We start from the raw sequence: 1119897 nt of genomic DNA on the forward strand, positions 1-1119897 counted from the left end.
ATATGACTTAATAAACCAGCTAGTATCCCATGGTATCAAACATGAGTTTCACTGGACAATCGCTTATTATTGGACATTTGAATTCTTTTCAAATTTTCCTTTTTTAAACAGCTTTGTACGAACAGCTTGGAACAAATTACTTGTTTGCTTTAAGATTATCTTCTGGGAATACATTCCCCAAAGTGAAATTACTAGGTCAAAGGAAAAAAAAACATTATATAGCTTTTTGTTACAAATAGCTTTGCAGAAAATTTGAATCAATTTACAATGGCATTTAAAATATATGCCTACCTTTTTACCGTAACCTGTCACCAATGGATTCTTATAGCTTTTGCTCATTTAATGGATATGTAATGATATCTTAACTTTTTCTTAAGGCAATTTTATTAATTCTGTGGATTTTTTAGTATGCTACTTTAATATCTTATTTTTGTATGTTCAACCTGTTTCTTTTACTCCTTTGGTATTTATTGACTACCATCTGAATTTTATGACTATGGAACCTACAGACAACCTTATGCTTTAGGGCAAATATTGTAACATATAATAACTGCTTCTTTAGGACAACTAGCAAGCTTTGTCATGTGACTCCCATCCTTCTCTGTCCCACCACTTCCCCTTGCCCATCCCACTCTCTGAGGTTGATAGAGCTTCATGGATCTTACATTTTTTTAGTACAAGAATGATACTACAGAATATCCAGTGCTTAAATCTCTGTTATGGCTGGCCAAGAGTGTTTGTGATGTCAAAATTTCTTTTAAAATCCAGAAGAGTCATGATCCCCAAACTTACATCAATAATTCACAACTATGGGTATGCTGTTAAATGAAACTCTGATAATTTAAACATTAACATGGAGAGGGACTACACTAAATTCTGTAAGATAATTCCAAAGGACTATCTATTTCCACATATTGTCAAGCTCTGCCTATGGTATGTTTTCCCCATTTCCGAGGCAACTTGACTTCTACCTGCCCTATTCTTTAGGAGCAATCCTGACTGTAGACAACAGGTTCCATTTCATAGCTAAGTTACTGGTCTTACTCATCCAGTCTTGATCTGTAATTTCAGTATTGATTATTAGTCTATCTGCCTGAAACCAAAAGATTAAGGGCCCCTATTTGCCCCTCTCAGGAATAGTTGACTATTCCTCAAAACTGAAGCGTATTAGTGGGGATAGTGTTGGTCTTTAACCTGTTGGCTGACTATAGATACTGACTTCCTAACTCTCTTAAGCCTTAGCAACTATGATGTTACCTTATTATTTACTAACAGATGAAAAGCTAGGTGAATCATAATCCAAAATCTGAGGCTCTACCATTGTTTTCCAGAGAAAAAAGTGTGTGTTATTTACATGGCACACAGAAAAGCTCTCTCTTGCCAAGGTGCACAAAATAAGGACTCTCATATGCATATGCACAGCTCAAATACTGCCTTCTTTAGGTTGGGGAAACATGCATGCTTTGTAAAGGAACAGGCATGTTAAGGACTGTATACTGAAAGAAAAGAGGCAAGAGAAAGAACAATGATGGTAATAACCAGCAATCATTTGCAGAAACACTTCACTAGATGTCACCCCGCACTGAAGTCAAGATTAATGTTTTTCTGACAGAACACTAGCAGGAAGGTGCTGTTTCCTGCCAAAGACTCTTACTTCTCTCTGAGCTTAAATTGGTGGAATATCTGTGTGCAGAAAATGATTCCAAGTCATAAAGCTAACTTTTGGCTTTAAGAAAAGGATTTCAATGTTCATGAAGTTTTGACATTTGAGCAATGATGTATTATGCTAAATTATTAAGTAATTTTATATAATGCATACTTATTATATAAAACTTTGAAAATGCAAATAGGCATAAGGAAATTTTTAAAAATTACCTTATCTCCATAAATAAAAATTTCAACATTTCAATATATTCTTCTAGAACTTTCTCTACACACACACACACACACACACACACACACACACAAACGTTAACTTATATGTACTCTTTCAATGTCAATAAATAGGTTTTTACTGTGAATATACAATGCCATTTACATGGCACAATAGTGTTCTAGTATTTGTTCACCAGTTTCATACAATTATTGATCCTAGAAGCTTGAGATTCTACTGTGTTGAAAAAAGATGTGAGCCTTAATGCACTTTACTCATGTGTTTTATATTGATGTGTATGGCATCATCAAGTCTTACTTCAACCATTTTAGCATTTTCCTTTGAAGTTATCATGCAGATCTTAAAAACAATCTGATAGTAAGCTGTCTATATCCACGTACTTAATTTAAAAAATCTCTTGTTTACTACTAAGATTTTAATTCTAGGGAAGAAAAATGCTTGCTTGGGGTGAGTGAGCATTCACTCTGAGGAAGCAAGATATGACCCTGGATCTTATCTGACTGTAGGTGGGATTGGTCAGTGGGGGAAATCTATGGACAGGTTTTGTGTGTATGTCTTTTACTGGGAAAAGACTCATTCTACATGGTTTTTCAAAGGGATTAGTGAAATATTTTTAAGAGCCAGATGTTTCTGTGTTAAATTCCTAATGGGGTTAATTCACACAAATTACCGAATTTCTCTGATCTCATTTTCCCACCTGTAAATGTGAGGTCGTAATACCTATCTTGAAGTGTCATTGGAATTAAATGAGCTCATGCCTTTAAAGTTCTTGTTCATAAATGCACCAGGAGTTTATTTCTTATTCTATAAATGCATCTTTCCCTTTTTCAGAAATATAATTCATGATCACTCCCATCAGTTGAGTGAATGAGTAAATAATACACGATTAACTCTGGAAAATGCTTAAACATATTTTATCTAACTGCACAGCAATGAGTAAACAATACTGCTGCTGTTATTTCTATGTGGCTTTTATCAATATGCTTTTGATCTGTTTGCTATAAGCACTATACATCCTTATGATTTTTCTCTTTCTCTGACATTTTTTCCCTCTGTCTTTTAATTCTTTCCTACTTGGCAACCTAATGAAATCATTAAGACCATCATGAAATAGGTCCTATTGGGTTATAAATATATCATTTCCATTTCTATTGATATTTGCCATGCGTTTGTGGAATCCGTTGTTTGGGTTTTGAAAGAAAATAATGAGGTGATCACTCTGACAGCTCACCCTCCACACTGTACGATTGCTTGAGTAACGATAGGAAAGTGGTTGCTTTTCTTTGACAAAGCTTTTTTTATTATCTGGCCCAGTTCAGCCTCATAGCTTTAGTTGCAACTACTCAGAAACTGAAGGAATAAAGTAAGAAAACTTCCTCTATCCCTTCTCACTAGAACACGCATACATCTTTTTAATATTTTCCCAGAGTGGATATTGTGTTTAAGGAATGCTGTATTGATCTTTTGTAGTATCTTTATCAGAAATAGTCTCTTTCGCAGGCATGCTATTAAATAGAAAACACACCACTGATCTTGACTTAGCACAGAAATAAATGAATAAAATGTGTGTGCTTGGGGATGGGGTATGTACATGTACTTGATTTTATGTATATAAAATTCAATTGCTTCTCAAAATTTATCCACCTTATAAAAATAATAAGGGAAAAAACTCGGCGAGGTGGGAATTGGCTAATCTCTATTTGCCAGCCTTGCTATTATACAATTCCTTCCTTCCTTCCTTCCTTCCTTCCTTCCTTCCTTCCTTTCCTTCCTTCCTTCCTTTCTTTCTTCCTTCTCCCCCACCCTCCCCCCATTCCTTTCTTTCCTTCTTTCTTACTTTTCCCCCCAGGTTGGTTTCTTTGAATGTTTCCAGAAGAAGTTATTAGGTGGCAACTTTCATCTAAGCCTTCAGTGCTCAGCATTTCTGCTTTTACCTTGGGCACTGTGCACATTGTGGCACCCAAGCTGTTGTACTATTTTAAGCTTTACTTGCTCAAACTGCTTTGCTGTTCACTACTGCTGCAACATCAAGACCTAAAAATTTTAAAGAGAGGTCAACACAACCACATTGTTCCTTTATTCGGTGTTGTTTATGGAGTGTTTAATATGCACCAGTTACTACTTTTGTGATGAAATGCTCATTTCTATTATTAAAGTCTTACTATTAAGTGTATTTATTCTCACTTCTGGAAGAAGAAAATCTTTTTTCATACTATAGTATTATATATTATATTTAATATATACCCTAAAATAAATTTTCTGCTCATTGCATCAGGCATGAAACAAACCATTACCACATGCTAACAATATTTCTACAGTGGAGGTGATACCAAGGACAGTAGCGGCAGAGGGAAAGGAGACCCTGAAGCTCAGTGTTTCTGAAAGAAAGGGGAAAGGCTTCAGAGTCCTATCTGAATTTCTGCAGCTAAGTGGAATTTTGCCAAGCTTTTCAGTGTAAAGGACTAGAAGAAAGAAAATGTATGAACACACGGGAGTGAGAGAGCATCACGTAATTACAAAGTAATAATGAGTTTAGAATTTCAGAAAACAAAGTTGTGGCAGGTGATAAGGCAGGGAAGGCATGCAGCTTTTGAGACATCCAGAGGGAAGTGCCTAGTTTGGCAATTTTTGAAAAGCAATCTAATTTCACAGAGGTAGATCAGATGACCCATCATAACCAACAGAGGAACCAGTCTGGGTTAAGTCATGTGACTATTTCTTAAGAATGGAAAGTTATTTGACTTTCATGTGAGAAATTACACAAAAATATTGTGATTGATATTGTTTAAGGGGAACGCACGTTGTTGAGACCATTCAAACTATTTTTATGGAAATTAGTAGTCAGGAAAAACACACAAAAAAGGAGATAATCAATATGTATGTACAGAGATTTGGCTCCAGATAAACACCCATATGATAACATCAGGTCTACTCAGCACATTAGTGAAATTTGGCAAGATTAATGATTTTCTTAGCAACCTCCCCAGGAAATGAAGTTTGGCTGATGCAGTGCCATCTTAGGAAAGGCCAGATCTGCATATTATTAACATTTGTGTTGGTGGGTTCCCAAAAGTGGGTGTAGTTTGACCCAAAATGAGTGTTAGAATAAAAACCCCACTTGCTATAAGAGTGTGAAACCATCTGAGGGAAGCCAAAAATTAGACATTTCTTCAAGCACAAATGGCTGGTGTCAAAACTAGTTGCAACAGTGCTATGTTCAGCAGCTGCGCCTGCACGGTAACTAGGGAGCTATCTGGCTATGAATGTTTGTTTCACACATCAGAATTTAAGGGAGAGGGTAGAATACACTGGGCAACACCTCATGAAAATAAGGTGGGGTTTTCTTTCTCTCTCCATAACTTGAGTCTGAAGACTTAAAACGGGAGCAAACCATGATATAATCGTGTTTTCATCTTTGGAAAAACACGTATTTTTCTATCCTACCAATGACATTTTAAAAAGAAACATGCCTATTTCGTCATTGCCCATTCCTACTTCATAGCTATCTTAGATTTCCTTTTTAAGCCATCTTTCCTAGAGACCAAGATTGGCCCAAGACCAATTTGTTTACTCTGTGCCAAAAAGTTATTTCTCATTTCTCGGGCCCAATTATCTAGAAAGCTTATAAAATGTCTACCTTGGAAAGCCCAAGAAATAAAAATTTTAAAAATAAAGTTTCTCAGAGGAACTCACAGAATGTTCAATCCAAGATTCTTTTCTGGTTGGAGAAGGGTGCACAGATAGGAATCATAAAAAAGAAAAATGAGGAGCATTGTCTGCTTTGCAACCCTAGGTGTATTTATTTTGTCAGTTCCCTCTTGGTGTGAGCCTGGTGTATTAAAAGGAAGAGATCTAGAGGCGAGGATCTCCTACAGCCTTCTTACACAACACCACCACAGTTATTTGGGTAACTTTAAGGAAAGGTCTAGAAGTTAGAGGCAGACCAAGGACTCCTTTTGCAGCTGCTTGAGCCAGATGAGTATGTCAAAAGCAAAGAGGACCAACAGGTGAGTCTGGGCTCCATATAAGGTGGAAGTCCAGGAGACTGGTAACCACTGAAGACTTAGCTTATTTATATGCCCAGCTATCAGACGAGGCATAGAATTGCTAACCTTCCTTTATGATTCCTATTCTCTTCCCTCATTATTGAGTGTTGTCTATCTGTAGGTATTTTCAAGTGACCTGGGCTCAAGTTAGACTTTGTAGAAATATTGAATAAGATTTATTTATCCTTTAACAGTTTGGAAATATCTCATATAGATAAACTTGCCATCCAGGCTCAAAGAAAAACCCAAGGCTTTTGCAAGCCAGGTAAAGACAACTTTGCTTTTGAGGCAAAAATCAGCTAAAACTAAATCATACAGAAACCCTAACAAAGCATGAGAGGAAAAATTTACCTTGGCAAAATTTTTATTTTCCCAGGTATAAATGCTTACCTATGCAATTGTGTACTTGGACCTGTAGATAAATACCCCACAACTCTGAAGGTCTGAAAGTGGAAACATAAGAGAGAGCTCTTGAACATCTCTTTCTGGGGCCAAAGCTGTGTTGCCAAAGAGAAAAAAAAAAACTTACAGGAAAATTATAGCGTTTGCATTTGATAGAATAGGAAAGAAGACAAAAAAAAAAGTAAGTGCCATATTACATCCATATTGCATGTGAAATATTTTAAAATACATAATTCTTTTCAACATGCTAAAAGGGATATTATCTAAAAGAATTTAATACACATATATTGTATTTTATGTATATGAACTGCCTATGAAAATAGTATATCTTCTTAGCAGCAGTTTCAGAAACTAAACTTAAATTATATATTGAAAAGCTGCAAATAAAATTAAAACATTTCAGAACTTTTAGTAGTTGCAGGAATTACTACCAGATCTAATTCCTAAATTTATCAATGTATTTTTTATAATAAATAGATTTTCATACATTTAGCAGTATTTTATTGTGTAAAAGACAGATTTGAGTTCAAACCTTGACTTTTTCTCATAAAAAATGGAGGTGCTAGTAAAAAATGAAGACATTTTACTGTTAAAGTAAAATTCTATAAATACTATAGGTAGATAGGTAGCTAAGTTCCTGGCAGAAACTTGGTATGCAATACAAGGAACTTATTGCTAGTACTAAACTTAGCATATAGTATGAAGGATTAGGGCATTGAGAAATGAATACAATTTCATTACTATCATCAGCATAAAATATAGGGTAACAGGCTTAAAATCTTGTCTTCTTGATGGGAAAAGGATAATATCATTTAACATATTAACAGCAATATTTATTATTATTATCATATCTTTTATATCTGTTTTGGTTATAAAATTATTTCTCATATTGTCTCTTAAGATCAAACTATTTTTCATATTGTCTCTTAAGATCATTTGCCTCTTGAGCCAAACTCTCAGTTCCAGACACAATGCAGTAGCTTGCAGCAGATGATGTATCTATCTCCTGAGAATAACCAGGAAGAAACAGTTTTTAAAAATTTCTTTTTTATTTTTTTTAGTTCTGAGGAAATTGGAGAGCTGTCAAGGCAGCCAGGACTTGTGGAACCAGATCCTGGAGAAAAGAGGAGACTGAATTGAGCTGCAATTGAGTTCAGCCCAACTTTCTATGCACCACTTCTCCCCTTGGGACATCTGCTGACTCTCAGCACAGGACAAGGATCTGGAAAGCCTGGCAGGAAACAGTTCTTAATCCACAAACCAAAGTTGCCAGAAAGAGATTTTAAAACCACGGTGACTAAGATGTACCTTAAAATAGATGAAAAGATAAAGAATTTTAATATAAAATTGCAACCTATAAAAGAAAAGCAAATAAAAATTTTAGAATTAAAAAAGCATACTAAGTTTGAAAACTCAATAAATGAGTTTAGTAACAGACTGGATATAGCTAAACAGAGAATTAATAGGGTGGAAGAAAAGTTAGAAGAAAATATCCAAACTAAAGTAAAGGGAAAAAATGATGGAAGATATACATAAGCAGAGAGTCAATACATATGACATAGTGAAATGGTCTAACATATACGAAACTGAAGCATCAAAAGTGGAAGACAGAAAATGAGAAGAGAGAGAATATTCAAAGACAAAGAACTTTCCAAAGCTGATGAAAGAAACCAAAGATTTGAGGAGCACTACAATCCCAAACAAGATAAATAGCACAAATTAATAAATAAAAAATAAATCACAGTAAAACTGCTTAAAATGAAAAATTAAGAATACTGAAAGAAAGGATACTAAATTTATCATCAGATGACCTGCACCCATAGAAATATCAAAGAAATTTCTTTAGGCAACAGGAAAATGATTTCATGCAATAACATAAAACTGAAAAAAGAACAATACAAATTATAAATATGTGCCTACACTAAATGGATATACACTGTTTAAAAAATAGTAAATTCCTATGAGGTTTAAATGTATGAAAAACTAAAATTAAAATCCATCACAACAGTAGGACAAAAAACTTAGAAAAAGATAAGTAATTCTTACATTTTTGGGAAAAGGATAAAAGTACTTATTTATATTAAACTTTAATAAATGTTGGCTGTAGACTAATCACTATTTAAGTGGTAAAAGAATGTGTAAAGGAGAAAATGGAATAATAAAAATGCTTGAGCCAGGCACAGTGGCTCATACCTATAATTCCAGCAATTTGGGAGGCCAAGGTGGGAGGATCACTGGAGCCCAGGAGTTCAAGATCTGCCTGGACAACATGACAAAACCCCATCTCCACAAAAAATACAAAAATTAGTTGGACATAGTGGTGCACGCCTGTAGTTCCAGTTACTCAGGAGGCTGAAGTGGGAGGATCATTTGAGCCCCAGCGGCAGAGGCTGCAGTGAGTTGAGATTGCAACACTGCACTCTAGGCTGGATGACAGAAAACATTTTTGTAATGTTTTATTTTTTTTTCCTGCCTCGGAAAAAAAAAAAAAAAAGCAAAACAACAAACACAAAAAAACAAAGGAAACAAAATATATCCTCCATCCAGTCTAATTAAAATCCTAGCATATATTTTACCTTTTTCAGGAAAACATCCACAACATACTCTGTTGTCAAGTTTGTGATGAAACAAATACCCTCAAACATGGTTGCTGGTGGTCATACGAAAGCACAGAACCTCGTAAATAAGGAATTAGTAAATTCCAACAAAATTGAGTATGCATATACTCTTTAGCCTATCGTATCTCATTCTTTCAAAAGTGGCGAAGAAAGGGAAAAATAAGATTTATTCTCTTTCCCCTATGAATTATTAACTCAGAATAAACAAAAAATGAACAAAGTTTCTCAATTTGCTATTAAATGTACAAGGAATAATAAGATTTGGTTATCATTAATTTTCAGCTTCAGATAAAATTATAGATGTGTTATGATTATGAATACCTAACATCATAAAAAGAAAATCAACCCAAACTTGTACTAACACTACATACACAATCTAGGAATAAAGTGTGAAGGTAACCAAACATCTAGATTTAAGTACCAGAGGAACATATTAAATAACACATTGGGAAAGCAATCAGCAAAATTGAGACCACGGAAAACTCTACAGAGTAAAGGCTATGGCTTCATCAACAAATAAATTACAGCAGGAGAGAAAGAGAGAGAGAAAGGGAGGTGGGTCAGGGCAACCTGTAGGTTAAAAGAGACCATTTGCAGTGTGCTATGTATGAATGGACTTTCTTTGGATGCTGATTTCAACAAAAATCTAGAAAACACTCATGAGACATTTGGAGAAATGTGAACACCAACTGTGTATTTTTTATATGGAATAAAGGTATTTTTAGAAGTTTCCTTGTCTTTTAGATAATTTTTAAAATTTTTTTCAGATTCAGGGGTATGTTTTTAGGCTTGTTATAAGGGTGTGTTGCATAATGCTGGAGTTTGGCTTCTATTGAACCCATTACCTGAATAGTGAAAATAGTGCCCTACCCAATATGTATTTTTTCAACCCCTTGCCCCTCTCCCTTTCTCCCCACTTTTGGAGTTCCCTGTATTTATTGATTCCATCTTAGTGCCCATATGTACCCATTGTTTAGTGCCCACTTTTAAATGAGAACATGTGGTAGTTGATTTTCTGTTTCCACATCAATTCACTTTAATTCACTTAGGATAATGGCCTCCAGCTGCATCCATGTTGCTGCAAAGGACATGATTTCATTCTTATTTATGGCTGCATAGTATTCCATGATGTATATCTACTGCATCTTCTTTATCCAATTTATGGTTGATGGGCACTTAGGTTAATTCCATGACTTTGCCATTGTGAATAGTGCTGCAATAAACATATGAGTATAGCTGTCTTTTTGATAGGACAATTTCTTTTCCTTTGGGTATATAGCCAGTAGTGGGATTGCTGGGTCAAATGGCAGTTCAATTCCAATTCTTTGAGAAATCTACATACTGTTTTTTTATAGGGATTGAACTAATTTACATTCCCACCAACAGTGTATAAGCATTCCCTTTTGTCTGCATCCTCACGAACATCTATTATTTTTTTACTTTTTAATAATAGCCATTCTGACTGGTGTGAGATAGTATCTCATTGTGGTTTTAGTGTGCATTTCTCTGAAGATTAGTGATAAGCATTTTCTCATGTTGGCCACTTGTATATCTTCTTTTAAGAAGTGTCTGTTTATGTCCTTTGCCCACTTTTTAGTGAGTTTTTTTCTTATTGATTTAAGTTCTTTATAGATTCTAGATAGTAGTCCTTTGTCAGATGCATAGTTTGAAAATATCTTCTCCCATTATGTAGGTTGTTTGTTTAATCTGTTGATTTTTTTTTTTTTTTTGCTATGCAGAATATCTTAAGTAAGTCTCAATTGTCAATTTTTGTTTTTGATGCATTTGCTTCTAAGGGCTTAGTCATAAATTTTTTGCCAAAATTCTTGCCCAAATTCTGGGCATTTCCAATGTCCAGAAGAGGTTTACTTCTAGAATTTTTTTTAACAGTCTGAGGCCTTAATTTAAGTCTTTAATCCATCTTGTTAATTTTTGTTTATGGTGAGAGGTAGAGGTACAGTTTCATTCTTCTGCATATGGCTAGCCAGCTTTCCCAGCACAATTTATTGAGTGGGGTGTCCTTTCCCCATTGTTTCTTTTTGTCAACTTTGTTGAAGATCAGTTGATTGTAGATGTGCAGCTTTATTTCTGTGTTCTCTATTCTGTTACATTGATCTCTGTGTCTATTTTTGTACTAGTACCATGCTGATTTGGTTACTACAGCCTTGTAGTATCGTTTAAAGTCAGGCAATGTAATACCTCTGGTTTTGTTCTTTTTGCTTAGGATTGCTTTGGCTATTTGGGCTTTTTCGTGGCTCCATGTGAATTTTAGAATACTTTTTTGTAACTCTGTGAAAGATGACATTGGTAATTTGATAGGAATTCCATTGAATCTGTAGATTGCTTTGGGCAGAACAGTCATTTTAATGACATTGATTCTTCTAATCTATGAATATGGAGTGTTTTTCCATTTGTTTGTGTTATCTATGATTTCTTTTATCAGTTATTTTTTCTGGTTCTTTTAAATAATGAATATTTATGGGTAAAATAATATGAAGCCCATAGTGTGCTTTAATATAATGGGGTAGAAGTGGATAGGGTCTGAAGGAAACAACAACAATCATGGGTTATTACTGAAACTTGGTGAAGTACACATGGAAATTATTGTATCTATTCTTTCTAAATTTGTATTTGTTTAAAATTATCATTAATAAACAGTTAAAATGTAATGTCCTTTACCTTATAAAAATACATATTTCTGAGACAGAAACTTCATGATTTTTATTTCGCGGGTGTGAGGTAAGAACCAGGAGTTTGATTTTAGCTGGGGTCCCAAATGTTTCTCATGTACATTATAAAAAATATATAGTTTTATGACTCTCCAGCACTTTAATTATAACATATGATTATATTATAAAATAATAATTGACATATTGATTTTTCATAATATTAAAGTGTATTTTTATCTTCACAATTAGACAATTGACCTTATGTTATTTTCTCTATTATTGCACTAGTACCAGTTCTTTACCATGATAGACATTCAAGCATTTATTTCTCTTGAAGTGAGTGTATATTTCTCAGTCCAGAAGAGTCTTCTCTGAAATCCACAAAACAAAGGTGAGATGCTAATTTTTCCTAAAACACACAAGACAAAGCTAATGATATATACCTCTCATAGATCAACTGCTGTTTTGCTTCAAACACTTAAATATCACAAAACACACCATATTTGTTTATTCATTTGTAAGCTTAAGAGCTTATTATTATTATCATTAGAGATAGAGTCTTGCCCTGTTGCCTGTTGCTCAGGCTGAAGTGCCTGTGCCACCATGCCTAAGTTTTTTTTGTTTTTGTTTTTGTTTTTGTTTTTTAGTAGAAACAAGGTCTCTCTATGTTGCCCAGCCTGGTCTCGAATTCCAAGGGATCCTTCTGCCTCTTCTTCCTGAAATGCTGTGATTACGGGTGTGAGCCACTATGCCTGGCCAAGAGTTTATCCCTAATCCTCTGCTTTAAATAAATTTACAACTGAAAACTGGACTTTATTAGAAAATAATAAATTAATTAATAATGGTAATGATAAATACCTCATAGCATCTGCTTTGGCAAGATCAGAACTTAAAATCTTGTTATTTTTTTTCCCCCAAATGAAGATAGGAAGAAAAACTAGTAGGATGAAAAGGCTTCAAAATATGCATGTAAGAGTGGTAAGAGAAGGACAGAAAAATCAGTCCAGACATTTCGTTACTCACCATGAATTGCTTTTTTTCTTACAGAGTCTCACTCAGTCATCCAGGCTGGAGTGCAGTGGCGCAATCTCGGCTCACTGCAAACTCTGCCTCCCGGGTTCAAGTGATTATTCTGCCTCGGCCTCCCAAGTAGCTGGGACTACAGGCGCGTGCCACCACACCAGGTGAATTTTTTTATTTTTAGCAGAGTTCGGGTTTCACCATGTTGGCCAGGCTGGCCTTGAACTCATGACCTCGAGTGATTCACCCTCCTTGGCTTTCTAAAGTGCTGGGATTACAGGCATGAGCCACTGTGCCTGGCCCATGGATTGCTTTAAGAAGTCAATTTGAGGTCTGCTGTGTACCAGAGCTACACCATAAACCACCTGCTGCTTTCCCTCACTTTAGGAAAGAGAAAAACTAAAAACCATTCTTCAGAATTTAATGAAACATAGAAATACCTATAAACTAATCAAGAGTGCTTTTAAAAATTATATTAGGATTCTTAGTTTTTAAGGCCATTTTGGTGGTTGTGAAGGAGAAAATTCACCTGAATAATTTTTACTTACCAAGTCCGTCAGAACACCTGCTTCCATTTCGAATATTTGAATTTTATAGACATCTTTGGCCAAACCTCACACTGTATACCATGGAAAAATTTTCCATGTTTTTTTTGCTGTTTTGCAAATAAAACTCTTCTGTTTGCAATGTGCAGCTGGATATACCATTTATTTTCTTCTTGTATGGATTAAACAGAACAAATAAGCTTAAATATTTCATTTATACAATAGCATTCTTAATTATGTTGTCATTTGTTTTATTTCCAAAAATTCTTATTTAAATATATTTTTATACATTCTTTGAAGTAAAGTATTTGACCTCACTTTTGTCTTTAATATAAATAAATTTAAATGGCTACAATTTCTTGCTATTATCATCCCAAATTTGTTACATAATTATCTATTTATTGAAAAGGAAAGAGTGCCTACCCATAATACTGTCTGGGAGAAATAGCTCCATAGGGGTTATGGCTCAGATCGACTTGGAGATAATGAAATGACGAAGCAGCTTTCATTTCTATCATTCACTCTGGGATGACTACAGAAGAACAGGATGTGTAGTCCTGTAGTACCCATCATAAAGATTTACACAAATTGTTCCTTTCTTCCAGAGTGCTGTTACTTTCCTCAGTGTTACATACTGTCATTAAATTCTCCACCCTCACTATTACAGCTTCCATTACCACCCACATGGCACTACGGCTTTATCCATGGGTGGCAGATGTTATCACCATATGTCATCCGATCAATTTTCCATTCAAGGGTAATGTAATGTTTGGGGGAAAGCCAACTCACACTTTAGTAAAGGCTGTCTCTGTAGTCTTCACCAGCCATAAATGCAAGCATCCTTTCAACTTATTGGCTCTGTTACCTAACCAAAAATCAGCAGGGATCTTAGAGGCTCATTGCATGTTTCCATGTTAGTTGGGCTCTCTCTCACTATCACCTGCCAAATTGTTTCCTATTAAGGAGTTTGGCATTATTTTGTTTTCCTCTACTTTTATTTATCTCAGAATATTCTGGACAGAGCATCATTAGATAGACGAGTACCAAAGGAAAGTATCAGTCTCAGGTCTGGTGTATGAGGCTGTTACTGCTTGTTTATTTCTAAGATCTATAGCTCATCTCCTTGCTCCAGGAGCTGGCATTACTCAGAGAGTTTGAAATTCTTATTCAATATAATTCTAAGAGGCAGCCAAAGTAAAGACAATATCAATTTATCTGTACAGTTCTGATTTACTCACGTGCTCTCTCTCTCTCTCTCAATCCTCTTTGCTTTCTTCTTTTCTCTCCATTTCCTTCCAACTCCATTCTTACTCTTGCTGTGGATTTGTATCTTTTTCCAGTAGATGTTATTGAACATCTATTATTTGCCAGTCCCTACCTTATGCTCTGCATATTTAAGTATTAAATAAAGTATAATTCATGTATGATTTCCAAACCTTGAAGATAAAACTGAAATTATTTTGAAACTAGTCTAGTCTAATCACTGCATTTCCTATCCATGTTGGGCAATTAAAATGTGGAATGTTAGGGAGATGAGAAAGTAGAAACAATTATGTATTTTTATTGTTTATGAGATTGCCTACGTTTCAAGTGCTCAAGCTGCCTGCAATTTGGTGAAGAAACTTCTGTTTACATTAGTAAAATTTAAATTTGCATTTAAATTTTTAAAACTTGGGTTGTGTCCTTTTTCCATTTTTGTCTTACCAGTTTCAAATCTAAATCTCATGGTCAAATTCATTCAAAACCCCTTAATTCCAATGATCACTTGGTTTGTCTTTCTTTAGAGGTTTTCCTGTCATTATGTATCTTTCTTGACATGTGATAACCAATAATTACTATGGCATTTCAGGTGTGGAAAATCTACATTTTTATATAAAATCAGCCTATTCCTATAAAATTTGCATTAATACCTTTCCAGAAGACAAGTTGGCTGGGGGGATATTTTTGGACAATTTGAAATAATGTGTTTACGAACCAGTCTAAAGTTAACCTTTTTCTGAGTTACAATTGATATTCAAACATCATCACAATTTAAAGTTTAAATTACTTATTCTTAACTTATAACTTTGTATCTAATGAAAATCACCTACTATTTTATTGTTCAGTCATGCTAACTTGAAAGCTATTCATAGGTTATTCTTGTTTACTTGTAAATGTAGTAGGATCAGAAAACTTAGATAATCTACTGTTCTCTGGGAGGACACTGGTGCCTGCAATGCCAGCTATTCTACAGGCTGAGGTGGAAGGACTGATGGTTCCCCAAGGTTCAAGTCCAGCCTAGGCAACAGGGTGAGACCTTGTCTCTTAAAAAAATTGTAAAAGAAGAGAACATTTTGTTAACATTGCTTAATTTTGTAAAATTAACAGCCTTATTTGCAGTAGTTTTTAGATTCCAGTTGTTGCTATGGTCCACGATCCTCCTCTTTGTTAAGCATTTTGTTGGCATGCGTCTCCAGGACAGGAAGTATGACTGCTGTTTAATTTGGTTCTCTACACATTGACCAATTCAGCACACTACTTCTATAGCATATATGTATATATTATACTGTATACATATGTTTTATGTATATTATTATTTAAAATATAATTTTCATTCATCAGAATGGTAGCTCCATAGAGTCAGAGACTTGGTCTTGTTTACTGCAGTACCTTAGTACCAAGAACAGTGTCTTCACATAAAAATGCTCAATAAACATCTCTGAATTCATACTTTAGAAGTGCATTGTTATTTTTATAGGCAACTAGTGAATAAATTCTTACTAATTTGCATCACTACATAAGTTATTTTATGAAATATCTTTGAGCATCTCTTACTGTCTGATTATCATGGTCTTTGCACATGGACATAGGCCACACTGGTGGTTTATTAGTCTCTCAACACCTCTGGGAATTTATAGCAGCATGTAAAATATTTTGGCCAGTTGTACCTAATTTTACCCTTGAGTTTCTGCAAACATTTGGATGGCTGCCACCAGGATTTGTTGATCTACTTATTCCTCTGTATTGATTAGGTCAAGAGTAGTCTTAGTGCTATTTATCATGTTTGGATTTGATACTTCTGAATCTCAATTTCAAAAACCAATTTAGGAATCAGTTAATGACTTCCTCAAAGAAGACTGGAATAAAAAATGATTTTTTTCTATTTTGTTTATATCCCTTGATATGTTATGAGACTGGAGATATTAAATAGTTCCACTGATCCTTCAGCTTATTTTTTTAGCAAATTTGAAGCTCTTAACTTTTATTACTTTGGTCTCTTACAAGAGTGTTCTCGATTCTGAGCTACATAATTTTTGATTCATCTGCACTACCACTCCTTAAGATCTTTTCAATTCCAATCACTTGACAAATTTCTGACTTTCAAAAATATAGGTTTTATTAAGATAGTCTCTTTGGACAGTTAGGTATGAAAAATTTTTATTTAATCATTTGATCTGTGCCAAGCCTCATCTATTTCCTTAGTGGTCATTATATTATCCCAAAACCTTACCTCTACAGCTCAATGGAAGAAACTTCACTTAATTAATACATAACATATTGAAATCCCTTCCTATTACAACCTGCTCTAATTTTGGACTTTCTTAAAAGTTGTCCATTATGTTACTCTTTAGGCTTATTTCTATTTTCAGCTTTTAAAGAATATTTTATTATTTAATTTAGGGTATTTTAACCTTTAGAAATTTTGTAATATTTCTCTTGTTATGAAAGATTTTTAAAGTCACTCAGACACACTCTCAGACGGTCTATTACCTTTGCTTCAGGCAAACAAGGCAACATGCAGCTGAGCTCCCGTGGCCATCAAAGGCCTGACTGTCACTGCTCCTTAGGAAAGCATCTCCCTCTATCAATATCAGCCTGTGATATTCCCATCATGTCACGCCTGTCTGATGAGTGGTGTAAGGTAGAGACCTGCAGCAGCAAGCAAGGCTCACTTTCTGCCTCTGCTCCTATTCTGTTTCTCTGAATTGAAAAGATGGTCTGGTGATGAGTGTGTTTGCTAGAAGACCCTTGTTCTGGGTGTATATAAAGCACTGTACTTGTCTCCATTTCTTTATCTTCCATCTGTTTTTCCAACCACCGCAGTCATCCTGCCCTACCCCAACCACTCCACTGAAACTGTTCACTGTCAGTTCACCAAGAACCAAATTGCAAATTTCATAGGTAACAACAATGTTTCTAAAATTTGAGTGTGCTTGTGGATCTTGTTACAATGCAGATTGTGATTCAGTTTACTGGGGTGGGGCCTGAGATTCTGCATTAGAACCAGCTCCCATGAGATGTCTAAGCTGGAATCAGTGGACTGCACTTTGAATAGCAAGGCATTAGCCCTCACCATAATCGTTCACCTTCCTGAAATTCTCTACTCCTTTGGGTTTTGCTACACCATTCTCTCCTGGCTTCCCTCCTCGCTAACTGTTCCTCCTAAGCATCTTTTCTTCATTCTGCTTTCTGCTTGTTCTTTAAAGGTAAGTAAATTCCCTGAGTTTCATTCTCAACTTATTTCTCCTCTTCCTAGAGTGATGATTCTCAAACTTTAGTGTACAAAGGAAGTCAGCTGAAAAATGTTATCAAAATGGAGCTCCCTAAGCTTCATTCCAAAGGTTCTGATTCAGTAGGTATGGGGTGGAGTCTCTTAGTCAGCATTTTTAATTCTGCTAAAGATGTTTTTCTTTTTTAAAAAATAAATGTATATAAATATGGCATACGTAACCTCATATTGTCTTAATTAAACACGATGTATGTCATAACCTCATATTATCTTAAACACAATATTTATATATATTTAATTAGTAAAAGTTTGCTATAGTGAAGCAAACTAACATATCCATCATTTCATATAGCTATACTTTTTTGTTGTTTTTGTGGTAAGAGTAGCTAACATCTACTTATTTTACATGAAACCCATAGTACAATTTCATTACCTGTAGTCCTCATGTTGTACATTAGATCTCTAGACTTGTTCATCATATATATATATATATACACACATATACACACACACATACATATATATATATATATATATGCTTCTTTGTATCCTCTGACCTACATCTTCCCATACCCCCAGTCCCTGCCTCTGGTAATCACTGTTTTGTTCTCTATCTCTATATATTTGATTTTTTTTTTTACAAAGATTCTGCATATAAGTGAGACCAGGCAATATTTCTGTGTCTGGATTATAGCACATAGCATAATGTCCTCCAGGCTCATCTACATAGTGGCAAAAAGCAAGATCTATTTTTTAGGACTGAATAATATTCCATTGTGTATTTGTACCACATTTTTATCCCCTTGTCCATCAATGAATGCTTAAGTTGTTTCCATATGTTGGCTATTGTGAATAATGCTGCAATGAACATGGTAATACAGATATCTTTACAAAGTTGTGATTCCACTTCTGAGTATATGCCCAGAAGAGAGATTGCTAGATCATATGGTAGTTCTATTTTTAATTTTTTTACAATCATCCATACTGTTTTTCATAATGCTGTAGCAGTTGACATTCCCACCAACAGTGTACAAGAGTACTCTTTTCTCTACACTCTCTCCAACATTTATCTGCAGACATTTTGATAACAGCCGTCCTAATAAATATGAGGTGGTATTTCTTAGTAATTTTGATTTACATTGCCCTGAGGATTGGTGATGCTGAGCATATTTTCATAAACCTGTTGTCCATTTTTATGTCTTCTTTGGAGAAATGTCTATTTGGGCCTTTTGTCCATTTTGTATTGGGTTTGTTTTTCCACTGTTAAGTTTTATGAGTTCTTTATAAAATTTTTATATTAAACCCTTAGGGTGCTCATTTATTTTCATTACTTTAACCGAACCCTAGATGCTGGGGGTTCCAAATTGAACCTACATCCCAGCCTTATTTATGAGTTTAACTGACTATTTAATATTTTAATCTGGATATCCAAAAAGTTCAAAACGTTCAAATTAATTTTGTTATTTTGTTCCCAAATCTCTAAATCTCTCTTTTTTTTTTTTTTCTGAGACAATGGCATCATCATCTAAACAGAAGAAATCTGGTTAGAATTTGTGCCCTGCAAATACTTGCCTACAAGTCTCTGTCTACAATCACACTTGACATATAAATCACCTGGGAGAGCTTGCTAAAAATGCTGAGTCAGAAACTCCTCAAATGCTTATTCATTAAATCTGGAGGAGGCCCATGAACCTGCATTTTTAATGAATCTTCCCCTAGTGGTTCTGATGAAGATGGCCCCGAACAACTATTTCTAAAAATGCTGTCTGTCCTAGGGATTCCTCCAGTTATTCCTAGCAATAGGACCACAAAGGCTTTGAAAGCATTTTTCACAACAGAGGACTTGGCGGTGGGAATAAGCGATAGTTTAGTCTTCCCCATAATCTTTAGCAGAGCCTCCCAAAGCTACTCTAAATAACAGTGCAAACTAAGCAAAATCAGTGCACTCCTATCTAAAGTTAGTATCAGTTTAAGTCACCAGCCATTCCTTTCCTAACAATATTGACACCCCAAGCCCTTCCTGTACAGATATTCCTGGACTAATGATTTGCCACCATGCCAGTAACTCTTAAAGAATGCTTGCTTGCCCTTCCCTCTAATTTTACTCCCTTTGGCCTTATTCCCATGAGGACACATTACTGATTTAAGAAATTGAAGAGCAAGGCTTATAAATACCTCAAGTAGCCAGTACATACCTCTATAGTGGTGATATCTACTGTATATGTCTTTCTAAGGAAATTTTTCAGACCACCTCCACTAGAGGAAGCTCAATTGAGAGAATTTTTATCATAAAGATCCCTGGTTTGTATTACAGTATTTTAAAAATTAAACTGTTTGAAACTGGATGAATTTGCTTTATTGCCTTAAAAAATCCTAATTTGGTGTTTTCTTTAACTGTCCTTTAATGCATGTTATGCCTCTAGGTTCAGAAGTGAAATGATTTTTGTTTAAGTTTATTAGAATAAAATTGGAGTTCAGCTGGTCACTTTGAGGCATGGCAACCAAGTGACTGATCTCTTTTTAATCTTTAATAAGTTCCATTATTCACAAATTGATGGCATTTAAGGAATCTGAAGTAATGCAAACCACATAACTGTGAAATATTTGAATATTCTAATGCTCAGAATGAAATATTTTTCATACTGATTAGGCCTCGAAACTGCGTTTGAATGAAAACATTGTCAAACAGAGGTTGTAGTGCAAATAATATAAAACATAAGTATAAAGGGTGTTGATTCATTTTAATTCTATCTCTTTGCAAACTGAATATGCAAAATGTCATCTTGATGTTCAGTCTCCCTCCTCTGTCTGCATATCAAAATGTATAATGAGGAGGTACACTTTTTTCACTGAGAAAAATCAGTGGGAACTAAAAAACAGGCAATTTACCTAGGTTTTACTATGAGCATTTTGCTTTGATTTCAGGTAGGTGAGGCATTGATTAACTTTATTTTTCTAAATCCAAAGCAAGACTTTTTACTTCAGCTGAGGTCATCTGCAGACATTTTCCATAGTTGGGAGCTATTTTTTGAAATATCTTGCATCTCTGCTTTTCTCTCCATATTTCTTTTCTCCACTCGCTTCCTCTCTCCCAGCTGCAGGGATTCGTCCTCTAAAAGAGTGGAGGTGGGAGGGAACAAGAAATGGAAGCAAAGCAGGGAGCATGAGCTAGAGAATGCCAGGATCTGGCTTTTGTTATTGGTTGGCTGCCGCCTGATGGATAGACGAGGGAGGAGTGTACTCTCTTCAGTGTGTTCTGACGGAGCCGAAGTACAGAAACCATATTTACAGGTAAGAGCGAAAAATAAAAAAAAAGAAAAGAGAATTCTTTTTTTCTTTAAAAGAGAATGCTTCTTAATTTTTACGGAAACAATTTTATAGTAGGAAAATTATTCTGAGGACATTTTCTGAAAGTGTGTCCCTTTTATTACTTGAGGAAGCTTTGCAATGAGCTTGCTGTTCTTTCTCTCTGCAAAATCCTTAGCTGATTAAAAACAAAACAAAACAATCACCAGAGGCATGTCTTATCCTAAATAACTTTCTATGCAAGTGTCACTGAAGCAAAATTAATAGATAAAATGAATCATCATGTGTCTCTTCAAAAATGTTTAATTCAAGCTTGTTACTAGGAATCGCAGGAAGGATGAGAAAACCTCGGTAAATTCCACAGGTCCTGAGAAAATGGAGCCTTCTGTGAATATACAATATAAAATTTCATGTGATGGCTTTTAATATTGACAATACAGTAAAAGGCTTAGGAAAACTATTTTTGCAGGTTGTAGACTCTTTTAGCATTAATTTAGAATGAATGATTTGTGTGCATTTAAGCCCTGTTATTTAACTTACTCCTCTTGATAAATCTCATGTTGTTCAATATTTGCATTATTTTATTCAGCAAACTTTAAGCTTATGTGATAATTAAACAATGGTTTGTCTCTACTTGTTAACTTACATGGAGCCATTTTTATTTTAAAGCACAGAAACCTAATTTTGAAAGATTAAACATTGCTGTAAAAAATAGCATCTTAACAGTCATGTTTCATGGGTAGTTTAATTTATCAGTCAAACACATCTAGATAAGAATTCCATCAGAGCATTTATATTGTTGATAATATCTCTAGGCAATTTTTTTTTAGCAACTTTACTAGGTGCTTGTATCTCCTAATATGGTCCTTTATATTGCCTTAGGGAAAAAAGGGACAAGTTCTAAGTATGTAGAATAAATAACACACTTGCAGTAAAAACATACAAAAAAACTGAACTCCCAGTCACTTAATTCTTTACTTTAATTCATAAATACAGGTCATTTAACGGTGGTAGAACCTCATTAAAATTGAACTTTCAAGAATTATGACTGACTTCAGTACACTGGCCATCGATTAATACCTGTTGATTATAATAATAAAATAAAAGTCTTTCAATGAGGTAAATAATTTGTTCCTACATATTTTAATACCTTTTTGAATGAATCAAAACTAATAGGAATGACTATATAATTTCTAAATATTTTTTGCTATTGTTTTTCTTTTTGTTTATTGTTTTTCAAATTTTTTTATTTATTGTACTTTTTTTGTTTGAGAGATTTTGTCTTTGAATAAACAGACACAAATATAATAGTTCTTGGAAAATTAAAATGAGTGAGAAAATTGCTGAATATTAGTATGGATTATCTAAATGAATTGAGAATTACCTTAAATTTCCTAAAAGTACTAAATATAGTTAATAACATGTTTATATGGTTAAGTGTCATAATGAACCAAGTAAATATTCTGGTATGGTTGATTTTGAACTGTTTCTGGATTTCAAAAATTATTACATAATACTGAAATTTTGGCATGTTTCTAATTATTGATGGATCTTTCCGATTTTGTTTTTTTAAGCAAAACAATGGTTGAAATTAATCCACCCCTCACCCCAAGATTGAAATTCAAGGTGATATATAAGACCAGATATTCATCTCCTAAAATGTATTAGAGGAAATAAATCAATGCAGCTATATTTTTTAGAAATTATAAATTCTGAGTAAAGCTACCTCCAGGAATGAAGGGGAATTGATGAAAATTAGAGAGCAGAGTTCCACATGGTTTTAAATTATTCTGTTTCCTTGGAAACCAGCTGCTGCAGATGCATTTTGCTTTCTTTGGCTAAAAATATCACCCTTTTAATAATCACTAAGGGAGAGGACTGAATAAAACCAGAGTATATTGTTGCTGCTTTTTATAATTTCCTTAATGGTTCACATATTTTGGATGAAAAGTAGATAAACCCTTTCTCAATCAGCATTTCCTATCAGCCACTGGCAGACGTCTGCAAGTCTTATAAAAATGAGACAACTGGGGTAGCTTTTACTGCAGAGTCCACAGGAAGAGATAGAGAGAGAGAGAGAATGTGTGCTGGAGTGGAGACAAGAGAGAAAAAAAAAGCATGAAAGAAAACAGTTAAGAGGTTACTGTCCAAGTGAAGGATGAAACAAGGCAAATGAAAACCATGTAAGGCTTTCAGTGAGAAATGGGAAGGCATCACCATTTTTTTTTCCTTTGGTACAAACATTTTTAAGATTTAAATGTAGGTTTTTAATGGAGCTCACTATATACAGCTTTGTCCCCTTTTCACAACACTCTTTCCTTTTTCTCTTTATGTTTGCAGTGGTTTGCAATATAATGAATAATACAATAAATTAAGAAGTATTTTTTAATGTATCAATCACTTTAATCATAAAGAGAGAAGCTTGGTATATGTCCAGGCTATGGATAGTGAGGAGCATTCAATACACATTTTGACATTAGAATAAGAATTTTTTAAACTTAACGTCCAAACCATGTTTCATTAATGCAATTATTTCCTTACCTTTGTAATCTATTTAATATGTATAAAAAATTACACATTCCAACAACCTAAAAGCTATTTGTGTTAATGTTAAGGTAATTAATTTAAAATTTAATATAAATCACTGTAAATGCACATATATCCTTTTTGCTTTATTTGAAACATTTTTGCTTTCTTTGAAAATAAACATTACTTTTATGTAGCTTTTCTCTATACAAAAAAAAATCACAATTATCATCATATTCTACCCTAGGCAATTCCTTAATTTAAAACATTTTTATTATAAAATTACATGCTTCAAAGGCAGCACTGTCATCCCATACACCATTTTTTTCAAATCTCTCAGCTATTTGTTAAGAGGAAAAATCATCATAAAGCTGTTAACAGCTTTCCTATTATTTTTGTTATAATTCAGATGAGATTCCTAACTCTTATTTTCTCTTTACAACTCATTTAAATATTTGTGACATATCATACTTTATTTTCATAATATTAACCTTAGTCTATTAGATTCAATGTTAGCAATGTAGCAAATAAAGCACCACATGCTTAAACTACGTGTTAAAATATTTAATATGTAGCCAACATATTATTTAAAGTTAAATTAATTTGGCATGTCAGTACGTTATTTTCAAAAAAAGCTAAGATGGTGGGAAGTATTTTGTTTTTATCAATTAACACGAGCAAAGCACTTCAGTGACAGCACTTTCAGCATAAACACTGATGACATTAAAAAGCAAGCTAACAACAAATCAGATAGACTAGTAAATGGATTATGTGACCTGTGTAGACAACCCCTATTTAAGGCACAACCAAAATTATCAATGCTTGTCAAGATCCTGAAGAGAATGCATTTCGTAGGCTTACTCTCAACTACAGATAATTTAAAAATACAGTTTGTTAGTCATTTCTACTTACTGCTTCATGCTTCTTTCTTTGCTAAACGTAGCTTGCCAGAATTGTGGGTGGGTTTTCATGGCCTCTTAAAGTCTCACAAAATATACTAAAGAAAACAAAATACTTAATTACTTCCCCTATAATATAAGTAGACAACTTTACATCTGTAATGGAAATATGCTAGTTTGGCAAATAACCTCTTATTGCTGGAAATGGAGGGGTGGCATTTACAAGAAATGGAAATAACATGAGAGTAAGAAAGCTTGGGTCAGATTTAATAATATTCAAATTGTGCTGTATACATAAACTAATCCAGTCAAATGAAAAAATTACATTAACATTTGTACTATAGTACATCACAACTCAAAGGTATTATTAATCAGATGTTATTTTTGACTAATATATTTAATACCTGATAGTTTAATACAGGGCTTATACAGATATTAAAAGGGGGTTGGTTCAAAGCAGCATTATTGCTTTTTAATTATGATTTGGTATGAAGAAGCAAGGAATGGATTTATCAAGCTAATTGTCACATTTGGATATTTCACATATCTCAATGAATCAGTTGGGCAGATCATTTGATTTCTCTGTCAATTGCTTAGATTTCAGATATTATAATGGCCTAAATTGTTTGAGCTGAAAACTGTTGAATATGCATGCCCTGAGAAAACACTCAATATAACTTGTAAGGTATTTAATTCAAGATTATAACGATCTAGATAAATATCAGTGCTATTTCTATGAACTACGTATAGTAAGGAAATCACTTTGATACGAGATCAACTTCATGATCAACTTCATGATCTCATATCATGGCCTGAAAAGAAGATAAGCATGCATGTGACTTATTTCCAATAAGCTCTTATACTTTACTTAGATCAAGAGCTTAATACATTATTTTCCAATACCACAAAGGGTGGTGCACACATTTCTCCTTATCTCCTGACTTGTGCACATTCATAAAAATGACATTATTTTAAACAAAAATCACCAACACTATCAAATGTAGTTTTTAAATTTATATTTTTTTATTTTATCATATTGTTTTATTTTATTTTATTTTATATTTTAGAGATAGGGCTTTTCTATGTTGCCAGGCTTGAGTGCAGCAGGCTATTCACAGGCAAGATTATAGTGTACTACAGCCTCAAACTCCTGGGCTCCAATGATTATTCTGCTGCAGCCTCCCAAGTGGCTGGGGGATTGCAGGCTTATACCACTGTCCCTGGCAAAAGTAATTTTTATGCAAATGTTTATGTCTTTAAACAATATTTACTATAAATTCCTTGGCCTATACTCATTTAATTCATGTATTACCTTTTCATATTTTAGTCTTTTATTGCCCTAGAAACATGGGACTGCCGTGTAGAGAGAATTTCTTCCTGGATTCTTCATTTTACCTATGACAAAATTAAGGCGCAGAGAGGACAATGATCATATTTAGTGGGAAACTAAGTATTTGCTTATGCAAAATTACAAAGCAAGACACTATGTGTTTGTATTAAATATTAGATATAGTGCATTAAACACTGGATGAAAGAAAAGCAGAACTTAGAAAGGCTTTGCATGGAGGTGAAAAAGCATGGTGTGGCCAGATGGTCTCTGATGCATAACAACACAGGGATTTTAGAGTTGCATAGAACTCTCCACTTCAGACCTGCCCCTGATATCCAGTGAGCCTAGTGGCTTTGACCTACTATCACAGTCTCCTTGACTTTTTTAGTTTGCTGTCACTGTCAAAATGCATTTCAGCTTTGTATTTTAGCAAGTGTGGATACAGTTAGTTGCTGTCATGTTGTGGATATATCACAATATATTTAATAATGAAACAAATAGTTTCCTAAACAGGAGCCCTGAATGTATTTACAAAGATTTTCATTTGCTTTTCTCTCCTCAGGTTAGGCTAGCCATGAAAAATCAATATTTGTCATCAGTCATTACCAGGTAATACTGGTTGTGATGGTGTCAGCGTTTTAAAGCAGAAAGATTCTGGAAAAGGGTTTCAAAAGTGATTTAAAAAAAAAAGACGTCTTTGTTCTGTCTAATTAAAATTCCCTTCTCGTTGCTCATGAAACTCATACTTAAAATTTTAAATGATTTGCCCCCTGTGCATCCAAATCAATAAGGGCCCCAAGGGGCTGCTCTCATGCTGCCCACTGAACTTACCTAGAGCTGAGTGTTAAATGGAAAACTGATCTTGGGGATGCCATTATAATCCATTTTCAGAGATCTTCCCACAACATACAGGCAGGGCCAAGGAGAGAAGCCGTGGGCCTGTCCTGTGCTCCCTGCCAGAGCTTCTTGGTGTGTGGTCATGACAGCCACTTTGTGATCTCTCAGTACCCTTTCGCTCACTATCTAAATTATAGCTCTTGATGACAAGGAGTTTCCTTCATCTCTGCATCAATGCCTAATACAATGCCTGATACACAGTATGTGCCCCCAGATTGTTTTGCCGATTGAATAATTAAGCAAATTGTCTTGTCAGATAGTCATCTAGCCTCCTCTTACATCCTCTCAATGGCAGACACTCCTTACATTCTAAGACGGTCTCTTCCTTCCATGTTCTTCTCTGTTAATGCTATTCAGTGTGACAATGTCCATGTCACCTAAATGTCATTAAGCCATGCAAGGTTTTGTCTTGCAGACTTTTTATTGTCCAAACGCTATCTGTGCTCTCCTACATTAACGGGATTTTATCTGCATGTAGTTCCCATTTCATGCTTCCCTGCTCTGTTTCATTATAATACTGCTTGGTTTCTGATACACACACACAGATTATCATATACTAAATCAATGGGTTAATTGTAAATTAATGTAATTAACTGTAATTGTTATATTAATATATAATACAAGTGTTAATTAATGTTTGTGTAAGAAAATATAGTAGTATATATTTAACCAATCTGAGTGCTATCATACATCCACTCTTAGTCAATGAATCCCCATTCTCCTGAGTTAAATTTGTTCAACAACATTTGATTAAAGTTAAAATTGTTTGGCAATATTTTTGTGCTGCTCTGGGCTCACTTTCTGCCATTTGTGGTCTGTTCTGGTGAACAATTCTAAGCCGTAATGCCTGGTAAGTGACAATGCTGCATAAGCTACAAAGAAAACAAGTGTGCATGCTTGCTTGCTGTGTGTCACTGGGGTTTACTATGCCTCAGGGTAAAGGTAAGCAGATAATATGGGACTGGTAGAAGTCCTTTGATATAAATATCACCACAACTAGGTAAAAATAACCAAAAGAATAACGAATGAAATATCCTGATGAATTTAAACTGAAGGAAAAGGAGTGCTTACCAATGTACTGTAAACGTGTTCATTTACATGGAGCTATACTGTGGTATACATATACCCCTTAAAGGTGTGATTCAGTCATGCAGGCAGCATGCCGGTTTCTAGAAATGCATCATTTGAGCTAATGGGGTACTGTGACTTTGGCTTATCTATCTATTCTTTAGGTAGTGCAGGATAATCATTGATGGGCTTTCCTAACTGATTGACTTTGCAATCAAACAGGCATAGCCTCTTATTGCCTGTGTAAATTTGGACCAGTTACTTAAACTATCTGAGCCTTAGTTTTCTTATCTGTAAAATTCAGTTATCTACCTGGGTAGTATTGTGAAGATTGGCAGGTGTACATAGAGGACTTTTCAGTGCAGAATTTGGCGTATAGTAAGCCATTGTGTGCAATTTTTAGTTGTTGTTGCTAGTCATGCTTTTCTGTTTATAAGCCAAGAATGGAAGGAGCAAAATAATCCTCAGTATTTGTAATGACTTCCTAAGTATTATTGCTTGCTAGTGGGTGAAAAAAAATCCCTCTTGACTGGCTTTTTTTCCATATTAACTACAATTAAATTGCTGGGCATCAGCTGGTAAATTTAGTATTGTATGAGAAAGTGCAATTGTGAAAACAAATCCTAGAATTATTAAAGAAGAGCAAAGATAGGACCTTCAAAATATTAATATCAAGCATTTTCAAAATTGGGGCATAGATCTCAGAAATATAATTGAAGATTTCATAAAAAATATTCTATGATTAAATAAATTTAAGGAAATTTAGAGGATATTTAAATAATATCCATTCCTGTTAAGTCTTTTCTATGCTAACGTACACTAAGACTTTTAACGAAGGGTATGTAATATTAAGAAATTGTAGGCCGGGTGCAGTGGTTCATGCCTGTAATCCCAGCACTTTGGGAGGCCGAGGCAGGCAGATCACATGAGGTCAGAAGTTCGAGACCAGCCTGACCAACATGGTGAAATCTCGTCCCTACTAAAAATACAAATATATATATATATGAAATATATATATATATAATACAAATATATATATATATATTAGCCAGGTGTGGTCGTGGGTACCTGTAATCCCAGCTACTCAGGAGGCTGAGGCAGGGGAATCGCTTGAACCCGGGAGGCGGAGGTTACAATCAGCCAAGATCATGCTACTGCACTCCAGCCTGGGCGACAGAGCCAGACTCCATCTCAAAAAAAAAAAAATTGTAGGCCGGTAGGCCAGGCATGGTGGCTCACACCTGTAATCCCAGCACTTTGGGAGGCCAAGGCAGGTGGATCACTTGAGGCCAAGAATTTGACACTAGCCTGGCCAATGTGGTGAAACCCCATCACTGCAAAAGATACAAAATTTAGCCAGGCGTGCTGGTGAGTGCCTTCAGTCCCAGCTACCTGGGAGGCCAAGGCAGGAGAATTGCTTGAACTTGCAAGGTGGAGGTTGCAGTGAGCCGAGGTCACCTCTTGGCACTCCAGCCTGGGTGACAGAGTGAGACCCTGTCAAAGAAAAGAAAGAAAGAAAGGAAAGAAGGAAGGAAGAAAGAAAGAAGAGAGAGAGGGAAAGGAAGGAAAGGAAGGAAAGGAAAGAAACGAAAGAAAGGTTAAAAAAAAGGACATTATTAGACCTACTTCATCATAGACCCCTTCCCAACACAAAAGTCTCCTACTAAAATCTTGCAGATTGTATTTTGTATATGCATGCTTCACTAAGCATTTTTAAGACAGATGTATATCTACTGTGTTATTAAAGAGCCTCTAACTCAAAGGCTGAAACATGGTCTACATTTTACAATTTTCAAACTATAAAAATAGCTCCAATGTTTCTAATACAAAAACACTTCCAAAATTATTCAATTACATATGTGTTCATTCTTCATCAGAGTAATATATTCAATTTTTAAAAATTTTCACTCTTTTTCTCTCCCCCATGTTGTGCTTTTAAACTTCAAAAAAGCAGCACGTGTACATATGTTTAAAAATATTTGCTGTCCAAAGAGGTTTTACTTCCAAAAGCATGATTCCATTTTGTTTAAACTTCTTCTCTATGAGGAAAATCTGGAAACTACTCCTTTACTCTCATGTCTTGTCTTCTATTTACCTTACTTTTCTTCTTCAAAAGTACCTGGTTATTTATTGAACATTTCTTGAATCTTTAAATAAGATCCCATTCTTCAGTTGCTCACAGTCTATTAAGAAATTGAGTAGGAAACCTATGCCAAGTTTTATATAGAAGGGGTGTAGCATGACCTTAAAGAGCACAGTCTACGGAGTCAGGCAAGGTGAGTTTTAATTCCAGCTCAGTTACTTAATTGCCTTTGTCAGTGTATGTAGGTTACTTCCATCCTAAGCTTCATGTTGCTCCATGATAAAAAGGGAAGCATAATGCTTAATTCAGAATCACTGTAAGGGCAAACAAGATAACATGTTCACAGAATTTAGTTTCTAACACCAAGTAAAAACTCAAGAACATTATTATCATCTGTTTATCCAAAAGCGAAGCTATTTATTAACTAAAGATAAACAGGACATTATGGACAATATGAAAAATATCCCAAAAAATTCTCATTAAACCCTGTGAAGGCACCTAGCTATAAAGAGTGTTCATAACCTACTTTTTCTGTAAAGATAATTGAAACATACCAAAAATCACAAATGAAATGTCTTTTTTATAGCTATTATGAATGTTTATAAACAATATTTATGTATATTTTACCAGGAAAAGGAAAATTAAGTAACGTAGGCACACACATACACACACAGAAACACATTAAGAATAAAAAGAAAGTATGTGGGAGAAAAAATGTAATTCTAAGTATTCAAAAACAAGACAAAACAATATCAAGCAGTGAGATATCAAAAGTCATGAAAGTCCGTGATGATAAAATTATGATTTCAAGTGCCCAAATGCCTGGGTTTGAATTCTGGCTCTAAAACTACCTGTGTGACCTTGGCCTCATCACCTAACCCCCATATGCTTCAGTTTTTAAGCTCTAAATGGTATTATTAATAATAATGCCTATCTTATATGGCTATGGAGATTAAATGAGTTGATATATATTATACTAATTTTCTATTAACATGTAACAAATTCCCATAAACTTAACAACTTAAAACCACATTTATTAATCAGCTTATATTACTGTAGGTTAGAAGTCCTGCATAGGCACTTTGGGAGGCCAAGGCAGGAGGTTTGCTTGAGCTCAGGAGTTCAAGATGCGCCTGGGCAACATAGTGAGACCCCATCCCTACTAAAAATCAAAAAAATTAGTCAGGCATGGTGGTACATGCCTATAGTCCTAGCTACTTGGAGGCTGAGGCAGGAGGATCACTTGAACCCATGGGGCTGAGGCTGCACTGAGTCATGGTCATGCCACTGCACTCCAGCCTGGGTGAGAGATGAGACCAGTCTCAAAAAAAAAAAAAAAATAGTCCTGCACGGTATGGCTAGGTTCTTTGTTCAGGGCCTCACAAGGCCAGAATAAAGGTGTCACTTGGCTGAACTCTTATCTGGTCACTCTGGGGGAAAATCTACTTCCAAGCTCATTCTTGTTTTTGGCAGAATTCTGCTCCTTGGGCTGATAGAACTGATGTTTCTGTTTCCTGCTGCCTGTCAGCCGGCTGAAGGCTGCTCTCAGCTCCTGGAAGCTGCACACATGTGCTGTCATGTGACCCTTTCCTACTTCACGTCAGCCACAGAGAATCTCTCTCTCATCGAATCCCTCTCATCCTTAGTATCTGACTTCTAGACCTTGATTTCAAGGGCTCATGTGATTAGGTCAAGCCCACCCGCATAATCTCCCTATCTGGTTTGGGTCTTTAATTCATGTGCAAAATCCTTTTTGCTATGTAACATAAACATAGCAACATAGACATAACACAATCGCAGGAGTGGTATCTCACAGTGTTCACATGTCTAGGGTTATACGGGCACAGGGTGTACACATTACATGGTAGGGAATCTTAAGGGCCTTTAGAATCCTACCTAGTACATATATGAAGTGCTAGAACAGTGCTTGGCACATAGTAAGCACTATATGTGTGTTGACTATAATTATTATCTTGAGTAGCTGACAAATTCATAAACAGTTTTAAAAAATAGCAATATTTTTTGCCACAGCATTGGCAAGAGTGAAGTAATATCCCAATGCACCCTTAAAGAAATATAAATTGGCAGAACCTTACTGGCAGAACCAAATTGGCAATGTGCATGGAAGACTCAATATTTCCACTTCTAGGAATTCATCGTTAAAGGTATAATAAGAGATATGCACAAGTATATATATTTTATATTATATAAAATTTTATATATTATATATATAATATATATAATATAAAAATATATGTAATATATATTATAATATATATTTTATATATGTATATAAAAATATAATGTTGGCTAGGTGCAGTGGCTCATACCTGTAATCTCTGCACTTTGAGAGGCTGAGGCAGGAAGATTGCTTGAGCCCAGGAATTCAAAACCAGTCTGGACAACATAGTGAGATCCTATGTCTATAAAAATATGAAAAAAAATTAAATAAAAAAGGAAATGCTAATTATACTGTGATTTATAATAACAAATACTTAAAAATAAACCAAACATGTCCCTTTAGAGGTTTGGTTAAATATCATGGCCTAGTTATTCAATGAAATACAATGTATTAGACACAAAACCCAAAATCAAATAAAAGCACATGGTATTGGAAAATATTGAATGAGAAGGTTATATGCTCACGTTAATAGTGGAGAAACTGCAGGTATAAAATTGCACATACTGAGTTAATCAATGCACACTTCTTCCTGTAGTGTGAGGTAGACTCTTGGCAAGATACGGTCACTTAATGAGGGAGGGAATATACCCTGACAAATCCCCTGAGATTACTGCAGTGCAAACCAGACTGCTGGTGACTACTCAGGGAGCACCAGCCTCTTTCCTGGAGTGTGGGGTGGGCTTTGACAAGACACAGGATCACTTAACAAGGGAGGCAACGTGCCCTGACACCAACTGATCACACCCACCCACCAAAAGAGCCAGGGCATCCTCAACAGGAAGACTTTGCACCATCTTTCCTAGTTCTCTGTGCTGCCTCTATTCATTCGTACCTCAAAGTAGAAACGGTGTGGTGTGAGCCCTCATTCCTGATTTATAGTTCTCCTTTATGCTACACTGGCTAGATTACACACCCAGAGAAGATTTTAGAGTATGATTTTTGTTTTTAGCTCTAATACAAGGCATCCTGGAATACAAAATATGTACCAGTGGGGTAGGGAGTATGGAAATTAGAACACCTACAACACACATTCTGGCATTATGAAATAGCTACGTGGAGGCCATTATCCTAAGCAAACTAACACAGGGACAGAAAACCAAATACCGCATGTTCTCACTTTTAAGTGGGAGCTAAATACTGAATACATATGGACACAAAGACGGGAACAATAGGTACTGGGGAGGGCTCGAGGAGACAGAGTGCGGGAAGGTGGACTGGAAGGCTACCTAGTGAGTACTATGCTCACTACCTTGGAGATGGGACCATGCATACACCAAGCCCCTGTGACATACAATTTACACATGCAACAAACCTGCACATGTACTCCCTGAACCTAAAATAAAAATAGAAGAAAAAAATAAAATAAAATAGCTACTATTAGCCCCATTTGACAGGTAAGAAAACTGAGACTGAGAGAAATTAAATAACTTGCTCAAGAGATCCTATTCAGGATTCACCATTTCCTAAATGGTGAAACTGGGTTTTGAAGCTCTAGCCTCTCAGATCTTAAATTTAAGAGATGTGCTTTTTTTTTTTTTCTTGAGATGGAGCCTTGCTCTGTTGCCCAGGCTGGAGTGCAGTGGAATGATCTTGAATCACCGCAACCTCCACCTCCTGAGTCCAAGCGATTCTTGTGCCTCAGCCTCCTGAGTAGCTGGGACTACAGGCACGCCCCACTACGCTGGGCCAGTTTTTGTATTTTTTTGTAGAGACCAGGTTTCACCATGTTGTCCAGGCTGGTCTCAAACTCGTGACCTCAAGTGATCTGCCCGCCTTGGCCTCCCAAAATGCTGGGATTACAGGTGTGAGCCACCATGCCCAGTCAACAGATGTGCTTTTGCCTGAGGGATACAGATATCACCACAAATTCAGATTGAAGCAATTCTTCCCATTTACCTTTCAGCCCAAAGGGAGATATACCAAAATTCCTAGTTTTTGAAACTATCGTCTACCCATAGACCTTACAACCCAGGCTGGTTTCTTCCACCTCTTGCTTGTCTATGAGTAAATTGATAAAAATCAATGTTCTCATTTAGGAGTTTCCCTCCAGCCTCTCAGAATTTTTCTACCGTGTCTCCAAATATACTTTCACCTTATATTCCCAGGACTGTTTAATCTACATTCACTTTTATTCTGCATCCATCTTTACCTTCAAGAAACTGTCCCCATTCTTGTTCTAGGTTTTGCCAGTTAACCTCCTGTAATCAACCTAAGCCCATGATTATATCCAAGCTATTTATTAAGTGTTCTTGCAGTGGCAGGAGAGGGAGAGAGAACATACGTATATGTGTGTGTGTGTGTATGTATATATATATGTATATAAAAATATAGATATAAATAAATAATGTATATATAAAAATATATAATACAGTTGTGGAGGTTTGCTATTCAGTATACCTAGGCTCTGGGCAGGGCATTCAGGTGCCCTTTTCCATAATCATAAAATCTCAACCATTGGATATAGTAGTCTGCAAAACTTGCCTGGTAACAACACACATTTAAGGCCGTTGCAGGGGATCCATCTAAGCTCTAAACCATCTGATTTTTAGAAAAATAACTTATATTTGTGGAAAAGTCAATGTAGTCAACATTCATTGTAGTTCTTCCTTCAAAATGGAGATTTTAGATTTTTACCTTTGTATTCTGTAAGTGATCTGTGCTGAGTCAGTTGCTAATACAGTTGTTTCTTGTAACAATAGCATAAAAATTAATAACTTACAATTTTCTACCATTACTTTTAAATGCTAATAATCTCCTTATATTCTTTTAAGTCTCTAGGTTTGTATAAAATTACTAAACTGTCATTTTGAATATTTTATTTCAAACTGTGATTATTCTATGTCTCAATCAGTTCTGGTTACCACAACAAAATATCATAGACTGGGAGAATTATAAACCACAGAAATTTATTTCCCACATTTCTGGAGGATGGAAGTCCAAGATCAAGGTGCTGATAGATACCGTGTCTGGTGAGGGACTGTTTTCTAGACAGCCATGTTTTTGCTGTAACCTCATGTGGCAGGAAGGCAAGGGATCTCTTCTGGGGTCCCTTATAAGGGCACTAATCCGCCTTCATGACTTACTTATGTCCCCAAAGCTCCAGCCCCTAATAACACCACCTTGGGGGTTAGAATTTCAACATATGAATTTTAGGGAGACCCTAGCATTCTATTGAATAAATATTCAGACCATAGCATTCTATTGAATAAATATTCAGACCATAGCATTCTATTGAATAAATATAGCAATTGTAACAATTCTTATCTTAGGAATGCTAGTAAGAAAATTGTATTTTATATATGTCTCAAAATGAATTATTGTATACGGAATCAGTAATAATGCAACAATTCCCATTAGAGCTATTTTATTTTATTTTATTATTTTTGAGACAGAGTCCCACTGTCACCCAGGCTATCTTGGCTCACTGCAGCCTCCACCTCCCAGGTTCAAGCAATTTTTCTTATGCCTCAGCCTCCCAAGTAGCTGGTGTTACAGGCATGCACCACCACATTCGGCTAATTTTTGTATTTTTAGTAGAGATGGGGTTTCACTGTGTTGGCCAGGCTGGTCTCAAACTCCTGGCCTCCAGTGATCCACCTGCCTAGGCCTCCCAAAGTCCTGGGATTACAGGAGATCTATTTTAAAAACCTAATAAGGTATCATCTTTTTGGACCAACAAAGGACTTGTGAGCGGATCTGGGAGTAGAATTGAGAAACTTCTGACTTCTAACGTACACAACAAATACAATTTTTCAGTGCTAGAAAATATAAATCAAGTCATCTGTACTTCCCCCTGTTTGCTGACAGTTTCTTCCAGCCATGTACTGTCAGAAAGAGCATTCTGTATTATAGGGTGTTTTTAAAATATTGTTTATGATCACTTTTGCTTGACTATGTGGATGGGACAAACTCAATAAAGAATGTTCATAATAACTGTCTTTTCCCGTAGTTTTCCTCCCTTCCCACCTATTACTGCAGACATCTGAAACGGAGTAGCATCCTATTCTCTCTCACAATTTAGCTTTCTCTGTATAATCCTGCTTCTATTGCCATGGAATCATTACAACATCGCAATTTTGGTAGTTCAACCAGAGTGTACTACAGAATTAGATTGGTGAAAACAAACTAGAATAAAACAATTCCTTTCTCTTTCACTCAATCTCTCTCTCTCTCACTTGCTCTCGCTCTTTCTTTCTCTTTCTGAGTCTCCTAAGCTTTGTTTAAAATTACTAAACTGTCATTTTGAATATTTTAATTCAAACTGATTATTCTGTGTCTTAATCAGTTCTGGTTACCACAACAAAATATCATAGATTGGGAGAATTATAAACAACAGAAATTTATTTCTCACAGTTCTGGAGGGTGGAAGTCCAAGATCAAGGTGCTGATAGATATTGTGTCTATCGGAAACTAAGGTGGAAAATATTTTTTTCCACCTTACTTTTGTGTTTGCTTAGATACATAATCATACAATTCAATCTTTCTCTAATGACTTTGTGCAAGTATTTTCAGAGCTTCCAAGGCATAGAAGTATAAATGTGAGCAAATATATCACCTTGACAGAAATTATTTACATTGATTTTATATTAGATAAAGAAATCAATTAAACACCTATATAGTGCAACAATTTCCAAATAGTCTCCTATAACTGATAAACATAAGGTACAACAACATTTTAAAAAATCAACAATAGCTTTCAGTCTTTCAGAACTTTCCTGCAATATTTCTAAAACTGTCAAACATCACTTCAAGACGAGCATCTCTCTAACCAAATAAAGGTTACGTTAGGTCTATAAGTGAGTTTTTAAGGTGCAGGCTACTTGGCTTTCAAACAGGGTCAACCCAGAGCCAGAGTCCTATAGTCCCTATTGTAGCAGGTAGTGGTGATTTGACTTTCAAAAATTTTGAATAAATAACTTTAGGGAGAATGGTAGATAAAATAGTTATTAAGTCCATGCCTCCATCTTCCTATTAATAAATAAATTCTTGAGAATGATCACCATCTACATATTGCCTTTTCTCTATTGAATTAAAAGAAATATTTCTTTAGAGTGATAAAAGAAAGCTTACATTTACATTTTTGTTGTTATTTTGCCACAGTAGCACCACAAGTGGTACAAGGTATCTGGATGATTCTTATTTTAAATCTAGTAGGTAAGGTGCCTCAGCCATCATCAAATAATTAACAAAGCTAGGAGGAGCCAAGATGGCCGAATAGGAACAGCTCTGGTCTACAGCTCCCAGCGTGAGCGACGCAGAAGACGGGTGATTTCTGCATTTCCATCTGAGGTACCGGGTTCATCTCACTAGGGAGTGCCAGACAGTGGGCGCAGGCCAGTGGGTGCGCGCACCGTGCGCGAGCCGAAGCAGGGCGAGGCATTGCCTCACCTGGGAAGCGCAAGGGGTCAGAGAGTTCCCTTTCCGAGTCAAATAAATGGGTGACGGACGCACCTGGAAAATCGGGTCACTCCCACCCGATTATTGCGCTTTTCAGACCGGCTTAAAAAACGGTGCACCACGAGACTATATCCCACACCTGGCTCGGAGGGTCCTACGCCCACAGAATCTCGCTGATTGCTAGCACAGCAGTCTGAGATCAAACTGCAAGGCGGCAGCGAGGCTGGGGGAGGGGCGCCCGCCATTGCCCAGGCTTGCTTAGGTAAACAAAGCAGCCAGGAAGCTCGAACTGGGTGGAGCCCACCACAGCTCAAGGAGGCCTGCCTGCCTCTGTAGGCTCCACCTCTGGGGGCAGGGCACAGACAAACAAAAAGACAGCAGTAACCTCTGCAGACTTAAATGTCCCTGTCTGACAGCTTTGAAGAGAGCAGTGGTTCTCCCAGCACGCAGCTGGAGATCTGAGAACGGGCAGACTGCCTCCTCAAGTGGGTCCCTGACCCCTGACCCCCGAGCAGCCTAACTGGGAGGCACCCCCCAGCAGGGGCACACTGACACCTCACACTGCAGGGTATTCCAACAGACCTGCAGCTGAGGGTCCTGTCTGTTAGAAGGAAAACTAACAAACAGAAAGGACATCCACACCGAAAACCCATCTGTACATCACCATCATCAAAGACCAAAAGTAGATAAAACCACAAAGATGGGGAAAAAACAGAACAGAAAAACTGGAAACTCTAAAACGCAGAGCGCCTCTCCTCCTCCAAAGGAACGCAGTTCCTCACCAGCAACGGAACAAAGCTGGATGGAGAATGATTTTGACGAGCTGAGAGAAGAAGGCTTCAGACGATCAGATTACTCTGAGCTACGGGAGGACATTCAAACCAAAGGCAAAGAAGTTGAAAACTTTGAAAAAAATTTAGAAGAATGTATAACTAGAATAACCAATACAGAGAAGTGCTTAAAGGAGCTGATGGAGCTGAAAACCAAGGCTCGAGAACTACGTGAAGAATGCAGAAGCCTCAGGAGCCGATGCGATCAACTGGAAGAAAGGGTATCAGCAATGGAAGATGAAATGAATGAAATGAAGCAAGAAGGGAAGTTTAGAGAAAAAAGAATAAAAAGAAAGGAGCAAAGCCTCCAAGAAATATGGGACTATGTGAAAAGACCAAATCTACGTCTGATTGGTGTACCTGAAAGTGATGGGGAGAATGGAACCAAGTTGGAAAACACTCTGCAGGATATTATCCAGGAGAACTTCCCCAATCTAGCAAGGCAGGCCAATGTTCAGATTCAGGAAATACAGAGAACGCCACAAAGATACTCCTCGAGAAGAGCAACTCCAAGACACATAATTGTCAGATTCACCAAAGTTGAAATGAAGGAAAAAATGTTAAGGGCAGCCAGAGAGAAGGGTCGGGTTACCCTCAAAGGGAAGCCCATCAGACTAACAGCGGATCTCTCGGCAGAAACCCTACAAGCCAGAAGAGAGTGGGGGCCAATATTCAACATTCTTAAAGAAAAGAATTTTCAACCCAGAATTTCATATCCAGCCAAGCTAAGCTTCATAAGTGAAGGAGAAATAAAATACTTTACAGACAAGCAAATGCTGAGAGATTTTGTCACCACCAGGCCTGCCCTAAAAGAACTCCTGAAGGAAGTGCTAAACATGGAAAGGAACAACCGGTACCAGCCGCTGCAAAATCATGCCAAAATGTAAAGAACATCGAGACTAGGAAGAAACTGCATCAACTAATGAGCAAAATCACCAGCTAACATCATAATGACAGGATCAAATTCACACATAACAATATTAACTTTAAATGTAAATGGACTAAATTCTCCAATTAAAAGACACAGACTGGCAAATTGGATAAAGAGTCAAGACCCATCAGTGTGCTGTATTCAGGAAACCCATCTCACGTGCAGAGACACACATAGGCTCAAAATAAAAGGATGGAGGAAGATCTACCAAGCAAATGGAAAACAAAAAAAGGCAGGGGTTGCAATCCTAGTCTCTGATAAAACAGACTTTAAACCAACAAAGATCAAAAGAGACAAAGAAGGCCATTACATGATGGTAAAGGGATCAATTCAACAAGAGGAGCTAACTATCCTAAATATATATGCACCCAATACAGGAGCACCCAGATTCATAAAGCAAGTCCTGAGTGACCTACAAAGAGACTTAGACTCCCACACATTAATAATGGGAGACTTTAACACCCCACTGTCAACATTAGACAGATCAACGAGACAGAAAGTCAACAAGGATACCCAGGAATTGAACTCAGCTCTGCACCAAGCAGACCTAATAGACATCTACAGAACTCTCCACCCCAAATCAACAGAATATACATTTTTTTCAGCACCACACCACACCTATTCCAAAATTGACCACATAGTTGGAAGTAAAACTCTCCTCAGCAAATGTAAAAGAACAGAAATTATAACAAACTATCTCTCAGACCACAGTGCAATGAAACTAGAACTCAGGATTAAGAATCTCACTCAAAGCCGCTCAACTACATGGAAACTGAACAACCTGCTCCTGAATGACTACTGGGTACATAACGAAATGAAGGCAGAAATAAAGATGTTCTTTGAAACCAATGAGAACAAAGACACAACATACCAGAATCTCTGGGACGCATTCAAAGCAGTGTGTAGAGGGAAATTTATAGCACTAAATGCCCACAAGAGAAAGCAGGAAAGATCCAAAATTGACACCCTAACATCACAATTAAAAGAACTAGAAAAGCAAGAGCAAACACATTCAAAAGCTAGCAGAAGGCAAGAAATAACTAAAATCAGAGCAGAACTGAAGGAAATAGAGACACAAAAAACCCTTCAAAAAATCAATGAATCCAGGAGCTGGTTTTTTGAAAGGATCAACAAAATTGATAGACCGCTAGCAAGACTAATAAAGAGAAAAAGAGAGAAGAATCAAATAGACACAATAAAAAATGATAAAGGGGATATCACCACTGATCCCACAGAAATACAAACTACCATCAGAGAATACTACAAACACCTCTACACAAATAAACTAGAAAATCTAGAAGAAATGAATACATTCCTCAACACATACACCCTCCCAAGACTAAACCAGGAAGAAGTTGAATCTCTGAATAGACCAATAACAGGAGCTGAAATTGTGGCAATAATCAATAGTTTACCAACCAAAAAGAGTCCAGGACCAGATGGATTCACAGCCGAATTCTACCAGAGGTACAAGGAGGAACTGGTACCATTCCTTCTGAAACTATTCCAATCAACAGAAAAAGAGGGAATCCTCCCTAACTCATTTTATGAGGCCAGCATCATTCTGATACCAAAGCCGGGCAGAGACACAACCAAAAAAGAGAATTTTAGACCAATATCCTTGATGAACATTGATGCAAAAATCCTCAATAAAATACTGGCAAACCGAATCCAGCAGCACATCCAAAAGCTTATCCACCATGATCAAGTGGGCTTCATCCCTGGGATGCAAGGCTGGTTCAATATACGCAAATCAATAAATGTAATCCAGCATATAAACAGAGCCAAAGACAAAAACCACATGATTATCTCAATAGATGCAGAAAAAGACTTTGACAAAATTCAACAACCCTTCATGCTAAAAACTCTCAATAAATTAGGTATTGATGGGACGTATTTCAAAATAATAAGAGCTATCTATGACAAACCCACAGCCAATATCATACTGAATGGGCAAAAACTGGAAGCATTCCCTTTGAAAACTGGCACAAGACAGGGATGCCCTCTCTCACCGCTCCTATTCAACATAGTGTTGGAAGTTCTGGCCAGGGCAATCAGGCAGGAGAAGAAAATAAAAGGTATTCAATTAGGAAAAGAGGAAGTCAAATTGTCCCTGTTTGCAGATGACATGATTGTTTATCTAGAAATCCCCATCGTCTCAGCCCAAAATCTCCTTAAGCTGATAAGCAACTTCAGCAAAGTCTCAGGATACAAAATCAATGTACAAAAATCACAAGCATTCTTATACACCAACAACAGACAAACAGAGAGCCAAATCATGAGTGAACTCCCATTCACAATTGCTTCAAAGAGAATAAAAAACCTAGGAATCCAACTTACAAGGGATGTGAAGGACCTCTTCAAGGAGAACTACAAACCACTGCTCAATGAAATAAAAGAGGATACAAACAAATGGAAGAAAATTCCATGCTCATGGGTAGGAAGAATCAATATCTTGAAAATGGCCATACTGCCCAAGGTAATTTACAGATTCAATGCCATCCCCATCAAGCTACCAATGACTTTCTTCACAGAATTGGAAAAAACTACTTTAAAGTTCATATGGAACCAAAAAAGAGCCCGCATCGCCAAGTCAATCCTAAGCCAAAAGAACAAAGCTGGAGGCATCACACTACCTGACTTCAAACTATACTACAAGGCTACAGTAACCAAAACAGCATGGTACTTGTACCAAAACAGAGATATAGATCAATGGAACAGAACAGAGCCCTCAGAAATAACGCCGCATACCTACAACTATCTGATCTTTGACAAACCTGAGAAAAACAAGCAATGGGGAAAGGATTCCCTATTTAATAAATGGTGCTGGGAAAACTGGCTAGCCATATGTAGAAAGCTGAAACTGGATCCCTTCCTTACACTTTATACAAAAATCAATTCAAGATGGATTAAAGATTTAAACGTTAGACCCAAAAGCATAAAAACCCTAGAAGAAAACCTAGGCATTACCATTCAGGACATAGGCGTGGGCAAGGACTTCATGTCCAAAACACCAAAACCAATGGCAACAAAAGCCAAAATTGACAAATGGGATCTATTTAAACTAAAGAGCTTCTGCACAGCAAAAGAAACTACCATCAGAGTGAACAGGCAACCTACAACATGGGAGAAAATTTTCGCAACCTACTCGTCTGACAAAGGGCTAATATCCAGAATCTACAATGAACTCAAACAAATTTACAAGAAAAAAACAAACAACCCCATCAAAAAGTGGGCGAAGGACATGAACAGACACTTCTCAAAAGAAGACATTTATGCAGCCAAAAAACACATGAAAAAATGCTCATCATCACTGGCCATCAGAGAAATGCAAATCAAAACCACTATGAGATATCATCTCACACCAGTTAGAATGGCAATCATTAAAAAGTCAGGAAACAACAGATGCTGGAGAGGATGTGGAGAAATAGGAACACTTTTACACTGTTGGTGGGACTGTAAACTAGTTCAACCATTGTGGAAGTCAGTGTGGCGATTCCTCAGGGATCTAGAACTAGAAATACCATTTGACCCAGCCATCCCATTACTGGGTATATACCCAAATGACTATAAATCATGCTGCTATAAAGACACATGCACACGTATGTTTATTGCGGCATTATTCACAATAGCAAAGACTTGGAACCAACCCAAATGTCCAACAATGATAGACTGGATTAAGAAAATGTGGCACATATACACCATGGAATACTATGCAGCCATAAAAAATGATGAGTTCATGTCCTTTGTAGGGACATGGATGAAACTGGAAACCATCATTCTCAGTAAACTATTGCAAGAACAAAAAACCAAACACCGCATATTCTCACTCATAGGTGGGAATTGAACAATGAGATCACATGGACACAGGAAGGGGAATATCACACTCTGGGGACTGTTGTGGGGTGGGGGGAGGGGGGAGGGATAGCATTGGGAGATATACCTAATGCTAGATGACGAGTTAGTGGGTGCAGCGCACCAGCATGGCACATGTATACATATGTAACTAACCTGCACAATGTACACATGTACCCTAAAACTTAAAGTATAATAAAAAAAAAAAAAAAAACAAAGCTAGAAACCAGAGATGGTCCTAGATGAAATTAAGTAACCAAATTCTTTTAGGAAATACCTTAACCTTCCCTCCACTTTGTCCTCTTTCTAAATTCTTATTCCCCAACTCCCACCCCAAAGGAACTATTGACCTCTTCAGCCCTGTGACTTGTCAGGTTTTCTGATTGTAACTGCTCATCGGAGCCACTGAATCCTCCCTACTAGGATTTTCCTTTTTCCCATCACTTCTACCTTCTTTATTGTAGACCCTCTGTTTTCTGATGAAATAGCAAGCTAATGAGTTGTCCCTTTAAAATGTAAGCTAGATCTTGGCACTATACTACTTAAATTCTATAGTTTTAAGTACCTGTAGTGGCTTTCATCTCACTTAGAGAAATAGCCAAAGTCCTTGAAGGCTCTACACAGTCTAGCCCTGAAGACTTGTCTGACCTTATCACCCACTGTGTCTCTCTTGGGCTTTGGCACACACCATTCCTTTGTCCTAGACTGCTTTTCCCTAAGAAGCCCAAATTGTTGGTTCCCTCACCTCCTCCATGTTATTACCTCTTGGTGGAGTGACATTAGTTCACTGAACAACTAAAAATTAAATGTTCTTGCTCAGTCAACCCTATAGTCACCATATCACTTAATGGCTTATTTTTCTCAATAGTATTTATCTCCATATGATGTTTATATATTTAATTTATATTTTCTTCTTATTATTTGTCTACTCCTTTCCCTAATAACACCCAGTAAGTAAGCACTATTAGAGTAAAAAAAAAAAAAAAAAAAAAGAACAAAACAAAACTTGCTGTCGATGTTGCTTCTTTGTCACTCCCCAGCATCTAAAATAGTCATTGAAACATAATAAAAGCTCAGTAGATGTTTACTGAATAATGAATGGCCCTTAAACAAATGACAGACAAATAGATCTCTTTCTATAGAACAGCATAAATGACCAAAGGATGATACTCAAATTCCCTAAAAAAAAAAAAAAAAAAGGAGTCACTGGTGTTCAGCGTAGAGGCCGACAGAATATGATGATACGATAAGGTAGAGGTAAGTCTGTTAGAAGCCAAAGCCATCTATAAGCTGGGGATATGAGGAAGCAGAAAATAAAGAAACAGAGGAAGCCAGTCAGCAGAAAGACCTGGAATAAATATGCCCCAAGGAATTTTAGCATCAAAATCAAAGGTGAGCATGATGTCCATGAGTGGCACAAGGAGGGTGGTCAGTCCCTAGTTTGCTACTTTATTAAAAAAAAAAAAGTCACTTCAGTTAGACTTGATTTTTACTACCAGAAAGTTATAGATAGGACCACCGTGCTGGTATTTGATGGCTTAAGATGTCACCTCTCCTTGGTATCATATATTGTGCAGGTGTCTTTTGTAAAATAAATTTGTTCCCCAAACTGATGCATCTCTAGTCAAGAGGGTTTCAGATAGTGTGTTGAGCTGATGGGGAAGAGACTGTTTTGATTCCCTAGTCTGTTAACCCTTCCAAGTTATCTATCCAAACCAATCTTGGGCTATCTTGTAGAGCCAGTTCAAGTTGGGATTTAAATTACAGTGCAGTCTAAAAATTGCTCCTTTGACTGTGTAAACAAAACTAATAAGAGAAAGAAAAATGCAGAATCTGAATATGAATGGAGCATTGGCCGGAGTTAGAGGAGATTAAATAAGGAAAGCATAGAGCAAAATGACCTGGACCCAAGTAACAGCTTCACCCTTTGGCCTGAGCATGCTTTCTCTGGCTCTCCACAGGTCACACTTCTTACTACCTACTGTCTCCTTGAATAAGAGGTCATTTACTATTGTACTTATGCTTTCATTTTCCTTCAGGTGAAATATTTCTTGGTATCCTTGTTGCAAATAACTATAGGCAAAAGAGAAGACTAAGATGACTATGGTTCTATTACATATGACCCAACTTACTTATCGAGGTTACCTACCAGTGTAGGAATTTTTGTTTGCAACCCATGATCACCTTCACTGTCTCTCTACATAGCTATGAAGAAATTACTACTCTCAGGTTTAGTGATTCATCTAAATTGATGTAAACAAATTTTAAGAAATGTATCAGGCTACATATGACTGGCTTTCACTGACCATGTTAATACAGAGAGTGAAGAGATTTAAATTAATATTTTATTCAACAAAAGATTTAAGGACTCTGGTTTACCATGTATAAAATCTATTCAGCCAATCTCCTTGACATAGGACTCAAGTATTCCCTGTAGCTCTGCTAAACTGACTGGAAACATGACAAAGCATCTAAATTCTGCAGGTATCGCCATTCCTAGCAACCAATTTGATTTTTGATGGACAAAGAGCCCCAGGAAAATAGATGCCCTTATACCTGAGAAAAAAGAAATCCCAAGCAAGATAGACATACTCTAATCAGTATGCTGTGGATATGACAGCATGCAAGTGAGTGATCTATTTTGTTCTGAACTCTGGCTCTGTCAATGACAACACACGATTTACTAGAACAAATCAAATAAGTGCATTTGACTCCCATTTTGACATTTCAAAACAGTTAAGCCATATCTCCTTATGCAGCAAATATATTCATATTTTTAATTTTTACTTTTTCTTATAAGACACTGTTGTCAGAATGAGAATGAAAATAACGACTTAGGGTAGAATAGTTTTCAATGCTTTCCAACATTATGGGGAGAATAATTTCTGCATGGATATGATAATGTGGTTCAAAAATTTACAGCCCCCCCAAATGACTTTGAGACTTTGACTATGCAATCAGCAGCCAAATATTTCAATGCTTCATTGCTCCTGTTCCTGTTACAGGTACATGTGACAGCGTTGCAGCTATGAGTGGAATTTTAAAGGGGAAGTTTGAAGAAGTCAACGGCTCCTCACCCTGCTCTTCAGTGCAGGAATCAGATGATGAAGTTTTCAGCTGTGACAGTACTGAGAGTGTTGATAGTGTCAATCGTTCAGTTTTAATGATTTTACCAGTGAGTATCTAAAACTCTGTTTCAGTTGTGCTCTAAATTGTGTTGCATGGGCCACTCTTGGGGGCTTTAGCTTAATTCACTGGCTTGTATCTGCTCTTAAATTCTTCCTCATATCAAAATATTTGTAAAACATGACATAATTTTGGTTAATTAAACTTCAGCAGTATACTTCTTCTCATTTCTATGGAGTGAGTATGTAGGAGGCAGAAATGAGTCCAATCGGAGGTAAGCAGACAGCAACTGGAAATAATTTAATGAGTGTCTTCAGCTTGCTGAAATAAATCTATCTTTTGAAATCTAATCAGTTAAGCCATTTTGAACGTCTATAGATTGGTCAATGAGTTACACAATATTTACAGTGCTGAGTGTAACACATTTACTTCCTAGATGAGAAAATGATGTTTCTTTTTTAAAAGATTGCTTATGTGAAATCAAGGCCTTGAAAGCCTTGAGATCCTATAGTTGTTTGGACACAGTTAAAACTCAGACTCAAGGCCAAGTTCATGCTCTTGAGTAAGGGCAGCTTTCTTCATGTATATACTTCTCCCAAGCAGTTCATGTGAATAATACCATCTAGCTTAGTATGATATGTTCTAACTTAAAAGTCTACTCATTTTCAAATGGCAATCCTTGTAAAAGATGCACATATGAAGGTTGTGAAATAGGTGATCCTTTTCCAACAGCTCTGTGCTTATTCAGCCTCAATTATTAAGGGAAAAGGAATCTCAAAATTATATTTCAGAAGAGTTAACATGCAAAGCAAAAGTAAATGAAGTGAAAGCCCCTTACCTTCACCCACCCCTCATGAGATGATAGGTGTAAACTTCCTTTTAACTTTGTATTCCACGAGTAAAGGTAAAAATTATTCAACATAAAAGAGTATCATTCAAGAGAGGCTGTTTTCACAATAGTTTTTTTCTAGCATTATTTTTCTGGGGTATTTGTATTTGGGGAGTTTAAACTCACCAAAACAGCCTTAATGGGTGTAGCAAGCCGATATGGCACATGTATACCTATGTAACAAACCTGCATGTCGTACACATTTACCCCAGAACTTAAAGTATAATTTTAAAAAAATTACACTAAAGTTCATCCCATGTAGTTCTGTGACCCGAGATCCTATTTTTAATCCTCCTCCCTCTCCCCCAGGATTCAAAATTTTATTTGGTATTCATAATTCTCCATCACTGTTAGAATAATTTTGAATAAAAATGTTTATCTCTTGACTGCAGTAGAACCTATTTTATTTGGAACTTTTAGAAAGTATTAAAAAAGTGAGGAGGAGATAAAAACACTTGCGAGAAGGGAAAACACAAGAGCTGTTCTGAGGATATGATTCTCCAGTTACGTGGAAAAGTTATGGCCAGAGAGTAGAATTTCAGAAGATAGGTTTTGTTTGGGATTTATCTAAAGCCTTTTCACACCTCCCTCCAAGTGACTGTAACCTTGTAGATGGCACTGATATTGCCTTTCCTACTGAGCCATTATCTAAAACGCCTAGAAGAGTACTGAGCACTGGATGATGCTTGCAGTTTTTTATTGAGTGAATGAATTATTTTCTGACAAATCTTAAAAGCTGGAGAGAATGAGTCCACTGGATATTCTTACCCTTAGACAAGCAATAGTACATATTTACATTCAAGACCCTTGGGAGCACTCTATTCATACCCTTTCTGTGTACTTGGGAGAGCTCTTCTTTTTCAAATCCTAGAGCACTGCAGGAGTTACCTACTATTTCTCAATCTTTTTTTTCCTTTAGCCGCTCCTAAAAATCATCATCAGTTTAAAACCCTATACCTTTGAGATGCTTCCTCATCTAGCAGTGCAGTGCAGTGTTTTCCACACCCCCGTGATTTTGTTTTTTTAAATCGCCAGCATGCTTACAACCTCCTAGGTGTCTATGACTTTCCTAAAGTTACAAATTGGCTCTCTCCTGGAAAAATCAATTGCAGGACTTCTCTATGCAAGACACTTATTGATTTCTATAGCTTGTAAGTTCACAAAGTACCTACAATGTTCATTTAAACACCATCAAGCCTTACAATTATGGCTCTAGATGCTTTCCAGATGAAAGTGATGTTCTGGTTGTTTAGGGAGGTTTGAAAAATTATAGGTCAGGCAGTTGTTCTGAGCACCTGAACAGTTTCCTGGAAGGTTAACAGTATAGTGGAGAGTGGTTTTATTTTTTAATAACTATTTTGACGTGTGGTTTTAACTGCTCCACTCCACCACCATTACTCTAGTCTGGAAAGGAGAAAACACATACATATCCACTGTGGTCAGAGGAGAATACTTAAGCTATTGAAGAAGGCAGCTGCAAAGTTGATGAGTTTTTTTCCCCCCTGTAGTGCTGTTGATGTACTTTTCTTTGTGAATTTTCAAGAGTTTTGAAGGAAACATTTGTTGATACTCCTCTGGAAGGGAATGGTGATAGGCATCATTGAACAACTTGTAATTGAGTGTGTAATCAGAACCATGACTTGAGATAAACAGTGGGGAGGAAGGATAAAGAATAAATGGCAATATGACCTACGGGAGACTATCTATCACTATGGGTTACTCTTAGCCTGATCACAAAGACAAATCTTTATTAATTATTTTATAAAGTTGGGCAAATTGAAGAAGAAAACCCATGTTAGTGTTTTTAAGAAGATCGAATGCTGTCTATATAACTGAGACAAAAACTAACAGTAAAGAGTCAAACCTCATTTTGAATTCAAAGACTATGAGAACTAGTAGGACCTTTGAGAGTGTCTAGGGTGACTCCCTTATTTTGCAGATGTGGAGACTAAGGTCTAGGAAGAGTAATTTGACAAGAATCAAAATGTGAGCTGGTGGCAGAGGACTTTAATGTAGATCCCTAGAGTCTACCTCTCTACCAGACCACACAGCTCTCTGATGGTTCAGTTACAAGCCTGGCTACTAAGTAGAGGGACACAAATCAAGTCAAAGATATGGCTGTAGCTTATATGCCAGCATCTCTTATAAATAGAATGAATCTATCTTTTGGTAAATGTAACTGGCTTCTCATTTCTTATTGCCTTTTTGTGGCTTTAGGGCAGTGCTAGTGATGAGTTTATGAACAAATTCAATGAGCTAAATGAAATAGTGGGCCGAGAATTCAATTTGAGTGTGAAAGAACATTTTACTTCCCCTTTCTGTAAGTAAGTGACAGGGCAGATTGTTGAGACTTTCCTTGTATGTCACTGACATTGATGGAAATATCTTACAGCAAACATGTTGTTTTACATTTACATGAAGGAAATCGGTTTGTCTTGGTGACATAATGCTGCTTGTGATAACGTGAAAATGTTACAATGAAAAGTAGGTGAGATGAAGTATGCAGTGTGAATCTTTAACAGCAGCTAACAAATCAAGGGTTAGTTCATTTACTTTAAAGGTAAAACCTTTGTATATTCCACTTTTGCCAGATGGATGCCTGGACTCCCTGAAAAAAAGATAATATCTTTCTATCTCTTGAACTCCAGGATCTTGCATTACTTGTTCAATAATTCAAGAATTCAGAAACCCACTTACCCTGCATTTCAATTTGACTCACTTAGTCGCAGCTTCTGACTAAATGGAGTAATTATATTCAACTTTACTGGCTAGGGACAGAGTTGGATTTTATATTTGCTTGTTTGTTTTAATTCCCAACAAACTTCATTTAAATTTGGCTTTAAACTCAAAAGCACAATTGGACCAAACTTCAAATAAAATTTTATTTATCTATAACAATGAATCTAGAAAAACAACAATCACTGTGGTTTTAACTCTCAAGTAGCTGTCATGAAAAACTAAATATAAAGTTAGTCCTGGTGATGTTAATGGTGCTGTCGCTCACATCGTTTGAAGGATATGGCTTTATTAGCATGAGATCCAAAATACATCATAGAAAACCTCCAAATTTCCCACATCTATTATTTACTCAGGATGTTCATAGGTGGAATTGATACTGTAGCTACATTTCATAAAGAGCACAAGAATTAAAGTTGCTATTAAATATTAAAGATACCATCTTCACATTAGTGATCAAAACATTTTCATCTGACAGTGTAATTTATTTACAAATAAATCTTAGAGTGTTCGTATTTTATAAACCTCTTGTTAGAGAATCACATCCTTACTTTGGGTCCATCTAGCAGTGGTCACAGGCAATACATAAATGATTGCCCAACTGTAAAATATCATGGCTTGAAAAATGCATCCAAACAAATTTAGGTAATTAAAATTCTACTAACCATCTTCAAAGTACCATCATCTTCTAGCTTTGGTTTGAATACCAGAGATTGACTTGCTTTATACTTGCTGTTTATGACGGTGATGATGAAATCTGCGCCTGAAGCAAATGTCCTTGTGTTTCTCAAAAGATTTTGAAATTCACTTTGCAGATCAGGCAGTCTGATGCTTTCTGACAGCTTGGGGGAAGAGTATTTGTGTGCAAGTGAATGCAGGAAGGAATTAAACATGGTTCTGCTTAAAAGAAAAAAAGAGAGAGAGACAGTTGGTGCGATTTCTAAATAGGCTGCAATAATATTTAATCCTTTCACTCTGGGAAGTGCATGTTTGTATATAAAAAGAAATCCTTCTTTTTTGTTTAAGGAATTTGTAAATACGCTGGGAATGTTTTAGGGCCACAGAATTATTGTACCATATGTTTTATATGTTCGGCTACAGTGATCTTGCAGGAACTAGAATAGTTAAGTAAGTCTCAAAAATACTGAATTCCATTGAGAACTGGACTAAGGTTAAAAGCATAGTTTTTAAATGTAAGGAAGAAAGAGCAATCAGAATAAATATAACAAAACCAAAAAGATAACTTGCTTTTCAACCAAAAACCAGCACATAAAAACTTGGAAAAACATCTTTTTAATGACATTTAATTTTCAGATAGAAAACTATTTGCAGTGAGTTAAAATTACAATGGACTCTCGGTTTGTTGCATTTGCCTTCATCTCACAAATATTATAATAAGGGAGTAGTAGTAAAGACTGAGTTATATAATTTACAGTTCTAGACATTTGAATAAAATTTTATGAAACTTGATTTATATAGTGAACTCTTAAGTCTCTTTACAATCCTTAATGTACAACTGCAACAGACTTAGCATCACCAAAAAAAAAAAAAACAGGAAAGAAAACACCAAAAACTCAAACTCAATTGAAACAATTTTCAAAAGCAACATGCAAGCTGGTAAAGATTGCTAGATAGAGTGCTAAAAGCACTAGATGTTTCCATGGTGAGACCCAGTCTGTGGTGGGTCCCATTAATTGTGTCATGTAGATATGCAAAATACGTAAACTGTTACATATTTTTATGCCATTGGATTATAATGTTGGTGGAAATATCATGTGAGATGGAAAATGCACATATTTTACTTACAATTCATATAAATAAGGAATATATACATATGTATATATGTATATGTATACATACATATATGTATATGCGTATATGTATATATGTATACATATATGTATACATATATATATACACACACACACACACACACGTGTATATATATATATATATATATTTTGAGACGGAGTCTCCCTCTGTCATTCAGGCTGGAGTGCAGTGGCACCATCTTGCATTCTTGGCTCACTGCAACCTCCACCTCCCGGGCTCAAGTGATTCTCCTGCCTCAGCCTTCTGAGTAGCTGGGATTACAGGCATGTGCCACTACGCCCGGCTAATTTTTGTATTTTTAGTATAGACGGGGTTTCACTATGTTAGCCAGGCTGGTCTTGAACTCCTGACCTCAGGTAATCCTCCCACCTAGGCCTCTCAAAGTGCGAGGATTACAGGCGTGAACCACCGTGCCTGGCCATTATTTATATTTGATCTTGAAATTTGTTCTAATGCCTACAACTCCCACATTTTTGAAAATGTATATACTTTAAATTTATCAGAGGCTAGGGTATTTAATTCCATCTTTGAGAACCTTGGTTTGGAATAAATCATGGAAAGTAATATTATATATAATTTTTCCAACATAGCCTGTCCTATTTTATGATTTCCTCCAAAGATGCTGTCCATTATCTTCTTGCTCTGTCAGATCCAACTTTCTGCTGTTTGCTGTTTCTATGACAACCATCATTTTGGCTTGGAGAGATTAGTACATATTCTGGATATATATACATTTATAGATATATATTTCAAGAACTCTTTACTTGCCAAAAGAATTGATTAGGCTTCCCATTATAGTGGTCATTAATCAGTTATAATGAAATGCTATGCTAAGATCATGGTTACATAAGACAGATGTCATACTTTTGGCTTAGATTTTTATAAATAGGCATAAAGCTAGAGAGGCTGCAAAAGGAAACCTAGGGAGTTAAGTTAACTGAGTAATTCATGAACATTAATAAGAAAAGTTATGTGTTTTTAAAATGCCCTTCAATGTCTGATAAACAAATGTTTCATTGAAAAATTGAAGAATGGAGTCCAAAAAGGATAAACACAGCCTACATTAACATTATCATTTTCAACAGAGTAGCTCTTCTGTAGTAGCTTTGTAGTGAGAGTATGGAAATGGTTGGAATTTATAATTACAATTATTTTAAGCTCCTTGATGGCAGGACCTTTGTCCTATATTTCCCCCACATTGCTGAATGGGAGTAATCAGAATAGCGAGTGTTATTGAGCAGTTTATGATTTGGCAGGCATTGTGCTGAATGCTTTAAACAAATTATCTCATTTAATTCTCCTTACTTTAGTTGCTAAATATGTTTATTTTTGATTGGTATGTTCATGACTTTTTACTAAAAAAGATTCAATTGATGAAATGTTTTCTTCATCTTAAGTATAACGTGAGTCAACTGAAATAGGCCAATTGTATAGCAATTATTAAGATTGTTAAATACAATTAGGGTCTCCTTCAACAGGTCCAGATTTATTGAAAAAAAGTTTTCATATCAGATGTTCATGAAGATTCCAATTTATGCATACACTATTGCCAGTCTGAACTAGGTAACTTCCCAAACTCCTCATATAGTTTCATTAACCTTTAAATTTATTACTAAATCAGAATTCAGCGTTCTCATTTATTAGTAAATTAGAACATTGAAATATTTAGAGCTGACGTATTTAATATTTCTTTGTTTCTTTAAAAAGCTGAAATGTAGAAAAAAGTTTTAGCTTTGAGGATGATTTTTACGGTATTTTTTCTTATGGTGAAAAAGTATACAGAACCTACATACTATGCAATTAGTTGAATAATCTTTGGAAAATCCACATAATTAATTATTATATAATCAACAAAAACAGCTGAACAAATGTATCTACTGACATAAAAATATATTCACATTTATAAAGAAGTTTGCAAAATTATATTAATTTCATCAATGTTTATAAAATCTTAAATACGTGGTATAATAAGATCCAGAAGGAAAAAGAAAAACACACATTTTCTATAGATGGTAATATTCAAAAAGTAGTAGAATTCTGGGTGTTTTTAAAAATCTCTATATATTTTCACAATTTGTATTTATATGCTTTATCCTAACTAGATCTATTTTGTTATTATAATTGTTTTCTAGAATTTTCCACCAATATGATTATTGCTGTTTATGACTTACTTGTAGATTAATCTTAGAGCAAATCTCTAAAGGTGGAAATCATAGTTAAAAGGGTATTGTTTTTAATTGCCCTCCAGAAGACTTTACCAATGTATATGCCCACTTCTAATAAGTGAGTGCATATTTCCTCAACACCTTACCAAACACCTTACCAAAACTAGTTAGGTATTTTCTCTCTGTCTGTCTTCTGTCTGTCTAAATCTCTCTCTCTCCCCCACCTGCCACCGGCTCCCTCTCTCTCTCTTCCCCTGTCTCTCTCTCTCTCTCTGTGTATATATAAATACGTTCATATATGCACACATTATAGACCCACACACATACATACATAGATTAATATGATTAGTGAAAACATGTACCAATGTTTGCACTTGAATTTCTCTGAATTGTAGGAAGCTAATTATTTATGTATTTAATCATTTGCCTTGTGTATGTGTGTGTGTGTATGTGTGTGAATTGCCTATCCAGGTTTTTTATTATGATAGTGATTTTCTTTTTCATTGTTTTATAATATTAAGGATTAGTTATTTGGTGAATGCATATACAATATCTTTCCTATTTTGTCATTTTTCTTCTAACTCTATGTTTGCTAGTGAAATATATTTGTACTGTCAAATATATTATGAATTTAGCTTTAGGAACTGTTTAGGCAAACTTCTACTGCCCAGATCAATTGTACACAAATAATTGCTCCTAGGATTTTCATAAATTTCTATATGTATTTAAATCTTTAGTCCATTTGAAAATTTTATTGGCATATTGTGTGAAATTTAGAGATAATTTTCCTGTTTTCCTAAAATCATATATTGAATAATATATTATTTGTTATTTATTTGTGATTCTGTTCCTATGCTAAATTATCACATATAGTGTGATCATTGTTTGTGGTTTTCTTTTTATTACATGCTCTGGTTATTTTAAAACCAACATTAGTGTTATATTATGGCTTTGTAGTAGATTTCATTATCTCAGATGAGAGTTCTCAATTTTTCCTAACCCACCACTATTAACAGAAAAACAGTACACTACCATACTCTTAAAGTTTAACATTATCTCACATGATTATTATTTAAATTTTAGAAGAATATTTTTAAGCTAATAAACAAACTTGTTATGCCATTGGAATTACATTAAATATGTAGATTAATTTAGGCAACACATTAGATATCTTTTTGTATTTAACTATTATTTTATGCACAGCAGAATTTTATGTTTTTCTTTTTGCAATGCCTATTCCCTGCTAAGTTTTTAACAATTGTTGTGTCTACTATGAAAGGGATTTTGTAATTATATGTTCTGAAAGGCTTTTTGGGTACTAGAAAGGGTATAGTGCTTTAAAAATGGAAATGCCTCCACCATTTCACCTTTAATTTAGTCATAGGATATACTTTGTCCTAAGTTAAGGAGATATTCTTCCATTAATTCTTTCTAATTAATAATGAATGTAAAGTTGTATCAGAATCTTAATAGTACATAGCAAGGTAATCCTATTTTGACCTATTAATATGATAAAATGAAAAATATTCTTCCTAATATAAAACTATAATTGCCTTTGACTCTATTTCATTGTAAATTAATTTATTTAATTTCACATGAGTATCTAATTAATCTGGCAATGTATGTGCATTAAGAGACCTTTAAAAATGTTCAAGATTATCTTAAAATACATTTTAAAAATACATTTCAAATTCACATAAAAAAGAGATAATAAGATGAAAGTTACACAAGACAGCACTACCAATAACCCTCTTGCGTCTGATCCTTCATTTTAATGCTGAATGTTTTTGAAACATATCATTTAATCCTCACAAAACAACATAAGAGGTGAGTAGGAATGGTAGTCCTAGCACAGTTTATTCTTGTGTGAAAGATAAGGAAACTGAGATGCAAAGGGGATAAGTAGCTTATCTAAGTCCACACAGCTTATAAACGCTGGCATTAAAAACTTAAAACCGGCTCAAACTCCAGTGCCCGCACTGTTAACCACTATAGTATGCTATACTTTCTATAAGAAAATAAAAATAATTTTTTCACTTCCATGCCATGTAACAAAACTGTTTTCAAAATCTTTAATTTAAAAAATTCTGCATTAAATACAAGCAGTCCTTTAGTTCTTATCTATAGTATTATTAATTAGAATAAAATGACGGTACCACTGGAAGTGCTAGAGATTGCAATTCTGATCGTTTAACCAACTATGCTGATTACCATTAAAATTAGTTTTGTAAAATGCTAAAACTCTCATGTCCCTGCTTTTGGTCCCTCACATGACTGAAGAAATACAAATTCTTTACATATCTCAAGAGTTTGTTAAAATTCTATTTATGCAAGGGCTAATGGAGCACACCACATGTTAAAGACCACACTGAAGACGTATTGCTGCATATGAGCAGACTGAAAAGGATGTTTCTGTCCTAAGGAACTTATACTCTACTTGAGAAGTTCAGACTAATAGACATGACATGTTTTAGCATGCAACCATGCTAAAAAATATAATCGTCAACTAGTACATTGTATGGATTAGAGAAAAATTAACTCTCATTTTCAGAAAACTTCAACCTGGAGACAGTACATCATTAAATGGAAGTAAATTTTATGGGATTGGGGTTATAAATTCATTCTTCAAACAAAATGTTTCTTGACAAGTAAGATCTGATTCTCAGTTTTGGGAAGTCAAAACGAAAAAACAAGCAAGCAAAAACTACTAACCAACTTTGGGTTTCCAGTGATTTCTGTCCTATAAAGGAAAACCCATTTATTTCTGTCTATTTTCCACTTAATTGGAGAATAATAAAAAGATAAAGGCATTGCTTGAAGTGGAAGAAGAAAAAACTCAAAACATTAGGTTTCAGGAGGCAAATAGATACAGAAGTTGACTGGGCCTCCTGTACCTTTTTTTTGCAAATGGGTTAAACAATAAATTATTCACTTTATTTAAAAAAATCTTCAATTATTGAAGTAGGATAAAATAGAACAACACTGCTCTGTTTAGCATCTCATATTCTATAGCTGCAGATGAACTTCAGATTCATTTTTGCTTCTTTGTAGTGAATTTTTGTTTTGATAGCCTTCATCTGGCATTAATCTGCATTCTTTTTGTCTGATTACCAGACATGAATCAAGGAATACAACTGGCTTCTCTATCTTAAAAGGCTGCGAGGAATTACTTTTCTAACTTCCGGAGGTTTTTTTAATTTAAATTATTTATTTAAGATAAAAGGGAGAGAATTCATTCAGTATTGTGGCAACAAGGCTTGTCAACATAACCACATTCATTTAATTTATCTTACTGGTAATACAAAACCACAAGCATTCTTTAATTTCATTTCTTTTACTGGTAATACATGACATTTGTCCTAGCATTTCTTTAAAATAGTCAAAGTTAATGATTACGGTTATATTAGTCAAGACTTTTTATTGCAAGTGACGAAAGCCCTATACTATCTATCTTAGATAAAACAGAGATATCCTAGCTCATGTAATCGAGATAGTCAGGAGTAGTCACATTAGGCCAAAATGGATTGGGGGTTCAAATGATACTCTCAATACCTACCCTGTCCATCATGACTTGGATCTCTCTTCACTGTGGGAAGGACTTATTTTCTCCTACCCATATATGGGATTACGGGTTCCCCAGATGATCTGCGGAAGATGTCTGTGTACTTATAGACATACATATTACTCTCTTCTTGAAGACAAGAAGGCATCTCTTCCACCCCTAGCTCCAACAGTTTAGATCTCCAGGATTATTTTAATATGTCAAGTATGTGTCCATTTGTGCTCAGATAGGATCTCTGTCAAATTGCATTTCCCAACTTCCATGCCTACTCCCTTCCAGATGGGTTCAGCAAATAAGATGCCTTGGTGGGAAAACGGAGGGCAGGGGTAAGGGATACACAAGAATATTCTCACCAACCCATCCGTGCCTCAGATGATATATCTAGTGGCTGCCACATCTTCTCATGATTCAGGCCTTGTTGCAATGGCCCAACTTTTATATTCATAGCCCCCATGCAACAACCTCTCCAGGGATTCGGCTCCCAGAAGGCAGCACCCACTCTTGATCTCTGGTGACTTACATCGCCTCTTCCTTTGGGCCTCCAGTCTGAGGGGTGGCGGCATCTACCCACTGTTGCTAATATCTGAGTTTCTTTTTCCTTTTTTATTTGGGGTCTCAGCTCCCTCAAAACCATTGTAACTACTTCCTTGTATGAAATTTCTTCACACAGGAATCATTAGACCACCCGTCACGAACTCTATTTTCTAAACTGGAACCTGACTGACAACCCTAGCCTGGGCCGCATACTCTTCACTGAATCAAACATTGTCACCAGTGGATGAGGTCCTTTGATTGACTGTCTCATTCATTTCTCCCTTGTAGTGGTAACAAGAAAGGAGACATGGAATATATTACTAGAAAAAATAGGAGGAAGAAAAATGTGTTGGGCCACCAATAACAATGGACCCCATATTAGTAATTCACTTTGATCTCGTAGTTCATAAACATGAAAAAAAGCTAAACTAAATATTTTTTCAAAACAACACTGCAATAAAATTATTTGTAAGTGAATAGTGGAAATTACTCATAGCCAATTGCTTATTAAATTTATAAATATTCTATCACATTCTGTTCCGTTTTTTAATTTTCTGGTTAATAAAAAGAACTAATATATTGAGGATATGTTGTAAGTCCCATGATATAAAAATAAGTAAAATGTTTTACTTATTTTCACTATATAGTATAAAATCAGAGTTCATATGCCCATATGAGAAATGAAGAGACTGATGTTAAGTAATTTGTTAAAAGTCACAGAGGTTAGAAATTTCCAAAATATGGCAACCTCTGTTTTTTGGTACCCCAGAACCTAAGCATCTTTTATTACATCATCATGCCACTAATATTTCTCTCTTGAACAGCATTGAATCTGCAGTTCTCTAATTATATTTTTAAAAAATCTTCATTTAGGGCTCCTCTGTATTCACCCTATGGTAAAATCACTTTATCATAAAGGCATCTATTGTGATGCCTATTTATACAAAGAGACTTCTGTGATAAAATTCCCTCATGTGATATCCAGAATGGATATCATACATTTTTTCCTTTATTTACACTTTATATTTCACATTGGCATTACGTACTCCATGTTGTTACAAACAGACCAATTTGGGGTCAGACTAATTACATGATTATATACCCTTCTGTCTGCCACAACATGCAATGCTTCTGGGGCGTAATGAAAGTACTTAAACATGTATAAATACTTATTAGGTGCTCAGCACTTTCTACAGGGGACTGTTTGGGATACTCCTAACATCTTATTGTGGCAGAAAAGATACGGACATATTATTGTTAGAAAGCCTGTGGTTTGTTCCACATTTTTTAAGAGAATAAAACTTGTCAGGGCAGCCCTAGCAACCATTCAAGAGCTTATTTGGGCATTCTTGTTCTCCAGGACAAAAATCGCATGGTTTCCATGCAGGAACATATCCATGATAACACTTAAGGTAGGTGCCATCGACTGCTTGATTAACTAAAAGTTGAGCTAACCAATTATGTAAAGGTCTCCGTCTTTTATTCCTATCAGTGGATGTCAGTTTTTCTTTTTTTAGAATCGATTTCTATTTTCTGCAGCTGAACATGAAAGTACACTGACTAACATAGTCTGCAGTTTAGCTGTGTTCCCAGGACCATCTGTAAGAATTTATGCATTTCCTGGGAATCTGATCAATTCTACCGGCAATTCTGTTTTCTTTGTAAGATTAAGTAACCCTGCAATTAATTTTATATTTAAAAGTTGATGTTTCTTTGAAAAAATTGTGAGCCCCATGTCCAAAAGACATTCTGTACTTTAAAATTGACTTCCCTGAATAAGTCTCTTTTATGCACACATACAAAGAATTTTATGTTAAAAGCATGGATATCATCATACCACAGACTTCGTTTAATATTTCTTCCTTTCTTTCTTCTTTTTTATTTTTTGGCTTGACTTCTCCATCTTCTTCCCCTCTGTCCTTCATTCACATCTCTTGCCCCTGCGAGTAACTCTTATTGACAACCTGGTTTATATTCTTTCATGTGTTTTTAAAATATTGAATAATCATAAACATTTACATATTCTAAGAGGAATTTTTAGTCAAAAAATGGATTATATTTTCTCTGAGGGTTTTCTGTCAAAAAAACAGATCATATCTATACATTTTTCTTCATCTTGGTTTTCTCATTGGACAGCACCTTATGGAAATTCCCCAAGTTATTTGTCATAGCTGTATTTTAGTAACTTTTATTTGTTTAATAATTTCATAATATTACAAGGTATGGACATTTAACAGTTTAGTCTGTCTTTCCCCTATGGGTGCTCATTTGTTTCGGGTTAGTTTTTATGTTACTATGAAAAAGGCTATAATATATATTCTTTAAAAAATATCCTTATAGACTTATACTTCACCTTTTATGAGACAGACATTTATGGACTAACACTGACTTAACAGATATTAGCATATTGCTTTTTCCAAATGGCAGTAAAATACATACTCCTATCAGCTTTGGATAAGATTATACTTTTTCCCATAAATACCAAGTAATAGGTGTTTATCCATTCAACAAGAGAAAGCCCCTCCCCTCATGATGTCTACATTAGTCATCAAGATGGATAATAACTAAATAGCTCTATAAAGTCACAAATGTGCTGTGAGGAAAAATAAAATAGGGTTAAGGAATAGGAATGGGGATAGCTATTTTAAATAAAGATGTTTATATAAGGCCACTCCAAAGAGAATATTTTGGGGGCTCAATGAAGTGAGGGAGTAGGCCATGTAATATGTGGGGTAGGAGGAGGCTTCCAGGAGAAATAATAACAAATGTAAGATGTCAGAAAAGAGCTTGACACTTGTGTGAAGACTGGATTCGAAGTTATTGTCAGGTAGTGGAAGTGAAAGATGTGGGGACTTGGCCTAAGGTGGTAGCTGTGGAGATGATGAGAAGTGGTCAGATTGAGGATGCATCTTGAAGGCAGAGCTGAAAGGCAATGCTGATTGTTTGGCTGTGGGGTGTGAGAGAAAGACATGAACATGAATTATTTATAGGCTTTTTACAATAAGCATTTTATTTTCAAATAATGTTAGAGTTTTGAAAAAGTTGCAAAAATATCACAGAGAGTTCCCATGCACCCTTTGCTCAGCTTCCCCCAGTGTTAACCTCTTACATAACAATAGCACACTTGTCAAAGTAAGAAATTACCACTCGGTATCATGCTATTAAACAAGGTACAGACTCTTCAGCTTTCACATTTTACCCATGAATATTCTTTTTTTGATACAGGATCCAATCAAGGATACCACATTGAATTCGGTCATCATGTCTCCTTAGTCTCACTGAGGTGTGACAGTGACTGTCTTTCCTTGTTTTTTATTATCCTGATTTTTTGAAGAGCTTGAGTCAAGTTATTTTAGAATGTTCCTCAATCTTAGTTTTCTCTGATGTTTTCTAATGATTAGACTTCGGGTAAGGGTTTTTGGGAAGAACACCAGAGAAGTAAAGTACTCTTCATATTGAATCATATCGGGGATATATAATATCAGCATAATGTATCACTGGTAATATTCACGTTAGTCAGTTGGTTGAGATAGTGTCTGCAAGATTTATCCACTGTAGCATTACTATTTTTATTTTTTCACGCTCTGTTTTTTTGAAATAACTAACCCAACCCAGGTCACACTCAAGGTCGATGGTGGTGATCAAGCTTTGCTTCTTAAATGGGGATGATCTGTATATGTTCTTTGGAAACTTTTTGTAAGGAACAGTTTTTCTCTTCTCTCTCATTTACTTGTTTACTCAGTCATTTATTTAGATCCATATAGACTCATATATATTTATTTTTTCTTGGGATTATAATATAATACTACCATTAATATTTGTTGCCTCAGCTATTTCAACTCTGACCATTGAGAGCTCTTTCAGGTTTGCTCTTGTATCCTTTTGACATGCCCTGGTCTATCCTATTTTTCTTCTTCCTTACTTTCTGGTATTTACACAATGTTTCAGGTTCATCTTGTATTTCCTCTTTCCTGGTCCTAAAATCAGCCATTTTCACTAAGGAGCTAGGTTTTAATTGAGCACTTTAGTAAATGATAATGCCATTTCCTGATATAAAGAAGCCCAGAGAGGGTAGAAGCCTGGATTATGTGTCTTCTGTCCTTTGTTCCTTATTACTTATTATTGTTATTTTTTGGACATACTATGTTTGAGAAGCCTATTGGCCATTCAAATGGAGTTGCAGAATAGAGTAAACAGTAGATATGAGTCTAAAGCTCAGAGAAGAGGTTCAGGTTAGAGATCTAAATTTTGGATTCATCAATAAATGGTGCTACTTAAAGACATGGGATTGGGTTTGATTTCCTTGGACAGTGTCAGAGAAGTCTCAGAACTGAATCTGCTAAAGGATGTAGAGTTCAGGAAGAATGGAAGAAATCAGGCAAAGGAGTTGAGAAAGAGCAGCAAATGAGGTAGGAAATAAACTAGGATTGTGTGGTATCCTAGAAGCCAAGTGAAGAAATACATCAAGAAAGGAAAAGTGATTATCAGAGTCAAGTTCTGTTGAGAGATTGAGGAAGATAATGACAGAACTTACCATTGGATTTGGCAATATTCAAGTTCACTGCTGACCTCGATAAGTGTTATTTCAGTAGAGCTGTGGAAATGAAGCCTAATTGAGAGGAATTCAATGTAGAATTGCAGCTGAGGAATGGAGAATGCACTCTTTAAAAAGGTTTGTTAAAAAACAGACCAGAGAATTAGGGTGATAGTGAGATGGGGAGCTGATGAAAAAGAAAATAACGATTTTAAGATGGGAGATATTATAACATATTTGCATACAAATGGGCATAATCTAGTAAAATGGAGAAAAATGATGATGTGGAAGACAGAGGGTATAATTGAAGTCGTGAAAACCTAAGTTGGTGAGAGGAAATGGAATCTAAGTCTTAAGAGAAGGGGTTGGCCTTAGGGAGGAGAAGGATGTTTCTTCATCATAACATGATTGAAGACAGACTACATGATCACAAATGCCAAGTGTATAGAGGATACAGTGATAGAAAAAAGGGAGGAAGTTTAACTGTGGCTCTTTCCATTTTCTTAGAAGCAGTATCATGAACTGAGAGTGAGGAGGTGGGAAGGAATGTGGGATGGTTGAAGAGGCAAAGGTGTCTCTTTGAGCGATATCATAGAGCCAAGCCATGAATTATCAAAGAAAGTGTGATAAGATTGCCAGGCACTACAGGGGACCCACTTATGTTTGTGGTCATATACCAAAAGTTATGTCTTGTTTTCATGTATCCTACATTTTCTCTAGTTGCAGTCATCTGTTTAGCTTCCAGGGGGCAGGTTCATAGCAGGAGGAGAACTGAATTTAATCAGGTGGGTTTTTTTGTCACACTAGTTTGAAGAAGAGAGAGAGAAAGGCCTTGGAGGTGAGTGTATGTGCAAGGGAAAGACTAGCATGATGAATAATGGTATTTAGTTAAACTCTAAATTCAGTAAGTGAGGAAGTGTGAGCATTTGTGGAATGAGTGAAAAATGTGTTCAGGTCAAGAAAATTTTTTATTAGTGAAGTATATCATTTAAGTAATGTGGAGACCTATGTTATAAAGCTTCTGTAAGGCTTTATACCCTGTTGATCTTATTTACCTTTTCCAGTGGTAGAACTTGAAACATGTTTTTCAATCCCTTCTGTGGTAATCTGTCTAGTCTAGTTTGTACCTCTTCTAGGGCCAGTCTCACCAATTTACAATTTTCTGGAAAATCATCTACTTCCTTAAGTTTTATAATTTTTACCTAAATTGTCACCTAGATTCTCTTATAATTCTAACAGATTTCCAGAAATTGTAATACCTCTTCCTATGCCTTTAAATAGAGAATTATTACCTGAACAATTTTAGAAAATTGTTTGCACATTTTTGAACACGGGTGATTGAATGGAAGAATCCATGGTGACCACCTCATCTATAAATAGTCTAAGATTAATTTGGTTATATAACTCTTGTGCACTTTACTGAAATAGAATGACTAAGTACTATTATTCTTTTGGAAACATTTTTTGTCATGTAATAATGTTTCTTATATTTCAACATATGTGAAAACAATGGAAATTCATTTTTGTTGTTTGGTAGACGAATTGATTATGGGCTGCAATATTTTTGTTAGCTGTACTTCAACATGTATGTGAAGGCACAAAATTGGAGTGGTATTGATATCTTAAAAAGAATTATAAATAGAATTAATATGACTGTCAGTGAAGTTTCTTCTCTTAAAAAGATAGGGTCAGCCGGGCATGGCGGCTCACGCCTGTAATCCCTGCCCTTTGGGAGGCCAAGGAGGGAGGATCACAAGGTCAGGAGATTGAGACAATCCTGGCTAACACGGTGAAACCCCATGTCTACTAAAAATACAAAAATATTAGCCGGGCGTGGTGGCACGCGCCTGTAGTCCCAGCTACTTGAGAGGCTGAGGCAGGAGAATCGCTTGAACCCAGGAGGCGGAGGTTGCAGTGAGCCGAGATCCCACCACTGCACTCCAGCCTGAGTGACAGAGCAAGACTCTGTCTCAAAAAGAAAAAAAAATAGGGTCAACTCTGCATAGAAGATTGCTGTCTCCTGCTAGATTTCTTTGCCCCAGGCCCTTTGCTCTGTCAGGAAACTGTCCTTCAGAGTAAATGATGCTTGTGCTGGTTGCAGGCATATTAATTATGCAATGCTGTATTTTGAGATGCAATTGCAGATGCAATTGAACTATTTCACTGAATTTACAAGTTTTATTATCACTTGAGAACACCAGACAATTACTCCACTTGTGTTCATAGACCATCATTCCCTTTTGACGTATTTGGGTTGTGATGTGTGCCAGGCTTCCAGACAAGCAGAAGTCGTCAACTTAGAGGTCTCAAATTCTGTGATTCCGACAGGAACAGATTTATTCTCAAAACCCCAGCATTGGCAAAAGAGATTTTTTTAAAGGCAGGAACAAGATGACAGCCTTTCAAACAAGTTCTATTTCTTTATAGCTTATCACCGAATCATCTATTAAAAATATTACAAGCTAATTTTATAGTTTAGTCAATGCTATCATTGGGATGTGACCTTCAGTGATCTCAGTGCTGGCTGGCTTGGCTGCTGACTGAAACATACCAGCAATAGCTATGTGCCTCACTGACCTACTGAAGATACCCTTTTAGAGAAAATGTTGAAAACATGGAAGAGTGCCTTGACCATTGCCAATCAAGATAGCAGCTGGGATTTGCAGGACAATTTGCAGTGATTTCCAAGGGCAACCAGGAAGCCAAAGAGGCTGGAACAAGGAGGTTGTCTTTACTTTCCCCATCAGCATTGCAATATTGAAGGAATTTCCACAAGTTAAAAAACTGGTTCTAGATGACTTTCTCAATTAAGCCCCAAATATTAGAAAGGAGCAGATGTGAATCATAAGAGTTAGATGCACATTTCTAAATGATGATATGGGTTTATGTCAGTTTTATTTTTCATTAAAGTTATATTCAGACATCTGACCCTGGGCTTCTTTAAATGAGCATAACAAAGTTGTTTGAAGACAAATGATGTTATATTTATATAAGTATACAGTTATCAGTCTTCTACAAGTTTTAAACTCCTCAAACATTTTTTATAATACCAGGAATGATTATATTTATCCTTGAATCAGCTGTAGAGGACATTTGTCCCTGCTAAGCCCAACCATAGGGCGTGGATCCCACTCACAGGTGGTATGAAAAGGCAGTGTTGAGGCTATCCAGTTTGGTTGTGATAACCTCATAAAGGCAAGATTCCAGGAAAAATGGCAGTTCCCGCTGATCTTCTGTGATGTGCCCAGGGGGGCCTGCAAAGGAAGAGTAGCTGCCCCTTAATCTTCCTGAGGTACATTACATCCCCGGATGATTCCTCTACAAAGTTGCCTCAGGGTGAGCGCTGTAGATCTTAGCACAACTTTTAAAATTCTGTCTCTCACATGTGTGCACACATACTTTGTTTTAACACAGTCTTACACAGTCAGTGTCCCCAGGTAACATCCACCCAGCACAGGTGCTAAACTGGAATGGTCACCTGCATCAACTACTGTGCATTGTGCACAGAACAGGCATTAAGCACCAGATCCCCAATACTTGGACCTTTGCATTGAATATGTCATTCTTCCCAACTCCTCCTCCTGCTCCTTCTCCTCCTGCTCCTCCTCCTCCTTAAACATTTTTTTAGAGGCTGGTCTCGGATTTCTGGTCTCAAGTGAACCTCCCATCTCAGCCTCCAGAGTAGCTGAGGTTACAAGGCTTGCACCACCACACACAGTAACTCCTTCTTCCTTTTCGGTAGACTTCACCCTAGTGGCTTCACTGGCCTTAGTTAGGGTCAGTTTTATGCATGAGATTTATTTTTATATCCTTGACTTTCAAACAGGTTAGAGTTTGAATTCCTTTCTTCTATAGGCCAGGGTACCTTTGCCTCTGTCTAAATTATAGGTTAGTTATAGATACGTGGCCAAGCGCTGTGGCTCACGCCTGTAATCCCAGCGCTTTGGGAGGCTGAGACGGGCGGATCATGAGGTCAGGAGTTTGAGACCAGCCTGGCCAACATGGTGAAACCCCGTCTCAACTAAAGATACAAAAAAAAAATATTAGCCAGGTGTGCTGGTGCACGCCTGTAGTCCCAGCTACTTGGGAGGCTGAGGCAGGAGAATCGCTTGAACTGGGAGGTGGAGGTTGCAGTGAGCCAGTTGCACCAGTGCACTCTAGCCTGGGTGACAGGGCAAGACTCCATCTCAAAAAAAAAAAAAATACATATATATATATATATATCTGTAAATTTAGATCACTAGATTTCTCAATATTTTTGCTTTCCTCAATAGAATATCTTAATGCCTAAAGAAAGACTTTTATTTATTTGGCTGTCAAATACAATTATGTTTTTGAATTTCAACTTTAATAATGGGTAGTCAAAAACACGTAATTTTTTTCTTTAGATTTAGTTACAGATCACAAATATAGTCAGTTTTCTTGTTTGTAAAATAGGCAGCTTGAACGAAATAGCATCCTCATTTTCTTTTTATGGCAGCAGAAACTTTTATTTCTAGGATGAAATTTTAAATGGTATCTTAATAAGAAATTACATTTAATAAGGAATTTATTTTCACTAACGAGAAAAGTTGACCTTAAATTATGAATGCTATTTATAGACATATGCAACTCAACATCTAATTTAATTATTTTGTTTTAATTGCAAATATCTTTTTCTTTTCCTTTCTTTTTTTTTTTTTTTTTTTTTTGAGACAGGGTCTTGCTCTGTCACTCAGGCTGGAGTTCAGTGGCACGAGCTTGGCTCACTGCAACCTCTGCATCCTGGATTCAAGAAATTCTTGTGCTTCAGCCACCCAAGTAGCTGGAATTACAGGCGTGCACCACCATGCCCAGCTAATTTTTACATTTTTAGTAGAGATGAGGTTTCACCATGTTGGCCAGGCTGCTCTCAAACTCCTGAGCTGAAATGATCTGCCCGCCTTGCCCTCCCAAAGTGCGGGGGTTACAGGCATGAGCCACTGTGCCCGGCCACAAATATTTTATAACTTTTTAAAGTCTATATTCAGTGGACACAAACAGAGATCTGTTTGTATGCTTGCTTGCTGCTTGCTTGTTGGTTTTTAATTTCTTGAACTGTAATCTCAGGATATTCATCTTTAACAGAGAAAACAGGAAAAGCTCCATTCTTAGATGTTGCTCAAAATAAGTGCAAAGGATGATTCAAGTTATATCTTCATTGGTCTTCAGTATGCCATCATTTGAATGTATAATGTTCTCAATAGAATTTTAAGATATTTAAAATTATACCTAAAATTGTACGGCAAGGTGACTATAGTTAATGATGCTATATTGTATTTTTGAAAAACGTACAGAGAGGTTGCTGTACACTCTCACCACAAAAATGATAACTATATGAGGTAGTATAATTTATTAATTAGCTAGAATTAACTATTCCATAATGCATATATACTTCAAAACATGTTGTAAATGATAAAAACATACAATGTTATCTGTCAATTTTTTAAAAACCTAAAAATCATTAAAAATAATAAAATTGAATTTTGATTGCATTTTTCTGAGGTTTCTTAAGTTCATCTACCAAATCTGGGGTTACTCAGAACCAAACTGACTCAATAACCTCTATTAGCTCTGTAATTCCAATCACAATTTGATATTTCTGTGCTATTGTTGTATCACAGTTAATCCAGTTTATTCCAATTCTTTATCTCAGCATATCTATGTAGATATTGATAAAGTTTAAAGGAAAAAAGAGAATCTTGGCGGCACAATTTGCCTGAGACAAATTTTTTTCTTAAAGATTTTGATATTTTGTTTGTTCAAATTACAGCAGCATAAGTTGCTTGTGTAGGGTATTTGTTCATTCAGGTAACATATTTGTAGAATTTCTACACTAGCTATTGTCATTGGCTATGATCAATGATAGCTCTGTTCTGCCTACTGTGGAAACATAATAAATGAACAAGCTTCTCTATCTCATTTTTAAAGAAAATTTTTACATTTTTATATGGACTTGGTAATATTACCTTGACATACAAGAGTAGAAAATTCATTAGTGGTTTAGAAAAAGTGATTATATACATTTTAGTCTGGGTAAATAAAAAGTATATATCATTACTGCCCGGGTTTCATCATCTGTCTAAATGGTTGCACTAATCACTTCTAATTACGGCACTGTAATTTTAAAGAACAACATTTTTGTTAATGTATGTCATTTTAAAGAATATTTTGTAAATTTTCTTAAGGCCTAAGTTATCTTAAATCATGAATATATAAATATTTGAGTTAATTTTATAATTAAATAGTTTCCTTTAAGCAAATCAAACAAATCAAGAACTCTAACAAATATTCATTGTGATTTTTATTGACTGTCAAAAGCTACAACATTTTGGTTGATTTCCCTGGATTTTTATGTGTTTTGAAGATATGAATCTCCTAAAGACTAGAAAGTTGCTTAAGTCTAGTGTAATGCTGGTTAATAAAATGGATATATCTTTAACTTATTGTCCCAAATAATATTTGTTGATTGAAAACCAGATAAATAAATGAGTTAAACTATGTATGGATCATTAGAAATTTACTACATTGTTCTAAGAAAAAATTTTCTTTGCTAAATTATATAGCATATGATTATTCAGTTCTGTATTTAATGCTTTACTTATAGTTTAAGATTTCTATTGATTTTCTCCTATGTAATCACGATGTTGGCACCTTTAGTAAGTTTGCTCTTTGAAAACATAACCTTACATAACATTCTGAAACGTATTTTCTTTTTTAAGGAAAAAATGAGGAAATATCAACAGACTGAAAATATGTTTTCAGAGGCATAGAATCTTCAGGAAAATACTGGAGTTCCTGAGATCTCAAGGTTAGCAGTTTATACATTATTATTCTCATGCTTTTACAGATTTGGGATATAATCTGTGCATCTGTTTCAAGTTTCTAATGTGTAATTGGAAATGGTCTTACTTAAAATATGTGTTTTAAACGAAGTCTCCTCAAGATTTTAAAAAATCCATTTATATCAGACATACAGTATTTAGTTTCATTAGGGACAATAAAAAGTTGTCTTAATAGAGAACTACTGGTTCTTATAATTTGCTTCATTTTAAAGGGTAGCACTATTAGCATAAAAATAAACATTTGACATTTCTATAAATTTTTCTTTCTGATTGTTAAATATAAACCTATTTAGTGACTTTTTCATTTCTTTTGTATCTTTGGCTGCAAAATGCACACATATACATGTAGTTTAGAAGGATAGCTAATCAGCAATCCTTCTGAAATTCCTTGAATTCTATTTCCTGACTTTTTTTAACTACAGCCAAATAAATAATGCTATCATTGGAAAGTGTGGCTTCGATAAAATGACAATTAATATGAAGGAACAGGAGGATCTTGGGAATCTTTTCTAAGTTGTTTAGGATGATATAACTGGAAAAGAAGAATAAGCCTACCCATTATTAAGCAGCTTATTATAATAACAAATTAATGTACAATATTCATTTAGAAGTTATAAATGTAGGTTAAAGTGGTTTAGTCTAATTGGATACCTTGAAAAAGTAGATGATTTTTGATGTGTTTATATTGTGGGACCCAATATCAACTATTCATAATTTTAAATGAAAAAAAATGTGATCTTTCATTTTGATTGTCTTGGTCAGGCATGTCTTCAGTATCTGTATCTATTTCTCATTCTTCCAAGGGTTTATTCATTTATTTAGGACTTAGCATATGCAAAGCAATGGGCTAAACACTTTGGTTCTTTCTAAGTGAATAAGATATGGTCCTTGTTCTCAAAAATTTCCCAAACAATATGTTACCTAGAAATTAATTTTACTATTAACTCAGGCAACATATAATTAAACAGACAAGCCAAATTTTATAAGGGCATGTAATTAATTCTAAAGCTAAATGGGAATTATTTGGGGATTATTTGTATTTTCACATTATAGCTTCTGTTAGCCTAGAATACTGGCAGCTTATACCAATGTGAATGTCGTTCCATTACAACCCACACCCAAATGATTTTTTTATTAAATTAGCTCTTGAAGTATAAAACAAGTAAGAAATATGAGATTCTAGGAATGAAAAGTCTCTTGACACAACTGCAAATTTAATGTCATAGAATATAGTTGTGCAATCACCTATGAAAAGAGCAAAGGTGGCATTGCCTACATTTTTTTTTTAATTCGAGTACATTGGATTTCCTTACTAAGCTCATCAGAGAATTAAATCGTCTCCCCAATGACCTAGAAAGACTTGTAGGTTTGAAAGGGATTGAATGCTATAAATCCATAAGGGATCATATGCAAATAGTAGGTAGGTGAGTACAGGGATTTGAAATGGGTGGGAATGCAGACTCAGCTTGAAGTGCGCAGCACTGTACTTCTCAAGAAAACCTTTTTAAAAGGGTAGTGACTTAAGAAGTTAATGCAAGTAAAGTAATTTAAAATAGTAAACTTCTTATTTGAAAAATCAGTGAAGAGATCCCTTGCCTCATTGTGCCATTAGAGAAGCAGCTAAATTAATTTATATAACAACCATAATCATTCAACAAATATTTGTCAAGTGCCTACTATGTGCATGGGGGTATAGGGTGGATTGCTGGGGAGTGACAGCAATGAATAAAATAAACCATTCTTGCCTGAGTGGAAATTACATTCTAGTGGATGGAAATAGGTAATAAAAAACAAAATTAATTATGTCTTATGTTTGATGCTTGTAAGTACCATGGAGAAAAGGGAAAAAAGAAAGGAAATGTAGAGTGTAAGCAGAGGTAGAATTTTTAAATAAATCTAATGACTTTGCACTACATAATTTACACAAAAGAGATAGATGTCACTTCTGTTCACATAGTACCCACTAAAAACAAGGATGATGAAATACAACACCTGATGGTAAGTTTTCTAAATCATTAGTAAGATATATGTTGTAAATGTATGTAAAATCAGTTTCAATTTCACCAGAAAGAAAAGATATTATTTTTTAGAAATGATGATACAGTTACTACAAGTATATGAAATCAGATAATATTAAAGGACATAGGTCTATCTATGTGCATTTTTATTAGAAAATATATAGAGTTGGAAATTAAATCAATTTTGTGCAATCATTAACAAATGAGTGATCAGGGTTTTTTTATGGTAATCTGGTTGGAATATTTTCATTCAATGTTTGGTTCTGAGCACAGGAGTCTGGAAATATGGAAGGCCCAAATACTCCTGCCTGTTTTCTTGCAATCCATCTATAGTTTAGAACTCATCATATAAAGTGCTGTTATTTTAAAAGTCATTCGGTCTTGACTTTACTGGCTGGAGTTGAGAGGTTTAGCCGATTTTGTATGCTGAAAAAGTAGTTGAGTCGTTTTGTTTTCATTGAGGATAAGTCAATGTGAATTAAATATCTGGCCATGCAAATAAACAAAACAAAATTTGGATTAAGAGATTTCAAAATCTATTAAGTATTGTGATTTTTTTTCAGTCTTCCAAAAGGCAGGTATTTTAAGCAGTATATCATCTAAAGGACATGTGTCCAATATTAGATTATTAAAAGAAACACAAAGTAAAGTTCACAATTATTTAGAGGCTCTCTCTGTATCTATCTATCTATCTATCTGTCTATCTATATTTATATATCTATTTTATAGATATATAAATAGATATATAGAAATATATTATATATATATATTATATATATATATATATATATATATATATATATATATATATATACATATTTTTTTTTCCTTTGAGACAAGGTCTCTCTCTGTTGCCCAGGCTGGAGCATAGTAGCAGGATCTCGGCTCACTGCAGCCTCAACCTCCTGGGCTCAAGTGATTCTTCTGAGCCTCCCAAGTAGCTGAGACTATAGGCATGCACTACCACACTTGGGTAATTTTTTTAAAAAATTTTTTGTAGAGACAAGGTCTTGCTTGTAGCTCAGGCTAGAAGAGGGCCTTTCTTAATTTAACCAAAGTAGAGAGTGTTTATTACATGCCGTATTGTGGAAAGAATTGATGGTCAGCTCTGTAAGTTTAACCACAAAGAGACAGCTTGTGTTGTCTGTTATGGGAAAGCCAAAAAAAAAAAGAAAAAGAAAATTAGAGATGCAGAGGGCTGGTTGAAGGTTATGGGGGAAACAAAGACTTCTCATGCAGTTTTTCTCTGTTAGGGATAGATTCTTCCCAAACCAATATTGAGCTTTGTTGTACTCATCTGGAAACGTCAATGGAAAGAACTAGAAACTCTGGTTGAGGACAACTGAAACTTGACTTTTCAAAAGCAGGTAGAAAATAGCATATGCTTTCTTTAAATTCCTTTGCTTTCATCCTCCCTTCATTTGCTTTACAAAATTGCCAACCCAGGAATCATTTGCAACTCTGTACCACAAATCCAGTTCCCTAGGAATTTTTCCAAATAATGATTCTTCCATTCTCTCACAAACCAACACCCACATGAATTTCACATTACCTGGTATGCCCATGCTCTAGGTGGCTCTTTCTTCTCTGACCCTGTCTTCAAATTCTCCAAGTAATTTCCTAGCATTCTTATTCTTCCATCGTTCTGGCAAATAATTTATCTAATCCAAGGTTTTTCAACTTCAGCACTATTGAGATTTGGATCCAGATAATTCTTTATTGGGGGAGGGGAGAGAGCTGTCCTTTGCAATGTAGGGCGTTTAGCAGCATTTCTGGTACTAGATGCCATTGGCACTTCATCTTTAGTTATGACAAACAAAAATGTCTTCAGGCATTGACCGATGTCCCCTCAGAGCAAAATTAGCCCAGATAGAGAAGCGTTAAGCCAGCCCTAACTTCTATAATCTCAGTAAACTTCCATCCACTCTACTACAACAACCACAAAACCTCCTTAGCACCTCCAGCATCTTGTTCTCAGTTAAAACAGCTCAACAAGGCCAGGCATGGTGGCTCGTGCCTGTAATCCCAGCACTTTGGGAGGTGGAGGTGGGTGAATCACTTGAGTCCAGGAGTTTGAGACCAGCCTGGGCAACATGGCAAAGCCCCATCTCTACAAAAAATACAAAAAATTAGCTGGGTGCAGTGGTGTGTGTCTGTAGTCCCAGCTATTCAAGTGGCTGAGGCATGAGAATCACTTGAACCTGGAAGGTGGAGGTTGTGGTGAGCTGAGATCATGCCACTGCACTCCAGCCCTCCAGCCTGGGTGACAGAGTGAGGCCTTGTCTCAAACAAACAAACAAACAAACAAAAAACCGCTTAACAGATACACTTTAAATATCAGTTTCCCTTGCTAAAGTGAAACTCACCTCTATTTGATCATCTGTATGTTTTTATTTTCCTTTTATTTGCTTATACTCGGCCTTGTATCTAAAACATGTTTTACAAAATAATACGACAATATAACATAAGTGGGAAAACAATGGTAAAGAAGAAATAAGGTAAAAGCAAGTGAAGTGAAAGGAAAAGAGTTTATTACATATGTAACCTGACTTCACCCCTAATGCAATCATTGGGGTGATTACATTGAGACTGAGCTAGCCCCTCAATGCCATTCACTAATGTAATCAGCGGGGTGAAGTTAGGTTACAAATGTAATAAACTCTTTTCCTTTCACTTCTTTTGCTTAGAATAAAATTAGACTTTTAGTGCCTTTAATAATTCCATGTTCTGCTAGCTGTGCTTGGAAGTTTGCTTGGAAACTAGCAGCTTACCTCCCACAGCTCTCCAGCCACTCCTTTCTTCCACAGTACATGCAGCCATGAACCCGAGCTATAGTGAATCCTTTCTTGTACTCACATTCATGAGTGCTACAGGAGCAATTATACCACTCTGCAGATTTATGGTGTTCTAATCTGAGGTAGCCCCTCAATAGCATTCACTAATCCTTTCATTCTGACTGTGGTCGGCCACTATTTCAAAAGTTCATTACCCCACTCAAGCCACACAATCTCTCCCTTTCACGATTAGTGCACCTGCTATTTTAACAAGAAAATTGAGGTCATTGTGTGGAAACTACTTGTGAATCTTTGCAATCCCCTCCAGCATCAAACCAACTAGGTCTATAAACATTTTTTCTTTCCTTCAATCTCTAAGAGGGCTCAGGAGTCCTTCCTGCTATTCAAGGCAAAGCCTATGTTTGATTTTACTTCCCATCACTGAGGCTGAGACCTTTTGCCATTAATTGTTTCTTTTTTGTCCTTTATTTCCAACTTTTTCTTCCTTGCTAGCCCTTTTCCTTCAGCCATTCGTGTTCTTCACACTCCTATCCAAAAAAGCAAATTGACAAACAAAAACAAACCAACCTCTTTCTTCACCACCATCCAATTTCTGTCCTCTTCAACTCATTCAAGCTCTCCAAGCAGTAGTCTACATTCATTATCTCCAACTTCTAAGATTCAGTTACTCCTCAGCACAGTGCAATCTGATTTCTAACCCCATTTAACAGAGCATGCACTTTCTAAAGGCACGGATGACCCACAGCCCTTATCTTGACTGATTCTCTCAGGGGTATTTGACATTGTTAACTACATTTTTCTTCTTTCACTGCTCCCTCTTGATTTCCCTCACATCTTGTGGATCTTTTTGTAAAGACCCCTCTCACTGGCTCTTCTGTCTCTATTCTTCCATCCAGAAAGTCACAAACCACAAACTCAAACCCCAATAGGTGGCTATAGGTAATATAAATGAGTGAAGTTGGCTAACTGAAAACAGTAAACACTACAGAGGTCAAACAACATGCCCACAAAAGTTCTTGATATTTTACTCCTATTCAAATGACAGTGCTCCCTGGAGATCCATCTTCATTCTATTGCTCTTTGGTTCTTCTTGTTCTTCCTAATCAAGCAAAGCTGTTATCATGACTTTGTTAATGACATAGAGGTCAATACCTCCAACCCTATTCTTCAGCTAAACTACAGAATTACAAGTTATGCGAAATGTCTATGGGGTGTCAATGTCTAACAGGGACACACACAAAAGCATACATCAGAGCAATAAAATAGAATAAAGAATCCAAAACCATACATGTGATCATAAAGTGCACTGCCAAAATAATCATAACTCAATGAAGAAGCTCTCCAAGGAAAGTCGATTAACAAACCCAGGTACACATAATTAGTGTCTGATAAAAGAGACAATTCAAATAGCAGGAGGAGGGAAGGACGATGGCTTATTGAGTAGATGGTACTAAAACAATTCTTTAACTACTTGGGGGAAAATAAGGTGTGATCTGTGCATTACACAATATTAAAGTAAAATTTAAATAAAGATTTAAAATAATATTTTAAAATATTATTGAACATTGAATAAATTCAATAGCTTATAGGTATTTATGTGACTTTGGCCTAGAAAAGTATTTAAGCAATGCAAGAAAGCCAAGTCATTTATTCGTTTTTAAACTTATAAACAGTAAAATTCACACTTCTTGGTGTACAGTTTTGTGAGTTTTGACAGTTGTACAGAGTCATGTAACTTTCGCAACAATCAAATTACAGAACATTTCCATTACTGTTCCCTGACCTTCCCCCTGTCAACTTATCCTTACCTTCATCCCTGGCAACTAATCTGCTCTAGGTCACTACAGTTTTGCCTTTTCTAGAATGTCTTATCAATGGAACACAGAGAATGTAATCTTTACCATCTGACCTCTTTCATAATGCATTGAGATTCATTCATGCTCTTGCATGTATCAATAATTATTTCCTTAGTATTGTTAAGTAGCATTTATTTGTATGACTGTACCATGGCTTGTTTATTCATCCATCCACTTAAAGATATTTAGGTTGTTTAGTTTTTGGTGGTTTGAATATGCTATAAATATCCACGTAGAAATTTGTGTGAGAACTGAAGTTTTTATTTATCATGGGCTAATACCCTAGAGGGATTATGTATCACATGATGAGTGTATGTTTAGCTTTCTCAGACTGCAAAATTGTTTCCCAAAATGACAAACCATCCTAAATTTCTACCAGCAAAGGATGAATATTCTCATTGCTCCATGCCTTCACTGACACTTGGTATTATCAGTTTTTATTTTACTTATTTTAACCATTCTAATTATCACTCTGGTTTTAATTTGCATATTCTTAATGGATAATAACATTGAACATGTTTTCTTCTGCTTATTCGCCATCTGTTTGTTTTCTTTTGTGAAGTGTTTGTTCATACATTTTGCCCAAATTATACTAAGTTGTTTTCTATTTTTGAGTTTTGAGAGTTCTTTATAAATATTCTGCATAAAAATCCTGTAGGAAATAGGTGATTTGCAAACATTTTCTCTCTGTCTGTGGCATGCTTTTTTGTTTTCTTGACCACATCCTTTTAGAGTTTTAAATTTGGTAAAGTCATGATATCAGTTTTTTTCTTCTGTGGATTATGATTTTGATGTTTATATATTTCTTTTTTTTCTTCTTCTTCTTTTTTTTTTTTTTTGGAGACAGAGTCTTGCTCTGTCGTCCAGGCTGGAGTGCAGTGGTGCGATCTAGGCTGACTGTAAACTCCACCTCCTGGGTTAAGTGATTCTCCTGCCTCAGCCTCCCAAAAAGCTGGGACTACAGGCGTGTGACACCACGCTCGGCTAATTTTTGTATTTTTAGTAGAGACGGGGTTTCATCATCTCGGCAAGGCTGGTCTTGAACTCCTGACCTCAAGTGGCCCACCTGCCTCAGCCTCCCAAAGTGCTGGGATTAACAGGCATGAACCACCACTCCCAGCCTGATGTTATATCTAAGAGGTCTTTGCTTAACCCAAGGTCACAATGATTTTCAACTATGTTTTCTTCTAAATGTATTATAATTTTATGTTTTGTATTTAGTCATATGATCTGTTTGGGGTTAATTTTTGCATGTTATGAAAGATTGAAGTTCACAATTTTACTTATGTGCTTACGGACATCCAATAGTTTCATCACTTTTTTATAAAAGACTATTTTTTATCCACTAAATTGACTTTGCATTTTTGTCAGAAAATCAATCACATTTGTGCAGGTATATTTCTAGTCTCTATTGTGTCCGACTGACGTATGTATTTATACTTTTTCTATTATCACACTGTCTTTATTACAGTAGCTTTACAGTAAGTCTTGAAATCATATAGTGTGAATCCTCTTCTTTTACAAAATTGCTTTGGTATTCTAATTCCTTTGTATTACACTGTGAATTTTAGAGTTAGCTTGTAGATATCTACAAAAAAGCCTGCTGAGATTTTGATCGGAAAATTTACCTATGCACATTAGAAAATTCTCTGAATTCTATTTCCAAAATAAAACACTTGAAAAAATATTCACTGCATATATGATACAAATGGCCAACATTATTAAAATATGGAGTATTACTAGATATCATTAAAAATAAATATGAATCTCATTAGGATAATTGGCAAAGGCTTGTGAGAGCTTTTCACACAAAAGTTCTGATGACCTCTAAACTTAAAAATTAAAAGACTCAACATAATTAGGAATCAAAAACATTTGCTCTATAATGGTCATTTGAAAATATAAAGCTTTGGGAAACAATATAGCATACTGAGAGAGCATCACTGTTAAGGTCTTATTGAACTTTGAGTATACCCCTACTGTCCAATTATCTGTGAGGACTTAGGCAAACTGCTGAAACTTTATTGATGTTCAGATACTTCATCAATAAAGTAGGCATAGAGTCTGGCACATTGTAAACACTCAATGTAGGCTATCATAAATACATTCAACACTGATGAGGATGTGGAGAAATGGACCATATCATACTACAGAGATGGGCCAGGAATTTGGTTCAACTTTTCTAGAAGACTGTTTGTCATTATGTATCATAAATCTTAAAAGTCTGCATGCTCTCTGACTTAGGAATTCCAAATATAAAAAAAGATTAAGGCAATAATTATAAACACAAAGCAATGTGTACAAAGAGGTTTGTTGAGATAATATTTAAAGTAATAAAATGGGAAACATTTGCATGTCCAAAAATGAGGAAGTCATTAAATAAATTATTAAATAGCTATGAAAAGTAAACCTTCTGAGGTATTAAATAAAGGTGTTTTCACAGCATATTTTATGATTAGGGAGCTATCTGAAATATACACATAAGTGAAAAATAAGTTTATGAAAACCACACTTAAAGTATGACGCTGTTTGTACTTTTTTTTTTTTTTTTTTTTTTTTTGAGACAGAGGCTCATTCTGTTGCCCTGGCTGGAGTGCAGTGGAGCTATCTTAGCTCACTGCAAGCTCTGCCTCCCAGGTTCACAGTATTCTCCTGCCTCAGCCTCCCGAGTAGCTGGGACTACAGGTGCCACCACCACGCCCAGCTAATTTTTTGTATTTTTAGTAGAGACGGCGTTTCACCATGTTAGCCAGGATGGTCTCGATCTCCTGACCTCGTGATCCGTCCTGCTCAGCCTCCTAAAGTGCTGAGATTACAAGCATAAGCCACCGTGCCCGGCCACTATTTGTACTCTTAAATGATGTATGTGCATGTAAGAAAGGATAATTATATATGTACACACATATAAATATCACACACACACATGCATAAATTAAATCGGTATGTCTGGATGGTTGGCTATGTATTAGATTTATTGCCTTCTTGGTATTTTTCAGTAGGCTCCAAATTTCCTGAAAACACATCTAATTATTATTTTTAAAAGTAGGTATAGAATATGAAGGGATGGACAATCATAAACAACATAAAGAGATAAATGGCCAACTACTTAAAGTATGTTTATTTCATAGATGACAGTGGAGTTTGAGTAGCCTTATTATTTAAAGACATCCACAAATTAATGAGAAGATCAACAAGACCCCAGTAGAAAAATGGGCTAAAAGAAAACAAAGGGCAATAGAAAGAAAGAGACAGGGAGACAGAGAGAGAGAGAGAAAGAGATATGAGAGAAAGAAAGAGAAAAAAGAGAGAGAGAGAGAAAGGAGAGGGAGAGGAGGAAGAGCTAATAAATAATAAAAACTTTATACTGAACAGTAGTCAAAGAAATAGAAATAAAATGATGTAATATTATGTCTATAAATTAGCAAAGTTTTTTTATTACATATTTGTTTCCCAGTCATATACTGTTGATAGAAATGTTGAGTCCTTTGCCTATCTTTTAATCAGGTTGTTTTTTAGCTATTGAGTTTTTTGAGTTCCTTACATATTTTGGATATTAACTCCCTATCAGATGTTTTGATTGCAAATATTTTATCCTAATTTGCATATTATTTCTTCATCCTATTAACTGCTTCCTTTGCTGTGCAAAACTTGTAAGTTTGATATAATTCCCTTTGTCTATTTTTGCTTTTGTTGCTTGATCTTTTAGAATCAAATCCAAAAAAATAATTGCCCAGACCAGTGTCATGTGGTGTTTTCCTATGCTTTCTTCTAGTGCAGTTACTGTTTCAGGTCTTAGGTTTAAGACTTTAATCCATTTTGAGTTGACTTTTGTAACGAATATGAGATAAAAGGATAAAGGTTGTTTCATGTTTCTGCATGTGGATATCCAGTTTTCTCAACACTCTTTATTAAAGAGACTGTCTATTCCCCATTGTGTGCTCTTGGCAGCTTTGTGAAATATTAATTGACCATGGATTTTTAAGTTCATTTCTGGTTTCTCTATTTTATTCTATTGGTCAATTTTTCCATTTTTATGTCAGTACCATACTGTTTTTACTATTATTTCTTTGTAATATACTTTGAAGTCAGGTAGTGATGGCAGCAGCAGGTCATCTGGAGTGGCCGCTGCTATCATGCCGGCTGCAGCAGGGAGGTGCAGCTGGGCCTGCATGCTCCATGGGTCTGGCAGGAGCTGGGGACAAGTGTGAGCCCCATTCCTTCCAAGCTGGGGCAGGAGCTCCCCGGGTGCCACTGTAGCCACCCAAGCCATAGCTGTGGACTTGGGCATCCCTGTGATCCTGGGGCCAGAGCAGGGGGGAGCCCTGCCCTCCTGGGTGCAGTTGCAGCTGCCCAAACCACGGCTTTGGACCCAGGGGTCCCTGCATTCTTGGGGGCCCAGGAAGGCCCCCCTGCCCTCACAGGCTCAGAAGTGCCTGCTCCCACTGCTTGGCTTCTGCCTGCAAACTAAAATCAGAATGAGATATTGCCTCACACCAGTCAGAATGGCTAATACTTTGGGGGAACTGTTGGGAAGGCATAATTGGTTTTGAAATGTGAGGACATGAGATTTGGGAGGGGCCAGGGGCGAAATGATGTGGTTTGGCTGTGTCTCCACCCAAATTTCATGTTGAATTCCCAAAGGGACCCTGTGGGAGTTAATTGTATCATGGCAGCAGGTCTTTCCTGTGCTGTTGTTATGATAGTGAATAAGTCTCATGAGATCTGGTGGTTTTAACAGCGGGAGTTTCCCTGCCCAAGCTCTCATTCCCTCTTGCCACCACCAGGTAAGAAGTGCCTTTTGCCTTCTGCCATGATTGTGAGGCCTCTCCAACCACGTGGAATTGTGTGTTCATTAAACCTATTTTTCTTCCCCTCTCAGGTATGTCTTTATTGGCAGCATGGATATGAACTAATTCACTTGTATACTAATACATGATGTTATGTATAAATACATATACACACATGCATAGGAGTGCATGCAGAAACTTCTCTTTTTTTCAAACCGGCGTGGATGTATGATTTAAAATTTAAAATGCTGGAAGACCATTGCTCTGAAGTTTTTCAAGGGCAAGAAATATGCCTTATTTATTCAGAACATATAGCATAGTGTTGGGCACACAGGTGACTTTGTTGAATTTAACCAAAATTAAAATTTTAGCAAACTCCTATTCCTGTCTATAAAGGTATTTGTGAAGTGTTTAAAGATTTGGATTAGGAGAGAAAATTATCTTGCCTACTAAACTTGATGTGTATGAGAGTTAGCGAGAATTTGAGAAAGAAATGGAAAGTAATAGAGAAGAAAATTAATGCTAAGAGAACTTTCATGATTGCAAATGTTTTTTAAAATCATGAGGAATGCAGTTTTAACAGATGTATCTTTGTAGTTTGCCAAATGTAGCTAAAATGCAACATTGTCATAGACTAGAAGATCTATGAGGATTTATAAAAGGGAGTAGTTATTTTTAAAGCAAATGAAATTTTGAAGGTAAAGTATGTTTGGTAACCTCAATTCTCCAAGCTCAGAACTACAAAAGTCCTTTCAAAATTCCCTTTACAAGGAGCTGCCCCAATTTATATAGTATTTATATATGCCTTGGGGTATCTGTCAATCAGTTTCAATTACTAATCTGAAAAAAGGGGCCAGAAGTCTAAACCAGAGAGAATTCCAGTGAAATAAGTGTGATTATCATATAGCAAATGGCTCTCCCAATTTTAATAAAATTGTAACTCCTGTTATTTACAATTCCAGATGAAGAATGCAGAAAAAATGTAAAGAAAAACCATCTTTATGATTTGTGTAAGGATGAATGGATACACAAATGAATAAAAGATTTACAAGCTATATGTATTTTAGCATTGTTTTCAGGGTAGAGTTGAATGTATGTATTTGCATATAACGTGAGATAGTTGGAAGGAATTTTTCCTCTCCTAATTAGTTTTTTAAAAAGTCTTCATGAACATGATGAATTTAGGAGCCTCTCTAGGATTTTTTTCCTTATAAAATATAATAGTCCTATCTTTTCTGCTGCTTCTCTATTTTTAGCACAGCTGATTCCAATTTAGTTGTTTCTTTAGATTTTTAACATCAAGCCAAAATAAATATCTACAAATTTGTGTTACTCTTGGACAATTCTTTCTTACTCTAAGGCATACATTTCCTGAAACAAAGTTATTTTTATATCACTCGTGATTATCTTTAAAAATCAAAAGAAGAAAATGTATAGTATGAGAGATTTCTCATTAAGAAAAAAATTAAAACTAAGGTATGGGACTGTAATTTAGAACACCTAAAATAACTCCATAAAATTCTTTTTTTTTTCAGTGATCATTTTAAAAGCTTTAATTAATATGCACATGAATAATATATTCTCTTCACAAAATACTATCCTAAGGGAAATTGACTAAAGATAATATTGGTACTCAGTTTCAATATCTAATTCCAGCTTAACACTTAATTTTTAGACAGCTATCTGTATGTATACTTATTGTCTACATACAAGAGAAAGGATACCAATAAATATTTATTTGACAGTAATTCTGAAATTCAGATAGAAGCCCTAAGGACCTTGGTTTCAGAGTCTATCCTTATCTTCCTACTCCACCCTCTTCCCATTACCATTTTGAATTATTAGGTTGTTCAATAAATAAGGCAAATGCTTGAAAGTTTGACACCAATCCATACTAATGACTGCGGTTGCACATTGGAATCCACTTGAATTGTTATTTCCTTTGTGTTGACACTACTCTACACAGCTTACAGGCTTGGCTGGTAAATTTTCAAGTAGGTCATTCTTCATCTGCATGTTTCAGATTCTCTATGAGTGAGAGAGAACATGCGGTGTTTGGTTTTTTGTCCTTGTGATATTTTGCTGAGAATGATGGTTTCCAGTTTCATCTATGTCCCTACAAAGGACATGAACTCATTATTTTTTATGGCTGCATAGTATTTCATGGTGTGACACCCTAACATCACAATTAAAAGAACTAGAAAAGCAAGAGCAAACACATTCAAAAGCTAGCAGAAGGCAAGAAATAACTAAGATCAGAGCATAACTGAAGGAAATAGAGACACAAAAAACCCTTCAAAAAATTAATGAATCCAGGAGCTGGTTTTTTGAAAAGATCAACAAAATTGATACACCGCTAGCAAGACTAATAAAGAAGAAAAGAGAGAAGACTCAAATAGACGCAATAAAAAATGATAAAGGGGATATCACCACCGATCCCACAGAAACACAAACTACCATCAGAGAATACTATAAACACCTCTACACAAATAAACTAGAAAATCTAGAAGAAGTGGATAAATTCCTCGACACATACATCCTCCCAAGACGAAACCAGGAAGAAGTTGAATCTCTGAATAGACCAATAACAGGCTCTGAAATTGAGGCAACAATCAATAGCTTACCAACCAAAAAAAGTCCAGGACCAGATGGATTCACAGCCGAATTCTACCAGAGGTACAAAGAGGAGCTGGTACCATTCCTTCTGAAACTATTCCAATCAAGAGAAAAAGAGGGAATCCTCCCTAACTCATTTTATGAGGCCAGCATCATCCTGATACCAAAGCCTGGCAGAGACACAACCAAAAAAGGGAATTTTAGACCAATATCCTTGATGAACATCGATGCAAAAATCCTCAATAAAATACTGGCAAACCGAATCCAGCAGCACATCAAAAAGCTTATCCACCATGATCAAGTGGGCTTCATCCCTGGGATGCAAGGCTGGTTCAACATATGCAAATCAATAAATGTAATCCAGCATATAAACAGAACCAAAGACAAAAACCACATGATTATCTCAATAGATGCAGAAAAGGCCTTTGACAAAATTCAACAACAATTCATGCTAAAAACTTTCAATAAATTAGGTATTGATGGGACGTATCTCAAAATAATAAGAGCTATCTATGACAAACCCACAGCCAATATCATACTGAATGGGCAAAAACTGGAAGGATTCCCTTTGAAAACTGGCACAAGACAGGGATGCCCTCTCTCACCGCTCCTATTCAACATAGTGTTGGAAGTTCTGGCCAGGGTGATCAGGCAGGAGAAGGAAATAAAGGATATTCAATTAGGAAAAGAGGAAGTCAAATTGTCCCTGTTTGCAGATGACATGATTGTATATCTAGAAAACCCCATCATCTCAGCCCAAAATCTCCTCAAGCTGATAAGCAACTTCAGCAAAGTCTCAGGATACAAAATCAATGTACAAAAATCACAAGCATTCTTATACACCAATAACAGACAAACAGAGAGCCAAATCATGAGTGAATTCCCATTCACAATTGCTTCAAAGAGAATAAAATACCTAGGAATCCAACTTACAAGGGATGTGAAAATTCTTATTTTCCCTAAAATGATTTTTCAAGGCAGGATAATATGGTATATTTTAAATGTGAACATTTCAGAAATTTTCTTCAACAGGGGTTTGATCTCCATTTGTCAACATTGTGTAACTTTCTTTTACATCCAGTAGAGTTGGTAGCTTCAACATTTCTGTTAAATAGAAATCATAAGTATTGAAAAAATGCCTACAGTTTTATGCCTCATTTTATGTGTAGGTGTTTTATTTTTTAAGTCACTGAAGAAAAAAATATGGCATGAATAACAGTTGTAAATACAAAAGTTCAATTAGAATAACTACTCATTTCCAAACTCACTTTCCTAATCGTTTTCACCCTCCAATCTCAAATTGATGGAGGAGCTATTCTGCTTTGAAAGCCAATCCTCCATTTACACTGTAGCAATGGGAATCCCTTACTTAGCCATCTTTACTGACAATCTCATAAGGTTAAAGGACATAACAAAGTGCTGAGAAGCCAAGCTGCTCCATGCTCACATTGTGTGCCCTGTGTTGAAACTTCCAGAGGTTTATTGATGCAGTGGGACTAGAAAAATGAGAGCAGAACCAATTTTCTCCCTGGCCTTCACCCTTTCTCACAGACCACAAGCTAACCACTGTTATTGAAAGGACACAAGAATTTTTCTCTTCTGTTTTTTGTCAAGCTAAAATAATGATATTTCTTTTTTTCTATTCAAGGATGCTTTGGTAGGTTCAATATAAACCTTAGCAGCATATTGCTTATGTTTAAGACAAGTAGTTTATTTTCTTATTTTTCTCTATTACTGATACGGGACTAGTAAGAGTATTAAAATAATCTTGTATGTGAGTTTGAAGGCTTTCTAGCAAGTTGATAAGTGTAAGAAAACTTTTTATAAATGGGGAAATATAAGACAATAAATGTTACTGTTTTCAACATATCTGTTACAGAAGATTTGCATTGATAAAAATTAATACAACATATAATGAATCCTGTCTAGGAAACAATGAATTCTTCTTATAACTGTAAATTTTGAAGCAAAAGTAAAGAAAGAAAATAAGGTAAAAATAAGATGTATCCAGTGAAATTTATCATCTCATCAAAGGTTGTATTGCTTTCTCAAGTAAAGGAAATTCTGTGCTTTATAAAATCAAAACTAGATGTATTCCATTAAGACAAGGGCTGAAAACTGGCAACCTGAGAACTGAAATATGTTTGTTTTGGCCCTCATAATATTTACTAAAATTAAATTTGCTGAATTTCTACTACTTCCCATTTTTTACTCTGTGCTGATGCACATTTTTTGGTATCTATCTGTTTCTGAAGTCATCTGAGTTTGTGACGTCTGCTTTAGAAAGTTGCTATTGAATGAGTTTAAAAAAACTGAAAAGTGTGTAGGACAGATTCTTTTATATATTACTGGTGAACATGTAAATTCTTTACAATACTTTTGGAATATGTTTAGAAATATTTGTTAAAACACTAATTCCTTTGAATCTTCCATATGTCTGCAGCCATTCTACAGAAGGACTCATACAGGTGCATAGAGAATGTTCACTGACACATTGGTTGTGAGTAAAAAATTGAAAAAACTTCTGAATATCTATCAATAAGGTGTTGATTTAATAAACTATCATAAATTCTTATAAAGAAATATTATATAGCTCTTTAATAAAAAAATAAAGTGGTTCTAATATACACTGACATGGAAAAACATCAAGTAAATATTAAGTGAAAAAAGAAAGTGGTGAAATATTTTCAAGTTTCTTTAAAAAACAATCCCATAATATTAAAATAATAATATCTTAGTACATTAATAATATTTATCAAACTGATAATAGAAGTTGTCCTTGATTGGATGGGATTATAGTGGGTTTCTTATATTCTAAACCTATATTTCTGTAACATTTAAATTATTAAAGCAAGTATATATAACACATAATAAAAAGTGTAAATGCAGATGTTTAAGTCACCAAAACTTTCTATAAAAAATTATCAGATGAGAAACCACTTTTCTATATTATACTTGAGACTTGGCTTGGCTATTGATACTGTAAGAATAATGGTATGTAATATAGTCCAAATTTAAATACTTGTTAGTTATGTTTACCAGCTTTTTGATGTTTGTTTTCTTATTTAAATAAAATGCATTTTTAGAGATATAGGTAAAATTGCTAAATATGACTCATCCTTAGGAGGAAGAAAAACACTTAAATATTTAGATACATATTTTTTGTAAACATAAGAAGAGAAATATTTGGAGCTTCATGAAAAGTAGTATGCTGGGGACTAGGTATATTCTAAATACTTTAGCTTGTTCTTTTTTTTTTTTTCTTTGACCTACATTTTAAAACTCTGTAATAACCTGTTCTGGGAGGAAAAAAAGAACATATTCCTTCTGCTGCTAGGAAGAAAACCTTGTCATCTCAGCCTTAATCACAAACTAGGCAGTGGGTTACAAATAAGCTTGGCAAAATTTAGATGCCCTTTCCTTGTAGACCATTTAGTCTACAAATGGACAGATGATATACAAGATGGCCTTCCGTCATCAAGGATAGAATCAAGAATGAGGCAAGCTTACTTGCAGGGAAAGGAATTTGTGTGCTGGCCTTGGCAAATTTTATGTCTGACGTGATCACAATGACAGGTTTATTGCTATGATGAGAGAGAATAAAAATCTTGCTGGCCTAGAGAGGAACTTGAAAATGAAGAGGGGAACACAGTCTGGAAAATGAGATCATGGCTTGGACTACTGTCATCATTATCAATAGCAAACATATTGAGAACCTGCTAGATGAAAGAAACTAAATTAAGTATGGTGAGGCTGATGTTATAAAATCCACATGGGAAGCTGACAGTATGATATATAGTTACACTGTTGATTTAATGCCATATTTAGTCATTCTAGAAACACCAGAATTATTAGGATTTGAAAATTTCTGTTTCCCACGAAACAATGACTTCTCTTCTCAGAAAAATGTACACAAAAGTTTGCAAGTAAAATCAGAGGTCATTCATCCATAGTTCCCTGGTTCTACTTTAAAATAATGTTCTTAACACTAGAGATATGAAGGACAGTCTGGTTTTGAACTCCAAGCTATATGCACATTTGTGTGCCAATAATATACTTCCAAAGCCATTGTAACTAAATCTCAACCAAATATTGTCAACACAACTGTTCTAAGCTTTTTTCAGTTTAAATATAATAGCGTCTTATGTATTCTATTTGTTATTAGTTCAGTACTGGCAGCCTCAGAGTTTGAAAATGCAGATTCATCTGACCTCAGATTACTCTTGTTAACCTAGTTATAAATATTAACCATGCTTAAACAAGTTTCTTCCAAGTGCATCTGATTATGGTTTTTATTTCTTTCCTAAGAGTTGATCTGACTAAGGTTTCCACAATGTTTCCATAAATTTCAGCTGAATATGGCTTTCACATGATTCTGCCTGTCAAAAAACATGCTAGTACTCAATGACAACATAAAAACCACACCTTACTATTTAAAGTATTGGTTTTGTCAGGTGACAAGTAAATAACGATGGTCTCTAAGATTTTTATATTCTTCTGGGTGTTTATTGACCTCACCTTTATAAAATTACTTTTAGGATTTCTAGAGCGTGTAATGTTAAGCATGTGTCAAGTTCTTCAACTCAATGCAGTGAATAGAAAATGTATGTAAGATTTTTTTGAATTCTGACTCTGCCATGGAGAGATACTTCTGGCAGAATCTGCTCATTCTTCCAAAAGTAATATTTAATCACAACCCACTATATGTAGTTCTTTCATGTGTGCCAGTTATTGAATACATTAAATGTTATATTGCAGGATAACAAGATTTTAAATTGTGTTTTCAATTAAATAGATGAATAAAATAATATGGATTAACATTAATTAATATATATTAAGATCTGCCATAAGACCACATGCTGCACTGGCTATAGTCATTGCTTCCGTATGTATCCTGTGTATGGTATTCTCCAAAGGGAAATTGAAACCAGGATACATAAAACAAACACTCAAACAGGAAACTCTGCCTTCCCTTTCCTCCCTTTATCTCTCCAAAAGAACCATCCACAGCAGTCCAGATCTCTTATTTTTTGCATCATTCTATTGTCTCTGCTGCCCAGGACAGAAGATAAGTCACCTTCTTTAAATGTCAGGAGCGAGGGATGGTGGCTAACAAACCCAACTGTTACTGACACATTCAACTTCATGCTTTTTTTTCCTGTTTATGGCACAGGGACAAAGGAAGGGTGAAAGAAGCTACTCACTGAATGCCAGTGGGTTTATGGATCCTGACCTGGTGAATACTGAGCTTTACAGATTTGTTGGTAAAGACATTCAGAGAGTGAACCACAGGGGACCTAAAAGCCCTTAACGCCAGGAACCTCACCTTGAATTTTCCAGATGAAAATATCCCTGCATCCTAGATATATAATGAAGGCTATTTATCTGATCTATCAAATCAATGTCATATTATAAGTAGCTCAAAGAAAAGGTTTTATTATCATCAATTAATGTGTCAGTTTTATAAGTGTAAATGGAAAAATTATTATTACCTTTACATTGATTTGTTAAGAATTATTAGCAATTATTCAGAGTGTAACACCTCCTGTCAGAGAGCTCACAATTTTTTTAAAAATTTCATTTATAGTACATCAAAGAAATATCATTATATTGTTCACTCCAAACTTTCTTTTCTGTAACTGTGTCCTTTTCAAGTTATCATACTTCTTTTCTCTTGCTTTTCCCTTTCTCTACACTCCCATTTCTATTTTCTTCTCTTTGTATTGATCTTAGAGTTTCTTTTCCTTACCTTAATTAAATTTATGACCTAGATTTACCACTTGCCTTCCATTTTCTTTTTGATTTGTTCAATTCAGAAACATTTATTGTCTACCATGTGCACAGGCACTGAGAATCTTAAATGAAGAAGAGGTAGCCCCTGTTTGATGAAACTACTGAGCTTTTTTTTTCCCTTCAGCTCCTGAGGACAGATGAGAAAAGTAAAACTAGAGTGTTTGTGGATAAAGAAAGAAAACAGAGTTGGCCTGTATCTTTAGCATTATTAGCAAGGACCCACTGCTCCAGCAGTACCTTCAGCAGTTCACTGGTGGCTACAATTCCTTAAAGAGGCAAGATTATTCATCCCACAACACAGGAATATCTGCATATAAAAATACCCCTGAGAGAAATCCAGTTAATTAAGCTTTTCTTATGTGCAATTCCCATGACACTTTGTATAATTCCTTTTATTATTATTAATTATTATTACTACTACATACCACCCTGTCTCTAATTGTGCTATTTTCCCCAAAACCAGTAGGAAAGTGGGACAGGCCATTTTGAGGCTGTGGGATTCTAATTTTCAGTGATACCTTCGTGATTCTCACTAGCTTTCTCCTTCTTTGAAGATTATATCTGCTGCCTCTCCTTTCCCGTATACTTCATGAACTAGCTAGGTGCGTATTCTATCCCATTTACCCAGTGTCCCCACTTCCATCCAGTCTCTCACAACTCATGGCGAAGAAAGGACATATCTCTTTCTTATTTCCATATGGACTGAAAGAGCCATTGTGTGGAATTGCTTTTGAAATGAATTATTGACATTTTCAATGGCATCTTCCCTAGTATCTTGCCTTGACATTTCTCCCATTTTTTTCATAGTCATCTCCAGTAATAGAAATAGATATTCTATTCCCTTACTTTCTGTTGAAGTGCCTCCTCCCCCTCTTAATTAAATAATGAAATTATTTATCTTTGCATTGAGTCTTGACATATTTTCTGGCATGTAGCAATACACTTGTGAACACTGTCTTAGAGATACACTTCTCACTTATGAAGCATCTTGCATTTTGCCATTCCTAGGTACCTGTTTTGCCAATTTTCAAGTAGTAAAAACTATGTTTAACAATTCTATCACCACAAATACAGAGAGAGTTTTCTATTTTCCACATTTGGAAAAGAAATACTCCTAACGATATCTCATGCTACAGGAAGCATGAGTTATTCTGGAATAGTGGATTGAAAAAGTACGATGTTATTTAAGCAACCAAGACAGGGTCAAAATTTTCATTAAGTCTTATCGTTTTCTTTAAAATTTATGCAACCCTTTGCATTCAACCTGATGGTATATTTATGTTTGTTGTAATACAAGATAATATTTTGATTACTTAAAGCATTTTCTCTAAGTATTTTTAGTAAAACTGACAGATCAATATGCACTGTTTTTACTCTGTGGCTTCATGTAAGTCCAATATGCCTCGTCTGATAGGGAAGCAGGAATAGACAAGAATTTGCTTTTTCTTTCACTCTGCCCAGCTAGTACACTGAATTTTCATGGCTAACCTACTTGATTTTCTTCCCAGTCATATACACACCTACTTTTCCCCTCACGCCAGAATGAGCTGACTTTTTACCTGACATATAAAAGCTTCCTTTATTGTTTTCCAATATTTGATTATTTTCCCCTAATGGCTATGTATTTTAAACATTTTTGCATAGCTCCTCTAGATGTTTTTGATTAACAACTTAAAGAGAACAAAGGCTTTAGTCTGTTCCATAATTTACAGTGTGTCTTGAACAGCTGATGTATAAAAAGATGCTTAATAAATGCATTTTGATGATGACTTTTTAATTCATTTTCCACTCCTCTCTTTCTGCGACCTTTTTATTTAAATCAACGTGAATTTATATTTGCACTCCAAGTGGCTGCCTGCTAGAGATACAGTTAACAATAAGCAAAAAGTCAGAAGTAAGAATAACAGTAATAATCGCTGGTATAAAAGTGGTGTAAATTTTCAGAATTAATTTAATTCTGTGCCTGAATTATTTTAATTTTCATGTAAGACTGATTTTTGCTAAGGGTGTTTGTTAGCAGCTATGCTGGAGCAAATTCTAAGAAACTAGAGGTCCTGGAAATCTGAATAAATCTACAGGTGAAGACTACTCCTTGAACTTGGGAAAACATCAGAATTGCTGTTAATGTACAAATAAACCCAAAGGATAAAATGCCAGTAGTGATTGACCTGTAGTCCATCCCCAATAAAATGACATGAAGTGACAAGACTCTCCAGCCCAAACCTCTAACCTATTACTATTCCTGGATAGCAGAGTGCATGTCTCACTGAGGCAAGGTGTTGGCAAGCAACCAGTTCTCCCTCTCTTTTGCTCTAAAATGCATTGAATAGGCTGTTGAACTTGTTTATATTATTTGCTCCAGTGGCTTGCCTTGGCAAATTACTCCCTGTCTTTATTGTTAAATTCAGTGTACTGGTAGTGTTTTAATTTTTGTTTGCAGCCCAGTGTTTGACATTTCCACTAGTGTAAACAATATTGGGTAAGTTGATATTCTCTCTGAGACAGAAGCTTATAAAGTTTCTCTTTTCCTCTATTTGGTAGTCTTTTACCCAGTAACTTGCAAGTCTTTATTTTTACCTTTAAAATTATCTTAATTCTATGAGAAACATAATTAATACCTGCGATCTTGTCTGTGCTCTACTGCTGGGCAAGGCAGTCTCCTCCTTATCTCCTTCGAAAGCTTAACTGTGAAGTCAGCTTCTCTTCACTATTCTCTGCACACTAAGCCCTGGAGACTCATGCAGACATTCCTTGTGTTCCACAACACACCACATTGATCTTTCCCATTTTATGGCACCAGTTCTTTTTTTTCCCCAGGAATCCCTGCTGGCTTGTCCCTGTAAGATTCTGGTTACATTCTGAATTACCAGTTTAGTCTAAATTTCTAAAGCCTGAACTCTGGGTTCTAGTGACCTAGAGGGGTAATTCACCTGCCTGGATGGCCCTGTCTGGAAGGGACCATCCATCTTCTGTACCTGGTAGTTTGGTAGTCCTTCTCTATTTATCTTTAATATAGTTTCTGGGTAATTTGTGTAATTTATGCATCTAGAAATAACTTCCCAGGAACATTTTGTATATATTTGTAAAAATCAAATATTTTTACATGGCGGGGTTTTCTCTGAAGAGTATGGCCTTCCAAAGAAAATTTTACATTATAACGTCTTGTATTGCCCCAACTGCTTGAGCTTAGAGTCAATATTTTATATACCACCAAACAATCAACCTATTTTATTTGAGTATTTACCTGAAGGGTCAGTTACTGTTTGTAGTTCGAATTCTAGCTCAATCCCCATCTAGAGTTTCTGCCCTTCTCTCTCTACCTGAATAGCTGCTATGTAATCATATCCTCTACACCAAATGCATTTTTTTTTTTTAGACAGTGAGGAAGGACTTCCAGGTTCTTTTTTAATTGGATAATTCACATATTGGATATTATACAAGTTCATAAAGGAAAGACCCTTTTGTTTTATTCTTTACTCGATCACTTTTCATATGGCTCCTAGAATTCTGTCCCTCAGTGGCTCCTGAGCACTACAGAGGTCGTCCCATAGGACACAGATTGTCCTAAGGCCTCTCTCCTCTGTCTTCAGCTACTTCAAAATGACTTGAAGCTGGAGGTCTCTCTACCACATAATGGGTGGTGCCTGCCTTCAAAGTTTTCTGCCCATTTATAGCACAGGTTCTTCTCTCTCCACTTTAGAGCCCTGAGGGACAGCCAACCCAGGTGACACACATCGTGGGATACAAAGGTGAATTAGATAATCTCTGCCTATAGAGAACACAAATCTAAATGCAATTATACAATATCTCCTAAACTCTCATGTGACCACTGTAGACCTCACACCCATGATCAGCTCATTCCACTGTTAGAACCTGGTGTCAAGATCTGAGCAGTTGTTTCTATCTCTCCTGTCATACACTTAATGAAGGCACAAGCCTTGATCACCCCAGTGTAGGGTGACTGCTCATACTTGCTAAGGTAATGGGGTATACAGCCAACAATTCCCTTCTACAGAGTTTATAGTTTTCTAATTATTTTTATCATGTCCTAAAAATAAGATCACATAGGTAGAGACCAAAATTGCCTTCTTATTAATGAGGAAACTAATCTTAGCCAGGTCTAGAAATTGAAACTCTGTTCACCACAGCACTGTCCATGCTGAACAGTAACTAAATGTACTGTCACAACCTTTGAGGAATCATTAGAATTTTCAAACATGGTTTTTCAAACTGTGCATTGACTTCCAGAACTTTTGATACTTCATCCTCACTTACCTAGCACATCCTAATATTCCTAGCATTTCCTTCTCTGGGAAACTAGTTTGCCTAATGCTGAATATCACTGATGGGACTGATCTGTGCCAGTAAATGGCATGGAGAAAGTCAAAAGCTTGAGAACCAGGCCTTTGAGAATTAGATGAAGCTTTCGAAAGAAAAATGCCCATACACAATTTTTTGCAGATTATTTCCTAGTGCTTAGGAATCACTTAAAACTCACTGTTTAGTGCATACCTTGTCAGCATTGGTGAAGATGCATGTCTGTACGTGTGTACGTATGAGTGTAAGCATATATGTACATAAACATATAATAAACAAAAGGGCTCCAACAATTCATAATATAATGTAAACTACTTTTTTAAGTTGTCAATAGTTTGTGAGCACCTTCACTATATCATGAAAATATCCAATGACCTCATAATTTTAATAGCTGCATAATATTATACTGTATGGATGTATCAAAATGTATGATCAATTCCTTATTACTGAATAGTAAGGTTTTTATATTTGCCCACTATTAATAGTGATCTGTAAAGTTAAATCTTTAAATACATGTATGATTATTCTCTCTGTATAAATTCCTAAAAATTAATTTTAAGACTTTTGATAAGAAATGCCAAATCAATGGAAATTCATCTTGTATATTCTACTTGCAAGTTATCATAGTATTCTCTCTTAGTGATAGAATTTTTACATTGGAATAGACACGATTATGTAGGAATATTCACAGCTCTCAAGATCTCTGATGTTAAGTCTGTATGAAATATGAAGTAGCAAATCCCAATTTTTTTCTGAATTTACTGAGAATCTGTGGTTGCGTAAGTAGCAGTAGACTCTCATTCTCCTCTGAGATAGATCAAGCAAGTAGTTGGCTCTTATTATCAGTTGAAATATGTCATGTGGCTGTGTCCTCTCCTGAGTAGACTGAGGGTGACAGTTAGCTGGCTTCCTGGGATGGCTGAAGTATCCATTGACTCACACTTAATTTGAGGCCTTGGGATTTTCTTCTACTTTACTAGACCAGGTTGCCTCATCTGTCTTCCTTAACTATACCAGACATCTATCTGGACTGCAGAGCTCTTCTCTAAGCTGTTCATGTATTTTTACATTGTTATTCTTTTATTAATGATATTTTAATCTAATTTGTTTACTTTTTTAATTAATAAAAGAAAATTTCTTGTAACCATGGCATGCAAATTAAAAATACATTTAGCTAGTAAAGACAGAAACATAAAAGTTAAACATATTTACCTACAATCTTATGAACATTTAAATGATATATTAATAAGATTTGAAACTGGATAAATAGTTATTACCACATTTCCAATATTATTTAGTTGAAGCTTTTAAAGTTCAAATACATTGTTTTCTATCTATTTTTAAAAATTTGGCATGGGAGATGAGGAATAAGACATCTCAATCATCAAACTAAATTCTTTTCTTTTTTTCAAGATTATGTTAATACTCTGCTAAGGAATGTAGAAGTTGGTTATAATACTAGGATTTAGCTTAGTTTTTCATTTTTAATTTTCATGGGCACATACTAATAGTAGGTGTATACATTTATAGGGTACATGAGATGTCTCAATACAGGCATACAATGCATAATAATAGCATCACGTAAAATGGGGTATCCATCTCCTCAAAGGATTTAGCTTATTTTGAAGTTGCAATAAAATCAGTGGTTTCCAGTCATTCAATAAATATGACTGAGCTTCAACTATATGCAAAGCACTTTTCTAGGGCCTTGAACACATCAATAAAAAAAGAGATCAAGACACTTGCCCTCCAGTATCTTAACTTTCTAGTGACGAGAGATAGACAAGGTTAATGAAATATTATATTATGTTTGTATATTTTATATATATATATACACACACAATGTTTGAATATAATATATATTCTGTATATGTAAAATATACAGAATATCATATAGTATGTTAGAAAGTGATATGGAATAAAATAAAACTGGAACTAAGTAAGTGGAATCTGAGGTACAGAGTAGAGGGGCAGAGTGACTGGACACATTAGGCTTTACTAAGAGAGGAAAAGAATTGAAAGAAATTGAGCAGGTAGCCAAGGAGTCATCTGGAGAAATAGTGCTCCAGGAAAAAGGAAGAATTAAAGCAATGGCTGTCAGGCAGGAGCAAGCCTCCTTCTTCACAGCACAGCAATGAGGCCATAGACAGCTAGAAATGGTGATTAAGGAGAGTGCTGTAGGTGATAAAGCCAGTGGACCTAGTTATATGGTTCTTTTGGCTAATGAAAGACTAATTATTACTCTGATTAAAAGGGAGAACCATTGGAGGGTTTTGAGAAGAGGATGACATGATCTGACTTAGATATTTAAAAGGATCTACCTGGCAACTGTGTTAAAAGTTGGCTGTAAAAGAGAAAAAATGTAGGAGATCTTTTCAGGAGGCTTGGACCAGAGTGAGAGAGTAGAGGAGAAGGAAATGGTTTGATTCTGAATATATTTTGAACGTAGATCCAACAGGATTTGCTGATAGCTTGTGAGATGCTAGAAAAGGGTGGAAAATTATAAGTTTACTTGAGAACATAATAAGTTTAAAATATCCATTGTACACTCAGGTGGAGATATCAAGGAAGTAGTTGTCCTGGGACATGCAGTTTAGGAGAATAGTCTGGAGAGAATATATAAGCTTGAGAGTCATCGTCATGAAAATGATGCCTAAAACCACAAGAGACTGTAAGATCACAAAAAAGGTAAATGTAAATAGAGAAAGGAACCAAGAATTGAGACTTAACCCTCTACAATTTAACGAAAAGGTTAGGAAGAAAAGGAGAACCAGCAAAAGAGAAAGAGAAGGACCAATCAGTGAAGTAGGAGGAAACCCAAAAGAATGGGTAGTATGGGCCACAAATAAAGAGTGTGCATCAATGAGAATAAAGCGACTGGTTGTGTCAAGTGTTTCTGATGGGTAATAAAAGGGGAACTGAGAATTGACCATTGCATTCAACACCATGGAGACCACTGGTGGTGTTGACAAGCATAGTTTCAGTGAGCTGGTGGTAGTAAAGGCTAATCTATATGGTTTTATGAGAGAATGGGTGGAGAAGATTTAGAGTGTGTATAAACAATTAATGCCAGGAGTTTTGCTGCAAAGGAGAGCAAAGAAAAGGGGCAGTCACTACAGGAGACATGGTGTGAGAAGGTTGTTAATATTATAAGTGGGAAAAATAACAGCATGCCTAGGTTGAGAATAATCCAGTAGAGAGTGAAAAATTAATGATGCAGGAAAGTAAAAGAATTGCTGGCCCAGTGTCCCCGAGCAGGCAAGTTAGGATTGGATTTGGCACAGAGGGGCAAGGAGCATATTAAATAAATTTGTAATATACATTGACCTTGACAGGGTCATTATGAACAGTTCAAAAAGTCCAAAATTCTGGTGGAGATGGAAAATATGTAGAGAGGTATCTGGGTTATTGTCACTTATTTCAAGGTTATGAATTCTTAACAGGGGCCATGGGGATGTGGGCCATATCTGTCTTATTTACTCTGTGTACCTGGTGCCTAGGATGAGTTCTGGCCCATTAAATAGATATTTAATAAATATTTGCTAACCGATTTGGTGATGGGAATATTTTATTTTCTTCCCTTTTATTTGTGTTTCTTAAATTTAGAAAAATGAATATGTATTACTTTTTAAATTAAATAATAAACATTGCTGATCTTAAAGAGAGAAATAGATCCAGGAAAATACAATTAGTCATTTCAAGTGAAATGTAATATTTGAATGATAATTTACCTCAGGTAATTTGCTAAACACTCTATAATGCAGAACCAAAATAAAAAATTGATACTAGATTGCCTATTATTTGTTATTATTTGTCTGCAGTACATAAAGTTAATTATGTGTTATTAGCCCCACTTTATAGATGAGGAAACCAAGGCTCATAAATGTTAAGTACCTTGCCTGAAATCATAACATGAAGTAGAAGACCTGGACTGCAGCTAGGTCTGTCTAACTCCATGCTCAATACCCTTCTTCACAAATATCTGTCTTCTGTTTGTTTGCTTTTGATTTTTTGTTTTGTTTTATTTTGTTTGAGACAGAGTCTCACTCTGTCGCCCAGGCTGGAGTGCAGTGGCGCAGTCTCGGCTCACTGCAACCTCTGTTCAATTGGGTTCAAGCGATTCTCCTGCCTTAGCCTCCCGAGTAGCTAGGATTACAGGCGCCCGCCACCAGGCCCAGCTAACTTTTGTATTTTTAGTATAGATGGGGTTTCACCATGTTGGCCAGGCTGGTCTTGAATTCCTGACCTTGTGATCCACCCGCCTAGGCCTCCCAAAGTGCTGGGATTACAGGCATGAGCCACCAAGCCTAGCCTCTCTGTCTTCTGTAACGCTGGTACTCTGCATACAAATGCTACCTAAAAGCTCAATGCTGTATTTTCTCCGAGTCAGATTCATTCTAAACAATTTCTTCACCACATAAATTCAGAACTATTTTCTGGGGGTTTTATTTTGACTTAAAGAGTGTTTTTAATTAGTAGTCTTCTAAGAAATGTAGAGCACATTTGAATGAGTTCAGAGAATTTTCCTCAAATGATGTAATGTATAACCAGGTTTTCAAAATAATAGATACATATCTTTATTACCTAGAAGAAAGGAGGGATTTAAACTATGAAAACCTATGTATAATTTGGGATCCTGGAAAATATTACAAATCAGAAAGTGAATTACTTATACTTTTTTCTAAAGATGGATTTACAACTGACTTAGAGAGAAGTGCAGAGTTTAAATCAATTTCAGCTATGTTCTGATTTTCTTTAATTGAAGTACATTAGTAAGCATTGTAAAAATATTTTCCAATTGTATTACATATATTAAGCAAAAAGTGAGTTTCCTTCATATCCTTCTCCAATTTACTCCCTTCTTAATTGATAACCACTGTCAATGTATTTTGTGCCTGTCTTTAAGTCTTTTTCTGTGGACAGTAAAAACTGCTCTCTTGGTATTCTTTCTGCTTTGAAACATACTGATGAACCTCATTCATTTTTATATCTGTAGACCATCCCTTATTATGATGTCACTACTCATTTAACTATTTCCATAAAGAAGGACACTTGAAATTATTTTCAAATTTTCAATATCACAAAGAATGCTACAATAAGCACCTGTGTAATTCTGGAGAATGTGTTTCTGGACATGGAATTATCAGTCAAAAGGTTTGTGCTTTGAAAAACTTTCACAGATAATGCCAAATTACTGAACAAAAATACTGTATCACCAATGATGTAGACAAGAGCCTGCTTCCCAGTCCCTTGCCAATACTGAATATTGTCAATGTTAATATCTGCCAGTCTGGAGTGTGTTTGTTTAATTGATATCTCTGGGTTTCAATTCACGTTTCCTTGATTATTAGAGAGATTGAGCATCTTTTCATACGTATATTGGCAGTTTGAATTTCTTTTTTTTTTATTAAGTACCTGCACAGAATGCAAAATGTGCCCAATTTCTCAATGATTTCTTCTTTTAGATTTTACTGAAATATTTCAGAGGATACTCTAATTCCACTAAGGAAATAAGAGTATATTTGTAGTTATCTTCAAACTGGAAATAATTTCTTTTTGCAGGATGTTTTTTCTTGACTACAAAATTAACCATACTAATGGTAAGAAAAAGGATTCAGATTTGCAGATAATTATAAATAAAAAAGTATTAAGAACACAATTGAGAAAATTCTGAAAACCACTTGCAATAATGACCTCAAGTTACCCACTGTTAAGGTTTGGGTACTTATACATCTATGCTTTACATGGGTTTTTAGTACATCATTTTACAAAGTTGACAGAGATTATATGTGTTGTTTTCAAACCTAATTTATTTTGCTTTTATTGTGAAAATAATGCAAGCTTCTAGTAAAGCATTGCAAATACTAAAAAAGTGTGATGTGAAATGCAAAAGTCTCTGCTCCACCCTTCCACTGTGAAAACTAATTTGTGGTTTGCTAAATTCCTTCTTCAAAAACTGTCTGCCCTTTTGGCATTCAGAACCATTTAGAAGGACTACTTAAGAAATAGTGAGGTGGAAATTCTCTCAAAATATTTGCTGGAAATAATCAGAATTTTGCATCTCCTAAAATATCATGGGATTGGGGGTCTTAACATGATTGGATTCCCATTTCTGCCACTTACTAATAGTAGGATCTTAACTATTATTTCATCTCTCCTCAGTCTTCTCAATTGTAAAATAAGATTAGTAACATATACCTCTCCAAGATACTCTGAGGATTAAATGGCAATACTACTATCTGACACATGGGAAAGTATCCAGTAAATATGATTTGAATTTGAATTGTCCAAACTACTCTATATAACTATATTTATCTTACAGCTAGGTTTATACAGGAAATATTATATTGACCTTATTTATTTATATCCAATAGTCTGTGTCTTCTCACAAAGATCGCAAACAAGATTTCTTTTTAAGTGTTGTGTATAACATAAACACTTCACTAGGTCATAACATTTTCTTTTCAAACAAAAGGAGTCTAAATTGTATGGAAATCATTATGTCCTAAAAATCAAAAGAAACATAACCCTAAAGAGCAAGTACCTAAAATCTACCAGGAACCAGTCTGTTCTTTTTAAGTGACTTATTTAATTCTGGGTATCTCACTGTTTCTATGATGAATCTGTTGTGGACTCGATAGTCTTTAAATAGCAGATTTAGCCAGAATTGTGTCAAAAATTAATATGATCCATATTCATGGCATTTTCAGAACTACTCCTTTAGGAATTTCTATTCTAGTCTGGATAAAAAGAATTAACAATTAAAAATATCTTCCCACTGCTTACCTTCCTTTTAACTTCTTTTTTTTTTTAATTGTTTTTCTGAGGTAATGTCTTTTTTTTTTTTAAGTAGTAAAGGTTATTATAGCTTATTTGAGGCAATCTGCTTTTGAATTCTTGAATGCTTTAAACCTGGCTACCTAATCTACTCTTAGCTATATTGAGATTACCCTGAAAAGCTGTAAAGGAATAATTTTGAGCTGGTGATTCATATTGTGAAGATGATTTTATTTATAATCTGTGATAATAGAGACGACCGTGTTAGGGAATCTATACCTCAGAACCCTGTGAAATATGGTAAGGGCCAGAAATAGTTGTCATGTTTTCTAGTATGAAAATATAAATGCTTTTCCAAGATTCACAACTGAAATCTAGACAGTTTGTTGGGAGAGTTGAAAGTCAGGGTAGTCTAATTTGAAAGTTTATACCTCTAGTCAGTTAATACAAGTTAATCGCAACTGGTTACTAAATTAGGCAGATATAGAGCTTGGTTTCTCCAGCATAGAAAACACAGGGGTCCAGTGTTTTACTCTTTTATACCTCTAAGTAACTTACCCAACCCTATTTAAGCCTAAATGTGGTAGCTCTCAATTATATATAACATTATTTTTCTCGATGAACTGTTTCATTTTTATCTATGTCATTTAAATCTTCACAAAATCACTGAAAGACACTTCTCTTCACTAACACTCAAACTGGGAAGAATTGAAGGGGTGGAAAATATGACACAATGTAGCATGGCAAGGAGATAAAGACCATATTTTTTCTACCCATTAAAACCTGCGACAAGGCCACAGAGGCCCTGGAGTAAAATGAAGATTCATTGTATGGCAGCCTACAGGAGCTTTGTTGTAGTCTATATGGTGCAGACAATGTGTCCTTTCACATTTGTATTGATGTCTAGAGATAATCATCAAAATGACCTTGAGAATGTGGAGATGAAAAACAGATATCAGTTCAGTCCTTGGTTTTTCTGTAGTCTGTTGCACCTCACTGAGGAATTATAACATTTTAGAGTGGGAAGCATTTTTTAAATCTTTAGCAATTAAATTGCCATTATACATGTAGGACCTTGAATATTCTAAGGTCTGGCTAAATATCCCTAGCCTTAGCAAGGAATTTCAGATGTAGTGAAATGTTAAACATTCCTCTCAGAACCATGCTGATCATTGTTAATGATTTGAGGACAAAAACAAGGACATTAATAAAAAATCCATCACATTTTTAAATGACAATGGCAATGCATGAACAAAAAGATTTTAAAAAGTACAGAGAAAGATATGGGTGCCAAATGAAAAGAGGCAAAATGTTACTTTGATATTGTAGAATATTATTATAAATAAGACTCTATTTTAGAGAGCATGTCAATGTATCAGTGAGCCTGTGGATAAATTATAATGTGGTCCTGTGGGAGAAAGAAAAATCAAGGGGAACAGAGTGGACAATTTATTTTGAATAGAGTGGGAATGGTATTAACAGCTCAATTAAGTGCCAACAGTTTAGAATTAGCTAAGAGTCATTGTCTTCCTGGGACAAATAAATTCTAGCTGTTCTAATTTGCTTTATGTTTCACATAAATGTGAACTAAAATATGCTTACGTTGTTCCTGTTGACAACAGAGCAAACCAAAAAAAGGCTTCATTTGCTGAGTAGAAATAAAGATTCATTCATCCTTGTTTTCCAGAACACCATCAAGGCACACTATTCTTCAGTTTCTATATTTAGAGCAATGTAGGTATATTTTCACCAGATAAATGTGGCACAATCCATCCTGAATCTTGTCCATTCCTTGCTGTCCTACTTTCTCCCTCTGTCACTTGCACATGCTTACTGGCTAGTCCTTGGGAGGCTACCATCCCTCCTTGGGCAAGGAATGCTTTCAGAGTCGATTGTTCTGTGCAAGAACAGCCATTTGGGAACATGATGGATATAAGCTTTTTCTCAAACATGGTTTCCTTGCAATTTTAGCTTTACCACATAACCTGCCCTTCTCCACCTCCCCTTCCAAAGAAGACTTACTTTTTTTTTTCAATTCTGAAATCAACTTCTTAGATCTACTTTTCCTTACCTTTTTCTATCATCTGCCTCCAGAACTGGACAGCTTTTATGCCTCCTTCTTACGCTATCATTCTTTGATTCCAAATATTCCCGAGCTTTAGATGTAATTCCAAGGTTGTTCCCACATGGAGTGTTGAAATTCCTGTTTCACCCCTGCTAACTCAAACTAATACCCCCAGTCATTTCATCTCAATTCAGAGCCCTAGGCTGACATACTGTCACGTGTTCTCCCAACCCCAATATGAGCTCTATAAAACAATGTTGAAACAGACACTGGAAAAGTTCCCACCAGGAGAAAATGAAGTTTCCTTCGCACCTTATTTCCATGATGTCTTATTTATTTTTCACAAAATCTTTTAGTCTCCCTCTATACCCAAGTGAATAGTGGGAACTCCTGCTGCCCTCTGTCTGCCACTGATCTTTCTTTCTCTGTTGTCCCTTGGTGCTAAATCACAAGTGGAGATGGAGAAATTTTAAGATAAAAACTCTCACATGTGTCTTATGTGTATCCAGTAACAGCAGCAGTCAGTTTCAAAAGCCCCTGCAGATCTTGCTAATAGCTATTCCTGTCTAATTCTAGCTGTTCGCTGCTAAAATAGAAAGCTGGGAGAACAAAGTTGTATTCCCAGAGGAATTTAAAACTGTGGCACTTCATAACAAGTAAAAATAAAGTATGTTTAATAAAGTGCTGATTTCCAAACTGTATGGCTATACCGTGAAACCTTGGATTACCACTCTGCTTCTTGTAGCAAAAAAGAATATACGAATTATTAAAAAAAAAAATCTCAGAACTCCAAACACATTTAGGCTGTGATGTCAACCTGTTTTCAAGTGAGCCAGATGCATAGAAGGAGAGCTTCAGAAAGCATTTTTAGAGTTGCAAAACAAATACATAAATTCAATAAATATGAAAAGTGTGAAAAAACATTCATATTTATTTTCATTGGGGAATCTAACCTATTAATTATTATGGCACAATGATAAATCATCAAGACAGCTATATTCCTTGCTTAAGAAAACTTTATGAAAAACTTTATCATCACAACATGGGGAACCCAGGCTGCTGAGCAGGCCAGTGTTCTGACACAGAATCTTGGATTACATTTCTCTCTCCACATCTTTCATTTATCAGCATGTTGGTCAGTGTGGCTCAAGTGGAAATTTAATTGAAAGAGAAGAAAGCTGTTAGTTTTTCTGCAAACATCTGAATAAAGATCTTACAGAATTCTCAATTAATGTAAATGTGTTATATAGTAAAATAGTCTCAAGACAGGATTCCACTTCCTGGTGCTCTTAAGCCACCCACTTGAGACCCTGCAGCTATCTCAGTAATCTGAACAGAAAACCGATCATGCTTTCCAGCACAAAGCTCATCCTCAGACAATCAGTATAGGGTGAGATATACTTTGGTTTTTGAAAAAGAAGTTAGGCGATTGTCAACTGTGGACGCAATAGGATAATAAAAGTTAAAATTTATTGAGTTCACCATGAACCAGGTATCTGATCATCACTTTGTAGTTACATCTCCTTTAATCCTCACCAACCTAAAAGGGGCAAATTATCATTATCTTCTTAAACAGTCATCCTGAGACCCTCTATCACCTTCTCCTTCCCTGAAAATGTTAGCTCTTGTCTCACTGTTTTTCTCTCTCTAATACCATACCTTCATAATTTATCTATTTTTTATTTTTTTATTTTTTTTTGAGATGGAGTCTCACTCTGTCATCCAGGCTGGAGTGTGCAATCTTGGCTCACTGCAACCTTCGCATCCTGGGTTCTAGCGATCCTTCTGCCTCAGCCTCCCAAGTAGCTGGGACTACAGGTGTGTGCCACCATGCCCGGCTAATTTTTGTATTTTAGTAGAGACAGGGTTTCACCATGTTGGCAAGGCTGGTCTTGAATGCCTGACCTCAGATGATATGCCTACCTCGGCCTCCCACAGTGCTGGGATTACAGGTGTGAGCCAATGTGCCTGGCCATACCTTCGTAATTATTTGTAATATCAACGTTCATGTAGATGATTCTTCCAGTGGTAGTTTTGTGATTATGTTCTCCAACCCTGTTACATTTCATTTTTTTCCTATGTATGTACCATAGACATTTTTATGACCAGTAACTGTAGTCTTTTAATTATCTCAATCTCAAGCAGTCATTGTCTAGCCTCTACCTCCTATCTTTCTAGCTCTCTTCTTCCAGTGATCAGAATCCTATAGCTCTTCGACCTCACTGGGACCTACCCTGCATTGATCCCACCACCTTTCCAAGTCCATCCTTCTTTACTAAAATAACCTAAATTTCATGCTCTATCATTGTAATCACTTCCTTAAGTTTACTTTCAATTCCCTTTGCCCATCTCTCTTGCTTTATAGTATATGCCTGGTATGACCCCATATTCTATACCTATTTTCATACAGCCAAACGTGGCTGGAGAAAGTGCACAACTGTGCTAAGGTATTTCCATTTAAATTCATAACCACTAATTTCAGCTGAATATAGGTGGTAGCCACCAATTCTTATTTCTCAGATCCACTCATTTCCTCCCTATCCAGAAGATTTCTTTCTTTTCTTACTGCAAAACTTCAGTTTCTCTCCGCCCTCATCTTCATGATCTTGTTTCCCATTTCACTGATAAAATAAAAGCAGAATAGAACTTCCATAGGCTTTCCCACAAAATTTCTACCTTCCATTTGTCATTATGGATGTTTATGTTTCTATCCAAAGCCAGCTATTCAACTGGTGCAGTAGGTCCCATTTCTTGGTGGCTACCCAAAGACACTGCAGCAGATGCCTCACTGTCCTACATCATCATCTCCTTCTACTATATCATTTCTATCAGCATATAAATATACTGGCTTTTAAAAAAATTTACAAATGAAAAGTTTCCTTCCCCCATGTTACCTTCCATCTACTGCCCCATTTCTTACCCATCTGCTTAGCAAAACTCCTTCAAAGAGCTATTTATCCTCTGATCAGGCATTGTCTTTACAACTTCATCAAAACTGCTTGTGAAGATCACAGTGCCTTTCGCGTTTCTAAGTCTAATTGTAAATTTTCAGCCATCCATTTACTTGACCCATCAGTAGTTGTAGAGAGTTGATCACTCCCTCATGCATGCTACACAATCCCCGCTACTCCTCATTTTTTTAAGATGCTCTTTGCTGCCAGGAAACCACACTCCTGTTTTTTCTCCTATCACATTTTCTGCCTCTTATATTCCTGTGCTGGTTCTTCCTCATTTCCTCAATCACTAAACATTGGAGTACACAGGACTTAGTCCTTAGACTGCCTCTTTTTCCTACCTGGGCTTTAAATATTATCTGTTCACTGGAAAATTTTTATCTTTAGCTTGAAATCCTTCCATGAACTTCAACTTTTATATAGAGAGATAGATAGAACTACCTATTTGACATCTCCACTTGAGTAATAGACATCTCAAAGTTAATTTGAACTAACCTGAACTCTTGTTCTTACCCATCATTCTGAAAATCTTTGAAGACTTTCCCAGAACAAACTGCTAACATCCTTATTGTAATTGGACAGGTGAGGATCCTTGGACTCAAGACTGTGTCCTCTCTTTTTCCTCACCCAAACATTTAGCAAATTCTTTTGGCTTTACTCCAACAAATATTCAGAATAAATCATTTTTTTACTACTGTGTGATCCAAGCCACCATCATCTATTATCCGGAAGTTTGGAATAGCCTCCTAATGAGGCCCCTGATTCCACCTTGCTCTCCTTTCAAACAGCCAGAGTCATCTTAAACCTCATGCAGATCATTTATTCCTCTGCTCAGGACTCTCCACTGACTCTATTTCACTCAGAGTAAAAGTCAAAATTCTTACAATTGCCTGCAAATTATAACACTGTCTGCTGATTTTCTCACTTCCCCGATCACATCACCCACATCTGACTTCATCTCCTCACTCCCTCACTTGCTCCTCGTCTCCAACACTCTGGCATCCTTGTTAGTCGTTGAACATCTCAGATCCTTTGCATTTGCTATTTCTTCTTTCTGGAATTCTCTCTACCCCAGATATTCTCTTGGCTTACCTCCTCACCTCCTTCAGGTCTTTGTTCAAATGTTGCTTCTCAATGCACCCTTCCCTAATCAGAAAAGAATTGCTTACCACCCCCTCCAACACAAGACTCTACTTCCTTCTCCAATGCACTTACCACTATCTGATATACTGTATACTTTAGTTAGTTTCTTTTTGCCTACTTATTTGCTTTGTCCCCTTTTTCTCCCACTTCCACCAGAATGAAAGCTCCTTGAGGGTAAGACTTTTTGTGTGCCTAGAATAATACCTGTAATATAGATAGCATGTGTTCAATAGATACTTTTTCACGAATGAATTGAGCTTTCATTTTACAGATGAGGAAACTGGATTCAAAAGTACAAGCCCAAAACCATAGAGCAAGTAAGCTGTGCCACTAAGAATGGAATGCGAGCAATATGACTCCTGTGGCATATTTTCTGACCCTTTTCTCCTAGAGGCCTCTAAATGGCTTGCCAAGTCATTCAGCCTCTTCTTTTGGGCCTGTTTGCCAGATACTGGACTAGGAGCTGGGTAGTCAATCACTAACCTGACATACTTTGCCTACTCATTGATGGTGAAGCTGGGATGGTTACATAGGTGAGAAGGACCACTATCAATACAATTGGGCAAATAAAATGGAAACAATGACAAAAGGCTCTTATCCCAGTTTTGTGAATTCAGAGGCTGAATCGTAATATGTGAGTAGGCATTAGTCAGATGAAGAAAAGAGGAGCTATTTCAGATAATATGAAGAGCATGTGCAATTTCATGAAGGCATGAGGTTGCATTTTATATTCAGCTTCTATTATTGGGGAATAAAAACAATATAGGATATGATCAAAGGTAAGACTGAGACGGGAAGTGGAGTCCAGATGGTGGAGGGACTTGGTGCCATGCCCAGTATCTTCACAGTGTGTCTCTCAGGAGTTTAGCAGGGGAGTTCCTTGGTTTAGATTTGTGTTTTAGATTGCCTACCTGGTAACACTGTGAAAAGGGGCACCAATGACTAGACCGGTGCCATGGTCTCTTTAGGGGAAGACAGCAGTAGCAGGGATGCTGCTGAAGGTGCGGAACTGAGAAACATTTGGAGGAAAAGTCAGTGATTATTAGTAACTAAATAAGTCAAATTAGGGGTAGGGAAGGAAAGCATTGAGGGTAATTCCAGGTTTCTTGGATTCAGCAACTGGGATAGTGTTATTGGACTAAGATAGGAGATGCAAGAGGAGAGGGATGTATGATGGCAATGACTATAGGTTCACTGTTTGACACACTGACTTTGCAATTTCTGAGGCAAATCCAAGTGGTGAAACAAGTTTGAAGGTCTAAAGAGATGTCAAGTTTAGAGACGTAGATACGGAGGTCATCTACAAAAAAATAAAAGTCAAACCCTGAGAATGGATTAGATTGCCAAGGCAAACAGAAGGGGAGCAGGAAGTAGTGGGTCAAGAACTTTGGGGACGTCCAAGTGGGAATGGTTGCAGGAGAGAAGGTTGGATGAAGAGGGACCTGCATGGCAACCAAGAATCAAAAGTCAGAGAGGTGGAAGAAAACTAGGAGAATGTAATGTGAGTGACAAAAATAGAACATTTCCAAAGGTCTGAGAAAAATAAGAAAAAGAAAATCTGTACTGAAAAGGTCAGTTTTAAAAGATCGGTGGGAGAAGATTTATTGAATCTGAGTGAGAGATGAGAAAGTAGAATAATTCTCAAAAATATTGGACAGAAAATGAGGGTGGAACAATATCAATATAGCAATGCAAGAAGAGCTTCTCTTGTTTTGGCTTTTGAATAAAATGAGAGGGTGTGATCTGAACTAATAGTTAGCCTGAACACACTGAAATTACCCAATAGTTGTTTACAGCTGGTACCAGCTCTAATTGACTAACTTATCTATTTGGATTGGTTAGAAACCAGAGTCATTGCTAAATATCTTTAATATTCTCCTCAGTGTGATTATAGGCTGAGCGGAAGTCGAAAAGGAAGGGTGGCAAAAGTGGCAATCTTGTATAGCAAGGGTCAGCAAACTATGGCCTGTTGTACAAATCTGCCTCACTACCCATTTGTATATGGCCTTTAAATAGTGGTTTAAATTTTTAAGTGATTGAAAAAAAGAAAGAAAAGAACACTTCATGACACATTAAAATTTTATTAAATTCAAATTTTAATGTCTACATATAAAGTTTTATTGGAACACAGACACATTCATTTGTTTACATACATTTATATATTTGTTTATCTACAGCTGCCTTCGCATTAAAACAACGGAGTTGAGTACTTGTGACGGCAACCATATGTTTTGCAAAAGCCTAAAATATTTACTGTGTGGCTTATTACAGAAAGAACTTGTTGACTCCTGGTTTATAGTATCATATCTGTGAAGAAAGAGGGAGAGGGAGTTGAGAGAGGGAGAAAATGGGATCGAGGGCATTTAAGGAAAGATTGGCCTTGAAAAGAATAAAAGCATACTTCATCTTGTAAAACTGGGGGAAAGGATGATAGGACTGTGCAAATATAGACCAGTTTGTTGGTGCTGGAGGAGAAAGAGGAGGGAGCTCCCCCCACAACCATATATACCCCACACTCTTAAGTTAAATGTTTTGGCTGCCGTTGATCATGACATTTTAGAGGACAAAAACTGTGTCGTATTCATCTCTGCCTCCCCCACAGCTTTCAGCACAGTGCCTTCCTTTCAGCCATTCTCACTAAATATTTAATTGAATCCCAGGTGAAACTCTATTATAAGCACATTCCTAGAAACCTCTGCCCTTAGGGGCTTGCATTTAATTCTCTTACTATGTAGCCTGCATTTATTAAAGTTTGATGTTATGTTTAGAGGTGTGAAGAAAATGGAATCCAGTTTCTTATTTAATTTTCACTTTGCTAAATGGAGTCAATATTGTTAGAGAGAGTTAATATTCTTATTAATGTTGGCCATTTTTCCCTTTTTTCAACCTGAATAGTTCCATAAGTTACTAAGGGAATTTTGAGAATAAACACTATACAAAGAGAAGGTATTCCTGCAGATTTTTTAAAAGCCACTAACAATGTAAAAAGAAAATCGGGACCACAGGGAGAGTTGAAAAATTAAGGGGGGGAAAAAACTATTGTAGAGTAGAGAATATGGCAACACTTGGTTATTTTATTTGGCCAGCATGGTGGAGTTTAACAGTCTGAATATCAATGTCCTTGGGTATACTCTACTCATTCACTGCCATTGTCACAGTTGCTGGTGTCTTATACCTGCTCATACAAATATACTGCCAGCCTGGATCTTAAAAGAATTTAAATGTATAATTGCTGATGAAGGGTTATCTGAAAGCACAAGAGCAGTCCACATGACCAGCTTGAGGTTTACCTTTTATCGTGGCATGTATATTTTCAAAGGTTTTACATAAGTTAGTGAGCAATTTTCTCTGCCTTTTGGGAGGACCATATCTGTATCATTTAAATTGCTGTTTCCATTTAAAAACCATTTGTAGAAAAGAAATCCATCATTCCACTGTTAAACAAGGGGAAAATGTTCAGGTAAGATAATAAGAGAGTTTGTAAGACACACACACACATTTACATGAATATACACATATTTACTCTGATTAGCCAAATCACCAGATTCCTCTTGTTTATTATGTAGCCGCAATAATTACAAATTAAAAAAATTAAAGTAAACAGCATGCATGTGAAAGTGTCAATGATTTTACGTATTACTCAATTTATAGTGAATGGGAAAATTAATTTTGCCAGCACTCAGTTATCTAATGTTCTTTAGTTCCCACAATCAATCTTTGCATCTCCAAAGGGAGCTGTACACGTGATGACCTATAATGACATTCATCTTGCCATGATTATTCTCATTATTAATCTTCCGATAGGCATAGATTGCTGAAAGGGATACTCTAATGTGACTGATGACAGTGGTATAGTTCCCAACTAACCAAATCTACAAACTCATCTAAATCATCTATGGTACAGCATAGACTAGAGGGCAGCATAGGCTTCAGTAAGGTGATGTGTCAGAGACTACTGAGAGAGAGAGAGAGAGAGACAGAAATATGCAAAGAAGAAAAAAGCAAATTAGTTTGCCTGTTAATCATATAGAAATTGGAATATAGGAGTTTTTATTTCTTCTGACTATTTTCATTATATTCAAAATTTTGGTTCATTGCTACTTTGCCACTTTTGTTAATAAATCTCTCTGGTACTAGAAAAAGAGCTTGGTCTGTGAAGGTGAGAAATACAAATAATACAGTCTCTCAACTGTTGATCTCTACTGCTGAAAGTGTCCCCTTTAAGATCACTTGTTCTACATGGTGTAATACTCCTCATAGATAAAGGCTAAGTGAAATAGGATATGGTCTTCAGTTGAACAAGCTTTTTACTATCTTAATTTTTAGCTTTCTAACTGATAAAACTTTAAATACACTAGACCAAGATAAATGCTAGGAAACTGATATTTTTTAAAAAATGAACAAAAAATAATTTATTAATAGACTTTATAGAAGGAGTCCCAGAGTCATTCACAAGTAAAAGAAAAGGGATGTGTAATGAAACTAATAGTGGTGCTAATGAGGAAAATCAAGCTCTATTTGTCACCATTTAGCTTTGACACATTAGAATGTAAAATAATACAATTAAGACAAGAGATCTATAAAAACAAATATTAAATGTATTGTGCACTTTAAGTATCTTCCTATTCTATTTGTCCCATATTATGAAATTACTCTGAATGTAATATTTTTCTTTCTTTCTTTTTTTTTTTTTTTTTTTTTGAGATGGAGTCTCACTCTGTCGCCCAGGCTGGAGTGCAGTGGCACGATCTCGGCTCACTGCAAGCTCTGCCTCCTGGGTTCATGCCATTCTCCTGTCTCAGCCTCCTGAGTAGCTGGGACTACAGGCGCCCGCCACCAAGCCCGACTAATTTTTTGCATTTTTAGTAGAGACGGGGTTTCACCAAGTTAGCCAGGATGGTCTCGATCTCCTGACCTTGTGATCCACCCACCTTGGCCTCCCAAAGTGTTGGGATTACAGACGTGAGCCAATATTTTTCTTAAACTGACAGATCATTTTGTACTCCTTATCCAAAGACAAAGATTACAATTAGGTTCTATTGCTTTCCTTAGGGAGCTCACAATGTTCTATTATTTTACCTGGAAATTTTCCCCTTGTTATATGGTGGAATGATGGACTTCTTTCCTAAAAATGTTTATTGAATGGGAATATCAATGTAAATAGTATAGATATAGCCATCCCTAGAAGCAGAAGAAATTACTCAGTGACTTTTGTAAAGCCGTTTTGAAAATTACCCATGTCATTAGCCTGTGTAGGAAGAGAATTGATTAGTTACTACCTTTTGCTAGCAATCACCTCAACCACAACTTTTATAACTATCATGAACAATCCTTATTCATCTTTCTCTTTTCCTGCATCCTCTTCTGTCGTGATACTCTGTAGCTAACCCAAGCTTTACACTATCTTTTCTCTCTGCCCTTAAGCCATCTGGTTCCCACTGAGTGAGTCTCTCTATTCCCTACAGCCATCTTATCTACTCTGATAGAGTCCACCTAAACCACAGGAAGCATAACTGCAGTTTTGTAGCATTTGCTACCAAATGGAGTTTGAGTTATTCAAATCATTCTGTTTTAGGTAGGAAGCAAAGCAGTTCAGTAATCAGGTGTACTCTCTAAAAGCAAAGCTCAAAATATCTATGTATAATTTTGTTAACTGCTCGATCAGATGTGAAATGCAGATCCTTATGGTAAACCAGACTTTTTCCGTTTATGTACTTGGCTTGCAGATCTAATCTTTTAGTGGTATGTCTTTAATCGCTTTAAACTGTTTGTTTCACTAGTGTTCATGATGTGATTTGGCTCAGTGGAGCTTACATTTGAGAAGCAAAAAAATGCTATTACTTTTATATTTAGTGATAGCTGTCCACTTTTGCATAGTGGATTTAGGGCCAGAAAACATGCCTTTAAATACTATCTGTCTTACATACAAAAGGAAGTACTTTAATTCCTTATATTAGTTAGTAAGGACTACTACTTGTCAAATTCTGCCTTTGAATAAAATTTAAATTTTTCTGCAGTTAAATAATAAAAAGTCAGAATACTTGAGTTGAAAAGAGCATTAGTTTAAACTAGGAAAGTGGCCACTTGAAATCTTTATGCCTTACATTTGCCGTCAGTAAAACTGGATAAAGTTACAAGTAAGTGGTCCTTCTACCTTTGATGTCTACCTAAAGATGAAAGCAAATGTTTAAAACTTCTCAGGAGAAAATTCGAGTCCATCAAAGGTTGAATATATTCAAGTTAGGACACACGAACCCCCTAAAAGACCATATGAAATTGAGCTCAAAAAATGAGAATGGTTGATTTTTTTTTCTCTTCTTCAAGAGTAATTTCTTACTTTTTCAATTCAGTAATGATTCTTCTGTTTGTTCTGGTTTCTTGATATTCTACAAAAAGTCATTTTAACATTGGTAATTTATTCACTGAATCCAAAATGGACTGCTCATTTGGATTGTATTCTCTCTGCAAATATTACATTTACTCCCTCTTCAGTGAATTTAATGCCAATGTTTACAAAATTGCTGCAATACAGTCCACATTGTAATTTCTTTTGTCTTAGGAAATTCTCCACAACAAGCTGAAATTTTAATATTTGCTACCCCACAGTATGTTCTTTCTCTTAAACGGAAAGAATAGACAGTTGTGATAGGCAAAAAGCCAGTAAGGAATTTCTATTTTGTAAGCTCTTTTTCTTTCTGGTCTGTTTGTTGTAGGTTTAACTGGGATGGGCAGGGGATTCTCATTATTAATCAATGTCTTAATAAGTATTTATTATGTTAAATACTAATAAAGTCCAGTGAAATTAATTCTGAATGAATATACATGAAAATTCCTTTTATATGTAATATTAATTAACACATGAACATTTTATTCTAACTTCGATTTTTATTTAACACATGCCCATGAGTTGACAGAAAGCTTTTGTTGACAGAAGTAGTATTATGTATTTGCTGATGTGTTGATCCAAAATGTAAAAATGTTTACAAAGGGCCATTAGAAAAGCCCGAACACCCCCTGATGTACAAGTGTCCCTATTTTAAAAGAAATCTACCTGTGACTCCAAAGAGACTATGTTAGATAACTGTGTGCAAAATCACAGAACTGGTCTTGGACAGACATGGAGAAAGGTTGAAGCACATCTCTTCTGCATTTGAAAGAAAAAGAGGGAAAGGAGAAAAGTCATTGACAATGGGGATGATAATGATGATTGGTGCTTGAGAGAAGGGCCCAAGAAGTTTTATCAGTAGGAGAAATTTTTAACAAGGCTGAAAATGTGTTACCAGCTGTGGAACAGCTGCAACTGGGGAAAAATTGCAAAACATTTTGTCTGATCCAATTCTCATAACCCTGTTGTTGGGGGAGAAAAAGTGTATGCAGTATCTCCAGCTTTTCATCTGGTTCATTTAGACAAGCTTGAAAAACACAAACTGGAAGTAAGTGTTAAACAATAATTCTGTCCTCTGAGCAATTTGAATCTTACCAGCACATTCTAAAGATAGCTGTCTCAAAGCTTGTGTCCACTTTATGTCTATATTCTAAAAGCACTTTCACAAAAACTTTTTCAATAGTGTTGAGCATTTCTCATGGTAAAGGTTTGTGGTGGACTCTAAAGATATAAATATGAATAAGACAAGGCCTTTGTTCTTGAGATTGTAGTTTATTAATATCTTTCTAGAAATACAAACACAGTAATAAGGCATAGTGTCATAAAATTTATAGTAGAGTAATAAAGAGACATGAAAGAGAGTGAAAGGGACAAGTTTTTTCACTCCATGTAAAAGGATATGGGAAGAGGCTCTAAAGAGGGGGCGCTTTAGAGCTGAGCCTTCAAGAGGGTGGGAGAGTTAACCTGATGAAGGAGAGAAGACAGTGTGAGAAGTCAGAGGATGATATGAACATTACTGCTGTGCTATAGACTGAAAATGTGCTTCTATACCAGACTCTCCTATTTGTAGCCAAAGATTTATTGGGCAATACAAATTAAAACTACCTCTCAAATTGTTGCCTGGGAAACACTATGTAATGACTGGTTCTCTTTTAGTACACAATTGTTAAAACAAACTAAATATGGCTGAGAAGGACCCCATACTTCTATATGTGAATCCTGGTGGAGGAGTGGATGGACTGTAACCTAGCTTAATAGTCAGACAAAATTGAAAACCTAACTTAGGAGTATGCACCTGTAACGATAACTGAGTCTTGGGCAACCCAGTGGCCATACTTCAATCACTAATAGACTGCTAAGTGTTCAAACTGTGTTCAAATAAGGTAAACGCCAACCTGTAACCAACCCAGCTGTTTCTGTACCTCATTTCCCTTTTTTTGTCTATAAATCTTATCCCACCATGTGGCTGCACTGGAGTCTCTGTGAATTTGCTGTGATTCTGGGGGCTGCCCAATTCGCGAATCATTCATTGCTCAATTAAACTCCTTTAAATTTAATTTGGCTGAAGTTTTTCTTTTATCACAATTAATAACCATAACAAAATTCAGTGACAATATGCTTAGGTTCAGAAAACTTCAGCACCAGGTCTCTCTGGGATAGCAAGAAAGCACGAGTTCAGCTGCTAGACTTTTGTCTTCCAGGCACTCTCTGAGCATAACAGAGACATAGTATTAAGACACTAATATTTTTCCAATTAGACACATGTGCCACAGGCCTTCTCTGATGTTTCTGCTGTTAAATTTCATGTGAAACTACATAATGCCCAGCTACAAATTTTTGTAGCTTCTGAAGATCTTCCTCCAACTTAAACAAGTACCACATCCCTGTAGTGCCCTTGTAATTTTTCATGAAAATAAAATCTCCCCCGCTCCCCCCAGACAAGTAAACTAATTTATCATCATGCAGGGTTTGGCAGCTGGCTCTGTGGTGTCACTCCCTGACACCTAAATGTGCCACCTCTAATCACCCCTTTTGGTCTATCGCCACCTAGGGAAAGAATGGAAATAGTTACGTGAACCCCCTTGTGGTACCTGGGAAGCAAATTTAGAAGAGCAGCATAGTGTGTGATTTCTTACAGAAAATTTTCAAAGAAATCTGTTCATCAATCAAAGCAATCAAGTCTTTAGGGATCCTAGTATGGTATCAAGTTTCAAATTCAGCCTATGGGTGGAGAGTGGTAGCAAAGATCAATTTCCTTGATATCTAAAAGCTTAAACATAACAGCAGTTGCAATTATTTAAACAATATTCTGTTAAAAAAATGCTTTTCTTCTTATTAAAATAACTTTAATACAACTAATTCCATCACAATAATAATTCTAATATTAAATTTGGCATTGTATTAATAACAGATAGATGGAAAATATAGAAAAAGCCAAAGTAGAAAATTAGAATGACCTATTTTGTAATTCTAAGAGATTTTATAATTTTGATTGCATTTTTCCTATTATTTTATGTTCATGTATATTTAAAACACTGAGATCACAGTGTGCATATTGTTTTATACTAGCACACAATCCCTTAAATTTTTTATATTTCTCCCTAGTCTTTTTCTATACCTATTAGGTGTCATCGTATTTGTTTGTATTTCTGGCCAATTTTTTCACTAATTATTATTTTGTAAACATTCTTATTGTTTTTACAAAATCATAATGACTGATTTTAATCGCTATCTGATATCCTACTATATATAGGAAATATGTATATATCCTACTATATATAAATATCTGTTAAATGTATTTGGGTGATTTAAAGCTTTAATTATTATAAATGTGGTTTCTTAAAATTTTTTTGTATTTAAAACTGCATTCTTCTTGTTGCTACCTGGTTCCACAGTGGCCATAGAATATAGTAAATTGGAGTGATGTAGCCATAGGCTTCCTAGGGCAAATAAATATTGTATAAATATGATGCAATGAATATATAGAGACAACTTTAAAGCACCTCACTGTGAGTGACTGGGAAACAGTAGCAGTATAACGCTCAATTTTGTCTCAGCTATCATAATTGCATGTTCCATAGGTAATCATCAGTAATTAAAGAGGCAAAGATGCAAATCATGCTATGGCCTACAAAGAGTAGTGGTTGCTGTAGTACCCACGGTTGTCAGCGAAAGTTATCAGGGGCCATAATATTCCAATAAAATGTGTTTATACTTCTCTCTGTTCTTAATACCACATACTTGGCTATTCACATAAGAAAGTCTTAGAATATCTAAGTAGAGTTTATTGAGACTGTTATCAAAATAACTTGTTTTTACTAGTTTGTTTACAAGGCTAAGGGCTTTTCTTGAATGAAATGTTGATGTTCTAAACTAATAAAGGTGTGAAAAGAATATCTGTCCTTTAGCAAGACCATGAGAATTAAGTGCCACTACCTTCTAATATGAAGGAACACGTGTACTATAACAACATGTGTATATAACAATCATACCCCAGTGTAAGAAGGCTGTATAATTCCCTTCCTTCCATAAATAAAAAACAGAGCCAAATATGTTTGGATCATGGTTTCATGTAATAGTGCTCTTTGATAAAAATAGACCTGAATAATGAATACTAAATAGGAAGCTGACTATATGAACAAGAAAGAAAATGCATGCCTCATATCAAGGAAGCCAGCCACTAGCATTAATAGCAAGCCATGGAATTAAGCTCATTAAAACATTTGCCTAAAGGAGAAATCTAATTTATTTCTTGTATTTATTCATGTTGTATGATTAATAGAAAGCATGGAGGTGGATTTCCTGATCAGGAGCATGATTTTAATCTGCACAGAATACTTTTATATAGTTTTCTTACATGAGCATTACAATTAAGTTCAATTGATGGTATTCAAGATTTGAACTTTTATTGTAAACAAAATAAGCACTCTTTGTTCTTTCTTAACCTTTAATCGGGCCACTGAGGGAAATTCTGTGCTTTTAAAAGTTAACTGTGACAGACAGAATCGTCTATCTGGGTTCATAGACAAAATCTATGAATCTCCCATCTTCCAAACCCTCTGTCAAATTCATTCTTTTAAGAGTCTCCTGAGTTATTTAATAAAACTCAGTCGTAATCAAACCAGTCAAATACCTTGTATGACTACAGACAGACTCTAAGATGCGTTTCAAACATTCCAGCATTACAAATGCACAATCCTATCGAGATAAAAAAAAATCTTAGCATTTTCAGAGGGATTTTTAGTTTCCTTCACACATACATTAGTCATGCCTCAATATCTGTGTACATTCTAGCCCTTCTGCCTAGAATACCCTTATTTTCCATAAAAGAACTCCTACTCATTCCTGAAGATTTATTTCCCATGTCAACTCTGCTGCAAAGCCCACCATGACTACCTTAGATAAGATGTCACAGTAGAGCCATAATGGGTTAAAACCACAGTACCTGGGTTGGATTACAGTCTCTATCTCGTGATGCCTCAATGGTTTCATCTGTAAAATGGAGATAGTAAAAGTAGCTACCTCATAGGCTTGTTGTGATGGTTTTACAAGTTAATTAATACATGCAGAGCCCTTTGGATTTTGTAAATTCTTGATAACTATTAGCTATTTTTAGATAGTATTGTGCACACCACCACATCCAACTAATTTTTAAATTTTTTTTTGTGGAGACGGGCTCATTGCATTGCCCAGGCTGTATATTCTTATATATTCTTCAATTATAGAACCGTTTCATTATGCTGTAACGTCTCTTTATATCTATCCCTGCCTCTAGATGGAGAGCCACTTAGCTTGCAGACTGCCATCTCCCTAACGTATCAGAACAATGAACTTGGTTCCAAGAGTATAGAACTCAGTGAATGTAAAATGGATGAATGTATGAATTAATGCATAAATCAATAAATGAACCCAGATGAATAATATGCCAAAGTTGTTTCTGTATATCTCTGTGATACAAATAAACATATGCTCATTCTATTAGCCAAGTATTTGTGGATTTGTATTGGTGAAATAAAATATAGAAAACTCTTTTTCTTATGCCTTGACCCCAAAAGCAGTGTCATAACCCTTTTACTTATGGTGCAACCAATAATAGGATTGATGGAAAAACCATCAGTCCTGTTTCCTTTTAAACCTGCTCAGTTCATATTTGACTTTAGCATATGCTATTTTACTCCATGTTTTATTTTGTCACAGGTTAGACATCTAATTCAGCATAAGAAGAAATCATTACAGTCAACATTTATGGTCACTAAGAAATAAATGTATCTTTTGTGTTCTCTGAGAGAAGGTTTGCTTCATTTATTCTTTTCTCTCGATAAATGCTGTTTTCTAATGCCTTTGTAATGATAGAGACTTAAGGATGGGGAAAAAATCTGGATACTTTCTTCTCTGTGTCACTTTGTATAAAGACTTCTTTACAGCCATGTTCAAATGATTTATGTACATATTGTAGATGCAGTAGCAGCAATTATAGAGCTATCCCTACCACTTAACCTGCAACATTCTGAATGGCCATTCACTGGCCACTTAAGCTAACATCTGCTGCTTTGGTAGTCTAATATCCAAATAGAATGAAAAACCGAAAGGGTAAAACTCCAGTAGGCTTGTTCACTTCAATAGGTAATGGTGGCATGTGTGTGTATGCATGTGTGTGTGTGTTTTAAGTCTTAGTTTGCATTATCCAAAATTATCTGTTTTTTATCTTTGCATAACTAAAACACATTTGTCTTTTCCACACTTTTTTTTTCCTAAATTGGAAATCAGACACAAGAAAAAAATATAAACACTGTCCACTGCGTACTTTATTTAAGGGAGGTCCTGTTGTTTTACAGTTACTCTCAGCCTCCCAAACATAACATTAACAATGTTTGATACTAATAATTTTTCACAATGCTGGAAAGTTTAACCAACTAAGGCAAATACAAATAAAAATACCTGTGAAATTACTGAATCTATGTAACAAAACTAGTTTCATTAATGCTCTTTTGGATCTAATTGGCAGCTTAATGATTGAACCATTGACTTTTAAGGCTATCAATAAGATCAGAGACCAGTTTATCTAAACAATTTTAAATATTTCATCATTCTTTCTGATGGATTCCTTTCTTCTCCTTCCTCTCTCACCGCCTTTATTTCATGCCCCCATTGTTTTTCCCTGATTCTTCATCAGATCTCAGCTGCTGCCCCAGTGCTCCACCAGGCTAGCCTCTCCTCAACTGCCAAAATTGTCTTCTTTACTCATTACTTTGCCCATACCTCTTATCTTATCCCCTGGTGACTTTACAATGTCCTGCATATTGCAAACATCTTCTCACACTCAGCTTCAGAAGGATCTAAGAGAGAGCACCAGACATCCTCCTTCAAAGTCTCAATACATGCCTAAATCTCCTGTCACCCAAGTCTCTTCAAAGTCCCTCTTATTATAGTTAGTAAAGCTCTTGTCTTTGTTTCTGGGCTTTTCCCAAAGTACCACTTACTACTAGGAACTCCCTTTTCTCCCAGAATGCCTATATGTGATTTCTCCAGCATGACAGCCTCAGGGCAGTGAATCCTCTTACATGGCAGCTCAGAGTTCTTGGACAGAGTGTTTCAAGAGGCTCAAGTGGAAGCCACAGGGTTTATTAGGACCTAGACTTGGACTTTCCAGAGCATCACTGCTGCAGCCTCTACTGGTTAAGCAAATCACTCAGACCAACTAAGAATAAAGGTGGAGGAAATTAGACTCTACTTCTGGCTGAAAAGAATTGCAAAGAATTTGTAGCCATTATTTTTATTTTATTTAAAATATCTTATTATTAAGATAAGTTTTGTCTCTTCTAAATTATAATATCCAAAAGTAACAGGATAAATTACAATTTGACATTTGATAAATTATTTTAAATTACAAAAATAATTTTTCTGATTTTAGCAGATATATTGAAAATAAATAAATGTATACATAAAATACATATTCACACAATAAAATATGCAAACTTTTGAAAAAGTACCATTTAATACTTTCACATAACATGCTCAGCACATTTTTTTAATTTTAAGCTAAAGAGACTATGATCTTCTTGAGAACAGTGTATATTTCATTTTTATATCCCTAGCAACTCTCTCAGAGCTTGGTACATGGTATCTTCTCAATAAATGTTTGTTAAATTGAATTGAATTAGTCCTGGATTTTGAGGTTGACGTAGCCAATTTATTGACTTCTCTGAATGTGTTGTGAAGGAGAAGAAAATATAGCAAGAAAATCCAGCCTCATCAAGGGAGAATCTAATAGTAGCAAGTGGTATACATACCAGTTAATATGGTTCCAGGAAACACAGGTGATGGTGTTAGTAAATCTTTCTTCATGCAGTAGAATGTTCAAGAGATCGTCCAGTTAACATAAGCTCATGTCTAAATTACTGCAAGAACTGGATAGCAAATATTTTGGATTACTTCTGATAAGGTTTGGTTATTTTGTAGGAAAGGGGAGTAAATAAAAGAATTCTATGAGGCCTATTTGTCTTTAGAGAAAAAACAAGCTAACAAAGAGTCAATTGTAAGAGTTGACATAATTTTTTTCCAATTCACAGCTTTTAATATGCCAAAGTAAATTAAAACATCCTTTTAATCTTGGATGGAATTTGCTTCTTAAAGCTATGATCTTGTGTTTCTTTGTTAATTTCATATTTAAAAAATTCTTGGCCCATAAACTTGTTTTATAAGCAGAGCCACCATTGTTCATTGTGTAATTTGAGAATCTCTGGGGCTATCCTCTTGCCATCTCACTGATTCCAGAGTTTTGATTAGAAGGGTGGGCATATTTTGTAATTTGTTTTTATCCTGAGGCAATTTTATGAGATTTCACATTATAGTACTTCTTAAGTTTAATTCTATTTTTTCTGCATGTATTAGAAAAAAAAAATCACCTCTTACTTCCAAAAATCCTATCTACTTATTATACTTGTTTGTCTGTGTTGTTAGAATAATTTATTTAAAAATTCTTTTAAGCAATCATTAGATTTTATATCATATCTTTCCATTTTATTAATATTAGTTGACAATACTTGGTTAAAGCCAATTTAAAGAACTGAAGTACAAATTATTGCTATAGGTTTCCATGACATACTTTCCAAAGACTTTTCTGTTCCTGGTGTGCAGACTTGAAAACTAAGGCATAAGATACTGGAATAACTCACCAAGGTCATCTATGAGAATAGCCGACCTGGAGAGATTATTACCATCCCGTGATTCATTCTATCTCTTTCTAGTTCTGATATCCACCTTTAAATATCTTTTTCAACATGAATAAATTGTCAGCTTCTTATATTTAAAACCATACACTATAGACTTCCCATTGGAGACTCACAATTTTACTGGCAATGTGTTTTAATTGCTAGCTATTTTCATATTCCTTGTATTTATTTTCTTATTGTTAAATTATTCCTTTGCATATATACACACAAATTTCACATATATGTGGATTTTTTTTCCCAATTTCTCAGCTCTTGTTCTCCCACTCTCACTTTCTAAAAACTTGCAAATAACTTAGTTTTCTGCTGATTCTTTCCTTCCATTGGGCAACCTTTTTATTTCAATGTTTTTGAAGTAATGCAGTAAAAAAAAAAAAAATGGCTGCCTTTTGTTTACTTCCTTGTACATTAGCATGGGTGACATGATCAAATATATTAACTAGGATGTACATATCTTAAGAACCCAGAAGTATACTATAAGCCCTTTTCTTTTAATGCCCCAAAGTTTTGCAGCTTTAGCATAGCTCTAATGCTGTGCTAAAAATGAACATGAACATTTTGGGACAAATGCATTAAAATGGTGGTATCTAAAACATATATGAATATTTCTTTCAATGTTAAGAAAAACCCATCAAAAGGTATTTATTTAAGTCATAAACATTTATTTAAGTCATAAACATTCTAGATCAATGCTAACCCTACAAATAATATCATAAAGAAAGGTATTAACTCATTGTATTTAAAAGCTAAGCTACTTAACCATACTTACCTATTCTGGTTTTAAATTATTTTTAAAACTTTCAATTGACACACAAAAAATTTTGAGTTATAATATTTTTTGCCCCAAAAGAATTTCTTACTAATGGAAGGCTTAAGCAAATATACATATATATGTATATTCACTTTTTAATTACTGAATTATTTATAAGTGCCGTTAAGTTACTATATATCTAACTACTCAGAAAATTTATTTTCTCATCTGTATTTATAGTGCTTCTGACTTTTCCTTCTGTGTGTGTTCTTTGTTGCACTTCGCATGTATTTGTCATAAGATTTTCACTGAGACTTAAAAGTAACAAGCTTTCAAACATCATTTTAATTTAGACAGTCATTAAAGAGATAAGAAATCGATGTTTTAAAATAAGTTCCAATAACTAAATAGTTCTGTATTTGGAAATCCAAATTCCATTTTCAGTTTTTAAGAAATAATTTTATATATTTAAAAAAATTTTTAGAAAGGCAATCTGACTACACACACATACACACACATATTTGTATATATATTAATGTAATATTTGTGTGGTGGAAAATTCCTGTAAATGTTGGATAGTTTTCCCTGAAACTACTTGTTAACATTGAAATCAGATAAGGTAAATCATATGTTTTATTGAGGTAAGCTGTCTAAAATAAGTTACCGCAATTTTAAAAATTAATAAAAACCATATGTCCTTTAGAACTTAAATTGAAATCTGCATTGTTCCTTTAAGTCAGCTGTTCTAGGAATGTGTCATCTTTTGAAAAGATAAATTAATCATCTACTTCATCTATATACATTAATAAAAAAGATTCACCTTCTCATCTACTTTATCAAAAGTAATTAGTATATCTATTTTTATTCACATATAGTATCTTTTAGTGATTGAGATTTTAATTGAGGATATTTTGAAGGAAACAGCAATTATCTTTTTACAAAAAACAAAACACCAAGAAAAAGAAATGCCAGCAATCTAATGGTTAAAACATATTGCCAAATCATTCAGTAGCGCAAGGCTCTTTAATAACATTTGTACAAAAGTACTTTCAGAAAATATGAGATAGGAAATGGCTTTTTGCAAGTTCTCCTTCCTTAAATTATTATTCAACCTCTTATTAAAATAAAATCTAGTTAACTTCTTTTGGAGCTTGCTCAAACATTTTCTATAATAAAAAAAAATCTTGTGAAGGGATTTCCATAAGTTGTGCTGCATTAATGACTTAGAGCAGCTTCCTTATCTGTTATTCCTTCCTCCTAGTAGACCTCAGATGATAAAAATATCCATAGACACAGTGAAGTCAGTGGCACGCCTGGCTCTCTCAGACAAAACTCCATGTGATCACATATAGGCAGCCTCAGTGAGGCTGATGCCGTGCAGCAAGCAGTAGGTAATGAGTCTTTGTGCAGAGTGAAGCTCTTGTTGCTGAACAATAAAGCATATGGTACAAGCAATAAAACACAGGGCTGGGAAATTTAAGAAGATTCCTCTGAACCAGGAAGAACTGTGTCTTCGGTGATGCTGACACATATGATAAAATGATCATTTATTTTGGATCCTAATGAATAAAGAGTGCAAGGACTAAGACTACAGTTATTTGAACAGGTTGGTGATTTTATAAATTACTCCAACACTTCCTTGTGTTTGACTGGATTTAAATTAGAATGGGCTGGTGTGTTTTGCCTTAAACAAAAACTTTGCAAGATATTTGTAGTGTATAATATTAAGGATGCACTTGAATTGACCCAATGCGATTAAATTGTCGATGTAGTCAGATGTGACAGAGAAATGTTGATATCATTATATTAAACTGAAAAGTTATTTAGTCTATTTTAAAAATTTATGGGTAAGAAATAAATTCATCCAATAATTTTTAATCTCCTGTGTATGCAGAAATAATATAAAAGAGAATACTACTGACAAATAGTTCACATAAAAAGCTTCAAAATTATTTTTCCAGTGTTAAAACAATCTGTATTGCAATAGTTTACATGTCTTATAAATTAGATAATATATCATTCAAAATTTGTTGATGTGTGTTAGTATACTGCAAAAGGAAGGTTTGGAATATTTAATTATTTGAATTAAAAAATTTAAAAACAAGGAAATTTTGAAATGTAAATAACACTATTAGAACAATGTATTTTATACTTTAGTAACACATATCTGTATTTATTTGTTGTGTGCTTTTAATTTTTCATGTTATATTTCTTTTGACACATGAAAAAGATTATTGCACAAAACCTTTTATTTTATAAATATTATTCATTGATATTTAGAGAAAAACAAATTTGCTTAATTTTTAAGAGAAGAGATTATTTGATGATGCATATTTTCATTGGCTTACCATTTAGAAAGATTATGTGTCTTTATGTATATTTATAAAATATGTACACACATGACTTTTTCTATGTAGAAAATAACCACTTCTTCCATTTATGAGCAATAGAGAAGTTTATGTTTCAAATAGAGAGATTGTTGTGTGTAGAAAAATAAGGGAAGAAATAACTAGCAAATAATAGCACAACACTGAATATCTTTGCCAAAGACAGACAAGCATTGCTGCTATATGAATCTTTAGATTTAAATACATAGTTTAACTTTGCTCTACATTTTGACTGCTGTATTGTTTTAAAGGCATCCTGGGACCTAAATTCTTTACAATTAATTTTTGGACACCACTTAGGATGATAGTCTCTAAGACACTTGGGCACATTTAACATTTTACAGAATTACTATAGTGACCTCATGTATTTGTGTAGTGACTAATATAAATTTACGCCTGTAAGATGCTGTTTAAACCACAGCAACAAAAAGAAATACCCCATGTGCCTGATTATACGTGCAATATGTATTTGAATTTAAAAAAAAAGCTGTGTTTCAAAAACAAGGGAAGTTAATGAAAATTTAAAATTGGCCTTCCACACGTATTTAAATGAAGCATTTGACTATTTGGGTTTCCTTGGTTACCATAGTCGCTGCTGACAGCTTCTCTTGGTGGGGAGGGAGTAAGCAGTGAGAATAGGACTCTAAAACAAAGCGTTAAAATCGTTTATCCATTAATAGACACAGGGAAATGTGATGCTGACAGCCCAGTAAAACCCGTGCCCACTCCCCATCCTGTATTCCTGCTCTCCCGTGATTCAGGTAGCCTGGCAGAACCGCAGTTCCACAATTCCTTACCCAGCATTCCGTTTCAGCTGCTGGAGGACTGCCTGAGCCTTATGCAAATGAGACCAGCTCGGAGGCTTTGACTGCAGAAGCGAGAGGAGGGGGCAGAAGGGAGTTCAAAGGTCACAGGGCTGGTGGAAAGCTGGATCAGTTGCCTGAAAAAAATGTACTGGGGTTCTCTGCAGCAGTGTTTTGCAGCAGTTAAATGAAGTGTGCTTTATTTCTGAGAGTGAAGATTTTACAGCGTGTGTGCCGTAGTCGTTATATAGTGCACGCAGGTATGGTGACATTTCATGATGCGCCTGATTTTATTTCTATTAAAGACACTGATGGGCATTGGCTATTTTAATTCATCGTGGCAATTGGCAGGGTGTTCCTGGTTTTCAGGATTCCCTTAACTAGTTTATTTTTTTAATTTTCTTCTTCGTATTTCTCTACTTGAAACATGGGTGTTTTGTTCCAATAGAATAATTTCATGTGAGAAAAAACTGGGTTTAGGCTTCTAAATAATTCCATTTCGGGGGTAAGTTCTTTATTGAAGAGAGATCTCTGAGCTGAAACATCTAGAAAAATATTGAGGCTTACAACTTTTAGAGGATTTTCACATTTTTTAAAGAAATGTATTTAAAATAAGATCCGAGTTCCTAGCCTAAGATTATTGTGATGTATCTGGTATTAAATAATGGAGTTCTTTTGTTCATATCTCACACAATCGCATAAGGACAATTTTAATAAGTATATTTTCATTCCATTTGAAGGGTTTTGGTTTTGAGGGTTTTTGTTCTATATTTTATTGCCAAATATCTTCTCAGAGCAATAATTTCTTCTATTGGGGCTAGATCCTTTAAACCTTTCTTTGATTTTTCTAATTGTTATAAATTCTCTTTGGGACTTTTTGGATAATGCTATTTGAATTTAACGTGTTCAACTTCCTATGACTTTTCCTTTCAGTTAAGTCTGCATTGTAAAGGGATCCTTATAAATGTCACAGACAGGACAAAAGTCTTCTTTCCATGCACGAAATATCACACTTTTGTAAAATGTGTGATTACATCATAGGAAAGTCTGTCCTGCACCAAATAAATGTGTACTCACTTTTATTGTTCATATTTTTTTATTTCTAAAACATATTTTCAAACAAACTTAATTAAAACAGTACAATCAAACTGTTTATTCCTATCATTAAAGCACTTAAGTATATCAATTCAGCAGTTACAATGTTGATTAAAAAATGTTATTTTCATTTGCATCAACTGTGCATCTGTCTATTACAGGTTGTATGTGTATGAAAATATGTTGGAAAAGATGAAGAGGCAAAAATAGCTTTTAGCCATGAAATGACTGCTTTATGTTTTTATATTTGCATAAGATATTTAAAAATGAATTTTATGAAGCTTACATACAAAGAGCTAGTACATATTTAGTTAAACTTAATTACTTTCTTTGCCCTGAAAAGAGGGAGTTAATTTTATTATAATGATTAAGATGAGGTATTTTGGCAACAATATGTTTTATTGTAAAATAGAGGGGGGATTGAGGAGGAACCACAACAGGAGGATAGCTATTTAAAACAGTGAAGGACAATTATTTCAAATATTTATGAAATTCACTTAGTGGTTATTCAGGGCCAGATTCTCACCCTTTATCACTCTATGGGGACATTATGACATTTATCCAGGATCCTGAGACTAATTTAGGAAAAGGAATTCATGTTTTGTATGAGCTTTTAAAAAATTCAAAAACTGACATTTTCTTCTAAAGTGTTTCTCTTTTGAAACTTTCAATAATGACTTTAGGTAAAAGGGTTATTTTTTAAATTAGCTATTTTCTTTTTATGTTGGTCAGAATATGCTGTCCTCTGGTCCAAACAATATTTATAGGCTTTGCTTTTATACCTATATATAGATATATAATTGTTTTTTATATATGTATAAAACAATAAATATATACATATAATTGTTTTATATATGCATAAAACAATATATATATACACACACATATGTGTAACAATATATGTATGTTATACATATTATTGCATATATTATGTATATACACACACACACACATATATATATTTCAAGCAGCCAAAGAAAATATTTTCAGTGGTAAATCATATTTAATTCAACAATTTTTTCTTAAAATGTTTAATTTTATATTTAATTCAGTAGCGCCTGTAGTTTGTGTCTACTAATCCCTGCGTGTGTTTTAGGCAGAGAGGGAGAAAAGAACCAAGTTTAACATTCATTTAGGTAGTCCAGTACTTTTAACTTTGTAAATGCAACTGCTACCACAGAGCATGTTCTGAATATGGAAATAAAAACAGTGTGGGCAAAGAAGGAAAGCCCATGAAGATTCTTGGAGAAAACGTGATAATAGACAAATGTGAAATAAAGAGAATTGTTGTGATTCTGTGAGCCACAAGAGAGCTATATATGTCCTGCAGCTAATTTATGGCTTTGAATATCCTGGATAATTTATGTCTCTATGCAGATTCACTCAAAACTTTGAAGTCTTTTGCAATAGCTCGAGCCATACTACTTCCATACAAATCTCAGCAGCATATACACAGTAAGTCTGTGGTCTGAATATCTAAACGTATATAGAAAAAATGCATTTGTGTAAATACAATTCAAATCAAATTTGAGAAGTAAAAGAATAAATAGAGTGATCTAAAAACAAATCTTTAGGGATATGTACTTAGTCTACTTAAAGAGATAGTGTTATATCAGACTTCAAAGGAATCTTTGAGGATTTTTCAAAAATGAATTTCCTGCTCTTTGATTACCAGTCTGTCTTTGTCATCACTTGAAACTAGAGACCATATTGTAGGCTTGGAAAAGATTTCAGGGCAAACATGTTCTACTCAGTCTAGCAGTGTGGAACATAGTCTAAAATCTACAAATAACTGTTGTCATCTCAAAATCACATGTGTAGGTTTTAAGTTTTATTATTGCTATATTTGTTCTCCTGAAATTCTGGAGCCTATGAAATAGAAAAAAAAAAACAAAACTAAATTACTGAAACATGTAGAAGGAAAATGCTCAAAATAATTGAGTATTCAAAACAATCACATTTCTCTATTTTAATATAATATTTTAAAAGAAAACAAAACAATTGTCTTTTTATTGCCTATTCTAGAATTTACATAAAATTCCATCAATTTTATTAAAAATTATAAGAACAATAAAATTGTAAAATGATTTTAAAGATCTTATTAGACCTATAGTAATGCTATAGTAATACCTTGTCTAGTAGAGTTGGAAAATAATCTGTATGATATAAACTGATTTTCCAAGTAGCTAAAGTTTATGACTATAAAGGCCAGTTCTTAAAAATGCCAATAGCTGTCATGAAACAAAAATATAGTACACATCATACTGCCTTATAGAGCAAGGTGAAAGTCAGTTTAGGTTTTTTTTCATGACATAATAATTATTAGTCCAACCATGATATTCACTTACTGCAAAAGACAAAACTATTCCCAACTGTTCTCCAACACCAAATAGCCTCTTACTATTATATACTTTTATATATAATTTTATATGCTTTTTATAATTTTATTGTCTTTTTTAAATGTTAATATGTATTATTTTTAACATAGTTAATAATTGTCCTTTGAGAGCAATTCAGAAATCAATTTTGAACTTTGCTTTACATTCAATTCTAAATCACTTTGACTTTCCTGGACAGAGAAAGAGAGAAACCTTTCTCCATATTTCTCGTACGTACTGAACTCCTGACAGATACATACATATAGTATAGGAACACACAAAATAAGCAAAATTTATTTTTAGTTTGTCTTGTGTTCAGAATGTTGAAAATCATTTGAATTCCAAATAAATGAAAATTTTCTTTTGTTAGTACAATGAGAATCTATAATATTAAACTATCAACAGAAATTTGAACTTACTTTATATCAAATAGGAAAATGAGGAGTCTCTAACAGGTATACAAAAGAAAACACAGAGACCAATTTTTTGGTTGCATTTGACTAATCATTGGTGCCATATACTTCTTGCCAATTTGGGGACTTGTGGTCCATCTCATTTTCAAATCCTGGCATTAAATTTACCATCTTTCACCACAATGCTAGATGGGAAGAATTTTTGCTTGCTCAATTCTTTATCTCCATGCAAGCTTATGAATCCACATATTCATTTAGAAATGCATTTAGCCACATGTGTTCATGCTCATGTCTTACACTCTCCCTAATCATAAATAAGGAAAGTAAGACAGCTGAATCGTCAACCACCATTTCTTTGAAATCTCACTAATATAATATGTTAAGATACACAAAGCAGCTAATACCATTTTAGTAGGTGTTCTCATATACTGTGAAGAACTTGATCTAAAGGACTGTTGGTTCCATGAACCTAGTATCAAAAGACTCTGTAAGAATGAGATCTAGTCCAACATATTTGGAGAATAGCTTATCATTCTGGTCCTCTTTTGCACACTAGCATATTAAAAGGCCTGAGGATTCTTACTTTAACAAACCTGGGTAACTTTATTTAATACAATAAAACCTTATAAATTTAGGTCAATTTATGAACAAAGGAAAAAAAAACAGAAAAATATTGTATATTGTTTTCTTGATAGAAAAAGCTTTTATTGTGTTGTATATTATATGTGATTTCAAGCTATATCGTGGAATGTGAAGAGGCTGAATAAGGGAATGGTTAAGAACTTAAGTTCAAGTCCCAACTCCGGAGTTGTTTACACAATGTACTCTGACATTTACAAGCCATGTAGCCTTGACATGGTACTTAAAACCTGTAAGCCTCATCTTCTTCATTGGGAAAGTGGTAATATTAGTCTCTATATCAAGGGATTTTTATGAAAGGGGAATGACATGATACATACCTGGCACATAATAGGAATATTATAGATGATAGCTAATATTAACATTTTTCAGCCCACACAAGTTGATTCCCTGGTGCTGATGAGGCAAGTTCAGCTTAAACTTATAGTTACAGAAAATCCTCATGGAACATCTTAGGTGTCAATGGATGAGGAAAAGATGTGTTTTCCAAAAATAGAAACCTGCCAGGATTTTATTGGAGGTTATCCTAGGTAATACTGAGCAGTTAATGGTTAGAATTTGAATGGGACAAGTAGAGAAAGCAATCAGCCTGGTCATCAAGGTTCAAACCATATGTGGCTAAATAGATATGTACCTTGAATCATTCCAACTAGAAGTACGGTCTCCACAAAATCCCCAGGTATGATGTGGCAATATGTGCTTTTCTGAGCTCCCTTTTTTTATATCCTTTAAGGCTTTTCAAATTTCCATCTTTGTACCTCTGCTCTACTATTTTTCCATTCTGACTTTATGCAATTAAGGCAGTAGTTATTCATCTCTGCTCCATCCAGAGTTTCTATCTCATCTATAGACTATAAGTTCTTCAATTACAAGGGGAGCCTGGCACATAGAAAGTGTCCAAGAAATGTTTGCTGAGCCAATGTTACTATGGGGCATAAAGCACCTAATTATACCTAATGACATAAAGGTGCTAATTTGTGTGAATCATGAAGTGATCACTTTGTTACAAATTAATTGCTATTTTAAACTTCCTGAATATCATATTGGTGTTTAGAAATATTGAATCAATTGATTTAGTCGCAACGTTTTCCAAAAGAAATTTAGAAAAATATATCTACATTTTTACTTAAAAATTATTTTAATAGTAGCATACCTAGAAGTGCTTTTTGGTAAATATACATTAGTAACCAGTTCAGAGTAGATTGCAGGAATATCATGACTCTACTTTTTTTTTTTTTTTTTTTTTTTTTGAGACAGAGTCTCACTCTGTCGCCCAGGCTGGAGTGCAATGGCGTAATCTCGGCTCACCGCAAGCTCCACCTCCCGGGTTCACGCCATTCTCCTGCCTCAGCCTCCTGAGTGGCTGGGACTACAGGCGCCTGCCACCACGCCTGGCTAATTTTTTGTATTTTTAGTAGAGACAGGGTTTCACCACGTTAGCCAGGATGGTCTCGATCTCCTGACCTCGTGATCCGCCTGACTCTACTTTTGTGAAACTTGTTTAAAGGGTGAATCTCCTCTAAACAGTGAATGTCCAAGTTTCAAAAGATTGTATGACTATGGTGCAACTTATTTCTATTGTGAACAAGTTTTACATTTCCGTAGAACATTTACTGAGACTTGAAAGTCCAGGTAATTTTACACTATATATTATTTTTTTACTAATTGCTGCTTAATGCAAAGTCAGCTTCAGGCTTAACAACTATTGTTGCCTGTCCCTGCCTTAAATAGTAAAAATCTATATTGTGCCTAAGGTGGTGATTTACTTTGAAGAATGTCCAAAGTATTTTTTTCTACTTGTTGTAATTTTAAAAATCTCCTTTATTTTTTGTGCAGTATCTTTGGCAGGATCCCAGTGCTTGGATGGGTATAGTTCTAAAGCTTGCCCATATTTTATTCTGATGTCTATTTTAATGTACTTTATGGGGAAAATGTTTTTTTAAAGTCCCTTTTCCTTCACACTATTCAGATGATTCCTCTAAAGGAAAAGGATATCATTATCTTAAATAGCCTTTGATTTACATTGCCTCATCTGTTTTGTTATTCAATCAGAAACTTTCTAAAGGACAAAGGGAAACTTTTTAAGTGCTAAGAAGAAACAAAAAATGCTATCTTCCAGTGATGCAATAATAATAATTTTTAATTCTTTTAGATCCATGTGTGTTTTGTTTTTTTTTTCCTCAATGTGGTAAGTCTTGCAAATTGTCCAAGGAATTAGGCTAAGTACTATTCTTTAGTCTTAATTGCAAGCATGTAAAATAAATTTTTCATTAACTTCACTTGGTACTTTTGTTGTTATGGAGGGAAAAGTAGGCTTACACTAGGCACTTGATCAAATTTCAACAGTTTTAAAAGCCGTATCGTGTTCTTGGTTGTTTCCTCTGTTTTTGATAACTAAAACACCATCTTAAAAGTTAACCTTAGGGAAGAACTTTTGACTTTCAAACTAGTGTATTCCACTATACCATTTTGCCAAATGCCAAATGATGATCAATGTTTAGGGCCAAGAGGCATTCAAAACCAAGTTCTGGCCATCTTGTATGAATACTAATCACAATGGCACACAAGTGCAGGTAACATGGAAAGCTTCCTGAGTACCTCCCAGCCAGAGAGAGTCATGGAAAACCTCTTTGTAATTATTAGTAAATGGAATAGCCGTCCCTCTCTTTGTCAGCAGGACATAAGTCAATTTAGCCATTGGGGTGAAGGAAGTGGGTATGAACAATTTAGAGGCATCAGTCTTTGCATAGAGGTCATGGCTTTTGTCATTTATTCTCAGATAGTGGGGTCTGCTTTGTATCAGAGCCTATGTTTTACTAGTTATGCCCTGCCCACCCCTCCCACCCCCACCTTTTTTTGAGACAGAGTCTCACTCTGTCACCCAGGCTGGAGTACAGTGGCGCTATCTCAGCTCACTGCAATCTCTGCCTCCTGGGTTCAAGCGAATCTCCTGCCTCAGCCTCCCGAGTAGCTGGGATTACAAGAATGCATCACCATGCCCAGCTAATTTTTGTATTTTTAGTAGAGATGGGGTTTCACCATGTTGGCCAGGCTGGTCTCGAACTACCGACCTCAGGCAATCCGCCCACCTCTGCCTCCCAAAGTGCTAGGATTACAGGCATGAGCCACTGCGCCTGGCCCCCTTCTTTTGATAGAAGTGCAAACTGAGACCCAGAGAAATAATCTTCCTACTTAAAATTATGCCACTTGTTAGTAGCTGGTCCAGGATTCAGACTCCAAATTTATGTCTATTCATTTACTGAGCAGGCACTGGAATACCTATTCAGTCTCCACAAAGTGTTTTATAATCAAGTTTGAGAAAAACATTGGGTTGAACGGGGATTATAATACAGTCTAATAAGTACTGATAAATGCATAGACCAGGTGGTGTTAATGCAGAGAAGCCACTTAACCACAGTGTGCTACTGGTCAAAGAATATTTTTCAGAGAAGGACTGGGTCAGCCATAAACCTTGAGCAAGTGATCTAGACTTCTGAAACTTCAGTTTCCTTTGTTAAAACTACCTTGTAGAATGTGGTGGAAGGTTACAGAGAACGGTTACAAAGCATCTGGCCCATAGTAGGTGCTCACTAAATGCTAACTGGAGTTATTATAAATGGAATGAGGCTATCTAACCACCTTTTAGGAAAGACAGGTACTGTCTAGGAAAGTGTACCTTAACCTAGAACCATTCCTGTCAAGTATTCCTCAAGCCACAAAGTTGCAGATGAGGCCAGTTTTGGGTGGTTTTTTGAGTAGTATGTGGCAGCCAAGACGACAGTGAAGAAATCCCCTGGAAATGTCTCCAGCAAATGCAGTAGGTCCTTTGGCACAAATGCCGGAAGAAACTGAAGGAGCTGGAAAGAGCCCTGTCCTAGGAAGTGGGTGACCCTGACGGTAAAAGGAATGTTGGCAACAGATTTATAAACTTCTTTTTTACTTTGAAATAATGTGTTCCCAGTGAATCATCTTTCCAAGTTCTGGATACCCACCAAAGCTGGGGAAATGGTACAATCACCAGAGCAGAGGTTTTTATCCTGGGAGTCCATAATAAATGGCATGCATTTCTGCTATGTGCACTTTTTTCTGGGGAAAGTGTTCATTTCTTAATCAAATTCTCAAACTGCAAATCATCAAACTGCGGAAATGTTGTGATCTACCGCATATAAAGTAACTCAGTCCTTTAATTCAAGGTCACAAACAATTCTGGCATAAAGAATTCATACATAATTTGGGAGCCCCACAATTATTATTTCTCCAACAAAAATATTTATTAGCCAGGAGTGCTCCCAGGGTTCTTGGCTTAAGCAGACACTTGGACAAGTGAAGTACATTTGGCCAACTTGTGCTTCTCACATTGGCAAGCCACCAGCAGCATTTTTCACATTGGTAGTGCCCCATGGAAACACCTTGTGGGATTTTACCTTGTAAACTCATTGCCAGATTCCTCCTGTTTTGGCGGCAGATATGCTAATTTCTTGCCAAATGGGTTTAGGCAGAAATGACTCTAGTATTGCAGAAATATATATCCTTTTTTTTCTTTTAGAAAAATGCATAACTATTCTCAAAATGTATGAAGTGATAAATGTTCAAGGCACTTTTTGCTTACTCAGGGGTAATTGTTTGAATGACCTAAAAGTCATGCCTTCCAACAAACAATTACATTCAATATGGCTTTGAAAGGAGCATCCCCCAACATGCATGTGCACTTTTTTAAAAGTTAAAAATATTATGCATTGTAGTTACCATCTGTGATTTGCTGGAAAAGACCCCAGTGGGAGGAAGCATAGTATAGATGTATTGACTTCTAATCCTGCTTGCTAAGAAACTTTGACAAAGTAGTTAATCTCTCTGCAACTTGGTTTCTTTAACTGTAAAATGAGGGTAACATGGCAAGATTGTTGTAAAGATTCAGTAAGATAAAGATTGTAAAGTAACTGGCACATAGTAGATCTATTTAAGTCCTCTTCCTCTTCCCATATCTCTTTACATAATGGTCTCCTGCCTTGCACTTCCCCGGTCTTCATGTTTTACACTAGTAAATAATAATAAGAAGAAGTATGTCATAAATGACAGTAAGTTAAACGTTGGGAACAAATAATAGAACAAATTAAACAAACACAAGCATGTACAACTGTTACAGGAAAGGGGTCCCTATCCAGACTCCAAGAGAGGGTTCTTGGATCTCACACAAGAAGGAATTCAGGGTGAGTCCACAGTGCAAAGCAAAAGAAAGTAAAGTGGTGAAAGAATAGCTACTCATAGACAGGGTAGGGCTTCCGAAAGTAAGAGGAGGAACGCGTCCACCTTAGGTACAATGCTTGTATAAATAGGATGAACAAAAAGATCATGGGGAGATGTGCTCTGTTACAAGGGTTTGTGATAAAGGATTAATTTTCTTAATTACTATGTTTTTCATGAATCAATATTATTATCTTTAAAGCAAAATTAGGAATGCTTTTGTTCTTAAGATGTCAGGATATTAGGACACTCCCAACTCTGAGTCTATTTAGTAAACATTATCAATCTGTTCCCTTAACTGTAAACACCTAGAGGCTACGAATACCTAGCTTTCTGGGAATGCAGCCCAGCAAGTCCCAGCCTCATTTTTCTAGCCCTCACTCAAGATGGGGTCGCTCTGCTTTGAACCCCTCCGACACAACTTCTCTGCTGGGTTTGAAGCACCCTTAGGGAAAGCAGCTGAGGCTAGGATCACATGACTGAAACAAAGAGCTAGGTAGTAGCAAAGAGAGGGCCTTCTAAATGACACTTGGAATTTATTTCCATTATGGGTGATGTCAGTGAAATATGATGTCACATAGTACTCAGCTTTGAAGAGATGGCCTTTTTCTTCTATCCCAACTCTACAGGCTCCTGTGCAAAGAATATGAGAGTGCAATGAGTAAGAAGAAAAAGAAAAGGAAGGAAGAGAATTTGCTTAAAGATTAAACAACAAAAAGCTTATAGAATGAGTCAAAAGCCTGCAAAAAATTCAGAGTTGCACTGATTTTATGAAACCTACTAAAGAAGTCATTTCTTTTAGAAGGGCAACTGCTTAAAATGATGATTAGTTTATTTAGCAAAGAGTTTAGACCAGGGATGTCCAATCTTTTGGCTTCCATGGGCCATATTAGAAAAGAAGAATTGTCTTGTGCCACACGTAAAATATACTAACACTAAGGATAGATGATGAGCTAAAACAAAAAACAAAAAAACTCATAATGTTTTAAGAAAGTTTACAAATTTGTGTTGGGCCGCATTCAAAGCTGTCCTGGGCCACATTACAGCCTATGGATCACAGGTTGGACAAGCTTGGTTTAGACTATATTCACTGTTTGATTAACATAATAGTATAAGGACAGAACATTATAGATTACTAAAAATCATGATTTTAAAAAGTTGGGAATGAAAAGGATTTAATTTAAACTAACAGTTAAACATTTGTTCAGGTATTTAGGAACATTTGGTTAACTAAAGCTATTTCTCAAAATTATAAAAGTATCATAGCATAATGTGTTTTTTTTTTTTTTTAACTGAGTTCTCTTTTCTTGAATATTGTAATAAAACCTATATACCATCAATTCAGCCACTGTCCTCTTCATCTTCTATCTGGCCCAGTAGACCATCTGGTTGATAATTTGACGTTGTGAATATTTTTACTTTTGCCAGCTAAGCTCTTCCGACCTGCTATCACAGATGAGCCACTCACAGGTATTATCATCAGCTTGTTTACAATGTCTCTCATGTCACCATTTGAATTTGGTGAAGCAATCAGAAGAAACAGCAAAATTACGTTCCTTTCTGAGTAAAGCTAAAGAAGAAAAGCTTTTCCTATGCAACTCAATCCAGACACTGGTGTTTCTTGGGCCCTCAGCCCATTGCTGATTGAAGCAAGCACCCTTACCTTATTAAGTTCATTAGAATAGAACTTTATCATAGTTTCTTGGTGTTTTGTGCTTGCTGGAAGAATTTACTGGAAGAATGCACAATAGATTATTTTGCACTTTCACAAATCACAAAAAATCCCTCCTCTCATGCCACCTTGTAATGCAAGTTGTTTAACATGCCTGTTGATCTAAAATCTTCCACCTTTGCCAAATTACAAAGGTGGAAGAATCTTTGTTAATGATCCTTGCAGTTAAAAGTTACTCTCACTTTGCTTAAATACAAAATCAGCAATGCAAAGGATAAACCGAATCTCCCAAGTAAAAGTGGACAGAGGGGCTCTTGATGCCTCCTATTGTTCCTGATAGAATACCCCCTAAGGCTCATGCACTACACAGTGTGATGGAATAAGGATCCTACGGATCAGATGAACCCAGGACTCACAGCTCACCTTCCTTTCATTTTCCGGCCAGGAAAGAAATAACATCTCATTAAAGTGAACATCTCATTACCATATAAGAAAATTATTGCCATGCCAGAGTTACTTCCTGTCAAGTTCATTTCTTCCTACATCAGTGGTAGGCAGGCCTGTGCTTAATCTATTAACCATCACTCAGCACTCAAACTTTTTCAGATTGTTTGGTAAATTCATGATTCACCTTTGGTAAATTCATGATTCACCCAAATGACTTTACATGTTTTATTTACTGGGTTTCAAGGGCAGGAATTTTCATGTACGTGGTTCTAATCCAGGTGGATTTTCCTATTTAGATGTTTTGGTTAATTGCACAGTCATTTACTTTCTCACCAAGAGAACGAATGAAGGTTGTCAGATTAACAAAAAACAACAAAAAAGTAGATTTCTCAGTTAAGGTTGAATTTCAGATAAATTTTAGTGTAAGTATGTCCCAAATGTCAATTTTTTTAATCTGAAATTTAAATTTAACTGGGTGTCCCATATTTTTATTTGCTAAATCTGACAACCCTAAGAGGTTCTTCTGCAAATCGTGTTACCTGCTCCTCAGACATGGGGATTTATGGTGTTCTTAAGACATATTTTCTGTGGTCATTTCCTTATGATAGATAACAGAACAGGAAATAGGGGCAAAATATAAGAAGAAAAAAGGATTAAACACTAGATGAATATCAGTGGGATAGTAAGAACTAAATGAGTTATCTATGAAAGCCATGGAATTTTTAGACTGTCAAAAAAGAGTAAAATAAACAAGATTTCAAGATATACCCAAAGGTTCATTTCAGCCATTCTTCCACAGGCATTAAAATGAATGTTTTTATCCGTCCTCTTGATTTGACATTTTTAATCAAACCCTCCACCTAATATGCTTCTGGCTTCTGATATTTTCCCTTTGAACTCACCATTAACTTTGCCTTCCCAATAGGACAGAAATATATTAAATGAAACAATTGTACTTATAATCACAGAAAATCTAGTGTTGTTTCTTTATTAGTTTTTTCTTGCAGACAGAGATGGAAACATTAACAGTTTTCTGCTACTTTTTCATAAATGTGCTCACAGGCTTCTGAGCAATGGTCATATCTAATGTAAATGCTAAACAAATCATATATGTTAGTGAAGAATAACAGATTTCTGAGATCATAACATGCTTATTTAATGTTTTAAAATAAAGTAGTTCTTATTTAAATTTTGCAATAGACAGGGAAGTGTGGGTGCAGGGAAAGGGAAATCCCTGAGAATGTGGCCAAGACGTGAATTCATGGATTATACTGATAAATGCACAAAAAAGATAAATTGGTGACAGATGAGGAAATGATACTGGCTTTGAAATGCAATTGAGTCTCTGGAGTAGTACCCAGCCAGGTGGCCCCCTGTTCACAATGTCTCCCTCTCGGCCTAATGGCCACGTAGTTGAATGATCAAGGGGCAGACACCTGACCCAAGATAGGTCAAAAAGTTGCTCAGCCTTTGGAACATTACAGTTGAACTGTGACACAGAGAGAAGTTGCTGGAGCTTAAATCTGGTAATTGCAGAGCTCCAGAGAAGGAATTTTTATAGCCATAATCCCAGAAGCTGCCCTAGTTCCTGTTTCCTGAGTTTTGGTTTCAAGCTGTATCGTAGATTGCATGAACTAGTCCAGTGTTTTCCCAACAGAAGTCTTTTGCTTAAGTTAGTCTAGAGTTGGCTTTTGTGTTGCTTGTGAGCAAAAAAAAATTGTATGATGCTTTGGGCTCAGTTTCATTTCTCATTTTCATTCTCATTCAACCAAATATGTTGTTAGGGGAGTTAGAGTGGTAAATGAGATGAATAGGATTTCTGACTTCATGGAGCTTTCAGTCTAGCAGAAAAAAACGGATATTAAATTATGGAAATTAAAGGCTTATATTAATTCACTGAACAAATATGTATTGAGGCACCTATTATATACAAGGCATTGTTCTAGGCACTTGAAACATTTGTAAAGAAACAAAGATCCCTGCTCTTGTATTTTTTTATCAGGAGATGAAAACAGTAAGTAATAAGCATAGAAATACATAAATAAATAATACGGATTTAGAAGGTGGTAAATGCTATGAAAATAAATTAAAAAGTAGATCAGAAGGAATGGTATATCAAATGTCCTAAAGACAGAGAGAAATTGCAAGTTGGAGTAACTGCAAGATTATTAGAGCTGAAATATCAATGACAAGGCCAGTGGCTCAAATGAGGATGAAGAGGTTAGACAAGCTAGATTGTTAAGGACTTTATAAGCCATCTTGAGGATTTTGAACTTTATCCTAAGGCAATCTGAAGCTACTTAAGAGTTTTAAGCCATAGACTGACATGATCAGATTTGCATTTTAAATTTATCATTCTGCCTGCAACCTTGAAAACGCATTGAAAGCTAGCAGCAGTGGATGCGAGAGAATAATTGGGAGGCCCTTGGCCTAGTCTAAGTGAGAAATGGTGGTGCCCTTGACTAGCATGTGTTTCATGAATTGGACAACGATAGCTGTGATAAAATGGCTGTTTTCTACACTTAGACTTTCAGCTCTTCATATTTAGAATAGATTAATGCCTGTCCAACTTTACCTCTGTTCTTTGGGCTTTGGTGCTATAAAAGCCAACTTTAGGGCCAGGCGTGGTGGCTGATGGCTGCAATCCCAGCACTCTGGGGGGTCGAGGTGAGAGGGTTGCTTGAGGCCAGGTGTTGGAGACCAGCCTGGGCAACATAGCAAGGCCCTATCTCTACAAAAAATTTTTTGAAAACTTAGGTGGGCATGGTGGTGGTGAATGCTTGTAGTTTCAGCTACTGGTGAGGCAGAGGTGGGAGGATCCCTTGAGCTCAGGAGGTTGAGGCTACAGTGAGCCATGATCATGCCACTGCACTCCAGACTAGGCGACAGAAACCCTGTCTCAAAACTAACAAATAAAAATAAATAAATTAAATAAAGCCAATTTGTAATGTTTGGCACATTTTCATTTGCTGTATACTACCAAGTTTAATTTGGCCTCATCTTTAGGAACAAAAATATAATATGTAGGTATTTAAGGAGTACAGCAGCTAAGGGATAGGTATTAATTATCCTCACCTGGCTCTGTATCTAGTCAGTCATACATTGCAATCCTCCAACACAGTATAAACAAATCGGGTATACAACACTTTATTAATAGGGCCTTCTCACTAAATCCTTATATTCTTTTCTTTCCTAGAAAGATAATGTAGGTGATATAGAAGAAAACCACATCTCCCTTTAACACTCCTCTATTAAGTCTAGATTAAGGGTTACATACTGGTAAACAATGGACCATTTGGCCTTCAAATTTTGTTGTGACATTTTGTTATAGTCACATAGGGAATATTTTTTAAAGGCAATGAAATTGGACAGGTATTCTACTTCATTGCTACACAAAGCAATTTTGTACTTAACAGGTGTTTCATGGGTGTAGGTGTATGTTAAGAATATGACTCCCAGTAATTATATGAATGTTTAATTGTTAGCTTAAATACTGATCACACTCTTAGCAAACAGTTCCTCACTTCCTTTGACCTGACTGTAGTTCAGTCTCTTTCAATTTTAAAGACCTAGACAGAACTTACATGAACCTATAACTCCATTTCTTCAGCTCTTGACATCCCCAAATTTAACTAAAAGGAAAAAAGAGGCTTTTTAATTATCTTATTATCTCTTCAAAAATTTTCCTTCTCATTCTTGGGGAGGTGAGAAAGGAAAAGAAGAGTACCAAGTACCACATTTTGTAATGTTGTGACATGCATCCCTGTAGCCCAATTAAGTGTCCTTGATTCTTGAGAAGTCTACCTTTCCTAAAGAAGCTGGGGGAGTATGGGGGGAAGAAGAACATGGTTTCTAACTGCTCCCATTGCAATATCTTATTATAAAAATGTACTTTTTAAACATAGGTTTCCATCTTGTATTACTTTGTGTCTTGGAGTCTCTCCCTTATGAATTACTTTGCATCTTGTTTGAAGTGAACCATTTTAAAATTTATATCCTGTCCTACTTTTATTTCAAGACTTTACTTAAAATATCTTTTTTCTCTTCGCCCTACTCAGATATGCATGAACATTTTATGCATTTCACACTCTTTAAGATGGAGAAAATAATATGCTAATCTGAATAGTGGTAAAATCAGAGTAGAAATAGAGATTTTATTTTCAAAAGAGTGGACAATGATGTATCTTCCTATTGCTGTCAGTTATCTCCATTGTTAATATAACATTCATGCAGAAAGACATGGATTAATAAAGCAATTGAGTAGAACATGAATTTGGGAGTATTCTTAATTTGATGGAGCCCAGCATAGTGAATGTTTGCTTCTTGAGGGCAGGTAACCATCTAACTTTCTTTTGTATCCCCTATTCCACTCAAGAAGTCAAACACATATACAATAGTTACTATTGTATTGAATGAAGTAAGTTGAAATTAGTAATAAATACTTATGAAACATCCAACACTGATATGGTTTGGCTGTGTTCCCACCCAAATCTCATCTTGAGTTGTAGTTCCCATAATCCCCACATGTCATGGGATGGACCCGGTGGGAGGTAATTGAATCATGGAGGCCGTTACCTTCATGCTGTTCTTGTGATAGTGAGTGAGTTCTCATGAGATCTGATGGTTTTATAAGGGGTTTTCCCCCTCTATTCGGCACTTTTCTCTTCTGCAGCCATGTGAAGAAGGACGTGTTTGCTTCCCCTTCTGCCATAATTGTAAGTTTCCTGAGGCCTACCCAGCCATGTGGAACTGTGAGTCAATTAAACCTCTTTTCTTTATAAATTTCCTAGTCTCAGGTATTTCTTCATAGCAGCATGAGACTAGACTAATACAGTAAATTGGTACCACAGGGAGTGGGGTGCTGCTATAAAGATACTGAAACTGTGGAAGTGACTTTGGGGCTGGGTAACAGGCAGAGGTTGCAACAGTTTGGAGGGCTCAGAAGAAGATAGGAAAATGTGAGAAAGTTTAGAACTTCCTAGAGACTTGGAGAGCTCAAAGACAGGAAGATATGGGAAAGTTTGGAACTTCCTAGAGACTTGTTGAACACTTTGACCAAAATGCTGATAGTGATATGGACAATGAAGCCCAGCCTCAGGAGGACTCTGATGGAGATGGGAACTTGTTGGGAAATGGAGTAAAGGTCACTCTTGCTATGCAAAGAGACTGGCAGCATTTTGTCACTGCCCCAGAGATCTGTGGAACTTTGAACTTGAGAGAGATGATTTAGGATATCTGGCAGAAGAAATTTCTGAGTGGCAAAGCATTCAAAAGGAAGTAGAGCATAAAGGTTGGAAAATTTGAAGTCTGATGATGTGATAGAAAAGAAAAACCCATTTACTGGGGAGAAATTCAAGCCTGGTGCAGAAATTTGCATAATTAATGAGGAGCTGAATGTTAATCACCAAGACAATGGGGAGAATGTCTCCAGGGCATGTCAGAGACCTTCAGGGAAGCTCCTCCCATCACAAGCCCAGAGGCCTAGGAGGAAAAAATGGTTTCCTGCGGTGGGCCCAGGGACCCCCTGTTCTGTGCAGCCTGGGAACATGGTCCCCTGTGTCCCAGCTGCTTCAGCTCCAGCCTTAGCTAAAAGCGGCCAAAGTACAGCTCAGGCCATTATTTTAGAAGGTGCAAGCCCAAAGCCATGGTGGTTTCCACATGGTGTTGAGCCTGTGGGTACCCAGAAGTCAAGAATTGAGGCTTGGGAACCTCTGCCTAGGGTTCGCAGGATGTATGGAAATGCCTCTATGTCCAGGCAGAAGTCTGTTGCTGGGGCAAAGCTCTCATGAATACCCTCTGTTAGGGCAGTGCAGAAGGGAAGTTTGGGGTTGGAGCCCCCACACAGAGTCCCCACTGGGGCACTGCCTAGTGGAACTGTGAGAAGAGGGCTGCTGTCCTCCAGAACCCAAAATGGAAGATCCACTGACAGCTTGCACCATGCACCTGGAAAAGCCACAAACACTCAATGTCAGCCCGTAAAAGCAGCCAGGAGGGGAGCTGTACCCTGCAAAGCCACAGGGGCAGAGTTGCCCAAGGCTGTGGGAGACCACCTCTTGCATCAGCATGCCCTGGATGTGAGACATGGAGTCAAATGAGATCATTTTGGAACTTTAAGGCTTAATGGCTACCCTATTGTAATTTGGACTTTAAGATTTAAGTACTGCCTTGATGGATTTCAGACTTGCATGGGCCTGTAGCCCCTTTGTTTTGGACAATTTCTCCCATTAGGAACAGGTGTGTTTACCCAATGCCTGTAGCCCCATTGTATTTTACAGGCTCATAAACAGAAGGAACTTGCCTTGCCTCAGATGAGACGTTGGACTTCGACTTTTGGGTTAATGCTGGAATGAGCCTAGACCTTAGGGGGGCCGTTGGAAAGCCATGATTGTGTTTTGAAATGTGAGGACATGAGATTTGGGAGGGGTCACAGGCAGAATGATTGTTTGGCTGTATTCCCACCCAAATCTCATCTTGAATTGTAGTTCCCATAATCCCCACATGACATGGGAGGGATGTGTTGGGGGGGTAATTGAATCATGGGGGCAGTTACCCTCATGCTGTTCTCCTGACAGTGAGTTCTCACAAGTTCTCTAATGGTTTTATAAGGGGCTTTTTCCCTTTTTCTTGGAACTTCTCTCTTCTGCCATGTGAAGAAGAATGTGTTTGCTTCCCCTTCTGCCATGATTGTAAGTTTCTTGAGGCCTCCCCAGCCATGTGTAACTGTGAGTCAATTAAACCTCTTTTCATTTTTTTTTTTTTTTTTGAGACGGAGTCTCGCTCTGTCGCCCAGGCTGGAGTGCAGTGGCGGGATCTCGGCTCACTGCAAGCTCCACCTCCCGGGTTCACGCCATTCTCCTGCCTCAGCCTCCCAAGTAGCTGGGACTACAGGCGCCCGCCACTACGCCCGGCTAATTTTTTGTATTTTTAGTAGAGACGGGGTTTCACCGTTTTAGCCGGGATGGTCTCGATCTCCTGACCTCGTGATCCGCCCGCCTCGGCCTCCCAAAGTGCTGGGATTACAGGCGTGAGCCACCGCGCCCGGCCTAAACCTCTTTTCTTTATAAATTACCCAGTCTTGGATGTTTCTTCATAGCAGCATGAGAACAGACTAATAAAATTCCTAAATTTTGCTAGGAATTACACCAGGAAAGGTCAAAGAAGAGATTTTTGACTAGGAATTCAGTGCTGGTTTATGTGACTATCTAGGGCTGGTATGTGACCACATCCAAGAAAGAGCCATGTTTATGAATGAAGAGGCTAAAAAGCATGCTAAATTACACAAGTGATCCTCAATTTTGAGTGTGTTGCAAAATCACCCAATTTGGGGCTTCACAAAGTAAAGAGTGCTGGGCCCTACTTCCTGGGAATTTCTGATTTGTAGATCTGGGATGGGAGCTGAGAATTTGCATTTCTAACCATCTCACTCCCAGGTAATGCTACTGCTGCTCATTCAGGTAGCACACTTTGCAAAATACTGACTTAGACCTTCCTTGGAGAGTTGGCCCAGCTCGGGGAATCTGAACACGCTGCTTGCTCTGTGATCTGCACAGAAAAGAAGTGATTTCAGAGATTTCCAAGAGCAGTACAGAGATAATATAACTAAGGGGGTCTCAGAATAGTGTTAAGGGTCTTGCTTCCCCCTGATTTATAGGATTGACTATACTCTGGCGGAAAAAGGAGACAATGTCTTCAATTCCTCAGGTGTGAGTTAGAATCAACTGAAATAAATTAAGTGGAATATAAAATGCATGGAATTGCCTTATTAATAAAGATTGGACATCCCTAATCTGAAAATCTGAAATCTAAAATGTTCTAAAATTCAAAACTTTTTGAGCACCTACATGATGCCACAAGTGAAAATTTTCATACCTGACCTTATCTGATGGGTCACAGTCAAAACAGAGTCAAAACTTTGTTTTGTTCACAAAATTATCAAAGATACTCTAGGAAATTGCCTTCAGGTTATATGAATAAGATATACATAAATGAATTTTGTCTTTAGACTTGGGTGCCATCCCCAAGGTACCTCATTATGTAGATACAAACATTTCAAAATCCAAAAAAAATTCAAAATTCAGAGCACTTCTTATCTTAACCATTTTGGATAATGGATATTTAACCTTTCAGTTAAATACTGTACTTTCAGTTAATGTAATTTAGCAATGTAAGATCACATACATGTATCTAAGATAATTTATAAAATGTTTATACCCTAAAATATCTTTCCTTCTGCAAAGAAAGTTTGTGCTCCTTACTTGACTGTGCCAGTTCATGGTAAAATGGAGAAGGTGGAGAAAGGTCAGCCCAGGGAAAGGGGAAAGTCCATTAACCCAAGATAAATTATTTAGAAGAAACCATATCCATTCTCTACCCATAGGCCTTTCAATTCAATTATTGCTATCTTCCAGGTAAATAGCCTTAGGAAATTTCTGAAAAAGTGGCCAGGGCTTCAGTAAGCAGGTAGCATGGGGATGCATGTCACCCATTGCAATACTGAAATGGAAACTACCTAAAATTTAGAACTGTTTTTACATGCTTCATTGTGCTCAGCTAATTGGGTTTCTTGAATTTTAGAACTTGAGTACAAAGGTCGTGCATACTTTTTTGTGTTCCAGCTGAATTTCATATAATGTTGTAATCAAGGACTTCAGGAGACATTGGCATTATTTTTCTTTACAGATTTTCTTGGACTCAGGTGGATTTTCTCAATTTGCCAATAAAAAGGAATAATGATATTACATTAAAATGAACTATGTCTCAAAATATAAAAACCTTTTGGTAATCAAATGGTTAAATACTCATATTTAATTTAATCTTATTTTTGTTAATTTGAAAATAGAAAAAAAAATCTGCTAAAGATCCTTTCAAGGGAAAGCTATAGCTCAGCTCATGTATAAAAAGCCACATAAAAATGACTCTGGAGACCTTGGCTACACGTTCAGCGGTCAAATATTTCAATGCTCTGTTGCTCTCCTTCCTGTTACAGGTACATGTGACAGCACTGCAGCGATGAGTGGAATTTTAAAGAGGAAGTTTGAAGAAGTTGACGGCTCCTCACCCTGCTCCTCTGTGAGGGAATCAGATGATGAAGTTTCCAGCAGTGAAAGTGCTGACAGTGGGGACAGTGTCAATCCATCCACTTCTAGTCATTTTACCCGTGAGTACTGAAATCAGAACCGAAGTCAATTGTCTGGTTCTACAGCAAAACTAATTGTGTCATTTTTATTTTTACCTTTCATGCTAGCTATATATATTTTCCCATCAACCAAATACAAAGAACACTTACCCAAAAATGAAATATTTTTCGGGTGACTCAGTAGATTCCTTTATTTAGAATACTTTTTTGCAGTGGATTATTTGATTGTATTAATTAACTAATTTAATTTAAAGATCACATTACATTATTAATACTTTCCCAAGTAAACACCTAGTACTCTGGGAATAGATGAGGGAAGACAAAGAATAAATCCAGTTTCAAAAAAAAAGTATCCTTTCATAATTGAAATGATGTTCTGGGAGAAAACATTTTAAAAGGCATTATTAAGGAATGGAGAGTCTAGATTATGATGAGAAGGAGTTTAGGCAGCCAGGGATTAAGCAGAAATGTGAAGGCAGCAAGTCTCCCCCAATTGTGCAAGTGTGTACAGTCTAATGGCTCTTTCCTAGTAATTCCTCTAGTCTCTCTTCTCCAGTATTTAAAGCCCAACAAGAAAAATAAAAATCTATGCTTTATTTATTGTATTTTTAAGGTTTTTGTTGAGATGGAGTCTCGCTCTGTCGCCCAGGCTGGAGTGCAGTGGCATGAACTTGGCTCACTGCAACCCCCTCCTCCCAAGTTCAAGTGATTCTCCTGTCTCAGCCTCCAGAGTAGCTGGGACTGCAGGTGCATGGCACCACACCCAACTAATTATTTTATTTTATTTTTTGTATTTTTTTGTATTTTTAGTATAGATGGCGTTTCACCATATTGGTCAGGCTGATCTCAAACTCCTGACCTCAGGTGATCCACCACCTCAGCCTCCCAAAGTGCTGGGATTACAGGCATGAGCCACTGCATCCAGCCTATGTTTTCTTTTTGATTTTTTTTTTTTTTTTTTTTGCCACATTGTAATGTCAGCCCTTCTGTCAGACAAGATAAAGGGAGGTTTGAAGGACTGATATGAAAAATTCTTAAGGTAATGTAATCTATAGTCTAAAGGAAACTGACTAGCATAGTTAAATAATCTTTTTAAAATTTATGTTCCTTAAACAAGAAGATTTTAATATGTCTTAATATCATGACAGATAACTGGTCTTGGTTTTTTACTTTCCAATTAGTTAATGTTATTAATATATGATTCTATAACAAAGAATTTACTTTGGCAATGTAGCAACTCAAACAACTAAATGATTTAAACATATTTTTAAGAGGTAATAAGGAACTCAATAGCTGTTGAACATGAAATAAATATAGTAAAATCAATAGCATTCCATTAAGCAAGCACAACTAATTAGACAATATGATGAAAAGATGATTATAATTATTATAGCAGAAAAATTTATAAAATATTCAGGGATAAAGTTATTGTGTGATGTAGGTGGTCTACAAATACATTTACACATATCATGATGGTATGAAATGAGCTTGTGCTTTTGACTCAGAAGAAGAGATGTATTTATGTTTTGGGTCTTAATACTAGTAGTGATAATAACATCATTATCTCACATGGTATTGCAAAGATCAGACAGAGCAAGTGAGTTAATACACATGAAAAAACGTTGTAAAATGTCAAGTACTAGGCACATGTTAAATTAAAAATTATGATCATAGCTTACATTTATTGGATACAGACTATGCTCCAATAGCTTTATAGACATTATCCATACTCCTTACAGCAATTCTGAAAGTAAGTAGTACTACCTCCAATTTACAAAGGAAACAACTGAGGCTCAGAGAGGCTAAGCGTCTGGCAAAAGATCACACAGGAGTTGAGCCTGGATATATATACATGTCCTACCACATAGCCTCTACCTTTTGCATGGTCTTATTCCGCCCCTTAATTATATAACATTGGACATATCTTTAAAATGTTATTTCTCATGAGTTATAAAGGAAGACTTAATTAGTGAAGAGGCAGATTATGTTTCTGGATATAAAGGTCTGGATATTAATGGTTTCAACATTAATTTCTAAATATAAGAGTAAAACCAAAACAAAATCTTCAACTGGCATTTCTAGGGCGCCCAGGCATTTCTAATGTGCCCTACCTAGGAATGCATAGAAAATCCCAACATGTTATATATGAAAATTTTATATATAAGAAGAAAACATTATAAGATAATGAGAAAGGGAAAGACTATTTAAGAAATGGTTATGGTCTTAGGAAATTTGAAAAAGAAGTGATTTAGACTCACGTCTCACAACATATGCCAAAATACCAGATAGATTACATGGACAATTTTTTTTAATAATGAGGAAAGTTACATTTTGCCAGACATTTAGTAGAATCACTATATGAACTTTGATATGAGAAGAAGAAATAATCACATTGGAAAATACTTAATATATTTAATGATGTAAAAGTATTAAACTTATTTGCTATTTAAAAAAAGCCCAAAGTGAAACAGTTTATATTGGAAAAAATATTTACATTATTTTCTGGATAGAGTATAGCAAAAGTACATGTAATTTCTTGAGATAAACACGAAGACACACATCTCCAAAGAAAATCCACATAGTAGGAAATATAATTAACAAATGTTTTAAAGCATTTAACAACAATAGTAACAAAGAGGCAGATTAAAAAATGCTAATGAGATTTCATTAGTATGAAATCACAGAGATTTCATCCCTTGAAATCGGTACTCATTTCTCCAATAAAAAATACTAATACCTAAGTGCTGGTGAAGGTTGCAGTACAGATTGTAGGCACACACATTGCTATGAATGGCAGTGATATTTAGAAAGCACTTCGGAAATACAAGAGCCATAAAAGCATTCATAAGTGTCTACTTCAGAGAATTTATCTGAAGAGAGAAATATTAAAAACAAGGTGAAAACTATATAAATGAAAATATTTGTGGTTGATAGTAGTCCCAAACAAGAGGGGTTGGGGAGGAGAGAGAGAAAGGTAACCTAAGAGTGAGGAAATGATCCATTAAGTTACGGTAACTCATTCAATTAATTTATTTTCATGATAGTTATGAAGACCTTTTGGCAATATGTACAATGTTTGTGAAATAATGATAAGTAAGAAAAGCAGAAGACAATATTTTATCTATACTGTCAGGCAAAGTCTAAGTCTGTACATGCACAAAGGTAAAGAATGGTAAGTTGTCCTAAAAATTGGAAACAATTTGATTTGTTGAGGAATTAAAATTATGGATGAATTTTTATATTTATTAATTTTTATTTCTGTTAATTTTATATGTATTCTCACAACAAGGTGTCCAACTTAAACTGCTAAAAATTATAACTGTAGTTTATCTTGTGTTTATGTTTGCAAAACAGCAGATTGAAATGGCCTGGTGAGCTAAGGTATATATTAGTCAGCAAATATAGACTTTGTTATAAGTTATGTTCAGCCGAGATTATTTTTTTCATTGAAGAAAGTAGACTTATTTTACGATGTCTAAGAAGTCATTGAAGTGTTTCAGCACATCATTTAATATCAGTGGTAGTGGCAATGGTTAGTTTACTAACATGCTGTTTTAGCTTTGTATTAAATATAATCTGGCAGAGATTTTTCTTGCTTTTTAAAAATAATTCAAGAAAAGATTTAATAAAAAGTGCCCTTTTAATTTAATAGTGCTTTTTTCACTATATTCACATTAGGAAGAGAGACATAAAGTGGGAAAAAATAGTAAAGACTCAAAAGACAAAATTTCTGCCTGGAATATTTCTTGTAGAAAAGATCTGAGAGGTTGGGCACAGTGGCTCATGACTATAATCCCAGCACTTTGGGAGGGTGAGGCAGGAGGATTGCTTGAGCCCAGGCATTTGAGACCACCATGGGTCTCAAATCCCCATCTCTAAAAAAATTAAAAAGAAAAATAGCCAAGTATGGTGGTGCATGCCTGTGGTCCCAGCTACTTGGGAGAATCACTTGAGCCCAGGAGGTTGAGGCTGCAGTGAGCCATGATTGCACCACTGCACTCAAGCCTGGGTGACAGAGCAAGACCCTGTCTCAAAGCAAAACAAAAACAAAAAACAAAAAGAAAGAAAGAAAAAGAAAGAAAGAGAGAGAGAGAAAGAAAGAAAGAAAGAAAGAAAGAAAGAAAGAAAGAAAGAAAGGAAAAGAAAAAAAGAAAGACGAAAGGAAGTAAAGATCTGAGGTTTTTTTGTTTGTTTGTTTTGAGACAGTGTCTCACTGTCATGCAGGTAGCTGGGACCACAGGTGCACACCACTGCACCAGGCCAATTCTTGTATTTTTTTGTAGAGATGGGGTTTCATCATGTAGCCCAGACTGGTCTCAAACTACTGGGCTCTGACAATGCCCCTGCCTCTGCCTCCCAAAGTGTCAGGATTACAGGCAAGAGCCACCATGCCCATCCTGTGATCTAAGCATTTTAGCCAGTGTGAGAGGAGTAGCTAAAAGAGTTTCTTGTTTCTAGAAATGTATTTCAGATTATTTGCTAGTCCAAAAATTGATATACAAATTTTTAGGACATTTATTATTTATTATGCTGTCTAGATTAAGGTATGGGCTTCTCTGCAATGGTTTTGTTGGATGTGAATCAATGTTTATAAACTTTCAGAAATATTATTATTGATAAGTCCTATTTCTTTACTTTTTTTTACTTAAAATGATTACTTGTCTTATAGTAAAGAAGGATTTTTGAAGACTATCAAATTTGTGTAGCATTAACAAACAATTTAATTTCACATTGGGATTCTTTTTTTTTTTTTATTATACTTTAAGTTTTAGGGTACATGTGCACAATGTGCAGGTTAGTTACATATGTATACATGTGCCATGCTGGTGTGCTGCACCCATTAACTCGTCATTTAGCATTAGGTATATCTCCTAAAGCTATCCCTCCCCGCTCCCCCCACCCCACAACAGTCCCCAGAGTGTGATGTTCCCCTTCCTGTGTCCATGTGTTCTCATTGTTCAGTTCCCACCTATGAGTGAGAATATGCGGTGTTTGGTTTTTTGTTCTTGCGATAGTTTACTGAGAATGATGATTTCCAATTTCATCCATGTCCCTACAAAGGACATGAACTCATCACTTTTTATGGCTTCATAGTATTCCATGGTGTATATGTGCCACATTTTCTTAATCCAGTCCATCATTGTTGGACATTTGGGTTGGTTCCAAGTCTTTGCTATTGTGAATAGTGCTGCAATAAACGTACGTGTGCATGTGTCTTTATAGCAGCATGATTTATAGTCCTTTGGGTACATACCCAGTAATGAGATGGCTGGGTCAAATGGTATTTCTAGTTCTAGATCCCTGAGGAATCACCACACTGACCTCCACAAGGATTGAACTAGTTTACAGTCCCACCAACAGTGTAAAAGTGTTCCTATTTCTCCACATCCTCTCCAGCACCTGTTGTTTCCTGACTTTTTAATGATTGCCATTCTAACTGGTGTGAGATGGTATCTCACTGTGATTTTGATTTGCATTTCTCTGATGGCCAGTGATGGTGAGCATTTTTTCATGTGTTTTTTGGCTGCATAAATGTCTTCTTTTGAGAAGTGTCTGTTCATGTCCTTCAGTGTGGTTGCCCTTATTTAAATCTCACTCATCATGGGCTAATCTTTCAAATTTAAAATATCTCATGTACCCAGTGTTTTATAAGCACTAACATATTGTGTAACATAACATTTTGTTGTCATTACAAATACAGAAATTGATAAGATTGTTTGGTATGTGTCAACAGCTATGGTAGTAGAAAATTCCATGCTATTGTAAGCTTTCTGTTAAAATATCCAATTTGTAGCACACCACATTATGGTAATAAAAGCTTCAAAATATAAATCAATAAGGTCATTATGGCTTTTTCCTTGGACTTCTGAATTTTGCTAGGCAACAAGCATACTTACCAGTCATCAACCAAGGTCATATCTTGTACTTCCCTTGAGATAGAAACAGCAGAGTCTGTATTGCTGTGAAACGCTTTGTTTCATCAAATCCCTATGGCTCTATAGCCAATCAGCCTGTACTTGAGCACTGTCAAGAGGAGAGCTACAGAGAAACTAGAGAGGAATGATTTTTTTTCTGCCCTCTCAAGGTTCTTGGCACTTCACATAAGTAATGAAAAGCTATGTGCTGAGCCATAGTCCCAAAAGGAACACATTATGTCTCTTGAAACAGAGTGTTTCTACAAATAAATGTATAGTATTTAAGAAGTGAAAATATCAGGAAGTAAAAGGATACACATTCTAAATTGCACATGAATGCAAGCAGTGGATGTCCTACAATAGAATTAAGATTTTTTTTAATTTATGAAACACTTTCACATTCTTGAGTTCATTTAATAGCCAAAAAGTGTTGTGTGATTAGGAGCCAATTATCATGCCCTTTTATAAAAGTAGAAATTAACATTCATAAATGTACTTATACTTTACCCAAGAGCTAAGATACAATCTGTTTGCTTCCTTCCTTCCTTCCTTCCTTGTCTCCCTCCCTCCCTTCTCTCCTTCCCTCCCTCCCTTTTCTCTCTGAATACACAAGGCATAAATATGCCATCATGTGCACCCAAAGTCAGTCTTTCCCCAGTGTGATTTCCCTACTACTGGCTCCACATTTCATAATGGGATTAGACATAAAGAATCAATAGAAAACAGATTTGACATTAAACTTTATTAGAAGTATGACTGGAACATGCCTGTTCTCTTTACTAAGCAGTTAAAATGCATTGAAGATTTAGATTTAATTTCAACAAACATGGTATCTTATGTTACAGGCTCTGAGCTAGGACCTTTCAAACCTGTCAAAGTGATATATTCCAAACAGTAAATACAACTTGGCGATACAGTGATAAATTATGTCTACCCAGCATTGTAGTATTAGTTTGAGAACTAACTTTAGCAAAGACATATGTCGCAATCTACCCTGACTCAATGCTTTTGTAAACAATGGAGGAGTGTTCAGGCCAAGCTGAACACAAGAGTTTTAGAAGAAGTCTTTGCTTAAGCAGGAGGTAGGACATCATGACGCTCAAAAGATCCTTTCTAGCCTGTAATAATATGCTTATAAGAAACAGGATCCAAAATAGGCATCATAAGTTAGAGTCAAGGCCAAGCAGGAAAGGAAGCAGCATAGATAAAGGTGCCTCTGAAAATCTACTATTAAATTAAGAGGTTCCCAGACTCTTCACACCCACTTATGCCTGGAAAACAACCAATTAGCTTTGGCTTGGGGTACACAATCTGGGACCAGCTGCAGATCATATGTAGAAACATGCAGATCATAAATAGGTCATGTTCAGACATGGACCAGTTGAATCATTAGGTGTTTATTGTTGGAGATAAAGGAGTTAAGTAAATTATGAGTGGAGGAAGATATTTATGAGCTAGTAGTCCTCTGGAAAATAGTCACTTGGATATGCAATAAGGCCTGTTGTCTGATACAATAGAATTGTTATCAGATCATCTGTCTGCAAGATTGTGGACTCCAGTAATTATAAATCAGAAATAGTTAACCACTGCTACTTCTTCTGGTCTTACTGAGACCATCCTTCAAACAGAAATATCTTTTTTTCCTCCCAATTTCTGACTAAGTTCTATACCTGCTACAAGGTTCATATCAAATATTTCTTTCTCCATAAAAACTTCACCAAGTCTCTCTCATTTGACACATCCTCTTCGCCATCTCCTCAGAATCTCCTGATGTTTCTTTATTTTTTTATTTTTTTTAATTTTTTTTGAGACAGAGTCTCGCTGTCGCCCAGGCTGGAGTGCAGTGGCGCAATCTCGGCTCACTGCAGGCTCTGCCCCACGGGGTTCACGCCATTCTCCTGCCTCAGCCTCATGAGTAGCTGGGACTACAGGCACCTGCCATCGTGCCCGGCTAATTTTTTGTAGTTTTAGTAGAGACGGGGCTTCACCGTGTTAGCCAGGATGGTCTTGATCTCCTGACCTCATGATCCGCCCGCCTCGGCCTCCCAAAGTGCTGGGATTACAGGCGTGAGCCACCGCGCCCGGCCTGAATCTCCTGATGTTTCACAAACATTCACAAACTTTGGCAATGGTTTTCCTTCTTCTTTCCATCCTAGTATTTTCCATCAAACTGAGTGATGTCAGTTAACTGTGTGATGGCTCATAGAACTGATCAGCTTTGTGTTTCCTTGAGCACTCTGACCTGGATTCCTTACTTCAATTCCATTCATGTCTTTTACCACCACTCCATTTAGCACCTAATGTCTGCAACCTCACCCACAAGACGTTTGCAAACCAGACCAATTCTCCTTCTGAAATACTCAATTCCAGTATTACAAATTCAGATCATAACCTCTTTTCCTTCCACTTCCTTCCTCTCCTCATCCACTTTTTTTTAACCTCATCTCTTGTTTTCCCCAGTGTAGCACTCACCGCTTGTCTTTATATAAGTTTCCATGCCACACCAATTGCCCCATTATTTCAGTATTTTATTTTATTTAAAGGCCAGGACTCTTCACCACTTTCCTGCCATGTTCTTCACTCTATATCCATTTTTTATTCAAAACACTTGAAAACTTCTTTAAAAGTTTTGGAGAAAATGACAAAACTGTGTTTTCAAACTCAGCTACTTGTTAATGCCACACAAGCATCCCACCAGGTAGATTTTCTGGCCATCTCAAAGCACACAATGTTCATGTCTCCTCCAATCACTTTTCCCTCACCTCCTATTTCATGTACAGCAGAGCTTGCTTTCTCATCGTCTTGCACCCTTCATTCATATTTGTTATTACCCACATGTCTTTACCCTAATAGGCAGGGCTCTCAAAATGAGTTTTGAAGGAATTAATGTAAGCTTATTAAAAGCAGGAATGTATGTTTATCATCTGATCAGTACATGATAAGTATTTATATCAATGAATGAGTGAATGGATATTTATTAGGTATTTGAAACTTACCATTCACTGCACTAGTATTAGGAGGTGGAAATATAAAAGTAAACAAGACATGATCCAGTTTCTGCAGAAACTCACGATCTAACAGTATTTTAGCATTTCTCTAACACTTACTGTATTCTATTTTACATTGGAATTATTTATGCACACATCTTATCTTTTCTTGGGATTTATAGAACTTAACTGTGTATACTTCTTGCTACCTGGTGCTGGTTCAATTACTGTTAAATGCTTAATAACATTTAGCTTTGTAAAGTCTTGTCTTCTTTAGTACAACTAAGCCTTATAAAGTAAAAAAGAAAAAAGAGATGCATTTATTAGAAGACTTCACAATGGTACAAACATTAGTGGAAATAAATACCAATTTACAAGCTAACTGTAATTTATAATTTTGATGAGTGTCATTGTGATGTATCAGGATCCTGATTTATTACTTATCATATCTGAATACATGTAATGATGAACTGTGTTTTAAATAGTGTCTCACTATAATTATGCATTCTTAACATGTACCTTTCTGGTTTCATTTGCTTATATATAGCTTTACCAGGCAGAAACATCACTGTTTAATTGGATGCTGTGCAGCTATTTATGCAGGAACTGTATAACACACTTGAGGGAGTCTGAGTTGTTTTCACCTTCACCATCCTTTGAATTGGCTAGGAAAAAAGGGCATTACTAAGTCAGGTCACTAACATCATATAAATACAGTTCATTTAGTTCTTGTTTGATTTGTTTTAAATTCAGGATCAGGACCTCACATTTAGCCTTAAAAATAGTAACATTTGATTTAGCTCTTTATTTCAGCCTACTGAGATTTTTAAAAATTATTTCTGTCTTCTTATATATTTGCTTTTTCTCCCACAGTCACGTCTTATATAAATGTATCTGAAATCTGTCTACTTATCTCCATTTGTTTTGTACCATATCACCATCCTCTTTCTCCTGGACTGCTGCAGGAAAGAGCCTTCCAGACGCCCTCTCTGCTTCCTCTCTTGTTCAAGCCTCAGCCTCTTCTCTATGCTGGCATCTTTCAATCATTTTCAATTCATCAATCACTTTCAATTGAACTCATTACTGTGGCTTCCAGAATCCTGTACTCCCTTCCTATGCTTGAGCCTTCACTCTCCTGCCTTCTCTCCATCTCCAAACTCCAGCCACATTGATCTTTACTCAGTTCTTTGAACATGACAAATTTCCTTACCCTAAAATTCTGCTTGGAACAATGTTCCCATGACTGACTCCTCATATTTCAGGTTTCAGCTTAAATACCATTTCTTTAGTATAGCCATCCCTGGTCACCTCCATCTAAAGTACGTAGGCCCAAAGTCCTCATCTCTTAGAGAAATACATGAAAGTTTTGACAGAAAAAAAATGATAGATATATTGAAGCTGCTTTCAAATAACCCAGAAAAATAGAGCGATAGATGAAATGAGACTGAAAAAATATTGAAGCTTGGGGCTTACTATTCTACTGTTTACATTCATATATAATTAAAGTTTTCCACAATACATTTTAAAAATATAGATGCATATGATTGCCACTGTGCTACAGCCTGGATGACAATGAGAATATGTCTCTAAATAAATAAAAATTTAAAAAATTTATAGGTCCAACTTATCCTAAAATTTTCTGAAAGAGCCAGAGAATATGGCCAAGTATATTATAGTATATATTATATGGCCAAGTACATTCAAAATTATTCTTCTGAAAAAGAATAAGGAAGAGGTGAGGAGTATGCTTAGCCTAACAGATCTCAATACTTGAAAAGCTGAAATAGTTTAAAACCCATGGAATTAGCTCAAGAGTCTGTGCATGGAACAAATAGGGAGCATAGAATCAGAACCACATTTAAATGGCAACATGGTATGTGACGGAGGAGACATTGCAAATGAGTTGAGAAGTAAGAGTCTGTTCCAGTAAATGGCTTTTTAACAAAAAAGATAAAATTAGATCCCTACCTCATGCCATATATGAAAATAAATTCCCAATGAACTAAAAATCTAAATATTTTTTAAAATTATAAAATATACAAAAAAATAGGAAAATATATGTATGTCAGAGTAACATACTGTAGCATGAACTGTGAAAATTATTATGTATTTGGGTACATTAAAATAAAACTGAATATATAACCAAATACCCCACCAAGAAAGTGAAAAGACAAGCTACAGACTAAAAGGAGATATTTGTAAATCATTAACTGACGAGGAATTAGTATCTGAATATAAAAGAACTGCAAAAATAAGGAAGAGCTAATGCAGCAAAAAAAAAAAAAAAAAAAGTAGACATAGAACCTGAGCAGATAATACACAGAAAAAAGGCTAACACAATTATGAACAGCTGTGTAACTCTATTAGGAACCAGGGAAATTAAAATTGAAAGAAGACATCATTTCACGTATGTCATATCATCAGATTAGCAAAATTTTAAGGGTTTGAAAATACCATGTATTGACAAGCATGTGCTGAAGGAGGAACTCTCCTAACACTGGCATGAGTGTCAGGTGATTGAATTACTAAGGAAACCCAGTAGTGAAAAGTGAAAACGTGGAATAATTGTCCATTTGAATAGGATTGCATAAGGTGCAGTTGGTTCATATTATGATAAATTGGAAAATAAGTTGAATTGAATAGCCGGATGTACATGTATATGCAGTTAAGTGAAATATACAAGTTTCAAAACTCTACAGTATGATAGTATTTATGTAATTAAAACACACACGCACAGAGAGTGGCACCATTTTTTATGGAAGTAAAAATATAACATAGGAAGGGATAATACACAAAAATGTGAGGCTTAGAACCTCTAGGGATGAAGAGTAGAATGGATGGGATTGCCTTAGCTACACTCTCTTAACTTTTTTTTACATATTAAGAAAACCAATCTGAAATAAATATAGCAAAATATTAGCGTCCATAAATATGAGTATTAAGCACGTGTTATTTTCTAGAAGCTTGAAATAGTTTATAGTTTTTAAATATGTTTTATATATATACAATTTCAATTGGGATGAAAGTCCATAGATTTCCTTACCACGCCTTCGTGCCATTATTTTATCTTTCAGTAACTCCCTCCTCTTTTTCCTTCATAGGACATATCACAATTTGCAACTATTTTATAGTATACTAGTTTTCTTTTGTGTATCTGTCTTATTTTGCATTCCTATTAGGAAAGGGCAGAAGAACCTTGTAGCACCATATTAGAAACTTCCAGGCCAAACTTGGCCATCAATTAGAACTAAATTTTAACAAATCCATTCAGAGCATTCATCGTGTTCACAGTGATAACCAAGTGACACTGTCACATATTTTCTTCAGATCCTTTCATACATATTTATTACCAAGTCTTAAAAGTAGGGACCCATATCTTCCCCAGGTGTTCAGCTCCAGTCCCCACAGTGACATTTAGAAAAATCACCCATGGAAATTGCTTCTGTGCTATAAATACACTATCACTGTCACACTGTATATACAGTTATATGTTCCACATAACATTCTTCTCCTGAGGTATTAAAACAGAATATTATTTCTTTAGTTGATCATCAGTAAAGTAGTTGTCTTGTGTTTGGGAACCATTGTGAAAGAAAAATATGTAGGTTTGCTCTGATGTTTCTTTCCCTAGTGCATCAGTTGAACTTGTGAGAATGGACTTCACTGCAAACTCATTCCATTTGTTGTAACGGAAAAAGCCACAGCCAAGGAGCCAGAATATTCTCACTCTAGGTTTAGTTCTGTTACAGTTTACTCTGACTTTGGTTAAATCATTTAACCTGTTTCTTCTTTCGCAAAATGTGAGAATAGATTGGGCTTCAAAGTATTATAATTTGCATCAGATTCTAGTAATCCCTCTTCCCTCCAAATATAGTATGCCACCAATAGTCCCTTCTGCTTGAGTTATTTATAGTGTTATATTTGATGACATCTTTGTGTTTTCAAAGTTTATGCTTGTGTGCTATTATTTACCCACGTATATATATATTATATATATATACATAAGTTTAATCGAATATTTTATTATGGCTTGTAGATCCCACAAAAATGAAAATCGTGAATTATTTTATTGGATTTTGTTTGGGGGCTGGCTTAATTAAACAGATAATGCACTCAAAGTATCGTACATTAGAACTGTGGAAAAGACAGTTTAAAAACTAGATCTTAGTAAAAATAGGAAATGATGGTTGGAAAAGGGAGTTGTATGTGTATGTTGTTCCACTGACAATGAAACAAAATTTATGTACTTAATGATTTTTAACAACTATCTTCAAAGCTGCCTTTCACTGGCATAAGTAAATGTTAACTTTGGAACGGTTCATGAACACAGAGGAATATTCTAACTGGAATTTTTAAAAGAAAGTAACAAAAGAATTAAGAGCTGGAAGGAATGATTTACCTGGAACATTTTTAAAAACAGATAGTCATCTGATATCACGAAATGTTATTTATAAACCTTAATATCTACATTTGTCTCATGTATGTGCTAATTGTGGTGAGCTTAACCCTACTTGTTAACAGAATATGCAGGCATATAAACAGTATATTTTAAAAGGTTTTACTGTCTTAAAATATCTTCTACCATATGACTGAAATTCCCACCATTAATGTGATCCCTTTGGGGTGGTTCCTTTGTGATGACTATTAAAATCCCCATATAGATAGCAGTCTGGTAGTTAAAAATGTAAAAAAATTAAAAAAAAAAAAAGTGCCTGGCCAGGTGCAGTGGCTCACGCCTGTAATCCCAGCACTTTGGGAGGCCGAGGAGGGCAGATCACGAGGTCAGGAGATCCAGACCATCCTGGCTAACACAGTGAAACCCCGTCTCTACTAAAAATACAAAAAAAAAAAAAAAAAAAAAAATTAGCTGGGCATGGTGGCGGGCGCCTGTAGTCCCAGCTACTTAGGAGGCTGAGGCAGGAGAATGGCGTGAACCTGGAAGGCAGAGCTTGCAGTGAGCTGAGATGGCGCCACTGCACTCCAGCCTGGGCGACAGAGCAAGACTCCGTCTCAAGAAAAAAAAAAAGTAGTGTCTGGAGTCAGATTACCTAAATTCTCATAAAAGATGTTCTACTTAGAGGCCAGGCGCAGTGGCTCACGCCTGTAATCTCAGCACTTTGGGAGGCCGAGGCAGGAGGATCACGAGGTCAGGAGATCGAGACCATCCTGGCTAACATGATGAAACCCCGTCTCTACTAAAAAAAAATACAAAAAATTAGCCGGGCACGGTGGCGGGCGCTTGTAGTCCCAGCTACTCGGGAGGCTGAGGCAGGAGAATGGCGTGAACTCGGGAGATGGAGCTGGCAATGGGCCGAGATGGCGCCACTGCACTCCAGCCTGGGCGACAGAGTGAGACTCCGTCTAAAAAAAGAAAAAAAAAAAAAAAAAAAAAAAGAGGCAAGTAATGTAATATCCCCCACCTTTGGTTTTCTTATCTATAAATACTGATAAAAAAAAAAGTACACTGTCTGCCTTATAAGCTAAAATGAGTGAATACAGGCAAAATGCCTTACATTTTACTTTACATTTACTAAGCACCCAGAAAATGTTAACTATGATGACAATTATGATGATGATGATATTGATATTTTCAAGGAGGGACATCGTACATTTTATTAATAGTTATTCAGAAATTCTAACTAAACAGGGAGTAGGTCTCCAGACAAAAGAGACATGTGACAGTTATGCGTTTGGAAGAGTGGGAGAGAAGCCTGGAAAAGATCGAGAAGAGAGATGCAAATATTAATATCTTTAGATGTAGGCAGATCATGTAACTATGAGAAGCAGCCAGGTGTATGACAAGAGGGATGAATCACAGCCGCTATGGAAGTAAGAGTTCCCAGTATTTATTCTTTCTATTCTTGCTGGCATTAGTCCTAAAATATCATGAGTCGAGAATAATAATCACAGCAGTAATAATTGGCATTTATCGAACTTTCATTAAACATTCAATGGGAGGGACTGCACTGACATTTTATGTGCATTATCTTACTTACTTAGCGCAATCTATGAGGCATCTGAAGCTTGGAAAGATTTTAAGTAGCTGCCTTTTTATGAAGCCAGTAAGCAGTCAGGCGAGCCTTTGATTCTACGTTAGTCTGACTGTGGGGTCTTGTGCTTTAATATCATTATATTGTATTGTTTCCCACAGTGAGTGTTGAAAACAGCATAATCAATCTTTCTTAATCTAGCATCTTTTCCAAATTTCCGCAAACATAACATTTTGCATCCAACTCAGAAAATATAGTAAGGTGTACTGCTAATTAATAAAACAGCACATAGACTCCATTTTAAATGAGATAAGCTCTACAAATATTAGACAGTCTGGGTTCAAACACCCTGTATTTGCTTACTAACTCTTTTATGCGTAAAACTTTTTGTACTGGCATCATGCATCTTTCTCTTCTGATGCCATGGCTAATAGTCAGAACTTTGGCCTCTTGGTTTTTTCTGAAACTGAACCACCTCAGTCTTCATTTGTATTTATTTATTTGAGTGGTATTTTCATTTCCTTTGAGTAAAAGGAGAAAGGAAGAAGAGTTGCTGACGCTGTCATGACTGAAGGGGTAAGATTAGGCATTGTGGCACCTCTCAGCCAGGGCTGCTTCCTTACAGGAAGTGCTTCAGAGCTGCGGAGATGGGAGTGATTTAGCAGCTGCCTCCCCCTTGATTGACCGCATCAGGCTTTAAAAATATCAATGGATTCATCAGCATCAACCCTTTGCAGAACTCTCTTGAAGACTATCGTAATGGAAACATGTGAGAGCTTTTATGAGTGCACTCCAAGATATGATTTATGGGAAATAGTCGCAACAAGTGTTTGCTTGAAGTCTGTTAGAGTCATTCCTCTGAACTCTAGGCACTATCAGAACATCAATAAAGCATGAATTTTGAGTAAAGACCAAGGCAGATAAATAAGTATTGGCGTTGGTATTTCTGGAAATTTTTCTGGAACATTTATCAAGGACAATTTGCTAGAAGAAATGGATAGTAACCTGATGCTTAAAAGTTGAAGAGGGAGGGAGGGAGGAGGGAAGGAAGAGATAATACATTTGACTAGATTGAAAATGTATATTTACATGCTCAGAATATGGGATTAGGAAAAGAAAAAGTGTAGTAAGCAAGGGGAAGTATTGCAGAATGGAGATTTGTGCTTGGCTCAGGCATGTAGACAGCAAGCAAGTGAGGGATAAATGAGAACACTGAAGATGATAACTATGTGAGGCAACACAATTGTTAATTAGCTAGATTTAACCATTTCACGATATATGTGTGTGTGTGTGTGTATATACATACATATATATATGTATATACTTTGAAACATTATGTTGTACATGATAAATACACACAATGTTGTCTGTCAAATTAAAAAAATAAAAGAATAAAAATTATAAAACCAATTTCTACTGTACCAGATATCACCTCTTAGTTTCTAGTTACTTTTCATTTCAACCTCATGATAAGGGTGGGTTTCCTTTCCAGTGGTAAAAAAAATGTGAGCTTTAAAAATGATGCTTACTCTTACACTTTACATAAATTAACATATTTTAGTTCTCACTGCAATTCTGTGAAATAGGTTCTATTTTTAATCTTAATTTTACAGATGATGAAACTGGAATGTCAAGAAGTTCAATAACTTTCCAAAGGATCTTACTGTTAGTAAAGTTGTGAAGCCAGATTCAAACCCAGACCAGTCTCAGTTCAGTGTTTGAACTCTTAATATAATGCCTGTCTGTAGACGCTTCAAAGTTTCTACTTAATTATATATAATTCTTAATCTAACTTGATTTTAACATATGCGGAATTCTCCATGGGTGTAGTTAATTTTCCAAGTATAAAATAAAATCTTTGTAATTTACTTAAAGTCTTTATCGTATAGCTTTATTTATAGTGCCCCAAAAGTAAAAACATTTATAATTTAACACATTTGCTCTTGCCTTTATCTTTTTTTCTATAAAAGTTACCTTTACATTGTCTAGGTAATATTTACAAAACCACAAGATGCTTGCAAAAGTACTAAATGCTTTTTGCTATATACAAAGATGTTCTTTGAAACGTTATTTTTGTTGCATTCTTGGAAGCCAATTAATTCTCTAATTTTCAAAATTGTATTATGTCTATAGTAACAAAATTGATTACCTTATAATTTCTGAATAATAAACTATGCATGTGTAAAGCAGTGTGCAAAAGAGTACTATATGACCTGCATTAATTTTACTAACATTTGGGGAAAAGTATCAGTTATAACCACCTAAATCAACATACAAATATCAGTAGTGTGTCTATACTTCAGTAATGGACTAGAAATGATCATTTCTCTGTGTTGTGAACATTCAAAATCCTCTCTTGTAGCTTTCTGAAAATATACACTAAATTATTGTTAGCCATTTTCACCCTACAGGGGCCACAGAACACTAGAATTTATTTCTCCCATCTAGCTATAACTTTTTATCTATTCATCAACGTCTTCCTGTCCTCCCTCTTCCCCTACAATTCCCAGCCTCTAATAATCACAGTTCTACTCTCTACTTTTATTAGCCCAAATTTTTTTTAGCTCTCACATATAAATGAGAACATGAGTGGTATTTGTCTTCCTGTGTCTGACTTATTTTATTTAACATAATGTCCTCCAGGTTCATTCATGTGGCCATGAATGACAGGATTTTATTATTTCATGGGTGAAAAGTATTCTATTGTGTATATATACCACATTTTCTTTATCCATTCATCTGTTGATGGACAATTAGGTTGATTCTGTATACTGGCTATTGTGAATAGCGCTGCAGTAAAGTTGGTATCTCTTCAATATACTGATTTCCTTTCTTTTGGATAAATATCCATTAGTGGGATTACTGGATCATGTGGTAGTTATATTTGTAGTTTTTTAAAAGATACCTCCATACTATATTCCATAATGGCTGTACTAATTTACATTCTTACCAACAGTGTATTCGTGTCACCTTTTCTCCACATTTTTTGCAGCACTTGTTATTTTTTTGTCTTTTTTATGAAAGCCATTCTAGTTGGAGTGACATGATGTCTGATTGTGGTTTTGATTTGCATTTCTTTGATGATTAGTGATGCCGAGCATTTTTTAATAATACTTGTTGGCTATTTATATGTCTTCTTTAGAAAAATAACTGTTCAGATCCTCTGACCATTTTTAATTGGATTGGTTTTTTGTTCTTGAGTTGTTTGAATTCCTCATATAGTCTGGATATTAGTCTCTTGTCAGATGAATAGTTTGAAAATATTTTCTTCACTCTGTTGATTGTTTCCTTTGTTGTGCACAAGCTTTTTATCCTGATATAGTCCCATGTATCTATTTTTGTTTCTGTTGCCTACATTTTTGAAGTCTTACCCATGAACTCTTTCCTTAGACCAATGAGATGAAGAATTTCCCCTGTGTTTTCTTCTGAGAGTTTTATGGTTTTGAGCCTTATGTTTAAGTCTTTAATTCATTTGGAATTGATTTTTGTATACAGTGAGAGATAGGAGTCTGGTTTACTTTTTCTGCATATAGATATTCAGTTCTCACCAAACCACTTATTGAAAAGACTTATCCTTCCCCCATTGTATGTTCTTGCCAGCTCTGTTGAAAACAGGTTGGCTGTAAATGCATGGATTTCTATTTGGGTCTTCTGTTCTGTTCCAGTGGTCTATGTGTGTGTTTTGATGCCAGTACCACACTATTTTGGTTACTACAGCTTTGTAGTGGATTTTGAAGTCAGGTAATGTGATGCCTCCAGCTTTGTTCTTTTTGCTGAGAATTGCTTTGGCTATTCAGGGTCTTTTGTAGTTCCATATGACTTTTAGAGTGTTTTTTTTTTTATTCTGTGAAGAATGTCATTGGTGTTTGATAGAGATTGCGTAGATTTGTAAATTGCTTTGAGTAGTATGGTCGTTTTAACAATATGAATTCTTCCAATCTGTGAGCATGGATGTCTTACTATTTTTTGTGTCCTCTTCAATGTCTTTCATCAGACATTTCTTCAATGTCTTTTCATCACACCACTATGCCTCGCTAAGGTTTGTAATGTTCATTGTAAGATCTTTCTTACAATGTGTTAGATTTATTCACAGGTTTTTTTTATTTGTAGCTGTTTTAAATTGATTTATCTCTTTCTTTTTCAACTAGTTCATTATCAAAGTATAGAAACACTACTGATATTTGTATGCTGATTATGTATCCTGCGACTTTACTCTTAATTTATTTATCAGTTCTAACATCTTTTTGGTGGACTCTTCAGGTTTTTCTACATATAAAATCATGTCATCTGCAAAGAAGGACAATTTGACTTACTTTTCCAATTTGGATGTCCTTTATTTCTCTTGCCCAATTGCTATGATCAAGACTTCTAGAACTATGTTGAATAAGAGTGGTGAAAGTGGGCATCCTTGTCTTTTTCCCGTTTTTAGAGTAAAGGCTTTCAGCTTTTCCCTATTCAGTATGATGTTAGCTGTGTGTTTGTCATATATGGCCTTTATTGTGTTGATCTATGTTCCTTCTATATCTAATTTCTTGACAGTTTTTAATCATGAAGGATTGTAAGATTTTATCAAATGCTTTTTCTACATCTATTAAGATAATAACGTGGTTTTGGCCTTTATTTTGTTGATGAGTTGTAACACATGTATTGATTTGTGTGTGTTGATGTGTTTACATTTTCATTCATTTCAATAACATTTTTTAAACTTCCATCTTTATTTCTTCACTGACCTAATAAATGGTTAGGAGCATGTTATTTAATGTTCATGTATTTTTATACTTTCTAAAGTTCTTCTTATTATTGATTTCTAGTTTCTTTTTCATTGTGGACTGAGAAGATACTTTACATGACTTTGATATTTTTCTATTTGTTAAGATTTGTTTTGTGGCCTAAAATATGGTCTATCCTGGAGAATATTCCATGTGCTGATGAAAAGAAAGTGTATTCTTCAGCCATTGGATTTAATGATCTGTAAATGTCTGTTATTGTCATTTGGTCTATACTGAAGTTAAGTTCTATGTTTCTTTGTTGACTTTTGTCTAAATCATCTTTCCAATGCTGAAATGTGGTGGTGAAGTCCTATTATTGCTTTTGTGTCTCTCTTTAATAATATTTGCTTTATATATCTGAATGCTCCAGTGTTAGTTGCTATATATACTTAGAATAGTTATATCCTTTGCCGGGTGTGGTGGCTTACCCCTGTAATCCCAGCACTTTGGGAGGCCGAGTCGGGCAGATCACAAGACCAGGAGATCAAGACCATCCTGGCTAACATGGTGAAACCCCATCTCTACTAAAAATACAAAAAATTAGCCGGGTGTGGTGGCGGGTGCTTGTAGTCTCAGATACTCAGGAGGTTGAGGCAGGAGAATGGTGTGAACCCGGGAGGCAGAGCTTGCAGTGAGCCAAGATTGCGCCACTGCACTCTAGCCTCGGTGACAGAGCAAGACTCCATCTAAAAAAAAAAAAAGAATTATAAAAGAATTGTTATATCCTCTTGCTGAATCAATCCCTTAATTATTATATATAATGCTTTTGTCTCTTTTCATTTTGTAACTTAAAATCTATTTTGTCTGATGTAATTATAGTTATTTCTGCATGCTTTTGTATTCTGTTTACATGGAATATCTTTTTTTCATCCCTTCACTTTTATTTATTTATTTTTTTTGAGACAGGGTCTCTCTCTGTCACCCAGGCTAAAGTGCACTGGTGCAATCACAGCTCACTGCAGCATCGACCTCCTGGGTTCCTGAGAATATGGCACTATAGGCACATACCACCATATCTGGCTAATGTTTGTGGGGTTTTTTTTTTTTTTTTTTTTTTTTTACAGATTGGGTCTCACTATGTTGCCCATGCTGGTCTTGAACTCCTGGGCTCAAGTGATCCTCCTGCCTCAGCCTTCTGAGTCACTGGGATTACAGGCATGAGCCATCATGCCCAGCTTCCATCCCTTCACTGTTATTCTTTGTGTATCTTTACAGATGAAGTGAGTTTCTTGTGGGCAACATATAATTGGGTTTTGTGTTTTTATCCATTCATCCAGTCTATATTTTTTAACTGAAAAATTTAAACTGTTTACATTTAAGGTTCTTATTTATAGGTGAGGACTTAATCCTATCATTTTGTAAATCAGTTTTTGATTGTTTTGTGTATACTTGGTTCCTTTCTTACTTTCTTATTGTACATATTTGTGTTTTGGTGGTTTTTCTGTAATGATAACATTTAATTTGTTTCTCATTTGTTTCTTTCTCATTTGTGTATCTGCTGTACCAGTACATTTTATACTTTTATGTATTTTTATGATGGTAGATATCATTTTTTACTTCCAGATGTTAGACTTCCTGAAGCATTTCCCGTAGGACCAGACTAATGGCAATTAATTCACTCAGGTTCACCTCTCTGGTAAATAATTTATTTCTCTTTCATTTTGAAGCATAGCTTTGCTGAGTTATTTTTAACTAACTTTTTATAAAAACACTTTGAATATATTATCCCCTTCTCTCCTGAACTGTAGATTTCTGCTCAGAAATCTGCTGTTAATGTGAGAGAGATTCCCTTTTATATGAATTGATGCTTTTCTGTTACTGTTTTAAAAATTACCTATCTTTGACTTTTGATGGTTTGACTATAATGTCTCTTGGAGAGAATCTTTTTGAATTAAATATATGTTGGATTGTTTCAGCTTCTTGTGTTTGGATGTCTAATATCTCTTCCAATATTTGGTCATTTGATGTTTTCCCACATTTTTCCATTCTTTAAATTTGTTTTTTTGTTTTTTGTTTTTTGGTCTGACTGGGTTATTTCAAAAGACCTATCTTCAAGTTTAGAAATTCTTACTTCTGCTTGAGCTAGCCTATTGTTGAAGCTCTCAGTTGTATTTCTTATTTTATTCATTGAATTCTTCAGTTCAAGGATCAGTTTGTTTCCTTTTTATATCTAATACTCTTGAATTTCCCATTCAGATCCTGAATGATTTTCTAATTTTTTTATTGTCTATCCGTATTCTCTTGTATCTCACTGAGTTTCTTTAAGACCATTATTTTGAATTACTTATCAGGCATTTCATGGGTTTCCTTTTCTGTGAGGTCTGTTGCTGGAGAATTACGGTTTTCGTTTGGAAGTGTCATGTTTCCGTGCTTTTTCATGTTTCTGTATCATTACATGATAGCTGCACATCTGGCATAATAATTGCTTCTTCCAGTTTTATGGAGGTAGCTTTCATATGGAAAGAATTTTTCTTGTAGATGCATCTATAGTGTAAATTGGATAGGGTACTTTAGTTTTGGTTTTGGGTGGGCATTGTAGCCTAGTGTCCATATGATTTCCTTGGCTGTAGTCAGTATCAGTAATGTCTACGTTCCTCAGTGGCTTAGGCAGCAGTTGTTTGTGGAGGCTGTGGTGAGGCTTTGCTGGAGACTGTGGTGCCAGGCAGGACAATCCTCAGGCCCCTAGGTGGCACATGTGTGGACACTGGCTGTGGTGATGATGGGCTGGGCAGGCTGGGCCTTGGATCCCTGGTTGGTGCATGCAGGCACTAGCAGTGGTTATAGCAACCCAGAAGGGCTGTATTTCCTCTCCGTAGATGATACGCATATGCAGGTGTGTGGTGGTCCCACAACTGGAGGGGATGGTCATAGCAATGGTAGTCCCAGGCATGTGGCCTTCAGGCTCTGTTAGCCCATTCTTCAGCTCCCTATGTCCTGTGCGTGGCCCACATAATGTGCTTGACCAATTGTTCCTAGGGGTGTAGGGCACTGCATAGGCTTGGGTGCTGGAGATGCAGCTGAAGCACTGGGTCCAGCTGGTGTCACAATGCCATAGCACTCTGAGTGGATGTGGAGAGATGTTGGCAGGACCCCAAGGATGTCAACATGCAGCGGTTATTGGGCCCCAGGGCAGGGTGTAGTCTGAATGTTGGCTCTGCTTTTAAAATGGTGCCATGCTGCAGCGGCTTGAGTCCTGGGGAGTGGGTAGGACCAAGCATGAATTTCCTCTCTAGAACAGTGTAGTAATGTGAACTACATGCAGCTGCCTGTACTTGGCTAGGGCCTGTGAGAAGCAAGAAGCTCTTCTGTAGCTAGGATTGCAGGTATCTATGATGGGAATATGGTTTACTGAGGATCTCTCACTTACATTTTTCTTGCAGTGGGGACTCCATCCTGGCTTTGAGCCAGTCCTGGCTGGCTGCTTTGCTTTCCTCTCTGTGCTGCCATCTCAAGTTTCTGTACTTCAGAGGGTCCCTGTCACTTCCCTGCTGAATTCCAGTGTTCTCCCTTAGACACTGTATTTGACATGTTAGCTACAAACAGTTTTGGTTCTTCTCTGCGAAGCATGTTATCTTATTAACATAGCTGTCATTGTCATCAATATTTGCTAATACAGACTACCCAAATAGTACTGTCATTTAATTGGGCTCTATGCATTTCATAAAGTTGGGCACCCTTGCTATTGAGGAGCAATAGCAACAGAAAGATCATATGAACCAAAAGCTAAACAAATTGAACATTTACACATATTACACAATTTCATAGAACTATGTAGCCAGCATTAGGAAATATTTGCTATCCATTCACCTCTTCCTCTTGTCCAGAGCCCACACAGAGCAAATCATATATGTGGAAGGATTATAGAGCGCTAGAAATAATAGCCTTCATGGGGATGAGAAATGCTCTAAGGTGAAATATGAAGACTGTATTAGGAGAAAATATTTTGAGTTGGTCTTAAAGGATGACTCAGTAATATACTAGAGGTTGGAGAAAGTAGTCTATACCAGTATTGTGCTAGATTATCCTTATGAAGGTTTTAATTATGTGGTGTGAATTTGAAAAGCTGTTCAAACATTCGGTAACATGCTAGGAATACACTTCTTTTCATTTAGACATACCCTTCCTTTTCTTTCTTTAGGGATGGTTAAATAGTTGATAGCACTTTAAAGTCATAAAACTGTCAGTCATGAATTAGTTAGTGTGAGTGCCTTTGTCTCTAAAGGAAGTTACATGAGGGTCCCAGTGTTGTGGGTATCTTATTATAGGAGAACTAAAGTAAAATAGAGAAAAAGAGCAACCAACAGTTAAACTAAAGCTAAATTTCTTAGGTAAATACTTTTACCTATGATTGTTCCTAGAAGACGACAGAGTAAATGGGGATTTAGTATAGGAAAATCTCTTCTTCTATGTCCTAATTTTTCATTTTTTGACTTGTAACATTTAAAAATTACAGGATATTTATCTTCCTACCTAAACTCCTTCTGATTCAAATTCATACAATCCGAAAACTACAACTATGGAGTCATATTGACTCTTTTTGCTACCAGAAAGTATTTTATTAGTGGTGAGGCTAAGGAACAAACAGTGTTTCTCAGGGGTTAGTTTGTTGGGGACCACCTATGAATTTTTTCATGCCCTATCGTACCTCATAGCTACTGGCAAAGTCAAGAAAGTGGCAGAAATCTCTAGAGAGAATATGTCATTTACAAAATCAATTATAAAGTTCTACACACATACAAACACACACACACACAAAATGGAAGACACTATCAAAAAGTGAAGAATTAGAGGCTCAAATTCTTGCCTGATATCCTAGCATTTATCCACTAACAAATATCCTAATATAAGGAGGTTTTAACCTGGTATATTTCCCTAGTAGTCAGTCTGACAAAGATAATGAATTAAATATATAACCACCTAAGTCAGAGGACTTTTTATCTTTAAGATTTCTAAACTTGAAATTCCAAGTATAAAAAGTTAAAAGCTTTCAAATGTATTAGGGCAGCCATTCATCTAGTTAATTAAGTTAAACTTGCTACTTAGGTTGGGGGTACATATTCTTAGTAAGAGCAAGACTTGGAAACAAAAGGAAAATTCTGAGACGAAGGGTCTAAATCTGAAGTGGACACCCAAAGAAAACGCATTTCTCCTCTTATTCCTAGGGAACTGATATATCACAGAAGCAAAAATACTTAGTTGCAATATTTTTAAAAAGTAGAAATAAAGTCAGTTTTCTAGTTAAAATTACTACATGGTTTTCCATAATTGTTGCAAGACAAAGCATATAAGCATGATAAATTTTTACACAGTTTTTCTTTGTGATCAATGTGATATATAGCCAGAGCTTATGTCCATATAAATCTTCCAAAAATTGTCCAAGAAATCTAATAATCTGCTGTGCAAAGAAAAAGGAAGAAAGAATCAAACATTGCCTGGAAAGTGAATAAATAATATGTTTAAGTGTATATATTTTTAAAATCTATGCGACTGATTTTATAATGAAATAAAACATATCCACTTAATTACAGGTCCAAAGTGGCTATTTTCCATTATTTTTCCAATTAAAAGATGATGTGAGGAATAATTTTGATATTAAAAAGGAACCTCAGTCTTGAAAATATTAAAAAACCATTGCCACCAGATACTAAAATGTGATTTACTTAGAAATAAGGAAATGTCTAACAGGGCTGGAAAGGTAGACTGTTCACATTTATTAGCATCTCACAGATGTCTCTTTCATTTACAAATAGCTTGATTTGTTAAAATCAACAGTACAAAAATGTTCATTTTGTGGCTGATTTTCCATTATATTCTATAATGTAAACCAATAGTAGGTCATATTAGTACTGGTAGCCCATAAATGCAGTGGCTGGTACCTTACATGTGGTATTTGTAAGGTGCCTCCTAATTTAGTGAATCCACACATATTTTCATAGAAGAAGTTTATCTGTAGGATATTATATTATAATTCCTTTACTACAACCAAAATGTCAATGTTGCCCATGGATTAAGAGGCCTCAAGTTTTCCTTTCCATCCCTGAATTACATTTTTATCCTTATATATTATAATATTATCATTGTGTTTTATCCTTTATATATAAAACTAATTATTTAACCCACTTTTTTCTAGTCTGCTTTTCTTCAAAATTACACTTTAGGAGAGAAATGACCATCATATAGGTAACCTGGCCTCTCTTATCTTATTTAATTTCTTTCCTGATTATGAAAGAACATAAATATATGATCACATTAAGATTTATCTTAAGCTCAAAGTCAGAATCCAAACTAAACAAATCCCAGTTCCTGGTTAGCAGTCGTGGGTCATTGTAGTCCCGGGCATTGTATTGAGTCCTGTCTGACCACAGATGTTCTTGGCAGCTTTTTCTGCAGGCGTCCTACCAAAATATTATTATTTGTTCTGCTTGCCTCCTTCAGTCCTTTTTTTTTTTTTTTTGAAATACCACTGATGCCAATTCTGGCTTTTCATCTCACTTTCCTCCCAGTGGACACAATTTTCCTCAAGTATTCTTCTATTTGATATGCTAAGAATGGAAGGTACAGAACAAAGAAATAAAATATGGCCTGGCCCTCAAGGAATTCCTAGTTTTACCGATGAGAAAAGGAGACATGATTTCCAGTGGAGCATAGAATGAGTCAGCAGAAGCAATAAAAAGTACGTGAAGTAGCACAGAAGCAGAATATTACTTTTTAAAAGGAGTGTGGACCAGGAATCTCTTACAGAGAAGAGTATGTTTAGCTGTTTTGTTTTGTTTTTGTAGAAAATAATATAGTTTTATTAAAGAGAATTTAGTTCAAGTTATCATTATCCCTTTCTATTTGTTGTTGTTGTACCACTGGAGGAAAAAAATGGTTTATTTTAAACACTTTTGTTACATTTTAGTCTTGATACCTGCAACACACAATTTACAAACATGCTTTATCTTCCTTTCTCTACTGCCCTGGTTTTATTTAGTCCTTACCTCTTATTATTTTGATTTTCCACTTGATATTTCTACCTATGTGTGCTATTAAGTGTTTCTACAGATGAGAATGTTTATTTTGTTCTTTAGAGCATTCAGCTTTACCACTTAGAGAATTTTCTTCAGATCATTTGACACATTTCCCTACTCTCACAAATGGCAGGCAGAGCTTTCTTCTTTGAGCTGGTCTCTTTATTCTATTTTGAAACATCTCCTTTCTAAAAGGCATCTTACTCTATTCTGCCATATATTTCACATTAAAAAAAATAACTTCTGAGATTACCATGACATTTGGAAAAGAGTATCTCTAAATTTGAACTTTTAAAGTTATTTTTCTTTACAGGTAAGTATTTTTAATTCTAGCAGCCTATTTCCCTTCTTTCATAAATGTATTGTTCATCATGCTATTAGGCAGCCAATTCTCTGTAATTTTCGTTTGGCTTTATACATCTTTTGATTGGTTAGTTCTTGATATATACATTTTTGTAGGCATCAAAATATTTGTGTTTCTAAAAATAATATACTAAAGAAGCCTACATTTAAATACCTTTTTTGATATCTATATATTAGTTTAACTGCTGCAACAAAATAATAATAGCTTTAGTTACATTGTATAGTTTATGTTTAAGCATATTATGTAGCTTAAACAAAATAGAAGTTTGTTTCTCTCCACTTAAAACTCTAATCATAAGTAGTCTACTGCTGCTGTGAAGGCTCAATGGGTTTGAGAACTCATGATTCTTCTATCTCGTTGATCCACCATATTTAACACTGTTTCTATCTTGTGTTTGAAGTTGGCTACATCAGATCCTGACACCATGTTCCCATTTCTCCAGTGGGAAGGAGATAAGAAAGAAATGGTAGAAAAGATACTCTTTTAAAAACAAAACCAAAGTTGCCATATACTGTTCTTACTCATACCCATTAGTCAGAAGTAAGTCACAGGATCCCACTTAACTGCAAGGAAGGCTGGATCACTAGCTTAAAATTCACTAGCTTAAAATTATATTACTAGAGAAGAAATAAAGATATTGGAGAAAGAGCTACTAGTCTCCATTACAGTCTATACTCACTCGTAACACTTTCTTCTCCTCCAACCCAGACATTATGTTTTTAGGAATTTGCACTGTACCTGTATGAGGCGTCTCCATACCTAGGCTTTTTGGTATGCAGTAGGCTCCCTGTATCTGCAGGTTCTGCAGCCACAGATTCGACCAGCCTTGGGTTGAAAATATTTAAAACATAAATAAATAAAATAAAAAAATGACAATTTTTGAAAGGATACAGTATAACAACTATTTACATGGTATTTATATTGTATTAGGTATTATAAGTAATCCACAGATGATTTAAAGCAGGGGTGCCCAACCCCTGGGCCATGGACTGGTACCTGTCTATGGCCTGTTAAGAAGTGGGCCGCACAGCAAGGAATGAGAGGCAGGCGAGCAAGCATAACCGCCTGAGCTACGCCTCTTGTCAGATCAGTGGGGGCATTAGATTCTCGTGGGAGCACAGATCCTATTGTGAACCGCTCATGCATGGGATCTAGGTTGCGTGCTCCTTATGAGAATCTAATGATAAACGTAATGCACTTGAATTATCCCGAAACCATCCCTCCCCAGTCCGTGGAAAAATTGTCTTGCACAAAACCAGTCCCTGGTGCCAAAAAGGTTGGGGACCACTGATATAAAATATATGGAAGGATGTGCATAGGTTCAATGCAAATACTACACCATTTTATATCAGGAACTTGAGCATTCATGGATTTTGGTAACAGTGGGGATCCTAGAACGAATCCCCCATGGATACTAAGGGAACACTGTAATCATGCTTTTGTGCTATATTTACATACTGACTTTTTAATACCCCTAGGCAGCAACATCTACAACCATAAGATATTTTAACAGTGTACAGTCACTGAGGACTCTCCCTCCTTCCTGAATTCCTACTTCTGAAACTTGGATTCTACTTATAGGTAGCTGTTGTCTAGGCTTTTTGTCTCCTACTGTTACTTTTTCTAACTCTCTTCCTTTCCCTTTTAGAGCAGCTGCAAGGGAGGCAACTGTTGCCTACCTTCTCTCCACAAAAGGGAGTATCTCCTTGTCTGGCTTTTCTTGTCATAGCAGCACATGGAGTCTATTAGCCTCATTTTTCCATTCGTCTTTGAAGTTTTCTCTTATCGCTCCCACTCCTACAACCAACAACAAAAGAGTCCTAGCCACCTTGAACTGTCTCTTGCTTAATTACCTTGTTTCTTCTTTCATCCTCGTCTGTAAAGCAGGTTCAGGGAGAGCATTCTAGAATTTTGAAAGGAAGGAAGGAAAAACAGTTTTTATTTTATATAATTTGGACTTTTTAATAAAATAATGTATTTAATATTTTTATTTATTTTAAGCTTTCTTATGTGCATTCTGAAGCTGAAGGTAAAATAGACTCAGACTTTAGATTCTGAATATATGCACCCCACACTGGTTACATGTGGCCTCCTGAAGGGAATGGATAAAGGCTTCATGCCTGCTCTATAGAATCGCCAAAGAGGGCTTCCGTCAGGCCAGTCCTTTTTTCTTCCTGAAACATTCTCTTAAGTCACTCTTTTTATTTTTCTTTGATTTAAGCTCACAATTTCCTCACTTTCGGGGATTTAAATTACTACAAATATCCTGTGGGTTTATCCATTTTGAGGTACCCTGGTACCTACACAGTCCCTTGCTGGCCAGCTGCTCTCATCCATTGTTATACTGGTGCCTCATAAATTTCCCCTGAGAGGTCCCTCTTCTACACAAAAGCTGCCTGGGTTTTCTTCTCTTAACTAAGAAGCCTTCTTTTCATCCTACAGCCCACGAAGAAAGCAAAGCACACTGAGGTTCTCACCCTTACTTCCCCTGCCTCTCCCTATTTCCTCCTCCTTCCCATCACCTCTTTCCTTTATTTATTCTTTCACTTCAGCAGTCTCAGCTGGCATGCATGAGGAGTCTGTTAGGTGCCACACATTGTATTGTTCATCTCTACAACCGGTGAGATGGGTTTTCTCATTTTACAAAGAGGAAACAGGCAGAGAGAGGGTAAGAAGCCCGCGGAAAGTGGGAAACTAAATAATGGCCTAGCCAGGATTGGAGTCCCAGTCTGACTGTGAAGCCGGCAACTGCATCACACTGCCCCTCAGATATATGTGCCACATTGTGTTTTTAGAGAAGTCATGCAGAACAACTGAAATAATGTGACAGTCCAAGAGATCTCATTTCAAATCGTGACTCCCATCATTTTGGTTGTGTCCTAGGCAGGTTACTAAATGAGCTCATTTCCTCATCTGCAAAATGGGACCAGTGAGCCTTTCTTTCATTCAGTAAGTATTTACTGAGCACTTCCTATGTGCCTGGCATACTTCTAGGTATTGGATATGGCAGGGAGTGAGACAGGCACTACCCGGTTCTCAAAGAACCAACATTTGGGTAAGGAGACAGGTAACAAATATACATAACATGTAGTTGTAAGTGCTCTTTAAAAAAAAAAGTGCCAGGCACGGTGGCTCATGCCTGTAATCCCAGCACTTTGGGAGGCCAAGGTGGGTGGATCATCTGAGGTCAGGAGTTCGAGACCAGCCTGGCAACATGGCAAAACCCTGTCTCTAATAAAAAAAAAAAAAAGGAAAAGTTAGCTGAGCGTGGCGGCAGGTGCTTGTAATCCCAGCTACTTGGGAAGCTGAGACAGGAGAATTGCTTGAACCTGGGAGGCAGAGGTTGCAGTGAGCTGAGATCATGCCACTGCACTCCCACCTCAGCAACAGAGTGAGATTCTGTCAAAAAAAAAGAAAAGAAAAAAGAAACGAAAAATATGAGGCCAGGCATGGTGACTCACACCTGCAATCCTAGCACTTTGGGAGGCTGAGGTCAGGAGTTCGAGACCATCCTGGCCAACATGGTAAAACCCTGTCTCTACTAAAAGTACAAAAATTAGCCTGGTGCAGAGGCGGGCACCTATAATCCCAGCTACTCGGCAGGCTGAGGCAGGAGAATCGCGTGAACTCGGGGCAGAGGTTGCAGTGAGCCGAGATCACACCACTGCACTCCAAAACTCCATCTCAAAAAAAAAAAAAGAAAAGAAAAAAATGACTGGGCACAGTGGCTCACACCTGTAATCCTAGCACTTTGGGAGGCTGAGGTGGGTGGATTGCCTGAGGTCAGGAGTTTGAGACCAGCCTGGCCAACCTGGTGAAACCCTGTCTCTCCTAAAAATACAAAAATTAGCCCAGCATGGTGGTGGGTGCCTATAATCCCAGCTACTTGGGAGGCTGAGGCAGGAGAATCGCTTGAACTCAGGGGGCGGAGGTTGCAGTGAGCCGAGATCATGCCACTTCACTCCAACCTGGGCAAAAGAGTGAAACTCCTTCTCAGAAAAAAAAAAAAGAGAAGAGAGAAGAGATAGTGAAAGAAATGAGGGTAAGAAAAGGCTTTGCCAGTAAGGTGAAACTTAAGCAGAGACTCAAATGAAGTAAGGGAAGGAGTGAGATGGACATCTAAGGTAAGAATATTCCAGGCAAAAGGGCAAATACAAATACAAAGGTCCAAAGGCTGGATTTAATAACTAGCTCAAAAGCTTGTAATAAGTTAATCCTTACCGTGTATATGGATTGGTGTACTGCAGGTACATAAACACCTTATTTCCCCCTTCAAAGTACTGCTAACATTCCGTATTTCCTTGTCCAAAGCATGAGATAAATATTTGAGAGCAGAGCATTTCTAAAAGCTTACTGTTTTGCTTCATTGCTATAACATGCAGTTTCTTTTGCCACTCTCCAAGCAGGTCAGTACAGACTGCCTGTTGCTGCTACCTCGTGTTCTGCCACCTTTCATGGCTGCTGCCCTCTCCTCTTGGTACCCAGTGGCCAAATGACTTCACCCCAGTGTGGACCACCCTTTCTCATAGGTGAAAGCTCTTGACTCTTCCATACTTTTAAATGTAAGGATAAAATTACTTATATTCTTCGCAAACCAAGAAATATCCACATGCCTACCTATGGTTTTCCGTACCCTCAATTACTTCTCATTTTCTCAAGAACACAATGAACAGATCCTTTTTCCTTTCTGTAGTTGAACCTCCTTCACCATCCTGTAGCCTTGTTGCTGGCCTCGTTTCTCATGGGATACACATTGCTTATTCCAGCTTTGTGCTTTTATTTACTTTAGAGAAGGTTAGTTCTTGATGGCTGCCTTTGAACTCCTTCACTCTCCATTTGATTGTTCTCTTTGGTCCCTGCTGGTTATCTTAGATTTTCTATTAATGCATCCCCTTTTCCCACTCAATATTTGACTACTATGGAAACCTTGTGGGGAGCTGCACAACTAAGCTTGTTGTCTCCGCTCAATATTCTTCTCCCTCTGGCCTGAGAATACCTTTACCTCTGAAGCATGCCTACTCATTTCCTCTTTATAGCAGGTACAGTAATTTTCCTGCCATTTTCTTGATTTCTCTATTGTCTCTGCTGGGTAGCTTGTTTTTCTTTGCCTTGTTCTTCTTTCCATTACCTGAAATCCTTTGCTATCTCCCCTGGAAGCTCTTTTGCACTGACTGCTCTTTCTATTATAGCCACAGGCAGCTTTTCTGAGTTCTTTTCTCTTTCGTTCTGGGCCCTTGAAGTAGGCATAGCTTACTTTTACTGGGAAATAATTCATGTCAGTCTGCTAGAGATAGCCTTTTCTGCCTCTTTAAAAGAACGCACTGATACTCTCTCGTCATTGCATCCATTCTTCTCCCCTCACATTGCACTGATTGCATGAGTCATATGCAAACCATGTTTCTGGTGCCCTCCACTACTAGATATAACTCACTTCTACCTAAACAAAACTCTCTGTCCACTGAATCACACTTCTTCCTCTTGTCACATGACCTTACTCTCACAATCGACTCCTCCCACCATTAGTAACTATGGTTGAAAAGATGTCCTTATTTGTTCTTCACCACCCAGAGACATGGTCAGAGCATGCATTTTTCTCATTCATGAATGAGGAACTATGCTCAGAGATGTTACACATGTTCCTCCCACAGTACACAGTCAATAAATGGAGAGCTGCCTCTTGAACCCATTCTTCAGTAGACTCGTTTTCTCTCCAGTGCCCTGCTATATATATCCCAGCAAATTGTACTGGAGCTGTTAATGCTTCGAAATGTTTGCTAAAACAAGCAAAAAATTCCCATGAAGCCATAGTTGAATTCCTGAAGAGAATGGTTAGTTTTTAGCCCCAGCCTGTCCAGCGGAATTGCCACAGAATTATCCTACCAGCCCTACTCTGGCATGATTTTATACCAAATCATATCCAAACCTTATATTTCATTGCTTACTCTTGTTTAGTATGTTCTTATTACAAATGAGCCCTGAGGGATAGGCTCCAGAGATTCCCCAACCCCTACTACAAACATACTCTTCTTTTAGATCTACTCTTTCTTGATACACCATTTTGTGCCTTTTTCCCCCTTTTCTACTTCTTGTGTCTTCTTTTGCAGACCAATGTATCACAGGTTTTCAATTGCTTTCTGTACTTATTATCTGCAACATTTCTCCTCATAGACTAGTGGTTCTCAAAGTATAGACCTGAAATAAAAACATCAGTATTGGCTGGGCACAGTGGTTCACACCTGTAATCCCAGCACTTTGGGAGGCCGAGGGGGGCAGATTACCTGAGGTCAGGAGTTCAAGACCAGCCTGGCCAACGTGGTGAAACCCCGTCTCTACTAAAAATACAAAAATTAGCTGGGCGTGGTGGTGGGCGCCTATAATCCCAGCTACTCCGGAGGCTGAGGCAGGAGAATCGCTTGAACCTGGGAGGCGGAGGTTGCAGTGAGGCGAGATGGCGCCATCACACTCCAGCCTGGACAATGAGAGCAAAACTCTGTCTCCAAAAAAAATAAATCAGTATCCTGTGGGAACCACCAAATCAGAAACACTAGGGATGAGGGGGCCGGGCACAGTGGCTCGTGCCTGTAATCCCAGCTTTTGGGAGGCCAAGGCGGGAGGATTACTTGAGCCCAGGAGTTTCAGACCAGCCTGGGCAACATAGTGAGATCCCATCTCTATTAAATAAAAATTCAAAGAAAGAAAAAGAAACACTAAGGATGGGGCCTAAAAGTCTGTGCTTTTAAACAAGTCTTTCAGGTGGTAGAATTTTGGAACCAGGTAGTACAGGCTCTTTATCTCCTCCCTAAATCTGTGGAAGAAAAATTGGTTACAGTGGGAATATTTACACTATGGAAATTGATAAACACTACAAATCAGGGTAAGAGCCATGTGTTAAACATTTTCCAGCATATGACTGCTGCCGGCAATTCTGATACAAAGTTTGAGAACATTTTCACAGATAATCTCTGAAACTCACCCTGCTCAAGGGAAATAGTCTGTGCTCCACTTCCACAGGCTCCCACCAAGTTGTTCTCCTGACATCACTCCCTCTTTCCTGCTTCAGGTTCTGCGTACAGATAGAGGACAAGAGTACACCCTCACTGTTTGCCTCTTTCTGCCTCATTATATAGTATTCAACAACAGCAGATTCTGCAGCCCTGGAACTCTCCTATAACCATGTCACTCGCAGTAGCTTTGCTTTCTTATGCTCCAGTTTGTGCATCTCATTCACGGAGGTAAAGCTCCCATGGTTTTTCTTCAAAACGCTATGAATCCAGGGGTACAGTTATGATGCCTTTTGTTGTTTTGTTTTGTTTTCTGTGAGGCAGCTGAGGCATCACAGGTATGCGACTTGTCCCAGGTCATTTGGTTACTTGTTGGACCAGAAGAGAGACCTAAATCAGAGGCAGAGTGAAATGTTTTCCCTCTAGGGTCATTCATGAAATATTCTACCAAGTGAGAAATGAAGATATCTCGATATGTTTGATTCAGAAATCAAATTAGTAAATGTTAAACCCCAGAACCATCAGTAAACTGTGAAAATCTGAAATGGTGGCCTAGCATTAATCCTATTTGATCTCCCTGCTTTTTTTCCCCTTTAAAAGTTTTCATCTTTATTTGTCTTCATTTTGCACTCTACCTTTCATTGATTCCCCTTTTATTTCTGGCTGCCCTGCCTGCTGCATTCAGCAAGCCATTCCTTCTCTCAGGTCTAGAGGACCCCAAGCTGATTTCCTGTGGTTCACTTCTAACCACTTAAAAGAAAGGTTGCAGCATTTTCTTTTGTACTCAGGTGAATTTGATTGTTTAAAACAAGCTTTCTTTCAAAGACTCTCAACAGACTGTACAAAAGCTTAATCATCCTATCTGTACGTAGACTAAAATAAAACCTAGGGTGCATCATCCAAGGCTGTCTATTCTTTGATTTTTGAAGACGTAAAAAAGCTCCTTTTTTGTCTCCTTTTCTGCCTGAAAAAATAAATTCTGGCGTTCTTAGGAAACAATGCATTAATCCTAAAAGTGTGTATGTGTATTTTGAATTAGTCTTTTCGTTTTCTACTAAGACAGCATTTAGAATAGCCATTTTTATTTCTTGTATACCTAAGACTGACTCCTCCTTTTCCTTCAAGATTTTATTTAGTCCCTCTGATTTATTGCCTTTCCCTCTTTTCCTGTGGTGTTACCCATTTATAATGCCTTCTCTTTGATCACTTTGAAATCCACCATATGTTTTCCTGTTTGCCATCTCCCGACTTCCCCATGGCATTAACTGCAGTGAGTGGTGGACTCCTTGTCGGGACCCATGAAGGATCTTTGTTTCTTCAGCTGGACAGCAACAACTCCTCCAGCCTGGGTCTCCAGGATCCTCTCCAGAACTGCTTTCAGTATCTCTTTCTCTCCCAGTTATCAAATGACAGACAAAGTAATCATTTTACATTTACTCCATACATGGATATATCTCTTACAGTGAATTTCAGCACCATTTTAGGAAACACTGTCCTTGTACAGCCACCCTGTAGTGGGAATTTTATCAGAAATTATTGTATTTCTCATGTAATAAAATTGATGATATTTGACGTGTTCAAAGTTAGTTCTTTGATTATTCAGAGTTAGTGGAGCAAAAGTCTATTGCCTTCATTTATTTAACAAACATTTATCAAAAGCCTACTAAGAGACATACAGAGATTTGTGAATGAATACCCCAGGGAGGCTAATTATTTGTTAACGTTTCTTATTAGGGCCAAGGTTTCTAATTATTTGTATAGCTTTTTCATTATGTTCAAAAATAAGAGATTTATTACCCACACTAAACATTATATAACATTATAACTTAATCATAATTGCCTTATTATTGCAATATTCTGAGCCAGATAACTTCCGAGGAGGTATATTAGAGGGTTTTAAATTTCAATGTTAACATAAATCACTGGTTCTTGGTAAACAGCAGTTATGCCATGCATTATACACATTCAGAATTTCGGCTCCCTGTGACTTATGACTTCAGGCAATTGACTAGGGGCTAGAGACAATGTGTGTGTGTATGTGTGGGTGCAGGAATTGGCTCTGCCTGTAAATTACAAGGGGCAGCTTGATGTGCAGGCCATGAGTGTCCTCAACAGAGATGAGTGGTGCCAATGAAGGCGTTTTTATATTCTCACTCTAGGGAGCTGTTTACTTTGGTGGGAACAAGACCGATATACAAGTTGCCTGTCTTCTGTGGAAATCTAATTTTACTGACACATATATTTTATTTATTCCATTGATATTCTGTAAGCTCTTATGGATGCCTTTATAGCAGCCAATGGCCAGCTCTCCTGCCTTTAATGTACTGTGGATATTAAGAAAAAGCATGATTTTCTCCATGCCTTAAAAGACCTCAGTCTATTAGAAGAGGCAGAAGTGGAAACAGATAAGTTACACAGATCAGTAAGTAAACAATCAGAACATGTCACTATGCTTAAATTATATTTTTATAGCCATACCTGTTCTATAAATCAGAAGTTAGCAAACTACAGCCTTGCAGGCCAAACCCACTCTTTCACCAGTTGTTATAAATAAAGTTTTATTGGAAAACAACTACTCTCACTCATCTACCTATTGTCTGTGGCTGCTTTTGCACTATAATGGCAGAGTCAACTAGTTTCAAGAGACTGAATGGCTCACAAAGCCAAATGGTTAATATCTGGCCCTTTAAAGAAAAGATTAATATCTGGCAATCAAATATGTGTGAACGTGTTTCAAAGGGATGGGTTTAAATACTATTAATATTTAGAGCATCAACCTAACTCAAGACTTGTTTGCAGAATTTTTACAGTTTCTGTGCTGCATGGCCAGGCCTAGAAATGATAACAAAATATGACTATCATCACACTAAAGTTAATAGAAAATTATTAAACATTTTATGAGTGCTTAGAATATAGCATAGGTATTAATTCTGAATTTAGTGTGAACATGTTCTTTTTATTCTTTTATCAATGTCACAGGGCTGTCATTGTATTAGGAAAATAAAGTGAAGTGCCAGGCATGGTAGTTCACACCTGTAATCCTACTACTTTGGGAGGCTGAGGCAGGAGGATTGCTTGAGGCCAGGAGTTCAAGACCAGCCTGGGCAACAGAGCAAGACACTGTCTTTACAGAAAATTTAAAAATTAGCATGTGTCTGTGGTCCCATCTACTTGAGAGGCTGAGATGGGAGAATTGCTTGAGCCCAGGAGTTTGAAGTTGTAGTGAGCTATAATCACAGCATTGCACTCCAGTCAGAGTGACAGAGCAAGACCCTGTCTCTTTAAAAAAAATAACAAAAATAAGGAAACCAAATGTTATTCTCTCTCCCCATGAATGTTCTATCCCTGCAATGGGACTTTACAGCTTTACAGTTACATTTTTAAAAGCTAAACCTAGAAATCAACAAATCTAACCATTTTATGTTTAAATAGAGTCTCCATGAGAATATTTTGATTCATAAAAAGGAACTTAAATGAGTATTTCTTTATGAGACATTTAAATAATTATGGCATGCCCCATGATTCACCCCATCTTTATTTCATTACTGTTTTATCAGAGCTTTGCATTATCAAGTTGAGTTGAAACAACATGGGCTACATGACTTACCAGCTATCAATTTTCGTTTCCTATCTGCAAAGTAGAAATCCGTTATATCATTTCTAAGGCTATTCCAGAAGGGAATAAAGCCTGAAAAACACTTAGCACTGTGGTAGACATGTGAAAAATATTATCTTCCTTACCTTCTTTTTGATATAATCTGTAATATTTGAACATTTTCTTATGTCATACTTTATGCAAATACAGTATTTCTGTCACGTTAAACTTAGCAAAAAACCACCTAAGTGAACTATACACTGATTGTGTAGTTAAGCTTGTTTAATATCTCTTAAAACATTCATCTCAGTTGTTACCTGAAAATACCGATTTAAGAGACTTAAGTCTAGTGATGCCCTATTCCAAAGGACTTAATAATGTAATGTTATTGCTAAAAGGAAGGCAGCCAAGATTGTCTTTTATTGTTTATTTCTATCACTTAAATCACCTACAACTATGTTGGCATAAGGATCACTAAAGTCCTAGAGTAAGCGGATTTATAGTCTCTGTCTTTAAGAAAGAAAGTAATGGCCTATTGTGAAGCCTCGAATTCTGGCATCGATAATATTTTGATTTTGTTATTTTTCTAGGATTTCTTATGAACCTGTGTGGAAAATATTTAGGTATGTTTTCATTACAAAACGAAAGCAATTTCTTCTGAAAATCGCAGCTTCTTTCGTCTTGCTTTGTTCAGCATTCTAATGCCTTTCTTTGTTTTCCACATAAGAACTTCAATCTCCCAGCTCACAAGCTTTCCAAGACTCCCCACTGAGCACAGAACAAAATCCAGTCCCCTGATCCTAAGATTTAAGCTTGAAACCATGCTAGCCTATTCAGCTATTACATGTTGAATACTAGGGCTGCATCTTACTGCTTTGCTCATTTCCTCCTTGCTGAGGACAATGCCTGGCACATAGTAGTTGCTCCATAAATTTCTGTTAAATATAACTAGTTACTAAAATATAGACAGAAGCTCCTCTGCAATCATTCACTATTTGTGGCTCCCTGAATGTGTTCTTCCCCTTACAACCTCTGGGTACTTTCCTGAACTGTTGAAATCCTGCCCACACTTCCAAGACCCTGCTGCACAAAGCCTCTCATGATCTTTCAGTAGTCAAAATTAATTTCTTCATTGGGTTTTCATAACACTCCTTATGTCTGTTACGCTATTAAACCAATTCATTTATTCTACAAATATTTATTCATAGACTATCTTTGTAAAACATTATTTGAGGTCCAGCCCCGTGGCTCACACCTGTAATCCCAACACTTTGGGAGGCCAAGGCAGGCGGATCTCTTGAGCCCAGGAGTTCGAGACCAGCCTGAGTCACATGGCAAAACCCCGTCTCTACTAAAAATACAAAAAATTAGCCAGGCATGATGGTGTGTGCCTGTAATCCCAGGTACTCAGGAGGCTGAGATGGAAGAATCATCTGAACCTGGGAAGTCAAGGCTGCAGTGAGCTGAGATCGCACCACTGCACTCCACCCTGGGCAATGGGAATGAGATCCTGTCCAAAAAAAGAAAAAAAACACACACAGAAAAACATTATTTGAAAAACATACAAAAAACACATATTGAGCACCTGTTCTGTCTGCCAGGAAATATTCTAGGAATGCAGCATACAGTTGTAAATAAGACCGGCGAAGGGCCCTGTTCTTACAAAGGTTACATTCTGGTGGTCAAGATGGATAAGAAACAGACATATGCATAACATCAAGTAGTGATACAGACTCCAGAAAAAATAAAACAGAGAAAGGAAATAAAGAAGATGGATGAGTAAATAGCTTACGGAAGTTAAGGAAAGGATCTCAGAGAAAGGGATATGAATAGCAACCTAGATTACATTAGGAAGTACCCAGGCCCTGTGCTAGGTGCTAATAATTTAAAGATCAGTGAAGCATGTTCTTTGCTTACAACCTGGTGAAGAAACCTACCTGGAGGTGACAACAATTACACTCTAGTGTCTAGAAAGTACTCCAGTACATCCTGCAGAGGAAAGTCATTCTCACACTGGTATGGTTGCCTTGCTATTTGATGTGCATCTGTGTGCCTTACTTTATTGTTATCTCGTCCAGGAAGGAGCCTGTGTTGTTCACTTTGGTATTTCCCCAGAGTGCTAACAGTCCCTGATGCATTCTAGGCCCAGCAGGCTATTGAATCCAGCCAGTGCAGTCCTGAGGGGAGTGTTCCCAGACTTACACTGCAGCTGGGGAGGAGCCAGCCTGGAGCTCCGGGCTTGGTGTTCTCAGCTGAGGGAGCTGATTGCTCTCCCTCTGTGAATTGCTGTACACACTGAGAAGCCCTGCAGCAGCAGATCTGATGAGTGGGAGAGCTGCCAAAGTGCGCAGCCAGGCTGGGCCCCTGGGGTGCCCGTGAGGGCATCCTCTTATTTTCTGTTTGAAAAGCTGACTGAGATCATAGTGGAGACAAGTGGGCAGAACCTAGACAAAACTCATTCTTTTCTCTGTATATTTATAAAAAATGTACCTCAACACCACATAGGACAATCTGATTCCTTTTGATGACAAGAGCCTGCCTCCATTTTACTCCTGGGAAAAGAAGGAGCTTTAAAGGAAAACTTTAAATTCAAAGTCATTGGAAACCCTTACCCTCCTTCCCAGAGGTACATTTGAGACTACAGTCTCTGGGCTAATCAGGTGCTTTAATAGAGGTTAGCGTTTGGAGAGGGCAAGTGAGACAGAAACAGGATTATTTGTGTTCAGGTAAGAACATGTTATCATAGGATGTTCATGCACACAGGACAAATAGAAATGTCGATACCCTATTTTATTTATTATATTGTTTTCATATGATATAATATTGCCTTGTCTAAAGGCAGTATCTTACCTGATGGTAAAACCAGTCTAGACTTGTTTAGTCTTTGTGTTAAAGGGACAGTAAGCTTACAGATGCTTTAGTCATAGGCCAGTACAGCTCACCAGGGTTGTAGGCCAGAACTACACAATTCTATAGGATTAAACATCTATTTGAGAGTTGCAGGTAGTCAGTGCATGACAAACATGCAACTTTCCCTCCATCTCTTTGGTGCTACCCTTCCTTGCTCCATACCCATTTTTTCTTTCCCTCCTCAATTGTTCCTCTGGAGAATTGTAGAGTCAACTCCCACCATGATGCAGAGCCCTTCACCTCCCCACCAGCTTCTGCTTCAAAGCTCACATATCCAAACACACCATGGGGAGTAAGAAATACACCCAAGGGTAAAGAAACTTGTTTATTGCTATAACCCAGTTTCTTAAACTTACGTAAATGAATGCTACTGTTTTAATAGTATTCCTATTAGTGTTAAGAGAAACAATCTCTTCCATTGGCTCAAATGACCTTTCTTGCTCTTATTAGCTATGGCAAGTGACACATTCATATGTAAGCAGATTGGTAACTTACACAGAAGCTACTTAGAAATTGCCTGGATTCTAGGTGCTTAATATATATTTATTCAGTGAATAAATAAATATGAATGCATGTGTGCATAATTGGATGAATGAATGGATAATTTAGGAGTTTATAGATAAGATTCTCTTTGAGTGAATAACATAGGAAGATGATCTGTATGTTTTCAGAGGCCTGTATATGAGGATAACTGTACTAACTCCATCAATAAGACACGTGTCTTGAGATATTTTCCCAGTAATATTGATATATTTGTGTTTTTCTGATCCATCTCCTCCCATTAAGTTCTCATAACCCATAGCATCAACATTCAAGATGGAACAAGTAATCATTATTGCCATGTCTAACTTTGGCTTCACTAGAACTAAATGAACAAATTAATCACATATACTTAACATAAGTAGGTGTGTAACTATAAAAACATACATATGTAATATTTGTATATGTAAGTCATATGCATATTTTAATTCTAGCAAAACTTAATTCTAACAAAAATATGGTTATTGTTTCCATCCATTCTAAAATTTCATCATGCTAATGCTACTACAATTTTATTATTTTTTAAATAATTAGAGTATTAAGCATTAATTAGTTCATTTACTAATTTTTTTTAATAATGCTAGAGCAAAACACATAGATTTGGTTCATGACTGGTGGCTAGGCAATGAGGGCAGTCACTAGGCAGTAGGGTTGACCTCTATGGAAGACAACCAGCATTCCTATTCACAATGTCCCAGGTGTCATGGCATACTCAGTTCTGATCCAGATAGGTTTGGTTGGCTTGTTTTGTTGTTTTGTTTTTGTTTTTAGCTAAAATTTCTGATAGAATAGCACAAAGTATGGCAGAAGGTATTGCTAGATCAAGGCAACAGGTGAGTCACAGAAATATGATTCTAGGTTGATTCAACAAGGCTATAGCCAGAACTCATAAAATAGCTTGAAATTAAAGGAACAAGTCAATGTCCTGAACAGAAGGAAAGACCTTAACATGACTAGGCCTGTCACTAGGAAAGCTTGAGTTCTAACAAGGAAATGGAACGTGAATCCAAAAGCAAGAATGAGGCTACAACTTAATTTGTCTGGGTCTTTATATAGAGATTTGGTGGAAACACTACTACCCAGTGGGTGTGAGTATGCCCTGTGATGCAGAAACAGATTAATTGTATACCTGGCATCACTAATGGAGATGGAGCTATTAGTGTATTTTCAGGCTCACTATCATTGGCTCAGAATTAGGTGGTATTAGTACTCATAGCTGGTCATGATTGGGATCGGAAAGGAGCGCCACATTCATGACCATTACTGAGTGGTTTCTGCTCTGCAACATACTTTATGGATCTCTATGAATAAGTATGAATAAGTACCAGTGCTTATGCTTAATGGAGTTTTGAAAATGTAAAACATATGATCATAAGTGCCAGAGTATAAGATGACTCATTTATAGCAATGCCATTTCATGAATGCATTAAACAATTTCATTGTCTTCAATTCAGAAAACTATAGTGGAAGTGTTTCTTAATGTACAAAATGGAGAATTTACAGTCTTTGTAAATCTACTTTTTGTGAATGTTCATTGTGTAAAAGTTGGAAAGTTCAAAACAGTGTACAGATACAGATTCATTACCCTAATACAACCAGTATTCGCATTGTATTAACCCAGTATTTTTTAAAATGTACTATTATATAGTTGCTACAAATTATTGTTAAACCTTTTTTAATGCCCCTTTTTCACTGAATACTATATCAGACATTTTCTAATATTATTGAAATATCTATAAAATCTTATTAATTTTATTGGCTACAAAAATATCCCAATATATATAGTACAAAAGACAGTCATTTTACTCAACCATTTCTATGAAGTCAGGCATTTAGGTGTTTTGTCAATATTTCATTATTATATTTAACTTAGTGATGAACACATTTTGACATAAATCATTTTCTAGGCTGGGAGTGGTGGCTCACGCCTATAATCCCAGCACTTTGGGAGGCCAAGGCAGGTGGATCGCTGGAGATCAGGATTTCAAGACCAGCCTGACCAACATGGTGAAACCCCGTCCCTACTAAAAATACAAAATAAACTGGGTATGGTGGCACATGCCTGTAGTCCCAGCTACTCAGGAGGCTGAGGCAGGAGAATTGCTTGAACCCAGGTGGCGGATATTGCAGTGAGCTGAGATCGTGCCATTGCACTCCAGCCTGGGCAACAAAAGTGAAACTCCATCTCAAAAAAAAAAAAATCATTTTCTAAATTTCTGATTATATCCTTACTACTGATTCCTATATTTAGAACTATTTATTTTATATTTTTTAAAAGATGAAGATGCTTTCTGAAAATGTTGTAAATCTTTAATATGCCAACAAGTAGTATAGAAAAGTACCTATCTCTTTGTACTCTTGCCACAACTGAAAATTTTTATAATTTTGCATTATTTGCTAGACAGCAAAAATATATTTTGTTATTTTGATTTTTATTTCTTTGTGACCACTGAAGTTGAACACTTTCTTAAATATATTTTTAATATTTGAATGTTATTTTTTGTCAGCTTTGTATTCTTAAATTTTGCTCATCAATTGTTGGGAAATGTCCTCTGACAGAGAAAAAGTACAGTTGATTCTCAATATTCATGATAGTTATGTTCTATAAGGTTTCAGGGAAGACTGACTTAGTAAATACAGAGCCGTTGCTCCTGGGGGAAATACAGGGTTAGGTACCTGTTGAGCCTCTGGTCATAACATTTTCATCCACCAATCAATACATAATCTTGTTTTGTTTGTTTCCGTTTAAAGACACCTTATTAAATATATGTTGTTGATTGATTAACATTAAACTTATGACCAACAACACCATAACTTATGCCTGAAAAAAACATGTCTTGTCACGTATTTTCTCTATATGACACATCGCTGCTTTCTTGCATTTAGGAATAGTAGACAGCACTGGTACTTGGGGGCCTTTTCAAACAGGAAAATTACCTACAAAAAGCACAAAACGTGCAAATAATGTGGCACTAAGCACCATATGAAGGACATTTGTTTACAGTAGGAGAGCTGAAATAGGAAGGCAAAAGTCACCTTGTTCAGCCTCAACTGGGAACATACACATGGGACAACTCAATTTTTCACTGTTCTGCGAGGTCTGTGAATGTGTATTGATTTGGAGTTACAAATAAATTCGGAATCTATAAATAATGAGAATCAACTGTTTATATCTTAGTGATCTGGCCACAAAGTGCATGGTTATATACACGGCTGAGTAAAGAAGTTAATGAGTGGATGGATAAATATAAATCTGTTCATTTTAAAGGGAACAAGTCAAAAGGTGTCCTTTAAATCCCGTGATTTTGAAATATACACAGGAGTTGCCATACCCAACAGCAAAGAAAGGACAAATCTGAGAATGACAAAGTCAGTGTTTTGACACCTGAGGAGATACAGCAGACAGGGAAATGGAAAGGGCATTGCTGTGAAGCCAGGCAGAGTTGGATGTGAGACTCATTTTCCAGGCTTATGACCTTGGAGGAGAGCCACTTGGAGCCTCTAATTCCTCCTTCAGAAAATCAAGATTAAAATATCCATCTTAGACTGTCTCTTACAGATACCTTTTGTCTCTCATTCATAATTATGACCCTAGGACTTAGCATTATTCCTGATATATTTGTCAATTATCTGTCAGAAATATATCAGTTATTCAGTGTCCATTACCTTTATGTGCCAAAACAAATATCAGACCCCAAAAAAGTATTTAAATTCCAGAATGCTATACATTTAAAGTACAGAACAGAGCATTTTAATTGTAAAACTCTTATCATGTGGGGCTGGTTGCCTCCAATGAATAGTTCATACATATTGATTCTCTGTGTCAGGCACTCTACTGCTTCATATAAATGATTTATGTGAATTCAAATTATATAAATGATTTTTGATTTCTTTACTTTTAACAAACACTTATACAGTACTTACTACGTGCCAAACTTTGTTTAATGTGTTACAAATATTTATTTAATCCTCATAACAGCACTATGTGATGAGTATTATTATTAAAACTATTTATACATGAGGTGAGCGAGACAGAAAGATTAATTTGTCCTAGCTCACCCAGCAAGTAAATGACAGAGCAGGATATGAACTAAGTGCTTTTTGTCCACTATTCATGTTTATACCATTACTTCACCACTGCCCTAGGAGATTCCAGATAAGGAATGGGTGCCATAGCTGACCTAAGGTGGCAATGAATCTACTGGTATGTTTCACTCCAAAGCCTGCATCATTAGGATTGATAGCTTCAGGCCACTAGCAGTCTGGTACTGCAGAGGCTTACAGGGGCTTACTACTTACGTTGCTTCTAGCTGCTTCTAACATGCAGGTAGCTTCCTCTCCCCATTTTCTGAATAATGTAGCTAGATTATTATTGCTTAATTCTAGAGTTTGGATCCTGGGAGCAGCTGTTCACAGGCTATAATAAGGAAGAAGAAAGAGTATGAGAGCATTCCAGAACTAATAAAGGAAGGCAATATAGTGTCAAGATTAACAGCTTGAGCTTGAGCTTGACACTGTCTGCATTCAAATCAGGCTTCTGTGTTACCAGCTGTAAGGTTTTGGTAAATTACTTCACCTCTGTGGACCTCAGTTTCATTTACAAAATTGGTATAGTTTTACCTATTTAAACTATGATCGTGCTGCTGAGGATTCAATGAATTCATACCTATAAAGCAATAAGAAAGGTCCTTGACACATGGTAAGCATACAAATAAAACATCACTAATAGAAGCAACACTTGAAAACAATCCATTTATCTTTTACATAGTTCCATCTCTTGTGTCCTAGTAGGTTTCCAAACTTGTGGTCACACACCACTATTATTAAAATGTTTAAACATGCATATCAATATCTTTATTTTATGTATAAATAATGGAAACCTATTGCTGTAGTAATCGATTGTGTGCAATTTTAAACCAGACCACAACAATGGTTCACCAGTTCTAGTTTATCTTTCTCTAATACCCTTGAGCTGCCCTAGGGCACCCCTGCATTGTCAGTGCTTAGACCTCCCATCCCTGAAGAGTTCTTTACTGAAAGCTATCTGTCACCTCCTCAAGTCTTTCTCAATTCCTAAGATTTACTAAAGACAAAAGGGTAACTTCTTCTGTTGAAGGAAAGTAATTAAATTCATTATCATCTGGGAACAGTAATAGTCCTTTAACTCTCCCAGGATTATTCACATACTCAAAAAATGTCCTGTGTTATCCTTACTGAATCGTTAATCAAAGGTCAGGAGTCTGGGAACCACAGCAGGCAAGTCTACCTTAAAAGAATTCTTCTTCTCACTTTTTCCTTTTTTCCAACTCTAAAGACCAAGAGACCCTTTGGGGAGTGAATTGGTCTCTGGTAGGGATCAGAGATGAAAATTTTGCTCATATAAATCACTTAAAAATTAAATTTAGAGTTATTGAAGCCTGTGTACCTGAGACAGAGGCCAGAGGAACTGGTTAGTAGATAATACTGAGAACCAAGGTTTGGAATTTTAGTTTGCTCCAAATGATAAAGGAAACATGGAAATTTTTTGAGAAGTGCTCTTTAAAGGTAAAAGAAGTTGGATCCTGCTTTTATAAAATGCAGTATAAGCATTCTTCTGCTCTTTTGTTTCTCTTCTATCCAAGGAAATATAAACTCTTAAAATGTAGAGGGGAAACAAACCTCTTTATACCTTCCTTTTTACAGTCCAAGTCTGAGGTTACGTTTGGCTTTGGAAAGAATATTTCTTGTAACAAATAGCCCATGTCATGAGAGTAGCACAGATAAAAGACAAACATAGACTCTTTGGGATGTTTCTATGCATCCAGTAGTACCTGAGAATACACACACACAAACACACACACACACACACACACACACACACACACACACACACACGGTATAATGTATGTATTGCCCTATGCACCCTGTAGATGTGAAAGCAGAGCTGTAGCTAATACCACTCTTTGGGGCTGCCAAAATGATTCCAAAGAGCTTTATACTGATTCTCTCCTCTGGCAAGATGCTTGCAAAGGGAAATATCTGTGAGTTCTGAGGAGACCTAGGGGAAAAATGTATTTCACAGGAATAAAAACACTTCATTAAGCATTCCTTAGGAAACCTTTCAGTTTTAGACTCTTCACAGGGAAAGATTGTTTCTTCAGGTGATTTGAATTTTGCTTTCACATACTATATGATAGCTATGATATATTTACTTGTGAGATTATTTTTTTGCAAGAATTGCAATGTCTAATAAGAGTAGACGTGGCATTGATAAAATTTCTGGGAAATCTAAAAATGATTATGCATATTCTTTTTTTTTTTTTTTTGAGATTTAGTTTTGCTCTTTGTTGCCCAGGCTGGAGTGCAATGGTGTGATCTCAGCTCACTGCGACCTCCGCCTCCCAGGTTCAAGAGATTCTCCTGCCTGAGACTCCCAAGTAGCTGGGATTACAGGCATGCGCCACCATGCCCGGCTAATTTTGTATTTTTAGTAGAGATGGGGTTTTGCCATGCTGGCCAGGCTGGTCTTGAACTCCTGACCTCAGGTGATCTGTCCATCTCAGCCTCCCAAAGTGCTGGGATTATAGACGTGAGCCACCACGCCCAGCTTGCATATTCTTTATGACTTTATTTTTCAAATTTGCTCTGTGCTGTATTCTGTCATTTAGAAACTCCGATAAAGATTGTTGGAGCTACATGCAGGAAAAAGAGAAGGGAGAAAGAGAGAAAGAAAGAGAGATAGAGAGAAGATTATAGAGTGATTCTATTCTTCCATGGGTATTTTAGAGGATTCTTTAATAACATAAAACTGCTAGATGATGCACTATGAGCTAAATTACAAAATTTTAACCTATAAACCCCACTCATTCATTTAACACATGTGTATTGAATATCTACTGTATCCCAGATGCTTGGAATCTATGAATGAAAAAATAAACCAAAACGCTGTTGGAAAACATTCCTCCATGTGTCTTATACTCTTCTACATCTTTCTGAGGATAAAAAGAATGTACTGCCCTGACCTGTCCTTACTTGGACCATTTCTCAATGTTGTGTTTGTAGCAAGCAAGCTTGAGGGATGAGAAAAAGTCTTCCTCTGGGACAAAGAACAGTCTTGCTTACTGCTTGCTAAAAACCAGTAGGTTACCAAGCTTACTGAGCCTTTGGTGCAGTACAAACCCACTATGTGCATAGCATCTGTTTGGCCCCTCCACATTGCCCCTGTAGAATTTGGGGATCAAGGAGTACCAACAGAAACATGATGCTCTTGCTGCTTCCTGTGCTGTGAATAATAAGGTTCTTTGTTTTTGACCCCGGAGTCTCATGTCTTTTGCCACCATCTGTGAACATTAATAGGATAACTTTGAATCAGTCCCAGACATGCCAAAACCCTGCCCTCATTCAACTTATATTCTAGACCATAATGTTTCAGTTCTATCATGATTTCATATTTTTATAAAATTTAAAATCGTCTTTGCTTATTTCTGCTCCTTCTCTCACGATCCATCAACTAGGCCTTCTACGTATGTCTCATCACCATTACCCCTACAACATTGAATTATCTATCTTAGAACACATGCCTGTATATTATAAAATTTCACAGGAAATTAATAAATCTTAAGCAATATGATTTTTTTATAGGAAAGTCACTCCTCTAAGGCACAGATGACAATTTAAGTACTAAGAGGCAGAATCATTTTGTAAAACCATCACTAATTGACTGCTAACGGCAGGAAATTCAGTCATGTGTTTTTGCTAGAGGTCAGTACCAATTAGTGATACATTATCAGCAGGATTTCTCTTTCAAAATCATTTATAATATTCAGGTAACTCTTCCCCCACCAGCTACTTGCTTTTTAGAGATGAGTTTACAAACTCATTATAGTTGGATTGTTTAGAGATTATGGAGCCAGGGTTAGTTTGTCATGTTAGGTCTTCTGATATGTAAAATATAGCATATTTCAAATGGTTTCTAATGCAAAAGTTATGTGTACCCTCAAGCCATGAAAGTCATGTATCCTTGCTTCAATACATAATTTTTTCTTTGAAAAATACCCCAGGAAAACAGGTAAAGTGACTAGAAATTATTGAAGAAGAAAGACATGTTGAGCATGAGGCTTCAGGGGAGAACTGTTGAATGTCATCTTATCATTCAGAATTAAAGAAAATATATTTAGGAAATATAAATGCTTATGTATTTAGCCCATTGTTTAATTATTCATTCATTCAGTTTAAACCAACATATATAAGTGAGTTTTAGTGCCCAGCAGTGTGCTGTACCCTGAGGGTTCCATAGTAAGATATAGTCCTTGCAACCCAAGGCCTGAGTAGAGGAGAGAGACACACACACGCTCACATTTTTATTATCAGTATCGAAGCAAGCATGCTTTGGAAATGTGTAGAAAGAACAGTTACTTCATCCTAGGGACTCTGTGGAAGGCTTCCTGGTGGTGACATTTGAGCTGAGTCTCAATTTTATTTTTCTGGTAGATATTGAGTGATAATTCTATGCCAGACATTGTGCTCAAGTAATTCTTCTATCCATAGTTTTGAAAATGATTAGATATTGACTTAGTCCATTTTGGCTGCTGTAACAAAATACCATAAACTGGGTAACTTATAAACAGCAGAAATTTATTTCTCATAGTTCTAGAAGCTGGGAAGTCCAAGTTCAAGGGCACCAGTAGATCTGGTGTCTGGTAAGGGTCCACTTCTCATAGATGGCACCTCCTTGCTGTGTCCTCATATGGTTGAAGGGGTCATGGTCTCTCTGGGGTCTCTTTATAAAAAGGGCACTAAGGCCAGGCACAGTGGCTCATACTTGTAATTACAGCACTTTAAGAGGCCCAGGCAGGTGGATCACTTGAGAGCAGAAGTTCAAGAACAGCCTGGTCAACATGGTGAAACCCCGTCAATACTAAAAATATAAGAATGAGCTGGGTGTGGTGGCATGCACCTGTAATCCCAGCTTCTTGGAAGGCTGAGGCATGAGAATTGCTTGAACCTGGTAAGTGGAGGCTGCAGTGAGCTGAGATCATGCCACTGCACTCCAGCCTGGGCGACAGAGTGAGACTCTGGTCTCAAAAAAATAAAAATAAATAAATAAATAAAAAGGGCACTAATCTCATTCATGAGAGTGCCACCCCCAAAACCTAACAACCTCCCAAATGCTCCACTATCTGATACCATCACCTTGGGGGTTAGAATTTCAACATATAAATTTTGGAAGAACACAAACATTCAGACCATAGCAGAAATTGAGAAGATTAAGAAAATTTGAAGTGCAAGCCCAATTTTAAAATGTGATCTATCTATAGAAAAATCACAGTTATAGTAAAATTTTCCCTTTGTTTTTGATATTTGCAACCCTCCCAAATCACTCACTGACAGCCAGCAAACAGAGGGTACACAAATAAACCCAACTGTCCCTCTCTTAGCTGCCCTTATGACCTCTGCTTTAATTCCAATTCTGCAGCCCTGTATCTCCATTTTATTTGTTTATTTATTTTTGAGACAGGGTTTTACTCCTTTCACCTAGGCTGGAGTGCAATGGCAAGATCTCTGCTCACTGCAACCTCTGCCTCCCAGGCTCAAGTGATTTTTCTGCCTCAGCCTTGTAGGTTTTTTTTGTTTTGTTTTGTTTTGTGTTTTTTTTGTTTTGTTTTGTTTTTTTGGAGAGACAGGGTTTCACCATATTCCCCAGGCTAGTCTCGAACTCCTGAACTCAAGTGATCCACCTGCATTGGCCTCCCAAAGTGCTGGGATAACAGGCATGAGCGATTGCACCCAGCCTGGATCTTTATTTTAAATGTAGAATTTCAGACATATGGATCCAGTAAAACAGCATAAATTAAATTCCTCCTTTGTTTTTTAATGACTTAGATTTTTATTCAGGATAAGTATAGTAAAGGCTTTTTTAGATTTAATGGCATTTCTGTTTTTTTAAGCATGCATCAAGATTTCATCCTTCCCAGCAAAGTTAAAAGTTCAAGTATGTGGTTTTGGGCCCAGTCTTGCTCTCCAGAATAATTTCTAAGAGATTTTAGAATTTTTTTGTTGCTCTTGTTGCTGTTGAGGATTTGTTTTGTTTTGTTTCTTTGTTGTTGTTTTTAAGTGATGTTCTGACCTGGATTATCATGATATATTAGGCTTGACAGGGTTGAATTGTTGGACCAGATGAAATACTGCTTGGGAAGTCACTGAGCAGGTGGAAAATGCTGTTTAATCCTTGTAACAGGAGAGGCTCATGGTGGTATTGAGAAAATGTAAAACGCAGCAAAACAGGTTAGTAGAGCTGAAGAATAGCAAATGTTTCCTTCTGTCATTGTGTCAGAATGCCTCATGCGGCTTTATTTTGCACTGAGATATTCCATGTCCCCAAAATATTTCTCCGATGGTGGTAATGAATTGCATTGCCCTCTTGGTTGCAACAGCGCGGGTATTCTGCTGAGGAGCCATATGGTTCCCATTTATTTTAATGTGTCTTTGACATCAGGAGAATTGCTGAGACAGCAGAGGGAAGTGCTTACACCTTGGACTGCAGCCAGAACTGTGATTATTTATGTTTAGTAACAACTACCTTTTTTTCCCAATAAAAAAAGATATAATATGAAGATGTTATTCATATTGAGATTTTAATAACACTAGAGTATAGGTTTATATATTTTGGAAATAACTGTTACTTTAGTGGCAGTGAAATTTGTTTCTTAAGCATGAAGTTTTAGTGTTTAATTGCACATATGAGAGATTAAGGAAACAAGCTGGGAAGTAGGTGGTACTTGTTTTCTCCCTGATAATAAAGGAACACACTTTTTATTTGGTTTAACGGCATCACCGAGATAGTACTCGGCATATGTAATGCTTTCCATCTGTGGTTCATAAGGATTTTTACAAATGTAATTATTTCTTATAATATTCCTGTGAGGTAGATAAACATAATTCTGAAAATATTAATGGAGGAACTAAGAAATGCAGATGCTCATTAATATAACTTGTATAATGGATTTTAGCAAGTATTAAAATTCAGACTTTAAATCGATTACATTATTTGACAACTTATTATTTTGCAGACATTGGGATAGGAAAATATTTTCTCTAATTCATTAGCAATATGACATGCTTACAATAAAAAAAACCAGCCTTTAAAAATGAAAAGGCAGATACCTCAATAATGTATGTTCCATATGTAAATGTTAATATTGGCTGTGTGGAAATCTTTAAAATTCCCTGGAAAATATTAATGTTATCTAAAATATATAGATAGTGTGGAGAGAGAAAGGAGCTGATAACATTGATCAAAATTCTTTAAAATGGTTCTCAACAGTAATGACGTCAGGTGATAGCTGAGTACAGATAGTCCCTGACTCCTTAATGCTGGTTGGACTTACATTTTTTGATTTTACAATGGTGAGAGAGCAGTAGGCATTCAGTAGAAACCGTACTTTGAGTACCCATACAACCATTCTGTTTTTCACTTTCAGTACAGTATTCAGTAAATTACATAAGATATTCAATGCTTTGTTATAAATAGGCTTTTCATTAGATGATTTGGGCCCCTGTAGGCTGATGTAAGGTATTCTGAGCATATGTAAGCTAGGCTAGGCTGTTACGATGTTCTGTAGGTTAGGTGTATTAAATGTATTTTGACTTAACAATATTTTCAACTTACAATGGGTTTCTTGGAAAGTAACCCCATTGAAAGTTAAAACGGAGCTTCTGTGTATTATATAGAACGGGGGGAAAATTCCTAATTTTTGGTCTGCTTTGGTTAGAGCTGAGCAAAATTCAGTGCCTATATTTAGCAAAACATTAATATTGCATTGTGTTTCCAATATTTTGCTCAAGGATTTTAATATATAATTTTTTTAAGTGATTTGTCGTGTAAGAACAAAATTGAAGCAAAAGGAAGACTGATTGTGAAATGTAGAACTGGAACACCAAAATTCATGATGCCTAGTTCTATAAATTTGATTGATTTATTGATGCAAAAGGAAAATCATATATCTAAATTAGAACAAAAATTAGTAGATCACTCAGTGGTACAATTTTACATATAATTTAATCTAAACTTTTAGTTTAACAATTCACCATCCCCAATATTAATTGCATTTTATGTTGATGGCTAGGGCATTCTGCAGTTACATTATATTTTCAGTGGGTTGTTAGTTCTACATAAGCAGGAGGATCAGTGCTAAGTCAATTAGATATAAAAATTATTTATAAAAGATAAAATAATTTTTTAAAAAGATTTTTTTGCTTTCTTGATCTGCAGTCCAATGCTCTACCTTTGAGCTGTACCCCCTCTTAAATTTTTGCTTTTTTAATTTCAAGTTTATAACTTTAAAATATGGTATGTCTTGCTTTTGTCCTAGCAAACAAAGTGCCGTTTTTTGTTGTTGTTTTTTGTAGATTACTCACAAGAATTAGTGGGGAAGAGGAGGGGGCGTCCTTAAAAAATAAAATGTGTGGATGAACAATTGCTAGTTTTGCAAAGTGATCATCTTTTGTGAGTTAATCATATTAATTATTTATGACATGAAGGCTGGAAGGTCAAAGTGTGTGTTAAATTTTCACATGCAGCTTTCAGAATTTACATCAAAATCTTGGGCAATAAACCTTACTTTTTTCCAACCTGAGAATTTTCAGTAGATGAGTATTCGATCAAACCAAACCAATGAAGTCAAATTCAGCTTACAGAGAGCTGAACAGCCTGGGCTGTGCCTGTCAAGAGAGACTGGGAGGAGAGCTGGTTCCCTTCATGCATATCTCTTGCTTGCTTGTGTGGACGTAACTGACAGACTGAATGGATGACGACGTGACATGCATGTTCATGATCCAAAACAAAGCTTTAGTCAATCAGCTTCAAGGGTCATCTTTTTATATTACTTCTGTTCTTGCTATTTTGTTCTTGTTGTTTAAATGCATACACAGTATTTGCACATATCTTGATAGAATACTTATTATGTCACTTAGTCTTATATGAGAGGGTTTTTTTCTTTGTAAACTAGCAATTTAAACAAAAGAGTCTTGTCTTGAATTATTTCACTCAGAAGCTGCAATGTGCAAAAGACATTATTAGTCTTGAGGGTAATCCATTGTGAATATTTTCAATTTCATATAGGAATGGGAAATATTTACAGCTAAATGGATATGCTACCTAATCCTATGTATGAATTATAAACCTAGTTCTCCTCTACCAAAGGAATGATATCAGAATGACAACTGGTTCTTATATGTGTCTATCATATTTTATATGGTCTAGTCTACTTGCTGCTTTACTAATACATAAGTTGGTTGGTTGGTTAGAAATAGAGAAGAGTGGTATTTAAGGACTGAGGAGAGACATGCACTACAATTTTAATAGCACTTAGAGCTATTAGTCGTAATACAGGGAACCGAATATATCAGCAAGAAATAGACTTGGACTAAAAATGATGAGCATCACCTAAGTGGAGGCTACTTTTTCTTGATTTTTATTTTTGAATGCTACTTTCATAGTAATAAGCAATAGTAAAAAAGGAAAAAAATAAGACCCCTGACTTGTTGTCCTTTAGGTACATTAAGATACTTTTTTACATTTACTGCCTGTGTTTCAGTTCTGATTATTCTTTTGGGAAGAAAAATAACTTAATTCCAAAACATTGGGTAATTAAAAATATTCCCCTACATCATGCCCATTGTTTAAGGTGGGTTTTTTTTCTTTTGTTTGTGATTGTTAGTATGTGTTTTAAACTCTTTATAACTGAATGTAAAATAACAGATCAGCTTATATTACATACTTAAGGTAATTTGGATTTTGTTCATGGTAAGAAAGAAAATAGTCCCAATTAGTCTTTATTTTCATTTTGCTTCTCATTCACCCACGATACTTCTTTAGTATAAGTCTTTTGGAGTTTTTTCCACTTAAACAATGTATTACTAAATACCTTATTTGAGCAAATTAAATTTAAAAAGACGACTGGGGCAAGTATATTCAGGAAACGAGAATGTGCCTGGAATAAAAAAGGACAATTAGAACAAGGAAAGATTGCTTTTAATACCAAACTAGACTTCATTTTCCAAGGAATTACTCCTATAGTTCTTAGTTGCTAGACCCATTTTTACTTGGTTAAGATGAGATCAGGTAGGTGACACAGTTATCAAGAGAAGCCAACCTTGGCTATCATGTCAAGTTGGAGAAGCTTTGAGCATATGATCACAGGAAATTTACAGAAGTCATTTGTAAATGTTAAGTTAATCTTAATAACTTCAATCATTGGAAATTGATTTACTATTCAATCTGTTATGCTAATTTCTATACAAAATAATTTCTGGTGAAACTGGATCTTCTGTTTTTAAGCTAAGCTTCCTGGTTTGATAACAGATTTAGTCTTGATTTGTTCTTCAAAAGGTAAGAAGCAACACACACAACTTCAGAGCCCCTGATCAATTTGGTCTGTATGATTTAAAAACACAAATTTTCATTGCCCAGGGCTTACCAAGAAAAACAAGTTGATTTCAGCAATCTCATTTCACTTCTACTAAGTTTCATCTAAATAAATAAATTCAAAACCATAGACTTGCAAATTATCTGGCATTTTCCTTTTGATCAGCTTAAGAGAGATAAGTTTATTATTGACTTTAGACCCAAATGGTAGAATTAATATCTTCCACAATTCTTCTCTCATTTAACATGAAACTAGACCATAAACTTTCAACCTCCATGTGCCAAAATACATAACTCTGTTTACTGCTTTCTGCCTTTCTAGCAGGACTTTGCTGATAGGTGTTGACATAAAAAACAACAAGTGTACTTAAAGAGGATGACCAGCTCATTGCTCAAGCATTCGCTCCAGAGTTGTTGCCCTGTGGTGGAATTGGTAGTCCAGAACCTGGTCTTCAATTTTACAGGCCCAGATATATGATTATCTGTGTGCATGCAGAGATGGCCAAACTCAAGTGGAATGATACACTAATAATGTTTACAAATGGCTAAAGCACAAATCAGAAAGCAAATTTGATTATTTTCAATAAGAAATAAAATTGACAAGTCAGGCAGATAATCTGGTAAACTTGAAGATTTATTCCATACTATATAAACAGATTGATTTGTGAGTGTGGAAAGAGAAAAATCAGTTGAATTTTCCTAGAGCCTAGTGTGAATCAGCTGTGATACTTGATATACTCATCCCCTGTAGGGATCAGAATATTCAGAATATTTATTTCACCAGAGTACTTGCTTCCCTGGATGATACTGCAAACATGCTGAATAATTCTTAGTTTTTGGTTTCCATTTTTAATCTGTTCTTTTCACGAGTTCGTTCTTTATATAATTTATAGTACAGATTATTTTATGTGCCTATATTCTTACCCTGGCATTGTGGATTAGTCAGTTTTCCAATTCTTTTCTCCATTCATTTTGAAAGCTTTTTTTTTTTTTTTTGAGACAGAGTTTTGCTCTGTCGCCCAGGCTGGAGGGCAAAGGCGTGATCTCAGCTCACTGCAACCTCTGCCTCCCGGGTTCAAGCGATTCTCCTGCCTCAGCCTCCCGAGTAGCTGGGATTACAGGCACCTACCACCAAGCCCGGCTAATTTTTGTATTTTTAGTAGAGACAGGATTTCACCATGCTGGCCAGGCTGGTGTTGAACTCCCAACCTCAGGTGATCCGCCTGCCTCGGCCTCTCAAAGTGCTGGGATTACAGGCGTGAGCCACTGCACCCGGCCTGAAAGCATTCTTTTAAGGATAGGTAGCTTCTGGAGATAGTGAATATCAGTAACTGTGTGTTTATTCATTTAATTTATAAAGATCAGTATTATCTCTACTATATGTGAACATTTTACAGTAACACCAATATGGCCAGATATGCTGAACATAATGGTGTTCCCAAGACCTGGGCAGTGTATATAGTAGTGTTGTATATAGACACTTTTGCTTCAGGCTGGTATTATGTTGGGATAAAAGAAAAGGAGCTGAAAGACACTTAAAAAATAGTGTCAAGGCTGGGCACGGTGGCTCACGCCTGTAATCCCAGCATTTTGGGAGGCTGAGGCAGGCGGATCATGCGGTCAGGAGATTGAGATCATCCTGGCCAACAAGGTGAAACCCCCTCTCTACTAAAATACAAAGTGTGGTGGTGTGCACCTGTAGTCCCAGCTACTCGGGAGGCTGAGGCAGGGGAATTGCTTGGACCCAGGAGGCGGAGGTTGCAGTGAGTTGAGATCGCACCACTGCACTCTAGCCTGGTAACAGAGCAAGACTCAATCTTAAAAAAAAAAAAATGGTATCAAGTATGAAAACAGACTAATTATTTTTATTCATTTGTTTATTTAAACTGGAGTCTCACTCTGTCACCCAGACTGGAGCGCAGTAGTGTAATCTCAGCTCCCCACAACCTCTGCCTCCTGGGCTCAAGTGATGATTGTGCCTCAGCCTCCCAACTAGCTGGGGCTACAGGCACACACCACCACACCTGGCTAAGTTTTTGTATTTTTGGCAGAGATGGGGTTTCGCCACGTTGCTCAGGCTGGTCTCGAACTCCTGAGCTCAAGGGATCCACCTGCCTCAGCCTCCCAAAATGCTGAGATTACAGGCGTGAGCCACCGCGCTGGCCAAAAACAGACTAATTAATTTTCAGAGCTCTCACGAAAGGCACATTCTCCTCCCTCCTTTTCTTGCTCTTGACCTTGCTATAGTAAAGCCAATACTGAACTCTGTAGAGACACAAAGTAGAGCTTAATCTTCTTGGAAAGGGCACAAATTACTAGGTAGGTATATCAGGGAGGTTTCAGATTCCCTACGGCAGATGTGCTGAGTGAATTTAGTCTGCTTCTCCCAGGCTCAAAGGGCAGAGACTCTTTTTTATGACTTCATTTTGTGATGTTAGTCAAATTAAGGCCTGGAGTCAGGAGATAGCCCATAAAGGCTCATGTTAGTCCTCTGATTGAATCATCAGAAGAGAGACTTGGGTGGCTCTTAACTTCAGGAAAGCCACACTTATAATATCCCCTGTAAGGCTGATCTTGTAGTATTTTGAAGACTTCCTTTTAAATAGATTCCATAGGCTTTTGAATCATTGTTCTCACAATGTTATGTATAATATGCAAATGCTAAAGTAAACACAAACACATGTTTGAATTATGAACCCTAATAGATAGGAGGAAGCACTATTCCTAATTCCTTTTGACAGTGTCAGCTCTGCCAGGGGCCCAGCTGAAGGCCTTCTGCTCCCTGACACTATTGTCGTCTTCAAGGCCTTAGAAAATCACTTCCAAACTCTAGCTTTTAGGGAAAAGGTAATTTGGCTTTTCTGGGAAAGCATGATGCAATAGATTCATCCAGAAGGGTGAAGAATTCTTATAATCTCAAACTGCAGGTGGAGATCTAAATACATTTAGAAAGGAAATTTGTTGAGAGTGCCACCAATTGTCTAAAAAGTAAGTACTAAAATTACCAGAGGTGGCTGGGCACAGTGGCTCACACCTATAATCCCAGAACTTTGGGAGGCCGAGGTGGGTGGATCACCTGAGGTCAGGAGTTCGAGAACAGCCTGGCCAACATGATGAAACCCTGTCTTTACTAAAAATACAAAAATTAGCTGGGCGTGGTGGCAGATACCTGTAATCCCAGCTACTCAGGAGGCTGAGGAAGGAGAATCATTTGAACCCAGGAGGCAGAGGTTGCAGTGAACCGAGATCATGCCACTGCACTCCAGTCTGGGCAACAAGAGCGAAGCTCTATCACAAAAAAAAAAAAAAAAAAAAAAAAAAAAAAAAAAAATTACCAGAGGTGTGTATAATAATGATTTTAAATGAGTACATTCAAACCTTTTTCCTTGTCTATAAATTTATGGCCTTGAATAATAATGCCTTTAGGGCATCATTTTTATGATATCAAGAGCAAAAAAGATAGAAAGTTATCATCACAAAACCAGAAGCTCTAGCCTGCTGTAAGGGGTAATGTATGAGATTGTTGGATTTGATAGCAGATTACTGGGCAGATTGTTAAATTTGCCTTCTCTGGTGATCTTTTACATTTCGACAAATTCTTCCTTGTTTTGAGATGATTTAAACATATGGTTATGAAATGGATCAGAACTTTTAAGTCAAAATTGAAAGTTTTCTTTACTGCCTGGAGTACAGGTGTGTTACAATGAATATATACATAAATAAATGGAAGATTATGCACAAGTTGGAAAGCATTCACTTTCTGGCAATATCTTCTGGAGAAGCAAAACAATGGAGAAGAGGAAAGTTGAGAAAGCCGAATTGCTGTGCTAAGGTCATAATTCTCTTACTCTCTAATCTTCTGAGTCTCTTCATTGTGTCAGAGTTTCTCATCACTGGAATGGAAGCTCCACACAGGCAGGGATCATCATCTGTGTATTTATTTTTTATTTATTTATTCTTTTTATTTTTTGAGATGCAGTGTCTCTCTGTTGCCCAGGCTGGAGTGCAGTGGTGTGATTTCGGCTCACTGCAACCTCCACCTCTCAGGTTCCAGCAATTCTCCTGCCTCAGCCTCCTGAGTAGCTGGGATTGCAGGCGTGAGCCACCCTGCCTGGTTACTTTTTGTATTTTTAGTAGAGACAGGATTTCACCATGTTAGCCAGGATGGTCTCGAATTTCTGACCTCAGGTGATCCGCCTGTCTTGGCCTCCCAAAGTGTTGGGATTACAGGCGTCAGCCTCACCCGGAATCATCTGTGTTTTTAACTGATGTATCCCAATCATCTAGAAAGTGGCTAGCACATAGTAGGCTCTCAATTTGTACTTACTGATTAAACAAATCCATAACATGATATTAATCATAGCAGCCTCTATATATTTGGCTTGAATGTTTCATGGGGGAAAAATGAGACAAAGGAGCTTGAACCTCCTTGGAAGAAGATTCTTACCTAAATCCAATTAGAGTCAATTTTTTTCATTGCTTACACAGCCTTCCAAATCAAAATCGTCTTGAAACCAGCAGCAGTTGACATCTTCCAGAGGTAGTATGATGCCAAATCTCAGCCTTGCTCACCTCCCTTAGTGTGGCCTCAGCTGCATGCTGAAATATGGTAGCGAAAAGACTGTGCTCTGAATAACAGATCCCAGTTTTTTCATTAGTTATAGGACCTTGGCCATGTTTTTTAACCGTTGATAATTTGGTTTCCTAACAATTGGGACATGAGTAATATCAACCAGGGAGTTCTAAGGATAAAATGAGATAATTCATGTAAAGTTCCCCGCATAGTACAGCACATGGGAAACACTCCATAAATGTTGAATTATAGCATTTTGCCATCAGAGGATTTCTTCTCAGTTCATTTTCTTCTGTTCATTTTTCTGCTTGAGCACTTGTATCAGTTTCCTTGGGCTCCCGTAAAAATGACGACAAACAAGATGACTTACTACAGCAGAAACTGCTCACTGTTCGGGAGGCTAGATGACCAAGGTGTTGGCAGGGCCCGGCTCCCTCTGAAACCTTTGGGAAAGGATCTTTCCTTGCACATTTCAGTTTCTGGTAGCCCCCGACATTCTTGGCTTGTGGTGGAGAATCTCCATCTCCATGTCAGTCTTCACACGGTGTTCTTTCTGTGTCTCTTCACATCATCTTCCCTCTACGCATGTCTGTGTCCAAATTTTAACTTTTATAAACACACCAGTCATCTTGGATAAGGGCCCACCCTAGTGACCTCATTTTAATTTGTTTACTTCTGTAAAGTCCCTATTTCCAAAAGAGACTACATTCCGAGGTACTCGGGATTAGGACTTTAGCATATTTGGTGGAGAGGGACAAAATTCAACCCCTAATAGAAAAGCAGATAGGAAAAAAATAATGAACTGAGAAGAAATCCTCAGCTAGCAAAATAATAGCATGATTCTTTCTTCTCAACTAAGTGTGTCCTTCCTTCCCCAGTGGGGGTGGATCGTATAATTTGGCAGCGAATTAGGAGCTTTTAGGTTTAGGCTTACCTGTCTCACTAACAGTCTACATCAAAAAAAGTCACTCAAATTCTACAGACCTGGGTTACTTCAATGTAAAATGAAGGGGCTGAACCAGATGATTCTACCATGGCTTCTAATTTCAAGAGGCCATGTTTACAAAGTGTGGCCCTCTTCTTCTCAACTACAGTCAGTGTCTACATCTCCTGGATTCTCCGTGCATCTTGATGTTCCTGTAACTAATAATAAAGGCTCCCATCATTACCACAAAAAAATCAATATGTGAGATAATTGATATGTTAATTAGTTTGATTGAGCATTTTCACAGCACATACATATATCAAAGCATCACACTGGGCATCATAAATATATATAATTTTTATTTGTCAATTAAAAAAATAAGAAGAAGAAAAAGTAGTTCTGATATATCTCAGGCAATTTCATTTGTCCCAATGTATACTTGCATTAGAATCCCATTGTTCATAATGCTATTTAATGAGAACACTGGTCTTTTCAAGTGAAAGTTTTATTAGATTTAGATTGATAAAATATCTAAATAGTGCCAGTGAGCCTTTTTGTGTGTGTTTTTATTGCTTTTTGAAATTTTCTAAAATTTGTTGACATTTGTTTTAATGTCAAACACCCTCCACATAGAAATAAGATCCGAGGTATGAGGGTTTGTACTATGTGTCTTTTTTGATTATAGTATAATACAACTCCTGTGAAAGTCATAAAACCAAAGTTCAAAGGATTAGAGGAAATGAGAAATTATAGTTGTCCCTGGTTATCTGCAGTTTTGATTTCCCCAGTTTCAGTTATCTGTGGTCAAGCACAATCCAAAAATATTAAATGAAAATATCCTGAAATAAACCATTTTTAGTTTTAAATTGCAGGCTGTTGGGAGTAGTGTGATGAAATCTCACACTGTCCCATTCCCATTCCCCAAGGATTTGAATCTTCTCTTTGTCCAGCACATCAGTGCTGTCTATGCTACTGGCCCATTAGTTACATAGTAGCCATCTCGGTTATCAGATCAACTGCCATGGGTATCCCAGTGCTTATGTTCAAGGAATCCTTATTTTACCTAATAATGGCCCCAAAGCACAAGACTAGTGATGTTCATATATTATTATAATTGCTTTATTTTACTGTTAGCTGTTGTAATTAATTTCTTACTGTGCCTTATCTTAGGTAGGTATGTATAGGAAAAAACATAGTATATACAGGGCTCAATACTGTCCGTGATTTCAGGCATCCACAGGAAGTCTGAGAACATATCCTCTAAAGATAAGGGGGGACTACTATAAATACTGCCACAGATTCACAGACTATTGACAACTTTACTGAAAGTTTGCTTAGATTATCATTATACTTAAAAGCACAGTCTACCATTATACTTAAAAGAAGTCTACTCTGCTGCAGCTAGAAGAAAATTTAAGAAAGAAAATTAGAACTCTATGCCAACTCTGGGATATAACAGTTTTAGAGTGCCCTAGCCAACAAGGGTTGGCCACAGATAGATTCAAGATCACCAAATGGCATTTTCTTGGCCTTGTCTGAAAACTGCTGCCCCAAGTGTTCACAGGATTGTTTCTTTCTCTTTCAGCTTCCTCCATTCTCAAAAGGGAGAAACGACTGAGGACAAAGAATGTACATTTTAGTTGTGTCACCGTGTACTACTTCACCAGGAGGCAAGGCTTCACAAGTGTGCCCAGTCAAGGGGGAAGCACCCTGGGGATGTCCAGCCGCCATAACAGCGTGCGCCAGTACACTCTTGGCGAGTTTGCAAGGGAGCAGGAGAGGCTCCACCGGGAGATGTTGAGAGAACACCTTAGGGAGGAAAAGCTGAACTCCTTAAAACTAAAGGTAAAAAACAAACTCATTTTCTGCAAAGTCTCATATCCTTACAGCAATTTGATTGAGTTAACCATTTTCATATTTATAATCACGAAACAAACTGGGCACTTTACATAACAGACTGCTTGCTGACATTTTTTTAAAGCAAAACGATATAGTCTGTTTGCTAAAAGCAATGTGGGAAACTTACCTGACATCATTTATTCATTCATTCCACCAATATTTACTATTGAATATTGTGAGATCATATGCCCTGTGCTTGGGCTAGGGCTAGTAGGAGACCAAAAATAGATGTGGTCCTCTCTCTATAGGAACTTATAGAATAGTAGAAAAGAAAAATATTAATAAAAGTGCTAAACAAAATAAAAGCACAACTTCATTGAGTGCAATGTAGAAGAGTTGCAAGGTATTATGAAAGTTTATAATAGGGAATTGATGTGGTCAAGGAGGTCAAGGAAAGCTTTCTCAAGGAAGTGAAATGAAAATCTGAAGAGGTGACTAGGCAAAGAGGATTGGCAAGAGCATTTCAGATATCAAGAAAAGCCAGAGCTACTGTATTAGTCTGTTTTCATGCTGCTGATAAAGACACACCCGGGACTAGGTAATTTATAAAGAAAAGGAGGTTTAATGAACTCAGTTCCATATGGCTGGAGAGGCCTCACAATCATGGCGGAGGGCAAAAGGCACTTATTACATGGCGGCAGCAAGAGGGAAAGTGAGAGCCAAGTGAAAAAGGAAACTCCTTATAAAACCATCAGATCTCATGAGACTTATCACTACCATGAGAACGCTATGGGGGAACTGCACCCATGATTCAATTATCCCCCACTGGGTCCCTGCCACAACACATGGGAATTATGGGAGTTACAATTCAAGATGAGATTTGGGTGAGGACACAGCCAAACCATATCAGCTACCTTGTGCCAGGAGGGAACACAGTGAGTCCACAATGGCTTGTGTGGCTGGAGCAGAGGCAAGAAGAATGAAGTAACGTGAAGGAGGCAGGAATGAGGCTTTGTAAACCATATTAAGGTATTTTTTCCTCTACTTCCTAAGGCCATCAAAAGTCGTCAAGAGTTTTAAGCTGAGTTGGAGTGGCAGAATATGATCCAGCTCACGAAATGGTGGGAGAAAAAGTTATGGGTAGGGTAAGTGGTGTTGAGACGGGATGGAATATATGAAGTTAGACCAGTTAGAAAGCTGTTACCACAGTCAGGGAGAGAGGTGACAGTAGGTTATATTAGACTGATGATGGTAGGGGAGTCGGAGAGAGATGAATAGAGGGAGAAATTTAGCAAACAAAATCAGCAGTGCTTAATGACAGGTTGGATTTAGGAGGAAGAGAAGGAGATTGTCAGGAATGACCCCTAAATTTCTGGCTTGCAAAACTGAATGGGTTGTAGGTGATAATACTGTTTTGCTATGACAAGGAACACAGGAAGGGGACAGGCTGGGGGTGGGATGTGGATAGTGAGATCATTTTTGGACATACTGAGTTTGAGGGGCTTTTGAGTTACCAAGAGATGTCAGGAAGGTATCCAAGTGGAAAAACTTATTTTTGTGCCACTTTAGAGATTAAATGGAGAGAATTATGACACTGAAAACATCTTTTGTCAACTAAAGACACTCTTCCGTTGGATTATCACCTTATCAATTGATAGGAAATATTTTTCCATCATTATTTAATGACAACGAAAATCTTTCTTAGGTAATCCAGCGTACTTAACATAAATGGTCGTTTGTTAAATACCTGAAGCACCATAAGCACAGCTGGGTTAGCATTACTTTTAGTTTTCAGAATAAAGTCAGTCAGCAGGGGTGTGATGTGTGTTTCAAAACATCTTGTTTTCATGTACTTTGCAATGTATGTACGTGCCATGTTCCCAATTTCATGGCAAAGCAGTCACTTAAATTAAGCTGGATACAAGCTAGCTTAGAGCATGTCTCTTACTTTGGCAGTATTTTTGGCAGGTTTCACTGAAAGTCTCGGGTCTCATTAAAAGTTTTGTCAGTAGCAATCCTCTATTATTGTTGTTGTTTTTTATGCTTGCTCTGCATGTAGCTTAATTTAGTAAAAATTCTCAGATTTGCTTCTCTTCTGAAATCCACCCTCTGCCTTTGTCACCCACGGCAAACCAACTCTACCCTCTACCCAAAGAGTGAAGTCGTTCTCCAAATTCAAGTATTGATAGCACAATAGTAATGGCTGCCAATTATTAAGTGATTTTATTTGCCAGGTACTTTATGAACATGATTTAATGTAATCCTCAGGAAGACCCAGTGGAATAGGTAAATTATTAGAACATGTTTACAACTGAGAAATAAAAGAAGCACAGAGATGTTAAGTTGGCTCATCCAAATAGAAAATGGATTCTATTATTACTTCCTATTCTTAAATTAATTGATTAGCTCCTATAGGCATTGAGAAAGACAGTCTTTGTACCTTTGGGGAGTCATCCTCTCTGGGGTCTGGTACTGTGTGCAGTGGTTTTTAACAGCTGGAGGACTGACACGCTGTCTGAGAACCAAAAGATTTATTGTGGTGAACTCCGAGACACGTGATACATGTGATGAATGTAAGGGGAAGTCACAAACCTACAGCAACCTTCTCCCATGTGCTATGTACTATAATTTGTATCCAGCTACTTCCATACATTTTTTAAATAAGCTGAATGAGAAAAGAAGGAGCCAAAAGACCACTCTATTACTAATTTGTTTTTTAAAATTCTGCTTATTGTTGGATGTTGGAGAGGCAATCATCTGAGCTAGTGTCAGGTATCAGTTTGTTATTGGTAATTGAAAACACAGTTTTCCCCTTTGGTGAAATGTAAACAAAAGGCATTTGGTTATAATCACTACTTCCAAATAAATACCAACCTAAAAGATAATGACATTTTGAGATGATCCAATCTTAACCTCACTGTGCTTAAAGTATTCAGAAACACATGTCACACAAAGCTAAAAGATCACAGCAATATGAACCAGCTTTTTAAAACTCTGAGGAGAATTAATGGAGAAAAACTTGTGTATATTTTCATTGTAATTCCTCTAGTATGTGAACTTTTATGATTTTTAAAATATTATTGACTGTGGTTTAGCTATCCAAAGCCAGCTACCCCAAAACATAGCTATTCAAAAATTTCACTCTGATACTTGAAATTTCACTTTTAATGTGGTATTTGTTTGAAATATAAACACCTCTGGTGTAAGTAACAAAATATAGATGCCCCTCAATTTGCAGTGGAATTATCTCCTGATAAACCCATCGTAAATTTAAAATATCATTAAGTTGAAAAATGCATTTAATACACCTAACGTACTGAACATTATGGCTTAACTTAGCCCACCTTAAACATGCTCAGAACACTTACATTGGCCTACCGGAGAGGAAGATCATCTGGCCACACAGTTTGCCATAAGGTAGCAGTTGTTCATCCTCATGATTGCATGGCTGACAGAGCTGTCCCAATACCCTGTATCATGCAAGGATATTGCTAGCCCAGCAAAAGATCAAAATTCAAAATTCAAAGCCTAGTTTCTACTGAATGTATATTGCTTTTGCACCATCATAAACTCATGAAAAGCCAAACCATCATAAACCAGGGACCTTTTGTAAATGTGGCTAAATTGATTTCATTATTTTGACTGGGGCAGCAGAAGGGTCATTGGTACGGAAAAGCATTCCAGAAAGAAAAGTAAGGATTGTTAAAGACAAACTTTGCTCACTGTGAGTTGGCCTGAGTTGGTCCTTTGTGAGTGACAGTGAATTGCCCGCTGAATAAGGAGTGAGGAAAGGCAGCATCTGACAAGAGAGACAGTTTCCAAACCCATCATTATGGAGACATGTAGTACACCATGGGAAACTCACCGAACTCAGAGCTAGATAGTTTTCCTTCTACTTCTTTGAGAACCAACAGCCCCAAAACAGGAAGAAGAAGTTCCTCTTTCCACTGTCCCTCTGTATCTTTCCAGGGTGTCTTTGCTGAGTTCCAAATAGAGAACACATTTATATAATGGCACCTCTCATAATGGGGCTTTAATAGAGAAATATGAGAAAAAGAAATACATGCATATACACTTCTAGATATTATAGTACATCTATAGATGTTATTTTGGAAACAAAATAAAGATGTTATTTTGAAAACAAAATAAAGATGTTATTTTGAAAACAAAATAAAAGTAGGAATGTATGTTTTGATCATAAAATTGCTCCTAATTTAGTAATTCATCTTCCAATCAAGTTATGATTTTAGATCTATCAAAAAATAATATGTATGTATTACCTTAGTAGAACAAATCCAATTCTATTTGGGGGAGTTCAAGTGTGTCTTTTTTTGTTAGTGGTGCTGGTCTTTCAAACATTGTCTATAAACAACTAATAGAGAAAACTGATTGAATAAAATGCATTTCTAGAAGAAATAAGTAGCTTTAGATTTCTAAATTACAGAGCACAGTTCTTCTTCTCTGTCAAGCCCATTCAAACATGTCATACTCTTCACAGTAATCAATGCAGTCATCTTAATACTATACACTTTTCCAAATTAAGTGCTTAGATTTCATCATCTGCACCACATTGTTGAACAATTACATTAGACTTTATTCCCAATTCACATGTATCTGTAAAGTGCATTAGGCAGCCATTTGTATGTTTTAAAGAACATTGGTGTTCCAATTGCCTCTGGGTTCTATCATACTGGATTCTACCACCTTGTTCTAAGAAATTTAATTTAGCTTTCACAGCTTTGGCTTGCCTTTTTATTTTTTCAACCCAAGTTGTTCCTCCTATTTCTGAGATCCAAGTGTCTATCTTCATTCTTGCTGCCATTTCTAATTGCTTTTCAGAATTATGTACTTTTCTCAAGTTTTCAGTCATATGTTCCTTGAGTAATGTGTGGCTGTTACTTGCCCTCCTTCCCTCATTTAAAAAACAAACAAAAAAAGTTGGCAGATGGTAACTCTTCCTTTAATGATTAACCTTTAAAAAAACTCTACATAAATTTTTTTCATCCCAAATCTCAGATTTATGACTGCTTTGCCCATTTAGTGACTTACCAATGCAATATTATAATTCTCCACTTTACCTCCAGCCCTGCCCTTTGTATCTCCTCAAAAGTCTTTTGATTTATCTTCCAGATAAGGGCCTTAAATGCCCTGATAGATAGAAGAGATTAGAGGCTTTTGAGAAACAGTTGAACTATATCAATCATCAACATTTTTGGATGTGTTATTAACTATTTCCCCATACTCTGATTCTTTATTAGATGTGTCAGAACCTGCTGGTCATGATATGTTTGAACTCCACTTATCCTTACAGAATTTCTGTTAGATTGTAGAGATTATGCCACAGCATACTTAGTGTCAGAGCTTCCGGAATGCATCCCCAAATGGAGGCCCACTTTAACATCAAATGGAAAACTTTGATGTGCTCAATACCTGCTCTGTCACATACACAACCTATTTTGACAGAAAATAAACCTAAACAAAATGATGGAGACTGAAAGGGTGGGCTGCAGCCCTGGGCAAATGCAATACATTTAAGAATATGTTCTTTCAAAATATTGTTGGTGTTTTAGTTTAAATGGAACAACTAAGCATATGTAATCAAATCTTTAGTTTCTTTCTCTGCAACAACCATTGGACTGTTAATTTAGGGAAGTCAATTGCACTGATTCTACTGATTAAAATGTGGGGTATATTCAGTGATGTGCTGGAGCCAGCTTGTTAAAGTTGCTCACTAAAGTGGATTGTGTACTTCTCTTCCCAATGGTAGCTTGAAATCAGCTATGATGGGTGTATTTAAACCATGAGATTTGGCAAACATGACAAATTAGATTTTTTTTTCCAGAGTGTCAGTTGTTAAATATTTACTAGCATTCTACTAGATCCGTCTGGCTTATTAGCTACCACTGAAAGAAGCGATGTTGGTCTAAATCAGAGGGTAGGAGAAAAAAATTTGAGAGGAAATTTTCATATGTCTTATATGTCGATACTATCATCATCCCTCCTGGTGACTGTGTGGTAATATGTATTCCAGGGTCCTATTGTGACTTCAGGTTGTTGAAATTCTCATAAGCTAACAAAACAACCAAACATTCCTAGTTCTTCGAGGGTATAATTAAATTGGTTCCAGTTTGCCACCTGCAATTAACAGCTAATGAGCTAAAGAACTATATTATAAGATGTGACTCAATATCCAAATGATATACATATTTTCCTTTAGTTTTCCAGAGACCTTACAGACTAGGTCACTGTCCAACTTGTACCACAAAACCAGGAATTTATTGTATTAAAAACATATCCTATGCTTTCTAGCCTCTTATTGAACAATTCTGGTGATCCAGAGCACACAGCTTTTTGAAATAGCGCATTTCATTTTGCAGCTTTAATTGTTAGAAAGCTCTTCCTAACATTGAGCAACCTGCTGCCATGTGACCCGAATTCTGCCCCATAAGTACACAGAGTAAATCTTCCCTATTTTCCGAATTCTGGCTGTTTGAAAGCAATGGTGATGGACATGCAAATATTTGAAGAAAGCTTATGGGCTCTATATGTTTCTGTTCTGCAGGATTAAACATCCTTGGTTCTTTCCACTGATCCTCCTGGGGCATGGCTTTTAGGCTCTTTGTTGCCCTGGTTTCCTTCCTCTGGATACAGGGCTATTTATGTCTCCTTTATAATATGGTACTTGACCTGGACATGGTGCTCCAGGAATATGTTACGTTATCTTCTCCCAAGTTCGGGATGTTCTTTCCATGGAATACACTAAGGATATAGTGGCTTTTGGACTGTGATCAATTTTTTTTTGTTCTTAGTAAGCTGGTGGTAAGCAAAAAACAAACAAACAATAAATAAGCTAAACTAAACAAAAAACAAGCAAACAAAACTCAGATCTTTTAAGCCAACTCTGCATTATGATATAAACCAAAATTTTGTAACATCTCCATGGCAAAAGCCCTCTTTAGTGCTAGACATGGCCTGTAGAGAGTGATCAATAAAGTTTTGTTACATTTAATTTCAATAAACTTGGTCTTGTCATCTGTAGATGTGATAAGCTTGCCTTTTAGGTCTTCATCCAGGTTATGGACTTAAAATTGCATTTAACAAAACAGGGCCAAGTTTAGGATATCCTCTCAAGGTAGCTATCCTCAAGAGTAAAAGGAGAAGCACCCCACCATGACCCCCAGGGAGAAACATTGCCAGGGTGCGCCACTGCTACTGATAGGATGTATAGATGCCGTTATCCTTCATTCCTGGCCTCCTTGTTGGTACAAAAGAGGCTGAGCATCACTGGTATTAGAGGCATTTTTACTGCTCAGCTAACTAAAAGTCATATATCCAACCATATTCTTATTAATCAGATTACATTCCATTTTCCACATGAAGAGCATAAGAAATTCTGTCAGAGTGAAAGAATGGGAAATTCTCAGAACTATATTCTTGTCTTAGAGACAAAATAAGAAATTCTCTGGCCGGGCAGGGTGGCTCGCACCTGTAATCCCAGCACTTTGGGAGGCAGAGGCTGGAGAATTGCTGGAGGCCGGGAGTTAAAGACCAGCCTGGGCAACATAGTGAGACCCCTTCTCTACAAAATAATTTAAAATTTAGCTGGGCAGTTGCATGTGCCTGTAGTCCCAGCTACTTGGAAGGTTGTGATGAGTGCATCACTTGGGCCCTGGAGTTCAAGGTTGCAGTGAGCTATGATTGTGCCATTGTACTGTAGCCTGGGTCCCAGGCGACAGAGTGAGATTCTGGGAAAAGAAAGAAAGAGAGAGAGAGAGAGAGAGAGAGAGAAAGAGAGAAAGAGAAAGGAAGGAAGGAAGAAAGGAAGCAAGGAAGGAAGGAAGGAAAGAGAGAGAGAAAGAAAGAGAGAGAGGAAGGAAGGAGGGAGGGAAGGAAGCAAAGAGAGAGAGGAAGAAAGAAAGAGAGAGGAAGGAAGGAAGGACGGAAGGAAAGAGAGAGGGGAAGAAAGAAAGAGAGAAAGGAAGGAAGGATAGAGAGGAAGAAAGAAAGAGAGAGAGAGGAAGGGAGGAAGGAAGGAAAGAGAGAGGAAGAAAGAAAGAGAGAGAGAGAAAGGAAGGAAGGAGAGAGAGGAAGAAAGAAAGAGAGAGAGAAAGGAAGGAAGGAAGGAAGGAAAGAGAGAGGAAGAAAGAGAGAGAGAGAAAGGAAGGAAGGAAGGGAGGAAAGAGAGAGAGGAAGAAAGAAAGACAGAGAGGAAGGAAGGGAGGAAAGAGAGAGAGGAAGAAAGAAAGACAGAGAGAGGAAGGAAGGAAAGGGAGAGAGGAAGAAAGAGAGAGGAAGGAAGGAAAGGGAGAGAGGAAGAAAGAAAGAGAGAGAGAAAGGAAGGAAGGAAGGAAAGAGAGAGGAAGAAAGAGAGAGAGAGAAAGGAAGGAAGGGAGGAAAGAGAGAGAGGAAGAAAGAAAGACAGAGAGGAAGGAAGGGAGGAAAGAGAGAGAGGAAGAAAGAAAGACAGAGAGGAAGGAAGGGAGGAAAGAGAGAGAGGAAGAAAGAAAGACAGAGAGAGGAAGGAAGGAAGGAAGGAAAGAGAGAGGAAGAAAGAGAGAGAGAGGAAGGAAGGAAGGGAGGATAGAGAGAGATGAAGAAAGAGAGAAAGGAAGGAAGTAAGGGAGGAAAGACAGAGAGGAAGAAAAGAGAGAGGAAGGAAGGAAAGAGAGAGTGGTGTTAAGAGAGAGAGAAAGGAAGGAAGGAAAGAGAGAGGAAAACAGAAAGAGAGAGGAAGGAAGGAGAGAGAGGAAGAAAGAAAGAGAAAGGAAGGCAGGAAGGAAAGAGAGAGAGGAAGAAAGAAAGAGAGAGAAAGGAAGGACGGAAGGAAGGAAGGGAGGAAAGAGAGAGAGTAAGAAAGAGAGAGAGGAAGAAGGAAAGAGAGAGAAAAAGGAAGGGCGGAAGGAAGGGAGGAAAGAGAGAAGAAGAAAGAAAGAGAGAGAGGAAGGAAGGAAGGAAGGAAAGAGAGAGAGGAAGAAAGAAAGAGAGAGAGAGGAAGGAAGGAAGGAAAGAGAGAGAGGAAGAAAGAAAGAGAGAGAGAAAGGAAGGAAGGAAGGAAAGAGAGAGAGAAAGAAAGAGAGAGAGAGAAAAGGAAGGAAGGAAGGAAAGAGAGAAAGAAAGAAAGAGAGAGAGAAAAGGAAGGAAGGAAGGAAGGAAGGAGAAAGAAATTTTCAGGACTAGAGCACTGGTTTTCCAACTGTAATCCATGGGGTCTGAGATTAGGGACCAGGGCAGAAAGCCCAAGATGCAGATCTCATTCTCACTTTTATCTTCCATATGTTAAGCTTCTGCGTGGAATTTTAATTGAAAAATGGACACATTCCCTGTAGTAAACTTAGGCAATAGTCTAATAATTACTGCTCTTTTTTGTCACATGTACAGAGACCATCTTTTTAAGTATTTTTTTCTAGAATATTGTTATTCAGAACTAGCTTTTTTTTAAAAAAAATTGTTCTCACTTTGATTATCTTGTAATTCTTTACTCCATGACTCTTCAAAACTGTTACACTGCACAACCATAACTTCAAGCTGTTTCATTGCCTCAAAACATAAATTGTCTGGGCCTGGAGATTCTTCCATAAAACAGCGGAGTCCTCTTTCGCTGTCTCCTCACCTCCCTTTTGCTTTAAATCCTTCCTGACATGCCTGTTCTCACATTTTTGGTTTGAAGGTTTTTCTTTTTGAAAAAGACTATGGAATCTGAATAGGAAGTAAATAATTCTGCTTTGTGACTTTGTACCTAGCCTTCCTTTTCATGTCTATTCTCTCTTCCACCCCACCACTTCAATAACTTGCACATATATTTTGTGCTCTTACAACATTATATCATATTTATTACACGGTCATCTCCCCCAGCAGACTGGAACCTCCTTATATGGCAGAACTGTTGTACATCTATAAAACTCCATACCTAGTACAGTGCTTGGCAATATGCCATAGTGATTAAGAATATTCACTTATTCATTTTAAAAATGTATTAATCAATTACTATGGGACTGGTAATTATCAAGGTGCAAAGGATACACTGGTAAACAAGACAGATGCCATCTCTGCTCTCAACATGCTCACAGTATGATAGGGGAGATAAACATTAAATCAATCACCAAAGCTAATATAGTCTTACAACACTAGACCACAGGCTATACAGATTTCTCAGGCCAGGATAAATAAGTTAAAAGTCAGCTGAGAAAATCAAAAGAGTAATACGTTAGCTCAACCAGCTTTATCTGATGTCCTCTCCATTAGAAAGGCCACCTCCACATGCCCAAAAAGTAGGACCCAAAGGAAATACTAACTGGTGAGATGTTGTATCTTTGGTTTGCTCTCTGTTTTCTTCTTTCCTGAGCTCTTGCTTTCTGTGTCTGAATCATATCCTTTCTTTCTTTCTTTCTTTTTTTTTTTTTTTTTTTTGAGACAGAGTCTCGCTGTCACCCAGGCTGGAGTGCAGTGGTGTGATCTCAGCTCACTGCAACCTCCACCTCCTGGATTCAAGCAATTCCCTTGCCTCAGCTTCCCAAATACCTGGGACTGCAGGTGCCTGCCATCAATCCTGGCTAGTTTTTGTATTTTTAGTAGAGACAGGGTTTCACCATGTTGGCCAGTCTGGTCTTGAACCCCTGAGCTCGTTATCTGCCTGCTTCAGCCTCCCAAAGTGCTGGGGTTACAGGTGTCAGCCACCACGCCCAGCCCATATCCTTTATTTCTGAGTGAGCTATTTCTAGGGAAGCTTATTCTGCTCTTTTATCTCTTGCCCCACAGCACTGAGATCAGCTCTTAGAGTGTACTGCCACGTTGTCTTTTTTTGTTTCCTTTTGTTCAGTTTTTCTACCATTGCTCTTAAGAATTTTTACTCCAACTGGTCTTGAAAGCATGGCTCAAGCTTTGGAGTCAAATAAACCTAAGTTTGATCTTCAACATCATCATTAATTGGCTATTTAGCTAGACTTTGGCAAATTATATTCTCCGAACTTCAATTTTCTCAACTACAAAAAAATTTTACTTTATAAGATTGTCATGCAAATTAGGTGAGATAATTTATATACAGTATGGAACTTAATGGCTAGTATTTACTATATGGCAGCTTAGGTCATTCTCAACATCATCATCCTTATTATAATATGCAGTAATCAGTGTCTGTGAAGTTGAATTAGTTTTTCACATTCTTGTTTCTGGAAATCACTCTCTTTTTCACACGTGTGAATAATTCAGTAATGACCAGAAAATTTTGTTAGTAAACATAGCTTTTAAGTGCTAAAAAGAAGTGTTTTTATTTTTGTTTTTTGTTTTATTTTGTTTTGCCCTGGCATTTTAGTCAATCTATACTTTTAGTATTGTTTCTCTCTTCTAATCATTTTATTAGTTGAATTGAATTAGGTGTTTGGGGGCCCTTGATGGCACCAAAAATTTCATCTCATTAAAATTTATGGAAGAACTCATTCACAACATGATATGGTAAAAACAAACAAAAAGTTGAGCCTTGATTTTTATTTGGGATCCCTATATTTGGCTCAAAGCTGTCTGGGTATCATTCCACTGATTCTGACAGTAATGTGTCCCATCCCTCAGGTATGTTTAGATGGGCAAAATGATTTATTTCTATAGGGCTTTGGGAATGGTTTTCTCACAGTTATCAGTGCATACGAATCTGCAAAATTAAGATGTTTGGTTTCCATCTGTCAAAAAAAAGTTATAGTGGTTTTATTTGTAGAGAGTCTGAACAAGTTTACACAGTGGCTTAAGAACTAAGTCCATCTTAAGTGTCATCATTGAAACCAAGCATACACACATGTGCATGCGTGCCCACTCACACATGCCCACCCCACACATACATACACACAGGGGCCTTGACCTGGAGATCCTAACAGTACAACATAGATACATGCATACAGAGATAGGATAAACATAAAATAAAGATGATTAAGTCAAATCATAAATTAAGTCAGTATTCATCACCTGTAAACTAGCTAAGCCAAATGGCAAAGAAGAATTTCTCTCTGGATAACTGCTATTTATCTACTTTTAGCTCTTCAATTATGGACCAAGACAGGGAGTGATCCCATGCAAGTTCAATCATCTGGATAATTTATAGGTCAATGACTGTATCATGCTCTGTCCTATCTCAGGCCTTTGAAACTATTGTTGCTCAGCATGGAATGCCTTCTGTCACCACTGTTCATTTAACTGCTACTCTATTTTCAGATTTGAATATTGAAGTCTTCCCACTTCACCCCACTGCCAGCCCCACTGCCACCCTCCTACATAACCCTCAAATGCCCCATGTTCACCCTAAGCTAGGAAATCCTTATGAACTAGGTTAAAATTACTAGACTCCTTGTCTCTTTACTCCAGTTCATTGGGATCAAGGGCTGTATGTTGTGCACCAGTACACCTAATGCCTGATTCCAAATAATCATAAAAGATTGTTCAGTACCTGTTAAGTGTATTAAAAGAATAGATATATGTAATTATTACTACTTTTAAGAGCACAAGCTGTAGAGTCACATAGTAGGGTCGTAACTTGATGCACATCCTCATTACTTGCAATCTTGGGCAAATTATTTAACATTCCTGTGCCTCATTTTCCTCATCAGTTAAATGAATACAATGATAGTATTTGCCTCATGAGATGTATATGATCCTAAATGAACTAATGCAGGTAAAGTGTTTAGAACAGTGCCTGGCACACAGATGCGAAAGCTGTTATTAATATTATGTCATATCTGCTTCTACCACTTCTTTAACCCCCACCTGCAATTTCTCTTTCTTTCACACTCAAGAAAACACAGAAATAAAAACAGATTTAAGAGTCAAGGCTATTTGGTAATCTCTTTAAATCACATTTTTTGCAGACTTGCTTTGAGCTCTTGGGGAGGCAACATTATTTTTTTGAAAAAAAAAGAAAAAGAAAACACTACAGGAGAAATGATTCAAGTCCCAGATTGGCAGTATCTACTTGAGAAGAGAGCATTCATTTGAAAGTGCTGGTTATCCTATCAACAGACTAGCTTTTAGACACATTGTGTTTAATTCCATGTTAAATTCCCAGCTTTGTCTTGAGTACCATAGAAAACTCATAATCTATCTGTGAGATATAAAGAAAAGCATACTGAAAGAGGAGTCAGGAAATTGGGCTCTGTAAGTATGTCTTAGAGAAGTTACAATTAATTTAAGCTTCATTAATGCATGAAATAAGGATGTTGCATTTGACTAACTAAAGTCTGAACATTTAATGATTCTATTTGAGATAGAAAAAAAGATTTTAAAGGTAGCATCATGTCAAGAGGAAAAAAATGGACAAAATGAATACCACTGTGAATGAAGATGGGTTGTATTAATAAAGAAAACGAGGTTTAATGGACTCACAGTTCCATTTGGCTGGGAGGCCTCTCAACCATGGCAGAAGGTCAAAGGCATATCTTACAAAGGCACATGGAAGCTGTCAAGGCTTGGGGCTTGCACCCTCTGAAGCCATGCCCCGAGCTGTAACTTCACCCCTTTTAGCCATGGCTGGAGCAGCTGAGACACAAGGCACCACATCCCTTGGCTGGACATAGCAGGGGGGCCCTGGGCCAGGCCCAGGAAACCATTTTTTCCTTCTAGGCCTCTGGGACTGTAATGGGAGGGGCTGCTGTGAAGGTCTCCAACATGCCCTGGAGACATTTTCCCCACTGTCTTGATGATTAACATTCAGCTCTTTGTTACTTATGCAAATTTCTGTGTCAGGCTTGATTTCTCCCCAGGAAATGGGTTTTTCTCTTCTATTGGATTGTCAGGCTGTGCATTTTTCAAACTTTTATGCTCTGCTTCCTCTTGAATGTTTTGCTGCTTTGAAATTTCTTCCACTAGATAACCCAAATCATCTCTCTCAAGTTCAAAGTTCCACATATCTCTAGAGCGGGGAAAAAATCCACCAGCCTCTTTGTTAAAGCACAGCAAGAGTCACCTTTGCTCCAGTTGCCAACAGGTTCCTCATCTTCATCTCAGCCCACCTCAGCCTGAACTTGATTGTCCATATCACTATCAGTATTTTGGTCAAAGCCATTCAACAAGTCTCTAGGAGATTCCAAACTTTCCCACATTTTCCTGTCTTCTGAGCCCTCTACATCTCTAGGAAGTTCTGAACTTTCCCACATTTTTTTCTCTTCTTCTGAGCTCTCCAAACTGTTCCAACCTCTGCCTATTACCCAGTTCCAAAGTTGCTTCCACATTTTCAGGTATCTTTACATCATCACCCTACTCCTGGTACCAGTTTACTGTATTAGTCTGTTCTCATGCTGTTGGCAAAGACATACCTGAGACTGGGTAATTTATAAAGAAAAAGAGGTTTAATGGACTCACAGTTCCACGTGGCTGGGGAGACCTCACAATCATGGCAGAAGATGAAAGGCACATCTTACATGGCAGCAGGTGAATAGGGAATGAGAACCAAGCTAAAAGGGTTTCCCCTTATGAAACCATCAGGTCTCATGAGACTTATTCACTATGGTGAGAAAAGTATGGGAAAAACCACCCCCATGATTCAATTATTTCCTACTGGGTCCCTCCCACAACATGCGGGAATTATGGGAGCTACATTTGGTTGGGGACACAGCCAGACCATATCATGCATCATGGAGGAAAGGAGTCAGCAAGAGTAAGTGAGGCAATCCTGGCTGACTGCCTCCATTTATTCACACTAGCTCTTGAGAGGGTAATTGATGTGAGTGGGTGGACAAAATTAGGGAGCTCATTGACTTTTTCCCCTAAAATGCATTTGGAAATAATCTATGTAGTGCTCTGATTTTAAAGAGCATTTGAACTCAGTAGTTTTGGCCTGGTTTTTAAAGAAGCAAATGGGCACAGACTGGAAGAAAAGACTGGGGAAGGACTTCAAGGGGATAGCAGGGAATAGGAATATGTCTCGAAGGCTACACACCAAACCAGAAACTGTGAGGAGGAGAGGATAGGCCAGTGACCAGCCTAAGCTAGAGTATCTCCAGTCTTTATTAGAAATGATAGAGATGATATTGAGATGATGAAGACAAAACCCTGCCAGCTCACTTCAATGTTAATGTCAGATTTTGAAAATCTAGATTAGAAAACTTATAGTTTATTGAGCAAGAGTGAAACAGTATGTAGCTCTTTTTTTTTTTTTTTTTTTTTTTTGAGACAGGGCATCACTCTGTCACTCAGGCTATATTATAATGGTGCAATATTGTCTCACTGCAACCTTTGCCTCCCAGGTTCAAGTGATTCTCGTGCCTCAGTCACATGAGTAGCTGTGATTACAGGTGTACCCCTCCATGCCTGGCTAATTTTTGTATTTTTAGCAGAGATGTGGTTTTGCCATGTTGCCCAGGCTGGTCTCGAACTCCTGACCTCAAGTGATCTGCCTGCCTCCGTCTACCAAAGTGCTGTGATTACAGGCATGAGCCACCACAGCTGGCCAGATTCTTAATTAAATTTTTATTTTGAAATGAAATTCCTTATTCTAATTTTAGTATGCAGGAATAAGAGATGCAAATTTTACTTCTAAGGGCACTTATATTTGGAGTAAACTGAATCTGCAGTTCATATGACATACAGTTGTTTGTTTTTTAATTCTTAGGCACGAATTGGTTATTCATGTTGCCCTAAAAATTTTGATGTTTTTAAATATTTGCTAAAATCTTACTACATGTTGACTTTTAGATTTCATATATTATCTGATAACAACCATTTTTTAAAAATTAGGCTGATAACCATTTTTAAAAAATAGAGGTGGCTCATGCATGTAATCCCAGCACTTTGGGAGGCCAAGGCAGGTGGATCACCTGAGGTCAGGAGTTCGAGACCAGCCTGACCAACAGGATGAAACCCCATCTCTACTAAAAATACAAAAATTAGCTGGGCATGGTGGCAGGCGCCTGTAATCCCAGCTACTCAGGAGGCTGAGGCAGGAGAATCACTTGAACCTGGGAGGCTGAGATTGCAGCTAGCCGAGATTGTGCCATTGCACTCCAGCCTGGGAAACAGAGCTAGACTCCATCTCAAAAAAAATAATAAATATAAAATAAAATAAAAATAAATCAATCTCTGTTGATATAAAATGGAGATTTTGTTGTTGTAATGTTACCAACTGCACAAGTAAGCATAAATATTACAGAACGTGGAGATTAAGTAGGAAGTATTAAAGGGAATCATGCTACCCAAGTCCTGGGTGTGCTACATGTGCTGAGGAGTCAGGACTTTGCTGAGGTTCACAGAGACAAGCCAAGAATTAATGAAAACAAACCAAAGTGCCATACAGTGGTAAGATGTAAAAGGGAACACTTCCTTTCTGTTACTACAGCTTTACCTATCACAGAGGATCGAGTGTATGTTAGGCAATTATAACTTGAATTCCTTAGAAAATCAGATCTTTACAGCTAAAAACATGCAGCTTGTTACAAATAACAATTAACAAAAACGACAAACACAACCAGTCAATGTGACATCCTACTAGTGGCTATCACAGTTTAAACAATACATATGTAAAGAAATGCCAAGGAAGGAAATAAATTTTAGATTATACCAAGAGACAAAACCCAATAAAGAGGAATGTGTACCTTTTCATGATCACAGATTTTAACTCTGAAACATATATATATATATAAATAAAATATATATATTTATACCTTATAAAGTATTCATATATATATAAATACTTCTGAATATATATATATATATATATATATATATATATAATTTGTTTATTTATTTAAATAGGGTCTCACTCTGTCACCCAGGCTGGAATGCAGTGGTGCAATCATGGCTCACTGCAGCCTGACCTCCCGGGCTCAAGTGATCCTTGCACCTCAGCCTCCCAAGCAGCTGGGACTACAGGCACCCACCACCATGCCCAGCTAATTTTTGTGAATTTTTGATAGAGATGGGGTTTCATCATGTTGCCCAGGCTGGTCTTGAACTCTTGGCCTCAAGCAATCTGCCCACCTTGGACTCCCAAAGTCCTGGGATTACAGGCACGAGCCACTGCACCTGGCCTTTGTGATATATTTAGTATATACACTTGCTAGTGTGTTATTTCCTCTATGAAAGTTTCTCTGCTTGAGGGCAAAGTCCAATCTTCTATTTGTTTTTTAATACATTCAGAGTTTTCCAGTTTGAGGATTTTTTCTAATAAAAATTCTTATCTGAATGTTAGACTTTTTCCTGTAAAGATGAGACAATGATGTCTGATGTTGCAAGTATTTTAAGTGTGTGATGGATGAACTGTTGTTAAGCTCACCAAGCATAGTAATAATTATAATTAATAAATTTTAGGAAGTGATAAATTTAAATATGAAAGAATTAAAATCCCTTCTGTATTTAGAACTTCCATGATTTTTCTCATGGAGTTTCTGCATTAATTCTATGCTGCTCCTCAGGGTAGATATCTTGCTCATATTCAGAGAAAACTTCTTTTTCTAAATGCTTTTTTATGAAGGAAACATAACGTGATACAATAGTAAGAAATGAAGTACTTATTCAGGGCTTACTGATGGATGAGATTAATTTAGAGAAGAAATATAAATAGAAGCAGACTAATCATGTGTATGTGAGACCGTTTCCACATGAGCTATTATGCAGAAGGTACCATTTTGGGTGAGGGTTTGTGTGAACTCCTCTGAGGGCAGAGTTTATTGTTTCAGCTGTTGGTTGCTGAGAGCTTGAGGGCCCTGCCCTCTGTTCTTTGTCTTACTAAGAGCATGCTGACCTGACTGATTACTTCATATCAAGCCCTCATTCTTGGAATGTTCTGTAGAATAATCATATTTGTAATCCCTGTAGCACAGTGCAGCACACCTTTATTTCCTGGTGTATGGTTTTGCTGGAACTCAAAAGACAGAGTTGTTATTTCAAGGACAACATATTTGCTGAGTTAGGTGGTGATGGCTTCCACAAGGATGCTATTATCTCTGAACAAGGACACATTTATTCCAACATTGGAGCTGCCTATCATGAAATGAGTCTAAAGATAGTTTTCACTGATGAGCATTTGTAACCTTTGGTGTTTTTCACATAGCACTCTCTAAAAGCTCCAACAACTGTAGCTCCTAACATTAGGAGTTTATGAGTTCCAATTAACAGTCTTCTGTTACCCGTACATTTAAAAGCCTAACATTTTGATGCCTTTATTTTTCTTTCTGTGATTTCTCCTAAAGATTAAAAAAATGATCTAACAAACACTTGTTGATTATGAGGACATGATGATATATAATAGTTCATTCTCACCCAGTACAAACATACAGATTTTGTACCCTGCCCTTAATGAGTCTCTTATTTGCTGCTTTGTGTTTTTAGATGACTAAGAATGGCACAGTAGAATCAGAAGAAGCCAGCACTCTTACACTGGATGACATTTCTGATGATGACATTGACCTGGACAACACAGAGGTAGATGAGTACTTCTTCCTACAACCTTTGCCAACAAAAAAACGAAGAGCTCTGCTGCGTGCCTCTGGAGTGAAAAAGATTGACGTGGAAGAAAAGCACGAACTCCGAGCCATCCGCCTCTCACGAGAGGACTGTGGCTGTGACTGCCGAGTGTTCTGTGATCCAGACACGTGCACCTGCAGCCTGGCTGGCATTAAGTGCCAGGTAAGGGTTGGGAATTCAGGGCATCCAAAGACAAGACATTGTCTACCACCCCCTAAGGAGGCAGTCATGGTACCTATAATGAAGCTTCCCACATGTAAAAGAAAATTTTTTGGCAAGGCAAGACATGTAATTCAGGAAGAAAGACATAATTCAGGAAGAGAGAAAGACTAATTTAAGGCCATTCATGGGAATACATAAAATGCTTATACATATAACATATAATCTGAAAGACAACCCAAGTAGCAGCTGAGTTAATTAAAATTATTTTATCTTGGATTCTTGTATTATATCACCTTATTTCAGCTTTTTACCAATGTTGAAGGAGATCATGACATCCCTAACACTGGAGTGTGTATTTTCTGATCCATCCATGGGATATAAAATGATGATTGATTAAAGGTGGTTGGATTAGTGGAAAAATTACTAGATTGAGACTGCAGAAAATGAAATTGTACTTCCATCTTTGCTGTTTGCCAACTATATGAAATTGGCAAGTCAGGCCCACTGGGTTACTTTCTTTATCTCTAAAATGAAGGAACCGAACTAGGTCAGGGGTTGGCACCCTATAAGTTCACAGGCCAAATCCGACCTTGCCACATGATTTTGTAAATAAAGTTTTATTGGATCACAGCCACATTTTTTTCTTTACATATTGCCTATGACTGCTTTCTTGCTCCTACAGCAGAATTGAGTATTGTGGTTGCCACAGAGCCCATATGGCCCACAAAGCATAAAATATTGACTCCTTTGACCTCTGCAAATAAAAAGTTTACCAACCCCTGATGACTGGCAATCAGATAATTTCCTGGTCCCCCTTCATTTATAATGTCATTGGTGCGCTATGATTAGTGTCACTATTTTATGCAGAAACTTGGCTTTTTCAATAAGGAAAGCAACTCAGGTAGTCAAAAGAAGAGGGCAGTGCCTATCTGCTGAACAGTTGCTTAAGATGGGTTCACAGAAAGATTCATGAGTAAAAAAAAAAAAAAAATACAGATACAAATTCTGGCTCTAATATCTGCTATACTTTTTACTGGGGCCAAGATGATTGTATTAGAATAGTCTGCCTTCTCTTCTTTAGCATAGGAAATTCCATGGCTGGATAAGGTGACAAGCAGAGCAAGTTTTTTTCTCTTGCCTATACTCTGGTCTGCATACAGATTAATCTGTGGAATCTGAGACAATTGGTAAATCTCTCATGAATACCCTTGGATTGTCCAGAACCCCACCTCTCACCTGAGTGAAGAGGTCAGTCCAACACTTGTTGAACCCAAACACTCTATCTTCGGTATCCAATCACCAAAATAGTTTTGGAATATTGATGAAACGTACATGCCCTTCCTTCAAGAAGATTGTATCTAATGGAATGGAGAGGGAAGGGGGGACTCAGGACCTAAACACATGAGTCCCCCAGTCATAGTCATGAATGTGCATATCCATTGCAGCGCTCCAGTACAGTACACACACATGCACCCATGTACCAAGCACCCCAAACAATAAGAAGGTAAGCAAATGAGAGCAAATTGTGAGGTTGCATGATGCTAAGTTGTGTAAGTCCATTTTATAATAAGCAAAGGGAAAAGCACCTTTATAATAAGCAAAAGCAAAAGGAAAAGTTAACATGGGGTACATCATATATGTTAGATTAATAGCATGTGGAGAGGAGTACAGTAAGTTTGCTTGTTTAAAATCAGGCACAAGAGCTGGGGTGCAGCAGAAAGAAAAGGAACTTGGGGGAAAGACAGGAGCATTCAAAACATGGGAGCAAAATTAAAGAAGTGGAGGGAAGGGAAAGTAGGGAATACAGAAAAAAGGGTAGAAAGCCATGGAGTGGGTCAGTGAACTGAAAATACACACTTATGCCCATAACCCATTTTTATTTTGAATATAGGTATAAAAAGCAGTTAACTCTTATGTTTTAAGCCCTCACTTTCCCCTTTTCATTTCTATTTGAAGTTTGGTTGTCATTTGCTCTGGCATATGTGGAATTAAGTGGATGGATTACTTAATTCAAAGAAGTTACTGAAAAGTTCTGGGCGTTTATTTGGTTTGTAATAGTTCCATGGTGCTAATCTGTGTTCTTCCTTCCAAGGTGGATCGTATGTCTTTCCCATGCGGCTGCACTAAAGAAGGATGTAGTAACACAGCAGGTAGAATTGAATTTAATCCTATCCGTGTTCGGACTCACTTTTTGCACACAATAATGAAACTTGAACTGGAGAAAAACCGAGAGCAGCAAATCCCCACGCTGAATGGCTGCCACAGTGAGATAAGTGCTCACAGTAGTTCTATGGGCCCTGTCGCTCACTCCGTAGAATATTCAATCGCAGACAGTTTTGAGATTGAAACTGAGCCCCAGGCTGCAGTGCTGCACCTGCAGTCGGCTGAAGAATTAGATTGCCAAGGAGAGGAGGAGGAAGAAGAGGAGGATGGGAGCAGCTTTTGCAGCGGAGTCACAGATTCTAGCACGCAAAGCTTGGCACCTAGTGAGTCAGACGAGGAGGAGGAGGAAGAAGAAGAGGAAGAGGAGGAGGAGGATGACGATGATGACAAAGGAGATGGCTTCGTGGAAGGTTTGGGCACCCATGCCGAAGTTGTCCCTCTTCCTTCAGTTCTTTGTTATTCTGATGGCACCGCCGTTCACGAAAGCCATGCAAAGAATGCTTCTTTTTATGCCAACTCTTCAACTCTGTATTACCAAATAGATAGCCACATTCCAGGAACTCCAAATCAGATCTCTGAGAACTATTCTGAAAGAGACACTGTCAAAAATGGTACCCTTTCGCTGGTGCCTTACACCATGACCCCGGAGCAATTCGTTGACTATGCCCGACAAGCAGAAGAGGCCTATGGTGCCTCCCACTACCCAGCTGCCAACCCCTCTGTAATCGTTTGCTGCTCCTCTTCCGAAAATGATAGCGGTGTGCCCTGCAATAGTTTATATCCTGAACACAGGTCCAATCACCCTCAAGTGGAATTTCACTCATACTTGAAAGGCCCCTCCCAAGAAGGGTTTGTCTCTGCATTGAATGGTGACAGTCACATTTCAGAGCATCCTGCTGAAAATTCTTTGAGCCTTGCAGAAAAGAGCATATTGCATGAAGAGTGCATCAAATCACCCGTGGTTGAGACAGTCCCTGTTTAGTAGCTTAAATTATTCTAGGACCAACTCTTCTCTTATTTAAGGCACTGTATTTAATTGGATTTCCTGGGCTCATCATTGTTTAAACTGAAGACCAAGAAAACTTGGACGGTGGTTAATCTTCCAGACTGTATTTTGTTTTTTCCTTTCTAGCCACATGACTGTGGCATTGCACAAATACAGTCTCTGTAGGGATTTTAAAAGATTTCAGACTGTTTTGATAGAAAAAGCTAAATTTTAAAATGCATATCTCACAGTTGCCTACCTGTCAAACTGTGTGAAACCTGCCAATCTGTGTAGATCAGAGCTCCAAATTTTGGATTATCGGGCCTGTGCAAGATTGTTAACTAAGGCTGGGAAATAATAAGATTTAGAGTCCTAATTTTCAATATATCTGAAGATAATGATGACTTTTTAATGTAAAAGTAATTATTGTAAGAAAAAGATTTAATTGTTCCATGTGTATTTTATTTATGGTAGTTTAGAAGACATGTTTTGATGAAAATGAACAGCCGCATGTTCATTCAAGCTGAAGATGCATAGCTAGTTCCACAGAGCATGCCCACATGGATTGCATCTGGAATCCATTCACATTTTTATGATCATGACTGATCAGATTTGCAAATTCTTAAGGGTGAAATAGGCCTATTTTTGCTATTTTGGACAAATAAATGATTCTATATGTGCAGGTCCTTACACAGTTTTCTCTAAAGTTAAGAGTTAGGACAATCCTCTGGGGAGAGTCTAGTTCACTGCCCTCCCTCAGCTGACTCCAGAGATGGAGGTAGAAGGAATTGCCTTTCTTTTTTAAACAGCATCATCTTGATTCTTAGCTTGGACAGCACCTTTAAGCTCTACCCCCTACATCAAAATGCACTTTAGTGCCCCTTCACGGTACCTCGTGTGGGGTGGGGACTGAGAACTCTTTGAGATGAAAAAATTTAAAAAAAAATTAAAAAGATCTTTAACTATTATAAGGTTCATATAATTAATATAGAGGAATCATCCAATGATACTTATGAAGGGAAAATGACCTATTTTCCTTCACCACTCTGAGGACCTAACTCAGTAAATGCAGAGGAGGCTGAGGAAACATGGAAGAGACACGACCTCAGCAACCAGCCTTTTCTCCAGCGTGATCAATCCATCTCTACAAAATCAGTGTATAATGAGATTTCCACTTAGTGACTAGCTGATTGAAGGGGGGCCTCTACCCAAATACTCAACTAGGCCTTTCTTTTCTGAAGCATTTTGATTTGTCTTGCCTGGGACAACTAGCAGAACAGTCCAGAATGCATTGCATACTTTCTAATTACCTCACATTCTCTTATTAAAGAGAACAGATAGAAATAAAACATGCACTCCCCACCTTTAGATTACCTGCACTTGGTTCGTCGGAGGACTTCTAGGATCCCGTTTCCCTGTAAATTAATTTAGGTAACTAAATAGTGTAATTCTGCCTTTTTTTTTCCAATGCAATATGACTATGCTAAACCTGTTTCATATTTTTGACCTTCTATTGTTATATCACTTCACATGTTTTATAACTATTTGAAATGCGGACATGACTTGCTATTCAGTGACTGCATCGCTACTTATTTTTTATGTCTTTTAGACTTGGGTGTTTAGAATTATGGATATAAATATATTGTAGATCTCAATTTCTAAAAAAAATATTTTATTTAATTGAACTTAAAAATGCTTGATCTAGAGAAAGTCCTCCAGTGGAAAAGTTTCTACTAAACTTTGTTTTGGGGAAAAAATGTTTACTTGGCAGCTCTTCCACTGTGCAGTTGGTTTCTGCCCCTTCTCTTCCCCCCTACATTGGGCCAAATTTATAACTCTTAATATTAACATTAAAAGAGCTTTGGGTTTGTCTTTATGTAGGTTGCAGTAATGAGAGCAGGGTTGTTCCTTTTGAATGATTGGCCCTTTGGGCTAATCAGAATGAGGATTTGTTGAAATCTCAAATATACATATATATATATATATATATATATATATATATATACACACACACACACACATACACATATATATACACATATATGTATGTGTGTGTGTGTGTGTGTGTGTGTGTATATATATATATCCCATGTTGTCTGCAAAGTGACAGTTTTTAGTGCTTAATCTCCAAAATTTTCCCCCTACTGATACAATCTAAAGAGCACAGGCCCAAAGAGAAAATGACAAGAGGCTATTGTTCCTTCATTCAAGCACATGAAAGGATCATGTGTACTGTATTTGCTGGACCATTACAAGCTCTTGAAGGATCTGCTTGTGAAGTACTCTGAGGTTATTCTTGGAACACAGAGTGTGGGAGAGTGGGGAAGAGCCAGCTCCAGCCTGAGCAAAGCTGAAGGGTAGAATGACAGTCCAGTTTCTGAAAAGAGATATTTTAATTTTAGTTCAGCTTTATTTTCCTAAGACGATATGAAGCCTACTTTTTTATTTTTGGCTAGGTCTTTGTTTTCTAGCTTTGTTTCCAAAAGGATGCTTAAGAAAACAGAGTTTTTTTCCCCTATCCATTTATCTAGGGTAGAAAGTCACTGCCCTGTGAGAAGAATTACCCTTCCAATCATGACAGCTTCTATTCCAACTTTTCATATACCTGACTAACCTGTAAACATATCCCACAAACCACATACACAGGCTACCTATTAAAACTCTCCCATATACCTAACACATACACATGCACACACATACAAAATATATACATATCACACACTTAGAGAATGACAGATTTCAGGCAATGGCCAATAGTCAGTATTGAGTTTTTCTAACCCCAGAATCTGGTTGGGCTTTATGATCTAAAAAAATGTGGTTTAGAAAAGAGGATAATTGGTAGAGCTGTAGTTTGAAAATATCAGGTCAAAGTTGCAAACATACTTATGATGGAATCATTTCATTTTTAGTTCCTTTCCCAGAAAAGCTGAGAGAGCACACTGTTCCAGCTGACTTTTTTTTCCATTAATAGCCGTTCTATTCAACAAAGAGCTGCCCACATGCCAGGAAAGTGCTACAGTCCTTCTAAGCTTTTAAAAATGGGGATCAAGCTACATGCAGCCAGTTGGAATACTTAAGATCTTTATGCCAAGACACAATAACCTGACCTGCAGCTGTTGTATTGCCTCCATAGTATATCTAGCCAAACTGTAGTCTTTGACACACAACTTTTTAGTCATTCACTATCAATTGCAAAGCTTCATGCTCCAGCCCTGGCTATTCTAGTACCAGTCCTATACCTTTAAATGGGACTTAATTCCCAGTTATAATCCTGGCCGAATTGATTTGAAAGTCAAGTGGCTGAAGCAGCTTGCATCTCCTTTGTCATTCCCAATTTCCTTTGGGAGAAGTCAATGAAAGAGATTTACTTAAGTTTTTCCTCCTTATCTCTTGATCATTAATTATTAAGACATGGGTAAAATTCATTTGTCTCATGTCTTTTGGTTGATTGAATAATATAGTTACTTTTTGAAAGCCCATCATTTCTTTGTGATAAAACCATTTTCTCAATGTGACAGCCACATGTAAAATGTGAAACTAATGTTTCTTAGTATGTTTAAAATCTTCACAATCATATATGGCCCTGCAATACTCCCTGAATTCCTTCCCTCCAAAAAAAAACTATGAGTTGCAAAAACACTAGTTACGAATTAATCAAGAAGCAAAGAGAGTATGTTAAGTGGCTATGTTCTTTAAAATTTTACATTCTAATAGATGACTTCTAGGCAAAATTTTGGTATGATTACCATTAAACAGGAAAACATACCATGATTTACTTTCTATAACTTGCTAATCACTGTTTCTTTTATTTCAATTTTTGATATTGTTGCACAAGTTTATGACTCTTTGGTCTTTATATTCAAAATTTATTAAGTATCAATTCTTTCTTTCAACAAATATGTACTGAACACATGCTGTGTTAGAACAACTGTCTTGGGTAGTAAAAAGAGGGGAACACTACAAATTATAATGGATAATATTAATGAAGGGTGGCATGAAATAATCAAGCTTTCTCAAATCCTCTTAATATGTGATTTTATCAAGTGACATTAGAAAAACTGACATCAGTTCTTGTCTAATTATATGTGAGCTGCAACTAAAAGATGCTTCCTTTACCTAAATTATAGAACTCACTGGATCGCCCTTCATCTCTCTCCCTCCATCTGAAATGTATGAATTAAATCAGGACTCAGCTAGGACTGAATCAAATGAAAAAGAAATTTTCGATTAATTGCTTCTTCAATGTTAGACCTATATAAGTGATGCTAAATTTACACCAGCAAACTCCTATCAGACAGTTTCAAGGAGGATTTGACTCATGCATAACCCAGGAAACATTTCAGGAAACTTTTAAGACAACAGTGTGGAACACAATCACTCTTACTTCTATTTATAAAAAGCCTATCAAAACAGCAAAATCCTGTTGCAAATTCCAAAGACATCACTTTGCAGCAGGTGGAAAACAGAGAGGTTGTTAGACTCCATCACTTTCAGCTGGAGTTACAAACCATCAAATTAGCAGGTGGAAAATTTATATTCTCAGAAGCCAACAGGAGACTGCCTTTTTAAAAGGTGTCATGAAGCCTTCTATTTCTCCAAACAACTCAATATTTCTCTTTAAAATGGCATCTCTGTTCCTTATTCTCTTGATGACAGTTTGCAGTGCCATTATAGCCAGTGTATTAAATACCAGGCTTTAATGGGAAGCACCTTTGTGCTTTCAAAGGCAAGACTTGTCTGTAATTTTAAATTAGAACTGTTGGTTGTATTCTTACCACAACCAAAACCCAAAGTTTAAAGGCTTGATTACTCTATATTAGGTCTAATATGAATTTTCACCTTCTGATTGCATTACTTTTTCTGAAATCTGCTAACTAGTGCTGGAATAACAAAAATGCCTAAGCCAAAATGCTGTAGCTCTGCACCAACAGCACAGCTCATCAGATGTTTTCTATAGTAGTAAAGAATTTGATTGACTTAATTGAATATCAGCAATTTTAATACCCACTAGAATTATGGAAGTATCAGAGTGGAAGTGAGGACGCAATAAAAGCTTAATAAGTGGTGGTGTCTTCTAGGAATTATGAAAAAAAAAGCTCAGCAGAGCTAAGCCAGATCTTATTACATCATAAAGACTAGAGTTACAAATGGCAGCCCCAAACCTAGAAGGGGCAGTTACAATGTGGACACCCTTTCAGCCCAGTTGGTGCTCACATCTGCTGACCAACATTCATATCAATTACATTTTTACAGTCTGTAAGTCATTTGATGCTTTAGAAAATAAAAACACACACCTACAGCATTCTAAAGAAACTATTTTGTTAAAAAATTTAAACACATTTTATATTAAAATAAGTGATCAATGACTTTCATGATTGTCAAAAGTAAAAAGTGCAGACATTTAAAAAAGCTCTTCTTTCACATTTTACCTACCAAATCTAGATATTCAACGTGAGTCCTTAAAACAGTCACTTCTAAATTTTATTTTGACTCCTTTCTTGGCTTTTTCAAACTGGACCATGAGACCCCCTTCCTAAACAATGCAGTTGTTTTGTTTTATTCTTTTTTTCCAGAAATTCAAGCTGAAACATTTGATATGACCTGTGTTTTACCTGGTGATCAGTTCTCAGGCTAGTCTAAGTCTGTGCTGTCTTGGCATGCCTTGGGTTTCCTATCCTGAGAGTGGTAATGCCAGTAGAATGATGGGAACCAGGAGAGTGAATACGACCAGATTCAAAGCCTAAAACAATATGTTTCAGTTTACTTTTATATGTAGATTTTTTAAATATTCACATCTAGCCTGGAATTTTAGTAAATACAGATACTTGTTGTATCCATGGGAAATGAGGTCATTTCAAAGATGTAAGTCACGTTGGTGACTACTTTCTTTTACTTGTGATAAATATATCACTATACAGGGTAATTGCTTTTATAAATTTGATCCTTTGCATTGGCTTATAATTCAAGAAATGTCAACTTCACTGTGTCACTTTATGTCATCTCTCATAAAAGTTTCTGGCAGGACTAAAGTTTCAAAGGAATGTGATAGAATTTATTTTGGATAACATTTGTATTCAGCATGCTAATGATGTAACTCCTCTCTTTATCATTACCACGGTGATAGTTAAGTTCATTCGTTAACTCATTTTAGTGACATGTGAGGCCATTTAAATATTTTTAAGATAATGTATATTGATTAGAAAGGGTTAGAAGGAGACAAATTTATGGTAGAAATTAGCCTTGCCATTGTCTAAGTTAATTTATGTGACCTGATTGAACAGTTTTAGTTGTAACTTTAGAGTAGCTTCTTTGTTAGAGGATCTCTTTCCTTTCTCTTTTGGTTTTCTCCCAATATTTTTATCTGTCTTGGGATTATCTTAAAAGGTATTTATTAATGAGTATTTGGAAGAAAATTGACCTAGAAAATGTCTCTTTTAAATTTATCTAGGTACTTGTATCACCAGAGACCTTCATCAAGTCCTACTGCCACACTGGATAAGGCCACTACCCCCGACCCTTCTTGTCAGGGACATGGCTTCCTAATAATGGTTTTGCTGTTGTCTCTACATAGGGGACCTATGGAAAAGGAGTTTGAAATTTCTACCTTTGTAGTACATTGTATCCAATTTTGTTTTGCTCCTCCTTTTCATGTGGTCACCAAGCTTTTTTCCTTAGCCATTAAAAAAGCCACCCCTCTTTAAAACAAATTTAAAGATCTATATACATTTTTGCAACTTTATTTAATAAAAAAGAGAAGAAAAAATAAAATCTAAATCTCAATTACCCTAAAGTGGAAAAACCTAAGTATCTAACCTAGGAACTTGTTGCCTGGTGGTGGTTGTTGTTGTTGTTGTTTTTTAATTTATTTAGTGTTGATCCTTGAGTTATTTAATGGTATCCAAATGATATCTGAAAGTGATTGATTTTAAGATGTAATAGTTGGCAAAGTCATTTCATTTGTGTCTCAAACAAATAAAGCCCACTGCCATGGGTTACCATCTGAACCCTGATTCATTAGGCACTAGTCATGCCAAATGGGGATCTCAGAATAGTTTAATCTTTTCAAAGATACTCACAATGGCCAACTGTGTGTGAATACTGGAAAGTTTGAGATTCTTCTATATTCTTCAAATTTATGGTCCTGAGACTAGGAGGGATCTCCAGAGGTCATATGGCTCATCGATCTACCACCAGGGAAGACTGTCACTTAGGCATGCCCAACAGGAGAGATCGCCATCTATTCTTAACATCTCTAGGGAAGGCAGTTTCCTTGGCAACACAATTCAGCTCTCTTAGGTTTTCTCACAATAAGAAAATATCTTGGCCAGTCTTTGAGGGTTAGGCACCTGGCAACAGTTGTGGTGATTTGGGCCATTGTACTAGGGGATTCAAGGGAAGTTGGGTTTCCCCCTACATTTGGTGATTATTACATTAATATATGATCATTCCATAAGTCTCCTAAGAAATCAGATTTTTAAAGAAAGACACGGATTCAGAGACAATGGTCTGTAACATGACCAACTTTTGACAAATATGGCTGTACTAGGTTTTCATTTTTGCTGTTGTTGTTGTTTGTTTTTGTGATTGCTCTTATGTCGGTAGGTAATGTCAGGAAAAGTGACTGTTTCAGATCCCCAGTACAAACATCAGAACTAGGATCAAATGACTTGACTTTTAAGCTGTTCCATTTTCTAAGAAGTTACAATTACAAAAAGTAAGCATTTTCTACATTCTTACTTCTAAGTAATGACCTTCTCATTAATCTTTCCTTGGCTTAAAATGACAAATAAGAATCCAAAGTTTTTCCACTCCTCCTGTGGGAGATAGGAATAGTTGTGAAGAGTCTGATGGAATAAAATGACTCCAGAGATTTACACAGCCACCATTTGATCCCAGCCTTTGTCCTTGTGTTATTTAAACAATGGCTTCCTGCTTTCTCAGGGGTCAGGAAAATGATTTAAAAATTTGTCTTCTTGACAAGGCCTGAAAACGAAGGGAGGTGTCGTGGAGAAATGGTGATTTTTCTGGTTACATCACTTGATTCAAGCACTCCCTGGAGCTTTCAAAGCCTTTTTTATCTGCTCAGAGTTGACACCCAACTCAGAGTCAGAACTCACCAGAAGATGAGGAACACCCCCGAAATCAATGTTTCCTTTCTCCATGGGATTTTTTTCAATCTTGGTACAGCTGCATATCTCCCAAACTCGGATGCTCTTGTGAAATGACAGCCACATCAGTGTGGTTACTCCCCACAAATAACACTAGGGGGAAATGACCTTTTTTATTTAAAAAAAAAAAAAAGGCTAATGCTATAGAATGATCATGTAAAGAATGTTGAATAAAATTTGGCCCATGTTTTAATTGACTCTAGGCACCTCTATTGAAATAAGTCTGAGGCATAGTTTGTGAAACATGTTTCAAAAGTGTTTGATGTATAATAAATGCTAGAAATTTACAGTACAGAAATAGTAAAAAAATAAAATAAAAATAAACCTGTAGATTACAGCTCTGTTCCTAAGAACCTCAGCCTTTATTGTGTCTTAGTAAAGTTGATCTGCTTTATTTTTAGTTTATTGAATTTCTGGTGTACTAGCCTCTTAAGATAGAACTTTTAATACATATGTACTGGTTAATGCCTGTTTACGCAGAAAATGGCACTTTGTTCTTTCAGTGTGTTTCCCTCAGTGTCACAGGGTATATCAATTTGATAGATCATTTGACATTTGTCAAAAATACGTTTCCCATTTTAAAAATATGTATAATTGGTTGCATAGACATATGTCACTTTTTGCAGTGTCTTCATCTTGATCATAGTTTTAGACATCAACTATGTCTCACTTTCCAACTGCCATAGAAATTTGGTACATTTGCAAATTCTGGTGGAATCTAGTGAGCTGAATGTATTGGTAGATCAAATGATCCAAAGGACTTGGGTGTTATCCTTCAGTCTGTGTTGAACCATTCAGATATTGGGAATGGTCCTTACACAAGGGAAGTCTTTTGAGAATATTTGTTCTCTTATTTTTTGTTTGTTTGTTGCTGGCAAAAAAAAAAGTAACTTTAAAAACTCAGAAAAGCCACTGAACTGTATTTTGTGACCTTATGATTAGTTTTATCTTTCAACTGATTTTTATTGTTACTTTTACTCAATATCAACAGTACTTCAATAGATATTTATTAGTTATGTTCAATCTAATGACTTAAAACAGTTGAAAAGGAGGAAAATCAACTCCAGTCCACACATACAGTCATGTTACATTAAGATGTCATGTTGTATGTCACACAGTTTCTAGATTGATTTCTCTTGTGTATAAGTTATAACATCAAAAATGCCAAAGGGTATATAAAATAAGCTACAATAATATTCAACAGAACTTAACCTGGACCTTATGTTGTAATAATTTATTCATATTAGCTGTAGTCTTCTGTATTTATATTTTCAGTATTTATTATGAATGACATGGAAATTCGTGTATTTATTGTGGCTTTTTATTGCAGTGTGTATATATATATAACAAATAAGCATTTTTAAGTCTTATCCTTAAGTTTCTTTTATTAGTGGCACTTGTATTATGCTGTACTTTTTATTACATATTGTACAATATCTTGTCCATTTGTTTGCAGCAGAGTAAAACCGGTTTCTAAGTTGTATCTACTGTTGCATTTCTGTTGCCTGTTGTGTAAAACCTTTGTTCTTACATCCTGAACTGCAATCCGTTACGCTGTCCCAGCACACACAAGGATACCTCCCTTCCACTGTGTAACAGATAATATTCTTGAAAAGTTGTGTGTGAAGTCAGTTCCTGTGAAATGGTTCATTACATTGTCATTTCAAATATGTGTTAACTTTATTGGGATTTATCCCTAAGTGAAGATGCTTATAGCACTTTACTTTCTCAGCTATTCAACCCCTTCATCAAGTGATGATGTGTAAACAAACACAAGGGCCAGAGGAGAACTCTTTATGTAAATGAAATTTGGAGGCTATTTTTACAAGGACAAATTCAATCTCTTGTAAGTAGTATCCTTTCACTTAACTGCTTAGTAGTATTTTTGTTTTGCTTTGCTTAAAGCAGAATCTGTGTGATTTGATGTTTAGAATATATGCGTGTGCATGGTACGTATATGTGCCCAACTGTTTAAAGCTACTGGCTTAAGGTAACTAAAACTTAACTTTTATTGGCAGTAGGATGAAGGAAAAAAAATTGCATTTTTTTAAATCTCCTATCATATCCAAGACACTTTCTTCCAACAACTTGTTTTATATTTAGAGACTGGATCTATATTTTTAAAAGCAAATAATAATATGTGATTTTGTGATCATCCTAAAACTCAAATTTGAACATGTTATTCACTGAATTAAACATATTTTGTGGTGTTCCCTCCTCACTGCCAACAAAACAAAATTCAGACTCCTTGGAATGCCTCACAAGGTCGCCTGAGATCTGGGTACAAGCTCTCCCTTTACTTCCCACGTCTTCTGCTGCCCACAAGAGCGGTTCCTTAGATTTCACCTGCTAGTCCATTTTCCCTGCTTCTGTTCAGCTTGTCTCTTCTGCCAAGAATATACACCCCATAAACCTATCCCGACAGCACAATTCTAGTGACCATCTATTTATTTATCAAGAGAAAACACAAATATTCTTTCCTTTATGTTGCCCTTCCAATACTCCTGAAAATCGTTTGCCTGTTGTTTTATGCAAAGCAGACATGTATTAGAGCCCCTTCGAGTCTCACTGCACTAGCTTATTTATGCATCTACTCCGCCTCAGTACTTCCTGAGAACAGAAAACACTTCTCATTACTCTGTCTTCTCAGCATTCAGTTTAGTGTTTAAAACATGGTAGAGACTTAAAATACATTTACTGATGTATGCAAAGTAAAAAATTGAGTGATGCAAAGTCCACTCCTGTATAGGAGTTCAGATGAGGGAAAGATGATTGGCTGAAACAGTGGAAAAGGTGTCAGATTCAGAGAGAGGGAGAATTTCAGCTAGCAGGGTTACCCCCATAGTCCACATTATGGAACAATTTGAGGAAAGGCTGATCAGAACAACATCACTCTTCTGGTGGGGGGCAGAAGGACCTGGTTAAGAACAGATAATTTACTATCAAGAACAAATGACAAATCAGGTTAGGAGAGTGCATTTAGACAGTGCAAAGCTTTGAAGACCAACCCAAGGAATCTGGCTCATATCCTTAGGGAAATAAGGATATTTCCTTCAGGAAATCCTGAAGATTTTAGAAAAGGAAAATCAATCAAATAAGAGTGATTTGCAGTATGGAATATCAGTGTGGCTACAGTGCACAGACAGTTTGGGAGGATGGAAATGCCAGAGGAAAAATCTTTGCAGTAGCTATTGCAGTCAGTATTCATTAGAAAAAATAAGAGTTAAGAACCTACTCTGATTTAGGATACTGTGCAAGAATGTGCTACAATGAGGAGGGTGTGGGGGAAAAGACAGGCAGAGTCCCTCTAGACAAGCAAGTAGAAAGATGTGGGTAATTACAGCAGAGAAAAAGTCAGCTATTTGAAAGCCTATTACGATGTGAGAGATTAAAGGTAACAAAATAATTATGAGCCTAAAATACCATAGGTGGAATATGGGGAAGGACATAAGAAGATAAATATCATCAACATAAATTAGAATGTTATAAGGAGGAAGAGATGTGTTCATTTTGGACAGCTTGAATTGATGCTGGGATACTCAGTGAAAATAACAAATGGACGGAAGGAAATGTAAGTCTAGAGCTTAGACAAAGACGTAAGATTTGGAGCGAATGAGAATTTTAAGAAGAGAATATACATATATATATATAGAAGGAACTAAATAACAGACAGGACTGAAGCTTTAGAAAGGCTAGTGTTTCAGGTTGTGTTTGCTGTAAGCACACAATTCTGAGATGGAGTTTAGCATGCAGGATTTCCATGAGGAATCAATTCTTGTGGGAGCTAGCGGGAGGAAGCAGATTAGGAAAAGACAGAAATCAGGCTGTGATGCGGACCGACCCCACTGGAGTGCTCTAGAGGATAAGGGATCCTCTGAGTCATCCCCTCGCGGGCTGAAATGGCTGGGCCTTTATAGCCACGCCACAGTCAGTCTCTGGATGTCTTCCACCCCAGAAAGGGAGTGCTCTCAGATGAGTTGGCACCCTGCAGTGAGGAGAAAGCCTGAAAAGAGCTGAGAGCTGGAGGATGTTTTTCTGACAGCGCTCTTAGGACCTGGGACAAGTCCTTCCTTGAAAGGGAATTTTTGAAGGTAAAACAGCTCTGTGTCTTCTACATCCATCCCTCAGGTCCTCAGATTCATGTCATCACTTAAATTTCAGGGAACAGCTCCTTCAGGATTCTGGTGGGCCTCTCTCCCTGGGGGAAAACTTAAAGGAGCAAGGTTAGTAAAATAAATTACAGTTCCTGCCACTCTGGCTGGTCCTAAAGCCACAACTAAAACTGACCATCTCCCTCTCTCACTATTAATTCTACATTCTTCTCAGCTTCATCAAACACAGTTGCTAGCCTCAATGGCTTACTTGGTGGTGTGACCCAGAGCCAAAAGGCACCTAAGTGAATATTACTTCCTGCTCCTATTATGAAACAGTAGGCCCATCTCTTCCTGAGGATCAAGGTCAAATACCTCTACCAAGATGGTGAGGTATTTTTTCTCCTTGCCTAAAAATCCTAGGATGTAGCAATAGCTTAAGTCCAATGGGACTCTTTAGTCCCCTGATAAAAATGTGACCTCTTTGGGGACTAGGACCTTTAAGACTGCAAAGACATTTAACCCTATAGAGTTGTGGAATAGGAAGCACAGTTTTCTCCAGTGGGTCATGTTAAGTAGAGACATTCCTGCTTCCACCCAGTAGAGTTTGCACCCATGTGTTCTTCCTATGGGGGACATATTATTATGTAAAGGTTTTTTATTCAATCTATATACTGGATCCTGGAGGATAGTAACGAATTCATGCGGAACATCATCTCCAAACTTGCACTTCAACTGCACCTTCTACAGGCCAGTCAACGCTCTGTCAGGCCGGGAGCTTTGAAGTCTATGATATGATCAGTGGGTCTCATGGTCATGTGCCCATGCTCTGATATGATGTTATGTGGGATCCCATGTGAGCAGATCAAATATACTGTTAGTCCTTGAATAACGGTGTTTGCCAAGGCCCTGCAGGTAAGAATGGCAAACTTATACTTGGAATATATGTCTATTTTTATTTAAAACAAACAACAAATAAAAACACAAAAAATCTCTGGCCCTTTTAAGATGGAAGGGGCCCAATGTAATCAATCTGCCAACAAGTGTCTGGTTAGGCTCCAGAAGAATAGTGCCATATGGAGGGCTCAGCATCAGTCTCTGTTGCTGGCAGACTGTACATTTGGCAGCAGCAGGAGCTTTATCAGTCTTGGTAAGTGGCAGGCCATGCTCATGGACCCAAGAAGAGCCTTCGTGGCTCCCACTGCCACCCAATCCATGTACCTATCACAGCAGCCCTGGAGTAGCCAATAACTGAGGCTGGCTGCTTGCTGCCAACCGGCCAAGTTATTCTGTCTATATCAATACTATCAAAAAATATATATAATGTGAGCTACAAATGTGAGCTGCATATGTAATTTTAAGTGTTCTCATAGCCAACTTAAAAAGAGTTAACAAAAAGATAAAATTAATTTAATGATATATTTCACTTAACCCAATATATAAAAAATTTCAACATGTAATCAATATAAAAATTATTAGTAATATTTTACATACTTTTTGGAAGACTAAGTCTTTGAAATCCAGTGTGTATTTTGCAATTACAGCACATTTCAATTTGGAGTAGCCACGTGTGGCTAGTGCATACAATATTGGACAACACAGGTCCACACCATTGTTTAATATGTCTTCTGCAGTGGGTGCTCTCTAGTTGATAGGTGTTAACATGTGACACAAAGATCTTCACACTTTGTGTCCACTCTCACATGTCATTCACATGCTTATACTCCAAGACTCCTATTCCCCAATCTTCTGATATCTCTGCTTTCAGCATCCTGAGCCAGGCTATTCACTTCTACCCACCAGTCCATATATATTCTAACAGAGCTCCTATTTATTCTTCCACACAAAGAGAATAACCGGGTGGACCTTAAAGCTCTACCTATTTTAAGGATTTTTCTCTAGCCCCATGAGCTACTCCTGAACAAGGCTGCAGTGTAGCTGCCATGCATTTTTGGCTTGTTTGGCATCCACCTACTAAACCAGCCCATCTATAAACCAAATCTGAAGGCTTTTTCCTCCTCCAGCAGTGAGCCATGTGGCATCCTCCATATGGAGTGAGGGATGAGCTGTGGAAGAGGTTCAGGGACAACAGTGGCAAATGACATGGAAGATGGGACTGTCTTGTCATGCAGCTTTTTTTGTGTCTTCCAGTCCTATTTATGCTCAACCCAAGTTTTCTACTTCTAGAATCCATCTCTTAAAGTTCTGCTAGCCCTGCCTTAAGATACGTGGTTCTACAGGTGCAGTGCCTTGGTGTCCCATAGCAGGCACATAATCTCCATGAGGCTTCAGTAATATATCAGGAGTTGTTTCTCAAAAGGCATACAAATAACTGCTACAGATGGCAAAGCTTTAATCCCATAGCCTATGTTGGGATTCTACCACTGGCACTTGACATAACCTCCACACAGCATCTTTTCCCACCACTGCTACCACTAATATCACGGTGTCTGCTGGCCTACATGACCCAACAACAGGGCTTGGTGGACTGCAACCAATACCTCCTACTGAGATTTTTCCTGCTCTACGTCTCACTCAAAGCTGGCAGCCTTTTACATTGCACAACATACGGGTCAGAGCAGTATTCCTGAATGAGAAATACGTTATCAAATCTAGAACCTGAAGAAGCTTACCAAGTGTTGTGCTTCTCTTTTCATGGTGGGAGTTGCAGCATGTAATAATGTATCTTTACTATGGAAGAGACAACCTGAACTCCCCACACCACAGAATCCCTGAAGACTATATTAGTGTGGCAGCCTCCGACCTCTTCAAAGGGTTTATCTCCTATCCTCCATTTTGTGTGTGTTTCACCAATGCCACCGGCATGCTGACAAGTTATTGCTCATCTGGCCTAATTAGCATAGTATCATAAAGGAGTGGTATTCTGTTGGAAATCTAGAGAGTTGAGATCTCTTTGTGCTATATTATGACAGAATACAAAACTAAATATATATTGTTGCCTATTCCACGCACATGCAAACAATTTCTGATCCTCTTTTTCTAATTGGAATAGAAAGAAAGACATTTGCCATTCACATGACCTCATCCATGTTACTGAGGTTGGTTAACCCACTCTAGCAAAGATACTACATCTGGCACAGCAACTGCAGTTGAGGCTACCAATTAATTGAATTTGCAATAATCTACTCTCATTTCCCAGGATCTCTGTGTTCTGCAAGAGCAAGTCACTGCATTAAGACAACTTAAGTGGGGATATGATAGCAACCACCACCCTTATATCTTTTAGGTTCCTAAAGGTACTAATAATTTCCACTATTCCCCATGCGATACAACTTGTATTTTATTTACTACCTTGATTTGGGTGGGGGATATGAACAGTTTCAGAAACATCCACTTGGCTCTCCCCACTTCTATAGCCTCTGTCCCACTCACTAAAGGTTCAGTGTTGGGATTGCATGTATTCCAAACATGAGAACTTCAATTACGTACTTGGAACCAGGGAAAATGACCACTGTGTGGGTCCTCAGACCTAGTGGACTTACTGCAAGCCAGATCTCTGCCAGGAGTCTGTTTTTTTACCTGGTTCTTATATGCTCCCACTTTAGAACAGGAGGGCCCCATGGTAAGGCTTCAGTTCTCCAGGTATCAATGTCCACTCAGACCCAGTGTCAAACAGTCCTAAAATGTTTTGAGTGTTTCCCTTTCCCTTGTACAAAGTCACCCAAGTAAACAGTTGTAGGTACTTTTAAAGATGGACTGGGGGAATCATCATCATAATACTTGCACTGTGTAGCTGGGTCTTTCTTCCTAGGGACCTGGCCATTTCTTTAGTCAGTGGGTCCTGGGTCTGAAAACTAACTCAGATCTGGAAAGTGGGCAAAAGACTACAACATCTTATTGGCATGACTGCCTTATTGGAGTGAGTTCCTTCAATAATTAGGGCTTCTAATTATTTACCCTAATTTCTCGTGATGGTATAAACCAAAGTATCCTTGTTGGCTGCCCATCTATTTAGTCCCTAGGGTTATGAGTTTCTATTAACCATCTCCATGACTGTCTGTGGGTCAGGCCCCATTGGCTGCCACTCTGGCTCTGCTGCTCATTATGATAATTGCATCCACCTGCTTTTCAGCAGTTATGTGGCACCTCCTGTTCTCTGTTGTTTCAGGGTCTTTTCATTTCCATTGGATTATTTGTGCCTCAGTACCATCAGTGATGGAGTTCACATTACTAGCCAAGTGACAAATGATAAAGCTTCAAAATTTATCTTATCAACTTCATTTTTGGACTATTCTGATACCAAATGTCAGATTGGGTTTTTAAAGACTCTAAAATGGAGTTGGACTTGCAAGATATTTATGAAGGTTCAACAGCTGTGGAAGCCAGGAGGAGGAAGCAATCAAACAGAGAGACAAGATGAATTATGAAGCAGGCGTGACAGAGCCTCAGCCCAACCCTCAGAGAACTCCAGAGCCATATGACCCTTTGGAGTTGTCCCCTAGTGAGCCAAAATTTTCAGATCTTTATATGTCCTCCATGGTCAGTCATTGGATATGGATAGCTAAGGAAGGTTGGGCTTTTGAACAAGGCATCACTCTGCAACTGAGGTCATCTCTGAAAAAGAAGTAACAAGTCAGCCCTGAAAGAAACCTGAGTGGTGCATCTCCATATCCATCACAGCCAGATTTGGGATTCAAAAGAAGAAAATAAAGACATGATTTTGTATCCAAGAGAATCCAGAGTAGGAGTTAAGAGAGCAATGGAAAGTCTTGAGCTCGGGTTTTAAAAAGGAACATGTGTATTTACCAGATCAGGAATTTTCCTTCCTGAAAATCAGATCACACATGGAATACCAAGTTCAATTATGGCTACTGCAGTTTAAAAGGAATATCCACTTACTGAAATGTGTTCAGAGGAGAATGATCAAAACAGTAAAGGAGCTAAAAAACACAACAAAGGGCTAGTTAAAGGAATGAATGCTTACACAGAATACAAGTTTTCTTTAGACAGCTAAAGGGGCTTGAAATTATTCCCTGTGGAATCAAGAGACAAAAGTCTAGGAAAACAGAAGTTAGAAGTCTAGGAAGACAGAATATAGGGAAGATAATTTTAATATTAAAACCAAAAGAAAAAGTACTGTAGATATAAATTAGCCAGATGAAGGGGAAAAGAGGCATTTTGGATCAAAGCAGCCATCACAGGCAACCGTGAAAAGTTCAGACTGGCCAAATATAAGACCAATAGAAAGTGGCCGGAAGGGAAAATGACTATGAAGTCAATGTCAGATCATCAAGTTCCTTGTATCTCATGCTTAGGACTTTGGCTATTATGCAGTGAAGTAGTGCCTGGCTTGGCACTTCAAAAGGTGAATCTGACAGCAAGGAAGATAATGGATTAGGGAGAGGCATGAGATAGAAAGCAGGTAAACCAATTAAGGGTAGCTATGATCAATAGAATTCATGTCTGTCTTTCTGCTCATTGTATTTGCAGTACCTGGCATTGAACCTTCATATAAAAGACCCTCAATAAATATCAAATAGATGAATGTTCGAGGAAAGTACCAACGGTTGTCTGAACTAAGCCAATGGCTATGGGAATACAGAGGGGTTAACATTCAAAAGATCTGTAGAAGGTGGAATGGAAATTAAAGGAGAGGAAGAAGTCAAGGATAATAGATTTGTTGATTTGTTCCTAGTGGCATACCTGCTGTGGACCTGAAATACTGAAGGAAAAGTGGTCGGTGGGCAGGTGAAGGGAAGGAAAAAAAGATTGCTAAAGGTCTCATTTATCATCTATGATTAGGCTCTATCTGTTGCTGAAATTTCTCAACAAAGTCTCTACTAATGTGCTTTCTCATCGATGTTTTCTATGCACAAGTTCCCCGTGATTACCAGCACCCTGTCAGTATAGAACAGCCTGTTTCTTTGCTTTTCTCTGGTAAAGCAAAGCAGCAAGCCAATTACTGAGATCATTCAGATGAAAATTTTACTTTTGCCTGAATTAGCCAGAGAATTGAAGCATAAATGGACCTTTTCACTTGACTGATTGAGATAATTGCCTCACTTTTCTAGGGGAGACCTATAGCTGGGAGGCTGTATTTGGTCACCAAAACATGTTTGTAATATACATTATTGACTTTCTTGAAACAACTCTGGTTGGCTAGGTGCCACACTCAAACACTTGCCCTCATCTTTTTAGGTATTTGAAACAATACAGAGAAATACCATGCCTCGGAAACTCAGTGTTGAATTATTTCATTCTTGGGCAGCCTTTAAACACATCAGCTCAGGCCTCCAGAAGAGGTAAAGTGGCACCTAGGGGAGTCTGGGAGAAGGCGGCAGGGCAGGAGCTTGGTTCAGTGGATAAAATGCAAGAAGTGAGAATTAGCTCCAGGTGCATGGGAACAAATGGCTTTTCCTGAAAGAATTGGGTAGGTAGACTTGAAAGAAACATGTAATTTACATTTACTATTGGGAGGGGTGAGAGGGGTTAATAAAGAGAGCTGAGTAGGGGCAGACAATTAAAGCAGCAGCAGGGCTCAGATCAGAGCCTTTTGGCCTGGATCTTGGGTAATAGAAGCATTTTCTAACAGCATGAGACATGGGAAAAGAAGGCTTCTAAAGAAACAGCACAGCATCTGAGCTTTTCTGCAGCTTTTGCTATCTGGTGGCCTGCTATGACAGCCTGGGTGTGTACAGACAATGTGTGGTCAGTACTGACCTACAAAATTCACTGAAAAGCAAGATGTGTATTAGAAAAACTCGTACAAACTTCAAGTCTATGAGGAAAGGTTGTCATGTAAATGTGTCTGTAATTACTTTGTGATGGCTCCCCTTACTGGCCAACGGGCAGAACGTCCTAGATCCTGAAGAGAAGTAGGAGGAGGTAACGCTGAGGCAACCTGGTTAATTTCTAAGTTTCCTGTATTAAAATATATATATATATATATATATATGTGTGTGTGTGTGTGTGTGTGTGTGTGTGTGTGTGTGTGTTGCTAAAATAAATTTTATTATAAACTTATTTTATTAAAATAAGTTTTATTTTCTGAGTATCAAATAAAAACAGAAATCCCAGCCATGATATTTATAAAATCCACCAGTATTATTTTTAAATTTTTTATATTTATTTATCTTCAGTGGGTGTTTAGAGTCTGCGTATGGTTTTGTGACTATAAAAAATATGCCTGCTTTAATTTTTCAATTTTTAAACTTTTATATTACATATAATTTCAAAAGCAATTTGAGGTGATGGATGAGACATACCCACACATCAGGATTGATATATCCAAACAAGCTGCATTTTGGGGAGAGATTATATGCTTACAATAAGGAGGTTTTCATTGTTTAAAGCAACCTTGATTTTTTTTGCATTGTTTCATTGTTTGGAATATTGCTTTAACTGTGGCAAATAGATATACATTAAAAGTATATTCAACATCTTGTAATATCCATAGATCATTCAGAATCAACTATGTTGAACTAGTTGAACTAGAAAAGTTAAAATGTTGTATCCAAAATAATAAAAATGATGCACCTATCTTCTAAACTTTTCCCCAGGATTCCCAAAGAATAATCTTAAAAATGTCAAATAATGTTCCCACAGGCTATGTATGTTGCTGTTTATTTAAATATAAGTACTGGGATATTTTATTTTAAAGATGTTTTGTTTGTTAATATCTCTTTATAGGTGTCATAAATATTTTTATGTATATAAAAATTGGTCTAAGAGGACCAATTGAATTGCTAGTATCAGACCAATTTTTTGCTTTAATATAAACCCAGACTGACATATCTTGTTTACAAACAAATAATATTGGCATGAAAAAAGTCACACCATTACACAGATTTTTTATTTAAGCTGATCCTGCAATAGATAGGATACTCTTGAAATTAGCACTTTACATTAAAATAATTAATTTTCTTCAGATTTTTAAAATTCTTTCTGTACTTTTTTTCATATATGCACAGTATTAGAAGATTCTAAATTTGTTGCTGTAGTAACAAAAACCCCTCCAAACCTCAATGGCTTAAAACATGGTTTCACTCCATGTCTGTCTTCAGTGGGTGAGGTACGCCATCATCCTTTTTCAGGTGCTAAGACTGATGGAGCCTCCACCATCTGCAACATTGCAGGCAGGGGGAGGAAATCAGCTTCTTGTGCCCTGCTTCTTAAAGGTTTCTAACTGGAAATAACACATGTCACTTCCGCTCACATTGCACTGGCCAAAATAAGTTACATGGACAGAAATAGAACTGCATTTTACTTCCTTTTGTCTTAATTGATCCCATCAAAGATGCTTTAATCTTTCAGAGAAAAAAAAAGAAATTTGGGTCATGCTGTCCTACAATGTGTTTGGAAGGAGAACAGAAACATTGCTGAACAGCACCAATAACTCCCACATTCACCCTAACTGAGGAACTTTATCTTAATGCCGGGAAAGGGGACAGTGCTTTCACAGCTGAGAATCCAAAATAGTGACAGGATGTAGGGAAACTTATATTTTGATTTCTTTTTTAACAGAAAGAGGCCTAACATTATATTTGCTGGTTAGGTTTAATGTCTGAACTTCTTTTCAAGTCTTACTTTTTACTACAATAAATTGTGCTTAAATTGAGCTCTCTGGGGATTCCACAGGGATTGATCGATTTGCCTGGTTAGGGCTTTTCAGGATGGATGTCAGGAGTGGGGCAATGGCATGAGAACAGCTGTTTTCAGGGCTCTGGCCTCAATCTTGAGCGTTGCCATAGTGACAGCTGCCCGCAGGAACCCACCGGGAGCCCAGTAGGAGAACTGGCTGCCAGAGCTTTGTATCAGTGTGCCATCCCCAGCCTTTCAGAAACAAGCGTAATGAACTCTTTAGCCAGGGTGTTTCTGCCTACTAACCTAAGGGACAGTTTATTCTTGCTTGAATTGTCAACTGCCAGATGTCAGTTCAGGCAAATCAACTCTATTCCCTCTTTCCTCCTGTACCCTTTCTCTCAGCTTATTTTCATATCAAATTCCACTTTTCCCCATTTTATAGCTACATAATTAACAGCTATTAATAGAGCAAATTCAATTCATAAATTTAGATATAACAAAAAAATCCAAAGATACAAAGTCCTCTAACACAGCACTGCCCAATAGAATTTTCTGTGATGATATAAATGTTTCATATCTATGCTGTTCAATACAGTAGCCACTGGTCACCAAGTGGCAACTCAGCATTTGAAATGTGGCCAGTGCAACTGAGTAACCAAATTATTTAACTGATTTAATTTGAGTTCATTTTAATTTTAAATAGCTACACGTGGCTAGGACTAATGTATTGAGCAACACGGTTCTAGAATCGTATTCAAATCCAGGGAGTGGTACCAGCTAGAGCTGGCCAGGGAGGAGTCACAGTTAGCAGCATTCTCTCATTCAAAGTAGCGTGTTTATTATCTGCTCTAGAGCATATTATTATTATTGCTGTATAAGGTGTGCCCTGGCCTGCCCTAACTGGCTGTTGTAAATTTAATTATGTAGCTAAAGAGGAGGAAACGGAGGCATGATTATCTGGGCCGTTACAGGCAATATCCTCTAGAAGCAAGATTGAAAGGGAAAAGGTGTTACTATTTCTGAATAATATATCAGCCACATTACAGTGATTCTACAAAAGAACTGGATTCTAACTGGAAGTCATCAATTCTAGTCCCAAATTTTATGCTAGTAAATTGTATTACTTAGGAAGGACACTCAGTGGGAGGCTTGTGTGTGTGTGTGTGTGTGTGTGTGTGTGTGTGTGTGGCTTTATTTATTTATTTTTGCCTAAATTCCTCCTCTGTATAAAAGGGAGCGTAATAATATTCTCTGTGTGCTTATTAATATGACAGGGGCTTTATGTAAGTCTCATTTATTCCTTTTAAGAAATCCATAAATTAGGGATTTGTATGCAGAGTATATAGATGAGGAAACTGAAGCTTAGCAGAGTTAAGTGCCTAAGATTTCCCAGCTAATAATTGGAAGAATCAAAATTCATTCAAACTCAAGTCTGTCTGTCTCTAAAACCCAATTTCTTTCTACTAAATCCCATTAGAATGTTTCTAAAATCCCTTCTAACTCTTAATCATCACTAAGTGAGTGCCATGTAATAAATATATTGAATGAGTTTTGCGTACAACCCAAAATAGGATTCTTAACTGTATTTCATTTTTTAAAACATAGTAACAACTGTAACTACTAGTTATTTCCTAACCTGGAACCACTTAGGATTTCCTAATCAGTGGCTTTCTCCCCTGGCTTTGCATTAGAATTATTTGGAGAGTTTTTTAAAAATACCGATACGAGGTATTCTTCTCAAATAACTTAAATCACAATCTGCACAATGGGGCCTAGAGACAGTTTTTTTCTTGGTTGTTTTTGGTTTGTTTGTTTTTGAGGAGTTTTTTGTTTTGTTTTGTTTTGTTTGAGACAGGGTCTCACTCCATCACCCAGGTTGGAGTGCAGTGGCATGATCATAGCTCACTGCAGCCTCAGCCTGCTGGGCTCAAGCAATCCTCCCATGTCAGCCTCCCGAGTAGCTAGGACTACAGGCATGCACCACCATGCTCAGCTAATTTTAAAATTTGCTAGCGATGGCTTCTCACTCTGCTGCTAAGGCTGGTCTCAAACTTCTGGCCTCCAGACATCCTTCCACCTTGGCTTCCCAAAGTCCTGGAATTACAAATGCGAGCCACCATATCCAGCCAGGATAATTTGTTTTTAAGTCTCTTATATGATCTCAAAGTGCAGGTTGTGCTGAGAACCGTTTCCCTAATGTAAGGTGTAGAAATCTACTTTTCCATTGAGCCACCTGCTAGGACTTCAGGACCTGGCCTCCAGGAGGAAGCCCCCTGATAGCTTGGTTGATTTTATCTTATCAGTTTATGTTAGGGGAAACTGCCAAATTGAAATAAGAAAGCCATCTCCCGCAAGCAAGCCTCTCCTCCTAAAGACTAATCATAATGCAAGAGAAATTTTCCATTTCTCTCAGGAATCAGAATCCTTTGCTACATGCACAACTGGAAGGAAAGTAGTACAAATAGGAGGATCCTTACCTGATGGGAGAAGGGAGATCTTGCCATTCAGGAGTTTGCTTTGAATCTCTTTCCACGTGCATGGGTGCTGTCACAGTACATGTGACAGGCTGCAACAGGGTTTGAGAGGGTTCCTTGCTGGAAGGCAATGTCATAGGAAAACAGGTTTTATGAAGCAGTGATTCCCCCAAGGAGCAAAGGAGTTGAATAAATAGGATAGTTCCTAGACTAGAAGAGCAGGCTTGCCTACACTCTCACACCCAAACCAACTGCCTTCTGTTGTTCTTTTTTTGACCCAAATTCTATGCAGAATCTTCTCTTATCAAAATAAATAAATAAATAAATAATGACTGCAAACAAAAAACTCAATAGCTCCTAGTATTACTTAACTTTTGCATGATTTTAACGTGTCAATGCTTATCTTAAAGCACTGTTTTACTAATTTCATTCCTATACTTATCCTAAAAGATCTTTAGTGACGTGCCTTTTCTCACAGCAGGACGCTTCAAACTTGGGGGAGTTTATTTAAAATGCCTTTTTCTGGACTCCATTCCTGGAGGTCTAGAATGGGATGCATTCATAATATATATGTTAAGTGTTCCAGGAAATCAATAGGTGATTGGGATAGGCTAAATAATGGTCCCCCAAAAATGTCCTCATTGCTGTCCCCAGAACCTGTGAACATGTTACCTTCAACGACAAAAGGGACTTTGCAGATGTGATGAAGGATCTTGAGAAGGAGGGTTATTTTGGTTATGCAGGTGGTCACAATGTTATCATAAGGACCCTTATGAGAGGGAAGCAAGAGGATCAAAATCAGAAAAAGATGTGATGACAAAGCCAGAGGTAAGACTGATGCACTTTGAAGATAGAGGAGAGAGCCATTAGTCAAAGGATGCAGGCAACATCTAGAAGATAGAAAAGCAAGGAGACAAATTCTCAGATGGTTTCTAACACCCTCAAAAAGAATGCTGCTCTGCAACATCTTGATTTTAGACTTCTGACCACCAGAACTATAAAATAATACATTTGTGTTGTTTTAAGTCACTAAGTTGGTGGTAATTTGTTACAGTAATAATTGGAAACTTGTATAGTTATTCACGAAAAGAGTATTACCCCAAATAAAACACTTTCTATAGACATCAACTTCAATATCTCTTATTATTGTAAAGGATCCTGGAGCACTAGGAGCGAAGTAAATTGTTCAACTTCACTGAGGGACTTAGGGAAAATCCAGGACAACAGTGGAATTATCTTAGTTTGGCTCTATCTCTTTATCCTGGCGTTCAAGGTATCTTCCCCTAGTCTAGGCCAACCTTTCCCACATTATCCCATTATTTCTATATCCTTACTTCTATAAGCAAGCAAAATAGTGGATATATTTTCCCCCTGAATAAGCCCCATTATTTCTGTTTCACTACCTTGATACATAGACTTCCCTCTTCCTGAAGTCCTTCCATTCTCGAATGTTAGGTTTCACTAAAGGTCGGGTCCTGCCTCTTCCTTAGCTATCCAGCATTAGGTGAGTACTGACCTTGGAACTCTTATGGTGTCAGCATGGTTGCTCTTTAAAGATCATGATGAAGAATCCCTAGTCTATTTCTTCCTCAGTGTGATGATCTGGTTGGCTCTGAGGCTTGTGGATACTTCCTAAAGCAATATTGAAGAAAGAATGAATGACTAAAGACCTTAATCCAAGTCAAGTGCCTAGATTTTCAAGTTCCCTCTCTTTATGAACTATATTTCACTTATTTCCACAAAGTTTTAAAAATAAATACCCAATGAACTTAAAAAAATTTGTAGAGATGAGTGTCTTGCTTTGTTGCCCAGGCTGGTCTTGAACTCATGGCTGCAATCCTCCCATCTCAGCCTCCCAAAGTGCTGGGATTATAGCCATAAGCCACCACGCCAGCTGCAAAAAATTTCAATTACATGTTCTGTTAGTATACATAGATATCTTCCTAGTTTAACAGTAAAAATCTTCTCAGTTACTTGACTGATAGATGACAACTCAATATTTACATCTCATTGGGGTAACACAACATTTTAAAACATATTTCTTATTGGCATATACTTCACATAACATAAAATTCAGTTTTAAAGTGTGGTATTCAGTGGTTTTTAGTATATTCACAGAGTTGTCTGACCATTACCATTATCTAATTCCAAATATTTTAATTACCCCCATAAAGAAACCTGTTAACCATTAGTAGACATTCACCATTCTCCCTCCTTTCTCTAAGCCACTGGCAACTACTAAGCCACTTTCTCACTCTATGGATTTTCCTTTTCTGAACACTTCATGTCAATTAATCATACAATAATCAAGTGGTCTTTTATGGCTGGCTTCTTTCACTTCACATAATGTTTTCAAGGTTCATTAATGTTGTAGTATGTATCAGAATCTCATTTCTTTTTACGGCTGAATAACATTACATTGAATGAATATACCACATTTGTAATCCCTTCATCATTGACAGACATTTGGGTTGTTTCCACCTTTTAGCTAATATGAATAACGTTATTTGTGCAACAATTTTTGCTTTCTGTTGGTATTTGTGAAAATATGTTTTCAATTCTATAAGGCATATATATCTCTAGGAGTAGAATTGTTAGGTCATAAATCATTTGTATAACTTTTTGAGGTACTGCCAGATTGCTTGCCACCTTTTCAGTGGCTGCATCATTTAACATTCCCACAAGTAATGTATAAGGATTGCAATTTCTCCACAACCTTGCCAACAGTTGTTATTTTCCATTTTTATTATAGTTATGCTTGTAGGCATAAAGTAAGATATCTCATTGTGGTTTTTCGTTTTCTAATGGATAATGATGCTTACCATCTTTATTGGCCATGTGCATATCTTTTTTGGAAAAAATGGCTATTTAAATCTTTTGCCCATTTTTTAATAGTTTTTTTTAAATTGTAGAGAACATAGCCTTTAAAATTAAAATAAGAGTCCAGAAGTTGGGCTATATTTCCTAGGTGTTAGCTAGTATCTTGTCCCCTTTTCATAGATTTATTTGTGTATCTCAGGTTATCAGTGCCACTATAGATCTCCTCCCTCACAGCAATCAAACTTAGGACTTCATCCAGAAATGGGTGGAGAGACCACTCTCCCAGCTCCAAAAATGCTTACCGGGATGGTCAATGACTGCCTCCTTCTTGTTGCTCAGCCCTCTGAGAGTCCTTGGCTGGCTGTGCAGTTTGCTGCACCCAGTTACTTTCTTTCTTTCTCTCTCTCTCTCTCTCTTTGTTTTTGAGACAGAATCTGATTCTGTCATCCAGGCTGGAGTACAGTGGCACAAACATGGCTCACTGTACCTTGGACCTCCCAGGCTCAAGCGACCCTCCCACCTTAGCCCCCCAAATAGCTGGGACTACAGGCGCATCACCACACGTGGCTAATTTTGGTATTTTGGAAGAGATGGAGTTTCACCATGTTGCCCAGGCTGGTCTTGAGCTCCTGAGCTCAAGAGATCCTCTGGCGTGGGCCTCCCAAAGTTCTGGGATTACAGGTGTTGGCCATGGCACCCGGCCCACTCTGTTACTTTCTATTGCATTGCCTGTTACCTTATTTTATAGCTTTCATAATACTCATCATCTGATATTTCTCATTTGTTTGTTTGCTGATTATCTCTTCCTTTTGGAAGCGTGAATTCCATGAGGCCAAGACATTGCCTGTTATGACTGACTGTGTGACTGATGCTGACACAGTGCCTGTCACATGGTAGACTGGGGCTGAGGTTCAGTTCCCAGGGGTCTGGCTCCTCAGGAAGTAGCATGTGTCAAGGGAAGATGTGTGACATGGGGAAGAACTTTCTAGAGGAGTTACCAGGTCCTCCAGTATTAGACTCCTTTATTTTACTTTTTAAAAATGTTTTGAAGAAAATCTGGCAAACTACAAGCATACTCATCTTAATAGTAATTATCAGAAGCAAGTCCAGATTCCGGAAACTAATTTAACTCAATGAATGTGTTAAACTAGTTCAAGATTAATCAGAAACGCTTAGATGTCTTTATTCTTTCTGCAATCCTAAATGAAACATAATAAACACTTTAGGCTAAATTTTTGCATAGTTTTAAGCTCATCATTTGCATAGTAGTCTCATTGCTACCACAGATAGAAAAGATAAGGTCTGAATCTGTATTGCTCCCCAGGAAACTACATTTTAGCAGCACTTACCGAGTAGTCACACCCATCTAAATTCAAATCCTAGCTCTGCCACCCACCTTCAGGAAAAACTTGGCCAAGATGTTTGACTTATCTGAGTCTGTCCCATGTCTCACTGAGGCTTTCCCAAGTGGGGAAAATGGAGCCAGTAATACAGGCCTACAGAGCTGTTTGAAGATTATAAACAAAACATTGCCCACAATAAGGGATCAATAAATGTTAGCTGATTTTTCTCTCTTTAAATTTCTGTTTCAGCTACAACTCTGTTATGGGTAGGTGTGAGGGAAAGAAATTAGGTAAAAAAAAATCTAAAGAAAAAAACATTGGGGAAAATAAAATAAGAATTCTCATTTAGTTTGTTTCATGCGCGTCCGTGTGAAGAGACCACCAAACAGGCTTTGTGTGAGCAATAAAGTTTTTAATCACCTGGGTGCAGGCGGGCTGAGTCCGAAAAGAGAGTCAGTGAAGGGAGATAAGCGTGGGGCCATTTTATAGGATTTGGGGAAGGTAAAGGAAAATTACAGTCAAAGAGGGTTTGTTCTCTGGCGGGCAGGAGTGGGGGTCTCAAGGTGCTCAGTGGGCAGGAGTGGGAGTCACAAGGTGCTCAGTGGGGGTGCTTTTTGAGCCAGGATGAGCCAGGAAAAGGACTTTCACAAGATAATGTCATCAGTTAAGGCAAGGACCGGCCATTTACACTTCTTTTGTGGTGGAATGTCATCAGTTAAGGTGGGGCAGGGCATATTCACTTCTTTTGTGATTCTTTAGTTACTTCAGGCCACCTGGGCATATACGTGCAGGTCACAGGGGATGCGATGGCTTGGCTTGGGCTCAGAGGCCTGACATTCCTGCCTTCTTAATAAGAAAAATAAAACAAAATAGTGTTGAAGTGTTGGGGCGGCAAAAATTTTTGGGGGGTGGTATGGAGAGAGAATGGACGATGTTTCTCAGGGCTGTTTCAAGCGGGATTAGGGGCGGTGTGGGAACCTAGAGCGGGAGAGATTAAGCTGAAGGGAGGTCTTGTGGTAAGGGGTGATATTGTGGGGATGTTAGAAGAAACATTTGTCGTATAGAATGATTGGTGATGGCCTGGATACGGTTTTGGATGAATTGAGAAACTAAACGGAAGATACAAGGTCCAAATAAAAGAAGGAGAAAAATGGGTATTAAAGGACTAACAATTGGGAGGACCCAGGACATCCAATTAGAGAGTGCCCAAGGGGGTTCAGCGTAATTACTTGCTTGGTTGGCAAGTTTTTGGGCTCTATCCTTGAGTTTTTTAATGTTGTCATACACCAGGCCAGATTGATTTAGGTAAAAACAACACTCCTCATTTAAGAATATGCAGAGTCCTCCTTTTTCAGCAGTGAGTAAGTCAAGGCCTCGGCGGTTTTGGAGGACAACTGCAGCTAAAGAGTCAACTTGGGCCTGGAGGACTGATAAAGTTTGTGATATGTCTGTGATGCTAGCAGAGAAGTCATTAGACAGGCTACGGAAGGTCATGACAGACGTTGAAATGCCTGCTATTCCAGTACCGAGAGCAACAGTGGAGGCAGAAAGTCCTAAACCGACCATCAAGGGAATTAGTGGAATAACTCTTTTTTGTTGTGTCGGTGTCATGAGGGGAACAGGGAGCTCTTCGGTCCCATTTGCAAATTGAATTTTGGGGGTAAGGAAGACTAGTGTACATGTGCCTGTCCAATTGGCAGGTAGGCACATGTAGGTAGAGGATCCACAGAGGAAGAAGAGACCTTGTGCGAGGCAAAACTGGAGATGTAAAGTAAAAAGGTGAGAAGGAGTGCTGAAAGGGGTGTCTTGTACCCAGACTCCTAGGGATCCAGCTAGGGCGGCAGCTGTCAGAGGTTGTAATGGGGACTGATGGGGTAACTGCGTAGAGGGGAAGGTTCGATTTTCATGGTGTATGAGAAAACGTCGAGTATCTACGAGCAATCTTTCACTGTTATTTTCGGGGCTGGGTATAAGTAAACAAGAAGAGGGCCTGGGAGGAGAGTCTGATGAGCAAGGGGAAGATAGCCAAGGATGGAGTGAAATACAGGGCAAGTGTCTTCCTAAGCAATAATTACTGCTAATGTTTTTAAGTTTGTCAGTATTGATAGAGGGCTTGTCTGTAATATGGAGCTGGAAGGCTCCAATTGTTTCATTGATGTTTGTAGTTGGACTTCGGAGATGAAGAGTAAAGGAACATCGAGAAGGTGAAAGATTACCTAGGGGAATTCCAGTGGGTCTTTGCCAAGAGATACACAAAGGAGCGGCCACAGGAATAGTAGTTTGTGTTGTGAGAGGTCCAAATATGGGGGGAGTAGAGTTGATATAAGGAGAAAGGTTTTTTAAATAAGTGCGAAGGAGGGCGGCAGCTTGCTGATGTGAAATGTCTGGGGAAGTCTTGCTGGACCTGTCTAGAAAGTAAATGAGTTCTTCAGGAGGGTAAAGGTGAGGGCTGTTAAAGGAAGTTCGGAGGTGTAGGGAGATGGGAGATGTTGCCCAGTCTGTCTGTAAGGCGGGGACAGCTGTGTAGGCACTGGAAGAAAGGGAAATGCAAAGCCAGCAGTTGTTCACTAAGGAGGGATTAGAAGCGGCTAGGAGAGAATGGGTAAGGTTGATAGTGTGGTGGAGATAGCTGGGGAGAGGTAGAGGATGACATAAGAATGGGAATGAGAATAAGAGTGAGTATAAAAGTAAAGAATAGAACTTCATCAGGGTGGAAGTATTGGAGGGTGCCTTGCCAGCAAAGATCATCTATCCACTCTAAGACGGAGTTAAGAGTGGCAGTTTGGGGATAGCACCAAGAGATATCAGCTGTGATGGCTTGAAGAAACAGTGTAAACCGGCGGTGTAAACAAGAGTAGGGCATTTATAAGTAGTTGAGAATGGAGAATAGGAGTATGACCGGACAGAAGATAATAGGGATGACTAGTTTTTTGGGGCTTGGCCTAAGTGGTGGGGTGACTTCGTAAAGCCCTGTTGCAAAAAGTAGGGTAAGGATGAACAGACCTAATAGAATGAAGGGATGTATTAGGCTCATAAGGGTTATTACTGTTCTTCAGAAATATGAGTGAGTTTAAGGGAAGTGGGGGAGAGTACTTGCGACTTCCAGGAGGAAGAGGAGGGATTAGGCTGGCTGTCCGATGGACACAGCTTTATTCTGGAATGGTGAACCCAGTGGGGAGGATTCTGCAGGCAGACGGCAGTCGGGGTACTATAGATGACTAAGTAGGGTCCGGTCCATCGAGGTTGTAGAGTTTGAGGGGTCAGATTCTTAACAAGAACTGATCGTCCAGCTAGGTTGTCTTCATATGGCTGGGGATCTGGAGTAGGCAAGAGAAGATTAGCAGCCTGGCGAATTTCCTGTCTAGCCTGCTGGAGTACTGGAAGATAGTCGCCTAGAGGGCTGGTGTCTGGGATGAGGTTGGGGCCAAGCAAGAAAGTGCGTCCATATAAAAGTTCAAATGGACTGTATCCTGTAGCATCTCGAGGACAGGCTCTGATTTTGAGAAGAGCAAGAGGTAAAAGTGCTGTCCAATCCTTTGTAAGTTGGAGGCTAAACTTGGTGAGGTGTGCCTTTAAAAGACCATTAGTCCGTTCCACCTTTCCTGAAGATTGAGGACGGTAAGGGGTATGAAGGTTCCACTGAATACCAAGAGCCTGAGAAACTACTTGGGTGATTTGGCTAGTAAAGGCTGGTCCGTTATCAGACTGTATAGAGGTGGGAAGGCCAAACCGAGGAATTATGTCTGACAGAAGGGAAGAAATGACCACAGTGGACTTCTCAGACCCTGTGGGGAAGGCCTCTACCCATCCAGTGAAAGTGTCTACCCAGACTAAGAGATATTTTAGTTTTCTGACTCGAGGCATGTGAGTAAAGTCAATTTGCCAGTCCTGGGCAGGGGCAAATCCCCGAGCTTGATGTGTAGGGAAGGGAGGAGGCCTGAACAATCCCTGAGGGGTAGTAGAATAGCAGATGGAACACTGAGAAGTGATCTCCTTGAGGATAGATTTCCATGATGGAAAGGAAATGAGAGGTTCTAAGAGACGGGCTAGCGGCTTGTAACCTACATAGAAGAGGTTATGAAATGATGACAGAATAGAATGGGCCTGTGAGGCTGGAAGAAGATATTTTCCTTGGTCTAAGAACCATTTGCCTTGTGTGGGAAGAGATTGATAGGTGGAAGTTTCAGTGGGGGAGTAGGTGGGAGTGACTGAAGTGAAGGAGAAAAACTGGCCGTGAGGGACAGAAGTTGGAGAGCTAGCTGCTTGTCTAGCCACTTTATCAACATAAGCATTGCCTAGAGCAATGGGATCTGATGCCTTTTGATGCCCCTTGCAGTGAATGACCCCAGCTTCTTTTGGAAGTAAAGCGGCTTTGAGCAGAGTTTTTATTAAAGAGGCATTAATGATGGAGGACCCTTGTGTAGTGAGGAAACCTCTTTCAGCCCATATGACTGCATGGTGGTGCAGGATATGGAAGGCATATTTAGAATCAGTATAGATATTGACGCATAGTCCTTTTGCAAGAGTGAGGGCTTGAGTTAAGGCAACTAGTTCAGCTTGCTGAGAGGTAGTGGAGGGAGGCAGAGCAGTAGCCTCAATGATAGATGTGGAAGATACTATAGCATAGCCTGCCTTCGCTGGTGAGTGGCGATTAGGCCTGGTGGAACTGCCATCAATAAACCAAGTGTGATCAGGGTGAGAAACAGGGAAGAAGGAAATGTGGGGAAATGGGGTGAATGTCAGGTGGATCAGAGAGATGCAGTCATGAGGGTCAGGTGTGGTATCCGGAATAATGTGGGAGGCCGGATTGAAGTCCGGGCCAGGAACAATGGTAATTGTGGGAGACTCAACAAAGTGTAAGTATAGCTGAAGGAGTCCGGGAGCAGAAAGTATATGTGTCAGGTGTGAGGAAGAAAATAGATTTTGGAAATTATGAGAGCTGTAGAGAGTGAGTTGAGCATAGTTTGTGATTTTGAGGGCCTCTAAAAGTATTAGGGCAGCAGCAGCGGCTGCACGGAGACATGATGGCCAGCCTAAAACAGTAAGATCAAGTTGTTTGGACAAAAAGGCTACAGGACGCGATCCTGGTCCTTGTGTAAGAATTCCGACTGCACAGCCCTGCACTTCGGCTGTGTGTAATGAAGCAGGTTGGGATGAGTCAGGGAGAGCTAGAGTGGGGGCAGTTTCTAAAGCTGTCTTCAAGGAACAGAAAGAGGAGTGGGGAAAGGATTTAGGATCTATGGGGTCAGCTAAGTTTCCTTTTGTGAGTTTATATAATGGTTTTGTTAGGATGGCAAAACCAGGTATCCAAAGGCGAAAGTATCCAACCATGCCCAGGAAGGAAAGGAGTTGTTGTTTTGTAGAAGGGGTTGGGGCTTGAGAGATTAGTCAGACACGATCGGCAGGGAGAGCACGTGTGTTCTTATGAAGAATTATGCCGAGGTAGGTAACGGATGGAGAAGAAATTTGAGCTTTGGAGGGGGATACCCGATATCCTTTGGAGAATAAATGCTGAAGGAGCAGAAGTGTGTCTTATTGAGAAGATTCAAAGGAGGGGCTACAAAGAAGAAGCTCATCAATATATTGAATAAGGTGAGAAGCGGAGGGGTGGAAGGAAAGTAGATCATGAGAAAGAGCTTGGCTGAAGTAACGAGGGCTGTCCCTGAAACCTTGCGGCAGCACAGTCCAGGTAAGCTGCTGGGACTGATGGGTGTCAGGGTCAGTCCAGGTGAAAGCAAAGAGAGGCTGGGACGAGGAGTGCAGGAGAATAGTGAAAAAACCATCTTTAAGATCAAGCACGGAATAGTGAGTTGTGGAGGAAGGTATTGAGGACAAAAGAGTGTACAGGTTGGGCACCACAGGGTGGATAGGCAAAACAATTTGGTTGATAAGACGCAGATTCTGAACTAGTCTGTAAGACTTATCCGGTTTTTGGACAGGTAAAATGGGGGAATTGAAAAGAGAGTTTATAGGTTCTAGAAGCCCATGCTGTAGCAGGCGAGTGATAACAGGCTTTAATCCTTTTAAAGCATGCTGTGGGATGGGATATTGGCATTGAGCAGGGTAAGGGTGATTAGGTTTTAATGGGATGGTAATGGGCATGTGATCAGTTGCCAGGGAAGGAGTAGAGATGTCCCATACTTGTGGGTTAAGGTGGGGGGATATGAGAGAAAGACGCGAAGGAGGCTTTGGGTTGGGGAGAAGGGCGGCAATGAGATGTGGCTGTAGTCCAGGAATAGTCAGGGAAGCAGATAATTTAGTTAAAGTGTCTCAGCCTAATAAGGGAACTGGGCAGGTGGGGATAACTAAAAAGGAGTGCTTAAAAGAGTATTGTCTAAGTTGGCACCAGAGTTGGGGAGTTTTAAGAGGTTTAGAAGCCTGGCCGTCAATACCCACAACAGTTATGGAGGCAAGGGAAACAGGCCCTTGAAAAGAAGGTAATGTGGAGTGAGTAGTCTCCGTATTGATTAAGAAGGGGATGGGCTTACCTTCCACTGTGAGAGTTACCTGAAGCTTGCCGTCCGTGATGGTCTAGGGGGCTTCCGAGGCGATCGGGCAGTGTCAGTCTTCAGCCGCTAAGCCAAGAAGGAGTCAGTCAGAGAGCCTTGGGCCAGAGTTCCAGGAGCTCTGGGAGTGGCTGCCAGGTGAGTTGAACAGTCTGATTTTCAGTGGGGTCCCGCACAGATGGGACGCAGCTTAGGAGGAATCCTGGGCTGCGTGAGTTCCTTGGCCCAGTGGCCAGATTTCCGGTATGTGTAGCAAGTTCCTGGGGGAGGAGGTTCTGGAGGAACGCCTGGCTGCTACAGTTCAGGCGTTTGGAAGTTCTTGTGTGCTGGAGATGTGGCTGGGGTTTGTCTCACAGTGGAGGCAAGGAATTGCAACTTTTTTCTGTTATTGCACACCTTGAAGGTGAGGTTAATTAAGTCCTGTTGTGTGATTTGAGGGCCAGATTTCAGTTTTTGGAGTTTTATTTAATGTCGGGAGCAGATTGGGTAATAAAATGTATATTGAGAATAAGATGGCCTTTTGACCTTTTAGGGTCTAGGGCTGTAAAGTGTCTCAGGGTTGCTGCCAAATGAGCCATGAACTGGGCTGGGTTTTTATATTTGATGAAAAAGAGCCTAAACGTTATCTGATTTGGGATAAAGAAAAAGGAGCATTAACCTTGACTATGCCTTTGGCTCCAGCCACCTTTTTAAGAGTAAATTGCTGGGCAGGTGGGGGCAGGCTAGTCATGGAATGAAACTGTAAGCCGGACCAGGTGTGAGGAGGGGAGGCGATAAAAAGATTATAGGGTGGAGGAGCGGAGGCTGAGGAAGAATTGGGACCTAGCTCGGCCTGGCGACGAGCAGCCTGGGGAGGAGGGGAAAGGTCAGATGGGTCTGTAGAAAAGGAAGACCGGAAAGACTCGGCGACGCTTGGGGTTGGGACTGAGGGGACAGGCGGGAGGGAAAGAAGGAGGATCTGGGAGGCATCGCATTGTGAACAGAGGCTAGGGAGGGAACGAAGTGTGAAAAATGCCTGGACATAAGGCACCTCAGACCATTTGCCCATTTTTCGACAAAAATTATTTAGGTCTTGTAGGATGGAAAAATCGAAAGTGCCATTTTCTGGCCATTTAGAGCCATTGTCAAGTTTGTATTGGGGCCAAGCAGTGTTGCAGAAGAAAATAAGGCATTTAGGTTTTAGGTCAGGTGTGAGTTGAAGAGGTTTTAAGTTCTTAAGGACACAGGCTAAAGGAGAAGAAGGAGGAATGGAGGGTGGAAGGTTACCCATAGTGAAGGAGGCAAGCCCAGAGAAAAGAGTAGAGACACAGAGAAGGGGTGGAGGGTTCTTGCCCTCCAGAAAAGCAGAGAAGGTGTTGGGGCACGGAAATAAGGGATTGGGGCACAGAGATAAGAGGTCAGGGTGCGTAAATAAGGGATTGGTGCACAGAGATAAGAGGTTGGGGTGTGGAAATAAGCAATTGGGGGGTTCTTGCCCCCTAGGAAAGCGGGACTTGCCACTAAGGGTGAAGGAGAAGGGGTTGAGGGGTACTTGCCCCTGCCCCAGGAAAGCGGGACTTGCCACTAAGGGTGAAGGACCAAGGCAGGCGTCCCTGCGTGGTCTGACACCCTTGAAACGTGAGTGTAGAATCAGAGAGGCGTCCCTGCAATGATGAAACACCAAGGGAAGGCTGCCTTCCCAGTCTGTGACCGGAGCCGGAGTTTTGGGTTCACGGATAAAACATGTCTCTTTTGTCTTTACCAGAAAATGAAAGGAATTGAAATTAAGAGAAGGGAGAGATTGAAGTGTGGCACCAAGATTGAAAGGAGAAAGAGGTTGAGGGATAGTGAGGGAGGTTGGAGAAGAGAGTAAAAAGAGGCCGCTTACCGGATTTGAAATTGGTGAGATGTTTCTTGGGCTGGTCGGTCTGAGGACCTGAGATCGTAGGTGGATCTTTCTCACGGAGCAAAGAGCAGGAGGATAGGGGATTGATCTCCCAAGGGAGGTCCCCTGATCCGAGTCATGGCACCAAATTTCATGCGTGTCTGTGCGAAGAGACCACCAAACAGGGTTTGTGTGAGCAATAAAGCTTTTAATCACCTGGGTGCAGGCGGGCTGAGTCCGAAAAGAGAGTCAGTGAAGGGAGATAAGCGTGGGGCCATTTTATAGGATTTGGGGAAGGTAAAGGAAAATTACAGTCAAAGAGAGTTTGTTCTCTGGCGGGCAGGAGTGGGGGTTGCAAGGTGCTCAGTGGGCAGGAGTGGGGGTCGCAAGGTGCTCAGTGGGGGTGCTTTTTGAGCCAGGATGAGCCAGGAAAAGGACTTTCACAAGGTAATGTCATCAGTTAAGGCAAGGACCGGCCATTTACACTTCTTTTATGGTGGAATGTCATCAGTTAAGGTGGGGCAGGGCATATTCACTTTTTTTGTGATTCTTTGGTTACTTCAGGCCATCTGAGCATATAAGTGCAGGTCACAGGGGATGTGATGTCTTGGCTTGGGCTCAGAGGCCTGACAGTTGGATAACAGTTCATGAAAGTTTTTCACTGCATTATTGACTTAAGGATTCAGCACCATTTGGGATTTCCTCTTGGCTAGAAGTTGGATTTCTATACAATTTCCTTTTTCTGTGGGCAGTGTTCCCCAAACTTAGCTGGATAAAGATGTTATTTGAGAATACAGATTCTGGAATGCACTTCAGATCTCCAGGTCAGAACCTTGGAAACTCGGTCTTCAAGGATCTTTGTGATTGCCCAAATATAGAAAAACAATGCTGTATTTTTTTTATTCTTTGCCAGAAATTAGGTAATTTTTTATTTCTTTTCTACGAAGACCAAAAAATGAACATGAAAGATAGTTAGAATATATTTGGCTTGACTACAGAGATAGAAATGATGCTAAATAATTTAACAGGAAACTTAGGACCGTAAGAATAAGCTACTAAAGAACATTATGTCAAGCACAAACAAGGTAAGGACTTGCTTGAGATACATTTGGTCAAATGCTGTAGGCGTATGAGAGATGAAACTTAAGATTCTCAATTTCCTCTTGTGTCAAGATCAACTTTCCTCTTGTACGGCTGTACCTAATTTAGTATGTGCACTACTGAAAGATGTGTTGATTCAAAGTGACATGTGCACAATGCATTTCTTAGTTTGCAGTCTTTGTTTATAAAATTATCTCTAAAGTAGTTGCTTAGAGCCATATAAATATATTCTAGGAGATGTAGTAAGTCGTTGAAATGGTTAATATGCTTTTAGATTTTTATGATATGATTTAAAAAATCCATTTGAAATAACAGCAGGACAGTTCAAATAGTCCTATCTTAAATTCTGGAAGTAGAGGCCAGGCTTGGTGGCTCACCCCTGTAATCCCAGCACGATGGGAGGCAGAGGTGGGCGGATCACGAAGTCAAGAGATGGAGACCATCCTGGCCAACATGGTGAAACCTCATCTCTACTAAAAATACAAAAATTAGCCGGGCATGGTGGCGGGCGCCTGTAGTCCCAGCTACTCGGGAGGCTGAGGCAGGAGAATGGCATGAACCCGGGAGGTGGAAGTTGCAGTGAGCCGAGATTGAGCCACTGCACTCCAGCTCAGTGACAGAGCAAGACTCCATCTTAAAAAACAAAAAATTCTGGGAATAGAAAGTCATGGGGAGAAGGAAGGAAGACTGCGCCAAAAGAAGAAACAAACGGGTCCTACATTTCCTGAGCGTAGAGCAGTCTAAGAAAAATGCTTTTGCACGTTTCATTGTCTTTTTTCCAACTCTCATTGTTTTTTCCATCCTTCTCCTCTGGACTATAGCACCCTCACAGATATAGTACAAGTAGGCCAGCCACACCCCAACCAAAACTCTCCTCCACTTAACAAATAAATCTTTTATTTCCTCAAAACAGTGCAAAAATCTCAACTAAGTTTAGAAAAAAGGTTGTATCTCACTCATAACTTTCTATCATCTCAATGATATCTATCTTATTTTATAATGGAAGCTATAACTCAAGACACATATAAAATTTAGGGAATGTTAGGCAGTATAAAAAAACTAAAGAACAAATCAAGCTATAGATAGGAATGCCAGAGACTCTAATATTATCCCACTTTTTAAAAGAACTTGAGGGGCACTACCTCTTACAGTATTCATGGTTGTCTGAAACGTGAAATTGAATATCAAGTCCTAAAAAATTCAAATTCCCTTTCTTCATGCAATCCCAATTCCCCTAAATAGGAAGCACTTAAAAATAATTTGTAACCAAAAAAATCTCAGTAATGCCCAGGTTTCAGTAATATGCCAGGTCAGAGAGAGGTGGATCCATTCCTTTATTTAAATTAAGTTGGTGTCATGATATCTTCATTATACTAAGGGAAAAGTAAGGTTTAAAAATAGAAATTCATGGTTGTTTTGTGTTGTTTTTAGTTGTAGCTGTTGTTTGCTCTCCATGTTTTATTTTTACGTACTTTCAAATTTACAGAAAAGTTGTAAGAGTGCTGTTATGGATGGGATGTTTGTATCCCTTCCAAATTCATATGTTGAAATCCTAATCCCCAATGTAATGTATTGGGGAGTAGGGATTTGGGGAGGCATTGAGGTCATCAGGGTGGAGCCCTCATAAGTAGGATTAGTGCAGTTATATATGGGACCCCAGAGAGCTCTCTTGACCTCTTTTGCCAAGTGAGGATACAATGAGAAGATGGCAGCCTGCGCCGTAGAAGAGGATGCTCGCCACAACCCAACCACGCTGGCACCCTGATCTTAAGCTCCCAGACTCCGTAACTGTAAGAAATACATTTCTATTATTCATAAGCCCCCTAATCTATGGTGTGTGTATATGTATTCTTTTAATATACTAGCCCAAACTGACTAAGTAGTACAGAAAATTTTCAAAAACCCTTCACTCAAATCCCCCAAATATTACATTTTACCTTGTTTGCTTTATCTTTCAAACATCTTTTTCCCTGAATCATTTAAGCCTATGGTCTGGAAATGATGCCCTTCACCACTAAATCCTCCAAATCACCATGGATCCAAAACCTGCTAGCTGGGTGAGTCTCCAGACCCTCTGAAGGATAAAGGCCCATAACATCTCTCCCTTGGCTTTCAGATCAACATTTGGTTCCAGTTTCTAATAGCTGGAACATCTCCTTAGAAATTTGGAGCAGCTTCTGGACTTCTCTGAAAGCAAGAACAGAGTAACTATTGTCCACTCTACCAGAGCCTTTGCTTTCTAATGCTTTTCAACATTTAAAGCCACTCCAGTATTTTAAAAAATACAGCTCTTCTTTTACCTTAGCTGCTGACCTAATTTAGCTGAACACATTTCATTAAATATTTATTAAACATCAGTTCGTGGAAGCACTGTATCAAATGGGTACACAAGGGCAATGCCCACTGGGCAGGTTTCCAGCTCATCAAAAAGCACAGCTCTGAATTAAGAGGGTGGCTGAGGCTCTGAAAGGAATAAGGGCAACAGTGAACTTGACTATTTGAAAAAATGTTCTGTGATAATAGTAGGAAATAAAAAAAGATGAGTTAAAGAAGCGGAACCAGGAACATGATAAGCACAGCATAAGATCAGCTATATTTCATCTTCCTGTGTAGGTACTGGAATATGATCTTTTCATTTAATTTGCAATTGCTCATTTTCTTGACAACAAAAGGCAGATCCAAGTGTTGTGGAGGCTGAAGATTATATAATTTGGGAGTTTCTCATTAAAAAAAAAATGAGAACACAAAATAAAGTGTAAAAATAAATACTTAAAATGATCATTTTATCTCAACAAATACATTTTGAAATCTGAAAAATGTCACAAAAGTTAATAAAAATAACAATTTGCCAGACACAGTGGCTCATGCTTATAATCCCATCACTTTGGTAGGCACAGGCAGGAGGATCACTTGAGCCCAGGAGTTCAAAACCAGCCTGGTCAACATAGTGAGACCCCATCTCTACAAAAATAAAGCAAAAATTAGCCAGGCATAGTGACATGTGCCTATAGTCCCAGATACTTGGGAGGCTGAGGCAGGAGGATTGCTAAAGCCCAGGAGGCCGAGGCTGCTGTGAGCCATGATTGCACCACTATACTTCAGCTTGGCCAACACAGCAAGATCCTGTCTCAAAAAATGTAATAGTAATTTTGTTAATTAACTGACATGTCTCTATAATATTTTTTTCTGCATTGTTTAGCTGGATGCTCTCTTCATATAACAAGTACTTTCCACACAGAGAATATAAAAAATAATTCCATCTTACCTCTAGCATAATTGGATACAATTTTTATCAATAATAAATAAATTGACTCCATCATTAGAGCCAATTTAAACAATTCTTTAAATTTCCCCCTATAATTATATCCTTGATCTTCTTGACAGTACAGGCAAAATTTTCCTGTAATTAACAATGAGAGGGTCAAGTCCCCTCTTGGAGGAATTTATCAGAGTCTTTCCAAACGTGGAACCTTTTGTTAGAGTGAGTGTAAAAAAAAAGAACAAGAGGACCTCAGGACATGGGAGAGAAAGAAGGACAATGAAAATAAACAATAGCCTTAAAAATAGAAGCGGAAAACAGAGCTAGGTGAGAAGATGCTGAAACTATCTTTACTGAACACCGACTCTTAAGGCTTTTGGTAACTTTTTCTCTTCTCCCATCACAAAATAAATATGAATGCCAAAGGGCAGGCACACTTCCACTGTTGAGAGAAACAGATCTAAAAATAAGTAGGAAGCAGACAAGAACGAGCAATGAACATGATGAGAACCATGGTGTCTACTTTTAGGTTAACTATGGAGGCATGTAGGCACAGATGGAGGAAGTTAGTTTATCTTTGCTGCTGCACTTAAAAAATAAAAACCAAAAATATAAATGCCATCAAAACATTGACTCTTCTCTAACCAAAATTTTTGGTTTTATATTTAAGGCCAAGCCCATTTAGAAGAAAAGCACATTCATTTGGGTTTTGTGGTTTGGAGAAAGGACTGCCAGAGAGGAGGTGAAAGCCACAGTGGAGCATTCCTGGACAATCCATTGCAGGCTTGGGAGATCACCATGCAGGCAGCTCCTGCTCCATAATAGCCAAAATAGCAACATGACCACAAATAATTCAAAGGCTGAAACATTTTGTTCCCACCAGTTCAAACTCTCCTGCTTCTGTCAAATGGCTGGTAATCCTATCTCCTCTACTAAGCCTTTCCTAAATGAAACAGTGGCAACTCCTTTTGAATTCTACTATTTATTACATAAACACACAATTCCCGTGGTTCCCTTATCACTCCATTAAATGCACTTGCCCTCTGATTGAAACACAATGCAAATCCTTTTATGCTACATTTGTTCAATGCTTGTTGCCTTGACTGTATATAGCCTTAATATCCGGTAGGTGCTTCTAACTTATTGTAAGTTCCACATCTAATTCACAAAGTATTTTGCTTAGCAATGCCTCTTATGATGCAAATAAACTAGTATTTATCACGAGTGCTTTAGGATACAGACAAGAAGACTATTTTAGAGAAAATAAGAATTAAATAATGGTAAGGAAAGCAAACCACCCCTGCGATGTGCATGCTCTCCACCACCACCCCTTTTCCCTCCCTGGATGGTGTCTCACTCTCCACCTCCTTTTTGTCACTTGTCCTTGGTCACACATCAATCTGCCCTCAGCCCTCCAGAGAAGACTTATTCTTCCTGCCTGAAATGTTATTTCTCCCTTGTTCATCTAACCTTGTTCCTTTTTATTAAGTGCTTTATATATACGGAAGACTACATAAATTATGTCTTCACGTTAAATAATAGTAATACAATGAACACCTGTGCATCCACTTTAAGAAATAGAATGTATCTTTGAAGTCTTTGTGTGTACTGTCATGCTCGTGTCCTTCCACATTCCAAGGTAACCATATTCCTAGTTTAGTGTTAATCACTGTCTTGTGGGTTAGTCCAAGTCTTGCTATTCTTTAGAGTTTTACTACCTATTTCTCCCTAACAATACATATATTTAGTTTGAAAAAAAACTCAGAGCAATCGCAAGCCTAGTGGAGTAAGAGAAAGATCAACATTGACACTAAGAGAGGACATGTCCCAGAAGATGAGCTAACAGAGGCTCTCCGTTACAGCATGGCTTCAGTTTCCCCAGGAGTTTACAAAAGTCATTTGCAGGGAAGTCAGAAGGAGAGAGACTGGGGATGTCGGGCTCTCTAAGACAGGGCATTGGGGTGGTCTGTGAATGTGAGTCTGGAGCTGGAGGTCTCCAACCATAAGGACATGAGAGGTGGCAGCTCTGCCTTCTCCACTTCTGAGTTCACCACAGCCCACCTCCTGCTCTTCAGAGTAGGTGGAAGATCACCCTCTTTTGCCCCATCTGAAGAAGAAACTCCAGATTACTAATGGGAAGCTGAAGGGCAGTCAGCCAGGCTGACTCTAAGTTGTCCTTCAAAATGTAGCTCAGGGTTTCCTCTTCCAGCAGAACTTTTCTGACACCCACATGCAATGACCAGGGTCAACCTTTTAACCCCCTGTGCACTCTGTGCTAACCCCTATCAACAGCTCTCCCTCCTACTGCTGTCCCTCTTCCTTATTAAACTGGATGTTCTTCGAGGGAATAAATTATCTTATCAATTTTACTAATAATAACAGTATCATCTGATATTTGCTTTATTTTATAAATGTGGACAAACCTCATTAACATTAAATACCAAGATTTAAAAATTGTAAGGCAGAATATGTGTTCTTGTTACTCCGAATTTATTGGAAATAAAGAATTTTGAGTGTCTCTTCTATTAAAGAAGTTCTGTGAGTGTTCCTTGCATTCTTCTTTCTTCAGGCATGCCTCATCTCATAACATTTCAGTTACTGTGTCATTTGCACAGTTGAGACCTTTCCACATGGATACACGTGAAATAAAGGTGTTACAAAAAGTAGTATTTTTCACTTTACTTTGTGCCTAAAAACAAATACACGTGTATGGTACTACATAAATTAAAAAATATGATTTAATTATCTTCTACTTTTTATAACACGCCTGGAAATTGTTTTTACTTTTATAATTAGGAGGTGAACAGCAGGTCTACAAAATATTAACAGAAAAAGCTAATACCTTTTAATTAAACTTTTCTAACTATAACTTTCAAGATAAGTACCTACACTGTTTTAAAGTAAGCTATAAAATTAAAGTTAGTAAAAAGAAAAAAAAGATATTAATATATCAGACATTACCTCACCATCCAGAATTAACCAGGTTATAATGCTGCATATCCTCCCTGATATCATGTATTTTTAAATAAAATCATTCTGAATATTCTGGTCTTTACCTGATTTATTTCATTCAACATATCCCGGTTATCTCCCCATTTCAATAAATGCACTTCTAAAGCCATAATGTTTAATGTCTGTATATGAATCTCTAAGCATGTAGTAAAATCATAATGCAAAATAAATAAAAATAAACACAAAATTCAGAAGACTGGGTGTTTTTTTAATGAGAGAATTGGATTTGTTAAGGGTTTAGCCATGATTCCAAACACACACATATTTTTCATTATTTGTATACCGTACATGTTTTATATCTAAAAATTTCCATATGAATATTATATTATTTCATAATATATGAAAAAAGCACTCATTCCAATAAGTGTTTGTATTTTTTCCCATCTTTCACTAAACAAACCCCTGACAAATATTCTTCTATTAAAATGTTGCAAATATCCTCTTTTTAATCCTAGGATAAATTTCTAGAAATAGAATTGCTGAGCAAAATGGTTTGTACAATTTTAAGGCCATTAATATATATTACTAAACTGCCACCCAGCAAAGTAATGTCAATTTCTATTCCCATCAGCAATGAATGAGAGTCATTTTCTCTCATTCTTTGCCAACACTGAACATAATGAAGAAGAAAAAAATCTCTGCCAATTTGATCAGTGAAAATTTGTGTTTCATATTTTCTCTAACTTGCATTTCTTTAACTACTAGTGTGATTAAACCTTTTTAAAGTTTTTACCCATTTTTTACTTTTTCTTCTATTAATTGCTTATTAATGGTTTTTATTCTGTTAGGGTATTATTATTCTTATGTATTTATAAGGTTATATAATTAAAGATTTCGAACTTTTGTCTGTCTAATTTGTGGTAGGCAGAATAAGGCTTCCCCCAAATGTCCACATCTTAGTCCTCAGAAAGCCTCCAAACATCTTATGTTACATGACAAAAGGGAATGGAGGTTATAGATGGAACTGAGGTTGCTAATCAACTGACCTAAAATAGGGAGATTATCTTGGATTATCCAGCGGACTAAATGGAATTACAAGGTTCTTAGAAGTAGGAGAGAGGTGGAGGAGGGATCAGAGTCAGAGAGAGGCTTGAAAGCGCTGTACTGCTGGCTTAAAGATGGAGGAATGGAGCCACAAACCAAGAAATGCTGGGGGGCTCTAGAAGCTGGAAATGGCAAAGAAATAGATGCGCTCTTGAAGCTTGCAGAAGAACACAGCTCTGCCAGCATCTTGATTTTTGTCAAATGAGACTCATTTCAGACTTCTGATCTCCAGAACTGTAAGATAAATAGATTTGTGTTGCTTTAAGCCACCTATTGTGTGATAATTTGTTGTAATGGAAATGGGAAACTGATTCACAAGTTGCAAATGTTTTCCCGATTTTTATATACATAATCTTTACAAAGCAATCAAAATGTCCCTTATATTTAGTACCATTTTAAAATGTATTCATTATACCTCTTCTATGTTCAACTACAGTGAAGCAGATAAAATTTGACCAAAAATACAATTTTTTTTTTCTTTAAAAAAGGAGGGGGTTTCCTCTTCACCCTTTCTTTCTCCTTTTCTTTTCCCTTTGCTTGGAGGTGGCTGGGAGCTGAGGAAGCTAGAAGAACAAGGAGAAAATGGCTGAGGAGATAGTCCTGGGGTCAGGAGCCAAAAAAAGCTGATGACATAGTCAGTAGATTGGTTATATGCAGGGGGATTAAGGAAATAAGCAAATATTGAAGATAGTGAGAGCCAGGTTTTTCACTGTCAGAGAAGGGATTTATAAAAATGCAAATGAGCCAGTGCTTTGGCTCATGCCTATAATCCCAGCACTTCGGGAGGGCAAGGCGGGTGGATCACTTGAGGTCAGGAGTTCGAGACCAGCCTGGCCAACATAGTGAAATGCCGTCTCTACTAAAAATACAAAAATTAGCCTAGTGTCATGGCACGTGCCTGTAATCCCAGCTACTCGGGAGGCTGAGGCAGGAAAATTGCTTAAACCCTGGAGGCAGAGGCTACAGTGAGCCGAGATCTCATTACTGCACTCCAGCCTGGGTGACAGAGCAAGACTGTCTCAGAAAAAAAAAAAAAAAAAAAAAAAAAAATATATATATATATATATATATATATGAAAATGGAGAAGGCTAAGGTATTACGTTGTCATTGAGAAAAAGAAGGAGGGAGGGAGAGAGGTACAGATGAAACAGATATATGTATATATATATACACACACTTTTATAATTAGATGGATATATATAGAGAGATAGATGATATATAAATACAGCTCTGTCGGCCTGGTAGTAATGAGTATACTAAGCACCCAGATCTGGATTTATAAATGCCTCTACCAAAAGGAACCAGACTGCAGAGAAAAATAGTTGATTCTAAGGTTGAGACATGGAAAGTACAAAATTAGCCCAAAAGTATGGAAATATTCTAAGAATGATGGAAACATGCAAAATAAACCCACGGAACTTAGCTTGAAGAGGCTCTCATGGCCAAATCTGAGACACATGAAGTATCAGAATAAATGTTGATAGTAACCAGATTATAACCCATTGAATAAAGTAGGAATCTATCAGACCATAATGAATGAATAAATGAATAAAAGGAAAAAATTCTTGCAGTATAATGCCAACAAACTAATGTGGAAAGAATGATGACACATATCAGAGAGGAAGTTGAATCAGGTAGGAGTCATCAGTGGATGCCAAAGCCAGTGGGTAGAAATTTGATGAATAATTATATATTTGCATAGTCTTGAGTATCTCCCCATGAAACACTTCCACTCACAAAGGGGAAAATGGTGGACCTATGGTCCAGGAACCTGGCAGACACCAACTTGAACAGGTTGTCAATGTTAACATCTCCAGGGTTCAGATGAATTAACATTGAAGGATTCCTCATATACTACTGGAAGTACAATATCATTTCAGTGCTATTCCTGATAAGAATGTATGGTGTGAGTGTGAACATGAGGAAATATTAGATGGTTCCAGGTTGATTGATGTGGTTTATACTCTAAAACTGCAAATTACATGAATGTCAAGGAAAAGACTGTCAAGCCGCTCCATGTTGAAGGACACTAAAATACATGACAACCAAATGCAATGCATGATCCTGGATTGAGTTCTAGAACAAGAAGGAGAAAGAAACATTATGGGAACAGGAATATTTGAATGAGATCTTTGGAATAATTGGCTGCTAGTATTATATCAATGTTTATTACTTGATTTTAGATAGTGGTATCTCTATTACGTGGTAGAGTGTTTTTTGTATGCAATGCACTATGGGGTGTTAGGAATCACGGGACATGCTGCCTACAACTCCTATGATCCCAAAATGATTCAGGAAAAAAAGAATGAAGTGTGCATGTGTGTGTATGTGTGTGTGTGTGTATGTGTGTGAACTTTCATGCCACAAATATTTATTCAAGCCTATAAGAGATGCTAATCACTGCAAACTAAATATTGATAATCCAAGAATTTAAAAAATGTAATAGTTAATACTTTATCTTAGTGGGCAATTAAAAATAGAAACAATGGCTAGAAAAATAGTTTTACACAAGAGGTAATTAAAATGGGCCTAGAAGACCATAGATTTCAAACATTAAGGAAAGTAATAAGCAATAGGCAAAATATGGTAGTGTAAAAGTGAATGGCATTTCAGGGAATAATGAGGTCAGTACGTTAGATGTAAGTGACGAGAAGGAATATAGCGAGGGGAAGAAATCCCTAAAAAAAAAGAAGAAAAGAAAAAAACCTAGAGGCCAAATTATGACACTAGAGCCTTTGGACAGTATCTGCCCGAAGATTAGAAGCCGCTGTAGCTGGGCATGGTGGCTCGTGTCTGTAATCCCAGCACCTTGTGGGCAAAGGCAAGAGGATTGCTTGAGACCAGGAGTTTGAGACCAGCCTGGGCCACATAGCGAGACCTCATCTCTAAAAAAAAAAAAAAAAAAAAAAAAAAAAAAATTAAAAATTAGCCAGATGTGATGGTGTGCACCTGTGGTCCCAGCTACTTGGGAAGCTGAGGTGGGAGGATGAGGCTGCAGTGAGCCGTGGTTGCATCCATGCACTCCAGCATGGATGACAGAGAAAAACTTTGTCTCAAAAAAGAGAAAGTCATTGTAGGCTTTTAGTGGGCAAATGAAGTATTCAAGTCTGTAAGTTATTAATCAAATGCAGTTTAAATATAAAAGCCCATATAAAAATATAGTTTAAGAAATAAGCACCAGAACAAACAATTTCTGAAACATTTTCAGTGGATTATTTCCAATGGAAATAGATAAAAATGTGTCCAATTAAAGAATCCATTATAAAAATAGGTTATAAGATAAAAATGTAAACATTCTTCATACTCAGCATCTCCAAGTACTCAAAGATCCCAGAGTCATAGCACTTTAAAACTAATGTGATTTTTATAAAGGAGTGGAAAATATGCTTAGCATGCAGCATAAAAAAGTAAAAATATTAATCTGTGCTTTTTAATATGGCAGGGAACATCTATTCTTTCATTTAAACTGGAGTCTCGCCTTCTCCACAAAGACACAGGGAGAGGAAAATAATTGACAAGAATAGGAAGTGAAGAATTTATGATTCTCAATAAAAGTATGTATTGAAACAAAATCAGTACTACACGTCTTCTAAAAATTGCTGCTGGATGGCCTAATAAAGTCTAGGTGCATGCAAGACAGCTGAAAAATGTACTTGTTACCACAAGAGGGAAGGTGTTTCTCCAAGTGCTTTGCAGCAATCTACCAAAGTTTTGAAGTTGGGGCAGTAGAGTTGACTGACATACCCTGAAGCCATCTCAGTATCAGTCTAGTGGTAGGGCAGGAAAGCTGAGAGAAGTCCCTCTGATATGCATTAGAACTTCACCAGCTGCCAACTGAAAGCTGAGTGAAAGGCCAAGAGAAGTATCCCAAGTTGCAGAAAAGTGGGGGCCATACTACAGAGAAAATATAACTCCCAAGTGACCTAAAGAGTTGGACAGTTTAGTTATAAAGCAGAAAGACCTCTTCCATGATTTGAAAAACAGGTGTCTGTGCCATAAAGTATAAAGAGATCTGAAATCTCACTGGTGTATAATCCTCAAGCTCTGCTGAAGACCCTAATTCTGCCCTCAGAATACTTTTATACAATAGTGAGCTGAATCTTATTAAAGTTATAATAAAATTCAAATGTTGCTTAAGAACAGATTAAATTGACCCAATTCCCAACTCCAGCAGCTTGACAGAGGAGCATGCCCTTTTCTGTAGATAAATATTGTCAGTCTCTACTGTTTTTTCATATACAATGCTCAGTATAAGACCAATAACAAAAAAGACAAGCAGGAAAGTGTTACCCCCATGACATGCAATTTACTCATGTAACAAATCTGCACATGTACCCACTGAATCTAAAACAAAAGTTGGAAAATAAAAACAACAATAGGATATTTAGAATATCCTCAAATTTGGAAATTAAGCAATACACTTGTAAAGAGTTCATGAGTTGAAAAGATAAACTGAAAAATAATTTGAGCTGAGTGATAATGAAAACACCATATATCATAATTTGTGGTGTGCAGCAGCTAAAGTATTACAGGAGAATTTATAGCTTTGAACAAGAAAAAGGGTTTAAAATCAATTACTCAAGCTTCCACCTTAAGGCACGCACCACCATGCCTGGCTAATTTTTGTGGGGATTTTTTTGAAGAGATGGAGTCCCACTATATTGTTGAGGCTGGTCTTGAACTCCTGGCCTCAAGTGATGCTCCTGCCCCAGCCTCCCAAAGTGTTGGGATTTCAGGCATGAACCACTGCATGAGCCATGAAATTATATTTATATTACACATTATCTTTCAGAAAATAAAGGTGGAGAAAACAACTTTCCAAATGGTTCTATGTCCAGCATAACCTTGATAATAAAACCTGACACATTATAAGAAAATTCCCAAATAATATCTTTCACAAACATAAACACAAAAATCCCCCACAAAATATTAACAAATTAAATCAATCAAAATATAGAAAGTATTTGTAATGCAGGTTGTAGTCAGGGCAACTAAGTGAGAACAGAAATAAAAGGTATCCAGATTAGAAAGAAAGAAGTAAAACGATTTCTACACACAGATAGCGTGATCTCGTATACAGAAAGCCCTAAGGAATCCACTAACTATAAAAACTAACAATTCAGCAAGGTTTCAGACTACAATATCAATATATAAAAATCAATTTTATGTCTATACACTTTCAATGAATTCAAAATAAACTCAAAAACAAAACTAAGAAAATTTATAATTGCAGCAAAAAGACAGGAATAAATTTAACAAAAGAAGTGCAAAATTAATAGTCTGCAAACTATAAAACATTATTGAAAGAAATTAGGTATTACAATAAATGGAAAAACATCCCATGTTCATGGATCAGAAGACTTAATATTGTTAAAATGGCAATCTCTATTAGAATCCCAGATATCATTGTGGAAATTGACAAGCTGATACTAAAGTTCATATAAAATCGCAAAGGGTACATAAGAGCTAAAACAATCTTGAAAACACAGAAAGCAAAGTAGAAAAAAATCACACCTCTCAATTTCAAAATTTACTCCAAAATGATGGCAACCAAAATAGTGTGGTGCTAGCACAAGGACAGAATATAGGTGAAAGGAACTGAATTGAGAGACCATGTTTCTATGGTCAACTGATTTTGACAAGAATGCCACAACCATTCAGTGAGGAGAAGAATAGTCTTTTCAACAAATGGGGCTGGAACTATTGGATATCCACATGCAAAATAATGAGGCTGAACCCTTACCTCATACCATATACAAAAATAAACTTAAAATGTATCAAAGACCTAAATTTAAAACGGAAAACCATAAAAACTCATTGAAGAAAACATAGACATAAATCTTCATGACCTCAGATTTGGCAAAGGATTCTTACATATGGCATGAAACGTATGAACAACAAAAGAAAAAAAATTGATAATTTGAACTTGATAAAAATTAAAACCTTGTCCTTCAAAGGAAACCACCAATAAAGTGAAATAACAATTTCACAGAATGGGAGAAAATATTTGCAAATCATATCTCTTATATGGGACTTTCCAAAATATATAAATAACACAACTTACTAAGAAAAAAGACAGCCCAAATTAAAAATAGGCAAACCACAATAAACATTTCTTCAAGGAAAATATACAAATGGCCAATAAGCACATGAAAGATGTTTAACGTAATTATTTATCAGAGAAATGCAAATAAAAACCCAAATGAGATACCAATTCAAACACACAAGGATGGCTAGAATCAAAAAGTTAGATAATAAAAAGTGTTGGTAAGGATGAGGAGAAATCAGAACCCTCATATGTTGCTGGTGGAGTTGTAAAATGGTGCAGCCACTTTGGAAAACAATAGGTAATTCCTAAAGTGATTAAACATAGAGAGACAATATGACCCAGCAATTCCACTCCTAGATATGTACTCAAGAGAATTAAAAACATGTTTTCAGTCAGATGTGGTAGCGCATGCCTATAATCCCAGTACTTTGGGAGGAAAGGCAGGTGGATTGCTTGAGCTCAGGCTTTAGAGACCAGCATGGACAACAAAGTGAGACTCCATCTCTAAACAAAATACAAAAATTAGCTGGGTGTGGTGGCATGTGCCTGTAGTCCCAGCTACTCAGGAGGCTAAGGAGGGAGAATGGCAAGGCTGCAGTGAGCCAAGACCATGCCACTGCACCCTAGACTGGGCAACAGAGCCACACCCTGTCTCAAAAAACAAAACAAAACAAAAACAGGCATTCAAACAAAAACTTATGCACAAATGTTTTTGTGTATACACAGCAGAATTATTCATAAAAGTCAGAAAGTGTCAAACGTCCAACAAGTGATGAATGAATAAACACATATGGCTTATCCATATAATGAAATATTATCTGGTCATAAGAAAAAATGCTGATACTTGCTGAAGTATGCATGAATCTTGAAAACATTGTGACTAAATTAAATAAGCCAGTCACAGAAAACCACATATTATATGACTCCATTTATACAAAATGTCAAGCATAGGAGTATCTCTACAGACAGACAAGTAGATTGTTCTTTTTTTAATCCTATGTTATAAAAGGAATACTTTGTTATGACCAAGTGTAGGTTATCCCAAGTATGCAACGTTGGTTTCACACATGAAAAGTACAACATGAGTAGGATAAAGGATAAGATCCTATCATGGACTCAATAGAAAACATATTTGACAAAATTTTACACTTATGCATGATAAAAACTCTCAAACTAGGAATAGAAGGAAATTTCCTGAATTTAATAAGTGCAAAATCTATAGCAAAGACCACACTTAAGGATAAAACAGTGAATATTTTCCTCTTAAGAACAGAAAAAAAATGCAAGGATGTTCATTATCACTTCTATTCAACATTGTATTACAAGTCCCAATAAATGTAATAAGGCAAGAAAAAGAACTACAAGGCATAAACATTGTGGGGGGAAAGTAAATTAACAAGTAGATTCCAAAATTTACAGAAAAAATGCAAATAATCTAAAATAGTCAAAATAATGTTGAAAACAGAATAAGTAGGACAATACACAATCTATAAAACTACAGTAATCAAGATAGTGTGTGTTGCCATAAGCAAAGACATGTAGACCAATAAAATAGAAGAGTGAGTTCAGAAATTGACACACACAAGCATAGCATCCATTGATTTTTTTTTTTTTACCATTATTATTTTTTCTTTTTTTTTTATTATTATACTTTAAGTTTTAGGGTACATGTGCACATTGTGCAGGTTAGTTACATATGTATACATGTGCGATGCTGGTGCGCTGCACCCACTAACTCGTCATCTAGCATTAGGTATATCTCCCAATGCTATCCCTCCCCCCTCCCCCCACCCCACCACAGTCCCCAGAGTGTGATATTCCCCTTCCTGTGTCCATGTGATCTCATTGTTCAATTCCCACCTATGAGTGAGAATATGCGGTGTTTGGTTTTTTGTTCTTGCAATAGTTTACTGAGAATGATGATTTCCAATTTCATCCATGTCCCTACAAAGGACATGAACTCATCATTTTTTATGGCTGCATAGTATTCCATGGTGTATATGTGCCACATTTTCTTAATCCAGTCTATCATTGTTGGACATTTGGGTTGGTTCCAAGTCTTTGCTATTGTGAATAATGCCGCAATAAACATACGTGTGCATGTGTCTTTATAGCAGCATGATTTATAGTCCTTTGGGTATATACCCAGTAATGGGATGGCTGGGTCAAATGGTATTTCTAGTTCTAGATCCCTGAGGAATCGCCACACTGACTTCCACAATGGTTGAACTAGTTTACAGTCCCACCAACAGTGTAAAAGTGTTCCTATTTCTCCACATCCTCTCCAGCACCTGTTGTTTCCTGACTTTTTAATGATTCCCATTCTAACTGGTGTGAGATGGTATCTCATTGTGGTTTTGATTTGCATTTCTCTGATGGCCAGTGATGATGAGCATTTTTTCATGTGTTTTTTGGCTGCATAAATGTCTTCTTTTGAGAAGTGTCTGTTCATGTCCTTCGCCCACTTTTTGATGGGGTTGTTTTTTTTTTCTTGTAAATTTGGTTGAGTTCATTGTAGATTCTGGATATTAGCCCTTTGTCAGATGAGTAGGTTGCAAAAATTTTCTCCCATGTTGTAGGTTGCCTGTTCACTCTGATGGTAGTTTCTCTTGCTGTGCAGAAGCTCTTTAGTTTAATTAGATCCCATTTGTCAATTTTGGCTTTTGTTGCCATTGCTTTTGGTGTTTTGGACATGAAGTCCTTGCCCATGCCTATGTCCTGAATGGTAATGCCTAGGTTTTCTTCTAGGGTTTTTATGGTTTTAGGTCTAACGTTTAAATCTTTAATCCATCTTGAATTGATTTTTGTATAAGGTGTAAGGAAGGGATCCAGTTTCAGCTTTCTACATATGGCTAGCCAGTTTTCCCAGCACCATTTATTAAATAGGGAATCCTTTCCCCATTTCTTGTTTTTCTCAGATTTGTCAAAGATCAGACAGTTGTAGGTATGTCGTGTTATTTCTGAGGGCTCTGTTCTGTTCCATTGATCTATATCTCTGTTTTGGTACCAGTACCATGCTGTTTTGGTTACTGTAGCCTTGTAGTAAAGTTTGAAGTCAGGTAGTGTGATGCCTCCAGCTTTGTTCTTTTGGCTTAGGATTGACTTGGCGATGCAGGCTCTTTTTTGGTTCCACATGAACTTTAAAGTAGTTTTTTCCAATTCTGTGAAGAAAGTCATTGGTAGCTTGATGGCGATGGCATTGAATCTGTAAATTACCTTGGGCAGTATGGCCATTTTCACGATATTGATTCTTCCTACCCATGAGCATGGAATGTTCTTCCATTTGTTTGTATCCTCTTTTATTTCCTTGAGCAGTGGTTTGTAGTTCTCCTCGAAGAGGTCCTTCACATCCCTTGTAAGTTGGATTCCTAGGTATTTTATTCTCTTTGAAGCAATTGTGAATGGGACTTCACTCATGATTTGGCTCTCTGTTTGTCTGTTGTTGGTGTATAAGAATGCTTGTGATTTTTGTACATTGATTTTATATCCTGAGACTTTGCTGAAGTTGCTTATCAGCTTAAGGAGATTTTGGGCTGAGACAATGGGGTTTTCTAGATATACAATCATGTCATCTGCAAACAGGGACAATTTGACTTCCTCTTTTCCTAATTGAATACCCTTTATTTCCTTCTCCTGCCTAATTGCCCTGGCCAGAACTTCCAACACTATGTTGAATAGGAGTGGTGAGAGAGGGCATCCCTGTCTTGTGCCAGTTTTCAAAGGGAATGCTTCCAGTTTTTGCCCATTCAGCATGATATTGGCTGTGGGTTTGTCATAGATAGCTCTTATTATTTTGAAATACGTCCCATCAATACCTAAGTTATTGAGAGTTTTTAGCATGAAGGGTTGTTGAATTTTGTCAAAGTCTTTTTCTGCATCTATTGAGATAATCATGTGGTTTTTGTCTTTGGCTCTGTTTATATGCTGGATTACATTTATTGATTTGCGTATATTGAACCAGCCTTGCATCCCAGGGATGAAGCCCACTTGATCATGGTGGATAAGCTTTTTGATGTGCTGCTGGATTTGGTTTGCCAGTATTTTATTGAGGATTTTTGCATCAATGTTCATCAAGGATATTGGTCTAAAATTCTCTTTTTTTGTTGTGTCTCTGCCTGGCTTTGGTATCAGAATGATGCTGGCCTCATAAAATGAGTTAGGGAGGATTCCCTCTTTTTCTATTGATTGGAATAGTTTCAGAAGGAATGGTACCAGTTCCTCCTTGTACCTCTGGTAGAATTCGGCTGTGAATCCATCTGGTCCTGGACTCTTTTTGGTTGGTAAGCTATTGATTATTGCCACAATTTCAGCTCCTGTTATTGGTCTATTAAGAGATTCAACTTCTTCCTGGTTTAGTCTTGGGAGAGTGTATGTGTCGAGGAATTTATCCATTTCTTCTAGATTTTCTAGTTTATTTGCATAGAGGTGTTTGTAGTATTCTCTGATGGTAGTTTGTATTTCTGTGGGATCGGTGGTGATATCCCCTTTATCATTTTTTATTGTGTCTATTTGATTCTTCTCTCTTTTTTTCTTTATTAGTCTTGCTAGCGGTCTATCAATTTTGTTGATCCTTTCAAAAAACCAGCTCCTGGATTCATTGATTTTTTGAAGGGTTTTTTGTGTCTCTATTTCCTTCAGTTCTGCTCTGATTTTAGTTATTTCTTGCCTTCTGCTAGCTTTTGAATGTGTTTGCTCTTGCTTTTCTAGTTCTTTTAATTGTGATGTTAGGGTGTCAATTTTGGATCTTTCCTGCTTTCTCTTGTGGGCATTTAGTGCTATAAATTTCCCTCTACACACTGCTTTGAATGCGTCCCAGAGATTCTGGTATGTTGTGTCTTTGTTCTTGTTGGTTTCAAAGAACATCTTTATTTCTGCCTTCATTTTGTTATGTACCCAGTAGTCATTCAGGAGCAGGTTGTTCAGTTTCCATGTAGTTGAGCGGCTTTGAGTGAGTTTCTTAATCCTGAGTTCTAGTTTCATTGCACTGTGGTCTGAGAGATAGTTTGTTATAATTTCTGTTCTTTTACATTTGCTGAGGAGAGCTTTACTTCCAACTACGTGGTCAATTTTGGAATAGGTGTGGTGTGGTGCTGAAAAAAATGTATATTCTGTTGATTTGGGGTGGAGAGTTCTGTAGATGTCTATTAGGTCCACTTGGTGCAGAGCTGAGTTCAATTCCTGGGTATCCTTGTTGACTTTCTGTCTCGTTGATCTGTCTAATGTTGACAGTGGGGTGTTAAAGTCTCCCATTATTATTGTGTGGGAGTCTAAGTCTCTTTGTAGGTCACTCAGGACTTGCTTTATGAATCTGGGTGCTCCTGTATTGGGTGCATATATATTTAGGATAGTTAGCTCTTCTTGTTGAATTGATCCCTTTACCATTATGTAATGGCCTTCTTTGTCTCTTTTGATCTTTGTTGGTTTAAAGTCTGTTTTATCAGAGACTAGGATTGCAACCCCTGCCTTTTTTTGTTTTCCATTTGCTTGGTAGATCTTCCTCCATCATTTTATTTTGAGCCTATGTGTGTCTCTGCACGTGAGATGGGTTTCCTGAATACAGCACACTGATGGGTCTTGACTCTTTATCCAATTTGCCAGTCTGTGTCTTTTAATTGGAGAATTTAGTCCATTTACATTTAAAGTTAATATTGTTATGTGTGAATTTGATCCTGTCATTATGATGTTAGCTGGTGATTTTGCTCGTTAGTTGATGCAGTTTCTTCCTAGTCTCGATGGTCTTTACATTTTGGCATGATTTTGCAGCAGCTGGTACTGGTTGTTCCTTTCCATGTTTAGCGCTTCCTTCAGGAGCTCTTTTAGGGCAGGCCTGGTGGTGACAAAATCTCTCAGCATTTGCTTTTCTGTAAAGTATTTTATTTCTCCTTCACTTATGAAGCTTAGCTTGGCTGGATATGAAATTCTGGGTTGAAAATTCTTTTCTTTAAGAATGTTGAATATTGGCCCCCACTCTCTTCTGGCTTGTAGGGTTTCTGCCGAGAGATCCGCTGTTAGTCTGATGGGCTTCCCTTTGAGGGTAACCCGACCTTTCTCTCTGGCTGCCCTTAACATTTTTTCCTTCATTTCAACTTTGGTGAATCTGACAATTATGTGTCTTGGAGTTGCTCTTCTCAAGGAGTATCTTTGTGGCGTTCTCTGTATTTCCTGAATCTGAACATTGGCCTGCCTTGCTAGATTGGGGAAGTTCTCCTGGATAATATCCTGCAGAGTGTTTTCCAACTTGGTTCCATTCTCCCCATCACTTTCAGGTACACCAATCAGAGGTAGATTTGGTCTTTTCACATAGTCCCATATTTCTTGGAGGCTTTGCTCATTTCTTTTTATTCTTTTTTCTCTAAACTTCCCTTCTCACTTCATTTCATTCATTTCATCTTCCATTGCTGACACCCTTTCTTCCAGTTGATCGCATCAGCTCCTGAGGCTTCTGCATTCTTCACGTAGTTCTCGAGCCTTGGTTTTCAGCTCCATCAGCTCCTTTAAGCACTTCTCTGTATTGGTTATTCTAGTTATACATTCTTCTAAATTTTTTTCGAAGTTTTCAACTTCTTTGCCTTTGGTTTGAATGTCCTCCCGTAGCTCAGAGTAATTTGATCGTCTGAAGCCTTCTTCTCTCAGCTCGTCAAAGTCATTCTCCATCCAGCTTTGTTCTGTTGCTGGTGAGGAGCTGCGTTCCTTTGGAGGAGGAGAGGCGCTCTGATTTTTAGAGCTTCCAGTTTTTCTGTTCTGTTTTTTCCCCATCTTTGTGGTTTTATCTACTTTTGGTCTTTGATGATGGTGATGTACAGATGGGTTTTTGGTGTGGATGTCCTTTCTGTTTGTTAGTTTTCCTTCTAACAGACAGGACCCTCAGCTGCAGGTCTGTTGGAATACCCTGCCATGTGAGGTGTCAGTGTGCCCCTGCTGGGGGGTGCCTCCCAGTTAGGCTGCTTGGGGGTCAGGGGTCAGGGACCCACTTGAAGAGGCAGTCTGCCGGTTCTCAGATCTCCAGCTGCGTGCTGGGAGAACCACTGCTCCCTTCAAAGCTGTCAGACAGGGACATTTAAGTCTGCAGAGGTTACTGCTGTCTTTTTGTTTGTCTGTGCCCTGCCCCCAGAGGTGGAGCCTACAGAGGCAGGCAGGCCTCCTTGAGCTGTGGTGGGCTCCACCCAGTTCGAGCTTCCTGGCTGCTTTGTTTACCTAAGCAAGCCTGGGCAATGGCGGGCGCCCCTCCCCCAGCCTCGCTGCCGCCTTGCAGTTTGATCTCAGACTGCTGTGCTAGCAATCAGCGAGATTCCGTGGGCGTAGGACCCTCCGAGCCAGGTGTGGGATATAGTCTCGTGGTGCGCCGTTTTTTAAGCCGGTCTGAAAAGCGCAATGTTCGGGTGGGAGTGACCCGATTTTCCAGGTGCGTCCATCACCCCTTTCTTTGACTCGGAAAGGGAACTCTCTGACCCCTTGCGCTTCCCAGGTGAGGCAATGCCTCGCCCTGCTTCGGCTCGCGCACGGTGCGCGCACCCACTGGCCTGCGCCCACTGTCTGGCACTCCCTAGTGAGATGAACCTGGTACCTCAGATGGAAATGCAGAAATCACCGGTCTTCTGCATCGGTCACGCTGGGAGCTGTAGACCGGAGCTGTTCCTATTCGGCCATCTTGGCTCCTCCCCCGCATCCATTGATTTTTTAACAAAGGTACCGACACAATTCCTGTATTAGTCCATTCTCACATTGCTATAAAGAACTGCCTGAGATTGGGTAATTTATAAAGGAAAGTAGTTCAATCGCATGGCAGAAGGGGAAGCAAAGGCATCTTTCTTCACATGATGACAGGTAGGAGAAGTGCAGAGCAACAGGGGAAAAAACCCCTTATAAAACCATCAGATCTCGTGAGAATGCACTCACTATCCCGAGAACAGGATGGAGGAAACTGCCCGCATGATTCAATTATCTCCAGGACATGTGGAGATTATGGGAACTCAAATTCAAGATGAGATTTGGGTAGGGACACAGCCAAACCATAACAATTCCTTTGGGAAAGCAAGTTCCCAAATGGTGTTTGAACAACGGAAAATTAAATTAGTAAATCTCAACCTCCTACATCACTCTATGTACAAAAATTATTTCAAGATTAATCATTGACTTAAAATAAAAGTTAGAAAAATAAAGCATCTAGAAAAAACATTGAAGTAGATCTTCATACGTTTGAGATAGGCAAAGATTTCTTTAGAGCATAAAAAGCACCAAACATAAAACAAAACTTGATAAATTACACAACATCAAAAATAAGAACTTCTGCACATTAAAAAATGTTATAAGAAATAAAATCAAGCTTCAGACTTGGAGAAAATATTTACAACACAATTATTTTACAATACAAATATCTAACAAAGGACTTGTATTTAGAATATATAACGACCTGCAAATCAATAATGAAGAAATCTACTCAATAAATATGCATATAATATGTAAACATTTTACCAAAAAAAATGACTGTTCAACATGAACATAAAAAGGTGCTTATCAGGGAAATAACAATTAAAACCACCACAAGATACATACTAGAATGTTTAAAATAAAAAGGACTGAAAATACCAAGTTTTGGCAAGGAAGTGAAACCACTGGGAACTCTCATATATTGCTGGTGGAAATGTGAAATATCACAACCATTTAAAAAAACCTGTGGCAGTACCTTTTAAAGTTGGATATACATGGTATCCATGAATCCATTCCTAGGTGTCTACCTTAAAAAAAAGTGAAAACATTTTTCACTGGAAAATGTTAAAGATGTTTCATTGTAGAACTTTTTCTCCAGTGAAAAAGTAAAACCTTTTAACTTTTTTTTTTTTTTTTTTTTTTGAGATGGAGTCTCGCTCTGTCACCCAGGCTGGAGTGCAGTGGCATGATCTCGGTTCACTGCAAGCTCTGCCTCTCGGATTCACCCCATTCTCCTGCCTCAGTCTCCCGAGTAGCTGGGACTACAGGAGCCCACCACCACGCCCGGCTAATTTTTTGTATTTTTAGCAGAGATGGGTTTTCATTGTGTTAGCCAGGATGGTCTCGATCTCCTGACCTCGTCCTCGTGACTTCCCTGCCTCGGCCTCCCAAAGTGCTGGAATTATAGGCATGAGCCCGGCCATGTTTTCACTTTTTTTAAAGATAAAAAGACTTGTATATGAATGATCATAGCCCCCTTATTCAAAATATTCAAAAATTTAAAATATCTCAAATGTCTGTCATGAAAGAATGGACAAAGAAATTGTGGTATATCTATACATGGAATAATACTCAGCAATTGAAAAGACAGTCTACAAATGGACAAAACCTCATGGATTCATATCAAAAAACATTATAATGAACAACCAAAAGCAGATACAAAAATATGTAATGTATTATTCCATTTAGATGAAACAAAAGAATAATTGATGCTAATGCATGCTGATAAAAATCAGGATGGTTGCTTTCAGGGTTGAAAGTTTGAGTTGAGGGAGATGCAAAGCACTTTCTGGTGTGAAGGAAATATTCTAGATCTTGTTTTGGGCGGCAGTTATAAGGATATCTACAAGTCAAAACTCATTAAACTGAACTCTTAAATTCTGTGCATTTTATTATATACAAATTATTTTGCAATAAGAATTAATTTTTAAAAAGCAATAAAAATTGCTGCTCGGCGAAAACAAATTATGAATATACTATCTAACACACTTTCTGGTGTGAAGGAAATATTCTAGATCTTGTTTTGTGTGGCAGTTACAAGGATATCTACAAGTCAAAACTCATTAAACTCAACTTTTAAATTCTGTGCATTTTATTACATATAAATTATTTTGCAAAAATAATTAATTAAAAAACAATAAAAATTACTGTTCTGAGAAAACAAATTATGAATATACCATCTAACTCTACAGAGTACAGAAATAAAAAATATAGTAATATCTTTGACCTATTTGAAAGTCAACAAAAGAAAAGCAAGAAAGTGCCTACAATATGATTAAGTGAATGGCATTTATATATATGTATAATCATTTAAATGTTTACAGTTTAAAGGAAAAAATAGTGAGGAAAAGAATGCTATGGTTTTCAAATCCTACGGTTTGTACTAAAGTTGTTTGTCTTTTTTTTTTTCTTAGCTACCTGGCATCTGAACTCCCTTTCTGTGCCTGTGAAATTTCCACCTTCAACTGCAGAAGCTGCAAAGCCAGATACTTGCTTTCATAGCCTCCATTACTTTGAGGGTAGGGCACATGAATAGGCTCAGTTACTCTGACTTCAGCTTGGATATTGACTTGGGAACTAGTGAGAAAAGAAGCACTCAGTGGAGAATTAGTTCTGGCAGCAATAGTAGCAGTTACCTCGAGGATCTGGTCACAGTTATAGCAGGGGGGTCATCCAGTAGCCAATGTCAGCAGCAAACAATGCCAATGCCAATGCTAGAGAAATGAGAGGTACAAACCATTCATCTAGCATTTGCTGGCATCAGAAAAAATATCCTCACTAGTCAAGTTCTGCAGCATAATTTTAGCTTCAAAGCTATGCACTTTGTTTTATCCTGCCTGCCCATTTTTTAAGCCTTTTCTCTAGTGTTCCAAATGACTCTGTGAACTACTCAATATCCTTTCAACAAACTTCTTTTCCACTTGAATCATCCAGAGTTAATTTCTATTGCTGGCAATACTAACTCTGATGGAAAAATAAAATAATAAATGCACTCTAACACAGAATAACAGAAATAATGCTCCACCTAGTTAACAAGGATTTTACAAACAAGTAGAAGTTATTTGGTCTTCTTTTTAAAAATACGTTCTTAAAAATAACATTTTTGACACCATGAATTCCACCTGTGTTTTCAAACTATTTTTCACTATTAACATTATGTTTTAAAGGAGATACGTTTTCAAAAGATCCACTGGAAAAAATTAGACTTCTCCTATAATAATTTACACAGTGAGTGGCTGAGATTCTAAAGGAATATCATAAAATTATGATAATATTAAATAAAAGCAAATACTCTCATAACTTTCAAGGAAACATGCGATGACTGATGTAGTATCAAAGGGATATGTTTTGGAAGATGCTCTCTTCTATGTGACTGAAAATATGGGGACATGCTATACATTCTATTTTTTCTTATTGATTGTGAATTTGTTAGTCATCAATTTTGCTGAGTCTATTCAAAATTTCCACTTACATAAACTCTTTGAGTAATGAGTTTCATAGATATATTGTGTGCTATGCGAACTAGTACCTCTATTTCTTGGTTCCATTATTCTTGTACTATAGGATATTGTAAATAAACCTATGTTTTCTGTAACATATCTTTTGAAAAAATAATGCATCTTCTCAGAAAACTTTTCCTATCAAGAATTTTTGTTGTTGCTCTTCATCAGTCTAAGAAAAAACTGTCTTTTTTGTCCTTTTTTATTTTTGCCCATATTTTCCTCTTCATCCTCCATTCCTATGCTCATAGCCCATCCTCACTGGCACCAATTCTGTGTTTAATGTAAACGTCCTTGAAAAATAGTGTTGTTTCATTTCGAGGATATACTGAAGTTACCTAAATTTGAACATGATATGGATTTCATTATTTCTTATCTTGCTTTTGTGAAGATGACATTTTATGGAGACAAAAGATAAGTTCACACATAAAATTTCAGGTAGTGGTAAATGTAACAAGGAAATAAACACGGTGATTCAGTAGTGATTGGGTTACTTTATAAAAGATGGTCTCTTCTCAGAATGTTTTATTTGAGCTGAGAATAGAAACATATAAAAGATACTGTTACTAGGGGCATCCAGACCAAGAAAATGTTGGCTCTAAAGCAAGAATCAGTTTGATACACGAGACAAATCCAGGAGGCAACTACTCTGTCTGAAGCACACTCAGCACAGAAAAGGTGGTCCTAGATGAGGCAGGAGAAATTGGCAAGGAGTGGGTCATATAGGGTCTTGCAGGCTACAACCAGAAGCAAGAATTTTACTCTAAGAACAATTTGAGAGCCATTGGAAGGTTACAAAGCAGAGGAGCAATGTTGTTTTTTATTTAAAAAGATAGGTTGCTGTGAAAAAATTGGAAATCATCGAAGAATTAATGGGATTTCTTGTCAAGAGTATCAGATTCTATCTTCATTTTCTTCTGCTGTCTTCCAAAATCCCATTAAAATGACAGTAAAGATATAGGGAAAAAAATATATATCCATGGGGAGAAGAGTAGGAGAAGTTTAATGACAACACTGTTTTGAAGCCTGGAAAGCAAATTAATTAGTAGTTAGTCCAAAGCTATCATTGGAGAAAGCAGAGTAGTAATGCATTTCATACTACAGAACCACAGAAAGAATCAAGAACTGGTGGAACCAAGCGCCTCCAAAAGTGAGAAAGATACAGTTGGGGAGGAGAAGTAGTTGACGCTCCATTTACCAATCATTTAGACTCCTCGTTCCTCTCCTACACCCAAACAGAAGCTTAGACATTCATTCACTGGAGAGGATAAGATAGAGTGTCTCTAGAACAGGGGCTACCAGCACAGTTAAGAATCTTATACTGAAAATTCATCCCCAGTCCTCTTCTCCCAATGATTCTCAGGTTTACACCTTCCAGGGTGATTGGAAGATTCTTCTCTGGGGATCTAACTTGTCATTTTGTTTTCCAGCACAATGGCCGCACTTGGGTCAGCCTACAGGAAAGACCATAGTCAATAAGCCCTCCTCAGACTCAAGAGCTTTTTAATAAGTATTCAATCCTCTGTTCAATATGAACAATTAAAAATCACCAGACTTTAGAGGAAAGCATCTGTTATGAAATGCAGAGAGTAAATAGGGGGAAAAAAAGCAGCTTGGAGGAAATAGACTATGCAAGTAGATGAAACCTTTAAAAAAAGAACTACCATTAATATTTTTATTGATAATCTCAGAAAGACAAAAGAAAAAAATCACATTCACAAAATAATAGTGGTATTCAAGAAAAATTCAGAGAACAAGAATGTGCTTTTGGAAATTACAAATGACAGAAAAGAAAAACTCAATAGAAGGCTTAAAGGAGTACATTAAGAATACATCCTGGATATGCAAAGATACGGAATATAGATCAGAAAAGCTGCCCTCCTATATAGACTAGAGAATCAATATGTTAATGGTCTGATATAATAAGATTCCCAGAGAGAAACTGAGAATACAAAGGATAAAATTAATAAATATTTGGAAAAGATTTCATAATTTAATTACGTGAGTATTTAAAGAGCACAGTAAAGCATACTGTAATATAAGACTTACAGTGAAATTTAACACATTGTGGCAAATAGGATATCTATAAGTATTCAGAGTGAAAATAATAAAATCACTAACAAAGAACCAAGAATCAAAAATAGACTGGAGTTATCAATACTGAAATTTAGAAAAACAAACAAACAAAACTTTTAAAATATTGAAAAAAAATCCATCCAAGAAATCTATACTCAGCTAACCTTCTAATTGTGAGGGTAGAATACAGGTATTTTGGATATAAGGGTCTCAAAAACTGTATGCATCCTAAACCGTTCCCCAGAATATTACTGTGTAATGTACTCCTCCAAAATGAGGAAGTTAACCAAGAAAGAGGAAGTTATAGTATACACAAAACAGGAGACCTAACATATGAAAGAGAGAGAGGATACAGGATTTCCCCAGAAAGATGGTGAATGTGCCCAGCCTGACAATTGTTTGGATGCAGAAGTAGTGGTAGCAAATATTTTGGTTTATCCAGGGTTTGGGGTTTTCTAGGTAAGCACGATGGAGAAACAGACACATGAATTGACAGTGAACTCTTTCACTGTCATTGTTACAATGAGGAAATATTAAAACCATTCTGGATAAGAATAAAAGTATAGACTAGAGGAGAATGATAGTGAACAAGTAGCAAAATCAATGGTTTAGAAGTCCTGAAGAGATAGAAAAAGTTTCTAGAGAGCAAGAACTAGCATAAATGAGCTAGGAAAGGAGGTGGTAGTCAGAGACGTTAAGGTGATCAAGATGTTAGAGAAGATATAGTTTCTAGTGATGACCAGGGAATGTGTGGTTGAGGGAAGGAAATGTGGTTGTCAAATACAGAGAGCTCAGAATGCTGGAGTTATCTGCACCAATAATGAAGTCACCCATAGGGTGACACAAGTAGAGGTATAAAGAAAGAAAGGCCAACAGGAACTAAAGTATTCAATTAATGCAGGGAATGAATTAAGATAAATGACCTATAAATTCATGGTTGACAGCAGCACGAAGGGGTAGAGCATAATATATCCACATGACACGGCTTCAAATAAGCTGGGGCATTTTTGAAGAAGGACACACCTATCCCAAATCCTAGCCTTGAAGTGCAAGAGGAATGATAGAAAACAAAAACAAAAAACAATAACCCTCACTAGAATTGGAAGATTTATCCTTAATTAATGTCCAGTTCAGTTAAGGCAAGACAATACGTAGAATTTTCAGAGACAAAATTGCTGATATAATAGAGTTTTCTAATCAAAGAAGTTTGCAGAGTAGAAGGTTATCAGAAGGTGGGGGATTTATCAACTTAGAGATATACAAAGGATGTAGGATCTGCCAGGGAAGAATAATGATGATAATGGTTGATAGAGAGGCATTGACTTCTGGTCGTACTAGAAGTAATTATGGATGTCAAGCATGGTCAAAGTCATCATGGTAGTCTCGAAGAACCCTGGGCATTGGTTCACTGGGTAGCCTTTCTATTCAAAGCGCGGTACCAGGGCCAGCCGCTTTGGTATCACCTGAAAGTTTGTCAGAAATACAAAATTACAAGCTCTACCCCAGGCTTAATCAATCAGAATCTTATTCAATCTGATTGATTCTTAATCAGAATCTTATTCAATCTGATTGATTCTTAATGAATCAAAATCTTATTCAAACTGATTGATTCTTAATCAATCAGAATCTTATTATTGTGTGTACAAAAAGGTTTAAGAAGCATTACTTCAATTATTTACCTCTAAAATATGGGGTGCCTGTTTTCTCCTCTAGCTCCTGTCAGTGGACTCACCAGAAGTTGAATATGTTGACTTCATCATGGGACTATTTCTCTTTAAAACATCATTATGAGACCACATTGGTGACCACATTACTAAACTATAACTTTCTCCGCCTTCAGATGGGGACTATTTTGTATATTATTAGTGCCTGGTGCCTAATAAAATCCCAAAAACAGACACAAAAAATTTCCTAGGTGTTGTGGAAGCCTAGAGAGCGAGAGGGACTAGGCGTGCAGGAGGAATCTCTTTTGCAGTTGGGCTGGTGATGTGGAAAAAGTAGGACTGTAGGACTGGAAAAGGGAAGATTGGGTAGGTTGATAATTTGGAAAAGGTAATTAAAATATAAATTCATAAAAAGATGTCAAATATTTTAATTTAAAATATACACACTACACACACACACATACACACTACACACACACACACACAATGCCACATTTGTATGTGTATTAATTCCTTCACAGATATTCTTTTGTAGGGCCCAAGGCCTTTTATCTGAGTATGAACTGGTTTCTGAGAGTTCTGCAAACATCTTCCTTGCACAAAGCATACTAAAAATGCATTGTCTAAAGATATTTATTTCTGCTGTCTTTAAAGTGAATTGTGAAGCAATCTGAGTACAGAATCTGCCTAGTTTTTTGTTTTCCCTATCTTTTACAATTCTCATCTACACATAACAGCATTTTAAAAATGATTTTTTTCTAGTCCTTCCGATAAAGTCAACCTTGTCCTTTTTGCACTTATATTTTGATGGTATATAAAGTACTTAACTAAATTGTCCAATACTAGTCTCTGGTAATATAGGGGCTTAAAAAATCCATCATCATTGGTTATAGTAATGGGCAATTTTAGTGTGTTGCTTATTTTCTCCTATAGTTAACTCTGTGATCCCCTCTCAGATTTCAGTGAACTTGCCCATCAGGTTAACCCTAGTGGATCTGGCAGTGCAGCTTACCAACCGAGAGTTCTTAGGACTTGGTGCTCTGGAATGAAGGCAGCATGCCAGGTCTTCTGTAGCAACCAGACCATTTGCCATGGCAGCTTCAAATTGAGCAAGAATTCCACAATTTCACACTTGAGTGCAGTTAAGTCTCAGGTGGATGGCAGCCAGGTTCCATAAATAACTCTCGGTTATCATTGTTCCAAAACTCAAGACTTTTAAAAGGCACTACCTACCCTAAAGGTCCAGTCCTTAATGACATGATTTGTATGACACTTGAGCAATAGCCTGAGGCTGCCAAATCAGGTAAGAAGGACTTTCCCATAATAATATCAACCTACTCTAAGTAGATTTCAGTTGGATCATGATATATCAACATATGAGTGATACATGCAGGGCACTCACTTTGGTTTTTTTGAAAATATGTTTAAGTTCATTTATGAAATATTTTTGAGAAATAATTTTGTGTTTAGAGATATAATAAGCTCTAAGAGAAATATATGCTCATAGATATTCATGCCTAGTGGTACTTACCTTCTACTTTAAAATTATTTGCCTTTCTTTCTGACCCATGAGACATAGCTCAAAAGTAATAACAAGTCTTACTCTGCCTACCATCACTTCTGATATGGTTTGGCTGTGTTCCCACCAAATGTCATCTTGAATTGTAGCTCCCATAAATCTCACGTGTTGTGAGAGGGGCCCAGTAGTAGATAATTGAATAATGGGGGTGGTTTTCCCCACACTGTTCTTGTGGTAGTGAGTAAGTCTCACGAGACCTAACGGTTTTATAAGGGGAAACCACTTTCACTTGGTTCTCATTCTGTCTTGTCTCCCTCCACGTAAGACATGCCTTTCACCTTCCGCCATGATTGTGAAGCCTCCCCAGCCACGCGGACCTGTGAGTCCATCGAACCTATTTTTCTTTATAAATTACCCAGTCTCAGGTATGTCTTTAACAGCAGTGTGAAAACGGGCTAATACAACTTCTGATAGAAAATTAGGCACATAATACACATTAGTTGAAATAATCAACTGGAGAATGTAGGCTTTTTTTTTTTTTTTTGAAAGAGTCTTGCTCAGTCACACAGACTGAAGTGCAGTGGTGTAATCATAGCTCACTGTAGCCTCGATCTCCCAAGCTCAAGCAATGCTTCTGCCTCACCTTCCTGTATAGCTGGAACTACAGATGCGTGCCACCACACCTAGGTAATTTTATTTTTAATTTCATTTTTTAATTTTTACTTTTTGTAGAGATGAGATTTTGCTATGTTGCCCAGGCTGGTCTGGAACTCCTGAGCTCAAATGATCCTCCCACCTTTGCCTACCAAAGTGCTGGGATTAGAAGCTGAGCCACCATGTCCAGCTCAGAATGCAGGCTTTTTAATACAAATTCAAACTTACAAACAAACAATGAGAAGATAGGGTCAATAACCAGTATATGCTCTTTTTCGTACAGCTGAGGCTCTGCCAGATTTAAAATATGAAACCGATCGTATTTTACTTCGGGAACAAGAATACAGGAGATCTAAATATAAAATGACGAAAAACAAAAAAAAAAAGTGGTAAATCTCCTAAGCAAGCGTCAAATTTTTTTAAAACATCATTCTATCAGATGCTTAAGGAACTTTATCAGAAATTAATACAAAATTTTCTAAATATTGAACACAGGAATTTTGCTATTCCTCATTTTTTGTGCCATAAGAAATATCTGATGGTTTTACAAACAATAGGCGCTTAGAAATTCAGCATACAAAATTCATTTTCCCCCACCTATTATCAATTACAGATTTTACCCAAAAGAGGAAAAAAACTTAACCAAATGATTACAATAGTGTTGAGGATTTTTTATTGTGTTTTCCACATAGATAAAAAAATAAGGCTTTTTGATGAAAAGAATCCATTACAAAGTCAAAAATCCATTACAATTATAATTGAATCAGTAACAAAATTTAGCTTTAAATGAGTCAAGTATTCTGCATTTGAAATTTAATATCACAAACATTCAAGATTAGTGAATTTTGGTAAGAAAAAAATACTAGAAGAAAGGAAAAGGACACCTTTTCAACAGATAGTAATTTATAAAAATTTTTTTAAAAGTGCTTTGGGAAAACACACAGTATCATTACTTAAGAAAAGTCATTTAAGGAAGACTTAAGTGCTTCAAGTGGAGTGTATTACAGACTAAAAAATGTTTTAAAATTTGCCAAGAAATTTAAGTGTTAAAAATACTCTTCTCCTTATTCAGTTTCATGTTTAAGGAAACATTTGACAGACAAGTAAACCAAACGCAAAAAAAAGTTCACCTGCATTTTAAACTAATAAATTCTGGATCTGTAAAAGCTCTTGGTTTGTACACAGAGGCCAATGCTGACATTTATTGATCTATTTTTATGTAGTTAAAAAAATACAGTAACAAATCTTTCTTCCTATCCCCCCAAAAAACTAGGGGAAATATTTTAAATTGTGAGTGTGTGAATGTAGCTATATATATATATCCCTAAGTGTACAAAACACACAAACATCACTTTACTTGGAAAATTATTTTCATCATACTGTAAACATCTCTTCCCCTACATCTGGACATTTTGAAATAGTCTTTGGTATTACTAGTTATTGTGCTTTGAAACAGAAACTTGCAGAATTTCTGTAGTAGTGCTACATAAAGATATAAATAAGAAAAATGCACTTGGAATAAGTTACATTTAGCTGCTTTTGCATAATTTTCAAAAACTACAGTGTATGCCTAGTCACAGTTTTATGAGAAAGAATATTTCCTTTTTCAACTTAATTTTAAGGAACACTTAATCATTTTGGCTAAGTATCCATTTTTGGAGTGGATCTGATGGGTTGCATGACACTAAACTTGGATGCTCTCCATTTGCTGAAAGGCACATTTTTAAGAATGGATTGTATAGAAGTTGATCCTAGAATAAAAGGAAACAACAGACATTAAATTCCAAGACTCATAGTTAAGTGACAAATATGAAAAAGATTTTATGGTTTCATTGAAGCAAACCTAATAGCAAATCTTTCTAAGGTGAGCCATGTCTGATAAACTCTTTTTGGCTTCTAGTGTAAATGCCACCTTTTAAGCTACTACTCTTCAATTAGTAAGATATTACATAATGAAGAGAGGCAGACAGAACAAGGTTTGAATCACATTTTCAAACAAGAAGTATTCCCTTGATATATCCATAAGTGACAAACTCTTAAAAACATCATAAATTATAAAAGCCAGTGTTAACGTTTTCTAGTACTGCACAAAACAATGTTCAGGTAAGAATTGCTATGATACAGCTAAGCCTTAAACATGTTTAAAAACAGAAGAGACCTGTTATGTATTCTCTCAATTCTAGGTTTGTGAAAAAGTGCTAAAACAGGGTAGAAAAAAATTAATCACTTCAAGTGAGAAGATATAATAATTTTTCTTCTCTCTGACAGAAAAAAAATATGACTGTTGCTAAAAGCATTATAAGAAACCCTAAATAGTAAAAAACAAGCGACTAATATTAATAATTCACAGAAGTGCTCATCTGCATATATCACGGTTCAACCAAGCAACTTAATTTTTTGTTACTAAGAGTACTTAATTCATAGATATATTCTCTTATCACATGGGTAGAAACACATAATAACAAAGTTAATAAAGGGAGAGAAATTCTGATAGATAATATTAATGTACCATGTTCCACTCATTTTCCCAGATAAGCAAGTAGAGCTAAGAAAAATAGTTAAATAGATGAATTAATTGCACTGAGGTACCTTCTGGATCTCCCATATCTGCTCTCCAGTGACAACTGTCTTGTGACCTTTGTAGGTACATGCCTTCAGCTGAACGAGACCTTGAGCAGCATGAAGACATAATTCCTTCTGGATGTTGTGCCGAATTTCATGTTGAGCAGAGTATTCAAAGTACTATGGAAGGAATAGCACTGTTACTGACAAAAGCAACCCATGTGCTCAGTTGCAAAATAAATAAATAAATCAGCAACTCGTTAAATAATAAAGTCATTTCTATTTCAACAAAATAATACAATAAAAATAGTTATTAGAAACATAAGCTGAGTTTTTGTGATAGACGATACAATAGCCTTCCTTCATCAACAGGTGGTTACTTCATTAACAAGGTGCTGTCTTCCTCCCCATACCAGAAGTTGGAAGTTATCAAGGAGAGTGGAGGCTATCCCAGGCATTCCTCAGAAAAGGGAATGAAGAGTTATAACAAGAACATTAATTGCCTCTCTCCCACAAGTGTTCCATCTCTCTTCTTCATCTCAATCAAAGGTGTTTTCACTAAACTAGGGACTTCAGGGTGTTCACCATGCCTCAGTTTTCTCACTAGAAAATGGGTAATTTAATAGTTCCTACCCCACAGGGTTATGAAGATAAGTGGGTTAATACGCATAATACATTTAGAACAATGACTGGCACACGGTGAGTTTTCATACATTTTAGCTATTGTTACTACTGATGCTTCTCTTTCTCCACATATCCAAGTAATTCGTCCCTTAGCTGCACTATTCCTCTCAGATGTTAACATCCCATCCATTCTCACTTCCGTGTACTCACTTCTGTTACTCAGACTCTCAGAATTTTTACTGAAACACCTACAGCTACTTCCAATTTCTGTTCCTATCATCCAGCAATCCAATCTGCTGCCAGATAGTCTTTTAAAGCATTGGTTTGATCCCTGACTGCCCTTGCTTAAGTGAATCACTACTGTTGCTAAGATAAAGTCCACACTCCTTAATTGGTACATGAAATCTTTCTTTTTGATCTTGCATCAATCATTGCCCCAGTTATATATTATGCTTCTTTCACACAATTCTACCAATCAGAACATATGTATCTATAACTCTAAGACTTTGCTTTACAGTCTGTCCTCTGCCTGGAATACACTTTTGACCCTTTTCTGCCTGGCTAACTCCTTTTTAATCCTTCAAGAGCCAACTCAAATACTACCTTCCTTCTTTGGCTTTGCCTGAATTTGCCCTGCTGCACAAAATTACAATCTTTTCAAGGTTCCCATAGTACATCAGAGATAACTTTTCTAGCACTCTATTAGAATTGTGTGTGGTGTGTAGACCTGGCTTCCCCATAGACTGAAGTCAGGCAATTTATCGAGTCATAACACCCATCACAAATCCAATATTTCATAATATTGACATTATAAAGATAAAATAAGTTAACATAATTGATTTTCAATAATGAAATAATTAGTAGGAGCACTAATATTTGTTAAGTCCTTATTACATGTTAGGCAGGCACTGTGTTAAACTCTTTATGTGTATTACAGTAGGCACTCTACAAACATTCGCTGAATTCACAGAGCCATATATCTTGAGTTTCCCTACTCTTAGTCTCATGCTTAATTTATCTCCGCCCACAAGCAAAACATCAGTCATTTTTAGAACTAGTAGTTCTTCAGATGGAAACACAGGAAGAAACTGAGTTTAGATGATGAAAATAGCATTCTAGCTATACTTGGCTAAGAAAGATAAGCCTTAAGATCTCAAAAATGGTAACAAAGGCTGTCGAGTATTTTACCCATTATTAAAAAGTCATTAAAATAAAAATTACAAAAAATGGAAAATATTGAAAGTACTTTGGTAACAAAAAAGAGCACATAATTGGATAACTGTGAATGTTGGAGAGACCCATTACTTAGAACGAGTAGAGAAGAGGCAAAGCAGTAAATATAATCAAGTTATAATGACTCAAACTGCATTACACTAGTAATATTGGCCAGCTTAGTCACATAACCAAAATATTTATTTTTATTTGGCATACATGAAGTTTTATGCTATAAAAATATTATCTGATCAAAAGTAGAAGGAAACATGAAAAAATGATCAAGTTATATAATATCTAAAAATTTTAGCACTCAGGGAACTAAAATTTGCAAAACGGTTTAAGTGCAATGCTTGATTAAAAATAAAATGTCAAGGAAATAAAGCAAAATAAAATCAATAGCTGTGTTAGGGTAACAAAAGCTGAAGTTTCTATTTAGTATATACACCAGATAATATTTATTCTTCTGCTCAAAACTCTTCAATTGTTTCTGTCAAAGTCAGAATTAAGTCCAAGTTTCTTAATGGGGCCAGTTAAGCCCTACATGATCAGGTCCCTATCAATGCCCCGACCTCATTTCCTAGTCCTCTTTGCTAGACCACTCTGCTCTAGGTACACTGGCTATCTGCTTTCTCCATGTATCTGCCTCTGGGCCTCCACTCTTGGAAATCCTTCCTCCAAGATGAGCATCTTCTCCTGGAACACTCTCTCACAGTATTCAGGCCTCCCTCTAAGATCGCTTTTCCAAAAAGGTCTTCCCTCACCTCTTAAAATAACCACCCTACCCCGAAACACACTATTCCCTTACCTGCTATATTTTTCTTCATGCCCAAAACTACATATTTTTTTCTTTGTTCCTGTGGAACATAAGCTCCACAAGATCAGGAGCTTTGTCTTTTTACTACGGTAACAGTCAGTACAAGCTACTTTATAGGTTCTAAACAAACACTTATTGAAAGAATATGTGAATGTTTTCCCATCCCCCAATTTCTAAAAGATAGCTATATTCTATTTAAAATGTAAACATATTTTTGATACAGAGCTATCATAAAGCTGTTATTATCTTTATGAAAATGATAACAGAAAAATGGAAAAAAGCAATGTGTACAATATATCTTCAGCTTTTAAGATAAAATAAATGTAATGCTAGAAGAAGCCTAAGAGAAATTTATAGGGATTTACATTTACTAGTAAGATTTTAACAAATGCAGAAATATTTCCCTTTGCTCAAAATCTTAATTTTTACAAGCATAGATCAGTGTTATTTCCAAAGAATGCAATTATTTATGTAACTATTTTTCTTCTAATATATGGAGGGTAAGAAAATTCTTAAAAAGATGCATATAGATTTATGCACATACACATATATGTACAGATATATATGTATATAGATATAGGTATAGATGTATGTCTGTCTATATGCATCCATATATATCTCCATCCTATTTCAGAATTACACCTTAACCATCCAGCAATAGATCCAGTTCACCAGCTCTGGCTTCTGGGCATCTGTATCATCTGCCCTCAGTAGATTGATTGGTTTAGGTTAATAAGGATTAGAACTAGATTAAGCTGAGCCTAATGGGTAGGAAGAAATATAGAAGAGGATGGACCAGGAGATAAACTGGCTCTTTTTTCCTAAAACTGACATCTCAAAGTTTCGTCCCATTAAAATAGGACATCATGGATATTAATTATTGCAAAAATCCTCCACACACATCTTGGACTCTACACCAAAATACCTGCAATGCCCAGAAGAGATACTCCAGGCTCTTCTCTTCATTTCACTTTCCTTCACACTCTTCTTATTCTGTTGCCATTCCCCACAGCCACCTCACTAGCTCCTACCTACTTTTTTTTTTTTTAATGTTTTCAAATATCATCTTTCTCAGGAAAATGTGTGGACACCCAGTCTCATTCAATGCCCTTTTCTATACCCCCAGAACACTCTGAATGCTTTATCCTAAGGAACTGCTAGTTTATAGATTTCCTAAAGGAGTTAGAGTCTAAATAGCTTGAACTCATCAGAGTATCTGGCATGCAGGGCTCACTCAATGAATTTGTTGAATGAACAAATGAGGGAAATAGTCTAATCTTTCCAGGAGTTAAGCTGCAAAAGGTAAGGAAAGGAAGCTTAAAAAAACAGAAACTTTGTATATAACATGTTCTCTACCCATAGGCAAGTAAATAGTAATATTTGACATGTGAATCTTAATCAGTAAAATAGTCAAAAGGTAGTAAAGCAGGTATGTCACTAATCAAGGAGAATCTTCCTCTTTTGTTGGAGAAGGAGGAACATATTGAAATAATATTGTGGCCCACAAAATTAATTTATAATGCTCTATTTTGTTATTAACACTTGATGTAATTTGTGATTCAATCCAGTTATATGTGGCCTTTATGTGTAAACTTGCAAAATCACCATGCCAATAGTCATGCAAAAGTTAAAGCATCAAAGAGCTACATAGAAGTTTCTTTTTAAAAAAAATTTCAAATGGCATTATTCTATTATTTTCTCATTTTCCTTTTTTTTTTTTTAATTTGTTTGTTTGTTTTTGAGACAGAGTCTCACTCTGTCACCCAGGCTGGACCGCAATTGTGTGATCTCGGCTCACTGCAACCTCCACCTCCGTGGTTCAAGCAATTCTCCAGCCTCAGCCTCCCAAGTAGCTGGGAACACAGGCATGCACCACCACGCCCGACAAATTTTTGTATTTTTAGTAGAGATGAGGTTTCACCATATTCGCCAGGCTGGCCTTGAACTCCCGGCCTCAAGTGATCCACCCACCTCAGCCTCCCAAAGTGCTGGGATTACAGGCGTGAGCCACTCAGCTCGGCCTCCTTTTTTTTTTTTTTTTTTTTTTTTTAATGGTTAAGCTACTCAAATTGTTTTCAGAGCCAGAGTAAAAACCAAAAAAAAATACTCATCAATATCAATTGCCAAACTCAGTCTGAAAACATTTCACACACAGCTTACCCAAGTATAAAGCTGCTGTGGGACTTCTGAAAAATAGGCAACATCTCACTTGTGCTTGTAAATGCTTTACAAGTGAAGGATTTTTAATGCAGTGCTCACCTGGTTTCCCCCAAGTCCATGACATGTATACATAATTAATGGTTTGCCTCCTTGATTGTTTTCTCCAACATCCAGACATAGAGGCTGACCAACGCTTTTAATCTAAAGGAAAATTTTCAAGTTATGAAAAGTTTTTTAATCCATGTGATTTATATATTTTTAAAATAATTTAGAAAGTAATGTTAATGATTATAATGTAAAATCTCAAAAGCAATAAAGAAAGTATTTCAGCAATTTTCTTAGAACCACATAAAGGTTGGTGGCAAGGAGTATATTAATTAAAAAAGGAACAGGAAAATACTCACGTATCCAGATATAACAGGATTAAGGTCTGGCACATACACCTCTGGATAAATGTTGTTCAGATACCATGTAAAATTTTTACACTGAAGGCGGTGTTTTATTTCAAATCTTTTTGAAAGATCACCAAATGCTTTCTGTAGAAACATGAGAAATGAAGGGAATGCTTAATTAAAACAACATTGATAAAGCACTTAAAATACTCTTATTTGTATTTCTATTTAGGTATTTTTAAAAATCCATGCTAAAAATTCAAGAGGCAATTCAACAGCCTTCATCATTCATTCAAGTAAAAACCATGCCTGCCTGTTCATTTCTGGCTTTAAAAGAGAGTCAACACCACTTCAGTGCTGATTAAAATACTAAAATGATGCTATTTTATTCTTCATTTGTGCCACAAACATTCCCTACAAGACAAAGATTTCTAGTAAAATGCTGTGGGCAAAGGAATGGTGGTAGGAGCATCCAAAATTGGTCCCAACTTTATACCTAAAAATGATCTGCAAAGTGAGGTGTCAGAAATCAGGTATAGACAAACAGTGCCAATACACAATGCAACTTCTATCTCTTCTCCATCAAGATCACAGAAAACCACCAGCAAGAAATAACCCACTGGGAGTAATTTTTCTAGTTTCAGGATGTTGCTTGTTCTTAACAATATCCCCAACTGAACCTTTAGTAGAAAAAGGCAATTTTCAAGTTAAATGAATTTTGCTTTCCTTCATTTTAACGTACTAAGAAAATAACTTTTTTAAAAAACCATTATTAAACTTCAAGGTATTTGACCTACAGGCAAAATATTAGAGAAAAAGTACATGTAATATCTAAATGTATGCAAAAGTAAATACTCAATCTTATCAGTTCAACTAAAGAAAATATTTTCTTATGCCAACTTTGATGTCTTGAACCCAGGCGTTTTAGCAAAAAGTATGAGTCTTTAGGACTTCTGGCTAGCTTATTACATTTACCATGTAGATCTATGTGTCCTGTGGTAACCAACAGGTATTTGCTGATTTATGTGCCCCTTTGTGGGGGACAAGCAGAGCATAAGCTTCATTTAGTGCCCACTTGCCTGCTTAGCCAAGTACTATTGTACAGTACACAATCTGCCCAATTTGTCTTCATGGCCTTGGGTAAAAAGATAGCAATCTAACTCAGTAGTGCTCTTAATTTGCATCCTAACAGGGAGATACTGGAGACCAGAGAAAAAGGGAAAGAGGTAACCAAATCGTTCTTCACCGCAACAGCCAAAATATTGATACCCTTGACTCCCAATAAATACTCCACCTTCCCTCACCCTGCAAATTAGCACTATCTATTTCCTACAAAGAGATGAGTACTATACACTGAAGCATGGTCTTAAACTATCTAGTTAATTTACCTTATCTAATATTATTAAGACTATTGGAACTCACTTCTAATATATTAGGTTTCATGATTCTGCAGAGCAGAATCTATTTATGGCAGGTTAATAACAAGAGTACCATATATTTGTTAGCACTTATCACTTTCTTATTTCACAGCTACTCTGGGAGAGAGACAGCATGCGTATTTCATCTCTTAAAACAGGGAAGGAGAGAAAAGAAATATGTTAAGCATGCACTCCATGTCCAGCCACCTTGCAGCCACTCTATGAAGTGTCTTCCCTATTTTACATTCTCAAAGGCTTTGCCAAAGTAACATCTCCAGTAAGTAGTGAAACTAGAGCTTGAAAAAAAAAGGCTTGGCACTCCTGGTTTATTCTCATGCCACATTAAGACACTGTCTCTATCTCCAGTGCAAAAAGTCACTTAGAACCTTTATTTAGGTGTTATATCTCCTAAAACCAGTAAAAACAGTTCTACTTAATTTTCTTCGAGTAAAATATTGAACCAGGGCAGCAACAAAAATGAACTATCTTTCATATTAAAAACATCAAGTAGAATTCCTGATTTTTAAAAAGCAGTTTACTTAGTTTTTTTCTTAAAAAAGGAAACTTGGATTCATAAGTCATGTACTTTAAGAGTTAAAAACCTACTTTCAAATTTTTTGATGTTTTGTACTTGAGATGAATCGACGCAAAAGGACGTGTGAACTTGTTATAGATTTTATTGCAATTTAACTACTTAGCTTTAACTTACTTGTTTAACAATTTTTGCTGCATCTGTATTTCTCCTATAAAATATTTCCTTGTATTCATCCATCCAGACTTCTGCAAGGCGAACTTGGTTTCTAGCAATCACCTGAGTGCCTTTTGGAAAGCTATGAGGGCTTTTGCTGCGAAAAACATGTCCAACAACAGAGCAAGGCATAATCTCCAACTGCCCACCACATTGCCATACCTGATAATTAATGATATTTGTTTAAATTTACAGTATTTTAGAAAAATCAAAGTGTTGCTTTTAAGTTCACCTTTAAGGTATTATGAAAAACAAAATTAGAGAAGAGATTACAATATTACAAATAGTCTCTGTCCCCTGCCATTTCAACTTAAGTTCTTAAGTGTAAGGAATTATTTTATTAAATGGCATAGACACTAAAGACAACAGAAGTGCATTTTCAGTAAGTTAACAAAATGGTGATTTCAGATTTTTCATAAAAATGAATTCCAGGCTTTTGTTTTTGCAAATAATTATGTAAGTTCTCTAATATGCACAGAAAACTAAAGGCTCTTATGCATTTGACTTCTGTCTGAACTACTGACATAGTCACTTCACTTAAACTAGAGTTTCTCTTCAAAGTTTGGATATAAGTGGACTCAGACCCTATTTATCTCTTGTATATTCAATTTTGTAACCAAGAAAACAATTCCAGATGGCTATTATTACCAATGATCATTCTACTGAACTTGCAAAGTAGAGGATGATTATTTAAAAATTCATGCCAATTTAGAGAGAAAACGTCAAAAAAAATCCTTATTGGCATTAATGCTAAATAAAATGGCAAATCATGAAATCAATGCCTTTTCACTTAAATATCTTAATAATTGACTCTGCCATAGTTACCAAGCAAAGAATCAGAAAATAAGTCATATTTAATACTATGTGCTTGTAGTAGAGCAAGTGATTACAAATCTCTTTCTCTCCTTTCTTTCTTGAACAAATGAGAAGACTCAGTGATATGTTCAATTCAACAAACTGTGCTTGTGACCCAACACGTGCTAGGGGTTGGAAATACTGAAATGAATAAACAAGACCCCGCCATAAGCAGTTCAAACTTGGCTAAGATCATCACTGCCAGTATGTGATGGAGCCAGAGCCAAAACTTAAATCTTCTAACTCCTAGTTCAGTTCTTTTTCCACTACATTCCAGCCTAAGAGATGAAAAATGAATGATAAAGTTACTGCAGAAAATGAAACTCATGAAATCAAATACATAAGGTACATACGGAGTCTACCCAAAGCCTTTTTTTATATTAACTTATAATATGTATAGAAAAAATCAAGCTCATTCATTCCAAACAGTTAAGTCCAATGTCCTTTAAAATTATTCATAAATGTTTTTCCATTCTAACTCCCTTGATGATCAACTCATTTCCTGAAGCACTAGATTTAATTATATTTATCTTGGCTGGAATTCAGTAGCTACAAGTGCATTAATTGGTGTTACTGCCTGGACACAGGAGTTTAACTGATTCCTCTTGTTACACTGGCGACAATGAATAAATATATTAAGTTACATATTAAAAGAAAATATTCTTATTCCAAAATTTCCAGCAATTAAGTTTCAGAAAGCACAAAAAGTAGAGTGCACACATCTGTAATCATATGTACCAGCCGATTAGAACACAATATATTTCATTGTTTAATATATCTGCTATATTTAATTTCCATAAACTTACTCTGAAAGACATTTCTATATTTTCACCTCCCCAGATTTCCATTTCTTCATCATAGCTTCCAATATACTCAAAATATTCTTTTGATATGGAAAAAAGTCCTCCTGCAAAAGTGGGTGTTCTGAAAAATAATCCATTGTCAAATTTTGTTATAAAAACTAAACAAGATAAAACAGCATATTTTAAGAACTGAAGTTAAAAAATTAAAGCCATATCACATTTTCAAAGCTTTTATTCAGATTAATAAAAACTAGAAATGCTATCTTCAAAGTCAAGATTTTTGGGGTCGGGGGGAGTACTTCGTGTCCTCTCCCATTGGAGTAAACTTAAATGTCTTCTCCTAACCATGCTTTACGATTTTTAAGTAATGATTGATGAGGAAGACATAAGAGCTCACTCACTGCTACCTCTTACTCAGCAACATCATGTATAAGCAAGTACACAAATGAATGACTTTTAGATTCTCTTTATATAGAATATGTGTGTTCTTTATCAATTACCTCAGAGGCAATTGCTATAAAGCAAACAGTGTGTACATATTCAATGTATGGTATAGGGTGTAAATATAAGACTCTGAGAGCAATCATCTTACTTAATTGGGTAGGTTTCATCTTTCCTTCTTTGCTTCTCATGATCAGGAAGCGACTCCCAGCCAAATGAAAGACTCCAGTCAAAATTTCCACGGTTATGGTTACTTCCATAAGGAGAAGGTTTGTTGAATTCAAACGTGTTCAGATCTATGGATGCAATATCTGGACTTACGACAGCCGTGTAGTTCTCAGCTATTCTGGCCAACAGAGGTTCTAGCCAACCATAGAAACACTCACCTGGAGGGAACAGAATTTTAATTAATTCAATAAAAACATTGAAGTTTTTTTCTTTAGTTATTTAGGTGAAGGTTTACAGAGAAATGAGAATAACAGAGTCAATTTGTGTTTTGAACATGTATATAATGGAGATTTCTTTCTTCCTCAGATTTATTGAGATATAACAAATAAAAATTCTATACATTTGCAGTGTATATCATAGTGTTTATATATGTATACATTGTAAAATGATTATTGCAATCAAGCTAATTAACATATCCATCACCTTATCGGCTTATGGAGCGGGTGGTAAGAACATCTAAGATCTACTCTTAGCAATTTTTGAGTAGACAATATATTATTATTAATTACAGTCACCACGTTGTACAATAGATCTCCAGAAGGGGAGATTTTTTAAAGGTTTATTGTGATGAGATGAGGGTAGGATGAAAAAGGTGAAAAAAGATTCACTACAGTTAGAAAAATTCCCCTACAGATGATGACCTTCTTTCTTCTACAAAAGATGCAAAATAACACCAGTGTATTTAAAGTTTAGATGATGTGTTAAAATGGCCTATGAGTCAAAGGTAGCTTTTTGCTGTTCCACATTACCTGGCCCTAAAAGTGTTCTGATTTATTTAAACTCGTATCTCCCTGAATAAGGTACAGTAATTGAAATTTTCATTTATCTGACTGGGTCTTAGGAGAAAATAAGGAGTCAGTATAAATTCCGATTTTAGCAACTGGAGAAGAAGGACCATTCAAAGCTGCCCCAGACCTAATATAAAGGGAGGGCCAAGGAGTTTCATGTCATGATAGGTCTAAGCCCTGGTCACAGGCCAGGCTGTTTTATGTAACACACAGCAAGTTCAGCCAATGCATGTGCTGTCCTATTCTGGGCTCCCCACAAAGCAGTATTTGGCAGTCATGGTCCGGGAGGACCGTCAGACATATCCACCCAGTGGGTAGTGGGTAAGAATGTCCAGTATGATCTTATTGTAATTTTGAACAACGAGAAGAAATACCAGAGGATGGTATTTTCCTTTTTAAAGCACCTCTCTAGCATTACCTTTAGTGTTCTCTTCATTTTCTAAATGTCTGGTATTAAAAGAGAACTGAATGTGATGGCTCTAAGCAACACAAGCACATCCAAAAGCCCTTCTGTAATAATCGGTGTGTGCTCAAAACTAGTAATTGGGTGAAACATAACCTAAGCACTGGCCAATTCAAAGCTAGACACTCATACAAAGTATAGCCCACTAAACTCAGAGCTCAAGGGACAAAATGACAGTTTAGTAATAACTAGCATGCATATGACACATTGACTCTAAAAATGCTTTCTAAATACTTCAAAAACTTTGACTCTGAAAATAATTAAAGTACAAAGAAAAACCAACAGCAGCAAAGTCAAACAAAAATTGACAATGTTTATGTAAGGGATACCAAAGAAGATGGGATGGGGCACCCCTAACCTGGCATAAAAAGTATATATATAAACATATTTTGGTTTTGTGGTTTTTATTGAAAATTCGCAGACTCCTTTTTATGCCAAGGAGTCTGCAAATTTAAAAAAAAAAACACACACACAAACTAAAATATAAAAAAAGCAGCAGTACTAGGACGAAGTTTAATGATAGGGTGGATTATATTCACTCACTCATTCATTCATTCATTCATTTTGAAACGGAGTGTCACTCTGCTGCCCAGGCTAGAGTGCAGTGGCACAATCTCAGCTCACTGCAACCTCTGCCTCCCAGGTTCAAGCGATTCCCATTCCTCAGTCTCCCTAGTAGCTGGAATTATAGGCACATGTCACCATGCCTGGCTAATTTTTGTATTTTTAGTAGAGACAGGGTTTCACCTTGTTGGCCAGGCTGATCTTGAACTCCTGACCTCAAATGATTCACCAACGCCGGCCTCCCAAAGTGCTGGGATTACAGGAATGAGCCACCACGCCCGGCTACATTTAAATAGTAAATAAGCTTTCATTCACTTTAAAGTGTGGGAATCAAGAAAACAAACAAACAAACAAACAAACACTTTTTTTTTTAACAGAAAAGAAACATGGAAAAAAAAAAAAGAGGCAAGGATAACTGGCTGGAACAGCTAGTAACTGGAGAACACTGAAGTTGAGGAAACTTAAACACAAAAGGAGATAAGAATTCTGCATAAGTGAAAGGAATTTTCTCCACAGAGCTGTTACCTGCTTGGGCTGTCATTGCTATAATCGCCAGTTGAAAACGCTGTTAAAGAAAATGCAATTAGGCATTTAGAAAAGAAAAGACTTCCTTACCTTTTAAATTAGAGGGAGAGGGAGGGAAAATGTTACAACCATATCCATACATATATACTTACAGTGAGCATCTAAAAATGTGAGCGTTTCAGCTGTTGCGACTGTTGCTCCTAGCAACCGAGCAGTGATCAGACCTTTTCTTTCTCTTTGTCTGACTATTTTTACTATAGAAAATTGTTTTACATATTCATCTAGTTTATCATGTAAGTACTCTGTAAGGAAAAAAAATCAGGGTTAATTCTTTCTAAATGCATTTTCATATATAGCTTATGAAAGCTAATGAAACCACAGAGCAATGATCCTTCCAAATTCATAATCTTAACAGTTGCATGTGTCCTTCCAGCAAAATGAAAATTTTATCTTTAACTCCTTACTGGGGAAAAAGGCTAGCTATGCAAATTATCACTACTGTAACACAAAACACTGTAATGCATACTTATTCTGTACACTTCCTATCAATAAATATAATGTGTTTGGAGGGAAGTGAGAAACTTCAAATGGAGTCAACCCTAGCCGTTCAAAAGACTCATTTAGAGGTCTGAGAAGACTGACTACAAGAGTGAAAGATATGGAATTTGGCCAAAAAGATATTCAATGCTTTGAAATTGGTATTTAAATCTGGAAATCTTAAAGAAAAATGTCAAATATCTAAAGACCTCTGATATTTAAGCAAGGATCAAAATAATTTAACACCAAAATGTTGAGCCACGTCAGAAAGTCCACAGCTATAGCAGTTTGGGACGATTCCTACACAGAGTCAGCAGAAAAATTTGCGAAAGCTTTGGAGTCTCCTGACAGTTTTATTTAGTAAAATATGAAACAGGCAAATTTTAGTATTGGGTATATACTTTAAGATATTCAATATACCAAATTGGATAAGGTTTGTAATAAGCAAAATTTGAGATCATAGGTTTTAAAAAAGTTATTAACAAATGTCAATCCAGTGTTGTTTTTTTGTCTGGTTTTGTTTTGAGACAAGGTCTTGCTCTGTCGCCCAGGGTGGAGTGCAGTGGCACAACTCACTGCAACCTCCGCCTCTGGGCTGCAAGCAGTTTTCCTCAGCTTCCCAAGTAGCTGGGACCACAGGCATGCTCCAACAGGCCCAGCTAATTTTTCTTTTCTTTTCTTTTTTTTTTTTTTTAGAGACGGGGTTTCATCATGTTGCCCAGGCTGGTCTGGAACTCCTGAACTCAAGCTATTTGCAGGCCTCAGCCTCCCAAAATGCTGGGATTACAGGTTGAGCCACTGCGCCCAGCTGTTCATATTCTGAAACAACTTCTTAAGCCTGTTTTTCTCAATTAAATTTTTGATTTCTTATTGAGTACAAAATGCAGTTCTTCAAGCAGCCTTCTTGGGCCCAAAACATAGCCTCAAAAAAATTTGGGAATGTTAAGAAAATCAATAAATGTCCTGGGGCAAAAGTTTGCTTCTGCCAGATTTTAGAAGGAAATGCAGATGACTTTGACTTTATCTGTGATAATATAACCTTTTTTTCAATTCTCCAGTGGTTCAGTTAAGAGAGCTGCTTATTTAAAGCTTAAACATTCATAAGAGAGGAAAGTGCAGGAACAACCCTTGTAGAAAAATAAATCTATCTAAACACTGTTGTCTCAGAGTAATAGATTAACTTTTTAACACCTTCTAACTACCTCAAAATAATTCTCAGATTAAGCTTTTAACACCTTCTAACTACCTCAGAAATAATTCTCAGAAAGACAAGCAGAATTGTAACTCATCTTAAATATATAATCATAAACATTTTCTGTTTTAAGAGGCTTGTAAAAATTTCAACATTCTTGGTTAGAATTATTTTAAATGGAGTTACTACAGATTGCTTCAATATACCCTCTCACTGTTGGAATTTGTTAAAAAAAAATTTACTTACCCACAACATATGAACTTCCCGTAAATTTATATCTGCACCCTAAATTTAGCTCCCATGCACACCCTTTATTTGGGAGGTTAAGAACAGAAAGCTACATGAAATCAGATGCCCTGATTTCACTTTATGGCACAATTACTTTTAGCTGTGTGACCTTGGGCAAGGAATTTTACCTTTTCTGCGCCTCAGTTTCTTTAAGATGAGGATAATCGGACTCACCATCACAAGACATTGCTGGGAGGATAAAATGAGATATCTGACCTTCAGGAATCTAACTCCAAACTTGGATTTATTAAGGAATAAATTTTGTAATCATTGAAATAATATGTATCTGTTTGACACAATATTTAAAATACTTATGATGTTTGAAAATTTACAAGTTAGAGTATTTGTTAAATTAGCCTTGTGATTCCAATTTAAAATGTGTAATTTAGTATTTGACTTCCAATTTTAAGTGGAAATGTACTAAAGAATTTGACTAACATTGTAAGTAATATTGGAATATTTAAGAACACCGAAATAAAATAGAACATGGTGACTCTTTTTAACTATTCATTTATATTATTTATTGATATTTATATTAACTCATTCAGTCTTTAAAACAACTCTAGAAATTATGTACTAGTTCTGTATTTCCTCAATTTTAAGCTACACAATTGGATTCTTCTTATAATCAATTTCTTATAATCAATGGCATGTTAAGTTTAATTAGCTGTGGGTTTTCTCTAGTGATTTATAAATTAACAACACATAATATATTTAATGAAATATGGCATTATTCCCATTTTGCTGATAAATCACAGCAGAGAGGTTGAGTAACTTGCCCAAGTCATATAGTTGGTTAGGAAAAGAGCTGGGATTCAAATCAAGGCAGCCTGACTCAAAGGCTCAAGTCTGTGCTCTTAACCTCTATGCCTTACTGTAACAGTCTCACATTGAGGACTACATAGTTATGAATAATGGTGTTTCATACATTTCTGCATTTGAAAATATTTGAATATGTCCATCCTTGGATTCTAATTTCATTCACCATACCCACTATCCAAACTATTATATTCAAGCTCTGAGATGGCATACAGAGAGTACCACATAACCAAGTAGACTGTAGATACCACAATATGGATTTGGGAAACAATCTAATTTGCATGTGCTTTCTTACCATCTACACTAGCATCATCCACCAAAATGATTTCCTTCAGCAGTATTGCAGGTGAAGAATAGAGCACACTGTGGACAGTTCTAAGCAACGTGGACCACGCTTCATTATGAAAAACTATTATGACACTGGTGGTGGGCAGGGGAGGGCAGCGCTTAAATTTTTGTTCAATACATCTAGAAGAAGTCAGAGAAGTAGAAAAACAATTACAAATTTTATTATTTTATTTCACAGCTATACCATTGCTAACATTATCATTATTGAATCTTTATCACTGAAAAAGGATAGTTTTCTTGTATGTGATATAATCTCAATGCTATATAAAATGTAAATAAATCAAAACAATTTTTTTACAAGCAAATCACTCACCCAGAGATGATGTCTACCAACAGAGATGACAACATATCAAGGATTACAACATGTTATTATAGCTTTCTCAACAATGTAATTTTAAATGCAAATAACATTTTAAATAATGAAAATAACCTACAATGAGGCAGCATGTAAAAATGACAAACCCTTATAATTGCTCAAATAAAAACCAAATTTTTCTTATTTCATGCAGAAATCATTCATTTTTCATATTTGCAACTTTAAAAATTGTACCACTTTATTAATTTTTTTTTTTTTATGGAGTCTCTCTCTGTCGCCCAGGCTGGAGTGCAGTGGCACGATCTCGGCTCACTGCAAGCTTCACCTCCCAGGTTCACGCATTTCTCCTGCCTCAGCTCCCGAGTAGCTGGGACTACAGGCGCCCACCACCACACCCGGCTAATTTTTGGTATTTTTAGTAGAGACGGGGTTTTACCATGTTAGCCAGGATGGTCTCGATCACCTGACCTTGTGATCCACCCGCCTAGGCCTCCCAAAGTGCTGGGATTACACACGTGTGCCACTGCGCCCACAATATTAAATCATTTTTATAAAGATTATCTTTAATTAGATATTTACCTAAGTATGTAATATAGGTTTCTTAAGTATTTCCTAGGTTTATTGAATCAATTTACTTAATCTATACACAGAATCAAAAGGGAAAAAATAGCTTTATTGTAAAACCTATGTTCTTCTTATTTTTATTTAAAATAGAGACAGTCTGTGATGTTGCCCAGGCTGGTCTTGAACTCCTGACCTCAAGCAATCTTCCTGCCTAAGCCTCCCATAGTGGTGGGATTATAGGGGTGAGCCATCATGTCCAGCCTAAACCTATCTTTTTATGATGTTCATCATTCAGCAAATACTTATTAAGTACTGCCATTTGCCATGTGTTAAAGATTTTGCTCCAATAATTTGATCTACTATCAAATAAGACTAGCGTTTAAAAAAACCCTTTAAAAATACGTAGAAATAAAGATCTAAATAAAGACCTAAATCCATGTTAAAAGTCCTGTGCTCATGTCACCATCTAAAACATTGATTGGGCACAGGGAGAGAGACCCTAAGTGCCCTTGACTGATTAGTGGTACTACTATCCATTAGTTAAAAACATTACTTATAAATTGATCTCAAATTCATTTGTATAGGAATGTCTTTCCTCAATGAAAAATATCTTCATATTAAGCCACTGGGGTGCAGGAGAGTCTGCATAGTCTCCAGCCTTTGAGGCTAGAGATGTAGAGATAACCACAGTGCCAAGCCTGCTGAATGGAGGTGAGGATTAAATGAAAGAACATATAGGAGAGGGCTTCAAGTCACTGGGACATAAAATAAAACTGTGTGAGGTTTATGGGAAAGATAAGCAAATAAAGCAACTATATCTTTAAGGTCACTTAAAAACCATAAATTGGAGATAAAAGCCCATCACCCTTCAGTTCCTCTGCCAGGGCCAATGGGGAAACTGTAGCCTCCAGTGTGATATTAGGGGCCTGAGAAAACTGCCCTAAAAAAAGATACACAAATTATCCCATTAATTACTTTCATAGTCATACCTCAATAGGAATGTCTCTGATACCCTTTTTTAACAGCAAGTCTTTAGAATGGATTATTTGTAGTGATTAAAAAAAGGAGTTGGATTGGGGTAAAATATCAAGAGAAGATGTCAACAACAGATTAGAAAAAGGAGAGGATGGATTCTGAGTGAAAGTGGCATTGCTCTTCAGTTTCTTCATGATTTCAAAGCATGATACAGGTGCATGGGCGGAAAAAATAAGCACCTTCTTCATCATTCATAAATAAAAACAAATTATTTATTCTAAATTGAATTTTGGATAAACTACCAATTAATAAAAAAGCTCAAACACAAACTATTAATATACACACTTGAACCACAACTACACAGAAATAAATGACTAAATATAAGCTTATATTTTGAACCCATAAAAGTTTATAACCAACATAAACTAGAAGTAAAAATTATGAAAAATTCCATATTGTGGTATTTTATTTTTAAAGAAAAAAAAAAGAGGAAACCTATGATTTGTTATAAGCATTTTGAGGAGAAAGTGAAATTCTGAGTATAAGATTTTTTTCCTACCTTTATTTGCTATGTGGTTAATTAATATAGTATTAATCGATAATTATAAAATGGTTTTGAAGATTTAAAGTATAAAATTTCACAAAAATTCATACTAGTAAAATGTTATCACTTTAATCTTGCAAGATTTTCCGTCAGTTTAAACTAGGATTTATTTGCTTAACTGATAATTACCAATATCAAGTACAAATGTCATATCAATACAAGTAATAAAATTTCACAATATAATTTCATAAACCCCATTCATTTTGAAACAACATGTTAAATGTATGCTTTGAAAATTGTTTTACATATTTAAAATAGTGCAATTAAAATAACTTGCCAAAGTGACTGTATCATTCCAGTCAAACCATTTGAAAAACCTGGCACATAGAAACATGCTTAAATTATCAGTCACATGACCATCTGGCTTTGGGAGAAACTAGGTCTATATTTCTAATGAGCATGGAAAACATTAGCAGTTCTTCAGAAAATGTGTTATTTGCTGATACTGGTTACATTCAAAGTAAAAAACAAATCTTTTTTTTTTTTTTTTTTTTTTTGAGACAGAGTCTTGCTCTGTCACCAGGCTGGAGTGCAATGGTGCAATCTCGGCTCACTGCAACCTCCGCTTCCCGGGTTCAAGTGATTCTCCTGCCTCAGCCTCCCAAGTAGCTGGGACTACAGGCGCACATCACCATGCCCACCTAATTTATGTATTTTTAGTAGAAATGAGGTTTCACCATGTTGGCCAGGCCAGGCACAGTAGCTCATGCCTTTAATCCCAGCACTTTGGGAGGCCAAGGCGGGCAGATCACGAAGTCAAAAAACAAATCTTTACCACCTGTACAAAACCCTGTCCAAAGTAAGAAATAATTAAATCTTCACTCCAACCAAAAAATGTTGTTAATGTGCTTACTTGTTTTTCACTTACTTAGCGATTAACATTATTGAAAATTATTGCAGCTTCTTAATGCTATATTGGGAGAAAAAAGCTCATTTTGAGCTGTCACTGATTGTCATGTCAAAAGAATAAAAATCATGATTATTGATTTTTAATGTAGATTACTTTTCAATCAAAACCTCTCTTCAAGTCAGTAAAGTGCAATACTGCATTCTAATCTATTACTGTATGAAAGGAACTATAATGTGCCTTGTTATATCAGCTAGAATATTTTATAGATATTAGTTTCTTTACACATTCATTTAAAAATTATGAGCAACCTAAACTTGAATCAATCAGATTAGAATAGCTCAACAGAAATCTAAGCTACACAGTTTCAATGTTAAGGGACTCATATACTTGGATCCAGTATTGATAATCCTAAATCTAGAAAAACCTGAGTGAAACAATAGACCAAAAGTTATCTTCAAGTTCACTGCCAAATGTAATTCTCTAATATCCAGAAAGCAAAGCAAAATACACAGGCATTGTTTGCTTCCAGTTTGCTTATCTTGTACTCTTTTTTTTTTTTTTTTTTGGAGATGGAGTTTCGTTCTTGTCGCCCAGGCTGGAGTGCAACGGCACAGATCTCCGCTCACTTCAACCTCTGCCCCCAGGTTCAAGCAATTCTCCAGCGTCAGGCTCCCCAGTAGCTGGGACTACAGGCACACGGCACCCTGTCCGGCTAATTTTTGTATTTTTAATAGAGACGGGGTTTCACCATGTTGGCCAGGCTGCTCTCAAACTCCTGACCTCAGCTGATCTGCCCTCCTCGGCCTCCCAAAGTGCTGGGATTACAGGTGTGAGCCACCAAACCTGGCCTATCTTGTACACTTAAAAACTTACTGAGGGGCTGGGTGCAGTGGCTCACGCCTGTAATCCCAGCACTTTGGGAGGCTGAGGTGGGCGGATCACTTGAGGTCAGGAGTTCGAGACCAGCCTGGCCAACATGGTGAAACCCTGTCTCTATTAAAAATACAAAAATTAGCCGGACGTGGTGCCACATGCCTGTAGTCCCAGCTGCTCGGGAGCCTGACACTGGAGAATCGCTTGAACCCAGGAGGCAGAGGTTGCAGTGAGCCGAGATCACACTACTGCACTCCAGCCTCAGTGAAAGAGAAAGACTCCATCTCAAAATAATAATAATAATAATAATAATAATAATAATAAATAAATAAATAAATAATCTGTTGAGGGTGGGCCAGGTGCAATGGCTCATGCCTGTACTCCCAGCACTTTGGGAGGCCAAGGCAGATGGATCACCTGAGGTCAGGAGTTCAAGACCAGCCTGGGCAACATGGTGAAACCCCGTTTCTACTAAAAATACACAAAATTAGCCAGCTGTGGTGGCGGGCGCCTGTAATCCCAGCTACTTGGGATTGTTTACAAAAAATAGGGCATTCTGAAATATAATTAGGTACTCAAAAACTTTGAGTCAAAGTAATCACAAAGTCTGTGAATTGCTTTACACATATATAAAATATTATCCAACAGTTCCAAAATCTTGGCATGTTTTTAAACATTTTTATTCTAAAGAAATACAGAGAAATGGAAACAATTCCTCTACCTTCTACTTCCTATACAAATTGTCCAATAATTCCCCCTAAATAGATGAGAAAACCACAGTATTTAGGAATAAAGAATTTCCTTGTGGATAGCAGTCAGATCTAGAATTCAGTTTTCTAATTTCCAAGCTAATAACTTTTCATATCTGCACTGCCTCACCAAGCATAAATAGGGATATGTAGCCTCAATCATTATAAGCAAAAAATAAATACAACAGGTTAAATAAACAGTATTTGCTGATTTTCTGCCTTAGAGTAGCTAAAAAACAGATAACTTCCTTAGCTCACCCCTCTCTCCCCTGCAAAGCCTGGTGATAAAGAATAAACAATAAATATTCTTCAACATACTCAGGAGGTCGAGTGTCTGGTCCAAGATCTCGGTGCAAAGAAATCCTGTCACTTGCGAAAGCATTAAAGCAGTGTTTAGCTTCCCCACGTTCCTTTTCCTTTTGCTCTTCAACACTTAAATTGGTTGTCTTGAATGCTTTACCAGAAGCACCAGGTGCATTTGAATCCTGAGGTGGACGGTCAAGGACAGGCTTCAATTCTGCTGCTGTATAATATCCTTGCAAACAAGGTCTCTCACCAGCATCAATGTTTTGCCTGACAGGTGCTCCTATTTGCATTTTTGGCATGGCATCCTTAATATTGTTTACAGCTTCTAGCATTAAATCCAACATCTTGTTTTTGTTTTTCATGTTCCTTTCCATCCTTGATTCCTCTTTGGAATATTGAACACTTACTTCTCTTTGCATTAAAACCAAAACTATTATAAAGAAAAAAATTACTGCACCAAGCTTCCAGAACTTTTTATGGTAATGTCTTTTAATGTGTAATTTTACTAGTCGCTTTAGGTGAGCCATTCTGACATTAAAAGCTTGTCACTTGACAAATAACAGTTATTTCTTCTTCTGTTACTTATATTTTTTATCATAGATTTGCTGAGAAGAAGGTATCTTTAATGGTAGTACCTATAAACAGAAATGATCGATGGTATTAGTAGCTATTCAGTCCTACAGGCATGGCTCAATTCATTCATTTAACCAACAACTGAACATAAGCTACCAATGTACTCTTATGGTTAATGAGAATACAAAGATATCTTGTCCTCAAGAAAATTACACTTTTGGAAGAAAATAATTGTTACAATTTACTACAATTTATTGGGGTTGCAAAAATATTGATATTCCTCTCCATTAAAAAATACATTCTTTTTAAACTCTAATATCCACTATATACTATGTATAAAATTAATTTTATAAATATATTTTGAGTTAAAAAAGAATATCTTCACTTGATAACCAAGGAATCAAAGGACCTCATTAAATAAATTACAAAAAAGAGAGCTCCATAAGGAAGTAAGGGTATACTGATAAGTACTATTAGGCATCCATCTAAAATAGTGGCCTTCATTTTATGTAGTTTACCCTCAAACTGTGATCTGCTCCAGCTTAATGAATGATAATACAGCAGTTTCATCAGTAAGTAAACTATTATTCTCCCAGATTTTCCAACCCAATAGTACTTGTGACTCCTGAAGGAACCCCTAAAAACAAGAAAATCAACAGCATTTAATTTGTTGTTATATAACAGCTAGTTTTAATAGCTCACAGAAATACAAGATCTAATAGTAAAAAGAGAATTCATTAGCTTTACTTGAAGTGTCTGTAGGGAGCCTATAGAAGTCATAAAGTTAAAAAAGCAGAATTTGGTTTGATAAAATATTGCTTGCAATTGACCCTAAGAACAGGACAGCAAGTTTATTAAACCCTAATATGGGACAACAGGAGCAAAGGAAAAGAAAAATAGGACTTTTTAGGAAACGATTACATACTATGAGCCGCGATAGCCAGTCAAGAAATTTGCAGGGACGAAGGGGAGGGAAAATGCCTGTTCTTCCTAAGGTCTAAACATATTTTAAAGAAAATATCATTTATAGCAATGAAAATTAACTTTTGACACCTTCTTTAACTTCTCTTCCAAAGTTCTCCCTAAATTTAAAATAAGAAAACCAGGTTCTAAGATGGATTCTCTGGCTTTTGGCAGGAAATTTTAAGCTGAATAAACAAAATAGGCAGAACTTAGTTCTATATACTATTTCTAATTGGAGTGCTCTATATTCTTTTCAGTATGGAGTGGATACTTCTGCTCCAAAAGATAACCCCAATTCTGACATATATTGCTCATAAAAGTGAGATTCCAATCTTTCTGAGGTTTGGTTGCTTTAAGAACTTCAGGTAAAAAATGAAATGACCTCTTAAGCTTTTGAAAAGAATATAAGAAGTTATAGAACCACACTATGACAGTTGTGTAATTAATTATGTGTCAAATGTTGTGGTAGGCTATGGTTAAGAAATTAAAGATAGCCCTTACCTTCAAGAAGCAGAATTGAAATATAGGAAGCCAGAGGACAGTCACAAAGCAGTGTGATATGTGCTACGACAGGAGACTAAGAAAGCTACACAGGCTTGGAACAGTGGCTCATGCCTATAATCCCAACACTTTAGGAAGCTGAGGCCAGAGGATCACTTGAGACCAGGAGTTCGAGACCAGCCTGGGCAACATAGCAAGACCCCATCCTACAAAAAAATACAAAAATTAGTCAAATGTGGTGGTGCACGCCTGTAGTCCCAGCTACTCAGGTGGCTGAGGTGGGAGGATGGCTTGAGCTCAAGAGGTTAAGGCTGCATTGGGCTATGATTGTGCCACTGCACTCCAGCCTGGGTAGCAGGACAAGACTCTGTCTCAAAAAAAAAAAAAAAAAAAAAAAAAGGGAAAACAATGTAGAAGGTCAGGAGAAATGTTAAGGAAAGTTTCCTAGAGATGACACTGTTGAGCAAAATCTTGAAATACAAGTACATTTTAGGCAGTTAGACAGGAGGGAAAATAGGGAATGTCAGATGCAAAACCATAAAAGCAAGAAAAGGCATGGTCAGTCCTTGAGTACAGCATAAGTGGAAGGCACAGGGAGAGAATGACAACTGATGTGGCTTGAAGGTCAGTTAAAGATCAGTTCATAAAAACCCTTGTGCATCTTTCAGTGAATTTGGAAATTACCAATTTTTTCCAAAATAGATGGAATGGAGAGGACTGTTTTTAAGAAAAGACCACAATCAAATTTATGTTTTAGAAAAATCACAAGTTTTTCAGCCCCAGTAAAGGTGATAGATATTAATGAGATGAGGTGGGTCAAAGGATGGAGTGGAATGATTTCAAGAGAGTCCAGGAAGTGGAATCAAACAACAGGACTTGGTGAGAGAAAGGGAAGAATGGGAGATGAATGGTGATATGGTTTGGCTGTGTCCCCACCCAACTCTCACCTTAAATTGTAATAATCCCCATGTGTCAAGGGCAGGGGCAGATGGAGATAATGAATCATGGGGGTGGTTTCCCCCATACTATTTTTCATGGTCATGGATAAGTCTCACGAGACCTGATGGTTTTATAAATGGGAGTTCCCCTGCACATGTTCTCTTGCCTGCCATCATGTAAGACGTGCCTTTGCTCTTCTTTCACCTTCTGCCATTATTGTGAGGTCTCCCCAGCCATGTTAAATTGTGAGTCCATTAAACCTCTTTTTCTTTATAAATTATCCAGTCTCTGGTAAGTCTTTATTAGCAGCATGAGAACAAACTAATACAAATGAGTAAAGTGATAACATTAACAAAGGCAAGAAACACAGGAAGGATAGATTCAGGGTAGGAATTAAGGAGATAATTTGTTCAGTTTTGGACATAGCAAATGTAATATGCTAATGGAACTTCCAAAGTGAGTTTCCAAGAGCAAAAAGATATATGGGACTGGAAATTAGGAAAAAGTTCTGCAGTAGAGATGAAAATTTGAGTCAGTCTTGGGGTAAATGTAAAACAAAGAGGATAGAGAAATACCTACATTTAAGAGTAGAAAAAAAGAGACTGACTGGAAAGTCCAATTTTTCCAATCCTATGAAGGAGGGGTGGTAAAAAAAAAAAAAAGACAAATGAAAACACAGATAAATTATCCACGTCAAGTGGAAGTAATTTTACAATCTTATCTCACTCTTGAGAGATGTTAAATGTGCAACAGTTGGTTGACCTTTAAAACTGAACTTCATTAGACCTGGCCTAATGGGCTTTAGTGAAAAATGAGAAGAGAACCTTGGCAGAGAGAGTAGTTGTAGTCATGCCTTCAAGATCCTAAGGCTTAGGATTCAGGGCACTTCCAGAATAATAGGGCAGCAACCTCACCTATGGGGTTCCGGAAGATAAGAATGGTCAAAATGTTGGGGTCTCACAGGAAAGTGGTTCCCAGTTGATGAACTACAACCTCATCCCCTCTAACTGTATCTTGACAAAAGGTAGATATTCATCAACCTGTGTTCACCTCCTTTCTGTTCCTGAGGGGACTACCAAAAATCCCCTTCCCCAGGGCTATCGAGTGACAGTCAATTTTTCTGCAGCTAGAAGTAGGCTAAATTAGGAATTTGAGAAGAATTGAGCTGGACTCCCTATTTTGACAGAACATGGAAAAAGAGTTCAGAGAAAGCACAGAATAGGAAGATATGACAGAACTAGATTCTTCTACAGTAGTGATAGTTTTCCCAAAACATTTTATGTCAGAAATCATACTTGTGGATAGGGTGGGAATTGAAAAGAAGGATAGAATTAATGACGCAGATAGAAGATAGTTCTTTTTAGAATAAATCATAAACTAGAGGAATTGTTCATCAGAATGACAGTAATCCTATCATTGTGAGTGCATGTGTATCTATGTAAAGACCCATTCAATTAGTAGGTTTTAGTTTGGGATGCTTCTGATAAAGGAGTCAAGGAAAGCTCATGAGAGACATGGATAGCATCTTATTCATGGCTGTTTTTCTGGCCCTTACCACAATGTTGATAACATAGTAGGCACCCAGAAAAATTTATTGACTGGAAAAAGGAAGAAAGAGGACCAAGATTTCATCAGAAACAACAACAAAAACAAAACTTAACTTGTGTTAAATGTTGACTAGGTCTCTGGTATTAAATAACATTTAATACATAAGTTCTCATTCTCCCAGCAATATTGTGAAGTATTCTTCTTCTTCTCTCTTTTTTTTTTTTTTTTTTTTTTGTAGAGATGAGGTCTCACTATGCTGCCCAGCCAGGCTGATCTTGAACTCCCAAACTCAAGGGATCCTCCTGTCTCAGCCTCCCAACGTGCTGGGATTACAGCCATGAGCTACTGCGCCTAGCCTTTGTAATTCCAATTTTACTGACAGACAGGGAGAGTCAAAGAGATTAAGTGGCTTGGCCATGCCAGTTCAGTTTAAGACCAGCATTTTTCTAACTCTGTTCAAACTCAAGTTCAATGTAAAATCCTGAGCTTTTAACTGAAATTATCTAAAATAAAATGTTTAAGAGTCAAGAACTGATATCCTAAATAAAAGGCGATAAGAAAAAAAACTGAGGAAAAACCATAAAAACTACAAATAGCTTCCTATCATTGGGTAATATTTTACAAATAAATGATTTTTAAAAACTTTTCAAAGCACCATTTCAGTAATAAAGATTGAAAATAAGATTGTAGATCTTAAAATGGAAGATTAAGAGGTTGAGAACCTTACAGAGGCAGAGCCTAGAAGTAGGAAGATGATGTTTTGATCTTTTCAGACTATTTCTGAAGGGATTAATCTTCTCTTATCAACCCTGATCACTTAAAGATTCCAACATTGATGGGATTTTCATTATGACTTTTCTGTACTTTGCTGTTAATGTGCAATATTAGGCTTCCATTAATGCTGAATGACACTCAACACTAAGCATCTCCATCAGCTGTCTTCAATTCTGGATATACATTAGTGAAAAGCTCTTAAAAAAATAAAGTGCCTTAGGCTTCACCTCTGATTTAATTGATGTGGGGGCAGGGCATATACTCTGCTTTTGTTGTTACTTTAAGCTCTCCAGATAATTCTAACAAGCAGCAAGGGTTAAGAATTACTTGTCTAGATCACAATATTTTGGGCAAATCAAAACTAGCATCTGATAAGGGTTGTATCTGTCCAAAGGCAACCACATTACTAATTTCTAATAAGCCAAAGATGGGTGTTTCAAAATAGATTCTTGATGTAAATGAATAGAAGTTATTTAGACATGGAGATACACGATAAAATCCAAGGCAAGAATGACCCACAGTTTTCCAAAAAGACTCAGGGATTTACGCTGATATAAATGAGGCACTGAGGTTTTACTGCAAATTATGTTTCTGTAAAATAATTTTATAAATATTTTATTCCAATCATAAAAATGGGAAAATTGATACCTGAACAATAAAAGACATAAGCCAAAAGATACACAATAAATAAATGAGTAAAATGAAACCAGGATTTTTAATGCCTTTTTCCGGGAATAATGCCATGTTCCTTGTCAGTACTACCTGCCAAATTGGAAGCCCTACGTAAAAACAGCTCGTGAAACAAAACAAATCTCTCCTACAGTCAACTTCCAGTTGGACTCAGAAGTTTGAGAATTGATAAGAAAAAAATCAGCACAACAGCAAACTCAGGATATAACATGTCATATTTGCACATTAGAAATGATTAGCAGATAAAGGGTTTGTTCTTCTTGTACTCTTTCTAAAACCTTTAAACACACCTATCCAAGATGGCTATTTGCTAATTACCAAAGATCAGATTCACAGAGGAAGAGAAGTCAAAAATCATGAAATAGTTTTTAAAAACTAAAAAAAAAGAAAAAAAAGAAAAGAAAAATTCAGAGATCTTCTAAATTCTAAATTCTTATGAATTCCTAAGAGTGAAATTCAGAGACCTGGTTTTAAAAAGTTATTAATCTGTAACCTGGTATATATGTAGCCATTGCAAAAAGTCATTAATAAAAATATTCATAAAGTGAAAAGCTAAAGCAATATACACAATTTTAACTGGTTGTGACACTCGCTATGTTAAAATCAATGGATTATTCTCAGGGGTAAAAATATGCTTCCATCTGAAATCTTACAAATTTAAAATAATCTAACTAACAAGTGGTAGCTTCCAGTTATCTAGACTACAGCTTCTCAAACTTTAAAGTGACTATGAATCACCTGGGGATCTTGTTTAAACACAAATTGAGAAGGGAAAATATCAAGGTAAGATCCATCATGATTGTCCCTCTAGGTGAAGAAGCATAGGTTGCAGAAATATTAGTTGTTCATTTAACCTAAAAATTCCAACTGTAGCAATTTTCTGAAGTAGTGGAAAGCAGAACATTATAATTTTACATGAAAGTAACATTTAATGAAATAAGAAGATAGTGGTTCCTCTCACTTCTTGTTTCCATGTTTGTGACAATAAACCATTACAACTCCAGAAGTTTAAAGTCTGGTTCCTGATGAATTTAATTGCTGTGATGTCTAATTTGGTATACAAAACTTCCTTACTACTGAGTTAAGGCATGCTGTAAAGAGTTAGGGGTAACCACACTAAGCAGAAAAAAAACAAAATTACATCCCAATATCCTAATATAGATTATAGATTAAGAAAAGTACACTATTGTGAATTATTATAAAACTCATTGGATCTTTGCCACACATTATCTATCATCTGTATTTCCTAATTGAATTCAAAACAAAACAAAGAAAAACAAAATTTAAAGACCTTGCCCTGATAATAAACCTTTAAGTGCTTGGGTAGAAGTTTTATTATGTGCCCCTCATCTACTGGTTAAAGTGTTAGGGAACAGAGGAGTGGCAGAAAGTCATTTCTGCTTGCATTTATTGGTGGGTCAAATCTCATGGTGTTTTGCTGCTGTAGTTTGTTAGTTTTGATTATGTTTAAGTTCATGTTTACATTCTTGGCAGCATTTCTTCTGAGCAGGAAGTGGCATGTGGATGTATGACAAGAGACAAACACTGATGCAAAGCAAACTGCATGAAGACAGCCACATTCTGTCTCAGAGGGGGCAGCAGTAGACATACCTCAAAGATCTCAGCTAAAGGCAAAGTAGAGTTACTCTGGGTGGCTGGGCAATGCCACCAGTGGATGACTAAACTACTTGCAATTGTTATAAACTAAGAACAGCTTTCTGAACCAAGATATCTGCAGGCTGTGAGACAAAAAGCTCAGTGACAGAGTTAACCATCAGCAACCGTGAGGCACAGGTTTCAATACTGAGAAGGACAGGGTCAGACATCCAACTTCTCAGCTACCCCTGGTCAGGTAGACATCTCCCTCATCGTCATCTCTGAATGTGAAAGGTTGCTGATAGAATCTTGATTTGTGAGCTAGCCAACTCTATCTTGACAGTTTGACACAAACAAGTAATTATGATACTACATTATCTGTCAAGGGAGTCACAAACTCAGGGGCTCACATGCTCTTTCCTGCCACATCTACACCTGTGAATGACTTTTACATTACATATGAAAGATATGCATTGATTACTTATGGCATACTACAGAGTAGAGGAATTCTGAGGAGTGATTTAGGTGGATCCAGAGATTATTCATGTAACTGGTATTCCCTGCCCCCCAGGTAGAGGCACTGCATTTTAAAACATTTGTCCATCTATTTACCTTGTAAACATAGTTGTTGGCTTTTGGATTAGTAAGGAGATAGAAACCACATGCTAATTTGAACAGAGAAAGTTTAATACAATCTGGTATTAAAAGAGGATTGGAGTAACAGGAAATTGCCTAGTGGGAGTTAAGGAGAATTCTAAAGAATACAGGAGTTGTAAATACAGTATAAGGGGCAACCACTCCCCCTATGGCTGAAATAAGTGTTCAAGGAAGGGCTCTCCTCTCACCAGGGCTGAGATCCAGAGATGTCTATGGAGATGCCCTAGCTTTGACTACCTGGTAAAAAGTCATAGAAGTACTTCATTCATGGGACTTACCAGAAATCTGCCCCTGAAGTTCCAGAAGAGGCCATTCACAGCCGGGGGACAGAACCCTAGAACTAGCTAGGTGCTGAGGAAAACTGCTGGCTGCTGAGGGAATCTGGAATCACAGAGGTTGTCCCCTGCAGGAGTTTAGTGAACTTTCATGTGCCACACAGGTAACAACGGCTCTGGGCTGGCTGCCTGGGACAAAGGTTGGGCAGCTGGCTCCCTAGACACCCAGTCTTGTGGGGCCCCGAGTTTGGCATGTGTGGATCTGAGGAGAGAGTTTGGGGAGCAGTGACTTAGGTGACAGAGCAGGTCCATGGTGTCTGTGTCTCAAGGGTACACCACTGCTGCCTAAATCAAGCTCTAAAGAAAGTGCAGTGTGTGGGGAACACCAACTCTAGAAAAAGCTGTGTTCTGCAGATACCTAGTACTGGAGAAAATCATACTGGGGAGTGAGCAGTGGAGGAAAACTATGCTCAAAAGGAGCTTAGCCAGTGAGCATCACAGAAACCAGAAAGAGAAGCCTCAGCCACTTCAGTGTCCCTCCAGTGCCCTCTACTGACAAGGCTTAACATTGTACGAGCCAGCAAAAAAGAAATTTACAAGGCCCAGCTCCATTATTACAGAGCAGGCTAATACAGTAAATTTGGAACTAAGAGACAGTAAACTGATAAGCAGCAAAGTCTACACTTTTCACTACTCAGCTTCCACATGCACCCTCTCCCACACACTGAAACTCCTGTACAATAACAACACAATTCTATATTTCACCTAACAAAGTCTAACTGTCCTTCTTTATAAGTGAAGAAGTTCTATCTCCTCAAAAACGAGAGACATAGAGTCCTAACAGCTATTGTAGTCATTGCTGTGACTCTGAGTTACTCCTTAAATTCTGTCACAGTCCCACTAAATATTCTGTTACCTAAATTGGAAAGTTGATCTCCAACGGCTTCTATTTAACATTTTTAAAATGAAAATGAGAGAAGAAAATTGTTAACATATACAAAAAAAACCTAGATATAAGAGGCAAAGAAAAAATGTGCATTGAACCTGAGAAAGCTGATTGAAAAAAAATTTTTAAAGAAAAAATACGCAAACCTACAATAATCCTCACTTACATAATTGGCTGCGAGGCCATAATGAATATCTATGGCTTCTTTCTTACACTAACTACTACTCTGTATTCACCATGCCCTTAAGCATTCTAGGAGTCCACAGATGTTGGTGATGTCAAGGAAGGGCAAATCCATATGTAGAATACTTGTCTATTCTAGTGAGGAGAAGTCTCTGCCCCCTCAATGAAGGAAGAAATCCAGTATAATGAACCTGCCACCCAGAGGCTGGCTGATCCCCGCAGGGGCTCAATGCTGGATTCTGCAGATTAGGAACTCAGCAGCAGCGCTATCCCAGTCAACTTTACAAAGGGGAAGCCATGTTGCTGAGCCCATGCATACACAGCTCCAGTCTTGCCACCAAGACTCCTGTTTATGGGCCCACTGAGACAGCTGGAGAGATAGGCTGACTGACATGCAGAATGTGTCATTTTGTCCACTTGATTATTAAGAGCCTCCTCTGCAATGGATGTGCTTTTGTGGGCACTCAGAGGGGATACAAATTCTTTCAGGGTCTTTTCATTTTGAAAGGTTCATTCACATACCTCTTCCTCAAACTAACTACCTTGTCACCAATCTTCCAATCCTGTTCCTTCCAACTCTGACCATAAAAACCATTAACAACTACCCATCGATGACCAATATAGATCTGTATTTCTAGGCATGTCTCATTCCCAACATGGTGGACAACCATATTTACTGTTCAAATCTCTGCCTACAGAAAAGTTTTCCTTATCCAGTATTATTCACAGTTACTCACGAGTAGGGCTATAGTGCTACACAGTCATTAATCTTGGGTAGTACTAGTGTTTTGTTCAGATTCATCTGCAAATCAGGTTTGAGGGGTTTTTTTGTTGTTGTTGTTGTTGTTGTTGTTGTTGTTTTTTCTTCTAACAAATGGACTAAGGGAATCGCCAAGAAGCCACAGGCATGAGTTGAAAGAGACAAGGCAATGCCATTAGAGTTGCTACCAAAGAAGTCTGAGTCCCTGGTTCATGCAACTTATTTGTCCTATCCAGATCTGCTCTAGTTCTGTCTCATGTACTATTTCCACTCAATGATATATTGCTGTTGTACATCGCTAACCTTATGGAAAGATAGGTCAGATTTTACCCAGATAATGATGGGAAACTTGGTCCACATGATAACCTGACACTCCATAATTATGCATTCAATATCTACCTAGTAGCAAGTCAGAAGGTGTTTATCAAAAAGTAAACAGTTATCTGAAGAAAATATTTATTTCAAAACCCTAGATGTCTGTATTGTGATTCTGCTATTGGCACTTTCCAGAGGCTCCATAGAGCATTCCTCTTTGGCACAGATACCAAGAGAGTCGTTGAGTTTGCTAGATCATAAAGCTGAAGTGGTAGCATAGCCTGTACTGCTGGGCTTGCTGCAGAGCCTTCTTCTACTTTGATCATCATTAAAAACTGGCAGCCTTATGAGTTACTCTGTAAACAGGTTGAGGTAGCATATTCAAATGTTGTAAATGTTGCCCCCAAATTCAAAAATGACTATTGAGGCTGGGTGCAGTGGCTCATGCCTGTAATTACAGCACTACTGAGGTAGGCGAATTGCTTGAGCCCAGGAGTGCAAGACCAGCCTGGGTAATATGGCAAAACCCCATCTCCACAAAAAAAATACATAAATTAGCCGGGTGTGGTGGAGCTCACCTATGGTCCCAGTTACTCAAGAGGCTGAGGTAAGAACATTGCTTGAGCCCAGGAGGCAGAGGTTGCAGTGACCCCCAGATCCCACCACTGCGTTCCATCCTGGGCAACAGAATGATACTCCCTCTCAAAAAAGAAAAAAAAAAAAAGCCTATCGAGCATAGTGGCTACTGAATGCCCAGAAGTTTTGCTGAATTTTTGTGGGGCTGATTTATCACCTTCTAATTCTTATATGCTCTACAAGGATATCTAAAGTATTTGCTACTTTCTTCTCATCAGAGACAATCAGCATATTATCATCAATGTAGTGGATCAGTGTGATGACTTGTGAAATGTTACGATGATTAAGATTAAGAATTGATCTAGCCCTGAGGCAAGACTGTGAAGCCATATTGTTGGCTCTGCTAGATAAAAACAAATTGTTTTTGGTGGTCCTTGTAAATTGGCAGAAAAAGATATTAACTAAGTCAATAGCTACATACCAAATGCCAGGGGCCATGTGGTTTGATAAAGATATTACATCTGGGTCAGCAACTACATTTGGAGTCACCCAATAATTAAGTTTAGGGGAGTCTACAGCCATTCTCTAAGATCCATTTAACTTCTGCCGAGGCAAAATAAGTGAGCTAAGTGGGGATGTGATAGATATCACAAGTCTTATTTCAAATCTTTGATAGTGACATCAATCTTGAGAGTTTCCTCAGGGATATGTTATTACTTCTGATTTACTATCTTTGAAGAAAGGGGAAATTCTAAAGCCTTCTACTCAGCTCTCCTATCACATGGTCCTCTCTCTATGGGTTAGCAGGGGTGTCCAATCTTTGGGTTTCCCTGGGCCACATTAGAAGAAGAAGGATTGTCTTGGGCCACACATAAAACACACTAACACGATAGCTGATGAGCTGGGGGAAAAAAAAGAATTACAAAAAAAAAAAAAATCTCATAATGTTTTAAGACAGTTTACAAATTTGCGTTGGGCCACATTCAAAGCCATCCAGGGTCGCATGTGGCCCATGGGCCACAGGTTAAACAAGCTTGGTTTAGAGAGTCAATATAGAGATTCTGCCAGTTACCCAGTATGTCTATTCCAATTATTCATTAAAGAACTGGGGAAATAAGCACAGGCTAGATCTGCTGACCCCCTGGACCCACTATGAGTACAACTGGAGCTAAGACTCCATTTGTTACCTGAGCACTTTTAAGTCTCCACTTTGAACAGTTGGCCACAGTATTTTTGGGTCCCCCTAGGAATTAGTATGAAAGGTCTGATTATTTCCTTTTCCCCAAAGCATAGTCTCTGGTAAATGGCTACAGGTCCCTTTGGGGAAAAGCTCTGGGAGTGTGAATTGACTTAGGTCTGAAAACTGAGTGAGATGCTGTGACTCTTGATTGCAGCAACTAAAGTTAACTTTTTTGCTACCAGAGCTAGAGATTTTCCTATTATATAGATGAAGGGATGCTATAGTACTGCTTACGTATTTCATTCATTAGCTACCACTAGGCATATACCAAAGACATTATCTCAGCTGTCAGAAACATCTGCAAGCCAATGTTTTCTGATACCTCTATGGCCCAGCTTTTCATTGTGGGAGATGTATATACTTTGTATTTGGTGTATAAGGGCTTACTGCCACTTGGCTTTTGCTACTATGGAATTTCATCATCTCCAGTAAAATCAGAGAGCCAATTTCAATGGTCTACAAAGGAGAGCAGGCACAGATTTTTTCATGGATGCAGGGAATCCCTTCACTAATGTACTTCTTAATACTTTAGTGAAAGGAGTGTCTACTGGGCCTTTTCATGGCATGTATTTGGAGGATGGGCAGGTTGCATTCAATTAATTCAACCAACCATTCCTTTTTTGAAGGAGTCCAAACACACACAAGCAGTAGGCAATTTCTCTCCATTCATTCTTCCTTTGAGGCCCCAAAAATATTAAGGAATAGGGGGTGAAGGAATAAAGAAGATTGCTTGCTCAATTGTTATCATTTTGCATTCACCTTTCTACAGGTTTACCAATGCTGATGTGATAGACACTCCTCCTCCATCTCTCAGCTTCCATTACCCTCTAGAAAAAGTGTCAACAAACTTTTTATAAAGGACTAGATAACAAATTTTTTTTTGCTTTGCTGGCCATATGGTCTCTACTGCAACTATTCAATTCTGTTGTAGTACAAAAAAGACAATTTGTAAATGAATAATCATAGCTGCATTCCAATTAAACTTTGTTTTCAAAAACAGGTAGTGGATCAAATTTGGTCTAAGAACTATAGTTTACTAACCCCTGCTCTAGAAATTCTAAAAGACTTCAATCTCAATATTTGTAAGTCTCCCCATATTTACCCCTTCCCCATTAGCTGCCACCTCCCCAGATATAAAACAGAATTTTTTTCAAGTCTTCCATAACATCATTTTTTATTATACATAAAATCTGTGTCTACCTTTAAGATTAGGCTATATATGTGCCTAATTTGAAGCGAACAATATCCCTCCACTTCTCCAACTACCATCTGAAATTCCTGCATTATCCACTCTTCATGGTTAAGGCACAAGAAAAGCTCCTTTAATGTAAAATTTGGGTTGGAAATAAACCGGTCTCAGCCTAAACTTTAATTCTTCTATCAACAGCTGGCCTCAAGTAGGGTAATTTTACCCAGAACCATGCATAGTCAATTACCATACACAGTGAGGCCTACTAAACACACACTGGATGCCAAGCTCCAAATAGGGGAGGGTGGGGTGCTTAATTCAGTGGGATTTATATTTAATTCTTTAGGCAAAGGGAGAGGCCCTGATGAGTTTTCAGCAAGGTGATGACCTAATGAGAACGGAAGTTTAGAATGATTGTCGTTGAAGTTGTGCTGAATATGGAATTTTTGGGGAGGTAGAAAAACCTGATAGGAGGCTAAAGGCAATTAGGATACCCTTAAAAGTAGTCCAGGCAAGAGATAAATATAAGGGGCATGGAAGCTTAGAAACAGATTTTGGAAGTAGAGTTAGCTGAACTCAGCAAATGAGTCAATGTGGAGGCTACAGAGGTTGTTAAGTTGTGACGGGTGTTAAGGATGTGTTCTGGACTTGTTGAAAGGTGCTAGCTAGCTAGGTGCTTGTAATCCCAGCTACTCGGGAGGCTGAGGCAAGAGGATTGCTTGAGCCCAGGAGTTCAAGACCAGCCTAGGAAACACATCAAGACCCCATCCTGAAAAAGAAAGGTGCTAGCAGATGGAATGCTCTCTCTTCTGCATTATCTTCAGTGGTAGACCTAGAACTCAAAAATATGAGACAAGAGGCCAGTGAAACTAACAGAGGCAATGATAGAGGGTAGAGTACAAGAAGGAGACTGAGGTAACAACAGAAACAAGTTTTATCCAGTTCAAAATGATGGGTCACATCTGAAAAAACAAAGGTCATGTTCAAAAAGCTCAAAGAAAACAATAATTTCTATGAGAAACCCTGTCTGCTTTATTAATTGTCCTCTAGAAATGAGCCCCCTCTGCCATTAAGTATTTACTATCAGGTGTTTTTCCCCCTTTCTCCTTATCTCATTTGACTCAGAATTATCAAACTTGCAGGGCTGCTTACTACTGTAGTCTCTATAAAAGCATCAATCAGATGTGGGGATGACTTCTAGAAATCCCATAGATACGCTAATGCACTAGTGAAATGGCACACCTGTAACTTGCACATTAAAGCATTGTTCTAATATCAAAGGGTTGAAACAACCGAGAACTCTACCAATAGGGAAAGAGATAAATTATGATGGAGTAATATGATTAAATATTATGCAAAGTAAAAAACAAGGCCAATTTATATGCTGATATGAAATGATCCCAATATAGTTAAATGGGAACAAAAAAAGCAAGAATTATTTGTATTTTAAAAAGAGGGAAAAAACATACATATTGTTTTTATATTTTTAAAAAATAGCATCGGTTACCTCTGGGGAAGAAAACTGGTGTCAGAGGGCAACAGTGAAAGGAAGATTTATCATATACCTCTCCTAACTTTTGAAAATTGTGAACTTCAAACAACTGGAGTTCACAAACAACTGCAACTACTAACACATTTTTAAGAATTAAATAAAACAGAAAGGAAAATGTATGAAGGTAGAATAAAGAGTTTTAGACATTCAATATCTCACATTTCTTCATTCCATGCACCATTTTCCAGCAAGCTAGTGGTGGATATGTGTTTCATCCAAATGAGGGGGTGAATAAAAAACAAAAGTCATAGTATCTAAGGAACAGAGGCTCTATCAGAGATGTCAGCAAAAAGAAATTCCGAACAACCACCACGGAACAGGCCTAGAGAGCAACAGTCCGAACAGGGGCAAGAGGACAGATTGCTCCAGTAAGGGACAAATAAATCTGTTATGTTAGACTACATGGAAAACCAAGCTGAAAAGATGTTAGAGTACATAGAAATTGTACTCCAATAGATATATGGAAACACTAAGCCAAGTGTTTTCTTAAATGAGTTCATTATTACTTCTAGGATTAAAAAAAAATTCTACAAGTAAGGAATCCTACTCGTAATATGCTTGCTTGACTCTGTAGTAAACAATATCTATGTAATCACAGTAAATAAATACTAAAATGCAAACAAACAATGTGAGAATTATGTTGGGAGGTCAAGGAGGGAGAGTAGAGGTGGCTGTGTATGAAAGAGCTAAATATTTATCTACCATAATAGGAAGTCAGTAGATATTGCCAAATATTGATACATTAAGAAACAGCAGTATAAGCATATTATTTGAAAAGGTAAGGGCTAGAAGAAACATTTAAATAAATGAAAGTAGTTGCTTTTAGGCAACAGGACTGGGGAGACGAGAAAGGAGGGGCAGAGTTGACTGGATTTTTATTGTTGTTGGAAGTCTTTTAATAACCCTATTTTACTTTATTTACATGTAAGTAGGATAAATGTACAGTCATGTCCTGGTATCTGCAGGAGATTGGTTCCACAACCCCTGTGGACACCAGCATCTGCAGATGTTCATGTCGCTTTTATAAAATGATGCAGTACTTGGATTTAACCTATGCACATCATCCCAATTACTTTAAATCATCTCTAGATTACTTTTAATGCCTAATTCAATGTAAATATTGTGTAAATAGTTGTTATACTGTGCTTTTTTATATTATTTTTTATTGTTGTGTTACTTTTTTCCTGAATATTTTCAATCTAAGGTTGTTTGAATCTATGGACACAGAACTCATGGAAACAGAAGGCGAACTGTGCAGGATTTGGAATTGTACTGCTTCGACTTGAGTCTTGGCTCTAATCTTTCACTAACCTTGTAAATAGAGGCAAAATACTTAATCTCTCAATTTTCCTATCTTTAAAATAGGGAGGAAAATAGTATGCACCTCATAGGGTTGCTTTGAAGACTAAATAAGTAAACTCATGTAAATTGCTTAAAATATGCCTGCCATGTAAGTGTTCAATAGTAAATAAGGACCAGTACTTATTATGAGAATAAATATAAACTATTATTACTTGATAAAAATATAAAGGCATTAATAACTAAAATCTATTTTTAAAAATATGGGCCATATATTAATGTCTGCCTCCTTCGTGGGGAAACTTTTGTTTTTATAAGTTAATGCTCCCAGGTACTAAATAGGACTTTATTTCTTTAGCCTACAGCCTTCACTCTAACCCATAGTTAGGGGGAAGGATGTGGTGAGACTGTTGAAAAATTCCAAGTTACAGTTAGTGATGAAAAAGTGGGAGCTCAAACTGGAATTTGAAGACTGCATGTTAAGTAGTTATGCCAAAATGGGAGGGAAGAGCCTTCCAGGCCAGGAAGCCCACTTGCAAAGACCTAGAGGCAGAAGGAACAGAGCAATATAAAAAGATTGGTGGAGCTGGAGCAATGATGAGTGTGCTATATGTTTGATGGGAGCCAAATCATGCCAGGCCTTTGGGCATGTTAAGGAGTTTGCCTTATCTTAAGGGCCATGAAGGGCTTTATGCAGGGTATAACATAACCACATATTTTGAAAAGATCACTCTGGGTGCAGGGTGAGGAACTAACAAGCAAGAAGCCAGAATGAGCTCAGATAGACAAACAGCGAGGCCATGGCAAAAGTCCAGGCAAGAGATGATGATAGAGATAGGAATGAATAAAAGTAGATGGATTTGAGGAATATTTAGAAGGTAAAACTTACAGAACTTGGCATAGGACTAGCCAAAAAGAGATGAAAGGACTGCTAATTCCAAGAAATCTTTTGCCTCATTTTATTTTTGTTTTTCTTTGTTTGGTCTAGTCTAACTCAATTATATTTTTTAAGTAAAGGCTGCTCCCTTTAAGCTCCTCAACAATAATAATATACTCAATTGTGGAATATGTATAAGCAAAAGCTGCAAGACATTTCAATTACAAAGTTAACTTTTCACTTTTAAATGATAAAACCCCAAGATCTTGGAACAGAACCAAAAGGTCCCAAAATAAAATAGAATTCAAAGTAAAAAGATAGAAGTAACAGCAATCCAAATTAAATAGACTAATTAAGTCAGTGAAACAAGTTCGCTACTCCCCAGTTTCTTTGGTTACTTCCCATTAAAAAGGCAGATTGGGCCAGGCGCGGTGGCTCACACCTATAATCCCAGCACTTTGGGAGGCCGAGGCGGGAGATTCACAAGGTCAGGAGATCAAGACCAACCTGGCTAACACGGTGAAACCCCGTCTCTATTAAAAATACAAAAAAATTAGCCAGGCACCTGTAGTCCCGGCTACTTGGGAGGCTGAGGCAGGAGAATGGCATGAACCTAGGAGGCAGAGCTTGCAGTGAGCCAAGATCACGCCACTGCACTCCAGCCTGGGCGATAGAGCAAGACATCACCTCAAAAAAAAAAAAAAAAAAAAAAGGCAGATTGACTTATATTGCCTGCCGATGCCTCTCCCCTTTCTGTGACATTTCTACCCCAAAATTTTTATTCCACAAAAGGCTTAATGGAAAGAGAAATTTTGCATGTTTTGCAAATAATCCAAAAGGGTGTGTGTGTGTGTGTGTGTGTGTGTGTGTGTGTGTGTGTATACAGACAAGAGCAAAAGCAGACTATATTTATATCGTATCAAGCAAATAATAGAAGTATACACAGGACACCTCACCCTGCTCAGGTATATGTGGAGGTGTGGGTGAGGGGACACAGTTTCCCAAATGAAGCAAGACCTTCTTTGAGTTTTAAGAGCCATTAAGAGCTATAGATAGATGTAAAGATAGAAGGAAAGGCACTCTCTGCAGTGGGAAGTGCAAAAGAAAAGCACACAAGAAAAAAAAAACAATAAGAAGTCTATTGCTGGGAAATAAAATTTCGGCTTATGGAGTATCACTCCAGAGTTAAGCAAGTCTCAGATCCCATGGGACCATTTTAAGGGCTGTGGGTTCTATCCGGTAAGCAACAGAAAATTGTTGAAGGATTTTAAGTGAGAGAGAGAATTTGCATTTCTAAAAAGATCATCCTCATCCTCCAGATGGTGGACTTGAGGTTGACAACACTATCTGCTGAGATACCAGGTAGGAGGCAGCTATGATACCTTGGTTGAGAGATGTTAAGACCTTAAACTAGATCAGTAGAAGTGAAAGAATTTATGGCTGGGAGAAAGGTATAAAATGTTAAGTGGATTCAGTGTTCTAATGGTTGTTGTCTTAGTTCATGCTATAACAAAATACCTTAGACTGGGTAATTTAAACAACACAAATATACCACTCACAGCCAGAAAGCTGGGAAGTCCAATATCAAGCTGCTGGCAGATTCAATGTCTGGCGAGGGCACATCCCTCATAGATGGCCTCCTAGGTATCCTCACATGGAGGAAGGGCAAAAGGCTAACAAGCTTTCTCAGTCCTCTTTTATAAGGACATTATCTTTTACAAAAACACACGAGGCCAAGGCCCTCGTGACCTGATGACCTCCCAAAGACCCTACTCCTAATACCAATACATTGGATTTGATTTCAACATATGAATTTTGGAAAAACACAAACATTCAGACCATAGCAGTTGTAGAGGCTAAGAAAAAGAGTTTAAAATTACCTCTGGATTTCTGGTATGGCACCTGGATGGTAGTACACATTTATGATTCACTCTCCCAAATCTCTGCAGCAAAATATATTTCAAAATTCAGGATTTGACAGCCTGTAGTCTCAGCTACTTGGAAGGCTGACATGGAAGGATCACTTGAGTCCAGGAGTTCAAGATCAGCCTGGGCAACATAGTGAGACCTTGTCTCATAAAAAAAAAAAAAAATCTGATTTTTTTGGATGTTAGAAAGGTGATATGGTTTACATAATCAATGTAAAAGTGTACCCCAGCAGGGCCTGGGCAGTATTATGTAATCAAACAGCACTATTTCTGCAGCTGGACATAATCCACTAAGTTGAATACACAATCACAATAGCCTCCTGACAGTTCACTCAGGCTTTGCTCCAACTGAGTTCAAGTTTTGCTAACAAATGAGTTAAATTTTGTTTTGCTTTGTTTTCAGAGGATGATTTTTGAATTATAGATAAGAAATGGTACAATGTACTACTATCTATAAATAGAATACAGAGAGTGAGCAGGTTGTTTGTTCATTTGTTTTTTGATGAGATGAAGGTTCTGGTTTGAACATATATAATCTCCAGTGATGAACAAATGTTAAAGATGTCCAATAGGCAATCATATAGAAAAGAAAATTAGTTTGGACAGTTTGAAACTGAAACAATTATAGGGAAAAGGTGTACTTGGGGGAATATTCTCTCTTTAGTGCCAAAAATAAGAGCCCAACTCTGAGAATGACCCAAGGAAGTGTCATATAATTGTCAGTAGTCTCTAATGACCTAGAATTCAGAGTCCTACTTGTCTTTGCTTTGCAATAAGTGAATGTACTTTTGTCTCTTGCCACTGCTGGAATTGATTTGAATTCAGTTTTCCCCCTTAGTGTACATGAGTTGTGTTAAATTTCACCCAAATTACATAGTATGAATTATTTTGATACTAACTAAATGCATAATTGAACAGCTAACTGAAAACACCTTCCTTTTCAATAGGATTTTATATCTATAAAGTATCTATCATTCCAAATGTATTTTTGCACTTGATGGACTAAAGAACTGAATACATGTGAAGATGATTCAGGCACTGATCATTTCTAAAATCCTAAATATGATAATATTTTCCTTAGGAGAAATATTTCACCCACCAAGAATGTAAAGGCAGGTTAAAATTGAAAGTGTCTACGGAAGGCTTAATTATCCAATCAGAGCTTCCAAGACTACATTCCTACAAATCATTGAGGGATCTATTTTAATCTCTCAATGTAGTCTTTTTGTGGAGAGGGGGAGTGTAATTCCTACAATTTGTCTCATACTTGTTTCATAGTAAAAAAGAAAAGCATTAAATATTAACAGAATATAAACCAAATAATAAACTGGCTATGTTTTCTCTAATAAATTTTCAGACTCCACCCAGAACTCTAACTCAGTCATAAAACTTTAAGAGTTCAGAATAGAGCTGGACAGAAGGTTTCTCCCTCAAAATTTCACTGAATTCTTATCATCAAAATCCCCTCAGAAAAAAATATTTCTAGTTTTTCCTGTTCCCAAATACACTACAGCATGATGAGAACCCATTTAACACAAAATATGTATAATGAACAAGGTTTCATGTAGTTCTTAATATTTGAAAGATTTAATCTAGCACCAAGGTCCTGGAGCCTCAAGCCCTACAATACATGTTTAATTAGGATTACAGTAAAGTTTTTAAGAAATAATTTATTTTCTTTCATGTGAGTGGGTGTGTGCCTGTGTGTGTGTGTGTGTGTGTGTGTATACGCATGTATGAGACAGAGAAAAAGAAAGCTGGTAGAAAAATCAGCCTTTAAAAGAACAAAAATTCAACAGAATAGTGCTATTTTCACATTGAGGGCTCCAGCACTTTCGTGGTCATAAAGCAGTCTAATTGTTTAGACCAACGTTTTTAAAAATAAAATAATAAAGAACATACATGTTGTAAGGTTAAGCACTGTTTTATATTAATAAAACTTGTTTCATTTATATACACTCACATTGGAGTTTACAGAGTTGAGGCAGAGAATAAATTAGTTATTGAGGATTGCAGTAAAAGGAAAAAAAAGTTTAAAGAAACTTAGTGTTAAGGAAGTGTGCTTGAAATAAAAAATCTGGAGTGTTGCAAATGGATGAAAGGCACTGGGTAGCTGCCTCATAAAATATATTTTAAGCCAATATAATAAAAAGATCAGAAGACTAAATAATGTTATCCACATTGACTTAAAAAATTAACTGTGGCTTGGAAATACCAAGAAGGAACTAAAAGTCTCAACTGACATGGCATCATCAATATGCATGCTATTCCACAATGAGAGGAGCATGATGCCTTCACTGGGTAGTTTCCACGAAGTCAGGCAATATTTGGACAAGTAGAAATGAGGGTAAATCAGAGTGAAGAAAGAGCAATGGACAATTCTGTAATTACAAAGGCCTTACAAATTATATGAAAGAAAAAAGATAAACATCTTATGGTAAGTGAGGATGTGGGTGGTGAAAAGTAAGATACAGGAGTCATGAGTCAAGCCACTGGAATGATCATGCCATCTCTGAGTGAAATGAAGTTAGAATACCTCTCTTGGCTTCAATTTTTCATAAATGGATGGTTTGAGTATTGAATCTCCAAAGTGAGAAAGGGATCTCGAGAATGCTAGGGCTGGAAGATACTCCTGATTGTTTTTAAGGTTTTGTTATCTTAATCTAGGAAAGTATTATTTTTCCTATTTAACAGATAGATTAAGTTACACTGTTACTCTAGCTAATGAAAACATGTTACATTTCTCACTAGAGGTTAAGAGGAAAGACAGTCTGGTAACATCTGCCTAGTAAGTAATGAAGACTAATATTCAAAATTCAGGGAACAACTCCTATATCTCATATTTAAACAGTATTTAGCACATTTGTTTCTCTGTATGGAGACAAGATTAAGAGGTCAGGTGAGATCCTTTTAAGAAATGTAGAAAAGTGGTGATTGAATTAATAATTACATCATGTTATGCTGTGGTTGGCTTTTAGATTTCCATCTAATCTTAAAAAGAAGAAGAAAAATAACCCCACTACATGTTGCATCAGGCATTTTAAGTAAAACGTGCAATTTAAAAAATATTTTTAAAATGTGTGGAGATAGAACAAAACAATGGAATTGTTATTATTATCAGAAACTTCTACGTAAAAATGTTGGTTAAAGCAATATATAAAGATTGATTCTCGGTACAAATTGCTTGGAAAGTTTAACATGTGCACTAGATTTCAGATATTAAAAGTTAAATTAAAAAAAAGAATCTAATGGCAGCGTGTGACTTTAACCTCATGGATTTTAGCCACAAACGCAAAGAAAAATATATACAATAAAAGAAGCAACAGATTTTCCCACAAGCAGAGATTTTCTAATTAAAATGCTGTCACTTTAATATTTTTTAGCTATAGAATTTGACTGTAAATGTCTTCATTATGTAGTGTAACTTCTATAGCAAGTTATGTTAACGTTTTCAAGAATCGGAAATATTGGTAACTCGATGGGGTTCTTAAAACAGAAATAGTTTCTTTGATGAGTTGGAAAGAGAAGGAAATAAAAGTCTAAGGTAAGCGCCAGTTTCACCCTCAATTCTTAGGCTTCAGAAAAGCCTAATTAGGCAGGGAAAGGAATCTGGGCCTGGCACACCCAAGCTTAGACGTGGCAGGATCCTGAAACAATGTTTTTTTGAACCTTTGAGTCATATGCCACAGGCAAACCATAGCCGCGATATGCAGGTCCTTAAGTCAACAGGTCCTCTAACGAGATGGTGAGTGGTTGGTGCGTGGCAGTTGGATTTCTTCCCGCCACGGAAGAAAAGAACTCTTCTCCATTGATCAGGAAAGTGGGCCCAACTCTGGCCTGGAGAGCGCACCCGGAAAAGTGCAGAGTCGAAACAGAGAGAGAGGGGTGTCCGCGTCCCGGCCACAGAGCCCTTTCCAAACCACTCGGAAACCATTTAAATGGCTCGGCGGCCGCGGTTTGCAGCCTAGAACTGTTTGGGGTCCCCGGCTAGGAAAGTTGCCTGGCAAAGCCATGTCTTTCGCTGTCGCGGGATGTCCTCTCGGGCAGAGAGGCTGGAGGAGACAGGCAACCTGCTAGCCGGAGTGGAAGCGCGCCCGCCTCCCGCCGGGCCCTCCCTCTCAGGGTCCCCACGCTGCGACCCTCCCAAGGGCAAGTCCGGGGCCACCAGGTCTTTGGTCTCCGTCCAGCTCCTCAGGGGCCGCCCCATAGGGACTGGCGGGGGCACCGTGGGCGAGAGGGTGTGACCGGGCTCCCCCCCGAGGCGCCACCTGCCCCTTGGCCCAGGGCGCCCCTTTCGGGATCTCTCCAGGGGCAACCGACACACTGCTCTCGAGACCGTCTCCAACCGGCCACCTGGACCGTAGCCCTGTCCCCAACACGTGAACCCCTGCGGCCGTCCTCCCGCCTGCTCTAACGCAGCCCAGGGGTACCGCGTCTCCCTCCGCCTGCCGCCGGCTTACCTGGCGGGTGGGCAGGGCAGGGTGGCGGGAAGCGGCGGCCGGGCAGGCGCTGGACGTGGGCTAGGCGCCAGGTGCAGGTGGCGGCGGCTGCGACTCCGGTTGCTGTCGCCACAGTTGCGGCTCAGTAGAGCTCCTCCTCCGCCGCCGCCTCCTGCCTTCCCGCTGGGCCTCCCGCGTTGCCTGGAGAGGCAGAACCGAGGCTCGGCTTCCACTTGGAGTCTCCCAGGTGAGCTCCAGCCTGCGACGTCGGCAGGGGCGAGGCCCCACTTCCGCGCCTGCGCGCCAGCCTCCCGCCCCGCCCCAGCCCTACCTGAGCGCTCCAGGTGAGAACCTTGGATCGCGCGCGCAGGGTGGGGGCGCCGTCCGGGCCAAGCCTGGCTGTCGCGCGGCTTCTCTCTGAGTGGTCGGCGAGGCTGCTGCTCCGCGCAAGTTGTGGCTCCCGGCCCATCTACATTGGAGGAATCCTGCACTGACCTGGTGGCAGTGATCACCTTGTAGCCAGAACACAGTCTGCTGGGTCCTTGGGGAACCAGAAGTTCTAGATTTCCCCCACACGGTTCCTCCCTTCCTCCTCGGTTCGCCAAAATGAAGGGGTGCGCTGCCTCCGAGGACCACTTCGGGAGGGCAGCAACTGCTGGCTCATGTGGTTTCTTCGGGCAGGGTTCAGCAGCTTCTGTCACCAGTTAGGTTTCGTGAGCTTCCTTCCCGTGTAGTCTTGATTTCATCACTTGACTCACTTCAGCGCAGCTAGTGGTTTCCGTTTCTGTACGCGGGCGCTCTGGTAGGGGCGCCTCACGTCCAAAGGAGGAGTCTTCTTCCAAAGAAGAGCCTTTGGTATTTGGCAGAGCCTCGCCAATTTGGGGCGCACCTCCCCTTCCTGGGATGCTCTCAGAAGGCAAACCAATTCCCAGAAGAGAGGGAAAAACAGCCACAACAGAGAGAACCTTTGCTGTCCCTGTTTGGAAAGAGATTGGGATTTCCTGGAGAGGGCTTGCTTCTACTGCAGGTTTGTTTAAAAGCTCAACATCTATTCTGGAAGAGAACAACGCAGACTCCAGGAAGATGGTGGGTTTTGCTGTTTTTAAGACAAAAAAAAATTGTTAAACAGTATTTGTTCCATTTATGACACAACTTTCTGTTTCAGCCTTCCTTCTGCTGCTGCAACAAACATTGACACACCCAAAACCAGGACTTAAAATGGCCTTTATACCTTTCTATGAACTCATTTCTTTGGCCCTATCCCAAAGATATCTAGGGATATAAATAGAAAACTAGCTAAAAACTTTTTGGTGTCGTGTTTAATCACATGGTGGTAGGTTTTACTATGAAGTTTAGTTGTGGCCTTCCTCCTACATTTTGACATGCTCTTATGGTGCTTATTCACTGTTTTATTAGTGCTATGCGTGACCTAAAAATAAGGTTTAAAATACAGTTTAGTATAGTATCAACAAGTGTATCTTTAGTATTTGACTACTCTAAGACATTGGTTTTAGCATCCATAGTGCTATTTTATACTAGGACATCTATGAGTTAGGGTTTAAGACTTTAGTAAACTAGGTAGTTCTTTGCTTGTTTTACATGTCATGGTTATTTTGCGAGCACCAAGGAACCTCCATGTATTTGCAACATTTTAATATCAGTACCTACAAGCAATTGCCAAGCTCCCTTTCCCTCCAAAAACAAACAAACAAAAAAATAGTTCAGGAGATACTTGTGTGTATTGATATACTAACTTGGCAGTGTTTTTCCTTAGGTCCAGGTCCAGAACTGAAAATACTAACTACTGAAATTCTCTTCTCCTTCTCCTTCTTCTTCGTTGTGCCACTTTGTCGTTTACCCCTAACCAGAGGTTAATGTTAGTCTTTGGAAAATTTGTAAGGTATCCTAAATGTATAACCAAGAAACCTGTACCCTTTTGCACGCACCACCCATCTCTGAATGAAGAGCCAAAGATTGTCAGAGTTTTGATGTCCCACCAGGCGAAGAGCAACACTTTTCACTGACAATCAGGACAGAGCAGATGGATATAGAATAACAATCTGGAATCCAAGGACTGAGATGCATTGACAGCAAGACTAGTAACGTCAAATAACAACTGAAAAGAGAAGCTAGGGTAGACCTATTAAAAGAGAGAGCCAGCAAACAGGACCAAAATGCTGGATGAGGAGTCTAAAAAGAACAGAAGAAACAAAAAAGATCAGGAGTTACTAAAATTTGACTGTCAGTTTTACAATGGAGACAGACAATTTAAAGAAGGAAGCAGTTTTTCTGAGTGTGGCATTACTTGTGCACGTTGAGTGTCATATATATAGAGAGAGAGAAAGAGAGAGAGTGAGAGAGAGTGAGAGAGAGAGAGAGAGAGATATCTTGGGGATGAGACCTGTCTAAACACAAAATTCATTTATGTTTCATATACACCTTATACACATAGCCTTAAGGTAATTTTATAAAACATTGTAAATAATTTTATGCATGAAACAAAGTTTGTGTAAAGTACTTATGTGTGGAATTTTCAACTTGTGGTGTCATGTTGGTGCTCAAAAAGTTTTGAATTTTGGAACATTTCAGATTTTGGATCTGTGGATTAGGGATGCTCCACCTGTACTATTTTACACAACGTTGCTTGTACTATTTCAAAGCATTCTGAAAGCAAAGTCTTAATATTAATAAAAAATTTTCTATGTGACAATAAAATTAAAATGCTGCAGGCCCAAGAAAAAAATATTATCATATTGAAATATTTAATGCCCCAAATCTAATCAGATGCAGGTTTTTGAAAGTACCATCCTATTCAAAATTATGAAATAAAGAATTTGTTTCATAAAGAGAAATTAGCATTTCATCATAAATAAAATCCAGGAACCTTAGTGTAGACATGCTTCAGAAATAAGCTAATTTTAATAGTATATGTTTGACATATAATGACAGTTAAGATAGAAAACTGGGCAGATTTTACACAGGAAGGAAACAAACATTCTCTCTCTCTCTCTCTCACACACACACACGTACTTATTACACACACACACACACACACACACACACACACACGACTAGCCACAAAATGCTCATTTGCATGGATTTGAAACAATACTCACTCCTTAATACTTTCTGTTAACATTTAAATTAATGCCAAGACCAGCACCTGGCACTTAGTAGGTACTTAATAAATATGTGTTAAATGAATAAATTGACCCATCAAGTACCATAAAAAAAATGCCTAGTGTCTTGAGCAATTTACAGGTCTAAAGAATGGTTTTACCCAACAGTAATGACAAATAATCCAAGGCAGATAAGAACACTAGACTGGTAATCTGAATTGCAAAGTTCTAAGAACAATAGCTACCAGCTTTCACATACCTACATTTCAAAAGACACTACGCAAAACAACTTACACTCCTACAAATTACTTTACATCTGGCTTAAATATTCTCTTCCACAAAACAAAATAGTGGTACAAGATGATCTACAGGCTTCTTTACATTCTGATTCATATAAACTCTATGCCAAGAGAATTGGGCAAATAAATAAATAAATAAATGAAACCTTCTGGATATAGCAATAATAATTAATGGGACAGCAAAGATGAAGAAACTGAAATTATTTAGCTGAGATCGAAATTTTAATTCATAAAAAATAGTTGTAATATATAATGTAACAAGTAAATGTGTAAAGTTACTAAGCCTAACTTTAAACTATTTTAGTTTGTTAATTGTTTAATTGTTGGTTACACAACTTTGCTTTGAAACATACTCTAGAAACAGTTTTGCCTCATGAGGGAACTAGAGCTTTTAGTGAGGATCTCAAAGTCAGACTGAGAGATTTGGCTCAAAGACTGAACAGACTGGAATAATTTCTTCTCAAAGCAGTAAAAGTGTTGAAATGCTATTGATTCAAGCAGAGAATAGAGGTGGTATCACAGTGAAGAGCCACAAACACGTGGGTATTTTTTAAATAATGATCCAACATAATTCTACATTGTGTTTAAAATATAGCAAGTTAAAACAGGGAAAATATAAATAGGTTATTTTAGTATGAACTTTTTTGGACATTGTTTTATATGATTCTTCCCCCTGTAGAATCTCAGAACAATCATCTCAGATTTTCAAAGTGGTTCACATACTATGAGGGGTTGACTTAGATTACAACAAAACTATGTCTTGCTAATCTTGTATTCTTAGTACTTGGCACATAGTAGGCACTCAATAAATATTTGATGAAATGTATTGAATAGAGTGCATTGTTTCAAGCTTTTAAGCATTAGCATAAGAGCAAAAAGAAATGTCATGCTGAGTCAGAATAATATTCAATCTAACTGGCTCTAAATTCTGACAGTGGCACCAAAGAATATTTTGTGGAAAACTATGGTGATAGTCTTGCATGATGTTGACCTCAGTGATGTACTCGAGTATCCCTCACTCACTCTTTTCCTAAATTGATTTCTCTTTTTCTGTAACATGTTTCTTTAAATTGAAAAGAAATTAATATTCATTACAGAGAAATCAGAAAATACACATAACTGCAAAGAAACTAGCTTTGAAATACTCAGAATTCCTTATACCAAGATGAATCAGTGCTATCAGACCCTTTCTATCATGTATCTTTGCAGATTTTTTTTATTGAAAAAGTTGGCAGGAGGCACGGCATGGAATGGGGAACATAGAGGGATACAGAGACAGGTTTGTAAAATAAAAACTAGATCATTCTGGGGACTTGTTTTGTAGCCAGAGTTTTCTACTTGACATATAATTAAATGTCAATAAATTTATTTTACAGTATTATTTTAATGGCTGCCTGATATCCCTTTGTAAGGATTTAATCTGTCAATTACTGTTGGACAATGAAGATTGCTCCCAAATTTTGCTATTGCAACCAGTGCTATAATGATCATACTCTTCATCTGTTGAAACATTTATTACGATTTTCTTCTAATTGACTTTTATTTTGTTTTTGTTTTATATAGAGATGGGGGTTTCACTATGTTGCCTAGGCTGCAATTGAACTCCTGAACTCAAGCAATCCTCCTGTCTCGGCCTCCCAAAGTGCTGGGATTACACGCATGAGCCACCAGGCCAGGGATATTTTTGTCTTTTGAGACAGGGTCTTGTTCTGTTGTCCAGGCTGGATCACAGTGGTGCAATCATGGCTCACTGCAGCCTCAACCTCCCAGGCTCAAGTGATCCTTCCACCTCAGCCTCCTGAATATCTCGGACTACAGGCATGTTTCATCATGTCTGGCTTTTATTTTATTTTATTTTATTTTTTGGAGAGATGAGGTCTTACTATGTTGCCTAGGCTGTTCTCGAACTCCTAGACTCAAGCAATCCTCCTTCTTCAGCCTACTGTAGTGCTGGGCTTATAGGCAGGAACCACCATGCCCAGCCCTGACTTTTATTAAGCCACATTGTGTCAATTATCCAGATCCTAAACTATGACAATGTCATTAGAGGCATCATATCACAAAAACAAGAGGTAGAATACCTATTAACAATTTACAATTTTCTATTGGTAAGAAAAATAATAAGAATATTAATTCTAGCTACCAGACCTTCATACAAAGAACGTTCTATTCAATGAACACCTTATAATTTTAGAAATATGGAAATAGAATACGTCACTTATTTTAAAAAAAAACTCAGATCTCTTATTTTCCTCTGATCATACCACAGTCAGTTTCCCACCTGTGAAAGTCTTTGTATCTTCTAATATGATTTTCTTCCCCCTCTCCAAATCCCCTCCAGCCCAACTGAAGACCCTAGTCTCCCATGGAGTCTTGATATGGTTTGGCGGTGTCCCCACCCAAATCTCACCTTGAATTATAATAATCCCCACATGTCAAGGATTGGACCAGGTGGAGATAATTGAATCATGGTGGTGGTTTTCCTCATACTGCTCTTGTGGTAGTGAATACGTCTCATGAGATCTGATGGTTTTATAAATTGGAGTTCCCCTACACAAGTTCTTCTTACCTGCCACCATGTAAGACGTGACTTTGCTCCTCATTCGCCTTCTGCTATAATTGTGAGGCCTCCCCAGCCATGTGGAACTGTGAGTCAATTAAACCTTTTTCCTTTATAAGTTACCCAGTCTTGGGTATGTCTTTATTAGCAGCATAAGAACAAGACTAATACAAGCCTCCTGGATCAGTTCAAATCACCTTGATATTTCTTAATTCCAATGCATTGGCATAAAGTAAATTTCCTTCCTCCCTTGGCCCTCACCTCTCTCTTGACTCCAATAAGGGAGAGTTGTGGAGAGATGGTACCTGGGTTTGATATAATTTGTTGCCAGATAAGTTATAATAATTTGTTAAGGAATTCAAGCCGTAGAGGATGAGGATGCTCTTTTAGCATATTAGGTTTGAGGTAACAGGCCAAAAGGAATAGCATTTGGTTATTAAGGTAAAAAGAGAAATAATTTTTATGCATGTTAGAAGGGGAATTTTGAAGGAAATTACACTTTTTCTGTATATTTATATATTTTACTTTTTATTTACCAGGAGAAAAGGCATTTGCTGCCCAAGGTAGAATCCCATCACCATACTCCTTTCCTACATCCAATCACAAAATCAGAATATGCCAATTCTCTATTCCCAAGTAAGTCAACAGACCCTAAGATTACATTCCCTTTCTCCCCTCTGCAAAGCTTCAGGGACAGGAGTCCCTGACAGGCAGCTGACATTTGGGGTTGCATACAAAAAGTCAAGTCATTGCAAGAGAAGGAAGTTTGTTTCTATTGGAAGAGTTAGTGTACAACATATAAAAACGGAGTGAGGATGGGGATATTGTAGTAGGGAGGGGGTTAAAGGGCTTAGAAAATGATTTTTTTAAAGGTGGACAGGGGAAGAGTAGAAGGCAAAAAAATGTCATCCATGTGGGACATCTTCTGAACGCCCAAGGAGAATCTTTGGGGATACATTCCCCCCAAGATTTAAAGAAGTGGCTTCACTCCTGAGAATGTACAGGGAGCGGAGAAGCTAAACCAGGAGCAACATCCAATTTCTTTGTCTCTCCTTCTCTTCTCACTGCAAACTCTGTACAGGTTTGGCATAACTATCTAAACTTTCTAGTAAAAATCATAGCCTTCATGAAGATCCATTGTGTATTTGATTCACAGAAAGTTGGTATTGAATTGTAAAACACGGCTACAAATTTCTCCCTCTCCAACAGGCGTGTCATTTTGGAATGTGTCTTGCTGCTCTTCTCATCAAAGGTAAAGTCCTCTTCTTCACCTTTTAACCTAGAGTAGCTGTGCAACTTTCTTTGACCAATCAAATATGGTGGAAGTGATGTTGCGTGACTTCCAGATATAAGTCTTAAAGAGATTTTTCACTTTCTGCTTTCACTCTCTTGGAATGTTGCCCTGAGATCACCACACCATGAAGAAGTCTGGGGCGAAAGGCCATGTGGAGTGAGAGGCTCAGCTTCCCAGATGATCTCACTGAGCACAGCCCCCAGCCACCTGCCAGCTCAATGCAACCTGGTGATGGACCCAAGCAAATACCAGCAGAAGAATCACCTGGTCAACCCACAGAATCATGAGAAATACTAATTTGTTGTTGTCTTAAGCCAGTAAGTTTTGAGAGAGTGTTTTAACTGTTTCACCTAAGTTTGGTCTCTTAACATGAACATAAGCACTTTTTTGCATTTGTACATCCTTTGTACTCTTCCTGTTCATACCGAGAAAGCTTTTGCAATGCAAAAGCTCAAATGTATTGGAATTTTAGAAGTTTAAGCCTTGAAGGACTCTGTACAAAACCATGCCAAAAACCATATATTTTGAAGAATATGTTCTCAGTCTGAGCCAGTTTTCTATTTCCACCTCAAATCTTGATTGGTGCAGACTGGAGAAAGGAGAAGAGAGTCAGGGGTAAGACCGTGGGTCGGAGGTGGATATCGACAATGTACCTGAGTAAAAGCCCTGTAGCCTCTCACCATGTTGGAATACCATATGGCACAACTACATGGACCGCCATTTACATAGAGTAGGATGTTTAGTACTGCGTCTTGACCTTTGAAACCAGACTGGTGAGAGGACTCACCAACAAAAGTGAAGCTAGGGTCATAGGCCCTACCTTGGAGATTGGTAAGACCCCAGAGTTATTCCTTGCCCAATGTTAAGTAAGAACAGAAAACATTTCTAAAGAGGGTCCTGAGGCAGACAGGTCTTAAGCAGTCCCACAGCCCTCATGTGCCCTAGAAAGATGCAGAGCGCCCAGAAGCGGTTTTTCAGTGCAGGTGAGAATGGTTTAGATCCACATGTTTTTGTAAATTAGTTTTTATTGGAAGAGAGGCAAACCCATACATTTACCTGTTGTCTATGGCTGCTTTGACACTACAATAGCAGAGTTGGGTAGTTGTGACAGAGATCATATGGTACACAAAGCCTAAAACATTTACTATCTGGTCCTTTATTTTTAAAAAGTCCTTATATTAGATGAAACACAAAGAACTGGTAAAACTTAAGCCTTGTGTAATAATACAAAACAAAAATATACCATGTAGACCATAATCAAAGGGCCCATTGTCTTCAGCCGCTGACATTGGGACCAGGGTGTAGTGTCAGAACATGAAAGCCTGGATACCTACAATGGCCTAATTTTCTCATACAAATGCATCCTACCACTCCCATCCCATACCTTATGCTAGATAGGATCCATGGAATTAGCTGCATCTCCAGTGAAACAGGAAAAGTCCCTGATTTTACTGAGATTTAGCTATTGTCACATGGTGTAACAGGGATTTAAGAGAAAAAATAACCTCAGGTATAGACATAGGAAAATAATGTTAGATTAAGTTTCTTATACACCTGGTTCTGTCTTCAGAAACTGGCACCCACTATAAAGCCTTCCATAGTGATAATTATCGCACAAAATCGATACAAAGGAAATACCTGCTGAATGTTCTGCCTCAGTAGGTTTTCCTTTGGTCTTTTACCTTAGAAAACTGCATGATAGCATTTTTCTATTATTTTGACATTTCATGTAGGAAGCATGTTATTCACAACTTATGTTTTATAAAATCTTTTTCTGATGATGATGATGATGACACTTGTTAATTTCCATCTCCTTCCTTCACTGTAAGTTTTTCTATTCCCTGAGACAACTATTTCTCTCACTTGTCCTAAACCCCAAGGATACAAGAGATGCATAGGAAAATATCTATGAAGTGTGTGGGAGGAGACAACAGGGCAGGGTTCCAGAGGTCTGTGGTTTATTGCACGTAAAACACTGGAAAGTGCTTTGGATGATAAGGAAGTAGCTTGTTGTCCTTTGCAATGGCCTGACATTCTTACACTGAGAAAATCTTACTCCCCACTTTGAGCTGGGATGTGGGAGCTGGGAGGACATTTACTGAGTATTAACTCTGTGCCAGGAATTATTCCTACATTATCTCATTTAGTCTCCGGAAAACCCTACGTAACAGGTGAGAAGACCTCAGTGACAAGCTCAAAGATGCATAGCTAAAGAGCTGAAATGTAAAAGCAGGTCTGCCAGACTCAAAAACCCATGCTCTATAAACTACATCATAGAAGTTGTAAAATAATTTTACCTTGAATCCAAGGGTGAATAATTTGTCATGGTTAGCTTGCCCTTTGGCATTCATAAACAATTTCTACTGTCCCAGTTTTTGTTCCATTCATATAGGAGTAACATGTGGAAGTATTAAGCAATAGAAGGCTTTGTTTTCATGTATAAATTTTTACGATATTTTCAAATATAATAAAGCCAAAATTGTTAATTTCACTTCATGTAGAGATTCCTTCAAATATAAGATGCTATGAAACAGTGTCATACCAAAAAGCAAACACACTGATTTCTATAATCAAAACATTGAGGAACACAGGAAACTCTAGATAACTCAGAGGAAAAAGGGAGTACAAAATCGGGTTGACACAATGCTTCATTTAAGAATAGGAACATTGTTTGTTCATTTGGGTACTTTATAACTTTAAGTATAATGAGGTTTCTTTAAAAAATTGTAACAATTTTGGTATAATTGTATAATAACTTGGTATGTGGTATTTTTATTTCTATTTATTTATTTATTTATTTTGAGACAGAGTCTCACTCTGTTGCCCAGGCTGGAGTGCAGTGATGTGATCTTGGCTCACAGCAACCTCTGCCTTCTGGGTTCAAGCAATTCTCCTGCCTCCCAAGTGGCCTCCACGCCCAGCTAATTTTTGTATTTTTAGTACAGACAGTGTTTCTACTAAATGTTGCCCAGGCTAGTCTCGAACTCCTGGACTCAAGCAATCTGCTGGCCTCGGCCTCCCAAAGTGCTGGAATTACATGCATGAGCCTATCACACTCAGCCGTAGGTGTTATTTTTAAAACATATCCAAAATGATTTGGATCATTTTTAAAATGATCCTAAGTAATTCTTTATAATATTAATAGTATAATTTGGTCCATTAAATTATAACTAGAAAAAAATAAATAAAATTCTTCCAAATTGATATATTGATGTAAAAATAAGGGTCTCTCCTTTAAGTCTCTCCATAAACTTTAGTTGAGAGTGAAAGACTTTTGGACCAATGATTCTTAACTAAAGCAATTTCTTGACAGAAGCAAAAGTGTGAAATGAGAAGATACAATAAATTTAACATCAAAACAAGAACTGTAAGTTTTATCATTTAATTGTATTGAAATACATACAAACCACTAGATATGTGGAATTTCAGAGGCATTTAAAGAGTCATTCTAAAAGTATATGAAATTATTTCATGAAAAGGTCGATCAAAATAAGAAGAGGATCCTCATAAATAAAAATGTTTTATAATATCTCGATTATAAAAGTAATTTCACAGTAACTTTTCCTTTCTGCATCTTGTGAAACACAATAGACCTGAGACAGCCTGTCAGTTTGCTTTATGGAATTTGACTTTTTGCAGCCTCACAGACCACGATGAACTGGTATTACCAGTTTTGCCATCTTATCTTTTTATTTAAACAGCAATTAAACACTGCCATAATATCATATAAATCATTAAATAATGTTCCAGACCACACACAAGTGGATGAGTTATGAAAGACTGAAGGATTATATTACTTTTAAAATATTTTGCTTAGATAGAATAATGGCAATAAATATTAGCACCCTTTGTTTTATACTTTTACCAAATATTGAGTAGTTTCAAAGGAACACTTACTAAATACATGCAATACATAAGGAATCATAATACAATAAACAACTATGTACCTACTACTTACTTAAAGAAAAATAATATTTTTGTATCTGTCATGGAACCCTCTCAGATCCTGTCCCCTCCTAATTTTGAATTTTGTGTTCAATCATTTCCTTGTTTTTCTTTAGAGGTTTACTGCATATGCCTAAACAAAACACTGGTTAATTTCATGGTTTTTACAGCTTTGAACATTAATGAAGTGTATCGATATTATTTTGCTACTTGATTTTTTTGCCCAAAATTGGATACATGAGATTCGTACATGTTGTTGCATGTAGCTGTAATCAATTAACTTTCACACCGTATTATGTTAATCCATTCTGCTCTTGATGAACATTTGAAAAATCTCCAGGTGCATGTTTATGTGTGAGAGAGATTACAAATAGTGCTGCTAAGAACATTTTTATACTACCCTGGTTAAAGAGCATGTGAAAGATCTTCTCTTGGAAAAATAACTAACAGTGAAATTGCTGGGTAGTAGCAAATTTACCAGATAATGCCAATTATTTTCCGAAGTGCTTATATAACACACCCTTATGGTTTTAATGGCATGCTTCTTTACTAATTTATCTCTCTCTCACACACACACAGGCACACACACATACACGATATAGAGATATATCCTTTTAATATACATTACTCCTTTTCTGAAAATGATTTTATATACTAAAAATCTAAATAATAGTATTAGTGCTGGCTTTTCAGAAAACCTAGAATTGTGAAAGATGTGGTTGATTGGGAATTTTTGTCATTTGTTGCCAGGAAACAAAATATTAAGGAAAAAATGGGAAGAATGTTTTAGTTGTATTTTTTTTTTTTTTTTTTTTTTTTTTTGGGACAGAGTCTCGCTCTGTAGCCCAGGCTGGAGTGCAGTGGCGTGATATCGGCTCACTGCAGGCTCCTCCTCCCGGGTTCACGCCATTCTCCTGCCTCAGCCTCCCGAGTAGCTGGGACTACAGGCGCCTGCCACCACGCCCGGCTAATTTTTTTGTATTTTTAGTACAGACGGGGTTTCACCGTGTTAGCCAGGATGGTCTCAATCTCCTGACCTCGTGATCCGCCCGTCTTGGCCTCCCAAAGTGCTGGGATTACAGGCGTGAGCCACCGCGCCTGGCCAGTTTTATCTTAACAGATGGAAAAACAAATGTATTTATCTTTCATATGCCTTCTATTACACTTCTGATGTCTTCATTTATAGGGCTAAAATATGCATTCACTCTATTTTCAATCTTGGTCTTTGGTCTTTTAAAGAAGCCCAAGGGCTGACTGGTGACATTCAAAATAATGTGTTATGCAAGAAACCAATTTTAGGGATGAACGATACTTCTTCAGCTATAACTCCTAAAAATCATCAGAATTGGAACACTGGAAAAGAATTTAAGATATTTTTGTCTACTCTGTAACTCTTTTTGTACATTTTTTCTCTTATAACAAGCATCTACTTTAAGTTGAAGAGGATCCGTTAACTATCCAACTAAGTATATTTCAAATGCTCTAAAAGTTCAGACTTGACTTAACTAAAATCCTCTAGGTACAATACTACCAGAAGCACATGCTTCTCATTTTTATCTAATAAAGTTTCTTTAATCAGTGAAGGCCTATAAGAATGTGATGTCCCTTAAAAGAAATGCATTGCAAAATTCCAAAAAATTATTTCTTTTATACTCTCTTTGTGTAAATATCCTACTTTTCAAAATTTACCAATGTTATAAGAACTCCAAATTATTTAAATTAGAATCAAGCAAATGGTAATATTATTTTAAAATGTTCCTAGAGTGGTACCCTCCCAGCTCTTGCACTCTGCTGTTTTTAATGTGTGGGCCCCTGATGGTCTTCCATGAGAACCAGAAATCTGTAAGACTCTATCTTGCATTTAAGATAAAGTGGTTTAGGTACTTCATTACGTGTTCATTTTAATGGTGCAGTGCACTCATTAATATGCTTTATCAACACTAAATAAGTAACCTAGTGTATGTATGAGCAATCATTGATATTAGCCTAATGAGAAATTACTGGGCAGTAAGTACTATGATAAGAAACATATCATAGGTTTATATTACAAATTAAATAGAGAATTGCAAAAATTTTCTGAGTTTTCTAAGCAAAATATATTGGGCCCTAAATTATTTGGCTATTGTTATTGCTTTGTTGATGGAGAAATACTCAGCACAGAGATGCTTTTCTAATCTATAATCCAGTATCACAAAGGAAGCATCCACCATTAAAAAAATCAAAAATCATACCTCAAATAATAATAAAAATATCAATGGAATATTAATGATTGCTTATTATATGTACCAATAATTTTACATACTCTAATTTGTACAAAAGCTTTTCAGGTAGGTAATATTATTATCATGTTGCAGATGAGGAGATTGAGTTTTAGAAGATTTGTGTGAATTACCCAAGGCAACAAAGCTAGTGAGCAGCAGAGTGAGGATTCAGTTCATGCCAGCTGATGTAGAAGCTATGTGCTTACTATACTATTCAACTCTAATAAGATATGTCTTTCATTAGTACCTTTCTTCTCATATGTATGAACTCTGATGGTCCAAACATATATAAGCACCAGGTACATACACTCATGCCTGAATGAAATGCCTGCTGTATACACTATGCCATGGGAAGTAAAGTAAGGACTCATTCACCCTTTCCTCAAGGAGCTTACAATGTAGATCGAGGGGATAAGACGTTAACAAAGATACGTATAATCACAAGCAAAATATGTCAATAGCCATAAGAAACATATTCTGGCAATGCACGGAAGAAAGAAATCCTGTTGGCTAAGTGGGACAAAAAGAGTCTTTATAAAGAAGGTAAGGTGAATCTTTTGGGGAACAGTGAAGTGGAAAATCAGGATTTTGCACAAAGCATGCTTTATGCCAAAAAGCTTAAGGTACGTTGTAGGCATGACTTGTTTTATTCTGGCTGGGCTGGGACAGGGCATGTATAAAAACTGCCTAGAGACTGGGCACTCTTTATACTCTTTGATGAATTTGTACCAAATTATTAAACAGTGGGAAACTATTGAAGTTTTTTTTTTTTTTTTTTTTTTTTTTTTTTTTTTTTTTTGAGACGGAGTCTCGCTCTGTCGCCCAGGCCGGACTGCGGACTGCAGTGGCGCAATCTCGGCTCACTGCAAGCTCCGCTTCCCGGCTTCACGCCATTCTCCTGCCTCAGCCTCCCGAGTAGCTGGGACTACAGGCGCCCGCCACCGCGCCTGGCTAATTTTTTGTATTTTTAGTAGAGACGGGGTTTCACCTTGTTAGCCAGGATGGTCTCGATCTCCTGACCTCATGATCCACCCGCCTCCGCCTCCCAAAGTGCTGGGATTACAGGCGTGAGCCACCGCGCCCGGCCACTATTGAAGTTTTGAAGTAAGGAATGATATCATTCATTCAAAAACTATTTGTGGGGTGTCAGTATGTGCCTGGCACTGTGACAGATGATGGGAATATTGAGGTGAACAAGACCAGTCCATTTCCTGCCCTCATAGATCCTACAAGTTGATGGGGAGAAAGAGGCTAATTTTCACTATGACTAAGAATGTGATGGCCCTGCATGAAACAGAAGCAAAGCCTCTGAGTAGAAAAAACTTTGATGGTTTGGTTTACATTTCCTCTACTACCTTTTCTTAAAGTAAATATTTTATTTTAGAATAATTTTAGATTCTATTACTATTAGAGTCTAATATCATTTAAAGGTAATTTAGAAAATTTATTTCAATTACTATTAAGGTTGCTATTTGATCATTTAATGCGTATCCTTCTATGTCATAACTCTGTGGGACAAATTTCAGAAAGACTAACACATTTAAACATCAGTTAGTTGCACAATCTAAACTGCTACTGCAACTAGGTAGATAAACATGTTAAAGAAATGTCTTTGGTACATCTGTACTTGGCTCTGATCCCTCTGAGCATAGCAAGTTACAAAGTGTTGAGTTGGAAAACTTTGTAATGACCAAAGAGGTATTACAAATACAGAAAGGCCAATTTTAAAAGAAGTCAACGAGAAAGGTATACAAACTGCCCAACTATAATCAAACACTTGCATGAAAAAAAAATTGTAGGTAAGACCTGCTTGTATTAAAGGTTTTTCACAGAAACATAAAACTCAGAGATTTATGAAACTAAAAAGTATGGAAGATTACTGAATTAATCCTGAGGTAAATAATGTCCCAGTAGAAATTAGCAGTAAGGTAAGCACTCCAAAACAATCAAATTAGCAGGGGGACATAAACTGATATGAGGGTAAAGGGACGACTAGTGAGAAATAAGAAATCAGACTACAGCCAAATTAAAAAAAAATTTAAATATATTGATGCTTAGTTTCCTTTAAGCATTGCAACATATGATATTGACAAATGTGGTGACAGCTGGTAAAAACTGTATATGTTAATTGCCAACATCACATAACTAATATTTACTATAAAAAGTGTCCCTAAAATAACTTTCTTTCATCATCAGATAGCCATATCCATCTAGCATTCCCTGTTTATGTTTTGAAATGTATGTATTACATTTTTTCTTCTCCTTTTAGGATTAAAATATAAAGTTTTATGTTCCCTAATATATCTACTTTAAGAATATTCTAAATATTGAAAATAAAAAATTTTTTAATAAAATACCACTGACAGCTGTTCTCTACTTATCATTTCTTAGCAGGGTGAAGACTATATTTGCTCACATAAATTGTGTCCTTATAACAGAAAAAGCTTCTTAGGGCTGGTGCGGTGGCTTATTCCTGTAATCCCAGCACTTTGGGAGGCGGACGCAAGCAGATCACTTGAGTTCAGGAGTTCTAGACCAGCCTGGCCTACATGGTGAAACCCCGTCTCCACTAAAAATACAAAAATTAGACAGGCATGGTGGTGCATGCCTGTAATCCCAGCTACCTGGAAGGCTGAGGCAGGAAAATTGCTTGAACTTGGGAGGCAGAGGCTGCAGCGAACCAAGATGGGACCACTACACTCCAAACTGGGTGACACAGTGAGACTCCATCTAAAAAACAAACAACAACAACAAAAGAAAAAGCATCTCAGAAAAACGTTCCCCTTTTTCATTGATTCCATGCAAATGATACTTCACCCTATTGTTTACTTGTCCTGAAATTTCAAAGCAGCAGAAATTCTGCTATACATTATCCTTTTATCTGGTATTTATTGAAAATGTATTTGGCTATGATTTGAAATATATAACATAGTGTCAGGTTTATTTTCTCATGTAACGAGTCAAGAAGTAGGTGGTTGCTGCCTTTCTTTCAGTTATTCAACACTATAATCAATCACTGTCTTGTCTTTTTATATTTCTGTTCGCTATCTTCTATGTGTTGGGTTTCCTTCCCGGTGGGTGTCATATCAGGGTCACAAAATGGCTGCTATTGCCCAGTAATACTCGAATGCTCGAGCGAGGGCAGGATGGAGGGAGGGGCTGCTAGCTGTATCTGTCTCCTTTTGTCAGAAAAGCAAAAGCTTTCCGGGAAGCTCTCCTAGCGGCGACTCCTTACATCTCAAGGCCACAAATTTCAAAGAGTGGAAAAGCAGAAAACAAGATTCTCATTTTTGGCACCATTGTGAGACATTGCCTAGGAAAGGCATATTGACAATTCAAACAAAATCTTAAATTCTAGTAGCAAAGGACACAGAGGAATGAATATTTGGTACGGGACAGAAAGGATCTGCCTAAATGCCCTAGTTCATTTGAATGTAAAATTCTTAAAGGCTGGGATTGTGCCTGTTCTCTTCTTTGTGTATAGGACTCAGATCATAAGAAAAATCTTTGACACTACAAATTCTATACACTAAGGCAGTATCCCCAAATTTCATTCAATTTTTCTAATATGGGGGTGCTACTGAGCACAAAACTAGAAAGAGATTATAAATATACATATTCTTGGTCAGTTTAGACTACTATAGCAAAATATGATGCACTAGGTGGTTTAAATGATCTCCTCTTAGGGCCCTTGCTGTGTCCTTGTATGGTGGAGAGACAGTTCTCTGGCCTCTCTTCTCTTCTTATAAGGCCACTAATTCCATCATGGGGACTTCACCCTCACGTCCTGATCTAAACCTGAGCACCCCCCAAAGGTTCCACATTCAAATACCATCACACTAGAGGTTAGGGCTTCAACATATAAATTTGGGGGAAGATAAGCGTTTAGACCATTATTTATTTATATGTTAAAAATAATATAGAATATTCCCAGAAGTCAATTTTTGCTCCATGTATTAGAATACTTATTAAACCTTCCTATGCCCAGCAAAATTGTAGACACTGAAAAAATACCAACAGAAAATGGTCCAGCTTTTAATGCATTTAAGCTGAAATAAGAAGTGGTGAACACAGATCCAAATTGAACTAAAATGTTATGTAATCTATAATAGCAACCTTTTATCTGGTGTCTATTATGTGATAATGGTATAACGTACTTTATCTAATCTTCACAACAACACTGCTAGGTAGTTATTAGCCTCATCTTAAGTGTTAGAAAACAGAGAACACTGAGAGGCTAAGAAATTCATTCAAGGCCACCCAGGGCATAAGCAGTGGAGCTGAAGTTTGGACAAGATTTCTTTTTCTCCCCAAGCCATGCTTGCACATAATGCACATACCACTACATGCTGATTAATTCATTTTATGAATAAAATCTTCCCTCTTATAATTCTGCTTTGTTTTTATGCTTTTTCATTCCTAGCTTTCTCACTGGTGACTTATGTGGATGAATCAATGGGAACAAGGTCAGATCATGGACAGATGAGAAAATAATGAGACATTAGATTATTAAGAGAGATGAAGTTAAGAGTGAGAGGTGAATGAAAGGGAAGAAGGGGTGAAAGCTCAGGATTATGAAGGGAATAAACAGGAAAGAGGAGAGAGAAGAAGAGAATGAATACTACCCAGATATTTCTCTGGGCACTGTGGATCTGATGGAATGGTGGTATCCCACCCTGTAACCCTGTCTTCTCTGATCTCTGGCCAAGTGTGTGGCTTGGCACTGCACAACTAACAGTTAGCAGCATTCTGGGGAGAGGCTCATGGTAGTGACCAAATTGCACTTTCCCTAGCTATTCTTGTGTTCTAATCCTCCCCTGAAGGTCTTTTATGGTTAATCTCAAACCATATAAATATTTAACTCTCCTTTTAGTTACATTGCAGAAGCCTGTTCTCAAACAAGTATAAGTTTCAGTAACCACAAATTGATACTAATCTACCCTAATGTCACTGTGTTCCTCTTCTTCAAGTGAGTTGAAAGCATGGATCCATACAATTTGTCTTGTTCAGTTTGTACCTACTTGTATCTTCCATTAACAGAGCATAGACTCTCAGGTATGGAGAACAGATTAAGATCCAATTACTCAGCCAAAATTTCAATCCACCTCTCTCCAGGACATTTTTTTGTTTTTGTTTTTGTTTTTCTTTAACATCCTCCAAACTGGTAGTATAGCTATATCGAGTACTTCCAGTCCATGGAACCTAACACTTCCTCAAGTAGTCCTTTCCATGCTTAGACAACTTCGACTTTAGAGTGTGGTTTCTTATTTCACCAGTCAGGATAGCTAAGCTGTTCTGCAGTAACAAACAGCCCTAAAGTGTCAGCTCTAATACAACAGAGGCTTTCTTTTTTTTTTTTTTTTTTTGGCTAACATTATGTGCCTATCAAATCAGCTTGGCTCTGGTATATATTGATATCCATCTGGGATCCTGGCTGAGGGAGAAGCCCCTCTCTGGGACATTTCTGATCTCATGGCAGAGGAAAAGAGGTCCTGGAGGATCGTATACTGGCCATTAGAGCTTCCACATGTCATTAGCCAACATGCATCACATGGAGTCATCCCACAGAGAAGGACAGGGCCAGGAGCAAGACAACCCAGAGAACAGCCGTAAATATCTGGAATAACAGTGCAATGTACCACATAGTTATTGAGTCAAATCCTTTTCCAAGTCATATCCCTCCTTCCCCATTGCCTTTTCTCTTTACCAGCTCTACAAATGTTAGGAATCCTTAGCCATGTTTTCTTCGAGCTGTCTTTCTTCTAGTCTAATTGGCTCCAATTCCTCCACTGACCTGTTCCCTGTATCTAGTGGTCTTATCTGACATTCTCTTGAGCCTTTTCAGCTGTCTCAAGTCAACTGGTGAGAGAATTGTTGGTCTATTCTCCAAAGGAAGTGGTCCCTTGACATACTTTCCTTTAGGATGATGGGTTTGGCGATGTGGCTGAGCCTTCTAGACAAAAAAAGCTTTCCTTAAACAATATCTCAACTAATCAGTCTCCAAATATTTTAGTAGCTTAAATCTTTAGGCTTTTCACAAATGCCCAGACACTTTGCCTGTTATATATTAGAATGTAGAGATGTTTGAGCACTTCCAGAGGGCAAATGTCACATCCCTGACTATACTTTAGGTAACTTAGCAATATATATACATGGTTGTATTGACAAAACTCCTCAAGCCTACTATTTTTTCATAGGACTGGCTCAGAATGTGGACTTTGGAAATAACCAGTCTTGGATCAAACCCTGATTCCACTCAGTACTACCTATACGACCTTTGACAAGTTAATTAATCCTGAGCTCTTATTTCCTCATCTAATGAGATACAGACAATAAGAGTTATCTTTCTCATGTGGCTGTTGAGAGGATTAAATGACAACAGTGGGGCTCAATCAGTGTCTTCTTTTGTTACCATACTGGGGTCCTAGCACTCAGAGCTATTTCTGGTCTTACTCAAGGACCAGGTCCTCTAGCATCCCTGGGTTTACCATGGTTATGCATAGCTCCCTCCTCTCTCCCAGGTGTCCTTCTCTCCTCCTGAAATGTTTCAGCCTCAAGTCAGCATCATCCGAGCTTGACCAGTATCTCTCAAGGTGTTGTCCAAGAACAAGCTGCACTGGAATCACCTGGAGGCCCACGTGGCTCCATTTCAGACTAACTGACAGAGTTAGAAGATGAAACTAGTAAATCTGTATTTTAACAAGCTTCCCCCAGCTAGAGGTGCCAGATAAATTATAGGACATCCAGTTAAATTTGAATTTCAGATAAACAATGAACAATTTTCAGTATAAGTATGTCTGTCCCATGCAATATTTGGAACATACTTATACTAAAAAAAAATTTATTATTTATCTGAAATTCAAATTAAATGGAGTATCCTGTACTTTTAATTGCTAAATCTGGCAAACAAATCTCAGGGATTCCAATTCTTACTAAATTTGAAGACCACTGGTTTAAGATATTTGGCAAAAATCTCAAATTCAACTTCATGAGCTTCCAAGGAGGGAGGGAGGGAAAGAACGAAGGAAGGAAGGAAGGAAACGAAAGGAAAGGGAAGGGAAGGAAGGAAGGAAGGAAGGAAATGAAAGGAAAGGGAAGGGAAGGGAAGGGAGGGAAGGGAGGGAAGGAAGGGAAGGGAGGGAAGGGAAGGAAGGGAAGGAAGGGAAGGAAGGGAAGGAAGGGAAGGAAGGGAAGGAGAGAAGGAGGGAGGAAGGAGAAGAGAGGAAAGAAAGAAAGGAAGAAAGAGACAAAGAGAGGAAAGAAAAGCAAAGCAAGCGAAGCTTATAGACGGAACACAGATGGCCCATGCATCCACAAAACAAATATGCACAAGACCAAGTAGGTTAGCATTTGTTTCAGCAGCCACAGTGGCAAACATAGACAATCCAGCAGCCAGAGAAAAATCCACTTCCTTGTTTCTCTAGTTTGGAATTGGGCTTTAGGTGTCTCTGTCTCCTTCTGCTGCTTTCTCCTTTTTTTTTTTTTTTTTTTTTTTTTTTTTTGTCTAAACATCTCCATGCTATGCTAGCCAACACCTACTCATCCTCATTTGGTATTTCCTCTTTTGCTTTTTTGCTTTCCTACAAAGCATCTTGGGCCCATCCTCCTCTGTCTGCCCCAAACATCAGAATACCTAATCAAATAGTCATATAGCCATCTTTCTCCCTCTAATATTAAGTGTGGACTCCCTCAATTTTAGTTTTCTGATGGGATTTTCCTAATTCTCAAACCATTCTGTCTTATGTGTACTAGAGTAATGCATTGTGTTTTTGGTTCGTGTACATTTACAGAGGCCTTAAAAGAGACATTAGCTGATTTTTCACAATAACCCCATAATCGAGGCAGATGAAAAACGGAGCCCTTTTATTCCTAGGCCAAGACCCTTCTTACTCAGCCATTGTCTCATCTCAGGTTATTATACTCACATCATTCATTTGTCATTTTAGAATAGTGATTAAAGCACAGCTGTGTGCCTTGGTTAGTTTTATTTTTTTCTTAACCAATCTAAGCTTCCATTTCCTCATTTGTAAACTTAGGTTAACAATAGTGCCTACATCATGAGCACTGGGTTTAGTCAGATGATCAAAGTCTTAGCACTGTGACTGCAAATTGTAAGCACTCAAAATATTAGCCATTATTAAAACTATCTTGTGGGCCAATTCTTTTCCAGGCCCAGCTTTTCTCTTGTTGTCTTTCAGCAAATAGAGATATAAAATGGAAAACTTAGACTAAAACCAGCAGAACAAGAAGTATCAATGGCTGCACAAGGAAGTAATGCAGACCTATGCTAAATTTTCTCTTGGTAAACACTTCCTTTTTCATACCCCTCTCCCTTGAACTTTTTCACCTCCACTCCTACAATTTTATGTTATGCAGAGTCAAAAATATAATCATCCTAAACTAGGCTCAGCAGTGTGGACAGTAACTGATTGAAATATGAGGTTCTTTAATTAGAAGCAGGAACTAGAGTATAGTACTAAGAATAATGGTAATATAATTATTTGCATCTTGTCTAACTTCCTCATTTACACTGGCCTTCTTCATTTCTATCTCATTCCCTGATAAATATGGTATCTCAAAGCCAAATGTTTGGGACTCCAATATTATCATTGTGTTCACCTTCTTTACCCATTAGGGCCTTTATATGATAATAAGTGTAATATGATATCCCCAATGAATGAGATAGAGTGGCCCATACAGGAGCGACCTCAAAGCACTTTTTCTGTACTGCAGATGCAGTGCAAAATTAGGAATATTAGGAAAATTACGACTGCTTTCTTCAGAAAATACTCAGGGCAATATTGTTGTGGATAATGGGAAATAACTGGTGGTTTTTGAACAAGGAAAGTGAATGTCGGTTATAGTATTGAATAGAATAGTGTTCTAGAAATAGACAATCTATGTAGACCAGTAAGTCTGAAGTCAGGGTCACTGTGCAGCAACAGAGGACATAATCTGAGAGGCTACCTTTTCATGACTGTGTCAGCAAATACACCACCATTGCTTTTCATCTTAGAGGCAGCACAAAACTATGCAAAAGAAAAATCAATCAAGAACATATTTAGGACACAGCAGGGAAGGCTCCTATAAACATTTTTTTGGGAAGAACATAGATATATGATGCTTTTTTAAAAAGTTATCAGTGGAAAAAATTGGAATTTCACAGGACTTTGTTATATTTGTTTTTGGCTTAGAGTTTGTTTTGTTTGGTTTCTTTGTTTAACTATATTTTTGGAAGGGTAGAAGGTGGATGGACATTGTAATCTTCTTTACTATTTAGAAACTCTAAATGTCTTAATCTGATTCAGTCCAGGACTGCATAGGAATTACTTGATTTTTGCCATCGACACAGGTATCATAATCCCTTTACTGCTCTATCCGGAGAATGTTGTGTTTTTTCCCCCCTTTAAGATGAGGAATCTGTCAGTATGGTTGCTCCCTTATGACTAACAGGTTAGATTATGCTTAAGTATTCTACGTGGTCCCTCCCATAAAAACTGCCTCAGAAACCTCCAGTGCCTCAAATACTCTTGTCCTTGAATGGTACAAGGAAGTAGAGGATTCCTGGGGCATATATGATACTTAATCTCTCTCTCTGCCTACTGACATTCTAACATTTTGGTGAGCCCCATTTTATTTGCTATGGAATTTGACAAACAGTTCAATCCCACAAACATCGAGTGAGCAAGTACCATGTGCAAGCAATTCATTCAATGAATATTTTCAACTCCTACTACGTATCATGCATAAGATTCACCCTAATGAAGGAGAAGAAGGAGGAGAAGAAGGAAGGAAGGAGGACAAGGAGGAAGTTGGGAGGAATCCCTGTTCTCAGGAGCTTCAAATCCTGCTGGCTAGAAGATATGTAAACATAAGGGCAATAGAAATCTTATGCTGCCTCTGTGGACTGAGAGTGACAGGGGATAGATCCTTGAAGAAATAGCAGTGTGCTTGGGGGAAACAGATGCTGGGCAGGCAAAAACTTCTCCTGAAAAATACAAACTGTGACTTGAGCCATGCCTGAGGGAGAAGTAGAACTTTGATTCCAGTTGAAGCATAGGCAGTAGAAAATGTATGGATTTGAGAGTTAAAAATAATTTTGAACCCATCTTCACCAATGAGCTGTGGTGACTGTGAATAAGTTATTTTGCTTCTCTAAGCCTCCACTCTAAAATAGGAATTGTGATGTTTAGCCCAAAGTGTTGAGGTATACATCTCCTCAGGCCTCAATGCAGTCTTGTATAATGACTTAGAGCATGGACTCTGAAGCCAAACTGCCTCAGTTTGAAGTCTGGTGCTAACACTTAGCTATTAAACTTGGGCAAATTATTGAATTTATCAGTACCTCAGTTTCCACATCTGAAAATAGAAATGATAATAGCAAACTGACCTCTCAGTAGTTGTAAATTAAACAGACAGGTTAATGATATAAAGTACTTTAATAAGTGACTACACATGGTAAGCCCTATAACCATTTGCTATTATTACCAAGTGTTTAGTGATACAATATAAGCCATTAAATTACCATATTACCTGGTTAGTAGATGCTATTTTTTATTATAGTGCACTGTGATAAACATTGTAAGAAATATAAATGTTCCTTGTATTTTTAGGGAAGACATGAAAGAAATTATAGCCTAGTCATAAGTGACACTCACAAGTAATCATAATAAAGATGGTATGTAATAAATATTGCAAGAAAGATCAGATATGTCCAACTGATAGTTCAGAAGAATAAGGGATCAGGAAGAAAAAAAAACTATAATAGAGACATGGCCTTCTCATCATGGCCTGGGCATGATAGCAAGACCCCATCTCTTCAAAAAATGAAGAGATATCCCCTAGGAGCATGCAATCCTAGAGGAAGGCATGGGTGTACCTTCCAGATTGGAAGGAGAGGTAATGATTGTTGAGTCAGCAATGCAAGATTAGGTAGACTATTGCTGGGTGGATTAGTGCAGGGAATGCCTTCCCTGATGAAACCAACAATGGTTGCAAAGGCATAGAAGCATGAAAGGGCAAAAAGTGTGTGTGTGTGTGCATGTTACAGAAAAAGCAAAGCAGTCAAGAGAGATGGAAGATGTGTACTTGGGGACATCACATGAGCGATGGAGACACAAAGATGAATAAGACATGAAGGAAATATTTTTGGATGATGCATGCTGGAGACTGTTTTTGTTTTTTGTGTCCTTTTGTCCTTAACTTCCTCCTTCCTTTTTTCCTTCAAAATACATTTACTGATACCTACAATGTGCTAGAGAAATATGACTTTCCTTATATCACCTGTTATATAACAGAGTTTTGTCCCATGATAAGTGATATAATAGAAATCGCCTCATATGAAACAAAGTTATGTTATATCAGAAATGTGATAAATAATTTTCCAAGTTACACCGAAACTAGGCCCCAAATAGGGCTCTTTCATTAAACTCTTTGTTCAGTTGCTTTCTCTCACTCCCATGTCCCTAAAGTACATGGATAGTAGAGAATCCTTTTTTTTTTTTTCAGTTTATGTGGGCTTAGCAAAGAGTGGGCAGGCAATAGAGACTTGCAGATCTCAACTGAATTACTGGAGAATTTAATTTTAAATGCTCTAGAAGGTTATCTTCTTCACAACTTGGTGGCAAATTCTTTCAGGAACTGAAAGTTGCATGTGTTTTAAAGGGGCATAAGCTTGTGGAGAACCTTTCTCTTTGGTTTAGCTGCATCGATATGCTGATTTTTTAAAATGCACTGAACATGCAAAAATGAGTATATTATTGACCTCAAATCAATGCCCATCACTGTTTCTATCTTATACAGTGAGCTTCTTGGCTTTTTAATATTTTCATTGTGAAGTTATTCCAATGAAGACAAAATTTTGTCAAATTTATTACCCAGGGAGCTTTCAAAATGAAGCAGAGAGACTTTGACCGAGCAATTTCACTTCTGGAATTTTATTCTACTTATGCATACTTATACATATGTGCAAAGACATATATATCTGAAAGTTTATTATTTTTTCGAAGCATTGTTTATAGGGAGAAAAAGCAGGTAACAGCCCAACTGTCCTTCAAAAGAGAACTAGTTAATTTATGATATATCCATATAATTAATATTATTCAGTCATTAAAAAGAATAATATAGATCTATGTGAGCTTATTTGGAATGATCTCCAGGACATGTTTTTAAATTAAATCACAAATACAAACAAAAGAAAGAGAGAAAGAAAAGTACAGAATAGGTATAAGGAAGATTTCCATTTGTGAGACATAAATATTTATCTGTGCTTTGTATATTTATTTAGTACACATGAATGCTATGTAGGCATGGAACATTTCTGAAAAGATCAGCAAGAAAGTACAAATAGTGATTATTTCTGGATGGGAATCTGGACTACGCAGCAGGCACACTTTTCATTGCCTGTCCTTTGTATTATGTGATTTTTACCATGCTAATATATTTTTATTAAAAATTAATTAAAGAAAGAATAACTACTGGAGATAAGCCATTTTTGGTCAATTCCATAGTGGCTAGTTAGAGGCTAAGTAATATGCAATCATGAAATTAATGCTCAAATTAATAAAACAGTATTTCCCAATCTTGATTTTATTACAAGTTCATTTCTGAGTAGTTCAAGAACTTGTAGAATTATTTTAAAGATCTCAAAATAAAAGAAAGTGGTAATCTAATTTTGAAAGGAAATATGTTTCACACAGTTTGGGAAAGAGAGAAGTATTGTTTTCAAATAGGGAGCAGTGCCTTAGTGAGTAATTTCATTTGCATTCCTGTGTATCTTTAAGCTGAGTACAAACTAAGAAAAACTGTTCTTGCAGAATACACTGTAAAATTACTTTAATCAGTAATTACTTTGACCTTTCCCTATCAAAGGTCAAAACACCGGACAGCCTGTTGCTCTTAACATCAGCTCTTCTGCGTAATATTTCTCTTTGCTCTGGAACACAATTAGCTCTTGGGAAAAGAGGCCAACTTTTCAGTTTCTGCCTTTCATGGTTTCTGTCTTCCCCTCTGCTTCAGTGCAGGTCAGTCACACAGATAAGCATTATGCCCAGAATAAAACTGGCTCTGTTTATCTGGACTAATAAATGAATGGAACCAGTTATTTTCATTGGCTTGGTCTGGAAGGAAACCAAACTAATTTCCACAGACCTTAAATTGGACCTAATCCAAGCTACTTGTCCTCACTAATAAGAGCAATAACAATTAGTATAAAAGCAAAAATTTTTACAAAAGCAATCCATATTTACTGCTGGGCAAGAAAATTGGATAAAACTAGGAACTAACATGAGGGACTCTGAAAGCTCTGAGAAATCCACTTCATTTGTATTTCAATGAGTCTGAGCTTTGCAGGTGAATACAACCTTTCTTTAGGTTCTAGATACTCCAGTTTCTCTCTGGTCAATTTTTCTAATCAAGTTGTGCTAACTTCCGCTGATGAGCAGAAAGTATGTGTATGGTACAGTCAAAACTTTTGCACTTTTGTCTTACTTAAGAAACTTAAAACTCACATTTGTATTCCTAGGGTTTCTGACAAGTCGGCATACTTTATTTCACAATGTGTTCATGGAACAGTGAGATTTTGACTTCCATTGTGCACATGTAATAAAATGTTCTCATTAGTGATATTCACTCAGTGTATGAAAGCAGTTACTGCCTCTGCCCAAAAGGCATTGCTGTTTCCATTTAAGATTTATGGTTGGCCTTTTAATTATACTCCCAACACTGCCCCTAAATATATCCCCATGGAAAAATATATAAAAGTATTTCACTTAATTATTATCTTGCTCAAAGATCAGGGCAATATCTTGGAGCTGCTTCCAAGACTATTGCTTTATGATTTGAAAGCTGTTTAGCTATTTTTACCAAATAATTAATTCAGATATATCAAGAATAGGGTAAACTCTTTATTGAAACGATTTGTAGGGAACTTAAAGAGTAATTAATTTTCCATATGTATTTTTAAATGAAAATAACTTATTCTTTCTTTCTGATTTAAAAAAATGCCTACTTGTAGCAAAACAAAATAGGGGAATTCATTAAAAAATTGTTTAAACCCAATGCAACCCACCTATATTTCTAGGTACCAAGAATACCACTATGAAAATGTTCATGAACATCCTTTCAGACATTTATATGGATAGACATTAGGCATACACATTTTTTAAAACAAATGAGATAATACTGAAGGAGTTCAGGACATTCCACCCCAAAATATGTCCCTTTGGCGTATTGATTATTTTGATTTAAAGACACCTGGGGCTGGGCATGGTGGTTCACACCTTTAATCCCAGCACTCTGGGAGGCCAAGATAGGCGATGACTTGAGGTCAGGAGTTCAGATCAGCCTGACTAACATGGTGAAACCCCATCTCTACCAAAAAAATACAAAAATTGGCCAGGAGTGGTGGCACTCACCTGTAGTCCCAGCTACTTGGGAGGCTGAGGCTGGAGAATTGCTTGAACCCAGGAGGTGGAGGCTCCAGTGAACTAAGATTACACCTCTGCACTCCAGCCTGGGTGACAGAGTGAGATCCTGTCTCAAAAAAAAAAAAAAAAAAGACACTTAGAAGACAATAGGTATTAGAAGGGCTTTCTGACCACCCCTTTTCTATTTAAAAACAGTCCATAAAATTTCCTATGAAAAAGCTGCCTTCCTTGTATCAAAAAGTGAAGAACATCCTTATCAGCAGAGACTGGGAATCAACACTAAAATGAATCCATATACACAAATTTACTAAAATAACTCTTATTGTCCACCAGTTTTCCCCACTTAATGTTTTATCACTTCCCCGCAATTAACTGCCCCTAGCCCAAACCACTTTGTCTTGTCATTTCTTCACAAATTCATCACTTCTTTGTCCAAAAGGTACATATGCTTTCTGCTCTGGTCCTTTCTTCATGGTTTCATTTTCCTGTGAGGATTCCCATGCACATGTGCCATTCTAATAAAACATATGTGCTTTTCTCCTGTTCATCTATCTATGTCAATTTGACTTTTAGGTCCAGTCAGAGACCACAAGAACGCAGAAGACACATTTTATTTCCTCTATAATACCATACTGTTTTAAAATTAACAATATATTCTTTAAAATATGTAAATATAAGTAGATGATTAGATAGAGAGATCTCCAACTCACCACTTAAAGTGCTGCATCATATTAGATTCTGTTTTCATATTTTACCAATCCACTATTGATGAACATTTAAGTAATTTCAATTCAATTTTAAATAACACTATAGCAAATACCAATGTGTGTTTTTCTGATTATCTTTCTAGGTTTTATTCCCAAAGGTTACTGACTATGGATATTTAAAATGTTTGAAATGTATTCTTAACTTCCCCTTCAACAATGTTAAAACCAATGGTTTTAATATCCTTAAAGGTAGTTTCTACTTTACACAAAAGTTATTTGGAAGGAGATTTGGGGTAAAGGAAGTGATTAGGAGGAATAGAGGATTAAGAGATGAGGATGATACTGGATATATTTCTTAAAAAAGTCTATGAGAAGATAGAAAAATGAGTACAGCTTAGAGATGCTGAAATATCATAACAGTAAAAAAGGTATGTGTTACATGAAGTTAGGCACCAATCCAAAGAAGTTGCTGAGAGAACAATCTTGTGAACCTACAAGTTAATTGTAGGAGAGAAACTCAGAAGTTTTAGTATGAATGAGCTGGAAGGTTACTGTTTCACTCAGGAGATTAGAAAGATAACAAGAGACATTGCTTAAATCTATTTTCAAATATAATGCTAATAATTTTTTCAGTAGGCTATAAAAACAAGTCTTCCCTTTCCTACTGCAGTTAAAAAAAATGCATTGTCCTTTTCCCCCCTCACACTTTGTTTGTATCAGGACCTTCTTGTTTAGATCAGGTTACTAAATATCTTTAGAAGACACTACATTTAGAAAAAGAAATTATTGTTTTGAAGTTTTTCCAAAGCAAATAAAGATAATTCTTATACTTCTATAGATATTTAAATCCAAATGTGTCTGTTCAATGGATAAAACCATAGAGGTCTTTAATTTTGCAAAACAAGCCCATGGCAAACCCATGAAATAGAAAAATGTATTATTTTGAATACTACTATCCAATCTTCCCCCACGCTTTCTCTGGTGCCCAGTTTTTCCAGGTGACACTGCTATACCTCAGCCTGAAGCCTCTACCCCTCTTGTTCAGCTCTGTCCCTGCAGACAGAACTTCTAGGTGGGTCCCCAAGGACCAGATTTGCCTCACTCTATACCCTCTGAATGCTTTAGCCTTTGACTTGTTTCCTCAAGGCACTCCTAAATGATGCTCTTTTAACTGATGAACTATTTTGAAAATTAGTGACTGAGGGTAGACCAGTGTGTTACTACTCCAAGTAACAAGAGCAATTTAAAAGTGTCCTTCAGTGCTTCAGTGGAAAGAAATCTGTTCCATAAAGGGAATTCAGGCTTCCTGCAACAGGATGTTTTCTGTTCAATCCATAGTCATACCAAGCAGGGCAACAGCTCTTAGTTTCTAGTCACAATCATAGATACAGGTAGGAGATACTGATAAATATTTGATAAATATTATTTCATTGGAGCTTCAATTCTATTTAATTTTTAATTTTATCAGAGTAATGCACAGATACATGCTTTTATAAAGTAAAATAGCACTTAGAGAGCTTTTAATAAAATTAGCTTGCCTGCCGCATTGCCCCACTTCAAAAGCAGGATCTTCCACACTTGATTTGTTTATGTGTACTTCTGAATTTCTAAACTACCTGCCCACTTTATTGACTTTTCAATTTTAGATATCATTATTGAATGATATCCCTGTAAGAGAAATGAAGATTAAGCAGTCTGATGCACGCTTCTCACCACACACCACAAATACATGTCCCTCCTTCCATCTTCTTATTCTGTAACAGACTTTGGGGTTAAATTAATATTTAATATTTCCATTGATGTCACTGTGTCTATCACTCACATCTGAAAGATGCCATGTTTTGTAATTTACATTTCTTTTCTCATATTAATTTTCATTATTCCTAAACTTTAAAATAGCCATGCACTGTTTTGTTTTCTTCATTTCCTATGTGCCTATCATTTACGCAATCTCAAATTTTCTGATACTGCTGCTAAACTCTCAGTAAAATCAGACACATTAGGTGAACTATCAGTAGTACTTCTCCTTTCATGGAGACATTACTCCTGGGGCTGTCTGTCCTTTTGCTTCTCTGGTCTATTGCAGATAATCTGTTATTCCTAACTGTATCTCTTCATTCAAATGACAATAAAGCTCAATATTTAGTGAAGAGCAATCTTGACATGTGATTCGAAGACATAACTTTATTTTCATTTTGATTATTTTTCCTATGTCTCAAATAAGGTTTCTTGTGTGAGTGAGGGATAACCAGGAATGAGCAAATGTTTCTGTGTTTTGCCTATAAAACAGACACAGAGTCCCAAGACTGTCTCTCTAGAAGAATTTTTCCAGAGATTCCTTAGTTCATCCTACTCTCAAATGGCTAATTTTATTCCCCTTGCAAGTCTTTACCAAAAATGATTTTGTAGCCTGAACTGCTGTGGTACTAGAAATTTCATCTGCTTTTTTCTGAGTATTCCCATTCCTTCTCATTTTTAATCAGCCCTGTATAGTTTAGATTTCATGTCCTCCTCTTTTTTATTTACCCTCTCATTTTGAAGAAGCAAATAGTTCAACAGCCTCTTGAGAAGGAGGACTTGAGAGGTAAATATATTGAGGTATTGCATGTCAACAATATCTTTATTCTGTTCTCATGCTTGATTGTGGCTTGGCACAGTGCCAAACTCAAGGTTGGAAATCATTTTCCCTCAGAATGTTGAAGGCAGTGCTCCGACTGGAATGGAGCCCATGCTGCTGTTGAGAGGTTCAGTGGAATCTGATCCGGATTCTGAATCCTTGTAATGAGAACTGATTTTTCTCTCTGGGAGACTTTTAAGGTCTTTTCTTTATCTCTGGCTTCCTGATGATAAGCCTTGCTTCATGTGGGTCTTTCTTCATTCATTGTGTTAGGTTCTTAATCAGACTTTTCAATCTGAGAATGTGTCCTTCAGTACCAAAAATGTTTATTCTATGATTTCCTTGATAATGCTATCCCCTCTGTTATATCTCTTTCCTGTTTGTGAAACTCCTATTAATCCATTTATGCCTAGTGTTCCATTATTGGAACACTAAGCTTGTGAGAGTTATTTATATCTTACTGCCCAAGGTCATCACCAAGGTCTGATTTTTCACACAAAAAAATTTGCAACCTCCTGCATAAATGGGTTAATTGGATGTGAAACCTCTGATTCTTGTCTTTTCTATACTGTTTTTCATCTCTTTGATTTTTATTTCAGTTTCTGATTTTCTCAAATTTTGTGTTTAAATTCTTCTGTTTTTATTTGTGCTACTGTATTTTTTTTTAATTTAAAGAGCTTTTAAAAAATTTATTTCTTTTAGATAGCATTCTGTTCTTTTTCATGGGTGCAAAATCTACTTTTGTTTCTGGGGATATTGCTTACAGAAACTTTTCCTGTTACTCCATGAATGGTTTCCAGTATATGGTGTACTGGCTGGAAATTTAGACTCTGCATCCAGCTTAAATGTCAATCAACACCACCATTGACTGTGCCTATGACCTTGGGCAAGTTATCTAAACTCTGCTCATCAGTTGTCTCAGTAAAATAGAAACAATAAGAGTATACAGTAACGCATGGCATTATTGTGAGGTACAAATGAGAGCAAAATGTATTCGGCACTCAGAACAGTAACTGGAAAAGAGGAAGCCCATATGATATGTTATTATATCCATTTCCTCCAAGTTCCTTTTTTTCCTGTTTTATTTTACTCTTTATCATTTGTGTTAGACATTTTTCTCAAATGCCTGATGATCCTTGGCTGTGTGTTCATATTTAATAATGAGGAACTAAGAAGTAAATTGGAAACCTTCTGTGTGCCTTTGAACTCCTGAAGAGCCATGTGGGAATATAACACCCCACAGCTTCAGTGCTGGAAAGACCTCATGATAGAGAGTGGTGATCAAGGAGCACCAGATGTTGCAATCACTGCCTGCAGCCATATCAGATACCCCAATAAGAACCGCCTCGCTGAGTCCAGTCAGCACCCAAAACCATGAGAAGTCATAATAACAACAAGTGATTGCTGTTGATTTGTTCCACCAAGTCATGTAACAATAGACAAATGATGCAGAGAAGAATAGGCCCTAGAATGAGCAAGAGCCCCACCTAGTATCAGATCTTGTGACTTGAAAGTTTCCCTTCCCATCTAGGAACAGCCTCTCAATCTCTATTCCTCTAAAATCTACTAGACAATATCCTTGTTTGATTCTCTATAGATATTTTAGTGTTAATCTTTCCTTGAAGTTTAAGACAGGTCATCCAAACACAGCTGAAGGTAAATCGGAGTGTTGGAGATGATGCCACTCTAAGGCATAGTAAGCCAGTTTTCTAAGAGTTGAGATAACACATAATGATAAATTACCTACGACAAACACAATATAACTGTTACTTGGATTAATAACCCTCTTTTTCTCTTCACATCTCATCAGTTCCCTCTGTCATCTAAATACATTCCTATGCCAGGAATAGAATTTCAGAAAACAGTTTACTTTGCAAATTCAAAAGTATCTCAAATTTAGGGAAAAGAAAGTGAGATGAAAGTTTCAGTGAAGTCTTCTCCAAAGCTAAAACAATCATTTGAAAATAGATGCCCACAAATGTTGCAGCTTGATTTATAGAGGCAAATAATTCAGCATTAAATGAGGAGCAACATGATTGCTAAGAGTATATATGTTTAAACTGTGTCAACAGCTATTACACTGTGAAGAGGGATTTGGATTTTGAACATCTTGTCAAGTCAAGAGACGTTGTTTACATTTCACTGCTCACTTTATTTCTGCTACCGAGAATGAGATTTGACTTCTTCCAAAGAACTCATTGCTACAAGGAAGGGTAAATACAGAGAGTAGTCAAGGTGATCTCACAGGGGAGAAGGTAACTAAGCATCCAAATTGAAACACTTAAATTTAAACAGCTGTAAAACATGTAATCAGCCATTCAAAATGTAATTGTCAAAACTGGCTACACTTACCGAACATTTCACTCTGCATTTGTTTGAAATGTTTTGAAACTCTAAGTTTAGGTTGAACATTATATTTGGTTAGCAGGGAAAATTTTGCCTATTCTGATTTACAGTGAACTACAGGAAGCTAATAAGTTGCCTGGGAGATACTGACTGAAACTATGATCTGCATAGGTCACTTAGTTACTAATTGGTTATGGGAAAGGCATGGCTAAGCCTACTGCACTGAAGATTTGAAACTATGAACACCACACACAGGAGGAACCTTAACCCTTAGCAGTCAAATGCTGCATGTAATAATATGCAGAAGAGGAAAATCTATCCTTTAAGTTTGTTAAGAACCAGCAGTTTTAGGAGGAATCATTTGCCATTCTCTGACAGTTTACATGTGTTTCCCTGAAAAATGAGATAAAGTAAAATAAAACAAAAATAAGCACAAGTTTACTCAGAGATGATGAAACCCCAAACTAGATTGGTGGTTGAGAAACATGATATTCATGGCCTTCATAGTAAAAGCATTGTTGTTAAGCACTCTACTCTCATTACCTCTTTTAGCCCTTGTAACTGCTGTGATGGATATGTCTATATCTCCCCCTCTATATTTGAGGAAACTGATGCTTAAAGAGACTAAGAAATAGGTTCAGCAACCATCCTGATTTGCCCGAGACTGAGAGGTTTCCCAGGTTGCAGAATTTTCACTCTTAACACCAGGAGACTCCTGGGCAAACCAGAATGGTTGGTCACCTTATGCAGCAGCAGGTCACTTACTTACTAACTGGTTATGGAAAAGGCATGGCTAGGCCTACTGCACTAAAGCTTTGAAAGCAACTCCACATGGCAGCAAGCATTTCTTTCTGTGTTATAGGGTATCTTACTTTTTTGGAGACAGGGTCTTGCTCTGTCACCCAGGCTGGAGTGCAGTGATACAACTATAGCTCACTGCAGCTTCGAACTCCCGGGCTCAAAGGAGCCTCCCACCTTAGCCTCCCAAGTAGCTAGGATGACAGGTGCCTGCCACCATGTCTGGCTAATTTTTTAATTTAAAAAATTTTAAATTTTGGGGTCTCACTATGTTTCCAGGGTGATCTCAAACTCCTGGACTCAGGCGACCCTCCTTCCTCACCTTCCCAAAGTGCTGGGATTACAGGCATGAGTTGCCATGTCCAGCCTTATAGGGTATTTTTCATTGTACTGATTTAGATATTCAACCCTCTCCACTCATCCTTAGACCTGAGAGATACTCACTCCATATGATCTGCTAAACCATCCAAATGTGAACATCCTCCCGTGCCCCTGAGGCTGAAATGGCAGCATTCACATGTATCTGATACAAAATCTTATTTTTATGATAGAGAAAACTAAAGCTCAGAGAGGTTTAAGTAGTTAACCAAGGTGCCATTTAACTTGACTTCTGTAAATCACCTTGAGACTTAAAGGAACAAATTGTTTTTCCTTTAAATTAGAAATCTTTAATACCTGGATTAGGTTCAAAGGGTAAACTGTCAAGGGTAAATTTCAAGAGAGATAATATTTCAAATTGGTGGTATCGAATGATAAAAATACATAATCTGTAATGTGTATTTGCAAGTAATTAATTCGGCTGTAGAAGGCAAGAAAACAAACAGGATGGGTGAAGCTCAGAAGATGCATTAAGCATAGATAAGTAAATTAGTAATCTGTAAGACGTGTTCAATATAAATAAGGTAAGTGGAGCATATGCGTGTGAAAATAGAAATGGTTGAAAGGACGAAGTGACTTTAACTATTCATGATATACTAATTATATATCAAGCATGTGTGTTCCCAACTAGTCACATTACATGAAGTATGTAATGTAACGTGTAAGTACTCAGAAGAGGAACTCTTGAACTATATATGAAAGGTAAGTTTTCTAGAAGAGGTGATACCTAAACCAAATTCTTAAGGCTCTGAGAAGGTAAGGGTGGGCTGGGGAGGGGCATTCAGATGGAGACAACCATAGGTAGTTGGGTATATGGATGGATACAGGGTAAGGAATCACTGTAGGTTAATTCTATGAAAATGATTGAAGTCAAAACGGAAGCACAGTCTAAAAAGTATGCAGGATGGAACTCAAGGAGCTCACAGACTGTCAAGGAAAGAGGACGATATGTAGCATCTGACTTACTTATATTGCAAATAACTCAAAGCATGTATTAATATCTTTAGTAATAATAGATCCAGGTTGGGCCTTGGGAATAGGTATAGATTTGGACTTATCATGTCAAAAGACATTAATGTTCAAAAATTTTATTACCATGTCATCAAAAATGTCTTTACTTAGGAACCTAAGAGGTTTTCTTTTAATACTAATACAGCAACTGAAAAGAGTAAAACCTTGACATGCATCTGTTAAAGTCCCATCTATAGTCATCATTATCATCATTGTTACCTTTATTATTTAAGTAAATCTAGACTGTGTTAAATAACCACCACACATTATCTTACTTAATATGTAATACTATAAAGTACTATACAATATGCTATACTAATATTATAAAATAGGTACAATAGTCCCCCACTTATCCATGGGGGATAAGTTCCAAGACCCCAGTGGATACCTGAAACCTAGAAGAGTACCACACCTGATGGCCATCAATTGGAATACACTTCTGTTCATGTCTTCCATTCACAAGTTTAATGCCTTTTCCATTTAACCAAGCACTTAGCATGCACTGTGGCTGTAATTTCTGCAATTTGCGATGTGACAACCAAACTGGCAGAAATTTCTTTTCCTTCTTCACAATTTCACAGATAGAACATCTTAGCAATCTCAGCATATGATTCTTTTCCTTCCTAAAGTTGACAACTTTTATCTTTCACTTAAAGGAAGCAACTGACAGCTTCTTTTTGGCATATTCAAATTGCTAGTATCCTTCCTCTTGCACTTTGGAGCCATTATTAAGTAAAATAAAGGTTACATGAGTCCAAGCGCTGGGCTGCCAGGACAGTCAATCTGATAACCAAGACAGATACTAAGTGACTAATAGGTGAGTAGTGTGTACAGCGTGCAGGCTCTGGACAAAGGGAGGATTCATGTCTCAGGGAGGACAGAGCAGGACAGCACGAGATTTCATCATGCTACTCAGAAGGGTACAAAATTTAAAACTTAAGAATTGTTTATTTCTGGAATTTTCCATTTAATATTATCAGGTTGACCAGGGCTAACTGAAACTGCAGATTGTGAAACTGTGGATAATGGGAGACTACTCTTGACTTAAATAGACTTTAACTGAAAATGAGGCTCTGAGAGTTGAAGTTTATACAATCAAGAAGTGGCAAAGTTGGCCTAAAAAGCCTAATGTATATGATTCCAAAACAATAAGGTTTGTATCTAGAATCAGATACATTAGGCTTCTTAGGCCAACTTTGCCACTTCTTGATTGCATAAACATTATCAGAAATACATTCTGATAATAAATATTTTAACAATTAGACTTTAGTTAACATAACTCAAGTCAGTACAAATTTCAACAAAGCTGATAGTACCAGGAGTCGTTCCAAGTGCTTTTCATGATTATATAACACTTTTCTATTCTTCCATAGCCATGAGCAAAAAGCAAGAAGCACAATCTGAGTGCCAACCCTGCCCACAATGTTCAGTAGACAAAAATTTCCCATGATACTCAAAATTGCCTGGTGCAGTCTCACCTACCACCAATACCACTGTGAGGATTTATTTAGCAGATTCATGATCTATGCATTCTTCACCATCAACATGAAAGGCTAAATAGCATCACAACATTAACCTTTCTCCAGAGTAATTTATATACCATTAAGAGATGCAGTCTGTCAAAGGAAAAATGCCACTGATGGTAGAATTTTAATCATTGACAAACATCTTTAGGAGACATTTTGTGGTTTTCTTTTTTTTAGATTAGGGAAGGGAGATAGAGATAGGATGTCAGGGGGTATGATAGAGAGTAGTTTGGGGAAAAGCAAACCCTCTCTTGCCATAGGTCCCTCACTTTATTTGTAATGACTCTACCTCTGGATCATAAATATTGGGAAAAAAATCATTAATGAGTGCAAATTGTTGTAAATGACAAAATAGAAAGTTATTAGTCTTTAGCTACACATATGTATGTGTGTGTTATCAATACACTGCTCTAAACACTACATGGTGTGTTATGAATTTACCACTAAAAACATTATGCATAAATTGGAACAATTATCTGTATCACGAGGTAAGATCTACCTGTCAAAACAAGGGGCTTATAGTGCCAGGAAATGGAGTGGGAGGATTTTATGGCATACCCCAGGAGAGGCACTCGTGATTAGCGGTCCACTTCCCATAAGACAACCAAAGTCAGTTGACTGGTGAAAACCAAAATTCAGTGGCTTCCAGGGCCACTTCTACTTAGAATACCAAGAAAAATGCTTCTGCTGTCCACTCACCTGCAAAGAATGGAAGGACCTTCTCCAACTCACAGGAAATGCATTTCTTTCCAACCTGAAGAATTAAGAGTTCGCTAGTCATTCTCCCTACTTTTTGTTTTCTTTCCTGTATCTTGGTCAAAAGTGTGGGAAAATCGAGGCATGCTAAAGATATTTTGAGCTCTCCTAATCCTCAGTTAAAATTGTCTGCTCTGCTGAGGCAGGAGAATGGCGTGAACCCGGCAGGCAGAGCTTGCAGTGAGCCGAGATCGCGCCACTCTTGGACGACTGAGTGAGACTCTGTCTCAAAAAAAAAAAAAAAAAAAAAAGAAGTCTGCTCTGGAGAATGGTAATGAAATGTAATAAGAGCTCTAGAATGAAACCCCATACGTAAAAACTTTTCATCACACCAACTGGTTATTCTTTCTGAGATGGGCCTGAAATTAAACCAATCTTTAAAGACAGAAGTTCATAGCAATCTCTAGGATGAGAAAACCTGGGCTCATTCATTCATTCATGCATCCATTCATTCTTTCTTTCAACAATATTTACCAAGTGAATTCTAGGTGATGCTGCACTTCCATGTCTTCTTGTTGAGCGTTGAAGCAGAAAACGAGTGGGAGCCAAACCATGACAATTCAATGCCTGACACTGAGAAACTAGAAAATTCAAATGCAGATGGGGCTTCATTTTTGTCTACTGATAATGTTTTTGAAAGCCTTGATTTCCTCCCCACAACTGAATTCCCAATAAAGGTATGGAAAGTTCATTGTGCAATGGCCGGGGAATTCCTGGGTCACTTGCACCGCTTGAAGAAGCGATTAGGGATGGGGTCACTGTGTTCCCCAGTGACTGTAGTAAAGAGCTGGGAAGTCAAGGACCCAGTCACTTTCTGAGCTTTTGTTTCCTCAGATTTCAAATAGGCATTAAAAAAACAAAACAAAACAAACCTATTTCAAGAAGAATTAAAGAGAGAACTTCCACAAAGAACCTGATCATGGTATGTGAGATAACATACAAAATTGCTAAGTCAGGAACTTGAACCAAAGACCTTCTGGTTCAATTTGCAAGAGATCTACATAGCCACTTGAGAGGGTCAGACAAAAATTTTACTATTAAAGGAGGGCTTGACTGTTTTTCTCTGGACTCCTGACCACTCAGGGGCCATGTGATGTGTTCTGAGAAATGGTGTCACGGCAGTAAAAGATAGTGGCCTTCTTCAGAGTCATGCCTTACAGAGCCTCCTTAGTGTTTCACCTGGACAAAAAGAAAAACAGAATTTCACAGAAAATTAAAGCCTTACTCTCTTTCTTTGACAAAGATATTTGGCAAGATTCATCATACAATTCCACAAGCATTAGTCATTGAAGGATCCAAAGCACGGACTGAAGAACAGAAAAACCTGCTGATACAAGTCCCTTCTCAGGAATGGCTTGGACTGACCAGGCTGGTTCTTCCACCCAATTTGGCCAATGGATTTCAAAGACAAAGTTTTGGACTTGAATTTCGGTAACTTTAAGTCTACGGAAGAAACTTATCGTTTTGACAAACTTGAAATATGATTTGTGTGTACTTGTCTATTCTATCTAATGAGAGATGGCAAACTCCTTAAGAACAAGAATTGTGTTATGTCTGGCACATTGTAGGTGCTCAAGAAATATATTCACTACATGAATAAATAAATAAAGGTCAACAAAAGCCTGCAAAATAGTTTGTGTGATTATTTTTTGGAAAGTTTTAATGATAAAGAGTGTGGTAAAAATTAAATAGAATAATAAGAAGAAATGAATCCACGAATTCATGTTATTTAAAAAAATTTGAAATTTTAAAAATAACAAATAAAAATAAAAATAAAAAAATAAAAAATAACTTGAAAAGAAAGCCAATATATCCAGAAAAGCAGAGCCTGAGAAACTGCAGAAAAATGGAGCAGAAGCCTACTTTATCTCTGGACTTAGTGTTGAGACAATATGTTTCCTCATTGCTTAAGCCAGTTTTTCTATTATTTGCAGTGAAAAAGTGCTATAATTGATTCAAAATCAATGCATTTGCTTCCAGTGGGGCATATTCTTTCCAATAACCACAAGGCATTGGTTGCTTCCCCTAGACACTCCTTCCTCTATTGGAAGATCTGGGAAACCAAATTAGTTATTGGAAATTTCTCTGCCTCAACTCCTCCCTTCCCTCCTGAGGGTGAGTTCTTTAAAAGAGAATGGGATGAATTTTCAGAGAGCCTGAAATACATTTTTAGAAATCCTGTTGAAGTACTGTGACCCAGAAACAAGGTCCCCTCTCCAGTGACTGAGAGATTCAAGACACTCCACAGTGAGAACTTTTTTTTTCTTCTTGAACAATGGTGAAGACCCTCTGTCCTTGTCTTCTCCTTTGCTTCTCTTTGTGTAGACCATCATTGTTCAAAAAGTGTACATCACATGAGCTTCTCATGCAAACTACATATATGTAATTTAAATTTTTCTAGTAGTTACATTTAAAAAGTAAAAAGAAATAGGTGAAAATAAAGTTAAATTTATTATGTTTTATTTAACCCAATATATCTAAAATATCACTTCAACGTGTAATTAACATAAAAACTATAGAGTTATTTTACATTTTTTTATACTAAGTCTTCAAAATCCTGTGTGTATTTTACACTTAGAGCACACTGCAATTTGGACCAGCCACATTTCAAGTGCTCAATAGACAGCACAGTTGTAGCCACACACAAATCTCCTTTACTTCTGTTACAGCATAAAACTCTTAGACACACAGCGTTTAGCATCTAATTAATTATGTAACTGTATTACACTGTTATTGCAATAATCATTAAACAAGTGTCATTCCAACCCCCTATCTGTTTTAATGCAATCTTACATGAAACAGTTTCTTATATTGAGATATAGGCCAGTCTTGATGGGTATAGAGATGTCATTCCTCTTTATCCAAAGATTTCCTTATTATTCTTTACTGAATGTCACATTTACAGCTATTAGATGGGAAGATTATAATTTATTCTAGAAACTTCTATTTTTAAACTATGTATTAACCAAAATTACACATGTATGGGGTACCTGCTTATTTCTAGTAAGCCCACTAGCTGATGTAGCAAATAGGTAGCCAGGCCAAAAGCAAAATTTTGATAGTTGGCCTTTTGTTTAAAAAGTGTTTTATATCTGATTAGCTGAATTCTAACTATCTTAGGAAATAAATCAACTAACAGTGTAAGAGACAGTCTACTATGGTGGAAAGAGATAAACTTCAGAGTCAAACAAACTTAACCCTATCACTTACTAGCTTTGTAATGGTGGATATATTCATTAGCTTCTCACTTGTAGAATGAGAATAATAATATATTATGTCTGAGACTGCTAGTTTTATCCCAATATCCATTCTCCCCTTCTTCATCAGTAAATAACCACCAAAAGTTAGCTAGACACAGATGCCCAGAAAAAAGTCCATGTTTTCAGCCCTTTCTTGCAGCTAGATGTGTTTATGTGGTTAAATACTGGACACTGAGGTCAAAATAAAAGCGGTGTCTGTAACTTCCAGGAAGTATCCTTTTAAAAAGCAGGGAGAATGCTATTTTCTTCCTTATGGCTAGAATTCAGACATGATGGGTGGAGCTAGAGAAGTCATCATGAACCATGAAATGTAAACTGTGTTGAGAACAGTAGAACAAGAGCAGAGCCCTGGGTCTCTCCTGATCATGGAATCGCCACCAAAGCCCAGGGTTTTAGAAAAGAAAGAAATGCATTTCTATTTTTTTGAGCCATTGTTGTTACTTATTTTCTCTAACTTGCTGCTGAACCTAACACATGCTTAATCCGTAGCATCTTTTTGAGGATTAAATGGGATGGCATATGTAGTCCACTTTGTACAGGGCTTGGCACCTGGGAATGCAGGTGCTTAATATAGGACTGTTTTTATTACTAGCATAAAATATCTCCTTAAAAGGGTCACTATAAGGGTCAGATGAAACCTATAAGTGAGCTTGCTTTTCAATCTGTAAATCTGAGAATCACTGTATAAATGTTGGTCATAATTATCATCATCACCATTAAATTATTACAAGGAACTGGCTAACTGCCAGCATGCTCTACTATGATCAATCTATATTTAGGTCAATTAAAAATAGATAGATACAGACTTCTTTGCTTTTGTTAGGTTTACTTAACTTTAGTCAACTGTGAATGATTGATTATAGGCTTGCCATTACATTGTTGCTTCAGAGCTTAGATGAAACACTCATTTGGGTAGTATAAAGAAAGCTTAGAACTTGATGAGGCTATGACATCTTTTATTCATTTACTTTTACCTTAAAAAGTTCTCTATTACAAAAATCAATATAGTGTTTGTTGTTAAAATAAATTATAGAGACATGAGTAAAGTGAAAGAAGAGAGTTCACCCCCTTCCTTCTTTTCCATCCCATTCTTTAGAATTAACCATATTACAATGTAACCAATTATTCCTTGTATGTAAATATCATTTTTATATAATGGGATATACACATGTATAATATACATTTTCTATTTCCAAATGAAAAACAAAATCTTTTTTTTGCAGAAAGTTCAAAGTTGTTGAAAAGAAAATCTTTTGCAACAGCTTTTTTGATTTGTTCGTTTCCCAATTTAAAATGTCTCCTGGGCATCTTTCCATGTAAATACATATTCATCAATCCCATTTTAAAAACCATATACAGAGTCATTTAAACATTTTTACTAATTAATTATTGGAAAATTGTTTGTAAAATAAAGGAGACTGCCCTTAAAATAAAATAGCAACTTAGCTAGGATTAAATTAGGCAATTCAGAAAAATGCTTAGCAAATGTTTGGCAGATTGTAAATGATTGATAAATAAATATTAGCCATTATGATATTGATGATAGTGATGATTAAAGATGACTATCTCTCTAAGCTCACTCTCAATAAATTTCTGTTGTCAGAGAGGTGGTTTATTTTATTTAATTGCCCAATATGTACATTTATATATAATATTCCCATTTTATATTTTCATTTTAAGGACGTACTTGGCTGTGTTATATGGTGGAGGTGGGTGCCGTGTTCTGGAAGGACTGTCAGACTCAAGTTGGTTCTCTTCAGGATCTGCCCAACCCATGGCGACCTAGTACAGTGCCAAAATTGAACAAAAAAAATACAATCCATCCATCTGTCAGTTAGTGAGGCAGCAAAGAAGGTATTTAGCTTCTAGGACATTTAAAAACCTAAGTTAATTCTATCTAAAAGAAAGACATCTGTGGGGTGGGACTCGCCTCCTCTGAGCCTTTGAGACCAGTGGGGATTTAAACAGGTATAAATAATGACTCTTGAATAGCCACCAGACAGCCAGTGGTGCAACCTACTCTAGGGAGATGAGTCACAGGCTGAGCCGTGGGTAGTAAGTCCCTAGGAGAAGGGAAGAGGGGTGTCTGGGATCCCAGGAAGAGCAATAAATGCAGTCTGTCAGCTCCGCAGCAGAGGAGGGGCTGTGACAGCAGCCCTCACCCAGAAGGGGTGAATGGTAAATCTACCTCAATAGACAGTGGCCTGTGCATTGTAAATCTGATCATTTTGCTGTGCCCAAAACATCTTAAGTATAATTATACCAAAGCCTGAAAAAAGACTGGCTAAAGAGAAAACTAAAATAGATTTTTTAAAATGCAAACACACAATTCTGCCTACAAAAATGTTAAGTGCCAAGGAAAATATTGTTAAAATCCAAGAGGACCTCCTTTCCTAAGCTGCAGTGTTCAGGAATTTATATGTATATAAGGTTGGTAGTGACCATGGACAAATCATTGCCTACACCTCTGCCAGAACATCTGTCATTTCTCATGAAGCCGGAACTTTAAATGTCACAACTAGATCAGAAATAACATTGATATCAGAACCATCATGTACTTTTTTTCTGCTCTGCATGTGAGCATCTGGGGTGCCTAAAATCCAACCCTCACAGCTCTTGAAAAGTCCTGTGTCTTGCAGAAGGGATGCCTTTCAGTGATGCATCCGTGAGGAGGCGGCGCCTTTTGATAATTCACACAAAGGTCTTGCTAGTAGAGGGAGGCCTTACCTTGACTGGAGGAGAGACCTACGTTTGGATCTCGGCTAAAGTATCTTCCAAGAGCAACATTCTTGTTAGCATAACATGCCATTTTCATGTCCTACAGATTCATAGATTTATGGAGTTTTGAACTAGTTAAATGCCTTAGAAATGACCAATACCCACCCATTTTGTTGATAAGGGACCTGAAGCATAGAGAAGTCAGATAGTTTGAATATTTGTCCCTACCCAAATCTCATGTTGAATTGTAATCTCCAGTGTTAGAGGTGGAGCCTGGTGGGAGGTGTTTGGATCATGGGGGCAAATTCCTCATGAATGGCTTGGGCCATCCCCTTGGTGATAAGTGAGCTCTGAGTTAACACTGAGATCACATAGTTTAAAAGTGTGTGGCACCTCCCTCACACCTCAACTCTCTTTCTTTTGCTTCTGTTTTTGCCTCATGATGTGCCTACTCTCCCTTGACTTCTTTTTGAGACAGGGTCTCACTCTGTCACTCAGGCTGGAATGCAATAGTGCAATCATAGCCCACTGTAGCCTTGAGCTGCCAGGCTTAAGCAATTCTCTCACCTTAGCCTCCCAAGTACATGAGACCATACGCATGCACCACCATGCCCAGGTGATTTTTGTATTATTTTTGTAGAGATGGGGTTTTGCCTTGTTTCCCAGGCTGGTCTCTAAATTTTGTGCCATGCACCACCATACTCAGATGATTTTTGTATTTTTTTGTAGAGATGGGGTTTTGCCATGTTTCCCAGGCTAGTCTCTAAATTTTGTGCCAAGCGATCTGCCCCCATTTGGCCTCTCGATGGGCTGGGATTACAGGCATGAGCCATCACCACACCTGGCTTTGCTTTCTGCCATGATTGGAAGCTTCCTGAGGCTGCTATTCTTCTTGCACAGCTTGCAGAACTGTGAGCCAAACTTCTTATTTTATAAATTATCCAGTCTCGGATATTTCTTCATAGCAGCACAAGAATGGCCTAATACAAAAAGTGAAGAGTTTGCCCAAGTTTAGATAGCTAATAATAATTTTTATTAAATGATATTACAATATAATCTTCACTGGGTTTGTTTATAGATTTTTTTTACTAATGCATCAGTAGAACTACATGTACTTATTGATTGAGGTTTAAGCTACAATTTCAAGCAAACATGTGAAAATAAAGGCAATTCTTCTTGCTCTTTAGATCATTAATGTTTAGTCCTCAATACAGATTTCCACATTCCACTACTTCATTACTATACTACGTTTTTAACTAGAATTTTGAGGTCATATCCGCTGAGAAGTCTTTTTTCCCCTCTAGAATGGGTTGGGTTCCCTCCCAGGTGGGGTAGCCCTATCATCACTTTGGGCTTGCTCTGTGATCCTGTTTGTGACAATATCTTGGGATTGTCTATATAATTTTGATTCCCTAGTTAATTATAAGCTCTGTGAAGATTAAGACTGACTGGGCATTTTTTTCATCATTGTATCCCCAGTATTTAAAATAGTGTTTGCAAATATAAACAGGGATAAATAAGCATTTGCAGAAAAAGGAAGAAGGAAGGAAGCAGAGATGGAGGGAGGGACTCATATAGAAATTGATATGAAAAATGGAATAGCAAATGAATGATAAGGAATAAGAGATAGAAGCAGAACTAAATGTGAAGAATTGAAGAGTTACCTAATTCACAAATTTTAAAATTTCTAAATAAGTATGACAGAGCATAACACTATTCAGCAGAGTCTCCTGTCTTTGTCTTTGTTTGTCTACTTGCAGATGGTGGTGTTTGAGTCATGTGGCAGAAATGCTCCAAGATTTCTGCCTCCTGGTGTTCGCATCTTTGGGTAATTCCTTCCCATTGAGTGTGGCCAGAAGCTCCTGTGACTTGCTTCTAACCAATGAAATATGGCAAAGGTCATCAGGTGTCACTCTGTGATTATGTTACATTTATATAAGATTCTGTCTTGCTAGCAGACTGCTCTAGAGACTCCTTACCGGCTTGATGAAGTTACAATAGCAGCTGTGTTAGGAAAGCCTGTGTGATGAGTAACTGCAGGTGGCCTTTGGGCACTGAGGGTGGCCTCTAGGAGCTGAGGGTAACCTCCAGTCAACACCCAGCAAGAAGCCAGAGCCCTCAGTCCTACAATTGCAAGGAAGTGAATTCTGCCAATAATCTGAATGAGATTATTATTCGAAGCAGATTCCTCCTTAGTTAAGCCTCCAGATGAGAACTCAGCCCAGTTGACATCTGGTTTAAAGACTGGTGAGACAATAAGTAAAGGACTCAACTAAGCCATGCCCAGTCTCCTGACTCACAGAAAGTGTGAGATAATAAAAGTGTTTGGTTTTAAGATAATAAGTTTGGGGGTAATTTATTAAACAGCAAAGGTAAGTAATACAAGGTGTTTGGTTATAAATAAGCTATAAAACTAGCTGAGAGAAAGAGAGAAGGAAGGAAGGAAGCAAGGAAGGAAGGAAGAAAGGAAGGAAGGAAGGAGAAAGAAAGAAAGAGAAAGAAGGAAGGAAGGAAGGAAGGAAAGAAAGAAAGAAAAGAAAGGAGAAAGAAAGAAAGGAGAAAGAAAGAGAAAGAAAAGAAAAGAAATGAAGAAAGGAAGAGAGAGAAAGAAGGAAGGAGAAAGACAAGATGGAAGGAATATGGCCTTAGTTAAATTGTATGGATTTTTTTTTTAGGTTTAATTTGGTGATTTTCAAATCAGTACAGAAAACATCTGAAGAAATTACAAGATTTTAAGAAAATGACAAACATCAGCAATTTACCAAGGCTTCAAGGGAATATAAGAAATCTGATAACTCATCACCACTAAGGCAAATTTGTGTGAGTGAATTCTATGAATACATAGGACTGGACAAGATCTTAAGAAGACAGATGGTCTATACTCATCTTCAGGTAAGGCTTTTCCTAAATACTTCCAAACAATGATGATGATGATGGTGACATCAATACTGTGAGCTTTTATTTACTGAGTTCCTCATATATGCATATCATACAGAATAGGAAGAAACTAATTTTTATGGAACACCTGCAGTTGTCCATGTGCTATACTGCAAACTTTATATAAGTCATCTTATAGAAAATAGCAAGCCCTTACAATAAGTCCCAATTATTTCCCCCATTTTACACACACACACACACACACACACACACACAGCCAGCCAGAGACACACAAAGAAAAAGTATCTTGCTCTAATTCACCCAACAATTAAGTTGTAAAACTATGATTCAAACCCATATTTAATAGTCCTCACGATCTGAAAAATTTCCCAAGTAATCTAATTTCCAACTTCTAGGCCATCTTCTAAGCCAAAAGATGCTAGATAGGTAACCATCCTAATTTTTTCCAATCACTTTACATTAAAAAAAATGTGAATAGGCTATAAGGTAAAACAAATTTAAATATTTGGAAAAGATTTGAAAACACAATTAATAAAAGAGAACTTCAAATGGCTAACAATGTTTGGTAAAATGGTCACCCTCACTAATAACCAGAAAAACACAAATTTAAATGAGATATCCCTTTATACCCATGAGGTTTGTAAAAATTATAATTTTCAATAATACTAGGTGTTGGGGGGACAGTGAGACTTGGAGCCTTTGTACAAGGTTAGTGGGAATCTGGGACTGATGCAGTCAGTTAGCAATGTTTGGAGAAATTGGTGGGTGTACCCTAGATCCAATGATAGGGTCTCCCACGTATTTTGTGGGAGCTAGGAGCTGGTGTCAAACAAGTTCTATTATTAGGGAACAAATAAATAAAATGTATTCAATGCACACTATGGAATAACATGCAATGGTCAGTAGCAGTGAATTAGCACGTATAGCATCATCTTAAAAATAGCATGTTGAGCCAGGTGAGGTGGCTCACGCCTATAATCCCAGCACTTTGGGAGGCCAAGGCGGGCAGATCATGAGGTCAGGAGTTCGAGACCAGCCTGGCCAATATAGTGAAACCCAGTCTCTACTAAAAATGCAAAAAATTAGCCTGGTCTGGTGGCGGCGCCTGTAATCCCAGCTACTCGGGAGGCTGAGGTAGGAGAATGGCTTGAACCTGGGAGGCAGAGGTTGCAGTGAGCCGAGATCACGCCATTGCTCTCCACCTGGGCGACAGAGTGAGACTCCATCTCAGAAAAGAAAAAGAAAAAAAGCATGTTAAGTGAATAAAAAGTATGGCAGAGAATGAAATCTATTGCACAATATCATTTATCTAAATTAAAACATGCATGCATGTAATGAGTTTATGTATTTTTCAAAGATATTTATATATTCAATAACATATATCAAGCTCATTAGAATGGCTGCTTGTGGGGTAATGCGAAATGGAAATGAGGTCAAGAATGAACTGAAAAAACATTATGAAGGAAAAGAAGAGAGAGGCCTGACCAGACAGCTAATGACTGAACATTATTAACTACAGAATGTGACTAACTCATCTCTCAGCACTTGAGGTATCCCCAAAGACAACTAAAAATGTTGTGGAATGAAGCTCTATTGTTACTGGCTAAAGAGCTTATGCTGACCTTGGATATTTGAATTTACAAAAGTATGTACCCAACATTTTATTGGGAAAGGAAGCCACACCAGGAAAATGTGGTCTGAAATTCTGTAGGGAGCAGAGGAAAATTTTTTCTAAAGATAAAGTAATTAATTTCTTAGATTTGTACTTGGAGAAAACATGATGGCAAATATTTTGGCCAGTGTTAGAATTTGTTCATTAGTCTTATCTTAATGGAAGAGAATCTGTTTGCCTTTGAGCAGAACAGTCTTGTGGTAGATTGTTACTCTATGTATAAATAGCAAAAAGAGTCCTTCAGCCTGAGTTCCACTGTCAATCCCGCTCATTCACTCACCAATCAAGGGCTTTGTGACCTGCACACACAGGTTCCTGTGAACACCTTGCTCTGCAAGGCAGAATGCATCAATAGGATTGTTCTTTTGTCCTGGTCAACCTGATTTCATAAGGAAGAAAATACTAGGAAAAGCTAATATAATCCTCCTCCAAATAATCACACAACTTTAACATTTTTAGACATAGGGTCCAGAACACATTTTCAATCCAGTGTTTCAGGAAGTTAGAAATGATACATTAATAAATGAGTAAATAAGTAAACCAAAAAATGAAAACAAGCAAAACAAAACAGAAAACCTAAGATACACGTCTTTACCTTAAATACAATATTTACCCTTGGCTACAAATTTGAGGTAATATGTCCTACAATAAATGTTATAATTTGGCTGAAAGTGATTTTATCCATTTTGATAAGATAGATGAAAGATAAAGAAAAAATAGGCTAAATAAGAAATAACTTCATTTATCTACACTTTTTAAGAATTACGGTTTATCTTATGTGATTCATCACTTAACCTGATGACTACTTTTTGTTAGTTAATTTCCCATTTTAAAAAAACCTAAATGTTTTCAGTAGAATTATTTATTGTTTGCAGTGATTAGAAACTAACTATATAGTTTTGGCACAGAATATCCAAGTATCCATAACAATTAATGTGCTATAACAGTAATGTCTGCAAGGGTCACTGGAATGCGAGGACTTGGCATGATGCAAATAGCCCTGAACTTCCACATGTTTACAAATTCTATTTGCCTCTTCTTGGTACATTTTCTCTCTGTTTTCTTTTACTTCTTTTTACCATGATTTTTTTTAGATGTTACACCCTCCCTTGGCCATCCTCATGCCTACCATGGTCATATCTTTTCCTGTGTGTGTGTGTGTGTGTGTGTGTGTGTGTGTGTGTGTGTGTGCATATATCTATCTATATATATGTAAAATGTATGCTTTTATATATATATATAATATGAATGCATATATCTATCTATATATGTATATATCCATATATAAAAGTCCATGGGTTTTGTGACAACCATGTAGAGAAGTTACTTGCTGTTTACTTTAGGGTATGTGTACCAACCTCAATTATCCAGGGGAAGTTCTAAAAACTTTGTGGTACCCAGAGTAGGGAATCCTTTCTGTTCAAAATTATTTTAAATACATTGTCACGGTTTTTATTTGGATTTATCTGCCTACTAATAGATATATGTGTTCCATCTGGGGTTGATAGTTCATTTCTTTCTATAAGGTGATCAACCAAAAGCAACAGATAGAATTTTAGTAGTACCTGTTTTATTTTGCAGCTCCTGAATTTTACCAATGAGTTAAAAAAAAGGTGTTTTTTTTTCCCTTTGGCTAACTCCAAAATATTCAGAGGCTGACAAAATCTGAATCTTATTTAGTTCTTGTTATAGCAACAGCAAAATTTAGCATTGGAATGCACAAACATTTCTTCATCTGAAGAGGTATGAATAACTTCTCAGCCTCTTTTGTCATTAGAATGCTACTCTCCAGTTGCAAAGAGTAAACCTCGTGAATGGGGCTATGTCTCCACACTTAGCAGTGGAATTGTAATAAAATTACAGTAACCACCTTTTTGTTAGAAGTTCTCTGAAGTTGAGCTATTAACATAACCAACAGTACCTAAAGTGTGACCTGCAAACAGAGCTTTTCAAACACCAAATACAATGCCCTATTCATGGTCGATACTCTATAAATAGCAGATCATCATTTCCCTTCCCTTAATCCTTAGAATAGCCTTAACTAGTAAATACTGTTATCTGATTTTTAAGAATAATAATAAAAAAAAGAAGATGTATCTGGCTATCCAAGCTGGTTACACAAACTCAGTGGCAAAACTATTTCTGAATTGGTCTATATTCTCTCAATTTAAGAGCCTCCCAGCATCGACCATCATGCCTCTTTGCAAAAGTGCAATTGTTAAAGAAAGATTGGGTGGTTTGGGCCCTGCACCATGGGATGCACCAACAATTTCATCAAATGACCCTCAGAACAGCCTGAATGTCACATGAATAATTTTCAACATGTAAGCACAGAGGGCACACAAGGATAGCAACACTTAAAAGCTCAAAAAAGCATGAATTGCAATATGCTGGGCTCCTATAATCACACATAATCCAATAATGTCTTAAATCAGTATTAAAACAAATATTTTTTTCAAGGGTTCACAGGTTATTTTCATGAAAAGAATTTTAAAAATGAGAAAATTATCTTCTAATTTGTGCCTTTATTTCTTTAATATTATTAAGTAATAATATACTGTCAACCCTGATGTCATACTGAGAAAATATTTCTGTGTAAATCTAACATCTTCATTATACTCTCAAGCCACAAATAACATTATATCACAAATTTACATGTAATAGATAGTTTCCCCAAAAAGAATTTCATTCCTTAAAAAGTGACAAAGTTTTAGTTGTATTTCTGAATAGTAACATTCAGATAAAGATCACCAACAAGTGATAGGTGGCAATTTTCAATGAAGAAAACTATTGAAAATAATCAAGTTTACCAGTGGAAGAAATAAAATAATCTACTCTTGATGTATTCTGTGATATTATAAAAACTTTTCAGTGATGGCAAATGTAAAAAGAAATATAAACATACATATATTTTTTTTCTGATATACATATAAATGAGAAGAAATATAATGGCAACTACAATTTTAATGTAGTTTTTACCTTGATTTAAGAATGTCCAGTGGAAAGATACTTTTAAAGCATAATGCAACAATAATTAAAACATGTACAATTCATGAAACTTAATATCATTCTTATACTTTCCACCTTAAAGGTCAGAAGTGAATCCATGTTATAATAATTCCTTTTGTAATTTATCTCAATTTAGTAGCACACGTGTGAGGTTAACTTATCTGCAACTTTCCTTTAATATTCTAGGACTTAAAAGTTCTTCCAGGGTTTTAAAAATATTTCTATTTTCTTCCCCTTTATGTATAGGAGGAGTTAGTTGTTTTAAAAAAAACAAAACAAATACCTGTGAAATGTGAATGGGCATTGGTTAAGCATTATATTGGTTTAAATTAGGAGGAGATCAAGGAGAAAATACTCACAAACAGATAATTGTCATCCAGACTCTTCAATTAGTTACATTTTCTTTCTTTTTTCTTCTTAATGAATGAGAGGCAAATAAATCTTTGGCATTCCCAGTGCCTCTGAAGTGTAAACTCCACCAGATCATCTAGATGCACAACTGTCCGACAACATTATAATAAAGGCAGTAAATAAATTTGTTCAAAATACCAGCCGAAATGCCTGAGGTTTCGTCAGTGGCCATGGTTGAAGCTCATCATGATTTGGACAGTGCAGCCGAAACCTCGAAGACTTATACACCGAGCAACAATGAAGATACTGTATAATCAACTAGGATTACAGAGGAAAAAGCACAAAGTGCTTTCAGTCCATAAAAGAAGTGATTATCACGAGGAAAGAGAAGTGACTGTTGGATTTAAAAGGCATACAGAGAGAGAGAGAGAGGAAAAAAAATATATATTATATATATAAAATGTCACCACCCTACCCCCAGAAGATGTTGAAATCACAAAGAACAATTTTCAAAGGAAATATAATAAGCTTACAGATGAAAAACCACTTACACAAACCATTTTCAGCTGTACACTTTGTTAAATGATCTGCAAAATTAGAAAAAGAAACTGAATCGTTGTTGAGGTACATTATCTAAAGGGTACACGGTATCCAGAAATTCTGTTGCCTCTTTCATCTGAGTCAATGTGAGGTTTGCATTAGTAAAAATTGTGTATTTAAAAAAAAGAAAACAAAAAAAGAAGAAAGCTAGAGAACTAGTATCAAGCCAAGAAACAAAAGGTAGTCAACAATGTTCTTTTCTCAATGCAGAGAGGGCTTATTGAAATATAAGCAAGAACCTTTTTTTCCTTCAGCTAGTATATATGAGTTAAAATTTTCCAGTTCTTCTGAAAAAGGTCATTTCTATAAATGATGCATTTTAAATACCATTTAATAGCTGTTATTGAAATTTGGCTCATGAAAAAACTACAGTTATATTTTTTTGTGTGTAATCTGGCAAAAATGTCACTATACATGTCAGCTAATTGTGTAATATCTTGCTGCTGTTTTGTTTCCTGTGCACTTCCATCAACAATTTCAGCTTATAACAGTGATTCTTTTCCTTTTGCATCTCAATATACCTGATATAAACTTTTTCTCCCATCAATAATAGTGATTCATGACAGTAATCATGAAATCTTTCATAGGAGACAATGTTGTTAGAATCTGTCTCTAGGGGAAAGTTGAGAAGGGATTGCATAGTTCAGCATTTTCCTCAGGAGATTCGGATGTGACCCCTAGAGGTTATAAACCGTACCACCTTTTGAGAATCACTGATCTTCCTAGGGGTTATAAACTACCTTCCCTTTTGAGAATTACTGATTTCTGAATGAAGACAAAGAATTTATAGTTTTTCTTTAAGCCAAATTAACATACTTCTAGAACACAGTGTATAGATGCTAGACACATCATGGGCATTCACTTACATTTGATAGAGCTTGCACTTTGATTTTTTTTTTTTCTGGTAGCAATAAAAGATTTATGCCCATTCACCAGCTTAGTTGTGATCACCATGTAAGAAGGTTGTCTGGGGTTAAGGTACTAGATAGGCCATTGGATAGAACAAAATTTCACTTTGGCTTATTTGCTTAGCAATTCCAACCAAAGCTAATGAGCTGTAGATCAAAGCAATTTGTTGACAATATTAATGGCAGTCTCAGGTCTAAGTAAATTATCTGACCTTTCACTCCGTTACTTGGCTGTCAGGAAGCTGAAAGGAAGAGTTCAAGCCTAGTCTTGGTTGTGACTACATTTGCTAGCACCTGAAATAATGAGTTTTGGTAGCCACACGATTTTTTTTTGTAATTAATATATACTATTTGTACACTTTTATGCAGTACATGTGGTATTTTGTTACATGCATAGAATGTGTGATGATCAAGTCAGAGTATTTAGGGTGTCCAGCACCTTGAGTATTTGTCATTTTTATGTGTTGAGAACATTTCTAGCCCTCTCTTCTAGTTATTTTGATATATATACAATACACTGCTGCTAACTATAGACATCCTACTCTGCTATCAAACATTAGAACTTATTCCTTCTACTTAACTGTATGTTTGTACCAATTTATGCCCATCCATTCCTCTACCCACCCACACACACACATTCTTGCCAATTGGTAACTATTACTTTTAACATTACTTTTAAATGGCAAAAACTGCAATTACTTTTGTACCAACCTAATATTTCACTCTGTACTTCTATGAGATCCACTTTTTTAGCTCCGACATACAAGTGAGAACATGCAATATTTGTTTTCTGTGCTTGGCTTATTTCACTTAATATGGTGACCTCCAGTTCCATCCATGTTGCTGCAAATGACCAGATTTCATTCTTTCTTAATGAAAGGTGAATAGTATTACATTGTGTGTATATACAAATTTTCTTTATCCAATCATCCAATAGTGGACACTCAGGTTGATTCTATATCTTTGCTTTTGTGAATAGTGCTGCAATAAACATGTGAGTGCAGGTATCCCTTTGATATGATTTCCTTTCTTATGGATAAATACACAGCAATGGGATTGCTGGATAGTATGATTTTTGAGAAATCTCCATGTTATTTTTCATAGTGGCTATACTAATTTACATTCCCATCAACAGTGTATAAGAGCTCCTTTTTCTCTGCATCCTCACCAACATCTGTTTTTTTTTAATTCTTATTAATAGTCCATCTAACTGGGGTAAGATGATATCTCATTGTGGTTTTGATTTGCATTTCGCTGATGATTAGAAATACTGAGCATTTTAAAAATATAACTGTTGGCCATTTGTATGTCTTCTTTAGAGAAATGTCTATTTATGTACTTTGCCCATATTTTAGTAGGATTATTAAGTTTTTTTTGGCTGTTGAACTGTTTGAGTTCCTTGCATATTCTGGATATTAGTTTCTATCAGATGAATAATTTGCAAATATTTTATCCTATTCAACAGGTTGTCTCTTCACTCTATTGATGATCTCCTTTGCTGTGCAGAAGATTTTTAGTTTAACATAGTCCCATCTCCATTCTTGTATTTGTTGCCTGCACTTTTGAGATCTTAGCCATAAAATCTATGCCTAGGCCAATATCCTGTGGTGTTTCCTCTATGTTTTCTCCTAGCAGTTTTATAGTTTTGGGTCTTATGTTTAGGACTTTAATCCATTTTGAATTGATATTTTTATATGATGAGAGATAGCTGTCTAGTTTTATTCTTCTGCATATGAAGATCCAGTTTTACCAGCACCACGTATTGGAGTGGATATCCTTTCCCCAATGTGTGTTCTTGGAGCCTTTGTTGAAAATCAGTTGGCTATAAAAATGTGGGTTTATTTCTGGGTTCTCTATTTTTTGTTTTTTTGTTTGTTTTTGTTTTTGAGACAAAGTTTTGCTCTGTCGCACAATCACGTTTCACTGCAGCCTCAACCTCCTGGGCCCAAGCAATCCTCCTGCCCCAACCTCCCAAGTAGCTGAGATTACAGAAGCAGACTACATGCCTGGCTATTTTTTTTTTTTTTTTTTAGACCTGGGGTCTTGCCATGTTGCCCAGACTGTTTTTGAGCTCCTGGCCTCAAGCAATCCTCCCACCTTGGCCTCCCAAAATGCTGGGATTACAGGTGTGAGCTACCATGCCTAACCTTGGGTTCTCTATTTGTTCCATTGGCCTGTGTCTGTTTTTGTACCAATACCATGCTGTTTTGATTACTATAGCCTTGTAATATATTTTGAAGTCAGGTAGTGTGATACGTCCAGCTTTGCTTTTTTTTCTCAGTATTGCTTTGGCCATTAGAGCTGTTTTTTTGATCTGTAACAATTTTAGAGTTGTTTTTTTCTATTCTAGTGAAAAATAACATTGATATCTTAATAGGGATTGCATTGAATCTGTAAATTGATTTGGGTTGCATGGTCATTTTAACAATATTAATTCTTCCAATCCATGAGCATGAGGTGACTTTCCATTTGTTTTGTGTCCTCTCTAATTTCTTTCACCAGTATTTTGTAGTTTTTCTTATAGAGATCTTTCACATCTTTGATTAAATTTATTCCTGGATTTAGTTTATTGTAAATGGGATTTATTGTAACTGGGATTGCCTGCTTGATTTCTTTTTCGGCTGTATCATTACTGATATGTAAAGATGCTACTGATTTTTTTTATGTTGACTTTGTATCTTGCAACTTTACTAAATTTACTTATCATATCTAACAGTTTTATGTTATCAGCAAAGAGGATCAATTTGATTTCCTCCTTTCCAATTTGGAAGCCTTTTCTTTCTTTTCTTTGCCTGATTGCTCTGGCTAAGACTTCCAGTACTATGCTGAATATGAGTGATGAAAGTGGGCATCCTTGTTTTGTTCCAGTTCTTTGAGGAAATGCTTGCAGTCTTTCCCCATTTATTATGATGTTAATTGAGGGTTTGTTATTTATAGACTTTATTATGTTCAGATATGCTTCCGGTATGCCTAGTTTGTTGAGAGTTTTTATTATGAAGGATCGTTGGACTTTATCAAATGTTTTTTCTGCATTTATTGAGGTTATCACATGGTTTTTGTCCTTCATTCTGGTGGTGTGCTGTGTCACATTTATTGATTTGCATACATTGAACCACCATTGCATCTCTGGGATAAATCCCACTTGTATTATATTTTTGAAGTGCTACTGGATTTGGTTTGCTAGTATTTTGTTGAAGATTTTTGCATTTATATTCACCATGTATAGTGATGTGTAGTTTTCTTTTTTTGTTGTGCCCTTGTCTGGTTTGTGTATCAGAGTAATGCTGGCCTTGTAAAATGAGTTGGGAAGAATTCCCTCCTCTTCAATTTCTTGGAATATTTTGATAACAATTAGTGTTAATTCTTCTGTGTAAGTTTGGTAGAATTTGGCAGTGAAGCCATCTGGTTCTGGACTTTTTTTTGTTAAGAGACTTTTTGTTACTGATTCAATCTTGTTATTTGTTATTAGTCTTCTCAGGTTTTCTATTTATTCCTGATTCATTGTTGGTAGGTTATATATGTCCAGGAATTCATCCATTTCCTCTATGTTTTTCAGTCTGTTGTATAGGTGTTCATAATAGTATCTGATGGTATTCTGTGTTCTTGTGGTATCAGCTGTAATGTTGCCTTTTTCATTTCTGATTGTGTTTATTTGCGAATTCTTTTCTTGGCTGGGTTGGTTAGCAGTTTATTCATTTTATTTATCTTTTAGAAAAATCAGCTTATCATTTTGTTGATCCTTTGTCTTACTTCTTTTGTCTTTATTTCATTTAGTTTTGCCCCTATCTTTATTATTTCTTTTCTTCTGCTGATTTCGAGTTTGGTTTGTTCTCGCTTTTCTAGTTCCCCTAAGTATATTATTGGTTTGTTAATTTGTTATTTTTTTACTTTATTGATATAGGCATTTATTGCTATAAACTTCCCTCTTAGCACTGCTTTTGCTATATCCCACAGGTTTTGGTATGTTGTGTTTCCATTTTTTGTTTCAAAAATTTCTTTTTTAATTTCCTTCTTAATTTTTTCATTCACCCAATGGTTGCTGAGAGCATATTAATTTTCATATATTTGTACAGTTTCCAAAGTTCCTCTTGTTACTGATTTCTAGTTTTATTCCACCATGGTCTAAGAAGATGCTGAGTATGATTTCAATTTTTAAGAATTTATTGGGACTTGTTTTGTAGCCTAACTTATGGTCTTTTTTGGAGAATGTCTCATGTGCTGATGAGAAGAACGTGTATCTACTGTTGTTGAATAAAATGTTCTGTTGATGTTGAATAGGTCCATTTGGTCTAAGTTGCAATTTAAATCCAATGTTTCTTTATTGATTCCTGTCTAGATCATTTGTCTAATGCTGATAATGGGGTGTTGAAGTCTAAAACTATTATTATATTGGAGTCTATCTCTGCCTTTAGGTCTAATAATATTTAATTTATATATACCAATGTTGGGTGATATATATTTAGAATTTTTAAATCTTCTTGCTGAATTGATCCCTTTATTGTGTTTTAATGACCTTTTTCTATCTATTTTTACTGTTTTTTGACTTAAATTCTGTTTTATATGATATTGATATAAGTATAGCTACTTCTGCTTGTTTTTTTGTTTTCCATTTGTATGGAATGTCTTTTTCCATCCCTTTACTTTTAGTCTATATATGTCTTTACAGGTAAAATGAGTTTCTTATAGGTAGCATATAGTTGAGTCATGTTTTAAAAAAATCTATTATATTTAGCTAGTCTATACATTTTAAGTGGAAAATTTAATTTGTTCACATTCAAGGTTATTATTGGTAAGTGTGGACTTATCCTTGTCATTTTGTTAATTATCTTCTGGTTGTTTTCTATCTTTTTCCTTTCTTTTTTCCTTTCTTTCTTTCTCTTTTGTTGTTTATCATTGTGGTTTGGTGTTTCTCTGTAGTGATAACATTTGGGTTCTTTCTCTTCCTTATTTGTGGGTTTGCTTTACCAGTGAGTTTTATACTTTCATGTGTTTTCATGATGGTAGATATCATTCTTTTGTTTCCAGGTATAGAATGCCCTTGATCATTTCTTGTAGGTCTGGTCTAGCAGTGATGAATTCCCTCAGTTTCTGCTTGTTTGGGAAAGATTTTATTTTTCTTTCATTTATGAAGGACAACTTTGCTGGGTATTGTATTCTGGGTTGACAGTTTTTTTTTTAATCACTTTGAATATATCATTCTATTGTCTCCTGACCTGTAATATTTTTGCTATATGTATTTTTAAAAATCCCCAGTTAGTCTGATAGAGGTTCCCTAATATGTGACTAAACACTTTTCTCTTGCTGTTTTTATAATGCTCTTTGGTTTTGACTTTTACCTTAATATGCCTTGGAGAATAACTTTTTTGACTTATATCTATTTAGGGATTATAAACGTCCCATATCTATATGTCTAAATCTCTTGCTAGACTTGGGAAGTTTTCAGCTATTATTTTGTTAAATAGGTTTTCTATGGATTTGGTCTCTTCACCTTCTGGAACACCCAAAATTCATGTATTTAGTTGTGTTGTGTTCTTATGTCACAGGATTTGTTCATTCTTTTTTATTCTCTTTTCTTCTTTTCAAAAAATCTGACTGGGCAATTTCAAAAGACTTGTCTTCAGGTTCTGAGATTTTTGCTTTTGTTTGATCTATTGTTGAAGCTCTTGTATGAATTTTTAAAATTTCATTCATTGAATTCTTTCTTTCCAGGACTTCTGGTTTGTTCTTTTTTATTATATCTATCTCTGGTGAATTTCTCACTCACATCCTGAATTGTTTTTCTGATTTCTTTCAATTATTTTCAGTGTTATCAATCATAGCTCACTATGAACTCAAGTTCCTACTCTCAAGCCTGCCTCAACCTGCTAAGTATTTAGGACTATAGCCTGCAGTGTGCTGCCATTCCTGGCTAACATTTTATTTTTATTTTTAGCACAGACAAGGTTTGCTATGTTGCCTGGATTGGTTTCTTGTGTTTTTACGTTGATAACTGTACCTCCGGTGTAACAGTCACTTCTTCCAATTTTTTTTTGAATTGACTTTTACAAGGGAAGGGATTTTTCCTGAAGATACATCTATGCTGTTGGTTGGGTAGGACACTAGCTTTGATTCTGGGTGCATGCAGTAGTGTAGTCTCCATATGATTTATTCAGCTGTAAACAGCATCAGCTGTGTCTGTGATTTCCTAAGTGGCTTAGGTTGTTGTTGTTAGTGGAGGCTATGGTGAGGTTTTGTTGAGGATGAGGATTACAGGTAGGCCAGTCATCAGATTCCAGTCGCGGCAGCAGTAGACCAAGCATGCCTGGCCTCGGGTTCCCAGTTGGCGTATGAAGTCACCAGTGTTAGTGGGTTGAAACAGGCCAATACTTAGGTCTACAGATGGCTGAAGTGCTGCAGTGGTAGTGGTGGGTCAGTCAGTCGAGTGGGTCCTTGGTCCCTGGATAGCATGTGTGATGTGGGTGATGGCAGTAGTAATGGCAAGACAATCCTTGGGCTCTGAAGTGACACACATTGGTGTTAGTGATATCTACAAGGAGCTGGGTATGTCAGTCCCTCATTCCCTAGGCAGTATGTGCAGTGGGTGCTGCTGTGGTGGTAGCAGCCCTAGGAGGACTGCACAGATGCCAGTGGTGGTGGACAGGGTGAGACAAGCCCTTAGACAGTGTTCTAGGGCACTGGAGTGGGGGGAGTGCCAGGCCAGGTAGGCCTGTTTCCAGGGACCCCAGGAATGTAATCAGGCCCTGGCTATGGTGGGCAGAGAGGAGTGACACTCAGGCTCCCAGTAGAGAGCTTGGGAGTCTGCTACAACAGGGGTGGTAGGCAGGGAAAGCCTGCCATTAGGGTATGTCCAAGTATGCTGCAGTCCTGCTGTTGGAGTAGAGGCAGAGTTTCTGACAGTAACTATAGCCACAGGCAGGCAGTTCTTAGGCTGTGTGGGAGGAGGGATGCTTTAATCCCCAGTGGCAGTGGCAGTGGTATATCAGCTGTAGTAGCAGCAGGGAAAACTAGTTCTCAGGAAATGTGCAAATGCGTGATGGGAGCCCTGCTGCTTGGTAGATGGAGTCGTGACCAGCTACATGTGTTTTGGCTTCTGGTGGCAGCAATAGTGGCTGTGGCTGGTGATGAGAGGGTCTGTCCTCAGAGTGTGATTGCAGTAGCCCTGCTGCTGGGGGCAGGGTCATTATATGTGGTAGCTGTCCCAGGTAGGTGGTTCTCTGGCCATAGAGAGTATGTGCTTTGGCTTTCTTTGTCCTGGGAGAGCCTCCCTAGGGTGCTGCACCACCGTTTACCTGGCATACAGGGCACTGTGTGTGCTGGAGTGCTGGGGACCCTGCCATTCTGCTGAGTCTGACTGGTGTTATTGCTGCTACGGCTCTCTGGGTGGACACAGAATGGTGTCAGTGGGGCTCCAGGGACGTGAAGGTGCAGGGGCTCTTGGGCCCCAAGGCGGGATGCAACCTCCAGTGGGTCCTAAGCTCTCAAAATGGCCCTATGGTGAATCTGCTTAGGACTTGGTGGGTGCGTTGGACCATTATGAACTCCCACTCTAGAGCAATGCCTTTGTGTCATCTCCAGGCAGGTCCCTATGCTATTCTGAGAGCCTGTGATGGGGTCTCCCATGGCTAGGGTATCAGGAGTCCATGGTGGGAATATGGAAAGGTGGGTATCTACTGCTTACCCTTTTCCTGAACTAGGGAGTCTTTATGAGCTCCCAGCTGATCCCAGCTGAGCTGACTGCCTCCCTTCCTGCTCCTTCCATGCCTCAGGTGCTTCCTGTTCCTTCTCTGTTGAATTCCAATATTCTCTCTTAGATGCTCTATTCGAAGTTTGATTATGCACTTGCTATTTTGGTTCTTGTCTGTGGAGGAGGTAAGTGTCAGATGCCTCCAGTCAGGCTTCTTGAAGTTCCTCTCACATAAGTCTTTATGTCCTTCATGACAATCTTACTATCCCAATGAGTGAATGACTATATGACAAAACAATCTTATTATATGTCGACATCACAGTATCACAGTGGATACTATGGTAGGCACCATGCCCCTATTCAAAATCAAGGCACTCATTTCCCCAGATGCCAGGAGTATTGGCTGCTAATGGCTCATAGCTAAACCCCTCTCCAAGCACTGGCCTTGGATTAAGACTATATTTCCTCCTGAAGAGAGAGTGGGGCAGCCTGTGTACAATGCAGGACCAGGACTAGGGTGAAAAACTGGCCTTGAGTGCTAAATTTAAGCAGGAGCCAAAAACTCAGTAATCAAACAATATTTTAATGTAATATTTTAAAAATAAAAAATGCAAAGGTTCTGTAATTATCAAAATATCACAATTTTAAATAAAGATATAATCAATATGACTGATTTTTCTCTTTGCTTGAGGCTCCAATATGGCTCCCCAAAACACTCTCTATTTTAAAGCATTATTTAAAAAATACTAACCAATGCAAAAGTTCACCCTGAACAAAATACTGAAATTTTTAAATAAAGGCTGACTTTTGCATTAATTTAGGTTTAAAAAATAATAATACATTAAAATATTATTTATCTTGGCTACTGAGCTTTTTGACGCCCTCTAAATTTTGTCCTCAAGGCAAGCATCTCACTCTTCTTATGTAGTCCCAATCCTGGCAGATTGACTCAGGGGAAACCAATGTCTGTCTCCTTTGCCTTAAAGGGAGGCCATGGGAGGCCATCCCATCAACACAGTCCCTTGGGGATCAGCTGAAGCCTTCCTTGTGACTTCATTGCAGTCCAATCCTGCTTTTCTCCCTCCCTTACCAGCATTATTCCTAAGAGTATCCTGCAGGTGAGTCTCTGAGTCTCTTTCCTCTAAGACCTCCCCAGAGAAGAGAGGTGAAAACTGAAGTTCACAGAAGGTGAGGAACTTGCCCAAGCTCTCAGAGCTCCTATGAGATGAAAACCCAGGTGAGACCAGGCACAGTGGCTCATGAGGGTAATCCGAGAACTGGGAGGCTGAGATGGGAGGACTGTTGGAGCCCAGGAGTTCAAGATCAGCCTGGGCAACATAGTGAGACTCTATCTCTTCAAGCAATAAAAAAATTAGCTGGGTGTGGTGGGTGCACGCCTGTAGTCCCAGCTACTTGTGGGGCTGAGGTATGGGGATCACTTGAGCCTGGGAGGTCGAGGCTGCAGTGAGCCATGATCACGCCACTGCACCCCACCCTGGGTGACAGAGCAAGACCCTGTCTAAAACAAACAAACAAACAAACAAAAAACAAATCCCAGTCAAGTTAGTATGACTTTAAAGCCAGTGCTTCTCATTATAACATTCTATAGGCTGGGGCCAGAATTTGTGGCTACAGTCTAATAAGTCAAAGGTAAAACAGAGATACCAGCAATCCCTATGCACTCTCCTAATTGAATTTCCTAATTGCAGACTAGAAATCAGGTTCTCTGATTTCTAGGAAGTGGGCCTCCGATTATATCAGACCCTGTAGTCAGCAGAATAATGCCCGCATCCCCACTGAAGATGTCCACATCCTAATCCCTAAAACCTGTGAATGTGTTAACTTACATGGCAAAAGGAACTTTGCAGATGTGATTAAGTTAGGGATCTTGAGCATATGCTGCATTATCCATGTAGGCCCAAATATAATCACAAGGGTCCTTATTAGGGAGAGAGGGAGGCAGGAAAGTTAGAGAAGGAAACATGATGACAGAAGTAGAGGTCACAGTGATGTGATCATGAGACAAAGAATGCAGGCAGGCCTTAGAAGCCAGAAAAGTCAAGGAACAGAGCCTTCCCTACAGCTTGCAGAAGGAAGGGAGCTCTGTTGCCCCTTGGTCTTAGCTCTAAGACCCATTTTGAACATCTGACCTCCAGAAGTGTAAGAAAATAAATTTGTGATGTTTGAAGCCTCAAGGTTTGTGGTAATTTTTTATAGCAGCAATAGGAAAGTAAAAGACCCCTAAAGCAGTGTTTCAGCCCTGGCATTATGGCATCACCCATGTGGCTCTGAGATGTATTGGATCCCTAACAGAAAACAGGTAGGACCACCAGAACAATTTAATGAAGACTTCTCAGTTGTATTATATTTTTAAAAATTTAAAATGAACTTGTATATGTGGAAGGATTGATGATCTGTACTGACTCCAGATGGTTATGTTCTCCTGATGACAGATGGAAGTCCAGGAGGCGGGGCCATCTACAGGAAAGCAGGAGAGAAATGATTGATATAGGAAGCCAGTACAATCCAGGAACTCTTTATACAAGCACAATTTTTACTTTTCTGATTCTCCGGTAGTATTTTTTGAATTATGGAAGGAGATGAACATTCCTATTTTTTTAATATGGAACTAGCTGTACTGTTGTTTCTCTTTCCTTGCTGTGCTAGAAGAGTCTGGAGTTTAAGCTCTTCTTGTATTTGAGCAAAAGTTAATGTTTTTAAATTCTTTTTGTTGATTAGACATTTGGGTCTGATGGATCACTAAGGTTTATTATAAAAAAGTTTGAAGTTCAAGGATATTTCTTCTTTTTTACATTAGTTGTAAGGAAAAGGACAAAATGCCTTGGAGAGAAGCCAGAACAAGAGAATTTGGAGCATCAACAAAATATGTTGAACATAAACAAGAGAGTAGAGTTTCACTCTAGGCAAGAAAGTGGTTCTCCCAGGGGGATGAACTAGAAAAAGGGAGAGGAAAGTATCATGTGTATATGAGTAGGAAGATGAAGGAAACAGGGAAGGGGGAGGTAGTTATAGTTAAGCAGATCGGATCTTAAGCAACTTTGCCAATGATATTCTTACCCCAAGTGTATGCCAGCAAGATATGGTTCTACTGCTGGTGACCTCATAGAAGCAGAGTCATCACTGGAGAAAGACATAGCTCTCATCCTGATGGGCATCTCCTGCCCCTGAGGCCTCAGTTAGCTGCACTTGCCTTCTGCATCTCCTGGGGATTTCACTCCATCAGTTAGCATCTTGTTTACTGCCTTCCCTAAAGAAGTGATATGTATTAATATTAGTCTGTTATAACATCGCTATAAAGATACCAAAGACTGGGTAATTTATAGTGAAAAGAGGTTTAATTCACTGAAAGTTCTACATGGCCAGGGGGCCTTCAAAATTTACAATAATGGTGGAAGGCAAAGGGTAAGCAAGCTACCTCCTTCACAAGGCAGCAGGAGAGACAGCAAGAAAGCAGGGGAAATGCCAGACACTTATCAAACAACCAGATATTGTGAGAACTCCCTCACTATCACAAGAACAGCCTGGGAGAAACCACCCCATGATTCAATCACCTCCCAACAGGTCCCTCCCTTGATATGTGGGGATTATAATTTGAGATGAGATTTGGGTGGGGACACAGAGCCAAACCATATCATGATGCCTATCCATTTCTTTGAATTTTGTTTGATTCCTGACTGACTTATTCTTACCTCACAATGCCCCAGGATATATGTGAGCCCAAGAAAATGGGATTAAAGTCAGAGAGACTTAGTAGCGTGGCCTAATGAAAAATCCTTGGGGCTAACTGGAGCCAAACTGATTTGATACCTTCCCAGCATCTCTCCATCTTTTACATGAGCTGGGACCATGGTTAATGGCTCTTTTTATATAATAATTTAAAAATGTGTAAATATAAGGGCCACCTAGCACATAAAGAAGGAATATAAAGGTCAAGGGTCTTGTTGTTTATCAACATGGTCTTTGAGAATTGCTTATACTCAATTTTGATGAGCCTGGCTCTTTATGGCTCCTTCTTCCGTGATTTGGAAAAGTGCAAGCCTGGGCAGCTGTCAACTCATTGATACTCTCAGCAGCACAGTTCCGACTGAACTCTTAGTTTAGTCATGGTGATATCTAGTGGTTGTACCACTAGGGTGGTACAGCCCTTGGTACTGTCCTGGTTTGGGTTGCTTGGACATTTGGAGAAATAAAACAGATGGGAGAATTATGATTTTGAACAAATAATTTACCATGTTGCAAATTTCTTTATCAGTGAAAGTCCAGTAATTTTCTACATTGTTTAACTAAAAGTTGTGGGTTTTTAAATGTAGGTGTTCAACTAAGCTAGCACTTGAGTGAATTAAAAAAAAAATTGGACTAAATACTGTGGAGGGAGAAGTGCAAAAGGATCAGATAACATGTTGTAGTGGAGCCTTCAGGCTGTCTGCCCAGCAACCTTTTTATCCATAGATGTGGGCCTGGGTAACCTGTGTCACCTGGTGGCCTCCTTCCTGGCCATATTGGTGGTGGGAGTTGGGGACTAAGAAACTACACATCATTCTCTGCATGTGGCCAAACTTACAACATGGGAGTAGTGAAACGTCTGTGAGAAGTGAGAACTAGTGTATTAGCCCATTTTCATGCTGCTAATAAAGATACCCAAGATTGGATAATTTATAAAGAAAAAGAGGTTTCATGGACTCACAGTTCCACATGGCTGGGGAGGCCTCAAAATCATGGTGGAAGCTAAGGAGGAGCAAGTCATGTCTTACATGGATGGCAGCAGGCAAACAGAGCTTGCACAGGGAAACTCCCCCTTATAAAACCATCAGATCTTGTAAGAGGTATTCACTATCATGAGAACAGCATGGAAAACACCTGCCCCCATGATTCAATTACCTCCCATGGGGTCCCTCCCACAACACGTGGGAATTCAAGATGATATTTGGGTGGGGACACAGCCAAACCATATCACTCTGCCCCTTGCCCCTCCTAAATCTCATGTCCTTACATGTCAAAACCAATCATGCCTTCCCAACAGTCCCCCAAAGTCTTAACTCATTTCAGCACTAACTCTTTTAAAAGTCTACAGTCCAAAGTCTCACCTGAGACAAGGCAAGTCCCTTCTGCCTATGAGCCTGTAAAATTGAGAGCAAGTTACTTGCTTGCTAGATACAATGGAGATACAGGCATTGGGTAAATACAGCCATTCCAAATGGGAGAAATTGGGTAAAACGAAGGAGCTACAGGCCCCATGCAAGTCCAAAATCCAGCAGGGCAGTTAAATCTTAAAGCTCCAAAATAATCTGCTTTGACTCCTTATCTCACATCCAGGTTATGCTGATGCAAGAAATGGGTTCCCATGGTCTTGGGCAGCTCTGCCAGTGTGGCTTTGCAGGGTACAGCCTCCTTTCTGGCTGCTTTCATGGGCTGGCAACGAGTGCCTGTGACTTTTTCAGGTGCACAGTGCAAGCTGTCAGTGGATCTTCCATTCTGGGGTCTGGAAGATAGAGACCCTTTTCTCACAGCTCCACTAGGCAGCACCCTAGTGGGGACTCTGTGTGGGGGCTTCTACCTCACATTTGCCTTCCACACTACCCTAGCAGAGGTTCTCCGTGAGGTTTGTCCCTGAAGCAAAACTTCTTCCTGGACATCCAGGCATTTCCATACATCCTCTGAAATCTAGGTGGAGGTTCCCAAATCCCAATTCTTGACTTCTGTGCCCTCACAGGCTCAACACCACGTGAAAGCTGCCAAGGCTTGGAGCTTGCACCCTCTGAAGCCACAACCTGAGCTCTAGCTTGGCCCCTTGTAGTCATGGCTGGAGTGGCTGGGACACAGGGCGCTAAGTCCTTAGACTGCACACAGCAGAGGGACACTGGGCCCAGCCAATGAAACCATTTTTCCCTCCTAGGCTTCCAGGCCTGTGATGGGAGGGGCTACCTTGAAGACTACTGACATTCGCTGGAGACATTTTCCCCATTGTCTTGGCAATGATTCACATTCAGCTCCTCGTTACTTATGCAAACTTCTGCAGCCAGCTTAAATTTCTCCTCAGAAAATGGAATTTTCTTCCCTATCACCTTGTCAGGCTGCAAATTTCTGAACTTTTATGCTCTGATTTCTTTATAAAACTGAATGCCTTTAACAGCACCCAAGTCACCTCTTGAATGCTTTGCTGCTTAGAAATTTCTTCCACCAGATTCCCTAAATCATCTCTCTCAAGTTCAAAGTTCCACAAATCTCTAGGGTGGGGCAAAATGCTGCCAGCCACTTTGCTAAAACATAACAAGAGTCACCTTTGCTACAGTTCCCAACAAGTTCCTCATCTCCATTTGAGACCACCTTAGCCTGGACTTTATTGTCCATATTGCTATCTGCATTTTGGGCAAAGCCATTCAACAAGTCTCTAGGGCATTCCAAACTTTCCCACATTGTTCTGGCTTCTTTTGAGCCCTCCAAACTGTTCCAACCTCTGTCTGTTACCCAGTTCCAAAGTTGCTTCCCTGTTTTCGGGTATCTTTTCAGCAGCATCCCACTCTATTGGTTCCAATTTACTGTATTAGTCTGTATTCCTGCTGCTGCTAAAGACATACCTGAGACTGGGAAGAAAAAGAGGTGATATGGTTTGGGTATGTCCCCACCCAAATCTCATCTTGAATTCCCACGTGTTGTAGGAGGAACTCAGTGGGAGGTAATTGAATCATGGGGGCATGTGCTATTTTTCTGATAGCAAATAAGTCTCATAATATCTGAGTGCTGTTCTTGTGATAGCAAATAAGTATCATAATATCTGATGGTATTATAAGGAGGAATTTCCTGCACAAGCTCTCTCTTTTTGTCTGCTGTCATCCATGTAGGATTTGACTTGCTCCTCCTTGGCTTCCACCATGATTGTGAGGCCTCCCCAGGCAAGTAGAACTGTAAGTCCCACTAAACTTCTTTTTTTTCTGTAAATTGTCCAGTCTCAGGTATATGTCTTTTATCATCAGCATGAAAATAGACTAATACAAGAGGTTTAACAAACTCATAGTTCCACATGGCTGGGGAGGCCTCATAATCATGGTGGAAGCAAAAGCTACTACTTACATGGCAGTGGCAAGAGAGAATGAGAGCCAATAAGTTTCACAAGATCTACTGGAGAAGACCAGGTCTGCCCGATATGAGGGCTTTCCCTCTGCCTGGCACAGTGCCTGGCATAGAATAGGTCTTCAGTGAATATCTGGATGGATAGTTGAGTGAACAGCAACATGCAGAAAGTATCAGAGGAAAGGCATAGAGTCCTGCCCACATTCCAGTCCCTGGTTCCAGTTCCTTCCCACCTTTCAGCTCCAGTGCCAACTTGAAGAGTTACATATAACTCAGGCCATCCTAAGTTGGTTTCTGCTACTTGCAAATTGTAGAGCAATCACTGATAATAATGGTCTCTAGCTTGGGGGAACTTGGAGTATACTTTTAGACAACCTGAAAAAAAATTATGTATTTGTGTAACTGATTCCTTCCTCTTTACATGTGTGTATTTATATATGAATGTGTGTGTAGGTACATGTATATAATTATATGATATTATTTTTGGATATATACATATGTATATAAAAATGCATATATAAAAATGAATTGGGCAATTTAATCAATGTTCCTGAGCTCCCTTTTTACCTCTAAAATGAAAGGATGAGATTCAATGATCTAAAATTTTAAAAGTACACGCTTTCCAGGAATTATGTAATTGCTTTGTTAGAAAGTCACCAGAAGGTATACTGTTGCTAGAAAAGAATGCCCAGGGAAGGCACTTTGGGAATTCACGTACATGCTATGTTTTGTCATTGCTGGAAATAGTTTGGCAGCGCCTCCAGGAAGTACATTCACAGGTATTCACATATTCTCCATGGAGGCAGATGTCCAGTCTAATGACTGTGATGACTGAGGGTGCTGGTAATGACAGTTCAGACAGAAAAGCAAAATTTAGTTAAGAAACAGCAGTAAGAGTTTTCACTGTGAACTGGCCATGAAGACAGACCCACAAGGAGTATCATTCACTGTCACTATGGATAGAACATTGGTGAGGATGACATACCAAACCTTTCTGAAGCATCAGAAAGGTAGATAACCTGCAGTTGCAGTCCCCAAACTTGGCTGCCCTCTTTTTGGCTGGGACCTCAGTACTCTTCTCACATCAAGCATGGGCATGTACCAGGTGTTCAATTAGTACTGAGTGGTCAGTTAAGCCAAACTGATTATAACAGTCATCAGTGTTTGAATCAGGTGCTTTATGTATATTTTCTTACTTCACACAGTTAACAATACTCTTTTTAGTTTCTTTGTAAAAATTAGGAAAGTGAGACCTAGACACCTTATGGAACTTGCCCCAAATCACACTGTTAAATGGCACAGGAGGTCAACCCAGGTTGTTTGACTCCAAAGCCCATGTGCTATCCTACCTCTCTCTTCTCAGCCATAATTAGAGGCAAATGAGAATAGCACAAAGCATTTTTCCTTATATGTATTTTAACTTACAACAACCCTCCATAAACTATTATCCATTGGAACCACAATATTCTTGTGAATAACATCATCTGCCTGGAAAATAAGGTAATAGGATTATAAATCTTTCAAAAAAATGTACCTAAGTATTTTCACAATGTGGAAAATACATGTGGTACTCTGTATTTTCAGAGACATCTGAAAGGGCAGTGCATCTTCTCTGCACTGTTCGCATGCTCTCTTAGCTGTTCGTGTGGGTTTCACTGGCATGCATCATTGCTCCCCCTTCTCCTGTATGCCTAAGGTAGGGCACTTCTGCCACCCACTGAAGTTTGGTTCTAAAAAGGTAACAGCTTAAAGGGAATAGCAGAGGGGTTAGTTATTTTTTTCAAATGAGTGTGGAGAAAAAGCAACCGAGCAGGCTCTTCCCAGATGCCTGTTTCTAGTCAGCAGGCTGCTTGAATCCCCTGGTTGAACACATTTCAGTCATCCTGTGCCTAAGGAGAAAAACACCACTCCTGGCTCTCGTCGCTATGGCAACTGATGCTCAGCAGGCAGTTGCAGTTTCATTTAACAAAACTGGCTTTTAGAACTTGAGGGGAAACTATGCTTTCATAGAAGAGAAAAGGGAAGATGAGTGGTTTAATTAATGTGTCTCAATTTAACATGAAGATACAGGTCACTTCCACTGTTTGACCATACAGCATCTAGCTCCGCTTTATATCTGTATCAGATCTAAAGCTTAAAAGGATGGGATATTTCTCTCATCATATGTGAAGTGTACAGTGGGCAGAGGAGGAGAAGCAGGGGTTGTGTTAGACCCTTTGCGAAAGGTTTTTCACTTTATAAAAATCATCTCGGCTTGAGAGTGTATAGAAGAATTGCTTTCTCTTCTCTCATCCACAAAGGAGGCCTGAGAGATGGGTTGCTAGGCAACCTCACACCGAAGACAGGGGCGCTGTGGAATTAACATAGCTGACCTCCCCATCAGCTCTGCAGCTCTGCTATTCAAAACGATTTTATGAGACTGTAGGACTCAAGAAAATAGAAATAAAATATAAATACAAAAATAAAGAATAGAGGATATAAATCTAACTTTTTCAAGTGAAGATTCAATGAGAAAGGGTAGCAGTTGGAAACGGCGGGTTGAGGGGAAAAAACAGTATTAGTTGCTATAAACCAGAAACTTGTATTTTGAATAATATAGGAAGAAAATTTTCCTATTTCTTTAGAAATGTTTATGGCTGACAGTTAACCTATCACAGTAAAAGTGCTGAAAATACTTGAGGTCAAACAGAAAAATCAGTTTATAATAATGTAGATCTACAACATACTTTTAACAAAAAGCTCAACTCTCAATCCTTACCATGTGATGGTCTGTTTAAGCTCCAGAGTCCCTTACTCTCCTTCCTGCCACTATATCATCGATATGGTTGGCGTGGGAAGGGATGGCATTTATTCTGCAAGTAGATGAATATTTGGAAGGAAATTGCAAAGCTGATCCATGAAACAGAGCACACACTCTTATCAGCAATAAATAATTTAGGTGTTTTTTTTTTTTTTTTTTTTTTTTTTAAGACAAGTTTTGCTCTTGTCGCCCAGGCTGGAGAGCAATGGCGCGATCTTGGCTCATTGCAACCTCCACCTCCCGGATTCAAGCAATGATTCTCCTGCCTCAGCCTCCTGAGTAGCTGGGATTACAGGTGCCCACCATCACACCAAGCTAATTTTTGTATTTTTAGTAGAGATGGGGTTTTGCCATGTTGGCCAGTCTGCTCTCAAACTCCTGACCTCAGATGATCCACCTGCCTCGGCCTCCCAAAGTGCTGGGATTACAGGTGTGAACCATTGTGCCTGGCCTAGTTTGATTTTTAAAATACGTCATACTACTGGAAAATGGTTCTGGTAACATTTTAGGATAGTTTGTTGAATTTATCAACAATAAATTAAAAATCGACCAAAGTTGGTGGCATTGTGGGAGGTGGGAGACTGAAAACAAATTCTGAACTGGTTTTTGTAGATTTTGTAGACTTGTTTTTGTTATAAACGTTTGGGTGAAGCAATTCTGAAACCATTTTAGGTAGATTATAAGGTTGAAGAAATGGACAAATAGGTTGAAGTTGTTAGGATCCAGGACCACACTCTGGAAAAGGGTCATACAAATAAGAACTAGATGTCAGTGTATGTGAGACTGTGTGTATGTACAGTATTCGTGCAAACACCTGTATGTCTATATGTGTGTCTATGAGTATATGTCTGTATATGCATATGTATGTAGGCATGCATATGTTTTCCATCTTCTGAAAGGATCTAGAAGCAATTACACCCTAGTAGCAACGAGCAGACTTAGCACTTGGATCCTCATCTCTAACACCATTCCCAATAAAAGGAACCAGGGCTCCTCAGAGAAATGTGTGATTCCAAGGTTGAAGCAGGGAAATGAGAAGTTGAGCCTCAGACACCTTGTTATGATAGAAAGTAAGAAAGTGCTCAAAAAAAAGAAAAATGAACAATGAGAGCATGTCACAAGGACACAGGAACCAGCCTGAAGAGGCTTCTGCTGGACAAATCTGAAATAATTTGAGCACCAAAATAATTAAAGACATTAATGAATGATGAAATATTGAAAAATAGAATTTCACAAGACTGTATGATGTTAAATATTTTTAACAACAAAAAGCTCAAATCTGAATCCTCGCCATGTGCTAGTTTGTTTAAGCTCCAGAGTCCCCTACTCTCCTTCTATATTAAACAATGGATAAAATTATTTTATCCAGGAGGAAAAAAAATAAAGCTCAACTCTCAGTCCTCACTATGTGATAGTTTGTTTAAGCTCCAGAGTCCCCTACTCTCCTATATTAAATAATGGATAAAAATGAAAAGCAAAAACAATAAATAAGCAAAGGCGGGGCTCCTGCTTATGGTAAAACGCTAAGTACTAACTGCTGGGTACATGTGGAGCCTTTATTACCCTCACAGTAAAGATGGGACTAGGCAAGAATCATGATCAATCCAGTGGAAAGTTTTGAAGAGGAGCACGATATTTGATCTACGAGTGTCTCCTCACAGATTGCTTATTAGTTGCAAGAAAAAATATAACTATGTAGTGGAGAAATTTGAAGGAGTAATCAAAATTAATTCACAAGTGAGGGCAGATAAATATGTGTGCTTCCATATTTGATACCCTGAGGACATACTACTTATATAGCATTATGGCCAGGGATGTTTAGCTCAAATTGAATCATGATGAAATATCAGACAAACCCTAAATGAAGAACATTCTACTACAAAAAAAAGAGGGTGAGGGACATTTTCTTCAAAAAATGTCTATATTGTAAAAGAGAGAAAGGCTGTGGATATGCTCCAGATTAAGCAACAATAAAGAGACAAGACAAGTAAATACGATATCTGATTCCAGAGTGGATCCTGACTGGAGGAAAAAAAGGACTTCATTGGATCAATTGATGGTAAATGATGTGGATTAAAGTATGGAATCCATGTTAAATTTACTGAAGTTGATAACTACAGTTTGATTATATAGGAGTGTATCCATGTTCTTAGGAAATACAGACCACTGAAGTACTTAGGGGTACAGGGATGTGTACGATGCTTGTGACTTTCAGAATCTTCAGAAAAAAAATCATATGTATATATGTGTGTATACATACGTGTCAGTGTAAATGTATACATAAAATTCGTATACTCACACAGAAAGCACAAATGATAAAGCAAATGGTTTAAAATATTAGGAATATTTTAATGTTTACCTTAATATATATGGTATTTGCAATATTATTTATGCAACTTTCTGTACATTTAATTTTTTTCCAAATAAAAAATTAAAAAGTTGTTTCCTTTTTGTAGAAACAAAATCATTCTTATTGAAACTTGAATAATGAATATTGGGCATTTTAAAAAATCTACAAAAACAACCACCCAGCACATACATTTTATAAAAGGCAGTAGATTCATGTGTTTAACACAAGTAAGTGACATCAGGATCTAGACATGTCGTTTGTCCCGTTTCCTCACCTTGACTCTTCACATGGTACGTATTCAATCATTTTAACTTTGCCCTTGCGATTTCTCAATATCCTGCACTTGCACCCACCCAGAGTCCCCCTCAATCTATCCTCTGCAATTTGTAACTTAAGTCAATGTGAAAAATTGGACAAAAAAATTCTTCAGGAAACTATGTAAGGGAGGAGTTTTTATGTATTTACTAGAGCAACTTCACATATTAAACTTAAACTGTATGAAAAGAGCATTTTTGTAACTGCTTAGCGTTTTAGTGCATTCTTTTTCCTCAAAGTTCTTAAGCTTACTGTGTTTTTCAAAGAAAGTTTAATCTGTAACTGTGAAAAAGGACCTATTGCCCTGACCCGAAATAAGTGAGGATACTACTGAACATTTTGCAGCTTTGTCCTCTGTGTTTCATGTGGTTTTTTAAGGTTCTTACATCATTTACCCATTAAAAATAAAACTAGGCTGCTTTTGGTGAAAATGGAAATAGTAATTACCTTCTTAAAATACCCCCTTAAAAAAAAAACAGGATTTCTTTTACATTGCCAAAAGAATTTGTTTGAAGGAAGATAAATGTAACATACATACTATTTGAAAGCAGCCTGGTTTAAGGGTTGCCATCGAGTCTCATGTTATACCACTCGGAAGTAAGACATTTAGAACCTGCTCATTACTCCGCATCCCTCATTTATGGGATCAGATTGCTTTTATGGGCATTGTGCCAGATTCATTGATGTGCACTTAAGGCAGATTGCAGAGTGAAACGTTTTTCTAGAAAACATCTGGTTCTTAAGAGGAGCATTAGAAGGAGGGTAGCACATTTTTGATCATAACTGGGATTTATCATGTTACAGTAACTCCCCTCTAATCTGGCAGGCAGAATTCCAACAACCACAACCAGGAACCTGGAAATAAGTGAAAAATACCTCAGAGTCCAAAGAAAACAGAGGTCCAAGATCCTGTGCATATGAAGGAGTGGTATTGCCCTTAGCTCAAAGACTATTTTATTCATTATAAAACTACTGGAGCCAATTAGCATAAGGGCTCCTGAAGCCGCCTTTATATCAAGTGAGTCTTTCTGCAGTTCATTCGTTCCTTCACTCCCCTTGCAAAAATTGTGCACCCCCTGGATGCCACCATTTTTCTACTCAGGTTTTCCCCTCCTCTCTTTCTTGTACCTTCAATATTTACTGGCTTTTTTTTTTCTCCATAGATGCCCAAGTAGCTCTTACCTTAAAAGACAGACTTCTCACACCCTTATGGACACATCACTCTTCACCCTCAGCCTTATTTCTAAAAACTTTTCTATACTGACTCTAGTTCCTCTCCTTCCATTCGCAGGGCTTCCAATAGCCTATGAGAAAGTTGTATTCAAATTAGAAAAGGGAGTCCTCCTGCATGGAGATGCAGTTGCAGAGTGGTAAGACTTGGAGGATTTCTGCCTCCATCTCCTGTGCCCTTGGCTGGGTCACTCTGTGCAGTGCACACACTGCACGACCACACGTGGAGGCTCTGCAGGATTTCAGATATTTCCACTGGTTTTTAATTTATTATATTTGGTAGAATCATCATTAAAACTCTGTTAATGGAATAATGGACTAAAATTACAGAGGACTGGGTTTGCTCTCAATCCTTTATGTAATTGCAGGACTATGCTCTTACACATCCCCTCTGGAACTCTTACGTTCTAGTACCACTTCTGTTACCACTCCTACTACTACTTTCTGGCTTTTATTTCCATCTTTCACTTCCTGAATCTCTATCGCTGGCCATCGAAGTAATATAGATTGCATTTTGCATTAACAATTAATAGTAAAGTGTGGTATTGAGAGTTGAAATGTCAGCTTTTGTTTAGCTTCTTCTCTTCGTCTGTGTTCAGAAAAATAACTTTAAACAGCAAAAAGCAAGTTTGAGAAGGCTATTCTCTAAAAAACAACAAAAAACTTTTTTTATTGTAGAATATATGTTAATTCCAGTTAACTTTTACAATGGTAAATAAATATTTCATCACTCAGATATAACTATGTTAACAACTGGGTTTCATCTAGTTTTGTGTATTCTTATATGCATCTATAGTTTTGGCAAATGGATATATTATTATTTGAACAGTTACATTTTCCTCTTTATTCACTTATTTTGTGAGCATTTTAGCAGTTAAAATCTTTCAAAAATTTTTTTTTTCTTTTTTTTTTTTTTTTTTAGACGGAATCTCACTGTTGCCCAGGCTGGAGTGCAGTGGCGTGATCTCGGTTCACTGCAACCTCCACCTGCCAGGTTCAAGCAATTCTCCTGCCTCAGCCTCCCGAGTAGCTGGCACTACAGGTGCACACCACCATGTCCAGCTAATTTTTTGTATTTTAGTAGAGACGAGGATCCCCGTGTTGCCCAGGCTGGTTGCGAACTCCTGAGCTCAGGCAATCTGCCTGCCTCGGCCTCCCAAAGTGTTGGGATTATAGGCATGAGCCAAAAAAATTAAATACATAAATAAATCCTTGAAATAGTTTTCAATTACTACCTACTACTATATTATTGGTCAAATCTTACATATGTGACAACCTCATGTTGGATGTTTTGATAACCAAAAGCAGCAAAAAATTCAGTTACAATTTTTAAAATTGGAAACCTTTGAGAAATTTCGGAATATTTCCTGTGATAAATTTCTCTACGTGGGATCACTTGGTTAAACGAGAGACTCTTATTTTGTGCTGTTTTTAGAGAACAGCCTTCTCGAACTTGCTTTTTGCTGTTTATAAGTTATTCCCTTCAGGAAGGCTGTGCTACACTTCGATGAGCAGCGGTCTGAATGCGGTGGTTTCCTTGCACCTTTGCCAACCTTGCTTCTAAAAAAATCTGTCAGCATGAACGCTGTTGTATGATCCTATTTTAAAGCTATTCACTTGTCATCTCCAGTCGCAAACTAGGATAGCTCCTGTCAGATTCTTAATTGGTCTTTTGGTTTCCATAGTGATTCCATTATCTACTTCTACTCTAGTGCAAAGTTCAACTTGCTTCCTCAGCTGTCCATGCATAAAAGCCTTCCAGATTTGCTCTAGGTTCTTGACTTCTGGGGAAGAAAGATATTTCCTCTTGGACCCAGTTCACCATACTAGCTGAATTAAGGTCAAAAGTACATTAAACTTACAACTGTGTCCTTACCATGACGGGGGGCAGGTGTCCAGATCCCAGATCTACAGAAAATTCTTTCATTTCTGTTGTGTCCCCCTGCTTCCATCCTGAGTGTACGTCCCCAAACTTTCATTTAACATGTCATGTTCATTAGTTCCTTCAAATACTAGTTCAGAGCAGTCTGGAATCAAGACTGCCTAGTTTGAGCTCCAACTGTCACAGATCTTGGGCTTGTCACATAAGGCAATCAAATCCTTAAAGAAGAAAAAACATCAGAGGTAGTAAATGCTGCATAGAGTTTAAAAAGGATAATATGATACAGAATCACAGGATGGCTACTTGAGATTGTGGGCCTGGACATGAACACGGCCTCTTTGAGGAGGTGGTGATAAAGTGATACCTGATGGAAAGGAGCAAACCTGGAGAAGGAAGCTCAGAGACAGGAAGCGGGGGTGAAGGGAGGGACAGGAGGAAGAGAATTCTCCACTGAGGAGAGTAGGGCAAAAGCAAGCTCCAGGTGGATAAAATGAGATGCTGCATGTGGAGTCTAGCATAATGGTTGGTGGGTAGAGAGAGAGGAAAAGAGGGAAGTAGTTGAACAAAAATTAGAAGGGAAGGAAGGAGGGAAGGTGTGAATGAATGAGAATCTCAAATCCTGTAGGGCTGAGCTCTCTAGGGGACTTTACTCATCCTTTTAATCTTGCTTTGAACTGCATTTTCTCTTCTCAGTTGCAATTACTACTTTGCCCTGTTCTGCTTATAAGAGGAGCTACTATTAAGAGCCTAGTGAGTCAGATTCATTATAGGTTTTATATAAGTTCCCTTTAATCCTTACAACCTGAGGCAGGTTATTATCCTTATATGCTTGTTTATGGGTGAGAAAACTGAGGCTGAGAGTGTGTAACTTGGAGAAAGATGAAACATCTAGGTAATGGTAGAGCCAAAACTTAAATCCAGGCTGGTCTGATTTCAGATCCATGCTCTTGACTGCTACACTATAGTGCTCCTCAATTAGACTGCTCTTTAATAGTTTCTACATTTGTAACAGCTGTTCATTCCACTCAGTCCATCTTGTTCTTCATTATTTAGCTATCTCTGTGATACACCAGTTTCTTCTGCTAGCCAGATGTAGAAAAGATCACTTCTTCTTACAGAAACATTATCTCTTAGTTATAGAAGGCATCTTAATATAATAAATAAGGCAGAGGCTTTGAAGTTGACTGGGCCAGTATGGAATTCAGGTTCTGACACTTTTCTCTGTGACCCTGGGCAAATCATTTAGTCCAGGTCTCACCTTTCTTATCTGAAAAGTGGGAATATTATTTCTCTTAATAGCTGACTGAAAATTAAAAGACATAAAGTAAGGAAAGTCCCTAAAATAGCATCTAACAAATGGCAGGTGCAAAATAAATGGCTGCTTAAGAAACAAAAACAAAACCTTCCTCTCCTCTTACAGATAGGAAAACTGATTTGGAAATGTCTTGCTGAGAGAACAGATGCTCTATTTCTCTATCCAATTTCCATGATTCCAGCATCCCATGACACAAGTTCACTGGAACTACTAAAGGCATTCTGTTAATGTGATTTCTGCCTGAGTCAGCTCCGGCTGCAATAATAAAATATCATAAACTGGTGGGCTTATCAACAAAAGAAATCTGTTTCTCACAGTTCTGGAGGCTGGAAGTCTGAGATCACGGTTCCAGCACCACCAGGTTCTGGTGAGGACCCTCTTTTGGGTTGCAAATAGTTGACTTCTTATTTTGTCCTCACATGGTAGAAAGATAGCTAGAGAACTCTCTGGGATCCTCTTTTTAAGGGCACTAATCGCACTCGCAAGGGCTTCAGCCTTATGACCTAATTATTTCCTAAAGCTTCACTTCCCAATACTATCACATTAAAGACTAGGATGTCAACATACGAAGTTTGGGGTACACAAACATTCAGTCCATAGCATTGTCCTTAAAAATGTCCACTCAGGCTGAAAGATATTTCTCCACCTGAATTAAAGAAAAAGAGGTAATGTTTCACGATTCCAGATTTGTAAAACAGGGATAATAATGCCGGCATTTTAGGTTTGTGAAGATCAAATGTAAGGAATATGAAAGTATTTTAACATATATGAAGTGACTTATAAATTCTATTATTAAACATTCTATGAAATGCCATAAATAAAAGCTAGGTGACAAGGCGGCCAGATTACTTGAGGCCAGAAGTTCGAGACCAGCCTAGCCAACATGGCGAAACCCCATCTCTACTGCAGATACAAAAATTAGCCAGGCGTGGTGGCGTGTGCCTTTAGTCCCAGCTACTCAAGAAGCTGACGCAGGAGAATTGCTTGAACCCAGGAGGTAGAGGTTGCAGTGGGCCAAGATCGCACCACTGCACTCCAGCCTGGGCTACAGAGTAAGACTCTGTCTCAAAGAACAACAACAACAAAAAACCCCACAAAAAACTGTTTTGCTAAGTGAAAAGAAGAATAATTGGAATTTTATAACGTAATTGAAATTAAAGGGATTTTGAAAAATGGGAGAAATGATCAGAAACAAGAGAATGGAGTTCAAAACAAACACAGGACATTTAATAAAAAGCAGCAAATGACTTATAAATACTGTTTATTGTAAATGCAAATAAAATTGAGGACTGTGTTTACTACAATTTTAAGGAAAATTGAAAAAGATGTAGATGAGAAATTAAAAATAATGCTAAGGATTAAGTTTAGATTAGGTTAAATTTAGTGTAAGAGAGTGAAAGCTTCTATGCCAGGGTGCTGTTAAACAGAGCTGGGTAAACCGTTGCCTTCACATGGTGTGCTTTGTGACTCCCTGCTGACCAAAAGTATTTGGTCACCCTTTACCATCAAATGTTACAGTGTCTGAAATTATACCTGCAGACCAAGTCTTCTAGGCTAAGGTTAAATATCCCTAATAAGGGACCTATTTAAATTGAGGTTTCAGGACCTGATTATTTCTTAAGACCACAATGGCCTTGAAAGCAGGAAGAATGAGCTCAAGAAAGGAAAGGGAAACACACACTCTACCCTTTTCTAAAAAAGATTTTTCAATGAAAGTTACATTTTCTGTACTATACCACCACCCATTAACATTACAGAATGCAGGGGGAGCTTACCCTGATTTGCAAAACTTACCACATCTTTTGAGTTCCAAGAGGAATATAAATCATCTATTTATAAAACCTTTATTAAAATATATATTTAAAATATATATATTGTCTTTTTCATGAGTTATTTACAGGGAGATTTATTCCAATTTTTGAAACAACACAGAATACAACAAAAACAGGCTGGGTGCGGTGGCTCATGCCTGTAATCCCAGCACTTTGGGAGGCCGAGGCAGGTGGATCACAAGGTCAAGAGATCAAGCCCCTCCTGGCTAACACGGTGAAATCCCATCTCTACTAAAAATACAAAAAATTAGCCGGGTGTGATGGCACATGCCTTTAGTCCCAGCTACTCGGGAGGCTGAAGCAGGAGAATCGCGTAAACCCAGGAGGCGGAGGTTGCAGTGAGCCAAGATCGTGCCACTGCACTCCAGCCTGGGCGGCAGATCAAGGCTCTGTCTTTAAAAATAAATAAATAAATAAAAGAATATAACAAAAACACTTTAAAAGAGAACAATGCATTTTAAATATATTTCCTGAAATAATATTCCTTAGAAAAGATACAGGGTATTTAATTACCTAGATTTTAACAAAATATTCTTTATAGAAATAATTATAGTCTTTACCACAGAGTCACCAAATCTGTACCCAATCAAAACAGAGTCAAATAGACCAGCTCTCATTCAACTCCATTAGGAAACACCAATTTCACATAGTACTTCTCTTGATGTACAGCAGCAACCTCTGCTGGAGAAAAAAGGGTATACTTCTAATAACAAAGCACTGAGCTCAAACCTGTTTTGAACAGGAAGAACTGAAAGTTAGATTTCTTTCATTTCCTGTTAAACCAACACCTAAGTTAAAATTATTTTCAAGGTCTTAAAGACGCACGGGCCTTATCAAGTATATCCTTTCTGATTTTTGGATAAGTTGGATGTGCTTCAAGAACCTGCAAAACAAATAAAGAACCCATAAAAACTTGTAACTAATAATCAAAAACTACGGAGTTACAAAACTTATAAGAAATGAGCATTACAGTTAAGATTTCCTTGTACTAATACTACAACAGCTATAACACTTTTTAATGGTGGCATTTTAAATGTAACATGATGACTCCTTTATATTAATGGTAGTTAGATGAGAACAATAGAATGTAAATATCAAATGCAGAAAATATAACAAACAACTGCTTACCTAATAGATGAATTGTATAAAACAATTATGTATCAATGATTTAAAATATTTTTGTAATTTAGCTTTTCATTCATAATATCTGATAAACCCTTAGAGAGTGACTTTTATACAGCAGCACACATTAGCTTTACCTGAAATGATCTTGAGACATACGTATTTCTAGTTCTACTGAGTCTAAGAGTGGGGAGATGCTAGTTTTTTTTTTTAACTCCAAAAATGATCCTAATATATAGCCTTACATTAACACACAACCCTAACCTGACTGAAATACTGCTTTACAGAGACTCAGTAATCAACAGCAATTACTAAGGCCAAGTATTTACTGTAATGATGCTAACAGATTGCTGTGTGGGATAAGGGGCATTACAAAATTCTTTTCTAATGAACTTTTCTTGGAGGTCCTTACAATGTTTAATAGAATGTCTTATATGGAATATCAATGGGACAATGTATATATAAAGAGACTCTACAAATTCTAAAACTGTAATTTAAATATTTGTCATTTTAGTAGGTGATCATTTACTAGGGGATGAATTACAGAATGCAATTGAATGACTTCTAATAGAATTCCTTTTTATCTCTAATTGATCAGTCTGAATTCTCTAATAACCAGATTCAGACACATTCACAAGAACTTCTAATCAGAATAATGATCTGGAGAATCTATACTGTCTTCAAATATCTTCTAACTTAAAGACTACATTTTATTTAACATGTTTCTCCCACTGGTCTTTGTCTTTTTTTTTTTTTAAAGTAAAAGTCTCTTTTACTCCACCTCTTTAATCCTACTCCTTTCCATACATGTAAATATTTTATGGTTTATTGTTTAATATGTACTCTTCAGTGGTCTTTGTCTTTAAATTGACATAAACATTTTATTATTTGATCTCAAAGTAAAAACATGTTTTTTATTTAGGTGAACATCATTTTCTAAATTTCGAACACTGATAATCTCCCTAAACATACTGATAAATCATTTAACTAAAATAATGTATCCTCTATTTCTATTCACATACATCTGGAGATTTAAAAAAGTAGGAAATTGTGCATCTGAAAAATTTTAAGAAATCTAAATTTAAGTGTTTACCTGGTGACATATGTCAATTGAATCCACATATCTTTTTGCTTTTAAGTAATTAAATGCCAGTTTGTATCCTGTTAAGACAAAAACCATAAAACAGAATGATGGAGTACACTGCTACTATTACTTTTCCTTGCCTCCTCCTCTCTTTGCTTACTCACTAGAGAATGGTAAGGGAGGCTGGTGAATGAACAACCAAACTACGCTATACAGAGAAGTTGTGTGATAATAGAAGACAGAGTGACACAAAAGAAGTGTAAGAAGAAAAGAAAGTGGAGTTGGAAAAAAGGACCACAGTGAATACATTGATAGGTTAGAAAGCTGCCATCCCACAAGTGTGGTTTCTATAACTTACTAGAAAAGTCTCATTTATTTCAGGTTATAGTAAAAACTCATCATAGGGCAGTAAATGACAACACAGCCATTCATTTATACAGTACAGATTTATTTAGCACTTACACAGGCAAACTGATGCCTACAGTTATGAGGTTTGCATTCTATTAGGAGAAAAAGTACATTTTAAAATAATTGCATGAGTAAATAATTTCAAAACTGAGATAAATGTTATGAAAGAAAGATCCAGGCCAAGTGAGTTACCATAAAGAACCTGAAGGGTATCAAGAGATGTCTGAAATCTGAAGAATGAGGCATAAACTAGGCTAGGGTGGGAATCAAGGACACTCTCAGACAGAGGAAACTGCATGGATTAAGGCCAGTGGTAGGACACACAGGGAGTTAATGAACTTGGAGTATGGTGAGAAGACAGAGCACATAGGAGAGCGACACAGAGGAAGGCAGATTAGTCATCAATGACTGGTAAGAATTATCACAATTACTGATAGTGAAATGCCACACTTCTACTATCAACAATTAGAAGAATATTTAACACATTCCTCTTAATGGATGTTGTTCTCTTGTAACATGCTATAAAAATGAGAAAACTAAGAAGACAAGAAAAGTAACAGCAGCTGTGCACGCAGTAAACAAGATATAATGCAATGTAAAATAATGTGTAATAAAAAATATCTCACTCTACCTCTTAAAAATATGAAATAAGAAGTGTAAATAGTGCTCTTCAGCTCTAATAAAAGTACCAAAACAAATGTTTAAAATTTTAAATGTTTGAAAAGAATTACTGGCTAACATTATCAGATGGTAGTAAAAAGAAAGAAATAGAAATGATCTAAAATTCACACTATTTTATATATAGTCAGGCACTGCATGATGATGTTTCATTAACAACAGACCACATACATGATGGTGGTCCCAAAGATTTTTATACTGTATTTTTGCTGTACCTTTTCTATGTTTACATACACACATTGCTTATAGCATTCATGACAGTAACATGCTGTACAGGTATGTAGCCTAGGAGCAATAGGCTATACCAGATAGCCCAGGTGTGTAGTAGGATCTACCACCTAGGTTTGTGTAAGTATACTCTAAGATGTTCACACAATGATGAAATTGTCTAATGATGCATATCTCAGAAGATTTCCATTGTTAAGCGACACATGACTGCATATATATATGTGTGTATGTTTATATATGTGTGTGTATATATATGTATGTCTATATAGGTGTGTATATATATATCTCTACACACACACACATGCACACAGGCACACATGGGCAGGGCCTATGGCAGAATCTCACATCTCAGATTTTAGACAAAAATAAGAAGTTTCAGAGAGGTAAACTTAATGTCATTACCAACAAATTCTAAAATGAACTAAAAGGGTTTGTGACATTCAAAAAGTAAAGCAATTTTTAAGATGTCATGCCAAACATACTTACATGGGAACTAGTCAAGATTTCAGTTTTGGTTTGTGGTTTCTTGACTAGCTTTGGGATCTTACGCAAGTGGCTTGAGCTGTCATTTTCAGGTTTCCTCATCGCTAAAACAGGAATAACAACTCCTCCCTCTAACTCTTAGTATAATTTTAAAAATCATATAAAATACTTGTGAAATGGTTTTTAAAACCTTAGAATACCACAAAATATTAGCATTTTTTAATGTAAGCATTCACTATATTATAATCACAGAATTTTAACACTGGAAGAAACTTGATACATGACCTGGTACAAAAATTTCAGAGGAAATAAAGACCTAAGAAGGGGAAAGAAAATGTGCACTGCAGCTGCACTACACCTGCCAAACTTATTAGAACTCAACTATATGCAATCAGGAGAGACAGCGAGAGAATGCAAACATTCTACACAGTCTAATGACTGTCCTATAACCTGAGAATAGGTATGAAGGGTGAAACATGAGTAGTTTCTTCTCTCATTGGATCTCAGTTGTTCCTAGTGTGTTTCTTTTTTTCCTCGTATATATTTAAGATATACAAAATGATGTCGGTGTGTAGATGTGGGTGTGTAGATATATGTGTGTGTGTGTATATATATTTATTTATAAATGATTACTGCAGTCAAGCAAATTATCCATTCATCATTCATCCTGGTGCCTCTTATAGTGACAATATTCAACCCTGAATTCTATGGAAAGAGCATGAGCACGATTTTTTTTTTTTTTTTTTTGAGACAGAGTCTCACTCCGTCAACCAGGCTGCAGTGCAGTGGTGTGATCTCGGCTCACTGCAACCTCCACCTCTCGGGTTCAAGCAATTCTCCTGCCTCAGCCTCCTGAGTTGCTGGGATTACAGGCGCCCGCCACCATGCCCGGCTAATTTTTGTATTTTTAGTAGAGACGGAGTTTCACCATGTTGGCCAGGCTAGTTTCGAACTCCTGACCTCAGGTGATTTGCCCACCTCGGCCTCCCAAAGTGTTGGGATTACAGGTGTGAGCCACTGCGCCTGGCCATGAGCATGATTTTAAGGGTTTTCTGACAACTGAAAAAGTGAAATACATTGTTTATTTGGCCAGGCACATTGAGGGTGTTAGATGCAATGACAATCTTAAGGATGAAATTGAGGAATTAATGGAGAGCCTTAGAAAGAAATGATTACCAAAGCAAAGCTAGAGGAACTGATAAAATAATCTATAAAATACAATGATGACACAATGAAAGAACTAGTCATTTGGAATCTCTTTATTTGCTGAGGTCTTCCAAGGAATGGAATATATAAATAATTTAACTTCTATGTGCATTCCTTCTATGGAATAAAGTGTCAAAATTAATATTTTAAGGATATTTAAGGACTTTTCATTTTACCAGATGACTTTATTCTGAAAGATATATCACACCTTAGAATAAAAAATACTATAAAAATCATTAGTTTTTGTGCTTTGCACAAGTCTAGTATAGTATGAGAACAGACTCCAGGAAACTAACAGATGAGGGAAGACCTGAGCTAACAGCAGTTAGTATGAGGTTGACTCATTTGACTGCAAATCAAAATCGAATTCACACGGTGACATGGCTGCTGAAAAGACTGATGCCATCTTAGGCTGAATTAACAACTACAAATTGCCTAATCAAAAGAAAAAAATAGCTTAATTATACTTATAAGAAGCCAAATCATATTTGAGAGGTTGTTCATTTATGGTACAACAGGTCAGAGGGGCATGGAAAAATAAAACAGCACTTTCCAAACTTACATGGCCATGGCATCTACCACCTTCACACTTCATTCTTTTTAATTAAAAAAAAAATAATTATTAAAATCTCCCCAACTGTTCCAAAGCACAGTTTGGGAAACACTATTTTAGAGCTTCCAGGAGACAGCAACAAGGAAGATGAGAGACTCGGAATCCAATCTTAGGAAGAATGGACAAGTAACTGCAGATGGCTTGAAGACAAGTCCTAGGACACAGGACTGAAGATTGCAATTTAAAGGGTCATGATCTGTAAGAGGGAGGCATTCTGTAAGTTGCTCCGGAAAACAGACTTGGGCAGTTTCAAGGAGGCATATTTCAACCCAATACAAAGAAAGAGTACACAAACATGAGGATGAGCTCCCTCGTATGAGGAGAGAGGTTGGTCATGACATATATTCTGATGCCACCTCTGTTAGGGACACTGTAGACTAGCATTACCCAAACTAACAGCCTGCAACATCCAGCCTGGGACTGGATGATGTTTCTAGATGCTCAGGAGAAAAAAAAAATGTCCCATGGTCAAATAATTGTGGGAAACATGGCCCCTCTGTGATATCCATCGCAATATACGTTAGTGTTTAAAGGCTTTGAGAAGTAAAGAAACCTGTGTAATTCAATTTAATGCAATATTTTCCTAACTTACTTGGCAATGGAAACATCTTTTTCCATGGCATTCCCAATTTCAAAATAGCACCTTCTTTTAGAAGGAAGAGAAGGGGGCAGAATTAGACTAGATGTACACTAAGTGACTGAGGACAAGTTTGGAACTCAGGAAACTGAACTATTAGTAGCTAATAATATATTATGAATATAAAATTTATTCTCCTTTCAGAAAGGTTGACAATGAAAATTGACTCAATGTTTATTTTGTTTTGAAAAAAATCAAATGCATTTAAATGAAAATTAATAAATACAACATAATTTTTCTGTGAAAAATCTAGGTGATTGCCAAACTCACCTACTGCCGGATTTGTCCGATTGCTATATTTCCATGCCATCTCATAGTTCAAGGCAGCATCTGTATATGCTTGCTCTTTTTCCATAATGTATCCCATATATTCATAAGCTTTGCAGCAAGACTGAAGAAAAATGGGAGACATCAATAGATTAAACTTGATATCACTAAGATTTTATGGGATGTTTGTGACTATAGAGGTCAATCATATCAACCCATTTAAATGACAAATCAAACAATGGTTTTCAACCTTGGCTAGGCAATCAAATTTTTTACTGAACTTAATAAATGATTCTGATGGCAAGTCTCCATCACATATCTGCAGAATCAGGATTTTCTTTACAGAATCAGAAATACACAATAGGGCACTTGTGTTTTACACAAGCACAGGTACACTATTATGAGTGATTTAAACACATACAAATACAGAGATAAGAGCATAATGAACTCCATGAACCCTTATCTTCAATAATTATTTTTTGACTAATACTGTTTCACCTCTATCTCACAAACCTACCCTTCTGTATTACCAGAAAAAATCCTCAGATATTGTATCAACTAAGTCTAAATGTGTTAGTGTGCATCTGTAAAAGAAAAAGACGTTATTTAAACAGAACCACAATTTTATCACACCTAAAATGTTAATGACTCCTTAATAGCACCAAATATCCAGTACTGTCTAAATTTTAATTGTCTCAATATAATTTGTTTTTGTTAGATTGAGGACTGAAATAAGGACCAAACATTGTAACTGGTCAATGTTTTGATCTAGTCTCTTGATCCAGAGGTTTCCCTTCTGGTATGTCTGTCTGTCTCTCTGTGTCTCTTTTCTTGAAATTAAATGTAATAGAAACAAGAATATTTATCCCCGAGTTTCTCACAACGCAGGTTAATTGACTGCATCCTTGTGGTGTTTATATAATATATTCCTATGTCACTGACGTTTTCTGGAAGTTGTAATTAGATGTAGAGGTTTGGATTCAATTTTGATTCTGGAGGAGAGAGGTGAATCTACTTCAAACATCAGTGCTATGATAAGCCACACTGAGGCATAAAAACATGGATGCATGTTTTTGTATATTTCTTAATTGTAATTTTTTTCCAGAATATGAGTTTAAAAATATTGAAAAATCTGAAAGTATATATTAAAAATCACTACATTTAAGACTGAACATTTTATTTATACCTAAACTTAATTTCTTATCATTTTACTTTTCTCACTTTAATGGAAGAAATCTCACCAGTAATATTTTCATTAAAACCATTACCAATTACCCATTTTTTAAAAAACATAAAAATATGAATATAGGAATGCACATATTCCCTTTTGATTCAGGCTCCAATAAAGCTCAGCACAGCTGCATTAAATTATTATTTATCTTGATTACTAAGTGTTTCACTTGTCTCATCCCAACCCTAGCCCTGCCATAGATGTCTGTTCTTCTGTTGGGAGGCACAGAATGTCTGATTCTCCCTCTTTTTGTGATGTTACATCCATATATAAATTTATCAGGGTTGAAAAATGGGGATAGCCTATCAGTCTTTCTTCATTAATTAGCTGGAAAATGTCTATGATGAGAAACGTCTCATTGACTATTTGGTTAACCAATTCTGTACAGAAAAGGCAGGATATTTATTTGCAAGCTTTAGAAATAGCAGTCAGTTCACTAGCATACTGCAGTGGTTACCAATTAGGTTTTTTGTTTGTTTTGTTTTTTCTATTTTGGATCTTCGAGAAGTCATGGATTTAAACAGATTTTATGTATTTCAATATATTGCAGTTATCATTCTTATCAATACTTAAAGCATCCCAACTTCGGCTACTAGAGGTGTCTTTAAGTTGGCCCCTAGATCTTTCACACAAACTCTAATCATCATGGATAGCTTCCTTCATCATCTGGTATGGCAAGACAGTCTAGTGTCGTCTTGTACATTTCCTGCCCCAGATATGGATGACTTCCATTTTTTAAATTATGTAATTCAAGTTTCCTAAGCTTTAGTTCTTAAATATCATGCTTTCAATATCAACATATTCAACCAGCAGGGCTGAATGAAGCTTCTAAAGCAGCCATCATGTTCAACCATGCAATGTATTGTTATCAGCGTTCTGGCAAACTGAAATTGTATGTGCACTGAAATTCTCATGCAATCTTGGTTAATCCTAGACTAGATATAGAAGGGTAAACTATTCAGCAGTTTAGATTTTCAAAGCCTATTAATGAGCATTCGGCTTTTCAAAGCCAATTTAACATAAAATTTATGTAGCTAATCGTCTAGAATAGTGCATAAATTGACAAATGCTTGGATCTTTCAGGTTCTTAAGTTCCTAGGAAAGTATCTTAATAGTACTAGATAATCACAATTCCTCTTTAAAAAATAAACGGTCCATTTGTAATCTAATTCGCTCAATGAGAATAAAACAGATTTACTGTGATTAAGATTTTGAAGTAATTGATATGAATATATGAAGATAAATATCATTTCTAAGTTGTGTGCAATTATTTCTCAACAAAAAAATAAATCTTAACTTTAAAGAACTGTTATAATGACATCTTTTGTAATTAAACATCAAAATGTTAGTAAAAAGCCTTAAATTCTAAGGACTTTATAATATTCAATTTTATACCTAAATATAAGGAATTTTTATTAAACAAATGAAATTAAAAGCTGAAAAGATTTTCTCCCACAAAATATATTATGCATAATAGATTCTAATAATGAGAAAATGACATGCAGCTGCAGTAAATTCATCAAGAGTATTTCTTAATGGGAGGGACAGACGTCCGCAATTAATGTTCTTCTGCAATTTTCATTAGTTCTGGGATGAGATGGATAATCACAGGCAATCGTTTGACATTCCAAAAACACTTTCCGTTAAGTAGGGCATCACTACAGCTGAAACTTGAAATTGCATAAATCTTTCTTTTTTTTAAACTTTAAAGGACAAATGGCTTTTTTCTTATTATTAATGCTTGTTTCCTGATTGTGGTAAGAATAAACATTTAATTTTCAAAAATCACACAGGAATCCTTGGAAATGGACTAACACTCAACAATATCTATATGGAAAGCTTATGCAACAAAGGTCAATAATTATTTTTTACTCTTCAATCACCTACTCTATTATGACGCAGGCACCGTTTTAACAGGTCTTCTGCCATGTCATATTTTGCTGATTGAATGTAAATATCAGCAAGTAGCAGCCAACTCTTCTCAAACTCTTCAGCATCAATAGCATTCCAATTCATTTTCGCAATACGCTTCAGCTGGTTTCTGGCTCGTGGAGTCTGTTTCAAGATCATATAAGCCGTTGCCATTCCCAAGAGCGCTGGGATATGCTCCTTCTATAAGAAAACAAAATTTTAGACCATAAGATGCATAAACATAAATGCCCCAAAAACATACAGAAAGCAGAAAATGCTACATAAGAACTAGTTTGTGGATTCTATTTCTAGCTCCATTACAGATAACTGTGATTACAGGTCATTATTTAACACATCAAGTACCCTCAAGCTACTATGAAGAAAACTTGGTCAAGCACTGTGTGGTCAAGATAATTGAAGATAATGACAACTATTCAGATGCCATATGCACACAATTCCAAGAATTAGTGAGACTTTATCTTTAATGGGATTCAAACAGTCATGTTTTAGTTTTGTATAGAAACAGAAAAAATAAAACTCTATTTCAGTAAAATCCTTATTGAGCAGTTTGTATTTCAGATTTAACATTTAGGCTCCTTAGTTCTTTCACCTGTCAAAGACGAGTAACAATAATTTACCTGCAGATGATGGTCCTTACCCATTATGACTTCTATTGCTTTTTTTCCCCCTCCCTTCTCCTTTTATCCAAAAACCTCTTCTCCCAATAAAGTTTGAATAACGAAATGTTAAAAATAAGGCATATAATTAATTCACCACTTGGAAAGTATATGAAATAAACTCATGCCTTAAAATATGCTTTTAGATTTGGAGTCTGCAGCTTCCTAAAACAATCTATATGATATTCTTTTGGATAGAGTTTGAAGTCAGAGAATGTCACTCTGTGAAACCAATAGGTTAATGAGAACTCATAAAATGGAGGCCATTAGTGATCTATCCAGACAACTAACTTTCATAAGCAATAATGTGTATGTTCCTGATTAAGGTAGGATGCTTCCTAAATTTCAGCAGAGGGATTATGATGCATTTATAAAGAAAGAAGCCTCAGCTTAACATACAAATAAAGGGGCCAGGAGGGCAGCTCATGTCTGTAATCAAAGCACTTCGGGAGGCTGAGGCTAGTGCATAGCGAGACCTCGCCTCAACTGAAAATACAAAAGAAAAACTAGCTGAGTGTGGTGGCCAGCCCCTGTAGTCCCAGCTACTCAGGAGGCTGAAGTGGGAGGATCTCTTGAGCCTGGGGGTTCAAGGCCACAGTGAGTTATGATCGTGCCACTGCACTCCAGCATGGAAGACAGAATGAGACACTGTCTCAAAATAAAAACAAAAACAAAGGGTAAGAAATTGTGACTGAGGAACGGTGATACCATTACTATAATAAAAGTATACTATAAGATAGCAAATTTGGGTAACTCATAAGGAATACTGCAAAAGGAGAGTGGTAAAATGTTCAATGTCCAACTGATCTTTGGAAGTAAGAAATAACTCTGGAATAGAGAAGGGCAATACATCAGGGTTTTATAAAAACAGCTTTTAGAAATATAAAAACTTCCTTGCCTCAAATTCTGTATCTATCAATAAGCTTCCAAGATATAATCTGTTCCTCTAGGTAAGGGGTGGCAAAATGGTTTGAGTGTCAAATCCAACCAACTGGTTGTAGGTTATGAAGAAGTGTGGGATGTTACCAATTACTGAGCCTCACCCTCTCCCCACCTCAGCCCACCTCAGGTGGGCCAGGAGAGGAGAGAAGATAGAGGCCTGCTATGTATTTGTCAGCCAGGTCCTAGCACAGCCTAAGAGGAGGAGGGTCCTATGAAAAGGTCCCACATTCCCTCTACACTACACAATTAAAAATAACCTCTCTTACACTTTGAGTTTGATTAGAACGTATCGGTTCTTCACAACTTGATTACTCCTGAGTGAACTGAAGAACAGTTTCTAAAAGCAAACCTGAGTTCTAATCCCTGCATTAGGTCTTTTTTTCTGGTGCAGACATCCTAAGACCTACAGCCAACTTCTCTGTCTCTCAATAACTCTAAATTGCAGTAACTTTAGATTGCAAAGGACAAGACTTGGATGTGGACAATACAGCTGTTATTATAAACATCTCATCTTTATGGTTCAAGGTGATGCAATGAAAGCAAGTGGAAACACTTCAGCTTGGGCTTAATGTATCTTCCAGCATTTCTTCCATGATTTCTTGTCACATACCTCTTTTTTGGTCCCTCTGAATGACAAATAGGATTGTGAACATACCCTATGTTTTTCTGCCTCCCTGACTTTGTTCACATTTTCCTCTTCCTCTGAAACACATTGTCTTCATTTCTGCCTGTTAAAATGCAATTTATCTTGGTTCTTCAATCATACCTGTTTCTTAAATCCTATTTTTTCTTAAATCATACCTTCTTTACAAAAGGGTCTCCCAACTCTCCTTATACTGTCTCCTACAGCATTTTTATTTGCAATTCTAGTATGGAATGTAACACATTTTGCTTTGTATTAAGTCATCATAGTCAGTATGCTTGTCTTGTCTTCCATAGGCTATGAGAAACTTGAAAAACGGGACCATACATTATTTATCTTTGTGTTTCCCACTATGCTTAGCACTCGCTGGCTGCTTAATGAATATTCATTATATTGAATACATGCAGCCTAGGAGTTAAAAGAAAAAAAAGTGAGAAAATTTGATGCTTATGAAACTTCAGCTCATATATCATTGTCTTTTGAATAATATGGTTAGTAAACAGATCTGAAGATAGTATTTTACTAACCACATATGTAAGGATGATTAAAAAAAATAACACAGTCTTATCAACAGAAAGCAGGCATAGTCCTTCTAGGAAATAGCTGTAATATCATTCACTGCTTTTGGCTTTTTTTCTCTCTTAAACTTCACAGTAGGGATAACGGATTTAGTCAAAATAAACTTTCTCATTGTTATGAGATAGAATAGCACATCACAGCATTCAGTAGCTATGGCACCTGACATGAGAAGCGCTTCCTCATGTTCCTAGAGATTCTCTTAGATGTACATGATTGCCCTACTTCTGCTCTGCCTTCATTCAGCAGCTGTCATCCATCTGCTCCACAAAGCCAATTCAACAGAGCATGACCCCTGAGCACATTACTTCAATGTCTGCAGAAGGGCCTTGCTTTGGAGGGTTGCTGCTGCCATGCTGTCCTGCTGTTTTATTCCAAGCGCAATAATAAAGCTGCCATCTAGGATACTTGTACCCAAGCCACAACAAGAGTTGCAGGTCTCCCAAACCCCTGACATCTCAATCTCCTCCAGGGCCCTAAAAGGTGAGGGGAAAGAGATCACTGTCCAGGGCTTTGGGTAGTTTATTGCTGCCACTGTGACTACTGAATCACAAGAAATCACAGCAAAATTCTGTATGTTCTCTGAGACACATAAAATGAGTTTCCAGTGGCCTACAGCATCATTGAATGGAAGAACAAACATGAAATTCAATGAGTATGCTTAGAAGTAACTATTACCAACTGCTGATGGGAGGGTATCTAGAATTCCTTTCTTAATATCAAGCAATTGAAGAAATAAAGTGCTGTGTGAGGGAAGGAAAACAGTATCTAGAGAGTAAGAAAAAAGGTGGAGGAGGCCGAGATAGGCGGATCACCTGAGTCAGGAGTTTGAGACCAGCCTGGCGACATGGCAAAACCCCTTCTCTACTAAAAATACAAAAAATAGCCAGGCATGGTGGCAGGCGCTTATAATCCCACATACTTGGGAGGCTGAGGCAGGAGAATTGCCCGAACCTGGGAGGCGGAGGTTGCAGTGAGCTGAGATCGCGCCATTGCACTCCAGCCTGGGCGACAAGAGCAAAACTCCGACTCAAAAAAAAAGGAAAAAAGGTGGATTCGAGCACAGTGAAAAGAGAAGAAAGCCTCTGATTTTATAAAATAATACTATGAAAATAACAAATATGAAAAGATTGCAGGAGGTTATTTCAGTGTTGCTAAAGAATATCATTATTTGTATGACTAAATTATAAGCTATCAGTATTGATCTCATGTAGCTATATAGCTGGAAAAATTCCAAGTTCATGTAAGTGAAGAAGTAAGATATCAGGGCAGCCAGGTGTTTATTTCCACTTAGTAAGTTAATCTTGGCTACATCTACAACACAGAAATTCTCCAGGGGATAAAGTGGCTCCCTTGAGAATTAACTTATATACTTTTGAAGAATTCAGTTTCTGTAGAATTTAACATTCCAGTAGAGAGAAATATATCAACAACACAACAAAACAGTAACATCGTCTCTTCCGCCAAGAAGGGGACATTGTGTATGCCCAACTATATACCTAATTTTTAATAAAAGTTAAGTAATTAAGTCAATCTTCAGAAAATAAACAACTAATCAAAATATATGTTTCTATACTACCAAATAAAGATACCACATGAAGCTGAAAAAGGAAATCCACTAACCTCAGATGCTGCTATTTCAGTGAAGGTATTTAATGCTTGTTCAACATTAGATTTCTGTTTGGTAGCCATTAAGCAATAGTTTTCCATTATGCGAAGCTGTACGTGACCCTGAACAGTCTGAGGTTTTAGTTCCTTAAGAAGTTTTTCTGCTGTTCTTACTGCCAGTTGCACAGATTCTTGCTTCTCAGTTGAATTACTGTATATAATTAAAAATAAATCACTTCTGTCTCTTACTCATGATACAATTCATTGAGATTAGAATCAGCTTTTGTACACAAAAGCTCTGGGCACTCTTTTATACTCTTTTTGTCACTCATTTAAAAGTAATCTTTTGTAAAGAATGTCACTCATTCTCTTCTAATACAAAGTGAAGCACAGTTACAATGCATTTTAAACAAAATTAATATGGACTCAATAAAACACCATTAAGCATTAATTTCCTCTAGAATGAAGACAAAAGTTGGATAATATCTACATGTTGTAAATGTGTGCATTCCAGCAAATATAAAACTATAAGTAGAATCAGAAAATTAACATATATCTATTCAAAAAGTGAAAGGAAAGGAAAAAAGTGACAAATACTGTATTATTTCATTCTATGTTTAATCCATTTTACACACAGGAAAACTGAGGCTTGAACAGGTAAAGTAATTTTCTAAAGGTCACACAGCTAGTAAGTGGTAAACCTAGGACCTGAATCTAAGCTTATCAGACATATAAAATCTACTCTGTTCTCTTCACCACATTGCCTATCAGACTCTCAGAAATTATATATGTGTCAAACAGTAATTTCAAGTGCAATTTGAATATTTAATAGCAATTTTCTTATTTTATACACACAAACCCATGCACATAAATATACATAAATCAATTAATAAAAGGAAATTAAACACTCAAAGTCCAATCACTAAAGCCACTGGTCTTCTTCTCAGGCCTTAGGCTTATCTTGCCTAAACATGTCACGCTGTTGACTACCACTTCAAAGTTCTTCTCCCTTGGCTTCTGTAACACTACACAGCTTTAGTTCTCTTTTCACCATGCTGATTGCCCTTTTCTGACCTTCCTTCCTCCTCCAGACCCCTTAAATGTTAGCAAGCTTAACATTTAGTTCTCAGATTTTTGTTACTTCATTCTACCACTCACAAAGAGACCATTCATGGAGTTCCAACTATGCACTCTGCAGATGTCTCCCAAATCTCTATCCCTAGCTGTGACCTCTCTTTCTGAGTTTTAGTTTTGTATTTTGAATTGCCTGAAGAAGATTTCCACTTGAATAGCTTATAGTTCCATAACAGTAATGTTACCTCAACCTTCCTAAAACAACCATAAACATGCCACTTCCCTGCTCTAACTGGTCTCGGTAATCCAAGCGTTAAAATCTGTTGTTGAAATCTCTTGGCAATCTACCACTAATTTTCTCCAGCTCCTCCATGCATCTTCTCCTGAATACTATGCACTGCTATGATTCCTAATAAACTCTGACAATACTTAATATCTATTTAAATCCATTTATATTTAGTTGCAGATTGAAAGGTTTCAGGTATTGTCTTGCCTCTTAATTAAACACTCCTGAAGACAGAAACTACCTCTTATATTCCCTTTATGTCCTAATACATTCCCCACAAGCCTTGCCTGAGTCAGAAGAGAGGACAAGCTACTAATGCAGGTTGATAAATAACCATTGACTAGCAGTATACCACACTAACAGCAGTCAGGACTCAGTCTAAATCTTGCCTCCATCATTACTATCACATTAAACAAGTTGACTCAGCTTATTCTGCAATACTGTTATAGAAAACAAATGAGATAGTGTGTAGAAAGTATAGAGGACAGGGTCTGGAAAATAACTACCATTTGTTAAGTAGTTACTATTATTGTGTGGATAATTTTTGCTACAGTTGTCAAATTCTACAATTAGGGGAGTGTCTTCATAGCATGTCTATTATTATTTAGGAAACCTAAAAGCATTTCATGCCTGTTTCACAGAATAGTTACATTAGCAATAACTATTCTATTGAATAACTATTCAATTTGCTAAAATAACTATTCTCTGAAACAGGCAATGAAATGCCTATTTATTTAATTTATTCATCTGACCTTTCATTATTGCTATCCTAAATTTAGTTCTTTTGTATAGTATCCCTGTTTATTATCTCCAACAAGTGTTTTTTAAAAAAGGATAATATGTCAAATAACTCACCCCAGGTCTCCATCCAGGTTTTCAAATACTTCACCTCCAACAGTTTCATTATCTGGATTCAAACAGATCTCTATCATATTATAAAGGGCATTTTGGCCCCAGTCACGATCTTTCCGAGCTTTATTAAAATGTCGAAGGGCATCATTTGGTTCTCCAGTGTACCTTGTTAGATGTTTAAAAGAATTATTTATTTCAATCACTGACTACAAAATTTATATTAGTTTATAATCTGTCTGGTAAATAAAACTGTTGAATTATTTTGAAATGTACATTTTTTTTTACTACAAAGAAAAGCTTATTCTACTTGATTTACAATGAGAAAAAAAAATCATGTAGCATTTATTTGTAAATAGATTTACCAAAGATACAGTCCTTTACAATACTGAAATCCTGGTTCCAATTTTGCTCTGGAGTTACGTTTCTCAGCCATTGAGAAAAATCTTGGGACATCCTCGAGTTTTCCACATCTTCTTAGGAGATCAATCAAACGAGATAATGTCATATAATTATCTAGAAACAAATAATACTTCAGATATGGGCACCATTTTATACTGTTTCTTTTGTTGGTTATAATTCTACTTCATTAGAGTATAATTTACTTCATATAAAGTACATTTTAAATATAAATAAAAAATGCCTCAGGGTATAATTCCCTATAGAGGCTGTATGGCCAACTAGATGATCTACTAAATAATACAGTTTGGGCTAGGCTGGTCACAGTGTCTACATAGGCAAATCTAGAAAAATGCATATTTCTTGTAGCTTTTCTATTGTTTGGGGGACCAAAACCTTAGAGAAACAGCCCCTACCTAGGTAATCTAGACTTTCAACTGTGAAGTTCAGGAATACCGATTTAATTGCACAGGACAAGTTCACTGTCGGTCTCTGAGAACCCCTCTCCTACATACTGTTGCTAGGAAGGGTGTGGGAACAGTACAATTGACAAATAATGTATGGGATGGACAATAAGAAATTTTTCTCCAGTCTCTCTTTGATATGTACATGTAGCTAACATACCATATGCTAGCTTACCATACTAGAACCTTAGCATATTAGTCCCCATATTTTAATCCTGTTTCACCTTCTTCTAAAAAAAATTCATTCATTCATTCATTCATTCATTCATTCATTCATTCATTCCTTTGATCTCAGGTATAATTTCCTGGCAGGTTCCTAGAAAGCCTTCTTCCAATTCTATCTAGTTCTCTCTTATCAGTAACAAACTAAGCTTTGAGAATAATTTAATAAATCTTTTTTAGGATTGCAAAAATAATGTATAGACACTACAGAAAATAAGGAAAATATATATAAAAAGTATGAAGAAAAAAAAAATCACCATATTTCCAGCTAAAGATTAGCACATTTTGGTGTGCTTTCTTTCATATATTTGAAAACCAACCTATATATAAATGTAAGCAAAGATATTTCTTTGTTTACATTCATACAAAATAGATGTTTATTTAAATATATACAAAACTGGAGTCACATTGGGGTTTTGATTTTGATCGGTTTTGATTGGTTTTAATGTTGATTTTGATGAACATTAAACAGTTAACATTTCCCAACTGTCATTAAACAATCTTCTAAAACGTGATTTTTAATGGTTGCATAAGGGCCTACTTACTGATGATTCACATTATTTATTTCTTTATAGTGGTGTCTTTTAGATGTTTGTGTGCTCAAGTTTCAGTTAGTACAGGACTAGGGATTTGTAGGGGACTTGTAAAAACCCTTAAATAAGCTATTCTGAACATGTTCTTAGGTTGAATTTCTACAATTAAAACACACAAACAAAAAAGCTTGTTTTAAAGCTATTTATCCTTGACTCTATTTTGCTATTTGAAAAGAGATGACACCATGTAATTCAGCAACTTTCCTGAGTATATACCCAAAAGATTAAAAGCAGAGACTCAAACAGGTATTCGTACACCAACATTCATAGCAGCAACCTTCACAATACACAGAAAAAGTGGAAAGAGCCCACATGTCCATTGTGTTTGAATAGATAATCAAAATGTAGTATGTACATATAAAGGAATATTGTATATTGTATGTCTGCCATAAAAAAAGAAAATTTTGACATACACTACAACATGGATGAACTGTGAAGACATTATACCAAGTGAAATATGCCAGACACAAAAGGAAAAATGCTGTGTGATACAGCTTACAGAGGTGCCTAGAATAAATTCATCAACATAGAAAGTAGAATGATGGTTGCCAGGGGCTCCGGGAAGAGGAATGAGGAACGAGGAACTGGTGTACAGACTTCAGTTTGGAATGGCAAAAACGCAAAACGTTGATGGATAACGGTGATGACTTACACAACAATGCGAATGCATTTAATGCCACTGAACAGTACACTTAAAAATGGTTAAGATGATGAATTTTGTGTTATATATGTTTCACCACAATACAAAATATTCTTTAAAAAAGACTTTTGGAAATACTGTATCTACTTAATTACAGGATGTCAAACTAATACAGGCTGATAGTATCATTTGTCCCCTTGACACACAATCTTGGGTCCAGAGATTTTGTTCACCACACCTTTTAGCATCACTAAAAAGGGCACAATAAGAATATGGTTTCAGAAAAAGACAATTCAAATATTGGTCTTGTCCTTTAGCTATGTGAATTCAATCAAATTACTCAAATTCTTTGAGTCCAATATACTTATTTTCTTAAAATAGGATTATAATATTGACTGTAGGAGTGCTACAGAAATAAAGGCATGAAAAATATTTATAAATTACAAATGTTATTAATAATATTTATACTTCCAAAAATGTTGACAAGAAATAGAGTAACTACCCCATAATAAAGCCACAGCATCTGGAAGCTATATTGGATTAAGCAAGAACTAAAGGTTAAAATTTCGGATTAAATTTTTTTTGCATGATACTGCTAGTATTATCAACATTGGGAAGGCAATTTCTTGAATATTTCTTATATACTATTGAAATGTATTCATTATTAGTTCAAGTTATAATTACCAGTGACAGATTAAATTACATTCACTTGTCTTTGGTTAACCATGACATTTGACAGAAGGCAAATTTCTGCACTTAAGAAATGTATTAAAAACTAAAATGTATATTACCTTCTAAAAAACTTAGCTGGTCCATCTTTATTGATGAATAGTAGGAAGATATCAAAATAGTTATAGGGTGATGAGATGTGGCAAGCATGCAGTGCTATGGTATGGTATTACAAAGCACAGGATTCTTAACTTTGCCTGGAGGAGTTGGGAAATTTCACATAGGAGTTGACCTTTGAGCAGCCTCAAGGATAGGAGGAAGATCTTACTAGACGGACAAAGGCATTCCAAGTAGCAGAAGGCATGCGCCAAGAGGGAAGCAGAGAACAGTGTGGGGAGTGTTGGTAACTTTGATATTATTAAAGCGGAGGAAGAAGGATAAGAAATATAAATGGCCAAATAATTTGCGGCCATATTATTATTAAAATAATGCTATGATTTTAGACTTTATCCTGAAGCACTAACTTAAATTTTAAGCAAAGGGTAGGTTTTGATTTTTAGAACTGATATGCTAGTCCTATGATGACCTGGAGCAGCCAGAACCTAGAAGCTGGAAGATGAGTTGGGAATCTGCACTAGTTCAGATGAGAGGTGATAAGGGTCTTCATTAGAGCAGTGGGTTAGGATACGACAGACTGGATGTGTTAGCTAGCTATCAAGCAAACAGAGCTGAGGAGACATGTTAACCAATTAGTATGAAGGAAGGGGAAAGCTCAAGGCGATCTGGAGATTCTGAGAGAGAAAAGGGGCAATCTGTCGTGAGAGCAGTAATTAGATCTAGAAGAGGAATTTTTCAACTACTTAAATTAGGTCAAATTTGTATGGTACATTTCTGAAATAAGCTAAAATAGAGCCTTAATCTAAAGTACAAGATGAGTTACTGAGGATAACCAATAATGTACACATAAAATGAACGGAGATGCATGTTTTAGAGTAATTCCAACAAAATAGATCTGTGGATAAGTATGTAAGGTACTAGTAAGAATAAAGCATACAACACAAGATTAAAAACTCTTAAGATTAAAAATATCACATAGACAATAAAAATTTACTTAAAATTTTGTGGTTGTTTTTGAGACCAAGTCTCACTCTGTCACCGAGGCTGGAGTGCAGTGGTGTGATCTTGGCTCACGGCAACCTCCACCTCCCAGGTTCAAGCGATTCTCCTGCTGTGTTTTTAATTGACTTGGTGTTTTACAGTCATTCACTGATCCATTCAACCAATAAACATCTATGTTGCCACATCCATGTGTGTGGCATTTTGTCTGATATTGGGAATATGGTGTGATCCCTGAACTCGAGGAGTCTACAGTGTAATAAAGAACACAAATATGCACATAAATATTTTTAGTAAAATACTATAAGTAATAAAGACGTATGGACAAAGTAACCGAGGATTAGGGTTACCAACTCATCCCAGTTTGCCTGTGACTTTCTGTTAGCATGGGAAGTCCTGCATCCAGGAAAACCCTTTGCTCCGAGGCAAATCTAGGATGGTTGGTCATGCTACCCAGCACCACATAAGACATTTTTTAATGTAGGTGGTGGTAGTGGGATGCAGATTTACTTTTTTATTTTCCCCCAAGAGGGATATATTTTAGATTATGTGTTTGGAAAGAGAAAAGGGATAAGGAAGCTAAAGTTCATTTTAGGCAAAAGGAAAAAACCCAAGCAAAGACTTGGAAGCATGGTTGTATGTCATTTGGTGTTGCTGGAGTACAAGATCCTTATATTGCATTTATAAAAAATTGCTTTTATATTTGTTTACAAACAGTCCAAAGCAGCCAGTCTACTAAGCCAATTTTTTTGGGAAAAAGGCTGCTGCCAAGCAACAGAAACTTACGTGAAACAAAACCCACAAGACACATGAAGACTTCTTCAAATCTTAGAAAACTATAATGTGTGAGATTCTTCAAATCTTAGAAAACTATAATACTTTTAATGACTTAAAATATTCACAGTGGAAGAAGTCTGTTTTTTAAAGAAATAAAGTTAGATCATTGTCTCAAAGGGAAAGACTGTGAAATGGGAACAGCTTGAGATAGAATGAATATATTATGTATATTACTTTTAAATGGTAGTTTAGAGAAGAGGAATAAGAGAAAACAGTGTGGAACACAAGGTAGAAATGGCAGGGAAAAAAACGATACAGGCCTGAAGAAAATAAAAGTAGGTTTGGGCAATGTGGGTGGCAAGATGAGCCCATATTTTGGACCCAGAGTGAGTGGAAGAGGTGAGATGGTCAAGTAGTTCACAGCATTCTTTTAAATAACATCTGAGTATACTCTGGAATAGACAGGGCAAAAAACAAATGAAATTGCCTGTGGTAGTCCCCATATTAAATAAATTTAATTTATTTAATTAAAAAACTCAAAGAGTAAAAATAATAAAGAGAAAGTGTTGATATTACTGTAAAAAACAGACCATATTTTCTCCTTTCAATTTTTGTGCTCGCTGGGGATATTTTATTTTTAAATACAAACTGATGTTCTCTAAATTCAAACATCTTTTTATTAAAAGCGTTACTAGAGGTAGCCTGCAGAGCATATCTAGTTCTTTGAGTTGCCCTGCTTGAAGGATTGCCACCTCTGTGTCTCTGAGGCTCTGAGCACAGATGCCTAGGGCATCAGCCTGAGATGAAGGTGGTGGGGTTTAGAAGAACTGAAACACAGCTCTAGGACTTCCTCTGCCATTTCAAACTCTTTTTAGTAACACAGGTAGTAACATACAGTCATGTATTAGTCAAACAGTTCCCACCTCTTTCTTTTTCTCTTTCCTCTCCTCCCTCCATCCCTGCTTCCCTTTCTTCCTTTTCTCCCTCACTCTTCTTTCCATCTAGTATTTGTTGAGTACTAACTAGGCCAGATATTCTTCTAAATTCTGGAAACACAGCAGTGAAGGACAACGTTTCTGGTCACTTGATGCTTCCATTCTATGATTTGTAGTTTTTTGCTTTTGTTTCACAAGGGCTACACAAAACCCAAAAATCCTAAAGCCAAACCCCAAAAACTCAACTGAACAGAAAACAGGATAAAGGGACAGAGAGCAAGAAGTGGTGCTACTTGATGTAGGCCAGTGAGGGAGGGGCATTCTAAGGAAGAAGCAGCACCAGAGCAAAGGCACAAAAGAAAATGAGGCAGCAGCCAGATAGACCTGTGGGAGCAGCATATTCCGGGAAGTAGAAACAGCAAACAAAAAGGCTCAAGGCTGTAATTGGCTTGGGCTTTTGCCTACCTAGTTTCTGTTGTCCCTTTCTTCTTTACTATCAGAATTCTGATTTTATTCTACAGGGTATTAGATTCAGCTAAAAGATAACATTTCCCACCTTCTTTTGCAGCCACGGAGGTGATACTACTAAGGGTTTTTTTGTTTGTTTGTTTGTTTTGTTTTTAATAAAACGATGATTTGCTGGTTGGGAAGCCCTTTTGCCCAGCTCTGCACCCACCTTCCCCACCTGGGCCCTGGAACATCAATGCCCAGCACTGCGGTGGTCATCTTGAACCATGAGGTGATGCTCAGGCAAGTCAGGGTAACAACGTAGAACAAAAAGAGAGAAGGCTCTGGTTTCCTGATGATACTGTGGAACCGCCACACCAGTCCCTACACAGTGTACTTTTCATTTCTTTTACAGAGAGAAAACTAAAAACCGTGATTTTTAGCCTAGAATTTTCAGGGGTATCTCTGCCATTTTCAATGAAAGTATTTCTAAATTCTTCATAGGCTAGGGATGGAAACACAGATGAGTTATGACGACGCTGCAATAATCTATGTGGAAGATGGCAATGCCTTAGACCAGGGTGGCACTAACAGAGGTGGTAAAAAGTGATGGCATTCTAGGTATACTTTGAATGTAGCACTAACAAGGATTTGCTGATAGACTGGAGGTGATATATGAGAGAAAGATGAGACAAAGGTTAACTGTGAGGTCTGGGCCGGCACAACAGTGAGCAGTGATGCCAGTCACTGAGGTGAGAGGTGGGGGTGGAGCAAACTTAGAGGCGAGGGAAAGTTCAGGTGTTCTATTTTGGACATGTTAAGCTTGAGTTACTCCTAGACATCTGAGTGGGAATGCAAAGAGGCAGAGGTGTACATGAGTAAGGGCTGCAGATAAATGTTTAGGACACATCTGCACATACATGGGATATAAAGCCACGCACCTGGACAAAGTCACCTAGGGGGTGAATATATAAAAAGAAAGGGAGTTCAGGAACTGAAGCTACGAGTGTTCTAATATTTAAACGTCATACAGAGAAGAGAACTCCAAAAAAGGAAACTCAAACAGCAGGCAATGGGGCAAAAGAAGAACTGAGTGAGTTTAGGATCTCAGAGACAAATGAAGAAAGTCTTTCATTGTGGAAGGGAATAAACTGTGCCAAATATGATGACAGGTCAAGTCGGCAGAGAACTGAGAACTGAATCTGACCTGGCAGTATGGGGGTCACCGACCACATTGCAGAAGTGACTTCCCTAGGGTGCAGCAGTGGATGAGACAAAGTGAACACAGCATGTTTGAAAATCCTTCACAGAAAATTTGTTGTCGAGAAGAACTGAGGAAGGGCATAGTAATTGGGAGGGGATGAGAGTTAAGAGTTGATTTTTATTGACTGATTTATTTACAGCAGGAAGATGTCACAGCACAGTTCCATGCTGATTAGAAAAAAAATGATAATTCAAGAGAGAGAACTGTAAGAGTGAAGCCCTTTTTTAGGTGAGAAGCTGGCCACAGGCGGGATCACAGGCCTGGGGAGGACAAAGGCTGAGGGGTGGGTAAATTTGGTGACAAAGAATGGAGAAGTTCTCTTCCAGGTACAAATATTCTCTTAGTGAAGTAGGTGGCAAGGCTTTTAACTGTGGGCAAGAAATGGGGCAAGGGTGATGGAGGTTTGAGGAGACAGGAGAAAGTGGGAAAAGTAGTTCGAATCAATGAATTCATTTTTGGAATACAGTAGGATTACCAGGTTTGTGCTCATAATTTAAAGTGAGACCAGTCAACAGTGTTGCAATTTCCTTATAGCCATTTCAGCTACTCAAGCCCATGTGTGGAATAAACAGACAGTCTGATTCAACTAGGGACGGAGTTTGCCCGAGGGCATAACCACTAAACAGAAGAAAAAAGGAGAAAGGGAGGGGTGACTGCACTCAAAAAATACAATAAGTAGGTATTTACCTGGCTTACGTTCTAAAAGCTGCTGTAAATGAAACACTGCTTGTTCATAGTCTTGTTTTCTGAACATGAGATCAGCCATCATCTATAAAGATAAAAGTTGGTTCTAAAAATATTGCCATGTATTTTACACAACATGTTCTTCCAATCAAGATTTAGCACTAGAAAAATATAGATGATAAACATGAGGAGGGGGCAGCATTTTATAAAAAGGAGGCATTTAAGATTCAAGCCCACCTTGTGCAGAATAACTTGCAGATCAGTGTAACAGAAGATAATCAAGGATGTGAAACAGATTGCTCTGCTTGCAAAATTGTATTTTTAGCAAAAAATATGTTTCTAGCAATTGTTTTAAAAACAGAAATTTGAAAGGAATTGCACACTCTATGTGCTGTTGTAGAAAAGATACTCACTGGACCTGACTAAAATAATAATGAGACGATTCAAAAATGAAACAAAATTTAAATCATAACTATTTTGAAAAATTAAAAATGAGCAAGACCTACTGACATTTTTCTTATTATGTGTTTAAAAATGCAGATTTCATATATTTCTTTTTAACCACAATAACCTTAAATAAACCTCACAAAATGTCATCTGTGTAGCTGTCTGCAAAGCTAACAAATATTTTAGCCCACGTAAAAATAAGAAAAAATAAAAAACTCTATTCAAAACAGACTGTCTTAGACTGATAATATGAAGTTGTTTTTTTTCCCCTGTAACTCCAAAAATTCCACCCAAACTCTTAAATTTGTCCAGCATTCCTAAGTACTTAAAAGTTAGTTCTTAGCAAATTATAGTGTTACCACATGAACTCCACCTGACCAAGCATCCCCTTAGGCATAAATAAAAAATAACTAGACCCAAAAGGGCATGTAAAAGCCTGACCTAGGTTTATCTTTCTTATAAATAAAATCCTAATGATTCTGGGTCTTTATTGGTAAAATGTAGTAATGTTAGAAAAATGTTATTTCTTCCAAAAGCCAACGTGAGCCATGCCTCATCATCTAGTAGTAGTTCCATGGGGTAAAATTTAAAACTTATAAAACACAAGTGCTTTTATTGTACTGAAGTTCCTTGGACTGACCATGGTAGCAGCTTCGTTATCCTGGTCACTCTGAAGCAGTAGAGCACACTGCCGCAGGCAGGAATCAGGGTCATCTTGTGCCAGGTATAATCGTGCCAGTTCCAACATAATCTGTAGAGCAAAGGGCTAGATTCATCAGACACTGTATAGAATAAAAAGTCAATGAGGAAAATACGTGGGTACAGATTAAACTTTAGTTGACCAAAAGTCATTGCAATAAAATGCCAAGTATAATAGACAAAAAAAAAAAAAAAACAACAGTATGTATACCCATCTCTATTTTCTCTTACACTAGAAAAAAAAAAAACAGAGAAACAGGTAGTAACTCACTTCAAAAGTAGAGAGACATAATGCATTGTGAAAAGAACACTGGTCTTAAAACCATGAGACTGGATTATAGTCCCATAACGGGGCCAAGTCAGGTCCCTTCTACCTCCCTTAACCTGCTTTCTCATTTGTAAAATAAAAAGCTTCAAGCAGATAATCTCTAAGGTATGCCTCAGATTTAAAAGTAGGATTCCAACTCCTTTAGCCACCACTGAAAAAGGTATCTGTTTGGTTATGCCTTGCTAAAGGTTGTTTTTGCCGTTTATCTGAAAAAATTATATTAATAAAAATGTTCAAACTAGTTATTAAATTCTAGAGGATAGTTGTCTTTTGTACATGATCACTTACTTAAGTGTTTAGCCATTAATTATTTTCAGAAATTAATAATCTCTCCAAATCCTCTCAGATCTTGACAGAGTAAAAACTTTTTATATAATCAGTCATGTATGTAAATGTGCTACACCAAAATTATCTTTACATTTATTCTCCCACTGTGCTATATGAGGTCATAGATTGAGCCTAGCCATTTTTGCATCCTTAGTACTAAACACCAATTGAAATACAGAGTGTACAACAGCTGTTTAGTAAAAGGAACTGAATTATCTAAATCCAGGTATTTGTGATTGAGAAATTATTTTAAATTATTTTAAAATTAATTTTTGATAAACTAAATTGATACAATAAATTTGAAAATTATTTAAATTATTTTGATAATTAAAAACATAAATATTAAAACAATTTGCAGGTTGCTTTATATTACGTGTTCCATTATAGTTTTTAAATAATTGTAATGTTCTTTTTTCTTTTCTTTTTTTTTTTTTTTGAGACAGGGTATTGCTTTGTTACCCAGGCTGTAGTACAGTGGCATCATCATGGTTAACTGCAGCCTTGACCTTCTGGGCTCAGGTGATCCTCCTGCCTCAGCACCCCAAGGAGCTGGGACTACAGGTATATGCCACCATGCCTGGCTAATTTTAGTATTTTTTAGTAGACTGGGGTTTACCCATGCTGCCTAGGCTGGTCTTGAACTTCTGGACTCAAGTGATCTGCCTGCCTTGGCCTCTCAAAGTGCTGGGATTACAGGCATGAGCCATTGCATCCAGCCTTAAACTCTAATATTCTTAATGTAAGGCATCATGTAAGATTTTGAAAGTTTTTGAGGAATAATATTAATCTTTTAACTTGTATTTTTGTTACATTTCTTTTAAAATCTTGTTTCTATTTTTTTATTTTATTTTTTGAGATGGAGTCCCGCTCTGTTGCCCAGGCTGGAGTGCAGTGGCGCGATCTTGGGTCACTGCAACCTCTCCGCCTCCCAGGTTCAAGCGATTCTCCTGCCTTAGCCTCCCAAGTAGCTGGGATTACAGGAGGCGCCCCCCACCACGCTGGCTAATTTTTGTATTTTCAGTAAAGACAAGGTTTCCCCATGTTGGTCAGGCTGGTCTCAAACTCCTGACCTCAGATGATCCACATGCCTTGGCCTCCCAAAGGGCTGGGATTATAGGCATCAGCCACTGCACCCTGCCTACATCTTCTTTTAAAATAAGCTGGTAAAAATTTTACATCTGAGGAAATTAGAAGACATCTGGAATAAAAGGTATTTAAAATTTTATAAAGGTACTGACCTTATTATCTGTTTCGCAGTGAACCAGAGCCTCTCTATAAAACTTAATTGCTTTTTCATAGTCTCGCTGAGCAACAGAATGTTTTGCAATCTCTGCACAAATTTCAGCTGCTAAATGTTTCTGTGCAGGAACTGCATCTGGCTGTTCCATCTGAACACGTTTTAGTACCCGAGCTTGTAATTCTCGAGCCTAGAAAAAATCAGTATAAAAGGGAATAAAAAAAAAAAAGGAAATTAAATTCTCCGTAACTCACACACAGCATAATTTTACAGATTTATTTAAACATTATGAACCCTTGATCTAACAAAGTCTGATCCAAAGAAAATGTCTTATTGAGATCTCAAGCATGCACTTATTTGCAAATGAGCCAGCACACATATATCTTTCCAACAAAACACTTATGGAATTACTGAGTCTTTTCCCACTGTTACAACATGTGTATAGGAAGTTCACTAAGGAGGAAATACAACCGTGAAACAAATACAAAGAGGTGGGGCCTTCCTCAGAGTAAGAATGTAGAGTAGATTGTTATATTGGAAGAATATCAGCCTTTCCACCCATCCATCTGGTTTCTGGAACATTGAGATCTTCCTTTAATAAATGGTAAGAACTCACACGTTTTAGGTCTTCAAAAATAAAATTTATGTTTTAGCTACACATAATGATTCACTAGTGAATGCATTCATTTAACAAATAGTAAATGCCTACCACATGCAATATATTATGCTACACACAAGGCACCCTTCTGGGGAGTCTTGTCAAAATGTTAGCTAACAATTGCTTTGAAACAGGTTTTCTTTTTTTTTTCTCAAGCCAGAGGTTTAGACAGTCATAACAGCATTCTTTTGCAAATGAAAGAAAAATATAAGTATATAGCATGTGGTTAACATTAATACTGTCTCATGAAATTTTTATTTTGGTTATATTAATATGTGTTTCAGTATGTCAGTATATGTACCTTTATGTGTTTTAGATTATACACATGCATACATCTGTTCATGTTTTTGCATAGCTATACACATATATACACATTCATGCATGTGCTCCTAGTAAAAAACCTGAAAACAATTGGTTTAGATAGAATGATCTCTGTCTTGCAGGAAGGCATCCTTGCATCCCTGAATTCTTGTACCTCTACACATCAAGATGTTGTCCTCTGACATCACTTAGCCATTAGGAAAGTAGAAAGCAGGGAAAGACCCTGGGGCCCATCCCTAGCACCTCAGGGGTAAGGGTACCATCCCAAGGACACAAGTTTCCAGGCAGCAGCCTCCAAGAATTTTGTTAGAGATGTCCCATCACTTATGGCCCTACACTGTTTTACATCTGGACTCTGGATTGCAAGTGTAAGGAAGAAAGTGAAAATGAAAGAGAAAGTGGAACAAATATTGGCAACAGAGCCCCCAGAGGACAGTTGTCCCTTTTCCAACAAGTTAAGTGGAAAATGCTGTTGCCATGGGAGTACATAATAGAAAATCTAACTCAGTCTTGGAAGTCAGGTAAGAATTAAAGAATGGTTAGTAGTTACACCCTGGTGAGTTGGGGAAAAACAGATGGGATGAAGAGATGGAATGGCTCATAGGCATTAGGAATCACATGTGAAGGAAAGAGAATGAGGGATACACTGCCTGATCAAATAATTAGAAGAAAAAATGGCTGGAAAGATATAGAGAATATACAACAGGTAAGCCTGTTAAATAATCTACATTTTATCCTAGAGCCCATGGGAAGCTACTATGCCATGTTTATAGGCATTGGCATGACAGGATCAGGTTGCCTTTGGGAACCATCACCCTGGTGTCACTGTGAAGAACTGACTAGAGGGAAATGAGACTGGGATCAATCAGGAGGCTACTTCAGGACCGTAAGCAAGAAATAACGATGGAGTCAGCTAAAAGATGACAGAGAGGGCTACGGAAATGCGGAGTTATTGGAAAAGTCTGAAATGTTTAGAAAGCAAAATTCCTAAGACTTGAGATTTCCCTAAATTTACCATTTCCGTCATTGCCAAAAATGTTTAGCAACTTTGCAAAAACACTATGACAGAACCCCTAAGTTACATAATGTGGAGAATTAAGCTCAATAAATGGTTGCTGAATAAATGAACAGAAAATATCAAAAACTTTGACTCCACTTATAGGTTTCTGTTTGAATTGCATCTTAAGATTTGTCTCTTTGTCATTCAGAATATACAGCATGTCATTAGTGGGAAGAATGTTATAATTCTTCAAACCTTATTAAAGATGAATAATCCCTGGGATCTAACATATAAACTCAAAATTGATTATAGTTTGGGGTGCTGGCATTGTCTAGCCATGGCATGCTGTTTTTTGATGTTGCTTCATATGTCTGCTTTTATAACACAGAGGCTCATGGGACCATGGTGACTGGGACTAATGATATTCATAAAGGAGTGAACTAAGCTAAATTTATTTCTAAAATGTTTTAAAAGTCACCTTTACCAAAGATTACACTTTCCTTGTAGCTTCTGGTAACTAACCTATGGCTGGGTGCAATTCTCTATCATGTGATTCAGAAAATAAGAGCTAAAATGTACCAATAATTAAGGATAAGATATTAATATTGTTTAAGATTACATATTTTAATGATATCATAAACTTAGATAGATATCACAGAAATCTAATAATCCAAGCTCAATTCATTCACAATTAGAACAAAAAAATTTTGGGACTGTCTACTGAAACTTGGGTATGCACGCACATGCATGCACACACACGTGCACACACACATACACACACCCCTGTCAGTTAAATCTCAAAACCAAAACACTACAAATTAATTGCAGAATGCAGAACTCTTCTGGGTACACAGGAATCTAGTCAAAAGGTGACTAGTATAGTATCCTGGAAAGCACAAAGGGTTAGGACTGAGGCATCTGCATTCCACTTCAAACTCTTCTAGTAACCAGCTGTATAATCTTGGACAAACACTCTCTGTGGGAAAATAAGCACAGTAATACATAAACTGTTTGCTTACCTCACAGACCTGTTGCTTCCAACATATCACAGGGGCTTACAGACACAGAATAAACAGAATGAGATAAAAATAATGGGGGTCCTTTTTAAAAAATATAAAGTATTAAGAAGGTAAGTGATGATTTCACTTTTATATCCAGAAACTAGACAACTGCAAAACAAACCAATATTATGGATCCTATCTGGGGAACAGTAAAGTGCCTCCAGGGAACTTGGGAAGTAAGATCATCCCTCTCAGAAGTAAGCTGCAAAATCAACACATAATAGATAGGGCAGATAGGCAAAATCGCTTAAATGAGAGGGAGAACCTAGAAGATTTCTCTAAAAATCTTCCAGTGTCTGATACTGAAATAAAATATATCACATTGTGTTCCCTATAAACAAAGTTTCAAACAACTAATTTAAAATGCATGACAACAATAATAGAAAAGGCAAAGATAGAATAATAGAATTTGGATAAGAAGAAATGTGTGTTGTAGCTAACACCGAAAAATAATAAAAGGAGGTATAAATAACACAATAGAGGGGAAAGTGGAATAAGAATAATTTAACTCAGATAAAAGTCAAGAAAATTTAGAAAAAAACAGATTGTAAGATGGCAAATCCAAATGCAAATATAATTCATAACTATATTAAATGTTAAAAAAACTATAATAGATTTAGATTGTCAAGAAAAAAATTGTATGCTGACAGATCTTAAACATAAGGACACGTAAAATTGAAAGTAAAAGAATGCAGGAGATATACCATGCAAGTACTAAAAGGAAACTGGAGTTAGCTATAATAACACAAGACAAAGGAGATTTTAAAGCAAGAAGCATTACTAGAAATGAAGAAGGCCATTTTATTATTTTAAATAACTTAATTCACCAGGAAGATATTGTAATTCTAAATCTGGATCATTCAATAATGTATCTTCTAAATAAATGAAGCAAAAATACATAGAACTAAATGGAAAAAAAAGAAATCCACAATTACACTGAAAGACTTTAACACCCCTCTCATACAAATAGACCAAAACCAAGCAAACAAATAACGACCAAACACTAAGAACAGGGAAGATGTACAGAAATCAGTCAACAAACCTGACCTAATTGACATACGGTTGAACTAAGTATTTATTAGGTTGGTGCAAAAGTAATTGTGGTTACAGTAATGTTAGAAACACATTATTTCAAGTCCACATGGAACCTTTACCAAAACTGATTATAATGTAGGATGTAAAGCAAGCTTCAACAAATTGCAAAGGATTGAATCATTCAAAGTATGTCTTGGCACAGCAGAAGTGTACTAGAAGTCAGTATCAAAAAGATAACAAGCAAATCAGAACTCCATAAAAATTCAATGTTACACTTTTAAATAACCCACCGGTCCAAGAAGCAATCAAAGTGAAAATGAGGAAATGTTTTACACTAAATAATAATAAACTTGTGGAATGCTGATAAACCAGTGTTGAGAGAGAAATTTACTGCTTCAAATGAATAGGAAAATAACAAAAGCTCGAAATCCATTACCTAACATACTATTTCAAGAGGCTAAAAAAAAAAAAAAAAAAAAAAAAAAATTAGTAAACCAAACCCAAAGAGTGTAGAAGAAATTAATTATGAGGTTAAAACATTTAATGAAGCCAGAAAAGGCAAAAGTTGACCCTTTGAAAATATTAATAAGATAACCCCTAGCATAACTGATTATTAAAGAAGAAAAAATTACTAATATCAGGTTTGTAAAAGGGACCTTTTTCACTGCATTTGTAGACATTCAAAAGAAAAGATATAATAAACAAGTTTATGTTAATAAATTTAACAATAAACTGAGTACTTAAAAAATTCCAAATTGATATAAGAAACAATTTGAAAATGATCAGTCTGAAATCTATTAAAAACTTTCCTTCAAAGAGGTCTCAAGGCCTGCAACAATGAATTATTCCAAACATCAAAGAATTAGCAGCCGGGTGCGGTGGCTCACGCCTGTAATCCCAGCACGTTGGAAGGCCGTGGCAGGGGGAATCACCTGAGGTCAGGAGTTTGAGACCAGCCTGACCAACATGGTGAAACCCTGTCTCTGCTAAAAATACTAAAAATACAAAAATTAGCTGGGCATGGTGGTGAGCATCTGTAATCCCAGCAACTCAGGAGGCTGAGACAACAGAATCGCTTCAACCTGGGAGGCAGAGGTTGCAGTGAGCTGAGATCATGCCATTACACTCCAGCCTGGGCAACAAGAGCAAAACTCCGTCTCAAAAAAAAAAAAAAAAAAAAAAGAAAAAAAGAATTAGCATCAATTTGTTGAACACAGATGCAGAAATCCTGAACAAAATATTATAAAACATCTTTAAATTCCAGCAATATCTTTTTAAAAATTATATCAAAGTGACATTTATTTCAGAGATATAAGGTGTTTTAACATTTGAAAATAAGTCAATTTAATATACCACATTTGAAAAGGAAAACAGGAGGAAAGACATATGATCATCTTGATAGATGCAGATAGTATATTTGATAATAATTCAAGTCACTTATAAAGAAGTTGTTAGCAAATCAGAAACTGAATCATCATTAAAAAAACATCAACCACTTGGGAACATACCTAAGGAAATCTGTGTAAAACCTCTACACTGAGAACCACAAAATATTAAGAGAAAAAAGAAGATCTAAATAAATGGAGGAAGAAAGCACTAAGTTCAAATCCTGATGACACTATTCATATGACTTCACACAAGTTAATCAAGTCTCCTCAGCTATAAAATGGGATTAAAAAATTCCAACCTTCCCAAATTGTTATAATAGTAGTAATAGTATATTTAAAATGTATAATTCATAAGCATTCAATAAGTATTTTGATTTTGACATATTTTCTGTAGCTGTTTGGCCAAAAGAGATTGCTTTCCTCTTATACATGGCATATTTCCTTCTGCATCCATCTCCTACCTCATGACCACACTCACAGACAAATGTGTTTACCTGTTGTAATGCAGTGATCGCATCACCAAGTTTTTCCATTTTACTATAAACTTTTGCTAGAAGAACTTGACAACGTCCATCCTCCATGAGAGCTGACAGTTCATTTACTATGAAAGAATGGAATGTAATGCAAAAAATTATTCATCTTAAATAAATGTTTATATTTTTCCAGAATTTTTAAAACTGGTCTCTAGAAAAAATGATTTTGAAAAATAGTGAATACGGTTAAAATTTTCTCAATCAGTTGCCTGAAGAATGGCCAAATTAAAAAAAAAAAGAAAAGATTTAGGATAAAAACTGGCTGGATGAAAAGTTAAAGAACGGGTTAACAACTAGAGGCTTTTCTTAGACATATATTAGGAGATAACAATTTAACACCACAATAATTTCCATTTTTATTCTTAAGTGTATAAAAATTTGTTTACTGAAGTCATTAGAAGATAGAGTAGTTGCTATATGCAATTAAGAAGATAACTGCTCTTTTAAAAATCATAGATATTTGATAAGCAATAAAGTACAGTTGTTAAGAGCACTGACTTTGATGTTGAATGGTCTGGTTTCAAATCTAGGCTTTACCACTTACTAGCCCTCTAATTTTGAGCAAGGTACTTAACCATTCTGCAGTTCCCTCTCATCTGTAAAATAGGAAAAATGATAGTAACTACCTCACAGGGTGGATGCAAGATTTTAATAGCTAATAAGTTACTAAATAAGTTAAAATATGCAAAGTAGTGAAAACAAACTCTGGTACGTGGTAAGTTCTATATAAATATTTGGTTAATGCCAAATGTTTTGTGTCTAAGAACAATAAAAGAACCCTAGATAATTAACAAAAATGTTTCCTCCACCATTTGTCAAGTGCACAGTTCATGACACGCCATGCCACTTTACCAACTAGGTAGTCCTGGACACATCAATAAAACTGAGTTTCAGATTGCTAAATTTAAAATGGGTATGATTATATTTGCCTCAAAGATTAATATGAGTCCTGATGAGATAATGTATGAAACGTATATGAAGGCATCTAAGTATGTCATGGGTATGCTCAGCAAATATTAAATGAAAGCATTTATGTTACATAAATATAATATACCCATTGTAACTAAAACATATGATACTTGAATCTCTCTCCCCCTACAAACTTTTCAAAATGTATATCCACATTTAGGCCTTTCAAGTGTTTCAAAAGAAGATCTGACAAATCCATGCATATATTTTTATGGAACTACTAACACTTCATACAATAAATACATTTATAATTAGAAGAATTTAAGCACCAATGTCATTAAAGCTAAACCAAAAGATCATTTTGAAAATATCAGAAAACTTACAATGGGCTTCTCTCATCATGTGTTCAAATGTATTTTAAAGCTACACTAAACATGTTGTTGGCAAAAGAAAAGAAACATACACAATGGAATAAAACAAAGATTCCTATAATCAGAGCAATGTATATGAAGGAGTTTATTATAAAATAAAGGAGCCAGTTCCATAAATGGCATGAAAATAAAATTGGCTATCCATTTTGGAAACTATATAGTAAAACTTGTATGTGGAATAAAGTACATGGATTAAAGTTCTCAATATAAAAATGAAAACAATATAAATGACAAAAATATATGGAAATAGTTTCATAACGTTAGGATTAGGGAAGGTCTTTTAGAGAGTGACAAGAAATTCAGAAGCCAAAAAAAGACATGAAAAGCAGATATATGATCATTAAATATTCTACTTGATCAAAGATACAATAAACAAATCTGATGAAGAAAAGACAGCCCGGGAGAAAATATCTACAACATGAACATTAGGTAAAGGATTAAAGACAAAGAATATAAATTAAAAATTCCTAGAAGAAAATAAGATATATAAACAAAATAATACCTAACCTTATCACTCATCAAAGAAATGTAAATTAAAATGTTTATTTTTCATGACTAACACGACATAATGTCAGGAAGTTTTTAGCCTTAAGAAAGAACAATGGGGCAAGATTCAATTCTAGGAAGTACAGAGAGGTATATGTATATAAACAAGGACTTTATCTCAGTACTGCTTCCAACTATTTCCCAAGCTAAATGTCTATTCCAATATGAGACTCATCAAATCAATTATGATATTAAGATACAGTGGAATACTCTACATATGCTAAAAAATAAAGAAGAGCTATATTTCTAACAAGGAAAGAAGTTATTAAATGAAAAATGCATACTGCAGAATTATAGGTGTACTATAATCCATTTAGATAGTAAAAAGTGGTAGGTATAATAATTGTGTATATATGAGAGGCAAAGATGGGGGCAGGGAGACTGAATATCATGATATACAAGTTGTTAAATATGGTTTTCTCTGGAGAGCGGGAGAGGACACAACTTTTATTCACTTCTGTAATCTTTAAATTCTGGCAATGGGCAACCACTAGATTTTATTTAAAAATAAAGATCTTAGGCCAGGCGCGGTGGCTCACGCCTGTAATCCCAGCACTTTGGGAGGCCGAGGCAGGCAGATCACAAGGTCAGGAGATCGAGACTGTCCTGGCTAACATGGTGAAAACTCGTCTCTACTAAAAATACAAAAAATTAGCCGGGCGTGGTGGCAGGGGCCTGTAGTCCCAGCTACTAGGGAGGCTGAGGCAGGAGAATGGTGTGAGCCCGGGCAGCAGAGCTTGCAGTGAGCTGAGATCGTGCCATTGCACTCCAGCCTGGGCAACAGAGTGAGACTCTGTCTCAAAAAAAAAAAGATCTTAAAAAAGTAAATTTTTACAAACTTGAAAGAAGGTAATTTGATAGTACCCAAACAAATTTTACATGCACAAAATCTCCAGCTCAGCACCCTACTCTAAGAAATATATGCAAATGTACACTAAGGAATGATACAGTGATATTCATTGGAACATGGATTATAATATCAAAATAATGGAAAGCAAACTAAACATCCAATAATTTCAAGAAAATTAAGTAATTTATTGGTGTTATGGAACATTATGATGCCTGTAGATAGAATAATATGAATAAAATTTCCTAGAAGAAAATAAGATATATAAACAAAATAATACCTAACTTTATCACTCATCAAAGAAATGCAAATTAAATGCATGATGTACTGACATCAAACTATCTGGGACACGTATGTGGAAAAAATTGCAGAAAAGGAAGAGTAACAGTTTCGCACAGGAAAATCACATTACACTTATATATACACACACATATATAGAATATATATTAAATTACAAGCTACTAGGGAGGTAATTTGAGAACAAGGCAAATGGAATTCATAGGAGAAACAGATGACTTATGCATTATATTCTTTTATAGAGCTTGAATTTTAAAAAAGAAGCATGCTACTTTTTAAAAAAGATTACAAAAATGCTAATGTGTTTAAATATGAGATAGCTGTAATTTAAAGATAACTATATTATTTTGGAAAGTAAGCTATATTTCTATAACACAATTAACTGTTTCATAAATCTGCTACTAGATTTCAAAATATCACATTTTAGTAGAGTGGCATTCTGATAAAAGAAAAAATACGCATGTATTTATATAACCAACCACAAATAAAATATTGAGAATACAAATACATATTTATGCAATATAAAAATAAAATGGATCAGAGTTATCAGACTTTTTTCAAACCAGAAAGACTTTCATACCAGGTTCATGAGCCAGAGCATGCTGAAGAACTTTTTCTGCTTTGTCATACCATTTCAATTTTAATAAGAGCTCAGCCAGGTCATAGCAAAGATAATTCTTTTGTCCAGTTTTCAGAGCAGCTTCATAGTAAGTGATTGCCTAAACAAAATTCATTCCATTTAAGGGAACAAGGCAATGAGAATGGCATTCAAGCAGAGCTATTTAATACATTACAGACTTAAAGCATTGGTATAACTAGAAATAACCAGGAAGAATTGTAGGCATACACCTGCCTGTCAATTAAGTATGTCATACTTCTCAGAGAATAGATCATCACATGAAACAACTAATATATATATATATTTTTTTTTTTTGAGTCACAGTCTCACTCCATCACCCAGGCTGGAGTGCAGTGATGCAATCTCAGCTCACTGCAACCTCTGCCTTCCAAGTTCAAGCAATTCTCCTGCCTCAGCCTCCCAAGTAGCTGGGATTACAGGAGCCCACCACCATGCCCAGCTAATTTTTTGTATTTTTTCGTAGAGATGGGGTTTCACCATGTTGGCCAGGCTGGTTTCAAACTCCTGAACTCAATTGATCCACCCGTCTTGGCCTCCCAAAGTGTTAGGATTACAGGCGTGAGCCACCACACCTGGCCAACAACTAACATTTCTTATGATAAGTAGATAAAGAACGGTACTTGGCAAAGAATATTTTTTACAGGTTTTATGAGGCCAGTGAACCTTATCAAAGGCATACATTTTGCTAGCTGTTGTACATATGGTCAACAATTACCAGGAATAGGGCAAGAATATAACAGTTCAAGAAAAATCTGTTTCCCTTACTGGAAAAAAAAATGAACTCAAAACACATAGCTTGCAAAAATTGGTGCAACAGAAAGAACATTTATCATGTTTTGTTACACAATGAAAGAGGTGTAAGAATAGCAACTTTATGGTAATTGATTTGGTAGCAAGGATTCTAGCTGCAAGATGAAGCAAGGTCTAGGGTCCAAATAATCACCACGAAATGAAGCAATGAAGAATCTGATAAATCTAAGAAGGCCTTTAACACAAATCCCAGTTCATAAATACAGATTTGGAGTTTACAACCATTAAAGATGCAAATGGTGCTCGCTGAAGCTTCTCGAGGACAGGGTATGATAAATTTGATGCAACAGACATATTTCAAACAATAAAGTACTTACCATTGAGTAGTTATGAGTTTTGATAAGTGCTTTGCCCATTTTGCTTGCCAATGTTCCATCTTTCGGGTTCTGATTTAATGCTTGCTCATATGCTACTATGGCTTCTTCAGGCTAATATTGCCAGACACAAAAAATAAGCAATAAAAAATAGCATAACTGGGTCCCATTAAAGGGCAACAGTTCTATAATTAATCTCTACATTTGTAATATTACATAAGACTTGGCATATATTAAAGCACAGGAACTTTAACAATTTCAAAAAGGTGATAAATGAGAAAAGCAGGTATGGATAGGTATAATTTATTAGGATAATTCTACCCATATTAACTGTGCTCTTGTCTATATAAATAACAATATGTGGACTAAGAGACACCATCTTGACTTTTCATTTCCAGAAGTCATTAAACTGCCAGTTATAGAGGGCTGAAGGATTGGTTCCCTTTGAAGAAAACACCACCTTAGTCTGTAGCTCCCTTTATCCTTCTGTATAAAGAAGAAGACTCCTAACATACCTCTGGTATCAACTCTACATTTTTTTTTTTTGAGATGGAGTTTTGCTCTGTCACCCAGGCTGGAGTGCAGTGGCGCAATCTTGGCTCACTGCAAACTCCACCTCCCAGGTTCAAGTAATTCTCCTGCCTCAGCCTTCCCAATAGCTGGGACTACAGGCAGGGCTAATTTTTTGTATTTTTTGTAGAGACGGGGTTTCACCATGTTGGCCAGGCTGGTCTTGAACTCTTGATCTCAAGTGATCCACCAGCCTTGGCCTCCCAAAGTGCTGGGATTACAGGCATGAACCACCGTGCCTGGCCTCATCTCTATTTCAAATAACAATAGTGCTGAATTACTGGATCTCAACTTTAAAAATAGAATCCATTTTTAAAAATTGATATCTCCCTTTTATTTTATTTATCCTTTAAAATGGATATCTCCCTTTTACTGTGATGGCTGGATCTTCAAATATTAAACATTATTTTAAAAAACATTCCTTTTAATAGGAAGTTGTACTCATCACAAATAATTTTTTAAAAATGCAGTTCAGTAACATCAGAAATTTTACCTCTAGAATATTCATGTATGCATCACCAAGGAGAAGAAAAGACCGAGGGTTAGCCATTCTTTCAGCAATTTCTCTGGAAATCAGACCAACATTACTTAGCATATTGAACACAGATATCTTCTTCCAAAAATAAAATAAAATAAAAAATAAGCTCCCTTATTTTAGTTAGCCAGTAGCCTTCAGAGTATCTCTATATACCCAACAGTGTAATATTATAAAAACCTCATGCATACCCACACCCAAATTGTTTATGCTAGATCAGCTATTTCTGTCACTGAATCTTTCCATTTTCTGAAATGCAGGTAACTGAGTTCAGATAGATAGTAAATATCTAGGTTCTCCTTATTTGGACCTACACATTTTGCTATGTTTACTTCTGAAATGATGTGGGAGTGAAGGTACCAAAAAAATGATGGGAGAATAAAATTTTACTGTCCTCCTATGCATCTTGAGCTCTGATACTCATGGCATAAATTATATGCTGAAATAAATTACCTTAAAAAAATACAAAATCTTCTATTTCAGTATTTGTTGCTTACATTTGACCTGAAAATGTAGACTACTAAAGGTCAAATTACCAAAGTTATTGAAATAATAATGTGGTGTTAAGTCTTTAACATACAGTATTTCATCTAACTGGTCCAAAAACTCTTGAGAATTATTATCCCAGTTTTACAGATGATGTTAAGAGTTGCAGCTGATGTGTCAGATCTTCCTGAAACAAAACCTATACTTTTAACTATTACATTATAGTACATCAAAAATAAATCAACCCTATTTTGAATTATTTTCATATCATTAGAGATGACAGTGATAATCTTCTGGAAATACCTTAGAAAACACAATCTAGGAACTCCAGTCCATCTGTCTAAACATGCGGTGCTGCTCAGTTTCTCTGAATCACTCAGTGCTTAAAAGAATCTGAGCAGCTTTTTGAGTTTGATATAATATAGATGAGCCAATACTGAATTACTTCATCAACAGTTTACTATGATCTCAAGAGCTAAAAACGTTAATTTTCTCTTACATAGAGTGTATGCTTCTATGTTTACCCTTCTGTTTGGGGAGAAGAGGAAGAGCAATCTGTGTGTGTGTGTGTGTGTGTGTGTGTGTGTGTGTGTGTGTTGTGTATCCCAATAACTCATAAGGGCATCAGTGTGACATACTTTTAAGGTCATGCTCTTTCACCAAGAAATATCTGTAATCCACACGTTAGCATGGTACATACTAAAATAACTTTTTTTTTCCTACAACTACTATATCGACTAATAAATACACCTGCCTATCCCGTAGATTATTGTTATATTACATGATGCTCTTAAGTTATTAGAACACAGGGTACAATTTCCCTTCTCAAACAGGAAGATCTAGGGTCTAAAAATAATATTTGATAAGGAGAGCTGAGAAACTACAGCAAGCCAGTTTGAAGGAATCATAATTATGTTTTAGGGAGAGCAAATAACTTGGTTAGAGTGATTGCAGTTGGTGGTAGAAGGAATCAGGACCACATTCAGAAAACGATCTGTAAAGTATTTGTGAAGCAGTTGAAAGAAAGTTAAAAAAAAATTGGGAATTAATACTAGTGGCTAAATGTATCAAAATATAATGGGTTAAGACAATTACTTACCTAAAACAAGTGATATATAACATTTTATCTTTTCTGTGCTTCAGATAAATATCTGCCATTTTTTCTCTGGCCTCTATAAAATAAGGCTGTTCGGCTGTAACATTCTGAAGGATGCTTAAAGCCCGTTCAATATCTCCTTGGGCTAGAGCAAGGTCTGCATTAGCAATGGTAACCCGCACTTCTTCAGATGTTCCAGAAAATTCATGGATGGCATCTTGTAAAACTTTGGTTGCCTCATGCTGTAAAGATGAAATTAAAATAATCATTCTTCCAAAATAGTGAACAAATAACACTAGAAAGGGAGATTTTCTCATAACGCAGAATGAATAAATGCTAGTACATTTATAATATTTACGAAATAAATTGATAGAATTTTCTGAAACCTCAAAAATTTAAAACTAAACCCATGACCAAAATCAGATGAGCCTGTAAATATTGTTAGCTAGATAAATGTTTTCACAACTAGGACAACAGCAGCTGCTACAGAGGGTCACTGCTACTATATTAATGAGCACTTACTAAGCACCCAGCATTGAATAATGAAGAGCTGTACACACTGGCTCTTCATTAAGTGGCAGATTATTCCCTCCACCAGAACACTGTTGTTACACTTTGGGTGAATATTCTACCTCATTTCCAAATGTGTACCTTGATGAATCTAAAATGTCATTTAAGAGTCATCTCAACTTCAGAGATTATAAGAATTCCAGAAATGTTAAAATGTAATTTAAGTGTACCTCAGAATCAACTTTATAGGGTATAATTGGCCTTACTTGTTAAATGTACTTTAAGTTAACTAGTAAAACAGAAATTCTCTCACACCTGTAATCCCAGCACTTTGGGAGGCCGAGCTGGGTGGATCACTTAAGCCCAGTAGTTTGAGACCATCCTGCATAACATAGGGAGACCCTCTACAAAATATTTTAAAAACTAGCTGGGCATGGCCCAGCTACTTGAGAGACTGAGATGGTAAAATCTCTTGGACCCAGGAGTTTGAGGTTGCAGTGAGCTATGATTGTATCACTGGATGCCAGCTGAGGAGACAGAGTGAGACCTTATCACTAAAAAATACAGTAAATAAATGGAAATTCTTTGTGATTTGGCAAATATTTAGAAATACAGCCTTCTTAATTTTCATTAAAATATGAAAAATAAGTGATTAGCAAGTGCTGCAACCTAAAACAACGGATACAAATGACTTTGAGTTCCTCATTTTCTACAAAGTTGTAATTCTCCCAGAATTACTTTCTATCTTATCGTATATATTATTATTTTTAAAAATATCTGACTTTATAATATTCCTATGAGTTTACCAAAGCTGTATTCATCAAGTATTTTGTCTCCTCATCTACTAGAATTTCAGGTTGGTACTTCCTTTTTATTTCAGTAGTTCTGGAGTGTGCATAAATGTGTGTTTGTGTTTATGTGTATAAATCTTTTTAGAGATTCATAGGATTATAACTGCATTATATTATTACATTCATGGTAACCAAGAGAGTTGTACATCATGTTATTATGTTCCATTGTAGCCAACATGAGCACACTGATACTTAAGGTCAACCAGGAGCAAATTATGCTTAACTTTCAGGGGCTTACAGGAAGTTTATTTTTAGTGCAAGGTAATGAAAATTAAATTTTTCTAAAGTTTACCACCTGGTCAAGGGAATACATTTAGCTTTTCATTTTTTTTCTCTGAGATGGAGTCTCATTCTGTCACCCAGGCTGGAGTGCAGTGGCATCATCTCGGCTCACTGCAACCTCCGCCTCCTAGGTTCAAGCGATTCTCCTGCCTCAGCCTCCCGAGCAGCTGGAACTACAGGTGCGCACTACCACATCCAGCTCATTTTTTTGTATTTTTAGTAGAGACAGGGTTTCACCATATTGGCCAGGCTGGTCTCGAACTCCTGACCTCAGATGATCCATCTGCCTCGGCCTCCCAAAGTGCTGGGATTACAGGTGTGAGCCACCATGCCTGGGCAGCTTTTCATTTTCTACTAATATATATGTTAGAATAAGAAAGTTCACATCCGAGCCCTTAAATTAAAACTTGACCTACCTGCTCTCCATTTAAGCGGTGAACGTCTATCAATTCAAGAAAGATCGATAAACGATGGCTTGTATCAACTTCAGTTTTTCTGTCTTTTGATTTTGTGGAAGCTCCAATTCTTTTCATTCCTGGTAAACTCATTGCCATATGCAGTGTTTTAATTGCGTCTGCTATTTCTCCCATTTTCTTTTGTGACTGAGCTTTTATCAAATGGTATAAAGGATAGTCTCTCACCTGAAGAATAATATTTAATATTTCCTTGGAGTGCTTACAACATCAACACATAATTTACAATCCATCAAACATTAAAATAATGAGATCACTGAGAACAGTCCATCTTTGATTGTATGCATGAGGTCTATCTCTGCCCTCTTATTAACCCTCTGATTATGTATCACATTAAATCGGATTCAGGAAAATTGCTTCTCCCTGCATCCTTTGAGATGACAAAGAGGTTGATTACATATTTCTACTGTGACAGAAGAGAAAGTGCAAACAAGCTTTATAAGGCTAGCAAATACATTCTAAGAGATTACTTGAATTTTCAGGAAAAGAATTTCTTTATCTGGCACTTCTACAACTGATATGAAGTTATTAGATTTCTAGAAACACTGTTTCTCCCCTTTATTTTTTTAATTTGAAGATTAAAAGTTTCAGGACATTTTAATCAAACATTGACCTTCCCCTTTGACACTACTCCTAAATATGTAGTTCTGAAGCTTCCATCTTTACGTTGGCTATCAACAGTATATACAGAAAACATAAGAAAATGATAAAAATGAGGTGGGAAAAAGAAGTCAAAGGGAAGGAGAGGACTCAGAACGAGGTGACGTGGCAGCCACCTAGCGATTAGGAAGTCTATAATCCTCCTGATGCTGAGGTTCTCAACCTTAGGCAGCCTGCACATTTGCTTACAGAGCTTCGTGTGAGACTCACGCTTGTGCTCCTTCCTCAGAGATTTTGACTCAGTAAAGGTGGGGCACCAGCACTGAGGCTCTGACATACCACTAGTCTTGAAAACCACTATCATAAGAAGCAGGTGATATTTTCTGCAATTTTTTTTTTGAGATGGAGTCTCGCTCTGTTGCCCAGGCTGGAGTGCAGTGGCGTGATCTCAGCTCACTGCAAGCGCTGCCTCCCAGGTTCACGCCATTCTCCTGCCTCAGTCTCCCGAGTAGCTGGGACTACAGGCACCCGCCACCACGCCTGGCTACTTTTTTTGTATTTTTAGTAGCGACGGGTTTTCACTGTGTTAGCCAGGATGGTCTCGATCTCCTGACCTTGTGATCTGCCCACCTCGGCCTCCCAAAGTGCTGGGATTACAGGCGTGAGCCACCACGCCCGGCCTTCTGCAAATCTTAATTAGGATTCTCTAATTCACTGAAGGGTTCTCTCTTAACAGGGTCCATGACCCTGTGAAGCAAAGCAGAAGTTTTCAGAGCTCCTCCATGACTTGAGGTAGTTCAGGAAGCAACTGAACCTAGGATTTTCCCTAACGTTGAGGGGATACTGGATATAACACATAATATCTTGGATAGAAAAGTACTGTGTTTTTATATCCTCAAACCACAAAATTACTTTCAAAATGACAAGATGTTCTTTCACAATGAATCTAAAAAGAAGTTATTAAAAACTAAGGTCCAAGAAATAAACAGACAATTATTATCTTTATACATAAAAATATTTGACATAAGGATCATCATTTTTATATACCTTCATTATTGCATTTAATTCTCATTGTAACAGCAGAGTATTAGTAAATGAGTTTTACAGAAAAGAAAACTGAGGCTCAGAGAGAAGTGAAAGACCAGACATTAACCTCAGGATTTTTGTCACCAAGTCCACATAGTTTTTTACCCATACCTGAATTGCCTCAATTTTTCCTCCTACTGCTTGTGAGTTCCATTTTTTTTTCCATTAAAAATGCAACTGTTAGCAAAATACTACAGGCTAAAACACAAAATACTTGAATATGTAAGCTTTCAAGGAGGGTGATATGTCTTATCCACTTCAGTCTGGAATACTTACCTTAAAATCATAGCTCAGACAAAGTTCAAGAGACTGAGAACACAATTTGACTTTTTCTTGAGACAAGTAAACCTGAGCTAGCAGCAGATGAGCATCAGCATAAGAGGGATTGTGTTCTAAGCAGTGCTGAAGGTTATTGAAAGCTGCTTCAATATCACCTAATAAGAAAAACAATGCATTGTTATAATTCAAATGATTAAGAAATGGAGATCTGAGAGGGAAGAGGAAGAAGAGTGTTTAGTTTACGGATAGCCCTAGTGTTTGTAAACTTAAAGTTTGCTGTTCATAGGCCATGGTTTAATTCCATCTGCACTAGTTAGCTTCCTTCTAGTCTACATGAATGAATACACCTGCAAGTCAGGCAAGTTCTTGATCCTAACGAACAAGCCAGGGAAAGCAGGAAAGGATGAGAGCCAAGCACTGGTGTTACTGAGAGGCCAATAAACGGACCTTTATTTTCCTTGTCAAAAAAAGGTTTTATTTATAATTTCATTAAAATAAATTATGTAGAACAAAAACATTTGAATAGCTAGAATTTTGTTGTGTCACTTATGTTAACAAAGAGGATATCAGTCTAGTAATCATTCTTGGTCAAAAATTCTATTACTACTATACATAAAATAACAAAAAAGGCCTAAGGATATACTTCAGAGATTCAGAAATATGAGTTATAGATTTAAAATACCTTTAAATACCAATGGAAATAATGCCAGTTATATATCTGGGAGTCTTAAAATAGAAGGAAATAATCAAGATTAAAGTGACAGGAATTGAGGAATTGACCTCGGGCTGATAGATGCGGTAAGAAGAGGCTCTTCAGAGGAAAACACTGCATTGATTCTAAGTCTTAGAAGTTTCTCATGATGTAACCCGCACTGATCTGCACTTAAGTCACCTCATAAATGGGCCTTAAGAAGATGTAAGTAGGCTAACTCCCCATTCAACCTTGCTAGGAGAATGTGGGAAGAAGAGAGCCTAAATGATTTTCTGTTCATTTATGCCCCTCAAACTCACCTGATGCCTCAGTCAACAAAATAAGGCTTAACTTACTGGTAACAGACATGCACTGAGACTGAAAATGTTCTTCTCAGAGACAGAAGATTAATAGAAAACTAACTGGCTGAGATAGCATAATGACTTACTAAACATGGCATCAAAGTTTAGCAATCAACCGTCAAGCATAATTAACAAGGTTAGATTCTTAACTTATTGTGATACAATCCAACACTCAAAACTGCACAGGTACAAAAAGGAAGAGTTAGGCATAATAAATTTGTGTGAAAATTCTTTTAGCAAGGAGAAGGACTAAGGCGATAATTTGAAGAAACAGGTTGTACTAACAGGAGAAAGTGCATAGAGAATTAGGGTTTGCAACTAAGAGAATGAAGAAAATGAGTGCCGTATGAGTAACAGAAATGAGAATCTTTGTTTCTTTTAAGGGTGAGGAGATGGATATGTAGGGTAGGATACTAAATATTTAAAATATTTTGAAATATTTTAAATATTTAAAATATTTTGAAGGATACTAAATATTTAAAAATGAGAAGTGGGTCATTACTTTTGAGGAAAATAGACCCTGTCACCAGAGATCAACACCAACATCACATTCTTTCTAAGAGCAGTCCAACTTCCCTTGAGTGAAACTGAAAGACATTTCAGTCCTGTCTGTCTGTCTTTGTCAGAATTCTGGGTAATAAAGCATTTGGCTGACGTTTGTCTTGGGTTCCTGGAAGGAGACTCTAACTCTTCAAATTTCCCTCATGTTAGGGATTTCTGTGTTATTCATTATGGACCCTGATAGTTTATCCTAATTAAGAGAATCATGGTGTGCCCCTGGATAGTTTATGCTAAAGATATGACTTGGAATGGGGGCTAGCTGTGCCAGAAAGACCAACCCTGTGATTAGAGGGTTGGTGCTTAGAGCCACATTATCAGTTGGTGGGGGACTGGAGATTGAATTCAATCATATGGCCAATGATTTAATCCATGCCTATTTAATGAAATCCCAATAAAAGCTAGGGACACCAAACCTTGGTGAGCTTCCCTGGTTGCTAATACTCTGATTGTCACACATTGACATGTCAGGAAGGTGATGTCTCCTGACTCCATGGGGAGAGGGCAATGGAAGCTTTACATCTGGGACCCTATCAGACCTCACCCTGTGCATCTCTCCCTGTTGCTGATTTGGGTTAGTATCCTGTTGCTATAATAAAACTGTAATTTCAAGTCTAGTGCTTTCTTGAATTCTGTGATTCATTCTAGTAAATTAATGAAACTGAGGGACCTCCAAATTTGCAGCTAGTCAAAAGCACAGGAGGCTCTAGGAGTGCCCAAATCTGTGGCTGGTGTCTGAAGTCAGGGCAGTTTTATGGGGGACTGTGCCCTTAACCTTTGATGTTTGGCCCAACTCCAACTAGTTGGTGTCAGAAGTCATTGCAGTTGGCAATTTAGCAAAAACACTACTACTTAGACACATGCTAGCAGTATTTCACATGAGTTAAGGCTGCTCTTCCTTTTTTTTTTTTTTTTGGTTACTAGAAATTTTCTTAATCTTTTTTTTTATTTCAATAGGTTTTTGGGGAACAGGCGGTGTTTGGTTACATGAATAAGTTATTTAGTGGTGATTTCTGAAATTCTGGTGCACTCATCACCCAAGCACTGTACCCAATGTACATAGTCTTTTATCCCTCCCTCACTCTCCTCCCACCCTTTCCCCTGAGTCCCCAAAGTCCATTGTATCATTCTTACGTAGGCTGTTATTCTTAAAAATGGGATTAATATAAGAAATTTTCAAGACTAGAGACTTTAACAATTAAGTATTACTAGATTGACATATAAATTTTCACAATATAAATACTTAATAAATTATAGGAATCAAAGTCCCAGTCTAATTATTTAGTAGGCGATACCCCTTCCAATTAGGAGAAAAGCTGAAATATCATGTGGCTTAATAGTACAATTCAATCAGAAAGTATTAGTGTCACTTCTTACAATTGAAATATTTTAGAGGTAAAACAACCCTCTGACATCATCTAAATTTTTTTTAACAGTTAAAACAGAAGTCCATAATTTCCACAATCTATAGGGAATCCAAACAAATCATCAAGAAAAAAAAATCCCATTAAAAAGTGGGCAAATGACATGACTAGACATTTATCTAAAGAAGATATACAAATGGCCCATAAACATTTTTAAAAAATGCTCAACGTCACTGATCATCAGGGAAATGTAAATTAAAACTATAGTTAGGTACCACCTTACCACAGCCGGAATAGCCACTATTAAAAAGTCAAAAAAAAAAAAAAAAAAAAGACGTTGGCATGGATGTGGTCAAAGGGAACACTTATACATTGCTAGTGAGAATGTAAATTAGTACAACCTCTTTGGAAAATAGTATGAAGATTTCTCAAAGAACTAAAAGTAGATTTACCATTCAATCCAGAAATCCCACTACTAGATATCTACCCAAAGGAAAAGAAATCATTATATCAAAAAGTCACCTGCATGTGTATGTTTCTTGCAGTACAATTCATAATTGCAAAGACATGGAACCAACATAAGCGTCCATCAACCGATGAGTGGACAAATAAAATGTGGTCTATATATACACCACAGAACACTACTCAGCTGTAAAAAAGTAATGAAATAACGTGTTTTATAGCAACCTGGATGGAACTGGAGGCCATTAATATAAATGAAGTAATTGAGGAATGGAAAACCAAATACTGTATGTTCTCACTTGTAAGTAGTAGCTAAGCTATGAGTATAAAGGCAAACAGAGTGATATAGTGGACTTTGGAGACTTAGAAGAGGGAGGATGGGAAGAGGGTGTGGGATAGAAAGCTTCATATTGGGTACAATGCACACTACTCATGTGATGGATACACTAAAATTCCAGACTTCAGCACTATACAATTCATCCATGTATCCAAAAACTATTTGTACCCAATACAAATAAAAAATTGAAATAAAAAATAAAAAAATAAAGAAAACAGAGGTCCAAGGAAGCAGTAAAGACAATCTCATCACTCCATTATATTACAGGAAATAACTATTCATGAAAATACCTTTAAGTTGGTTTCTGCTCTTAACAGTTTTACAAACGTTATTTACTTTTATAGCATTCAGTTGGCAAAGGTACATACAGACAAGCATAATATGATGGTCTTTTTTTTTTTTTTTTTTTTCCAAGACAGAGTCTCACTCTGTCACCCAGGCTGGAGTGCAGTGGCACGATCTGCTGACTGCAAGCTCCACCTCCCGGGTTCACGCCATTCTCCTGCCTCAGCCTCCCGAGTAGCTGGGACTATAGGCGCCTGCCACCATGCCTGGCTAATTTCTTGTTTTTAGTAGAGACAGGATTTCACCATGTTAGCCAGGATGGTCTTGATCTCCTGACCTCGTGATCCACCTGTCTGGGCCTCCCAAAGTGCTGGGATTACAGGCATGAGCCACCACGCCCAGCTGGTTTTTTTTTTTTTTTTTTTTTAATGAGACAGGGTCTCACTCCCATCACTGACGCTGGAGTGCAGTGGCGTGATCCTGGCTCAATGCAGCCTCAACCTCCCTGGGCTCAGGTGATCCTCCCACTTCAGTCTCCTGAGTAACTGGGGCTACAGGCACATGCCACCAAGCCCAGCTAATTTTTGTATTTTTTTGTAGAGATGAGGTTTCTCCATGTTGCCCAGGCTGGTCTTGAACTCCCAGGCTCAAGTAATCTGCTCGCTTTGGCCTCCCAATGTGTTGGGATTACAGGTGTGAGCCACCGCACCCAGCCATGATGGTCTATTTTTATGTGTAAAGTCAGGCATTTGTCTGTGCCTTAGAAAACTAAGGTTATAAACGGATTGTTTTTATTTTAAGCTATCCATAACAATTCACAGAAACTAAACAAGAATTACTCAGTACTTTTCATTAGGGCCTGAAATCTGGCAAATGTTGCATTTGGTTATACCAGTAAGAACACAACCATGGATTAATGACTGTAAATTCTTATTGCTAGTCTCCAGTAATTTCTGACAGACTTTTTTTTAAAGTGGTATAACTGCATTTTCCCAGCAATTCGCTTAAGCCACACAAGTTTATAGTAATTTTTAAAGGATTAAAGAGTAAGTTATGCAATTCTATTTTGGATTAAAATTACTTATCTATGCATATATAAAATGTACATTTTATGTGACTATTCTCTATATATACACAGTGCTTAATTTATTTACGCTTGTTTTTATCAACATCAGAATAAAAAGGTTAAAAGTTTTTAAGGTATACTCTACCTGACAAATATTTCACTTTTGCTATTAGGAAGACTGTTTGCAGAAGACCTGGAACAGTTCTTACTACAGTCTCCAGGACTGAGATGCAACGCCTGAGAAGTGGACAAAGAGGTTGCCCAGGACTTGCAGGCTAAACAAAACAAATCAGCAGATCATTTTATAAGTGTAAAAATAATATTTACCTAAAATAAACATATATTAATTTTAGTATAACTAACCAAGCTATATACATTTTTCTAAAATTTCTTTGATTTAACTTATTTTGTAATACCTTTATTATGACTTAACTAATACTAATTTATTTCCCTGGGATCTATGAACAGACAATGCAAATAATGGCTCTTGTTCAGCAAAATAATTATGAAACTATTATACAATTCTAAATGGATAACATATCAAGTGGGTATTATCTATTCAAAAGTTTTATCAGAGAAATATATCTGTTAAAGGAAAGATAACTGAGAGGTACAGTTTCTTGCTAGAACTGACAGAGTCAAGGCAGTAAGTGTTCGAATTCTAGATTTGCCTTGTGATTTGCTCAATTCAATTACTTTCATTATCCCCTAGAGTATTGTAAACCAGTTTTTTAAAGAATTCAGATTTCCCCCAGTGGTAAACAGAAGGTAGAACACTCACTATGCTAAACTAAATGTCTCATACCTTTACATTCCCCACTCTTCATCCCGGCATGTTTTAGACCCTCAAAGTTTTCCTTTCAATTAATAATGAGTATGATAATTAAAGTGATACTAGAACACTACTTTATTCTTTTCACTGTTTCTTCTTCTTATAATGGCTGTCTACCCAACCAACTTTTATCCAATGGTCATCCAATCACAATTTAGTAATGTGATATCAGAATTTAAATATAAAATGTTCATTCCTCCTGCTTTGCCTTACTAAGGCTGTTTCTTTATGTAAGGATGATCCTCTCCACCCCAAGCCCCCTGACACATAAAGCTCTTCAATTGGACTGTGCCTTCTTATGGAAAATTACTCCTATAATGAGCCATTATTACCAACAAGAAAGTGCTACAACTTACTTATGTTGACACACACAATATATACGCTCAAAAAGATAATCAGAATATGACTATTATTGCCTAGAATACTTCAACTTCTTTATCATATATAATCTATATAATAAAATTTGGCACTGTATAATACCCATACAGTTCTACTGGTAGTTTCATATTTAGTTTTCCTTCTTTTATAGGCCTACGGGTTTTTATGTGTCTTGAAGATAAGATTTTTATGCTTCTTTGCACGGTAATAGATACAGAGCAAACAGTTTAAAAATATCTGTTTTTTTCAGCCTAAGTAAAAATAGTGAAAGTGTAAGTGATGGTGAGGTTATGATAATGTTCTTTGTCACCTGCTAAGAATGAGTTATTGAGAACAACCATCATTTTCACTGCAAACAATTTCAATGTACAATCATAGAAAAAATAGTTATGCAGACAATCTTTAAGATATCGTTTGTTCAATTAAAATTCTAAACAAAATTATGTCTATAAAACGGTCAAAGAAGTAGGAACAGAGCTAAAGAGACAATTCTGCCTTTCTGATATTTCCCTATGAAAACAGTATCACATATGCTGATTACTTTCTATCATGCTGGTAAAGGAAAACAGAATTTCCTGGTAAAGGAAAATAGGATGTCCATTTGAACTAGAGGCCCAACTACCACTTAATGCATGATTTCTTGTTCTATCTACAGTTTATTCTCAGCACATCTGATAGAGAAATCCATTAAAACATTGAGTTAAAATGTTGACTTGGATCATGCTGGAAGCCTTTTGGTGACTCCCCATTGTACCCCATTGTACTCAGAATTAAGGCCAAAGGAGTTATAAGAACTGCTATGGCCCTACCTGGGCTGGTCTCCTGTGGGATGACCTCATCTCTGACTACTCTCCTCCTCCTCACCCTGCCCCAGCCACATTTGTCTCCTCGTGTCCCTTTGGGCTTCTGCACCAGCTGCTCCCATTGTCTGAAACACTCTACCATATTTTCACATGTTCTGTGATGGTTAATACTGTCAACTTGATTGTACTGAAGGATGCAAAGTCTTGATCCTGGGTGTGTCTGTGAGGATGTTGCCAAAGGAGATTAACGTTTGAGTCAAGAGGCTGAGAAAGGCAGACCCACCCTTAATTTGGGTGGGCACTGTCTAATCAGCTGCCAGCATGGCTGGAATATAAAGCAGGGAGAAAAATGTGAAAAGACTAGACAGGCTTAGCCTCCCAGTCTACATCTTTCTCCCATGCTGGATGCTTCCTGCCCTTGAACATTGGACTCCAAGTTCTTCAGCTTTGGGACTCGGACTGGCTTCTTTGCTCCTCGGCTTACAGACAGCCTATTGTGGGACACTGTGATCGTGTGAGTTAATATTCTTTAATAAACTCCCATATGTATATATGGAGTATATATATAAACTCCCATATATATATATATATATATATATATCTCCTAGTAGTTATATATATATATATGTGTATATATATATATCCTAGTAGATATATATATATATATATCCTAGTAGATATATATATATATATATCCTAGTAGATATATATATATATATATCCTAGTAGTTATATATATATATATATCCTAACAGTTATATATATATATATCCTAGTAGTTATATATATATATATCCTAGTAGTTATATATATATATATATCCTAGTAGTTATATATATATATATCCTAGTAGTTATATATATATATATCCTAGTAGTTATATATATATATTATATATTATATAATATATATATAATATATAATATATATATAATATATTTTATATATATATATATATATCCTATTTTCAAGTCTTTGTTCAGATCTTACCCTCTTCATGAGGCCTATCCTGACCACTGTATCTAAAATCGCCATCACCCAACCATGCTCTATTATTTTCTCCTGTCATTTTCTAAACATATTATACAATTGACTTAATGATATTATCTGTCTCCTCCTGTTGGAATACATGCTTCAGGGGAAAGGAATGTAGTTTGTTTTACATGGGTATTTCCCCAGCTCTAAGTAGAGTGCTAGGTACTCTATAAACATTTGTACATTTGTAGAATGAATCCTGAATACTAGATTAATACTGAAAAAAATGTATTCCAACTTCCAAGCAAGGGAAAATGGATTATGACTGGGGAGTCTGAGGTCAACCCCTGGTACAATTCTATGAGGGTTTAAGTTTAAAAAATAAATAGTAATGAAAGCCTAAAAAAGGACATGATAATCAAAAAGTCTGTATGGGTTCCCTAAGGGAAGGTCATTTTCCTTATTTCCCATGTTAACACAGTTACTGAAGCTATAGATCAGGGACAATGCTAAGAAGTTTGCTTTCAGCAATGGAACGCTTGATAGTGCCTGCTCTGATATCCCTGTGCTGAATGTGAGCTGAATATAATAAAGTTAGGATGTCTGTATCTGCTTACTATCTGTAATAAGAGTGCTGACTAATAAATCCACATCAATTTGGAAAGAAATCTCTGGTAGTACAACATAGGGTTTCATCTTCAATTATACTCAAAACTGTTAATGCTTGGAAAAGAACATTATAGTAATAGTTATCTCAGAGCTAGATAAAGCAGATGACAGATGACAATAAAGATCCATCTAAAATAGGTGACAATCATGATCCACAAGGAATATGATAACATGGAATTATGAGATGAATCTGAAAAGATAAAATTTCACAGGAATAAATGTAGAGTCCTACATTTGAGTCCAAAAGTACAACAAGTAAGAGACTGAAAGTCTTTAATTAACTGTTAATTCAACAGAGGTCATTAATGTAATGTGATTTATAAAAAGAAAGTTGGATGGACTTCCAGAATAAGGGAGGAAAAGGTCTACTCTAGTTCTTGCAGGTCAAATCCACGTTTGGAATAGTAAACTTAATGAGAGGCACAGACAAAATAAAGAATATCATCAGATTCACACACAGAATTCTCAAAACTATTTCATATAAAACATAAATGGCTGGAAACCTGGAGTTGTTTAGTGGAATGTGAAAACTAATTGCCAATATCTGAAGGTCTGTTTAATGAATGAGGAATGATCCTTGCTCTAAGCAACTGGACTTGCCCTATGTCAATCTAGGGAGCAGAAGGAGGACCAGTAAATGGTCCTTTCTTTTTTTTTTTTTTAACCAAAAGCAGAGTTTGACTTAACACAGGAAACACAGGCTAACAATCATAGTTATATGACAAGAACTTCATTTTAGTGTGTCCAGACATGGGATAGACATTGACAGTGATGTTACAGACTGGTAGCAAATATAAGGTAGGTGTCTGAATTAGATGCCTTTTAATATTTCTTTAAACTGAAGATTTTAAGATTTTATGAAATACAAATGAATATTTGCAAACCAATACTTTCAGTAGTTGACAGCAGTCATTACTAAAAACAGTCTGATTAAAAGCGATTTCAACTAACATAGGTACAAATACTACCATTTTAAGATGCCGATATAGTCTAATGCATCAAAGAAAACTTTTAAGTTCTTTCATAAAACATCAAGTAAACGCATCCTTGAAAGTAAGTCCCATAATTACTTACCTGCATTGGACAGAAGCTCAGATACTCCATAACAATTTCTAACAAGAAATCAGGATTTAGCTTTTCAAAATACTGTATGCCAAGAGGCAAACCTTCTAATTGTGAAAAGTGAGTGTCCAGGACATCATTTAACAAATTAATAACTTCTTCTTGTCGTTTATTTTTCTTCATGGCAAGAACTGCATGTAAATAGATTAATTCCTAGAAAATAAGTAGTTTTCATAAATTATTCCATTTAGTTATAAAGCCATTTATTTCCACTTAGATTTCAAATGCATATAATGTGCTACTGATATGCAATTATTTGTTCAAACTCAAGTATTAGCTTGAATAGACTTTTAGAATCATTCAGAAGAATAAAGTTTAGTTTTGAATGGAGGTAAATAAATGCAATTACATATTAAAATTAGTGTACACTAGTGCTTTACAGCCATTACAAAACAATAAGACTGATTAATAATTTCATATTTTATAAACAGCTAGCATCTACCAGCTGATAAAATAAAATACTGTACCGCAGATTTTCCAATGGATTGCTGGATTTCATTTAAAAATTCTAGCTGCTGATCTGCATCCTGTAATTGCCCTTCTATCAACTGACATTGGATAAATCCTAAAATCAAACAGCAGAAAGACAGTCAAAGTCCACACCAATTCAGGGATGCACTCTTCAAGCTAACATAACAACATTAATAAAACACCCTTTCCCCCATCACAATACTTAACGTTTTAGATTAAAAACAACAGAAAGAAAGAAAATGAAGAGTGAAAGAAAATAAAATGGGTAGCCTTGGACCTTATAAAATCATTTACTGAAGAATTCATAATTTATAGGAACCACGTTATAAAAATCTATTCTCTCAAGATATTATTTGTGAATTAAAAATTTTAAAGACATGACTTTTTCGAGTGTGGGCAGTAGAGAACAATTTAAGTTTAGAAAACCACAAAATCCATGTGTTCTTCTCTAATGGCAAGTTAAAAGCAATTGCTACTTGTATCTATATTATAAATATTTATGAAAACAGTTGTCATACCAACTAGGGCAGACACACTAGTCTCATCAAGTGTCATGGCGGTCTTATACCACTTCAGTGCCTCTTTAACTCTTCCTTGTAAAATCATTTGGTATCCAAGTTCTGTAGCAAATTCTGATTGCTGAGGGTTTAAACTAAAAGCTCTCTCAAGTAACGTTTGAATTTTTTGAAGAATAAGTTGACTACGTCCACACTAAAAAGAAAAAAAAATGATGTAAGATTTCAAAGTCTAACATTTCTACTGAGACTAAAGGATTATTTTTTCTAAATATATATATTATTTGTACTTCAAAGGAGTGATGAAAAAGAAAAAAATTAATAATTAAGGAAAAATAAAACTTTCCTATTATCTAGACAATGCATCAAGAAAGAGTTTATATTCTATCAGAACTTAATATCCTAATGAATATAATGCTTTTACAAAATAACTAGTATGAAAAGTACACTTCTAATGATGTCACTGCAAAAACATATTTTTTGAACTCCTTTTCCAAGCTGTCTCATGACTGTTTTACAGATTAAACAGGAAAACCATTATTTTATGGTTACGTGGGTATGGGGGTGTGTGTGTGTGTGTGTGTGTGTGTGTGTGTGTATAATATATGTATGCTTTTTCTTATTGAATAAAAAACTAGGACTAGGATCTGTTTTCCCCCTAAACACTAGCTATGCCATCAGTGAGAATATTTTAAAAGCTCATGCCTTAGAATCTTCTTGAAAAAAATTTCAAGAAATAGCAGTGTTGTTAGAATAAGTACATAATTTTTCAAGACAACAAACTTTAAGAGTAAAATATTTATTCAAATGTTTGAACTTATATTTTATAAGCTTAGTAAAAAACTAATTGAAATAATGTGTCTAGCACTACGGTAAGCAAAAAAGGTAAATACCTCCTTAATTCAAACTTTCGTTATAGCATGGAGTTTTCTTCCTCTAAAGTTTACACAATCTGATATCTTTGTTTTTAAATAAGAAAATTCAGTATATTCATGTCATTTAACAATTAATAATCCTTTTTTCTTTCAACTTTATGCTTGCTAATTATTTTAACCTTCTTAGTTTAATGAACTTTTCAATATTCTCATTCCTTGTATTGATTTTGAGATTCTACTGTATTTTTCTATTTCATTCTTGATTACCTTTCTTTTACTGGGAGCTTATAATAAAAACATTTCTTTCCTGTTGTTTTTTAAAAAATAAGATACCAACCATTCCCTCCACCAAAATGGTCTTTTATACACTTTAAAACTTTTTAAAAATAGTTTTAAAAAACAAAAGCTAAGAGCAATCCTGGTCATAAATCTTATGCTCTGATGAAAATAAACCACCTTCTATTTCCTTTGTCTGGAAGGCACTTCGCTATGCTTAAAAGATCAGTAAGTGGCATTTCCTCCATGAAGCCTCCATCAGGTTCTTACAGTTGGAAACCACACCTCCTCTAAACTGCCTTTCCTAGGAGTATATCATATATTTAAATACATATTTGCACTCTAGGCCATATGCTCTTCCCTGCTTCCACCTTTTCCACTTATTTTATGTCCTCTACTATAGATAACAGAGCTCTGGTACATGGTAGGCACTCTCACAGTTCTGCTGAAGGCGAGTGTAATGTTATAGAAAAGTTGAGCATTCTGTGGTTCCATGGCATCCAATGTATTTCCCAAGTTTTCCAGCTTGGTGGAAGCCTAAAACAAAAGGAACTGGTATTAACTTAAAATATACTAAGTAAAAACAACATAATACATGCACATACACACTAACAAAGCATTACCCTACTAGTATTTTAAAAGACCTTTGCTTTTATAAATTCCTCCTCCTTCAATGGATGATTATATGTTATAAAACATATTTAAGATTCTAACAAACTCAATAATTATAAATGTGTTTTAGAATGTGTTTCTTTAATACTTGTTATTGAATGGAAACCTTTGGATAGGCGAAGACACCCATAATATTCCATTAACTGTACATGCCCAGCTCCGCCTTCAATAGTTAATTCATGACACAAATGAGATACGAATGATAATGTATTTACAAGTATATGAGGTCAGCCCTTCAATTGCCTATACAGACTGGTTTATATTCAAAATATATTCTAGACTAGAAAAATCATTACAGTACTTAGTATAAGTAATTTCAATGCCTGGAAAATTTACTGAAGATTTACCCCTACTAAGATACTCCTAGCATTTACTGAAGTATCTATCAGGCACTGTCACATTAACCAATTTAACCACACTAAACAAAATGCAAATCTACTACATGTTATACTAATATTACTTCCTTCAGATTAGAGTTTGGCACTCCATGATCCAATCTACAGTCAATGTGTTCACTACTACAGAAACAGATGTGCTTTATTATGAGGTATAATGGGATTTTATCCCAAGCCCATTTAATTTTTGCAAATTCAGTTAAATTGTAAATATACTATAAATTACATTTTGCATACATACTTTCTCATATCTAGTATCACTAGTTACATTACGTATCTAGTTACATTAATCATATATATTACTACACAGGAGTTTCATACAGAAAGCCATATATACTATAATTAATGATTTAAGGGATTTTCAAGGGTAATATTAACTGTATAGTATTTTTGCTTTACCAATAGATTTCAGAAGCTGACCTCTTTGTTAAGGTATACTCTAGTAATCAACTAAAAACTACCATGATGTATATTTTAAAAGAGAACTTCAAGGCTTTAATGTATATGCACATGCACACATGGGTGTGTATGTGTAATGAAATATATTTTTTAATATAGGAAACTTAAATAATACAATGCCACTTACCTTCTCTATATCCCCCTCTCTACACACATAGTAGAGTGCCTGCATTCTCAGTGCTTCCACATTTTGGCTATCTTGGAGCAGCAACCTGCAGGAAAACAATTTAGTTAATGTCAAAATAAATTTATATATTTTCTTTTATTCGAGGGCATGAAAAGTTGGTTTGCTTGCCTCACTATTCCACTGTTCAAATAAGTAATTTTCACTAGTAAAATGTCATCTGCTTTGTGAAAATTATCAACTTTATTATTTAAACAAGTAAAAGTCTCTGGAGTTTAATTTTTAATATGTTTTTAAAAGATATGAATAGATTATACTAGTCTCATTAAATCTTGTGGCAATCCTAAATAAAATATTAGCTAACTATATACAACAGTATAGTAAAAGAATAATTCACCTTAACCAGGCTGACTTATTACAGGAATTCCGGGAATGCAAACCAGGGTCAAACATTACAATACCTACTAATGTTATTCACAACAACAGATTCCTACGTGATAAAAACAAATGAGAAAATATTACATTAAAAAATCTTATTAATAAATGGAACAAAAACCAAAAAGAAAAACATAACAGGCATAAACTTAAGAAATGTGCAAAAGCTATAAAATTCCTATGAAACTGTACTCAGGGACATTTTTAAAAAGAACTGAACCAAAAAGGTAACGCCCCAGACTTCTCTTATCATGGATGATGTGGTACATATCACAATTACTGGTTCCAGTTTTTCAACCCTCCCTGAGTACGTGTCTTCTGCCATGTAACTAACTACAAAAGTTGGAGTGTACCCTACTGCTTCTTGACTAGGGACTTGGACATTTTTCTTATATTGGCCAATGGAATGTGGGCAGGAATAGCAGTGTATCAACCTAAATTTTAGAGGCACTGCATACTTCTGCTTGTTCTCTGGCACTTGCTATCAGTACAAGAAGAATTTCCTCTGGGTAGTGGCTGCTACTTGTTGTGAGTCTGGGGGAAACACTATTGGAGGTGACAAGAGTCCAAACTGCAATGATGTGCCACATTCACCCAGCTGCATCTGAACTGAAGCAGGGCCCCAGCCAAGCCTTGCCTGAGATCAGCAGACCCTCGATGACCCACAAAAATGTGAGTAAAGAATACTTATTATTATATGTCCTGACATTTGTGGTTGTTTGCTATACACCAATAGCTGCCTGATATAATAATGGTCATTTTTGGGAAAGAAAATTTTTTTTCCCCACATATGACTACAAATTTAATGCAATTCAAACCAAAATCTTCTATGGCTTCTTTTTTATTATTTTGTAAATTGATTATGACAGTCAAGAGCGAAAAAAAGAGCCAACAAAACTGTTATAAGAGAAACACGGAGAACTCCGTCTCTACTAAAAATACAAAAAATTAGCAGGGCGTGGTGGTGGGTGCCAGTAATCCAAGCTACTCAGGAGGCTGAGGCATGAGAATCACTTGAACCCGGGAGGCGGAGGTTGCAGGGAGCCAAGATCGCGCCATTGCACTCCAGTCTGGGCAACAAGCGAGACTCTGTCTCAAAAAAAAAAAAAAAAAAAAAGAAAAGAAACGAAACATGATGGAGAACTTGTGATAAAAATTATCAGAGTCCATTGAAAACTGAGGAGAGAATAGGCTCACTTAAAAAAAAAAAAAGCATATTTAGAACCAGTTATATACCAAAGAAAAACAAGAGCTTTTAGCATATGAAAAATTGCTCAATCTCAACACAATAAAAGAAATGAAAATAAAAATGAGATACCTCTCTTTCAGATTGCTTGAAAAAAAAAATACACGCACTGAAAATGGCCAGAATTGGTGAGGATAAGGTAAGGGATCATTCAATAGACTACTAGTAGGAGTGTAAATTAGTACAATTTCCTAGGAGAGCAATTTGGCAGTGCCTATCAAAATTTTAAATTTATATACTTGAGGGAGAGACTACAATTTGTCTCCTCAAATTCATTCTCTCCTTATTTGCTTGGGCATGTGGCTAGCCAACACTTCCTAGATATCTTTGCATTCAGAGGTGGTCAACGTGAAATAAAGTAATATATGCCATTTCTGGGCCTGGGCTTTTATGAAAAGTGGAATGACTTCTCTACATTATCTTTCCCTTTCTGCCAAGTGTTATGAGGTCTTAGGAGATGGCAGGACTGCAAGATGGAAAGCGTCTAGGTCCGTTAAAAACAGTGTGGAGCAAAGCTGCCTGATCACTTCTAACATTTACCCAAAACAGTTACATATGGGGAAACATTCTTCTATTACACTGAATCATTATATGTTTAGATCTGTTTTTGTAGCAGCTTAGCCTACCCTAACAAATACAGTATCTTGGATTCAACAATCTCTCCTTTGGGAAACTTCTCTGCAGATATAGTCCTACATGTGTTCAAAGAGGTATGTGTGTATGCATGTGTGTACAGTGCACTATACTGAACAGTGAAAAATAGGAAACTGCTTAGGTGCATACCAATGCGGAGAGATTAAATAAATTATTTGCATTTTCAATTCATAGAATGCTACTCAGTTTTAAAATGATTAGGGAAAGGAAGAAATACATAGATGTTTACAGATGACATGAACATCTATGTAGAAAATCTAAAAGAATCAATTAAAAAAAACTCCTGGAATCAACAAGCGATTATAGCAAGATTGTAGGATATGAGGTTAATATATAATATCAATTGCTTTCCTATGCACTAGCAATGAACAAGTGGTATTTGAAATTAAAAACACAATAACATTTACATTAGCACTCCTTAAAGTAAAATACTTAGGTACATATAAATCTAACAAAATATGTGCAAGATTTCTATGAGGAAAATTTTTAAATTCTGACAAAAGAAATCAAGGAAAAACCAAATAAACGGAGAGATATTCCATGTCATGGATGCAAAGACAATACAAGATGTTAGTTCTTCCCAATTTGATCTGTAAACTAACTCAATGCAATCCCAATCAAAATCCCAGCAAGTTATTTTGAGGATATTGACAAACTCATCCTAAAGTTTATACAGATTAGCAAAAAAACACAGAATAGCAACATACTATGGAAGGAAAAGAGCAAAGTTAGAGGTCTGACATTAGTTGACCTCAAGACTTACTATAAAGCTTCAGTAATCAAGAGAGTAGTGTGGTATTGGTGAAAGAACAAACAGGTCAATGGAACAGGGTGGAAATCACAGAAATAGACCCACATAGATAGTAAACTGATCTTTGACAAAAGAGCAAGGACAATGCAGTGGAGAAAAGACACTCTTTTCAATAAATGGCACTGGAAAAACTGGACATCCACATGGAAAAAATGAATATAGATACAGACCTCACCTTCTTCACAAAAATTAATCTGAAATAGATCACAGAGCTAAATGTAAAACATAAAACTATAAAATTCCTAGAAGATAATACAGGAGAAAATCTGACGGCCTATGGTTTGATGATGACATTTTAGATAATACACAAAAGGCATAATTCATGAAAGAAAGAGTTGATAAGCTGGACTTCATTAAAATTAAAAATTTCTGCTCTGTGAACGACAAGCCACAGACTGGGAGAAAATATTTATCAGATATAGATATATCTGATAAAGGACTGTTTTACAAAATATACAGAGAGCTCTTCAAACCCAACAATAAGAAAACAATCAATCAATTAAAAGATGGGCCAAAGACCTTAACAAACACATAACAAGCAAGATACACAGACTGCAAATAAGCATATTTAAAAATGCTCCACATCATGTCATCAGGGAAACGCAAATTAAAATTAAAATAACAATGAGATACCACTACAAACCTATTAGAATGGCCAAAATCCAGAACACTGGCAACATCAAATGCTGATGAAGATGTTTTAAAGCAAGAGAAACTCTCATTCATTGCTGGTGGGAACATAACATGGTATAACATTTTTGGAAGACAGTTTGGCAGTTTCTTAGAAAACTAAATATACTCCTACCATATGATTCAGGAATTATGTTCCTTGGCATTTGATCCAAAGGAGTTGAAAACTGATGTCCATACAAAAACCTGCACAAGGTTATAGTAGCTTTATTCATAAATGCCACAATTTGGAAGCAATCAAGATGTCCTTCAATGGATAAAACTGTGGTACATCGAAACAATGAAATATTATTTAGTACTAAAAATAAATGAACTATCAAGTCATGAAAAGACATGGAAGAAAGTTAAATGCATAATACTAAATGAAAGAAGCCAAGCTGAAAAGGCTACATATTGTATTATTCCATATTACAGGACATTCTGGAAGAGGTAAAACTATAAAGGCAGTAAAAAGAGCAGTGGTTGCAAGGAGTTGGGGAGATGGAGGGATATATAGCGGATACACAATAAAGATAATTTTTAGGGCAGTAGAAATATTCTGTATGATACTATAATGGTGGATACATGTGATTACACATTTGTCCAAACCACTAGAATGTACAACACCAAAAGTGAACTGTAATATAAATGACGGACTTTGGGCGCCTATAGTGTAAGTTCATCCACTGTAACAAATGTACCACTCTGGTGGGAGATGTTGATAATTAGGCAGCCTATCTATGTGTGGAGGCAAGGAATATATGGGAAATCTCTGTACCTTCTGTTTAATTTTGCTGTGAACCTAAAACTACCCTAAAAATACTGTCTATTAAAAAACAGTTTGGTGTATCTATGTGAATAGGTATAAAATGATATCTATGAAATACCCTCTTAAAGAGAAAAACAAGTTTAAAAGTACATTATGAGTCTATTTATTATTTTTAAAACACCCTCAAATATATACATATTTTTAAAATATATAGAAACCACACACACACACACACACACACACACACACACACACACACACACACACACAGTGCCTAGAAAAAAAATCTTGAAAGATATATACATCAAAAAATTACTAGTACCCTAATTGTGGCCTTCAAATATCATTTCACACTAAAAGAGATTAGATTGCCCTGGACAAATGACTGATACCTACTTGGGGAAGTAATACACAAAATGAGCCTGGACAGCTTGTCGTACCAAATAGCAAAGTAACTATCAAAGACTACTAGGATCATGTCAAAAGGACTTAAGAACAACTTGAAGAAGCTCCTAATAGTCAGAGAAAAGACTGTGCAATTATAATGACTAAAATGTCCAGAAGCACTCATCTAAATCCATGGTATGTAAAACAAACAAACCTGAGCCACTAATCAATTACCAATGAAGGATGCTAAGGAATTCTTGGCATTTTTTTTTTTAAACCTGGAAATAACGGAAAAGACTTCAGCATCTTATCCTACTTTTCTTATATGAACCATACCACTCAGTAACTAACCAGGAGAAGAGAAGTTTTTCTTTATAGGTATTCTAGCTAAGAAACAAAGAAAGAATGACAGAATTCAAATGCAACCCTACTATAATCCCTATGAATCAAGCACCTAGTTATTGAGCATGAATAACTGCTGATATCACGAAAAGAGAGAGACAAGCAGACATTCTGTCACTGTGATGAAAGACAACAGTACCACTCATGAAGTAATTGCCAAAACAACAAAATTGAATGTGAATTTAACCAAACCTCTAGATCCAACTACCAACTTACAGGAAATACAGAGGATAAAGCAACAAGTTGTACTACACCATGGCAGACAAACAACAAAATCTAGATCATGGAAAATGCTACAGGACAAAACACTGGTTTCTTCACTTAAAAAAATGGCAAGAAGAAAAAGAGAAGGGAAACAGGGAAACAGAAAAGGCAGGAAGAAGGAGGGAGGGAGAGGGAAGAGGGGAAGGAGAAAGGAAGGGAGAGGGAAAGAAAGAGTGAGAAAGAACTCACAGAGACAGGGAGACAGCCTCGAGACTTTAAAGATATAAACCAATCACCATATGTGGACTTATTTGGATCCTGATTAAAAAATAATTTATTTAAAAAACACAATATTTGAGACTATTGGTAATTTGAACACTGGATAATTGATATTAAAAAGCTATTTTTAATTTTTTATATGTGATAATGATATTGTCATTATGTTGTAGAGGGAAAAGAATTATCCTATTTTTTCAACACATCTTGTGATATTTACAAATGAAATGATGCAGAGTTTTGAATTTGCTTCAAAACGAAAATTAAAGCCAAGAACCAAATGGGAGTTTAGTCATGTGGTGACGGTAGCTAGGGGCAGGAAACAGATAAAGAGTACCTCATGATGTTCTTCTGTCTGCTTTTACATAAATCTGAAATTCTCCATAATAAATGATAGACGATCTTAGCAAAGATGTTACCAAGATGTTCGGCCCTGAGATAGCCATTAATATTTTGTCAGATATGAATAAAAGTTAGACATGCTTGCAAGTCACTTATTCTCAAGATTCTAAGACTATAAACCTTAATCCAAACTGAAGTAAAGGTGACTTTCTATGCAATTTATACTTCATTTGTATCTTGAAAGTATCCTGCCTATTGTTTGCATGAAAAGTTCTATTAAGACATTCTGATTTTAAAGGTATATTTGTATTACCTATGAAATTTACTTTTCTGTAATTTCAGTATTAAGTGACATGAATTCATCTGTTAGAAAGTATTGATTTGTGACTCAAATATATTTATTCTTGATCTCATGGCTTTAAAGTCACTGACACATAAATCATATCTATGTGTCAGTGACTCCAAAATACTAGCTATAGCCTAGACCTCTCACAAGAACTCCAGATTCAGACATCCAGCTGCCTGCCCATACATCCATCTCTACTTTGACTTCTCATAGGCATTTCAAACTTACAATGTTGAAAGCTAAACTCCTTACCTGCCCTGAAACCTTCTTTTTCCATAATCACCCTGTCCAGCTGAAGCAAACTCTATCCTCTAGTGCAAGTAGTGGGTAAGAGCACAGACTCTGGGACTAGAGTGCTCTGGATTTGAATCCTGACTCCACCACTAAGTAATTGTGTGGCTCTGGAGAAACTTCTTAACCTCTTTGTACCTTAGTCCACTCAGCTGTAAAACAGAAATACTAATAGTACCTTCCTCTTAGGGTTACCCTAGGAATAAATAGCACTTCCTATGAGCCAGGCATTCTGAACACTTCACAACAGTTCATTATCATCATTGTTGTTGTTATTCTGGTAGTTCAGGCCAAAAACCTTGGAATCACCTTAAACTATTCTTTCTCTTACACCTAAACAAAATGCTACAGGTCCAGATTCCAATCACTTCTCAAAGCACTTCCACCACAACTATACTGGGCCTGCCCCGACCATTTCTCAATGATGGCAACAGCTTTCAAAAGGTTCTCCCTGCTTCTGCCTTTGCCTGCTCGCCCACAGTCTGTTTTGCACATGGCAGAGTGATTCTTTTAAAACAGAATTTAGATGATGGCACTCCTCTGCTCAAAACCCTCCAGTAACCTCATGCTTCAGAAGAAAACCCCAAATCCTTACATGGGTAACAAGACCCTTCACCATCTAGCACGGGCTCACTCCCACCCTTTGTCTCAGACCTCACACCTTACTCACCTCTCTTACTCCTTCCCACTCCTCAAACATATGACATGTGCTCCCACCTCGGGGACTCTGCATTTGCTTTTCCTTCTTTCTGCAAAGTCTTCTCTCAAATATCTGCATGGCTTACTCCCTTACCTTCTTTAGAAGATGGCTCAAAGGTCTCAGCCTTCCATGACCATCCCATAAGATTGAACCCCTCAACACTCCCCATCTCTTTCTTGGTTTATCTTTTCCCCATAGCACTTATACTTTCTAACATACTACACAATATACTTATTTGGTGTGCTTAGTATATGGTTCCTTTCACTTAAATATAAGCTTCATGACCACAGGGATATTGGCCTGTTTGCCTAAAAAGAGTGTCTGTCTTAAACCAGGAATCAAATATTTATGTAAATCAATAAATTCAATGTTTAAAAGCAGTATGATTTTAAGTATTTCCTCGGTTCCACACTGTTTGAAAAAAATCAAATTTAAAAACCCTTATGAAAAAAATTCACAGATGTCGCTTTTTCTCAAAATTATAACCAAATCCAAAGAGACTTGTGTCATCTTTTATTACTTAACCTTTGTGCTGTCTCAACTGTCTGGTCCCAATCCTGCAAGGCTAGTTGTAATTTCATTTTCTTAACAAAAGCAGGAAGGAAGCTCGGAAAATTCACGATTATCTGGTTCACAGTCTCCAGGGCACCTGAATAATTCTGGCGCATCTCAAGGCATTGTGCCTAATGGAAGGGAAAAAAAGTGATATCCAAACTGTGATCTTTCATATCAAAGTTCTCATAACGCAGAGCAGGCAGAGTATGAGCGTTTAATACTTACTTTTCTGTGAGGAGCAGTTATCACTTTTTAAGTTTTTGTCAAAACAAAATTTTAAAACATCACAGAATAATACAAATACATTATATAAGCTATTGTGTTTTAAAATTTACTTTTAAATGGCTGAAAAACATGATTAAAGGATAAAATTTTTTAAAATGTTCTCGGAAATACCATAAAATAATGTTTCCATTTAAAACAAAATTATCTTTTTAGATTAAAATGTTTCCAGGAAATTTTCAAGTAGCATCTAAAATTTTAAGAAATTTTAGAAATTTTGCATCTTTTTTAAGAAATTATTTTCAGGTTAAAGAATATATGATTTTAAAGAACAAGCAAAATACAGTTCAAACAAATCCCTCTACTTCAACATTTTTCACTTCTATGAATTATCTGAAGGAAATAATTGGACAAGACCACAAGGAAGTATATAGATGATATTTATGGCAGAATTGTTTATGTATAAAATAATCCCAAATGTACCTAGAGGAGAAAATTATAGTATATCTAATTTAATAAAATGTTAAGTAATCATTAAAAATGATGATATAAATTTGTAGACGTAGATTTACTGACATGAAGAGATATTATATATAATAGTTTAACTGGTTATTTCCAATGGTGATGCTCATTTTCTCATTCAGATGTTATTGTATTTTCTGAAAAAAAGTTTTACTATGTTCATGTATCTCATAGTCAGAAAAAATAAAGCTATAAATATAGTTAGTACATTAAAAAGAGATGATGAGGCAAATTTTTATCAACTAGCTTTTCTTTAAGAGAAGGAAAATGATCAAGAAAAGTATATGGCCAATTTCTTCAGCAGTGCTATTAGGTAAAACTTGAGGGTAGTGGGCCTGAACACAAGATGTTCAACAGGCTTACTGTCCACACAAAGTGACAGGAAAAGTGATGTGGAGACATTAACAAAAGTCAAGACATGAATCCTCTCCCCTTCTTTTTTATCCCTCCAAATTACTGCTTATCTAGCAGACTTGTTCCCAACATATAATTTCTTTTTGCTGAGTCAAAAAAAAATTAAGGCATTTAGATAGCATCAATGGGGATTGAAGAAAGGGTCCTACTTAAATATTTCCATCCATCAGTAAGTTCTAATGACTCCTTCAATTGCTCATCCCTCAAAATGTATGTCCGATCATGTTATTTCTCTGTTCAAAACTTTGTATTGGCTGCCTGTCTCTCTAATAGAAGGTAGAAGCCAAAGGCCTTACAGAACAGGCCAGGCCCACCACTCCTCCTCACCCCCATCCCACCTTTCTTCCTCAGGCCTTCACTTCTGTTCTCTTTACTCAACCCACTTTGGCCTCCTTGCTAGCCCTGAATACACCTTAGGGTACCTGAACTCATCATCTCCTCTATTTGAAATACTTTCCCCAGATGCCTGCAGGGCTTTAACCCTCACCTCCATAAATGTGTTTGCTCAAATGTCACTTTCTCCGACCACTTCATGTAAAACTGGAAGTTCATGCCCTAGCTTTTCCAGCTGTATTTTCCATTATACTTATCACCTTCTAATATACCATATAACTTACTTATTTTGTTTATTGTCTGCCTCCATCAGTAGGATATAAGCTCCATAAAAACAAGAGGTTTTCTCTTGCTCAGGGTTTCTAATATCTAGAGGGATGCCTCACATACATAAGACACATAATAAATGCTGAGGAAAGAATGTGTGAACCAAAACAACAACAACAATTAACAGTTACAGCTGATCCAGGATTCAGGAACTCTGGCAGGGAATACATTTCTCTAGTGTATTGCTCATTGTCCTACACAAATGCCAGTCTACCTTACAGCTGTGAGCTGACAACAGTATCATGAAAATTATCAACTTTTTTGAGCTACTTGGTTTTGTCAGGTTTCAAATATATTATGAATATATTTTGAAACATGATTTATTTACCCTAACTCCAACTCACCTTACCCAGCAGAGCAAAAGTATCATTCCCATCTTGGAGTCCCTCTTCAAAATACTTCAGTGCTTTTTTAGTGTAAGGCTCTTTTCCTCTTGTAATATCAAGCCATGCTTTCAAAACGTGTCCCTGTAAAATGAATAATTCTATTTTTACTTTTTTAGAAATGAGAGAAATAAATGTTAATGAAAGAGCCTAATGTCATTTTTCTGGCAATTAATAACAAAAAGGACTCTATCAAATATGTTATGAACAATAAAATTCTGTTAGTGAAATCACTTTTGAACCCTTGCCAGCCTAGTGTCTTGGGAACTATACTACAAATTTCAGCCTTTAACATTACTATTAAGCTCAATATTAAAATTAAGAAGCTTATCAAATATTCCATTAGTGTTAAAACCATTATTTTCTCTGAGACTTTGCTAGTAATTGACAATTAATAACACTTAAACATGAAATTCAATATATAGATGAGAATTTGTTGTTTCTTTTTGGACAAACCGTCTAAATGAACTAAGATGAAATAACAGAAGAAGCCTTGCTTCACATATCTTAAAGATTCAGATAATCTGGCAACAATCTTCTTAACCTCTTTGATTAGTCCATTGAATTTCAAATGACAGGTGGATAGCCTGAGAAATTATAAACTGAAGAACTCATGGATATTTATCTTTACACATGTTAGTGGGCCGATGGGTTGTAAGACATATGGGATTGAAAACAAGATAAAAACTGGTTATTTTTCTCTTTAAGGTCAAATAAAAAACTGTGAAATGTGCTTTTTCTATTAAAAAAATCTAGGTTAACTGACAAATTTATAAACCTTTAACTAAGACTATATTTACCTCCCTGTATTTCACCCGAAAATACAAATAAGGATCTTAACCAATGCTATGTGCTAAATCAGTGCCATCATTGAATGGTTTTAACTATTGTCTCTGTGTGGATGATTCCCAACCTATATTTCTAGCCGAAAACCTCTTCTAAATTTTTCTTTTTCCAGAAATTCATCTGCTATCTCCATCTTACTGTTCTGCCAGCACCAGAAATACAGCATGTCTTAAGACAAATAGATCACTTCCCTTTAAGATTAGTTTCTTATGCCAATGTATTTTCTATTTATGCTAACTGGTCTCTAATTTTTTTAGGCTTAAGGCCTCAAAGACATCCTAATACGTGACAACTTGTTATCTTTCTAAACTATTATCAGTTCACAGGTCCTGTGGGTATTTAAAAATTTTGAACTTTGTACTCACTGTACAATATTTTAGTGTAGTGCCTCAAAACCTTCCACAAGGAAGTACTATCTTTTTCTTTTCACTGCATTTCAGTTTATTCTCAAGCCACTTCATCCAAGAAACCATTGTCTAATTAATCTTCTGGATTTGCACTCTAATAAAATCACTACCATAGTTAAAAGTCTTCAATAGCCTCTCAATGCATGTCAATCAGATACAAATATTTTTAACTAGCAGTCAAGATCCTTCAATTTGTCTCAAGTTACCTCTCCAAGCTTTTCTTCCCTTCTCGTTATCAACGTATCCTGTATTCCATCAAATATGAGTATCTTAGTGTACCCTCAAGTAACATGTCTCATTTCCATCTATTATTTCTCACCTTGGGAGTACCTACTTCCCTTTCCCATAATCTTTGCCTGTTGAAATTGTATCCATCTTTCAGGTTTTAGCTCAAATGCTAGTTCCTTCAAAAAAATTCTTTCACATTCTCTTAACACTTAAGCGTGTGATCTCTCCTTAATTTAAAACAGTGCCTAGCACAAAGTAAGCAAGCAATAAATGTTAGCTATTATTTTCTTGCATACTTTAATCACATATCTCTCATATCATCTATCATTTTTCTCACAATATTAGCTGGGGATGTGCTCTATGCACTACTGGGTTATTCATTCATGAAAGCAAAGTTTATGTATTATTTTCCTTTGCATTATTAACAGTACAAATAATGGTACCTTGTATCTAGAGCTGTTCAATAAGGAGAGAGGGAGAAAGGAAAGGACAAAATATGGAGGGAAGGAAAAAAAGGTAGAGAAAAAGAAAGAGAAAAACAGAGAGAAGGAACCAGGCAGGGATCTTTGAAGACTCAGTAGCATAAAACTAACCTTAGAGAATTCCTATTCTACAATACACTATTAACCATATTGATAACCATAAATGGGTTAAAATAAAGCTGTTATTTACAAACTGGCAATAGAGTGAACAATAATAAAGAGCTAAATCACAGATACTACTGGATATATCAATAACATAAGCATTTTTTAATGTTATTATTTTAAACTCAGAAAAATAGCTACCTGTTTACTACCATCTGATATTTTGATCATTCTGTCAATATATTCCCTTGCTTTATCATGGCGACCAATGTGCCATAAAAATAAGCCTGCATGGTATAAGGCTTTCTCTCCAGCTCCTTTACGTTGTTCCTTCACTCTGGCATCTGATTCCAGAATAGCTTCTCTATCTGGTAGGGGAAAATGATATTAAATAAAAATTAAATTCTGGATCAGGTATTTATAATAGGTCAGATAATTAACAAGGCAAAAAATTTACTTCTCTCTATAGTGGTACTGTCTAATAGAAATAAAATGCAAGCCATATATGTAACTTAAAATTTTCTAGTAGCACTATCAAAGAAATAGAAAGAAACAATTAAAATTAATCTTAATGTTTTATTTAGCCCAATATATCTAAGATATAATTTCAATGCATCATTGACATAAAAATTAATGAGATATTTTGCATGCTCTTTCCTTACTAACTGTGAAATCTGGTATTTCATAATAACAGCACATCACAATTAAGATGCTAAATTTTGGCTGGGCGCAGTGGCTCACGCCTGCAATCGCAGCACTTTGGGAGGCCAAGGCGGGCGGATCACGAGGTCAGGAGATCGAGACCATCCTGGCTAGCACGGTGAAACCCTGTCTCTACTAAAGATACAAAAAAAAAAAAAAAAAAAATTAGCCGGGCGTGATAGCGTGCACCTGTAGTCCCAGCTGCTGGGGAGGCTGAGGCAGGAGAATGGCGTGAACTCGAGAGGCGGAGCTTGCAGTGAGCAGAGATCGCGCCACTGCACTCCAGCCTGGGTGATAGAGCAAGACCCCGACTCAAAAATAAAAAAAAAAGTTAAATTTTATTTAAAAATACTTGATTTGTAGTTTTCATAAAACTTATGGCTGAAAAGCAGATTTTTAGACTCAAGTTACTCCTAAATAAGTTTTCTAATAACTGAATCAAGTATCATTTTTAAGTTTAAAAAGTAAATTAATTAGAATTAAATAAAATTTCAAATTCAGTTCCTCAAACTTGGTAAAAAAGCTGTATATGGCCAGACATGGTGGCTTACACCTGTGATCCCAGCACTTTGGGAGGCCGAGGTGGGTGGATCACCTGAGGTCAAGAGTTCGAGACCAGCCTGGCCAACATGGCGAAACTCCATCTAAAAATAAAAAACAAAAATAGATGGGCGTGGTGGTGGGTGCCTGTAATCCCAACTACTTGGGAGGCTGAGGCAGGGAGAATTGCTTGAACCCAGGAGGCAGAGGTTGCAGTGAGCCTAGATTGCACCACTGCACTCCAGCCTGGGCAACAGAGGAGGTATATGGTTAAGGATCACTGTAATGCACAATATAGCTATAGAGTTTACATCATTCCCAAAATAGAAAGGCTGTATATACTAATATTTTTTAATAATAAGACTTATAAAAATGTATAATGGTTCTAACCACAATTATTAGGAACAGGTCCAGTACTGGTACTCAACGTATTAATAATTCTTAAATACAATTCTAAAATATATAAACATGCCAGCTACTGTTATGGGTCAGTAAAAAGATGGCATAATTGCTGTTATAGTTTAATACTGACTGCTCCCTTAAATAGATAACTCTATTCACTTACATTAAGTCTATACACTCTCTCTCTCTCTCTCCCCTCCCCCATATATATATATATATATATATATTAGTATCTGCTTAGGACACAGAAGTCAATTACACCCAAACCCTGGATGGAATCAGAATCAGAATCAGCCATGCAATGAGGAAGAAGAAATGTAAGTTGCGGCCTGTGATTCCAACAGTTCTCTTTCTGGAATGGCTACCAAGAGAAAGGTATGTGACTCTTCCTTTCAACTCTAATGATACAAATTTAAATGTGAAATTAACAAGGTACAATCTAATGAGTGAAGGAAACAAAACTGTTTCTGTAAGTCTACAGATTGCTTAGCAAGAAGACCCTTTTCTCCTCTCCCCACTCCCCACCCCTACAACCCCTTCAGAAGTGTTCATTAAACAGCCATGATACAGAAACAGAAATAAGAAAACAAACAAACAAAAAAAACAACCACCAGGCAGAAGCAGGCATTGTACAGGAAATCTTTCCTACTCAGATTTCCATCACGTCCCTAATGAGGTATCAATCAGCTCTAACACCGTCTGCACAAAGTTGTTGAAAGATCGCAGCCTTTTTATAAGCAGGGTTTATTTACATCAGCATCCTGGAAGGAATGTATACTAACAATCTAGGACTTTCCTAGGCAGTATTTACAGACATCTGGGCCCCTACTAGAGCTCAAGTCCATTCAGCATCATCCTTGGTGCAAAGCAGAGTTAGCACTCAGGTTCCTCTGAACAGTATTTCTGATTCTGTCATTTCAGTGTCCTGCAAATCACAGTGTCCAACAGAATCAACACTGGTAAGAATAACCAATTAAATAAAAACTTGATTCTAATAATAAATTATTTTGTACTAATTTCTTCAATCTATACTAACTACAGCTCTCCCATGAAAATTTTCTGCTCTAGCTAAACACACTCCCACTGGAGTACGGAGAAAGGGGATCCACAGAAGAGCCTAATCCTGAACCACTTCCATGTATTTGCCCATCCATTTCTCCTCTCTGGCCAATACTCTTCATATTCAAATTCTACCAGTCCTTCAAAGATCAGATTAAGTTCCAAAATTTCAAAAGCCTTCTCAGCCTACTCTTACAGCTGAATAGTGCATACCAACTTCAATTAATTATAAACTCATGTTTCATTTTGTATTATTTAATAGAAACATTGGAATTTAATCTTTGTGTTTTTTACATTTTGTTTTCTCCACTAGATTACCAACTTGATGACATGAACCACTTATTAGAATTCTTTTGTAGCTTGTAACTGTATTAGGCACAGTTTCTTGAAGAAATTAAGCACATATTTACATGTTTTAAATAACTTTGTATTGATTTGCATATGTATGAAGGAGGTATGTCATACTTGGCTTTAGAAAAAAGTCTCGTCTAATATTCAAGGAACCAGTCTGTGACCTTTGTTTATTATGTAATTTTTTGAAACACAATCTATATTTACAATCCTATTAGCTGTTACTGGATATATATTTATGGAAGAATATAACACTACTTCTTCTTTATTACATACAATTTGGATACTCTTCTGCCTTCGCCATTAACTATACATTAAGACAGTTCACATAACTTTATTTTTTATTTTCTGTTTTTTTTTAGAGATGGAGGTCTAACTATGTTGCCCAGGCTGGCCTCGAACTCCTGGGCTCAAGTAATCCTTCACCTCAGTCTCTCAAGTTGCAGGGATTACTGGCTTGAGCCACTGTGCCTGGCAGTTTACACAACTTTAATTGCTGGTTTATGTATAAATTTCCTTCTATAATCTAGTCAGAATCTAGTCAACCTACTACTGCATAAAAATTTGCTGAATATCTCCCAAGAGCTAGCCCTCATAAAGGGTTTTAAGGCTCTCAATAAGCTTAATATACAGAAATAAACTGCATTGGCTGTATATTTGCACAAAAGTTGTAAACTTGGCTGCTGCAGAGCAATTTATGTACATACGGTACCTGTTTCTTTGGCTGTCCTTTTTTTGTGTAACAATTACTAATATACATTCCCTTTTATCTAAAAAAATCCCTATGTACTAATGAAACCTCTGCCAGAGGATATAAGGAACACGAAAATAGTATAAGACACATTTCTTGTGCCTGATGAATTTACACCCTTGTCAGGAAGATAAACATATGTATAAATTGTACCTACAGAAAATACATAATATAGTGTGATCAGACTGAATGACTTGGTAACTGAGAAAAATAAAAATAAACTGAATAGGAAAAAATGTCCTAAGCATTGCATTTAAATATCATACCTGGATTAGGACTCATTTTATGGGCATATATCAGTGCAAGTAGAGAACAAAGTGATACATCTTGTTTATTTTTAATAGCCTCAAATTCTCGAAGAGCTTCTTGAGTTTTACCTGAAAATCAAGATTATGATATGAAAAACTGTTCTTAGTGCAAAGCAAGAATTTAAAACTGATGGAACATGTTTAATGATTAACACGTACCTTCCATTAATGTGCCATAGGCATGATAAAACCTGAAGACTGGATCACTTCCATACCTCTTAATTCCTTCACTGGCAACCAGTAATACATGATGGAAATATCTCTCTTGACAATAGTAATTAATCAAAGTCTAAATGGAAATAATGAAAAAATGTTATAAAGGAATTCTGGTGCTCTGAAATACTCTAAGAAGCAGATAATAATCTAACATCTAGAATAATGTAAAATTCAGGCAATGTGACTTTTTTCTTCCAAGTTTCTTAAAATACTATTAATGGCTAGAACTCAATGCTAAGGATTGCAGAACTGAATGATCATAAAATTACTGAAATAATTCAATGTTTTCTAATAATTTAAATTATTTTTCCTAAGTTTTTGTTAACAGCACCGAAATGAGGCTGCTTTCACCTTTTTTCCTTTGCCCACATTTTCTTGAACGTTTTAGAAAACAGAAAGGCAGACAATAAACAGGAACTAAAAAAAAAAAAAAAAAGACAAGAGGCTTCCATTGCCAGACCATAGGTTTCTTTAAAAAAAAAAATCTTCTTTTTAAAATATCCAGTATTTTATTACAGCATTACAAAGTAATGACAAATTTAATTCTTCAACATATCATCAAATGTTATCTTACTCGGCTTTGAGTTCTGCGACAAATAAATTGTCAGTTAAGAATAAATAAACTATTTTTCAATGAAAATCGTTGTCTTTAAGCTTTTTCCAAAGTTATATTATTTCCATATACAAGACAAAACTACTATCAGGACCTACTAACTTCTGAATAAAAATGGGCCTGTGCTGTCTACCATTTTTCCTACGATTATGTCTAAGGCTTGGTTGCTAACCTCATCAAAGACAGAAACCACACTTTCCCACCATCACTAGGATACACCTGATTCACCAGAAAGCAGTTTGGGCCACCCCATACCTACCTACCTGGACTCTACAGCTTGTTCAGTAGCAGTGAGAAATACAGGTGACTAAGTGACAGGATTGAAATCTAAGGGTATCTAGACAGCTCTGGTTTGTTTGTTTTGTTTTGTTTTGGAGATTCTGTCACTCAGGCTGGAGTGCAGTGGCGCAATCTCTGCTCACTGCAATCTCTGCCCCCTAGGTTTAAGCGATTCTCCTGCCTCAGCCTCCTGATCTGGGACTATAGGCACACCCCACCGCACCTGGCTAATTTTTGTATTTTTAAGTAGAGATGGGGCTCCCCATGTTGGCCAGGCTGGTCTTGAACTCTTGACTTCAAGTGATCCACCCGCCTGGGCCTCCCAAAGTGCTGAGATTACAGGCGTGAGCCACCACGCCCGTCCGACAGCTCTGTTTTATATAGTCTCTTGCTTCTGGAGGGCTATAGTCCATGTACTTCTCTAGATCAGTTAGGCGACTGTTCTCTGTAATTTTACTCTGCCTCCCTCCTTGTGATCACTGCTCCCTAACCTCCTTTTTAGCCATGTTTCTTAAAAGTGTGCTCCATACCCCATCTCCAGACCCCCACAACACATTTCAGTGAAACACAGTTTTCCTCCAATGCTCCATTCCCTAAAGTTGCAGAATGACTTCTTACTTTGCCACAACTAAGGACACGTTTAATACCTTACTTGACTTCTGCACACTATCACTAAGCATCTATAATCCTCCTGAAAGGCAGTGGCATAGCACCATAAAAAGGACGCGAATTTAAAGGCAAAAAGAATCTCTGGTCCTTCTTACAACGCCTCAGTCTGCTCATTTATAAAATGCTGTTAGTAATGCAAATGTACAGGTCACTGTGAGAATTAATTAAGATATCATAGTATAAGAGTTCTATTCTGAAAAAAATAAGTTCCTCTGCATCCCATATGTTAATGGAATAAAAAAAAAATGTGTCCTGCGCCAAGACCTCTTGTCTATGTTCCAGATTCATATTTCCATTTTCCACCTGCTACCCTGCTACTCATGAATCCTCCCTTCCTATTTGCCCAGTCTCTCTAAGTCTAACCACTTAGTAGGTTCTTCTATTTCTCCAGTCTACCTCCCACTAAACATACCTAATGCTACTGCCTTGGTTCAGGTTAGGTTATTCAATCCAAAACATTTACTGACTGCCTACTAGTACCCAGGCACTGGGCTAGCTACTATGAATAGAAAAATGAGTAAGACATGGTTCCTGTCCCCCCGGAAAACCTACATTTTTCAGATGAGACTGTAATCTGAAGACTAACTGAAATATAATGTAGTAAATGTAAGAAAAGAGCTTATAAACTCCTTTGGGAATGTGGGATAGCAACATTTTGACAGCATTGAAAACTGAATGTGGTGTGAGGGGAGGATGGATGACTAAAATCAAGGGAAAGATTATTGGGGAGGATTTCAGAGCTGACTCTTGAATTGCAAACCCCTCATTCTCCCTCCACACACGTACACGCTCTTCCTATTTCCTTTTCATGATTCTTGAGGAAGGTACAGGAGTTAGGAAGAGGAACTGCAACAACACAGATAACAAGTCATCAATGGTACATTGGGATGGCAGTGGTGATGAAGATGACTAAAAGCCACTCCATACTCTAGAGCAGGGTTTGGCAAACCACACTCTGTGGGCCATATCTGGCTGGCTGGCTGTACAGCCAGTGAACTAAGAATGGTTTTTATATTTTCCAGCTGTCAAGGAAAAAAAAGAAATATTTCATAACATGAAAATTACATGAAAGTCAAATTTCAGTGTTCATAAATAAAGTTTTATTGAAACACAGCCATGCTCATTTAAGTATTGTCTATGGCTGTTTTGAACAAGCCAATTAGATGTGATAGACCATACGGTCCATAAAGTCTAAAATGTGTACTATCTGGCCCTTTGTTGAGAAAGTTTGCTATTCTCTGCTCTGGAGGCTTAAGTGAGACAGAGAGTATTGGATGATGAGGTTGGAGACGAAGGTGGGGTGAAAAGCCTCATATTAAGTACTTGGACTTGAACCTCAAGTCTAAGTAATGAGGAGGCCCATTTTTACATTTTACATTAAAGTGTTTTTATTAAAATGTTCATTTGGGTGGCAGTGCAAATAATACATTTAAGGGAATAAAAAAATGTAAGGATATAGGGGGATAGCTAGAACAGAGGATAATGTAAAACTTCAGGCAGAAAAACAAGACATTTCAGCATTCCCTAACCTCCTACATCGCCAAATTGTCCTCCATCCACTTATCACCATCTCACAGGATACACATTTCATTTACCTACTTGTTGTCTGACTCCTCCTACTCAAATGTAAGCTCCAAGATTGGAAGAGTTTTTCTTGGTTTTATTATTTCAGTGCTTAGAACAGTGCTAGACACATAGGAGGCATTCAGTAAATATTTGTTGAGTCAACTGAATTAGGGTTTTTCCCCAGCATTAATTAGCCTGTAAAATCTGAGAAGGCAGAAACTGTTCAGTTTTGCTCACTGCTATCTCCAGCTTCTAATGGACATACAGTAACCCTTCATAAATATTTGCTGAACGAGTGATTCAGTGAACAAATGAATAGAGAAGACCAACATCCGAAAAGTTATTTTATTTTCAAGCCTCATGTCTTTAACTGTTTTATATCAGCCTTTCTTAAGTTGACCGTCATTAATATTTGCTGAATGAATGAGTCAGTGATAAACAGAGAAGACCATCACCCTAAAATAACGACCCCTCCACTTTTAAGTCTTACGTCTTTAATGGGTTTCATATAATCTTTCTGCGCTCTTTTTACTGTCCAGTGTGGGAGCTGACACTAGTTTGCCTTAAGTCCTTAAAAATCGCACCCGGAGGCGCAGTGTCATAGGTAACCCAAGCTTTCCTAGTAAACATGATACAAAAGTAAACACAACCAACAGCATGGGGACCAGCAATTCAGAAACACCGAGCGGGCGGGCTGCCCAGACCTGGGCTTCCCCAGCAGGGCCCGCGGAGACCGGCCGTGAGCAGAGGCTGCAGGCCCACCCCGCAACCCGAGCAGCCGGGGCACCGCAGGGAAACAGCGGCCTAGCGAAGCCACCCGAGCTCCCTCCGCGCCCCCGGGCCAAAAGGCCGCAAAGGAACTCCGCCCGCCCGCCCGCTCACCCGCTCACCCGCTCACCCGCTCACCTTCAATTCCTGCGAGTCCATGGCTGCCCCGAGGCCGGGCCGCGGGGCTCTGGGGATTGTCTCGCCGCAGCCTAAAGGAAGACGCAGAATTCAGCTCCCCTAGCCTCCCGGAGCGCTCTAGCGCCCCGGGCCCCAGCGGGAGGGGCGGGGTCGCGCCGCGATTGGCTGTCGGAGGGAGAGGCGGGCCTGTGTGGCGGGGATCGTGCTGTAATGGAGCAGGGGCGGCGGGGACCCGGAGGTGAGGGCTGCGAGGGCCGCCCGGGAGGGTCCGGGCTGGGAAAAGGGCCTCCGCCGGAGAGTGCAGCTGGAAAAGGAGGTCACACTGGGAAACGGCTGTCTGAGGACAGTGGGTGGGCGGGCCGAGGAAATGGAATTCAGGAATAAAGGAAACGGAGTATGAAGAAGGGGAAGTCTGTTTCCTGTCACTGGTTGTAAAGGAAGACACCATTTTCTGCACGTTTGTCTGGAGGCGGATTCCCGCAGTGCGGCTCTCAGCAAGGCTCTGCCGGCGCGGGAAAAAGCGGTCAACTTTCACGTGGGCAAGTTGTTTTACGGCCACAAGGTGGCGCAGAAAAAAAAAATCACACGTTCTTAACAGAAATACGGTGCGCTTGGGCCCGTCTTTGCAGGCGTTGCTGCAATCTTTGTTAGAATGTGTGTTCAATTAGCCCTTTTTTACCAGCCCCGATAATAAGAGGGACAAATAAATTAAACTTCCAGAAAATTAGTGTCTTGTTTTCAATGATACTACTGATTTTAAACTGAGAATAAAATGAATCCCAATGCAAATTTTTATGTTTGCACCCCATTAGGCAACTCAATCAGTCACACATAGATTTCTTAAGTCCAGGAAATTAAATGGAAATATAATAGACTAAGATTTTCTATTTCTGCTTAAATAAATATTTAAAATAGTGCATAAGGTCTGAGATTTAAGTGATCTTTGCAGAATCTTTCACGTGGATTCCAAATTTTGATCCTAGTGTTAATTATCTTACTTTAGTTGACATGATACGTAGTTGCCTTTTCCAGATTTTAAGTTTCTTAAGGAGTTTATAAACATTGACTTTTTCCCCATGCCAATAGGTTATGTAAGGACAGTCTTGAGAAAAACGGTAGCTACCATCCTAGGCTTTAAGGTGAAGCAATATTTCTCACCGGTTTCTCTTTAAAGGAATTCACCACGTATTTTCACGAGCAACTTTTTTTTCTTTCCAATATTTATAGTCCAGCTAAATGTCTGTGGTGATGAACAACTGGTGATATCTCTTTGATTTTCAAAGCTGCGGATTAATCCGCACTTGGTATACAGCAAAGAATACCACAGGACCAGGGTGCTCAATGAAGTGTATAATCTTGAACTGTAAACCTTTGGTTATAAGAGAAAAGTTCATCTGTAAGGAAATATCTCAGGATCATGGTTAACAGAACAGATGATCAACCTACCTTTTGGAGATCTTGAAAGTCATATTAATTTAGCCTCGTATTCTCTTCACTGAATTCTGTTCTAAGGTTGAATTATTTAGCACAAAACACCAAGCCTGATGTTTCATAAATGTTTGTTGGATTAAAAGTACTCTGAGATTTGCTTTGACACTCACGGTGACTTGGTGTGCCCTGTGCCCTTACTAGATCTCATGTAAGAAATTTATTTTGGATCTCAGGCCAGGAAAAACTCTTGTCTTTCCTGAAAAATCGATGTGTTCCTTAGCAGTAACATTTTTATCGGCTCACTTTTACTAGCTACAAACTTTTGAGTCTGATATCCATGACCCTTCACCTCATCGTCTTTTCAAGCCTTATCTTCTACCTCCCCTTCAAGGAGCCTTTATTCCGCTCAGTGGGACAAATATTCCTTCTTCTGGTAATGCTTTCCCCTACTTTGTTTTGAGCTCTTTCTTCACCTGAGAAAATCTCCTTCTTCTGAGTTCATTTCAAATTTCATGAAGTCTTTAAGGATCACCATAACTGGATGGGTATAAAAATATCACAGTGTAGTGGCAAGAATACCCTCTTCTGCATCTGAGGTGGAGCTCCTATTACGCTAGCTACTTTTGTGACTTGGGGAAGTAATTTCCCTAAGCCTCATTTTCCTTATTTACTAAAGAAACTAAATGCCTTACAGACATATTAAAACTTCCTGACACATAATAGGCATTGTATAACCAATAGTTTCCATTAAACACGTAGTGCTCTATAGCAGTGGTCCCCAATCATTTTGGCACCAGGGACCAGTTTGGTGGAAGACAATTCACAGAAGATAAATTTTCCATGGACAGGGGTAGGGGAGATGGTTTCGGGTTGAAACTATTCCATCTCAGATCATCAGATTCTTATCTAAGGAGCATACAGCCTAGATCCTTCACATGCACAGTTTATAATGGGGTTTGCATTCGTATGAGAATCTAATGCCTCGCTGATCTGACAAGGAGGTGGAGCTTGGGGTAACGCTCCCTTTCCTGCCCCGCAGCTCACCTCCTGCTGTGTACCCCGTCCTGCTGTATACCCCATCCTGCTGTGTAGCACTGATTTGCAGTCCTCAGATTGGGGACCCCTGCTCTATAAGACTTATTACACTTGCATAGTCCTTGTATTACTAGTTATAGTGCATTTTTGTTTAATGTTCTCTACCAGATGATGAGCACTATAAAGCTAGATAATATAATGTAGCAGTTAACATCTTCGTCTCCAGAAATACGTCATTTTCGTTCAGACCTTAATGTGTCCGGAATTGGTGGGTTCTTGGTCTTGCTGACTTCAAGAATAAAGCCGCGGACCCTCGCGGTGAGTGTTACAGTTCATAAACGCACGCAGACCCAAAGAGTGAGCAGCAACAAGATTTATTGCAAACAGCAAAAGAACAAACCTTCCACAGAGTGGAAGAGGACCCCAGTAGAGTGCCCCTGCTAGCTCAGGTGGCCTGCATTTATTCCCTTATCCGGCCCCACCCACATCCTACTGATTGGTCTGCTTTACAGAGAGCTAATTGGGCTGTTTTACAGAGAGCTGATTGGTCCGTTTTGACAGGATGCTGATTGGTGTGTTTACAAACCTTGAGCTAGACACAGAGTGCTGACTGGTAAATTTACAATCCTTTAGCTAGACACAAAAGTTCTTCAAGTCCCCACCAGATTAGCTAGACACAGAGCACTGATTGGTACCTTTACAAACCTTGAGCAAGACACAGGGTGCTGACTGGTGCGTTTACAAACCTTCAGCTAGACACAGAGTGCTGACTGGTGCATTTACAAACCTTTAGCTAGACATAAAAGTTCTCCAAGTCCCCACCTGACTCAGGAGCCCAGCTGGCTTCACCTAGCGGTTCCCGGCCCGCCGAGACTGCAGCGGAGCTGCCCACCAGTCCCGCGCCACGCGCCCGCACTCCTCAGCCTTTGGGCAGTGGATGGGACCGGGCGCCGTGGAGCAGGGGGCGGCGCCCTTCGAGGAGGCTCGGGCTGGGCACGAGTCCACCGGGAGAGGGGAGGGCTCGCGCATGGCATGACGGGCTGCAGGTCCCGAGCCCTGCCGCGCGGGAGGCGGCTGAGGCCCCGTGAGAATTCGAGCGCCGCAGGGGCAGGCTGGCAGTGCTGGGGGACCCGGTGCACTCTCCGCAGCTGCTGGCTCGGGTGCTAAGCCCCTCACTGCCTCGGGCCAGCGGTGCCGACCCGCCGCTCCAAGTGCGGGGCGGGCGGAGCCCGCGCCCACCTGGAACTCGCGCGGGCCCGCCAGCGCCAACCGCAGCCGCGGTTCCCGCCCGCGCCTCTCCCTCCACACCTCCCCGCAAGCAGAGGGAGCCGGCTCCGGCCTTGGCCAGCCCAGAGACAGGCTCCCACAGTGCAGCGGCGGGCTGAAGGGCTCCTCAAGCACTGCCAGAGTGGACACCGAGGCCGAGGAGACGCCAAGAGCGAGTGAGTGCTGCTAGCAGGTTGTCACCTCTCATTAATACTACTATTCACTGGCTATTCAGTTGGAAAAAGTTATTTAACTTCTCTGTATACTTCAGCTGTAATATCAGACTAACACCTCAGAAAATTGTTAAGAAGACTAAATAAGTTAATATTTAAAGTACAGAGCAGTATTAGGGGTATGGTAAGTACTGAATTACTGTTACCTATAATCACTTGTACTCCCAACTACTCCAGAGTACAGTATTGATCACATAAGTATTTAGAAAGTTTTACAGCATTGATAGTTTTTTTCAATCATATCTGTGTTTGATTTTCTCCTCCTCCAATTCTTATACTGATCCACTTGTAGCTGTATTATTTTATATATTCAAATTAAAGAAAAACACTTAGGAAAACTAGGGAGTTTTGGTAACAAACAAAGTAAAAGTGAATACACTAAAAATAAAACAGAGGTAAGTATATGTCATCATTAAATTTGGGAGGTGAAAATAATGTTAGCAGCTTGAACAGTTTCATTTTATGGAAGAGTAAGATGAAGCCCAAAGCTAAGACCAATAGTTTTCCACCGTCCAATCTAGCCTGCACAACAATTGTGAATAAGAAGAGTGTTTGCCTTTTCTTTCTTTTTAAGGCTTGTTAAATTAAATTAAATTTGGCCTAAAGAAACCTTCATACATACTGCACCATAAGCTATATGTAAACAGACTGAAATGTAACTAAGAGTATGTTTTTTAAACAGCCAAGTTTTGGCCAATCATATCAGCCAATAACAAGTCGCAAACTGCTCAGACATGTTCTAATAAGGCAAATACCAAACTATAACCAATCAGGCTGTTTCTGTATGTGCCTTCCTTTTTCTGTCTGTAGATACTACCTAAAGAAGTTGCTGGGTAGACCTCTCTGAACCTTGACTGGTTCCAAGTGCTGCCCAATTCATGAATCATTTTTTTGCTCAAATAAACTCTGCTAAATTTGTCTCAAAGTGTTCTTTTAACATTATTACTATAAAATTGAAATTATATATAGAAGTTAAAAATGTATGAAATCCAAACTAACTAGCACATAATTCAGTCTCAGAGGCAACATCATGGAACAGTTAGGTTAACTGAAATCAGAATTGCTGAGTTGTTAGAGTTCTGTCCCTCAATAACTTCACAACTTTGGGTAAGTCATTAACTTTTTTAAAAGAAATTACTTTAGGCTGGACACAGTGACTCATGCCTGTAATCTCAGCACTTTGGGAGGGTGAGGTGGGCAGATCACTTGAGGTCAGGAGTTCGAGAACAGCCTGGCCAACATGATGAAACCCCATCTCTACTAAAAATACAAAATTTGCTGGGCGTGGTGGCAGGTGCATGTAATCCCAGCTGCTCCAGAGGCTGAGGCAGGAGAATCACTTGAACCTGGGAGGTGGAGGTTGCAGTGAGCTGAAATCACACCACTGCACTTTAGCCTGGGCAACAGAGTGAGACTCTGTCTAAGAAAAAAATGTATTTTATTGATGCATAATAGATATTTATTATTTCAGTTACATGTGATAATATAGATTCATACTTTATAAAGATCTAATCAGTGTGGTTGGGATCTCATCACTTTAATTATATGTCCTTTGTGCTAGAAACATTCAAATTATTCTAACTATTTTGAAAAGCACAAAAGAATATTGTAAACTTACCCTACTGATCTGTCTCACACTAGGTCTTATTTCTTTTGTCAACTATATGTTTATACACATTAATCAATTTCTCTTCTTTCTGCTACTTCCATACCCTTCTGTCCTCTGGCAACTACCAGTCTACTCCCTATTTTCATGAGATTGATTTTTTTAGCTCCGACATGTCAGTGAGAACACACAATATTTGTCTTTCTGTGCTTGGCTTATTTCACTTTAATATACTGACGTCCAAATCCATCCGTGTTGCTGTAAATGACAAGACTTCATTGTTGTGGCTGAACAATATCACATTGTGTATATATACTAAATTTTCTTTATCCATTCATTCACTGATGGGCAGTTAGGTTGATTCCATATTTTGGCTCTTGTGAATAGTGTTGCAATAAACATGGAAGTGCAGATCTTTTTCAGTATACTGATTTTCTTTCTCTTGAATATATACTCCGTGGAATTGGTGGATCATATGGTAGTTCTATTTTTAGTTTCTTGAGGAAGCTCCATCCTGTTATCCATAATGGCTGTACTAATTTATATTTCCACCAACAGTGTATGAGGGTTCCCCTGTCTCCACATCCTCACCAGCATCCGTTATTGACTGTCTTGTTGATCAAAAGCCATTTTAACTGGTGTGAGATGATATCTCATTATAGTTTTGATTTTCATTTCTCTGATTATTATTGATGAGCAATTTTCCTATCCCTGTTAGGCATGTGTATGTCTTCTTTTGAGAAAAGTGTGTTGAGAGCTTATGTTCATTTTTAAATCAGATATTTTTTTCCTATTGAGTGGTTTGAGCTCCTTATGTATTCTGGTTTTTAATCTCTTCTCAGATGGAGAGCTTATAAATATTTTCTCCTATTCTATGGGTTATCTCTTCACTGTGATGATTGTTTCCTTTGCTGTCCAGAGGATATTTAGCTTGATGTAATCCCATTTATCTGTTTTTGCTTTGATTGCCTATGCTGTTGAGGTCTGACACATACAATTTTTTCCTGTATCAATGTCCTGGAGCATTTCCTCAATGTTTTCTTCTAGTAGTTTCAAAGTTTCAGGTCTTAAAGTCTTTATTTTGATTTGATTTTTGTATATGGTGGGAATTTGGGGCCTAGTTTCATTCTTCTACATTCGGTTACACAGTTTTCCCAGCACCCTTTATTGAAGAGACTATCCTTTCCCCATGGTGTTCTTGGAGCCTTTGTCAAAAATAGGTTGACTGTAAAGGCATGGCTTTACATCTGGGTTCTTTGTTCTGGTCCGTTGGTCTATGTGTCTTTCCTGTACACATTGTATGGTCTATGCCCACACAATGCTGTTTTGGTACTATAGCTTTGTCATAAATTTTGAAGTGAGATAATGTGATGCCTCTAGCTTTGTTCTTTTTGTTCAGGATTGTTTTGTCTATTAGGGGTCTTTTGTGGTTCCAGATAAGTTTTAAGATTATTTTTTTCAATTTCTATGAAGAATTTTATTCTTATTTTGATAAGGATTGCATTGAATCTGTAAATTGCTTTGAATAGGATTGCCATTTTAACAATATTATTCTTCCAATCTATGAGCATGCAATATCCTTCCATTTATTTGTGTGTCCTCTCCAGTTTCGTTCATCAGCGTTTTACCATTTTCCTTATGAAGATCTTTCACATCTTTGGTTAAATTGACTTCTAGGTATTTTATGTTTTTTTAGCTATTGTAAATGTGATTGCTTCTTGATTTCCTTTTCATATTGTTTGCTGTTGGCATGTATAAATGCTACTGATTTTTGTGTATTGATTTTGTGTCTTGCAACTTTACTGAATTCATTTGTCAGTTCTAACAGTTTTTTTGATGGAGTCCAGGATTTTCTAAATTTAAGATCATATCATCTGTGTTCAGGGCTAATTTGACTCTTCCTTTTAAATATGGATGCCCTTTATTTCTTTATCTTGCCTAATTGCTCTAGCCAGGAGTTCCAGTATTATGTTAAAGTGGTGAAAGTAGGCATCCGGCTGGGCGCGGTGGTTCACGCCTGTAATCCCAGCACTTTGGAAGGCTGAGGTGGGTGGATCATGAGGTCAGGAGATCGAGACCATCCTGGCTAACACGGTGAAACCCCGCCTCTACTAAAAATACAAAAAATTAGCCAGGCGTGGTAGCGGGCGCCTGTAGTCCCAGCTACTTGGGAGGCTGAGGTAGGAGAATGGCGTGAACCCGGGAGGTGGAGCTTGGAGTGAGCTGAGATAGCACCACTGCATTCCAGCCTGGGCGACAGAGCGAGACTCTGTCCCCCACAAAAAAAGTAGGCATCCGTGTCTTATTTTAAATCTTAGAGGAAAGGCCTTCAATTTTTCCCTTTTCAGAACAGTGTTAGCCGTGGATTTGTCATATATGGCCTTTATGATTTTGAGGAATGTTCCTTCCATACCCAATTTGTTGAGGGTTTTTATCATGAAGAGATGTCGATTTTTTTTTTTTTTTTTTTTTTTCTGAGGCAGAGTCTCACTCTGTCGCCCAGGCTGGAGTGCAGTGGCACGATCTTGGCTCACTGCAACCTCGGCCTCCCAGGTTCAAGTGATTCTCCTGTCTCAGCCTCCTGAGTAGCTAGGATTACAGGTGCCCACCACCACGCCCGGCTAATTTTTTCTATTTTTAGTCCAATGCCTTTTTTTGCATCTATTGAAGTGATCACATGGATTTTGTTCTTGATCGAGTTAATGGGATGTATCGTGTTTGCATATGTTGAATCATACTTGGATCCCTGGGGCAAATCCCAGTTGATTATGGTGAATGGTCCTTTTAATGTGTGGTTAAATTCAGTTTACTACTATACTGCTGAGGATGTTTGCCTCTATGTTCATCAGTGATATTATCCTATGTTTTTCTTTTTTTGTTGTATCCTTCTTGCTTTTGGTAGCAGTATAATGCTGGCCTTGTAGAATGAGTTCCACAGTATTCCCTCTTCCTCAATTTTTTTTTGAAGAGTTTGAGTAAAATTGGTATTACATTTTCTTTAAATGTTTGGTAGCATTCAGCAGTGAAGCCATCAGGCCCTAGGTTTTTCTTTGATGAGAGACGTTTCATTATGGCTTTTATCTCATTACTCGATACTGGTTTGTTGAAGTTTTGTATTTCTTCATAGTTTAATCTTACTAGGTTGTATGTGTCCAGGAATTTATCTATTTCTTTTAAATTTTCCAAAAGGTTGGTGTATAGTTCTTCATGACAGTCTGTAATGATTCCTTGTATTTCTGTGGTTTCAGTTGTTATGTTCCATTTTTCATTTTTTATTTTATTTATTTAGGTTTTTCTCTTTTTTTTCTAGTCTAGCTAAAGGTTTATTGGATTTTTATCTTTTAAAAAAAAACTTTTCATTTTGTTGATCTTCTTTATTGTTTTTATAGTCTGAATTGTATTTTTTCCTGCTCTGGTCCTTACTATTTCTTTTTGTCAACTAATTTTGGGTTTGATTTGTTCTTGCTTTCCTTGTTTCTTGTGGTGCATCATTAGTTTGTTTATTTGAAGTCTCTCTACTTTTCTGATGTAGACATTTATTGTGGTAAATTTCCCTCTTAGAGCTGCTTAGATTTTGGTATGTTATATTTCCATTTTCATTTATTTCAATAAATTTTCTAATTTTCTTCTTAATTTCTACATTTACCCATTGTTTGTTCTGGAGCATGCTGTTTAATTTCCATGCTGTGTAATTTCATGAAGCTTCTGAGGTTCTCTAATTGATTTCTACTTTTATTCTACTGTGGTCAGAAAAGATACTTCATAGAATTTCTACATTTTGTTTTATTTTATTTATTTATTTATTTTGGAGACAAGGTCTCACTCTGCCACCCAGGCTGGAATACAATCATGCAATTGTAGTTCACTGTTACCTTGAATTCCTGGGCTCAACCAATTCTCTTCTTCTGCTTTGGCCTCCTAAGTAACTAGGACTACAGGCACAAGCTATCACGCTTGGTTGTTTTCTACAATTTGAATTGGTTGGAACCTGTTTTGTGACTTAAGATATTGTTTATTCTGGTGAATGTTCTATGTATTAATGAAAAGAAACAATGTTATTCTGTAGCAGTTGGATGAAATGTTCTGTAAATGTTAGTTAGGCCTTTCAGTATGTAGTTTATCTCCATTATTTCCTTTTTGATTTTCTCTCTTAATGATCTCTTCATTTTTAAGAGTGGGGTGATAAAGTCCCCTACTATTATTGTATTACAATCTATCTCTCCCTTAAGATCTATTAATGTTTGCTGAATATACTTGGATGTTCCAGTGTTTGGTGCACAGATATTTATAATTGTTATATTTTCTTGCTGACTTGACTCCTTTATCATTATATAGTGACCTTTTGTCTCCTTTTACAGTCTTTGATACGTAGGCTATTTTATCTCATATAAGTGTAGCCACTCCTGCTTTTTCTTTGGTTTCCCATTGCATGTAATATCGTTTTCCATCTCTTCACTTTCAGGCAGTATATTTATAGGTGAAGTGTTTTTTTCTGTAGGCAGCACATAGTTGGGTCTTGGCTGTTTATTCAGCCACTGTATGCCTTTTAATTAGAGAATTGAGTCCATTTACATTGAATGCTGTTAATAAGTAAAGGCTACTGACATTTTGTTGCTTGTTTTCTGGTTGTTTCATAACTCCTTCTTCCTTTCCTCCCTTCTTCCCTTCTTCCTTTGTGGTTAAGTAATTTTTCTCTGGTAGAATGCTTTAATTCATTGATTTTCATATTTAGTGAATTATTGGTTTTTGCATTGTGGTTATCATGAGACTTGCAAAAAACATAGATGGAAGTTATTTTAAAGAGAAGACAACTTACCTTACTTATATCAAAAAGAATAGGATAGAAAGAAATAAAAAAAAAATCTACGCTTTAACCCTATTCCCCCACTTTTTGACTTTTAATCGTCTCAATTTGCATATTTTTATATTATCTCTCTCTCTTAACAAGTTGCTGTAGCTATTACTGCTTTTGATAGATTTTTCTTTTGGGTTTTGTGTTAGAGGAATCAGTGAATTGCACACCATGCAGTATTACAGTAATCTGGGTTTGTCTATGTGCTTCATTTTACTGGTAGGTTTTATATCTTCAATTTTTTTGTTGTTGTTTTCCTTTCAGATTATAGAACTCCCTTTAGCATTTCTTTAAAAATGGGTCTGGTGGTGGTCAATTCTCTCAGCTCTTGTTCGGGGAAGACTTTATCTCTCCTTCATATTTGAAAGATAACTTTGCTAATTAAAGTGTTCTTGAATGGCAGTTTTTTTCTTTCAACACTCTGAAAATGTTGGTGCACTCTTTCCTTTCCTGTGTGATTTCCATTGAAAAAAAAAATCTGTTGCCAAAGGAATTGGGGATCCTTTATAAGTTATTTACTTCTTTTCTCTTGCTGCTTTTAGAATTCTCACTTTGTCCTTGACCTTTGAGAATCTGATTATTATATTCCTTGGGGTAGTGTTATTTGGGTCAGATCTGTTTGGTGTTCTCTGACCTTCCTATACCCGAATGTTTCTTTTGAAGTTTTGTGAAGTTATCTGTTATTATTTCTTTAAATAAGCTTTCTACTTCTTGCTCTTGCTCCATTCACTCTTGAACACCAATAATTCTTAGATTTTACTTTTTCAGGTAATATTCTATATCTTGTAAGTGTTCTTCATGCTTTTCATTCTTTTTTTTTATTCTTCTGACTGCATTATCCCACAGCCTGTCTTCAAGATTACAGATTCTTTCCCCTGCTTGATCCATTCTGCTGTTGACAGCCTCTAATGAATTTTGACATTCAGCAAATATATTTCAGTTTCAATATTTCTGTTTTATTTTTTAAAAATTATTCTAATCTCTGTGTTTAATTTATCTGATAAATTTCTGAGCTCCTTTTCTGTGTTAACTTGGAGATCATTGAGCTTTCTTCAAGAGGCTATTTTAAATTGTTGGTCAGAGAGCTCACATTATCACTATGTTGTTAGGTTCCTTGCTTTCGGGAAATCATGGTTCCCTCTTTGCTGTTGTTTTTTGTGGATGTACATCTATGTCTTTGCATTGAATGATTTATTATTTATTTCAGTCTTCTTTTTCTGGCTTGTTTGGGTTTTTATTGGATATATTTGCTTAAAGGTTCTTTACCACTAGGCTCCATCGCTCCATCGCTCAAGCTGGAGTACAGTGGTGCGATCTCTGCTCACTGCAAGCTCTGCCTCCCGGGTTCACGCCATTCTCCTGCCTCAGCCTCCCGACTAGCTGGGACTACAGGTGCCGGCCACCACGCCTGGCTAATTTTTTTTTTTGTATTTTTAGTGGAGACGGAGTTTCACCATGTTAGCCAGGATGGTCTCAATCTCCTGACCTCGTGATCTGCCCGCCTCGGCCTCCCAAAGTGCTGGGATTACAGGCGTGAGCCACCGCGCCCGGCCCAGGCTCTTGCTTTTTATCCAACTGTTGCTTTCTCATACACTGGGCCTTCCTAATCAGCCCATCCACTTGTCGGAATTAGCAAAATGAAAACAGCTGGAGCTCACGCCTCAGGATCCCTCTTCAGAAATTTATTTATAACTGTGCTTTAATTTGTGGCAGTATGTTTCTTTCCCCAAATGTTTATTTTGAGAATATTCAAACATACAGAAAAATTGAAGCAGAGTATAATGAATGCCTCATGCTCATCACCGGAGAACATTTTAGAAATGCTATTTTGCATTGCTCTTTATATTTTTCATTCTCTGTTTCAAGTAGATAGCCAGGCTATTTGTATTTTTACAGCAGGATAAAAGAAAAAGCCTGCTGTGCTTTAAAACTGTGCAGCCCAATAAGGTAGCCACTGGTCACATGAGGCTGTTTAAATTTACATTAAAATTAGATGTAATTAAAAACTGATTTGTTGCACTACCCACATTTTAAATGCTCAGTGGGCACATGTGGCTAGTGGTTACTGAATTGGACAATATAGGTATATAGCATTTTTATCCTCTTAGGAAGTTCTACTGGACACCACTTTAAAAGACATTTAGGTCTTTTATAAAAGACTAAATTTGTTAAAGAAATAAATCTGCGTTTCTTGGAGGGCAGGAAGAGATAGAGGAGTACCTCTGAAGCAAGAGAGGGAGGAGCAGTTTCCACAACTGGGAAAAGGATAAAAGCCGATAGGTCCTGTAATTTTTAGGGATCCAGCTGCTCGTCTGTAGCAGTGCACCCAGAGAAGACAAAATCTCAGATAAATGGTTGTGTGGTATGCCCAGGAGAGCTGAATCTAGGACACAAACCTCAAGGGTCCACTTTAATTTGGCAGTAGGGAGTCCACTAGAGGCTCTAATAGAAGGAAAGGTCAAGAAATTTATCCCATTTTCTGAGCACTGAGTGATATGGCTTGGCTGTGTCCCCACCCAAATCTCAACTTGAATTGTATCTCCCAGAATTCCCCTGTGTTGTGAGAGGGACCCAGGGTGAGATAATTGAATCATGGAGGCCAGTCTTTCCCATGCTGTTCTCGTGATAGTGAATAAGTCTCAGAGGATTTGATGGATTCATCTGGGATTTCTTTTTTTTTTTCTTTTTTTTTTTTTGAGATGGAGTCTCACTCTGTCGCCCAGGCTGGAGTGCAGTGGCGTGATCTGGGCTCACTGCAAGCTCCGCCTCCGGGGTTCATGCCATTCTCCTGCCTCAGCCTCCAGAGCAGCTGGGACTATAGGCGTCTGCCACCATGCCTGGCTGATTTTTCTGTAGTTTTAAAGAAAGAGAGGGGGTCTCACCGTGTTAGCCAGGATGGTCTCGATCTCCTGACCTTGTGATCCGCCCACCTCAGCCTCCCAAAGTGCTGGGACTACAGGCGTGAGCATCAGGGATTTCTGCTTCTGCTTCTTCCTCATTTTTCTCTTGCTGCCACCATGTAAGAAGTACCTTTCACCTCCTGCCATGATTCTGAGGCCTCCCCAGCCATGTGGAACTGTAAGTCCAATTAAATCTCTTTTTGTTCCCAGTTTTGGGTATGTCTTTATCAGCAGTGTGAAAATGGACTAATACAGTAAATTGGTACTAATAGAGTGAGGTGCAGCTGAAAAGATACCCAAAAATGTGGAAGTGACTTTGCAACTGGGTAACAGGCAGAGGTTGGAACAGTTTGGAAGGCTCAGAAGAAGACAGGAAAATGTGGGGAAGTTTGGAACTCCCTAGAGACTTGTTGAATGGCATTGACCAAAAACCAGATGGCAACATGGACAATAAGGTCCAGGGGTGGTCTCAGATGGAGATGAGAAACTTCTTGGGAACTGAAGCAAAGATGACTCTTGTTATGTTTCAGCAAAGAGATTGGTGGCATTTTGCCCCTGCCCTAGAGATTTGCGGAACTTTGAACTTGAGAGAGATGATTTAGGGTATCTGGCAGAAGAAACTTCTAATCAGCAAAGCATTCAAAAGTTGACTTCAGTGCTGTTAAAAGCATTTCATTTTAAAAGGGAAACAGAGCATAAAAGTTGCAGCCTGACGAATGCAGTAGAAAAGAAAAACCCATTTTCTGAGAAGAAATTCAAGCCAGCTGTAGAAATTTGCTTAAGTAGCCAGGAGCCTAATGTTAATCCCCAAGACCACGGGGAAAATGTCTCCAGGCCATAGCAGAGACCTTCACAGCAGCCCCTCTCATCAGAGGCCTGGAGGTCCAGGAGGAAAAAGTGGTTTTGTGGGCCGGGCCCAGGGTCCCCATATGTGTGCAGCCTAGGGACTTGGAGCCCTGTGTCCCAACCATTCCAGCCATGGCTGAAAGGGGTCAATGTAGAGCTCAGGCTATGGCTACAGCGGTTAGAAGCCCCAATCCTTGGCAGCTTCCATGTGGTGTTGAGTCTGCAGCTACACAGAAGTCAAGAATTGAGGTTTGGGAACCTCTGCTTAGATTTCAGAAGATGCATGGAAATACCTGGATACCCAGGCAAAAGTTTGCTGCAGGGGCAGGGCTCTCATGGAGAACCTCTGCCAGAGCAATGCAGAAGGGAAATGTGGGGTTGTAGGCCCCACACAGAGTCCCTACTGGGGCACTGCCTAGTGAAGGTGTGAGAAGAGAGCCACCATCATCCAGACCCTGGAATGTTAGATCCACCAACAGCTTGCACCATGAACCTGGAAAAGCCACAGACACTCAACACCAGCCCGTGACAGCAGCCGGGAGGGAGGCTGTACCCTGCAAAGCCACAGGGACAGAGCTACCCAAGGCCATGGGAACCCACCTCTTGAATCAGCGTGACCTGGATATGAGACCTGGAGTCAAAGGAGATCATTTTGGAGCTTTAAAATTTGACTGCCCTGTTGGATTTCGGCCGTGCTTGGGCCCTGTAACCCCCTTCTTTTGGCCAGTCTCTCTCATTTGGAATGGCTGTATTTACCCAATACCTGTACTCCCATTGTATCTAGGAAGTAACTAACTTGCTTTTGATTTTACAGGCTCATAGGTGGAAGGGATTTGCCTTGTCTCAGATGAGACTTTGGATTGTGGACTTTTGAGTTAATGCTGAAATGAGTTAAGACTTTGGGGGACTGTTGGGAAGGCATAATTGGTTTTGAAATGTGAGGACATGAGATTTGATGGGCCAGGGGTAGAAAGATATGGTTTGGCTGTGTCCCCACCCAAATATGAACTTGAATTTTATCTGCAGAATTCTGTCATGTTTTGGGAGGGACCCAGGGGGAGGTAATTGAATCAAGGGGGCCAGTGTTTCCTGTGCTATTCTCGTGATAGTGAATAAATCTCACGAGATCTGATGGGTTTATCAGGGGGCTTTGCTTTTGCTTCTTCCTCATTTTTATCTTTCTGCCACCATGTAAGAAGTGCCTTTCACCTCCCACCGTGATTCTAAGGCCTCCTCAGCCATGTGGAACTGTAAGTCCAATCAAACCTCTTTTTGTTCCCAGTTTCAGGTATTTCTTTATCAGCAGTGTGAAAGTGAACTAATACACCAAGTAAGCCTGTGGATATGGTTGATTTCTAGAGAGAAAGATATGATACTGAGTAAGAATTAGTTTCTAGGCAGTCTAGTGTCCGTTTGGGATTTCATCATGAATAAAGAGAAGAAATTTGGCAACTGAGTTTCAAGCTCACTTAAAAACATAATAAAAGTTATCTTTGGAAATTATTTTCAACACAGTGTACAAACATATTTACATAAAAAGATAATGTACATATTTGTGGCCACTGGGGGACATTGTTCCCTCATACAAAAGACAAAGAAGATTTTGAAGCAGTGGTTCTCAAACATGAGCATACATCAGAATGACTTGGAGGACATTTCATCTAGACTCTTAGCATTTTTCAAGACTATGATTTACTGTTAACTACAGTTAACTTGTTGTAGAACAAATTGTTCTCACGACAAAAATGAAAAGTATGTGAGGTAATGCATATGTTAATTACTAGATCTATTAATTCCACAATGTATATACACTTGAAAACAATATGTCGTACATGGTAAATACACATAATTTTATATGTCAAGTTAAAAATTAAATAAAATAATAAAGATAATGAACATTTAAAAAAATCACTTGAAAGACTTGTTAAAACACAGACTGCTGGACCCCTACCTGTAGAGGTTCTAATTCAGTGGAGATGCTGGGAAGGAGACAAAAATATAAATTTTTAACAAGTTCCCATGTGATGCTGTTGCTGTTGGTCTGGGGACCACACTTTGAAAGCCACTGCTTTAGTAAAACTTTTAAAATATAGTATTAAGACTATTTATTGATCAAACTTACTTCACCATGAGAATATTATAATGAACACAAAGAACAGTCTGGATGTACTGATAGGTGGCTTTTATCTGGCATAAGAAGAATGTGTGCAATTATTCTATTTTTAGATGGCAATAGTGCTATAGAGCATTATACAAGGTTATAGTTTCTATATAGTTAAAGAGAAGGTGTACAGTGGATGGGGCACAGCAATGATGTGCAAGATCAAAAAACAGAACCGCTTCTGAGACTAAATTAGCTTAGGTTTAGACAGAGCCTAGTCCCCAAAATATTGGTATAGGAAAACCTCTCAAGGTGTGTACCTGGGAGACTTCCTGTTCCAAAATGTTTGTGTAGACACAGGTTTCCTTCACTCTTCATTCCCCCCACCCCACAAAACCAAAAGAAATATACAGCCCTGAGATTTCACCAGTGACTTCCAGAAATTCAAATGTGAGGATAAATCAGTTCCTGAGGACATAGAGAAGTAAAAAAATTCTGAGCAGATGGTAAGAGAATCAAATTTTCATATCCGAAATGCCCCTTCCTAATATCTGCCCTGCACCAATTTGCAGAAAATGTCCCTTGATTCACAGTTTCTGCACTGGATAAGGTGAGATCAAGATGAACAACCAGCTTTCCTACCATCTTGGGTTCCCTGGCAGGAGACCTATTCATGCCTCAATCCACAGCAAGTATTGTGAGTGTCTGGAAGGAGAGAACAGCCAGAGACAAGGAGAGAAGGTGGAACTACCATTCTTAGTGCTTGAAACTCTACTCTGTACTTAGGCCAAAGGAGATGCTTTGGAGGTACATGTGGCTGCTCACCAGCACCATGCTGTAGGAGGTACATGTCACAGGTCCCCTGAGCACAAATCCCCAGCCAGCCTTTTTATACGACCAGGATATCCCCTTTCAAATCTCCCACTGCAGATGGGCAGTGCTCTGATTGTTTGCTAGTGCAAAGGCAAACCTGAGTTTAAGGTGCCATCTAGTCCTGAAAGGAGGAAGTGACCAAGTGAGAAAAAAGTATAAGATATTGAACAGGTAATTTAAGAAGAATCTCTAAGTTAACATCCCATCCCCAATTAAAACCAAAACAAGCCAGACAGAGAAGACTAAAGTAATCCTTTAATGCAAAGACGTAAATATACATCCACAAGAAACAACAGGAAACAGGAAACCATGAACAACACAAATGGACAATGTAAAGAACCAGTGATTGACCCTAATGAGATGACAGTACATCAAATACCTGACCAAGACCTCAAAATAATAGTTTTAAGGAAACTCACTGGTATCTAAGATAACACAGAAAGGGAACTCAGAAATTTATCAGAGAAATTAAACATGGAGGTTGAAATAAAAAAAAAGCCAGCAGAAATCTTGGAACTGAGAAATATATCTGCTGAGCTCAAAAATTTACTGCAGGCTCTCAACAGCTGAATGGATTAAACAGAGGAAAGAATCAGTGAACTAAAAGACAGGCTATATGAAATCACGAGGAAAAAAAAATGAAAAGCAAGATAGAGAATATTACACAGGGTAGCTGGCATGATGGCCGAATAGGAACAGCTCCAGTCTGCAGCTCCTGGCGAGACCAACACAGAAGGCGGATGATTTCTACATTTCCAACCGAGGTACCCAGTTCATCTCACTGGGACTGGTTAGACAGTGGGGTGCAGCCCACGGAGGGAGAGCAGAAGCAGGGTGGGACATCGCCTCACCTGGGAAGGGCAAGGGGCCGGGGAACTCCTTCCAGTAGCCAAGGAAGCCCTGAGGGACTGTACTATCCAGCCCAGATACTATGCTTTTCCATTGGTTTTTGCAACCCAGAGACCAGGATATTCCCTTGTGTGCCTACACCACCAGGGCCCGGGGTTTCAAGCACAAAACTGGGCGGATGTTTGGGCAGACACTGAGCTAGCCGCAGGAGTTTTTTTTTCATACCCCAGTGGCACCTGGAACTCCAGCGTGATAGGGCTGTTCACTCCCCTGGAAAGGGGGCTGAAGCTAGGGAGCCAAGTGGTCTCACTCAGTGGGTCCCACTCCCATGGAGCCCAGCTCTCACTGCCAGCACAGCAGTCTGTAGTTGACCTGGGATGATAGAGCTTGGTGGTGGCAGGGGCATCTGTCATTACTGAGGCTTATGTAGGCAGTTTTCCCCTCACAGTGTTAAAGAAGCCACTGGGAAGTTCGCACTGCGGGAAGTTCAGACTGTATGAAACTCACTACAGCACAGCAAAGTGCCTGGGGCCAAACTGCCTGTCTAGATTCCTCCTCATTGGGCAGGGCATCTCTGAAAGAAAGGCAGCAGCCTCAGTCAGGAGCTTATAGATAAAACTCCTATCTCCCTGGGACAAGGCACCTAGGGGAAGGAATGGCTGTAGGCACAGCTTCAGCAGGCTTACACATTCCTGCCTGCTGGCTCTGAAGAGAACAGCAGATCTCCCAGCACAGTACTCAAGCTCTGCTAAGGGACAGACTGCCTCCTCAAGTGGGTCCCTGACCCCTGTGGCTCCTGACTGGGAGAGACCTCCCAGGAGGGGTTGACAGACACTTCATACAGGATAGGTCCTGCTGGCATCAGGCAGGTGCCACTCTGGGATGAAGCTTCCAGAGGAAGGAGCAGGCAGCAATCTTTGCTGTTCTGCAGCCTCTACTGGTGATACCCAGGCAAACAGGGTCTGGAGTGGACCTCCAGCAAACTCCAGCAGACCTGTAGAAGACGGGCCTGACTGTTAAAAGGAAAACTAACAATCAGAAAGCAGTAACATCAACATCAAAAAAAAAAAAAAAAAAAAAAAAAGGATCAGCACCAAAGATCAAAGGTAGATAAATCCACTAGATGAGGAAAAACCAGCCCCAAAATGCTGGAAATTCCCAAAACCAGAACACCTCTTCTCCTCCAAATGATCGCAACTCCTCTCCAGTGAGGGCACAAAACTGGATGGAGAATGAATTTGACAAGTTGACAGAAGTAGGCTTCAGAAGGTGGGTAATAAGAAACTACTCGGAGCTAAAGGAGCATGTTCTAACCCAATGCAAGGAAGCTGAGAACCGTGATAAAAGGTTACAGGAACTGCTAACTAGAATAACCGGTTTAGAGAAGAACATAAATGACCTGATGGAGTTGAAAAACAGCATGAGAACTTCGTGAAGCATACAGTATCAATAGCCAAAGTGATCAAGTGGAAGAAAAGATATCAGAGATGGAAGATCAACTTTATGAAATAAAGCGTGAAGACAAGATTAGAGAAAAAACAATGGAAAGAAGTGAACAAAGCCTCCAAGGAATATGGGACTATGTGAAAAGACCAAACCTACGACTGATTAGTGTACCTGAAAGTGACAGGGAGAATGGAACCAACTTGGAAAACACACTTCAAGATATCGTCCAGGAGAACGTCCCCAACCTAACAAGACAGGCCAACATTCAAATTCAGGAAATACACAGAACACCACTAAGATACTCCTCAAGAAGAGAAACCCCAAGATACATAATTGTCAGATTCTCCAAGGTTGAAATGAAGGAAATAACGTTAAGGGCAGCTAGAAAAAAAGGTCAGGTTACTTCCAAAGGGAAGCCCATCAGAGTAACAGCGAATCTCTCTGCAGAAACCCTACAAGCCAGAAGAGAGTGGGGGCCAATATTCAACATTCTTAAAAGAATTTTCAACCCAGAATTTCATATCCAGCCAAACTAAGCTTCATAAGTGAAGGAGAAGTAAAATCACTTACAGACAAGCAAATGCTGAGAGATTTTGTCACCACCAGGCCTGCCATACAAGAGCTCCTGAAAGAAGCACTAAATATGGAAAGGGAAAACCGGTACCAGCCACTGGAAAAACATACCAAAATATAAAGACCAACGACACTATGAAGAAACTGCACGAACAAATATGCAAAATAAACAGATAGCATCATGATGACAGGATTAAATTTACACATAACAATATTAACCTTAAATGTAAATGGGCTAAATGGCCCAATTAAAGGACACAGATAGGCAATTTGGTTAGAGTCAAGGCCCATCTGTCTTGACCCATCTCACGTGCATCAGGAGACCCATCTCACTTGCAAAGACACACATAGGCTCAAAATAAAGGGATGGAGGAATATTTACCAAGCAAATGGAAAGAAAAAAAAAAAGCAGGGGTTGCATTCCTAGACTCTGATAAAACAGACTTTAAACCAACGAAGATCAAAAAAGACAAGAGCATTACATAATGGTAAAGAGATCAATGCAACAAGAAGAGCTAACTATCCTAAATGTATATTCACCCAATACAGGAGCACCCAGATTCATAAAACAAGTTCTTAGAGATCTACAAAGAGACTTAGACCCCCAAACAATAATAGCGAGAGACTTTAACAGCCCACTATCAATATTAGACAGATCAACGAGACAGGAAATTAACAACTATATTCAGGACTTGAGCTCATATCTGGACCAAGTGGACCTAATAGACATCTACAGAACTTTCCACCCCAAATCAATGGATTATACATTCTTCCCAGCACATGGCACTTATTCTAAAATAGACCACATAGTTGGAGGTAAAACACTCTCAGCAAATGCAAAAAATGGAAATCATAACAAAGTGTTTCTCAGACTGCATTGCAATCAAATTAGACATCAGGATTAAGAAACTCACTCAAAACAGCACAACTACATGGAAACGGAACAGCCTACTCCTGGATGACTACTGGGTAAATAACAAAATTAAAGCAGAAATAAATAAATTCTTTGAAACCACTGAAAACAAAGACAATGTACCAGAATCTCTGGGACACAGCTAAAACAGTGTTAAGAGTGAAATTTATAGCACATTAAATATATAAATATAGATATACATAATATAATATATATAAATATAAATATAGCACTAAATTTATAGCACATCAGAAAGTGGAAAAGATCTAAAATCAACACCCTAACATCACAATTAAAAGAACTAGAGAAGCAAGACCAAACAAATTAAAAAGCTAGCAGAAGACAAGAAATAACTAAGATCAGAGCAAAACTGAAGGAGACAGAGACACAAAAAACCCTTCAAAAAGCATCAGTGAATCCAGGAGGTAGTTTTTTTGAAAAGATTAACAAAGTAGGCCACTAGCCAGACTAATAAAGAAGAAAAGAGAGAAGAATCAAATAGTCACAATAAAAATTGATAAAGGGGATATCACCACTGATCCCACAGAAATACAGACTACCATCAGAGAATACTAAAAACACCTCTATGCAAATAAACTAGAAAATCTAGAAGAAATGGATAAGTTCCTAGACACATACACCCTCCCAAGACTAAACCTGGAAGATGTTGAATGAATCCCTGAATAGACCAATAACAAATTCTGAAATTCAGGCATAAATTAATAGCCTACCAACCAAAAAAAAAAAAAAAAAAAAAAGCCAAGGACCAGATTGATTCCCAGTCAAATTCTACCAGAGGTACTAAGAGAAGCTGGTACCATTCCTTATGAAAGTATTCCAAACAATAGAAAAAGAAGGACTCCTCCCTAATTCATTTTATGAGGCCAGCATCATCCTGATACCAACCTGGCAGAGACACAACAAAAAAAGAAAATTTCAGGGAATATCCCTTATGAACATCAGTGTGAAAATCCTTGATAAAATACTGGCAAACCGAATCCAGCAGCACATCAAAAAGCTTATCTGCCACGATCAAGTTGGCTTCATCCCTGGGATACAAGGCTGGTTCAACATACACAAATCAATAAACGTAATCCATCATGTAAACAGAACCAATGACAAAAACCACATGATTATCTCAATAGATGCAGAAAAGGCCTTTGATAAAATTCAACACCTCTTCATGCTAAAAACAATAAACTAGCTATTGATGGAACATATCTCAAAATAATAAGAGCTATTTATGAAAAAACTTCATAGCCAATATCATACTGAATGGGCAAAAGCTGAAAACATTCCCTTTGAAAACCAGCACAAGACAAGGATGCCCTATCTTACCACCCCTATTCACCATAGTATTGAATTTCTGGCCACGGCAATCAGGCAAGAGAAAGAAATAAAGGGTATTCAAATAGGAAGAGAGGAAGTCAAATTGTCTCTGTTTGCAGATGACATGATTACATATTTAGAAAACCCCATCTTCTCAGCCCAAGGACTCCTTAAGCTGATAAACAACTTCAGCAAAGTTTCGGGATACAAAATCAATGTGCAAAAGTCACAAGCATTCCTATACACCAATAATAGACAAGACAGAGAGCCAAATCATGAGTGAACTCCCATTCACAATTGCTACAAAGAAAATAAAATACCTAGGAATACAAATTACAAGGGACGTGAAAAACCTCTTCAAGGAGAACTACAAACCACTGCTCAAGGAAATAAGAGAGGGCTCAAAAAAACTGGAAAAACATTCTATACTGATGGATAGGAAGAATCAATATCATGAAATGGCCATACTGCCCAAAGTGATTTATAGATTCAATGCTATTCCCATCAAGCTACCATTGACTTTCTTCATAGAACTAGAAAAAACTACTTTAAATTTCACATGGAACCAAAAAAGAGCCCATATAGCCAAGACAATCCTAAGCAAAAAGAACAAAGCTGGAGGCATCATGCTACCTGACTTCAAACTATACTACAAGGCTACAGTAACCAAAACAGCATGGTACTGGAAACCAAAACAGAAATATAGACCAATGGAACAGAACAGAGCCCTCAGAAACACCACACATCTACAGCCATCTAATCTTTGACAAACCTGACAGAAACCAGCAATGGGGAAAGGATTCCCTATTTAATCAATGATGCTGGGAAAACTGGCTAGCCATATGCGGAAAACTGAAACTGGATCCCTTCCTTACAACTTGTACAAAAATTAACTAGAGATGGATTAGAGATTTCAACATAAATCCTAAAACCATAAAAACCCTAGAAGAAAACCTAGGCAATACCATTCAGGACATAGGCATGGACAAAGACTTCATGACTAAAACACCAAAAGCAATGGCAACAAAAGCCAAAATTGACAAATAGTATCTAATTAAACTAAAGAGCTTCTGCACAGTAAAAGAAACTGTCATTATAGTGAAAAAGCAACCTACAGAATGGGAGAAAATTCAATCTATACATCTTACAAAGGTCTAATATCCAGAATCTACTAAGAACTTAAGCAAATTTACAAGAAAAAAACAACCCCATGAAAAGGTGGGTGAAGTATATGAACAGACACTTCTTGAAAGAAGACATTTATATGGCCAACAAACATAGAAGCTCATCATCACTGGTCATTAGAGAAGTGCAAATCAAAACCACAATGAGATACCATCTCACACCAGTTAGAATGGCAGTCATTAAAAAGTCAGGAAACAACAGATGCTGGAGAGGATGTGGAGAAATAGGAATGCTTTTACACTGTTGGTGGGAGAGTAAATTGGTTCAACCATTGTGGAAGACAGTGTGGTGATTCCTCAAGGATCTAGAACCAGAAATACCATTTGACCCAGAAATCCCATTACTGGGTATATACCCAAATGATTATAAATGGTTCTACTATAAAGACACATGCACACGTATGTTTATTGCAGCACTATTCACAATAGCAAAGACTTGGAACCAACCCAAATGTCCATCAATGATAGACTGGATAAAGAAAATATGGCACATAAACTCCATGGAATACTATATAGCCATAAAAAAAGAATGAGTTCATGTCCTTTGCAGGGACATGGATGAAGCTGGAAACCATCATTCTCAGCAAATTAACACAGGAACAGAAGACCAACCACCACATGTTCTCACTGATAAGTGGGAGTTGAACAATGAGAACTCCCACTTATCAGGGAGGGGAACCTCACACACCGGGGCCTGTTGGGGGGTTGGGGACAAGGGGAGGGAGAGCATTAGGACAAATACCTAAGGCATGTGGGGCTTAAAACCTAGATGATGGGTTGATGGGTGCAGCAAACCACCATGGCCCATGCCTGTTAGAATGGCTTTTATAAAAAAGATAGGGAATAATAGATGCTGGTGAGATGTGGAGAAAGAACCTTTTATACCATTGGTGGGAATGTAAATCAGTATAGCCATTATGGAAAACAGGATGGAAGTTCTTGAAGAAACTACAAGTGGAACTACCATATGATTCATTGATACCACCATTGAGTATATATCCAAAAGAAAGGAAATAAATGTATCAAAAAATATCTGCAACCCTGTTTATTTCAGCACTATTCACAATAGCCAAAATATGGAATCAACCTAAGTCTCTATCAACAGATGAATGGATAAAGAAAATGGATCTGGAGATCATCATACTAAGTGAAATGAGCAAAGAGCAGAAAGAAATATTGCATGTTCTTACTCATATGTGGGAGCTGAAAAAGTGGGTCTCATGGGGTAGAGAGTAGATTGGTGGTTACCAGATGCTAGAAGGGTAGAGGGAAGTAGGGAATGAAGAGAGGTTGATTCATGAGTACATATGTACAATTAGATAGAAGAAATAAGACCTGATGTTCAATAGATCAGTAGGTTGACTATAGTTAACATTAATAGAATGCATATTTCAAAACAGCTAAAAAGAAATAATTTGAATGCCCTAGAATAAAGAAAGGTAAACATTTAAGATGAAGGATATCTCAGTTACCCTGATTTGGTTATATGAGTGTAGCAAATTTTTACATGTATGACTAAAATAGGTACAGCTATTATGTATAAAGAAAAAAGATGTGTACTTGAATATGGCAGGCCTTAAAATTCAGTAATTTATTTCCAAATTGTTATTCAGACAGTATCAAGGAGTCTATATTTGTCAGGATAATCTAGAGTTAGATCCTATTTTAGAGTTTAATTAGAGGCTGAAACGTGAGCTTCCTGATGACATACGCACAGCCTTGAAGGGCAGAGTAGAGGAAAATCACCTTTCGCAGGTTCCTATCATCTTCCACAAATTCCTAAGAATTGGATGCTCTTCTATAATATTGGTATCCTTTTTCCTCTCATAGTTATAATACCAAAATCACTGCATAGACGGAAGTTATACCTTGTCAGGAGAAACCCTTTGTATATTGTCTTAAAAGTCTATAAAATTAATGTGAGGTTTACTTGATTCACTATGTTAGTTATGATAATTGTTTTATGCCACTAGAAATCGTTTTTACTCTCTGAAAAATAATGTTTCAAAACGAAAATGGACCTTGAAAGATTTTATCTTTCAAATTCTTCATTTTGTAAATGAGAACTCACTGTTCAACAAAGTTAAATAATTAGCTCAAGGTCTTAGCAATTTTATTAGACTAACAGTATTTCTGGTTTTCTGAAAGAGTGATTGAGAAACAGTAGCTTAGGAAGTTTGAAAAATTAAGTAAATGTTTTTGATCCAGTTTTACATATACTTACAACTCATGAAAAAATATGAACTAAGTTTTAGTAGTGTTTATCTTTGGGCTTCTCATTTCCTACTATGTAAATTTCATAGTCTTGTTTTGTTACAACAATCAAGACTAATTTCTATTTCAGAAATATCTTTTGCAATCTCTTTGAATGTTTTAAAATAAAACCTCTACTGCTTAATAAGATTAACTTCTTTTAACTATAATTGTTCACAGATAATTAATGTTTTTTATTTATTAATTCAAATGATAAGAAAGAATTGAGTAACATCAAATGTGCTAATAGTGTTTGCCATATGCTATAGGCTGAATGTTTATTGCTAATAGCATTTGCCATATTCTATAGACTGAATGTTTATATCTCCCCCGAATTCATATATTGAAATCCTAACCTCCCATATGATGGTATCTGAGGGTGGATCTTAGGGAGGTGATTAGGTATGATAGCAGAGCCCTCATGACTAAGATTAGTGTCCCTATAAAAGTGCCCAAACATCTCCCTCACTCCTTCTGTCATGTGCGGACTCAGTAAGAAGACCATTGTCTACAAACAAGGAAATAGGCCTTCTCGAGACATCAAATCTCCTGTGGCCTTGATCATGTACTTCCAGCCTCCAGAACTTTGAGAAATAAATTTCTGTTGTTTTTAAGCCACCCAGTCTATGGTATTTGTCGTAGCAATCTGAATGAACTAAGGCAGAAATTGATACCAAAAAGTGGGAGTGCTGTTATAATAAATACCTAAAAATGTGGAAGCAGTGTTGGAACTGGGTAATGGGTGAAGGAGGCTGGAAGAGTTTTAAGGTGCATGCTATAAAAAAGTCTACATTACTGTGAAAAGGGAATGTCATAAAATTCTAAGACAAACCTGACTAGTTTCATACTAAATTTAATACTATTAATGCCTAATGAATTTTATTCTAGCAAATCATAACATATAATAAATAGAAGAAGCTCTGCTGTAATAATGTCATTCCTCATTCTCTTCTCTGAGAGAAATATTCCTAGATACTTTAACCATTCCCCATAAATCCTATTATCCACCTTCTTACATATTTATACATTCACAATCTTATGGTTACTACATTTTGCTCTAGCATTTCACCTGTCTCAGGTTATCGATCAGTATAACTCAATAGACGTTTCCCTTAGGTAGGGCAAATGGCTGCACTTATGACTAAGTCTGATCAAAGGCACAATTTGTTTGCCTTTAGAAATTTTTGTTTTCCATGACTGCAAGAAATACTGCTGAACAAGACATTTCTTCATCATCCTTGATGAAAGATGAACATTAATAATGCAGATAGAAATCAGGCCAAGTAATGTTGAAGAGAAAACAAGGTCCAGTAGCACTACTTCCTTTTAGAAGATAAGAATAAACAGATTTAAAATGGCAAGCTCAATAATTTTACCCTAACAAAAAATGAGGTGAGTACTATATAACCCTTAAATTCTGAAGAGTTTAAAATCAATTTATGTACTCGTATCTTGAAAATATTTGTGTATAAACATATCTATACTTATCTACATCTATGACTATTTCTTTACAGGTATGGTATGCACTCTTATGCATGTAACATATGCTCTTTTAAATATGAGTCATATGTATCCAATATTACTGTAATATACCAAGGTCAACTTTCATTTGTAAGTTTTGTGATATCTTATTCTTTTATGTATCTTCTATATAATGGAAGCCCTCTGATATTCTGTATAAGTAAAGAAAAAAGATTTTAGAGGCATAAAAACTTAAAAAAAAACTAAAGCAATACTAACATTTAATTCAATTGCTCATTTACTAAATACTTACTCATCATTTTGTGTATGCCAAGCACTATAGAAGTTCATTTCTGCCTATCAGGCAGATGGTATATGTTTTCTTGTGGCAGCGTAGAAGTAAGGGTGATAAAAGGGGGAAACCTACATTCCCACATATACATAATGGTGGATTAGTAACCTTCTGTCCTGATGTGCCTGTAAGAGTCCTGGATTGTGCCTGTTTTAGCACAATTATTAATATTGTCCTCTTTCACTCTCAGAAGTGTTTGGGTTTGAGTATCTGGGTACATGTCCAAACCCTGACACTTTTGAATGAATCCCACAGAGATTCATAGGAGAAAAAATTCTTTTCCAGTAATAAGAAACAAAGAAGCTGTCTCCGAATCCTGAAGAATGGGCTTGCTTTCACTGGGTAGAAAGAAAGAAGATATTCAAGGCTTATGTCTCATCATTGCTTGTGTTTTCCCAGTAGCTTCCTAAACTTTGTCCCTGATTTCTGTTTCTTTTGTTTTTTTGTTATCAGCAGTTGCTTTTATTTATTTTATTTATTTATTATTTCCATTGCTTTAGTGGTACAAGGTTTTTTTGTTGTTGTTGCATGAGTGAACTGTATAATGGTGAAGTCTGAGCTTTTAATGTAGTGATGTAGTGATGAATAGTGTACATTGTACCCAATAGGTGATTTTTTATTCCTCATCTCCCTCTCCCCCTCCCTACTTCTGAATCTCCAGTGTCCATTATAGCACTCTTTATGGCTTTGCATACCCATGGCTTAGCTCCCACTTGTAAGGGAGAACATGTGGTATTTGGTTTTCTATTCCTGAGTTACTTCACTTAGGATAATGACCAGTTCTATCCTAGTTGCTGCAAACATGTTTCATTCATTTTTATGGCTGAGTAGTATTCTGCCATAAATAACTACTGTTCAGTCTTCAAGCTTGTCCCGCCTAACTTTATTGTTCTTGTTGTTCTGTTTTGTTTTGTTTTAGACTTTAGCAGCCTGAAGCCATGACTTTTAGTTTCTGTCCCTAGTGATAAGCAGAAAAGGGAGATGAGCAAGGGGCTTTACTGACCCAAACAGAAATAGAAACTAAGAACCCATGACTGTATTGTCTACCTTGGACACCCCTGATTTTCTTTATCCACTCTTCAGTTGATGGACACTTATGTAGATTCCATATCTTTGCAATTGTGAACTGGGCTGTGATAAACCTACAAATACAGGTGTCTTTTTGATATAATAACTTATTTTCCTTTAAGTAGATACCCAGTAGGGGGATTGCTAGATAGAATGTTAGATCTCTTTTAGTTCTTTGAGAAATCTCCATACTGTTTTCCAAAGAGGAAACATAAATGGTACATAAATAGTACATAAATTGTGCTAATTTACTTTCCCACCAACAGTGTATAAGCCTTTCCTTTTCACTGTACCTCACCAACATTTATTGCTTTTTTACCAATGTCATTTTTCCTAGAATTAGACAAAACAATTATAAAATTCACATTGAATGTTTCCTTTGTCTTGAAGTCAAAATCTACTCTCACCGACTTTTGCTTCTTTTACAATTTCTAAATGGGTCTTCATCACCAAGGCCCCCACCCTGCATTTAAAGCCCTTTATCATCTGAGTCCTGCTTGTCTCTCAGTCACTGTCATTGCTCCTTTTTCACATTAGCAACAGTGAACTCTTAAAAATGCTCTGAACTGTCCTTGTGTTTCTCATTTTCATATGTGTCTTTAATTGTCATCATTAAAACAAAGACTTATGTAGTAATTATATGCCTGGAACTGTTGATCTGAAAGCTTTACTTCCGTTAACTCATTTAGTCCTCATAAGAATTATTATTACCATTTTTACAGATGATGAAATTGAGGCAATGAGAGGCCAAGAAACTTTTGTAATATCAGTATAGCTGATATTTGGATCCAGGCAATCTGACTCTAGAGCCTGTGGTTTTGGCCATTGGTCTGATATTTTTGCTGTCCTGGCTGCCCTACCCCGCTTATTCTTCAAAACCCAGATCAGAAGTTATCCCATTATAGGCTCGGCGTGGTGGCTTATGCCTGTAATCCCAGCACTTTGGGGGGCCAAGGCGGGTGGATTACTTGAGGTCAGGAGTTCGAGGCCAGCCCGGCCAACATGGTGAAACCCCGTCTCCACCAAAAACACAAAAATTGGCCAGGTGTGGTGGTGGGTGCCTGTAATCCCAGCTACTTGGGAGACTGAGGCAGGAGAATCGCTTGAACCCGGGGAGTGGAAGCTGCAGTGACCCGAGATTGCGCCACTGCACTCCAGCCTGGGTGACAGAGGGAAACTCTGTTTCAAAGAAAAAAAAAAAAAAGTTTTCCTATTATATAACCTTTCCCTGTATCCTCACATAGCATTACTCATTTGTTCTTCAATATATCCTGTAATTGTACTTATTTCTTTTGCCGAATTAGAAAGATAACTTGAACAATAACAGATATGGGGAAAGCTGGTTGACTTCTGGCTAGTTTTGTTGATGGCTGATAGGGATAGACTATAAAGGGACTAGTTTTGGACATATTAAGTTGAAGGTGATAGCTGAATATGCAAGTACAAAAGTCCAACAGACGTGTGGAGATGCAGCACCAACTCAGCAAAAAGGCTGCTGCTGCACTACAAATCTAAAAGGAGAGAAAATATTGATAGAGAGTAAAGGCAAAGAATCAAAGATACAGGCCAGGCGCGGTGACTTAACGCCTGTAATCCCAGTACTTTGGGAGGCGGGGCGGGTGGATCACGAGGTCAGGAGATCGAGACCATCCTGGCCAAAATGGTGAAACCCCGTTTCTATTAAAAAATACAAAAAATTAGCTGGGTGTGGTGGCGTGAACCTGTAGTCCCAGCTACTCAGGAGGCTGAGGCAGGGGAATCGCTTGAACCAGGGAGGTGGAGGTCGCAGTGAGAGGAGGTTGTGCCACTGCCTGGCGACAGAGTGAGACTACATCTCAACAACAACAACAACACAAAAAAGAAGAAAGAAAGAAAGAAAAGAAAAAGAATCAAAGATACACTAAGAGGCCTAGGGTACTCTAGTTTTATGGAAGACACAGTAAGATGCAATTTAAAGAGGGAGGAGGTGATGATCATCATCATCACTGAATTCTAAAAATCTGCCAGATACGATGAAGCCTGAATAAAGATCAAATTTAGCTAATTTAGAGTGGTAAAAGTAGGAGCCAGGTTTGAGACCATGAAGGAGAGAGAGAAGGTGCTCTGGAAGAATAAGATTCAGCATTGGGCTGGTATTTGAATTTGTTTGAGTCACAATTTATTTCAAACAGCTTGAAGAAGAAAAATAAGACTTGTATCTCAATGGTTTCCAACAAAATATACACATGCATAATGGCAAGTTTAATTAACACAGGGGTAGTCAGTTCATAACAACTTAGGGGAAAAATTAAACTTTCTATAACAATACTTTTTTCATGATGAATTTATCCTTAAATTTTTTTTTTTACAAATTTATTTTAGGGACTTTCTGGTCTCCATATTCTCATAAATAAAAGTTGCATTCCATGAGGAGAAAACAAAAAAACCCATCACAGTGAACAATTGAATTGCTCCGTGGACATCATGCCTTTCTAAGCAAGCATTGAATATAGGAGATGTATTTATGATAACCAGAGACAGAGTATGTATAGCTTGGCTCCATAGGGGTGGTGTTCTCGGTTCCTATGTCTACCTTTTGTATTTTCCAGCCCTTCCCTCATAATGTTACTGGGAAAGTTAACAGCTAGCATAACATTTTGAAAACCCAAAGTGTTTATATCAACAAGATTATTCACAGTCAAATTTTCCCATAAATATCACTGGGACCTATATTTCTTTTAATTTTAACCAAGAGTGAAGGTAGTGAGTATAGAGCCCTGGCTTTAGAAACTAACCTTTAAAAATAATGAGATAATGACACAGTGAATAAAGATGCATCAGGGTTGAGCAAAGTTATTTTTTAAGATTAGAAAAACTGATTTTGAAAATGCAAAGGCAGACAAAAAGGATCAGTCAAGAGGGAAAGAATAAAGATAGAAGAGAAGTAGAACAAGTCATGGAGCAAGGTATCTGAGAATGTAGAAATGAATGGGAAAAATTGATCTCTGAAAAGATATAAAAGTATGGATTGAAGGAAGGAAGGAAGGAGAGGGAGAGAGGAAGGAAGGGAGAGAGGGAGGAAGGGAGAAAGGGAAAGGTAGGAGGGGGAGGTAAAGTAAGAAAAAGGAAGGAAAAAGGAAGAGAATGGAAGGAAAGAAAAAGGAAGGAAAAAGGAAGAGAATGGAAGGAAAGAAAAAGGAAGGGAAGGGAAGGAAAAGGGAAGGGAAAAGGGACTTAGATATTTTTCACTGGATAGGAAAGAAATTGAGGAAGTTTATAATGATGTCCTCTTGCTTGTTGCTGAGGTGAGGGGCTGAGTTATCTGCAAATATGAGGAGTGTTCTAACGGAATGATAAAGGACTCAAGCAGTTGAGTAAAATCAATTGATATTGCAAATTATCCACTTGTGATTTTAAGAATTTCTTGGTGATGCAATTTTCCCATCTATACTTGATTGTCTAGAGTATTTTCCTCCTCTAGTGCCTTTGCTGCCACACTGATTAAATCAATATTGATTGACAACCTCAGTGGGATATTTCCATGTGCCAGGAAGAATAGTACTATCAGCAGTACCCAATTCATGGTGGTTTAGAAACACATTTATTTTCTTATATAATAAGAAATTCCAGTGCACACATGAAGAATATGCAATTACCAGACATATTTGCTGTCTTTAGTGCGACAAGTTTATATAGTTCGAGTGTCTGGGCTTTGTGATACAGATATACAAACATACAAACTTATGCAGTAGAGTTGTCTGTCCCAATGGTTACTAGACTTTTGGATTTCATGCACCAGTAAAATACAAATGGGAGGACCGACACCAGGTTGCCAATTTTCCACTTGGCTAAATAAAATATTAAAACCAATGACCCATTATCACGTATTCTCACCATCATTTCCAAAGAACATTTAAACATTAAATGGTATTAGTCTTTAGAAAATAATCTAAAAGATACAATTTCAGGATAAAGGTCTTTAACTTGGATATGTTCAGCTTTATAAATATTTATGGCATTATTCTTAATTTTCTGGCTTAACTATAGACATATGAAAACCTTGTCATAAGGGTGCTGCTCTGTGGAGCTGTGTTTGGAATTACTATTTATACCCACAGTGTCTGGTCCCCAGCTTAAACAGCAAAGTGCCACCTTCTGTTATCCAAATCAGATCTGTTTAGCATCAAATACTGGGGTCTTAACCACTATGCCGCAGATCTTTTCTAAAATATTCTTATTTTAATTAAACAGTGATTATTATGAAGAACAAGGAATGTAATCATTTCTGTGACTTTTCAGGAAGATTACTGCTAGGAAATGAGAATAGTAGTTAAAAAACCAGTATATATTGAATTAATTACCAACAGTAGATCTAATTTTGAAGGTAGAAATTATAAAGTCCAGGGCATACAAAATATGATAGTGTGAACACGCAGACATAGGCACTTCAGTAACACACAGCAAAAAAAAAAAAAAAATCCTCCCCTTTCTAAAGACACACACACATCTATACTTTTATCTATGTCTGTTTACATACATACATATATATATAAATGTAACTCATTTTTCTTTGAACTGATTCAAGAATGAGCTGCAGACATTGTTGCATTCACCCCTAAATACTTTAGCATGCATTTTCAGAGAATAAGAACATTTTCTATTTTCATGGAACAGGCACACTAGTCTTAACAAAATTAGGAAAATTAACACTATTATAATACTAATAACTAATAAACAGTCCATATTCAAATTTATTCAACTTTCCCAATAATATTATTTATCTGTTATTTTTTAATTTGATATTCCATCCAGAATTGTGTTTAGTTGTCATAGTTCTTTGACCTCATGGAATTCTTTAGCCTTTCTTTGTCTTTCATGACATTGACATTTTTAAGGAGTTCAGTCCACTTATTTTATAGAGTGTCCTCAATTTGATTTTCCTTGTAGTTAGATTCTGGTTTTAAAATTTTGACTGTGTACCAAGAAGTAATGTGGCCCTTTCAGTATATCTTATCAGGAGGCACATAGTATCAGTTGGTCTCATAATTGATGATATCTTTGAAGGTATTGTCTGCTGTATTTCTCCAAAGTATACTTTCTTCTGTTTAAATTTTCTACTTAATAGAGAAGAGATACTTTAAGATGCTATAAATACCCTATTCCTCATCAAACTTTCACCCATGAGTTTTAATACTCATTGATGATTCTTGTATGAATCAATTGTCATTAGGGTGATTGCCAAATAGTGATTTTTCTAACTCCGTTATTTCTTCTACAATTGTTAATTAACATTCAACTGCAAGAAACAGATTTGTACTTTTCCTTATTTACTTACATCAGTATGTATTTGCTGATTCTTATTCAATGAATTATAATCTTTTACTATCATTTATTTTGATGCTCAACTTGCCCCAGATTTGGCCAGTGGGAAGCCCCTTCTAGTTGGTTCCTGTGTCTTACTGACATGACCTCATCATTCTTTGAAGAATAATTACTTTTTAGCACAGAAAATATCATGCCAAATATTTCAAAATGAATATGGAGATTTATATGATTATGTTTTACCAGTTCTTCTCTTTGTATTTGGAAAGGTAACAGTGAGTAATGGCGTGGATGGGTAGTATAAAAAGTCTGCAGGGTTTATCCTATAATTCTGACCTACCTTAGTTGGAAATGGGAATTTTTTTCAGCTACTAATATATCAGAATTAATTGTTGTGTTGCTTTAGGATTGTGATGTTATGAAGAGGCAAAGTCAGTCCATTGTACAAGGATGGGAAAAGCCTTTTAATTACTGTCCCTTTTCTGGTTGAGGCTATATTCCCTCTTCTGGCTTCACCTGATGACAAGGGAAGGCTTCTCGTTCCTCAGAAATTTAGATAGATTAATTTAGACTGTTAATTTTACTATCTGGACCACCCGAGTAACCTTTCCATGATATCTGTGAATTCTGCACTGGACTTCACTGTGGTTCCCCCAGTTACTGTTTTTCTTTATCTGCAAAAGTTAGCAAGATTAAGACCCCAAGCTGAAGCAAGGCACATCTTTGCTTCCTGCTGACTTTCATGAGCTGTTGAATCACCTTGTGTCAGCCAGGCAGGAGACAGATGGCATGCTGAAATGAGGCATATAGAAGAATTTCATGAAGGGGACATTTACAAAAGTGTCAGCAATGTTAGGAGAAAGCTACAAGGAATACAAAAGCACTCTCAATGCAGCAGCAGACCTGAAGGAGCAAGGGGAGGAGTGATTACCTGACCCCAGAGAAAGTAGCTTCAGTTGTATGAGGGGCAGTCTGATTGGAGTATGACTTTTCGGGGAGGAATGAGTCCAGTGCCAACCCAGCAAAGAAGGAATTGGAGAAGAAATATTCCTATGTCAATCTTCTCTCTCTGGTGCTTTCCCACTGGTGCTTCTCATTGGCCAAACCAATTGGGAGCTCAAAGGTAGGAGAGCCCATTTTTGCAATGTGTAGAAGTCACCCTTCTGGGACACACAGAATGATGCAGAAGCAGAGAGAGTGGCTCTGGAGGAGCAAACACAGTATCCTACACACATGGCAATTCTAAATTTTTAAATGATGATTTAAGGGTTTCTTTTCATAGCTCAAGGGGTCATCCACCATCACTCTGGCTTCCATACTTCTCTTCCTCCTAGAATCACTAGCTATCCTCTGACACCAGTTCTTCCTCCTAACAGAGAACACACCTGCTGCTTGTAATTCTGGGAGGTCATTACCCCCTACCTCCAGTGACATATCTACCCTAGGTTTTGTTGTCAACGTGGGTATGCCTCTGTGTGTGTGTGTGTGTGTGTGTGTGTGTGTGTGTGTGTGCGCGCGCGCTCCCCTTCTCCCCCAATTTGTAATGTAAAAAATCTCCATATCATTAGAATATTCTGTTAACAAAAAGTGACTGGGCAAACAATAAAATAAAAAATGTAATCTTTATTAGTTTTGCACATTTTAAATGTTGGTTAGCATTATTTAGCATAATAGTAGCATTTTCCAGCATGCAGTTCACGAATACAGTTTATCTAAGTAGTTTTAAGGAAAAGAGGAGCCTATGGTTTGCTTCTGTAAGAAACACAAAATGTCCTGATGTAATTGACTATATAAGTTGACTACTCTGTTTTTGTGGAAAAAAAAATTATGAAGCCCACATTCTATTTAGAACAATCTAGAGCAGCATTACTCCAAAGAAATGAAAACATAAACCGAAGTCAGAAAAAAAGAACAAAAATAACATAAGCACTACCTTCAATTCAGTTAGTGCAGGTACTACCAGAAATATAAATAAAATTTTAAACCCTTTTCCAATTGCAAAGCATAATTTGGATATGAATCGTGAACCTATTTTGCTCCTTAAAATTGTGAAATAATCTAAAATTAGCAAATGTAATTTAAAAAGCAGAAATCTACAACTACCCAGTCTTGTTTTCATGTCTTATTTAGCAAATTTCTTTCATGAAAAAGTACTATGGACAGAAAGTAAGAAAAGTGATTGTGATATCAACCTGAAGATAATTTCCTCTTCATATTTATGTACATAATGCTGAAAAATAAAATAAAGTGACTTTTTACAGTATTTATATTTGCTTATAAAATTCTAAACACATATTTAATAGGTTAAGCAGTGTGTTTTTTTAAACATGTCTGTACAGTCTGGCTATATACCATATGTTATCCACTTAAAATGTAAAAATAACCAAAAAGCTGTTAAAGTGCTGCAAACTATTGCTTAATGACTTAAATAAATGAGATCTGTTGAACAATTTCCTTGACTTTACCACTGACATATGGTTTCTCATAAATGAGATTCTGAGCAGTGAGAGAAACCAGATACAGCAGCATGGTAATATAAACATGCATTGATAGCATCCAAACTATCTATAAATGGTACAGAATACATTTTATTACCTGTGTAAAGCTTGCACTCTACATTTCTTGTGGTACATATTTGATGCAATAAATACTGTGCTTAGGTCATTATTTGTTTGCTCAAACGTGCACCACAGGGTAAAATGACTATTTACATAATAAATAGCATTTCATTAACATATACAGTGTCAACCTTGCTGAGAGCCGAAGATGGCTAAACAAAGTGCAGGAAAAAGCAGAAATTTATAAAGAGTAATTTTGGTCAATTCAGTCTTCTGGCGGTGGAGGGTGAGGGGCAATATTCACTATTCAGGTTTTTTTTTTAATACAACAAAAAGAAACATAACATTTATGACTCCAAACATTTGAATGAAGTTTGCACCTGCTAAGATTTACTGGCCTACCCACAAATAATCTACTTGGTCTAGGGGCTGGATTTCGCAAAACAAGATCAACAAAGCACCTCCACTTATCACCCAATTACCCCTCCCAGAAATATGGTGAAATTTAAGAATTTGTTTTTCTTGTGACTTTTTCTCATGCATGATCTCTAAGTGCAGCATGCCCTCATGCAAACCACGACTTTGTGTAGCTGGGAGGGCCATGTGGTTGCCATACCCCCCAGGTGGCATACCTGTTATAGAGGTCCTTAGCCTATTTCTCAACAGAAACTTCGTTTACAAAAATAGTCACATATAATAAACACATGGATTAACAAAAAGATGAATCCACTAACAGATTCCATAAAAATGTGACAAATGTGGCAGTTGAAATGCAAACAGTGGATACAATTACTACACTAAAGTGTTTCATGTTAAACAACCCCAAAATCACAGGTTTGCACCCCTTGAAACTGGTCCCTACAGTCTGACTAGCCATTGTGCATCTTATCTTCAGCAGTGTCAGCTGGTAGTGAGAACAGTAACCTCCTGTCAAGGTCATCTCCCCTTTACACAGAGTCACAGTTTGCTGACAAGGGGTCACTGTCTTATTGTAGGCACTGACCTTAAGGAGATTTGTGTAAAAACAGTCAGTTTGGCATTGACCTCCTAAAGGAGTCCTGTTGATAAAAATACATCACCTTCACAGGCTGTAAACAATTTGTCACCCAATTATTTTTATTTATTTTCATTTATTTCCCTTTGGCTTTTTCATCTTTGCCTTCTTGCTCATGTTTTTCCACAATTGGCTTTGTCACCCGGTCATAGGAAGGTGGACAAGCTGCAGTGGACATGGTCAGATCAGTTTTTTCTGTAATAGAGTTTTCATTTATTCTGTCAATTATCATGTCTTCTTTTATAAGAAGATTAGCCCCACCTTTGATTTTGTTTTTATTGTACGTAAAGGAAGCTTGTTTTACAGTTCGCTTTAAAAGGTGGCGTCTGTAAGCACGCTGAATAATGACAGCAGATACTTCCTCTTGTTTTCGTTTTAAAGTAGTAGTGATTGGCTGATAGGAGACCTTGGAAGGATTGGAAGCCATGAATCGCTCTTCCATCTGTATTCGTAGAGCATCCATCTCTCCACTCTCTCCTAGAACCCGCTTTGTAAAAGCAAATAAGATATCAAGACAGTGGATCCGGTCACCACTCACCATGGGCAAATCCATGGCAATGAGCTGGAGTTTGTTTGGTTGTGGCAGATTGAGAGGCGGTTCAAGCGCAGCTGCAAACTGAGATAATTTTTCAAATTCCATGAACTGAGTTGCATCGGGATCAAACTTCTCCCAAACCTCATAGAACATCTCAAAGTCATCCTCACTCAGAGGCTCTGCACTTTCTTCAGTAGCAACACTGAAGTTCTCCAGGATGACCGCGATGTACATGTTCACCACAACCAGGAAGGATATGATGATGTAACTGACAAAAAAGAAAATTCCAACAGATGGGTTCCCACAGTCTCCCTTAACTGAGCTTCCAGGGTTAACTTTATTAGGGTCACAGTCGGGTGGCTTACTGTTGAGAATGGGTGCTAGCAATCCATCCCAGCCAGCAGAGGTTGTAATTTGGAATAGGCAGATCATGCTGTTGCCAAAGGTCTCAAAGTTGAACATGTCATCGATCCCAACTTCCCTCTTAACATAGGCAAAGTTGGACATCCCAAAGATGGCGTAGATGAACATGACTAGGAAGAGTAGGAGGCCGATGTTAAACAACGCAGGAAGGGACATCATCAAAGCAAAGAGCAGCGTGCGGATCCCCTTTGCTCCTTTGATCAGACGTAGGATTCGGCCAATCCTAGCAAGACGGATCACTCGGAACAGGGTAGGGGACACGAAATACTTTTCTATCAGCTCGGCAAGAAACATACCTATGAATAAACAATGAGAATACCAACCAGTGAAGAAATCATGCGTTAAAATAAACATATGTTTCTTCTAAAGCTCCAAGGTAAGGTTCAGAGTCCTGAACCCAGTTATATTAAATATGACAACTATATATAATATATATATAATTGTACATAATATATTATAAATCTTAATTTTGAAATTCAGCAATAATTTCAATTATAAGGATTATAGTACTTTTTTTTATCTTTAAGAGATGTTTATAAACTACTTTTAGTTTATGTAAAGTCCCAAGTCAGAATTTAAAAAGAAAATAAGTTAAAAATGCACATTTGGCCGAACAGTAGCAGCCCAACAGTATAGGTACAAGTTTATATGTATACAGTGACTTTTTCTGAAATTGCCATATTCTAAATTCTCTATTTACTCCTTTTCCATCTGAAAGTATTGGTAGCTTTTGATGCTACTTTCATCTCCCCATGATCTTGGTACTTACTTAAATTCCACTCTAATATTTTTATATACTCATTTATGTATGTTCTGGTGCATTTCTGAAAGGATCCCAGGTTGATGCTCTTTTTAGTATCCTGTACTTAATGTTGTATTTCAATTCTTTTTGGTCTCCTGTACCTAACACTGTAATCTCAGTCTTCTTATTTTCAGCTTCTCTCTCCATTTGCTTTTTAGATAAAAACAATACTTGTAAAGTTAAAAAGAAGAGCTCAAGAAACTAAATGCCTTCAAGTTTAAATGCCTCATTCTGAAAAGACGAAGTGTAAGAGTGTGTGTGTGTGTGTGTGTGTGTGTGTGTGAGAGAGAGAGAGAGAGAAGGAGACGTGTGAGAATACAACTTTTATACCTTAGCCACACTAGTTATAACCAAGGATTATAATTAGTGGGAATCAAAGGCTATATACAATGAGCTGGATATAAGGCCAGTTTCTTCAGAGAGGGGAGTGGCATGAAAATCTGTCCAACACAGGTGCCTCGTTTTGGATAGTAAAATATTGACCCAATCATATCATCCTGTTTAGGGAAGAATGAATAGGCCCACAGACAGATGCTTTTTACTTTACTAGAGCTTTAGTTTTGTCTAATGAAATGAGCTATTGCTCATGAGGCTAGTTATGTGTTCCAGGCTTTGAAGTATAGTACTGATGATGTCCCATGCCACCTTATTTCCCTTGTGCATCATTATGATAAACCCATTTTTAAGGTAGTCTAGAAAATCTCTACATGACACTTGCAGAGAACCTACTATATGCATTTGCTAATGTTTAGTCCTTGTCTTTATTCTCTTTTTATGCAATACTTTTCCTTATCTTGAAACCACTTTCCACTAATATCTATATGCTGGTGACTCCATGTCTATTCTCTAAAGCAATTTTCGTGAGTACCAGACTACATTTCTAGTCTTGTTAACAGAACCATCTAGATACTATATTGGTTCTTCAATCTCAACATGTCAAAAACATTTTTATTTTAGTTAATAGCACAGTTCTAGTTCAAATGAATGAGGTTTTACTACATTTACACTAAGTATATTGTTCTAAATGGATAGAATAAGAAACAATACTGACATATAGTAGGAGACATTTTGTTAAAAAAACAAACACACTTGGATAAAATGTATCAAAATATTTACAGTGATTATCTCTGATTGCTGGGATGATCTTGAATCTAATCTTGATTGTTTCAGCTTTCACTTTTATTTAACTGAATTTAAGAACTTTAAATATTTCTTACCTACAATGGAGAGAATGACAACCACAAAATCAAAAATATTCCATCCAATGGTAAAATAATAATGGCGTAGAGAGATGAGTTTCAGTACACACTCTCCAGTAAATAGCACAATGAACACCAGATTGATGCGTGACAAAATGGTAGTCACATATTCACTCTGGTCATCTGTTTCCACCATCATTGTGACCATGTTAAGACAGATGAGAATCATGATGCTTATGTCAAAAACTTGTCTGGTTACGAAGTCAAAGACCATTCCTTGAAATTTGTTCTGTAGAGAAATAGAAATGCTTTTAACAACAAAGGAGTTTTCTCATGTGCATTAGCATTAAGTACTTTCTGCATTAATTGACTTTCTAGTTTCTTGCAAAGTAGTCATTGGCCCTGATTTTTGTAAGAATGATTTATAGCATATTAATTGTTAAAATTTAGTTATTTAAATTGCCATTTACTAATGTGTATTTCTCAGAATAACAATCCCTTATCCAAAGAAGGTTTCTGATAAAAACAAACAAACAAACAAACAAACAAACAAAAGAAACATTCAACACTGTATACTTCTTCCAGAGGTATGCAACACATATCAACATTTTAAGATTATGAAAAGGTAAGAAACCCATTTAATTTTTTTTTCAAGACTTTCCAATGATCAGCTGGACCATACATCCATTTTAAAATATAGTACTATTAATATTTCACTTGTTGTATTCTCAAATAATTGTTAAGGAGAATTTGGAATTTCCAAGACACATCTATAACATTATGCATTTAAATACCACATATGGCAATACTCATATTCTTCTACCAAATAGCCTTGGCTAACATTGTCAGACACAGAATCCTGAAACTGCACAAGGATAATGAGACCAGAATGACATTTCCTATATGTTTATGTCAAAAAAAACTTCACGTTCTTTGTCGTTGATCTGTGATTCTGCTTCCCATTTCTGCCACTGCTAGTCACTGAAGGCCATCTGCAGGCTTATTTCTTTGGGCCACTGAGGAATTCTGAGGGAATTTTCCAACTTATATTTTTCCTAAATTGTTGTTTCATTTCTACTCTTAGTGCTAAATTTTAATGGAGAAAGTATATATTTCTCATCATTCTCAGGAAGGCAATATTCAATCATCACAATATGAATATTTGCTAGTAGTTTTTTCCTTGATGCACCCTAGGAATTACTGAAACCTCTCAGATCATCATCATAAAAATATTTATAGTGTGGGATAATAGCTGTACATTTTCATAGCAATTTGTTTATTTCATCATGGAAGCATGAGTATTGTTATTTATCATCATAAACTGTAATTACTGACCCTGACTTCTGCAGACATTAGTAATACCTAACTCTATAGCCATACATATGAATAGTAGATACTGGAATTCTTTCCTCCTTTAAAACACTTAGTATCTCTAGTGAAAAATAAAATAGAAGTAAGGTGTTATTTCACTCAACACTTCATTTCTTAAAATATTAGGAAATTGCATTTCTTACAGCCCCATCCCAAGGTTTACTTCTTTCCCTGATATTACTTGGCAACCATTCTTGAGTTGTGTGATTAACTTTCTCTTGTGCACATCACATTGTCTATGTGTCCATTGGCCAATTAATATGGATTGTAATGGGGTGCTTCTAAATCTCTTGAAGTCAAGGGTGTATCTTCTATTTCTTCTTGTTCTTTTTTGGTCTTTAATTTTTTTTGTTGTTACCATTATCATAAAAGATACAAACATCACTTTTAGATGATGCTCTACAAGTGAAAGAAATTTTTTCTACTGGAAATGTTAGCTACTTTCTTTTTTGTGAGACAAGCATGCAAGTTTTTGTTTTTGTATTTTTCCCCCATATCATTTGATACTTCTTACTCCTGGTCGAGGTATAGGCTTTTGCGGTTTTTTCGATCCTAATTTTTTCATTGCATTATAGTATTTCTTCTGTTCTTCTGTCATAAAGATGTCTTGACCTCCAAAGTATAGAAAAGAAAAATCAAACTGGTTAAAACTGTGTCCTTTTGTACATTTTTTTCAATGTTAAAATAGAAAATGGATGGCTAAAAAAAGAAATACAAAATTCAACTGATTAGTATAATTATATCTGGGATTTAAAATGTAAAAAAAATTGTACTCTTTAGGTATGATAATATTTAATTCCCTAAATAATTCAAAATTGACTTTATTATTATTATCTTATGAAGACAAACACCCCCAAATCTCAAAAAGGTTAAGTATTTTACCCAAGACCTTATGCTTAGTGAGTGGCGAAATTTGGTTCACTGAGATAATAAATACTTGGTACCTTATACTATACATACTACCTTTATGATGTTAAAGGCAATAATTTTCTTATTTAAATGTAGCAAAGAGTTAGAGGATGTATACTGCAAGACAGTTTGGAGTTACTCATTAAAAAAGTCACTCTAACTCTGTCAAGAATTGGAGGAAAGGGATAAAAAGAAAACTGGATGAGTTAGTGAGAGATTTAGGGGATAAATCAGAGCTCATAGCATAGTAAGTATGGGACAGACCAGTAGGGATAGAAGATTGGAACACTGGCAAGTAAGTGAAATAGAGTAGCCTGATATTGACTTAAGAATACTACTGGTAATAAGAAAAGGGAATTGAGGGGAGAATGTTCTGTAGTCTAAGAAAGCACTCATTCATTATACAAAAAGCAAACCTACTGAACAAGTGAGATGAAGCAACAGTACATAAAGGAAGAAATACAAATGGCCAATGAGCATTTAAGAACATGTTCAAATGTAATAAAATACATAAAAGTCATAACAATTAAGGTTATAAAAGTCATAAAAATTAAAATTAAATACAGTTTTCACCTATTAAATATCAAATATTCAAAAACAGAATGTTTGGTGACAGTGAGGGAACGGTGGCATGGGTGTTCATACACTGATATTGGGAGTTTGAGTAGTTATATTACTCTAGGGGAGTAAAATACTTCATTGTGGGAATTTATTCTCAGGAAATAATTAAAGCCTTATTTTCTGTCCCTCTCTCTTTTTTTTTGTACAAAACTTTCAACAAGGTACTATTTAAATCATTAAAGATTAAAAACAATCTAAATTATCAACCTACTGGGGAATGAATAAGTAAATTATGATAATGCATATATGAAGACTTAACAAAATGAGAAAATACTTATGTTAAGTCTAAAGTGGAATTTATAATTATAGATAAAAAGTACAACAATAAGAGTATGTGCAGAAATACTCTGAACAGAAAACAAAATGTGAATGGCAGCAGTTACTTCCAAGTGATGATATTTATTTACTTTCCATATGTTCTATAATGTACATAGGTAATTGGGACAATCAAATGAGCCTTATAAATGATAAATAATAGTCATACAATTCAAGACTGAAACGGATAGCTTGTATTTAAATATCTTGGAGAAAGAAATGGGAATATATAAAAGAAATCAATGACAGAAAAAAGCGTAAAAATAAACACTAGAAGAAGCTTACATCCAGTGCCTAATTTATTGCAAAGAATTAGTTGGAAAATATATTTTCAAGGGGGAGTGGGTAGTTGTAGGGATAAAGTAACAAATTGCTTTTGGGAAAGAGGCATATTCGGTTGCTTTCTAGTTTTATTCTAATTATTATTTTTTAAAAGATAGAAAATGTTTCTTGATAATGAATAAGAGGAGGAAAAACTTTATGAACCTATGAACAAGAGTGTGGAACACAGTTATTCTTAGCTTTCTATAGCCGGAAATATATGGATAGTGAATGACAGAGGAAGAGGAAGGAAAAATCAGTTATAATATATACTCCCATTTTGTTTCTAAATTCAAGTACTCATTTGGCAGAGAAAACACTCCAAGGAATAATTTTCTATCTCAGTGGGAGAGAAAATATTAGAAATACTTATCTTCTTTTTCTGCTGGTTGAAATTATCTATGATGACACCAATAAACAGGTTCAAGGTGAAGAAGGACCCAAAGATGATGAAAATAACAAAGTAAAGATACATGTACAGACTTTCTTCATACTTAGGCTGGAGTTCCACCTACCAAAGGGGAATATTTTGTAAAATATTACCATACATTTTAGTGCTGGAAATGTCACTGGTGCTTTTTCATAACAATAGAAAAAATTATTCTTACTAATATGTCAGCATTTTTTTTTTTTCTGAATCAACTACCTCTAAAAAACATCCCTGAAATTGGCCTTTAGGGATGTTTTCATGTGAAAAATATGGCTATTATGACATTCTAAAATCTATTTTTATAACTATAAATACAAATAATATTCTTCCATTTGAACAGTAATGTGCTAAATTTGCAAGCTTTTAAGGTACTGAATTTTAGTAATTTTAAAATTATTAATAAAAAATTTAAAACTGTAAATATCTACAGGCTAGGTTTAGAAACAGTCATTCATGTATGCATGAAATAATGTAGCAAATAAGAAATGAGTTGTTCATTCAGATGTTTGGCACTTTACCCTAAAGTAACAGTTATTGAATTTTTCAGATTAAGTAGACATAGATGGACAGTCCATTTTATAAATCCTCAGTTGATTATTTAATTCCTAGATTGTGCTTAAAACAAATGGGCTATTACTTATAATTTAGTAATGGACTGAAAGGTCACTATAGTTTTTTAACAGATTCATGTCCTTCTAAAAGCAACAAAGTTAAAAACCAACTAAACACACAAAACAAAATATAAGTGACAAAGTGAAATAAAACAACTCTGGAGGTTATCAAAATGATATTCAACATAAAACTAAAGCTATTTGAAATGCACTTCAAGAAAGATAACATCAAACTCTATCAGGTTGAAGACTGCAGGGACAGAGGTTATTCTTTATGATGATAAACTAAACAGATGGGACTTGAGAATAGAAAGATGAAGGTTGATAGAAAATACTACATCTTACAAAGTTTTGAAGAGCAAAGTTGGAATGAGCATGAATTTCAGTTTAGGTCTTGGAGCCTGAAAGAGGCTGAAATCAAATAAAATAGGTTTATATTTTGGTGATATACACTTAAAGGAATCTGTTGGTCACAGAAGTGATTGCAACATTAGTAAAGGCTCCAGTCAATTTATGAATGCAAAAATCATATAAAAACATTCTTTTATATGGTTTAAAATAGGATTATTTGAAAGAAATCATCACAGTAATCTAAGGCTGACAGAACAATATCCATAACTTTTCATGCTGTCTAATATGGAGGGTGACTATACATTTCAACTAATGATAGAAATCATATATTTCTTCAAATTTGGTCCCGCACACTAAAATTACTACTAATTATATAATGTGTGGATAAATAGGAAACAAAATAGAAAATATTTAAAAGGAAAATATTTGTTAGTTACTAAATACATGAATTTGTTACTTTGGTTTTCAAAATAATTCATGTGTTGAATTATCTTAGTAAGATCTTTCTGATAAACATTGCTATGCTTGAATATTTACCTGTCACACTTTTTCCCAAATATTTTAAATCAAGATAGAATCATTTCATTTGGTCGTTTATGCTTTATTCGATTAATTTTACCACCTGATCAATATTGTAAAAAGACTTAGAATACAAGGAATACTTACATTTCTGGAATCAACTGCTGCATACATTATATCCATCCATCCTTTGAATGTGGCCTATTAAGAAGGACATGCATGTTTTACTTTGGAGTAAAAATAATTTAGACCTGATGTTTAATAAATATTCTTACTGATATAATTTTCAAAAGGGAATATTTTTGAAAGACATTTCAAAACAAATTTTACACAGATTTTGGACCAAGACAGTATTTTAGTATGGCTTTTCATTTCTAGAACACATATTGAACAAAATGGCCATTTGATATATCCTCCCCTTGATAACCAACTCACAAGCACTTTTCAATTCTTTAGAGTTCATGGTGTCATGATATTTAAAGCAGTATTAAAATTTGCTGGAGCACTTTTTAGAAAGTCTTACAAATGCCAACACATGGGTCAATAGCTCTATCAGCCAAATAATTACAACTTAGATCTAAGGATCATCTGCTAAAATTTATCTGCAGGGTGATCAAAGTGATTGAAAATTTAAGATTTCTCTTTATTGTAACAATGTAAGGATAGTACCAGGATACATAAAGGCAGGGTTGCAACTATCCTTTTAAGAATTTTGGAGCAAAACATTTAGAAATACAATCCTTTTAAGAATTTTGCATCAAAACATTTAGAAATAACCCCCTATTCTATTTTCTTTCTGAAATTCTTGAAGATAATAAGTTAATATGAATAAGAAATGTGAACAATAGTACAGCAGACACTTGGCACTCACAGGATGAAGGATACTCAGGCTAACAACTTACAGTAATTTGTTACTTGTCCTGGGGCATGAATTTTGAGTCCTGTGGGCCTAAAAGGATTATCCCTTAGCTAGTGAGGGAGGTTAGCAAAGCCTTTAGCGTCTGTATCACAATATATCTTTGTTCTGATAACGCTAACCCTTGTGAGGTGGTGGATTTCATGAGACAAAAGCTAAGCAAGGGTGTGGGTGACAGCAGTGAAAAGAAAGTAATGATTCCTAGCTAGAAAGTACAAGGCTTTTGTATATGAAAGAGAGAGAGATGTGTTAAATATGTCAGTGGCTTAGGTCAATGATAGAACAATTCCATTACACACTTGGTATAGAAACAAAAAAGTGATTCAAGGGACCATTTCAATGACTTACTAATCAATAGAGAGGTGATTCTATAAAAGCCAAATGTGAAGCAGTATTTTAGAGGGTTTTTTTTTTTTTTGGTGGCAGAATTTATTTAATAGCTTTGTGCAGGACCATCACTGTATTTTCAGAATTGCTTACATTTTAAAGGATTGCTTAAAATTTTTAATTTTTCTTTCCTCAAATTTATGGAGGAGGTGGTTGCTTTAGTGATATTTACAAGTATGGTCATTAGTTAAGGGTTAGAATAAGTGCCCAAATAAATATCATCATGTGTCGACAATTTTTAAAGAAAGCATTCTTGCTAGATTTTTTTTAACTTTTGTTTTTATTTGTCTTTAGAGACAAGGTCTCACTATGTTGCCTCCACTGGTCTAGATCTCCTGGCCTCAAGCAATCCTCCAGCTTTGGCCTCCCAAAGAGCTAGGATTACAGGCATGAGCCACCATGCCCCACCCGTTCTTACCAGATTTAAAAAATCTCTATTTTAATTGCATGAATATTATTCAGAGTAGATCAAAAATGTTAAGAAGAGAAATAAGAATTTCCAACAAAAAGGTGGGAAGAATTTGTAAAGTAATCATAGTTGACACCTCTGGAAGAGCTGCAAAAGGGTTTTGACCAGTGTTGGTTTGTTTGCTTAGTTAGTCTTCTGGTTGAACAGTTGAAATCATAACCTTGGTGAGCAAAAATTGATTTCTGCCCTAAAGACACTGTAGAACCACAAGGGAAGAAAGAAATTGTACAGTCTTTTTTTTTTAAGCTGAGTTTTCAAATAATCTGGACTCTTATTTTATTCCCTGCTTTGTTGTGGTGCTGCTGCAGCTAGAAGCAGAATCAAATGAAAATGTTTAAAGGGCTACCTTTTTTAAATATAAATTATAAACTATTTTTCTTGGAGACCCAGTCTTAGAGACCCAGTAGTGAAAACATTAATATTTAGGACAAAATAGACTTAAATAATGGTGCTGAAAGGTCATTTGAGATAAGACAACAGCTGCTTTTGCTTCATTTTTGTTTCTAGTTGCTTCCAGGTATAATTCTCTCTCTTTTTTTTTTTTTTTTTTTTTTTTTTTAGATGGAGTTTCACTCTTTGTTGCCCAGGCTGGAGTGCAGTGGCACCCACCGCTATGCCTGGTTCTAATTCTAAAACCTAAATGTCATTCCCCAAACTTTGATCCAAATAATAGAACTCAGCAGCAGTTAATCCCTACCAATTAATTACAATCCAATTAGGTGTATTAAGTGTATGTGTTTTGGAAGATGATCTATCTGTTAAGTGTATTCCGTTTTGGTAGCTGATCAGGGAAACAAGCCTTCTAATCACAATAAAAAATGGCAAAGTTACTGATTTATTAATTTACTTGTTTATATAGAAAGAGCAATATAGAAACAAAGAAAATACAAGAAAAAAGACAAAGAGGTCTTTGTTTGGTCTGGTCACTACTGACTATATCTGCAGTCCTTACATGTAATAAAGTTTTCACCCATCTGGGCTCATAAACTTGTACTAACAAATTGAAATTTTTTAAATAGAAAGAAATATATACTTTTTCTTAGGAACTAAATAATAGATGTATGTCATTATTTTGTTATTATTCCAAACAATAAAAATATTCAGAGAAAATAGTGTTCACTTACAACTTGAAGCAAAGAGAGATACCCAAATCCTACATTATCAAAGTTTACTTTCACATTTTTCCATCGAGCAGTCTCATTTCTTTCTATTAGTTTTAGGCAATCAGTATGATTATTCACGTCTTCGATGTCAAACCTGTCACCAGTTGTGGTGTTAATACAGTGGTAGAATTTGCCAGCAAACAAATTTACGCCCATGATGCTGAAAATTAGCCAGAATATAAGACAAACCAGAAGCACATTCATGATGGATGGAATTGCTCCTAAAAGGGCATTCACAACCACCTAATACACAAATGGAAAAAAAGAAAAGTCAGAATTCTTATCTGTTAATAAAGAAAAAAAATTCCCCTAGTAATCTCTGGTCTTTCCATTCTTTTTTTCTATCAATGCTATTTATTCTAGGATATGTAAAAGCAAGGTTCAAAAAAATCTTAAAATTCATTTTTTTTTCTTAAGCAATACACTTAGGAAAACAACTATAGGCAATATAACCAAGAAATGAAACAAAAATGTTTTTAAAAAAAAGGGAGGGAGAAGCATTAAAAGGTTAAAGGAAAAGGAAAATCAGAGGAACTTGCTGCCAGATGAAGTCAGAATTGTGTTATCAGAATAAAGAAAAGTTAAAAAGCCTATACAGAAGTTTAACTCATTTTAAAAAGGCAATATATTAAAGAACAAAACTAAAACATTTGGACCTGAGTTGATTTGACCAATATATTTTTAAAATAACTTAAAAATTCAGATGATAAATATAAAAAATATTATTAAATACCTAATATAATTGTCTTTAATTATTCATGCATTGCTATGACTAATAATTTTTGCATAAGAAGCAAGACAATTTGCATTATGTATTTCATTAGATCATCACATCGTTTATTTCAAGCTCCAGTCATGTCAGTTGTTTCATTTACTGAGTTTAATTCAAAAAACTTATTTCAAATGAAACATAATAGAAATCATTTCTTAGGAAAATAAGAAAAAGAGGGATGCCATACATAGTTCTCAAATCTGATGTGATCACATGAAGTTCTGTGTTCAATTATTATCTACTTTTTTTTTTTTCTATAGAAGGATGTTTTCCCCCTCTTTACTTCTGGACCACTAGTTAAAAATCTTGAGTGTTCATGTTTGGAAACAACATAGGGATGGCTTCCTTGCTTTTTCCTCCATACCTCCCACTGGAGCTGCACAGGAGTGGCTAAGAGGGAAGCTAAAAACAGACCCTAAAATGCTTATAAGGGGCAGCTGCCTCAAACTTGGACATTAATAGCTAAGTTTAATTCCACCTATGTGCTTGTATTATTCTTGTCAGTCTGATCCAATGGAAGTAGTCGTCAAAACATCTTCTATTTGCCATTTGATGCCAGTGTATTTTTAGAACAATTTTTTTTAACTGCCTGTCTGAAAAAAAAATACATGAGCCAATTTCTTATACTTCTGATCCCTGTTTAAAGCCTGTAAAGAACTCTAGGCCTTCTGGGGAACATAAAACAGTGTGATAAGTGGGCCAAAGAAAATAAGAATACCAGTAATGACAAAGGTGGAGGGGATGAGTATGAAAAATTAATTTGGTTGAGTTATCCAGGCAGAACCAAATGATGTGGCCGATGCAACTACCAAGCTGACACGTGACACTTTGCCTTATCTCATCTGACTGTCTGCATTAATACAATGGACTTCATAAATTCTCGTTATATAATTTATTTTAAATGGATGAATAGAATTAGATTTCTTTCAGATTAGAGATTTGGAAATTGAAATCAAGTTACTATTTCCCTTCTTTTCTGAATATTTTGTCCACTATCCAGATTACAATGCTGTTTCTAGTGTGTATACACAGAGTACTAATTAAAATACGTATTTTGCCTTCAACACCCAATTTAGAGTATGAGCAGAACACTGATTATCTATACCTATTTCTCGATTTTCTTTTCACATTACCTGTCTCACATTTTTTCTTTGAAACGTTTCTCAGCTTTGCCACCTCTTTTCCATTCTCACAGTCACCACCTAGAACTGCCCTCTGTTATTTCATACTTGCACTGTCATCTGTCTCCTAACCTTCTCCTTCATTTAATCTATGTAAGATGAATTAATCTTCCCCAAGTCCCACTTGAAAGTTATTTATTGGCTCTCTGGTAACTAACAAATATTTTTCTTACCTTGGTATTCACATCACTCCACAATCTATATTTCCAGTTTTAACTTCCCTGGTCATCTATACTTCATGCCACTTCAATTAATATAATAACCGTGTGCTAATATAATTGCCAGGTGATTGAGATGCCATTTACATTGAAATTCCTTGTCTAATAGCTCCTCTTCTGAAATACTCTCCCCTCTTAAAGGCTTTAGTTCAAATAGCACTTCTTTCATGGAGCCTAACTTTGTCCCCCAGTTTAGCCTCCAAAATAAAGAGGAATGTTTTCCCCTTTGAATTCAAGAATCAGAATTCTAGTACTGAACAGAACTGTACAGATAATTCAGTATTGCGTTCTCATTTGGCATATGAGAAAAATGAGGTTAAAACAAGTTAAGTTCAGAAAGTAGCCTATAAATAGCATTTAGTGCTGTTTCCAGTCTACGTGGAAGAGTTGCTCCCACTTATCTGGTACCCATATTACTCTGTACTAGAGTTCAGTGTAATCCTGACAGATTGTAAGATTTTCTAAAAATTTAAGATGCAAACATATGTTCGTGAATCTTCCAGGGCCTTGAGTGTCTTGAATATAAGAACATACCAGAGAGCTTTGAATATAGGAATAAAATAATGGTTGACAAAAATGAATGGGTTAATGAAGCAAAGTTTAGATTAGTATTTATTGATCAAAGCATAATTTTTAAATGTTATTTCTGAATATGGGATGAGAATAATTAAGGAACTGAGCACAGGGAGAAGTTTGTGCTTAGGTAATATGTTTGAGAGGTTTACTTTGAAACTGGGGATTGATTTAGAGTTAAAGCGAACTCTATGGAATTTATGACGCAAGCATGTACTCTGCAGCAGTGCACTTCAGGATATGATTTGCAAAGTTGGCATACATTTGGCCCAGAGAAAAGTTTTATTTTTTTTGTGAACATAAAATAACTTTATCTTAGAAAACATCTGGCACAGTATTGGGGAGTTTATTATACAAAGCTATAGTCATATTTATGATGTATTAAATTAGACAATGAAAGATCATAGAAAAGATTGTCTTTTCCCAAGAGTTCCAAGCCATTCCTTGGTTCAGCAAAGAAGGAGGTGTATTAACTTTTTTCAGTCTCAATAAAGCTGCAGTAATTGGTTCTTATGGGGGGAAGAAAGTAGGCAGAATTAGTCTGAATAAATTGGAAAGAACAAATTTCAAATTGAACTTTCAGGCTACATGAAAGGAAATGTCTGAGAAAGGAGCTATCTTAATGAATTAATACTGTACTAGAGGTTGTTTCTTCTCAGAAGCTTTTTTTTCAAAACAATCATCAAATAAAGTTTCTCTACTCTAGCACAACCAATTCTATTTCTGGTTCATTACCTGCATTTTTAAAAATAAGTCTACACTAAATGAAGGATTGATAATTAAATATGCAAATTCACATTAGAAATTTTCATACATGCAGAAATGTCTTTTTATCTGAATTAATTACTTTGAACTTCAAATCAACACTATTCATGAATTCTAGTGCTTCTCTAATAGAAATAAAGAAAATCTATGTGAATAAAAATAAAAGTGGGCAAAGTAGGAATCATCCATTTTTAAGTATAAAGAAGAATAATAGAATCTTTCTTAAAAATCTAAAAAAATTATGTTGTGGGTTTTAATTAAGACAGTTTTTTTGTAAGCTATGATATATTGGTGATCCAAACAAAAATTCTGACTTTTTCTGTCTCTCGAATATAAACTCTTCTTCTTGTATAATACACTTAAACTTTAAGAATAAATAAAATGTAGAGTTATGTTTATGTATGTTTTCACTGTGTTATGTTTTAAAATCCTAGAAAGTTAGTTGGGAGTTACTTATTCTAAGAAGTGAGTTTATGCCTTAAATTTTATCTTAATACTCATGATAAGACGTTTTTGTTTTATTTCTAGGTATGTATTCTATTCTGCATAATTCAAATAAGTGGATTTTTTTATTCTAACTTTTTGTTTACAACACAATTCACATGTGCTTATTCAACTATTTCTTAATATATTTTTGCCTTGTTAACATTTTGAAAATAACCCCATATGAACTTACACAATAAAAAATGAGAGTGGTCACAATCAATACCAGTCTTATGAAACCTGAAATATTGCACCCTAGTATCTGCTCATACATATCAATAATCAACTGATGGTATCTAACTGGTAATTTTCAGGACCCAGACCAATGTACTAAACAGCAGGGGCTGTATGCCTCAAACAGTATCATGAGCTTAACAAGTTAAATTGTTTTTTCACATAATCATTCTACACCAGGGTCCCCCGCCCTCACCAATCCAGTAATCTCCCCAAAGATGGATAACTCCATATACACATAACTAAATCATATTCAATGAAACTTAATAAAGATATCAACCATTGGGGTTAAAATCCACAGAGGGTAAATTCATAAAGGTTTTTTTTTTTTTCAAATGAAATTTAAGACAATTGAAAAGAGGGGATTAGGATGTAAATAATGTATTTTCCCTACTGTGGTGCAATAATAGTACCCTTCCCAATCCCTCCCTCACCCCACTACACATAAGTCACAGTGCAAGGATTAAAGGTAGCAAAAGGGGTAATACAGTACCCATAATAAAGGGCTCAGGGGAGGAACCAGCGCTCCACCCCATCCAAGTTGGAGCAAGATTATCCTATACAAAATAGAAATATATAGTTTGTTATTAGTTAGAAATCTGATATGACAGAACATTTGGTGTTACTTTTTGTTCATGATGCTCTCCGTCTGTTTCCCTATCCATTAAGACTTGAGTTCTTTTGAAAAAGAAGGTATTTAAGATTTCCTAGGTTAGGAAATTAAAAATACAAATTTAAACACAAATTTTATTTTACCCTAGATATTCACGACATCAATTCACTCAGTTTAATTTTACAAGTTGAAAAATTTGGACTGGAAATTTGAAATACAATAAATGTTTAAAAGCTGTCAGCCAGAAATGTGCATAAAACATGCAAAACACAAAGTGCAACGTGATGATAATTTATTTGTTACTTTCTAACTTCTTATCAAGCACTGTACAACATGCTTTATTCAGTAATGTTGCATAAAAGCACATGCTTTGAAAAAATAACAGAACAACAAAAATAAAATGAGTGCCTGAGTTACGCTTTGACGCAGCTATTGTGATTTTATGCTGCTAGGGCAAAGAATTAAATGAGAGTTTCTGAGCATGTTCAAATCTCACTTCCCAATCATAATCATCATTCTTATATCCAACCTCACCATCATTCATGATTATATTTTTACAAAATAAAATATCCAAACACTAGAAGTATAAAAAATAGAATCAATTATAACGTTATTTTGACTCTACAATGCCAAACACGTATTGAAGAGATTAGTCATTTTAGTGCTGTGTGTATGTTGTCATTATGAGGAATAGAGCCATATTCATAAATCTGACCATTTAAACTATTAGTTATATCACTATCAGCATTTATAAGGATTTTATGTCTAAAACTCCAAGTTTCAAAAACTAACCTCTTTTAATATAAAAGGCATTATTGATTAATAATTATAGATATGGTTATTTCTGAGAAAATTAAAAGTATACCGATAAGATCAGCTTTTTTATAGAAATGAAGTGTAATGTATGGAAATATCTGAGCACTTGACCAATGAATTTAATAAACTTTCAAATGGTCAAATGTAAAAGGTTTATAATATTTTCAAATGTTTAGCATTGTTCAGATTTCACAAGCCATATAAAATATATTATTTTGATTCAGGCAACATGTTTTCAAGTAGAATGTACACAAATGACATTTTTTTTCTCCAGAACTGAAACTGCCAGTCTGAAACAAAACAAAGTGACATTTAATTGGAAAACAGACTTAATTCTTATACACCCCAGAGATAATTTCTGTTAACATTTTGGTGAAAATTTGAGGCTCTCTGTGAGAAATAAAAGAGGACTACTTGTATTATATTGTTCTGAGTTGTCGATAATGAGGACAAAGTTTTCATATATGTTAGGGAAATCGAAGACAAGTCCTACGTTCTTACAAAGTGACATTTATAATAAGACTTGAGAAGAGAACATAAGGCTATAAACAATCTACAAAGTGCAAATGGAAGTCTACAATACAGCTTAGTTTCCATAAAAGTAACTACACCTTAGGAGGTGAAAGAGCAGTGTTTTTCTATTGGAATCACACAATTCAGTGTTTTGTTTTGATAATATTTTTTTTTAAAAAAAAGCAGAACTAATTTTTTATATTATATATCTATAAACTAATGCTTCATGCCGTAAAAAAAGGCATGGAAAATAAGTCAATAATGGCAAAATTTCTAATCTGTTATGCATGATGGAAAATGATTATTGCATCTTTGAAAAGGATAAAATAACATTTTGTGTGACTCTGACCAATAAGATGCAAGTTAAGGTTAATGTATAAATTACCTATAGTAATGAGTCAAAATTATATTTTCTGTTCATTATAAGTGTTTTACTTTATTGTTATAAAAATGATGTGGATTTGTATGTAATCTTTAAGTTAGTATTACTAGTTTTATAAATTCAGTCAACACTTAATATCTAACCATCTAATCTTGAATATATTCAAATAATGCAAACTTTGGCATTATACAGACAAAAGTTTTAACAACTCCTTTCATTTTTTTCTTAACACTCATACTTAGGCACATGTGTGATTCACATTATTTTCAGGAAAACTCGTTAAGTACAGTATATCATCACAAAGAATAAGTACCTGATATAGAATTTACTTTAGATTACCATTATATCATTACACATAGTACTTTAATAATGCATCAGCTTTTTTTTGTATATAGATTTGTAAGGAAACTCCCAAGATGGATTAGGAAATAAAGTCATTTAAATAAGCACAGCAGATAAATGATATTATATCATTTCAAGAGAGGCCTATTTCTCTTGCATATCACCTAGAAGTAAATATGCAACAGATAAAACAATAAAGTAGCAATTTTGCAAGAATTTGCCATTCCTTTTGCATGCATAGATTTTCCTTTTTCTAAATTTAATTTAGTTTAATTTTGGCTATATACAATACTTCAGGTTCTTTCATTTTTCTTACCCTCATCCCTTCAAATCGAGATAAGGCTCTTAGAGGTCTCAGAGCTCTTAGTGTCCTGAGAGATTTGATGGCTCCAAGTTCTGAGTAACCCAAGGCATTTGCTGTTAAACTGACCAATGAAACCTGCACACACAAAAATAATAACAATTAATAAACAGAATCATCATTCAATGTGTAGTTGCTATATAATACAACAAGTATAATTTTTGCTTATAATTATTCAGAGGATAAATGTTCAGACATTTTCAGTAAACCTTTAAAAAATTAAAGAAATAATTTCAGTTTGATGTAAAGGATGTAATTTTTAGGACATTAATTAAAAGCTAGTTGAAAAAAAATCCTTAAATGTCATATAATTTATCAACTGAATAAATAGAAAAAAAAAGCAAAGTAAAAATTAGTAAAATAAAAGAAGAAATCAAGGTGGAAAAAAATTCATTGGCTATTCTTCCTTTATTTTATTAAGTTGCTGTTGAATTTAAGGCTTTTCTTGTAGCTAGTTATAAAATACAAAAACTGCTGTTGTACTAAAAAAAGCAGGAAGTTTCTACTGTGCATCAGTATATTCAACTAATCATAATTGGTATTCTCAGAAATTAATGAACTACATCAGTTTTGAAGGTGATATTTTGTCTTGGTAATACCTTGCATTTTCACTTGTTTATTTTTACATAAGTAACTTAGAAAGAAATTCCATTACAAAACTTCCTCAAAATTTTTTATACTAATTTATGGCTTCTGCCATGATATCTGGCCCCAAAGGGCCAATCAATGAATATTTACCAAATACACACAGCAATAAATTTACTTCATTTGTATTCATTTGTAGGTAATATACATGACTAAAGGAAAAATCTTACGTATCTAATTCTCTAAATAAGGAATTTACTAAAACTTTGTATTCAAGGAAGATTATAACTTATTTGGTTAGAAAGATGCTAGTATTGGAGAATTCCGCATATACTGCACACTATTTTTGTAAACTTTTCTTTTTTAAAATGTATTAATTGTATCATATTTAATATACTTCTTACATTATTTGAGATGTGCTGTAATTAGTCCTTTTATAGAGTGCTATACTGATCTTCATTAAAGAATTAAAACAGAACATTGAAAATAAAGATATTATTGTTACAAACTACAAAATTTTCTATAAAATTATTTTCTTAAAATGTTTCAAAAATGACACTAAAAAACTTTCATGAAAAAGCTGATGTGTAATAAACATAATAGAAAAAAAACCTCAGGAAGTTTTAAAGGGTTAAATTACATTTAGATTTAAATTATAGTGTAAACAATTCTGAAATTGAAACATAATGTAACTTCTAATGCTTGAAACCTCAATATTACAAACTTTCTCCCTTATTGATGTGATAAAGCAATTCTTCCTTTGAGATTTCTCTCAATTGGCTCATTTCACAGTAACATTGTTAAGTTTTTTAAATAGCTTAGTTTTGCCTTTGTTCAGGGTCAAGGAAATATAATGCATTCATGATTCTTAGCTCAAGAAACACTTTCCACAAGAAACCCTCATAGTCTTGCTGGGTTAGTATCTTTTTGGGGTAAAACTACTCAATATGAAATCAGGATAGTTTTGCTGTAGCTTTCTAAAGCTGAAATTTTGCCAAGTTGATAATAGAAAACATGATGCTTAACTTTAACACATCTTGAAGTCAGTCACTTGTTTTCAGTAAATGCAGTATTAATCATTGGGGATACAAATTCTATAAAGGGCTGTTTGGGCTTGCCGTAAATCTAGTTTACATTCTAGGAAAACTTTCACTGCTGAATAAAGTAGACTTCTCTTTCCCTACACTCTACATACCTTACTTCCTATAATGAAGTCATAATCCATATAATCTACTATTTAAATCTACTCTTTAAAAAGTTTGAGTAGATCAAATAGAATTTTTTTAAATGACTGTAGCACCCAACAGCATCACTGTTTTTATTGAGTGCCTTTAATACTGTACAAGTTGGGGGTCAAGAGTTTGGGGCCAAGAAACTAACTCAGTGGCACAAAATCAACAAGTGATGGTCCTGGGATACAAACTTGAGTCTGTCTGACTCACAACATAAAGGATTTAAGCAACATACCTTTTAAGTTCCCTGTTTCACTACTTTCCCTACAAACTGCTGATGTGTTGTTTTTTCTTTAGCTTTCTCAGATAACTAGAGAACTACCATAGATTCCATCCCCCAATGTTATTTTAAATCAGAATTAAATTAGCCCTTGTCTTCCAGAAATGACACTCTCATTGCATATATGCGTTTAGTGGTTATTATAGTCTGTCAACATAACATAGTGGTCTGAGACTCACTATTGTAGAATTTGAATATAAATAAGACAAGCTACCTTGAACAGAGACAAAAATATGAACGATACCTACATCAACAATTAAGAAGTCCAGCCAACACCAGGCATTGGTGAAATATGTTTGATAGCCATATGCCACCCATTTTAGAAGCATTTCCAGAATGAAAATGTAAGTGAAAACCTTGTCAGCATATTCCAACATCGTCTTAATCGTCTTTCGCTGATCAATATATATATCTTCAAATGCCTATAAAGAAAATGTTACACATTATTAGCTTTCAAAAATAATTATACTCCATAAGCTATTTAAAAAATTAATCATATGCATATGACATTTCATTGGAATAGGAGGGCAGAGAAACAGTAGTTACTGTTACTTTTTTTTTTTCCTCGCAAAGGTCTTTTACTTATTTAATCAGGGGAAAGACTATTGGTGGAAGAAAAAGAAAAGTATGATTCCAATGAATTAATTTGACTTAGTCAGGAAATAGTTCTTGATGTTGTATCCTGATGTGGCCATCCCAACTTGAAGTTATGTATTCCTTTTGTTTCATTTATTTTGCTTCCTTCTATTGGCTTTTTTTTTTTTTTTTTTTTTTTGCTATAGAAAGGAGGTTGAAGAAATAATGAAAGCTTGTGCTTTTGTAAAGCAGAAATTGTGATTGATCTTCGCAGTCTCCAATTTGACTAAATAGTTGGGTTCATCTGCTTCTTTTTTGTTGTTGTTTGTTATTTTTTTAATAATTTATGTTTCTCAACAGACATACAGTGTGACAATGATTAAATGAAATTACTTTTCATTTAGATTCTAATATATATTCTTCTATTATGAACCTCTCGATGTTTCACTTCTAAGTATGCATTCCTTTCAACGGTGAAAGACTTCTAAAGTAGCGTGTAGAAAATATTTCTTTCTTCAGAAAAATTACAGGTAAATATATGTCTGTGTTAGAATTATAAAAAGTTAAACTTGTAACACACTTGCATTTCAATCAGGCAAACTCTGTTTCTCTCTCTTTCTTTCTCTTTTTCTATCTATGGTATTTCCTTTGTGTTAGTGTTTCCCTAAAATGCTATCTGTATGTTTTATTTATAGTTTTATAAATAATTTTCCTATAAAAATAAATTGATTCTGATGAAGTGAACACCTTGTTATAAAGATAAACCCATCCTTAAATGAATCTCTTGGGCATGCTGCCCAATATTTATTGTTACCAACTTTCATTATTTCTTAAGTAGCACAAAAATAGTGAGCACACAATTGGAAAAAGACAGAGAAGTGGTCCCTAAGGACTTACTACTGTCCATCAAGAGATAATAATAATAAATACCATTTAGAAACAAAATTCGTCAGAACTCAGAGAATATATATTCCCATCCCAGGGCTTCCAATAACTTTTTTTAATTAAACAATGAGTAATTGAATATTCACATCCTTTGGTGTTAATGAATAAGCTGAAGGGCTACACTTTCTGGGCTATTTAATAGTAAGCAAAAATTAATGATTAGCTTCTTAAAATTATATTTACATACATAGTAAAAGTTAATCCAGAAATATAGAGTTATAGAGTAAATCTATAGAAGATACAAGGTGGGATAATTAAAAATGCATTGGATACTAAGACAATGAAACAAAGGATTAATAAGTCATCAGTATTAGAGTGTTCTAAAAATTAGTGCTGTATCACCTTTTCTTAATCTCACTCACCAGAGCACCACTACTAAGGAGAATCATGAAAACAATGAAGGTCTCAAACCAGTTATGTTCAACTATTCGGAAACACGTCCTTCTCAGGTTCCACCATTGTTTTCCTCTGCCTTCTTCCACATTGATTTGACAACACTTGAATCTTTGTACACAGCCTGCAGAAAGTGTTGAAATAAAAGTAGATAAAGTGTCTCTGCTTCCATAATATCCTTTAGCAATGTCCTTGTCTTGTCTTTTTATTACTATGCTCATCTCTGTCTTGCTAGCATAGCTCTCTAAGCCTAGAGTAGTAAGAGCACATTCATCAGCTGTGTGAAGTTGTGGAAACATTCAGCCACTTTAAATGATGCCCTAGCGGACAGTATTTGCTTTGTCTGCCTCACAGTGTTATTGTCCAAGAGAAACTTTGTAAATTACAAATAAATGTGAGGTAGCTTTTCCTTGTACCATATCATCCTGTTGCACTCTGTTGAAGTCACTCCAGAAAAGAACTTTAAATTGGACATTAATAATGTTAAGCAGAAAACTTCCCTTTTATAAAGGATATAGAGTAAAAATGTAGATCTCTTCCAACAATGCTGCATTTGTTACCATTTAGGATTTTTTGTGATGTGCCTAGAAGGGCTTATGTAATTTGCATAATTAATTTAGTTCACTAAAAGCTAATTTGTATGATTTGGCTTTGACTTTTCATTGCCTTCCTCACACATTGCTTTCACTTAGTCTAAATGCAATCAACAGGTACTTCTGAGTACCATTGTAAGCACAAAGGCACTTAGGTACACACACAAAAAGGCACCGAACATGTACCTTACTCCCAAGAACCTTACCAAAAAAAATCTGGTTTTCAAAAAAAAAAAAAAGAAAAAGATATAAATACAGGATCCCTGCTCCAAGGCAAAAAAAAAAAAAAGGAGGAAAAGATATGTTTGAAGAAAAAGGAGAAAGGGAATGAATGGAGAAAAGGAGGAAGAAAAGAAGGGAAGGAGGAAAGAAGGAACTAAGGAGTGAAGGAATGGAGGAAAAGAAGAGAAAAAAGATAGAAAAGTAACATGTAACTGTTCAAAAAGAGAAAGAGTTTTCATAGGATAATGTATATTATCGGGTAAATTAAATGGAAATACTTCTTACAGCCATTCAGAGGAACAAGCTGCTGTTCCACCATGGTCAGATGAGGGCAGTTTTGAAAAGGACATTAAGTGATATGCATGATTTGTATAGGGAATAGAAGAAGACTGAAGGTATACTAGGCCTATGAAAAAATAACATCAAATAGAAAGTATGCATATTTCCAAACCTCAAATTCCCAGGGATATCAGACCACAGGAAATATTAGTTGTAGGAAAAACATATCTCTTCTATCTATTGCCCATACTGCACCAGGCTCAACTAGTGACTGTTTAGGTATAGAGTTTCTAGGGCAGTATTTATTCCCCATTTCATCCAACAATTATTGGAAACTGATGTTTTCATTAAAGAAACACAATTTAGCACTAGCAATCCGTTTAGTTTTAGCAGTCAGAAAGTTACTTTTAAGGCAAATTCTGTGTAGGATCATTTTCAGTAGTGTCTAAGATGCCAACTTATTGTGAAATCACTACTTACTTTAAAAATATAAGTTAGAAGTTTTGATGGTACTAAAATATTTTTCCTCCATGTTCTTAATCTCTTCCACATATTGGGCAGATATAATCAAAGCATGACACTAGACTTTAAGTTTTTTTGTCTGTCAACATATTAGAGGTGATTGAATTATATCTATTACAAAGTGCCATTTTATTATATGTGATTTATTTTAGCTGACCAACAGCTAAACAAGCTGCACTCCAAATGAAAGATTAACATTAGGATTCTTTTCTTTACCTTCAGTGAAACAAGCTTCTGGTTCAAGAGTTTCTTCAGGTTCCACTACGGGCTGTTCTTCTACAGGTGCGCCGATGTCCACAGTGCTACCTTCTGATGAGCTACTGCTTTCATTCAGTTTCTGTAAGTGAGATGGACATAGAAAGTAAAGTCCTTTAATTTTGGTAATAAGTTGCCTGCCAAGAAAGGATTATTACTATGAATTTGTTTTTTATTCTTCTTGAGGTAGAGATATTTTTAGAGAAAAAGAGAGATTGAATAAGGGGAAGAAATAAGAAAATCATTGTCTGTGCTAACCCTTTTACCATAATTCACAATGTAAGCTTGAAATCAGATTGCTATGTTATGAGGTTACAAAAGGCCATCAGCCACATGTACTGAGCAAAACACTGCCTTGTGGATTAGAGAAGCAGGGGACACAGGGAAGAGAAGAGGGAGGAAGAGAAAGGGAAAAGGAGCAGGAGAGAAAGAGAAAGCTTACCTTAGAAGAAAATAATGTCGTTAGGTTATTCTGCAGTTTAATGTTTGACTTTACATATTTCTTTAACAATGTCTTACCTGTGTGTACAGATACTACCTGTTGTTTTCACTTATGTTACTAAGATTCATGGTTAAGGTGTTCAGAGTTATTTACTATAAATGTGGTCATTTGGAGAGAAATTGTTATAAAATATGTCAAAAATTACATCAATAAACAACCTTAGAGATATTAAATAGACATCTTCAATTTCTGGCAAGTATTTTAGAGCCTGAAGTGTTGTAAAATGAGATAAATAGTGTGTGGGAAAATTCAGTTTCCTCTGACAAATCATGTTTATGTTAATGTGCCATGTGAAGCTGAAAGAACAAAATCTAGTTAAACAACAACAACAATAACAATATCCTTCATATTTTGACAATAGTGATGGGATGCACATTTCTCTTTCTAGAGTTCTCAGAAGACAAAGATGGCAGAGATAATAGAAAATATTAACTAACATATTAAGATAGGAAAAACTCATGACGCTCTTTCTGAAGACCAGCAAACTGGCTTATAAGTTTTTGGCAAGTGTAATTAATTCATTAATTTATTCAACTAATATTTTTTGAACACCAACAATATGCTACCAGCTGAGTATTCACTGATAACTGAAATATCTATTGTCCTTATTGGAGTATCAAATCTAGTACAGTATTTTCTAAACTTCAGGCTTATGTAGACCCGACAATAGGCATTCCAGTGCACACAGCAGCAAGCCATTCAACCCGTTATCACGATATTGTAAATAGTAAAAATTAAACACAATATTAAAATTGTTAATATGAATTTCACATACATAGGAGAGTGTTGATATTTCAGTAAAAGTTTCACCGAAATATTTGTATTTGCTTGAAGAAGGATAGCTTATATGTCTGGGTCCATATCTAGTTGCCTTCTTTCCTTTCCTTTTAATTTCTTAAAATAGAAAAACTTACCTGACAGTTACAGAAAATTAGGACCTATAATGGCATGTAGCTCTGTCATAGCTCTGTGAATTCAGGTTGAAGATGATCTTTGAAATTATAAAATATTTCTCACTGAAGACTAATTTCAACATTCTAACACATTAAATAGGCCTGCATACTATGCTCAGAAGCTGAAAAGTTGATTGTTCAACATGATAGACAGTAGTAAATAGATCATAATCTACTTTCGGGTTGCATTTAGCTTTGACTATCTTTGTGTTCTGTTCTAGCATTTGCACTGAATTTAAAACATATCCAGGAATAAGTCATTGGTTTCTTCCTCTGACAAACGAAGAGAATCACCTAGTGGCAGGCGTTAGTCACATTCTCAATCAAACTACTCATAACATCACATGATCTTCTGAAGAAATTCTTATGTCTTATCCTCAACATTACACAGATTCATCATTTGGCCGTAAAGTGATAGGCTAAGACTTGTCACTTCAACAAGTGCCTTCATATTTTAAAAATGACCTTGATTGGCACTATCCGGGACATAATGAAATTCATTACATACTTTATAAAAACCATGTGAGCAACATTTCATCACCCATTGTTCTTCACTGTAGAAAAGCAAATGCCCATTCTTCATGAAACAATTAGAGAGTGGAATTTGAGAATTTTAACAATTTTCGCCAAAATTAATTAAGAACTAGAAAGGATATTATTTCCTGTGAATAAATTTGTGTGGAGAGGCATTCAGGTACAAAGAATTATAATAGCAAACCTACCTTCTATATATATAATTGTTATCTGCTAGGTCTGATCCCCACATAGTTTTCCAGTCTATACCAAGACTCACAAAATAATAGAATATTAGCATAAAAATCTACTCTTCATCAGTATAGGTTGTCAGTAATAAGCAGAACAAAAAGTTGCTCAGTAATTAATCTTCATGTAAGTGCCACAGATAAATGATTGATTCTTTGCACATAAGTGTTTTATCCAATTGTAAGGTGAATTAGATCCTGGCATGAACATGTACATAAAAATTGTTCTTCCTTGATTACTAGTAATATCATGCAATTGTTATTGCATGATATTAAAGTATACTGATACACTGATAATAAAGTATTGCCAATAACTAGTTTTGCTTTTTTGCCAACCATATTTGTTTTCTTATGAGGAATACTACTTTTAATGATACCTCTGAAGCATTGATTTTTATTCTGCCTTTAAGTGAAACCACTTATTCACTTTATGAATTAAAGCATTGTTTTTTACTTTTTCTAAGACAAAGACTTATCTGACTTACCTAAGTTGTGACTATTTTCTGTGAAAATTACGAGAACCCAAAAGACCTTATGTTACTTTTTGACACATTTTCAAAATGGCATTCTCTGAAGAAGACAAATAGATCAACAGTTCAATAAGTTTTAATATTCAGATATTCATCTTATATTTCTTATTTAGACATTTATTTTTAGGATGCTTACCTAAGATGGTCACTCTTACAGAATTACTTTTTAAAAATACATGTAGATTTATGGTTCTTCTGATGTTTTTTCATTAGAGTCTCAATTCACAAAAAAACCTGAGTTTTAAGTTTATATGATTTCCATTCCTATTTTATCCCTTTGAGTTACTCAACCAAGATAGTGTAATGATGATGTAACACAATATGAGAATAACATCAAAATGGAAAATTGAACAATATAAGAGTTGGCATGCAATTGGACATACACGAACTCTACCCTGTCTACTAAATGTTAGGAAAGTAAAACTTACTACTAATTTTAAGTACATGAGCAAGCGCTTGTAAGTACCCATATTACATTGGTAACTCTTGAAGAATGTAGTGGATATTAATAACATAAGATTGTATGAACTGTATGATTGTATGAACATTACAAGATAATATGAACTCTAAATTATCTTATATTTAAAATATGTTAAATGTTTCTGAATAACTTTGCTATTTCATGAGGACTACTTTATAAACAAACTGGGACCATGGGTGGGCTGTAGATCCAGGAATTGGTGAATAGTGTTACTTCTCCAAATTGTAAAACATTAATGGCAAAGCCAAAGATAGTCACAATGGATGGATACAATATACTTCTAAGTGTGCTTTCTTTTTTTAATGCATAGAGCTTGGAGTCACTCCATATTTCAGAAATTTTAAGGTGATTTAAAAGATGATCAAATGCCCTTATTAGCATTCCAATGGAATATCTGCACTTGGAAAGTTCGCAGGTCTAGACAAGTGATCTTCTACATGTTTACAAATTAATTTTAAAACATTTTTTAAGCAATATAAGTATATTCTACAGTCTGTCTGAACTACTGTAGGAAAGTGGAGGTGTGCCTAATAATACTCAAATTTAGTATGCTCTCAATCTAAGTAATGACTTTTTAAACAATCTTAAACATACTTCTTTAACCAAATTCCTGATTCTGCAATATCACTCTTTCAGCACCCAGACTCAAATTTTTTTGTTTACTTTTACTTATTTCAAACATTGGCAGTAATCAAAAGTCAGTTTTCCTTATTTTATCTCTGAAATAACTATTTTCTCAGTCAGATTCCAAATTCCTATGAAATTTCTGTTTATTCTTGTTACCTTTTCTTTGTTTAACTATAAATAAAAATGGCCATCCTCATTCTAGCCTCATGTGACTTAGACCTTTGTGGTCCACAAAGCTTAGTGTATGTATGGTGAATGACTAACAAACATTTGGTGAATGAATGAATAGATGAATACCTCTGTTTCAGATATTAGTGATGGATGAAGTTTTTGTTTTCAACTTAGAGTTCCAACCAAATCTCCCAAATTTGTCTTTCACAGATAGAAGCTGTATGTTAATCAAGGTGAACTTCTTTTTTTTTTTTTTTTGAGACAGAGTCTCGCTCTGTCGTCCACGCTGGAGTGCAGTGGCGCGATCTCGGCTCACTGCAAGCTCCGCCTCCCAGGCTCATGCCATTCTCCTGCCTCAGCCTCCCAAGTAGCTGGGACTACAGGCGCCCGCCACCATGCCCGGCTAATTTTTTGTATTTTTAGTAGAGACAGGGTTTCACCATGTTAGCCAGGAGGGTCTCGATCTCCTGATCTTGTGATCCACCCGTCTCGGCCTCCCAAAGTGCTGGGATTACAGGCGTGATCCACCACGCCCGGCCCAAGGTGAACTTCTTAATGTTCTCTGACTTTTTCTCCTAGTGATTTTTCCTCCCATCATTGCGGAAGAGTAATAATTGCTCTCTTATTTAAACCCCTTTCAACACTTTACAGGGACTACTTTGGGCATATATTTTATTATAACTTCTCTTCATTCTAATGGACTTACTTACAAAATTAATGACACTTGCAGTTTTCTCAGTAAAATACAATAACTGATGACCTTGATGTGCAAAAATTGCTCAGGTCGTTGGCTACTGCCTAGGATATCTGCACATTTCTATTTTCACCAGCTGAATGGTATGCTTATCAAGAATAAGTTATGTTTATTTTCAAATCAATTTACACTATTCTAAAATACTGTAAGTGTGTAATTTAATCTTGTAGAATTTGAAAAATGCATTTAAAAAGTGTTGTTGTATTTATAAAAACTAAGTCAAAATCATTGAATAAACGTAACACCGGTAAATCCCCCACATAGATACATGTACATTAAAAAACCATAAAATTAGGTGTGAATATTTACTTTTTAAATAGTTACAAATATAAATTTCTGAGAAGATACTAAATTCAGGTTGCTTTATATGATTCGTTAAGATATTTGTCCTCTGGGGGAAAAAAAAAACTAAACAGAAATAATAGATGATGAATTACAAGTGCAGCTCATGCTAAAACATTGATGTAGCACTCCAAACAATGAACCCATGCTGGAACAAGGCACCTAAAGTGACATTTTTATACATGTCATTTTTATTTTGTAAATAAATGGAGCAGTTGAATGTTTGGGATCCAGAGAAGTGTATACATCTTTCAGGAACAATATATGATTAAAAATTAGATTTAAAAAATGGTATTCATATTTGGCTTAAGCTCTACTTCGCAAGTCAGCATTTTGCAAAGGGAGGCTGGTAAGCCACATCATGGCTAACCCTTATGATAGACCCTGATTCTCATAATAGTAAGAAGAATTTTCCCCTACTTTCAAATCATAATAACATCAGAAAAAGTGACATGTGACTATTAGAAAGATTAAACCATAAGCAGTGGGGCTTATGTCAATGAATTACTCTAGATAAACTATGATAACCTGAGAGAAGTGTTAGTGCTTTTTCTAGAAATTTATATATAATGTAAATAAATGAGCATTAGTGTAAGAAAGGAAAGAAAAACAAACAAAATAAAATAAGTTCACAAGTGACCGAACTAAACTGTTTTTAGCCAAAACATGGGGAACAACAAGAGTTTTGATTGGCATGTTAAATAAGGAATACAATACAGAAATTAAAATTAAATTAAACAAATAGTAAACCTTTTACATAGTCAATAGATTAAAATAAATAAAAACATTAATATAAAAGTCACCCAGACCTTCTCAAAGATGATAGTAAGTTTATAAAAACAAGAAAGGCATTAAGCTTAAACACATAATTTGTATAAATTATTTCTAAAATGCTATATGCTTAGTCTTTAATGTACTTTAGAACTTAGAGAAAGTCTATCATCTGCAGATCATAAGTTGTACAGCTAAATTTCAATCAACAATTATACCAACATTCAGTATGTATGTTGCAATGAAAGGCATCTGTCCTACTAATATGACAGAAGAGGTGTTTCCAGCCAATGTTCTCCAGAGATCTCACTCCAGCCTTAAGTGGCTGAAGGCTTTAATTCAAGCAGGGAAGTTCCACTTTCATCTAATTTATGCATGATACATGAAAAAATTTGATTAAAATATTATTTAAAAGATTGGAAAACTCCCTATAGTCCCAGCTACTTGAGAAGCTGAGGCAGGAGAATTGCTTGAACTTATAAGTTTGGGAACAATTTCAGCATTATAGCTGGATCCCATTTCTAAAATAAATAAATACATAAATGAAAATTTAAAAAATTTTGAAAATGTATTGGAAAACCATAATTGAATCAAAATTTGGGGAAATGCATGCCCAAATTTAAGAAGATGATGTTAAATGAAAGAAAAAATATGTGTGGTGAATATAGGGGAAATTATGTGGAATTTAGTATCATGAATTTCAGTGGAAAAAAGGTGATAAAATGAAAAAAATCTTCAAGATTTAGCAATTTCAGATGAAACAACTTGGCACTAAGCTAATGCAAAGAGCTATTATTTTAAAAAGGCTCTTAAAGTTTAGAATTTGTCACCAACACCACTAGTAACTAGGTGGGGGGCGGGGTAATACCAAGTGAAGAGACAGTATCTTTGTGGGTATTAAAAAAGTTATTTCAGGGGTTTAATCTATAAACTTGAAGAATTGACAGTATGTTGAATGACATGTAAGAATCTCTTCTTTATGTCTGCAAACATGCTTTCTTCATGACAGTCTGTAGTAAGCAGAATTCTAAGATGGTCTCCAAAATTTCTGGCCACTGTTGTCATGCCCTTGTATAATCCCCTGCCCTTATGTATGGGCAGGACCTGTGACTTGCTTCTAACCAATACAATGTGGCAAAAGTAATGGGATGTCACTCTGGTGATCATGTCACACCGAATCATTTTAGAAAAGTTACAATGTTTTCTTTTTTCTTCAAGAAATAAATAATTAGTAGTTCTGACTTTTTAATGTTAAGTACCAACAACCAGGCTTACAGAAGCAGCAAAATGTGAAAGCTTTGCTACGTGAAAACATATACTACCAATCAGGTAAACTTGACAAATTATACTCAGGTTTTTTACTAGAAGCTGAGAGGAGTTGGAATTGAACATGACCTCAGAAAACTGCAATATTCAGATTGGTAAAGTAGACCTGGATAGTATAATTGATTTGGCAAAAAGCACACAATAGGTTAAAAAAAAACAAACTAGGATGCAAAATTCTCAACTTTAAAGCTCTTTTTAAATTCAACATGGTGCCTCTATGAATATTTTATAGCTATACCTCATTACAATAAGTATGCATATTGGTCATTTTATTTGCATATATGCAGAATATGTGTATACATTATCATGTGGTAAAATGATCCATATATGGAGTAAGTAGATGATGTAAATTACTTTATACAGCCAAACCACATCTGTCACTCACCATTTCTGAATTGACTATTCCAAGAACTTTTAAAACAAGTTATGGCCTCCAGTGGAGCCAACAACCTTATTTTTTCACCCTTCTCCTGGCCCAGGCCACAGTAGTGGAAAGAAAGCCACCAACAATAAACTGGAAAGAAACCCAGACCTGGTTTGACCTCTTACTTTCTGCGTGGCTTTGCTCAAATAATTCTTCCTTTAGCCCATTTTTTAAATATGTAAAATGAAGAGATGATCTTTAAAGTTCCAGCTTTAATTTTCTATGACTTTGTAGTGTTTGAGAATTTGAAATGATACATTTGGACAGTCTTAAATCCAAGAGAGATATGAAGTGAGGACTGATGAGAAGGTGATGAGGGAGCAGATCTGGACTCAGGAGGAGAAAAGGATGAGGAAGTTCAGAGTGGGTATGGCTGCTGGGCCTGCACAGTCTGGGTAACATGTTGGGACTGTGGCTAAAAAAGTCCTGTGATCAGTCTGGTCAACATAGTGAGATCCTGCTGTCCCTACTAAAAAAAAGAAAAAAAAATGATGTTTTTTTTTTTGATACGGAGTTTCGCTCTTGTTGCCCAGGCTGGAGTGCAATGGCGCAATCTCGGCTCACTGTGACCTCTGCCTCCCGGGCTCAAGCGATTCCCCTGCCTCAGCCTCCCAAGTAGCTGGGATTACAGGCACCTGCCACCATGCCTGGCTAATTATTTATATTTTTAGTAGAGACAGGGTTTCACCATGTTGGCCAGGCTGGTCTTGAACTCCTGACCTCAGGTGATCCACCTACCTCAGCCTCCCAAAGTGCTGGGATTACAGTGTGAGACACCGCGCCTGGCCAAAAATTTTTTTAAATAGCTGGATGTGGTGGTGCATGCTACTTTGGAGGCTGAGGTGGGAGGACGGCTTGAGCCCAGGAGGTTGAGGCTGCAGTGAGCTGTGGTTGCGCCACTGCACTCTGGCGTGGATGACCGAGTGAGGCCCTGTCTCAAAAAACAAACAAACAAACAAACAAATAAATAAATGAAAAATCCTGTGATCATCTCTGACCAAGGAGAAGCAAATAGCTATTCCCACCTTAGAGACAAAGAAACCATCCACATGTAGCTGGGCTTTTAATTTCACTATTAGCTGTATATGAAATATTCAATTACTCAACATTTATTGAAAGATACCATGTTCTGAGATTTGTGTTAAGTATCTGTCTCATGGATCTCCTTCATCAGCATAATGCATTATTTACCTGGGTTTTTGTTTTGTTTTCCTTTTCATGTTTTGCTTTTGTTTCTTCTTTTTTATTGGCCAAATTGAAAAGCAGAAATTACACTACCATTGTTTTGATATTAACTTATTTGATAACAATTAGGAGTAATATTTCTTAAGGTTTGTCTTCCAGTTATATTTTTTATGACTTGTCTCTTTTGACTATTATTTGTTTGTTTATTTGAGACAGGTCTCATTCTGTCACCCAGGCTGGAGTGCAGTGATGAAGTCACAGCTCACTGCAGCCTCTACCTCCCAGGTTCAAGCAATTCTGCCTCAGCCTCCCAAGTAACTGGGACTACAGGTGCATGCCACCACACCCGGCTAATTTTTGTATTTTTTGTAGAGACAGCATCTGATCCTCAGGCTGGTCTTGAACTCCGGAGCTCAAGCAATTCACCCACCTTGGCCTCCCAAAGTGCTGTGACTACAGGAGTGAGCCACGGTGCTTGGTCTTTTGCCTATTTTTCTATTGGAGTATTAGTGTTCTTATTTGATTGCAATTGCTCTTTACACATAGAAAATCATTTGAGTTTTCCTAACAAGGATTATTTGCCAAATGTATTTGTTTTCTGTGTCTGTGTAACAAATGAGCATACACCCAGCATCTTAACATACATTCACCAACTCACAGTTTCTGTAGGTCGGAAGTCTGGCACTGCCTAGTTGGATTCTCTGCTCAGGGTCTCATTGAGATGATGTCAAGGTGTTGGCTGGAAATCCAGTTCTTTTCCAGGGCTCAGGATCTTCTTCCAAGTTTACTGTCGTTGGCAGAGTTCATTTCTCATAATTATAAGACTGGGCTTCCTACTTTCCTGCCAGCTCATGGCCCAGAACCACTCTCAGCAACTAGAGGCCACCCATAGTCTCTGGCCACATGGCTGCTGTATGCAATTTACAATATGGGTGTTTGCTTTTTTCTAGGCCAGGCAGAGCATATCTTTTCAGCTTCCTCTATGTGATAGCAGGAGAAATCACTGTGCATTTAAAGAGTTTGCCTGATTAGGTCAGGCCCACCCAGCATCATCCCCCTTTTTGTCATAAATGTAATGTAATTAAAGGGTGATACCATATCCACAGGTTCCAACCACACTCATGGAGTGGGGATTATACAAGGGCAAGTGTCATTGAGATCATCTTAGAATTCTGCCTGATACACCAAAGTTTGTGTGTCTTACTGATTTTTTTTTCCTAAGAACCATAACCTGTTATACCAATATTGTCTGCTACATTGATAATTCACTATTTTTTCTCTTTATGTATATCTTCTTCCTTTTTTGTTCCTTTTCTAATTTCTCAAAGATATTTGTTAGGTTCTTTCATCCCTTCTTAATCATATTAGTAATATTAAGTCATATTAATGACTACTTGGTCTTCTTCCACAAATTTTGACATAAAATGCTTTTATTTTTGAAATAGCTATTTTGGTATTTTATTATGCTTTTATTCAATATTTGTTTAGGAGGCAATTTCTTAATTTTCAAATGGTTGGAATTCTTTCTATCAATTTATTATTAATTTCAGGCTTAACTACATTGTGACTGGATAACCCTATATGCCAGCTATTTTAAATTTATTGAGCTTTACTTTGAACTCCAGTATATGGTTACTTTTATAGAAATATTCCATGAACCCTTGAAAATAAAAATTTTCTGTAAATATGTTTTTTGAGATAATATACAGTCATATTTACTTTTGCTATTAATATTATCCAAAATCTAAATGTTGTCATCTATTTTTTAAAATATTTTACCATAGGCTAAAAAAGTTGTATTAAAACCTTCATAACCAGTATATTTGCATCAATATATTCTTATAACGGTTGAGATAAAAGATGAAGTGGTCCAATTCTTTATTTGATTGGGATAATAACACTATTATTATTAAATACTCAAAAAGGGAAGGAAAAGCTCCTCTTCAGATGTGTAGGAAAAGTCCACCTCTATGTTAGCACATGAAATACGAATTCATATAAAATTCTAAAGAAATTCAATAACGGCAAAACTAAAATATTCTCAAATAAGTATTTTTACAGATTTAAAAATCAGTAAGGCCAATTAATTTTTCCTTTTTTGTTCTTAGATTGAAATTTAATTTCATTTTGAAATTTGCTATTCACTAATAAAGTAATTTGTTCTCACTGTTTTAGAGATTAATGGAATATTTCTCTTTCTTTCTTTCTTTTTTTTTTTTTTTTTTTTTTGAGACTGAGTCTTGCTCTGTCGCTCAGGCTGGAGTGCAGTGGCGTGATCTCGGCTCACTGCAAGCTCCGCCTCCCAGGTTCATGTCATTCTCCTGTCTCAGCCTCCCAAGTAGCTGGGACTACAGGTGCCCACCACTGCACCCGGCTAATTTTTTGTATTTTTAGTAGAGATGGGGTTTCACCGTGTTAGCCAGGGTGGTCTCGATCTCCTGACCTCGTGATTCGCCCGCCTCGGCCTCCCGGAATATTTCTTAAAATCTATTTTAATGTTTATTAAACCATGAATCAACCTTAAATTTTACCAATTTCTAAATAGGCTAGTTTATTTAAGAATATGTATATTTTCACACATGAATCTTAATAGCTAAATTATACACTTATACACTGACTTGTATCATCCATGTATTTTTGGCAGGCTGACTTAATATGTGAGCTGACAGAATGCAGAGACCACGTTGTATATGAAGCATCCACTTTGCCTTGTACACCAGGGCATTCAATAACCACTTAATAACTACAACCCTGATGGTAAGAGCAGTTTTCCTCCGCAGTGGATTTATGCAAATTTCTTGTTTTTTAACAATGCTCTTTACTATAGCAAATGATTTTGACCTTGAGGGTAAGGCAAAACAAAGCAAGGCAAAGAAAACTTTCTTCAATATTCTCTGAGAGTAAGTGATTAAATGCTTTTTTTCTTGTTCTCTGACTTGATCCTACAATGTTTATATTTTTATTTTTAAACTTGGTTTGTTATAAGGAGCTTATTTATAGAGTTTAGTAGGAGTTCAAATTATAATAAGTAATATAAATAAATCTGGAATTTAAGGGTCAAAAGCATACTTAATATGTGGTCATGCGATGTCTATATATTTGTATATGTATATATGTGTGTACATATATATTTAATATATATATTTAACATACACATGTATATATTTAACATATAAAGAATATTATCCAAAGTACTTATTTTTAAAGCTGGACAGGTACTATTTTAATGCTGGGTACTTTACTATTGTGACACATATATCTCCTAAGTCATGCTAAAATGAGGTTCTCTACAACCTCAGAAATGCTAGTATTAATATTTCATTGTGTACATTGTGCACTAGTAAATATTTCTATTGTACACTATGCATATTAAAAATTAAAATGACCCCTATTAAAGACTCTCAACAAAGGAAAATATAATATCAATGGAAAAGACACTGTAATGAGACTCAACATTTCCACAGGGCAGCTAGAAAACTCAAATATTAACTCATTAATTCCCACATTATTCCCAGTTGATTTCTTCATCAAGCTGTATGTTGAAAGGACAATCTTCAGTGATTATTCATATTTACAGAATGTCAGTTGTTTCTATTCTTTAGTCAAACACTTGCCCAGTATAAAAGTGAACGTGGAGGAATACGGCTCTAATATACTACTCTGAATTTTGCTTTCGATAGGTCACACATAAACTTCTGTATCAATAATTAAATATAAGGGAACAAAAGCAACATATTTCAGACATATTGAGTCAATAGAAAATCATGGTAATACAAAAAAATTGGAAAGAAAACAAAAAAATTCTGAAAAATTGCATTTATAATCCCCAAGCTAGAAACCAAAATGCAAATCAAATGAGTAATTTTCATTGTTAAATTCATTTTGCCAAATTGAGCACAGAGCTTCTATAATGTTATTTTGACATTGATTTTTAATGTTAAATTATAACATACTTAATAAGTGTCTACTGGGCAAATAAACTGTATATCTATATAATGAAAGAGTTGAAAGTACTACTGTTCAGAGGATCAGAGAAACTTGAGTTTGAATCACAATCACTGGTTTTATGGACTTTAACCAATTATTCTGACCTCCTTAGGCTTTAGGTTTCTAATTTGTAAAATGGTTCTTACTTCACATCCTTGTTATAAGGACTGAACAAGATAACACATGAATAACGTTTGGCGTATGCTTATTTGATAAATGGTAACAATTTCCATCACAGTATTGTATTGTTTGTAATAGGTGTAATTATTGATATTTGAACTTTTTCACTACCAAAAATGTGCCAGGCATCAAAACTAGGACTTGAAAAATAAAATAGTGAACATAATAGACTTAGTATCTGCCCTCGTCGGTTCACAATCAGATGGAGGATACAGAGAAGCAATTGCCACACACTCTAATAGGAGTAGTATAGAGTATATTGAGAACACCACCTAGCTCAATCTAGGAAGGACAGGGTAGAATAAAGTGACATTTGGGACAAGAAGGATGTGGTGGGTGAGGATGAGTCAGGTGAAGCAGGATAGAGTAAGAGAGTATTCCTGTCAGAGAGAAAAGGTATAACGATGAGAACTGATAAAGCATAGGGAATTACATTGAATGAAAGATTAGTATAGCTGGGTGGGGAGGTGTGAGGTGTACTATTCCATGATACTGAAGGAGTCAGCGGTGGTCAGTTTTGCAGGGACTTGTACCCATGTTAAGTAGTATAGACTCCATACTGTGAGCAATGGGCAACTCCTGAAAGGTTAGGGAGGACAGAACGGTTACGGGATTTGCATTTTAGAAAGACCACCTATTGTTTTGTCAAGACTACACTAGCGAGAGGAGACCCGTTTGGAGGCTGTAGCAGTAAAACTGGAAGATGATGGAGGTCTGACACTGGGTAAAGGCCTTGGGAATGCAGAGAGGTGGACAAAGATAGGTAGCTTTGGCAGTCCCTAGTGATCAATTAGAAGTAGTGGAGATAGTACTCTTGGGTTCCATGGATAGTACTCTTCGCAGAGAGTAGTTGCCATCTCTTAGAGACTATGTGCTTAGGTTGGAGATTGTCGTATGTTCCTTAACCCATATAACGTAAGATAAAAGTATTAGATGGAAAAATATCAGCAAAGCAACAAGTAGATTTAAAATGCATATATATCAGTGATATAATTGGGAAAAAATGGAAATCTAGAAGTAACTGCCCATCACCTATTTATTCATTCATTTAATAAATATGTTGTATGTGCTGTGGACTTAAGGGAAGACAGGGTTAGTGTTTTTCCTGTTCTCAAAGACCTCATAAGCTAATGATACATCATAGAAGTTCTTCCTAATGATTTGGAAGACTCTTCCAGCAGCTTTAAACTCAGAAGGGGATGCTCCTTAAGCACAACTATCACACTCTGGGAGACTAAGTGCTCTCTAAGTAGAATTAGACCACCACAGGTCAGTGTGGGATGCAGAAGCAGATCAGCCTAAAGTGCAGGCCAGTACCAGAGGAACAGGACCTTTCAGGACTAAGCAGGAGGACTCTGAAACACTCCAGACTATGCTGTTAACCTATGCCCAATGTGCAGTGATTGGAAGTTAACACCAAATCTATAGTTGACACCTGTACCTAGTTCTTCAACAAATAGTATTATTTATTTCAGAACTATGCCAAAGAAAGTACATTTTCAGACACTATTAAGATTTAGTGTAGCGGTTAAGAGCGTGACTCTGGAGCAGACTATGGAGCAGACTGCCAGGACCAACCACTTACTGTTTGTGTAACTTTGGCAAGTTTTCCTTTGTTCAAAATATGTTTATTTTTCTCATCTTAAGGCTGGAATAACAGTGTGTCTTACGGCATAAAGACTGAATGGGACAATATATGCCCTCCAATAGTACTTTGTCCATGGTGAACATTTAAACAATAGCTGTTATTAACATAACCTGAATTACTAAGGACCTCACATTTTTACTCATTATTCTAGAGCTCACTCATCGCAAAAACAAATGTATTTCTTTTATAATTACTTTAGTAATGTGCCTTTTTTGTTCCCAAAAGGTACAACTTTAATAACTCAATTTATTTAAAATTTTTATTTAAATGGAATTAAGTAGTAATTTTCTTGACATCACCTTACACTTTTGAACATTTTTAACTTCCAAATAGCTTTTAGATCTTCATAACATTTCTATAAGCATCATAGGACAGATATCTCATTTAATAAATTAGGAAACGGGGTAATATAGATTTAGCGATTTGCTCATAGTAGAGTTAAGGCTTATAAGCTCTTAATCTAGTATCCATATAAATCAACCAAACCTCAAAAAATTATTGGGCAACTGTTATGCACCCAGCATTGTGGTAGGTGCTTCGGAGGATAGAAATGTTATAAAATACTATCCAAAACCAAAATAAATTTACTTTCTATTTGGGGAGATAAGATTTTATATTGTCTTTTGCATAGTCTTGGCAGTTTTGCCCAGCCTTCAAAGCTCTCTCAGATCTGTCCAAGTCACCATTCTTTATTATTAATGTTCAATAAAAATTCATGTTTCTAGCTTATCATTATTCCTACTATGGCATGAGTCAAGAAATTTTCTGAGGTTTTAAAAAACAATTCCTCAAATTACTTGAATGTACTTTGAAGGTTGAAGTCTCTTAGGACTTAAAGAGAGGATGAAATGTGACTCATGCTATTCCCTTTCTTCTTTTGGAGACCAATAGGAGGAAGGTGTAGAAAAAACAGCCCTTAGTTTGCTCTGGAATGGAGGATAGTTAGGTGTGAGTTCACCACAGATGTAAGAGGCAAAATAAATATGAGGTTCCAGTTCACCACATCTCTTCATACCAGTCTATTCTTGCTTCCTGGAAACCAAGACTCTTTACCTACATCTCATCCTCAGCTCCTGTGATTTACGCCCCCGGAATTCCAAACTACTAATTGTCTCCAAATACATCCTCTTGCTTCCTGTCTTTAGGTTTCTGCATGTTTGTATTTCCTGATTGGAATGCCCCTTAGAAAAGTAATTTTCTTAAATATTTTAAGGAGCTTACCATATCAAGAATGTAATCAAAACAATTTAAAAATAAACAGAAAATATAAAATGTATCACCATCCCCAGATAAACTTATAAAACAATTTATTACAGAGGGCAAAAGGCAAACAACAAAAAAAGACAAATAGTGGAGTATGTTACCAGTAGTAATTCTTGTAAGAAAACTTACTGGAACAGTGTGGAATGCAACTGGTAACAATAATAATGATGATTTACCAGATATTCTATATTAATTAGGCACTGTGCTAAGTACTTCACATTTATTATCTCATTTAATACTCTGTCCCAGAAATGCAGTCAGTAACATTATGCACATTTTTGAGATGAGGAAACTGATTATTAGATAGGTAAAGTCACACAGTAAGCGGCTAAAATGAAATTATATAACCCAGTATCTGGCTCCAGAGTATAACCATTTACCAACTTTATAACTGTGGCCTCACATGTCTAAAAACAAATATTTAGTGTATGAAGAATAAACAGTGGGCACTTGTAATTTTAACACAAGGCATTAATATAATTTTGGAGGTATTATAATGATGCATTGTAGATAAGTCATTACTGGAATTCAGGAATGGAAACAATAACATGTTCAAATGAAACTAGTCTAATAGAGGCCATGAAAGGTAACATTTTTGCATCAGTAACATATGTCTCAATATGAAAATTCATACTTAAAGGTTGAAAGTCATACACACACACACACACACACACACACACACACAGAGACAGAGAGAGAAAATCATTCCTTATAGCTTATTAGTATACTCCTTTATCTAGTCTCCCTGGCATATGATAACTGATAAATAAATGAAAATAGGCAAAAAGAATAAAGGCTAAAACAAAAAGAACCAAAATGATGAGATTAATATACTACAGGCAGCATTCCTAATGTAGAACAAAGACTCTTCATCTATTGGGGCATCTGCTGTCAGCTTAATTCCTCTAAAAGCAGAATATCTCATAATTTATGCCTTACTTTGATGAACAGAATACAGTATAAGACTGATGAAGCAATGAGGGCAAACAATATTGTGTGGGTTTATTTCTGACCAAGAAGAAAGGAATTGTGAAGTAAAAGTGCCAGGAAATTTGATACAATGTGGTAATCTGTGAAAGAATATAAAAAGAAAGCCAGATTCAAAAATGAATAAAAGAAATTGAAATGTATCATTAGGGGATAAATAGAAGTTTCAGTATTTAATTACAAAATTTCGTCTGGATGAGATACAACTGCATTTCAACAGCAATTCATGTGGAAAAGATGAGAGATTATTACTTTCTTAGAAGGGTGGTGTAAAGTGACAAGGTAACATGGCTAACAAAAACAAAAACAACAAAATCTAACTCAAGTGAATCTTGAATCTAGAGAAAAAATTGGTCCAAAATAATTGGAATTAAAATGACAATCTCAAGTATGCTCTAATCAGAGAAAGTATTTATGAGAGCCCTTCAGAATGGTTTTATTAAGAAGAGTTGAATGAGCTGGAAAAGTTTGATCTGAGTGTCTACTTTGTACCAAACATGTTTAAGTAGGTCACCACATAAAAGGAGAGACATGCATGCATATAAGTAGCTACCCTAAAATATGATAGTACTTTGTAAGACGCATGAGTCAAGAAGATGCATTATTTATTACTATACTCTATGCCTTATATCTCTGGGAACCAAAAAAGAAAGCAATCTGTTCTGCCTAGGGTTAGGAAGGCTTCATTATCACTACCTTCAAAAAGCTGAAACAGTCTTTCTGAAGCTTAAGAACTCCTGGACTTCAGACACTATGCCCATGAACCAAGTGGTTGCATTCTAATTAGACAAACAAAACATTAAAGTTCAGCACAGGTGGCAAAAGCTTCATTTACCAGGACTTCTCCCTCTGACATGAAATGTGCTCTAACGTTATTCTGTTCTATTTCATTGGCCGGGTGCAGTAGCTCACACCTGTAATCCCAGCACTTTGGGAGGCTGAGGTGGGCGGATCACTATTTCATTAAAATTAAAAAAAAAAACTGGCCTATTAAAGGGATTTCTCAAGTCTAACTAAACTATGACTCACAATTTGAGAAGCACCACATTAAATTATCTCTAAAGTTTCTATTACCTTAACATTTAAAATTTCAATTAATGCAATGTTCCAAGATATAAAATACCACAAAGTAGAAAGAAACAGAACTACCTCTAGTGCTTCAGTGGATAGTTGCTTTATAAAAAGGTTAGTGTTTCTTTTAGCCTTGATCAATATAAAAAAACAATAAGAGTAAGAATCATGTCAAATTTTTACAGAAAATGTATATCTTATGGATGGTCTTTGTAAAATAGTCTTTTTCCTTTTTAATATAACAGATAGCATATGGTAGCCATTAGTCCTCATCAAATGCTAAATGTAGGTCTAAAGATTCAAGACAAAGGAAGCTAGACTAGGCTATTACTAAATTTATTTTAACAGAAGTTCAGAAACAATTTTATAAAGACAACAATTTTTCAAAAAATTAGCCTTCATCTGATTCCTTAGGAAAACTCAAATAAACAAAGTCTGAACTGACATAATATCCAAATTAAAATTTCTGTAAAAAAGTCCACAATATTTGATAAAAACAGTCTATTTTTTTTTTGTCCTGAATCTATTTCCATAGACATGGAAATGTGACAGGATCTATCTACTATTACATCTCTGCACTATATTTCTTTCCCTTCTCTCATCAAACAAATCTGAATTAACTAAGCAGCTCTAATGCTAGGGTCAGGGCAGCTGCTTCCAGCTCCAATATTAGCCCCCTACTCCTAAAAGTGGAGGCTGACCTAGATTATTCAGAGACTCATTATAAATACTTGAAGCATCTTTTAAGGGATATAGTCACTAAATCAAAAGAATGTCACATACCTGTGGTATCTTCCATGGACAACTATCAAAATGCAATGGACATGATGATATCTAATAGAATTGTATCTCTAATAAAATGTCTTTAATGTATTCAATCCTTTAAAATATTTAGACTATACAGCCTAAAAGATGGGCACCCTGCTGTTTTTGAGATTTCCAAACACTAAATGGGAAGTAAAGGTGCTTTGTCCTAGACTCCTTGTTAATTATCTTATATATCCATTAGACTTTTAACTTAATATTTCAAAGTAGGTTGCTATGGATTAAAGTTTTGTCTCCACAAAATTCATATGCTGAAGCTCTAACCTTCAATATGACTGTATTTGGGGATAGGGCCTGTAAGGTGGTGATAAAGGTTAAATGAGGTCATACAGGTTGGACTTTATTCTGATAGGGCTGGTGCACTTATAAGAAGAAGAATAGACACCAGAGTTCTCTCTCTTTCCATGTACATGCATTGAGGACAGGCCATGTGAGGACGCAGCAAGGAGGTGGCTGTCTGCAACCCAAGGAGTGAGCCCTCACTAGACATTGATGCTGCTGGTATCTTGATCTTGGACTTTCCAGTTTCTGGACTATGAGAAAATAAATTTTGGTTGTTTAAGCCACCCAGTTATGGTATAGTGTTATGGCAGTCCAAACAGGCTAATGCATAGGGCAGTGTAATTTTAGTTGAAGGAGCTACAAGAATATTTCTTGTTGTTAAGTTCTCTTCAATGTACATGAGCCAATGTGATGCAAAAAACAATAAACAGAACTTGTAAACAAGGGCTCTAAGTTCAACTCTCGGCACTCCCCTCACTAGCTATGTGACCTAATGCTCCCTAAGCTAATTTTCTTATCTGAAAAGTTAACATAATAACACATTTCTTTCCAGGTTATTGTAAGGATTAAATCTGATGATGTTTGTCTATTTGTTAGATCGTTCATTCATTCATCTAACAAATATCCATTACTAAGGATGAGAAAACTCACACGTATACTATATTACCCTTTAATTTATCAGTCATTTCCGAGTTAAATCTTTTGTTCCTCAGTGAAATAAAATTTTACATGATGTCAAAAAAATCTATATGGAAAATATATAATAATAAATACAGGCAATATAATGCATGTATTGTAAATGTTCCTCAATTTACAATGAGGTTAGTTCCTGATAAACTCATTGTGAGTTGAAAATATTGTACATCAAAACTTACTTAATACACCTAACTACCAAACTTTATAGCTTACCCTAGTCTACTTTAAACATGCTCAGGAAATGTAGATTAGCCTACAGTTGGGCAAAATCATCTAAAGGAAAGCATGATTTATAATAAACTGTTGGATAACTCAGGTAATTTCCTGAATACAGTACACTGTACGGTAAATATTGGTTGTTTATCCTTGTAATCACGTGGTTGACTGGGAGCTGCAGCTTGCTGCCCCTGCCCAGCATGAGAGTATATTGTACCACAAATTGCTAGCCTGGGAAAAGATCAAAATTCAAAATTTAGAGCATGGTTTCTAGTGAATGGCTATTGCTTTTGTATTATCATAAAGTAAAAAAAAAAAAAAATCTTAAGTCAAAACATCATTAAGCTGAGGATCATCTGTATGTGTGTATATGTATATATGTATATGTATTCATACCTTCCCACACCTATAGAATCTTACCTCTTTGCTTTCTTCCAGATCCGATTCACTACTAAAGTCTTCCGTGTTTAAATTTTCAAAGTCAGATTCTCCTACAGCAATTGGTACAGTCACAGTAAGACTGGGGTTGTTTATGAATGACATGTAATCACTTTCATCAATAATGTATTTTTCAACACTGCTGCCAGTTCCTATACCACTTGTAGTTCCATTTACATCTTTAAGATAGTCAAGATCTTTCCCAATTTCTGCTGTATGATTGGACATACAACTGTCTTTCTTGTTGTTTAGATCATCAAGTGGTTTAATTTCATCTAAAATCTTTTGTTTCCTAATGAAGGACTGTTGAATAAATTCATATATTTTTCTTTTCACATAAGCTACTCCTTTGTGCATCCTATCCACAGCAATTTGGAGATTATTCATTTCATTATCATCATCAGTGGCTGCAAGGTTGTCTGCACTAAATGAGCTCAGAAGCAAGGCCAGAAAGAGATTCAGGACCTTAAAAACAACAAAAACATGATTATAATTTTACACCAATGTAGGGAAGAGCAGATTACAATCACTTATTCTTTCTTTTAAGTGTGGAAAAAACTCTAAGTTCTAAAACTTGATGAGAAGGAAACACCACAGCATAGTGATTAGAAGATGGGTGATCTGAATTTGTGACTGGCTCAATAGCACATCCTTGGACAAAGACATGATTTCTGTTGCTCTCAAGTTCTCCCATTCGTAAAGTGAAATTGAATGAGCTAATCTAAGGTTTTGTTAACTCTAAAATTGTATGAGTAGAAGAAAACAGATTTATATGTGTACAATACGAGAATTCTTAAAAATCACTAATGTTTCCAAGTATGCATTTAAATGCATTCTATAATTTTTCAATAAACAAAGATATTAAATTGGATGTCAATTGAAAAATAACCATTACAACTCAGAATGAAGATTAGGAGCTTAACATAGGCTGACACTTGTTTTCTTAATCTATTATATTTCTCATACTTCATTGTTGACTAAGTAGAGCTGTTTATGAATAATCTCTCATATTTCCATGAGACTGGCACATGAATGTACATACCTTTAGAATATTTTATGTATTACTATACTATAAACAGTAACACTCCAAATTTAAGAGAGATAAAGATTGATCAGTTACTCCATTATGGTAATCTCAGGCATCATTAGCCATTCGAGAACTGATGAACTCAGGTTGGCTAGTGCATCTGCCATATGACATAGAGTGATTGAATATCATATGCTGCAATGGGGCAAAGAAATGGCACAAGCATTATGAACTCTTAAAGACACCACTTTTTAGTCCTAGTCTGGATGGTAATTTTGCACTTTCTCTCTACTTTTTTTAGACTTCTCTCTTCCTTGGCTCTGAATTTATAAAATGGTCCCAGCACATCCTTTTAGGCTCATCTCAATATGATACTCTATTGTAATTCACATAAAAAATGTGATAAAGTGACTGACAAAATAGAATTTGGTATAAAAAATGCAGGGGCACTGCTATATTGCTGTGTTGTTAAAGTGATAATATATCCAAGGTAATGGACTTTTAAACCAATAATCATAGTTTGTTTTTCTTTTTGACAAAACAGTCACCATTAAATTATACTCTTTTTTTTTATTATACTTTAAGTTTTAGGGTACATGTGCACAATGTGCAGGTTAGTTACATATGTATACATGTGCCATGCTGGTGTATTTCCAAAATGCATATCTTAAGTGGGTACATACCACTAGGTTTCCAATCACCATGACCATCATGAAGACAGTAAGGCACATGGCTTGACCAGCAACCTCCATACAGTCCCACATGGTCTCTATCCACTCCCCACACAGCACGCGGAACACAATCAGGAAGGAGTGGAAGAAGTCATTCATGTGCCAGCGTGGGAGTTGACAATCACTGGCGATCTTGCAGACACAATCTTTGTAGCTTTTACCAAAGAGCTGCATGCCGACCACGGCAAAAATGAAGACGATGATGGCCAAGACGAGGGTTAAATTTCCCAGAGCCCCCACGGAATTGCCGATGATCTTTATTAGCATATTTAACGTTGGCCAAGATTTTGCCAACTTGAAAACTCGCAGCTGGAAAATGAAAGATTAATATATATTTGTATGATTCTTAAAAGCATTATATATATTGAGCTTTACCTAGAAATGGTCATTAGAATTCAATATCTTACAATATCTGATCTGCCCTAACCGTCTCAGGCTCATGGCTAATTTTTGGACTCCCTAGGAAAAGCTGGATTTTCCATATTTTAACCATGTAGATCATTTTCTCTGATGGTGAATTATTTTTCTTTCCTTTTCTTTTTTTTTTTCTTTTGTCACCCAGGCGGGAGTGCAGAGGAGTGATCTCGGCTCACTGCAACCTCTGCCTCCCAGGTTAAAGTGATCCTCCTGCCCCAGCCTCCCAAGTAGCTGGGACTACAGGCACGTGCCACCACACCTGGTTAAATATATATATAGTAGAGACGGAGTTTCACCATGTTGGCCAGGCTGGTCACGAACTCCTGACCTCAAGTGATCCAACTGCCTCAGTCTCCCAAAGTGCTAGGATTACAGGCATGAGCCACCAAGCCAGGCCTCTTATAGTGAATTTTTAATGAGTACTTGGAATCCAACTGTTCTTAATTTGTTTTATAAAGGTGGTTCTAAGGCCGGATATTATAATATTAACATCTGAATCTGAAATATCTCTGCTGAAAGATATTAATTTGCCAGTAGTGTGCAAAGTAACATCATACTGAGCCCTGATATAAGTAAAGTGTTCATTATTCATTAATGCTCCTTAGGGGTATTCATGTAGTTACATCCACCTGCATTGAAAAACTTGGAATATTTCCTATAATTCTACAATTATTTTCCTGACTTGTAAGGATATATGTGTGAATTAATGGGCATGCTTAGTAATCCTACAGACTTTCTCTCCTTTGACTTTCGCAAGATGCATATTTTCCAGAGACAGAATTAGAAAAAGTTTCTGCATGCACATCTTACATCTGATTTTCATCCACTGCTACAAAGGGCTATATATATTTTCAAGTTACTATTAAAAGGTGATGCATTTTCATTAAAAATATTTTCTTAGGTCTAGAAATATTAACTGTAGTAGTCTCTAGAAGCAATACTTAGTGAAAATAGCAACTGAGTAATACGTTAACTTTTACGTAACTATGTTCTTTGAAATAAAGGTTTTCATAAATAATTGAGAATTTTTTTCCATGTAGGAAAAGTTTTTGACAATGCAAATGTTACAGAAAAACTTACAATGCTAATGGTTGTGTGGCAAAAAAACTATGACATTGCTATGCAAGAACCCTGATTGTTAGAAAGGTTTTTGAATTTGGTGCTTTTTTTTTTTTTTTTTACCAATCGAAATGAACGGAGAACAGATAATCCTTCCACATTGGCGAGTCCAAGTTCTACCAGGCTAAGCGTCACAATAAAACCGTCAAAGATATTCCAGCCTTCTTGGAAATAATAGTAAGGATCCATGGCAATAATTTTCAGAAACATTTCTGCTGTAAAGATCCCAGTGAAAACCTAAGATCAAAACAAAATTAATCTAATTCCACCAGATAATAACATACATGACATAAGATTTGCTCTTAGAACATAATGCTTATGCTATTTTCCCACAATGATTCTATTACTAACTTAAATTTGTATGGCAATTTGTAGTTGATGAAAGACTTTCATATACATTATTTAATTTTATCCTTGTGGAAACGCGAAGTAGATAATATACAATTATTACTTTACAGATAAGGAAACTGAGGTCTTCAGATGGGTGAAATGGCTTGCTTGATATCATACAGCAAGAAAATGGCAAAACTAGGATTTGAGTACAAGTCATCTTTTTTTTTTTTTTTTTTTTTTTTTTTTTTTTGAGACGGAGTGTCAGTCTGTCGCCCAGGCTGGAGTGTAGTGGTGCCATCTTGGCTCACTGCAAGCTCCTGGGTTCACGCCATTCTCCTGCCTCAGCCTCCCGAGTAGCTGGGACTACAGGCGCCCGCCACCACGCCCGCCTAATTTTTTGTATTTTTAGTAGAGACGGGGTTTCACCATGTTAGGCAGGATGGTCTCGATCTCCTGACCTCGTGATCCGTCCGCCTCGGCCTCCCAAAGTGCTGGGATTACAGGCGTGAGCCACTGCGCCCAGCCCAAGTCATCTATTTTTAACAGTGCTCTTTCCATTATACCAAACTACCTTTTTGTCCAGACTTTATATACCACAAGTACTGACAACATTTTGCCCATGAGCACTTTTATTTATCTATAAGCTTATTCCTATTTCCCTCAATCAGAGTTATACATTCTTATCTATTATACTAGGTGCATTACTATTGTCATTCTTTGTTATGCACATGAAAAAAATAAATTTACTTCTGTAGTATAAATAGTAGAACTTCAAAAATATAACTAATAAAATGCAGGTTGTTATGCATGATGCTTTTGTTTTCTACCATCAAAAATCCTAAACTTCAAACCAAATATTACAGGAAATGCATAAATTACTTTAGATAGCTCTTTCCTTCAGCAAATAAAAGCTAGTATTCCTAAGTTGAGTTGACTGGCAAACACTTTAATAATTTATGTTTTTGAAGCACAAAAAGGAAAAATTAAGTGGCAATCTTCACCAAAAATGACCTTTGTAATCATATAACACACAAAATGTACTGGAAGTTTTCAATAGTTCATGGTTTTGATATAGAATAGATGGATAAACAATACATGTACTACTTAGATCCTGGAAGAGGAAAAGCTGGAGACATTTTTGAGTTGTTAAATTATTTCTTGCAGTGATGATGACTAAGAAGGATAAAAGAGATCCACAATTTTATTTTAATCTTCTACAGTAAGGGAAATTGTAATAATATCTCAAAAAGTATGTTCTTAATCTATGAGCTACTTCTGGATCCTGAAAAATTATAAATATTGCTGTTGACTTTTCAAGTAGTGCTGTAGGCCTATGCCTTTCTCAGTTTTTGTGAGCACATTAAGGGTGATTATTTTTGGCAAAAAAGTAGAGTATAGCCAGCTAAATATAATTGCGATTTTGCAGGGGCCAGGAAGCATGAAGGATGGTTGAAAGACTGCTATACACAATTAAATGTAAACAGTTTTTCAAGCAGAAAATTTGAAGACTAAACACATTTACCTTCCAATATGCTTACCAAGTTTCCTACTGTAAGCACATTATTGAAATGGTCCGTCATTGGATAGTGCTCCATGGCCATGAAAAGAGTATTTAAGACAATACAGATGGTGATGGCCAGGTCAACAAATGGGTCCATCACAACCAGGTTGACAACATGTTTCACTTTTAACCAATATGGAGAACAGTCCCAGATTAAGAATATGTTGGAAAATTTATACCAACAGGGTGGGCATTTCTGCCTGGATTCTTCAAGTTCTAGATTAAGAAAAAAAAAAAAAAGAACCACCAAAAGGTATACTTTATACACACACATTTATTTCATATCCACTAAACTTATTTTCAGTAATCAACACATTTTTGTTACAGAGACAACCTTTTTTGTACTTGTTAAAAAAATTACAGTTTACTCTAAACCTCCCAAGGATATTTCATCAGACACACACATAGAGCCCAGGTAACAATGGGTAGTTTTTTGTCTTATGCACTGACATTGTGGCTCAGCACTTGGCCTCAAGTTAAATGAGTGGTCTTTCATGTGACGTCTCAATGGGAACATGGTTTAGGGTGGTGTAGATATTGTGTGTGCAACCCTATGTGAATGACTCTACATTGTCAACCTCAGACTATGAGAGCTAGAATAGGGATTGATGTGACCCAAGAATCATCTTTTTAGCTTGTTTTTATTTTGTGAAAATGACCTGCTCTTCCTCTACAATCTTGAGAGTACTTAGGATGAGGCTGAAAAGGGCTGTACTGCTGAAGTCTTAAACTAATGGAACAAAAAGAGGGTCACTATGACTAATGAGATTAGAAACCCCTAACAGAAATGCTTTGTTCTGCATTTTCAAAGAGTTGCTACACAGTTAGGAAAACATTCTTAGTCCCAATATCACTCATTTTAAAATAAATTGTTAAGGCTTCTAGAATATCTGAGTAGATATAAGAAATAACAGCTCTTGAATTAGACTGTCTTTTCATTAGAATGCACTATTCCCAACTCACAAATATATTTGTTTGAAATGAGACAATATAAGTTTGGTGAAAATAATTGAAACGAAAATAGAATTTGTTACCAACCTTCTACTGTATTTGTTAGAATGCTGGCTATACTCATTGCTCGTTGCCTTTGGGAAGGATCTTCTAGAAAGTCCATGGAAACGTGGAAAGAACTTGACCTTCTCTTTCTCATTTCAGTTTCAGTGGTTGTTCCCTGTAAAAAAAAATGCTAATGCATTAAACAATTAATTTGAGCAATATGACAAGCAAACAACCAAATGGTGACACAGTGAATTTCATGAAACACATGCATCATGCACTTTCATATTCAATTGGTGATGGCAGATATTTCTGACTTATTGTATCATTAGCCTGGAATGTTCAAACTGTTAACCATTTAGTCATACAGCAAAAACCAAGATGTTAACTTCCTGATTTCATAATTTTATAAAATACAAAATAATTTTAATATAGTTGATAAAACTCTTAAGAGATATATTTAACAGTTATTACCCTTATTTCTGAACTAATAGTAAAAGCCTAGTAACTTAAAAGTCCTACAAGTGATCAAGGCACTTGATTTTTGAGAAGGTAGCTATTTAATTTTAAGGAAGTATAAATGATTGCAACACACTTAGCTGCCATCTTATTTTCTGGACACAAGATGTAGATGGTCATTGACAACACAAACTCTATGTTAAAAAGAACACACACATGCTGCATGGACAACAGTTTCATCCAGGGTACCAAAGCAATAAGTCATCTAATTCTGACTTAGTCATGCCTCCTCATGCTGATATATTTCCAAGTGAGTAAACAGTCTAAGAAGAGGCAGCATCTGTTTAGAAATTCCTCATCTGAGTATACATCCACAAACACATAACATACCTTTGTACACAGACAATTATTTTATCTGTCTGTATTAATAATGTATTTGTGTCTCTTCATTTAATTTTGAGAAGACCTATATCAGCATTTTTTAGTAAGAAAAATATGAGTACTAGGAGTATTAAGGTAACAATGAAGCTATCTACTTAAGCAGTGTTTTTGAAAATCTAAACTAAAGCAGAGATCTTGAAGAATCCATTGGAAAGATTTATTACATACCCTTGACACTTAAACATAGAATCATTCATTTACTTTCATACCAGAGCCTTGGAGAATGTCCTGCTATCTAAATTCAGTGTGGGTATATAGCAAATCCTCCAACTGGAGGCAGTAATTATTGTGTCTAATCAATCCTTAGCACTTTTAATAAGTAAATGCATTCAGGTTTGTGCAGGAGACTGCTAAGGTTTTAAGTTTTAGTTGGTTAGTCTATTAAAGATATTACAAGATGCAGGTGCATTCACAGCGTGACCAACCAGGAATCATTCTCAAGGTTGCCGTTCTGTAGAAACACTGGCTGGTGCAGCAATAGTGAGCCAGCCATGCCTGAACTATTTAAAACTTCCTTACATTGTCATCAGTAGCTGGCTTATCTATTATCACCTCTGGCAGAAGCTGTCCAACAGGCGATGTAGGAACTGAAGGTCCACCAACCAAGGAAACCACACCATTGCAATCCACAGTGCTGTGCATCTTCCCATTCGCTGGAAACACTGCCAGCATCCGGGATGACCTACTGGTCTGACTCAGGTTGCTGTTGCGTCTCTCTCCGTGTCGTCGGGGCACAAACAAGGAATCTCTACGGCTCTCGTTATCCTCAAAGGTGCTGTGCTCATCATCTGCGAAGTCGTTCTCAGATCCCACATCCTTTGCTCGCCCTCTAAAGCTGAAAAGGCTTGTTCTGCTATTTCGCCTTGGTGAAAATAGGGAGCCACGGATGCTCAACAAAGACTAGAAGTTTGAAAGAGCAAACAAATAAAGTCATATTAATATGGACATTTGAATGTGATTTCATTTTGCAAGATTATGTAGAAGGAGATTTCAGCATTCATAACAGAATATGGTTCATTCCTTTTGATTATCATTCTCATTTTATGTGCATTCACATTAAATTAAATTACCTTGATAAAAGAAAGTTTCTAGCCCTTGGGATTAAAGAATGAGGAGATAGATTGCAACCTTAACATATTGAAACACACACACACACACATACACACACACCCTGAACGACCATTTCTCAAGTTCAAAGGGAAACATCCTTAGAATATGGCAATGGACGTGGTAAACATTCAGTGAACACTGGCACCATGACCTTAACAAGGCCACCTTGGTTTTTATGGATCTTGTCTTTCAAAAACTTTCAACACTCCTCACAATTTACTTTAGTCCACCTTTCTAAAATCACTTTAATTATTATTTCTTTTTCACCTATAAGGCATTGTATTGTTGGAACTTGAAGTTCATACTTCTGAAATTCAGAGTCATGTGCCTTTTGATCAAGTGTACCATGACTAATATTTTCAGAAGCATGCATGGTGACTTATAAAGAAGTTAGGGGGAAAAAAAACATAAAATCATAAAATAACCTAAGGACATTCCTGATCGACTATCCGGAGTTCCACATTTTTTTTTTTCTTAAAAGTGCTGAGGATCAAAAAGATTAAATGTCATTAGTTATAGACAAATATCAGCAGACAGTATCAGAATGACAGTCCAGTTCTCCTGACTGTCAACTTGGTGTTATCTTAACTACACCGAGCTGTAGACTTACATATCTGTGGAGTAAAGTTTTTGCATAACTATGTGAAGAAGGGATGGGTTTAAATATAACACAACAGTGGTTGATTCAGTTGATAAAAATTCCTGAGTCCATTTTCTAATTCTCCCCCTCTCTCCCATGTTTTAATTTTCAACCATGCATCAGTAAACTCAGCAGTGCCATACCTGGTGTGGGGAGGAGTACCTCTTTTCATATGTCAATCGGTTCCCTTCAATGGAGAAGCGAAAACCTTTCCTCCTGATGCTGTCCTCAGATTCAGATTTTTGGAATTCATCCTCATCTTTCTCTTCCCCACCAGACTGCTCTTTCTGTTTTCTTTTCTTCCTCCGATTTCTTCTTTCCTTAGCACTCTTGGAACTCAACTTAGAGGCTTCAGATGAGCTGTCTGAGAGCCTGCCTGCTGCACTGGGCTCTCTGGAATGTTCTGAGGCAGTTGCCGTTGCTGCCTGCTATATTGAAGAGAAATGATTTTAACATAGCACCTGAAGAGACTGTATCTTTCTTTGAAAGGGCTGAAGTATTTGCATGGCTTTTAAAAAATATATTGAACTGACTGAAGATCATCTCACAGAGAAGATTCTCTGCAAGTATAAGAGGAGATTTTTTTTTTCTTTCTACCTAATGAAGGCTTTTGGAGATAATTTAGTTTGCTCCATGGTAACATTTATTATGTCTCTGTTAATGCTCCACAGACCACGTATTCAAAAATATCCAACATGTATCAACAAGAAAATAAATTCATTACTTTTTGGGATTTGATTTACTTTAAAAATTGGTATTTAATTAGTGTTGTTTTCTTTTCTCCGAAAAAGAAACTCGAGTATGGAAGAAAAGCTGATGAGTTTAAGGCAGGGGAATGGGATAAGGACCTGAGGTCCTTTCTCTAGTTATTGAAATTGGATTGTCCAATACCCTCAAAATATTATTAATCCTATTTATGGACAGTTATAAAATCCCTTTCTCACCCATCCACAATATCCAGAAGAATGGGGAAGGGAGAATCAATAGTTTCTGCTGAGCAAGATAAGACATCCAGTTCTCCAAAAACTGTCCCCACCATCTTCAAATCAGTACTGGTTCTTAAGGGGCACATGGGCATGGAATAAAACAATGCTTTTTGATTATAGCTTGTACTGGTACTAAGTTGACACTTTTTTATTATTATCATTGTTCCCAGGGTAACCTCGATAAATTAATTACTCTTGCATATAAATTAATATTTCTGAAACAACTTTCTTCTTTAGTAAAGACAATAAGTTTGTATGCTAAACAGAAAGATGAGAGAGATAGGAGAGGCATTTTATGATTTATCACACTGTGAGGACTAACACTTCACTATAAAAACAAGTAATCCTTTTTAGATGGTCAATCTGTGTAAGATTGGTAACATTCATATGTCTATTGGATGCTGCTGTATCAGAGATCATTATATTATTTGATCACTTCCTTATAAAGGTAATAAAGCAACCACGTTAAAAGCCAACATATTTTTAGTTAAAGAAAAAAGGAGACTATGTTTAAGAACTAGAGGAGCAACTCTTCATATGATAACCAATAATTTCTTGTTCTAAGAAAAGATGATTTCCTCCTAATGCCAGTCTACTCATTGAATAAAAGTCTCTCACTTGAAAATACCCCAAAATAACATTTTCCCTTTACTTTGAGAATCTTAAGATGATTAAAATAGCATGAGAGAGTTCTATTGTGGTTATTATTATACACATCTCAAATAAAATAATTAAACTAAATAAAAGTAAGTGGATCATCAAAATATAGAAATCATTATTAATTCCTCATACAACCACCTGCTCTTAGGTACTCACTTTCTCTTCAATATTACGTAACAATCAGAACGATAAAAGGTCAGTGCCATGAGACAGGGCAGCTTTACCTGAGCTGCCTCCTGTTGCTTTTTAAGCTGTTCAATCATCTGCTGAAATTCGGCCTCTTTCTGTTCTGCTTCTTCCAAGGTGGCCTGATTCTGTTCCTCGTAGGCCATGGCCACCACAGCCAGGATCAAATTTATTAGGTAGAATGAGCCCAAGAAAATGACCAATACAAAAAATATCATGTACGTTTTCCCAGCAGCACGTAATGTCTGCAAACAAAAATATCAGAATTATTTCTCAATATTATTTCACTAAGTGGTGGCTTCAACTTTCAATTTACTCATGTGTCTAGCAAAACTCAGATATAAATAGTAATTATGTTGGTCATAGCACCCTGTACTTTTTTTTTATTGTTTCTTTAACTTCAGCTTCTTCCTTCTCTTCTAGCTTATGCATTCACACTATGATTTCTATGGCAGAATTTTTGTATTCACCAAGAATGAAACAGTCAATAAAATGCCATGGAGTCCTCCATTAACGACCTGAGCCTTTAGGAAAGTCAAGGAACAGACCAAAGTTATCTTTCTATATCTGCTTTTTCATTTTCATTACTTCCCACCTGAGGGATAATATTTGAGGGGGTAGATAGGGCTGAAGGGAGAATGTGCCTTCTGTTTAGGACAATCTGTGTCTGAGAAGGGTAGGGAACAGGTTTTGAGCCAAGAAGAAATGGGAGAGAATTGCAATCCTTGGCATCACTCTGCTCAGTATGTGTTATAATCAATAGGATAGAGGAACTCAAGTCTCGTTTCAAGTTCTGCTCTTTCTACTATATTATCATCCGGTTTTAATTTCATAACTCAATTGGTTTTCTTGTATACTTTTACTTAAATGGAGAGTGTGGCTCTTTAGTTCTCACCAGTTGATAAAGATTTTCCCAGAAGTCCTGAGTCATTAGTCGAAACAAGGACAAAAAAGCCCAACTGAAGGTATCAAAGCTTGTGTAGCCATAATTGGGATTTCTACCAGCTTTCACACACATATATCCCTCTGGACATTGGCTGCAAGTGGGGTAAAAGAAAGTATTACAAGTCGTTCTGCTGCCTTTTTACTCTGATACTATGCTATGATATTGCCTAGTCAGAAAGATTTGGTATTTCAAAATAAAAGTTTGACAAATAAGTAACTAATCTATTTCCCAACTTTTGACTGCATATAGTCTTATTAGCTACTTGGTGTCATCATTAAAATATGGTGCAGCATTTCTAATAATATTTTACAAAATAATTTTTGTTGATAATTTGCATTTTCAACACCTCCATTTCATTTTTACTACTATGGAGTCTCCAGAGTTTATAGCTCAATATACTTATCTAAAAGAACAACATTGTTATTATTATATACTCCTAAAAAAGTAGGAACAGGATTACTCCTCTTTTTGTATGTTTGCTGTTATATACAGTAGGTGTTTAATAGATATTTTTCTCTTTTTTTATACTTTTATTTGAAGTTCAGGGGTACGTACATGTACAGGTTTGTTATATAGGTAAATGTGTGTCATGAGGGTTTGTTGTGTAGATTATTTCATCACTGAGGTATTAAGCCTAGTACCCACTAGTTATTTTTCCTGATCCTCTCCCTCTTCCCACCTTGCACACTCTGGTAGGCCCTAGTGTGTGTTGTTCCCTATATGTGTCCATGTGTTCTCATCATTTAGCTCCCACTTATAAGTGAGGACATGCGGTACTTAGTTTTCTGTTCCTGCAATAGTTTGCTAAGGATAATAGCCTCCAGTTCTATCCATATCCCTGCAAAGGACATGATCTAGTTATTTTTTATGGCTGCATAGTATCCCATGATGTATATGTACCACATTTTCTTTATCCAGCCTATCATTGATGGACATTTAGGTTGATTCCATGTCTTTGCTATTGTGAATAGTGCTGCAATGAACATACGTGTGCATGTGTCTAAAAGTATTACTTCTTGTTTTAGAAAACATAAATCTTACCTAATATTTACATAATCTCATACTTTATCAAAAACCTTACATATAGCAAATTAATGTCAATAAAATTAGTTGGCTGTTATCTTCAGTTTCTATAAAAAGAGAGAAAAGATACACATATGTATGTGTACATACAAATATACACAGATACACACAAATTATTGACTTACCCTGCATCAGAGCTATTTCCACATAGTAGTGCATCTAAAAAACCCTCCAGGAAATAATGATATCCTGTTTGAAAAAAGAAAGTCGTATGATGAACATTTGCATTGTTAAAAACACTCAAATGAGAACAGGAAGGTCAGGTTCTACTTTTAAGTTTATTGAGTAATTTTAAATATATTATTCATTCAAAGGCACAAGTATTTGTCTCTTCTCCCTCTAAATTCTAGATATTCTATTAGATACTTTACAGTGCAAAGTATTTCTTCATTATGAAGAAATGACATTAGATTAGATACAGTGCAAAGATACTTTAGACACTTTACAGTGCAAAGTATTTCTTCATTATGAATGTAAAGTTAGTGATAATGACAGGTACTAACATAATCTTTCAAAAAGGTATTAGCATTTGTTCACCATTCTCACGAAAAAAATTCATTCAGTAAAAATAGACAGGAATGACAGGAATTTCTTTGTTTTTGCAAAACAGCCACATATTTCAAAATAAAAGAATAGTATATTTTCTGGTCCTCTCGCCTATATTTTTAACACTATACATTTTAATAATTAAGTATAACATATTCTCACATTTTGCAGAATATAGGCAACTTATAGTAAAATATGCATAAATCATATCAACAACTGAAATGAAAGCAATTTTAAAAAGTCTTAAATACTAAAGCTAAAATAATGACTATAGGTGAACACTACATTATCTCAAAGATTCCTGTTTCTTGCAAACTCCTTGGCTTCTTGCAATGTCCAGTTCTTCTATAACTTTTTCCTTGGTATTTTCAACTTTCTTTCTACTAAATATTGACATAATTAAGAACTCCCCTCACTGTGCTACCAGTAACCTGTATATACTTGAATTATTCTTAGGATGACACTACTATATTGTAATTATTTATTTACAAATATTCCTCCTAGAAAGTCCCAATCATTAATTATTTCTATATTAGTGTTTGTTTGAGACCGGGTAGCCTTTCTGTAAAGTTTATTGAATGAATAAGTAAATAAAAGACAAAAAGAGAAAAACATGGAATTAAACAATCAATGTTGGATTTTGTAAGAAGATATATTTTCTAGATGCTAAGTTTTCTGAGGAATTTATTCCATACATAGTTCTGTACAGGACACAGAAGCACATAAGGAAAAATATCATTTTTATTTCTAATATTCTGACTTCCTTGAACCTAGACAGGAAAGTTGACATAGTATTTCCTAACTTTCAATTAAAATTAAACAAAGAGAAAGGACTATAATAGTTTCTGGATGAATTTTTGATATCTCATATTTATAAATGAAGTTTTGCCCATTAAATTCAATGATCTAACCTTAATGATCAGCCTTAACCTGAGGAAAATATAATTTTTCAGTTATAATAGTTACCTTTAATTTTAATAAATTTAATTTTCTATTATTTTCAGAAATGAACCATTTTATTTATATTTGCATTTGGTTTAAAATAAGAACCATAGATGTTTAGAGCTGAAAATGACCTCAGATATTATTTTACTTCGAGTATTGGAAAAATGCAGTCCAATAAATTTTCCCTAGAGAGAATAAACCCTAAATAACCCTCATAGTCAGTATTTTGAACTTAGATAAAACAAACAAACAACAGATTTCAGGGAGCTGGTGATTGAAGTGGACCTACTGGCATTCGTATCACCAGCTACTAAGGAGGCTGAGATGGGAAGATGCCACCACACCCAACTCATTAAAAAAAGTATATATATATATATATATATATATGTGTGTATATATTTTTTTTTTGTAGAGAAGGGGTCTCACTATGTTGCCCACACTGGTCTCAAACTCCTGGCCTCAAGTGATCCTCCAGCCTCAGCCTCCCAAAGTGCTAGGATTATAGGTGTGAGCCACTGCACCCAACTAACATTTTCTATTACTGTCTCCTGAAGCTTTATTAACTGTAATTTTCTTCTTTTTAATGTAATACTACTTTTTAAATATAAGAATAAGATTTACTTTTAGGTATCACTTTATTTCCTTAAGGTAATAAAATAATCTATTAAACTATAACACTCTGAAGCCATGCATTACCTCCATTATTTTCCCCAGTGTACTATACAGTTTCTGATACATTAAAGACATTGTGTAATTAATGTATAATGAGTTACATTTGCATAGTATTGTAGAATTCGCAAAGGGCATTCACATATTTTATCTCCTTTCATTATATCAATCACCACAGGAAGAATGTATAGCAACCAAGGATCCTAGGAAAATTCTTTCTAGCTGAATTCTTCAGCCTTCCAAATGATGATAAAATAGAAAGTGGCATTTAGGAGTCAAAACTAGAGTAGTTATGAACAAAGTTGTTAAATGTATGTGGAAGCCATTGATAAGGTGATTAACAAAATTCTTCTTTTAGTTCCAGAAATATAAATAATCTATTATTTAAAATCCAGGGGGTAGAAATACCAAATAAAATATAATTTTAAATATTGTTAAATAGTTTGATTAGGTAATTTTCTAAAAGATCACGTCTTGTTATGTAATCATTTAAAAATATTTTTCATTCCTAGATGGAAGGCACATTAGCAATGAAAAGACCAAATATACATGATAGTAATTCTTTTTTAGAGGGTGTTTTATTTATTTCATTAGTTTTAAATTTTAAATTTTAATTTTTGTGGGTACATGGTAGGTGTTTCTATATATGGGGTACATGAGATGTTTTGATACAGGCCTGCAATGTGTGCTAATCACATCATGTAAAATGGGATATCCAGCCCCTCAAGTATTTATCCTTTGTGTTACAAACAATCCAATTCTACTTTTTAAGGAAATGTACATAACAATAATTCTTACTTGAATCTTGAATATATGACTTCCAGTCAAACTCAAAGACAGTTTCATTTATAAGTGTACCATTATAATTCACAGTTATATTCTTTTCTATACTATGTTCCTCCAAGGAAGCATTGGTGGGAGGCCATTGTATACATTTATTCCTCAGGTTGCCCATGAACAGCTGCAGCCCAATTAGAGCAAATACGCTCAGACAGAACACAGTCAGGATCATTACATCTGAGAGCTTCTTCACAGACTGGATCAGGGCTCCCACAATGGTTTTCAGGCCTGAAAGAAAGAAGTCTATTACTATGAAGACTTAACACGTGTGAAATAATAAAAGCTTCACACAATTTTCTTGAAAACATAGATTTCATTCATAAATCCAAGAATGTTTGCAACGCTAGTGGAGAAGCAACACTTCATTGAAGGGGAAGAACTTATGAAGATAAACTCCAGAAATGTAATGATTTAAACAATGAAATGAAGATTCATATCCCATTATGTCGAGATAGAGTAATGGAAGGTTCATGTTCTTCATGGAGCCTATATTAAGGAAAGGGCCTTGTCTTTTTCCTTTTTGCTACTGAAACTTGTCTCATATTTTCATTAGGGTCAGAGGTCAGTTTTATAACAAAATACCTGAATAAATATTTTAAAATTCCTATTTATAAGTAGGAAAGATTTTGCTGTACAACCGAAAATGGTCTGCAGTATAATTGTGCCTTAAGATAATAAATCCTCCATGCAGACTCACACTATTCTTTATTGTCTTATTCCCTTCTCTTTTGTTAGCAAAAAACTTAGAAGATTTGCATTGTATACACATAGTCATTAATGACTCTAATGAATAAGAAATTACAGATTGGTACATTTAAAAGGGAGCAAATTCTCGATAAAACTAACATGGTGAAAAAAAAAAAAACCCATGATATTTGTAAGTGCAGGTCACCTTGACCTCAAATTACAGTATCTCACATAAGACATTGTTAAACTCCAAGGCTGATAAAGCTTATGTCTAAACAATAAGAATCATTTTCTTTGAAACACCTAGTCTTATGATTCCTGATTTTCTGTAAAACTGAATGTCAAGCAGAGAAGGATGCTGAATCACATGATGGGTCCGTCTCATTATCTAACCTTGCTCTCACCTGGAATGACTGAAATCGTCTTCAATGCTCGGAGAACTCTGAATGTTCTCAATGCCGAGACATTGCCCAGGTCCACAAACTCTGTGACGTACCTGTAATAGGGAGTTCACACACAAACACAAAAACAGGACACAAAGAAAAAGCTGTAGGTACAAAGAGCCTATCCTTTACTCTAATCACTTCTTACCTGGAATTACCGAAATAGTTTTCAAAGCTCTCAAGACTCTGAAAGTGCGAAGAGCTGAAAAATTGCCTAGGTTTACAAATTCTGTTACAAACCTGTAGAATTAAATCAGAATTATTCAAGATTTTAGCAGGATTTATATTACTTGCATGGGTCTTTTATAAAGACCTTCTTGGTGATTTTAAATGATAAATATTATAAGTGGTAAATCAGGAATTAGATTCCATCATTAATCTTTGTTCACATAATTTAAGGCCATTAGCTAAATGTAAACTTCATAAAGTAGACACCCTTGTTGTCACTCTGGAAAGCAATGCAACCAACATCATGTGTAACTTGTAAAAAGAAAGTAAATCTTGGCTATGGTTTAGGGTTTTAGTTAGAAAAAAATATATGAAATCACCCAACAGAAATTTAGGCATGAAAAGGCAGTTTGCCTTACTGCTTTTATATATGAGATAAGATTTTCCTAGTGTAACTTTTAAATAAAAGTTAAGCAAATTAAGAACAATACTTGATGAGGGTCCAATGCTGCGCCTATTGTTACTGCCATTTTGTTCTTAAGAAATAGAAGTCCTGTAGGCCTTCTTTTGAGCTGTGACCAGAGAGCCTAGCAAAGAATTGGCTCATCCTGATCAGATAGGAAATTAAGACCAGACATTCGGAGTCCTGAGTGTATCAGTGCCACCTCTCCTGCTCCTATCCACTACATCACAACTGTTAGAGGCCAAAAAATCAGCTCCTGAAGGAAGGATGAGGGTAAGTGTTGTTGGGCTGCCTCCTTCTACACTCTACTTTCACTTAGTCTGGAATGGTTTTCTATTATTTTTCTGGGTCTCTTCCTGAGGAAGTTTGCCACTAGAAAAAAAAGCATTGGGGTGCATAAACTGTGCATATTACTGAGTGGATATGAATAGGAGATAAGGATAAGGAAGTTTATGTTCAGACTAAAGAGATGAAGAGAGCCATAAAAGGAAAGAAGAAAAGAAGAAAGAAAAGGGGTCAGGAGAGAAACAGAAAGAGGCAGAGAGAATGTATTCCTCTACAGGTCTTAGAAATCAGTAATTTAATATATTAAAAACATAATATTTCAAGTATCTTCTTTCTTCTCTTAGTTTGATTTGTCAGATCGTTTTGATGCTAGTAGATACTTACTTTCAATTATTTTACCAAACCAATAAAAGAAGCTGTGTGTAATATCAGCAAGGTCATTGCAAATTTGTGTAGCCAATAGAACTGTTTTGTGGCTGTAATTTTTAAAGTTATTTTCACAGATGTATTACAAATATGCTTGTGTTTTGACATTAGATTGTGTGTGTTCATATGTGTGTGTGTTTGTGCATGTGTGTGTGGAAGAGTGGCATATGTGAAATTTTCTGACTGATGCTACGTGTGAAAATTGTAGTTTTCAACTACTGCAAAGCCTTCATGCTATAGTGAAATTCCACTTAGACCTTTGTTGTGCTAAATTGAAATCCAGAGTTTGAATGTATAAATCACACCAAAATATTCTACAGGTAAAGCAAACCTATTCTTAAAAGCATAAGCACTGATGGAAAACCAAACTATGTTCTCTCTTAAAGTTTCAAAAAAGGCACTTACGCAAATGTAATGACAGTGAAATCGAGCCAGTTCCATGGATCCCGAAGGAAAGTAAAATCTTCTAAACAGAATCCCCTTGCAATAATTTTTATAAGTGATTCAAAAGTATATATTCCTGTGAAGGTGTATCTGAAAACAAGCATCCAAAAAATTTGATAAAGTAACAGTGTTTTTTCATAGCATACCAATTTCTTATCACTCCATCAGTGGAATAGATAAATACTAAAAAAGAAAACTAAGCAGATGGATTTTAATTTCATACAAATGAAACGTAGCCCTAAATTTAAATTCAGCTTCCTAACACAAAGAGTTGTTTCGTAAAGTGTCTTAAGAGTAGTGTGAGAAATACAAGGTATATGAAATCTATTTAGCCATTGTCTGAAATGTCTTGGTATTTATGTAAATATAGTCTCCTGAGAAATATTTAGTATGTTTACATGATGGAATAGCCAATCAATAATATTGCAGAAGCATGAAATGATTTTCTTTTAGGGAAAAAAATCTCAAGTTTAATAGTGTTCTAAGAATGAGAGGAAACTGACAAATTAGCACGTGTTTTTTTTTTTCTACAAGATAATTTAACTTGCTTGGAACAAGGACTTCTTTAAAATCAAAGTAAATACTTCTAGGGTTATAAGAAGTAAAAATTTAATTTAGAATAAAATTCTTCTGATAATTCAGAAACTTAGGTGTTTCCAAAGTTTAAATCTTCTACTCAGAAATTGGGGTGTGAGAGTGGCATAAAATCACAAGAAAACTAGGGCGACTGAAAACCTGTGGGGCCTCCCATATTAGCTTCAATACTTTAGAATTTTTTTGTATATAAAATTTATTATTTTCTTCAAGATGTCATGTTTCTTATTGGTTTCAGCCTGGAAGTGTCTAGGAAAGGAGACACTCTTGGAAATAGGTTGGTGCAAATGTTGGTGGACACTCTTGGAAATAGGTTGGTGCAAACATTAGCTTCAATTGAAGGTAATGGCAAAAACCACAATTATGTTTACACCAACCTAATACTTCTGTAGTTGCTATGGGTCAGCAGCTGTATAGTAACAGGCATTACAAATAGGAAGTGTGGGCAGGTGAGCAGCTATGGTTAGAGTAGCCCAACTTCAGTTATCACAAATCTGGCCTCTGTGCTTCGAAGGTATCCCCAGAACAGAGAGATCATCAATATAGTTAGTAATGCTTCTGGTTTCTGAAAGCTCTACAAAAAGTTCCACTTCTGTTAGTTTAGTCTTCAGTCTACTGAATTTTCAAGTTCTACAACCCTGAAACTTTGGATTATTTTTCAATTTGTTGGTGACCACGCTTGGAACTATATTGGCCTGACATGAAGTGAATGTGCCTGATGGAAATGAAAACTTTGCGAGGTTCAATGTTGTCTTCACATGGCATTTGTAACTAACCCTTTTTGATTCTTGATTCAATGTATTTATCTGGAATTTAACTGGAACCAATGTCTACCATATTGGCTCTTTTCTGCAATTGCTTTGACCACATTTGGTTTGGCTACTGTAGATTTTAAAGAAAAAGGGGTAAATGTCCAAGAGTGGTGGTCTTCAGGTGAACACCAGGTACAGGCAAAAGAGAGTGATAATCAGTATAACGCCAGCAGGCCTGAGGGCCAATGAGCATTGTCCTCTTGCTGCGTAATTTTGTCTAGGAATGACTTTAATAAAATGCTCTTCAGTTTTATTTTAAGACTACATTAAGACACAGTTTCAAAATCCCAAATGTATATATGTTATTAAAAATATAAGTTGAACTTACTCTACATTCTTTGTCCAATCAGGAGGGTTACTCATTGTCATAAACACACAGTTTGTCAAAATAGTGCACATAATTAGCATGCTGAATAATGTAGGTTATTGTTAAGGAACACACAAAAGAAAATCAAAATCCAAGTGTTATATTACAAAAAGCTAACATTGAAAAGCCCAAACTGCAGCTTAGCCAAAATTCAGGGATAAATGCATTGTGGGCAAGTCTTCTAATCTCCTTACATTTCAATTTCTTCATGTGTAAAATGTGGGTAATAATATCACCTTCACTGAGTATTTGTATAGATTAAATGAGGTAATGTATATGAAAGCATTATATCAGTATAAGGTGTTGTTTTTACAACTATTATTAAATCAATATATTCACCTCCCAGAGAACTTCAGTGGGAAGACTATTTTTGTGCTACCTGGAGTTGCACAGTTTTTCAGCAGAAAGTATTGACTTGAGCTCATTCAGGTGAATAAACTAGTAAATTGTTGAGGAAGGCCACTTATCTGCAATATTGTAATTTCTTAAACACATCTTATCCAACACAGTTCAACGCATGAAAACAATTTGTAGTCAAAGTACAGCACGATGCTAATTGTTGGGTTGCTCTATTTTGACTGAGTTTATACAAGTGCAGCAGGATTCGATAACATTAAAAGTGAATATTCTTGAAGGTTGACACTTAACATGATGGGAATGTAATTAAAATTCAACATAGCAAAGTGATGTTGGCCAAGAGACTCAACCTCTCTGTGCCATTGCCTTGTATCTCTTCCTACTTCTCTACAATGGAGCTAATAATGTACTCATTTTGTAATGTAACCATTTCTACATGCAGATTAAATGAGTTAATGTATTGGAAATGCTTGGAACAGTCACGGTACGTAAGTAAATATACTCTAAGTGGTAGCTAAAACAAATGAACAGACATAACAGAATTATAAAACTGAAAGGGACCCTAAAAATTAGTTTATCACTATATTTTAAAAATCAGGGAAATAAGGCCTTACTAAGCTCTAGAGGAATCAGATAAAGGGTCCAGGACTAGAATATAAGTTTCCTACATTAAGATCCAATATTCTTTCCACTATAGTTTACTGCCAAAACAAAAATTTTCCATAATTGAAAAAGAAAGTTTTCATCAAATGACCACATGATGGCGCTAGGAATACAAACTGGGACAAGGAAACTTCCCTAAGTATAAAAACCCTATCATATGATTTTTATGTTTCAAATCTTTTAATTTTAGTAATAGCATATTTATACCACTAAAGAAATTTCTTGCTGTCATATTAAAATTAGAATGGCCGTTCAAATTTTAGAATCCTTTAAAAAAAAGTATGAGCTTATGATAATTATAATGGTATTTTAATATCTATTATTGTCAAAGCTATCAAACAAGATACAATCAGAAGTGAATTGTTTTCCTAAATTGATTAACAAATGAATTTAGTCGTGGAGTCCTTTTTAACACCAATGGGAATCATGAAACCAAATCCCTTAAGACCATTTGGAAATATATGCCAACTTCTCTCATTAACTTCCGGAGTCTTTACTAAGCAAACAGTTTTGCATGGCAGCATCATAACTCATGACTTGAATTTGAAATTCAGCCAATATTCCAGTACTTCCTTCACAAAAATCATCAGGAAATTTCAAGAATTAACTAAGTACTGGCCAAAGACTCCTGACATTCTCTGACAGAAAATATACTTAAAGGTTTATTCTAAGATACACTGAAGTGTTTTATATCATAACTATGGATAAACTTGAGTCTGGAAGTAGATTTTTCTGTTATCATATCATTGCTCACTGAAAATTCTACACCATCACAAACTTTGTATAAAGATGGTAGAGGTAAACATGGTTATCTTACTTTAGATTTGTAGGATTCAATACATATAAGTGTTTTTAGAAAGATAACAAAAGTACATAAATACATGTTTATATATAATATATAAAATGTTAAAGAGTACATGTTTCAGTAATGTCTATGTGATTAATGAACTTTAAGAATGAGGCTAATATGACAAAGATGCAAAATGAGAGTGATGAAAACTATATAATATGGACATTTCCCAACTTAATTTGATATTTAGCTATAAAGTGCTTACAGATCATGTACAAATAGTTAATATTAATCACTTGAAAAAGGATATGAATGTACCAAAATCTTAATAGCTATTTTCCTAAGAGGATTGAAGGGAGTTAAAATGTACAGGGCAGAGGTGGCACTGAACCGGAAGATGGCCTTCCCTTTATTCAATACTATAAAAGTCTGTAAGACAGGAACACAACATAGAAGTATGAAAGTATAAACCACTTAAACTCTGTTATCTACTTTCTGTTACTTGTCATAATAAATTATTGTAAAGTTAAATGAGAAACCAGCACAATCACAATTTCTAAAGTGCCCCATGAAAACAAACTGTCACTGGATCTCTTCTTAATTAGAGAGGAAATCCAATGATACCACTTACCTTTTACCTAATACTTACCCTCAATTTTATTGTACATAAGACAATTAGCCAAGAGAAGTCATTTATTTTCTCGATATTTTAAGTGTCTGAGTTAAATGAAAGTCTTAAATGGGTGCACATTTCATTTCATTCCAAAAAACTTAAGGCACTACATGCTTTTTATAGTCATTTCAGCTTTCCCAATTCAAATATCTTGAAAATTAATCCTGTGGAACGCAAAATCATTCAACAGAACTGATACTATTTTTGAAATAAAGATTGTTTTTACCATCTATCCTCATAAAATAAACATTATCACTCTCTTCGTAATAGAAAATAAAAACAGCCACCATCAAACCCACTCTTGGGTTAGATGGATGTAATCCAATAATTGATTTCTGGAGGCCAAGATCCCTGGAGAGTACCCGTTGACCAGGAGTGCTAAATTCTGTACTGGGATTTCTGAGTTAGCTGACATATTGAATTCTAATCCCAATTGACTTCCTATCTTATGCAGTGCTTTCTTATCACAGAGGAGAAGCTCCAAGCTCCTGAAGAATCCAGGATCCATGAATGTGAATGAAATTCCTTCCAAAAATTAGACTTATTTGAGATCAATTGGCAGTGGGCAGACAAAACATTAAAGAAGCAACATGTAAGGGTATAAAAAGGGCTCTGACTCAATGTTTTCCAAGGTGCTTACTTATATTTAGACAGAGCCAGGGAGAAAGCCTTTATCTCTGTGAAGAGCATATTTGGGGAAGGAAATTTTAAGCTTCTTGATTTTAAATTCACCCATTCTTCGAAAGCTTTCTTTTCTAAGCCTTAGGATGCATATCTGCACAGATCATGTTATGATACAGCAAGCATAAATGTTATGTTTATTTTCTACTAAGAATCTTTGTATAGTCTTAGCTCATTAACAGATTTCCCCTATACTTGCAGGATTTTCTAAATTCAAGTAAAGCAAACCCACCCTCCCACACCCCTACCTGCTAATGGAGTTGGTTTTTGAAAATTAAGCACTTTCTATCTGGTATGGGTAGAAGTGTCCTAAACTGGCTGTGAAAGTATGGTCCCCCAACCAGTACTGGTTAAGTATAGATATGGAGAGTCCATGTTTAGAAATTTGTAAGGCAATTTGGCCAATTAATGTTGTGTCTGTCTATTCTAATAATAAAAAAGTAGGGGGATGTTGTTGTGGGCCTGTTTTTCATTTCAGTTTTCTAGAAACTAATTTTTACTTCATTTTATAGAAGAATAGAGACCTCACATCCTCAACAGAGTTTGAGAAGCACTGCTCCAAGTCTCACCTCTGCCTGCATTCCCTCTATCATCTTTGAAGGAGTATGAGTCCAGAAAACAGATAGAGCTTTACCACAAAGCGCATTTGAAGGAAGGGAGAATTTCACCTGTGCTTACTAGAAGAACAATCCCCTATGCCAACAATACTTAGCCCTCTTTTTCTCTGATTCATTGAGGGATTCTGTCCCTGAATGACATTGTGAGATCATCGTAAATCTGAACAGACTTGTGCAATGCAAATGCCTTTGCTGTGGGGGAATATGAGCATGTAACGACACAGAAAGGCCCAAAGTGAGCTAGCTCAGGAATAAATATGGTCCACCTTTCAAATGTACTGCATATACTTCCTTTCCCCCCAGATATGCTGAGTAAAATCTGAAAGAAATATTAGGGGCTCAGATGGCCAGTCGCAGTGGCTCACGTCTGTAATCCCAGCACTTTGGGAGGCCAAAGTGGGCACATCACCTGAGGTCAGAAGTTTGAGACCAGCCTGGCCAACATGGTGAAACCCCATCTCTACTAAAAACACACAAAAAAATTAGCTGGGCCTGGTGGTGGGTCCCTGTAATCCCAGTTGCTTGGGAGGCTGAGGCAGGAGAACAGGAGAATCGCTTGAACCCAGGAGGCGGAGGTTGCAGTGAGCCAAGATCGCGCCACTGCACTCCAGCCTGGGTGATGAGAGCAAAACTCCATCTGAAAAAAAGAAAAAGAAATATTAGGGGCACAGGTAGGAGAACCAGTAAAAATATAACACAGAATATATATATTTTAAAATAAGAATCTCTTGATTTCAGATAATATTAAAAGCTAATTTTGAAACAAATAGTAGTGATACAAAGAGATAATGAGAAAGAAATGACAATCCATAGATGGCCTAAATCATGGGCTGGAGTGTGAGGATAATCAAGATGGTACTGTTTGTACCTCCGTGGATAAGGAAAATAACCAGGCTCATCCTAAGGAGACAGGACCATACTTAGAAGAGAACACCTGTGATGCTGGCTCCTTGGCCACTGTTCAGCCCAAACCATGACCAGAGGTAATAAATGACCAAAACAGAAAAGACAGACAAGGAGTGGTAAAGTAAAAGGCAAAGCTAGAGATCTAAAAGAAGGGAGGGGAAATATTTCTGCCCTGAGTACTAAAAAGTAAAAGAGGCAAGATTCAGAAACCAAACACAAAAGGTTCCAAAAAGGAAGTCTGCCTAGAAGTAAAAAGAGCAGAGGATTCTAGACAAAAATCGGGGAAAGGTGGGGACAGAGAGAAATCTGTTAAAGGACACAAAATTACAACTAGATAGGAGGAACACATTCTAGCTCTCCACACCACTGTAGGATGACTACAGTTAAAAATAATTTATTATATAGTTTCAAATAGCTGGAAGGAAGATATTGAATGTTCCCAACACAAAAAATGATAAATGTTTGAGATGACGGATATGCTAATTATTCTGATCTGATCACTATACATCATATGTATTAAAACCACTATATGCTTCATAAATATGTACAATTATTACGTGTCAATTTAAAAAATAAGATAAAAGGAGGTATAAAGGGCTGAAACTAAGTAAGATGAGTTTAATGAAACCAAAGCACTCTCAATGTTGGTATGTGATTCTAAATCTAAAAGTCCTTTGACATAGAGAAAATTAATACTTTGACACAAAAGTTAAAAACAAATGGGCATAATTATCAATTGTTCAAGCCTTAGATGAAAACATTTACTGATTTTACAGTGTATTCCCTTTATTCATTTTAAAAATTTAAAGAATGTGTAGAAGATTATTTGGTAACAAGATTTATATGTGCAATGGAAAATACTTGCAAGTTGAATTTATAAATGGAATTGGTAAGGTTTTTACTGAACAACGGTATTTGTTTTGCTTTAATTTTTCATAAGACATACTGTTGTGCAAGACATCCTTGCTACCCAGGAAGCTAACAATAAGGCCAACATTAAAGGACCATTTTTTCATAGGATTTCTTCTGTGAGAACTCCATTTTTCTCAGATTGAAACATACATGCTTATGTACAAACTTCATAGATGTAGCTTTAAGGTATTGATGGATTTTAAACAGCCTTCCAATAAAGCAACAGTACCCAGACTTGTATAGCAACCCAATATGTATAATTTTAAATATGATAGCACTTTCATGTCAGAGTAAGTTCCATTTAGAATGTCAGTCTTATTATATGTAATTGATCTTATGTTTGTTTATTTCCTCAACTGTCTGTATCTTACCTCCTTGTAATTGCTTACATAGCCAAGAAGCCGATCATTCAGTTTATAAGTGTTAAGAATTAATAAAAGGATACTTGTTTCCAAGGACTCTCAGATACAGCTTTCTCCCAAAAGTGGCATTGATGATATTGAAGGGAGGGAAGAGTCTGAAGGAAATACTGTTTGCTTACAACAAATACTTAAGTAGCTCTAGAGTTTTCAAATATATAAATATTTGCCTTCCCCGCTATACGTATAAGAAAGGGCTCCAAGAGGGAAGAGTTCAAAGACTAGCTAAGATATTGCTGTACCTTAAACTGTATAAACAAATATTGTGTAGCTTTAAGCTAATCAAGATTTATGAACTATTAAATTGGGTGACTTTTTAAAAACTTTTTAAAAGAATGTATTGGTTAGCTTATTATAGTGAAGTATCTTAGCATCCTTTAAATCTAATTAGTTCAACAAAGATTTCATTAATACAACTTATCAGGATAACTTTTATTGCATTAAGTCATTTGAATAAAAAAGAAACAGTTCAAAGTTGGTGGTGGAGGAGAAAAGGTTTATACAGTAGTATCTAGCCCAAAACAAACCCCTTTTTACCACCCAAGGCTCATAGGAACATTGACATGACTGGCTCCACTTACAAGCAGCAAGACTTTGTGGTTTAGTACAATTCAGGCACATCTATGACTATTCTTAATATTTGTCCTTCAGTTCATTTTAGTGCCAAAACAAATGCTTTAATTGCAGTTCTACAAAGAAATAGAACTGTTTGAAATTAATAACATCATTTTAACACGTGGATAATTTTCTGCTTCAAAACAAATGTTGAAGCATGGCATTGTAACTGAGGTAACAACTAGATTTTATATATGAAAAATCACTTTACAGACTTATTTGCAGGAATGTAACATTCATACAATAGGGTTGTTCTAGCTTGTCACTTATGTCTTCATATACAGGTACCAAGTTTATTGGGCATATATACAATAAGTTGGTAATTATGTATGAGCAGGGACCTAGTTTAGGTCCAATTGTTAATTTCAATTGATGGCAATTCAGAATACATGTATTAACTGTTTAGTACAATATTTGCAATGCCCTGTGCTACATTCTAAAGAGAAAACAAAGATACATAGGTTATGACACCAAGACATTTATAAACTAGGAGATGCTCAACTATTTGTTTTAATAGAATATAGAAGAATTGATGAAGGTTACCTTGACCAGCACTTTCCAACAGAAATATAATGTAAGCTACAAATCTGAGCTACAGTTATGATTTTAAATTTCCTGAGAGCCACATTAAAAGAAAAACAAAGCAGGTGAAATTAATTTTAACAGTATTTTCTTTAACCCAACATATCTGAATTATTATCATTTGGGAATGAAATTGATATAAAAAATTTTTGAGATATGTATATTTTTATACTAAGTCTTAGATCTTTGAAATATGGAGTTACACTTACATATTTCAAATACTCAATAGCTACACAAGGCTAATTAATCTCTGCTATATTGGGCAGCACAGACCTAAACTTAAACCATCCATTGTTCAGCAAGCTCATACCTTCTTCAGCAATCCTTGCCATGTAAAAATCATTTCTGGTTTTAAAGAAAAAGCAAGAAGGAAGTTATATAGAAAAATTGGTAATAACCCTGGTAATTAACAGTTTAATAATCTGGGAAGCAACATTATGAAAATATAAGTATGATTTGTTTTATCTTATGTTAAGGGTGCAAACTCTGAAATTAGATTTCTGATTCAAAAGCTAACTTTGCTGCCTTCCAGCAGTGTGATCCGGAACAGGTTTCTTAACTTTCTGTGACTCAGTTATCTCACTTGAAAACAGAATAAATGTACTTAGCTCATAGAGGTAATGTGATTCCAATTTAGCTGGTCAGATTTTGATACCTAGTTTTTATACTTTAAATAAGTAATCCAGATGATTCTGTCATAGCAGGGCTGTTAATATGTTTGTTACCTAATGGTTGTAAAAAATCACAAACCATTGGCCAAATTATCAATGATTATGTTGTACATGTGGATTGAAATCTTGCCCCTTGATCTAACTGAATAGTTACTAAGAAAATAATTATGTTATAATGATTTGGTAGAAATTGCTATTTATGAAGCTATATTTGTTATTATCTAGTAATCTTTTCTTGTTTCTGGGCTTATAGAAAGTGATTTGTTTACAATTTTTTCCCAGGATGGACATTGAATTTAACAAGCCATGGTTTTCCAGTTTCTTTTTCTCATTTAAATATAGCCATTACCTTAACATTTATTTCAATCTAGGGGCCATATTCTTCAAAGTACATAGTTTAAACATAAGCTGTAACTTTGTGTTTCATCTAAACATTATTGAAACATTGCCAAATAACAGGACTGACTCCAAATTTATTGCACTTTCCTACTCTTAAAGTAAATCTACTGGCAAAAACAAGAAATAACACAGGAAGGTGAGCTATGATGATGAACAATACACAAAATGTAGAATATACTACTGGTTGGTTAAATTTATCCTTTAGCTTCAAAGTTTGAAACAGGCAATTTCCAACTTGTACATGAGCTGTGCTCCAGAAATGCATTTGGAAGTCAATTGTTTGGAAATGTGAACATATATTCTCACAGATACACATATATTTCTAGACCCACAGGTCTATCAAACTGTTAATGAAGTACAATTCTGAATGAATGGCACTGAGAAACTTTATCACTATGTGTAAGAAAGTGTTACTCTGAAAATGGCAGAGTTCTGTCCTTGAAATAGCCTGGAAGTCAGACCAGGAAAATTATCTGGCTCTAGCTCCTACCCAGAAGTGCTATTAAGTTTTTCATAGCTCTAAGCTGCTGGCTTGGAAAGAGGTTCCAGCATGAAGGGGGAGAATTAGAGCCATGTTGCAAGAGGAGAGATGCTTCAAAGTTTTGGGTGTGAAGAGCAGCATAGATGGTCAGGAGATTCCATTAGTATAATACATATCTCTGGGGACATTTCTTATGCTGGGTCAATTCCATGGTATATAATATTTTTTCCCCAAGGACTTTAAATGGTCTCACCTACTTCCCTTCTCATTTGTCATAGCCTGTGAGTTCAAGCCAAGCTTTTCTTCCTTTTCTGGCTCACTGGGGGATGAAAAGTTTTCTTGCAGGCTTTCTACCTGACTCTGAAGAGAGTATGCCATATTTAATATTTTTTCATCTCCTAGTCTCATTCAATTTTTTCCTTCCAACCAGTGATAACCAGACTAAACAACAATCTGTGTCACTTGCCTACCCGTGGGCCACCAAGCTTTAATATATAGCCTTCACTTAATGACAGATGTGGTCCTTAAGCCACAGATTACAAACTAAAATGCCCACAGAGGCTAAGTGACAATAGGTACCTGCCAGTTTTAGGCATATAAGTCAGTGATGCCTGAACTCATATTTCAAGAGGAATCCTTAGATGTATAATTTTATGAGTGTGTGAAAGATTTTCTGATTTATAAATGCCAGAAAATAATTCAAAATTATAAATAATTTTGTTAGTTTAACAAAACATGTCTGTGGACTCCATGCCTCACAGTCAGTTTTTAAACATTGTTGCCATATGCTCACACAAAAGAGAAGAATTTGTACCTAGAGAAGAGTCTGTAAAATTGCTTGTTCCTATGCTTTAGCTGGGTGGAGGGTTGGGGCCAGTGGAGGAGATAACTCTGCAGAAGGTGCCTCCCTAGAAAGTGCCTAGGTAGGCTTTTGTCAGCCAAGGCTGCAGAGCCCTCAACCTCTTCTCCAGCAGAGAGAAGAAATTATAACAACAAGGAAAAAGAATAAAATCTGGAGCTGAAACATTTTTCAGCCCTATATCATCAGAATGTACATACCATGGGTCTGCTACACTATTATATGGTCAGTTAATTTTTCTTTGACTGGAAAGAACACTTTTGAGCCCAGCTTGATTACAAGCTTGCTGTGTGAGAACTATGAGCAAACTATTCCCCTCAATTTCTCCATCTCAATGGAGAAGATTATACTAATACCAATCTTAGGATTATTTTGAGGATAAAGTGAAATAAAACATGTCAATGCCCTTAGTGAATTCTAAAGTGTCAATAAAAATATAAGGATTAAAATATTTAAAATGCGTCTCTGTATTCTAACTCTTAAATATACACATATAAGAACATTTCTGTTTCTCCAAAGCATGGCCAATTTTAGTATTGGAATTTTCAGGTTCAGTATCTTTCTTCTCAAACTTCCTATCTAAGAAAATGAGGCCATCAGCTTCCTTCTGTCTGACACCTAAACACCTCCAAAACCAATTCTGACTCTATCCATTATTCTCCATCTCCATTGTCAAAATGCTAGATCAAGTATAAAACTCCTAAATTTCTCCATAGAGAAGTTGAGTGATTTTTAACAATGTAAAGTGGACCATGTTACTGCTGTACCTAAATACTTGTTGGGAATTCATTTTGCTTTGAAGATAACCTTCAAACTCTTTAAGATGTACTGAAAGATCCCCTTTATCTAGCCCCAGGTCTACCTCCCCAACCTCACCTTATTCTCTTCTTACCTATTACAGGTCAGCTTGATTATATGTCTTATTCTATGCTGTTCTCTTTCCTTGGAAGATTCTCCTCTCCCTCCTCCTTTTTAACCTTCAGATCCCAATTTAAATGCCATTTCCTTATAGAGGCACACAATTTAAATTTCCTGAATTGATCCTCTTTGAAAATAGGTGCTTATCACCCTACTGGAATTTAGTGGGAAAAAAAATTTCTAATTATTTTAGAAGCTAATCTAGATCACTGAGTGTCTAAGATTTTAGTTTTTCCTTTGTCACCTCCCTGTCTCTGTCTCAGAAACAGTCCCAAGATGGTGATGTTGATAAAAATGAATAATAATAATAAATAAATAAGGTTTTACAAAGGCAGGAAATGGCCAAGTGTTGAAATGACCAGTAAGGGTTCGGGAAATACTGCCGGCCTGGGAGACCAGAATCACATCTTGCAAAATGGCATGAGTAGGAAACAGGAAGGACAGCTATAGGCTTATTTAGATTCCATCACTGACTTCTCTTTTTTTTTTTTCCACTGCTGTGATTAGTGCTATGACTGCAAATCCAAACTAACATGGCAATGGGCCATGGAAACTCACTGGTCTAGTTTTAAAACTAGTCTTAGGCAAGTTATTTAAACTCAGTTTTATTATTTTTAAATAAAGACAAGAGCTATCTTGAAAGAATCTGTGGATTAAAAAAGAACAGTAATTATACTGATATTATATATAGCATGTAGAGTACATAGCTTTTTTTTTTTTTTTTGCCTGCTTAGGACACCTTTTCTAACAGTTCCTCTTCTCTTCCTTTTGGAGTAAATCTCTGCCCCACTGTCTTCCCATGTGGCTTGGTGGAGCTGACCCACCCCTTGGCAACACAGGTTAGTATATGACAGAGACCATCCCATACCAAGGAGACCATCACATACCACTAGCCAAAGTGAGTGGTTCAGAGGAGGCCATGTGACCTAATTAGACTCAATTCTAGGACAACTGCTAGAGCTTTTGAAGGAAACCTGGGCCTTTTTTCTTTCTTCTTTCTTGTTTTAGCAGAAGATAGTAGTTACAAGGCTGTAGGATGTTAGTTTAGCACCACTGGTGGCTATTTCTGCCATCTTGTGGAAGAGCCAGCCTGCAAATGAAGCCAGCATGGGTGACAGCAGAGCTGACCATGGAAAAGGAGTACCCTCATGACATTGTTTGAGGTACTGGGTATTTTGATATTAAAACCAGATTCACTAGACACATTTCCTTTATTTTTCCCCAAAAGTTGTTTCTGTTGGGTTTTGGAAACTTTCAGTTGAAGGATCTCCTATAGATATGGCAGATACTCTAAAAATGCCAAGCATCATTTTATTGATCAACATCACCATCTTGGGACTGTTTCTGAGACAGAGACAGGGAGGTGACAAAGGAAAAAGAAGCACAAGGAAGAAATAGTGCATAGGGAAGAGAAAGATTGGGAAGTCAACTACAGGGTCCTGGATGTAAGGGAGAGTCTGGGTGACTTTTAGTTTTACAGGAGCTGATGATAAGCAAAGAACAGCTACACACTGGGGACTGCCCATATGACAATTCGTGAAATTATAAGCTTTTAATAATCATCCTCTTTTCTGATTTCCCGTTAATTACTTTTGCAAGAAAAACTCCATAATTCCAATTAAAAACAAAACAAACTCTCTCCACCCAATTTAACAACTAAAAACTCCTTTGGCAGTGATAGACCAAACATGAATTTGAAATCACAAATTCATATATGACTTCTCATGGAGCCCAAGAAAAAGGGAGTGTGCATCTTTTCAGGACAGTTGATAGCAAGAGAGAATAAGTTACTTTTAAATGATCCATAGGACTTTTTAAAAATGAATGCATTTCTGCACTCCATAATTAACAAACATCCATTTTTACTACAGATCTAAAATGTCTCATTCTATTTCCAGTAAACTGTCACATTGTTAAAATGATATTTTCTTCCATGGTAATAATGATTCGTCTGTAATTTTAACAAGAACATGAGAAGGAAGACATTTTCTGTAATAAAGAGTGGGTAAAGAATTTGAATGTAGGGCCAAATGGTACAAAATCAGCCCAAGCTATGAAAGGAAACTGTGAAAAAAAGTCCCGTGAGGGAAAAAAAGGTGTGTTCACAAGCTAAAATGTGCCTTGCTACACAGCTAAAGTAAATAAACAAACAAAGGGAAACCAATCTGGAATCATGTTCTAAAGACCACTGAGTCAGAGCTAACATGATATGAAAAATACTGTCACCATATTATGATAGCATTTTTTTCCCCTGAGTTTTTAACCTGGAACTCTGAAGGCTTAAAACATCTGAGGATCTAAAAACCTTCTAATGCTTCTATGCATCAGGAATGTTCATGATGCATAGATGCTACTATTTCTTTAGTTACTACTACAATATTACTGAACATGGATTAAACTGCTTTAACAATTTTAGTAGAATATTTGAACATTACATAATTTGCACATCTTAAACTGGGACAAAGAGGATAAAAATATGTGGGCATATGCCATTGGAAAATATACTCTCAGCAGTGACATTTTAATAAGCTCACTGACACTGCCTTTGTAAAAGATTACAGAGAGCTTCAGTGTGGTGGTTGTGTTTTTTCTATTCACATAAATTCCTTGCATGTACACTACTGCACTTTAACATAAAATATAACATAAGGAATGGATTCTGCAAATATTTTTACAATTGGCTTGTTTTGTCTATTCCATATAGTTGAGAAAGAAACCAGAGTCTTTGTATACTGATGCAAATGACACATTAACTATTGTACTAGAGTCCAACTTTAGGGAAATCACTAGTCTAACTGCATATTCCATTTCACTCAGGCAAATCTAATCCACACCCCCAGTATCAGCATTAGTGGAAAATCTCGTCCTAATAAACATTTTCCCTGGTGACATTTCCACTGTTTGACCATTTAGCTGTGTCAAGAGTACTGTGTATGTGTACCGCATTGTTTTAATGAAGATCACCCAGCCAATCTCAGATAACCCAGTCACTAAAGTAAAATTAGTCATCGAATATTGAAAGAAATATTCATTATTTTTAAAAGGTTCAGATTTTGCTAAGCATTCCAACTTTAGTCAGAGCAAATTAATTCCATTTAAGGATATTTTTCAATACTGAAATAATCCAATTAGAAAAGAAAATTAAAGGCAGAAAAAAGTGTACAGGCAACTTATAAAAGTCTTAAGACATAAAAATGCAGAAGAAGGAAATTTCAAACACATAACTCAATCATGTGTTCTAAGCACACCATGTTAGTTTTTAAGGATTTCAGCCCTGCAAAAAGCTTCGTGTGCATTGCTGTTGAATGACTTACATTTGAAGATTTGCTTGCTGTCAGTTCAATGTAAAAGCCATGAGTATACCTTACCTTGGGGAAAACTCTTTCCTGATAACAATATTTCCCTTATCAGGTTGTTCTACTTGCACACTGTGATTTGCTCCAAAATGCCAAAATGCTTTTCTTTCCTCATACCATGTGCATTTGAAGATAAGAACAGAAGATGTTAAGAGCAAGTTTAGACGTGAGCCTAACAAAGTTTATAAGGGTTTCCTCGACACAAGAATCTGGCTGTCACTTCATCAGAGTTGGCCTTTCACCCTCAGTTTTAAGATGTTTCTTTTGAGTATTTTGAAAATGTTTGCACAATTTTGTTTTACATCTGTCTTTATATCCTTTGCTATATATAATTCATTATAAACCAATTATGGACCATTTTGTTTAGGGACATCCCCTCGAGACAATCACTTTTATCAGTCTGAAAGCTCTTTAATTAAAGAAAAAAAAGATTGATTGGTTGTTCTGGTTTCCAGATGAAGAATGTCTACCTTTGTCAACATGCATTAGTTTGGTCTTTCTCAAAACATTCATTTATTATTTTACAAATAAGGACCCAGCATAGGAGCAGAGATACTAAATTTCTTCCCTGTTTGATTAAGGGATAGATGCTGGGTGGCTTTAATAATTTTTAGATGGTGATTGCTACCAAAGAGGTGAGGACCCGGTGTCTGGGGGTAGCAAAAGGCCTGTTGAGGATGGAGCCCACTAACATATCCCAAGAGCAGCCTCTGAATAAACTAAAAGTATCCAATGGCTATAAATACAGTAGCATACTCTATACTGTGAATGAATTTCTGCCTGGAACACATCAGTCTTCACTTCAATACCGAAGTCATTTTAAACGAATTAAAATGTTTAGGCAATTGGATTATCTGCATTTTTACTTTTCTTATACAAATAAAGTCCTTGTAGTTTGTTTAGTTTGGGCTTTGGCTTTTCAGATACATTAATTTCCAAAGAGTTGATTAAATAATAAAGTGCAACTTTTCTCATAACTTAAATGGCAGTTATGAGATTAATAATCTCTTATCAACTAAGATTTGACAATATGGTGTTCAAAAGCAAAGTTAGAGGAAAATGAAATACATGGAAAATGATCCATCCCTTCCTCTACTGTAAAATGAATAGATCAGTTTTTAAAAAGGGGAAATATGTAGTGATTCCTAAAGTAAATCCTAGTACCACTGTCAACTGATAATTTTAAATGTAATTTAGATTTGTAGATGGTGTAACATTAAAGTTGTATAATGTTTAAAAAAAAAAAAAAAGGAAAATACTGGCCGGGCGCAGTGGCTCACGCCTGTAATCCTAGCACTTTGGGAGGCCGAGGCCGGTGGATCACGAGGTCAGGAGATCGAGTCCATCCTGGCTAACATGGTGAAACCCCGTCTCTACTAAAATTACAGAAAATTAGCCGGGCGTGGTGGCAGGCGCCTGTAGTCCCAGCTACTGGGGAGACTGAGGCAGGAGAATGGCGTGAACCCGAGAGGTGGGGCTTGCAGTGAGCCGAGATGGCACCACTGCACTCCAGTCTGGGCCACAGAGCGAGACTGCGTCTCAAAAAGAAAAAAAAAAAAGGGAAAATATGTTATACTTAAACTGACTATATCCTGAAAAGTTAAAAAAAAATCTGAACCTAAGGCTAGTCAACCTTTTGTGACGCTCTTTCCTCCGAAACTGTAGCTGTCAATCGGAAGTGATTTATAAAACTGCCTCAAATTCACATATTACAAATGCCAAACTTTTGCATGCATTTGGCAAGGACTAACTTCACACAGAACTGGGCCAGAAACAGAGTCCCTAAAAGTTTAGGGGGTATTTTAAGGTCCAGGTCCAACAAAAAAATTTACTTAATTACAATCTTTGTGCCCTACCTTTCCACTAAGATTCACAAATGCATTGTGTCAAGTGATAAAGAAGAAAATGTTACGAATCACCTAACGTCATACATTTAATTTAAAATCAATGCAATAATCTTAAAAAAAATTTTATGCTTTTTGTTTTGGTTTGGTGAAATGACAGTCATAATGAACGGTTGGATGCTTAACATAAGATTCATTTCAAGCATGGATATGAAAAAAGCACGCATTCAAATATTGTTTATAGGTTCTTCAGGTTATGACATTTTTGTTAATTCTTGCCAATATTAGTACATTAATACCAAAATATTAAATAACTTGTAAAATTCTAGTTTATGTAAAAATGTTATTTTACAGGTAACAAAATTTCTTCAGGAAATTAATTGATTTGTTGTTTATAACATGACATTGAAATTGCAAACCCTTGTGGCATCAAATTTGTTTGCATGAAAAATTAGTACTAATATTTTGTATAGTCTTTATAACTCATGATTTTGAGATTTCCAAGTATTTCCAAGTACAGAAAGTACAAAAAAATTGTATAGTAAATCGAATCTGTGGAGAGAATCTGTCAATTTGTTAAATTAGCTGCCTCTTTCTTTCCTTCCTTCCTTCCTTCCTTCCTTCCCTCCCACCCTCTCTTCTTTCTTTTTTTTTTTTTTTTTTTTGACACAGTCTTGCTCTGTCTCCAGGCTGGAGTGTAGTGGCGTCATCTCGGCTCACTGCAACCTCGGCCTCCAGGGTTCAACAAGGGATTCCCCTGCCTCAGCCTCCTGAGTGACTGGGACTACATGCGTGTGCCACCACGCCCAGCAAATTTTTTGTATTTTAGCAGAGAAGGGGTTTCACCATGTTGGCCAGGATGGTCTCAATCTCTTAACCTCGTGATCTGCCTGCCTCGGCCCCTCAAAGTGCTGGGATTACAGGCTTGAGCCACCGCACCTGGCCTCTTTTTATTTGTCATGGTGCATTTGGGACAGTTGCATATGTTATGATATAATCAATTCATTTCTCATGTATATGCATAAACCACCCACAAATGTGTTTCATTTCTTAAACAGAAGGATACTTAAGATTTTGTGCTAATTTGGCATGTGTTGGTGCTACAACAGTCCAAGGAATGCAGTAGGCAATTAGCAGCAAAATATGCCTGATAAAAAACACTCACTTTCTTATTGATATAGTAGGGGTCCAGGTCCTCCAGGGGCTCTGACACCATCTCTGGAGGAATGTCTCCATAAATAAATGGAAGGTTCTTTCCAGCTTCCAAGTCACTATTTGGCTTTGGGCCATTTTCGTCGTCATCTTTTTTGTCTGGTTTGGGATTCTTTGCCTTTTCTTCTGCAATGCGTCTTTCAATAGCCGCAAGAGATTCTCTGGTGAAGAAGTTGAAGCTGTCAGGTCCTGGTGGTACAAGCACTGTTTGCTCCATCTTGTCATCCTGCACATTTTAATTACCATTTATTCTGCATATGAAATTCCTAAAATAAAAGGAATACAGATATTTTAAAGAGTGGACTAAGAGATGTTAATATAAATAAATTCTTGTCATGAAACATGAGCTAGAGGATTTAAAGTCTGTTTTCTCCTTAAATTGAAAGGTGATTTCTAAAGAAAAAATTTTAACACAAATGGTTTCTGTGTTGAGTTTAGTTAAGCATCACTTATTTATTAATTCTTGTGCTTTACTGATACAGGAACTGTGCCATGAGTTTTAAAAGTGGTTCAAATATGGCCTTAATCAAAGTACATTAGGCTAATTAACACTATATCACTAATGAGTTATTCAGTCTGTGACACACCCAGAAGATGGAGACTGTGCGTATAAAGGCAAAGGATAGCTCATTTAACAAGGATGAGGGGAAAAGGAATTGTCTCTGAGAGGACATAAAATCTAACCCTCTAGGTCTGACAAGTGATTCCTGGCCAAGATAGTCAGGATAGTTTGCAGTGACCAACCTTAATGACCAATCAAATAGTTATTGCTGTCTTGACTGGGCTTTAACCTCTTCTAAGATTTGAGACAACTGGAACTATGTCCTGCTCACTTCACTAGCCATGCATGGTTGGCTTACTTGAACACATAAAGATAAAGACAGTCCACGGTTGGACAAATGTCATTTATGTGAGTAAGAAGGAGAGGAAAACTAGGCTGTAAAGAAATTGCTAGATGGAGGTGGGGGTGGAAGAAGATAGCTGTAGGTGCAGGAGACAGCAGGAGTCTCCTGTTTCAAGAAAAATGATCAGAAAGAAGTCAGGGTGCCATAAACTCAATAGAAACTAAGTGTTTTTCTTCACTGAAGCAATAATGAAATTCTTGCTGATTCTATAGTCCTATAGTGCTAACCATATTATGAAGGCCTGAGGCAAAACCGTCAACCCCATACAGCAGAGTCAGACCTGATCTGATGCCAGACGCCAAATCCCAAATGTATTGTTTTAAGGCATATTTAATATGAGCTCAGATTTCACAGATATTACTGAGCCAAAATATTCCAGAGCCTAAGCTGCCACTTGGCCATGAATTTTATTTGGAGACTGCATTAACTCATTAAGGTCAGCAAGCTATGGTACAGTTAATTATAGCTTTGGTGTATATGAACTACAATAAGAAAATTGCAGGCATAATTATTTTGTGAGGGACAGAGACCTCAAATTTCAAGGAGGTTCTCATTGTTGTGAGGTTTATAACCATATTTTTCAGAGTGGATGATCAAAAGAAGGGAGGACTCAAGTTTAAATTTGTACCCTTAGTCTACTAAGTGAAGTTTTCAGCGGTTCTTAGAACTTAACCTGCAGTTATTTAGTACCTGCAAGAATAGGTTGTCTGTAAATCAATGAAAACTGAATGTTCTGTCTACAAACTCTGGTTCCCCTACAAGGCATCAGGAAAATACTAACATTTATTTTTTGCAAATAAAAGTTTAGGGATAACAAATATAGTAACTTTTCTCAAAAGGGAAATAAAATATTCTGATGTATATATATAGTTTTTATTTTTAAATAGCTTTTTGATAGAAAATATATGTAAATGATATAAATGCAAATATCTAAAAGAAAATGCAGTATAATATCTCCTTTTTACCTTGTTTCCCCAGGCCCAGTTCCCCTTCCTAGAGGCAACTACTACTACTTATCTCCCATATATATTTCCAGGTATTCAATAGGTATATGCTAGAACATGAGTGTATGTATACATATTCTATTTTAAAATACATATTCAAATGGAATCTTATTATACAAACTGTTTTACACCAGCATTTTTTACTTAAAATGTATATTAGAGTTCATTTATCTTAATTTTTATAGATTTGACTCGTACCTATTACTGGCTACATGGGTTTCCATTGCATGTTATGTGCCATAATTTATTTAACCAATTCCCTGAATGTGAGTATTTGGGTTGTTTCCAATCTTTAGCTAATATTGAATAAAGTTGCAAGTAATACATTTTTACACACATACTTTCAAATATATGTGGATATATTTATAAAATTAATTTTTAAAGGTAGACTTGGCTTTGTACAGAATGTTTATTTATGATAGTTACTGCAAAACTACTTTCTATGGAGTTTGTATGAACTTATTCTCCTGACAGCAATGTAACAGAGTGCCTATTTATCCTCACCAATATAATATGTTATCATATTTTTGATATTTCCAATCTGACAGGGACAAAGATGAGAGCATATTATAATTTTAATTTGCATTTGTCTTACTATGAGAAAAGTGGAATATATTTTTCTTATACTTAAGAATTATTTTTTATTTTCTTTCCTGCAACTGCTTATTTAAAAACAGCCCATTTTTTCCTTCTATTTTTTTCAATCTATAGCATCTTTTAAGACAAAATATTAGCCACTTGATTTTTTGATGTGTGGTCTTTTAAAAATGTATATTTTTTGACTTTATGGTGCTTTGTGCTACAGATTTTAAAAGATTTAATTAAAAATGTTAAAATTGTTAGGTGATTATCTAATTCTTCTTTGGCTTCTGGATACTGTATAATGCTTAGAAAGGCATCCAGAGAGATGGGCAGTAAGGGGTAGGAAAAAGGATATAAAATATATACATACACACACATGCATCTGTATCACCTTTCCCTCTTGTATTTTTAGTATTTTGGTGGTTTAATGTTATAAGTTTAAATATTTTATCTATTTGGAATTTATTTTCTATATGGAGTGAGGTAGAGATCAAAGAACAACTAAATAAATGCAGAGACAGTCCATGTCTTTGAATAGGAGTGTTCAATATATCAAAGACACTAGTTCTTCCCAACTTGAACTAAAGGTTTAATTTAATTTCTGTCAAAATCCCAGCAGTTATTTGTGGATATTGATAAACTGATTTTGAAGTTTATTTGGAAAGGCAAAAAACCCAAAAGAGCCAACACAATGTTGAAGAAGAACAAAGTTGGAGGACTGACACTAACCCAACTTTAAGACTTACTGTAAAGCTGCAGTAATCAATACAGTGTGGTACTGACAAAAGAATAGATAAGTGGATCAATGGAATAGGATAGTGAGTGTGGAAGAAGGCCCACATAATTACAGCCAACTGATCTGTAATAAAGAAGCAAGGTAATAAAATGAAGAAAAGATAGTCTTTTCAACATGTATTGCTGGAATAACTAGACATCCAAATGCAAAAAAAAAAAATGAACCTAGACCTTATGCCTTTCACAAAAAATAATTCAAAATGGATCACAAATCTAAATGTAAAATGCAGAACTAAAAAACTACTAGAAGATAATATTGGAGAAAACCTAGTTGACTAAATTTGTTGATAACTTTTTAGTTCTCTGTTTTTCTTGGAACTGTCTCATCTTCATATTTGAGTTCTGGAATATTTCTGGTGATATTCTCAGTGCTATATATTTGTTTTTGGTTTTCTAGGAGTGATGGTGAGGAGGAATTGTGCCAGCTTGCTTCTTCACTGCCATTTTGGAACCAGAACTCAGGTGATGACTTTTTAGATATAACACCAAAGGCACGATCCATGAAAAAAAAGAATTGACAATCTGATATCATTAAAATGAAAAATTTTGCTCTGTGAAAGATACTATCAAGAGAATAGGAAGGCAAGCCACATACTAAGAAAAATATTTGCAAAAGACATGTCTGATAAAGGACTGTTACCCCAAACATGCAAAAAATTATTAAAGCTCAACAATAAGAAAATGAACAATCTGAATAAAAAATGGGCCAAAGACCTGAACAGACACTTCACCAAAGAAGACACACAGATGGCAAATAAGCATATGAGAAGAAGATGCCCCACATCCATCATATGTCATTAGTGAAATGCAAATTAAAACAATAAGATAGCACTACACCCTCATTAGAATGGTCGAAGTCCAGAACACTAACAACATTAAATGCTGATGAGGATATGGAGCAATAGAAGCTCACATTCATTGCTGGTGGGCAAGCAAAATGGTACAGCAACTTGGAAGACAGTTTAGCAGTTTCTTAAAAACCAAACATACTCTTACCATATGATCCAGCAATTGCATACCTTAGGATTTAACCAAAGGAGTTGAAAACTTATGTCCACACAAAATCCTGCACACGGATGTATACAGCAGCCTTATTCATAATTGCCCAAACCTGGAAGCAACCAAGATGTCCTTCAGTAGGTGAATGGATAAATAACCTGTGGTACATCCAGACAATGGAATATTACTCAGCATTAAAGGAAATGAGCTATCAAGCCATGAAAAGACATGGAGAAACTTTAAATACATATTACTAATTGAAAGAAGCAATCTAAAATGGACATACAGTATGATTCCAACTATATGACATTATGGAAAAGACAAAACTACAGAGACAATAAAAAGATCAGTGATTGCCAGGGCAGTGAAAATACTTTGCATGACACTGTAATAGTGGACACATGTCATTATACATTTGTGCAAACCCATAGAATGTACAATACCAAGATTGAATTATAATGTAAACTATGGACTTTGGGTGATTATGATATATCAAATTGGGTTCATCAGTTGTAACTATATACAATACCTAAACACTGTCTCTAAAATAGCTCTTGAATCAAAGAGGACTTTGATTCTAATACATATAATATAGCACATATGTTAAAATATACCTATATACAATACAGGTATATTTGAACTGCGTTTAATTTGTTAATTTAGGGAAAAAATTAATTTTTTTCCTAAATTAATTTTCTTCCATTGTATTTTTTCTCTTCTAAATAGATTATTTTTACAGTAATACATATGTGCTACTCTGGTGCGAGATATTGATAGTTGGGGGAGGCTCTGCGTGTGTAGAGAAAGGGGAAACTCTATATTTTTGGCTTAATTTTGCTGTGAATCTAAAACTACTGTAAAACTAGTCTATTTCAAAGAGAAAAAGTACAATGGAAGAAATGTTTCTAAATACAATGTAAGCATTTTTTAAAAGCTTTGAATAAACCAAAAGTAAATATAAATGGATGGAAAGTTATATCCTATTATTAGATAGGAATGCTATATCATAAAGATATTAATTTTCCCTAAATTAATAAATTAAATGCAGCCTTTGAAAAATAATCACAAAATTCATATAACTAGAGAAATCTATTTGAGACTTCATGTGGAAAAATAAGCAAACAAGAATAACCAGAAAATTCTTAAAATGAATTTTGGTTTCAAAGTCCTCACTGATGCAAGAACTATTTAAAAGAAAGTGTTTAAATTTTTCAAATGATAGATTTTCCTTCTAAGTTTTAAATTTATGTTTAGTTTTATTACCCTATGCTCTGATAATGTAGTTCGTACCATTTCTGTTTCTTGGAATTTATTGTGATTTATTTTTATCCTAATAGAGGTTGTTTTTAAAATGACTTTTCTAAGAACATTAAAAAGAAACTTATTCTTTATTTTAAAGCAGTAGAGTTCATTATGCCTCAATTATATTGATCTTATTTCTTATCTTATGTAGACCTTCTATGTCTGTACATATTTTTTTTCTACTTGACTGTTCCAAGTTGGGAGAGGCAAATTAATGTCTATTTAATGTGTTTTTATTTATTGTGGTTTCTGTCATTTTTGTTCTATGAATTCCAATGCGGTATTGTTTGATGTGTAGATAACACTTATGATCAGATCTTTGGAGTGAATTGAACCCTGTACTTCCTTAAATGGCCCTTGTTTATCTTACTGTAGTTTCTTCCCTTTAAAGACAACTTTGTCTCATAGCATATAATGACTTTAATTTCTACTTATTTGCACTTATCTAGTATGTCTTTTTCCATCAATTCGGTTTCATCCTTTTCATTTTACTGTTTTAGCACTTTCCTTAATATGTATATGTTTAGATATCATATATAGGTATATTTTAACATATGTGATCATTACGACAATCACCGTCTTTCAGAGTGCCACACTTGATGTTATTGTCCATGAAGTTGTGTGAATGGACAGAAACAGTTACTAAAAGCCTTCCTATTCTCCAGAAATACTGCATTTGAGAAAAGCTCTCTAAAGAAAATCTCCCTGGTCACTAGCTATCATTTACTGGAGAAATAAACAACCAAGAAAGTAGAAGACATGAATTCTACACTGACAAATATGATCAGTTCAAACGTATTATATATAATTATAAATTAGTTAGATACAGGAATTATATTCATATGTAAGCAATATAACCCATATTATAATGAAATCATACTGATACTAGAAAAAGTATTTTTTTAACTCTAAGTAGATCTTCTATTCAAATGCTACCTAAAAATAAATTATGTTATATTAATTATAAGAATAAAACTCATTAAAAATCTCATAAGGTTAATTATGAAATACCTAAAAAACTGTCAGATGTCATTCAATATTAATATTTTTTAGTAATATGAAAAATTGTTCTAAATTACATTTGAAATCTGTACTTATTCTATTAAAATACAGAAATAAATCATGAATTTTCCATTTACACTTACAAAGGAGATTTCACCTCTTTATTCTAAAAATTTATAACAGAAGACTTAATTGTCCTAATTTATGAAAATACATGTCACTAGATACGGGGTAGTAACCTCATAGAATCTGCAGTTTTGGCTTACAGCTTTCTCTTTTCATAAAAACCAGCATTTAAATATTTGGTTACATAGAGGAGACCTTGCTCCTTTCAAAAGAGGTAAGACAATGAAACTTTCCTAACAAGAGAAGACTTCAAAGAGAGAGGCCTTTTCAAGATGATTATGGTTATGCATTTGGACAAAATAAAATTAAGAAGAGAACTAAGAAACCATAGCTAGGAAGAAAAAGTAACAAAGTGCATGTTAGCAAACTTCAAATCTGAAGGAATTTTAAAAAATATTGGAAATAAGTAGAGTAGTGGGCAATAGAAAACTGGAAGAAGAATGATTCTTTGGAAGACAAGAAAAATACATTAAAAGTGGAATTCAATTAGATAAGCAATCCTAAAGAAGACAGGAAAAAAATAATCCAAAAGAACATGAAATGGAAGTGAGAGATCATGGGGGAAAAAAAAGATTGTAAGAAAATGAAGTGGAAATTTTGAGTGGAAAGAAATAGTAAAGTAATAGCAATAACATGACCAATATCAAATAACGTGGACAAAAGAATTATAAGGAAAAATTTGTTAGAATATACAAATAATAAATAAAGATATAATATCATCTGGTAATATCTAACTGAAAGAAAAAGAGGGAGGTAAATCTGTAGCATTATAATTAACAGATTACCTTCTCGGGAGACTTTACAAGATCAGAAAGTTAATACTGATAATATTCAGTGTCATTTCTAAGACTTTACTAATTCATTACTTATCATAAATGTTCTAGTACTAGATGAGGTTTTTGCTTCTGGGCATTATATATCTCTGTTTCCCGTAGAAGAGGACACATGTATTACGTTCTGGACTTGAGGAGGCATTTATCACAGCCAAAAGATGTTTATACTTGAGGTGACTGGGAGTGGTAAACCATATGGCTTTGGTGACCCTCAAAGTGCAGATGGAGGAGCTTTATTTAAAGTAATCCTAACCCATGAAGCCTTACAGTTAAACTCCCTTGGGCATCTGCTTTTCTCCAGTCAAACAAATATGTACGATAGCTCACAATGAAGTATTTCATTTTCCCTGTGGCATTTCACACAGAAGTCTTAACTGTAAAGGCAACCTTATAAATGCTTTGTACCCGAAGAAACTGGCCTTTTATAAGTAAATCATTATGTAGTTTCTTCCTTTGGAGGGCAGCTCTGTGTGACTGCTTGGGCCTCTGTGGTTAGATCTGTTTGGTTAACGGGCTTTTGGGCTTTCACACAAAGCTATACTCTCCACAAACTTCTGTGAGATAAAAAGGTGATATCTGTCTTAGTCCTCTGAATATTTTTTCTTTGTTCAGAACCTGAGAAAGATGAATGAAATTTAGTGTTTCCCATCCCCGAGAGACACCCAGCATCCACAACTTCACACTCTGATGCCATTGTGTATTTATGCAAGAAATACCATAACTAAGGTAATGTCTTGAGATTTTTTGGTTCAATAATGTCCTTAAATTCTATGTTGTTTTTAAAGCCTAAAAGAAATTCCCCCTCCTCACTCCCCCGTCTCTCCCTACAACCTGGTGAGACAATTCTCTCATTTTCTCCTCCCAGTTTCCAATGCTATTGTTATGATCTATTAGAATAATTGCTATTATTTTTTTGCCTTATCTGACCCTAGAAGTGATTTACAGGGAAAAAAATTACTAACCAATTGATTAGTGAACTGAATATAAAGTGCAGCTCTTATGGTTTATTCACAGACAAGAATATATATAGTACTTAATGTGATAGTATTTTGTTGTTGATGTGGAACAGTGTTAGTCTATAATACAGGCTTTCAGGCAGACAAGACCTAGTTTACCTTGACCTCTGGACTTCTGAAAGGTTGAGTAAGTTATTTTAAGAGAATTAGACAAAGATAAGTAAATCAAAACCAATAAATGGCAAAGATTTAAAAAACAGAGATTAGTCTATTCCTCTCATTTAATAGAAAACAAACTGAATCAAAGAAAAATGGGCAATTTCTTTGTTTAGAACTTATGTGCTTCCTACTTTCAAAATAAATATGTCATTTGTCCCAGGTTACGCAGCTTATTAATGGTGGGACTTAAATCAGAACTTTTATTTTCTAACTCCCAAACCAGTGTCTGCCAGGTCCTAATAGTTATGAAATATTCTTTTAAAGCTAAATAAAATATATGAAAATATAAGTAGCTGTGTTAAAATAGTATTTATCTACTCTAATTGATCTAGGTCTCTCCAAGGAATTTATATTACTTGGACAGACCCAAAACAAATACAGTAAATAAAGCATTCTGGCAAAAATGGAGACTTCAAAATTTTGAAAAATGGGAGACTCCAAAATTTAAAAAGATGATTGTAATATTCAAGTTTAGAATCATATGATGCAGGTTTTAATCCTGCTGAACTATACCTCCACCGTCAATTTATGTTTTACTTCCGTTATGTTTTATGTATTGCTAAACTGGATTATTTCTAGTTACTAACTGAGCAGATGACTTTATATAATTTATCTGTAACTCCAAAGTTCAATATAGTTGTGCAACATTTATATATCTTCACCACCTTATAATATATAATCTGATGTGGAGAAAAATTATATATCTTCAATTCTGTCTATAAAGTAGTTTAATATCCATACTGAAGAGAAACCAAAAAGACTTCTGCCAAAATGCTTGCCATCTCCTTGTAAAGAGCTATTACTATTCTGGGGACATAAACCATCTGGGCACGACAATTTGTGAAGTGTTTCAGTTCGTTTTGTAGTGTTCTTGCCACCTACTTTACAAAAGAATGTTACTGCCAATAATAATAAAAATAACTAGGTAAAATGTTATTCTTACTGTTGTGATCTCACATAACTATTTTTTAGCAGCCAAGAAAGAAATTGGTTTTTACATAGAAATCCCAAACCTAGAAAGTATTGTTTTATAAATTTCTTTTCTAGAAATAATTTGATTTGGTGTAATTATAATTACAAAAATATTTCATTTGATTTCTCAATAAGCCAATTTTTAGTAGGTTGGGGTTAACTAAAACAACATATTTCAGCCATATGTTTAAAACTTTTACATTTAAAAATAACTTCATTATCTACCCTTAGTTTTTCATGCCTTATGCAAACTGCAGTTAAAATAAGGTCAGATATCTAACATATGTCTGTATCTACATTTGTATACTCCAGGGGTGTTTTTCAAGACACCCTAATAATAAACTAAGAAGTAAAAAATTCATTCAATCTACATACAATACATAGAAATACAATACATAGTTTTTGCCTGAGATTCAGATCTCAGGCAAAAAATTCATTCAATCTACATACAATACATAGAAATACAGTACATAGTTTTTGCCTGAGATTCAGATCTGCCATAGTTTATTAGGCTCTGCCTGTAGTTTTCTCATGAAACACATCAGTATCATTAGGATGATTAATTTCATTTTTTTCCTTACAGAGAAGATTGTCATTAAAGAGTAAGACCATGGATAGTTCACATAATAAATCATGTGAAATTTAGGATCTCTTCTAGACGATCATAGTCAGAATAATTTAAGGGAATTCCTTTGAACAAATGTCATTAGTTTATATCAAGAATATAGTAATGACTGTCATTGTAAGTAAATTATTTAAGTTAACCTCTTTTAGTAAAGTTTTCCTGTTAGAAAATAAGTAATCTTATTGTGTGGGTGAGTGGTCACTCGACAGAGATTTGGGAGGATGTAGAGAGTGAAGTCTAATCCTCGTGACTGTGATTGTGGTTGCAGATTTTGAGATACCAAGTGTGAGGTGATAGGCACTTAAAGCCCAGTGTGGGCCTCCCAGGGCTGTTTAGCTAGCAATGAGAGAGGCACTGCCTATATCCAAGTTGTATATGGCAGGTTTTGCACAAAGTGGATTACTCGAAGAGAAAGCCTAATGGCCAGTCTATTCATCTTCCCCTTTCTCGATGTTCATCTTTTCTCTCCCAGCTCTCCTTTATTCTCAATTTTCTTTTTTTTTTTTTTTTTGCTCAGCCTCCATCTCACTTCCGTTGCTGTCCTCTCCCCACCCCTTCCCACTCTGGACTGTGCCTCTCCTTTGTAGACACTTCAAGTCCATTCTATTTCATTCAAAAACCATGGTCTAGAAGTAACTTAATGTAAACCCACAAAGATGGAGACAGAATGAATGCCATTCTTCTTGCTGCTCTCTCAGACAATGCAGGTCATTTTTGCCTATGGTGCTGGTAAAGCCAGGAGTTATGTAGCTATAAGTAGCAGCCAGAGGAAATAGTGCCTGAGTCAGCAATTGTCTTTTTATTGCTGTGGGGCAATAATGGGAGAAAAAATCAGGCTTGGTACAATTCCCTTTGAAGGAAAAAGATGCCAACACTAGCATTTTAACACAAAATGCTGGTTGGGGGTTGGGAGGAAGGATGCTTACATTCCTTCTTTGGAAATATCTACTTTGATAACCATTTTGGTAAAATAATGCAGTGTTTTCAGTGTGCAAATCCTTTCAGGACTCATGGTTGTATGGCAGACGCACCTGACAGCAATAATTTAAGGGTACCCTGAGAATGACTCTGTGGTCTAAAAAGAATGTGTGTTTGGAAGTCTGAGGTAAGAAATCTGGCTGGAAGTGGCCAACCTGGAAATTTGCTCCTTATTATTAAGGATTTCCAAAGCCTGGTCCATTCCTCAGAATGTGGGCCATACAGTGGATGAAGCCCTTTGTTTGGATTAAATGAATGTTGCTAGGTGGAGAGTGCTAAGTGAAAATGCTATATAAACTGCATGCTTTTTACAAACATTAGTGGTTCTCCCATCCAGCCCACTGCCACTGGACCACCCCTGTATATGAGTCCTAGATAAATCCTATGTCTCCCTTGCTGGCTTCAAGTCTCTTCTTTAGTCTCTTGGCCATGATGCCATCCCTATTGGACTCAATGGTGTTCCAGCACAACAATGGTATGATTAGACTCTGTTCCTGGGAGACATACAATACCCTCCTTTGGTAGGATCTATGTGGAATGTTTAGTCATTAGTGTTATTAAGAAATCATAGTTATTTAATTTATGTTTTAAGACTTTCACCTTTCATTCTCTGAATGTTAGTTAGCTCAGGGTGTGAAATGGTTCAACAGAAATACTTGAGCTGCTGCAGCCAGAAGGATGTTTATGGTGTTATGCAGGAAATATCCTGCAGAATTCTGTGTGGAATTCTGCTCAGAGGGGTTTCTCTTTAGCATAAACTCAATTTAAAAATACTCTTCTGCTCAAAAGCATTCTTATGAAACCACCTCAACACAAAGCAAAACTGTCCAGGCATAGTTGCTGTATGGAGAGATACAGCATAGAACCCACGGGCAGCGGGGCTGAAGCAGAGAAAAACTGCAGGGGAAAGAGAAACAGATCCAGGAACGGGGAGAGGAGAGTGTTGAGCACAAATTAACTACCCTGGGGAATGAGTATCAGGTGTTTGACACTTTCACTTTTCCAAATAACCTGAAGACAAATGGAACCTCCCTGAGTTATGAAAAATTGAGACTAGAAGTATCAGAGCTGCAGAATTCATTTGGTTCAGATTCTGTATATATAAAATCTAGACATAGAACAAGTCTAAGCAAAGGCATATTATCTGCAATGGTTACTATGGATTATTGTTCAGAGAAGAACCATTTTGGTATAGAGAAAGCTGAAAGAACTTACAGAAAATAGGTCTTGAAAGATGAAAGGCAGAGATAATTTCCTGATTCAGAAACTCAGTATATTAAATTTTCTGTATGTTATTTATCATTTATGATATAAAATTATGCTTAATTTATCATGTAAACTGAAAATAAAATTCTAAGCCCCCTGACTGAATTGACCTTCTCCTGGCCAAAAGGATCCCAGAGTAACCTTGAAGACTGAATTCTCAGCCATGGTGGATCAGGGAGTCAGACATACCTCCTTATAACCCCTCCCTCACTAACCACTATGAGGCTTTCTTCCCTAAGGGCTAAACAGAAATCAGCCCTTTCAAAAGACTCCCCCACTGACATGGACCAACCACCTGACACTTTCCCTCCATTGGTGCCTCATAAGAGACCACCCACTAGGGAATGATTCTAGCCATTCCACTGAGAATGTGCAGTAAGGATTTTTGTGTCCTCTGCTTCACCTTTTAATGTCAGAGGGCCGAAAACTCTACCCTCGGATCATGCTAATGTCGCCATTTTTTCCACATGGATCCCACAAAGGGGCATGAAGCTCAGTTGAGGATGTGCATGCTTCTCCTCTCATAAATATTCATGACTCCTCCTATAACTTATTGAACATATATATTTGGCCACCGTGCTTAGCATAAATTTCTGTTTCCTTTTTCCCTCCCTTGAAGTGTCTGTTTCTGGCTTCTGGCTGGAAGTTATGCTTCCCAACCTGTCAGAAGGTCACTCTGCAGGCTGCAGCCCTTTATAAGAAATAAAGCTCTCCTTTCCAAATTTATGAACCTCATCATTCTTCAGGTGATAATCATATAAACGTCTACTTAAGTTTGCTTTCAGTCTGTCATGTGAATTCAGTCATTCTCACTATATTCCTTTTGTGGTATACTGGTCTGGGTTAAAGAGACCCTCTAGGGATTATTATACAGTTTCGTCTTGTTTGAGAGCTCAGCAGCTGATGATTATCACAGATTTGTATAGAGTGGACACTACCAGATGTCCAGCACATCTGTCACAGCAGATGTGACATTGAGCCAAGTCTATTTCTGTCTAGGTGTATGATACTTGGTGCTATACTTTGGATATGGTTTGTCGCCATCAAATCTCATGTTGAAATTTGATTCCTAATGTTGGAGGTGGGGCCTAATGGGAAGTGTTTGGGTCATGGGTGGATCCCTCATGAATGGTTTTTGCCTCATTCTCACTGTAACGAGTGAGTCCTTGCTCTGTTAGTTCTCATGAGAACTGGTTGAAAAAAAAAAAAAAAGAGCAGCCTGGCACGGTGGCTCACACCTGTAATCCCAGGACTTTGGGAGGCTGAGGTGGGTGGATCACCTGAGGTTGGGAGTTTGAGACCAGGCTAACCAACGTGGAGAAACCCTGTCTCTACTAAAAACACAAAATTAGCTGGGCATGGTGGTGCATGCCTATAATCCCAGCTACTTGGGAGGATGAGGCAGGAGAATCGCTTGAACCTGGGAAGCTGGGAGGGAGAGGTTGCGGTGAGCCAAGAGCATGCCATTGCACTCTAGCCTGGGCAACAAGAGCAAAACTCCATCTCAGAAAAAAAGCCTGGCACCCCACCCTGTCTCTTGTTTCCTCTCTGGCCATGTGGTCTCTACCCCACACAGGCTGCCCTTGCCTTCTGTCATGAGGGGAAGTCACCTGAGGCCCTCAATAGAAGCTGATTCTGGTGCCATGCTTCTTGTACAGTCTGAAGAACCATAAGTCAAGTAAACCTCTTTTTAAAAAAAAAAATTACCCAGCCTCAGATATTCTTTTATAGCAATACTAAATGGACTAAGAAACATGGTCTATACAGTCAATTTTGTTCATTTCTTTAATATTTATTGAATATAGACAATGTGCAAGGCACTGGTTAGAGATGTGGAGACTATGAAGTTGGCAAATAGAGAATAATAATATTGAGAATCCTGCAAAGTAACCAAATTGATTTTAGAAGCTCCTTTATGAAATAGACTTTAGGCTTTAGTCTTCTTGGATCTTTACTTGGAAATTTAGGTATTCCTGATTTTAACAGATTCATTTTTTTAAGTCCCAGAGTAGAAGAAAATGGAGGTTGAACACTGAAACATTGACTTTGAAAACTGAACATCTCTGTCAATCCCACAATCTGTGTGTTTGTGTGTGTGTGTGTGTGTGTGTGTGTGTAAGGGTATGAGCTACAACACAATCTTGAATTGTCACTAAACCATTTTTAAAATAATTGGTCAACCACCCATCACATCACTTGTATTCACAATCCCATAAAGTTATCAGACCAGAGTGATTTTTCTCTAATCTAGATGTACATTAAAATGTGCATCTCATTTAAAGATAGTTTTGGTACATCAAAGTGAATGTTGATAAACATGTAAGACAATGGAATATAAAGTTCAATGCATGTCCTGCATTCTCTCCATCTAACCATTTTTGTGGTGCCAATGCCTATTTTCAGGTGTCAATGATGAAGAACTGGAAAAAGATATAGTTAAAACAAAAATTGCTAAAGAAAAAAATGCATGCTTTTTTGGATTCATTTCTACTCTTTCATATCAATATGTTTTCTAACATTTCTTAAGTGCTGAGAAAATTTTCCTTTTTGTTATCCTCAATAGCAGGTGGCAGCTGAAATTGTTCAATTATATGCTTTGTTAAAACCTTATAAATAATTTAAATACTATTATTACAGTCAGCTAAAGCCTATGCTCAAATTATATTTTCTTTTGTTTAAATTCCCAAATATATCTCACCTGCTACCCTACATTCACCCCCAGTAAAGTCCCAAAGCCCGTGGGCTAGGTAGGGCATTATTGTTTTAGAATGTTACCAAGTTGGCCTAGAAGAGTACTTGATTTGTTGCGACAACTGTTGTTGTTCTCTAGGTAGAGTGTTGCGTAAAGGAAACAGTGATGTCCAAAGGGGCTGGACTGGCAGATTGGAAGTAGGGAGACCCAAGGTCAGCATTATGACATGGAGGATATGAGTAACCACCATAATGATTTAAGATATCTGAACAGGGTTGCCAGAAAAAATACATGCCACACAGTTAAATTTGAATTTCAGATAACTGATTTCTTAAAGCATAAGCATACCTCATACAATTTGTTTTATATTTACTATACTTTAAGTTCTGGGATACACGTGCAGAACTTGCAGGTTTGTTACATAGGTATACACGTGCCTTGGTGGTTTGCTGCACCCATCAACCTGTCATCTACATTGAGTATTTCTCCTATCCCTCCCCTAGGCCCCCACCCCTCGATAGGCCCCAGTGTGTGATATTCCCTTCCCTGTGTCCATGTGTTCTCATTGTCTATATTTGGGGCCCACTGCTAGTAAACATTATTCATTGTTTATCTGAAAGTCAAATATAACTGGACAGTTTGTATGTTTAGTTTCCAAATGTAGCAGCCCTATATATGAAGAAAGTCTTCTCTGCTAAAAAAATTATTTTCCTGCTTCCTGAAATTCAATTAATTAGCATTTTCAGTTCAGTTAGCAAGCGCTTCCTTTTAAAAGACAAGTATCTCTGGGAGTACATGAGTCGTTTATGCATCAATGAGACTACTTACTTCTCAATGTAAAATGCATTTCTCACTGTCAAAGTGGGTTAATCAATCAGAGAGAGGGCGTAAGAGTTCTTTTTTTGGTTGACTAGGTAGGGGATGGGGCTGGCTGGGACCTGTTAATTTCAGTGGAAGAATACATATGGATGAATTACTTTTAGTGGGGATTTTCTGATGGAATGAATTATCAATGTGCCAGGAAGAGACTATATAAAAAGATGGAATGGGGGTAGAGAGTGTAAGGTGGTACTGACAGAAAAAACTCACTCATTCTAGGATTTTTCTTGAACAATTAAATACTCATGAGAGGAACCAGTGTTGGGTTTTATTTTTCAAACATGGATGATGGTAAATGTTAAAACCAGTGGCAAGCATATTTTCACATTTCTTTCATTATTAAAAGTATTGATGTAAGATTATCCTCAAATATATGAGTAGTGCATCTTTGCACATTAAGGACTCCTCCTTTATTTTATCACTTCGCTTTAACTCCGTAGGTCCTATACAAACCAAAGAAATTATCTTCCTTCCTTCCTTCCTTCTTTCCTTTTTTTTTTTTTTTTTTTTTTTTTTTTGATATAGGGTATTGCCCTGTCACACAGGCTGGAGTGCAGTGATGAGATCATGGCTCACTGTAGCCTCAAACTTCTGGCCCCGAGTGATACTCACACCTCAGGCTCCTGAGTAGCTGGGATGCATACCAGCATGCCCAGCTGATTTTTAAACTTTCGTACAGGCAGTATCTCTCTATGTTGCCCAGGTGGTCTTGAACTCCTGGCCTCAAGTGATCCTCTTGCCTCAGCCTCCCAAATTGCTGGGATGACAGGCATGAGCCATTGTATCCAGCAAGAAAGAGAAAAGAATTTAAACTTCTAAAGATGAAACTGCTACACGTGGACAGCCATAACAACAAAGAGAAGAGTACTCTTAAGCATTTGTGAAAGTCAGAAACCTATAAACTTTTGGGAAACAAAATAAGTATATTTTCCCTTTAATCTTACAAGTGATGCAATACACTTCTAGCAAAAGTGAAAGGGCAAATAGGAATTTTGCAACATTGAGCTCTCTTTAAGCAGAAGCCAGGCCATAGGTTCTTCACTAGTCACCAGGGTCTACAGCCTTTATTGTCTTTACCAGTCACTAGGTATGAGACATTTTCTCATAAAATGTAACTACTATACATTCGCCACAAACTTTAAACCCCCTTTTCACCTCCCATGGTACCCAGAAGAGTGATAGGTACTTAATAGGTCCTCAAAAATTTTCAGCTAATGAATAATTGTTAATTAAAACTTATACTAGAAGCAAACTCTTAAAACATATTCTAAGTACTAAAGTCTAATATTTTATATCTATTGGTTTATTCATATTCTTGTTTGTTAATCCTAATCAAATAGTGCAAAGTTTAAATTTCATTTTCCTAAGATTTGTTTTAAAATAACACGATTTACCCAAGTGATTTCAAACCACAATTACATTCTGTTTAAATTACTAATATTTTATTGCATCACAATCTGCATGAAACAGATGTCAGGATATAATGAACTAACCTGCATTGTATTTTTATTTTTGTCTCCTGTGGCATAACGATTTCATAGGAAAGAGAACTACACAGCTGACTGACTGATGGGGAAAGTTACACAATGGATAGCTTTGCAGCAACATACTAATGCGGTAGGGAGATGCTGCAGAGAGGCTAGAAATAAAATCATTTCTTTCCGGAGCAGCACTGCTTGCTGTCGGCTGAGACAAAAAAGAGATTTCCTTTTTTTCCTTTCTTTTTTTTGAAAACTCACATAACATTAATTCTGTTAAGCACTGGATACACGGAAAGGTGTTTACCTTAGAAAATCATTTAGCAATTTTTAGAAACTAGACATATAGCAATTTTAAATCTTTTTAACTATCTAATGACCAAAGCAGAGGGTCCTCACAAGAGGGATTTAGATGCTACTGAATTGAATAAAGAAAATATGGATACATTTATTGTATGCCTTATTCAGTTTGAGGTTCATTTTGAGTTTAGAAATAGGGATATAAAAACATCAGGGGTTAAATAGCATGGGTAAAGGACATGAACCAAGCTGCAGAGAAGAGGCTGACTGCCTGCTATATTTGCAGGCATTACTCAGCACTTTTCTTAAACCGATACATCTTGCTGGCTGCATAAGCAAGACAAGACCCTTTTCCCTATGGCTCAGGAAGGCAGAGAAGTCAACTTCAGCCTTGAAAAAGGCAAATACTTTAGTGCAATAATGAAATCAACTAAACGTCTTGTGCTTAATGTTTCTTTCCCCACGCCACTAGAATTGTATGCATAATCATTCTATGCAACATATTGAAGAAACCAAAATGTTTGCCACAGTGTGCTCAGTAATTTTTTTTTGAATGAATGAATAACTGAATTCATGATCAATGCCTTATCCTAGGTCACCTGCTCAGTGCACGGGCTATAGGAAGGGCAAATGTCACTGTCCTTCCCACCCATCTCATTCTAACACAAGTGTTATCATCAAACTAAGGAAACTAAAACATGTAGCCATAAAACAACTGTTTAGAGCTTCATTCAGATAATATTTTTTTCTTTAAAATCCAAGAATGTAATACCAAATTTTAATTAAGCGAAGGCGTCTTTGTGGAGAACTTAAATAATATGGCATATTGCTTTCTGTTTATCTAGTAGAGACTACACTTTGAAAATATAGACCATTGCATTCATAAAAATCATGTGGAGATCTTTTTGAAAACACATAGTCCAAGGTCCCACCTCAAGATTTTGTTTCAGAGATCTAAGGTGGACCTAGAATCTGTGTTTAAACTGCTTGTCCAGGTGATCAGGATGTAGCACTCATAGTTAATGAATGGGCAAATTTTGAGAAACACTGTTTTAGAGAATGGTCTAGGAAAAGCATCCATTACAAATATAAAAAAGCAAGCTTTTGGTACCTAAGGGACTGAGTCGATTCATGCAGGTATTGGTTTGTTGATTAAAGATGCATCCATAATTCAATTAATTTAAATGTTAGAACAGGTCATATCTTTTGGGTTTATTTTTAATTGTTTCGTACAGATGAGGTCTCGCTATGTTGCCTAGGCTAGTCTTGAACTCCTGGCCTCAAGTGATCCTTCTGCCTCAGCATCGGGAGTCACTGGGATTAAAGGCATGAGCCACCATGCTCAGGTAGGAAAAAATCATTTCTTACATGGAGATTTATTTTCTCAACCAGGTAAGTTTTGTGATAAGATCATTAAACTTAGAATAAGAATAGTCAGGTTCAAAATTTGGTTGTAGTCCTTAACAAAACTGTGATATTAAAATAGTACCTTGGCCTTGCTTAGCTTCAATTCTATCATTTATAAAATGGGAATAATTTTTATAATAACACATGATAGGTGCCAACTCAGCCCTCACTCCTTTTTTGAAATTGTCCTCCATGTAACCCATACTGAAAGTATAAACTATGTTTATACCATGTGACTCTTTCACCCCTTTCCCATGGCCACAGCTTGGTAGGTTTTATGAGGACGCTGATCACGGGGCACTCATCTATAGGCTTAACTGAAACAATAGAATTTGCTTTCTGGGTGATGTTTAAATGAAGTAAGAGTGAGTGAGTCAGAATGTTATGAGAAGATGCACTGCATGACCTAGAGTTGAGGATGAGGAAGCTATGTCTGGCCATGACCAAGCAGAGGATATCGGCCAAAGCAGAAAAAAAAAACAGAAATAACAGTAGCCATGCAAGCATTCAGAAAGAATGTAGGCTGTGTTGATATGTTTCTGGACTTCTCATTCCAGTTTAATCTCTTTATGGCTTACTTGGGTTTTGGCCTATGGGATTTTCAGTTGAATTCTTCTTTTTTTTTTTCCTTTGAGATGGAGTCTCACTCTGTCGCCCAGGCTGGAGTGCAGTGGCGTGATCTGGGCTCACTGCAAGCTCCACCTCCCAGGTTCACGCCATTCTCCTGCCTCAACCTCCTGAGTAGCTGGGACTACAGTTGCCTGCCACCACGCCCAGCTAATTTTTTTATTTTTATTTTTAGCAGAGATGGGGTTTCACCGTGTTAGCTAGGATGGTCTCAACCTCCTGACCTCACGATCCACCCGCCTCGGCCTCCCAAAGTGCTGGGATTACAGGCGTGAGCCACCATGCATGGCCTGAATTCTTATAATAAATAAACCATTTTACTTATACCCGCTTAAATGTGCCTTTATGTTTTGAATACAAGTGTTCTGACAAAAGCACAATGTAAAAACACTGAACATAACATGTTCTTAACTTTTGTTTTAAAACAAAAGAAAAAAATGGAGGTTCAGCAAAGTTAAATAGCACAAGTTAATAAAGTGATGACCATTGTCAGACAGTTTGGAGGAAGTTTGAGATTTAAATCCGGGTCTAATCTTTCACAGTTCAATGCTCTTGTTTTAAAACCAGAAATTCAGGCAGCAAGACTGATATTTCATTAGAAACACTTATGACCCCAATATGTTTTCACATTGAGAAACTGAGTCATTCCACTTTTTCATGAAAATAGCTAAAAGAATCCTTATCGGTCAAATCTTTCACACACACACACACACAAAAATGATCTTTAACATTATTTCAAGTACTTGGACAAATACCAAGTTGGGATACCAGAGATCTATGTTATGAAGGATGGATAAAACATCTGATAAGAAAAAAAGAAAGCCATTATTATTACACCTTAAATATTAAATGAGAAAACAAGGAATGACCCTTGGAGAACGACTAATTTTGAGAATTGTATACTGATAGACGTGTTGGAATGGACTACTTGCAAACAGAATCACTGAGCCACTTAATGAGTTGAGTGGTTGAAAGTGTCCTTTTAAATGATCAATTTAGACCCCAGAGAATATCTGCCAGACAGAACAAGTTTTAGTGTAGTTGATAGTAAGTTGTGCCCAGAATATTAAATTGAGTCAAATTTATTTTCCACATAAAGTCACAGTTTTATATGTCATTATATAATCTCTTGGCAGAAATAAGGAATAACATTCTGAATGTTGCACTCCAAAATTCAAAGAATCTTAGTATAAAAATATCTAGCATTTTAGATGTTTCAAAGTAGGGCCAAATGCAGAAAATAAGTTGGATATGATAAAAATACCAGAAAGTTCTATTCAGTTGGCATCTTACTAGCAGTTTCATCTTCTAATAATTTAGTTGCTACGCATGGAGTAGAATAGAATTTAACAACAACAAAAGATCATTAAATACCAATCAACCAAACAACCAAACACCAAAGGACCTATTAAACTTCAACGATGCTCAGTTATACTCTTGAGGGTACAGGGCTATCAGAGATGGGCAGTGTGCTCCTTTCCTGTGTAGTCTATGGGATCTATCTATGTAACCCTCCATGTGCTCCTACCCTTCCCCTTCAGCTGTTAAAAACACAATGCCAAAATCAGGATCAAACAAAAATTGCAGTTACACTTCTGAATTTGGCAACATCTATTTCACCACTCCTTTTAGATCATTTGGTCTTTATTATTCTGCTTTATATTGTATTTGATTTTGTAAGTCAGATCAAATAATTTTTGGAAATAGAAAACAAACAAATAAGCTCCCCATTGCTACAGTTTATACCCATTTTAAATGATTTATCTTTCCATAGGGATAAAAATTCAATTACGTACCCTCCTTGTGACAAACCTCCATACAATTGAAGGCAGTTATTATGTCTCTCTTTAGTTTTCTCTTTTCCAAGCTGAAAAATTTTCAATATTTTAACCCATAGGTATGATATAATTATTTGTATTCCTCTTTTGCTCCCTTCTAATTTCTGCCCAACTTCACTAATCTCCTTAGGGTAGAAACTGTAATAGAATAATGGTGATAAGAACAGTAAAAAGATGATGTCTGATTTTTGTATACATTTCCCTTAGTACGAATTACTGTGTCAAGTTTTTTAGTAATATAATACCTTTATTTAGCCTTTGTCATTGTACAAGCCAGTTTGACATTTTAACAAAGGGGGATTGAAACAATAAAACTGATCTTTAAATATAAAAATATCCCATGATCCCATGATTCTCCTGTTCTTCCTGCTATCAATCAGAAACAACGATGCCTGTTAAATAAAAGAGCCTTATTGGTTCTACCAAATTTGTGACTAATTAGCTTCTCTGCCATCCTGTTATTTGTATAGTTTGTTCTTGGTTCAAAATATACTACACGCTAACCAAACTTGACACTAGAGTCTCACTTGCCTTGATGGGCCAATTCCTAAAGGTTTCAAGGTTATTCTGTTTCCTATTTATACATTCCTCAGAGCTATTAATATCAGTTTCACTTAAAATTTATATTTAATGTCAATACCCAGCATGAAAAACTATTAAATGGTAATAGTCTTTAGATTAATTTAGATAAATGGTAATTAATATATTTTTCCAGGATGTCATAAAATCATCATTACTTACCTTGAACCACTTGAACCCTCCCCTAAAAGCAATATGATACAGATGAATAATTGCAGAAAATTAGGCCCAGATTTATTCTAAAGTTTTCAAGAATTCATAATGTCCCACTCCAGTTTTGGATTCATGTTAAATACATGTCTTACAAACATTCACACTATATTCTTTTTAAATTATACAAATGTAAGTATTTAATAAAATGCAAATTCTCTCAAAGAGTTATTGACTCCACAGAAGACTTTTGAGAGTCAATGTCTATTGTTACTATCAACTGACACTGAAAGTTCAATTTCTTTCATTCATATGGTAGTCCATAATTCTGATATGAAAGTTGGAAATCAGGGATGAAAAATCACTTTTTTTTTTGGTTGTTGTTACAGAGTCTCGCTCTGTCGCCCAGGCTGGAGTGCAGTGGTGTGAATTCGGCTCACTGCAAGCTCCGCCTCCCTGGTTCAAACAATTCTCTGCTTCAGCTTCCCGAGTAGCTGGGATTACAGGCACCCACCACCACACCCAGCTAATTTTTGTATTTTTAGTAGAGACAGGGTTTCACCATGTTGGCCAGGCTGGTCTTGAACTCCTGACCTCGTGATCCACCCACCTCGGCCTCCCAAAGTGCTGGGATTACAGGCGTGAGCCACTGCGCCCAGCCTGAGAGATCATGTTTTTTATAAGAACATATACATGTATAGATATGCAAATACCTTCTTAAAGCACAGATAAGTGGTATCCATTATTTTTTTCTTGATCAACATGACATTTTGCTTCAACTCAAAAGAAAATTACATTGATCTGACAATTTCTTTTCACAAGGTCATAGTAATTTTATTCTATGCTATTCTAGGTGACTATTAATTTTAATATATGTGTGACTTTTTGTTGTTTTTGTTTTGTTTTTATTGAAATTTGAAGATACTGAGTTAAGATGAAAGTCCTAAAGTTCTTCAATCACTTTTCTGAAATCTAGACCTCCAAATTTGCCCTTTCATAAAGTTTACCACTAGACTTAACAAAACACTCTAAGTGTTCACCATTAGTGATGTAAATCTAAAATACTATATACTTCTTTCTTCTTTGTGTGTGTTTTTTTTGTTTTTGTTTTTGTGTTTTTGGAGACGGGGTCAGGCTCTGTTGCCCGGGCTGTAGTGCAGTGGCATGATCGCGGCTCACTGCAACCTAACTCTCCCAGGTTCAAGCAATTCTCCTGGCTTAGCCTCCCAAGTAGCTGGGACTACAGGTGCATGCCACCACACCTGGCTAATTTTTTGTATTTTAGTAGACACAGGGTTCCACCATGTCACCCAGGCTGGTCTTGAACTCGTGAGCTCAAGCAATCTGCCCGCCTTGGCCTTCCAATGTTTTCTTTTTTAACAATTTACAAATGTACAGTGATTACACTTCGTTTCTATTTTTGAAACTTTTTTCACCTTCCTTCCTAGAAGGGGAAACCTATTAATAGTTCTAGAAATCTCAATGCCTACCTCATCCTTTAGTCTTTATTAATTTGTTTTTTCTAAATGCCAGGGTTTGAAAATCAGATAAACACCATCTCTAGAGATCTGCTATATGTTTAAAAAAATGCTTATACGTGAGATTATCTAGACTTCACTTTGAAATAAGAGATATAAAATTATATTTGGTATGTTCAAAGGTACTTGTATTCAATTAAAAAAAAATAGGGTCTTGCCCTGTCACCCAGGCTGGCGTGCAGTGGCATGATCATAGCTCACTGCAGCCTTGAACTACTGGGCTCAAGTGATCCCTTCCTCAGCCTCCTCAGTAGCTTGGAGTACAGATGTGTATCACCTGACCAGCTAATTTTTAAAAATATTTTGTAGGGACAGGGTCTCACTTTGCTGCCTAGGTGGATCTTGAACTACTAGCTTCAAGCAATCCTTCCACCTTGGTCTCCCAAATTTCTGGGATTACAGGCATGAGCTATCACACCTAGCCTCTATTTGAAGTTGTATTCTAGAGTCTTGTAGAATTAGAAAACTTTTATCTAGATAAATAGAGGTCATTGTAGAAATATTTGTATGCAATCTGCCTTGTTTGGATGAAGTTTTCTTCTCTTGCATTTGTAACAATTCACAAGAAATATCTATCTGTCTATCAAAATCTGGCAGAGACACAATGAAAAAAGAAAACTTTAAGCTAACATCCCTGATGAATATAGACACAAAAATCCTCAACAAAATACTAGCAAATTGAACCCAGCAGCACATCCAAAAAGCTAATCCACCATGATCAAGTAGGCTTTATTCCTAGGATGCAAGGTTGGTTCAACATATACATATCAATAGATGTGATTCATCACATAAACAGAACTAAAAACAAAAAACCACATGATCATCTTAATTAAGATGCGGAAAAGGCTTTCAATAAAATTCAACATCTCTTCATGTTAAAAACCCTCAACAAATTAGGCCAAAGCATAAGAGCCATCTATAACCAACTCACAGCCAACATCATACTGAGGAGGCAAAAGATGAAAGCATTCTCCCTAAGAACTGAAACGAAACAAGGGTGCTCACTCTTACCACTCCTACTCAACATAATGCTGGAAGTCCTAGCCAGAGCAACCAGGCAGGAGAAAGAAATAAAAGGCATCCAAATACGAAGAGAGGAAGTCAAACTATCTCTCTTTGAAAATGATATGATTTTATACCTAGAAAACAAAACCCCACAGTCTCTTCCCAAAGGCTCCTAGATCAAATAAACAACTTCAGGAAAGTTTCAGGATGAAAAATTAATGTACAAAAATCAGTAGCATTTCCATACACCAATAACATCCAAGCTGAGAGCCAAGTCAATAATGCAATCTCATTCACGATAGCCACGAAAAGTATAAAATACCTAGTAACACAGCTAACCAGGGAGATGAAAGATCTCTACAACAAGAATTATGAAACACTGATGAAAGAAATCAGAGATGGCACACACAAATAGAAAAACATTCCATGCTCATGGGTAGGAAGAATTAATATTGTTAAAATGACTATGCCACCCAAAGCAATTTACAGATTCAATGCTATTTCTATCAAACTACCAATGTCATTTTTCACAGAATTAGAAAAACTATTTGAAAATTCATATAAAACCCAAAAAGATCCTGACTAGCCAAAGCAATCCTAAACAAAAAGAACAATGTCTGAGGCATCACACCACCCAACTATAATACAAGTCTACAGTAACCAAAACAGCATAGTACTGGCACAAAAACAGCTTATCCACCACAATCAAGTGGGCTTCATCCCTGGGATGCAAGGCTGGTTCAATATACGCAAATCAATAAATGTAATCCAGCATATAAACAGAGCCAAAGACAAAAACCACATGATTATCTCAATAGATGCAGAAAAAGCCTTTGACAAAATTCAACAACCCTTCATGCTAAAAACTCTCAATAAATTAGGTATTGATGGGACGTATCTCAAAATAATAAGAGCTATCTATGACAAACCCACAGCCAATATCATACTGAATGGGCAAAAACTGGAAGCATTCCCTTTGAAAACGGGCACAAGGCAGGGATGCCCTCTCTCACCACTCCTATTCAACATAGTGTTGGAAGTTCTGGCCAGGGCAATTAGGCAGGAGAAGGAAATAAAGGGTATTCAATTAGGAAAAGAGGAAGTCAAATTGTCCCTGTTTGCAGACGACATGATTGTATATCTAGAAAACCCCATTGTCTCAGCCCAAAATCTCCTTAAGCTGATAAGCAACTTCAGCAAAGTCTCAGGATACAAAATCAATGTACAAAAATCACAAGCATTCTTATACACCAACAACAGACAAACAGAGAGCCAAATCATGAGTGAACTCCCATTCACAATTGCTTCAAAGAGAATAAAATACCTAGGAATCCAACTTACAAGGGATGTGAAGGACCTCTTCAAGGAGAACTACAAACCACTGCTCAAGGAAATAAAAGAGGATACAAACAAATGGAAGAACATTCCATGCTCATGGGTGGGAAGAATCAATATCGTGAAAATGGCCATACTGCCCAAGGTAATTTACAGATTCAATGCCATCCCCATCAAGCTACCAATGCCTTTCTTCACAGAATTGGAAAAAACTACTTTAAAGTTCATATGGAACCAAAAAAGAGCCCGCATCGCCAAGGCAATCCTAAGCCAAAAGAACAAAGCTGGAGGCATCACACTACCTGACTTCAAACTATACTACAAGGCTACAGTAACCCAAACAGCATGGTACTGGTACCAAAACAGAGATATAGATCAATGGAACAGAACAGAGCCCTCAGAAATAACGCCACATATCTACAACCATCTGATCTTTGACAAACCTGAGAAAAACAAGCAATGGGGAAAGGATTCCCTATTTAATAAATGGTGCTGGGAAAACTGGCTAGCCATATGTAGAAAGCTGAAACTGGATCCCTTCCTTACACCTTATACAAAAATCAATTCAAGATGGATTAAAGATTTAAACGTTAGACCTAAAACCATAAAAACCCTAGAAGAAAACCTAGGCATTACCATTCAGGACATAGGCATGGGCAAGGACCTCATGTCCAAAACACCAAAAGCAATGGCAACAAAAGACAAAATTGACAAATGGGATCTAATTAAACTAAAGAGCTTCTGCACAGCAAAAGAACTACCATCAGAGTGAACAGGCAACCTACAAAATGGGAGAAAATTTTCACAACCTACTCATCTGACAAAGGGCTAATATCCAGAATCTACAATGAACTCAAACAAATTTACAAGAAAAAAACAACCCCATCAAAAAGTGGGCAAAGGACATGAACAGACACTTCTCAAAAGAAGACATTTATGCAGCCAAAAAACACATGAAAAAATGCTCATCATCACTGGCCATCAGAGAAATGCAAATCAAAACCACAATGAGATACCATCTCACACCAGTTAGAATGGCAATCATTAAAAAGTCAGGAAACAACAGGTGCTGGAGAGGATGTGGAGAAATAGGAACACTTTTACACTGTTGGTGGGACTGTAAACTAGTTCAACCATTGTGGAAGTCAGTGTGGCGATTCCTCAGGGATCTAGAACTAGAAATACCATTTGACCCAGCCATCCCATTACTGGGTATATACCCAAAGGACTATAAATCATGCTGCTATAAAGACACATGCACACGTATGTTTATTGCGGCATTATTCACAATAGCAAAGACTTGGAACCAACCCAAATGTCCAACAATGATAGACTGGATTAAGAAAATGTGGCACATATACACTATGGAATACTATGCAGCCATAAAAAATGATGAGTTCATGTCCTTTGTAGGGACATGGATGCAATTGGAAATCATCATTCTCTGTAAACTATCGCAAGAACAAAAAACCAAACACCGCATATTCTCACTCATAGGTGGGAATTGAACAATGAGATCACATGGACACAGGAAGGGGAATATCACACTCTGGGGACTGTGGTGGGGTGGGGGGAGGGGGGAGGGATAGCATTGGGAGATATACCTAATGCTGGATGACGAGTTAGTGGGTGCAGCGCACCAGCATGGCACATGTATACATATGTAACTAACCTGCACAATGTGCACATGTACCCTAAAACTTAAAGTATAATTAAAAAAAAAAAAAAACAGACACATAGACCAATGAAACAGAAGAGAGAACCCAGAAATAAAGTCACACACATACGACGTTCTGATCTTGAACACAATCGATAATAGCAAGCAAGGCAGAAAAGACTCCCTGTTAAATAAACTGTGCTGGGATAACTGGCTAACCATACGCAGAAGATTGAAACTGGACCCCTTCCTTTCACCATATACAAAAATCAGTTCAAGATGGATTAAAGACTTAAATGTAAGACCTAAAACTCTAAACCCTAGAAGAAAACTAAGAAATACCTCGATTAAGGCCTTGGCAAAGATTTCATGACAAAGTCTCCAAAAGCAATTGCAACAAAACCAAAAATAGACAAGTGGGACCTAATTAAAATAAAGAGCATCTGCACAACAAAAACAAAACTATCAATAGAGTAAACAGACAACCAGCAGAATGGGAGAAAATATTTGCAAACCATGCATATGATGAAGGTCTAATATCCAGTATCTATAAGGAACTTACATAAATCAACAAGTGAAAAACAACCCCATTTAAAAATGGGCAAAGAATTAAAAAGACAGTTCTCAAAAGAATACATACACGTGACCAACAAGCATATGAAAAAATGCTCAACATCATGAATCATTAGAGAAATGAAAATCAAAACCACAATGAGATACCATCTCACACCAGTCAGAATGACAATTTTTAAAAAGTCATGGGCGGGGCGCGGTGACTCGCGCCTGCAATCCCAGCACTTTGGGAGGTTGAGGCGGGCGGATCACGAGGTCAGGATATCGAGACCATCCTGACTAACACGGTGAAACCCCATTTCTACTAAAAATACAAAAAATTAGCCGGGTGTGGTGGTGGGCGCCTGTAGTCCCAGCTACTCAGGAGGCTGAGGCAGGAGAATGGCGTGAACCCAGGAGGCGGAGCTTGGAGTGAGCCGAGATCGCTCCACAGCACTCCATTCCAGCCTGGGCGACAGAGTAAGATTACATCTCAAAAAAAAAAAAAAGAAAAAAAAGAAAAAAAAAAAGTCAGAAAATAACAGATGTTGGCAAGGTTGTGGGGAAAAGGGAACACTTATACACTGGTGGTGAGAATGGATATTAGTTCAGCCACTGTGGAAGGCAGTTTGAAGATTTCTCAGAATAAATGAAAACAGAACTACCATTTGACCCAGCAATCCCAATACTGGGTATATATCCAAAGGACTATAAATCATTCTACCAAAAAGACACATGCACGCATATGTTCATTGCAGCACTATTCACAATAGCAATGGCATGCAATCAACCTAGATGTCCATTAATGGCTGACTGGATAAAGAAAATGTGGTACATATATGCTAGGGAACATTACACAGCCATAAATAAGAACAAAAGCATGTCCTTTGAAGCAACATGGGTGCTTCAGAGAAAATACCATTCAACAAAGTTTCAGTAATATTCGAGCTATTTTGTGGATAATGCACAACTTTTGTACCTTAAGGCATTGTTCAATTCTGTTTAAGAATAAATTGTTTTTGAGCTGCCTATTAGATTTCAAGCCTGACTTTAGATTTGGGAGATATATATATATATATATGACGGTTTCTGTTCTAGAGGAGCAGACAGTCTGTTAGGCCAGACACAGTTGAATAGCAATATATTATAATATTGAGGAAGTAGGCTGGGCGCGGTGGCTCACGCCTGTAATCCCAGCACTTTGGGAAGCCAAGGAGGGCGGATCACCTGAGGCCAGGAGCTCAAGACCAGTCTGGCCAACATGGCAAAACCTGGTCTTTACTGAAAACACAAAATTTAGCCGGGCATGGTGGCAGGCACCTGTGGTCCCAGCTACTCGGGAGACTGAGGCAGGAGAATCACTTGAACCCGGGAGGTGGAGGTTGCAGTGAGCCGAGTTCGCACCGCTGCACTCCAGCCTGGGTGACAAAGCAAGACTCTGTCTTAAATAAATAAATAAATAAATAAATAAATAAATAAATAAATAAATACTGAGGAAGTATAACAATAAGTTATCTTTGAGACACGGAGGAAGCACAGAAGAGGATATAATCACTTCTTTTGGGATATGAGGAGGGGGAAAAATGTTAAGAGAAGCTTCCTAAGTAGGTGAGAGCTGAAATGGGTTTTGTAAAATAAAAGGAAATTCACCAGGAAGATAAAGGTAAAGGACTGAGGACATGTGAGGCATGTAAAATTAATATGATCTTTTAGTCACTTAGAAAAAATACCATAAAGAACACTAATAGTGTTTAAAAGCATCTACCCAGTGCCAAGAACTGCATTATGTATTGGTGAACATAACTTTAGACTTTACCATACAACGTGAAAATATATATTATTATCACTATTTTACAGATGAAGCAATAAAAGTCAGAAAAAATGTAGCTAATTAAAGTGATACTGTGTATAGCTAGAGCAGTGTATAGCTAGAGCTGATTTGTCTGACTCTAGCCCTAGTTTCTTTCCATTATATCAATTTCCTGGAAATGTATCTCTGTTCATGGCATAGTGCCTGACACTATGCTTATTAATATCTTTTGAATAAAAGAACCACTGAGTGATTTGAAATAAAACTAAATTTAGTTAGTTAATTTTATTGGTGGTATATAGAGATAGTAGGAAAAATAATTGAAAAGAGACATAAACAGATTTGCCAATACTTTCTAAGAAAAATTATGGAACTAGAGTTTAGTCAAAATGAATGCTTTCATTGTTAGAATTCAACTTTAATCTTTGCAGAATACAAACAAAGACCCATTTTCTAGAAGAAGTAACAGGGAAGAGAGAGTAAGAAAGAGATAATGATGAACATTGTCTAATGTTACAGCATAATCTAGTAAGGTAAGAACAGAAGAGAGTTCATTGACTTACCAACATAGTTGTCCCTAATCACCTCTGTGAACCTAGAGTGCTACGATATAATAATGATTGTGGTGGTTTAAAAAGTAAATGGGGCTGGGCATGGTGGCTCACATCTGTAATCCCATCACTTTGGAAGGCTGAGGCAGGTGTATTGCTTGAGCTCACAAGCTCGACACCAGCCTGGGCAACATGGCAAAACCCCGTCTCTACAAAAAATACAAAAATTAACCAGGCATGGTGGTGCGTTTGTGTAGTTCCAGCTACTTGGAAGGCTGAGGTGGGGGGATTGCTTGAGCCTGGGAAGTGGAGGCTGCATGAGCCAAGGTGGCACCACTGCACTCCAACCTGCGTGACAGAGCCAGATCTTGTCTCAAAAAAATAAAAAAATTAAGGTACATTTTATATATGAGACTATGAGACCGCCAAATGATATTTCTCAGCCAACAGCCTTCACAGACATTTGTCTTAGAGCCGATTTGGCTACTTTGTGTTGCCAGTATGCTGTTGTAAGAAAGCACAGGAATGCTTGTAAAGAAGAAAAGAATTGGTATCATGGTCCTGAAAAAAGTTATTTCCTCAAGGAATAAAAATAGCAAAAGAAATGACGTAATTTCTCAGCTTCTGATATGTTTCAAATAACCTCAGTGAAGTCCTAGGGGAAATAGCTTATATCATATGTCTTACTCCTTAGGATTTTTGCTATAGAGGAAAAAGTGTGAAGTTTTCTTAATTTAATGTTTTATACATATTTGCTTGCTGTACCTGGACCTTACAAAGTGGATACTCTTTAGAAAGTGATGAATATTTTCACTTTTAAAAGGTTTCAGAGTTTAAAAAGGTTAAAAAGAATCATTCATAAAAGTTTAAAAACAACTTCATCAAGGGTTTCCCTTTTGCCAAGTTATAAGTTTAAAATGAGAGAATGAATTTGGTTATTAACAGGGTTACCACCAGGCCTGAATGTAAATTAAACCTTTGCCAATAGAAGTGAAACAGAAAGAATCAACCAACAATTTTATGAATTACAGACCTCATACACATTAAAACTTCTACATATGTAGTTATGCTTCAGTGAAACCCTTTACATTGTAGTTATGCTTCAGTGAAACCCTTTATATTAAAATAATCATCACGTATTTGACCATATGAAAATAGTTTACATCTACCACATTTGGTTTATCTTGGCCAAAAACAATTAATCCTTAGAAAATCTACTATATGAATAACTCAATAATAATCAAAGCATTTGAATTAGAAATAGGATCAAACACACTTTTTTGAATGAATGCCTAATTTTTATTTCTCAGTGGAAATGCTAGAGCATATCCAATATTCACTAGTGAAAAAGGCTATTTTCCATGAAGCCCATGAGAAGATGACATAAGTTAAACTTGTCCAATTCCTTTTCAGGGATAGCATCAAGAAATTGTCTTTACCCCTATAAACTGAAGCATTTGAAAATCAGTAATATTAACTGAGCAAAATAACTTGTGGCAACAGGTATCAGTCTGGGACACAATCAAGATACAGAAACCGGGCCGGGCGCGGTGGCTCACGCCTGTAATCCCAGCACTTTGGGAGGCCGAGGCGGGTGGATCACGAGGTCAGGAGATCGAGACCATCCTGGCTAACACGGTGAAAACCCGTCTCTACTAAAAATACAAAAAATGAGCCGGGCTGGGTGGCAAGTGCCTGTAGTCCCAGCTACTCAGGAGGCTAAGGCAGGAGAATGGCGTGAACCTGGAAAGCGGAGCTTGCAGTGAGCCCAGATTGCGCCACTGTGCTCCAGCCTGGGCGATAGAGCGAGACTCCGTCTCAAAACAAAAACAAAAACAAACAAAAAAAGATACAGAAACCACATGCTAATTTAAACAGAGAAAGTTTAATATATGAAGAATTATTAAGTACTGATAGGAGAGTAACCATAAAGATGTAAGAGAATCTAAAGGGTATCCTGGAGCTAAGGTAGAGGACTCAAAGAAGAGTGAACTGGAAGGATTTCCCATCCCAAGGTTGGGGTCCAAACTTCATTGGGAAAAGTGTGGTGGAAGCCCTCTTTCTCTACAGCAGAATAGTTTGCTGGGGTGTCCTGGCCGGAGCTCTGGTCCACAGTTGGGCTACTGTTGGGCAAGCAGAAACAATTCTTTAGGGCACAGGTGAGCTAAGGTTGGTGGGTGGGCCTTCAGAAGGAGTGCGGCACTGAAGTGAGGATGTGTCTGTGTTGGCAGTGTGCGGTGTCAGTGCTGGGAGAACTGTGGCAAAGTGGTCACTAGGCCCTTATATAGAGGCTGTGAAGTCACCAACAGACTGCCCCATCTGGGCATGTGGCTGGGGAAAAACACCACCAGATGTCATTACACAAGCACGTTGCCAATGGTCCATTGCTAATGGTCCACATTGCTAATGATCGAAGTAAAATCAAAATGTAGCATTAGAACCAGGAAGAGAAGCCCCTTCCTCCTGCAGTGACCCTTCACTGCCCTCTACTGACAAAGAGTAACGTTATGCTCACGGTCTAAGAAAAATGCTTTAAGTGCCCAATACACTATTTCTGGTTAGCTACCAAAGAGAGCTAAGAGGCAATACACTGGTAACTGTCATGTCTTGTACATGAATATCATTATTCATGTTTTTTTAAAATCACAGACTATACTTCTTAACAGCTACATACATTTTATTTATATTCATCAGAAACTTACTGCTTATTCTTTGCCCTTAACTACTTGTATAGACCAACATGGAACCAAATTTGCTGTCATATAGGCTGTTGATCTCTTCATCCACTAGCACTTTTCTGAAACAAAAAGCAAGTAATCTTCGAATTCACATAAGCATTTATCTGCAACTCTGGTGTTACTTGACGACTGACTTCTACCTCCCAGTATATTTGCTTGTGAATATGTCTTGTTTTTTGCTTTAGTCCATAAGCACCTTGAGAGCAGCATTTACCTTTGCATTCTTCACTGTATCGTGCAAAGTACTTTACCCATAACAGTCACACAATAGTTGCTGAATTAATTAATAAAATATTTGGAATAACAACACCTAAGAGTGAGAGGTTACAAAACACGATAGTTCAAAATTCAACAGTTATAAAAAAAAATCAAAAGTTAAAATACAGAATATGTTACAGTATTGAACATTGTATGGTAAATGTAATTTACTGGAAAGTATGAATTTTATAGTGATCACATACTTTTCTTAATATTTAGATATCTGACACATGTAAAGTAGCAATAGTTCTTATTCTGAACCATTCTTGAATAAATAAGAAGAGAACACAACTTGGCTAACAATTTTTATCAATTCAGCTTTGGGTGCTAACATAATTTAATTGGGAAAGAATAATCATTTCAGCAACTAGTACTAGAAAAACCAGATATCCACATGCAAAAGGAAGGATTTGAAACTGTGGATAACAATGTACAAAGATTAATTCAAAATTAATCATAAATTTAAACGTAAGAACTAAAACTATAATTCTTTAAAAATATGAGTAAATATGGTGCACATACATAAGGTAATAATTTCTTGGCTGCAACACCAAATGCATAAGTGGTCAAAAGAGAACATTGATAAATTGTACTTCATAAAAAATCATTTGCCCTTCAAAAGACAACATCAAAAAATGAAGACAACCCACAGATTGAAAGAACGTATTTGCAAATCATATATCTGATAAGCGATTGTATCTGGCATATATATATATATTTTAAAACTCTTACAAGTCAATAATAAAAAACCCCAAAGAACCTAACTATAAAAATAGGCAGAAGATTTGGGTAGATACTTGTCCAAAGAAGATAAATGACTAATCAACGAGCACATCAGATGCTCAACATCATTAATCATGAAGGAAATGCAAATAAAAAACCCAATGAGACATCACGTCACACACACTGGAATGACTATAATAATAATAAAAAAAACAGATAATCACAAGTGTTGGGAAGGATATAGAGAAACTGGAACCCTCATATATTGTTAGTAGGAATGTAAAATGGTACAGCCATTTGGAAATACACTGGCAGTGTCTTACAATGTTAAACATAGATTCATTATATGACCCAGTAATTTCATTCCTAGGTATCTAATCAAGGTAAATGAAAACATGTATCCATATGAAGACTTATATGGACATGTTCATAGCAGCCTTATTAACAATAGCCCAAAAGTGGAAAGCACCCAAATGTCCATTAGCTGGTAAATGGATAAACAAAATGTGGTATATCCATATAAGGGAGTATGATTGGTCAATTAAAATGAATGAATACTGAAACATGCTGTTAGGTGAGTGAATCTCAAAGATATTATGTTAAGTGAAAGAAGAAAGTCACAAAAGATGACACATTGCATGATTCTATTCATATAAAATGTCTAGAATAAGCAAATGTACAGAGACAGCAAATAGTGATTGCCTAGGACTGGGAGTGGGAATAGAGAGTGACTACAAGTGGGCATCAAGTTTCTTTTTAGCTCAATGGAAATGTTCTAAAATGAGATTGTAATGATTGCTGCACAACTCTATAAATATACAAAAAAGCACTGAACTAACAAGGAGCTAAAACTACAATGATAATCATGTAAGCAGTGATAATTATTTGATTCCCTTCTTTTTCTGTTTGAATCAGAATGCCTTGACAATTTTTTATTCTTTTCTCTTCTATAGGATTTCAAGGAGTTTAGAACTTTACAGAAATAATAACAAAAATTACAGCATTTGATTAATAAATACATCTTTTAGTAATTTTCTTTTTGCCTAAAGTCAAGAATAATTGTTCATCTTAGTATGTTTATTAACTACTCTTGGTGTTATGTTGGGCGTTATAATAAAGAAAAATCTTTGTTTCAAAATTTAGGTTGGAATTTTGGATCCTACTCTGACTAACTAGGTACACTACTGAATTTACATCAAGATAACAGTACAGATAGATAAGAACATTGATTTCCTTAAGATCAGTAATTTGAAGCTTAAACATAGTATGCAACACATTGAGAGTCTCAAAGAAGTAACAAGTGCCATCTTTAGAAAATATTTTATATACTTGGTGTGGTCTTATCATAAGAAGTATATACATACATACCTTGACATATTGTACTTTGCTTTATTGTGCTTCACAGATACAGTTTTTCACAAATTGAAAGTTTGTGGCAACCCTACATCCAGCAAGTCAATTTTGGTGCCATTTTTCCAACAGCATGTGCTCACTTCGTGTATCTGTGTCACATTTTGGTAATTCTTGCAATATTTCAAACTTTTTCACTATTATTATATCTGTTATGGTGACCTGTGATCAGTAATATTTAATGTCACTTTAGTAATTGCTTGGGGATGGCAAGAACTGCACCCAAATAAGAGTGAACTTAATTGGTGTTACGTCTGCTCTGACTGCTCCACCAACATGCTGTTCCCGTCTCTCTTCCTCTCCTTGGGCTTCCCAGTTCCTTGAGACACAAGAATATTGAAATTATTCCAATCAATAACCCTACTATGTGGGTGGTGGGGAGGTGGGAATGATTAATGGGTATAAAAATGTAGTTAGATAGAATAAGATCCAGAAATGTAGTTAAATAGAATAAGATCTAGTAACACAACAGTTATCACAGTCAACAATAATTTATTCTATATTGAAAAATAGCTAAAAGAGTATAATTGGAATGTTTGTAACACAAAGTAATGATAAATGCTTGAGGGGACACATACCCCATTTACTCTCATGTGATTATTGCATATGATACGCCTGTATCAAAACATCTCATGTAACCCATAAAGGTATACACCTACTATGTAGCCATACAAATAAAAAAAATTTTTTTTTAATCCCTACAATGGCCTTTAAGTGTTCAAGTCAAAGGAAGAATTGAATGTTTCTCACTTTAAATTAAAAGCTAGAAATAATTAAGCTTTGTGAGGAAGACATGTTGAAACCTAGATAGGCCAAATGCTAGGCCTCATGAACCAAACAGTTAGCCGAGTTGTGAATGAAAAAGAAATATTCTTAAATATTCTTGAAGGAAATTAAAAGTGCTACTCCAGTGAACACAAAAATGATAAGAAAGTAAAATGGCTTTATTGCTGATATGAAGAAAGTCTGAACAAAAGATTGAACCAGCCATAACATTCCCTTGAGCCAAAGCCTAATTCAGAGCAAGGCTCTAACTCTCTTGAACTCTGTGAAGGCTGAGAGAGGTAAGAAAGCTACAGAAGAAAAGTTTGAAGTTAGCAGAGTTTGGTTTATGAGGTTTAAGGAAAGAAGCTGCCTCCATAAAATTAAAGTGCAAGGTTAAGCAGTAGGTACTGGTGTAGAAGCTGCAGCAAGTTATCCAGAAGATCTAGCTAAGATCATTGATATGGTTTGGCTATGTCCCCACCCAAATCTCATCTTGAATTGTAGCTCCCATAATTCCCACATGTCATGGGAGGAACCCAGTGGGAGGTAATTGAATCATGGGGGCAGGTCCTTCTCATGCTGATCTTGTGGTAGTGAATAAGTCTCAGGAGATCTGATGGTTTTATAAAGGGGAGTTGCTCTACACAAACTTTCTTTGCCTGCCACCATGTAAAACATCCCTTTGCTCCTCCTTCATCTTCCACCATGATTGTTTGAGGCCTCCCTAGCCATGTGGAACTGTGAGTCCGTTAAACTGCTTTCCTTTATAAATTAGCCAGTCTCGGGTATGTCTTTATTAGTAGGGTGAGAACAGACTAATACAATCATTGATGAAGGTGACTACACTAAACAACAGATTTTCAATATAGATGAAACAGCCTTATATTAAAAGAAGATGCCATCTAGGACTTTCATAGCTAGAGAGGAGAAGTCAATGCTTGGCTTTAAAGCTTCACAGAATAGGTTCAGTCTCTTGTTAGGAGCTAATGTCACCAGTGACTTTAAGTTGAAGCCAATTTTCATTTACTAGTCAAAAAAATCCTAGGGCCCTTAAGAAGTATGCTAAATATACTCTGCCTGTGCTCTATAAGTAGAACAGCAAAGCCTGAATGGCAGCACATCTGTTTACAGCATGCTTTATTGAATGTTTTAAGCCTGCTATTGAGACCTACTGCTCAGAAAAAAAAAAAAGATTCCATTCAAAATATTACCGCTGACTGACAATGTTGCAAAGAGCTCTGATGGAGATGTACAAGGAGATTAATGTTATTTTCATGCCTGATAGCACAACACGCACTCTGCAGCTCATGGATTGAGGAATAATTTTTATTTTCAAGTCTTATTATTTAAGACATACATTTTATAAGACTATAGCTGCTATAGAGAGTGATTCCTCTGATGGATCTGAGCAAAGTAAATTGAAAATCATCTGGATAAAATTCACCATCCTAGATCCCATTAAGAACATTTGTAATTCATGGGAGGAGGTAAAAATATCCATATGAACAGGAGTTTGGAAGAAATCGATTCCAACTTTCATGGATGACTTTGAGGGGTACAAGATTCAGTGGAAGAAGTAACTGTAAATGTGGCAGAAATAGCAAGAGAACTAGAATTAGAATGCAGCCTGAAGATGTGACTGAATTGCTGCAATGTCATGATAAAACCTTAAGAGAGGAGGAGTTGCTTCTTATAGACGAGCAAAGAAAGTGATTTCTTGAAATAGAACCTACTCCTGGTGAAGATGCTGAGGACATTGTTGAAATGACAAAAAAGGATTTAGATATTACATAAATTTATTTGATAAAGCAGTGGCAGGGCTTGAAAGCATTGACTCCAATTTTGAAACAAGTTATACTGTGGGTAAAATGCTATCAAACAGCATCACATGCTACAGAGGAATCTTTTGTGAAAGGAAGATCAATCAACGTGGCAAACTTCATTGTTGTTTTATTGTAAGAAATTGTCACAGTCATCTCAACCTTCAGCAACTACCACCCTGATCAGTCAGCATCCATCAACATCAAAGCGAGACTCTCCACCAGCAAAAAGATTATATGACTCACTGAAGGCTCAGATGACTGTTAGCATTTTTTAGCAATAAAGCATTTTTAAATTAAGGTATGCACTTTTTTTCAACATAATACTATCACATACCTAATAGACTATAGTATGGTGTAAACATAACTTTTATATGCACTGGGAAATCAAAACACTTGTGTGACTCACTTTATTGCAATATTGGCTTTTTTGTGGTGGGCTGGAACCAAATGTGTAATATCTCTGAGGTGTGCCTGTATTTGGTCTTAGTTCTTGCTGCCTGGCACAGAGCTCCTATAACCCTTGTTATTTCCTGATTAATATTGGTGATAGCAGCATCTTTCTTATATTTGGCCTTAGTTCCATTTTCTGACATAAGAGCTTCTATAATCTTTAGAATCTCTGGAGTGCCTTTTTGTATGCTAATGAGATGACAAGTGGCTGAGGGCCCCTACATAGCTTCAGGATTGAGGCTAGTCACTAGAAAGACCTGCATCTGCAAGGGATGGGCTAGGGGTTGAAGATTAAGCTAATCACCAATGGTCAATGATTTAATCAATTATGCCTACATAATGAGACCTCCATAAAAACTCTAAATTATGGAGTTTGGATAGCTTCTCCTACCCTATACTTTCTGCTATATGTCTCTTCCAGGCTGTTCCTTTACAATAAACTGGAAATAGTAAGCTCTTAAATTCTGTGAGCTGTTGTAGCACATTATTGAACTGGAGGATTTATAGCTGGTCAGTCAGAAGTTCCAGAGGCCTGGGTCTTGCAACTGATGTTTGAAGTGGGGCAGTTTTGTGAGACTGAGCCATTGACTTGTGGTATCTGAGGATAATGCCAAGTTATTATTGAATTGAATTGTGGGACACTCAACTGGCTGTCAGACAATTGAGTGGTGAGGGAAAAACAGAAACAAAAACAAAAACAAAACGACCCACATATTTGATGTCAGAAGTGGTGTGGTTAAAACAGTAGTACTTGGCTTTTTTTTAAATTTAGAATCTAAGTACTTAAGAGTAGATATCTTGGCACCTAGTATTAAATATACTAGGTTCTCAATACATATTGTTAAATGAATGACTAGTAAATGAAAAAAGAATGAGAAAATTATTTCTTGCTCTGACCAACTTCCTGACTGTTTTACTCTAAGTCCCAATAAATATGAATATTACCATAATAGCTAAAAGAATGCTATTGATTAAAATGTTTCCTGTCATTTGTCTTTTAGCTTGAACAACCGATATATATACTAATCATAAATATAAAATAACAGGTGTGCTATAATTTTAAACAGCTACTTTTAAAGTTTTGAAATTGTAGATTACCCTCTGAGAATTAGATGCATACACCAAGGTTATTGCTAGAGGGCAAGAATTACTACACTTTAAGATAAAACACAATGGAGACTTGGAAGGGTAGTAGGTGCAAGGTGGGTGGATGATAGGAGGTTGCTTGGTGGATACAATGCACATTGCTCCAGTGATGGATGCACTGAAGGCCGTAACTTCACCAAAATGCAATATATCAATGTAGCAAAATTGCACTTGTACCCCACAAATATACAAAAATTTTTAAAATTGATAAAATAATAATTAAAATTGTTTTTCACACTCTAATGTTACCTTGGTTTGAGATATAATGTGATCCTTGGATCTCATGGAGAATATTAATAATTCTCTTTCTTAGATAATAACAAACCTGTAACTATTCATATTTGAAAAATAAATAAGAACTTTAAAACTGTTACCACTTCCTTACCTCCCTTCCAGCTATCATATTATTTAGTATGCTCATCAAAGACAGATTTTAATGTATATTTTAAATTTCTTAAAAAGTTTGTATCAAGAACTCTAAGAAGAAAGTTGTTTTCTGCTGTAAAGTGGTAGAAAAATCAGAAATTAGTTAAACAATGCAATGATTTTCAGAGAGTTGTTCAATGTTAATATATAAATTATTTTGTGCCTGTTTCTGAAAGCAGGAAAACATCTGAGAGTATTAAAGAACTAGCCCAAATGGGTTCATTTTGAACAAATGATGAGAGAAGGAGAGAGTGAATGAAAGTAGTGAGCCAAGCTCTTTGTGTGATTCCTACTCCCAGTGAGGACCAGAAGGGAGAATCAAAAAGAAAGAGAACAAGCCCAGTGCAAGAAACCATGCACTGGAATTGTTTCCTTCAGATTTAAGTGTTAATTGACTATATCTTGTGTGTACTGCATGGACTTTGTTGGCCTTCTGTTTTCCTTAATCAAGAAAACCCTAAGTTTTGGGATCTGTTTATACAACAGATGATCTTTTGGCTATTAATAAAAATGTAAAATTCTTGGTATTTTTAATGTGTTATTTAAATTTACTTCAAAAGTAATGATGCAACTAAAATGAAATAAAATTTCCATGATTATCAGAATAATTAAATAAATGTAAAACTACAAGGAAATATTATGAAGCCATTAATATTATACTTTTGAACTATTCTGATGGCATTAAAAAATGTTTAAGATGTAATATGTGCTACAAAATTGAAAACACCATAGGAATCCCATTATTCAAACAGGAAGAGAAATGGTTTAGAGCAAAATATTAACATGTTAAAAGCAATATTTTATTATTGTGGGGAAAATCACATAGATTATGAGATCACAAATATTATTTTCTTCTTTATGCTTTTCTAAATATTCTGTTTTCTATAATATCAATGCATTCCATAACTATAAAATATAGTACTTGAATAATTTGCTAATAATTAGACTCAAGCAAAGACCAAAGAATGCCTCAAAATGAGCTAGGCACGGTAGCTCACGCCTGTAACTTTGGAAGGTCGAAACAGGTGGATCACCTGAGGTCAGGAGTTCAAGACCAGCCTGGTCAACATGATGAAACCCCATCTCTACTAAAAATACAAAAAATTAGCTGGGCATGGTGGCGCATGCTTGTAGTCCCCGCCACTTGGGGGGCTGAGACAGGAGAATTGCTTGAACCCAGGAAGTGGAGGTTGCAGTGAGCCGAGATTGCTTCATTGCACTCCAGCAGCCTGGGAAACAAGAGCGAAACTCCGTCTAAAACAAACAAACAAAAAAGAATACCTCAAAATGATAAAAGGAGAAGTAATCAAATTTCTCAGACACTGAATAAGTAAAAACAGCTAACAGTAATAATTTGAAGAAAAAATGCATTCAGAATTACTTTGAAAAGCAGTGCTTAATCATAGTATATATAAGTAGTTCAATACTCATAGTATATATGAGTTTAGAATAGGAGTTTGGGACTTGCATAAGAAATAAAAGAATTATTTAAATTATTATATGCTTCAAGCATATTTCTACAAAAACAGTATTTGCGAAAGCATCCTATAAAATGTAAAACTGTCAGGTATTAATATTAAAGGTAACCCTAAAAATGTTTTTGTTTTGTTTCATTTTCATTTAACAATTTCTATTGAGAACCTAGACACCGAAAACGGAAGTAGGCAGTGGCAATGAGACTTAGTCACATCAGACAATATGCTGCACCATATTGCAAAGAAGGTACAGTATAGCAGAGGAAGACAGGGGAATAAGCACAATAAAGTGCAGTGGGAGAGATGATAGAAATGTATACAGGACCTAGGCACAACACAAAAGGAAATTAATCATACTTGGGGAAGAAGAGGTCGTGGCTATTCACCAAATAAAGAAGCAGTAGCAAAGACCTAGAGATAGAAACAGCTTTAGGTCTTCACAGAAATGCAATTAGTTCTTTCTGAAGGACTAATGGTAAGGTAGATCGACCATGGGGTAAGAAATAAACCTGGACAGCTCATGAAAGCCAGCCATGCTGAATAACTGAATAGCTTTTACTCCAGGATATAACTTACAGTCTTAAAAAGTAGAGATGTGGCCCACATGTTTGAAAGGTCACTGGTGGTAGTATGGAGATCAGGTTCTAATTGAGGGAAGGGAGTGGGTGAACATTTAGAAAAAGACCAATAGAAACTTCTTACATTGGTTTAGGTGAGGAAAGATGAAAGTCCTAACAAGAGTATTAGAACATTTATATTTTATAATCCTCTGATTTGCTTTGCAACAATTTTTACTCACTTTATACAGAACTTACTGAACTAAACTGATATGTGCAGCTCATATTACAGTAATGAAAAATGTACTAACTTGTGTAATGTGACAAATATCTTCTCTATCCTGCATAATTCTGGGGGACTCAATTATCTGCATTATAATAATCTCAACTAATACAGTGCAACAAACTTAATCTGAATAATTTATCAGATAATCTGATAATTCATCAGATTCAGTGTCCCAGAATCTGATGAATTATCAAATTCATCAGATTCAGTGTCCCAGAATCTGATGAATTATCAAATTCATCCTTGTCATAATTTTTTTGTCTCAAGACTCCTTTTGATTGTTAATATTATTGAGGAAACAAAAAATTCTTCTTTATAATGAGTTCAATGTATTGCCATTTACCATGTTAGAAAGCAGAAAAATCACAAGCACATCAATTAATAAATTTATAAATTATAATCATAAATCACATGTCAACAAAATAAATTTCAAGTGAAAATAACCATATTTCTAAAAGAAAAAGATCTAATGGGATGAGTGCTTGGCTAAGTTATGCAGGTCTTCAAAATATTGGAAGATTTCATTATTCATCTGTTAATATTACCACTAATCACATCAGAAACCCTGTAAGTTTTGAGAAGCTGTTGAGCTCATGGTGGCAGATGCATCTTTTTCAAAATAATAATTTTCTCTTGAAAGGCCAAATTTTGTCACTGACAACAAATATTGTCAAATGTATTTTTAAAATGACAGTCTCCATTTATTTTCAAAAATTTGTCTTTTCAATATCTGTTTGAATAATCACAATTTGTCTCTCAGTCATTTTTTCAAATAAAAATAGTATTCTATGGAAGTACAGCTAGTTTAGCTTGCAACTCAAACAACTACACAAGTGCTTTACCTTAAGACAACCAGCATTATTGTTGATATACAGCAGATGTTAATCATGTATACTTTCCATTTCTTCATGTATACTGAATATTAAAAATATGTGTACTTAATGGTATAGATTAAATAAAATTAATTTCTAGTGTTTCGTCAAAGACATTCTTTTAGTGCAACTGGCTTTAATTTTATTCATTTATTTATTTACTTATTTTTACTGGGAATGAATTACAGTGAAGAATACAATGACAGTATAGTTTGTTGTCACTGTCTTGATAAGTGTTAAGGCTAGGGGTTTCATTGTTCTTCCAAATGTCAACACAGTGAAAAAGGTAAATAATGTTTTTGTATCATTATGAAAATAGTTTGGACCTGATGAATCATTTAAAAAGTCTCAAGGGAATGCAAGAGCATCTGTGGACCACATTTTGAAAATAACTGCTAAAATCACATTAAGAATTTTTTGGCCGGGCACGGAGGTTCATGCCTGTAATCCCAGCACTTTGGGAGGCCAAGGCAGGCGGATCACGAGATCAGGAGTTCAGCCTGGCCAACATAGAAAAATTAGCTGGGTGTGGTAGTGTGCGCCTGTAATCCCAGCTACTCAGGAGGCTGAGGCAGGAGAATCGCTTGAACCCAGGAGGCGGAGATTGCAGTGAGCCGAGATCCTGCCATTGCACTCCAGCCTGGGCAATAGAGTGAGACTCTGTCTCAAAAAAAAAAATTTTTTTTTTGATTTTTTGGATTATATTCTATATGCATTAAAGACTATGAACATTCTGAGAACATGACTGTGAAAAGTTTTTTTTATATGTTACTGAATGGAAGGAGGGTTAGAAATCAGCAGAGTATGCAAAAACAGAGTAAAACAAAATGCCTAGGAATGAAAAAAAAAAGAGAGAGAGAGAGAGAGAGTCAGGGAGAGTAAGATAAAGTTTGGTCCCAGAGAAGATACAGTCAAGATTCCACTTTTTGCTATTCCACAGAGATTTCAGGAAGAAAAATCACACTCCTATTTTCTTTTTCTTTGCTTACTGATTTCTATTTAGTTTCTTTTTTTTTTTTTTTTTTTTTTTTTTTTGAGAAAGCGTCTCACTCTCTTGCGCAGGCTGGAGTGCAGTGGCTAGATTCTTCTTGAGTATGCTCAAACTTCCTTTTTGGAATGTCTTCCAAAGGCACTCTTGCCTTCATTTGTACAAGTTGATTGACCCTTTAAAGGCCTTAAATATTATTGTGCGACCTCACAGACTCCTCAAATCACCTGAAACCTGAAATGCTGAGGCCCAGGTGGCACTGAAATGATGGTATTCTAGACCTGACACCGGACTGTTTTCTCCTTGGTTTTGTCCCAACACACTGACATACATAGCCCAAAATACTACTGGCCTTTTTAAGTGGCATATCACATTCCAGGGTAATATCAAAACTGCTGCCTGGTAGCATTTGTGAAGTCTCAAAGTAACTCTTTCCAGGATTTTCAAATCCACTGAATTTCTTAGATTGAAATATGTATGTGACAGAATTCTCTTAGCTTTCTTTCCTCTATGAATATGTAATTGGAAACTCTGAGATCCGGTTTCTCATCTTTATTGGATTTTTTCTTTAATCTTAAAATTATGAATATTTGCTTTACAATAATCTAGATAAGGAGTCCCCAACCTTTTTGGCACCAGGGACTGGTTTTGTGGAAGACAGTTGTTCCACGGACATTGTGGGGAGTGGGGGCTGGCATTAGAATCTCATAAGGAGCACACAACCTAGATCCTGTGCATGCACAGTTCACAATAGGGTTTGTGCTCCTATGAGAATCTAATGCCGCCACTGATCTGACAGGAGGCGGAGCTCAGGCTGTAATGCTCCCTGGCCCACTGCTCACCTCCTACTGTGCGACCCAGTTCCTAACAGGCCAGGGACCAGTACTGGTCCGTGGCCCAGGGTTTGGGGACCCTTAATCTGATGTTACTAAGTTACATCATTAATAATCTATTTCTCCTCACACAGATTTCTTTCCTCACATCCTCAACACATATAATTTCACATCTCCAAATGCAGCATTCCCTAATAATTACCCTTCTTACTCCATTCTGCCACCTCTGGCTCATTTTCACTTGCCATTCCATTTGATAATCTAGTAACTTCATTTTGCCAACTTGATGAATTTGGTTCTAAGTAGTTTAAAAATTTAAGGACATACTATGTCAGTATTTACAGGTGCTTCTTATTTATTCTTCAGTATTCTCAAATGTTCAATTTGAGGTCAAGTTTTGCTAAAAACAACTCATTGCAAATAGTAGATGTTTTATAAATATAAGATAAATTTCTTAAAATTCGTGCTGAGTTCTAAAGAGAAAACTTAGGTTACCAAGTAACATGATTTTCAGAACACCACCAATTTGCTATTTCAAGTCTAATTTTATATTAGACCGATTCCCAAAGCTTTTCCATTGTTACAAAATTTTCAAAATACTGTACTTTTATTATACAAGGTTTGTGGCCTAGTTTTATTAATATTCCAAAAGACAAAATATTCAAACATTCAATTGTTTCATCAATAATTTAAACTAAATTTACTATTTTGATTAAAGATACAATGAGTATCTTTGCATGAAATAGATTACTAAATTCTATTTGAAAACTAATGTACACTTTTATTCTAGTTTTTAAGGCAACATATGTTTATTTTGAACTTTATTTTAAGAAAACATACCAAAACAATGCCAAATTGTTTGGTAAGAAACAATACCAAAGCATTTGAAAAAATAAATTATTAACAATAATAATTTTGTTGTGTAAAATTGTGAGTTATTTCATCATTTTATTAATTTATATTTCCCTTTTGCTTTATGTATTACTTTTGCTTTATGTATTACTTTTGTCATAAGAAAAATAAGATGTAATATTCTATTTAAATTTTTTTTTTGTTTTATGCACTTTATGTTCCTTTTTTATGTACTTTATGTTCCTTTTCCTTTATGTATTACTTTTATTATAAGAAAAAATAAGATGTAATATTCTATTTTTAAAACAAAAACTTTATAAAGAAGAAAACAGAAATCCTAATTCTATAAACCAGAGATAACTATTATATTATCTTCAGGGCTTTTTCTAAGGAAAAACATGTTTGTTTTTTTTCCGTAATTGGGGCCATCCTAGATATATATGTTTGTAAGGTACTTTTTAATATACTATTATAACCTGGGCAATTTTATATAGAATTAAATATTCATTGAAACATTATGTTTAATGGTACTATAATATTTCATCATTTGCCTAGACTATGATTTATTTAGCCATTCTTTCAACCTTCCAGCATTGTGTATGTAGACTGTTTTCTTTTTTCTTTTCTCTTTTTTTTTTTTTTTTTTTTTTTTTTTTGAGACAGAGTCTTGCTCTGTCATCCAGACGCCAGGCCGGAGTGCAGTGGCATGATCTCGGCTTGCTGCAACCTCCACCTCCCGGGTTCAAGTGACTCTCCTGGCTCAGCCTCCTGAGTAGCTGGGACTGCAGGTGCACACCACCATGCCTGGCTAATTTTTTTGTATTTTTAGTAGAGACGGGGTTTCACCATGTTGGCCAGGCTGGTCCCAAACTCCTGACCTCAGGTGATCTGCCCACCTTGGCCTTCCAAAGTGCTGGAATTACAGGTTTGAGCCACTGTATCTGGCCTATGTAGACTATTAATCTCTCCAATTTTGTTTGGGTTGAATTAGTTTTCCTATATGGGGATAGTTTGGTGGAAATGTCAGTCAAGGAACTGTTAGTTAAGTTTACTCTTAACTAAAAGGATCAGATTCATGACCCAAACTTGACCAACCAGATGTTTACTTCCTGGAATTTTGGTGTTAAACATGAATGTCAGGAAAAAAAAGAAAAAAAAAAAAAAAGAAAAAGAAAGAAAGACAAAGAGCCTGAAAGCAGTTGAGCTGATTCATTCTAGATTACAGCACCTTACAGAAACCACCAAAAGTCTACCAACTGGGCTATCTGCTCTTATAGTTTTCTCTGCTCCTGGCATTTTTCAGTCTAGATTGTAGCTATCCCTTAACTCTGTGAACTATAATATCTTTTGAAGACATTGCTTTTATACTTAAATTAACCTGAGTCAGTTTCAGTTACTTATTGTAATACTTTAATTTTTTTTTACCAATTCCCCATGAATTCCTAATTTTATATCCTTTTCTGTCACTTTCCTCACTGAAATAAATGAGCATCTTAATTCTTATCACAGATCATGAATGTAAATGTGACATTATAGGCACAGCAGTGGAATCAGTGTCACCATCATTTTATTTCTGCCCCCACTTTGTTAGTCATCATGCCTGTAATTACAAACCTAATTAATTGCCTTTATTAGAATCTTAACACATACACAGATAACTCATTATTATCCAGTAGGAGGAGGGTATGAATAATGAAAATCCATCATTTATAAAATAACCACAACAGTTTCATCAACAACAAAAAAATATCAATTTAACCTTCTTTGCTTATGATTTTAGTAGTCATAAGTATTGCCAGAGACAACTGTTAGAGGCTGAATTGTATCCTCCCCAAATCCATATGTTGGAGTCTCAAACTCCGGTACCTCAGAATGTGACTGTGTTAGGAGTTAGAGCCTTTGAAGAAGTGGTTTAGTGAAATGAGACTTTTAGGGTGAACCACAATCCAATATGACTTGTGTCCTTAAAAGAAGATGAAATTTAGACAGAAAAGAGACACCAGGAATGCACATGCACAGAGGAAAAGACAGACATCAGCAAGCCAAGGAGACGGGCTTTAGAAGACACCAAACTTCCCAGTACCTTGTTCTTGGACTTCGAGCCTCCAGAACTGTGATAAATACTGTTATTTAAGCCACCCTGTCTGTGGTACTTTGTCATGGTAGCCCAAGTTAACTAATACAGAAACCAACCCTATTTGAATGGCACACCTCTATCTCAAGTTCAGTAGTTTCCCCAATGGTATCTGTGAAACAAAAGCATACTAGCAACATATATTACAAAGAACATGGATAATATTTGTGTAACTTTGGGAAAGCATGTGCAATACAGTAAATATGTTTCTTTGGAATAAATATAACCTTTCCCTGGAAATATTTGCTCATTATCTCCTTAAATTTTCAGTGGAGTCACAAATGAATATGTTTCCAATAATGAGAAGAAACATTTTGTTGTGAAGTTAGATCAATAAAGTGTTTAATAGTTAAGGGTATATGGATCAGTTTTCTGATTCTTTAAAGTTATGTGGATTCTCAAGAACAAAGAATCTCACTGACCTTTTCTTAAAAGATATATCCCTAGTACCCACTGTAAGAAATAATTGATGCTAAAATCATAAACGCATGGACAACAATGTTAATAAGACAATTCACCGGGGAAAGAATTGTCTTTTCAACACGTGGTGCTGGGACAACTAGATATGAACAAACAAAAGAGTAATGCTGAACCCCTACCTCACATTATATGCAAAAAGTTGACTCAGAATGAATCCTAGATCTAAATGCAAGAGCTAAAATTATACAACTAGTTGAAAAATAATAGAAGTAAATTTTTATGACCTCAGATTAGGCAACGGTTTCTTATACATGAGACTAAAAGCACAAGTGACAAAAGAAAAAAGTTAGAGTAGATTCTTCATCAAAATTAAATCTAAGTTTGTAGGTAGAGCACCAAAGGAGAAACAGGCAATATGATAAGGCAAAGACTTTTGACCATTTACAGAGAAAAGCTAAAATGTCAGGTTGATTCTAAGTTAGAAGAGAAGCAAATTCACATTTTCTAGAGAAGAACTACAGTGTCCATAGGTAACTGAGAATGAGGGGAAGCAAATAGTGAAAAAAATATAAAAAGATAAACCATTGGAATATGAGTCTTGAAGGAATAAAAATATGGTAACAAAAGTTTTAACATAGATGAAAATGAAAGCTGATGTTTATCAAATTATTTTGAAATCACATTCCTACTCATTCATTTGCAAAAAAAAAAAAAAAAAAAAAAAAAAAAAAAAAAAAAAAGATTTGTTCAAATCCCTCCAAGCAGCTCCTGTGTCCTGGCCACTATGGGGGATGTAAACACTGGTTTTCATGCTTAGTGTCTCTTTCTTGCCTGCACCTGGTCAGTGTATCATTTCTGGAGGAAGAAAAACTGACTGGGTGACTATATCATTCTAACCAATGATCTCATTCAAACAATTTTTTTTTCATCAAATAGTACCTTTTCAATATTTTTTAATTTTTAAAAAAGTTTTTAGACAAGAGCAGTAGTGAGAAGAGGGGAAAGCGTAGAACAAGGAGTTTGATCTGTAACTGACTGTGAACAATCAACTGAGATAACTCACTACCTTTGGATCAGTTCTTTTCAACATTTTTGAGGCAATTTTTTTGCATTCTAGGAACTGCAACATTTTTTCAGAGAACTTTACAAACTCTCAAAACTTTTTTTTGTGAAAATGACTGATTTATGTTTTTTTTAAACCTAATAACTTGTTAACATTGAATGTTTTAAATTTATTTGACATAACTCTTTGATTTGTTTTTTTAAAAGTCGGGGGCAGTTAGAGCCCTAAGCCCAATCTCTGAGATTCCACAGATCTGGCTGCACACCTCTATGGTGCTATTTCTGTTCGTTTCTTTTACTTTCAGGATCACCCACAAGGTTTGTGCCACTCTTCATACCTGTGAGGCACTTCACCCTTTAGCACCTTTGATTCAATCCATCATTGGCCTCATTAGATTTCTGCTTAAAAAAACTTTTTCTCCACCTCTTTCATTATTTTCTGTTTGCATGCCCCTCTCATCCTCACTATCTCTTTATCTTGCAGTATTTTTCTTCAAAGAACTTACATTTACTGACATTTCTTTGCACATTGATTTGCCTACTGTCCAACTCTATCACCAGACTGAAAGCTGCATGTGGGTAGGAATTTTGCTTTATTCACCACATTCCTGCACTTAGAACGCAGACCCTTCTATCTTCTATTGTACAGGAGAGCTTTTTTTTTTTTAATTTTTTAACAAATAGCCCGGTGTGATGGCTCACTCCTGTAATCCCAGCACTTTGGGAGGCTGAGGCAGGCAGATCACTTGAGGTCAGGAGATCGAGACTAGCCGGGCCAACATAGTGAAACCCCATCTCTACAAAATACAAAAATTAGCCAGGCATGGTGACACTCGCCTGTAGTCCCAGCTACTGGGGAGGCTGAGGCAGGAGAATCACTTCAACCCGGGAGGCAGAAATTGCAGTGAGCCAAGAACGTGCCACTGCACTGCAGCCTGGGTGACAGAGTGAGACTCTGTCTCAAAAAAACAACAAACAAACAAACAAACAAATGGAGTGGATTTGGGTAATCATTCTAAACCAAACTGTTTTTGGAATTTTGGCATGTCAGAAAGCAGATGAATTACAGCTCACATGTACGACTGCACCCAACTTCAGTCCTGAGTCTCTTGGCTAAGCTGTAGCTCTACCATCACATGGATGATGAGCAAACATCAAGAACACAGACGCCATGGCCACGGTGTGGCTGGACTGCTTGGATTCTGCCACTTACTAACTGTATAACCCAGCAAGTTAATTGAACCTCACTGTGCCTTGGTTTTGTCACCTGTAAAATTAACAATAGTATCTACCTCATAGGATTAAATGAGATCATATTTGCAAAGTACTGCTTAGGATAGTGGCTGGCACAGAGTAAATGCTATATGTTTTTGATAAATAAAACAATTAATAAATGGAAATCTAGGAATGTGGACAAAATTTAAAAGTTGGAAAAGCAAACTTTGGGGCAGCTTGGGGAATTCTGTCACAACTTATTTTTCTGATCACAAGTGCAATGAGAATAAATTTCTTCCCACCCTACCCTAAACTAATGCAATCTCAATTGAGCGGTGGAACATGCTTCATTCACTAATTAGAATTTAAAAAGGAAGTGATAACCTCACGGAGCACAGCCCCATTGACCCTGAGGGTGACTATACAGGACCTTCAATTGCTGATTCTCTCCCATCCTTCTCTGGGATCTGTTTCTCCCACCCTCCCCATTCTGAGGTAGCTGGAAGAGAGTAGGCTTTGTGCCCTTTGGCGAGTACAGGGAGAAAATAGTAGGTTCAGCCTCTCCAACTGCCCAGGGAGAAAGCAATACCTTTCAAGGTCCCCAGGCTAAATTTTGGAGGGATGCTTTTGTGTGTCACTGTCAGGCTCACACCGACATAAACCCTTGAGAAATGCCTGGTTGGTGACGTCCTAGAGGTAACACCAAGCAAGCCCCAGATTTTCTCTTCTTCGTCAGCAATTCCCAGATGAGGTGCTCTTGTGTTTACCCTCTCTGATTGTCTGGATTCCCTGATAGTACCCTCTATACAAGGAACTAGAATGTTTCTTACTGGATTCCTCTGTTGGTGGTGATAGAGTTTACTTTGGGTATCTAGTCGGTCTGGTTGCCCCTGGTATCTCTGGTTGGTACAACAGAATCCTGACTGAGCTCCTTAGTGCCTTCTTGAATACTGTATAATTAACTAGGCCTCCAATTGTGCCCCGCCTTGCCCCAGCCCATAGATGGACAATCCCTCCTGCCATGTCTTAAAGAGAAATTACCATAATAAATGACTCTCCAGACAGCACATTTCCCAGCAAGAGGGGGCATGTAAACCAAGTCTATTAGTATTGGCAGCAAAATCCAATGTGTTATTGTTACCAGTATGAACACTCTGGGTATCCTGGCCTCCTATATAGATATTTGAAACAAAACAGACAAACAATGTGAAGGAAGGAGGAAAAACAGCCACACAAATGAGTTACAGTGAGTTTAATGAAAACTAATTCCATTGCTGGGTCCATGTGATATAACCAGCCACTTGTGCTCTGTTCTAGTGGTTTATAATGTTACCTCACCCTCTCCAAGAAATTGGTTTCCCGTAAATCTCTGTGGCCATTCATTCCTGTCTACACATTATGTTCCTAAAATAGACACCAGCTAAAAATCTCTTCCAGGAGCTTTGTGAAGGAAGGCCTAAATTGCAAAACTCCTCCTAGAAGAGAGATGTGATTTTGTAATTGCTTCATTGCAATTACAAAAGCAACAATCATAAAAGAGAGTTTTAAAAGAGTTTTTCACCACAGTCATTCTCCTGAAATGCACAGCTGAGGGAAAGAAGAATGTCAGATGCCCCGCGAACGTGCAGAAGCTCCCAGTTGCATCACCCTGGCGTGCCAGGTATTGCAGCAAATAGGAAAGGTAAGCTACCCACTTCTCTGGGCAGGAGAAACTAAAGCAGGAATCACCAACCTCAGCATGGAATTTTCCTATTTCTGTCTGGCAACATCCTCTTGGGATGATTTAAAGTGCTTTTTGGAGAAATATGTTCTGTTACTATACTAGCGCATCAGAAATACCACGTGAACCTGTAAATCCATAGAAGAAGAAGACACATTTTATAGGTGTGATAGCAACAGCAATTGGCAATTTGCAAGTTTGCTACTGCACTCAGAAATATTTAGTCACATGCACATATTGACAGTAATATACCCTGCCTTGACTTAATTGTTGCATTGGACAGGTGAAAAGCACATACCCACCACTCCAGACCGATTTGTTAACAATCACCAGTGAGTAATCAAAGAGAACAAAAAGAAATGAGAAGTAAATGCAGCAAGTGGGTCGGGTCTTTAAACACATACCTCAAACAGGTAGGAGTCAGGAAATCCATGATAGCAAAGACATTTGGACAAGCCTCACCTCCACTCAGAAATAATTCTTATGCTGTTCTGAAAAGCAAGACGGTTCACACTAGGAACTGAGCAGTATCTGCAGTATCATTGCTGGTTGTGACCTCTGTCTAAGTAAAAGTAAGTCAATGTTTCCTATTTGGCATTGGATAGAAAAGGGGACTCTTTACCACTCTGCTCAAGCTCTTTTTTAGTGTGGCTCAATAGGAGTTGGCAGAGGTGGGGGGCGGAAATCATTGCCCCTTCCTTGTTCAAGGCATGAGGCATTTCTTCTCAAAAGCCCAGCCTCAGCCTCAGGAAGCTGAATACCCCTGCAATGCTAGGCTCCAGCAGCAGCCCCGCTGCCTTCTTTCTTCCTGTGGAGTTAAAACTGAGATCTAATTTTTGCTCCGTCCTTAAGAACAATATGACCTCTATTCCCAGCCAGCTAGTCCACTTCCAAAGCACCAGTGAAGGAGGGGGCTTCAACAGGATCAAAAGGGACCTTGAATAGGATGAAGGCAAGCAAAGGCAAGAACTGGCCAGATGCCAAGCTATTTCAGGCCAAAGAATCCCATCTTCTATCAAAATGCTGAACTGCAAAACAAACCTGATTTCAGTTCATGGAAGGTTGAGAGAGGAGGGGGGAGGGGAGGGGAGGAGAAGAGGAGGAGAGGGAGGAGGGGGACAGTTGGTCTGAATACACATACAAAAATGGACTTCCTGCTCTGCCCAAACTGAATTTCCATGGACTCTTTTTCCAAAGGAATAACTGGAATGAATAAACTTAAAATCAAGATGAAACAATTAGATGGCTTACCTGATTAAAAGGAAAATTATCCATCTGCAGTGAGGAACAGCATCACCCAAAGACGAGATGATAACAATGTGCCTTCAGTTGCAATTGTTCAGATTCCTTCTTGCAAAAGGTGTCAAAGTATTTACAAGGGCTGCAGTCTCACTGGGGCAGAACACACAGACACACAAACACACACAAACGCACACATACACACATGCACCAGAGACCTCTGCAGTATCCTCTCGGCTTCATCCTCGCCTCACTCTATGGTACCTAATACAAATCAGCAAATAGCTTGTTTCAAAAAAAAAAAAAAAAAGTCAAGACAGCACCTTACATTACATCGCCATCTAGTGGCTAAATATTAAACACTTTCTCACAATCCAGATTTATGATTTCTTCCTCAACCTCTTTTCTCTCAGCCTTTTTTCCTTTCTTCTCTGTAATCTCCCAGTATTGCTTCTCCTTGCTTCTCTTTCATTCCCTATTGCTATATAATATCATGAACCTAATGACTCAAAGAGGAAAAGGTTTGAAAGTAAATATAGCTATTTTCAAGTAGTACTTGAAAAACTTTAGCATTATTTTAGTTTGAAACTGTTACTTTATTCCTAATATGAATCATTGTTATCTATAAAAATGATATATCTTATAAATAAAACTGTCTTTTTATTCCACCAGGAAACAATCAGGTGGCCCTTTATTACAGATCTATGGCTTCACATTTTTCTGTTTTAATATTGTGTTTTAGGATTAGGTTTCATATTATAGTGAACAGCTCAGAGTCACAAAATGTGAGTTTTACTTCAACACTGATGAACACATGCCTTTAACAAAGCCACTGAAGTCTTCTATGGACATTTACATTCTTACTATCTTCATCTGTAATTACAGATTAAACAAGACTTTCAACCCACTCTCAATTTCTATGGTTTTACTATATTTTACTCCAATGTTTTCCCATCTTGTGGACACAGCCTAAAGCTTAATTATAATAACACATTTTAATAAGCAAATATATATAGAAAGAGAGTCCAATTGCCTATTACCCAAAGATAGAATTATAAAAACCATGAATATCAGTTTTTTCTAAGACAATAAAAATCCATGCCAAACTAATTATAACTCTTGGAACTGAGAGTAGAGCTTTTTATGTTATATATTGTATTCTAAAATGGAATCAGCCTTAAACATTCAGTCATACATAAAATCACGATTATGTGTAGATTAGTCATTGGAAGTAAATATTTCATCCTCATTATTTTTCTTTTGCCATCTAACACACTTATTACAATCATTGCATGTGTTTTATCATTTATCAATATAACCTTCAATATTTAATCCTTCTCTTCCTTATTACAGGATGGTGAGATAAATACTATTAATGTTATTATATTATAATTATTCCTATTTATACTTGAGAACACTGAAGCTTTCTGAGCCTTACTGAGGTTTATTCAAGACCACATAGCTTGCAAAGCAATAAAACTAAGGCTGTTGGTCCCAAGAGCCCAAAGAATAATCCACTGTTCTTTGCAACATACCTAAAAGTTCACCATTTTTTCCTGTTCTAGAATCACAGAAAAGTAATTTTGATTTCTATGTTTACAAAACATTTACTAGCCCTTAATTATGGACCAATGGGTCCATCTTGTGGATCCATCTTTTTATCTATAAAAGAAAGAAATTAAGTAAGATAATTTCCTGTTCCAGCTCAAAAACTCTATCCAGTGCTTTCCCAAAAGCCAGTTGGAGTAGCATGAACACATTCATTTGAAGTTACTCAATGTCTGGGAAATGATGTTGCCCAGTATCTGGTAGAGTCAGGGCAAAGTTGAAAGAAGATGAGGAGACAGGTGATCAACAACTGGTAAACGATTGCCAAGATGTTAGAGATGAAAAGAGAGTGGGAACTGCATGAACTAACAGGCAATTTTTTTAGAATAATACATTCCATATGAATAGTACTTAGAGATTAGATATGTAAAAACACAAAATAAGAACATACCTGGCCACATGTTTTAATGAATTCTAATTGCATATTATAGGTGCCAATTTTTCTGAGTGTCTGCTCTTAACAATTCCCCCAATAGTTCTTCTCCCCTGATCCTTAGTGGTAAACCTACCCTCTTGCTACAGAGGACTGGAGCAAGAGAGGGTATCTACGCAGCTGACCTGGTCAAAGAGAGCCACTACATGTGATTCTGGCAGCTATGGAGTCAGCTTTCCCTCACCATGGGGACTCAGGACCAGGTGGACCAGGATACTGAAATAGCAGCCAGCCACACAGATGTGGAGGAAGAAGTGACAAAAGACAGAGACAGACTGTTTCCATCTCCAGTCTACTCAAGATCCAAACACTTTCTTGATGTTGAGTCCCATGATAAACTCAAACTCCATGTTTGCTTAAGTGAACTTGGTTTCTGTTGAACTATGGAGTCCTAACCACTTCATTAGCTTCAAGAAAGTTGCCAGTACTGCATCTATCAAGTATTATTCATATTCTGGGCATCTGACACTTCATTTATTCACTTCTTCATGCACCTGATATATGCCAGGCACTTTTCCAGATACTTAAGTAACATCGGCAAACAAACCAGATCAAAACCCTCCCTTTGTGGAGTTTACATTGACATGTCAGTCATATGGAAAGGCACAACGCATTCAGTGTGCACACTACCTTTCTTCCGCCTCCATGTCTTTGTTCACAACCTTCACTTCTCTTGGCAGACCTTTCATCCATCTACACATAGCAAATTCGGCGGATATTTTAAATGTCTGGGTCAAATATTCTCTCTTCTCCAACGTCTTTTCTATTTTCTCAGCAGATAGAATTCTTTTTTCTTTTGTTAATTATAGAACAATTTTATGTTGTATCTTATGAAACATGGTCATTTGACAAGTTGAAAGCATTGAGCATAAGGAGATAAATGACTATTCTCATACAGACTCCTAGAAAAGGCCAATATCCCAAGCATGGCCCAAAGAGTACTATTAACTAACAACTCATCATTCTGTACACAGATACTTCATTCGTCAGAGCTGAAGCAGTTTTACAGTATTAGTAACTTTAAATCTTCCATGTTTCAGACTGAGCATAAAGGCAAAATATGAGATTTTTATTAAATTAGTGTAATATGCACTTAAAATCACATATTTATTTTTTAAAGTTAGCAGAAGATATTAAAACAAAACTCTGTGCTACCCTATGTCACTACTACACTTATCCCATTTGACCTTGTTCTAAGAGTTTTATATATGTATCTTATTTGGCTCCCAGAATGTAAACTCCCTGTGGAACCAGCTTTGCATTTTATTTATTTTTTTGTAGATTAATTTATTGAGAGATAATTTTGTCTCTTTCTCACTGTTACGTTTCCAACTTCAAAAAATGAAAAACTAATCTTCCTCTGCCCCCGTTGGTAAAGTTAGCCATTCCAGGAACCCCTTTGTAATCTTGTTTCAGAAGCTGGAAAAAATTAGCTGCCTACTTCCTAGGTGACAATACTTCAATCTGTAATGCATGAACCTGCTAAACAGGCTGAGGGGGCATGGCTGTGGCTTTTTTATGAGAGTTCCTAACAAGGAAAAGAGAATGAAGGCGTAAGATGTCATTTAGTCTTTGTAAGACTCCGTCTCTGTAAGACTCCGTCTCTGTCCTGTGAATGTGGTTGTTACTTTGTTATAGCTCTGTCAGTTGCACTGCTCAGTGCCAAAACATAAAAGGGAATATTATAATGGGACATAATCTCTGTCAATAGATTTTGGGTATTAAAGAGAGCGTGAGGTCACTCAGGTGGAAAAAGCTGGGCCAGGTAATTTTGTCTGTTAGTTTTACGACATAAAGGAGAGTCTCTCGATGCCATTAGATCTTGAAAGAGTTCAAAGAGAGAACTATCTCATTATCAGAAGGCTGAGGAATTAGTGTAATTAGTATCTGAATATTCTTTAATATTTTCTTGCATAGAAAATAAAGGTAATTGGTTATCAAAAATATTCTTTCAAATGTGTATCTCCTGGAGTTGTGGAGTTCTGAAACTTTAACCAGCTGCCTTATGAAGAGAATTTATTAATTAACTTTATGCCTGCCAAGGAGAAGGAAACCATTCTTAATTTTTAGCCAAAAATTTCCCAAAGTGATGACCAAATCATTATGTTTTGAGTTCCAGATTCCCTTGTTTAGAGTTATAAATGACATTTGAGTTTTAAGGCAGAAATGTTTCTAAATTCCCCTGTCATTTGTTTGGGAATCTATAGTCACTGAGCAACATGAAGCTGGGTCTCCCCTCTCTTCCCACCGCAGGAAAGGAATTGGAGGCTGGAGGCGAACTTGAGTACCTTGAGGTGGTATCCCAAAGGAGATGGTGGTGACAACAGACAAGTCTAGATGTTAGCAGGTCTTCTGATGAAGTCGGGGAGTGATCCCAACACAGATAGCAAATGCTAGAGTTTGGATTTAAACTCAGACCTTAAGATTTTAGATCTACAGGACCACTGTATCACTACAAATCCTGACTTTGCCCCCTTTTGATTGGAATAATCAGATAAAGCACACTACTGATGTGATCCTTGGTAAATGTAATTTACTACTTAAGTACTTTGCTTTTGTAGATGTCAATTTCCTAGTGGTTTTTTTTTTTCTTTTGGTAAATGCAGCATTCTGCAAAAATCTACTACCAATTCCTTGCTCTCACAAAGCATTCACCAACACTGTGCCACTATTTTAGAAATAGAAACCATATCCTAGCCGAAAATGATAAACTCATATATTTCCTTTTGAGATTAACCTGCCCTTTTGAAAGGGAGTCAGAAATGAATGTGAAATTTATTTGCTATTAGACAAATAAATGCAGAAACTGCAATTAAGAACTCTCTTTTAGGACTAGAGCCAACTAGTTTTTCTGCAAGTTTAAAGTTACAATTTTTTGATGGCAAGAATTGGCCAACTGATTTCAAAATATCTTATAGGTACTAAAGTGGACTTTTGAAACTCTGGTAAAGTCCATACATTCCATAAATTAAAAAAATAATAATCAGCCATTTTTTTCAAATATGATATAAAAATATCTGAGGGCTCCTCCCCTCCCCGCAACTGGAATTCACTGAATCAGAGCTGCTATAGGCTTGCATTTTTTGATGCACAGATAACCAGTTTTTAAATCACTTGTAATATAATGAACATAAATAATTGAATTTTTTTTTCTTACAGATTTGATTCTGAAGTATTTTTGAAGTATCTTTAGAACCAATGTGCTTGTGGGCACACATTACACTATTTAAAATTTTATTAAAAGTATTTTAAAAATCCTTAGAGAGAGAATGCCAGTTATCTCTCTCTCTTTCTGGTAGTGGAGAAGAAAAAATAGTATAGGCTTTTCTTAACTCACCACAATGCAGTAATTAAAAGCAAAAGAGAAAGGAGGGAAGTTGTGGGATTATGATGGAGATAATCAGATTCCCCAGTTGCCCTCTGCCTTCCCTGCTATCGAGACAACGCACAGAAGCCAGAATTATGTCTGCAGGTGATTATTTCAGGGAAGCAGTTACTCCTTGTTGGAAGATTCACTGCAATTTCCTTTCAATTACATAGGCAGACATTGGTGTTGGAGAGGGAAATAACAATATTCCTAAACCAAATAAGTAGCTTTTATAAACAAGACAGAATAATACATGAACCTGATTTCTCAAAGGGAAATTAAGTATATGAATGTCAATCATCTGATGAGATTAGCATTACAATATAGGTTCAGAATGAGTATTAAATCACAAAATTACTTTTTATCACTTGATGTAATAGCATTATTCCTCTGATTATATCACCAACTGAACAGCACTTCAAAAATTACTATAGTGCTCTGTATATATCTTTAATTTTAAATCCTTTATTATTTGGGGGCCTGGTTTATTTTTGATCTTTTCTTCTTTAGCTAACGTGTAAGAAGACATTATTAATATTTAGTGAAGATGACACTAAATGTCGTTTTTCAAAACAACAAACTCTGCCTTTTCCTAAACAAGCAGGGAGCCATTATGCCTTCACTGTTCCGCTTCCTTTGTTTCCTCTGTTTTCAGGACCTTCTCTTCTTTGACCGCATCTTCCTCCACCCTCTATCGGTGCACCTCTCCACGGTCTGACCCCACTCAATAATCTCTTTGAAAGTAAGAACTATGACTTATTTTTTTTGTCATTGTTCCCCAAACATATCCCAAGTCTGTGGTAGAATTAAGGTAGTTTCTGGAGAGAACCTGATAACATCTGCTGAGTATTGATGAATAAAAATTCCGTAATAGACTTCCAACAAAACCCTGGAGTAGAATAAAATAACTTTGTAAACCTCATAAAAAAGAATGTCAATTTACATAAATCATTACCATTGCTTTATCGATAGGGTTTTGCTAATCATTGAGAAATTGTGGAGCTGGAAAAGTCTCAGAGATAAACCAGGCAAGTGTTCTTATTTTGGATATGAGGAAACTGATGCCAAGAGAGGTGCAGTGACTTGTCCAAGGTCACATAGATAGTTTTATACCACAAAGGTCCATTCAAGTTTTCCCACAGTTTAACTCTAAAGGAAATTAATATTGAGTAAGGTACATCAGCACATAAGAAGCAAAATGGAAGTGAGTGAAGTATTTCTAGATATGCCACAATTGATTTTCACTCATGTTTTGACAGAGAGATGGATGTGATGAAGGGTATGAATGCAGTTACTGTTTAAGAAGGTGATGGACTAACCAACATTGGTTTTAGCAAAGAATAAAGAAAGTGACTGTCCTTCAATCTAGCTCCACATGCGGTTCTTAAATATTAACCACAAAGTACTCAAGCCCAAGGGCACGAGCTCTGGGTATGCAGAGTGTAGCATTGACAGCTTTCAGGAATGCAGGCCCAAAGACAGCTCCAGAAAATATCCAGGAAGCAAACTATCTTGAAGTTCTATACTTTCTTTGAAATGCCAAGATGTAATCTAAAAATATGTGTTCTACTTTTTTAGTCTAATAAACCACATTTATATGATGGTTATCTGTCATATGGGGAGACAAAATTCAACATTTCACATGCCTGAGCTTTATACCCCTCCTTTAAATGTATCAAGATTTCATAAAGCTTTGGTTCTTCAGAAAAGATCAAGGTACATCACAATATTTAAAGCATTATCTCCATATCTATTGCCACAGGAGGATAAAGAGAAAATAAACATAAATGCAAATAATGAAAATGCCTGAGCAATCATAAAGAATGAAGTTACTGTGTGGATTCTATTCTGTGTTTATGTGTTCTTTCCTTTGCTCTTAAGTCAGTTAAACATAATGCTTGGGTTCTTTCCTGATTTATTTCATTCAGCAATCCCCCCTACCCCCCGACATCCCTTGCAAAGATGAATCAACAAAAGCTATTACCAAGAACAATATGATTGATTACTTATTGGAACTCGAATACCAATTTTCCACTTAAGTATATCTTTATATCAATCACCTCACTTGCCTACCTATTGAAGAGTTTCAATTAGATTTTTTTAATAAAGAGGACTTTCTTTACTCTAAAGGATATAGCTGATATTTATGAAGACAACGCTTTATTTACAGAATAAAACTGAACTTTGCCATAACTTAGCATAAGCAAATATGTAGTTTCTGTTTCCCTAAAGAATTCCTGTCAACATCTTTTTCCTTTCATGTTCAAAGGCAGAAAGTCATTGACTTTACCAGGAGCACAGCAAAGCCATCTGTAAAGTATACAAGTGTCGCTAGAATTAGGTGCTACCATATTTCTTGGGGAAATTAACATTTTTGACACATCTGTATGCAGTTCCAATCTTCGGATATCAATTTACAAACTCACATAAATTACATTTGGTTACATCTTTTCTTTTTGTTTCTTTCCTTGAGAAAAGCAAGAATTCTACTCTAGGCCAAATAATGGACAGAAATCATTAGGGTCCACTCCAGGGACTGAGGCCCTTTAGAAGAGATTGGCAAGTGACTAGGGAAAAGGTACATCGAAGGTCAGAAAATAATGACATTTAGCCTAGTTCTCCTCGTGATTCCTTGGAAATTTTGGGGCCCATGAGCTCAGTTGCTGCTTCTGGGATTGCCCCTATTCATATCAAATAGCAGAGAACTGAGATGTCTTACCCACACCTGAGAAGATTCGGATGTGAGCATGGGATAGAGGTGCTAGGCAGCGGCACTTTCATGCCTAAGTGCAGTCTCTCATACCTGTTCATCTGCAGTGGCATGAAAGGCAAACAGATTCTTCTGCTCATTATGGGTTGTTGAAATGACAGAACCACTTTGTCTCAACATTTTCTATGACACTTGATACATAAGGAAGCTCAGAGACTAAAGTCCTTGTTTCCATGTTGCACTAGGTCTTTTTGAAAGTCTCTTTTACATTCTGATTGCTATCATGACATCAAAGTCACCTGTATTCCTCATCTTTGTGGGGAAGAGCAGGCTAAATAAAGTAGGTAAGGACACCTTCTGAGTCTGCACCCCTTTAATTGACACATAGGGGATGTGACCCCTGACGTTTCTGCTTCCCTTATTCTTTCTGCAACTAAGCAAACATAGAATGTGGATTTTCCCATGCTCTTAGCAAGGATGAAACTCAGCGATCATTTGCTCTACTTCACATGGTAGTTGTTTCTAAGATTACATATCATATATATGCATATATATATATGTTATGTTATGCTACACACACACAACTGCTAATGAGTGTTCTCTCTCCCCTTTTCTTGTCCCTCTGCTCTCTAGGACAGCAGTAGCTTTATATGTATCTCTATCTGCCCTAAGTCTCCTCTCTTGGGCATCACAAACAGAGTTACCCTTCCATGAACCATTTGTTGCTTTAAAATTATACCTCAGATGCAGTCATGGTCCTAGCAGAAAGTAGATGGTACATTCAAAATGGTTAAAATAAAAATAATTATGGAGAAACTATTGACCAAGTGGGTTAAGATGGTTGATGAGTGCCCAGGAACTAGCAATAGAGAGAGCCAATGCCATTCCAGGCAAGAGTGAAAGTGGCACCAGATTCCGGTGAGAGCTAGAGCTTTAGAAGACCCAACTGAGAGGTTTAACTAAAGAGGAATGCAGCTGCTTTTTTAAGCTAGGAAGTGAGGTGTGGTCGGGGAGACTCTCCAATTTTCTGCTAATGCCTGTCTTGGGCTGCATTCAAAGCCAACGGATGAAGGACCCCAAGTTTCTCAATCCCTGGAAAGTGGACTTGAAAGTCTTTCCCTCTACTTGTCCATTATTCCACTTCTAACCTACATTTTAATACTCCCAACACTCTCTTCCCTGGTCTGCATTCCTTGGAGTCCAGTGCTCCTGCTAGTAGCCCTTCTTCCAGGGCTCCAGCATTTGTTGGGCTCTGGGAATGTTTTTTCCAGGTTGGCAGTTGTGAAGGGCTGGTGGGAACTGGGGAAAATAACAATGTGTCTCATCTTATCTCTAAAAACATCTCTTTTTCTTTGTTTAAAAAGCAAAACACATGTGTCTAAAATATTTTACAGAGATGAACAAAAATCTTTATGATAAAAGATTCTATTTAATACCCTAACCCTTAATACAGTGCCTAGTATATGGTAGTGTATGATATGGTTTGGCTGTGTCCCCACTCAAATCTCATCTTGAATTGTAACTCCCACAATTCCCATATGTAGTAGGAGGAACCTGGTGGGAGGTAATTGAATCATGGTGGCGAGTCTTTCCTGTGTTGTTCTCATGATAGTGCATAAGTCTCATCAGATATGATGGCTTTAAAAATGGGATTTTGCTGACACAGCTCTCTTTTTGCCTGCTGCCATCCATGTGAGATGTGACTTGCTCCTCGTTGCCTTCTGCCATGATTGTGAAGCCTCCCCAGCCATTTGGAACTGTAAGTTCAATAAACCTCTTTCTTTTGTAAATTGTCATGTCTCAGGTATGTCATTATCAGCAGCTTGAAAATGGACTACTCAGTAAATTGGTACTGGGAGTGGGGCACTGCTAAAAAGATTCCCAAAAATGTGGAAGCCACTTTGGAACTGGGTAACAGGCAGAGGTTGGAACAATTTGGAGGGCTCAGAAGAAGAAAGGAAAATGTGGGAAAGTTTGGAACTCCCTAGAGACTTGTTGAATGGCTTTGACCAAAATGCTGATAATGATATGAACAACGAAATCCAGGCTGAGGTGATCTCAGATGGAGATGAATAACTTGTTGGGAACTGGAGCAAAGGTGACTCTTGTTATATTTTAGCAAAGAGACTGGTGGCATTTTGTCCCTGCCCTAGACATTTGTGGAACTTTGAACTTGGGAGAGATGATTTAGGGTATGTGGTGGAAGAAATTTCTAAGTGGCAAAGCATTCAAGGGGTGACTTGGGTGCTATTAAAGGCATTCAATTTTAAAAGGGAAACAGAGCATAAAAGTTTGGAAAATTTGCAGCCTGACAATGCAATAGAAAAGAAAATCCCATTTTCTGAGGAGAAAGTCAAGCTAGCTGCAGAAATTTGCATAAGCAATGAGGATCTGAATGTTAATCCCCAAGACAATGAAGAAAATGTCTCCAGGGCATTCAGAGGCCTTCATAGCAGCTCCTCCCATCACAAGCCTGGAGGCCTAGGATGAAAATGTGGTTTCATGGGCCAGGCCCAGAGTTCCCATGCTGTATGCAGCCTAGGGACTTTGTGCCCTTTGCCTCAGCCATTCCAGCTATGGCTGAAAGGGGCCAACATAGTGCATGGGTCATAGCTTCAGAGGGTGCAAGCCTCAAGCCTTGGCAGCTCCCACGTGGTGTTGAGCCGGCAAGTGCACAGAAGTCAAAAACTGGGGTTTGAGAACCTCTGCCTAGATTTCAGAAGATGTATGGAAACGCCTGGATGCCCAGCAAAAGTTTGCTGCAGGGGTGGGGCCCTCATGGAGAACCTCTGTTAAGGCAGTATGGAAGGGAAATGTGGGGTCAGAGCCCCCACACAGATTCCCTACTAGTGTACCACTTGGTGGAGCTATGAGAAGAGGGTCACCATCCTCCAGACCCCAGAATGGTAGATCCACTGACAGCTTGCACTGTGTTCCTGGAAAAGCCACACTTAATGCCAGCCTGTGAAAGCAACTAGGAGGGAGTCTGTACCCTGCAAAGCAACAGGTGTGGAGCTTCCCAAGACCATGGGAACCCACCTCTTGCATCAACGTGACTTGGATGTGAGACATGGAATCAAAGATCATTTTGGAGCTTAAAGATTTGACTGCCCTGCTGGATTTCAGACTTGCACAGGGTCTGTAGTTCCTCTGTTTTGGCCAATTTCTCCCATTTTGAATGGCTGTATTTGCCCAATGCCTGTACTCCCATTGTATCTAGGAGGTAACTAACTTGCTATTGATTTTATAGCCTCATAGGCAGAAGGGACTTGCCTTGAGACTTTGGATTGTGGACTTTTCAGTTAATGCTGAAATGAGTTAAGACTTTGGAGGACTGTTGGGAAGGCAAGATTGGTTTTGAAATGTGAGGACATGAGATTTGGGAGGGGCCAGGAGTGGAATGATATGGTTTGGCTGTGTCCCCACTGAAATCTCATCTTGAATTGTAACTCCCACCATTCCCATGTGTCATGGGAGGAACCCAGTGGGAGGTAATTGAATCATGTGGGTGGGTTTTTCCTGTGCTGTTCTCATGATAGTGAATAAGTCTCACAAGATCTGATGGCTTTAAAAATGGGAGTTTGCCTGCAAAAACTCTCTTTTTGCCTGCTGCCATCCATGTGAGATGTGACTTGCTACTCCTTGCCTCCAGCATGATTGTGAGGCCTCCCCAGCCACGTGGAACTATGAGTTCAAGAAACTTGTTTTTCTTTTGTAAATTGCCCAGTGTATTAGTTCATTTTCATGCTGCTGATAAAGACATACCTGAGACTGGGTAATCATGGCAGAAGATGAAAGGCACATCTTACATGGCAGCAGGCAAGAGAGAATGAGAGCCAAGTGAAAGGGGAAACCCCTTATAAAACCATCTCGTGAGACTTATACACCACCACAAGAACAGTATGGGGAAAACTGCTCCCACGATTCAGTTATCTCTCACCAGGTCCCTCCCACAACACATGGGAATTATGGGAGCTACAATTCAAGATGAGATTTGAGTGGGGCACAGCCAAATCATAGCAGGTAGAGACTCAGGAATAAACATATGGATATTCAAGCAGTACTATTTTTAGATAAATTCTAAGAATAATTTTAGAATAATAATAATTGTTGTTAATTTTATTGAGGACTTAATATATTTTGGGACCTTCAAACCTCACAACAGTCTCATAAAATAGTTGCTATTACCATGTTATCTTCATGAATTTATAAATGAGGCAACTGAGGCTCAGAGTAGTTGAGCATCTTGGCCAAGATCACACAGTAACGAGGTGACTAAGTGTGATTCTGAAACCAGCAGTGTATCTCCAAAGTACCTAATCTTACCATAAGGCCATACTAAAACTCTCCACAATATCACATTATTAAAATTATGGTGGAAAGTCTCTGCAATTCGAGTTCACAGGCAAACAAACAGAAGACAATAGTCTTTCTTTACTGCTAAGGATTACATCACATTAAGCTCATATAAGGACATAATGGGGGAGAGACATTTCTACAAGTAGCTGACCGAAGATAGTTTTTAGGTGTATGATCAGTCTGTAGCCTGGATTCTTGTCAAACATGTTAGGGGGCAGCATGTGGCAGGGTGGGAGGGAGGCAAATGGAGATCTTCCTTCTTACTTGTCTCAGATTCTTCAATCTTCCATAGCAAGTGAAAGAATATAACTATGTTTGGACGTACTCTCACCAAGTTAACAAATACACTAAACACATGAGTAGTGAGGGGAGAAGCATGCCTCAATCTGGCAAAGCTTCAATCTCCAGAAGTCTAAATTTGTTAGAAATGAAAAAGCTAGCAAAGCAGAACTGCTGATCGTGAACACTTAACAGTAAGCTTCCTTTGGTGGAAGCTTCATGTTGCAAACATCGTATTTAATTAGGTGTTTTTTTCTCAGCTCATTTTCTAAAAACAAGTGCTTTTCGGCTCTGCTTGATGTTTGTGAAGACACGGACCGCGCAAAACCAGGATACTTTCAGAATTTTAAAACCTTGCTTCTGAAAGTGTGGCCACATACTGGCAGCATCCCCACTTCTTGGGAGCTTGTTGAAAATGTGGACTCTTTGGCTCCACCCAGACCTTCTAAATAAGAAAGTGCATTTTAACAAGATTTCCCCAGGTGATTCTGTGCACATTGGTGTTTGAGAAGCCCTGGCTGTCACATCTGGCCTCAGCTCTTAAAGCCTACTCACTTCCTTCTGCACCTTGAACATGTAAATCAGCCATTCTGCCCTGCTCACCACTCCCCGGGTGTTCCCATTCCCCTTTGCAGCCCTGCTTGTACATACTATTTAGATACACCAAGCAAACCCAATCTACTCTTCTAAGTCACATTTCTAATGTCAATTGACTTGAGTGGCTCTTGAAGTAAAAATTAACTTTCCAGTTTCTCTTCCCTCAGGCCCAGTCTGCAGTGGCAATCGCTGTTAATTTTTTTTTTTTTATCTTCTTTAGAATTCTTGTGTATATCCAAGCATCTGAAATATACGTGTTTTATATTTTTCTTTTTTTTATAAATAACATTGTACCAGACACCAGGCATGGTGTTTCACACTTGTAATCCCAACAATTTGGGAGGCTGAGGTGGGAGGATTGCTTGGGGCCAGGAGTTCAAGACCAGCCTGGGCAACATACTGAGAACCCATCTCCACAAATATTTTTTTAAAAAGAAAGAAAAACATCACACAATATATATGGCTGTAAACCTAGTTTAAGTTACATAATTTATCTCTAATTAGTTCACTTATTATTGCTTAAAATATTTTGTTCTGTATATAGATGGATATACCAAAGTTTATTTAATCAGTTCTCAGATGATAAACACTTATGTTATTTTCTTTCTTTCTTCCTTTTCTTTTTTTTTTTTCTATTTCAAACAATGCGGATGTATACATTTCTTTACAATTGCATTTCCCACTTGTGCAAATTTTCCTTTAAGATCTAGTCTCAGGAAATGGATCTGTCAGGTGGAAGGGTATGTGCCTTTTAACCCAGTAGGTATCAATAGATTTCCCTCCAAAGGTGTGGCACCATTTTATATTCCAGAACAGCATAAGAAACTGTTTCCATCACCAGAAATTATCAAACTTTTTTCTTTGTTGACTGGGAAGTAGAATCTAGACTGTCTTAAACTTATCTAGGAATTTCTCTGAGGCATTTATGAGTAGACACAAAGAGGGTGGAGGAGAAAGAGGAGGTGCATTCTAAGAAGAGGAGATACATGTAGGATATATGTAAAGTTGGGTCTGTGGAAGTGGCTAGAGTCTGGAGAGGTAGGCAGACAGCCAGATCAGAAGGGCCTGGCACACCTGCTAAAGAGGGAAAACTGGAACCGCATTCCCAAGGAATCCATGAAAATATCGTGTTGAGAAGATAAAACCAAATAGTTTGCTTTTTATTTCCACAAGTTTGGAGGAGCCATCTGTTTCTTGTCAGGGCATTGACTGATAATAGTTGTGTCTTTATAATTGGGTTGTTTTCTCCTAAAACTCAATTTAGACAAAGTAAGTGTCAGTGTGGGAGGGTTGGCTAATTGTTAGGAAGCAACATTTGGTAAATCTGGAGGCCAAACCCAAAACTTTTATATTTTTATATTCCTGGTTGTGCTTACTACTATAAAGTTAATTATAATGCTTTTACTAGAAGCTGTACATTTGAAATCAAAACACTCTATCACTGCTACTTTCCCTTCTCCCAGCATGAGGTAACAATAATATTCTTTAGGAAATTTCATATGGAAGGTTGACACCTGTTGTACTTTCCTTACCTCTCTGAATAAAATAATTCCAACAGAACACTGACAACTTTTAGAAATCCAATTTCACTGTTTCACTTGCTGATATGGTTTGGCCGTGTCCCCACCCAAATCTCACCTTGAATTATAATAATCCCCATGTGTCAAGGGTGAGGCCAGGTGGAGATACTTGAATCACGGGGGCAGTTTCCCCCATACTGTTCTAGTAAGTGAATAAGCCTCATGAGATCTGTTGGTTTTATAAATGGGAGTTCTCCTGCACAAGCTCTCTTGCCTGCAGCCATGTAAGGCGTGTCTTTTCTTTTCCTTTGTCTTCTGCCATGATTATGAGGCCTTCCCAGTCATGTGGAACTGTGAGTCCATTAAACCTCTTTCCTTTATAAATTACCCAATCTTGGGTATGTCTTTATTACCAGCACAAAAACGGACTAATACACTCGTTGAATATAAAACAGAAAAAGGAATGCCACTTTATCAGAGAGCTATAATTTCATTTGAAACAAAACAAGAAAGATTTATTTTTTCAGAACTCAGCATTTTTTTTTTTTTTTTTGAGATGGAGTTTCGCTCTGTCGCCCAGGCTGGAGTGCGGTGGCAGGATCTCGGCTCACTGCAAGCTCCGCCTCCCGGGTTCAAGCCATTCTCCTGCCTCAGCCTCCCGAGTAGCTGGGACTACAGGCGCCTGCCACCACGCCCGGCTAATTTTTTGTATTTTTAATAGAGACGGGGTTTCACTGTGTTAGCCAGGATGGTCTCGATCTCCTGACCTCATGATCTGCCCACCTCAGCCTCCCAAAGTGCTGGGATTACAGGCATGAGCCACTGCGCCTGGCCAGAACTCAGCATTTTTATCAAACAAATTCCAGATCCTAAGACATGTGTGACTAAGGATGTATTTTGGGGTAAATGAGGAAAACAAAAATGTTGAGACCTTTACTTATCTTCAATAATCAATGCATCTCCAAAATGGCGCTATTAAATCTAATCATCTTGGATTTGGTTGATATTTGGATGGTCATATTGCCGAGCTAAACTCCTTTACCTAGAATATTATAATTAGAAAAAAGTCTGAGGAATCATCTAATTCAGGCTCTCAGTTGACAAAGAATTTACCTTACTTTGGTAAAAATTTGTTTGGCTTTATGTGGAGGTTTCTCAAAAAACTTTGAATAATTATTTTCTGAAATAATATTCTAAATTGGAAATTGGAATAAAAGATCATTCACGTTCATCTTGAGTATTCACTTTAAGACTAAAGAGGGAAGTGACTTTGTGATCCAGGTTTGTGACATTGTATTTTAAAGGAGGAATTTATATTTGATCTTGGGAACAATTTTTCACATTCAAAGTCTGAGAACATCTCCGTATCAAACCCAAAGAGATTTTCTCAAGTGAAATAAAGTGAAACAAAGAAAGTAGCATTAGCAGTTCCGAGTTGCAGACAGTTCTTTTTAAAATTTGTTTTTTGGTTCTTCCAGGCCTCATTTGCAAGTTGCTACTTAATTAACTAGGGTGGTTAATGTTAGGTAAAGTCCAAAATGTAAAGGAACTACATAGCAATAACAATATTTCAGTATTTCTTCAATAAAAGTTACTGACACTCTCTATATGTCAAGCACTGGAGGGTGCCAGTGAAAAGAGATGGTCTGTTGCTATGTTCTGCATTTTCGTTGGTGAAAACAGAGAAGTTGGCTGGGTCATCAGTGTGGTACCTCTGGTAAAGCTCAAGTATAGGGAAATTTAATTCAATCTCATGTTTGAATTATTCCCTCTTAAGGGGGTAATAATCCTATTCCCATGGAGTTTTTTGAGGGCACTAAGTGATAGAACACATGTGACTATGACTAGTATAATAAATGATGTATTAAAATCATTCTATAATACATATACCGGAAAATTAATTAAGCATATGATACGAATAAATGTATGATAAGTCAGGTAAAATGCATTAATCCTAGGAATAAAACAAAGCACTGGTAATCTCTCTGAAGGTCTTAGAGCAGGAAGACTCTTGAGACAGGTCTTTATAAAAAATCACTTAGAAATTATACTTACCAATGTGTTCAAACTACATGAACTATTGAGTTTTGCTTTGTAGGATAGTGGAACGAGAAGTGAATTTGGCATTTGGAGACCTTGAGCCTTTATTTTCTCACTGCAAAATGACAGAGATAATGGGGCCTATCTTTTAGAGTTGCTATGGGTCTCAGAAAGGATCATGGTTTTTTTTTTTTTTTTGAGACAGAGTCTCACTCTGTCGCCCAGGCTAGAGTGCAGTGGCGTGATCTCGGCTCGCTGCAACCTCCGCCTCCCGGGTTCAAGCGATTCTCCTGCCTCTGCCTTCTGAGTAGCGCACCACCATGCCTAGCTAATTTTTGTATTTTTTAGTAGAGATGGGGTTTCACCATGTTGGTCAGGCTGGTCTCAAACTCCTGACCTCATGATCTGCCAGCCTTGGTCTCCCAAAGTGTTGGGATTACAGGCGTGAGCCACTGCACCTGGCCTAAGTAATTTTTTTTTTTTTTTTTTTTTTTTTTTTTTTGTGGGGGACAGAGTCTCGCTCTGTCGTCCAGGCTGGAGTGCAGTGGTGCGATCTCAGGATTTCACTGTGTTAGCCACCTGGTCTCGATCTCCTGACCTCGTGATCTGCCCGCTTCGGCCTCCCCAAGTGCTGGGATTACAGGCATGAGCCACCACTCCCGGCAGGGATCATGTTTTTAAAATTACTTGAAAATACATATATAGTCATTCAAGTATGAGGTATTATTATTTTAACAGAAATATAGCTACCTATATCTTATATTAGGTTCCTTAATCCACATATATCTCAGAATAGCACCTAATTTGAATTGTAGAATAGTATATTGAAAAGAATCTTTAACTGTTGGAGAAAAATTTGTGTGTGTGTGTGTGTGTAGGCGCACATGCATGTGTGTGAGGCTTGTCTACTTCTATCGCACATATCAGGTCGAGAAAATGTCTGTACTAAATTGCCAAGTGGTTTAGGTAAAAATTCATGGGAAGGTATAATTTAAAATTCTGAGACTCTAGCTTGTAACATTTGTAATTTTAAGGCTAAAGACATGAAAATGAACTTAAATTCAATATTCCTTCCAACAGCCTATGATTTTATAACTTTATGATTATACCATATGACCCCAACTGCCTTCTATGTATGGTGAATGGTTCTAAATTGAAGGCCCTTTATCTTCTAAACTCTTTGATGAGTTTGGGCATCTACGTCTGGATATAAGAGCTGTGGAGAGATGGACTACTTTCCATACTAAGAAGAGAAAAATTTGGAGTGTTCAGATCTCTCAGGGAGGGGATGAGGAGCAGAGATGGGATGGGGAAGGGAGAAAATGCGGGTAGAAGCCCACATCTTTAATAAAATTTATTAAATTGAAAAGGTGATTGGTGTAGGTAAGTCTCTGTTAAAAACTAGGGACAGACAGACACTGGGTCACTTGACAGAGTGGTTAGGTGTAGTATACATGAAACCACGATGCCAGGACACAGAGGATGATGTAAGACTAAGTCCCTGATAAGTTGCAGAAGGTTTTGGACTTCCACTGACTGTGGTATTGGTAGATACCTGAGCAAGATATCTGCCAACAGATATCTACCAATAGATCGTCACCTAGATCTTCAAGGGTGCAAACAGGTCCCACCTTATACCTGAGTTATACAAGTAAAACATGTCTTCATTTATTTATAAGTTTTAACCTACCTACTTCCAAAAGGATAAATGATATATTTGTTGTATTATTTATTATGATGGAACTTTTCATAGCGGAGCTAATCTAGGTCAGTGGTTCTCAAATGAGGAGGAGGTCAGTTTTGCCTTTGGTAGACAGGTATCAATGTCTGGAAATATCTTTGGTCATCACAACTGAGGGTTTCTATGGACACTTTGTGGGTAGAGGCAAGGACCCTGCTCAAAATTCCACAATGTCTGGGACAGACCCCACAGCGAAGAATATCTGACCCAAATGTCAATAGTACTGAGTTGAGAAACCCTGATGTAAGCCAACCTCTCATCTTAATAAATGAGAAGCTGAACATCAAAGAGGGTCAGTGATATGTGCCAAATCACACAGTGAACAAACAGATAAGTCCTCTAGTATTTTTCCCATTACAGTATTTAACTTCTAAGAGCTAAAGTTCTAAAATGGAACTGTTGGAAAATAGACCTTCTTATGGACATATTTAGACTTAAGGTATACTCAATAATTGCATAAATCTTTAAAACATAGTACTGCTTACAGTAGGATATCTAGGCAAAGATGAACATAGAAAATTTAATGACAATATGTATTTAACTATATACAGTAAAAACCATTTTTATAATATTTAACCAAATTACTTCCCAGCACAGTGGTTCTCAGACTTCAGCATGCCTCACAGTCACCTGGAGGAAAGGCTTACACAAACACAGATTGCCAGGACCCATCCCTAGAGCTTCTGACTCAGTAAGTCTGTCATGAGGCCCGAAAACATGCATTCCTAGCAAGTTCCCAGGTAGTACTGATGTTGCTGGTTAGGAGACCCCACTTTGAAAACCACTGTCCTAGAATTTAGTAGGTACTTAGTAAATTTTGGCTTAATATTGTAAATATTCAAACAATATAATCTCACCAAAAAATGTAATCTCACTTTAACATAGATTAGTTAATAATGTTAATTCCCATTTAGAGGAATACAAAGATATATATGGTAGAATCAAAACTAATTTAAACCTCATTTAATTCAAATTCCCCATTTTAAAATGAAAAAATTAATATATTTTAAGCTTATTACAACAAAGAAGAATCCCTTTTAGCAATAGCCAAAAGAAACAATATTAAATGCAAATCAATTATAGACAATTTGAACACTGACATTGTTATCTGAAAGATATATAAACTCAAAGATTATAAGTACAATTAAGTATGTATCCATCATTTTTTAACTTATGAGGAATAGTCTGAATGCCAAACTGAGTAAAACCTGGTCTGATGGGGCTCTTATCTCAAGCTATGTCTAGGGAAAATGCCTATTGACTTCAGTAATATAAAATCAGGCCCCGAGGGACCATAATTGTCTCTTTAAATTATTTGGGAAATCATGTACATGTTTAATCAACTAAATACAGCATACAATTGTAAGTGGTATATTTTCATCATAAATAATCAATGTGCTGCTGTTAATATGGTTAATAGAATGAAAAGTACCTTCAGGGGAATTTATTTTACGATCACTCATTTTCATTCCTTTAATTTAATTTTTAAAATGCAAGAAATTTTAGATACTTTAAAACTACCTGTTTACCTAGAAAGTATGTGCTAAGTAACCTGCCTAATGCCAGTCATCACTGAGAGACACCAAAACAAATGATTGATAGTTAACTTTCCATTTTGCTCTTTGAGATCACGTAGACAGTTTATGCAGACTTTACTTTCCTAACTCATGTCATCCTGTCCAAGGTACTGAACTTCACTTGCCAAGGACACACAGGAAGATAAACCCTCTCAAATGTGCTACATTTGTCTTCAACTTTTTAAATATCCATCTATTTTTTAGATTAGATGCCATCTGTTGTATTATCATATCTGGTTAAATCTTATTAAAATTCCTGGCCAATATATCACTCTGCTGCGGCAATCTTACCCTGCTACCTCTCTAGGCTTTTCTGCAGCATTCAATAAAGAGCCTGCTATTTTAACTAATTGCTGAGGCAGGACACAGTGTGAGAGTCTAAAACAGAATCAGCGCTATATTGTTTCTACTTTTACCCATAGAGTGAACAACTGTTCATATCAAACCTGGAATCATCCCTTCAAGTCTCCTAAACACAGCACAGTTTGAGCCAATGCAGTTAATCCACCCTCCTTCAGTGCTAGTGTCGAATGGCGCTTTTGCTGCAGTATTCACCTTGAAACTAAGTAGGCAGGATTCATTATTTGTTGAAGTCACCTAACTGCCAGTTTATTCTTATACGATCACAAACAATCACAACAGAAGACAAATACAGGCATATATATAACTCACTTACAAGGGAAGCAAATTTGCAGCCAGAGACAAGGGCAACGTAACAGCCAAGAACTGCAGTAAATCTCTTTGAGCTAATAGCCACCTCTAATAATGCTCTCCTACAACACCTCCAATCAAATAAATTGTATTCAGAGTTTAAATATCAAATCAACATTCATTCCTTGATGGTTACAGATGATGTCCGATAAGCAAATTTGAATTTATGATTTATTTACTCCTTAAGTGTCTCAAAGCCAGGATTACTGGAAGACTTACTATGCTTATTCAAGCATGCTGACAGAACTGTAATCTCAGTAATTTCTCCCTGCACCTCTCAGCATGACTGACAGGCATCTGCCAAGACTGTAGTACATAAACTGCTGAAACATGCAAAAATATTTACCCCCAAAAGATGTAGTAAAAGCTCAGCTTCCTCCAGCTTCCATAACCCCTGAAGTGTTAATCTGGAGGAACAGTTCCATGAGTTTCCACAGGCCAGCAGTGTGTCTCCTACACTTGACCTAGACAGCCTTACATAACGAAGCACCAGTGCTGGGGAGCTCTCTGAATGTCATCACCAGCAAGAGCAAGAAGTATTGGCAGCAGCAGGCAGCCAGGCAGGCTGGGAGTTTGCATGGAAATCATGAAGTCTTTCTTGTCTTCCTCTTTTGAAATATTTTGGAAGGCGAGTTAAGAATAGCTCAGAAACTGGTCTCATTCTTTTTGTGGGAAGAATGACCAGAAGCATAAAAGCTAAGTCTTCCAGCAAGTGCAAGACACCTCTTTTGGTGTTTGCAGTAAACCTAACAAGAATGAATTGCTATCAGTAAAGTCCTGTACCATGACACCTAAAAGGAAGGAAATGGTAAAGCAAAGTAATAACTCAAAGACAGTCACCGAGGGCTTTTGTCCACCTTTAACTCATTGTGGTGAGTAGAGGGAAATATGTATATATGTAATGAGATTATTATTGGGGGTGTGAGTTGTTTTGCAGGATGGTAACTAAAGGATTTGTAAAGAGTGTTTATGTTCCTTAAAGATCTTGTTTGTGAGCAAGGTAATAGGATATCAAATTCAGAACGTGGTGGGTTAAACTGGTTGTATTTAATGTATTTCAACTTCTGAAAATCTTATGCAACTAATAAGAAAGCAGATCTCTGCCTATGGTGGGTTGCCGATAAATGTCAGATGTGTTAATTAATTACTTCTATTGTCTATACTGAAAAATAAGATCTTAATTTTAGCTTTCAGATTTTGCATATAATCAATCTTTTAGACTCTGAAAATAATTTCTTATAATGGAGCAAGAGGATTGCTGTGCTTTTGAGATAATCTGTGTTAGACTTACTCCTAGATATCTGGGGGATAATGTGAACAGCAAATTTAAAACAATGTACACTCCATCTAATTTTCTTTCAATTATCCCAAATGTGTGCAATGCAAGTTATGCTTTTAAAAGCTAGAAATAATAAAACCAGTCTTCTATTCTGATTTTGAGTATGGTGATATAGTATTATTAATAAAAGATGACATTATATTGTTTAATTATATATAAAATTGTGGTTTGATATGAGTTGTTGGCTAATATGTATAATTCCTGAGGTAACAGAAATAGAGAAGGAACCACACATCATTTAAAAATAATCTTAATGTTCTGCTCTTAGCTGGGAAACCTATCTGCTAATGCATCACACTAAGTAGAGTGAGGAAATAAGAGAATTTAGATCTATGAGGGAACACAGTGATCTAATTCCAACCCATTACTTAACTCATAAGGAAACTGAGGTAGAAAGAAGTTAGATGATATGCCTGACATAGAGGAAGAGGTGAGTGAAAAATGGTTTTCCTGACACTAACTTGTTATTTTGTCAGCTATACTGCAATGAATAATTGTCTTTTGATACTGGAGTAAAGGCTTGATGTACAGTGATTTTTTTATATCATACAAATGACAGAAAAAAAAAGTGGAGTAGTACTAAATATCTGCTTTTAGCAGTAGTCTGATTTTGGAAAAACAAGTTCTGTACTGATTGGAATGAGAAACTTTCTTCAGTTATTTCTCACAACAGTAATGAACACATTGGTGCAACATTTAATTAAATATTCAATGATGAATTTGTGTTCTGAACATTAAGCTATGTACACCAATTTGTTGGCTCAGATCCTTTTATTTTATTGATGTTGATTATGGTGCTAGGCTTCTCTATCCCTTGGAGAGCTAATGTATGTGAAACAAACAACCCTCAGGAAGCAAAGAACTGGAAAATAGAATGTTTTTAAAAAATATTCTGTCTTATTCTTTTCAAATAAACTAAGCCTTTTGTAATCAGGTGTGTGTTTTTCATTCTTGCATCCCTGCCCCTAGCACAATGCTTTCTGGGCCTCCAATAAGTGTTTGCTGAATGAATCAATGGAGGGATGAAAAGTATTCATAATGTGTCCCTCCCTGTATAGGAAGTGCATAGAGTATGGCCTAGTAGAGTTATTTGGAGGAGTCATTTTAAGAAGTGTATAAAAATGTTTTACTAATATATATCAGTTTAATAATTGCCAAAGTAAATGAATGCTTCTGAAATGCACGTTTGGAAACGGTTAAAAGATTTTTTTGGCACATTCTTCTAATTGGATCAACTTGGTATAGGTTTGGCTGCTTGTAAGAGATAATCAAACATATACTAACTTAACCAAAATAGAAGTTCGTTTTTCTTAAGTGACATTAGTCTGAAGGTAGGACTTCACAGTCTTCAGAGGCCTAAGCTCATTTTTCTTCCTCTCAAACATCCTCAGCTTGTGACTTTCATCCTTCTATTTGTTGCTTCATGGTCTTGAGATGGCTGCCTCACTTCCAGCATCCTAACTACATGCTAGGGAGAAGGATAGGAAGACCAAAAGGCATAAGACACATGCCAGCTAAATCAGGTTCCTCCAAGAGCTTTCCCAAACCCCCTAGAGATTTTAACTTATAGCCTATGGGTCATAACTGTGAAAAATGGCTGCTCCCTCCTGCAAGGGAATGTGGAATCACTGTGTTTTTAGCTGAGCCCATTGCCACCCCTAAATAAAGTTGGGGTTCTGTTTTTAAGACAAAGGATGTATTTCCCCCATATCCATTTTCCATTAATATATAGTTTTGGTTACTGGTAAAATCTTTAAAAATTCAGTGTGATTGGTTAGTCTAAGCTGATTTGTATTCCTAAAGAGCAAAAAGTCTCCTCATTTTATATCTGAGCTTTCTATGGAAAAAAATTATCCTACTTTTAGAAGAGAATGTTACTTGGGAAACAGATGGGTTTATAACTATATTGTAGTCAGATAGATGTGAAGAGAAAACTGTAGACAGACTTTTCATAATGAAAAATGAAAATAATCCCATGCCCTATTTCATCTCACATTCACCCTACAAAATAAGGTTGTCTGAAGTTTTTTTCTGAAAAGATTCTCACTGGAAGAATAGATAGGCATTGAATTAAAGCTTCAACCTTTGGAATCTCTTCAATTACTAAGCAAAATTTTATCTCACTAATTTAGAAAGGAGGCCTTTAATGAGTTTTTTTTTTTTTCCTTTCTTTTCCACTTGTTATCTTGCTGGAGTCAGCTACACTGAATAGCATGTGGCTCCCCCTGGCTGGTCCATGGAAGGTCTTTGTAAGTTCTCCTAATTCAGTCTCAACAATGCCTCTGTAGACCAGAATCTGTTCTTCACATTGGCACAAGAAATAATTTGAAAGGTCCTAGAACATGATAGTCCCTCTATCCAAAAACTTACTTTAGACTTGGAGAATGTTTATGGGCAGGCTGGAATAGCAGCTCTCTAATTTTAGAGGAGCAAATGATGGTCTTCTTAGTGTCTATTAAACCCAATTTTTCTATGGAAGATAGTTGACTTCTGAATCCAGATCGCCATCACCTTGGAATATCCTATTCAAAACCAATTGCATATTACTTCACTAAAAAGCTCTACTTCACTAAAAAGCTTCATAGAACATAGCATTCATTTCACCCTCTTAAAGAAATAAATAGGGAAAATTCTTTGTCAAAAATCAGACTATATCAAGACTAACTGGAGACTGCAATATTAAAAAATACTTAGTAACTGGCAGGTATAGATTTTGTAAGTCACAAACTCAAGGTAGAACAAAGTATTAACTTTCATCTTTTTTTATAAATTAATTTGGTTTATATTCTTTTTTACCTAATTGTGGAAAATCTTATTTAATTATTTGTGAGCCCACTGAATGACATTCTGCTTTTTCAGTTATTTCATGTTGAATACACTAAAATGTGAGATTTTTATTTTTGCCCTTTATATTAATTGGAACAACCCTTGTTTCAGCAACAAATACACTCCCAAATCTTGGTGGCTTGATACAATGAAATTGTATTTCTTGCTCATGAAAAGTTCTACGTGGTTGTTCCCAGTTGGCAGGTGGCATTCCATGTGATCATTTATGGATTCAGGATTCTTCAGTCTTGTGGCACCTCTTGCTTCTAGGTACTCAGAGTCAGCTGATGATGGAAAAAGACATCATGAAGAATTACACCTACCTCTTCAGCCCAGAAGTGACATACATGGCTGGCTTATATTTCAATGGTGAGAAATAGTCATATAGCCCCGTTAGATGCAACGGAAGGCTGAGATATTCCCCTAGCTGGGCAGCCACTTCCTAGAAGGCAACATGAATTTTGGTGGTCACCAAGCTGTCTTTGCCTACCTTTTATCTTTGCAGTTGAAGCAATTTAAAAACATATGTTATCTTTTTGCCAATTATTGTTTAAAAATTAAATTAGAGAACTGAGAGGATTTAATTTTAGGGGGGAGTAAATTCCATTATGTTGGTGCTATGATTGATTCTATTTTGCACATACTTTTTCTTCTACTCACAGAGCCAAGAGAAACTTCAGTATAGATTTTCCAGTTGTTACATCATAGTATCTAGGATTCCAGTCTCTTTTACATTTTAAACAAAGCATCCTAAATTGCAACAGTTCTACATACTAGGAGGAGCATGGATGATCAATATGAACTTTAAAAGGGTTAGTTCTGAACCCATTCTGATGGTAGCATCCAGCTAATATCCAGCTAACATTTCTGTATTTCAGGTAGGATATAAGAAGGGACAAGGAGAAAGGGGTAGAGTCTATATCAAGAAAGAAAGCTGGTTGTGGTGGCTCACACCCACATCCCAGCACTTTGGGTGGCCAAGGTGGGAGGACGGCTTGAGCCCAAAAATTTGAGACCAGCCTGGGCAACATAAAGAGTTCCTATCTCTACCAAAACAACAAAAAAAGTCAGGCATAGTGGTGCATGCCTCTGGTCCCAGTTACTTGGGAGGCTAAGGTGGGTGAATTATTTGTGCCCAGGAGTTCAAGGATGCAGTGAGCCATGATCACGCCACTGCTCTCCAGCCTAGGTGACAACAGAGCAAGACCCTCTCTCTCAGTAAAAAATAAATTTAAAAAAGTTCTCATAAATCCTTAGTTAACATCTTACTATGTATCTAATTGCCTGGAATTGTTATATGGCTATTTACAGCAGCAAGGGAGGAGGCTGGAGAAACATAGCTTTTAAATTGGATTCATAGATGTTTCAAACAAAACTCAGTTCTCTTGGTAAGGAAGAAGGAAGGAAAGATATGTGGCAGGCAAATAACAATTTCGGCCTCAATATTAACAGCCCAATTAATCAGCCTGAAGTGATTATAAACTTGTTTTACACTTTCCAGAGGATTTAGTATTGTGGGTATGTGTGTGTGTGTGAGACAGAGAAAGAGAGAGAGACATACACACACACACACACACAGAGAGAGAGAGAGAGAGAGAGAGAGGAAACAATGGAAGAGACTTGATATTATAAGAAAATTGGGGATGGAGAGGACAAAGAATAAGCTCTAGAAAAAGACAATTTCAGAATATTTTGAGATAAACCCCAAATAAACGATGAAGGATATTCTAGAATAATGGAGAAATAGATTACAGTTCAATAGAAACACAAAGTGGTCTGAAAAATATATCACTGGAGCAGGTATGTTTATGATTAGTGCCCTGTGTTGGAACTGAGAAGGACGAGGCTCAGGCAGGATACTGTCCTTAGTAATAATGCCTGAGGAATCTGCTTATTCCAAGTGATCTATTTCATAAGGGAGCTGAGGAAAAGCAACTGTTCTTTAGTGATTCCACAATCCAAAGTCCAGTTTGTCTATCTAAATATATGGACAATAAATAAAAAGATCAAAGAGGATGTTTTACCAGACAGGCCAGCTAATGCGGTGACTAAGGTGGATGGCCAACACAGATGAGGTCCTCTAGCTCTAGTCAGTGTTGGGGTTTTAAGTGTCAGTTGCTGTTTTACACTACATATGTTGCTTTGAATCCGACATCTAGCAAGAAAGAGGAAGGGAAGGGGGGAGAGGGAGGGAGGGAGGGAGAGAGAGAGAGAGAGAGAGAGAGAGAGAGAGAATGTTAATTGGTGTTGAGGATGAACCCCTAGGCAATCTAGAAACTGCTTTCATTTAAAAGAGTTATGTAACCTAGTGTTTAATGAGTCAGGGGTTTTGTAGATTTATAATTTTGCCTTTCTGCATTTTTCAGTCTTGGATTCTCTTCTGAACCTGCAGGGATATGTACAAAGTAGTTGTTCTACTTAGTCCAGGAAGAAGCACCCCCAAAATTTTCTGTTCTCCTTACCAGCTGCCTGACTTCGTTATGCACACGCACACCCACCACTAGAACTTCTCAGTTTTGAAATTAAAAGAGAATCATCTAGGTCAGGACATGAGTGTGGATGGGAGGATGCAGGGAGGCAGGCAACTGGAAAGAAGGAAGAGCTAAGTGTTCAATTTTTGTCCTTTCTGGCATTTTCTCTTTTCCAAGTTGGTTTCCCAAGTGAGATCTCAGAACACACAGTCCCTGGTTAACTCTCCAGTACATTAGATTATCTCTGATTTCACCCTAAAAGGCCTAAATGGCTGGCACAAATGTACTGTCGTTTCTTTTCTGGGATCCCCACATCTAATTTTTAGTCAATCTCCACATAGTTAGCTTTCTCAGGAACTCCCTTCTAGATCTGTGGATAAGTCTCAGACCAGATCAAGAGTTTACTTTTACACCCACTTATTTTGGCCAGTGTTCTAGTATCATTGAATTGCTTACAGGCATGAGAGATCTTTATGCTATTTCAAGCCTCTGTGAATATGCTCAGGCTGCTTTCCATCAAGGGCATTCATCTTCCCTCGTTCCACCAAGACCTGGCTTCACCATTCCATCCTCAGTCCTTTCCCAAAAGTCAAAGGACACTGATACACTACTAAGTGTCAATTACACCTATTATTGATTAGGTTTAAGAACCAGTTCTTTCAGACTGCCTTTCCTGATTCCTCTACCCCCATCTTAGTGGAAAGGATTCCCGCTCACTGGGATGGTGCTGTGGACTATAATAAAATTCTAATGTGCTTATACTTTGTTAAACATATTTGCCTATATGTCACCAATCTCAAGTAATTAGCTAATTATTTGAAAGCAAAGATTGTGGATTATTCATCTTTGAATTTTCAGCACCTAAAACAGAGCCTTACAAGAACACAGTATGCATTCAACTATAGTTCTTTGCCATTAAAATTGTAATTATTGATAGAAATGAAGATGAACCCTATCTATTTTAAGAAAGCCAAATACATGCAAGCATAGATTTATTGAATAGAAAATACTAGGGATAATGATATGTCCTATAAAAAGATGCTCACTTTGTAAGAGATCACCAGGTTATCATAGAAAATATCATCTAAAAATTATCTTTACACTCAGTTCACTCCAGAAAAAAATTATTTCTTAAAATAAGCAACATCAATACTTCAAAAATCCAATTGAAGGCAATTGTTTGTTTTTTTAAAAAAAATTATATCTGGTTATAGTAGCAGCTCCAGTTTGACTATTATCTGCCTATTTTATTAAATCCATGTATAAGAATTTAAAATTACCTCTCTTTTGAGAAGCTAGACATTGGTAGTCTATTTTATAAAATACGCTAAAAATTATAGAAATGACATGTAGACTTTATGACATATCTTTAAATTCAATATTTTTGTCCTATATTATATATGATGTTTTAGTTTCTCAAAACTCTGACATTTGGTTTATTATTTTATTGCTATAGCAATCCTGTAATAGGTGTTGAACATATTTCATGACTCTACCCCACAGTTCCCTTTAAAAACACATGGAGGAAGAGTGCACATGACTCTTCCCAAATCTCACAGTTAGATTACTGACTGTTCCCTTCTAATTTATTTACTTACTTTTGGAATTTATGTTTGCCCATGATAGGCCTCCATTCTGTTCAATGTGCTCAGTACATTTATTAGTGTATCAGCAATTCAAGCAGTCAACAAACACTTCTTCTGTGTCACCCTTTGTTTATTGTTTCTGCAAAATCTTCAGGCATTTTTAGTCAGATTTTCAAATTAAGCTATTGTACTTTGAACCCAGCTTTAGCAGTGCTATACTCAAATAGCAAATCTTAGCTCCCTCCTACATTTTTGTGTTAATATCTATGAGTACATAGAACTCTAAACCAGCAGAGTGCTCTCTGCTTAAGGCCAGAGTTCTCCTGGAGGTGGAGAACTAAGGTTATATTTTCTGTACTGCTTAATCCAGACCGAACTTTTTCTGTTTGTTCTTTTGGCCTCATCTCTTTCCCACCCCCTCTTCACAGCCCATGCCCCTCGCCCCGCTCCCAGGTTTTCAGTTGAAGAAAAGACCTGGAAAAATTAGATAACTTGCATGAGGTCACAAAGCTAGTTGGCAGCAGGGCTGGGCCAATAAATAGGATTTCTTGACTAGAGTCAAATAAATGAAAAATCAATATAACTGAAATGAACAACAAACAATCAAGATTTGTTTTTGTGGATACAGCTGGATTACAAAAATTTTAAAATGTATTCCACTTAGCAAAACCTCTAAACATGTTCTTTATAGTGACAGTATATATTCTGAGACTTCCTCTTCTTGTTCTTGTAAAAGAAGTTGATGAGAACGTTGGGCTAATGGCAGATAAATGTGAATCATAATTTATATTTGTATAAGTATGTCAATAGTTTAGAAAGATTATTTGATCCTCTAGAAGCTTGGATTCTTACCAAATCCATGTGAGGTGGCGCTATGGTTTGGATATTTGACCCTCCAGATCTCAGGTTGAAATCTGATTCCCAATGTTGGAGGTAGGGCCTAATGGGAGGTGTTTGGGTCATGGGTGGATCCCTCATGAATGGCTTGGTGCCATCCTTGCAGTAATGAGTGAGTTCTCATGCTATTAATTCCCAGAGAGAGCTGATTGTTAAAAAGAGCCTGGAACCCTCTGCTCTCTCTTGTTTTCTCTCTTACTATGTGATCTTTGCACACACTGGCTCCCCTTCACCTTCCACCATGAGTGGAAGTTTCTCAAGACCCTCACCAGAAGAAGGTGCCAGCACCATGCTTCTTGTACAGCCAGCAGAACCATGAGCCCAATAAACCTTTTTTGAAAAATAAATTACCTACCCTCAGGCATTATTTTATAGCAACATAAAGAGACTAAGACAGGCGAGTAAGGCAGTCATTTACCTGATTCCATGCTCCTGTTAAGATGGAACCCAGGATTCATTCCAGGTAGTGGAACCCTGTGTGTTGCACTCTATGCAACATTTCACACTGTAGGATTCTACTAACCCAGTGCAGTGCTACAAGGATGTGAGGTGAAAAATAAGAGAGAAGAACATCAAATTCTAACCCAACCCTGCCACAGAGAATCTCTGTTACCACTCAGGCTCCCACTTTGAATTTTGAAAGTGAAGATCATGATTTCAAAGATGGGCTCAGACTTGTGAAATCTAGTGATGAACAGATATTCAGAAATGCCAAGCTCTGATATTATTGTGAGTAACAATTAGTTCCCAGATGATTTTTATTTTGGGGAAGAAAATCTCAGAAGTGATTAGTCAACTAGCCGAACAGCTGCAAAAGTCTTCATATTTGAAGACATTGCCCTCTTTTCAGAGGACAGGCAATAGAGCTCCAAATGCAAGCAGATTTTGCACACACCAGGAATTACTCTGTCAGCAGGCTTAATTAGGTAGAAAAAGTTTCCTCTGATTCCAATAGTAAGGCACATTATAAATCAATGACTCACAGAATTTAGAGGTTGGAGGAAACCCCGATTTTGCTATTGCCCCACTTGGCTAACTTAGCAAGTACAGAAGATGGAATTTGACTTCCATTAGTGTTCCTTTTAAAGAAAAAATATTTCTAGAACACACCCAATCTTTCTTTAGTAATGTAAAACATTTTAAATTTAACACGTTAGTGGTTTGACGTTTAATATTTTGAGCCCTAATGAATTCTGTTTTATTTAATAGACAATAACATTTGATATATTATACTTATGAATGCTTAAAACACGTAAGTTAGGCCATTTTTTAACACAAACTTATTATACAGAACAAAGCAGAAAAAAATATCACTTATAACACCACATGCTGACCATATTCTCTCTATAATCCTGGTTCCTTAGCATTCAGGGCAAATTTTGTAGGGGAAAGTGGGACTAATGATATTTCCCTCAGGGAATTGTTGTAAACTTTACTGGGAAAATATATGTTAATAACTGGCACATGATAGGTGGTCAATAATGTTCATTTCTAACCTTCTTGCTGCCCTCATGTAAAGACAGGAATTTTTATCCCTAGTAAGCCAAAGGAGGACTACTTTTAGCCAGGTAAATCTTCAGATTCAACTAGATTAGAAATTTTTTCTTTGAGTTTTTTTTAGAAAATTCTTTTGTATTATGATTTATCTGTTAAAGGAAAGGTAGGAAGGTTGGAAGTGTTCCTTATTCATATAGAAAGCCCACTTTCAGTGTATGTGCTAGCCAGTGATCCACTGATTGATTGAGCTTCCCAAGTATCCTTACTTCTGATGTACTTAGCCATCTGCTGTGTCCTAGCTAACCCTAGCTAAAAGCAAGGAATATTCACTGACCACCCAGTTCTTCTTCTCCTTCTCCCCCCATCTTCTAGAAGTAAGCACTCAACTCAATCCTTGTGGATAATTGAAGGTCTGGGAAATATATAACATGGACAATATTACACTGTATGATCAGTGTTGTATTAAGCCTTAAAAATGTAGCATATAAATTTGTTTTTGTCAAATGGAAAGACAGAATAAAACGGATACATTGGATTTTAAAGGAGAATAACACCACCTCCTTCTCTGGTGGACTGAGACATGTTTTTGGGAAAAGTGGGATTTGGATAGAAAAATGGAGGTGGGGACATCACTGAGAAGAATGTATAGTAAAGGGAAAGAGTGAACTGGTTAATCCTCCTTGAAAGAAAAAGAAAAGGAGAGGAGTATCCCAGAAAGAAGGAAATGGTCAGTTTATCTGGAGTTAAGCATTTGTGTATTATCATGATTAATCACAGGAACAGTTGCCAAGCTTTCATTATAAAAATATTCTCCAGGAGAATTCATCAAGTTCCATTGCCTATTAATTTCTGTCCATGCATTTTATTTGGCATCTTCAATGACAGAGGACACTTTTAAAAAAAAGAAATGAAGACAAAAGAAAAAGTTCATTAGAGAAATAATGTATGTGTGATATTTAAAAATTAAGCCACATCATCATCCTAAGAAAACTACGAGACTTTAGTTTTAGTATAAACTTGCAGTGTGTTCTTGAGATTTCTAAATATAAGGCTTAACATTTTTTCCTTAATACACATCGATTTGGCATCTCATATGTATTATTTATCAGGAAATTATAAAACAAAGTAAAATGATGTTTTACTAAAATGCACATCATTTTTAGATATGGGATTTTAAAACTTGATTTATAATACTACTTTTACCATGAAATACTCTTTTGTTGTATGACCTTGAGTACATTTCCCATCTGTGAATCTGTGTAATCATGTACAAAAATAAATGAGACAAAACCTAAGTGCATTTTAACCTCTTCAAATTGTAAAAAGTGTATAATATTACATTTTCAAAAGAAAACACAATCCTTTTTTATTTATAGCCTTTTTGAAAACCGTGTTAATAATAAACAGAATCTGCAAAGTTCAAATCATTTTTTTTTTTGTTAGGTGGCATGAGACTTTTTTTAGGACTACAAACCAGCATCTAGCCTAGTTAAATCTTAATTTCAAAACCAACTTCCTAAAGAAACTTAATGAGATAAAGGAAGATTTTAGAAGGAGATCTTCTTTCTGTTCCTGGTGGGGAATAGCAAGGACTCCTGAAATATGTATAATTTAACACTGATAACAACACAAGGCTTAGCAGTTCCAAAGTGTATCACAGATAAAATCACACTTGACCTAAATGACCTTATAAAAGCTAATGTTGTATTCAAGCCTCACCACTGAAACTGGTAAAAGTATGGCTCTCTTAGGAATGTGTGCCATCTTCCATGTGGAGGACATACCCACTGAGGGACAACTGCTGATGAATGGTTACTCCACTTCTGAGCATAGCCAAAGAGTCCCTCCGGTCAGGTTATCATCTCTTCTCAGTTCCTCAGTAGGAAGACTGAGCTCCAACTCTGAATCAAAGTGAGTTAGAGAGAACATTTGCAGATATAAACTAGCTCAGACTACTGATTAAGCAGACTACTGATTAAGCATTACTGTTTCATCTCTAGCAATAGAAGTGATGGTTTGTGTGTTTTTCTTTTTTAGAATCCCTGCAATAAAGCCTATGGCAAGTTTCTGCATATTACTGGTTTCTCACAGCCCTGAGAAACTCTTTCAGACATTTTCTTAAGCCTGGGACCTATATGGGCATGAAATTCTAGCTACACATGAATAAATAATATCAGTGCTAATAGTGCATACACTTTTTGTTGTGAGGTAATTTTGTCCTAAATACCAATTGCTATACATTTTTAATTTCCCAGAATAAATCAAACTTTCCTTTACAAAGTGGCTAATGAAAGAGTAAGCCCTTATTCTGTTTTTCCATTTGACAAAAACAAATTTATATGCTACATTTTTAAGGCTTAAGAACATAGAAGACTCTCTATTTCCCAAAGTAGATGTGAATTTTCTAGTTTCCAGTACAACTTTTTAATATTTAAAGTTTAGTAAATTGTGGAAGCCAAAATAAAGCTATGATTTTACAAAACATAATTCATAATAAATCTTTATTCCAAATCATTTGTAGTTAACGATAATATAGTGAAAAAATCATAGGAAAACTCAGACAGATCTGGAGTGAGATTCTGGCTCTACCAATTAATAGTATTATGGCTTGCAGAACTTGCTTAAATTTCATGAGTCTTTGATCTTATCTGTTAAATGGAGATGATATTCTAAAATCATAGGATTGTAAAATAAGATAATGAGGTAATGTGTTCAGCATATCAAAGGCATTCAGAAAATACTACTCTTCTTTTCCACTGTCCTTAATCAAGTTGAAAGCATAGAGTGGGAATTTAATGAATGCATCACTGAAAAACAAAAACAATAAAACCTTTATGATTTTATCCTAGGCCTTCTATTTTTCTCACTTTATAAACTTCTAGGCCATATTGATCACTTTGTTGGATACAGTTACCACCTATGTGCTGATGGTCTCCAAATTCCTATTTCTGGTTCAAATACATTTCCTGTTCTTTAGACCCTTATGTGTGCTTTTTAGTATATGTCTCTGTTAAACTTACTTTAAATTCAACATTTCCAGAGCTGAGTTTCACATTCACACAATTGCACTCCCTCCTACCTTTAAAAAAATACAATGGCAAACAATTGGCTTCTCTTGCTTTGTTTCCTAGCATAGGTGCCAAAGCCAGAAATTTGGGTTACAACTTAGACTACTCCCTGTCTAAATTTTTTACATTCAGTCATTAAGTCCTGCCCCTTCTACTTCTTTCAGGTCCATTTAAAACTCTCCATTCTTCCTGTCACTACCCCACTGCAGGCCACCACAATCTGTTGCCTGGATTTTTGCAACCAATTTTCAGCTAGTCGGTCTGCCTCTAGTCATGCTTCTCTCCAGTCTATTGCTCATATTACAGCCAGAAAGACCTTTCTTTCTTTCTTTCTTTCTTTCTTTCTTCCTTCCTTCCTTCCTTCCTTCCTTCCTTCCTTTCTCTCTTTCTCTCTTTCTTTCTCTCTTTCTCTTTTTTACAGAGTCTCGCTCTGTAGCCCAGGCTGGAGTGCAGTGGCACAATCTTGGCTCACTGCAAGCTCCGCCTCTCGGGTTCACGCCATTCTCCTGCCTCAGCCTCCCGAGTAGCTGGGACTACAGGTGCCCACCACCACTCCTGGCTAATTTTTTTGTATTTTTAGTAGAGACGGGTTTTCACTGTGTTAGCCAGGATGGTCTCGATCTCCTGACCTCATGATCCGCCCACCTCGGCCTCCCAAAGTGCTGGGATTACAGGCATGAGCCACCGCGCCCGGCCCCCAGAGAGACCTTTCTAAATATAAAACAGGTTGTGTCTCTTCCATGCCTAAAGCCCAGGCCTTTCATTGTCGTAACCTGATTTATTAAGACATATCTTTAACATGCTTTACTTACAACAAGGTGCACTTTCTAGATGCTACCCTCACCCACAGGAACTCAAACATTCATTGTGGTATTGCAGCCAAGAGCTCTTAATTGTGGCCCTTCCTGGGACTTTTCCTAGGCAGAAGAGGACCTGCTTGCCCAAGGTCACGTCCTTCCTGGTGGGTAGCCTATATAGACTATGTCCAATGCATGCACCACTTGGGGTATAAAATTCTAGCCCCCATCCCAAATGGGAACAACTCTGAAGGTCCATTCCAATGTCAGAGTTCTCCATGAAATTGTCGGAATCCTTTGTTGCGACTATATTATAGCCAAATTTCTGCCCCTGCACTTACAGAGAGAAGGTGAGCAGTTGGCTTTCATTGCTTCCCCACAGGTATAGACCTTGGAAGCTCTGCCCATAAACATCCCATATGAAAACCTCAACCTCTGAGTCTGTTTCCAAGAGACTCTGCCTTTGACTCAAGACTTTAGACTTTTCTATGGACTATTTAGCATTTAAGCATCACACTGCATCACTTCTTCCCTTTGCATTCTATATTCTGCCCAATCTGAGCTAATTTCACTTCTTCAAATATATGGTGCTCTACCTGTAGGCCTTAGCACTTGTCCTTTCTTCTATCTGAGCACTCCCCTACCTCACTCTTCTGGTTTCTGCTTAACTGGTTTCAGGAGGCTCAGACCCAGGTACTAGTTAAGTGCCTCTCCTTCGTGCTTTCCTGGTACTTCCTTCTTTAGAGCACTCACCACTTGCATGTTGTATTGGCCATTTCTAGGCTGTATTATTGACTGGCTGTAGGCTCTGTGAGGAAAGGGAATTGTTTGCATTATATCTTAGTACATTTCACAACGTTTGGCAAATGCTAGTCTCTCAAAAATATTTGCTGAATGACTGAAAGGGTGAATGTTTTATTTAAGACTGGATTTACATTGGTTGTAATTAAGAAATTTATGGAAGAGGAATTTACATGTTTATTTAAGAATGATCATGCATATTTTGCTTGAGAACTTTAGTCTTTGTTGAATATATGTGTGAGTGCTTATACGTTTGTGTATTAATTCAGACACAAATAATCATTAGCCCATATATTATTCAAACACAGGTATTAAAACAAATCTCATAATGCATAATCCTTCATAGAAGTTGCTCAAAATGTCAATTCAGTTTCTGCTAAGAGCTTAGTTTTAACTATATTAATTGTATTTTAAAAATAGCTCTTCCATTAAAACCTGACTTTAGAAAGTGTCAGAACTTATAGTTGTACTCTCTTTCTACTCTCCTTCTGCTGTTCCTAACAATAGATTTCTGGGAAATTAAGGGCCAAAATAGATAAAATCCTGTCAAGGAGGTTATACAGTGGTCCAAGAAATTAAATGGCCCAGTAAAGATGTTTGAATTAGTATGTCCCTAGTCTTATGCTATAAAATGGAAAAAAATAGGCAATTATATATAAATGCCATCCTCCAACCTGATTATCACAGTTGGGTTACCTAGAAGCAGGGCAGATTCTTGTACCAAACACCAGTTGGATTTTGAGACATCAGATGCTCCCCTAGGGAAAAGGGAAGGACTTTCTACGCATTTCTAGGTGACAAGGTTGCTCCTATTGGCCTATGGCAATTTTACAGAAGAGGGGAAGCTCTGAGCTATTGATATCAACATTGACAGGAGGGGGAAATTTGCACACTGTTCTAATAAAGGGGATTTAAATGGAGACCAACATACATTATGCTATTCCCATGCCTCTGTGCTGTGTCTTTTGATAACTACAGCCTATTCTTGCTAATTGCTGGCTCCCTTATTTAGACTTTGGATTAGTCAAGGTTCTCCAGAGAAACAGAACCTATATCTATGTATTTAAATATCTATTTATTTATTATTGATTGACTTATTATGAGATTATGAGGCTGAGAAGTCCTATAATTTGCCGTCTGTAAGCTGGAGACCCAGGAAAGCTGGTGGTGTAATTTTGCCTGAGTCTGAAGGCTTGAGAACCAAAGGAGCCAATGATGTAAATCCCAGTCCAAGCACAGGAGAAGATGAAATGTTACAGCTCAAGCACTGAGGCAGGAAAAGAGGGGCAAGTTCCTCATTCTCTCCACCTTTTGTTCTATTCAGGCCTTCAAAAGGATTGGATGCCGCTCAACCACATTAGAGAGGGAAATGTACTTCACTGATTCTATAGGTTCAATGCTAATCTCATCCAGAAACACCTTACAGAAACACCCAGAAACAATGTTTAATGTGGACACCCCTGGACTACTCAAGTTTACATATGTAATTAACCATCAAAGTCCTTAAATTTTTCTTTTGAACAGAGATAAATCTTTACCAGAATTTTCTCCACTGGCAGAAATTATCACTAATTTTCTTAAAATGTGTAAGTAGTCTCTATATTGTTGACAATACCTTATTTCTAAATTAAAAATAGAAAATAGTGATTCTAGTCCAGGATTTAATGATAATAACATATGATTTAATATTATTAAATTTCTCATTTAGATATGAGAAGAGAATATTCAAATCTGGCAGATTCTTACAAGATGTGTTATTAAAAACAGAAGTTATTTCCTTAAGTCTCAATATTATCCTTATTTTTAAAATACTTGGGGACACTGTTGGTGTCAGTGGGAAATTGGCACATAATTATATGTTCATTTCCAACTCAAGAGAAAAGGAATGAATTGGTAGCAAGGCTGTTAGAAGGTTCTAGAGGGAGGAAGTCATATACCATAGATCCTCCTCCCATGAAGAGCTTTGCTTAAGACATTGTACACTTGTTCACAAAAATATGTCAACCTTTCAATCCACACATTTGATATTGAAAGCATAAGAATTTGCCCTTAACCATGATCCCAGAATACTTATACTTTGGACCCTTGTTAGAAACTATAACATCAATTATCTGTTTTCTGACTCTTACCAAAAGTTAGAAAAGCAGAGTTTATAAGAGGATATTTTGAGGGCATGCACTTCAGTCTTTTCAAAAGTTGTCCCACCATTATTGGATAAGCAGAAAGGTTTATCCTGGCATCACACTAGTTTTCTTCTCGCTGAGTATAGAAATTAGAAGTATACAATGGACAAATTCTGGAGAGACCCACTGCAGGTTGGATTTGATTATGATCTAATTGTTTTCACTGATATAGAATAAGAGGCTTTAGTTGAAAGCACATAAGTTTCTGTTAATAGTCTGGCCAAACAGTTGTAGTTTAAAACTAAAGACCATCTAAATATGCATCTTTTGGATAGGAGAGAAGGAAAAAAATCTAAATTAAAAATTGGCTTCAAACTAAAGTTTAGAAAGGATTTTAAGTGAGATCATGTGGTTCAAACTAAACGTACACACAAATCACTATCTAAATTGTGACTATGAATCTTAGCACACAAATTACTAAACTAGAAAGTAGTTGGACAATTCTTTGCTCTCCGGGGAGTGCAAAAACCTCCAGGCCTGTGTCCAGTGGGCTGGATGCCTGGTTACCTTCAGACTGGCTGGACACTTGCTGTCATTACTGAAAGCCTATCAAGTGGGTCAGAGCTAGCTCTGGCAGGTGGGATCTGGGGAAGAGAGAAGACCATGTGACCAAGTTTGTTCATTCCAGAAGGCTACTCCACCTTTGCCAAGATAAAGTATAGCTTATCTCTAGGAGGAAAAGAAAACTGTTTTAAGAATTGCTTATTAGGAAAAAAAAAGTTAGACCATTTACAGATTTTTAACAATATATTTGTATTATATATAGAATATGTATGTGTATTTGTTTGTATATATGCCATATACATATATATTTTTCAAATTTTAAAGCATTTTTGTTCTTAGAGATGAAACATCTTTAAATTTTTTTATAATAAAACATCCAAGTTGACTCAAAAAGAACACTAGACCCTTAGGTTTTGTCAGAAAATGCTAAAAGTAGTTGGCTTCAGGGCTGTATTGCATGATTGACCCTTATAGTCATTTTATGTCCCCTTGTGTCATGAAACCTCAGCTGCTTGCTTCTTTAGGCTATTGCAGCTGCTACTGACACAGGATGGTAACGGAACATTGATACTACTGCAGGAAATCTCTTGCTCTGCTCACTACTTCTGGTCTCCTATGAAGAATTGGGCCACAGGGGCAAAATCTGGCTTCTTTTGAGGCTGCCAAAACACCAGTAGGCCCAGCCCCAAAGTGAGGCAAAGTATTAAATTTCCATGGAAAAATGTTTACCATGGGGAGACAGGAGGGAAGTGGGAAGCAGCAGGATGATTTTTCTCCTTTTCCTCCACTTATGAACAGTTCCAAAGCATGGTGTTATTATATAGCCTGATCAAAGACATCCTTATGGATGTGCCTCTTCATGAAGCAGGCCAGCTTCATCATGCACTACTTGAATTTGTTTAACCTCTTCTCCAACCCACCTCACATTTCCCACTCATTTGTTGCTTTTGTGATTGCCTCAGGCTTTGTTTTCTAGTCAACCGTGGCCAAGGCTGGGGCATAATCCTTTAGCTACTGCTTGATAAAATAATTACCAAATCCTTTAAATTCCAACCACATACCAACATTTCCTAACTATACTTTTTTCCCCAGGCTTTATTATCATTAAGAAAACACTAGATACAAGCGAGAGAAAAAATGGGGAAGACTTAGTTGAAAAGAAGTACCAGTGGTTTTCTTTCATATATTTATTGATGATTTCTAATTTCTGGGTTTTTTTTCTTGCATATTTTTAGTTTCATTTTTTTTCCTGTAGTGCAGGTATATTCTTTATTTTAAAAACTGTTAAGAGAAAGCAAGTGAAAATATTTTATGCTTCATTTTTAAATATTAGATCTATTATTTATTTTTTCTAATGTACTTTAAAATATGTTTTACAAGACGTTTTGTTTTTCACTGTGGTATCTCTCAAGTACAAAACCAGAACTTAGTAGACATTCAACAAATGTTTGAATATGGAAATGTATTGAAGGAAGCTTATGAAATAGGTATTTTACTCATTTCCAAACTATAATTTTGGTCTCAACATCTCTGCCATATTACCTCTTCTTCTATTTTAACACCCTAGTCCAAATCCCTATCATCTCTTGTCTAGACAAAAGCATCCTAATTTCAATCACTGCTTCTACACTTGTCCTGCTCCTACTCCAGCTGGCAATCAGAATAATTCGTTAAAAGTTTAAATTAAGGCATCCATAGAGGAAAAAAAGTAAAACCATCTTTTTTTTACTGAAAATGATTCTATATGCAGAAAACCCTAAAGACTCTAACAAAAGGCTACTAGAAATGATAAATGATTTTAGCAGGGTTTCAATATACCAAATCAATATCAGTAGCATTTCTATACCCCAATAACACACAGGCTGAGAGCCAAACCAGGAACACAATCCCATTTATAATAGCCACAAAAAAAATGAAATAAGTGGGAAGACAGCTAGCCAAGGAGGTAAAAGAGCTCTACAAGGAGAACTACAAAACACTGCTGGAAGAAATCAGTGATGACAGAAATAAATGGAAAAATGTTCCATGCTCATGGATTAGAAAAATTAATATTGTTAAAATGCCCATACTGCCCAAATAAATTTAAAGATTCAACATTATTCCTATCAAATTAACAATGTCATTCTTCACATAATTAGAAAAAAAAGACTCTAAAATTCATACGAAACCAAAAAAGAGCCAAATTAGCCAAAGCAATACAAAGCAAAAAGAACAAAGCCAGAGGCATCACACTAGCCAACTTCAAACTATACTATAAGGCTACCATAAGTAATCAAAACAGCACGGTACTGGACAAAAACAGATATATAGACCAATGGAACAGAATATAAAACTCAGAAATAAAGCAACACACCTACAACCATGTGATCCTGAACAAGGTCCAACAAAAATGAGAACAAGCAATGGGGGAAAAACTCTCTATGCAATAAATGGTGCTGGGCTAACTGGCTAGTCATATGCAGAAGAATGAAACTGGACACTTACCTTTCACCACATACAAAAATTAACACAATAGCGGTTGAAGATTTAAATGTAAGACTAAAATTATAAAAAATCCTAGAAGAAAACCTAGAAAATGCCCTTCCTGACATCAGCCTTGGTGAAGAATTTATGATTAAGTTCACGAAAGCAATTGCAACAAAAACAGAACTTGACGAGTGGGACCTAATTAAAGAGTTTCTGCACAGCAAAAGAAACTACCAACAGAATAAACAAACAACCTACAGAATGGTAGAAAATAGGCACAAACTGTGCATCAGACCAAGGTCTAACATCCAGAATCTATAAGGAACTTAAATCAATCAACAGGCAAAAATTAACCCCATTAAAAAGTGGGCAAAATAGATGAACAGACACTTCTCAAGAGAAGACATATAAGTGGCTAACAAACGTGAAAAAATGCTCATGATCACTAATCATCAGAGAAAAGCAAATGAAAACCACAATGAGATACCATCTCACACCAGTCAGAATGGATATTATTAAAAAGTCAAAAAACAACACATGCTGTTGAGTCTGTGGAGAAAAGGGAATGCTTATACACTATTGGTGGGAATGTAAATTAGTTCACTATGAAAAGCAGTTTGGATATTTCTCAAAGAACTTAAAACAGTATGCTACCATTTGACTCAGAAATCCCATTGCTGAGTATATACTCAAAGGAAAACAGATCATTAGATCATTAGAAGTACATGCACTCATGTTCATCGCCACACTATTTATAATAGCAAAGACATGGAATCAACCTAGGGGTCCATCAGTGGTGGATTGAATAAAGAAAATGTGGTACATGTACACCATGGAATACCATGCAGCCATAAAAAATAATAAAATCATTTCCTTTGAAGCAGCATGGATGGAGCTGGAGGTCACGATCCTAAGCAAATTAATGCAGGAACAGAAAATCAAATAAGGCATGTTCTCGCTTATAAGTTAGAGCTAAACATTAAGCACACATGGACATAAACATGGGAACAATAGACATAGTGGACTAGTAGAGTCGGGAGAAAGGGAGGTGGATTGAAAAAGTACCTATTGGGTATTATGCTCGCTACTGGAATGCAATATACCCATGTAACAAACCTGCATTTGTACCTCTGTATTCAAAATAAAAGTTGACATTTTAAAAAAAGTAAATTCAAGTATGCCATTGCACTGCTTAATACGTCCAGAAAAAACTCAAGCCCCTTATCAAAGCCCATGCAATCTAGCCCCTGCTTGCCTCTGATCTTATTTCCCCCCATTCACACCAGGTTTTCTTTCCTCCAATGGGTGGCGTTCATTTCCATCTGAAGAGATTTGCACATACTGTTCCTTTTGTCTGCAGTGCTCAGACTCTGGGTCTTGAAATGACTCATTTTTGTGGTCATTTCAGCCTTACATTAGATATGACATCCTCAGCAAGGTTTTTCCCTAGCAAACCAATCCAATTTAACCCTCTCCCATCCTGTTCCTTATGGTCATTTCTTCTTGTAGTACCCTGGCTTCCTTTCATCCTAGAATTTACTGCTATCTGAAATTATATTGTTCATCTATTTGTTTAGCTTTTTAAGTATTCGGACATGGCTTTTGTTTCCTCACCCAGCATACAGACACTAGAATGTACACTCTGGGCAGGTGGGCATTATTTGAGTTTTGTACAACACCTGGAACAGTGCCCTGCATGCACCAGCCGCTGAATATATACTTGTCTCTATTGGTTAAGGTAGCACTGGTATTTTGTAATTTCCTTTTAAAGTTCTTTCATCTTAGAAATGTTATTCTGAAACCTCACACAGCTTTAATCTGAATCCAGTGAAAGATAAAGAAACGCTAATGAAACCCTTCCTTAAGAAGTGTGCTGCATCACAAAACTAAATAATATTCAGCTATTTATTTGGGGAAAAATGGGCTAAGTAGTAAGAAGACCCTTAGGAAGAACTAACTGTTCACTGCTTAAAAATCTCACATTGTTTTGCTTGTTGATAACCTTTTTAAAATGCACATACAAATCTTTCTGGAATTTCAAAATGCATTAGTACTTTTACATTTTGTGGTCAGTGTTTTCTATGTCTAGTGAAAATCCTCAAGTTGAGATAATCCTGGTTCAGGTTTTCTTGGAAGCAAATACTTGATATATTTCTCTGTAACATAAGACTGAGTTTCCCCAAAGCAATTTCATCAAGTTAATTGCTCCACCGTCATCTAAAAGATCTTTCTTCCCCATTGCTTTTATCAGGAACTTGACATCATCAGACAGTAAATCAAGAGGTACTGACAACTGAGACTGAGTGATGGTCCCTGCCTAGGATTTGGAATCTTTGCATGAAATAGGGACTCTAGCCACCAGCGACAAAGAAGTCAGGGAGACTGCGGTCTCTAGGAAGCACTTCCAGGAAACAGGAATTCAGGTCAGTGATCAAAATTATTAATAGCTTTGGAAGCTACATTAACATTTTAGTTTCTTCTAACTTATTTGCTTGCCACTCTCCCAAAACATACAGAACTTTCATGCACCCTTAAAAGTAACACAAAATAGAATTATATATATCCCAGTTCCCAGTTCATTGCCATGGGAATTTGCTATAAGAACATTCTCCTTAGTAGAAATAATTTTTTTATTGTGAAACCATCACTACAAAACTTCTTTATAATGTTTCCTTTATTTTTCTGTGGAAGAAGGTGCTCTATAGAGAGTCAGTAAAATTACTAGCCTTCATATTGGTTTAATATCTGCAAATGGAATTAAGACACTTTAGTGTGCCCTTCAGTCCAATGCTACCACTTCCTGGTCATGTTTAAATTGGTTTTAATTGCTTCAATGTCTGCTGATGGCAATATCCATGTTAAACAATGATTTTGGGACATGTGAAAATGCTTTTACCAATGTTTTTGTCTTGAGTCTCCAATGCTGCCTTGATGGAGGGGAAATAAGTATAAGATATTGGACATGTTCTGTGTGCACTGAAGAAAACATTTAAATGTAGTTGTTTTGGAGAAGGCATAATGTTCAGATGTCTTAATTGCTTTGTATTTTTACTTTTCTTTAGTGTACTCTGACTGTAGTGAGCTTCACTTTGCAGTAGAGCACTACTTTTAAATTTCCTTTTATATCACAGCTAGTTGGTAGGAAGGAAAGACAGATATGGATCCATCTTTCTATTTAATCCTTGGAGTACCATAAAAATAAAAACTCCCTAGTCTTATTCTTTAGTCCCTTTGCTCCACAAAGTAAAATAATTTCATACACATTTGATCACTCCACAACAATAAATTAACAGGTACAAATATCATTTTTAGAAGTCAAGTTCCAGATATTTAATTAGGGATTTAAAGATTTCTGATCAACCAGTTTAATGATGTCTGTTCTCTAACTGAAGTACCATATTTACCTATAAAAATGGGACTTATTTATTATCTTCTTGTTTCTTGTGTTTATTTAAAAAATTGAGCAAATGCTCACTGTTTTCTGACTTTGTTTCCCCTACAAAGAAAAAAAAGTACTGATATTTTTGGTCTTCACTTCATGTTCTAGTAATCTTAAATTTTTTGGCCTAGGTTTATTATACTCACTAGTAAGATAAATTATCTTGCTCAGTTCTGAGCAGCATATGCAACCACAATTATTCTTTAAAATATGTAAATACTGAGACTAGCTCTCCTCACTCTAAAATAATCTTACTTTCTCAATAACTTTTCTCTGTCTCCAAGAAGACACGAGAATTTTGGGCCCCACTGCTAAGAGTAGAATAATTAGAATTTTCTTGCAGAGTAAGCTTCATACTTACTATCCTTTAAAATAATAGAAGCAGTGAAAAGTAATGCAAGCATGAGAAATACATACTGCAGATAAATTATTCTTTGTAAAAACTTTATATGATCAAATTCTGCTTTATTTATTCTTAGTCTTAAGGTATTATTCTTTTCCCGAAGTAAAATCAGTTGGCAAATGTTTTGTAGATTTATTAGTATATCTAGATACTGAATTTTAAAAACAACCATTTTTAAGTACTTAGGATTTGCTTAGAGATGCCTGATGCATAACTGTGCAGCTTTATATCACCCAGTGCCTGTATCCTTGAGTACATTTCTGTGTAACCCACATGCCACTTGGTTTCACCAACTCTGGGCATTAGGGATTTATGTTAGTTACAGCATTGCTATATTTTATTAATTTGACTTTTTCCCATCTACACTGTAAAACACTTACCTTCCCCATACAAAGCTCTCATTCAATGTGAACCAGTAGGAATAATTACCAATGTGACCTCAGAGGAGAATCTAAGTAGACAGTGAGGCTTGGATCCTGGAGGCATCCTCACCTGGCAAACTGCCCACTCCGCATTCATAATTGACTTGATTGTGCCTTCTGCCCAAAAGGTCATATCTATACTATGGAGCTGCCTACATCTACCTTAAAGCCTCAGTAGAGTATTCCAATTTTAAATAAACCCTTCGCCCTATGCTCATTCCACCTGCTTTATTTCTAAACTGATGATAGGATTCATTCACCAGAATGAACACTGATCCATAAAACCTCACAGATATATGAATTGGACTATAATTTACATCAGTTCTTCCTGTTGTGCCTTCTTTGGAAGCCTTGTTTCCATTATTCCCCTTTTGATGAGTGCCAGATTTACTTTGGGAAAATTACTTCTTCTCATTTTTGTATAGTCAAGATGTCTTGCTCTCTGCTGCCTGAGGGGAAGAGAAAACAACTCAGGTGGGGCCACCTTGATTTTTTTTTTTTCTCTCTGAAGACTAAGAACTTGAGCAGAGTGAATACAAGGAAAAAAGTGGTGGCACTCAAACTGGTCTGCTACCTGGAATCTTTACAGCCTTGTTTTTATCTTTTTTTTTTTTCTGAGTCATCTTCTTTAGCTCTCCCATGAATTTTGAACTACAAAATATTCTTGCAGTACATTATTTTCTGCTTAAGCAAGTCAGAGTTGATTTTTATTGTTCATATCCAAATTATCCAAGCTTAAATATATGCTTTCTTGAATGTAACTCTGAACTGCATATATATTCTTTATGGAATTTATTCAATATAATTATTTATGAATGAGCACTTTGGGGTAATTTTTGACAGTTTTCAGAGATGGTTTCACAGACGGAACTGCCAACTTAGATTTTAGGCCTACTTAAAGAGAAGAGTGAATTAACAGAACATATTTCTGGTCATGCAATAAATAATTTTTGTTGTTGAGAATGATGGTAAGAGGAGTTTAAAAATATAAATAAATAAATAAATGATAAATAAATATTTTGGGTGCCCATAAAGAGTATATTTTTATGTTTGATTAAGAGGGAGATATTATGTGATAAAAGAGATAAATCTCCATACTGAAGAAAGTATTAGACACAACTGTAGAAAGTTAAATAAAATGTATGTCCTTATAAATTATAGTACAAAAATGCAAAAAACAATCATAGGCCATCATATGATCCATTGCCAAATGAAGGCTAGAGATAACAGATGCTGTGATGTCAGAGGGAGCTATGACACCCGTGTGCTAAAGTTATCTGGAAAAGTTTCATAGCAGCCTAGAGGAGATTGGATTAAACTAGGCCCAAAAGGATAAGGTTTCCAGTGAGTATCCCCCAGTCCTGCAAAGGATGCCAAACCACAAGAAGGGGACAGCTCTAAAGGGTACATAATATTATAACAATACCCTTGAACTGGCCTTTCTGATGACAAAGTGATACCTCATTTAATTTTTTCTTCATCCACCAACTAAACTCTCACATTTGCTTTCTGACTTGCTCAGATTGTCTGATTTGGTAAGTCATTTTATCAAATCTCAGAGTTCTTAATCCTCCCACTTTAGCTGCAAGTTAAGAATTGCCTTCTTCTTGCAATATTGATTTTGGAGTGTCCTCCTAGTAATGCCCTTCTCACTGGCTCCTCTCCTGAAATAATTGGCTCCTCTCTTTTTTGAGCAGCATCTTCTGGGCACATGCCAAGCTTCTCTCCTTGACAGTCTCCAAGGGCTGTACTCAGATAACTGGGAGGACTTGGGTAGACTGAGGGAAAGACACTTCAGAGTGATAAAGTAAAGGGAAAACTGCATAAGCCAGAGGGTAGATGCATAAAAGTATATAATACATTCAGGGGAGCAGCTCTGACTGATTGGAGTGACAGGATGGAATGGGGGAATAGCAGAGGATTAAAATAATAAAACAGGGTTAGAGTTAGTTTATGAGTCTAGCACCCAAATGATGTCTGGTTTTCATTCTGTAGGTAATGGGAGCATAGTCAATGTCTTTAATCAGCACCATCTATATGAACATTGGGCTTTAGAAAGATTCATTTGGAAATGTTATGGCAAATAGATTGAAAACAGGAAGCTCTTGCAACAACCTAGATAGGAAGAGATGAGGACCTTGGCTGAGATAGTGACAATGAGGATGAAAATAAATGACTGACAGTCAAAGGCATACTAATGTTCTTAAGAGCCCCAAATGGTTTTTATTGTGCTGTGCTTACATAGAATAAATTACCAGTAACTATTCTGAAGCTAGTTATTTTGTAGTTTTAATTAAAGCTTTTCAAGATCCATTTATTAAGGCAAGGAAGGTACACAAATCACTGAAGTGAGCCTTGGAAAATAAGATAGTGTTCATGTTGCTGCCATATACAGAAAGACAAATGCCATATAATTTTCCATTGATCCTGAACAGGGGAGAGTTGGCAAATAAGCCTTACACAATAGAGACAGGCCTGGGTGTGCCCCTCCCTGTATTGTCATCATCACTCTCATCTTCCACCTCCCACTTTTGGGTGCATGGGCATAATGTCCAGGGGAGATGGTCTGGTTTGTTTAATGTAATCCTGTAAAGTTTTTTCTTTTTCTTTCTTTCTTTTTTTTTTTTTGATAAGCTAGAGTATATCTCCTTTCTCTGCTGATAAAAGCAACTCATAATTAGTTTAATTTTAAAAAGTTTAGACAAAAATGAAATTCATAAAAGTATAAAAAATTAGAAAAAAAATAGCCAATCCTACCACCTAGACATATTAGTATATGGTATATATGTTTCTAGATATTTTAAATGGATTTACATATACATGAACTTATAAGATTTTTTAAAAGATGAAAAGTGCTTAAAATACATAGAAATATTTTCAACCCCCTTTTGGGAAATATTTTCAAAAACATATACATACACTTATTCTAATTATGATCATATGAAGAGTACATAAATGTGAGGTAGCTTAGGATGGAACTTTGAATCTCATGGGGGCCTGCCCTTAGGACCAGAGAGCTGTTTTAATAAATGTTTGTGATTGAGGTTTTCTGTATACATTTTGTTTAGGAGTGTCTTCTCCAGCAGAATTGACATTTGGAAGTAGGACCATCTAATGGTTTTATCTTTGGTACTGCTAAGAAGCAGCATGCAAAAGCCAGCTTTATTGTTCTGTTTGCCCAGTGAAATAAATAAAATAGCATACACCGCATCCATATCTGGCCCTGGGAATGGGACTCTTTAATCAACATCAATGCCTTCGCTGCTGATAGAGCGAGCGAGAGACAGAGAGAGAGAGACAGAGAGAGAGAGAGACAGAGAGAGAAAGAGAGATATCTGTAAGATGAACCAAATATAGCACTGAGCTAACTGACAGCTGACAGTTTTAATAAATAAATTCTTTTAGGTTACTGTATTACACCACAACCCTAACCAGACCACATGAAAACACAAACATCAAATTTATCTACATAGAAAAAAAAATGACTGGAAGGAAATGCAATCCTTTTTTTTCTCAAGGGAATATGACTTCATTTTTTTCTTCTTTTTGGGTTTCTGTGTTTTTCAAATTTCAACAGAGAACATGTTATGCTTGCAATCTGTAGAATTAATGGTTGACATTAAGGGAATAACAATAGACATTATGGAAATGTGTGTTTCTGCACTGCAATATGTTCTCCAAATAGGCAATTCAGATCCCTTTGAAATGACTAGTATGCTTTGTCTGGCCTGGTGTAATGTGTTTAAGAAGCATGCCTGAGCTGGCCAGACTGCAGCGGACTGGTTTGTGATCAAAGACTAGTGAACCTGTACTGAGATTTGATTCATGGATGCTCTAACTTTAGTTTATATCAAACCAGCAACAAACAGTATAAAGGATAGAAAGCTGATACAGATACAAGTGAGTGAGAAGATGCAGCTCCTCACAGCCTTTTTCATTCTGGGCACACACACAATGAGCCACCTACAAGCTGAGTGTGCAACCCATGAGGTCGCAGGAGTCCAGAGCTGTGGGCTGGCCGCCTCTCATATCTTTGGAAGCCAAATCACAATTTAAGACTTACCTACTGTCATATAGCACGTTCCTTCCTGTTGACAGTTACATACTTTCTAGATCAATTTCTTATATTTTCCATTTTTAATTTTTGTGAGGACATAGTAAGTATATATATTTATGCAGTACATGAGATGTTCTGATACAGACATACAATGCATAATTATCACATCATGGCAGATGGGTTATCCAACTCCTCGAGCATATATCCTTTGTGTTACAAACAATCTAATCACATTCTTTTAGTTATTTTAAAATGTACAATTAAATTATTATTGACTACAGTCACCCTGTTGTGCTATCAAACACTAGGTCTTATTCATTCATTTTAACTATTTGTCTCTTCCCCTCAGACTCCTCACTCCCCACTGTCCTTCCCAGCCTCTAGTAACCATCCTTCTACTCTCAAACTTCGTGGGTACAGTAGTTTTCATTTTTATATCCCACAAATAAGTGACAACATGGATGTTTGTCTTTCTGTGCCTGGCTTATTCATTTAACATAATGACCTCCAGTTCCATCCATGTTGCTGCAAATGACTGAATTCATTCTCTTTTTTTTTTGTGGCTGAAGAGTACCCCTTTGTGTATAAGAATCATACTTTCTTAATCCATTTATCTGTTTAAAGACATTTGGGTTGCTTCCAAATCATGGCTATTGTGAACAGAGCTGTAGCAAACATGGGAGTGCAGGTATCTCTTTGATATATTAATTTTCTTTCTTTTGCATGTATACCCAACAGTGGGGTTGCTGGATCGTATGGTAGCTTTATTTTTAGTTTTCTGAGGAATTTTCAAATGGTTCTCCATAGTGATTGTACTAATTTACATTCCCACCAACAGTGTATGAAGGTGTCCTTTTCTCCACAGCTAACATTTGTTATTGCCTGTCTTTTGGATGTAAGCCATTTTAACTGGGGTGAGATATCATCTCATTGCAGTTTTTGATTTGCAGTTTTCTGATGATCAGTGATGTTGAGTACATTTTCATGTACCTGTTTGTCATTTGTATGTCTTCTTTTGAGAAATTTCTATTCAAATATTTTGTCTATTTTTTATTCAGTTTATTAGACTTTTTCAAACAGAGATATTTAAGTTCCTTGTATATTCTGATTATTAATCCCTTGTTAGATGGGTAGTTTGCAGAATAGAGAGCTCAGAACCAAATACACACACCTACAGTAAACTCATTTTCGATAAAGGTGCCAAGAACATGCAATGTGGAAAAGGCAGTCTCTTCAATAGACGGTGTTGAGAAAACTGGATATCTATATGCAGACAAATAAAACTAGACCCCTATTCTTCACTATATCTAAAAATCAAATTAAAATCAATTAAATAATTAAATATATGAATTCAAGCTATGGAACTGCTACAAGAAAACGTTAAGGAAACTCTCCAAGACTTTGGTACGGGCAAAGATTTCTTGAGGAATACCCCACAAGAACAGGCAACCAAATCAAAGACGGACAAATGGGATCACATCAAGCTAAAAAAAAAACTGCACAGCAAAGGAAACAGTGAACAAAGTGGAGAGACTACCCGCAGAGTAGATCCGTTTCTCTTCAACAATCCTACAGGTGGCCTTTTACAGTGAGGTCCATGGAACTTAAATGTGTTTACTGAGATGTTCCTGACTTGGCTTCTCTCACTGTTCTTTTAAGTACAGATACCTGTACTGTGTAAGTATTGTGTCAATATAAAATAAATCCCCAGAAAACCAAACATTGTTAAAATGTGTCCTAACAATTCGGGGTGAGGAGAAGGATTCAGACACATGAAATTTAAACAATGACCAAAGTAAAATTCTCAGTGAAGAAGTTAGTCAAGTTTGTGAAAGTTTCTGAATAAAAAGTTATGTTATTCTTTTTGACTCGTACTGATTTATTTCTGCAGTATGAGACTTAACTGCATTTTGTAACATGGTAAGTCTATTTCAATGGCCAGAAGATGGAGCCATTATATAAAGAATTTTAAAAACTTACATCCCCAAAAAAACTACGTTTCTCTTTTTACTAAATAATTATTTTAAAACATCTTATGGAATCAGAGTAGTCTGAGTATCTTTTTGCTTTTAACAATGAAAAAGAAGTAATATTTTATCCTCACATATGCAGAGAAGTAATATATTTTTAGGCAATTAGCACCTACATAAGTGAGCATATTCATAGAGGATTCATTGCTTCTGTCCTCAATGAGTGAATTATATTAGGAGAGATACCCGTAAGGTAATAATAGAATAAGCTGTTGCATGTTTATACTGTAGAATTATAATCACATTGGTTACTTTGGACCCTGGAAAACTTTATCAAGCAGGTGGCATATGAGCTGCTACTCTTTAACAATATTATTTGGGATTCTCGTATAACAGGTAATCTGGGACTGTATTTTGACAATGAGAGGTGCTCTAATTAAAAAATAATCTATTATGTACCATCTATAAACACCATCTTCCTATACATTAATAATAATTCTTCTCTATGACCTTTTGAGCGTTTCCAAGCATTTTCCAAGTTCTTTCATATACTGCTCATAATAATCTATACTTACCTACAACAGGAGACAAAACAAAGAAGTTAAATGTCATATTTAACTAAGATCACACAGTCAGTAAGTAGCAGAGACTGAGACCCAAAGAGGCACTGACATAGAGGAGAAACTCATAGAGGCACTGACATAGAGGAGAAACTCATAGAGGCACTGTCTACTGGATTTCTCAGCTGGCACTCTAACTTCTACAGTTCAGCACATGCTTGAAACGAACTAGCAACTTAAGGAAATGAGTGCTTTCTGGATGGGTAAGTTTTAGGAGGACACATTGAAAGTTATGTGTAAAGAATATAGAACCTATGAATTAAAATCCAGAGCGGATTGAGGGGAGAATATGGCCAACTAGAGGGGAGAAGATGGCCAACTAGATTGAGCCGGGAAGCTACGCTCCCAGCAAGAGAAATCAAAATATGAAATAAGCCATCGCACTTTGAACAGATCTTTTGAGAGAAAACACTGAAAGTAAATAGAGAGGCGATGCAGACAACGAGGTGGAAGAGGGAGGAAGCTGGGACCCTGCACGGAGTTGCCAAATGTCAGAACCGGCTCCCAGCCCTTAACTGGTCCTAATGAAGTGAAAGGACCAGGTCCTAAGGAAGTGAAAGAACACTTCCAGGTCCTAAGTGTTCTAGGCTTCCAGGTCCTAAGGAAGTGAAAGAACACTCCCGCCACTGACCTCTGAAATCCTAGCTACAAGAGATCCCACGACCCCTACAGGCATTGGAAAGCTTGTTTGGAGGTCCTAGCAGGGGAGCGCAGCTACTTGTATATCCTTGACCGAAGACTGGTTCTCCTCTATCCTTCTGTTGGAGATGGTCATCCTCTTCGGCAGAGCGGGCAGCTTTGGGAGGTTCGCACCTGGGGCGGTGAAGGAGGAAGGGGACACCTGCCTAGCCAGCGAGATCAGCCAAATCAACCCTGGCGATCAATGGGCCTGGTCCCAATACCCAAACATTTGAGCACACAGCTAAGGAATATGGAGCTGAAATCTGTCGCTGAAGCTCAAGCGGAGGAGGAGCCCCCACTCTCAGAGCACTGAGAGAGGCATATATGCTCAAGGGCCGGCGCCGGAGCTGGGTGTGCCTCCCTCCACAAGACCAGCCCGGGAAGGGTGTAGCCTGCTTGCGAGCTCTGCCTGAGGGAGCCCCACAGATGGGAACAATTAACCCAGTGATCCGGGTGCAGAATGCTTGGGACAAAACTAGCTGGTTTGGTCCAGCTACTGGGGCAGACCCCGGAAAGAGACCTGGTTGGGGGAGCGTGAGCTGCGCAGACCCCACAACTGTCTGCTGGGCAAAGAACCCTGGGCCATGGGGGCCACACCGGTTGCACAACCATGGCAATCCTGCCCTACCCAGGGATCCTCCACCTTTGACCCACTGCATCAAAACATAAACCACAGATGTATCCTACAAACTGCCCTGACTCTGCAAAGTACAGGGGACCAGTGGGCACCTAAGGTTGTTAGGTTGCTATGAGATCCAGGGAGCTGGATCATAACAACCTAACAACCATGGGTTAGGGCCACCCCTAAGGAACGGAGAAGTGCAGGCAACCAGGGCCCCTCGGGCTAAGGAAAGGCTAGTGCCGCCCAATGATTGGAGGGGGTCCCCGCAAGGCCCATGGACTTGGTGACAGGGTCATCTCGTGCCTCCCCCATCTCCCACACCCGAGAGTACCGCTGCAAATGCACTGAAATACAAAACAGGTGAGCGCCTAAGAGCCTATCTGCCAGCCCTTACTATTAATATTACGCGCCGTCGCCATCTACTGGATCAAGCCTGGATTACACCACCAAATAAAAATTCTCCCAGTGCACATTGCTGGTGAAATCCAATGCAGGAATCTAGCCACAAAAAAAAAGATCAGGCACAGAGCCTCGGCCTTTGAAAGTACAAAAAAAAAAAAAAAAAAAATGAAGACAGTAGATCATACTCAACATAAACCAAAGTCAAACCCTCTAGGGATATAATATAAAAACAAAAGCTTTGTCTAAGTGACAGCAACTTCCAAAAGCTATAGGAACACCAGCCCTGACAGATACAGAATTCAGAATCTGGATGGCAAAGAAGGTCAACGAGATTCTGGAGACGCTGAAACACAATCCAAGGAAGCAAGTAAAACATTCCAAGAGTGGAAAGATGATATAACCATTTTAAGAAAGAACCAAACGGAATTTCTGGAATTGAAAAACTTACTACAGGAATTTTATAATATACTTGGAACTATTAACAACCTAATAGACCAACATGAGGAAAGAATGTCAGATCCTGAAGACTTGTCCTTCAAATAAACCCAGTCAGACAAAAACAAAGAAAAAAAAAAAGAATTTCAAAAGTTAACAAAACCTCTGAGAAATATGGGATTTTGTAAAGAGACCAAACCTGTGACTCATTGGCATTTCTGAAAGAAAAGGAGAGTGTAAGCAACTTGGAAAACACATTTGAGGATGTAGTTCACAAAATTTTCCGCAATCACTACAGGCTGATATGCAAATTCAAGACATCCAGAGAACGCCTGTGAGATACTATACAACAGTGGCCCCCAACCTCTTTGGCTCCAGGAACCGGTTTAGTGGAAGGTAATCTTTCCATGGACTGGGGAGGTGGGTATGGTTTTGGGATGATGGGAAACACATTATATTTATTGTGCACCTTATTTCTATTATTATTACATTCTAATACATAGTGAAATAATTATATAACTCACCATAATGTAGATTCAGTGAGAGCCCTCAGCTTGTTTGCCTGCAACCAGAGGTCCTATCTGGGGATGATGGGAGACAGTAACAGATCATCAGGCATTAGAGTCTTATATGGACCATGCAATCTAGATCCCTAGCAAGCACAGTTCACTTCTGGTGACAGGTTCAATCGTACTCTAAACTTCAGCATCACAAAATATACCTTTGTAACAAAACTTTGTGCCCTCAGAATCTAAAATAAAAGTTGAAAAAGACAAAAAAATTAGAGCAATTTCCATGGGTTATCAAACTTAGCTGCTCATTACAATCACCCCTGGAGCTTCTAAAAATTTCAATACACTCAGCTACACCCCAGATTAATTTAAGTAGTATCTATGGGAAGAGACACAGGCATGGGTTTTAAGGTCTCCAGGTGATTGTAACATGCAGTAAAGTTTGAGAAACAGGGCTCTTAACCAGCATTTTCTCAGTTGTCATGCATATACAAATCCTTGGCATCTAGAGAGCCCCTCCTAAGTGTGGTTACTAGACAAAAAGCCTCAGCATTACCTGGAGATTGTTAGTTAGAAATGCAAATTTTGAGCCCCACTGTATATTTATTGAATCTGAATCAGAACCCCTGGGGTACATGCCAGCATTCTGTGTGTTAAAGTTCTCCAGCTGATTCTAATGTGTGCAAATGTTTGAGAATTAATGGTCTCACCTGGGACCATTCTCCTCCTCCTCCTTTTTATTGCTGTCAGGTGGAAGTGACACCATCTTCCAAAGGCATGGAACTTTATTACTTCATTGACAGTTTTATCCTGGAAACTGATCTAGCTTTTGTTTTTCACCAGAATTTCTAAACAAATAGGCACAAGCTGTTTGATATTGGGTCACTTTTTCTTTCAATGGCTGGTCCCCTTGATGTCTAAAACTTTCGTGTTTTAGGAGGGTGTCGAAAAAGGGAATTAGCAAAGAAGGGAAAAAAGAGGAGAGAGCATTTCCAAGACTTTGTTGGTGCACTGAACTTTTAGAATTCTCATTCCAACTAATTATGTACTACACATATAGTTAACACTAAAAATAAAATTTGCATCATCTGTGAGACATCTAGGATGTTCGGAAAGTAACTATGATCTTACAAAGCAGCTTGACACTGACAATACTCTTGTTTGTTGCTTTGTTTTTGGTGGTTTTTTTTACTACTACTCCCTGAAACAAATGAAAGATGTGGTATCTGGAGTCAGATCTGAATTTGAACCTTGATTTTACCCCTTTTGTGATGTGTATCTGAGCATGTTACCCAAGTTTATTTCCTCATCTCTCACAGATAACTGACAAATTAGTTTTTAGCATTGTGCTAAGATAGGAGAGCCTGAACATAAAATACCTCCCATTATTCTTGGCACCTAGTAGATGTCAGTGGTGTGCTGGAGCCTTCTTGGGCCAGCTGGAGAGAGCAATGGTGCACGGCTCCTTCCAAGTCTATGTTCAGTGACTTCAGATTGTTTGCTGGAATTTAGCCATGGGATGAGTGTTTACACCACAGAAATAGGCAAAAGATACATAGAGAAAAGGTCTTATCCTCCAGGAGAGCCAGTTGCTTTACATTTACCAGTACACCATTGGTAGACATTTCTTTCGTGGTTATCTGTTGATGGGTAGATTTTAGAAGGTAATTTGTTTTTCTCTCATGAAACAAAAGTAGCAAAGCATAGCCCAAATGGGAGGACGTCACAGAAGGGCTCCAGGAAAGCCCTTCCTGAGATCACTCTCTTACCATGTATCTATTATGTATTCTCAGAATTTCTCTCAAATTCCCAGACTCACGGAAAAGGTGACACTCAATTATGAGCAGACACTGACATTTTTTGTGAGATTAGTTCATCAGAGGTTTTCCTTCTAAGCCAAACTGACTGAGTTCAGGGATCTGAAAAACACAATTTAACTAATGAGGATCTGTTGGCTGTAAGGCCATCTAGGGATGAAGATAGCTAAAGCAAACAATGTCTGTAGCTCATGGGGTAACATTTATCAATGCAGAGGAGACAAATAAACACATAATCAACTTTCCATAATTTTAGATAATAGTAAATGGTAGATGAAAGTAAAACAGTTTAATTTGGTAAACAGTGAGCAGGGCAGTGGAATTGCTTTAAGTAGGCTCACCAGGAAAGGCTTCTCTAATAAGGAAATATTTCAACTGAAATCTAAAAGGATGCAGCTGTGTTCTGAATCAGAGAACATTCCAGGTGACAAAGAGCAAGAGAAAGGCCCTGAGGCAAGAATAAACTTGTTTTCAAGAACAGAAAGCAGGTTAGTAGAGCTGAGGCACTGTGAGTTTAAGAAGAGGTTGGTGTTACATGGAGCAGCAGCACAGTCAAGCAGGGAACAGATCACGTAAAGCCCTTTAGAGAGTGAAGTCGGCTTTTTATGCTAGGTGCAACTGGGAGTTCTGAACACGGTAAGAAGCACTGGTGGTCATGGAGACAGTAGCCTGATCGCCAATGGAGTTTTTTTTTTTTATTATTATTATACTTTAAGTTTTAGGGTACATGTGCACAATGTGCAGGTTTGTTATGTATATATACATGTGCCATGTTGGTGTGCTGCACCCATTAACTCGTCATTTAACATTACGTATGTCTCCTAATGCTATCCCTCCCCCCTCCCCCCACCCCATAACAGGTCCCGGTGTGTGATGTTCCCCTTCCTGTGTCCATGTGTTCTCATTGTTCAATTCCCACCTAGGAGTGAGAACATGCGGTGTTTGGTTTTTTGTCCAATAGAGTTTTAAAGGATCACTCTGATCACTCTGTGAAGAATACATTTTAGAAAGTCAAAAGTGGAGCCAAAAGACCAGTTAAGTGGCTACTACGATAGTGTAGGTAAAAGATATAATAGTGGCTTGGACAAGGGGGCAGGTGGTCTAGATGAATAGAAAAGGGTAGATTTGGGATATATTTTACAGGTTGAATCAGTAGCGTTTGTTGATGGATTCGATGTTTATGTAAGGGAAGAAAACAAGAATGTGCATATATATATACATAAAATATTAGTTTTAGAAACAGTGTAGATACTATGCCCATCAGTTAATTTCTAGTCTGAGGTAAGTCATAAAGGAAATGAGCTATCTAAGCAATAAGGGAAAGAAAAATGTTTAGACTTATTGCAAGTTAGAAAAAATAAAGCTGTTCATAGTGCATCCTGTTTCAAGCCATGTCTCCAAATATAAATGATTAATGCATTTGTGGTGTATTTAAGTTCTCTGATGGTGTTGTATTGTTGGTAAAATGCAATTACAATGCAGTAGGAAAATAATGTTTCAATTAGATTAGCAAATAAATTAGTCTTACATAAAATAATTAAAACATTATCTAAGTTTGCAAACTTAGGTCTCAGGTTTAATGAATCTTTTTGAATATTTATTTTCTGTTTCCCTGCTACTTTTTTTTGTCTTTCATAGTTTTGCTCTGGGAGGCTCTAGAAAAGAAGAAGAAAATATTTTGGAAGCCTAAATTTTATTAAAATGATCTTAGTTTTTATGACTCTCAAGCAAAGCTATAGGAGATTCCTAGCCAGGAGATCATTTAGTGTACATTTAGTACCTAACAATTAGGTGTTCAAGTATCCTGAAAAAAGTCCTGATAAACTGTTTGTTGGGTAAAATTTAATAAATAATTTTACGAGTGCAAAGCTGAGCTTATAAAAATTAAAGAAAATTTCCAGGAACAAAAAAGCAAAAGAGAAGCAAGAAACAGAGTGGTAAGATGACATTATAGCTGTAACTCCCTGGGGATGGTGGCTGATTTCAGTAACTCAGGAGTTTGTTTGTTATTGTTGTTTATTACTTTATTGGGATATAATAAGTACATAGTACATTAAGAAAATTGTACAGTTCAAATATACATATTTATACTCCTAAATAAACACTACCTAGGTTAGGATACAAAACATTCCTATTACCTAAGAATTGTCCCTTATGCCCCTCTATGCCAATAACTCCCCCAAAGTTACCACTCTTCTATTAGCATAAATACTTATTTTGCCTGCCTGTCATTAAGCTTCATAAATTAATTCAAACAATATGTAATCTTTTGTGTCTGGCTTCTTTTGCTCATAATTATGTTTGTGAGATTCCCTATGTTTTTGCATGTTTTACGTGTATCAGTAAAATGTCTTTTCTTACTGTTGTATACCAGTTTTCTTAAGAGCTAGGATCACGGCCCGGCGTGGTGGCTCACACCTGTAATCCCAGCACTTTGGGAGGCCGAGGCAGGCGGATTGCCTGAGCTCAGGAGTTCGCAACCAGCCTAGGCAACATGGTGAAACCCCATCTCTACTTAAAAAAAAAAAAAAAATTAGCCAGGCGTGGTGGTGTGTGCCTGTAGTCCAAGCTATTCAGGAGGCTGAGGCAGGAGAATTGCTTGAACCCGGGAGGCGGAGGTTGCAGTGAGTGGAGATATTGCCACTGCACTCCAGTCTGGGCAACAGAGTGAGACTCTGTCTTAAAATAAATAAACAAATTAATGAATTAAAAAAATAAAGAGCTAGGATCACATTCTGTCACTCAGGCTGGAGTGCAGTGGCATGATCATAGCTAACTGCAGCTTCAAACTCCTGGGCTCAAGCAATCCTCTTGCCTCAGCCTTCTGAGCAGCTGGGATTATAGGCACAAGCCTGGATTCCCTTGTTGTATACCTATACCTCAATATTTATTCTTTCTAATCTTGATGGATGTTTGGATTGTTGCCAGTTTGAGACCATAATGAATATATCATCTGTGAACATTCACATACATGTTTTTGATGACTATAAATACTCCTTTCTGTGCATATATACCAGTGATAGAATTTCTGGTCATGAATATATATGGCTAGCATTAATAGATACTGACAAACATATCTTCAAAGTAGTTGTCCAGGTATATATTCTTACCAGGAATATGTGAGAGTTTCTTTTGCTCCACATCTTTGAAAACACTTATTGTCAGTTTTTTTTTTTTAATTTAGTTATTCTGGTGGTGGTCTAGCAATATTTCATTACTATTTTAACTTGCATTTCTCTGATGAATAACTCAAAAAATAAGAAAAAGACTGACATCCCAATGCACTAAGTTAGCATTTATGTTTGTCATTTTACTAAATATTGTCTTTGTGTCTTGGTTCTTTTTCCTTCTCTAGTTCCCCCATTCTTGATATTATATAAAAAGATACTGCTATGTATATGTTTGTATATTGACATTTTTTAACAATTCCTAAAGACAAAAGATTGCATTCCAAAAAGCAGGGCTTAAATTTTTAAGTACTTTCAATATCATGTCTAATTTGCTTTATTGATCTCATAAAAAGGAAGAGATTAGTTTTGTTGACTTTAGGTCCCAAGGAGACAGAAGCAGGGAGGAAGTTCTCTTACACTAGGAGGAAATAACTTGACAGGAAGAAATGCAATAGGGGAAAAATGCTGAAGGCTACCATTTGAAGCTGCCAGAATGGTTCCTCAGCTTTGTGCACATCAAAGTGCTCCAGCTCAGTGTCACGAAGCTGAAGTCAATTGCTTCTCTTATTTTTCCTGGCTCCCTTCCGGATTCCTTTTTGCCTATAACGCTGCTCTAAGTAGTATTCTGGCTGAGGCTTGTAGGGGGCAGACCTACTTGTCTTTAAAATAAATGGACAATGCATGATTCTTTAGAGATAAGCATATCTTTTAATTGCAAGCACCAGGCCAAATTAGGTGACTCTAAACCATTTATTAATCTTTGTTCTGAATTTAAGATAGAAATGAGGTGATTAGGATGAGTAAATAAAAGAAAATAAATTGGGCAGAAAATGAAGCATGGAAGAATTCTTTTCCCACTTCTGTTTCCTCCTCCTCGTCTTTTATCAGAGCTTTATCAGACTGATTCTATTAAGGTCGTGGACAAGAATCAATATATCAAGATGAGCTGAGTTGTTCAGGTGTTACAATTTTATCTTTATTATTTTTTAGAGGGAGTCAAAATTAGATTTGATATTTAGAAGTTTGGCAGTTGTAAACTTTACAGGATTTTTTTAAGAGAAAAAGATATTTTCTGTGGCATTTCATACTTTCTTTTCATCCATAAAATTTTGTTAGCTCATAATTTCTCAAAATGAGAAGAGCATCACAGAAAATTATAATAAACTATCTTCAGTCAGAAGCATACACTTATATTTTAACGTAAATTTTAATCCTTGTCTCATTCATTGTCTTTGGCCAGAAATATTAAAACAAGATGAGTATTTTTTTTTAAATTTTTTTTAATTGTACTTTAAGTTTTAGGGTACATGTGCACAACGTGCAGGTTAGTTACATATGTATACATGTGCAATGTTGGTGTGCTGCACCCATTAACTAGTCATTTAACATATCTCCTAATGCTATCCCTCCCCCCTCCCCCCACCATAGACTGGATTAAGAAAATGTGGCACATATACACCATGGAATACTATGCAGCATAAAAAAGGATGAGCTCATGTCCTTTGTAGGGACATGGATGAAGCTGGAAACCATAATTCTCAGCAAACTATGGCAAGGACAAAAAACCAAACACCGCATGTTCTCACTCATAGGTGGGAATTGAACAATGAGAACACATGGACACAGGAAGTATTTTAATATTTAAAAAAAATACACTTAAGGGAGTGAGAAATCAAATAACTATTAAGAATAAAAAAAGTTAGTTGATGAGTGATGTTTCTCTGGAAAAACACCTTATATATTATTGAAACAAATTTCTAGAGGAGAGTACATCTGAATTAGAGAATTGTGTAAGTCTCAGGCCCTAGAAAACTTTTATCTGCCTCCTTCTCCAATGTAGAATTTCCTCTGACTTGTTTTGAATCACAGCACACTCAGTTTAAGGGATGTCTGCTTGGTGGGCCTATGCTTAATATAAAATTCTATTCAGAGAAAGTTGAGGAGAAAGTTACAATTTTTTTTCAACTAGCAGCATGAGAAAACTTAAATGTAATGAAATGAATGTAATGAAATAAAGTCCCACTTATTATTCATTCAGGATATGATCTGAAAAAGCTGACCTGAAATATTATGTCTGAATTATTTTTCTTGGAAAAACGTTCTTTGTTTCAAAATGCAAATTGTAACAATGCACTAACACTTAGCGTGTCGAAGAAACTCCACTTGAACAAGTGATCCCATCTCTGTGACTGCTCCATGTAATTATGATAAGAATGGCAACCCAAACTCTTGAATAACAATAGGAAGAAATATCATGTCTGAATGTACCCAAAGCTTACCTAGTAGCCAAAAAGAAACACCTGAACTTAAAGATAATTGACTCAATTTCTCACCGAAAGACATCATTTTGAATTTGCAGCAATATTTTAAAAGAGAAAATCAAGAGTACTTAATATCCCTAGGACAACTAGTTAGTCATTTTTGGGGTAATGGTCTTCACTGTTGCTATGTGATTATTTTGGGGCTCTATCCAATTCAATAGATCTTGGGTAAGTCTCAGTATTTTTTAAACTAATAGCTAAGGTAATGTCGGTTATCCATGATTCATACTTTTATAGACATTGTCAGAGATCAGTCGTTGTCAACTGGGGAAGATTTTGTCCCCCTGAGAACATTTAGCAAAGATGGGGACATTTTTATTTGTCATAACTGTGGAATTAGGAATGTTTATTGATATCTAGAGGTTAGAGACCAGTGATCGTGCTAAACATCCCACCATGCACAGGACAGCCACTCACAACAAAGAATTATCCAGCTCAAATATCAAGATTGCCAATATTGAGAAACTCAGGCCTTAGAGAAATAAATGTCTGATTTTAATGTAGAATGTATATGAAAGTTTTCATTTTTCAGTCTTTATTTCCTACTTGACATTATCTCTGTTTTTTTTCTACTTTGTTAAAGCTATAGAGGAAAAACACTTTTAACTTAGTCCTTCAAAAATGCCAGTTTTCTATACTAATTTTATTTTGTGAGCAGTGGGACAGTTTCAAACATCCACTCAACTTACCATGTGAAAGACATGTATAGTCTCTCTCAGGCCAGAAAGCACTGGCACTGTATAAGAATGTAAGAATACACTATACTTTTGTTGAGAAGATCCTGCAAACAGAAAGAAAACTATTGAGGCTGAAGCACACAGATTAAGATAGGGAAAGAGGGAAGATAAGAGCAGTGAGGCTGACATGGTGTAGGGCTGGAAAGCTTGTAGAACTTGTAGACAGTAATAGTATAGAGTTTGTAAAATCTTTGCTGAGGATTTTAGAATTTATCATCATAATAATGGAGAAATATTACAGAATTTTATGCCGGAAAATGACCCAAAATTTTAAGCAGGGAAATGTCACAACCTCATAAAATCCACTCTGGCTACTGTACTGAGAATAGATTTGGAAGTGAGGCAAGAATGGATTTAGTAAGATAAAACAAGTAGGTTATTACATTGTCTTATAAAGAGGTTAAAGGTGGTAATGGATTGGATTAGGTGTTGACAGTGGAAATTAAGAGAAGTTGATGTATTTACATTACATTAGGTGGTAGAATGAACTGGTCTTGGTGAATAAATGCGGAGGGTTAATGAAGAGGATTAGTTTGGAAAACTGGATGAATGGTGGTACTAATCAATGAGAAGGAAGATGTAATTTATTTACCATGATATACAGTTGTCCCTTAGTATCTGCTGGGGATTGGCTTCTGGACTCCCTGAGAATACCAAAATCCACAGATGCTCAAATCTCTTATACAAATGGCATAGTGTTTGCTTATAACCTACACACATCCTCCTATATAGTTTAAAATTACCTACACATCACTTCATTTGTATGGATTCAATGTAGTACTCAGCATATGGAAAATTCAAGTTTTGCCTTTTGGGGCTTTGTGGATTTTTTCCCCAACTATTTCTGATCCAGAATTGGTTGAATCCACAGATCAGAAACCATGGATATGGAGGACTGAATGCATATATATATATATATATATATATATATATATATACACACACATATATATATATGTATATATATATATATACACACATATATATATACATATATATATATATATATATATATATATCTTCCACCATGAGATTAGTATTCCTATAGAAAAAAGAAGAGAGACCAGAGCTCACTGCCTCCTCCATTTGAAGACACAGTGAGAATGCTGCCCTCTGCCAGCCAGGAAATGAGCCCTCACTGGGGAACGAAATTGGCTGGCGCCTTAATCTTGGACTCCTCAGCCTCGGGAACTGTTAGAAATAAATTTCTGTTGTTCTAGCCACCCAGTCTATGGTATATTATTATGACAGCCCCAGCTTTCTAAGACCAACACAAAAATGATAATACTCTGGCTCCTGCTATTGCTTTAAGTAATAATCTATTATTATCTCTGACTCCTGAGTCTCATGTCTTCTGCAAGCATGTAACATGCTAAAGTGAATTATGTTACTCTAAGAGTGAAATATATAATGCACCCTTCCTTAAATGTATTGACATAGAAACTTTTTATGTTCCAAATGAAACGTTTTAGAAGACATTTGCTGTAGATTCTCTTGGCCTACATTTTAAAGGCATGAGTGGGACAAGTATACTTCAGATTCTCTTTGACTTTGAGAAAATTACTTAAGATTGCCCATTTTCTTTGGCTTCTGGGTAAAAATTTGTAAGGTGCTTTGCCAAGAATAAGGTGCACTGAATGGTAAACACGATTAGGATAGTCAACAGGGAGGAAAATCTCCTCCTTTAAATTTTTGATAAGATAACAATTAACATTTGCTTTCTACATCAGTCTTTTGCGGGCGAGATCAGTGTGCCAAACTGTCTCACCAGTGTCCCTCTCTTTTTACCTCCACAGTCTGTATGAGCCATTGTGGTTTGATAAAATAACCTTTCTAGTAGCGTTGCTCATCTGTATTTCTACCTTAACATGGTACATTGGAAAACAGGAGCATGCATTTGTGTTTGATCCTTTGTAACAAATGATCACAAATTTAGCAGCTTAAAATAATACAAATGTATTATCTCACAATTTTTGTGAGGCAGGAGCCTGGGTATAGTTATCTGTGTTTTGTATAAAGACACATGTAACCCCATCCACTTATTTTTTCTGTTCTGTTAGAAGGAATTAGTGTATCACAGTTGGTTTATATCCTTTTCTTATATGAGCAAGATATCATTCTTTCTCATATAAAAATGAGCAGTTCTCAAGAGTAGCCTAAGAACAGGAGAAAGCACATTTTAACATATTGTCAATGTACAGAGTAGAAGACACAAGATATTTAAAGAGAGTAAATCTGGAGGCTCCTCAGATGAAGGGCCAGCCATAAGTAAAAGAATGTATTTGTTTAAAGCAGCACATGCAAATCCAGATTATGTTCTCACATATTTAGAAATAGTAATTTAATGGGAGTGTATTCTTAATATTCACTGGATATAATTTTCCCATAAATTCTAAATTTTACACATCACTAAAAATAAAAATGAATTATGATGGTATATTAGAGAAGAATTATATTTTTATAGAAAGAATATGACTGAACTAACTTGAAGACATATTGTTTTGTAGGAAATAAAATAAAAACTAGGTCATGCCAGCAAATATTACAACTTACGAATAACTTTTGCTCAGTTCTACTAGATTTGCAAAATTTTTAACAAGCTCTGAACATTTTCTGTATACTTATTGTGCATTGCTTTTATCTTTTGTTTCTAAAGATATATTTAAAAAGATTCAAGCTAAAGTGCAATGATGCAGTTATTACCAATGTCTCATAAATCTCTTCAAATTACCTTTTCGCAGACAGATCAATTATTAATGTAGGTATGGCTCGCAGAGTAATAGGGAGTCAAGCTAAGTGTAGCATGTGAGCTCTATTGCTTGTTTATAACTATCAATTATTCATGTTTCATTTCCTGTGTGCATCAAATACTATTGCAGCAAAATCCCCTCTGCTCTAGCTAGTATGTAATTTCTCCCTCCCTTGAGAGAGATTACCATGTATCCTGCAGCTCATTTTGCTTGGGTTATGGCATAGCATTATCTACAATGTGAAAGAATTTAGCTTTGTTGTTGTAAAAAATTTGCATGTATCACAATCACTTATGTTGAAATGGATTACAGTATTATTCAGTGATTATAATTCTATTTTGCAGAGTGGCTATTGCAACTATCAGTACAAAAGTCCCAAGGACTATTTTACACCTTTTACATGCTATTAAGATAACATAAAAGTTGAAATAATGGCCTAGTATGGCAATTATTTTTAGAATATCTTACCTAATGACCATCAACAGGACTTGATGCTTATAGCTAAAGTAGAGGGTTGTATTAATTACTCAGCTAAAAATGGTAAGAACCACCTCCACTTTTTGGAAATAAGCTAGACCTTTATAAATGTGCATATTTCCTGATTTTAATATGTTGTTTGAATTCATAAATCTCAAAAGTAGCTAAATTTTGAAATATTTGGTGTATATGCCACATCACTAAATATTTACTACCTACCAATGGGTGCATAAAACTCTTTTGGGCACTATAGTTATACTTACCCATATAAAATAGAGAAAATATTGTCATTATTTAACATTCATGAAGAGTGCATTGTTCCTGTATGATACAGAGGTAGCCTGGGTTCTTACATTTTTAGTAGCAAATTAATTGCCATACTAACTACTCTTACTACTAATATAAATTTTCAATGTGTTTTCAGTCATTGTTTTAATTTCTTCATGAAGCTTGTCTCATTCTATCATTACAACCACATAATGAAGTAGTACTCTTCTCCTCATTTTATAGATAAGAAAGTTGAGGCCCATATAGGTTAAAGAATGTATTCAGCAAACTCATAGGGTCATGGCTTAACTGGGATACAAATATAGTTCTAGTCTTAGAACCCATGCTCTTAGCCATTATGTATGCTATATCACCTCTTAAGAGCTGGTACAGCTTTCCCATCTGTAAAATGAGAAAAAGAGTAATACTCCATGTGGTTGTAAGGGTAGAATGAGACAAGCTACACAAAGAAATTAGAACAATGACAATACAGAATCAAGAATTTATATTAGTAGTAATAGTAGTTAGTATGACAACCAATTTGCTACTAAAAATGTAAGAATCCAGGCTACTTCTGTGTCATACAGGAACAATGCAGTCTCCATGAACCAAAGCTCTTAGCCATTATGTATGCTACACCACCTCTTAATGCTATTACACAAAAATGTAGACATCGCTGTGTGGCTAGATGTTTGCATATTTTTGCTTCCTGTCTCAATTTTCTCCCTTTGCACAAACCTTGATGTGGATTTCAAGAAATTACTTTGGAACTCTAGATTCTTTGTCCTTGTCTTTGTTTCCCGGGAACACTTCTTATGGAGGACATTTGAAGCTGTCCTTTCAATGAAAAGGAAAAAGCTATCAGTTGTTGCAACTTATTTAGATATCCACTGACTTTACCCACCTATGGTTATTCTAACTGAAACAGAAAATACGTGTAAACATAATTTTATTTTGTATAACTTTTATTCTTAGATTATATTACAATGTGTCAGTCTCAAGTATAACTACAATATAACTACAATATAATTTATGGCAAACTCAAACATTTTGAGCATTCATAGATCTATGAAATTTGTAAAGAATCCTATGTAAACAGCTTTATGATATTCATGGCTATTTATTTATTTTCATGAAGCAATTCTTGATTGTTTTCCTCAAGAAGATAATAACATAATAAACCACAGATATTTTTAAAAAATTGGTGGCCTTCATACATAGGTCCTAAACCCAGGCCAATTCCCTGGCCATCCTAATTTAGTTGGCCCTTCTTTCAGCACTTCTATTAACATTTCTCTGAAATAGCTATTTAGAACTGCTTTATTTACATATGCATTTTATTTTCACTCTTTTTAATAAAGCTATCAAAACTCTATAAAATCATGCTAAGTATTTTGGGTTGTGATGTTCAACAATCAGCATTTAAAAACAGCTCACAAGTCACCCAAATCTTTTGCAAACTAGGTAACTATCAAAAAGCTAAAATTAGGTTCTCTAATTTTCATCCGAAAGATTTGTGTTCAAACCTGTTTGGGGCATGGTGGCTCATGCCTGTAACCCCAGCATGTTGGCAGGTCATGACAGTAGGAACACTTGAAGCCAGGAGTTTGAGACTAGCCTGGGCAACATAGCAAGACCCCTTATCTACAAAAATTTAAATATTAGCCAGGCATGGTGGCATGTACCTGTAGTCTTAGCTACTTGGGAGGCTGAGGCAGGAGGGTTGCTTGAGCCCAGAGTTGAGGCTGCAGAGAGCTATGATCATGCCATTGCACTCTAGCCTGGGTGACAGAGCGAGACCTGGTCACTTAAAAAAGTTTTTAGAAAACCTGTTTGCTTCCATTTTATTCTAAGTTAAGTTCTTCAGTGTAACTGCCTTTCTGTATTGTTGGGTGTAATAAGTTCAGCGATTATAAAATTTAAATATTAATATGACAGTGCCTTCTGAAGGGTGAAACCATCAGTACAAACAGTAATCTACATGGAAAGAGAGGTCTAATTTTACTTCAAGCTTATACTTAATAAGCTCTTTCTTCCAAATATTATTTTTAATTGATAAAAAGTCACAAGTAGACATTCCTGAAACAAACGTAAATATATATAAAACTTAACCATGTTATTTTAAAAAAAAACATAGTTCATGAAATAGGAAAAAGAACAACTTTATATATATTTTTGAAATGCTAAGAAGAAATTGTGTTGTTAACAAACCAGTTGCCCATATTTTTTATTTTACATAAAAACAAGGCAATGTAAAAACATTAATAGAAAATTACACACGAACCTGTCAAACATCTTGTCTTACTACATTATGTAAGTATTCATAATGCAGTTATATTTGTGAGTTTGAAATAACGGTAGATTGAATTCAAATTTAAGGTGATGTTAAATTCTTAATTGAATGTATTTAAAAATCTGATAAATGTAATATATTTTGTATAGGTCCCTACTTAAATTATCAAAACCTATTTCCAACAGGCTTGGTAGGTATGTGATAAAATGATCTATGTAGTCTCGGAAAACACTGCATGGTGTCTTTCATATTAAATTAAAAAGTGGTTCAAATAGCCTAAGATGAATGAACCTAAGATGGTATAAAGAATCTTTAGCCCTAGATTGAGTTTTATACGTAGATTAGGACAAATGTCTCAAAGTAATAACGGATGTTGTAAAATATATCACAATTTAAAAACATTCTAGACTTCTGATCTCATTCTTTAACCATAAATCTTTGTTTCTATAGGTACGTTTAAATCCTCTTTCTTTTTAAATTGCCAGAACAACAAAAAATATGTGCTTTAAACATTTATTATATAAATGTAATTTATTATTTTTTAAATATGGAAAGCAAATTAGTGAAAGTTGTTTTATATATTTGCTTCAAAACCTCCCACAAAAATCTTCTAAGTAAAACTACATTCTACCTGTGTAGCTCAATTTTTGCCTGTGCATGAATAACTTTATAGAAGAAAGATCTCATATTCCTGAAATAAACTCACGAAAAAAAGCATTATGGTTATTTCTTTTCAAATTACTATTAATAGGTGTTTTCAAAAAACTAGATGTCTACAGCTAATGCAAAATGAATATGTGCTTGATAAATTAGAAGCCCATGGTACTGTGTTGATTGAGGCAAAATATATTTCACATCATAGAATTTTAAGGAGAAGGTGACATCTTCCTCATTGTATACATTGAAGTATATCCAAAAAAGATTACTTCCATAATTTAGGAAAGTAAGTTGGTGGCAAGAGAGCAAGTTGGCAAGAATCCCTATTTCAATGCTTTTTTATTCATACTAAACACATATCTGTGTAAAGTCTGTCATATTACATGATTTGAAAGCTTGCCAAACACGGGATTGTATACAAGTGATGCAATAAATACTGTGCCCAAGTTATTATCTGCTCAAGTATGTACCGTGGTCAAACAACTAACTGCATATCAGGAAGGATTTCATCAACTTTGCTTACAGCGAAAGGATGACTAAACAATACTGCATAAGAAAGCAGGAAAATTTGACAAAAGAGTTTAAGAGACTATTATCAGTATTTTGGGCAGCACAGTCAAATGTTAGGCTATGTAAATAATAGCAAATAGAACTTCTGTCAATAACTTTTTTCTCAGTTATCTTTGTTTTTTTTGAGGAGTGTAATATGTACTTAGAATAATTTTTCAAGTTCTGTGGTTATTCTATGAACAAAAAGGGATATGAAAGAAGAAAGGCTATGAAACACAATACTCTAAAGGTAAGTCTTATCCTTGTTGGCATGTGAGTCAAGATGAATGAAAAACATTTGTAGAAATGAATAGCCTACATATATTTTTAATCCCATGGCATTTTATAGGCACATATAAATTGGTTCTGATGCAATGTAGAATAAATTTAAGCACCTCAAAATATAGAATAACCTCTGTACATTGATAAAAAGTCAAGCTCCCTAATAATGCATTTTAACTAAACATTCATAACTAATGTCCATTACTTCTATCAAGCATTTCATTGCAAAGCCAAGGCAAATACTTTTGTTGATTTCCAAATAATAGATAAATAATAGATTTTTCTGTATGCGTGTGTTGTTTATTTACATGGGAAACAAGACTAATTACAATCCTGTGAAAAGATGACAAGGCAGATGTAAAAGTTTTCTACATGGTCTTCTGATTTATTAAAAACCAAAAAACTGAATCACTTTTGTATGCTATAATCAATAATTCCTACAGAGTTCTCTTACGATTCTTAAAGAATCATCAGTGCAAAAATAACCATCTGCTAATGCTGCCCACCTTTCTTAGGAAATCAGAGTTAGTGACTGCACTGCCTTCGAGAATATTTTGATAAAAAGGATTTTGGCATAGACTTCCTCAAAAGAGTTTTATTAACACAAATAAATCACTTTCACAGGCTGTAAACAATATATCAAAAATGAAGCTCTATTTTTTGCTTTCCTTGCTGTCTTTCCCTTTGTCTTCCTTTTCTGTTCTGTCTTGTTCATATTTCTCTTTGTCTGGCTTTGTTACACTATCATATGAAGGTGGAGAGGTGGTGGATGAAGTGGCATCTGTTTTTTCTGGACTTGAGTTCTCATTAACATTATCAAAAGCCATATCTTTTTTATTGAGTAAATCATCATCTCTGTCTCCATCTTTTATGTATATACTTGATATATTTTTGACATTTTGCCTTAAGCGGTAACGTCTATAAGCACGCTGAATGACAGTAGCAGACACATCCTCTTGTTTCCGTTTTAGTGTGGTTGTGATGGGTTCATAGGACACTTTGGAAGGATTTGCAGACATGAACCTTTCTTCCATCTGTGAACGAAGAGAATCCATCTCCCCACTCTCACCCAAAACACGCTTTGTAAAAGCAAATAAGATGTCAAGACAATGGATCCGGTCACCACTAACCATGGGCAGATCCATGGCAATGAGCTGGACTTTGTTGGGTTTTGCTATGAGAAGAGGAGGATCCAGGGCAGCTGCAAAATCAGAGAGTTTAGAGAACTCTATAAACTGGGTCGCATCGGGATCAAACTTCTCCCAAACCTCATAGAACATCTCAAAGTCATCCTCACTCAGAGGTTCAGTACTTTCTTCAGTGGCAACACTAAAATTCTCCAGTATGACTGCAATGTACATGTTCACCACAACCAGGAAGGATATGATGATATAACTAACAAAGTAGAATATTCCAACAGATGGGTTACCACAGTCTCCTTCAACTGAACTTCCAGGATGAACTTTTTTTGGGTCACAGTCGGGTGGCTTACTGTTAAGAATAGGTGCTAGCAATCCATCCCAGCCAGCAGAGGTTGTAATTTGGAACAGGCAAATCATACTGTTGCCAAAGGTCTCAAAATTGAACATGTCATTAATTCCATCTTCCTTTTTAACATAGGCAAAGTTGGACATTCCAAAGATGGCGTAGATGAACATGACCAGGAAGAGCAGGAGGCCGATGTTAAACAACGCAGGAAGGGACATCATCAAAGCAAAGAGCAGCGTGCGGATCCCCTTTGCTCCTTTGACTAGACGTAGGATTCGGCCAATCCTGGCAAGACGGATCACTCGGAACAGGGTAGGGGACACAAAATACGTTTCAATCAAATCAGCTAGAAACATACCTGTATGTGGAGGAAAATAATAGAAATAAAATATTTAAAGATGTATGCTACCTGAAATGATGACTCTAAACAGTTTTATCTGTCAACTCATTTCTTATGAATTCAAGACAGTTTTTTTTTTTTTTTTTTTTTTTTTTTTTTTTTTTTTTTTGAGACGGAGTCTCGCTCTGTCGCCCAGGCTGGAGTGCAGTGGCGCGATCTCGGCTCACTGCAAGCTCCGCCTCCCGGGTTCACGCCATTCTCCTGCCTCAGCCTCCCGAGTAGCTGGGACTACAGGCGCCCGCTACCACGCCCGGCTAATTTTTTGTATTTTTAGTAGAGACGGGGTTTCACCTTGTTAGCCAGGATGGTCTCGATCTCCTGACCTCGTGATCCGCCCGCCTCGGCCTCCCAAAGTGCTGGGATTACAGGCGTGAGCCACCGTGCCCGGCCAAGACAGTTATTTTATACTGAATGCAATTACTTAAAAAAGGATTAAGAAATTCCAAAGAGAAATGACTAACATTACCATTGTGACATTTTCTCCTTTTTACTAAGTTCATGGGCCATTTTTTCCCTCCATAATAGTGTTTTACATTTTAAGAATGATACCTACTCACATAGAAAATTCAAGCAATACCGTTAAATGCTAAAAAGAAAATATAAATCACCTGAAATGTCAACAATAACTATTATCAATATTTTTTTGAGTATCACTTCAGACATTTTTCTGTGCAAGCACATGTACACACACAAACAAATGTATTCATGTTATATAAGCTTTTTTTGTAACCTATTTATTTATTTTTCAAGACAGAGTCTTGCTCTGTCGCCAAAGCTGGAGTGCGGTGGTGTGATCTTGGCCTACTGCAATCTCTGCATCCCGGGATCAAATGATTCTCCAGCCTCAGCCTCCAGAGTAGCTGGGACTACAGGCATGCGCCACCACACCTGGTTAATTTTTGTGTTTTTGGTAGGGACGGTTTTCACCTTGTTGGCCAGGCTGGTCTCAAACTTCTGACTTCAAGTGATTTCGCCCACCTCGGCCTCCCAATGTGCTGGGATTATAGGCGTGAGCCACAGTGCCCAGCCTGTAACCTATTTTATTTACTTTATATGTCATGGAGATAGTTTCATAAAAATGACAACGAAATAATTTATTATAGTGGTATAATGTTCTCTCAAAATAACCACAAATTGAAGACTAGCATTTATACTGTTTCCATTTTTGTTACTGAAATGAATATCTAAATAGCTATGTTCTCCTAATTGCATGAGTACTTTTTAATAATATGTTAATAGAACTTGGGTCAACAGTATATATATGTTTATATATATACACACACTATATATACACACATACTATATATATACACATACTATATATACTATATACAGTATATAGTATACATATACTATACATATACATATACTATACATATACATATACATATACTAAGTATACGTATATACAGTACATAGTATATGTATACTATATAGTATGTATATATAGCATATAGTATGCGTATACTCTATATAGCATATAGTATGCATATACGCTATATAGCATATAGTATGCATATACTATATATAGTATAGAGTATGCGTATACTATATATATAGTATAGAGTATGCGTATACTATATATATAGTATAGAGTATGCGTATACTATATATATAGTATAGAGTATGCGTATACTATATATATAGTATAGAGTATGCGTATACTATATATATAGTATAGAGTATGCGTATACTATATATATAGTATAGAGTATGCGTATACTATATATATAGTATAGAGTATGTATATATATAGTATACATATATACATACTCTATACTATATACATAGTATGTGTGTGTATGTGTATATATATACACACAATATATAGCTGAACCTATCTCCAGAAAGCCTGTACTAATTAACATTTCTAATGGCAGTATATGATAGTGCTCATACTTTACACATTCAACAGTATTGAGTGCTACCATTCTTCTTTATAGTTTTTTACCAAAAAATTTTCATGACATTTGAAAACATCTACTATTGTAATTTATTTGCATTTTTTGTGAAAATAATCCACAATTTTCCTTGTGTTTTGTTATTTTGTATCCTTATTGGTTGTTTTTAACTTCTGTTTTTGGCTTAGTTTGGTATTTGCCCATGTGTCTATTGGGATTTTTACTATATTCTTATTAATTTATAAGAACAATTTTCTATTTAAAGTATTGATCCTTTCTCGGCCTTAACTGTTATGTAAACATTTCACCTATTTTTTGTCTTTCAACCTTTTATTTATGATGATTTTTTCCCCAAAGAATATTTTGTTTTTTTGTGCAGTCATTTCTTCTTCATTTTTTTTTTTGGCTTTACAAATTTGTGTTTTGCATAGAAAGGACTATAAGAGTATATGGTTATATGTCTATTTCCACATATTTCCTACTAGAATCTTTTTTTTTAACTTTAGATTTTGATTCATGTGATCTTTTCACACAGTAAATTGGTAATTATACATTAAAGTTTAATTTGGACTCTCTTCAAACCCACTGAGCTTTTATATTTGAACAGTTTTATTTAACATCTATATGTCTTAATATTTTGCAGAATAAGCCACCTCTTGTCACCCTAATTTTCTTCCAGATGAATTTAGAATCATTTAGACTTATATTGTTTTTGTCTATTTATTACCCACACTACATAAAAAGACTCATTGATATTTTCCTTGAATTTATAGATTAATAAATTTGAAAGTCTTAATTACAATGAGAGAAGCTTATCTAAGTACATGACAATCCTTTCAATTATTTTAGCTTTCTTTTATATCCTAAAGTTTTCTTCAGAAGTCTCATATGATAAAGTTATTATTAGATAATTTACTTTATTTTTATTGCAATTGTGAATCAGATTTTCTAATTTTTTTCATGTATAAGATAATTATTAGTGTTGGCACATGTAATTTAAAATTTGTACCTTTTGAACTCTAATTGAATTTATTTTTAGTTGATTCTCTTTCAATATATGAACAAGTTCTTTCATTATATGAAGAAGGTCATTATATTAAGGATCATTTACTCCATTGTTTTTATATATGTACCTCTCTGTTTTCTTATCTAATTGCATTGGCCAACAACACTAAAAACAGGGATGATACAGGCACACTCTTTTTTTTTTCCTGACTTAATAGGAATGCTTTCAGAATCATTTTTGTTAGTGTGAAATTCTCACCTAAATTTTAATACATTTTCTTATATCAATTTTGGTATGACTTCTGGTGATAATATGCTTTTCCAAAATTATTGATTTTAAATGCTTACTCTGTTATGTGGCACTCAATTTTATGATTCTAAGTCATGCAACCTTGAACCTTTTCAGATTGATAACCTGTTGATTAAACTTGTAGTAATCTCTATAATCTCTCTCTCTTAAAAGTTTATAATTCTAAAAAGAAATACAATCCTAAAATACTTTGCAAGATATGTGAAAATAACAACAACAACAAAAACAAGAAGATAGAAAAACAACCATGGCAATGAATGTATAGGAAGTATAAAATCATGTGCTGTTATTCACAGACATGAACACCATGGCTGGTTGAGGAATGATTGGCATTTTATACACTTGTGAAGTATTAAGCTGTAAAAAATAAAACTGGCATTTCTAGAGATCTTAACTTCACTTTAAATTCTGGAAGAATTTTCACAAATTCACAGATATTCTGGCTATTAATATTATCATTAATCAAATGACAAGTCTCACATGTGCTAAAACCAGAAGTTATTTCAGATTCAACATTGGTTTTCCAAGACACAGCTATATATAAACATGGTAACTAGTTTTGCAAAGGTAATATTGGAAACTAAATATCAACAAGTATAATTTCCTTCTAATAGATAGAAATATTTGGCTTTGGGGCCTGTAGTGTAAACCCAGAAACACTGTAGTATGAGAGACAGATATTTGTTTTGCTTTTTAGGATTTTTTCATTCTTTCATTGTACTGACTTACTCAAGAGTAAATTTGTGTTCAAGAATTCAGCATATACTTCCTTGAGCATAAGTGAAGTTTAGCTTTACTCAAAAAATAAAATCTGAAAAATAAATATTCTTACCTACAATGGAGATAATCACAACCACAAAATCAAAAATATTCCATCCTACAGTGAAGTAGTAGTGTCTGAGGGAGATCAGTTTTAGCACACATTCTCCAGTGAAAAGGATTATAAAAACCACATTTATCCAATATAAAACTTCAGTCATATGTTGACTTTGACCCTCCTTTTCTACCATCATGGTTACCATGTTGAGACAGATAAGAACCATGATACTAATATCAAAGGCTTGATTTGTCACTAGGTCAAATATACATCCTTGGATTTTGTTCTGCAAAGAAATAAGAATAATATCGAATGCAGAGTAAACTTTTCAAGTATTATCCAGAAATTAAAGATGTGCATTAAAAATGAATTAGAAATAATTTGAAAATCTATATGCTAAAGATATATATATTTTTTTACCCCTGGTCGAGGAATTGGCTTTTGTGGCTTCTTGGACCCCAGCTTTTTCATTGCATTATAGTATTTCTTCTGTTCTTCTGTCATAAAGATGTCTTGACCTCCAAGGTAAAGAAACAAACAAAAAATAAATGTAGTTAAAACCAGAATCATTGTCTACATCTTTCTATAGATTACTAAAATAGGTTAAAATGTGTTAATATAGAAATAAAATGTATTTTATTATGTTCATGATAGCTATACATAAAATATATCTTAAATAATTACATATGTGTAGAAACATGGGTCTCCAAACACAGTTAAATGTGCATATATAAATATTTGTATTACATATAATAAGGATTGGCTCAATATTCTTTTGGTGTGCTAATCAGTGTTGTTTTAAACTATGTACTTTTATCTTTTTTATCTGCTAGCTGTCTTACTGTGACTTTTATTGCTAAGAAAATTTGTAAGAATTAAAAGTAATGAATATCTTCTTTGATGATTTGGCAAATATTTAGAACTTTTATAAAGAATAGGGAGCCAAATCATGAGTGAACTCCCATTCACAATTACTACAAAGAGAATAAAATACCTAGGAATCCAACTTACAAGGGATGTGAAGGACCTCTTCAAGGAGAACTACAAACCACTGCTCAGCGAAATAAAAGAGGACACAAACAAATGGAAGAATATTCCATGCTCATGGATAGGAAGACTCAATATCATGAAAATGGCATTACTGCCCAAGGTAATTTATAAATTCAATGCTATCCCCATCAAGCTACCACTGACTTTCTTCACAAAATTGGAAAAAAACTACTTTAAAGTTCATATGGAACCAAAAAAGAGCCTGCATAGCCAAGATAATCCTAAGCAAAAAGAACAAAGCTGGAGGCGTCACACTACCTGACTTCAAACTATACTACAAGGCTACAGTAACCAAAACAGCATGGTACTGGTACCAAAACAGATACATACACCAACAGAACAGAACAGAGGCCTCAGAAATAACACTACACATCTACAACCATCTGATCCTTGACAAACCTCACAAAAACAAGCAACGGGGAAAGGCTTCCCTATTTAATAAATGATGCTGGGAAAACTGGCTAGCCATATGTAGAAAGTTGAAACTGGATCCCTTCCTTACACCTTGTACAAAAATTAACTCAAGATGGATTAAAGACTTAAATGTAAGACCTAAAACCATAAAAACCCTAGAAGAAACTCTAGGCAATATCATTCAGGACATAGGCATGGGCAAAGACTTCATGACTAAAACACCAAAAGCAATGGCAACAAAAGCCAAAACAGACAAATGGGATCTAATTAAACTAAAGAGCTTCTGCAAAGCAAAAGAAACTATCATCAGAGTGAACAGGCAACCTACAGAATGGGAGAAAATTTTTGCAATTTATCCATCTGACAAAAGGGCTAATATCCAGAATCTACAAAGAACTTAAACAAATTTACAAGAAAAAAACAAACAACTCCATCAAAAAGTGGGCAAAGGATATGAACAGGTACTTCTCAAAAGAAGACATTTATGCAGCCAACAGACATATGAAAAAATGCTCATCATCACTGGTCATCAGAGAAACACAAATCAAAACCACAATGAGATACCACCTCATGCCAATTAGAATGGCAATCACTAAAAAGTCAGGAAACAACAGATGTTGGAGAGGATGTGGAGAAATAGCAACGCTTTTACACTGTTGGTGAGAGTGTAAAATAGTTCAACCATTGTGGAAGACAGTGTGATGATTCCTCAAGAATCTAAAACTAGAAATACCATTTGACCCAGCAATCTCATTACTGGGTATATACTCAAGGGATTGTAAATCATGCTACTATAAAGACACATGCATATGTATATTTATTGCAGCACTATTCACAATAGCAAAGACTTGGAACCAACCCAAATGTCCATCAATAATAGACTGGATAAAGAAAATGTGGCATATATACACCATGGAATACTATGCAGCCATAAAAAAGGATGAGTTCATGTCCTTTGTAGGGACATGCATGAAGCTGGAAACCATCATTCTCAGCAAAATATCACAAGGACGGAAAACCAAACTCTGCATGTTCTCACTCATAAGTGGGAGTTGAACAATGAGAACACATGGACACAGGGAGGGGAACATCACACACCAGGGGCAGTTAGGGGGTTGGGAGCTTTGGGAGGGATTACTTAGGAGAAATACCTAATGTAAATGATGAGTTGATTGGTGCAGCAAACCAACATGGTACATGTATACCTATGTAACAAACCTGCATGTTTTGCACATGTACCCTAGAACTTAAAGTATAATAATAAAAAAAGAATAGGGGCTACATACAATAACCAAAATTGTATTAATTTTATATTCATTTTAATATACCATTATTCCTTTACATAAAAAATGAATATAAACTAAAATGATAATATACATTTCTATATCTCTATTTCAAGAAACTCTTTGACTACCTTTTTAATTCTAAATAAAGGATTTCAACATAAACACTTTATTGGATGTCAACATTATCCTTGATAGATTTCTAGGTACTGAGGAAGTTATCAATTATCATACCCAAACTGAAGGACTTTCCAATTGATTACATAAAAGAAAATATAACTTTTAAAATTCAACAGTAAATAACATAACATCTAAATGAGGTTTTTGACTGGAAAAGCCTAAATCTTACAAAGGGGGGCTAGAAGCTTCAGTTGCTCCCTTTGTTCTCTGCTAATTTCTTAAGTTAGCTGTAAGTTTTACAGATTTATGTATATTCTACATTAGTCTATAATTTCACCTTTTTAAGTCACAGCATAAATTAGTATAATCCATATAATTAAGAATTTATTTTCAAGGATTTATAGTTCTGAGATCATTACTTAACTTGTAGGGTGCTGGAATTAAAGATGACCTGGTTATGGTTTCCCTTTATTCTCTTGGATTTGGTAATATTCAGCTTCCTCTTATTTACTTATTTTTTTAATTGTTTGCTATTGAATGGGAAGCTTCCCATTATATTGAATTTTCTTATTCATCAAACACCTAATGGTAACCAGACTTCCCTTTCTGCCTTAGAGTGTTTTTGTTGTTGTTGTTGTTGTTGTTGTTGTTTTTGATGGAGTCTTGCTCTGAGGCACAGGCTGGAGTGCAGTGCCACCATCTTGGCTCACTGCAACCTCCACCTCCTGGGTTCAAGTAATTCTCATGTCTCAGCCTCCCAAGTAGCTGGGATTACAGGTGCATGCCACCACATCAGGCTAATTTTTGTATTTTTAGTAGAGACAGGGTTTCACCATGTTGGCTGGTCTGGTTTTGAACTCCTGGCCTCAAGTGATCTGCCAGCCTTGGCCTCCCAAAGTGCTGGGATTACAGGCGTGAGCCACCATATCCGGCCACCTTAGAGTGTTTTAATTCAGCTTTCCTCTATTTAATATGCAGTCTTTATGTAATTTTCATATTCATCTCACCTACTGGCAAGGCATGAGAGAGACAGACTTCATGTCAATGTCAAGAGAAACCCAGATCCTTTACTGTTCATTAATGGGGACTGAAAATTACAGCATGCCAAGAACTTGACAGAAGAAGCTGGAGAAAAACTGAGGAGAAAACTCCAACTTTGAAGAGAAAATCAAAGTAATAGATTTTGTTTTCCCCTAATGATATCCTGGTTGTCAATATGATGAAGAATGGGATAAAACTAATAGGAGATTATGAATTAATTCAATAGAGAAACTTGCGTGGGTGTTTTGTTTTCCTATAGCTTATTTAGGCCTTGTGCAAAATGTATCCCTTTAAAACCTAGGTGGAAGGAATTCTGTAAGTCAGGCTAGTTTTTTTCTGTGTTACAATCTACATTGAGGCTGTATTACATAGTAATAAAGACTTCTTCACTTCTGGTGTCAGATCATCTTTGTTCAAGTCCTTTCTTTTGTCCTTGGGTAAGTTTCTTAATTCTTTAAGTAAAACCACCTCATCATTATAAGAGTAGTCACTGCATTTGTGTTTGCTGAGAAGATAAATTGAGGTAATGCATGAAGAATACTTAGCATAATATCTGGCACATGGTAAGTCTTCATTAAATTTTAGTTACTATTACTGTTGGTGCTATTAAACTTCCTGATAAGATGAGAGTTAATGAAATGAGGTTATTGTTAACATTTACTCCATAGTTGCTCAAATTTGTAATTATATATTTGTATATCATGTAATCTTCCTTTTTATAACTTGAACTCATTAATGACTTTTGTTCTAATAGTAGTATGTTTTATGATTATTAAAAACTAATTTCACATGAAATCATTAGAGGTGAAAAAAGTACTTATGAGGATGATGAATAGTTGGAAAAACTAGTAAAATAGGGTTGGTTATTAGAAAGAGGCATGGGTAGTTGATAGAGCCATAAGCTTTGATCAAATTATTGAAGTTAAAAAGCAGTAAGTGGCAACATTGCATTGTGGAAAAGATATGGGTTTTCAAATCAAACAGGCATTTCAATCATAACTGTGCTGGTATCCTGTTACTTGGTTTGAAACAATTTATCCATCCTTTCTAGGGGCTAATTTATTCATTTTCATCAAGATACCACTTTCAAGGGAGGGAGAGGAGTGGAGCACATCAAATGTCCTTGCCATTCAGTGTGCTGCACTAGGGTCCAGTTTCACTCTTGCCTCATATGGAGCACTGAAAGAACCAGTATGATTAGAACAATTGATACAGCTACAAACATAGGAAAAGGGGACGGTAGATTAGCTGTTTGAGAGACTCTCAGTATCTCTAGCCAGGCTGACTGGCAAAGGTCTTGCCCTGTCAAAGTCAGTCCATAAATCTTGGTGGCTGTTTTGTGTCCTTTGTGACATTGTGTCGGATGGCTGACAGGTGGCTATTCTTCCAATGCACAGACACCAATGCAAAGCACAAGGAACACAAAGAATTAGGGAAACAACAAAAAGGGATAAAAGAAATCCGCAGTTACTGACCCTAAAGAAATAGAGATTTATAAATTGCCTAAAAAAGAATTCAAAATAATTATCCTAATGAAGTTTAGCAAAGTACCAGAGAACAGAGATAGACAACTAAACAAAATCAGGAAGATGATACATGAACACAATGAGGATATCAATGAAGGGAAAGAAACTATACACACACACACAAAAAGTCAAATATCAGTAAAAACTCTGGAATTGAAGAATACAATAATTGAACTAAAAAACTCCCTAGAGGATTCAATAGCAGACTTGATCAAACTGGAGAAAGAATCAACAAACCAAGAAAAAAACAACCCCATCAAAAACTGGGTAAAGGATATGAACAGACACTTCTCAAAAGAAGACATTTATGCAGCCAAAAAACACATGAAAAAATGCTCATCATCACTGGCCATCAGAGAAATGCAAATCAAAACCGCAATGAGATACCATCTCATACCAGTTAGAATGGTGATCATTAAAAAGTCAGGAAACAACAGGTGCTGGAGAGGATGTGGAGAAATAGGAACACTTTTACACTGTTGGTGGGACTGTAAACTAGTTCAACCACTGTGGAAGTCCGTGTGGCGATTCCTCAAGGATCTAGAACTAGAAATACCATTTGACCCAGCCATCCCATGACTGGGTATATACCCAAAGGATTATAAATCATGCTGCTATAAAGACGCATGCACACGTATGTTTATTGCGGCACTATTCACAATAGCAAAGACTTGGAACCAAGCCAAATGTCCAACAATGATAGACTGGATTAAGAAAATATGGCACATATACACCATGGAATACTATGCAGCCATAAAAAAGGATGAGCTCAAGTCCTTTGCAGGGACATGCATGAAGCTGGAAACCATCATTCTCAGCAAACTATCGCAAGGAAAAAAACCAAACACTGCACTTTCTCACTCATAGGTGGGAATTGAACAATGAGAACACATGGACACAGGAAGGGGACCATCACACACCAGGGCCTGTTGTGGGGTGGGGGGAGGAGGGGGATATACCTAACATTAGGAGATATACCTAATGTTAAATGATGAGTTAATGGGTGTAGCACACCAACATGGCACATGTATACATATGTAACTAACCTGCACGTTGTGCACATGTACCCTAAAACTTAAAGTATAATAAAAAATAAAAATAAAAAAATAAAAAATAAAATTAAAAAACCCTCAAAAGATGGACACCAAAAAAAAAAAAAAAGGTAGATCATTTAAAATTATCCAGTCAGTGGAGCAAGAAGAAATAAAAAAAAAAATGAGTGAAGGTTCATGGGACATCATTAAGTGGAACAATATATGCATTATGAAATCACAGAGAAGACAGAAAGGGGTGTAAAAATATTTTTTAAATGACTAAAATATGTTCAAATTTGGGGAGAGATATGAACATCTAAATTCAGGAAACTCAAAGAATCCCAAATAGGACAAATCTAAAGAAGTCTCGGCTGGGCATGGTGGCTCACACCTGTAATCCCAGCACTTTGAGGGGCTGAGCGGGAGTGGATCACCTGAGGTCAGGAGTTCAAGACCAGCCTGGCCAACATGGCAAAACCACATCTCTACCAAAAATTACAAAAATCAGCTGGGTGTGGTGGTGGGTGCCTATAATCCCAGCTACTCGGGAGGCTGAGGCAGAGAGAATTGCTTGAACCCACGAGGTGGAAGTTGCAGTGAGCCAAGATCATGCTACTGCACTCCAGCCTGGGCAACACGGTGAAACTCTATCTCGGAAAAAAAAGAAAGAAAGTCTCCACTAGAGACATAATATCATCAAATTGCCAAAAGTGAAAGGGAAGTTTGAAAGCAGCAAGAAAAAAACTGAATTGTCATGTCCAAAAGAGCTCTCTTAAGATGAACAGCAGATTTCTCAGTGGAAACTTTAAAAGAGCAAATAAAGTGAAAGTATATATTCAAAATACTTAAAGAAAAAAACTGCTGACCAAGAATAATATACCTGGAAAAACTGTCCTTTAAAATTAAGGAAGGATAAAAACTTTCTCATACAAGCAAATGCTGAGGGAGTTCATCACCACTAGATTTATCTTATAGGAAATGCTAAAGTGAGTTCTTCAAGTTGAAACGAAAGCATGGTAAAGAGCAACACAAGAGCATATGAAAGCACAAATCTCACTAGTAAAGGTAAATACATGGACAAATAGAGAATACTGTAATACTCTAATAGTATTATATAAATCATTTATAATTCTAATATAAAAGTTAAATGTCAAAATAATTAAGAATAACTAAAATTACAAAAATGTGTTTGTAGAAACACATTATAAAAAGATGTAAATTGTGACATAACAAAAAGTGTGAGGGAGGTATTAAAAGTGAAGATTTTTGATATATGATTGAAGTTAAGTTGTTATCAGCTTAAAGTAGACTATTATAAGATATTTGTGATTGCCTCATGATAACCACAAGGAAAATCCACGTAAAAATACAGAAATAAAAAAGAGAAATCATAGCATATCACAATAAAATATCATCCAATCACAAAAGAAGACAGTTAAGAGAGAAAAAGACAGAAAAAAAGAATTACAAAACAGAAAAATTTAACAAAAAGGCAATAGTAAGTCATTACCTACCAATGATTATTTCAAATACAAATGGATTAAACTTCCCAATCAAAAGACCTACAATGGCTGCATAGATTTATGAAAACAAGATCCAGTTATATGCTGTCTCCAGATACTCGTTTCAGATTTAAGAAAACATAGTTTGAAAGTTAATTGATAAAAAAGATACATTTTGTAGAAATGGTAACCAAAAGAGAGCAATGGGGCTATACAGTCGTCCTTCAGTATCTACAGGGTCATGGTTTCAGAACCCCAAGGGATACCAAAATTGAGGATGCTTAAGTCCCACAGTCAGTCTTGCAGGACCTGTGGATAAAAAAATTTGACCCTCTGTATCTGTGGATTTCACATTCCATGAATACAGTGTTTTCAATCAGCATTGGCTGAATCTACAGATGTAAAACCCACAGACACAGAGGACACCCTGTAATTATATCAGCCAAAATAGATTTTAAATAAAAAACTGTCACAAGAGACAAAGTAGGTCATAAAATAAGATAAAAGAGTTAATTCATCAAGAAGATATAACAATTATAAATATATGTGAATCCATCATCAAAGCATGTAAATACGTAAAGCAATCATTGACAGATCTGAAGGGATAAACATGCAGCAACACCATAACAGTAGGATACATCAATACCCGACTTGCAATAATGAACAGAACAGCCAGATATGGAATCTATAAACAAACTGTGGATTTGAACAACGCTATAGACCAAATGGATCACAAACACACAGAATATGCTACCCAACAGCATCTTAATATACCATCTTTTCAAGTGCGCACAGAATATTCTCAGGATAGATCACATATCAGGTCATGAAGTTTGTTTTGACAACTGTTAAGAAGTTGAAATCATACCAGATATCTTTTATGACCACAATGGAAGGAAACTGGAAGTCAGTAATAGAAGGAAAACTGAAAAATTCACAAATATGTGGAAATTAAACAACACTCTCTTGAAAAAGCAATGGGTCAAAGAAAAAAAATCAATAGGAAAATTTAAAAGTATCTTGAAACAAACAAAAATGAAAGCACAATTTCCAAAATTTATGAGATGCAGCAAAAGCAGTAATAAAAGCAAATCTTATTGAGATACATGTCTACATTATAAAAAGAAATATCTCATATAAACAATATAGATTTACATGTCTAGGAACTAGAAAAAGAACAAACTAAGCCCAACATCAGCAAAAGGAAGGAAATAATAAGTATTAGAGCTAAGTAAGTGAAATAGAGAATAAAAAAGCAATAGAAAAAGTCAACAAAACTAAGAATTGGTTTTTTCGAAAGATAAAATAGACAAATCCTTAGCAAGCATAACTAAGAAAAAAGATAGAGGACTCAAATATGTAAAACCAGAAATGAAAGAGGAGAATTTACAACTGATTTTATGGGAATAAGAAGGATCAAAGAGACTACCATGAACAATTATACACCAACAAATTGGATAACTTAGAAGGAATAGGTAAATTCCAAAAATATACAACCTACCAAGACTGAATCATGAGGAAATAGAATAACTGAATAGACAAATTGAACCAATAATAATAATAATAATAATAATAATAATAATAATGATAATGATAGTAACTCCCAAAAAAGAAATGTACAGGACCAGACGGCTTCTCTGGAGAAGTCCAACCAAACATTTAAAGAAGAAACAACATTAATTCTTCTCAAACTCTCTTAAAACTTTGAAGAGGAAAGAACACTTCGAAAGTCATTTTATGGGGCCAGAATTATTCTCATATCAAAGCCAGACAAAGACACTGTAAGAAAAGAAAATTACAGCTTTTGAAGGAAGTGACTTCAGCAACATTGTGGAATAGGAGGTTTATGACTATTTTTTCTCTCATGGACGTACCAAGTAAACATCTACATACACATGGATCAGTTCTCTCCAGAGAAACCCAGAATCCAGTAGAAAAACTCATGCACACCAGAGGACAGAAAATACCCATATCAAAATGGGTAGAAAAAGTGGAAAGACACTCATGCACTAACCCCACCCTGAGCACAGTGCCTTACATTTGGGAAGAAAACCAAATTTGCAGCTACTTCCCAAGGGTTGAGAAACTATAGCACACATATAGAACCCAACTTTTTTTTAATTTAAGGAAATGTATTTATTTCTAGAAAATGCTTTTTCTAGAGTGTAAAGAGAGAAGAGATGAACTATATTATAAAATCATCTTCATAATTGCCTTGGTTTTCCATTTTGTAGAACCCAACTTTTATAGGCCCTGACACAGAGCTTGGCTTTTAGATCACCATGCTTGAGGAATGGCAGAGATAAGCCATTGGAGTTTTCTCTCAAGTACAAAAAACGATGGGGGGTTTTGAACTGCCTGAGCACTCTCAGAAGCTTTAATTCCTGGGATCAGACCATCTTCCAACTTCCCCATGGAAACCATTAGGCTACACGTTTTCCAGCCGCTCCCTGTGGTTCTGGCCTCTTCCAGTACTTGGAAATCTACATAGCAAATGAAGAATAAACCTTCTTCAGCCTAAACAAGAGGAATAACATTCCCCACGCCTTCTTCCCTGGCTTCCTCCAGAGACAATCCCAACTCTACAATCTTTCTTTTTTTTTTTTTTTTTTTTTGAGATGGAGTCTCGCTGTCTCGCTCTGTCGCCCAGGCTGGAGTGCAGTGGCGCAATCTCGGCTCACTGCAAGCTCCGCCTCCCGGGTTCATGCCATTCTCCTGCCTCAGCCTCCCGAGTAGCTGGGACTACAGGCGCCCGCTACCACGCCCGGCTAATTTTTTGTATTTTTAGTAGAGACGGGGTTTCACCGTGTTAGCCAGGATGGTCTCGATCTCCTGACCTCGTGATCCGCCCGCCTCGGCCTCCCAAAGTGCTGGGATTACAGGCGTGAGCCACCGCGCCCGGCCACAATCTTTCTTTTAAAAGATGTGGAAGGTCTCTACCACCAAGAACAGGAAGGTGGCTTCTTCCCTGGCTTGCTCCTGACATAATTTATGCAGTTTCTTATTAGAGGAAGGCTTGAACTACACTTTAATCCAATAGATCTAACAGATATTTATAGAACAGTTCATCCAACAGCAACAAAATACATATTCTTCTCAAATCACATGAAACACTCTCCAGGATAGATCACATGTTAGGCCACCAAACAAGTTTTAACAAATTTAAGAAGATTAAAATCATATCGAGTATGTTTTCTGTTCATGATGACATGAAACTAGAAGTCAATAAGAATAACCTTGAACAACTCATAATTACGTGGAAATTAAACAACATGCTCCTGAACAGGCAATGGGTCAAAGAAGAAATTATACGGAAAAACAGAAAATATTTTGGGATCAATGACAATGGAAACACAAGATAACAAATAGTATGGAATGTAGAAAAAGAAGCCCTGAGAGAAAAATTTATAGTAATAAATGCCTACATTAAAGAAAGAAGGAAAATCTCAAATAAACAACCTAATATTACATCTTAGAGATTAGAAAAAGAAGAACAGAATATCCCCAAACTTTGCAGAAGGAAGAAAATAACAAAGATAATGATAGAAATAAACAAAGCAAATACTAAAAAGTTGTTTTTTTGAAAAGATAAAATCGAAAAACCTTTAACTAGACTAACCAAGGGAAAAAAGACAACTCAAACAATATCTGAAATGAAAGAAGGGAGACTAACACTGATAACACATAAATACAAGGAATCATAAACTATTAATGTGAACAACCATACACCATCAAATTGAATAACCTAGAAGGAATGAACTAATCTTTAGAAACATGCAACCTACCAAGACTAAATCAAGAAATATTACATCTGAACAAACCAATACTGGATAAAGAAAATAGATCAGTAATAAATTAAGTCTCCTAACCAAAAAAAAAAAAAAGGAAAAGGTCACTGGTGAATTCTATTTAAAGAAGTAATATGAATTCTTCTCAAATTCTTCCAAAAAATTGAAAAGGAGGTCAAATTCATTTTATGAGGCCAGTATTATACTGATATGAAAACCCTAAGAGTATGCTACCAGAAAAGAAAACTGCAGGCCAATATTCTTGATGAACATAGATCCAAAAATTCACAACAATATATTAGCAAACTGAATTCCCTAGCACATTTAAAACATCATTCACCATGATTACTTGGGATTTATCTGAGGGATGCAAAAATGGTTAAACATACATAAATCAATAAATGTGATATGCTACATTAACAAAATAAGAACAAAAATCATATGATCATCTTACTAGATGCAGACAAAGCATTTGATAAAATCCAGCATATGTTCATAATAAAATCTCAACAAAGCAGATATGGAAGGAATGTACCTTAACAAAATAAAGCCATATATGACAAGCCCACGGCTAACATTATGCAAAAACTGAAAAGTTGGGAGCTTTTCTTCTAAGATCAGGAACAAGACAAGGATATCGACTATTACCACTTCTTTTTGACATAGTACTAGAAATCCCATCCATAGCAATTAGGCAGGAAAAAGAAATAAAATACATCCATGTAAGAAAGCAAGAAATAAAATTATCTCTGTTTGCTAATGACATGATCTTTATATGTAGAAAACCCTGAACACTCTACTGAGAACTGTTAAAACTGATACATAAATTCAGTAAAGTTGCAGTTTGCAAAATCAACATAGAAAAATCAGTAGCATTTCTATACATTAACAATGAGGTATCCAACAAAGAAATTAAGAAATTAATCCTATTTAAAACAGCATCAAAATAAATAAATAAAATACTTTGAAGTAAATTTAACCAGGAAAGTTGAAGATCTGTACACTGAAAACTATAAGTTGATTTAAAAAAACTGAGGAAGACACAAATAAATTGTAATATATTTCATGTTCATGTGTTGGAAGAATTAATATTGTTAAAATGTCCATACTACCCAAAATAATCTACAGATTCAATGCAATCCCTATCAAAATTCTAATGTCAGTTTTCACAGAAATAGTAAAAAATCCTAACATTTGAATAAAATAAAAAAGATGCTAAATGGCCAAAGCAATCTGAGCAAAAAGAACAAAGCTAGAGGTGCAATACTCTGTCATTTCAAAATATAAAGCTATGCTATTGGCATAAACACAGATATATTGGCTAATGGAAAAGGATAAAAAGCCCAGAAATAAACCCAATTATTTATAGTCAATTGATTTTCAGCAAAGGTGCAAAGAATAAACAATGGGGGAAAGGACGATCTCTTCAATAAATGGTGTTGGGAAAACTGAATATTCCTTATGCAAAAGAATGAAATTGGGCCCTTTCTCATACCATATGTTTATAAAACCAAACAAGTAAAAGACTTAAATATAAGAAATGAAACTATAAAGCTACTAGAAGAAAACATAAAAGAAAAGCTGTATGACATTTATCTGGGCAAGGATTTCTTGGCTAGGACTCTAAAAGCACAGGTAACAAAAGACAATAAGAGACAAGTTGGATTAGATCAAACTAAAAATGTTCTTTACAGCAAACGAAGCAATAACAGAGTGGAGAGAGAGATCATGGATTGAAATAAAATATCTGCAAACCATACATCTGATAAAGGGCTAATATCCAACATTATACATAAAAAGCTCAAGCAACTCAACACCTAGAAAATCAATAAACCAATTGTAGAATGGGCAAATAATCTGAACAGACATTTCTCAAAAGAAGAGATATGAATGGCCAATAGATATATTAAAAAATGCTCAACATCTCTAATCATCAGAAAAATGCAAATTAAAATCCCAATGAAATATTACCTCACACCTCCTAGAATGGCTGTTATCAAAAAGATGAATGATAACAAGTGTTGATGAGGATGTGGAGAAATAGGAACCCTTATACATTGTTAGTGAAAATGTAAATTAGTACAGCTGTTTGAGAAAAATAGCATGGAAGTTCCCAAAACAAATACAATTACCATATAATTCAGCAATTCCACTTCTAGGTATATAGTGGTATATATTTAATTCCTTTAGAGGAATTAAAATCGTTCTGTCAAAGGTATACCTGCACTCCCATGTTCATTTCAGCATTATTTACAAGAACCAAGACATATTAGGTTGGTGCAAATGTAATTGCAGTTTTTACCATTACTTTTGCTGCAATTAAAAGTAATGGCCAAAACCGCAATTACTTTTGCACTAACCCATACATGCAACCTGTACCCATCAACAGGTGAATGAATAAAGAAAATGTGATAGGTATGCACAGTGCACTACTATACAAAACTTTAAAAGAACAAATTTTGTCATTCATCCCAACATGAATGAAACTAAAGGACGTTATGCTAAGCAAAATTAGCCAGGTACAGAAAGACAAATACCACATGATCTCACTTACATGTAAAATGGGGTGGGGGGAGGGGGGAGGGATAGCATTAGGAGATATACCTAATGTAAATGACGAGTTAATGGGTGCCGCACACCAACATGGCACATGTATACATATGTAACAAACCTGCACGTTGTGCACATGTACCCTAGAACTTAAAGTAAAATAAAAAAATAAATAAATAAAAAATAAAAAAGTGAGAAGTCAACATTACAGAAACAGCATATAAAGGTGGTTGCCATAGGACTGGGGGAAGACGATGTGGAGAAAGTATAAATCTTGATCAAAGGATGTACATTTTTCATTTAGAGTAGAGGAATAAATCTTAAGATGGATTAAAGACTTAAATGTAAAATCTAAAACTATAAAAACCCTGGAAGACAGCCTAGGCAATACCATTCAGGACATAGGCATGGGCAAAGATTTCATGATGAAGACACCAAAAGCAACTGCAACAAAAACAAAAATTAACAAATGGGATCTAATTAAACTAAAGAGCTTCTGCACAGCAAAAGAAACTATCAACAGAGTAAGCAGACAGTCTACAGAATGGGAGAAAATTTTTGCAGACTATGCATCTGACAAAGGTCTAATATCCAGAATCTATAAGGAACTTAAATGAGTTTACAAGAAATAAACAACCCCATTAAAAAGTGGGCAAAGGATATGAACAGACACTTCTGAAAAGAAGACACACATGCAACAAACAAGCATATGAAAAAAAGCTCAATGTCACTGACCATTAGAGAAATGCAAATCAAAACCACAATGAGATACCATCTCACACCAGTCAGAATGGCTATTATGAAAAAGTCAAAAAATAACAGATGCTGGCGAGGGTGTGGAGAAAAAAAGAATGCCTACACACTGTTGATGGGAGTGTAAATTAATTCAACCATAATGGAAGACTGTGTGGCAATTCCTCAAAGACCTAAAGACAGAAATGCCATTCAACCCAGCAATCCCATTACTGGGTATATACCTAAAGGGAAATACATTTTTCTATTATAAAGACACATGCACACATATGTTTATTGGAGCACTATTCACAATGGCAAAGACATAGAATCAACTCAAATGACCATCAGTGATAGACTGGATAAAGATAATGTGGTAAATATATACCATATAATACTATGCAGCCATTCAAAAAAAAACGAGATCATATCCTTTGCAGGGACATGAATGGAGCTGGAGGCCATTTTCATTAGTAAACTAAGGCAGGAACAGAAAACCAAATACCACATGTTCTCACTTATAAGTGGGAGCTAAATGATGAGAACACATGGACACATAAAGGGTAACAACACACACTGGGGCCTATGGGAGGGTGAAGGGTGGGAGGAAGGAGAGGGTCAGGAAAAATAACCAATGCATACTGGGATTAATACCTCAGGGATGAAATAATCTGTACAACAAACCCCTATGACATGTTTACCTATGTAACAAGACTGCACATCCTGTACATGTACCCCTGAACTTAAAATAAAAGTCAAAAAAGTCACACAATAGGAAATGAAAAAAATAAATGTATATTTCAAAATTGCTAAAAGAATAGCTTTTTAACTTTCTTACCACAAAAAAATGATAAGTGGGTGAAGTGATGGTTATGTTAATTAGCGTGACTGAAAATTTCTACAATGTTTATGTAGATCAAAACATTGTTTTGTACCCCATAAATAAGCACAATTTTTGTCAATTAAAAATGAACAAATATTTAAACAGAAAAAAACATACTACAGAACAAGATCCCTGATGAACATAGATGCAAATAACTTCATCAAAATATTAGCAAACTGAATGCAACAGCCCATTAAATGATCATGTACTACGACCAAGTGGGAGTTGTCCCTAGGATGCAAGGATGGTTCAACATATGCAGACCAATAATGTGATACACCACATGATCTGAGAAGGATAAAAATCACATGATCATCAGAAGAGATTCAGAAGAAGCATTTGACAAATTTCAACAACCTTTCATGGTAAAAACTAAAAAAAGAAAACAAAAGCTAGGTATAGAAGTTGCTATAACTTGAAGGTTTGTCCCCTCCAAAGCTCATGTTGCAATTTAATTGCAATTGTGACAGAATTGGGAGGTGAGACCTTTAAGAGGTGTTTAAGTTATGAGAATTTTACCCTTTTAAATGCATTAATGCTGTTATCTCAGGATTGAGTTCATTATAAACAGGCAGGTTCTGCCTCCTTTTCTCACTTATTCTCTCTTTGTGCCATGTGTATCATAACATGATACCTTACAGCATGTTATGACACAACAAATAAGACCTCACCAGACAGCCCCTCAGTCATGAACTTTCCATCCTCCAGTACTGTGATCCCATAAGGTTTATGTTCATTATAAATTACCCAGTCTGTGGTATTCTGTTATAGTAGCACAAATGGATGAGAACAGAGGAAATATACTTCATGATAACAAAGACTACTTGAAAATCCCACAGCTAACATCGTATTCAATGGTGAAAAACTGAAAAACTTTCCTGTAAGATCAGGAATAAGACAAATATGGCTACTCTTGCCACTTGTATTTAACACAGCACTAGAAGTCCTAGCCAGAGAAATTAGGCAAGAAAAACAAGTAAAAGACATCCCAATCTGAAAGAAAAAAGTGTTTACAGATGACATTATTTTATATGGAGAGTACCCTAAAGACTCCACACATCAGGAAAATCTGTTAGAACTAATAAACAAATTTACTAGATGTTGAAGGATATAAAATCAACATACAAAAATCACCTGCGTTTCTATACACTAACAATAAACAATCTGAAGAGAAAATTAGGAAAGAAATCCCATTTATGATAACATCAAAAGAAATAAAATACTTAGGATATGCTTAACCAAGGCATTGAAAATGTATGCACTGAAAACTACAAAATGTTCATGAAGGAAATTAAAGAAGACACAAATAAATGGAAAGACCCAGTATTCACGAATTAAATGACTTAATATTGTTAAAATGCCCATACTACCCTAAGTGATCTGTGAATTCAATACAGTACATATCAAAATCCCAATAGCATTATTTACTAAAATAAAAAAAGATCCTAAAATTCATATGGAACCACAAAAGACTCTGAATAGCCAAAGCAATCTTAAGAAAAAAGAACAAAATGGAAGAATCACATTTTCTCATTTCTTATTTATTTATTTATTGAGAGAGAAGATCTCACCCTGTTGCCCAGGCCAGAGTGCAGTGGCATGATCATAGCTCACTGCAGCCTCATACTCTTGGGCTTCAGTGATCCTCCCACCTCAGGCTCCTAAGTAGCTAGGACTATAGGTGTGTGCCATCATGCTTGGCTACTTTTCAAATATCTTCGTAAAGAAGGAGTCTATCTTGCCCAGGCTGGTCTCAAACTCTTGGCCACAAGTGATCCTCCAGCCTTAGCCTCCCGAGTTGCTGGGATTATAAGCATGAGCCATTGCACCCAGTCCCCACAGGTCCTCATTTCAAAATGTATAACAAAGCTACAACAATTAAAATAGTATGGTCCTGGCATAAAACAAATATATAGGCCAATGAAACAGGATAGAGAGCCCAGAAATAAACCCATGCATAAATAGTTAACTCATATTCAACAGGGGTGCCAAGAATACACAATAGAAAAGAGGCCACTCAACAAATAATGTTGGGAAAACTGGATATTCACATATAAAAAAATAAAATTGAATTCTTATATTATACCATACACAAAAATAAACTCAAAATAGATTAAACATTTAAACCTAAGACCTGAAAACTGTAAAACTTGTAGAAGAAAACATAGCAGGAAAGCTTCATGATACTGTTCTTGACAATGATTTCTTGGCAATGACTCCAAAATTCAAACAAGAGCAAAAATAGACAATTGAGACCATATCAAACTAAAAAGCTTTGGGAAAAAAAGGAAGCATTCAAGAGGGTGAAAAAGCAACCTATAGAATGGGAGAAAATATTTCCAACTATATATCTAATAAATGGTTAATATCCAAAATATATAGGGAACTCCTGCAACTTAAGAAGGCATGCAAATGACCAACATGTATATTAAAAGATGCTCAGTATCACTAATCATCAGAAAATTCAAATAAAAACTGTAATGAGGGCCAGGTGCAGTGGCTCATGCCTGTTATCCCAGCACTTTGGGAGGCCAAGGTGGGTGGATCATGAGGTCAGGAGATCAAGACCATCCTGGCCAAAATGGTGAAACTCCATCTCTACTGAAAATACAAAAATTAGCTGGGCATGGTGGCACATGCCTGTAATCCCAGCTACTTGGGAAGCTGAGGCAGGAGAATCACTTGAACCAGGGAGTCGGAGGTTGCAGTGAGCTGAGATCGCGCCACTGCACTCCAGCCTGGTGACAGAGTGAGACTCCTTCAAAAACAAACAAACAAACAGCAACAAGGCCGGGCGTGGTGGCTCACGCCTGTAATCCCAGCACTTTGGGAGGCCGAGACGGGCGGATCACGAGGTCAGGAGATCGAGACCATCCTGGCTAACAGGGTGAAACCCCGTCTCTACTAAAAATACAAAAATTAGCCGGGCATGGTGGCGCACGCCTGTAGTCCCAGCTACACGGGAGGCTGAGGCAGGAGAATGGCGTGAACCCGGGAGGCGGAGCTTGCAGTGAGTCGAGATCGCGCCACTGCACTCCAGCCTGGGCGACAGAGCGAAACTCCGTCTCAAAAAAAAAAACAACAAAAAAAAAAAAAAAAAAAAAAAAAAACAGCAACAAAAAACCGTAAAGAGATATCATTTCATACCTGCTAGGATGGCTATTACCAAAACAAAAACAAAAACCACCCAAATCAAAAGATAATAGGTGTTGGCAAGGATATGGAGAAATTAGAACCTTTGTACATTGTTGGAATGTAAAATGATGTAGCTGCCATAGAAAACAGTATGAAAGTTCCTGAAAAAATTAAAAATATAACTACCATTTGATCTAGCAATGCCACATCTGAGCATATTTTAAAAATTTGAACTCAGGATCTCAGAGTCCTTACTTCCATGTTCACTTCAGCACTATTTACTGTATCCAAATATGAAAACAACCTAAATGTCTATTGATGAATGATGGGATAGAAAATGTGGTATTTGTATACCTGCATGTGCGTGTGCACGTACACACACACACACAAACACACACTATTCAGCCTTATAAAGAAGGAAATCCTGCCATATGCAGCAACTTGAATGAACCTGGATAAATTTATGCTGAGTGAAGTAACAGAAAAAATATTGCATAATTCCACTTCGGTGAAGTAACTAAAATGGTCAAACTCATGGAAACAGAGAGAAGAATGGTGATTGCCAGGGCATGAAAGGATGGGAGAATGGAGAATTGCTATTCAATGGGAATAAAGTTTCAATTATGCAAGATGAATAAGTTCTAGGGACTTCCTGTAGTACTTCGTAACTATAGTTAACAATATATATAGTATACTTAAAAATTTTGTTAAGCAGGTAGATCTCATATTAAGTTTCCTTACCACAATAATTAAAATTAGGAAAGGCAAAGAAAAGGATACCACTTTCATTTGTTTTTTTTCTTTGGAATAAATGAGTTCATCACAAAGCATCTACTACGTACTTCTACATAGCATGTGTTAACTAATTGAAGTGTTGGTCATGTTTTTTCAGGGAAGAGTGGAAAGAAATTCTAAATCATTCAGAAAAGGTCAGAAAATAAAAGCTATACTTAGATTGCAAGATGAAATACTGGAAGAATGATAGGGGATATGAGTTTTTGATGCTTCTAAATCAGTAACTGTTTCCTGACTTTGGTGGTGATAGTATCAACCCATCCTATTTTACTTCCTGCAGTAGAAATGTTGTAAGAATAACATTAACAAGCAGGAAGATTAAAGTCAATTGGATGTTGGCTGTTTTATTTATGCTCATACTGCTCTTTCTAGACACGCTTAATTTATCCTATGCAGGGAAGACTGAGGAATTACTTGTGTGTGCTTATATATTACATGTATGTATATATAATGCTTAAGTTGAGAAAAATAAATTGAAAATCAGTGTACACTTTATAAATGTAAAATGGAACATGAAATTTAAAAATCTTTAAAAATAAACATCTGTATTTGTAAATGTCAGGATAAATAATGCAATATTTACTAAATTTTTGTCTACTTGCAAATAGTCAATCATGCACACTAATGACATTTTGGTACATGTACATCTGTCTTCTTAGATGCTAAGCCAGTACCCAAAATTATTATTCTCTTTTGTAATTCTACCATTTAGTCTCCAAAGATCTCTTTTTGTATAGGTGGTACCACAACCAGAGTATCTCAGTTAGTTGACAAGAAACTCCAGAATTAGACTCCTTTATCTCTTGCAAATCACAAGCAATACTGTAGATTCTACCCTCTAAAATGTTTTAATGGAACATATTTCCTATTCTCCATTGACACACAGGACTAATTTGGAGACTTAGTGTGGTCCAGGTGGCAGGTCAAGCAGGGTCTGAAATAGTCTTTGGTCCTTCCCTAGTCATTTTGTGCATCACTGCTAGATTAATTTTTTGTAAAGCTCAGTCTCTAGAAAAAGCAATTCTGGAGCTAGATCCATAATGAAACTACTTTTTAGCTGTCAGGCCATGTGCAAATAAGATAATTTTTCTGAGAGGTTAAATGAGGATACTATGTCTTTTAGATTTGTTGTAAAATTTGACTACAATTATGTTAGAAGTATTTTACACAGGATCTGACATATCATGGAGTCTTAATAAACATCAATCTCCTGCTTCCATATTCTTCCCTACTCAACATATATGAATGAAACACCAGCTGCTATTAAAAAAGGTCTAATACGGCTTTTTATATCTACTCTCAGGCAGGTTAAAACCTCATCTTTTACTATTTCTCCAAATCTTAAATTTCTTCAAAACCGAAAGCATTGCTATCCCCCCTGAATTGCTGCCTCTTTTATCAACACAATTCATTTGCTCATTCATTTCTGTTTCACTCCATGTGGGTTAGCCATTCTTTTGCCTCTCCGTTGCTACATGTCTTCTTTCCCACCTTCCAAAGCCTTCTCAATTGTCACGTATTTCATAAACCATTCTATAGCAGCATCTATTTTTACTCTGACTGTCATGTATATTTTTTGTGCTTGTTAATTTTTCTTATTGTATTTATCATGATTATAGTATTTGGGGATAGAGCATAGTAGAGAGTTTAATAGAGTACAAGATACATCGAATTTACTACTGACTCTATCTAACCTTCATCACATACTCGATATATGACCTTGGGTAAGTCACTTAACCTCTGTGTGCCTTTCCTCATTTGTGAAAGAGACTCTGTAATAATACTTTTGTGATTGATGTTATGGGTTGGATTGTGTGCCCTAAGAAGGTACATATAAGTCCTAACCCTTAGCACTTCAGAATGTGACCTTATTTGAAAATAATGTCATTGCAGATGTAATTAAGATGAAGTCATACTGGAGTGGAGTGGGCTCTTAATCCAGTGTGACTGGCATCCTTACTAGTAGAGGAGAAAGACACACAGAGGGAAAATGGCATGTCACTATAATGGGAGAGATTGGAGTTCTGTTGCCATAAACCAAGAAACACCTGGGCTACCAGAAGCTGGAAGAGGCAATAAAATATATTTTCTTAGAGGCTTTAAAGAGAACATGGACCTGCTGACACTTTGAATTTGGACTTCTAACCTCCAAAAGTGTGAGAGAATATATTTCTCTTGTTTTAAGCCCTCAGGTTTGTATTATCCTGTTCTCGTAGGTCAAAGAAACTAATACAGTTGATGTGAAGATTAATTAATTAAAAATTTCAGAAGATTGCTCAAATTACAGTATTCAACAAGTCTTAATTTTCATTACCTGTGTTATTTATTCTGCTATGACATAAACTCCTTGAGCTCAGGAACCATATCTTACGTTGGTCTCCCCAAGCTCCAACCCAATATATATTACACAAAATAAAATAAATAACTACTTATAAAATGTGTTTTGAATAAATAGTGTATTGATTTTTCTTAATTATTCAATCCTCTATAGGAAACATTGGAAAAAACAGAATAGTTGATATATTGCTCAAAACCTATGGGTTTAACCTAAATCATAAGTTAGCCAGAACCTATTATTTAGAAAATTGTTTTCTGTGCAAAAATGAATAAGATTAAGCATATTTGTAATTGTATACTAGTCAATTATTTGAAAAATAAATGAAGTTCTAATAAAATTAATCATGAATTGATATCAAATTAAACTTTACATTATCTTTTTTGGAAAATAATTGTTCATCCCTTTCATTACAATGAAAAATATTTGAAATACTTATCTTCTTTTTCTGTTGGTTGAAATTATCTATGATGACACCAATGAACAAGTTCAAAGTGAAGAATGACCCAAAGATGATAAAGACGACAAAATAAATATACATGTAGAGGCTATATTCATATTTGGGCTGCTTGTCTACCTATAAAATTTACAAAAGTTAGCATTATATGGACAGTAACATTCATTATTTTCTTTTTCACATGGTTTGACCAGGTAATTCAAACAGTGCTATCCTAGGTAAACATAGGATTTAAGAAGCCATAGCATTGTTGAGGTTTAACATAATCACTCTTAACAATTTATTCAACATGTATTCATTACATACTTATTATTTAATTTATTACATACTTATGTAATAAATAATATAATCTTCAAATAACTACAAAGGGCTTAATCATATGCATATTTGTGCTCATATTGGTAGGAAAATTCAATAACTAAGTGACATACTATGTATATGTTATTTCCAAAAGTACTGTAAATGAGACATTATCATATTTATACACATTTTGCCATGTATTTTCTTTTGATTCCGAATACATCTTTATTATATTTTGTAAAAATATTACCTAGGGAGTAATCATTAAAGTTTCTTAGCATGGAACTTATTTCACATAAACTCATCCAAGGTGTTTTAAACTGTAAAAACAGTAAAAGCTATACATTAAAATTATTTTATTTTTATTTTGATAAGCGCATATTTACTGAGCATTTAGTAATGCCAGCCTGCACTAAGTGCCCTGCTTCTATTTTCTTGTTGGGTCCTCACAACACTATGGAGTAGGCATTGGATGATTGTAGACATTTATTAGACAAATGATAGATTCATTAAATTATAGATTAGACAAATAAACTAAGTCTCAAGAAGGTAAGGTAATTTGCCCGAAGTCAGTTGTAGAGCTTGGATGATATGGTACAGCTAGAATTTGAATCAGGCTCTATCTCCAACTGCTGTACTCACAACCACTAGGCTACTATCAGGTGGATGTTCTTCATTGTCTATGTGAGTCCCAAGGGCTTCATGAAGTTATAGTTTGGAAATCACTGAAATAAACTAAGAAGCTTTTAAAAATAAAGTTTAGTGCTAAGATAATCAATACTTACATTAACAGAATCCACTGCTGCATACATAATAATCGTCCATCCCTTAAAAGTTGCCTTTAAGAATAACATTAATAGAATTTGAATGTTAAGCTCATATTCTAAAATAGCCATAAACAGAGTTTTGTCTGTTTAATGTTACCACAATTATTAAGTAATACTAGTAAGTTTTGCTGTATTCAACATGTCCATTTAATGTAAAGATTTTTTTAAAAAGGACATATTCCCAAGTAACATTCTAAATCTTAGTCCCAGTTAATTATTTCTAAATTGTTACAGTTGCCTGTGAATTTCGCACATAACCTTTTATTTTTTAAAGGTGAAGGAAAATTTTATGAATAAGACAGGAAACATCTTTTCTCCATTTTTTAAAGGGTTCTCCATGCCTGTGGGAAGTTCCTCTCATCCCTTCATAGTGTGAAGCAGGAAGTTCAAAAACGTTCATTTTTGAAGCAATATTTGAATGGTGCAAGATGGGAGTCCACATGACACCAAAGAGTCAATTATAAATTAATAACTCAAATGCAACAGAACCCATGCTTCTTATTCATGTAGGAACATGTTCTAGGAAAGACCAACACTTTTTTTTTTTTTTTTTTTTTTTTTTGAGACAAGAGTCTCGCTCTGTAGCCCAGGCTGGAGTGCAGTGGCACGATCTTGGCCCACTGCAACCTCCGCCTCCCAGGTTCACGTGATTCTCCTGCCTCAGCCTCCCAAGCAGCTAGGATTACAGGCGCCTGCCACCACACCCAGCTAATTTTTTTGTATTTTTAGTAGAGATGGGGTTTCACTATGTTGGCCAGACTGGTCTCGAACTCCTGACCTCATGATCTGCCCACCTTGGCCTCCCAAAGTGAAGAGACTACAGGCATGAGCCACTGCGCCCGGCCAAGACTGGCACTGTTTTAAAAACCACACAGTATTTTATCTTCAATTTATAATTAATATACTATTTAAAGAATAACTTATATCCTTCGTCCAATATCTATTAAAATACCAAGCACTCATGAAATGGGACACTTACAACTTGAAGCAGAGATAGGTAACCAAGTCCGACATTATCAAAGTTCACTTTCAGGTTTTTCCATCGCACATTTTGACTAACATTCATAAGGGCAAAACATTCGGAACGATTTGGAACTTGACTTGCAGGAAACCGTGACCCATCTGTGGTGTTAATACACTCATAGAACTTGCCAGCAAACAAATTTACTCCCATGATGCTGAATATCAGCCAGAATATAAGACACACAAGTAGCACATTCATGATGGAAGGAATTGCTCCTATGAGTGCATTCACAACGACCTAGTATTCAAAAGAAAGAAAAGCATGATTAGGATTAGTAAGATGTTAAATAGGCAACATGAAAGAAATGCCATGCAGACATAAATAAATTAGAAAAGCCGCCCTTAAATATCTAAGACATCAAACCAACCAGCCGACTCATGTTTATTAAATGCCTACTCTACACTCAGCAGTGTGCCAAGCAAGACAAAATAAGACATGAACTCTGTGATCACCAGGCTTACAAATTACATGATTATCACACAATAAAATTGTTAGCAAAATATAAGACAAAATAACTAAGATAATATAATAGCTTAAATAAATGTAAAATAAATAAAAATAATAAACCAAAACCTGTTATTGATAAGGTAAACTTGTAAAATCTGTACACTCTGGAAAAAAAAGAAATGTATAAACATAAATGAAAAATATATATTTATATACATTTAAATGTTCATGATCCTATTATTACCAGCATTAAAGATTCCCCCATAGAGAAACTATTGGTGTATATCAGGTAGGTGGAATTATGACTGGACATCATTTTAATTTAATTTAATTATTTTCTTTTCTTATTCTCTTTTTTTGAGACATTCTCCACAAAAGGATTGAGAATCTTTAAATGGTTTAAATCCTTTAGATTTGGCTGGTTCTACGAAATAAGAGCAATCGTTTTAAATTTATTATTATTACTCTAAATACTTTATATGTAAGCCTTTGACTAAATATATATAGTGCTGGCCTCAGTTAAGACAAAAATTAGGAACAGTTTTTCTTTAATCCTTTCTTTATTTCTGCTTTTCAGCATTTGTACTGCTATTGATCACCAGTTTGTCTTTGCCACTCCAGTTTTCATCCAGGGCAATTCCTGTGGCATTTAACACTCTCCAGATTTTCTTATTTACTTAATCTTTCAAAACCTACCTGTCATCTTACACTTCAGCTTGAGCACCCATTCAAGTACAAATGTGTTAAAGATTAACCTGTTAGGGAAGGAGCACTGGGATCCTTCTTTTCTGCAATGTATTAAGCAGGTTCTCAAGATGCTTTAAAATAGAGAAATACTAAGGATCTCTGACTACTAATCAGATCATCTAGGGAGAAGGTTTGCAAACATTTTTATAAATATTTTTAGGCTTTGTGGGTTATATCTCCGTTGCAACTATTCAACTCTGCCATGGTAGTCATGGGTCATACATAAACAAACTGGTATGGCTGTGTTCCAAGAACATTTTTACAAAAACAGGCTGGGGTTTGTTGACCTTTGGTCCAGAGCAATGATTATTTGGAGTTCATGGACCTGTAGAGGTTTCCTGGGGGCATGAAATTATATAACAAACATTATGGTTGTGCTGTCTTTCCGGAAAGACAATTCTAACTTTCATCAGATTCTTACAGTCTATGTGACCTCAAAAAAGATTAGGAGGAATAGGAATAGAGAATGAAGTTCAAAGTAGCCAGCTCTTAATAGAGCCTACCTTTTCATGCTCATTTCCTGCTGCCCTCCCTACTATGTTTATCACGTAGGCACTCTGATACATCTAGTCACTGACCAAGCACACCTTGCACAATCTATTCTGTGCCTCCCTACCATGTGGTATCACTGCCTTGAATGCCTATCTGCCTATGATTTGGGGCTTACTCTTCAGTCATGAAATGTCTGAAATGTCACCTCCTTGTGATGTCTTCCCAGACTTCCCCGGATAGCCACTCCCTACTGTATATTCCTGTATCATTATGTGCCCTTGTCTGTCTCTCTTGTAACCATTGACCCTACTCACTCTTTGGGGACCGGGGTCTATGTACCACTGTACTCTGTGTTTTTTATATCACAACACCTGACACATAGTTGGTGTTTAAAATGTTTTTCTAAAAAATGTGAGTAATGATGGAATCATGGGTCTCTGAGAAAGACAGGCACCTATTGGTCTGATGAGAAGCCAGTTGGGAAAGCTAAAGAGCCTAAGGACTCAAACAAGCTGACTACAATATGCCTCAAATGCATTATTTCATTATTTCATTTATCCTTCAAAATAGCCCTGCGGCATGAATAAATGTCTCTTTTTGCATGGTTAACAAATGTAACTAAATAGACATTTGCCTCTCAAAATATACTAAACTATTCTCCTGCATCCAATTCACCTGTAATACAGATAAAGAACAAAGAGCAAACAGAGTTAAATAGTGGGCTGGCTTAATCACTGAAGGAAGTGGTTTTGTAGGGGAAAGTTGTGATAGATTGTAACATTCTATTAATGCTCAAAAAATTAAGTTAATGTCAATGAATTCTAATACCACCTTTCTGCACAAAATGAAACTTGTAATTTTCAACTTGTAGATAGAATATTTTTGAATTGTGCTTATGAACTTTTTTGTATAATCATGATCTTTCTTTTATACTTGGAAACCGTTATACACTGGATAATTAAAATAGCAGAGATTGCAGTCATAATTAGGTTTGTAGGGATAACAGTGAAGATTTGGTAGGCTGAAAGATCTCTAATGTTCACTTGAGGCTGGTTAAAACCCAAGTTTCTTATCCCCATCCTGGAGTTTCTGACTCAGTAGGTCTGGGGTGAGATCCAAGAATTTGCTTTTTTTTTTTTTTTTTTTTTGATACAGAGTCTTGCTCTGTTCCCCAGGCTGGAGTGCAGTTGCATGATCTCGGCTCACTGCAACCTCTGCCTCCCGGGTTCAAGCGATTCTTCTGCCTCAGCCTCCCTAGTAGCTGAGACTACAGGTGAGCACCACTATGCCCGGGTAATTTTTTGCATTTTTAGTAGAGATGGGGTTTCACCATATTGGCCAGGCTGGTCTCGAACTCCTGACCTCATGATCCGTCCGTCTTTTTAATAAGTTTGTAGATAATGCTAATAGCTGGTCAGTAAACCACACTTAAAGTATCAGTAAGCTGGACTAATCTCCGTGTTAAATTGCTCAGAGAAGGTAAGGTAGGGAGGCAGTTAAGTAAACAAATAAGTAAAATACAATATAATGAGGATTTTAGGTGTCTGAACAGAGAGAGAATATCCAGTTATGTCTCCTGGTGGACGGACAAGGCAACTTTAAATTGAGCCTTAAAGGACAGATAGGTGTTTGTCTGCTATACAAACGGGTTAGGGTCGGGACAGGGCAGGGGAAGCATTCCAGAACAGAGGCATAAAATAGCAGGTATAAATCTGGAGAAGAAATTTTAGAGGAGTACCAACACATGAGGATATGGACTAATTACAGAAAATAGAGTTGTTGTCCTCCATGTGTGTTACAAAGTTGCTGGTTTAATACAATCCTTAAAGCTAGGTTATGGTAGTTGTTATTCATTATAACTTGTTTGTCTCTGCTAATTGAGTATCTTTTCAGGCACTCTGCAGCCTAAGTGCAAATTAAGTAAACTCTCTGAGCTTTAGTTTTCTCAAATATAATTTAGTTATAATTCCACTTACTTTGCAATGTTATTTTAAAGGTGAAATTAAATGTGATGGCTGATGCTGTCTCACTTACCTATCTTTTCTAATGCTCCTTACCCAGGTAGTTTCTTAAACAAATATTATTTGAACACCTGATATAAGTAGGTCCTTGATTACTTATGTATGAGAGATGATGTTAGGAACAATAGTTTCCCCTTTCACTTGGACTTCCTAGCACAGGGAAGATTTCCATTTAATATGAAAAAAGTCACTCATTTGGATCATTCTATTGTTTGACAATATTAGATAAAGGCAGGATTACTGTGATTAACTTATTCCCTTGTTAAACAATATGCACTGAAATACTGTGTGTGTATATATATATATATATAGAGAGAGAGAGAGTATGCATATATATACTAATATGTACAGTAAATGAAATAATATATATACTATACTATATATGCATATTTTATATATAGTCTTTCATATTCTGTATATATTAATATATAATAGTATATACTAATTAGTATTATACTTTTTTAGTAATATACTAGTATATACTAATGAGTATTATACTATTTTTAGTAATATACTATTTAATTAATGCTATAATTAGTATTTATATATTAGTATGCATATATACCATTAGTATATATAATATGCATATATACTATTAGTATATGTAATATGCATATATATACTATTAGTGTATATAATATGCATATATATACCATATATGCATACTATATATAGTATATATGCATACTGTATATAGTATGTAAATGCATACTATATAGTATACATATGCATATATACATATATGCATATGTATATATGTATATGTACACACACATACATAAACAGCCTATGTATTTATGTAAACAGAAACAACTCATAATTTCTACATACCCATTGTTTTTATATTTTAAACCCCATTAAAAAATAAGAACATTATAAAGTTTAGTATTTTCTTACCCTCATTCCTTCAAATCTAGATAAGGCTCTTAGAGGTCTTAAAGCTCTCAGTGTCCGAAGGGATTTAATGGGGCCAAGATCTGAGTAGCCAAGAGTGTTTGCCACTAAAGTAACCAAAGAAACCTATAAAAATAACATTTTCATTAATTGTGTCAATAAAATGATGAAGCATAAAAGGAAAAAGTCAATTCTGAAACTCACTAAAAGCAACTCAACAGGAACAATAAGATGGTATATACGGAGTTGTGTAGTCAATGCCTAAAAATAGGGTAAGATGGATGTTTCTGTAAGGAAATAGATTTAAAAGAAGGTTAACCAAAATAAGAAGAAATAATGTAAGCAAAGTAAGTTGTTTATTCTATTTGAATAGAAATCATGCATATGCTTTTCACACTTTTGTAATCAATTGCTTTGTAATTCCTTATTAAATCTAAAAATTTAATTAGAACAATGGTGAACATTTTAATTATAAAACTCAGGTCAAAATGAAGTGTGTGATTCTGAAGCTAAGCCCTAAAAGTGTGGTATTCACTCAACTAAATCTATGTCTTAGTATAAATCTTATTAAAAAACATTTTGAAGACTCATGATTTTGAGTTGGGGCAAATTCTCAACAAGATTGCTTCTGCCCTACAATTTCTAAAGATTAGCACCAAAGATCTACCAAATAGTTTTTCATGGGAGAAAAATCACAATTGTACTGAAGAGAGAATGAGAGTAGCTGATCTCATTGGCTTCACAATCAATATAGATATAATAAGAGCTTCATCATGTTAGATAGATCAGCCACAATTACCATAACCAGTATCCAAAAGAAATTTGAGTTCTTATCGTAAATTATCTTAAGAAAGAACATGAACAGCAATACAATCAATACACATTTTAGTTACAAAGCAATGAGCTCCTCCATGACCTTAGATCTGGATCTATAAATATGTTTACTCTCTGAATTAGTTCCATGGAAAATATTCATTTGCCTCACATCCTGTGTAGCAGGAGACGATGTCTAAGAAAAATGTCTGGAATGCAGTTCTTCATTACGAATAAGTTAGTGACTGAGAGATTCAATTTTTCGAGGGAAGAATAGGAACAGATGAGAGCCAACTTTATATATTTATCTATTTCAGGCGTAGAAAAAGTCATTGTTCACAAAAAGTTCATTGCTGTTACCATCAGAGACAGGTAAACTGACTGATGAAGCGGGAAGTGTTTTAAAGTGCTCATCCTCATGTAGTATTTCCAGATGTCTCACTAAATGTAACATGGCTTTTTTTTTTAAATTCCTAAAGCTACGTATTTAGCAGAATAAATTACTCCTCATGCCACTCTTAAATTTGCCCAGTCATTCACATCCATTATTTTCCACTTAAGAACACTTGAAAATATGTATGCTCCCTCTTTAATCAGAAAATTTTTTTTTTAATGTTTTGCTGTGGTTTGAATGTTTGTCCCTTTTGAAACTCATGTTGGAACTTAATTCCCAATGTAACAGTATTAAGAGGCAGAGCCTTTAAAAGGTGATGAGGTCATGAAGGTTCTGCCTTCATGAATGGAATATAGAGTAAGGGCTTAATGGGTTATCATGGGAGTGAGTTAGATATCACAAGAGTGGGTTTATTATAAAACCCAGTTTGGCTCTCAGTGAACACCCCTCGCCATGTGATGCCATGAGCTGCCTTGGGACTCTCTGGTGTGCCCACCAGCAAGAAAGTTCCCACCAGATGTGGACCCTTCACCTTAGACTTCCCAGCTTCCAGAACTTTAAGAAATAAATTTCTTTATTGAATACTTTAACCAGTCTCAGGTATTCAGTTACAGCAATAAAAGGTAGACTAAGACATGTCTGTTATAATTGATACAGCCCCTAAAATACTAATAGGTCTGTTCTCCAAGCCACTGTTAAGTGAGTTTTATGACACGGAATATATGCATATTATTAAGACTATGGTATAGTTTGTAACTGAGAATATATATGCATATATATTCACATCTTTCTATAAACACACACGTATATATACAAATATACGCCTGTACTGAAGAACACTGTTTAATCAAGTAAGTTTCAAATAACCCAGAAGCCTGCAGAAATCAGACAAGTCCATTCTCTGAGTAGCAAATAATATAAGTAGTTCTGAAATCTGAATATACAACAGAATCATCTGTAGGGCTTGTTACAATGATTTGCCACATCCAACCCCAGAGTTTCTGATTCAGTATGTCTTGGGGTTGGGGGCAGAATTTGCATCTCTTATGAGTTCTCACCTACATGTGCCAACGTTTTCAGTTTTGAGACCATCCTTCAAGAACAACTGCTGTAGATAAGTTTCTATACTTTTCAGAAAAAAAAAAAATCAGCCACTCCCCCAAATCTGTGTCCCAAAATTTGCATCTCTGTCAGCAAGAATATTGTGTGGAGCTTTACTCTCTGTGCTTTGCATTATATTTGTTCGTTTCCAAAATATTAAATAATATTTCAAATTGGAGTTGTTTATCTCCCTGATTTCTGCACATTACATACCCCTGAACAGGAGGTTATACTCACTGAGAATCATCACTTTAAATTTTCAAATAAAACAATTTCCATTATTAAACAGCCATATCTCTTAATTTAAAATAAGTTCAATTTTACTTGTAAACCTTCATTTCTTACACTGAATGATGAAAATGAGTGTATTTGTGATAATATTTTAAAGATTTTAAAATATCTAAAATATTGTATAATTTTTTAAGAGAGAGACCCCGTCATATTTACAGTTTAAGAGAAAAGAAAATCTACATTCCTTCTATAATTTCTTCTTATTTGGGGCAGCCTTTCTTCAAAACTACTATATTACAAAAATACCCATTTTATCATTTTTCATTTTTTAGGCAGTAACTAGATAACTTGATATATGAATGATTAATTGAAAAATAGCAAGAAATCATTACTATATCCGAAGTTAGAATTCTCATAGAGGAAACCTAAGATAACACATATAAGGTGTAATATATAGCTATGTTAAAAATTTTTTCACATTACATATTATAGAAAAAAGTTATTGTTTTTAACATTTAATATGTTGTGTGATTAAGAAAACGAAAATTATTATTATTTTTTTTGAGATGGAGTCTCACCCTGTCGCCCAAGCTGGAGTGCAGTGGCACGATCTCGACTCACTGAAACCTCTGCCTACCGGGTTCAAGCGATTCTTCTGCCTCAGCCTCCTGAGTAGCTGGGATTACAGGCACCTGCCACCATGTCTGGCTAATTTTTTGTATTTTTTAGTAGAGACGGGGTTTCACCATGTTGGCCAGGCTGGTCTCAAACTCCTGACCTCAGGTGATCCACCTGCCTCGGACTCTCAAAGTGCTGGGATTACAGGCGTGAGCTACCGCGCCTGGCCAGAAGCCAAAAGTTTATGAAGCTTTGAATAACAGTTGAGAAATTGAACTTTTGAGTAAATATGACTAATTTGGTAACATTTTGCAGTCAGATTTTACTATGTATGATCATGCTTACTTGTGATTTTCTAATCCACATATGATGCTGTATGAATTCAACTTTTCTTAAAAGCTCGATAATGCAAACCCTTGGTTAAATTTTAAAGCACTTATTGGCATATACAAATTTGCGTGTTGACCTCTAATTATGTCAGGCATCATATGGAAAACAAATCTCTAAAAACTATGACTGATTATAGGATGTTTCTTCCCTAAACACAAAGGTTAGGTTTCTGAAAATCTAGAAGAATTAGTAAAAGATAAAGAACATATCATTCTGAGAAAAATAAGACTGGGAGATTGAGGTTATAAAATAATGTAAGAAAGCCATTTTAATTAATACAAAATATGTCATATATATTATTAAGTTATATTATTAAAATATAAAATAATTAGAGTACATTCAATGAAATGATAATAATGGGTATTGTACCGTTAGTTTCTATTTGAGAGTCCTTGATCTCACCGACTATTTTAAGATTTCTTCTCTATCTCAATCAGAAGCCTGTAAAAATATTTCTACTTCGTTAAAATAATATGTAAACTAAAGAATTATTATGTATTTTCCATCATCCAAGTATTCAACAGTTCTTTGAATTTATTATCTAAAATTATTACATTAATAATAATGCCTACTCCTCTGCCCCACTGCCATTCTGGAGATGAAGGGCAAGTCGCATATTTGAGATAGAGACAATTGTGTCTCATTTTGGTTTTTCCTATAATTGGGTCTGAGATAGATATTTTAAAATTTCATGACTTCTCTCTCCCCAAATACAAAGTTAACTTTGTATTTGTATAATGATTTTTAGAAAAATTTTAGCTCACATATCAGCCAACTTGATGTGCCCCTCATCCTCTCTTATCTTCCAATTTTACATTATGAATAATCATCATTTCCTCTCTTTAATCTGTGTCTCTGCCCTTTTATCATCTCCTACTTCTAAATTTTGTTTTATTCTTAACAAGAATGACATTCAAATCATATTTTTTAAAAAATCACATCTCCTTTGCAGAAAACATAAAAAACTCAATTATAAATGTTACAATGTCACAGAAATAATTTACATTTGTTGAACGATTTCTGTTCTAATATTCCTCACAGATATATTTCCACTGGCTGTGTTAATATTTCTAAAAGAATAAACCTATAGCCTGAAAATATATGAAGCTTAACAAAATTAAAATATGATAATATGCAATAGTGGTGAAGGTTTTTTCACAACACACAGTAAGAATAAATCCTCTTTTAAAATGTACTCAAAAGTACCTACATCAACAATTAGGAAATCCAGCCAACACCAGGCATTGGTGAAATATGTTTTATAACCATATGCTATCCATTTTAGAAGCATTTCCAGAATGAAGATGTAAGTGAAGATCTTGTCTGCATACTCCAGGATAATCTTAATGGTCTTTTTCCTTTCAATATAAATATCTTCAAAAGCCTGTGGAAATAATATTCAAGTTTCAATCATGCACAACTTAAGCTTCATGATTCATTTAAAAAAAACAGGAAAAATACAATTCTAATGCTAAGACTGCTGAAACATAATATTGACATGGGCCAGCTGACATTTTTTCTGGTTTACAGTTATCATATAACAGTTAGTTCTAGCCTTCTCACCAGTGCTGCTGCTGGTCTTCAGAGGTCAAGAGAAAGTGCAAAAGAATGAAATTACTTATAATCCACAAAAAGACTCATGATCTCTGACACCTGATCATTTCCACCTCCATCTGATTCCTCCTCTTTCTCCATTAAAATTGGATAAGTCCTAGCAATTTAAGACATGATCCCATGGCCAGCCACTGTTATAAACTTTTCACATCCTACACTCCCCTTTTTCCCCACCAGTAGGATGTGGAGCCTGTCTTTCAGCTCTCAAATGCTTGTGCATCCCAGTGCCTAGTACCATGTTAATAACAGCAGCAGGAAAGGAAAGATTTGCTAAATGAATGACTGCAGTAGCTTAATAGGCCTATAGAACACAGAGGGTGCTTTTTCCTTTGACTATTCATCCATATATTATCCTTCAAAGCTTCAGCTCTAAAAATCACTGTTCTATTCTCTCCATTAATGCGGTGCTTCCTATGCTTTCCAAGAAATTTTAGTAAGTGACACACAACATTATGTGACAACATTAGGTGAGCTCTATCTAATGTAGGGCTTACGCTTTACTGTTACTAATTTTGGTTATCACTCATTTACTCCTATTTTGTGTATGCTCTTCTGTCTGAGGAGCCACAACACAGTGAAAGGACAGGGTGACTTTGACTTTAGACTTCAGCCACATGTCCCTTGACAAAGAATTTGAAAGGACTGAAAAATTGGGCTCATTGTTGCAGTGAGCCAAGATCACGCCACTGCACTCCAGCCTGGGCAACAGAGCAAGACTCTGTCTCAAAAAAAAAAAAAAAAAAAAGGCTCATTGAGACACTGAAAATGATTGCTGATCTCAACAGGTCTAAAGTGTTAGAACTTTCTCTTTCAGATCGAAACACTATTAACCCTGTTGGATAAAATGAAAGTCAAAGACCTGTATCCTTCGTGGTTAATATTATATTTATTACCTGTCTACAGTCATGAACTTGTGCCATTCAGATTCTTCTTATTCTACGTTCTGCTTTCAATACTCTAAAATTATCCTTAGCAGTTTTGGGAAACTGTTGGTATCAATATTGAAGAAAAGAGACAAGTTGGGGCAGAAAGACTGAATGGACCTACTAAGATGCAAAAAGAAGGTCCCAGCAGTTGGCAGAGGTTCTGAAATTCAATGGAATTGAAGTGCAGAGGGAGGCTTCTAGCCCTCAGGATTTTCCTCCCCTCCACTCCACCCCCAAATTCTGGAGGAATCAGGCAAGCCATCTAAACCGAAACTATGGCAATGACTCAGTCCTTGAAATACAAAGACAAGGAAGGGGCTTAGTCACAAGGAAAACGAAGCCTGTTTCTAGAACTGGTGTACAGGGTCAGAGCAGAGCCGCAGGAAGTCTTGATGATGAGAACCTCTCTCTGACTGGTCCCAGAGCAGGAATTAGAATTCAGCCCACAGGGGTTCTAGCTTCCAGAACCAATTTTGTGGATGTAGGAGCAAGGAGGCAAGAATGACCTTATGTGAGCTCTATCTGATTTAGGACTTAACGCTTTACTGTTACTAAATTCAGTTACCACTCATTTATTTCTGTTTTGTGTATACTCTTCTTTCTGAGGAGCCACAACACAGTGAAAAGATATGGTGACTTTGATTTTAGATGTCAATTCAGTGATAGCTCTGTCATTTACTAGCTTTGGGACATTAAGCAACTTTTAAAACTGTACCCAGCTTCATCATTGGTAAAATAAGCAAAATATCATAATCTCACAGGGTTGTTTGAAAATTAAATGAGAAAATCTAAAAGAAGATTCTGAAACACAATAAGTATAAGCTAAATGAGAGCTATTACTTCTTTTTAACTTTTATTTTAGGTTTGAGGGTACATGTGAAGGTTTGTTACATAGGTAAACACGTGTCATGGGGGTTTGCTATACTTTTAAAAAATCTAGTTTAATTGGCAACCTGTCTAAGTACAAACACCAGCTTCTTGAAATATCTTTCCCTTTTCTTCCTCATATGATTTATTTAAAATACACTTTTGAGAATGCCCTCCCCAAATGTCTTCCTCTGTTTTAGACATTTTGAACAAGGAATTACTCCAAACTTTAATTTTTTTGTAATCTCCTCTCTGAAATTCTCAGTCACATATGTGAGTCAGCATGGGATAAACCTCCTTAGTTACTAGGAATACATTGCATGGTAGACACTATCATGATTTCTACTTGGATGACTCCAGGTAAGGAAAATAGAGCTTTTCTGATCACATTTTCTGTTTCTGAGAGTTGAGACTTGATAGGAAAGGAAAGCCACAGTGGGTCCCTGCAGGTTGTTGGGGAGTGTGCCAAGAATGCCAGGCTCTGCCTGCTCCTTACCTAGGACATTCCTCAGGGTTGTGTTTGCAGTGAGCAACCTTGAGACATGAGGTAGGGTCTCTGGGACAAAGAGCAGGGTTGCTTATGTTGCTTGGTATAAAAGGATGCATTCCCTAAGCTCAGTGTTCCTCAGCTGTGACATCAATCCACTATATGTGTACACACTCATTCAGGCTCATATAATGCCCCCATGAGACCTGGGTAAAGGGGGAACCAACAGAAACATGTTGAAACTCATGCTACTTTCCACACATAAGTAACAAAGTCCTTTATCTCTGACCCAAGCACCTCATATCTTCTGCCAGCATCCATGAAACAGTATCAGATCAACCTATTAGCATATAAGTACAGTAAAATCAAAGTCCAAACTCATGAAGACTGTCTATGAGGCAAGTTACAAAGTTCTTGAGTATTCTATTTTTAGTATAATGAAACTTCCAGTGGTATATCTAGCTAGATCTGGGCTCCTAATGGCTTCTAATGGCTCATCTCTGTCAGCGTCAGCAGGAAAAATGACAATTAAGAAAAAGGTTCAGGTAGCTTGTAATTCTACTAGATCTCTTTCAACTCTCATGGAAGCTGCTTGTATGTGTACAAGAATGAGAAACTTGTCCTACTTTTATCCTAAAACTACCATCTGTTTTCCCTTTTTATAACACACAAGATGCTTCACAAGCTGACCTTGCTTTCTCATAGTATCTCTGGCCACCTGTACTTGTTCTTCTTCCCACCACACTTGCAGTTCAGCAGTTTTTAATTTCCTGAATATCTGATGCTGTTTTATGCCTCCTTACGATTGTATACTTGTTCCCCTCAGCCTGCCTTGCCTAACTAGAAAATTCCTGTTCGTCTTTCTAGACCCTGAAAAGCACCATTTACGTTTCTGAAATTGCAAGCAGTTGTTCTCCTTGCTACAGAACTTTGTCACATTTACACTTTGCTTACAAACACATCCAAGCTCTACAGTTACTCATTTGTATTCTTCTCTTCTCCATTGCTCTGAGCTCCTTAAGAATAAACAGTACCTGGATCTTATTTATCTTTGCATTGTGAAAGTTGATCATACAAATTGGGTAGTTCTTGTCCTACTCAACTAACAGTCAACTAAGAGTCAAGAAGGCAGGGGGAAAAGCTCTCAGGGTACAAAACATTACTCCAAGAATTATAATTCTCTGCAAGACTGACTGTTGAAGCTGCTTGTTGTAACTTGAAATTAGTTTTATCTATAGCTTCTGAGGAAACCTGTTACACTCTAGGACTAATTGTGCCAACGACTGTTGCTCGCCAGTTGGAGCTTACCAGTTCCCCAGATCCTTACTAGGGCCAATGAACTTTCTCAAAGAGCAATATATAACATTTTCCCATTTTAATAAAACCTCTAACCTTCTCTCTTTGTTCTACAGGGAAAGTGCTTTCAGTTTATGCCACAGACTCTCTCCCTGTTTTGCAAACTGATATTGCCAGTAAAATTCTCTTTTCTATTATAGCCATCTGGGTGGTCCTTTGGACAACAGCATTCAGGGCAGCAAGGATAATGCCTGGCATGTAGGAGTGCTCAGTAACTATTTACTGAGCTCAAGTAAAATTTTGTCATTGGCACTAATCATAGGGATTAATTCTAGGTAAAACAACTTGCCATGATATTTTTATCTTTTAGCTCATTTTAAAGAATATTGACTTAATCAATATATTGACTTAGGTGTCAGATCATTTACCAGGGCACCACTGCTGAGCAGGATCATGAGGACAATGAAGCTTTCAAACCAACTGTGTTCAACAATCTTGTAGCAGGTTTTCCTGATGTTCCACCAGATTTTTCCTTTCCCTGACTCTATGTTAACTTGGCAGCATGAGAACCTCCATACACAACCTGACAAGAAAGACATGCATGTTAAATCTTGATATTCAGAATAAATAAAATTTTTAATACATTATTTAATGCAAACTGCTTTCTGTGATACTCCCTCAACCAAATAATTTCAACACCTATACTTGCAATTTCAGATAGATTTAATTTGGATGCTGCCTTCCTTCATCTTCTAACTTTGCATGATGTTTTCTAAATAGTTGTTAGTTAGTTTTAGCTTACAATGTATTCTTGTCTTCTGTAATCCCCAATTTCTCTTCAGTCTCCTCCACAGTCTTTAAACCACTTTCATTTTATGTGTGAATGAATGAATGAACTAAAATCTGAAGACGACATGAATTTTAGGGTCTTCTTTTCTGACAGATAAATTTTTCTAGTCTATAATTTTAGATACTTCCACTCCTCTATGGTAAAAACCCTCTGAAATACACCTTTCTAAACAATATTGAGAAAATTAGTGGAAACTCCTGAAATTAAGTTCAAAAGAAACTCATCTTGATTAGAAGATCCAGATGAAACTGTTTCAAGTATTCTAAGTTAAAAACAAATGTGACTTTAAATTTTTATGTACAAAATATACTGCTACAAAAAATTGAAAATTGTACTTAAAAATGGTTAGGTTTATTCATTCATTAACGCATTCTTTTGTCCATCAAACCCTTGTTACGTATCTTTTATGTATTCACCTCTGTACATGATTTCCTTTCCTCAGTGAATTTATGTTAGGTTTTGGTTAGGTAGATAAAAACAGAAATAAATGACTATAACTAGATATGGCAACTAAAGTGACAGATAGTCAGGGTTCATTTTGATAGCATGGAAGAAATCAATCTCACCTGGCTTATTTCTTGAGAAAGAGAGATCAGTAGAGGCTTCCTAGAAGAGATGGAGCCTGGGTTGAATCAAAATATCAGTAAAAAAGAGTTTGGGTGGAATTCCAGGCAGCAAAAATTGTTATGCATAGAAATTTAAACCAGTTTAGAATTGTGATGCAAGCAGAATGTACACAAGAGGCAAGGGTGAGAGGTGAGCTTAGAAAAATTGGTCAGATTATGGAAAGCATTGGCCTTTACCTTAAGGAGTTTGGCTTATATCCTATTGAGGTTGAGGAGTAAGTAAAGGGTTATAAGCAGGGAACGAGATACGCAAATTGCAATGTAAATAGATGTCTCCACGGTACATGGAGGATAAGTTGGAAGGGTGAATAGAGAGGAGTAGGGGTGAAGAAAGTTTCATACCCAGAAAACCATTTGGATTCTGGTCCAGTATCCTGTCTGGAGGGAAAGATTAGTTAGGAACTAGAGTTGTAACAGATTCAAGACATATTTGGCAGATAAAATCAGCAGGATTTGGTGATTGATTGGATATCAAATGTAAGAGAAAGGAAGGATCCCAGGACTACCAGGTGGATGTTAGCAGTGAATTGAAAACCACAGGAGGAGGAGCTGACTCGGCAGGTAATGATTTTGAGATGCCTGTGAATTGTTTAAATACAGATATCCTATAGATTTTAAAAATGGGGGTGGGAACCTGAAACGGGAAAAACCTGTCTAGAAAAGAATTCTTAGTAATAATTAGCATACATGTATCTGCTGAAGTCAGAACAGTTTTTGAGGTCACACAAAAAGAGTATTTAGGGTGAGCAGAAAAAGGGCCAACTCCGAAACATTCTGAAACAACAATATTAAGGGAGAGAATTCAATGGTGTGCTGAAAGCAGACCATACCAATTCTTGTTGTTAAACTGTCAGAAATTCCTGCTTGTCTGTTGTTAAAAGCAGCCATTATTAAATATTTGACTATATAAACTTAGAATTCTATAACTTACCTTAAGGAAAGGTAATAAATACTAAGACATATCACTTCCTAATTATTTTACTGTATTTTATTTGTCTATTCCGTTTGAATAGCAGAAGTATGGCATACTGTCGGGCTATTGTGCATCTCTTCTTTCTGGACGGTGGTCTATTCTCTCTGGATTATTCTCTCTGGACAGTAGTAATATGCTATACTATTGGGCTACTGTGCAACTCTTCTTTCTGGATGCTGGTCTATTCTATCTGGCCTATTCTATCTGGATGGTGGAAGTATGTCACACTGTTGAGCTACTGTGAATCTCTTCTTAACTCTGCATTTAGCAATTTCACATCAGTAGTTTGAAATCAGTGATGGTGGGAATCTTTACATTACAAAAATCTCCAAGCACTACAAATGAGAGCTTCTTGATTTTCTAGAGTAGAATTAAGAAGGTGATGGAGGAAATGCCAATAAAACAGATAAACAGTCAAGGTGTATTGTGTTTGTAGCCATTACTCTGAATAGCACAAAAATTAAAAAATATCCTTTCATTATTGAAATTCTGTTTTTTGATTTGCAAATAATTGCTTACATCACTGATGAATGAGTAAAGTTCTGACATATAGCTTCTTCATTTCTTTTTTATTTCACTGACTAACATAAATATCAAGCAGTCTTCATGCTAAAACTATACTTGTTTATTAGCTGCAAAAATAGGTTGCCTATACATGCAAAAGTTTGGCAAAGTTCAAAAAAAGCATTCTTTGAGAAACAATTTGATATACAGAATGTTCAATAAAAAGTTGTAATATTTTATTATTTGTAAATTGTGTGTCATATATCCTAATATCAGTAAAATTTATAGTAAATGATATAAGTACACATTTTTTATTTTCCTTGGAGAACCAGTTTATAAAAATATTTACCTACACATCACTAGGACAGGTAGAGGAGAAAACTTTGAAGTAGATGAAATGAGAGATGAACAAGAAGGACCAAGAGGGTGCAGTAAAAGAGAAACCAAAGAGTAAAAAGTTTTATAAGAAGTGATAAACAGAGCTATGAACATAAGAGGCCCAGAAAGAGAATGATTGAAACATTGAAAAATTTTAATCAATTTAAAGTTTATTAAAGCAACTAGAATTACTCTGAAGAAAAGAGAGACTCTTTAAAAAGTAACTACAGTGAATTCTTCCTCATAAAATTTTAGATGAAAAACCTCATTTTAGATGAAGGCAGGAGGTGGGAAAGTAAGAATGGGCAGCACTTTTTTGATACCTGTTTCAGAAGTTTGAATTTTAGATATTTCTAAAAGATTGATCTCCTTTTCTGTAAAACAATATAATTCATTAACAAGTATTGAGTTTTCAAGTAACAACTTCAGATAATCATAAGTTGTATGTTCTAAAACAACAAAACTAGAATCCTCTTGACAAGATGCACCTGGTAGAAAATGTTTTGTAATGAATCTTTTCATGTTTCTGAAGTCTAATTAGTGCATTGATCCAGTTGATATAAGGTTATTTTCTAGCACTTTAATTTCCAGCTCTATAGAAATACAGCAAACAAGGTGTTTCCCTCTCCCCCTATGTCTCTGGTGTTTTTGTTATCATGTATATTTTATGTGTTCCTGTTTTTTCTCTCTGGAAGTTTCTAAGTTCCCAGAAGACTCAAACTGAGTCTGTAATGCTTGCTCTTTGTGCTTATAGTACTCATCATAGTCCTCTACTTGGCTTAATAGGTCATTTATAGTTGATTTTTAAAAGACTTGATTCCCCAAAAAGAGTTATATAATCTTCTAAGCAGTTAGTCATAATTTGAAAGGTTACATCTCTGTGAATTCTATACTTTACATAAACATTGGATGAAAAAGAAAAAAAAAGGTGAATGGAAAATCTACACATAGCTTCATTTATACAATGTTAATTACAGTGAACATGATCTCAGATCTGAAATTATGTATCATCCTATACTTAAATAATTATTATCTACATGCATTTAGTTAAGAGAGAACATTCGATAAAATGATATAAAAACAGAGTAAAAGGGTAGGGTCAAAAATTAACTCTAAGTTAATCTTTTTCAGGGAAAATAAAAATACCAGAGAGAGCGAAAAAAATGAGATGAATTTTTTAATATTAACTTAGTGCTTTAGAATTTGTCTTAAACTTAAAAACAATGATCACATATAAGAAAGAATTTATCTTTCTCAGGGGCAAATTATTGGATAAGAAAATTATCCCTTTGGTTAAGAAGATTTTGCTCTCTGGGATTTACTTTTGTCAATCTTAAAATTGAAGGGAAACATTATTCTTATGATTGAGGAAATAAAAACACTAAAAATCCTAATTAGAAAAGTTAGTAAACTTTCAATCTGAAATGAAGTTTCATAAATATTGCCCTCAGGGTTTATTACACCTCAGAGAGTTTCTTTCTCTTATTTTGAGGCAAGAGTGATGGAGCGCCTGTCTGGTTTTTGTGCAAAGGTATATCCCAAGAGATTTCCAACTAAGCTGGTTAGCAATGTTATCATACCTTCTCTTTAAAAGGACTATTAATTGAATGTAAACATAACAGAGAATCTCTCAAACATTTTAATGGGTCCCAGTGAGTAAATGCTATTTCTTTTGGGTGGTTTCACTAATGTGCTCTCATGGTGCATTACATAAAGTCTATGCTGAGTTTCATCATGTTAAACCAAAGCTCTCAAAAAAAAAAAAAAAAAAAAAAGGAAAGGAAAGAAAAAAGAAACCACTGACCACTTCAAAAGACAGACTATTCATTAAAAACCATAACAGCATGATCAATATAATTAATTTAAAAATTGATTATGAAAACAAGCTTTTTTCACCATTTCTTAACATCAAATATAACTAAAACAAATATTTGTTAACATTATCTTTCCAAAAGAAAGAAAAAATAAAAGTCACAAAGGAGTTGGTTATTGTGTTACTAAAGTTAGAATTAATTATTAGTTATTTTATAGGAAGGGGGTGAATACAAAACATTTTGAAAGGAAGATGATTTGGCTTCTCCTACCAAGTTAACAGAAAAATACATTACTATTATTACCATTATTATTTTTTGAGACAGAGTCTCACTTTGTTGCCAGGCTGGAGTGCAGTAGCAGGATCTCAGCTCACTGCAACCTCTGCCTCCTGGGTTCAAGCGATTCTCCTGCCTCAGCCTCTTGAGTAGCTGGGACTACAGGCGCTCACCACCAGGCTCAGCTAATTTTTGTATTTTTAGTAGAAACGGGATTTCACCATGTTAGCCAGGATGGTCTCGATCTCTTGACCTTGTGAAAAAGGTTATTTTTCGCTAACTCTAATCCTGATTATGTAATTTACTAATTTGATAATCTAAAAGCAGCACAATATAAAACCACATAGACCCAAAGAGTCATGTCATGTTCATAATTATATAGGTTGCCAAGTCATGTAGAACTAAGGATAGTAAAGAACAGGGCAAGATATACGGAAGCAGTCTGAAGTCTTCAAATACAAAGTAATAGACACAGAGCTAAGGAACAACCTTGCATAAGAGGGAGAGAAAAGGTGAATAAGAGGAACCAGATGCAATCAATGAAATACATTAGTAAAGTGATAATTATGAAGCTGAAATGAATCAACAAATGTGAGACTATGAACAACAAAATCGTTTTAACATTTATCTTCAGTAAAAACATGCTACTTGGATTTAATTCTTTTTCATACTTCATTTAATTTTTTCTGTTACCTTTCAGGTAGCAGAGATCTCTGGAGGTGAAACATTGCTCTGAACTGGCATTGATTCTAGCCCAGCTCTTGTAGACCAATTACCAACTTGTAAGTAAACATGTTCATGATTCTTCATTCTGACAAGCCCATGCTTCTCAGTCTTCATGTGGAAACTATGCATTTCCAGTTTTTAAGCACCCAATGTTCAATCCATCAACAAATCCCTTCAGCTCTAACTTCAAAATATACTCAGCATGTCACACCCTCACTATACAAAACTCTACCATACTAGTCTAAGCTCCCATCACCTCTCACCTGGATTTATGCAGAAACTCCAAGAAATCTTCCAGCTTCTGCCATTGCTATTCGCCCTTCCACTCTTAAGATTGCACATTGTGAGATTTTAAAATCACATCCTTATAATGTTCTTCAAATGTCTTATAATCTGGCCTCTACTACATCTCTGATCTACACTTTTTAAAAATAATGTCATTTGTTTTATTTGTTTGTTTGTTGGAGACAGAGTCTTCCTCTGTCGTCCAGGCTGGAGTGCAGTGGCACAATCTTGGCTCACTGCAACCTCTGCCTCCTGGATTCAAGTAATTCTCGTGCCTCAGCCTCACAAGTAGCTGGGATTATAGGCATGTATCACCAAGATCAATTAATTTTTTTTTCATTTTCAGTAAAAATGGGGTTTCGCTACGTTGGCCAGGCTGGTCTTGAACTCCTGGCCTCAAGTGATCGCCCACCTCGGCCTCCCAAAGTACTGGAATTATAGGTGTGAGCCACTTCACCCAGCCTCTGACCTTAACTTTTAATCCTCTTCCCATCTTTCATTATTCTCCATCTATTTTGGCCTCTTGGTTTTTCCCAAATGTTATGCATATCCTCACCTTGGGGCATGTGCCTTCATTACTCTGCCTAAAATACTTTCCCTCCATATATTTGCACGGCCCCCTTCAATTTTCTTTACATCACGGAAGAAACGCCACCTTTATAGGCAGGCTTTCTCTGACCAATCATTCATTGATAGCATATTTATGTGCTAGTAAGTTCTTCCCCCTCACTCTTGGTATTCCTCTTTTCCATATACCTTCTCCATAGCACTTTTCACTTATCTGACCTGCTACATCTTGATATGTTTCTTCAGCAAGGGGTATTGTTTTGTTCACAGCTCCATCTCCCTCCAGTGCCTGGAACTGGACCTGGCACACAGGTATTTAATAATTATTTGTTTACTGGAATAAAGAATGATTATGTGAATACACGGTTGAAAGGCTAAGCAAATTGGCTGCTTCACTGAATTTATTAGGCTACAGATCCAGAGACTGTATGAAGTCTCTGCTGGAGCACATAAAAGGGATGTGACTCAGAGATATATGCTCCCTCAGTAAATTTCAATGGTCCAAGCCCAGGTTCATTGGAAAATGTGTTTCCATAATATTTCTTCTATACTGGCCTCAGTTTGGAAGCAATGAATAATCTCAGAGTATTCACAAAAGTATTTTCATTGATGTTTATAGGATTAAAAAAACTTTGTATTATATCTTATTATAACAGCACCTACAGTCTGAAATAGCATAGTATTAATACTTTCTGTAAGAGTTTAAGTTTTTTGAAGTCATTTTTTGGTTTGAAACTTTAAGTTGATTGATAAGCCCAACTTCTTTCTAGTTATCCTAGAATTTTAAGTCATGATCATTCATAAAATGAATAGGGAAAATCTTGGTAGCATCAATACAAATTTAAGTCTATATACTGCTAATAAATTTCTTGAGGAGCAGGCCATACATGTTGATGAAATTCTTAAATCTCTGTAACATGGACACTTTTAAAGGAAACTGTGCATTTGCTTATAGCACTAATTTCAGCAAGCACAAAATTTATATTGACTGGATGTCGTACACCTTTGCTTCTTACATAAAATGATATTTGGTGTGTATTTAAAGAAAATCCATGCACTCTTTGTAGTTTGCTGATGTCTTTATTTTCCAATCATTTTGCTTAACCCATGAATGTTATAAGAAACCAGTTGAGAAAATCTTGGACACTGAAAGCAAGTCGATGATTTTTCAAAAAATACTAATGCTGAGGGTAAGCCCATGACTAGATAAGTCATTAGCATCTGTGCTATCATAACTTCTGTATAAGATTGTTAACAGAATCCTTGAAGAATAAGAAAAGTAGAAGAAGGAAGATAGGCACTGTGCTAGTAAGTTTATAATCATTATCTTATTTGATCCTCTTAGCATCGCTGTGATGTGGATGCTGATATCCCCATTTTACAGATGAGATATCTGAAGAACAAGATTTTAAATTGTGCACAAGTTCTCACAGGCAGATAAGTCGGCAAATTAGAACATATGTTTATCAGGCTCCAAAGTTTGAACTTTGTATTACTGTATTACATTGCAGCCCTACTCTGGGCTTGTATTTTTACCTAGATGATACAATACTTGTTCAGACAATACTGCATTATCCCTGACAAATTCCAGAAGTAGTAAGAAATTCAGCATATCAGAAAGCATACAGGAGTAGAAGGAGGTACTGTTACAAAACAAGAGACTAAGGCCAAATGTAAAGAACTTTACATGTCAAGTTAAGGACTTCAGACTTTACCCTAGAGGCCAAGGATTCTCACATTTTAGTGTGCATGCAAATCCTCTTAAGGGCTTGGGCCCTATCTCCAGAGTTCCTGATGAACTTGTGACTAGCAAGGAAAACTTTAAGGGTCTCTCAAAGTCTTTAGCTTGAGGGTAAGGTAGATCATGAAGTTACTAATAAAGACTGGAGGAAGCTGTAAACCATACTAAAGTTTTGTTTTTGTTTTTGCTTTTCAAAAAAAAAAAAACTTATTAAACTTGGAATGTTTTACAAACAACAGATGGTGATGACCAATGGGGAATTGTAAGCAGATCTGGGACTCAAGAGTGAGGTTAGAGGTAAAGACATTGATGTTAAGAGTCAATAGCACAGAAATGGCTTTTCAAGCCACAGGCATGCATGAAACACCTCAGAGCTTCAGAATAAGAAAAGATAACTGAAGATTGAACATGTGGGGAGAAATCATTATTTACAGGATGTGCAGAAAAAATACTCATTAAAGAAATAGAGAGAGGAACTCAGAACTCTAAGACAAATAAAAGACCAAAGGTAGACTATGGCCTCTGAAACTAAGGAAAGGAAGAATTTTGAGAGAGACTGTAGTCAACAGTATCAAACAGTTTTCTGAGAGTTAGTGAGTAGATTCCATTTTTGATTAAAAGGACCAGAGTACAGACTCTTTCATTAACTTGTATTCTGGTGGTTCCATTGATCTGGGAATACGAATTAAGGCTCTAAAATAAGAAGTAGTAGCATGCTTACAGTCTAACATACAGTGATAGGAAATTACTGTTAGTCAAGTGCCATAGATGTGGAAACTCAAGCTTAGAGAGCTCTAGTGACTTGCCCTTAATCATCATACAGCTATAGCTGAATCAGCATGGAATGGAGTCTTCTGACTTACCGACAACCTCTGGTAAGTATTAGGCGTTAAGACAAACCCCAGAACACTAATTAAGGAATGCTAACCAAGGTCTCAATTTTTGTCTTACCATCTGTGAAACAGGCCTCTGGCTCATCGGAATTCATAGGTTCAGCCTCTGCTTCTTCTCCTTCTCCAGGCAAAGGGTTATCAACTGTGCTGCACTCTGAGGAGCTTGACCGGTTTAATCTCTAGAAAGGAATTCACCACCCCACCAGGTAGTTCATTTAGAGTTCATTCAAATATGATATTTAAGCCTTATTTAATAATCAGACTCATGCAAAGTATTATGAAAAAAGATTAATAGTATGATGGCCATAAAAAATGTATAAACACATATTGAGGTCAAGTAACCTTAAATGTATCTATACTTGATCTTTCTATCTACACCATCCTGTAAAATAATAAACTTTATTATGTTTATTATACTAACAAGTACGTGGCCAAAATTAGATAAGGTAATATATTGATGTTAACTATCACTTTTGGAAAGTATTGACCACATCTTATTTTTTAAATTTTTAATATAAATTTATGGACACTGACAATCATTATTTGAGGACAACCTATACCCTATTTGCAATATAATACAAGTGTCAAATTACTAATGCCTGATCATTGAAAGCTCAGATCAAATAGTTGGCAAAAAACTTATTGATAGTTAAAATTTTTTAAAAAGATAAGTGCAAGATAAAGTCCAAATGTATTTTTTATTATCTCTTGAATTTAAATATATGTAGCAGGATGATATAGATAGAAGTTCTTTGATCAAGACCACAAAATCAAATACGGTTTTGAAATCAAAATGCCAATGACCATACCAACACCACCCATTTTGTATATAACATTTTAGTATATAGTAGAAAAGATCAAACAGTATTATTTATAATGTCAAGAAAGTGGCTACTAAAGTAAGCACCACATGCAAACTCTGAAACAAAGATCGAAGAAAATTAAACATGGCAGACTTACACATGGAATAATGAATTCATTGTCATTATGATCATATAAGTGATCATAACGCAAATAGGTTTTTCTCACCCAGAGCTTTATGAGTAACCATGATGTTTACACATACACACACACACACGAAGAAATCTTTACAAAAAATACATACAGCAACTGTAGCAAAACTCTGTCAAATTTCCCAAATATTGTTTTATAAAGGAGTAAAGCAGCATATCAATGGAAGAGTTAATTTTTCATTCTCATTTGCTAAATGACATGTGAATATTGAAAGCTACTAGTTACTACAACACAATTCTCTTATTAAGTTACAACTTTATCTTTTTTAGAGTAGTTCAAGCAAGTGCAAGTGCTAAAAATAATAAAATACTTATTTCAGATAAATTGATTCTCAATCTATGAATTTGTATTAATATGATAGCCCAATCTAAAGGTTTGACTTTTAGAGATTGACTTGGAAGCTAGAAGTATTCTTGATGGGTACCACATTAAATTCTCAATGCTATTATTATCACCTAGTATACAACATCATAAAAATGGCATGGATAAAGTATTGTACATAAGGAATGATGTAAGCAGACAATGTCTTTCTTATAACTGGAGTAAATAATTATGAACAACCTATTAAGAGAACTCCTCCAATCTATGTTGGCCTAGAGGCATTATTCCCACCAGGTCCAGGAGTTTGATAACAGTTTCAGTTATGAAAGTATCAGTACAAAATTTCACTCAAAAACATGTTATTTAAACTGATTGAATTCATCTAAATTAGTTTAATTTAAAATAAGATAATAGAAATTAATTATAACTGAATATTCTATAAAACTATAGAATAGGCTTTAAAGTATAAACTATAGAATGAGTTTTAAAATATATAAGTTTTAAAATACAGATTAATCCAGGAAACGATGTTGGATAAACTTATAATTACTAATATGTATTTTGTGCCAATTGCCACAAAATCCAAAGTACCATATTTAGAAGACTACAGTTTTAATGGCTTCAATTCCTGACCTCTCGGCTGCACGTGAACTATCACCAGAGAAGTGAAAGACAAGGCCCTATTATTCTGTGAAGTTAAGACCAGGCCCTTCATTTCTGAAAAAAGAATTATTGGCCTGGGTTTTGAGGTAAAGCAGTGAGAGGAATTGCTGATAGAAAGAATACAAAGCACCCCCCTGCTATTAGACACAATATTAACAATAGGAAATAGTTATAATGGTTTTTCTCTGAGCTGGTAACAACTTTTAAATAAAATGATTCTTATTTGCAGAATTCTGACTTTAGCTAAATTCATGAAAGCATCTTCAAACATCAATAATTGGTTTTCTCACTGTTTAAGAGAGCATTAACAAAGATTTATGCCAAATTAGATTATGAGCAAGTAAAAATTCACGTGATTTTATATAGTGTATCTTGTTGTTGAAACTTTTTTTCATATGCAGGTTTTATGTTTTTTTAATGGTCAATTGAATTCAGCTTGGCACAGAATTTTACATCATAAAGTTATTCAATATTATTGTTCAATGGGACAGAAATTATCAAAATATTTAACATGAACTATTATTAATTAATTTGTATTTACAGACAAATTATTATGGCTAATAGATTCTTAGACATTCAATGTTTTCTTGGGAATGCATTAAGTATTCAAACAGTAACTATTTCCATACTGTATATAAAATTAAATGTTTATAAGCATGCTTTAGCAATATAGACAGTTCTAGTCAATTCAGCCTTTGAAATCTATACTTGCTACAGTATAAGCTTCTTTAGCAGATTTCTAAGAGAATACCTTTATATAGAAAGGCTGATATATATAATAAAGTTTTTTTTTCCTGCGGTGAAATATATTGAATTCTCACAGTAGGCATCACCATATTTAAGTACTTTGAATATATGTTTTTTACTATACAAGGAAGATCATATCAATTATTTGTATTATTTTATATGATTAATTTCTATATTATCTTCATTTCTTTAAACTCAATCATCTGTTGTTTAGTTTTCCATGTAATTTTGGAAATGAAAGAATGACTATATTAGAGAAGTGAAATAAATGCTTTAGTATGAAAGAAATTTCTTTTGCTATTATAAATAGGACCTTCTGTAATTTTCACATGGATTTGATTTCTAATAAAAGGGAAGTATCAATTTTTTTCATCATTGGCAGTCTAGTTATAAATAAAGTAAATATAAATATAAGCATAGGATCAAGAAGGTGGACTCACTAGTATTAGGAATCAGAAGTGTACCATAATTAGCATTCCTGCCTTTTTATTGAATAATATGATATTGACTGTGCCTTCTAAAAGTGTTTTAAAAATATGAAAGTGATATAGTTGACTCAAACATTTTAAATGTATAATAGTATTTACAGTGCAAAATAAAAGTTCCCTCCACTATCTCCTTGATTCAACCCCCTTGAGGTAATCGAGAGAGAGAAAAAGAGAGAGAGGAGAGAGAGAGAGAGAGAGAGAGAGACATATCTTTCCATATTTTTCAGTGTGCATCCATACAACACTATAGCTGTGAAACAATCCTTATCTTGATTGTAAACTTATGTAGCTATTTAAGATGCTCCTTTTCAATTACTGAAAATATGTCCAAATTAAAAGCTTTATTATTCTTCATGGTTTTCCCTTTGATTGCCTTGAAGCTGTGTTTTCTACTATACTGCTTGAGTAGAAATTGTGTTAAATATATGTATCATATTAGAACATGTCCTAAGTTGTTCACTTACAAATTTATCACTGGCATTTCCTAAGATAAACATTAACGATGTAAGCCTATTTCATGCTATCATGGATGATGGTTAATGCTAGTTATTTATTGTTCCAAGAGGTGTGAGGTAGGAGTGTCTAATGACTTGATAATCTAACGCTCAAAAGAAGAAACTATCAAACACAGCAGCACTGTACAAAACACAGAACTCAACAAAAACCTTACTCAAAGAGAATGATTGATGCTGAAAAGAACTGAAAAATGTTACATTTCAAGTACATACTATAAACTGTTTGCTTCACACAACAAAAAAAAAGATATTCTTTAAGGAGCAGAGCCTAGAATGGTTATTTCACCTGAGCCTTAAAATACTCACAAAAGACAGTAAGAAAGTTGAGAGAAGCAAATCAAAAGGAGGAGATGGGTATAAAAGAGAAGAAAAATTATGGCAGACAGTGGTAAACTAAGCTCCATTATCTGTTAATAAGCAAGAAAGACATTTTAAAATTAGTTTCAAGTTACTATTATCCATCTTTTAATTTAATTGTGTAGTTTTACGGTCAATATCTATAATTGTGTTCTTGAATCATTAAGGAGTAAAATAGTAAATTTCAATTAAAGGATCAAAGGATCCTTTGAGAAGAAATCCACACATAGTTACTATGTGGCATAAGAGTCCAATATTTTCCAAGTTTCCCATTATGTTACAGGACAACTAGATGTTTAAATACTCTCTTCTGGTGTAGAACAAAAATAACCTTTCTTCTCTCTTGCAATCATTCAGGGCCTTTATTTTTTTCCTTCTGGAGAAATGTGAACATTATCCTCTTATAGAGTTTTTAAAATTGGAGGTCATTAATATTATTGATATTACTATTAGTGCTTTTCATCTTGAGTGTAATCACATTTCTTAACATGATTTAGATTTCTGGGCCCCTTGAGGTCTCTACAATCTTTTTTTTTTGATATGAAATTTCTCAAGATTCTTTTTAAAAGGTAATGCCTCAAGTTAAAAAATCACTGAAGCTCAGGAATTTCAGGAAAAAAATGGAAATAATTAAAAAATACTCCAGATATTATTGATCAGTGGAAAACTCAACTGTATTTTCTTCTGTTGTCTAAGTTTTAATGTTACTTCCACTAATTTAGCAGAAAATTGTCAGTTTATTAACTAGTTGCAATAAATTCTGGGCTCACATTCTAATTATGGGCAACTAAAACTTTAGCTCTTTTTTTAAAAAAAGGGCAAGAAAACCAATTTTTTTTCCTTTCCTATTTTTCTTTGTCTATTGCTAGCAGAGAAATATTGTGTAGGCTCTGGGAGGAATAGCTACTTATTCAGCGTGAAACACACAGTTCCATCACAAGGTCAACATGATATATAGTATTCTGTTGGTGAAATAATGAGGTCAAATCTCAGCCACCACCAGAGAAATTCAGAATAAAACCAGTGATTTCACGGAGACCTCTTCTTTTTCTCAGAATCTTCTACCTAGGGCACTTTCTATCCAATAACATGAAAACTTACGTGACTAAATGATAAGATATGAATATAAAGAAATCATATAAAAGCAACAACAGTTGGCCATGTAAGAAGGCTAGACTGGCTACAGATTTCTCAGCCAGGTCCTATAGTATCATCTTGAAGCATCTTTCTAATGAAAAGAAGAGAAGCAAAGAGCTAGGAGTGTAAAGTGGCCATTGATATTCAAGGGCTCTCTCTGTGCTCTGTCACAGAACTGCTACACTGTTTGCAGAGAAAGCAGCTGGAATACAGTGGGTCAAGTCAGAGTGTCTTAAAGTCTTTAGAAGCAAACATTTAAACAATTTTGCTATTTATGCCAGCTTAAAAAAATGCAACAAGTAGGTAAAGAAGGATTGGAACCTTAGCAAACATAAAGGCAAAGTGTAGATACGCAGACTCAAGCTTCGTAAATATTATCTATAATTTTGAAACAAACAAGAATGACAAACACAAAGTAAGCTACCTAGATATCTGAATCATTTCTGTTAACTACTAATACTACCCACAATGAAGGAGGGCAAGGAAAAGTGAATTTTAATGAATGGAATAATTACTAGCTTTTTAAACATGTGGATTTCTAATATTGAAAATATAAATAGAAATTTTACATGGATAAAATAACTATATCCTTTATGTAGGCAGCTTTTGCTAAAGTGCCATATTTCAAGTCATTCTTAACTGAATATTCAGTTTTTTTCTTAAGAGGATGACCATTCATTAACATGTACCTCATCTTTTCTAACAGCTTGGTAAAAAAGTAATAAGAATTTATGAATTCAAAACATATATATGCATATGTTTATATGTCTATGCATGTATATATATTTCTAGAAATAGCTTTCTCAAAAATTATATGTTTTATCTATACCTATATAGATAATATTGGGTGTATATGCATCCTTATTTAGGCTCTAGTTGAAGAAAATTCACCATATTCTGGAATAAAATAGTTTTCTATGAGAATATTGCCTCTAAATCCCCACCAAATTTGAAATAGAAAAATATATCTTTTACTTAGGCCACCTTTAAAATTATCTTCAAATAAACTGGAACACTAAAATAACTAATTTTTCATTTGAAACTGTTAGCAATATTATCTCTAAGGTGTGTCAATTTCAGGATAAAGTTTTGCTTTCATCATTGCACAATAGATAACAATAATACAAACATCTCAACAATGACAGAGAAATTCAAAATATGAACTAGATTATAAAAAGGAGTCAAGATTCTTATTGGCAGAGATTCCTGCCCCCATCCTAGAACTATTAAAGTTCAGTCATTCAACAAAGTATGCTAAAATTAAAATATATCTTAGTATGTATTTTAATACATTTTAGAAATATTCAATAAGGCAATACATATTAATCTGTATCTAATTTCAGTAAAAGTGTTCTATGTGTTATTGATAGATAGGATTTATAATATGCTCTATCTAAACCTCTTAGTTTCTAGAGACTGATCTGATTATGTATATAATCAGAAACTTATTCTTATCAATGAGTAATATTACTTCTGGAATAAAATTAAACATTTTGAACACTTATCACTTATTCATTCATAGGCAAGGCCTATCAACTTTTAACTGATGCATTTTATATAGGAGCAAATAAAATCAAATGTTAATTACTGAGTTGATTTAAAAAAATAAAGTCCCATAACTAACAGTGCATAAAACCATTTCAAAATGTATTCAAAGTTTATACTAGAAGCAGGGTACTTTGGCTTTGACCCCAACTTTCTAGATGTGTACTAAGAAAGCATGAGTCTCAATTTGCTTATCCATAAATACATAACCAGAATTATTAAATACAAAGCTAGAATTACAATGATCTTTTCCTGCTCTGAGATTTTATATTTATGCCAGAAACACTTCTTCCACAATTTTTTAGAGTTTTGATCTACTTAATTTAAATGTGACAATTTAATGTGATATACATCTCTCCATATTTTTATGTAGATTAAATCAGGAAGGGAAGTTGATAGAGGTTTTCAAATTAAATGTAGCTTCAATGGCTACTGTTACATTCTGCATTTTACTTTTATAATCAATTCAATAAAAATCTACAGATCATGCACTTGAAATCACTTAAGCACATGAAGGTTACATCAAGAAGTCATCAAGAGAATCACAAAAAAATAATCAAATTGCCCTGGTGACATGCTGTGATGTCACTTTATCTATTGAACAACTGTATATGTTTCTACTTTCTTGCAGTGGGTCAGGCAGAAAGGTTTTGTAGCTGAACAGCATGCAAGACATTGAAAAAATATCGTATGTATGATTTTTTTAGGTAACCTGTGTAAAAGTGGTGACATATGTCTCTGCCTGGTTAAAAGCACAGAGCTGCATCCTTGACTGATCCAGTTTGATATTACCCCTGTGAGAAGAAGGTTAGGTACTGAATTTTAGAAATGCAGCATGATGAAAGAGTTTAGTCAACTGTGTTTTAAAATGTTTAAAGTCATATACCTGTAAGTAGAAATTAGTTACATATTTGAAAGTACATGCTATATACTCAACGTTAAGCAATATATTTGAATCACAGTACTAAGATTAAATGTCATTCAACAGAGACTTAAAAACAATCAATTAAACAGTTACATAATTCTACTCTACTATTTAAAAATTGAATTTAAATACTATAATGTGCTAATGCAATGTTTTGCATTCTATTTTTCCTTAAATGCAAGCAACATTTAAATATAAGTGATTCTCAGTATAGGGGGTGAGGTGGCAGTAAGAGTATGCAGCTTTAAAAAGCATATTCTAAAATTAGCATTTCTTGATTGACTTATTTTTATTTAATTAATTTTGACATTTTAAACAGCATTGCAAAAAAGTGAAGTTTCCAAATTTATCAAAATATAAAGAATAAGACACATTGATTTGAATATGTCAGACAAATATTTCATTGTTTTTAGGCACGTAAACAAATCCAATGAAGATGGAAAGATTTTTCAAATTCTTTGGAAACAACCTGAAAAAAACAAATGGTCTAAGTGCAATTCTACAGAAGAGTGCTTTTAAAAAAAATCTATGCATAAAATATAGAATCAAATGCCAATTTTACGAAACAGCATAACTGTAACTAATCCCTAAATCTTTCAAAGTCAAATGCATTTTTAAAAGATTATTATATTTTCTAAAGTGTAGTAATAAGCAGAAGGTAAATCTAAAACTTTGATTAAAAATCTAAAGAGAGAAAGTCTTGATAACAGTGTAATTAAAACCACCACATAGTAAAAGGACATTAAATATTTAATTTGGGAACTGCAAATATTGAAACAACTTTTTATCAGGTCAACAAAATGACTACATTTCATAATAATAAGCATATTTAAGTATCTCCAAAGATAATGACTTTGTAAACTGAACACTGAATAGATGAATGGGTGGATAGATGAATGAATGAGTGAATCAGGTGAACAATATGAATGCTTGTTCCTCTGCCTGAGATTTCCTTCTGTACCACATCTGCCCAGTGAAATTTTCTCCATACTGTAAGGTCTGGTCTAAGTGCCACCTCCTTTCATGTGAAGTCAGCCAGATACAGCCCCTTACTCAATGCATCCTCAATGGACTAGTTTAGTGTCCTGTTACGGATTGTGCTTTGCTTTGTTCTGTGTTATAATTTTTTGTATATTTACCTAAGGTGCAAGCTATTAGAGTGTATACTTTTTGTTGTCAATGATCAATCACCCTTTACCTTTGAAGTACATGAAGTTTTTAGTGTGGTTTTTGGGGGACTCAATATTTATAGGGGGCCAAAAATATTTCATGAGTGTAATTTAGGAGAGAAAAACTCTATGCCTATTATAATTCTGGGCAGAGAGTCATAGAAAATTTTAATGTGTTCTCTACTATGCACAAATAAAAGAAATGAATAAAATATCTGTGTTCAGTAACATAATATTTATGTAATTAAGAAATAAGATTATACAGGTAGAATGAAGTTTATATTTTACTTATGCCTTTGTATTATGTTGAGCCACATGAAATTTCTAGTTTTTGCAGATTAAAAATGGTTGGATATTTAGTTTTTTATTATTTAACTTAAAATATTCTTATTTTCATATATATTTTCTAATTCAATAAGTAAAAATTAACTTTTGTTTTTTGGTAATTTTATACAATATGTTTCAAAGTATAACATTACAATTGATGCATATTATTCCAAATTATGCCTAGTAACTGCATCTCTTAAAATAGAAAATTACCATCCTTCAATTCTTTTGACATTTTCATAAAGGAATAATAATAATTAGTAGCAGTAGTAATATTGGAGAAGCATGCCTGACCTTGTTAATACCTTCCAAGGTATCTTACCAAGAGAATCCAGATTTTATTCAGGGTAGCAATATGCCCAGATAAATGTCCTGCCTCAGCCAGGCTACCTTGTTGTTAGGGGTGGCCATGTCACACTGTTCTTGCCAATAAGACATAAGCCAAAGTTGGATAAGGATCTCTGGGAAAGTTTTGCCCTTCCTCAGGCAAGTGGGATAGTCATTACTTCTGCTTCGTTCTATTTCTTTCTCTACCTGGGTATTGGATATAAAGCTGTAGGTGGAACAGTCACCTCTAATCATAGGCATTAATATAGAAGAAAAAACACATGTGAAGATTGGCAGAAGGGAGAAGAGATGGAGCCTAGGACATGGAGGCCACGTGGACTGCTGATCTGTGGATGTTTTAAAATATGAAAACAGAATGTTCTATCCAGTTATGCCAATGTAGTTAAGTCTCTGTTGCATGCAGTTAAACAGAGTCCTGACTCAGAAATAGCCAAAAATAACAAAACACACACACAAAAAAATAGGGATTACCCATGTACCCTTAAGTAAAATAGGTTTATTCAAATAGTTAAGATCTTAACATGTGTACCTTGGTGTGGCAGTAAGTGTACTCCCTAGCCCCTAATATAGCCTTAATGTGAAAGATAATATAATAATAAATCAATTCTACTTAATACATTGTCCTGAGAGAACACAAAGGTTCAAAGAGAGCAAAGTGATGTGTAGAAAAAATTATGCCAAATTGATTTAATACTTTTCTGTAATAACATAATAAGTCATGACAAAGGAGATGCTTTAAAGGCAATGATCTGGACTTTAGTGATATTTCTGAGTCACTTGCCAATTTCATCAACAAGCCAGGGAGAGCTGGATAAGTCTTAGTAGCACTAAGAACCTCATAGTTACCTCAGCAAGGTTTTCACCTAGAGAAGAATGAATGTATCAGGCAGAAGCTACAAGAACTTGAATTTGGTCTAGATGAGTTTGTCATATTTATCAATAATTTGCATGAAAAAATAGACACATTAATATATGCAAAAATAAATATACAGATACACATGAAATACCATAATGTATAAAATATGCATTTAATACTGAATAAATGGAAAGGAAAGGGTTATGTAGTCTTGAGAAAGAAATATATTCTAGAAGTAAAATCAGTTTTACTTTTCAATAAAGAAGGGAATAAGATAGTTTTGAAGAAACAAATTTAAACACCTAAAATATAAAAATCACACATTATTACCAAGGTAGACTATAACCTAATCAGTCAGCATTAAGGTGGATTAGAAGCACAATATCAGAATCCCAATGAATCAGCAAATGTACAATACCATTACAACAGAAAATTTCACCCTGAATTACACCATTACAGAGGTATAGCAGAAAACAATTATACTACTACTCATTTTCTTGCCTTTCTATGGCATGTAGTATAATGATTACAGCTTGGGGTTTAAATTTAAAAAGACCCCCAGATACGTCCATGACTAACCAAATCTTTTCTTAATCTTTTAGAATCGCAGTCATCTGCAAATATAGATGCATTATATTTACTTCCTAAGGAGGTCACAAAGACGAAAATTATATAATGTGTGTAAAGGGGCTACTGTATACATTTTATCCGTGTGTGTGTGCGTGCTTTCTTCTTTTGCATCCACCTCTCAAATGTGTTTGATCCGCTGTTCTCAGCTGCTGTCTGTGGTTCTGTCATGAAGTAGATGCTCTAAGGCACTGTCCACATCCTGCTTTCCAGCAAGCTGCTCATTCCCCCAGCTGCCAAAAGTGTTGGATGCTGAAGGCTCACATCTGAATCCCTCTTTGGGCCTTATCGTGGCAGAAGGGAGGTGCTTCCCCCAAGGTTATACCCTTCTCCCCTGGAAAGGTAAAGGGAGAGCCTGCATCCAATGAATGGTGTGGAGAAGAAAGGCCTGACCCTCTTGCTTTGTTTTGGAACTACTCCAGAGGGTTGTCACAGCATCAGAGATGCCAATAGGATCAGCCGAAATCTCTGTTGCAATTTTAACAGTTCAACTTCTCTCTCTGCCCAATAATTTTGCATGCCTCACTTTTTACAGATGTTACGTTTCGTTCCTGAAAACACTTCTCAGTAAATCTCAGATTTCTCTCTCAGGATTGGTTTCCCAGGGAACTGACCCCTACACAATCCCGTGATTAATGAAAGTTAGCATACAAAATCCCAACCTATCTACAACTCTGACTTTTCTTCTTTCCTTAAGATTTATCTTTCCATATACCTCCTGTTCAGGTTCACTGCCTGTACTGCAAGTAGTTCAAATTTATGATGCCACCAAATTAAACTCTGTATTTCCCCTACCTCCTCAATTTTCTCCTCCATCAGTGTATTCTTAATTGTATCAATAACCATCTAGTCTTCTAAGTCAAAATTCTTTGTTGTGGGTTGAATTGTAATCCTCCAAAAGTTATGTTGAAGTCCTAACCCTGGCATGTTTGAGTGTGATCTTATTTGGAAATATGGTCTTTGCAGACACAATGAAGATGAGGTCATTGTGTGGGTCCAAATCCAATATAACTGGGGTCCTTATAAGAAGAAAAGACCGAGACACACAGGGAGAAAACTACGTGAGTACCGGGCCAGAGATTGGGATGATGCAGCTGCAAGCTGCAAGGATTGCCAACAACCTCCAAAGTTAGAAAGCAGCAAGGCAGGATACTTACTAGAGCCTTTAGAGAAATCATGGCCTTGCTCAGACCTTGATTTCAGACTTCTAGCCTCCAGAACTGGCAAAAGAATAAATTTCTGTTGTTGTAAGCCACTGAGTTTTGCTAATTTGTTACAACAGCCGTAAGAAACTAATACATCCTTGGATCAGCTCACAATCTTATATATCTAGACCCTGAGCCCTTATATTTTAACTTTCAAGTTAATCCCGATATTAAATTGTTGCAGCTGTGTGAGAACATGATCTTTTTTCCCTCAGCAATTCTTAGCACAGTGCTTAGAGCATAGTAAGGTGTAATAAATATTTATTGACAAATGGGTGCATTTCATACTTCCTTTAAGGCTTCTAATGAGGAAGCACTTCACTGCCAGTGGTAAAAAAGCCTGTGTAGTGTGTTGTTAATGTTTGGAGTGTGCTTGGAGGGCTTCATTGCACTTCAGGAGAAGGCTGACTCTGAGAAGAGCCATCAGTTCAGTGCCTGCATTCTTAGAAACAGTGAAAAGAGTATTATTCTCATGGGTACCTTTGAGATAACAGCATGTCTTTCTTGATTCTGACACTGACTATCTCTTCAGAGAAGTGCTATTGTTCTATTTCCATTTGTTTCCTCAGAACTGTTTAAGATATTTGACTAAACCGTTTGTTTTAACTCATCTCTTTGGTTATTTTCTGATAAGAGGTTTTACTGTAAAATATTTTGATTTGATTCTGGAGTGTATTTTTAACTGTCTATCAGGTTGAGGAAATCTGTCAACCTGAAAACTTATACTAGGAGAGCACTGAAAATTCTCCATAAACTCTGTTGAGAAACCAGGATGCTAGGTCATAAAAGAGAGGGTTTTTGGGTAGGGAGAAGAGAGGGAGAGATATCAAAGGTCAGTGATGTTTTTTCCCCTTGCTCAAAATGCAGGTTCTTAAACAAGCAAAAGGGGAAATATACCCATAGCCCCTGAATAAAGAAAATAATATCTCAGAAACCTGAATCCAAGTAAGCTAGGGATTAAGTTGGCATCATTTATTTTAAAAATTATTGACACATAATAATTGTACATATTTATGGGGTACATGTGATAGTTTGATACATGTATACATTATATAATTATCAAATAGGGTAACTAGCAGATCCATAGCTTTGAACATTTACCATTTCTTTGTGAGGAGACCATTTAAAAACTTCTAGCTATTTTGAAATATACAACACATTATGGTTAACTCTAGTCATCCAACGATTCAATAGAACACCAGAACTTATTCTTTCTATCTCACTGTAGCTTTGTACCTGTTGACCAATCTTTCCCCACACCTCGCTCCTCCAAGCCTCCCATCCTCCGATAACCACTATTCTACTATCTACTTCTATGACAACCCTTTAGATTCCACATATGTGTGAGATATTTGACTTTCTGTGCCTGGCTGATTTCACTTAACATAATGTCCTCCAGGTTCATTCATGTTGCCACAAATAACAGGATTTCATTATTTCTTATGGCTGAATGGCGTTCAATTTTTCTTATGTACATTTTCTTTATGCATTTATTTATTTACGATCATTTAGGTTAATATGATAACTTGGCTATTGTGAACAGTGCAGCAATAAACATATAGGAGTACAGTATTCTATGTTTACTGTATCTCTTCAACATACTGATTTCATTTCATCTGGATATTTACTTAGTATTGGGACTGCTGGATCATATGAAAATTCTATTTTTAATTTTTTAAAGAACCCCCATATTACTTTCCATAATGGTGGTACTAATTTACATTCTCACAATCAGTGTGTAAGGATTCCCTTTTCTCCATATCCTTTAAACACTTATATCTTTTGATTTTTTGATGGTAGCCATTTTAACTAGGGTGAGGAGATACCTCAAGATAGGTTTGATTTGCATTTCCCTGGTGATTAGTGATGTTGAGCATATTTTCATTTATCTGTTGGCATTTCTTTGTCTTCTTTTGAGAAATATCTATTCAGGTCTTTTGTCCATTTTTGAATTATTTGTTTTTTTTGTCGTTGTTGAGTTGTTTGAGTTCCTTGTATGTTTTAGATATTAACCCATTATCAGATGCATAGTTTACAAATTTATTTTCCCATTCTGTAGGTTATCTCTTCACTCTATTGATTGTTTGCCTTGCTGTGCAGAAGCTTTTTAGTTTAATATAATCCAATTTGTCTATATTTGCTTTTGTTGCCTGTGCTTTTTAGGTTTTATCCAAAAAAATCCTTGCCTAGAACAACATCATGAAGCTTTCCCCCTGTTTTTTTTCTTCTCTAATAGTTGTGTAGTTTTCAGTCTTACATTTAAGTAGTCTATTTTGAGTTGACTTGTGTATAAAGTAAGAGATAAAGGTCTAATTTCATTCTTTTGCATGTGGCTATTCAGTTTGCCCAGAACCATTTACTAAAGAGGCTGTCCTTTCTCTATTATAGGTACTTGGAACCTTGTCAAAACTCAGTTGACTGTATATGTGTAGATTTATTTCTGGGCTCTCTATTCTTATGTATTGCTCTGTGTGTCTGTTTTATGTCAGTATCATTCTGTTTGGTTACTATAGCTTTATAGTATGTTTTGAAGTCAGTTAGTGTGAAGCCATCAGCTTTGTTCTTTTTGTTCCAGGTTACTTGGGCTATTTAGGGTCTTTTGTGGTTTCATACAAATGTTAGGACTTTTTTTTTTTTTTTCTGTAAAGAATGTCACTGGTATTTTGATAGGGATTGCATTAAACCTGTAGATTGCTTTGGGTAATATGGACATTTTAAAAATAATAATTATTCTAATCCATGAACATGGAATATCTTTCCCTTTTTGTGTCCTCTTCAATTTCTCTCACCAATATTTTATAGTTTTCATTGTAAATATATTTCACCTCCTTGTTTAAATTTATTTCTAGGTATTTTATTTTTTGTAGCTATTGTAAATGGGATTGCTTTCTTATTTTCAGATTATTTGTTGTTAACATATAGAAATAATATTGATTTTTGCATGTTGATTTTGTGTCCTCCAACATTACTGAATTCATTTATGAAATCTACTACTTTTTTTCATGGGGTCATTAGAACTCTCTATATCTAAGATCAGATCATATAAAAACAAAGAGAATTTGACTTCCTTCTTTCCAATTTAAATGTCCTTTATTTCTTTCTCTTGCCTGATTGCTCTGGCTAGAACTTCATTACTATGTTGAATAAAAGTAGTGAAAGTGGGCATCCTTATCTTGTTCCAGATCTTGGAGAGAAAGCTTTCAGCTCTTCCCTGGTTAGTATCATGTTAGCTGTGGGTTTGTTACATATGGCCTTCATTACATTAAGGTATGTTTCTTCTATACTTAATTTGTTGATAATTTTTATCAAATAAAGGATACTGGATTTTATAAAATGCTTTTTCTCTGTCTATTGAGATGATTATATGGTTTTTATGTTTCATTCTGTTGATATAATATAGAAAGTTTATTGTTCTGCAAATGTTGAAACATCTTTGCATCCCTGGGACGATTTCCAGTTGAGCATGGTGAATAATCTTTTTGATAGGCTGTTGGATTTGAGTTGCTAGTATTTTGTTGGGGCATTTTGCATCTGTGTTCATCAGGGATAGTGGCCTTCAGCTTTCTTTTCGTGTGTGTGTGTCCCTGTCTTGTTCTGGTATTGGGGTAATATTGGCCTTGTAGAATGAATTTAGAAGAATTCCTTTCCTTTTGATTTTTTTGGAATAATTTAAGAAGAATTAGTATTAGTTCTTCTTTAAATGTTTGGTAGAATTCATCAGTGAAGCCATGTGGTCCTGGACTTTTCTTTGCTAGGAGAGATTTTATTACTGATTCAATCTTGTTACTCATTATTGGTCTGTTTGAGTTTTCCATTTCTTCATGATACAGTCTTGGCAAGTTGTATGTGTTGAGTAATTTATCAATTTCCATTAGGTTTTCCAATTTGTTGGAGTATGATTGTTCATAGTAGTCTCTATTGATCAGTAGCTGCTGCAAACGTTGTTAATGATTCTGAAGTTGCATCCAAATTTAGGCAAACAATTCAAAGGATATGATCCAGAACAGGCATTTGTAATAAAGTCCCCAAGTATGTCTTTCACACACTAAAATTCTGAAGCACTGATCTTCATCACGCTATCTCTTTTAAATTCAATCTGTAACCAATAGCTACTTACAGTGTGTATATAAGCACTCAATTCCATACTTATAATAATTGTACATTGAGCACTTTTCAATAAGCATTTGTCTAATTATTTATGAGAATCATATAATCTTTATTACAATCTATTTTACACATAAATAAACTGAAAAAAATGTTTTTGTAAATTGCTCAAGGTCTTATCAAAAGCTAAGATTTGAGGCAAATATTCTATCTTAAAAAGTGGCATTCTTAACTATATCCCAAGGTAGTGGCTAAGACTTAATGACATAAATATATAAATTAGGAGTTACTTTCTATTGGGTAATTCAATTTGCCTCTTTGGCTCATCCAGGCTCATCACAAACACAACCATCACTATTTCAAAGGCATCTCAGATACGAAAAAAATAAAAGTTGCAAAAGAGGGAATTCACAGTTCAAGACTCTGGGAACTCAAGTGGGAGATGAAGATTATGAGAATTAGAGCAGGAAAAGTTAGCATAGGAGGATTAAAGACATTTTAGACAAATAAATAAAATGTACACTATTTTAGTGATCTGAATGGGAAAACAAAACAAAACAAAAATGACAGAATTTAAACTGGAAACATTTTAATCTGAAGAGGCTGGAAAGAAAGACCTTAGATGTAAGGTTTTTATAGTTGACCACAGCTTAATATCTTATCAAACAAATTTCCTCTAGATCTTGAACCTTCATTATTTCTCAATTCTTATATTTTCAGGTAGGTTTGTCTATACTTAATATGACATACTTTGAGATACGTCATGGAAAATTTTTTATGAAGAAGGGTAAACTTTCAAAGTTCATAATTAGAAGTCAGTAGCACTAAGAACCTGAGTTCTTAAGTAATAATAATGATGCAGAAATCGATGACAACAAACACTTTTTTTAAAATGGCTTGCTAATTCAAACACTATGCTACATGACTTAAAAATACTAGCTTGTGTATCTGTTACTACAACCTCTAAGGTAGCCACAAACTCCTGTATATTTAATTGTGCATACCATGGAAATGTAATAGAGTAAGAATGTACACTCTTTTATCATATAGATATAACCATTATGTAATGAGAAAAAAATTAGTGAAAATCAAGAATATTAGAATATTAACATCAAATGATTTTTAGACAACTCAGTTTATAGGGCACTAGATTTCATACGCTTTCGGAAGGGCTCATGGAATAAGTGACAGAGTAATTTTATGAATGGTTAAAATAATCTATTTCAGTTATAAAATACAAATAAAATCACTAGTTATAAAAGATAGCTAACCATTATGACAACACACCTTCATCTGCATGCCACAGATATATAAATTCTATAGCTGCATGGCTTTATACCCCAGGGGAGACAAATTATTAAGTCCAATAGGAATGTTTGTTTTGTGTTTCAAATGGACAAAGAGAGGACAAGAGAGGTAGAAATTCCATTGAGCTATAAGTCACAAGCCTAGGACTCTTGACATGGCTCTGCCTTTATAACTGTATAACTCTATAACTCTAGATTTATAACTGTATAACTCTAGCTTTATAACTGTGAATAAAATCACTTCCTTTTAATGAGTCTGCTTTTTCAGTTAGAAAATGAAGTGCTAAATGGAAAGTTCTATAAGGTTCCCTTAAAAATGTTGCAACTCAACATACTAAGAATAAGAATTTTGTCAGCAGCTAAGGAGATCCATGAAAGGTCAGCCATTGACTTTAAATGAAAGAAAAATGAACAGGTAAGAAATAATTCCTCATAAATGTTAAGAAATAATTTCAGAAGTCTTTGGTTGACTTTCCCCAGCTCCTGAAGTGCTTTAACACCTAGAATCCAAGTTTTATTCTGAGAGCAACTGTCTGCCAGGCAATTGGAGTTTATAATTTTAATCTTCTTTAAATGGGTGACAGAGTTAGTTAGAAAAAAATAGGTGACTGAGTTAGTTTCCCTTTCCATATGATACTAAACCTAGATGCCTGCTCCTTAAAAGGCATACGTGGAATCTGATTTTCTAACTTTAAGCTGAAATGAACACGGTTTTAAAATTTTGGGAGTATTACTTCTTCCATGTAGAACATTTTAAAATATACAAATAAAATACAGCTGGCCTTCTGTATCCCTGGGTCCCACATCTGTAGAGTCAACCAACTACAGATGGAAAATAATTGGAAAAAATAAATATAAAAATACAACAATAAAAATAGTACAAATAAAAAATATAGTAAAACAAATATTTACATTGTGTCAGTGATTTACTTTTACATTATAAGTAATCTGAAGATAATTTAAAGTGTACATATGAGAGGATGTGTGTAGGTTTTATGGTAAACATTGTGCCATTTTATATAAAGGAATTGAGCATCTGCAGATTTTAGTCTCTGTGGGGGGCCTTCAAACTACTCGCCCATAGATATCGAGGGATGACTAGATTTGATTCCTTACTTTACCGTCTTGGAAAAAATGTCCTTGGCTACATAGAAACATATATCATGATTTATTTATTTAATCATTTATTCACTCAATTAAATATAGAGCATTTTATTTTATTTTGTTTTAATTTAATTTAATCTTATGTATTTAATTTAATCTTATGTATTGATTTTTTTTGAGACAGAGTCTCACTCTGTAGTCCAAGCTGGAGTGCAGCGGTGCGATCTTGGCTTACTGCAACCTCCGCCTCTGGAGCTCAAGTGATTCTCATGCCTCAGCCTCCTGAGCATTTTACTGATATATATATATATATATATCAGTCATGATTATTCCATATAATCTCGTTTTCCAAGTCCACTATAAATTCATGGAGGGTGGAGTCTTAGTAAGTTAAGGAGATAGAAGATATTTGGTAAATATCTGTCAAATACTTTCTAACATGAGCTAGAGAAAACAAAAGATTATTTTTAAATGATGCCTTAAGACTTGAAAGCAATCTCATAAAAGTAATTTGTAATACGGTTGTTATATTTCACAATAAAAATAAAACTCAATACATACCTTGACTCACTAGAAATATGCAGGTAAGGGTGGGAGAGGAGGGCACAAAAAAAGGTTTTAAAGAGTTCCTGTTCTCAATGAATTTACAGTACTATTTGATGCATACCATAATTTCTCAAAAAATTAAAATTTAAGATTACTGAATCCAGGAAGAAGTATAAAATTGTTTGCGGTTCAAAAATGAGAAGGGACTACATCCATTTGGGGAGAAATTAGGAGGGATGAAATAAATAACATTTTGAGAACATTGAGTATGGTTCTAAACATTTTACATGTATTAACGTGTTAATTCATTTAACCCTGACCCAACTGCGATTTAAGTATTAACAATTTAATAGATGATAAATACAAGGGTGATGCCTTGAAGGATTTTGACTGGAGAAGGAAATCCCAAGCAAAGTGTGGAGAGTGTTTATGACCTAAAAGGAAATTGGTTTGGTACAGGTAAAAATCTATGGGTGAGCACTAGGAGATAGAGCTGGTCAAAGCTGGTTAGGGCCATAGTGTGAAGGCTTTGTGCACAGTACATAATTCGAGACTTTGGGGATGGCCAGGCGTGGTGGCTCACTCCTGTAATCTCAGCAACTGGGGAAAAAGTTTGAAGAATTGCCTGAGTCCAGTAGTTTGAGACCAGCCTGGGAAACATAGTGAAACCTTGTCTCTACAAACTTTTTTAAAAAAATTAGCTGGGTGTTGTGGCATGGGTGTGTAGTCCCAGCAACTCAGGAGGTGGAGGCAGGAGGATCACTTGAGCCCAGGAGTTCAAGGTTGCAGTAAGCTATGATAGCACCACTGTACTCCAGACTGGGCAACAGAGTGAGACCTGTCTCCGTTTTTTAAAAAAAAGAAGAGAGAGAGAGAGAGAGCGATACTTTGCGGATCATGGATACATCATGAGAGTGAAATGATTAGGACTGAATCTGCATGAGCGAAAATAATCAAATAAGTAAACTAGAGTAAATGCAAAATGGAAGCAGAGGCATCAGTTGAGACTCTGCTTGAAATGGTTTAGGCAAAAAGTAGTGAGTACAAAGGAAAGGTGATGAAAAGGAGAGGTGGATTCAAACAGGCACTGTGGAGGGAGACTGTGTAACTTTTCAACTGACAGGAAACATGGGATGAAGCATGGGAAGGCTCAAAGATACCTTTGAGCTTTCTCATACAGCTAAGTAAGATTAAATCAATTATTAAGAACTAGTAAGAAAACTTTACCAGATGAATCTTCAGGAAGCTGTTGTGTAAAGTCACGCACAAAAACTATCCATCACTACATGCAATGTTAAGAAGAACTTATGACAATAGAAATATGAAATTTTCATTCATTTCATACTAATTGTTAATATGAAACACAAAGTATATGAAGCATTCTTACCACTTTGCTGTATTCACTATCCGAATCACTGCTAAGTTCCTCAGCATTCATATTTTCCAAATCGGATTCCCCAGGTGCAATTGGCACTGTCACTGTGAGGCTGGGATTGTGAATAAATGATTGACCATCACTGTCTTCCATCAAGTGTTTGTCCACGCTGCTTCCAAAACCACTGATTTTATCTTTTTCCTTGAGGAAATTGTGACCTTTGCTCATTTCAGCAAGTGTATGGTTAGAAATATAGTTTTCCTTCTTAGTATTCAGATCTTCTGCTTGTCTTATCTCCCTGGAAATCTTTGGCTTTTTGGAAAATGCTTTTAGAATAAATTCACGTAAGGTTTGTTTCACATAATTTATTCCCTTTTTAATTCTAGTCACTGCAATCTGGAGGTTGTTTGCATCAGGGTCTTCTTCAATTGCTGTAAGATTGTCTGAACTAAATGAGCTCAATAATAAGGCCAGAAATAGGTTTAGGACCTATATCAGGGTGGGGAGAGGGGGTAGAGAAATAGGGAGACAGGAAATATAAAAAATAAAATAAAATAAGTACACTTTTCCGAATATAGGCCACAATACAAACCAGCAACGAAGATTTCTGCACCTTTTCACACACGGATAAGACCACATGAGAGAGACAGAGGCGAGGGTAGACTCCTCATCACTGTATCCCTAGACTAGCCCCTGCAGACTCAGCAGCAGAGGGTCAGCCATACCCAGGAAGAATTACCATGGGGAGCAGAGAGAATGATCCCTCACCATTATCATTACATCATTTCTAAGTTCATTTCTGTAGCAGTAGTGCCTTAATCAAGTTCTCTTTTATGAACCCAAAAAACTCTCCTAGCATTCATCTATCATTACTCTTTATTACCTGTGAGAAACAGGTAGAACAAAACAATTGTGACTATTTTCTATTGTGCTAAAGATCTTTGTTCACTTTACCAGAAGATAAATGTCACTTGTTCTAACAAATGGAACACATAATACTTACAAAGTTCCTGTAATAAAATATTCTGTCCAAGAAGCGTGCTAGAATACTGCTTAATGTGACTTTTAAAGCACAGAAAAGGACCTGCCCCTTGAACCTGATTCACATGCAATAATGGCATTATGATTGGCTGGCTTCATTGCCTATTATGTTTGCCCTAGAAGAGATTACAAAAAAGGTCAGGACAATTTCTATTCTCTTGAAGCAAAGTTTTATTTCTGAGTTAATTATTTTTTTTTCTCACTGAAGTAGAAGTGCAGGTCAACTCCACATTGTAAAAAAAAAAAATGTTCACAGAGGGCAGGAAACATGTAAATTGTAAATTATATTTAAACATTGTTTTATCCAGGAAACAAAAAAGGAAATTGAATTGGCATTTGATGTAAGTCTTTTCATGGCCCAAATCATCTACCTCATGTTTTAAAAATCGAAGTAAGACCTAACTGAAGAGAAGGTACTCATCCCTCATTTTGGTCATACCTAAAACAATTTCTCTGAGATGTAAGTAAAGACAGCAGGCTAAAATTGTGTGTCTCAATAAGTCTGATTTAGGAGAAAATTCTGGAGGTCGGAGGTCTGGGAATCATAGTGAACAATTTTGATAATTGCTAAAAATCCCTGAAATGGTTTAATAGTTGTCAATGAAAAAGTATATTTCACTATGAAATACATGTTTGTGTATATTTGTTTTAATAGGAATATTGGTGAAGATCTGAGGGTCCATTTTACTGCTTTAGTCTCCTTAATCTGTTCAAGCGTTAAACCATTTTAACAGGGTGCAGTGGCTCATGCGGTTCTCACTTCGTTGAGAACAGCTGCTGTGACAACTTTCTTTCCTTCAAAAATCATAAGTCTCTAATATTTCTATAACCTAGTGGGTATCACAAATCAAAATAAAGTCCATTTGTATCATCTTTGTATTATCATGTTAAACAAGAGAAGAAATATTAATAAAATGTATACTTGATTCAAAGTCTCATTTTGATTAATGGTCTTCGCAAGTTTCCTGATATAGACCCGAGCTGACTAAAACTTATTTTTCCAAATGTTTTCCTAAACCTATGGTCCTTAACCATTTCAATTAACTGGCAATAAAATGATCAAAAGAATAAATTAGAGAAATATAAAAAAAGAGAAGCCAGTTTAGCATATAACTCTAATGTGGAAGGCTATATCAGGAATATATTTTTTTCCTTAAATTTTAATTCTATGATATTGGTAGTTCCTCCATTAGTCAAGAGTTGGTTATCAACTTTATGAATTTTCTTCTGTATACTTTCTTTGCCAAGAATTAATAATTAAAGAATAATAATATGAGTTAGTTAACACTAATTCTACACGAATGAAACACTCACCAATATATCCCCTCTGTTTTTTACTATAAATCTATATTGCCTTTCAAAGGAAAACATAACTCTCACACCAGTGTCCATGATCAAATATTATATTATCCATTGTTCAAAGGCCCACTTCAAAAACCTCCCTTAAGTCTCAATCTAGAACTCTTTCTTTAAGTGTCAGAAGCATTTTATTTAACCTTATTGGTAGAACTCATCACTTCTTCCTTGTCTGATAACTTTTGTGTTCCACTTTTCTGTGCCCTAATAAGCATCTTAAAAACAAGGATTAGACCATGGGTAATTGGTTTTGGTCTTCCACCCTAAATAATACCTAAACAATGCCTTCCTATCTAAACAATACCTAAATACCTTTCTTTTCACAGAGAAGATACTAAAAAATATTGAGTGGAAAATGTGGTGAGAGCCAAGGGAATGCCTTTCCCTTTGAATTTGCCTGAATAAATAATAAACATTTAAATTATTTGTGATTATTGGCTTTGATGTGGCATGTTTTCACAAGTTATACCTTTCCCAATTTCACGATTTTATGTCAAAATTTTGTAAGAAGAAATGCACAGCTGGGCGCAGTAGCTCACGCCTGTAATTCTAGCACTTTGGGAGGCGACGGAGGCTGGATCACCTGAGGTCAGGAGTTCGAGACCAGCCTGGCCAACATGACGAAAACCTGTCTCTACTAAAAATACAAAAATTAGCTGGCACGGTAGCATGCACCTGTAATCTCAGCTACTCAGGAGGCTGAGGCAGAAGAATTGCTTGAACCTGGGAGGTGGAGGTTGGGGTGAGCCGAGATCACATCATTGCACTCCAGCCTGGGCAACAAAGCGAGATTCCATCTCAAAAAAAAAAAAAATACACAAGCAAATCCTGCTATAGGAGCTTATAAATACAAAACAGAGAAGAAGAAACAAAGAGAATGTGCATTTCATTCCATATTGGAAGGAATTTGTAAGGCTATATAAAACTAGGAAGCTTATTTATTACTACAACTTGAGGGTGATCAACAATTATAGAATGGTAATCCAGGATGTATATTTTTTGTGCAGTAAAAATCTAGAATTTGTGCTGCATAAATGCCTTTGTGTATGTCTGGCACAGTATCATTTAGTGTGTGACTGGATGAATGTAAGTTTCTGTCCTGACTTCTGAATCCTCTTTTTATGGTGGTTACAAGGACAACAATATTTTAGTAATTTTTTTCAACTCAGTGGGAAGTGAAGGCACTTACCATATGGCTGTTACCATATCCCACCTTCTGGATACCTGATGAGAGATTTGATGTCAAGCTGACCAACTGTGACAAGTCAACGTGGCAGATTTGAGAATTGAGATGAGTGGCTCATAGAAGAGCATTTTATCCCAATTTTCTCCTGCTTGTAAGCTTGAAAGTTTTCACTAATCAGTATAAGGAAGAAAAAAAATAAAAAAAAAGTACAAGCCAAGAAAACACTAATTCAAAAAGTAGGCAGATTGCTATGTCCACGCGATGCTATAGGCCAGTGGCTGGAAAACTTTTTCGTAAAGGGCCAAATGATAAATATTTTAGACTTTATTGGGCATACGATTTCTATGGCAGCTATTCACCTCTGCCACTGTAATGTAAAAGCAGTCATAGAAGATACGTAAATGAATTGACATTCCTATGTTTGAATAAAGTTTATGAACACTAAAATTTGCATTTCATATAATGTGCATGTGTCATTTATTCTTCTTTTGATTATTTTAACCACTTAAAAATGTAAAAATCATTCTTAGCTCCCAGGGCCACACAATAACAGGCATTGGACTGGCTTTGGTCTGTGGGGCATAGGTGCTGATCCTTGCTATAGAGGCTAGTCTTACACATGGCTATAAGGTGCGGGACCAGTCCTTTCATTTGCCTTGGTCCATTATTAACTTCATTTTTGTTATTATTAACTTAATTATATTTTATTTACTAGTATAGCTTCAAGAGAGCATATGCCATCACTTTCAAAATTAGAGAAAAAGATAGAAACCTTTGCCTTAAAATGAATAGGCAGTGATTTTGAAAAATATAAATATGGGTTATTTGGCTAGGAAAACTAATACAAAATTTCGTTCTCTTTCCTGTTCTTTCTTGTATTAAAATTATCACTATTCTTTTGCAATTAATAATTGTAGATATAATTAATTATAAAATTATAAAAATAATAGATCACATCATCACAAAATAATTTCCACAGAGAAATTAAAATGCATGAACATCTGGTTACATACCACCAGGTTTCCAATGACCATGACCATCATGTAAACAATAAGGCACATAGCTTGACCAGCGACCTCCATACAGTCCCACATGGTCTCTATCCACTCTCCACACAGCACGCGGAACACAATCAGGAAGGAGTGGAAGAAGTCGTTCATGTGCCACCGTGGGAGCGTACAGTCATCATTGATCTTGCAGACACATTCTTTGTAGCTCTTACCAAAGAGCTGCATGCCGACCACAGCAAAAATGAAGACGATGATGGCCAACACTAAGGTGAGGTTACCTAGAGCCCCTACTGAGTTACCAATGATCTTAATCAGCATGTTCAATGTTGGCCAGGATTTTGCCAACTTGAAGACTCGGAGCTAAAAGCAAATATAAAGTTTAATGTTAATCACTATGAAAATCTTTTCAATGTTTCCAATCTTGATTTTTGTTCAAAGGGTAAAGCAGACTTTAAGTCCTATAATATTGTCATTATTATCCAGCTAAAATATTCTTATTTTTCATTTTCATCAATTTTCAATATCTCTGTTATTTTGTTCCACTTGCCACAAAAAATTACAACACATATTATGAAGAAACTATGTACTTTTAGTTCAGGATTGCTATAGAAACCTCTTATCATAATTTGTGATATTTTTCTTTTAGAATTGATAATTTATCCTTAATTCTACTTTCTAATACTTTCATACATTTTCTCATGCCGACACTTAGATAAAATCTAGCATATTAGAGGAATGTGCTTTAAAAAGTCTTTATTTGTTTTTATATTGTTAAGATCAGACAACAATTGTTTTGGGGGATAACAATTTGATCTTTAATTACCAAATTCATAAAGTTATGAACATATAATCATTGAAATTCTGTAAGCCACAAGCTTCTTACTCTGAAATAAATTATTGTACTATATTAATAGAAAATATTTATATTATATTAGCGTGTACTTCAAATTAGAATTGAGCATGTCTTCAAAAATTGTAAAAATATTCATGTGGTTTTAGTTCTTTAAGTGCATTTGTCAATGAATGGATTTTATTTTACTAGATATCAAGATATAATCTTGCCTTTTGATTCAAATTCCCAAAAGTTTTTAAAAATAATGCAAAACCAAAGAAATACCCCTTTATTATAGAATATAATGGCAACCTTAGTTTATGTTTACCAGTCTGAATGATCGCAGAACTGACAATCCTTCCACATCTGCTAGAAAGAGCTCCACTAAACTTAAAGTCACAATAAGGCTGTCAAAAATATTCCAGCCTACTTGGAAATACTCATATGGATCCATGGCAATCAGTTTTAATACCATTTCAGCTGCAAAGATTCCAGTAAAGACCTAAGTGAGAAAAATAATGTTTTTCTGTTAATATTAGAAAACAGGAAATCAACACAATGATAATAATCACTGTTTGCTTAGCATTTACTGTGTTCCAGACAGTTTGCTAAATACTTTATAAATGGATATTCTTATCTAACTTAGTCCTGTAAATTAGGTATTGCTCTTCCCTGGCTCCCATATCAGCATCAAAAGGTTGAAAAGCTCTAACTGTCCTGTCAGTGCTCATCATTTTTAGACAGCATTTTAGAATAGCATATTAAAATTTCAGAAGAGTAAAACATTTGGTAATTGACACAGTCACTATTTTCAAAGAATTTATGTGGGTCAAAAAGTTGTTCTGGAAGAAGATAAAAAGAAAACATAAGTTGATACTGAAATTTTGAGCCAGTCTTTTTTTTTCTGATCTGACTACTGTTAGAGTAATAAAGAACATGTTGACTCACTCTTTAAAGATTTATCAGCAGAAGAGAAAAAAGTATTTAATTGACAATGTGGCAGCTAAAGTAATACTTCTAAAGCTTTGACACAAAAGTGCATTGCAAAATATCATTAATTCATGATACTGGTATCAAAGGACTCACTTAAAAAGGCAACACCGAAATGAATCCTTTGGGTACACTTTGACTCAAGGAATCTGACCAAAGAAGATTCTAAGGGAAATGTTTAGGTCTATAACTGCAGGAGTCAATTTTCAAATAATGCAGGATCAAGAAGATTGGCAGGGAGCAGCTGGACTTGAGGTTGTGGTAATAGCTGTGACCAGGTAAATCCTTTCTGAGTTCACAGGGATGCAGTCGTCTCAGTGAGAAGGTACTTATTTGCAAGATCCGGATCTCCACCAACAATTAGAAACTAGATATTCCTGCCTTTTTCCAAAGATAAATAGAAGGGAAGAAGAATGCTAACTCAGCGAGCACATGGGGAAAAACATTGGGAATATTTGTAGACAATTTAGAAGAAAAGACAGACTCAGAAAAGAACTTCTGGTCTTCAAATGTCAATTTGTTTGGGACCACAGCAAAAGCAAAATTATCTTATATAGACATTGACAAAGATACCCAAAGTTATTCATGGTTTATGAAGAGTCATAAGCTGAGATTCTCTGGCCCTAAAAATGAACTGGTGCCTGCCTCACATCCATAGTCAAAAACTGGCATTTTGTTTACCCTGAGTTAGTGTGACCAGCACTGTACATTTTAGAGATCACTCTGGCATCAATTTTACTAATTGGATCTTATATCTTCCAGAAGTCTGTTGATCACCTTCTTGCCTATCCTTGAGTCTTCTATGTCCAGTTCAACCATTTTGGTTTCTCAAAATAGTTGTTTTTAAAGCTTGTTTCATTAAGTCTTTGAAGTTTTGATGACAATGATGTTGATGATGATGATAGCTTTAATTTATTGTGTATTTACTATATGCCAGGCTAATAAGCAGAAAGCATTTAATCCTCCCAAGAATATGATAAATGAAATACAGTTACAATTATATTATAAATAATTATTTTATAATGAAGTATTATTTTATAAATGATAAAATTAAATACTACAGAGTTAAAATATTTGTCCAAGGGCATATCACTCATATAATGCAGAATCAGCATTCAAACCCAGGACTTTGGGACTCTGAGGACCCAAACACTTCACTACTATTATGTCAAAGCAATACATCCATAGGTTTTCTGAAAATATGTGAGGTGTGTACTTACAAGAAAGCAGCAATGTAATTAGGAAGGTGTGAGAAAGAACCAAAAATGTTAAGTGTTGCTCCCAAGAAATATGCTGGCAGAAAAAATCATTATCAACTCCCAAGATGGTAACCTTTTATAGAAATAGTATTGTTATTTGTAGACCTCAACAGTACTGCACAATTATTTTAAAAGACATAACCAGAAACTTGACTCTACACATCCATTCATATGGAAAGTTCTGGATATGCATAATTCTGAGGCTGCAGATTCATCTGACATAAAAAATATGAAATGACAATGATGACAACTAAAAAGAGAAACTATGAGTACATAACACACAATAAGAGACTTACCAAATTTCCTATAGCAAGTACATTTTTGAATTCCTCAGTCATTGGGTGGTGTTCCATAGCCATAAATAATGTGTTTAAAACTATGCAAATGGTAATTGCAAGATCTACAAAAGGATCCATTACAATAAAATAGATACACTTTTTGAATTTTATCCAATATGGAGAGCAATTCCAGATCAAGAATTTGTGTGCAAATCTGTACCACCAAGGTGGACATTTTTGTCTGGACTCTTCAAGTTCTGGGAGAAAAAAGCAGAGAACATGGAGTCAGCCATTTGTCTGTTTCACTCCTAACCAGATACAAATCAGTCAGGCATTCTAATATTGAAACAAGGTTTATAGTTTAGATTTTGAAAATTTAACAGTACTATTTCAATGAAAGCATAGCCTCTTATGTAAGTCTATTATGACATGTTCGTTGCCTAGATGAAGCATAAGAGAGGGTAAGGAAGTGAAATTTATGACTGCAAGCACATATGTGGGCATCTTTCAGAGAAAAATGCACCTAACATGTGATGGTAAACAGGAGAACTATGTTTCCTTAACAGAGAAATGTATGTTTTCCACCAATATGCATATTTTTCACCTGTGTTTTTAGTCCCATGACAACAATAAGATGAGACTATTCTGTCCAGAAAAAACTCTTGCTGTAATAGTTCACAGGTGAAAACAATCCTAGAACCAAGCAACTAGAAATAATTTATGGAGGACTCATGAAATAGACATTTCACACCATTAGCCCATTTACTTCTCACCATTTATTTAGGAGATGAGTAGACACTTTGCCCCCACAATGGGAATGTGGGGGGTGAAGTGTTAGACCCAGGGACCAGGTGGGACCTGGGGCATATTGTCAGGGGAGAGGGTAGAAGCCAGCACAGTTTGTAAAGTTGTCACCCTTTGACTATCTTTGCTTATTAGAAGAGACAATTTTTGAGCGAATATGTAATTTGTAAGATTATATAGTGACAGAATCACGTAGCTCTGGGTTAACCTTGTTTTCTGCATCAATTACTATTAAATCACTTATCTTTGAAAGGTCAGATCACCCAACATCTGTCTTTGTGGGTTTTCTTTTTTTCATTTTGCAAAGTCATTTTTGCCATGTTATCAATGTCTGTGTTTAATAGCAAATAATTTTATCCATTTTTAAGCACATAAAAACAATTCCATCAGTATCCATTGGTTATCTTTACCATCATTTAAAACCATTTTATGGTCTCTGAATTCTTCCTAAGAATTTCATGTGCCTATTTAAGGTTGACCAGATTTATGTTAATTTTATTTAAGAATCTGTACAGTAAAAGAAGATTATTACATACCTTCCACAGTGTTTGTTAATATGCTTGCTCTACTCATTGCTCTCTGTCTGAGGTTGGGATCATTCAGCATATCCTCTGAAAGGAGATAGGAACTACAACGCCTTTTCTTGTGTATTTGATTGGTCGTGCCCTAAAAAAAAAATCAATTAATGTCTTAAGAACAGAATCCTAATAAATTGTAGGTATAAGATAAAATCTTGCTTATATAGCTGTAGTGAGTAATTAAAAGTAGAGCCTAGATTGCTGGGTTCAAATTATGGCTCTGCTACTTACTGGCTGTATATCATAGGAGAGCTACTTAACTGTCTCAGTTTTATATTGGTAAAATGGGGATAATCATAGTGCTTGCTTCATATTCTTGTGAGGATTAAAGGAATTAATATTTATGAGATAAAAAATAAAGCTAGCTGCTTTTTTGTTATATCATCACTATCATCACCTCTCTGCCTTTCTGAGTGTTCAATTTATTCAGATAGTTTGTCATGTGACAGTCCTACATGAAAACAGTGAAAGTGCTGTAGTGCTGTGTATCTAAAGGGGTAGAATCTCAGTATTCTCTGATAAATTTCTGGAATTACTTTTTATTGAGGGAACAACATTAATGAAGCTCCTGTAATGGTTGTCTCTTACTGCCAAGGAAGACCTCATGAACTGAGCAGAGCATATGATGATAAATGACTCAGTTTGAAAGGAACAATTAGTGAAATGGAGAATGCAAGCTACATCTGAAAGAGGTGACCTCTCTTCAGCTCTAGAAATTGTTGCCATGCAAAAACATGAACTCATGCATAACAAGTGTATTTATTTTTGTGAGAAAATGTCTTATTTTTAAAACTTGGAAACTAATTCAAATTTAAAACACTATGTTGGTTCCATGCAGGCCAGAAATACACACACACACTCACACACACATATATACACAAACAACTATACAACTCTAGATCTATCATGTTTGTCTGCTTGTGTGTGGTATGTGGTATATATTTTAAATATATATTTCTAGATTTGTAAAGTTGTATAGTTGTATAGGTATAGTCATGCATGTATGTGTATCAAAACACAGACATACAGGCATAGATATGTGCATGGGTGTATTATGCATCTATGTGTATGTGAACAGACACACCCATTTGAGAGATCTCTGTAAAAAGTCAACTTTTTGAAAAGTCTCGAAAACCAGGTTTTCTGTGCTATAGTCTGTCAAACAAGAATTTGTCAGATTAAACAAATTATTTTCCATGTAGACATGTTTCAGGTATAGAGATGACGTTATTAGTTATGCAGTGTTTTCATATAAACCATATATTGTGCCACAATTTTATGTTTACTGTATTTCCATTGTATCTTATAAGTATCCACTAATTCCTCTAGTTTTGTAGTTTTCACTTTAGGATTTATTGTGATACTGATTTTTCTATGGTGAAAAAACTCTTAAATGAAGAAACTTCATTAAAAATATGAAATAATCTCCTAATCTGATATAAATTATATAGTATTTTACATATTACACACATAATTGCAAAACAAAATGCAAGCAAAGTTTGATTCCACAGAAATTTAACATGCTCATTCAATAATGAAAAATACCTTGCAGAAGGGCTTAAGCTGTATCATGCACACATAGAGGTCACATGTTACCTAAAAGCACATGCATTTATTCAAATTGAAATATATGTGTGGCCATGGATTTGATGGAACTTTACTCTCACTTGAAATACTACATTGTCTGCAAATATAAATATATAAGCATGTAGCATATGTTTGAAGCTTATTGGGTTAGTCAAAGCCCTTGCTGATATTGGTAATGCAGCATAGCATAGTGAGTGGGCTAAAGAGATATCCTGGAAACTCCAGGAATGAGAAAGATCTCACTTTCAAGCCTAATCAGACACCTTTCTCTAACCACTTAGTGACTCGTAGACCTTTGGAACTGCTGTAAAATGATTGTTTTGCTTTTATGTTTGTTTGTGTCAATGCTTGCATTTCAGATATTTTGTTTTGATTCATAGACTCCAGATGAAATATTTTTTAAAAATGAAAACAGTTATGTTTCATTTATATGGAGGACCTAATACATAGCCATTCTAAATTTTTTCAAGATAAGAAGCCTACTGCACATTGGAGAGATAGCAGAGTGAGTGGTTAAGAGCACAAGATCTGAAACAGACAGCCTCCGTTTCAACTTAGGAGCTACCATTTATTAGCTGAGTAAATTGGGGCAAGTTGCTTCATTTCCCCATGCCTCAATTTTCCCATTTGTAAAACAGAGATAATAATGTATCATCTCATGGGGTTGTCATAAATACTAAATATGTGTTTGCTGTTATTAACAACTCAAATAAGATTCCTTGGAATAGGTACATATTAAGCTGTGACCTGAAAAAGATAGCAGTAGCTGGCAAGTAATCCAAATTTCTTCATAGAAATGGGATCTATTATTAACTAATATCAGCATTATCCTTGCATTTTCTGTACTGATATCTATCTATATATGTATCCGTCATAAATTGTTCTCTAAAGAGATTATTTATAATCTTCAATTATAAAATTAATAGACAAGTACCTTTTTACAAAAATGGGATTTTATCTTTGAGTTAGATGCCTACAACACATAGAATGAGGATTAGGCTAATGAATCAAAGGTGTGTTCCTATAGAAAAAGTATTGCAAAATGCAGAGCCATTCACAAGACCAGAGAAGGCCCTTCAGCAGAGAGACTGACTGATGCAGGAACAAGGGCCCAGCCATGCCTGAGCTATGTAAAACGTCCTTACGCTGTCATCAGAAGTTGCCTTATCTATTATCACCTCTGGCAGAAGCTGTCCATTGGGGAGCATGAGGGCTGAGCGTCCATCAACCAGGGAGACCACACCGTTGCAGTCCACAGCACTGTGCATTTTCCCGTTCACCGGCAGCATTGGTGGGGACCTACTGGCTTGGCTGATGTTACTGCTGCGTCGCTCCTGGGGTCTGTGGGGCACAAACAGTGAGCCCCTTCTGCTCTCATTGTCTCCAAAAATGCTGTGCTCATCATCGGCAAATTCAGTCTCAGATCCTATATCTCTTCCTCTGCCTTTGAAACTAAAAAGACTTGTTCTGCTGCTTCGCCTTGCAGAAAACAAGGAGCCACGAATGCTGAGTGGTGACTGCAGAAAAATTAAAAAAAACGTGGTTGCTGAAGCACCTACTGATAGAAGTACACTTCATATAAATACCACTGAACCCACTGGCCTGAGGGCAGGTGGCTCTGTACTGACTTAAAAGAAACATACTTAAAAACGAAGCAATTCAGTGAGAAGAAAACTTCTTCCACTTAAGGGATGAAACAATTTGTAGAATTCATCCTTTCAGGACCAGGTAAATTATTTGTTGCTATACAGCTCTCTAATATTCTGGCCTAGAGTTACTGCTCCATTCTTTTAATGCCATTCATTTTGCTGCACAGAACTTATAACTTAAAAAAAGAACTTAGTATTGCTACTGGTCATTCAACTTTTTATATATCAATCCCCAGGCTTCACAAAAAAATTGGAAATCATGCTGTATGGTTCTTTGCATTGAAAATCCACCTTACATACTAAGAGCTCAGTTAAAGTGTATTTAAAGAGAGCTTTTAGCACCAGTTAATTTATAAAGTCATTAAATATTTAAAAAGAAGTTGCCCAATACCAAAGAGGAGGAAAAATTCAATTCATGCTTATATGACTCATGTCCAGGGTGTAAATCCTTTGGAAGGATCTAGTTCAATAGACATTAGTGCTTACTATGTAAAGAACAAAGTGGCAACTATTGTGAACAATGGAAAAAGTATGGTAAGGTCTTTGCCTCAAAACCAGCTTGGACTGCTCCTGTCATATTTATTTTTATTGATATATGTGTCCAAGTTCTGTATCATCACCTAGGTTCAAGTGAAATTTTGAAGGCAGGGACTCTATCTTTTTTTACTGTGTATATCAGGAGAATCTTGTAGATTTTTAACTAGATTTTTAGTTTAGAAAAGTGATTTGTGGGGTTGTGTGATGGAAAACAGGGAAGACCTAAGGAAAACAGAAGCAATGGTTCATCTTGGGGATTTGTGCAGAATTATAAGCAGGGAGGCCTGAGAGATGAAGGTTTCAGTGAAAAGAGAAAGGGAAAGAGAACTTCCACATAAACAGAATTAACAGACTATGGCACTACATATTAGTAGTTGATGTGGTTGGGGGTGGAGGATATCAAAGGCTTCTCCAAAGTTCCAAATGGGTGAGTGATACTATTACCTATACTGTTTAAGAAAGAAGAGAAACTAGTCTAAGATTAGTTTTTAACCAATGAAGCATTACAAAACACAGACTAAATACAAATATAAAAGTTATTCTATAGTGTGAATGGTCTCTTTATTTCTACAATGGTTCTCAGGAACATTTTGCTTCTGAAAATTAGTTTATTAGAGAATATATTGACAATTCTGAAACTATAAGGTCTTTCAAAAATGATTGAACCCAAATGGAAACCTGTGTACATCTTTCCATAAATGCCTAGCGATACTAGGTTTTTACCTAAAATCATACCAATGAAATCACTCACTATCCTCTCCCGAGTTCTCTTACCCTAAAATAAGACATTTTTCTCTAGCATTCTGCCTCGGGTGATACACATTTAGCAATTTGGGTGGTACCTGATTGGGGGTAGACAACCTCTTTTCATGTGCTCGCCTATGCCCTTCGACACCAAGGTGGAAACTTTTTCTTCTGATGCTGTCCTCTGATTCTGATTTCGACAATTTCTCAGCATCTCCCTTTTCCTCTCCACTGGAGAGCTTCTTTTGATTCTTTTTCTTTCTTCTGTTTCTTCTTTCTTTAGCACTTTTAGAGCTCAGTTTGGATGTTTCAGAAGAACTCTCTGAGAGGCCCATAATTCTGCTTCTCCTAATACTTGTATATTCAGCCGCTGCCGCTGCAATTGCCTGGTTGGGCCAAGACGTTAACACTTAAATGAGTCATTTCCAAATCCTAGGAAACCCTAGGACAGGACATCTTTCACCTATTAGCATAACAACATGGTGCATATAATCATGTCCTTTAAACATGAAATGATCGTTTTCTTTACACAATGATCAGAATGCTTACAAAGTATATATTTGGTTTTTGTCTCAGGTTGAAATAAAGCTCTATTGTATTTTAGAATTAAACTATTACATGTTATTAATTTGCTTACAGTAAAGACAAATTAAATATTATATGTTAAAGTTTTACAAGGTAATTTTGGAATGTAAAACTCGCATAAACCATGCAATAAGACAGACAATTTGATTATCAGGCAATTAACTCCATATCATCAATAGAATCAGGCACTCTATGGTTTAATAAAGATTGAGTTATTTGAAAAATAAATGAATTATTAAAGCATAATATTGTAAGAAAGTGGTAAGGTCAATGACTATTGGCCTAAATGAAACTTCTGGGAATTCCCTAGGTAGTACCTGGGATAACCTAGTACTATCCCTTTACAAAATGTTTTGTTTATAAACACTAAAAAATTCTTGTAAAAACATGGGAAATAAAGATATAAATGAAAAACAGAAAAAAAGTCATCTTACCTCCCAGAAATAATTGGTGCTAATATTTCTTCCATTCTTTTTATATGTATGTATAATTTTAAAATTGAGATTGTATCGGACTATATTATTTAATCCATCATTATTCTAAAAGATTTTTCCTCATGATAAAATAATTTTAAAAAAACACATAGTTCTATGGCAAAATAATACTTTAAGATATACAATTTTCATAATTTTCTTAGTTATTTTCTAATTTTCCAAAATTTAAATTTTTTCTGATTTTTACCATTATTAAAATGCTGCACTGAATATTTGTGCATCAGAATTTATCTGCATTGCAGATGATTGCCCTCCCCTAATACATTAGACTCCTTGAAGAGATTTAACTAGGTGAAACCTTCAGACAAATGTTAAGGCAACTGCAGTACATTTGAAATTATGTTTCTCTTAGTACAAGCCTTCTCAAACATTTACACTGAAGAATCTCTCTGGAAAGAGGATTAAGGAGGAAACTTTCGAGAATCTATGACAACCTAAATTAGCCACACCAAAATTATTTTCTTAATATCTCATGTTTTATCTTAAAAATCCTTGTGACATTAACAAAACATGATGCACTGTTTTAGTCATACCCCATAGAAGAGTATCTGTTAATTTTAACGTTAAAATAATTTTCATGAAACCACTGTATACAATTGGTACTCTGGGGAAATCCATTGTGTGTATGTGTGTATATATATACATATATATATTGTATATATATATAAATTGAGATTATATATATATTATATATCTGACTATATTATTTAATCAATTATTCTAAAAGATTTTTCCTCATGATATAATAATTTAAAAAAACACATAGTTCCATGTGTTTATATATATATATATATATATATATATACACACACATTTATATGTATATGTGTATGTATATATAGACATACACACACACACACTAAGTCATTGTAGGTAAAAGGTTTAAGAGGAACAGCCTTAGATCACTTTTCATGCAGTGAGATGATTATGGGGAAAGTATCAATTCTAGCTCAGCCCAGAATTGGTTCCTTTTTCCACACCAGAAATGAGGATACAGTTTATACACAAAAATTCATTAAAGAAAATCTAGCTGGAGAAGGCCAAGCATATACCGCAGAGCCTCTGTTGTAACCGTTTGCATTTCTACCTCTAGGAAGAATTTTAAATCAAATAACAGTACCTCAGCTTCTTCTTGCTCTTTTTTAAGACGGTCTAACATCTGTTGAAATTCTAATTCTTTCTGTTTAGCTTCTTCAATGTTTGCCTGGTTCTGTTCTTCATATGCCATGGCAACCACAGCCAGGATCAAGTTTATTAGATAAAAGGAGCCCAGGAAAATCACTACGACAAAGAAGATCATGTAGGTTTTGCCAGCAGCACGCAGCGTCTAGGGAAAAATGGAAATTGTCATTTGAACAATAAAAAGTTTTTTTAGTAAATTATTTCAATTTGACAGGCATGAGCAAATCTGACAGTTTGGTATAATCTCATGTTATCAAAAATATAAAGAGAAAAGTTATATCTTCATGGAAAACAAATATTAAACACATTTTCAGTACGAAGAATATAGCAATGTAATATGCTTGTACTAAAGTCATGTAAGATTCTTGATTATTAAGTGTAGTAGTATAAAAATCATGCATTTTTTCCTACAGTCTGAAAATTACTCATAAAATTAAATCCTTTGCTCACTTTCAAATTTTAGGAACAGGTGATATCCATAGTCCCTTTTACTGTTAAAATTCTATCTTTTCTTTCTTTATCATCAAATATTAATAATATCATTGAATGTTAACACTAGGCAGATGGTCTTATTTAATTACTTTATTCATCTCATAGGTATTTTCAATTAACTTTTTTTTTCGCTTTCTTTGCTTTTTAAAATAGAATTTTTTTTCAAAATAGTTTTAGGATTAGAGGAAAATTAAACTGAAGGTACAGAGATTTTTTTTTCTTTTTTTCTTTTTTTTGGCATAACGTGCAGGTTTGTTACATGGGTAGACACGTGCCATGGTGGTTTGCTGCACCCATCAACCTGTTACCTACATTAGGTATGTCTCCTAATGCTATTCCTCCCTTTGCCCCCCACCACCGACAGGCCCCAGTGTGTGATGATCTTCTCATTGCCCATGTGTTCTCATTGCCCACCTCTCACTCATGAGTGAGAACATGCGTTGTTTGGTTTTCTGTTCCTGTTTTAGTTTGCTGAGAATGATGGTTTCTAGCTTCATCCATGTCCCTGCAAAGGACATGAACTTATTCTTTTTTATGGCTGCATAGTATTCCATGGTGTATATGTGCCACATTTTCTTTATCCAGTCTATCATTGATGGGCATTTGGGTTGGTTCCCAGTCTTTGCTATTGTGAATAGTGCCACAATAAACATATGTGTGCATGTGTCTTTACCATAGAATGATATGTAATCTTTTGGGTATATACCCAGTAATGGGATTGCTGGGTCACTGTCTTCCACACTGGTTGAACTAATTTACACTCCTACCAACAGTTTAAAAGCATTCCTATTTCTCCACATTTTCTCCAGCATCTGTTATTTTCTGACTTTTTAATTATCACCATTCTAACTGGCATGAGATGGTATCTCATTGTGGTTTTGAATTGCATTTCTCTAATGGCCAGTGATGATGAGCTTTTTTTCATATGTTTAAGTTATGGGATACATGTGAAGAACATGCAGGTTGGTTACACAGGTATACATGTGCTATGGTGGTTTGCTCCACCTATCAACCCATTATCTAGGTTTTAAGACCTGCATGCATTAGGTAGTTGTCCTAACGTTCTCCCTCCCCTTGCCTCCCACCCCCCAACAGGCCCCGGTGTGTGTTGTTCCCCTCCCTGTGTCCATGTGTTCAAATTGTTCAACTCCCACTTATGAGTGAGAACATGCAGTGTTTGGTTTTCTCTTCCTGTATTAGTTTGCTGAGGATGATGGCTTCCAGCTTCATCCATGTCCCTGTAAAGGACATGATCTCATTCTTTTTTAATGGCTGCATAGTATTCCATGGTGTATATGTACCACATTTTCTTTATACAATTTAACATTGATGGGCATTTGAGTTGATTCCATCTCTTTGCTATTGTAAATAGTACTGCAATAAACATATGTGTGCATGTGTCTTTGTAGTAGAATGATTTATATTCGTTTCGGTATATACCCAGTAATGGGATTGCTAGGTCAAATGGTATTTCTGGTTCTAGGTCCTTAAGGAATTGCCTCACTGTCTTCAAAATTGTTGAACTAATTTACACTCCCACCAACAGTGTAAAAGTGCTACTATTTCTTCATAGCCTCACCAGAATCTATTGTTTCTCAACTTTTTAATAATCACCATTCTGACTGACTTGAGATGGTATCTCATTGTGGTTTTGATTTGCGTTTCTTAATGATCACTGATGTTGAGCTTTTTTTCATGTTTTTTGGCCGCATAAATGTCTTCTTTTGAGAAGTCTCTGTTCATATCCTTTGCCCACTTTTTGATGGGATGCAAGGCTGGTTCAATATATGCAAATCAATAAATGTAATCCATCACATAAACAGAACCAATGACAAAAACCACATGATTATCTCAATAGATGCAGAGAAGGTCTTCAATAAAATGCAACATCCATTCATGTTAAAAACTATCAATAAACTAGGTATTGATGGAACATATCTCAAAATAATAAGAGCTATTTATGAAAACTCCATAGCCAATATCATACTGAATGGGAAAAAGCTGGAAGCATTCCCTTTAAAAACTGGCACAAGACAAGGATGCCCTCTCTCACCACTGCTATTCAATATAGTGTTGGAATTTCTGGCCAGGGCAATCAGACAAGAGAAAGAAATAAAGGGTATTCAAATAGGAAGACCGGAAGTCAAATTGTCTCTGCAAATGACATGATTCTATATTTAGAAAACCCGATCATCTCAGCCCCAAAACTCTTTAAACTGATAAGCAACTTCAGCAAGGTATCAGGATACAAAATCAATGTGCAAAAATCACAGGCATTCCTATACACCAACAATAGACAAGCAGAGAGCCAAATCATGAATAAACTCCCATTTGCAATTGCTATAAAGAGAATAAAATACCTAGGAATACAGCTTACAAAGGATATGAAAGACCTCTTCAAGAACTACAAGCCACTACTCAAGGAAACAAGAGAGGACACAAACAAATGGAAAAACATTCCATACTCATGGATAGGAAGAATCAATGTCATGTAAATGGCCATACTGCCGAAAGTAATTTATAGATTCAATGCTAGTCCCATCAAATTACCATTGACATCTTCACAGAATTAGAAAACTACTTTAAATTTCATATGAAACCAGGAAAGAGCACATATAGCAAAGACAATTCTAAGCAAAAAGAACAAAGCTGGAGGCATCAGCCTACCTGACTTCAAACTATACTATGAGGTTACAGTAACCAAAACAGCATGGTAGTGGTACCCAAACAGACATATAGGCCAATGGAATAGAATAGAGACCTCAGAAATAACACCACACTTCTACAAGCATCTGATCTTCGACAAACCTGACAAAAACAAGCAATGTGGAAAGGATTCCCTATATAATAAATGGTGCTGGGGAAGCTGGCTAGCCATATGCAGAAAACTGAAACTGGGCTCCTTCCTTACACCTTATACAAAAATTAACTCAAGATGGATTAAAGACTTAATGTAAAACCCCAAACCATGAAAACCCTAGAAGAAAACCTAGGCAACACCATTCAGGAAATAGGCATGGGCAAAGACTTCATGACAAAAATACCAAAAGCAATTGCAACCAAAGCCAAAATTGACAAATGGGATATAACTAAACTAAAGAGCTTCTGCACAGCAAAAGAAACTAACATCAGAGTGAACAGGCAAACTATAGAATGGGAGAAAAATTTGGCAATCTACCCATCTGACAAAGGTCTAATATTAAGAATCTACAAGTAACTTAAACAAATTTATAAGATAATTAACATTTCTATTAATAATTGTATAATGTAATATACTTTTATCATACAAAGCATTTTAAAGTGAATTTAGGATAGTATCAACTGATATTAAATGAAAAATAAGTCTTACCTCTGATGAAAAATTATTTTAATTTTTTTATTTGTGTTTCTTTAATTTTGAGTAAAGGTGACCACTTCTTGCATATTTAAAAAATATTTGCATTCCCATTTTTGCTGTAAAGTGCATCTTACATAATTTCCGAATTCATTTATAATATTCTCGGAAATAAAGTAAATATAAAATAGGCCAAAAAAGAAAAAAAAACAGATCTGCAGCTATTCTGAGAAAAGTGAATCATTGTTATGTGTACTATAGAATAATCATTTTGGTCTCCTTCCTTTTGGCTTGGCTGCTGAGACTATACAAGTAAATGGAGACCACAGCCCCAAGAGGTTCACATTCAAGTTAGAGGAAATAGCCACATGAATTACCACTTGCAATACAAGAGATCAATGATATAAATGGAAGAAAATACAAAAAATCATGGAAGTCTACAGTTGGGAGCAATTGATTTGGGAGAGAAAAACTTAGAGAAATGAATTGCATCTTTAACTTTAAATAGGAGTTCAAAAATAAAACATGGTGAGCAGGTGAACATCAGAGAGCCTCTTCTCTTCAGGCCATCCCAAGCACGCATGGAAAACAGTCCATGTGCAGGAGCAGCTTGAGAAAACATTACAGTATGTCCTGGTACTTAACTAGGACCCCATGGGATGATATACTCAGGAAGGCGAGAGATCTAGAGATTAAATATGCCCAGAAAAGATAAGAAAATTATTTATGATTCGAGAACTACCCATATTATTAGTGATGGGAGTAAAACACTTATAATTTTGGTAATAAGATAATAGAGTTTCCTCCATTCTCAAATAAATAAAAAACCTCCTAATACAGGCTCTTAACATACACCAGGTACATATGCCATTCAAAAATACAATGCATGTTTCTCTTGGTACTCACCTGTTGGTAAAGGTTTTCCCAGTAATCTTGGGTCATTAGCCTAAACAAGGCTAAGAAGGCCCAGCTGAAAGTGTCAAAGCTCGTGTAGCCATAATCAGGGTTTCTGCCAATTTTCACACAGGTGTACCCCTCTGGACACTGACTACACACGAGAAAGAACATTATAGGTGAGAGTGTCTTCAGGACACAAGCTAAATAGCCTTACTGAAAAGTTACAAACTCAAGGTTTCTTCTATAGGGGGACAATATTGAATAAGGATTAAGAATACATGATTTGGCTACTGACTACTTAGTGACTTTACCAAATTCTTCAAGGCATAAGTCTGTCTGTGAAAATAGGATAATAACATCTACCTCAAGAAAATAAGACTTGTAATAAGTTTAAATAAGATAATGTGTACAAATTACTTAGCTTACATCCTGCACATAGAAAGTGTTTAATAAATCATAGCTGCCATTAGCATCATCATCATTAAAACATGGAAATTTTCAACAGACGTTTTGTGATAGTTCTTGGTTCAGTAAATATTGATATGTAGGCTGTTACCAAAGCTCTTTCTGTCTGTATAATTCTTGGAATAGATTAGAGTCAATAATAGTCAAAATATAGTAATTGTCTAAGTTCATAAAAATGTGCAGCTTTAAGACTTTTTTCTTTCTAAAATTGGTGGACTGGTTTTTCCTGATGCCATTAAATAAATACAATATTCTGAGATTCTTCTGGGAACAGCAACCTTATCCAGTTTATTCCTATGTTGCCAGTGTACACAGAGCCTGATGAATAGATGTCTGCATAGGGGGAAAAGCAAGAGCTTATGCAGCTGATGCTACAAAATGAAGTTGGTGTAAGAGAGAAGCAGCAAGATGGACAGTTGAATATATACAATATTCTTATATATACAATATTCTTAAAATATGTGTACCCAAGTCCAAGGAATCCCTTTGCTTAGAGTGGCCAAAACATGACATTCAGTCACCTATGAGTCACATTTAATTGGAGAATGAGTGGAACTTGGGAGTAGAAAGAAAAATAGACTTTGTGACTCTTCGTTTTCCAGAAAGAAGACCTGAAATTATCCAACCAACTTTTGGTGGAGTTTTCTAGAAGTAACATTTTCTACCTTCTTAAGATTTATATGACTTCTGTCTTGTGTTAATTCGAGCACTGTCTCAAAGTCTTGCTTTCAAGAGTATGCATTAACTGTGAACATTTTAAAGACTGGATTTGCTGTGGGACAGAATGAGTCAAATAATACCATGAAATATATAAAAAGCAATATAGAATCAAAGACTAATTTGCAAACTGACTGAACATTCTTTTCCTTCTCTTTCAGCCTTTAGACTAAAAAGAAAACAAATATTACATACCCTGAATCTGTGCTGAAACCACAAAGGAGAGCATCTTTGGATCCTTCCAAGTAATAAAAATATTCTGTTGAAGAAGAATTTGAACAGTTATAACATCACAGACTTTAATCTGTGATTGTGATAAAGGAGGTAAATTAATTGATATAGACATTTATCTACAAATTCAGGCCTGGTCCCAGGCAATATGCATCCATTTATTTACTATTTTCTCATATATTCTCCCTCAAATATTTATTGATAATCTCTTAGAGGCTAGGCAATAAACATGACAATAAACACGATAAATAAAATCATTAGTTTTATGAGACCTCCTTTATGTTTAGGTGAGGGTGGAGGTTGTGGTTGGATAAAAATTTAAGTAAATAAATAAATATACAAGATATTTTCAGATAGTGATAAATGATCTAAAGAAAATAAATTAAGGCAACGTGGTAGGCTGCAGTCAGGGACGGTCTTTCTAAGGAGATGATATTTAAACTAAGACCTAAGTGTGACAAAGAAGACAGCCATGAAAATACTGGTGAAGAGATATTTGGGCTGGGGGAAGAGAAAGAACTAAAGCCCTAAGGCAGAGATGAAGTTGGTGTGTGGAAAAGCCAGCAAGATGGCCAGTGTGGCTACAGTGTGGTGAGAGGGAGGATTGTGATGGCAGAGGTAGGCAGGGGCCGGATCATGTCGGAATTTGCATATCATAGAAATGAGTTTGGATTTTAAGTATGATTAAAGGTACGGTCATGTGTCACTTAATGACTGTGATACATTCTGAGAAATGCATCATTAGGACGTTTCGTCCTTGTGCAAACATCCTAGGGTGCACTTATACAAACCTAGATGGTATAGGCTACCATACACCTAGGCTATGTGGTATAGCCTATTGCTCCTGGGCTGCAAACCTGTAGAGTGGGCTACTGTACTCAATATTGTAGGCAACTGTTATACAATGGAAAGTGTGTATCTAAAGACAGAAAAGGTACAGTAAAAAAATACAGTATTATAATCTTATGAGATCACCATTATATATATGGTCCGCTATTGACTAAAACATCCTTATGTGGTACAATACTCCGGAAGAGGCAGACTCAGTAAGGCAGTAACATAAGTGAGTAAAATTTGTTTTCTAAAATTATCTTACTTTTCATTCACCAGTCCATACTTACTTAGGACCTACTAATTCTAGGTGTTGAGGAGATGACAATGTAATCAATGCAGATTTTCCATGTTTCACCTTTCATGGTATTCTTTGTGCTAATTTTTAGTAGTAAAAGTTCTCATCAACTCTTCTGTCATTTGCTGTTAAGGCTTGTTCCTAAGACTGGGGGCAGATCTATCCTTGTATAGTAAATGTTTAAATGACTAAAAAACCTTTTGTCATCTCTCTTAAATATCTATTCTACTATAAGAACCTGACTTCCTATTTTACTCAGGTCAAATTAAAAAATCTGATTATTGGGAGACTTTTGGAGTAATCATGGAAGAAAGACTATGAAATCAGATATTCTTGGATTTGAATGTTGCTTCTATCCCTTCTTAAGTAAGTGAATTATCTTTAAGCCATTAAGCCTTAGCTGCTGCATCTGTAAAATACGTATAAGAATACCTACTTTATAAAGTTGTTAAATAGTATAAATAGGATATTGCATGTAAACCACTTGATACTGTGATCCACACATTCTGTACTAGCTGCTCAAAAACAGGAGTTATTATAATTAGTTAAACTATTATACAATTTGAGATAAAACTATTGATTGAATTACACATCATCATTTTATCTTACTTAGAAGACACAGATAAAACAATAAAGCCTTGCAGTTTGAGGTGCAAATGTAGGTGAAAATGTGCATGAAAAGCTTTCCTGAAAACACTCCTGAACCTCGGGAAGGATGGGCCTGGTAGAGTGAGTATGGGAGAGGATAAGATGCAATTTTGCATACATAAACATCCAAAATATTTTAATAAGGATGGATTACTTTAGAATTATCCTTTAAACTAATGCTGGTTCACATTTATCAACCACTGAGGAGCTGAATTATATGAATGGGCTCTGGAGCTGTCTATTAGCACACTGCTATACTACTGTATTTAACACAGTATAAGAATGATGAAAGGTAAAGCAATGCAGGTAGCTCACTCTAGGTTTGTAGAAAACTTTACAATAATTTCTAAACAACTAGACATTAAATTATTAAGATGGTTGGCTTCAAGAAGATTTAAGGTTAACATCTTTAAAAATGGGAAAAAATTGAATGCAAAGAAAAATGAAATATTGCTTGTGCATATTCAAAAGTGGGATGATTCTGAAAGATAAAGAATGAATCACGGCCGGGCGCAGTGGCTCACGCCTGTAATGCCAGCACTTTGGGAGGTCGAGGCGGGCAGATCACGAGGTCAGGAGATCGAGACCATCCTGGCTAACACAATGAAACCCCGTCTCTACTAAAAATACAAAAAAATAGCTGGGCGTGGTGGCGGGCACCTGTAGTCCCAGCTACTTGGCAGGCTGAGGCAGGAGAATGGTGTGAACCCGGGAGGCGGAGCTTACAGTGAGCCGAGATAGCGACACTGCATTCCAGCCTAGGCGACAGAGTGAGACTCCATCTCAAAAAAAAAAAAAAAAAAAAAAAAAAAAAAAGAACCATGACTCAGTAATCCCACTACTAGGTATATACTGAGAACTGAAAATTGAAAATGTATTTCCACAAAAACTTGTACATGAATGTTTACAGCAACATTATGCATTATAACCAAAAGACGGAAATAACCCAAATGTCCATCAACTGATGAATGTATAAACAAAATATAGCATATACATACAATGAAATATCATTTAGCAATAAAAAGAAATGAAGCATAGATACATACTATACCATGGATAAATTTTGAAAACATTATGCTAGGTGTAAGAAGCCAGATACAAAAAGCCATATATTATATGCTTCCATGTATATTAAATCTACAGAGTGGGTAAATCCCTAGGGACAGAAAGTAGATTAGTGGTTGCCAGGGGCTGGGAGAAAAGGGAAATGGGGAATGACTACTAACGGGCCCTGGGTTTCTTGGTGGGAAAGATGAAAATATTTTAAATTAGATAGTGGCGATCGTTGCACAACTCTGAGTATAGTTTAAAAAATGAGTTATACAGTTTAAAAAAAGGAATTTTGTGGCATATAAATTATTCCTCAATAAACCTATTTTTAAAAGGGAATGCAGCATAACGGCAAAGGTTGTGGGTGGGGGTAAATAAATGCCAACTTATCACTAAAATACGTATGGGGAAAATGAAAATTGATATAACAAAAATACAGAATTGATATTAAATCTAATGAAGATTCTGGGTGAAGTTTTTAAATTAATTTTCAAGATTAATGTAGCAAAATAGAAAAAAAAATGGTAATTCTGCCCTTGCTCAGAAAGACAACTTATGACAATTGTGTATGGCTTGGGCCTATGGAAGTGAAGAGTATATCCCCAACGAAGGGCAAATAATGCAACTCTGAGAAAACTAGTGCAGGGGATCAGGACTGGGCAGAGGGCCTGCACATGATACTCTACACTCTGGCAAATGTAGTTCTCACAAGAAAACAGCTGTAGATGAAGGAGATAGGAAAATTCCTGTTAGTAGTGAAGGCCAATATTGCGGTTTTTTCAAAACTTTCTCTATTAAATGTCAAATATTAGAAAAACAGGAGGAAGAGAATATCCTGTTTTAGCCCAATATAACCACAGTATATTTCTCCATAATACTGCACATTTAGCTACACACTGTGCACATGAACCCCACTTTCATCTGTAGCAGCATAAAAAAGTGTTTGATGAGCATCAAAGTAGACAGCAACACCAAAGGAAATCTACAAATTGTATGTTTTTCAGCAGGAGGTGAGACAGTGGGTTAATTTATTTGATTGTGAATTTGGAAAGGCATTTCGGAAAATACTTTGCTATAGGCACCAGAAAATGCTTTTAGATTATGCTCAGGTTCTCTGTGTAGATTGCCTTTACCATTATAATTCCTTGATCTTTTAAATATTGCCAATTCATTTGCCTTAGCACTTTCTCATGATCTATCAACCAAGTTCTTGTCACTCTTTGTACAGCTTAAATCCATGGGCATTCATTATCATCAGTGCCTAACCTGGCAGAACCACAGTCTACACATAATCTGGCATCTGTCTTTTCCATGCTGGCTACCAAATGGCTGAATGTTGGTGGAGAAACTCTCACAACCAAGTGAATGGTTATATTTTAAGTAAGTAATCTCCAACATCAAATTTGCACTCAAAATACACTAAATTTCTCATGCCCTGATATGACCATATATATAATGCATTCTCATCAAATCATCTGTAGAATTTTCTCTTCCTCATTTGCACTCTCAGGCAATGATCCCATCTTATACTTTGAGGAAATAAAAACCATTGGGTTTGAACTCAATCATCTTTTGATAACTCTGCAGTCTTCTCTTCTATCTTTCCTCCTGTTTCGGTGGAGCTGTCGCTCCCCTTTACTCTTTCACTTTCACGAGGACTTGACTTCTCCCTCTCTCTCCTGAATTGATTCATATATAACTACTCATTCATTATCACTAGCAAAACATCCATACAAAAACCCATATATTTTTTTAAATGCCAGCCATTTGCCCCATTATTCTGCTTCCCTTTATAGCCAAATTTCTTGGGAGAATTGTCTACACATATTACCTTCTTTCTGACCTCTTCTTTTCACCCCTGTATGCACCTTATTCTTACCTTGAACCCTACCACTTACCCAAATTTTCTCAAGAAATTCTCTGATGACTTCCCTGTTACTTAACCTAATGCATATTTCTTTCTTCATCATCCTTACTCCTTGATCTTGCAGCATGATTCTACACAAGCACATCTGTTTCTACAATATGTTTTCTTCTCTTGGCTTCATTATTTATATCTTTGCTTCTTACTTTATTGGCGGCTCTTTCTCTGTGTTCTTTTCTGGGTCCTCTTTTCTACCTGAATTCTAAATGTCAGAGTTGTAGATCTTGGTACCAGATTGCTTTAAATACCAGGTTTCCCATTCTCTATCTACTTAAAAATATCAGGGATGTTCAGAGGTAGAGGTGTGTGTGTCCTTTCTTTTTGCTGATTGCTCTGGAATTTATCTCCAAACTCAGCAGGCCCTCTGATTTCTATACTTAAATCTCCAATTCTCTATATTATATATCCACCTGGACATCTCAAAGGCATCTCATTTTAATTTTAGCTAGCTAATAGTGACCTTCCTCTACAAATGTGTCCACCATTTCCTCATTAACCATCACCACCCATCCAGTTATTGCAGCCAGAAACTGAGAAGTCATCCTCAATGCTTCCTGTCTTCTTTAATCCATCAGCAAGCTCTACAGACTTTGTATGTTGAGCTCATCTTTTTTCTCTTCATTTCTCTGCCATCACTCTAGATGAAACCTTTATTTTCTCTTGCCTAGATGAGAGAAGCAACCTTCAACTTACCTTTCTTATTCCCATCTACCATCTACCCTTGCTCAATCAGTTGTGCACAAGACAGACAGCAATAAAAATGACTGCATTTAAAATAAAATACAAACTCCTTCCCATGGGCTGAAATGTCCTGCATGATATGACCCCTATTTTTTCTGCTACTTTCTCTGTTGCCATTCTTCCTTTCTCTTACCAAACCACGCTGCTGTTTTTCCATTCTTTAAACCCATACCCTCCCTTTATTCAGGACCTTTGCCCATGCTATTTCTCCTAATTGAAGCAGCACCCCCCACACATAGACTCACACCCACACTTAAACTATTTTATGGCTTCTTACTATCTTTTAGATCTCAGCTTAAATGCCATCACCTCAGAGATGTCTTCTCATCTAGTTGATATCTCAGCACCTGAGACTCACTTCCTTTGCATGGCATTTATTATAACTTGAGATATTTTTAATTTATTTGTCTGTTCCCCCTTAAACATTTTTTTTCATTCCCACTAGATGATAAGCTCTGTGAAAGCAAGGGCTGAGGCTATCATTTATTGCTATAGCTCAGGGAAACCATGTAATAAACGCACCAATAAATGAAAGTTTGAATCAATTATGCAGTCAAAAATGGCTTCTATGACATAGGAAACAGAAGCAAAATTCAGACTTGATTTAAACACCTCTTCACTAAAACTACATTTCAGAAGAAAATAAAGAATAATGTACAGATTTGGAAGACAGGATTGTGGTATAAGATTCATTATTAGCTAATTGTCATGCATTCATGTTTAAATATAATATAAAGATAATTCACATAACTCAAGGGCTCTATTATTATTATTAATTTATTAATTTATTTATTTTTGAGACAGTTTCGCTCTTGTTGCCCAGGCTGGAGTGCAATGGCACGATCTCGGCTCACCGCAACCTCTGCCTCCCGAGTTCAAGCGATTCTCCTGCCTCAGCCTCCTGAGTAGCTGGAATTACAGGCGCCCACCACCATGCCCGGCTAATTTTTTGTATTTTTAGTAGAGACGGGGTTTCTTTTTTTTTCTTCTTTTTTTGTATTATTTTTTAGCAAAAAAAAAAAAAAATACATGAAGCAATTCCAGAAAGCGATGAATTAAATTAAATTTGATTAAAGGCTGTCTGTGTACATAGAGAATTGCAATCTAACTTCATATGTAAACAAATTGCATTCTAATCTATTAGTATATTCTTGTAACAAGTAGCTGTCTCAGCCAATCACAGCAGCTGAGCTTCAGCCAACCACAGCCTGCTGATTTATCAGACAATGTCCACATAAGGCAAATGTCAAGCTATAAGCAATCAAGCTGTTTTTGTGCGTCACTCCCTTTTTCTGTCTATAAATACTCCTGCTCATGTTGCTGAGTTGAGCTCTCCGAACTTCTCTTGGTTCTGAGTGCTGCCTAAATCATTATTATTATTATCTTATTTCAGCAATAAATACTATTTCATTGCTGAAATAAGCTGCTAAATTTAATTTGTTGAAAATTTTTCTTTTAACAAAGGTTAAGAAAACCATTCACAGTATAAACTCAGAAATAGGAGCAAGACTCAGAATAAAAGGACAGATCCCAGTGAGAAAACTTAAGTTTAAATAAGTGTGGTAAAATAATCTACAATATTAAATGTAAGTTACTCATCAGATATATTAATTTTACAGCATATAAATTAAGAAATAAAATTCTCCATCCATTGGAAATAAGTTTCAAATCATGTTTGTAACAATCAGAAACTGGAAAAGAGGGTAAATATAAAAAGAAGGGGAAAATATGCTAAATTCCTCATCAAATGGTGGTAGTAAAAATATATATGCTAAACATTTTACTTCAAAACTTTCAGTTTTCTTGTTAAGGCTTCTATTTTTTTCTGTCATTTTATTTATAGTCTTTTACCATGTGGGCTAGGTGTTATTTGATTTTATTTATCACAGTGAGTGAGAAAGGACACATTTGGTAAAATAAGAAAATGATGTATATTACTTTTTATTATCTAAGGAGAATCCTGACCTTTCCTCCCTCATTTCCTTTTGGCAACAGCACATATATTTGAAAGGTTTCGTGACTTCCATACCACACCTGGGTCAAATTATCTATTAAGATTTATGTATTCACGTGGGCACCATCAGATAGATACATTCCAGGTGTCAGACAGAAAGTACAATCTTGATCATATCTTCATCCAATATTCATCAACCGTTCCAGTGAGAGACACCATGCTAGGGGATAATTGTTTAGAGAACATTCAATTCATGCTTTATGTAAGAAACTCTAATTGATACTTCTGAATTAAGCAGACTTCTGAGAGTGCATACAGATGATCTCATGTGGTACCTACAGAAATAATTCTACTGAACTAAACTTTGATATCTTGCCATCAGCCTATATTGAAGGAAGCCATTAAAAACAGCTATGAAACTCGTCATTGGTTACAAAGTGGATGTTGATAAAGCTGAGCAAATGATTTTGCTTTGTACAAATCTTTAGGAATACTATCAAGATACAGATACTATCTTTATATTTGATAATTAATATTATCATTATATATGATTAATAGAACTTTAAGATGTTATAGTTATGAGTACAATCTATTAAGTATAAAAATCTATCATAATAAATATGTCACATTATATATAATAAATATAAGTATGTACTATATAATAAAATTATATAAAATATATAATCTATTATATTGTTAAATGTAATGGTTAATGTTATTAATTCAAGGCTACATTTATTTCTCTAGAGAAAATAATTCTTTTTTATGATATAGAAATTAGGAATTATGGAACTATCCTGTGTTCCTTTTGCCAGTACTGCTAGATAGCTTAGAACCAGGATGATTTATGAAAATCATATATAACATGACCCAAATTCACACTGTAGCAGCTTTCTATATATTTGAATAGCTTTGAAATGATTAAAATGAAAGCAACATTTCATTATTAAAAGAGAGCAATGTTTTTAGCATTATTTCAACCTAATAACAAATGCAAGGACATTCTTACTTCTAAAGTCTTCTTCACTCTCTAGGGTATTCATTATGCTTTCTAATGTTTCATTATTTTCAAGTGAATTTCGAAAACATTTATGCTTCAGGTTTCCCATGAACAGCTGTAGTCCAATTAGTGCAAACACACTCAGACAGAACACAGTCAGGATCATGACATCAGAAAGCTTCTTCACTGACTGGATCAAAGCCCCTACAATTGTCTTCAGGCCTGAAAATGGGAGAAAAAAGTGTTTGTAATGACATAAAGCCTCTGAATCGAAACAAAAAACACAAGCTTTCCTAGAAAGTCATGCATTATATCAAATCAATGACCTTAAGTAACCTAATTCAAAAAAAGCCTTCTGGGTTTGCTATTTTATATATACTTTGTTTTTATATATTACAGCAAATGGTTAAAAATAGGAACATATTCTCAAAGAATACCTAGGTTGTCAAAATGAACAATTTGGCTATTCAAACCACTTTAAAAATAATTTTTGTAAGTTCTAATGTTTGTCAAACAAACCACTTCTCTATAAATGGCACCAAAACAAATTACAGCATATAGTGACACCTTGTAATAATTTTCAATAAAGAAATGGTTTGCTGAGAAAAAATAAAAAACAATGTCATGCAATATCCCCATGCTGATATTTATGATCTCTTTCCTAAGTATTTTAAAATCAATTAAAATGGATTGAAATTTTCCTTCCTGTATAAGCAAATGGAAAAACAAACCCTCAGACAGGAGGGAAGATTTCAAGTTGAGATGTGAGCCAAGTAGTCATCCTCATCCTAAAGACCCATGCAATTGATTAAACTCAAAGGTTGACTTTTGATAATGATTGTGGAAAACAGAAGAAATCAAATTTAATTAAAATTGCATAAAGAAAGGTTTTTTTTATGTCTTTCTTTCAAAAGATCAAAGTCAGCCCTGGTGTTTAACCCCACTCTCACCTGGAATGACTGAAATTGTTTTCAATGCTCGGAGAACTCTGAATGTTCTCAATGCTGAGACATTGCCCAGGTCCACAAACTCTGTCACATATCTGTAATAGGGGAGTTTATACACACAGTGACGACACACACACAAACGAACAAAGAACAACTCCCAAATAGTTGGAGTTATGAGTGGCCTAATGCTTCACACCAATTACTTCTTACCTGGGATTACAGAAATAGTTTTCAAAGCTCTCAATACTCTGAAAGTTCGAAGAGCTGAAACATTGCCTAGGTTTACAAATTCTGTTAAATACCTGTAGAATTAAATCAGAATTATTCAGAATTTAGATAGAGTCTATGATACTTACCTGAGCCTTTAGTCAAGGTATTTTCTACGTTTGGGGCTTCTATTTTAAATGTATAGTTCTGCAAGTCTTTTTTGCTATCATAACTAACTTAATTTAATTAGCATTGATTTGACTCATTTGATGCAAACAAAATACAGATATTATATATTATTAAATTGGATTCATACACTTAAATGCGTAAACAACTAAATGTTTCAATTGTTGGACCCTTAACATTATGGTAATTTAGACTTTTAATTTTTTATAAAACATTGAAAATAGTATGCTAAGTGTCAGACACAAAAGGCTGCATACTGTTTGATATTTCCATTCATAAAAAAATCCAAATAGACAAATCCATAGAGATAAAACATAGATGAGTGGTTTCCAAGGGGCCAGGGAGAGAAGGAAATTGAAGTGACTGCTAATGAGTACAGAGTTTCTATTTGGGGTTGTTAAACTTCTCTAATTAGGTAGTGGTGATGTTGCGCAAGTTTGTCAATATACTGAAAAACACTGAATTGTATACTTTAAAATTGTGAATTTTGTAGTATTTGAATTGTACCAATAGGAAAAAAAGGAGACCTATGAGAAGAGGCAGTCTTCTTTGCACAATGTTTTCTTAGCAGCAGGTAGCAGATGGAACTGCCCCATCATATGTGACCTCAAAAGGAGGGAGCCTGATGGAAAAGAGGTTAGGCAGGGATGAAGGAATCGGATATTAGGAATCTTAAGACCCTTCTGTATTGTCTAGGTGGCTCCAGTGAACCTGGATTACTTTGATAATTCAAAGTCATTAACGGAAAATAGAATATCTAGATATGAGATTGTAAAAATCCATTTTTCTGATAAATACATTTGGGAAAAGAGTAACAATTATGAATAAATTAAAATTATACTGTAATGTAATATTTTCCTTGAAAATAAACTGAGTGTATATATAATGTGTATACAATGCATTAATCTTAGGCTTAGTAAGCAGTGACAGCTCTTTTACAAATATATACTTTTATATTTTAATACAAAAATATAAAATAATTGAATAATACAGGGTAATATAAAGAGCACTGTACTTGTATTTAAAGGCCTGAGTTTTTTGTGTGCTTCTTATAGGTTTTATTCATTTTTAAACAAGAACTTGGAAAAAGTGTAAACCTAATTGGCACTGCATAGACTATCCATCCAAGTGCTGAGCATGGAGGAAGATGATCAATCTCAATGATGTCACATACCTCTGAGTGGGAGATAGTCTTTTTGAAAAATTTAGTATTTGCCTATCAATGACTAGCTTTCATATAGCTTCCATTTTCCTTTAAATACAGACATTCCATGCTGGAAAAATCAGACCCCAGAGGTTTGCTGTTATTGGAACACTGTGCTGCCTGAGATTTTCATAAATTTGCCGTTTCAAAAAGCTGAAAGTACTTACGCAAAAACAATGACGACAAAATCCAGCCAGTTCCACGGGTCACGAAGAAAAGTGAATTCTCCTACACAGAAGCCTCTTGCAAGGATTTTTACAAGTGATTCAAAAGTATATATTCCAGTAAAAGTGTACCTAAACACAAGATTCCATTGGGATACTAGATGTGAAAAGAATACAACCACCATGTAAATCTTTATAACTTATTTTCTCTAATTAACCACTGGAAGACATATATTGGAGGATGGCTGTTGGGTTATGGACACACCCTATTAAACTACAATAGGTCTATCCAGAAAATATTAAAATGTCAATATCAGAAACACTCCCAGAAAGCAGAGGTACTTGAAATAACTAAGAATATAGGTCTCAGATCTGCCTAAAAATTTCCTACATTGCTTCTATCAAAAATTCACCCAATCATTTAAAAATACACCCATATAATTATAAAACATACACCCAAGAATAAAATATGTGTAACATGTCTAAGAACAGGATGGAGCATCTGACAAGTTCATTCTTTGAGAAAACACTGTAGCATCTAATTTTTCTAATCTAGCAGGTTAATATCATAGAGGAGGTAAAGAACAAAAGAAAAGCAAGCATATAACATGGGAAGGTAAAGATTCCCCATCTTCATAAATGCAGTAACTTCCTGGCAGGAAAAGGAAAGGATGAAATGATAATACCAAAACTATATTAAAATGTACTTATACCCACTTACTCGACATTTTTGGTCCAGTCCGGTGGGTTATTCATGGTCATAAATATGCAGTTTGTCAGAATAGTGCACATGATGAGCATGCTGAATAAGGTAGCTTAGAATCAAGGAACAAAAGAGACGACAGTGGGAATTTGAAATATTTGAGGATGACACTTGTTGAAATGCTTACAACTTTTCCTAAGAAAAAAATTCTAAATGAGCTTGTAGACTATTTTGTCTCTTTGAACAAGAGAGTAATAAATAAAAGTAACATATCCTAAAATCTTAATATTGCCACTCTCCCAGTCTTCTCTGAGACCCATGACAAATTATATTAATAATACTGAAATTAATAAACTAAAACCAGAGTCTTTCAAGGTGCAAAAGGTATAACATCTATATTTGAATAAAATAGCAAAAATTACACCATAAAGTGCCACTGGATGTAATCATTTTTAAAAGGATATGAGTGTACTAAAATCTTAATAGATATTCTTCTTAGAGGACTGAAAGGAGAAAGCATATATAAAGCAGGTGTGGCATTGAAACGGAAGATTGTTTTCCCTTTGTTCAATACTATGAAAGTCTGCAGGAGGAAAAAGAAAGGATGAAATTGAGAATCCAAAATATCAATTTTTCACATCAATATCAGCAGTTTACCTTTCTACATGGCAGTGTTATATTGAAGAAACACTGCCATCAGACTCCAGCAATGTGGTTCCAATGTCATCAACGCATCTATCAATGTCACCTTGGCCAATGAACTCCAAGTCCACTTCTTCATAGTAACTTTAAAAATTGAGCTATTTGTTAGCATGTATTGCTTAGAGCTTTCAAAATACTGTATTTCATATTTTTCATTTTCTTTCACCAGTAACAATAACTGTGGTTAAGTTATTTTAAAGTACAACTTCTTTCCCTTCCATTACACTGCATTTTAAGAAAGCCAAATAGAAACTAGCTATCTCTAATATTTTTATCATAAAACCTTGAGAATTTTAATACTTGCTGGCAATTGTTATGGTTAGCAGCACATGTTCCAAAATATGAGTTATTTCAAAAAATATTTTCCTAAGTTGAAGGAACGTCAGAGTTGGAAGAATCCTTCCAATCACTGAGTTCAATTTCTTTATTTTAGTTATAATACTAATATTAGCTTTTAAAAGGGACTTAAATTAAGAGGATTCCTCACTTACTAACCACGGTAATTTAAAAAACGATATGAATAGAAGCAAACATTCTTGAAATGTTATTGTAGCCATTCCATAAGTGTCCTTTTCCATAGCTTTAGTATTCAGTTAAGAAATAAAAACAACCAGCAGTAACAACAAAATATTAAAGCAACCTAAAGCATTGGCTTAGAAATCAGAAAGACAAAGTTCAAATCCCAGCCTTATTTTTCTCCGGTTGGCAGGAAGATGACTTGTGTTAGCTGAAAGACACTGACTTTCTAAATTTTATATAGGGTTATCAGTGGGTTTCTGGCAATAAGCATTTCTCACCGTATTCAGGAGGTAAGTCTGTGAGTCAGGCTTTTTATTTGTATGCGGCAGCGTTCCCTCAAGAAAACAAATCAGAGTCTATTGTTTTCAGGTGTCCTTTTATTTTCCTGCTCCCTTTCACTGTATCAGTTCTATCTAAATACAATTTAATGTAAAATTCACTTTTACATGGAAAATTATTTTAAAATTAATACCTAGTCCTCAAGTACAATCCTTTTTGTCTTAAATCTCAGTAGACTGTATTTTTAAAAAATTATTCATCCATTCTTTCTGCAATTGTATTGACATGGTTTGGCTCTGTGTCCCCGCCCAAATCTCATTTTGAATTGTAATCCCCACGTCTCAGGGGAGGGACCTGGTGGTAAGTGATTGGATCATGGGAGCGGTTTCCCCAGTGCTGTTCTCATGATAGTGAGTGAGTGAGTTCTCATGAGATCTGATGGGTTTAAAAGTGCGGCATTTCCCTCCTCTTTCTCCCTCTCCTGCACCATGTTAAGATGTGCCTTGCTTCCCCTTTGCCTTCGACCATGATTGTAAGTTTTCTGAGGCCTCCCCTGCCATTCAGAACAGTGAGTAAATTAAATCTCTTTTCTTTATAAATTACCCAGTCTCAGGTAGTTCTTTATAGCAGTGTAAAAATGGACTAATACGGCCGGGCGTGGTGGCTCACGCCTGTGTTCCCAGCACTTTGGGAGGCCAAGGTGGGCAGAACACAACGTCAGGAGATCGAGACCATCCTGGCTAACACGGTGAATCCCCGTCTCTACTAAAAATACAAAAACAAAATTAGCCAGGTGTGGTGGCGGGTACCTGTAGTCCCAGCTACCCTGGAGGCTGAGGTGGGAGAATGGCGTGAACCCGGGAGGCGGAGCTTGCAGTGAGCCAAAATCGCGCCACGGCACTCCAGCCTGGGCAACAGAGGGAGACTCTGTCTCAAAAAAAAAAAAAAAAAAAAGACTAATACATGTATAGTCAGAAACTATATCATAACAGGTAATGAAAAGGAGTTTGAACAAAAATAAGGCATGAGTTTTGTATTCAAGGAACTTCCTAGAAAAATGAAAAGAAGAAAGTAACTAATATAAGGCAAGATGTGACAGATATCATACAGAAAAATATAAAGGGGGAAGAATGAGAGTGAAGAGGGAACAGGGTCACATGACTGTCAAAATTATCAGGGAGACTTTATAAACCGGAGGTCATCTGAGCTAACATGAAAAATCACAACATACTACATAGTATTGGCAAGATCAAGTTACCTTATACTTGAAATTTTAATAAAAAGAATTGTTGGTATTTTAAAATTGAAATTAGCAATTTTCATTCTCATTAAAAACTTTTAAGTGATTTTTGGGTCTGCATACACATGAGAGTTAATTATTAGCAGGAAAAAATAGGTATGATTATAAAATTTGGCAGATCACTGTGTCATGTCCAAAAATGTTATGCTAAACAATTATACTAAACAATGTATACTATGTTATACTAAACATTATACTAAATTTCACAATTGCTTCAAAGAGAATAAAATACCTAGGAATCCAACTTACAAGGGATGTGAAGGACCTCTTCGAGGAGAACTACAAACCACTGCTCAAGGAAATAAAAGAGGATACAAACAAATGGAAGAACATTCCATGCTCATGTGTAGGAAGAATCAATATCGTGAAAATGGCCATACTGCCCAAGGTAATTTACAGATTCAATGCCATCCCCATCAAGCTACCAATGACTTTCTTCACAGAACTGGAAAAAACTACTTTAAAGTTCATATGGAACCAAAAAAGAGCCCGCATCGCCAAGTCAATCCTAAGCCAAAAGAACAAAGCTGGAGGCATCACGCTACCTGACTTCAAACTACACTACAAGGCTACAGTAACCCAAACAGCATGGTACTGGTACCAAAACAGAGATATAGATCAATGGAACAGAACAGAGCCCTCAGAAATAACGCCACATATCTACAACTATCTGATCTTTGACAAACCTGAGAAAAACAAGCAATGGGGAAAGGATTCCCTATTTAACAAATGGTGCTGGGAAAACTGGCTAGCCATATGTAGAAAGCTGAAACTGGATCCCTTCCTTACACCTTATACAAAAATCAATTCAAGATGGATTAAAGACTTAAACATTAGACCTAAAACCATAAAAACCCTAGAAGAAAACCCAGGCATTACCATTCAGGACATAGGCATGGGCAAGGACTTCATGTCTAAAACACCAAAAGCAATGGCAACAAAAGACAAAATTGACAAATGGGATCTAATTAAACTAAAGAGCTTCTGCACAGCAAAATAAACTACCATCAGAGTGAACATGCAACCTACAAAATGGGAGACAATTTTCGCAACCTACTCATCTGACAAAAGGCTAATATCCAGAATCTACAATGAACTCAAACAAATTTACAAGAAAAAAACAAACAACCCCATCAAAAAGTGGGCAAAGGACATGAACAGACACTTCTCAAAAGAAGACATTTATGCAGCCAAAAAACACATGAAAAAATGCTCATCATCACTGGCCATCAGAGAAATGCAAATCAAAACCACAATGAGATACCATCTCACACCAGTTAGAATGGCAATCATTAAAAAGTCAGGAAACAACAGGTGCTGGAGAGGATGTGGAGAAATAGGAACACTTTTACACTGTTGGTGGTAAACTAGTTCAACCATTGTGGAAGTCAGTGTGGCGATTCCTCAGGGATCTAGAACTAGAAATACCATTTGACCCAGCCATCCCATTACTGGGTATATACCCAAAGGACTATAAATCATGCTGCTATAAAGACACATGCACACATATGTTTATTGTGGCATTATTCACAATAGCAAACACTTGGAACCAACCCAAATGTCCAACAATGATAGACTGGATTAAGAAAATGTGGCTCATATACACCATGGAATACTATGCAGCCATAAAAAATGATGAGTTCACGTCCTTTGTAGGGACATGGATGCAATTGGAAATCATCATTCTCAGTAAACTATCACAAGAATAAAAAACCAAACACCGCATATTCTCACTCATAGGTGGGAATTGAACAATGAAATCACATGGACACAGGAAGGGGAATATCACACTCTAGGGACTGTGGTGGGGTGGGGGGAGGGGGGAGGGATAGCATTGGGAGATATACCTAATGCTAGATGACCAGTTAGTGGGTGCAGCGCACCAGCATGGCACATGTATACATATGTAACTAACCTGCACAATGTGCACATGTACCCTAAAACTTAAAGTATAATTAAAAAAAAAAATTAAAAGTAGTATGCCAATGCCAGAGCCAATTTCAATGAAAAATTTGAAAAAGTACAGATTCTGAATATCCTATATATATATATATATATATATATATATATATATATATATATATATTTAATTTAACATTCTGGTCATGATATGGTTATTCACTAAATTTCACTAATCTCAATTTAAAATAATTTTTATACAGAAGGAAGCCAACAGAAACTGACCACTGAAGTCAAAATAAACTCACCTTTTTGTCTGCATAGTAGGGGTCCAAGTCCTCCAGGGGCTCTGACACCATGCCGGGAGGAATGTCCCCATAGATGAAGGGCAGCTGTTTGCCAGCTTCCAAGTCACTGCTTGGCTTTGGGGCTTCTTCATCATCATCTTTCTTTTCTTCTTTGGGTTCCTTTGATTTTCTTTCAGCAATGCGTTGTTCAATGAGGGCAAGAGACTGTTTTGTGAAATGGACAAAGCTCTGAGGTCCTGGGGGAGGCAACATTGCCATCTTTTCATCCTGTATATTTTAATTCCTCTTCAGCTCCTCACATAAGAGGCCTGGATGGAAACAAAGAAATAAAGACTTAACTATTTGCCTGCCAAGAAAGGCCCATTAAAAACTAATAATAACAACATAAACAGATTTTTAGTTTCAACTACAAAAGGTAACATGTTCTAGAATTATCAGCTTGTTAAGGGATTACTATGTGTCAGGCAATGGGCGGGACTTATCTTTCGTGCCTTCTAACCATCTTTATACTCAGAAATTTGAAGTTTACGCTTCATAGCTTTAAAGTAAAAAATGACAATTTTCTGAGTAAATTTTCCTAAATTCCCCTTCTTTTCGTCTATATTTACCTTTGGTGCAATTCAACTCAACTTTCCTCTTTTAAAAGTCTTTATGATAATGCCTTTGGTAGCACCACTCTCCAGCCTGATGCTGTTTTACCAACTAAACTTATGTAATATTCTAAATCCTCTGCTGTCACTTCAACAATGTTCATAACATCTTGACCAGGAGAAGATTCCATCTCACGAAACCACTTTCTTTGCTTATCAATCAGAAGCAACTCCTCATCCATTCAAGTTACCGCGAGATGGCAGCAATTCAGTCACAATTTTAGGCTCCATCTCTTAATTCTAATTCTCTTGCTATTTCCACCACATCTGCAGTTCTTTCCATCACTGAAGTCTTAAACCTCTCATAGTCATCCATGAGAGTTGGAATCAACTCATTCCAATTTCCTATTAATGTTTGTATATTGCCCTCCTCCCACAAATCATTAATGTTCTAATAACATCTAGAATGGTGAATCCTTTCCAGAAGATTTTCAATTTACTTTTCCCAGACCCATCAGAGGAATCACTATCTATGGCAGCTATAGTCTTATAAAATGTATTTATTAAAAAATAAGACTTAAAAGTTGAAATTACTCTTTGGCCCATAGGCTACAGAATGGATAGCGTTAGCAGGCATGAAAATAACATTAATGCCCTTGTACCTCTCCGTTAGAGCTCTTGAGTGACCAGGCACATTGTCAATAGGCAGTGATATTTTGAAAGAAATCTTTTTTTTTTTTCCTGAGCTATAAGTATCAACACTGGGCCTAAAATATTTAGTGAACCATGCTGTAAACAGACGTGCTGTCATCCAGGCTTTGTTGTTCTATTTATAGAGCACAGGCAGAGTAGATTTAGTATAATTCTTAAGAGATTTTCTGAATGATTAAATAATATAATTATTATTTAATTTTCTGAATAATTAAATAATATAGTTATTATTTAATTTTCTGAATAGTAAAGAATATAATTATTTAATTTTCTGAATAGTAAATAATATAATTATTATGTAATTTTCTGAATAGTAAATAATATAATTATTATGTAATTTTCTGAATAGTAAATAATTATTAATATTCTGAATAATTAAATAATATAATTCTAAGATTTTCTGAACGATAAATTAGCATTTGCTTCAATTTAAAGTCACCAGCTGCATTATCCCCTAACAAGAGAGTCAGCCTGTTCGTTGAAGCTTTGAAGCCAGACATTGACTTCTCCTTTCTAGCTATAATATATTCTTCTAGTAGAAGGCTGTTAGACCTTCATTGCAAATCTGTTGTTTAATGTAACCACTCTTATCAATGATCTTAGCTAGATCTTCTGAATAACTTGCTGCATCTTCTCCATTGGCACTTGCTGTTTCACCTTGCATTTTTATGTTATGGCAGTGACTTCTTTCCTTCAATCTCATGGGGTACCGTCTGCCAGCTTCAAACCTTTTTTTTCCAGCTTCTTCACCTCTCAGCCTTCATACAATTGGAGTTATGGCCTTGCTGTGGATTAGGCTTTGGCTTAAGGAAATGTTGTGGCTGGTTGATCTTCTATCTAGATCACTAAAACTTTCTCTATATTTGCAATAAGGCTGTTTTGTTTTCTTATCATTCATGTGTTCACTGGAGTAGCACATTTGATTTCCTTCAAGAATGTTTCCTTTGCATTCACAACTTGGCTAAGTACTTAGTGCAAGAGGCCTAGATTTTGGCCTATCTTGGCTTTCAACATGCCTTCCTCACTAAGCTTAATCATTTCTAGCTTCTGATTTAAAGTGAGAAATGCGCAATTCTTCCTTTACTTGAACATTAGGGGTGGGAATGGGTTACTAATTGGCCTAATTTTAACATCGTTGTGTGTCAGGGAACAGGGAAGCCTGAGGAAAGGGAGAGAGATAGGGATGCTGAAACAGAACACGTCACATTTAATGATTGTTTGCTGTCTTATGTGGATGTGGTTCATAGCACCCCAAAACAATTACCACAGTAACAACAAAGATCACTGATCATAGATCACCATAACACATACAGTAATAATTAAATAATGGCAATTACAAAGTTGAAATATTGTGAGAATTGCCAAAGTGTGACACAGATGCATGAAGTGAGCACATGCTGTTGAAAAAATTACGCTGACAGACTTGCTTAATGCAGGGTTGCCACAAACCTTCAACTTGTAAAGAATGCAGTATCTTGAAGTGCAATAAAGTAAAGCCCCATAAAATGAAGTATGCCTGTATTTTGATGGAAACCAAAGTTAGGATAAAGGTTTTTAAAGAATGTAGTGAAAAATAAGGGATATTTCATATACACATTCAAAAGTAGGATGATTCTGAAAGGTAAAGAGTAAGTTATGACTCGGCAATTCCACTACTTGGTACAGACTCAAGGGAATTTAAAACATATGTCCACACAAGAACGTTTACATGAATGTTCAGCAGCATTATTCATACTAGCCAAAAAGTAAACACAACCTCATTACTCACCAATGAATAAATGGATAAAGGAATGTGGGATATTCAAACACTGAATTAGTATTTAGCAATAAAAACAAATGAAGTATAGGTACATGTTACAACATGGATGTGATGAAAACCCCGTGAAAGAACACAGAGCCAAAAGGCCACATACGATATGATTCCATCTTATGAAATGTCCAGAATAGGCAAATCCCCAGAAACAAAATGTAGAGTATTTTTTGTCAGAGGCTGGGTGTAATAGGAAGTGATTATTGATGGTTATGTGGTTAATGGTTAAAGAGTATGGGGCTTCTTTTGGGGTGATAAAAATATTCTAAAACTACATAATGATGATTGTTGCATACCTTTGTGAACATACTAAAAACCACTGAGTGATACACTTTAAAATGGTGATTTTTTATGGTGTGTAAATTATATCTTAATAAAACTACTATGAATATGCATTAAGAATTTTGAATCCTAAAATATGTGAAAATTGTCCTCAGAATAGGAAGAGATTTAGTAAAAAGGAAACAAATCAATGAATCAAATCAAAGCAGTTGCCACTTGTGCTTTGGAGATTCCTCAACACTTTTGGAAATCATAAAGGTGAGAAGACGGGATAACTTGCCTCACTAGACTTTCAGTGTAGACATACTGTGGCTCTTGAAGAAAAGTTGGCTTGAATAACTGGTGTTTTTGTAGATTCTACATTCAACTGGAGGGTACCATCTCTTTCAAGAATTATTTGACAGAAATCTAGGTACAAAGATGTTGTGAACTCAGATGTCCATTACCAGTTTGATTCTTCCAATATTCCTATTCTCCTCTGTCTCTGTCTCCCCCAACCCCCATGCACATGCTCAACACAGCTCCAGAATGACTAAAGTATATGAAAAAAGCAGAGGCAAAGGGTGGTCAATGCTAGTGGTACCATGCATGGGCAATATTTCCCTGATCAAGCTAAATTAAAGGAAGACACTAAGCACCTGCTTAACATCATGATCTGTGAAATGGAAGTTGAAGAGACCTTGATCAGATTTCATCATCATCCTCTAGTTTGGAGAGGTGAAACTTCCTTTCATTTTACTAATTTTATAGCTTTGAAGAAGAGCAGCTTTAGTTGGCATCTGAGTTTGCTTGGAAGTTATTGTACCAGGCCAGTGGGGTGGCAAGATGATAGGCTGACAGGGTTACAGAGGGCAACATAAGTAAAAATGGAGCCTCACACTTCACCAACACACACAAAGAAGATGCAATGATGGGGCAGGACCTATGTGTGACTACAACTTCTTTCCTCTTCCCTTAGTCTTCTGGATAAACAGGCCACAGGAGTTTTCATTAGTCAGGCATTTAGTTTAAGATTTGAGATTTCTGGTGGAGTAAATATTTAAATGGAAAAATAAAGCTCAAACATTCTAATAAAAGTGAAAATGAATACTTATTTAATGTGAGAGTAGAGAGGACTTGTAAAGCATTACACCAAAGGCAAAATCGAAAAAGATAAAGAATGCTAGATTTAATCTCATAACAATGAAGGTTTTTAAAAGTGGAAGGCATCCACAAAATAAAAAAAGTACAATACAAATGACAGATGAAGTGCTTTTCCTTTAATGAATAAAGATATTAATATATCTCATAAAATTTAGTAAAAAACATAATTATCTAAAAATACAAATGGTTAATAAACACTTGTAACCATGTCAAACCTCACTAGTAATCAAAGAAACAAATATTAAAATAAACATGGGGAACCAAATTTGGCCTATTAATCATTAGCAAAGATTTTAACAAAAGTAATAGTGATATTAGAGAGGTTATAGGGGAAATCAGTGTTGCCTGTCTGGATGAAAGTAATAAATAATGTGTACTGTCTGGGTGCGGTGGCTCACGCCTATAATCCCAGAACTTTGGGAGGCCCAGGCAGGCAGATCATGAGGTCAGGAGATCGAGACCAACCTGGCGAACACTGTGAAACCCTGTCTCTACTAAAAGTACAAAAAAATTAGCCAGGCATGTTGGCAGGCGCCTATAGTCCCAGCTGCTCGGGAGGCTGAGGCAGAGAATGGCGTGAACCCAGGAGGCGGAGCTTGCAGTGAGCCAAGATCGTGCCACTGCACTCCAGCCTGGGCAATAGAGCGAGACTCCGTCTCAAATAAATAAATAAAGTGTACAAACTTTTTGAGGGTAATTTTGTAATATCTATCAAAAGCCTTAAACACGTGAATTCGTTTATATTGCCAAATAATTTTCCTTCTAGGAATTTATTCAAAGACAGTAATCTCAGGTGTCCTCTAACATGTATAAATATATTTACTACAATATTTTTATAATATTGAAAAATTATAATCAATCCAAAATCCTAACAGTAAGGGTTACACTAAATGAAGTAATGAATGTATAATGAAATAATGAGCAGCTTTGAAAGAGAGCGTTCAAAGACTATTTAATGAATTAAATGAATTATAAAAATATAATGCATAATAAGTGGAATCCAGGTTATACACACAGATAGATGTAAATTAATAATAATTTTTAAAATGATATTTAATTTAAATACACAATGCATTTAACAAAGTTTAGCCCTAGTTAAGAGATTATGGATTATTTTTATGTCTTTATACTTTACTTTTCAAATTTGTACAACGAAAATGTCATGTTTTTCTATCCAGAAGAAAGAAAATATACTTTGAAAAAAATCATTTAAAATTATTTGACCTAATTTTATATAGTCAATGAAATCAATCAATATTTATTCTTGTCATGTTTAATTTACAATTTTGAAAAATATATTGCTACATTTCCACTTTTATTAACATTACTATGATTGTATCTTCTTTAGAATGAAATCCCAATGTTGCATATAAAGGCAGTACTTTTGTTTTCTCATTACTATCTTACCCACTCACCATTAATCTCATATTAGAGAATACTTAGGCAACTACTAAAATTAAAAAATGAATGTGTTATTCTTGTATCTAAGATTTCCTATAGTTAAAATCAATATGGAAATATTTATTCTGAACTCTTTCTTATTTTCTATGTATGCAGACACACACATATATATAGATATGTTTTATCTATGCTTATCCATCTATGGATCTATGTCTGTCCAAATATCATATCATGTATTTGTCTATCTAGCATCTATTTTTCTTCACACATCTTTCCAGTCAAAGCAATGTCAGCTCCCAGTTCATGAAAATGGTCTTATCCCATGTGTTTATCACACTCTCTGGCCTTCAAATTTCCATTGCAGTAAAAACAAAGATGTACAGTGGCGAAATGTTAGATAATATCACTAAAAACCAGAGGAAGACAAAAAAAGTTATCATAAATCATAAGATTACCCTAGTGAGGAGATCAAAGCAGAAGCTACAGTCTAGAACACTCATCTGAGAATGTTAGAATTTCTTTCTAGCAGAGAAGTCACAGATTTCTATGGCAAATATGTGATGTAGATCAGAAAACAAGTTGATTAATCCATGGATTATTTATTCAATAATGTTGCAGAAAACATTGTCCCACTTCCCTCTCTATGTTAAATATGTAGCAGAGTGGTTTATCTCCAAGCTATCACCAAAAGGATAATATCTGCATTAATTAAGGTAGGACTCCTAGGGTATCCATGTCCATTTTAGCTAGAACCAGGGTGGAGTCGAGGGAAAGGTGACTCCCTTATCTACTCCTCATCCATACATCCTAAAATGTAGCCTGCCTGTCAGTACACCATACATGTATATACACAGACCTTTCAGTCATCCCTCTCTTTCAAGAGAGGATTTGTCTGGGAAACAGACCTGTATAAAGACAGATGCAAACCTGGCCAACACCAACCTGGCCTTTCTTCCATAAATATTAATAGATTATCAAGAATAAATTGGTAATGAAGATCTACCAAACATAAAATTGAAAGACTAAGATGAACAGACCAAACTTTTAACTTTAGAAAAAAAAAAGCAAACATTGTGGGATATTGAGAAGTTAAAGTTAGTATTCCTAGAGAAATTTGAGGAGACAGAGTATCTTTTATTAAAAAAAAAAAATAGGCTACCAAAAACAACAACATCAATTCTGGGTAAAGGTCATGCTTTGTGAAACAAAAAATTTCAGTAGAATGCTTGCTGAAAAGGAGAAGTCATAATTGTAGTTACCTTTTACTTTACCCAAAAGGGGCACTTTACCAGAATGGGGCACCAGTGAGCATTCTCAGGTGCTAGAAACGTTCTATACCTTGATCTATGTGATGGTTACATGGGAAAATATGTATATGTAAAAATGCATGGAGTTCTATATCTTAGATTTTTCTATATATTTTAGGAGAATTTTAAAAATTAAAAAAGTACAAAATAAAACTTAGAAGATACAGAATAATCCATGTTGTTCGACATTAGTCTCAAGAGAGCAGCAAATAGTAGATAGGAAATAATAAACAAAGTAATGGCAGAAAATTCACCAAGAGTCATCAAGCTAAAAGTACAAAAGAAGATCAATTTAAAAGTTCCATTCTTGTGAAAGTTTAGAGCATTAACAATAGAAACAAGATTTTATAATCTTCCAAAAATAAGATAACTAACTAAAAAGAATGAAAATTAGATTGCCATTAAAATTTCCTTAGCCATAATTGACACTAGAACACAATCAATGCTTTCAGTGTGATGAGAGAAAATATTTTGAATCAAATTCTATTATCAGACAACCTATTATCAAGTGTGATGGCAAACAAAATATATTTCTAGGTATAAGAAAATTCAAAATTTAACTCCTTTTTATCTTTTTTTTTTAAGTTACTTTGGATTAAGGTAGAGCAAAAAAAAAAAAGTACTTCTAAAACACATAGAATACAAGATGTTTCACAAATAGTGTGAATAAAAGCAAAGGGAATTTGTTTCTTTAGAACGTGTAAATAGCCATATTGTCCAAATAGGAATCAATTCAAAATGAGGCATGAACTTGAACAACTGGTAGAATTGAAGCAGAGAGGATCCACTTGAGTTTGATGTGTTCTTCAAGTAGCAGAGTTTGAATGAGAGGTTTAAATTCCTCCTCTAGATCAAACCATGTTACTTGTTTTAAAATGAAAAATACATACATAATTATAATATTGTTAAATTGTATCAGTTAATCATCTCACAAATGTGCCAATTACCAAAGCATATATAAAATGTAAGTACAATTATAGAACTTTATTTACACAAAGACAAGATATACACATATATGTGTTAAATATTATCAGTGTAAAAGTAATGGAATAGCTTACAAAAATTGAGAGGTAGAGGGGGATTAGTGGTGAGGGAAAAGTTGGAGAGCTGACCCCTTATCTTACATTGAAGGCAGTTAGTGCATCCTGGCTAAAGTTTAAGTAACAAGAAATAGAGGTTCAGGTATATTCCATTTAAAGGTATAAATCCAACCCATAGAATTACTTAGAAATGAAAACATAACTGCTTGGAATTTGAGAATGGGGCAGAAAGAGAAAAGTTTACATAAATAAAATAAATTCCTCATTTTCAAATTAGAAAGTTAGAAAACATTACATAAGTTGATGAAATAAAAATGAGACATAAGCATATTATTTAGAGATAAAAAGGAAAATATCAGAAAAACTTTTTTTTAAAAAAGCGGGAAGTGATTATTCCCTAGATAATGGCTTTAAAGGGATAAAGCAAAAATTGTTTGAATTAGTTACCATGTGCATTTGTTAATTTTATAATAGTTATTATTATGATTAAAAAGCTGTAAAATAAAAGAAGATATTATACCTCTCTCTTGAGCCAAAGAAACCAACAAACAGCTGCTTAAGTAGAAACTGTTCTGTTACCTTCACTGGGCTTGAAAAATATGGACTGACTCTACACCTTTCAAACACCATATATTTAGATACATTATTTTGATCTCTTTCAGGTAAATTGGAGACAATTTGCAATTCATTTTTATTAATATTTCTTCTTCAAGGGACCATCTGACACACTGCAAACACTCAAAGTTACAGTAAAGATTGTGTCTTCTACTTTCTCTGCTTAGATGAATACTGAACACTTCATTGGGTGCTACCAATGGCTGGCTTGCTGAATGCATGGTTTTCAACAATATCAATCTTCCTATTATCTGACACCAATTCTTCCATAGTGAGCTTTGAGATGTGGGCATTACATGATACTTAATACCAATAACCCACAACACAAAATTAATGTTTTATTATCTGCTGTTTTCCAAAATACTACTGTTTTAAAATCCCTTTCACTTATGTTAGGTAATGTTAAAAATGCAGCTAAGTATCATTTGTCTCTATGGTTGTCAAGAGTGTATATATCAGAATGCAGGTATACTCCACTGTGGCTATTGACCAGGGTATACAAAAAAATCATCTGTGTAACCTAAAAAAATACAGATGCCAGGGCTTATCTAAGTAATGCTGAAATAAAAGTTTTAGGGAAGAGCATAAGCATGTCTACTTTTAAAAAGCATAAAATACTAACGTGAACCCTCCATTTGATTTTGTTAAATCAAAAATATCAGATGAGTACACATACATCAATGACCAGGTTTTATTATTCAAAAGGAGAGAAAAAATTCAATTCAAAAAGTAGAAAAGTTTTTGGATTTTGTTTGGTTTGAAGACAATGAATGTAAAATACACAACTTTAAAGTTAACTATTTTAAAATTGGAAAGGATAAACATAAATTCCATTCAATAGACCAGGCACAGTGGCTCGTGCCTGTAATTCCAACATTTTCGGAGGCCAAGGCGGGTGAATCACTTGAGGGCAGGAGTTCAAGAACAGCATGGGCAACACAGTGACACCCTGTCTCTAGGAAAAGTACAAAAATTAGCCAGGCATGGAGCTGTGCACCTGTAGTCTCAGCTGCTTGAGAGTAGCTAAGGTGGGAGGATCACCTGAGCCTGGGGAGGTTGAGTCTGCAGTGAGCCATGATCACACCACTGCGGTCCAGCTTGGATGACAGACAGAGACCCTGTCTCAAAAAAAAAAAAAAAATCTATCAATTCAATAGAAACAACACATATTTTGAACTCCGAGTCTCTATTATGTTCAATTAAAGAAAGAAGAGTTGGAATGAGGGGAAAAACTGAATGAAAAAAATGGAAGTTGAAGGAGAGAAGGAAGATGATAAACCAAAAAGGGTAAAAAAAAGTTTTTCAATGTTTTAATATTTACTTTTTAATTCTCAACATTTTAAGCATCATTCATGTCACTTATATCACTTCATTCCAATTATAGCCTGGCAAAATCTTTTTTTTTTTTTTTTTTTGGTAACTCTTATTCTCTCCAAGTTCTTTTGAGGCATGCAGTGCTCCTCCTCAGAGTTTTGCTCATACTCACTCATCCCTCATCCTCCAAACCTGTCAGCTCTAAAGCATCCTCAGTCAATCTGTTGTCAAGCAATAAGCAAGAAGAAGGAAGAACTCTTGATGCTGTAAAATAATCAAGAGTTACATTAGGTCTTTCCTAGCATTTATTTTAAAACGCTGATCTTCCAACTTTCAGGAATGTGTAACAACATTCAAAAAGAAAGGACAAAGATACTAAAAGAAATAGATTTATTTTATCAGCCTAATAACTAAAAATTTGTATTACTTTATGAAACACTACTTAGAAAACACTTTTTTAAAAAAAATTTCATTTTATTTGAGTTTCTATAGTTTCTTCTTAATTTGGAGCTTTTGTAAAATCTTTAATATACAGCTCGATTTCCATTTGATCCAATGTAAAATGAATAAAATCCTTCAGCAACAGTTACAATATATATCATGAAGTGTACTTCTATTCCATACAGAACAATTCACACTGGTTTCAGTGGCTCACAGGTCAATAATCATCTTGGCCTTTCCCATTACAATTTGTGCTCCACATTTTAGAGCTGTTGACCCTGTGGAGATGACATAACCTCTCTGAGCCTAAGATTCCTAGTTTGAAAAATTGAGTTAATAATCATGCTCCGAAGAGTGGTTTAGATTGTGATGGTTAACTGTATATAAAGTGCTTAACAGGAAGAGTTTTGCACATAATGAACACGTATTCATGGAGCTCATAAGATTATTAACTTGTCTCATCCTTCTATTTTAATTCCTTGCTTTGGATAATTTTATCATGCTTCCATAATTAAAATATATTAATTATATTAAATGAGGATATTTCCATTTATGGGAATGTATTGGCCTTTTAAACATGAAACATTTCATATGAGCATGTAATATTAAACAGAGATTTAGTTTAGAGTAGTGAGTCTAGGACAAGTTCAGGAGCTAGAAAGCCTGGGTTTTGAATACTGGATTCACTACTTACTAGCTAAATGATCTTGGACATCCCAGTTAAGCAACTTTTCTGATTCTAAAAATGTTGAGGCATTTAGGACATTATTTATTTTGTAAAATGTAATTTTAAACAATACAAGAGTATCCCTAGAATGACTGTTGATTGCTCAAAGGATTGGGTCACTGCAGAATTTCCTTTCTTAAGAAAATTCCCATCATTTCACCTTTGTTGTTTTGAACTTTATATGAAGACTTGCAAAATATTTTTTAATTAGACAAAGTCATGTGGCTCAAGAACTATCATTAAGACTTTTTTCTTTTTTATTCATTGAATATTGCTGAACAGGGTCAAAAGCAAATAAATTCCAACACTTGGTTTATCTTCTGAGAAACATTTAAATATCATTAATGTAATCTCTGAACAGAATACAAGAATGATCCCTTCCTTCAAGCAAAGAAATATTACAGTCTCTCCAGAGTTTTAGAGACTCTGTGTGCCTGGTATGGCTCTGAACATACTATTTGGAAAACGGTATTCTTGAAGTCAAATATTGGAAGCAGACATCAGGAAAATTATTTGGGGGACTTCCTTTCATCCCCAAGGTACTATGAAAACCCTTCACATAGGGAAAATCTATAGGATGAGGTGGGAAGTGGGTTTCCCTAAGTGTTCACAGTAAAAATTGTAAATCCTCTAAAAAATCACTGAAGTAAACACCAACACTAATTTTTACCTAATAACTAAAAGGAAAAAATGTGAGTTGTGCCCATTATATTAGACTGGAAAAGGTCTCAGTGGCCTCTATTACCTTCTTGGCCACATAACAGGTACTAAATACTCCAAACTGCAGTTCCCAAATGATTTATTAGTGTCAGGGCACCAATTCTATTGTGGCTCAGTTAGAGTATGTGCATATTATGTCCATATAATTTTGTAATATGTTGTGCTTTTGTAATAATTAATGTTTATCTTATATATGAAAGCTATATTTATTTAAGAGAATAAGTTATTCTCTTAAAAATATCTCCCAGATAATTCCTTTAAACAGTATGTTTCCTTTGATAACTTTTGACATCTCTTGTAGAAAGCAAGTAGTGTTTACTTGTTTGTTTCTTTAATCTTGATTAGAGGGACTATGATATGACATTTTCTTATTTCAAGGAGCAGGAAAATAGCTACACGCTCACAACTCTATATTTTCTTATTTCAAGGAGCAGGAAAATAGCTACATGCTCACAACTCTATAATAATTTCAGGCTGTTTTGCATTCCATCACTGAGCCTCTTACCTGTAAATAACTTAATCTTATTTCGATAAAATTACAACAATTAGCCAGGTGTGGTGTGGGCGCCTGCAATCTCAGCTACTCAGGAGGCTGAGGCAGGAGAATTACTTGAACCCAGCAGGCAGAGGTTGCAGTGAGCCGAGATCGCGCCACTGCACTCCAGCCTGAACCAGAGAGCGGGACTCCATCTCAAATAAATAAATAAATTTATTTATTTAAAATTGGTCCAATTAATCATTTGGAAGATCTGCCAAAATCTGAATGAGATTGAGTCAGTATAAATATTTAAGACAGTGGACAAATGTAAAGATAAATAAAAAATACATTTTTATTGATGCTAACTGTTGTAAAATGAAATACTGCTTTGAAAATGTCACTTCTCTAGAAACACATAGTGATTTTTTCCTGCAGGTAAAATCTTGACTGAAGTACCATTAATTTTTAAAGCATTCTCAAGGCACCATAGAATCAGAACATGAGAACCTAAAAAGTTTATTTAAATCATAGTTAACATCAACAACGATAACTCATTGACAATGTGTACCATTGATACTATGTGATGAGAATGGCCTTTTACATATGTGATCTTCCTTCCCAAAACTTATAGCCTTAATCTAACCATGAGAAAAATATCAGACAAATACCAATTCAGGAACATTCTACAAAATACCTAACCTATACTCACTCAAAGTATCAACATCATCAAAAACAAGGAAAGCCTGAGAAATTGCGACAGCCTAGAGATGCTTAAGGTGATATGATGGTATGATGGTTAAATGTAATGTGGTAGCCTGGGTGAGATCTTGAAAGAGAAAAAGGAAATTAGTGAAAAACTAAGGAACTCTGAATAGGGTAAGGGCATTTGTTAATAATAATGATGTATCACATGGTTTTGTTAATTGTGACAAATGCGCCATACTAATATAAACTGTTAATAACAGGGGAAACTGGATGTGGGGTATATTGAAACTGTCCTTACTATCTGCACCATTTTTCCATAAATCTATTCCAAGACAAAAGTTTAAGCAAAAGGAAATCACAGATGTAGAATTATTCTAATATTAAATAAAGGTAATAATAGCTCAGTGAATTTGAATTTATCAGGTAAATGCATTGCCATTATCTATATTATCTATAATATACCTAAGTGATAATAGACATAAATTTGAACCACTTTTAATTAAAATGAATTACAATTAATACATTAAAAATACATATTTTACACAGTACAAAATAGCATTGCTTTGATCAATAGGAGATCCATTAGAAATGCTGATCAGTTTTCTTAAAGTAATCATGCCTGGGAGGATAATTTTCTATAAATGCACTCTCCTGGGTCAGGAATGAGCTTATGACTTATAAACATAGAACTAAACTGGAGTCACAATGTCTGAGTCCTAATTATACTTGAGAGTCATTATGTCTTATTATAATAGGCTAAAAAAATACACTTATGAGGGAATCTGTGTGTATTTTCTTTTAGAATAAGTACAATTTAACTCCCTCAACCATGGTAAGCATACTAAATATCTTTTAAGTTGTTAAATTGAAGCTTTATTACATATCCATCTTAATGATGCCGTTAAGGTACAAAAGGCTGACTTTTGATTTCTGTGTTACTTTAGGAACTGTGAGGTAACATAGAGATAAAAGAAATGTATTTGACTCTGAGATTCTCATTTTACTGAGCTCTGAACACCTGATAACATCATCAGAGCAAGACAAAAATACAGCTCCACTCTGGCTGACAAGGATACGCTTAACCCTGGTTTATAACTACAAAAGCCCCTTTTGTCAATAATATTTTAAATTACTCTCCTATGTTCGATAACATCACCTTCATAACTTATCTACTCATAACATAAGACTTCCCATGATAAAAGAGAAATATGTCATCAGGAGAGATGAGAGAGGCAATGTTTCCTTCCAGTATGAACTCTTATAGGCCTTCTCCCATGAAAACAGAAAAATTTCCAGATGGATCTGAAAACTCTGTTCTATGTCTTGGCACCAAGAAAATATTGGAGTCCTTCCTACACCTGGCCTCCGATTGAATAAGTGAAATATCAAGATAATAAAAATTCTATATGTCAATAACAAGATAAAGCTGAAACATTCAAAGACAATAAGAAGTACAATTTAGTCATTGAATAGCTCTACAGTTTAGATAAGAAAGTCAAAGGTGCGAAACGATTGAATCTGGAGAATACAGGGGAAAAATAATACTTAAACCAAGTCTATATCCATTCCTATGTGCTCCTTGAATTATAAGGGTATCTCAGTATTTCTCATTTTACTAATCTAAATACCTGATAACATCTTTGGAGGAAGGAAATAGACAGCTCTACCCTAGCTGTCAGGGTTACACTTATAAATTTGATTCAATCCTTGGCAGGATGTCTACAGCATTTATGTTCCAAGCCAGGATTTTGTGTCAAGAATAAATGCTACACAACACAGAAAATACCAAGACAGCAGGAATGACCTTGGACTGTTCTAGGCAAGCTTAGATATATGATGATCTTACCATTGAGAGATCCTTGGAGAAATAGCCAAATAGGACCCAAGGTCCTGGCACCACCTCATAATACTTTTCTTTTTTTATGAGAGCATATTAGACTAACCATCCTACTGACTATTCTTTATCAAAGTAAGCCATAGTTATTGTGAACTTTTCTGAAAGATTTTGTGGCTGCACAACAGTGCTGTAGTAAGCAGATGTCATATATTAATCACTAGTGTTTGGAAATCCTGCACTTTGCTTAAATAACATCCTAGGGAGTCTTGGAGCTTGAGAACATTCAGATAACTAAAGGTTCTTGACTTCAGGCTGAAGACTGGGACCACTATGGGTTATCTTCAAATATTGTTTAGCATTGCAATTAAAATTCAATGAAAGGTCTGTGAAACCCCTTGACAAAACTTTTCATTTTCTGTCTTGAGAATTTCTGTCTTATTTTGATAAAAATAAACACAATATTTAATATTGCGTTTATACCACAGAAGGAGGCAGCTGTAATATGGGCAGAAAGTATGAGTTTAAATTTTTGAAAGGTATAAATTTTCTTATAAACACAAGGTCTCACTCACTCTGTTGCCCAGGTTGCAGTGCAATACTGTGATCACGGCTCACTGGAGCATCATCCTCGTGCACTCAAGCGACCTCCCACCTTCCCAAGTAGCTGGGACCACAGGTGCGTGCCACCATGCTGGGCTAATTTTTTAAAGCATTTTTTGTAGAGACAAGGTCTCACCATGTTGCCCAGGCTCGTCTTGAACTCCTGGGCTCAAGTGATCTGCCCTCCTTGGCCTCCCAAAGTGCTGGGGTTACAGGCATCAACCACTGAGCCTGGCACAATTTTTTAAATTGCCAACATTCTACTTATCTTGTTTTATCTTACTCTTCCCCTAGTCTAGATTCAGTAAAAACAATGGTTGTAATTTATTATATTTAGGGATTTCAATGATGACCATATTATTTGTTACCTGAAATTTTAAAAATTAACCAAATCTATACACTTAAGTAGAGTAAAAACACTGGAATTGAGCCAGCCATTATGAATCTATACAATCCTCTTTCCTCACTACAACACCTCAATTTGCTTTTAACTTTATAATCTTTTTATAATCTTATTAGAAATAAACAGTCAAATATAATATAATCTTATCAATTGACTGCCCATCTTCACTATGAATTTGTCCAGGCCATTTCACTAAAAGACTAGCATGAGCCAGGATAACTCTCCCCAGACCTCTAGCCCTGATAACTCTTAGATGTCCTTCACATCTCATTGATACTAAGGAGCTTTCTCTAACAAGGTGCTAGGTACACTCATCTGTGTCACAATTTAACTATTGTCCATGAATACACAGCTTCATTTAACTAATTAGTAGAATTTTATGTACCTGGGAACTTTTAAGAGTATGAAATCCTACAAGCAGTGTATCTTTAGCCTGTAACATTGCTTGGAACAAAGCAGACCTGTCATTTGGTTTTGTAGCCTTTGTAGTCCCTGACACTCTGGAACATTAGAGAGAGTGAAAATATTATTCTAGAGTGAAGGAATTCTGTGTTTTCATCCCAGTATTGGTTACATGGTTTGTTTCGTTTGTGAAGAATTCATCAAACTATATTTTTAGGATATATGCATTTTTTTTTTAACTTTTATTTTAAGTTCAGGAGTACAAGTCCAGGTTTGTTACATAGGTAAACTTGTGTCATGGGGGTTTGTTTTACAGCTTATTTCATCACCCAGGTATTAGACCTAGTACTCATTGGTTATTTTTCCTGATCTTCTGCCTCCTCCCACCCTCTACTGTATTTGAAAGGTTCCAGTGTGTGTTTTTCCCCTCTATGTGTCTCACTTATAAGCGAGAACATGATATATGCATTTTTATTTAAGTATGTTATACTTAATGAAAAGTTAAAAAGATGAACGTAAAATGTTTTTAAAAACTTCTTTTTCTGAAAACTCAAGTTGAGAGAATTAATCATTGTACTAAAATATACACTAAAGGAAGTACTTTAGGCAGAAGGAAAAGATCTTAGACAAAAAGAATGGAAACACAGCAAGAAATGAAGAATATTAGAATAGGCGCCTGTTTACATGTAAGGAAAAATGGACTCTACAAAGGTGAAAAATGACTACACAAAGCAATAAGGTTTATGTTTTATGGTTTTCAAAACTATATAGGTTAAAATGCATTAAGTCCAATTTTTATTTTCTTGAATCCCTTACCATTATTTGTATATGAAAACTGATTTTCTTTAATCTTATTTTGACTTTCAATTATTTTAGTCTACAACATTTGAGTGATTTAATTGGTAAAGTAATTGCTCTCAGGTTTACATAAAATTTTTTCTCTGTTGTGTAGAAAACACCATCCATGAATTCCCTTAATGTACAATATAGTATAAAAATTATTTTTTTACAAAAGTAGCCTTATTTTGAAAGACCTTTTAATAACTGAAAATTAGAAAGCGATCTTAAGTGACCAGCCATCAATTAAATTGATTATCTGCATCATTATTATTTGCATTAATTTTTTAAAATGCCATCATAATAACTTGCTAGCACAATTAACAGAATGTAGTTTGGAAATTTTTCTTTATTAAACTACAAAAGATTAAAGTAAAAAAATGCCTAAATATTATCGGTTCCTTACTTTTCAAATTACCAAAACAAAATGAAGGTAGTCTTGATTTTAAGGTTTACCCCCGCAGCAAGTTATGAAAATAATGGTCACATGTGTGAAATATTATACTGATATTCCTTTAATAGGTTCATTTCATTTTACTTACTCTTCAACAGATATTTTAAAATACACTTTATTGTGTATATTTAAGGTATACAACATGATGCTATTGGATACATGTAGATAGTAAAAAAAAGGTTACCATAGTAAAGGAAATTAACATATCTACCATCTCTAGTTGTTACCCATTTTTGTTGTTTGTTATTGTTGGGGGGGGGTTGTTGTTGTTGTTTGGAGGTAAGAGCAACAAATATTTTTAAGGTGCCAGGTGCCTGGGACACAATACTAACTAGGTGGCCTTGATCCTTGTCCTCTAGGGCTTACAGTCTGTTGGGGAAAACCAGCAGGTAAACAATTACAACACACCTACTATATGAGAGCAATGAGAACACACAGAAAAGGCACCTAACTTGGACTTAGGAAGAAAGATTTTGGTCAGGGAAGGAAGATGAGTAGAAATTTGCTGGTCTGTACTATGACAGGTATCTCCTACAATTCCTCCCTCTTGTGTTAACAGTTTGCTATGATCCAGGAGCTGTCTCCTTCATTTTTGGCTTTGTCATCAAGTCTGATTGTCCTTACTTACTCTCAACTTTTCCAAACAAGAAAAAAAATCATCTTTGGCTTTGTCCTTCGATGGAATTTGAAATATATAGCTTCATAAACTCTCTAGATTTTCTATTCCTGTACTTGTCTAGTCTTCAAACTATTCTAATTAAAAATTTTAAAGGATGCACAAAGCTTATTTTCCTTCTAAAGGTTAAATCATAACTTACTTGTATTGTGGATAATATCAACCAAAGTTCCTGCATTCTACAGATTTTTTTAACCTCAAGTTCCAGGTTAAATTCCCAGTTTGTGGCCAATTGTTATCATTGGCCATGCAAAGCCTCCTTTTATTAATATTTTTTCTCCATTGCCCCCATATCCCATTCTCTGCCACTCTACCTGTTTTTCATTCCCATGCTTAGCAACCATTATAATGTGTTTATGAACATCTTTCTGTTTTCTTGAAAATTGAATATTGTACACATGAATCTCTAATTTACATACATTTTCTCATTGTTTGTTTTTATTTACTAAGCACTATGATTTAAAGTACTTAGCATTCATGTTGTTGTAAATACATCTAATCTGCACTTCTAACTACTGCATAATATTCCAGTGTATATTACCAGACATTTTACCTATTTGCTCTCTTAGTGATAACACCTGGCAATCCAGCAGTCCCCAACCTTCTTGGAACCAAGGACTGGTTTCATGGAAGACAATTTTTTCAGGGCAGCAGGGAAGGAGGTAGGTTTTGGGACGAAACTATTCCACTTCAGATGATCAGGCATTAGTTAGAGTCTCATAAGGAGTGTGCAACTTAGATCCCTCGTATGTGCAGTTCACAATAAAGCTTGCACTTCTCTGAGAGTCTAATGCCAAGGCTGATCTAACAGGAGGAAGAACTCAGGTGGTAATGTTCACTGGGCTGCTGCTCACCTCCTGCTGTGCAGCCTGGTTCCTAACAGGCCATGGACCAGTATCTGTCACTGGCCCAGGGGATGGAAACCCCTGATCTAACCCACTGTGGCCTATAAACAGATCCAGGTTTTATGGATCTGTGGCTTATACAACTGGGGGAGGAGGTTGAGAAAAAATGCAAAAATACAAGGGCAAATTAGGCACAAAAGACAGATTAATATAAAAGTGAATGTTTATTAAAAGTGAGAACAAAAATTAAATAAGTTGTCTCTGTATTAAAAATAATTAACCAATACCATAAATTCCAAAATTTTATTAATTTACTCCTTAACACATTTCTTTAGGACTTCCCTTCATTTTTGGCTTCATTCTCTTTGATCTTCCCTTTACTTTGTATCAATTTTGTAATGGAGAAGATAGAAAAATTTAGTCTTTCTTTTACCACAACTGAGTATAGTGTGTGTATGTTCATTACTGATAGTTGAGCAAATTTCTCTGAGTTTTACAACTTGTTTTTGGTAATGGCATGAAAATTTTCAGTATTACTGTCAAATTTGGGAACACCTCCATCAAGTTTCTTTCACATATGAGTTGTAAGATATCAGAGCCTGTACAGTGTCCTTATTCAGAAGCTAATCTTATATACTCTAAATCGACAACACCCAACCACTCTGTTATCAATATCCTCAATGTAGTGATGTATGAAGAGTTTGTTATCTCAACATGTTTGGCCATTTTATGGCAAATGAGCAAGACATCCTAATATTTTTCCTCAACATATTCATATGATTCACTCTTCTTTATAAACTGGATTATTACACAATCCAAGAATTTATTTAATAGTGCTATAAGAGATGAGTGTCTTCTTCTTTGAGAAATAATACTTTTTACTTTTGCTTCTGGTATGACAAAACTTTGTTATAGTTCATTGCTCAATGTTAATATAATTTCTGTTTATTTTATTGCTCATCCTTGTAACTTTTGTTTCATATTCCACTAACTTTCCATCACTACTTTAATATAAAAAGTCAAAAATGACAAAGAATGTCATATGATATGACCTAATTATATGTCTACTTTTTTTTCTATCCAATATCCAATCTTCCTTCTTATCTAGAATGAACAGGTATTTCCCATTGTGTGTAGTGGTGATGGAATTCAGAGCCTTGACACCTGCCGTGGAAAGCTAAAGTGACTAAAGTGACTATATTTCCATTCCACTCCTGTTATTTTAAGTGGTGAGGCCATCATCTCCTAAGCTTATTCAAATGGATTCTGTTGCCCTTTACTTTGAACTTGGTGAATGAAGCCAAATAAAGGAAGATTTTATTGAAATTCCCTTGTGCTGGGTCTATGTACAGCTATAGTAGAATCCTGTGTGGCAGCAGTGACCAGTAGTCTAGCCAGCTGGGTCTGCCAAACAGCCTCTAGATTTCCCTTTTGTCAGCTCATTTTCCTATACAGCTGCTCTAGTTTCCCAAAGCCTTCCAATGAATGCATGAGTACCCAACAACTTCCAATAAATCTCCATTTGGCTTGGGACAGCCAGTGTTTGTTTCTCTTGCTTGTAATCAATATCTTTGCTTAATATGAGAAATTACTTTTGGCTCACTTTGTGGGAACTAGGTTATGACCAAAACAAGCTCCTTTTGGCTATGACAGTTTTGCTAAGTGATTAAAGCATTTCTTCTGAATCACTTGAAAATTAATCACTTGACCTCAGAAGTAGTGATTTAAAAGAAACATAATGCAGTCTGTAAATGCAGAATCCATTTCAATATTGTTCCTATCATATTACTTCTTATACTATAAAATAGATATGATGATTTTGCTCATTATCTTTATTAATAATATTTCTGCAATATCCACAGTCCAAAACTTTTATTTTGGACTAAGTCCGTCCTTAAAATTCACTTTAAATATACACACTGCTTTTATATCTTCTACACTATTATTCTTAGTTTTTAAAAATGAAATCACAGATGTAAATATAACAAAACCAAGCCATTATTTAATCTTGCAGGACCATAAGCCTTCCATAAGCAACCTGATGATGCTAACTTACTACAATAAAACAAACTTTCAATACTCTAAAATATTTTAAAATTAAATTTTCTTTTAAAATTATATTTTATTATATTTCAAAAATATTTTTGTCCTCAAGAAAATATGGCAAATCCAAGAATATATTTATTTTAAGAAATATAAATAGTATAATAAAGTTATTAAATAATAATTGTAAGAATGCTATAATATTTTATCTTGGTCTAAACCAGTGGTCCTCAACAGGATAATTCTTCCCTACCTCCAGGTGGAGTTACCAGAGTTAGCAAAAAGAATACACAGTCAGTTAAATTTGAATTATTTATCATTGTGTATACATATTCTGACCATAAATGGAAATGTTTTTACAGAACAGTCTTAATCTTAAAATTTACTAATTGTTTATCTAAAATAAATGATCAGTATGTAAATTAGAGATTTCTTTTCTGAAAATTTCCTCGATGATTGGCTTTCATTAACAGCTCCTTGTTTTGCAGAGTTGACTTATAAAATTCCTTATAGTTAAAGCCTATGTTCCCCCTACAATGTAACATGTCTTCCATAGTGGTCACATCCAAATTTTCTCTTTTCTCCATTCAACATTCATTAATGAGAACATCGTGAAGTCCAGCTTATAAGTCCAGCTTATTGAACATGTTCAGTGTTAGCCTTATAAGCTGGACTTCTGAACATGTATTGACTTAAAGTTAACTCTGGGACTTACTCTTTTGCTAAAGAACACAATACCATATTTCATGACATAACTTGTTTTTTTTTATTTTTCAGGATTAGATTGCATATTTTGATCTACAACTTTTAAAAATATTTTCCACTGACAAAACAGAACATTGTCATGAATTTTTATTCCCTTCTTTGAGTGCATATAATTTCTCCTGTTCCATTAAAGGATCAAATTCTTCAAGGGATAAAATACATTTCAAAATATACTCATGACAAATGTAAAAATAATTATCCACTTCAATACGGACTTTTTCCCTGTCCCTAAGTTGTGTTGTTCCTCTTAAAACAGCCTTGGCATACAAGGGATAAACTTTTCATCCATTTTATCTTTAATACATTCAACAACTCTTTGTAAGCAATGGAGGGCATCAATTAACAATGTTTACTCTTCTTTCAAATTGCATAATCCTATTGCTAAAAGATATGGAATGCTATGAGCAAGAAATAAGTAGTCTTTACTCAATGGGTTATTTTAAAAGTCAGCAAGAATTTGTGAGACCTTTTCTTCAGAATTAAAGTATGATTTCGGTGCTTTAAATAAACTAAGAATTCTCTCAACTGCATCTATTAAAGAGAGCCAGTGAATTTTAAAATGTGAAAGAACTGAAAATAACGAATGCCAACAAAATTACAAAAATTCTTCATTAGTAGAGTCTGAACAGAATAAATGCTGAAATAGAATAATTTCTTGACAATTTCTTTACTGGCAATTACTTTACTGATATCAGATGCTGTTTGAGCAGCGTCATGTAGAATATGGCAGAAGAGGCAACACTGTTCATAGTCCCATTTATACTTTGCTTTAACTTTCAATAAATATCACACCTTTATGCAAATATCCACCAATTTATATTTGTATTACCTCCACAAAATAAGTATAATTTTTATGACTACTAACTCAATCATAGGGTCTCTGCAACAATTTCTTGTTGTTTCTGAAGACTCATCTGGAAGGCGTGTTACAATAGCCTTGTAAGCAAGTCTTTTTATGAGAAAATTATTATACGAGTAAAGGAATTTTTCCCCCAAATTGTGATTACTTGCATTCATGGCTATGCCATAAAAAAGTAAAACATTTGAGCTGTGGTAATCTCTGTAACAGTAAATGGAGTTATTCTAATTTTTATTACGGCAGTAGATTTTGTCCTATAGCACTAGAAAATTTACTTACAATTTTGCATTAAAAAATACTTGTAGCACAATTCAAATTAAGTCATGTGAGCTTAAAACCTTGTATGATATACAAAGTGGAAGACAACTTGTGCTGCAATTATTTTATCTTCTTCATCTGAATTTCTTTCAATAAGATGTGATTTTATTACTTTCTTTGGTACAAGTTGAGGAAATCATACATCTATTTGCTTAGCTGTTAGTATTTGCTGGCTTACATCCAAGTTTTCACCATTTTCAATATTAGCTAAACAATTGTATGCTGCACAAAGAGCTTCAAAAGGAGTTTTTCTTTGTTTAATGCACATCCATTGTTCATAAAATTTATCACAAAACTTACTTGCATTTTGACATTTTTGAGTTTACTTCTACACAAATAAAAAATGGATATTAGTAATTGACCCAGGAATTGAAAAGATTGAATTTGATAATCTCACAGCTTTGTCACTGTCAGTCACTCACAGGTACAAACTCATAACTAAACATAAACAAGAGTTGAGCCAATGAAAGGATTGCAAACTTGTGAACTTACAGTAAATTGAACTAAATATTGGATGCCAAAAATCTAAACGTTCTGTTTGCCAGCAAGAGAGAACTGTATTTGTGAGAGATAAGTTCCTGGAACAAAGCCACAGCTGACATTATATAAGGTTTGGGGAAATGTGCAGAGTGTTTAGAGACTCAAGGACTTCCAGCTGTGTTAGTGTGGACACTGGAGTAAGACTGCCGTTGACCTTCTAAATTTTGGAAACATGGTCACTAGAGTGGGACACTTACTGATTGGCTGTTCTCTAGCACCATAGGGGCAGGCACTGACAGGGTGATGTTCGGGACTGGGAGTTTATCATTAGCAGACTTTCAAAAGCTTGGACTGGCCTTCACTTGCTAACTTTCAGAAGCATAGTTACTGGAGTGAGGCAGTTATTGACTGGTTTATTTTCAGAAACATGGCCACTGGAATGAGAATTTCACAGATTTAGCTGATTTTCAGAGCCTGTGTACTGATTCTGAGTTAATGATAAATAATGATGATTACCTGTTCACAACTTGAAACTTGGGCTTAAAGACCATTCTTTTCCTTTCTTGAATATGAAAAATAAGCACAGTCTGAGCATGTACAGAGTTTTTTTTCTTGTCATTATTTCCTAATGAATGCAGAATAACAACAATTACATTGGATTAGGTATTATAAGTAATCTAGAGATGATTTAAAGTATACGGTAGGATGTGAATAGATTATGTGCAAATGTTACACCATTTTATGTAAAGAACTTGAGCATCTCCAGATTTCAGTATCTCATGAGGTCCTAGAACCAATCCCTCACTGATACTGAGGGACAATTGTAATTGTAATTTTCTGCCTGTGCTTTTGGTGTTCCCTTAGCCAAACCTGCTAGAAAGAGGATAGGGATTGTAAAGATTCTCATTTGTAGAGGTAAACATTTTGGCTAATGTTGGCATTTAAGCGATTTAATCACCAATTACTGTCGCAGAAAAATGGCTCCAACTGTCAAATTTTTGTAATTTATTGAAAAAAGCTAAGATACAGGAAATTTAGGCTGTCTTGACAAAGCCAATAAAGGGTGCAGGACAAAATCATTACATACATTTCCTAGTTTCATATACTGTATAGATATCGGACTCTCCTCCCTCATGGGAACATGGAGGAAGAAGGGTGCTTGCTATGGACACCTGGTGGGTAGAGGACAGAGAGGCTGCTAAAGTTCCTATAGGAATGCCCCCAAAATCGATTAAGCTGAGGTTGAGAAACCTATGCTTAGACCACAATTTCACCTGGAGGCTTTTTCCATTTAACAATGCCAGGGTCCTTAGAACTTACTTGCTCCTTTGGCTCTAATTGCTTTGTTTACACTGTAAACGGCCTGAGAGGCTGGCTGGGTTTTTAGTTCTATATCTTCTGAGAGGTATTCTAGGCTTCCAATATATCCACCAAGGCTAATCACTAACTGTTTTCAGTTGTAATCATTCCAGTGTCATCCAGTGATTAAGCTCTAAGCTTTGGTACTCCTTTTATAGTACACTTAATAAAGGATACCTGTGCTGAGTTGTAGACCCTGGGCATTGACACTAACTCATTGGAAAATATTGACTGATTATTTTCATTATTTTTAAGGGACTATTTCCTTAACAAAGAAAGTGGAGAGAAAGGGGGTCCAGAGGAAGGTAGATGTATGATTTTGAAGAGATTAAGCAGGAAAATGATCAAGTCCATATTTTGTAAAACTCACTTTTCACATAGTCTAGAGGGTAAATTTACAGCAGAAAGATCGGTTACCAAGTGAATAAAACTGATATGATTGGTGGGGGTATGGAAACATATTGAGGTATAGGTATGTGGTTACATTTGAAAGATAATGAAAGGCTGGAAATGGCAGTTGAACTCGGGATTCCAGAAGTGAGATGAGCATCCAAGATTACTTTCAGGTATCTGACTTGGCCTGCCAAGTTAATACTCCAGTGATTTCTTATGAGAGGAAACTAGGAGGATGAGGCTTAAAGAACAGGGAAGAAAAATGATAAATCCAATTTTGGACATCCTGTGTTTGAGATGCCTGGGAGACACAAAGTAGACAGGTCCAATAAGTAGCTAACCATGTTACTCTGGAACTTAAAATGGGAGGCTGGGTTGGAAATAGTAACTTTGGAGACACCAGCATATAAAGAGTATTTTGACATTGCCCAGGAATATTCCTAGTCCCAAGAGGCTAATGGTTTTTAAGAAAGACGTGTACATAAATGATCATAGTACAAAACATGGCAAAACAGCTTGAATGGAAGTATTTTAAAAGTACCTTGGAAACACAAGGGGTTAGAAATTGGTTTGAGCTGGTATAGGAAAGAAGGAAAGTTGAGTTGGAATTCAGCAGATGGATATGGTCGTATGTATATTTCTAAAGGCTGAAAAGTGCAAGCCAGGCTACCTTCTTTTTAATCCAGACTCCAACACTGAAAAGCTAGGTCACCTTAGTTAAGTTACTTAACTGTGTATCTCAGTTTACTCATCGGTAAAATGAGTATGAAAAGGATTTTGAATATTTAAATGAGTTAATGCATATAAACACTCTAGAATCATACTTGAACCAATAAGAACTCAATACATACCTCTATTATTGTTATTATCATTATTAGGCAGGGGGAGTTAAATAAACTGACACATAAATGCTTCAAAATGTACACAGCAAGTTAAGGAAATAAGAAGAGGTCTATGGACTACTTGGCAGCACTCTTCCCAGGATACAAGAGAGAAACCAGAGCTTTCAAACGGAGGAGTAGTGCCAGGCATTCTCCTTGTATGGGAGTCTTTTCAGCAATTTTGCAGCAATCCATGCAGCAAAGCATATCTATGCAAATACAAGGAGATGAGGTCCACATTGAGCAGTTGTGGGAGTTGCCCTGCTTCAAAATTGCTTGTCTCACATGAACCCTTATCAATTGTAACAACTGCAACTCTGTATGAAAGGGACATGCCCACTTACAGGAGTCACTGCATTAAGGGGGTTCCAAAGAAAGATGACACCCTCGGCATTGATTTAGGGCTTATTTTTTTTTCTCTTTCGGTGCTCTTTATATTAAAATTATACAAGATATTACTATTACTATCTGTCTAACGCCCATGTGTACAAAAACAGTTCTATACTTATGCTATTTGTTGGCTTCTCCTCTCTCCATAACTTTTATTTGTTTTTTAAATTTTTTATTGTGAGCTAATTATAGGAAAGGAGCAAAAATAGTACTAAATATTCCCTTGTACCCCCTGCCCCACTTCCTATAATGTTAACAATTATATAACCATAGTAATCAAGAAAATTAACACCAGTATGATATTACTATCTGAATTGCAAATCTTACTTAAATTACATCATTTTTTATTGCATTTAGTTGTTATACCTCATTAGTCTCTTTTTATCTGCAACAGAACTTCAATTGTTTTCTTTTCTTTCGTGACCTGACAATTGGGCAGAATACAAATCAGTTATTTTGTAGAATGCGTCTCAACTTGGGTTCACTGAATTTTTCAATTCACAACTAAGGAAACTAAAGCGTTATCTATGGAATTAGATACTTTGCTCAAGGTAACACAGCTGTGTGTAGCAGAGCCAGGATTTGAACTAAGATCTGTTACTCCCCAGGCCAGTATAGAAAAAAAAGATAACATTAGAGGAAGGATGTTTTAAAACTTTAAAATGCAGAAATACATGGCTTAGAGTATGTACCTGTTGCAAAGGTCTTGGCATCTGAATTTTTATCGATGACTCATTTGGCTTTATTCAGCAGACTTGAGTTTAGAAATTCAATCAGTGAGTAGTTTATCTGGTAAACTGTCCTTGTAATTAAATAAAACAATCCCCAGGAAGTTAATTGAAAAAAGCCTGCCCATCAGGAACACCTAGAAGCCACGCTTTGTTGGTCTGTTTAAGCCAAATTTCTGGCACACTGCTCTTCGGAAATCAAATTTAAAATGACAGGTAAGTTGGTCTTAACTTTCTTAAAGGCACAAACAAGTAATAGCTGACTCTCTGATATATAATGTATCACAGAAAAGGCTGATTTCACATGTAGTGGCCTTTTATCAACAGCAACATAATTTGGGAATTTCTAAATTTTTAATTTAGATCTTACTTTAAGATATGAAAAAATAGGAGGAGGGAGGGGAAGCTAAATGCCTGGGGAAAGACATGCATGTTCTTAGAATTTTGTTAGAATGTAATGAGTCCCTATGTCCTAGTATTTTTATAGACTCCCTCTGTTAACTATAATGAATTTAGGAAGGTGGGTGAGAAGGTGTTTTATTCTCTTTCACCCCAATAAATGATATCAAGCATCTATATTTAAATTAACAAAAACTGGAGTCCCTGGCACCTGAACAAGTGCTTGCTCAAACAGTATTTGTTAATTACTTGTAAATGTAGCACTTCAAGGAGGAGAGTTAATAGTATAAAGGTTACCTTAAAATCAGACTTTTAAATTAAATAACTTCTATGTAATAATATGGTGGAAAATAAAATAGATGAGAACCTTAGTGTAGAATATGGAATTTCTCCTGACATTTCTCTTTGAAATTTAATTCTACTATCTAGAGAGGTAGCATATTGTAGGAAATTATAAGTCCAAATGTTGGCTTTACCACTCTTGTATGAACCTGAGTAAATGATTTAACCTCAGGAACTATGTCTCCTATTTCACTGGTGAGGAAGTTACACGGGTAGTCTGTTAGAAAGAGGGGATGAAGTAAGGCAGGACAAGCACCTGGCTAGGGTTTACTCTACAGTATTACAGCTTGAAAACAAAGAAAAGAGAAAACAAATGGGAAACCAGTCTCCTTAATGAAAATGAGTGAAGACAAAAGCCTCAAATAACACATCTTGGGAAGAATGTACTCAGAAATTTTATAATTTATAATTATCTGAGAAATATAATCTATAATTTATATCGACTATTTGACATGGGTTTTCTTTCAAAACATGCCATTTTAACATTGACATATCTATTACTTGAAGGTCAAGTACAAGTGCATTTTACCAAATAGTGTTTCCACATTGATTGCAAAACTACTTTTCACTCAGTTTTACTTTCTCAACTACTACTACTGATTCTTGGTTTTTGAATTTTTTAAAAATCAGGCTTCTAATCGTTAAGACTTAGTCCTCTAATCATATCACAACGTTTTCTTTCTTTCTCTTTCTTTTTTTCTTTCTTTCTTTCTTTTCCTTCCTTCCCTCTCTCCTTTCTTTTCTTTCCCTTTCTTTCTTTCTTTCTTTCTTTCTTTCTTTCTTTCTTTCTTTCTTTCTTTCTTTCTTTCTTTTTCTTTCTTTCTTTCCTTTCTCTTCTTTCTTTTTTGATAGTGTATTTCTGTGTCACCCAGGCTGTAGTGCAGTAGTGCATTGACAGCTCACTGCAGCCTCCACCTCTGGGATTCAAGTGACCCTCCCACCTCAGCCTCTCAAGTAGCTAGGACTGCAGGCAGGCGCCACAACACCCGGCTAAGTTTTGTCTATTTTTTATAGAAATGGGGTCTTACTATGTTGCCCCGGCTGGTCTTGAACTCCTGGGCTCAAGTGATCCACCCACCTCAGCCTCCCAAAGTGCTGGGATTGCAGGCATGAGCCGTCCTGCCTGGCTTTGAAGTTTATTTCTTCATGTACAAATATATGCCAAGAATATGGTAGCTGTGTATTTATTCTATATTTTATTTTTATAACTGCATTTCTTTGTATTATTATGTGCATTGATATACTAAAGTATTTTCTAAAGAACTATTTCCTTTGGAAATATCTCTTAATTGACCTTACCTTTTTAGAAGAAAAGTTGAAAACTGGGCTGGGGAACAAATGGAAAATAAGATGCTTTTAACTATCATGTATGTAATAGAGTGACATTTGTCAAGCAAATGGAAATTTCACATTCAAGAATAACTTAGACATATCTATATAATGACATGGTGAGTTACACTGGTTTATAATTTTCACAGCTCTTTCACATATAGCAATGCTCTAAAATATAAACTGCAAAGATTCCTTTCATTTTTCTTACCAAAGGTGACATTGAGATTTACAAAGTTTGGTGCTTGTTACCAAGTCATGTTTAAGGAAACATTGAAGCTATGACCAGAAGTCAGGCTTTGAGCTTTGAGTTCAGTGGCTTCTCCCACTTTATACCGTCTAAGAAAAGTTAATTTGATAGAAGACAATGAAAGAATTGGCAACAATAGACCTGCAGATGTTTTAAAAGGCACTAGTTTAGCCAATATGCCTAAATATGTACATGGGTCTCTTTAAGACTCCACAAAGAGACACTGCTAAGAGTTACTGGAAACAAACTACAGCTGCTCTGTGAATAAATTCTTAGTTCACAGTTGCTGTGGGAAAAAATGAAAGATCCAATTACAAAGTCTGGGAGATTTCCTATAATTAGTTGCTATTATATTACTTTTGCTATGACACAGTACAGAAGAAAGGAAAAAGGAAGAGGAATTGCTGTTTCATTTCTTTATTATTTTCTTAATTGCTTTTTTACTAACAGCCTGTGTCTCAAGGAAGCCAAGCCATATTCATTTCATCAATAACATTAATCTGTCATTTCATTCAGGAAATACAAGAAAGGTTTCGGTTTTAACCTTAAGAATACTAGGATATTCTGATCTCTCTTATATTGTTTTGTAAGCATACTTGCAGAATAATGTCAATACATAGGGAGGGTTGCAGACTTGTGTTTCTGCATGTGTGGCATAAATGTTTGTCAAAATAATAACTATGTGATTATTATGTATACTATGTTGTTCCCAAGTCTTGTCCTGATTATATTATACCTTATATTTGAGAAATTATGATGCCCTATAAATAGAGAAAAGCGCACAAACACATCAGCACGTATGTATAGACTATATAATACTAATAATATATTGCATTTACTTTAAAATCGTTTAGAATCTTTGGGCTATTTAAAGTTTGTACAAAAAACACAAATGACTTCAATCAGTAATAGAACCAATCTAGTCAATGAATGCCATATGGAGATGTCCCTGTTTGGTCACTTTTTGACACTGCAGGCCAGTCATGACCCCTTCAATGTGCCAATGGTCAACTACTGCAGTTAGCTTTCCTGCCTTTCCTTAAGGTGATAATATCTATAGGACCAAGTTTTCCATCCTTATAATTAAGTGTTACAAACATTATGGCTTTAATTATAGTGTGGCTTAAACTGTTTTTTAAAGATTAAACCATTAGAGTCAGAGAAAATTTTCTACCTCACGTTTAGAATAGAGTCTCCAATTATTTTTGATCATCACCCTTACCAGCTCAATAATAGCAATACCAATAATAATAAAAGATCTCCCAATAAATGAATTTATATGCTTGCTAAATTATAAACAATCTACACATGCAGTGTAAAACATATGCATTTAAAAATATACACAAAATTGAAACTATTTTTTATTTTATCATTATTTTTTAAATCTATCATTACCTTGATCTTGAATAAAATTGAAACTTTTAAAGATAAGAATGAAGACAAAGCTCTTCCAGCATTGTTCTTAGGTGTGCATATTCAACTTTGGAAACCACAGATTATGCCCTTTGCATACATCCACCACCAAAGCTTCCCTGGAGAACTCAGGCAAACATGTCCCTGTCCATCCCTACCTTCATGCTGCAAAAACGTTTTTAGCACATAGAGTGCATTGAGTTTTAAAACTAGCATTCTTTCAACATCAGATTAATTGAAATGTCTTCTCTTGCATAACATCTTTCTAGAGCCTGTAAAATTAACTAAATAATGTAGTGCAGGTAAAAAGTCTTATTCATATGAAATAATTACACTAATTTTCTTGGTGAGGTGAAAAAAGAGCACCGATTTTTTTGTCATATACTTTGCTTGTTTTATAGGAAAAAAATTATAGATTTGTGATAACCTATTTAGAATTCTAATCAATGTTTTATTTCAAAAAGAAAACAGAAGTAAAGGCTTCACATATAAAAACCCAAAGCTTTTAGGAGACTTTACATATGTTGATATTTTATAGAACTAGGAATGCTTGTATTTTCAAAATAGAAGTTTTTGATTGATACAAAATACTAGATTACTTTTCTGGGAAAAAGAAAAAAATTAAATAAAATATTTATTTTATTTCAAGAGTGATTCTATACATCATCTCAAAGTCAAGCAAGAGGGAACCTTTGGTTTGAGGACTATAGGATGGTATTAAGAACTATGAGAAAGAACCTGATTTGAATTGCAGTTCTGTTTTTTTCTTGTTGCATGTGATAACATGTCTTTACTTCTCTAAACCACGGTTTCCTCATTGAAAAAGTGGAAGGCCAGGTGTGATGGCTCATGCCTATAATCCCAGCACTTTGGGAGGCCGAGGGGAGTGGATCTCAGCTACTCAAGAGGCTGAGACAGGATGTTTGCTTGAGCCCCTGGGGATGGAGGTTGCAGTGAACTGTGACTGTGCCACTGCACTCAGCCTGGGAGACAGAGTGAGATTGTGTTTCAAAAAAAGAAAAGAAAAGAAAAGAAAAGAAAAAGTGGAGATAGCAATTATCCCCATCTTCATTATATTATTGTGTGCATTACAATAGATAATGTACAAATCATTTTATGTAGATGCTTTATAATGTAAAGTGAGTAGAGGGGCAAAGCACAAGAACCACTCAATACATATTAAATCTCAAAATGCTAAGTGTCAATTCTTTACTTGTGAGATAACAGATTAGGATCATGGAGAATTATCTAAAAGTACATATGCCTTTCTATGGAGAAATGCTAAGTCTTTTTACAGGAATCCAAACTTTGCTTTAGTTACAGTAACATCATATTCCAATCAACTAAACTAAACTAGCACAGACAAAAAGAAAAGTACTTAATTGAAAAATTATTGATCACATCACATTACTTAGAATAAATGAAGTATAAGGTTAAAAGTATATCAAAATATGACATTAATAATACTAAAAAGCCTTATAAAGTTAAAAATATATCAAAATATGACATTAATAATAAGGCTTTTTATTATCTATTATTTCATTTGAAGCTGATAATAGCACTACTAAAAAAGATACCATTAACTATCACCTGGGAGTCAACATGAATATGAAATATGAGAAACCACAAAGAAAAGCCTTTGATGAAACAGCATCTTACGAAACTAAGGACTTGTAATTTGTACATTCGCTTAGAAAATAGTCCTTCAAGTCATCCGCCATTAGAATTGTTTAACCTTGCAAGAGTACTGGGCTTGGTCAAAAGAAACTCAGCTCTATAAATCATCATTATACTAGCAATTCATCAGCATGTTAGATCTTGTGTAAAAGGCACAATGAAATTTCCTGCTGCTATGATTTTTCTCCCCACAACAAATAATCTAATTTGTTTTGAAGCTCCTTTTAGTGATCCTTTTCATGTCTCTTTTCTGGAAAGCCACCTACAATCCTTTGTGCAAACAGGGAAAGAAAAAACAATCAAGATACCAAACTAAGAGGTGGAAATTTCCATCACTGACATCATAGCTGTATGATTAGATGAGAAAACCCAAAATATGTGGGAGGAGAAGGCCATGAAACATAAAATCCTCTGCCCCTGATGTGAAGCAGCAGTGTAAGACAGAAAGCATTTGAATCATGTCCTTTGTTATCTTTGCCAGAAGCTTTTTCTCGAGGAACTAAATGGAAGCTTTGACTACATTTCAGACCTCATGAAAGAAATAAATTAGATTTGAGCTGATTTTATTGTGAATATACCCCAATTACTCCAGGAGTTAAAATATTACAGCCTGTGTATAAGATGGGTATCTAGTGGCTTCAGTAGAGTCTTTAACTATCATCCATGTGGAAGGGTAGCAAAAAAATGACTGCTATATAATGCCCTGAATGAATGAATCAATCAATGAATCAAGACATATATATCTTGATTATGTGGTACTCAATGTTCTTTCACAGAATCTCTATTTTTAGGATTTCTTCAGGACATCATGACAAAATTAGTACTGAATTGTGGTGTGCATAACTTAGAAAAAAATATGCATAAAGCAGCTACCCTGTGCTACAAATGTAATTTTTTCTATAACAATTAGAACATGTTATTATCCTCATTTTAATTCATGGAGAGTTACAGATGTTCATTTGAGATAGATCAGGAGTGGGCAGAGGCAGGTTTTAAGCTTATATCCGCCTCTTTTGAAAACTTTCACCACGTTGAGGTCAGTATGCTCTTGAAAAAAAGTAACAAAAAAAAGTAGGGAAAAGGGGTTTATTGATTGATATAAAACTAAGTTCCAGAAAAACAATCTAGGCATTTCAAATTAATAGAGGACAAAACAAACAAACATACAAACAAAAACAGATATAATTGCCAGAAAATCCTGTTGAAGATGAAGGTATTTATTGCTTTCCTTCTTCCTGAGCTCCTGATGTTGTAAGTTGTCATCATTAGTAATGAAGATGGTATCGCTGGTTATATTTTCCGCTACTACTACCTCCTCCCCAAATAAAATAAACGGGGCCTATGCTATATCTTTTTATTTTCATCCCAAGAGAATATCTTCTAACGATAGAAGTTTATCATGTTAGGAAGAAAGCAACTGTTTAAACATGGGCATTACACATTACACTTTCCAATATTACTGAAAAACAACTGAATCTAGCTTCCTCCCTGAATTTGGGAGTATTCTGCACTAAAATGGCTACTAAATTTTGTCATCTGCCTTGAAACAACAAAGATGGAGAAGAATACCTTACTGAAATATGAATAAGGAATGTCTCATTCTCCTGCTCCTCTGGGCTTTTGAGTAACCTGTGCTGCTGTGGGAGGTAATTTGTATTACCACTTCGTGAAAAGAGTAAACAAGCAAGAAAACAAGAGTCAGTGATGCCCTACCACTATCCCCTTTCCCCTGCCTTAATCAATTTCTCAAAAAGACCATAGGCCATAAAAATTGAATAGATCATCACAAAAGTCTTCTCATTATTTAGGTCTAACTAAATTCCAAATGCAATAGCAAAGATCATAGTATTATCATGAAACTTTTCTTCTCCCTCATTAGTGAACCTGTTGTAACTTGGCATTTCTCATACTTGTCTTGGAAAAGCCTGAATACCTTTTATTTATCTCAGCAAAGTAAGATTTTAATATTTTAAAACAACTCAATACTGTCCAGTAGAAAATGTATTAAACTTCTTAAAGTACATAATACTTGAGCCGTCAAAGACACACAGATGGGCCTCTAGGGGCATTTCTCCTAATAAATGTGAGATGCTCTGCTCAAGCTGGGAAAAAATATGTATCTCCTGTTTGTGAAAGATATGGTTCAGCTGCTACCCTGACAACAAAACCAAGCACATTAGTGACCTAAGGGACTGCAGAGATACCTGCTATTGTTTGACACCAAAAGGAATTGGAAACTTACTAAATATGGAGCAGGTGCAGAGAAACCTATCATTGTTCTCTCTAAAGCGTGGGTTCAGGTGGGAATCAAGCTCATTGAAAAGTATATGATATATAAAAGTACATAATAAAGTATGTAATTTGTGATAGTAGGTGAAAAGCCAGGAGAGGAACATCAGAAAGACACAAAAATACAGAAAAACAGACATTTGCACAATAGTTTTGAGAAAAGCATTTAAATTGTTTGAACCTCACACTAGACAGAACTCTGAAGAGATGGATATTTCAAATGAAAAAATAAAATAGGGAATTGGGACTGGGAGTGAGTCATCCATGTGTCTGTCCCATTTCTCCACATCAATTTGCTGACATCTGCCTTGTCCACTTTTTAAAATATTTTTAGTTATTACAGTGATGCTGAACTAATAAGAATGGTGTTTAGAGAGAACATAAGAAGAGTAAATTTGAGAGTCTGTCTAAAATCTTTAGGCACTGGTCCATCACTCTTGCCGTCTTTATAGCCCATTCCTCTCTCTCTTTCTTCTTATTCTCCTTTGGGATCTTTTATTTTTTTGAGTATTCTGTTGTTTCCAATTACACCTACAACTTCTGGCAAAAAATATAAAATACTTTAATAGGACATCAAGTAATTATTTCAGAATACAGATGAAAATAATTTCATAGCATTGTCCTAAATCCAGAGGGTTCATGAATCATTGCTCTTAGAAAGCTCTTGACACCCAGGGGATAGGTTTTCATGCAGAAAATCACCCTGGGAGATCAACATGCCTAGTGGTTGATGTACCTCATGTACAAGATGTGTTTGTTTCTCCTGACTTAGTAAAGAGCTATTTAAGTGGACCCCTGGTTGGGGAGGAAAGCCTTGAGTTCTGTGCTATTTAGAATGCCTCTCAACTAAATGCTTTGTAATTAACTAATTAATGTTCACAACACACCTGTGGCATTGCTGCTACTATTCCATCATTTTTCCTGAGTAATAAACACATTAAGACTTTATATGAAGTAATCAATAAATGATGACACGGAAAACAAATCCAGGAAGTGTCTAAATTACCTGGAATTCACTGGTAGCCAATCGTAACCCAGCCCCATTCTTCACAGGCATTTAAAGTTCATGCCACAGAATTTAAAGAGGCTGTTACACTCTGATCTAGAACTTGTATAATAAGGTCATGAAGAGACAAAGGAGGATAAATATTTAAAAAAAAACACATAGGATCGGAGTGCCAGATAAAATACATGGTGTCTAGTCATATTTGAATTCCAGATAAGTCCAGGACCTACATAGGAAATTGGCAACTTTTCACAGGCATGTTCCAGAAGGACCAAACCTTTTTCCTATGGCAAGATGGTAGGTTCTTCCAGCTTCTCTGCTAACAATCTGTGGCTCCAGAGAGGAAGAGGCAAGAGGATGCCAGGTAGCATGTAACTCATGAGCCAATGAAAATTAGTTAATATACCACCTTAGCACATGTGTAACGGTTTGTTGATTATCATGTACATTTTTCCTACAAACTAAGAATAGAAAGTCTTCCAACATTAAAAAAAAAAAATGACAAGTAGCTATTTTCCAGCCTAGATATGCCCCTCAAGTTCCACAAACTCTAATTTTTCATATACTCTTATTTTAACCCGCTCATTTAAATGATTGCCAGTCAGTAGCCAGTGCTAGTAATAAAAAGTACCATTTACTCCCTGGGAACTCAGAATAGAGTAACATCTAATCAACAAGGGCTATTGATTATACTTTCTAAATCAACCCTAAACCCTTTCCCTTTGCTTTTTCTCTTTATCTTTTATCTGTACTATCACAATGGTCTCCAAGTCTCTAGGTTTCCACTCTCATTTTGTCTTATCCACAGAATATATAGTACTGTCAGAGTGGTAATTAAAAATTGATCACATCTCTCTTCTGTTAAAAAATCATCAGTGGCTTCTCAATAGCTTATGGGATTAACCCACAAGGGCCTGTCCTAAGTGGTCCCAGCCCAATTTCCTGATACTCATTCCCACCCACCTATCTAGGACTCAAGATCCTAGATAGGTGGCTATGCTCCAATAGGGCATTTTAATTCTTCCCTCAGGAGCCAGTCCAAGAGTTTTAAACCTACAACTACTTTTCTTAAACCTCCAAAGTAGTGGCCGGGTGCAGTGGCTCACGTCTGTAATCCCAACACTTTGGGAGGCAGAGGTGGGCAGATCACTTGAGGTCGGAAGTTCAAGACCAGCCTGACCAACATGGAGAAACTCCATCTCTACTAAAAAAAATACAAAATTAGCCGGGCGTGGTGGCGCGTGCTTATAATCCCGGCTCCTCGGAAGGCTGAGGCAGGAGAATCGCTTGAACCCAGGAGCGGAGATTGCGGTGAGCCGAGATCACGCCATTGCACTTCAGGATGGGCAACAAGAGCAAAACTCCGTCAAAACAAACAAACAAACAAACAAACAAACAAAAAACTCCTCTCATCATGATTTGACATAATCACCCTCCCCCAAGCTGTGACCATCTTATTCATCTTTCTACTCCCATATTTAGCCCAATGGGGTACATAGAAGGTAATCAATAAATACTTATTCAGTTGTATACACTCTTTCTCTATTCCTTACTTTAAAAAGAAGGAAACAGAAAAAGTGAGAAAGAGTTCAAAATGTAAGGAACCAATGAAAGAAAAAGAAAAAAGTCACAAAGTTATGTAATGAGTTCTTTTTACTGTTGTATTTGTTATCATTTTCTAAATAGTCTCATTTTATTTATTTCAATTTATGCATTGAACCATATGTTTTACTAATCTACTGTGTACTTCCACTTCATTTTGCAATTTAGGAGTATTTCAATGGTCAGAGAAAATGAAAGTACTGTTAATTCTGAAAATTAGAATCTCTCTACAAACTTTTAAATTAGGTCACAATATTCCTAAAAACCCTAAGTAGACTATAAGGGCAATGCATTATAAGGCTAGAGTTGCCGTGTATATAACAATACCTCAGACCGGGCATGGTGGCTCACGCCTGTAATCCCAGCACTTTGGAAGGCCGAGGCAGGTGGATCACCTGAAGTCGGGAGTTCGAGACCAGTCTGACCAACATGGAGAAACCCTGTCTCTACTAAAAATACAAAATTAGCCAGGCGTGGTGGGGCATGCCTGTAATCCCAGCTACTCAGGAGGCTGAGGCAGAAGAATTGCTTGAACCTGGGAGGCGGAGGTTGTGGCGAGCCAAGATTGCGCCATTGCACTCCAGCCTGGGCAACAAGAGTGAAACTCCCTCTCACAAAAAAAATAAAAAATAAAAAATAAAAAATAAAATAAAATTAACATGCTTGGTCTGCAATATTTCTCATTTGAAAACTTTTCTACTCCTGGTTCGTGGACTTGTCTATAACTTCCTCTGCCATAATTAAAGTATCTCTGGGCACCAAAAACATTTACAAAATGACTGCTTTCAACTATGATGTCAATAAAATTCCTTATACTACAAAAATTCTATGATTCTATTATTCCTGCATGGATAATTTACCAGTAATTCAAGCTTTTTATGTAAGGAGAGAGATTATCAGAAAAACTATGGGGATGCCCCTCCAGGAATTTCATTTTCATTCTTGTCTGGGCATTCTGCCTTTAACAGCTTTCTCTTTGTGTGTAATGTCCCCACCACTTGGTTTCATGAAACTAGGTATCCCTATATGTGCCTCAGAAACACAAAACACAACAAAATTATAGTTGCTGGTCCATCCCTTCATCTCTGCTGATTTTAGGAATTCAGAAATTTAAGAATATGAGAAGTTTTGATTTGGGGAAGAGGAATTAGTATGCATAGGGGTATACTTTAGTAATTCACTAATGAAATTTTGTAAATGATAATCACTTCCTATTATTTATTTAACTATGCCCACTATTATCCTAGACACATTGAATTGAGCTCTTAGAATTTTGTCTGTAAATAAGAATTAGAACTATATTTTATGAGGTCACTTTTAACTTAGTCATCAATGATTCCATGTTTGTAAACACATTCTCTGTCAATCATCTTGCCCACTGGTGATCACCAGGGAAAAGGCAAAAGGTTATTCAAAGCTCAAAAAGAACATTTTAAGTATATGTATTACATCAGCGGCTTAGTTGCATGTGTATTAAAATGTGAAGGGCAGTATATTATTAATCAAAAGATGGTTATAACTAAGAGTAAGAAACAGGAATTATTTCAACTACAAATATAAAGCGAATGCTATTTTGACGGTGACTTTTTTTATAATATTTTTAAAACATTATTTTAACAAAAAAAGCTTTTTCAGAGTGCTAAGAGTAATTTGCCTGCTCTCTATATATAAGCACAGACGCACACACAGACATACACACATATTTCCTAAGTAGACACTTAAGACATTCATATCTAAGTTTTAAAAAAATCTGATTTGGCGACACAAAGGCTTCCAAGGGAAGAATTTAACAAAATATCTTGAAGTCTTGAAGCATGAAAAGCCTAAAAAGAAGAATAATACAAAACAAAAACCCACACATCAGGGTGGTGAAATGAGAAAGTCAGAAACATTTTCCTTATAAAGTTTATCAACCACACAATTACTTTATGGTTTATATAAAATTATGAACTGCATACAACTTATCATGAAAAAATTGCTTCCTGCAACTGAGCTGAGGAATTTAGGGATGATATGTGTCAAAGGTGAAAACATGTTTCTTTTTCAAGCAAAAGATGTGGGTCATGTGGTAAGGTTCTATTGCAATATCTTCATGGCTCTCTTGCCAAAAGACTGATGTATATTTAATCACTTTATCTAATGGATGTGATTTCTAAAGTCACAGTTAGCCATTAGGAAAGCTCTTGCTCTGGTTCAGCTGAGCACTCTGATTACATTTCCTGACTTTGTGGTTTCAGAGAAGCAGAGCTGGTGGAGAATTCCCTGGCTGGATTCATCAGTCTTTGCTATGGACAAGAGAATACAGTAAGACCATCCAAGTCATTAGTCTTGGGGGTTGGGTAGATTCACTACATCCAAGTCTTTAGAGCCAAGTGCCCATATGGCTAACTTTAATTACTATAGAACAGATTTTTTTTCCCCAAATTCTTACCCTTCTTGATTAGATTGGAAACAAATCTCATTATGGAGTTTTAAATAATTACCATGAAGCTCATCATCATCAACCTGATACCATCTAAGAATATGTTTATGTGCAAAATAATGCAATGATACTTGAAAAAATTTAAATTCAAGTATAGTGTGATATGTTTACTGTTGTAAGATACAGTAAAAAATGTAAGTGAGCTAGAATATATCACAAATAGACTTCCCTATTGTCTTCATTCTATGGCGTTTCTTAAGAAACACGTACAATGTTAAAATAGTACTTGACATCTCAAAAAAAATAAGCCCTAAACCCGTAAAATGGGGAGAAAAAACTATAAAGTTGGTATATTGGTAAGTGTGCCTATTATAATGTGAATGACAGTAAGATTTACACGGCCCTACTTTTAACAGCCTGACAGAAAATTTACAGTAGATAAATCTATACTACTCATGGATTTATCTGACTTATGGATGATTCCCCTTTAAAGACTGTTCTATTCAATAAAGTTTTACATGCTTGTTGTATGCATTCCTTTGCTACAAGACCAGAAATAAAGCATTATACAATGTGATCTAAATAACAAGTTAAAAAGATAAAACACCATGGTAAATTAATGATGGTGATAAATGTAATAAGCCTACAATAAAAGCAGACTGCAGTAAGACTGAAACTAAGAAACCAAATAAGGCATTAGCAAGGACCTTACATTCTGTACTGAAGTATAGAAATATTATTTAGGAAAGCAAGCTTCAATCACAAAACATCAATCATTAATTAAAGTACATCTTGCTTTTCGTATATGCACCTTCATTAGACTCTTAATGAACTGATTAAAAATGTTTTCTCCAATGGGTTAATTTTTTCTTAGTTGCAGTAACATTGTGGGATATTCTTCTATATACTGATCAAGATACTTTTCCTACACACAGCATAAGAAGATATTGAGACTTCCACGTTAATCAAACTGAAAAGTAAGACAAGGAATTCCAAATCAGAGCCTATTTTAGAACTATGAGCATTCAACTGAAAACGGGTCTCCAGATTTCTGTGCTGCTCCATTCTGTTGCCACCAACAATTGATAATTGGTATCATTTTTGTGCAAGTGAGATGTGCCTTGTTAGTGCTTTTTAACTTGAGTGTTTGAAGTTGTTCAAATAATAAACTGTTTTCTCTAAACCAAGATTTAAAAGTTCCAGGATCGATATCTTTCCATTGTATCTGTTTTTTTTTTAATTTCTTTCTTATTAAAACATCACAAATTTCTTTTGAAAAAAGATCTGTGCTTTCTGGGCGTGGTGGCTAATGTCTGTAATCCCAGCACTTTGGGAGGCCGAAGTGGGCAGATCACTTGAGGTCAGGAGTTCAAGTCCAGCCTGACCAACATGATGAAACCCCTTCCCTTCAAAAATACAAAAATAGTGAGTCCCTGTTTCCAAAAAAAAAAAAAAGAGAAAAAAGAGCTGTGCTACAAAAAAATGCCTTAAAACATTTAGTTGCCTAACACCAAGCAAGTTTGAATAAATTATGTAATATTCATTCAATGAACAAGAGACCCTTTGTCTGCAATAGGAAATTTGATAATCTTCCCATGACTAAAAAAAAATTATAATCTACAGCTCCCCACTATGTACAGAATAACCTGTCATGTCTTTGGTCTGTCATAGAAGGTTTTACTAACCTGATGCTGACAGCCTCTTCTGTTTCCCTATTTGCAGTCTACATTCCAGCTACATTATTCTACGTTTAATTTCCCCAAAGGTCAGCTAGATAATTTCTGCATCCTCATAATGTTCCCTTTATCTGAACAGTTTCAACTATCCTGATCACCTGATTACTTGCTTTGTAATATTTGGCTCAATACCTCTTGTATGAAAAGATCTGACTTCGCCTCCTTCCTTCCCTCAAATATAAATTCAACCCTTCATCAGCTTCTCTTTCTCCCATATCTCCAGTCTGCTTTGAGCTGCCAGCAGTCCCCTAAATGCGGATTTTTATCCTACTTCTACAGTGCTTTATTTCTTTCATCACGCCTGTCTCCTTCAACTAGATTCCAAACTTCATAGACAGGAAATTTGTCTTAGGCATGTATTATCACCAAGGTATAACATGATATCTGGCACATCATATAAAATTGTTAAATGCTTGATGAATGAAGATGGTGAAATACTTCTCCTAACCCAAGCACTTGAAGAAGCACGCTATCTAATTATATTGCCTTTAACATAGATGTCACACTAATTTAAGACAATTTTAATTATTATTTAACAAAATTTTCTAAGATTTTTCAGTGTTCCAAGAGCATCTTCAAACATTTACAATAATCCATAACTATCATTGATTTTACATCAGAAACGCTATCTTTAATTTATGGCACTCTCAATTGCTCTTTTTCTCCTCATTAAAAAAATTAAAACATTGAAAAACAAAGCAATTTCCATCCTTTTATGGAGGCTGATATGTGCAAAAAATATAAGGATTCTGCTATTACAACCTGTTTCCCCATTTTAGTGACATCGAAATACAATTTAAAAACAACACTATCTGCTTAGGTTTAATTAAAGTAGCTTTTTTTTTCCCCAGCCATAAACAGGAAGGTTAAAAGTTTGGTCAGATGGATGAAAAGGGGGACAATATGGTGGACACCAACTAAAGTTTAAAATTCTCTAATTTGGGATTACACAAATCCCAAAGTTTTTAAGTTCACAGCAGAACTTAAAAATACATTAGGCACATTTTGACATGTTCACCAGTACTTAAGCACCTTAAAATTGTAGATATTTTATTTGAAACATATATTTAAGGACAAATTGCCAAATCTTTGAACATCCAACAAAGCGATCAAGTATTTAATTGTTTTAGAAACCTAGGCACAGATACAATCCTAGATGGTTGATTAACCCTAACTTAATTTTTGCCATTAAAATAGTTTATGCAGTTTGAAGCTTGTACGCAAATAACAGGGAGAAGCTATACTGAAAAGATTTCATTTCCATTAAATCCAAGACACATTTATTTGCAGAAAGTTGCACATGTGACTAATTTGGGGTTATTAATATGGTTGAATATAAATATAGCAAATTTTCATTGGGAGAAAATTTAGAAAACTGAAAAGCATAGAAAAAAATAAATGAAATTAACCTATTCCAAGAAAATTACTGATTTTTTTTTTTAAAGAGACAATGTCTCCTACTGTTACCCAGGCTGTGGTGCAATCATAGCTGACTGCAACCTCCAAACCTCATGGGCTCAAGTGTTCTTCCCACCTCAGCCTCCCAAGTAGCTAGGACTACAGGTGTGCACCACTATGTCTGGCTAATTTTTTTTTTTAATGGAGTCTCTCTCTGTCACCCAGGCTGGAGTGCAGTGATATGATCTCGGCTCACTCCATCACTGCAACCTCTGCCTCTTGGCAGCACTGGGATAACAGGCATGAGCCACCACACCCAACCTGTCTTCTTTTATATATATATACATACTGACAAAATGTTTCCAGAAAGGCTATAAAAATGTATATCATTTTTAGCAACATGTAAGCATATATTTTCCCACAATGTTAAGTATAGTCATTTAAAAAAAAACTTCATAATTTGATATTTAAAACGTTTTTATCTAAAATGTGAATTTCGTGAAACATTTCTAGTTCTTCTTTGGTCAGTGTCTTTAGTCTCTTGATCTTTTTTCTATTGAAATATTCATTATTTTCTTGTTTGCCAAGGGATTGTGTGTGTGTGTGGGTGTGTGTGCACACGCTAAGGATATTGATACCTTTTCACAAAAATTTCTTTTTTTTTTCTTTTGCCAGTTTGTCATCTTTTAACTTTGTCTTTACTAAAACTGGTTTTCAAAAATGAATAGAAATATATAATTACTCTTTAAAGGAATTATGCAGTAACTTTAACATTAAAAATATTTACCTTTTTGTGCATATATATGTTTTCCCATTGGGAGGGCAGTTTTATTTTCATGACATATTTCTGGGAAACATAGGCCTAGAAATGAGATTTTTTTTTTTTTTTGACAGATTCTCAGTCTGGAGTGCAGTGGCATGATCTCAGCTCACTATAACCTCTGCCTCCTGGATTCAAGTGATTCTCCTGCCTCAGCCTCCTGAGTAGCTGGGACTATAGGTGCCTGCCACCACGCCCAGCTAATTTTTGTATTTTTAGTAGCGACAGGGTTTCACCATGTTGGCCAGGATGGTCTTGATCTCTTGACCTTGTGATCTGCCCGCCTTGGCCTCCCAAAATGCTGGGATTACAGGCGTGAGCCACTGCGCCTGGCCAAAATGAGGTTTTTCACACAGTCCCTGGAGTCTTGTCTGAGGCTGGGTGAGGCTGCTTCTTTACCTCAAACTGAACTATCCTGCTCAGCCTCTGCCTCTTTTCTTTTCTCAGTGTTTGGGTCATCCACCTCCTCAGAGCTACTGTACAACATTTTTTTATTTAGATTTTTGTATAACGAAGTTTCTTTAATGCAGATGACTCTATTCTAAATAAACCTTATATTAATACTCTACATTTTTACACACATAATGGTTTGCAAAAAACATTCATTCATTCATTCATTCAAGTTCATTCCAGACATATTTTAGAGGAACTATTATTTGATTATCATCCTAAGCATCAGAGCAGTTAGTAACTCCAAGAACAGAACATTTTTAAGTTGAAAAGTTAGGTCCAAATTGCAGGTTTATGACTCCCATTTTTTCCCCATAAATAGCATTCTTATATTTATTTTTGAAGAATAAATTTAGCCACAAAACTCAAAAGTATGTATAACGAAAAATAATTCTCTCACTCTTCAATGTTTCCCAGCCATCCAAATTCCTCCCCTGTGGACAACCACAGTACCAACCCCTTGTGTATCCATCCATGTGGTTTTATCAGCATGTATACATCTATTCATTTTTCTTTTCATGCAAATAATACCCTATATAAACATTGTTTCATACCTTCCTTCGTCACTTAAAAATCAGACTTGGAAATCTTTCTGTATCAGCATGTATAAAGCTACTTCTTTTTATAGCAGCTTCATAAAGTCCTATTGTACAGCTGTACCCAAATTATTTAGTCATTCCCACACTGTAGAACATTTAGGTTGTTTCCCAAAGCTACAATAATTATCTTCTCATTAGTTTTTTTCTTTTTTTAACCTACTCTTTTGTGGGCTCTTTTTGTAACTTTTATTTTAAGTTCAGGGGTACATGCACAGGTTTGTTACACAGGGAAACTTGTGTTACAGGGTTTTGTTCTACATCTTATTTCATCACCAAGGTCTTAAGCCAAGTACTTATTAGTTATTTTTCCTGATCCCCTCCCTCCTGCCACCCTCCACCCTCCAATGGGCCCCAGTGTGTGTTGTTCCCACCTATGTGTCCATGTGTTCTCATCATTTAGCTCTCACTTATAAGTGAGGACATTCTCTTGAATAGTTTCACAGTACGGTATTTTATTTGTAAGACAAATGCTTCAGAGTGAAATTGCTGAGTCATAATTGTATGTGCGTTTTTAATTTGCCATAATAAAATATTGCCGAATTCTCTTTTGTTACCTAGTGTAACGCCTACAGGGCCATAGCTGAATTTCTATCCTACCCTAACTCTGCTGATCTTTAAGAAACAGGTAAAATGTTCCATTTGTAACCAGAGCAGCTGAGATTGCTTAGAACCAAGATAGTTGACTAAAGGACTTCAAGAAGACCTCAGGCATCATTATAATCTCATTTTCATGCTAAATGACACCCCCACCAGTGCCATGACAGTTGATAATCCCCATGACAATGACCAGAAGAAGCCATAAAAGGACAAAAAGGAAGGCGGCACTCTGGTTCCAAGAAGTTCACCACCTATTTCTGGAAAAGACATGAACATTCCTCCCCTCACTCTTAATGACCAACTTCTTCATTAGATATACTTTCTATTTCAATTTCCTCACTCCTCACTAGTCAAGAAGTTAGCTTGTGCGCCATACTTGCACTTCTCCATTCTTTGGCCATCGAATAAAGCTTGCATTGCTTGATGCTCACTTTCCCATTTCTTGTATTGGGTCTCCAATACCAAACAGGGAAAGATGCCACCTTTTGAAACTACCAAGGAGGTTATTGGTATATTGGTAACTCCTTCATAAAGGCCTATCAATCCATGCTCTCCCCAAACAATGTGTCAGGGATTGTTTGCACATACCTTCAATAAAGTATTTCATAAATTTTTTTTCATCTTTGTGAGCCTAATAAGTGGGGAATAAAACTTTTATTTATTTATTTATTTATTTATTTATTTATTTATTTATTTATTTATTTTGAGATGGAGTCGCTCTCTCATTGCCCAGGCTGGAGTGCCTTGGTGCGATCTCAGCTCACTGCAACATCTGCCTCCTGGGTTCAAGCAGTTCTCCTGCCTCAGCCTCCTGAGTAGCTCGGATTAGAGGTACCCACCACCACACCCGGCTAATTTTTGTACCTTTAGTAGAGACAGGTTTTCACCATGTTGGCCAGGCTGGTCTCCAACTCCTGACCTCATGTGATCCACCCATCTCAGCTTCCCAAAGTGCTGGGATCACAAACATGAGCCACCACACCCGGCCGAAAACTTCTTAATTCTTATCATTTTAGTTTGCATTTTCTTTTGTGAGTGAGGTCAGGGATCTTTTCATATCCTCAGATGCCATTTGTGCTTTTTTTTCTGTGCTCTGTCTGTATGTAGTCTTGTCCACTTTTTTAATAGACTATCAGTGTTTTATTAATTTAGGAACTCTTAACAAAATAATAAAATTAGCTTTTTTTCTGTGGTATACAATACAAATATTTTTGTAAGTTTGCTGTTTTTGTTTCTTTTGGTTTATGGTAGTTTATCTTTTAAAAGCATCTACATTTTAATTAAATTGAATTCACCAATCCTTTCTCCAGTGGCTCCTGTGTTTTATATTATCTTAGAAAATAATTTCTACTTCAAGTACTTCATAAGTGTGATGACTGGGTTTTCACATGCATATGTGAGATATTCCTCCCTCAAACCTTGTAATGACATTGATATATTATCCATCTCAGGTGAAAAGAAAAAAGAAAACAAAACCTTCACATGTTTTCTTCTAGCAGTTTTGTGGTTTGTATGTTATTTTAAATATTTGATTCCACTAAAATGTATCTTGGGTTAGGTGGCAAAGCAGTAATCTGAATTTATTTTTATCCACATGACTACCCAGGTGTCCCAATGATAACTATTAAATAATATTTCTTTCAACCTATTTAAGATGCTACCTTTATAATTCTCATATGTAACTATGTCTATTTCTGGATATCGTATTTTCTTCCAATGAACTATCTATGTAGGTCACCATACTATTTTAATTACCCTATTTGCATAAAATAACATTATGTATTAGGGTTGGTGCTATTAGATATTACTCTTTTATGTGTGTACAATTTCCCAACTAGATCCAGATTATCTAATTCCAAATGGGAAAATTTCTATTTTTATTTTCATTGGGATTGCAATGTCTTTATAAATTAAAAGGTTAAAAGGAACTGCCAATGGTAAGCACTCTGACTCTTTTTTTAATACCTCTTCTTTAGATTATAAAAACAAAGTATGCCAAGTATAATATCACAAGAAAAACAGGCAGGCTGGCTACTCATTTTAGAACCTCTAATGTTAAGTGTATCAATATATATGAAATCAAATACAATATATATGAAACCAAATACTTTTCATTAAATACTTGCCTGATTGCTGAAATCTTACCATTGCATCCTTCATAAGTAACATTATGTTAATCATGTAAATAAATTCTTAAAATAATTATTATTTCTTAGAAATGCTTAATTTGGTAGATGGCAAATCAGTTTAATAACTTCAACAAGAGTAGTTCAATATTTCATGTCCTAAAATCATTCAATTTTATGGCATTTTATAGTAGTTGAACAACTGGTATGCAAAACAAATTAAGCTGTATATGCGATAATTTTATATTCAGACAACTGATAGGGACTATTTCTAAATTCTATGATTATTAAAATATTGTGATTTGGGTATTTCATAATACCCTGTAATAATCATTTATATTATATTTATTATTTTATTATTAAGATAGAAGTTAGTCTTATGTATAGCCTTTTAAAATATAGTATTCCTCAAGTTTATAAGAAATGAAAGTTTGCCGGGCGTGGTGGCTCACGCCTATAATCCCAGCACTTTGGGAAGCCGAGGCAGGCGGATCACCTGAGGTCAGGAATTCAAGACCAGCCTGACCAACATGGAGAAACCCCGTCTCTACTAAAAATACAAAATTAGCTGGTCATGGTGGCGCATGCCTGTAATCCCAGCTACTCAGGAGGCTGAGGCAGGAGAACTGCTTGAACCCGGGAGGTGGATTGTAGTGAGCTGAGATCGGGCCATTGCACTCCAGCCTGGGCAACAAGAGCGAAACTCTGTCTCAAAAAAAAAAAAAAAAGAAAAAAAAAAAAAGAAATTAAAGTTTATAATCTTAAGAAGTGTATTACCCTGGGAAAACTTAAGATTAGTGTCAACATTTGCTGGCATATCTGAACGTTTTAATAAAAAATTCATAAAGTCTTATCTGTACAGCATGTATAAAGGAAGACAGAAAATACTTCTTAGTTCACGTTAAATCCCATCTCTCTGTTAGTTAAGACTTTATTGAGAGCACAAAATTATCACAGACTTATGGCTGCAGAACAGGTTCTATACCCTTATTTAAATAATTAGAGAGAAAATGTATTTCCAATATTATTATACATGTATCCACTTCCCTCAAAACATCAACATGATTTAGGAGAAAGTGCATAGTAATAACTTTGGCACCAGGCAGACTTAGGTTTGAATTTCCTGTTTATTCCATATAATTAGCTCTGCAGCATTATGCAAATTCCCCATAAATGAAAGAGAGAAATATATCTGTCTTATAAAGTTATCATGTAGAATAGAAATGGTTTTGGTAAAGTGCCTACCACAGTGCCTAGGCTAAATAAATAACAGCAAGATTATTATCCTTCTTCCCTATACAGACTGAAATTTTTAAATAATAAGCCATGAGTTGGCCAATAAACACAAAACCTTACGAAAATCTTATGTGGAGTATATTTGTTACCTATGTTTTATCTTGCCAAACATGTTTATGGCTTTAATTTAAAATATAGATCTGCAGTAAAATAGTAAGACAGCATAACCCAGTTGTTAAATTCATGGCTCCAGAGTGAGAGAGGCATGGGTTCACATCCCATCTCTACTGCTTACTAGCTTATGTCCTTGGGGAATTTAATTAACTTCTCTAAAGCTCAGTTCTTATATAGCAAACCGGAGCTGAAAATGATAATCCTTTAAGGTTATTTTAGTGGAAAAAATTAGACACTGAATTTTAATAACTTAGCACATTTCCTGTTACACTTTCAGTGCACAATACATTGTAACTGTTATTATTAGTGATTTTAGCAACTTTCTTCTAAGTTGATTTTGTATACCTAAAGCTAATGTTCTTAGGAACGAGAATATATTTGCTTACTTTATAATAGAAAAGCTTTTGTATTGCATATACAAAACCTTTTCTTCTTAGGGAGCTTTCAACTCAGAATATTTTAAAGACTAAAATGTATGCTTATAGCAAAACCAAGACTACATTGCCTTCTACCAACAGGTGGCAATATATGCCACACACAGCCATTTTAGTCCTGCCAATACAAAGTTCATTAGTTTATTCAGTGTCTACAGGATGTGGGCCTTGCTTTCAAGGTTATATAAATTCTTAAATCCATCAGGTTTGATAAATGTGGATACACTGAACACACCGAGGATGTTGAAAGATTTAATAACAAAAACATTGGAATATCATGGGAACCAAAGAAAAATAATAAAATGATCGAAAGTAAGAAAATAATAAATGTGGCAAGTGCATAAAAGTTTAATCATTGACAGTAATGATGACCCTCTAGGACTGAGCAGAATTATGCAAAAGTTTAAAATAATGAGCTTAGGCAATAGCCAGCAAGATACAAGGAACATTGTTTTTTTAAAAAAATGAAAATGCTCTAGCATGAGTCAGAGGATTTTTCATTAGCAGCGGATGCTCCAGAACTTAATGCTAAAGTGAGAAAAGACTAGGTATTCATTCAAGAAGGCAAAATCCAAGCACAGTAACAGCTGCTGATGAAATATTCCTGATGGGGCAGGAATTGTTAAAAGCCCTTTAATTCAATATCAAAATAAGTGAGTTAAGAAGCATGCATGCCAAAGTATTCTTTGGAACATTTGTGGACATTGTCAAAACTAGTGACATCTACTCATAAGATTTTTGATGAAGACATTGTTTGAGAATCTATATTAGCAAAGGAAGGGGGTAATCTGGTTTGAGGAGTCTAAAGGAACAGTTTATTTAGTGGAAATTCATCTGGAGATGGTAAAGTACTATGGTATAAATAACATGAGTTTACTAACAAACCTTTTGCAAACTAACATGTTCATAGATATGACTTCCTGTGTTTCTTATTTCTCTGCTCTCTCTTGGAACTAAAGGCTGTGATTATGGCAAGGTATCTAGGAACCCTCACCATAATCTGGGAATATGATGAAACTCATGTGATATTGTTTAAAATGCATTCTCTTTCTGTTGTTGTTGTTAAAAATATATTCAAAGATAAAGGGTATGGCTATTTTTTTAAGGGTGAATTAAATGTGTGATAGTATTTCTTACTTTCTGCCATTTTGGGGCAGAATTTTCAGAACCTCACAGATATAAATAGGATTGGAGTCATGAAGAATATTCCAAATTAGATAACAATCACAGGATCACAAATGAATAGGAAGAAAATAATTCCTATCCTTCCTCAAATTTATATTCCAGAAGGAAGTGTTTTGCCTAAACATTTGCTTTATCTCAGAATCCAAGACTCCTGATCAAATTTATATTCCAGAAGGAATTAAAATTATTAAATTATTATTTTTAAATTTATTAGGAATATAACTTTGACCAGGAGGCTTGGATTCTGAGATAAAGCAAGTGCATAGGCAAAAACGGTTCACAACAATTCAATGACAAAGGTGCTTAACTTTTATTTACAGACTTCTTTTTATTATTCTAACTGATGAATTGACCTGTTCATTTTTTTAAATGTCCATATGTCATATTTTCATGAAAATGCAAAATTTACTTAGTGACCTGGAGTTTCCATAAATAGTCACCATTTTTCATTTGCTTGTAACTCCCCAGTGGGAAAAGGTATTGCCTAGGGGACTTAACCTCCACAAGGATTGTCTAAAAACAAGAAATATCTGTGGTATAAACACTAACCTTAAAACTTCAGTTTTCGGTAACAAACTCTTCTGAAAACACTTTAACAAAACTGAGTGAAAAATAAGTGACTTTACTAAAAATTAACAGAGAGAGGAGATTTTTGAACTTGCTTTATTAAAATAAATCTAAGATTCTAAATAGTAGAAATCATTGATCTACTTGACCGTTGAGAAAACAAGATAGCTTTTCTTTCTTACTCATTAATTCAATTTGTTTACTCAAGTATTAAGCACCTTCTCTGTGCAAAGCCTTGTAAAATGGTCTGTGTGGATTACAACTACAGCACAATGAATCCTTGTTTGATTTAATCATATCTAGGATTAGAAAATGAAGGGTCCCTAAATTCATTAACTAGCTAGGCAAGGATATTCTTTCCCATCAGGAATTCTCCTAAATTGCTAGTATATTTATACAACAACTCAAAAGTTTTAATACTGGTATAAAAGAAAAAACAGAACAAAACAAAATGAAATGGGAGTTCTTGAAATGGAAGGCACATGTTCAGAGTAAGGCACATTCAGACTAAAAACCAGATCTCTGGGGACAATGGGTATGGGAAAGCTGGAAACTCTCTTAGAGTCTACGAATTATATAGGAATTTTTAAAAAATCACCAATGAATCACAGACCTAAACGTCAGAGTTAGAACTGTAAATTTCTAAGAAAATATCATAGGGAAAAATCTTCGAGACATTAGATTTGGCACATGGACATGGAACCAAAAGCACGGTCAACAAAAGAAAAAAAGAGCTGAATTGGATTTTGTCAAAATTGAAACTGTTGTGCATCAAAGAACACTACTAGAAAGTGAAAAGGCAATCCATATGATGGGAGAAAATAATTGCAAATCATATATCTGATAAGGGATTAACATTGGCAATATGTAAAAAATTCCTACTCCTCAACAAAAAATAAACAAGCAGATTAAAAATGAACAAAGGATTTGAAAAGACATTTTTCCAAAGAAAGTCAATCAGTACATGGGAAGATGCTCAACATCACCGATCATTTGGGAAATGCAAATCAAAACCACAATAAAATATCACTTCACACTTGGTCGGATGGTTATTGTTTAAAAAAAAAAAAGGAAAAGAAACATTGACAAGGGTGTGGAGAAATTGTAACCCTTGTGCATTGCTGATAGGAATATAAAATAGTGCAGCTGCTGTGGAAAACACTGTGGTGGTTCCTCAAAAAATTAAACAGAAATATCACATGATCCAGCAATTCTACTTTAGGGTATACATCCTAAACAATTAATAGAAGGGACGCATGTAGTTATCTGTACACCAATGTTCATAGCAGCACTAATCACAGTAGCCAAAAAGTGAAAACAACCCAAATGTCTATCAACAGATGAACAGATAAACAAAATGTGTATAAATGCACAATAAAATACTACACAGCCTTAAAAATGAATAAAATTCTGATATATGCTACGACCCGGATGAACACCTTGAAAACATTATGCTAAGTGAAATAAGCCAGACATGAAAAGACAAATGCTATAGGGTTCCACTTACATGAGGTACCTAGAATAGTCACATTCATAGAGAAAGTAGAATAGTGGTTACTGGGTGATAGGGGAAGAGAGGAGTGTGGAGTCATTGTTTAATAGTTACCGAGTTTTTGTTTGGAATGATGAAAATGTTCTGAAGATGGATGGTGGTGATCGTGTACAACATGAATGTGCTTAATACCTCTAAACTGTACATTTGAAATGGTTAAAATGGTAAATTTTGTTATATATATTTTACCAAAATATAAATTTTTAAATTCACTAGCGTGTTTTGAGATCCGTAAGGCAGAAAGAGTCAGTAAGAGAACAAAATCACAGCAGTTAGCAACCGGTCAACCCTGACAACATGCGGTGTCTCCTTGGTATCTGTTTTGCTAGGCAGTAGTCATTTATATCTATGCAGTACCACTATTTCATGAGAAATAATCATATAATAAACATCAAAATTGATCGAAATATACAAAATATTACTGTACTCCCACCATTAAGTTTCCAAAATGCAAACATTTAAAGTTACTCTCAATTGTAATCTTTGTCTTATTAGCCCTGCCCCCTGCCCCAAATAGTAAGAGGTTCCAAGAATCCAATCCATTACAGACAGGAAGAGAATATAGGACATTTAAATATAAATACATTTACATATACATAAATAGTAAATCAGTACATAAATACATATACATGCATGTACATATACATTTACATCTAAATCACAAAAAAAGACAAAAACATTATTTTTGTATAGAAATTAGAAACTTCTCAAACATTTTTTTCTGGTTTTATGTTACCCATGTCCAGAAAGAGATCCAGTTAAAAAAGAGCACACTCATCCCTTTCCAAAGTTGTACCCATGCTGGTAATTTTAGCATTGGTTTATCACGCAGCCCTCGACGCAGGTTAGTAATCCCTACAAAATCAAGAAAAACCCTCATCTTCTGCTTTCAATCTTGCTGTCTGTATTTCAACCATGCTGGTTTTCTTGCTTCTCCTTAAATACATCAAATATGCCTTAGGGCTTTTGCAATTGCTGTTTTTTGTGACTAGAATGATTCTTCAGTTGTTTAGCTAGCTCCCTTAGTTTTTCATTTACTTCATGTCTCTACTCAAATACCCTGTATAAAATTTTTCAGACCACTTTAAATAATACCTCCTTCTCTCAATTCTCTGTCCTGTTTTATTGTTTTTCACAGCATATCTTATGGTACAATGATGGATAGTGGCGAATATTTATCTCTTCATTATCTCTTAAAATCGGCGTCACATCTCCATGTGTTGTTCATTGCTATATCTGATGTCTACAATAAAACTTTATGAAGAAGGAAGAGAGGGAAAAAAGAAAGAGGGAAGGAAAGAAGGAATTGCTTTTAAATTCCAGGAAGAGTATAAATGCTGAGAGGAGTGAGGTTGTGAGTTCTTGGAACTGGCCTGGAGGGACTCAGCAGCCGCTTACCACTGCCCTTGGGATCTCTGCCAGGTCTTCCCTCCCTACAAACCTCAATGGCACCAATACCAACTTGGATGCCAACTCCTGACCTACACATTTTGGAGGCCAACTAGACCGGATCTAATGATTAATCCCTAGGCTAAGATAAATCAGTTGGAAATTTCAGCTTTAACTTTGTTTTTTCTTATCTGCCAGTCTACCTGTTAAGCATATCTGTCACTGTCAAAAGTTTTCGTGTCCCTTTACTTATTTCACTTAGCATGTCTCTTCTAGGTCCATGCATGCTGTCACAAATAGTAAGATTTCCTTCTTTTTTTAAGGCTAGATAATATTCTATTTTATATACAGACCACATTTTCTTTACTCTTTTATCTGTTGATGATCATTTGGGTTGTTTTCATATTTTTGCTATTGTGAATAATGCTGCAGTAAACACAGAAGTGCATATATCTCTTTGAGATTCTGATTTCAATTGCTGGATCATATGGTAGTTCTATTTTTAATTTTTTGAGGAACTTCCATATTATTTTCCATAGCAGCTACACTATTATACATTCCCACCAACAGTGGACAATGCTTTCATTTTCTTCACATTCTCAACAACACCTTTCACTTTTTTATAACAGCCATCTTAACAGGTGTGAGATGATTATCTCATTGCAGTGCTGATAAAACCTTAACCACTTAGTCTAGAGGATAAGCTACCAATCCACAAATCACTAAAATAGATTGAGACGTATCATAGAACTCAAGGGCCAAATTTCCCATGGTTTTTATATCCCAAAGTACAGTATCTAAGTGGATAATAGATATTTAAAAAAATTGCATGCAAAAATTATTATAAACATAATGTAAAATAAATTAGTTTTCCAAAACTGTTTTAAAACCCTTAAAAGTCAACTTCTTGCATTACTGATGTTAGACAATTTAACTGACTTAGATAATTGAGTCTTCATGACAATAAGTACTGTGATTTAGGTTTCATTTGTGTGTATCAATTTGTGATGCTCTAAATATTTGTACTCCTCCAATATAGAATATCTAAATTTTTATTTTCCAAGATATATAAATACTTCCAATGAACACCATCATCTTATCCTGCACAAGATCACTTTGCTTTTCATACTTCTCCATCTGCTAGCTCCAGGATCTCAACGTGTGTAACTTCATTCCCTGTTTCTTCTCCATTTCAGAATAAACTTCATCCTAGACATTTTTTTAATTTTTTTTCTTGAGACTGAGTCTCGCTCTGTTGCCCAGGCAGGAGTGCAGTGGCTCGATCTCAGCTCACTGCAACCTCCATCTCCCAGGTTCAGGCAATTCTCCTGCCTCAGCCTCCCGAGAAGCTGGGACTACAGGTGCTGGCCACCATGCCTGGATAGTTTTTGTATTTTTTTTAGTAGAGATGGGGTTTCACTATGTTGACCAGGCTGGTCTCCAACTCCTGACCTCAAGTGATCAGCCTGCCTCAGCCTTCCAAAGTGCTGGATTACGGGCGTAAGCCACCGCGCCTGGCCCACCCTAGACATTTTATACATATTTCCCTTTTAATTACACCATTCCTCTTTTTTCAAATCTTTTCTACCTTGGGGAAGGCCTTTTTCCCATTTCAGTTTTTTAATGTTAAAACAAAATATGCGAATCATAGCAAAGTCAAGTCACAGTAGTGCAATAATACTCCTAGACCAGGAAAGTGAAGTCATTCAACCTATAAAACAACTTCAAAAACACTTTAAATGCATAGGTACTCTTTTCATAATGTCTTCAAACTTCCACCAAAATCTCTATTTTGACTTAACACAATATACCCCTCAGGAATTGGTGTCCAAGAAGAAAATTGAAACAGTCATCCATCTTTCTTTTTTTGTTGTTTTCTATTAGCTGTAATTACATGATTTAGTATGTTTGATTGCAAATGTAATTTTATTTTAGCTCCATTAAGGGTTAAACATATTTGATAGAATGCTTGGTAGCGTAACCACCAGGTATATCTGTGTGGGGTATGTGCAAACGTATTCTTGGAATATATAAGATTTCTTTCCTATAAAAGAAATGTGTATGTTATTCAAGTTTAGTAACCATTGTGAGTCTTTGGAAAGGTTAGGTAATTTCTGAGCCTTAGTGTTCTCACCTCAAATGGTGGTCATGAGGATTTAAACGGAGCATATGAAAATCCCTTAACAAACTGCTCAGTTAGCATTAAGGAGACGTCCATACATAAGACTGTTACATTAATATTATCAGTAATGTTAGCAAGATGTAAACTTTTCCGTATGTATTTTTCCTTGTAACAGCATAATTGCTGGCCTTGCACAGTGGCTTACACCTGTAATCCCAACACTTTAGAAGGCCGAGGTGGGCAGATCACCTGAGGTCAGGAATTCGAGACTAGTCTGGCCAACATGGTGAAACCCCATCTCTACTAAAACTGCAAAATTAGCCGGGCATGGTGGTACATGCCTGTAATCCCAGCTACTTGGGAGGCTGAGGCAGGAGAATCACTTGAATCTGGGAGGCAGAGGTTGCAGCGAGCCAACATCGTACCACTGCACTCCAGCCTGGGCAACAGAGTGAAACCGGCACACCTTTACCTATGTAAAAAACCTGCACATCCTGCAAATGTACCTTGAAACTTAATTAAAAAAAAAAAAAAAAAGAGGCTGGGCATGGTGGCTCACGCCTATAATCCCAGCACTTTGGGGGGCCTAGGCGGGCAGATCACCTGAACTCAGGAGTTCAAGACCAGCCTGCCCAACCTGGTGAAATCCTATCTCTACTAAAAATACAAAATTAGCCAGGCGAGGTGGCTCATGCCTGTAATCCCGGCTACTCGGGAGGCTGAGGCAGGAGAATTGCTTGAACCTGGGAGGCGGAAGTTGCAGTGAGCCAAGATCGTACCATTGCACTCCAGCCTGGGCAACAAGAGTGAAACTCGGTCTCAAAAAAAAAAAAAAGAATGCATTTTGATTATAATATTCTAAGTTATTAAATGCCTAGATACCATTATTGAACATCTACTCATATCTACTTATCATGTGTAAGACACTAAAGTGGCTGTTTTGGAAAAAACAAATTACGATGTATATACATATATATCTCCTAATATATAATATACTCTATATATAACATATAATATAGTCCTTAGAAGTAAATACTACTAATTTACAGGAAAGCAATATTTAAGAAATTAATATTTGACTAAGACCACATACTGAGTAAAGGAAATATTTGGGAAAAATAAACTTCCTTTCACTATACTAATTTGAACTCAAATTTATTTATCTGTGCTTTTAACACTTTATAAAAATATTTTACAGTCTGAAATATAGTAGAGATGTAATATAAATTTTGAAAGGCACTTCTCTGCCTAGCTGTTCTACAAGTGTTCATTCCTAAAAGTCTGTCAGCTGATCTCATGGGATTATAAGAACCTTATTCCCAGTTGATCCCTGAGTAGGCCACTTCCCTTTTTCCTACCTGAATTACCATGAGCCAAGTTTGTAAATGGGGTAACAAGAATACATATTTTGTTAAGAGGGAAACAAATTCATCACTTCAACTTTATAATATTTTGTTCCATGCAAAGATCATTTACAAAGATTGGTCCCATAATATTTACCTAGAAGGAATCACTCAGATAAAGGCATCACTTACCAATAAAGCATTTAATTCATCCTATTCAAAATGTCCTCAATAAATTATCTTTACTCTGAGCCCTAAAAGATACACTGTCTATTAGACTTGAAAGAATAGTCATTTAGTAGAGCTTAAATCAATATATGAAATATAAATTTTAATTTTTTTGTAGAAACAGATTTTCCTTTTATTGCCCAGGCTGATCTAGAACTCCTGGATCAAGCAATCCTCCAGCCTCGGCCTCCCAAAGTGATGGGATTGCAGGGGTGACCAGCTGTGCCTGACATAATATTTTATTATCATGAAACATTTTTCTCATTTTTCCCTGTTTTACTCATCTGCATGGATTTGAATATCTACATTTACTTCTTTTTTCAAATTCTAAAGTATAGACTCTCAAGAAGATGACATATTTTTAAAATAATTACATTGGATTTAAAAACATATAGTGTAGGAGCAACTAGTAAAAGTTGACAGATACCACATCCAGTGAAATTACCCCCAGTTAAAATAATAATAATAATAATAATAATAATAATAATAATAATAATAATCATCATCATCATCATTAGATAATGGGCTGAGCGCGGTGGCTCATGCTTGTAATCCCAGCACTTTGGGAGGTCGAGGCGGGCGGATCACTAGGTCAGGAGATTGAGACCATCCTGGCTAACATGGTGAAACTCCGTCTCTACTAAAAATACAAAAACATTAGCCGGGCACGGTGGTAGGCGCCTGTAGTCCCAGCTACTCGGAGGCTGAGGCAGGAGAATGGTGTGAACCCAGGACGCGGAGCTTGCAGTGAGCCAAGATCGCGCCACTGCACTCCAGCCTGGGCGACAGAGCGAGACTCCGTCTCAAAAAAATAAAAAATAAAAAAAAAAAAGAATCTTTAAAAATCAGATAATACAGGGAGTCTAGGTGTGCATATAGCACATAAAATTTTTATTAAAAATCTTATGGGAATGTTTTTAATACTTATATTTTAATGCATGCTTCTAATCTTATTTATCTTTCTTTAGAGGCTCAATTTTCCAATTATTTGTACTAATAGTTTGACCTAAAAGTGGAGTAAAATTTGCCTTACTGGCGTACATATCAAACATTTGGAAGATGAGATGTAGGAGAGAAGAAGGAAAAAAAAAAAGAAAAAGGGCATTCATTGCAGGGCAGGATGCTAACTTAATTGTAAATGTACACACTCTTTCTAAATTTCCAAGTGAACAATCCTAGGTGCAATTAGAGCTTTATTGTATTTTGATAAATGATTCAGAAAGCTTTGTAAAAAATCCAAGGAGACATTTTAAAGAAATTTATGATCAGTAATAGCAGTCTCTCTAACACTTGACATAACAAGAGGAAATCATAAAATGAATAGCAAGGAAATTACAGTTAAAGTAACGTTAGGTTTCAACAGTAATATATGGCATTTTTGGCTCCATGTTATATCACTTTAAAAAATCTAAAGATAGTTCATCTCCTGTGTTAAAGAAACAACAACAACATATTTTTTGCTTACAGTAAGTTGTTATTTTAAAAAGAGACGTGGAAAGAACGGTTTTCTCTATAGAACTAAAAAGATATAGAATAATTCAGTTCTACATATGTCAATTCAAACTTGTCTGTGGCAGATTATGCTTACTGGCACTGTTCAAGGCATTCCCCTCTTCCTTCCCCACTTTATCATGGCCTGGCATTTTTCCTCACCACCCAGAAGGGTTTCATTCCTCCAAACTTCATTCCACCTTTAGCTGCCAAGAGCTGATGGCTTTTTCTTTTGCCTAAAGCCATTTCCTTCCAGCAAGGCAGAGGAAAGGGTAAGTGATACCTTCAATGAAGAAATTTCATTTTTTAGAATGGCAGGACACCAAAATTGTTATCTCATATTCCACAAAAGTATTCTACCCACATTCTCTGGATGCTCTCATAAATCCTCATATAAAATATTTTTATACAATTTTATAATATCTATTTTAATATGACCTTGCCTCTCAAGTGGTAATCTAACTCTACACAGTTCTAAAGGAAGATGTCATAATACTTCTGTAAAGAATAAATTAGCTAATTTGTGATGTGTAATATGAAGGACCATCTTCAATTAGTACACAGATGCCCTCCAATACAACATCCACAATATGTCCTCTTCAGAGCAAATTTTTAAAAATCCCTGCTCACAATTAGTGAAATAATTTAGTCCTTCAAGATGTAATGTGGTAACCAAATTATTTACCAAAAATCTGTGGCTGGCCATTTGCTACATAAAAAAATCATTAATCAGTTTGTCACCTAATTGAAAGCTAAATTTTCAACCAAATGTTAATAGCAAAACTAGTTGTTTGTTTAATATCTTTAAGCATAGTCTGCAAAAATAAAGGGGGGAGGCAAATCACCATACAAAGTGTGTGTGTGTGTGTGTGTGAGTGTGAGTGTGTGTGTGGTAAAATTCTAGTATGAAAATGACACAATCATTTATGAGCATGAAGTTTGCAGTCCTTACTTCCACTCTAATAACAGTGATGGGTCTTCATGGATAAGCCCACATTGCCTCTCTGAACCTTCCTTAGAGAATGCTTCAAATATTTGGATAATGTGCCCTTTGTACCTGGGGCAAACATCAATTTAGACCGTGTGGAAACCTAACTTATGGCCTCCGCCTCATCTGACTACATTTCTATCAACTGAGCTCACATAAGCATCTATGTTTATTTTAAAAGAATATTTTAAATTCATAGTCAGTGACTATTGACTGGCCCTCAAATTTCTGTTAGATGATACAGATTTAAACCTAACAAGGTTATCATTTTAGATTTGGAGTCACTTATAACCATATTAGTTTATGCAATCCAATTTTTTCTTAAAATATATTTTAATACATTTGTGGTCACTGCCTTTCTAAGAATGCATTACAAATTACTTACCTTTAAGTACATTATCACCTACACTGATAAAAGAGAGAATACATCTCAGGATATTTTAATTTTACCTCCTCAATATCATACCATGATATTGTAAAAATACTAAATGCTTGACAAATAAAAAATAGAATCACAAAATTCATGTTTCCAGGGTTAATATGCTTTATTCTGGAAGAATCCATATTTTTGTATTTTATTATTTATATAAATATCTACGAACCCCCTACTACTTGATGCCAGGCACTATTCTGGAAGCTAAGTCAACAATGAAGACATAGTCTGGGTTCCCTTGGAGTATTTGGTATGCAAATTCACAAAATACCTGCATGCTGTAACAAGCAGTATGAAAGAAACAAGGTTCCAACATCAAGACCAACACGGGACAACCTACTTTTAACAAGATGATCAAAAATGATCTTTCCAAAACAAAAAAACCTCGAGTTGAGATTTAAAGTTTAAGAAGGAGTAAGCACGCATAGAGTTCAGGCATTGGGAACAGCATTTGAAAAGGCCTTAAAGAGTGCTATTGTTTCATGTGTTTTAGCCACGACCTGGGCAGGAGCACCTTAATGAGAAGAGAATAGGTTCTGGTGAGGTTGGAGAGAAGGGACAGAACAGAGAGTAAACCATATGCTGAGGAAAGGCATTTACTGTTGTTGCTAATTGGTCTCTGTGTTGCCATGTTTATTTCTTCTTCTCCTCTTCTTCTTCCTCTTTTTTTTTTTTTTTAAATGCAGTTGTGAGCCAATGTTTGTTAGGGGAGACAGGATGGTATTGCTTTGTATAGAGAATGAATTGCAGGGGAGAAAATTACAGAAGTGGAGAGATTGATATGGAGGCTGTGGCAGGATTCCAAGTAAATTATGATGATGACCTGAACTAATTTGGTGGCCGTGTAGATACAGAAAAGAGGGTGAATGAGAGGCATCTGAGACGTATGATGAAATAGAAATAAGTTTGGGAGATAAGATTGATAGATCTACTTACAGGCTGGAAAGGGCTGAAATGGAGTAATAAGGAAGAGAGCAATCAAAGGTGATTTCAATACTTGGATGGTGAAGGCATTTATTCAGATAATGAAGATGGGAGGAAAGAATCTGAGACAGAGTTTTAGGGAAAGTCATAAATTATTATCATTATGACATCTAGAATGTTCCATTTACATCAATAAACTTTAAGCTCTTTTACAAGATCATGACTTGTCTTAGAAAAGTACCATATAAATCCTTCTAGCACTTCACACTCTTTTGCATAACTAATAGGAATAGAAATTGGATAAAAAATAGATTTTATTATTCATGTAAAATGAAAAATTCTACTTTTTTCCTTGCCACAGAGAAAGTGGGTTGATTATATTAAATAAATAGAACCCTACTGATTGCTCTTCTGAATTTATTTATTTGTTTATCTATTTTGCTTCTGAAACTCAGCACAGCAACAGGTAGTAAAAACATAGAAGCATTACCACAGAAGGGCTCCCATGATTATATGCAGGCCCTAGGGGAAAGGAGGCCCAAGATGCTTTTGGCAGAGAGCCAGACCTGACTCATCTTTCTTCTGTAGAAGCATCAGGTACTCTGTGAGCCTAGCCCTGCACCATAGGAATCAAGGCATATCATATATCCAGTCACTGTAAAAACACATCACTGAGTCCCACAACTGCACAGTGGCTTACTTAAGGAAACCTCCTTTTAAACCTCTACAAAATTTTAAAAAACTTGTCTTAAGCCAAACTATCAGTTGCCTAAATAGAGGGCACATTCTTCTTTACATCAAATACCATATTCTGTCTAGAGTTTTGTTGTTGATAAGCTAGTCTAACAATCATGAAAATTTGCGACACAGGGATCAGATAAGACTAGCTTTCAAACTAATCAATAATTTTTAAAAAATCTCACCATAATTATAAGAAAAAATTATAAACTTTTTTAAATAGTGGAAAAAATCTGAAGAATTTGCAATAAAATGAACAGTTTAATAATTGGATTTGGTTTGCAGTTTATATAAAATAGGTTTATATTGATGTTAAAGCAAAAATTATAAAATATATTTAAATAACAAGGAAAGAAAGAGAAAGAAAATCTTTATCTTGTCTACAGGGAAGAAGAAATAGAAAAGAATAATAAATATGTTTCTGAAAAGAACTGAACTTCCCAACACTGACTTCCTATTCAGTAACTGACAAGCTATCACTTCCTTGAAAGCTTACTTTGATTTGGCTTTTATCTTACTGACACTAGCTTCTTAAAAACCCCCCTAAGTTTCTCATGTAAATTGCTCTTAACATCAGAGTAGATATAATCTATGAACGCTCCAACTTAAAAAAAAAAAACTAAAATAATGAGTGAAATGTTTACTATAATCACAAAAACTGGCATTAATGTTTCTAGTTTCTTGTTCTGATTTTTGTCTTGAATATAAGGCACGAAAATATCCATTTTTTCCTAAAAGTAAATGAGTTTCCCAAGTTGAATTCGATAAAAAGTTAAAAGGATTCTGCATCTTTTCTGAATTTCACTATAAAGTGCTTATTCGAAAAAATAAATAAATAATCTGCGCTGAGAAATAGGGGCAGAGCTGTCCTGTCAATTATTTGTGTTTGTGTGCTCTTAAGGGGTGCGGGGTTCTTTTCTGTCCCCACAGGTTGTATCTGCTAAGCTGGTTCTGCACGCTCAGCTTTGCAGATGGGAAATACAGCACATGCTTTTTGCTCGTAAAAAATGTGAGCTGCCCCTTGAATTGAAGTCCATCTAACAACTCTGCTAGCGTAAACAGAAATAAAAGACAGTAAACCACCAGGCATTGCTACCCTTCCTTTCCACAGTTTCAGAACCTGGCAGCAAACCCACAGAGTCAAAACCGCACAGGAGCTGCCCAGCTATCGAAATAACTACGCTTCCAGCCCTTCTTCCTCCCATTGCTGGAACCACCCGGTCAAGCTTCTCCCCTCTCTTCTTTCCAGGTGGCGTAATACAGGGTTCCAGAACCGAGATGTGAAAATAGACACAGGTGGGTGTGGCGGTTGAGGCGAGCACGGGCGAAAGACCGAGGGCTTCTCCTCCCCTCCCCACAGAAGCAGCAAAAGAAAAGGCACTTACTTGCAACCTAGCCCGCCGATCATCCCCACCCAGTGCACCTGCAGAATCTGGCTCCAGGAGAGGGCGCGGGCCTCTCCTTCCCCGGCGCTCTCTCAGGGCTGCTTCTTTTTCTCTGGGCTCCTGTTGCTCAGGGGACGCCTGCCGCTAGCAGCCACTGGCACCCAGGCTAGCCCAGCCTCAGCCGAGCTGGCGGAATTGGAAAGCCGACAGCCGCCGCTGGAGCGCTGGCGACCGCCTGCAAGCAGACTGCGCCCCTCCTGCCAGGGCGCGCCCGTGGAGGTAGCAGCCCCGCCTCCCCGAGGGCAGCTGCGCCGCTTTGCCTCCTCCACTCCTCCCAGCGCGCCCGGGTCCCCACCCCTTGCTCCCTCCCTCCCTCCCTCTCTCCACTCCTGCGGGCGGCGCAGGGCGGGGACCCAGCTAGGGGCGCGGTGGTGGCGACGCTGTAGCCTCTGCACCATGCGCTAATAGAAGGCGGAGGAGGGGGTTGCACGACCTGCCATCCACGGCCACCCATTGGGTGGGGCGTGTGTGTGTTTGAGTGTGTGTGTGTGTGTGTCCAGCAGCCAGAAGAGCCCTTCCCTTATCTCACCCCCGCCCCCATCATCCCTTTCCTCCCTTCCTGCTCAGCAGAATCGGCTAATGTTTCCGAGAAGTCACTTTGTGTGGCTTGGTGGGGAGCTGGAGAAAAACTCCGGAGCAGAGGAGGTGGGGACCAATGGCAAAGCCCTGAGTCTGGGGCAGTGGCTGGGGAGCCAGACAACACCGCCAGGCCAGCGCCTCCCCGACCTTGGGCTCTGAAGAGTCTAGGCTGGGAATTGGTTTCTTCCGTAGGGCTTTGCTCACAACCGCGAGTGGGGCGGTGACGCTCAAGACCGGTATCTAGGCTATGTTTTCTGTTTTCTTTATATATATGTATATATAAAATCAATTGAATTGCAGCGTCTTCCAGGCAAGCAAATAATACATTTTCTTTCGAAGATGCAGTGAAGAATCAGAGGAGGTCCTAGGTGGGGAAAGAAACGTGGGGAAAAGGCTGCTTTTCCAGACCTGGGACCCGATTATCTGAATATGCCATCAGTCATATGGGTTCTGAATTTCAGAGCTGGTAGGAGCGACTGTGAAAATAAATTTTTTAAAAATTCATTTTGTGTGGAGTGTGTGCGTGCGCTTTCCTACAGCAGCCTGGGAGGAAGAACAATGGAAACAGGGTTGAATTATCTTTCTCAAAGAGAAACAGGAAATTTCCACCAAGGGAAGAAATCAAAGGATGGCCATAGGGCAGGGTGCCTCTCAAAAGGGCAGACCACTTTGCAGGATAAACACTAGTGACGGGCACTTTTATTATTTGCTTCCACACCTTCTATCATGGAAATGATGCTTAGAGATAACCGGAAGGAAATCAAATCCCAGGGTCTACTTTTCCCTGCTGCTTTCTTTGCTTCTGAGATTTGTCCTGGGGCTTTGGACCTTACATTCTTGACTTGTAAGATGTGCTATTGAAGGAAGGAAACTTCAGTGACTGAGACTGTGCAATGAAGGTGAACTAGCTCACTTGTGATAATTCTCAGTGCCATATCCTGGACAAATCGCCTTCTCTTCCCTGATTGGTGGTAGATATAGGAAGAAGAGTTCAACTGCAATAGGAATAATGGTCTTTTTTATTAGATGCAAGCAATGCCACATTCTTTTATTTTTAAAATTTTATTTTTAGAGCAATTTTAGGTTCACAGCAAAACTGAAGGGAGGGTACAGAGATTTCCCACATAACCGCTACTCCCACACAAGAATAGCCTCCCCCATTATCAACATTCCCCACCAGAATGAAACATTTGTTAAAATTAATGAACTTACTTTGAGGTTTCATTATCTCCCAAGGTCTGTAGTTCACATTTAGGGTTAGCTCATGGTGTTGTCCATTCTATGGGGTTAGGCAAATATATAATGACATGTATCCACCATTACAGTATCTTACAGAGTAATTTCAGTTCTCTCCTGAATTCTCTGTGTTCCACTTATTCATCTCCCATTTCAACCCCTGGCAAGTACTGATCATTTTACTGTCTTTATAGTTTTGCCTTCTCCAGGATATCCTATAGTTGCAATAATACAGAATATAGCCCTTTCAGATTGACTCCTTTCACTTAGCAATATGCTTTTAGTTTTCCTCCATGGCTTTTCATAGCTTGATAGCTCATTTCTTTACAGTGCTGAATAATATTCCATTGACTGGTGGTACCATAGTTTATTCATTCACCTACTGAAGGACATCTTGTTTGCTTCCAAGTTTTAGCAATTATGCGTAAAGCCTCTATAAACATCTTTGTGAAGGTTACTGTGTGGACATGTTTTCAAGTCCTTTGGGTGAACATCAAGGAGCACAATTGCTGGATCATATGGTGAGAGTATGTTTAGTTTTTAAAGAAACTGCTACACTGTCCTCAAAGTGGCTGGAGCATTTTGCATTCCCACCAGCAATACATGAGAGTTCCTGTTGCCTCACATCCTTGGCCAGAACTTGATATCATCAGTGTTCTGGATTTTGGTTATTCCAATACATATGTGGTGGTATCTCATGCCCATTGTTGATACCATAAGTGTTATTTGATTTGCATTTCCCCTGTGATATATGATGTGGATCACCTTTTTATATGCTTATTTGCAATATGTGCATCTTCTTTGGTCTGTTAAGGTATATGGCCCATTTTTTTCATTGGGTTATTTCTTTTCTTGTTGTTGAGTTTTAAGCTTTATTTGTATATTTTGGTTAACAGTCATTTGTCAGATGTGTCTTTTGCAAATATTTATCTAACACTGGCTTGTTGTCCGTTTTTGCAGAGCAGAAGTTTTTAATTTTAATGCAGTTCACCTTAGCAATTATGTCTCTTATAGATTATGCCTTTGCTGTTATATCTAGAATAACACATATGTTAGATACATTCTTAGAGTGGAATATATAATGCATTATACATTATATATAACCTATATATTATAACATGTTATATATTATATTACTATATTATGTTATAATATATGTTATGTATAATACATATGTTGTATATAATATATAACATATTATATATTCCACTTTAAGCATCCATTAACAAGAACTTACTATTCTCAATATATCTAGGTTCTTGTTAGAGATCTTCAAACATAAAATCCTGGAAAATGATAAAACCAAAAATAAAATCCTCTTGGTCTGACTGAGGGATCCCTTGCAGGATTTTCCCTGTGAGCTCATAGGCAAAGCATTAGGTATATTATTCATTATTTTCCCAATTTTCTTTCATGTTCCAACTATTTATTTCCTTTCCATTTCTTTTATGTGCCATTCCTAGTCTACAGAACATTAGCTGTTTGTGTTTTTCTTGCTCTTTTGGCAGCCCTAGAAATTTTATCTTGGTTTAAACCCAGAAAAAGTATCTTTCCAAATTTCTTATTAAATACTACACTGCACAGCCTTGAGAGTTCATTAAACACTAAATGACAGCGTCAGATGTAGACATAAGTAGATGGTACGTTTAAAATTTAAAGGGTAGGCTTGAATTAAGGGAACCAGACAAAGCCTGTCTGGTTGAAAAAGCCAATAACCAATAAGTTCCTAATCATATTTACAACTGACCTTCCGTAACTTAGATAGAAAAATGTGGAAATGTTGAGTCATGGAAATTAACTAACATCATACAATCCATACCAGAATAGGAATAAGAATTTTATTTCCCTTAGTGAGAAATAAATGGATATCCACACTTCTGTATTTTCCACAATTGCCACTGCAATTTTCAAAACTGTAGAAGTTTCTGGAAGAACAAAAAATAGACAGTAATATTAAGGCAATAAAATTAATACAATACTGAAAGAGTTTGTTTTTCTCTAATTAAATAGGATTAGAAAAATACTTTTACCTTCTAATATTGGCTGCACGGCAATATTACAAAGTAAGAAAAAACAATTATTCTGTTGTGAAAATAGAAGAATAAAGTTACAAGTTTTGTGTATACATAGCTAAAAAGTAGGATTCAAAAGTAGAACTTCAAATTATAACTAAAAAGAAATAGAATATACAATGAAGATTATCAGACATAGATTGGAGTGATGAGATGGGCAAATGATGCTTAATGAAACAACTGAAGAAAAGAGGTTTCCTAAATGTATTGGCATCTGAGTGTTTGCTCGTCTAATTTGACGTGGTCTGGATTTTTTTGGCCAGAAAACTGATGTGAAGAAAAATAAATGTTTTGTCTTGCATGTAGTAGATGCTTAGTAAGTATATTAATTGATTACTTATTCCTGAAGAATTTTCCCCAGTGTCATAGTCCACTGATGGGTCCCTTACCCTAACAATGGTTTTGCTGATAATGTGCTTTCTGTGGAGTTATTTTTGATCAAAACTATTGTTATCGACATTCCCTTGTAGAAGTCTTCCATTAGATAAGGGGACAAAATATATGAAACACTAGTTTTCAGTCATTGGGCAACATTATCTATAAGACAGTGATCCCTAGAGAAGAGAAAGAAAGTGAGGCTGTGATTGTCTCTGCATACTACACAAAGTTTCTAAACCACAGCTCAGGAAGATGGAAACATGAAGAGCCAGAAAATAAGAGTTTGATAGGCTGAGGGAGCTAGAATTTGTTTATTTGGGACAGGACACCTAAGACAAGGGAGCTGAACAGAGAGTATACCAGAGATCTGTAGAAAGAGACCTCAAGTTTTTGCTTGACAGCATTCTGCAATTGTGTGAAAACAAAAATACCCTAAGCCAGAGAAAGAACTACAGTCATGCATTGCCTAACAATGGAGATATGTACCGAGAAATGTGTCACTAGGCAATTTTAACATCATAGAGACAGTACTTACACAAACCTAGATGGTATAGTCTACTACATACTTAGTCTTTATGGTATAGCCTATTGCTTCTAGGCTATAAACCTGTACAACATGTTACTGTACTGAGACAATTGTAACACAGTGGTATTTTTGTGTCTAATCATACCTAAACATAGAAAAGTTACAGTAAAAATACAGTATTATAATCTGTGGGACCACCATCATATATGCAGTCTGTCCTTGACTGAAGTGTTATCTGGCACATGACTGACATGACTGTAATCTTAAGTAGCAGGTTAAAAATTCTTGGACCTCACACAGGGATAGTAATATTTTATCCTCCCCAGTCAAAGTGAAAAGACCTCAAAACACAGGAGATATTGGGTAGACTCTGCAGAAGGGTCTTATCTTAGCAGTGGGGCTGAATTAACTTTAACTAACGTTGCTCTGGATTTATCCTAACAAAGCTTAAAAGTGAGGCTTAAAAGGACCCAGGTGATTTCAGTTTGCTTATATGTTAGCCAGAGTAAAATCCAACACGTCTCAAAGGACCTAACAACGTAAAATTCACATTGACTGGCATCCAATCAAAAATAATGAGCAGGCATGCAAAGAAGAAGGAAAATATGAGCTAGAGCCCGCAGAAAAGTCAATCAACAAAAACAGACCCAGAAATGACAAAGATAATGGAATTAACAAATTAGGACATTAAATTTTGTAATATTAAGTTGGCTATGTATACTTAAGACAGTAAAGAAAAATCTGAATATGATGAGGAGAGAAATATAAGATATAACACACAAAAATGGAACTTCTACATATGGAAAATACAATATCAGAAATGAAAATTCAATGTATTGTAAAGGCAACACTCGGAATAGTAGTTAAGGAATATATATACACATTCAAAATAGAAACTAATGATCCCTATAACAACAAAGTTAATTCACAACCTGTTTTAACAGCTTGACTGCTATTGTTCCAGACTTTTATTTTCCTATATGAATACATATGTCATTAATAGTATTTGAAACAATAAAATATTAATGCAACATTTGTTAAACAGTTATAATAATTTATAGGTAGCTGTGATCTTTTGTAACTTTAAATAAATATTTCAATATATTCATTTAACATACATGTATTACATTTATTAAGTTAATTCTCAAGGATCAGAAATTTTTCTTCCCTCAAAGATATATATGGCCAGGTGCAGTGGCTTATGCCTGTAATCCCAGTACTTTCGGATGCTGAGGCAGGAAGATTGCTTGAGTCCAGGAGTTCAAGACCTGCTGGGGCAACATAGGGAAACCCCATCTCTCAAAGAAATAAATAAAAAATTAGCCAGAGACGGTGGTGTGCACCTGTGGTCCCAGCTACTTGGGAGGCTGAGGTGGGAAGATCAGTTGAGCCTGGGAAGTCAAGGCTGCAGTGAGCTCTGATCTTGTCACTGTACTCCAGCTTGGGCGACAGACTGAGATGCTGTTTCAAAAAAAAGGAAAAAAGAAAAGAAAAGAAAATTAATTTTAAAAAAGACATAAATAGGTCCTCAAGATAGTTCCAAAAGAGACATTTAAAAATATTTCAGCAAACCCATCGCTAATGATACAAGATATAACTTCCCAAGCTGTTACTCTAAAGGAGATAACAGCTATTTAAATTTATTTATTCCATTATCTTTACTAAATTGAAAGTTTAATTATGTACTATGAAATGGAGTTTGAAAATAATGGTGTTTTTCTTGTTGTTCTGATTACCTTAAGAAGGAGTATTGGCAAATTTGAATGTGTAGTCTAAGATGTGGTGATAGCTGATTCTTTCCAGGTTAGTAGGTTTTAAAGCAATGATGGGGATAGAATCAGTTTGTGGACCAAGAGTTCTGAAGATTTTAAAGGGGCTTTAGAGAGAAGTGAGGCCAGGGAGGTCTACAGAGACCTAATGGCCCAAGGGTCTTCAATGCAGCTGTAAAAGACTAGTTTGCTATTTATAGAAATCCACATTCTAAATACTAAGTTTCTTAAAGATACTCACACTGCAAGTTTTTATCATAAAAGTAATAATCAGTCAGAGCAGGAGTCCACAGCAGGAACCAGGCCACACAGCAAGAGGTGAGCTGCAGGCCAGTGAGCAAAGCTTCATGTGTATTTACAGCTACTTCCCATGGCTTGTATTACCACCTGAGCTCTGCCTCCTGTCAGATCAGTGGCAGCATTAGATTCTCATAGGAGCGCGAACCCTATTGTGAACTGTGCATGTAAGGGGTCTAGGTTGTGTGCTCCTTGTGAAAATCTGATGCTTGACGATCTCTCACTGTCTCCCATCACCCCCAGATGGGACCTTCTAGTTGCAGGAAAACAAGCTCAGGGCTCCCACTGATTCTACATTATGGTGAGTTGTGTATTTATTTCATTATATATTACAACGTAATAATAATAGAAATAAAGTACACAATAAATATAATGCACTTGAATCATCACAAAACCATCTCCCACCTCTGTCTGTGAAAAAAATGGTCTTCTAGGAAACTGGTCCCTATGCCAAAAAGATTGGGGACTGCTGAGTTAGAGTTTATCTTTTAAATCAAAATTTTCAAATTATTGATTACCATTGCTGCAAGATTTTTTTTCTAACATTTCTTTTACTTTCAGCCTAATTGCATTTACTACTTTTACGTTGCCGTATTTTAAGCAATTCAGTAAATAGACTCAAATTTTCATGGTACTGACGAAGAATAAAAAAAAATAAAAATTTTAAAAAGCAGAATATATTTGCGTAGTGTCTAATAAGATATGTTAAATTTTAAACCAGAGGCATGTTTTAGCAAAGTCTGAATTTATTTACACTCAAAAAAACCTGTTGATATTCTGAAAATGTATTGTCATGTGAAATGTGGAGAAGACAAGTTGAATGGTAATACCATGTAAAAATAATACTGTATAAAAATGATCAGCATGATTTCATAAAATATTCGGAAAAGTCATAGATTTAACTCTTGAAATTTTGTTTCTTGCCAGTGAGATTAATAACAGTTATTGAAGTTGTAACATATACCAGGCATTATATTAATAAACTTTATTTTTTTGACCCATTTAATCCATATAACAAACGTTTTGTTTGTTTGTTTGTTTGTTTTTTGAGAGAGGGTTTTGCTCTGTTGTCCAGGCTGGAGTGCAGCGGCATGATCGCATCTCACTGCAGCCTCAACCTCCTGGGTTCAAGTGATTCTCCCATCTCGCCTCCTGAGTAACTGGGACCACAGGTGTGCACTACCACACCCGGTGATATGGTTTGGCTCTGTGTTCCTACCCAAATCCCTTCTTGAATTGTAATCCCCACCTGTTGAGAGAGGGAGGTAATTAGATCATGGGGGCAGCTTCCTCCATGCTGTTCTCCTAATAGCGAGTGGGTTCTCAGGAGATCCGATGGCTTTATAAGGGACATTTTCCCCTTTGTCTCTTCTCTCTCCTGCCGCCATGTGAAGAAGGTCCCTGCTTCCCTTTCACCTTCTGCCATGATAGTAAGTTTCCTGAGGCCTCCCCAGCCATGCAGAACTGTGAGTCCACTAAACCCTCCTTTTTAAATAAATTATCCAGTCTCAGGCAGTTATTTATAGTAGTGTAAAAACAGACTAATAAACCTGGTGAAGTTGATTTATTTTTTTGTAGAGACAGGATCTCCCTGTGTTGCCTAGGCTAGTCTTGAACTCCTGGACACAAGTGATCCTCACACCTTGGCCTTCCAAGTGCTGAGATTATAGGCATGAGCCACAGTGCCTAGCCAACAACTCTTAGAGGTAGGTGATTTTATTATAATCCCCGTTTTTTTTTCGGGCTGAACAACTGGCCCAAGGCCACACAGCTAATATATGGAAGAGCCAAGGTGACAACCTAAATAAGTTGGCTCCAGATCCTGTGTGCTTAAGCACCATGCTACACTATCTCCATAAAGAAATGGCTCTTCTATGTCTCCTAAAGGCAATACATACATTTTGAAAGTACTGGCCACCTACATTATATATATGAATTGAAAATAAAATTTGTTACACGTAGAACAAAATAAATATTAAACAAATAAATCTCTCAGTAATCCATTTATTTGCAAATAAACCTGTAGAGTTGAAATCAAACATGTCAGAAAAGTTAAATTGCATCACAGTATCGTGGATAGAGTACAGAAGCTATTTACTGATCTGCCAGTTACTACTGTATCTCTGAGCACGTCTCCTCATTTCTATGTATTTCAGTTTTCTCCTCTGTAAACAGGAAAGTTTGTACTAAATTATTTTTTATTCCTTTTCATGCATAAAATTCAAAATCAGTTTCATCCTTCCACCTTCATTTTTGGCTAAATGCCACATTTACTGCCACCTGGTGTTCAAAATAAGTAGAATGTTTTATTATACGAAGTGATCTAAAAAACCTTTTGATATTAACAGTTTCTTTACATTCGAAGCAAGGGGGAAAGTCGTGTGTGTGTTTGTGTGTGTGTGTGTGTGTGCATGTATTTTTTTTAGACAGGGTCTTGCTCTGTCGCCCAGGCTGGAATGCAATGGCGCAATCTTGGCTTACTGCAACCTCCACCTCTCAGGTTCAAGCGATTCTCCCTCCTCAGCCTCCCGAATATCTGGGATTAGAGGCACCCGCCACCACGCCCAGCTAATTTTTGTATTTTTGTAGGAACAGGATTTCACCAGTCACCCAGACTCGCCTCGAACTCCTGACCTCAAGGGATCCGCCTGCCTTGGCCTCACAAAGTGCTGGAATTACAGGGTGAGCAGCTGTGCCTGGCCCGGAAAGTACATTTTGCTGGTGTTCAGACTTAAGGTCCATCTGTAGATGAGCTGAAACAACCACTTCTGACTGTTTTATATATTAGAGTAATTTGCAAGGAGATAACTTCAGTTAGTAAACTTCACAGATCTGATTCAGATTAAAAAAATTTTTTTTTGTTTTTGCTGAGACATAATTTCAACAATTTATAATTGTTTTGTGGGAACTTTTTTTTTGCTTACTTGTGATTTTTGTCCACAAATATTTATTTAGCTTATGCAAAGGGCACACCTGATACAGAAAGGCCTTCCTTTAATCATATAACCTTGTGTTATATTCTCTTTTGATTTAAAAATTAAAGTAACAGAAAAAGAAAGAAAATATGGTATTTCAGAAATATATATGAAATTAAAACAAGACAAGGCAGAGGGACAGTAGAAATGGATGTAAATACTGGAATTTTTAAAAAAAGCTTTATTCTAAAATTTTAAATATAATTACTTTTTTGAAGCATTAGTTTTTAAATATAGTATCTCAAACTTTGTTTAAATTTATGAAAATACTTTTACTCCTTCCATTACAATAAAATAGATTGGAGGAAATTCAAGATGTGATTGGTTAGGGGTAACAGGTAGAAGCCCTGGCTAGACAGGTATCCAACGAGTACAGTACAACAGGGTCGATGCCTAAAGAGTCAAAGCACTGTTTGAGGAGAGTTAAGGGAACGTAGGCGGTAGCACCAGTGGTGGAGTGACACTCTTCAGAAGAGCTGTGCTCTGTTTAGTTACAGGCCCTTGGTTGTTTTCCAAGACCTGACACACTATTAAATGGAGATTACTCCTGAGTGTGGCACAGCTTTGAATAGACACCTGTAGTCTTCTGAACAGATATGAAATTTGAATGATAGCTTTAATATCCCCTCTCACTTTTTTCATATGTTCACTAGTTTATCCTCTTGAAAGAAAGGAGAAAAAGAAAAGCAGAGCAATTGTAAGTAAAGGCACATGTGGGGAGAGGTATCTGGCAATGGTTTCTGCCTATTTTGATGAAATATGGATGTTAATGGTAAGAGCTCTATGCCAGAACTTTATATCTTTGCTTTTGGGTCAACTTTGTATTTTTTTTCTTCACAAAAAATGTAATAAAAGGCCGGGCGCGGTGGCTCACGCCTGTAATCCCAGCACTTTGGGAGGCCGAGGCGGGCGGACCACGAGGTCAGGAGATCGAGACCATCCTGGCTAACACGGTGAAACCCCGTCTCTACTAAAAATACAAAAAATTAGCCGGGCGTGGTAGCGGGCGCCTGTAGTCCCAGCTACTCGGGAGGCTGAGGCAGGAGAATGGCGTGAACCCGGGAGGCGGAGCTTGCAGTGAGCCGAGATCGCGCCACTGCACTCCAGCCTGGGCGACAGAGCGAGACTCCGTCTCAAAAAAAAAAAAAAAAAAAAAAAAAATGTAATAAAAGGAATTCTACCACATGTTAACAAAAGCCAAAGAGGTTGGGGGCAAGTGTTGGAGATTTAATGGTCCCTAGGAAAGAAAAGTTGGTTTGTTTTATTTAAGCAAAGAAGAAAGAAGCGTAGAGAAAACTTATTTTTACCAGAGATTTCTTCTTTCTTTTTTTGTTGAAAGATGTATGCTGAAGTCTCTCAAATTTGTTTATTTCTATCACCACTTGCACTATTTTAGCTTGAGTGCTGTGATCTTTAATTTGGACTATAGAAACAGACTCCATACTGCTCTGTCAACTGCCAGCATTCCTAACTCTAACCAACTCTCTACATTCTCTTATTTAATGAGTGGTTCTCAGGATCAAGGTCAAATTCTTTAACATCCATTCTGATCTCTAGCATCAAGGTCTTTGCTTTTGCACTTTCCTTTGGTGGACCACTCTGCTCCAGCACTTATTTCTGAGCCACCTCTTTTGTCCTTCAGATCCTGGGCATCACACACTCTAAACCCTGCTTGACCTGCCAAGTATGGATTAGATTCCCCTCCTCCATGCTTCCATTATGCCCTCAAAGTGTGTGTCAAAGTATGTGTCACATTTTATTCTATTTCTTTATTTGGACTCCAGCAAAGACTTCCCAGAACAAGTGATGCTTGAGCTGGCCTTGGAAGGTTGTTCAAGAATTAGATGGATGGGGCTTGAGGGGGAATTGCAGGCAGAGGTAATATGGTATGCAAGAACAAGGCCTTTTGCAAATCTTCAGTTTCTGTATTGATGAAGTTGAGGGAGGGCTTGGGAATGAGGGAAGGTAAGCCCAGAGAAAAGGAGGCATGGGTGATAAAGGTCTTGAATATGCCCTGCTGAGTTGCCTGAACTTAATGAGGAAAGGAGACATTTTAAATGTGGAAATATAAATTGTCACCATCATATTTGATTTTTAGAAGCATTATTCCTATTTTAAAAGAAAAAAGTACATATTACTCTGATAATGCTGGGAAGAAGGGTTTGAACAATAACATACATGAGAAAAAATAAAGACCTAAAGAAACTAGGGAAGTGAAAATGGAGCAGTATGGTCAGAAGTAGTAGGTTTTTTGGTTTGTTTTTCTAAGTAGAATTGAGAGGAAGTAAGTGCTTATTGAATTTGGGTAGGAGAGTAGATGGAGGCATATAAAATAAACAGAAAAGTTTTGGACATTAGTGACAATAGATGGCAATGATAATTTCATTAACACTCCCCCCCATCCCACAAAAGAGTTAGTATTATAAGAGAAATAGATTTAATGGTGGAAGATGATGAGCGAAGTTTTATACCTATTGATTTTGAGATGCTGTGAGACAGCCAAGTGGAAGTATTTAGGAAGAAGTTGAATGTGTAGAGATTAACATGATGTTGTCATTTATGAAAAATGGCCAAATATGTGGTTTAATACCTATATTACATATTTTTAAAATATATTTTTAACACCAAAGGAGTACATATAGAACAGAATCTCTGAATAAAGTAATGTATTTCACAGAAAAAAAACTTTTGTCAATCTCTCTATTCCTTAATGTGTAGAGAAATAATGTTTATTTACAAAATTTAAAAGTTACAATTTCATTTTGAAATATCATATTGTATGTAACTATTTTCTGGATTCACACTTGTCACATTAGGGATCCATATGTGATAGCAATACACAGAAAAGATAACAAATATTGAGTATATCCCAGGATCCAATGTATGTGAGGTAGTAAGATATACAGAGAACTGTGTTATGTTGCCCATCCCCCTTCAGGAACAATGAACAACGGATTCATTTCTTCAGTTGGAGAGAGTATGGGATGCAGATGGCTCATAGCTGTGATTCTCTCTGGGAATTGTCCTTAACTAAAGGAAACAGCTGCACTCAAAGATTTGACCCTTTCTCAGAGGCAGCCCACATCTAATGACTGGTTAACATGAGTATTAAAGTCCTGATCGCTTGCTTGGGTACAAGTTAGAGCTTCCCATGATTTCACTGAGGCTGCTGTTGCAGCTGCACTGCCGTTCTGCTTCTCCTGCACAATCTTGTTTCCTGCTTCCTCTCAGCTATAATTACAGAGAGTACTTCCCAATGAACTTCCATAGAAATCTTTTGCTGACTCATCTGTATCAGAAATAAGTTTTTATTGCATAGTAATATTGAGGAAAATAAAGTCAGTTGCTACATGTAATATCATTCCAGAAAAACTACAGGAGTTTTGAGGAAAATAGTCTCATCTTCCAGCATCTGGCACTATTTATGACTTTTTCTCATTCTATGAAAGAATTAGAATGAAAGGGTTGGAGGCCAGGGCATGAATTGGCTAATGGTTAGAACTGTAAGAGCTGTGGGAAAGAAACTGGAAGTCCCCCATCCCCGGAACTATGGCTCTTTATAATTATATTGTAGACTGAAGGTACTAATCTCCACCATGGAAAAGTCAGAAGTTGAGGAGAGGTAAAAACTCCTCAATGACTGGTACCAGTCATGAGCTAGTATTGACAACCTCTTGTCTGGAGATCCTATTATTATAGTATTTTTTATCACAGATTTTGTAGTGTGATTAAACCATGGAGAGTACCCCAACTTAAACAATGCACAAAAATTCTGGACTTAATAAACACAGATAACTTGCACTCCCTATTCTTTTCAGAGTATTCATCATCATATTCTGTATTAGTCCATTTTCATCCTGCTGATAAAGACATAACCGAAACTGGGTATTTATAAAGAAAAAGAGGTTTAATAGACACACAGTTCCACGTGGCTGGGGAGGCCTCACAATCATGGCAGAAGGCACTTCTTACGTGGTGACGACAAGAGAGAATTTGTGAAGGGAAACTCCCCCTTATAAAACCATCAGATCTCGTGAGACTCACTACCAGGAGAACAGCATGGAAAAGACCCACCCCCATGATTCAATTACCTCGCACTAGTTCCTTCCCAAGACATGTGGGAACTGTGGGAGCTACATTCAAGATGAGATTTGGGTGAGGACACAGCCAAATCATATCAAATTCCATGCTTCAACAATGTTGTTGGAACAAAAGGGATTTGTCTGAAGGTTCAGCCATCCATATATTCTTGTAACTTTTGGACACCCTCAAAAATATATATCTGAACCAGATCTCCAGAGATGTGCAAACTGAGACCCAATTGACACATTTACCTTTGCTAAATTTCTAGGCCATTGGCATTAAGGGATGTCATCACAAGCATCAGCCTCATGGGATCTGGAGAAGGAAGAGGAGGGCGATAGCCGAAATGATGGCCACTGGCTCATTGTAGCTTTAAATGATCTACTCTACAGGTTTTTGGAAGTCACCTTTATCATATATATTTGGAAAATCATCTGTGTCATCAGGTTGGGTTGGCAAGAACATTGGAGTTCTCAGGAATTGAAAACATAATGACTCCCTTTGACTAATTTATTTTCTTTAACATTATTCCCGCAATCACTTGACTTTCTATCCTATTTTTCAGTGATTTTACTTTGAAATATGACGGGTAATGAGCTGTAAAATAATGAGATATCATCTTCTCTGTCCTACATTTAAATTTGGAATTTCTATATCTGAACAAGTATGTTTAGAGTCAGTATTAAAGAACATCCATTTTTAGAAAGAATTTGAAACAACTCTATGAAGGGATAAAACATACTATTGTGTCTTAAAAGGCTAGGCTTCAGAGACAGGTGAAGTTTGTTAATTGTGTTATCCTGAGAGTTATTTGAACACTCTGGGCCCTAGCTCTCTCATCATAGGAATAATAACACCTGCCTTGTATGAGTCTGTGAGGATTAAATAAAACTGTATTTATATAAAGACCTTAACACTGAGCTTGGCACATAATTCTTACCCTCATACTACACTACCCTGATTATTGCAGCTTTCTGGTTGTTTTTCAAACCAGGTAATAAAAGTTCTCCAAGTTTGTTACTCTTATTCAAATTTATCTAGGCTATTCTAGGATCTTTGCATTTCCATATAAATTTTATAATTGGTTTGATGATATCTACTGTGATATTTATTGGGATCATGTTGAACCTGCAGATTAATTTGGAAAAAAATTTATATCCTAGCAATATTGGATTTTCCAATCCATGAGCAACGTATTTTTTTCCATTTATTTAGGTCTTGTTTAAGTCTTCTAAAAAATGTTTTATAGTCTTTACAGTATAGGTCTTACACACAGTTTGTCAAATTTATCTCTAAGTACTTCATTTAAAAAATGTTCTTGTACATTGAATTTGACATTTTAATTAAGTTAATTTTTCAGTAATTAAATCATATTATAGGGAAACACTCTATGTTTATTGACCTTGTACCAGCTAAACTCTATTAGGTGGAATAGTTTTTTCCTTCTAAAAACTTAGTAAGATTTTAGGTGTAGGTAATGTATTTGTCTGCAAATAAAGACAGATTTACTACATCTTTGATCTATGGATCATTTAGAAATGACTTTTCCTTTTTTTTTTTAAATAGGGGATTTTACATATAGCTCTTATTTGTTGCTTTATAGTTTAATTTTGATGGAGTCAGAGAACATATTTGAATAATTTCAGTGCTTTCAAATTTGTTCACACTTGTTTTATGTTCTAGCTTATTATGTATCAGTTAATACTTTGCTTGTGCTTGAAAAGAATGTGTCTTCTGCTTATGTTAGGAGAGTGTTGTAAATGTCAATGAAGTCAAGTTGGTTGTTCACATCTACATTCTTTCTGACTACCTGTGTACTTGTTCTACTAATTACTGAAAGAGGAGTGTTGAAAACTCTGATTATATTTAGGAACTGGTTATTTTTCCTTTTATCTCCATCAGTTTTGCTTTATGTATTTTGAAGCTATGCTATTATATTCATACACACTTAAGATTGCTATTTATTCTTGTTAATTTGCCTCCTTTATTACTATAAAATATACATCTTTATCTCTGATAATATCACTTTCTTGTAAATCTACTTATTTTCAATTTTAATACGGTCAGTCCAAATTTCTTTGAATTGTTTGCATGTATATTTTATCACAATTTTGTGTTGTTAATCTGTTTGTATCTTCATATGTAATGTGGGTTTTGTAATTTAAAATTTCTATTTGACATCATTGTTAATTTTAAGTTATGTTTAGAAGTATTTTAATGATGTAACTATTAACATTTTTATCAATATATAATGTCATTTAAATCAATCATCTTGCAATTTGTTTTCTATTCTTCCAATCTGTTCCTTTTTGTTTTACAAATTTTTAAAAATAATTTGCTATTTTTAGGATTTTAATATATTCCCTCTATTGGCTTATTAGCCTTTCTTTTTGTTTTATATTTTTAATTATTATTCTGCAATTTACAATATATTGTTTCAACTTATCACAGCCTAACTTGAAATACTATTATTATACTACCTCATGTGTAGTATACAAATCTTAATTCAGTATAAATCTATTTCATCAGTCTTGTCCTTTGTACTATTGTTAAACATTTTTCTTATATATATGTAATATGTATTACAAATACATCATCAACAACAGACGTTGTTATCTTTGCATTACACAATCTTTTAAAATATATTCAAAATGATAAAATGTTTTTTACATTAATCCACATGTTTATGTTTCTAGTGTTCTTCATTCTATTGTTTACATCCACATTTCAATCTGATATCATTTGCTTTCTGCCTGAAGAAATTCCTTTGGCCTTTCCTGTAGTATAGCACTACTGGTGGTCAATTCAATTATTTTGTGTTTGTCTTAAAAAGCATCTATTTATCTTCATTTTGGAAATATTACCCATATTTTAAATTGCTACGTATTGGCTCATGGGTCATAGAAGCACTTTGTTTTTTCCTCTCCTTGTTAAATTTAGATAGTTTTTATTCCTACAGCTTCAAGTTCATTGATCTCTTCTGCAGTGTCTAATCTGCATTTAAACCCATTCAGTTTATTTTTCATTTTGGATGATTTTTTAAAAATCCCTAATACTTCCATTTGGGTATTTAAAAAACATTTCCAATTTCTCTTCTTATTACATTTATGTGTTCCTTTATGCTTTTGTTCACAGTTATACTATATATAATAGCTAGTTTAATATTCTAGTCTGCTGATTTCATAGTTTATATGGTAACCGATTTTTGTTTCTTTTTCCTTCTAGTTAAAAGTCATATTATCTGCTTCTTCCCTACCCTAAATATTTTCACTGGACACTGGACAGTGTGAATTTTATAATGTGCTATATTTTATTATATTTCTAAAATATACCAGGCACTTAAACTATGTTCAGAGTAGTTTAACCTTTTTGAGGCTTAAAGTATATTTAAGTCAGGTCCAGAGTAGCATTTCATACAGGACAGGGATCCTCACATTTTTGTTGTCTCAGGATCCCTTCTGTCATGTTTCACAGTCCTGTGTTACCTATTTTTCAATGTCTAAAGACATTCGTTTCATATCTTTATCTCGTTTTCTAGTTTTACAATGACACAGCAGTTTCCACAACAGTTAATCCATCCTAAATGGAAACAGAAGACCCTAACTTTACTTTTAAATAACCTTAAATAAATCTAATTTTCTCAGTGATTGTACCCCCACAATAACGACAGCTTGAAATTTCATTTTTTCTCTTCAGCATTAGAATATTTAATTTTTATGCATTAAACCAATGAAGATGAGCAGGGATAACTAAGACATGGAGAGCATAATGACAGAGTAATGATTAAATAAAACTTTCTATAATCAACAACATAGAATCTCCAGAGCACTGACGTGAATGACTCTATCTTATAATCTCAGAAAGAAAAATATCCCATACAATTAATATTATACAAGATTTATTAATAACAATATTCACCAAGGGAAAACAATCAATATAAAACATACAGAGAACATTATAATGTCTTAGGCATGCCTGTGTTTACTACATAATAATTCATGGTATAGTTATAATAGTACACCACATTTCCATTTGCTTGTTGATTTGTGTAAAAAGTCAAGAGGCTGATATCTGTAGTATATGATGAGACCATGGGGGTCATCCACTCTCCCCCCATCAATAGCAGCAATTACACTTAGGCAATTGTGTTAATAATTTTGGCTAATTAAAGTAAATGCACAAAGGCTGTTATATTGTACGTTTAATGCATAGTCTGTTATTGAGGGAAAAATATCCTCTATATTTTTATCTAAAATAATCAAAAGGTAATGTGATTATACTGGGGAATAATGATAGCTATTCCAGGAAGGTGCCTGGCATCTCCTGACACTTCTCATCATCGGTGTTAAGAAAATAGAACAGAGTGGATTCATATCCTACAAGCTAGTCCATCAGTGGCACATCAGCACTGAATAGTACATCACAAGCACTTGTCCAATTATAAGATGGCCTCATGATAGCTGCTTTTGCTTCTTAAATAATCTATAGTGAAAGAATTTCTCTGGATTTTCATACTTGAGGCTTCTATATATTTTATATTTCTGTTTAGTGATAGAATTCTGGTTATTGTTTTAATTTATGTGAGTTTTCTGTAAAAGTACTGCAGATCAGTGTAAGCTAATGCACATGCAATCAATGCCTTGCAAGGCTTTTCATCACACTTTCTTCCTCTATAGATCAATTGCTAATAAAGGTATCCAATTACTTCCCTCAGAGTGTACTTGGGAATAGCATTAAGTGAAGGAAGCTTGATTTGGTCACCTGCTTATAACTGTACATTATTCACAATACCTTTCCTGTGTGCATAAAATGCTGCAGCAGCAGAGATCCCCAGCAGACCTTGGCTGGTTGTGCTTGGGTTGCACTGCAGCAGAATCTTTGCGTACACTGGAAGGATCCAGTGTTGTTGTTGTATTTCTGCAGAAAGCAATGTGAGGACACAGCAATATATTTAGTAATTTAAAGGTCAAGAGAAAAGTAGACATCTTAGAGATGAATATTCGTCACTTCTGTGATGTTAAAAAAAATAAAAACCACTCGTCTCCCTTAATCAAACTGATGTTACTATCATGGAATCTTGCTTGTCCTAAATATGTCAGTGCTCCAACTTGGTCTAAAGAAGGTTCACTCAGTTGAGAAAACAAATCGTTTTCTTGACCAGAACTATCAAGCATGATTGTTAGAACAATTAAAAAGAAATATTTATTCAGCAAACCAAGGGGGCTCTTTCACATATGAAACAAGATGAAATACTCAAAGATCAAAAAGGCATCCCTGCTTTACATTGCACTGTTTCATGGGTTCACGATAAATTCCTTCCTGTTAGTTTTTGTTTAGGAATCTTGGAGAGATTTCTACTAAGCAAAAAAGTAAAAGTCAATGTAGGATTAGCAACTACTGCTTATAATACCTATACAGTTAATTAAGAGTCAATTATCATGGGATGTTATGTTAGACAGCTATGCTACCTGTTAACACTGTGCAATTATATTCAGGTTAGGTTTCAGATAATGTAATCATCTTAATGATGATACCTAGTTAGAAAATAAAGTTTTATTCCATCTAAAGCTCCTATTTATTTATTTTTTATTTTATTTCTTTGAGATGGAGTCTCGCTCTGTCACCCAGGCTAGAGCTCAGTAGCATGATCTCTGCTCACTGCAACCTCCGCCTCCCAGATTCAAGCAATTCTCTTGCCTCAGCCTCCTGAGTAGCTGGGATTACAGGCGCCCGCCACCACACCCAGCTAATTTTTGTATTTTTAGTAGAGACAGGGTTTCACCATGTTGGTTAGTCTGGTCTCGAACTCCTGACCTCGTGATCCACTCACTTCGGCCTCCCAAAGTTCTGAGATTACAGGCATGAGCCACCGCGCCCGGCTAAAGCTCCTATTTATTAAGAAAAATATTGAAGAGTTTTAATCACTGTGCGTGTCCTGAATTGTTTGCAGTTTTGCTCCTCAGAATGACAGAGCATGGCACTCATTTTTATGAGCAGTTCTACTGTGGTTCCAAGCTTGTGCAACATACTCAACAAAATACAAGAATCATAGTATGCACCCTATAATAGATAATTTCCTTCTTTCTTTCCCTTCCTTCCTTCTTTCCTTCCTTCCTTCCTTCATTCTTTCCTTCCTCTTTCCTTCATTTTTCTTTTTTTCTCTCTTTATCTTGATTTTAATGGAGAGAAATAAGATTTAAGCTTACTCTGGGGAACACTAATATAGGAGATAAAATTTGAGTTATTTCAGTTTCTAAACCTACTAAAGGCCAAAAGTTCAGCTGATGCATGAACCAGGGATATGCAATTATTGTAGAAAGAAGAAGTCACACTCCAAGGAGACCATCTGAAGAAAAGTAAGCAAAGGGGCCTGTAAATACTGTAGGCAAGGTTTAAGGAGAAACCAAGGGATTCTGCTTCTAAGACTGAAGGGACAAGAAAGGAATAGTTACCAAAAATTGCCCTAGAGATTAGATGTAGATATAAGAAACATTTACAGAAATTGTGGCCATAGGTAAAGAACGGAAACTATACCCAGTGACTGGGGAGGGAGCAAACACTTGGTCCGGGGCTTCCCATTGGTCAAACCCAACCGGAAGCCGGAGGTCAAGAGAACCCATTGAAACAGCTCTTGTGAGTGAGTCTCTAAGAGCTGAGCACAAGGAGAAGAAGGGTAAAGAGTAGTTCTGGCAGGGTAAAAGGAAGATATCCAGTACAGCTGATAAACTGTTACAAATATACTACTCTGACAAATTTCATTTATTCTTCAATCAATGTTGTTTAGCAGTGCTTTCTAAGATGATGAAAATGGAATAAATATGTGCTATCAAATACGGTGGCCTCTAGATACAGGCTTTTATTGAATACTTGAAATGTGGCTAGTGGGATTTAGAAACTAAAGTTTTGATTTTATTTGCTAATTATTTTAAATTTGAATAGTCACATATGACTAGTAGCTACTGGTACAGATCTCGGTAACTGTTTCTTAAACTTTACTGTGCATTAGAATCAGTTGAAGGGCTTGCTAACACAAGCCCCACTACCATAATTTCTGATTCTGTGGTAGGGCCACTGAATATGCATTTCTGAAAAGTTTCCAGACACATCATATTAAAATGTTGAATATTAAAGGCAGAAAAATCTGGAATGCAGCCAGAGACAGATGATGCAGCCAGAGAGAGATGATGGTGATAGAAATCACTGACTTATATTTTCATTAAACCCCGTATTGACTTAAAGTGTACACACAGAGTTGCAAATTGACATTGAAATTCAATCATAACACATAGGTAAAACTGAACCACAATACACTGTTGTCAAGAAATGGTTCTAAATAAGAAACACAGTAATATGAAATTGTAAAGCAAGAATGAGAAACATTAGGCCCCCAAATCCTGTATACAACATAGATGTACTATTTAAAAAGAATCCTCTTAGATAACTACAATTTTCAACTGTGAATGTGCACCCACGGAGAGTATTTTTTTTTGAAGATCCAAGATGTACATGTGCTTCTTTGTTACATGGGTATTACATGAGTAGTGGTGAGGTTTAGGCTTCTAGTGTACCCACCACCTCACCCAAATATTGAACATTGTACCCAACAGGTAATTTGTCAACCCTTAGCTCCCTCCCACCTTCCTCACTTTGGAGTCCCTAGAGTCCATTATCCCACTTATAAGTGAGAACATAAGATATTTTACATTCTGTAGCAGACATAATTCTTAAAGATTGGCTGAATAGAATTCTTCTAACAGAAAAGATGAATAAAAGAAGAGATCATGGAGCATCAGGAAGGAAGAAATAATACTACAAAAAGCAGAAATATAGGTGCATACAATGTGCTTTCTAAGTGATGTTTGATGATTGGAACAAAATTATAGCATAGTCTCATTCTCATGATGATATTATAAAAATGGAGAAGAAAATGGGAGGTTAAAATAGTGATACCAGTAGACTTATAAAGAGATAGATAGATAGAGAGATAAATAAATACAGGAATACTCAGAACAACCACTACCAAAAATGATACACTCAAAATCACTATAATTAAACCAGATGAAATCCTAAAATATGTTCCAGGAACATGCAGGAAGAAGAGAAAAGAGAAACAGAGATCTGAGTCCAGAGAAAACAGACAGAAAATAACTAATAAATGGTAATCTTAAGTACTGGTATATCAATAATTGCCTCAAGTGTAAGAGGTCTGAATACATCAACAAAAAAATGGATAAAAAGTATACCTCAGCTAAATGCTGCTTACAAGAAACTCCCTTCACATTCAATGACATACATAGGTTGAAAGTAAAATGATGAAAAAAATTGCCATGCAAACCTTAATTAAAAAAAAAATAGAATGGGCTATATTGTTATCTGATAAAGTTGACCTCAGAGGAAAGAAAATTATTAAATACAAAAAGGGACATTACATAATGACAAAAAAGCAAGCTATTAGGAAGAAATACCAGTCATATATATGCATCAAAAAACAGAGTTTCAAAATACATGTAAGCATATTCTCACTCATAGGTGGGAATTGAACAATGAGAACACGTGGACACAGGAAGGGGAACATCACACTCTGGGGACTGTTGTGGGGTGGGGGGAGGGGGGAGGGATAGCACTGGGAGATATACCTAATGCTAGATGACGAGTTAGTGGGTGCAGCACACCAGCATGGCACATGTATACATATGCAACTAACCTGCACATTGTGCACATGTACCCTAAAACTTAAAGTATAATAATAATAAATAAATAAATAAAAAAGAAAAAAAGAAAATCTGAGAGTGCTGAAAGGAGAAACAGAAAAATTCATAATTGTAGTTGGGGATTTCAACAGCTCTTTCTCAGGAGCTGATAAAAACACCAGACAGAAAATCAGCAAAGATTCTATATCCTGATTATCTGAACAACACAATCAGTGAACAGGGTCTAACAAACATATATGCAACACTTCATCCAACAATTGCAGAATACACATTTTCTTCAAGTGTCCATGAAGCAATTACTAAGATACACCATATCCAGGGTCGTAAAACAAACCTCAATAAATTTAAAAGAATTAAAGTCATATATAGTGTATTCTTTGACCACAAAGGGATAAAATTATAAATTAATAACATAAAACAGAAGGAATATCTCCAAATCTGTAGAAATTAAACAGCACACTTCTAAATCCATGGTCCTAAGAGAAAGCCTTAAAGGAAATTAAAAAATACGTAGGGCCTAAGATGAAGCCTTAAAGGAAATTTTTAAAATACACAGAACTGAATGAAAAAAAATTATAACATATCAAAATATGTAAAATGCCACTAAATAATGTCGAGGTGAAAACTTTTTATCTTAAAGGGTATATTGGCTATGAATAAATGTCTCAAAAAAACCCTAATTCCCTAACTCAAGGAATTATAAAGAGCAAAATAAATATAAAGCAAGCAGAAAGAATGAAATAACAAAGATAATAGGAGAATCCTATAAAATAGAAAAATGGAAAACAACAGGAAAAATCAATGAAACAAAAGGCTGTCTTTAAAAAAGTCAATAAAATTGATAAACCTGTAAATAAAAGTAAAATACATACCATATTAATGAATAAGGAAAAATAAGGCAAAAATACCCAAACGATTCTCAAAACAATTTGGTAGGGTTTTGATGGCAACCCTATCAAAATCCCAACTTGGCTTTTTGTAGAAGTTAACAAGCTTATCATAAAATTTATGTAGGAACAGGACAGGGCCCTAGAATAACCTAACTATCTTGAAAAAAATTTAGAACAAAGTTGAAGGAGTCGTATCTTCTTATTTCCAAGCTTACTACACAGCTACTGCAATCAAAACAGTCTGGTGATGGAAAAAGAATAGATATATAGGTCAAAGGAATAGAGAATCCAGAAATAAATGTTACATTTATGGTCAATTGATTTCAACAAGAGTGTCAAGACAATTGAATGGGGAAAGAACAATACTCAATAAATGGGACGGCTGGATAGCAATATGCAAAAGCATGATCTTAGACCCCTTTCTTAAACCATAGACACACAAAAATTAACTCAGAAGCATAAACTTAAATATGAGAGCTAAAAGCACAAAACTCTTAGAAGAAAACATGGGAGTAAATCATCGTAAGCTTGGATTAGGCAATAGTTTCTCAAATATCCTAAAAGTACAAGCAAAAGTTTGATAAATTAGACTTCAACAAAATTAAAGCTTTTGTGTATCAAAGGACACAATCAAGAAAGTAAAAAGACAACTCACATAACATGATAAAAATATTTGCAAATCATATATCTAATAAAGAACTGCTATCTAAAATATAGGAAGAACAGCAATAAAAGATAAATAACCCAATTAAAAATGGGCAATGGATTTGAATAGGCATCCCTCCAAAGAAGACATACAGATATCCAGTAAACTCACGAAAACGTTCTCAACATAATTAGCCATTAGCAGAGTGCAAATCAAGACTACAGTGAGAATCTACTTCATACTCAGGATTGCTATAAACAAAAATACAGATAACAGATGTTAGCAAGGATGTGAAAAATTGGCACCACATGCATTGTTGGTGGGAATATAAAATGATGCAACAATTTTGAAAACCAGTAGAGCAGTTTATCAATAAATTAAACATAGTGGTACAAATTTCACCTCTAAGTATATAGTGAAGAGAATTGAAATAATGGATCTACCCAAAAATTGTACGCTAATGTTCACAGCAGCATTATTCATAATACTCAAAATGTGGAAACAATCCAAATGATGAATGGATAAATAAAATATAATACATCCACATAGTTAAATATTATTCAGCAATAAAGAGGAATGAAATAATGATACCTGCTACAACATTTGAAATATTGTGCTAAATGAAAGAAGCCAATCACAAAAAAAAAATCACATATTTACACTCCCACCAACAGTGTATAAGAAGAAAATGTGTTACATACTGACCATGTAATACTATGCAGCCATAAAAAAGAATGAGATCATGTCCTTTGCTGAGACATGGATGGAGCTGGAGGACATTATCCTTAGCAAACTAACACCGAAGTAGAAAACCAAATACTGTGTGTTCTCACTTATAAGCAGGAGCTAAATGATGAGAACACATGAACATATAGAGGAGAACAACACACCCTGGGGTCTTTTGGAGGGTGGAAGGTGGTAGGAGGGAGAGAATCAGGAAAAATAACTAATGGGTACTAGGCTTAAGACCTGGGTGATGAAATAATCTGCACAACAAATCCCCATGACACAAGTTTACCTATGTAACAAACCTGCAATTGTACCCCTGAACTTAAAATAAAAGTTAAACAAAAAAGAAAAAGAATAACATATTATATTATTCCATTAATATTAACTGTCTAGAACAGATAAATCTATAGAGACAGAAAGTAAATTCATGGTTTTCTAGGGTTAGGTGATGGTGGAATATGGAGTGACTCTCAACAGAGATAAAACTGTTATAAACTTGAATTGCTGTGATGCTTGTACAGCTCTGTTAATATACTAAAACCATCTAATTATATACTGTACAAGGAGAATTTCATATGTTAATCATGTCTCAATAAATATATTTTAAAAAGAATGATAGACAATACGAGCAATTTCATGTATAAGATAGGTTTTGCTTGGTAATTGAGAAAACCCACTTTAAGTGTTCTCCTTTTTTAAAATTTTAGAGACAGGGTCTCACTATGTTGCCCAGGCTGGTCTTGAACTACTGGGCTCAAGCAATCCTCCCACCTTGGCCACCCAAAGTGCTGAGATTTCAGAAATGAGCTACTGCACCCAGTCTAAGTGTTCCTTTGAGGTCACCTCAACCTTAACACTCTTGAGTTGTCATTTTTCTTTCCCTCATATGAACACATTCTAGAATCCAACTCTACCATCTCATGCCATTTTTTGAATGCTTTTTGCATAAACATACAAGTAGAGAGACTTGGGGTTTATGGACTCTATTTTTCACACTTCTATATTTGCTGTCACTTCAGCTTAGGATGTCATTCCTCATATTCATCATGACCTCCAACAAAATCCCATTTACTTGAACACTTAGCTTAAGATCCAGCTTTTCTGCTAAGTTCAGTAAGATTTTCCACTAGCCCTTGTTGAGGATCTCCATTATTGGAAGGGAGTTAACAAATAGTTCCAACATGGTGTTTTACTTGTCACACTAAGAAATGACTTTTTAAAGATAAGAGCAACCCTATTTATCTCTAAATTGTTGTGCCTAATACCTAGGAGGTGCTCAACAGATTTTTATTACAGGACAACATGGAGGGAGAAAATAAGGAAAAATGGTGATAAAATTGTGTATAAATGTGGACTGAGAACTTATGGATCATTTGAAGGTGTAGGCTTTCAAAAAGCCTAGACCAGAATCAAGGAGTATAGGGTTACGCCACCTGGATAGAGAGTAGAACCTAGGGCTGGAGTTGAGATAGAATTATTTGAGTCAGTGTGTGATTATAAGTAGTTGAAGACAGAGGTTTCCATACAGATGAGGAGATGATTAAGTGTCTAAGCCTGAAAGTTTTAGTTTACCGAACATAAAGATGAAAATTTCCACTTGTGAAGACTCAAATCATTCATTGGAGTTCTTTATTAACCATCATAGCTAAGAATGCAGACCCAGAATTTATGGAAAGGAACAGACAACAGAAGAGAAAGTTCAAAAACCAAAGGGAAAAATAAAACATGTCTGAGAAGGGATTTGAGGTGTCCAGAGTAATTCTGCTCAGATTTTCTAGCTAATCTCTGCAATAGGGATTGCATCGTCTCCTTGGTTCATATCTCTTTATCCTCCAGGCTGAAGAACTATAAGCTGGATGCCTAGGTCTCATATCTGTGGTGGACTCTTCTCCTTAAAAGTGCCTCTGTGTTTAATAAAATTGCCTTCTTTAATTGACAAAGTCCTCCTTTCTCTGCAGGAGCCCACTTTACTCACTTCACCTCTGATATCCAACACAGAACCCATCATTCCTGCCTATATGTGTATTACAATGTACACTCACAGTATAAAAATTATCACATATTATAACCAGCTGCATATTACGTTTCCCCCCAGTAGTCAGTAAGCCCTTCAGTCTCAGATATATCTTTATCTGAATAGGATCTGAGTTTACCTTTAGTATTCAGCATTCACAAAACGTTGAATTTTTCAACTTCTATAATTTTATCCCTTATGACTTCCCTTTTTCCAGGGAATGTCTCTACTTTTAAAATTTACTGCACCAAATGGGGAAAGTGGGACAGCGGGAGATGGAGAGCGAGCGAGCGAGAGAGCGAGTGTGAGAGAAAACACATTAAGGCTCTGTAACTGGACCTGGTTTAGAGTCCTGGCCTTTTTACTTATAGGGTCTCTGCCATATAAAAACTTCATAACCTTTCTAAACCTAACTTTTTTCACTCATGAACTGAGAGTGATCACTTCTTCATGCACGATAAATACATACGATAAGGCTGGGCATAGAAGTGTGCTCAATAAATGGTAGCTGTTACCATTATCTTTAAAACAATTTCAAGTGTATTATATTTACTAATGAAGCACAATAAAATTTTTGAAGATGCAGAAATTGATAAATAGTAGTGTACCAATAAATTTAATTTCAGTATTATCTTCCAGAAAGCAAATTCTAATAATACGAAAATATATCTAGTAAAATTATCATTATAATTTTGATAAGAAGAGTGATCATTTTACATCTTGTTAATGTGTAGGGGCCACTGGTAAGCTTACTAAAATGTATTTTACAAAATTATGTGATCTAAAGAAAGCACAACTGTTTCCAGTTTTAAGCCTGAATTAACAAACTTTAATGTAAAGCTTATTTTTAAAAAGTATACTACACAAAGTTGCCAATGTGATTTATCAAATTAAAAACAAACATAGCTTAATGTGGTTTACAGGTTATATTTATTATTTTCTATAGTATCTAAAAAGTAACATATATTGTTAAGACTTTGTTAAAAATAACTCTTTACACAGCTTTCGGAAGGTAACTGGCAAACAAGGTTTACAAGTAAAAGATAAACTTTTCAAACTAAAATCAGTTTGTTGTCTTTACGCAATTTACAGAAGCAAGTTATGATTCAATTTAAGTATCTGAAGCAGTTTCCACAATAAAGCATTCCCAAGAAATAGAAAACGGAGCTTAGATAAAGCACCAGCTGTCACATTGTCACCAAGTTAACACTGGTTCCTCACTGGTCTCCATAACATGATGGAGAGCAGGAGAAGAAAGGGAAGGAACACTTAGAGAGGAAAAAAAAAAAACCCTGAAATCTGAAATTACATTTACTTAGGGCATCCCCTAAAGGCATCTTGGTTAGGTTATTCAATTTCTGAGGGGCAGAAAAAGATTATAGTAGTTAAGGCTTGAGATCATGCATTCAGAATAAAATACAATCACTGATACATAAACTATATTGAATGTTATACAACATATTTAAAGGATGATATTTAAATCAATAATATATAAATTTTCTTTCTGAATCTTTTAGGACTTAGCAGGCACATTGAAATCAATCTTCATAAAGTTGGAATAACTCTCAGAATCTCAAACTACATAGAAGTAAATGACTATATTTGTATGAATAAGTCTAAGGACAACTATTTATGCCTATCTTTAAAAAACAATTTCAATAGTGAAAACTAATGTTTAGGATTTTACAGTTCTTTGAATATAAAACATTTTATAGAGTATGGATGTATATGATGAGATTAAAAAACTTGAAAACGTAAATATATAAGGGAAAACTAACTTGTACATACTGTTATAAAACAACAACAAATTTAAACTTTTATCTCCTAATTCATAGTTCTCATAGTTTGAGTGACCATTGTCTCTCTCTAAGTTATAAAGAATTATAACATACAGTAAAAAGTACTTTAAAGTTGCCACAACTTTCCAATTAAGGGCCAAGACACTATGAGAATCCCTATACATAATGGTAGTTCTCAACTCTTCTAATTCATGTTTAAACATACATTTGTCAGATCTTATATATTCAATGTTACATTAGAAATAACTGGTAAAAATACATCAATTTCATAAGGTAAAGCTTGAGTCTATTAACATGTTATTTATTACATCATTTTAGTAAATGTATACTTTTTAAAAAAATAGGTGTAAATGAGAAGAAAATGAAAAAAAAAAAAAAAAAAAAGGCTATACCTCTCCTTTATGCTTCTTGTTTTACGAATCTGTCCTGCTTAAGAGCCAGAGCTTAGGTGAAACTATCCAGAGATGAGAAACCAGGAGCTTGAGCACAATGAAATCCTATTCATTCCCAGTTCCAAATGAAAACAAGAACATACAAAAATAAACACAGAGCTTCAACCAATCTTTTTCAAATGCAGTTTTAATCAGCCCAAGAATCTCTGAGGTTGATCTCAAAGGCACTTTCTAAAGAACTGCTCTCTCCCTTCTTCCAATTGGCTTTTGTCTAGGCAAGTTTATGATTTAATGGCCATTAGCATTTCACCATCCCACATCAGGAAAGTATTTGCTTATTTGTAAGTCTTAATAGTGGTGACTTAAAGCCCATTAAATTATACATAAAATATAAAAGAAAGCCCCTGCTGCTGCTGATCTCTATCACCACTTCCCTTCATTCCCTAGAAGGCACACATCATATAAGCCATGTAGAGAAAACAAATATGAGATTGTCAAATGGCCACTTTAACCCACTTTAAACTCACTGCAGCAATATTAAGGATTCTCTTGATTTGTTAGATATAATGCTAAAAAGTGAATTTGGCATGAAGTCTTGTGAATACAAGCTTAATTACCATCGGTTGTAAAGAACTGATTATTATCTCTACTTTTCTTTTATTCCTGGCTTAGGCTTTCAACATTTTTCAGATATGTGAAGAAATATGAAAAGAGGTGGTAAGTGGTATTAGATCTGGCTTTGAATAGGTGACTTTTCCTTAGCTTTGTCAAAATAGGCACCTTCTTTAGTAGCATGAACATCTCTGTCACCATCTATCATATGAATATCTGATGTATTTTTGTCATTTCGCCTCAAGCGGTAATTTTTATAAGCACGTTGAATGATGGTTGCTGAAACTGCCTCTTGTTTTCGTTTCAAAGTAGTCGTAATTGGCTCACATGTGATCTTAAAAGGGTTGGCTAACAAAAACCCTGATTCTATTTCTGAAACAACTTTCTCCATCCTCACATCTTGACCCATAACTCTCTTTGTAAAAGCAAGTAAGATATCGAGGCAATGAATTCTGTCCCCAACAGCCATGGGGAGGTCCAAAGCAATGAGCTGGCCCTTGTTTGGTTTTGCCATGAAAAGAGGAGGATCAAGAGCAGCTGCAAAATCTGAAAGCTTGCTAGAGTCTATGTACTGGGTCCTATCAGGATCAAACCTTTTCCATACCTGAAAGAATTTCCTAAAATCATCTTCACTCAAGGTCTTGTTTTTCTTCTTAGAAGCAATATTTAAAAACTCCATGACAACAACAATGTACATATTTACAATGATCAGCCATGATATGAGGATATAACTGACAAAATAAAAAATCCCAACAGAGGGGTTCCCACAATCTCCTCTAACTTGAGTCCCAGGGTTAATTTTATCAGGATCACAGTCAGACCATTTACTGTTGAAAATTGCATCAAGCATCCCATCCCAACCAGCAAATATTGCAACTTGAAAAAGACAGAGCATACTGTTGCCAAAGGTTTCAAAATTAGACACATCATTAATTCCAGCTTCTTTTTTAACATAGGCAAAATTATACATTCCAAATACGGCATAGATGAACATGACCAGGAAGATGAGAAGAATGATGTTCAATAATGCTGGGAGGGACAGCATCAAAGGAAGCATCAGATTATGAAACACCTTTGGTCCTTTTCCAAGACGCAGCATGTGAATGATCCGTGAGAGAAGTATCAGTTGCACAAGTGAAGGAGGCACAAGGTAGGATCCTACTGTCATAGGCAGACATAGTCCTGGGGGTGGGAAAGATAAAGCAGGCTATACATTATTCAAACACAATAGTATTTTGAGGACTATAAATTATTTTACACTTAATTGTTTTTCCCTGTTTTATTAATCCTTTATTGATCCCTTCCATTTTACTAATCATTCTCATTTAACAGTTAGCATGTTGAAAGTTTGGGTCAGCCAAACACCTATTGTATCAATGCTCAGGGTATCTAGCTAAATTTGGAAGATTATTTTTCTGTAACATCATCTAAGAGTATTACAGATCAAGTAGTTCTGGAATTACAGATGACCTGATTCTATAATGTAGGACAATAGTCATAATTTTTTATTGCTATTGGATTAAGAAACTTAGTTCCATGCAATCTTTATTGAATGCCCAATAAATATATCACACCAATATACAAAGATGAATGACATGATTTCTGTCTTCAGGAACCTTATAATTTAGAAAATAGTGACAGACATTTAAAATAATTATAAGACAGAAATTGATAAATATAATTACAGAAATGTCTGGCATTCAGTGATTCATAGATTGTAATTTAATTTCCTTATTTCATAAATAGTACTGGGGCTCCAGGAACTTTAAATGTGAATTGAATAAATAAGTCTTTGTTTAGAACTTTTTTGTAGCTGTGGTAGTTAGATGAGGGAAGTATGGCAGTGATTAACACAAGAACTATAAAACAAGGTAGAATTATAATTCATTAAAGGTATAAGAGATGTTCTCTGGAAGTATTAGAGAGAATGTAGTTTATTTTGAGTTGAGAAGGTAGTGGAAGAAGGAATCCCACGAGGCTTCTAAGTGATATGGTAGGTTTGTTGAATCTGGAGGAATCATGTCTCACATTTTTGTTAAACTTGGTCTCTGCCTAAGATGATATTTCTCTCTGATGTTCTATCCTATCAATACCCTATCTCTATAGTGCTTTAGTGAATCTTCTACTCTGACCCAAATTCTCATTTCCCTTCAACCTTCCAAACTTTTTCATTATGCAGGAAGTATCACTAAATTGTGAATAAATTCCTCTACATTCTCATCACTAATTTTTTTTTAACCCAGTCTCTTTTTTGGGGGGAAGTTCTTTTTTTAATCTTTGTTTTTATTTCTTCTAAAAAAAACCCACCAGGATACATGTGCAGAACATGCAGGTTTGTTACACAGGTATACATGTGCCATGGTGGTTTGCTGCACCTATCGACCTGTCCTCTAAGTTCCTTCCCCTCACGCCCCACCCTCCAACAAGCCCTGGTGTGTGTTGTTCCCCTTTCTGTGTCCATGTGTTCTCATTGTTCAACTCCCACTTATAAGTGAGAATATGTGGTGTTTGGATTTCTGTTCCTGTTTCAGTTTTCAGAGGATGATGGCTAAATCTGGCTCTATCTTGAAGACTCTATTTCCCTTGCAACCCTCTCAAATACAGGGAGCTCATTCTTCCCCACTCCACTTTCCTCAGGTTAGAAAGAAAAAATAGGTATCTTTCTTTCTTTCCAATGTGATTTCTGGTCACTTTTCCTTCCTATTATTTTTATAAAGAAAAAATAAAAGAGATTTTTGACACTTTGTGGATCATGCCATTCAGCTATATCATTTCCTACCATTCCTTGGCTCTATAGCCTACTCATTCTTCATTCACATTCATTGAAGACTTCAATAATTGACTCACTGTCTCTCATTTCACCTTAGCACCTACCATCAACAATCCATTTAAAAGCCGGTTTCTGTCTTTGGTCTTCTCAAGTTATTACACTCTCTTCCATCATTTTACAAATCTACATTTATAATCACATTCTGGACCCAAGATACCTTGCCTTCTGAAACTGCAAATTCAAACTGCTTTCTCTCTGACTGCAATTGCTTTTCCTTCCAGTTCTCTGATGAAGTCCCCTTCAGTCTCATAGGACCCTAATTCCATCATTTCTCTGCCTTCTTCCTATCAGCTCCCTCTTGTCTTCATGTACTTTTCTATCAGTTTTTCTGATAGCTTCTTCTTTTCTGAAGCTTCTTACGGTTTTTTTCAGTAGTTAGTTGCATTGTTTCCACTATCAACTGAATGAGTGAATATTTGGAAGCAGATCTGGGCAAACAGTTTATCTATATTTTCTACTACTCAATGCATAGAATAGTGCTTGATGCAGTAAACTTAAATATTGTTCCTACTCTCATGGAACTTACACCCTAATATGTGTGTTATGTGGAAACAGACAAACTTCTCTCTGCCTGAAACTCTTTGACACTAAATTCTTTGCTTGGCTATCTCCTTATCTGAAAAGTCTCTAATTAGATTTCACGTCTTCCATAAAGTTTTCTCTGACCTCTACTTACTGATTAGGTGACCTCCTTCTGCTGTGTTGCTGCAGCACCCTGTGACTTCCCTACCATAACCTTAATAGCACACATTAAAATGTACTGTTTAATTATCTATATCCTTTAATAGACTCTAAGCTATGTGTACACAGAAATTATACTTGTCTTGTTTACTACTGAATTTTTTGCATATAACAGTCTTTATTCTCAAAGAGAATTATCAAGTGTATTTATTAAATAAGAGAGAGATCTCCAAAGTAAGAGAAAACAAGCAACAAATTTGTTAAAGCCTGAAACTCTAATGTTGTATAAGTTGTAAATAGTTTTAGAGATTAGAGGGAAGGAAATAATAGTGAACCTGAAAGATTACATCATTCTAAGACATAAACGTCTTTCTAGTGTCATCTAGAAAATTAGTGTATATTATAGAATGAAGGGTTGACTAAACATTCACCTGGTGGCTTGTATGCAAAGTCTATGTTATTAGAAATATTTTTGAACATCTTATCTCTATTAGGCATGGGTGGTACACATATGAATACAAATGTGAAGCATTCCTGTTGAAAATAAAAAAAGATCTCTACCTGTTTTGCTTATTAGGAGACTATATTTCATGATTTTGAAATGTAGGAGACTATATTTCATATTTACTGTAAGAGCTTACTTGAATTAATATTATTATCAGTAAAAATTTGACTAAACAAAATCTTACCTGTGATGGAGAAAATAACCACCATAAAATCAAAAATGTTCCACGCAATGGTGAAATAAAAACAACGGAAAGCGATGAGCTTCAGTATACATTCCATAGTATATAGCATAACAAAAATTGAGTTAATCCAGTAGAGAGCAATGGACATTTGTAGACTCTGAACATCAGTGTCTATCATCATGGCTATTGCTTGGAAACATATAAGAACCATAACAATGACATTAAAAGCTTGGCTTGTTACCACATCAAAGATGAATCCTTGGAGCTTGTTCTGTGGGTAAAATCAACAGGTGTAATAGTCTTATTAATAGGATACATATACATATATATGGTCTTTTATACACTACAACTTTCTTCCCAAAATAAATGAGAATAAGTGTGAACCTAAATTTTTGCCAAACTATAACATATAGTCAAAACAAACAAACAAAATGACCATGAAAAGCTTTGTCAAGGGACACAAAAATTTTGACAAAAACATTTGTTAAGGCTTTAAAAGAGAATATATAAAGAACACCTCCATTGAAGTTTCAAAAAATCTAGACATTTTCTTACTAATGGGCGAGGTACTGGTCTTTGAGAATCCTCATACATTAGCTTCTTCAGCCTGCGGTACTGTTTTCTCTGTTTAACCGTTATAAAGATATTTGAGCCTCCCAGGTAAAGAAAGGAAAGAAAAATATATTAAAATCACACTTAATCCAAATTTTCCCTTATGTTAATAGGCATTTTAAAGACTTGGCAATTATTGATTTAATCTTCTAAAAAAAAGGCTTAAGTGCAGTGAATGAAATCATGTTTGAACATGTCTGACTTTCTGCCCAAAAATCCATAAAAAGCACATACAGAATACATGCTGATAGTGACAGAAATTCAGTAATCTCTAAGTGCGCTTTCTTAGGGGAGTGTCAACTCTATTTTCACATAGGGTTGTAAAAGAGGACAAAGGAGAAACAGCAGGGGATATCTGGAAATATTTACTAAGAAAGGTTGAGCTCAATAGCTAAAGGAAAAGTTGATTTGTATCTTTTAATAAGCAGAAATAAACAGAAATGATCATATGTGATCATTTTTATATGACTATATATTGCTTTATTTTTCAAATAGTATCAGAAGAGTTTTTTTTACTATTATTCCAAAAGCACCTTGCGCTTGCTTCTTCATAGCACGGTTGAGGGCTTATTCATTTTTGTGTTTCTAGTGCTAATTTCAGTATCTTATGTAATATATGTGAAGTGAATAATGTCACGTCCTAGGAATTAGGAATTGTTACTGCTCTAAATCAGGACCTGGTCACTTAAATTGACTGCAGACACCAGTTCGAAGCCTAGAAGCAAATCCTAGTATGTTATCCTACAGGGTTGATATTCGTAGAAAGCTGAAGCATCCAATCAAAATCACATTTGAGCACTCAGCTCTCTACTCCTATTTCATTGGTGGAGACTCAAGAGTGATTGATATACAGTAGTCCCCCCTTATCTGAAGTCTCACTTTCCACACTATCAGTTAGCCATGGTCAACCACAGTTGGAAATTATTACATGAAAAATCCTAAAAATAAATAGTTAATACATTTTAAATTTCATGTGGGTCTGAGTTGTGTGATGAAATCTTGTGTCATCCTGCTCTGTGGAGACCGGGATGTGAATCATCCCTTTGTCCAGCACATCCACTCAGTCTATGCCACCCACACATTACTCACTTTGCAGCTATCTCTGTTATCAAGCGATTGTGTTCAAGTAATCCTTATTATAATTAATAATAACCCCCAAAATGCAAGAGAAGTGATGCTGGCCTTCGAATACAAAAAGAAGCTGCAAACTGCTTCCTTTAAGAGAAAAGGTGAAAGTGCTTGACTTAAGGCAAGAAAAAAAAACATATGCTGAGGTTGCTAAATCTATGGTATGAATGAATCTTCTGTCCATGAAATTGTGAAGAATGAAAAATAAATGTATGCTTGATTTGCTGTTGTACTTCAAACTGCAAATGGCCACAGTGCATGATAAGTCTTAGTCATGGAAAAGGCATCTTAACGTGAACAGAAACGTTCTGATTTACGGTAATCAGGTTAGGTACTACCCTGCGGTTTCAGGCATCCACTGGAGGTCTTGGAACGCAGTCCCCTTGGATAAGGAGAGTCTACTGTACCAGATTTTACACATGGCTAAAGTTTGATTACATGGCTGAAGATAAAATTTCAAAATTAAACTATTCTTTCCTTTGACTTTTTTGGAAGGCTTCCCAAAAGAGATTAGGTGCCTGTGTAAAATAACTTGACTTAGATGTCTTTTTAGTCCTTTGCGTTTGTGGAGGCCCTGAAGAAGCTGCTTTTTAGAAATGGCATGAAACTGTAGTTATTCAATTCTGTCTCTGAACTCTGTCTTACTGGGTTCAAGCACTCCTACTTAGGCCACCCAGTTAGGATTTATGACTCTCTCTACTTCTAGCAGAAAGAACTACTCTAACTTTGAAAGATGTCCATGCTGGCTGACTGTGGAGGCTTTAAATATAACAGAGAGTAAAAGAGTGTTTTTTTCTGGAACTCTTCACATATTTGTGAAGATAGAAAATTTTACTTACAGTATTTATTTTTCAGCCCATAATTATTTCCAAAACACTTGTAATTTTTACACAGACACTTGTAATGTTTAACTTTTAAACTTGACTGTGTAGTACATATTTTGGATTTAGAAGGCAATGTTCATCAATGTGCAGGAACATTAATCATGATTTTTTAAGATACATGTCAAATAAAAATGACATTAAGCTGAATCCAAAGCCAATTATTTGAAGCAGGGCATTTATATATTTATGTGTATGCCTGATTTTCTCAGACATTGGATAAACAAATAATATTTATACTTATCTTTATTTTATGCTTGTTGAAATTATCAATAATAACAGTAATCAGCATACTCAGAGGGAGAAATACTCCAAATATAATAAAGTTGATAAAGTAACAATACATGTAGATGTTGACTTCAAAATGAGGCTGTATATTAACCTAGAAGTTTAAAATAAGCAAATTATTGATATTGGCTTTTTAAAACAAGTTTTATAAAACAATTTATGACAAGAAAACAATAACAAAACAAGCATTGTTATGCTACCTAAGAAACTGTTTTCTTTTTTGCTGTTTGGTAAAAGGATATCATTGCTTTGTATGAATGTTAAAGTTCATTTCATTCATTTAACCATTGTTGCAAAGTCTGGTAATCTTTCAAATGGACCTATGGGGCCTCAATCATTGTATATAATAACCCTGGAAGAATTTCATTGCCAATGAAATATCCAATCTGAACTGCATTTGATTTCTATTCATTATTACTGGTGTCCTGTGCTCGAATTGCAAAAATGACTTTGCTTGTATCCTAACAATGGCTTTAAAATGATATTATACTTACAGCAACAGAATCAATTGCTGAATTCATAATAGTGATCCATCCATTAAATGTTGCCTGTAAAAATAAAATGCATTTAAAATTTATGCTTCCTGGCAAATAAAAAGTAAAATCTCAGTCTCTTATTAGTGCACTGAAATATTTGACATAGGCTTGCCACACTTCCATATACTGTGTAATTGGGATCCTTAACATTTTCATTATTATATTGTCTGTTAACAACTATTTCAAGTACTTAGTTTATTTATAGTTAATAACAAAATATTTGAAGATAGCATGACTAGAAAAAGATAAATAGAGAAACAGATATATAAATGGTAAATAATTACATGCGGCCATGTGTCATGGTGACTTGTAGCTGCTACACATGTGCTTTTCTGTGAGAGACATAAGAGGAATTGTTCAACTCTTCACATCTGCTAGATACTGAGTCACTGAGTAGCAGTTCCTCAAAATGCTAAAGAGATAAAAAGTAGTGACTTGGGTTGAACTAAAGAATTATTACCTGTAGTGGTTAATACTGAGTGTCAATTTGATTGGATTGAAGGATGCAAAGTATTGATCCTGGGTGTGTCTGTGAGGGTGTTGCCAAAGGAGATTAACATTTGAGTCAGTGGGCTGGGGAAGACAGACCCACCTTTAATCTGGTGGACACAATCTAATCAGCTGCCAGCAAATATAAAGCAGGCAGGAAAACGTGAAAAGGCGAGACTGGCCTAGCCTCCCAGCCTATATTTTTCTCCTGTGCTGGATGCTTCCTGCCCTCAAACATTGGACTCCAAGTTCTTCAGTTTTGAGACTCGGACTGGCTCTCCTTGCTCCTCAAGCTTGCATACAGCCTATTGTGGGACCCTGTGATCATTGATCATGTAAGTTAATACTTAATAAACTCCCCTTTATATATATATGTGTATGTGTATATATATATATATATATATAAATATACTATATATATGTAAATATATATAAATATATTTATATATGTAAATATATAAAAATATATTATATATGTAAATATATGTAAATATATATAATATATTATATATAAATATATATAATATATTATATATATGTAAATATATATAAATATATATAATATATTATATATATGTAAATATATATAATATATAATATATTATATATATGTAAATATATATAAATATATATATCTATATATGTAAATATATATAGATATATATACACACACATATATATATATATACACACACATATATATATATATATATACACATATATATATATATATGAAGGAAGTAGAGATGCAAGTAAATTTAACAGAGGAAATACAGATACTAGCCCAAACTATTTTTACCACCACTGATCAAGTTATGGGGTGATGTATTAGTCAGGGTTCCCTAGAGGGACTGAACTAATAGGATATATATATATATATATATATATCTCCTATCCTATATCAGCACCTATTCTGATTTTTCGGTCACCCGGAAGTCTATATCCTCATCTTACCAGGCTTCGGAATAATCTCCCACATCCGGAAAAAAAGAACCATTTGGGTACATGGGCATGGTCTGGGCTATAATATCAGTTGGCTTCCTGGGATTCATTGTGTGAGCTCACCATATGTTCACAGTGGGAATAGACATAGATACACGAGCTTACTTCACCTCTGCCACTATATATATATATATATAGACACACACACAAAATATATATAGAATATATATTACATAGAATATATATTATTATATAGGATAATATATAGTAGGATATATAATATATAATAGGATATATATAATATATAGGATATATAATATATAATATATATTATATAGGATAATATATAATATATATTATTATATAGGATAATATATAATATATATTATTATATAGGATAATATATAATATATATTATTATATAGGATAATATATAATATATATTATTATATAGGATAATATATAATATATATTATTATATAGGATAATAATAATATATAATAGGATATATATATCCTATTAGTTCTGTCCCTCTAGGGAAGCCTGACTAATACATTACCCTATAACCTGATCAGTGGTGGTAAAGATAGTTTGGGCCAGTATCTGTATTTCCTCTGTTAAATTTACTTGCATCTCCACTTCCTTCATCCAATGGGGCAGAGACAGTATTTAACTTTTGTCTCTTTTTTTTTTTTTTTTCTTTGAGAGAGTGTCACACTTTGTCACCAGACTGGAGAGCAGTGGAATGATCTCGGCTCACTGCAACCTCCGCCTCCTAGGTTCAAGGGATTCTCCTGCCTCAGCTTCCCAAGTAGCTGGGACTACAGGTATGCGACACTCCACCCAGCTAATTTTTGTATTTTCAGTACAGATGGGGTTTCACCATGTTGGCTAGGACGGTCTTGATCTCTTGACCTCATGATCTGCCCACCTCGGCCTCCCAAAGTGCTGGGATTACAGGCATGAGCCACTGCAACTGGCCTGTCTCTTTAAATGAGTCTAGTGTTGTATGTTGCGGGAAGTCAGGGACCCTGAACAGAGGGACTGGCTGGAGCCACGGCAGAGGAACATAAATTGCGAAGATTTCATTTTAACATGGACATTTGTCAGTTCCCAAATTAATACTTTTATACTTTCTTATGACTGTCTTACTTTGATCTCTTAATCCTGTTATCTTCGTAAGCTGAGGATGTACGTCACCTCAGGACCACTGTGATAATTGTGTTAACTGTACAAATTGATTGTAAAACATGTGTGTTTGAACAATATGAAATCAGTGCACCTTGAAAAAGAACAGAATAACTGTGTTTTTAGGGAACAAGGGAAGACAACCATAAGTTCTGATTGCCTGCGGGGTTGGGCAAAAAGAGCCATATTTTTCTTCTTGCAGAGAGCCTATAAATGGACGTGCAAGTAGGGAAGATATCACTAAATTCTTTTCCTAGTAAGGAATATTGATATTAATACTCTGGGAAAGGAATTCATTCCTGGAGAGAGGTCTATAAACAGCCACTCTGGGAATGTCTGTCCTATGCAGTTGAGATAAGGACTGAGATACGCCCTGGTCTCCCACAGTACCCTCAGGCTTACTAGGATTGGGAAACTCCATCCTGGTAAATTTTAGGTCAGACAGGTTCTCTGCTCTCGAACCCTGTTTTCTGTTAAGATGTTTATCAAGACAATATGTGCACCACTGAACATAGACCCTTAACAGGAGTTCTGATTTTGCCCTTGTCCTGTTTCCTCAGAAGCATGTGATCTTTGTTCTGCTTTTTGCCCCTTGAAGCATGTGACCTACTCCCTGTTTGTACACCCCCTCCCCTTTTGAAATCCTTAATAAAAACTTGCTGGCTTTAAGGCTCAGGTGGGCATCATGGTCCTACTGATATGTGATGTCACCCCCGGCGGCCCAGCTGTAAAATTCCTATCTTTGTACTCTTTCTCTTTATTTCTCAGCTGGCCAACACTTACGGAAAATAGAAAGAACCTATGTTGAAATATTTGGGATGGGTTCCCCCGATAGTTGTATGTCCCATTACATTTATCTACTAATTGCTAAAATATTTTATAACCAAATGTATTAATCGCCCACATTTTGTCCTTTGCATTCAACCTACAATATGGATGAATATATAATTAATAAGGAAAAGTCAAAAGTGTACTTACTACTTGAAGCAGAGAAAGGAAACCATTTCCAACATTATCAAAGTTCATTTTTGCATTTTCCCATAGCATGGATTCGTTAAACAGAAGGCTTTCACACCGACTCTTATTCATGACTTCAGATGAAGGAAACCTTTCTCCACTTGTTGGGTCAATGCATTCATAGAATCTGCCAGCAAATAAGTCTACTCCCATGATACTAAAAATCAGCCAGATCATCAGGCAGACAAGAAACACATTCAAAGTGGGTAAGGTTGTTTTGATCAAAGCTCTCACAACCACCTGGTATATATAAAAAATGTAAACTTTAGATAGGAAATCTGAAACTGTTTTAGTTTTTGATCAGTTTGAAAAATACTAATTGATAGAATAACATATTTAAAAAAAAACCTTAAAAGGCCATATCTAAAGATTTAACAGCCCACATGCTGGTACTGGAATAACCTAAATAGCAATTCAATTTTTATTTAGAAAATACACTCAAATCAGGCTGGGCGTGGTGGCTCACGCCTGTAATCCCAGCACTTTGGGAGGCTGAGGCGGGTGGATCACCAGGTCAGGAGATCAAGACCATCCTGGCTAACATGGTGAAACCCCTTCTCTACTAAAAATACAAAAAATTAGCCAGGTGTGGTGGCGGACACCTGTAGTCCCAACTACTCGGGAGGCTGAGGCAGGAGAATCGCTTGAAGCCAGGAGGCAGAGCTTGCAGTGAGCAGAGATACTGCCACTGAACTCCAGCATGGGCAACAGACCCAGACTCCATCCCCCCACAAAAAAGAAAATACATTCAACTCTAGATATTCTTAAAATGTTTGTACTAAAAAATCATTAAATGGCAACAGAGCTAATTAGTACAAATACTAGAATAAATAATTATTTTGCTGGCTTAATATATATATATATATATGCTTATTGATGTCCTGTATCATGCCAGAAATGATCATTCAAGATAACTGAACCCATGTGTATGTATGAGATTATTTTAAAATATATATATTATATATTTTAAGTGAAATATAATATGTGAAAGAGTAGTTAGGGGAATCAGAAGACCAATAGTTTGTACTGTCAATGAAGCCAAGAGAAGAGATTGCTTCAGGAAATTAAATGGGTTGCTGTACGTCACAAAGATTCAATCCTCACTGAACCATTTGGTGTCACTGGTGAGTCACTCCAGAGTATGAAGCTTGGGAGATGAATCTGCCACCTAAACTTGAATACCAGCAATAATCTATAATCACTGTCATTATTTCCTCAACTGACTTCACTCTTTAAAATTCAAATCAGAATTGTATTCTTATTACTCCACTGAAGCTGCTACGGCAAATGCAAATCAGTTGCTATATCTAATATAATAATATAATAGTTTTACTATTTCCACTACTTATTTTTCTCTTAGCTTTTTTATTTTTTTATTTATTTTATTTTATTTATTTATTTTATTGAGACCAAGTTTTGCTCTTGTGTGCAATGGCCCGATCTTGGCTCACTGCAATCTCTGCCTCTGGGGTTCAAGCGATTCTCCTGCCTCAGCTTCTGGAGTAGCTGACATTACAGGCACACGCCACCCCGCCAGGCTTTTTTTTTTTTTTTTTTTTTTTTTTTAGTAGAGACGGGGTTTCACCATGTTGGTCAGGTTGGTCTTGAACTCCTGACCTCAGGTGATCCACCCACCTCGGCCTCCCAAAGTGATGGGATTATAGGCGTGAATCACTGTGCCTGGCCTCTCTTAATTTTATACTTTTGATTTCCCTCTCCTGACCTTCTTTCACTTTCTTCCTGAGGCACCACTGATTCTGTTTTCTACCATTCTAACCTTCCCTTCCTTCAGCCATTACTAGATACTAATCCTTTTGCCTGCATACTCTTCCTTATGTTCCATAGTTGCCTGTCTTTGAATTAATATTTAGGCTTTTAACTATGATTTCAGTAACACTTTTATTTCTAAAACTAGATCACAGATCTTTTGTTAATACTTTTAAATATTTTGAAAGGTCCATTAATTGTTCTGCTGAAGAAAAATGCCATGTCTTTTAGAAAATCTACATATAAAGAATAAAAAGAGTGGATATAGTTGACACATATATTTGAAAAGTAGACAGCACCTAAGACCTTAAACTTATTAAATACATAAATCATTAATTTTGTAAGCATGTAACTTCCTAATATACTCAATGATATATCTTCAGAGATAATTTACAGAACTTCCAGAGGTGGAGATGAGGCTTCAGGTCTGAACCTGACTTTGACCTAAGCATGGCTACTATTTTCCTGACCTTGAATTGTCCACAGCCATTGTTTCATTGCCATTCTAATGAATGTACAGCATTAAATGGTACAGGGCCTAATTTCTGACAGAGTCAGTTTCCCTGGCAAATCTCTTCCTCCTTTTCTCTAAATTGGGGCAGACAACTTGCTGATTTTGTTACTTTTTTTTCCTCCCTATATGTCTAAACTTATTAGGAAAAAGAACTGGTATTATCCCGTTTTTTGAAAATAAAAAAGAGTTTATTTTAGTTACATATTTACTTAGGGGGGTGTGTGTGTGTGTGCATGTGTATTTTGAGTAAATAGGCCCTCTGTAGTTTACATGTCAGAATATTCTATAATGTTTTCCTATCACTAAACTGTATTTATACTGGAAATGTGGCTGTCTTTTTTTTTTTTTTTTGAGACAGTCTCACTCTGTCACCCAGTCTGGAGTGCAGTGGAGCAATCTCGGCTCACTGCAGCCTCGACCTCCCAGCCTTAGGTGATCCTCTCACCTCATCTCACCTCAGCATCTCAAGTAGCTGGGACTACACTTGCACACACCACACCTGGCTAATTTTTGTATTTTTTGTAGAGACAGGGTCTTACTGTGTTACCCGGGCTCGTCTCAAACTCCTGAGCTCAAGCAATCTGCTGGCCTCGGTCTCCCAAATTGCTAGGATTAGAGGTGTAAGCCACCGTGCCTAGGCTGTTTTGTCATTTTAACTTCAATCTTATCAAACCATTCAACCACCTTATTTTCAGCTTATTTGCCACCTTATTTTGGTTTAAAAGCACTGGGCAATATCACCACCTTGTGGATCTTCATGATATGGTTAAATGAAGTCTGTTTCTTATTATATGTTACAATTACTATTTTAGATTTTTTGTTTTTGAGGTGTATAATTGGAATTTTGCCACATTTGGAATTTTATGTATTTACTACATAATCAAAATATTAATTTCCCAACACAAATAAATCAAATGTATTTAAGAAACAGATAGATCAGGCCTAAGTACTATTATAATGAGTCAACGATACATTTGTATGAATTACAAGAATATTATAATGAATCACGGGCTAAGTATACATATACAAATATAACTAATGTACTTAAGTACTTTACACAATCATAAAAGTGAAATTATTAAAATTTCTGAAATTATTTTTTTAAATAAAATACATATTTAAAATCATTTATATTTCTGTTTGTATTTATAGAGAAAAATAAACATCCACATTTCACCAAGTGGAAGGAGTTTAAGTGTTATGGTTTCTTAATTAATAACAGTTTAAATGTAACACATAATACAATAAACTATAGGGATAAAGGTTAAACGTTAATAATTTTCTCACTGGATTCTACCATAGCAATGAATATGTGATATTACGTAGTAATTAAAGTGGCAGACTGATATGAAAAAAATCTATGTAAATAAAAATGCAAAAACACATAAATGTATTATAAAATAAAAGGTACATTTGAACGTATTCTCCCATTTCTGTATACAATGGGTCACTGTATAGCTACATACTTATACTACTTGTGGTGGTCACAGACTCCATTTTTTTCTATTAGGTCGAGCATTATGGGATTTCCATTTCAGGTACAAAAGATTGAACACCGGCCTTTTATAATATTCAATCTATTTTCTTTACATTTTTCAGACATTGGCCATTTTATAATATTCAATCTATTAATTTTCTTTACATTGTTCAGAAGAGGTTTTAACATGTGAGTGATGAAGACAGGAGAGGTAAGAAATCATCACTTGTGATTGTGACATTAAAAAAGTAAATTTATCTTAAAATTCAAACTTTTCTTTCATTCAGTGAGTAACCACTTAGGGTATACAATGTTTGTATAATTTTAAAGTTTGTTAACTGATCCAAGTTTCATTTTCTGACAACCGTATTTTTAAAATGGAGACAATTTTGGTAATATGCATATGTATATGGGGTAGAAATATATTTTTAAAACTATATTTTCTCTCTCAAATACTAGTTTCTTTTACTTGTCTGTATTGGTTTTTATACTTTATGAGGAATAAGAACCTAGAATCTTAATAAACATACCTATTCCTCTCTATTTCTAAGCAATGAAACGTAAAGTTTTTGTTGTATTAATACTGTTAAAGGTACAAACGAGAAGAAAACAAAGCTTCCCAATTTGTGCAAATTTAGTAATTCCAAATAAAAATTTGTAGATTAGCTTAGAAACTTATCTCTTACCTTCATTCTTTCAAATTGAGATAGAACTCTGAGGGGCCGAAGGAATTTCATGGAAATAAGAGGTTTTAGTTCTTCCCGAGTTTTGCCTATTAAGCTAAGACAAAACACCTATATATTTTTTTTAAAAAAAGAGTGAATAGGATTCCATATTAATCAAAATAACATGTAAAATAAACTTTGCATTTATTACAACAGATATATACAATAAAAGCTTACCAGTAAATTCGTGAATTATTTTTACATATACTTCAAAATACATTAATAATCACAGAAAGTTATAAGAAAATTATTGAGTGTTAAAATCACTTTAAAAAGATAAAACTAAACTGTTTTCTGGTAATAAGGAACATATTTTAGTGAGATAAATAAAAGTTGTATATTTTATACTCTTTATGATCAATGACATATCTTTTTTGTTTGAAATTAGATTAAGAATCAGTTTCATAATTACTTGTAATACAGTAATCATATGCAGTATATTCATTAAAACAAAATAAGAAATATAGTTACACATGCATTCATATACAAATATGGTTAAGACAATATACATGATAGGCTTTCAGAGGATAGGCATCAAGGAAGATATGAATATTGTTAAGTCAAAAGTACACACATTACAAAAAAGTATAACCAGATACTAAGGTAATCTTTAAAAGTAAATATATTAAAGGTTAATAAATGTTCATAAATACTAAGGTGGTAAAGCTAATATTAACTTTTATTATATCCAGATTTTTCTACATTTTCAAATCAACATTATGAAAAATTTCTTCTTTTTACCCTTTACTAAAGAGACAGCCTTGAAGTAGGCTTTGAAGTTTGGGTATTATTTTCATAAGCATGAAGGAATCTAGACACAGAACAGTGACTAGGAAACAGGAAGGCGAGTTGCAGGCATAGTATGATTTGGCTAGAGCTGAAGGCTAATTTGAAAGAGTGAACTTAGGAAAGAGAGGTCAGCTATTTTAAATCATTAATTGTAGATTGGGGAGCTTCTATCATTGTTTATAGAATAGAGAGCCATTCATTCATTCAACAAAAATACTGAGAACCTTCTAATATGACAGAAATTGTTCTAGGCACATGACTTAAAGGAGGGAAGAAAACCAAGAAAAAATTCTACCCTAATGGAACTTAAACCTTAGTGGGAGAAAACAGACAATAACAAAATAAATGAACAAATGGTACAATATTAATAAGGGGTATGGAGATGAAGAAAGCAGACAAAGAGAAAGGGAGTATTGGAGTGGCTGCAGTTTAAATAGTGTTGTAAGGAAAGACCTTCAAAGGTTTCATTTTGGCTAAGGCATCAATGCCAGCCAAGGTTCCAGCTGGAAGGAAAAATAAGTGCACAGGCACTAAGATGAAAATAATCTTGGCATATTTGAAGTGCTCCATGAAGGCTGGTGCTGGTGGATCAGTAAATAGACCTGGACAGGGGGAAGGAAGCATAGCAGGGAATATGTTGGATTACACAGATACTTGTAGAGCATTGATTGCAAAGATTGTTGATTTTACCCTGAATGAGATGGGTGTTTAACATAAGGTTTCAAGAGAAGTGACATGAGCTGACTTCCATTTCACAACAGTTACTCTGGTTGCTATGTGGAAAACAGAATGATGGTATGCAGGGCAGAAGCAGGGACACCACTTTGGAATCTATTGTAGAGATCTAAGTGAGAAATTTGGGGAGTTTGGATCAGCCCTGCACTTGTGAACATCATAAGTAGTCTAATTGTGATATATGATTAAGAGTTAAGCCAACAGAAGAACTTAAAGATTTTAGGGTGCTGATATCATCAAGATACTGTGCAACAAACTTACATGGTTAACAGTAAATTCAAGGTGATTATTATAATAACCCAGGAACAAAGTGTTGAACTTTTAAAATTTTGGAATAAGAAGAAAATGATAGATGTTAAATATTACAAACTAAGAAAGGTGTCATGTACCAACAATGTAGAGAGAGAGGGAAAGGAAAGATATAACAAACTGACAGGAAGTGAAAGAGTAAGAGTGAGGAAGAAAAAGTAAATCAAATAGCCTTTCATTTTCTTTAAAATACGTACAATAACAACCACGAAGTCCAGCCTGTACCAGCCATTAGAGAAATAGGCCTTAAAACCATATGCCATCCATTTTAGAAGCATTTCCAGAATGAAGATATAAGTAAAGATCATGTCAGCATATTCTAATAAAATTTTAATTGTCTTTCTCTGATCCATATATATATCTTCAAAAGCCTGTGGGTAAAAATAAAAAAATAAGGATTAGGTGTACAGGTAATTTCTAAAAACTCTTTTGACATAAAAGCGAACAAAATTTTGTCTCTAATAGGCATATGGTGAGCACTGTCAGAGATTGTAGGCTCCAGGGCTGGTTCACTATGCTTGTACTTATTGACATAATCTATAAGTATTATTATTTGACCCCATGCCTACGCCAGACATCATTAATTGATCCCAGAACTAGTTCTTATATAGGCTGAACCTGGCTTCATAATTGTTTTAAATAGCGATCCAAAAATCCCCTCCAAAATCAGTTAATCAAACTTAACACAAGAGTCAAAACCTTTAGTCACATCTGACATGGATCTTATATGTAATTCCAGGTAGCCAACTCACAGATATATGCCACTTACTCATAGAGAAACAGATATGTTTTTAAAATGTCTTTAGAAATCCATAAGGCTATCAGGTAAACCAGTTGAAATGCTGACGATTAATTAAAACTATAACTGTTTCTCCAAAGCTTCTCAGTTTTAATGTCAACCTTAATTTGACTATGGAATATGTAAAGTCTAATCATGTCATTGAAAGCAATTTCATAAATATTTTAGCACTGAAAACAGGCAGGCAGGCTTTCAATATCAATATACATAAGAGGACAAAAAGCAAGCAAGGATTAAAATAATCTCATATAAAGAATGATGTGATTCTTAAAACCTACTGTTAAATGGAAGTAAATACAAAATAACAATAGATTTTATGACTTTTAATTGAACAAATTACTGTGTAAATGAGTCCATAAAGATTATAAAGTTCTTAAAAATTTTATTTTGTTACATGTATTTATTTTTCAATTATTCAGGTACATAATGCAAAATATAATAAAAAGATGTTCAAAAGCCTCCACTTCAATTAGCATGGGTAGAGTAGATTTTACCAGACCAATGATCCTGCTGCAAAGAACCAGAAAAACAGTACGAAGTTTAAAAAGCATTTGTTTTTAAAGGCATCACAGAGCTGCTGTATCAACAAAGAGCAGATGGGCCCTAATTGTAGAAAGGAGAAGGTCAAGAATATGTTCAGAACAAAAAGATTTAACATGTAAATTCTAATAAAAATAAAGCTAGTAACAAATTAGGCAAGATACGTAACTTAGGATAGTTCATAATAATAGAGGGATCAGTACTATAAGTATACATCTGTATGTCCAAAATAATGGGTCATCAAAATATATAAGGCAAAACTGATGACACCAAAAGAAGATTTAGAAAAAAAAGCAATCATAGTGGGATGATTTAACACATTATATCTATAGCCAACCAAAGAAAAACATCTTTGCTAGATCACTAAGGCTCCCATCGTAGATGGGAACGATGGAAATCACAAACTATAATTGCACCCAGCTACATCATTTGACACATGCTTTTCAAGTACATGTTGAACACTGTAGTAGATGCTGGAGTTGCCCACCAAGAATTCCCTTACTGGCATACCTAACTATTCCACAGCAACCGAGTGTTGCTTGATAACACACAACTGAAGCCCTTCTGGAGAACTGCCTCTGCTAAACAAGAGCCACCCCGCCTGAGAGGCAATGTTTCCACTCCTAGAGGGACCCAGCACAATCAACGGCTGAGTGGAATAGAGATATAAATGCCAGCTCCCTTTTGTCACTCAAGGTGAAATTGCGCGGTGCAGTCTGGGCTCCAGAGCCTCCCCACAAGATCAAGCTGAATTGAGTCTTTCTTGAGGATTATGAAGAGGCCTACAATAGGGTAGGTGTCTTTTAAAAACTCTCTTTAAGGTCTACCTCTACCTCCTCTCTTGGCCACCTGATGCATAAATAGAGACAACTCTCTTCATACAGTGGCCTGGGAAGTACTAAGACTGCTAAGGAAGGAGAAGGATTGTATACCAGAAAACCTGGTACCTATGCAAGACCTAGAAACATGTACTAGCAGGAAATGGAGGAGCTTTCCTGGTAGTGTATCTAGAGAGGGCTGCTTATTAGTTTCCTATTGTGACTGTAACAGATTACCACAAATTTAGAAGCTTAAAAACAACACAACTCTATATACTCTCATTCTTGATGTCAGAAATCACTGGGCTAAAATCGAGGTGATGAGAAGGCTAGTTCCTTTTGGTGGCTCTGAGGGGTCTCAGTTCCTTCCTTTTTCAGCTTCTAGTGACTACTTATACACTTTGGCCTGTGGTGCATTCTTCTGTCTTCAAAGGATGACACCCGAATCTCTGCTTCTATCCTCACATCACCTTCTTTTCTGACACCAACTCCTCCAGCATCTCTTTTGCCCGAACCATTGTGATTATATTAGGCTCAGCTAGATAATTCAGGATAATCTCCCTGTCTCAAGATCTTTAACTTGATCAGATCTGTGATGACCCTTTGCCATATAAGTTAATATTCAAAGGTTCTGGGGATTATGTCATGGACATATTTGAGGACCATTTATCAGCCTACAGGCTGGATCAAAGGGGATAGAATGTGAAGCTGGATAAAAGGAATAATGTGTTGACATGGGGGTCACAGTTAACTCCAGCACCACAGGAGTTAACATCATATTGATTCATTATATTGATGATATCATGTTAATCAGACCTGATGAACAAGAAATGGTAAGTTCTCTAGATGCTTTAGAGAGACATATGTGCCTCCTACTCTAAGAAAGAGATACAACGCCTGGTAGACCTCTTTAGGATTTGAAAGCAAAATTTCACACTTGGGAATATTGATCCAAAGACGCATTATCAGGTGATGCAGAAGATTGCTATTTTTCAGTAGAATCTGATGCAACAAAAGATACTAAAATAGGTTGACTATATTCTAAGCAGCCTTTCCATTTGAGCCATGTGAAGATCCATGATGCTAGCAGAATCTGTGATGGAGAAAGGCGTAGTATGGAGTATCTGGCAAGCCCCCTAGCGGGTATTTGTGTTTCCCATTCTCTCAACCTTAGGATAGGTGGACTCTGGGGTCTTTGCTCCCAGAATAGGGCATTAGGAGACATAGTATGTCTCCTACTAAAATTCAAGCTTAGATGTCATTTGCTTAATTTTTGATTTCTTGTACCAGTCAACTAGTAAGAAAGAAAGAAGTTACCATACCAGCAAGGATAATTGACTCTGATCATTATGAGGAAGTGGGATGCTGTAACAAAATGAGAGGAAGAAGAAATACAAAAGTAACACACAGTTTGAATCTATTTTTATTAAGTCTGAAATGGATAAAACTAATCTATGGCAGTTGAAGTCCACATGCTGGCTACCCTTGTGGAGTAGGGAAGTAACTGAGGGGTAAGAGTGTTGTTCTGGCATCCTGGTAAATGTTCTGTTTCTCAATCTAAGTCACAAACGTGCATTCACATTGTGAAAATCATTCCTGCTGCACACCCATGGAGAGTTTTCAATATGTGTGGTAAATAACACAAAATTTATTTAAAAATATAGGCAGTGCAAAGTCCAGTTCACAACCATGACTCCATCTTCTGTGTTCTGTGCACCTCACAGTTAACTAGATCTTGTATGTAAGAATTCTCCTTAAAAGATCTCTGATCTTCTTTAATCAAATACAAACAAATACCAATATACATTCTATTTTTATTCCTTTCCTATATAAAAGGCAGAGTGCCATACACTTTATTCTACACCGTTCTTTTTCCACTTATTACTACATCTTGATGAATTGTAAATATGCACATAGCTTCTGAATTTTTAAAATAGCTGCACAGAGTTCCATTGGATGATTTTTCATAGTATAAAGTCAGCTATTACAGACCTTCTTTTCTAACCCTTTGCTATTATTACAAAACATTCTTCAGTGAATTACCTTGTAGAACCATTTAATGTGCAGATATTTGTAGAATATTTTTAGAATTAAGATTCTGAGCGCAGAGTTAAGATTGTAGGGTCAAATACATTTGTAGTTCACAGACCCTTTAAAGCATATGCAATAGTTCCCTTTCCTTTGATAGGTACCAAAGTACAAGCATATTATAGCAGTTTTGGATGTGCAAATCATTAAAATGTTTCATACATGAAAATTCATTAAAATCAGAAGAATCCGGTATCTATTCACATTCCATTTCCCACTGTCACTCATATATTTTGGAATTCAATATTGCAAAATAATATATTAAAAATCAATATTAAATTTAATATTGAATGATGCATATATAAACTTTCTAAGAAAGTATATTATTTAGATTTTAAATCACAGATTATGAAATTTGGTGCTATTTGGTGCTATACTAAATATCCTTGGAAATGTAATCCTGGTTTTGACTTTCTGAATTAACAGAATCATGATACATTTGTCCCCAGCAAAGTATCAAACACCCTGGCTGCCCACTTACCAGAGTGCCAGTGCTGAGCAGAGTAACAAGCCCAATAAAACACTTAAACCAATTGTTCTCTACAATCTTGCAGCAGGTTTTCCTGATGTTCTGCCAGATTTTTCCTTTCTTGGATGCTCCACTGATTTGACCAAGTGAAGATCCGCGTCTGCAACCTGTCAAGATTGAATTGGTAAGAACAACAATCTAGAAAACTCATGAAAAAGTAAACAACTGAAACTTTCTACTATGTGCCACAGCAATTATTTATTTACAAATTCTAATCCAGGTTGTCTCTGATTTATAAACATTTAATTTTTACCCATGGTGTAGTGACCACTGTAATCCCTGAGCAGGAAAAGGAAAACTGGACTTAGGAGTTCGGTAGTAATGAAAGAAAGGCATTGTGAAAGGCAGAAATGACCTACAACATGTTGTCACTCTGCAAAACAGTCTGAGAATAGGTATTCACTAATAGCACAAAAGAAAATACACACAAATATCTCATTTCTGAATGTTACATTTTGATATAATGCCTGAAAATTTACTCTTTGAAGATTCACATGGTATAACATGCATTCCTGTTTAAAAATATAAATACTTATGAGATGTTAAGAGGCATAAAATTAGTTAAATCAAATTAATTGCTTTGATTCCAGTTCTTAGGTGGCATGAAAATGGGAATTTTTATTGAGACTATTACGGAAGTAACATGGACTGTGGAGTACTTTGTGGGTAGAGTACATGTGTACGGGGCTGCACTCTGCGCTCTGGCCAAAAGGGTTAGCAAAATGGAAACCTGAGGCTGGAGAAGAGGTTGATATACAGGTGACAAAACAAAGAAATGGAGGTAGGTGGAGTTTAAAGCCAAAACATTTTATTTTGGAATTTTGTCTTGTGTTAAATTATACTATGAGTAGTATTGTGGCAGTGGAATATTATTAATAATGGTGATTCCAAAACACATTTTTCATGCTGTGAGTAATATTGGGTAAAGATACATAATGTTCATATTTGATTTTATACTAGTAGCTATACCACTGTGTGCTTTAGAACAGAGCACAATTTAGGAGTAAAACAGAAAATCAGTATAGTTAAAGCAGCACTGAGATGTTTGTGTATACACATACACATGCACACATATACCTATATATGTTGAAGTCAAATGAAGTGTTCTTAGATCTCATGAAATAGGGCCAATATTTAAGTTACTCATATAAAAATGGCCTATAACTGTCAGAGGAAAACAAGTTGTAATGGTGACACTTGTACATTTAACATGAATATTAAGAAATGTATAAAGATTCAGTCAATTGACTGACATACTGGATATGGAACATATACATTTTGACAACTTATAATTCAAATTAGTTTCCTAGCAAGATTAACAAAATTTTCTTACCATTTTTCAGATGCTTTGATCTTTCACCTCCATAGAACATTTCTTCTTCTTCAGAGATAGCAATATCAACAGTACTGCATTCAGATGAGCTAGATTGCTTTATTTTCTAAAAGGTGAAGTCCCACCAAAAAAGTTGTGATTAAAGTTTCATTTACCCATGGTGGCCAAAGTTTATTTCATTTTCAGAAGTAAGAAAAATTTTGTACAGAAATAATATTATTAGGTTTAAAAGACTTAAGGCCAATTTCATGACTGAGATTAAAATGCGTACATATTGGTAAGAGTTGAAGTTTAAAAAAATATTGTATGATACTTACTTTAAGCTAAAATAACATTTAGATTAAAATTCATGTTTAGTTTATAACACTTTGCTTCTTAAAGATGTATAGGCTGTCTCCAATTCACAAAAGGATTGGGGTTCCAAAGTTTTCTTGGAGTAAGTCACAAGTTTCCCATATATGCTATTTCAATTAGATGAGTAGAATCAGAACAAATCATCCCTTGATGCTAAAGATGGGTAGATAATAGTGCACCTAGGTTTCATTGTAAAATTCAGTCCAGATGGTCTTATGTATGTCATCACAGGATGGGATTTATCATGAAGTAAAATGAGGGAAAGGCACAAGAAATAGGGACAAGAACAGGCCTGGGAAAGGGGCACAGCCTTATGAAAAGCACCCAGATGCAGAATTGACCTTCTTTCTAACTCTGCTTTTGACTGAAGTTCAAGGCTGGGTAGAATAAGGTGGTCATTGCTTTACATAGGTAATAGTGCTAATGATACTCTTTGCCTTTATTTAAAATTATTTTCTCACAATACTTTATTTTACCTTATTTTAAAATAAGGATACCGTAAATCATTCTTTAAAATCACCAAGATCTAAGGTTAATAGCATATAAGTAATATTTTCTAATTAAAACAAAAATTAAGGCAAGCGCATTTTAACATTTGGAATGAAACCAATCTTATTTCATAAAAATTAAGAAAAAAATCTAGGTAGACGGCCAAAAAACCAGAGAAATTGTCAATATTTTGTCCTACCTCTTAGACTTATACACAGTAAGTGTCAAGGAAATATAATTAGAAAGCTTTTTTTGCTTTAGTTCTTACGTGGTCAGTTGTCAGTAAATCATTATAGTGCTCAAATAAAAAAAGTAAAGTATCCAGCAGAATATTATTCTTACACAGATATTTTTATTTCCATTACTTTTATATATTCTTTATTTATTTCTAATGAAATAAAATCTGTAGCAATATATTTATTTGAGACTAGGCATTAAGTAATTTAAACATAATATTTGACAGTAATTAAAATTATACATCATAAATTTATATTTTTAAAGAGTTGTAAAAAGCCTTGTACATATCCTATTTGATGTGATTTTTCCAAAATACCGGTGAGTAGGTATTTTTCTAATTTTACAAATAAATCAATTAAGACTCAAATTATAAATCATTTATTTTGATAAAAGATTATTTAATGGCATAAAGTGACCATGATATACTTCTGCATTACAAAAAATACAAGTTACAAAACACGATGTAAATTTTGATGTTATTTTTATAATATGTAAATATATATGCATATTTTTAATAAAAATAGGCTGGAAGTACAAATAGCAAAGAAACAAGACAGTGTATCTCTGAATTATCAGATCATTTATAATATTTTTGTGTTTTATTTTTGGCTGTGGGTATATCAATATCCTAAGTAGTCATGGGCTACATAATCTAGAAAGCATCTAACTAAATATGTAACTAAATATATAAATAAATGAATACATCTTTTGTGAGTAGTTAATCAACCAGCAAGACCAAATAACTATGCAGCATAAATAAAAACTGCAATTTCAATATTTACAGTTATTTTAAGTTACAGCTTTCCTATGTATTTTCATACTCCAGAATTTCTAAGGAGATTAGCATGAAGTTTTCAGGGACACTCCAACATGCTGTGCTGTGGTAAATAGCAATTTCACCCAGAAATGGATAGTAATCCAAATCTTTAACGAAGATTGAGAAGTGTGCTGAGTAAGAATTTATGCCTGTTTTATAGCAATGGTATTAATTTAAAAGGTAAATGAATCTTAGACTATTGGGCATGTGGATTAAAAATGTCTCTCTAACTAAAATAAAGATGGCTTTAGTAGGTGATGGAAGGACCTTGGATAATTGAAACTGAATTCCTCTTAGAAGACAATTTGTGAAGTTATTGTAGAGAGCATCTGCCAAAACAGAAGAGGTCTGGGAGACAAGATGGTGCCACAGATGATGGGGACCTGTAAAGACACATTCCCCGACCCTCCAGTGCCCCTGAGTGATCTGAAATGATTCCCTAGTGGGGTCCAAGGTAAAAAGCCCTTGTGCAGATGTGATCTCTGTAGGTGTAGCTTTCTATGAAGTTACACCTCCTTCTAAAACACAAGCTGCTTGCAAATGGAGACAATAAGACTGTTTCCAGTAGGGTGTATATTTTAGAAGCTAAGTGAACAGCAGTATCTACCCTTCTTTGAATGCGACTCTGATTTTTTTTTAAAGCCAGTGCGTTATAAAGCTACCAACTGTTCAAAATTCAAACTGGGAGGTTTTAAAAATTCCTTTAGTCCAACTTAATTATAATGTCCAAATATGGGCAGAAATGATCTGATTCAAATCTTAGAATTTTAGCAAGCAAGAAGGAATTGTAGCACTCTTCTAATTCAATCTCCCATTTTAAGATTATAAAGCCCATGGAAATTTAGTGATTTGTTAAATCATACACCTTGATTTAGAAAACTTTGGTTTCCTCAGTATACTTTTCAGCACCCTCAAACTGCCTGGTTATTAATTTATAGAATGTCACAATTATATCATCTAATGTTTCCTAAGTGCTTACTCTTTACTAGGTATTGTTCTATGCACTATTACCTCCCCCCCTCCATGGACTAAATACCATTTTAGCCTCATTTAAATATGAGAAAACTGAAGCTTGGAAAGTTTAAGTAATTTGATCAAAAGCATAAAGTCAGAGGCTAAGAGTGATGGAGCTAGGAGTGATGGAGTTAGAATTGAGTGGATAATCTGGCTGTGGAACTTCGGCGCTGATTTACTTCCTTATCAACAATACTATAAATCACCACTAAGCAATCAGGATATTTAAACATCTTACCTCTTTGCTGCCTCCATCACCAGACTTACTCTGAATCTCCTTATTATCCAGATTTTCTATATCAGATTCTCCTGAAGCAATTGGTACAGTTTCTGAGACACTAGGACTGGGGATAAGTGATTGGCTCTCATTTTCAGTAGCGTTTTTCTCTGTGCCACTGCTTTTTTCCTTATCTTTGAGAAAATCTTGGGTGTTGCTCAATTCAGAAAGGGTATGGTCAGAAATATCTTCTTTAACATATACCTCATTTACATGGTCCATTGTGTCCTTTGGGACATTTTGTGTTTTGCATAGTATTTTAAGAAGCACATAGTTTATTCCTTTTTTAATTCTTGCCACTGCAAGCTGGAGATTTTTTGCTTCATTATTCTCTTCAGCTGTTACATCCTTGCATGAACTAAATGAGCTCACCAATGCCAGAAACAGGTAAAGTACCTAAATAAGGAAGTAAAATGAGGCTAAATGTATCTCATTTTGTTTCATTTTAAGTAATGAAAAGTTTGTTTACAAAACTGATGAGAACATTTAATATCTACTCTGTTAGCATTTTTCAAGAATACAATATATTGTAATTAATAACTGTAGTCACCATGCTGTACAATGCATCTTTTGAACTTATTCTTCCTATTTAACTGTAATTATGTGTCCTTTGATCAACAGCTCCTCAATCTCCACTTTCCCCTAACCACCCCAGCTTCTGGTAACCATCATTCTGCTCTCTACTTCCAGAGTGTGAAAGAACACTTAACCCATTTATGCCTAGTGTTCCATTATTGGAAGGCTAAGCTTGTGGGAGTTATTTATATCCTACTGCTCAAGGTCATCGCCAAGGTCGACTTTTCACACAAAAATTGCAACTTCTGGCATAAATGGGTTAAGTGTTCTCACCATAAAAATGATAACCATGTGAAGTAATGCATTTGTTAATTAGCTATATTTAGCCATTCCACAATGTATGTCTACTTCAAAACATTACCTTGTACACCATAAATACATACAATTTTATACATTAACTTAAAAAATAAATTTGACTAAAAAAGGCTGACCTGAGATTTGAAAATGAAGCATATGAACTACAATACTATTCAGTTCTTATCCACCTACCACAGTGTGTCAGGTGCTGTGCTAGGGATTTGTATAGCAAGAATTTATTTTAAGCTCATGACATCCTATGCAATATGATTTGTTTCTCTTTTACAGATGAAAAAGGCAAGGTTTACAGATGTCAAATATCAAACGATCAAAGGTTACATAGATTAGACCCAAGTCTGCTTTATTCCAAAGCTTATTTTCTCACTGAGTCAAGCTGTCTCACCCAAGGTGAGCAAATAAGTTGTTTTTCCAGGCAGCTCACTTCCCTTCAGCCCTGTTCCAGGAAAACATGTAAGAATTCTGCAAACCCAGGAAGAATTATATGGGGAAAGAGCTACCCAGGGTCCTGCATACCATATCTAATGGCTTTTGTGGGATGAAAACACAGATGCTAGGAAGGTTAGTTGATTATCTGCTGTAGTAAATTTGGTCAAATAAGAAACAGATGAGTGATGGAAGACTCATTCCTAACACTTGTAACTTATTTTTAACTCAAAGATAGTGTATATTTTGACTTTTACTATCACTTAGAAGTATGATCAAGTACTGATCACTTTCCAGAGAATCAGATTTTAAACTTGTTTATAATTGTAAGGCATATATTATAGTTTTGGATAATTAGGCTGACTATTTGTGTGTACATAAAATAAGTATGTGAGCATCTCCAAAGACTCATATTTTGAAACTTTTTTCAAAATTTTAGATCTATGTGAACAGTTGAGTTTCTCAAACACTCCAATAATTACTCTTTTTCTCATGGACATGCACATCTGGGATAATAGTGTTTAATCCTAATGGGTTACATTTACTTCTCTCTATCTAGATCTTCCTATTTCTTAGGAATACAGAAGGTTCAAATAAAACTTGTATAGAAAAATCAAAGTATTTTTCAGTGAATAAAGTCATCAAATAGATAATCTTATCCATAGTTTTAGCATAGCAATAAAATTTTGGTTATAAGATATATCAATATGGGAAATGTTTTGTGGGTGAGAGCATCTGAAAAACTGGCAAATATCTTTTATAATCCACAATGAAAGATTCTCAGAAGAGAAAAATTAAAACAGAAAGGACAATGATCAAATGCTAATAGCTTCAGAAATAAAGAAATAAAGCAGACTTAGGTCTAATCTATGTAACCTTTGATCCTTTCTGTTCTCCCACTAGCGTCTCCTTTGGCAATGAGGTTTACTTATAGATAATCTAGGCAGGACCTCCATGGCTCCCATAGGAGCCACACTATTAGCAACTCTATGATTCTCAAAGGACAACAGTTTCCTGATATAAGATGGTGAGACCAGATATAATTTAAGATAGTCAGTTGTTTCCTTTTCTTCTATTGTTTGGCTAAGTATTAGGCACAGTGTGAAATAACAGAAGGCTGTTAGTGTGTTTCATGACTGTAAGCTTCATATGAACAAAAACCATGTTTTCTCTTAATTAGACAACCAGCACACTGCTAGGCACAAAATAGGTAATAAACAAATATTTATTTTAAAAAATAATTGATTATAGAAAGAATAAAAAATAGATTTTGTGCTAGGATTTGAACAAGAAAAAGTTTATGCTATATTAATCATATTTTAAGGAAATTACATCAAAGATTTCTTATATCTTAGACATACATGCACACAAATATACACACATACATTCATATATCTATATATATATAGTGAAAATGTTCAAAGCCTAAAAATGAACGTAATCTTAAAAGTGCTAAGTGCTCTGAAACTGTAGTATAAGATAAGAATTTTATAACACTAAGAAATGCTACTGCTTTGTTCAGATGTGGTCTGAATTAAAAATAGCCTACTCTCTTTAAGGATTTAAAGGAAAAGACAGGCTGTGTAAGTGGCGCAAGTTACAGAGAACTGATTACTACTTCTAATTTGAGCATTAACAAAAAAGAGAGCAGAAAATGCAGAGATTTGTATTATATAAACTCAGAGTAACTTTATTCTAGTCACAGAATCTGTAACCAGATTAAAAACATATATTTATTATTTTTGCGTTGAGAGAAAAGGTGAAATAGTGTGTATAAAACAAAACTTTTTAAAAAATTCCCCTGAATTTTGTTTTCTTGCCCCTCAAAGATATCCACATATTGAGTGAGAATTGAGCAACTCATAGCAAAATCAAGCAGCATGAAAGAGGAAGAAAGTTCAAGATTTAAGTAAGTACTTTCTGATTTGTAATCAACAAATAAACAGGTATGAAGGAATTTAACATGTATTGAGGCTATTTAATTTTAAATTTCTTGAGTTACATCTTAACATATATTTAATTTGGGATTATACAAATATATATGGAATAACATATGTGTCTATGATCATATTTTTTATTTTTAAAAGGCAACTGAATTTTGTATTAAGTTTTCTCTTTCTTTTATTTTCATGTTTCTATCCCTCAGTGTTTGGTTTATGTAACCAGTCAGGTACTATATTTCACTTGGTGACAATTACCTAAATCACAAGTAAAACACCAGGAATGAAATTAAAATTTGCTAACTAAAACTTGTTAATAATATTAAATAACTAAGAAAAATCTGGTAAAGATATAGGGGTTAAATTTTTCTGCAGTGTAAAGAAATGATTTATGTAATATATGAATTACTTATAGGGTGCTAAATGATTACATTTAAGTTATAATAACCCTATAAGGCAAGTATTGTTATGTTCATTCCTCCATTAAGTATGGTCAGGTTCAAAGAGGCTGCGTAATATGCACAAAGACACTTATTTATTAAGTGATTGAAATGGTTTGTCTTTGCTCCCATCCAAATCTCATCTTGAATTGTAGTTCTCATAATCCCCACATGTTGTGGGAGGGAATCGGTGGGAGGTAACTGAATCATGGGGGCAGTTACCTTCATGCTGTTCTCATGGTAGTGAGTTAATTCTCACAAGATCTGATGGTTTTATAAGGGGCTTACCCCACCTTCACTCTGCACTTCTCCTTGCTGCTGCAATGTGAAGGACATGCCTGCTTCCTCTTCCACCGTGATTGTAAGTTTCCTGAGGCCTCCCAAGCCCTGTGGAACCGTGAGTCAGTTAAACCTCTTTCTTTTGTAAATTATCCAGCCTTGGTTACACCCTTATTAGCATCATGACAATGGACTAATACAGTAAATTGATACTGCAGAGAATGGGGCACTGCTGTAAAGATATCCAAAAATGTGGAAGTGACTTTGGAGCTGGGTAACAGGCAGATGTTGGAACAGTTTGGAGGGCTCAGAAGAAGACAGCAAGATGTGGGAAGTTTGGAACTTCCTAGAGACTTGTTGAATGGTCTTAACAAAATGCTGATAGTGATATGGACAATAAAGTTCAGGCTGAGGTGGTCTCAGATGGATATGAGGAACTTGTTGAGAACTGGAGCAAAAGTGACTCCTTTAGCTGTGCTTTAGCAAAGAGACTGGTGGCTTTCTGCCCTTTCCCTAGAGATCTGTGGAACTTTGAACTTGAGAGAGATGATTTCGGGTATCTGGCAGAAGAAATTTCTAAGTGGCAAAGTGTTCAAGAAGCAGAGCATAAAAATTTGTAAAATTTGCAGCCTGATGATGCAGTAGAAAAGAAAAACCAATTTTCTGGAGAGAAATTCAAGCTGGCTGCATAAATTTGCACAAGTAATGAGGAGCCAAATATTAATCACCAAGGCAATGGGGATAATGTCTCCAGGGCATGTCAGAGACCTTGGCAGCAGCCCCTCTCATAACAGGGCATAGGCCTAGGAGGAAAAAATGGTTTTGGAGTCTGGGCCCAGGGTCCCCCTGCTGTGTGCAGCCTAGGGACCTGGTGCCCAGTGTCCCAGCTGTCCCAGCTGTGGCCAAAAGGGGCCAAGGTATAGCTTAGGCCATCACTTCGGAGTGTGCAAGCCCCAAGCCTGAGCAACTTCCATGTGGTGTTGAGCCTGCTGGTGCAAAGAAGTCAAGAACTGAGATTTGGGAATCTCCACCAAGATTACAGAGGATGTATGGAAATGCCTGGATGTCCAGGCAGAAGTTTGCTACAGGGGCAGAGCTCTCATGGAGAACCTCTGCTATGGCAGTGTGGAAAAGAAATGTAGGGTTGGAGCCCCCACACAGAGTCCCCACTGGGGCACTGCCTAGTGGAGCTGTGAGAAGAGGGTCACTGTCCTCCAGACCCCATAATGGTAGACACACTGACAGCCTGCACTGCACCTGGAAAAGCCATAGGCACTTAACACCGGCCTGTGAAGGCAGCTGGGATCGGGGCTGTACCCTACAAAGACACAGGGATGGAGCTATCCAAGGCCATGGGAACCCACCTCTTCCATCAGCATGCCCTGGATGTGAGGCATAGAGTAAAAGGAGATCATTTTGGAACTTTAAGGTTTAGTGACTGCCCTATTGGATTTCAGACTTGCATGGTGGCTGTACCCCTTTGTTTTTGTCAGTGTCTCCCATTTGGAATGGGTGTGTTTATCCAATGCCTTACCCACATTGTATCTAGTAAGTAACTTACTTGCTTTTGATTTTACAGGCTCATAGGTGGAAGGGACTTATCTCAGATGAGACTTTGGACTTGGACTTTTAAGTTAATGCTGGGATGAATTAAGACTTTGGGGGACTTTTGGAAAGGCACGATAGTGTTTTGAAATGTGAGGATATGAGATTTGGGAAGGGCCAGGGGTGGAATGATATTGCTTGGCTGTGTCTCCACCCAAATCTCATCTTGAATTGTAGTTTCCATAATCCTCATGTGTTATGGGAGGGACTTGGTGGGAAGTAATTGAATCATGATGATGGTTACCTCCATGCTATTCTCATGATAGTGAGTGAGTTCTCAGAAGATCTGATGGTTTTATAAGGGGCTTTCCCCTGCTTCACTATGCACTTCTCCTTGCTGCCATCATGTGAAGAAGAGCATGCCTGCTTCCCCTTCTGCCATGATTGTAAGTTTCCTGAGGTCTTCACCCTATGTAAATGTGAGTCAATTAAACCTCTTTACTTTATAAATTATCCAGTGTCAGGTATGTCTTTATTAGCAGCATGAGAGTGGACTAATACAGTGATAGAACTGAAATTTGAACCTATGTTTCTTTGATTCTGAACTCTGCTTTTTCTACAACTCAACAAGACAGAACTATTTAAAAACCAATTCATTTCCTTTGACATATAATAATTTTTTGTAAGGTTTCTGCTTAAGGCTTAATATCACTGCTGAGTTTTCTTAGAAGAGTAAGACAAAATTAATTTTTTAAAATGTGAAATGTCTTCCTTTTACACCAACCCACATTAGAAGTGTGGAGGTTAAAAAGATCAACAGCTTCAAAGATTATCTCCTTACATTTTTCCCCCTTCTACTTATTCTACTGCCATTATCATGATGTTTCACAGTTGGATGACTGCTGAGGAAAATTAAGCTGGAAGGATTTAGTGAGCCAAGAAATATGATGGCCAATGAATTGGAAATGGAGGTTCATGTAACTCCATTTATCCTAGAATCCCTCTGCACATTGATGAAGTTTCTGGTTAGTAGAAACAACAAAAAATAGAAAGAGATTGGAGTTCAAAATCAAAGAAGCAGGAATGTTTAGGCAAATATATATATATATATTTATATGTTATATCATACATATATGTATATATACATACACACACATACATATATGTGTGTGTGTGTGTATATATATATATATATATATATAGCCTCAGTATTTCTGCTTCTTTCTCTTTGAATTATGTGAATGTGTGTGTTGTTGTTGCTTTCCTCAACAGCCATAACTCTTCCTTTTGGAAACAGAAACATAAAATTTATTTAGGAAATTACACTTATCCTCTTATTAGTCATAGGATTTGTGTTTGATCTTATCCCATCTCCAGCTGTAAGAGAGAGCTATGAACAGTTTAACATAATAAATGCATTCCACACCCTGGGCAATGGAGATTAGTTAAGAATGGGCATGTGATTCAGCTAATGAGATAATAGGAAAAATCAACTGTGGCTTCTAGAAAAGAAATTCTTTCCTCTATTAGACTTGATATAATACAAAGATATGAGGCTTTAGACTGCAGCAGCCATCTTGATAAAACAGAAGATACTAGCTAGCAAAGAGCACAGAGAAAAACAGAATTGAGATCTACAAAGACCTCTCTGTAATGATCCCATTTAATCATTTGTGTCACATCCAAACTGAAGCAAGATCTATCTCTGATATTTTGAGTTATGAGTTATGTATGCTGATATATATGATCATTTTTTTGTTTCAGCCAGTTAGAGTGGTGTTTTTTATCACTGGGAATGAAAAGTGTACTACTGTAACTACAAAGGGCAGAAGATATTGAAGTATTTTTTACATGTTGGGCACCGTTCTAGGTTTTGTAATAAAGAGGAGAGCTATGGTCCTTTCCCTCATGGTGCTTACAGTTTAATAAAGAAGATAGAGAAGTACACTAACAATTAAATACAATGCCAATGTGATAATTGTATGACAAGGGTCTTCTCAAGGTGAAACACAAGCAATGTGGACAGGTAAAATTGAGTCTAACCTGCGATTTTTTTTCAGTCTTTTGGGAAATGTACTTGATCTTTATGACATGAGTAAAAAGAAAATACCAAGTCTTGTATTCCTGTAAGAATCATGTTTTAATAAGCCATACCTTTTCCATAGATGCAGTGAAAGCTACTTATTTAATTCATTAGAACCACTTCAGTTATTAGGAAACTTATAAGTGAAAGCTTTCTCTCTTAGTTAATGCATAACATTTTTATAGACCAGGGGTTTTCAATCTTGACTACACAATTTAATCAACTGAAGATTTTCAAAAAATCCTGATGACCAGGTCATGTCCACATACCAATAAAATCAGAATCTCTAAGAATGGATTCTAGGCATCAGCATATTTTTATTAATTCCCCAGGTAATTCCAAAGCCAGGAAAAGACTGACAGCAGTGTTACATTTAAGTGCTTCTTAAAATTTAATGGGCACACAAATCACCTGGGAACAGTGTTACAATGTAGATTACGCTTGCATAGGTCTGGGATTGGGGTCTGGGAGTCTGCATTTCTAACCACCTCCCACGTGATGCCAATATTACATTGAGTAACAAGGTTAGAAGCTAGTGCTATCTAATGGAAATATGATGCAATCATATATGCGATTTTACATTTCCAGTGGCCACATAGAAAGCACAGAAAAACAGGCAAAATTAATTTTACTAATACATTTTATTTAACAAATATATTTAGTTAAATACAATATACAATTTGTATACAATAAATACAAACATTTATATTTAACTAAATATATATTTAACTAAATACAAATAAATAAAGGGAGACTATTGTATTTGTATTTAACAGTATTTGTATTTAGTTAAATACAAATACAGTAGTCCCCCTTAATCCAGGGCAGATAAATCCCAAGACCCCCAGTGGATGCCAGAAGCAGAGGATGGTACCAAACCCCATGCGTACTACATGATCTGACAGCCCAGACAGCTGCTAAAGGACCAATAGGTGGTGTATACAGCATGAATATGCTAGACAAAGGGATGTTTCATGCCCAGAGCAGGACAGAGTGGTATGGCAGGAGATTCCATTACACTACCCAGAATGACATGCAATTTAAAACTTATGAGTTTTATATTTCTGGAATTTTCCACTGGATGTTTTCAGACCATGGCTGACCACAGGCAACTGAAACCACATACAGTGCAACTGAGCATAAGGAGGACCTACTATATTATCATTAAAAAATGCATTCAATATAAAAATTATTAATGAAATAGTTCACATCATTTTTTGTGTAAGACTTCAAATCTGGTGCATATTCTACATTTACAGCACATTTCAAATGGAACTAATCATATATCAGTTGATAATGGCCACATCTGGCTAGTGGGTTACTCTATTGGACTACCACAGTTACAGACCATTAGATCCCATCAATGCACATCATGAAAATACCAAACTACCTTATACCAGTTTTCATGGAAAATGTAAAAGAATTGACTACTTACCAGTAAATTTCCAATTAAAATGACCATCAGGTAAAAAGGAATACACCAGGATTGGCCTGCAACCTCCATACAGTCCCACAAGGTCTCTACCCACTCTCCACAGAGAATTCGGAACACATTCAGGAAGGAGTGGAAAAAGTCATGCATGTGCCAGCGTGGGAGTTGACAGTCTTTGTCTATGTGGCAGACAAATTCTTCATAATTCTTACCAAACAGCTTCATGCCGAATGCAGCAGAAAAGAAGATGAATGTGAACAACAACAGGACCAAGTCTTTCAGGGCCACCCATGAGTTACTAAGAGACCACATCAAAATCTGGAATGTTGGCCAATACTTTCCCAACTTGAAAATTCTTAACTAATAGAGCAATGTAAAATCAAGAACAAGAAACAAATGACAAAAAACTTGGTCAGTGTATATTACAAGGTACAGTGTTATACACATATACATATATAGCCTTTAGAGTTTTAAGCATTATTAACTACTGAACATTCATTTTGTGACAAATTCTTAATACATCTTAAATATCCTATAATTTTGTATACTCAGTCTATACATATCCTCTTCTACTGATGTATTTGCCAATTCCCATTAAGCATTATACTGTTACAATTCCTCTAGCTTTATATTTTATTAACTGTTAGGGCAAGTATCCATTCTTTGTTTTTGCTTTTCAAAATATATTGAATATTTTTCCACATTTTTCCTATACGTTGACATGAAAATGATATTGAAAGTCTTTCAGGATCCAGTGGATTCTGATGAAGGTACTATCATGTATTTCCCTTTTAAAATAACATGTCAAAGACCAAACACAACATTCTAGGTTTATATTGAATAGTCCCCTTCCTTTCACTAGATTTTTTCAAATTTCTGTTTATACAGAACAAGATTACCTTAATATTTTTGGTCACTGTATCACAGTAAACTTACTGTCGATTAGATCTCATACATCATTTTTATATAGGCTATACCTTCCTGACACTTTCTTTTCAATTTTTTTTTGTTTGTTTGACAGAGTCTCTCTCTGTCACCCAGACTGAGTGCAGAAGCACAATCATAGCTCACTGCAGCCTCCAACTCCTAGGCCCAAGTGATCCTCCCACCTTAGCCTCCTGAGTAGCTGACACTACAGACATGAACCACCACTGTGACTAATTTTTTATTTTTTTTTAGAATTGGAGTCTCACTATGTTGCCCAGGCTGGTTCCAAATTCCTGGCCTCACTTCTTGACTTTTTCTAGTGTTCAGCTGTCTTTCTGAACTCAACAGTGAGATCTTACATTTATCTATGAAAAAAATTAATCATCTTAAATTCAGTCTATTACTAGCCTTTAAAATATTTTGATACTATCTTTTAGCACATTTTCTGCAATTGCCAGTGTTGTTTCATCCATAAATTTGGTGACAACATCCTGTATATATTTCTCTTATTCATTAGAAAAGGTTATGGATGAGGATCTAAGACAGGATTCTGAATGAGCTGCCCTCTAGGAAGTAACCATTAGAATAAGATTAAATGGACTTAATTGTTCTTAATTCCTGCTACATTCCTTCAACCTGTCACCAGAATGTGACCATGTATAACTTATCTAAAGCATATCATTTCAATAAACAATATTCTCATAACGTTATTCCCTTGTTTAATTTTCTGAGTCTCACCATTACCCTACCCCATAGACATACACTGATTTTTACCTAATAATTATCATAATAACATTCTCCTGGTCTGACTGGTCTTCCTTTATACCTGACATTTAGAAATACTCACCTTATTTCGGCTTCTTGGTGACATATTAGAATTCTACTTTGGAGACTCCTCATTTTCTTGCTTTCCAAAATGTACTCAGTTACCCTGACCCTGCTTCCTAAAACTGTATCTCAAATTTGCTGCCTATATGGCATTATTTCTTTTAACACTGTGGTCAAATAACAGCATTGGAGACTGCTTACTCTTTCCTTGGCAATAAACTCTTTATATACTAATCAATTCATTTAATGCTCCCAATGTCCCAATGGGATAGGTATTACTGTAACCCCATTTTATGTCTGCAGACACTGAGATAAACTTTGATCAAATAAAAGTTAGGTATTGGATTCTACTTACCATCCTGAATAATCGAAGAAGAGCCATTCCTGCAACATTTGCTAGACAAAGTTCTATTAAACCATGGAACACTATCATGCTATCAAAAATGTTCCAACCTACTTGGAAATACCCATATGGATGCATTGCAATTATTTTAAAAATCATTTCTGCTGTGAAAATTCCAATGAAAACCTAAATCAAAACCAAATACATAGGTGAGAATATGATTCCAATAGCTGTATCAGAATCTTCACACACAAAATCTGTGACACACACTGTTTACTTGTCACTCTCACATTCTTCACAGCTTCTCTGTCAATATCTGGTTAGTTGTAGAGTCTGCATTGTAAGGACAGACTCATACATTTTATTTAACAATCTAATGTCAAACACTATATACAGAATCTTTTATTATTTTAATAAAATTGATCCTCGAAGAAAACAAAAGAATATTTCAGGGTGAAGCCCTTTCAATTTTGAATAGTTATTTTTGAGGTACAGAGTACATGATATGATATTTAATTTTTCATCCTCTGAGAAAACATAGCATGAACCTATGGAAGCTGTCCTTTAAAAACTGTACTGGCAGAAATCACTAAATTGCTGTTTTGGTACCAAATAAATGTATAATTTGAAACTTCTAGCAGTTTGGCTGTTTTTATTAGTACCAAGCAACTAAACAACAACAATGGTGAAAGAAAATACATTTAAACAATATACATTTGCTTGAATGTGACTTATTTTTAAACTCACAGGAATATGTTTTGTCTTTTGCATTGTATGTGAAAAAGGACTGGTGAATCTCAAAAATACCAGGCTAAAATGGTAAGTTCCAATCCTGGGCAAAGATACATGGTTAGAACAGACAGGGCCAACTGCTGTTTTAATCAGAATTAAGAATTCAGGAGTCAGGTGCCTGTTATTTCACTTCTGCCCTACTCTGATCTATGAGCTAATGGTACCAAGAGACTGTATATTTGGGAAGGGAGGGGCAATAAATAATTTCCATGTAATGTAACTGCCAAGCATCTGGCTAGGAATCCCAAATTTAAACTGGGGAATTTTAAATTCCAGCTGTAAAACTATTCAATGATAAGAACATTTAGAAAGCAGGGGTTGGAGGGATAAAGCATAAACACAATGCTTCATTCAATAATAATGCATATTGCAACATATTGGAGTTACAGAATAAAATAATGGGAATAATGATGAACAAAGAAAAGTTCAATGATAACTAAGAAACTGCAAATGAAAATAATGTACAATGAGAGTCTTACCAGGTTTCCAATGTTGAGAAGAGTGTTAGTTTGTTTACTCATTGGATAATGCTCCAAGGTCAGAAAACATACGTTTAAAATTATGCATATGATAAGGAAAAGATCAGTAAATGGTGCCATTATAATCCTATGGACAAACTCTTTCAATTTTAACCAACAGGGAGAACAATTCCAGATCAAGAAAGTTTTAGCAAACTTATACCAGTATAATGGGCATATCTTCTTGGATTTTTCAAGTTCTGAAATGAAAGAATACAAAAGTTAAACATTCTGGCCGGGTGCAGTGGCTCATGCCTGTAATCCCAGCACTTTGGGAAGCCGAGGTGGGTGAATCACTTAAGTTCAGGAGTTCGAGACCAGCCTGGTCAATATAGTGAAACTTTGTCTCTACAAAAAATACAAAAAATAGTTGGGTGTGGTGGTGGATGCCTGTAACCCCAGCTACTCGGGAGGCCGAGGGAGGAGAATTGCTTGAACCTGGGAGGCAGAGATTGCAGTGAGCTGAGATTGTGCCACTGCACTCCAGCCTGGGCAACAGAGTGAGACTCTGCCAAAAGAAAGAAGGAAAAAAGGAAGGAAGGAAGGAAGGAAAGAAGGAAGGAAGGAAGGAAGAGGGGAGGGAGGGAGGGAGGAAGGTTAAACATTCTCAAATTGTTTAAAGTTCTAACGAACTAATAGACAATTTTGACTTTTGCATGCAAAGGGAGATTTGAGGATAGAATTCTGATATGGAATTCAAAAACAGAAATACTCTATCCTAATAAAAAACTGAATGAAGGGAAACCCTCTCTTGGGCGACCCACTTTCTCAGCAGGAGCAAGCTTTCTCTCTCTCTCTCTTTTTTGTCTGTTAAACTTTCTGCTCCTTAACCCACTTCACATGTGTGTCCATGTTGCTAATCATCTCGGTGTGAGACAACTAACCACAGCCTTGCATCCCCAGGATGAAGCTGACTTGATCATGGTGGATAAGCTTTTTGACGTGCTGCTGGATTCGACAAAAACAAGCGATGGGGAAAGGATTCCCTATTTAATAAATGATGCTGGGAAAACTGGCTAGCCATATGCAGAAAACAGAAACTGGACCCCATCCTTCCACCATATACAAAAACTAACTCAAGATGGATTAAAGACTTAAATGTGAAACCTAAAACCATAAAAACCTAGAAGAAAACCTAGGCAATACGATTCAGAACATAAGCATGGGCAAAGCCTTCATGACTAAAACACCAAAAGCAATGACAACAAAAGCCAAAATTGACAAATGGGATCTAATTAAACTAAAGAGCTTCTGCACAGCAAAAGAAACTATCATCAGAGTGAACAGACAACCTACAGAATGGGAGAAAATTTTTGCAATCTATCCATCTGGCAAAGGTCTAATATCCAGAATCTTCAAGGAACTTAAATAAATTTAGAAGAAAAAACCCCATCAAAAAGTGGGCGAAGGATATGAACAGATACTTCCCAAAAGAAGACATTTGTGTGGCCAACAAACATTTGAAAAAAAGCTCATCATCACTAGTCATTATAGAAATGCAAATCAAAACCACAATGAGACACCATTTCACGCCTGTTAGAATTGTGCTCATTAAAAAGTCAGGAAACAACAGATGCAGGCAGGGATGTGGAGAAATAAGAAAGTTTTTACACTGTTGGTGGGAATGTAAATTAGCTCAACCATTGTGGAAGACAGTGTGGCGATTCCTCAAGGATCTAGAACCAGAAATACCATTTGACCCAGCAGTCTCATTACTGGGTATATATCCAAGGGATTATGAATCGTTCTACCATAAAGACACATGCACACGTATGTTCATTGCAGCGCTATTCACAATAGCAAAGACTTGGAACCAGCCCAAATACACATCAATGATAGACTAAATAAAGAAAATGTGGCACATATACACTATGGAACACTATGCAGCCATAAAAAAGAATGAGTTTATGTCCTTTGCAGGGACATGGATGAAGCTGGAAACCATCATTCTCAGAAAACTAACATAGGAACAGGAACCAAACACCGCATGTCCTCACTCATGGGTGGGAGTTAGTTGAACAATGAGAACACATGGACACAGGGAGGTGGGCATCACACGCAGGGACCTGTCGGTGGGTAGGGGGCAAAGGAAGGGAGAACATTGGGAAAAGTGCCTAATGCATGCGGAGCTTAAGACCTGGATGATGGGTTGATGGATGCAGCAGATCATCATGGCACATGTATACCTGTGTAGCAAACCTGCACGTCCTGCACATGTATCCCAGAACTTAAAGTTTAATTTAAAAAAATCTGTGTGTGAAAATAAAAAAGCTGAATGAATTGAATTTCCTCTATTGTGTTCATGCTTGGCTTAGACAAAAGAAAATGAAGCGAACGTGTATTAGAAGAAAAATGTAGGGACATCTCTCAAGAAAACAAATATGGAACATAGTTGAGAACATTGTGACTTACAATGTCTAGATATACATGCTTTACAAATTAATGCCTTTTGATATTGTCCATGATAAATAATTATTGGTTACACATAAAAATATAGAGATAAGTCTAGAAGGGACCTTGAGATATTAATGTTATATACCACAATCTCTATATTTAGTCACAAGTTAATATGTCAATATGTTTTTAATGTTAAACAAAGAAAATTATTTGGTACTCTTTGGTCACTCTTTCCAATGTTTAAAACACCATGATTCTAAAATTTTTATACATGGTTTATCCTAATATTCTCAAATATTTCTTAAATTTTTGTTATTACCATCTAAGATTCTGAAGAAATTGCTGAATTTCTTTAAAAGTGAATTTTATGAGTAGTACCTTCAATAGTGAGTGTCTACTTATTTAGTACTTTACCTTCCTTATGTCTGAGAGTAGCATCTTCCAACACATCCAATGATGTGTCTGTGGAAATTGGTGACCTTTTCTTCATTTCTATTTGTATGGTCTTGGCCTGAAAAGGAATTTGATGGTTTAATACTGGCTTCCTGTCTTTGCAGGTCCAAGACTATAAGAAGGTGCACAGCCTTGCTAAAAATGCCACTTATTCTCCCGGAGCCTTTTCTTTTTATTAAATTGATACATAATCATTGTACATATTTGAGGGGTATATGTGGTATTTTCATACATGCATACAATGTATAATGATCAAGTCAGGTTAATTGGAATACATATCATCTGAAACATTTATCTTTTCTTTGTATTGATAACATTTCAATTCCTCTCCTACAGCTATTTTGAACTATATAATAAATTATTAATTAGAGTCACTGTACTATACTATTGAACACTAGATCTTATTCCTTCTATTTAACCATATTTTTTGTAGCCATTGGCTAACCTCTCTTCATACCCCCTCATACATACCCTTTGCAGGCTCTGGTAACCACCAATAAACTATCTACTTTTATGAGATCCACATTTTTAGCTCCCACATATGACTGAAAACATGTGAAGTTGGTCTTTCTGTGCCTGGCTTATTTCACTTAACATAACCTCAAGTTCCATCCATGTTGCTGCAAATGACAAGACTTTATTCTTTTTAATGGCTGAATAATACTCCATTGTGTATATACTATATTTTATTTATTCATGTGTCCATTGATAGACACTTAAGTTTATTCATGTCTTGGCTATTGTGAATAATACTGTAATAAACATGGGAGTACAGATATTTCTTCAATATGCTGACTTTCTTTCTTTTGAGTACATACCCTGCAGTGGGATCCCTGGATGATATGGTAGCTCTATTTTTAGTTTTTTGAGGAACCTCCATACTGTTTCCATAATGGCTGTACTAACTTACAATCCCACTAATAGCGTTCCAAAAGAATTTTTGGGTTTTATCACTTGCCAATCTTTAGGCAGTTATTAAACTGATTTAGGAGTTCTTAAAATTAAATAAAATTTTATACTGTGAGGTCTGAGGTCAAATACAAAAGGAGCAAGACCAGGAAATGGTTGTGGTATGATCCATATTTGACAAGTAATTCAATATATAGTTTAGGATTATTGCAAAGTATCAAATCAGGAAACATAGTACTAAGTAATAACAGAGTATTTTTCTAACATCTTAAACTTTTTTAGGATAATGTTAACTTTATAACTTTGTAAATGCTCTTGACAAAATAAAAAATTATTTGGCATTGTGATAAGTCTTGAAGAATAACAAGTAATGGAATGGATTTATAAGGGTTGTCTTAGATAGACCATGTATGATATTAAATGAGTAGGACAGGCATAATTCTGTAAGATAATTACTTATTTTTGTTTATCATGTCTCTTGAATAATGGTTTTAAGAGATCTTCTGCTTTACTGATTTTACATTGGTAAGACAGTTAAAACTCCCAGGCTTTGTTGTAGATATTACAAATTCTATGCATTGATAACTCTCAGGAGTGTGGCCATAGATGTTTCCAGTGATCAGATGTAAAACAGTATTTGAATTTAAATTTTTAGAACCAGACAATGGATGGATGATATTACACTATAGTGATCCCTGTTTTTACATTTGACACAAGCAAAGGATGATATATCTGTATATTTGTTAACTTGAGGTAAAGGCTGCTCTTGAATAGAGTTAACTGACATAGGGGCTGCCACTGTCCCAGCACTGAGGGAGTTAATGGTTGAGGCTTGCCAATACCCAACCCAACATTCTGGTTGGCAAGTTCTGCTGTGGTATATCTTAAATGGCATAATAGATACCATGGAAATCATTATATTATTTCACTATCAGTCAAGCCCCCTGTAATTTCACAAATACTAGAGCTAGAGGAGGATAAAGCCAATTATACTGCATACTGTGTTTCCTCAGACCAGCGACAGACTCTGCAGGTCTACAGAGCTCCAGTTCCTCTTTTTTTTCCAGTGGGTAAAGTACCTGAACAGACACTTCCCCAAAGAAGGTATACTGTGGTCAACACATACATGATAAAATGCTCAACCTCAGTAATCATTAGAGAAAAGAAAGTCAAAACCACAATAAGAAATCATCTCCCACCAGTAAGAAGGACTATTACTAAAAAGACCAAAAAAAACAAAAACAAAAACAAAAACAAAACAGATGTTGGTGAGGTTGTGGAGAAATTGGAATGCTTGTACACTGCTAGTGGGAATGTAAGTTCAGCCAATGTGGAAAGCAGTTTGGATATTTCTCAAATAACTTAAAACAGAGTTACCATTAGAGCCAGCACCCCCAATACTGAGTATATACCCAAAGGAATATAAATCATTCTACCAAAAAGACACACTCACTTGTATGTTAATCACAGCACTATTCACAACAGCAAGGACAAGGGATCAATCCAGATGCCCATTAACAGTAGACTAAATAAAGAAAATGTAGTACCCTGGAATACTATACCACTCTAAAGAAGAACAAAATCATGTCCTTTGCAGCTTGATGAACATGGACGCAGCTGGAGTCCATTATCCTAAGCCAGTTAATGCAGGAACAGAAAACCAAATACCATACGTTCTCACTTTTAAGTGACAGCTAAACTTTGTGTACACATGGACATTAAGATGGGAACAACAGACATCGGGCACTGGGGACTACTAGAGGGGGAAGGCTTGCGGGTGGGCAAGGGTTGAAGGACTGCCTATCGCTCACTACCTGGGTGATAGGATCATTCCTACACCAAACCTCAGTGACATGCAATTTGCCCATGTAACGCCTGCACATGTACCCTCGAATCTAAAATAAAAGTTGAGAAAAAGAAAAGAAATTTAAAAAAAAAGTAATCTAAAAGTTCAGGATGTGGACGGGTGTGGTGGCTCACGCCTGTAATCCCAGCACTTTGGGAGGCCGAGGCGAGCAGATCACGAGGTCAGGAGATCATCCTGGCCAACATGGTGAAACCCCGTCTCTACTAAAAATACAAAAATTAGCTGGATGTGTTAGGGCGCGCCTATAGTCCCAGCTACTCGGGAGGCTGAGGCAGGAGAGTTGCTTGAACCTGGGAGGCAGAGGTTGCAGTGAGACCAGATTGCGCCACTGCACTCCAGCCTGGCGACAGAGTGAGACTCTGTCTCAAAAAAGTTCAGGATGTAAGGGTTAGATTTTTTTTGTTTGTTTAAACTATGCTTATTCTAGAAACTATTCTTAGCTGAACTATAAGATTACATAAAATGTAAGTTGTAATTTATGCAATTCCAAATTTTCGTGAGATTAAAAACCAATAGAAGTAATTTTTTGTTATTAAGATCCGACGGGGATTTCTTATATGTATCTCTCATAAAGATGACACTGTGTGACATATTGAATAATATCCTTGAATATATCCTTAATTGAGATGAATTAATTACTCTTCATAGAGCTGTTTCAGATAGGGACAATGTTTGTTGGAATCGCATTAAGAAGCAATTCAGTAAAGATAACTGTCCAGGGTTGGGGAATGGGGAATAAAGTACATGGTAATAATATTGTCGTTGATAAAGTCAGTGCTCAATTCTCTACTAATTTGGCTTCAACTATGGATAGATTTTAGAATATGAAATGAATAAACCACAGGTCTGTCTAGTAATATATTTACCTTGATTGAGCTTCTTATAAATACTGAATAAATGCCCACACATTGGTCAAATACTAAGGATATAGCTATTTTACAGTGAAAATTGAGAGGATTGTTACTCAACACCCTTCCTCTGTGGATATTTAAGAGCTAATAAGGGCATATGCCTGAACTTTTGACAACCCAATATTAAAATTAAACTGGAAAAGGGGGCTAGGATTCTTTTTCTCAAAACTAGTTTAAGTATTTTTTGGAGGGGAGGTAGTAATAAGGAAGAACTTAGTCACATGTCTCACATTTACCTGAATATCTGACAAGTTTGTCATGGACTCAGGGTTACTCTTTCCTGCAGCCATGCTGGCCTTTTTACTTCTCTGACTCACCCTGCCCACTCCATCTATTTAGCCTGGACACATTCTTCACATCTCAACTGAAGTGTCAGTTTCTCATAGAAACCTTTTCCGACTCAGAGAATCCTTTACAAAAGGCCCTCAAAGGACCATGCCTCTCTGCTTCATTCCACTTGCCCCAGTTTCCTTTAATTTATTAAAGCAGAGAATAATGTGAACCACCAAGTAACTAATATCCAGCCTCAACAATTATTAGTGGTCTATTTTTCCTTTTTCATTTATTCACTCTACTTATTTTCTGAAATATTTATTTTAAATAAATTTCAGAGATAATACACTTTTCAGATAAAATATTAAAAATATAAATCACAACACCATTATCACAATTAGCAAAATTAGTAATTCCTTAATACTAACCAATACTCAAATTATACTCAATTTAATTACTCAAAAACATCATTACAGTTGATTTGTTCTAATCAAAATACAAACAAGGTCCAAACATTTACTTGGCAGTTTTATCAATTATCTTGTAATTTTAATTTATTTTTTCCAACATGATTTATTTTTTAAAGATTCTGGGTTGTTTATACTTTAGACTTTTTCACATTCTTTATTTGGAAGATTATATCATTTCAGTGTAATTTAATGTATTCCTCTCTTACAGTCTCTGAGAAAAAAAAGCAATTGGATCAAGATGCTTATTAGACTTAAATTTTAGGAAGAATATACTGTATCTGGTATTTTGTGTTTTCTATTCCATAATAGCTAGAAACACATAATTTTTTGTCCTTCAGATACAATTTAGTGTTTATGATAATTTGATAGTCTATCTATCCATTAGACAATTAGCTTCATGAAGATAGACACTCTATTTGTATTTATTAAAACTCTTTATATCCAGTGCTTTGTACAATTGTCAATCATTTTTTAATTCGTTACATGAATTATGACTATCATTTTAATGTGGCAAATATTTTTTAAAAATATTTGTATTTCTACAATTTTATATACATGATTATCTTCCTGAGATTTTGCCAGTAGTTGACAATTCATAAGAAAGTTTCACCTGCAAGGAATGAAACTGTTTCAGCACTGAACCTCCAGAACCAGGAAGTGAAGTGGTAAATGATGGATTGTATTCCTCAGTGTTGTGAAATCAAATATCAGTGAGTATAGATCAATCTCTGCAGCTGGAACTCCTCAATAAGGATTAAACTTGAAAATTCATGATGGTACTTATCATATGTCTGGTGCATATCTGACACTCAATAAACATTTTATGTGACTGCTATCGTCATTTTTATTGTTATTTTAATTATCCCTAAATATAGTCAAAGACAAGAATTTTATGTTGCTGGGTGTTTCTCTGTTGAAACAGCCATGCGTTCTTGTGTTTGCCTTGTTGTGTTATCTATAATTAACGAGTGATTATTTATGAACTTTATTAACATGAATTACATTTTATAGTATAATAACATAAACATTTTAATATCTTGTTTAATATTATGGCTAGTTCTACATTTCCCACTTTGGAGACTGAACCTCAGTTTTCTTATGTGAAATATTGAGATAATTCCAGTACCTCAAAGGGTTGTCACAGTAGAAAGGCAACAGTGTATGTAAAAATTTAGCATAGAGTCTGAAACACAGTAAATAAGCAATAAATGTTGCATGATATTAATGTTATTATATTGTTATGAGATAATTCACTTCTAAAATGTGAGTTTATTCAATCTGACTTTTTCCATAAAAATCAAGTGTTCTTAATATAGATTGCTGACCGCAATAGTTTGTATAAAAGCTATCTTCTACATGATGCATAATATTGACATGTCATAATAATTTTATTAATAGTCTTCATAAAATTTTTTCAGTTGCTTAGTATAGTGTAAGCACAGCTTAGTGCTTTACATGCATTTATTTCATTTGGACCTCACTACAACCCATAAGATAGGTTCTTTATATACATTTTACAGATAAAAAAGTTGAAGTTTAGAAAAGCTAACAAACTTGGCAAACATCATTCATCTATTAAGTAGCTAAATTAGGCTGAAATCCATATTTATCTAACTGCAGAGCTGTGCTTTTAGCCAATATGACCAACAGTTTTCCTATAACATGAGGATATGAAGCACCTAAGCAATATCCCGGCAATTCCAGCATCAGAACTGACATCTGACTGGTTTGCAAGCAGATCAGTGACCTGTAGAGCCCTCAGTTTGTTCCATTTTACATTATTTTTTCTAATTTTTTGTATTTATAAATAAAAGAGGAAAATTCTTGTACAAATAATGTATACTCTTACTTCCTAGAAAATTCTTCATGATAAAATGTTCTAGGAATCTTCCAGGAAAAGAAATGGGTTATAATTAAACATTTTAATAAAAATCAGAAAATGGGATCCAGAGCAGAAAAATGAGTGGAAATATGGTAAAATTGGGAAATATCCAAGTTCTTCATAAGAAGAGTTAATAAAACATTTCATCTGGGATCAGAGAAGTATTGTTACATTCTTGGATACAATTGAGTGCAGCCATAAGCCCTTAAGATTGTGAAATGCCACTTCAGAACAAATTACACATTCAACATATCATTCAAACCCTAATCACTCAATCTGAAGGACCCCGGACTCATTTCTTAGAAACAGAAAGCTTTTGAAATTTGTTTTTCTGTGGCTTACTCATATATAATGGGAATACTCAATAGGCTTTTTTATACATGTTTTCTTCACACAGTCCACAACTGCTTCTTGTTCAATGGTATGCATGTTATGGACACAAGTAGCTATAGAGTCATTCAGTATGATCTTACATCATGTCGTTCAGATTCCACCTTTTGGTACAATAGCTTTCTAAAGCTTCTTGACTGGTCATGACTTAATAAAAGGGTTATATACAGGGGAGTTAACATTTCCCTCTTTGACTTAGTAGGGACCTTTGGTATTAATGTACCTTACTATATATTCCACTTCGTGGCAGAGTGTATCTCGGCCCTTCACTTTTCCCCTTGTCTTTTTATCTCTTTATAGAGAGGGCTCCGGGTATGGCTTCTCTCTATTTTTCGTTCTCTGGCTCAATATAGACCTTTTTCCCATTTATCAGAAAGGTAGTTCAAAGAAGAGATGTGAGATTGCCAGGTCCTGCAGAATATTAGAAAGCTACTTCTGTTTGCTTTCTACCATCTGGTCCTTTCTTTAAGCACACTTATGGCAGTTTAGATTTTTAAAGACAATTTTCGAAAACTTCCTTAATGCTACTTCTGTCAATACTTTCAAACTAATAGACCAAAGTTTTTGCTATGAGGCTAAAGAATCTGAAAAAAATATTAAAGCACAACACTAAGGTAATTGACAATTACAGTAAAACATTGTTAGGCTTTATTAATCTGGATTTAATTATTTCAGGAATAAAATAATTCCCTGTACTATGATACATAGTGCATTTCCTCTGGAAAGAACTAGAAAGCCAATAAAGTAATTTTATTTCTGTCTACAACTTCAGTACTGTAATTTTATCCATCCTTTTAGTACTTTCTAATTTCTAAATTATGGAAGGTTCTGTCACTTTTGCATTAACACCAGACATTTTTCAAAGTTGTAGCAAAAGCAAGCTCTCTTATTGAAATATTTTTTGATCTTCTGATTATGTACCACACACAGATATAAACATCTATTAGAAGGCAATGTACTCCAAGACCTTAAAAAGACACCTCTAGCACTGTGATTTTAAGAAGCATTAGAAAAAAAAAAATGAAACCATGTCATTTGCAGCAACATGGATGCAGCTGGAGGCCATTATCCTAAGTGAATTAACACAGGAACAGAAAACTAAATACTGCATGTTCTCAGTTACTAAGTGGGGGCTCAGCACTGGGCAAACATGGACCTAATAATGGGAACAACAGACCTTGGGGACTACTAGAGGGGGAAGAGAAGGGGAAGGGCAAGGGCTGAAAAACTGCTTGTTGGGTACCAAACGCTACCTGGGTGATGGGATCATTTGTACCCCAAGCCTCACTGTCACACAATATACCCACATAACAAACCTGCACATGTAGCCCCTGAATCTAAAAGTTGAAATTTTGAGATATGTTCCATCAATACCTAGTTTATTGAGTGTTTTTAGCATGAAGGGGTGTTGAATTTTATCGAAGGCCCTTTCTGCATCTATTGAGATAATCATGTGGTTTTTGCCACTGATTCTGTTTATGTGATGGATTACATTTATTGTTTTACTTATTTTGAACCAGGCTTGCATCCCAGATATGAAGCCGACTTGATCATGGAGGATAAGCTTTTTAATGTGCTGCTGGATTTGGTTTGCCAGTATCGTTAGACTACATAAAGAAAATGTGGCACATATACACCATGAAATACTATGCAACCATGAAATACTATGCAGCCATGAAAAAGAATGAGTTCACATCCTTTGCAGGGATATGGATGAAGCTGGAAACCATCATTCTTAGCAAACTAACACAGGAAAAGAAGACCAAACACCGCATGTTCTCACTCATAAGTGGAAGTTGAACAATGAGAGCACATGGGCACAGGGAGGGGAACATCACACATCAGGACCTGTCGGGGGTGGGGGCAAGGGGAGCAATAGCATTAGGAGAAATATCTAATGTAGATGACAGGTTGATGGGTGTGGCAAACCACCATGGCAGATGTATACCTATGTAACAAACCTGCACGTTCTAGGCATATATCCAGAACTGGACATATATCCAGTATAATAATAATAAAAAGATGCTCTAATAAAGCAACTATTTAAAATTCCAAAAAGGGTTGAAATTATAAAAAATTTAAAAATTTAAAACTGCATAGAAAAATAAAAGAACACCACCATCACTGAGAAAAGGAACTAAAACCCAAACAAAAAAATATCATAAGTGTGGTAGATTATTTGCAAAAATGGCCACAAATTTCCTTCTTTTTATTTATACCCTTAGGAAATCTCTTTCCACCTTAACTCTAACCTTGGCCATGTTACTTGCTTTACCCACTGGACAATAACAAATGTTGACACAAGCAGAGCCTTAAAGCACTTGGCATGGTGCTTGCTCCCCTGCTGTTTTTTGGAATCTGTGACCACCATGGGACCAGCAATGAACTGTCTTAACAGAGCCTAAGCCATAGAATCATGAGCAAATAAATGATTGCTGTTTCAAGACTAAAATATATATATATATATATATATATATAGATAGATAGATAGATAGATAGATAGATAGATATAGATACCTCATCTGTTTCATTTCCTTCTTGAAGTTCTTTTCCAGTCTGTTGAAATTTTGGTTCAATCTTCTTAGATATTTCACCAACTCTCTGCTTTTCTTCTTCATAGGCCATGGCAAGTATGCCTAAGAACAAACTTGCCATATAAAAGGAAAACAAAAAACTTACCACCACAAAAAATATCATGTAGACCTTCCCAGAAGCATAAAGTATCTAAGGAAAGGTAGAAAGTAAGGCAAAAGAGTAAAATGTTATTTATCTTCCAGGATTCTCCTATTTTAAAATAAAAGGCAAAATTTTATTAGGAAAATAATATAGTCATAAATGGAATGTAATCATAAGACTGTTTAAGCACTGGCTCCACCTGAAGAAATAAATGAAAACCTTTTGAACTTGAGACCTGCATGTAAGGTATACAATATATGCTGTAAAACCAAGGGAAAATTAGTAATTTAATTAACTTAAGGTAAGTATTCGATTTTTATGTCTTCATTGATAGAGAAAATACATTTGAAATAATTGTCATCTCTTGATATAGAAACTGGACAGCCTCAACATGGAAAGTTATTTTCTTTGCAGAAGAATCTTTAAATATATGAAGTTTAATGAAGTCAGAGAATGTTTGGAGATTTTTTTTTTCTGATTATTACTTTATGGAAAAATCACAGCAAAGTAAAAAATTAGTCTTTACAAGGAATGGAGAGCAGGACTATTTCTTTGCCTGTCAAAGTATCTGCTTTGGTGAAGAACCTTTAGACAAGCTACATGGGGAAGTCAAATTATCCATTTACATGAAGGCATTGCAGTGGATGACATTTATAGATAGCAAAATACAACATTTTAGATTGCCAAACACAGCACTGACTAGCTTTTTATTTCATAATAATTTCCTAAGACAGATCAGAAAATTAAAAGATTTAAAAAATTATAAGTATAACATTACAAATATAAAATATCCATTGATTTAACCTCATTGATCAAAAGTACATGAACAAAATTTAAGGAAACAAATGAGAAATTAAATTAATAGAAAAGTATTATCTACAGAAAATATTGTGTGGATGTAACAATCAAGAATATTTACAGATTAATAGAGAGTTCAAACATTCAATGAGAAATAATTTCTTGACCTAGAGTCTATTTGTCTTTAAAAGTATTTTTAATAAGCCCTGTTATCACAGTGAGCAACCTATTTAGGATTGGTTAAATATTTTACCACTGAAGTACCTGTTATTTATTGTAGTGCATTCAGCAGTCAGGAATAGGTATTATAAAGTACATTGCAAATCCCATCTCTACTAAAAATACAAAAAAAATAGCTGGATGTGGTGGCATTTGCCTGTAGTCCCAGCTACTCAGGAGGCTGAGGTGGGAGGATCACCTGAGCCCAGGGTGGCTGAGGCTGCTGTGAGCCATGATCACACCACTGAACTCCAGCCTGGGTGACAGAGTGACCATGTATCAAAAAAAAAAAAAAAAAGTACCCTTTAGGCCATGCACATCAGTAAATAGAGTTGGTTCCAAGTATTCATGGGTTCCATATCTGTGGATTCAACCAACCACGCATCAAAACTATACATATTAAAATTTTATCTATATTGAACATATAGACTTTTTATCTTGTCATTATGAACAATATAGTGTAACAACTATACAGTCTCATACCACATAATAACATTTAGGTCAATGACCAGCAGCATATACAACAGTGATCTCAAAAGATTCCAAAGGAGCTGTTCTATATAGGCATATCAATTTTTTGGTTTTTTATACTATGTTTTTACTGTATCTTTTATATGCCTACCTATACAAATACTTGGCACAGTGTTCCAATTGCCTACAGTATTCAGTATAATTACATGGTGTACAGGTTTGCCGCCTAGGATCAATAGGCTATACTATATAGCCTAGGTGTATAGTAGGCTACATCATCCAGGTTTGTGTAAGCACACTCTATGATGTTCACATAATGATGAAATCACCTAATGACACATTTTTCAGAATGTATCCCTGTCATTAAGCAACACATGACTGTATTTACATAGCATTTACATTGTATTAGGTATTATGAGTAATCTAGAGATAATTTAACTTATACAGGAGAAAATTTATACAGAAGTATGTAGGTCATATGCAAATTCAATGCCATTTTACATAAGGGACTTGAGAATTCATGGATTTTAGTATCCACCAGAGGTCCTGGAACTGATCATCCATGAATACTGAAGGATAACTATACTTTATGCTTATTATCTTATTCAATATTATTTCAATATACAGAAGACAAATGAAAATCAGATAGGAAAAAAAGCTCCCAAGATCTCACAGCCTATGAAGGAATGCCTGAATTCAGAACTTTTGCTGTCTCCACTATATAATGCTAGTGGAGCATAAAAGCATATACTCTTGTTAGCATAAAACAGTACATAATTTCTAGTTTTATTACATTTTAGTTTGAAATAGGGGCTAACTATGGCCCCTATTTCAATGTTTTTTATGAATATAAAATGAAACATTATACACAAAGATCTTAGCACATCCCAGGTTCCCAATAAATATTAGCTATACTGTAAACATAATTTTGTTCCCTGAGGTTTGACACTGTTTTGTTCATTTCTGTACCCACAGTATATCAGAATACTTGGATAAAATAAATATATTTTGAATTAATGGAAAACAATAATATCCAAAACATATGCTATACTCTTTGGGAAGAATTGCTAAATTTCCCTATCCATAATTAGTTCAGTTTAAGGCAATGTTCAGGATACAAATCTAGATAAAATCAAAACAAACTCTATCTATATTAGTCAGTAAAAACTTGGAGTACACTATTCCCAATAGCAAAGACTTGGAACCAATCCAATGCCCATCAACGTTAAACTGGATAAAGAAAATGTGGCACATATACACCATGGAATACTATGCAGCCATAAAAAAGAATGAGTTCATGTCCTTTGCAGGCACATGGATGAAGCTGGAAACCATCATTCTCAGCAAACTAACACAAGAACAGAAAACCAAACACCACATATTCTCACTCATAAATGGGAGTTGAATAATGAGAACATATGGGCACAGGGAGGGGAACATCACGTACCAGGGGGCCTGTCAGAGGGTGGGAGGAAGGGGAGGGATAGCATTAGGAGAAATACCTAATGTAGATGACGAGTTGATGGGGTGCAACAAACCACCATGGCACATATATACCTAAGTAACAAATCTGCACATTCTGCACATGTATCCCAGAACTTAAAGTATAAGAAACAAACAAACAAAAACTTGGAGTACAATAATGAAGATCCTGAGGGCCCTAATGGCAGGACACTTCCAGACTGGTTCCCTATTTCTTTTGTAGAGGGAAAGAACTGTCTTGAAACAAACGCTAACAAGAAAATTAATTCATACATTTTGGGGGCAATAAGTGAAGAGCAAAACCTGTATTATTATAGCATATACAGTGATATAGCCCATACATATTCACTTATATTTTTATTAAAGTTCCATTAAGAATTCTATGTGTAGATGCTGAGAAATCAAAAAAATTAAAATAAGACAAAAATACTTATTTTTTTTCTCAGATAGATAAAAAATTAGCAGGTAGTTTCTCAGGTAGTTCATCTCTAAGTGGGAAAATAACCGGACAAGCAACTAAAACACCACAATCTAAGGAAAGTATAGTGAACCATAGCATTCCAGTGTAGGATGTGCCTTACTCCTACACTGGGCTTGGGGAAAAGCTCAAGGAAGAAATCATGGTTTCACAGCATAAATTTGAAGCCTGAAACTGAAGGCAGATAGGAGGAAACTTAAATTTAGGGAGAGGGTACAACATACATGGAAATATGATATTATGAGAAAAGCTCATTTAGGAAGCAGCAAATCCTTTGAATAATTAAACAGAGAGTATATATTAGAGTATGTTAAGAAATAAATCAGGAGATGTAGGCAGATGAGACCTTGAAGGGCACTATATATCATGCATATAGAGTTGGAATTTGAAAAACACTGAAGGATTTTTAGAAGAAGGGTAATGTGATAAGATTATTTTAGAAATAAGAACCTCCTAATGTTTTGGAGAAAGCACTGAATCTTATCAAAGAGACTGGAAATACCAATGCAAGTACTAGTCTAACAAAATTACAAAAATATAGTTTGTGTAAAAATGTCACTTGTAATATTTTCTTTTTTTTTTTTTTTTTTTTTTTTTACCAAAAATACAATTATGCTGCATGCATGTTTGGTCTATTTGATTTCCATTTAACAATATATTATGAAACTTTGTCTGTGCCCCAAATATATTATATTAGCCTATCATCATTAATGACCCATATATACACATATATTGCCCACAATTTATCAAGTCAACCAAAATAAGCATGGACTGGATGTGTATGTATGTTTGTTTAAAAATAAAGAATGTTCTCCTTCAACTATGAATAACTTCAGAAGTTAGAGTAATGCTGCTTTGAAAATAACACTATTTTCTACTATGATAGAACTTATCTTTGAAGAAAAACTGAATCCCCATTTTCATGAATATCATACCTTTCTGAGAAACTATGACACATACATAATTAGTTACGAATACAGACTCTCAGAATTTGAATTTCAATTCTCATTACAGTAAGCCTTCTGTTATTGTAACTGGAACATGGTTGAATATTGAACTGGATAAGAAGAAATAGAAGAACAAAAAGAAACAGGACACTGTATATATTCAATAAATAATTGCTTAAGATATGGTAATGTCATAAATTCAAAATGTTTCAACTAAAGAATTAATACCTAGATATGTTCTTTAGTGATTACCAAATGCATAATATCATAGGCTTTGAAACAAGACAGTGATCTGAGATCTGGGAGGTTCAACTGCTATAAATTTTGGGAGGGTACTCGACCTCTCTAAATCTTAGTGTCTTCATATAAAAAGCACACACACACAGCTGGGCGAGGTGGCTCACACCTGTAATCCCAGCTCTTTGGGAGGCTGAGGCGGGAGGATCATGAGATCAGGAGATCAAGACCATCCTGGCTAATACGGTGAAACCCCTCCTCTACTGAAAATACAAAAAATTAGCCGGGCGAGGTGGCGTGCGCCTGTAGTCCTAGCTACTCGGGAGGCTGAGGCAGGCGAATGGTGTGAAGCCGGGAGACGGAGCTTGCAGTGAGCTGAGATTGTGCCACTGCACTCCAGCCTGGGTGACAGAGTGAGACTCCGTCTCAAAAAAAAAAAAAAAAAAAAAGCACACATACAAATACACACACTCTCTTCTCTCTCTCCTCTCTTCTCTCTCTCTCTCTCTGACCTTGTAGAATTGTTTCAAAGATTAAATAAGATATAATACACCTGGCAATGTGGCCAGCATATAATTTGACATTCAGTAATTCTAGTTCTCTTTTCTTTTGTCTTCCAATTCTTCTGCACATAAAAATTTAAAAAACTATATTACATTTGACCATTATCTTAGAAGCAAGGGCATGGTGCCATTCCTAAGTACAGTACAATTTCTCTCTGTTCTTACCTGGTGATAAAGTACTTCAGGGTAATCCTGAGCCATTAACCGAAATAGGGCAAATAAGGCCCAGCCAAAACTGTCAAAATTTGTGAAGCCTTGATCAGGATTTATGCCAGCTTTTACACACACATATCCTTCAGGACACTGACTAAAGAAGACAAAGAAAAAAACCTGCTTACTATTAGGTGACTATCAGATTATGGTCAAATCATAAATATAGAACATCAGTCCTGAGTAATAGAGAACTCACGCTTCCACAGGGAGAGTAATGTCTGCTCCCAAACAATTGCTTGCTAAAAAGTCACACATGAGTTAGATTATAAGTTGATACAGTGAACAGTGTTAATTAAGCGAAAATAAAAAGGGGCCTGAAAAGTGGTTTTTGCCAAGCTATTTTTTTTGTATTTCTTTATTTTTTCATTGACAAAGAGAAACTGTACATATTTGTGAAGTACAACATGCTGTTTTGAAATATGTATATATTGTGGAATGGCCAAATGGAGCTAATTAGCATATGCATACCTCACATACTTATTTTTTTGTGGTGAGAATACTTTAAATCTATCGTCTTATCATTTTTCAAGAATAAAATACCTTGTATTAACTATATCTTTACTACTCCAATATTAAAGGGGAAATATCTGAACATCAGAGTGAAGGTATAACTGATGGAAAATAGTACTGATACAACTGCAATGGTTGAGGGTATAATTTTCAAATGACTTCATGTAAAGCCCTTAGAACCCATTATTTAAGGGTGAGAAAACATTTATCGCATCAATAATTTATAAGCAGTATTTGCACATGGGGAGGCAGATCAAATTAAATATTTATTTTATTTCCTTTTAGGGAGTCCTCATATTTCTATCCACTTGGGAGTTTCGGTCTTGTGTTCCATTATTACAGTGGCAGTCCAGTAAATCATGCTTCCTCTCTCCACGCCCTTGTGTAGTTTTCTCTCACATTATTTTGGGTTTAGTCATGTTACTTGTTGTAGTTTTAATGGAACAAGGAGAGATTTAAAAATCACTTGTGCATTGGGACTTGCTACATTGCTGACCCATACTATCTGAGCAAATGAAGTATTGTTGTTGTCTTGTTGTTTTGGGATAGTTTACCATGCAGCCAAGTATGACTGCTGCAGGTGAAACACTGCATGACTTTCTCTTCTTGCCTTGAAATATACCATTGTATCCTGAATATCCATGACCATGTGTATCCAAAATATAGCCAAAATGTATTTCGGGTCATATTTGAGCTTGGAATGTACATAAAAGGAATTAGCTGAAATGGGATGGGACAGATACAAAGAGATGGGTTCACCATTTGGATATGAGAACAGAATGGGAGCCCAGCAGGAGCTGGGCAAAAAAATATGTACTGAGGCCAGGCGCAGGGTGCATTGGTTCATACCTATACACTCAGCACTTTGGGAGGCCACGGTGGGTGGATCGCTTAAGCCCAAGAGGTCAAGACTAGCCTGGGCAACACGGCGAAAACCCATCTCTACTACAAACACAAAAATCAGCCAGTAGTGGTGGCACATGCCTGTAATCCCAGCTACTTGAGAGGCAGAGGCACTAGAATTGCTTGAACCCATGAGGCAGAGGTTACAATGAGCACAGATTGTGCCACAGCACTGCAGCCTGGGCAACAGAACAAGACTCGGTCTCAAACAAACTATACATACACACATACACATATATATATGTATATATATACGACATACATATGTGTATATATACGTATATATACGAATATATACACATATATATACACATATGTGTGTATATATATGTGTATATATGTATGTGTGTGTATATATATACACACATACATACATATATGTGTGCTGAGCAAGTGAGAAAATGTCAAAATCCCCTGAATTTAACTAAACCATATAACTCATGCTCTCCTCCCCCAGAAGCCTTTTGTTAACCTGGGCACCAGAGTGTAAGAAAGAACTGAGTTTACAGATGGCTGCCAAGTCATCCCAGCTAAGCAAAGCAACAGGAGGGAATTACATGAGTCACATTGCTGAGAAGTGCCCTGTTTCCCCTTTATGAATTGTAATTTTCATCTGAAATTATAGGACAATGAGACATGACAGTTATGTCATCTCACTTAAGAATTATTTTGAAATGCTGATTTTAAGAACGAGGTTTTTACTAATGTAAATTATAGTCATAAAAACATATAAGAGATTAAATAAGTGAAATATCAGCGTATCTTTTTAATTTTTTTTTAAATGGATGTGAGGCTTTCAATGTTGCCCAGGTTGGCCTCAAACATGCAGCCTTGCCTCTTTGCACGCCAGGACAACCAGCCCGAGCTATCGCGGCTCCCATCAGCCTATCCTTAATATTTCTTTTCTCCCAAAACTTCTTTCCAAATGATAGATTTATATTGTCTTTCTTCGTCATTCTCACTAGCTCTGGAGCACTCTTGAAAACAGAAGATAAGATTCTTGTGTAAGTCCCAGCTCTGCCATTTACTAGCTTCTAGACCTTGAAGAAATCATTGAATTAGTCTGCCTATTGCTTTTTTAATAAAATTGGATGAATAGTATTCCACATTGCATACTTCTGCTATGGTCTGAATGTTTGTGTCCCCTCAACATTCATATTGAAATTCTAACTCCCAATGTGATTAGGAGATGGGGCCTTTGATAGGTGATTAGGTCACGAGGGTGAAGTCCTCTTGAATGTGATCGATATCCTCAGAGAAAAGGCCTGAGAGAAACCTCTGGCCTCGTCTGCTATGTGAGGACACAGCAAAAAGGTACCATCTATTGACCAGAGGACAGGCCTTCACCAGACACCAAACTGGCCCAGCACCTTGATCTGGACTTCTCAGCTTCCCCGACTGTGAGTAATACACTTCTGTTGTTTTTAAACCAACCAGTCTGTGGTATTTTGTTAATGCAGCCTGAGTAGACTAAGACAACTTCTCAGTATGGTTTTGATGATGAAATGAGATAATACAATCAAATGGGAAGCAACAGTAAAAGCAATAGTCCTTCATTAAATACTATTGACAGGTGATAATGATTTAATAGAATAAAACTAATACCACCTACCCAGCATCTGTCCTGTTGCCACAAAGGAGAGCATATCTTTCTCCTTCCAAATAATAAAAGTTTTCTGTTTCTGAAAAACAGGCAAGAAATGATATTCTATATGTAATTATGAGTTAGCACCACAGTAGAAGTCCATTTGGATCTCTGCAGAAGCTAAAATACCTTTCTGCAATTGTGAAGAAAAGAGCAAATATCCTTGCCTTTCAACCAGCGCCTTTGGGAATCTAACAAAATGTTGAGTGTTCAACATTTCTGGGAAGACTGCTTTGCCTTTAACGAAAGTTTCAATTTTTGATATACATGGCAAGGTGATTCTTACCTCGAATATAATATGGGTTTCCAGTTCTGTTGTGCAGGGTTTCATTTTCATTCTCTTGGGGCCATCGAAAACATTTATGTTTCAAGTTGCCCATGAAGAGCCCCATCCCAATTAGAGAAAATATGCTCAGAAAAAACAGAGTTAGGATAATGACACCAATAAGCTGCTTCAAGCAGTGGATCAGGACCCCTACAAGGGATTTCAGACCTGGAAAGAGAAACATTTGTTTTCGAAATAATGTAATATCTTAGAAAAGCACTATTGGCAAACCTCTCCCACAGCAACTGCATACTCCATTGAAATCAACAGTTTTATCTTATAATGTAATTCTAATTATTTGGGCCTCATAAATAAAGTGAATACTAAATCAAAAGTTGAGGTTTATGTATTATTGCTAATTTTTAACACCTAACAAAATAATTCAGACACACTATTTAAAATTAATCATTTGTTTGTTTCTCTTTACAAAGAAAAACAATCTCCCTCTCTTGGTATCTACTTGTCATACTAACCTCCAGTGTTTGCAAACATAAAGAAAAGTGTAAGGTTATAAATCAAAATTAAAATGTTCTTGAAAAAAGAAACAGTTTGAAACAGCAGTATTATATGTTATTCTGTAATTGACTTTATAATAATTCAATTTGAATAATTTCAATAAGCAGGAAAGAGAATAACACAACTGTGGTCTATGTAAACTGTATTTATATCAGAATACTAATAGAGAACTCAAACCTAAAGCTGGCTTTATTTAAGGATATTCATTTTTCTAATTATAAATAACACATGCTGACTTCTGAAAGTAGAAAACAAGAAAAAACAAAAATAACATAATCATATCTCATAGAATTACTATTAAATTTTTTGTATATAAACTTTCTTTCTTTCTTCCATCCTTCCCTCCCTCCTCCCTTTTCTTTTTCACTTGCTCTCTTATTTGCTAGTCTGTGTGCATTAGTATCCTAATAACTGCTCAAAACAATAATGAATGAGAATATACTAACTCTGTGATGTTAACTATGCAAGTAGTCAACATTTGTATGCCTTAGTTTTATAATTTTTTTACATGGAAATAATACCTACTTTCTATCTTATTGTGAGAATTGAAAACTGTCATTTGAATGACCTTAGATGATTAGATTTCTTGAGTAAAGTATGACAGGGTTCAAATAAAGTCATTCTTGTGACTACAGAAGTGTGATAATCTAGATTAAATATACAATTTTAATTTGACATCATAATAAAATCTATTTATAGCCTCCTTTTACCACTTAGAATTATATCATTCTTTTTACTATAAGCAAATCTTTTCAAAGTATTATACTAGATATATAATAGAACTTCTGTGTCAAATATACTACAGTGGTTTACCATTGATACACATGTTCACATAGTTTTCGAGAGATGTTGAACCAATGTATAAACCAGACTATAAGCCTTCACTAGAACTGGAACATTTTGAAATATTGTTGGCAGTTTATTAGAAAAAAATAAAATGACTTCAATGTAATTTCTGTAGTTACTATTCCAAACTTTTAAAATAGGTGTATTTGCACTGTGTGCTTATTTGGCAACTGTCATGAGTCCTTAGTATATCTTTATACTGAATTTTTTTCATATTGTTTTGTTGGAAATGTTTTTAAGAAGAGCAATTCTTAAAGAAAAATATATGTCTGTGTTTATATATATATGTGTTTTTATATATGTTTATATATATATATATACACACACACACACACAGATAGATAGATAGATAATTTCCATCATATACCCAGTTTTTGGCAGAGCCTTAATTTTACTACTGACATTTTGTTTGATGGAAAAAAATGACACCATCACATTTTTATAAAATTAAGTTTGTTAATAATTTTCATTAGTATATACTAATTATATTTTGTTAGAAAGTTCCGGGTCTTACACCAATTTCGATCTTAATTTTCTGGTATAACTTCCTCCTCCTTTTAAATTTTAACCTTTGTTTTGCTTAGCTTAAGTAAGTCTATTATAGAGTTTAATTGTATTTCTGACTTCATATTAAAGTCTCTGCCTTGATAAAAAAAATTTAAACCAATTGCATTTATTTTCATAAATTAGGTTTACACTGGAATATACCTTTACTTTTTTTTATTTCTATATTCTCCTTATTATTCACTGTGTTTCTTTTCCTTTGTCAATAAATTTACTGTGTCTATTTTTTCCTTTATTATTTTAGATAAAATACATGTTTTGAGAACTTATATCCAATTTAAGTTCCTATTTTGAAATAACATGCATATCTCTACATCAATAAGACTGTGTCTACTCAGTCCCACCACATAAGGTGAGAAAATAACTGTATTTATTTTCTTACATTTCTCTATTCTTACTTCTCAGTTTTTGTTAATATAAGTAATGACCTTTGACCTAGTTATAATTGTTGAGTTATGTATTTTGTATCACATATTATCTATCATGATTTATAGAAAGGATAAAATTCAAATCCTTACAAGGGCTTGCCAGGAAGCATAAATTCACACAAACAGAGAGTTGAGAGGACTCAGATGAATCTGCCTGACTGAAAGTGGCAGCTGTTCTTCATCTACAGCAGGTTGTTGCTGTTCATAAATGTAGGTGGACCTAACCTGACAATTCAAGTTAAATTGGATTTCAAAATAAAATCATTAAATTTTTATAATATTGACAACTATTTCAAAGTTTTCTAAAACACAAATAAAATATGTCTCTAGTTCAAGAATGAACCACGGAAGTCCATGTGGTAACTTCTGATTTGTAATATTTGCATTCTGTTTTGCAACTCACTAACAGCAGTAATTTGCAATCCATTCTGTGTCGAAATGGTTTCAGAGCTCGTTGCAATTACTTTTAGAACTAAATACTCTCATTGCTAAATATTTCATTTTCATACTTACTTTTTCAGCAGATATTCTGAAAAGATACACATGTACAGTTTGAGAACTCTTGTATAGCTGAGAACATACATTTGTTGACTACACATACAAATGACAGCCAAGTATAGAATTCTAGTGTCTCAACTTCCCTGCCTACACTTTCCCCCAAGCTCTGAAACTCCACTGTCTATTTAAGTTTACTATTAACATGCGGTCTAAGGGTGACCTGTCCACGATGTATGTTTCTTGCCCTTTTGCTTGAAGAATTTTATAATACTTTTATTCTTTAATACTTTACATTTATAACATTTTACAATATGTCTAAGTGTGTATTGTAGTTATTATTTATCTAGTATAAGCTGATCTCTTTCATTTGTAGGGTCTTTTTCCAGTTAAAATTTTTTTTAAGTTTTTTCTATTGTATATATTTCAATAATTTGTCTTTTATATTCATTCTGGTCTGTTTTCAGGATCACTGTTTATGCATAAGATGGAATTTAGTTTTTTCTCCTTCATTAATCCATTCCATTTTTCAGTTCTACTGTATTAATATAGAATTCCTCTAGTCTTTCTTTATACAAGTGTGCTTGTTTGATGCACTTATAATACTATTTTACGGCTTCCATTACCACTGAATATTCATCTAGGGTAGTGTAATTTTTATCACTTTTTTGTCTTAAAGTTAGTTATATTTGCCTATATTACTCTCTCATTTCATCTTCTGTTGAGAGAATGTAAAAAGATAATTTATTATGTATGCTTCTATTTTTAAGCACATTTATTTTAAAAGAGGATACTTTCTTTCTATTAAATATATGTTTCTCTTTCTATATTGCAAAATATTTTCATACACTCCATATTGCTGGTATGTGTCTAGTATATTCTCCCTTGAAAAAAAGAGTGAGAGGTCCCTACTAGCCTGCAGGCTTCCAACTCTAGTGAATGAATTCTTCTTGTATTATTACAACTTGAATTCATCTGATTTATTTAATAATTCTTACCTCTAGTCTTAGGATGAAGATGCATGTGAAATATGTGGGGAGTAGTAAGGGAGCTAGAGCTGTGAAAATTCCCACCAGGTTAACTCTCACTGATTCCTTCACTAGATTTGGTAAAGCTGCCATGCCACAGACAGTTTTTATTAAACAGCTTTACTGAGATATAATTCACAAGCCCCACAATTCAATAGCTTAATGTGTACAATGTGGTCTTCTTTCATAGACCAGAAAGAAGCCTGTAGGCTTTGTTTTTGCTTTTATTATATTCCTCCTTTGTTTTCTTGATACAGCTATTTCATAACACTTCTGAATTGCAGCTGAAACATTCTGGGTAGAGTTGTTCTTATCTAATTGTCCTTATTCATTCACAATAACAAACTAGAAGGTGTTGGTGTGTTTCTGTTAGAATGTCTTTAGAAATGGGAGCTGTAACTTAGTCTTCAGCATCTTCCATCAATGTGATAAAGTCACAACCACATTGATGGAAGATGAATTTTATGGCATGTGAATTGCACCCTATCCAAGCACTCAAAGCAAAGGGGAATTCATCTTATTTTATATTACTTTGTTCATGTCAACTGGTTTCTTGATAAAATGAGGAAAAGAAAGAGGCAGATTAGACATCTGTCTAGACCACTATTTCTCTCAGAAGTCTAAGAAGAATTTTATAAGTTCATATTTAATTTGTAAGAATTATAAATTAAAATATATTTCATTGATGTATATATTTTGGTTTTGTAAAAATTGAGCCTACACCAAATAAATAACAGTCAATGTACGTTTTTTCTTCTCTTTCCTGGAGTGACATAAATGTAAATTTCAGATAACTCACTGGTTTCAAAGTGGAAACATTATTCAATATTTCCTCTGAACAACAACAGGGAAGTTCAAGTGAATACATGGCAGTACATAAAACAAAATGAAGAAAAGACATTCAATGCAATTTCTTACCTTGATTTAAAGGAATAATTTTTAAAATTCTCAAAGTTCTTGCAGTTTGAAGCGTTGGAATGAAGTCCAGAGGTGAGTATCTTATAATAACCCTGTGGAATTAAATTAGAGTTACTTAAAAGTCATATTACATCTGTGCTACTTATTCTTGGCTTTTTATGGTTATTGAAACTTATTTTTAAAACCATATATGCAAACATTTCCCTTGATCACATGATTCCATATTGCAAACAGTTTTATTATTGATTAGAAGACAAAGATTGCTACAGTGGAAAGTGGCCAGGTAAATATTAATCTATATTATGAGAGTTTACAAAAGTTTGACACTGTGAATGCTCAATTTCTCATCAAATATTCTATACTATGTTCATAAATCTTTTATCTAATTACTGAAAAGATAGTTACAATGAAAAATGAATATCTAGTGTTTTAAGGAATAAGATTCATTTTAAGTATTTAAACTTACAGTGATGATGATGGTAATTATGGTGGTGATATGAGAATAAAGATGAAGAGAGGATGAGGATGAGGATGATGGTGATGAAGGTATAAGCAGACTGTGTGTTGTTTAAGGGCACAGACTCTGAAGCCAGACTGCTTGTGTAGAAATCCAGGCTCTACCATGAACTAACTGTGCAACATGAGCAAATTATTTAAATCTTTCTTGCCTCAGTTTCCTCAACTGTAAAGTGGGGTTAATAATACTTTCTGATTCAGAGGGTTTTTTGAGAGATTTAATGAATTAATTTATGTGAAGTACATAGAAGAGCACCTGGCACATAGGAAGGGCTCTGTAAGTGTTAGCTAACAGAAACAGCAAAACAGCAAAGATAATGGTAATAATAGTAAAAGTAGTGATGGTAATAATTACAGTGATATGAGACACTATGTTAGATTGCTTACAACATAGCAGACATCTTTATGCTGTTTATAAATGTTATTTTAAAAACTGACCCAAAATCTACAAATAGAAAATTACTTTAAATTATTTTTAACAAGAGTTTGATGCCAGTAATGATTTCCATAGCTAGAAAACAGAATACACTAAATAGAAGCATTTTAAAAAGAGACATGAAATTGTTAGAATTGTATGAAGCATTCCAGAAAATGTGGGGGGGGGGGTGGTGTTTAAGATATGTTATTCTGATCTCTAGCATATTTACTGGTCTTATGCAATGTAGCTACATGCAACGTAGATTGGGAATTGAGAATCAAATCTGCTAGGACCTTCTCCTAAGTATTCAAGGGATTTGCTCACTGATCACTAAAAGGCACACTTAAAATGCACAAATTCAATCTTTATCGTTCTTGCTCCAAATAGAAAGCAGAAAATAACCCACTCCTTTCATTCTTTTTTTATTATTATACTTTAAGTTTTAGGGTATATGTGCACAACGTGCAGGTTAGCTACATATGCATACATTTGCCATGTTGGTGTGCTGCACCCATCAACTCGTCATTTAACATTAGGTATATCTCCTAATGCTATCCCTCCCCCTCCCCCCACTCCTTTCATTCTTATTGCATCTTCTGAGGACTAGGTCAGAGGCAGCTGAGAGAGCTCACTATGACCATAACTTTGAAGTATTCTTCACTTGCAGACTATCTGCAGGCCAAAATCTTTGCAGACGTCAATTATTTTTTATGAAAAACATTTTCTGAGCAAAACATTAAAATAGACTCAATTTAAAGAAATACTCACTCAAACACAGTTACGCTGAAATCGAGCCAGTTCCATGGATCACCGAGGAAGGAAAATGATCCTGCCCAGACACCTCTTGCAAAGAGTTTTACAAGTATTTCAAATGTGTAAATTCCAAGCAAAGTATTCCTGCAGAAATTTTTTCATATAAATATTATTGGTGAGAATAATACATTGTCAACTCTGAAATACTATGTTTATGATAACTAGCTGGCATTTAAGAATAAGTCATCAGGAAGGTGAGACCAGGTCTACTTGGTAGGCCAAAACCAACCAACCACCAATAAATTAGACAACATTCAAGAAAGCAAGTGCTCCTTGAGCCCTAGCTCAATGCTTTAAACAGAATTTAAAGCCCTAGCTCAATGCTTTAAATAGGGTAGGCTGTGTCTTATAGCATTTGTCATGACATTTGACTTTTAAATTTTTTTATTACTGTAGCCATGTAGTATAATTTGAAGTCAGGTAACAAGATGCCTCCAGCTTTGTTTTTTTTGCTTAGGATTGCCTTAGCTATTTGGGCTCCTTTTTGGTTCCATATGAATTTTCTTTTACAGGAACATGGATGGAACTGGAGACCATTATCCTTAGCAAACACAGAAATGGAAAACTAAATACTGCATGTTCTTACTTAGAAGTGGGAGCTAAATGATGAGAACACATGGACACATAGAGGGGAGCAACAGACACTGGGGCCTTTTGGAGGTTAGAGGGTGGGAGGAGAGAGAGGATCATGAAAAAAATAACTAATGAGAACTAGGCTTAATACCTGCGTGATGAATAATCTGCACAACAAAACCCCATGACGCAAGTTTACCTATGGAACAAACCTGCACTTGTGCCTCTGAACTTGAAAGTTAAACAAAAAGTAAAAAAAAAAAGTTCAATAAATCCTAGCTGAGAGGTGATAGTCTTTATACATTATGTAGGTAAATGACAAAAACATCAAATATCAAATTTGCTCCCTATAGGGATTACACAATAATTAATAATCATCATTAAGGGCATGTGTAAGATCTAATTTTATTATATATATATTCAAGGATTTTTTATGGTGATATTGTTACAGTCACCTTCCAAAATCAACTAGTTTTAATAATAAAAACTCAAAAGGTAACTTCAAGAAAGCCTTTTCCCCCAGAAAATTTAATGGGCCTTTCCATCCTTACAGTCCAATGCAAGTCATACTACTGGTATGTCCTAGGAAAGAGAGGAATAGAACAGAAAGGGAGAAAGTGATTTTCTTAATGAATGGAAAGGAATGAAAGTTACCTGAGTTAGAAGCAAATCAGGAATGAGATTGCAATAGCAAAGAAAATAGATGTGAAGCACTGAAATATTATCTTAATCATTAACAAATATTAAATTTATTATAATATAAAATATAATGTATCATAATTCAATGTTATTAAAATAAAATGTAAAATATTAAAAATATACAATTATATATGATATTATGTATAAAATAATTATATAACATACTCTAATACTGGTCTCCATTTTGGCAAATTAGTCAGGGACATGAATACGCAATCAATCAGGACACTAATTAGAATAAACAGTTGGAAAAAGGTAGCTTATAGTCAAGGAATAATAGTTAATAAATAATATTGGAAAAGATATATTTCTATGATATATATTTCTTAAATGTTGAAAAATATTAATCTTATTGAACAACAATGGGCATTAATATTTGTTAATATTTACTATTGTTGTGTATATTAGAAAATATACTTTATATGTATTTTCAAATGTGGAACACTTAATGAAGTATAATCTAGATTTCAATATGACCCAACATGAGATATAAATTGAAAAGAGAAAAATACTGCAGAAATAATTGAATAATAGTATAGTTGCAGTTAATGTCAGCACAGTTTAAAGTCAACAAGTCAACAGAAAAGGATATGGATGTACCAAAACCTTGATAGTTGTTCTTCTAATACAATTGAAAGGAGACAATGTACACAAGATGGAAGCCGCATTGAATCTGAAGATTGTTCTATTTTTATTTAATACTATGAAAGTCTGTAAGAAGAAAAGCGATCAAGTGAAATTAGAACTCAGAACCATAATCTCATCAATTATGCAATAAACTGCCAATCAATCATCATTATAGTCTTGGACTCTAAAAGCCATACTCTTCTTTTTTTATATATTTTTATAGACTAAGTCAAATGGAAAGATTTTAGATGTTTTTATTCATATTTAGGCTTGCCTATTTATCTACCATTTTTGTTTTTTTGAGTTTTTTGCTACTGCTACACCCGAGAAAGTTGTTTGTCTCAAGCCAACCCCTGGTCTCCTTAGAGAACGAACAGAATAGGAAGAACACAATATCCCAATGGCTCACGAAGATCCATTTAAAAATGCCAGAGCTGGTGTATCTGAGAACGTTAATGAATGTTAAAAGTTCGATTTTATTTCAGAGCAAATCAAATGTGGGATTAGGATAGCAAAGAAGATCCAATGAATTGAAATAGTACATTAATTCTTAACAATTGTCTATGAAATAAAACCAAACTTGCATGATATCATTAACATACATATATCTAAACCAGAAATTTATATCATGTAAACCTAATACATTGAGATATTAAAGCATTAAAATTCTAACAAAAAATAATGAAATATCAGAAATATTCTGAAATTAAAATTGAGTCATATATCTATGTGTACATGCTTGTGTATGTACATGAATGTGTGTGTGTGTATATATATATATACCTGTAAATGAGCAAGTTTGCATATTTTTATATTTGTGTATATATATATACACATATATATGTATATATATATATATACATATATATATATATATACACACACACACATTCAGTGAAAGTGTGTATATATATCCACCATATATCCATTTGGAAAAAAAATCTTATTGTGGGGTATAAATACAAATGTGAATATTTTATAGCTTACAGTCTAAAAGAGTGTATTTTATAATTTATAACATATAACATACTGAAACACAATAAATTATAGTATACTAAAATTATATATTAAATATCTATTAGATACTACGGTATTATATGTTATACAGAGGTGATTATTTCTATTTATATTTGTATATATACAGAAAAATAGACTACTTAGTACAAATATACATTCAACAATATTTCATGAATAAGTGTTCTAAATGGAAACCAAATTGTGATATAATTCTTAATAAAATAATATTTTTCTAACACACAATCTGTGAACACTTTGACCTACACTATAGCTATTTTCCCTCTATTTTAAATGCAAACAGAAAATAAAAATTAAAAAGAGCCAAAGTAAATCTGATTTTTTAAAATGTGCTTTTCATGCTATTTTCCAGAACAATCTCAAACTTCACACAAGATGTAATATATGCCATTGTGATGAAATGACTAATTTTAGGTATAATAATCTCCCAATTTAAGAGCTGAAACTGTTTTGTTAATTATAAAAGTATTTATTTTATGCCACTTTTAACAGAATAAACCAAATACAAGTCAAATAAATTGTCGTTTGTAACAGCACTTTTCTACCAAGCTATCCGTGCAGTTCTTGCTCCAGATGTTTCATGGGAACTAGACCAAGAGTAACTCTGGGCCTTGGTTTATTTTGCAAAATCTTTGGTTTTGTCTTCAATAACAGAACTAGCACTTTGCCAGCCATGTCTGTACATGCAGCAGGGTACTCAGAACTCTGCAGTATTACACCTATCCCTACAGTTACTGTGCCATATCAATTATTATGACATAAACATAGCAAAAACTGAATGTAGAGGTAATTGAGATGAGGGCCTAACTTATACTTTCATTAAAATGCTCTCAAGATTAAGCATGTATATTATAACAATGCTGCATAATGCCCATGGAGGCTACCCGAGATACTGCAGTCATTTAAGTTAATATATACATTTCTACTGTAAAATGTCAATAATCTTCCACCATGACAAGTATTCCAAATAACTGTAATTTATTAAAAAAAAAATCACTTTGTCTTCCATCCAGAGAATGTGGTGCAATTCCTTGTCACCCATTTGATAATATCATTGAATGCTCTACAAGAATATCAAATTACGTTTGCTATGAAGCTAATCATCACCTCCCTCGAATTTGATATTCTTTCTAGTTATTTCATTTTGTCAGTGGCATCACCATTCCTCTAAGCTGAAAACCTTGGCATTTTTAGTCAGTCAGGTCATGCTGTTTCTTCTCAGCTTTGTTCTCTCTGTCTCCTTGCGACTTCAGTCCCGGATTACTCTCTGTGTTATTTCATCTTTCTAGGCCTGTCTCTTCCATGCAATCATCATTTAGAAATCTGCTGGGTTAATGCTACTTAAACATTATATTCATTGCATCAGTCCTTTGATCACCATATTAAATCCATGTTGATATCTCCATTATCTCACCTCATATCTCGTAACTTGCAACAGCTAAGTTTCCAGTTATAGCATCACTTTCTCTTTTCCTCCTTCCAGAATCATTCTCTGCTCTTGCCTACACATAGGTCTTCTCTTTCCCTTATTAAAACTTTGAAGTGCTCTTTAAGCTATAACTCAAATTCTGCATCCTTAATGATTCTTTCAGCTTCATTGGTTCATACCAATCTCTGATTTCTAAATGCAATTATTTTTATATTTAGCATTTTGTGCTTGTTCTGGGATTGGACATATAGTAGTAGGTGCCTAAAGTCATTCTGGAGATAAGGAGTAAGTGTATGTATGTATGAATGAATAAAAATGATAAATAACATACGGGTTGTATTTACTTTTCTAACTTCTGAGTAAGTTCATCATATTGAACATTTTAAATTGTTGAGCATGTTCTGGGCATTTTATAGGCATTTTAAAATTGATAACCACAAATGGACAATCATCATGTTCCCTTAAAATATTTCACTTACATTAAGGCATACTAATACATATATTATGAAGTAGAGTAATCCAAAATATACTGCCTAACCAGGTAAGATATCAGTTTTGACAAAAATCTCCAATATGTGTGTTCCCAAAATGAGATATCTTATGTCGTTCTGTAAAATTTAAAATCAGATCTTTCCCTGTTTTTCATTATCTTTTTGTATCCTATCTCAATTACATTTTCTGTATGTCTGGAAATAAAATAATAAAAATGTCATCAAAATAATCTCAATTAATACTCACATTTTTTTTCTTGTAGTAATATGGGTCCACATCTTCCAAGGGCTCTGACACCATTCCTTGAGAAAGGTTTCCATAAATAAATGGAAGCTTTTTGCCAACTTCCAAATCAGGAGTTGGCTTTAAGTCTTCTTCTTCATGGTCTTCATTATGTGTTTTAGCAATATGCTGTTTTATAAGTTCAAAAGACTCTTTAGTGAAGGGAACAAGGCCCTTAGGTTCTGGTGAAGCCAACATTTCCAATTTTGTACCTGCAAAAAATTCTGTATTAAAGTTGGGTATACTAATAAAACATAAAAGTACAAAAGATTAGGATACGAAAAATAGAGACCAGTAAACTGAATGTATGCATTTAAAGAACATATTCCTTAGTTTTGTAGAAATCTAAGTTGTCCTGAGTTTTATTGTACTTAATATCAGACTTAATTTGTAATTTCATGAGTAACTCAGTCTGCTTCACTTATTCATCGTTTTAACATTCTTTTACTGAAATCTACCTTTCAACTTCTCCATTATAATAAAAGAGATATTTTTTAGAAAGATCTTTTTTGCTAGAGATACTTTTTTCTGGCCAAATCCAATTATTTCCCTGTGAGACATATTTAACAACTGACTACACTTTTCTTCTTTAAACTTACTCATCATTGGCCCTGCACCCTACTCTTCCATGTCTCTTTTTGTATCTCTGATTACTTTTTTCAAATCAATTACAGTATCGGTCAAATATTAACCCAAATTTACATCAGGTATATCTCACACCAACATGGCACATGTATACATGTATACATATGTAACAAACCTACACGTTGTGCACGTATACCCTAGAACTTAAAGTATAATAAAAAATATATATAATATATATAAAAAGAAAAAAAAATTAACCCAAATTTTAACTCTGATATCTCTTAAGGGTTTGCCTTCTTCCTCTGTTATATCTATCATTCTGATGAATGCACAGGCAAACAGAGTTTTAATTACTCTTTGCATTCAAATATTTATCAAGTACATGTGAATATTTCCCAAATGCTTTCTTCCCCCAGCTGTCTATATAGTAAATTCACCAATGGCAGCAACTTAACAGGTAAAAACAAAATTATCTTTCTGCATGACTAGAATTACTCTTTAACCTGTGAGCTACTGTAAAAATAAAAACTCAAACTAATTATCTTGAAAATTACTGATGGCATTTTTCTCTCTGTCATCAATCCTTATACAAAAAATAATTTTCTTTCAATAATTTTCTATGATTCTTGAATACTATTTATTTATATATGTCCTTGAACGTAATCATCTTTGTAATTCTATCTTTGGGGTACTCTAGTAGTCTTCACATATTTCAACTCTAGTCTTTACCTATTTCAAGTTATCCTATAGGCAACTCAAAGTAGTGTTCATTAAATATAATTTCATGCATCAATTCCCCATTCATGAACCTGGTTCTTTTTTCACACATACAAATATTTTATTTTACTAATTTGTTCCAGTCCAATTCCTGTCAAAATTTACTCTTCCAATGATTCTATTCAATGTCAAAAGATTGATTTTTCTTTATTTGTTCATCTAAACACTCTTTGTAATTTTATTATTGCAATTAAAGATAATAAATTTTGGTTTTGATATTGTGGCATTTTGCATCTGTGTATTTTCTCTCACAATGCTGGCACTAGCTGAATTACTTCTATAAGATTTTCCCAAGACAGAAATCACCTACACATATATATACTCACACATATGTTCTACTTCAGAATTTTTCACTGTTGTGCATAAGTGAGTTGTTTAATACTTTAACACATTACTTGTCTATTAATTAAAAGTAAGCATAAGATAAGTATTTAATATTATTGGGACACCATTCATTGCAAGAATCAGACTTCAACTGCTAGCATAAGTAAATGACGGGCAGGATATATTTTAAATATACAAAACGCAATCTTATAGACATTCAAGGGGAGGATACATGGTACATTTCTGTGTTATAAATGTTCTGTGGAAAATAAAAATGAGAAGTAAAGATGAAAATAAAATATTGGGATGACTACTTATGCCTTTTGTGGAATCAAGTTTTCTGGGTTTTGCTTTGCTTTTCATGTCTGCCGCATTCTACTTAAAGAATGGCTTCCTTTTCTTACATCTAAGAATACACATAGACTAAAAATATTGACAGTCTTAACTTTATTTGGTTTTTCAGTTTAAGTTCTGACCACATACCTATGACATATGTCTCAAAAAAAAGGTAAACAGAAATATACTTTGACTGAGCCCAGCCTCTGGATTCATTTACAAGAACCAGTCACAAATGACTGGTTCAGTCATTTGTAATCAAAGACAGGGATATTTTTGCAATAGCAGTGGTTTCTTATGCCCAAGTCCCTCAAGAAATGTTTCAGAGATAGGGTACAAGGAAATTTTAAAGGGAAGAATATGTGCTAGGAAGATCAAAATGTATCTACTTAGAGCTGTCTTCCCAGACTAATGGTATAAAAACTCACCTTAAAATTTACTTATTTCCAAATATCTGAGACATTACAAATTTGCTAAGATTATTTATAGATACCATATGCACACATATACAAACATGCATATGGTCACATTTCACATGTTAAACTTTATTAAGGGGAGCCAAGATGCTCTGAATAAGTACAATTTATGAGTATAAGCTACAGATAACCAAGTTTTCTCTTACATATGAAATTTTTTCCTTTAAAATAGCCTTTCAGGCCGCGCAGGGTGGCTCATGCCTGTAATCCCAGCACTTTGGGAGGCTGAGGCGGGCAGATCACGAGGTCTGGAGATCTAGACCATCCTGACTAACACGGTGAAACCCCGTCTCTGCTAAAAATACAAAAACATTAGCCTGGCGTGGTGGCGGGCGCCTGTAGTCCCAGCTACTCGAGAGGCTGAGGCAGGAGAATGGCATGAGCCCGGGAGGCGGAGCTTGCAGTGAGCCGAGATCGCACCACTGCACTCCAGCCTGGGTGAAAGAGCGAGACTCCGTCTCAAAAAAAAAAAACAAAAAAACAAAAAAACAAAAAAAAAACAGCCTTTCAAAATATTTTTACACAGAGATCCTTGAATATATATTAAATAATTTATAAATAACTTATTGATTCTCTTTATAAACATTCCTTACTATATTATGATAAAATATAGTGATGCTCCCAAAGGCAACTGCTGAATGATCCTGTTATACTTTTAGACTTTTGTTTCCTGCCTTAGCAATCAACTGTGACTTGACATTGTCTTGGTATTTTGAATCTCCTCCTTCTATGTGGAAAGAGAATATCGAAATTTTCTGGGTGAAGGACTAAAGATTGTTTAACTTCTTCGAAGAAAAAATTCATGGGCTTTGTGACAGTAACTGGTTGCTCAGGGACTTTTTTCTTTTTACGTGAACCAATCCTATTCATGCTCTACTTTCTCACCATAAGCCTTGACTATTTAATAAGGAAAAATGAAGTAAAATATATGTATTTGAACGTTAGTAAGTCATTTGTAAAATGTCTCACAAGAAGAAAAAATACGTGCTAGATAGCATTAAAATAAGATAGGCCTATAAGGACTCCAGGTTTTTGTCTAAAGGCTGGTGGCCAATGGATACGACATATCCAAGTTATCTATATTCGATATGACTTATTCAACATATCAACAATTTAGGTTGTGATAGAGAAACAACCTAGTAGAAACAAATAAAATCATGATCTTTGAACTTAGACCTACAGTCAAATCCTGAACTCTGTGACTAATGTTCTAAGAAACCTCAGTCAAATTATTTAATATCCCTGAACATATTTTCTCAGTCATAAAATTGGGATTCCTCTTCCAGTTAAATAAGAATAAATCAAAATAATATGAGTAAAAATACCTAGTACAGTGATTGGCACATAATACATGGAAAATAAATATAAATTTTTAACTGTGATAAAATTTGCTGTATTAGAATGGTGAGTCAAATTTACTACAAAAAAATATAATAGAAATACTTGTAAAACTTCAAAATTTGGACTAAAATACCCATCGGCACAAGTACAGTAGAGAAGAGATGTGTTTTTGAAACAGAGAAAATTGTCAAGGGATTTTACTTAATAGTAACTGCAATACAAATCAATACTAATTTGTGTCTGCCAAGAACACTAATATAACCTGTATCTGTGTTGATAGAAGATGCAGGAGGCAGTCCGTCTCTACTGTGCTGTAATCCAAGAACACCACACCTGAAAGGCATGTCAACAAACTGAAGGGTCTTCAAATGGAACCAGAAGGTTGATTAAGTAAAATAAAACAATTTACAGACAAGCTAAAAGAATGGAGAATGTATAGTTGAGGTGGAAAAAACTCAAGTACAATCTTACTATTTCCAAGTATCCGAATGGTTCTAATGTGGAAGAGAAATTAGACTTCCATGTTGTTCAAAAAGGATGAACTAGAATCAATGAGGTGAAGCCAGAAGAGATTTGGCTTGAGAAAGTAAAGATCTTTCTAATAGCTGTCAAAAATGAAATGGGTTGGTTTGGACATCAGACCTTCCCCTTAACTACCAATGTGGACGCACATACTCCTTTACAGGCAGTGGGATGATCCGAATATTGGTTGTTAATTTCAACATCTTACAATTTTGGAACATTTCTAAGGTTAAGATCATTGGTTGAATTTGTTGCACAATTTCACATGATATAAAAGTCTGACTGAAATATTAGCTAACTAAAACTATGCAGCATTGAATTAACAAAATCAGTATATTTTTGATATTTTTAGGGATCCATTCTGATTGCCAAAAGTATTACTAAACTAAGTTAAAAATATTAACCTTAAAAGAATACAAAAAAAGAGGTTATAAACTTCTTGCATGGATGCTGCCATCAATGAAAATGGTTTAAACACCTTCCATCAAAACTGCAAGACCCAATTTGCTAGCCTGTCTTCCTATTGCATAGTCCTAGTATAATATCCCTTTTCTTTTTCTTTTACTACTCCATAAGAAAATAATCTTGGACTCTTCATTTTGCCACCCCCCAGCTATGAGACCTCAGTAACATCACCTGACCTTTCCTCATATATAAAATTTGGAATCCCTCATATATCTCACAAGGTTTTAAAGATTAAATCAAACCACAAAGAAATCCTGGACCACAGCACTGGTTTCATCAGTACTGGTTTCATCAGTACTGATTCTGTCATCCAACCCAGTCACTTATCCCAGAAGATTATTTTAGTGATAATTTTGATGTTGAATCAAACTACCCTGGGTTGTTGACTAGATGAATGAATGAATGAATAGACAGCAGGCATTGCCTTCTGCGATACTGCAAAAAAAAAAAAATGCAAGCACTTATCAAATAGAAGTGGCATGCATCTGACTTCTAGATGGTTGAGTGCAGACTGTTAAATTATTAATCATTAAATCATAATTCAGCAAAATCATTTCTGTGGGGAATTTATGTAATATGGTCCACGCACTACGCTTTCTGGTGAGCCATCTTAATACAGCACTAAAGTCCGAAAAAATATAGAAAGATTAATAGTTAATCCATCCATTAGACTTCTTTCTGAAAAATTGAATAGCTAAAGTAAGCTTTTGGCAATAATTCTATCAAAGTCAATTGTATCAAGTCCAGATTTGGACACTAACAAATTCATTGTACCAATATTTTATATTGTTGACTGAAGTGGAATCCATTTCTGTTGAATGTCAGTTGAAATTTGCAGGAGCAGCAGAAGTATATGGAAATGGGGTGAATTTTTATAGAAAAAAAATTTCTCCTTGAAACGAATTTCAAATTTGAGTATGAGCCAAAATTTATTTTAATCCTTATGGCAATTATGATTATGGCCATGCTTACCAAGTACCATTTTTGAAGAAGTGGACTAGACGTTTCTAATTAAATTATTTTACTTTCTCACATATCTTCCTGCCTTCTAGTTACTCGGATAGTGTGGGGTTTGTGTATGTTTGTTATATTTATTTGCGTAGTTTTGTGTACATATTATGTTGTATTTGTTTTTCTTGTTGTACTGCATTGTTTGTGGAACACCTATAAGAAGGTTTGGAAGTGGGCAGTTCTCATTATCCCTGGCTCCATGCACTACTTGCATTAAGATAAATTCTAGATGGCTCAACTATTTAAATACAAAATAAAATTTAAATTTAAAACAACAAAACTTATAAAATCAATAATAAATAAATTTATCTTTAATAATTTAAAATAGAAATCTTAGTTTAATGAAGGAAAGTGCTGGTTAGGGTATGAAAAAACACTCAAACTTTTTTGATCATATAAAACAGTATAATTATTCTAAGAGGAAAGCTGGTACTGTTTATAAATAAAAACGTTTACACTTTATCCTAGCAATTCAAGCAACAGAGACTTGACTCTTGGGTACAAATGTCAAACCAATTTAGGTACTCAAATCTGTTCACAGTAGTGTAATTTTTATACCTAAGAGAAGAAGTCAACATATATCTCAGGTGCAGCCACTAAAAAAGATTATAGTACATCCTTAAAAGGAACTACTATTATTTTTTGTTATTCTGTAACTATATTGAATTTTAAGGTTAAATACATATAGAATGATTTAAAAATAGAAACAAGTGTTAACTGGGAAATAATGTGTCTCTTGATATCTTAATAATTTTTTTAACACTAATAGCTTGTTTCTAACTTTGTACATAGATAATGGGTTCTCACAGTGAAGGCTATAAAATCTGGCTTGTATGACTGACTGTCATTCATATAAAGAATATGGACTATGGGGAAAGCATCAGCTTAGAAATTAGGGAAAGATGTCTTTTATTTTTTGGTGGGTTTGAGGCACATCTGAAACAACTAAAAGAACAATTCAGAGACTGGAAATATAAATCTGGAGGTAAATATACATAATTAAACTGTATGTATGTGTACATGTTTTATATGCAAATATAAATAGATATATTTATGTACCTATGAGTGTGTATATAAATGTATATATAGTATATGGTTATATAAATATATAAATAGCTGAAACTCAGAGAAATAAAAGGATTATGTGTATTTGCAAAATGTGTGAAATTCTTTATGGAATGATTACAAGGGGAGCATATTGAAAAGCACCTACCTATTATGATTTATGATTTAAAAATCTAATCTTGAAGGCTAAAGATTTTATATGTCATCACTAATACATGTTTTAAGTCACATGGCTCAAATACTATTAAGGTATATCACAGTCAAATCTTGAAAACAATTTGGAAAAAATGACACATTATAAATTAGGAAATAATGATTAAGCATGATCACTGCCTTCTTAGCAGAAAATAAAAAGGAAACCAGAAGACAGTATAACAGTATCTTAAAGGTGTCAAAGGGAAAAGAAATTTAAGACTAGAATTCTACATACAGCAAAAATACTCTTCAAGAATGAAGACAAAATAAATATATTTTCACATATCTCAGATGGACATGTCTATGTTTAAGAAGGAATGAAGAGGATGAAAAGTAATAAATATATGGGAATATATCTTTTAAAGCATAAGTACCCAAAACTGGGAAGAATCCATCAAAATGAGAATAGATTTATAAAAATAAAAATGGAAGTCTATTTATCCAATAGAATACAATTAGCAAAATAATCAATGAACTACTAATACACATAACAATGACTGAGTGACAAAAACATTGTGCTGAGTGAAAGAAGTCTGACATGAAAGATTACAAACTATATGATCCAATTTATATAAAGTGCTAGAAGACAGCAAGCTAATCTTACCTTGTTAATCTCTCAAAATGATTAGTTTCAAGAGGAACAGAGATTGGAATTAAAATCATCTCAAACACTGGTGGATCTGGTTCTACAGATTATGTGTTAAATTTTCCAATAATATGGGACAACTAATATCTCTCTTGTTGAGGGAAGGAACAGTCTAAGACATTAAGCTTCAGAATGAGAGTCAACAGAGTCAACAGACACGATAGGATTAGAAGTCCACAAACAGTGCCAGATAACCAAAGCAAATCACTCTGTCACATCTGATTGCAAATATACTAAGATCAATGAGCATAAGGAAGGCTTAATGGCAGTTGAAACACTAGAAAAGGACACGAATCACTGGGAATAAGATCTTTTTGAGGGTCTCCTGCCTCACTGAGAAATGTGACTATGACAGTGATAAAGGCAATAGAAAGGGAGGTTTCTAGGAATAAAAAGTAAAGCTGGTTCTGCCTGAAATGTTCCTGCTTTGAAGCTTCCAATACAACGAACATCTTTGATTCCCTACCAGTAACTCTGGGAAAGTGGTCGAGCCCCACATTCTAAAGAACTCAATGTTCCCAGTTTCTCCAGATGTTCTCGAAACTTCCACTGCTTTGCAAAATAAGCCTCTAGAATTCTAAATTATCCTTTGTTATCTCATCAAAAAGAGCAAGTTGTAAAGGAGCCAGGATTGTCCTGGAATTCTATTTCTAGTGGATCCAGTCTGTTAAATCCTTGACCAAAAATTCCTGGCTAGTGGCCACATTAGGATTCAACAAGTGAAGAAAAGTAGCCTGTGCTGCTTCTCAGCGGAATACAAAGGAGGCTGTATGATGCAACCAGATTATAACTTGCCCTTCATCCTGAGGTCTTTGATACTAATTGTTCCCCTAAGATGCAAGACCTGATCTCTCAACCTCTGTTTAAAAAGTTCCAGAATTAGGACATCCCTGGGACTCTTCGGGACCTCTCAGAACTAGCTGACCTCCTTGAGTATCCTCTTAATCTGTGGTTAGACTTAATCTGTAGATTTCCTTGACCCTTCATTGTTGCCAGCTTCTCCTCAGCAGTGGAACTAAGCTCATAGATCCACAAATGATACCCTAAATCAGTGAATAGACAGAAGAGTTCTGAACCAGTGTCATATAAGGTCACTCATAAACCCCTAGCACCAAGTCTGGCTCCATGTTAGATTCAGATAGACACAAAACCTTCAACAATGTACCAGACCCTGGAAGGTTGACCAGATATAACAGTGTCAAATCTGCAGTTCCCAAGTCCTGGAGCTTCTACGAGTACAGAGAAGATGAGAGGATGACCTCTGGTTAACACGCTGGTACTGAGAGCTATAGATAAAGAAAATCTTGGTACAGGTGATTTCGATCATACAAGCTCTGGAGTGCATATCAGAAATCTCCTGGGGCTAATACTGAAAATCTAGGAGCCAGTGGCCCAATCCAGACAGACTATTTCAGAATAGCTTGTGCTGCAGCCTTTGAGATGAATCTGATGCAGACTGCTAGGCAGAAAGATGCCTTGGCTGATAGCTAAGCTTCACCCAACCAACTTTATAAAGCAAGCAGACACATCATTACATTTTCTTGTTTGTTTTTTCTCATCTGATAGCCTGAGTATGAGAGATAGAGCATATACAGGAGTTGCTGAGGCAAATACCTGTTGAACAACAGCACTTCTCCAGAAGATCCACACTCTTTTCATATCTTTGGGCACTAGTTTTCCCTCAGCTCTAATGACCTGGCCATGTTGGCATTCACATGGTGGAGGACCTGTTGCAAAACAGTTCTAAAGCTTGAAATCAGACAAACACAACTGGGACATTCACTTTTGCATGTGGCTCCCACCCACCTCCAGGATAACAACTTTCTTTTTTCTTCCACTCTGTCCTCTCCTTTCCAACCCATCCAATCTCATGTTTAAGTAATGTTTCCTAAAGTTCTAGGTTACTTGGAGGCAGTTTGGGTTTATGCCTGTTGTTGAGGATTAACTATTAATTACATCCTTTTTCCTTTTCAGAAACATCCTGAGTTGGATGATAAATTACATGGCCACTCAATCAGTGAGCGAATGCTGTCTCTAGAGAGCCCAGTTCCCATGCAAGAGGCTGCATCAACAGCATTTTGAAACAGCAACTGCAGCTGCATTTTCTTAGATAATGAAGGATGGGGAAGAAAAGGAATGCCAGAAGTCAGTATTTTTCTTCTTCCCTACTCACAATTCCCAATTGTTTCCCCTGTCCCTCAGTTTTATTTCTAGAGCACAGCCTGCCAGCAATGCACTCAAGCTGTGGAGAGAGATTCTCCACCTGTAGGAGATGACTGCCCAGGCCAGTCACAGCCTCTTCATTTCCATTTATTCCCATCTTAGGGAATTGAAAATACAGCACCTAAAGAATCAATCTCTGTGCTTTCTGAGAAACTGGAGTTGATCCTAGGGGAGACAAAACAAATGTTAGATTAGCTTTGCCAAATAGAATTGTCGAATGTTCTATTCTATATTAAATATATATTCCTAATGCATTCCAAAAAGATTGAGGTTCACATTCAAGAATGTAGACCATAGAGCAAGATAATATAAATTAAGAAAAATGAAACAAAAAAGTAAGGACAGTGGATCAATAGACTGAGGATAATATTGCAAATGCCAATTTCATTCCGTGTGCAGCAGGAAATAAGGATAAAATGACTTCTCACTTAGTTGTTTTCAAGCTATTTTGAAACAATTATGCTGTACATCAGACATGGACAACGTAACATGTCTATTGCACCAATGACATTTAGATAGGTGTAAAAACAAAGCAGTGATGATAATAAGACTAAGTTAACTTGGGATCAGAAGGTACCATCGGCATAAGCAAAGATACAGAGTTAATGTGACCATTGTACATAATCTGTATTGTTGAGAATGTAGGACTCATACCTGCTGATCAATTTAGCAATTTAGTGACCAACTTATATTGACATTTTTATTGGTTTGGGCAACTTGACTGCACTTAATAGATATATCATGGCTTATATTTCATCTTTCTCACATTCCATAATGACTTACAGCTAAATTCTCTAATGCAGGGCCTTTTCCCTTAGAGCTTTCTGACTAGAATGCTTTCCCCTCCAGGGTTTACAACCCAAATGATATTAAATGCATTGCTTTTTTTAATTTTTATGGAAGGCTATGAAAATTTTATCATTGACTTCTAGGAAGCAGAAACCTATGAGGAAGATGACTGAAGCTAACGAAATTCTAAAGGATAGACATAAAGTTGCCTAAATCAATAATTTTAATAGTCTAACTCTGTAGAGACATAATTGAGATTCATCTCAATGAATATGACCATTTACAGGCTGGGATATGGAGGCAAAGGCTACCCACACACAGTGCAGGTGAGAATATAACTTAGTGCAGTTTTTTAAAAAAGCTACTTGTCAACAGTTTCTTTTTTTTTTTTTATTTTTTTTTGAGACGGAGTCTCACTCTGTTGCCCAGGCTGGAGAGCAGCGGTGTAACCTTGGCTCACTGCAACCTACGCCTCCCTGAGTCAAGGGATTCTCCTGCTTCAGCCTCCCAAGTAGCTAGGATTACAGGTGCATGCTACTACACCTGGCTAATTTTTGTATTGTTAGTAGAGCTGGGGTTTCACCATGTTGGCCAGGCTGGTTTCAAATTCCTGACCTCAGGTGATCTGCCCACCTCAGCCTCCCAAAGTGCTGAGACTACAGGTGTGAGCCACTGCGCCCGACCAACAGTCTCTTAAATAAAGTTTCATGTACTCTTTGGCCCAGCAATTAAGCTTTATAGAAATTATTGCTGAAGTTTGAGAAGTCATATTTGCAAGGATGTTTATCATAACATAATACTTTTAATTCCAAAGAGTAGAAATAAAATGTCTACCCTAAGGGACTAATAACAAAAATTCTAGTATATTGCTATCATGGAATACCTAGTTAGTTACAAAAAGGAATGAGATGGATATGTCTGTGCTCATACGGAAAGTTTCACCAAATCAGTTACTAAGTGAAAATGTAAAGTTGAGAACAACTTGCATCATTCACCTTTGAATAAAATGTTGTATAATGATTATATACATAAAGTTGTATACGTTAGCATGTGCATAATGTTTTCCCCTCTGGACATGAGTGAAGTGTTACATCTATGGAAAGAGTCCAAAAAGGTGTCAGAGGATTCTGTTGCTTTCCAGTTAATATTTCTATATTACTTGAACATAACGCACCATGTGTATGTATTACCAAAGCCCAGATATGGAAAATTTGCACACTGAAGTTTGAGGAATAAAGGACAGCTTGACTAAAATGACATCAATCCACTTGAAATTTTGCAACCATCTGTGTGAATAAACGTTCTTTAAATACCTCTTGACTTCAACCCACTTGGATTTTGCTTTTGGATTATTTTTTCACTTGGGTTGGTTACTTCCAATTTGGCGTTGATGATCTGATGCCTACTTTTTTACCTGTCTGTGGCAAACAGTTTATCTAGGCTGCTTAATTGACTTTTGCTACTTTCTCCTTGGATTCTGACTGCAGCTATGTTCTGCTTCCAGGTCAGTCCAGTTTGGCTTCAGGTTCTATTCTTCAATACGTCCACTTAATTCTGGACTCAACTTTCTCACTCTGACAATTTCAGCCAACAAATTCCTAGAATATGTTATCTTGCAAAAGAAAGTGGTAAGTAAGCAACTTTCTCAAAAGCATAAATATGCACTGCCATTTTAAAAAATATTTTGTCTCTAATTGATAAATAGTAATTATATATATTTAGGGGATACAAGTTGATGTTATTTTATATATATAAAATATATATATGTACGTATACACAAACATTGTGGAATGATTATATCAAGCTAATTAATATATCCATTATCTCACAGACTTATTTCTTTGTAGTGGAAACATTTAAAATCTATTCCTTTAGCATTTTGAAATATACAACACATTATTATTTAACTATCACCATCATGATGTGCAATAGAACACTTATACTTATGCCTCCTCTCTAACTGAAATTTTGCACACTTTGACCAACATCTTTCCTTTCCCCATTCACCCCCTCATCCCCAGCCTCTGGAAAGTACCATTCTACTCTCTACCTCCAAAAATTTGTCTTTCTTAGATTTCACATTTCTATGAGATCATGCAGTATTTGTCTTTCAATGCCTGGAATATTTCACTTGGCATAATGTCTTCCAGGTTCACTCATGTTGTCACAAATGATGTCTATTCAAAAGAGCTGAAATTAGTTTGTCAAAGAGATATCTGCTCTCCCATGTTTCCTGCAGTATTATTTACAAGAGCCAAGATATGGAAGAAACCTAAGTATCCATCAACATATGAATAGATAAAGAAAATGTGGTATATATACACAATGGAACGCTATTCGGACTTTTAAAAAAGGAGGCTGTCATTTGCACTGCTATTTTATTTGGATTATAATTCTTAAAATTTTTGACCCAGGCATTTTCTGAATTAAAAAAATCTAGAACTGGCACATTTACTGAAACCCTGGAGGCTTCTTAGAACTGGCTATTTACCTCTGCTTCTGACAATTCTGAAAATGTCTGTCTGTTTTTCCAGGATTCCAACCTGCCCTCCCTGCAACTCTCCCAAAAGCTCCTTTAGCTTTTCAAATGTGAAACCAAACATATAGATGTCCATCCCCTTCTCAAATTAGAGAGAAACTAGAAAGGTGCCTTGAAACATCTTAGGGTGAGCATGATTTAGTTTTTGTCTCACTCTGAGTTGGGCAAAAAATGTCCAACATGGAGCCCCAGGGCCAGAGAAAGAGAGTAGATATGGGCAAGAGCCTGTAATCAAGTGCTTAGACCATGTCGCCTCTGGGAGAACTCAGAGAGTGAGCAGCTGGTGGACTGGAAGCCTCACCTTAGCATTTAAAATAGGAAAGACAGACTACTCTACTCAGCACAATATATTCACCTAGGGTCTATGGCCCCCAAATCAGCATCACCTCCTGTTCTAGTTTAACACCAAATGCCCTATCATAATATCAGACCTTTCTAATCATAATTTCCATGAGTGGGGCCCCAGCTTCTGCATTTCTATCAAGCTCTTTGATGTCTAGGCAGTCAGTGTGGCACCTGACCCACACCATCATCAGAGCCGTCCATTGAGCTGGTTATCCTTGTCCAGCACCAGGCTGAGTCAATCCAATTATAAATACTGCAGAGACAACAGGGATATCTGTTTGCTAGGAATTTCAGGATGGAATATAAGAAGATGGCGCCTCATTTGTAATAAACAATAATTGAACAAATGAATGTAAAATAATAATCTTAGCTGGGTCAAGAGATATGCACCAACTCAAAAATAACCTCTGAAGCCCTCAGATGAAATCTTATCTTTAACTTCAAAGGCTCCTTCTTTCAATGTTGCTGCAATGAGACCTCACTTGTCTGGTTGGTTAGTCCTCACTAACAGAAGAGAAGGAACCAACGCAGGAAAAGAAAAGTGACATCTGTTTGTACAAGATTTTCTCATGTGATAATGGGTGACTGTGCATTGCTGATATCTGGAGTGGGGGTGGGGGTGGGCAGAGGTTATAGATGTTCTTCTCACACTGACAAATACTGAAAATGGTTAGTGGAAATAATGGGATCAGACTCCCAGAAATCAAGAATGTCCCTTTTACCCAATGCCTCCACCATAAGCTTTCAGGAGGGAGTCTAAGGCAGTAGGTAGATGGTGAGTCAATCTCTGAATACCCCAGTTGTGACACGTATCTCAACCCAATGAGATCTAGGGCTGGAGTGCAGATTTCCCAATCCCTGAGTAAGGGATTGGGGAAAATACTGTTATTTTTATTTCTAGTATGCTTTGGACAGGTATTTATCCTACTTTGGGAAAATCAGTGAGAGTGTATATCCGCTACCAAACCATCTACCACACGAGGCTACGGAGACAGAATGCCCAGTTTTGAAGTGCTTGGCTCTGCCTCCAGTACTCCAGTAGAGACTGATATGCAGCAGCAGGTCCAACGGTCGTGTGCCATCTGGGATCTGATGACCCCTTTTCCTGAGCCCATGTACAAATTGAGTTCTTTCTTCTATTACTTTAAACATATCCATGGGAAAGAAGGGACTCACAGTACCTATCCCCCAGGTGCAAGATTTTAATGAATCTTTGCAGTCAAGATTAGAGTATTTATGCCTAAATTTTGATTTCTCCTATGTTAAGTAACGGGCCAAATACATTCAGCAATATCCAATATACGTGATGGCTTCATCCCCAGGAAACAGGACTACAGACCTAAAATCAATTTTAAAACTAAAAACAGAAAGAGGGTAAAGCATATTTGGAGAATATTACAAGGTTTAAATATGCAAAGCTAGCCAAAGCACACACTTTTCACTTTTTTGAGGATAAAGGCTTTCAGATTAGAATATGCTTTAAACTGTACAGGTGGCAAGAAAAGGATTTGAATTTCACTTCCTCTAGTGCATTCTAGAGATGCATGTCAAAGCCCTCTGTATGCTTATATTGAATCAGACTTAGAAGGAAAATCAGAATAGTGAAGTAGATAAAAACACAGAATAATCCCTTATGTAATCAACAGTTACACATATGGTACTTTCATAAACCCTTTATATCATCTCTGTCAATTAGTTTTTGTCAGGACTTTTTGGAGTGTCATTTATAAATAAAGAAAATAAAGCTTACTCAAGTTAAATAATTGGCTTAATTTGTACAAAAATTGAAATCAAGTTTTGTAGTTCTAAATCCCAAAGACTTGTTCATTGGACTTCCCGCTCAATTACTGATTTGCCAGGTAGCCTCAGCAAATTACTCCTTATAGGTCTTACTTGTAAAAACAGCAGCTGGATTATAGAATCTTTAATTAAGGCTAGTCATAGCAGGTATGGTGCCCAGGATTCTGTTTATTACAGGGCCCACTTTCCTTCTACTTTGCCATAAATTGCTCTCCTGAATGAACAGCAGTGGGGTAAAGTATCCACAAGAAGCACCACCCAAACTCTTTCCCATTTCAAGATATTTTTCAGTCCAATATCCAAACTGGAACCCATCATTTTCGTTAATGAAAGGGGCCCATCGGTGTGTCATTCCACATGCACTCATCATTTGTCTTGTTTTGACCAATGTTCTAAGTTTTGAAGCTAACACAACCAGTCACACTATCACTTCTAAAAGAAAACCTCCAGAAGAGATGCATTTTATAGAGCAAAACAATGCAAAAACAACAACAACAATCTCTGTTGATCTAGTCAATACCAAAATGCCCAACTGACTAAACTGAGCACACCACTGCCAATCACATCAATGCCTCTACTTTTATACTATCTATTCCTTTGGGAAAATCAATCTTGAAATCTCTGTTATTTAGAATAAGAGATAGGATTCTTAGAAGAAGTGTACAACAATCTGCATAACCTTTCCTCCATTTTATACTATCATTGTACCATGTAATGTAAGTCATTGTCATATAGGGTTTCTAGAATTTTACACTAACAGAGAATGTTGGTTTCAGAAGCTTACCTGATGGAATTAGAAAACTGACGGCACATGCCATGCAAACACCCACAGACCACGGCTGCTCTTGAAGTATACTCTTGAAGTAACTCTCCTAATGCACGTCCACAATTTCAAATCTCTGTCCTCCTGCTGGGGACCCTAAGGGTGTGTATGGGATGGGGCAGGTGGGAGTGGATGGGAAAGGCTGGCAGCGGATAGCGGCTATCACCATTCTGGGACTGGACACAGCAGCAAGAAAAAGGCACTTACTTGCTACGAAGCGACAGGTCTCCACCAGTGCCTGAGGGACCCTTCAGGAGCAGGGCTCCTTGGAGCCCTTTCCTCCTCCTGGGCTTCTCTTTCTCCACGGATCTCTCGGGTTTTCTGAGCTCTAGTTGTACAGAAGCTGCTGTTAGGCTGGCGTCTGTCCTCACCAGCTGTGGCTCTGCAGTAAATGGGCCCCACTAAATGGCCAGTTAGACACCGACTCACTGGGGCGACTCTCCAGCCACTGACCCAGAGACCCCTCCTACCCAGATGTCCAGTGGAGCCGCGCCCGCTGCTTGGAAGCTGTTTTTGTCTCCTTTCCACTCCTCCCTCCCCTCTCCCAGCCACTCCACTCTCTCCCCCGCCCTAATCTCCAGGCCAGTGAGCGACTTCAGCATCCAGATCGGGCGTGGGCGGGTGATATTGACAGAGACCTGCTGCAGATGCAGTAACAGCAGCAGCTGTGGCGTCTCCTCCAGCAGCTGCCGGGAAGGGAGGGAGGAAGAGGAGCGGGGGGCTGATGAGGAGGGGTAGAGGGGAGAGGGCCTGCAGAGCGTGAAGGAATGAAGGGGCTAGGGAACATCCAAGGAGGAGAGGAAAAGGAGCAGCGCGGTGCAGCTGAGGGGGAAGGGAGAGTGAAAATGAGGGAGAGGAGAGGAAGACAGAAAACTCTGGTTCTTTAACCTCCAGTTGTATTCTCTCTCCCCTTGCCTAGGTGCCCCAGCAGAACTTAGAGGGGCAATTGTCAGCCTGCAGCATTCAAATCTGGACATTGCTGTAATTAAGAGTTTGTAATCCTGTTGTTGTGTGAGTATGTGTGTAGCTGTTTTTAGGAGAGTCAAGAGTCAGCTGGAGCTGGCTTTTACTCTGGATCAGTTTCCCACTCTAGTGATTTGAAACACGAGGGACAGAGGAAAAATTATGTTTATTTTAGAAAACTGCGGCAATACAGTGTAGTTTGGGAGTGAAGGCCAGAGGGGTTGCACCTTCTTCCCAAAGGCCACACCATAGAACCTTCATTTTGTAACCCTATTTTATGCACACATCACATCACTTACTTCAAAAATATATCAGCATATGTCTCTGAATGGTAAGAACTTAAGATTTTAACTCAATACCCTGATCACATCTATAATTAGCAATAATTATTTTGTAGCATCAAACATTCACTTGATTTCTTTATAATGGACAATTGACTGACTGCAGGCTTCTCTTCTCCACACTCTGGTGATGATGCAAATGAATTTTCTAGAGCATAAAACCTTCCCTTAGAGCAGTCTGACACATATATCCCTTTTCACCCAGTAAAATTCTACACACCTTTCTGTACATTCAAACACAATATAAATTTAATGAACTTAATATCAAATATTTCAAAGTTTCCATGTGATATTTAAAATAAATAAAAAGAAGTACTGCTTTTTATAATGTGTAATGAACAGGCAGTTGATCCCAAGATATTGTACAAACCAATCACATAAATGAGAGGCAAATAGATGGGAAACTAATGGTGTTGGTTTTATATTCTGAGTTAGCTAGCCATTTTCTTGTTTTGGAACAAATATTTGTTTTGGGACAAATATTTGGCACTACGGTTATATAACGGTTATGTAATATTACCAGGTTGGATCTGAAAAGTTTTGGCAATTATCGTGCCCCTAATAATGAGCTGAGGATCCTTCCTCCCCCACTGAGTTTCTCAGCAGGAGGAACTACATAGTGGAGGGTCTGTTTTCAACATTTCTGCCTTAAGAACTTTATAAGCATATTTCTAAACTCTACTTTCTAAGTATGTATTCAGTAGGTGGGAGCTCTAGACCCCACATACTCTTCTGTGTCAGGAGAGAAGCTGGCTGTATCACACTACACTTGAACTCGATACGCCACTGTGGGCATTAGCTTCCTTTCAGTCTGTTTAAATGGGAGCTGTTTATTGTGACCTCAGAGATGTCAGTGTCAGAAGTGTGGATGGACTCGATGTTTTAATTCTCAAAAAAGTCTCTACATCCAGAGTTGACAAAACCCTGTATAAAAAGACAAGCAAACAACTCTCCCAAAACACACTCAAACAAACCCAAAACTCTTTCTTTGGAGATATGTTCTCCAGTTTCATCATCTTTTTCTACCTGGCTACATGGTAGCCATTATGTTCTGCCTTTATGGACACTCTTATTTATTAAGAATTTATTCTGTGGTTGACAGTCTTTCCCTCCATTCAAACTCTTGCTTTCCTTCTTAAAAACTTTCTCATCCATTTGAATACCAACAACTATTTGGATGAAGCATCCAACAGCCTAACTTCTGATTTCATCCTTAATGGATTATCTTCTTCTCCAAATCATCTCTGCTATCAATTCCCACTTTCACAATTTGAATCCTATTGTAGTTAGCAACTGCTTTGTATTTCTTCTTAGTGCTTATCTGGCCTGTGAAATAGCTATTGCTTATATGTTTATTTTCTGTCTTGTTCCACTAGACTGCTTTCTGCATGACAGCTGAGACTTATTTATTTCCTGCTCTACAATAGCACTTGTAAGAGAGGATGTAATAGAGTAGGTACCCAGTATATTTGCTAAAGTATTGAGCATTATTCATACCTAATCCACTCTATGCTTTGTGGGAAAATGTGGAGATTCACTATAGGAATAGACCATAGATCACATGCAATCTAAAGAACATGAGAATTGTTTGTTGATCTGTTTCATTCTTAAAACCTGGTGCTTGGATGCTTTAAAGCTTCTATAATATACAGGTGTGAGAATTTCCTCTGGTTTCAGAATCTTGATATAAAGCATGAGCCTGCCTGAAAAGAAATGGTAATAAGAAAGTCCAGTCATGTCTATGGGGAATACCAAGGGATGCAGAGAAATAAAGCACTCAGCCTCAAACCTAAGCTATTTTTGATAATAGCCATTCTAACATGTGTGAGGTGATATCTCATTCTGACATTATCAAAAAGATGAATGATAACAAGTGTGGGTGAGGATGTGGAGAAAAGAGAACCCTGTACAGTGCTGGTGGGAATGTAAATTAGTACAGCCATTTTGGAAAATAGTAAACTCAAAAAACTAAAAATAGAATTACCATATGATCTAGCAATCCCACTCCTGGGTATATATCCAAAGGAATTTAAATTTCTATGTCAAAAGGATAGTTGCAGTCCTACTTTAATTCAGCATTATTCACAGTAGCCAAGATATGGAAGCAACCTAAATGTTTATTGCTGGATAACTAGGTAAAGAAATGTGGTATATATACAAAATTAAGTACCACACAGCCTTTACAAAGAAGGAAATTCTGTCATTCAAGACGAGGTGGTACTGGTGTACATTACGTTAAATTAAATAATCCAGGCACCAAATGATAAATGCCACATGATCTCACTTATATGTGGAACTAAAAAAGTCAATCTCATATAAACAGAGTAGAAATGTCGTCTCTAGAGGTTGGGAAGGGGAGGGAGAAGGAAATAGAAAATGTTGATCAAAGAGTACAAAGTCTCAGAATGGATGAATACATTTTAGTGATCTGTTGCATTGCATGGTGACTACAGCTAAAAATAACATTGTATATCTGAAAATTGCTTAAAGAATAGATTTTTTAACATACTACAAAAAAAGGATAAGCTGGTGAGACAATGGATATGTTAATTAGCTTGATTCAATTTTTTACAATGTATATACAAATCAAAGCATTACAGTGTACCCCATAAATATACAATTATTTATTAATTTACCATAAAGTAAAATAAAATAAAATGCAAAAAAGGGAGCTGTGCTTCTTGGAATGCATTCAGAAGGTAGAAGATCTAGACCCAGATGTTCTGCCTTGTCAAGAGAGAAACCTCCTCTATCACACTGCACTTGAACCAGATAGGCCCTGGGAGACTTTACTTTCCTTTTAGCCCATTTAAATAAGGGTTGTTTATTCTTACCTCAAACACATCAGTGTCAAGAGTGTGAATGGATACTTCCCACAGCCTTATTATAGGATAATATAAAATAGAGACTCATTTTGGTTCGCTGTCACAATGCAAGCCTAGATTTATTGAAAGATGAATATAATGTGAATCATATTGTAGAATCCTGTCTTCTGAATCATTTGAATTTTATGATTTTTTATTTTATTTTATTTTATTTTTTGAGACAGAGTCTGGCTCTGTCACCGAGGCTGGACTGCAGTAGTGCGATCTCAGCTCACTGCAACCTCCATCTCCCAGGTTCAAGCAATTCTCCTGCCTCAGCCTCCCAAGTAGCTGGGATTACAGGCGTGTGCCACCATGCCTGGCTAATTTTTGTATTTTTAGTAGAGACGGGGTTTCACCATGTTGACCAGGCTGGTCTTGAACTCCTCACCTCAAGTGATCCACCCTCCTCGGCCTCCCAAACTGCTGGGATTACAGGCGTGAGCCACATGCCTGGCCTTTTATGATTCTTAATACTTCATATATTCTTTTGCAAATGCAGGTTATCTTTTCAAGTGCAATGGGCAATATTGCTGGCAAATACCTATTATCTTTTATTTATTTTTTTAAAATGATACATTTAGGGCCTACAAGTGCAGATGTCTTATATGGATTGTGTTGAAGTCTGGGCTTTTAGTGTAACCCTCACTTGAGAAAATTTTCAACCCTCGCTCCTTCCCACATTCCCACCTTTTGTAGGCTCCAATGTCTCTTATTCCACTCTGTGTCTATATGTACCCATTGTTTAGCTCCCACTCATGAGAACATGTAGAAATACATATTATTTGTTCCTTTCAGTTTTTTATCATCCTTACATGCCTGCACAAACACAGTACTGCCCAGAATCAGTTTCTTGTCATTGTTTTTATGTGTACAACATTCAACTTATGATTCTATTAATACTTACGTGTTTGCTTTCCTTGGAATTACTCTAGAAAACCTTACCACAATCTTCAACCCTGTCCTAAGTTCCAGAACTATAAGAATCTGTACCTGATCCGTGAAAAAAACAGAACAAAACTGTAAAGAGCTGTTTGCAAATAACAGAGGAGAAAAATAAACAACTTGTTTCTTAGGGATTCTCAGAAATGAAAGAACAGGTCATAGATGATAAGAGTCACTTGGACCTCTCTACAAAAAAGTAGACAAAATCCTTCCAGACTATTGATAATTCATTGACAAATTTCTAAACTGGTTTCAATTTTCCTAAGATATATACATAAACACATTGTCCCAGTTCCACTTTTCAAATATGTTCCAAAGTCAGGCATAGTCAATACAAATCTTAGAAAAAAAAAGTCAATTTAACATTAGAAATCAGCAGAGAAAATATGTCAAACATCTCATTGAGAAAACACATTCATAATATAAGTTGGACATTTTATGCCTATATTATTTAATACTTTTTGTTCCCTAAAACAGATTCCAAAAATCATAGGAACATCTGGAGTTTGTGTTCAAAATGTTCCTGAACATAATACATTCCATTACCAATTTCATGTCCAAAAATTCTCTCTCAAGTAATTCCCAGCCAGGATTGGCAGAAGCCCAGGATAGTATATTTTCAAGTGAAAAAATAAAATACAATTACACAGATAATTACAAAGTTGTAATCTGTCACTTATCTGGAAGTCCCATTGTTACTTGTGTGCATATACATGAAATAGTTGAATATGTGCATGCCATGCGCAAAAGTCAGAATTGACTGCTGTAATAAAAAAAAAACTAAAATAACAGTGGCTTAAATGAAACAGAAGCTTATTTCTCTCAAACATATCATTCTGGGTATAAGCAGTCCAGGGCTACAAAATACAAAGGAATTAGGATATTTTCAATCTTGTTGATTTTTCTACCTCTAGTGGACAAGCCCCACTTGCATGAATGAAGACGGATTAACAACACTTTTACATTCCAGGCAGTGGAAAAATAGAATAGAGGAAACCAGAAGCATTAATTAATACGTTCTTGAGTTCATATCTTGTTGGCCAGAACTTAACCCCAAAGACAAAACTGGTTGCAAGGAAAGATGAGTAATGTCATATTCATTTTGGTGCCTATTTCAAGAGCTAAAAATTGAGGTTTCTAATAAGGTAGATAAAGATAACAATAAGTTTGGGGGGATGACCAACACTTCTGTCATGCCATGTCTGTGTCTACAGTTGACATTCTGTTTGGACTGGATGCCCCTGCTGAATTAGGAAAAATATTGTGACTTTCAAGGATTTTAGAACTTGCAAAAGCATAATCCAATTTACCAATAAACCTTTCCTCCAACCTAAATTAGAATTATCAAGCAAGGAATTCATATTGAAGAACAAGCAATTGAATAGTATAATAATAGATTCTAGTTTATTTCCTCAAATTCACTAGGTTTCACAGTTATATTATTTCATTCATTTCTACCACTTTGTGTTTGGTTTAATAATAAAACACCAGCTCAAAATTTTTCTCACATATTTTCCCCTTCCCCAATTATTTAAGACAAGTCAAACAAAACCCAGAAATTCCTAATTACATTTTCAGTGAAACTATGAAACATCTGTAACATCAAAACATACAATATTAAATAGAATGTAGGTGGAAAAATTAAAAATTATTTAGTAAAGTAAAACAAAGAAAGTCTAACTTACTTGTCTGTGAAAAGTAAAACTGGTAAGAATCAAGCTAATTCTATCTACAGACAACTATGACATCTCAGTCCTTGAAGAGACCTGGTTATCTTGCAACTGGACAAGGTTGGATGCTGAAAACAGAAAGTTGTTTGAAAATCTTTAGACCACCAGAAGGCCAGCTCCAACTCACCCTGACTACTGCTCTCATCCTCTACTTAAGGTGAGAAGTATGTTCTCTAGAAAATTTGCATTATAGAGTCTTGAAATCTGAGGTATTAAACACAGAAGATGGAGAGAAGTTCTGCCCTGGAAACAGGAACATTAAAAAGTTTGTATTCTAAATGATGACATTCTTCCCCTCACTCCAGGTTCTTTTCCTTACTCAGAACCCAGAAATCCGGTCCCCATATTTTATATTTCAGAAGGGCTGTTCTAAAGTCTTCCTCTGAAAAACCTGACCTGACCCATAGGGTAGACCCACTGATATTGGCATTTTAGTGTCCTCAACAAAAAAGTTAACTGATTACAGGCTCATCCTAGAATAAAGTCTGCTAGTCCTCAAGATTTACTTCCTCAACTCCCAAACATATGCATAAATGCATAGAGTATCCTGTTGGTTTCTTAGTGATCACTAAACAAGAATCATTGGATATTTGAGGAATGCCTTCAGCATGGCAGAGAAAAATTGAAACAAACTTATTGAAGGAAGTGATTCAGTGGAGGTAGAGATAGTAAGGCACAGAAGAAAATTCAAACATAATATGATCAATTTGAGAAATAAGAGAGGTATATTTATGAAGAAAGAAGAAGATGCCATATTTTAAAGGAACAGAATAGAAAAATACTGTATGATCTCACTTGTATGTGGAATCTAAAAAACACCATCTCACTGAAGCAGAGTATAAAAATGTGGTTTCCAATGGCTGGGACATAAGAGAAATGAGAGGAGATGTTGGTAAAAGACACAAACTTTCAGTTATAAGATGAATAAATTTTAGGGATCTTGTGTACAGCATGATGACTACAATCAGTAATACTTTATTTTTTTTGTCAGAATTTGCTAAGAGAGTATATCTTAAGTGTCCTCACCACAAACACACACCCACACAAATAGTAATCATGTGTAATGATGAATGTGTTGATTAATTTGACCATGGTAATTATTATAGAATATATACATAAGTTAAATGATCTCATTGTACACCTTGAATATATGTAACTTTTATTTCTCAATTAAACTTCAATAAAGCTAAAACATAAAGGAACAGTATATGAAAGAGCTCTTGGAAATTTAATCTATGAGAGCTTATTATTATTATCAAATGGTTTGGTAATAAAATTATGGAAATTATCAAGAATGTATGGGAAAAAAGGACAAAGAGACGGACATTTAACTTTAAAGTGAAGAAATGTGACAAACCCTACTTCTGCCAGGTGATCAAGGTCAGCATCAACAGTCATAAATCATATTGATTGTATGTACCTTTGATATACGATATCATGAAAATCGCACTTTACCTCTGTGATATGCCTCCAAAATCCCGTATCACCAGACTAATAATGAGGGAAACATCAGACAAATTCCAATAGAAGAACAACATACAATATACCCAGTACTCTTCAAAACTGTTATAGAAATCAAAACAAGGAAAGTTTAGGAAATATCCATGTCCAAAAGGAACCTAAGGATATGACAACTAAATGTAATATGGCAAGCTGAGTAGGATCCTAGAACAGAGAAAGGACATCAGGCAAAAGCCAAAGATATCTGAATTAACCATGTACTTTAGTTAATAATTATGTCTCGACATTGTTTTATTGATTGCAACAAATACACCCTATTAATGTAAAATGTTAATAATGGAGTAAATTGTGTATATATCTTGGGGGGTATATGGGTACTCTTTGTAATATTGTCTCGATTTTTTGCTAAATTTAAAACTTCTCTAAAAAGTAAAGTCTAGGTTGCAAAAATTTTCTCCCATTTTGTAGGTTGCCTGTTCACTCTGATGGTAGTTTCCTTTGCTGTGCAGAAGCTCTTTAGTTTAATTAGATCCCATTTGTCAATTTTGGCTTTTGTTGCCATTGCTTTTGGTGTTTTAGACATGAAGTCCTTGCCCATGCCTATGTCCTGATTGGTAATGCCTAGGTTTTCTTCTAGGGTTTTTATGGTTTTAGGTCTAACGTTTAAGTCTTTAATCCATCTTGAATTGATTTTTGTATAAGGTGTAAGGAAGGGATCCAGTTTCAGCTTTCTACATATGGCTAGCCAGTTTTCCCAGCACCATTTATTAAATAGGGAATCCTTTCCCCATTGCTTGTTTTTCTCAGGTTTGTCAAAGATCAGATAGTTGTAGATATGTGGCGTTATTTCTGAGGGCTCTGTTCTGTTCCATTGATCTATATCTCTGTTTTGGTACCAGTACCATGCTGTTTGGGTTACTGTAGCCTTGTAGTATAGTTTGAAGTCAGGTAGTGTGATGCCTCCAGCTTTGTTCTTTTGGCTTAGGATTGCCTTGGTGATGCGGGCTCTTTTTTGGTTCCATATGAACTTTAAAGTAGTTTTTTCCAATTCTGTGAAGAAAGTCATTGGTAGCTTGATGGGGATGGCATTGAATCTGTAAATTACCTTGGGCAGTATGGCCATTTTCACGATATTGATTCTTCCTACACATGAGCATGGAATGTTCTTCCATTTGTTTGTATCCTCTTTTATTTCCTTGAGCAGTGGTTTGTAGTTCTCCTTGAAGAGGTCCTTCACATCCCTTGTAAGTTGGATTCCTAGGTATTTTATTGTCTTTGAAGCAATTGTGAATGGGAGTTCACTCATGATTTGGCTCTCTGTTTGTCTGTTGTTGGTGTATAAGAATGCTTGTGATTTTTGTACATTGATTTTGTATCCTGAGACTTTGCTGAAGTTGCTTATCAGCTTAAGGAGATTTTGGGCTGAGACAATGGGGTTTTCTAGATATACAATCATGTCATCTGTAAACAGGGACAATTTGACTTCCTCTTTTCCTAATTCAATACCCTTTATTTCCTTCTCCTGCCTAATTGCCCTGGCCAGAACTTCCAACACTATGTTGAATAGGAGTGGTGAGAGAGGGCATCCCTGTCTTGTGCCAGTTTTCAAAGGGAATGCTTCCAGTTTTTGCCAATTCAGTATGATATTGGCTGTGGGTTTTTCATAGATAGCTCTTATTATTTTGAAATACGTACCATCAATACCTAATTTATTGAGAGTTTTTAGCATGAAGCATTGTTGAATTTTGTCAAAGGCTTTTTCTGCGTCTATTGAGATAATTATGTGGTTTTTGTCTTTGGCTCTGTTTATATGCTGGATTACATTTATTGATTTGCATATATTGAACCAGCCTTGCATCCCAGGGATGAAGCCCACTTGATCATGGTGGATAAGCTTTTTGATGTGCTGCTGGATTCGTTTTGCCAGTATTTTATTGAGGATTTTTGCATCAATGTTCATCAAGGATATTGGTCTAAAATTCTCTTTTTTGGTTGTGTCTCTGCCCGGCTTTGGTATCAGAATGATGCTGGCCTCATAAAATGAGTTAGGGAGGATTCCCTCTTTTTCTACCTACTCATCTGACAAAGGGCTAATATCCAGAATCTACAATGAACTCAAACAAATTTACAAGAAAAAAACAAACAACCCCATCAAAAAGTGGGCAAAGGACATGAACAGACACTTCTCAAAAGAAGACATTTATGCAGCCAAAAAACACATGAAAAAATGCTCATCATCACTGGCCATCAGAGAAATGCAAATCAAAACCACAATGAGATACCATCTCATACCAGTTAGAATGGTGATCATTAAAAAGTCAGGAAACAACAGGTGCTGGAGAGGATGTGGAGAAATAGGAACACTTTTACACTGTTGGTGGGACTGTAAACTAGTTCAACCATTGTGGAAGTCAGTGTGGCGATTCCTCAGGGATCTAGAACTAGAAATAACATTTGACCCAGACATCCCATTACTGGGTATATACCCAAAGGACTATAAATCATGCTGCTATAAAGACACATGCACACGTATGTTTATTGTGGCATTATTCACAATAGCAAAGACTTGGAACCAAGCCAAATGTCCAACAATGATAGACTGGATTAAGAAAATGTGGCACATATACACCATGGAATACTATGCAGCCCTAAAAAATGATGAGTTCATGTCCTTTGTAGGGACATGGATGAAATTGGAAATCATCATTCTCAGTAAACTACCGCAAGAACAAAAAACCAAACACCGCATGTTCTCACTCATAGGTGGGAATTGAACAATGAGATCACATGGACACAGGAAGGGGAATATCACACTCTGGGGACTGTGGTGGGGTGGGGGGAGGGGGGAGGGATAGCACTGGGAGATATACCTAATGCTAGATGATGAGTTAGTGGGTGCAGCGCACCAGCATGGCACATGTATACATATGTAACTAACCTGCACAATGTGCACATGTACCCTAAAACTTAAAAGTATAATTAAAAAAAAAAAAAAGGAAAGTCTATTATTTAATTTTTTTAAAAAGTCGTGTTAGTGTAGGCAAGACTCATTGATGGATTCTAAGATTAGTGAAAGAAAATATTTGCACAGTCTCAAAGAATCTAGTTATAGGATAGATATTCATTACAAAGAGGAAAATAGTAACTTTATAGTGGATTATCCTAACAAAGTCCAACATAATCAAATGACCAAAGTTAATATCACCAATAATAAGACTTCAGGTACCATGTTTCTCCTGATATAATTCACTGTAAAGGCATCAATATCATTTCTGTGGCATTTTCCCAAATATGCATAAATTTAATATAAACAGGAGAATACATCAGAGCAGCTCAAATTAAGGAATATTCCACAAAATAATTGGTCCGTCCTCTTCAAAGTGTCAAGCTTTTGAAAGGCAAAGAAAGACCAAGGAACAGTCATGGATTACAGGAGACTAAGGCAATATAACAATTAAATATAGCATGGAACTCTGAAATGGATCTTTTTTTTTCATTGCTCTTTTCTATCAAACGTTTATTTTATTTTATTTTACATTTTAAGTTCTGGGATACATGTGCAGTATGTGCAGGTTTGTTACATAGATATACATGTGCCATGGTGGTTGGGTGCACCTATCAACCTGTCTTCTAGGTTTTAAGCCCCACATGCATTATGTATTTGTTCTAATGCTCTCCCTCCCCTTGCTCCCCACCCTCTGACAGGCCCAGATTGTGACTTTCCCCTCCCTGTGTCCATGTGTTCTCATTGTTCAGCTCCCACTTATGAGTGAGAAGATGTGGTGCTTTGTTTTCTGTTCCTGTGTTAGTTTGATGAGAATGATGGCTTCCAGCTTCATTCATTATCCTGCAAAGGACATGAGCTCATTCTTTTTTATGGCTGCATAGTATTCCATAGTGTATATATGCCCCACTTTCTTTATCCAGTCCATCACTGATGGGCATTGGGGTTGGTTCCAATCTTTGTTATTGTAAATAGCACTGCAATAAACATACGTGTGCATGTGTCTTTATAGTAGAATGATTTATAATGCTTTGGGTATATACACAGTGATTAGATTGCTGGGTTAAATGGTATTTCTGGCTCTAGATCCTTGAGGAACCACCACACTGTCTTGCATGATGGTTGAACTAATTTGCATTCCACCAACAGTGTAAAAGAGTTCCTAATTCTCCACAGTGCTGCCAGCATCTGTTGTTCCCTGACTTTGTAATGATCACCCTTCTAACTGGCATGAGATGGTATCTCACTGTGATTTTGATTTGCATTTCTCTAATGACCAGTGATGATGATCTTTTATATGTTTGTTGGCCGCATAAGTGTCTTCTTTTGAGAAGTGTCTGTTCATATCCATTGCTCACTTTTTGATGGGGTTGTTTTTTTCTTGTAAATTTGTTTAAGTTCCTTGTAGATTCTGGACATTAGATCTTTGTCAGATGGATAGACTGTAAAACTTTTCTCCCATTCTGCAGGCTGCCTGTTCACTCTGATGGTAGTTCCTTTTGCTGTGCAGAAGCTCTTTAGTTTAATTAGATCTCATTTGCCAATGTTGGCTTTTGTTGCAATTGCTTTTGGTGTTTCAGTCATGAAGTCTTTGCCCATGCCTATGTCCTGAATGGTATTGCCTAGGTTTTCTTCTAGGGTTTTTATGGTTTTAGGTTTCACATTTAAGTCTTTAATCCATCTTGAGTTAATTTTTGTATATGGTATAAGGAAAGGGGTCCAGTTTCTGTTTTCTGCATATGGCTACCCAGTTTTCCCAACATCATTTACTAAATAGGGAATCCTTTTCCCATTGCTTGTTTTTGTCAGGTTTGTCGAAGAACAGATGGTTATAGATGTGTGGTGTTATTTCTGAGGTCTCTGTTCTGTTCCATTGGTTTATATATCTGTTTTGGTACTAGTAACATGCTGTTTTGGTTACTGTAGCCCTGTAGCACAGTTTGAAGTCAGGTAGCGTGATGCCTCCACCTTTGTTGTTTTTGCTTAGGATTGTGTTGGTTATACAGGCTCTTTTTTGGTTCCATATGAAATTTAAAGTAGTTTTTTTTCTAATTCTGCAAAAATAGTCAATGGTACCTTGATGGGAATGGCATTGAATCTATAAATTACTTTGGGCAGTATGGCCATTTTCATGATATTGATTCTTCCTATCCATAAGCATGGAATTTTTTTTTCATTTGTTTGTGTCCTCTTTTATTTCCTTGTGCAGTGGTTTGTAGTTCTGCTTGAAGAGGTCCTTTGCTCAGGGAAGGTACTTGTAAGTTGTATTCCTAAGTATTTTATCCTCTTTGTAGCGATTGTGAATGGGAGTTTACTCATGATTTGGCTCTTTGCTTGTCTATTATTGGTCTATAGGAATGCTTGTAATTTTTGCACATTGATTTGGTATCCTGAGATTTTGCTGAAGTTGCTTATCAGCTTAAGGAGTTTTTGGGCTGAGACAATGGGGTTTTCTAAATATACATCGTGTCATCTGAAAACAGAGACAATTTGACTTCTTCTCTTTCTATTTGAATACGCTTTATTTCTTTCCCTTGCCTGAAGTTCTGCCCTGGCCAGAACTTCCAATATCATATTGAATAGGAGTGGTGAGTCAGGGCATCCTTGTCTTGTGCCAGTTTTCAAAGGGAATGCTTCCAGCTTTTGTCCATTCAATATGATATTGGCTATGGGTTTGTCACAAATAGCTCTTATTATTTTGAGATATGTCCCATCAATACCTAGTTTATTAAGTTTTTAACATGAACAGATGTTGAATTTTATCACAGGCTTTTTCTGCATCTATTGAGATTATCATGTGGTTTTTGCCCTTGGTTCTGTTTATGTGATGGATTACATTTATTGATTTGCATATGTTGAACCAGCCTTGCATCCCAGGGATAAAGCCGACTTGATAGTGGTGGATAAGGTTTTTGATGTGCTGCTGGATTCGGTTTTCCAGTATTTTATTGAGGATTTTTGCATCAATGTTCATCAGGGATATTGGCCTGAAATTTTTTGTTGTTGTGTCTCTCCCAGGTTTTGGGATCAGGATGATGCTGGCCTCATAAAATGAGTTAGGAAGGAGTCTTTTTCTATTGTTTGGAATAGTTTCAGAAGAAATGGTACCAGCTCCTCTTTGCACCTCTGGTAGAATTTGGCTCTGAATCCATCTGGTCCTGGACTTTTTTTGGTTGGTAAGCTATTAATTACTGCCTCAATTTCAGAACTTGTTACTGGTCTAGGATTCGACTTCTTCCTGGTTTAGTCTTGCGAGGATGTGTGTGTCCAGGAATTTATCCATTTCTTCCAGATTTTATAGTTTATTTGCATAGAGTTGTTTGTAGTATTCTCTGACGGTAGTTTGAATTTCTGTGGGATCAGTGGTGATACCTCCTTTATCATTTTTTGTTGTGTCTATTTGATTCTTCTCTCTTTTCTTCTTGATTAGTCTAGCTAGTGGTCTATTTTGTTAATCTTTTCCAAAACCCAGCTCCTGGATTCATTGATTTTTGAAAGGATTTTATGTCTCTATCTCCTTCAGTTCTGCTCTGATCTTAGTTACTTCTTGTCATCTGCTGGCTTTTGAATTTGTTTGCTCTTGCTTTCTAGTTCTTTTAATTGTGATGTTTTGATGTCAATTTCAGATCTTTCCAGCTTTCTGAAGTGGGCATTTAGTGCTATTTCCCTCTTAACACTGCTTTTGCTGCGTCCCAGAGATTCTGGTACGTTGTATCTTTGTTCTCATTGGTTTTGAATAATTCCCTTATTTCTGCCTTAATTTGGTTATTCACCCAGTAGTCATTCAGAAGCATGTTGTTGTATTTCCACGCAGTTGTGCAGTTTTGAGTTTCTTAGTCCTGAGTTTTAATTTGACTGCAGTGTGGTCTGAGAGATTGTTATAATTTCCATTATTTTGCATTTGCTGTGGAGTGTTTTACTTCCAATTATGTGTTCGATTTTAGAATTAAGTGCCATATGGTGCTGAGAAGAATGCATATTCTGTTGATTTGGGGTGGAGAGTTCTGTAGATGTCTATTAGGTCTGCTTGGTCCAGAGCTGAGTTCATGTTCTAAACACCCTTGTGAATTTTCTGTCTCTTTGATGTGTCTAATATTGACAGTGGGGTGTTAAAGTCTTCCACTATTATTGGGTAGGAGTCTAAGTCTCTTTGTAGGTCTCTAAGAACTTGTTTTATGAATCTGGGTGCTTCTGTGTTGGATGCATATGTATTTCGGATAGTTAGCTCTTCTTGTGGCATTGATCCCTTTGCCACTCTGTAATACCCTTCTTTGTCTTTTTTGATCTTTGTTGGTTTAAAGTCTGTTTTGTCAGAGACTAGGATTGCAACTCCTGTTTTTTGTTCATTTGCTTGGTAAATATTCCTCCATCCTTTATTTGAGCCTGTGTGTGTCTTTGCACATTAGATGGGTCTCCTGAATACAGCACACTGATGGTTCCTGACTTTTTATCCAATTTGCCAGTCTGTGTCTTTAAATTGGGGAATTAGCCCATTTACATTTAAGTTTAATATTGTTATGAGTGAATTTGATCCTGTCATCATGATGCTAGCTGGTTATGTTGCACATTAGTTGATGCAGTTTCTTCATAGTGTCATGTCACTTGGTATTTATATTTTGGTGTGTTTTTGCAGTGGCTGGTACCAGTTTTTCCTTTCTATATTTAGTGCTTCTTTGAGGAGCTATTGTATTGCAGGCCTGGTGGTGACAAAATCTCTCAACATTTGCTTGTGTGTAAAGGATTTTATTTTTCCTTCACTTATGAAGCTTAGTTTGGCTAGATATGAAATTCTGGGTTGAAAATTCTTTTCTTTAAGAATGTTGAATATTGGCCCCCACTCTCTTCTGGCTTGTAGGGTTTCTGCAGCCTGATTCGCTGTTAGTCTGATGGGCTTCCCATTGTAGGTAACCTGACCTTTCTCTCTGGCTGTCCTTAACATTTTTTCCTTTGTTTCAACCTTGGAAAATCTCATGATTATGTGTCTTGGGGTTGTTCTTCTCGAGGAGTATCTTAGTGGTGTTCTCTGTATTTTCCCAATTTTGAATCTTGGCTTGTCTTGCTATGTTGGGGAAGTTCTCCTGGATAATATTGTGAAGTGAGTTTTCCAACTTGGTTCCATTCTCCCTGTCACTTTCCGGTACACCAATCAATCGTAGGTTTGGTCTTTTCACATAGTCCCACATTTCTTGGAGGCTTTTTCATTCCTTTTCATTCTTTTTTTTCTCTACTCTTGTCTTCACACCTTATTTCAGTAAGTTGACCTTCCATCTCTGATATCCTTTCTTCTGCTTGATTGATTCCACTACGTGTGTATGCTTCACAAAGTTCTTGTGCTGTGTTTTTCATCTCCATCAGGTCATTTATGTTCCTCTCTAAACTGGTTATTCTAGTTAGCAGTTCCTGTAAACTTTTATCAAGGTTCTTAGCTTCCTTGCATTGAGTTAGAACATGCTCCGCTAGCTCAGAGGAGTTTGTTATTAACCACCTTCGGAAGCCTACTTCTGTCAATTTATCAGTCCCATTCTCCATCCAGTTTTGTGCCCTTACCGGAGAGAAGCTGCGATCATATGGAGAAGAGGCATTATGCTTTTTGGAATTTTCAGCATTTTTGTCCTGGTTTTTCCTCATCTTTGTGAATTTATCTACCTTCGATCTTTGAGGTTGATGCCCTTTTGACGGGGTTTTTTTGTGGGGGTCCTTTTTGTTGATGTTGATGTTGTTGCTGCCTGTTAGTTTTTCTTCCAATAGTCAGGCTCCTCTTCTGCACGTTGGCTGAAAATTGCTGGAGGTCCACTCCAGACCGTTCACCTGGGTATCACCAATGGAGGCTGCAGAACATCAAAGATTGCTGCCTGCTCTTTCCTCTGGAAGCTTCGTCCCAGAGGGGCACCAAACTAATACCGCTGGAGCTATCCTGTATGAGGTGTCTGTTGACCCCTATTGGGAGGTCTCTCCAGTCAGGAGGCATAGGGGTCAGGGACCCACTTGAGGGAGGCAGTCTGTCCCTTAGCAGAGCTTGAATGCTGTGCTGGGAGAATCCTCCTTGTCAGGATCAGCTGCTCTCTTCAGAGCTGGCTGGCAGGAAAGGTTAAGTCCGCTAAAGCTGCGCCCACAGCCATCCCTTCTCCCAGGTGCTCTGTCCCAGGTAGATAGGACTTTTATCTGTAAACCCCTGACTGGTGCTGCTGCCTTTTCTTCAGAAATGCCCTGCCCAGTGAGCAGGAATCTAAAGAAGGAGTCTGGTGACAGCCGATTTGCCACGCTGTGGTGAATACCATCCAGTCCAGACCTCCCAGCCTCCTTAGCACTCTCGGGGGAAACCGCCTACTAAAGCCTCAGTAATGGTGGATGCCCCTCCCCCTACCAAGCTCCTTCATCCCAGGTCAACTTCAGACTGCTGTGCTGGCAGTGAGAATTTCAAGCCTGTGGTTCTTAGCTTTGTGGGCTCCATGGGAGTGGGACCTGCTGAGTGTGACCACTTGTCTCCCTGGCTTCAGTCCCCTTTCCAGGGGAGTGAATGATTCTGTCTTGCTGGGGTTCCAGGTGCCACTGGGGAACACACACACACAAAACTCCTACAGCTGGCTCAGTGTCTGCCCAAACAGCAGCCCAGTTTTGTGCTCGATACCCAGGGAGGCACACGAGGGACTCTCTTGATCTGCAGATTGCAAAATACATGGGAAAAGTACAGTATCTGGGCAGGGTAGCACAGTCCCTCACAGCTTCCCTTGGCTAGGGGAGGGAGGTCCCCTGGCTCCTGGGTGAGGCAATGCCCCACCCTGCTTCTGTTCGCCCTCCATGGGCTGCACCCACTGCCTAAGCAGTCCCAATGAGATGAATTGGGTATCTCAGTTGGAAATGCGGAAATCACCCGCCTTCTGTGTTGGTCTTGCTGGGAGCTGCAGACTGGAGCTGTTCCTATTCGGCCATCTTGCCAGATTGCCTGAAATGGATCTTGAACCAGAAAAATGACATTGATGGGCACTAGCGAGATTGTAATAAAGTCTGTAGATTAAAAACAAGAACAAGGGATTGGGCTGTAAATGGTATCAAATGTATCAATAGCAGCATTGGAATCCAGAAGACAATAGAGTGGCATATTCAAATTTCTGTACAAAATTTATCTCTAATCTAGATTTCTATACACATTCAGGCCATAAATCAATATGAGAGAATACAAATAATTTTTAAACATGGAAGTTCCCCAAAATGTATTTTATATGCACTTTTTCACCTTTATGTATTCTTGCTAAAGAAGTTATTGAAAGGTGTAATATATCCAAAGAGGGAGCAAAATGAAACAGTTCCTGGTATCGAATAAACAAGGTTTCAATATATGAGAAATGCAAAGAGGCGTTTCCTCATGATGTGAATGGATGTGCCGAAAGGGAGATGCACAGGAGGCCCCCAGGGTACTTGCTGCAGACTGGAGGTAGAGGAACAATGGTGTATTACAGAAATGAAAGGTGTCAGAATACTTGGCCAATGGTTTAAAAAAATACATTTAAAAAGTTATCCAAATATTAACTCTAAGAAAAACAAATATATATATATATATACACACCCATATATTTGAAGCAATATGATTACAGTACTCTCTGACTCAACAGAATCATAATTATGAAAATAACCAGTGTGGGCGTAATCAGTGTCATATAGCCACAGTGGCAGAATGACTGCATGGAAAGTGAATGAATGAGAGGTAAAATGTTAATTTTATATAATAGAAATGTTATAGATAGTATCTAATATGGATGAATTAGAAGACAGCAGTTTTTATCTATTTTTTGTAAATGTGGTAGAACATTACAGGTGAAACCACTAAAATGATTTAAATAATTGGTTATCAGGAAGAGAATTCAGGAAGATGAGAGAGTTTTATGTCTTTTAGGACTATTTAACTTTTTAAACTATGTTCATGTTTATCTTAATAAAACACAAAAATACATTGAAAATAAATATATAATTTTTTAGGCCGCAGTCACACCAATATGAAGATAATAAACAATGTCCCAACTTTTGTCCTGATTGATGCTTTATCTCTTTAATCCACCTGAAAAAAAAAATAAACCTGGAGTAATATATTTCACAAAACAGCAATTAAAGAGGCGGTTCTCCAAATAGATGGTATCCCCATCTTTTCACCTCATCAGGTATGAGAGGAATTTCCAGAAAAATAACCAGATATTAATAGGCTTTTCTTTTGTTAAATCAATATTGCATTATAGCTATAACCTGAGAAATTTCCTACCATCATCCTTCCAAACCCCACCTCTCCATTCAACTGAGCCCTCCGGATGAGTTACAGACCTTACCTTATCACCTCTCCTGCACTGCCAACTCTCTCCCAAAACTAACTGCATTCTTCAAGGAAACAGAATAGAATTTCCTCCAGGACTCCTCCCTCAATATCATAGCTTAGGGAGGAACAAATCTTGAAGGAATCATCAGTCAACTTGAATGAAATGCTCCAGGAGGAGCAACAGCATCTGTCTGCACAACAAATACCAGCTGGGATTAAAAAAACTGATCATCTAAATCCATTATTCTAGAATGTTTACAAACAAAGAAATTAGGATTTTTCTTCAACATACTAATGTGTTTCTTCTGTTTATACAAAAGCATGAAGAATTAATTATTACTTAATCATGAGTCAGGGACGTCTCCAAAAGTATCTCAAGCTATTTTGCCTCTAGCTGTATTTTCTTTTCAATTGTTTGTCCATTTTTTAAGCCCTTAAGGAATCCTTTGCTGCATCCTACCAGACTGAGTTAGCTGGCCAAGTTATGGGCTTTCATATTCCATTTATAATTAAGTTATTAGTTTTGTCACTATTTGTTTAATTGTACCTTCTTCCCAGAGTGTGACACTCAAGGAGACAGAGAATGTATCTCTTTCTTACCACTAGGTCTCAGTGTTTTAGACACTCAGATATATGTTTATTTGTTTTTGACTGATAGGCTGTAGGAGTGAATAGCTAAAATTATGAGCTTTGGAGACTCAAGAATTGTTGCCTATATTAAGTCATCTGTAAAAAAAGATAATAATGTATAGTACATATGTCTAAAGTAATTAGAAAGACTAAATGATGCAATAGGGCTCTTCAAGATGGTAATTACTTTAAAAATGTTACATTTTATTTATTTTTGGATTGTTGATAATAGAGACCTTCAGGACAATCAAAACAATAACAGAATAACAATGGTTTCCAAATATATACTTTACAGTAAAATTAATCTGGACAGGCTAGAGGAAAACAGCGCTGCATTGTAATTAGACAGGCTGCCTAGGAACTTGACTGCTTATTGTAAAGTACAATGAGGACTTTGGACAGGCTGGAGAGAGGTAACATGAGCAACAAAGGAAAGGAAGATTCTCAAACATACTAAATGTTTTCAAAACATTAAAGTTATACCGCATCTAGATCTCTTTTTGGAGGGTTCTGGTCTTGGTACAAGACCAGAATATTAAAACATAGCACTGATCACAATCAGCTTAAGTGCTTACTTAGTATTTATTGATAAATTAGTTTATAATCATTGTTTATAGATATATTCTATACAATGTATTATATGGTTTTAGAAATACAGTTTTCTATGTAGCGATCATATATAGCAAAAAATATTTGGAGAAAGCTTCAGAGAAATCAAGAAGAAATGTGAAGGTCTGTAAACAATTTTTCAGGCCTCCATGATCTGATTATTCAAGACCGTTTCTCTGCCTATCCACCTTTCTTCACTTCGATGACCAAAACTGAGGCTTTTGTAACTCTGAGAAGGAAGACTTACTTCTCCCTTTCTTCCTGATTCCTTTTCTTACCTGCTTCCTCATGGACCTTGCTCAATTAGTTTTCACCTTTTTTTCTTTATTTTCAAATGATACACTATGCACTGTATCTACAGAAGAAGAAACAAATGCCCAAACCTAGAAAGTTTTGTACGTGGTTTCAGAAGATCTGTGAACTTGTCTGAAGTTCATCTATTAATCTTAAAGTAGTCAGTGCAGTGAAACAAACTCCTGGTCTTTAATAGTTGATGTTTCTACATTCATCCTTTTTGTTCTTTCATTCCATTCTGGTATTTGGCCTTAGGCTCTTTCTTCCCACTTTAATGCTTTTGCCTGGGTCACCAACATGGGAATTTAATGTGAATAAAATACCTTGCAGAGGGTACACAATGCTTGCGTACCACTGAGGTAGTGGCCGATGTCCTTATAAGGCACCATATTAGTTTAGCTTTCCTTCAGTTTTTAATTTTGCAAGCATTTTGTAAAGTTTACATGACAAAAAATTAAAATTGGACATGTGTCAATGCTAATTAATTGATATTATATACAATTTTGTCTTAAACTTTAGTACACCTCATTTTGTTACAATTATATTATCTTTCTGGAAAATCAGGATATTATTTTAGGATCCTGGGATTTGAGAAGCACTGTATATAGTTATTTAACGAGATTCCTGAAACAAGAGAATCAATGAATGCTTTTCATTTTCCACCTGCCTAACACCCCTGTTGTATTATTTCCTTCTTGAAACTTTCTTTTTCTTTGTGTTTGCTGAAATCTCATTTTTCTGGCTCAATTTCTCTGGCACGTCTTCTCAAGAGATCTGGTTTTATTCCAGCTCTTTCTCTGGTTTAGCACTGTTTTAAAGAACTTTATACAATAATCTGCATGACAAACACCAGTGACAAGTGTTTACCTGTATAACAAACTTGCATACATACTGTTGAACCTAAAATAAAAGTTAAAAAAAAATATGCAATTTTTCATATAAGGTATATACAAAGGGCCTGGTAGTTGGTAGTTCTTAATGTATGTTAGTTATTATTATTATTGAATTAGAGGAGCAAAAATTTCTCCAGCGTTGACTGCTCTTGCAGTGATCACACCAAAGAATATGAAATGATAAAAGCCTATTGCAGTAGTGGCTATAGAAATGAAGATGGGGGAGTAGACTTGGAAAATACTCCAAAGAAGTCTATGGATAAGACACAATTTTTTTTACATTGGAATTACGCAATGTAATTAAACATAAATTACAATGTGGTTAAGATAAATGTATAGTTTTTAAAAAAGGAAAACAACTTTATGCAAAGAGGAACATGTTTGGTATCTGTCTGAATAATACAGTAGTCACTAGTCATATGTAGCTATATTGAGCATTTGCAGTGAAACTGAGAAACTGCATTTTAAAATTTTATTTTTTGTAATTTAAGCTTAAATAGCAACATGTGGCTAATCGCTACTATATTGATCAATGTAGCACTTGAAAATAGTATGATATTAGGAAGATATTTCTCTTCTCAGCTGCTTCATCTGCAAAATAAAGAGGTACAAAAAGTTGGTTTCCATGATCTTGTCTACTTTCTAGCTCTAAAATTTTGCTTGTATTTCTTCACATGAAGAACAAAAGTGATTTTCTGAAAACTATGATGTGAAGCAGGTTGAATACTGGAGAAGAGAATTAGCACTAATTTAGTCACTGTCATTTATTCAGAAAGAATTTGGACAAAGAAAGTAGAATGCCACTTAGTAAATTACAGTCTGATGCTAAAAGAGGCATGAGCATTAGCAACTTTGGTTTTAACTGATTTAGGAAACATTGACTGAAATAAGAAAACATAGGTTCTATGGTAGATTTAAAAGTTATTGCAATTTAAATCTTGTGAGCTGTATATATTATTTCTTAAGAAATTTCTTCAACATATTATTCAAGGGTCTGTATACAGTGGCCATTCAGTAAACGTGGCTGATTTCAAATGATTTTTACAGCAAGAATTTAGAGACTATATTTCAAATGAGAAAATGCCCTGCCGCCCTCTGGTGTTCAAATTTAGCCTTGTATGCCACACAGTCAGTATCCCCTTCCCTTACTCCCACCATTTCATTAAGCTTTTTCCTATTGCAGATAGGGTGTTGTGCATAATTTTGGCTCAGCAAGCAGATCTATTTTTATTCTAGCTATAGCTTTGGTGATATTAGTAAATGTGTTTGACATGTTTAAGTTGATGCAATTGGTATATCTGAAATAATTCCAGCCTGTAATACAAAATTCAGAGTTTGTATTGGTTCTCTCTTTTTCTCACCTTCTTTCCCTCCCTTGCTCCTTTCCTTTTCTCTCCCTCTCATTAATTACTTGGTGTATTAGTCTCTGTTCTCCTATATTTATTGATATTTTGTTAATATTTTCTCTCATAATAATATATAATCTTATAATAATACATAGCATATATATATAATTACAATACACATATATTTCATGCAATTATGGAGGTTGAGAGGTCCTGAGATCGGCACTCAGACACATATTATGCTAGGCACAAGGCTGACAGTTTCTATTGTCTAATAAAGGATACAGACAAATAAATAGGACTTATAGTGTAATGTGATAAGTGCATTAAAAATAAAGTGTTATGGAGGATCAAGAAGAATTTTTATCAATATAGATGACAGAAATAAAAAAAGAAACTTCTCATAAGAAGTTATGGCTAAGCTTTGACTAATGTAGCAATTTCAATCACAAATCCATTAACAGTTGGTTTGGTTGTATCTGCAAGAAATTTGACCAAGAGGTATAAGAGTAAGGGGCTTATATTTCCAGAGATGATATTTGTTTGGAAATAGGGATGAGTTTGTAAAGAAAAATAAATAAATAAATAAATAAATAAATAAATAAAACCTGGAAATCATTATCTTCCACTAAATAGTTGAGTCTCCCCTAAACTAGGCTTAAGGGAAAATAAGGAAAGTGGAGAAAGAAATAAGTTGGCAGGAAGGACAATAGAAGGTTTTTAAATCATTTCAGTAAAAAATAATGCACTAAAGTGTTTTAGGGAAAGGATCACATGTGAAATTCTAGCAGACTAAAGGGAATTTATATAAAATCAATGCTCAAACTTTATTTGAGAAAATCTGTTTAGAGAACTCAGAATCCCAGGAAATCTTTGCTACACTTTGGGGGAGGTGAGTGTGATCTTATAAAAAGACCATTTTATATTGGAATTGAGAAAAAAAAAACATCATAGTGAGGGTCAAAATTAGACGTTAAGTTCCAGATGTTTTTAAATTTGCTTTAGAAAATCATCTTTCTTATTTTACTGATAATTGAGAATTTATCATCCAAGACATCTGCAATTTCAGATTTTAAAATTTCTACAAATGCTATAATTGTGACTAAAAGAACTTTCTGCATACAATCGATGGCAATAGCTTTTTGGCTTCCACACACAGAGTCATTAAGAATAAATGTCAGTATTTGTAATGGTACAAAAATTAGTCTTGCTGCAATGGTAATGATTTTCAATAGTCCAAGAGTGAGGAAGAAAAACTGAAAACGCATTTAGCTGCTGAGGATAATGTAAGAAATAGATTACTGCTCCAGCAGTTTCTCCAAGTATTGAGGACTTGAGACCAAGAAAACTATAATTGTCTAGCTGAAAACTCACAATTTTATGTGGAGCACAATCACTTCATTTTACCTAAAATCAATTGTTTAAAAATAGTATTTATTTTTTAAATTTGTATTAATGACATTAGATACAATGTATATGGCATTCATTTCATGGAGTTAGTTATTCTTGAAGTCAGAGTCAGAATGAAGTGTGTAAATAATGCAGTATATGGTGCTCAAATAATTTGTTTCTATGAAAATAGCCTAGATTCATTTTTCAGTGGGGCTCCTCTCTCCTCAGCTAGTTCCTTCATTCCTTGTCCATCTGAGATCTAGTCTTCACTTGTTCTGAGGCTGCAAATAATTCCGAATTGCTTACTCATGTGTCAGTGACTTGGGGGCAACTCAGCCTGTGCCTCTCTCACATTGAACACAACTGGACAAAGATGCTTCTACTTAAAGAATTCTAGGCTTTCTCATGTGTGGTGACATAACTAGATCATAAGAAAGAAGCCCCTGGCCTCTGAAAAAAAAATGCAGGATGCTTATTTTTTCAATTAAAAATATACACCTAATTCTGTAGGTTTTAAATCCAGTGAAAATGATCATTTGGAGCATTCTTAAAGGGGAAATGAGTTTATTTAAAGTCAGCACACAAGAAGCAAAGGCATTGGAACTATGGAGCTTTGGTCTGACGACTGTCATTACAGCCAGCCTTCATCGAGCACACATCCTATGCTGTGTTAAAGGCACACAAGGGAAATAAAATTATCATCCCAAGATAAGCACTGAGTCCATGCTCTTAACCTCTAGAGGATAACCTCTTAACCTTCAGATTCTGAGCCAATCACAGTACTCAAACTTCAGTTTTCATTAAAATGGCTTGAAGAACTAATTGAAAACCTAGTAAATACTGAGTGGGAGAGTGGGGTTCGGGGATCTCCATTTTAAGTTTAGATCAGATCACAAGTTTAGACACACGAGAGTCTGTCCTTTACTGGTTTGGCAAGGATCATGAATATAATAATGGAGTAATTTTGTACCGTTAGCTTAAGGTATTCGTTTGTGAGGAGTAGAAGGAGCTGCCTCTTTACACCCCTCCCCCTCCTGCATGAGCTGCCTCCCTGCATTACTGTTGAGCACCAGCCAAGCACCTTCCTAGGGGCTGCTCTATTTTCTCTAGAAAAGTGCCCTCGCTTCATCCAAATATTCACTTTTCCTAATGTAACTGCTTTTAAGCGTTGATATATTCTTAGAACGCTATGCCAAGCGTCAGAAGAATGTAATACTCCTCTCACGCCCGCTGGGACATGCTGAGTGGAGAGTTGAAAAGTAACTCCTTCCAAGTTTTACTAAGAGCCATGAGTGGCAAGTTAAAGTTGAATCCATTTTCTAAACACAATTAAATAGAGATGCTAAAAGGAAGTAGTCATCTTTTATGGCAATAACACAATTTCCAGTATTATTGTAACTTGAATATAAAAGAAGTGTTAAATAACTTGTAAAATGAATTAGCATCTCGGTCATTTTTTTCCCTTATTTCTAACCACTCTCTTTCCACTTTCACTGACATCTAAATGTACTTCTAAATTTATTTTGCAGTGAATATTATTTATAACCATCTAAAAGGAATCCAGGTTTAGTCTCACACCAAGTTTTGTAATGTCTGAGCAGTGCATAGTGCACTTAAGAAATGTTAACAGAAATAATGACTGTACTGTAAGTGCTATAAAATATGAAAAATATGTGTTTGGGTAAAGTTGTTGGTTTTGATAAAGCTTGGCATTAGCACTGGTCTTATTAATATATTCAGAATTTCAGCTTATGTGAAAGATCCGTTATTTGAGGATACTAACCTGGTATGTGCTGCTAGGATGGGTAAAGGTGTGCCCCAGATATGAAAAATAAAATGGTATGGAATTTAAAAAAAAGTCAGAAAGTCAATCTAACAGTATTCTTGAGTATCAAATTCAAAACCAGCAAATAATTTTGTTCATTAAAAAGGCAATGCTAAATACAAAAATTAGCTAGGCATGGTATCGCACGCCTGTAATTTCACCTATTCGGGAGGCTGAGGCAGAAGAATCATTTGAACCCAGGAGACGGAGGTGGCAGTGAGCCAAGATCACACCACTGCACTCCAGCCTGGGTGGCAAAGTGAGACTCTGCCTCCCAAAAAAAAAAAAAAAAGGCAAGGCAACACTGTAGAAATACGGAATATCTTTCTAGAGTATGACAGGCAAACTTGGGCTACCTGAGCACATCTGTCACCACTTATGGCCATGAGAGAGACCAATTCTAGAGTCCTAGCTATTGTCACTCTACTAACTTTATGTAAACTTTGTCCTAACCGTTGCAACATTACCTAATGCCAAATTTTGTAACCCTTGGTCTTCCCAAAACTACCTATCCAGAGAAAGTTCCACATAGCAGTTGGAAGGATTTGGCTTCACTTACCAAAGATAAAATGGTCAAGTGAGACACCTGGAAGTAAAAGGAAGTTGATCTTTCATGGGGAAAGTTTTGATCAATGAGAAGTATGAGACCAGAGGTAACCCAAATAAATTCTCTCTCAATATATATCCTCCTGGTTCGTACTATTTGAAAAGCAAAAACTCATCCTTGCTACAAAGCTGTGGCCACTTATTAATGAACTCCTGTAATTCTGTTCTCCCTCACTCCCTTTAAAAAAATGAAAAAGAAATCAGAAGCTGAAGGAAGCATAAACTTATTTGCTTGTGTTTTCTGGTGATTGTCGTTCCTCAGACCTGTTCCCATGGAATTGCAATCATTAAAAGGCACATAACCTTCTAACTCATATTCTGTTTTCTGTGTAATTCCACCTACTACAATGTGGCTGGCTGGCTGGCTAATGTTTACATAATTTCAGTCGTAATGCAAGTTTCAAACGGTGCAGCAGTTTGTTCAGCTTCCACTGAAGGGAGCATAGAAAGCTATACTGAAATATGCTTCACTAGAGAAAAGAGTCAGAGAACTCAGAATCTGATCCAATAGGGAAAGTTGTATGCCCAACACTGTTTAAAGACTGCCTGAATATTGTTAGAGAGAGATTTGGAATTGTGATTGACAGATACCCCAATTCGGGACTAGAAACTTTCAAAAGGCAATAGAAAGGAAAATAGAATAATATGAAAAATGACATTAAGGCTGCACACCCGCAATCCCAGCACTTTGGGAAGCTGAGGTTAGAGGACTGTTTGAGCTCAGGCACTGAGGCTGCAATGAGCCATGATTGTGCCACTGTACCCCAGCTTGGGCAACAGAGTGAGACTTTGTCTCAAAATAATAATAAGAAAATTATATTAAAAATAAAGTTGAGGCTGGGCACGGTGGCTCACGCCTGTAATTCTAGCACTTTGGAAGGCCGAGGAGGGCGGGTCACAAGGTCAAGAGTTCGAGACCAGCCTGACCAATTTGGTGAAAACCCGACCCTGCTAAAAAATACAAATATTAGCCTAACGTGGTGGTGCGTGCCTGTAGTCCCAGCTACTCAGGAGGCTGAGGCAGGAGACTAGCTGCAACCTGGGCGGCAGAGGTTGCAATGAGCTGAGATCACGCTACTGCATTTCAGCCTAGGTGACAGAGTGACTCCATCTCAAAAATAAATAAATAAATAAATAAAATTGAGAAAATCAAGAAGCAAAAGAGGCAAATGGTTCAAAATTCAGTTGAAAGAAGGACTCTGGCCTGGAGATGGAACTCTGCTGTAGACTGTCATACTATCTTTGCATTCCTGCAAATAACACAAATTTGATTATGGATTATTATCCTTTTTAATATATTGAATTTGATTTACTAACATTTTGCCCAGAGTTTTGGGATCTATGATGATAAGAGACATCGGCATGTAATTTGTCTTTTTATAATATGCTCGTCAGCTATAGGATTTGTCATTATGCTGATCATATAAAAGAATTTGAGTAGTTTTACTATTTCCTGAAAGAATTTAAGTATATGTTTGAAAAATTCACTTGCAAAATCATCTGGACCTGGTATTGTTTGCAGGGTAATGATTTAAAGTTTTATTTAATTTTTTAAATAGAAATAGAACTATATTTTCCATTTGTTCTCATGCTTTATTTTGAAAATTACATTTTAAAGAATTTAGTCTATTTTGGTATAAAGTTGTCCATTATACCCTCATCTTATTATCTTAAACCTATAGAATATGTAGTAATGACCCATGTTTAAATTCTCTCTTATTTTTTCTTGATTAGTTTTCTTTTCCTTTCAATTTTCTTTAAGAACTAAATTTGGTTTTATTGAATCTATTATTATTTTCTATTTTATTGTGCACTTATTTTATCTTTATTATTTATTCTCTTTCATTTGGAATGGATTTGCTGATATTTTCTATCTTCTTGAGATGGATTCTTCAGACTTTCTTCTTTTCCACAATATACCTTTATGTCTATCAATTTTACTTAGCTCGGCTTTAGCTGCATTTCTCAAGTCTCTGTTTTATTTTCATGTTCATTTAGCTCAAAATATTATCTAAGTTCCTTGACAACTTGTTTATCCAATCAGCTAGTCAGAAGTGCTTTATATAATTGCTAAACCGTTGAAGATATTTTATTCGTTGCTGTTATTTACTACTAGCTTAATACATTGTGATCAGAGAAATATTCAGTGTGCTTTTCAAACCTTGGGTTAAGGTCCAAGATATAGTCTATTTTGTTAAATATTTCACAGCCCTTGGGCAAAAAGGTGTATTCTATTATTGGGTAGAATGATCTTATGTCAGTGAGCTCATTTTTGTTAATGGTGCTGTTCAAATATTTTATATGCTTTCTGATTTTTTGCCACTTTTTTATGAGTTACTGAAAGAGGTATGGTAACATAGGTTAGTATGATTTTTGGATTTGCGTATTTTTCATTTTATTTACTCAATATTGGCTCTTCTGTTTGAAGCTACATTTGGGGTACACAAACATGTAATATTGTGTCATTTTATCACTGTATTTAATCTTTTATCATTTTGAAATGCCATCTTTGTTTCCAGTGATGCTTCTTGCTCTAAATCTTTTTGTATGATTTTAATAAGACTGTTTATTCTTTCTTTGGTTAATATTGCATGGCATATCACTTTATATCCTTTTATTTTCATCCTTTCTTATATTTAAGGAATGGCTAACATCCTCTTAATCAGCAATCAAGATTGTTATCAACAAATAGTTAGGCTTGGTTTTCATTCAGATTAGAGAATCCTCATCTCTTAATGTTGTCATTGGCATATTTGGATCTAGCACTATTTGCTTACTCTTTTATCCATCTTTCCTTTTTGTTCCTGTTTTTCTTTGCTGTCTTTCTTGACTTATTGTAAATTAAAAGCTCATTTAAAAATATTTCTATGTTTCTTTTATATTAACTTGTTCACTATAGATTGTGTTATTTCTGGGGAGGGGAGAATGAGTTTTCTAAAGATTAAAAAATGAACCCATGATTTATTAAATCTATTTTAAATTAGCATTTTACTTCTTCTAAGGTGTACAAATTTCTCATAACACTTTAACTCAGTTTACTGTATTCTCAACTTGAGTTATCTTCATCATGTATTTTAAATGTACATATTGTTATTATTGTTTTAAATAACCAATGTTTATTTACATTTCCTAACATATTTATATAATGTATTTAGATTAACCAATAGAACTATACCTTCTAAAAATTATAGCAATTCAGTAAATACATGAGAACCAGAAGAAAATTATAACTTCAATAGTATTTGTTGATTAGAAGAAAATTAAACTCAAGAAAGTAACAGAAGATCATAACAACCTCAATCATGTAGTATGAAGGGATTAATACTAGTAAAAGTATAAACTAGTAATAAAATTTAAAAGAAAAATTAAAAGGCACTATAGACTTGATGAATAAAATTAAATGAAAATCCAAATAAAATAAATAAACTATCTGCGAGCCTATAAAAGGAAAAAAAGGTACAATAAAATTAGAATAAAGATGACATATTTTCAGTTGCAGAGAATGCTAAAAAGCATGAAGTAACTAGTGTCATTAGAAGTACAACATTACATTTGAAACTGCAAATGAATTAAACTAACAAAAAAGAAAAAATCCAAAGAGAGCAATAATTAGAGAATAATTTGAAAAGATATAAAGATTTACCACTAATAATGATACTGGCCCAGGAAATTTTATTGGAGATTCCAAATATATTTTTAGAGAACAAGTAATTCTTATGTTATGTATATTAAAAAAAAAAGAGTAGACAAATCTAACATTTCACCTAGGGGAACTAGAAAAAAGAGCGAACCTTAAAGCTGGCAGAAGAAAAGAAATAACTAAAATTGGAGAAGAAATGAATGAAATAAAAAGAATTCAAACAAAAGATCAGAAATCAAAAGTTGGTTCTTCAAAAGAATAAACCAGATTGATAGACCACTAGATAGATTAACAAAGAAAAAGAGAGAGAAGATTCAAATAAGCACAATCAGAAATGACAAAAGTGACATTACAACTTATCCTACAAAAATACAAAAGATCCTTGGAGACTATTATGAATACCCCTAGGTGCACAAATTAAAAAATCTAGAGGAAATGGATAAATTTCTAGAAACACAAAATCTTCCAAGATTTAGCCAGGCAGAAACCGAAAACCTGAACAAACCAATAACAAGTTCCAAAATTGAATCAGTAATAAAAAAGAATTTACCAACCAAAAAAAGTCCTGTACCAGAAGAATTCACAGCTGAATTCTACCAGACATAAAGAGAAGAGCTGGTACCAATCCTACTGAAGCTATTCCAAAAAATTGAGGAGGAAAGATTCCACTTAACCCATTCTATGAAGCCAGTATCACCCTGACACCAAACTCTGGCAAAGACAAAAAGAAAACTTCAGACCAATATCCCCAATGAACATAGATACAAAGATCCTCAACAAAAGACTAGCTACCATTTGGCCCCAAAATCTCATTACTGAGTATATACACAAAGAAAATAAATCATTCTACAAAAGGACACATGCACCCACATGTTCATCACAGGGCTATTCACAACAGCAAAAACCTAGTATCAACCCGAGTGCCCATCAGCGGTAGATTAGATAAAGAAAATGTAGTACATATACACCATGGAATACTATCTAGCCATAAAAAAATAAAAATAAAATCATGTCCTTTGCAGCAACATGGATGAAACTGGAGACCACTATCCTAAGGAAACTAATGCAGAAACAGAAAACCAAATGCTCTATTTTCTTACTTATAAGTGGGAGCTAAACATGGGCTACACATGGACATAAAGATGGCAATAGTAAACAGAACTACTAGAAGAGGAGAGTGGGAGGAGGGAAGGGCGGAAAAACTACATATTTGGGACTATACTCACTACCTAAGTGACAGGTTTAATTACACCAAGCCATGGCATCATGCGACACACCTTTGTAAACAACCTGCAGATGTATACCGATTATAAAATAAAAGTTGAAAATTTAAAAATAAAAATAATAAATGACAAAAGAATGATAAAGGGGGATATATTCTCAATTCATTCTATAGTGAATCATGTTAAAAGAACAATATAAAATGTCTACATAATGTTCATACCAGGAATTCAGCATGAGGTAACATTAAGAAAAATATGAATAAAACCCTCTATAATAATTCTAGGAAAAAAATATGATTGTTACATGTCATTTATATAATTCATAATTCATTTCTTCTTAAAACTTTAAATGTTACAAGATGCTGACTTCATTTTATTTAGTAAGTGAACATTTTAATGGTCCTATGCTGGGAATATATTTTAAACTTAATACAATTCAAAGATACATCACCTTACCACTATCATTCAATAGTGTTTTAAAATTTACTAGCCAATTGCAACTAAACAAGACAGGGAAAATTTGAAAAGGAGCAGGTAAAATTAATATTATTTTCTTTTATGTGATTTTATATCAGAAATGCTTAACAGAGTAAATTAAATCATTGTTACAAAGAATAAGATGATATGGTGAAGTGATTGGGTTGAGTATTAATTTACAAAAATTAGTACCTTTTCCATACTTAAGAAACAATCAATTAGAAAAATACAATGAAAAGAACAACCCATTGTAATAGCAACAAAAAATCTAAGAAACACCCCAATAAAAATGTGGAAGGTTAAATAAAAATATTATATCAATAATATATTAATAGATTTTATTAATCATTTCATATAAAGATTCAATATCATAAAAATATTATGAATATGTCTAGACTTTCAAAAATAAATTTATAAATGCAATATTATTCCTGTAAAATTTCTAACATGATTTTTAAAAATGATTTTTTTTCCCCATTGAGTGGTCTTGGCAGTATTGTCAGAAATCACTTGACTGTATGTGTGAGGGTTTGTTTCTGGGCTCTCTATTCCATTTCATTGGTACATATGTCTGTCTTTATACAAGTACCACACTATTCTGATAGCTGTAGCTTTGTAGCAAGCTTGGAAAATTGGAAGTGTGAATCTTTCAGCTTTGTTTGTTCTTTTTTAAGATTGGTTTGGCTATTTTGGCCCTTGAGAAACCATATACATTTTAGGATAGATTTTTCTAATTCTGTAAAAGCATTATTGTAATTTTCACAGGGATTACATTAAATCTGAATTGACATCTTAACAATATTTTCTTCTAATTCCTAAACATGGGATGTGTTCCCATGTATTTAGGGCTTCTTTTATTTCCTTCAGCAATATTTTGTAGTTTTCATGTACAAGCTCTTCACCTCCTTGATTAAATTAATTTCATTAATAGAATCTTAAATATTTTATTCTTTTTGATAGTATTATAATTGGGATTGTTTTATTAATTTCCTTTTCAGATGGTTCATTGTTAGTGTATGGAAATGCAACTGATTCTTGTGTGTTGACTTTTTATCCTGCTACTTTGCTGAATTCATTTATTCCAACAGTTTTTTTGTGTGGAATCTTTAGGGTTTTCTACATATAAGATCACATTATCTGTGAACAGAGATAATTTTACTTCTTATATTCTATTTGTATGCTTTTCATTTCTTTTCCTTGCCCCAGTGCTCTCACTAGAACTCCAGTTCTATTTTAAATAGAAGTGACAAAAGCAGGCATGCTTGCATTGTTCCTAATCCTAGAGGAAAAGATATTAATCTTTCACTATTAGTATGATTATCACTGTGGGTTTTCCATATATGGATTTTATTATATTGAGGTGGTTTCCTTCTATATGCATTTTTTGAGTGTTTAAATCATCCAAGTGTTTAATGTTATGAAATCCTTTTTCCACGTTGAGACGATCACATAGGTATTTTCCTTCATTTTGTTAACGTGGTGTAGTTCAGTGAACAATTTTTATATGTTGAATGATTGTTACATTCCATGACCATACACCTGGTCATGGTGTATAATCCTTTTAACATGCTACTGAATTTGATTTGCTAGTATTGTTGGGATTTTGCATCAATATTCATAAGGAATATTGGTCTGTAGTTTTCTTTTCTTGTAGCGTCTTTGTCTGGGTTTGGTATTAGGATAATACTGGCTTCACAGAATGATTTAGTGAGTATTCTCTCCTCTTCAAATTCTTGGAAAAGTTTGAGAAGGACAGGTATTAGTTCTTTAAATGGCCGGTCGGTGGAATTCACTAGAGAAGCCATCAAACCCGTGATTTTTGTTGTCTGGAGATTTTAAATTAGTGATTCAATGTCTCTACTAGTTTACAGCTCTATTCATATTTTCTCTTTCTGTGTGATTTAGTCTTGGTAGGTTTTGCATTTCTAGGAATTTATCCATTTCATCTAGGTTATCCAATTTGTTGGTGTATAATTTTTCATAGAACTCTCTTACAATCCTTTTTATTTCTGTAGAATTATTAGTAATGCCCCAACTTTTATTTCTGATTTTAGTAATTTGAGTCTTCCCTCTGTTTTTCTTAGTCTATCTTGCTAAAGGTTTGACAATTTTTTTAATCTTTTTTTTTCAAAGAACCAACTTTTGATTTCATCGATTTTCTCTATTGTTTCTCTATTCTGCATTTTATTCACCTGTGCTCTAATCTTTATCATTTCCTTCCTTCTGCTAGCTTTGTTTAGTCTATTTTTCTTTTATAGTTTCTTAAGTTATAAAATCATGTCATTGATTTGTGATCTAATTTTTTATAGTAAGTGTAAAGCCTCTGCATTTTAAATATATCATTTTTCTCCAAACTGATTTATAAAGGCAATGCAATTCCAATTGAAGTCTCTGCAAATCTGTTTAAATTGAAAAGCCAATTTTGAAGTCGATATGGCACTATAAATAGCCAAAATTAGTGGACATAATACTCTTGACAAGAAAGAATATGGTTAGAGGATTTATGCTATCAGAAGTGAAGACTTATTATAAAGTACAATAATTAAGGCAGTGTGGTATTGGCATAAAGATAGACAAATCAAACAGTATATTAGAATGGAAAGCCCCAACACATATAGACACATGTTGATTCATAATAATTTATAATGAAGTTGATACAAAAATGCTTTTGATAAAAAATGATCTATTACATAACTAGTGCTGGGTTAATTGAATAACCATATAGAAATTTATAGATTATCCTTACATAGATTTTCTAAAAATATATTAATCTTGACTCTATACCATCCATAAAAATCCCTTCTATGAGTATGATAGACCAAAATATAAAACTTACATCATAAAATGTCTAGAGGATATTGTAAGAAGCTATTTTTCATGATCTTGGTGTAGAAAAGGATTTCTTAAAGAGGATAGAACAGTACTAATCCTAAACAGGCAGATCTGCAAATTGAACGCTATTAAAATTTAAAACACTCTTAATCAAAAGACACCACTAAGAGAGTAAAACTGCAAGCCACACACAGAGAGCAAGTATTTGCAACACATATACCCAAGAAAGAACTAATATCTGGAATATATAAAAGATCATGTAAATCACTAGGAGAAGGGTAGACAAGCAACTTTTTTTAAAGGACAAATAATTATAACAAGAATATCAAAAAAGAGGCTATCTAAATTATCAGTAAATATATGAAATGTTACTCAGTTTCATCTGTCATTAGGGATATTCAAATCAAAACCACAATAAAATACCAGAACAAACCTACCAGAATGGGAAAAATATACACGTCTGACGATACCAAGTTATGACAATACCACACTTCATATTGTGTTATTGGGGAGGAAATTTGTAAATCCACTTTGAAAAACTGTTTGGCAGTGTCCATTAAAGGTTAAAATTCACATACCTATGACTAAGCAATTCAACTCCTTGATATATACCTAACAGATATATAAATACTCCAGAAGATACATGCAAGAATGTTATGGAAATAATATTTCTAGCAGCCAAAACTAGAAATTATTTAAATGTTCGCCAAGAAATTGATACATAAATTATGGTATATTCAAATTACTGCTACACACAACATTTGGATGAATCTAAAATCAACATATAGAGCTAAAGAAGGTAAGTACAGAAGAATACATACTTTAGGATCTTACCTCTATAATGCATAGCAACAGCCAAAACTAATCTTTGGTGATATAATTCAGACTAAAGGTTTCTACTGGGGATGGTGCTAAAGATGGGGCACAGGGGAGATTGCTTAAGTGATGGCTAGTTTCTATATTCTGATTTGCATGTTGGTGGTAGGATTTTACCATATTCTTACTTTGAAAATTCACTGAAATGTACACTTACATATATATGCTTCTATAAATATATTAATATATGTTATATTAATATATATTAGTCTTTAATAAATATTAAATAAAAACCCAGTTTTAGTAACACCTTATCCGGGCTAACTTCTATAACTTTCCAGGCAGGGTGAAGCAATCCTTCTGCGTTCACAATGTATTGCTTATGTGTCTTTTTGAGTACTCATAAAGGTAAATTGAAAATGTGTCAGTTTACTCAACGGATTCATAATTAACTTGTTTATTCTTTAAGGAGAGTTCTGTGAAATGCAGGGGCAAGAATCCTTAAGGAATCATAGTAACCATTTTGTAATCCATGTTGATATTGGGAAAACATCTATGGGTAATGCTCTCTTCAGCTCTGCCCTGGGCTTGCTGTGGTGATCCTTGAGATGACAGGGCTTGACAAAACAGCCTACCAGGAACCTGGGGGACCTTTCTCCAAGAAGATGACACTTTCCTGCATGGTATCTAGTCCCTCAGATCTGCTTCTTTTTTCTTAGACCAGAATCCTGCCAAAATTCCCCTCCATTTTCTTTCTTCATTCCTCACTAATTTTACCAAGTGATTAAAGTGTGTGTTAGACATTGGTAAAGAGTATTTCAGCAATGTGTGATCAAGACAGATTTCTTCATGAAGATATATTCTTCCATGTTTTAATTTAGCTGGTATTGATCTTCCAAAATACTGGCTTCTTGAGCTGTGACGCAGAGTAGAAGTTTCTTCTCTCTGAACTCATAAGGTAGACTATGTTTATTTTACTCTTATTGTTTAAGGAGTCATAAGTTTTGCATATGAATCCAAGTTACTGTACTACCTCTAGTGTATTCAGGGCATCCTCTGCTGAAGTACTGTTTACCAGTGTCTGATCCTGCCGGCCTTTACACAAATGGCAGCATTTTTGTGCTTTTTAAATACTTTCCATCTGTCTCCTATTACAAGAGCTTGTTGTTCTCTTCACCCAAATTCTGTTTCTCCTTCTCTTTGCACAGAATTAACTACAAATTTCTTCAGTCTCTAGTACAAAAAAGCCCTAACTTTATTCAATTCCATACCATCGGCTACATCTCCAGAGACCTGGTCTTAAACAGCAAAGCAGCAAGATGGTTTTAGAGTCATCCAGGCATGTTTAATATTGACCTTATCATTCCAGCCAAGAAAAGCTCCTACTGCTTTAGAAATTGGGTTTCCAAGCAGGATGAAAATATTGTTTAGTTTGCAAATTTACAGAAAAGTTTCTCTTTCTCTAGGTAATAAGAATAAAGAACAAAGGAGAAAAAAATGTACAGAATACTTTATGTCTTTTACCTTGATAAACATTTTCCCCCAAATCACAACTCAAGTCTGGCCAACTTGCGTGCCTGTCAACAGTAAATTTCAGTGTCATGTATTCATAGCTAATCAGTACTCTTTTCTTCTCTTTAGGTTGATATTTTAACCCTAGATAAACTCTGCTTTCATTTTGAAAACAAATTTGTTATAGAGGCAAAAATAAATCCCAAACCAGTTTCTAGTTCCCTCTGGTCTATCCAGGAATACAACTGTTATATAACCAACTAGTTACTTAAGCCAGAAACTTTGGAATTGTTATGGTTCTTTCCTCTCCTTGATCCTCACGACTATTCCATTATTACTAATGGAACCTATTGATTTCATGCTTAAATAGCTTTCAAGTCCATATACTCACCCAGACTTGCAATATCGCTATCCTACTCCATGCTACTAGCAGTGTTCACTTGGAGTAATGCAATGGCTTCCTAATACAAGGGTCCCTAGTAGCTAGAAAGAGCAAGGAAACAGATTTTCTCGAGTCTCCCAAGGGGAGTAGCTCTGTGCACACCTTGGTCCATCCACATATTCTCTTCCATTTCAAGCAGTTGGAGAAAAAATGTTTTCACAGTACCTAAAAGACAGATTACATCAACCCATTTGTCCTAAAAATAAATATCAAAATCCTTAATGCAACTTGCATGGCTCTACCTAGTCTGACATCTTTCTACCCTTCTAGTCTCTGGTCACTCCAGAACCCGCCTCACTGAATGCATCCCAGCCACATACGCCTTCCTGCAGCTCCTAGAACAAGCTGTGCTGCCTCTCTCATTCATCCTTCAGAGCCCAGAGAAAGCTTTGTTGACCACCCTGAGTAGATCAAGCTCCCCTACTCTTTCAATTATAGCAGTTGCCACATTAGTAGTTTAATGTGTTTAGTAATTTAATTTGATGAATTATTTAAAGAATTTTTGTCACTTTTTCTGAACAGAAACTAAATACTGACAGGAACTTAGTTGTTTTTTCATTCATGATTATCTCAAGTACCTAGCACCGAATGTGACTCATGGCTTTTAGCTCATTAAGAATTTGATGAATGAATGAATGAAAAAATAATCATCTAGCCTGTGTAAATAAATAAAAGCATTTTAATCTTGGCTACATTCTCTTAAAAATTCTAAAGGCTTGAAATATTAGTATGACATTTTCTTTAAAATTATTTTTGATATTTCTTATACTTCTCCATTTCTTCTCTCCCTTTTCTTCTCTCCCAAGAAAATCTGTGCCCAGCCAAAATAAATCCCACTAGCTTTTCTTCTTCCCCAGCGTTTTCTTGCATTGGCTTACTTATTAGAATAAGTATGATGCTTTCTGGTTAGAAGATAATCTTTATAGAAATAAGTGAGAGCTGGGAAGAAATAATGGTTAACATCTACTGAGGGCTTCTTATGTGTCAGACACTGGTTTAAACACTTTATATGCGTTGGCTTATTTAAACTTCAAAACAACCCATTAGGTTAATGCTAAGACAATTCCCATTTTATTGAGGAAAAAATGTGAAGCCCAAAAGAGTTAGTAACTTGTCAAGATCTTAAGGATGATAAATGGTTGAGACCCTGTCTGAGCCTGGAAAGTCAGGGTTCACTGTCAATGATCTTCATCACTTAGTAACACATTGTCACCTCCCTAAAGCAACAAAACACTTATCATTGGGAGTGATCGTGGAATAGGCTGTGGAAATGCATGCATTTACAGTTTTTTTGTGTGTGTATTATACTGCCTCCCTCCCTCTGCTCAGTGTTTATCACAAACCCTTTCCAGGCCAATAAAAAACCAGTAGAATGAACTATTAAATGAAATAATTGATTACCCAATGAGTCAGTCAGTTAAGTGGTACAATTTAAGGAGTTGAAGCAAAAAAGTGACCGATAAACAATGTGTGTTAGGAAGAATAACCCATAGGATAGATTGTAGAGGCAGCCTTGAAAAACACTAGTGTCTAGACACATGATATGGAGTAAAGGCATTTAGAATAGAATATAATCATGAAACTGGATAGAGAGACACCCTTTACAGAATGTATTAAATGTGAAGTTTTTAACTATTCTTTCTTTTACTTCCATTTACATAGCCATAGAAGGACACATAAGGTAGTTATTAAAAAACGGGAAGAAAATTTACGTCTATATAAGTTGTTTAACTATCTCATGGCCCAGATTAGAAAGTTACTGTCTAGAAAAAGTCTGGCTTCTGCCTTAACTGAACTTATTTCTCACTTAACATCTCACAGGAATTACAGTAACCTCTCTCACTGTAGTTTCAGTGATAAGAAAGGAATTTAAATTGTTTCCAAAAGGGTCTTTCTCTCTTTACATTCATCTTTCTTTCTCTTCTCCAAACCGTATTAAATTTATTCTCAAGTTTCTAAATTCTACTCTGGTAATCAGAATAATGCTCCCCCTGGAGATGTCCACCTTGCAATCCTCAGAACCTGTCAATATGTTATTTGTCTAGAAAAAATGGTCTTTGCAGATATAATTACATTAAGGATCTTGAGATGGGGAAAGTGTTTTGGATTGGATGGGTTGGCCCAATATAATCGCAAGGGTTCTTATAAAAGGGAGACAGGGATGTCAGAGCCAGAGTCAGTGTTTCGGAGATGATACTGTTGTCTTTGAAAATGTAGTAAGGGGCCATAAGCCAATGAATGCAGAAGGCACCTAGTAGCTGGATAGCGCAAGAAAGCAGATGATTCTCTATAGTCTCCGAAAGGTTGCAGCCCTGTGCACACCTTGATTTGCAGGATTTCTGACCTCCGGAATTGTAAAATAATAAATTTGTGTTGCTTTAAGTGATTAAATTTCTAGAAATTTGCTACAACAGCAATAGGAATCTAATATCTCTGTGGTATGTCTATAATAATTTTTTTTGTGTTTTAAGGTTGGCAAAGGAAAAAGGAACTAGTGTTGATTCACCCCAAAGTGTCAATTATTTTGCTTTTGCTGAGGCAAAGGACAATCGAAGCAACTCTTGAAACATTCTAAGGTTAAAAATATTCAGTTTTTTTTTTCTTTCAGAGTCACTTTAAGTGGCTTCAATATATTTTAGTTTTTCAAACTGGATTAGTCCTGGAGGAGTAAGAAATTGATAGTGAGAAGAGGACGAGGAGGCAAATGTAGATGTGAATACATGCAGACTTGATTTAGATATATGCATAATTTATAAAGTACCAGTTTGTAAATTACCAATTTTCCTATTCCATTGTCTAAGATTGTCAGAAGAAATGACAATAGCCCCAGAGAGTTTACAATACATAAAAGTAAGCTGGGTGCAGTAGTGAATGCCTTTAATCTTAGCACTTTTGGAGGCTGAGGTGGGCGGGTCCTTTGAGCTCAGGAGTTTGAGACTGGCCCGGGGAACACAGCGAAATCCTGTCTATACAAAAAAAACACAAATTAGTTGGGCATGGTGGTGCTTGCCTGTAGTCCCAGCCATTCAGGAGGCTGAGGTGGGAGGATCGCTTGACCAGGGAGGTGAAGACTGCAGTGAGCTGTGTGTGACAGTCTGGGTAACAGAGCAAGACCCCGTCTTACACATACACACAAAAGTATGTATCTGTTTGATAATAAATCTTACTACATAAAAGACATTCTGGAATCATATCATTCAAACTTTGCTAGTAAATTAGAACCAATGTTTACATTTTTCTCTGTATTAATTACTCCCTTTTATGCATATCCTAAACTAGGATTTTCACTTCAAATTGTTTTCCACCAATATCCCTACTTGTAATCTAAATATTTGATTTCTTGGTTGTGTTGAATTGATAGATGTTTATCTTTTCCCATTTATTGTACAGTTAACCTCTTTCTCGCTACTACCCAAAACCTTTGCAAGGTTGATTGAATATATATTTACATAATATTGGAAAGGATTTATGTCTTGGTATAATTTAATATCAAAATACAACAGATAGGAAAAGTATCCTATATTCTTTATATAATATTACTAATGCTATGCAGATAAATTGGGAATAATTTCAAAGTATCTTCTGACTGTACCTGTTAAATGATGTGTGATTAGCAAGTTTTAATCCTCAAAGTAATTTAAGAAACAAACCTACCTGCCAGACATCACTTTCACCTCCATTACACTTACTCAGGGAGAATTCTCACAACCCAAATAAAGTTTTGCTTTCCCAGAAGCTGCAGAGTACAAACTGATGGGCTGTGATCTCACTAGATGATCCCAAGAGAATCTGTTATTCCTGCCTGATAGTATGAAAGCATAGACCTTATGAGTATCTCAAGTCATAGATTTAAGCAAGACCTCTAGAATCTAGAACCTAAAAGAAGGAGCAGGTATCCATTTAAAATGTCCCAGACAAATGAGCCTTTTTACCTTATCTCAGTTACCTCCTGCCACCATTTTTTCAGTTAAGAATGTGTCTTTGTGCTTGTGTTATTCTTCTGATGTACAGTTGAACATTTGCACTGGATGAAAACAAGAATTGGTAGCCATTCTTCCTTTAATGCGTTTGTTCTTACATCAATCATCACTTTATAGTTAGACTTCGTTATGTTAAACCATTCATTTAAGGGGTGACTACCGCTGACCCACTTGTAATTCATTCCACAGTCTTTTGAAATTTCACATTGTCTCTTTAGGTTCAGTTCCAGTCCATTTCATGGTCAGACTGTAATGTCTTAGTCTCCCATGAGCTTCATTATAGGCCATCATTTAAAAAGTCCTCTTAAAGAGTTGTCAAATAGAGAGGAAAACAGCATGTTTTAGAGTTACTCAGCTTTTGCGTATACTCTAGGCAGATGGTAACATTCCAGAAACAATCTGGACTTGTGTTCAAGTAGCCTTGGGCACTTACTATAGTTTCTATGGTTCCTATAATCAGGGGGTTTGAGTGACTTTAATTAATCACTCTTTCTGCCTTTGGGAATTTAACCAGTTGAAGCCTGACAAAGAACCAGGAAGTATTAAAACAGGCTCAGAATTCTTACAGTAAAGCTGGATTGATGATTACGAGAGGGTCTTGCTACCTTTATTTTGAGACAAGAACTTGACATCCTCCCCTCTCTGACCTGTCCACCGTATTGCAGGTAGATATGCAAGACCTAAAAGAGACCCTGCTTCTTTAGCCTACGTCATGGAAATTACAAGCATGAGTATTTGCTGTGTCTGGACACAGTTCTCTTCAAAGCATGAGAGAGAATTGGGTCCATGCTGCCTGGATTATAATGCTGGGGTCCTACACTCATGGCAATGTGATTCATGGAATGGCAGATTCTCAACTGGCTTCTCACTTCTTCTACCATGGGACAAGGCAGGAAAGGAGGATGGGAAGAAGTACACCTTACTGGGAAGTGGAGTGGAGATGCCTCCAAAGAAAAATGGATAAGAGAAATAATCCCCTGCTCCCAGGAAAATACCCTTATGTGCCAGACGTATGACACTCTGGACTTCGCAGTATTTCTATAGAGCTGTTAGAAGTTGTTCTAGTACTGCCACCTTTCAGCTACAACTTTGGGTAAATATATTCTATTAGGGTTCTCCAGTGGGACAGAACTAATAGGATATATGTATATATGAAAGGGAGATTTTTAAGGAGAATTCACTCATATGATCATAAAGGGAAGTCCCACAATAGGCCATCTGCAACTTGAGGAGGTAGGAAGCCAGTAGTGGCTCAGCCTGAGTCCAAAAGTCTCAAAAGCAGGGAAGCTGACAGTGCAGGCTTCAGTCTGTGGCCAAAGGCCTGAGAACCCCTTGCAAACCACTAGTGTAAGTCCAAGAGTCCAAAGGCCAAAAAACCTGGAGTCTTATTTCCAAGGTCGGGGAAGTATTCAGCATGGAAAAAAGATGAAAGCCAGAAGACTCAGCAAGCCAGCTTATCCCATCTTCTCCTGCCTGCTTTGTTCTAGTCATGCTGACAGCCAATTGGATGGTGCCCACCCACATTGAGGGTGGGTCGTACTCTCCCAGTGCACTGACTCACAAACACACCAAGAAACAATACTTTACCAGCTATCTAAGCATCCTTCAATCCAATCAAGGTGATACCTGATATTAACCATCACATATCTTAAGTATCTAAACCCCAGTTTCTTCACCTGGAAAATGGCAATAATACTGGTAGGGTTGATGCGGATATTATTATTTTATTAATTTAAATAGGTTTTCCGGGAACAGGTGGTGTTTGCTTACATGGATAAGTTCTTTAGTGGTGGTTTCTGAGATTTTGGTGCACCCATCACCTGAGCAGTGTACATTGTACCCAATGTGTAGTCTTTATCCCTCACCCCACTCCCACCCTTTTCCACAAGTCCCCAAAGTCCACTGTATCTTATGCTTTTGCATCCTCACAGATTAGCTCCCACTTAAGTGTAAGAACATACGATGTTTGGTTTTCTATTCCTGAGTTACATCTCCAATTCCATCCAGGTTGCTGCAAATGTCATTATTTCATTACTTTTTATGCATGAGTAGAATTCCATGCTCTCTCTCTCTCTCCATATATATATAGCTACATATATATAATTATATATACAATAGAAATATATATAACTCAAATGTTAATCTCTTTTGGCAACGCCCTCACAAACACACCAAGAAACAATACTTTACCAGCTATCTAAGCATCCTTCAATCCAATCAAGTTGACACCTGATAGGAATGTGACATATATAGCTATATACATTTATATAATTATATATAGCTATATATGAAGATATATAAAGACATGTGACATATATAGCTATATATATATAATTTAATATATATCATATTTCTTTATCCACTTGTTGATTGATGGGCATTTGGGCTGGTTCCATAATTTGCAATTGCAAATTGTGCTGCTACAAATAAGTGTGTGCAAGTATCTTTTTTGTATAATGATTTTTCCTCCGGGTAGATACCCAGGAATGGGATTGCTGGATCAAACGGTAGACCTACTTTTAGTTCTGTAAGGAATCTCCACATTGTTTTCCACAGTGCTTGTACTAGTTTACATTCCCACTAATGGTGTAAAAGTGTTCCCTTTTTACCACATCCACACCAGCATTTATCACTTTTTGATTTTTTGATTACGGTCATTCTTGCAGGAGTAAGGTGGTATTGTATGATGGTTTTGATTTGCATTTCTCTGATCATTAGCGATGTTGAACATTTTTTCATATGTTTGTTGGCCATTTGTATATTTTCTTTTGAGAATCGTCTATGCATGTCCTTAGCCCACTTTTTAATGGGATTGTTTGGATTTTTTCTTGCTGATTTGTTCCTTGTAGATTCTGGATATTAGTCCTTTGTCACAAGCATAGATTGTGAAGATTTTCTTCCACACTGTGGGTTGTCTATTTACTCTGTGGACTGTTTCTTTTGCTGTACAGAAGCTTTTAAGTTTACTTAAGTACCATCTATTTATCTTTGTTTTTGTTGCATTTGCATTTGGGTTCTTGGTAATGAAATCTTCACCTAAGCCAATGTCTAGAAGCGTTTTTCCAATGTTATCTTCTAGAATTTTTATGGTTTCAGGTCTTAAATTTGATCCATCTTGAGTTGATTTTTGTATAAGGTTAGAGATGAGAACCCTGTTTCATTCTTCTAAATCTGGCATTGCCTGACTTGTTTTTGTCTACTATTTGTATGCAATTCCCAAAATAGATGTATTGAAATCTCAAGTATACTTGAGCACTAAGAAGAGCATAATATGACCTCATTCATGCATATGTAAATTACCCTTAGATGTGTGTGACCTCTCTTATTCCCAAGTGTTATTGCCATGCCCCCTTATATCACCATCACGTTCTTATTTTCACCAAATCAGGGTTTCCATTGCAAACCTTCCTTTGTTTAAAACTGATACTTGAATGAGTACTTCTGTTGACTGGCCCTGTACATATTTGGCTAATTCCTTAGATCTAAGAACGGCTTCTCTTGCACGACTGTTTTTCCGGATGGCAAACAAGAAACACAGCAGCAGTCTCTTGACTGTGCCTGCTTTGAGTCCGTGCACAGCCTTATGCCAGCTGCCTAATTTCTGAGTCTTGCCCATGACGGATTAGTTTTCACTTCCAAGACCTTATCCCACCATAGAACACTAGGTGGCACTAAAATCACACTGAATGGTTCTCATAAGGGCCACTGATATTGTGGTGGTGTTTTTTAATCATATCGATCTCAAATTCTGACTTTTTTTTTTCTGTGCCATTTTCTTAAGCCTCATATGTACACCACACTTCACAGTCATTTGTAATCAACTGCAAGTTTCATATTGCAAAAATAGAAAGAGAAGAAAGTTGAAACAGCAGAACTATCAAGCTTATTTGCCCACGCTGCTTAGGTGTAACTGAAGCCAGGAATCTGAGCTCCACAAAGTATAAATTAACTTCAGATGAAGTTTGGAATTTGTTTATTAGTCTCCCAATCTTCATGGCCAGAATGGTTTAGAAAGCTTCCAAAATATGATTTCAGTAAAACTTAATTTGATCCTTTCGGAATTAGTCATTTAAATTTCAGAAGAGTCAATTGGTGCAGGTTCATTGCTTATGTAGTACGATGTAAACATTCAGCATTACTCACACTTTTTGGAGGGAATCTGGTTTAGAAATATTTTTCCCTATATGAAATCATAAATATATTCTATCATTTAACAGTTCATTTTTTCATACTAGGCCTTTAATCTGCAATGCATTTTTTAAAGTCTAGTGAGAAAAAAGAATTTGCTGAGGGAAAAAGTCTGTGGAAGGAGTTGAGGAGCACGGGGACATAGAATGTATTAAAGTGTCTATCCTGTCTCACAGGAAGATAGATATTAGTAAATGGAAAACAAAAGTTGGAGGGAGAGGCAGCAACCAGAACACATTTGAAAACAATGCATGAATTTAAAACCATCAAATGAAATTTGATCGCTGTAAAGTGCAGGGCAAGAAAGGAAAAAATGAAAAAAAATATTGTAAGTAAAAAATAAAAAGTAACTTGGCAAAATATTTGTTTTAGCCAGATTGGGATGCCATAACAAAACACCATAGACTGGATGGCTTAAACAATGGGAATTTACTTCTCACAGTTCTGGCGGCTGGGAAGTCCAAAATCAAGGTGCCCATCAATTCAATTCCCCAGTGAGAGCCCTCTTTCTCACTTGAAGATGCTACCTTCTCGTTGTGTTCTTTCAGGGCAGAGAGAGGAAGCAGGCTCTGGTGACCAAGGACACTGACTCCATCATGAGGGCTCCACTCTCCTGACCTCATCTAAACCTAATACTTCCAAAGGCCTCATCTCCAAATATAATCACACTGGAGGCTAGGACTTCAACACATGAATTCTGGGTGGGAGGCACAATATAGTCCATAGTTACTTTGTAGATAGTACAAAGTAACTATATATTTTTTTCTATGGTAATGTAGTTTTTAAATGTTCTAAATGGATTCAGCTCACTAATTAAAAGACTGGAATTCTAAAATTATATACATATTTAAATATTTTAGCATATATATACATTCATATATAATTAAATATTTAATTCATATATAATTAAAATATATATCTATTTGTATATGATGCATATACATAGTATTTATGTAATATCCATTAGGTATATAAATATATATTAGACATTATATATAGTATGTGTTTTTCCTTTTTTTCTTGGCCAACATAGTCTAATATTGTATATAGTACAGATTTTAGACAAGCAATGCTAACAGAATCAATGAAAAATTAAGAAATGCTATAAAACAGAAACCAATTTAGCAAATATGCACAGTTTTTATTAAGAAAAAGATTGTTATATTGAATTGATTAGAAGGATTTGAATAAATAACAAGGTATATCACATTCATGATGGGAATGTTATAACAGTAAATGTTTAAAATATTGAGAATTTTCTCTCAATTAGCTTACGAAGTCAACATAATCTCAAAAAAATATGTTGGTTTTGTGATGTATATAACTGATCCAAATTTTTCATTCCAAACTTTATGTTGAATACTAAACCCTAATAGATTGCTAGGTTCACTTTAAGAAGATAAATGACAACACTGTTCAGATATTAGGACATTTTGTAAAGCTATAGTTGTAAAACTAATACCATCTTTATACATAAAGAAACAAGTCGATAAATGAAGCAGAATAGAAACTTTAGAAATGGATGCATGCACTTATGAGAACTTGATATATTATGAAGATGACACTATAAATCAATGGTTAGAAGATATTAGGAAAATATACTCTATAAAGGAAAAACACAAACCTGGATCTTTCTTATACCCAATACAAAAGCAGATTCCACATTATAGAAAAAGCATGTGAAATTAACACCATAAACAAAGAAAAGAAAATTATTAATAGAATAGCTTTGAGGACTATGGGCAAAAAAAGACTTCTTACACAAGACTACAGCATAAAGAAGCCGACTGTTAGGATGTGTCCAGATGTAAAGTTTTCTGTTCACTGAAGGATATCATTGATAAATGGGTAACCTGTTGGCTAAATTTAAAACGCATAAGGGATTGTTATCCGAAATAGAGAAATAACTCCTGTTAATCAAGAAAAAGACAGAAACTTCAATGGGAAAAAAAGGACCAATGAAAGAGACAAACTACCATAGATCAGATTTCTTCCCATAGCTAAACAGTATACAAAGAAACTTCATATTTATAATTATACAAATGCAAATCAAGGCAGTGAGTCATTACTCTTATCAGAAAGACTCTAATTTAAAAGGATAAACATAACAATTATTAGAAAATGTGCATAGTGTTAACTTTCACTCACTTGTAGTGAAAAGTAGTCTGGAAATATTTTATACATCATAGAGAAATTCCGAGAATCATATACAGGTAGATGATGATAAGGATTATGGTATTGCTTGTGGTGACAGTCATTTGGTGGCAATCTCATGATTGGTGGCAATATAATGATGTTTAAATGTAGTGGATGTTTATTGTGGTTCACCATGAAACACTAGAATAAAACAACATGTGTTCAGCAACACTGAAAGATCCCTTATCGGGGTCTGGATAAGAAAAGTAGAAAACAGGATGATATTTTCACCACACAGGTAAATTGAAAATACATATATCCACAAAACATATTACATATTTTAAAAAGCTATATTCAAGGGCATGCATCAAGCAAATTATCTTTGAGATGAGGGGAATAAGAATAGTGTTCATGAAAGAAAGACAAAAATAAAAGGATGATTGGCAGAGATTAATGACGGCAATGTGTTTTTTAGTTTTAAAATATGATTAACTCAGTGATTTGAAACTGAGCTCCAAAAGAAAAATAACTAAAAGGGAAAAAAAGAATGAAAGGAAGAAAAAAGCCACCTAATATCTATCTGCTGCTTAAAGTTCTGAACATTTTATTTAATATTTTAAAATGGACATATGGAGCATTTTAACCAATGGGTACACAGTAAGGAGAAGGAAATCTCCTCTAATGTTTCTAAATGTAAAATTCTTTGTCATTACTTATTCTTGCAACAATTATTTACTGTTGCAATTGTTTATTACTCCACCAAGACCCTTATATCATATATATATACCCTTATATGTATATAATGATTAATGCTTGTCTCTCCTGCTTATTGTTCTATGTGTGCTTTCCATCAGAAGATTCATTCTATTCATCCTAGAATATTCTCAGTCTTAACTCTTTGGGTAATTGTTTGTTTACTTCTTTCTCAATTTCATTTCTCATGTATTCCTATTAGAGATGAATTAGATCTATCTAGTCTGGGCAACATGGTGAAACTCTGTCTCTACAAAAAAAAAAAAAAATTAGCAGGGTGCAGTGGTGCATGCCTGTATTCCCAACTACTTGGGAGGCTGAGGTGAAAGGATGACTTGAGCCTAGGTGGTTGAGATTGCAGTGATCTGCAAACCTGGGCTACAGATCAAGACCCTGTCTCAAAATAAATAAACAAAAGAAAGAGGGAAGAAAGAGAGAGAAGGAAAGAAACAAAGAGAGAGAGAAGGAAAGAAAGAGAGAGAGAGAAGGAAAGAAAGAGAGAAGGAAAGAAAAAGAGAGAGAAGAGAGAGAAAGAAAGAAAAAAAGAAAGAAAGGGGAAGGGGGAAGGAAGGAAGGAAGGGAGGGAGGGAAAAAAGGAAGGAAGAATGGAGGGAAGGAAAGAAGACAAGGAAGGAAAAATGTTAGATTTCTCTAAATGTATCATTGGGCTCTGATCGTCTTTGTGTTTTTGCTCTTAAGTTTACTATGTCTTACATGTTTGTTGTGCATTTATTATGATAAGCAAATATTTGAATTCATTCTTTGGCTATGTCTCTTTTCAACCTAAACAATCTCTTTTTAAATTTTGTTGATTTTAATATTACATTTTTAATATCTAACATTTGAAACTAGTTCTGTTTAATGTCATCCTGCTCTGGTGTTTCCTAGTGTTCTCTTATGCCTTTGATAATCTGCAATATAGTCATTTTAGGTCACCTTAGATCTATCATTTTATATTGTATCTGAAGTGACAACTTCTTGAATTTTGATTTTGTTACCTATTGTTCTTAGCAATCATTTCCCATTTGTGTTGGAATTTGGGTTTGCAGGCACATCTATAGTGGCATTTGTTCTCTGTCTCTCTCTCTCTTGTGCTCACGTTTCTCTTGACTGTAGTTTTGAGTGTCTCAATTTGGATATTATAGTTCCTTACATATAACCAGATGTGATAGTGTCAGCGCTTTAATCTTCGGAGGATTATTGGGGATATCTCAGGTCACAGCATGGTTTAGTAAGCAGGTTCATACTAGTCTTCAGTGGGAAGATTTTTTAATTTTTTTCCCACATCTTTAGGTGTCCCTCTTTGTGGAAGTCATTTCCTTGGGAATAATTACAGCCTTTCTTTGCCCCCTTTATTTGGCGGGCCTGGATTCAGTGTCCACCCCTATGAACCATTTTTAGTCTCGGTTACTCCCTATCTACTCTGCCTGCCACTGGAGACAAAGTCTAATAAATCTAAAGTTTAGATCCTATTTTCTATTTTTACATCTAATTTCATTTCTGGTTCCCTAGATGTTTATCTTGTTTTGGGGTATTTCTATGTTTTTTTTTTTAATTTTTTCTTTCCAGATTGTCTGTATAATCAATATTTCTCTGACGTACAGAGCCTATCTCAAAGAGTTAACTGGTTTCCTTATCTTCTTTTTCATTAAAAACAAAAAAATAAGTAAGTGTAAGACGTAGGGAGATTCGTGTAAAGTCAGTTAAAATAAATTATTTTCTCCAATGAAGCCTTAGCATGTGTAAGTATATTCAAGTCCCCAAGTGATGTTTCAAAAATTACTTTCCTAAACTCATGCAAATTATTTTTAATCTGCTAGTTGCTAGTCAAGATTTTTAAAGTTTAAAATGACAAAATTATAGCTTTTAGAAGACTTAAGCCACTTTTTTTCTTTTGATGACACACCAGCAAAGCATAATTGCAAATAATATTGCTTAATAGACAGACTTATTTTAGTAGCTTAGTCAAACTTATTTTAGTGGATCTATTTTGTAAAAATAAAACTTGACGAATAAATGTGCTCTAACTGAGTCATTAATTCAGACCATTCTCTTTATTGGAAAGTGTAATTTTACACCAACTGTTGGCAACATATAAAATTTTGAAATTGCATTAAAAATAACATAGTACTTATAATTTCACAGGAGTATTTTGGTCACTGAGAGATAAATCTATGTTAATATTAATGAGATACACTTACTCAAATGTGCAGTAACTACTTGCAGTGTGTTTTGCAAAACTACTATAAAAATGATCGTCTCTGTGAATCATCCTTTACAGATATTTTTCATAAATATATTTATACATTAATTTGTATATGACATGTTTAAAGAACACTAAGTACATTTTTTCAAAAGACATTGCCAATTTTATCTTCATATAAGCTAATGATGTTGAAATTAAAGATATTGAAAAGATATTTTACTCTCTACAAGGCACAATTGAAATAAATACTTGAATTGCATTTGAGTGCTTTCAGTCCCGTTTTAGGTTTTAGAAATTAGTTATTTCCAATTTCATATATCTTTTAACTAGAAATCTGTTCATTCTATTAATTTAGCAAGTTTATAATTAGAAATATTCAGTCATCTTCAAGAGTTTTATTTTAAAATCTACCATTAACTGGAAGAACAGCCTAATCATAAACTATACATAGAAACAAGCCTCACCAACTTCACATGAATTAAATATGAAAAGAACATGGCCTCTAGAGTTGGAAAGATCTAAATTTGTATTCTGGCTTCACCACTTAAGGCCTCTATGACATTAAGGAAGTTATTTAAACCTCAGTTTCATCATCTATGAAATGCTGGAAATAGCACCTAACTCCCAGATTTCTTGGAGGATAACATGAGATAAGATAAAAACATTAGCCCAACACCTCTCCCTCATCAAGGACTCTCTCATTCATGATTCTATCAGATATGAGATCCCAAATGATTTATTTGATTCCTTGGAACCAAAACATCTAAAGCAAATTATTGTCTTTAATGTCTATATACTTTAACCAATAATCATTATTAAGTCCATACTATGAGGCCTATATAATTCTTGTGGTTGCAGGTGCAGACATGAGCTTGAATCTCCTTTGGTGAGGAAGAGATATTTATAAAAATTAGAAAGTGTTCTAATTTCAAAAAAAGAGGCAACTGGAATTTGGCCATTAGAAGAAGAAACGAAGAACCATAACATAATCAGACACAAAGCGAGTTATCCCTGTTTCTTGCTTTCTCACTCTCTGGGTTCATATTTCTCTCACCCCTGCTTCCTTTTGTGGCTCAGTTTTTTTCGTATGTTTTCCTGCACACCAAATGTCTTTAAGTTATTCATGGCAGCCAAGTGACAGACACTTAAGACTGTTTTGGATTCAGAGCCTGTATCTTCTCATATCTCTGGTCAACAACTCCATATTCTCTGGAGACAAATTCCAACTGGCAGTTCTGGCTGAATGTCCACCTGGTGCAATCAACTGTGGCAGGTGGCAAGGTCATGGGACTGACCACTCATTCAGAAAATAAGAAGGTCTAAGGTTCTAAGGATGTTATCTGTGCAGGTGGGACTGAATTGGTTTCTTGCCACTAATAAATATTCTTAAGAAGGGAAAATATATTATTCAGAGAAAAGGAACTTAAAAATTAGCAAAGGCTGATTTAAATAAAATCAACCACGTAATATCTAACTTCATGTAAATTTTTGCACATCAAACTTATTAAAATGCAGTGACAAAAAGGGTAATATTTATGAGAAATGAAGAAACTGTTCTGTGAAGCCAAGAATTCCAGGGCAAAGACTTTTGGTATTTTGATAAAATGTTATAATTGTACAAAACCTTCTTTTGACATGTTGTAAACTATATTTTTTTGTTAGCTCATTTGCTTCAATCACCTGGCTTATATGGAGAAGGACACAAAACAACATTTGGCGTCACTCAACTCCAGTGATAAAAGTTATTCCCCAAACCCCAGCTGAATGGATTCTATTGGTCTGAAGGATGGACAGATGAGACTCTATGTGTGTATTTTAATGTATGTTTGTGTAACCATATTGGAGAAAGGATTTATGGTAGCTAGTTTAATACTGAATAAATAATATTGAACTACTAGAAAAGTTTTCATACAGCAAGCCCTACTGAAAGTGGATAAAGGGTACCACTCTACATTATACAAGATATCAATAGTATTATCTGGAATTTAGATCTAGGAAAAAAGTTGTGACATCCAAGGACAAAGAGTAAGTGAGATAGAAGTAGAAAGATGATTTAGATTCTTGAAACCAGCTAATTATGCATAGGGACAATAAAATTTAAAATATGGCAACCAATGGACAGAGGAGAGATTAAATTAAAAAATTAATTCTTAGGCTGTGTGTTGATATGAAGAATTAATAATATATGAGTTTCATGGCTAAAAATTACTCTTTTTCTTGAACCAAATTACCTTTAGTTAAGTTCAGGTAAACCAATACTTACTGAATGCCCGCCATATTTGAGATTCTATGCTAAGTTTTGAGGACAAAGAATGAACAAAAGTTACAATGCCATTTTTTCTATATTTTAACAGATAATGCACAGGAAGACATGAATACATGGAACTACTAATTCAGCATTACTTTCAGAAATGATAGAAGCATGTAACAGGGCAAAAAAATGTGAAGAAAGTGTTTATGCTGCCAGTATTGTAATCACAGTGTATTCAAGGAACTCCACTGATGTTTTATAGAATCCAGATTTATGAAGCCTGGAGATTCACCATAAACCTTAGCATCAACTTGCTGAAGTGAATAGAAATGACAACAGATTTCTCCTCAATAGCAGTCAAAGCTTTAAGTCAAATGACTAAGATGTCAAGTATTAAATTGACAATCAGTGAATGTATAAAATCATTTCCTTTCTGTTTATACAGCAGAGCCTTCCAATGCATTTGAAATCAAGCATGGTAGACAATTACCTACTTCATGCCTAATATCTGGAATGAGTCCCCTTTCAACTTGTCCCCTTTTGGGACCCCTCTTTGTGACAGTTCTTAAACAATGTTTCTGACCTTCTTGCCTCTATTCTTCATTCTATAGCCCCAATTTACTCTTGCCTGCAACTTCACATGTACTTGTGACCTCCTGCCCTAGTTATATTAAAAGCTGTCCCTCAATTGTCTACTCTGACTTGGCATCCATTTTGTTCCTGTTATTTTGTCCTGATGACTCTAGCTCTCCTTAAAATTTTTCATAAAACTCACATCTCTCTGCATTATTATCTCTGAATAATGCACATAATTCATGCCTTAGTTACCTGGCCCAGCTTCTCTCTTTTGCTGCTTGCAGCATGCTATAAAAATGATAGTTCTCTTGTATTGCTCAAAATCTGACTTATAATTTGTTGTTTGCATCAAGAATTTGCAATCTCTACTGTCTTTATTTCCACAGTATCTGCAGATTCTATCACACCCACTCCCCTGATTTTCCCAGTGCCAGTGTGAAGCACTTTGACTGTATCTGTGATTGGAAGATAGACATGAAATATGTTCAGAAAATACTTCCAATAGTATTGTACTTGAATTGTTTGATACAGGATGGAAACCACAGCATGGGTTATCTCTTCTGACTGCAACATTATCTTCTGTACTTAGATATTTGACTTTTAACAAGCTCCACTAAGAATACAGGTATTATTTAGGAGAATAATTTCTTAAGAATTTTTTGACACAACCTCAATTCTAAGTATATACATTAGTGATGTTGTATTGATATCTCCATTGAGAACACATGTAGAATACAGGAGAGTGACAAGTAGAAGGGGAAGCAAAGTCAAAAGGAAGTGAGTGGAAGGATTTTAACGATGCCGCATACACTAAGTACAAGACTGACAATTACAAGATTTCTGTACTACTAGTCTTAGATGTTCCTCTGACTCTAACTGGCAAACCATATTTTCAAGAGTTTCTCCTGGAAATAGAGAAACTTGAAGGTGCCTTCAAGTACCATGTGCAAATTTTGTCATGACTATTGGAAATTCATTCTTTGTTTTAGATTACATTTTATTGAAAATGCAAACATTTGTATTGCTTTAAAAACTACATTAAAATAATACTGGAAATTTATGGATTACAAAATAGAAAAAAGTAAGATATAGACCATCTAAAATATTATAAACATGTTTGGGATCTGGGGATTACTTGTATTTAAATATCCTTAAATGTTGGATATTAGTAAGTAACATACAGTGCAACCAGAACTGGCAAGTGTATACATTAGTGGCATTTGTTAATACCCTCAGTTCTTATATTTCTTATTCTCCAAATTTTTAGACATATCCTCTCTTGAAAGTTTTTATTCACTCAGTACTCTCAAATTCTGAACTTCCTCCCTTCTATCCAAGGATTTACAAATTATTTATATGAAGGCATCACTACATTATGGAAATTGAATTTCTGACTCTTACCAGGAATATTTTCCTTTAAGCAGGGTCACAGCTCTGAGCCAAATGATGGAGGTGTTAAATGTGGAATACCGAGAACCAGCCCACAGATAAAAGAGTTTTTCTTAAACAGAAGAACATTTCAATGCATCCGAAATCAAGTATGGTAGACAATTAAATACTTCATGCCAGGACAATGCTATTCTTTTTTTTTTTTTTTGTATTTTTGTGGGTAATAGTAGGTGTAATATATTTTTATGGGGTACATGAGATATTTTGATACAGGCATGCAATGTGTAACATGCACATCATGGAAAACGGGGTATCCATCCTCTCAAACATTTATTATTTGTGTTATAAACAATCCAATTATGCTTTTAGTTACATGAAAATGTACAATTAAATTATTATTGACTATAGTCACCCTGATGTGCTATCAAATACTAGGTCTTATTCATTTTTCTAATCGTTTTTTGTATCCATTTACCATCCTTACTTCCCCCTTAATTCCCCACTACCCTTCCCTCCCGGCCTCTAGTATCCATCCTTCTACTCTCTGTTCATGATTTCAATCGTTTTGATTTTTAGGTCCCAAAAATAAGTAAGAATATGTGATGTTTGTCTGTGCTGGGCTTATTTCACTTAACAGAATCTCCAGTTCTACCCATGATGTTGCAAATGACAAGATCTTACTCTTTCTTATAGCTGAATAGTACTCCATTGTATATATGTACCACATTTTTGTTTGTTTGTTTGTTTGACACAGAGTCTCGCTGTCGCCCAGGCTGGAGTGCAGTGGCGTGATCTCGGCTCACTGCAGGCTCCGCCCCCCGGCGTTCACGCCATTCTCCTGCCTCAGCCTCCTGAGTAACTGGGACTACAGGCGCCTGCCACCACGCCCGGCTAATTTTTTGTATTTTCAGGAGAGACATGGTTTCACCGTGCTAGCCAGGATGGTCTCGATCTCCTGACCTCGTGATCCGCCCACCTGGGCCTCCCAAAGTGCTGGGATTACAGGCGTGAGCCACCGCGCCCGGCCATGTACCACATTTCTTTATCCATTCATCTGCTGATGAACACATAGGTTGCTTCCAAATCTTGGCTATTGTAAACAGTGCTGCAATAAACTTGGGAGTGCAGATATCTCTCCAATATACTGATTTCATTTCTTTTGAGTATATACCCAGCAGTGAGATTGCTGGATCACATAGTAGCTCTATTTTTAGTTTTTTTTTGAGAAATCATCAAACTATTCTCCACAGTCGTTGCACTAATTTACATTTCCACAAAAAGGGTAGACAATTCTATTCTTAAATTCATTATTTGCTGTCTTATATTTCAGAGAAATTTATATATGAGTTACATTTACATAGAATTTTCTTACACTTTGTATTTTTCACATCAGGACTGCAAAGACATTTTAAATTAAGATAAAACAAAATTCACAAAAATGAAGTAAATTGAATCTCATTTCATCTGTAGTATTTGATGCCTGAGACATATTAGAATAATCATTTTTTACTTAAATGAATTTGTTTTATTTACACTGTTCTAAAGGAAAGGGAAGAAACATTACTTTAAACACAGAAAACTAGAGTATATTCCACTGCTGAGCTAGAGTGTTGCACTACTTCTTGACCAATGTCATCTTTATGACTTTCAAGGTGGTGCAGGCATTTGGGCCTAAGAAACTGGTCTTGCTCAAATGTTGTAATCACTATCCAGAGGCAGAAAGTGATGAAGAATAACAGAGCAGTGGTTGTTGACCATTTTAAATACCTTTCTTGTAGATTTATTGGTCTTGGTGTTTATGGCTTGGAAGAATTAATTTTACTGGTGTGCCCTATTATTGTTTCCCTTTCTGTTTCTTGTGTATTATTTGTAACACCATGAGATAACAGTTTGCAAAGCAGGGTGTTAAAGAGCATAGAGAACTTAATTTGGCTTACCTTTGAGATTTATTACCTTGCAAAAAGAGGCACAGGAGAGAAATTCAAGAACTTCATTATAGTACAAACTGAATGAGACTGAGAGTTGTGCTGTTAGAATATAAATTAATTGATTAATATGTAATCTTGTAGTAAATAAATATTATATCTGTTTGTCTCCCTTAAAAATAGATAATTTCTACTTAAGAACTGTGCCTACAAATTAAAATGTAGTAAAACAGTGTTCCATCTTTTCATAAATATGAAAAATTTCGCTTCTAATATTTAAAAATCCTTCACTTACAGAGACTGAACAGAAGTTTTGGCAAGTAGATGAATTAAACATATCAGACTCAGATTGATCTTCCCATCTATTCATAATTTTAACAACCAAAATTATTTCTCACTGTATATAAGGTATGAAATTGAGATTCAGTTTTCTAGAAGACTGAATTTAACTATTTTTATTTTTGTTTATATGTGAGTTTGTATAATATATTAAAAATAAATAAATTTGCCATTGTCTCCTACTCACAAACTTAGGCATAATTCACAATAATTAAAACTTAGAATGAAATATACAAAGAGCAATACAAGTGAGTTTTAAGCTATTTTTCTATTTGATTTAAGCCAGAGCTCTTTGACCACACCTTAACTGGTGCTATTTTAAAGCTTCACTTAAATTTATTGTTTGAAAAATGTGAAGAGTTTTGCTAAAATTTTAAATAATTGAAAACAGCAAAGACCATCAAGAAAAATTGTCTATTAATTGACTGCTACTTCAATTAAGGGGTATTAATTTGAAGTGGTTGTATAACATGAGTGTGAAAACCATTACTTCTATAAAACATAAAATCTGATTCCTTCGTAAAAAGTCTTACCAGTTGCTTCTTTCTGAGATTTTAAATGTTCATTATTTAACATCTAGTTCCTTTTTGTATTTTAAAAGTGATCAAGCATTGTAAATACGAAATGAGACTAAAATAAAACACAAACTTGCATGGATTTATAACTTCCAGCCAAGGTGGAGTGGAGTAACATAACTTAATACATCCATGTAACAACAACAGTAGCAACAGCAATAGCATGCAGTAGAGTGAGGAAGGAACTCAGTAGTGTTTTGGTGAAGTTCGTGAGTTGAGGAGATGGAACTTAGAGGCTGGGGACGCCAAGGTGTTGATATGTCATAAGGCAGAGTTCTGGAGAGACAACAGCTGTGCAGAGAGAGTACTCTGGAGATTTGCTGAGGGTCCCATGGAAGTGTTCAGCTGAATAGAGACTACCCAGGGCCAGGAAGAGAACCATTCAAAAAGCATAAACAATCCAGATATCTCACACAGGGTCTAAAAAAGTTGTGTTTTTCACAATCCAGAAAACCTCATATTTCATGGTACACTGGGTATCGCCTCAGTAGAAAAGAAAATTAGTGTTATATTATGCTGCTTAAATCCCAGAAAATAGGCCAGGTGCAGTGGCTCACACCTGTAATCCCAGCACTTTGGGAGGCCGAAGAAGGTGGATCACCTGAGGTTAGGTGTTCGAGACCAGCCTGACCAACATGGAGAAACCCCGTCTCTACTAAATATACAAAATGAGCTGGGCATGGTGGTGCATGCCTGTTATCTCAGCTACTTGGGAGGCTGAGGCAGGCAAATCACTTGAACCCAGGAGGTGGAAGTGGCGGTGAGCTGAGACCGTGCCATTGTACTCCAATCTGGGCAACAAGAGTGAAACTCCATCTCAAAAAAAAAAAAAATCCCAGAAAATAGAGTTTAAAGGCAAGCTTTGAATGTACCAAAGTTTCCCACAGAAAAACTCAAGAGTATATCAGCAGAGTATATAGGCACATATTAAAACATAGACTACACCAAATTAAAATTTACAGTGTCCAGCATCTAGTCAAAAATCACCAGGCATGCCCAAGAGCAGAAAAATATGATTCATAATGAAGACAATAAAACACACAATGAAACAATTAAACATACCCAGAATTAACACATGAATAGAATTTGTAGATAAGATATTAAAATGGTAATTATAACTATATTCCATATGTTCAATACATTGGACAAAAATTTAAGTAAGTTTAGTAGAGAGAAAGAATCTACTTTTTTTTGTTGTTGTTGTTTTTGAGATGGAGTCTTGCTCTGTAGCCCAGGCTGGAGTGCAGTGGTGTGATCCCGACTCACTGCAACCTCTGCCTCCCGGGTTCAAGTAATTCTCCTGTCTCAGCCTCCCAAGTAGCTGGGACTACAGGCGTGCGCCACCATGCCCGGCTAATTTTTGTATTTTCAGTAGAGACGGGGTTTCACCATATTGGTCAGGCTGGTCTCGAACTCCTGACCTTAGGTGATCTACCTGCCTCAGCCTCCCAAAGTGCTGGGATTACAGGCATGAGCCACCGCACCCGGCCACGGAATCTACTTTTAAGAGTCCCTTAAAGTTCTAGATATAAAATATAAAAATATTTTAGACAATAATTACACTGAAAAAAGACAGCAAATTGAACACAGCAGAAGAAAAGATTAATGAACTTAAATACAGCAGTAAAACCTATCCAAAATAAAAATCAGAGAAACAAAATGACTTAAACAATGAAAAAGGTATGTAAGAGCTGTAAGACAAGGTGAGTAACATATGAGCAACTGTATCTCAAAAGAGAGGAAAGCAGTCAGAAAACACATTTGTTTCCAAGTTTTGATGATCATTTTAAACCAACAAATCGAAGAAACTCACTAAATCCAAATATGAGAAAGTTTACAATGACTACACCAGGATGTATTATAATACAATTGTCTAAAACCAATGCTGTATAGTATGTACATGGGTACAGTAATAAAAATGATGCCTGACTTCTCATTGGAAATAAGGCAATCCAGAAAACAACATCTTTGAAATACTGAAAGAATAAAAAGTTATCAACCTAGAATGGTATATCCAGTGAAGGTATCTTTCAAAAATGAAGGAGAAACACTTTTTCAGACATACAAAAACTGAAGGAATATATCAATAGCAGGCTCACTATTAAAAAATGTTAAGGGAATGCAATTTTTCTTCTATTAAATTAAAGTTGGGGTTTTCTGCATAAAAGCTGATGTGTTTTTTACTAACACATCAATTTGATCATTATCAGGTTAAGGAAATGAGTATTACAATGTTTGCTAGTAATGATGATATGTCCAATATTGCTCTGGAGTATTAAGAAATCCTCTATTGGTATAGTTCATTGACATCTTGGTCAAGGGGAAAACATTTTAAATAACAATTCCTACTCTAGTCACTCTATTTCAGAGAGATTTTAAGAAGACTGTTGGACAGGTTGGGCGCAGTGGCTCACGCCCGTAATCCAAGCACTTTGGGAGGCCGAGGCAGGCAGATCACGAGGTCAGGAGTTCGAGACCAGCCTGATCAACATGGAGAAACGCCTTCTCTGCTAAAAATACAAAAATTAGCCGGGCATGGTGGTGCACACCTGTAATCCGAGCTACTCAGGAGGCTAAGGAAGGAGAATTGCTTGAACCTGGGAGGCGAAGGTTGCAGTGAGCTGAGATCACGCCACTGCACTCCAGCCTGGGTGACAGAGTGAGACTCTGTCTCAAAAAAAAAAAAAAAAAAAAAAAAAAAAAAGACTGTTGAATAATGGGTAGTTCAAGAGTAAGGAGCCAGTGGGAGTTCTATATTTTAGGGCATGTTAAATATTGTCTCTTTTACAATTTTTTTTTGTAGTCCTCATGATAGAAAGACTTCCCTTCTCTTTCTACTTCAAAAGCTCTGATCTACAAATTGCTTTCCCATCCTGGTCTCTCTACATTTCTTCATCTCCAGTTTTATTCTACATTTTGAAATGGAAAAATCATTCTGCAAGTACCTCATTCATCTGTGAGCCTTCCATGGCTGAGAAAATTCTTAAGACTATATAAATAGCATAAGAGTAAGGAATTATGGAGAAAGCAAACATTAATTATTTGAATATAATTCTTCTCAAGTGATTAACATGAAATGCCAGGCTTGGTTTACAATGCTAGTTTGGAGGCTCTGAGCTTAGCCTAGATTAAATAGCTAAATGGTCCCTTGGTAGGTCTTTCTTTTATCTTTCTCTGTTATAAATTTATCACTTCTTGGTACTCTCTGAAAGCATCAGAAGAATGCAAAAATTATCTATGTTTTAATAAAAATGTTTAATTTTGGTAGCTGTAATTAGGATGTGAATGTAGCCACAAAAAAAAAATAGATGAGGTGAGTGAAATATTTTTCATATAGTTGGCCAGAATTCGCCTAAGGAAATTATGCTTAATGTAGCTGTAGAAAATTATAGCTAATTCATATCATTCACATTTTCATAGGTAATAATCAAGGATTAAGAAAATATAATGAGGTTTTCATCCCTCTTATTAAAAAGTATGATTGTTGAAGATGAAATAAATACATAAAATAAAAATCAAAGAACAGGATTTGATTTTCAGAACCCTGGGTTTACTATTCCAGAATTACTTTCTCCTAGAAAAGAAAAGAACATGTTTGACAGAAAAACCAATGACTTGATTTTTAAAAGCCTTAAATTTAATGAAAAAAGACACAGAAGGTCACATGGTCATTTTCAAATGTTAACATGTTTCAAATAAATACCAAATTTAAAAAGTAAAACATGAGTGTTTCAAAACTAAAATATTTCAATTAAGTATATGTGGTTATATACAGGGCTTTTGATGTGCTCAAATTTTAAATGTGCATTTATAAATGATGTAAGAAGTATCACAGAACTATAACAACTATTATAAATTTAAAATATCCTGCAAAAATAGAGTGAAAATCTACAGACCATAAATTTAAAAAGATGTTAGGAAACAATGAATGCTTTCAGCCTATAGTCAGAACACAGAGAACAAGAAAGAATTACTATTTGGAACAAATGTAGTGAAATTATCAGATAAAATAAAGCAAGCAAGCAAGAGAGACACAGAGATAGACAGGCAGAGATAGAGACAGAATACTATTACTTTTTGGTTTTTGCTTCCATAGAAGGAGATTTGTATGAATTTCTAGTATTAATATAATTGCATTAAAGAATATTGAAAAATTATAGACATTGAAAGTTTGACTGTGATCATCACTGGTGGAAATCTTTTAGATATAACAGACATCGGGCAGTGTAATAGAAGACTGAATATTGAGATTGAATGCAGACATTATTTAAACAAAAAAAAGGAAAAGGTAGGTTGAAGATCTTGAGTCTGGCAGTACATGTGAATAAGTAATTTAAAATTAATTACTATTATGTTCTTTAGAAGTAAATTAATCTCTGAATTTATTGAGAAAATTTCTCTGAAAAATGTATTTCCTTTATAAAATTTTTTTTTTTTAAGATGGAGTCCCACTCTGTCGCCCAGACTGGAGTGCAGTAGCGCAATCCCAGCTCACTGCAACCTCTGCCTCCTGGGTTCAAGTGATTCTACTGCCTCAGCCTCCTGAGTAGCTGGGACTACAGGCACCTGCCACCTCGCCTGGCTAATTTTTGAATTTTTAATAGAGACGGGGTTTCACCACATTGGCCAGGCTGGTTTGAACTCCTGACCTTGTGATCCGCCTGCCTCAGCCTCCCAAAGTGCTGGGATTACAGCACCGCACCTGGCCTATAGGAATCTTTTAATTGGTTAATAAGTCACTATAAGAGTAAGTAAAAATATGATCGCTGGGTTTCTGTTACAATAAATTAAGTTTACCTCAATAAAAGTAGTTAACTAGAAGTTTAAGATAAGCCAAAACACTTTGGGAGGCCAAGGTGGGTGGATCACTTGAGGTCAGGAGTTCAAGACCAGCCTGACCAACATGGTGAAACCCCATCTCTACTAAAAATACAAAAATTAGCCAGGCATGGTGGCGTACCCTTGTAATCCCAGCTACTCGGGAGGCTGAGGCATGAGAATAGCTTGAACCCAAGAGGTGGAGGTTGCAGTTGGGCTGAGATCACACCACTGCACTCCAGTCTGGGCAACAGAGGAGACTCCGACTCAAAATAAATAAATAAATAAATAATTTTAAAAAGATGAGCTAAGATAAGCTAAGATAATGTGGCTTAAAAAGTAACATAAAGAATTTTCAGTAACTTCTTTGTAGCAGCAGCAGAGATTCAAATAGAACAGAGATAGCAAGATAAAAACCTCATGGACTACAACTTTACTAGAACCAGTTGAAAGGGAATTCCATTTCTAGTAAGGATGCAAAAAGGTATGGACAACCTTCATTCCTGTAGTAACACAAAGGGAAACCCAGATAAAACACAAAACAGTACTATTCTATGAAATTATTAAAGACCAGTCGATGCAAGAAAGTCTTCATGAGTTGATTCCCAAAGACAGAAATGACTCATATGCAACCAGCAAGTCTCAGAGCAGTTCTGAGGCAACTTCTGGGTTGGGTCTAGGTAAAGGATAAAGGCTGCCAAAAAAAAACATAAGAAATTGACATGCTAAGTAAAGGCCAGCTAAGCTACTAGTCAAGATTGGGGCAGGCAGGAATAACTGTAGTTTTGAAGATGCTCAAATAACAAAATAGTTTGCTTGGCCTAACAATAATCTCTACTGCATCACCACCATCACCTGTTTTGCTGAGAATAGTGCCACAAAAGTAGGGCTGAAAAGCCAGACAAGGAAACAACACAAATTAAATCAAAAAATCAATCTAATGTCAATCAGTCAACTATTACAGTCCCTGAGAAGTAACAAAACATGACAGAATATATTTAAGTAAATAATAGTTAAAGATTTTCCAAATTTCATGAAAGACATACATCTACAATATTAAGATTTTTAGGAAATCTCAAAAAGAATAGAGCAAGAAAATCACACATAAATATATCACAGTCATACTGCTGAAAATTCACTATAAATCCTAAAAACATCCACAGGAAAAACATTATGTACAAGGAAACAAAGTAAATAACTTCTCATTAGGGACAAGGCATGCCAGAAATTATGACATTTTTAAAGTGGTTAAAAAGCAAAAAACACTACCCACTGCTACTGCCCCAACCCCAACAGCAACAAAGCAACTATAAACTTAGAATTTTATATCCAGCAAAAAACATCTTTTAAAAGGGAAGGTAAAATAAAGACATTTTCAGATAGATGGCGTCCAAGAGAACCTGTGGTCAAAGCAAAGTGCCAGTATTTTAGGAATAGTATAGAGAGGGATCCTGCCTTAAGTAGATATCCATTCGTATGAAAGAAAAGACCCCTTCAAATTCTAAAAGTCTATTATATTACCTGATTTTTAATTGGAATATTCACAATTTCAGTTCCCTGATTTTCTCTTTCCCTTCAGTCCAAAACACATTTGCATCTTTTAGAAGTTATCTTTACTTATCATATTTATCATATTTTATTGTATTCATAATTGCTTCAGGAATTAAGGTACTTTACAAATACTAAGTGAAATCTTCATAATCTGAAATCTAAAGGGGGTCTTAAACTTCATTAAAAATTTTAAGCTCCATTAAACTTAGTTAAGCTTCATTAAATAAGGGTTATCGTCTTTAGTCTTCTTAAATAAAGCTGAGAACAACTAAACCTTTGAAAATTCTTTTTAATGCTTCTATGCTCAAAAGACTACATAAGACTGGTTAAGCATCAAAAGTTAATTAACCCAGGATCATTTAACATCTTTTCTTCCTGGTTGATAGAACACCTACATTGTTAAAGTAATATGAATCCCATTAAATAGTTTTAAATATTGTTAAAATGTGTTAAGCATTATTAATCCAATTAATCACCATAATGACAGTAAACACAGTACATATTATTCAACTTTCAGAAAGAAAAATTGTTTAGTTTGGATAAAATATACTAAGCTTATGAGTAACTAACATTAATATTTATCTCCCTTTAATATTATTAACTACTCCTTATTTTGAAGTGAAGATACTGAATCAGTGAAATTGTAAGCCTTTATCTGAATTGCATTTTGCCTACTAACCTATACATTCAATATCATAAAGAATCATTTAAAATCTGCACTTTGCATGATTCAGATTTTATATCTATACTTATATCTATCAATTCGTCAACAAATGAATAAAGAATGAATAGATAAAACTGTCAAATAAGGTAGTTCTGTATATGCAATTACCAAAGAAAAGAAAATGCATAGCAAAGGGCACTTGAAGTAGCCCACAGTTATTTTTCTGAATCAATATCTGGTACTTGGTGGGGCCATTAGGCTATTGATTCATCTTGATACCACATGAATTAATATTTAAGAATATCTACACACTCTTCAGACAGTTGAATTTTCTCGATGGTTTTTTTTTTTACCTATTTTCTTTCAAATAAAGAAATGCATTAAAATCAGAACAAGGTGTCATAAAAGGGAAATATTTTTAAAATGATAAAAATCACATGTATTTACTCTTTTAACAAATATTTTCATTTAATCAAGGCTGCTGCTCAGTTCAACTTTATCAGTTATTAGGTTAATGCCCAGGTTGTGAAGGACACATGACTTGAATTAGTCACTTAGGGCCCATAGCCAGTCTCTACCAAGATGCTATAGCAATCTAAGAGCTGTGAAGAAAAGAGCATGTCCTTAGTTCAAGTCCCTACATTTTGATACCATCATAACTTGCCAGATGCTCCATATAACATCTCTGCCTCTGCCACTTTCATTGCTATTGGGTGTGCCACTTTCACTGCTATTGGGTGTAGCACTAAAGCCTGAATGGCACAGCAACTTATACTGTAGGCTTTGTCTGCTGTAAAGTCCTTGGTTTACCTAGACCACATGCTAAACTGACTGGTAAATGGGTCAAGTCCAAATACAGTATTTGTTTTCTCCAGTTATCCTAAAAACCCAAACATTATGCTTCGTTGCACATAGAGTATGGTATAAATTGCTTCTCACATTCGAAGAGATATTGCAACATACCACTTTTTCCTAGAAACTGCACAGATGTGGCAGTCTACTTAACTTTTACAAGATTTACCTCACATTTTCTTGCATGCTTTTACTTCACTAAGGCAGCTAGAGAGCTTGCCACATCATGATGCTGGTCAAATTAGCCTAATGTCATCAGTACAGTGAATTAGCCTTATATTTAGAAGAATACAGGACAATCAAAGTCCCTCTGGATTTCATGATGACCAGGACCAGAAAAGTCGACACATCCTCAGGTAGGACAGCCAAGGCATTCTGCTGTTTCTGAGTGTGAGGATATCTGTTGATAGGAATACTAAAGAAAGCAACATAGGTGTGTTGGAATATATTTTTCCCACTAAAAACTCTATTTCTCCACCTCAGCTGTGATTGGTAAAATCTCCCGATCAGGTTTGCAATAATATGTACAAGTATTCATTTTGCAAGGCCTACTTGGATATTGTATCAGCTGAAAATGTAAATGAATGGGGGGCTCCAGTAAGAATTATCACCCTTGAATTTTCCAAGTGTTTGATAAAGGCGTTGATCTCTACCAATTTCCTGGAACAGAGTATTATCTTTTTGTTTATTATCATGTTTGCAGGTGTGTCATAATGGCTTCCACTTAACACAATGATTTCATAATGACCTTCGCTTCACTGAAACTAACATACAGATTTTTCCATTTACTAAGTATATATCCTAGGACCAAGGAAAGAACCACAGTATGTGGTTAGGATTCCATTGGATGACCTGTGAGATGAAATCAGATCATATATCCATCTTTTTACTGACCTCCAATCCCACTCATTCTGACTAGTGGATTCTAGTGGGCTTTGGGGTCTCTAAGAATTAGCTTCAATTCAGAGGCAAACTATAATAATTCCTGGAGGGTCTGAGTATTTTCCTGTTCCCAGGCATGCTCACCTTACCTTACCAATGTAAGGTAATCTTACCAAGGTCTCCTTACATTACGAACATTACATTTACATTACCAAGTTCCTGTAACTCTTTTAGGCAATGGTTATCTCTTCCCACACTGGATCTTTCACTTCTCTATTTGGCTATTTTTGGATAAAAATCTCATTATTGGCCACACAAAATTTTGATGTTGGGGTTTTATGAGAATCAGGCATCCATTGGAGCAACTGCCAAAGTCAAAGGTTTTTAGGAGGATTAGGCGGGTTCTCTTGGTTAAGGAGGAGACAGTTCTGTAAAGACAGAGGTTTAGGGTAATTTGGAGATTTGTAGTCCTTGGTCTTTTCTGTTTTTACCCAAATGATCCTGTATCTCAGTTTCCAACTTCTTCAAATCATACATTAGTGTAAATGAGGAGAGACATGATGGAATTCTGCCTTTAATTGACACTATAACTTTATAGCTTTTCAAATCACACTCAGCTTCATCTATTTTGAGGCTGTAGAAGACAAGAAGCCTTTTAGAGCTCCATAGAGGTTTTCTAGTTCTTTTCCTTTTTCCCCATGTTCTGAGATGGTCATTGAAAAAATTTCACTTCTCATTTTCTGTGGGTATCATCTAAGGTTTTCAGAAGCAGCTATCCCACACCAAAATCTTTGTAATCCTTACAGTGACATAATCACTAATGCAACTGCATATTGATATGCAAATATCAAGGCAAAATAGCAAAAACATATAGCATTTTTCTCAATTTATGTAATAGTTCAATCTTTTAGGAAAACTGTTTTTATAAATTGGAAGGATCAATTGGAGCCTCAGAAATCTAGCAAAATCAAGTATGCTCATATAGCAATGGTCTTTCTATTCTTAGAGCTAATCCTGTGCTAAAATTGTCCTCACTAATTAAACTTAAGTCTAAATGAGAGCTTAACTCAATCAGGAGGGCTGATTCTTAAGTCAATCAGAGGGCTGTTCTGCTTCTCTCTGAAATATCTGCAGGGCTCACTCAATTTTTGTTCCAGCATTTTGGGGTATGAATTCTCTCTATTACTCTCAATAGCAACCACTAGGTGTTTGACTCCTTGAGGATTCATATTTCAAAGTTAAAATGTCTTAAGATTTTTCCTCTGAATTTCAGTAATAGATTCAGACAGATTACCCCAATCTCCTAAATCCTGCTGTGCACTATGACATGTACATTTTCAGTATCTGCATTGTGCCAAAATAATCCAATCTGGTGAAGTTATCTGATTATTTACACAATAACAAATGAAACTGTATTCGGTGCCACACAGTACAGGAAAAACTCTGTTTTTCTAGGTGCCATCTTTCACTCAGTTATGGAAACAATCTTACTATCAACCCACTCAAATTTCCTATCTCGGAATGTGAACAGATTAATGATCAGGAACAATATCTAGTAAAGGAAACATTATGTTCTAAGTTACTTCATCTTAAAAAACACATATATTTGAATAAGTAAAATTATAGATTAAAAAGCTTTTTCTTAAATAGAAATGTCTTTTTATAGCATCCTCTACCATGCTATTTCAGCCTTGAACTGAAGAGAGTCTCTTAGAGAAGTGGATCTTTAACAACTTGATTTAACTCACAGCTAAGAATGATTTACAACTAGTATATCAATTATTCATATACAAATATTTTTAGGCTACACGGAATATGTGTACAATTTGTCAAATAAGCAGTTCAATTTCCTTATAAGATAAATATGCTTAGCAAATTATTTTCTCATAAAGCAAAGGTAAAATTAAGCTGAACCCTTGCTGACTTATCAAAAATGTGAATTAGGAGGGCCCAAATTAGTTTTTCCTGTAGCCTTATAAACAGTATCTAATAGTTTTATAATCATGTGATATTTAATATCCACATATTTGCATATAAATTACTCTCTAACATACAGTTAATATTTATATGCAAGGACTACTGAAAAATGTAGGGAATGTTAAAAGCAGCAATAAAATACATCTATTGTTTGAAAAAGTGTTTCTCCTAAGACTGCATCAATGAGTTCCATATTAAGTTTTCTTAGTTTATGCTTCCCAATGATATTTCTCCTACTGTTCTAATGTCATAAGTGTAACGGGCCAACTGCAAATCAAACCAGGTTTATTTTACCTCTAGTCACTAACTCTAAAGAAAAATTTTGGAGTCAGAGTTTACCTGACAACTTTCAGATGATGCATGAAGCAGTCTAGTATACCGCCTTTAATTTCCCTTCACTATTCAGGCTGTAGTATTGAGAGCAAAGGCCGAGTATGTCTACATTCAAACAGAAAATATGTAAAAGGATAATCACCTCACAGCATGGAAAGTCTAGTTGATGGGCAATGTAAACTGCATGCCTCCCAACACTTGGGGCTAGAGCATTTCTAACTATCGGGAAGGAATTGAAAGATTGTGGCATAACACCTGGTAGGGTGGGTTGAATTGTGTCTTCCCAAAAGATATGTCAAAGTCCTAACTCCTGGTAGCTGTTGAATGTAACCTAATTTGGAAAAAGGGTCTTTGCAGGTGTAATCAAGTTAAGATGAGGTCACACTGAATTAGTTTGGGTCCTAATCCTACATGACTGGTATCCTTGTAAGAAAAGAGAGACAGAAGATACACAGAGAGAAAGCCAGATAATTCAAGGAGAGAATGGAGTGATTCATCTATAAGCCAAGGAGCACCAAGAATTGCTGGTAACATCAGAAGCTAAAGAAGGCATGGAACAGATTTTTCCCTAGAGACCTCACAGAGAGCATGGACCTGTTGATACTTCCCAGCTTCCAGAACTGTGAGAAAATACATTTATTTTAAGCCACCCCGTTTGTGGTAATTTGTTACCACAGTCCTAAGAAATAATATATCAAGATTTCTATGACAGGCATGGCTTTCCTTTAAGTCAAAGGAGACTTCATTAAAAACACGTGAGCCAGGCATGGTGACTCACACCTGTAACCTCAGCTACTTGGGAGGATGAAGCAGGAAGATCACCTGATCCTAGGAGTTCAAGGTTGCAGTGATTGCACCATGGCACTCCAGCTCTGGCAACAGAAGGAGACCTCAGCCCTATATGTGTGTGTCTGTGTGTGTGTGTCTGTGTGTGTATTTGACTTGGTAATAGGTTAATATGTTAGCATCCATTAACACATCTTCCAGAAAACAGATTCTCAGAAGAAGTAAAACAAAATCAGATACACTTTTGATGAGAATAAGCATTATTACAAAGTATGGAAAATCTGTCCTAAAAGAAGTGATATAGCTGAAGTCTGACCATTGTATTCCCTATTTATTCACAGGGTAGAGTGAGGGCCTAGTAACTGGAAAAAATATATATACGTTAAATAGCAATCAGAGTGCTGGAAACACATACGTAATTTAACATTGTGTTGAGGAGTAGAGCAAAAACATTAAAACATTATTGTGATACTTCCATTAAGACCAAGGATAAGAGGAAATCGGATAAAGAAATTCATTGCATTGACTAGAAACGGACACCTTTAAACATCATAATATTCAATATTTGCTGATGTTAGAATTAAATGTAGATAACAGAACATTACTAGAAGTAGTGTTCAATAAATTGAACTAAATTATTACTTAACATGTAATATAATGATAATATCAATACAAATGATATAGTGATAAAGAATAAATATTTATATGCTAAGAAGATCATTTGAAAACTATAATCATCTGGAATAATTTATTTTATCTAATCCTTGCATAAAACTTCATTGAGATTTTATGTCTGCTATAGCTATTTAAGCCAAAGCCCTGAAGATAAATTACTATGGGAGAAAGCTACTCTGGAATGAAAACTCTTGCAATTTTAATAAAACAGAACTCATAACTGCAATTTTAATAAAACAGAACTCATAACTACAATTTTAATATGTTCTGTGAAACAATTTTTTTATCAAATTCATTTGTTTCGTTATATCCCAATGACAAAAAGGACCAAATTGCTCTGGGTGAGTCAGGGAATGAGTGGTGAGTGAACGTAAAGGCCTAGGACATTATTATACATGACTATAGACTTTATAAACATTGTACAGTCTCCACTCAATTTACTAAAACACTTTTTTCTTCAATAATAAGTTAGCTTAGTGTAACTTTTTTATTGTATAAACATTTTAATTAAATTTTTTGACTCTCAAAATAATAGTTTAAAACACAAACACAATGTACAGCAGTACAAAAATATTTTCTTTAAGCATTCTTCCATTTTTAAAATTATTTATTTTACTTTTTAACCTTTTTTGTTAAAAAAGTAGACACAAACACACACATTAGCCTAGGCCTACATAGAGTCAAGATAATATCACAGTTTTCTACCTTTATATTTTTTTCACTTTAATGTCTTCAGGCGCAATCAACATGCATGGAACTGTCATCTCCTATGATAATAATGCCTTCTTGTGGCATACCTCCTGAACCTGCTTAAGACTGTTTTACAGTTAACTTAAAAAAATAAGTAGAAGGAGTACACTATAATTGGAGATGTATTCTCCATAGATCCTGGTCTGAATCCATCATGTAACGTTCTGGCAGGAATGGATGAACATGCTAGGAAACAATGCAAAATGAGCTATACAACAAACACTGCAAAGCAAATAAAAAAGTTTATTGCCATGAAAAAGGTCAACATACCCTTGAGTAGAAAAATTATACATGGAAAAAACATTCAGAGTATTAAAGTAATTTGAGGCCACTTTAAAGTGAATTCGTTTAAAATTTTCAAAAGGCATCTATAAAATGGCCAAGAGATTGTAAACTAATAGATGAACATGTAAAAAGAGCTAAGAATATGTTAGAAAATTAGAATCCTTTACATTTAAAAATCAATAAATAAGTAGTAAATTAAACATAGCTGAATAAAGAATTAGTACATTTGATAATACATTTAGGTACAAATAAATGGAAAGATACTCAGTTTCCATGGATTGGAAGAAGGTCCATACTACTCAAAGAAGTCTATAGATCCAAAGCAAAATTCCAATGACATTTTTTCAGAAATGGAAGAAACAATCCTAAAATGTGTACAAAGCCATGAAAGGTTAGGAATACCTGAAGAAATCTTGAGCAAAAGAACAAGCTGGAGGCATCACACTACCTAATATCAGAATCAGTTACAAGCTGTAATAATCAAAACAGCAAGGTACTGGCACAAAACCAGACATATAGACCAATGAAACAGAATAGAGGCTCCAGAAATAAATCTATGCAATTCTCTTTTGATAATGATATTAAAAATACATATTGGAGAAAAGATAAAATTTTTAAAAGTGGTATTGGGAAAACTGGATGTGAAGAAAAAGAAAATTAGACCCTTATCTCATACCATATTAAAAAAATCAATGGAAAATGAATTAAGGACTAAAATTTAAGGTCTGAAACTGTAAAATAACTGGAAGAAAACACATAGGAAAAGCTTTATGACATTGGTCTAAGCAATGAGTTTTTGGCAATGACCATAAAAGCCCAGGCAACAAAATCAAAAATAGAAAAATGAAATTACATCAAACTAAAAACCTTTTTCACTGCCAAGGAAACAATCAACAGAATGCAGAGACAACTTAAAAAAATGGACAATATTTATAAACCATATTTCTAATAAGGGGTTAATATCCAAAATGTGTAAGGAATTCAAACAACTGAATAGCAAACAAACAAACAACAACAAAAAAAAAACACTTAAAAATGCGCAAAGGTTGTGAGTAGACATTTCTCCAAAGAAGACATGTAAATAGCCAACAAATATATAGAAAGATGCACGACCTCACTAATCATCAAGGAAATGCAATTAAAACCAAAATAAGATATCACGTCACACCTGTTAGAATGGCTATTCTCAAATAGAGAAAAGATAACAACTGTTTTGTGAGGGTACAGAGAGAAGAGAATCCTTATACATTGTTGGTAGAAATGTAAATTAGCATAGCCATTATGGAAAACAGTATGGAGATTTCTCAAAAAATTAAAAATAGAACTACCTGATGATTCAGCAAGCCCACTAGTGGGTATGTATCCAAAAGAAATGAAATCAGTATGTCAAAGAGATATCTGCACTTCCATGTTCATTGCAGCCTTATCCTCAATTGCCATGATATGGGATCAACCTAATTGTTGTCCTTCAGCAAATGAATGGATAAAGAAAATGCGGTATATACACACAATGAAATACTATTCTACCCTAAAAAAAGAAGGAAATCCTGTTATTCTCGAAAACATAGATGAACCTAGAGGAAATTATGCTAATTGAAATAAACCAGACACAGAAACAAATACCACATCCTCTCACTTATACGTGAAATCTAAAAAGGTGAAACTCACAGAAGCAGAGAATAGAATGGTGGTTACCAGGTTTTGGGGGTTAGGAGATGGAGACTAGGGAGGTCTTGGTCAAAAGATACAAAATTTCAGTTAGACAGGAAAAATAAGTTTAAGAGATCGACTATGCAACATGGCCACTATAGCTAATAATATATTGTGTACTTAAAAATTGCTGAGATAGGTTTTAACTGCTTTTATCCCAAAAAAACAAGTGTATGAGATGGTGTGTATGTTAAATAGCTTGATTTTTGCTATTCTATAACGTATGCATGTTTTAAAACATCACGCTGTATACCATAAATATATATAATTTTAAATTATCAATTAAAATAAATACATAAAATCATGTAAATTTCCAGAGTGTAACAAAATTAGGACATATGAAAGAGAAATTAGTTGTATCAAGAAACAGCAGCATATAATAAACTTCAAAGAATAGGATAATAGAAAGGATGAGAAGGTGATAATCAAAGAGATAATGGCTCAGAATTTTTCAAAATTGAGAAAGAAGTGGCGAAAATTTGACAAAGCCCATTAGGTGCTAAGCAACATTAATAAAAATGAATCTACAATCAGCATACAAAAATAATGAAACATATTGAAAATATTTAAAAGTGAATATACAGATTTTCTATGGAGAAATAACAAGCATATTAAAAGCAGAGTTTATCTCAGCAACAATTTATCTTCGAAGACAATGGAATAATATCTTCAAAGTGTTGAGGGGAAAATGTCTTTAAATGTTGAGCTCTGTGTCCAAAGTGTTTATTAAGGCATTTCACACACATACAATAATCAAAACAGCTCACCACTATCAAGACAGAATAAAATAAGACCTCTCTATACAAAGAAAACAAAAGTGACAGCAAAGTTAGTCTTCTTTAAACAAATAATCTCTTTTAAATAAAAAGAAAAGCTACAGTGTAAATCATTAAGATCTACAGCATTTCTATTGATCTAGAAACTATGCTGTGAATTATTTCTTTTCACTACTAACAGAAGGTAGACATTGGGAATATTTACAACACAGGGTGTTAAGCAAAACTCTGTCTTCCCACTTATCAAGTTAAAACAGATCTTAAGACATGGAAAGTGTTCTGCATGATTGAAAGTAACAAGCTTCCTGTGCTACGTTTTCTTGACATTTAATGTTCATGATAAGAACTCGCTGCGGAAGATGAAAACATTCTGGAAATG

The 1119897-nt window shown here is 36.0% G+C and overlaps 7 protein-coding genes, 6 long non-coding RNA genes, 1 other non-coding gene and 1 pseudogene across 61 annotated transcripts, besides 25 other annotated features; 7 read left to right on the forward strand and 8 right to left on the reverse strand.

Moving 5' to 3' along the window:
- Positions 11852–13051: an enhancer, noted in NCBI's record as "BRD4-independent group 4 enhancer chr2:166317128-166318327 (GRCh37/hg19 assembly coordinates)". NCBI's record gives its function as "activates an origin of replication core promoter dependent on BRD2, P300/CBP, MED14 and CDK7 cofactors, and independent of BRD4, by STARR-seq in HCT116 cells {active_cell/tissue: HCT116}" and the evidence as "EXISTENCE:reporter gene assay evidence [ECO:0000049][PMID:35650434]".
- CSRNP3 (cysteine and serine rich nuclear protein 3) lies at positions 20932–240641 on the forward strand. Of its 6 annotated transcripts, XM_024453155.2 has the most exons (8): positions 20932–20974; positions 21986–22108; positions 45993–46162; positions 69107–69195; positions 146277–146447; positions 208995–209254; positions 227546–227842; positions 229935–240641. In XM_024453155.2, the coding sequence occupies exons 5-8, from the start codon at positions 146300–146302 to the stop codon at positions 230985–230987; spliced, it is 1758 nt and encodes a 585-aa protein (XP_024308923.1). In that variant the 5' UTR covers positions 20932–20974; positions 21986–22108; positions 45993–46162; positions 69107–69195; positions 146277–146299; the 3' UTR covers positions 230988–240641. The 6 variants fall into 6 exon arrangements, with proteins under 6 accessions (XP_024308923.1, XP_047301864.1, NP_001165644.1 ...); XM_047445908.1 differs by having other exon boundaries at positions 20932–22108; NM_001172173.2 differs by lacking the exon at positions 21986–22108.
- Positions 80249–80881: an enhancer, noted in NCBI's record as "NANOG-H3K27ac-H3K4me1 hESC enhancer chr2:166385525-166386157 (GRCh37/hg19 assembly coordinates)". NCBI's record gives its function as "activates a minimal SCP1, AML or CMV promoter by ChIP-STARR-seq in primed H9 embryonic stem cells {active_cell/tissue: H9 hESC(primed)}" and the evidence as "EXISTENCE:reporter gene assay evidence [ECO:0000049][PMID:30033119]".
- Positions 125239–125439: a silencer, noted in NCBI's record as "peak3912 fragment used in MPRA reporter construct". NCBI's record gives its function as "represses an SCP1 promoter by STARR-seq MPRAs in K562 erythroleukemia cells {active_cell/tissue: K562}" and the evidence as "EXISTENCE:reporter gene assay evidence [ECO:0000049][PMID:32103011]".
- Positions 131685–132202: an enhancer, noted in NCBI's record as "NANOG hESC enhancer chr2:166436961-166437478 (GRCh37/hg19 assembly coordinates)". NCBI's record gives its function as "activates a minimal SCP1, AML or CMV promoter by ChIP-STARR-seq in naive H9 embryonic stem cells {active_cell/tissue: H9 hESC(naive)}" and the evidence as "EXISTENCE:reporter gene assay evidence [ECO:0000049][PMID:30033119]".
- Positions 132203–132720: an enhancer, noted in NCBI's record as "NANOG hESC enhancer chr2:166437479-166437996 (GRCh37/hg19 assembly coordinates)". NCBI's record gives its function as "activates a minimal SCP1, AML or CMV promoter by ChIP-STARR-seq in naive H9 embryonic stem cells {active_cell/tissue: H9 hESC(naive)}" and the evidence as "EXISTENCE:reporter gene assay evidence [ECO:0000049][PMID:30033119]".
- Positions 146300–146349: an enhancer, noted in NCBI's record as "active region_16726". NCBI's record gives its function as "activates an Ori minimal core promoter by ATAC-STARR-seq in GM12878 lymphoblastoid cells {active_cell/tissue: GM12878}" and the evidence as "EXISTENCE:reporter gene assay evidence [ECO:0000049][PMID:35858748]".
- Positions 146420–146469: an enhancer, noted in NCBI's record as "active region_16727". NCBI's record gives its function as "activates an Ori minimal core promoter by ATAC-STARR-seq in GM12878 lymphoblastoid cells {active_cell/tissue: GM12878}" and the evidence as "EXISTENCE:reporter gene assay evidence [ECO:0000049][PMID:35858748]".
- LOC124906085 (uncharacterized) lies at positions 175314–191924 on the reverse strand. Its single transcript, XR_007087279.1, has 3 exons — positions 191807–191924; positions 180435–180524; positions 175314–175364 (listed from the first exon to the last, which is right to left on the reverse strand). It is a non-coding gene; the product is annotated as an uncharacterized LOC124906085 (long non-coding RNA).
- Positions 185710–186289: an enhancer, noted in NCBI's record as "NANOG-H3K27ac-H3K4me1 hESC enhancer chr2:166490986-166491565 (GRCh37/hg19 assembly coordinates)". NCBI's record gives its function as "activates a minimal SCP1, AML or CMV promoter by ChIP-STARR-seq in primed H9 embryonic stem cells {active_cell/tissue: H9 hESC(primed)}" and the evidence as "EXISTENCE:reporter gene assay evidence [ECO:0000049][PMID:30033119]".
- Positions 186290–186868: an enhancer, noted in NCBI's record as "NANOG-H3K27ac-H3K4me1 hESC enhancer chr2:166491566-166492144 (GRCh37/hg19 assembly coordinates)". NCBI's record gives its function as "activates a minimal SCP1, AML or CMV promoter by ChIP-STARR-seq in primed H9 embryonic stem cells {active_cell/tissue: H9 hESC(primed)}" and the evidence as "EXISTENCE:reporter gene assay evidence [ECO:0000049][PMID:30033119]".
- Positions 258741–259282: an enhancer, noted in NCBI's record as "OCT4-NANOG-H3K27ac hESC enhancer chr2:166564017-166564558 (GRCh37/hg19 assembly coordinates)". NCBI's record gives its function as "activates a minimal SCP1, AML or CMV promoter by ChIP-STARR-seq in naive and primed H9 embryonic stem cells {active_cell/tissue: H9 hESC(naive and primed)}" and the evidence as "EXISTENCE:reporter gene assay evidence [ECO:0000049][PMID:30033119]".
- Positions 259825–260364: an enhancer, noted in NCBI's record as "NANOG-H3K27ac-H3K4me1 hESC enhancer chr2:166565101-166565640 (GRCh37/hg19 assembly coordinates)". NCBI's record gives its function as "activates a minimal SCP1, AML or CMV promoter by ChIP-STARR-seq in naive and primed H9 embryonic stem cells {active_cell/tissue: H9 hESC(naive and primed)}" and the evidence as "EXISTENCE:reporter gene assay evidence [ECO:0000049][PMID:30033119]".
- Positions 288115–288672: an enhancer, noted in NCBI's record as "H3K27ac-H3K4me1 hESC enhancer chr2:166593391-166593948 (GRCh37/hg19 assembly coordinates)". NCBI's record gives its function as "activates a minimal SCP1, AML or CMV promoter by ChIP-STARR-seq in naive H9 embryonic stem cells {active_cell/tissue: H9 hESC(naive)}" and the evidence as "EXISTENCE:reporter gene assay evidence [ECO:0000049][PMID:30033119]".
- Positions 298822–345926, reverse strand: GALNT3 (polypeptide N-acetylgalactosaminyltransferase 3). Of its 5 annotated transcripts, none has more exons than XM_011510929.2 (11): positions 345723–345926; positions 321420–322042; positions 316118–316290; positions 313139–313288; positions 310570–310804; positions 309981–310098; positions 308281–308481; positions 306166–306297; positions 305861–305962; positions 300976–301128; positions 298822–300137 (listed from the first exon to the last, which is right to left on the reverse strand). In XM_011510929.2, the coding sequence occupies exons 2-11, from the start codon at positions 321932–321934 to the stop codon at positions 300015–300017; spliced, it is 1902 nt and encodes a 633-aa protein (XP_011509231.1). In that variant the 5' UTR covers positions 321935–322042; positions 345723–345926; the 3' UTR covers positions 298822–300014. The 5 variants fall into 5 exon arrangements, with proteins under 5 accessions (XP_011509231.1, XP_016859259.1, NP_004473.2 ...); XM_017003770.2 differs by having other exon boundaries at positions 345559–345926; NM_004482.4 differs by lacking the exon at positions 345723–345926 and adding an exon at positions 345249–345481.
- Positions 344231–345137: an enhancer, noted in NCBI's record as "H3K27ac-H3K4me1 hESC enhancer chr2:166649507-166650413 (GRCh37/hg19 assembly coordinates)". NCBI's record gives its function as "activates a minimal SCP1, AML or CMV promoter by ChIP-STARR-seq in naive H9 embryonic stem cells {active_cell/tissue: H9 hESC(naive)}" and the evidence as "EXISTENCE:reporter gene assay evidence [ECO:0000049][PMID:30033119]".
- Positions 344820–354990, forward strand: LOC124906086 (uncharacterized). Its single transcript, XM_047446887.1, has 6 exons — positions 344820–345026; positions 345153–345571; positions 346034–346313; positions 351745–351841; positions 352415–352457; positions 352613–354990. Exons 1-6 carry the CDS (start codon positions 344820–344822, stop codon positions 352794–352796), a joined length of 1230 nt encoding a protein of 409 aa, XP_047302843.1. The 3' UTR covers positions 352797–354990.
- Positions 345114–345203: a silencer, noted in NCBI's record as "silent region_12067". NCBI's record gives its function as "represses an Ori minimal core promoter by ATAC-STARR-seq in GM12878 lymphoblastoid cells {active_cell/tissue: GM12878}" and the evidence as "EXISTENCE:reporter gene assay evidence [ECO:0000049][PMID:35858748]".
- Positions 345114–346043: a biological region, named in NCBI's record as "H3K27ac-H3K4me1 hESC enhancer GRCh37_chr2:166650414-166651319".
- Positions 345138–346043: an enhancer, noted in NCBI's record as "H3K27ac-H3K4me1 hESC enhancer chr2:166650414-166651319 (GRCh37/hg19 assembly coordinates)". NCBI's record gives its function as "activates a minimal SCP1, AML or CMV promoter by ChIP-STARR-seq in primed H9 embryonic stem cells {active_cell/tissue: H9 hESC(primed)}" and the evidence as "EXISTENCE:reporter gene assay evidence [ECO:0000049][PMID:30033119]".
- Positions 345274–345423: a silencer, noted in NCBI's record as "silent region_12068". NCBI's record gives its function as "represses an Ori minimal core promoter by ATAC-STARR-seq in GM12878 lymphoblastoid cells {active_cell/tissue: GM12878}" and the evidence as "EXISTENCE:reporter gene assay evidence [ECO:0000049][PMID:35858748]".
- Positions 395327–396142: an enhancer, noted in NCBI's record as "NANOG hESC enhancer chr2:166700603-166701418 (GRCh37/hg19 assembly coordinates)". NCBI's record gives its function as "activates a minimal SCP1, AML or CMV promoter by ChIP-STARR-seq in naive H9 embryonic stem cells {active_cell/tissue: H9 hESC(naive)}" and the evidence as "EXISTENCE:reporter gene assay evidence [ECO:0000049][PMID:30033119]".
- Positions 405129–405630: an enhancer, noted in NCBI's record as "H3K27ac hESC enhancer chr2:166710405-166710906 (GRCh37/hg19 assembly coordinates)". NCBI's record gives its function as "activates a minimal SCP1, AML or CMV promoter by ChIP-STARR-seq in primed H9 embryonic stem cells {active_cell/tissue: H9 hESC(primed)}" and the evidence as "EXISTENCE:reporter gene assay evidence [ECO:0000049][PMID:30033119]".
- On the reverse strand, positions 408709–423175 carry LOC100506124 (uncharacterized). Its single transcript, NR_045375.2, has 4 exons — positions 422031–423175; positions 414178–414299; positions 409449–409638; positions 408709–408848 (listed from the first exon to the last, which is right to left on the reverse strand). It is a non-coding gene; the product is annotated as an uncharacterized LOC100506124 (long non-coding RNA).
- TTC21B (tetratricopeptide repeat domain 21B) lies at positions 424596–505010 on the reverse strand. 6 transcript variants are annotated; one of them, NM_024753.5, is made up of 29 exons: positions 504919–505010; positions 500829–500958; positions 500628–500738; positions 496758–496924; positions 494453–494575; positions 492261–492418; positions 484207–484291; positions 482992–483090; positions 481406–481598; positions 480884–480981; positions 480369–480569; positions 475783–475912; positions 470510–470667; positions 468491–468715; positions 466435–466673; positions 464808–464880; positions 463748–463858; positions 462561–462699; positions 458912–459018; positions 452956–453144; positions 451004–451114; positions 449920–450001; positions 442072–442222; positions 441713–441874; positions 439513–439708; positions 435028–435252; positions 431913–432033; positions 427399–427466; positions 424596–426066 (listed from the first exon to the last, which is right to left on the reverse strand). In NM_024753.5, the coding sequence occupies exons 1-29, from the start codon at positions 504937–504939 to the stop codon at positions 425989–425991; spliced, it is 3951 nt and encodes a 1316-aa protein (NP_079029.3). In that variant the 5' UTR covers positions 504940–505010; the 3' UTR covers positions 424596–425988. The 6 variants fall into 6 exon arrangements, with proteins under 6 accessions (NP_079029.3, XP_047301826.1, XP_011510173.1 ...); XM_017004967.2 differs by lacking the exons at positions 424596–426066; positions 427399–427466 and adding an exon at positions 427817–431201; XM_047445870.1 differs by lacking the exons at positions 492261–492418; positions 494453–494575; positions 496758–496924; ... (1 more) ...; positions 500829–500958; positions 504919–505010 and adding exons at positions 484601–484693; positions 488155–492246.
- Positions 425788–425987: an enhancer, noted in NCBI's record as "active region_16728". NCBI's record gives its function as "activates an Ori minimal core promoter by ATAC-STARR-seq in GM12878 lymphoblastoid cells {active_cell/tissue: GM12878}" and the evidence as "EXISTENCE:reporter gene assay evidence [ECO:0000049][PMID:35858748]".
- Positions 449258–449347: an enhancer, noted in NCBI's record as "active region_16729". NCBI's record gives its function as "activates an Ori minimal core promoter by ATAC-STARR-seq in GM12878 lymphoblastoid cells {active_cell/tissue: GM12878}" and the evidence as "EXISTENCE:reporter gene assay evidence [ECO:0000049][PMID:35858748]".
- On the forward strand, positions 485091–499555 carry TTC21B-AS1 (TTC21B antisense RNA 1). Of its 2 annotated transcripts, NR_038983.1 has the most exons (5): positions 485091–485310; positions 485968–486023; positions 498431–498575; positions 499122–499159; positions 499269–499555. It is a non-coding gene; the product is annotated as a TTC21B antisense RNA 1 (long non-coding RNA). The 2 variants fall into 2 exon arrangements; NR_038984.1 differs by lacking the exon at positions 485968–486023.
- Positions 504861–505260: a silencer, noted in NCBI's record as "silent region_12069". NCBI's record gives its function as "represses an Ori minimal core promoter by ATAC-STARR-seq in GM12878 lymphoblastoid cells {active_cell/tissue: GM12878}" and the evidence as "EXISTENCE:reporter gene assay evidence [ECO:0000049][PMID:35858748]".
- Positions 504861–505774: a biological region, named in NCBI's record as "NANOG-H3K27ac hESC enhancer GRCh37_chr2:166810301-166811050".
- Positions 505025–505774: an enhancer, noted in NCBI's record as "NANOG-H3K27ac hESC enhancer chr2:166810301-166811050 (GRCh37/hg19 assembly coordinates)". NCBI's record gives its function as "activates a minimal SCP1, AML or CMV promoter by ChIP-STARR-seq in naive H9 embryonic stem cells {active_cell/tissue: H9 hESC(naive)}" and the evidence as "EXISTENCE:reporter gene assay evidence [ECO:0000049][PMID:30033119]".
- LOC102724058 (uncharacterized) lies at positions 508652–587634 on the forward strand. Its single transcript, NR_110598.1, has 4 exons — positions 508652–508826; positions 566847–566963; positions 578351–578463; positions 587300–587634. It is a non-coding gene; the product is annotated as an uncharacterized LOC102724058 (long non-coding RNA).
- On the reverse strand, positions 535875–700395 carry SCN1A (sodium voltage-gated channel alpha subunit 1). 18 transcript variants are annotated; one of them, NR_148667.2, is made up of 29 exons: positions 679005–679254; positions 678158–678244; positions 624592–624904; positions 609804–609922; positions 607645–607734; positions 605872–606000; positions 604086–604177; positions 602953–603222; positions 600120–600183; positions 598861–599002; positions 598004–598210; positions 596277–596561; positions 594936–595283; positions 593526–593658; positions 592465–592703; positions 590657–590830; positions 589010–589366; positions 587282–587764; positions 566841–566961; positions 564978–565132; positions 563343–563516; positions 560953–561075; positions 558464–558527; positions 553706–553987; positions 550957–551010; positions 549272–549409; positions 547247–547351; positions 545380–545650; positions 535875–543656 (listed from the first exon to the last, which is right to left on the reverse strand). NR_148667.2 is itself a non-coding variant. In NM_006920.6 (29 exons), exons 4-29 carry the CDS (start codon positions 624853–624855, stop codon positions 542479–542481), a joined length of 5997 nt encoding a protein of 1998 aa, NP_008851.3. In that variant the 5' UTR covers positions 624856–624904; positions 628944–629035; positions 678158–678244; positions 679005–679254; the 3' UTR covers positions 535875–542478. The 18 variants fall into 18 exon arrangements, 17 of the variants coding, with proteins under 17 accessions (NP_008851.3, NP_001340887.1, NP_001340879.1 ...); NM_006920.6 differs by lacking the exon at positions 558464–558527 and adding an exon at positions 628944–629035; NM_001165963.4 differs by lacking the exon at positions 558464–558527 and adding an exon at positions 628944–629035 and having other exon boundaries at positions 537047–543656; positions 594903–595283.
- On the forward strand, positions 632765–853018 carry SCN1A-AS1 (SCN1A and SCN9A antisense RNA 1). The gene is made up of 12 exons (NR_110260.1): positions 632765–632912; positions 643787–643897; positions 722621–722792; positions 750873–751052; positions 799429–799510; positions 800577–800618; positions 803013–803146; positions 828322–828481; positions 845799–845961; positions 847257–847363; positions 849924–850075; positions 852165–853018. It is a non-coding gene; the product is annotated as an SCN1A and SCN9A antisense RNA 1 (long non-coding RNA).
- Positions 731886–732200, reverse strand: RN7SKP152 (RN7SK pseudogene 152; annotated as a pseudogene).
- Positions 746419–927221, reverse strand: SCN9A (sodium voltage-gated channel alpha subunit 9). Of its 8 annotated transcripts, none has more exons than XM_011511618.3 (27): positions 926931–927221; positions 862733–863040; positions 858190–858308; positions 857744–857833; positions 857026–857154; positions 855265–855356; positions 854324–854536; positions 845833–845896; positions 844465–844606; positions 839671–839877; positions 837570–837857; positions 835720–836058; positions 832913–833042; positions 831591–831829; positions 829374–829547; positions 828217–828573; positions 823633–824109; positions 802999–803119; positions 793736–793890; positions 789328–789501; positions 784574–784696; positions 779925–780206; positions 778904–778957; positions 777801–777938; positions 755594–755698; positions 755189–755459; positions 746419–751098 (listed from the first exon to the last, which is right to left on the reverse strand). In XM_011511618.3, exons 2-27 carry the CDS (start codon positions 862988–862990, stop codon positions 749906–749908), a joined length of 5934 nt encoding a protein of 1977 aa, XP_011509920.1. In that variant the 5' UTR covers positions 862991–863040; positions 926931–927221; the 3' UTR covers positions 746419–749905. The 8 variants fall into 8 exon arrangements, 7 of the variants coding, with proteins under 7 accessions (XP_011509920.1, XP_011509919.1, XP_011509918.1 ...); XM_011511617.3 differs by having other exon boundaries at positions 835687–836058; XM_011511616.4 differs by lacking the exon at positions 855265–855356 and adding an exon at positions 855472–855563 and having other exon boundaries at positions 835687–836058; positions 926969–927178.
- On the forward strand, positions 909964–910067 carry LOC124906181 (small nucleolar RNA U13). The gene has a single exon (XR_007088767.1). It is a non-coding gene; the product is annotated as a small nucleolar RNA U13 (small nucleolar RNA).
- SCN7A (sodium voltage-gated channel alpha subunit 7) lies at positions 954807–1045483 on the reverse strand. Of its 9 annotated transcripts, none has more exons than XM_047445397.1 (28): positions 1045202–1045483; positions 1044956–1045090; positions 1038820–1038863; positions 1038090–1038202; positions 1028697–1028944; positions 1025460–1025578; positions 1025033–1025122; positions 1023551–1023679; positions 1021849–1021940; positions 1017015–1017221; positions 1016696–1016765; positions 1013623–1013764; positions 1008104–1008310; positions 998846–998942; positions 995996–996234; positions 994737–994910; positions 992630–992986; positions 983552–983986; positions 980403–980508; positions 979022–979176; positions 974493–974666; positions 972424–972531; positions 967941–968219; positions 964302–964355; positions 963764–963901; positions 961454–961558; positions 960899–961169; positions 954807–957880 (listed from the first exon to the last, which is right to left on the reverse strand). In XM_047445397.1, exons 5-28 carry the CDS (start codon positions 1028928–1028930, stop codon positions 956814–956816), a joined length of 5049 nt encoding a protein of 1682 aa, XP_047301353.1. In that variant the 5' UTR covers positions 1028931–1028944; positions 1038090–1038202; positions 1038820–1038863; positions 1044956–1045090; positions 1045202–1045483; the 3' UTR covers positions 954807–956813. The 9 variants fall into 9 exon arrangements, 8 of the variants coding, with proteins under 8 accessions (XP_047301353.1, XP_047301352.1, XP_011509917.1 ...); XM_047445396.1 differs by having other exon boundaries at positions 1038739–1038863; XM_011511615.3 differs by lacking the exons at positions 1038820–1038863; positions 1044956–1045090 and adding an exon at positions 1032834–1032904.
- Positions 1051855–1098837, forward strand: LOC124906087 (uncharacterized). The gene is made up of 3 exons (XR_007087280.1): positions 1051855–1051994; positions 1098067–1098210; positions 1098759–1098837. It is a non-coding gene; the product is annotated as an uncharacterized LOC124906087 (long non-coding RNA).
- Positions 1062145–1062398: a silencer, noted in NCBI's record as "fragment chr2:167367421-167367674 (GRCh37/hg19 assembly coordinates)". NCBI's record gives its function as "represses an EF-1alpha promoter that drives an FKBP-Casp9 reporter gene in an ReSE screen in HepG2 liver carcinoma cells {active_cell/tissue: HepG2}" and the evidence as "EXISTENCE:reporter gene assay evidence [ECO:0000049][PMID:32094911]".
- Positions 1098838–1119897: the final 21060 nt, after the last annotated feature.

The sequence above is a fragment of the Homo sapiens genome, chromosome 2, assembly GCF_000001405.40.
Source record: "Homo sapiens chromosome 2, GRCh38.p14 Primary Assembly".
Classification (NCBI taxonomy): Eukaryota; Metazoa; Chordata; class Mammalia; order Primates; family Hominidae; genus Homo; species Homo sapiens.

Excerpts from the sequence above, each read along its gene's own strand:
- CSRNP3 (XM_047445907.1), top strand. The coding sequence starts at position 125,593 with ATGAAGTGTGCTTTATTTCTGAGAGTGAAGATTTTACAGCGTGTGTGC. Across the intron at positions 146,448-208,994 it reads CACTTCTAGTCATTTTACCC|CTTCCTCCATTCTCAAAAGG; the intron begins GTGAGTACTGAA and ends TTTCTCTTTCAG. Across the intron at positions 227,843-229,934 it reads TGGCTGGCATTAAGTGCCAG|GTGGATCGTATGTCTTTCCC; the intron begins GTAAGGGTTGGG and ends CTTCCTTCCAAG.
- GALNT3 (XM_011510929.2), bottom strand. The coding sequence starts at position 321,934 with ATGGCTCACCTAAAGCGACTAGTAAAATTACACATTAAAAGACATTAC. Across the intron at positions 313,289-316,117 it reads GGATGATGCTAGTGTAGATG|AGTACTTACATGATAAACTA; the intron begins GTAAGAAAGCAC and ends TTTTCCTTACAG. Across the intron at positions 305,963-306,165 it reads ATCCTGTTATATCTGGATAC|ATTAAAAGCGTTGGTCAGCC; the intron begins GTGAGTATTTTC and ends ATTTTCCTTTAG.
- LOC124906086 (XM_047446887.1), top strand. The coding sequence starts at position 344,820 with ATGTCCTCTCGGGCAGAGAGGCTGGAGGAGACAGGCAACCTGCTAGCC. Across the intron at positions 351,842-352,414 it reads TGCCAATTCTCTATTCCCAA|GCGTGTCATTTTGGAATGTG; the intron begins GTAAGTCAACAG and ends CCTCTCCAACAG. Across the intron at positions 352,458-352,612 it reads TGCTGCTCTTCTCATCAAAG|ATCACCACACCATGAAGAAG; the intron begins GTAAAGTCCTCT and ends TGTTGCCCTGAG.
- TTC21B (NM_024753.5), bottom strand. The coding sequence starts at position 504,939 with ATGGACTCGCAGGAATTGAAG. Across the intron at positions 480,570-480,883 it reads AATCCATTGGAAAATCTGCG|GAATTAATCTATTTACATGC; the intron begins GTACAGTATTTT and ends CTTATTTTCTAG. Across the intron at positions 466,674-468,490 it reads ACCGCTTAAATGGAGAGCAG|CATGAGGCAACCAAAGTTTT; the intron begins GTAGGTCAAGTT and ends TCATCTTTACAG.
- SCN1A (NM_001202435.3), bottom strand. The coding sequence starts at position 624,855 with ATGGAGCAAACAGTGCTTGTACCACCAGGACCTGACAGCTTCAACTTC. Across the intron at positions 566,962-587,281 it reads ATCTGGAAGAAAGCAAAGAG|AAACTGAATGAAAGCAGTAG; the intron begins GTAAGATTCTAT and ends TCTCACTTACAG. Across the intron at positions 547,352-549,271 it reads TCAACCAGCAGAAAAAGAAG|TTTGGAGGTCAAGACATCTT; the intron begins ATAAGTATTTCT and ends TCTTTTCTATAC.
- SCN9A (XM_011511617.3), bottom strand. The coding sequence starts at position 862,990 with ATGGCAATGTTGCCTCCCCCAGGACCTCAGAGCTTTGTCCATTTCACA. Across the intron at positions 836,059-837,569 it reads GGTTGTCTACCCCCAATCAG|TCACCACTCAGCATTCGTGG; the intron begins GTACCACCCAAA and ends ATTTTTCTGCAG. Across the intron at positions 793,891-802,998 it reads AGAGGCCTGTTTCACAGATG|GTTGTGTATGGAGGTTCTCA; the intron begins GTAAGACAAAAA and ends CTTTCTTGTCAG.
- SCN7A (XM_006712680.3), bottom strand. The coding sequence starts at position 1,028,930 with ATGTTGGCTTCACCAGAACCTAAGGGCCTTGTTCCCTTCACTAAAGAG. Across the intron at positions 1,025,579-1,028,696 it reads ATTACTACAAGAAAAAAAAT|ACTTTCATAGTATTAAATAA; the intron begins GTGAGTATTAAT and ends TTCTTCTTACAG. Across the intron at positions 998,943-1,008,103 it reads AAGGAAATGAAACAGATGAG|GCCAAGACCATACAAATAGA; the intron begins GTATCTATATCT and ends ATTCCTTTTCAG.